General features: G+C 37.8%; 10 protein-coding genes across 27 annotated transcripts; 5 read left to right on the top strand and 5 right to left on the bottom strand.

Moving 5' to 3' along the window:
- The first annotated feature begins 2,594 nt into the window (after window positions 1–2,594).
- LOC127510965 (fish-egg lectin-like) lies at window positions 2,595–25,763 on the top strand. 2 transcript variants are annotated; one of them, XM_051891166.1, is made up of 6 exons: window positions 2,595–2,909; window positions 24,319–24,396; window positions 24,490–24,717; window positions 24,909–25,117; window positions 25,219–25,346; window positions 25,462–25,763. In XM_051891166.1, the coding sequence occupies exons 1-6, from the start codon at window positions 2,801–2,803 to the stop codon at window positions 25,601–25,603; spliced, it is 894 nt and encodes a 297-aa protein (XP_051747126.1). In that variant the 5' UTR covers window positions 2,595–2,800; the 3' UTR covers window positions 25,604–25,763. The 2 variants fall into 2 exon arrangements, with proteins under 2 accessions (XP_051747126.1, XP_051747127.1); XM_051891167.1 differs by lacking the exon at window positions 2,595–2,909 and adding an exon at window positions 24,053–24,204.
- Window positions 12,204–748,540, bottom strand: LOC127510966 (fish-egg lectin-like). Of its 2 annotated transcripts, none has more exons than XM_051891170.1 (7): window positions 748,536–748,540; window positions 13,854–13,874; window positions 13,655–13,732; window positions 13,328–13,555; window positions 13,016–13,224; window positions 12,801–12,928; window positions 12,204–12,677 (listed from the first exon to the last, which is right to left on the bottom strand). In XM_051891170.1, exons 3-7 carry the CDS (start codon window positions 13,710–13,712, stop codon window positions 12,536–12,538), a joined length of 765 nt encoding a protein of 254 aa, XP_051747130.1. In that variant the 5' UTR covers window positions 13,713–13,732; window positions 13,854–13,874; window positions 748,536–748,540; the 3' UTR covers window positions 12,204–12,535. The 2 variants fall into 2 exon arrangements, with proteins under 2 accessions (XP_051747130.1, XP_051747129.1); XM_051891169.1 differs by lacking the exon at window positions 748,536–748,540 and adding an exon at window positions 281,550–281,556.
- Window positions 204,632–374,054, top strand: nav3 (neuron navigator 3). Of its 5 annotated transcripts, none has more exons than XM_051891147.1 (41): window positions 204,633–205,292; window positions 253,251–253,368; window positions 253,982–254,034; window positions 267,507–267,579; window positions 274,010–274,193; window positions 283,766–283,834; window positions 288,490–288,641; window positions 294,844–295,870; window positions 300,244–300,356; window positions 310,232–310,340; window positions 319,537–319,905; window positions 321,368–321,499; window positions 335,831–335,951; window positions 336,178–336,454; window positions 337,648–338,377; window positions 340,023–340,457; window positions 340,635–340,676; window positions 342,077–342,228; window positions 342,353–342,541; window positions 342,681–342,733; window positions 343,738–343,758; window positions 344,116–344,139; window positions 344,740–344,763; window positions 344,989–345,066; window positions 349,784–349,867; window positions 350,698–350,809; window positions 352,010–352,131; window positions 356,058–356,081; window positions 356,562–356,737; window positions 358,333–358,486; window positions 360,202–360,388; window positions 361,552–361,649; window positions 361,760–361,855; window positions 361,940–362,108; window positions 362,193–362,428; window positions 364,309–364,463; window positions 365,824–365,895; window positions 366,110–366,306; window positions 366,388–366,506; window positions 366,600–366,803; window positions 370,003–374,054. In XM_051891147.1, the coding sequence occupies exons 1-41, from the start codon at window positions 205,017–205,019 to the stop codon at window positions 370,120–370,122; spliced, it is 7,146 nt and encodes a 2,381-aa protein (XP_051747107.1). In that variant the 5' UTR covers window positions 204,633–205,016; the 3' UTR covers window positions 370,123–374,054. The 5 variants fall into 5 exon arrangements, with proteins under 5 accessions (XP_051747111.1, XP_051747107.1, XP_051747106.1 ...); XM_051891146.1 differs by having other exon boundaries at window positions 352,007–352,131; XM_051891151.1 differs by lacking the exon at window positions 356,058–356,081 and having other exon boundaries at window positions 204,632–205,292.
- Window positions 400,748–606,856, top strand: syt1a (synaptotagmin Ia). Of its 5 annotated transcripts, none has more exons than XM_051891164.1 (11): window positions 400,748–400,997; window positions 476,177–476,232; window positions 506,554–506,636; window positions 567,990–568,178; window positions 582,673–582,845; window positions 587,071–587,187; window positions 590,872–591,039; window positions 591,892–592,059; window positions 594,791–594,908; window positions 601,235–601,368; window positions 602,767–606,856. In XM_051891164.1, exons 4-11 carry the CDS (start codon window positions 568,016–568,018, stop codon window positions 602,974–602,976), a joined length of 1,251 nt encoding a protein of 416 aa, XP_051747124.1. In that variant the 5' UTR covers window positions 400,748–400,997; window positions 476,177–476,232; window positions 506,554–506,636; window positions 567,990–568,015; the 3' UTR covers window positions 602,977–606,856. The 5 variants fall into 5 exon arrangements, with proteins under 5 accessions (XP_051747124.1, XP_051747122.1, XP_051747120.1 ...); XM_051891162.1 differs by having other exon boundaries at window positions 400,755–400,997; window positions 476,177–476,228; window positions 587,062–587,187; XM_051891160.1 differs by having other exon boundaries at window positions 400,755–400,997; window positions 587,062–587,187.
- pawr (PRKC, apoptosis, WT1, regulator) lies at window positions 615,944–689,630 on the bottom strand. Its single transcript, XM_051891165.1, has 7 exons — window positions 689,491–689,630; window positions 688,783–689,296; window positions 640,262–640,390; window positions 633,130–633,158; window positions 627,241–627,331; window positions 626,002–626,106; window positions 615,944–617,085 (listed from the first exon to the last, which is right to left on the bottom strand). Exons 2-7 carry the CDS (start codon window positions 689,257–689,259, stop codon window positions 616,999–617,001), a joined length of 918 nt encoding a protein of 305 aa, XP_051747125.1. The 5' UTR covers window positions 689,260–689,296; window positions 689,491–689,630; the 3' UTR covers window positions 615,944–616,998.
- On the bottom strand, window positions 703,326–786,184 carry ppp1r12a (protein phosphatase 1, regulatory subunit 12A). 7 transcript variants are annotated; one of them, XM_051891155.1, is made up of 27 exons: window positions 785,839–786,183; window positions 753,162–753,292; window positions 749,585–749,703; window positions 736,842–737,001; window positions 736,045–736,189; window positions 735,863–735,937; window positions 735,686–735,777; window positions 733,794–733,954; window positions 733,570–733,700; window positions 729,921–730,142; window positions 729,691–729,779; window positions 729,269–729,385; window positions 726,741–726,887; window positions 725,865–725,984; window positions 725,631–725,777; window positions 725,163–725,253; window positions 723,346–723,525; window positions 723,070–723,235; window positions 721,383–721,510; window positions 720,143–720,205; window positions 716,674–716,690; window positions 716,408–716,534; window positions 716,213–716,317; window positions 713,438–713,485; window positions 713,101–713,137; window positions 712,294–712,344; window positions 703,326–705,080 (listed from the first exon to the last, which is right to left on the bottom strand). In XM_051891155.1, exons 1-26 carry the CDS (start codon window positions 786,073–786,075, stop codon window positions 712,313–712,315), a joined length of 3,087 nt encoding a protein of 1,028 aa, XP_051747115.1. In that variant the 5' UTR covers window positions 786,076–786,183; the 3' UTR covers window positions 703,326–705,080; window positions 712,294–712,312. The 7 variants fall into 7 exon arrangements, with proteins under 7 accessions (XP_051747115.1, XP_051747113.1, XP_051747112.1 ...); XM_051891153.1 differs by lacking the exon at window positions 713,101–713,137 and having other exon boundaries at window positions 733,600–733,700; XM_051891152.1 differs by lacking the exon at window positions 713,101–713,137 and having other exon boundaries at window positions 785,839–786,182.
- Window positions 786,185–825,273: 39,089 nt separating this feature from the next.
- Window positions 825,274–828,126, bottom strand: rps16 (ribosomal protein S16). Its single transcript, XM_051892119.1, has 6 exons — window positions 828,033–828,126; window positions 827,891–827,942; window positions 827,150–827,251; window positions 825,762–825,858; window positions 825,550–825,597; window positions 825,274–825,467 (listed from the first exon to the last, which is right to left on the bottom strand). The coding sequence occupies exons 2-6, from the start codon at window positions 827,936–827,938 to the stop codon at window positions 825,322–825,324; spliced, it is 441 nt and encodes a 146-aa protein (XP_051748079.1). The 5' UTR covers window positions 827,939–827,942; window positions 828,033–828,126; the 3' UTR covers window positions 825,274–825,321.
- Window positions 828,127–867,883: 39,757 nt separating this feature from the next.
- On the top strand, window positions 867,884–869,730 carry myf6 (myogenic factor 6). The gene is made up of 3 exons (XM_051891111.1): window positions 867,884–868,408; window positions 868,572–868,665; window positions 869,095–869,730. Exons 1-3 carry the CDS (start codon window positions 867,899–867,901, stop codon window positions 869,208–869,210), a joined length of 720 nt encoding a protein of 239 aa, XP_051747071.1. The 5' UTR covers window positions 867,884–867,898; the 3' UTR covers window positions 869,211–869,730.
- A 7,397-nt stretch (window positions 869,731–877,127) lies between these two features.
- On the top strand, window positions 877,128–880,054 carry myf5 (myogenic factor 5). Its single transcript, XM_051891124.1, has 3 exons — window positions 877,128–877,592; window positions 879,120–879,195; window positions 879,291–880,054. The coding sequence occupies exons 1-3, from the start codon at window positions 877,140–877,142 to the stop codon at window positions 879,482–879,484; spliced, it is 723 nt and encodes a 240-aa protein (XP_051747084.1). The 5' UTR covers window positions 877,128–877,139; the 3' UTR covers window positions 879,485–880,054.
- Window positions 880,055–885,389: 5,335 nt separating this feature from the next.
- On the bottom strand, window positions 885,390–944,087 carry lin7a (lin-7 homolog A (C. elegans)). Of its 2 annotated transcripts, none has more exons than XM_051892103.1 (6): window positions 943,940–944,087; window positions 918,501–918,619; window positions 904,688–904,759; window positions 895,411–895,620; window positions 892,661–892,876; window positions 885,390–887,336 (listed from the first exon to the last, which is right to left on the bottom strand). In XM_051892103.1, exons 1-5 carry the CDS (start codon window positions 943,977–943,979, stop codon window positions 892,661–892,663), a joined length of 657 nt encoding a protein of 218 aa, XP_051748063.1. In that variant the 5' UTR covers window positions 943,980–944,087; the 3' UTR covers window positions 885,390–887,336. The 2 variants fall into 2 exon arrangements, with proteins under 2 accessions (XP_051748063.1, XP_051748062.1); XM_051892102.1 differs by having other exon boundaries at window positions 892,665–892,876.
- Between the last annotated feature and the right edge of the window lie 258 nt (window positions 944,088–944,345).

The raw sequence follows: 944,345 nt of genomic DNA, 5'->3' as shown, positions 1-944,345 counted from the left end.
GTCTACTGAATAACAATCACAAGCAAAGCCTATTGACACACTGGGGGCTTTATTGAGTTGCTCAACTCAATCTACACAGGAACTATATACTTATAAGTTACTAAACAATGCTCTCAGTCTAGCTCCTGACCATTGAATCCTGCTATTGTAAGGTTTTAGGCTGAAGAAGATGATGAGGTAGGTGAAGCGGATCTAAATACAGCAATTATTTTATTAATTAAATAAAACAAAAGAGTGACATCCACAAATGAAGGTAAACAAAACAGTGTGCATAAGCTAAACTTATATGAACTACACCACGGTCGCATGACTTTACGTCACCACCATTAAACTTGTGACAGCTCTTTCAGTCTTTGTTTGATAAAAGCATTTTCCCTGAAAGCTTGAGTTATAATAGTTTGCAAGAGCATAATTATAAACACAACAAGGCTGTGAAAGTCGACAAGTGAATAGATGAGTTAACCTGTTCAGCTGATGATGTTTTATGTCCCCGACAACCTATGTAGTCCCATTTAGCCACTTGTTAGCAGCTGCCTTTTACTAGACAAGTAAAAGGTTGTTTTTTTTTTAAAGTCCCAATAGGGTATTACTGATGCAGTTTATATTGTAGAATACAACGTGAAAATATCTTGAGCTTGTGTTCATCACAGACCTTATTTCAAGCATTTAAGATGTGGAGTGTTGGAAATGGCACAGAGTTTATACAAAAAAGTTTAAATAGTGTGGGATCTGTATGAACAAATTTGTATGGCATATTCATGTATTCCTGGTTGGCCTATGTGTGTTTCACACACCAGACAAAGAGAGAAAAATGATAACTGCACACCAATAGCCATATAGAGGGATGCTGCCGTCGGCTAACTGATGGGACTGAAAAAAACAAACAATTATTTAAGAATGGAAATGGTGAACATCCTCTTGTTAAGCTTTACAGTGTAGATATATAAACATCATTCTCTGACTATAAGTACACAGCACCTTAAGAAAATGTTCATGGCAACGTGGCCATGGCATGGATGAATTAAACAGGAGAACAGCACAGCCTTGTGGTTCCACACAATTTAACACCTGGACTGATTGTGTATCCACTCACAGCAGTTTGTTTTGCATTGTTATTTTTGAAGTGTTCTTAATAATTAACTGATCACGAGTTAAGATTTTATTTTTTTATTTTTTTATAATTGACATGTATAATAAGGAAACATGTAAAATGCATCCTTCAGTTTGTAAGAAAGAATCGAAAACATTTGGATGCATTAAACAGGAGAACAGCGCAGCCTTGTGGTGCTACATAAGACCTTCTGATCTGTCGCAGATCAAATTATTCAAATTTCTGATAAAATATTATTGCTGTCTAACTATTTATAGTTTAATTTAATATGCATAATTTAGCTTATCTGAATCATTATTTTAGTTTATTTTTATTTAATTTTACTCTACTTTTCAGCAAGGTAGAAATATTAGGCTACTTTAATTTACTTAATTTGTTAAATTTTCTTAAAGGGTTAGTTTACCCAAAAATGAAAATTCTGTCATCATTTACTCACCCTCATGTCGCTTCAAACCCACAGAACTTTCATTCATCTTCAGAACACAAATTAAGTCATTTTTAATGAAATCTGAGTGATTTCTGTACCTCCAATGACAGTCACTCAACTACCACTTTGACGCTGCAAAAAGTTCATCAAGAGATCGTAAAACTAATCCATAAGAATTGAATGGTTTAGTCCAAATTTTCTGAAGATACCCGGTCGCTTTATACACTGAATAGATTTTAATTTAGTCTTTTTTATTCACGTAAACATTCATCAGTGCACACATAAACGGAAGCTCAAGCATGTTCACTTGACGTGCGAGAACCAATGAGGTTCATTCTCGTGTTACACAGCACCTTTGACTTTCCACAAAAACTAATGAAGTTCATTCTTGTGTGTTACACAGCAGGTTTGAGCTTCAGCATGAGGTCTGTGCTCACTCATCAAGCAGGTTCGGTTGAGCTTCTGCTTGGGTTCGCTGATCAATGCTTATGTGAATAAAAGCTTCAATTAAATCTGTTCATCAGATAAAGGGATCGTGTCTCTTCAGAAAATGTAGACTAAACCGCTCAATTCATATGGATTAGTTTCACGATCTCTTTATGAACTTTTTGAAGCTCAAAGTGGTAGTTGCATCAATGGAGGTATTTCATCTCAGATTTCATTAAAATATCTTCAATTGTGTTCCAAAGATGAACGAAAGTATTTAATGATGACAGAATTTTCAATTTTGGGGGAACTATCCCTTTAATTTCAAGAATTTAATCAAGAAAATGCATTTATTGCACACATAGGTACAACAGAGTTGTAAAAAAAAATAGGCCTAATTAAACTCAATCAATAAATTATTTGAACGTTATTATTAATAGGAGTCAGGACAAAGCCACAACGGCTATTGTCAGTGCATGTGATAGCCTATCGTGGTGCTATAAAAATAATTTTCAGTAGTTTTGCTTTGTCTCAAAATTACAAAATCATATTTTTTTTCGTAGAATTAACAAACGAACAGATGACTGATAGCTAGCTACCTAGCACAGCGGAAGTGCTGCGATATAGCGTTAGTTTTTGCACGTGACGCCAATTTCCCGCCTTTGGATGGCGATTTTCAGTCCCTCCGTGGAAATCAAGTGAAAGGTGTCTCGAGATGGGTCAACTCCGAAGGACCTGTCATCGAGTTTAAAGTAAGACAACATGCAGACAACACTGCCGTGCGATGGTTACGGGGTTTGGCTCGCGCTGATAGTCCGCGAGAGGGACGGGCAGGAATGACAACTTTCCTATCTCTGCACGAGAGTGGCCATTCGCAGCCTTCAACAGCATCTCGCTTCGTGACGATGCGGCAGACTTGCGGAGAGATTGTAAATCCCTGGAAAGGTACGCAATGCTTTTTATTCAATATTCTGTTCATCCTATTAATGAAATTTCCTGAAGTGAATCAGTTGGGGAGTCGCTTGTACACCCGTTTTAAACCCTTTGTCCTTTTTTCAAAATGAATTTTATATCAGAAATTAAAAACATTCTTATTATAGAAAATGTGTATTCAAGTCACACTTGAATGTATAGTTGTTGCATTAGATAAACAGAGGCCATTTGCAGCAATAGATGCTATACTAAGTGTAAATTAGTGGGTAGGTACACCAAGTGAAAAAGCAACCAAAAGTATTTCCTTTGCACTAAGTGAAAATAACAGTATTTTCTTAGATACTATTTTGAAGTGTAAATAGTTGTTAGATTACACTTAGTGCAAATAGTGGCAGGTAATATTTTCAATTCAATGTAATTATAGTGGTAAGTGTACCTATTAAGCCAACCAAAATCTAAGTTCAGGGTTTTTTTCATGGATATTGACATGGTTTATAAGAAAAATAATTTGTTAAAATGCAAGATTTGTCTCTCGTTTGAAAATGTATTGATTAGTTGATGTACATTTTAGAATATAAAATAAAGATATTTTATGAATAATGTCAGAAGTCTGGCATGGGCTTAATTGATACTTTGGTAGCATTTAAACCTGCATATGTTCCAAATAAGCCCATGTCATGATTAATTCACAAAATTAAAAAATTTACTGATATTAAATAAGTAAAACATCAATATATTTATTCAATGACAGATAAGTAAGCCCACTGGGTGACCCCTCCATTCCCAGAATATGGAGAATTGGGTCCCAAGTTTTGCCTGGTCTCTTTGGGACCTCTCCATGCCCGGAGTCTAGAGCCTTAACTCGGATTGGCTCCCGAGTTATGCCTGGTTATACATAGGGCACTTTAGGACAAAACTCAATTGAATTAATGTGTGTAATTTGTAGGCCTATCTACATATAGTTGTAAATTAAGGTAGTAAGTTAAGGTAAAAGGTTAGTAAGGTAAAAGCACACAAAGAAATGTTTTCATTAAACACTTTCACTCAGAAAATTTATCAAAGTGTGTAAATAGAGATTCCTCATTGAAACACATAAGGTGGGCTTTGTAATGATAGTTAGGTTATATACGGTAAAGTATAGAGCAACTTGTACCTGTTGTGTTATGCGTAGCTAATAAGGTATATATGGTACCAGGAGTAAGTGCTGTGTGCGTTAATGCTGCAACATGTGCCGCAGTTGCAAATAAAATAACAGAAACGGAACAACGCTTGTATCGCCTCATTTATACATGCCGTCCTAACATTACATGGTGTCAGAAGTCAACATGACGACATGGCAAAGTTTTCTCCACCCGAAAGTTTTGACTGCAGTCATCCCGAGCTCTGGCCTGAATGGAAGCAGCGTTTCCACAGATTCCGCATAGCCACGAAGCTGGACAAAGAGTCGGGAGAAGTTCAAGTTTGTACCCTTTTGTATTCTCTCGGGAAGGAGGCAGAACACATTGTCAGCACATTTGTGTACGCAGAGGATGGCGACGAGAATACATACGACATAGTTTTAGCAAAATTGGACAACTACTTCGTGCCTAAAGTCAACGTGATACATGAACGGGTGAGATTTTATCAGCGTGTTCAAAAGCAAGGTGAAAGCATGGAGGAATTCATTCGTAGCTTACATGAACTGGCTGAAACATGCGCATTTGGAGAAGCTAAAAGTGAAAATATAAGAGACAGACTGGTGATTGGTGTTCTTGATAAAGATTTGTCACTTATCGCTTGAGATGGCGTGTAGACACGCACGGCAATCGGAACAGATAAAAAGTCACGTTTCTGAACAGAGTAGCTCTTCAGCATTGAATGAAGTTGTACGAAGGAAGCACAGTGCATCATTTCGACCAAAAGGGGCGTTCAAGCCAGAAAGCATAGAAAGAAAATGGACACAGAGATCAAATGGCCAAAATAACACACGAGCAAATGACTCAATCGTGGGGAAATGCATGCGATGTGGCAAACAACATCCAAAGAGTGTCAACTGCCCAGCGAGAAGAGCAGAGTGTCGAAAGTGTGGTAAGAGAGGCCATTATGCTATTGTGTGTCTGTGTCGTACTCTACATGTTAGTGATGTAAATGTAATGCAGGAAGAGCATGAAGATTCGTTTTTCCTTGGATCAATCACAGTAAAAGACTCAAGTGACTCATGGTCCATAACTTTGAGGATTCAAGATACGGACGTGGACTTTAACATTAGTGTCATATCGGAACAAACGTATCAAGCTCTCAACACAAAGCCTAACTTAATGTTCGTGAATGCAGCGCTGGATTGTCCCAGAGGGAAATTGAGAAGTACGGGAAGATTTGAGACAAGCACGCACCATAAGGGAAACAAGTACTGCTTTACTGTTTTCGTCATAGCAGGTCAGTCTGTTAATAACTTGCTGAGTCGAGAAGTTTCTGCTGCTCTTGGGTTAGTTCAGAGGATTGACAATGTAAGTTCACCCAGCGAGTCGGTTGGGCTTTTGAAAACCACTCCTGTGAAAATCAAGCTGAAAGCAGACGCGGTCCCATATGCCATTACGACAGCCAGAAGAGTGTCAGTTCTCTTACTTTCCAAGGTGAAAGCTGAACTAGACAGAATGGTGAAGTGTGGCATGATCGAAGAAATTACAGAGCCGACTAAATGGTGCGAGCCAATGGTGCCTGTGCCCAGGAAGAATGGCCAGGTGAGAATATGTGTTGGCCTGAATCGTTTAAACCAAGCAGTTGAACGTGAACGGTACATTGTACCAACTCTTGATGATATACTCCCTCAGTTGTCAGGGGCAACCATGTTTTCGTTACTGGATGCAGCGAGTGGATTTTGGCAAATTCCACTGGAGAGAGAGAGAGTGCTAAATTCAAGACATTTATAACACCGTTTGGGAGGTATTTCTTTCATAGGCTTCCTTTCGGAATCTCCAGTGCACTCGAGATATTCCAAAGAGAGATGAATAACCTCTTAAGAGACCATGAAGGTACAGCAGCGTACATGGATGACATAATCATCTATGGAGAAACGCCAGAAGTTCACGATTGTCGTCTACAGAGGGTCTTGAAGACACTTTCTGATGTGGGATTGAAACTCAATGATGACAAATGTCTGTTGAGACAAACACAGATACAATTTCTGGGCCATATCATTGACACTCGTGGAGTCAGACCAGATGACAAAAAGGTTGAGGCCATAATGAATATTCAACCACCACAGAATGTGAGAGAAGTAAAGAGGATCTGGGGAATGGTTCATTATCTAGGTCGATACATACCTGGTTTGGCTGAGATAACCCGTCCACTTAATGATCTCCTGAAAGCCGACACAGTCTGGACTTGGAGTCATGCACAGGAACAAGTGCTCAAAAGAGTTAAACAGCTCATGACTGAAGCACCGGTTCTTTCCTTTTTTGATGTGAACAAACCAACCATCGTAAGTGCGGACGCTAGCAGTTATGGACTAGGAGGAGTTCTCTTTCAGCAGCATGATGGATGCTTGAGACCTGTAGCTTACTGTTCACGTACCTTAACCAACACCGTAACAAAATACGCACAGATTGAAAAGGAATGTCTCGGTGTGGTATGGGCTTGTGAAAGATTTTCCAAGTACTTGTACGGTCTGGACAGTTTTGTAATTCACACGGATCATAAGCCATTGATTCCACTCATCAACAGCAAGGAAATTGACATGGTTCCCCTGAGATGCCAGCGACTCTTCATTCGACTGATGGGGTTCAATGCCAAGGCTGAAAATGTACCAGGGAAATCGCTGGTTGTTGCCGATACTCTTTCTAGACATCCATCTTCAACACCACATCTGGATTCAGTAGAGCTTACGGATGACAATACAGCCCTGGAGGAGTCCACTAGAGCTGCCTGGCCAATGTCATGCTCACGACTGAATGAGGTCATAGAAAGCACAAAGACTGATTCTGAGTTGCAGGTGGTGATGAAGTACGTTAGTCAAGGATGGCCAAAGTATCCTTCACAAGTTCCAGAGCACGTCAAGCCTTACTTTGCTGTGAAGGATATGTTGTCGGTGTGCAATGATCTTCTGATTTACAGTGACAGGATCGTTATTCCAAGTGTCATGAGAGCTGAGATCAAGAAGAAACTTGACGTCAAGTGTAGAGAGCGTGCAAAACAAAGTGTTTGGTGGCCTGGGATTAGCAAGGAGATCGAGGTATTTATGGAGAACTGTGCTTTCTGTCAAATAAGCTAGCACAACATCGAGAACCTCTGATGACAACCCCATTACCAGACGCACCTTGTGTGAGAATTGCAGCTGACATTTGTGAAGTCAACAAAAGAAACTACCTTGTAGTGGTTGACTATTTTTCTAGATTCATCGACATTGCCTATCTTCCAGATATGTCAGGAAAGACGGTGGCTTTGAGGTTTAGCAACATGTTCGCTAGATGGGGCTGTCCTGATACACTTGTTACGGACAATGGTCCGCAATTCGTTGGTCAACAGTTTCAGGATTTTGCAAAAGCTTACGGGTTTCACCACATCACCACGAGCCCGTATTTTCCACAGTCAAATGGTGAGGCTGAAAGAGTAGTAAGAACCGCAAAACACATTCTCAGGCAAGAGGATCCTTTTGTAGCTCTTCTAGCTTACAGAGCTACATCCATCCAGGCCACAGGCTACAGCCCTGCACAGTTGATGTTTGGACATCAGCTGAGAACACCAGTTCCTGTCCTGGAAAAGAAACTGATGCCTGAGTGGCCAGATTTCTTAAAGGTGAGAGTAACAGACAAAATGGTGAAATCTAACTACAAGCTTTATTATGACAGACGTCATGGTTGTCGGCCATTGCCTGAACTCAAACCTGGAGACCCTGTTACAGTCAAAACAGACAACGAGAAAGGCTGGAACAGGACCGCTACAGTTGTTAGTAAACACACAACTCCGAGATCTTACGTAATTCGCACAGAGAATGGAGACTTGAGAAGGAACAGAAAGCATCTTCGTTTCTTCAACCCATCTTCATGCCAACGTGAGTTCAACAAAAAGAGAGGTGTGGATGAAGAACAGACACAAGCTGAACAAAATCAAGAACAAAACGTAGAGCAAGACGTTCCAGAACAACAAAACAAAGTTGTTACGTCCAGAGGAAGACTTGAAAGACTTTGTAGTTAGTACATAGATTGCTAAATGAGGCAGAATAATCCTCAGCATCTATGTGGGTGACCGGTAGTCTACCCGGAATCCCTAGATAGTCATTCATGATTCTAAAGAAGATTTAATTTCTAAACAATTGTTTTGATAAGATGTTTGAAAGAAGAAACGCTAAAAGCTGTTTGTTTGTTTGTTTATTTATTATGTTTATTGGTATTGTTGTGGAATGCTCACATGTTAATACAGAATAATATTTGAAATAAGGGAAGATGTAATGATAGTTTGAGAATCTGTTAGGTTATATACGGTAAAGTATAGAGCAACTTGTACCTGTTGTGTTATGCGTAGTTAATAAGGTATATACGGTACCAGGAGTCAGTGCTGTGTGCGTTAATGCTGCAACATGTGCCGCAGTTGCAAATAAAATAACAGAAACGGAGCAACGCTTGTATCGCCTCATTTATACATGCCGTCCTAACATTACAGGCTTAAATGTTTCCACAGTGAGTAATGGTGAAAAAAGACAATGTTTTCCTTTAAAAATGTAAGATATGTTTACAAAGACATACATGGAGCTTAAATATAATGTGGACTAAGCATCATAGTAGTTTTCATTGTGCCCGCATTGAGAAATGTTAAGTTTTTTTTTTTTCATTCAGGGTTAGCTTTTGTTTGCTATAGTTTGCATGTGGCGCTGTATCATTTAAGCCCATCTTTTAAAAAAATATATTTATGAAAATAATCTGCTCTATGAAACAATTTATGATGTATTTATTTGTAAATTAAAGCAAAATGAATCACAAAACATTTATTGTTTGTAGTTCACATGCTTAATTATTTGGCAGTATATCTTTCAGTAAGGTTAATGGTTTGACATTGAGATTAGCTTTGTGTGCAAGCTAATAAAACTCATCTTTCCATTTAAAGGAAAATTATATAAAATGATGAAGTACTATTTGTTCATACACACACACACACACACACATACACACACACACACACACACACACACACACACACACAAAAACAATACACTTATCTCTCATTTGACATATCAATGTACTTACCAAAGAAATGGCTGAAAATTGCAGAAATGTGTTGATTTCTGAAGGGTCCCGAAAGACCAGGGTGTTTTTGTGTGAGGTCCCCTGTGACAGCATGCACATGAGTGGGGCTAACTCAACAAATGTGATTGGTATGCAATAAAAATGTCAGGGAAGTAACAAATCACTGGATTAGTTAAAACAATTAGCAGCATAATATATGATTTTCTCTCTTTTTTTTAATTTGACTTCGGAGTTGAAAGTGGGCTTAAAGGGTACATGAGCTTAATGGGTACACTTACCCTATATTATAAAACAGTATGCAGTAATAACATATTCAGTGTATATGATTAGGCTATATTACTTGTATTTGACATTACCTCCCCTACACCTACTCTTAATCCTATCTTTTATGCACTTTATTCCCACTATTACATTCCCGTTAGGCACTTTATTTTCCCTTTTTTAAGTTTTTCTTAATTTTTAATAAAAAAAAGCTCTATTCTGAGCTGATATGTGATGGGAAAAAGGATAATAATTAATTAGGTTAATTCAAACTCAGGTTGGTAATGTCAAAAGTTAATGCCCCCCACCTTACCCTATGCAACTACTCCTGTTATCAGTTGGGTTTCTTTTGTAATTTTGTCTGGATCAATCAGACAATGGTGAGTGGAGTTAGGGTAAATAGGCTCTGCCAAAAAGGTGGGCTATTGATGCATTCAAGTCAGAAAAGATTGTATCGGAAAGACGGAAAGATTGTATCATGAGTTGAATGCACATGAATGGCACTACAAAGTCGTAAATACGAGTGGGAAGCTTATGTTTTTCTAGTTAAAGTTAGGGTTTACAAGTTGGGGGTGTGTCAATGAGAAATGTGGCAGAAGACAACAATATTGTTGCCTTCATGTGCTATCAGAAATGTTGTGAGTACGAGATTGTCGCATTCAAGTGCCTTAATGAAAAATCAGGAATCATGGAGTATATCAGGTTAATTCTTGCCTATATAATGAGAAAATCTTATTAAAGGCAAATGATATTTAGCGTCCCATTAACTGACAACCATAAACATTCATAAACATTTCAAATTATTCATATAAGACGAGGCGATGTCTTATATGAATAATTATCCCCAAGCCTCCCAGTGGTAAATACAACTTGAGAAGGCATTCATGTCTAATTTTAACTAGGAAACTCATATTTACGATAATTCATATAGCATGTGTAGGCAGCATATTTGTAGGTATTTAGCAGTGACTTTGGGCCTCATTTTGAAACGAACATACGACAGAAAACTGTATGTATGGTTGTTTCCACGCAAAACTTGACATATCAACATGGACGTGAGCGGTAGCTCCGATCAAATCTTGCGTCAGGTCTCAGCTTGTGTACGCACGTTTTTGAAAGTGTTATGCTGAAAACAGTTAGGCTGTTTAGAAAAATTAATAAATAAAAAATGGATTGACCTCAACCTTTTAATGATTTGACTCTAAAATTTCCACATCTAATTGGTGAGAAGTTTACACTGTTTTATTTTTTAAATTACATACCGTCCATAAATTTTGACAGATAAGATGTAAATAACGACCGTGTTATGGAGAATGATCAGATATTTCTTTTAATTTTTTATTAAGTTTTGTTTATGTCGCTCAAATAGAGCTCTTAGCCAGTTACAGAGAAACTAGTAGCAGGCAACAGAAAAGTGACCAATCCTGAGTGGCGACGTCACTTCACCGTTTCTACCAGCACGATTCAGCACGGTTAGACAACTGTAGCAGAACAGCGGGTAGTCCTGTTTATTTAACAAACGTCATAATGGAGGCGTGTTAATAATGAGCGCAGCATATAAAAGGGGGAAAATAGCGCACCTAGGAGGCGTTGTTCCTGATATCCTGCACGAAAGGCAAACGTGATGATGTGTGAGACAACGAGTGACGTATGTCATGTGACGTGTGGTTCCGGCCTGCTGTTTTGGACATGCTCTAGTGAGTTTGGAAGAAGAAATGATTGATTTGTACTTGCACGTACAAGTTTCATGCGATCCCACTCCAGTTTATGCGTGTTTGCACAGCTGATACGGAGATATCCAATGGATTCCCGTCGATTAGACGCCTCGTCATTCTCTAAGCACTCATCATTAAACCCGAAATCTGCTCAAACCTGGTCAGTGACTCCCCGCTTGCTCCACACACACACACACACACACACACACACTCTTTCCAACAACCGCATGCAATCAAATGCGCGCACCTTAATTCATGCATCCATTTTTAACATTGAGAGCGTTTTTTTTTTTGCTTTTTGTTAAATGCTCCTTACGTTTTGTGTAATGATTTAATTTTCTTTTCTTTACATGTGGGAAAACAAATGCAGATTTGGGCACGCGGATGTGGAAAGAAACGCACTTATCTGGTGACATATTTTGGAACTTTTATTGTACTGCCATGTCGTATGGTTTGTGAGTGACTAAAAAAAAAAAAAAAAAAAAACTCTTTGCTTGAACCGATTATCAGGACAGTCACCAATTATCTGAAACTGAGTTGACATTGCATTCAAGCTGTTTTCTCTCTACTGGACTGGACTTATATGATCATTGTTGCCTATGCAAATTTGTTACTCTGTTGATGTGATATACATATATATATATATATATATATATATATATAATATTTTTTTTTTTTTTTTTTTCCCTTTCCTTACCTTTTGATAATTAAATTAAATGAACTTGAGAATTTGAGTGTTGGTTATTGTAACTGGTGATTTTAGAGCTATCTGGGGAAATATTTAAAATTTGACAGTTTTCACTGTCTGGCGCCCGAACAAAAAAAATACTTTTGAGGTTAAAAGTGTACAGCTGGGTGTCGTACCGTTACACAACCATGCCAAGAATCCCGGGCCGAGAACGGTTTGTAATTGTGCCGTGCCGAACCAGGCTCAAGTGGAAACACAACTGGAACCGTTCCTTACCATTCTAAGAACCGTTTGGCCCAATGGTTTAAAAGCGGCTTTTGATACCCAGTGGGCACAAAAATTGCCTGGTTTCAGTTAAAACTTAAAACTTAAATACTAAACAAAGCATGTCAGTAATATGTATCAAGAAATTGGTCCCTACTCAAAATGACAACTTTTTTCAATTCTTTCTGACAAACTGAAGTATGCATTTCTCCATGGCATGTCAATTATTTTCAAAATTAGGTTAATTTATTCCAGTGATCAGTTGATTTATAAAGAAAAAATGATTATGTAACACTCCATTTGTGCAATTTCATTTAACCTTTATTGACACAAAATAATGCAAAACTAAACTTTATATAACTTTAATAAGAATAAAAAAAATAAAAAAAAACCTCAACTTTCAACAACAAAGAAAAGAAACAGAAAGAAAAGAAAGGAAAAGATTTCTGAGTTTAATGATCATTGGGTTCCTCTGAGATTCATGATGGACATTCAAATACATCTTCTGATGGATCCATCACTACAGATGACCCACAGCCTCCCCAGATCAAAGGCTACATGTTTGTGTCCGTAGGGACAAACAGAAATCACTAGCCATCCTGTGCCAGCAGGATTTGATGGAGAGACTCCGAGTCTAGAAATGATAAGTGATAAGATGATGGATTCTAATAAATGAAAATCATTTGGTATTTTACTTTTGCTCATATTTAACAGTTTTGTGAAATAAAACAAATTTTCAGTGCTATTTTCAGCTCACCTTTGCAATAAAGACCCCTGATAGTCGACACCATAGACACTCCCATCAGTTGCTACTTCGACCATAGACAGAGTTCCATTAATAATATCAAAAAAACTTGACCCTCCACAGGCAGAACCCGTCACATTCTGAGAAACACAACAAGATACAAACAACTCACTTGACTAAAACTGACTACTCCTCAGGCTTTTTCTTTTTGTTCAAACTCCTCTTACCCTTTTGAGGAGGACATTCTCTTGAGAGTTCACTCCCCAACAGCTGTATGGGCCACAGCTGTAGTACTTCAGCCTTCCTGAGATTTGTGTCCAAGGAATAATTCCAGATGGCCCATTGCTGTTAGTATCCTTATTCATGCAGAAAATGTCATCTATTGGAGTAACACCTGCAACAATCTCACTTCCAGCATCCACCTGCTTTATACCTCCTGACAGTAAAATAAAGAATTTGAAGGGAAAAGGTCAAACAAAATATGGACAAATAAGGAAATCTGCATTCAACATCTTAAGTTTCATTTTCATTTTGCTAACCTTGAATCTGCCTGAAGCTTCCGATCTGAAACTTGAAGAGGATGTTTGTTGGACTCACTCCGAACACTCCAGCAGGTCCAACAGTAAAATGCTTCAGTGATCCATTTATTTTTAAAAAACTGTTTCCCAGAAATAGGAAGACTTCATTGTCATTGTTGACTCCACCCACTAAACCTAATCCAACATCGATCTGCTTCAGGGTACCAGCAATCACTTCACAGTCTAAGGCTATGGAAAAATTTGGGTAGGGTTCATTTGAATTATTCTGCAGATGTTAGTAGTATCATGATATGATTATGAATTCCCAAACACACATTCATAGTTTACCTAGAGTATAAAGAAACTGGCAGCTGAAGAGTAGCAGGATGCACTGACAGGCTTTCATTGTGCTGTTTTTGTCTCGTCCTGTACATAAACAGAAATCAAATGTCCATGATGTAAAGTCTTCTTAATTTCTTTATAACGTACATGAACAAAACAAACAAACAAAAAACATAATAATTACATGGTTTGAAATTAAACCAACCTTTTATTGATCTTAGAAGAGTCAGCTGGTTTCAGCAGTCCTCTTCTCACAGCCACAATGTTTGGAGATGCTGGTGAATGTCTTTTAGGTTGGTTTTTATAGCTGTAGTTTGTTTCCTGATCGGTTGAGGGAAACTCCTGCTGTAGAGTTATGCAAGGGATTTTTTTTCCACGTGTGCACCTATGCCATTGTCACATTCCTATGATGCAAATGGAATTTTTTTGTGGTTTGTATAGTATGTAATGATGCTTAACATTACCTGGTACAAGGTTCTTTAATATAAAAGGAACGTGAAGCTTAATTAAAACCCAACAATGACATTGCCTCATCAAAACATCGCCTTTTGCAGTAAAGTCACTCTGAAGCAGTGTAATAATATTTCAAAAAATTGCAAGGAAATTACATTGGTAAATTCATAAAGCATCACTACGATGAGGCACGTAACAATGGAAATTTTGGGGGGTATTTAAAAATATGAATTATGAAATATGAAGCTTATAATTGTATAAAAGCAATTAAATTAATCTTTTAAAATATATGAGTTTTGCAGTGTATGATGTTGCATTGTAATGGCAACAAAGTTTTAAATTTGGATATAACCTTTCACAGAAAAGGTTAGTAAGTAATTATTTTCACACTAAAATCATGTTAACATTTTTTTTTTTTTTTTTTTTTTACATCTTGTGGCGGTACTACTAAAATTGTTACGGATTGGCCCCTTTCAATTCTATTGTAAATGCCGCATGATAGCCCAGGATCCCACGGTAATTTACTGTAAATTGATTCGGTACATTTTACTGTATTCCTGTTACTGTTGGCCTGTGTGTTAGGTTATACCAGAGATAAAATGACAATCTAGCACACCACTGCCCTGGACATGCATTTATGTATAGGGAGGGACACTGCAGTATTTGATAGAAGAACAGAAGAGAAATGGTAAACATTCTCTTCTGCTGTTGTTAAACTTTACAGTATAGATATATATAGACACATTTGCTAGGCAGCCTACTTGTGCATGAGGAAATAGCTTCAAAAAATAATCTGATGCATCCGAAATTGTAATCTGTATAGTAGTTACTACATTTGATTTGAAACTTACTTTTAAAAAAAGTATGTTCTATATTATATCAATTTGTGTAGTATGAATGAAATTCAGACACACGCTGTCATCCTTTCCTGTGGCCTCTTTGGGATAGTAAAGTGTGCAGTGGATGCACATAATATATTACATCAGTTTAAATATTCAAATTAGTTATATAATATTATATAAAAATTTAACTATTCTGCATGAGATTTTTTTTAAATGATTTTTTTTTTTTTTAATAGAATTTCTTGGTAAATTTAGTGACTTCTGAAATAACTGCTTGTTTTCAAAAATATGATTTAATATAAGTAAGGTACATCAAGGGTCAAATCAAATAGAAATAGCACATTAAAGTTTAAAGTTACAACTGTATTATGTAACAACTTTTTGTGTGTATGTGTACCAGTTGTTTAAAGAGTCATTGCAAAAAAAAGAGAAGTTAGATCTCAAGCATAAATTGTTCACATATGCCACTTATGTTCACATGTCAATGACATTCATAAATTTTTATGTGAATAAGGTGTACAAATGTTTTATGGGGCAACTGTATATTTCATGATTTCTTGTTTATAAATGTCAGTTCTGACTGATTTATTGATTGATCTGTAAGGCTCACGAATAACTGAAATTATTTTATTATTTTTAATTTTTAAAATTATTATTTATTATTTTCGGAAAAGAAAAGCATGCTTCTGAAACTTCCGCAGACTAGATAAGAAGCATTTTGATAACACACACACATACACATACACACACACACACACACATATATATATATATATATATATATATATATATATATATATAATAAAATGTAAAACTTTAACAACTCAAACAAATACACAGACATTTAATTGGTTAGTTAGGTTATCTTAATGTTTATTAAAGGGGCACTTCACCACTGGCAAAATGGGCTTTTTGGCTGTCTCTGCAGTGAAAATGTTTTTAAAATAGATGCAACCTGACAAGAGAAACAAACAAAACAAAAACAACCAACAAAAAAAGCCCTTTTGCCAGATAGGTTGGAAAATTCATAAGTCACAAACTGCCTTGCTTGAAATGTATCTTAGTAAACTTTGAGTTATAATGGTGGCGTTTTGCATCATCTGGCTGACACTTGCTGACAAATAAACTCTTCTTGGTCTAGCACTTAGAACTTGTAAACATTGTTCATTTACATACAACTGACATTGTAACAATACAAAGCGGGTTTAAAATCTGTAAAGTTACACTTTTAAATTAAAACTGTGCCAACCAATTCTGTTCTCATATACAAACCCTTTACAGTTAAAGGTTTAGTCAGATGATCAATCTTGATTCTTCTTAAAACAAAAAACAAAACAAACAAACAACAAAAAACTGTTGACAGGTATGTTTTGTTTTCAAGTAGGCTACATCAAGTACACATGATTTTACAAGAACCAGTCTAGACACAAATGCCACTGAGCTTGTTTGGTGTCATATTTAAAAGTCTTGAAGAAACATTTTGTTTGAGCAATGGACATAGCTTGATGATTATGTATTTAGTTGTGTAATTTCATTTGAAGCTCTTTTACTTTCTTTATTTCACGTGTTTACTTCACATGGTTACTTCACGTTTTTACATTTTTTTTGTATAGAGTGTGCCAGGCAATGGCTGTTGAGGTGGCAGACACATTTGAACAGTTTGCTGGAAGCCTGGAAGCTATTGATGACAGTATGTTGAAGCCTTGTTACAAAGTTTAGCTGAAAAAGTCACAGCACTGAAAACTTTTTTTGGTAACACTTTAGATTACAGCCTGGAAAATTACTGGTTAATCAAACTGAATTTACAGCATACCTTTCAGTAATTATAGCGTACCAATAAAGTATGTACGTGTAGGTCCAAGGGAGCAATATGTAAAGTTTGCGGAATGAGGGGGTAACAACCAGGAAAATTAACAAATTATTTATACTGTAAGTATTTTAGAACTAAGGGGTACTTATTCTACTATTATGATAGGCAACAATCTTATGCTTGGGAGCAGTTTAGTGAGAACATACACTGCATAGCTTATTGTAATAGTGTACCAATTCATAAAGACTTTTTTTTTTTTAAGTTACGTGGTACATATCAGTGCATTTATACAGTACATTTTTTTTTTTTTTTTTGATAGCAAAAGTGAATTAAGTTTGGGCTTCCATGTTTTAACTCAAGTTAAACTAAAACTATTGCAACTTTTTTTTTAAATATTGTGGAAACGTCTAGGTTACGTATGTAACTGAAGGAGGGAACGGAGACGTTATGTCAGAACATATCGACGAATGGGGTCTTGCCCGAGAGCCCAATCACCTTTGAGTGGTAACAAAATGAGCCAATGCTATGCTGAGTACCTTGGTCTGCAGAATTTGCTTGCGATCTCCGCCCCGGGAGCAGGAGCAGTGCGAGCAAACTCGCATTCAAGTCTTCGCTGAGGAGCCAAGCCAGTGTGACCCGCCTGTTCAGCGGAACAGCGATTGTAGCAAAGGGACGTAACGTCTCTGTTCCCTCCTTCAGGGAAAGAGGGTTACATACGTAATCTAGACGTTCCCTTTCAGTCGGTCACATTCGACGTTACATCAGAACATATTGATGAATGGGGTCCCTTCCTAAACACCACAATGGCTGTCTTCCAGTGATCTGCGTAAGCAATAACACCCTGTCGTGAGGCCTAGCACGAGCGAAGGGCTACACTTAACACAGAATGCACTGGGTAGCATATTCCAGCTGGAAGTATGCTAACAGGCTGCCTGCTTGTAGGAGGTCTTTCAAAGCACATACGAACCGGCGTAGCAGTGATACATATGGAAGATCTCTGAGGTACCTAGCCAACAGGGTGGATATGTCAACGTCAGAGATGGCAAGAATGGTCTTGCCAAGGGAAAGACACGTGCTGCTGAAGGAGACTTACTGTGGAAATACATGTGGTATTGCCCAGAGAGGGGAATCATCTGACTTAATCTGACACAGGGGCTGCTATCGTAGCACGTATCTGTGGGGTCAGCGGCGGAGCAGAAAGACAAGAAGTGGTCCTGCTACCATATCCTTCAGAGATGACGTCTCTAACTTAGGGTCACCCGTCTCAGGATCACTGCTTGGCCTGACACTTGGCAGGTTTAGGAGGGGTGGAGACAGGCTGTGCTGCCTTCTTGCGGCCATCTCCTCGCTGCTGCTTAGGCCGAGCGGGAGTGGAGGAGACTGCAGGGTGGTGCCCTCGGCGACGAGCAGGCTGTGTGAAGGCACCAACAGGCCGCCGGGGCAGAATATGTTTAATCGACTCAGACTGCTTCTGGGCGGCTGAGAATTGCTGGGCGAAACTCTCAACCGCGTCGCAGAAGAGGCCAGCCTGGGAGACCAGGGAGTTGAGGAGCTGAGTCCGATCATATTCCGTTATGTCTGCCAGGTTTAGCTACAGGTGGCGCTCCTGGACCACCAAAGTGGACATCACCTGACCAAGGGACCGCACAGTGAATTTCGTTGCCCGTAGAGCAAGGTCGTTAGCAGTGCGTGCCTCCTGCATGAGTCCTTGGTCAGCACTGCCTTTGTGCAACTGTTTAAGCACTTTGGTCTGGTGTACCTGCAGGATGGCCATGGTGTGCAAGGCGGATGTAGCCTGACCCGCAGCTCTGTAAGCCTTGCCCACAAGCGTGGATGAGAACTTACCCTTGGCCACTCCCCCATCGAGGACAGTGAAGGCGGAGGTAGCCCTAGAACGGTTTCTGGCAGTTAAAGGTGCCTTCCACGAACTGGTGACTTCCTGATGCAGCCGAATGGAACCGGTGGTGGGCGTTGGCGATCAGCGCGTGCAGCCCCCAGGAATTGTCCAGTTGTCCAGCCTCGAGTGCTCGGGACACTGTGAAGGATTCCACTCCAGCCCTATGCTCTCAGCTGAAAGTAGCCCTCTCATGAGAAGAGGAACTAAATTGGGGATTGGCAGAGGGGGCTCTACCTTGTTTGAGATAATTGAGTCTCAATCTCAACACTGAGATGGTCATGATCCCGCAGTGGGAACACAACCCATCCACAAATGCAGACTCAGGATGCTCTTCTAAATGATCTCCGCTAAACCACACCATCACACCAACACCACTGAAGACTCGTAGATTACACACTCTGGTGAAAGCGCAGCAACAAAGAAGTGCTCGGCTCCAAAGCGAAAGCTTGAATGCGAGTATGCTCGCGCTGTTCCTTATGTACCCACAGAACGGGCCGGAGATCGTGGTGCAAATTCAACAGACCAAGGTACTAAGCATACCATTGGCTTGTTTTGTTACCACTCAAAGGTGATTGGGCTCTCGGGCGAGACCCCATTCGTCAGTATGTTCTGAGGTAACGTCAAACGTGACCAATTTGAAAGGGAACTCTTGTTCCATGTAGTTACAGGGTAAGAGGTGCTTGTTACCCTCTTGTTCTATGAAGTTTCATGGTAAGTGTGACATTGCGGGCTGTAAATTAAAGTGGTGCTTGTTACCCTCTTGTTCTATGAAGTTACAGGGTAAGTACAATAAAAACACATACACAATCTGATATCACTGCCTTGGAAACCTTTATTTGAAAAACAACTTAATTCGAGACAGATTTACAACACCGAAAGGTAAATGTTTTACTTACACAGTACTTTACGGGCTGCAATCTAAAGTGTCACCCTTTTTTTAATATAAAGGACAAAATTATTATGTCATAAAGTTTGAATAAGAAATTATCATTTTTAAACATGTTGGGTGAACATGTTCGATTACACATTTTCTATTTTATATGTTAAAATGTAATTTATTCTTGTGATGGAAAGGCTGATTTTTCAGTAGCCATTACTCCAGTCTTCACATGATCCTTAAATTATTCTGATAAAAAATTGCAAACTGATATTATTCTGATTAAAAAATTGAAATTGAAAACAGTTGTTGTGCTTAATAAAAATAAAATAAAAGTGTTTAAACAGGATTTTAAAACTTTTAAACTTTTAAACAGTTTAATGCTTCCTGAATATTTGATTACCTTTAAAAACGAGAGAGAGAAAGAAAGAAAGAAAGAAAGAGAGTTGACAGCCTAAAATTTCAGCAAAGTGGGCAATTGTAGAATGAACAGGTGAGTACTGGAAAAATCTGAACAGACCAGATCAGTAGCACGTGTAGTGTTATTTAACACAAGGAAACATTTTCTCTGCAATCATTATTTTTTTTTAAAGAATTTTCCTAACCTCTTATTTGCATAATACTTATGAAATGACTTGTCTGCTTTTACTTTCTTTACTTTTTCTTGATGTATTCCTTTCACTTTCACCCAATTCAGTCGCACTGGCAAAGGCTGTAAAAATTTGATATTTAAGGAGAAATCTGGATTAAGTACAAGTTAAACTCAAACACATTTCTGCCATAATTGTCATGTGGAAGCACAGGAGAACAGGAGAACACAGGAGAATAGCAATCCAACTTAACACTGAAGAGAATGGACAAAGAATGACTCAAACTGAGATCTATAATAGAATAACTAAAGTGCTAAACAAGGGTCAGGTGTAACAAATCAAACAATTAGTGAGTAGCCATGAAAACAAAAGAGAACATTCTAGAAACCAAGGTGAAAAAAGGAAACACAGAGTCAGGGCCTGTTTACACCTGCTTTCTAATTTATCAAAACGATTCCATGTACACTTGCCCACATAAATGTGTCTCTGCAAAACGGCTTTAAATCCAATCTTCAGTTCCCACGCTATATGCAGATTTAAAGGGAGTTCACCTCACTGAAGGCAATAAATATGAGCTGCGTTTTATTGATCATCAACTAATTTAAAGGTCAAAGTCTTTTTTGAAGCTGCCAGTGTCTGTTTTACATTATAATCCCATGGAGTAAACTGTGTTTTCAAAAAAGTCCTGAGCACTTTTTTAAACGCCACCGCATCTTTTTCAACTTTTCTGAAAAAAAAGAAAAAAAAAGTCCTACGTCAAGCGCCTTTTTGACAGCTGACCAATGACAAGCGAGTAGCGAGACTGGACGTTTCAATAACAAGAAAAAATGGAGAAGTGCTGGTAGATTGACTTATTGTAACTTATAAAGAGGCTGTATGGGCACAGATTGGACGGATCCTTGGTTGTTCAGGTAAGTGTATCATCTACTACTTGTCGTTAACAAAATCATCACCTGCTCAGCAAAAGTTATCAATACCGTAACCAGCTGATTAGGCGACGCTTGCCTAGCTGTTGTTATAGCAACAAAAGACACCCTTGGCTGCCAGCTTTTTGTTTATTTATTTTTTTTATTATTATTAAAAAATTTCTTCTAAAAAAAAAAAGATGCCAAGTGTGAATACGCACTAACACGCTCTCACACGCTTTTTTTTTTTTTTTTTTTTTTTTTTTTTAGCATTTTTGGGAGGTGTAAAATGTACATATGAGGTTTCAAAAACAAGATGCATTTAGACTTGTTCGGTTTTGACTGTAATGCGTCCCAGACCACCTCCTGAAGTGGTTTGAGTGATCAGATTTATATCCGTCTCAAATGCATTTCAGAGGGCATTTACACCTGGTCTTTTCACAGTCAGTTAGCTATTTGATCAGAGAAAACACATAAACTTCCCAGTAGGTGCCTCTTGGCATAGTAAACAAAAACATCACCGAAGTGGTGGGAGGGTTGCCAAAACTGTGGGGGTGGGATGGAGGGCTAAACAAAAATACAGGTCCATGCTGGAGGAAGAGTCCATGTGGAGCAGAGAGTGGACAGGAGCACATAGCAACCCTGAAGACAGCCAGGAGGATGGTGACCCAAGGCCGAACTGATGGAGGAAGGACCCAAGGCAGAACTGATGGAGGGAGGAGCCAGGGTGGAGTCATGGGCCTGACTGAATGAGGTGATGCTGGGAGAAGTGGAGACCCAGGCGGAGCCCAATGGCTGGAGTGCCTGGGTGACACACAGATGGAGCCATGGGTCCTGGAGGATTGAGGCAGAGCCGGTGTGAGTGAGGACTAAGGAGGAACCAGGGGAAAGGAAGAGCCTGAGCAAGCAGTAGAGGGTGGTTCAGAGCAGCTGGTCAGAGCCATTAAAGGGAGAGCTGAAGGGAGCCAGTGGAGATGGGGCAGAGGATCTTGCTGGAGTTGATGGAGGAGGAGGGAGTGGGAGGCTAGGCGGCACCATCAGCAATGAAGAGGACTTGGAGCTGGCCGACAAAACAGACTTAGTGCTGGGTGACAGAACAGACTTGGCGCAGGGTGACAAAACAGACTTGGCGCTGGGTGGGACCATAGCAATGGAGGAGACTTGGAGCTGAGCATGGCCAGTGGTGACAAATGAGACAGGACGCTGAATGGGATCAGTGGAGACTGGTGATCTTACAACATTACATTATCCTGATTATCCAATAAACATTCATTTGGGACCCAGCTCATAGCAGGCACCTCAATGATGGGAGTGAGTCATGAGTTGAGTCAGGTGCAGATGCTGAGCGGTTGAGATCTTCCTCCCTTACAGATAGTGAAGGGGGGTCCACAATGACAAAGCACCCAATCCACATACTCTTTAAAAATCCCTCAAATACCATCTCGGGGCAGACGGAAAACAAACAAAGGCTGTTGCTGTTGTTGCTGTTGTCATTGTAATGGATGTAATGGACCAGATCTAAAAAGTCCTGTGTGTGATACTCAAGGGAACGATCCCCCTGTGAGAGGAAGAGGATCCTTACTGCTGTTAGATCCATTTTTTTTATGGTCCGTTCTTCTGTCACAGCTGGATGCAGTAAAGGAGAATTGGGTCATGATCTAAGCACAGCAGTTAATTAACAATTAATCAAATTAACAATTTAATCAAAATAACAAATACATGGAAGCAGTCAGAACACAGAAGAATAGCAATCCAGCTTAACACTGACAAGAAGTGACAAAGAATTATTCAAACTGAGGGTTATAAATACACAGAGTAACTAAATGTCTAAACAAGGGGCAGGTGTTACAAATCAATCAATCCATGAGTTGCCATGACAACAAAAGGGAACATTCTAGAAACCAAGGAAACAAAAAGGAATCACTAACAGATTATCAGTATGCGTTCTTGTCTGTACTTGTGTCACGAATGTGGCTCCTTCGGCCCTTCCTCCGGACCACCGGAGGGAGCCATCACCGGAATACTGATCAGTTCTCATTCGGACTACGTTTCCCATGGGCCTTCATTCCTGGGACTGATTGCACACACACCTGCACCGCATCACACTCACACTATATAAGACACACACACATCGCGAAGTCTTGATTTGCCTTGGTGATCATTTCTGAGCGTTTTTCTGTGGACTGTTTACCTGTTATCGATTGGACTGTTTATTCCCTGCGACCCTTTGCTGCCTACCCTGATCTTTGCCTGTTTCCTGGACTGTGATAGTTTGCTGCCTGCCCTGATCCCTGCCTGTACCCTGATTCTGTTTGTCTGCCGCCTGCCTCGACCATTGCCTGTTACTGTTTATGCCTCTGCCTTTGCCCTGTCTGCTCTGTAAGTCCTTTTAATAAATTAGCTGCAAATGGATCCACATTCTGTCGACCCATCATTACAACTTGTGTTCTTGTGTAATAGTACGGCCAACAATGTAAACAATGTGTGTGAACATGATTTTAGTGTAAAACAACATTTTCCATGACTGCAACACTATATGCTGCAAAACGAAAAAAAAAAGTTTTAAAAAAACAATTCAATTGCTTTTATACAATATAAGCTTGATATTCCTTCTTACCCACATACCCACATAATTGTCCATTGTAAGTGGCTCACCATAACCTTTTCTGATGCTTTATGTATTCAGTTATGTAATTTCATTGCAATCCTTGTTTAACTGCATTACACTACTTCAAAAAGACTTTACCGCAGAAGGCAAGGTTCTTATTTTCTAGTTGAGGTTTACATTCCAATTATATTAAACAACCTTGTACCAGGTTTTAAGCATCATATGTGCTATACCAAACATAAAAAAATCCAGTTGCATCATATGAATGTGACATGAAGAATGGCATGAGGACATATGGGTGTACACGTGGAGACAAAAGCTATTCAGTCAATGAACATTGCAAGTTCATAAGAATCAGTGACATAAGAGTTCTGCCTAAATTCTGCTCCACCCAGCAGTAGATCACGATCCCTTGCATAATTCCCCACAGCAGGGTTTCCCCTCGCCCAATCAGGAAACAAACTACAGCTATAAAAACAAACCTAAAAGTCATTTACCATCTCACATCTCCAAACATTGTGGCTGTGAGAAGTGGACTGCTGAAACCAGCTGAAACATCTAAGATCAATAAAAGGTTGGTTTAATTTCAAACCATGTAATTATGTTTTTTGTTTGTTTTGTTCATGTATGTTATAAAGGAATTGATAAGACTTTACATCATGGACATTTGATTTCTGTTTATGTACAGGACAAGACAAAAACAGCACAATGAAAGCCTTTCAGTGCATCCTGCTACTCTTCAGCTGCCAGTTTCTTTATACTCTAGGTAAACTATGAATGTGTGTTTGTGGATTCATAAACATATACTACTAATATCTGCAGAATAATTCAAATGAACCCAACCCAAATTTTTCCATAGCTTTAGAGTGTGAAGTGATTCCTGGTAACCTGAAGCAGATCGACGCTGGATTAGGCTTAGTGGGTGGAGTCAATAATGACAGTGAAGTCTTCCTATTTCTGGGAAACAGTTTTGTAAAAATAAGTGGATCACTGAAGCATTTTACTGTTGGACCTGCTGGAGAGTTTGGAGTGAGTCCAGCAAACATCCTCTTCAAGTTTCAGAGCGGAAGCTTCAGGCAGATTCAAGGTTAAAAAAAATTACACACACACATATATATATATATATATATATATATATATATATATATAAAAATATAAATATAAATATAAATATACATATAAATAAATATATATAACTCAAGATGCTGAATGCAGATTTTATTATCGGTCCATATTTTGTCTGACTTTTCCCCTTCAATCTCTTTATTTTACTGTTAGGAAGTTTCAAACAGGTGGATGCTGGAAGTGAGATTGTTGCAGGTGTTAATCCAATAGATGATGTCTCCTGCATTAATAGGGATACTAATAACAATGGACCCCCTGCAAATTTAGTTTGGACACAACTCACAGGAAGGCTGAAGTACTACAGCTGTGGCCCGTACAGCTGTTGGGGAGTGAACTTTACAGATAATGTCTTCCTCAAAAAGGTAAGAGTAAAATCCAGAGTTGAAGGTATTAAACAAAAAGAAAAATTCTGAGTACACAGTTTTAGTCAAGTGAGTTGTTTGTATCTTGTTGTGTTTCTCAGAATGTGACGGGTTCTGCCTGTGGAGGGTCAAGTTTTTCGGATATTATTAATGGAACTCTGTCTATGGTCGAAGTAGCAACTGATGGGAGTGTCTATGGTGTCAACTTTCAGGGGTCTTTGTTGCAAAGGTGAGCTGAAAATAGCTTTGAAAGCTTGTTTTAAGAAACCTTTTTAAAAATTAACAAAAGTCAAATTCAAAAATAATTTTCACTTATTAGAAACTGTCATACTTATCTGTTTTAGACTCGGAGTCTCTCCATCAAATCCTGCTGGCACAGGATGGCAAGGGATTGTTGTCTGTCCCAACAGCCACAAACATGTGACCTACGATCTGGGGAGGCTGTGGGTCATCTGTGGTGATGGATCCATCAGAAGATGTACTTGATGAAGATGTCCATCATGCATCTCAGAGGAACCCAATGATCATTAAACTCAGAAAACTGAAAATAAAGCTTGTTTTTACTATTTTTCTTTTCTTTGCTGTTTAGTCAATGAAAGTTGAGTTTTGTTTTTTTGCTTATTGAAGTTAGATGTATAAAGTTTTGTGTTACATTGTTATTTTGTGTCAATAAAGTTTAAATGAATTTACACAAATGAGTTGGACTGCTTCAAAATCAACTTTTCTTCATAATCTACTGAACACTGGAATAAATTAATTTTTAAAATGATTGACGTGTCATGGAGAATTACATGAAATGCATCAGTTTGCCAGAAATAAATAAAAACTGTTTGCAATAATACACTTAACATGTTAACCTAAAAAAGTTAAGTTGACCAAGTTGTCCTTTTGAGTAGGGACTACATTTCTCTGTGGATTAATTTCTGGATATGCATTACTGACATAATTTATTTATATTAATGTTCAATATTTAAGTTTTAAAAAATGGCAAACAAGCAATCTTGAAGGGAAAGTTCACCCACAAATGAAAATTCTGTCATCATTTACTCACCCTCAAGTTGTTCCAAACCTGTATGAATTTCTTTCTTCTGCTGAAGAATGGGTAACCAAACAGTTGATCGGCCCCATTGACTTCCATAGTATGAAAAAAAATAAAAATACTATGGAAGTCAATGGGGTCCCATCAACTGTTTGGTTACCGGCATTCTTCGGTATAACTTCTTTTGTGTTCAGCAGAAGAAAGAAATTGATACGGGTTTGGAACAACTTGAGGGTGAGTAAATGATGACAGAATTTTCATTTTTGGGTGAACTTTCCCTTTAAACTCTTTGTGCCCATTGGGTATCGATGAAACCCGTTGCTTTGTGATTGGATGATGAGTGATGCAGCTGGAGATGACAGAGATGGTTGCCAGGCAATCAATCACATCTCCATGCTAGAGATGCGCTGCACTCACACACACATGCTGAAGGTGGGAAGTTGCTAATTACTTGAAGAAACTCTGTGTTCACAGAGGCTCTAATTAGAGCTCTGTACTGAGGCAGCTCATTATAAAGGCCTATGTCACAAACTGTGCATGTATTTGCTTACGATGTGCAGTGTTGGAAATGACTGGGTTTATATGGGTCAGTTTAAATTAGTGAGGGATCTGTATAAGTAAAGTTGCATGGCATATTTCTGAATTCCTGTGTGGGTTTCGTGGGAATGAAAAAAATGGCAGTTGAGTGTTTAAATGGCAATTGAGCACACCACTGATCCAGGCGTGTTTGTGTGTATACTAGAGGGATGCTGCAGTACCTGACAGCATTGAACAGAACAAACCAGCTAAAAGTGGAAATTTTGAACATCTTAAGCTTCTGATGCATATACAGACAAATACTACACAAGTCACATGGTATCAATCAATCAATCAATCATTCTCAGACTATAGTATACAGTCAGCAACCGAATCACCATGACAATGCAGCAACACTGGCTGGATGAATTAAACAGGAGAATGGCAGACTTGTGGTGCCAAACAATATAACATCTTGGATTCATATCAGACTATATGTGGCCGCTCACAGATGCAGATCAAAAAATACAATTTGTGGCAAAGTAGAAAGGTATAATTATTATTTATTTTGAATATTTGTTATGTTTTTGTTATGTCATGATGCAGACAACAACGATAGAACACAATTACTCATATTAGCAGTGTTACATTTATAAGGCAAAACGTTTAGATTTGAGTAAAGATGTCAAGATGACATTTAAAATAATTTTATATGAGTAGGGACTACATTTCTATGTGGATTAATTTCTGGATTTGCATTACTGAGATTATATTAATGTTCAACATTTAAGTTTTATAAAACAGCAAACAAGCAATCTTGAAGGTATAGTTCACCCAAAAATTCTGTCATCATTTACTTACCCTCAAGTTGTTCCAAACCTGTATTAATTTCTTCTGCTGAACACAAAAAAAGATATTTTGAAGAATATGGGTAACCAAACATTTATTAGGCAAAACGTTTAGATTTGAGTAAAGATGTCAAGATGACATTTAAAATAATTTTATAAACTCAAATTACATAAACACAATAAAAATGCATTTAACAAAAGTAAAATAATCAAACTTGCGACAAATGTTAAGGGTATAGGCTAAAGGACAAATATTTATACTTAAATTTGTTAAAATTATCTGAGGACTCGCAGCAGGTAATTTCACAAGGTAGGTCATAAGCAAGCCACGGAGGCACAATGTTTTTGTTTTTAACATAAATAAAAAAAACAGTAGGCACCGCATTAAAAATAAAACAAGCAATAAGTAAATAAAAAATACAAACAAACAAATAAGCTATTATAAACTTGCAGCGGAAGTGTTGCGATGAAGTTTTTGCGCGGTGTGTGGACGCGTCATTTATAAACAAGTCTCGATTTTGAGACAAAGATTTTGGAAAGTCACATGGAGATTCTTTGGCCCCAAAAAAGTAGCTTAACTCTTTTTGTCCCCCCACGTAAATATATTATTCCGTACTTTTTAGTGAACAACATATGGATGATATGGAGGATATATGTTAGGATGTATATTAGCCTACATAGGCTATCTTTAAACAACAAATCAAGTGAAAGATGTCTCGAGATGTGACAACTCTGAAAGAGTGGATACTATTGAGTGAAACCCTCGTTGTTATGATGACAACAGCGCCGCGCGGTGGTTACGGGAACAGTTACAGCGGCGAGGCGCGTTTGTTTGTCCGGGGTTTGGCTCGTGAGAGCGGGTGGCTCGAGCTGACAGGTCCGCGAGAGGGACGGGCAGGAGTGACAGCCACGCTCGTATCTCTGGACGGACTAACACCTGCCGGAGAGAGTTACTGGCCATTCGCAGCATCTGACCTTTACAGCATCTCCGTTTTGAATTCATCCTTCGTTGCCTAGAGCTGCTTGTGAAGCAGGTGAGGCGGCTTTTGTGGAATTCGCTGCCTGTCTAAAAGGTGACGATGCGAAATAAAGGGACTCGCAGACTTGCGGAGAGATTGTAAATCCCTGGAAAGGTACGTAATGCTTCTTTTTATCCTATAAACTTATCTTAAAAAATTAAGTGCACTGAAGTAAATGGATACTTTAACGTGAATGTCGCATTTCAACTGTTGCCAGTGCACGAGCCGTCATCAATAAAATAGAAGGCGGAACAGACTTGCTTTTAAAAGTGTTGAATATTTACGGAACTCACAATGTTCTTTTTATTTATTCATAAATTTATGTTAAATTCCTCTCTGACTGTTTATAAAGTGTTGGTGGTTGTTGCTCACGCGCATGAAGGATGCTGAGAGATGCAACAAAACATGCTCTGATGCTCCACATGCAGAAAAAATGTAGTCTCATCAGTTAGAGCTGATCTAATGTGCTAATAATAAATACATTTTTCACAGTGTAAATACATGTATGAATATACAGAATTATGTAGAAGCATGTGTTTTTTTTAACACCAAACATTTTGTACCAAGAATTTTGTATGCTTTTGGTTAGTACTGCTGCAATATGATACATACATTTCTCACAGTAAAATATTCAATTTATGTAAAGTCACAAAAACCTTCATGTAACAATACAAGAATTATAGATATGTAGTTTTGAAATAGTTTTAAGTGAGTATATAACAACACATTGCTTGACATGTCATGTCACCTAACCAGTTACAATGTAATACGAAATGAACAATGTAAAGTGTGACCAAATCCTTCATGCGTGTGGCATATTTGATAGTTTTGGCTGCCTGAGCATTATAATGAGGAATTCGTGTCATCCTATCTGTAGTTTACGAATGGATTACGATTAAGGGGCTTATTTTTGACAGATATCATCCATTCAGTGAATGCTGGTTGAATTACACGCATTTCAGCTAATTGCCTTTTGCTCATTTCTTAATCGTCTCCTGATTTCACGGTCATGAAAGACAAGACATTTGATGTTGCGCTGCATGATTATGTTATTCACACACATGTTTGGTCCCAATCCAGTTCATCTTCCTAAAGCGTCCTGTATCCTGGGCTGTAGTAAATGAACTCGAGTGCTGAATGGCACATGGGAGAATGGCTGTAATCCAGGCTTGCCGAAAGGAACCATGTAAAGACAGATGAATCAGTTCTCTGGGCGGATGGAGAGTTAATGAGATTTTCTCACACTTGTCACCACATGGTTTCTAATTTGAACCGGTGGCCACTTTCACTAGCGGTGCAGTGGACCCTGAAGGACTCCGCTTTTCTCCTCTTCTCTGCTCACAGATCATCCCTCAATCTCCTCAAGCCTTTCTCCTCCCATCTCCATCTGCAGAGACCTTAGATATTTTCTCCTTCTGCGTTTCTTACGGCCATTCTTTATGTTTCATTTGACATGTTTTACCTTAGCTTATAGCATTCATTTTAAAGGTAAACTGCATAATTTCTGAAACAGTGATGATTTTGTGTTGGGGCTACTGTTTTGTCCCTTTTTAATACCCAATTAGCTTAAGTTACGTCACATGGTTGCATTCGAATTTGTGTAAATGTGAATATTTACTGCATTTGATGAAAATTTGAGAACTTATTCATCTTCATATGGTTCCTTTTGACATTTGATGGACAACTTGCTTTTTGAGAGTTAAAAAGTATGTGTTATAAGTATGAATGTGTATATGAATATCTGGATATACTACTGTATTCCCGCCTTGTTGGAGTCATGTGACTTACAACATCTACTGTGTTACTTTTTGCAGCCAATGATATGTCCACACTTTATAGTAGTGAAGTTGGTATATTCACACATGGGGCTTGATTTTTATTTCCTATTCAGTCCAAAGCATTTGACTGGACAAAAATCTGTGTAGTGCAACATGAGTTATCGATATTTTTTTGTCCATTTTTGCAGAAGAGAAAGAATGTATGTTTTAGAGTGTGTATCCTTTCACTTTCTGTTTCATTGTTATTTAGAAGCAAATTTTCCAGGGCAATTTGGAAAAACAGTAGGAGAGAAACAATGCCACAGAGGTGCTTAAGAGCGGCTTCCTGGGCATTGTGACAGAAGTTGAGGAGGGAGATATAGAATGAGAGAGAAGGAGAAAGGGATGCGGAGAGAGAACAAGAAAGGCCGAGTTGATTTGTCACTTGGATCCGTTGAAGGCAGAGCGCATTGTGACACTGATGGCTTGTGAAGCGACTCTCAAATGCCTGTGAATTAGGTTGTCATGACAAATAGGCATTCTTTCCTGCACTTTTCTGTGACTGCAGCCAACACTGTCTCTGAGTGGGAGAAATAGAGGAAATAATGAAAAAAAAAAAAAAGGTGTCGGTAACTGCTTCCTTTCTTTTTATCTCTGCTCTGCATTCTCAATCTATCTGTGCAATTGCGGTATTTTGGGTTGTTAGTGTGGTTTTTAGACATCCAGGGATTTCTGGAGAATCTCCAGTAGTATATAATCATGCTTTTATGTTATTATTTGCTCATGAGCTTGGAATATTACATCTATTGACTTCATTTAAACTTTTTTAAAGAGTTTTAAACCTCCTGAGTGTTGAAAATTGTCTCAATTTTTCTGTAAATTCTCTCTCTCTCTCTCTATATATATAGAATATATAAAAATATACCTTATCCATTACCAAAATGCTTAGTTTTTATTTTTATATATATATTTTTACAACATTTTATTCTGGTTCTCGAATCTGATTGGCTGAGAGGTCTTTCCAGCCATGATTCACCGTTTGAATCAATTAGTATTTTTGTATTTTTTTTTATAAATTTGTAACAGAATGTAGTTTTAAGAGTTTTTTAGGCAAGAATATAGTTGTTTAGACCTCAGATATGCAATTTATACGTAAACACAGCTCCTATTTGAAAACTTGTTTAGACACTTTCGGAGAAGTGAGCTCCAGGCCGTCAGCGACCGTTCAGCGCTCATGTACCCACAGAGAACAGCTTCATCTCGGCCAGTCCTTCAAGAATTTGCCGCTGGCTCTCATTTAGATAGTGTTTAAACATGAGGTATAATTCGTTTTGGGTATATCAAATGGGCAATCTTTGATCTTATTAATCTCTTACTTGTTCCAGAGCTAATAGATTTGGCTTAAGTTTAAGTTTCATAACTTTATTTACATTGAAATTAAATCCTGCATTAACTAGAGCGCTGCTTTTGTACATTTGACTGAACTGTTTGCTTGTGCTTATGTCCTATTTTACTTCTTATACTGTTTATAATGGCTATTGTTGTTCATTTAAATATTATTGTTTCAATAAATAATATTTTATATAAAAAACATGCCATATTTTTTGGTATTGAGAGAGTCCGTTAGTGATTTTGACTTCAGTGAAAGTTACATTAATACGCCATTAGATGGCGGCAAAGACTGTCTTTATGAGTGAGTCAGTCAGTCGCAAAGACTTCTACATTGAAATGGACTGAAACAAGGAAACAAGGACATTGTTTTTACTTTAAACAACATCTTACGAGACACAACTGACAAATACATTGACTAGCACTGTCATGGGAATGTCTTAAATGTTAAAAGGAAAAAGACAAAGATATTGCTTTCCTCAGCGGACATTCAAACTGATTTTGTGATTATGATTGACCTGAAGAACATCAGCTAGATGCAGGTAATGCACTCGCTTAGTCGATCTCTCTCTCATAATACTCTACTCTACATATTACATTGAGTTTCTTCGTTACTAGTTGTAAAGTGACGTTTTAGAATTAGTAACAGAGGCTTGGGCTCAACTGTTAAACTGTCAGCTTGAGATTTGAATCAGTGGGGGAAGGAAGTAGTTTCTCTCAAAAGAGGGTTTTCGTGTGATGTTGCTACTATACTATATATATATATATATATATATATATTTATATATATATATATATTGTGCAGTCTAAAAATGATTAATTAATTTGAATTATTTAAAAAAAATCGGTTTGAATGAATGATTTAGTGACTCACTCATAAATAATTCACTTGTTTCATTACTGGATGAATCAGCATTTTTGAACAAATCTCTTGAGTGAATAATTCAATGACAAATACAGTCGCTTGTCGCCATCTACTGGCGTAACAATGTAATTTATACAATTGTAATTTGAAGCACCAAGTTACTTTCAAAAGGTGATATGCTCTATTTTGATCGCTGCCGTACACATCACTGTTTATATCTGAACTATAAGCTTTTATCCCAGTACTTCTGTGATAATTTGGATATTTGTAACATAGAAATAACAATGCTGTGTGGTTGAAAAGACTGTTCATGAAGCTGTTTCCTATACATGATAACTGCTCTCTCTGGGTCAGCGGCAACATAGATTTGCTGTTCCGTTGTGATTTTGATAAAGGTTTAATAATAGACACATGCAAATCTTTGCCATTTAGTAATGAAATCACTTTAGTGTTTGAATAATCTTGCAGCTCTAATAAAATATATTCCCTTTAGCTGTTTAAGTTGACTTGGCAACTGTGAATGACCACAGTATAGTCCATATTTGCTCTCCTTACTGTAGGTGTAGCGCTCATAAATTCCAGCAGGTCATGAGTGTGGAAGGCAAAGGACACCACAGAGCTTCAGACTAATAACAGAGTGCTACAGTTATGACAGCACATAGAGCAGAATGTTAAACTACAATGCATTCTCTACTCCCATTTGAATGTAAAGTCGCAGCGAAAAGACTGGGAAGCACATTAGGAAGAAGATGCTCCAGTCTGATCCCCTAACACTGCTTCATTTCTGTCAGCAGGAAAATAGAGACTAAACATGGCTTGATGTCATAAGATTTCTCTCTGTTTTAATGAACTCATCAGGCTACGGCTGAAGCAGACACAATGGAAATGGAGAGACATGACAGTTAGGCATCATTTTCAAATCTTACAAATGTTATTTATTTATTTTTAACAGCCTCACCACAGATGTTGTCTTTAAACAGCTGTAAAAGAGGTATTGCCTGTAAATCTAAAGCGCTGATGTACCTTGAGCATTTGTCAATAGAAACTCTGCACATAGCCTATACACCGTACCTATACCTATAGCCGTACACTTTTCATTAAATATATCAGTCATAAGTTCCTGAGGTTTTTTTGTTTATCATCAAGGAGCTTCTACAGCCAGTTTCATTTCAGTTAGAGCTTGGTGTCCTGTTAGCTTTGACGCTGAAAGGATTTAATTAACCAATGCCAAATAACCTAGACAATCAGCCTGTCTTTCTTTATCGTAGAGGTGCAGCCAGAATCCAATCTACTCCATTTAGGCATCAGTTTGACGGTGTGTGTGTGTTTGTGGTACCAAGATTGTTCCTCATATGTGTTTTTCTTTGTGTGCTATTAAGAGAGAATTAGACTTGGGCTTTTTCCACCTCACAGTGCTGAGTCTAGGGACCCGCACTGATTGTTATTTCTGCTTGTGTGTGTGTGAGTGAATAGGAATTGGTGCGGACAGAGTCCAAGAAATGCTGAAGAAGAAGAATTTCTTTCCTTCCCAAACAATTATTGTGGCATCCATTGTATCATAAAATTCTGCATGTAAAAGAGGCATATTTTGTGTAATGGCTGTTTTGTGGGTTTCTCTGTCACTGGGTTCATTTACTTGGTGGGTTAAATACTCTATTTACAATGAGACTCATACTTTTTCTGCCTTAAAACCATGAAAGCAATGAATTTTTAACTAGCTTTTGTGTTGTTGTCATAGCAGCAGTGAAGTTGGATTCCTCAAAGAGGGTTTTGGATCATTTGTTCAAAGGGATAAACGTAATTCATTTCAAATTATCCTGCATTCAGTGGCGATGGCAGTTGAATTTGTGGGTTTTTATCAAACATAAATCAGTGAATGGATTTTAGCAGAGGATTATCCCAGCAGGCCAAAAAGAGCATCTGCTCCCCTCTGACTCCCTCCTGATCTCTCTGTCTACATTTGCTCATTTGATTTGTTTCTGTCTACCATCATAATGTCTTTAATATCACAACTATATTCTTTTTTGCTCATGTTGAACACAGGGTAACTCGCAGTTTATTGGTTTATTAAACAAGATAATTGAGAAAACAGGCCTATATTCAAAAAAGAGTTTGGAAAATGAGTCATTATCCGTCATATTCAGTAATGCTGCATCAATGGAGCGTAGTGTGAGGTTTTCATATTAAATTAAATCATCACGAGCCAAGAGATACGCCATGCCATTGTGTGGTTTTAAATGGATGGAATGATTTGAATGACAAAGTGCCCATTTGTTTGTCATTAATGTTAATGGTTTAAATACGTTGACAACAGTAACACTGAGCCCTTCTTAATCAAACTCATGGTAGGGCAAATCATCTCTTCCTAGAAAACTCACCTTAATTAGTAAAGCTCTGTGGAGCAATTTGCAAGTCATCAAGACTTGAAGATATCAAGTTTTTAACAATGCCCCTATTATACATCTTAGATATTATTACCATAGAAGCAAATACAAAATAATTACAAAGGCTCCATCCGAAATTGCATACATCATTTGCTGAACAGACTTCACAGCCATTATAAAAGTATGAATCTATATTGTAAGAATGTGTGAATGTAATTGGGACATATTACATTTGTCATGTTGTCATTGTCCTATGACCTACAACATCAGTTGTGTTGCTTCACTGTTGCTTAACTTCTCTTCTGAGGCTTCATGGGATCGTAAAGTGTCCATTGGGTGTGCTAATACATAGTTCAGGCATGAAACTAATCGAACGCTGATTGGTTCTTCCAACGACATGGCACCAGCCAATCAGAAGTACTTCCAAATTCAAGTAATATTTATTGTACACTAGCCTGCGATCAGCATGTTGTGCGATTATGAAAGCTTCTGTTATCCCTCTTCCTCCCCAGCACCACCTGTAGAGATCTGCTACGGGGGTTCTACCAAATCGTACTTTTTAACCACAAATGCTCGTCTTGCATTAGCTCTGCGATTCGCCACGCATTACGTAATCACGTTGGAATGGTCACGTGTGACAGAGGTGGAAGTACCGCGGTAGGGCGAAAAACCCCATTTCATTTTCTCCACCAACTTCAAAATCATCCGATATTGTTGTTTTACCTTTATTTTTTGTAAAGGCTGTTTGACTTATTCTTTGCACGTTTGCTTTGTGTAAATGTCCGCATACGTCATGTGTGACCTTTCCAACGTGATTACGTAATGTGTGGTGCATCACAGAGCTAGTGTAAGACGAGTATATATCTATAAAAGTATATAATTTTTTATTTTTTTTAGAAAATGACCAATCGTTTCGCTAGATAAGACCCTTATTCCTCGGCTGGGATCGTATAGAGCCCTTTTGAAACTGCAGTTTGGACTTTATATCCGTTGGTAGCCATTGAAGTCCACTATATGGAGAAAAATCCTGGAATGTTTTCCTCAAAAACCTTAATTTCTTTTCGACTGAATAAAGAAAGAGATAAACATCTTGGATGATATGGGGGTGAGTAAATTATCAGAAAACTTTAATTCTGAAGTGAACTAATCCTTTAAACTCCTCTGATTGGCCATTGTGTTCACGCACTCAACATATATGTCTGTGAATGGCAACAATGTTCAAAGCTTCAAAAACATGTAAATAGACATCTCTGATGCTCTTCACTGAGCGCTTACACAGATACACACGGGAGCATTTGAAAGCAGGCATCTATCAGCGGATCCCTAATATATCCGCTGATAGATGCCTGCTTTCAAGCGCTCCCATGTGTATCCATGTAAGCACTCATTGAAAAGTAAGTAGCCTACTTTTGACAACCCTACCTTGGTTAGCATAAGACACTTTTCAAAAACATTGAAAAATTCTTACCGACCACAAACTTTTGAATTGTGGTGAATAAGTTGTAGATTCAGAGCAAAGACTTCTTTCACCTGCACTAGTTTCTTTCTCATGCTTGTCTAAACCTTGTAAAGCTTGTTTAAAAATTTGTTCTCAGGTCTATTTGTCCACCAAAGTAGCATGCAAACTCTGGTGTCTCTGCTGTAAACACACAGAATCGATTTGTCTGCCATAATGACCTTTAACAAGATCTTATTAAGTCATTACGAACTATTTGCTTTCAAAACACAAGGGAAACTTTGCACAAACCGCAACAGGCGAAAACGCTGTAACCACGTACAGCAACATCTCTCTCTTTTTCCAGCTTAGTGGGTCTCTGCCAATACTCTTGCATGCCAGCCCTTCAGAAGCCTCAAAGCTACAACTTGCTGAAGCATTTATTGGCCAATTACACTAATAAACAATAATGGAGGACCTCCCCTGTTAGTGATGTTCCGCTCTCATCTTTTGCTTTATTTCATGTCTCTTCATCATTCCCTCCCATTCGGCTCACGCAATACTCGTTCTCGCAGTCAGTCTGATGATCTGCTGCCCCGTGGTTCCTCTTGCCATGGTTGGGGACTGACATGCCTATGTGTTTTTTACTTAAAGTGGGCGGTTGAAAGCAATGCTTTCCATTACAGTCTCTTCACCACAATTTTGATGCTCTGCAGATTTTTTCCCCCTTTTTTTGTGTGAAACGCAGGAGATTCACCCACTGGATGGAAGGAGCAGGCTGGAACATCCACGAACGGTCAGCTCATTGGCTTCATGGTTCACTTAGCTGTGCAAAACATCGCCTGCCTCCTTTTAGTATTTAACACTCAATTCGATGTGAATCTGAAAACATTTTACATCATCCTCCTACACACTTGCACACAAGAAGCCTGTCAAACCAAGTGTGGTGTAATGAATGTCATTATCTTTCTGCGAGCTGCAGGCATGCAGAATTCATGAGAGGGCATTTATTTATGCCAGCATGGCAGGTGTGCGGATTATTGCAGGAGGTGAGGAAAAAAGGTGAGAGTGTGAATTTACCAAAAGGGAAGGAGGAGGGCAAACATCCTGTCGCTCTTGGAACACATGACAGTTGGATATAGTTCAACCTTTGAGCAAGCCCAGACTTTAACAGGGTTAATGCTTTCACTTTTATGGTGACCTCTGGGTTATTCCCTAATGGTACGATAAGGTTTGAGTGGGTTTATGTCTATCAGGGTGGTCTACAGTGTGTTTGGGTCGATATGTGCTTTCAGGGACGTTGAGTTCTGTGTGAGCTGAGCTTCATACATCTACACTATTGACAATAATCAATGAACCTTTGTTTGCCTGTGAAATTTTGCAGAAATTTCACCAATGGGATCACACCTTAGTCTCAGGTCTTAGTCTTAGTCTTAGTGTGTATGCACAATTGGAACATATTTTGTATTCCCAACTGCACGTTTTCTCGCTTTGCTGTTTGCTGCTGGAATATCTTAGGCATGTAATATTCAAATTAATGTTATAACATTTGCATACAGCCCATCTTAAATATTTTGAAGTCTTTTTTTTTTTTTTTTTTAGCATATCCACCATTTTCCTGTACGTGGAAGTCTCGTCCGACTCATAGTGGAATTATCCTTTCCATTTCTGGTCTCCGGTGTTTCTAGTCAAATTAGCCTATTTTCCCGAGCTGACAATGTAACATTAAACTTATGAAAATGATTTAAAAAAGCACATGGCTCCATAGTGCCGTCACTTTACAGTGTCACAATGACGTCTTTTCTCAGTGCCTCATGCGTCAATGTTTAATGAGTGCATAGATGACATGAAGCTACATTGAAAACAGATGGGCACTCGCTCATATCCTACAGTACATACTGCTTCAGATCGGGTGGAGTTCGGGGGATTTTGTCCTCAAAATGATAAGAATGCACATATACCTTTTTTTTTAATTTTTTTTTTTTTTTTATGTGGAGTATTTTAACTTAAGTGCTACAGGAGATGCTAGTTTTCTCTTGTCAGTCTTTGGCATAAAATGCAAGGCATATGGTGCCATATATGGACATTCTTTTCAGATTTGCTGGTACTCAAAACATGTATTTTCCAGGAATTTCTTCAGTTTATTGCTGTTGTTGTGGCAGCCAACAGCAGCACAGCTTAACCTTGTGCTCATTTTAATTTTTTAGTAATGTTCAAAAAGTTTCTTTAATTAATTACGTTTAATTAATTCGCTAAATTAAGCTTAATTAAGTCGCTCTATTTACCTCATTTTATCAAAGGGTTTCTATGGAAGTTAGAATCCATCAAGGCGGCTCTCATTGGTTTGCTCAGGAAAAAGGTGGATCCAGCGAGAAATATTCAGTGGGGTTCAAAAGCCTGAGACTGCTAGTAAAAATCTTTTGGCATTTTATTTATTTATTTATTTATTTATTTTTTTTTATAATTTTTTCATTTTTTTTTCATTGCATGTCATATCAATTAGCATAACAATTTTAAATGTAAAAAGTTTAAATGTAAAATTTACGTACTGTACAAACACAATTTGACAATTTGTTAGTATTGGTTTGTGCCACTTTTGCTGTTATGGCAATAGCACTCATGCTGAAAAAAAAGTGTAAAATCGAATGATCATTTTGTGCATCAGTGGAAACAAGATCATCTGACATCTGAAAGAGTTAAAATGATCAATGTCACAAATTTGCATATTTGATTAGTGACCAGGGACCGTATTCACAAAACATTTTATCTTACCACTAAGAGTTCTCCTAAATAGCAGTAAAAGTTCTTAGCTAAGAGTTTCCTCTTAAAACCTATTCACAAAGCTGCTGAGACAAACTTTTACTAAGGAATAGAGAGAAGTCTTAAGAGTAAGGGCGGGGTTGACCTCATTGCTATGGATGATGTCAACATGCTTACTAACAATGCCCACAGCAATCGACTGATAGGGGAGGAATCTCTGTCAGCGGTTTAATCATAGAAATATTGTAGAATGAGGTATCATGTTGCCATACTCAAATAAAGCTTTTAAAATAAAAATGTTGTCATATTCAAATAAAGATTTTTAAATAAAAATGTTGCCATATTTAAATATAGATTTTAAAATGTAGGCTAAGTGTCACTAATTAAACAAGTATATGTTCTGCTAATTGTCAGCCTCTTACATGTTTGCATCTCGAGAGATTGCAGAATTCAAGCGACAAATTATGTTTTATTGTTAAGTTCGGGAGAAGCAGGTTCAAATGGTCTACCAAATCAGCTCGAGATAAGGCATATATATGAGTCAGCTGTGTGTGTGTGTGTGTATATATATATATATATATATACACACACACACACACACACACACAGCTGACTCACCTAGTTACCTTGACAGTTTTCTGCATCCCTCCGCCACCCGACTCCTCACTCTCGGCTGGTACCTATTTCCAGGATACGGGGGTGCACACTGGGTTTGGGCTAAATTCCTCGGACAGCATGCCAATACGCTTATTTCACTCATTTACTCTATTCGATCTTTTGTAAGTGTGAACTCGTGAAATCAACTGCCACAGGTAATAGGACATTATTTTCTTTTTTTATTTATTTATTTTCAAAGATTTTTTTTATTTTGGCCTTTTTGCCTTTTTATTATGATTAGTGTTTGAAGTAGAAAAATAAAAGGTGCTGGGACTCCCGATGCTCGCTTCAAAACGCGTTCCTAAAGAAGGGAGGGCTTCAGTACGTGCAACATGTCGGAAGTGGTGGTACGCTAAAGGTAAAAATAGAGAAGTGCCAGTATTGTGTACCGGCCCACTTTGAGCACTGATTATGATAGGACAGTGAGTAGACAGGAGGCGAAGTGGGAGAGAGAAAGGGGGGAACAGAATTGGGAAAGGTCCATGGGCCGGAATTCGAACTCTGGTCACGTGAGCTGCCTACAAGGCTATCAGTGCAGACGATAGGACGTTATTTTCAACTTTACAGCAATGTTTGATTCTCCATAATTCAATGCATTTTGCCTGTACATAAATGAACCTTTATGTTATGTCATCGCAGATTAAAATCTATAAATTAAAATATGTATTGCATTTATGAAGAAAAGGCTAGGCACCCAAGACTATATCGCCTATTGTCTCATTGGTGTACAGTGTCTTTGGGCAGACTGCTGTGGCGGATTGCCGGCAACAACCATTTTAGGATTGTTTGTGATTTGGTCTTAGTGACTACTCCTAACTTTTCACAGATTTAGGAGCTAGTTTCAGTGCTAAAATGCTTTGTGAAAAATGTAGGAGTCTTAAATTTAGGACTGACATAGGGCCCATTGTTTTACAAAGAGTTTCTCCTAAATCATCAAGTTAGGAGATACTTTTAGCTTTAAGATGTTTTGTGAATACGGCCCCTGAAATCTTAAATATCTAAAATATTCATTGCACATCATAGCGTTGCTTTGTTTTAAATGTTTTAAAATTTAAAGATTTGTTTATATCTTTAAATTAGAATTTGAATCCCAGCTTTTCAGTTCTCTTACTTTTTAACGCTACTATATGTGTTGCATGTCACGGTGGGAATGATTTGGATCATGGTTTACAATTAGACGATTGGTATCAGCTTTGTAAACCTGGAAATGCTGCCCGAAACAGGAAGACGCTTAAGTCATGCATCTTCTAACACATCTCTAATTAGCTTGTTCCGGGAATGGCAGAGTTTTCCTCTGTGCCCAATTTGCCCGCTGCAGGAAGGCAGCGATGACTCGGAAAATCCTTTTCTGCTGCCTGTCACTCTTTCCCTCGCCCTGTTTTCACTCCCCGAGAGTGTGTGTGAGTGATCCATAGCCTTCATCTGGCAGCGAAAAACAGCCAAGCAATTTGTCCCAACCTCTGTCATGTTTGCCCAGCCGCAGTTGCTGTTGGCGGAGTAGTGGCAGGCCCAATCTGGGATAGGATGCGTTTAATGGTGGCTGCAAGGCGCCCGTTGTCATTTGGATGTGTGTTTATGCATGGGTTTCAGGCCATTGTGGTACATTGATAGGGAACAAGAGTAATTCGCCTCATTTCCATGGGCTCATCCCCTCACAGTACTGGAAAATGGGCGGTTGTTCTTGCCCTAGGGTTTGAGAGCATTAGAGTAGCTTGTGTTTCTGTAACTGTGCAAAATATCAGTAAATGTTCTGTATGTGTTCATTGAGCTTATTGGTAATGGCTGCTAATACGCTAATGTAGGCCCGTAGGAAAAAATATGAAGTGCTAAATCAAAGGATGAGCTGAGCTCTCTCTAGAAGACACCTGCTGCAGTAAACGATGCACAAATATGGATGATCAACAATGATGACACAAAGCTGCAACATGAAGCTATCAGATGTTTGAACAGTTTTATAATGCATGGGCTTTATTAACATTTCAGAACCTCTTCTTTGCGTGCATAGGGTTCTATCTATCTATCTATCTATCTATATATCTAATTATTTATCTGGCTGTTAATTTAACTTCGTCCGTCCGTCCGTCCATCCATCCATCCGATAGACCATGGTGAAACAAACACTTTATTTGTTCAGTTGCTTTTCAAAATGAAGCCGGTTTGCAAAGTAAATCTGTTCTGTTGTATTTGTTTAATTAAAGTCTCCGTCTCACTGTGCTGAAGTTTTTGGAATTGAGTAATTCATTACATTTCTCTGCATGCCATTCAAATTTAAATTCCAATTCAAATTTATGAGTCGATTCTAAAATTTCCAACCCTGTGCATCCAACAATGTAAAGACATTCATCAAGACATTCCTGATTTTGACACTATCTGTGCTAGATACACACATTTGGCAGTTCTCGATGATATTGCATCAGCTCGTATGGCAGGATGGATTTGACTACAAACTGTGTTATTGGGAGTAAATGATGCTATTTAGGTTAAAATATTAATAGCAACTACAGTGATTGAATAACTCTTGTGTATTCAGCTTGCTGTGATCCGAACATTTTTGTGCATGATTTCAGTAAATGTCTTTGAACTAAAATTGAATAATTTATTACATGTTGTGTCAGCCCTAGAAAAGTTATTACACATTTCTCAAATACTAGATGATTATACTGTTAAGAAATTGTCAGGTAACCTCAATGTGCTAAATGTGGTTACATCAAGTTTAAATGAAAAAAAAAAAAAAAGTATGCCAGATATTTAAAATTGAGCACTTAAATGTTAATAATGCACGTCTCCTTTAGACCTCAAGCCATATGTTTTCTTACTCTGTTTAAAGAGAGTAATCTTCTGTGAAGTTATCAAAATGGGAAGTGGTCATGCCTTTCTGTGAGTTTCCAATGAATAACATTTTCTTTGACCATCAATCCTGTTACCGCTGCTTCAGAGTGGCATAAAAACAGTCCCATGTCAGGACTCGGAAAAAGGGACGTCAGTAAAGCCAAAGCCACATGGTGTGTTATTATCTTCTGGTGTGCTTCCATTTATCTCCTGCCCATGTCATCTCTCTCCTCTGGTTTTCTTTTATACAACATCTGCAGCCCATTGCATTACAATGACTCCCCAAGGATGACCTGACTACAGGGCATAAGCCTGCAGATTCGCTTTGGTCTTGTCATCATTCCGTAACCGTAATATATGATTTGCCGGTCTCTGATGTAAGACCTTGAGAAGCTCTGTGAATCTGTTGCTCTGATGTCATATTCGTTCCAGTCAATTACATCACCTACAGACTGGCTCATCCTCCTCATTCAGTGGTGTCTCCTTGAATCCTCCGGTTGCGTTGCACAGGTAGATACATCACCGCTCCTTGAAGAGTGTCTACATAGATCCTCATAGTCTGTGATGCTTTCATCCACCTCAAGCCCCTAAAAAAGAAGGCCCTCGTTGATTCACCCCAGCACGAATAAACTCGCACACAGCCCTCGCTTCAAAGTTTAGGTCTGAACGCTTTTGATTCTGTCATGGGGAATGTAGGCCAATGGTATCAAGGTGCCCCCCCAGAGAGATGCTCACAGAGCACCACAGATAACATGAAACAAAAAGGTCTAAAGCATCCCAGTCGTAGTGGGGTGAGAGGTGTGTTGAATTTCACTGCAGAGAGAGCCTGTATTTTCTCCCTAATGTTCAGAGCTAGTCAGGGAGTCTTTTGGCAAGATTATATAAAGGGATTTCAAAGGCAAAGCATTGATAGGATTATTTTCACTGTTATTCTTCTATTTAACAGCATGGAGAGTAAATTTAATATGAAGTGTTATTAAAAAAGTAAAACAGGCAAAGTAGACTATTATTACATTTATTTCAGAGTTACATTTAAATTCCTAAATTTGATGCTGAATTGTTATTCTAAGTTTCATTAAAATGGAATGAAACATAATTGCAAAGAAATTCACAGTTCTGTAAGTGTACCCGTAAATCATATGGGATGCTTCTTATAAGTATTAGATAATATTAATAATCAATATTTGAAATGACACCAGTAGTAATTTGTATCTAATTTGTGTGTATTTCATTTTGTTTCATTAACTATTTTTTTGTTTTGTGGACCATAGTAGCAAAACACTTTATGTACCCAAATATATATGGGTCATTGACGAATAAGGTTTTTAAAAGTGTAAAAAAAAAAACCACATAATGGAGATATAATTAATTTTGAAGTTTTATCAAGTCTTAACAATGAGATTATGTGGTTTTTATAATCAATTAACACTGCTTTTGTCATTTTTTTACAAGATAATATTTGTCACCAAAAAAGTAATTAGGTTTAACCAAAATTTCGGTTTTACCGAATGACACTTTTGGTTATAACGGATGACTATATTTTCAAACAATGCTAACAGGCTGATATCTAGCTAGCTAGCTAGCAATAGGACAATCAAAAATGTTATATTTAGTTTTAAAGGTCACCTATTATGCTAAATCCACTTTTACATGGTGTTTGGATATAAATGTGTGTTGGCAGTGTGTGAACACAACCACCCTACAATGATAAAAATCCATCCACTCCTTTTTTTTTTAAATCCCCATTAAACCAGAGCAGTCTCATTAGACAAGCCGATTAGACGATTCTCTGAGCAATGTGACGTCACATTACTCATGACCCGCTCACGCCCACTGACTGACAGTCCTGCATTACCATAGTTTCCGCCCTCAGCGAGCTGTAGGCTGTCAGCCATTTTCTCCATGCTAGAGCAGCTGTAGCGACAACAATGTCTGGTAAGTAATTGAGATGTTTTGTTGTTGGATGTAAGAGTGAACATAACAGTCTTCATTTACTGACATCTGAGCCGCTGAAATCAGTGGATTAGTTTTATTTTTGAATGGAATGCGCCACAGATCTAATATATACATACGATTTCTGTAACGTTGCCTGCTATTTACGTTCACAGACATAACTGACTGTGTTTATGTGAACTGTGTGTGTATTTGACAGAACCTTGTCTGTATTTGACAGTTTAAACATAACAAAAAATGTGAAGAAGTTACTCACAAGACTTGACATCTGTGTGCGTGTGCTTCAGATAAGTGTGCTCAGAAAATGATCCATTAGAAGTTTAAACTAATATAGCTTTAAAAATGCATGGAAATAATAAACTTTAATGACGAAAGAAAAACTATGCTATCCGAGAGTGTTCGCGATATAGATGATAATCAAAACCAAGCAGATGTCTTGTTTGTATTTGGCAGAGAATCCGATTGAGGCAGGAACTGTGATCGTAGAGAGGGGGCGGAGCACAGCACCTTATTTGCATTTAAAGGCACATGCGAGAAAACAGCCTGTTCTTGACTGTAGTCAGAAATGGGTATTTACAACATGGATTTATAAATAATCTGAGGTATTTTAAGCTGAAACTTCACAGACACATTCTGGGGACACCTGAGACTTAAATTACATCTTGTAAAATGGGCATAATAGGTGACCTTTAAAAATAGTACACCATTTTCCATGTTTTATAGCGGTTGTACCGAATAACGTGATGTTTCGGGACATGTGTATGAACAAGTGAAAACATGAATTTTTCAAATAGTTAAAAGAGAGTTAGTTACTTTGCTTCATGACCATGTGGTCCTGTGCAGGTGTCTGCATGATGTCACATCCTGTCACATGATATTGATCGCATGACTTGATCCAAAATGGTCCCTTTGTATTGGTTACTCCGAATTACATCAATGAAATTCATTCTTCCTGCCATTTTTTCTCATAACAAAGCAACGACTTCTACGCATAATTTTAATACCATATTGCACTATGTTGATTTATGATGTTATAAAATCATGCCAGAATAAAAAATATACACATTTATTACATTTTAAGAAATGGCTGTATTGGCCTTTGGATGGTTAAACCGAATGACCTTTTGACACATATAAAATACCTTTATATGTAGCAAAATAAAATTAAAACCTTTTGGATTCAATAAAAGAGATCTAGTTGTACTACCTTACATACTTTGGATGTCATATCTTTGTTTTTATTATTATTAAGGCCTTTGGACAAAACTGACCCATATATAATATATTGATGTACAAATATATTTCAGATTCCAGTATTGTAAAAAAAACAATTAAATATATTGCCAAATATATTAATACCTGGCAATAAATACTATTTAATTATTTATTGAAAATCTCTGAATTGCATTTCAGTAAATTCATCTTCCTGTTTTTCCAATTCAGATTATAATTATAACTTCATGTGGGTCATGGTCAGTCTATTCAAAAATATAACTCTTGAAATGGGAGCAAATTATTGAATTCCAAATGTTAGCTAATCCTATTTTATGTCACCTAGCCCGTTGTCAGACACATTGCAATCAGGCTCAGGATGTTAGTAGTCTTTGTACGCAAGCAGAGAGGAGGTAAGAACACCTTAAGCTGCACTGTGTATCGCGTCTTCCATTAGCAGTGTCCAGCTGCTCTAAATACCTCTTTAAGGGATTTTCACCACCAGACGTCAGTTAATCACTGCTGGTGTTCTTGCGGCTCTCCGAAATCCATGTGGTTCAGGGTTTCCTCTCCCTTATGCCCGCCATTTCCCATCAGGCCTTGTGTTCTGTCAGTTCAGACTCTTTGATGCCTGAACAACAATATATGGCTAATGTCTCCCCCCGTGACACCCCAACCGACAGAAGATGATGTTTTTGGAGAAAAAAAGAATGCACAGATATTACAACAGAAACAGAGAATCTGAAGGAAGTTTTTATTCCCCCTTGTCTTAGCTGTATAGACACCGTGTAATGTGTCTCGGTTATTTCTTTGTGAAGCCTCATATAGCTTCACATGATCTGCGGTTGCAAAGAACAGACACAAGATCCTCTGATAAAAGGCCAGCAATTTGTCCTACACAAACCATGCCGGATTTGCATCTCATGTCTCTTTTTCTCTGGGTTTACTATACGATGATTCTTACCTCCACTATCTCATCCCACACTTCTAATTCAGAGCCATATCTGGATGTATAGGGTTGTATTTACCCACGAGAGCTCGGCATGATGCACTTACTGCCTAACATGTCAATGGAGAGCAAAGTCCCTTGAGTGTAAAAACAAGCTGTAAATGAGCATCGGAGGGGGTTTACTTCTTGATGTACCCCCATCCTCCACAACACCAGACATGTCTCACCAATAGATGCCTCTGGCGACTTCTGATTCCTATTTGTGGATCTGACATACATTCAATGTCTTATGTTTCGGCCTCTCCTGGGCTTATGTCCTTAATGACACAATTTTCTTTTTGCTCAGTATGATACCTTTTGGATGTTGAATTGGGACAATTGTAGCAATGCCATATGTTTTCTCCTATAATTTCTTTCCCAAGCCATTATTAGTCTTTAACTTTACTATGCTCCATGAAATTGCAGTGCTAGTTTATCTTGCAGTTTAGATTTTTTTTTTGGCCATCGCTGCATTGAAAAGGCCCTGTTGCTCACGATTCATTAAAAAAACCCAGTCAACCATATAGCCAAGATTTGAACTCGGACTGCTAGGGAGTGACAAGGCATATTGCGGATCCCAATTTTCCTGTGGCACAAATCACAATGTTTTTTCTTCCTTGCCTGTTGAAATAGATGAAAGACTGTTACCCAAACACACAAAAACATATGGAGTTTTTGCCTTTGCCCTTTTGGTTCCCCTACCAAATCTCTGTTTTTGTCCCTGACTACAACAGAGCTCATAATGAAGCTTTTTGAAAAAGCTTTGGCCTTTATTACCCTAACCATTAAGCCAATCTAGAAAGCTGTACCTTGCTGCAATAAATGTCAGGTTGAAATTGGTGAGACCGTTTTGAGTTACTCCAAGAGTCAATGGCTTCAGACTGAATGCAGTCTGTCAGCCTAGACAAAGGTCATGGTTGAAAGGACAGCAGTACACAATCAAATTCATTCTTGCACACTTTAATCACTTTAGTATTGGGTGAAGCGATTCCAAACGCCCTTCTATTGGACCTCGGGGTCAAACACCTCTGCCTGACCTAACAGTGTGAATAAGGAAGTGGGATACAGCATGCATCTTGCAATAAATCACAATGAGGAGTCTCCAGTTGGGGGATGGGGTCTAGGTTGATTGCCATGGCGACAACATAGATGACTCGCTGATGTCTGCTGCCAGTCTACTGTAGCCACTGATTTATGCAGCGACACCATGGCATAGATGGATGGGCAAATTACTGCCAAGTGCAACACGCAGAGGTGATGACTGGGGGTGAGCTCTCAGGGGTGTCATATGTCACGTCAGGTGTCTCCTGATTGTATGGGGGGATGGAGAAAGAATTTCAGATCTGCCAATAAAGAAATCGCTATCCCCAGGTTGGTGCTTTGCTGGGATTTCAGGTTTGATTGGACAGGGAAAAACACTGAGAGTGCAAGGCTCAGAGATTAGGTTCTGGAACATTATTTTCCCAGGGAATCAATAGCTCTCACTGGTTGCACCCATATCATGTTGAAGTGTTGGTGCCTCCAAGGCCAGTGGTTGAGATGATTGTGGGTAAATGCAGCTGCTCAGGTTTAGTGATAGATGTTTCTTTGACTCATGAACCCCCTCTTTTAATGCTACTTATTTTCATACTACTGATGACAATCAACATTTTGACTGTCTTATCAAATTCACACCAGGCATTTCATTTCCTATTCACCCAAAACGGTGTGTAGTAAGCACACTGCTAGGCCTGCATGTGGTCACTATTTCACAACACACATTTTTATGCTTAGAAACTTTAAACAACATTAGGTTTGTGATTAGCCAACATAAAACAATATTAGTTTTGTTATTAGGTTTAAGATTCTCAAGATTAATTCCAAAGACAAACAAACTAGAGTTGGGAGAGAGAGAGGGAGGTAAGGAATTAGAGAGAGCAAGATGGCAAGAAAAAAATTAGGAGAAAGAGAAAAAGAAATAGACAGGGCAAGGTAATGTCATGTCCTATTTTAGGTTTCCACTCCATGAATCAATTGTTCATTTGGGGATTTGAAGGAGATCAGCTCTAGGTCCTTAGAGTAAGGTCAATGTATCTGCCTTGCAAACACAATAGGAATTGGATTCCTGTAAATAAACAACCCCCCCCCCCCCCCCCCCCCTCACTCAAAAGAAAGAGAACAATTCTGTGTCTGTACTGCTTGAGTGTTGCAGGAAAGTACTAACCATTTAAACAGCGCAATTTAGAATTATGTTGTTTTTGTTGTACCTTTTCAATGCTACAGATTATTGGCTCCTTCTGTGAAGTGGAGTTTATGTTTATGTTGGTATGTCAGCATCAGTTTTTCATCAGTACGAATCAGACCATGTAGGTCAATACAGCATCTACACCGCAATCATAAATGTCTTTCAGTGAGTAGTCCAAATCAATTACTCATTCTGTCTTGTTGGTGATCCAATAATATTTTCCCTTTACAGTATAATTACACAAATATTAAGACCATTATTTTAGGACAAATCATAGTATCATAATTGTTGGTAGGTCAAACTTCAACACCCTGAAATTATTAATTCCAGTGTTGCTAATCATTCATTTTGCCCAATCTTGAGCCAAGCTGACTCAACAGCAATCTATATCGGCATGTGCAGGCAGCTTTATCTGTCCAGCAATTCCAGCCTTTACACCCATTGGCCATCTAACAGTAGGATATTGACTGAGGACCCAAAAGAAATTCCACAATTGGTGGCCTCAGTGAGAATCAATTGTTTGCGGCCAAGACAGAAATATTCGCCTGTCTACTGGTTTGGATATATAACCTCAACACAAACATCCATACTTGGTGACATACAAATGGTCACACTGACCTGGAACTGAAAGGAACTGACCTCACACCCAGTTTTTAGAGTACACACAACTTTTGCTCCAAGTCAAGTGGAAAACAGTGTGGACATGCCTGCCGTTGCTAAAATAGAGTGCTAATTAGATTTTTGCATGTTCACATCTGGGAATATTTGAAGCAGGTGAGAGAAAGCTTTTACATGTCACACGTCAGCCCTGTTTGGCATCCCCCCTAACTCGGCATCCTTTTATAACACCCCTCCAGGCAAACTGGCCAAAGTGTTTTCCATCAGGCCGGGTCAGGCTTATATCTAATCTTGTCCATAGAGGGTAAAATGAAAGGTTAACCCTCCGTAGACTCTTCACCGTTCTGGATCAATACAATGCTCACTGGATAGTCTCTCACATCAACCCTACCAAGTTTGATTGGCCATGGTGTTTCATCATTTTTAATAGGTGCTTTGAGACCTACTCGACACCGTAACGTCCAGAAGAGAGTCAAGTCAAGAAAGATACTGATGTCAAAGACACTGTCCATTAATTTATTCGATTTAACTTGGATGCTTCAAGTACCGAAAATACATTTGTTTTGCCAGATAAGTTGGGCGGGATGAAGCTCAGGTCCAATATGAGTTTCTCTTTATTCATGGCATGAACCTGCTCAGATCCTTTGATCCATGTCTCAGAAGTCTTTGATGGCACTATAATCCCATTCATCAAACCTCTAAGACTTTAGGTAGTACACCAGCTTTCTGATGAGAGAGAAGGAGACTGTCGCTAGCACAGGGAGTCACTGAGGAAGCACAGACAGTCCCTGCAGAGGCTTATTATGGAGTGTCATCGTCAGGCCAGGCTTTGATAAGTTGCAGACGTTTTAATAAAATCTGCTGACTGGGACGTCTGGTCACTGTGGTGCCCTATACTAGGCACCTGGGAGAAATGTGTTATTTTTTCAATGTTAAAGTTTCTCTTGTTTCAGAAACATGGAGGAAAAAAAAACAAGCTTAAAAATATTATTCTAGAAATATTATTAGGGGGCCCCCGCAGACCCTCATGACTGTGTGTCAAGGTCAGTAAAGGTGCGATCACATTTACAGTTGTTTGGCAAATATTTGTGAGCGAAATCCAATCAGTTGAACAGGAATCCATACATTCAAAACATTTGTGTAATTTGAGATTTCCCCAATGCAGATTTCACAAAGGGTTTCACAAATGGTTCAAGTTGGTCAGGCGGATTCACTGCGTTAACCAACAGAAAGCTGCTTGCTTTGAAAGTGAGTCAGCTGTGCTTCAGACAATAGACTTTTTTTCACTGGCGAGAGTTCACAGAAATTTTGCTAATGAGACAGCATCTTAAAGGGTTAGTTCACCCAAAAAGGAAAATTCTGTTATTAATTACTCACCCTCATGTCGTTCCACACCCGTAAGACCTTTGTTCATCTTCGGAACACAAATTATTTTTGATCAAATCCAATGGCTCAGTGAGGCCTCCATTCACAGCAAGATAATTAACTTTCAGATGCCCAGAAAGCTACTAAAGACATATTTAAAACAGTTCATGTGACTACAGTGGTTCAGCCTTAATGTTATGAAGTGACGAGAATACTTTTTGTGCGCCAAAATAATGACTTTATTCAACAATATCTAGTGATGCGCAATTTCAAAACACTGCTTCATGAAGCTTCGAAGCTTTACGAATCTTTTGTTTGGAATCAGTGGTTCGGAGCGTGTATCAAACTGCCAAAGTCACGCCCCCCAGTGGGGAATCATTGAATTTTCAAAACACTTATGACAAAACGAAGCCTCGTTTACTGAAATCACGTGACTTTGGCAGCTTGATACACGCTCCGAACCACTGATTTGAAACAAAAGATTCGTAAAGCTTCGAAGCTTCATGAAGCAGTATTTTGAAATCGCCCATCACTAGATATTGTTGAATAAAGTCGTTATTTTGTTTTTTGGCGCACAAAAACTTTTCTCGTTGCTTCATAACATTAAGGTTGTAGTCACATGAACTGTTTTAAATACGTCTTTAGTACCTTTCTGAGCATTGAAAGTGTTAATTGTCTTGCTGGCTATGCAGGCCTCACTGAGCCATCAGATTTTATCAAAAATATCTTAATTTGTGTTCCGAAGATGAACGAAGGTCTTACGGGTGTGGAACAACATGAGGGTGAGTAATTGATGACAGAAATTTCATTTTTGGGCAAACTAACCCTTTAAGTCTTTAAAAATGAAAATTTGCCATTTGTCATTAATTTACTCACCCTCATGCCATCCAAAATGTAGATGTCTTTTTACAGTAAATAAGATTTTTAGCTGAAATTGTGGTCCTTGGTGATTCATATAATGTAAGTCAATGGATACCGCCACTTTGAGAGATCAAAAAACATAAATAGGCATACCTGTGGCTCCTGACGATACATTAAGGTCTTATGAAGCGAAACATTCAGTCTGTGCAAGAAGTGGAACATTATCTACAACATTATTACTTGTAATCCACAGCCTCAGCAAATGGTCCTGAGCATGTCCATTGCAGTCTGGAGCGTAAGCTTCCTGTCACAGTATGACGTATTCAGGGGAGCAAACTCACACGTGAGCTGTGTTTGTTTACAACAGAGAGGGATCAATGTGTGCATTGTATTGTTCATCAAAATGGTACTTGCGCTTATCCTGGATGCCACAAATTAAGATTACGTTCTCTTGCACAGTCTCAATTGGGAAGATTCTTTTCACAGATTCCCAACATTGGAGCTCCTGCACATACGTCATTATGAGACAGGAAGCTCGCGCTCCAGACTGTAGTGAACGTGCTCAGGACCGTTTGCCGAGGCTGTGGATTACAGGTAATAATGTTGTAACCATGAGTAATTTGAACCTTTACACTCTGACTCCTGAGTGATTAAATGTATCCTTGTCCAATTATAGTTAACAAGAAATGTGATGTATGCCATGAAAATGAATCAGTAGTTTTAGAGCTTTGCTTTTTCCTCCAATTATAGTATATATACACTGGGCCCTTGAACTTTGTTACTGCACAGCAGCTCCAAAAGCGCATACCTATTTAGTTTCTATAGGGAAGGACAATGTCTCATAGTAAAAGAAATACATATAGTGAAAACCTCTTCCATTCAGTTCATCTTGGTGATAACATCAAATCAATGTCTGTGTGTAGTCTTCATCACATTAATCTGAAATTCATTTAACCTTATTATGTGTAAGATTAAATGATCTGTCTATCTATTCATTCCTCTATCTATGAAATGAATATCAGTTCTGTTTCTTTGGACTATTTATAGATGTATTAAGTTTTGCACATCTTTCTCCACCAGTGCTGGCAGTGCTGGTTACTACACAGACAGACATGTGAAAATATCAGAATTGACCTATTATTGAATCTCATAACCTCAAGGTAGTTTAGAATAATGTACTAATCTTATGGTACTGGTAGTAAAATTGATTAAATTATATTTGTATTTATTGAATGCTTATTGTATTTATGTGGAATTATTAGCAACTGGCAAATAAATAGTTATTTCAGCTATCTAGAAGCAGTGTTATAAAGGACCTCTAATAGACACAATGGTTTTCATACCAAGATATTGATGTTAAACTATAACTATACCCCTAATCCACAGAAGGTGTTATAGCAAAACATGATTTGGCTGATTTTTGAGCATTGCAAATAGTAAATGCCACTTTAAAAGTCTTCATAAGAAGGTTATACACATGTTTTTCTATATGTGTAAAGATACATTTGTATAGCTTGCATAGTTTGTATACACAAATAAGAGCAAGAAAAAAACAGCAATTTATCATTCAATTGCTATTTATAATCTATCTACTGAGAAACTTCTGAGAAACCCCACCTGTCACCATTACAGATGATATATAGTAAAATGTAGAAGACTTATTGAACATCTTAAAGTTAATGCCTCAGTGTTTGCTCAGAAAGTGCCATTTCTTTGCACAGTAAATGTCCTTATTCCAGTGGGGAAGAACTTCATTGGCTGTTGGCCCAGTGGCACTGATCGAAACCGACTTTGGTGATGGTAAAGGTCTAGGGCCTCACTGGTCAGAAGAAATGCTTATTGACTGTTGGCATCAGGATAGTTAGGTGTTAACAGGGCTCAGCTGGTGTGTAAAACAGGTCAAATGAAGCGAACTCACAAGAAACAAATCAATGCCTTTCCTTGCTTTCAACGAAACTCAATGTTTAAGCGAGAGAAATCGTTGAGTGTTTTTCGCATGCATGCTAACCAGAAATTGCAGTCTGTAGGCATGCAAAGGAGTTCCTTGCAAATCTGTGTAAAGTTGTTGAGGGCAGCTGGCTGGAGACAATTTGCTCTCTTTCCTGCTCCGTCCATTCTTCATGCGTGTCGTTTTGTCAGATGGTGTTTATTTCTGTGGGTTTTTCTCTTCCTGTTGTGGATGCTGTTAGCGTGTGCCCTGTCTCCACACGCTAAAGTCATTCATCACTTACCTGCTTTGTATTTGGGTCTCCTGTTTTCCTTTTTTTCTAGTTTGTATATGGGTCGCATTGTTTCTGTGCTCTCTGTCTTTGCTGTTTTGTACTAAATGTCCCCTTAGGGACTAAAGACTTGAGTGAATTTTTAGATTTGAATTTACTTCTGACATTTCCTTGTCCTGATGGTTAATCTAGTTCTCAAAAGCAGTCTGACTGATTTGATAATAGTATTATTAATTATTATAAACAATTTTCAGTTTTGAGTGACCTATACCTTTAAAACCGTTAAAACATTCTCTGAACTAGTATAAAATGTGAAAGTTCTCATTGCTGCATTTTTAGTTCTTAATGACAGTGCTAATCTTTTGGAGGAATAGCGTAGCAAATGTCCTTAAATGGTGCTCATTAAAAAGGGCCCAGACCAAAGTAAATGGATCATTCTGCGGCTGGCTTTCAGCAATGGCTTTTTTTGAATTGATGTTGATGGACTTTTGAAATTGATTGTCTCCCATGCCAACAAGATGGAACGTCTGACTTCATTATTAGTGAAGTTTATCTGCCCTCTTCACAGAGTTTGTCTTCACTAAAGATCTGCTAGAGCAATTAGCATCTACATTTTTTTCCTTGGGTGGCACAATTTGCAAAATCTTAGACCTGGAGCAACATGCAAGCTCAGTAAAACTGCAGCATGAGGAACGACAAGGCGAGTCTGTCAGCATGTACTGATGTGGAGCCATCTCTTCGATATATATCAGTCCTGCTCCAGGGTGGAGAATAACTTCACACTCTCTTCTCTTCTACTTCCTCCTCTTCCTCTCGCTTCTTTGTGTTTGCGCTTTTATAGTACATCCCCATTCACACGCCTGAAGCCTGTACGCACCCTTCCTCGCTTTGTTAGGAAGTTTCTTGGGCTGCCAAAGTTCCTTGTGTTTTTTAGTGAGCAGAGAGAGAGAGAGGCAGAGACAGGAAACTTGCTTTTAATTGTTCATATTTTTAAAGCAGATACTTACTTGAGCTTATATATGCTTGTTTGTTGCTTGGTTGCTATTTATCATAGAATAATGAAATCATTGCAATTTTTTATTGATCAGAAGTTGTTTTTTCATAGTTTCAGTAGATTTTCAGATTACTTTTTCTCAGATATTTCTCTTAAAAATCTATAACAAGACACAAATAAGACTGCTATTGGTGAAAAGAGTCATAGAATCAATGCAATTGAATTTGATAAGAATGTGATAGCTTGGAAGAATTTCATAAGAAATGTTTGAGTTTAAGTCAAAATCCCTGATTTTTTGATGGCAAACTTGGGTATCTTTGCAAATATGAGCATTGCTGAGCCCTTTTCACTCTCTTCGGAAATGACAAAACTTTTGAGGAAAAAAAGTGTTTTTGCAAAAGTTTCTTATAAGGAGAAACAATTAAGTTTAAAGGAACACTCCACTTTTTTTGAAAATAGGCTCATTTTCCAACTCCCCTAGAGTTAAACAGTTGAGTTTTACCATTTTCGAATCCATTCAGCTGATCTCCGGCTCTGGCGGTACCACTTTTAGCATAGCTTAGCATAGTTCATTGAATCTGATTAGACCGTTAGCATCTCGCTCAAAAATGACCAAAGAGTTTCGATATTTTTCCTATTTAAAACTTGACTCTTCTGTAGTTACATCGTGTACTAAGACCGCAATGATATTACGCAGCGCCTGTGAACCCCTGCTTGCACAGGGAGCGTGCCTTGCAACCATGGAGACATTTGTGAGAGACGCTGCGCAATATCATTGCGCCTGCTGCACCCATGGTACGGCAGCAAAGTTCCTTGATTATTACACCGGAATGAGAGTATAGTTCCTAGCCACATCAGCCTAGAAAATCGCAACTTTTCATTTTCCGTCGGTCTTAGTACACAATGTAACTACAGAAGAGTCGAGATTTAAATAGGAAAAATATCGAAACTCTTTGGTCATTTTTGAGCGAGATGCTAACAGTCTAATCAGATTCAATGAACTATGCTAAGCTATGCTAAAAGTGGTACCGCCAGACCCGGAGATCGGCTGAATGGATTCGAAAACGGTAAAACCCAACTGTTTAACTCTAGGGGAGTTGGAAAATGAGCCTATTTTCAAAAAAAAAGTGGAGTGTTCCTTTAAAAAATATATATGGATTTTTCATTCCTATGGGATGTTTGCAACATTCAGTGTATATTAAAGAAATGTGTTATTCTATTGCTTACCAACACTACCCCTCAATAAAAACATGCTCAACACCAGCCTGATATATGTTGTTTCACAGGGCATTGAGATCATGGATATATTCTATCCTGCTCCAACAAAAGGAGAATTACAATGAAGTCCCTTTTGATTGGCAGCACGCAGTTATTTATTTGCTGTGGGTTGATGTGTCTGGATGTTGTGCTGTGGGCAGTATGGGTTTCACAGGCAGGACAGAAAGGTTTCTTCTTTTTTGTGTTTGTATACCATTTTTATGGAAACATAAAACATACATGAGTGTTTGACAAAGAGGAAGAGGGCCAGAGGAAATGGATGTCTTTGAATACAGATGAATGCCGGACACTGATCATATGCATTCATAGTAGTAAGCCTCCAGCTACAGTTCTCATAAAGCAACTCAGAAATTCACAGTGAAAGATTTCCAAGCATCTCTGTCCTTCTCAGATGCCAGGATGTTGGGCCATTACCCTAGCTCATCATTAAAGGTACATGAGAAGCGAGAGGTCACGTTTGATCCTCTTCCTGCTCAGCTCCGTGTAGCCCAGTGATGGCTTGTTTCATCCACTGCATTAACATTTCACTTATTTTCCCAGGATTTACACTCATTTTCCCATGATTTACACAGCGAAAAGAATTTCTGGTCTTTTTTTTTTTGGTAACACTTTATTTTACAGTGTTCCTGTTACACATCTTACATGTACTTAGTAATAACAGTGAATTATGTATCAATGCAAACAACTAACCCTAAACCAAACCCTAACCCTAATTATATAGTAAGTACATGTTGTTAATTATCATTTAGTACTTATTTGTGTAATTACAGTGTAACAATGACATATTAAAATAAAGTGTAACTTTTTTTGGCCTATGTTCAGCTTGCATGGAAATTAATGATAGCCTTAGCTGGTCTTTTTTTATTTCACATTTAGCTTTTCGCCACTTTTTAATACATATAATGGAGAGAACATATGAAAATATGGGGAAAAAGAATAAGGAGAAATGGAATCGGGAAGCATCTCAAGGCAGATTTGAACTCACATAACCCACATGAGCACCACAGCACAATGTATGTGTGTGCAAACCTAGTTTCATTAGTCTTAATTGGAAAACTGCTGTCCATGTCTGAGTTTAACACCATTGATAATGTCCAATTTGGCAATGAGATCACAGTTTCATCTACGCAAACACTGTGTCAGTCACAGCTAGAGGTGATTTTTATCTGATACCAGTCACTATTGTTTTCTATGCAACAAGCACCATGCCACAATGCCACGGTGTGCAAACAAAGCATTATCACAGCGTCCCATCACTGACGCTGCCCTGTGATTACAGCCTGTAGTGCTAATATCAGACTGGAGCTCTGATCTATGCGACTTTGGGACTACAGCAGTGATGTAATTGGATGCAGAGGGTCAGAGGACAGCAAAAAGCTCAAATGCCAAGAGACAGTGAGTCTTGGCCTGGAATTCATTGCTGGAGTCATGGATTATCTCATCCCTAAGGGATTTGAGAGCATCATGCATCAGAAGTTGCACCTGAAAAAATCTGGTGCCGTGACCCGCATCCACAGACGAGGGCCTGTTTTTCTTTCATGTTTTCTCATTCTCCCCATCTTTATTATTGTCTTCTTTATAACCTTGCTCTCCCAACTACCCAAACAATAAATCATTCCACCAGATGGAAATCATACTGGGCCTCAGCAATGTCTTCATGTTAGTATAAATTGTGATAAATTAAGTGTTGTGTAAAAGCACAGAGCATATTTATTCATGAAGCTTTCACACTGCATTCAATCGCAGTAAATGAGACTTCAAACAAATATAGTTAAAGAAGTCACACAACTGCCAAACGCAGAACAGAATAACGGAAGCACTCAAATGCCACAACAAGCCCAATTCTTTAGAGTTCTATTTTTTTTCCATGACCTTTACATAAAACAGTCCATCTCTTGAGTGTTTTTATATTGATAAATTGCTTTGCCTTTCAAAGCAGTTAGTTTTTGCATTTGTATGTTTTCATCTTCCCGCCGCAACTGTTTTGCCTGGTGGAATAAAGAGGCCGAAAGTTTGCATTTGACTTTTTTTTTTTTTTTTTTTTTCTTTTATCATAACGATTGTCATCTACCAGCTCAGTGGTTGTGTTAACTGCCTGTAGGACCACTGTGAGTGCTCAGATCCAGACCAAGATTGGGGTTTTGGCTTTGTGCAGCGCCGCCAGTTGAAATGTCAAATCATATCCCATGAGGAATCATTTCATTTTAGGCTGAGGCAGTAGCGTATTTAGGACATGCTGTTTCCCAGGTACTATTTTCCAGGGGTTGTGATGAAAACTTGAGTGAGTTTGAGTGAGAAACTTTAGCATAACAATTGGAAGGCTGTTTTTTTTTTTCCCTTTATGATGCATTTCCTTCAGATAATACCAGGATCTTAGGGAGTTTGCAGTGGTACTGCAAAGGGTCTACCAACTATTGTTTAAAACTGGAGTCCTTAACTTTTTTTGGTTAAAAATGATCCAAAATCAATTTTTGAGAAAGTACATAACCAGCCAGTGTTCAAAACTATCTCCTTACCTTAGCCCTATTCACAATGGTAAGCTTGTAATCACGTTTTATAATTCGGGTGGTACCGGTGGGTTTCCATGGGAAATTGGAGCATGCAGCCGTTCGTCTATGCGTAATTACGTCACGTCTGTTTACATAAAGAAGAAGTTCCAGCTAGTAGGCTATCACATGTGAGGATACTGCAGGTAATTAAACTTATCATTTTGATGGTGGATTGTAATCCAGAAAGGTCTAAATGTCAATCATCAGTGACAACTGGAGATTCACCCGTAGTCAAAAGCAAAAGACTTCAGACTGCGGAGTGGCTACAGAAATTGAAGTCTACAGGTAATGCTAAAACACACTAAATACACAGTCACGCAATGCTTATGTTGTTTACATTAACAATTTGAGAACAAAGTATAACAACAACAATAATTTGCATGGTTTGACGTGATCCAAGCAAAGCTTTCGTTAGATTTAATCACCATTGGCAGCACAATTTATTGTAGGCTAATACTTTTTTCTCATTTGGTCAGAACAAAAGTGGCAGACATGTTACTTGTTCAGATGACATTTTCCAGTGAAAATTCTTATTTTGGTCATACTTCCAAGATGCAAAATCTGTGATTCCGAAGTACTGTACGCACACCGGTGCGGTGACTGACAGCAAACGTTAGATTCATCCGCGCTGAGGAGCCGTGCCGTTGCACAACCCACGTAAAGATGATAATTCCGCAAATAAGCAATTCCAGCAATTGCAGGTTTCAAACAGAGATGGCGACAAAGAGGCAAAACTCACGGACTGCAGCTTTAATCATTAACTAGGTTTTTATGAAAAAAGAGTAAGCGTTAAACAACATACAACATTAAATAACTTCATCCAAAGCTACATTTAAGAAGGTAGATTTAAGCAAACCTGATTTAAGCAAAACATGAAAGTCCCTGCCATTTTCATTTTTTGAAACTTTTTAAAAAATTAAAATGTATTAAAGTATTGAATAATAGTAATTTAATTGTACACTACCATTAAAAGCTTGGGGTTAATGAGTTTTTAATGTTTTTAAAAGATATCTCTCATGCTTATAAAGGCTGTATTTATCAAATATAAATACAGTAATAAACAATAGGTCACACATTAGATTAGGGTCCAATTCTCACTATTTTTACCTCAACTATAAACTTTTACCTCAATAAACTCCTAATTACTGCTTATTAATTGTTAGTAAGGTAGTTGTTAAGTTTAGGTATTGGGTAGGATTAAGGGACATCGAATATGGTAATGCAGAATAAGGCATTAATATATGCTTTATAAGTACTAATAAACAGCAAATATCCTAGTAATATGCATGCTAATAAACAAGTAGTTAATGTGAGAATTGGACCCTAAACTAAAGTGTTACCAAATAATAATATTGTGACATATTATTACATTTTATGACAATTTAGAATGTAATTTATTCCTGCAATGACAAAGCTGAATTTTCAGCAGCCATTACTCCAGTCTTCAGTGTCACATGATCATTCAGAGATCATTGTAATACTGATTTGATTGAGCTACAATTCTTATTATTAACAATGTTAAAAACAGTTTTTATTTTATTTTTTTGCTGTTTTGAAAACACATCTTTCAAAAGTAAAAAAAAACAAAGCAAAAAAAACTTTCATGTAAATATTCACACTAAATATTGAATATTGAAATCTTTCGGTTTAACTGTCACTTTTGTCAATTTAATGCATCTTTGCTTAATAAAAGCATTAATTTCTTTCAAAATAAATGAATGAATAAGCAAAATAAAATAAATCTTTCTACCCCTAAACTTGAATGGTCGTGAATATGACTTAACTCAGTGCGTGTTACAATTCAACACAGATGCAAATGATTATTTAAATAAAGAGAATTATTGTCTACTTAGAAAATGACTACATGGTTACGTAATATATAAAACATTTTGAGGTTGAACATTTTGAGGTTCTTCGCCAAACGAATGTCCGTCCTCTCTCATCCATGCACTGACGTCACCGCACGTGGTGCTTTTGTGCCAGTGTCCTTCACCATACTCACCAACCTGTGCCTTAATGTACCACTCTCTCTCTGTTACCCTGGGCAACAAGCGCTGCCCATCCCTGCTTGACTCGAGCCCACCAGACTGTGTCTGGCAGCACGTCAAAGCCAGCCGTCTCTCATCCAGTGTGCGTATGTGAGTGTGTGTGTGTGTCTACATCCCCTTCCCCCTGCTTCATTGAGCATGAGTGCTCGATCAGGGCTGTGCGTGCACACACACAAGACAATGGGCTATAATCATACAGGCAAAGGCAATGAAATCATCCTGCAGTTCCCTACAGTCGTAGCCACTTTTATGCTTTCCCTCTCTTTCAAACTCTCAGCAGTGCTTTAGCAAAGCAAGCCCTGCAGCCATTTTTCAAGATGGAGGTGATTGTGGCTGATTAATGGAGCACCCTTGTAATCAAATCTCACCGCAGTGGCATTCCAATTATAGAGGGTCATCTTCTCGTGCTGCGAAAAACCTGGTCCATCCCACAGCTGTTCAGGTTTGGATTTTGTAGACATGACCTATGTTCCAGCCTCCAGTGCGCCCTCCTTTCCTTTGAGCGCGGACAGACAGGGAAGAAACTGTCTCATTAACGCTGAGTTCCTCTTGGCTGTACTCCAAGCAGGCTTGAGTTTGCTCTTTACCTCTGTCCATACAGTGCAGATCTGTCCTTTTTGTTTGTCATTTTACCATTTTTTGCTTTCAGACATTCAGTCCATTTATTTATTTCTCTTTTCTTATTTTTACCTGATAGCAACCAATTGAGGTCAGCTGAGTCCAATTATAAAATAACAGGTGCCCTACATTTTATTAAAAAAAAAAAAAGAACATTCCTTCAAGATTTAACCTGAAGACCTAAATTACTATATATTGAAATCTTACTTTTTAGTTGAGCTTCATTTTTGTTTTCTTTTGCTTTTCTTTTGTTTATTTTCACAGCATATATTGCTACACAACACATTCAGTATCTCACAAAAGTGAGTACACCCCTCACATTTCAGCAACCATTTTATTATATGTTCTCAAGGGACAATTCTATAGAAATGAAAATTGGATATACTTTAGAATAGACAACGTGCAGCTTGTATAGCAGTACAGATTTACTGTCCTCTAAAAATAACTAAACATACAGTCATTATTGTCTACATAACTGGCAACAAATGTGAGTACACCCTAAGTGAACATGTCAAAACTGTATTCAAAGTGTCAATATTTTGTGTGAGCACCATTGATATTTAGCACTGCCTTAATCCTCCTGGGCATGGAATTCACCAGAGCTGCACAGGTTGTTGCTGGGATCCTCTTCCACTCCTCCATAATGTTGAAATAGGATGGATGTTAGACACATGGCGCTTCTCCACCTTCCGCTTGAGGATGCCCCACAGGTGCTCAATAGGGTTCAGGTCTGGAGACATACTTGGCCAGCTTCTGCATCTGATGCACAGCACAAGGTCTCAACTTCTTTGATTCAACTTCTTTGGCCTATTCCGAGTGGAACCCGTCTTGGAAAACCTCTCTCTATGACCCTGGCCACTGTGCTGTAACTCAGTTTCATGGTGTTACCGATCTTCTTATAGCCTAGGCCATCGTTGTGGAGAGCAACAATTCTAATTCTCAAATATTTGCCATGAGGTGCCATGTTGAACATCCAGTGATCAGTATAAGAGAATTGTACTCAAAGCGCCAAATTTTAACTGCTCTAATACAAGATACACACATTTGTATGGTCCTGTCAAGCAGACAAAAACATGAACGTGATGAATAGGACATGTGGCTTTGCATGGTTAAACGACATACAGCTGTTATCACTTAGAGGTGTACTCACTTTTGTTGCCAGCTATTTTGACAATAATGGCTGTATGTTAAGTTATTTTCAGAGGACAGTAAATCTGTACTGCTATACAAACAGCACATTGACTACTCTAAAATATATCAAAGTTTAAATTCTATAGTATTGTCCCTTGAGAAGATATACTAAAATGGTTGCTGAAATATGAGTGGTGTACTCACTTTTGTGAGATACTGTATGTAATTGTTGTGTTTTTATTTTTTGTTCTGAGGTGTGGGGTTGCCTTATGACTGTTTTGTTTTGTTTTGCTTCTTTTTTGTTTCTTTTCACAGCATGCATAGGTATCCACCTTATTTTACAATGCGGAAGTAAGTTATTTTCTGTGAATGTGATTGATTTCAATTTAGTAGCTGCTATAGGTAAATAACTAGAAGAATAACAAAGTGCAGTAAACGGTAGAACTATTTGCGCTACAAACCAGTGTATTTATAATTACAATACATTAAAATAATATGGTAAGATATATGAATGTGCAATATCAAGCAGCATAATGAGCTGTTTTGTACAGCTAAAAATAAGCGGATATGGAGGGAAGTGGATGACACGGGAAGCTAGACAAATGGCTAAATTTTTTATTTTATTTTATTTTATTTTGCTTTGTTTATTTTCACAGCATACGTAGTTTCACAGCACATAAGTCATTGTGTAGTTTTTATTTTTTGTTCCGAGGTGTGGGGTCATCTCATGCCTGATTTATTTTTATTTCATTTCATTTTGTTTTGTTTACTTTCACAGCATGCATAAGTGCACAGTACATAAGGAATTATGTTGTGTTCATTTTATTTACAGCGTACAATAATATCACGAGTTCACCAGGCTCCACTGCCTCACACATCTCGTTGTCTGGTCTCATCTATGGACAATGGACTACTTCCCCCCTCTACTTAACCCTAAGATTCTCCTAGCGATACTTCAACGTACTCCTTGTGATTCTTCCAGCGATCTCCTTGTAAATCCTCTCCTACAATCTCATTGTGATCTCCTCTTATGTTCCTGTAAGTCGAGTTTGCCAGTCATCCACTTACCTGAATGCTCACGCTCTGCCAGGTGAGTGCTTCGTTCATCCTCTGATCCATCTTCAAGATCTCCTCTTCACCCTGGTAGCAGAACAAAGACTTTAACATACTGTCTACCATCCAGAACCTGCAACATTGCCATTCTCACCTGATTGTCTTTTGTACACTGCTGTGGTTTGTCTCTGAGCCTGATGTTCCCTGACAATAAGTATACAGCACATAACTTTTTGTTCCAAGGTATGGGGTTGCCTCATGCCAGGTTTATTTTTATTTTATTTTATTTATTTATTTTTATTATTTTTTTGCTTATTTCTTTCTTTTTTTTTTTTTTTTTTTACAGCATACATAGGTATACAGCACAAAAGTAGTTGTGTTGTGTTTATTTTTGTTCCAAGGTCTGGGGTCGCCTCATGCCTGATCTTGCCTACGGCACTATGCGAGTTTGGACTACTGCAGCCCCACAAACATTACATTCTCTCCTGTCAGCCTAGTGCTGCTTGTCATTTTAAAGCTGAATTGGTCTTAATCTACACTAACTTTGCATTTGTCGACTGCCCTTGTCAAACAATGATGACATTTGTGCTTATAGAAGCATTCTGAGAAAAACAAACAAGCAATTTGCATCATGCATTTTCACATTACACGCCCTGACCCAGGCCGAAACACTCTACCAATTACACTGAGCTCTCTACTCATCTCCGCAATCTCCAGAGCCCTTTGTTTTTTTGCATCTTAAAATAGCCAGGCTAAAAAACACAGCTCGTTGCTACTGCACCAAATTAAACTGAGTTAAACCTCAGCTGAACCGCCCTCATATGGATCCGGCTCTAATTCATTGATTGGACGAACAGCTTGTAGTCGTGCCGGATATATTAGGGTCGTGTTGGAGAGTGATTTGCAAAATGGACAAGTGGACATCACTCTAATCTGCCTAGGCCACTCACCAGCGAAGAAGCGATTTGAATCATTGGATGAGAATTTTTCTGCCAAATGTGGTATTATTAAGAAACGAATCCAAGTGAAGAAAAAGTCTTGCCTTCTGCTTTTTTTTTCCAAACTGATGATTAAGTCTTAGAGAGGTGCTCAAGTATTTTAATAAGCCATTACACATTCCACAACTATTTCAACTTTGGTTTTGAATGCTGGGATTATTAATGGTGTCCTTTGGCTGTGTGTGGAATGCGGATCAATGGGGCTCTAAAATCTCTCAAGGTTTGCAGAACTTTTTTGAGTTATTGGAACGAGTCAGTCTCACCCGTGCACGCATAAAAACGTATATGATAATATATGAGGTGTGTTTTAGTGGCAGAGACCAAGGTCACTGGAGGAAAATATGTCTTGGGATTAGGACTGGGCGGTATGATCATATATATTGTTACCACGGTATAAAATGTCTATTGTTAGAGATTTTGCTATATCGTGCTATATCGATATGTAAATATAGCACTATTGACAGTTCAGAGTTATGAAATGCATGAATGAGAATATAAAAAGTGGGATGTGCTTGATGTTAAAAAGAGTTATAAGCGCAATATATCCTGAAAAGGAACTCGATACAGTGCTCGTGCTTTTTTAATATATATATTGTATTTGTCCTATTGTTTGCATTTTGCTTCTTTTTTTCTTTTTTTAATAACAGAAATTAGATAAAATAACACAAAATAACTATATTGTGTTTTATATCATTAGCGTGAAATAAAATTTCTCATATCGTGAAATAAGATCCCCTACTTGGGGTAAATATAATGTTGTCAGCATATCCCAGCAGTAAAACACCCAAATCACTTGTTGGGCTGATTTGTTTGGTAATAACAGAGATTGTCTTGTATGTAACAGAGATTGTCTTGTATGTCACAGATACAAGATGTTTGACTATGTTTCAGAAGGCTAAACACGTTTGACGGGTCCTGATATCAACACCAGAGCAGTGGTCTGGTTGTTTTCGATCCACTGACCTGATAGGATCTATCAACAACTAGGCTAGCATCGATTTCTCTCGGGATGACCTGCTATATGGAGTTCAAAGGTTGAGCATACACGGCACAATTTGTTATAAACTGACAGATATCATGCATTTACAATCTCATTTAGATAATTCAGAACACACACCATTTCTGCCAATCTCATGTTAATCTTGAGTACCTATAGAGTAGTAGTGCATCCTTCATATCTTTAAAAAGTCTTAAGTTTTATCATAATTATAAAAGATACATACGCTGTACCGGGTCTTTCCGAAAACAGCCGAGCGGCTGGAGGCGTGCTGTGTGAGCGGAGCTAAAGAGTGACGAGCACGCTCAGCTTTTGCGTAGCAAGCTATCAATGGTCAGCTAAACAAATGTATTTAAACACACACAATATACCATTGCATTATCCCTGGATAACTTTTGAATCACTATAAAGAATATAGCATATAGTGAATGATGAATAATGAATTTATGAATTCACTGCATTCGTGTTGTTTGCATTATATGCACTTAGGCGCCTATTGCCAACAAAACAGACATTTGAAGCAGTTTTACTCACCACCTGCGGTTCCGACTCATGACCGGGATCATTACCGCTGTGACCGCTCCACCTTTCAGTTTCAAACGATCTGTAAATCCAGCGTAGAACTGGACCTTGTTTATAAAACCATAAGCACCGATCCTGAGAGCTTGAGCAGCCACGGAAAAACACGAGATATTCTGTATTCATTTTAACCAATAAAAAAGTGATTGCAACTATCAGTTTCTATGGTTATTTTAACCCTCTGGGGTCTGAGGATTTTTGGGGCCCTGGAGAAGTTTTGACATGCCCTGACATTTGTGCTTTTTTCAGTTGTTCATAAACATATTAATGGAAAAAGTGTCATTACACTGTATTCAGCACGAACTTGGCTACCATAATATGTGAGGAACATGTATGTACATGTTTGTATTTTTGAAGGAATAACGTTTATGCGTGGTTATTGAAAAAACAAAAAACTTAAGTCACTGAAATAAGGCCATAAAACTAATATTATATATGTGTTCACAAGACTTCTGGGTATTGGAGGTTGTAGACTAGAGTTTTTGCTTCAAAATGATGTAAAAATTATCCTGCCTACTCATTCATATAAAACAATGTATTAATTTAAATTTTGTAAGACACTTTTTGTCAAGAAACACAGTATGCGTGGAGGCGTGAATCTTCATGAATAATGCTGTGATTCACACCTGAGAAGACAAAGACCCGCATAATGACCTCCATAATCACCCGCATAATGAGCCCTTTCAGTCAGGTAGGCTATGTGAAAATACCCTCTGTGAACATGCTGATAAAAGTATTAACGTAAATATAATGTCCACTCTTGACAAAAAAAACATGATTTTTGTGATGTCATGCATGCACGTATTAGGGTTAGGGTTAGGGTTAAGGAGTCTCGAGTCTCTAGCCAAATAATGGTTTTCTATTTTAATATACTTTGTTAATGTGCAGTTGACAAACTATACATCATTAAAAATATCTAATACTCAAGCTTCACATTTTGACCTCTGTTTTACTCTTATAGTGACCGTAATTTGTTAATAGCCTATGCGTCAGGAGTTATGAATATGAACCTTTACCTTTGACAAAGCAACATCCATCAGGGCTTTTAACTTAAAAGCATGCACATTTGGAGAAATATTGATGGATTCCCATATGTTTATGTCAATTTTCTATACAGAGGAGTAATATAAAATATTTATTCAATATTTATTGTCATCACTATGAGCGCTGGATACTGTGTTTTCAGTTCATACTTGCAGCCGGAGGGCGCTCTGTGCACATTTAGTCCACAAATGTTTCAGTGAAGAACAGACATACCATGTGACATTCCAGGAACTAACAGCAGAGGCTTCCAGAGATCGCTAACCATGGCTATAACATGCAGATAAACACTTTTGAAGATAATAAATACACGATTGCTACGATGTATACATGTATTGCCTCAGAATTTGCGTCTGAATAGCACTCGTTCTGTGGGCGTGGCTGCATTAGCGGATAATGAGCTGAATCATGGACGTCTGACATGGCTCTCTTTTCATTCAGATTACATAAACAGAAAATTTTTGTTTTCGATTTGACTTACACGATTTAAAACCTGACATTTCAACGTCTCTTTAGATATAAGTCTCATTTTTTTGTGATTAGTATTCACTAAGTTACAGTTCATTTTCTGAGAACTATCAGATTGGACTTCGTTCAGAGGGAGACGACAGATCATGCATCATGTTAGTTTTCTTTATTTTGCAAAAAGCACAACATTTTGTTTTTACTCTGTGTACACAAATAAAAGAAGATATTTCACAGATTAAAATGACAGGAGACGAAATTTACTGAAGTGCAAGCCAAAGAAATTCAATCAATGTAGAAAAATGAACTGATTATAGAGTATTCTGGGAATTTGGGCGTTCTTCCACGATGGTCCATAAAATGAAAGTTATAAATTATAAAACATTGCATAATTATGTGTACGATTTAAAAGTTTGGGGTCAGTAAGATCTTTATTTTTATTATTTTTTAAAAGAAATGTAATACTTTTACTGAGCAAGGATGCATTTGAGCGTCATTGCATTTACCCTAAGCACGTTTACCCTCAATCACAGTACATTACCTTGGAGAGAGTCGAGCAGACTGCTGAAGGAATCTCTCTCTCTCACTGTCTCTCTTGGTTTCTCTATAAATCTGTCTCTTCATCTCTCCCGTCTTGCCTTTCACTTCTCGTATCCCTCTTACTCTGAGACAGATGCACATTATCAACATGCAAAAACTGATTAAGAAATCACTGCTATGTTGTTTTCCTTTCTTTCACCTGCCTTTCTGCCTCTTTTTATTTGTAATTTCTTATTCCCTCTCTCTCGATCACCTCCTCCGGTCTGTGCATACCCAGCACGACATTAAACTGAATAGTGCAGTTAATCGGCTGTAAATTACTTCTACCTCGCAAAGATTTGAGGAAGTTTTGTCAGGAATTACTTTTACTTCCCAGCTGAAATGTCTTGCTCTCCATCCAGCTAGTTCACGTACCATTCTTCTTTATTGAACTTCATTTTACATGAGTAGACTTCATTCACTGTGCATTCAATCTGTTTCTTTCCGAAGCCGTGTGGGAATTTCAAAATTCTCTTTACAAGTGACATCATCTAAACTGAGTTTGTGAGGAAATACTTTAAACATAGTTAAATTTGGCTATCTAGAGTGATTTTACTCCACTGAAGATTTTTAGAGCAACAGCCAAAGGTATAGGCATCATTTTAACATGTCTATTTTGGTCTTTTTTATTGATATTCAGCATTTTTGATTTGTCACACTAGAGTCTGAAGCCCAGCTATAACAAAAACAACTAAGACAGAACTAGAGAAGATGGTTATATTATATTACCCCTGTGGTAGAATGTGTTGATTTGATCTAATAAAATGGACAGTATAAAAACTATACACACATTTTATGTGCAATAACGTTCTTATAAATGTGATGGCGGCTGCTGGCGGAATGAGATTTCTCTGGAGAAAGATGCAAACGAGAGTCTATGACTGATTTTGGACATTTTCTTGCCCCAAGCATGTATAAAAAAACTCTAATATGGACTGTAATTTGAATTTATGTTCTGGGATCATTTGGACTGGGAGAGTCGGTTCATGTATTTGTATCATAAAGTGATAAGTGTAAGCGATTTTTAGATGGTCTCCTTGAGAGAATATGACCCTATATATCTATATATATCTCTTATATTCTCACTTACATTTAAACTTAGACTCAAATACACTCCATCTCACTGCTAATGATATTCGTTGTGTGGGCGAAGGACTGATCACATGATGTTAAAACATTATTAAATCACATATGTCCATGTAGCATAACTGATTGAATAACTGATAGCAATAGCAATGCTATGGTCTCGGTTTTGATCGGTTTTATATACTGAAAAAAAAAAGTGCATCAAAACACTCACACAAACACACGTATATGTGTGTGTATGTGTATATATATATATTAAAAAAAAACATTATCCATAGAAAAATAGAAAATGATAAATTTTTACCATAACGGTTCATTACCCACCATGTTTGTGCTCACTGTTCTTGTAAATGACATTCAAACACTGTATTTAGGAACCATTATAGGGATGTTAAAATAAGAGGTTCTGTCAGTACTCACCTTGTGTCTAATACACATTGCATCAACCAGCTGTCAGTCTAGTCATTTCAAGTGGTAAATGGTCTCTAGCTTGGGATCAGCGATGTGCAATGTAAATGAAACGAGACAGGACCATTACACAGCTTTGAGGTGGTGAAATAGTTCTGTTAGAATCTTATGTAGGACACCCTAGTAGTGCAAATGTCCAGAAATATGCCAATTTTGTCATATATACACTGTGTGTGTATGTGTATGTGTATATATATATATATATATATATATATATATACATGTATATGTATATTCTTTATTTATTGACTAATTTTATAAGACCCTAATGCCTTCGCATATACATGTGGTCACATGGAGGGTCATGAACTGAGCATTGTTTTTTTTTTTGTTGTTGTTGTTTTTACTGTAAAGGGATTTTACATATTGCTAGCTGTGGAAATGGAGTCATCAGTATGCATGGGAGGTGGAATTACCTCACCGCTGCACTCATTTGCCACGACAGATGCATTATTTTTAGCGGAGCCAAATGATCATAAATGGTTTTGTTTGCCTTTCTCTTTCTCTCCAGGGCCGCCATCCACCTGAGGAATTGATTGTGCTATCTGGATTGTGATTATTGCTCGTGTTTATCTAACTGTCATTTATGGATGTATGGATTAAAACTCCCAATTTTCTTTACACACCCTAGATATCGATTTAATGAATGAATACATTTAGAATGTTGAGCTTTTGCGTTGTTTATAACACAAATTTAAGCAAGTCTTTGTGTTAGATCAAAGATTATTACATTTCTTGAAAATCCTTTTGTTTTGCTGTTCATTGGAAGCCAGTTAACATCAGCGCAATGTGACAAAGCAAGCAATGAGCTCTCGTGTCCTTTGCCCGCCTGTCCATGTAATTAAAGCAAAGCCAGGCTGCAGGGAGAAATTGATTGTGTGTATGAAAGACAGTTCAAATAGAAAATGGACTGACATCAATAATGTCCACACTGACATTTCAGATTTGTTTTCATATTTGTCTTCAGACATTACTCACTGGTTGAACTGTAGATTATAAACCTCTAGAGTAGAAATACCTGTTAAAACTGCTGCAAGACAGCTGCAGTTTGTTTAAAAATGGATATAAATCAAACAATAAATATTGAAATGGTTTATTTCACTTTTTGTTAAGAATATCATAGTTATATAATACTTTATATTTTGCATGATGATGTTCATAGGTTAAGATTAAAAATCTGGGTCTGGGACAAGGCTCAGACTATAAAATATAGACTTAAAACAAAAAGTAGCAAAAATAAACGAAAACATAATTTGATGTAACATTAATATAATATTAAAATTACTTTAAATGACAAAAAATGTACTGGTAGATGATAAAATAATAATTTAAAAAATCAATCCGTGAGCATAAATCTTTACATCCTTACATGAATAAACTGTTCCTCACAAATCACACAAATACAAGGTTTTATGTTTTACAGTAAAACCCCTGTGTGCTCAAAACTCAGGCACAATCACATGGGAACCAATCAGCAGTTCTGAGATGCGCTGATGTCATGCAAATTAAATGGCAGGTATATGGTGGCTGTGATTGGCTGCTTTCAAACACAATTGGGCAGACTGGCTTGGGGGTGTGGTTTTGGAGACTGAGAGAGCGAGACATGCTTTTGATGGCTGGACATTACAAAGGGTACAACGTACAAGGCTACAGGCACTAGACTGTCAGACTGCATTCCGAGCGTAATATGTGAACCGTGCCCGTGCTTTGCTGCTGCTCCTCTGATGGAAGAGAGTGGCTGAATAGTATGAAGAAAAGACGAGGAAGGAACACCAAGTCAGCAAAATGTTAATATACTGCCTCATTATTGGCTAGAAATGGCACATGAAATAAAGCCTCTTCGCACATTGTTGTAGTATTATGCCTACCGATCTGTCAAGAGTAAGAGTGTGATAAACATAAATGGTCTCACTTGTTTTCCGTCACTGATTTTCTCACTTTATTGGTATTGTTCACAAAGTTTCTCCAACCACTTTCATGTTCATTTATTAAATACTTTGGCAAATGTAAGACTGCTTTAGGCTATCACTAGAAATATAGTACTCTTTATTACGGTTAACACATTCTAGCATATTTAAATCCGTTCAGCATACTAGGTTACTGCTGCACAGTATACACTAAATCATGCATACCTTTAAATAAATAGTATGAGAATCAGCATGCAATATGCATCAATTAGCATTTAAAACTGTAGTATGATAGAGTATCCATTTGCCAATCTAGAACTAAAAACAATTTCATGGAAAAAAATATGAATATACATATTAATATACATATTTATTCATTTATTTGGTATATTGCATTTTAATCAAATTTTAGTTTCATGTATTATTCACGCAGTATTATTTACTGCATATGCTGTCATAGTATTTATAAATATTTTGAATTAGCTTTTATTTTTTTATTTTCAGTTTTCATTTTAATTTAGTTGTGTTTTATGTGCTTTTGTCATTTTTATTAGTTTTTGTTTTAATATGTTTTAGTTTTAATTTATTTTATTTCAGTTTTAGTTTTAGTAGTTGTAATACTTCAGCGTCAACAAATTTTATTTAAGTTACATTTTAATTAACAATAACAATGTTTATTAGTTTTAGTTTCAAAAACACTTCAATATACAAATACTGCAGTTAAGGTGTACAAAAAATAAATGCTGAATTGTGACTTTTATTACATTTCATTTGTCTCACTACTAATGGATGATCGAGTCAAGAATATTGCATTGTGGGATACAGTTTCTTGTGGATTGTATCCTATAAGTAAGCAATAAGGTAAGAGATGCTGTGCTGCATCGTAAATAAGTCATGGCTGAAGGGCGTTGTTAGGCACGACACGAAGCGGAGTGCCTGCAACCCCTTCAGCCGTGACTTATTCATGATATAGCACTAGCCTTGAGTAACTTATTGCTTTTATAAAACGGTTACCACACAATACAAATATTAAAGCCAAAAATATGTATCAATGCAACTTTCAAGAAGTAAACTTTCAATAAAAGCCTTCCTTCCGCCGGAAAAAGTAGTCCCTGACCGTGAACAGCAACAGAAGTTACAATATTACGCCATTAAATGGCGGCAAAGACTGTCTTTATGAGTTTGTCAGTCAGTAGCGAAGACTTTTACATTGAAAAGACTAAATTGTTGTGAACACGGAACAAGACGAACTGAAAAAATGCATTAACTAATGCTGTCAGTCACAGGAAAACCCCTTGAATGTTAAAAGGACAAGATTATACATCGGACATTTAAACAGATTTTTTATTATGAACATAAGACCTGAAGGAAAATGCTAAATCTGAATGCAGGTAATAAACTCTCTCACTCAATCTTTTTCTCACAATACCCTTCTACATAATACAGTAAGCTTCAATGAACAATATAAATTGAGAACATACAGTTTACATTGCTAAGTGGTTGCTAAGGGTGTGGTGTAATGATACACAGAACCGTTGGGTGAAGCAGTCATAGCCATGTTTTATTGTGAATAAAACACAGCTATTGACCAATCAGAATTAAGGACAGGAACTAACCGTTTTATAATATATATACTGAACAATTTGGGAAATGTAGTAAGCATAGTGTTCTATGCTTGCATAAAATTTTCATACATATATACAGTATACATACTATGTACTGCAGAAATTGTATGAGAAGGTAGTATGCTGTTCTAAATAAGGGGAGGGAGAGAGAGAAATGTAGAGAGTAGGATGAGTATGCAATCACTATAGGGTGCAGTAGGGCTTGATTTCGCTGTTTTTGAATTACAGAGCGGGGTCTTTAATGGTAGAGTTTAATTTCTGAATCAAAGGTCAGCACTGTAATTTAGCCCCGTTAATAGGTGCCGGGGCAATGTAATTGGATCATTACAGCAGGAGATAATGATTGCTCGGCGGCCCATGTGACATTGAGCCCCACCTTACATCGCCGCAACCAACATCAAAAATGCTAACTTAATCAAAACAGGCACGAGCAAGCAATACAAGTACCAGCCTTTAGAAGATCAAGACTCTAGTACATAATTACAATAATTACAGATCGTTACTCTTAGTGCTGCTGTTTGTGGGGTGGTTCTCACATCAGTTTGCTTTACCAGCACAATGCTTTGTTCAGACTTGAGCCCATTTGTGGAAATAACTCAAATGTGCAAACTATATTGATCCCAGAGTCTTCTAAATGCCATGATGCAGTGATAAGTCATCTAGAATGTCATCCTTGCCAAACACATTCAGTAAAACACACATACCTTAAGCTAGTACTTGTGTTTTGGAATGGAATATCTGGCTTCTTGCTGGTCTAATATTGTAATTTGCTTATTAAAGTTGGTCCAAGATGATCCAAGCTGATCACTAGTTAGTCCAAGCTGGCCAAATTTGTTTATTTAGCCAGTCATTAGCTTGTCTAAGATAGTTGGTCAAAGCTGTTCATTAGCTTGTCTAAACTTCATTAGCTGGTCTGAGATGATCATTAGTTACCCAAGCTGGTCCAAACTGTTTATTTAGCTGGTCATTAGCTGGTGATTAGCTTGTCAAATCTAGTCATTAACTGGTCAAAGCTAAGCTGGTCAATAGCTGGTCCGATCTGATCATTAGTTAGTCCAAGCTGGTCCAAACTGTTAATTTAGCTGTTCATTAGCTGGTAATTAGCTGGTCAAATCTAGTCATTATCTGCTCAAACCTGATAATTAGCTTTTTTAACTAGCCATTAGCTGGTCATTAGCTTGTATATGCTAGTCATTAGCTGGTTAAAGCTGCTTATTAGTTAGTCTAAGCTGGCTCAAACTGTTTATTTAACTGGTCATTAGCCGGTAATTACCTGGTCAAATGTAGTCATTAACTGGTCAAAGCTAAGCTGGTCATTAGCTGGTCCAATCTGATCATTAGTTAGTCCAAGCTGGTCCAAATTTGTTTCTTTAGCCAGTCATTAGCTTGTCTAAGATAGATGGTCAAAGCTGTTCATTAGCTTGTCTAAACTAGTCATTAGCTGGTCCAAGATGATCATTAGTTAGTCCAATCTGGTCCAAACTGTTTATTTAGCTGGTCATTATTAGCTGGTTAAATCCAGTCTTTACCTGCTCATAGCTGATAATTAACTTTTTTAAACTAACCATTAGCTTGTCTATGCTAGTCATTAGCTGGTTAAAGCTGATCATTAGTTAGTCTAAGCTGGCTCAAACTGTATTTATAATGGGTCATTAGCTGGTAATTACCTGGTCAAATGTAGTCATTAACTGGTCAAAGCTGATAATTAGCTTGTCTAAGCTAGTAATTAGCTTGTCTAACTTAGTCCTTAGCCCAGGGGTCTCCAAACTCAGTCCTGGAGGGCCACTGTCCTGCAGAGTTTAGCTCCAACTTGCCTCAACACACCTGCCTGGAAGTTTCTAGTATGCCTAATTAGACCTTGATTAGCTAGTTCAGGTGAGTTTAATTGGGGCTGGAGCTAAACTCTGCAGGACAGGACCGAGTCCAGGACCGAGTTTGGAGACCCCTGCCTTAGCCAGTCAAAGCTGATCTTTGGTTAGTCCAGGGGTGTCCAACCCTGCTCCTGGAGAGCTACCATCCTGCAGATTTCAGCTTCAACCCCAATCAAACACACCTGAACCAGATAATCAAGGTGTTCAGGGTTGCTTGATAATTACAGACAGGTGTGTTGGAGCAGGGTTGGAACTAAAGTCTGCAGGACGGTAGCTCTCCAGGAGCAGGGGTGGACACCCCTGGGTTTGTCCAAGCTGGTCCAAACTGTTAATTTTGTCAGTCATTACCTGGTCAAAACTAGTCATTAGCTGGTCAAATCTGGTGAACCAGTCACCATGCCCCATGTTGGATTTTCTAGCAAGATATATGCCATAGGTTTTGGCTGACTGTGCACTAAAAGGAAAGTGCATTATTGAGACAGTTCTCTGTATCTTTCAATTAAGGGTGCCGAGTTCCACCCGCTTTCATGGATTTGCGCTCTTGTCTGTGTTTACGTGCATGAGCTCCTACCTCTCGTGCCTGGAGGAGAGAGATCGGTTTTATTGGGGTCATCAGAGAGCATCTGCTCTACTCCACATCTCCTGAGAGACTCTGGCGATGATGTTATTCTTCTATTCTTAGAGATGAGCTCATGCGGTGTGTCAGCTCTGCACAAACGACTACTTCCATCACCCTCCAAGCCATCGGCAGATCTATGAGTTGGAAAAGTATGTATTCCATAAATTTTAAGTAGGTGTTTAACATGGGCCACTTTCACTCAAAGTGGCCGTTCGCTGTGTGGGCATAATCATATTTTCTGTGAAGAGCTCCTCTGCTTTAAAAAAAACATACAAAACTCCGTTCTTATTGGGAGGCAATTGAGGTGGCCTCTTCACTTGGAAAATCCTCATATACGTTAGGGTTTGATTCATAAATAGTGCTACAAAAAAAAAAAAAAAAATGAAAAAGAAACATGAGGTAATGCATGTCTTTCCCACCTGTAGAAACTAAACCAACTATAGTAGTATGGATTGTGGGTATAGGATGAACTGATGAACATTGCGTTTTTCCTTGGCAAAAGCATACCAAATCTGACCAATCACCTCTAGTTCACTTTAATTAGGTCATTATGCTAAAGCTTGGATTTCCTGCTCATGTCTAGACATGACCAAATATCATAACATTCATGTCCATGGAAAAGCATGGCTCACCTTGGATGTAGTCAGACTGTAGTCAGACAGACTTTAAAGGCCTCCCTCTGCCTATTGAAGTTTACTGAAGGGAGAGAACGATGCAGAAGCATTATGCTTTTGTTTTATTGTTTTTAGCTTTTTTTTAAAAAATATAATGGCCGTTTTAGCTGAGATGCGTGTTCAGTCTTGCGGTAAATTGCTTATCAAACTGAAAAGCACCCAAGGTTCTGACATGCTCTTTTCTGATATGAGTCACATAATATTGTAAAGGAACAGATGAAGATTTAGCGAGTAGGACATCTCCCTGAATCAGTATGCTTTGTTGGTTGTGGAACAAGATTCCTGTCAAGCAATCATATCCCTAACCCTAAGTCAAACTCTACCATAATCCATGAATGTACTATTTATTAATTTGCATATGATATCTAATATGAACATTGAGAATCAATTACTTCCCATGTGCAGAACTGCACTGGAGAGTGCTTTTTATTATTTTATTTATTTATGTTTTTTATAATGAATTTGCAAAATAATATTATTAATATTATTTATATTAAGAAATTAATTATTATTACTGTTTCCAAGTCATATTTATTAAAAAACTACTGAAAAGTGCTGTAAAATAATAGAAAAGTGTAACATTGTGATAAAAATTCTAATTCAATAATTATAAATAATAAATATTATTATTATTGATAAAAATTCAAGAATGAATGAATGAATGTTTGCTCTCCAACTCAAATGTGCCTTTGTAATTAAAAGAAGTTTAAAATAGCAATATTGGGCAGCAGGGAAGCTTTTATGTTACATGTAAAATAATTTCACGATTTTTAAAAATGTATTTATTAAACAATGTGGCCTCTAATTACTCAAAATGATTTTTAAAAAGCCTATATAGTGGAAAAATCTGCCATAGTAGTTTTCCCATGCAGTTAAACGTTAACTTATCTCCTTTCTTGCTTTAGCCCTTCTATCAGCAAATCTATATTTCGATTTTCTTTTCACTCAATAAAAAAAAAAAAAAAAAAAGCAAAAAGTTTATTTTCTGCACATGAAGGTCAAACTAATCTCTGTGAGTTTTTCACATGCCGCATGCAGGGAGGGTGATATCATCAGCGGCCAATGTGTTTCCATGCAGAAAGCATCATCAATATTAATGCATGTCAGCGTATATATAAAAGAGGGTGCATTAATACCTTGACAGCACCGATGACTATGTGCACCTTCCTAAGAAGACCAAAATATATCTCCAGTTATCCTTTCACAACCTGTCAAATGCCTCAGCACTGAAATCCAGAAGTTGCTGCATAAATAGCTCAAAGAAGCGTGATCTGATCTCAGATCAGCTTCCGTTCTTATGACCGTATCCTGAGATAATATGTAGTGAAATCTAATTCCAGATCAGCTCTGCTAGGAAAGTTAACCACCCACATAAAGTCACTTTTCTCAGAGTTAAGTGTGTACAAATGTGTGAATGTAATTTGTAATGAACGGGATGTCGAATACTCCTTGCGAATGTTACTTTTTGTGGCATTAACAGCTTTTGCACAGGCTGTTCCTCATTAGCAAACGCTCACTGGCACCTGCACATTTGCAGCCCGACCCAAGTCTGGAACAGCAGGAGAACTCTGCATAAAAACTTTTGAAAGTACTTTTTTTGTACACCTTTAGACAGTATTTATTTGTTTATTTATTTTTAGTTTATTATTATTTTAAAAAAAAAAGAAAAAAAAAAGATGTAAATGACTGTCAGAATGCATGTGGACTGATAAATTAAAATGCCCAGTCAGTGCTGTCTATTATGATCAAAGTCTTGGCTGAGAATTATACTACACCGTCTGACATAAAAGACTGTTGATGTGGCACAGTCTGCCTTGGCTTTTACTCAATACCTCACTCATATTATACAGTGACGCACAGCGTGCATCTAGCTTTGTAAAAATTACCTACATTTGGCAGGTGAACCCTTGCACTTGTTTGCTTTCATAGAGCAAAGTGCTCTAGCAGCCATACAGAGCCCCCACACTTACTGTATGAATACCATTGCACATGCACACTTTTCAAGAAAAACATTTGCAAAGTAACCACTTTATGGTAGTCAAATGGTCATGATCATAGTTAATGTGATGAACTACACCTGTGGTCACTCTGTTACACAGACTAAAAATCAACTTGACAACAAAAATAACTAGAAAAAATGTGTTGTTATTTCTGGGAAGAGCTGTACCATATATGAAAATATACACTTACTGTATGTCACCAGCACATTGCTATTCATTCAGTTCACATTCATGCTCATCACAGCCTTCTGTGTCCATTAACCTCTGTCTTTTTCCTCCTCCAGAGACCTTACTCTTGTGTGAGTCTGGCTTAAAAGGGTTCTCTGGTTCATAATTGCTGATCCCCATTGCTGATCTCCCAATATCCTTATGCCCAACGGTCACAATATTTATGGTTAAAATGCTATTTGAGTGCCCCAACATACATGACAGACAGCATCCTCAAAGACGTTGAAAAAAAATCTATAGGTAACGGCAGCAACAAAAAAATGAGCATGTAGATTACATACTGTTAGACTCTAGTGAACAGTTACTTTGAGCTTGGAAAGATAACAAAAACATGAATATTTTTAAAAACAAATTCACATTCAAAATGTATTTTTGTAAAACAGCGTGAGACATCTATGTAGTTTGTTCTGGTATTTTTAATTTTTTTTTCCATTTGGATGGTCCTGTCATGCATTTTAAGAAATGCGACCATGCACAACAATTTAATTAACCTGCTTTTGCGACTGAATTCATCCATTATTGGAAGACGATTTGCATTTTTCTGCTTAAGGCGGGTGTTCATTTTGGCTTTCAAGTATGCATATATTAACAGTACTGAGATGCGAAGCTTATGATACTCGTTTATTTTCAAAACTGTGTCCTTTACTTCATTTCAGAACCTAACGAGCAGTAACACTGGACATTGTTTTTAAGAACCAGACATCACTAACAAAAAAGTACCATCATTTTACCATGTTTTTTTGGGCATGGTACCATGGCTATGTCATAGTGTATATCAGAGTGCTATGATATTGTATTATTTTCTAAAGGCTGGTGGCTTAACAGATGGGTATTCGTCCTATATTCACCTTTGTTACAAATTAAGCCTTAGTTATGTTAATATGTAGCTAGTCTTGTTTGTTATCAATCTGGTATCAATTTGGTGTTTCGATCACCCTCAATTAATTAAACAGCTTTAGTTACATTTATGCACAACTACATTTAGTACCATAGTCCTTTGGGGACTGGCCAATCTGATTCCCAGTTTGCCGAGAATTGATCTTGCCAGATTGCCAAGGTGATGCCATATGGAATACATCAAAATGTGTCATTTCATGTGACAACGGCATGTATCCTCTCACGTTTTCGCCCTGTAATTATACTCTTGTTGCTTGTCGTCAGTGGATTAAGTACACCCAGGGGACCCCTTTGTCTCCCCGCTCCACCCCTCCTTCTCAAATCCAATCTCTCCCCTCCCTTACCACCCATTGAGGCTGGTGCATGAATTCCCTATTTGGGGGCTATTTATCATTGACATGTGAAAAGGCTGTTTGACCTTGTGGAACAGGGGTTTGTTCAAACCTAAGGACTCATTCAGCTTTATCCACATCATGCTAAAAAAAATTCCTTTGTTATGTTAAAAAATGTTTTCTGTTATTGTCTGGCTTTGTGATTGTACACAATGAGGTCCAACTGAATGGCAACAACCTTCATGTCATGTACTAGCCTGTGGCTTCTGAGCGTATGAATTTAAAGATAGGCAGCGGCTATTTGCACTAAGTGTAAATACTGTAGCAATTAGATGCAATTTACATTAAGTGAAAATAGCATATTTTTTTTAGCGATATATGCTATTTACACTAAGTGAATAGCAGCATTTTCTTAGTGATATGCTATTTACACTAGGTGAAAATAGCGATAGATTCTATTTACACCATGTAAAATTATTAGTCTTTGCAATAAGAGTAAATAGTAATTAGATGCTATCTATAATTTATATTGGCAGATACTATTTGCACCTCAGTATTTTTGTACATTAACAGGATGCAATAATATCATAAGTGTAAATGATTATATTTATTAAAATTATTAAATGGATGCTGCCTTAATGGGAGAATAAAAACCCTCCCTACACCTTCCCCTAACCCTACCCAGTAAACACTTTTAATATTATTAAACACTCGTTCGCAGTTTATTTCTACTTTTAGAACATTATTTTCATTTTTATTAAAAATAAATGCGAGCTCAGCAAAAGGCGAATTCAAACCCACTTCGATCACTTTAAATGCCAGGACTGCAAGCCTTACTCACTACTTCTGTGCCACTGAAGACTTTGAATTCCGCACATCTTTTTTAAAACTTGAGTGGCCCAAAACTTGAGAGTTTTCTCTGCTCAATTCTTGACTACTGGCGCTTTCCTTCAGCACAAGTTTGGTATCGTTGTAAAGCACAGCATTCCAACTTCGTGAATATTCATAGCGAATTCTCGATGGCATGAGTCTGAACAAATGAAATGTGATTTTCAAACTCATGCTGATGTAAACAAAACAATCTTCCTCGCGCTGACTGACAGATCTGAAGCGCGAGCACAAAGACGCCTCAGACAGCGCGCAATCCCGATATATACACACAGAATTACAGTATTTCAAAACATCTGTCTTGGCGAGTGTTCACACAGACATTATCTGTTATGTCTTAAGTGAACGTTTGGTTAACTGTTGGGGAAAAACATCTGATGTGTTACATAGTACATCCATGTGGTACAGTACTGTAGGTCTTAATATCGGCTTTCTGTTTCATTAATGTTAATCTAACAATTGTGGAATCATGGAAAAAAAAAAAACGTTGAATATATATATTTTTTCCAGTAGATATGGGTTTTGACTTGGTTTGTGCCAAATTTGACGGTATTACATGGGATTTTTAAGGTATGGTTGCTAGGCGATTTTGTTTTGGAACCCTCAGAAAACTCTTTAACTCGGGAGAACTTGGGAGACTTTTTATCACTTTAACGTTCTTTTACACTGATGGTAATTGGAATCAGCATGTCATGCCAAAGGTCTAATGGTGTTGTTTATTAAGCGAACGAGCAAAACGAGCTCTGTTTGTGGGGGAAAATGAGCGAGGCAAGTGCTTTTCCTCCGGAAGGTATTTCAGCGGCATCCTCAATTATTCATAACACGTAAATTCTTTTGATGTGACATCTATTAGCTCATTATATGTAGCATTATTTAATGTGTCTTACAAGGGAGAGATTTGCACAATATCAATTGTTTCTTTTCAGTGCCTCTTTTACTCCTTTAAGGAACAAGACATCAAATCAAATGACAGCTTAAGTTTATGTAATGCAAATTTCTTGTTACTCTATTATATAGCTAATTAACTGAGGGGAAAAAAACCCATTCCTCACATTCCAACTGATCTTTACAAATTCAGCCGCAGCTCTTAATTGGCTCCTGCAGGATATTGCCTGTTTCTGGCAGAGCGTTGCTGCGATGCATCTATTGGAAACTGGTAAATGGATCCAGCCCACTGTCGTTACCATCTAGGCGTGAAAGTCTCCACACTACAGTGCCACATTTCTATTTTCCCTTCCATTAACTAAAAGAGACACATCATTTGGATCCCGATTTACATTTTTTTCAATGACGGATTCGATAAAGATGTGTGTCACATTGGCGGCCGCCACTTTGCGTGGCTCGGTGTCATCCAGTGTCACTCACAGTAGGCGAGCCATTCCCCTCCAACATCCCATGCATTTATTCATCAAGAGACTTCCCAAATTCCCAGGCGGGAATAATGATCATGTAAAAAGGGGCCTGGTGTCTCTAGTGGCTTGCGTCTCATCCAGAAAGGCACGAGTGTGGAAAGTCCTTGTCCTTTGCATGTCTCTCATGCATATTTGATACTCGTATAACATTACGCCTTTAATTACTGCTTCTCCGGCTTCGTCCAGCCAATGATGAAGAAATAAACTCCCCATTGGCCTCCCTTTTCCCCGTCCACCCAATTTCAGAAAGAGCCTCACATACGTCTGAACATTCACTTAAGAGAGGCGCGAGAGTGTAAATGCGCATTACGGAAATCTGTTAACCCTGCTGGCGCCCAAGCGAAGAAGATGCCGGCGTGTCATTCCACCAGACTTAAATCCCTCTCATACGACACGTTAATTTAATAACTCCATGAGCCAAGCCGGAGTCGAAAGCCTGTCAGCATGAAGGAAGCGCTGATATATACACTAGCAGTCATGCAGTTGAACTTGGGCCTGATCTCATTCCCTCTCCATTTTCATCTCTTGATTCTTTCATTTCTCCCTCGGCCCTTGCGTTTCAAAAGATGATGTCTACTATGAGTAGTGGTGGGTTTCTGACGCCAGTCACGTCTCCGGTGACATCTGACAGTATGGAAGCCAAGGCAGGGATTCTGAGAGATAGCAGGTTCTCTATTGGAGGGCAAACGTCTGTTTGATTATGGCCCTCAGGGGAGATGGCTAATGATGGCTAATTAATATCAGTAGGCGTTACAAAAGACCCTGGCATCCAGAACCCTTGCTGTTTACAACAGACGCTTCCTATAATGCCTGTTTATTTATGTAGTAACCTTTATTTTAAAGGAATAGTTCACCAAAAAAATGTATCCACCTTCATGTCAATCTAAACCTTTGCTGTTTTTTAAAGCATTTTGAAGAATATCCATGATGCTTTTCAAAACGACAGTTTATAGTGACCAAGTCTGTTCACTTAAATTACATTTGGAAAATGGAACTTTTCTTAATCTGTTTATTGACTACATGAATCATATTTGCTTACATTTAACTGAAACTGGATAGGAAATTTGTAGTTCCATGGGACTTTGAGGAGAGTAAATGTTTAAATTAAGTATTTTTGAGCAAGATTGGAAAAGGTGACTTTTTATAGTGTTTTTACAGTTATGTTGGGATTTAGGACAGTTTCTTGTATGTTGGGTGGTGAAAAGTAGAGGATGGGTATACGAGAATATTGCTGAATGTTGCTTTACTCAATAAGCAATGATTATTTAGCATGGTAACATGGGCTGTTTCTATTGCTTAGCTGGATAGTTAGTAGTAATATAATATTAGGCACAGAAAGATCATGAAGATCACCAAGAAATGAATTGTGTTACATAAAATTTAAAATTACTTAATTGGGTCACTTAAAATAAACGTATTCCAATATTTACATGGTTTATATTATATTGGATATGATAGTATATTCATTTACAAAAATATATAGTTTTTTTAACTAAACCTTTGGGAAAAATTGTATTGATTTAACTTAATTGATTAATGTGGAAACAATGTACATGATCAATTAAACCATGCACATTCAAAGCACTTTTTCCCCCAGTACACACCAGATTTTAAAAATTGGCTCATCTGAGTGCTGGCAAACACCATGTCTTCTTGCATGTATCATAACCAAATGCTGGTGCCCATGTTTGGAAATATACCCAATGGAGAATGACATTTATAGTAAGAGCTGCAGTAGACTGGAAGATTTTCAATTAATAATGTTTTTTAAGCTTCTAAAAACCTCAGTGAATAACATTTATTCACAAATTATCCACAAAAGTCCTAACCATTTGAAAAGGCTAATAACACTGCCAGGGAATCCTCCTATCAGATTTCCAAGGTAACTGCTCTGTTGCTCCTATTGTGGCCTGCTTTAGATCACTGGTGTGTGAACGCACACTGTGGCATGGCTATTTGTTCTGCCACATGCTAGCTCTCTAATAAAGCACTTGCTAATTTCACACCTTCATTCTCTCTCTCGTCTCTGAAACCTCATTTCAGTATTAAGAAGCTAATAGGAAATTGCTGAAATCAATCCCTCTGCTGTTGCTGTTTTGGGTCCTATGGAAATTGGAATTGAAATAAAACCAAGAGCTGCAGTTCTCCTAGCAACAGGCTGTGTATGTCTGAGACCCTGTTGTAAATTGTCTGGAATTATAACGCTGCCTTTGTGCAATTCACATGTGAAGTATGTGAGGTTTAGCCTGTCTCCATTAGAGAAACTTGTTCTCTTCTGTTACTGGTGTAGTTAGTGTAACTGCGTGAAAAAAAAAAATAAAAAAATCAATCAATCAGTTAATCAATCAAAATGAAATTCATGAATATTAACTGGGGTAACAAATAGGATGCAGAATTGAATAGATAGATAGATAGATAGATAGATGGATGGATGGATGGATGGATTCAGTAAGAAGTTCAATTTATTAGTGATTTACCCATATAAAAGTCATTTTACGTTTGTTTTGTGACATTTAGAACTTGTTTGTTTATTTGTGGCCTTTAAAATGCAGTTTCACAGACAGCCTGTTAACCTCAGAGTTTCTCTGCTCACATAATTTATTGAGCTCTTATCTTCTAATGCACCCCAGCAGTTTTGGAAAACATAATTTGCTAAAGCACTGCTAAAGCACTGAATGCCGCAATAGAGGGGCGGAATACAAAAGAGAGCTCTCACAGAAGTTCAATAGTGATTCTATGATGCTCTCTATTTGGATAAGAGCAAGAAAACATCTGACAACCCTTTGAAACTCCTCATCAATACTTGTATAATGCTTTAAACACACCTCTAGGCTGTTCCTTACATGCTCAATGGTCTTCCACTGTATTTTTAGTCCTGATGTTCTGGTGACGTGAGTAGGAATCACATGAACTCAACAAGTTCCAATGCTGCTAGTCAATCTAAACGCCTCCGTGCCTCTTCGGTGCTGTAAGTGCAGCTGTTTTTCCATGTTGCGTCGATGCCTTGAGGGCCGAGGGGAATTCTTCTGTTGGAGTGGAGTCATGCTGTTGTGGATTTAGTCAGCGATAGTCATCCATATGCCCACCTGTCAGACAGGACGTGATGGGGATAAGGGAGGTAGAGGCTGTTTGTCTCCTCTCATATATTTGAATTAAGATCCTTGTCTGTTCTCGGCAAGGGAGGAAAAAGAACTTGCAGAGCTGCAGGTAATTGATTTTTGGGGTTGAAATTGCCTATATGCTCCACAGCGCTCCTGAATCCATCCTAGTGAAAGTATTAGTGATGGGAAGAAATACATGAGGGCCATCATAAGAAAAAAAAAATTCATTTTGCTTAAAGGAAATACTTTTTTGTCAAACCATCTTTGATTTCAACTAAAATGTCTTAGTATGCATTGTGAAACCTTTTGAAATATAAAAACTCGTTTATCAAGCTACCCTCTCAAATCTGAAACAAATGTTTTTTTTGTTGTTGTTTTTTTTGCTCATAAATCATTCTCAATTTTAGCTAGGCCAGGCTTTTGTTGATTTCTGGCAATAGTCTCAACTGTCTGTGTTTGTGTTAGGTGCTCTCAGAAAATTTTATTGGGTCATTTTTCAAATCATATTACAGTCATGTTTGAGTAATTGCTGTGTTTCTGCTATTTTGCACCTTTTTGAAGATGACTGAAACAACTCATACACTTGCTGTCAGAAAAAAAGCAAGGATGACACTTCTGAAAGGCATGTTATTCAGAGACAGCAGACCTAAAGCTGCTGTAAAGGTTTTTTTTTTTTTTTTTTTTTTTTTTTACCTGACAGATATCACTGAAGTTTGGTGACTTTTCTCTGTGACAGCCCTAGGCTTTGTAAACAGCGAAAATAATCTCAGCTCAGCCTACACAAAAAAAAAAAAAAAAAAAAAAAAAAACATTTAATTTTTCACCCATTCCATATACATAAAAATAAATTGTGTAGAAAAACAGAAAAACTGGGTGTGCCTCTGTCAGTTGTTTTGTGTAATTGGATTTGCATACATATCTTTAGAAAGAGTAGCCATGTGGTTAAACTGATAGGTTGGTAGTCTAATTCAGTGGCTAAATCTGGTGGAAGTTGGCTTTAGAAGGCTAACAAAACCGGTTAGCTATATGGCTAACAAAACCACTATTGCATTGGACCTTCTGTTCCAAGTATCTGATCAGTCATAGATCAATATTCTCAAGCATTAGCTTACCAGCTTCTAAGGTCAGATATTTTATTAAAGGCAGTCAAATATTCCCATAAAATCCTTGTATTTGTCAGAACAGACAAAAAACAACAACAACAACAACAAAAAGAAACATGGAAACCATCTTAAATGAGCTGAAAATATAGATGAAAGTTCATGTTCACTGCAAGAGGATGTATTTGTGCCAGAGCCTGTGGAAATCATTTTCTCCTAATGTATGTACATAGTAAATAACCCAGCACCGGTTTATTTTGATTCATGAGTCAATCAATGTAGCTGCGATCGGCTGTGGCTGCAGATGGTTGACGAGGTTCCGCGTTGTCTCCCTCGGTTCAACGTTTCTTTATTTATTTATGCCAGAAAGAGGGGGAGAAAGTGATAAATAGAGAGAAAGAGAAGGGATCTGGAGAAAAATAGACTGTATATTTCTTATCAAAGCAGCGATCCACTTTGACATGGATGAGACTATCAATGTTGAACTCCTTCTCTTTGTTCCCTGCTGCATATGTGCGTACAAGCATGTCTGGAGAGCATTTGATCGAGGGTGGATCCGTGTTTGGCGCCACACTCCCATTGCTGCCGTGTAAGGGAGGGGGAAGCTGTCGTGAGGTGTGTTTGATGTTCGGAGTTGCGAGCTTGTGTGTACGTATGTTAGAATGTGTTTTAGGCGTTGCTGTATTGTACACCTTTGTGTTGGACGTTCACCTGTGCGTTCAGCTGTGTGCATTTGCCGTAAGCTAATGTATGTGCACTCACATGTAGGTTTGTGTAGTACAGAGATCTTGACCCCTGGGGACCAGCCTGTTCATTATTCTTCCTAAAAGAAGCATTAAAATTTCATCACTGCAACGCAATCTCCGCTTCGGCACAGAGACCAAAGCATAGCTGGGATGAGGAAGGGGGTTGGGAAAGGAGAGACTGAGCATCTCTCTTTCTCTTTCTCTCTCTCTCTCTCTCTCTCTCTCTCTCTCTCTCTCATTCCTGGATTGGTCGGAAACGTGGAGGGCGGCACACACCCTCAGATTGTGATGGAAGTGATCGAGTGGCCCTTTTCCTGTGCGGAGTGAGTTGTCTGTACACAGCACACAGGCGGGGGCTCTAAAAGAGGGGTCAATGAGGACCAAGTGGATTTTACACCACATTTAGGCATTATGGCACTTGTTGTAGTACTACCTGGCTCTCCATGTGGGCCTTGCCCACCTCCTGCAGGGAGGGATGCTGAAGACGTGCTGGGGGATGGGAAGGTAAGATAGGCGTCTGGTGTTTCTACATGAAACTCTACCTGTTGGTCTCTCTGCATGTGAGGTGATAGCTAGAGCTTGTGATAATTCACTGTAAAAATAATGTAAAAATATTTTATAATTATTGAATTAAATTTAAGCAATATTGCAGTTATTTTAATGGACTTTTAGGGCCAGATTTACTAACAGCTTGCACCAGCGCAAACTCTCTTTTTGGCATTAAAAAAACTACTGTCAGGATTTACTAAAGACACGCAGTGAAACATTAGCACTGAAAAGACATGGACAGGGTTATTTTTGTGCCTGACCTTTTTATATATGCATTTGTAGGAGTATCCCTTCCAGATGCAAAATTTATGAGAGGAGAGTGTTTAATTGGATCATTAAAGGTGATTTGCTAAGGTTTGCATTAGTTAATTTACTGGTGTTTGCGGCATTATTTAACGCCCCCCCCCCGCCCAAAAAAGTCTTAAACAAGAAGCTAATTTGCGCTGCTCTTGGTAGATTGCGTTGGTCATTATGGAAATGAGCTGGGTCTGTGTTCTTTAATTTGCGCGTCGTCAGTAGATCACGTGCAGAACTTTCCACTCCCATCAGCATTTTTTTTTGAATTGTGCTTTCACACTAATTTATTAAATCTGGCCACTAATATCTTTTGCTATGACATTTTCTAAAAACAATGTCTTTAGACTAGTTTTGTGAGCCTTTGTCAATGCTTGAGTTTGAGAGTGTTAAAGTTGCAATGAAACAAAAGTAGTGACAGATCTTTTTTTCCATATTGTGATCTACATCTGAGTGTATGTAAAAATGTATGGCAGGGACTTGGTTTTGTCCATTGGATGGAGGCAGATCTCAATGCGAGCTGTAAGAATGGGGCGGGGTTTAAGCAGGCGAAAAGATTAGAAAAGTCTGGCATACGTCACCAGAGAGAAATCTGTTGTTTCACCAGAATATTTAATTGAAATGTTGGTTTTTCTATGCCAGTGGTTCCCAAACCTGTCCTGGAGGACCCCCAGCCCTGCACATTTTGTATGTCTCCCTATTTCTGACACACCCATTTCAGGTCTTGCTGTCTCTACTAATAAGCACATGAGTTGAATCAGGTGTGATAGATGAGGGAGATATACAAAATGTGCAGGGCTGGGGGTTCTCCAGGACAGGTTTGGGAACCACTGTTCTATGCCATTTCAAAGCAAATACATAAAAAATAAAAAAAAGAAAGAAAAAAATATAGTTTCAGCTAAATCGCCCTTCCCCAGTCACAGCAGATTTATGATTCATTGTTTTGTTTGCTATGTGCCTAATATTGATAAATGAGGATATTACACTGAAGTGTAGTCTGAATGACTTTATCTCCTGCTCTTCATGAGCACGTTCCACACAACATAAGGTTTGCATTGTGCATTGTACTGTACATGTCGTGCCACTTTGTCTCCTTAGAGGACCTTCTGAGAAAGTCTGAATGCACAGCTGCCTGGCATCTGCCACTCCCTGCGCATATGCTGCCTTGTTTCTAATGTCTTTCCTAGACGTTCTTTCATCTCTGTCTTTCTGCTTCCCTCATTTTATTGTGGCGGCAGTAAGCAGCTGATGAATATCTCTCAGGTCAGTAATGCTTTGCGGTACGTTGGAGCGTGTGGTCGAGCGGGCGATGATTGCTAGGTAATTCACCTGCATGGGACACTGGATCAGCGCCGTTGCATGATGGATCACCTCTGAGGATGGGGGGATAGATAGAGCAAGAGAGAGAGAGGAAAGGAAGGGTCCTGCTGGTAGCAGTATATCACGGTCAGGATAATAGAATTCTGCCGAGTTGACAGATCCGCGCTCACCTAATATCCTACCTGCAGCCTACACAGATCAGGACTTCAGCCTAGATCACATGAGAATGCTACCAATATGCATGGCGACAACCCTTTGCCTCCTATAGTCAATGGCTCTGCCGTGGATTGAATCTGAGGTTGAGGATGATTAATAGTCAGTAACAGGCCTAATGAATACAAACCCCACCCCCATGACTGCTGTTGCTCCAGCGGCTGCCTTCATATTCATTGAATGTACTTATGACTTCCATCTTGATAATGACTAATCTGTCTTATCTACTCAGCTTCACAGATTACCCAGTTGCCCATTTGATTAAACGAAACTGAAGTCTTAAATGTGTGCGACGAAGCTTTCGAGCAGACCGCATGACTTGAGACACTTCAAGCGTTTTCCTTTTGCCACTGAGTGTGTAAAGTGTGGGATCGAATTTGTTTACTCTGCTGTAGATGGATTTTTCGAACGCATTGAAGATTCTCAGTGCAGTCCACTGGCAGTACTTTTTTAGGTAATCATCACCACAGGGCTGTGACAACGCACGGCACTCTCATCCAGCTTTGATTGTGTTACATGTGCAATTTTCCCTTCCATTACCTTCTCAGGTATTTGCGGTTTAGCAAGCGGCATCGCCTCGCTTACCCATCTAATGAGTAAAATAAGAAGATGACTTCCGCAATCTTCACCCGTAACATGCCTGTCTTTCAGTTTGCCGTTTATCTGTCATTTTGACATGTTTGTGTGATTTGGTAAGGCTCACACTGTTCAATAAATACCAATGACCAGGAGCGAACGATGGGGGGTTGATGGGTAGAATGTGGATGTGTGTGTGCGATCTGGTCACAGGCTGTTGCACAGTGTATATATACCCCTAGGGCGAAGGATGTGTGTAGAAATGAGATTTGGACCCCATTATTGGACAGAAGAAGTTGTTTTATTAAGGAGACCATGGAAACGAAGAGCATCTAAAATGCACCAAAAATTGAGCCGAGTGCACAGGGAGGCAGTATATCACGCTGGCAATTACACCTCAGTGCTACAGCGTGTAATAAAAGTGATTTTATGCAGACAGAGCGCATGAATAAGAGATGCTTATTGTGAAGAGGATATAAGGATGAAAATCACCACTGAGCCGTCTCACCTCTGACCACACTGTCTGGACGGCTCCACGCTCTATTCAAGTGATGCTGGTTTTCGTAGCTGATGTTTGGTTGGAAGTTCTGTAGAACCGGTCCACATTTGTACTGGCCCATTGGCAAGATATTTATAGGCTATATAACATAAATGGGAAAATGCGGCACCAACACCCTTTGATTGGAAAACAGGCAAGAGAACATGAGAAAGCCCTCCATGGGATATATAATTATTGTCTGCTCTCTACATGTTAACACTTCATGCTTAAAACTGGTATTTTATAATTTGTTCCCCATTTCTGTGGTTCTACCATCTTGCCGTAATGGGATTTTACCGTAATCCTTCCGTAATCTCACTAGATTACTTTGGTCTCCAGATTATCTGCTCAGGAACTGAATGGAAAAGGCAGTTGTGAGGTTTGGTATTAGTGTAATCTTAGTATAATTGGCTTCTAATTCAAAATCCATTGAAACGAATGAGTGAATAAAGGTGTTTTATGTCTAGCTGAGCTTGCTCTGCCTTGAATAATGAGGCGGGGACTGTTGCTCAGATAGAATATTTCTTGCTTCTGTTCTCTGAATGAGAAAGGGAGTGCCACAGAATGGTGAAGAGAACAAAGAAACGAGTGCTGGCTTCATGTTTTCACACAAGAGAATGCAGAAAAAGAGGGTAGAACAGTGTGCATAGTATTTCTAAAATGTGATATAGTATGGGCAACCTTCATAAATGACATGTTAGCCTTTTTCTTTTAGAAAACTCTGAAGACCTAAAGCACCTGATTCTAATAAAAATTATTTATATAGGGCTTTTTACAACACATATTGCTACAAAACAGCTTGAATGTGCAATGATTGTAACAAAAGTGTTAACCAAGGTTTGTAACCAAAAGTTTTACAAACCTTTTTGTGGCCAATTTATAAAACTTATAGGAAAAGTACACACCCTTTCATCAATATAATCATAAAATAATACATTTAGACATTTGAGAATTTCCTCTTCAACTCTTAAAAAGGCATTACCATGCTTTTTTTAAGATGTGGTACTGTGATAATACCATGTTTTTGGCACTGCCATGATAGTAATACCATGATATACTGTACCAAATATATTTTCTTTGAAGTAATCCCAAAATTACATGATGTATGGATATGGTAATCGTACAGTAGTACCATGGTATTACCTTCGGATACCAAGGTAGATATATTTAGATTTAATAAGAGCAGTACAAGATCTTTAAGACTGAGAGGGATGCTTGGGTACCTGCATCGCTTCCACCTGCCTGCCTCAACCTCTGTTACCGTGACAACAGGAAAGCCAGGGTCATTCCGACGGCAGCACACCAATCAACCCCGTCAGAGAATGACAAAATGTGTAGATTGTGTTTAGGATTCCACTGAACTGTAACAACGGAGGAATGTTTTCACACTAAGAATGATATGAACAGAAGTGTTACTATGAAACTGCGTAAGCTGCCACTGACCAGATCATTTCCTGGAGTGGCCACATAGTGATGAATGGACGACTGTTTGTTTTATGATCCCTTTCTGTATTGACCCTGCATGTTCCATCTCTTTCAAATTGTGCATTTCCGTTTGCTCTAGTATTTTTTTGAGCATGGAGTAGGATGGCCATGCAGGTATATGGGCTAAAGTTTAAGACACTGTACTGTTTGCTGGAGGGCTCATGGCTTGGTAAACAGAATATTAAATTCAGCTGAGGCTTGAGGCTGCTCGGAAACATTTGTAGTAAATGGGCACAGTTGGGACTCAAATAGAGACTGTTATGACAGTGTTGTCCAATTAAACTGCCCCACAAAATCTATTCAGTGGTACAGGCATCTAAATTTAGCTTTTACCTGTGTAGGTAATGTAATGTTGTATACATATGCATATAAATTTGTCATATCGCCTTGAGCCGACTTATTATGTGCGATTTAAAGCAATCATTTCGCTGAAAATGTGAATTTTGTTATGGTTTCTCTTAACCGTCATGATGTTTCAAACCTGTAGGACTGACTTTCTCTCGTGGAACACTGAAGTAGATGTTTGAGATTAATGGGACAGTGATATTTTAGTATTTTATATATACAGTGTACAGCATAAATGAGTACACCTGAACAAATACAAAAGATCTATTTTCTTTATGATCACTAATACAATTCATGGAAAGATGGCAAAACTAAAATGTATTAAACATATACATAATAAAAACTGAGAAATATGTCATTAATAGCCATAAAATAAGTAAATTAGCCAATTATGTTTAAATTAAGGATTGCAGAAATGAGTACACTCTAGATTTAATTCAACAAATGTATAATATTCTGGCATTTAGTATGCCCTCCATAATTTTGAATATACTGCTCTGACCCTTCTTGGCACGGAGTGTCAAGTTCATGACAAATTGTCACATCTGTCCTGTTTAACTCCTGGATGATGAGCTCCTTAAATGCCCTGATCTTTAATGGGGAGTGTTGCTCAACTCGTCTCTACCCACAGGTGCTCAAGAGTTTTAAGATTGGGTGAAATACACGTCCACAGAAGGTTTTTCACCTTGGGAGAATGCATATCCTCATTGTCATGTTGAAAAAATGCCCAACAATGCAGGGAATGAGGAAAGGGTAACATCTTCTGTTTCAAGTTTGTGTATTAAATTACACAGTGGTGTGGGAATTCATGACAGCATTGATAAAGCACAACTCCCTCACACCTTCAGCACTCATACATCCCTATATAAGAGCTTTACTACCACTGAACTTTACTGTGGGAACCAGGCACTTCTCACTGTACTCCTCCTCTAGCAACACAATAACATTTTGGATGCAGTTAGATCCAAAATGATTGATTTGGTCTCATGAGACCAGAGTATTGATTCCCAGAATCTATATTTTGTAAATACGAGCTTTGGAAATGGCTAACTGACTTTATTGTGCTTTGGCTACAGCAGGTAGTTCCAGTGAGAACAACAACCATGCATGTCATTTCTGCATGCTGCATCTTACTCTGTGAGATAAAAAGTCACTCTTTTCATTGCTTTTGCTGGCTCTGAGACACTCGCTTGGTATTTCTCCTGCTCTTTGTCTAGCAAAAAAAATCCCTCATCACTAAATGAAAGCTTAAAATGAAGGCCTGATTATTTCAGGTACCTTGTCACAAGTCCATTGTTTTTGAATTTCTGTGTTACTTTTGCTATATTTTCACACTTAAAACAATGATTTGGTAATCTTCTTGTACCACTGTCCTCTTTTGTGCTATGAAATAAGTCTCCTGACAGTTCTCTCTCAAGAGGTTCCATTGTTGTCAGCATTAAGTCTAAGAATGATTCACTGGGCTATATAACATTTTTAATTGTCAAGAAATTACTTCTCTTTAAATGTTTTGGTTCAACATACTTACCTGTTGATCAAACATTGCCTTAAACTTATACCAGAAATTTTTTATTTTGTTTTATTTAGTAACTTTTAGGAGGGTGTACTCATTTTTGCTACACAACATTTTATCACCTTGATAAGAAAATCTTATTTTCCTGAATAATTTTGACATGCTTCTTTGGTAATTGATTAAGCAGACTTGCTGGAACATTATATCTCTAAAGAGCCCTAACATGTCTTCTTAGTAATTGAGTAATTGCTGACTTTTTTAGAAGTTTCAGAGGGGGTGCACTTATGATGTGCACTGTGTATATGTATATATATATATATATATATATATATATATACAATATGCACAATTACAACAATTACAAACCATTCTTGGCCCGGAATTCTCAGTACGGTTGGAAACTTATTGCAAAGAGTTACTAATATTATTTAAATTTTATTTTATTTCAGCTTTATTCCAATAATTTTTTTTGGTTTTAGTTAATGATAATAACATGGGATGTGGGCTGTCAAGCCAAACAACTGACAAAAAGCAGCACCAATATACATTGGAAGTTGTCCATTTGACCATCAAGCTCTAAAGTCATACGATAGCTTTGTTTGACAAACAGACAGAGAGCTGTAAAATGAGTTCATACCACATCAATATTTTTATAATATTAATTTTTTAAAAGCATCAGCCAGAGCATTTCAATCAATACTCAAGTCATGTGAAAGGACTAAACAAATGAATGAATCTATCTGAGCATGCTGCATTTGTACTCAGTAATGCTGAGGCAAGCAGTTGGCACAGACACAAGCCTATCTGACACGTTTATGTTGTATGGGGGTTTCAATAGCCCGTCCAGTTTTATTTAAAGCATGTTGCTTGGCATGTATTTAGAGTGATGTTTCAGCTCCTCCTGTTTATCTCTGAAATGTGCCTCGTTCACGGCCGCTCTCTCTGCAGATTTCCCTCTATAAAACGGGAACGGGGAATAAATCACTCTCGGGAAAGCAGTGAAATCAATTTATTGCTTGCGGAATAAAGCTCATCTTTTGTCTTTGCGAGTGCAGGGAGGACAGGTATGAAAGCTCGGCTGGTAATTACACGTTTATTATGTTTTAATCATGCGTCTGTCTGGGGTTTCATTGCTATCAGTTGATCCCTGATGGACACGTGCCAGGTTGGGCGGATTATATGTGTAATGTGTATATGTGATTGAGTGCGTAATCACGGTCTTTACCACTCCGGCACATCCACAGTTGCCAAGCGTGTAATTGCTAGTCAGTTTTTTAACTAATTCAAGAGAACTTGGCATTTTTATAATACTTGATTTTCATTATTTTTGTTGTTATTTTTGATTAACCACTTTTAAAAAGTACCAAATAATACAAAGCTTTTTAATATTTGATGCCTGATGTATTATAGGATGCCCTCAGTTGGCTGTTTTTAATTCTACTGACCTCTGTTCTGTTATGAGACAGTACAGGGACATTTCTGTGCTGTGATCATTTCTCCCAAAGGAAATCAGTAGAAGTCCACCATAGACATTTACATCTTTACATCAAATTAAAGTGGCGGCACAGAGGCCAAGCCAATGAATCATATTTTATTGGACATACTCTAGCTCACTGACTGTCAATGAATGCTCACTGAATAACAAATGTCAGGAAAAGGGCAGATAAAGAGAGTTTAGCTCTTAAATACTCTAGATATCACACTGACTTCACAATAAAAATGTACTGTATACAGTAGTACTACTAATATCCTGTGCAGGTACATGTGAAATTCATTCATTCATTCATTCATTCAACTTTGACGAATGCCTCGGACACGGGTCGGGTTCGGTATTAGTGGCCTTAAAATAACTTAAAATAAATGTGCATAGAAAAGGAACAAACGTTTGTAACCTCGCACACAGAAATCCATCTTATAGCTATGAGATGAGATCCATCATGAAAAGCTACTTACTTCATTACACTGCGTGTTCATGCAGGGCTTTTCTTTTTTGTGTGTGTGCAGAAGCTCTTCACCGGAGATGAGGTAAATAGCGTTGCAGACAACACTAGCGAATCCATGATTTATTAAGCTATCGATCTATTTTTTTTTTTTTTTTTTTTGATTTAATCACATTTATTTTTCCAATCCACTGGTCACTATTGAAAGCTAAACTCAGAAATAACTTGTATCCATCGGACAGGCAATAATATAAAGTAATAATAAAGTAAATAAATAAATGAAAGTAATGGAGAATCGGCAAAATCAAGACACTGGGGCTGTAGGCTCTGCACCGTCAATGTCGTTTACGTTCAGGTCCAGTTGGGTTTGAAAATAAATGCCGTCGAGTCAGACTCGGATCTAATCTGTTTCCGTTGGGGTTTTTAAAAAAAAAAAAATTAATAATTACGCACGTTGTGTTCGGGTAAGAAGTGATTCAGGTCGGGCACAGATTTTAGAAACTCTAAAATTGCTATGGTTTCTAGCTAGAGGTCTTCTCTTCTAGCTAGAGAGACCTCTAGCTAGAAACCATAGCAATTTCGCACAATCAAATGTGTGGTCAAAGGTGCACATTTATCACTAATCAAAATTTGGAGTTATACCAATGTTTTATTACAAATGTTTATAATTAATTGTTTTATTTGATATTCACAAGGCCTAGCTTAGCAAGAATCTATCCTCTGTTGGCTTTACTCTTTACTATGGTTATTTCCATTTGTATGTTTTTATCGTAAGTAGCTTTGGTGTGTTCAAATAACTATTTAAGGCTTGAATGAAACCTGTACCTGTCTGACCTATTTGAATTAGCTCATTGTTATTCAGATAGCAAATGTGATTTCTTTCCACCCTATTGGTCTAATAATCTTCTCAAGTGTAGCGGATGTATATTAGCGACAGGGAGATGGTATATTCCTGCTTCATTTGCTTTACATTTTCACCGCTTTTTCTAATCACCGGGACACACAATCCTATGGTCGACAAAATACTATAATTATTGTGCTTGGCTTCTCATTTAATTCCAGAAACAGACAGGAAGCCAACTTATCCATTACAAGAGCACATAGTATATTTTAGATATATCACATACATGTAGAACCCAACATGGAGATGCTTTTTCTGAATGTGTCAGTCAGTTGTGGAATATGTATGTAATACATTTTGCTCTTGAAATAATAATTGCAATTGTTCTTCACTTCAAAACGACAACAATTTGCCTGACAAGCAGAGTGGAGTATTTCCATTATCATGAGTGCTTTGATCTATTAATTTTGACAGCCTGGTTGTGTGTGTTTTCATCTCTGATATCACATATGTATTTGAAAAAAATGACTTACTGCCCTCACTGACGTAGGTACTCCAAATTATTCAAGTAAATGCTGAAAATGCACAGCCAAATATTATAATTGACAGAAACCATGAATATATGCAGAGTAAAGTGTGCCAGTCCTTTTCAGGAATGTTTCTTTTTGGATATTCAGTGGAAAATAAGGGAAATTAATACTAATGAATAATGCAGGAGATGGTAGCACTCAGTTGTGTTCTTCAGAGGAGCCTTTGAATGATGTTGTATGTTTAATGTCTTGTAAGGCGGATGCACCATGTAGATTTATGTGCATTTGTTGATTCAATCAAGCTATTGTTTTGCAAATCCTGTGAGACCCTGGGCCTATTTTTTCTAAGAATTGTTCTCTGATAAATAACAAAAAGAATAATAATACTATCCCACTATGGATTCCTCATGATTGTTCTTTCCATCTGTGTTCAGGACAGTCAGAGCTGACTTCTTAATTACCTTTTTGTATTCAAGTTTTGACAAAAACAACCGCTGCATGTTACGCTTTTGAATAAAAGAGAACAAGATGACTGCAACTGAAAAGCATTGGGGAAATAAATCAGTTCAATTCTGATCAGCGTGTTCAAAAATTTGATTCAGTCATGGCTCAAAAGTATACATAGAATAGAGGATACTTACCTTGGATTGACCAGTTTAGTTTTCTTGGTGTGACTTTTGATGTAGTGGCAGGAAGTCAATTTGAAAAAAAAAAAAAAAAAAAGTACATAAAAATATAACTTGGCAAGAATCAGATGCAATAATTGTCTAGACAGAAAAAAACACACTGTTGGCCTAGGGATGGTGGTTTTACACAAATAGCCACAAGTCAATGCATTCTGAGGTTAAAGAATTATTATTAATGAAATCCAAAACCTACTATATCTCAATCCTAAAGATGAAAATTGGGAATCACGGGCCAAAGTGTCTCTCCGTGTCTTTTTACTTTATAGTGGTGTCCATGAACTTCTAACATCTTGCAAGTCAAACACCCTTTGACAGGCCAATGTTTTGAAGTCTGCCAAAAGGGCAGACAAGGCCAGCCATCGATCCTGTGGTAATTGCTCAGAGCTTGGTCTCTTCCCAGAATGCCTCTTACAACCTCAGCATGACTCAATCCTTCCTTTCTTTAGCGGTTTTCTGGGGAAGAAGGGTGAAAACAATCACGTGCCAAAGAACAAACGTGTGTTTATTCATATATGGAGAAGAACACTAGTAGCAAAACTCACTTTGATATGCAGATATCTGCCTCCCTTCACTCGTTGCATGAAACAGCTCAAGGGATATTAACTTTCTAGTGAGTGTTAGCTATTTTGGTGAAGCAACTTCACCTTTGGGATGCTGGGACTGCAAAATATGGTCTATGGAAGGGGGTGACATTATCTTCATCCGTTTTTGACATTTAAGAGCTACTATTCAATCACATGACCCTTTTTTGTTTGCAAATGCAGTTCTTGCACACAATGACTTAAGTCTCTTTTATGATACACAGTTTTGAATAAAAATCCAGCAACCAAAACACGGAAATGCAAAATAAAATAAAACAAAACAGACTTAAGCAAAACTAAACAAAAAAGTAAAACAAAACAAAAAATCAAATTCAATACAAAACAACAACTCCCAAAAAATGTTTATGAATTTTTCATTTATGGTATTCGTTAGCCTTAAAAAAAGAATTACTTTTCAAAAACTAATGATTGAAGTAATGATTGTGTGTTCAAGTAGCAAGGAAAACATTATTATTTTTTGCTTGGTGGTTACATCACATGGTATTTTTAAACATTTGTTGAAAATGGTATGAAATATTTTCAAAACCACATGATACCAACATAAAAAGATGACATTTCTAAAATTTATTTTTAAACATTAAAAATCTTTAATGTTTTACTTTTTTCTTTTCTTTTCTTTTCTTTTCTTTTCTTTTCTTTTCTTTTCTTTTCTTTTCTTTACGGTTTACTACATTACTTGAACCGTTTATTTGACTGTATTTTCATGTATTTATTTTGCATTGATCAACTGAGTGCATGTTTTCCCTTAGTTGTATGTAGTTTGTATTTTTGTATCATTGTGTATGTGTGTGGAATTGCTGGGTTGAAAACATTAAATATTGATAATAGTTACTATATATATATAGTTTAACTCTGTTTAACTCTGAGTTCTTGTCATATTTTATTATCATTTTTTTAAACTATAGTGAATAAACTGTATTAATGAATGAAATGTTCAAGGTGTCTGAATAAATTTTGGTTTGACTGTGTGTATGTGTGTGTATATATATATATATATATATATTATATCAAGTATTGTTCTGAAAACAGCAACCAACAGAACAAACCGTAGGCTATGTGTGACCCACTGAAAATTGATCTACACCGTGCATCAGCAGGTCGTGATGCACTTAGTGCTGGTAGTGGGTCACATGAATGCTTTGTCCGGTTGTTTGTGTTGACTAGAGCAGTGTTGTGTTTGGCCTTCCATTCAGCTCATAACTAAATAAAACATGCTGAGAAAGGATAATTTCAAGAGGTAAATCGGCATGCATGGGATTTCAACTTTCGCAAAATATACAAATGAATAAAATATATTCATACTGCTCATGTGCCAATTGATTTTTTTAATTTTTTTTATTATGCTTTCATATCTGATCTGAGTCTGATAAGATGTGTTTGTTTTGCAGATTTGAGGACCAAGGATGCAGCCCTGAGGTGGACTACCAGAACACGCACACTGGGATCTACTGGCTGGAAATGACAAATTTCTGAATGGATGTTTTCACGTGTGGAGAGGATGCTGGTCTTTTCATCCTGTTGACGTGGTCTCGGTAAATTCGGGTGTGTCTCCGTTCCTCTTCATTTTCCGTCTCCTGTTCTTCCAGAAAGGCCCACCTCAGCCTGAGAGAAGATGTGACCCAGGCAAAGGAATAATCTGGCTGCCTGTAGCCCCCTCCCTTTCTCCCACACGTTTGGCTCGTTGCTCTTTTCTCTCTGTCTTTCTCTCTCTCGCTCGGTCTCTCTTGGAGATATTACCGCTCTCACCGGGGATGGATGTACCGCCTGAAACCAGCAAGCATGTTAAGAAGTCCACAAGTCAAAAGCTGGAGGATCAGAAAAAGGTAAGACGTGTGGTTCATTCCTACCACTTCCGCTGTCTTCCGCAGGGCTGAAAGTTCAAGACCATCAGCAGTGCAGAATGGATTCTCCAGGCCAGTTTTCTTGCTGTACTCAAAGCGGTTTTGGTTTGTCCTGTTGTTTATTTATAAGCAGAGTTTCAGGTAGATCTACGGCGGTGTAGGAATGATCTGAAAAGTGGAAGGAACACAATTATAACACAATTATTATCAGCTTTGCTCATGAATATTAATTATGTTCAGTAGGCCAAGAAGTCCTATCTAATTTGGACTAAAATTACAGATTTACGTTTAAAAAAGAAAGTAAGTATGTTTTGAGTAAAAGTGTTGTTTTTCAGACAAGGAACTGTATAAAATTAGATATATAATAAATAGTTATATTATGTAACAAATTAATATATTTGTATTAGTTTTAATTTATATAATACTACTACTACTAATAAAAATAACAACAATATATATATATATATATATATATATATATAATACTAATAAATTATTAAATATGTTGTCTATTATTTTTGTCTATTATTATTATTTTGTAATTTCATATATGTATATATATATATATATATATATATATATATAAAATTATATATATATTAATAAATTATTAAATATGTTGTCTATTATTTTGGTCTATTATTATTTTGTAATTTCATATATGTATATAATATATATATATATATATAATTTATAATAAAATTACTAAATTTTTCTCTATTATTATTTAGTGATGTATTTTTTTTTACTTTTATTAGTTCATTTTTGTGTGGCTTTGGCAGTTATTTAGAAAAAAAGTTGTCAGTCAACATGGTGGAGAGGATGAAAGTTAGGTGGAAGATACTATATGAATTTTATATGGAATTTACTGGTGTTTTCACTGGTTAGCAGAACTGAAACACTTCATTAAGATTTGGAGAAGCACTGGGAAGTTGTTTAGTGCCTCAGGTCTGCTCTACATTCTACATCTAGGACACTGTCCTTCTGTCGCTCACACTGCAGGTGAGAGTGGAGCTCCTGCTCTAAAGTGTGATTAGTTTTTAACACTTTGCCTTTGGACATGAGAGAAGTGTGTGCTCTGTTTGATCTGGATGGAGTCCTGCTGACCTGATTCTGGCTAATGAGGTCCCTATGATAAGCCATCTTCTTCCCGGGAGTCCCTAACCTGCAGAAGACACCCAGTAATCTATCAGGCCTGACACCTGCAGCTTCATTAGGAGCTGATGAAGTTAGGAACCAGACTTTATTGGAGTTTTAGTTTTAGACCCAACATCTACTGGGAGGTCCCATATTAGCTCTTTAATGATACAGGTAGCAGAGTAGAGGCAAAGAAAGATGGATGCATATGTGTGTTGCAGGTGCAAGCTTCTGCTTACCTTTTGGAAAGCTGTTTTTTTTTTTTTTTCTTTAGTTTATTTCTTGAGTTTTATTCAAATTTTTTTTTCAAATGCAGTTTCAAAGACGTTAAAGCAATTGTGGAAGTTCTTGGAATTATTTATTGTGGCAGATTTTGGAATTGGAATTGTTCTCAGACAGCCAATAAAGAAAACATCAATTAAGCCGGGGACACATTAACGGCTAGCTAAAACATTCTAAGACACAAAGACTGTTTCCTTCAACTGAAGCAGATTAAAATACTTACACAAGGAATTTAAACAAACACTGACTGAACGCAACTGGCTCTGACTCAGCGCATTTGGGCATGATCAGTCGTAAGTAGCAAATTACATTCATAATCGGCCTTACAGTCATTAAGTATGTCCCCGGCTTTACTCAAAACGTTGCTCTGGTGATTTCGAAGGATTCCATAAAGCCTCCGGTATCTTAAGATGTTATCCCATGTTTGGATGCCACTATCATGCCATTTGAGATTTGACGTTGAGATGTACTGTACGAATTACATAAATTTGTGTGATATGTTATATACAGCACATGAGCAAAAATACTGTGTAAGTAGACAAAATGTAACATGTAACAAGTGTGGAAAGAAACATTCATAATGTCACACATTGCATGTAATATACAAAAACATGTCCAAAAACGAGCATGATGTAATAAAGTGATAAGGGATGAGAGCTGTTTTGTGTAAATCTAACCAGCGGCGATCACCAACAAGCGATAGATTTTGTCGATCACTTCTGCAGTGTCACTCTGAATATAGCCCCACCCACCTAAATTGGCCTAGATTGGCTGTGATTGTGTCACATGTTCAGTGTGGACCGACAAATTGCTAGTTACTAGAATCAGGGCTCAACTACAGCTGCACGATTAATCGAAAAAGAATGCGATCTCGATTCAGACACCCACGCGATCTTATTTTATTAATGACAACAATTCGCCCACGTCTTTTAAACCTTTGACAAAATCATACCGGAACATTCAAATCTGTGTTCGTGCTGCCGCCCTGAGCCAGAGAGAGCAGTTTTGAACCACACACTAGTTATTTCTGTGTTACAAATATTCAAATTATCACAGAAGTACTGAGGTTAAAGTTTAAAGTTAGGAAATAAATACTGAAGTCTACGATAGCGATCAAAATAGAGCAAACCACCTTTTGAAACAAACTTGGCGCTTCAAATAACGGTTGTATCAATTACATCTTACGCCACTAGGTGGCAATAAGTGACTGTTAAAAAATGTATTTGTCATTGAATCATTCATTCATTCATTTGCACAAAAATCGTGTAGCTCTAAGCTCAACGCTAAGGATTTTTTCTACTGGCCCAGTAGCCAATGCTACCCGATATGGCTATATATATATATATATATATATATATATATATATATATATATATTTCAATTATATATATATATATTTCAATTATATATAATTGAAAAAGCTCACTTAAAAAAAAAAAAAAAGTTGGGTCTTGATAAATATGGGTTTAATGTCAAAGAATTGCACAAGAATTAATATAATTTTTCATGAACAATGAAAATCCTTGAAAATGAAGTACCACTGAGACAATTATCGCACAACAATAATATAGTGACCGATATAGTGACCATTCCTTCTTCGTTTGCTTTAGCTGTGATTTAGATCCAGATACCTTCTGGCTCTCACGAAACACTGACGTAAGTGGAAGAACAGAAGATTCTGAAGAAGTTGCTTCTTTCCTTCCATTTTCTCATTGTAGTGAATAAAAGCTTTGTACGGACAGATGGCTTTGATCATCAGTTGCGGAGTACCCAGTGTCCTCCTCATTCATCATAATCATACACTCTTACACTAATGGAGAGAAGCAGGTAAAAATACAATGTAAACATTGAGAGCTTGCTTGAATTATATGGGTGAAGTATTGATAAAGAAGTGTCCTCCACAGCTTTCGACTGTTCATTTGAATTTGAGATTAAGATGGCCAGAGGTGTTCACTCTCGAAACGGGGAAACACTGCATGCTAATGGGTAGGAAGTGCTTTTGAATATTCATGAGAGAAACTGACCATCAAGTGTGATGCTAGAGGTTTAGCGACAGTTTCAAGAGATGTCCATGAGGAGAAATATAGGAGAATACAGGCATTCAGTTTTTTAAAGACTTACGGGGTCATACCAGAGACATTTGGCTGCACAAGCTTGAGTTCTTGAAGCAGTATTGAGATGGGCGGCTCTGATGTAGGTGGTTTCTCATCCAGACATAATTGTTGTCAGCTGACAGTACTTATTAGGGGTGTAACGATACATGTATTTGTCCTGAACCGTCACGGTTTGGTGTATGCAGTCAGATGATGAATACAGTCAGTCACAGGCGATCCACACTCCAATTCAGAAGGGGCGGGTGGTAATGACCAAAGAGTTTCGATATTTTTCCTATTTAAAACTTGACTCTTCTGTAGTTACATCGTGGGAAAATGAAAACCGATGGAAAATGAAAAGTTCCTTGATTATTACGCCAGAATGAGAGTATAGTTCCTAGCCATATCGGCCTAGAAAATCGCAACTTTTCATTTTCCGTTGGTCTTAGTACACGATGTAACTACAGAAGAGTCAAGTTTTAAATAGGAAAAATATCGAAACTCTTTGGTCATTTTTGAGCGAGATGCTAACGGTCTAATCAGATTCAATGAACTATGCTAAGCTATGCTAAAAGTGGTACCGCCAGACCCGGAGATCGGCTGAATGGATTCGAAAACGGTAAAACTCAACTGTTTAACTCTAGGGGAGTTGGAAAATGAGCCTATTTTCAAAAAAAGTGGAGTGTATTATAGTAATGTGCAAGAAAGGGCTCCCTCTATATAGTTTCCAGCATTAGCTGATATAGGTTTTTTTTTTTTTATCCTTAAGAAAATGTTAATTATAATTTAATTTAATTTAAAGAGAGAGATGCAATTTGTGCAATAAACCACTGTTTAATAAAAAAGAAGCAATTTTATGTTTAGTTTTCTCCCCCCTGCTGTACCGATCTTGTACTGAACCGTGACTTCAATACCGAGGTACGTACCAAACCATCATGTTTGTGTACCGTTAACACCAATAGTACTTGGTTTTAGTATTAGATTGATATGGATTTGTAAGTACTTTTATAATTTACAGTGTTGTTCCAAACCCTTTCTTCCAAAGACTTTCTTTTTCTTTCATTGAATACAAGAGAAGACACTTTGGAGAATGTTGATGCTGCTCTTTTTCCATACATTGCGTGTGAACAGATACTTTTATGGAAAGAAATAAGTAAAACATGACAGAACTTGCATTTGTGGAAAGTACAAGACTTACAGATTCCTCATTTGCTCTGTTAGTGCAAAATATTTTCATTGTAGAAGCACAAGTGAATTGACCCAGTCAGTTATCTCTAGTATCAGTGGGAAAAGCATGTTCAGCTATACTAACGCATGACATACGGGTCATGAATAATTTAGGGAGTACATTTTAACGCTAATGTCAGCATCAAAGAGATCATTCTCACTGGCTTTCCTTACATCTTCACATGCGAAACCATCTCCAGTGAGCTGAAATAACTGCTTCTGACTGTGTCATCATTACTGGTTTCCATGATGCTCCATCTTGTCACTGTGCATGAGTTATGTACTGTGTGATATATATCAGTTACATCTGGGCAATATATTAAATAGTCACAATTTTTCTGAAGATTTAAAATTAAACAATGATTTAAGCAATGATTTTTAAAGAAAAGAAAAAACAATACATATATAAAGATGCTCAGTTTTATCTGCTTTTGCACCATTTTGAACCATACAATGTCATGACTGATTCTGAATGCGCCCATGCATTAATTAACTAAAACACCCCATTGCTTTGCATATCTGCACAATCTGCTCATGTGCAGCACACTAGCCACATTTGACCAGATGCATATTCCCCTTTTAAATTGGACCGAAGGGAAACCAAGTTTCTCATTTTCCTTCTGCCTCCAGCAACCTCTAGCAATACAGCCGGGCTGAATGGAGGAAACTGCTGCGTTTGGCGGCTCTGCAGGGCTGTGTTCCCAGCAGAGTGCCCAACTGTACAGAATGCAGCGAGCTTTATAATAAACGGCTGGATAAATGCACAATCACTTAAACACAGCATCGTGGCTCGTACAGAGGTTATTGTGTCTCCTGCTCTGATTATTAAAACCGTATGCGGTCCTGCCGCCCACTTTACTCTTATCAGCCCTTACGGAGCACTAATTCTTGTGGCCCCTTTTGGGATTACAATGAGCGATTTATATTACATTATGTATAGAGTCTGAGGGAGTGTGAGTATATGATATGGTTAATTGCTCCCATTTATCTTGTCTGGAGAAAGGTAGATTCTCTAGCATAGCCCACCTTCCAGCTGCCCATCCTTGTGCATGCTGGGAGGATCTGATAGGTGGATATTTCTGCATTTTGGAGTTTAGAGGCAGTGGTCCACGTTCTAACTCCGCTCACACCTGCTCTCCATTAGTTCAACTTGGCAGGGAGTTGCACGCAATTATTAAGGCCTCCCTAAGCTCTGTGGCCAATCAGAAAGAGCTGTGGATTTGCTGACACTTGTCTGACAAATGCCTGCTGTGCATCACCATTACCTACCACTGTCATCGGCTGTGTTCAGAAGAGCATGCTACCATACTGCTCATACAGTTTTTGTAATATGCAGTATGTAACACTCACTCAAATATAAACTTTAAATCTTTAGCTGATTTCCAAATGAATATCGCTTTCTCATACTGTTTATCATAGAATTTTTGATTTTATATAATATGATAATCTCCATCCATTTTCCATACCGTTTATCCTCTGTAGGGTATTAATGACAATAATAGGGCCATTCTACAGAATTGGTGCAAACTGCTGTCCCACAACCAAAAAACACATTTAAAAAGCATTTAAGTATTCAAATTTTAGATATTTACTAAGATCCTTCTATTATCTACTGAATCCCACAATAATATTTAAAATATCAGTAAGCTTAATATAAAATCATCATTTATTGGGTACTTTCATTTGGGAGGTGGCTGTCCTGAACCATAACCCCTAAATTTCAACTAATAATTTTAATAATTTTTGCAATTTTTAGTTGTTTTTATTTTTGATTAAGAAATATTCCTGTGTCCCTCACTCTCAAGCCTCTCTTTCATAGTAAATAGGTACTATCATTTTGAGTTAAATGTGTTCAAAAGTCTTCAATAAATCTGTGTGTGACTTTAAGGAATGTCACTACCAAACACCTTTTTTCTGCAATTAAGCAAACTTTTTGGGGTGTTATTCCATAAAATGTAGTTATGTGTGTGCAACTGTTCAGAACTGTGCTAGGTAACCATGTGCTGATTATCATCTTTGAGCTAGGCTTAAAAGTATCGAAAATTGTCACTACCGAAACAGTCAAGACCGAAACATGTGGTGAGGTTTCGGTTGTGACATCATTGTTTTTTGGGGGGGTTATTCGATAAAATTTTTTTTTTTTCTGTGTACAACTGTTCAGAACTGTGCTAGCTAACCATGTGCTGATTAGCATCTTTAAGCTAGGCTTAAAAATTGTCACTACCGAAACAGTCACAACCGAAACATATCATCATTGTTTTGGTAGTGACAAAAGGGAACGCATTATCATTTATTTGAGGGAAATAATTTTTTTTTTTTTTTTTATTACAGTTATGCAAATCATTAGTATTTTAATATGTTTTAATAGTGTTTTAGTATATGAGTTAAAATTCTGTAATGCAATGTAGTGGCTACCAACACATTACTGTCAACCACCAAAAATGTGCAGTCACGACCGAAACATGGGATGTTTTCTCAAAGATAAAGTATATTGAATTATCAGCTAAGATGTTATTATAGTGCATGGTTCGATGTATATTCAAACTAATGAATCCTTAACTTTGAAATCAGTATGATAAACTTTATGACTTTTACAAAAAAGATTGAATTCAAAATACAACAAATCTCATGAAATATTGTCAAAATTTTAATTGTTATTGATTTAACTGTGAAAACTTTTTTTTTTAAAAATAGCAAAACATATATTTACAAGTCAGATGTAAACAAAACCTTAATAGGTCAATGTAACCCTTCTTATTCAATTATTTATTATTGTGTTTCGGTAGTGACAAATTTGGGGAGAGGAAAAATATTCCAAAACTTTCTGAAAATACAATATGAGAATTAACTGCACAATTAATCGAAATGTGTACCTTGGATATTATACAATTTTCATACATACAAAATTTGTGGAAAAAGACATTTTTTTCAAGATGTTTCCAACTCTGACTTTGAACTGTAGAATGGCCCAATATATTAATTTGAGCAATTTTAAGTCATCCTGCGACCCCCTAGTCTGTCTTGTACCCCTGTTTAAGAACCAATGTCCTATATATTTTTTCAAATTATACTTATTTAAAACTGTAGGGAGTATATACCATGTAGTGTTCACTGCAGTAAGCAGTATGCTAGCATGAGTGACATCCAATCACTGCAGAGGTCTTGTCACAGGAAGTCAGTATAATCAGTGTCTATGAGACCATTGCTGTGATGCTGCTATACCCTGTATGAATGTATGCTCTTAGCATTAATAAACTGGGTCTTTAGTAGATGTCGAATGAATAATTGAAGAATCTAGTTTTAGTGTTTCACAGTCATAAAAAATACAGTGCTTCTCGTAACATTGCTGTAACCACTTTGGAAACAGGATATTGTTTTCCTTTGTAACAACTCTAAAAACTATTTCACCAGCCCTATTACACAGCTTGTCGCTTTTAATTCACTTCTACTCTTTTTAACAAGCCTCTTTTTTCTTTAAAGGTTAGTGTGTTATTCTGAATCTTCCATTTTTGTTCAGTTTTATTCAGCTATAAACCTGTTTCCTGCTTCACTGCATGACAAACGTGTTTTATCTTGGGTTAAATAGTGATTTGGCGCTGTGTAACGTGAAGAACCTGCAGTCGGAGGCAGGTGTGTGATGCAGTTTGGGTCTCTAATCTTCTTATCGTGAGCTGGCACACGGTCTAAAGGGCGGCGTAGAAGCAATGAACCCACTTGACCTCGGGCAACTGCTGCTGGCAAGAGCAACGCGCCCCTATGTCGCAGCGCTAGCATGCTAATTCAAAAGAAGCCCTTTTTGCCCTACTCCCCCCTGTGATGCAAGTCTGTTGCTGGTCTGGGACTGAGCCGCTGGGGGATTAGCTGGTCACACAAGTGCCATTGGCACCATGCCGAAGAGTCGGACTGTCTGGGTGTCACAATATGACTGAGTCACCATAAAAATGTAACCCACAGCTTACAGGAAACTGTGAAAATGTGAGAGGAGAAAGAAAACATTGGCCATTTTTCAACAAGAAAGAATCTGTCACTCAGTGTTGACTTTCAAAAGAAACATCACTGTTGCACACACACACACGTCAGTTTGCTGTTGACAACATTTGTCACTCTGTCTCACTCTCTGTCTGTCTCTCTCTCCTTCACATTTCTTAACCTTTGCAGTTGTTTGAGTGTTGAGAATAAATAAGGTGTCAGTTTTTTTTTAGGACATCCGTTGGCACATTTGTTATATGTCTTAAATGGTTAGTTCACCCAAAAATGAAAATTCTGTCATTAATTACTCACCCTCATGTCGTTCCACACCCATAAGACCTTCGTTCATCTTCGGAACACAAATTAAGATATTTTTGATGAAATCCGATGGCTCAGTGAGGCCTCCATTGCCAGCAATTTCACTGAACCTCTCAAGATCCAGAAAGGTACCAAATACATATTTAAAATAGTTCATGTGATTACAGTGGTTCTACCTTATTATTATAAAGCGACGAGAATACTTTTTGTGCGCCAAAAAAACAAAATAACGACTTTTCAACAATATCTAGTGATTTCAAAACACTGCTTCGAAGCTTCACGAATGTTTTGTTTCGAATCAGTGGTTCGGATTGCGTAAACAAAGCCTCGTTTCCTGAAATCACGTGACTTTGGCGCTCCAAAACACTGATTCGAAACAAAAGATTCGTAAAGCTTCGAAGCAGTGTTTTGAAATCGCCCATCACTAGATATTGTTGAAAAGTCATTATTTTTTTTTATTTTTTATTTTTTGCTCAGAAAAAGTATTCTCGTCGCTTAATAATATTAAGGTAGAACCACTAGACCCAAGAAATGCCCTGACATGAACCTAGTCTTATTTGCTTTTACACAAAGCAAATTATAACACCATATTTTCACACATAGATCAGCTCTAGACTGAAATTCTGCCTGAATGGCTCATTGAGTTTCAGATTTCAGTGTTTTTTCCTCCCAGGGAGATTTATCTTATGGAATACATCCACTGCGAACTAAACAATTCAAATAGCTTCTCTAAAGCTCCAGGAATCTTTGTCCTTCCTGCTTTACCCATGATGCCATTCTCTTTGGTTATTGGTTGCACTGTGGTGAGGAGATGAGATTGCTTTCTCCTCCAGTTCGAATATCCCTTATTGATTGTGCCTATGCTGAGATACAGCAACACTGCGCCTGTTAGAGACCGGTCTTAAATCACAGGGAAGCATATGCGCTTACAGCGGGATTGGGAATTCAAATGGATCATCAGAGCTGTCTAAAAAGTATACTGTATGTCCACCATAAGCTTTCATAGCAGCCTTTCTCCAGCCGTATCGATGCTAACATGCTGATTTCCTGAAGTATAGGCATGTCAGAAAGGAAAACTGCAACCTAGGCCAGCAAATGTGTTGTTGAAATTGAATCCCATTATTTGACTAGTGAGGCGAAAGTGTAAGTGAGTTTCATTGTGGGCCAAGGAATAAAAAAAAAAAAAAAGAACAATTTGTATCTAATATTGCAACCAATATAAATGGTAATCATTTTGGGGGTTGAGACACGCACTCTCACGGTAATCAAAGTGCCTGGAAGCACACGGCTCTAAATCTAGTTTTAGGATGCCCTATCAGAAATCAGAGCTGACAGTAAAGCGGTAATCATAAGTCAGGCACTAATTCAACAAATCTTGTCATATTTCTTTTTCCACCTAATGGGAAAATTCAAGGTTCAGTGACCCGTACAATGAGTTAAACTCTGAACACTGTGACTCACTGTATCCCACTTTATTAGAGCACATTATGCTGATGTTGAGAACTCAAGAGGTGGTTGGTTTGATTTCAGACCTCAATACCCTTTTCATTTAGTTATGAACATCAAGTGCATGGAATTTGCTTTAATATATAATTGAATAAGTCATTCAATGTATTACAAATGAAAGACTAAATTATGTATATTTATATCATATATAAAATATGACCAATATAACTATTTTATATTATATAACCCATATAATGTTCATTCATATAAACTTTAATAAGTTTGTCAATGTTTCACAATTGACCTCAGAGGGTGAATTTACTGAAAGACTGAATTGTGTATATCTTATATATAAATATTATATGCAATATATTATATGTAAGGAATGGTTGCTCACCTGAGATGGTAATAAGACCATGACGCAAAGCGGGTGTGCATTATTTTTTAATAAATCAACAGCCCGGAGTCAATTATACCGCTTGCACTACGGTTACCACATCTCAAGACATTGTTGAGATGTTTTATTTCAATACATTTGTCAGGTTTTTATCCTTAAAACGCTTGGGGGACTAATTTCTTGCGCATCTCGTTCCAAGCCTCTGTTGCTAATTCCAAAATGTCATTATAAAGCTAGCGATGGAGGCTTCAGTCATTGATATGCAGACTAATGCAGTGAATAGAGGGAGAGAGAAAGAGAGAGAAGGAGAGAGAAAGAGAGATGTATTGATTGATTAATTAAGCATATGTGAATTACCTGAGTCTGTGCGTCTCTCAATAGCAAAGCTGTACGTTTAATTGCTTTAAGAACTCACTACTGAGAAATGTCATATAGCTTTTTATTTGCAGAACTATTTTATATTATGTCGTGGGCCAGCTCTGACAAAAGGTTTTTACATGTGTACATTTATTTATGCAAGCACAGGATTAAAGTTCTCCGTTGACTGATTTCCGTCAATTGGATTATAGAGAGGCAATGTACTGTATGAGATCATTGCAGATCAGTGTCAGAATGAGGGCTTGGGGCAAAAAAATTCACCAAAATGAACAAAGATGCAGCCCAAATTCAAGATACTAGGGCAAAAAATGCTCCTGCGCAATTAAACTAAATTGATTACAACCGTTTAATACCTGTTTGTAAAGTATTGGCAGTCTCAACCACCCAATGTCTTTTTTAGGAAACATTCAAATAATCACAAAAGTACTATGATGAAAGTTTATTGTTTCTATTTACACACTGATATAGTAGTGGCTAAAAATAGCATAATTCAACTTTTGAAATAATTTTAGGGTGGCTGTTTTGATGCTGCAATGGTTTACTCACATCAAACAAAGATTGTATTGGGTAACTAGATATTCCACTCAAGCTCTTTCCCACTTCACCAGTCACTCATTTTCATACCTTTCGGGACGAGTGGATGGTCTAGTTAGTTATAAATATCTTTGCACTGACAGCTCTGACTTCCACACTGCATTGCAATGTAAACAAACATGCCTGTGCACATAGCGCTAATCACTAAGAGATAGTAGGCATAATTAAAATGTCATAAAACATGAATATATGTAGGACTATATATATATATATATATATATATGAATATCAGATATTTCGTAATCCAGTAAAAAAAGTTAATAAATATTTAAAAATATCTTTTAAAATGGTTGATACATTAGTATTCCTGCAGATGCATTATAAATTGATTTTTGGGAAGTTTCAAACACAATTTTAAATTACTAACCTATTTCCTCTTCTATTTCAGCACATTTAGTGTCTGGTTTACTGGGTTGGGGGTTGATACCTTTCTATGCTGAAATACAACTCTCAAAAGTGGTGCAACTGTTTGGTGAATTTTTTAAATGATAGATATCTGCACTTTCATATGCATGTTTTTTAGTATATGCCTTGAATTCATTGAGTATAGGCATTGAAATTGAGAATTGTTGTTCAGAAGACATGTAAAAGCAACCGCTGAGTATTAGATGGTAGCTTGTCATCTTTTTACACCGATATATCCAGTTTACCTGCATCAGAAGCGTAGCTGCTCTTGTCAACAACAGTAGGTTTATCCTATCTAAAGAAGCACACAAATACCCAGAAAGCTGGTGAAGGAAACCACTGCTACCCATCAAAGCCATGAATCATTAGCACTCTTCCCACTCTTCTAACCATAGTGTTTGTTTTTGTTACACCTGGTTGTCGGGAAACATGGCGGGATAACTGACGTGTTATCACATCTGCATTCCTCAACAGCAGTGCATCATTTTCCAGAACCTCAGGCCGTCAATTTTCATGCATTTTTCTACCTTTTTTCTACCTGTGAGTTTGTTATTCCCTAAGAGCAAGTGCTCTTTTTTTTTCTTTTTAAAGAAAGTAATACTTCTATTCTGCAAGGATGGACTACATTGATTAAAAGCAACAGTAAAGACAAAAGAAAGTTTTCAAATAAATTATGTTCTTTTGTAATTTCTACTCATCAAAGTATCCAGTTTTCAACATTGATAATAAGAAATGTATCTTGAGCACCAAATCAGCATATTAGAATGATTTCGGAAGGACCATGTGACACTGAGGAACAATAATAAAATATCTTTAAAGGGATAGTTCAACCAAAAATGCAGATATCTTCCTTTTCTCAACAAACATATCTAAAGATTATATCGTCTCAACTTTTAGAGTAATTGCAAGTCTAGAATGTAGAAACACGGTTGCATGATTTGATATCTGTTGCAGTCAGAATCCCTGGTCACGGGGGATTGTGCCGTGAGGATTGGTGTGTTTGTGCATAGCCACAATTACATCTGTCACAGGTGAATCATGTGTTGTGGGGGCACTTTGCACCATTGGATGCAGCGCAAGTTGAGCTGGAGGGAAATTTGTGTGTGTCCTAATGACACTAACTGGCAGGAGTGACTTGGACAGTCTAGACTTGACATTCAGATCTATCGCATCTGCCAAAATTGGTAACTCTCGCACAATTTAAACCTGTAAAATACACCAAGACTGATGAATTGTACCATTTAAAGCACTTTACCATCATCAGATGACACTTGTATTATAGCAAGACTTTTAGTATAAGCAATACATTAAAATACACACCATTTCGAAAGTCTAGACACAAGTCACAAAACGATTTTTCAACTTGCCATACAATGACGTTAAACTCTGTACCTTCTCCTCCCATAAAGACAGTCATGTGTTTAAACTTTCATTCACCTCTGTTTAAAGGATGTCAGTTAGAAATGTAATCTTGGCATCACTCTGAGTATCATTCCATTTCCATCAGGGTCTTTAGATGCATTTAGCAGGCGTCACATCAATAGTTATTAATCACACAGCTGCATTGCCGCAGACGAGAATCCATTACTCTCATCGGCCCTTTTGACAGGCACGGAATCACGGTTTTTCACTTCTGTCCATAACCGTCCTACTCGACAATAGAATAAGCGCCAAGGCTGCAGGATCACAACAGAACCGTAACGGCTGATTTAGGGGCAAATCGTCTTTACTTGCCGTGAATGTCACTGTAGCCGTCCGTCTCATACGCAGAGCACAAAGCTGTCAAGGTTTTATTCTTGACATACACTCTATCTCTCTCTTCACCACTGGCGTCAGAGGAAAGATGCGTGTACACGCACCACTTGTGTGGTGGTCATGCGTGTTGAACCTGACAGAGTGTCAGGTGAAGAGTCCTGTGTGTCTGGTTTGCCCTTCCAGTTGTGAAATAACACCATCTCAACTGTCTCTTTACATATATGAGAAACAGTTTAATCAAAAATGAAATTTCAGTCACAATCTGCTCATCCTAATGTCACTCAAGCCATATATTAAGACAAGATTCGCAGTCAATAATGTAATATGGACTACTTTTATTATACTTTGTAGGGATACACAATATAATGCAATCAATATCAGCCAATATTAGTGATTTTAATTTATCTGAATTGGATATTTCATTGTGGACACTTTTTTGTCCTTGATTTTAGATTCAATTTAACGTCGTCTAGCACTAACTATAAGGTACAGCGGTAGAATAAGGTAAAGTTTTAAGGGCACTTTTGGCTTTTTTTGAATTTCAAAAACACTGTTTTGTTTAGTTTTAAGCCATTTGGTTTACAAGGACATAGGACGTGTCCTCATAAACCATGTTTACATTGTAATACCCATGTCATTATACACATTTGTATCCTCATAAACCATATATACAAGAACACACACATTTGTTTAAGTGACATGTTGGTGAATGATAATAGAATTTTCATTTTTGGGTGAACTATTGCTTTAATAATAAACTAAGTGTCCAAACTCATGACTTGAGAGTACAATCTCTTCTTGTTAAGACATAAATTTAACTGGTGAAATGTTTTGTTTTGTTTTCCATAGTTCAAGATGTTTTGCACTCTAAGGCTGGTATGAGTAAGTAAATGCTGTAATGTTGACCTCTTGTGGGATGTTTTGGCTGTGTGTGGGCAGCTTACTAGAAAACTGATCAGGGATTCTGAAGAGATCAGACCAGTCCCTATAAACTTACATCTCATCTTATATGGAGGTGTTTGCTAAATGTGTCTGAACTTAGTAATAAGCCAAGCTGTTTCATAACTGTTACATTATACTAGTTTTTCTTGGTTGGCTTTCATATGGGAAAAATAAAAGGTCGTCATGACATGTCAGTGACATTTGAAACCATTAGTGAGAGAAACACAGTGGAATGGAGATATAGAGATCATCTTAATAAGGCAGTCTGGGTTTTGGAAGAGCAGCTGAGTTGTGGAAAACAAATGGCCCTACGAATAAGACAGTGTTTCTCTTAGCCTGCGGTCACTGCACAGTTTGGGTTTGTGGGAAGATCCTTCAAGGTCAACACTAACAACTTCTGGGTAAAGCCACATAATATCCATTTCCCCCATAATATCTCCAAATGGTTTTCAAGCTCTGAAGCAGACCAGTCTTGTTTTAGTGTCTATGACATTGACTTGTCATCCATGAGCTCATGAGTTACATAAGGCTGGCTGATCCCAGCTGACCAATATCATTTTTCAATTAAAACTGGATTTAAGTTGTCAAACTTCAAATTATAGAAGGTTTGAATGATGAGAAAGTAGCTCATGTGCACTCAAGAACTAGATCCATGGCACATCAGGAAGCATAATAACTGAAATGGATTGATTTGTGACTGATTTGGAACACCTTAGATAGGCAACAAACTTCTTAAAAGGGTTAGTTCACCCAAAAATTCATTTACTCACCTTCACGTCGTTCCATACCATTAGACTTTTACTTGTTTTCGGAACACAAATGAAGATATTTTTTATTTTCGTATTCTTTTATGAACACTTATTTTATATTCACCCAAAACATTGACGCTTTAAAACTTTCATAAAGAGATCGTAAAATAAATCCATGTGAATTCAACGGTTTAATCCAAGTTTTCTGAAGAGACATGATGACTTTATATGATGAACAGATTTAATTTAGGCTTTTATATACGTATAATCATTGATCAGTGAATGTACATAGAGCACTCAAATTAGATAAATGGAAGCTCAAGCATGCTTGCTTGATGCGCAAGAACAACTGAGGTTTGCAAGTATGTTTGAGCTTCTGTTTATGTTCGCTGTTTAATGTTAGTATATGTCTAAATTAATTTTAGGACAAAAATGTCTTAGATTTCAGTTTGGAGTGACTTGATGGTGAGTAAATGGTGGCAGGATTTTAATTTTTGGGTGAACTAACTGATTCCAGTAGAGTTTTTTGTTTTGTTTTGTTTTTCTTTTGTTAGCATGTTGTGAATGTAAGCTACTGACATGAAGCTCTAATTAGCACAAAAAATAAATATATAGTACACACAAATAATGGGTGAAATATGATATTTGAATGCCCTAGAAGAGGTAACAGCTCTCCTCGCATTTCCAGTTGATTCCAATACAGTTTATTAGCTTGTTGTTAAGCTAACAACATAATACTTAACAGAAATATACATTTTACACACAAATACTTTAAAATAGTCCAAGTTTGATGTAGTAGGAGTATTTTTATAAATACATTTAAGTATTTAATTAAATGTAATCATAAACTTTTGACTCTGGCCGCCATCTTGGATTTGATTTTTATTTCGCAGATCTAATGCTAAGTGCTAGTGTAGTCGGAAATATTGTATTTACTGAGTTCTAAACACATGAATGACAGAGCAAAGTTGTACTTATAAGCGTGAAACTTATAATTCTAGTCAGATGATACATTCGTCGCCAAGTTGTGACGGTGGAAAAGGCATGTCTTGGAGGTGTGTTCAACCTCTGCAGCTATGCTGGCAACACTCATACGTCTATTTCCCAAACACAACCTCTGGATATGACGCTGAGCACATGCACTCAACTTCTTTGGTCGACCATGGCGAGGCCTGTTCTGAGTGGAACCTGTCCTGTTAAACCGCTGTATGGTCTTGGCCACCGTGCTGCAGCTCAGTTTCAGGGTCTTGGCAATCTTCTTATAGCCTACGCCATCTTTATGTAGAGCAACAATACTTTTTTTCAGATCCTCAGAGAGTTCTTTGCCATGAGGTGCCATGTTGAACTTCCAGTGACCAGTATGAGAGAGTGAGAGCGATAACACCAAATTTAACACACCTGCTCCCCATTCACACCTGAGACCTTGCAACACTAACAAGTCACATGACACTGGGGAGAGAAAATGGCTAATTTGGACATTTTCACTTAGGGGTGTACTCACTTTTGTGGCCAGCGGTTTAGACATTAATGGCTGTGTGTTGAGTTATTTTGAGGGGACAGCAAATTTACACTCACTACTTTACATTGTAGCAAAGTGTCATTTCTTCAGTGTTGTCACATGAAAAGATATAATAAAATATTTACAAAAATGTGAAGTGTGTACTCACTTCTGTGAGATACTGTATATATATGAGCGGAACAATTAATCACTCAACCTTCACAGATTGCTTTACAAAAAAAAAAAAAAAAAAAACTTTTAGTTGTAATACCATGTATAAATAAGTGACAAAAAAAAAAAAAAAAAAAAATATATATATATATATATATATATATATTTTTTTTATTTATTTATTTATTTTTCATTTTGAATTGTAGTTATTTGGATTTTTAGTGTACTTCAATGTAATGTTTCCGACTTGAATCTGTGAGGGAAAAAAAAAAAAAAAGAAATCCAAGATGACAGCCAGAGTCAAAAGACTTGAATACTTAAATGTATCTATAAAAATAGTCTCACTAAATCAAACTTGGGCTATTTTACATGTATTAATGAATGCTTGACTTGTTGGTAAGAGTTTGTGCACTTGAAGGCAGCATTACTGCAATGCCTTCTGTGATTGCTCAAAAGCATATACAGTATACAATGCAGCTGTAGACTTGAGCTACATTTTTGTCTTTGACTCCTTACAATGCTGTCTAGGTAGGCAACCCGCTGGGATTGGAACAGAGCTATTGTATCACTGAAATTGCGACACCACGTACAACATGCCTGAACGACAACCTCATTCAACAGTATAGATTTCAGGGCACAGATACGGCCCTTGCCACCTTTGTTGTGCTGTTCACAGATCATGAGATGAGATGGCTGCTTTTGTGGTTTATTTACTGATGGCTGCTCACTCTTGCTACCACAATGGCTGATAGATTTGATGAAGACTGTTTACAAAGCAGAGAAGGACAGAGTTGGTTGCCACATATCATGTCTACATGCTCTTAGTGTTTGATTTAGTGGTGTACTCCAAACAACCTCCAACTGACATACCGAATTTTAATGTACTTTTGTCACAACAACAACTGAATAGCACAGCCTCAAAGTAATGGTTAGCTGTATGAGAACATATTCTAGACATCCAAATAGTGCCAAGTTACTGTGTTCTCCTGCTGATTAGTCTTTTTTTTTTTTATATAATTTTTACAGTGTAGTAGCTGATGCTAATTAATTTTGTCGTCCACAGTGCAGACTTCATTACCACAGCACCTCATGCCCGGCTTAATCTCTTTTTGACATTCACATGCGCCACATGCAAAAGGTCAAATGGTTTGTTTAGATTTATTTATAGTGTGAGCTGCTTCTGTTGAGCCATTACATCACCTAAAACAACTTGTGAATTATTACATTGACAGAGGGTAAGTATTGCAGGTCCCTGCTGAAAAGAACAGCATTGCTGACCAGCTACTGTAGGCCACAATTCATTGTTAATAATAGTGGGTGCAGTCTTGTAAAATGGCTGCATTTGAGGTTGTATGTCAGATGATTGTCACCTATACAAGGATATTGCTGGAACGATATCATTTCCAGTTGATGACTGATAAAAACATTGACTGCCAATCAGAATCCATGCTGCTTTAAAGAGCTCAAGCATTTAAAGCAACAGATGACATATATTCAGTGTACTTGTCATAAACAGAACGTTATCGTGCATTGGTGTGGACACTAATATAGGTATTGTTATTGTTATATTTATAGTTATCATTCTTGGTGTGAACAGGCCTTAACAAAGACTATGCCAGAATCAAACCAGCATAAACCAGTCAGATGTTTTCAGTGGGGTTTGATTGGAAAAGTTGCCCTCATCCCCCATCTGCCCTCCTCCTCTTGCCATTCAGAAGCATTTTGCTTCTATTAAGTTGGAAGTAAACCTCAGGCTCTTCAGCATCTGACTGTTCTGTTGTAATTGCCCTCTAGCAAGAGGTTTGCACTCTGACAGAGCCTGCGGATGTCGTCAGAGACAAGAAGAACATAATGATAGAATGAGTCCCATAGCACTGGAGAAGTGAACCTCAGTATTGTCTTAATTAGCCAATCTAAACAGTTGTTCATGTGATGGCAAAGCTGAACTTTAAGCAGTAGGTCAGTCTCACATGACCCTTCAGAAATCATTCTAATATGCTGATTTGGTGCTCAAAAATGATTCTTATTATGCTATATGATTTTTGTGGAAACCGTGATGCATTTTTTTCGGGATTCTTTGATAAATAGAAGGTTCAAAGGAACAGCATTTATTTGAAACATTCTTTGTAACATTATAAAAGTCTTTACTGTCACCATTGATCAATTTGATGCATCCTTGCTGAATACAAATATGCATTTCTTTAAAAAAATCTCTATAATATATAAAATATGGCACAGTTTTGTAAACTAAAAATCTTTTACAATTTTATATGTTTTTGTATAATTTTAATGTGTAAATCAATATTTTTTTATTGGTAGGACTGCTTATATAGAGTCATAACTGTATGGAAAACATCTGTGTTCCAATGTTATTCCAGTCTGAATTTGGCCCACAGCAGTACAGATACCAGAAAGTATATTCAGGTCTTTCTCCGTCAGTCAGGTGCCATGGCACACTTTGGATTTTTCCATGGATTGAAAGCATGCAACCTGGGGAGAAAAATATATCATCTTTTTCAATAGCTTTCCATATAGAGAGAGGGGGAACATTTGGATGACGGGCACGGATCCTAGAAAATCGTCCTAAGAATTTGCTTCAGGCAAGACATCATATAAACGCTGCAGGATTCTGGATAGAAGTTGGGTTAATGATAATGCATCATGTCAAAATACGGTTTGTTTGTTTCAAACAAGAATAAAGTGCAGCCCCCCGCTGTCATTTGCTCTTTTTCCCCTCAGAAAGAAAATCGATCGGGTAGGACATCTTTGAATAGGAGGAAATTGGCCTGATTGCTAGTTCCCAGTGTCTGTAGCCATGCATCAGCCGCTACATTGACTCAAATTGAGAGGAAATATCAAACTACCATTTAGCCTGTTATTCAAACAAATGGCTTCTGTTTATTGATCTCTCTACTTTTATTGTGCCAATTCATAAAAAACGTTCGATTCATGCGTCAACACGTGAAAACAGCGACGAAGGAAAGATTAATCTGTTGATAAAAGCTTGTACTTAAATTGATTGTAGCCTTGCCATTACAGTGTTCACGATGTCCTCACATAGTTTTACCATTATGTGTCCAATAGATAAGTTACTGTTTATACAACAGATGACATCCATTTCTCAGCTAGATTAATTGGTTCTGTTCTCACCAATTATGTGGTTGGAATTGCAGTTGTTTTTTTGAACTAGTTGTCCTTACAAAGTGGTACCATATTACAGTAATTGTCAGATTGTCATACCATTGTATTTTCTTACATAGTATGTGTATTTTGGGTATTTTTAACACTTTGAATGTGGCTCACACATATCCCTAATTACCACACTCATCCTCATATGCATGGTACTCCTTGCAAGAACAGCAACTGTATTTGTACACGATGGTGATACCTTGGTATTTTTTTTGTTAGTGTGACAAAAATATCTTTGACAGCATCATACAATAATCACATAACTTGTTTTCCTGAAACTTAGAAATCTTCCAGCTAGTGCTGATAAATATTATATAACTTTACCTCAGTTCGCTTACTCAGTATACGTTCTCACATTCTCTTAGTCATACTCATAGCGTCTCCAGCTGTCATCTCCCTCATTAGTTTGCTCTCTCCAGATGTATGCCACGTTAGCATCTTGAAGACAGACAAGCCTACTGGACTGAACGAGTGGGAAACAGTGAGCGTGTGTGAGAGTGAGTGGGAGAATGAATACAGACCCCAGTATCGCCTGAGCACACCTGCAACGTTCCTCATCAGAAACCAGCTGCGGCGAACTAATCCCCCCCTTTAATCCCTCACAATTAGCAGACACTTCAATACACCGCCATGCAGTGGCTGCCCTCACCAACCTCTCAAATGTTATTTACACGTATTAACAGGCGCATATATGACTGTTATGTTTTAATTAGTCTGTTGATTAAAAGCTGTAAGCAAATTTATTGTTTGATAGCCATTATTTACATGATTTTAATTACATACATTTATTATCACTGTTAATCTAATATATCATTGATTGTTCATTTTTAAACTAATTGTGAATGGACTAATTAAACATAATTCATGCAAATAACAATATATAACAGACAATATACAACAATGGGTCAATTACGTGACGGGTCTTTTTTTTTTTTTTTTTTTTTGTCCAAAGGCCTTAATAATAATAAAAAACAAAGATATGACATCCAAAGTATGTAAGGTAGTACAACTAGATCTCTTTTATTGAATCCAAAAGCTTTTAATTATATTTTGCTACATATAAAAGTATTTTAAAGATTTTGAAGTGTCAAAAGGTCATTCGGTTTAACCGCTCAAAGGCCAATACAGCCATTTCATTAGTGATTAAAATATCTTAAAATGTAATAAATGTATATATATTTTTTATTCTGGCATGATTATATAACATCATATATCAACATGGTGCAAAATGGTATTAAAATTATGTGTAGAAGTCGTTGCTTTGTTTTGAAAAAGAATGTCCAGAAAAATGAACTTCATTGATGTCATTCGGAGTAACCAATACAAAGGGACTGTTTTGGATCAAGTCATGCGGTCAGTATCATGTGACAGGATGTGACATCATTTAGACACCTGCAAAGGATCACATGGTCATGAAACAAAGTAACTAACTCTCTTTTAACTATTTGAAAAATTCATGATTTCACTTGTTCATACGCATGACCTGAAACATCAGGTCATTCGGTACAACCGCTATAAAACATGGAAAATGTTGTAATATTTTAAAAACTTGTACTAAATATAAAAGGTTTGATTTGTCCTTTTGCCAACTAGCTAGCAAGTCTGTTAGCATTGTTTGAAAATATCGTTGTTTGGTATAACCAAAAGTGTCTTTCAGTAAAACCAAAATTTTAGTTAAACCGAATGACTTTTTTGGTGACAAATTTTGTCCATCTTGTAAAAAATGACAAAAGTAGTAGTAATTGATTATAAAAAACCACATCATTTAATTGTTAACACTTAATAAATCTTCAAAATTAATTTTATCTCCATTATGTTGTTTTACACTTAAAAACCTTATTCGTCAGTGACCCATATGTGTGTGTATATATATATATATATATATATATATATTATTTGCATGATTTTTTTATTTAGTCATTTCACAATTATTCACAAGTAAAAAAAAAATCAGTTCATTTTAATATGATATTAAGATTGATTGTGATGATCACAGTCATGTAAATGATGCTAACAACAAATCTGTGTATAGAATCTTAGTATTAATTGAGATTTTTTAACTAGTAAATAATTTTTAATTGACTAATTAAATGTCATATAAAAACATGTAATTTGTCAATTCACAAATGTATATATATATATCTAATCTGTAAACCTGAATACATACATTGCATATACAATACATGCATAAACCTGAATACATTTTTATTTATATAACATCTACATAAAACATGTAGGTTTGTCTTCAGATTATTTGCAGTTTCTCATGAGCCTTTAGGTCTGTTATTGAGCTGTTTTGGACACAAAGAAGTGGTTCTGCATCGAAAGGTCATGGAGTCTACATGAAAATTAATTTAGTTCCAGAGATAAACACATACTGTTGAGGACTCCTCCCATTATTCAGAGCTATGAAAGAAAAGAAAGAGGCTCTGTGCTCAGATGACCAGATGTTTCTCCATTGCTGACCTTTGAGTTCAAATTACTCAAACCAACAATTGTGTTGAAGTTCTTCAGTCAAATCTGCTCCAAAATGTTATTGTTTTTTTTCTTTGCATTTGGAAACTCCTCTCCTCTGAAGGAAGGCTTCATCTCAAATTAAAAAATGTGCTTTACTCACTTTCATTTTGACTTCCACAACCAAAGTTAGTGAAGAAGTGAGACAGGCCTGCAGGATGTTTGAGGTCTTTTAAAAAAAGTTCCACCAACACCTCTTCCCTGCTCATCACTGGAGCTCAAGCATGAAAGAAGTCTATTTTGGTGAAAGTTCAATTTTAGATCTGTCGATAGGAGCCGTGCGTCCATCCCTTACTTCACTGTTGCTGTGGCAACCTCTGCCCTGTTTTGTGAGCAGCAGCATTAAAGCAGTCACAATTTGTGGAGCGTGGAGGCTGAAGAAGACCTGTTGGGTGGAAAATAAACTACAGGCATTCAGTTGATGATGAGGACCATTCATGCATGAAGTCGTAAGCCGTTAGGGAAGTGTAGAAATGACGTTTTTCTTCAGAGAAATTTGAAGGACACAACTTTTTTTGGTATACTGTGCAGTCTTTCATCTAATAATTTGTAAATGTAGTACATAGTAAAAAGTGCACAAGACACAAGAGATGTGTCCTAACCCTCTAACAAGACCAGTGAGGGAGCAAAACAGAAGAGAAAAAGAGAAAACAGCAGGAAGTGAACCTCTGAGGGATAGAGTGTCGCTCAACCGTAGAGCTTTGCTTGTTTCTTGACACGCTCGTCCCAGGGAGCTGATTTCCTCTTGTTTTACTTGAAGTTCTTCAAGTGTTCGTAACATCATAGTAAACTTTTCCAACAACATCTAACCCGCTGTGGCCCTCTGCACAAATACACTACCTCAAGATTCGTTACGTAACATACAGAAGCTGGGATAAATATGTAGGGCGACTGAATTGTCCCTGGAGCCAAAACTGGGTCTGATACTTCTTTTTTTTTTAAGCTTCAAATTAAGACAAGAAGCATCAAAAGTTGTTGGAAAATGCAGGCAGAAACCTCAGAGGTTTGATTCCATCAGCGATGTGACAGCACAATTCTGCTACTTTGTAATAGCTCTTTAATGTTCCAATGTCATTGTCTTTCTTCATTTTAGTACAGAGCTTGTAATTATATAATGATCAAACCTCTTTGTGATTTCTCTACTGTATCTTCAAATCTCTGGTTCATCTTGTCCTCATCTCAGTCCCTCAAAGGGGAAATATCAGTTCTCCAACAAAGGCACAAAAGGAATTTATTATGATTCTCTTTTCTTTCTTGGAGGAATGTGATAATGATGTCAATTTTCTAAGCTCATCCCAGGATTTTTTTTTTCTCAGTTTCCCTCAGCAATCAATTTGCAGCGTGACTAATTGTGGATTAAACATCCGAACGTCTTACTTTCTCACTTCTGCCAGAGGGATGAAGAAAAAGCAAACGAGAATAATCGTCTTGCTCATCTCTTGTCACCTTGTACAGTCTTGCCATGGTGTATTTGTGGCTAGGGGGGGGGGGGTTGTCTTCATGGTGGTGAGAACAGTCAAACGCACTGTCAAGCTCGAAAGCTTAGCTTATGTAAACATGAGATGCCACACATATCCAGAGATGCAGTCAGCTCCGTCACACCACCTGTGCATTAAGGGTGCTGAGTGCGCCGAAGAGACGCCATATGTGTCACGACTGCAGTGCTCTGGGAAGACAGATTTGAAAACTCACAATTTTTTTCAGTCAAGCTTCAAGCTTGATGTGGCTACATGTGACGTTTTATTTTGGAAACACGTCTCTGTTGTATCCATCATTTATATGATGGAGATATTCTCTGTTGGCTTGGCAAATAAATTAAGGGGTATTTTTAAGAGATCTTATATTTTGTCTGAAGGACATACACTTCACCTAAAGTTTCTCCTTATTGTCTTTTTTTTAAAAGGGGACCTATTATTTTTACAAGATGTAATATAAAGGTGATGATACACCGAGCGATGTTGCTTGGGCACTTTCCCATTGAGAATGGGCAACAAATTTCTCGAACCACTGCCCAGTCGCTGCTGGCATGCGAGGCGAACGCACTACCAATGACGCTAAGCACCTAATTCTCTAGGGGCTGTCAGTGTGCAGTGGTTTACCTGCACAACTCTCACTATCTGGCCACTGTTGCACACGCAATGGGAGCGGATGTCTGTTTATCACAGCTGACGCGCAACAAAATGCTTCACGAAAAATAAAGCGCAGTTCATGAACGAATGACAAGGAAGCACAAAAAATGAACATACAGTACACACGAGTAAATACAAAGTGTTCGTTGTATTTACTCGTCAGCACAGCAGCTCCAGACAATCAAAACCCAGTACACTCACATGAGAAGCAGAATCAAAGCAGTTTAGAGCTTAGCTCTCTAATATAAACCGGGTCCTAAAGCGCTTGCCCAGCCATAAACCTTCATTCCAGTGATATTCTTTTGAGCTCTTTTGTATTGTGTCCCATTTCTTGTTCTGCAGTTGTTTTTTTTTCCTTCTTATTTTCAAATCTCCCTCTTGCCTGTTCTCTCTCCTCGACCGCCATACGCCCCCTGATGACGATTGGTTAGATGTTTGTTGTTGGGACTCGGCCTGACTAACTTCCAAACAGTGAATTTGAAATATCCTTGAGTCCCCCTTTAAATGCAAATGAGCTGCTGCTCCCCACCCCACTTTCCAGAAGAGGGCGGAGCCTGTACGACTCATGCCTCGGATACTCTACTAACTAACAAAACATCTGTTTGGTTTTGAATATAATCTCTATCTTTGCCACGCTCATGTGACATTGCAGTTCTTCATCATTATGAAAGTTAATTATTTGCATGCATTTTAAAGCCATAACAGTTTAAACTTCTGATATATGGTTTTCTAAGCATACACATCCGAAGCAGACAATGCGTCCCGTGAGTATTAAACTGATTTCTCTTACACGTCTTATTGCACTTAAACTGTCAAATACACACAAGATTATGTCAAAAACACACAAAGTTCACATAAACACAGTCAGTTATGTGCATTTTGCATAATAGATCCCCTTTAAGGTTCTCTCAGTAAGTTTTTATTTGCTGAGTCTTCTTCACCGCAGTGGTCTTGGACTTTATGCATGAAGGCTTTTTACTTACTGCTTCTTCATATCTATGACACTTCGTTCTTGGATTAAATCCCATTTTCATGCATTATTAGTGATTCATGCTTGTTATATTGTTTGGCTTTCTTGTTTTGTAGAGTAACTTTATTATTATTATTAGTCAATTGCATGACATGGCTGGTCAACATTTTGGTGCCCATGATGGGACAACCTTGTAGAATAAAGTTGCTTTTTCTAGAAGAAGGATATGACTGGAGTCTTCATCTGTAATTATGTTCATCATTCATCTTTTAATTATGTTTCTCAAAAGTACTATTTTTTTTTGTCTCTTTATGTAAAACTTTTCTTAATTAGCAGAAGCAACAAAAAATCTACAAAAATCATTACCTAGCTTGTTTTTAATATTAAATTACAATCAAAGCTCTTGGTTGTAATTTCCTGAGGCATTGTGGATTCCCCTGTCCATCTGCTGAAAATTTAATTAATTCATACACGAGAGCTCAAGACATGGCAAACACCCTTATGTCCTCGGGTGCTTTTCTGAACTCCACTCTGTACTCAGTTTAATTCAAAAATCCTCCTAAAGCTCAGCCTGCTGTTTAGATGTGCAGACAATTTTTTAAATGGCATTGAGCTGAAGACCTAGAAACCTGGGTAAATAAGATAATTCTTGCTAATATGATTCAGTAAACACTAATATCAGATAAGTCAATATGCAAATTGGCACATCCTAAAACACATAATAAACATTTCATTACTTCTTTTTGGATTCAGATTCGCAGCATTTACATGCTATTAAAATTTACAAAGCTTCAAAACCTACTCAAAAATGCACTTTGAATTGGATTTTTTAAATTTTATGTTTAAAAGAGAAGACGATCATTGTAAGATTATTGCTATTAATATAACAGCTTCTCATTTGCCTGCAGAAAAGGAAGTCAAGGCCCTCTGAGATTACTTCTAATGACTTCAATATGAGCTAATAAACATCATATAAACATTGAGAGTAATGAGCAAGTGTTGTCTTGCCCTGTGGTCCAATCACAGTGCACTGATTACTTCCTACTCAACATCCTAACCATTTTCTAACTATGCCACATACTCAAGCCAGCTAATCCGCTTTCCTTTATTTGGCCATCCTTTACTTTGCTGTCAGGTTCATTCATGAACAAGCAGCCATGCAACTTTTTGCTGTAATTTACTGCCTATTGCTTGCAAAGAAGACCCGTTCGCTGCATATCCCTCCTGCTATGCGTAGAAATGAGGTTTAGCTCATATTCAGCTTCAATCACTCAATACCAGCTCCACTTCCTGTAGAGATGATAAATCTGACGCATTTCCCCTGTTCCCAAAGACACACATGCTCATTCTTCCATCCAATTAACATCAACTGGCCTAGACTTCCTCTCAGCGGAGGCGCTGGGACCTCTTATCTCTCCTGCAGCCGTTTCGCAGCGGTTAGTCGTACAGCCAGCCTCCGCGGCCTCTTTTAATACGTCCATATGCCACTTGCAGCGCATCATGAGAATGCGCCCACATAGTGTTGCATTGTTTCACCTTGGCAACAGAGGAAATTTCAAGCCCACCTGCCAGAGTCACACGGCCCAATGCCAGACTCAGGCAGATTTAATTAAAGAGACTCTAGAGCTTGCGAGCACTGAAATAAGGGTCGTCACTATGGGTGCAGAGAGAGAGAGAGAGCAGGGAGGGATTCTGTTCTATTATGGCTATTGTAGAGCTCTGGATGCAGGTTATAATTTCAGGATGCATGAACAATATGCTTGACACATAACAATCATTGTGGGATGCAGGTTTGAATCTGGCCTGCTATATGTACCAATTGCATTCCTCCTCCACTTTTCTGTACTGAATCTATATATAGAGCAAGAAAAGTGCCAATCATCTGGGTCGAAATAACCACATTTGCTAAAATACAAAGAACAGGTCATGTAGATGCTGTAGATTGTTGTTTTTGTGGAAAGTTTCGACTTCCTTGATCGCACAGTTTCATGGATTTAAAGGGATAGTTCAATGAAATATGAAAATTATGCCATCATTTACTTCATTTCATGTTGGTCCAAACCTGTATGACTATATATTTTTGATTCTGTTTTTGTCAGTACAATGAAAGTCAATTTAGACATATGCCGGACTTCTCCAATCATTTAGTCTGCTTAAAGTGCCCCTATTATGGATTTTTGAAAATTACCTTTCATGTAGTGTGTAAAAACATCCTGCAAAGTTTTAAATCTTAAAGTGCTCCGTATATAAAGTTATTGTCTATTGAAAGTAAGAGTTGACTCTGAGTCAATTAAACGAGTCATTTGTAAAACGAATCCCAAGCCGTTTCGTTGTGACGTCACACATATCACACACATTAGCATATTGCCCACCCACTTATTGCATGTGCAGACATCAGGGAAAATTAATTTTTTCAACAATACCACAGCAGAACAATCTTTTGTTGTGTTCCTGTCATTTTACTGACGACTGCTTCTCAAACCTCAGGGAGTTGAACGCAGGATTCACAAAACGCCTGGTCTTAAAACATGGATCAATGCCCAGTTTATTTTGACCAGCTTGCTCCTCTGAGTCTCAACCTGTAAGTATGATTAATAATTGATGTTTATATTTTCTAGCGATCGTTCAAAAATTGTAGTTTTGTATGTTATGTTGTGTAATGTACATCCTAGTCTGTATGTCTCCTGCTAACCGGCTAACTTACGTCTCTGTAGTTCTGCTATTCAGATGTGGGTCCAATATTGTCTAAAATCTGTCAATTAATCAAGCTTGTCTGTCTTATTACTTAGAGTAATGATCAAGGATGGAGCACGACATTTGTTTACAAAGTGTAATGCATTATCAGATATTCGCGATTGTGCTCGGCTAACGTGTAAGTTTACAACATAGTTGTGGGCTTGGTTCGCTTACATAACTGTAAAACAAACTGTTTTTTTCCTCTGCGTTTTTATTATTACAATAGAGTGGAGCTCTATCTGTATTGTAATAGGATGTTAAGATGTTAGTCCGCGCTAACTAGTTGAAGTATTCTCTCTGTAAACATTGTAATGTCAAACAATGATATAACCATTTTTTACTTTGTTAATAGTTTATGACGAAAAAATCTGTGTACACATCTGGCCTAAATGTTTATCTTATGTTAGAGGTTTTCAGCTTCGCTTGGCATTCTGATACAGTTCCCACAGGTGCACCTAAATAAAGTATAACAGTGACGCTGATATATTACGCCTTATAAATAATGCAAAATAAGGTGACACTTACCATAGAGAAACATCCTACTCAAGTCGCGATTGCGAATCAGTTTCCGGTTGATCGACTACTTCAGACGTTTCATTGTCGGACTTGGGCTCAAATTGATACGGTAAAATCGATGCTATCTTTTCTGTCCATACATTGTATACAATGTCTTGCAAATTGATAGCTGTCATTTAGTCATGGCAATAGGCGCGCGGTGCGCGCAGTAGACTGATAACAAAGGATTGGGCCATCTGACCAATCAGAGCAGTGTAAGCTCACGGAAAGGAGGGGTTTAGAGAGACTGATTCTTTGAACTGCTTTTAATGAATCATTTACAGAACATTGAGAACTGAGGTGAAATTAAATGTATATTATGAGAAAATGAAAGTGTTTTTTGACCTTTACCTATGCATGTAAACCTGTTGTAGGAGACTCCCAAAACAATATTAGGAACCTTAAAAAAGGCATAATAGGGGCACTTTAAACCCTGCCAATTTCGCACAATTGGTTTCAAGCTCACATTCAGATCTGCCTCTGATGAATAGAACCAATTCGCCACCTAGTTTTTTTTCTGTTTTGATAATCTGTTACTCTAGGATGTAAGTCATAATATGAAGAAAAAAACTGTTGCTACTTCCATTACATCGCAACTTTAAAATAGATTGTTAGATATAGCGCCCCCTAAAATAAATAAATAGTCACATTATGAGAAATAATACAATTGTGAGATATTTAAGTCAGTAGTGTGCTTACAAGATGTTTGTTACAGTCATGTTTTTCTATATGGTACTGGAGTTATTCGGGGAAAAAAAAAAAAAAAAAAAAAGAAGTAAAATAGTTTATAAGTGTCTGTGTGCACTAGCCTGAGTAGTGATTGGGATTTGGGACAATCTGAGTTTAGTTCATTATTCTTTATAGTCTGTGATGTCCAAACTATAGAAAATCGAACTTTAAAAAGAGGTAGGGTGGAAAAGCTGAGTCATGTAGGAAATCACCTGGAACATCATGGACCCAAGTTAATCCATCACCAATAGGACACTTGAATCTTTGATTCAGTTTTAAAAGTAAGGAGATTTTAGACAGTTTAAAGGTTTACAATAGGTCTGCCGCAGTGGCATTACAGTTTTGCTGCTCTGTCAAACAGAACATTTAGCAGAACTTTCTGGTTTATTACTTTATAGCAGTTGCTAAGCAGGCTTTTCAAACTTTTTGATTAACTTACAGGTTAACCCCTGATTTCACAGTCAAGGCTTAATTCTTTTGGTCCCAGACTAAAATGCATGTTTGAGCTGTATTAACTGAAAGCAACTTGCACTGACATATCTTACAATATGTCAGTGCCATTGTTTTGTCTCAAGATGCACACAAGTAATGTTTTTTCTTTCTAATGCACAGTTTATAAACGGTACGTATATGCCCTAATTGAACTAAGGCCTAATCCTGGCTTAATCTAAACCCTGTTTGTGAAACCGGGCCTAAGTTTCACAATAAACTGTCATCTTTGTACAGTATGATCTGTACCCCATGGCTTAACCTCCTATACTTCCTATAAGGTAGCCATTTTCTTATTAGATGCACTGAGCATTGAACTGCCTGTACCAGACAAATGTAAGATGAGATTGAACAGGACAGGTAAGAGTAAAGTGTTTTGAAAAAACAAATATCCATGGAAGCAATCAACATTCTCCGCTCTGAGCTACATAAGAAAAGTCACAGGCAAGATCAGACCCTTGATTTATTTGCTGGCATAAAGAGAAAGATCAAAAGTTTACTGCAGAAAATGGAAAAACACATTCTCTGTAGTTTCCCTCTGTTCTGATTAATCATATCGCTTTAGATATTTGAACATGCTCTGTTTATATTCATGAACTTGCTCTTGTATAGCTGCTGCAGTGCTCAAGTCAATTCAATTGGGATTTACAAATATGCATGACAACACAATTAATGCGCTTCATAATTAGGAGTATGTGAATATTGCAGTTGCCTTTCATATTTATCCTAAGCACAGCTGTAAGTATGGTTACTGCATACTGCAGAATATTGTATACTGGCTAACACTTGAATATAGTAATAATAATAATATAATACATATAATAAATAATAATTAAAAGTAGTAAAAAAAAAGTATATTATTTTTTGCATTTCTAATCTAGTTTTATGACAAAATATTTTAGTATACAGTTAAGTCATGAGAAGAGGTTAGACATTGCAGTTGATATTTCTTCTGTTTGTCATACTGCAAATGGTCTAGTTGAGCACATTGCATCATGGGAAACAGCATTCTGTTTGATGTGCTATGGTTGTATAATGCACATTTTAGGTCTTGGTAAACTTGCATACTGTGCCTAGTTAACATTCTGCATACTTTGTACTTTCGAGAAAAAAAAGAAAAAAAAATTGCATTCTACATGTTTCCAGGGTATTACAGTGACTGTACTGTTTGTCCATTCATTGGTTCTGCTGAGTCACTTGTCAATCACATCAGTTCACTAAGGTTACAGTGGGCTGTTAGCTACATTTCTGGCAATTGTGAAAATGATAAATGGAGCGATTGCAGTGTTGCTGAGTGCAACTGTGTTTTTCTCTCGAGATGACACGCACTGCTTCCTCCGACCTTTCCAGTCATCTTCATCCTCTCCTTCACATGGACAATGTGGTGGCTTTCTGGCTAGACAACTATGTGGGGACCCACAGGGAGACAGAGGGAATGGAAAATGAGCGTGTTTGTCTCTCCATCTCTCACGATATTGTTCCATCTCAGGGAGAGCCGGAAAGAAGAGACTCTGACAGAAAATAAGGCAAAGCACAGTGATTTTGCACTGCTAGATTTGCAGCTTCAGTTTACTAATGCCTCAGCTTACTAGACCAGACGTCCCCATGGGGACCAACACTGGCTAAATGACATTGGTACTCCACTCATTTGGAAACTGGTCTGGCTGGCAAATGTCTACAGGCGCCAGGCCTATGAAGAGAAGAGGCTCAATGCAGATGACTTAAACATTCAGATTTTATTTCAAACCTGTCATAAGGCACACCCTAAGCAAACTCTTACACACCGTCCTGTGTTATAGGATCAGCTCAGTGAGGGATGTTCACACTAATGCCAATTTGCAGCAACAAAGCGATCAGAAATATTTTCCCAATTTTCATTGGAAATTCGCATTTAAAGGGTTAGTTCATCCAAAAATGAAATTTCTGTCATGAATTACTCACCCTCATGGTGTTCCACAACTGTAAGACTTTTGTTCATTTTTGGAACACAAATTAAGATATTTTTGATGAAATTCAAATTTTTATCCCCCAATAGAAAGCAGCATAATTACCGTCATTCAAGGTCCAGAAAGGTATTAAAGACATTGTTAAAATAGTCAACGTGACTGCAGTGGTTCAACCTTAATGTTATGAAGTGACGAGAATACTTAAAAATAACGACTTTATTCAACAATTTCTTCTCTACCCTGTCAGACTCGTACGCGGTTGATGCAGTGAATGCAGTTCAGCGCTTCCATGTATGCGTCTGAATGCCGGCTCCTGCATCAGCATCACACGCATACGTCATGCTGACCACGTGAACAGGCATCGGCCAATATCGAGTCGTTGTTTTGACCTAGAACCTGGAAGCGCTGCCACGACAATAGCGTAGGAGAATGGCAGGGGAGGGACGAATTTGTTGAATAAAGTTTTGTTATTTTTGTTTTGTTTTTGCACACAAATGTATTTCCATCACTTTCTAACATTAAGGTTGAACCACTGTAGTCACATGGACTATTTTAACAATGTTTTTACTACTTTTCTGGACCTTGAATGTGGTAATTTTGTTACTTTCTATTGAGGATAAAAAAAAAATAAATTAAAAAAAAACTTCTTGGATTTTATCAAAAATATCTTAATTTGTGTTCCGCAGATAAACGAAAGTCTTACGGGTTTGGAACGACATGAGGGTGAACAATTTTTGGGTAAACTAACACTTTAAGGTGGCATGATTTTGCAAAGTTGAATGGGGTTCACCAAATCAGAGCTCAACAGTATTTTATTCTGTTTGCCCGGTAGGGTTAGTAGTCTACTTGCGAACATCACTGGTCCCGCCATAAAAATTCTATTTTTTAATGAGCTGTCGATTTCTGCCAACACAAGTGACAGAAACAATTGACAGAATCCTTTATACAAACAAGCAATAACAACAGTGATCAATTGGAGTGCAGATAGGGATCTGTCATGTTATAAAGTTGGATATTGTAGTCACGTAGGAAGGCTTTCTAGCTACCAACTTCAGCAATTTCGTCGCTGTGAATGCCCCTTAAGGCCTCAGTTCTGACTCTGTATCTTTGATCCGCATTATCCCAGAAATCATTATAAATGCACTGTAATTAAGATGCTCAAGGGAGCCAGTGGAAAGACTTGATGAATCAGATCTTTTAAATAACTTATGCTAGGGATTTCTTACATTAGCGCTCTTGATAGAATAAAGTTTAAGTTTGTAAACTTCAGTTCAGATTTCTGACCTTGCACTATTATAGAGGTTAGTGAACCACGAGATTAAGTTCCTCTAGTTGTCATGATACAGTGCCATAGCAGGGATAAATGGGGCGCCTCTTTTGCCGTATCAGCTCTCCATGCAGGCTGCTTCTTCGACTTGTTTGATCAAACAGTGGGAAAATTTATGAAGCCGGAGCTGGAAGGTCACATTGCCACCCTTTTTGCCCTGTGCTGGTGTGTCAAATGTCCAAGCAAAAGCAGTGCTTTTACAAAACTAGAGGATTCAGTTGGTGTAATTTCTCTGTTTTGGGCTAGTCCACACTTTATTGGAGATTTGAACACTAGCCTTTCGGAAGCTTATGATTGACTACAAATATAATTGGACTCGTCCTTTGACAAATCGTCCCCTTGGACTTATGAGGTTCTATCTGACATTTTTATAAAAATTTAGTTATTCACATATTCATATTCTGTGACAACTTATTTACATTATGTGATGTTTCTTGTTTCTAAGTTGTGTACATTTTGGTACTTTTTTTTAGAAAACAAAAAGGTTCTATCTACGTGAGCCAATCAGCACTTCGAATGCACACACGAAGACCAATCAGGATCAGCGTTCTTTGTCATATTGTCGTGATAGTGGAAGAGAGCCCAGTAAACGCCAAATCGGTGAAGAGAAGACCAAATAATTTCACACAACGCGATGTTTATTAGAAACATCATGATCAACTATTTTATTTATGATCTTGTCAACGACAGCAGCCCAAATTCCAGGGAATTACAGTCTTTTTGTGTGTTTTGTTGTATCTGATGTTGAGGAGTTATTTTCAGTTAGACACCATGCAAATGTTAGACAGCAGTGCTATTAAGAGGATAGGTTCTGGTTTTGTAGTCCATTTGCTTATTTCCAGTCACGTCATTGTCATACGAGGGAAAATTATGTATATATTAGGTTATGTTTTAACCTTGATCCATCCTGTGTACTTGAATTGAGCTGTATAGCTATAAAGCTATTTTATTTGATTAAAGTGTATACTAGATTAAGTGAGATGAAATGTTAAATTTTACATTGTCTGTAAAAACTGAGTTGTAATTTAAATATTTTAAATGTAAAATATTTTTAATTATATATAGTCAGTGAAACATTTTTCAGTGTTTATTACATTTTGTTAAACACCTTTGCTGAAGCATTGTCTGTTTCTTGCAATTTTTTAGTCTTAAAATGTCTTAAATTTTACAATATTAAGCCTTAAAGGTCAAATATTCAATAATTTAATTGATGGGGTCTTAATTACAACAATATTATTTCAGCCATACTGATGTCTATAGAGAAAGCCATTTTACCTGTCCCACTTTCTGTGGAATAAAGTCCTGCTCAGATGTATTACAGTAGCTGCTTTCTGTCTAAACAAAAGGAAACTTAAACTCAAATGGTTCCTGCAATAAAGTGTTAAATTACCCATCATATTCCTATACCTAAATGTAACATCTGCACTGGACAAAAGATTTAGCACTGCCTTTTATGCTTAACTTGAACAAGAAAAAAATATTAATTTAAAATATTAAATGTCAACACATTGTTGCAACAATAATTTTGTGTTTTAAAACATATTATAAGTAAACTGTTTGTGTTTCTTGAAAATTATTGCTTCAATTAATTTTTTGGCAGATAGAACCTCATAATTCCAAGAGAAAAGTGTTTTTTTTTTTTTTTTTAGAATTAGAAGGTTCTATCTGCATTTGACCCGTTCCAAAAATCTCCATTTACAAATTTGAGAGGATTTTGATATTGTATATTTAGAATACATTTAGGGTCCCTGTCATTTTCATGATTGAAAGAAACTTGTTTCCCATATAGTTTTTGCTGTATGAAATGCAAAAACTTCTCAATATCTCAAAACTGCTCAGCAGATAGAACCTTATAATTCCAAGGGGACGAAATTACTTTTCTTGCTTTGTTCTTTCCAAGATCTGAAATTAAACTAAATTAGCTTCTGTAAACTCACTGAACTGTATGCTGACTTACTCTCAAGTGTGAGTGAAACTTTTTTTGGAATAAGACTGAATAAAATAAACTCCTGCGCAAATATTATTATGGTCTCGAAGCTGTTATTTGTGTTCATGCTAATATTGACCAGATTACCTAGATAAATCAAACAGAGGTAATAATTTATTTTCATTTTTCAGTTGTGCTTTTGTCACAATGCTTCAATTGTTTCTGACTCAGCAGAGAGATGACACGCCACAGGGAATGTTCTACATGTTGGCAAGGGTGGGGAGGTCAAGTCATTTCAAATTTGCCACGACTAACCTTCCACAGTGCAGCCTCTGGCCTGTACTTTGTTAACCAGACAGTAAGACAATCTCTGCTGACCAATCTCGTGGAGCTGCATGAATCACTTCTCCTGTTGTGGGAGACACCTCCACCCCTGTAAAGGTTAAACTATGCATTTTGCGTTCATTAAAATTCATCAACATACATGTCTTCCCAGCAGCTTTCTTTTCTGGTGGCATTCACAAAGTAAGAAAAATGATCAATGTCTGATCATGGCAGTGGATGCTGGTTCACCCTAAGGAGGTTTGTAATACCTGGAGATAGCTGTCTGTTAGCATCCCCATTCATCTTAATGACAGTTGCTCGGATGCCGCAAGACCCCCTAGAAATATGTGACTTATATGTCACGTATGTGTCAAATATGTGTCTTTTTCCACCCATTTTTTTTGCATTTTGCTGAACAGGGGTGCAGGTATAGTTAGCCAACTATGGTCGCAAGTTCCCTTGTTACAATCAGAGTTCAGTGATTCAATTTATTTTTTTTATTTTTTGGATGAGAAAAACAGTGAATCGTTGAAATTAATTGTGTTGGATAATGAGAGTGTTGTCTTCTGTAGTGCTGCCTTTGAAGTTGTTTCATAATTGATAAAATTTACATTGACAGTTATTGAACTGATTTGAATCAACATTGAACTAAACTGGGCTGAACAATGACACTGTTCTGAAGAGCAGCTTTATAGCTGAATTGAATTTATTTCATAATTGATGTATTTTGCAATATAAACACTGTTATTTTCCTTTTTATTACTGTGAAGCAGCTTTGAAACAATCTGCATTGTATGTAGTGCTGTATAAATAAATATGACTAGACTTGACATTCCTAAAACCATTGTTCCAAGGAACATTTGCAAACAGCATAGCAAAGTGTGGTTGAAACTATAGCTCTCAACCTCTGGTTAGAAGCATAGTTTCTTTTTAATATGACATGTGAACTTAAATAGATCATTGCTCTTGAGGAAAAAGAAGCAAGCTCTTTTAGTTTTTCAAGAGAATAAAAGTTTTTGAAGAGTTTGCATGTGCGTAAGTTCTCTAGATCCTCAGGGGAACCCTGGAGTATGACTTAAAGATGAAACATCTGTAAATAAAGAAAAACAGCGCAAAAACAAAAATGTCGACGTAGTTCTACCATGTTTGTTATTTACAGCAATAATCTGACAATAATTCATTCTCAAACTGATTAAGTAGCAGAAGTTACTACTTCACCACCTGCGTGACTTCATTAACAAGACTTCTACATTGTTGAACCAATGTAGTTCAAATGATAGAAATTACTCCACACTCTGCATTGTACTTTGGTAATTAGCAGTGAGTTACTGTACATTGCTGAAACTCACCCCAGAATGGTTATGGCTGTCCACCAGCTACATAAGCACCAAAATAGCATCAACCAGCATAAAGTGGCCTCAACCAGTATGGGAAATAATGCTGGTCTTTTCATCGGACTAGCGAACCATAATGTAAATGAATCCACACTCTTGAGATCTTCAGAATATGCATTCAGATTGGCACAAGTTCAAAGTTCGTGCCCTCATTAGTAGTGCATGGCAGCTCTTTCCGTGCTGCGTGTAGCAGTTTTAGTCTTATCTGATCCTCCTCTCATAAGTGTCGGGGTGACCTGTAGCTGAACCGACCAAAATCAATACCCATAAATCCGACCTGGCCCATCTTCCTCAGAGTTCATTCACTCTAGTGCGTTAGTAGACTACTTTTTTTCTCAGATTCAGGTCTTTTTTATTTCTGTAGTTCCAAGTCATCACACCCCCATACTTTTAGAGACCATATTTTAGAGGGGGAATGAAGTTTTCTGAATTAGTCGTAATGTGGTATAGAGAGGTCCACCCGCGTTGTTCATTAACAATAGCGATGCTATCAAGGCTAAATGGGCCTCTGCTAATAGCATCATAATTAGCTTGTCACTTATAAAGAGCATCTGTAATAAACACTTGTTTGTCTTCCTGCCATGGATTTCTGAGATAAAGTTCATCAGCTCTCTCTCTCAGTGGTGTGTGTGTGTTTTAGGTTGTGTTTTTCTGTGCCAATATAGGACAATATAGAGAGACAGGAAATTATTGGATATAGAGGGCACAATGGAATCAGGATATGACAAGGCCAGACAGGTTTGACTGACTCCTTTACATAATTATCAGTCAATGCATTGTGTATTTATAAGACAAGGGCCAAATTGTGATGGCTAGACGACTGGTCAGAGCATCTCAAAAACTGCAGCTTTTGTGGGGTGTTCCCGGTCTGCAGTGCTCAGTATCTATCAAGAGTGGTCCAAGGAAGGAACAGTGATGAACCGGTTACAGGGTCATGGACGGCCAAGGCTCACTGATGCACGTGAGGAGCGAAGGCTGGCCCGTGTGGTCCGATCCAACAGACAAGCAACTGTAGCTCAAATTTCTCAAGAAGTTAATGCTGGTTCTGATAGAAAGGTGTCAGAATACACAGTGCATCGCAATTTGTTGTGTATGGGCTGCATAGCCACAGACCAGTCAGGCTGCCCATGCTGACCCCTGTCCATGCCGAAAGTGCCAACAGTGGGCATGTGAGCATCAGAACTGGACCACGGAGCAATGGAAGAAGGTGGCCTGGTCTGATGAATCACATTTTCTTTTACACCACGTGAATGGCCGTGTGTGTTTGTGTCGCTTACCTGGGGAGCACCTGGCACCAGGATGCACTACGGGAAGAAGGCAAGCCGGCGAAGGCAGTGTGATGCTTTGGGCAATGTTCTGCCGGGAAACCTTGGGTCCTGCCATCCATGTGGATGTTACTTTGACAAGTACCACCTACCTAAGCATTGTTGCAGACCATGTACACCCTTTCGTGGAAACGGTATTCCATGGTGGCTTTGGCCTCTTTCAGCAGGATAATGCGCCCTGCCACAAAGCAAAAATGGTTCAGGAATGGTTTGAGGAGCACAACAACGAGTTTGAGGTGTTGACTTGGCCTCCAAATTCCCCAGATCTCAATCCAATCGAGCATCTGTGGAACAAGTCCGATCCATGGAGGCCCCACCTCACAACTTACAGGACTTAAAGGATCTGCTGCTAACTTCTTGGTGCCAGATACCACAACACACCTTCAGAGTTCTAGTGGAGTCCGATAGGCCAGGGCTGTTTTGGCAGCATAAGGGGGACCAACACGATATTAGGAAGGTGGTCATAATATTATGCCTGATTGGTGTGCAACCTACATTCAAAACCCTCTTTATTCCTTCCCAGTACTTCAATAAACAGAAAAACATCATGTACACACTGGCACACATGCATAGACACTGGCACACATGCACAGTACATATATTTGTTGACTGCCACCTTGTGATTGTTACAGATGTAGTATTGACAATGACAGGCAGCAGACGCCGTTGACTGACAGAGCTCATCTGCAGAACAGTGGCAGCTGTTTTGCTGTGGTCCCAGACATGGAGGAGCATGTCTCTGCACCTTCTGATCTGTCAGTACAACAGGAAATATGACAGGCTTGCCAGTGTAGAGCATGTGGTCGGCTAGACCTTCGTCTCCTTTTCATCTTTTTCACACACCTGTCTGTCCAGCCCCGCAGAATAATGCCTAGGCTATTAAAGGATGCCCATGAAAGACCCTGGAAATTTAAAGAGATTTGCTCAGTTGTTGACAGGGTTAGATGGCCTTTGTGTCTTGGAGCTTTGTGAGGGATAAATTTGGTTGCCTCGTCGTTGTATCCCTCTTTTTATCTGTATAAGAACGAGGTGGTGAGTTGTTTTGACAGGAGTGTTGCTCTGACATTCAGCGGGGCGGCTCGATCGTTTGATGCGGAGAACAGGGCCAAAGGAGGAGGCTCTTCATTTTGTCTCACTATGATGAGCCTCCTCCCTCCATCCACCCCCCTTTCTCTCTTTTTCTCGCTGTGGATTTTCTTTCTCACCTACTTTCTGTTCTCAGTAAGCCTCTGGCTGTGTTTTGTGCCACATTATTAAAACCTGCAGTAGACAATATGTTATCGGCAGTGCTTAATTTGTAAATAATGAGGTCCCAGGACAAGGACTGGAGACAGATCTGGCAGCTGAGGGTTGGAATCAGAGAAAAGTGTGCATTTCGCTACCAGTTAACACCACAAGTGAGCTTTGTTGATTATCGGTTGTTAATGTTTGTGTATGGGCTTATTTCAGATGTGACTACACATATGATTTAAAAAAAAAAAATCTGCTTTTTATTATATTGACACTAACTTATATTATTATTATTATTTTATTTTTCTTATAAAATGGTTGGTTCCTGTCCTTGATTCTGATTGGTCAATAGCTGTGTTTTATTCACGATAAAACACGACTATGACTGCTTCACCCAACGGTTCTGTGAACACCCTTAGCAACCACTCTTAGCAACGTAAACTGTTTGTCCTCAGTTGATATTGTTCATTGAAGCTTACTGTATTATGGAGAACTAGAAAAATATTGTGAGAAAGAGATCGAGTGAGCGAGTTTATTACCTGCATTCAGATTTAGCATTTTCCTTCAGGTCAGTCCTATGTTCATAATAAAAAATCTGTTTAAATGTCTGATATATTATCTTGTCCTTTTAACAGTTAAGGGGTTTTCCCGTGACTGACAGCGCTAGTCAAAGCATTTGTCAGTTGCGTCTTTTTCCGTGTTCACAACAATTCAGTTTTTTCAATGTAAAAGTCTTCGCTACTGACTGACACACATTTTTAAAGACCGTCTTTGCCTCCTTCTAATGGCGTAATAATGTAACTTCTGTTGCTGTTCACGGTCAAGGTCTATTTTTTCCGGCGGAAGGAAGGCTTTTAGTGAAAGTTCACTTCATGAAAGTTGCATTGATACATTTGCGTTTAATATTTGTATTGTAACCGTTTTATAAAAGCAGTAAGGTACTTGAGGCTAGTGCTGTATCGTGAATAAGTCACGGCTGAAGGGGTTGAAGGCCCTTGCAGGCCCTTCAGCTGTGACTTATTCACGATGCAGCACAGCCTCTCGTACCTTATTGCTTACATGAAAAAGCGTTCATAAGTCAGTATTTTTTTTTAAAGAAATTATTACTTTTATTCTGCAAGGACACAGTTAAACTGATCAAAAAGTGACACTAATAATGTTACAAAAACATTTATATTTCAATAAATGCTTTTCTATTGAAATTTCTATTTATAAACAAACATTATGGTTTGCACAAAAATATTAAGCAGCAGTTTTCAATATTGATAATAATAAGAAATGTTTATTGGGCACCAAATCATGATAGTGTATGATACCAAATTCATATGCTATGATGTTTACATGGTACTTCAAAGTACTTCAGAGTTCAGTGGTACTACCTTTATATTTTCATGCTGTTTCTATGTCTAAAAACAGTACCATGGTAGTTTTTTATACGGTCATTTTTTATTGTACTCAGAACTGTAGGCTCACACATAAATTACCATTCAGAGTGAATGAGCTGACTGGAATGACAGTGAAATTGTCCTAGGGCACAGAACATGAATGATTCAGGAAGTGCTAATTGCCGGCATGCTAATTTCTTATGAATCATTAAAATAAGTTGGCATAGATCTTTGTGTGGGTGAGTGTATAATAGAGAGGTGAGAGGGATTTATTAGAGTTTATGCTTTCATTATGCTCTTCTTGATGTGCCTAAGTATATGAACTAATTGGCACTAATAGTTGCTGATTTTGGATTATTAGCTGTCACAGCTACTGTATTTATATGTCTGGGATCAGTTGATTTTCAATGCCTCGAACAATCCTTCAAGTCTGTTATATTATGTAATCGGTCTTAGAGGAATTGCCTTTAGTACAGGGGTCTTACCGCAGGCCACTCTTGCAGTGCAAGATTTATATTTCCCCATATTTGGGTTTAAAAGTTGTTGTTGACATATGTTTTGCTGTTTGATTTAATGTGCCATTTCTGGCTCTCCCTCAAAGAAAATGGCTCTGACTCATACCATGTTATCCTAAATTAAAAAAAGCTTATATGAAGCCTACTATGTCAGTTATAATGGACAAAGTGGGAATCTTTCGCTGACATGTCAAAAATAAAACTCACATGACCCATATAGCATCATCATACAAGCCAGCCTAATGTAGTATATCCATTTAGACCTTGCTTTTCCCTCCTAATGGGGCTTCAATGGGCCTTTTCAGTAGGGCACAGCCCTGTAAATGACTGCAGCCTCGGCTATGGCCATCTGGGGACTAGGGTAATAAATAAGCCCTCATGGTGTTTAATAAAACAATATGAAAATATTGTCTTACCCTTAATAGCCTTGTAGAAAGGAGGGAGGTATAAATCAAGCCATGGGCCGTACTGCATACTAGCCTTACCTTTTCCAGTCCGTTCTCCTGGAACCCTGGGAGGCTGGTTTCTCCTCTGAAGTGTAAAACGAGCAGTTGTACCTCATCGTCCTCCTCCACTGCAAGCACAATGTCGCTCTCATTCTGACTTGTTGAACCCGGTGTCTCCTGAAGATTTACCACGGGCCCTTACCTGGTCTCGGCCTTAGAAACGTGATAACTTGTCTCCTGGTGACACTGCATCAGTTTTCTATTTAAACATTTAGCGCAGAGTCTTTTGAAGCACAGAGGTGGTTAAAGTTGTGTTTGGCTTCCGTCCATGTGGGATATGTTTCATGACTTGATGTGCTGGTGAAGAAAATGGGCTGTTTCAGAATTTCGCATTTCGAATGATTAAGCAACCTGCAAGAATGTTTGAATCTAATAGAGTGAGAGATAATTTAATAGAGATACTTTTCAAACTGGGTACCCCTCAGGGTGTTGCAAGAGGAAGCTACAGGGTCCACAGAACATTTGAGGGAAATAATTACAAGAATTATAAAACAACTAGTCAGAAATCATCAGCTCAATTGCAGTTTATTTCTACATTATTCCATCAGTAAGAAATAGTAAGTGCTCTTTTAAAACTGCAGAACTATGTTTACAGTTAAAAAAAAAAAAATGCAAAAACATTTGAATTTAATTTAAAACGATTCTCTTCAGGTTTATATATGTAACTATGAAGTTAATTGTGACTCATAATTGCACTTTTATTTCTTTTTTTACTTCATACCTCACAATTGCAACTTTATATCTCATAATTATGACTGTATGCATTACCGTTTAAAGGTATGGGATTAGTTTTAGTTTTTTTTTTTTTTTGAAAGAAAATAGTACTTTTATACAGCATAGTGTTGTCAAAAGTACCAACCACGATACCAAATTTGTACTGAAATTTATAAAAATGTGACGCTTTGAGCGCTGTTGAGCAGATTCGTAAACACCTCTGATTGGCAATTGTGTTCACGCGTTCATCAGATATATCTGTGATTGGCTACAATTATTAATGCTTCAAAAACATGTTGTAAATAGACATCAATGACGCTCTTCACCGAGCACTTACACGGATACACATGGGAGCTTTTGAAAGCAGGTATCTATCAGCAGATATATTAGGGATTGGCTGATAGACGCCTGCTTTCAAACGCAAACGGATCTGAGACAGGCATATCTGTTGAGCATGTGAACACAAAAGCCAATCAGAGGTGTTTACGAATCCCCCCAACAGAGCTCAAAGTGTCACGTTTTTAATATTTCAGTACCAACTTGGTATCGTGGTCGGTACTTTTGACAACATTAATAGAGGATGCATTTAAATGTTTAAAAGTGACAGTAAAAGCATTTATAATGTTAAAAAATATATATATATATATTTCTATTTCAAATAAATGCTTTTGTGTGAAATTTCTGTTTAGCAAAAAAAAAAAAAAAAAAAAAAATCATGGTTTCCACAAAAATATTAACCAGCACAACCGTCTTCAAAATAATAAGAAATGTAACTTGAGCAGCAAATCAGCATATTAAATTATTATTATTATTTAATTTTTGCAGCCTTGGTCAGTGTAAGATTAAAAACATTTTAAAAATCTTACCGACCCCAGACATTTGAACTGTAGTGCATCTCTCTCTGTCTCAAATCAGGAAATATGTACTGTGGCTGCCATTAAAATTTTGGAAGGAGATAACCATAATTGGAAGCCCTTGACATTTGCAGATTGTTGTTGTAGAGAATTTGTGATTCTATAAGCAATACCAGTCCATATCAGTGGATGGCACTTTTAATACATGCAGGAGTGTCAAATCTCAGGAACTCTTTCTATCCTAATTCTACCTGCATCTTGACACTTTTCCTAATCGTATTACAGTTGTGCTGTCTGGGCAACTGAAAGAAAGTATAAGCCAAGGCAAACACCTGGTACAGTGCAAAATGCAGTTCCTCAGCCCTGATTTTGTCTTTTTGGCCATAGGCCAGATCATTTTATTGTGATGGACTCTACAGCGTGTCTCTGACGATCTGCTCTGGAGTTGTTAGCTCTCACCTTTGACTGAACATCTGTTCTCTTGGCGCTTCAAACACATTGCTCCAATGACCTTCTAGAACCACACTGGAACAGAAAGTGACACAAAGTCATCTGTTATACCAGTCAGAATATTCCTCTCTTTTTTTCATATTATATTATAATAGATAACCAGTCTTTAGTCTCGCACAACTAGAATTTTGACTGCTGGCATAAAGTCTGGTTTACTTTGCAGTTTATTCTGGCCCAAAGCCACCTACTTAGACTGTGTCAGCCTGATACCTTTATAAAAATGCATTTGTTTCTAGGTTGACTGGTAAAAATTTGCATATCCATGTTTTCTAAGAGCCAGCCATTCAAATTTGAACTGTCAAACGGACTGCAGGTGTTGTCTGAGGCCAAGACTACTTGTGAGATTGCCTCACTGTTTGCATGTTAGCATGTTTCTAACCTACAGTGACATTTTAATGAATGGCTGAGCAAACTGTGCAACTTTGTGTTAAGAAGGGCATCCTCGCCAGATGAACTCATGCCCAATTTCAGCTCTATCGGGTCTTTTTCCTGGTAGAATTATGCCATATATCCCAGATTGCAGCAGCTGAAGTGTGAGGCACCACGCCGGGCGGCGGTCTGTCGCTCCCACACCATGTACCGGCTCCACTGCAGTGGGAGTACCGACATTGTGGCGTCGGATTGAGCTTGAGAGGGATATACGCGTAGGGATCCACCCCATAATGCAAACAAACGGGTGAATATTTAGAATCGCCGGAAATACAGCGTTTAAATTCTACAAATCTGTTCTCATAGTGGCTAGCAGATGACAGGAAACCTCACATGATGGTTGGTAAAGTAAAGTGGAGTGGAATGAAGTGGTGTGGGCTCTGCCGTTTGGTTGGCGATGTCTGCGGGGTGCCCGCCAACCTCAGCCAAACCAGTACAGGCCTTTCCGCACCTCCGCTCCCAAATAATGACCCGGCTTGACAAACCAGAGCAAATCTCCCAGCACTGCTTGAGGTTTCCAAGCGAAGCAAATGGATTTTGGAGAAAGAAGGGCGTTTTATTTTCCTTCACCAACACTCATCAAATTACAGTTTCATTGCAGATTCTAGCATCTAATTCAACGTTGTAGTATCATATAATACTGACAGCTTAAGTGCAGGGTGCCAGTCAAACTGACATGGAGGAAGCTCCACCAAAAGTGAGACCTAAGCACCAGACACAAGCTAAACGAATATAAAAGCTTTGAGACAGATTGAGCCTGAATCTAAAAATGCAATTCAGCCACCAGTAGTTTCTGCTCCCTAGTTTCCTGTCATATACAGTATCATTTTATTGTGAACATGATTTGGCCAGTTACCTGCATCATTATTATGAGGTTGTGCATTAAAATGTAAATATTAAAATATAATATGAATAGAATATAGAATAAAAAAAAAAAAATCAAAAATATTTTAATTATTAATATGATATTATTGTTGTTGTTTTTTTTTTCCGCTGCTTTTGCTATGTGTGTGGGAAAGTTGTATGAGTAACAGCCATAAAGTGCTTCTAAAAGTATAAAATACCTCAAGTTAGCAGCATTGTTTCCCTTGCATTCACATTAAGGATGAATGAATATATATATATATATATATATATATATATATACAGTGGGTACGGAAAGTATTTAGACCCCCTTAAATTTTTCACTCTTTGTTATATTGCAGCCATTTGCTAAAATCATTTAAGTTCATTTTTTTTCCTCATTAATGTACACACAGCACCCCATATTGACAGAAAAACACAGAATTGTTGACATTTTTGCAGATTTATTAAAAAGAAAAACTGAAATATCACATGGTCCTAAGTATTCAGACCCTTTGCTGTGACACTCATATATTTAACTCAGGTGCTGTCCATTTCTTCTGATCATCCTTGAGATGGTTCTACACCTTCATTTGAGTCCAGCTGTGTTTGATTATACTGATTAGACTTGATTAGGAAAGCCACACACCTGTCTATATAAGACCTTACAGCTCACAGTGCATATATAAATAATAATAAAATAAAAAAGAATCTTGTTTGTCTTCATGATTAAGAAGCTCTAGTGGCAGAATAAGATTATATCCAAAGTCTTGATCAACACTTCCTAAATAGAGTCTGGAAACATCAGTAATACTTAGCCTCAGAAATATGTGCTATTATACTAGATGCTGTGCGTCCTTTGGCTTTGAGTTTGTACTGCATCTCCGATCAGCCACTTTTGGTCTAATGTATCTGTGTAATAGCCCAAGACTAGAGATCTACTTGATGAACAGGACTCGGGTTCTGTGCGCCGTTCAAAGGCACTTCATTACCTCTACTCTCCCTCTCTCAACCTCTTCATTACACCTGCACTGAAGAAGCACTCAGATGGCTGCCTCTGCAGAGCTGTGTTTGGGATTCAGAAAGCTTCCTGACAGGACTAACTGTTCAGACAGAAGGAAACACAGAGGCCATGAAGCGTTTGTTTTGATCTGTTTTCTTTTATGCTGTGTTGTTTTACTTTCTGCTGTTTTTTGTGTTTTGTTTTGTTTTGTTTGTTTTGCCTTGGTTCATTTTGTTTTGTTTCACTTTCTGTCATTTTGTTTTGTTTTGCTTTGTTTCATTTTGCTCCATTTAGTTGTTCCATTTTGTTTTGTTTCACTTTGTCATTTTATTTTTGTGTTTTGCTTTGTTCCATTTTGTTGTACTTTTGGGTTTTTTTTCTGTTTTTTTGCAACAGTGCTAACTTGTGAATAAGGCATATTGTATAAGACTCATTTGCATAAAAAGAAAAAATAAATATATATGCATCAGTGCTATTTCCATGCACTTGGTATTTTGCTAAGCTGGATTACATGGTGTTAATGAATAAGAAGCGTGTTTACTGTATGTTCTAAAGCAGTGTTTCTCCACTCGTGGGTCGCAGAGTGTGCAATCAAAGAAACAACAACAAACATAATTCAGTGTTTTTCTGATGCTATACTTATTTTAAAAAACGTGCATGAAAGCTGTTGACACTTCTTTCAGACGCAGTTTAAGTAAAAACTGCCTAAGAAAAACGCTTTGTTCTGATTCAGTATCTTTGGTCAGATGAGATGTTGTCAGTGTAATTATTCTAACACTATTTACATGACTTGTTCCAAAAGTCTTTCATCTCAGAAAAACTAGCTGTCCTGTCCTGTCAGCCGTTATACTGTGCTCGTAGCGAGCACTCTTCAATTGTACGAGCAAATGCGGTAGCGTGCTGTATATCACTTCAATATAAATAATGCTCAAAAAGTAATTATAATCATGCAACGTCGTAGTTATATAATTAATGTAAAAGCTAATGTACTATTATTTTCATAGGCATTATATTCAGAAAGCTTCCTGACAAATATGTGGACGACTTGTTTAGCTCAAGCTCAATTTCAATATCTATGATACCTCATACAAATGACTTAATGATGAGAAATGGTTTTCAGCATTTCCCCATATTCTTCTATGGCACCACATCTCAGTGTTTTGGAGCACATGTGCTAACTGCTAAGCCATAACACTGACAAAGCCTGTTTATTTTGAATAGTAGGAGAGTATCAGTTTTTTTTAATGCTGAAAGATGCTGAACAGTTAAGAAAACAGTTAAGTATTCTACTACAGGTGGGCTTACTTACACAAATCATGACATTTAGAACATTGCTATCGGAGTGGAAGGGTTTCAAAATGATGTAAAGATTGCATCCTGACAGATGGTCTGTGAAAGACTGACCTTTGTTCCTCTACTGTGACAGTAAAATAAAATTAGAAAGGAGGGTGGAAACCAATATCTAGACCCCTAATATATAATTTAGAGTATGTGCGTGTGGCTCTATACCAAAGGTCAACCTGTTTATGACCTTCACTCAGCCCCTCAGCCCATTAAAACTCCTGTTAGGGACATAAGTCAGACCCAGGCTGTTCAATTAAGTATACATTTATGTGCTTAGTGAAAGATTTCTTACTAAATTGACACATGGATAGATCCCAGTCCCATGTCCCAGTTACATTACACACATAAAAATCAAAAGAAAGAAATAAGAAATTTGTAGAAGATTTTTTCTAGTTTTTAACACTAATGGTTCTTAAAATTATATTTTAATTGCTATGAAAATACTGTCACAATGCAAAACCTATTATTATTATTATTGGTGAAATGCAGCCTGAGCACGTTCATGAGATTTATCCATGAAAGAAATTACATTATATCCTGATTTAACCACTAAAGGTATACTGATTGTCAAAAAAACCTTTGTCAGCAACAGTGGGCTTTATTCAGCATGACTGCCTTTTATTTGTATTGTATACATGTGATCAGATCCCTGGGGAACATCAAACGTCTTGTAGCCACCTCACGTTAGTCCTAAGGGAATGAGATGTGTCAAGATTCATAGAGCTGCTCTGGCATGGATAGACATATAGATGGACTTTATTGATCCCTCTGGGGAAATTCAGTAAAATAAGAGGCATCACTTTGTTTCTGCCTGCTTTAGTATTATCTTGTGAGTCATGCGAAAAAGAAAATAAGCCCAGTCACTCCTGACTGAAGATTTTCCACTGTGGAAAATGCAGATTTGCTTACGCTTTGAGAGCACGAGGGATGTTTTAAGCTGTGTGCATCAAGCACATTTTTAAATAATAACAACTAAAAGGGAATTTTATTTATCTTTTATCCATCCATCCATATTAATTTGTGGGGGAGCAGTAGATGCATATATGAAACATGTAATTGTTATTCCCAAGGGTTAAAGTGACATTTTGGAGGCAGGGGAGCAATATATATATATATATATATATATACACACACACACACACGTATATAATTTTTATGCAGATTGTGTTAAACGTTCCTGTTGCTCTATGTAAGCAAACGTGCAAGCTGATGATTTGCACCTTACATTAAACATCCAAGTTGTCCATGTTACTTGTGCCAGCTTGGCAGGAGAAAGATTGATTTGGCTCTCTAAAATAAGCGAGTCAGTCGATGGCGAGAGTAAATAACTGCTGACTCTGAGGCCATTAGAGCCTGTCAGACTATCTGTCTGCTTACTGACTGCTGTCTGTCTGCGTACACAGCAGTGCACTGCTGCCGATATTTGAAAAGCTTGATCATTTTTAGAGACAGGAAAGATGTCTTTTAGATGATTCCTTTAATAAAACTTGCCTTTCCTTTGAGGCTGTGTCTCTGCACACCATAATCTGAAGTGTCCAGAGAGAATCACCACCTCATGTTACCCTGTAACAGACTGAACAGACTTAACACTGCCATCTATTGGACATACCTGGTATGACAGGTTTGTCTGAGTTCAAGCGGTGCATATTGGCCTCTCTCCACCTTTCTGTCAATGTATAGTGTTTCTTCCTTTCCGTAGATTTCCATCACAACCGGAATGAACCCACAAACGGTGTCGGTCAAACGGAAGTTGAGTATTACACACTTTTTACCAGCCGAAAGACAGTAAAAGCAAAAGCCCTTTGGTTTGTGTAATGAGTGCAGTGAAGCTGTGCTGCTGGAAGCTCGGATGACTCCCCTGATTATGTGAAGGTCAATTGAGCGTGCTATTAGGAAGTGGAGGCCGGAGTTCTGAGGAGTGGCGGCACCACAACCAAATAGTTTCATCAAGAACAAAAGGTCACACATTATGTCAGCCAGGTGCTTATCATGAGACCTGTCTCCAACTGGGGATATTTCAAAGTTCACAGGAAATGATGGCATGATTATTTTGATTTTTAGTAATGTGCTCATCATTTACTCATCCCTCATGTTGTTCCAAACCCATATGACTTTCCCTCTCCTGAGGAACACAAAAGGAGATATTTCGCAAAATGTTCTGCCTGCTCTTTTACATGCATTTGCAATGAATGGCATGTAACAGCGCTTTCAAGCTTCAAAATGAAGCAAAAGCACCGTAAAAGTATTATTAAGTATTAAAAAAGTTTCTTACAACTCTTACTCTCATAACTTTCGACTTGATTGCTATATTCCATTTCCATGTCTTATTATTTATAAAATCATTCAGACCATTATTGCAAACTGGACCAAATGACTCATTGAAAAGATCTGACTCAAAAGAATGATTTGTTTAGTGAATGACATGAGATTCTGAAGTTTCAGAAGACTTGGGATACAGTGCACAAGTCATATGAACTACATTTATAAAACTTTTATTGTGTGTTTTGGAGCTTGACAATCTCAGTCCACATTCATTTTCATTACATTGAAAAGAGTAGCCAGCATATTCTTCACACATTCACCTTTTGTGTGTTAGACTTATCACTTAAGCCACGGTCACGCTAGACGCTAACGTTCGAAATTTCATCGGATACTGCAACGGTCATGATATGACGTCACGGTCTACAGCGTCTTTTTAAAAAAAAACATGAAATATATAACCTACTCGACTTTATTGCAAAAATGTAATTCTTCTAATTCAGCCAAGAGGTCATAACGTGACGAATTGATCTTCTACTGGTCGCACGTCTTCACGTGATGCGAATTCGCAGGTCAGAGTTCACCAGACTTGAACTTTAGAACGCAGCGAAATAGGAAACTTTTCACACAAGCTTGCGTTTCTGGTTTGACGCATTCGCATGCGTATGAATGGAAGTCAATGGGACGAAAAGTGCAGTGTGACCGCACCTTTAGACTTGTGGAAATCTATTTACACAGAACTCGTTTTTTGCATTTAAAACTGCAGGGCAGTGGAAGAAAAAAGAGGTCTAGAGTTTTGCAAAAGACACAAGCTCAATGGTCAAACACGTCCATCTAGCATGTTTATATAGAAAAACAATGGAAAGCAGCGCTTTTAAATGCAAAAAACGCATTCTCTGAGAACGTCAGCTTGCGTGTTTGGAACAATTGATTGAGTAAATAATGACAGAATTGTAATTTTGAGTGAACTTTCCCTTAAAGCCTTATGTTTGTGCCCAGGTATCTATTGGAAAATGCTTCACAGCAACTACAGCAGATGAACTAAAATTACATCTCTTATCACCACAGCACTCTACACTTTTGTTCTCATATCATCCACTATCTGTCTTTCTCTGTCATTTGAATAATGATGGATATGATATATATAGAGCTGCTCTATATGTGTAATGCATTTCCATCTCTGTCCTCATTTTTCTTTGTTCACATTAGATGTGTTTGCTAACACAACCATCACTATTACTATTGCTCATTCTTAGCGTTAGGAGAATGTTCAAACCCCTAAGTAATGCATAATTCATCCCTCATCATCCTACAGACATTTAATGATGCCTCAACTACGTTTATAAGACGTCAGACTCATGGAGACAAGGGGTGGGTTCTTTTGATTTGGGGGACCATTGTGAGTCCTCCACCATAAATTAGGTAATATTTCAGTCTCTCTGTTCTCCAACTACAGATTTTCCATTATATATGTGGCTTATTTACATACTTCTCAAGTTAATACAGCTTGAAGTTTGATTCAAACAGTTGAGTTGAAGTTTTTTTTACACATAAAGTCACTGTGATTATTCTACCATGGGTTGTAGCTCACAGCATTATCAGCGAGATTAACAAACCATTGTTCATTCCGTGAATACAGTACAGTTATTGATGACTGAACACAGACCACCCATGTTTTCCTTCTGTTGCAACACTTATTGCATAATACTATCCATCGTTTGTTTGAAAATACACAGTTAGGTCATATAAACCAGCAACAGAAAGTTTTTACTAGGGGTCAGATCTGGATAAGAGAAGATTGCCGCTGATGATTCAGGATCCAGCCGGCTGAGTCAAACCTCAACGAATCGCTTCCAACGGCTTCTGAAGATCAGAGCAAAGCCCCAGCAGACAGCAACCTGTCGGAAAAATCACGCCGTCACTCTCTTCAATGTGAGTTGCAGGCCCGTCTGTGTTTTATTAATCTTATCTTTGACAGGCCTGACTTATTCAACAGGAATTGAGGGAAGAGCTGAAAGAGAGGCCATTCATAGTCTTGACTGTTGTCTTTGTTGCAGTGTTTTCCTTCGCGACCGTCTCGTCCTTAAAGGACAGGCGTGTGTGACAGTGATCTTTCCATTGTCTTGTATTCTTTCATGGCATTTTCTTTTCTTTGTTTTCCTAGGCTTAGCGACTGTAAGAAAACACATGTCAAGCCGTGGGGCATTTCCTGCATGCACTCGCCTTTCGCTGGAAAGCAAACACCGTTCCCTCGTCGCCTTTCAATGGGGAGGCCCGCTTTTCCTCCCTTCGCTCTCATCCCTCTTTTATTTATGAGCTCACCTCATCAGAAAGAAACAGAGCTTCTGTATGAATGAGCCATTTTGTTCCAATGTGTAAAAGCATTGTACTCTTGGATTTTTTTCATATGCATATGCCGAGTCACAGTAAAGGCACTTTTCAGAGCAATAGAAGTTCACCTCACAAATCACTCACCACTTTTGGCTCTGAGGAGACCCGGTGGCAGAAACCCTCTCGGTCGCGGTCGGAGGAAGTACTTGAGTCCAACCTTCAATTACACACAGTAAATCTGATCAGAGACTGGAGAGCACAAGCAGGGCTGCTATCAATCAGTCGTATCCCGAACCAGAGGCCAGGCTGACCTGCTCCTCGTACCAAAGACGAGATTAATTATGAGTTTTCAATCCAGGCCGAAGGGCTGATCTGTCACTATTGCTACAGTACAGTAGGAATTAAACCAGAGCTTCTAGGATTTCAGTCTTAAGGGGGAATCAGCCCCTTACCTGAATATGAGCTGATGTGGCTCCAAGGAATATTTCTTGCCTTATGTGCATTGATTCTTGCTGTACTGACGTTTTTATTGGAATTAAAATCTAGTTTTTAAAAGACTTGAAGTTGCCACTAAAATAACTCTAACCTAAATGTCTCACTTTCCGTAAAATTGTCTGGTTTTTAAAAAGTATACAAGCAAAAAAGTTATATCTGACACAAAAATTAACATTTATCTATTTATTTTTAACCGTGACAATTTGAACGTTTTTATTATTGTCAAAAGTATGATTAAAAAATAGCACTGCAAAATATTAATATAGTATTTACAATTAATAAAATTGTGGTATCCTTCCAATGATATGTGAGGGTGAGTTGAACTCGAAGAACATCTGATATTCCAATAACTTTGTAGCAACAGTAGCTAATAAAGAATGCTTATTAACAAAATTAACTGGAAACAAAAATGTTGCACAGTCCAAAAATGTATTGCTCAAATCTTTCATTTTAAATGGTCATTGAAATATTTAAATATTGTATTACACTTTATTTACAGTTATTAAATCTACATATACTGTATATAAATAACTTATGGATCTTATGACTAATTAATGTTTTGAAGAATGTTTAATTTCTTTTGGACGAAAAACATCGAACAATTTATTATTTTAATGACTGGTAAATAGGAGATTGATCTGCTTGAGCTGAAAGTATGAATTCTATGTGTGTGTGTGTGTGTATTTCCACAATTTTCCCACAAATTTTACATAAACAAAGTGATCTAAATTAATTTAAATATTAATTGAATATTAAATGTTATATTTAATGTTAATGTTTGTTTTATTAATATGTTCTTTTTTAAAGTTTAAAGGGATAGTTCACCCGAAAATGAAAATTCTGTCATTAATTACTCACCCTCATGTCGTTCCACACCCGTAAGATCTTACACCCGTTCATCTTCAAAACACAAATTAAGATATTTTGAATAAAATCCGATGGCTCAGTGAGGCCTCCATTGCCAGCAAGATAATTAACACTTTCAGACGCCCAGAAAGCTACTAAAGACGTGTTTAAAACAGTTCATGTGACTACAGTGGTTCAAACTTAATGTTATGAAGCGACGAGAATACTTTTTGTGTGCCAAAAAAAAAAAAAAAAACGACTTTATTCAACAATATCTAGTGATGGGCGATGCTCTGAAACACTGATTCGAAACAAAAGATTCGTAAAGCTTCGAAGCTTCATGAAGCAGTGTTTTGAAATCGCCCATCACTAGATATCGTTGAATAAAGTCATTATTTTGTTTTTTTGGCGCACAAAAAGTATTCTCGTCGCTTCATAACATTAAGGTTGAACCACTGTAGTCACATGAACTGTTTTAAATATGTCTTCAGTAACTTTCTGGGCATCTAAAAGTGTTAATTAACTTGCTGGCAATGGAGGCCAACATGAGGGTGAGTAATTAATGACAGAACTTTCATTTTTCGGTGAACTAACCCTTTAAGTTCATAAAATTCTGTTATCAAAATTATATGCCAGAGTAAAATTGACTAAAATTTATCAATGAAATAATGACTAAGGGGCTGTTTACGCGACACCATTTTCAACTAAAAATGGAAAAACTTTTTATGCATTTTGGCCATTCATTTACACGACAATGGCATTTTGGTGGCACTTTGTCATTTGTACAAAGAAAAAAACTTTTCCTTTTTAGTACATTGTTGTCGTAAAAACATACCCTGAATTTAAAAGACATTTTCGACACTGTGGTTGTCAAATGCCAGCATTACGTGATGAAGTACACCTGTGGTTACTCTGCTAGGACACCTGTGGGAACTGACATCTTACATCCACTATTCAGCCTCCCTAAATAAGAAACGCCTATGAATTAAATGTATTGTAACCTGGAAATAGGCTTGAAGCCTGAGGCATGTTTGAAATTGACAGGAGCATGTAAACAACTTTACGATGATAACTGCAGGTATCTAATAAAACAGATTGGCGGTTTTGCGAGGCTTTACGCTGTCAGTGACTCATACTACAGAAAGCTGTGCTGTCAAATGCCATGACTTGTTTGCCCTGGAGGAGCTTGAGAGATTTTCTGTGTGGCCGCCCGTGTATGTGCGCATGTTTGGCGATGTTCCCGTGTATTCGTCCTTATCGGCTCAAGTTTACATTGGATGTCACACTGATTTGATTTAACAAGATAACGGGGCATCAATAAACCTCAGCCTCCGCAGATTTTCAGGGCTAGACGCCGATTTGAAAAAAAAAAAAAAAAGAATGTCACGGAAGCGATGATAAGGGCGCCATCCAATGCTTATTTGTTTTGTCTAAATTGAATTAGTCATTCGTTAAGCTAGTGGGAGAGTTAATTGGATTTGAATTAATTGAAGAGGGGTAGGCTGAGAGAGGAGATGGTGTATTATTACCATATCAAGCATAGAGAGGGAGAGATGAAACATAGTGCTGTGAATGTCAATATCTGGACTGATAGTTTCTGGGTCTGCATGAGCGAATCTGTGTTTTTTAGAGCCCAGCAGGCCTGCTGCTTTTGCATGCTTAATGAATTCTTCCTGGAGAAGAAGCCGTGATACTTGATGACACATTTATTCACTTATTTATTTTATGTTTTGTTAGACTTCAAGTATGAGGATTTCTGAGTAGACGTTGAAGAGGTGCAATTGTTCATTCATTTTTAGGGGGATTCAAGTGTGATTAAAGGTGTTGCAATTGATTTTTTGAATAGCACACATAAAATGGCCCTTCAGCCTGACAGATATCACTGAAATAGGTGCCCTGAGAAATCCCAAGACTTTTTAAGCTGTAAAAAAAAAAGTTAGGGGAGTGGCCCAAGTTTGCTAGTTTTGGAGCGACGGCAGGTGGTTAATGTTAGCAAACTGGCAGAAGTTAGCAAAGCGACTTATAACATCTTGAAAGTTCATTTATGGTTTTAAAAACTGAAGGTATGATGTTTAGGGGTAGGGGATAGTGTGTGTGTGTGTGTGTGTGTGTGTGTGTGTGTGTGTGTGTGTGTGTGTGTGTGTGTGTGTGTGTATGCTTTGTTGGCTTGACTCTCACCTCACTGCACCATGACCAGCAGAGGGAGCTATAGTAAATGGACGCTGCACTGGACCTTGCATGTGGCCACAAACACATTCCTGTGGGAATACAGAATGGATTCTCTCTCCAATAGGGCATTAATCAATCCGCTTGATTTAATGACTGTTCTCACCTCATTCAAAACACTTGCACATAATTTTACAACCGTCATTGGTCACTACTACTAACGTAGACAGCGCAACCTTTTTAGATGTCTGACAGTAATGAACTAATAAATTCAACTTTCTTAAACCTTTTATTTTTTAGATTGTGATGCTTTGATAAAAAGAGTCAGTAGAGAGAAAGCAGGGTATTATAAGGAGAAAGATGAGTTATTGAATGGAAATACTGCAAAATATAATATAATATAATATAATATAATATAATATAATATATAAATTCAGAAATTCTCTTTTCCCTACATTCATTTTATATGTTATTTCAGGCTATAATAACAATAACACTTTTATTTTATATAATATTGTTTTATTTTATGACAAAGGCCATTATTGTTCAGCTTGTTCTTTCAGAAACAGAAGTTACGTAACGGCCTCTGTCTCAGTGGCAGTGAGTGTGTGCTTTGGGAAGTGCAGTGATGAAGACTACGGAAATGAGGGTTCAGGATTTAAGTATGAGACATGTAGCCCAGAGGCTGATTTCTCTGCTGGACCCAGTCAGCTCTGAGAATAGTAATTTAACTGTCTGTCTGCGAGAGACAAGAGGAAGCTATCACTATCTTGTAGAACAGAAAGTAATATCTTGCATAGTTAACACTAGAAACCTTTTGTTTTCATTGAGATGGTGATCTTTAGCTTTGCCCTTTATGGGGATGTAATTGACACTTTTTTTTCCTGTGTTCTCTCATCCCATGTTCTCTCACTTTATTTTGTGTTATTTAAGCCCAACAGGCTTGTGTGATTTCTGCTCGAGTTGGTTTTCAAGGCACCGGTGTGCTCATTTGAGGATTGTGCTCCTGATGGACAGTTTTATGAAGGAAGGCGAGGGTGATTCTAAGTTAAACTGATATTTCAATGTGTTTTCTCTGAAAATACGAGCATACACCTACACGCTCACTTAAATTGAGAAACTGCTGGAGGCGCACACTAAAACACTCTCACGCTCTTTATATTTTAAGATGGTGCCAGCTTGTCAGGTGTAGTAAGTTTGGCTGTTGACTGTTAATTTAAAGGGTTAGTTCACCCAAAAGTGAAATTTCTGTCATTAATTACTCACCCTCATGTCGTTCCACACCCGTAAGACCTTTGTTCATCTTCGGAACACAAATTAAGATATTTTTGATGAAATCTAAGAGATTTTTTTTTTTTTTATCCCCCATAGAAAGCAACATAATGACCATATTCAAGGTCTAAAAAAAATAGTAAAGACATTGTTAAAATTGTCAACGTGACTACAGTGGTTCAACCTTAATGTTATGAAGTGACGAGAATACTTTTTGTACTTCTCATCGCTTCATAGCATTAAGGTTGAACCACTGTAGTCACGTTAACAATTTTAACGATGTCTTTACTACTTCTCTGGACCTTGAATGTGGTCATTATGTTGCTTTCTATGAGGGATAATTTTTTTTTCATCAAAGATATCTTAATTTGTGTTCCAAAGATGAACAAAGGTCTTACAGATGTGGAACGACATGAGGATGAGTAATTAATGACAGAAATTTCATTTTTGGGTGAACTAACCCTTTAAGTCTGTCTATCTGTCTGTCTGTTCATCCATCCATCCATCCATCCATCCATCCATCCATCTATTCATTGGTTCATCCTTATTGTGTGATGCTCAGTTTTTGCCTCAGGGTATTGACTTTTCTCTCTATGTATATAAGTGAACATATGTGTCTTCGCATGCAAGGTGGGAGTGCAAGTCTTTCTGTGAGTTATTCCTCCATATTTTGACAGGCATTCTTTTAAAACTGGCTAGCCCATTCTTCACAGCCTATCCTTCACAAAGATCAAGCTACAGGTTCCAACAAGATTACTTCTGTGGCACAAATAGCTTTCATTCAGTTCCATCCTCCTGTATTTTCATCCTCATCCCAAGAGAAGATCACAGTTGCAAGGTCTTACTGATTCAGTAATGATGAATAAATGAATGGAGCATGGCCATACTATATCATTCAACCTTGACAAATTTTGCTTTCTGTCAAAAGATTTCTTGTTCAAACAAGCAGTGTCTCAGTTGGCTACATCTGTGACCTTCATAGAAATGTAAAAAAGTATTTCACCTTAAAATGAAAAATCTGTCATCATTTAATCAGCCTCATGTTGTTTTTTCGTACAGTGAATGTAAACTGGGACGGACACTGTCAAGCTCCATAAACAACATGGAAAACGCCATAAAAATATCATAATAATAGTCTATATGACCAGTTTGCTATATTCCTTAAATTTTGATTGAAGAACACATACTGAATTTTAAGTTATAATTAGGGGAAAATCTCATTTGTGCTGCTACAAATTCACTGTATGCTTTCATACAGTTTTGAAAAGAAATGAAGGTTGGTATCATTAAAATTAAAATTTTTGTCTAAAGTATTCTATTCTGTTATTATTGTATGAATATAGTTTACATTTTTTATAGCTTATTGACCCAAATTAGCTTTCATTGTAACACATAAGTATGGCAAAATATAGCCTAATTCTTCACCATAATAACCATAATTTTGAAAAGCCTCTATAGATTGTTAAATCTAGTTAATTTAACATATTACACAGTATTTGGTAAGTACATGTGTTTTAACACAGCATTAGGGTTGTTTTCTTTACTAACCCTCTTTTTTTTCATGTTATTTGGCTGTTTTAAATGACTATAATGCCCTAAATATGTAATTACACAGAAGAGACACGGTTCCAGAAAGCCTAAGTAATTGATGTAATGATGCGGCAGGCCAAGGCATTTAGCCTTGTATGTGCAGCCACACAATTGCCGTAATTACCCAGTGGATCGGTATTGTGTAACCTGGCTAAACCAAGACACCTCTGGGCTGGCAAATTTGGAATTAGTGGCAGATGTTCTAGAGAAATTGAAGAACTGCTGCTTTCTTATTCTTATTTCCGTATTCAACCATCTACACCTATCTGAGCTCACGAAATGTTGATTACATCTGACACAAATGAACTATTTATGGCAGGGTGTTTATGCCGAGCAGCATGTTTCCTCTCATCTAACCTCCAAAACAACAAAAACAAGTACACAGCGAAAGACTAACAGCCATTAGTTTTGTTGAGCAAAAAGGAAGCTGACCCCATAATCAGATAAATCACGCTGTTTGCTGTTTTTCCGGGTGGTGTTTGGCAGCTCTTGATTTCCCCCAGGTGTCCAGAGTGAGGACCGTGACGGAGTCCACAAACATTAGCGCTTCCGATATTTTTCTCGGTGCCTTTGGATGATCAGTAGTACCAGATGGTTCATTTGAAGGGCCCTTTGGATCTGCTGCCCATGCTTAACCGCTGCTACCACCCATTTCTATTAAACAGGACCGTAAAAATGACTAGCGGCCCTGTGTGTTGAGTCATGTTGGTTTTGGTGGTGGTGCATGTTTTTATAACACAGGCAGAGCATTGAATTCAGAGAGAGATAAAGGCTGCTTTCACACTAGAGCTGGTCGTTTCGTTCAGTCGGTGTGAAAGCGCTTTTCCCAAACTCGGGTGCACACCAGCGAACCGCAAACCAAGTTTTGCAAACTGCCAAAGACAGCTTGTTCTTTAGTATCCACACCAGATTTCACATCTTACATTTGATGGAAACAGAACAATGAAATGGAATGTTCTGTGAAACGCAATTTTGACACGGTGAGTGTGAACTGAAGTTGAAACAGCTTGAAACAGTAAGAGCTGATGAATACTTGTGCTTGGCTGCAGCCGTTATGCGCTCTGTTTCTCAGATGCTGGGCATTCTTGTGGTCAGAGAAAGGAAATGTCACCCGCAATGGACTGAACTGGTGGTCCTCGCTGTTAACATACACTCATCGCTCTGGGGTCTACTCGCGCTTAGGTGGTCTGCAGAAGTAATGGATGTGGAATTACAGTACTGTACAGTACCCTTTATAAACACCATTGGGTGATTCTCAAAGACTTGAATTATTTAAAGTATAGCAGAGTTAAAAGACAAAAGATGTATTGTGCGGAGTATGATTTTAACTTTCCCACTTCTAACGCCAGCTGTGGTTTGAGATCTTACCATGTTGAAAGTGCAGAACGTACCTATTTCAGCTTTTGTTGCAGGGCAGTTGAAAGAAACTTTTTGTTCTAGAGTCTGAAGCAGCAGCCCTATCTGACAATTATTAATTCACATATATTATTAGTGTTATTAATACAATTAAACAGTATACTATTGTACCTGGCTTAAAAAATACTGTAAATGAAAAGAGGACTACAAAGAGATCTGAGTCCACTTTATAGTTTAAGTAAAATGTGAATGCAAAGCAAACTGTTTTTTGGTGCTTTTGTTTTGTTTTGCTGTTGTTTTGATGTTTTGCTTTGTGTCTAGTTATATTCATGCATTTGATTCCTATATAAAAAAACAAAACAAACAGTGATCATTAAAAATCTAATAGCATTAGATTGATGGTAGCCTCGCAGTTTGACCCTTCACAATCCTGACAGCGTTTCCATCTTCAGGCAGCTGTGGGGGGGGGGGGGGGGGGGGGGGGGGGGGGGGGGGGGCAGATGAATAAAACATCAAGCAGTGGTTGATTGAATCATCACCTGCATGAAGAAAGAGAATTATGCTTCTATTTCCAGATGATGATAACTCACTCCTTGCCACCATGCCACGCAACCTCTGTGCGAAACAAAACACCAGGGCGGATATTTATCTGTGTCAGGTCAAGGGAAGATGACTGAATCCTCAATGAAAGCTTATTGTTTAAACAGTCCCAGCGTGACAAAGGGATTTAGTTTGATTAAAGTGATTGGTGTTCTGAATTCTGCAGGGTCTATCTGTTGTGACCGATAACCTTAAGATACATGGAGACCACTGATCTGACAGTAGGAAAGAAGACCAAAATTGCCCCCAACATGTTTTGGATGCTGTATACCAGTGGTTCTCAAAGTGTGGGGCGAAGAAAGAAAAAAAGAAAAGAAAAAGAAAACAGCTGTTGCAACAGCGTTCAAGTGTGTGAATAGCGGTTGGCACTCTGCATTTATAAAGCAGCAGCGAATACCACTTCCACTAAATCGTTTTTCTTCAGACAGTTGACTTGCCATGTTGCAGCGAGAAGGCTGTCAAAAGAGTTCAGTGCAGCCACTTATTATATTTTGTCCATCCAAAGCATCACTGAAATATTTAAATTTTTTGTTTATTTAAAGATGCAGTTAAATTTTAGTGGCATCTAGCAGTAAGGTTGCGAATTGCTCAGTCCACCGCTCACCCGTCCCTTTCGAAGCACATAGAGAAGCTACGGTGACCGACACAGGACAAAGATGTCATTGTCTGAGACAGAAGAGAGTAGCCAGTCAAGCATTGAGGTTTCTTCTTACTTCTAACAAAGAATGGCCTCTGCTTATAATAAACCAGACGACTACTACTACTACTACTACTAATTCTTCTTCGTGCATATTCAATGTAGTGATGATACAAGCTGCCTCTAAAAACACCAACAAAGAAGAAGAACAACAACACAGTGACGAAACGCACTCTGTAGAGCAGTTGTCCGTTTAGAGCTACTGTAGAAACATGCCAGCGCAAAATGGCTACTTAACATGTAAAGGGACCCGCAATGTATGTAGATAGAAATGGCTCATTCTAAGGTGATAAAAACATAACGATTCATTATGTAAGGTCTTTATATACCACTAAAACATAGTTATGTATATTATATTGCATTTATATATAATTTAAGTAATCTTTTATTATTTGGTAGCCAGATTTTTAAAAAGGGTTTTTAAAGGTGGACGTGACCATAAAAGTTTGAGATCCACTGCTGTATACTGTATAATGAATGTGAAATGACAAAAAAAAAAAGCACTATAAAAGTACAATAAAATTGATCCAAGTGACTTGTGTGCTATAAGTATTCTGAATCACTTTGTGAGGAACAGTTATCAAATCTTGATAACTGTCCCTAACTTATTCATGAGAAGTAGCAAATTCGTGAACAAACTGTTATCTTGAGTCTGATAATTTGAATGAATCAGTTGACAAAAACGGTATGAATGTTTCATTCACAATTTTGACTGATCTTTTCAACTCGCATATCAATTTCTGGTCTGTTCCTCACACATAGTTATTATATGACATCTCCTGACTTGAATGTAATGCACAAGTTGGGCCATTTTTATTCTGCTTTTATCTCCTATTTGAAGCCTGAAAGTCCCAGTTTTTATTCACATTATTCATTCACTTTCATTGTATTAAAATGTGGCTTGGACATTTTGTGTTCCATTGAAGTAAGAAAATCATTTATACGACATGAGGGTGAGCAGAGCTGGTTTAGCAGTTTACTTCCATATGGGACAGATGTCTTTTTTTTTTTTTTTTTTGATGCAAATTTATTGTGGTATTTAGAAATAATCTACGCAAAAGGGGCATTTGGGGCTGGTAACAATGTTGGACATCCTTCAATCATGTCTGTGTCCTGGTTCTTCGTTTATAGCCTCTTTCCCTCGTCCACTGATGTGAATCTGCTTTACTGAGTTGTAAAATACAAAGGCACGCTCACATAAAGACTTCATGACAAAATGCAGATCCTCGCCCACACCGTATGTTGAGGATGTGTTAAATCTAAGCCAGCATCTGTGTGGTATCTGCCCATGCTGAATGTATCCCATTGTTTGCAGTGGTATTCACTCTTAGTATAGGGGAATTCTACATGCGCTCGCCCATGCGTCCTGCTGAACTGGAGTGTCTTTGCCAGTCGGGAAAGAAAGTTTTACAGCACCATTAGCGGTTTTGCCAGGATTGTGGTGTGTTATCTCTTTATAGCAGAACGCAGGGACGGGCGAGAGAAGGAATAGGATTGCTACAGGACCGTTGTTCGCTAACACAGCATGCAGGGACCGCAGCCAGCCTCACAGGGCTCAAAGCAAGGCACACTCTTTTGGATCTGCTGTACTCCATCACTGAAAGAGCGAGTGTACTCATATTTTCTCATATTTCTGTTGGCAGATGCCGTTAGCTCATTTACTCTGGTTTGTTTTGATGTCAAACAGAAATAGTTTTACACAATTTTGGAATCGCCTGTGCTAATGCACTCCACCGCAAAGCAATAAGAGAGAGAGAGGGAAGAAAACAATAAAGAAAGAAGTAGAAAACATTGTTTAAAAAAGAGATAAGGTCAAAGCCGTGTCATTGTGGGGAGTGCATGTGCTTATGACACATTAGAGAGACGCTGGTTCGAATCATCCTATATGACATATATATATATATATATATATATACACGTATGCTTTCAAATTTCATTCAGGCTTGTGTTCAATTCAAAATGTTCAAATGCGATTCGTAGTCTTTTGTGAGGCACTCAAGAATCAAGAATGTCATTGACTTTTAAACATAATTTGGTTCTAGACTACAGTATGCACAAGTATGAGATTTGAGACATATGGAGAATGGGGAATAAAGGAAATAATAGCTTAAATTTGTTCTTTGTCCTCGCGCAGATCTATCATACTGTATGACTTCATGGAAGAGAGAGAATAATATGGCTTAAGAGAATGAAGCTATAGCAATGTGCGCTCTGATTATTTCTGGCCCTGTGCTTGAGTTGATAGTGTGTAATAGATAGCATTAGTGTGCTGTAGGCATGACGTATGAATTGCAATCAATGGAGTAGTCATGTTCTTGCTGTTTTTAACCACATATACATAATTCATATATGACTCACAGGGCCCCGATGACAAGATATTACACCATATTCAATATCTTAGCTGACTCATCTCCATCCTAGAAATCTGTGCTGCACTGTAACCATTCTCGACTAATAATAGGGATGAGTCTATCAGACTTAGCTTGGATGCAGAACATCAGTTCTGTGGCGCCTTTTCAACACTTCTCAGAAAATGGACTTTTCCATTCAATAACAATATGTTTAGCCAGCAGTTTTTTTGTTTTCCTTCATTTTTTTCTTGTTTCCCTCCAGCACAGAGTGCGGCCTCTTTATGGTTTTTAAAAAGGATGGGAGTTTTCTTTGTGGCAGTTTCTGCCGTGCGTGCCAAAACCACAACAGATGCGCCACTCGCAGGCCACTTTGGCTGCTCATTAGAGATTGGCAGCTGTCAGTTAGCCCAGCTGAGAAGTTACATTAGCAGCAGCATGCGCCCAATGAGTCTTCCCTGCTGGAAAATCCAGCCTAATCTGATATCAGTTTAGACCAGCTAATGATCTGCTTAGATAAGTTTAGTTCAGCCGTTGACCATCTTAACCAGCTTAGACTAGCTAATGACTATCTTAGGCCAGTTAATGACCAGTTTAGATCAGCTAAGGGCTGTTTTAGGCCAGGTATTAACCAGCGAATTACCATTGTTGACCATATTAGTTGATACTCAGCATAGATTAGCTAAGACCAGCTATTGAGCAACCTAGGCCAACTAATGACTATTTCAGACCAGCTAAAAAGAGCAGCTTAGACCAGTTTATGACCAGTTTAGACCAGCTAATGAGCAGCCTAGGCCAGCTAATAACCTTCTTAGATCAGTTAATGACCAGTTTAGAACAGCTAATAAGCAGCCTACACCAGCTAATGACCGTCTTAGACCAGTTTAGATCAGACATTGACCATCTTAACCAACTGATGATCTCCTTAGACCAGTTTAGACTAGCTAATGACTATCTTAGACCAGTTAATGACCAGTTTAGATCAGTTAATGACCATCTTAGACTGCTTAATATGCACTCTAGACCAGCTAATGACTAACTTAGACTAGCTAATGACTATCTTAGACCAGCTAAGGGCTGTCTTAGGCCAGGTAATAACCAGCAAATTACCATTTTTGACCATATTAGAAGAATTAACACTCAGCATAGATTAGCTAAAACCAGTTTATGAGCAACCTAGGCCAGCTAATGACTATTTCAGACTAGCTAAAGAGCAGCTTAGACCAGTTTATGACCAGTTTAGACCAGCTAATGAGCAGACTAGGCCATCTAATGACCATTTTAGACCAGCTAATAAGCAGCTTACACCAGCTAATGACCGTCTTAGACCAGTTTGATCAGACATTGACCATCTTAACCCACTGATGAGCTTCTTGGACCAGCTTAGACTAGCTAATGACTATCTTAGACCAGTTAATGACCGGTTTAGATCAGTCATTGACCATCTTGGACCACATAATATGCAGCCTAGACCAGCTAATGACTAGCTAATACCAATCATAGACCAGCTAAGGGCTGTCTTAAGCCAGGTATTAACCAGCGAATGACCATTTTTGACCATATTAGATGAGTTAATGCTCAGCATAGATTAGCTAAGACCAGTTAATGAGCAACATAGGCCAGCTAATGACTATTTCAGACCAGCTAAAGAACAGCTTAGACCAGTTTATGACCAGTTTAGACCAGCTAATGAGCAGCCTAGGCCAGCTAATGACCATTTTAGACCAGCTAATGACCTTCTTAGATTAGTTAATGACCAGTTTAGACCAAATAATAAGCAGCCTACACCAGCTAATGACCATCTTAGACCAGTTTAGATCAGACGTTGACCATCTTAACCAACTGATGAGCTTCTTGGACCAGCTTAGACTAGCTAATGACTATCTTAGACCAGTTAATGACAGGTTTAGATCAGTCAATGACCATCTTAGACCGCTTAATATGCAGTCTAGACCAGCTAATGGCTAACTTAGACTAGCTAATACCTACCATAGACCAGCTAAGGGCTGTCTTAGGCCAGGTAATAACCAGCGAATGACCATTTTTGACCATATTAGATGAGTTAATGCTCAGCATAGATTAGCTAAGACCAGTTAATGAGCAACATAGGCCAGCTAATGACTATTTCAGACCTGCTAAAGAACAGCTTAGACCAGTTTATGACCAGTTTAGACCAGCTAATGAGCAGCCTAGGCCAGCTAATGACCATTTTAGACCAGCTAATGAACAGCTTAGACCAGCTAATGACCTTCTTAGATTAGTTAATGACCAGTTTAGACCAACTAATAAGCAGCCTACACCAGCTAATGACCGTCTTAGACCAGTTTAGATCAGCCATTGACCATCTTAACCAACTGATGACCACTTTGGACCAGCTTAGACTAGCTAATGACTATCTTAGACCAGTTAATATCCAGTTTAGATCAGAAACTGACCATCTTAGACCAGTTAATGTGCAGCTTAGGTAAGCTAAGAGCCAATGAACATCTCAGACCAGCTAAGGACTGTCTTAATCCAGCTAATGACCAAGTCATTAGAAGTTAAAATCAGGTATGTTCCAAAACTCGGCTACCATCTCCAACTGGATTTTCCAGCAGGGCTATCAAAGCGATATAACAGGAAGTGTCTTAATCGCAAAGATTAAACACACAAAGATAACACAGTTGAGTATAATATTGAGCGGTGGGATAGACATTTGTTTACACACCTGCAGTGTTGTGAGGCCCTGTATTTTGTGCTTTTTCAAGCCTTGAAAACACTTAGAGGTCCCACCAGGTCAGGGCAAGGACACAGGGAGGTTGTTTATACTCCCTTACTGCCCATTACTGAAAAGCAAGTGAAAGTGTTTCTAAAAAGGTTGTGTTTCTTTTCTGCTTTGTGAAATCCTGGAGCAGCGCTGGTGCATTGATCTAAGTAAAAGTTATGTGGTTTGGGGTGTATCGTCTGACCCTTTGCTCTGCTTCTGAATACTATTATTACAGCGCTCTGATCCTAGATGCTGTTTGTGCCATACATGCTCATTTAAATCACATTAGCGACTTTCCCAGGGAAACTTTACCAGCAGCTCAGGGCGTAAGTAAATACCTGACGTGCACACACTCACGCACGCTTAAGTGGACACACACACACACATACACACACGTTTGGCTTTGATGTACTGCATAAACACTGCGGTGTGTGACTTTTCTCAAGCTGCACCTGCCAGGCATGCAGGAAAAAACTATGAGATGGGGAACATGTCTTACTAACCTGATTACATTGTCAGGAAATGCGATGATTAATGTGTGTGTAATGTCTGTTGCCGAGTCCTGTGGGATTGCGTGGTTACACTGTCTGGCCACGGAAAGGTCTTGCTCATGAGCAAGACTGGCATGTCCTCACAGATCCAATGCATATCATAAACATATATTTTTCATATGTTTTTTTGTTTTACAAGAACATACTATTTCAGTCTTTCTACTTCAAAATGTTATGTTTAATTCAATGTGTTGACACTGTTTAGTTTGTAATTATTTGTGAAATTTTTCAGTGATTTTTTTTTTTTTTTTAAAGAAGTAAAAAAACAATGATATGAATTAATCTTGAATGCATTATATAGAGAGAAATCTATTGGAATCTTTAATTTGCAGAGAATATTCTTTGGGGAAACCCCAGTTTGTCAAGTTTTTCCTGTGTACGACAGGGCAACTGTGTTGTTTTTGATGTAGTTTGTTTTGGCAGGACCTCCGTTTCCACCAGCTGTGGTGTGGCAGACCAAATCCACCCGTGTTTCTGCTTTCATTCACCCATCCCTCTAGGCTGTCCCAGCTTCTACACCCAGATGGATTATTGTCTATGATGGATGCTGTCGATAACGCCTTTACTGCAGACACACAAACACATGACACTGCACCCAGATCTGCTCTGCACCCTGCTGCCGTGCCCATGTTTTGTAACTGAGGTTTGGTTTTGTTTTTGAAAATATGAAAAAGGCTTTGCCCATTTATTTTTATATCTGGCAGTGTTGTAAATCTTACGCGAGTATTAAATTCAGATTACAGAGAGGCATTTATAGCTTATTTTTGGATTCTTTTGTAGAGTTTTTTTTTTTTTTTTTTTATAAGTACAGAAGAACGGGGCTGTTTTAAATGTTTGTGAAAGTATACTCCGAAAAGTTCAGTATATTCTTTATCTAAAAGACAAAACTGTTAAAAAACTGCATCATCTTTCAAGTCATGCAATAAACTTGATAAGGAAAGAAATTTTGTCACTTTTAGATATGAAGAGATATAATATGCATCTAATAGTGGGGAATTTTTAACAAATAAGGGGTTAAATAACAAATGAGGTCTGTGGTGGTGAAGGGGGGAGGGGCGGCAAAATTTAGTTTAAATTTTATTTAAAAATTTACTTTAAAACAATTATGACAGGAATTTTGATTTCATAATTCTAAAAATGTCAAGGGGTGTGTAACCATTAAAATAAATAAAAAATAATACATTTAAAAAATCCCTAATACCTTAAATTATTTATATATATATATATATATATATACCGATCAGGCATAACATTATGACCACTGACAGGTGAAGTGAATAACACTGATTATCTCTTCATCACGGCACCTGTTAGTGGGTGGGATATATTAGGCAGAAAGTGAACATTTTGTCCTCAAAGTTGATGTATTAAAAGCAGGAACAATGGGTAAGCGTAAGGATTTGAGCGAGTTTGACAAGGGCCAAATTGTGATGGCTAGACGTCTGGGTGAGAGCATCTTCAAAACTGCAGCTCTTGTGGGGTGTTCCCGGTTTGCAGTGGTCAGTATCTATCAAAAGTGGTCCAAGGAAGGAACAGTGATGAACCAGCGACAGGATCATGGGCAGCCAAGGCTCATTGATTCACGTGGGGAGCGAAGGCTGGCCCGTGTGGTCCGATCCAACAGACGAGCTACTGTAGCTCAAATTTCTCAAGAAGTTAATGCTGGTTCTGATAGAAAGGTGTCAGAATACACAGTGCATCGCAGTTTGTTGTGTATGGGGCTGCGTAGCCGCAGACCAGTCAGGCTGCCCATGCTGACCCCTGTCCACCGCCAAAAGCACCAATGGAAGAAGGTGGCCTGGTCTAATGAATCACATTTTCTTTTACATCACGTGGATGGCCGGGTGCATCGCTTACCTGGGGAACACATGGCACCAGGATGCACTATGGGAAGATAGCAAGCCGGCAGAGGCAGTGTGATGCTTTGGGCAATGTTCTACTGGGAAACCTTGGGTCCTGCCATCCATGTGGATGTTACTTTGACACGTACCACCTACGTACCGCATTGTTGCAGACCATGTACACCCTTTCATGGAAACGGTATTCCCTGGTGGCTGTGGCCTCTTTCAGCAGGATAATGCGCCCTGTCACAAAGCAAAAATGGTTCAGGAATGGTTTGAGGAGCACAACAACGAGTTTGAGGTGCTGAATTGTCCTCCAAATTCCCCAGATCTCAATCCAATCGAGCATCTGTGGGATGTGCTGAACAAACAAGTCAGATCCATGGAGGCTCCACCTAGCAACTTAAAGGACTTAAAGGATCTGCTGCTATCATCTTGGTGCCAGATACCACAACACACCTTCAGGGAGTCCATGCTTCGACGGGTCAGGGCTGTTTTGGAAATCATATTTTGTTGATCCTGGAACAACATTCCTTTCCGAAAATTTAGTCTTAACCCTATTCCTACCCCTAAACCTAATCCTACCCATAACTTATCCCTAAAATCAGAGGGGAAAGATAGGTGAATAACATTGATGTAGAAGCACCTAACCCTGGTTGTGTATATATATATATATTTTTTTTTTTTTTTTTTTCTTTTTTTTTTTTCATAATTATTTAAATTATTGTTTTAAATTTTTGCTGTTATACCATGAAAAGATGACCTTGACACAGTCATGAAGGTCTGCAGGGGCCTTACTGTGACATCATTTCCTGTTTCACAGATTTACTATGGCATTACAAAAATGCTTATGATGAAATATAATATATAATATGAAAAGATTATCCCAAACTTCCCTAGAATTTCAGCATTTTAATTATTTTTTTGACATTATTTTTTAAATAATAATAATAAGTCAAAGTCTATGTAAAACATCAGCTATATTTATAGTTCTTTGCCTTTGTCATGACTCTTTCTCTCCCCGAGAGATCATTAGCACTAATATAGCCGGTGACATTTTACACCGGAAAATTCTGCTTCAAAAGTTCTGTTGAGTGACGCAATCCGTGTAGCGATCTCTGTTGTTTATCTGGCCTCTGTTTTCTTTGGAGCGGCCGCACAGCGGCAGGTATTGGACGGGCTCTTCCAGAAACTCTGGGCTGGAAACACGTTTGAGGTCACCGACCAGTTATTAACAGCAGGGCTCAATTAATGAAAACACTGGGGCTTTAGTTTCACTAATCCAAGCCCATTTCCAATTGTCATGTGTGTGTCGGCTTTTCTTTGGTTGTGTAATTGTTTACATCTGTGTGTGTGTCCATGAGCCGTCGTCACAAAGTGGATTGTTGTTGAAAGTCTCTGGGAGGCGCTGGCAAAGGATAAGAGAGACAAAAAGGCTGTGTAGGCATTTCACTTTATGATTTTGTTTATCACATCTGTAACCTTGCAATTTGTGGTATCGATGTTTGTGCTGCATATGGTATCGAAAGACCTTCCTCGTGCATTGTTGGACATTCAATTAAGCAGATCTGCATTGCTTTTGCTTGCAAACAACCTGCCACTCGGGGCTCAAAAAGCCATATATCAAATCCAGGTTCTGAGGTGGAATTAAATACAGGCTGTTTTTATGGTCTGAAGCACGGACTAGACGCATCCCATGACATTTCCTTCTTGACAGCGCTGCGCATTTGATGTATAGGGATGTCTGAGAGTGTGTGGTGTTTAATAGGATTTACAGGATGGGGGATTGTAGAAGGAAGACAGTGTTTTGCGATGAGGAACTCTGAGGGAGTTTTGTGTGATAAAGGTTTCAAATAGTAGGACAGCACAGAAATGTTAGTTTGTTCTTCTGTTTTGAAGTATGCGTGGGGCCTCATCAAGGATGGTTACAATATAAACTCTTGAATATTAAGTATAACTCAACACTTTCAACCCTTCAGTGATTGCTCAAGCTGTGCTCGGCCTGTAGTCCAATAAAAGGACCTGTTTACTGACTCTGATCACACGCCAAATATTTGAGGCTTACTTCTCTTTAAAACTGTGCCAAATTGTATCAGACAGGTTTTGTGTGTGCTTATGTACTATTTGCTCTCTGTCATGTTTTATTTATTTAGAAATACAATACTATCACTCAGCTGAATTTATTTGATTGGAAATACAGTAAGCAGTAATATTGTGAAATAGTATTACAATTAAGAAAATTGTTTTAATCTATTTTAAAATGTCATACGCATAAATCTCTTTTTAACAAAAGTCTGTCATTTTCAAACTTGCAGTTAAAAAGAAATGACCCTTCTTCTTTCTGCATGTGCATGAATTGGGCTGCATGGCTTGGTTTATGCTAATAGCTTTCTTATGGGGAGATGGTTATGGCCCTATTGATTTTCCTTCTAGCCGCCTGGCCTGGGATGAAAGAGCAGGTCCCCGGCAGGCGCTCGCTATAGAGTGAGTGCTGAAAAGCAGCGGTGGGATAGCTGAAGTGCAGGGAGAGGATCCAAACCAACGTCCCCAGACCAGGCCCTCTTTACCTTGGGGTCTGCGGAGGCTGAGGGAAGCCTGGCTGGATCCCTCGTGAAATGGAGCCAAAACCTAACCACCATTTGCTGTTGTTGGAGCAGCCATAGTCCTGGTTGGTTAGGTGAAGATAGTGTTTATTTTTCTGTGAAAGAGTGAACTGGCAGTATATTCTACATCCTGGCCTTTGCTTCAATGGGTCATATCATGAGGAATCAAATTTTCCTATGAGATAAAATAACTGTACTATGAAAACATTCAGGAACTCAGAATCTTTTGAAAATAAAGGTAAAAAATGTCTCTTTTTAAACTTAAGCAACTTCACAGAGATTCAGTTACCACCCACTTTTACATGTTAGTGATAAATGTTGGGTGATTAGAAACCTGGTCATGGTGAGGTAAAACAATAGTGTTTGAGAATGTTTGTCAAACCTTGTGCTGTTCCTGGCTATAGTGTGGCAACTTCTGCTCTGCAAATCCTTCTGATGGATCACTATAGGGCTTTTCACACTTGAAATAGTTAACACTGGGTCATTCTAAACCCCGGGTAAACGGAATCCAGGGTTATCTTGCTTCATGTTTCACACTGCTCATAATTTACCCGGGGTTAACAATTAATCCTGGGTATTCATAAGCTGATGTTTCACATTGTACATTCCTAAACCCTGGGTTATCATTCTCATTTGCATATCCGCATTGTCAGTATCACTGATGGGATAAATGCGACCTGTTTACATAGCTTTAGCATTGCACATCCTGTATTGCAGACTGTACTATTGAGTTTAAACTGAATGGACATTTCGGACTATAAAGGTAAGAATGAAATGATCTCTTCTTCACTCAAATTGACACGTTTCTGTTAGCATTTGACATTTTTCCTCTCAAACACCAAATATACTGTGTGCAGTGTTTCTGTGACTGTCTAAAGCACATGAATATGAGGCACACTATTGGTTAGCCATTGCTAAGCACCTAGTCATAACAATCAAAACCAAGTTTGGCACCGCAATGCTGGGTTAACACTGCAAAAGCAGTGCCCTGCTCCGGAGCAGGGTTTCATAACCCCAGGTAAAGGTAACCCCGCTTCTAAATTACAAGTGTGAAACGTTCTTTTACCCAGGGTTAAAAGCGGTGTTTGAACGACGATGACCCGGGGTTAAGCGTAGTGTGAAAAGCCCTAATGTTAAAAATGAGCACTTGAGGATTTTTTTTTTTTTTTTTTCTTTCAAAGCCTCTGATAATTTCTGGCTGATCTTAATAGATTGTGTAACATATTTTTTCCTATAAATTGAATTGTTGCAAAGAGGTTGTTATCAAATAATGGGGGAGTTAAAATTATATTATGTTAAATAAAATAAAATAAAATGAAATATACTTAAAAAAAATTATTAAAAAAAAAATATATTTCCCTGTGGTCCACTTATGATGCTAGTGTTTGATACTTTTGTTTTGATATGACCTTTAAGTTTGTAATAGAAGTGACTGTAAGGCTGTGTGTCCACCAAAACTTTTTTTTTCCCGAGACTAGCGTATTTTTCCAATTTTTTCCAATGGGAGTACTGCATTTTTAAAACACCAGGAGCGTAACAAGGTGCTGAGCGTCTATTTCACACTACAGCGCTGAACGCTCTGCGTTTTTTACCATTCGCCGAGAGTTGAAGAATGGGTAAAACGCAGCCCTCATCACTGTCATTTTTTACCCAGTCGTCCAATCACAGTGGAGGAGGGGCGGGACGAATACAACACTGACCAACCGCCACATTCTGCTTGTACAATGTCAACAGATGACAACAGCACGCATAATAATAGAACAAAATCATTTTAAACAAGAGCCAGAGCAAATACTTTACATTGTATCGACATTTTTATATCGAAACAATACAGAAACAAACTATATGTGAAATGAGATACTAATAACATTCCTGCGGATATTCCGTATCATAGCAAGCAAGCGTTTCAACTGGAAAAAAATGTTTTTTTGCCTAAGGGGAAAACGGCATTTTCATTTTGCCATATGATGTCAATAGTATTGAACTTCTGAAAATCACTGTTTGGTCAACAGATGCTTGTGGTGTAATTTGGAAGTAGCATAACTGGAAATATAACTCAAGATTGTGGGGAGATTTATTGAGCACAACTGCTTGTCTTTTGCTTTGTAAACACTGTGATGTTTCTAAATTCATCTAACCACACATCTAAATAAGTTGATTTTTCTGATTCAGCCCATAATTGCATTGCTGAAAGTTCAGTTTGGAAACAGTGCACTATTCCAGTCGATTTTTAGACCATCTGTTTGAAAGCACTCAACGTGTGAAGTCTTAACACATACCCTCTCACTCTAAAATGCTCACTTGCCCGCACTGCAAATCGATTGATTTATTTTTACACTCGTGCCAGGCTTATTTCGCTTGTTTTAGCTCAGCAGATGCTGCAAATGAAGCAGATATGGGGTCTTCCTGTTCAGAGTGATACGGATCTGCCAAGAACAAATCCATTCATTTTAGGGGCTTTGGGTGAGTTATATTCATAATAACATCTAAAACAGATTCCAGTGAAGCAGCCGAGGAATACTTTCTCCATCCATTGTTCTTTGCCCTCCCTCTGGGCCCATTTAAACTGGGATATTGTTCTGTTTGGCTTCGTTTAAAGCTTAATTGGATTGTTACGAGGCCGGAGCTGAATGATTTTACATACAGAGCAAGTCTATTACGTGCTGGCATGTAAACACAAAACACATTACGTATGACAAATGCGTATCCCCCGCGACCGGTCTGCAACGGTTAGATGCTTAACACACAGCATAATGGGAAATGAGAAGGTAAACCCACAGAGACAAAGATGAGGAGATGATTTGCATCTCTCCTGCAAGATTTGTTCTATTCTTTGGTGAATAACCACATTTTGACACATCTTATTTGCCTCATAAAATATATCACTCCCTGTTCTCACGTTCATCCTTCCAAAAGTGCAAGTAAAATGCGGTTTGGCACAGTCATTCTCAGTGTGAAGTCGTGGTGGTATATGAATGAGATTACCCAGACAAGTTAAGCCAAAGCTTTCCATATGATTTCTGCTTTGTAGTATCCAGCTCTCCTCAGACAGTAGAGCCGGAGCCATGGGCCACAGATGGTGCAGCCTGCATGTCTGGCCCTGTCAAACATGACGCTCTTAATGCAGAATTATTAATGTACGACACGCATACTGAAAACAGGTCATTTTAGATGTGCACTTTAAGCAGTAACTGACATTTAGATCATGACCATGCTGAATTTATGCCACCTTTTTGTTATTTTTTTAGATGTATTTGACAGATATTTGACAGCCCTTAACATTTTCCAGTTTTTACTTAAGTTGAATGTCTGTCCAAAAGAGGTCACAGTAGTTCTGTTCCAAAACCTAGTGTGCTGCCCACATAGACAATATTTTAAGGCATCAAAGCATCCTCATGATATAAAGGCTCTTCCAAAAACAGATATTGCATAATTATGCTGGCTTGTAAGGTACCTGTTTTGCCCAAAATCTAAGGATACTAAGGATGCATTCCTCACAGAAAATTCAATTCCATTGCAATGCATTGCAACAAGTTTAGTTTGGAAAAAAAAGAAGGAAAGTAAAAGAAAGGAAAGAAAAACATTCAGGATGGTGGACGAGTCAAGATAAATAATATTTTTTTAAATATATTTGCATTCCGTACCTAAACATATCCATTAAAAACATAGTAATAGGGGTGTGCCCGAAGCCGAATACCTTATTTGGAAAGGCACGGATAATAGCTTCAACACCAATAACGGATAACGAATAATTCAGCTGAGACTGAAACAGTCATTCCTCGTGTTTGCTGGATAACAGGTGAGCCAGGAGATCATAGTGCGATACATAAACCTCTAAAATCACTACACATTAATATGAGTGTGAAGCGAATGCGTGTGAACTTTATGAATGAAATGAGCGCAAATCAAATAACCGCGTTGCCGTTGCGTCTCTTCAAAATCAGAGCTTGACAGAAGTAATATCGACTAAAATACTACATCATACACATGTTCTACTGTCCAATATGTATTTTAATTAATGTAAACCTTGCACAATATGAATGAATGGCACAATCGCAAATCAAATAGTCGCGCTCCATCTCTGCGTGTCTCTGAGTTACAAACCTGCTCTCTGTCAAGATAATCAACTACATTTTGTACTAGATCTACTACACGTTTGCTCTTTTATCTGTTGCTAGAGGCACACGCATGTTTGTTTAGTGAAGTCTCTTATGGTAAAGAGAAAGTTTTTAATTCATTCAGCGCCTTGAATTCATTCAGTCGTGAACGACAATCACTAAATCACTAAACGTTTGCCATGAAATCACTCTGCTTGTACGATCATTTATTATTATTATTATTATTATTATTATAATAATAATTATTAGCTAATTTTATATTTAGAAAACTGAATAGGGGAAATAGTCTTGAATTTTTCCATTTCTTTTCCAGACCAAATCAAATTTCGTACATTTCCAAACTTCATAGGAACCGGTGACCATGCAGGGAATATTATACACAAACCTCTAAAATCCTCTAAAATGTGTGAAGTGAATGAGCGTAAATTCTATGAATGAACTGAACGCAAATCAAGCAGCCGCGTTCCTGTTGCCTTTTCCATACTTTCCAGGCCTGAAAATTACTTAAATCAATTTCCATACATTTCCGAAGCGCGTAGGAACCCTTACTGTTTGATTTTGAATATATTTAAATAGCCTATTTATTTATCGGATCACGAAAGTTCCCCGAGCTGGGAATCGAACTTGTGTCATTCGAAGCACAACTGCACGAGAAGCACTTCTATCAAGACTACCGGCTCAGACGGTTAGAAGATATTTAAATAAATGTTATAATCATAATTTTTTTTCAGTTATACAAGGCATATTTTAGTGATATCTATGAAGAAAACAGATATATAGCCTGTAATACCATAGACAAAACGGTCTTCTCAAGTAATTGTACGAACTTCCTGGTAAAGCCCCACCCACTTCCGATTTTATCCGAATACAGGTACAGATACGAATAATTTTGAGATTGTTACAAATACAGATATAGATACAAATTGTGGCTCCGCTGGACATCCCTACATAGTAATAAATAAAATATAAGAATATTGCATCATTAGCTTGTAATACGTGTTCCAAATCTGAAATATAGATATTTTAATATAGAGTCCTATTAATCTACATTCATCTTCTTTATAGTATCGTCTTTGTTTGGGCTTATGTCCTATCATGTCCTTGTCAGAAGTTTTCCAATGTGTCTCTCTTCATGTCTGTACAAAGACACTGTGAAGGCATGTAGAGCATAAGAGAGTTTGACAAGATGCTCCAGGACAGCGTTTAATTGAAGATCAGACACATACCGCTGGGACTGAGTGTATCCATGCATAAAATGCTATTCTTTATAGCCAAAATAATATCGGACCCCACTGACTTTCATTCTTTGAAGAAAAATAAGTTGTCATTTTTGGGTGAACTGTCCCTTTAACTATATCATATCTCCCTTTGTAGTTCCTGTCAATAATTATTTGAAGTCATTTAAAAACACGAAAGAACATGCCTGGAACAACAGAGAGCATGTTGAGATATTTGTTAGCCAATGGAAAGATTGTACTGGTTTGGGCTAAGCTAATGTTCTGGCTGTAACAGAAACGGTTGGGGGTCTGGCTCACTATTGAGTGCCCATATCTGCGGCTTAGCAATCTTCATTCTGTCCAGAACACTCTAAGCCCCTACTTCCAGTCTGTTCTGGTTTAAAGAGGCTGTCTACAGTACTTCCCTCCAGTGCTATGTTATGCTAACTCTAAGCTATCTAGCACTTCCCAATGTAATTGTATTGTATTGTATTGAGACTTAATCTGTGTTCAAGAATCTGAGCGCCAGGCCAAATGCCACTGAATCAAGTCAGTGATCTCATTTACAACATTGGACACCTCAAGGGACTGTGCTCGGTCAGAGACTGAGAGGAGTGATGGGCTCTTTGGAAGGGTTAGAAAAGGGGGGAAAGGGGTGGCAGAGAAGGGAGAGAGACAGAGACGGGGATCGGGAGGGGGCGAAAGGGAAAGCGACAGATGGTGGCAGGAGAAATGCAGGAAAAGGATTGAGTGTCACTCTGCTGGTGGCTGGTGAAGCGAAGGCAGGAGGGGGGATCAGAGAACGACAGGACCTATAAAGCAGATCATAACCAGTCCGCTCTGTAATCTGCACCAGTATCTGGCTTCTTCTACATCTGTACCTTTGGACACATCTAGCAGGACTTCTTCAGAGGATCTCACAGTTCCAAGCTCTTTGGGCCTACTAAAGCTGTCTAGACTTTTTTGGAAGTCAGAGTTCCTGTCCAGGATGAGGTGGTTGGAGACAGTGCGATCGTTGTTTAAAGGGGGCAGTCGCAGTGCCCCGGTGACCCCCAACTCCAGCCCAAGCATGCCCTCAAAGAAAGACCTCTCGGCCAAGCAGGTAAGAGACCAGAAGGGAAAGAAATCAGGTATAGATCGGAAGATTTTAGCACTGGATGCATGTGGTACTTAATTTGGGAAATAATAAAGTAAATTATCCTGATTTTTATCTTTAAATAAATATATATATATGTAGACATTTTTAGCTCAGAATGCAGTGAATTTATTAAATCACGATCAGTTAATGCATTCTGATGAAGACTGTTAGTGACCTTAATCCATGAACCATCACAGTCATTTTGTACTGAACATAAAGCCCCTCTATATGTATGCAGTGAATGTATATGTGTGTTTTATTTGTATGTGCCCTGTTTGGATTTGCTTTGTCTGGATTTCACGGCGTGCTTCAAATGCATTAAGTCCTGCAGGCTGGTTGATGACACAGTTATTGTATGATAATATCTTTATGGCTTCCAGGCTTATCTCTGAGAAGCACCCATAAATTCTCAATCAGAAATTTAATACCCCTGTCCCTCAATGGCATACTTAACATTAGGAGCTTCATGCAAAATTGCAGCTAGACAGTATGGCAGCACATTATTTTTTAATACTTTTTTATTTTTATTTTCATTTTGCATTTAAAATTCATTTGGTAATGCCCTGATCGGTCAAGGGCCAACAATTTTTAGTTTCTGTGCTTTCTTTTTTCATTTATTTTTAATATATTTACTTGCTATGTGTATTAATTTTGTACATTTTTATGAAACTTTTCATTTTTACCATTTTATTATTAATTTATATCAATAATTTAATATTTTCAAATACTAATTTGTTTTAATTTAGTTCTTAGAAATGATTCGACACAGTGTTTGCAGCCTTAAAATATAGTTTCAAATACATCTGAAAGACATCTGATGTGTAAAAAAGCAGATTTTTGTCTCGTGTTACAGGATTGTCAATTAGGCTTCACATATAGACATTGAAATGTGAGTTTGAGTGTTGAGATATGTGGGTGGTGAGGTTTGTGCCATGTTTGGACAGTCTCGCGGCTAATAAAGATCAGCCAGCGCATGTTAAATGACTGTGTTCTCCCACGGACGGCAGACGAGGACTGCAGGAACTGACTCGAGGTCTGACAAGGGCTTAGCGCCTGCCTGCATTAGTCTAATGACGGATAATGACAGCTCAACAACCCACTCAGAACAGGACCAGCACACCCACAATCAACGATTTATGACCTCTTACCGTCAAATCACCTTGTTGTCTGAAAACCACTTCTGGGGAAATACTAATTCAGTTATTGCTCATTATGTTTGGACGATATCCCAAAAGAAAAAGCTTGAGAAACTAAAGGAGGAGGAAGGTGTGGAAGAAAGGTTTTTGCTCCTGGTCCTTTAACGTCCTAGTCAAGACCAGCTCATTCAAGTCCAAGTCGAGATATTTTCTTGGACTCGGGAGGATGTGGACTGAGTCTTGAGTCTTGACACAGACTCGACACTCTTCTGGTCTCAGTCTTGATTCGGACATGACCCTCTACTGGTCTCCATCTTCACTCTAACTCGACTGATCTGGTCTCGACTACAACACTGAAAAATGCTTTGTCTGTTATAGATCAACAGATAGAGCATTGCACCTACAACACAAAGGTCATGGGTTCAATTCTCAGGTAACGCACATTCTGAGAAAGTCCATCACAGTCCATTTTTACTCAATCTCTCCCTCTACCCACTAACCTCGAAGGAATGAGTACGCTAGCCAGATTTCAACAACCGTTCTTTTCTTTTTTCCTCCTTAACTACCACACTTGTCCATCACTGTCAACCACAACACTAGATTCAGTTTAAATTCTGCCAGAAAATACTTTGCTCCATTTACTTATTCATGGGAGAAAATGCTGAGTCAGTGCTACTTGAAATCCTCTCATTATATTCCCATGCTGAAGAGTGTACATTATAAAACTTTCCTGTTTACTGTAGCGTGGAGTCGTCGCAGTCGACGCATGCAGTCAATGATGCCTCTTGATCATTTGATTGCATTGTAGAACGGGTGTGAAGAGAGTTATGCTACCTTCTCAGTGCTCACTCAGCGCCTTTGAGATTGGGCGGCACCGCTGTTATTTGTCCAAGCACGTTCTGCTGCTGTTGGAATAATTACCCAAATCACCCAGAACTAATGTTAGCGGGCCTCTCACAGACAGGACGAAGCAAAATAAACTAACTCTTTGCATCTTGTACAGCCACTTTCTTTCTCTTGTTAACTCTCTCTGGTTCTAACATACGACACATGGGAGGTCTGCTACCAGACCTGAGACTGATGGGAGATCAATGTCAGTGAGATTAATGGGAATTCTAATGGCTAGCTTTTGCTAACTGGTTTTGAGTCAGGTTTGTGTCAGGTTCAGTCAATTACCACCTAAAAACATTCATAAAAAAAATTTAAAAAAATGACAGATTTCAATTTGGTTTCGTCTGTCTTTAACTAATACCATAACACGACGCTAAAAGAAATGTCCCAGTGGTAATTATGACATTGTGGCAGATGTGCACTTATCATGTAAATGTGGTCATTTTGATATGACTTAAAAGAAGCAATAGATATTTTATGTGTTAATGTGTTGTATATTTGCTATATTTGGCCACATTTGGCTATACACTCTGTCAGTATTAATGCCTATAAGAATCCATGCTTCTAGGTCCATTTTCTTGGAGAGGAAATAGAAGAAATTTTGGTTTGGGTCTTTAAATTTGACAGTACCAGTCAGGTCAGGTCAGGTCAGGTCAGGTCGGGTCGGGTTAAGTCGCAGGGCCTCTTTTATAAGCTGAATTCAGCCTTCAATTTAATGCCTTTGCAGACCTCTAACACACACAATGAGCCTCCACTTCCTCAGACTGCATTATGAGGAGTAAATGAGGGCTATTAGCAACATTAACCTTTGACTTCAACTCTCCGCTCTTTTCCCTTTCCAGACAAAAAGGGCCTGATGCTTATGCAGGCAAAAGCACCAGCCCCAAAATACCTGATTTTAGCTATTGTCCAATGACTGGAACGCTTCATATTGTCGTGTTCTATGAAATCTCGCATTTGTCATCCCTGTCTCTGCCTGGAGTTTCATGCGTCCTGCAGTTTTTCATCCAGCCTCTGCAGAGCACAGCTTGACGTCTTGATGGTGCTGCCACGTCCATCTCTCTCTCCTCGCTTTCGTGTGGAGAAGCCCTCCAGGACGCTGGATGCTGACTAACAGCATGTGCGACTGCTTCGTCACACGTGTCAGTGGGTTGTTAGGATGCAGCTGTGTTTCTGATCCGCTTCCTGGCTCATCTTTGTGTTTTCTCATTGTAGCCCTTCTCCGCAGCTGCTGTGAGCTTGTGCGGATCTTTTCCAAGAAACAAATGAAGGGAAGAACTTCATCCCTCTCTTTCCGTCCTCAGTTCAGCGCTTCCCCTGTTTTCATGTAATCCTCCATGCGGCACATCCCAGATTATCCAACCCACAGTGCCTTGCAACAAGGTCTCTAAATCTCATGCCTCCTCCAAGGCTGGGAAACAAGCATCGGCTACTGAAAGAGTGAAAGAGAAAGAAAAAGTGAATGTTACGCAATGCTTTGTTCTTGGGAAAGTTTTGTGTAATCACTCCAGTGTGCCGCTAAATAAAATTGTGTGGGTTTGAAGATGATTATGTGCAAGCTTTCCCAGCATGGCTGGTTTGTTTGAGTGGTCTGTGCCTGTTTCCCAAAATTGGGCCAGCCAGAGTGCAATAACGACCCCGGATGAACTGGTCTAGTGTGGTGTGGACTCTGCTGCACAGATGCCCAGCAGAGCTGGGAAAACCAGGTCCTTTTTCAAACAAGGATGCACCAGCATTCTTCAAAACTGGCTATAATTCTCGTGAGCAGACTTAAACATGGTTTGGAAATGCAGGCCGTCTTCCAAGGCCATAATCAGAGTGAAATCCGCACTCACAAGGGTCTCATTAAAAAGCACTTCATGAATGAATAGCTGCCGTGTGGCAGCGTGACTAGTTCTGACTCACGACTCCGTCAGAGCAAGTGGGATATTCCACATATTCCAAGGTTTCGATGGCATTCCTCTCTCTCTCTCTCTTCACTCCCTTCCTTTTCCTTTGATTTTAGTCCTTATTTTAACGTCCTGTGGCATTTTACAACTATATACTGCCAAAATATCATAATTTGCCTGAGGCCTGGATATATATGTACTCGCATCAATCAAGTCGCCATAGTTCAGCTTAAAGATGTCTGCATTGGTTACTTGCGGCCAGGCATTTCCTGAATGTCGTATAGATAAATGAGCTTCATGATACAGTAGTCTAGGAATATAGAATGAAACATTTTGTTGATGGTAGTTCAGTAATATGATAGGAAACACATTGATGAATGACAGACATTTATATTACCATGTTGTAAGTTGATAGAGGAAAAGCAGCTGTAATGAAAGGAGTTACATGAATTTAATTGGAAATTATGAAATAGCATGGTTTCTTGAAATTTATTGGACGTCACAGTTGGCTGGTCTCCTAGTATGTATTTTAAAGAGATGCAAACCCACCATCCTACTCCACCACCATCTATTATTTGGGTAATTATATCGTTGTGGTGGCAATTGCAGCAAAAAATCTTGCCAGCAATTGGGAAAATTCTATAAAAAATTATATGTATAAAATTCTTCCTAACTGTAACAATATTTTATTTATTCTGTAACATAAATGTTATGAAAATATAAATAATAAAAGTTTTTTATTACACTCAGGAAATCTTTCCAGAACAAAGTAATTATTTTAAATTAATTGATTGATTAATTGATTGATTTAGTCAATATTATATATTTTCTTATTTATTTATTTATAGATTAATTAATGTGGAACGTTAGATTGAATATTTGCTTGATCATTGCACAATAACAAAAGTAGTACAATTTTTTGAAAAAATAAATAATAAATACAAATATAAACATAAATAAAAGTTGTCAGAAGTAAGCAGATTTACACCATTCTCTCTTCCTGTTCATGGTGTGACTCCTGTGGGACTGACACCTGTTATAGATATCAGGCAGTGCTGTCTCTGTCAACCTCTGTGTGTGAATATGTGTGTTTATTCGGTTGTCTTTTGTCTGTACGAATGGGAATACGGAAACTAGGCTTTGTTTCACACCAGAAAGGCTCCGGTTATGTTATACGAGAAAGTGTTTGTAATTATTTTGGCAGCGTGAGACTCAAGTGTCATTGTTGAAGAATACTGTGGTTTTAATCCGTGCTATGACAGCTCTTTTTACCATAGAGTATTAGCAATAGAGCATAAGTTTTAAAGAACAGAGAAACTAAGCCAGTCGTTTTACCAGCTCATTCTGATACTAGGGAAAACCTCTGTGGATATTATATGGTATCCATTATGAACAAGCTTACTTATACATAGGTGCTTTTTAGAACATGATCCCATTCATTAGCACTTATGGATTAGGATTTTTCTGCGTTTATACAGTTCTTTCTTTCTAGTCACTCTCAGGCCTTTTTTCCCCATCATCTTTTTTACCTGTTTACCATTACACCTGCTTCCCATCATGTTTGTGAGCTCTCATCTGTGTTTATCTTAGTTTAAAGATGCACAAACACATGTAGCTTCCCTAATTCTTTACCCACACATTAGGCAGGCTATCGACAGATAAAAAACTCATTACTTTTGCTTTGTGTCACAGCATGTGGCATTTTCCTCATTGGCATATCTGCTTAGTTTTTATACTCTCAAATATACTGTCCTTAAATACTTGACGCAAAATGAAAATTGTCATCATTTACTCACTCATATTGTTCCAAATTCATACAACTTTTGTTCTGCCATTAAGCACATTTGAAAAATGTGAATACTCTCTTCCTCTTGACTATCATATCTCATATTTTTAGGCTAAAAAAGCACCACAAAACCACTATAAAAGTGCTTTATATAATGCATATCTCAAGTCTTCTGAAGCCATGCAATAGTTTTGTATGAAAGTGACTAAAATTCAAGTTGTTTTTCAATGAAAATCTCAAATACAACCACTATATGACCATAAAACCACTATTTGAAGTCAGTGACACCAAACTCCACTGGTTCTCAAATGTCACATGGCCAATTGACCCTTCGCAGGGAGTTTGATTGACAAGCGATCTAACCAATCATAACGCAGAATCCGCCATTTTGTCCGACAAAGCAGTCAGGAGTAAGAAGATTAACCTCGGTGGACTTGAACTTGAAAAATGGTGTGTACTGACATATTTCCGCATTTGAAACAACATTCCTTATGTTCATTCATGTTTATTTGATGCTATAAATTAACTAATAGGAAGAGATGATCGGTTCACGAGGCGCTACACCTCACGACATATTAAAGAGCCACAAAATGGTTTTTATTGTTCGAATTTCTTAAAAAAAATCACAATTTGAAAGCTGGGACTTTGTTTAATATCATAAGTAACCTGATCTGTCTTGTCTGACGACGTGTTGTTAGTGTCCTCTTTGCTCCGCGATGTATTTTTCACGCTGTGTGGCGGGACAGCGCCAAGGGGGGGCGGGTCTTTGCGAAGGGTCAATTCCATGGTTTGGAATAACATGGAGGTAAGTAAATGACAGAATGTTCACTTTTGGATGAGCGCACTGATGAACGCTTTGGATGATTATGCTTGCTCACAGAAGTCTCTCTATCCTTTCTTACTATGCATTCAAAGGGATCTCAACCAGAGGGAGCGAAGGGACAGGCTTACACAATGCTGCTGTGAGAGAAGTAGTCCACTGGGTTTTCTGCTATAGAAGTCTTCCCTTCAGATCTGTAGCCCACACAGTCTCTGTTCATTTATATTGGATCAGCAGAGGTCTACAGGGGAAAGGTCTTCTTCTTCTGCGAGCATGTCAGTGCCAGTTTTAGATGTACTCTGTAGTCCAACGCAGACAGTCTTGTGTTTTACAAGCAGACATAATGCCTTGAAGTTCAGTGCCTGGAATAGTCACAGGCTTTCGTGTTTAGAACAGTTGTTATCTGTACTTCTGCAGATACCCAGCTGTGTTTGGAGCCCTAAAATGATTAGATTAGAGTATGTCTGGATACTGCAGTCTGATACATGCCATGGAAGGGATAGCAGTATCATTCAGGCAAATTAGCAGTGTATCCGTCACGCTTTGACTCGATAGCATAACCTGAGATTGGATTTTGGTTGCAATGGAACACAATCCTTATGTGTTGACATTACAGGGTCTGCTAATTTTGCTCCATGAATTTCACAAAACCATGTCCCAGTTCACCCTAAAATTAAAAGGAAAGAAATAAAAGAACTTGTATTTTGCATTATTAAAATTAAGCCTGTTTATTTCATTATTTTATCTTATTTGTATTTGTTTTGTTTTGTTTTATTTTATATATATATATATATATATTTGTTATATATTCACCAAATTTCTGTTTGTGATATCCACTGCATTTTAACAGAAACAAAAGATATTCTCTTACTTAAATGTAGTGTTTTATTTTATTTTATTTTATTTTGTTTTATTTTATTATATTGTATTTTTATTTTGTTATATATTCACCAAATGATTTTTTTTTGTGATATCCTCTGTTGCATTGTGAAACAGAAACAAAAGATATTCTCTTAATTTAATGTAGTTTTGTTTTATTTTATTTTATTTTATTTTATTTTATTTATTTTTTTAAACCAGCATCATTTAACAGCAGTAATACATTTATTTAGTATAATGATATCATATTTGATATTTTTACAATAATAAAATAAATGAGATAATGATTTTTTTATTGCATAACAGTATAGTGAAAATTACAATGCGTAATGTTAATGGTCTTAAAATATGCTTAATTTCTTTCATTTTGATTTTTGATGTGACCTGGATATGTTCTTGATAGGTTTCGTGAGATTACCTCATACACTGATCATCACATCAGCCATGAGGCCTACAAAATTTTTGCCACAAGAAGAGTTGCACCAGGATAACAGTGTCTTGGCTCAGCTTTGAAACCTCACGACCTCGGTCTGTTGTCCATGCCAGCTCACCACAACAGTTTGTCCATACGTCAGCCTTTAAGTGCACTCCGTTACCATAATTAGTAGGTGCAATCCCGTTTGTGCAAACATTCAACGGAGCATCTCGCTAGCATTTGCCAAAAGTGTTTCCCCCCTCTGCTATTAGCTGCCTGCCGAGTGTATTTCTCCATGCTCCCGTTCAGCGTCTCCAGTGGTATTAAGCTGAGAGAAGCTCTTTCCCACTGATGAGGCCCGGCCAAGCCCGAGCTCCCCACTGACCTCATGTTTAAGTGGGTGTGCAGAGAATGTTGCTCTGGGTTAAAAGAAATAAAAAGAAGGAAAACTACAAACGACTGAGGAAAATCATTACGTGGATCTAATTATGGCTTCTCTCTCACCCTGCATTTACTGTTTTTGAGGTTTTCTGCAAGCCATATTTAGCTGATTTATACATTTATTCATGGCCTTTTTGTTGTTTGTGCATCTGTGTAAGTGTGTTTGTGTTTTTCTGTCATTTGCACTTGGCTGTGTTGCAGCTTTTCTGTGGTGTATAAAAATCATTTTAACTGAGTATCAATGCATGTCTTTCTGTTTTTATATACAGTACATGCATTTATTTATTTATTTTTGCATCACATTCTTTTTCTGAATGAAACTTATGGTATGGTTTTCTGTTTATGTATGCGTGCTCTGTACTCAGAGCTCAAAATGGTAACGCTGCAATCTAAGTGTAGCACTCGGGAGGATTTCTTTGAAATTAACATTCTGAGTGTAAGAAAAAAAAAGAGAGAGTTCTTGTGTATTTGTGGTAATTTCACAGCTCAGTGATCAGAGTATTTCCCAGAGAGCCTCCTGCCTTTGAATCCGAGATCTCACTGGCTGTTGAAGATCAAACTCAAGCACAGTCCCTCATGTGTCCTAATGGAAGAACGTTTACCCTACTAGGTAGGGGTTGCACTACTGATTTCTCTTTATCAAAACAATGTCCAAGTTACTTATCAAAACGTTACTTATCAAAACAATGTCCAAGTTACTTGAATACTCATGGTACCGTTTAAAAAAAAAATAATAATAATAATTTGTCAAGTGTTTATTAATTGACAGCCCAATGTTTGCAACAATTACGTCTCTTACATGTATTGTAAAAAGACTAAAATAATGGGTTTCATTTTGTATTAAAGATAGGCATAACATATTGTAAATTGACACACAACATTATAACCTTTAAATCTGCGTATTTGGCGTAGAACAATATGTGCATACACACACACACACATATTTATTTATTTATTTATTTATTTATTTATTTATTTATTTATTTATGTAAAAGTTAGCCTAGGGGTATTATACAACATTAGCCTCCTCACATAACATCACAGGTCTTCAAAAGTTAAAACACTACTGGATCTGTACTCACATCACTCAGATCTTCACTCAACCAGTTCAAAATTGTTTATAATAGAATAAGACAAAATTCATAAAGTTTATTCGCTGCCATCATCCTCCTGCCCCTAGTCTCGGCCTTTGACATTTCTGATGCATAAGGCACACAAAATTGGAAATGCTTTGGGAGTTCCAAAGTCGTCATTTGATTGGTTAAACTGTACATGGTTTCTGGGAGACGCTTGTGTCACGTTCTTTAATGGTCTGCCTGGAAACAAAGCCATCTTGATGCCAAGCCCCCTCATGGAAGAGGAAAGCCGTGGTGTTTACAACTTTGACGATGAGCGCTTATCAGGATCAACTAAACGCTGGTTTTTCAAAAGTATGTGAAGTTGCAGTAAACTTGCACAAAGGTCTTAAATGAAAAATGTACTAGATGCACGCAGGTCTGTTGTCATAGAGACATCGGCTTTTCATTTTCAGGCCCCTAAACATGACGTGGAACAAGATGAACTGTGATTGGTTGCTTTACATGTCAGTCAGATGGCCTCTTGGGCTGTCCTTGGCCAATGAAAGCTGCGATTGAGTCCAGACCTTCTGCCGTCAGTCTGAAGGTCTAGCTACGCGAGACTATCCTGCCACATACTCTCTTTGGAAGCGGTCATGGCTCGCTGGTTTACGTTAAGTTAAACAATCGCATCGATTATGGTTATTGTGCACTCGAGTGCTCGATGGCTTCCAACAGCACCGACTAGTGGTTAAAGTAGTCGACTACTCGACTAGTCTATGCAGGCCCTACTTCTAGGGAGGCTTTTCCTCAGACACAAGCTTCAGTGAGGCCAGGCACTTTGGTTGGCTGATGCGGTCTTGCTTATAGTCAGCATACCAATTAACCCCAATGGTGTTTAGTGGGGTTCAAGTCTAGGGGCACTGTCATTGTGGAACAGAAAATATACTTTATTTTACTAAATTGTTTGGCTGTATACTTGATTTTATGCACCTGTTAGTCATCAGTGTTGCTGAAATAGCCAAACCCAGTAATTAGATGTGGGTTTTCTCATATTTTTGGCCATGTAATGTATAAAGTTGATGCATTTTGTTGTATATGTTTCTTGTATAGTATATTAAGGTAAAAAATCTGGGATACTTCCATCTTTATATAACTATTGCACCCTTGAGCAAGTCACAATCCCAGGTTGCTGCAGGGAGACTGTACCTGTGGCAATTTCCTATTATCAAAAGATCCTACAGGAATGCTAATGGAATAGCTGTCATAATATTTATTCAATCCTGAAACATCCCAAAGGGACCTATTAAGAATGTTATAACTATCAAGTAAAATCCTCCAGATAAATATCCTAAATCGAGTAGGATCTGTTGGTGTAAAATGAAGAGAGAAGTCAGTGAGTTTGGTGTCAGACCTTGGGGAGGCATTTATTACAAACGAACATCAAAACGAAGGAAAATGCACCGATTTTAAAATTCCGGCCAATATTAATTTGGCACTTTTTATTTTGATGTTATAGCCAATTACCCATAAAGTGCAGATATCAAAAATCTATATATGTGGAAATAATAAGTAAATTAACACCTTAAAAAAATATGAAAGACACATTGATTTTGAGATCTTCAGAATATTACATTTGGCAGTGTTATTAAGTTCTCTTCATGTGGATATGCTACAATAACTAAAAAGGGGCATGGTACATTTGATACCAAAAACGAATATAATTGGTCAGATGTCAAATGATACATTTTTTATTACGGTATACTTGACAGTCCTCTTGTTAATTCAGTCTAGAGCACAGAACTGTGGCATCACAATGTGATTTTAACAACTGTGTGAATTCATTGTTGCAGCATCATTCGGTCAGAAGGTCCTGCTTTGGCTCAATTTTAGCTTGAACTGTAAGCTAGATGTCTGGCTCTTTGTCTCTTGCATTTTGTGTCTGCTGGCTTGATATGTGCCATGACAGCATTTGTTTGGGTTGAAAATCATATCACAGCAGAGCAGAGTCATTATGCTCACAGAGCGAGTCCAATAAAGGATTCGCAACATTATGACAGAGTCTGTGAATACTTAACAGAAGGCAATTTTGTAGGCTTTTGTGAAGAATAATTAAGCATCTTGCTTACCTTTTTTATCAAGAACAAAGCATGACGTCTCTGTCTTTGAATAAACAGGTACAATAGCAAGGGGCACAACTGATTTGGCCCGGGTCGCTGAGTGGAGAATATTGCTGGAGCCACCGTATCAGTAAAGCCAAACATGTGAAGCGAGTTCTACCACATTCTTTCCAGATAAGTAAGAAAAGCCCAAAAGTGGGACTAATTACTTACCGGGCTTTTGTTGAGGCCAAGAAAATGAAACCGGGAACATTCTGGTTTGTCTTAAAACGACAGGAGGTTGATGAGCCTATGTAGGAAGAGAAAACCCTGAATCTGCGGGAACGCCGTGGCGTGTTTGCGAAATTATCTGACTCGATCAATCACCCTGCGTCTAGACCTGCAGACAGACTAATTTTCCTCATTGGATGAAAGCACTTTACAAATTGCATGCTGGACCGAGTATTCTGTGATGTTGAGATAATGCATTCATCGGCTCTTTTGAAGACACAGACAAAACTGATTGTTTTCCTCCAGCCAAGCTTTTCTAGTATCAATCACCTCGCATAGCGTTACGTACCGCATTGATGTAAACAAACAGCAGGAAAGCTCTGCATAATAAGAAAATGTAAGCTGTTGTGTGGAAAAACTGAAACAGACTTACGAAAGTGATATCAACCCATTTGCATGACTCAATCTACTTTAGAAAGCTACTTTGAATTTAGAGGAATCACAAATGAGTGGACTTTATTATTCCAAACAGTCTCACAGTTAAGAAATATTTCGACTTATTTTGACATTGTAAGTCTCTAACTGCAACCCAGAGACATGGGATGAGTCAAAATTATTTTTCCAATGTAATTCCAGCCCTTATGTTTCACTAAACAGCTACGGTTCCCCTCCAGTTTCTCGCTAGGGGCCGCGCTGCACACATACACTCAGGATTAGACGGTCTTCATCCTCTCTCAGGCCTTTTATAGGTCTCTCCCCACGCGCCAATGCCCACCCATGAATGATGAAGTGCCGGGTCATTCATAAGGCAGACATGGCACAGATTAGCACTGCTGTTTATGCTCTGGCAATGCCATGCCCTGTTCCCCGCTCAGGCCCTTAATTGGGCACCACGCGCTCTGGCTTCCTGCCGGTTCCAGCTTCCCATTTGGTTTTCGTCAGCAGCCCATAATGAAGAGAAATGAAGTGAGTGCTTTTACCTCTCAGCACCAGACTACTTAGCCACACGGTCCCTGAACTTTAACTCAGAGTCTCTGAGGCCACAGTTTGGCCATGGCAAATCCATCTTAGAAAATGTTACGGGGCCCCTGTAACAACAACAACACGGTGGCCACGTTCTCATAACTGGGTGCTATCGATATTATTGCTTCTAATGGCTTTATCTGTTTGACACGTTTAAGCAGATTGTGATTTATTACCTGTGGACCCCTTAATCCAAAACGCTGTGTTGTTCTTGCCTTTTGGAGGCAAGTCAAGGTCTGATAAGCTTGTCACAACAGTTTACATCCTGTTAATCTCGCCCGTGAGTTTGGGGCTAGCCCAGGCAAAAGAGTTTGTTCAAGTGTACATGTACACTTGTATAAGAGTACATGTGTAAGGGGAGAATGGGAGTGGGAACTCAAGACAATCTGAATATGTTGATGGAGGTGGGATTGTCGTGCCAAACCTAACACATCGCTGGACGCTCTTCCAGAGGCCGGACCTGCTTCCTGGCCAAACACAATACATCCAGTGTTAGAAAACACAGCATCTCATGTAATCATGTCCTGGCGGCCACACGGTTCCAAGAGTTAAGCAAACAGGCTCTGAAACTTTCTGCTTAAACTATTAGATTTATGGCATTTGGCAAGAAGAAGCCAGATGTTATTGGCTGTGAGATTAATAGATTGTAAACCTGGATATTGATTATTATATTTGCATACTCCTGTGATGGCAAAAGACTACTTTTTTTCCCAACAGTGATTTTATTTAGTTTTACTATTTTATAGCAGGGTTGTGCGTCATTCAGAACTGATTTGAGAATGGCTTTGCAAACGTGTTATTGTTAGATTGAAATAAGGCTGAAATAAAATGGAATATAAATATTCTTAAAGTTGCAGTCTGTAACTTTTTTTCTTGGTTAAAAATAATCCAAAATCAATTTTTGAGCAAGTACATAACCAGCCAGTGTTCAAAACTATCTCCTTACCTTAGCCCGATTCACAACGCTAAGCTTGTAATAATGTGTTGTGTAGCGGTACTGGTAGGTTTCCGCGGGAAATTTGAGCATGCCGCTGTTCGTCTTTGCGTCATTATGTCACGTTTTTTTACATAAAGAAGGAGTCCAAGCTAGTAGGCTATATGTGAGGATGCTGCAGGTGGCGGATCATTTATAGCCTTTTCTCACATCGGCTGGAATAAATTTATCATTTTGATGGCGGATTGTATGGTATGACAAATGGACAATTAGGGATTAGACTGTACAGAAATTGAAATCTACAGGTAACGCTAATACACACTAAGTATAACAAGAATAATAATTTGCATGGTTTGATGTGATATGAGCTAAGCGATCATTAGATTTAATCACCATTGGTAGCGTTTATTGTAATGCCTTTTTTTTTCTCAGCTGGTCAGAACAAAAGGGGCAGATTTGTTACTTACTTGTTTAGATGACATTTACCAGTGAAAATGTTTATTTTGGTCATACTTCCAAGACTACAATCTGTGATTCCAAAGTACTTGTACAGTATCCACCGGTGATTGACAGACACACATTCTCCTCAAAGTATTAGATTCATCCGCGCTGAGGAGCCGTGCCGATGCACAACCCACGTAAAGATTATAATTCTGCAAATAACTGCAATTGCAGGTTTTGAACAGACATGGCGACAAAGAGGCAAAACTTATGGACTGCAGCTTTAGCAGTTTGAAATGTTTATTTGACAACTTACTGAAATAAATAAGTTTAAGTTGAAGCGCTAAAGTAACTAAACTAAAATTGAAAAAAAAAAAAAAAAATATATATATATATATATATGTCAGGGTTTTTCCTGGCTCAAAATGAGGCGGAGGTGGTAAAATCCTGATCACGGCAGAAAAAAAAAACACTTTTACAAGCATGTATTTTAGGTATTTTAATATTAAGAGAATAAGATTTGTATTTTGAGAACACTATCATATATACAGTGTTTCCACAGGATTGTGTTTTCTGTGGTGGTTGTACTTCTGTCCCTGTAGCGGGGGTCCGGGGGCATGCTCCCCCCTAAGAAAATTTTGTACATTTTAAAGATAAATTCATTAATCTGGTGCACTTTGAGAGTTCAAAATTAAGAGCTTCAACCCATGTTCAGTGTGCAAACTGAACAAAGAAAAAGTCTTGTACCTGAACTTTAAAGGGGACGCTATAAGGCTTGTGCGCTAGAGATGTGCGGATCAGCTCGAACATCACCCAAATCCACTGTTAAAAATAAATCATCCATCCGCCAACTTCCCAAACCTACGATATTCTCTGATTTAGATATCTGCACCTGATCATCACAAAATAATTATTCAAATTCTCCAGTGTTAAAGCTGCAATATGTAAAATTTTTGCATTAAAATATCCAAAAACCACTAGGCCAGTGTTATATATTTTGTTCACTTGAGTACTTACAATATCCCAAATGTTTCCAATTATTTGTAAATCGTGAGAAAATTGCAATTTTAACCAAGGCTCCGGGACGTGTGAGGAGTCGCCTGGCAATTGCGTCCAATTGGTTTCCGTTTTATTTTGTAGAAACCATGGAAACAACAAAGACGCTTTAATATATTACATGTTTTAATAGACAAGGGAACAACTGTTTGGTTACATTTATAGACAGAAAACTATTGATATATAGCTCAACACGTTTAGTCTTATTGTTTAAATCTAATTTTCTTGATTATTTGTGAAATAAATAATTTGTGATTATTTATTTTTAGTAACAGTAATACAGAATTTTCTCCATCATACAATACATTTTAAAATGAATTCCATGCCATTTATCAACACAAGCCATCCAGCATTTAATATGATATTCTAAAATCGATCAAGCTTACTGCAGTGTGTCTCAAACAAGTGTCTCACAGCAGCCGCCGAGCGAACGCACAGAGAAACGTTATAACATAATTTTCAACACTCTCAAATGTATCTAATATGATAAACAGAGCTGCGTTACCTCATATTCATGACTGGAAAAGCGGAAGCGGCGCCGGCGACTGTGGCATAATAAAAGTTCTGCTGCTCGTGAGTCGTGTGTTGCGCAATCGCTCCAGCGGCCTCGTTCAGCTCCCACAACACTCGGTCCTGCTCTGCTTCATACTACAATAACGTTAACAATCGCATCCATGAACATGATTTCTGCCTATCCCGATTTATTTCCACCGGCTGTGAGGTGAAGACCACATGTCCCAAGATTCCGGGCTCAAACTTGGCGTCATCAAACTACGCCTTTGTTTTGAATAGGCGCCCCCTAGCGGATGGAAAAACTACATAGTGCACCTTTAAGCATGATGATATAATAACATATGACAATTAAGTAGGCTGCTTTTAAATAAATATCTAAAATAAAAGTTCTTCTTTGGCAAAATTACGTTTCCTTAATAGCCTGTAAACACAGGTTTAACTTTCAAACTAAAATTGTCACTGTTTCATTACATCATTGTTGAAAAAACACTCTTATCAGAATAATAAGTTTGTGTATATTTTTAGTTAAAGCTGTTAAGTTTTTTAGCAATATCTCATGGTGGGGGGGTTCCTTTGTGTTTTATATAATGACCACTCGAAGGTGCTCTAGGCATATGGTTTTCTTGATTGGTTTTCCCTGAATAGAAATGCGTTGTTGTTAAAAACGAAAGTAAAAGAGTGACGCACATTCCTTGCGTTTTACTAAATGAGAGTTCCGTGTCTTTATTAAAATCAACATGTTAATGATTTATCTCTCATCCACCCGCGACCCACCCGCAATTACTTGGAATGTTATTTGTATTACTTGGCCGGCCCGACCCATGGATTATCGGATGCGGATAACCGCGATCCGCGGATCACTTTCGTGCGCTCTCGCAGAATGTCCTGAGCGGCTCCGTTCGAGGCCAGCAAGTTGTAGGGCCATAGTGAAAGCGACCTTTTCAGCACGGAACCCCATTTTTTGCAGTGGGGATGGGCGGAACGGTTCAAGAATGGATACAGGCTGGTTTTTTAAAAAAAAAAAAAAAAAAAAAAAAAGTTTGCTTTATAGGTAGACTTCCCAGAATGCACGTGCAACCGTCTTTTTCTTTTAACTTCTTGTTCAGTGGGGTCAATACAATTCATGTACTATATTGTGTGTTTTTGGCCTAACTTGCTCTGTAACATCAAACATAAGCTAAGTCACACTAAAATGTCTTTCCAAAGAAGTTCAAAAGAAAAAAAAATGTCCCCTAATCTTAGTGAATCTGACGTTTGAATAGCTTTAGTGGAGAAGATTTCTTCAAAGCAGTGATATGTGTGCGTGGGTGATTAGTAATAGAGCATAATGCATCTGATGTAAATACAGTATTTCGTAGCTAATGAGTCAGAATCCATTAGAGGGGCCTTTCTTCTTGCATTGCGGCCACTTGGGCATTTTAAGTTTTTAGAGGAAGGCGTGGATTGAGACTCTCATAGCTGATGATTACACAGAGCAGAGGCCCATCATAAACACGCTGCTGCAGATGAAAGAGCTGTGCTCTTCACTCAAGCACACACGAGGCTCTGATCTGTGCAAGTTGTGTGGGCAAAGCCCCATTAAGCTTTTAGCATGCTCACATACATAGGCCAAAGTGATGACTCCAAAACCTCTAACCCCATTTAACAACACCTATCAGTTAATGAGGGGCAGAGTGAAGAGGAATAATTTACTCTGCTGATGAATATCAGTGCTTCCATCCCATGGTGCTAAAGCTCACCAGTATTTACACAGTCATTTACATGCTCATGTTGAATGTAGGCTAAATGGTCTGATGCTGCCAACCTGAGACTGTTTGTATCACAGCTGTTGGGGTGATGATTGTATGATGTTCCTGTTGAGCTGCAGGTAAACAGCTGCCTGAACTCATTGAAGACAAACAGGAAACTGTGTCATATGTTTGTATCACACTCACAAGGGAAACATTCTGTATTCAACAGCTTTCGCACTTTTTCCCATTTCACTCTTTTGGAGGAGTGCTAATTCTGGTAACAAACTGCCTTTTTAGACAGAAAATGGCTGACTGGTTGATTGACATGTAAATTAAGGATGCACAAGCACTGAAATTGTGATACTGATAAGCCGATAATTATTTTAATGTTGTAGACAATTATAACTAATAAATGATCCTATACTTTTTTTTTTTTTTTTTAAGGGGAAAAGGATTAAAAAGGCTCTAGTACACACTAAAAACAAAAGCAAATCGTTGCCAGAAGGGAGCACAAAATGGGCATTCGATCATATTGTGATTATCACAACATAAACTAATTTGAATTAGAAATTTACATTAAAAAAAAAAAAAAAAATCATACAAATAGGGGATTTGAATGATTAGCCAAAGTAGATATATTTATAAAATATTATAAAAAATAATTATAAAATTTTTGAACTATTTAAAAAATGAATCAAATGAAAAAAAAAAAAAAAAAAAAAATTTAATATAATATTAATTTTATGTTACACTCTAAAAAATACTGGGTTAAAAAACCCAGCACTAGGTCAAAATTGGACAAAACCAGTGTTGGGTTGTTTTTACCCAGTTGGTTGGGTTAAATGTTGGGTTGTTTAATTAAACTTAGCTATTGATTAAAAATTACTATATTGCTGACTTGAAATGAACCCAAAATACATTGAAAATTAAAATCACACACTGATTCCTGGCGTAAGCGCAGCGGTGTGTTGCCGAAATGATGAGCTGCAAATATCAGACCGTTACTCCGTGTTTCTCATAGACGAAAAATATTGTGACAGGCTTCTTATAACCTGTACATAAACAAACAGTACAGATTCTGAGAACATATTTCAACATCCAGATTAATAATATTCAGTATTATAATGAATGAAAAGTTTATTCAAGGAAAAAGAAGTTTCCATCATGCGAGGTGACCGATGCTGACTGACACATTCAGCTGACTGACATCTCATCCCTGTGTATTACATTCCATAAAATAAAATGATTTACATTACTGTAAAGACTTTATAGACAAAATAAAATATACAAACCTTTGTTTTACCAAAGTAAAGCACCAATTCGGCAGCGCTGACATCTGCTCTCTCCTGATGAGGATGCAAAAAGCCTGTGCTCTGCATAACCCAACAGCCGGGTTGTAGTTAGTAAAGTCACCACTAGGTTGTTGTGTCGGAGGTCGGGTGGGGGAGGGGTGTATTGTTTCAACTGTTAGTGAGATTGACCAGCGTCTAACCCAACGGCTGGGTTACACAAAAATTAACCCAACAAAATGACCCAACAGGTTCATCCCAGCGTTTGGGTAGAAAAAACAGCCCAGAGTTTTTTAGAGTGTAGGGATGCACAGTATATTGGTTACCACAGGTTTTTTTTTTTTTTTTTCTGGGGCTGGTATTACGAAATTGGATATAAACCTGAGCATACAAGTATGATGAGATATATTTCAAGATAAGAAGTGTCTCAAAGAAACCTTTGGATATTTCAAAGATTTGATGCCACACATGGTTTATAATAGTTAGCTGGTAGTCTAGTTCTTGAACAATAAGCCAAGATTTAGCTGCTACAGATGGTCGACCAGCATGTTCTTTATGGTTATACTTGTTGGTTAAGTTAGTTAAGAAGCACAGAAACACCAGCACACCATCATTAAACGTATGCTTTATTTTTCAACAGTGTGCACATCACACGGTTCATAAATGTCTGTGGGTGTGCCGTCTGAGGCTTAGATCAGCCTGTCGTAGACCTGAAGCGGTCAGTGTGCAGACTGGGCTCAAAAAACGCAAACTCATCAAGACGAAGCCTCCAGACGAGCCAAACACCCCGCCGTAGAGCAGTGAGTGTTTGGAGTAATGAGCTGGAAGAGAGTTAGCACACACCACATGGGAGGCCTCCAGTAATGACCTAGTGTCTCCACATCTGGAGCTGCTGAGCTGAGGCCTGCACAAGGAACTGATAGTGGAGTACCACAGGAGCGCAGGCTTGTATCCTGAGTCTTTAATCAGAATCTCTCTCTCTAGGAGCACAGCTCCAGTGTTATGTGCGATCTGTAATGAGCAGGAGATGCAGCCACAGGTGACAGCACTGTATGTTTATCGCATAGAGAAACTGTGGGACTGAGTGCTATTTACAAGGCGCACATGCTGATATCCACAGCAAACACTATAATGAAGCTGGGGGAGAGGAGGGCCGCTCTAGTATAAAAGAATGTTTAAAATAAGAACAGATGCAACAGACATGTTTACATAGGGAGAGAATGTGCTGTAAACACAACTTGGAGGCATCAAGATTTTATAGAGATGTCATATATTAGGGGCCACTTTCTTTTTGAAGCTTTTCCCCCCTTACAGCTCATTAAATAAAGATTCTATAATAAGTTACTATAGTTTTACATGTTTGTTTTTGATTAAAAAAACTGTTTTTGCTACTTTAACTATGACGTCTATATGTAAATGACATCTTGTTCTGAATCCTAGATTGGCGTTATGGTCTGCACTGTAAAAAGTAATACGCTATATCTACTCCATAAAATTTTGGCAACAGATTACAAGCAATATTATTAATTAAATTCAACAAATAGAATTGAGTTAGAATTAATCAAATGAATTTCTTTAGATGTGAACCATTTAAAATGAGTAAAATTTAAGTAAAATGTAAACAAAAACATCTGAATAACAGACAGATGTCAAAGATGAATTAAGAACCAACATTGAAGACACCTGATGATAACAAGCAGAATCTCTGAAGCAAAGAGAAACACAAGAATTAACAGAGGTTTAGATGTTGATTTTATTAAAAAAGTTTGGTCACTATTATGGTGATCAGTGTTTCATTTAGTTCATTTTGCTTTTTATGTCAGTTTGTGGGTTTTTGTAATGGTGTTTGCTAATTTTTAACAATTTAAATGGTTGACTTTTAAGGAATTAATTTGATTAATTCTAACTCAATTTAATTAAACTCAAAGTGTTGAATTTTATCAATAATATTGCTACAATTTTATTGAGTAGATAGAGCGTGCTACTTTTTACACTGTGAAGGGAACTTTGTTGAACTTTGAAATACTTTGAGAGTATACAGTATCTTTCCCTTTTAATAATACAAGTCTGACTGACAGTTTCTTTGTTTATTTATTTTTATTTAATTTATTCAATGATATTTTATATTATTTCATTTATTTATATTTTATTTTGTTAATTTATTTTAATTGTTTATTTTAAAAATTTTATATATTTACTATTATTTATGTTTTTTTTTTGTTTTGTTTTTTTTGTGATATCCGCTATTGCGTTTTAAAATAGAAATATAAAATATACCCAATGTCTCAGTGCTGAATTATCTCACCTTTTTATTACTATATGAGGTTAGGTTTAGCTGCTGTTTGTTAGCCACTCATCCTTGTCTTTGGTGAATGCTTTTACCCTGTAAGGCAGTGGATGGCCGTGACTCCATGCTGTTTGTTAAAGGCAACTAGTGCCAGGATAAGCCACCTTGGAATGCAGGCTGGTGTGTTAGTGTTGATGTGAAAAGAGTACTTGCTGATGAGCCAGCTGCGCGTGTGGATGTAATCTGTTAGGGTTTGATATTAAGCCTCAAAGAAACAATGCAGGAACCTGGTCTGGTATATTGTATAGTTCAGTTACGTATATATATATATATATATATATATATATATATGTATATTTATATATATGTATATTTATATATATATATATATATATATATATATATATATACATACAGGTATAGCTTTGATTAGACCTTAGAAGAAGTTTATGAGCATTTTCCATTGACTTCTAGATTCTAAGTTGAATCTGCTGTGCTGTGCTGTGCATATTTGTTATGATTATGAAGATTAACGTTGTAATTCATAATGCACTTTTTTCCTCTATGTGTGTAAATCTAATTTCCACAATGTCTGGTGTGCATATTTTTGGACCCAATAATCCCTCAGTAAGTTTTGAAGTGGACTGGACCTTTAACAGTTTGTCTGTGTTTGTTATTCTAACCTTGGCTACATAACTGCTGACTCCTGGGCAGCTGACTGTTCACTGATCTACTATTGTGTTTGTCCATGTTAGTATTATTCTTCTGGGATCTTTTATTTGGGACTGAGCCCAGTGTTGTGGTGGCCTCTTCCTCTGGTTCAGAATGATGGCTGACCTCCCTTTCATGTTATTTTTAGGCCACAATAGGCACATTTGTACTTACTGTACATCCCTGCCTCTTGCTTATTGTTCTGGTTGGTAAGTGAGCATTGATTCCCTGCTTGAGTTTCATCAAAACCAGCTGTAAAATGTTTCAAAAGATATCAAATCTTGCACTAGAAATAAAGAAAGAGATGGAGAGAGCAAGACATGGGGGAAGACCATAGTTAGTATCTAAAAATATTGCACAGAGAATAGCTTTTTTTTTTATGGCAGTTTGTGTCAGGAATGAGGGTTGCGCAAGTGCAGTATACTCAGAGCATGTCTGTATGATTGGTACTGTTTTATATGGCACCAGGGCTGGGATTCTCTTTATATATGTGTCTCAATGACGTTACTTTTTTTCCCTTATATCACTTTACATAGTCTTATGTTAATTCATTAAAATTGTTAAATTATGTTAATTTTGAGGTTTGATTGTTGTAGATGAAGTTGACCATGTAGGAATGTGGCAGCACTGTTTTTGGGTGAAAGTAGAAGATTTCCTTCTGGGATTAGGATGCGGCTTTGATTCACTGTAGTGTTATTTCCACCCAGTCCTTTTTGGGATGTGGCCAAGCCACCCGCTCCAAACATGTTCTCCGGGCAGCTGGAATTTCTTTGACGTTTTTGCTAAATGTGTGTTTATAAATTTGGCTGTTTGAAAAAGGATAGTTCACATTCCATTTGTTCCGACCCCTTTGAATCCGAAATGGAGCACAATTGCTCCCACTAAAATGAATTGTTTCAATCTGTTTCACTACTCGTCTCCATCATGGTGGCCTCAAGGGCTCAAGACTTCAATATGAAGAAGAAACGGTGACTAATAAATTGAATAGATGTTCTTCCATCACTTCTAACCAGTGTCATGTCCTGATACTCTGTGATTCACTCCAGACTAGAAGTCTTTGCAAGGATTAGCATGGTAGGAGAACCTGGGAAAGCACTCTTCTGATGCTAATGATGAAAAATGAATACCATCATAGTGAATAAAGCTTATCTCTCGAGCCTGTAACCCATCAGGCAGAGAGTGAGAGCCAATGGAGGGCGTCAAAGGTTGACTGGTGAGTAGGAATCCATGACTCCAGCACCCTGTATGTGTGTTTTCTTTTCCATGCCATCCTATATGCAGAGCCGAGATAAGCATATGCTTGTGGTAGGGACCAGGTGCGTGACTATCAGTCTCTCAAGGGATTTGTATTGACAGGGGAGGGTCCAGAGGGGATGCAAGAGGGTCAACCCATCTCTCATTCTCTTTTTCAGTCTCTCTTTCTACCCGTCTCTCCCTCCCTGCTTGACGTCAGGTTCCACGCAGAGATGTTCCGTATAATCAGGAACCAGTGCTTTGGTTCTGCCTGGTATTCCTTTTTTAGTAACCGGTGGGATTTGTTGTTGGAGAAACACCTCAGGCCTCTCACTAAATTCTGTTTCATGGATGAACGTGGTGACCAGGAACTAGTCAGCTGGAGATTTCCCAGTGCATGCTTTGGTTCATCGTATAATGCTGAACCCTTGCTTTTATCAGTCAGAGAGAAAAGAGAGTATCTCAGCAAACACAGCAGCAGATTTCCTTCCAGGCTCTTTCGTGGAAAGCAGCAAGTTGACTTAATCACACGCTATGATGTTTGGCCAGGAGGTTTGAGTCTTGAGATGCTGAGTTCCTATTTCCTCTCTTGGGCTGTGGCTTTTGGGTCTTCCATAATTCTCCCCCCAACCCAAATGTCTTGAGGTTTCTCCCTCAGCCCACCATTTTCCCCAGTTCTGTTGGAATGCCCTTTTTCCCTGCCACAAGATACTCTACTGTGGCTTTGGAGGCCACCTAGAATGGAGCAACTCTGCTGAGCCCACATTCAGAAATAGAGTTTGAGCATGTAAATTTAGCTCTTATCAGGGCTCTTTGCCTCTTCCAAGGAGTATTGCCCGATCTTATAAGACACATTGTTTGTTGTTAGAATTATGGTCCTTCTGAGGTACAGGCCACAGTTGTCAACTGTGCCTCACTAGAGAAGCCTGAGGGAGTGAACTCTATCATTACCATCATCACCCTGCGGCATCAACAACAATATTACTGTCATTCCCATCAACATCCTCATCATGTTTTATGATCTTTTTCCCCGCATAACCAGCTCTCTAAGAGTATAGGCCCTGATGTGGAGAAAAGTGGTCAAAAATATAAACAGCACACTAGCCATGACCTACCGAGCACCAGTGGAACTGAACCTGGAGGTTGCTCTGCTCCTGTTGACTTTGGCTTTTCTAAGGCAGTTAGCAGCAAACTTTCAGCTCCGATTTACCGCAGTGCATTCTGAAAACAGGTAACTGGAAGCCCGTCATTAAGCAGTGCTTCTCCAGAGCAGCTTGATAAACTCTGTGAGGGAGACATGAAAATTAAACTGGGGCTTCTCTGCTCAAGTAGGAACACATTTCGAAAATGTTTTTTTAATCTGACCTTCTGCCTGGAGCGTTCAGTTACATGTGATCCACTGAGCACCTGGAATCCTGAAGAGGAAATCAAAGTTTCTTTCAATATATAATTGTATATAATTTTCTCACATTGAAGGTATAGTTGTCATTCATTGCTTTGCAGTATTGGTGGGTTGTATAGAAAAGTATGCTGTTGATGAAGGAGGAACATGGAAAAAAAGATGTTCACCATCCCATTAAATGCACTTGATGCTAAATATACCAAACAGACAAGAATATAGGCTTAGTTGTGTGAGCATTGAGTCAATCCCATGAGGTATTAAATAAACTGTAGGTGCTCAGGGTAGGCTTAGGAACTGGACGTTGCTGTGTTAAAGTGTTCCGATGTGGTGGAAATCCTTGCTGTTCCTCCACACATCCCTGCTTTTAAACTGAACCAGATGGGCTCTTTCCATATAAAACTTTCACTCTCTTTTAAGTCTCACACCAGGCTAACGGCTGTTAAAAACCATGGTACATGTCATATTTTGCCCACTTAATAAAGTCTTTAATACATCAAGGGCTGCTCAGTTTCACACCACAGTCGAAAATTCATGTATACAGGCACTTTGCCAGTTACAAAACGGCAGACTGTTTAGTGATCATGGGCAATGATTCGTTGTCCTGTTAGTGGGAAATGAATCGTATCTCCTGGGCTAAACACAAGAAAATGCCCTGATTATTTATTTGACATGAATTAGTAGGAAGGTCGGTGCCAGTGCTGTCAGCGTTGATGTCATGTTCTTCTCTCCACCCATTACTAAATGCTACGCAAAATGTCTGTTGTCAGTCCTCTGTCTCCAAGCCTTCTTGTCTTTCTGAATCTTTACCAACTATTTCTATAAACTGGGTGGGGATAATAGATGAGATGAGAGTGAAAGTAAAGTTGACAGCAGAAAAAAAAGAAAGAGTGAAACAGCGAATTGGAGTTTGGCAGCTAAATCCAGGGAACTAGACAAACAACTTTAGTGTGGATTGTTTCCGGGATTAAAGAGAGTAGACCTTCTATAACATCTGTTTGTGTTGGCTGTCACATATATACAGACTTACTTTTACTCCAAACAACCCCAAATGTTTCCACTGTCTTTCGAGTGTTCTTTTTGCACTCGTTCTTTCATCGCAGCATTCAGTTGTTCCAGCTGCAGCCAGTGTGAGGTGTCTATGTCCACCGTTCTGAGCTGGGTTACGGAGAGACTGTTTTGACAGTTGCAGTCAGAGTGTGACGCGCTGCTGTGGAATGTTCTTCAAATGACAGAGGAAGAACCAGAGAGTTAGATCAGTCGGTGTGTGCATGTGTGTGTGTATGTAAGAGAGATACACACACAGTCAGATCTGGATAATCAGGCAGTGAGGAGAGCAGAGTAGTGGTTACCTTCCAGGGAAGTTCACGCCCCCGAGAGCTGTTTGGTTTTGTAGTGGCGCTCTGTCAGTGAGGAAAGAGGAGGAGTGGAAGAGAGAAAGAAGGAGGGGAGAATGTGTAGTGGAGGAGCCTTCTCAGTTACTGAGAGCAGCACACGCTGTCGGCAACAGAATGAGCGTATCCACGCTCTCACCCTCTAGCAGCACTCTTTAAGAGACCATTCGCCCCCCTCCCACCTCTTATAGCCCCTGCCAGACATCAAGAGCAGACACAGGGCTCTTGTCTCTCTCTCTCTCTCTCCCTTGTGTGAGAAAGCCACGAGAGACAACTCCTCCACTTTTTTCCCCTCCTTATTTCTCTGTTCGTCTTGCACTCTGAGGGACTATGCCGGTAGTTGGCGTTGCATCGAAACTCAGGCAGCCGGCTGTGGGGTCCAAACCCATCCACACTGCACTGCCCATCCCGAACCCTGGGAGGAGCAGCATGGCACATGGACTGGCACCCAGGAGCTCGGAGCTCAGGGTCACAGAATCTTCTATGCTGTCTTGTCAGCTCTCATTCAAGACGGAGATCCACGATAGGAGGTCAACCTTGGTCCCAGCTCCATCTGCAACTTTGGCACGTAGCAGCAGACAGGCAGAGGAGAGCAAGATATGCAAGGTCAGTGAGACATTCATCCATGTGTGCCATGTTTGGGTTGGTCTTTAGACCAGGTACTGGTTCACCCTACAGGTGGCTTTCATGTTGCTTTAGAAGAATGCTGGTTACGGTTCTTGTTTGATTGATTTGGAATTATAATTCAATGCATGTGTGGAAATAGATCAGCCAGATGCGTGGAGGACCATTGCATAATTTTAGCAGGTGCCATAGATCTGTCATGTCTGGACATTTGTATTCTATATGCTGGCAATTATGCAGAAGTTCACTGTATGAATTTGGATGCTTTACATAAAAAAGATATTGAATTAATTATATGGTTTGATTATTTTATTTATTAAAAGGAATAGGTGAAGAAGTAATAACAGTATATTTCATTTTTGCTGAACTATCCCTTTAATATCTTGCTCTTTGCTGAATCATGTGCACTGTTTGAGCATGGCTGGTTTATCATTACAAACCATATCTCTCATGTGGCTGATACTTCCAGTTTACGAACGAGCTGTTGTAGTTTTGCCGAGGCTATTAAGATCTCTATCTGTGAAATGAAGCATGGGGGCAGTTTAGGGGGTGTTTTGCGGGGGTTACTCGGCCACCTGAGAAACCCTTGTGTGAAACAGAGCGGGGCAGTACACTAACTCCCAATCCCCCACGTGTGGTGCTCCGTTACAGATATATGGCTGGTGTTTTCCCTCTTCTGCTCTTTTCTCAGGCTTCACTGTATTAAAAAGGCACAGTTCAAATTGCTAGCGAATGATAGACATGTATGGATTGCCATGAACTCTTACCCATTCAAAACAAAAGCATGCCAAGATTTCTGAAAGCAATTTTCATACATTTGGCTGGAAACCGAAGCAGAGACAGAAGGAAGGCGGGGCACTATGAAGAATCTTTCAAAAATCCCCGCCAAGCAGATTCATTTGAGCTTTTGCTAGACCCGCCTGTCACAACTAAAAAAAAAGTAAACTGTAGGTAAAAGAAGGTAAAAGAAGAACTTTCCTGTTTAGTAAGCTCATCTTGACCGTTGTCTCATTTGTGACGACCTTAGTTTTCCCTCCTCCCTTTTCAGATCCTAAAAGGCTGCATTTTCTTGTAACCTGCAGGAAGTGCGTGCTAACTTCAAAGCAGGGTCGTGGTTGACTGCGCAGGGTTTCTGGTGCAGCGGTCGCGAGCATGTTCGGGGTTGCTGCAGGGCAGTGGGGCCAAGAAAGAGGGGAAGTGTGTTTTATTATTAACTCCGTGCTCCATGACACACTCAAGTGTCATGCCCTTTAGTGAGAAAAAATCACCAGCCTTGTCTCTTCACTTTAGTTTGCTGTTAAAAATGAATGTTAATACTGGTCATAAAACTCAACTGAGCAAGCACTATGTTACAATATTAATAAAAAATGTCATGTTATATAATGCGACTGACTTTTTAATACCTTTCTATCTCCTCAACTAAAGAAATGTCCCACCTGTCCCTTCCTGACGCGTCACAAGGGAACAATTAGTCTTAATGTGGGCTTGTCCACTCAGGTCTTTCAGCTCTCTTTGAAAGGGCTGAAGAGCCTGAGGCAGTACTTACTTTCTCCTGACAGTCTAGTTTTGGTGGAGCTAGCGAAGTTGTCTAAGATCATAATGCAGTGGCATGTCAGAGTGCATTCAGTAGAGGTGGATTTGTTTATACCCACATGCCTGTTTGGACATGTTTGTAGTCGTTCCCACAGAGGGCAGCACATTCACCTTGTTTGGTGTTGATACAGTCTCTATGCGGCTGCAGTTTGATTTGAATCGTGTGTCGAGACAGCAAACTCATGACAAACTTTGCATTCGAGGACATCAGTCTACCGCGTAGCTGGCGGTGTTGTGATCTGCTGGTGCTATTTATCAAGTTTCCAAACAAACAGGAGCTCCACAGAGCAAGATTTAATGTAAACCCTTGGAACAACTTAACAGTTAATGTGCAGACAGATGGCCAGCATGCTGTAGAAGCTCTTTTGGACGCCTTAAGAGCAGTCATCCAAGGGAGTCTGTGTAGTTTACAGTATGCAAGGGCCTCATCTCATGACAGTGTTAGAGACTGTAAAAAAATGACGGTTGTGCAAGGATCATTCCAGTCACTTTCTGCACAGAGTTCTCAGCACAGTTTCCGTGGTAAACAGAGGAAATATGTGGTTGGTCTGGTTGGAGGACTGATTACAGCTTATGCTGTACACTTTATACACCTGAGAATAAGGGCAGTGAGGAGGTGTGTTTGAGAATGTGTGTCTGTGGCAGGCTTGATGAGAGAGAATACGTGAGAAAATATGAACAAAAAGAAGGAAACAAGAGGGTATTTGAATAAACTCTGTCTGGGAAATATGAAGAATTTTATGAACTCTTACACAACTCTACACTGAAAAAAATGGTGTAGGATTTACTTCGAAACAATTTTCACTCAGAAATCTGCTTTTAAATTTCACAAATAATTACAAAGAAATGGCAAACACACTGAATTAAACATAAAAGTTTAAAGTAGAAAGTTTAAAATTCCTTTGAGGAATCTTTTTTTTTTTTTTTTTTTACAGTGCAGTACAGAACAGCTTGCTAATTCACCTTCCTTTGTTCTGAGTTTAAGCGCACTTGACTTAACTGACTTGAAAATGGAATGACTCCACAGGGTGTTGTTTGGGACATAAAGACTGAATTCTGTTCTTTTTCAGAGTGAACATATTTTTATTGTGTTTAGAACATCAGATAAAACAGTTGTTGATATAAATCCAAAATAATGATCCAGAAATGTTTTTTTGAAATTAATCCATCTGTTAGATTGTATTACTCATATTTATTGCATTATTTATTGTCTCAAAAGTCCTCCTTTGAGTGCTTGGCTTTGAGTGCAGATGGGGTGGGGGAGATAGTCTTCCATTCCATACTGCATGAGGTTTGTCTGATATGTTGTTCTAGCATCCAGTGTAGAAATATGACAGCAAAACCCCATTCTCAGAAGGACACAGGTTTTCCACCTTGCGCAAATCTTCCATTTCATTTGCCATCGTACATATTTATTTAATGTGTTTCCTTGCGCTCTGTGAGTCCTTTGTATTAAAGTTATGTGAAATCCCCAAGATGCTCCTTACTGTCAAAACTTGATTGTCAACAACAGGATGTGATGTGACCTCTCAGTTTGGTTGTCCAATGAAAAGCAGCCTCTCTTAGACTCAGACCTCTCCATTGCTGTGTAACATTTTAGTAGCCTATAACATATAATTAAAAATACATAATTTTTAGTATTTTTTTTCTTAAGGGGATAGTTGAAAACCTATATGACTTTCTGTCATAGCCGCCGATCCTGAACCTCTGGGTCCCGGAGGGTGGTAATACACAAACAATTCTACAATATTTAGCGTTACAACATAACCTGACAGAAAAGCTTTTTCTTACTGTTTATTTTTTTCGGGGCATCTGATTTTAATGCGCAAACGTTACCTAACGAGTCAGCAATTTTATATCTGAACTCCTTGTACAGTCTTACAATGCAAATATCCTAATTATGTAAATGGTTATTTATTTAAAGTTGGGAATTGTCCCTGATTGCTAAGTGTGAGCGAGCTGTGCTCATTTTCATTTTAAGGTATGTGCATACAACTTAATTCACCTTGTAGCCTAAGGGTTATATGTTATGTGTTTATGTGTTAGATGATAATGTTTTTTTTTTTTTTTTTTTTTTTTACTACAGTAACTTAATTTAAATGATTCGCACTGACCAGCAGAAACTGCCTATGCTTTCTGTCTTCTCTGGAAAACAAAGGAAGACATTTTGAAGAATGTTCCACCTGTTTTTTTTTTCTCCTTACAATAAAATTTACAAGAGTCCAGAACAACTTTATATAGACAAACTCTTTAATTTCAATATTTTTTACAGTGATGTGAAATGTGGATTATATATCCACGTTATCACTCTTGTCATTTCGGGACATTCCGTTACATATGGGCACAGATACACATTCGTGTATATAGTCCTCTTTATTCTTACTGAGTTCAGCAGTGTGGTCCAGTAGCGAGGTTCCCCAGAGCTCTGTACTTGTCCCATTCAAGATTTGTATGTGTGATATTAAAAAGTCAGGGAATGTAAACAGGCCACTGGTCGCTCACAGTGTGTTAGATGAGGAAGGCAGGGGAATGTTGAGAGTGCAAGGGGACAGTGCCAGTGTTTCCCAGCAACAGGGATGCTGTCGGTGGTAAAACGTTGAGGCTTGAGGTCGGCGGGGGGGTTGGGATTTCTTCTGTCTGTGCATGTCATAGCCATGGGTGGTCTGGCGTGCTGCACTCCTTATCTGGAAGAGTGCAGGACATTGAAGACAAGTGATGATGCTCCCCCTTAGACAAACAGAGGTGGAGGCTCAGAGCCGTTAGATAGCTCAGCTCGAATGGAAACGTAAGTCCAACAGCTCTCTGAAGAGAATGTAAAAATCTAAATAAACTAATAATTCACACATATTTTTTTCACAGTGTGCCTACTCAAGGGCTGAGTGGTGATATTTATTTAGATAAAATCAGGCATAATCTCAGCACACTGTTCAGTTTATTTCTTGAGGCCTTCACTGTTTAATAAAAAAAAGTCTGACTTGCATAAACCAGAACTGGTCTACTGTTATGTTCTGTTTATTGCACTAGCCCTTTAAGAATTGTACAAGTGCGCAAAGAGAGTGCATTGCACGAGTTACTGAGTAGTTGAATAAAGTGGATTCTGTTTGACGAAAATGCTTCTTTATTGACTTGCACAACATCTACCCAAAAATGAAAAATTCATTTACACACCCCTATGTTGTTTTCAAGCTTTAAAACTTCAAAACAGATGCAACTGCGCCATAAAAGTATCATGAAAGTGATCTATTTGACTCTGTCTTCCAAGTCTTCTGAAGCTGATTGAAACTGATTGAAGACTGAACAAAAATATGTTGTTATTGAGCATCACTTTTGGGTTATTTATTTATTTAGCTAATTAGTTAGTTACTTACTTGTACTTTAAAGTATGAAAGCTTTCCTCCCATCCTCTGTAATTCCATAGAAAAGTGATGAAAGAATTACATTTTTTTTGTAAACTTTTCCTGTAAGTGTTTTGAGGTTCCATTATGGAGTTTGTTTTCAAAACAACCATGCAAGTTTATATTTAACGTCTCTGGAAGCCGAATCAGTCTTTAGTTAAAACAGGAAGAAAAACTGGTGAGAAAAACAGCGCACAACCTAAAGGACAGATCTTGCCAGGCATCCTGTTTGTTTGTTTTTTTCTTGTTTTGTTTTTTACAGGGGTGAGCCGTCCAGAGACCAAGAACACTCTGTGCACACAGCTCAATTAGAAAAAAGAAATTACATCTAATAACATTTAACGATCTGGCAGATGTCATTTTGTTTCACTCGGTTCAGCTGAGGACTTTATCACCAGTATCATTAAGTGGCTGAGCCCCCTGCCACATCTGATACTCTTGAATGGTGTTTATTGATGCGGCACTGCAGAGCTGCAGACGAGTTTCTTACCGCTTTACACAATGCAGCCCATGGACGGAAGTTACCCACATGCTTTCATACAACTACTCACACACCAGGCCATATCTACAAACACAGTACCTCCAGGCATTGTGCTAAGTTCAAAGGTGTGATCATTAAATGATCACAGAGAGGGAGACAAACTGTACACTTGTGTGTTGTTTAATGCCATAAACGAACAAAAAGAACAGAGCAAATTTGCACACGTTTACCTAGTTATCTAATAACATAGACCATAGACCAGTGGTTCTCAACAAGGGGGCTGGGGTCCACTCTGGGGCCTCAAGATGATGTAAAATTATTTCAAATAAGACAAAACAAGCATTACAATAAGCTAAACAACAAAAATAAATGAGATATTTCTTATTTTAATTCAACAACATTAGCTTTTTTTTTTTTCTTTGAAAAACGGGATATAGGAGGTGGCCAAAGTTATAAAATTCCATGGGAATTATGAGTAAATTGTGAGTATTTTTTAAAGTTCTTTTTAATGTAAATAATAAACAAATGGAAAAGTCATAGGGTCTTTGAATATTGTTGTGGACAGTGGGTAGCCTTGGTGTCAAAAAGGTTTAATTTCTGTTTTTATTTTTTTGTTTTGTTTTTTTTCTGTGGTTTTCTGTTTTTTTATGCATCATACTAACTTTAAAAACATGGTTTTGTCAGATTAGCTAACTTCTGGGGACACACTAATTGTGGCTAATAAAACCCATGAACACACATTTCAGTGGTCCATATGTGATATTAGTCTACTACCTTTGACTTCCTTTTCCCCAATTCCAGTCTTCTAGTTTAATATTTCTGTTCTTTCACTCCCTTTCCTTCATTGCTCTAATCAGCTGCATTTGTCATTTGTTACATAAACTTTGACAGTCTTCCCACCTCTCTCACTTTCTTTCATGTGCTCACTCATTCTTTTACTTTCTTTTATTTTCCTGGAGTATTCACTTCATTCCAGACCTCTGCTCTCCTTTACTCATTCTCACAGTTTGTGCTTTCTGTCTCTGTCTCTCTCTCTTACTGACGATGTGCTGATAGAGGAATGGAGGCAGTGCACACACCTGGCACTGTCTGTATAACTGGCTCCGATTACACGCCACGAGCCCAGTGCCTCACACAGAGGTCACACACACACACACATACACACACAAACACACTTTCTCTTGGCTCAACACAAAGGAAGAACATCTGTGAAACCAAAGCATGGGGCTCATTAGCAATCAGCAGGGACCGGGACAGAGCGGACATCCCAGCATGCCATTAATACACACCAGAAAAGGAGAGGAGGGATGCGCAAGCTACATATTTTCATAATCGACTAGTCGTCAGGTTGTCTGAATAACAACTTGACAAGTTGTCCTTAATTATGCTAGTGTAGGGTCATGGATCGGTCTTGTTTTCTTTTTCTAATGATAATTGGAGGGGGGGAGGGGGGGATTTACAAAATAATCGAATATTCATTTAGTAGACAACTATTCGACCAGCCTAGAGGAGAGGAGAGGTCAACAGAGAGAGTTCAGTTAGTCAGCCCTTCTGTGAGTCAGACTTTGTGATTACATTGTGACCCGCTACTGAATCATTGGATTTCCTGCCCCATGGGCAAAAGTCCAAAGCGTTTCAGTGGAGTGTTTGTTCACTGACATGCGTGAATGTTTAAAGGTTATTGGACACCTCAGGAAACTTTTGCTGGCTACTGTTTAACGACTTTTCTTATCGACGATGACACATGCATCTTCAGGCATTACAAGATCCTAGAAACCCCCTTGCAGTTTGTCTCAATCTTTAATACACTAGCATTCAAAAGTTTGGGTCAGAATACTTTTTTAATGCTTTTATTTATCAATAATGTGACAAGTGACACTATAAAGACTTTTGCATTGTTAAAAAGGATTTCTGTATGTAATATTAGTGAAATATTAAGCACAAATAAAGCAGCACAACCGTTTTTAACATTGATAATAGTAAGAAATATTTCTTGAACAACAAATCTGAAGGGTCATGTGACACTGAAGACTGGAGTAATTCAGCTTTTTCACCACAGGAATAATCTACATTTTGAAATATATTAATTCTGAGAGGTGTTTGGATGGTAGTTCATTCTGATAGGTGTTTAGATGATAGTCCATTCTGATAGGTGTTTATATGGTAGTTCATTCTGATAGGTGTTTAGATGGTAGCGCATTCTGAGAGGTGTTTAGATGGTAGTTCATTCTGATAGGTGTTTATATGGTAGTTCATTCTGATAGGTGTTTATATGGTAGCGCATTTTGAGAGGTGTTTAGATGGTCGCGCATTCTGAGGGGTGTTTAGATGATAGTTCATTCTGATAGGTGTTTATATGGTAGTTCATTCTGATAGGTGTTTATATGGTAGTTCATTCTGATAGGTGTTTAGATAGTAGTTCATTTTGAGAGCTGTTTAGATGGTCGCACATTCTGATAGGTGTTTAGATGGTAGTTCATTCTGATAGGTGTTTAGATGGTAGTTCATTTTGAGAGGTGTTTATATGGTAGCACATTCTGAGAGGTGTTTAGATGGTAGTTCATTCTGATAGGTGTTTATATGGTAGTTCATTTTGAGAGGTGTTTAGATGGTAGCGCATTCTGAGAGATGTTTAGATGGTATCTCATTTTGAGAGGTGTTTAGATGGTAGTTCATTTTGAGAGGTGTTTAGATGGTAGTTCATTTTGAGAGGTGTTTAGATGGTAGTTCATTCTGATAGGTGTTTATATGGTAGTTCATTTTGAGAGGTGTTTAGATGGTAGTTCATTTTGAGAGGTGTTTAGATGGTAGTTCATTCTGATAGGTGTTTATATGGTAGTTCATTTTGAGAGGTGTTTAGATGGTAGCACATTCTGAGAGGTGTCTAGATGGTAGCTCATTCTGATAGGTGTTTAGATGGTAGTTCATTCTGATAGGTGTTTATATGGTAGTTCATTTTGAGAGGTGTTTAGATGGTAGCTCAGTCTGAGAGGTGTCTAGATGGTCGCGCATTCTGATAGGTGTTTAGATGGCAGCGCATGCTGATAGGTGTTTAGATGGTAGCGCATTCTGAGAGATGTTTAGATGTTAGCACATTCTGAGAGGTGTCTAGATGGTAGCTCATTTTGAGAGGTGTTTAGATGGTAGTGCATTCGGAGAGATGTTTAGATGGTAGTTCATTTTGAGAGGTGTCTAGATGGTAGCTCATTTTGAGAGGTGTTTAGATGGTAGCGCATTCGGAGAGATGTTTAGATGGTAGCACATTCTGAGAGGTGTCTAGATGGTAGCTCATTTTGAGAGGTGTTTAGATGGTAGTTCATTTTGAGAGGTGTTTAGATGGTCATGCATTCTGATAGGTGTTTAGATGATAGTTCATTCTGATAGGTGTTTATATGGTAGTTCATTTTGAGAGGTGTTTAGATGGTCGCGCATTCTGATAGGTGTTTATATGGTAGTTCATTTTGAGAGGTGTTTATATGGTAGTTCATTTTGAGAGGTGTTTAGATGGTCGCGCATTCTGATAGGTGTTTAGATGGTAGTTCATTCTGATAGGTGTTTATATGGTAGTTCATTTTGAGAGGTGTTTATATGGTAGTTCATTTTGAGAGGTGTTTAGATGGTAGTTCATTCTGAGAGATGTTTAGATGGTAGCGCATTTTGAGAGGTGTTTATATGGTAGCGCATTCTGAGAGGTGTTTAGATGGTCGCACATTCTAATAGGTGTTTAGATGGTAGTTCATTTTGAGAGGTGTTTAGGTGGTAGTTCATTTTGAGAGGTGTTTAGATGGTCGCACATTCTGAGAGGTGTTTAGATGGTAGTTCATTCTGAGAGATGTTTAGATGGTCGCGCATTCTGAGAGGTGTCTAGATGGTAGTTCATTCTGATAGGTGTTTAGATGGTAGTTAAAATTGTAATAGTATTTCACAATATTACTGTTTCTATTGTATTTTTGATCAAGTAAATGCAGCTTTTGTGAGCATAAGAGACTTCTTTCAAAAACATAAAAAAAACGTACCCACCCCCAATGAAGTACAAAAGTACAAATATTGAAGTGGCACAAATTAATGTTGTACTGATACAGAACTGCCAAGCGAGTTACTTACATTTTAGAAAGTACTTGGGAACATTGAAGCAATTTGAGGTGATAATTTTGTTGTGATAAAGTTTTAAAGTTTCAGTGCCTTCTACAGTGGTTTACTCCAGTACTGCATTAGGTTAAATGATTAAATCTGTGTTCTCTCCAGATGATCACAACAAATGAACTGTGAAGTACACAGACTCTGAACTCACTGTGTATGTGTGTGTGTGTGTGTGTGTGTGTATGTGTCCAGTTACACCAGCCAACAGCCAGTAAAAAATAAATAAATAAAAAAATAATAAAAACTTGTGCCAGCAGTAACAAATTAGATCAGATAAGTGATTTTCAGAGATGGCTCAGATTCAGTTGCTCATTTACTATAGCTCAGAACAAATGTTTTTAGTGTTTATTTTTGCATTTCTGTTTTGTAATACGAGTGGCACTGAAATTACTTCACCTTTAATAAACCACTGCTTTATATTTACTTTTGTAGTCATTTCAATCCTTAATGATTTTTTTTGAAAATTGATGCTTGTATCCCACCTCACCAACTTGCCCCTGCAGACCAGAGGTTAAGGATTTCCCATCATTCAACGGGTGTTAATATTATTTTGGAAAGGTGTTAAGCTCCTCATTAACAGTGTTTAAAAGAGAAGTGTAGCCTTATTGACAACACAACTGTTCAGGTCAAGACCAGGGTGACCAGACATGGAGGGGTCTGGCTTTTACCACAGACTTTGACTCTTTCCCTGTCTCTCACCACACAAAACTCCTCTCTGTGCCTCCTTGACGAATAGCAGAGCCTCGTAATCTCATAATTATGGTGTAATCTCCTTAATAGCATAATGCTCCTAAACTTTACTGAGTCTATATATATAGAGAGAGAGAGAGAGAGAGAGAGAGAGAGGGAACTGTTCTCCTCCAAATGGTTCATGCATGCTTTAGGTCAGCCATTAACGCAGTGGTTGATGTTTGATGGGCCTTGAATATCCAAAAAAAAATGTGCAAACAAATATTCTCTCATAATGATCCAGCAAGGAAGGGAGGTTATCCTTCACTGAACAGTCCATTACTGCGGTTATGACAGTGGCACAGGGGTCCGTTGTGTCTCATGAGGTCATGTGATAGCACACTCACCATTGCAGATGGTGACTCAAGTCAATCGCAAGCTCGTTATCTCTTTCCCTCCACTGCTGTCATCCCGGTATTGATTAGTTTGTGTACCTCAACACACACTTCCACTTGAAACTGTCTGAGAGGTATGTTCGTTTGTGTCTGTGGTATTATTTTCATCAGAACTGCATAATATTCTTTTTTAAGTGCTTCAAAATTATATTCTGTTAAGCTCTTAGACCATTGTGGTGTGTATATTTTCTGGAAAGTTCTGTAGAAGTTGTATAGAAGTTGTACAAGTTCTGTGCATTGTATAATATGGGTACCTCTGAGCTTTTAAAGGGCTAGTTCACACCCAAAAATGAAAATTCTGACATAATTTTCTCACTCTCATGTCATTCCAAACCTGACTTACCATACATTGAAGTCAATGGGGTCCAAAACAACACTAGACCCCACTGACTTTCATTGTATGGACAAAAACCAAACAAACATTTTATTTATTTATTTACAAAATATTTGTATCTGTTCCATCGAAGAAAGAAAATCATACACGTTTGGAAGAGTGCTGTTTTAGCATTCACTATATTTATTAATGCTTAATTTATTAATGTTCTAAACTAGCATTTTTATATTTTCAATTTTCAGTTTAGTATATCTTTTTATAAAAACTAGCATTTTTATATTTTCAATTTATATTTTAGTTTAAGTTTTAGTGATTTTGTTGTAATTTTTATTCGTTTATATATATATATTTGTATGGGGTTTATGTGCAACATACTCAAGATGCCTTCAAAATGTGAGCAAAGATGAGCATAACCGATGTCCATCGCATATGCAGATTGATATCTAAACGTTTTTTTTTGTTTGTTTTTTTTCTTCTCCCTTACATTTAGATATTTAAATCGAATAAAACAGCAAAAAATTAAAATAAATTGCTAGGTTAGCTGATTACCTTAAAAGTCCATAGATATCGCTGTCAGTTTATACTGCTGTTAACACTTTCTCCAAGCGGATGCAAAGAGAATTTTATTTTATTTTATTTTATTTCAGTTTTAGTCATTTTAGTACACCAGCATCTAAAACACAGCACACTATGCTGGTCTTTTCAGAAGGGTTAGTTCAGCTGAATTTCGCACTTTGCTGCACACTGAAGTGATCATGTGTGTTTGGCTTACACCCCTGCTCACCTTGAAAGAAGATGTGCATGAGAAAGACTTACTGCATTGGAAGCAGATGGAAGCACCTACTGCAGATTTTTAAAGCATAAATCAGCCCACATCTGCCTGCTTCCTCTCTTTCTTGCTCATGCTTTATTGTGACTTCATAAAGGAACAACTGAGAGAGGCAGAAAAGGATGGATAGGGCTGGGTAAGGGAGTAGATGAAAAGGGATGAGTAGTTAGGCGGATGAAGAGGGCTAGTTGGTTTTCATGGATCACAGCCCCTCTTTATGTGTAGTCTAAGTGAGCCAATATTGCAGTAATCTGGAGTAAATCCGGTTTAATTAAGCTACAGAGGTATAAGGGGCAGCGTTAGATTAGAAGCACATTGTATATGGTGGGAGTCTGCCATGCTTTCTGTCCTTTGATCTCATACATACACACACATATGCCACACATACACCCAGAGAACTGGCACAGAGTCTCCAAGTGGGCCGTTCCGCTGGTGCGTATAGCCCAAGCGCGCTCTGATATTCATTTTCCCAGGTTGACAGGATCTATTAGTCATGCGAAGGATGGCTAAGTTACATCGCTACAGGCTAAAGAGCACCACATTGAGAAAATGCTGTGCTATGTATCTGTGTATGTACTTCAAAACCGCAATAACCCTGGAACTACTTGCCAACAATTTTTGCTTTTCTGTTAAATTGTTCGTAGGTGTGGCAGCATGTGACACCTCTTATATTCTGGGCAAAAGATGATCCTTGCACTTGCTGCCTTAGGGGCCAAAGCCTGTTTTGCTGAGAGTTGCATAAAAACAGGATGCTGGAGTACGGCGCTACAGATGTGCTCAAAGAAAGATTGGGTGAGGAGAAGAGAAGTGAGGGAGGGAGACGGGGAAAGGAAGGGGAAGATATTTTTGCACCAACTCGACAAAAAGTGACTTTTGGGTAAATGAGTGTCGTATCCCATGGTTGGAGGTTCAAGGTTTGTTTTCTGCATGCCCATTATGCAATATAGTAACTGTGAGAAAGAGTGTGAGAGTTTTGGCAAGTTATAAAGTAAAATATCTAGCTTCCGCCAGACCGCCTTCCGTATTCAACTTACGAATGTGTAAAACTCTCGCAGTTCAAGGTGGCTTTCACACTGGGATCGTTTGCAGCGGTCCGAGCCTGGGCGCGATTGTTCCCGGTGCCCCCAACTAAAACGCATTGCTTTACTTCCTGAACAAGTGTGCACCCGAGTCTGTGTTGCTTTCATGTTCATGCGAACCGCAGCACAGTTCGAGTGCAACCGAACTCAGACCACCTCCATCAGGTAGTCTCGGGTTCGGCACCCCGGTGCGCACCTGGGTTCGCATGACAGCTTTCACATTAGCGATTTTTCATGCGAACCATGCCCCGTTTCAAACTAAACTGCCAGGGTGAAAGCCCCCCAAAACGCTTACACTACGTCCTACGCCTTCCATATTCAATTACAAAAAAAGCGTACATCAGTTACGCTTTTTTCGTAAGTTGAATACGGAAGGTGGTCTGGCAGAAGCTAGATATTTTACTTGTTAAATATGAATAGTTTTCTTACACAAACGCATCCTTCACTTTAGAAGGCCTTGGGGCTATATGGAGTACATTTATAATGGATGGATGCACTTTCTTGAGCTTCAAACTCGTTGGCCCCGTACACTGTGATTATAAAGCTTGGATGCGTCAGGATGTTTATTAATATTAATTAATTCCAATTGTGTTCATCAGAAGAAAGTCATATACACCTAGGTTGGCTTGAGAGTGAGTAAAGCTTGGGGTAATTTTTTTAATAAGTGAACTAATCCTTTAAGCCCTGCATTAGTTTTACAAGAAAGTGAAGTCAGTGAAAATCAAATGTTTGCATTGCTTTTGAACTGAAAATCTGTGTAATTCTGGAATGGATGTGGTAAAAAGTGTTGAGGGGTTTATATTGCTAGCTAAATGCATGATCAGATTACCAAAAATAAACAACATGTAAGGATCAAATGAGGAGTCAAATTTTGTTTCAGTGCCATAGAACTTTGCACAGAATTCCATTTGATTCCATGCAGGCCTAGTGATTAGTCAACCAGTTGGATGCGTATCCCCGGTGGTCCAATCAAATTGCTCCCACATAAATAGTAAAGGAGTATGATGGCAAACATTAAAACTTGGACCTAAGGAGCATAATTTTTGCACAATATTTTACTGTGGGTAGTCATAGTTTAAAAAAAATAAAAAATAAATAATAATAATTGCCTGGCAGACAGAGGAGCTACAGGCGTGCCAGGCTTGCCCTGATCCTTCATTGTTTATGTGCATGTTGTGAGTGTGTTTGTGGGTCTGAGCTTGTTTTCTCAGGTTTATATTCTGAAGTAGCACTTGGCTGCGGGCTGAAAGCAGTTACACTTTAATAGGCCAGTTGTTTACTCTTTTCTGCAGACCCACTCTGGATGCACTCTAGTTCAGATCCCGCCTCTTTGCTGGCAGGTACGCTTTGAGCCGTAAAGTTAACGTTGTATCGTGCCCACCACCGTCTTACAAACTGTTTTTAACAATCTGCTCAGAAAGTGCCTGTCTTTTATAATAGCTGTAGGTAATGCAAGCAAGCTTGAGAAATAGACCCACCTCTGTTTTAGGCCTACCCCATTCTAACTTGCTCAACACCACAGGGTGACAAACACCGTGAACTCACTGACTCAGAAAAGACGCTGTATTCACATGGCTTGCATGAATAGATTTTGGGCCCATAAGCTTTCCGTTGCACCCTGAAAGGAATGGATTAAAAAGAGACGGGGGGTCCAGTGGGGGAGTGTGGGTGGCGGGAAGAAGGGATGAAAGAAGAGGTGTGCTTGCCAAAAGCTGGACGTTTTTACGTCTGGCCAAGAGGCAGCATGAATGCCACATGCACCTGATCTTTCATCTCCTCTTGCTCATAGGAAATGGAGAGCAGATTGGGCTTTGGTTTACGTGATGCTCTTGATTGAGGGCAAAAAGGAAAGGTTGTTATTGCGGTTAGCCATTGCGTGATCTACAATATAGAGGTCTGGCTTTGATGGGACTCAACCGTACCCTGTTATAGTTATCTGTTATAGAGAACCCATTGAACCCAGGACAGGGGTAACAATATCTAAGCCTTCTGTCGAGACCTTAGGAAGGGCAATGATGGTAGGGAGAGAGTCTTAACCTTGGCAGACAGCTCCTTAAGGAATGTTTGGATTGGACCACATCTGCACTGAGGGGTACATCGCTTACACTATGTGGAACAGAGACTTACGCAGAATGGTGAAGCTGTCGGGCCGCTTTAAACCAGGATTGCAGTTGTGGTCTCTCCAACATGATCCCCTGCTGATAGCTCCAACAGGACTTCCATTCCCACTACTGTAAAGACTATAATTTAGGAAATTTGTTCAACTATTTGTTGTACTTGTTGATGGTCAGTGACATGTAGAATTATGTCCTTCTCTCTCACACGGCTGGCATCCGTTTCATAAGGGCTTGGCTCTTGGAAGGAAGAGTTTGGCCACTGCTCTATTTGTCCATACTGAAAATTGCACAAGTACTCTCCCAGAGGTTGTGAGTAATTGATGAGTACATATGTTTTTAGGTTTTGCTCTTTAGATTCAATGCCTGGTTCTCTCTACACTACCCCCTCGCTTGGTCAGTGGAGACTGTCTTTTTTCACAGCTTTTTGGCTTGGAATGTAAACCCCCTCCTCCTCCTCAGGCTTTGAGCCTATAGATTATATGACATGACCATTTAAGGGCTATTCCTAAGCTGTCCAGTTCTTCGGCAGTAAAGCACCATCTTTATAAAGGTCACCTGCTGATTGACGTTGGTTTATCTGTGACTGAGCAGGTCTCTGAAGTCTATTGCTCCACAGCGGTCCATAATGAATCATTTAACAACAGTGTTGGGCTTCCTCAGAAAAAAAAAGTAACATTTGTGTCGGATGTTTTTGATTTGATCTCTCATACAGGCTGTCTGGCCCAAGCCTAATGTCTGGATTTTCTAAGCACTTGGTGTAGTTAAACTCAGAGGTGGTCTGCTTCCCTCAGAAGAAGCTTTAAGGGTTCACATCGAGCCAAGGCTGATTGTACACAAAAAGGTCAGATGTTGGAGGAAGCCCTGTGTTTCCCCTACATGTCAGACTCATAACTGTGAGAATATAGTGTAATAGCATAGCTGCATCTGGCCTAAACACAAAAACTAATCAGTGCTAAGTAGTTCATCCAGTTTGTAAAACCATCATCACAGACTTGCATCTGCATGTAATGTGTTTACAAAGAGCTTGCAGATACATGCGTGACTGTCTTAAACAATGGTCAACAAATATCTGCCCTCAAGTCTTCCTGGGAAGTTCCTACTAATGAGATTGGATGTTGTAATTAACAAAAAACAACAAAAAAAGATTTTTGTTGGAACACAATGAATGCTTTGAGCAATTACATATTTTTTTGATTTTTTTTTTTTTTTTTTTTTTTTACCTACCAACAAGCACAAACTGCAACAAATGTGATGCTAAATATGTGCATTGGGTATAATTGATGCTTAATGCATTTTATCATATATGACTTAAAGGCATCTGGGCCACCAATAAACAGGACCTTTGTGAGAGCACTCACCACTCTGTTTTCTATAGCGTCAGTGAATCAAAGCTCTGTTGATTAACACACTCTTGCAGAATATAAATATATGTATATATATATATATATATATATATATGAACCGAGGCCAACAATGGTTAAACGTCTTGCATGCAGACACTATTATAAAATCCACCTGTTTTTTTTTATTTATTTATTTATTTTATGTGGGCTTCCAGCAGAGCAGCACTCGGTACCATGTGCATTCAAGCGAATATGTCGTAGTCTGTATTTACACAGCTGCAAAAGGACAGGAGCAAGTCAGGTGAAGGCCCTGGCCTTATGCTGGCCCAGCAGGATCCTCTGTGAGCAAACGTTGACGATTCGGGCTGTGATTCAGAGACACTGTCTGCCTCTGCAACCGCTGCTTTCACTCCAAACATCGTCTTTCCTGTCTGGAGAAGAGCGATAGGGCAAAGTCCACACACACTGACTTAGATATACGTCTTCAGAATCATACTTATACAAACACTAAGAAGAGAATCTTCATAGTGACCTACTGAGGTGTGTTGGTTAAACAGTAAAGCAGGGTCACGCTGGTTGCTGCTGGTGGTGTGGTTCGAGACTTTGTGAAAAAGTGGGCTGCTTCTCAAGGGTGACTGCTGAAACTTTATACTGTTGTGCTTGGCAGCATTTCCACAGACTCACCGATACATGTCTGCCCTATTTGGACAGTCTCTGAGCACAGGGCCCCTCAGGTAGGAACTCTTAATGTGTGTGTGAGGGAAATAAGAAGCAGAAAGCAAGACAGAGACATTCTCTAACTTCTTTTTTTTTTTTTTTTTTGGGACTTCTGCTCTCTAGAGAGAAAAATGGATGCCAATCCAAAGATTTACAAATTGATTTTGTCCCCAAGAGCTCTCTGAGAGTTTGGGTGTGAGGTCAACATATGTCATTTAAGCTTGGTTATTCACCTTTCCAGCCCAGGTCTCCACTTTCTCCTGTTCCTCCTGAGACAGTCTGAGAGCTATTTTGCCCTTTCAATCTATAATTAAATCTCTAGAAATGGTACAGTGGACAGCCCTTACTGCATGGGTGTACAGAGTCCTGGCCAAGACTGTGACTGATGAATCTATACCCTCCTTGACAAGTTTTACCTGCAATTGCAGTCATCATTTCCTGAACTTTACAGTGTCCTGACAATGAAAACTGCTCTGCTAGATCATAGGAGTTAATAGGTTTTGTGGAACAGTGTTCCACCAGATTCTCAGAATTTGAGAGCAGCACGGAAAGTAGTTTCTTACAAGCATTCCGCACACAAAACTGACCTTTTGGCCAGAGTAGATATTTTCAAAGTATGTGCTTAATTACTCTTGTAGCCCCATCTATGATCTCCAGCCATTATTTACTGATTCCCCGAGGCTACTAATATTCATTGAGCTTCACATATGAGTTTATTAATTGGGGAGGTGATAGAGAGAGAGTGTGATAATGATGTTCACATTGTCTGATCTCTTTCCACAGTCAAGATGCAAATGCCAGGTCTGCTTGTTTAAGACCAGCACCTCTGCCAAAATGTCCATGTTAAGTTTTTTTTTTTTTTTTTTTTTCCTCCTGTGTTAAAAAAGTAAAAGCAAAATCTAATCTGTAGTCAGGAAGAACTTTCTTTGTGAGCTTGGAGTGTCTTAGCATAGTTCAGCTTATTAGAGCTACTGAATTCAGTGCTGTTGTGTTTATTATTAGTTGTTAGTGTCCTGGATAATAACTATGCCGTGTACCAGTTTACTTTTTTTTTTTTTTTCGACCCCTTCTGCCTCACAGATTTATTTGCTGACATCCCTTCTAATCTCCAGCTGTTGGTCTCTTGGCAGGTCTGCAATTTTCGAAACCCCTGGGGGGAATTGTGAAAGTTGATCTGGCATTTGTAGACAAAATATTTTGAAAGTGTCTTATGCCACCTTGATGCCTAATGAGTTGAAAAAAGAACATTGACATCACAGTCCTGTAGAGAAGGGTACGTCCAGATGGGCAGCACGGGTCCTGCTTAGTCATGGATATGTGCAGGATAAGAATATCCTTTCAGGTAGCTGATGATAAGATACAAGGCTTTGATCTTATTGCTCAAGGCTGGACAAATACAGATAGTTCTATATTCACAATCATAGACAAGCAGACAAATCAACTAACTCAAACAGCTTGCTTGACACAAGCACTTCCTTGGTACGGTCGTTGACATTCCCACGTTGAGAGCCGGTTTGATGATAGTTATGCAATATCATCTGGCAGAGAGAGTGTGAGAGAGGGTAGGGGAGTTATTAGCAAACTCTTCTTTAAAACTGCTGTGATTGCATTCGTGCTTTCTCTGTCCTCATTCCCACAACCCACTGTCTCACAGGAAACCATGAATCTCCACAAAGTCTCAGAGGAAACACAGATCCAAATGCGCGAAAGGTTTGTTTTCTTGAATTAGCGTTGTAATAAAGTGTTTAGTATCGTGTTTTACTGCTAAACTGAAGACAGTTCCTGTTGCTACTGGCTTAACTCGATTGGCCCGTACAACTTGTAAAAAAACAAAAGAACACACATTCCCAGAGAGTAGGTCGCACATAAACTGCACTGTATGTGTTATGCTTTTATGAAATTTGACTTCAAAGACTGTGTGTCAGCTTTGATGAAACACAAACTGCTGTTTCAGTCAAGTGTCAGGGTGATCTTGTGTTCTCGTTTTTCTCAGTTGTATCTGCCGGTGTACACTTACAGATAGATGGGAGGGTCATCCGGAGCCCTGTGTGATCTGACACTGTGGGAGAGATACTTTGATGCCACCTTCATCTTCCCACAGCTTCCAGACAACAGTCTTCCAGTCTTCTCTTGTCTTTTTAAGAAAGCATAATATATCGCCTGAAAGATAAAACAGTGGTAGTTTCTCCAGACCTGCATACGCATGTGCTTGCCAGTTTTTTGTATGTGGGCCCTCTTAATAACTTCTGTTACCATGTGTAACCATGTCATATTTTGTTTGTTGTACTGCTGGAACACACCACTTGCTGGAAAACCAGGTCATAAGTTGGTCTAGATGGTTTTTGGGACGTGGTAGGTAGTTGCTGATCCAAATTGGTCTACTAGATCAAATCAGATTTATTAAGTTGGTCTACTAGGTTGAAACCAGGTGTACCATCTTACTGATCAACCATCTTAACCAACTTGACTTGAGCCGTGTTTCCACCGCAGGAACTTTCCCCAGGAACTAGGGACTTTGGGGTGGTACTCGGTGTGTTTCAACCACAGGAACCAGGGTCTAAATGAAGTTCCGGGTAAAAATTTCCCCCTCAGAAAGTCCCTGCTCACGAGGTAGTACTTTTTCTAAGTTCAGGAACTGGTGTTAGGACTTGCTGAACATGCTCATTGGTTGAGTTCACGCAGCATATTGATAGGTTGACTCAACCACCATTTTAAAAGTGTTGCGGTGCGTGCAGTAAGAGTTGTTTGCTATTTAAATCAACAATGGAGTATGTGACCAATGGACACTACAGTGAGATTCAGGCTTTATTAAGGTTATATGCGGAGGACGAAATCCAGCGGGAACTGGAAATCACGCACAGTCCTATGTCACTGGAATAATTTGCTTAATCTTCACGGACCGAGATGGAAACGGAAACAGCAATAGGTCTTGGGGGCAAAAGAGTTCCGGGGGAAAAAGAGTTCCAGGGGGAAAAAAAAGTTCCTTGGACAAATTGTTCCGGGTAATTTCATTGAAAACAAGGCTTTGGAAAATGATGAGTTTGAACCAGCTAGAAACCATGCAGAACTAGCTACCACCTTAAGTTGGGTTTCATTCGATTTTCCACAGGGTGTATATACATTTCATGCCAACTGAGAGTATACTGTACATACATTTCCCCCTCAAGATGTGTTCTAGAGAAGTTTTTTTTTTCCTTTTTTTTTTTCTTTCAAAGCCACCTGCACTCTTTTAAGGCACTACAAAAAAAAAAAAAAAAAAAAAGTCATCAATACCTGTCAAAAAATGTGTGTGTTTGAAGTCTTATTCTTCACTTCAGCTGGAACTGATACAAATGAGCATCTCTATTTATCTCCATTGCTCCAGATAGGCAGCGATAAGCTGGAAGCCGATTAAAGACATAATAAAACCATAACCATAAGGCCGTAAAAGTGCTTTCCTTCAGATCAGTTGCTGCTGATGGGAGGAAACGATCAGCACCTGTTTGGACCAGATCCAGATTATTGTTTTCCCTGAGCTGTTGTTTATAATGGGGGCAGCACTGACTCCTGTGACCGCTCATGTTTTTGCTTTCATGTCTCTCATGTTGTGTAAGAGGTTTACATTTGCTGGAAATCAGCCAGAAACATGAAGAGTGAGAGTATGATGGAAACTTTGAACTGCTAAGTGTTGTCCTTTATCTTTCAATTGTTTGCTAGTGGTAATTTCTCCTCTGATCCACCACCTGTATGCAATGTTTCTCAAAGCCTGGGGTTGGATTTGTCAAAATGATGTGAAAATATTCTTGGATTTGGAAGTAGTCAGGCTCATATAATGTATTATACAGTAGACCAGAGATTTCTATTTAGTTTATCTTCGAGTTTCTCAATACTGTTGTGTTCCTTAGAGGCAGAGACGGAGGAAGAAGAGTGGGAGGAAGGATAGTTTGAGGTCAGCTGAGGGAGCTGGCCGAGGTCATGTGAACGGCAAAGAGAGAAGAATCCGAGAGGATTCTTTTTGGAAGATAATCCGAGAGGATTCTTTTTGCAAAAACATCCCTCAGACTGTCACTGTGGTTTTGGATGTGGTTTTGGATGGTTCGAAGCATTTTAGTGAGCAATGAGCTTGCTATCTACCTGAGTGGAACATGCCAAACTGGCCTGTAATCATGTGGTTTCGACTTCGGCTCCACTGATTCATTCACTTGCTCCACTTGGATTAGCAGGTTGTGTGACTAGAGAACAGTCTATGAGTGTGACTATATGTGTGTATGTGCTTTGCTTGTGTTTCTTGTATGTTTGGAATAGCATACTACTAATTTTATTTCTGCAGTATGTAGTATGTGCATTGTGTGTTTTATTACTAAAATGTAATATACTGTATCCCATTTGCCATGTTGCCCCCCCCCCCCCCCCCCCATTTCCTAGTATTCCATTCTTAACAACCTGTATGTGTTTACATCCTTTTACAATGAGCTAAAAAGGGAATTAGGAAAAGACCAATAAGGACAACAACACAGCTCAACAACAAGGCTCAATCAAACATCCATCCACAAGCATCTTATTAACAGATCTCTGTTCTCTCCAAGGAGCACCTGGTGCACGGCTCATCAGGAACAAATCCCCATCAACTCCAACTCACTCACTCATTTCCTCCTGATAAACAGATTCAAGACTCTTTCTCTCTTTTATCTCCTGATGCACAGCACTAAGGCTGTACGCTCATCAGGAAGGAAGTTCACTCCTCTGTTACCGTAGCGACCACATGCATAAAGCCCCAGTAATCTAGTGACACACTGAGCTGATTGTATCTGCGGCTCTGAATTCGATTAGCCATGGCTGCTACAATAAGATAACCTGCTCTATCATTGCTTAAGAAAACAGAGAGCTACTGTCTTAGACTGCATCGGTTATATTGTTTAAGAGTCAAGGTGACTGATAAGACACTCAGATCAACGGAGATTGTGTCTTATTACAGCAGTAAAAACCCTATTTGTCCATGTTGTTGTGTTTCGATAAAAATCTTGACCCGTTATACTAATTAAACTCTATGTTAAGCCCTTTAGTTGCGGAAATGAACCTGATAGATCAGAGCAGTCGTGGTCTAATGTCATTTCTTCAGCAGGAGACTGATATCCTGTCCATGTTAACGTCTTCTGACTTCATTCTGGTTTCTCCATTCATTGCAGACCCTCTCTGATTGTCTTCACATGCTCATTCAATGACATTTGTTCTCTATTGCATTCTTCCCCCAGTGAGCTGCATTCCCTCATGAAAAACAAAATATAAACACCAGCTGCCACAAATCAGTTCTCACTTTCTCATCAGGCCTCTCCAGCATATATTATAGAAACAGATAATGAACCGGAAAGTGCTCATTTGTTCATTTGACCATCCAGTCATTTGTTCATTCATGTTATTTTGAGCAGAGTTTGCAAACTTGGGATAGGGGACCCACAGGATATTGCTAGGGGGTCCACAGAAAATTTGGCATTATTACTGTTTCATTTTTCTTTCTTCTTTTAAAAGATTGATTGGGACTTATGAGATTAATTGTGATTATTTTATTCTATTATCAACCCTCATTTTCAACAGTAAGAAATACAGCATACAGTATATAAATCATAATAGAAATACTGCATAAATTTTCATTTAATCTGCTTTTTTCATAGTTTTATGAGGGAAAAACTGGGAAAATATATAAATAATTAAATACACTAAAAAATGCTGGGTTAAAAACAACCCAAGTTGGGTTGAAAATGGACAAACCCAGCAATTGGGTTGTTTTAACTCAGCGAATGGGTTGTTTTAACCCAACAGCTGGGTTAAATGTTTGCCCAACCTGCTAGGTAGTTTTATTTAACTCAACTATTGTTTAAAAATTACTGTATTGCTTGCTTAAAATTAACCCAAAATATGTTGGAAATTAACATTTATTAATATGCTTAATAAATGAGCATTTATTAATAAGTATAATTAATAATAATTAAACAAAAATGTTTATTAATAAATGTTCACCTTTTATTATTGTTGTCTCTTGTAATTATGTGTCTGATTTTTAATTTCCAACCTATTTTGGGTTTATTTTAAGCCAGCCATATAGTAATTTTTAAACAATAGTTTGGTTAAATAAAACTGCCCAGCATGTTGGGCAAACATTTAACCCAACTGCTGGGTTTGTCCATTTTCAACCCAACTTGGGATGTTTTTAACCCGGCATTTTTTAGAGTGTAATGAATTATTTGCTTAAATAATAATGAATAATTTTTAAATATGAATTAAATATTTAATAATATGCTTTGGTTTTAGTACAGTGACAGTATAAAAGCTAATTATTTGTGTTTTAGAATGAGGATCCCTCACAAAGGAACCATCAATTTTAGGGGTCCTTACCATCAAAAAAAACAAAAAAAAAACAAACAAACTTGAAAGTCCTTTGTGCTGAGGATGACAGTGGAGAAATGGAGATAGATGATAGGATAGAATAGAGATAGAAGATTTGATAGGTCACATTCCAGATATAGATGAAAAAAAGATAAAGTTAGAGCATATAGCTTAGCTGGTGGTCCTATCTTAAATCATATGCATGTGTTGATTGTGGGGGCACAGACATGGTGGTTCACCCCTCACTGTCCACAACTGCTGATAAATCATGTGAAGGTTCATGATACGAACTCTTAGATCTTCCAACTTAACCTATCCAACAAAAGACAGCGAGTGAAAGTTTAACAGGTATCAGACCATTTTTAACCTATGAGGTACTTGTGCAGCTCACCAAAGTGGCAGGTCTTTAGCCAGTGACGGTGAGGGAGATGAATGGATGCAGAAGTCAAACAGAGAAGAGATAAGGCCAATATTTACAATGAGAGCCCAGCCCAAGGCCACATACCTGCCATGCTCATCTGACCTCAGGGGGTGTGTAGGGGGGTGTGGGAATTTGTGGCCATGTGGAAAAGAGACAGGAGATCATTAATGCCTCAGAGGCACTGCGGATATTTAGCAGAGCTCCATAAAGACACACAAAGCTGTATGTGTCAGTTTTATTACTGATATGAACATTGTGAGGAGCAGTGCAGTCTTTATCTGAAGTACTTAATCACTGAATAAACTGCAGTCTTTTCTCATATAATTCAATCGTTGTATATTTTCACTTTGGCCTTTTTTAAGTCTTATTTTGGAGAAAAGGAACGGCAGAGTGGAAAATGAGAACCAAATTAGCACCTTAGGTTTAACAAAGATCCTCTTCCTAACCATTTTTTTTTACTGTATGTAGTTCTTAAAGTTATTTAATTTGATGTCATCACAAATATGATGATGCCCTTGCAAGTGCACTTCCTTCCTATAAAAAGATAGCTATATATTTTCATATATAAATACCATTTATGTAGTGAAATATATAAAATGCTGGGTTAAAAACAACCCAAGTTGGATTGAAAATGGACAAACCCAGCAGTTGGGTTAAATGTTTGCCCAACATGCTTTTATTTGTCTCTTTTTTTGCCCTAGTTTTATTTAACTTAACTATTGTTTAAAAATTAATATATGGCTGGCTTAAAATAAACCCAAAATAGGTTGGAAATTAAAAATCAGACACATAATCAAAAGGTGAACATTCATTAATAAGCAATTTAATAAATGTTTATTGTTTATTTATTATTCATTAAACTTATTAATACATGCTCATTTATTAAGCATATTAATAAATGTTAATTTCCAATATATTTTGGGTTCATTTTAAGCAAGCAATACAGTAATTTTTAAACAATAGTTGAGTTAAATAAAACTACCCAACAGGTTGGGCAGACATTTAAAACAACCCAATTGCTGGGTTTGTCCATTTTCAACCCAGTTTGGGTTGTTTTTAACCCAGCATTTTTTAGATAGATTTTTGAAAACCTCTACTTTAAAAGACCAGTACACAGATAGTTTTCTAAAGAGCTAGATATTTAAATAGTTTGTGGAAGTTAAAGAAGTTTGGTTAAAACTTTTTTTTTGGTCCTCTTTAGAACCTGGAAATAATGCCCATAAAAGATTCATTTTAATTTATGGGTTCCCCTAAAGCCACAGGCCATGTCCTAAGTAGAATCTGATAGCGATATTGTGCTCAGGGCTTTTTGTTCATGTTTTCTTGCACACAAGATCACAGAGGACATCAGGCATGGCGCTTGTGGAGATTTTCACGGAGAGTTTCCCAGCTCTCCTCAAACATGCGTGTGTGACTCGGCTCTACTTCTACGTTCAGGGCACTTTTGAAACAATGCAGCAGGTGCTGAGGCTTCTATGAGCCGTGAGGTGAGAAAGATCAAGTTCCTGTGGGAGAAATGTGGGTCTTTACTTTTATCAGGTGCACTAATATGTAGAATAGGAATGAGAACGCTTTGCCCATGTGTGATCTGACATATTATGAAAGAGACAGAGTTTTGTCAGCACTGGGCGGTGTGTGTGAGTGTATATGTGTGTGTGTTTCAGGACTGAGATGGGTTTGTGGTGACAAGGGCATTCCCCCTACGGCAGCAAAATATCACTTTTCTGCCCATTGGGAAGAATTACCGACATGAACCGCAGAAACCAGCAGTCGGGTTTGAGTTACAGGCAGCAGATTTAAAGGCCTTTTCTGAGCAGGCTGTATCATTTACAAAGCATTCCCCAGGACTGCATTTTTATCGGTCAGTATGACTCATGAGTTGGGCCAGAGAGCAGATTTTCACAGAGCCACTGTTAATGCGTGTTGTTTGGAGATTTTTTTTTTTTAAAGTCTGTGCCAGTTTACATCGCCAGAGATGAACGTTTTTGGTTTTGTGGTAATTAGTGGTTTCTCTCTCTCAGAAAATCATCACGCTCTTAAAAAGTTTCTTTTATTTGCCGTTTCGCGTTCAAAGAGGCCAGGGTTAGAGTCTGATGAATGACTTTAAAGCGACCAAAATACATATGTTAGAAAAACCTCCAACAGAGCTGCCTAAAAGCTGCCTACATGACCCGGTGAAAAAAAAGGGGGAAAATGATAAAAGCGTGAGAAAAGAAAGAAACTAAAAAAAGAATGAAAGAAAAGAACAAACAAACAAAAGTCCTTGCCATTTCGTTTGTTTAATGTTGCTGATGGTTTTTGTGGATGTTATGTGATTCTAAATGAATTTTAGAAGGATGTTCTGGATGGTTGCGAGGTGGTTACCCAAATAGCCCAAATAGTATCTATGATAGTCTAGATATGGTTCAGTTCACTCCTTCAATGGGACTTTTTACCCATTTTATCGTCCGCCAAGCGAAAAACGAAAGTCTGATTACATAGGAAAGTAATTTAAGTTTAATAGTAGTGATGCACTTTTTTCTTCCACAAAACTGAAATTACAGTTGTCATTTAGTCGAAAACCGAGAATGAACCCGAAAATAACGTTTCGGTAATTGGGTAATTGAACTCTTTAAATGTTTATTCTGTAGTGTTCTGATGAAATAACCCCAAGAAAAGGCAAAACGAATGTCTTCTCCTGTATGAGCATGTCAGATTTAATGGCCATTGGCCATCCAGACAGGCACTTCTAAACTACACAGGCACCGCTTGCCTCTCCTATTTCTCTTTCTCTGTCTTTCTCACACACTTTTTGTCCTTAGGCTTCTATCAGAGCTGATGGATGCATTTCTCAAGAGCCTTTGTTTGATGACTCCAGTGATGCCCCACTTTTCAAATTGCGAATGACCGTCTCTTTCCACGGCTATTTAGATTGGATAGACGTGCAGTCAGACTTGCCACAACAGATATGCTGCAGCATTGCTCCATCAATCCAGCTTCATTCAGATATTTACAGGCTATTAGCCTGCTCCACCATATCACTAGGATATTTACTGGTGCATCCGGAGCAAATCGGTAATAAAGTAATCATACAAAATCACATGGGCCGCTCGCCTGCTGCGTCAGTGCCTGCTGCTATGTGAGAACTTAATAGGAAGGGAAAGGCGATCTCTCCCTCTATAGCCCGTGCCCCGTTGCCGACATATTGAGATGCTAAATCAAAAACACGCTTTGCTGCTTCTTCTTTGCAAAGAAAGAAAGAAGAAAGAAATGCAGAAAGGGCTAGCTGGAAAATCGATTGCCGCAGTGGCTCACGTTTCCAGTCATATCGGAGTGAGAGAGAGCAAGAGAAAGAGAGAAAGCAGTCTGGGATGAGACGGCTTTTATATCATATTATGTCACCAGACGACTCAGCACCTGATTCTCTCATCAGCTTACCAGACAAACCCCCTCCCTCCTATTGCTCTTTCCCATTTTTTTTTTTTTTTTTTTTTCCTGTTAGATGGGAGAGTACACACTCTGGCCTAGTGCCCTGAATAGCACACTATATAGTGGATAAAGAAATTTATGGTTTATTTTTATTATATACAAACCATATCAGGTTTTGAGTTCAGCGTATAACATAATTAAAGAAATGTTCTATGATCAGAACAAATTAAGTTCAGTCAATGGCATTTGTGGCATAATTACCACAAACAAATCATTTTCACTCGATTTGGGTTACAGTGAGACAATGGAAGTGAATGGGGAATTCATAAATACTGTCTTTAAATAGTATAGCCAAAATATGTAAAGAATATGTGTGTTAACATGATTTTAGTTTGGAATTTTTTTTTTCTGTATAAAGTTACATCCAATTTTGATCGGCATGATAACGTAACTGTAACTAAACTGTAAAACTGTTGATTTAAATGATTTAAACAGCTTTGCGGCTCAAATAATACTCAAGGTTTTAACAGAATTAATGTAAGCGCTTTTATAAAAATTATAAGCTTCACATTTCTGCTTTTAAAATGTGCAAAAATTGGCCCCATCGTTTTTTGTTGTTTGCCTATTACGCTTCAGAAGATCTTCTCTGCCTTGACCTGGCCGCAGTCTCACCTGTGTTCTCAGTAATGGTTTGAGATGAGACTGTCTTTATGAATTTGATATTTAAATTGGAGGAGGCAGTAAAGTAATAATACTGAGCTGTAGACCTTCATCTCTTTCTGTCATTTTTTTCACATTAATTTTATAGGCTCTTTTGTTTCCATGGTGATGCGGTGTGTCGGTGCAGTGAGGTTAAGGACAGTTGTGTAGCACTGCCTCATTTTCTGTCACTCACTGTCATTCTTTCATTCAGCTCCTTTTTTTTGTCCCACGTCATCATTCAAATACGGGTCAGGTTCACATTTACTAAAGCATCAAGACACGCTGTGCTCTTCATGAAGGACAGGTGTGTGTGTGTGTGTGTGTGTAGTGGGCTTGTGCACAAAAACGTTTCGCATGGTGAAAATCCAGATGCGCATGCTGAGCAGCTCAATACAATGACAGCGGAAAATTGTCTAAAAATTGTAATTAATTCTATTGTTCATTTTTTAATTTGTTCATTCAGTCTTTTGTTAATTCATCAGTTTGTTCATCTGTACACTCATTCATTCATCATTTTCTTTGCTCATTCAGTTTGTTCATTCATTCATTTATTCATTCATCTGTTCATTCATTCCTTCATTCATGGAATTTGTTTGTTTGCACATTCAATCATTTATAAGTTGGTTTGTCTATTCATTCATTTACATCAGCTCATTTACTTGTCTGATCATTCATTCATGCATCTGTTTCTTTGCCCATTCATTTATTGATACAATCATTTGTTCATCTGATCGTTCATTCTTTCGTTAATTTATTGATTTGTTTATCAGTTTGTTCATTTGTAAGCTCATTAATTTGCTCAGTCATTGATTCATTTGTTTGTTCATTCATGAGTTGGTTTATTAGTTCATTCATTCATTCATTCATGAGTTGGTTTGTTAGTTAATTTATTCATTCATGAGTTGGTTTGTTAGTCCATTCATTCATTCATCCATCCATCCATTCATTCATTCATGAGTTGGTTTATTAGTCCATTCATTCATTCATTCATTCAGTTTATTCATTGTGTTTGTTTGTTCATTCATTCATGAGTTGGTTTGTTAGTTTATTCGTTCATTCATGAGTTGGTTCATTAGTTCATTCATTCATTCACTTGTCTGTTGATTCATAATTTCCTCATTCATCTCTTTCATTCATCATTTCCTCATTCATCTCATTCATTCAGTTCGTTCATTCATTCATTCATTCATTCATTCACGAGTTGATTTGTTAGTCCATTCATTCATTCATTCATGAGTTGGTTTCTTAGTCTATTCATTCATTCATTCATTCATTCATTTATTCATTCATTTGTCTGATTAATCATTTCCTCAGTTATCACATTTATTCATTCATTCATTAAGTTTGTTAATTGTGCTTGTTAATTCATTCATTCATTCATTCATTTGTCTGATTAATCATTTCCTCAGTTATCTCATTCATTCATTCATTCATTCATTCAGTTTGTTAATTGTGCTTGTTCATTCATTCATTCATTCAATCAATCATTCATTTATTCATTCATGAGTTGCTTTGCTAGTCCATTCATTCATTCATTTATTCATGATTTGTTTTTTAGTCAATTCATTCATTCATTCATTCATTCTCATGTTGTCTGTGCATTCCTTTAGATCTAGCAGAGACAAATTCTGACAGTCCTGAAAGATATTTGGACCCAAATGACATGATGAAGTTTTCAAATCCAGTCTTTTTTCCCTCTCGCTTTAATGTATTCTGCATTCACGCATATATCAAGTTAAAGATCATTAATCAAGCCCATAACTGAAAAATGACTAATAGTTAATCAGCATGCTTGTGTATTCCATGTACTCAACAGGACTTATTAGAAAAATGTGTTTATTTAGTTTCAGCCACGTGCTCAGGAAAGCTGGAATATTATTTAAGCTTTTCATTCAGCTGTGGCGGCCCACGGTTCTCAGAGTTTAAGCGCTGAACTCCAGAGGAGAGTTTCGGGTCAGTGCAAAGGCTACAAAGGGCCACTGAGAAGTTCTCAACACCCGACCAGCTGGATTGACAAGCCATTACTGTTGTAATTTTGGATCTTAGTTTTTCTTTCACTGGGACTGCAGAGTTGACTGTGGGTCTAGACCGACAGCAAATAGAGAAGGCCAGAGATTAAAAGTGGATATAGTGTCCTCAGATCCAAACACTGGAGGGTTCAGGATCAGTGTGTGTGCGTGTGTGTGTGCATGTGTGTGTGTGTGTGTGTGTGTGTGTGTGTGTACAGGTTTATATTACATTGTGGGGACCAAATGGTACCCACAAGGATAGTAAAATCTGAGATCACCTACATAGTGGGGACCAGCCAGCAGTCTCCATAGGGGAATTGGATTAATAAACATATTGAATGATGTTTTTTTTAATTTGTAAAAATTTCAAAAGTTTTCTGTGATGGGTAGGTTTAGGGGTAGGGTTAGAGGATAGAATATAAGGGTTGTACAGTATAAAAACCATTACACGTGTGTGTGTGTGTGTGTGTGTGTGTGTGTGTGTTCAAGACAGAATTGTGTCTTTAATCTGCCAATATATCACACAACTCTAGCCACACAACTCTTCTTCACCTTTCAGAATGAGAGAAAGAAGTGCGTAGGTGTGTCTGTGAGGCCTTTTAGTGACAGGCCTTTAACTAATACCAATGGCGTGGCCATTGTAACCCATCTAAGTGTGTGTGTCGCCCAGGGCATGACTGCGGCAGTTCACTCTGGAAGAAATATAATAATTTCGAAAGTTAATAGACCTTTAGGATGGAGGGAGCAAGAAAAAGATAGAAAGAGTTATTGACACTCTCCTAAAGGTTTCTTTTAAAAGTATTGATATGATTTGTGATGCTTGATGAATTTCCAGGCAGATAAGGGGGGGGTTCCCCCTCAGGTTTCATCTTCTGACAGCTCTCTTTAGATAGCACACATCTCCAAAGTCATTGCTCTGTGAGCCACATCATATTAGAGGTCTGAAGTAGTGGCTGTGTGTCTTGAGGCAAAGTGTAACAATCGAGACAGAGGGAGAAAAAGTGATGGGAAAAGTCATAGACAAGCTAAGCAAGCAAGACTCAGTGAGCAAAACTTTAACTCACCAAATCTGTGACATGCTTTTGATTACCACAACAACAACAACAAAAAAACTTTATTGACTTGTCTCTCAGTTTGTAAAAACAAGCAAAAGTCATGTGTACACATTAAAGCACAATTGTAATGGAACTCTATGAGGCAAGCCTTTGCACTGGAGTATACATTGACTACACCACTAGGACATTGAATGAGAATGTATATTGTACTTTTAAGAAAAAAAAAGTTTTTTATAAAATTATTATTATTATTATTATTAAATTAATAATATGTGTATAATTTTAACGTGATTTTAATAAAAAATATGTATTATAATTTATTATTATTATTACATGAATATTAATCATTTAAATAAAAATGTGTATATTGTTAATGATTTTATAATCAATAATAATAATAATAATAATAATAATAATGCAATATTTAATTATGTTTTTTTTTGTTGTTGTTGTTGTTTTTTCTCAGTTGTAATCAAAAGCATGATTCAGAAGCTGTCAATAGACCTTGTTTTGAAAATTCATTTCAAGTGACTCAGAATCCTCTTTTTCCCTCTAGCAGCTAGTTTGGCCTTTATAAACATCCTTAAAGTGATCATAAGACTGGGTTTCCCTCTTCCCGTTCCCCTGACAGGTGTGCACTCATGTGCCTGTGTGTTTCCCCTCTCCTTTCCTGAGCTGATATTGTTATTATAGCTGTGCTGAGTGAAGGAGTGGAAGGCTGAGGCATGTGCCAACTAGAGCAAAAGCTTTCAGTTGAGTGGAGGAGGAAATTTCATGCAGGAAAGCTGGTAAAGCAGTTCTCAAGGCATTTTCAAAAAGCATCCCAGGGAAATCCTGAACGACTGCAGGGCCTGAGACCTCTGACCTCTGATAGTCACATGACTCAGATAGCGGGAAGTGTGGTCGAACCTGAATGAGTCGGCACTGATTAAAGGCAGAGGAAAAACCTAAAATAAAGCAAACACGAAAAAAAATAATAAAAAATCAGTAGCTGTCACTTACCAGTGATGACTCATGGTATGTCAGACATGAGTAACACACACACTCATTCACTGGCAGATGTTTCAAACATCCCGAGAACAAGCTTTTACTGTAAATGTCATTATTATGGATTACATAAAGTAAATTAATGTGACACAGTCGACTAAAACTTAATGTCTACCAGCCACCAATTTAGCGTCTTAGTGCAGACTCATACTATCCATCAAGTCACACACAAAATCGGTCTGGCTTTTGTCCTTTTTATGGGGAGTAATGTTGTCCTGGATGACAACATTAGCAGTTCAGTCATGACGTCAGTTTTTAGGCTGACCCGGAAGGCTAATCCGCCTTGGGTTCCCTCAGGAATATCTAATGGGTTTTTAGAATGGAGGGTTGCTTTGTAGAAACTGACATTTTTAAAGCCATTTAAAAGCCACATTTTGAAACCATTGTGTGCTTTAAAAATGTAAGTTTCTGCATAAGGACTACAATAGTTGTCTGATTTATCATGCACATAAACTGACATCTATGTGGTAGGTGTAGTTCTTTTATAGCAACTTGTTAGCAACTTATGTTTTAAAGCATACAGTGGTTTCAAAACAAGGCTTTAAAACATCAGTTTCTACATAATAGAAGTGAGTACACCCCTCACATTTTTGTAAATATTTTATTATATCTTTTCATGTGACAACACTGAAGAAATGACACTTTGCTACAGTGTAAAGTAGTGAGTGTACAGCTTGCATAACAGTGTAAATTTGCTGTCCCCTCAAAATAACTCAACACACAGCCATTAATGTCTAAACCGCTGGCCACAAAAAGTGAGTACACCCCTAAGTAAAAATGTCCAAATTGGGCCCAATTAGCCATTTTCTCTCCCCGGTGTCATGTGACTCGTTAGTGTTACAAGGTCTCAGGTGTGAATGGGGAGCAGGTGTGTTAAATTTGGTGTTATTGCTCTCACTCTCTCATACTGGCCACTGGAAGTTCAACATGGCACCTCATGGCAAAGAACTCTCTGAGGATCTGAAAAAAAGTATTGTTGCTCTACATAAAGATGGCGTAGGCTATAAGAAGATTGCCAAGACCCTGAAACTGAGCTGCAGCACGGTGGCCAAGACCATACAGCGGTTTAACAGGACAGGTTCCACTCAGAACAGGCCTCGCCATGGTCGACCAAAGAAGTTGAGTGCACATGCTCAGCATCATATCCAGAGGTTGTGTTTGAGAAATAGACGGATGAGTGCTGCCAGCATTGCTGCAGAGGTTGAAGGGGTGGGGGGTCAGCCTGTCAGTGCTCAGACCATATGCCGCACACTGCATCAAATTGGTCTGCGTGGCTGTCGTCCCAGAAGGAAGCCTCTTCTAAAGATGATGCACAAGAAAGCCCGCAAACAGTTTGCTGAAGACAAGCAGACTAAGGACATGGATTACTGGAACCATGTCCTGTGGTCTCATGAGACCAAGATAAACTTATTTGGTTCAGATGGTGTCAAGCGTGTGTGGCGGCAACCAGGTGAGGAGTACAAAGACAAGTGCGTCTTGCCTACAGTCAAGCATGGAGGTGGGAGTGTCATGGTCTGGGGCTGCATGAGTGCTGCCAGCACTGGGGAGCTTCAGTTCATTGAGGGAATCATTGAATGTACTGTGACATACTGAAGCAGAGCATGATCCCCTCCCTTCAGAGACTGGGCCGCAGGGCAGTATTCCAACATGATAACAACCCCAAACACACCTCCAAGATGACCACTGCCTTGCTAAAGAAGCTGAGGGTAAAGGTGATGGACTGGCCAAGCATGTCTCCAGACCTAAACCCTATTGAGCATCTGTGGGGCATCCTCAAAAGGAGAGCGCAAGGTCTCTAACATCCACCAGCTCCATGATGTCGTCCAGTGGCAACCTGTGAAGCTCTGGTGAACTCCATGCCCAAGAGGGTTAAGGCAGCGCTGGAAACTAATGGTGGCCACACAAAATATTGACACTTTGGGCCCAATTTGGACATTTTCACTTAGGGGTGTACTCACTTTTGTGGCCAGCGGTTTAGACATTAATGGCTGTGTGTTGAGTTATTTTGAGGGGACAGCAAATTTGCACTGTTAGACAAGCTGTACACTCACTACTTTACATTGTAGCGAAGTGTCATTTCTTCAGTGTTGTCACATGAAAAGATATAATAAAATATTTACAAAAATGTGAGGGGTGTACTCACTTCTGTGAGATACTGTACATGCTTTAAAAACATACACTTCTACATAAGGACTACAAAAGTTGTCTGATTTATCAAGCACATAAACTGACATCTTTGTGGTAGTTGTAGTCCTTTTGTACAGTAGCAACTTGTTAGCAGCTTATGCTTTAAAGCATGCAGTGGTTTCAAAACAAGGCTTTTAAATGTTTTTAATAATGTAAGTTATGGGACTTGTCAAGCATATAAACTGACAACTTCATGGTAGATGTAGTCCTTATGTAGAAACTTGTTAGCAACTTACGTTTTAGAGAGTTTTAGAGTTTCAAAATCCATGTTTAAGGTATGACAGTGTGTTATTTATCTTGTAAAACAAATCTACCTTCAAGTAATATTAAAGACAACATGAAATTACTCGACTAGCACAGTTTTTCCTGTGTGGAAGTCTTTTCTATTGAAACAGGAAGTTTGGGACAGGACATATTGGTATTCTCATTCTGGACAGCATTTCATTGTAGAAAAATCTGTGTAGTTTAAGAAACTTCACCCCTTTTTTTCAGAAAGAGAAATACAGTACATTTTAATTGTGCTAAAAGCTAATTTTATCAAGCATGTGGATGGTCTCAAAACTGATGCACATGGACTTAAAGCCACAAAACTCTAATTCTGATTTAATTGGGTCCTTAACCACAGACCTTAACCACAAACTGAACAGCTCTATTACGAAGTATGTGTGTGTGTGTGTGTGTGTGTGTGTGTGTGTGTGTGCGTGGATTGTGAAGGTCAGGGCAAACCCAAACTCAGCAACCCCACTCTCGCTGTCAGTAAGAATGATGACATTCCCCATGGCTCTGACAGGCGGTCATTCTGACATGATGAAAGCGTTTTTTATTGGTTATAGGGTTTGAAGCACAGAGATATACAGCATACTTCTATACGGCAAGGTTTCTGTCTCAAATTGTAGCCATTATTCTTTGCGTTTGGTTTCACTCTCCAATGACTCATAAGTGGATGAAAATGACTCAGCATATTTTGGTTTCCTGCTTGTTGAATTTTGGTGAGGCTAAAATTCCAAGCTTTTTCTCCCTCCGTTAGATACACCACAGTATTGAGTGAAAATGGTGCCCTCTAGTGGGAGCTGCCGGTAGTGGGGTGCTCAGCAGACAGCCAGGCTCCAAGCAGTCCGGGTGAAGATGCAAATCAAAAAGCCATTAGAGAAAGCCAGGGAGTTAAATCACATTTGTGAAGGTTGCACAGATTGATTTACATAGAGAGAGAACGTGTCTCCTGAATTCAAAGTAACCATAATCCCACTCTCTGCGTCCATGGAACATGAGGACGTTTTTGCGTCAAGTGTTCAACTGACCAGCCCACATAATTATTGATTATAAAACCAATTAAAGTTACGTCAATGTGACGGGAATGTCAGACTTCAGCAAATTCCTTACAGATGAAAAAAAGTCCCATCTGTATTAAATATTAGTTTAGTGCCACGTCAAAACCAAAGATGAGCTCTGGGTTTGACACTTATCATGTGGCATCCCTCTTGCATCATGGGTATATGAAAATCAGGGGGTTTTGGGTACAGAAATACACATGGTAACTACATTATCTATAATTCCTCACATCCAAATGTTATTGGTTAACAGCAGATGGGATGCAGTTCAGTTAACTGGCAACGTAGTTTGACTTTTTGAAGGCTTCATTTATGAAAGTACTTGTGCATTAAATCTAATCAGTAACCTTTCCATGTTTCTATAAGTGGGTTAACTGCAAGAGAAATGTGTGTGGAAGAGAAAAAAAATCAAATAAATGAAAAACAGAGAGTGTGCTTTTATATATTTTACCATACCCAAGGTCACAGGTTCATGCTAACTGTTATTTTGGTGTGTGTCACTGCTTCTCCCCAGGCTTTGACTCACCTTTCACTCATGGGTGAGCATGAGGCCAGACTTAATTGAACACTAGCAGGAAGCGTGACTAATTACCCAAAGGAAGCAGCTTGACTCGCTGCAATGCTGCAATCGCTGCTCTTCCAAATGCAATACACTCTCTCTGATATCCACTTATGGGATGTAAAGTCAGACTACTGATACTGGAACACGAGCTGACTCACCCTGACCCCCTTCTCCCCTTTTTCACTCCGGCCAGTCATCCTGCATTAACAAAGGATGGCTTGTACAGTTATTTTTATTTCTCTCTCTCTCTCTCTCTCTCTATATATATATATATTAAATACAGAGAAAAGCCTATTACTGGCATCTTTTTGATGCCAGATAATGTTAATGAGATGTAAATCTAGGTCTCTGTTTTAAATTCTAGAGAGGTGTACCTACATATGCAGCTGCCTTATAAGTTCGCAACTGCAATTGGACCTTATTTAGAATGCTATAGACCTCATAAAATCATGTGAAGTACAAAGAGGAATGACTCAAAATTGATTGAAAAGCCCCATCTGTATTAAATATTAGTTTAGCGCCACGTCAGAACTAAAGATGAGCATCCCTCTTGCATTATGGTTATATGAAAATCAAGGGGTTTTGGGTACAGAAATACACATGGTAACTACATTACCCATAATCCCTCACATCCAGACATTATTGGTTTATGATATCAGGGCAGATGGGATGCAGTTCAGTTAGGCAGCTGCCTTCTAAGGTCGCAACAGGAGATGCGACTCAAAACTGATTCCAGTAGAGTTTGACAAAATCATGTTGCTAAACTAATAACATACTCTAAGAAGCATAAAACTAATTTTTAATTAGTTTGGACACTTTTTTTTTTTAAACAATACTTAATATTGAATGAAATACACAGTACTGTTCAATAGTTTTGGGTCGGTAAGATTGTTTAAATTCTATGAATGTCTCATATTCTCAGTATTAGGCTGTATTTATTTGATTTAAAATACAGAAAAACTGTCATATTGTGAAATAATATTGTGAGTAATATTTGAAATCGGTTTTGAAAAAAAAGTTATTTATTCCTGTGATGCAAAGCTGAATTTTCAGCATCATTACTCCAGTCTTCAGTACCACATGATCCTTCAGAAATCATTCTAATATGCTGATTTACTGCTTAAGAAACAATTATTATGATCAATTTTGAAAACAGAAGGCCCCCCTGGAGCCGTGTGGAGTACACGTTTGTGATGGATGGATGTGGATGAAAGCACTTTCTTCAGCTCATACTAGTGACCCCCATTCACTGCTATTATAAAGCTCGGATGCGTCAGGATATTTATTAATATTTCTCCGATTGTTTTCATTAGAAAGAAGAGAGTCATATACACCTAGGATGGCTTGAGGGTGAGTAAAGCTTTGGCTAATTTTAATTTGAAAGTGAACTTATCCTTTAACCCCAAACTTTTGTAAGTATGTTATTATGATGATTTTTTTTTCTTTTTTTTTTTTTTTTTTTTTTTTTTCTCATTGAGCTCATCACAAAACTTTTTAGAATAGACTTTTTCATGAAAATTTGGCCTACATGAAATTCTGCAAGAATTTGGCCAAACCGGCAGCATAATGCATCCTACTTTTTGGTCTTTGAAAACAGCCTTCATGTCAGGAGCGTGTCTATGATGCTGTCTAAGTAGGCAGCTCACTCGTTTTTTGGAACACAGCTAATGTCTCTACCCCCATCCTCCTACACATCAGTCGCTTGTTGCAGTCTAGCTGGTGCTCAGTAACGAGTTGATGGAGGCTAATTACACGTTTGCTATTTACTTTTCTAAACTGGGTGATTTATTTAGTGAAGGTGGCTCTTACAGGTCTACTGCTAATTATAGAGACATGCTGAGAGACAGGAATAGCTTTGTGTCGCTAAGAGACGAAGGGGTTGCTAGTAGAGCTAAGATGCTATTTCTTAGGCCACAGCCGGCAAAGCTACACATATACACGCATATGCAGATGAATAGTGTCTGATAAGTCAGATAAAATAGTGAGTATAGATGTCTCACACCCCTAAATCCTCTTTCATTTAAAGGAGTTTGGAGTAACACTTTCCTTGAAGTGTGTACAAATGCAGTGCTAATGTGCCGTTTGCATTATGATACACCTTATGATAGCTTCTATGTTCTCCAAAATGCTTGCAACCACAGTTACTTATTGATTAATTATTTGACTTTTAAAGAGTATAAGGCATTATAGCACATAATCAACACCACATTTTCAGTGTTAAATGCATTGTACACTTTGAATGTAAAAAGACAAGTATTATAATGTATTACCTTGCAGCTACAATTATTCATGACAAGATAAACCTGATTACAGTGTGTACTGTAATGCATTATGAATACATTTAATGCATTATATATAGGCTACAGGCTTCATAGAAAGTGTTACTCAGCGCTGCATTTCACCTTGAGACAACAGAATTATTTAAAGGTTTAGATGGTTAAGCTCTATTTCACACTAGATCCCAATGGATAAACTTTCATTTTCTAACGTAGTTCTCATTATTTATTTCCGCTGAACGAAATGTGCTTACTAATTAGATGACAAATATTTCTCTGGAAGCACTGCTTGTTTTAGTAATGACATGTTTTGAAATGGGCCAGGCCGAGGGAGATTCCTCATTTCTGCAACAGTGGGAGTAAGCGTGACCACATTGTAGGTCATAATAAAAAATATCTCGCTGTGTTTATTATGATTTCTGTGGTAATTGGGTGAATGGCGGAGAGCTGTCACTCAAACTCTACCAAGGTCAAGGTCAGTGTTGTTGTGGAGACTGGTCCTTATTGCAGATTGTTATGGTCAAGATCTGTCACTTATGAAGAGACTGTTTGATTAACATAGAAAGCAACCAACCACTGTTTAAGTTTTTGTACATCACTCTTGAAGTTGCGTAGAACCAGCTAATCAAGTTTTGTAATTTTTGTAAGCAGTATGCATCAAAGAGTCAGTGAATAGACTGTGGATGGCCTAGGAACATTGTGTCCTTCCCTGTTTGTGCTCTAGAATTGCAGGAAGCCTTTATAGAACTCCCCTCAGCTTCCTGTAACTCCTGAATGTCACTTTAAGAAAACGACTTTCTTCCCATATGTTTCTGTCCCTAGTTTTCTTCATCTCTGTATCTTTCTGTCCCTTCTTCTTGCTTTCTCTCTCTTAACTTCAGCTGACTGACACCTGCAAGAGAATTTAAGAGACTGGCTCCCCTGCCGTGAGGTCCTTCATATCTCTGTTTCAGCTCTCATCAAACAAGAGTGCTTTGTTGGCATATGTTTGTGTAACAGAACGGAGAGCTTTCCCACTTTTCTGGGCTTCAGAAAAGTATTTTAAAAGTTTTAAAACTGAGTGTTTTGTAATTCCCATTATTCTCAAAGTTGATTCTTATTTTTTTTTTTTTTTTTTTTTTTAATTACTAGTATTAATTTACACTGTAAAAAATTTATGTTCATGATTTATCAGAACATTTTTTTCTTTTGTCAAATCAACTTAGATAATTAATGTGGTTCAGATTACATAATATTTTGAGTTTCTGTTGATTAAACCAATCGCCTTCATTGTATTAACTCAAATTTTTAAGGCAACTAGGTAACTTACTTTTTTTAAGTTAAACCAACAATTCTTTTTTTACAGTTTCTTTTTATACATTTTTTTTCTGCATTGTAGTGATGAGAATGTAATGAGGTGGGGTGCTGCATTGTCATAAATAATAACTAATACAAAAAAAAAATGGTTCTAAAAATAGATTAATAAAAAAAAAATATATATATATATATATTTAGTAAGTTAGTTAGGCTAGTTATTGGTATGTGTGGGAAAAGGACACACCTGATGTTTTATAGACAAACTACATGCATATGCATATGATGAAAGGTATTTTATTTGTTGCTTGGCAGAAGTTCCAGCCATTAACAAGTGGCAGTGTTACAAATGTGTTTGCTTTTACAATGTGTTGCATTAATTCCACTTAAAGAGGCATTTTTCTTGTGCGGTGCTCAAAGGAGAAGAGTTTGGCTGTAGCTGTGAGTGTTTGTGGACCTTTAATGAAGCGACCATGGGGCTGACAGGTGCTATTATTGGGAACATTAAGTGAGATGAAGGGCTACTGGCTCCCTTGGACAAGATAATGATGTTTGTACTGGAAAGTAGAAAACCAGGAACTGTTTAAAGTTGCTTTGAGAAGAAAGTGAACAAGGTTTGGCATAGTGATATCTTCCAGATGTGTGCAATGGTGCAGTTTGGTCCATGCCGTCGATATCTCAAAGTGTCAACGTAGACAACCATTTTCCATATACTGTTTGAAATGTTTACCGTTGTTAAGTAGGCAGTATGTTTGTAATATATTCCAACATAGACTCAAAACTGCTTTCCTCATATAAGCACCCAGGCTCAATGAATTACCGCTAAGCCTCGGCTCCAACAGGGAACCTTTCATTGTTGATCATGAACAACTAGTATGTTCAAACTTATAATATGGAGGGAAAGACAAAGGGACGTGTTACCATTATCTAACTTTTGTTTTGCATGCATCATCATCGTCCATTGATTTTTATGGTATTCATCACTCTGGAGAATATTCTGCAAAGATGCTTTAAGTACTGAACGCTGGAGCAGGGAATTCTCTATGTCTGTGCACTTAAATATGGATGTTAGCTGCTCCCTGTGGATTCTCGAGGGAAACTTGACTAAATGAATCTCTGTTTGTAAGATTCTGATGTACGATCAACCTTTAAGCAAACACAATTAACTCAATTGGCAGCTACTGACACTGATTCATTCAGGTGACTTAATGAATCTGGCTGTCGGTTGTGTGGGTCTTCTGTCAAGAGCCCTCAAATGGCAAACCTGTTATCTTCCTCCATGCTGGTATTTATCTGATATACAATTAAGATGAATATTTTGCCAGTCTATTTTCTTAAATTATGAAATTTCATCAATGGGCCAATGAGAATGTGGTCTGAAAGAGTGGGCAGGGCTCGCAACCTATTAATTTCAGCTTCCCCTGCCTGCAACATGAAGAGCATTTCCAAATGTCATCTTTGTGCCAAGTCAACAATGATAATGTCGTGCCAGGTGAAAGGAAGGGACAGTCTCGCTGGATTCAAGTGTGTGTGGGTGTCCTGTCTGAGAGGAGCATTTAGGAGGCACATCTTTCAATGGGACGAGGGGCAGCCAAGGGCCAGCGCACACACAGGAAACTAGTACTGACAGCCCAACTGCCTGCACTTCCTGTCAAAGCGCACAGTGGCGTCTCGTCCTTGCAGAAACGACAAACACTCTCGCACTTCTCCGCCGAGGGTCTCGTCTGGGAGTGATGTTTGAAATACACATACACAACCGTACACACAATAAAACCCTAGTCCCCATCCTCTTCCAATCTCCCTTGAGCCAAATGAGAGAATCACAGCCATATGTCAGTCGTCTGCGCTCCCATTCATGTGGCGGAACGCCGTGCCTCGGTATGAATGGAAAACTACCGTGAAATCAATGTAGAAACTGCATTAAACTCAGTGTCGCACAGGCTGATGGCTGGTGTGTTATGGGTAAACAGCGGTAGGCTGTGTTTGCTGCCACCTCAGCCCTGATTCAGCAAAGTCTTGTTCATCGCTCAGTTACAATGTCATAAGATTAGTCCTTTTCCTCAAGGTGTCTCTCTATCCCTGAGTGCTGCAAACACACTTTATGCTCTCCCTCCAAATCCTGCCCGACCTGTTTTAGATTATTTGTACAAATTATGTGATTTAAAATGTTTTATTCTCACCACTCATGTCCTGTTTGACTTTTTTCTGTATGACTTTTAAAAAAAAAAAAAAAAAAAATGTCTCAGTATTTTTTTTTTTTTTCTTTTTCCATAATTAAAGTGATTGGGGTGCAGTGTAATTTTGGGCTCTATTGACTTTGATCCTTTATAAGAGACTTTTAAAAGGTTTTGAGTGGTAGTCTAACTTGTCTTGCACCTTTGTGCTATCGACAGACTTTTAAAGCCGTCAGACTTTTGATTTCTACCTGTGAAATGATAAGACATCAAAAAAATCTCACATTAAATGAGATAAGCTCTTTTTTTTTTTTAACCCCCTCTGTTCGAACCACCCGCTCTAAGTGGGACTCGAACCCGGGTCCACCGACATGGGAGTCTCTAGTGTCAGTCGCTATAGCACCTCTTGAGATCAGGGGAGTGAGGTTTACATGCACAGCTCTTTCTAGCCTATGTCCGTTACACTGACCCCCCTAAACCTCACTCCCATCCGGGTCACGGCACCAATGTAACCACTCATGTTCAAACCGCCCGCTCTAAGCGGGACTCGAACCTGGGTTCACCGACATGGGAGTTTGGCGCTCTGACAAGGAGGCTAAAGTCCGCAGTCTCTAGACCACCTCTTGAGATCAGGGGAGTGAGGTTTACATGCACAGCTCTTACTAGCCTATGTCCGTTACACTCACCCCCCTAAACCTCACTCCCATCTGGGTCACGGCACCAATCTAACCCCTCTTGTTCGAACTGCCCGCTCTAAGCGGGGCTCGAACCCAGGTCTGCCGACATGGGAGTTGGGCTCTCTAACAAGGAGACTAAAGACAGTCAGTCGCTAGAGCACCTCTTGAGATCAGGGGAGTGAGGTTTTCATGCACAGCTCTTACTAGCCTATGTCCATTACATTTGGTAACACTTTATTTTAAGGTGTCCTTTTTGCAGTGTAACTATACATTTAAGTACTGAGTATTATTAATTAACAACATGTACTTACTATATAATTAGGGTTGGGGTTTGCTTTAGTGTTAATTGCATGTAATTATGCATAATTTACTGTTATTTCTACACTAAGTACATGTAACATATGTAACAAGGACACTAAAATAAAGTGTTACTGCTTCTTTTGACTTGGGCACTATACCAACCAACCCAGAACACTATAGAAATGACATTAAATGTTCTTAAAACACTCTTAGCAACTGCATAGAAATGCCTTATCGACCACCCAGAAAACCCTAAATGATTTTTTTTAACCTAAAGTTTTGCACAAGCAGGCGCATTCACATTTTCTTGAGAAAATATAAAAATGTAGTCTGATTTTACACTGTATTTATGTTGTAAACCTGCTGTTTAACAACTTCCTGATTTTTGAGCTCTATCCTTTTTCCTTGATATTGTTTTGAATTATTTGAATGAATTCCTCTAATGAGATATAGAAAGGTTTACAGTCCCGTACAGTCCTATATAACTCAATTTACAGCATTACACAACAGCCCTCAAGTGTTTCAGGGCTGTTAAATATTCCATATGCTTACAGAGCCCCTCATTTTTTTTTATTAAATAGTACATTTCCATCCCTTTTTCACTCAGTCCTGTGCTTAATAATCTAAACTTCATCTGAAAGCATTACAATAAACACCAAATACGGTCTCTGGATCATCCGCAAGGCAGTGAACTCACAGACCCCTCTGGCTTATGACAGCTTTTCTCAGCAGCTGACTCCTCCTATTGGCCGAGTACAGTAACTGCAGGCTTCCAGTACCTGCGCAGTTATAGGCACTGCAGACTGTAGAGAGAGCCGAACGCTGCCGTTTATCAGCGGGGACGCTGAGGACGGGGACAACCTGGGCTCAGATACTCTTATGAGGTACACACACTTCACTTGAGCTTAACTCTGGCAGGCTGAAACAACAGGGACTGGTGACTGCTTCTTAGAGTCAGGGACAAAGCCTGGGGATTTGTGTTTTTGTTTGATGAATGTGTGTGTCTGGACGCATGTATGTGTGCACTGGCAACCTACTTGCGAGGGGAGGAGGCTGCACTCATGAATGACGGCTGTATGAGTGTGCGTGTGTGTGTGTGTCCGTTTAATGCTGTGTGAACACTGAGGGTGGCATAGTTGGGTTTTACAGCGAAGTGATGCATCAGCCAAACAAGCGCTTGCTCATTAATAGAGACAAAACCACAGTGTCAGAGCTGTTGGGATGAATCGAAAATAATGGGTCGCAGAAAAGAAACAGTGACGCATGATAAATAGCTTTGAGTGAAGTCAAGGGGTGCTAGGACACTAGATTAATGCTGTTTAGATGGGATCCAGCAAACATCTGGGGACTAAATTGCATCAGGACTGACTTTTGGATGTGTTTGCATTTATGTGAGCTTCTGCCGGTCTCACAGTGGGAAACATCAGCAAGTTCGCCCCCTAAAATAACGGGACGGGAAACTGTTTAACCTTGGCTCGATGTACTTCCCTCCATGAAACTATCAGATTGAAAGACTGCTTTACAACCAGTTTCCTTCTGCCATAACAGTCGCTTATTTACAGCTGCAGACCGGCCCATTTCTCCCTCCCTTGTGCCTGAGTGTTAATGGCAGCATTGATTAAAGCATTTACAGTGTTCTGCTGGTTATCATGTGCATAGGAGATGCCGGCTTGCTTGTAACAGAGCTTCTCTTCGATATATTGTAAGTTGCCTATGCTGATAAAAATCTTAATGGTGGTTTTCGGATGAACCAATCTGTTTCTAAGAAAGTAAATGACTGTGGTAATGGTTCCACTGCTATTCTCATTAATAGGATGCAGGGAGACTCCTTTAGCCTTATTTTAATGAGAATCTCCTCTTACTCTACCTGTCAGCTTTGTGTTTTTAATTTTCTGTTCTTTTTGCTCATCTTTTAAACCTCAATCTTAAGCTGAAGCGTAAAATTTCTTTGCAGAAACAACTGTAAGTAAACCAATTTCCCTGTAGAGTGAAAACACAGTGGCTCTGTGGTGTTTTCAAAACATTGCTTTGTTTGTTTTGCATCCTGACCAGCTCTGCACAGCAACATTAGCTCAACCAATAGCGTTTGGGGAATGGCTGTTTGTCTGGCCGATGGTAGGAGTGTCCGGGAAACCTGTTTGAGAACAGGTGCCTTTACAATTTAAGCAGCTTTTCTGCAACATTGCACGTGTATAATTTTGACAGATGTTAGCATAATTTTAACCCTAGGTTATGAAGCCCAGCTTTAGTACTCCAAAAAACACACCACATAGAGTGAAGGGTTCTGAGAGTAAAACTATTGAACAATAAACAGCCAAGAGTCTAGGCTTTTGGTTATTATTATTTCCAGTTGGGCAATGCTGCCCAATCCTGTTCCTGGATAAATATAGTTCAGTCATGAAACTCTTCCGAGCAGCTGATTGGTTCACTTAAAGACAATGGGTCATCCAATCGTTCCGTTTTGTTCTATCTACGTAACCTATTCTGGTTTTCGAATCTGATCAGTTCATTGCAGCACACCATGGGATTTCACTTGCCCTCCACCTTCCCCAGCACCACCTGCCTAGATCTGCTCAGGGGAGTTCTCCCTATGTTTCCTTGCAGCAGCCTAAATTCACTTCAATGTTTTCATGTGCATTTTAGATGTATTCTCACTCATCCAGCAGCAGCAGCAGCGTAGCAGATCCAGTCCGCCAAAGACCAAACCTATGTACATTCCATCTATATTAATAAATGCTGTTTAAATTCATTCCGAGAGTTGTCATGATTGAAATACATTAACCCAGGATTGGCAAATATACAGTGTGCAAAATACCCAAAACTGTATTCTACTAACTTTTCAGTTAAGTTTGAACAAGATAACCCAGGGTTACATTAATCCAGGGTTTAGACTGCTACTGGGCTAACAGTTTTATATGTGAAATGCCCACTAGTCTCTTGCTTTTTCTGTTGTTCTTTGCACTCGCTCTCTCCCGCTTTCTCTCTCTGTCATTTTGTTCTCTCATCTTGCTTTCTCTTACCATGTCTCTCTCTGCTTTCTTTGTTGATCTCTGGGCGCTGGAGGCAATAAGAGGAAGAAAGAGTGATTTTTCTTTCCTTCATTTCAGAGGTCCAGATGGACAGTTTCTGCCCATCGAGCACATGAACAACTGTGGCACTGCGGCACCCCTAATTCTCCCTGCCCTCCATTAGGCAGGGAAAAGGGGAATGAGGTTGTGCTGCAGAGAATCTCTGTCTTATACTCCGCTTCTTTTTCTGACCTTTCAACCACTGCGTCAGTTTACCTCACCAACGCCACAGAAATCTTCCTCCTACATCCTGAACTGCTAGGATGAACTAAAACATCAATATCATAGCTAAACCAAAGCAGAATTCACCTGGCTTTTTAGGTCCTGTGTGAATGTGTAAATTCTTTGCTGTTTTCTCTGCCGTGACTGGAGGTGTTGGCATGTGCGGTAGTGTAGCTCTTTGTTTACTCAACTCTCGGAGGTGACTGTGGTTTGGAGTGGTGAGCGGAGGCCTTTTTGGCTCTCTTTTGGATTGTGTTGTTTAAGTGGGAGGATGACTAAAGGGTTCTTCATCACCCTGTTCTCGTTAACGACTCCTCTTCATATGCTGCAACCACAACAGACGAAACCTTTGAACTGTGGCATCTTTGAGTGGAATGCTCCCTTTTGCCTGGCAAAGGCAGAAATGTTTAATTGGTCACTGTGTTTGAGGTGGCGAGAGAGTGTGGCTAATGTTTTTTTTTATTTTACGAGGCATTATAATATGGTCTAAAATGAAATGTGAATCTATGTGAATGAAAATTCCTTTGAAATTTTACTGGGTTCGTGGGAGTAAATGAATTTTACCACTTTAAATACCTTTCAGTACGTCATTCATAACTTAAACGTGAAGATTATGGGGGTGTGGGGAGGTCTGACCACCCTAATTAAGGCTCGAACTGCCTAAAGTTTCCGTTAGGACCAAAATGAAATGGCATGTTGAAAAGCATAGAAAGTAAGTTTGGTTGAGCTGAAAAAGTTGAGCCCATCTCATAGTCTCTGTATAATTCACACACTGATATGAAATGTTACAGACAAAAGCCCCATACAGGCAACTCTATTAGTGAGAGGATGTGAGCTCTGAGAGTGTACCTTGCCACTGGGGTGCTCTCACTTAGGTGGGGAATGGAAAACCGCTTGCCTCTTGTGCAATGAGATCTAATCCTAAGATCACAATGAAAGAGCAGAGCTCTAAGATTTGCGACATGAGTATTTTAAGGGGCCCTAGAACAGACCCCTGAGGAACACCATATCCAAAGAATCTTTTAGACATATTACTAAGTCACTAGGGGGTTGCATTTGTTCGAACAGACCTGGTATATTAAGCAATAAATAAGGACTTCCTATTTAGTGCTCCCTGTATGCTGTTTTAACGGGGGGTTTTTTTCTGTTTCACTTCTGGTATTGCTCTGAATTTGTTATGTAAAAACGTACATGCACCAGGACTTAATTTAAATGACTTTAATGATTGTTTAAGAGCTCAAGATGCGATGACACCAGCCTTTAGAGAAGAATTAGCCTTTGGAAAAGTTAATTTGTTGTAAGTAGTTTTACCCGTTATCTGTGTAATCCACATCTGATTAAATGGATCAGCGGTGTCACAATGTCATGCTAGGCCTGGATTCTATCCAGTAGAAAATCCAGATAATCTATTACAAGTGCTGAGGCCTCATTGATAGCTTTGATTAAACTGAACTCAACTTGTCCAAACTGAAGCTGGCTGCTTTTATGGCTGTGTTTTTTTCTCTTTCTCTAACTCTCATAGTATGTGGTTCAGGTCAGTATTGAGTGAATCTTCCATCAAGTTTTTTTTTAACCTGCTTAGGTACTATTGGACACAAGTCTTCATTAATCTGTATTGTCTGTCTAGAAGCTGTTTTTGTTTTTTATTCATCCATCTTCTGTTCCTTATCAAGTATTTTTTTCCTCTTATTCCCTATAGATCTACACTGATTGGGCAAACCATTATTTGGCCAAGTCCAGTTGTCCAAGGCTTATAAAGGACCTGACTCAGGACATACCCGATGGAGTTCTGCTGGCAGAAATCATCCAGATAATAGGTGAGAGCATGCACACACACAGACACACAGTGCAGGCTAATAAATCTTCACAGCTCATTTGAGTGATAAAATTATTTGTGTAAAACATAACTACTAACCGCGTTTCATCTTAAATTATTCCGCTCACGTTAAACTGGATTAGAAGCCGTAGAAAATCAGCAACATGAGAATTGAATACTATTTCTGCACTATTAAAGCATGTGTCTCCCATGTGTTCACTTTAGTGAGCCCAGAATGGTTTGTGTTGTGTGCATGTGTGTCAGTCTGTCTTTTTTATTTTCCCTTCTTTCTTTCTTTCCCCCCATCCCATTTTCCCCTCCTCTGGGCTGTCCTGAAACTTTATTATGAACCTCCAGCATACAATGGCAGATCTTATGTCACAATCTCGCAACCAACAGCTGATGAATTAACAGCCGTTCATTTTCTCAGCATTTTCTCCCACACTGCAAACATACTTATGCCCGTTCAATCACAAAATCTCACAAACTGCAAAGGCAAACGTTCTTGCCTCATGTCGGCAACCCGTGGATGGAAAGGCCAGAGGTTATGGTACGCTTTTTTGTTGTGTACCAGTGTGCTGCAGAGGTTTAACCCAGCAATATCTCTTTTGCAGCTAATGAAAAGGTAGATGATATAAACAGCTGCCCCAAGAGTCACTCTCAAATGGTAAGTGTCTTTTTTTTATCCATAATGCTTTAATAATCATTGCTTCATTAGTTAATTTAGTCTATTTGTGATTATGTAATGTAAATACAGTAATAGCATAATGGCTTTTCTCTCCGTCATTGTTTCTTGATTTGCTTATACAAAGTCCGACAATATTAAGTTTTTTTTGTTGTTGTTGTTGTTTTGTTTTTTACAATACCACCTATAAATAGTTCTTACAAATCTTTTGATTAGAAGGTGAAAATAATTAGTTTTGTAGACAAACATAAATAGTCTACATATAAATTAAAACAATTAAATCAACTGAAACTGATATTAATGGAAACAAGTGTCCAGTATTACATGCACACTTTATCAGTAGTATTTACAAAGCGTCTTAGGATGCTCTTCCTGAAGTTGGTTGAAAGAATGCTTGTTTCATATACATAATTCATATGCTTTGTTATTACATAACTGTTTTTATAAAATGTGTCCAAACCTTTGACTGATAGAGTATATTTTGTCACTTTTTTTGTAACAATATTATTATATAGCTATTTTGTCATTGCATTTTTATGATAAACAGCACATGCCACTATGTCACTAAAATGAAATTGCTCCTGTCTCAAAATCATGAAGACCCATTATTATTTTGTTCCTTTCTGTCTTCCATATGATGTTTTTGCAAAATAATGATTCTTTGCTGTTATCCATGTAGGTAAGATCCTCTATGCTTATGTTGTGTTTCTGCTGTAGACCATTGCAGTGATTAAACTCTTGCTAAGCTATAATACAGTAAATGCTTTAGTGGCCTCACAGGTCTTCTCTGCAGTAGAATGGACCAACCGGGCTCTGGGCTATAACTCTCTGCATGTCAATGAGTATAGCAGAGAATGCTAGGGTAGTTGCTATGGACTTCTCCTAACAACTCCCATGTAGGTATGTTTGTCAGATTGGACGAGCACAAAGACTGCAGTTAAAGCTTTAGTTTTAAGTTCAAGGCTAAGTGTTTTGGGGGAGGAGTTTCATTGTTTCATTCAACGCCCATTGATCTTGCACCTGTGGCCAGCATGTGTGTGCACACGTATGTAGAGGTTTTACACTGAGGAAGCGTGCCTGTTTATAAAACTGTTTACGGGAAGTTGAGGTTTTGGTGGAATCTGACATACACACGCTGTATCACAGCCAAGCTTTACAGGAGTAACCCATCAACACATTGTTGCAGATTGCTGGGAGACTTCTCTGTGATTTTGTCAGTGTTTGATTGATAGAAATATTGTGCAAATCAGCATGCCTTGTTGATAAATGGGATGTTAGTGTACAGGGTTCTTAACTAGCTTAAAGGAATAGTTCACTAAAAAATTAATATATTTTTTTTTTGATTATGCAGTAAAAGCCAATATGGTCACATACAAAGTAATCAGGAGGCTGATTAAGCAACTGGAGTTGTATTAGTTTTATGATAAATATATGTCCTTTTTGAAGCTTGAAACTTTTGGACACAGTTGACTTATATTGTATGGACAAAAACAGCTTAAAGGGATAGTTCACCCAAAAATGAAAATTCTGTCATCATTTACTCCTCCTTAAGTTGTTCCAAACCTGTATAAATGTCTTTGTTCTGCTGTACACAAAGGAAGATATTTGGATGAATTTTAGTAAACAAACCCCCCCCCCATTGACTACCATAGTAGGGGGGGGGATACTATGGCAGTCAATGAAGGGCAAGATCTGCTTGGTTACAGACATTCTTCCAAATATCTTCCTTTGTGTTCAACAGAACAAAGAAAAATTATAGAGGTTTTGGAACAACTTGAGGGGGAGTAAATGATGACAGAATTTTCATTTTTGGGTGATCTATCCTTTTAAACATTCTTCAAATTTGTTGTTGTGTCTTCAACAGAATAATAATAAAAATAAGTCATAGAGATTTTTAACTAGTCTTTTAACCAGCAAGCTTCCATTTTAGTCACAACTTTGGTCACAAATTCCGTCGTTATCAGCATAGTTCAACGAGTCAGTGTTTCCCGAAACCACAGTCCCAACGAACTTTCTCAAACAGCGTCGCAAAGTTGTGTGGTTGGAACAACAACTCTCGACATGTAGTTTCTTTTTTGTATGACATGTGGACTTAATAAATAAAGCTAGTTGATTTTTTTCAATGATGCATCGTACTATGGTAGTTAGGCTGCGAGTTACGTCGTTGTATGGGAAACACACCCCTGGTTGACTAGCATTGTTTGCTGGTTCACCGTGAAAAATCCATGCTTATTTAAGCTGGTCTTTTCTTCGGGAGTTATGTAGGATGGGGTCATTTATGTGTTAAATAATATCCTGACCTCAGTCTGGTTAACGTGTTCAGGAATAAGTCAGGAAGCTAATCTATTGTGCCCGTTTTCCTGTATTTGTTACCGTGTGGCAGTTAATATTAAACAGTAAATCACGCCAAGCCTCATTGCTCAGGGAGTCGGCAATCTGCCATTGAGGAATAATCAATTATAACTATCATTCAGAAAGGAAATTCCTTATCGATTAGGATTAGATAGCCATGAATTTTCCTCTGAGAACCAATAAAACTTTACAACTTTGGCATTAGCAAAAAACGCTTGCTCGCGTCCATTAAAAGCACCTGTTAAAAGTGACTCTGCTTCTGTTAAATGAGTGTACTGTTGGGTGCTTTCCCAGGCAATGAAGATGGTTGCTAAATTACATGCGTAATAAACTCTCTCTCATTGATCTGATTGGTCTCTTGGGGCTCAATTAAACTGGCATGAAGAGAGGCAGATAAATCGCCGTCTACAGGCTGTCTGTTCATTCACTGACCCTTATGGAAACATTTGTCTTTTGAACCGCAACTGCACCAGAAGCTAAAAAGGTAGGACACACTTTTCCCATTAGGAACTGCTACGATCCCAAGGCTGGTATTCGGATTAGTCTGGAATTCTGAACATGTTGGTCCACCGAATGAGCCCTCTCTGCCATTTGCAGTGTAGTCAGTGAGAGGCAGCTATTTCTGGAGATTATGCATCAGAATGGGAGTTTCCCTGTACACAAGCGTATCCCATAAGCCTGGCTTTATTAGCAGATTCAGGGATTACAACATTTGAAGACGTCCCCAAGACATGTACACAAATAATTTTGCACATACAGATTTCGAAGATCATCAGAGGCGACATATTGGAAAATTGGCCGATTTAATATGCACTTTGTGATCTCATTTAGCATTAACTTTAAGATGTTACTGATGAGACTCTTGACTTCTTAGCGGATATTTTGTGGATGACGGCTGCTTCATCAAATCCCTGTTTGCACCTCTTTCCTCTCTTATCAGGCATTGTTGGGACAAATTCAGTCTGACAATGTTGTCTCGTCCCTAAAACTGGAAACCACAGGAACTGAGCATGCAGAGAGCATGCCTTTGAACACAACCAGACACCCTCCAGCTCGGAAGGAGACTGATAGAAATCCAAACAGTGCCATAAAAGCCATTCAGCTGAAAGGATAGTGTCGCAGTACTAATCTATATGATTAAAACTTTCATTAATGAACCACATTGCACTTCAAAAGGCTACAGATGAGTAGGCACACAATTGGACTGCAATTCCCAGAATGCACCACATAAACTGCAAGTCTGTCTATACACAAATGAGGTTTGAGTTTGTGGCCATCAGGAGAGGCTGTCTGATTGGCTACCTCTCCAGGTCGTGTGGGAGGACCGGTGCAGTTAAGTGTGTTAGGGCTTGTAAAGTGGCTGCATCATCTGGGCTCCATCTGTTAGTGGCAAACAGCCTGACATGTGAGAGATATGCCACAGACATCAGCATATCCCTCTGATGGCACAACCGCATTCACCTTTATATGATTAATACAGCATCTGCCCAACTGTTCGTTAGAGAGCACAGGATGCTCAGCTGGTTTACCCTGCTGGATATCAGCTGGTCCACATGTCAGGATCAATGAATCATTTAATAAGGATGGACTTTGGGTGTTTATTGAGTTAGTTAGTTAATTAGTGAGTTAGATCCTCAAGAGAATAAACTTTGGACATTTATTGTATTAGTTTGGTTAGTTAGTAAGTTAGTTCATCAAAAAGATGCGCTTTTGGTGTTGATTTAATTTGATTAGTATGTTAGTTCATCGAGAAGAATGACAATGGGTCTTTACTGAGTTGGTTTTGTTGTTTAATGAGTTACAGTAGATCATTGAGAGGATGGACTTTGCATCTTGATTGAGTTTGATTAGTAAGTTTGGTTAGTTTGGTTAGTAAGTTAATTTAAAGGGTGACCTTTGGATCTTAATGGAGTTAGTTTGGTTAGTTAGTGAGTTAGTTCATGAAGAGAATAAACTTTGGAAGTTTATTGAGGTAGTTTGGTTAATGAGTTAGTTCATCGAGAAGTTTATTAAGAGGGTCTTGATTAATTTAGTTTGGCTAGTGAGTTGGTTCATCAAAAGAATGGGCTGTTTGTGTTGATTTGGTTATTCTGGTTAGTGAGTTAGTTTAAGAAGCATGACGTTGGTTCTTGATTGACTTGGTATGGTTATTTAGAGTTAGTTATTTAGAGAGTTAGCGAGTTAGTTTATTAAGAGGGTCTTGATTTGGGTCTTGATTAATTTAGTTTGGTTAGTAAGTTGGTTTATTAAGAGGCTGGACATTGGGTCTTGATTGAACTGGTTTGGTTAGTGAATAACCGTTCAGCAGACACTTTATTTTATTTTACTTTATTTAAAGTAACTTACAAATGAGTATTATTTTGTATTTGAAATGGGTATATATGTTTTGTTTTGTTTTGTTTTGTTTTTCTTGTTTAATAGCATAGTGTATTGCAGTTTATTTTTTGGACCATCTAAGAAAAAATTGCTTAGGTTAATTAAAGATGGATTTTTATGCAGACTTGTTTTCCCTCTTTTGCTGTACCACTTTTTTGACTAACAGTTGGTGGTCAACTGAAATATCAATCATTAGCCTGCTCAGAGGGGTTGAGAAGTATGTTAAAGACTGAGTGCATCTTGAACAGAATCATAGGACATTTCTCACCTTGTCTTTTTGTGTGTTTAACGCCACATAGTGACACTTGACGTTCACATTTGAATTGTGACATGCAGTGTTTGACATTAGTGGTGACCTTTCCACTTGGGCTTGTAGACATAACAGAAATGGTTCTGATTGTTTCCTGTCAGAAATGTTTACCGTCACTGGACTGTGATTGTGCTTTGACCTCTGCTGTGGGAGGATCTGTTTTTGGATTGACGGATCTTCTGCTTTTTACTATTGACAGGGAATCATTTTAGTAATTATAAAGATTTCAATCCGCTTGGAAATTACCTTGAGGTTGGCGGGTCCTGATGTCTTTTTCCTTCCTCAGACATGTTTGACATGCTTTCGAAATCTAATTTACTTGTCCTCTTGTAATCATCTCTTTGAAGACATTTTCACAGTTATGAATGAAGGAAATGTTCATTCATTATGTCATCAGCAAACATATTTGACAGACATTTTAATAGACCTCCAAATATCCGGTCTCCCAGAGCGAGAGTCTAAGCCTCTGATTACATCTCATTGAATGTTTTTCTGTGGTTCATTCAAATTCTGCTCGGCAACAATAAAGAAGCTTAATAATACCACACAGAGAAAACTACAGAAGTAAGCCTGTGAAATCCCAGAGAAACTCTGTTTCCTTCAAGAAATCTACAGAGATCAAACCATAATACAGACTGTTAAGAGGATAACTACAGCAAAGACTCTTGGTTTCCAATGGTAACATGGAAGAACCGGATGTGTGACCTGACTAAAAGAGTAAATCTGTCACCCAAAACATTATTCAAAATTCCACAAGCCTCATTTATGAGATGATGGCCTTAAAGGGATTCAGTAGTTCACCCAAAAATGAAAATTCTGTCACCATCATGTCATTCCAAACCCTTATGCCCATGTCAAATGGACCAATTTTATGATATTTTATGGTGCTTTTGGGTAATTTTTTTTTTGAAGTTTTAAGAAATTAAATCACAGGCATTTTCCCTTGTCCTCAATGATGGATCTGCAGTATGGAATCTTGGCATTTTCAGGTATTTTGAGAGAGCAGACACTTCAAAGCACATGTTGCAGGCAATCCATCCTGCTAGTGCCGTTCCTCCACCAGTTATGCAGGGCAGTGGCTGCAGCCTGATCCATTTAGTTGCTAATTAGACAGAGGAGGCCACAGAAATTTAACGGCTGTCGTCATTGGCTGGCATCATAATGGCTCAGCTACGGTTGTTTGTCTCAGTGCCCATGGGCACAGAGAATGGCATACTGAAGTTGGCACTGAGATGGCTTTAACAAAGAGACCTGCCAAGCATTACTATAACACTATTAGTGCCGACATGACTTATTTGTTGCATCTGTGAATTAAAACAATTTAAAAAAGTTATTAATAAGTCCTGAAGTGCAAAGTGAAAAAGGAGTACTAAATTGTTTTCACTTGGTTTGTAATTTCAATTATATATTGGCCTAATGGCAATTCTGTCGCATAATTTGTTGGTAAAATAACTAATCGTATTATGTAGGGGGGAGTGGGATTACTTGTCACACTTTTTACACTTTTACTTCTCTCTACTCTTGTAACAACTTTCCCCAAATGGAATGCTGTTCAAAAGGGTTAAACTTAGGAATAATTTTGTACTGTAATGTAAACCTGGACAATGTAACATATACTGCAGTGAATTATAAGCAGTAGAGAGTGTCATTCTTGTTTTGAAATGAAATTTTACAAAAGAAAACATTGTATAATGCTATGTTTTTTTGGTCTGTGTTTTATGATTGACAAAGTGTGTTTGTTGGGTAAAAACCTTTGCTAGTGTTATGGAAGAATGACTTAATTTGAGACATATATGAAGTGTTTTAGTAGTTTTAGTGCATTTTGAATGAGAAATTAACTGATGTGCCAAGTTGAAAGTTGGTTAGGTGAAGAGTTTTGAAAAACTGACTGAATACTAACTTAAAATATAAACTTAAACTGTTTTGAAGGCTGTTTTGAACTATTAAACCAGTATACAAAACCACTGTTAGACAATTTTGTATGTGTGTGTGTGTGTGTGTGTGTGTGTGTGCAATTAAAAAGTTGACTCAAATTTTGGTAATACTTTATTTGAGTGTCATAGTTACATGTTACTACATGTACTTACTATAGTAATAACAGTAAATTATGCATAATTACAAGTAACTAACCCTAAACCAAACCCTAACCCTAACTGTAACTCTATAATAAGTACATGTATTTAATAAATAATACTCAGTACTTATTTGAGTAATTACAATGTAACTACGGCACTGTAAAATAAAGTGTAACCCAAATTTTTTGTTATAATATTCAGATATAACCCTTGTAAAACTTCCCTGTTAGACAACAAGCCCCATTGTGTTCTATTGCACAAGCTTTTTTTTTTTTTTTTGCGTTGTACTTATGGACAGCTTATCAAATTCATGTGCATGTGGTCACTATGATCAGAGGGAATTAAATGGTACAAAATGACTGCAGCTGTCTCTCTGAAAAACCAAAAGTGCCGGAGAAAACAGCATTTATCTGTACTCTTTGCTCTGAGTGGTTTTTAAGTGAAAGCCATATAATTGAGGCTAGAGACCATTTGTATTTCATGGTAGTGTTGGAGCAGCAACACTTTCCAAAGCCAGCGCTCACCCTACGGTTATCTGATACGCTTGGAGTCGGTCCCTGCGCAGCTAGCTGGGCCTCTCAGCATCTGGATCCACACAGCCGGCCCTAAGTGCAAACATTTACTCTGCATTAAAGCCTCGTTCTGATAAGTGTGTTGTATAGATTAAACACGATCAGATTTATGACGGTTGCAGCTCGCAGAGACAGTAAACTTAAACAGCTCGCCGTTGTCTTTTCGAGCAAGGGATGTAAGCTGACTCGTGGTAATTTTCCATCCCGTTTGCGTCCATGTCAGCCCTGAAAAGTGCTTGCTTATAAATTTCTCAATATTATTTTGTAAAAATATACCTCATCAAAACATTCTCCTCCCTAATTGTGTTTAATGACATATCTGGTGCTGGAAAATGTCAGTTTATGTCGGAAAAACAGATGATCTGACTTTCCCGGAGAGTTGTTAAAATCCCACATGGTTTGAAAAACCGCTCGGCAAGCGGCGGTTCGGCATCTAAAGCTGCCGAGAGCTCTGCTCGCCATTAGCGTATAGAATCACGGTTTGTGTTTGTGTACATCGCTGTAGGCCGAGAGACAGACTAAAAATAAACAGAGCAATCGGTTGATGGGACCGCTATTAAAAGGAGGATGGAATTTCCAACCGTACTTATGGGATTATATCCGTAACGGACACCGATCTTCTCACTTTTAGAGCACAAACCCCATCCTTATGTCTGTTCGCACACATCTGTCAATCAACAGCATCCGCTCTCGCTTTTGGTGATGGCAACAAATGTTCAGTCCATTGCTGAGACATTATGAACTATCATATATCGTAAACACTCCAGAAAAGCGTTAAATTATGCGGTTGAAATGCCAGGCCAGCGTTTAGTGTTAAGTACATTTCATCTTCGTTGAGAATGTCTGAATCAGTTTTGCTGTCGGGTGCCCATGTGCGCGGGTGCCGTCGTCTTAATGAGACTGCAGTGAAAAAAAGCCCATCTCTGGTGCACCACACATGTTCTGCACTGTGTTGCCATTAAAAGAGGTTTATGAGAGAAGATAATCAAACGTTAAAAGCGCATTAGGCTCTTTGTGTGCGGCTGTGTGTGGGATGTGTGTCATATGAAAAACAGGCTACTTGCCATTGGGACAGATGTAAGAAGAAACAAGATGCTGTCTATACGGATTGCATTAACAATTGCTCATTCATTCGTCATTCTGTGTGTTTGCGAGTGTGTGTGGGAGTTAATACTGTATCTGATCTGTGTGGATCTTTCTGGCTCCATGCTGGATGCTGTGGGGCACTGAGGTTAGAGGATGGATGGATGGAGTTGTGTAGAAGACTGTAAATCTCTGTTACACTAGGACAGCTGTGAGAATGACATTGAATTATATTCTATTCGGCCTTCACAACAGAAATGCAGCATTTTAGTAAATAATGCCAGATAAGCCTTGTTTGGACTGTCAGTCCAAATCCGATTATTTGTGTATCCGATTGGAATCTGATCTAAAAATTTTAATGTCCACACTGTGTGTCGCAAGTGTTCAGATCCGATTTGTGTGTCCATGTCGCTTTTTCGTTTTCCGGAATATCTGCATTGGTTTCTATGGCAATGACGTTGCATTCGTAGGTATACGCCAAAAACAACTACAACAACTGCAATGTGGAGGGGTTTGCAATACAGATGTTGTCTTATTTACATCATGACAATATGTAGCTGCCGGCACTGGACTACTGCGTTATGATGAGGCAACGGCAGAAATTAATCTCCCCGGCCTCAAAACATGTCTCAATTATAGCCTATTGCTAATTTCTGCTCGTCCGGCACTTTGCAACAGCATAGCCTTGTTTCTGCAGCAACTTTCAGCATTTTCCTATAACAACGTCTGACGTTTACGTTTTACGTTGCGTGAGAAAGTCACATAAACCACGTGAAATCCGATCAGAGCGGTCAGACCGAAACGGATTTCCAGAAATGCAATTTGAATAGGATTCCAAACCACATATGAATGTAGCTCGAAACGGATTTGTAAAAATCGCATTTCATGTGGTTTTTGGCCATTCAGACTTGCTAAATCTGATCGGATTTCAATCGGATATGCACAAAAATCGGATTTGGATTGACAGTCTGAACGAGGCTTTAGTGGTGCCTGTATGAACTGTACACTTCTTAGAAATGTTAACCTTGTTTCAAAAGAATCACAATCATTTTTTGAGATGAAGACCAGCTGACTGTACATTATCCATAACTAATTATATGTCTACTTAAAGGATTAGTTCACTCAAAAATGAAAATAATGTCATTTATTACCCTCATGTCGTTCCACACCCGTAAGACCTTCGTTAATCTTCAGAACGCAAATTAAGATATTTTTGTTGAAATCCGATGGCTCAGTGTGGCCTGCATAGACAGCAAAGACATTTCCTCTCTCAAGATCCATTAATGTACTAAAAACATATTTAAATCAGTTCATGTGAGTACAATGGTTCAATATTAATATTATAAAGCGACGAGAATATTTTTGGTGCGCCAAAAAAACAAAATAACGACTTATATAGTGATGGCCGATTTCAAAACACTGCTTCATGAAACTTCGGAGCGTTATGAATCAGCGTGTCGAATCAGCGGTTCGGAGCACCAAAGTCACGTGATTTCAGCAGTTTGGCGGTTTGACATACGATCCGAATCATGATTCGACACACTGATTCATAACGCTCCGAAGCTTCATGAAGCAGTGTTTTGAAATCGGCCATCACTATATAAGTCGTTATTTTGTTTTTTTTTGGCGCACCAAAAATATTCTCGTCGCTTTATAATATTATTATTGAACCACTGTACTCACATGAACTGATTTAAATATGTTTTTAGTACATTAATGGATCTTGAGAGAGGAAATGTCATTGCTGGCTATGCAGGCCACACTGAGCCATCGGATTTAAACAAAAATATCTTAATTTGCATTCCAAAGATTAACGAAGGTCTTACGGGTGTAGAACGGCATGAGGGTGAGTAATTAATGACATTATTTTCATTTTTGGGTGAACTAACCCTTTAACAAAGTTTTAAAAAATAAATGCGAGAAAGAAAATATGAGTGACATGAAACTAGCACAGGTAATTAAGTGACTGAGACAACGTTGCAGTGGTCGTAATACTGTACACACACGCACACACACACACACGCACAAATGTTTTAACCATTGAATGCTGTGATTGACCAATTACAATAAAGTGTTTCAGAGCCATGTGAAACGGTCAGATATTTTAACGAAAGCACTGTATGAATTAATTAGTTTGATTTCTGTTCACTCTGCTTGAATGCAATTTGAACATGCTTAATGAAACGCACACATTAGGAAGCTAACATGCATATTACAATGTGACAGGAGTCAGAAAAACCTACGGTAATGTTCATCTAATACTTGTCTAATGCCTAATAATTGATTTTTAATTAACAACTTTTAATTGTTTGCACTTTTGTATTCTACTAAAAATCGCATTATTGTATTAGTTTTATCTGTATTATCAGTATTTATTTTCAACCAAATCATTTGAAAAGAAAAACGTTTTAATTAATTAATTATTATACAATTTTTAAATTGTATATAACTGTTAAATATTGTTATTTTTTATATAAAATTTTACATGAAGTTCTGCTTAGATTGTTATAGTTCTTTCTGTATTACAGTATTTTTTTATATCAGCATACATTATACAAAGTATAACATGCTACCATGACATACAAACGCTGTGTATATATATATATAGATATAGATATATATATATATATATATAATTTTGAATTAATTAATTACATGATGTCGTGATTAATTAATTAATCGCAATTTAATCACACATCAATTTTGGCTGAGAAATTAACCCCAAAAGATAATTTGAAGTCATTTTTGTGTAAACCATCAAATAGACATTACAAAAAGTAGCTTCAGAAAGAAATATTTTATTTGATTCAACATAGAATTTATTACGCATGAACTTTTGGAACATGAGGCTAAGTAAATGATGACTGAATTTTCATTTTTGGGTGAACTATACGTTTCATTTTTTAATTAATATGGAAATATGAAATTTTTTTTTTTTAATAAAATTAGACTAAATAAGAAACTAAAACTGCCAGTAGGTGGCGGTAAATGTCTTAATGATTTAGTCGTTCGTTTGTTCATTCATTCGATTCATTCAAATGGCTGATTCATTCAGGAGTGAAGTAAATGGTTCTCTTTAGGACTGTTGGACTTGAAGCGGAGCTGCACAGACTGATAGGTGTATTACATCAAAGTACCGCGAGAGCGATTAGAGCAGGAGGATCTGTTTGCTTTTGAATTGCTTTCGCTGTACTTTGATGTCATACACCGATCGGTCTGTGCAGCGCCACCTCAAGTCCAACAAGTCTTTTATGAATGGTCCGCTGAATCATTGGTTTCACTCGGTTTGTTCAAAACGCGGATTCAGAAATGAAACACTGCTATTTATTGTGCGAGCCGGAGACGCAGTTCTGCTTTGTCTTTATATTTTCATTGGTAAATTTGAACAAAACAGAAAAATACTGTGTCTAAAATAACACAATATTAACTTCTTATTTACTGAACTGTTGTATAAATCAGTTATCTATTGCATTTGTACTCTTTATAGCTTATTTGGGACAAAAACAGCATATTGCACTCATTTCTTGTGTGATATCGTGTAACTCATATGATCTAAATATGAGACAAAAACTCAAATGGGCATTTTTGCCCTCATATCTTGAATCTTAGGGACTTTCTGACTGCATTCTATAGGCTTCATTGCTCAGTGAGTTGTTGCCCTGCGTCATATTCATCATCAATCAACTGTATGAAATGTCAGATGACCTACATAGGTCTGGGGCGGGGCAAGTGCGTTAAATGCATAAAAAAATTTAATGCGTTATTTTTTACCATAATTAATTTATCTAATTAACGCGTTAAATCAACAGCCCTAATATATATATATATATATATATATATATATATATATATATATATATGCGCTGACTGAGGCTTTACAGTACCCTTCAAAACAGCAGTAGACATAGTGGAAATCACCCTTGTGAGACTGTGTATTATAGACCATATTAACCACTGTGCACAGGGGCAATCCCTCAGGGTCTCATATACTGTATGAGCTGAGTCAACTGTCCAGCACACAGCACAATGCATTCCACATAGTATTACGTTTGTCGCATAATAATATAGTGCGGTCTGGCCCATTGACCAGATCTGACCCTACTGTACGACTTCTCTAGCATTCTGCCCTATACTAGTGCAAAATATGTGAGCCATGCGTATCACATGGCCAAAGTCCCTTTGTGTGCCCATGAGTGGAGGCGCCATGATAATACCACACTTTCAGTCAAGTGCTGTATTATTACAGCCCGCAACGTCGTGCCTGGTCCGTCTGTCAGCGTGTGTGTAGGTGTGACACACTGCCGTCCCAGTGTCACGCTCCGGGTCCGACCCACAAAGGTTAGCCAGGGGTCATGACACTGTCTGACTCCCGACAATAGGGCCTTTGTAGGAATAAGTCCGTGGATGTGTCCCCGCACAACATCGACATGCGCGTGTCAGCCACACAGACACCAGTTGAGTTGTCATACATGCTGAAATACGCTATTACTGAAGACGACCTTCAGAAGAAACCATTGCAGTCAAAGGCTTTGTTGAACTCTGAATACTGATAGGAATGTGTGTGAGGTTCAATAGCCGCCTCTCTGACATCACTGGTCACTCACATAAACCGTCCACATCCTCAATGCCATGACCATGTGCTGGTGAGTTTGCTCTATGGCTGATCTCTTTGTTTTTGTCTTTCAGATTGAGAATGTGGAGGCTTGTCTGAATTTCTTAGGGGCCAGAGGAGTCAGTGTTCAAGGGCTCTCTGCTGAAGGTAAGACCCCTCTGTCTGCTTGAAACTTGATAACAACTGTTAAATGCCTTCATATACACAAACAGGCCTGCTATTCTTATGATTGGTGGTGTTTGGATCAGTATTGTTGCTACATTACTGCTTATATAGAATGAATGGCTTTTCAAAACCTCCAACATTAAGTATTACATTTTACACATAACATACTGCATATTCAGGCTATGAAAATGAATGATACCTCAAATTGTGTGGCTAGTTTACATTTCTAAGCAATTGTATGAACAGATTTTATTTGTTTTGCATTACAAATATAAAATGGGTGAAAAAGGGGCCCGAGACATATCTAGGGACCAGAATATAATAAAGAAGTGGTTCTCAACCATGGATCCACAGGATGATTTTAAATAATTTAAACTATATTAAAAATACATTTAAAAATGCTATAAAAATGTACTGTACCCCTTAAATAACTCTCATTTTTGTTGTAATACATACAGAATCAGAATCTTCTAGAAACACAATTGAAATTGTCAGGGACAAATCTTTCTCTACTGTCATAGACGGATGTATTTGACCATTGTGCTCGCGTCTTTCGTCTTTTGCAGTGTCTCGCACATGACACGGCGTTCTAAAAACGCGGCACTCAAGTTAAAGTCAGTTCAACTTTTAAAAAACGTGTTTTTTTTTCCCATTCCACTGCCTGCATCTCACGTTTTTCAAAGCAAAAACACGTTCTGTGTGAACGAGCCCATACTGACTTAAGGAATGGATTTTTTTAATTGAGCTTATAAATAACCAATAACGAACACCATAGGAACCACCCAAAAAAAAACAAAAAATTTCATTTAGCTCTGTGTACATACACAGTTAAAGGATTAGGTCACTTTAAAATGAAAATTACAGCAAGCTTTACTCACCCTCAAGCCATCCAAGGTGTATATGAATTTCTTCGTACTGATGAACACAATCTGAGAAATATTAATAAATATCCTGACGCATTCAAGCTTTATAATGGCAGTAAACGAGACCACTGAGTATAAAGCTCAAGAAAGTGCTTCCATCCAAAACAAAACGTACCCCACACGGCTCCGGGGGCTAAAGAAAGGCCTTCTGAACAAAGCAATGCATTTGTGTAAGAACAATATCCATATTTAACAAGTTATAAAGTAAAATATCTAGCTTCCGCCAGACCGCCTTCCATATAACTTACGAAGAAACTGTAACGCCTCTAGCAGTTCAAAATGCTTATACTACGTCCTACGCCTTCCCTATTCAACTTACAAAAAAAGTCTTCCTAAGTTGAATACGGAAGGCGGTCTGACGGAAGCTAGATATTTTACTTTATAACTTGTTAAATATGCATATTTTTCTTACACAAATGCACTGCTTCGCTTCAGAAGGCCTTTATTAACCCCCCAGAGCCGTGTGGAGTATGTTTTGCATACTTGTTGGTCCTGTTCACTGCCAGTATAAAGCTTGGATGCTTCAGGATATTTATTAATATAACTCTGATTGTGTTCATCAGAAAGAAGAAAGTCATATACACCTAGGATGGCTTGACGGTAAGAAAAGCTTGGGGTAATTTTCATTTTAAAGTGAACTAATCCTTTAAGTATCACATCATTGTTATAGCTACATTGGTAATAGAATATTTGAGCCCATAGTTGATATTTTAATCTTATAATTTTTAGATCGTTTTAGGTTTCTTAGAACTGCTGCGCTGACATACCACAAAGATCCTTGATTTTCTTTTTTGGCATAAGCAGGAGCTCAAGTGTACTAAATCTTGAGTAGAATGATATCATTAACTTAAAGCAGCTTGGATACTGTATTCACTGTCCCGCTAAATTCAGCACCATGATTGCACAGGGTCCATAAATATACAGTGTATTGGGTTTCTCAAAGCTTTCATCACACACTGTTCCCCTACTTTTGCTGTGTATGTGTGTATGTTGAGCATCTTTCCTAAAGCTGTGAGTAGTTGTCTTAATTAAATTAGCTGAGGTTTCAGAGTTTGGGTTTTGAAGGCTTGCATACGCTTGTGTTTAGTATTTTATGAGGCATGCCGACTCGAGACCTTTATAAAATAAGTTGTTTTTTTGTTTTTGATGTGCCTGAGTGCGTAGGAGTTTTCCAAGGAAAATGAATGTAATAATGTCTAAACCACAGACAATGTCACATATATAGTATTTCTCTTTTCTGTCAATGTTAAATTTATTTATTTTTGAATTTATTTTGAATTAAAATATATTTCCTAGACAACGACATTCAATTCAGAGCAGATTAAATTTCACTCCTCCAGAAGTATCCTCTATTTATTAAATAAAATGCCTTCAGTTATGCTATTTAGTTTAATAGCACTAAACTGCAAGTCATTCCATAAAAAAGAGTACCATTTTGTTTTGCAAGCTTAAATATATAAATGAAAAAAGTATTTAAAACTTAAAATTAAAAATGTCATTATTAGTAGTAGTAGTAGTATTGCCACTGTACACTCTAAAAAATACTGGGTTGTTTCAAAATTAAATTTGGGTCAAATATGGACAAACCCAACCTTTGGGTTAAAAATGTAATTAAAAAATTTAACCCAGTGCTTGGGTTTGTCCATTTTTGACCCAAATTTGGGTTGAAACAACCCAGCATTTTTTGTGTAGTCTGCATTCACAGGCTAATTAATAACTAATTCGTCACTTATTTCCCTTAAAATTATGACAAACTGTCATTTTAAGATGGAACCTCTTCTTTGAAGAGAAAGTAACATCATTCAGGTTTTCAGACACTAGGAGACTCAATGCATTCTATTAGCACTTAATGTCATTCTTTGTCTGACAGATTGTCTAATATACTTTAAAACAAATCACCTTTCCAAATTTAAAAAAGGCATTAGTTTCATACAGTGACTCTTACCACTCTAACTGTATGTGTACAGTTGTCACATTTGTCTATTTCTATTGCTTCAAGGAATTTTAAGAGAAACATCTGAGACAAAGTTGATACTTAAACGAAACCTGACCTCCTTCGCTTTGAAAGCGCATCCTCTGTGCAATAAAATTATCCTCTGGGAAAGTTTCCTCTCTACCCCTGCTGAGTGTTATCCTAGCCCTCTTCCCCCAGAACAGTCCAATAATAATAGGTGCAAGCTCTCAATATTCCTTTTCCTGCTGCAGTGGCCATGACTTTCTGTTCGCGGTGTGTAGGGTATCAGAACGCACAGCGGGATTGCGGTTTTAAGTGCTTTTTTAAGTGCAGTGCACACCATGACCTCTGTGCAGAGTGAGCTTTGATCTCATTGGCTGTGAGGATCTGGTGAAAAGGTGCAGTTCGTTAAAGAGCAGGTTAGTCCTAAAGACTCCTCATAGGGTCAAAGGGGGCACCTTCAGCGGTGACCTGACCGTGAAACCCACCACGATAAGAAACACTCAAGTGTATAAAGACACTCACGCAGCTGACGTCCGCGCTAACTCAGCGTAACTGAAGAGGCACTTCCTCTGAGCTGTTTAATCCTTTTGTTAAAAAAAAAATATCCTCACAAGTCATACAAAAGAGATCAAGCATGACCTTCTCAGGTATTCAAATTGAAAGACACTCATTAAAATGTAAAATACAGGAAGCCTGTTTTCATAGAAATCACTTTTAATAATCTCAGCTGGGTTAAAGGAATAGTTCACTCAAAAATGAAAACTCTCATCATTTATTCACCCTCATGTCGTTGCAAACCTGTAATGACTTTCTTTCTTCTGTAAAACACAGAAATAAAGGCCCGGGGGCTGTTAAGCTCCAAAAAATGATGACATAATATGAATAATAAAGCTGAATACAGAGTGTCTATTTACATATTTACATATACATATAACATTTACATATAAGTGCAAATAACATCCCTTGTTCGCAAATGCTATTTACACTAGCTCCGCCCACCAATGTCTGGTTGGGCCACTCAAGTTTTAAAAAAGAGGCATGGAATTCAACGTCTTAAGTGGCGTAGCAGTAGTGAGTAAGGCTTGCAGACCTGGCTTTTAACATGATCGACACGGGTTCAAATCCGCCTTTTGCCTTTTCGCCTTTTGGAAATAAACTGCAAACGAGTGTTTAATAATATTAAAAGTGTTTCTTGAGTAGGGTTAAGGGAAGGTGTAGGGAGGGTTTTTATTCTCCCAATAAAGGCAGCATCCATTTAATAATTTTAATAAATATAATCATTTACACTCTGATTATTGCATCTTGTTAATGTACAAAAATACTGAGGTGCAAATAGTATCTGCCAATATAAATTATAGATAGCATCTAATTACTATTTACTCTTATTGCAAAGAACTGATAATTTTACATGGTGTAAATAGAATCTATCACTATTTTCACCTAGTGTAAATAGCATATTGCTAAGAAAATGCTGCTATTGTCACTTAGTGTAAATAGAATATATTGCTATTTTCACTTAGTGTAAATAGCATCTACAGCTATTTGCATAGTGTAAATAGTATCTATCGCTAAGAAAATATGCTATTTTCACTTAGTGTAAATAGCATCTAATTGCTATTTACACTAAGTGTAAATAGCACTTAGTGTAAATAGCCGCTGCCTAAAAATTAATGTTTCTTGAACACCGAATCAGCATATTAAAATGATTTCTGAAAGTTGTCAGTGCAGACTGGCGTAATGGCTGATGAAAAAACAGATTTTCTGTCACAAAATATGAATATAAACTTATTTTAAATTGTAATATTTTACAATATTACTGTTTTACTGTATTTTTGAGAACATAATGAGGATACGTGACGTTCAAAAACATTTAAATATCTTACAAACTCCAAACTTTTGAACGGTAGTGTATATACATCCTATCCACTTTGTAATTCTGTACAAAGTATTGCATGTTTACTGGCAATTTTGGCTAGGGAATGATAGGACACTACTGTATACAGAGGAAGTGGTCAAGGTCACATCTCTGTAAATAGATAATGTATTCACACTTCCCTGTCCTCACTTCCCTTAATGAACCCATCTGAACAGATACGCCTTTCACCTTGTGTGGCTACAGTGACGAGAAGGCCTGATGACTCCACATTTAAACTTCTGCTTAAAGTGTGCTAATTTGCATGCGACTTTTACTTTCCAAGTTTCCAATGTAAATCCTAGCTCACTGGTGTTTGTTTACATGGTTTTGACCAGTACTGTCATGAAAAAATAACATTTGATTAGTTAATGTAAAGATTCTGAAAGAGTTCTTCTTTGAAGTAGATGTCACAATCATTTATTATGATTTTACAGTAGTACAAATGTTTGTGGAAATGGCATAATGGCATAATGTGAATCAATATAGCCCCCTAGCTAAAGCCTTTGCCAAAATCTAAATGCGCTCCATATGCTGTTGCACAAAGCAATTGTGAGGAAAAATAATAATTCCCCACATTAATGCAAACATACAAAATGTATTTACAAATTAGGCTGCCGGGATAAACAGTTATTGCTTCTCTCATTTTCTGCATTGACCTAAAGTGCAACGACACCAAATGGTGCCAAATTTCTGTCGCCTGACTCAGAAAGTATGTTCAGTGGAACATACCATCTGAGCACTTTATTATGTAGAATACAAATTACAGCTCCGCACAGTCTCAAATTGAACCAGGGGCAGATTAATAACCCTAAACATCGCTGACGGGCAGAACAAACAGGCGGGCTGTCAGAAATAAACCGGATTCTTCTCTTTAGCGCTGCCTCAGCACTGCCATCCTTCAGTTGCTTTCAGCACCAGCCATTAGCAGTGTTTGACTATGAATGAAGGCCATTTCATGAACGGCCACATGAGAGCAAAGCATTGCTGGCAGGCAGAGCGCAGACAATCGATGCCTTTGCCTTCATCTTCAGTCCTTTATCTCTATGATCAGAGCAACGCCATGCTGCCACTTATTCAAACTCACAACCTCAATTTTGAAGAAGTTTGAAAAGCATTCCTTGTAGGACACCTCACACTCACAGCGCTCATGTGCATAAGATAATCACGTCTGAGCTTCTAAACTCCATCCGGCACTTCAAAGTTTTGCTTATTGAATCAGCATCTCCTTGTAAAAGGTCTCAATTAAAAGTCAGATCCAATCATGCCAGCAACTGTTTACAAATGTTAACATCTAATTTATGACGCACAAGACTCCAGACAGTCAAATGACCATGCTAATCTTGGATCCTCCAGACAGTTGCATATTGTCATACTGTGTATAACTTCCTCATTCAGAGAACAGAACATATCTGCCCCATATTCTCAACTGATTGTAAACGCAACTTGAACTTCCTTATAATGAGGCTAGCTACCATGTGACCCAACGGCAGTTTCTTCTGCCTTGATCCTGTACTCAAAACTTGATGTATTTAAGGTTTGGTGCATCAATGTAGTCGTTCACAGGATTAAAGAGCTCTTCCTGTGGTACTTTCTAAATCTGGTGTGTTTGATCTTCAGAGGTGTGTAATGGGAATCTGAAGAGCATCCTGGGTTTGTTCTTCATCCTGTCCCGCTACAAGCAGCAACAGCAGCACCAGCAGCAGTACCTGCAATCGTTAGTGGAGCTTCAACAACACGTCACACATCAGACCACAGGGGCGGCGCCAGCGAGCCAGCACAAAACACAAGACATGCAGTCCAGGTAGGACACGTCTAATTATACTTGTTGCTGTTGCTCCTCTATTTGTGTTCTGCATCTTTAGTCATGAAATATATGGCTAAATAAATAAATAAAAAAGCTGAAATTGTTGAATTCTGTGTTCATAAACCTTGAAAGACTTATATTTTACTGTCTTTAAGTCCTACAGACAATTTTACAACCCATGTTTTCCAGAGCTTATTCTGGAGATGTTTTGGAAAGTATTTTTTGTGTTTCGTCAATTGAACAGTCAACACAAAGGTACAAAATAATTACAAAAACAGCTCACTGTTGTTCACATAAAATTACATATGGCATCAACTGTATCTAAGACAGTATCTACACGGGAAGCACTAGATCAAAATCAGTTGAGTCATTCTGAAAAAAAAGTATTAGTAATTTATAAATATCACATTTATTATTTTTATTATTATTTTAAGTAAATTGATAATATAATATAAATAATTAAAATGTAATATAATAATTTAAAATGTTGACTTTTACACTAAAGACACTGCAGGGCTCAGCAATAAGGACTGCCCGATGGCCCGGGGCCAGTGTGAACGACGCTCGGGACAGTAGACGGAACGGTCACTTGCCCGATCGGGCCAGTGCTGTAGGGTGTGCAATATATATCGTCTATGATATCGTAATTGTTGATTTAACGATCTGAAATTATCGAGTATGTCCCTCACTTTACAAAAACACACCCTTTGAGCGCACACATGCACTACGTGACGTAGTCTAGTAGGTTAGACTAGTGCGCGTGCATATTTAGAGTGTACGCTTTCACTGCATGATTTTGTCTATTAAAATGCCTTTAGAATGCCCCCAGAATTCAAGAAAAGGGGCAAAAATGCCCCAGTATATCTTTAATATTTATATCATTTAATATAGTTAACCAATATTACACATCGCCATTTTTCTCCAAATATCAAATGTGATACTGATTTTATACAATGTACAGTTTAATAAACAAGAACTTAATATCAAGTGACTTACATTTTAGACACCAAATCGCCTGTTTCACTCTATTTCGGCAACAAAAATAGTTCCGAACAAAGTCCACAGAATTGTTTTGCGTCTCTGAGCAACACTTCCTGAATGAATCAGCCATTTGAATGAATCGGTTGAATCCGGTTGAATCTCAATGACTCGCTCATTAACAGGGACTTGTAGCCACCTACTGGCGGGTTTAACTTCAGGTTTAAAGTGTCTTTTCATTTTTAAAATAATTTCAAATAACAGTATTTAACATTTTATATTTTCAACATTCAAAACATTATTTATGCATCTGTAACTGCTATTGACTGATTAATAAAGTTCTCTATAATCTATAGTTATATTATATATCTATAGTTAAATAGTTATAGATATTACAATTTCTGTACCTGAAAATCTCCTGTTTAAACCTACATGAAAAACTTGAAAGGCATTGTTTATTTCATTTATATTTATTTCATTTGTTCTGTTGTACTCGTAATTTGATTATTTATTACTATTTTATTACTTGCTGTTTATTTATCTAACAATATTTAAAATTTAAGTGAGTTAATCTAGTAGCTTTTGGTGTCATAACCCAATTTATTAAGGTTACATGTATCAAAAACAATGAAAACAATAACTTGGCTTATTTTATAGGCCCATTTTCTTTTCTGTTACTTTATAAATTTTTTGTTGTGGGGCAAGTGAAAATTTTGGCGGGGCAAGTAAAAATTTGAACTACTGGCCCACCCGGGCCAGTAGAAAAAATCCTTAGCGTTGAGCCCTGCACTGCTCAACAGCATTTGAAAGCAGGTGGATATGACATAGACATATCTATTGAGCACGTGAACACAATGGCCAATCAGAGGTGTTTAAGAATCCGCTTAACAGTGCTCAAAAAGCTTGGGGGAAATGCTGGTATCGTCACATTTTTTAAATTTCAGTACTGACTTGGTACCGAAGTCGGTACTTTTGACAACAATAAGTGTATATAATATATATAATTACACTTAACATATAAATACATGTCATATGTATACACTATTTGAACTGAAATGGTTAGTAACTAGTTAAACAGAATAATAGAGCTGTGTGTGTGTGTGTGTGTGTGTGTGTGTGTGTGTGTGTGTGTGTGTGTGTGTGTGTGTAAAAGGAAGGCCATGACTGTGATGTAAATAGATGAGTAATCTTAGCAGCAGCTACAGAGAGAAGATGCCACACATGAGTGGCATTACACAGCCTGGCTCACGTTACCTGGCCCAGAATGCATATGTGTGTGTGTGTGTGTGTGTGTGTGTGTGTGTGTGTGTGTGTGTGTGTTTGGGACAGGCAGAAAAGCACGAGTGTGCGTTTTGTAGTGCTGAGTTCTCTGTGCTGTCAGCATTCACAAGTGCAAAGAGAAGAGGGAGAGAGAGAGGAAGAGAGTGAGAGAAAGACAACAGCTGCCCCTCATTCTTGTCCAGGGCCTGTGGGATTTCTCTCTCTCTCTCAACTCAGATCCAGCAGTGACAGGTGTTCAGAGGGCCTTGGACTGCCAGCCTGAAACACACACACACACACACACACACACACAGCTTTAGCATTCCACACACACCAAATGACATCAGTGAGCAGAATTAGGCCAGGAGGGCTGTAGATTGGCCGCACTCCTCGAGGATGTTGTAAACCCAGTCTCCTCAAATAACTATCACAGTTCTGTCCAGACAGTCTGATAAAAAGGAAGCTATTGTATTGCGTTAGGAAATGTTTCTTCAAACGTTTACTGGCTTGGGGTTACAGGTGTTAAAATGGGTTGCTGGCTGATTATCTTTGTGTAAGTGTGTGTGTGTGTGTGTGTGTGTGTGTGTGTGTGTGTGTGTGTGTGTGTGTGTTGTATCAGTCACAGGGGTCTAGGCGATTCGTCAACTCTGGTCTTTGGCTAACAGCACAGAAATGCATTAAACAGACTCCTGGGGTTTCTTAAAGCATTTTAGCTTACTGGCAAAAGCGTATCACATACTCAGTGAATAAACTCATTATGTTTAATCCCCTTGTGATGCTTTTTTTCTTCTTCTTTTTTTTTTCAAAAAGGAATTAATGGTTAAAATGGTCTTCTATACACTGTCCTAAGCAACTGTCATATGTCAAGTTGCCGGTGGTTTTTCTGTCCATACTTAAAAAGACATTCCTTTCAGAAGCCAGGCAGAAGATAGTTCATGTTATATAGAGTACAGCAGAATTTTGGAGCCATTAAATTTCACTGTGGGCAGAGCTACTCAGCACTGTCTGTATAATATAATATAATATAATATAATATAATATAATATAATATAATATACATTTGCCGTTTTCTTAAACACCTCTGATTGGCCATTGTGTTCACGTGCTCAGACACAGATATGTCTGTGATTGGCTACAATGATCAACGCTTCAAAAACATGTAAATAGACGTCTTTGACTCTCTTCACCAAGCGTTTACACAAATACACAAGGGAGCGTTTGAAAACAAGGGTCTCTCAGCAGATCCCTAATATATCAGCTGATAGAAGGATCTGACACAGACATATCTGTTGAGCATGTGAACACAATGGCCAATCAGAGGTGTTTAAGAATCCGCTCAAAAGTGCTTAAAATGCTAGGGGAAAATGCTGGTATCGTCACATTTTTAAAATTTCAGTACCGACTTGGTACCGAAGTCGGTACTTTTGACAACACTAATATATAGATATGGTTATATATGTTTATTTAACATAAAAATACATGTCATATGTATACGCTATTTGAACTGAAATGGTAAGTAACTAGTTTTATAATATAATATAATATAATATACATTTGCCAACTCTCGTTGAAAATTAATGACATCTCTAGACACTAGGCATCACTACTCTTTTCTTTGAAAATCACTGTCAGTGTAAACACTCATAAGATCCAAATTTAAGTTTTGTGGCTTTTATTCAATGTCTTTTAGCTTTGAGGACATCTATACTCTATATTTGTACTGATAAAACTTAACAACATGATCTTTTAGCTGATATAGGCATTTGAAAAATACTGATGACTCATCTTGCACCCAGGGGCATACCTAAATTTTTGTCCAATCAAATGTTCTCTCGAATAAACATGCCTCTCCTCATAACCTTACTTGCTATATTCTAGCCAAACCGTATCATGGTTCCTAGCTGTGACGTAAACTAGAGACTATTAACTATTTACCAAAAAGGACAAGCCCTTCGATATGTCCCGCCCCAATTTCCTGTTCCAATAGGAAATACATAAGCACAGAAAAGAGACTGCTACATTTAGTGCTAATACATAGATTTACATACATTTTATCACTTGTTACTGGTGACAACATGGTATAAGATGCTGTTGCTTTTGCTTAAAAAATGGAAATTCACTTTTAACACTGTGACACCAAGTCAGCTGGATATCTGTTTTGTTTTGAAGATCTAAATACCATAATACAACACTGTCTGAGATCCCTGGGAATGAGGGGGGAGCTTTTTATAATGCACTCTGGCTGGTTTTACCCACAGGCACTGCTCCCATTTACAGTTTTAGAGATCCAGGCTTTCTATAGCCAACACCTGCTGGACTAACGGTCAGAGAGAGAGAGAGAGAGAGAGAGAGAGGGATAGCTGGACATTGCGGTGCCTTTAGGTCTGGGGAAGATATGGGGGGTGAAGTGTCATCCCTCCCTCTCAGCGCACCATGTCTCGAGGTGAACGGCTCGACTTGGTTGTCTCATGCTCGCGATTGCCTGCCCCCAGCTCACGGGACAGGAAGAGCAGACTGTCCTATGGGAGAAAGTCTGACAGCAATAGGTACAGTAGTATTGATCGTGTTACATATCTGGGTTACTTTGACTGGAAACCACATGTCTGTTGTTAATTTTTTAAGGTAGTTTATTAATCCTTTTTGGTCTGTGCTGTTCAGAGTTTTCAGGCTATTGTGTCCCTCCAGATTTGATAATTATTCTGGGTCCACAGTGTGACATTTTATATTTAGGTGTTTAGTTCCTTTTTTGGAAGTTGTCTGTTCTGCTTTGAAAATGAGATGCTTCTCTCTCGGGAGGTAAGTTTAAACTCATTTTACGGATTGTTGGACTTTTTAAAAACTTTTCAGCAGGGTGGTCACTCTTTGCTTCCTGTCTTTTGCTGTTGGAAGTCATATAGTATTATTGCATTAGAACTTGTAAAGTACTGCTAATTAAGAGATTTTTATTTTAAAGATAGGATTGTCAAAAATATTTACTAAAACATTACATAACACATCTGAAACTTAATCTAAAATAATAATCAAATGTACTATATATTAAAATGCAATGGAGGTATTTATCAAAATAGACATTGAGTAGTTTGTTACAATGCAAATGTTATATCTGCGGTGTTGTTTGATACTTTTTTACAGCCAGTTGGAAAGTTTTGATTTATAATTTATGCATTTGTAATGCGTTTTTTGATTCTTTGGTCGATACGACAGTGGTCTTGAAACCTATTGGCGTGGATGTTATGTAGCAACAGATTTGAGTTGGGAGGGCTAATCTTGAGACTTATTGATTCCCATTAGAGAAACTGTAGTGAGTGGTTTTGTAATCCTCACTAAACCTAATTGTTTAGATTCAATTTAAGATTTTCTGATTAGTGACCTTGGCGGAGTTGGTCTGTGTTTGATTTCTCACTGTGAAGTGTGTCTAAATGGCCCACAGCACAGATTTATCCTTGAGATTGTCAGTCTCACCACTGTCGTACTTTCATACTGCTTGGCTGAATGCTTTTAGAAGTAAATGAAAAAGAAAGAAAAAGTTGTAGAGCAAGGAATGTTTTTTTCAACCATCCTGTCCCAGCTGAGTTCCTCTTTGAGTTGGAGGAGAAACGATGGGCCTCATTAATCATGTGGACATGATCACATTCTCAAGAGAGAGAATGAGAAAGTGAAAGACAGTGTTAGTGTCTCACTGGAGCTGTCTTTGGTTACAATGCTTGTTAACCTGCTGTCTTGCCTCCTTCTTTCACTGTCTTCCTCTCGTTCTCTCAGTCTGGTGAAGTCTTTGTTGCTCCTCAGGGTTTTTCCTGAGGGAGTCTGTAATTTTAAGCCAGTTCCTTGTCACGCACTCTCCGTAGAAACTTGTTAAAGTGAAACATTCATGGTGGTCATAATGATCTCCTTCTGAGCAGACACACCCACCTTCTCAGTCACTATGGGCAACTTTTGGAAGACTCTTTTGGAAGAATGGAATGGAAATACATTTTTTTGTCACTATCAATAACCAACAAGATAAAACTGGTCTTTTGGAATTCAGATGAAAGCTGGTTTTACCCAAGCAGCAACCTTCCGTTCTCTCTCTTGAAACCAACACGCAAGTGACTTAAACTGCAATTCATTGCCTGGCCACTAGAGACAGGCTCCAAAAGGGAGCCAATCCCATAGACCCCCAATGTTAAAACTTTACAGCAGAAAAAAATACGTTTACAGCCTGGTACAAAAAAATTAGTTTTGGTCTATATAACTAATTTTACCCTTCATGACAACTGTGAGGGGGGCAATTGTTTTTACAACTCATCCGTTTAAATTATATTAAGCCTTAAAGTTCTGCATAATTAAGGGCGTGGCCACTTGAGTGACAGGTAGATTGCTGCTGCTGTCACTACTAGCCATTCGTCTACTGTCTGTTAGCCGTCACGTCACCTCAGCTAATTCCAGCCGCTGAACTTGGCATCATTGTTGGATCGTCTTGGCATTGGCTAAAAGTTTTGATTTACTACAATGACAATGGCTGAAGAATATGTCTTTCAAGACACCACAAAATCTGACAGCACTGCTTGGATATTATAATTAAAACTGCTGCACTGTTTTGAAAAATATACTTTGGACGTGGGCATATTTGTTTGTGAGAGGCTAACATATACGATCGTATACAGTTTTACAACATAAACGGTGCTCAGATTGCATAATTTCTTGAAGAACGATGATGGAGAGCAGATCGTTCAGAAGAAATATGACGCAAACAATGGACAGTTTATCAATATTTCATGAATTTAACGCTTTTGTGGACAAAAAGTGCTGTTGGATGTTTTTGAATGGATGCTTATCATGGACATTTTATCAAAGTGCAGCGGATTTGATTAATCTCACGACCGTTATTTCATTACAAAGGTATGAAGTCCTCTTTTGATTTTTTTGCGTGTTGTCATTTGCACATCCGACAGAAATTACAATGTTACTGGTGCTGGAGCATCTATATTGTAAAACAGACACCGTAGATTGACAGTAAACCCTTAGAACTTTCAAATGATGTATAACTTATCTTCTTTATTAATATTTTAGATAGTATCTAAGAAGATAGATAGCTCCTTAGCCTGAGATAACTTGATCACGTCAAGCTAGGTGGGTGTGGTTTCAGCAGCCAGGCACCTCAGCTCCACCCACATCCTGCCTCTTTGCCCATTTTCGGTTCCATCCAAGAGTGACGTGCGGTAACGTGCGGTAACTTGCTGCCAAGATGGCGACACTTTGGGCTTCAAAAATGAGCTTCAGAAACCTACGGGTGACGTCACGAATGCTACGTCCATGTTTTATACAGTCTATGCTTTTACCTTATGTCCTAATGGCCGTGACATGACACAATCACAGCCAATCAGAACATTGACATTTAATTATCTGCAACAGGTTTTTGAACCAATGTAATTTCACTGTGGGCATGGTTGCCTATCATAAATCAAATGACTGAACACTTTTTGCGTGAAGTGTTATGTTGTTTCTTTCTGGTCTAAATTTGTCATTCATGATCAAAGATGGTGAATATGGTTGATCAGCTTGATTGCCACCTGGTTTTGACCTTATAAACCATTCTGATTAGCAGTTGTATACCACTTTGGTCCAGCAACAAACCATATTGATGAAATTAAGCTGATATGAGCTGTTGTTTTCCATGGTGATAGCAACTAGGTGCTGTTTAGATAGATGTCTTCTTGAGGTAACTGTTGAACCACTGCGAGCTGGACATTCACTCATTTTCATTCTCTCTCATCCTTCCACTTTCATCAATTTTCATCCATCTATTGACATTCTCGTTCCATCACGCAGCGCTCACGAACCTGCTAAACGCCAAAGCTTGTCAAGGCACATTCACTGCTTAGACACAGCATATCTAAACATATATAAACACAAATGCACACCCAAAACGAACAAAGGCAGTGTCAGTCAGCTGTCAGGGGCTGGAGAGAGAGAGATTTGAGACCTATACAGCCAACTGTTCTGTGTTTTGTGTTTGGCCTGAGGTGTTTGTGCTTTGTTTTATGTGTTTGTGTGTGTGTTGTAAGTACAAGTTCTACTGGCTGGACCTCCATCCATCATATTCGACAAAATGCATTCATTCATCCCAGCCTCAGGCAAGGGTCTTCTCTGTCCTTATAGAGATCAGTTCAGTTATATATATATATATTATTATATTAATTATTAACTTATTACAGTTTTCATTATACAGTATGTATACTACTGTTATAAAGTTCAGTCAGAGTTGGTAAGATTTTTTTTTTATGTTTTTGACAAAGTGTTATGCTCTCAAAGGCTGCATTTATTTGTTCGAAAATAGTCAAAACTGTAAAATTGTAAAATTTTACAATTTAAAATAACTGTTTTCTATCTTAATATATTTTAAAATGTAATTAATTTCTGTAATGGCAAATCTGAATTTTTAGATTTGTCTTCAGTGTCACATAGTCCTTAAGAATTCATGCTTGATTTGGTGCTAAAGAAACATTTATTATTATTATCACAGTTGAAAAAAGTTGTGCTACTTAATATTTTTGGTGGAAACGTGGTACTTTTTGCAGGATTCTTTGGTGAATAAAGAGTTCAATAGTACATGTAAAATGTAAAAGTTTTTACTGTCGCTTTTGATCAGTCTACTGCATCCTTGCTAAATAAAACTATTAATTTCCTCTATTAAAATCTTACTTACCCCAAACTTTTGAAGGGTGTATATTTATGTATTATTTATACACACAGTTCCCACAGTATATACAGTACAGGCTTCAAGTAAAGTGTTCCTGGAAGAGGTGTGTGTTTGTGTGAGAGAGTGAGTGTGTGATTAAACCTTTTTTTCTTTTGGTGACTGGACCTACAGGAATATCATCTCTGTCTTGTGGGATTTCTTTCTTTGAGTTATATGTTGTTATGGAGGTCAGTCTAAACTGATCAGTGATTCAGCACTATAGAGAATAAAGCTCTTACTGTATTCACACACACGCATACTTTAAAGTACAGGTTTATAAATAGTGTGTTTTGGCTTTTAACTTGTTTAGATCTACAGCAACTAGAACAGCGACTAGAACAGTAGGACGGTTGGAGGAAGTACACATACTTGTGACGAGTGACATGTCATGTGAATCTGAGTAGGCGCACACAGAGGCCATGCTGTTTGCGTTTGCACGTGTGCGCCCAGCCCTGATTGTGGCTCGCTAAGTGCCGCCCTTATTGCATTAGAGAGAAAGATGCCACAGTTTGAAAAAAATTCAATCCAATCATTAACCTCATTCCTGTCTCTCTTTCCCTCCCTCTTTTTCTCTCCCGTTTCTCTCTCGTTCTCTCCCACTACCTTTTTACAGTCTCACCGCACGATATACAAGTCCACCAGGTCACAGTGGAATAGCAGCCCCTCAGAAGAAAAACACAAGGTAGAGTCTTTACAGTATCTGCCTGCTCTCGCTCTGTTCTGACACCTGAAATTCTCCAAAGAACTTCAGGCTAGAGACTGGGAAAGCCGATCTACTGATGTTCAAAGCTGTAGCAACAGATCTGGGTGATGGAAGTGGTGTATGATATGAACGCATGCTGGTGGTGTCCGTTATTCAACTGTGGTCGGGATTTTTTTTTTTTTTACATTTCAGAAATCTTTCTTTTGCTTAACGGTTTTGAACTGAATATCTTGGTTCAACTGAGGTGAGCGGGTGCAGAAAGTTCTGGATGAACCCTAGATATTGAATGTAGTTTATCTCAGACCACTTTAGCTGGAGGTTTTTGCAGTTTGAAGCTCTGGCCCTGAAAGCATTTGCTTCATCTCAGAGCTGGTGGGAAGCTGAGTGCTGGCGAAGCATTTCAAGCAGCCCCTAGCCAAACTATGTGAGATATGTGATGGACACTTTGTGTGATATAGTGCTTACTCCACTGACAGCCTGATGGGTAGGGTTCAACTGATGGCATTATTTGCTCAAAGACAACATGTGCCTGCAGGGAAAGGGACAGGAATGGAGACGCTGCAGTTCTCTGGGATCTTCTCTCAAAGCAGTGATATAAAAATGTTAGTAAACACTCATTCATCGAGTGTCCTGAATCAACTTTTTTTCATACTGGACTCTGCTCTCTTATTATGTACTGTATATTGTTTTATACAGACTTTTAATATTAGTCTGCAAGGATGTAGAGGGCCATTCATACCTAATGTTATCTGTGGGCTACACAACTGGCAATAGCTTTTGAAAATCTCATTATAAACGAGACTTGTTGGTGGTTTCAATTGAGAACGCTTGGTTAAATGTACTGGAAAATAGATCAATCTTACATCAAATATCTCCAAAGAGAAAAAAAAAAAAAAAAAACTATCAAAATGATGAATCGTCGTTCTTTCTTTCTCCCAGAATATATAATTACCACTCAAGTTGTGTATGTGCACTGTCTCCTGTTTATTTCTTTAGAGAGATGCATATGAACTATGTCTGAGGCTTAACTAATTAAATAAACACAGGATTATTGTGTAGTAATTTGGGTTAGAGAGTCAAATTTAATAACCCATGATCCTGCTTTTTTTTTAAAGGGAAAGCAGAATAGATAATGATGCATACATTAGCTATCCTCTAGAATCCAAAACTTTCAGCTCAATCCAAAGTGCTTCAATTGGAAAGATAGTATTAAGATTCACCAGAGATGACAGAAGCAGTCTTATTTGATCCTTAAACATCCTGCTCTAAATTTTAATAGGCATAATTTGAAAGATTTTATCTTCTATAAGGCCTTTTTATGTATGCAGGACACATATTGGAAAAGATGTGACATGTTATTAGAATTCAGCGATTGTTTAGCAGTGCAGATGTGCACAGTTAAACCCCGTCAAACGCTCACAGTTTTCATCTGAGCCCCATTGACACTTTAATTATCACCCTAAAATAAACAATAGCAGATCCAGAGACCTGATCTTCCAGCTGACCACCTCAGCTTCAGGTATAGACTTTTCAATAACAGCCCCTAAAGCAGAATATGTCATTTCTGTTCCATTAGCGTCATCAAACAACTCACAAAAATAATGAACATTTCAAACAGGTTTCCCTGCTTCCCTCCTATTGGCCAAACAATCAGATTGAGCCAGTCTGCTGGCTTGATCGGGATGCTTAAACAGAGTAATGCTTTGAAAATACCACAGATTTGTGAATGTCATATTTGTCTCTGAATATTATGTCAGGATAGGAAAAAGTATTGTAGCACAGAAAAAATTATACACCGCAGCTTAAATTCAGGTCTATTTTAGCAACGTTCTCTGTCTTCAGATGCCTGGTAAGCACTAAATTTATCCTCTACAGGCATATTTTTGTTTGTGTATGTATACATGATACATATTTATGATAATCATCGTCTTAGAAACATTTCAAGACCAAATTAGGAAACCAAATGTCTTATAAATGCTGATGTCAGATGTTGCCTGCATCCCTGAACCAGGCCAAACTGAATCTGCTCACTTTTAATGTGTTTTCTTTGCAAAATCAGGGAGAAAATCTGTAGATTTCAACATGATAAAGTGTGTTATGCTCACCTGAGTATACTACAGTACTGATAGCTGAAAGCATGATGAAATTAGTCAAAATATTTAATAAACACATGAGGGCTGACATGAGGTCTCTATGGACATCAATTACACGTGGGCCTGTTAAAGAAAACTTCTAAAACTCTTCAGTTTAGATGCTGTCCTCAATTCTGTCACTGCTGTCTGCCCCAATTTTCACCGAAATAACCTCTCTGAGAAATAGCACCAGATATGCTTTTTTCAGAACCGCTTTTCACACTTCTGTATTATCATATCTGGCAATGGTGGCCTGCATAACAGGTTAATAGGGAAAATCAGAAGTGCCTGATGGGAAATGAGCAAGTGATGAAGCAGTGTCATTAGAGGCTTGATGAGACATGCACCTGAACTGCCTGAATCATCGTTCTCCAATCTATCATTTCTGGGAAAGCTGTTTGCTCTGATTCTTTATAAGACTTTTCAAAACATATTTGATCAGTGATGAATTTCAAATGATGATGAAAGTTTAAAATGGTTTTTAAAATGCTTCAACTAAAACGAATAGGTCTTTATTAGTTTATCAATTTGGTTTTTGTTAAAATCAATTGCCTTTTGCCGTAATCAGATTTGAGTAACGTGAAACATCTCTGTTTGTTTAGAAATTTAATCGGCTGTAAGTGTCAGTGTCAAAGAACCTTAAAATTCCTGCTGTTCTGTTCCCCCATGACATGTTTATGAGACTTTGTTAGGCTGATGTGTCACGGGTTCATGTTTCCCTATTAAAAACTGCCTCTCTTGAGTCATTAACAAGCTTTGTGCGGGAGTAAATCATCAATAACGTGGATACAGCACAAGGCAATGAAAAGAAAAAAACACACACATACATACTCCAGGCTAGTTTTATTGCAGATTTTAGAGCAATTAAGAGCCATTTATTGTTCTGACGTGTTGAGGAATGAGCCGTTTTAAAAGACACTGTATATAAGTCAAATCATTATTCATAAATGCCATTCATTTATAATAGCTTATAGCTTATATATTTTAACATATATCTACCCCACATTTGAAGTAAATATTCACAATATTTGAATGGAATGAATGCTGATGTATGTGTATGGGTTTACTCAGTAGTGTACCGTGACTTTGAACCTTGGCCCTCTCACCCCCTTCCCTCATCGGGAAAAAAGTAATCTCAGCCTAAAATCAGCCTCACTTACCGTGTCCTCTTCTATAGTACTGCATACGTTACCTTTGACAAGAAATGCAACAAGCAATCAGCACAGTGAGTTTGAGAATTATCACCAAAATAAAACAAAATGTAATAAATCATCATTATCCTCAAGTCCTCATTACAAATAATTGCATCATCAAACAATTGGTGTGTGCATTTTTAGTGGAATATGGTGACAACTGGCCAGGTTGCAAAACGTATGACACACAAAACCAGCAAAATTTAATGCAAGCCGACTAGTGCTGTCAAAATTAACGTGTTAATGAATACAATAATTTTTTTTTTTTTTTCAGTTTAATGAGTTAAAAATATTTAACACAATTAACGCAGCATCTTTTTTTTTGTCATCCTTTATATGATCACGCTATCATTCATTCAAGTGCTATTAAACCATTCAAGCATGATAAGATGCAAAAAAGAACTTAAATCTGTACGGGCACGCTGTCCGTGAATCTCCTGTCTGTGTGACAAACACATGATTCATGCACACAGAAAGCCGCTTCAGACAGCGCGCCGGCCGCATTCAGTTCTCTTTCACGCTCAAACAGACACAAACACACAAAATTATGCCAAAATGCCCGCTTTATCGAGTATCCTTGTAAGCACAGTCTTAAATGGGTTTAATAAAGTCTTAAATTACCATAAAGAGTTGTGAGGACATCGGATGTATATCAGATCCACCGAGTCGTGTGCATCAGATCTTAAAGTGACAGCAGCCTAATAAACCTGCTGCTGTGATGTCTGTCATTAATAATCATTGTTTATTTATTAATAATTTTATAAATCACTCACTGGTCTTGATTGAATATTTTTGTAGCTTTAATAAGGATTAATCTATATTTAATGTGAAATGAATGTAACAGACTGTAATAAACTTATGATTTGGGGAAAATATTAATGAAAATATAAACTGCTGGGGTTGAAATGCTTTTAAAAGCTTTGGCTTTCTGCACCAAATTACCAAATCTATCTATCTATCTATCTATCTATCTATCTATCTATCTATCTATCTATCTATCTATCTATCTATCTATCTATCTATCTATCTGTCTGTCTGTCTGTCTGTCTGTCTGTCTGTCTATCTATCTATCTGCCTACCTATCTATCTGCCTACCTACCTACCTACTAAAACTGTCTCATTTGGGGATTAGGTTTAGTGTTAGACAGAAAATATCATTGGCTCACTATAAAAACAATAGAGTTTAGTCTCTACTGGAAAGTGTGTTTTGAGTGTGTGTGTGTCTGTCTGTCATAGTAATATTTAATCACATACAGCTCATATCCAGTGAGTGAAGACCAAACTAATGTGTTAGTGTTGTGTGTTACAGGTTACCAGGTCCCTCCAGAGTGCCCGCTGCAGGCAGCGGCAGTAGCAGCAGCAGTAAAGCCCACGGCTCCTCAAACCTGAACAGAAGGAGCCAAAGCTTCAACAGTATTGACAAGAGCAAACCACTGCAGTATGCTAGCGGCAACGACAGAGGTGAGCATTAAACAGACTTTACATTAATATCTTAATATTACAGTTTTTCTCAGTTGCTTTGGCACATTTCTCGAATCATCCTTAAAATTTGCCATGTTGTCAATATAATAGTGATGAATATTTCAGAGGTAAACTATGGCTACAGTTTTTATGACAGTGATTGAAACTGCACAAGACTGCACTTTGTCTGTATGGCATATATCAATTTTAACAGTACAAATGGACACATTACTGTATATGGGAGATTGATTGCAAAAGACTGGACAGGATTCACAGTTTTGTGTTTACTGTTGGTCTCAACAAATTACTGTAAAATGTCCTTGTGATAAATGAAAAAGACAAGACTATATACATGCACTGTATATATGTATTCATGTGTATGTGTGTGATATAGTATGTATCTGTATAAAGTTCATTTAGCCTACTACTGTAAGTGTAAAGCAAGTGTAATATGCTACTGTAATATTAAGATTATAGCATGCATACCATATTAGAGTGCAGTGCACATTGCTGAAATACATACCTGTTATGTCTATGAAATACTTGAATGATTGAAGAAAAGGTTTTTCTCCAAACATTCAGTTGCATCTTTAGACCCGCATAAGTCATTGTAAGGTCATGATTGAGAACATTGTTTACAATAGTGGTCCTTATTTCACCAGAAAGTGCCCCCTTTGCTTTATCTACCTCTTCCTTTGTTTTGCCTCCCTACCCTTCTCCCTCACATCCTTACTCCTCTTCTTCTTTCCAGCTGTTGACCCTTTTTGTTTCCATGATGTTCTTCGATTATCAGAAATTGTAACTCTTGTGTTGTACTCTGTCTATATATGCTTTCCAGTTGAAGATTCATGACATGCATCTTTGAGCTGTTTTAGAGAACTGGTTGGGTCATTGGTTGATCTAATGCTTTACATTCTCCTGAATACATTAGTGAAATTCTTGATTCACCTTCAAAATTCATCAATTCAGGACACATTTACAAAAGTCTAATAGAAATGTATAGACAATATACTTGTATATACACATTGTGATAACTAGGTCAACCATTTTGCATTTAATGACTTGTGCGATGAACTAATAACTAGATGTTTTGAGGGGTAAGACTATTCAACAGAGAACCATATAATACATTTTGAGCAACATGATATTAGCAATTGATAATGTAGGAAATAGCAGATGGTTGTACATAATCAATTGCCTGAATGTACTAAAGCATTTGCAGTTTGTTCAAAAGAATGAGAAACTGCTTTTATGATGTGCACAAGTGACTAGATGATGGTGGTTGAACAAGTAGTTTTGAGAATTTCAGTTCTGATCTGAGAAATGTGCCAAAGCTACTGAGAAGAACTGTAAAATCAAGGTTTCAGCTTGTTATCAACATGAAACAGCATCAGCTATATTCTGCTATCCACTAGATGGTGCCACTATCAAAGAAACAATAGAGCTGTGGTACAGGGCAAGATGCTCTAAGCTGGTTCCCCCAGTGAAAACTGCATTTATTTTTTACATTTTTATAATGACGTAAATAAATCTGTAGAAAAACACATTTCCTGAGGAAAACTTTGGGACTTGAAGTATAATATTGCACTGTGGTTCCTTTCTGGTGTGTTATTCACATCTGAAAAGGTGATCTGCCCTAGGCATTCACTGTCCTCCTCCTACATATTTCGAGATGACGTTAATGTTATATTTTTGCTTCTTCCACATAACCAGCCTATTCAGAGTTCACTTCAGATTTCATCTTCCTGTCAGAGCTGAACTATCATTCAAAGCTGACTTCATAAAACCACACGGCTATTTAGTCACCAGTGTGTAAATCTCCACAGGCTAGTTGGTTACTTAATAAATCTACGCTAGACCTGATGGAGTGTGTCGATTGAAGTCAGGTTGGGAGTTCAAAGACGTGTGACCTGTATTTCGCCCCTAGTTCACCCCTCACAGCAAGGATCCATGGCGATCGGTGAACAAAACGCAACTGATTTCCCTCGCAGACTGTTTGTTTTGGCTGTGCTGCCCGGTTAGATTTATACCGGACTTTACTGGTCCTTGTTCACTGTTAGCACAGATGCTGGTGTTCCCAGACACTGGGTACAGAGAGGGTGAGACGGCACACACAAAGCCAGACAGAGGGTCTCACATGGCAGACGGAGCTTTGATGAATCAGAGAGTCCTAATAGGCGACGTCTCTCTGGAAACCCATGGCTGCCCTTTTCCATCGGGCCTAACATTACTCAAAACCTTGATTTACAGGGCTACTGCGCTAATACCTCCACAGATGAGAAAAGCAAACTCCCATCTGCCTTTTTTCCCTCATCTTCCTTTTTCTTCTGTCCAAAGAGTTTGCCGCACTGGGGGAACCATGGGAGGGGCTGGTAGCGAGAAAATTAGCTCTGGTCCAAAAACTAGTGAGCTGCCTACCTAGCATTTTAAGACATCATAGGTGCACTGTTGACACAAAAACTGTTCCAAACAATAGGCAGAAAAATGATGCTGCCTTTTGAGACTCAATGTTTCGGCCAATGTTTTTGTAAAGGTGTGGTCACGTTAGTGAAATTTCACAGGCAAACATGGTTCATTGTACATTGTCAATAGTGTAGCAATATATGAAGCAGTTCGCACAGAAGTCACTCTTAAACCAAGCAGCTTTGTTTTCTTCAATGTGGTGAATCCGTGTGTCCTGCTGTGAAATCTTTGAGGAGAAATCTTTCTCTCCAAACAATGGTAAATATGACTGCTCCTTCATTGGAGAGGATATCCTAGAATGCATTTTGCCAAACGAGAAACTCAAAAGGCAGCAGAAATGGTCTGGTACTTAAATGAATGGGGAAAACTGTAACTGTAGTCGCACTTTACAGTTAAAATAGACAATTAAACTTTTTTAAAAAGGCATTTAATATGGCGGCTGTAGGTATAGAAGTCCCGCCGTACAGTTAAAAGAGCCATTCACCTGTTTGTTTATGGCAAAAAATTGTGCATTAGCTGGACCAGCCTGAATTTTTTTTTTTTTTTTTTTATGACACCATTGTTGTGTAATTCTGTTCCTGATTTGAAATGTGTTGTTAAAGCATAATATCTAACAACAGTTACTTAGATTTCGGTGCCCATTTAAATAGATCAGGAATTTCCAAACTATTTTGTCTGCCCCCTTTAGTACCCCATTAGATTTAAAGTTAATATTTCAAATCGTCATAGTTATGTGATAACTCCCCTGCAGTTCCCTCACATACCCCTAGGGGTTCAAAAACATTAGCTGGGAAACCCTGAAATTAAATATAAAATATATTATATAATACATATAATATTTATAATATGTACAATATGAAAATATCATTGGTATAAATATAAAAAGAGCTAGTAATTTCTAGAAATAGTGTTGTGAATATGGCTGCTGAATTGCCTGAAAGGGACTTTGGCCAAATGTAATAAAGAATAAATAAATAAAACGCATATTTCCTTAAATACTGAAAAGTATAGGTAAAATTAGTTCAGGGCTAATTTGCATAATACTTGTGTCTATTGTTATGTATTTATTATGCTTATTGTATCATCTTTGTTAGTTTAGCAACATGCAATCAATTGAGATGTGAGTTTTATTTGTGCTTCATGCTGCCCACATAGTGTTCCAAATCAGGCACTTATGACGGTTAGAATGCTGTCTTTGTAGCCCTCTAGGCAGCTCGCTAGGTTCTGGAACAGAGCTAGCATGTAGTCTTTCATTTTATGGCAGGCTTGAATACAAATTTCATAATCTGGAGTTTGACCTTTAACTGATTTAATCCTTAACCTCAAAATCTGTCAGCACCCAGTGCTACCGTCACCTACGTATTTCAGCACAAAGCCTCTCTGCGGATGCAAATCTCACACTGTTTATAAGCCCTATGCCAAGTTAGTAGGCACAAACACTTGCATGTTAAGTAGTCTTGTATAACAAAGCTAATTTCACCATTCACACTGGCTGCGGGAATGAATCAGCATGTTTGCAAACGTTAGCTCAGTTCAGGATACTTTCAAAAGCAATGCGTCCAGTTCCTGGATTAGTTTTGAAAGAAATTATTGTTATTTACAGTCGTGCTTAAAAGTTTGCATGGCCCTTGTAGAATCTGCAAAATGTTAATTATTTTAACAAAATAATAGTAAAAAAAACAGCCGCGGATCATCCAGGTAACCACACACATATTAAGAATCAAGGGTATGTACACTTTTAAATGGGGTCATTTTTATTAATTCAGCTATTTTTTTTTAACATCTTTTATGTAAAATATTCGGGACAGTACTACATAAAAAATAGCATGTTCCCTCTTATTTTGTTAAAATAATAACATTTTGCTGATTCTGCAAGGGGTATGTACATTCAGTGAACTTCTGCCATTGCTTCATACAGTAGCACCTGTGACGGTGGAGATGTATCAGAACTGGACAGAAGAGATAACAAAGAAAGCCAGAGGCAAAGGAAGTAGCTAACGCGATCCATTCTAGATTAGATAGTTTCTATCAGTACACCTGTTAATATGTTTGTTTTGGAATGTGTGTGTCATCCTGCCAGACTTTCCAGACCAAAGTGGCATTTCACTTTCAACATAAAGTGGTGTGGAGAAAAGACGGGTAGCTATGGTAACCACGTTTCGATGGTCTGGTGTGTGTATGTGTGTGTGAGAGGCTGTTATTTAAGCTGCTGTTATCTCCAAAGACGGGGTTAATTTAGCTGACACATGCACTGAAGCCCGATCCACACAACGCTCATTCATAGTCCAATCACTGTTCCCTCTACAAGATTTTCAATGGAACCAAATGAAGTCCCATCTCCTCCTCTTTTCCTTTGTGTTTAGAATTTTTCAGCTCGAGTCTTTGATATATCTGGATGCAAATCAAAGTTAGGGACAGCCTGAGTTACTGTGAGATTAAGTAGATTTACATGCTGTTTGTTGTGTTGTAAGGCAGCTGAAGCATTAGTGTATTACTGATCTTTTTAAATGCACAGAAACTCATTAAAATTGTATTTTATTTTCCTCATGTATAATCTGTTGAAGTTCAGTGAAAGCAATCTGATTTAAAAGCACTTGAGAGTGAATCTCACAAAAACACCTCAAAATCGAAATAAAACACTAAGAAGTTTTATTTTGAATAAAATAAAAAGAATGAAGCTTATTTTTCTTTTCTTGTTTCTTTTCTTTTTTCATTCTAAAATGATTTTAATGACAGTTAAACTTTTTATTTTTTTATTTTACTTTTTTTTTTAGCAAGAAATTACTTTTAATCAAAATGTATTTTATTTTATTCATTTTCATTTTATTTTCTTTTTAGTAAAAATGTGAAAAAAAAAAAAAAAATGCTTTTGACTGGTTGCATGAGATTCAATCTTAAAATGTAAAACATACCCTTACAACATCCCGTTACAAAGAAGTACTTGAGTACATTGGTGGAATCCATGATAATACCATGGTAATTTGGTATGTACCACGGTGCTGTATGATTACCATGTTCCTATGCTGTATTCATATAGATGCTAGAAAGAATGTCGTTCATCATAGAAGGAGAAAAAACCCAGCATGGTAATATATTGGTAATTTTTTGTCAATAATGTACAATCCACAGAATTCTAGTCAAACTAATCTGATTTATATACACTTGCATTGTAAAGCATTTTGAGTCTGCGCCCTGTGCTTTGCAATAGGAAGTTGTCATTATTGGACTGGTAGTCAAGGCTCAGACAAGTTGCATTTTAAAGGATGTTACATTTGTGCAATGTCATGGTCTAAAAACTTGATATATGTAGATCTGTGATTCCTCAATATGAACATGATGTATTTATATTGGATTAGGTATGTTTATATATATTATTCTGTGAGCCATGTTGATTCTCTGCAAAACATCACTGCATTTACAAAGAACAAGAGGGTGACTGGCAACAACAAAGTATTTGAAATCCCACAAAATCAATTTAGGAGCCAATTTTCTGCCTGAGTGCATTGCAGCATTGCTTAGGATTTCAGTATGCGGTGGTTGCAGAGTAAAGATTTGGATGGGGCACTATCTATTTCTCACGTGTTTATAGGACAAATCCCTTTCCTCTTATTCTAATATTTGATTATTGCTGCAGTCTCCAATTTCCTCCTTGCCAAACACAAAGTTTGTATTGCTTCTAGGGTGTGGTTTTATCAGTCTAACAGATGTGTCCACTGTGTGCTCTGTTTCTCTGGCACAGAGTCGGTGAAGGGCATCCCTCTGCCAGGCAGCATGAACGGCAGTGGCTCGGTGCCCTCCAGCACCAGCGGGCAGCAGCTGGCCTCTGCCATCCCCTCTCCCACCGCTGGAAAGTCCTGGCGCAGTAAGTCCATGAACATGAAGCACAGTGCCACCTCGTCCATGCTGGCCACCAAGCCGCCCAGCCCAACCGCTTCCCCAACCCCTCCCTTATCATCTGATCGCCTCCGGCCCCCAATCACAGATGCCTCCAAATCAGCCCCTGGCAACCAGCGCTCCATGTTGGAGAAGTTCCGGCTCATCAACCCTCGCTCCGCATCCAGAACCTCACCCTCGGTGGCCGAAATGGCTCTTCAGGAGGAGGATGACTTGTCGGAGTTTGGAGATGAGGGGACCTGCAGTCCCACACCACCCTGCGGGATCTCGAAACAGCAGGGGAAGACCTCCGCATCCTCCTTTGCACCCCCAAACAAGACCAACAACTGCAAGAACCAGAACAATAAGTCCTTGCCGCAGCCTAAAGACAAAGAGGACAAGAACAAGACCAAGAGCAAAGCCAGCACACCACCCAAAGAGGAGCCAGTAATGGTGGAGCCCTCTAAAAAGGGCTCCAAGATCGCCAGCCTCATCCCCAAAGGAAGCAAAACATCCGCAGCCTCTGTGAAGAAAGAAAGTGCAATCCCCGCCTCCAGCGGCATCCCCAAGCCTGGTCTGAAGGCTCCAACGGCGACCGCCAAGCCTGCAGCGACTCAACCTAGTGTACCTGCACCTAGTGTACCTGCTACAAGTGGTGAGAAGACCAAACTTAGTAAAGGCAGTCAGTCTATATATATGCAGAGATCTTTGGGAGGTTTGGAGAATCGTAAGACCAGCATGGTGTCATCAACCAGTACCTCAGCACTTTCTGGATCCGCCACTTCAGGGCTGGGTGGTGGAGCAGCTCTAGGAGGCAATGGGGCAGTACAGCTTCCCCAGCAGCAGCAACACAACCATCCCAACACAGCAACCGTCGCCCCCTTCATGTATCGGTGAGTGATTCTAAAATACAGTTGGACATGATTGTTGCATTTTCAAATGTCTTGCTTTGCATATTGTGAAGGATGTTTACAGAAGTTGTGGGTACCTGCTTAATGATCAAGGATCTTGATCCATCCTGTTCAGTCACAGAAGAGTTTGATGTTTATCTGCTTACCCCCAGGGCATCCAAGATGTAGGTGACTTTGTTTCTTCAGTAGAACACAAATGATGATTTTTAACTCCAACCGTTGCGGTCTGTCAGTCGTATAATGCTTGTCAACGGTAACTCCGTCTATAAGAGTCAAAAAAACATGCACAGACAAATCCAAATTAAACCCTGCGGCTTGTGACGACACATTGATGTCCTAAGACACAAAACGATCGGTTTGTGCGAGAAACCGAACAGTATTTATATCATTTTTCACCTCTAAAACACCACTATGTCCAACTGCCTTGCGCATCCGGTTGGTGAGGTCTGAAAACGTGTTCTGATGACAGAAGTAATGTCGCGCACTTATACTTCAATGAGTGCGAGACATCACTTCCGTTGTCAGAGCGCGTTCAGACCTCACCAACCGGATGCGCAAGGCAGTTGGACATAGTGGTGTTTTAGAGGTGATATAAATACTGTTCGGTTTCTCGCACAAACCGATCATTTCATGTCTTAGGACATCAATGTGTCGTCACGAGCCGTAGGGTTTAATTTGGATTTGTCTGTGCATGTTTTTTTTGACTCTTATAGATGGAGTTACCGTTGACAAGCATGTTTTACTGAAGAAACAAAGTCACCTACATCTTGGATGCCCTGGGGGTAAGCAGATAAACATCAAATTTTCATTTTTGGGTGAACTATCCCTTTAAGGGCAGGTGGGCTTTCCTTGTGATCAGTAAATTTGGTCTCTTTGGATAGAATTATTTCTGTTTTTTGGACAAAAATCCCTCAGTACAGAAAGCAGATGCCAACTGGTCATTTTTCAAACTTACTATGTCCTCATCATAGACCCTGATGACTTCTAGTCCGGGCAGGGCTACTGGGTCTATATATCTAATGATGCTTAGAGACATTAAAGGGTAAGACTCTGACAAACGGACAGATCTGGGTTTCTTGGTTCTATTCTGGGTTGTAAAATCATTATCATTATCTATGAGACAGCAGGACCATGTCTCTGTAATTACCCTCTATAGACAGGCAAAGATGAAACCCTCATCCCCAGGAGGTCCAGAATAATAACCTCATCTTTTACTCTTCTTTTTAATCTGCTCACTGCTAACCAGACAGGTACTTTAAAGAATCTCTCTTGCCAGATACTATTCGTAATCACTCATTCATTCATGAGATACACCATAAACACAGCAAAATACAATTTTTGTTTAGATGTGGAAATTAATAAGATCTGAATGTTAAAGAGTTGGCCTGGTGGGAAATGCACATGTTCCGACATGTTGCACAGTGGTGTTTCTGTGCAGGCAACCCGGATTTCAGTCATTTTCGAATCAATCATTTCTTCTCTGTCCTGTCAGAGTAAAGGCAGAAAGGGAAATCTGGAGGATGTCTTGTTAAATCTGACTGTGAGTGGTGATGTTAACAGGATGGATCTCTTTTCATTATAGATTGTCTAGACAAGAGTCCTGTTTTGACCAGACAGGGTGAGACCCCCTTACACACATACGCTGACAGAGCAACATAAAGCATTATTAATTACAGACAAATATATGTTGAACTAACCATCTATATATACAGTTTATCAAACCAGCTTTTAGACCCACAAACACACACCCACTGATCATCTGTCCATCGCATCACATATCCAATCTTGCAATGCTTTGTAAGAAAAAGCAGCGGGTAAACGTCTCATCTCGACAGTATTAATAGCCCGAGTGGGAACCGCTGAGACGTTTGCCAGACCGCCTCGTTTGAGGGGCGTGGCTTCCCTCAGTCCTCACCAAGAGACTAGTGACATCACAAATGATGACTAATGAGGGTGAAATGGTTAGAGTGGAGGAAGAGGAAGTGGGAGCAGAAAAGAGAATATTTGATTGATGGGCAGAGGGCATTCATAACAGTTTGAGTCAGCTTATTAAAAAGACAATGAGAGTGTTAATGGTAGACAAAAACTGACATCAAAGACAAAGATGAGTGTTAGAAGCGAGAGTGTGAGGGTATTGTCCTTGAGCAATTGTGTATGTTCAGTAACATGTTTAATCCTTCACTTGATAAAGAGCTCTGACCCCCGCCTGACATGCCTGAACAAACTGAACCTTTAGAGCTCAACAGCTCCCATAAAACACACTCACCACCTTACCGGCCTGCCACAGGTTCATTATTCACAGGAAGACGATGACGTTTTCTTAAAGCTGTGTTTGGCATTCTCGGTGTCGTCTCATAAGGATTATAACCTAAAGTCTTAATGGAATTTTAAACTGGAGCCCTTATCACACTCCACCACTGCAGATCTTCCTCTCAAGAGCTTTGCTTCACTCAACGGTGCTGCGAGGTGGTACACTGCATTTTGAATGGGTCCTGATGGTGAGCATGCTCTTTTAAACTACACTTATGTAGGGTCAAACGTTTTGACATGATTGACAAAGGTGGGTGAGTTGAGGAAGTTGCATTACCAGCCTCAAAACTGCATTTTTGTATACATTTAAATATGTATACACTAGTGTTCAAAAGTTCAGTTTGGTAAGATTTTTTTATGTTTTTGAAAGAAGACTCTCAACATGGCTGTATTTATTTGAATAAAAATACAGTGGATTTTTATTCCCAGTGGCATGGAGAACAATGGGTTCACCACCCATGTATTGCCTCTCCTCCCATCAACACTCTCAGCTTCAGTGATGTTGCATGAAAACTATATTAAAAAGATGAAATGATGCATCTGATGCCCATAAAATCTCTGTGTGTGTCCTTACCCGAACTTCTGTTGAAACTGTCTGTTCATTCAGCTCGCCTACCTGACAGTTTAAGCCCTCTTCCTTTCTGCATCATTTGCTTATTTGCATTCGCAGGCAGAGTTTGTGTGTATATGTGTGAGTGTTTGTTGTCACAGGAAGTGCAGTATCTGAATGGCATGAGTGTGGAACACGTGGTGAAACTAATAGTGTGACATGCTTCTGAAATATTTGGCTGGTGAATTGGATGTGTATGACTGTGTGTGTGTGAGAGAGAGAAGGGAATGTTTATCAGGGTGAGTGCAGATGTCCTGGGACGACTTTATTGTAGATGATATCTGTTTCAACTGTTTGAACAGCATTGTATGTGCATTTGTTTGTCAGGTTTTGCTATATTATTGGATACCAGGTGTCCCCACAATGACAGTAAAACCTAAAAAAAAAAATAAAGTCGCTAATTTATTGGTCACGTGACCTTTTGCAATGCCTAGTTAAAAGGTTAGTTCACCCAAAAAATGAAAATTCTGTCATTAATTACTCACCCTCATGTTGTTCCACACCCGTAAGACCTTCATCTTTGGAACACAAATTCACAAATTAAGATATTTTTTGATGAAATCCGAGAGGACTCGTCCATACACAGCAATATAACCACCACCTTCAAGGTCCAGAAAGGTACTAAAGACATTGTTAAAAAAGTTGACATGACTGCAGTGGTCCAACCTTAATTTTATGAAGCAATGAGAATACTTTTTGTGCGCAAAAAAAAAAAAAAAAAACTTTCTCTTCTCTTCTGTGTCATTCTCATACGCTGTTTGCATTCAGGGTTCCAGGTTCTACTTCAGAACGTCGACTCATTATTGGCCGGCTCCTGCGTCAGCATCACACGCGTGCGTCGTGCTGCTCACGTGTGCAGCTTTGGCCAATACTGAGCCGGCATTAGGACGTAAACATGGAAGCCTTCACTGTGCTTACTGCATCAACTGCATAAAGATAATGACAGGGAAGAGAAGAGATTGTTTAATAAAGTCGTTATTTTTGTTTTGTTTTTGCGCACAAAAAGTATTCTTGTCGCTTCATAAAATTAAGGTTGAACCACTGCAGTCACGTCAACTGTTTTAACGATGTCTTTAGTACCTTTCTGGACCTTGAAAGTGGTGATTATATTGCTGTCTATGGATGAGTCCTCTCTGATTTCATCAAAAATATCTTAATTTGTGTTCAGAAGATGAACGAAGGTCTTACAGGTATGGAACGACATGAGGGTGAGTAATTAATGACAGAATTTTCATTTTTGGGTGAATTAACCCTTTAACTAGGCTTTTTTTTTTAGAAAGTGACTGAAACATTTGCCACTTTTTCATTAAAGCAGTGGTTTTATCTTGAAATTGGTGGTTTCCCTTCATTTTTGGGATGATATGCAAAAAAAAATGTACTTCTCTGTGTAAAATACTAATAATTCATATATAATATTCCCTTTTTCTTCACTCAGGACGTATTCAGAGAATGACTGCACTACCGTGGCCCCCCCTGAACCGTGTCTCAGTCCCACAAAAGACCTGGTCTACGGCAAGACCGCCAAACAGTGCCTGGAGGAGATCTCAGGTAGGATGAGTACCGCCACATGTGCACATACACACACAGTCAAACATAAGAGAGCGACACACACTCAACACACCAAACACATACACTCACACAGAAGCCGAAACACAGGCACAGATTCTCTCTGCAGGCCTCTAGTTCCATGTTGCTATCACAGCAAGAAAAGGTCAGATATGACAGGTGGACAAAGGCCGGCCTTGTTTGGGAGGCCAGGCAGCAGAATGTGTTGTTTATCTGCGCTTCTGTGTATTTCTCTATGTGTGGGACTATGATGTGACAGCTGATAGCTGAAGATAGGTGCCTGGGGCTCAGGCTCTGCTCACACACATCTTTTAACAACCAGTCTGTGAGCAACTGTGAGAAATAAATGCAAATTGTGCCCAAATGCTGCATTTACCTGCGCTGCAATTTCTGGAAATGGAGGGTGCACTATGACATACATTCCTAGATGTTCATTTCCTGTGTGAATATTTATCAGCACAGCCACCGTTGTTTTAGCTCTATGCTTTGGTTTATTTCATTAATTCCGTACAAGATGAGATTTAATCGGTTTGCGATCTGGCTGCTTGTGTGCATCCCTGAGGTTCCCTGTTGTTATTTTAATACATTTTGTTCGTAATTAACAGTGTAAAAAAGCTCAAAACAAACTCGACTGGAAAATCTTTCCACAAAAACCAGCCCACTCTTCTTTAATGAGATATAAATTAGTGTTCCAGCTTGCACAAAAATGCCTGGAATGTCAAATTACAGTGAATAAACTGCAGACGTGAACACATAAGCACAAAGTGGTCAGTGTTTGCACGTCAATGAGAATGCAGCCCTGCTGTGGTCATTTTGAAGGTGAGGGACATTGTTTGCAAATTGATCTTGAAGCAGCAATAACATTATGACTCATGGTCAGACGTTTACTGCATGTTTTGCACTGCATTGGAAGAGTTTTGGGACAATTTTTGGCAGAAAATGGTTATTATACCCTGAGCTGTTGAAAACAAATGAAGGAAATAGATACCAATTTTAAATGGTACAGCTAGATTGTAACTTTAAGGTTTATTCAGTAATTAAAGATTATTAGACTTAATCTCAGATTTTTTCAGATCCATGTCTCAAACTGTGCCATGATTTGCTCTGAAGTCAGAGTTTTTATTATGAAATCCAATGTTTTGCCTTAATTTTTTTGCTCGATATTCCTGCTGTATGCAAACAATTAATTCCTGCTGTTAACAAGACAATTAAAGTCTTAATTTGTGTGTTTTTATTTGAGGATGATACTTATTTTAAACAGAAATTAGAACTCCATAAAATTCCCCTGAGCTATGAAAGAGGAACATATAAGAAAAATCATTTTCCCTCTTGGATAGCATGTCTACAGGCTTTTTCCCCTCTACATCTCGTCATGTTTGAAATGCTTTGGTTTGACCAGTGATGTGGTCAGGGAAACCCTCACATGGACTACTTATAGATGTTAACCTCAGAACTCACTTCCTGTTGAAGTTCAGTTTGGGTTCCACCCTGTTGTAAAATTAGTTTCACTCAATGCAAGTAAGAACAAAATTTATGCATGCACCTGTTCTGTTTATGCATATTTAGATGCTTGGTTGCTTTGGTGGTGAGGCAGGTAGTTGGTAAAGATTATACGATTGTTTGATTAAAAAAAAAAAAAAAAAAAAAAAAACGACCTTTGTTACATTTGTTGAATTGTCCAGGATCTGGTTATGGTCCGGATCTCTGGTTAATTCTGAAATATCAGGCAAGCATAGCTTGTCGGAGTCCATGAACGGATTTAAAAACAAAAAACAGACAAACATATATAATAAAAAATGAATTAATAATATAATATAATGTAATATAATATAGTACTTTTTATGAATTCAATATTTCATATAGACAATTGTCTGATTATATTATATTATATTATATTATATTATATTATATTATATTATATTATATTATATTATAATTTGTCTTTCATCATTGTAAAATCATGATAGCAATATTTTTGTGATGAAATATATTATAGTCTTAATGTTAAAATCTAGCTTTATTGTATTGTATTTTTATGTATTAATTAAGTCTGATCTATAAAGGTTGAAAATCTCTGTTTTGGGATATATTATAGTCATAGTTCGGCTTTTTGGTATGATTTCCTTTCCTTTTCCAGTTGAGCTGTGTGCTGCAGCTTTTCCAAATGCATTATCTTAACACCTCTCACCAGTATGAAGACAGTCTGAGGAGAGATCACAGTGTTACGAGCCAGTTTTGTCTTACGCTATTCCCACAACACACACACACACACACACACACACACACACACACACGCACACACAGACCAATACCTGTTTGGCTGAGAAGGTGTGTGCTGACTCGGTAGCTAACAGCAACAGGAAACCAGCCGTCATTGCTGCAAAGAGAAACACAGAGAGAGGAAAGGAGGAGATGGATAAAGAGAATAAAGCAGCTCACAGCATGTTAAAAGGAGCAGGCGGACCCTGAGCTTGCATCTCGGAGCTCGCGCACACACTCAATCTCTGCTCCTGTCCCTTGGAGCGAGCCACATGCGCTCACTCCAGCCGGTAATTAATAGACAGAGTGTGTGAAGAGACCTCAGTTGCTGGGAGAGAAACAAGAAGAGAGGGAAATGCCGTGAAGGATGTGTATCACAATTTAACCATATTCTGGTGCAGATCTGCTTCTCGTGAGCCGCCGTGCTGCATTGAAGGAAAGAAGTGATAGAAGAGGAAGAGAGGAGGAAGACAGGAGGAGTGTGCTCTCAGCACGTGTACCTGGATGCTGGTTATTGGCTGCGGCGAGCGAGCGTGTGTGTGTGGGCAGGATGATATTTGACGCTCCCTGGTGCAAGGGGCAGTTTTGCGACTGAGCTTGTATGCCAGCTGCCACCTGAGGCTCTCAGATCATGTGAGGAGGAACAAACTTCAAGATAAGGTAGAAAAAGTGCAAGGGATCCTAAAGAACGTGTGAAAATATGAAGCGCGGAGCCGACTTTTCTGTGTTCCAGGGCGGAAGCCCGCCTCGCAAGTCACCGCAGCCTCTCCCAGACAATCTAAACCTCCGCAAGCAACGTTCTCTCGGCAACCTCGTGCTGCTTAGCGATGGGGAGCAGAGGGTTTACACCTTTGAACTGGATGAACCGCCATGCCCGCCTTCGTCAGCCTCCGGGATTTCATCTACATCACCCTCGCCCCAGCATGGCCGAGGCAGCGCTCGTAGACACCCCGAAGGCAGCACCCGAGCTCGGTCGCTCTCGCTGTCCCTCACCAAGATGCTCTCCCAGTCCGAACACTCCCTTATACCTGTGCCCTGGGGTCGTAAGTCCAGCCGGATGGCACCGCATCAGCACCAGCGGCCGGAGTTGGTGGATAAAGCGGGCAGCAGTAGAAGATCAGATGAGGACACCCAGGCAGGTCCAGCGGGTACTGGAGGAGACTGGGAGCTTGAGAGTGCCAGAGACGAGCAGGCACAGCTGGATAAAGAGGTTATACTCACTATGCTGGGAGACCTGGAGCAGGTTTTAAACCCGCAGACACGCCGTAAGTGCCGTGCCGCATAGCTACACAGAGTCACTCAAACTCATCAGTAACATATTGTAACAGTCTTTGTGTCGTCCTTGTGCATTGTTGTGGTAATGGTTATATTTATCCCTGAACTCTGGGTCGACAGTGTGTGTAACTGCATTAGAAATGGTTCTTGGGGATGTCAGGGTGAATTATGGTTCTCTGATCATGCTATAGAAGAACATTTAGCAGCCAGATTCACCTGCCGGCTATGGAAGCATTGCCATGCTGTCTGCAGCTGTGATCAATAGCTCTATTTACCCTCCCGTCGGTGTGATCCATGCTTTTATTCTTCACCCTTCTAGTATTAACCGTCAACCACGGGGCTGTTTGTTCACAAGCCCACCACCTCATCTTATTGAAGTAATTCAGTTCCCTGTAGTTCAGTCTGATAGCAGCATTCCTTTACATAGCATTTGTTAACAAAAGGGGCTATTTCTTACTCTTTTAGTGGTTACTATTATTACTGCTAATACTTAAAGGGATTGTTCACATAAAATTACAAATTCTGTCTGAAAATCATTTACTTGCCCTCATTCTAAACCTGTGTGCATTTCTTTTTTCTGTGAAACACACACAAAAAAAGATATTTCGAGAAAATTTCAGTGCTTTTTTTCTTTGACCATACACTGAAAGTCAGTAGGGTCCAGTTTTGTTTGGAGACCAACATTCTTCAAAATATCAGAGGAGCGAAATGCATACGAGTTTGAGTAAATCATAATCTTTCAGTTTTTTGCTGAACTGTACCTTCTAAGTTAGGGTTTTGTTCAAATCTCTAAGCCTAAGTATTAAACTCTCGTTCTCATTTTCTATAGACAATATTACCTGAAATTATACAGGGTTTTTGTTGTTGTTGTTGTTTGAGGAAAGGTGTGCTATTACATTTCTAAGCAATCTGGCCAATGCTTTTAGCTGTGTGGAAGATGATATGCACAAAAATCCAATAAATTTACAAAAATATTGAGGTAGGGACCCAAGCAAATAACCAATAAACAACCACCCAGAGCACTTTAGTTACCACATAGCAACACCTTAAAACCCACTCATAACACATTAGCAACCACATAGCAACACCCTGACAATCAACCAGTAGGGCCTACATTACAGTAAATTTTAAACAGCACATAAAATGTAAAACTTTTTTTCCCCCCACTAGTCAACCTTTAATCGATATGTCTTGAACCAAAATTAGTCGTTATTTAAATTACCTGTAGGGGCGGCTCATTTAAGGCTTGTCAGCAGCTACTGTTATGATTGGCTATTGTCATTACATAGGAAACAGTATCTATGCCCACTAGAGTAAGTGTTTTTCATGTGAGTAAGTGTTTTGAAAACATCATCCATAAAAAAAAACAAAAAAACAACATAATTTACAGACAAAGCATTATGAAATCATTTACTTGTAGTTTGTGATGCAGCTGCTGTCAGATCCAGTACAATTGGCTGTTTCATCTTTCAAGAAGTTTCTTTGCAAACTCTCCATTACACTGTGCATTGCTGACAAAACAAAATGCTCTGAACAAACATATAATCCTTCAACGCGATCCGGGAAGCCATTAAAATACACCATTTTACCTCGATTACGATTGATGAAGGTTTTTTTTTTTTGCCCTCAATTCACTGAAAAGGTTTGTACTGTAAATATGCTTGACTATTAAAGGTGGGAGCTCCGACATAGCTCACTTTCAGCAGTTATTTTATCTGTGGTTTGTAACATTTCTAACAGATTTCTGCTTGTTGTAAATCAGATACAGATAAATTAGCACAGTACCAGTGTATTTATTTGAATGCATTAATGAGAGAGTGATTGCGTGTGCGAATTAGTCATACCATCTCTCTATTAATTGTGAAGCTGTGGGTTGTAAGTAGTTACTTTAAAAGTAGAATATATGCTATAACTTGAGTTTCTAATCTACTTTAGTGATAAATCACAGGACGGGGTTGAAAACGAGTTTCTGCGCTCCTCTCGGTTCACGAGATCTTCACATGATGTGCAACTGCTGTCTGAGTGTTCGTGTGCCACAATTCATCAGCGCAGTAGCTCAATATAATGATACACATCTGATGGTCTAAAATCTCTTCAATATCCAAACTGGCAAGCCTTTAAACACATACAACTGACAAACTTTTGTGAGGACGCAAACGAAAGTGATCTCACTTCGGGGATCGTTTGTGTGTGTCTGTGTGTGTTGACTCGGCGTTTGAGTTCATCTCTGTGTTGCTTCAATGCCTCTGACTGGACGGGGTGGAGTCATGTGACTACACAGGCGGTAGTATGTTTTTAAGGGGAAAGTATAAACAGGATTCAAAAAAAAAAAACCGAAATAACCAACATGGGAAAATGACTTCGGTTAGAGGTTCTGAATTTTGGTTTCAATTACTTTTCGATTAATCGTCCAGCCTTATGTCACAGGTCACCCAATATCAATATTTGGAGCTTGATTAAATAAATGCTTTGTTTATAATGAGAAGGACATTTAAGCTATGAAACCTGCAAGATGTTTTAATGGTACAAAGACCTCTTACATGTCAAAAGATCAAGGCAAATTTAATGTCATGACACCTTTAAACAGGTTTTTGCTACTGTACCTTTAACACTACAGTATATTTGGCTAAACTCTTTGCTGTTAGCGCACGCAAATCTGCTGTGTCACATATTTGCATCCCTCTGAATTATGCAAAACACAAGCAGCACAATGCAACTGACACAGATTCCAGTTTGAAGCTGTAGACTCTGAGGTTAGCTTTCACACTGGCACAATGAGGTTAAATCAAAGCAAACTCTCAGCTACCATCTGATCAGACAGAGCCAGCGGTGTGTCCTCACACCCTCCTTTGCTGCTGACAGGCTCAAGTGGTGCTTACAGAAATGTGTCTGCTCACCCGGAGGGCAACAAGTGCAGTTATACCACCTAGAGCCCTCGTAATCATCAAATATCCAAGTCAGAAGCTCTTGTATTGTTTGTTCATATCCAAGATTCACATGCATTGAGAATAGCCATGCACCTGCAGTATGTGTGTGGGTTTTAAACTCCCCTTTGCTCTGTATGTGAGGTAGTGCAGGGGAGAGAAATTACTTTATTTCCCTCACACAGTTTGGCTGAATGGTCCATTACAAGCCTATAAAACAAGCCTTCTGGGTAACAGAGGACCTGATACTCTTTGTATGTGTTTGTGCTCCAGGGCCATACCTCTCAGGGCTGTAGGGATCAGGATGGTCAACTAGTTTAATTAGTGAGGTTTAGTGTTGTTGTTTTTTTCTGTTTAGTTGTTTTAGTGTTAATATTTTTTGTGGTGTGCTTTAAAGGGATGAACTTTGAGATGTACCCTTTCAAAGAGGATTTTAGGATGGTACTGTAGCTAAAAGTGTCAACACAGTAATCTGTCTCAGAAATGTTGCCTCTCTTGAGTCATTCCCTTTACATCATTACCGCTACATCTAGTCATCTTTTGTAAGAAATCAAACTGTCAGCTGCAAGGAAAATAGCTTTGTACAAAGTTACACATATTTTTGGAATGTTGGTTTATGTACACATTAAAACACATTAATTACTCCCCCTCATGTCATTCCAAACCCGTAAGACCTTCGTTCATCTTCAGAACACAAATTAAGATATTTTTCATAAAATCTGATGGCTCAGTGAGTCCTGCATCGCCAGCAAAACAGTTAACACTTTCAGATGCCCAGAAAGATACTGAAGATGTATTTAAAACAGTTCATGTGACTACAGTGGATCAACCTTAATGTTATAAAGCGACAATATTACTTTTTGTGTGCCAAAAAAACAAATAACGACTTTATTCAACAATATCTAGTTATGGGCGATTTCAAAACACTGCTTCATGAAGCTTCGAAGCTTTACGAATCTTTTGTTTTGAATCAGTGGTTCGGAACATGTATGAAACTGCCAAAGTCACGTGATATCAGTAAATGAGGCTTTGTTACATCATAAGTGTTTCGAAATTTCAATGGTTCACCACTGGGGGTTGTGACTTTGGCACACACTCCGAACCACTAATTCGAAACAAAAGATTTGTAAAGCTTCGAAGCTTCATGAGACAGTGTTTTTAAATCACTCATCACTAGATATTGTTGAATAAAGTCGTTATTTTGTTTTTTTGGCACACAAAAAGTATTCTCGTCGCTTCATAACATTAAGGTTGAACCACTGTAGTCACATGAACTGTTTTAAATATGTTTTTAGTACCTTTCTGAGCATTGAAAGTGTTAATTGTCTTGCTGGCAATGAAGGCCTCACTGAGCCATCGGATTTTATCAAAAATATCTTAATTTGTGTTCTGAAGATGAACGAAGGTCTTACGGGTGTGGAACGACATGAGGGTGAGTAATTAATGACAGAATTTTCATTTTTGGGTGAACTAACCCTTTAAGTTTATAAGATGCCTTATCAAAAACAGTTTAACTTTTTAAAATGCATCTCAAAACTCTTCCATTCTGTTAAACTGTTTTTGAATATAATAATGTAACCAATGCAAACATGTGCTCCAATGCTCAAGACCAGCTTGTCAGCTTTTTCACTTATAAAAATATGTTGGTTTGCACGCATTGTCTGATCTTTACAACCCAGAATGTCGCATCCACAGGAATCTCATCATTTCTTTTCTGTGGCAGTATATGCATCTTTTCATATTGCACTGAATTTGCAGTCTGGCTCTGTATTTGGTGATCATTCATGACACCCTCATACATGATTGTGCTCTTCATCATGTCTTCAGTCCTCTCAGACAGATCTTCCACTCAGACAATTTGAGTCTCGCTCACTTACATGATTGTTTCTGTCTGTCAGATGGTTTGCCTTCCAAAAAACATTGATTTGGCAATATCTGTGTATAAGTGTCCTAAGCAGCAGCACAGACATGCTAAAACAAAATATCAGGTGGGGTCGACTTACACAGGAGAGAAATAAGGTTTGACCTGGAGGTGTTTGACAAGTGAGAAGTGCTATTGAAAATAGTTCTGGGTGTAAACCTTAATGCGATTTGTTTTATCATGGTTCACATGGGAAATCACCTATATTCCATACAGTGTGAAAGTAAATACAGTACAGTACAAAGTTTTGATTTTAAATGTCCACATAATGACCGTTTCACTGCAACTCCATCACAAGAGCAACACACTTAAGATCAGTGCACAATATACTGTATGATAGCAGATTTTTATTAATTAGTGATAGAAGTTTATTATTATTATTATTATTAATTAGTGTTTCACATCATAGCTCACGCCATTGACACAGTATTTTACAGTCAGGAGGTGTGCATAAAGCCAGACGTGATTGGATCAAATAAGCAGGTCTCTGATGGGATGTGGCAGCCATGCAGACCTGCTGTTAGACCTCCTACTGCCATCATCAGCTTGTATGAGTGTCTCTTTGAGTGTCTTTGTTCAATGAGTTTAATGTAGTGGAAAAGAAGCACTTAACTGATCCAAAGTCTGTGTTCTAGTGGTGTTATGTTGAAAATTTTTTCAAGCTTCTTTGATGTAAAGTGCATGATTGCCTTTGAAGCCTTTTCCTGGCTTCATAAGAGTGTTTTTGCAATTTAATACTGATTTATTTACTATTATTATTTACAATTTTTTCTGTAACATGATAAACATCATATCCAGCAGAAAAAAGATAGATATGCTTTGTTGTCATTTTTGGGGAAACACTATTTAAATATTAACCAATCTTTCCGGAGTCTCTTAGTAGATTTGTAAATGAAACGGTTGAGTGAATAACTCAATGACACATTCATAACACACAAAAAGACACTCATTGGTTAATAACAATAATGCTGTAGCTTGCAGAAAAGGTTCACTGAATGAATCAGTGAATGAATCTGAATGAATCATTTTGGGGGAACAGATTCAAAAAAGTTAAATCAGTGCGTTCATACCGAGTGTTCTTCACTTCTGTTCAGAAAACGAGGATGAAAATATGTGAGTCCAAAAAATGACTCCGTTCTTTCGATTTTGACAGATTTCTGCTTTATAGGCAAATCATGCTCCAGCCAAACTTTGAGCCTGGCTTAGGGGTTAAGAAGTGGTGTCATAGCACACGGATTACTCCATGCTCCGTGGAAAAGTGATGACCGTGAAATCTGTCCCTTTATCCCGTCAGCTGCACAGCAAGCTGTAACTTCAGCATCTGAGTTGACATGCAAGAGCAGACAGCCTCCTCTCACTAACCGCTGGCCGCAGCATGTTTGACTGGTTCATATGCCGAGTCTGTTTTGCCTTCCAGACTATTTACTAGCAAGCATCTGTAACAGCGTATCCAATGTTTTCTTTTCTCTGTCCACCAGGGGAGGATCCAGAGACTAGAAGGATGCGTACAGTGAAGAACATCGCAGATCTGAGACAGAATCTTGAAGAAACCATGTCCAGTTTACGTGGGACGCAGATTAGCCACAGGTGGGTGTTAGTTCATCGGAATGCCCAGAGAAAACATATCAGCAAAGGGTAATTTCTAGGCTAGCTAATGTTGGTTTGGTGCTAGCTTAGCTGGTGGACCAGCAAAATATAAGTGGTGAAGCTGGTGGACCAGCATGGTCTTATTTGGAAAGCTTTTTGCAGTGAGCCTTATCCATGAAGATATATATCAGTTGAGTAAAACATCATAAAAAAGTAAGTTATTAGTTCCAAAAAGTGACAGCTGCACTTTTAAAAAATTGGGTCTCTTTTGCCAATTTAATTTCCTTAAAGACAGAGCTCAGTTTGGCATTCACAAACAATGCAAACCCTCACTGTGCCAACATCTTTGCTAACAAAGACGCTCACCAATCTCATTGTGAAATGAAAAATGCGTTCTATTTTTGCCGAGTTAATCATTTATTAAAACCATATTGCCTGTAAGACCCAAATTCCCAAACACCCAATTACTGAAGAAAATACTTAAGCGTAACCACATTCGTCCGGCTCTGGTATGGCCTATTTCTGCACCTCTCTCTTTATCTCACTCACAATGTGAACGTAATTTCACAGGAAAGTGGTTCAGAGGCAGCGCTCTGACATGACAGATGGTGTTGGCCCTCTCTCTCTCTTTCCCTCATGGGGAGCATCTTCTTTGGAAATCAATGCTTGGCCTTTTTGTTTTTTTCACAGCACATTGCTTCTCAAAGGAGCCAAAAAGGTGTTAGACATTTCCTCATACTGCCTCACCGTAAAGCTAAAAGAGCCCATGAATCAAAAAACTACAACCTTTCTTTGTATGGAGTTCATAATGGTCAGATATATATGTTGTTGACACAAGGCCATCAGGCTGTGCTCGCAATGAATGAAGAGGAGGAAAAGCTATTAATCACTGTGACAAACTAAACATAGTATATCAGTACAATACTTTTTTTTTTTTTTTTTTTAACAAGCTTGCATAGATGGAAAGAAGATAGCAATCCAGCCAGGACTCTTTTAATTGTAGGAAAGAGCTGCATTTTCTCTATTGTTACATCGTTCGGTTTTCAGGAATTTGACCTGTGGTTTTCTGAGATGTTGACTCACTGTGGATTCCATCATACATCTCATTGGAGCTTTTGAAATTGACTTCCATTCATCTTCAAACATACAGCACCATATGATTGGTATACAGTCTGGAAGAGTATAGAGTACACATGTTCTTTCAAAATCACCTGTACACACATATTCACTGCAGTGCTGGGAACGCAACAAAGCTCTATTGATCTGATCCTGTGTTCGTGTTTGGAAGGTTCTCAGAACTTAAATATTGTATTGATTGATGTTGAAAAAAAAAATCCTCAGTATATGAGTTTGAGATCTTCAAGGTCTATACAGCATCTCAAAGAAAATGAAAATCCTTGAAGACTTGAAGTCAAGAATCTTATAGGAATACTTGTTATAAATACTATACAAGATACTATATAGGCAGATTTAGTCATGTAAATATATGTAAATTATGTGTAAGTAGAGTTAAATTTAAATTTGGTATCACTGTATGATCATAGTCAATAGTCATTTTATAATGAGGTTCAAAGCCTCGTTATACAATGGATCCAAAACTTAGTCTCAGACTTTTGAACACCGACTGTGTACGTAATGCACTGCAATAATATGTATATAAAACAGCTGAAATCAATTTATCACATATTTTACAGTGTTTGCCTAAAATTCACTAAAATATGTGCATTAAGATTTCAGAACAGCTCCTGTTAATTGGCAAGCATGCATGACTATACTTCCTGATCTTAGAGAATGTTGAAATAAGCTCTAGCTCTTTTTTACTCACTGGTAGTTTTTATAATTGTGTTCCCATTTCATCAGGCCATTTGATTTCTGGTCGCCTGTTCAAGGCATAGCAGGGGAGGACAGCAGACTCAGAATAATGCTGCAGTCTTACCCTTTCCCAGTAGTGGTAGCATGTTGCTAAGAGACGGGGGATTGTCGAGAAGACGAGACATCGGGAATATATATAGAGGAACTGTCAGCTGTCATGAGGAGTGACATCAGAGAGGGAGATAAATGCTGGTGACTTGGCCAGAGGGTGATTCAGGGAGATCAATAGATTAGACAGAGCAACCTGCCGAAATGTGCTGCATCCAGTGATGTTTACTAACTCGAGATTCATGATTTATGTTCTTAGCAAGCCATAAAACTCAGCTCATACAATTCCTTTGTAGACAAAAAGGGAAGTCATTGTTTCTTAGTTGGTCTGGGTTCTTTGTTCAACACTATTGGGAGTAGTCTGTGTACCGTACTGCAGGGATGCTCACATTACACAGTTCAGCAGACACTTTTAGAAAATTCTGGGTGTCCAGAGGGCAGTGAATAAAATGACTTTAAAAATGACCAAAAACCCTGTCAATACACACCAGTCAGTGATGATGGTATTTCCATATTTGTATGTTTTGCTTCTTGATTATGGGAACGCTTTACAATAAAATTTATTTAATTAAAGGTGGGGTAAGCGACATTTCAAAAACGCTGTTGGACATTGTTGATAATTGAAATTAACCTAAACAAACACACCCCTCTCTTCATTGCTCCGCCTCCAATACTCATCCTCCAATCCTAACCACCCTGCACCGAGTCGGTCTCGAACCCCGCTCACCGAGTGCACTAACAATGACGCTAAACGCCGCATTCTCTAGCGGTCGTCAGTGCGCCCTTCGAGATCACATCTCTTACTAGCTGGCCTTTGTTACACGCACAATGCGAGAGTGGGTGGCTGTGTACCACAGCTGACGCACAACAAAATAATGCTTTACGAAAAATAAAGCACAGATGATGAACGAACGACAAGGAAGCACAAAAAATGAATGTACAGTACACAATAGTAAATACAAACAAGAGTTTGTTGTTAATCGCCAACAGCACAGCAGCTCCAGACAATCAATAGCCGCATTTCCATTACCCTTTAAATTGCGCAAATTGAAATTGCAAATTGAAAATATGCCCAATGGAAACACGTCAATTTCGCAAAAACTCCTATATATCGCAAAAAAGTTTTTACGCTCGCATGAGGTGGTTTTTCAGGCAATTCAAAAAAGGAATATTTCGCAAAACTGCAACTGTTTTTTCGCATTTACAGGTCACCTACCGTATGTAAAAGTCGATCATTCTTTAAAGAGGGCGCGGTATGTTTGGACAGAAGACGAGAGTTCTTCATTAAACTCATAAAAGACAAAAGTATTACAGGACTACTGGATTCCAAACAACAAAGAAATGCCACAATATGAATTTATCAAGACCTTGAAGCAGATAGGAGGGAGAAACACCCAGAAACACCTCATACATGGCTGCTCCCAAGTATAAAGGGCTTTCCTTGCCATAAATGCTTGGATAACATGCCTACCTTGTTATCTCCTTTGATTAAAAATAATGGCTAGTGCAGTGGCTGGGATATATGTAAACCTACCAACATCTGTTGCCATGATTTTTGGAACGACTTATCGCGAGAGGAAAAAATATGTTTTAGTCGCATAACATCGGTTAATGGAAACGCCGTCATTTCGCAATAGGTTTTTATCGATATTTAGAAAATATTGCAAAAGTTTTGCACAAATCTGTAATGGAAATGTGGCTAATGACTTCAAACCCAGTGTTACTCACGAGTGGAGTGGAATCAAAGCAACCTCCGCGGCTCTTTTCAGGCCTTCCCGCTTAGCTCTCTCCACATGAATTTACTGTACAACAGTGGTTCCCAAACTGGGGTACGTGACATGACAGAGGGGGTACGCAAACAAATGCTGAGTTTTGTCGTTCATTTAATTTTTCCCCATCTTAAAATAACTAGATACCACATCTTTTGCGGTCAAACTGACTAAATCCATTTCCACACAAGCCACACATATGGGTGCTTATAGGTTACGTCATAGTGTGCTGCCTTTAGCAGATCGCGCTACATTACTGCCGTTCTCGACAATGTGATTTAGCACTTACTCGCATGAAAAACAAATAACCTTGCACAGAAGGTGCATAGAGATCAATTTAAGATTAAACTCTTGATACAAAACATACCTTTTGTGAGTTCTTCTTTTTAATGTTGATAATATTATACGAGCAAGAATGCAAATCCAAATATTCACATGTTTGCAAATGTGACATTGATTTTATAGAACAGTTCAACAGACAAACAGGTAATATTAAGTGATGTTCATCACAGTACTACTAGTATTTACTCTATTTTGCAACGAAATAATTGTTCCAACGAAAGCTACAGCAGAACTACAACAGACACAGCGGTGTTTCGTGAACGAATCTGTGGCTTTGAACGAATCATTCGTAAAAGTTATTGATTCAATGATTCATTCATGAATACAGCCACTTGCTTCGTTACTGAATGAACGAATGACTCGGTGACTCACACATTAAGACTTACCCCCACCTACTGGCGGTTTTAGTATGTAAAAGAATCACTTTTCACGTTTTTATCATCATTGCATATTTATTTATTGAATTTTTTTTTTTTTTTTTATATTATTAATGTTGTAAAGGTATTTATAAAGATAATAAATGCACTGGATTTAGGGGGTAAATATTGTCCCTTAATGGAAAAGGTGCAGTCTAAGTGGAAGAAAGGGGGTATGCAGAAGGATGGTAAATGCCTCAGGGGGTACTCCACTATAAAAAGTTTGGGAACCACTGCTGTACAACAAACAATAGTATATTTATGATTAAATATTGCCCTACCGTAGATAAATAAATGCTGTAAAAATGTTAATTGTTAGTTCATGATATTTAATGTCATGTTGGCAATTCAAACCTTATTGTAAAGTACCACAGTAATTAAAAAAGAAATATGAACTGCAAGTATCCCTGCCCTCCTGCATAAATCCCTCTAATCCATTTCTGTCAGTACTACCCAGCCAAGGCCTTCTTCTGTTTTTAGCTTGTGTATTTGTATGCTTCTCATTTTTATTTGTCTTGTCCACACATTTTTACAAACAACTCCAACCTCATGTGTTCAGACTGCGAAATTCAATATTACTGTTCAAATATGTATGTGTTTGTGTCCTATCTATACAAAACAACCGGTCAGCCATGCGTGTGACCATAAATGGCTTGGTATCCGTCCTTCATTGCTGCTGAGTCACAACTCTCTGGTGTATTTCATAACAAGAGCATCCACACACAAAACAGAACATGCTTTAATAGACACTCTTATGATGCTGGTGTCCACCCTTTCAAATATACCACAGCACAACAGAATAACAATAGGCGCGAAGCTGTTTCTGTAAATGAGACCCTCGGATTGTTCAATACAAATCAATACATGTATTTTTGGTCTACTACTACTGTAGCTCATTTTTTCACAGTACATTAAAGTGTAGGATGTTGTTAACCAGCTTACATGCTGGCTAACCACTAATGAGATTCGTTCTGAATGGACTTTGATGGTGTGGATATTAATATGCCGGTGCTGTAGTCATGACAACATCGCCTTGGCGCTGATGACTTATTTGTTAAGTGACACTCATTTTTGACCCCCTGCTGTTGTCCCCTCATGCAAATAACTGACTGTAATATTATTGGGGATATGCTTGTAGAGATTGTTTAAACAAGCTATTACATATTCATACATTTGTATATTTAATGATGAATATTTATGTGTATTCTAAAAAAATGTACCCTAGAAATTGAAAGTATGTCTGTAATGTGATTGTCTCACCACTAGAGAGAGCCGTTGCAGGACAGTCTTCTTGTATGATGGGTGTGTCATTATGGACATCTGCATTTGAGCATCTGTCCATATGCTGTTTTCTCACACGTTCCCGCATCAGCAAGCTTGTGAACGTGCGGAGACACCTATACACACGTCAGTTCACACATTTATATTCACACAATCAAAGACATTGATGGAGCACTTAACAAAGGTCAGGGGCTCAGACTGAAGTTGTGCTCGCGCTAACACGCTTGCTGATGGGCTGCTGCTAGTTGAAGTGGATTATACATGACACGATGAGAATAGCTTCCATTTTATGGAGAGCAGCAATCAAACACAGCCACATTGGCAATCTTTCTGCTTCAGCTGGGCCCTTTACACCACGCTGAACACTCACAACCTACAGATAGAAGACCTGCTGTAGAGAGAGACTCTGTCTAATAGAAAAAGTACCATGGTGATTATAGTTTTATATTTAGTTTTTTTTTTTTTTTTAGCCTTTCCTGACAGTTTGGTTTAGATATACTGTAGATTTTTAGTGTCTTTTTAGTATCTATCTATCTATCTACAACCCGAATTATGGAAAAGTTTGGACGTTTTTTAAATTTGAATAAAAAGAAAACTAAAAGACTTTCAAATCACATGAGCCAATATTGTATTCACAACAGAACATAGATAACATAACAAATGTTTAAACTGAGAAATTTTACAATTTTATGCACAAAAGACCACGGGCATCCGATAAAGGTCTTCGGCCTTGTCCCTTACGCACAGAGATTTCTCCAGGTTCTCTGAATCTTTTGATGATGTTATGCACTGTAGATGATGAGATTTGCAAAGCCTTTGCAATTTGACGTTGAGGAACATTGTCTTTAAAGTATTCCACAATCTTTTTACGCACTCTTTCACAGCTCTGCCCATCTTTACTTCTGAGAGACTCTGCCTCTCTAAGACATTCCTTTTATAGCTAATCATGTTACAGACCTGATATCAATTAACTTAATTAGTTGCTAGATATTCTCCCAGCTGAATCTTTTCAAAATGTCTTGTTTTTTCAGCCATTTGCTGCCAACTTTTTTGAGACCTGTAGCAGGCATTAAATTTGAAATGAGCTCTTTTTGTGCATAAAATTGTTAAATTTCTCAGTTTAAACATTTGATATGTTATGTATGTTCTGTTGTGAATAAAATATTGTCTCGTGTGATTTGAAAGTCTTTTAGTTTTCATTTTATTCAAATTAAAAAAAAAAAAAAATCTATCAGGGGTGTGACGAGACAGTTAGCTCACAAGACGAGACAAGTTCTAGTTTCTGAGAATGAATTTTCATATGCAGTAAAAAACAACAATACTGCAGCACTGTAAAAGTTTTTGCCACAAACTCAACTGACTGGCTTCACTCCTGTATGATTTCATATGAGTCTCTTCAGACCTTACAGCTGTACATGATTTATGAGCTTCTGCATCTTTTGAACTACTAACTGAACTCCTTTCCACAAATTCAGAATCAGAATCAGAATCAAAAAGAGCTTTTTTCTTGATACTGACGCTTCCAGTGCACATAAACAATACAAGAAACATAGTAATACAATTTAAGAATAAATTATAAAAAATATAAAACTATAAAAACACTAGATTTAGTCATAATAAACATATACAGATTATGGAAATATTTACAATATTTAAATTGATCATAGAAATAAAAACAATATAATTAAAAATGAATAACACAGTTTTCTTGCAAACAATAAGTGCAACAATAATCAAAGTACTCTCTCAATATTTAAAGTGCAAATGTAGACCAAATTTTTCTTCAAGCATGATACAGAGCTAAGAGATGGTTACAACTACACAACCCAGCCTAGCCCAAGCTTTCATATTGGAAGATATTTGCATGCATCAGGGAGCCGCTTTCAAAATACGGGGTATTGAAATCACATTTGAACGCGCATTTTACTTTCGCATTCGCGATCGTGCATACTCTGTGAATAGGGCGCGACGGTGCTGAGCACGCATTCTACAAGATCAGACATTTGTCAGACGCTTTTAGACTCTGTTGTGCAACGAATCCCCCGCCATGGTCTTGTCAGTCACTTATGACTGATTCCTTACTGATTCCTGCTGCACTACGTATGACTCTGCTGCTCGTGTTGGATGGAACTAAAGCAACCGTTATCCAACTGAATTAAATGGTTTTTATTTCTATAAAAAGCAATACGACAGTGGAGGCATAATGTAAATGTAGCGGTGGCATATTCTATCCTAATTTCACCCTCACACTCTTGTGGCAATATCGTGAGACAGCTTCTCACCTCAACGAGAAATCTCGTCACTTTTTTATCTCGCAAGATCTTGTGGCACGAGATGTCATCACACACCTACTATCTATCTATCTATCTATATGTCTGTCTGTCTGTCTGTCTGCCGGTATTACTGAATGGTATTAATATCTGATAACATCACAATGGTGCTACCATAGTAGTTATGGGTAGACTCAAAATATGAAAGTATTGGGAAAATTAAAGGTGAAGTGTAATTTCTGTACCATTGTGGAACCACACTGAATTGAAATCTGTGCATTGGAGTCTGTAATACGTGAAGAAAGCTATACATTAGCATTTCTATTCACCTCAATGGCTCTGCTCTCCTAGTATTTACTACAGTTTAAAGTTTTGGGGTCACTTTAAAAAATAAATTAATACTTTTAGTCAGAAAGGACGCATTGAGTTGATCAAAAGTCATTTATAATGTTGCAAAAGATTTCTATTTCAAATAAATTCTGTTCTTTTTTTTTAACTTTCTATTTATCAAAGAATACTGAAAAAGCACGGTTTCTACAAAAACAATGGTTTTCAACATTGATAATATTAAGAAATGCTTCATGAGGACCAAAACAGTGTATTAAACTGATTTCTGAAGGATCATGTGACACTGAAGACTGGAGTAATGCCATTACAGGAATAAATTACATTTTACAATATAATAAATAGAAAACAGTTCTTTTAAATCATAATATTATTTCACAATTTTTGTTTTTACTGTATTTTTGATCAAATAAATTAGCCTGGGTGAGCATAAGAGACTTCTTTTAAAAACATTAAACTATCTTACCAACCCTAAACTTTTGAACTCGAGTGTAATTTGAAATCTGCCATCTTCCCTCATGGCTATAATTGTTTTGGAGCAAATCACCTCAGTTGTCAAACACATTTGTGTATTCATCATATAATTCTTTGCCAGTTTGAAAGTTTTTTGCACCATGCGAAAGATAGTAGGTGGATATTTTAACTCTAAACTTTACTATAGAAACAGTGCTGCATTGCAGGATCCTCAAACTGTCAAGCAAACTCCTCACCTTGGCACAGGTGTTGGATATTTAAATGGCAAGTCAGCTGTTTCAGAAGCAGGATATTGAGCTAATTACCCAAATCCGTCTGCAGTCCCCAAAATCTCTCTTCTAATCTCCTTCTCTTCCTCTTTTTTTTCTTTTCTTTGTAGTACCCTTGAGACAACATTCGACACCACTGTAACTACAGAAGTGAACGGTCGTGGCCTCCCCGCCCTCTCGAGCCGCTCTTCCCCCATGTCTTGGCGTCTCGGCCAAGGGTCGACTCCTCGTCTTCAGGCCGGTGACGCTCCTAGCTACGCCCCGCCCAGATCCAGCGCTGGCACCACTGGTCGCTATGGTGACCCATCGAGGTTGTTATACACTGCCCCCCTGAGGAGAGCGGCGGCCTCAGGGGCTCGAGGAACAGAGCCGGGGGAGAAAGGTGGGGTTTCTGAGGCGGGGCCAGAGGTGGACGTGACCGGATACGGGAGCGATGGTGACATACTTGCCAAGAATGTACATGCAGATGATATCAGTGGGTAAGAAACTACAAAATTAGAAATCATATTGGATAACAAACCATGAAGAAACAGCACTTTTTTTTGTTGTTGTTGTTGGTTTTGTTGTTGGTTCTTAAATTATACTCAGCAAGGATGAATTAAATTGATCAAAAGTGACAGTAAAGACATTTATAATGTTACATAAGATTTCTATTTTAAATAAATGCTGTTCTTTCTATTCATCAAAAGCATTACGGTTTGCACAAAAATATTAAGCAGCACAACTGTTTTTAAGACTGATTTTTTTCTACAAACATAAACAATGGTATTCTCATAGTTTAAGCAGGTTAGTCAAACTATCGATCACTTTTTCTGTTGCTGTATGCAGTGTTTATAAAGAAAAGGCTGTTTGAAAAAAATTATGATCGATTTATCGTGCATTCCATCAAAGCAGAGAGGCAGTATAGCTGTTTCACAATATCCTTATGTGGGTGAAAAACACTCATACACCATCATATGTCTCTGTTTGGAGGAATAGCTCAGGGTCACGTATACATCACTGTGTGATGCACTATTGCTTCTGCCCTTGCTGTCTCTATGCTGATGAATAGACGGAGAGAGAAAAATAACACTAGAAATGAAGTCTATAAAAGACTGACTCACACGGGAACCATACCTGAAGAAACTCACATGAAAGTGATGGATTTGAGGATACTAAACACAATAAAGCTCCTGCAGTCAATTAGCTGAAGTATTACACTATTTATCGGAACGTTAATGTTTTTTGTACTCTGTCTAATCTGTGGCATGTTTGTAGTTCCCTGATTCTCACCAAAGAGCATTACATACTGTAAGTTAAAAATGATGGTCGCATATATGCACAATGCATTGTTATTGTTTTATACTGTTATAATATTTATTAATATTTAAAATAAATTTAATTTTTTATTATTTATTTTTAATTTTTTTTTTTAATTTTGTCATGTGATTTTTTTTTTTTAATTTTTATCTTACATTTTTTATTTATATTTTAGTTTGACACAAAGAAAATTATTCTGCTGTTTTTGTTTTTAATATTTTTTTAATATATATTTAAAAGTATTGCTGTAATAAAAAAGAATAGTTTATCCTAAAATCAAATTTCTTTAAATAAATTACATTTATTATTATATTCTGTGGAACAAAAAAGGAGAAATTTTCCAAATAATGAAAACCAAATGTCAAGCAGCCTTCAAGCTTCAGAAAGGACAAAAAAAGCACAGCTCATGCACTTTATTCGGAGTCTTCTGAGATCAAATTACAACTTTGTGTGAGAAACATACTGAAATTTAAATCCTCAATAACTGAAAAATCCCTTTGTTGTAGCTTTCAAATATCATTTGTGCTTCTGCAAGAACCAACAGCATTTGCCAACACTGACAAACATTGTCAAAAAAGTGATGAAAAATGAACCTCACCCCCTGACAAAAGCTCACAGTGCATTTGTTGTTTAAAAATTAAGGTATCACACAGACGGAGGTCTTTACTCTCGGAATGTCGACCTTTACTCTCGAAATGTTGGTCGCCCACCTGAGATGACGCCAACTCGAGAGGTCGTTCAAAAAGGAGTCAAAGAGATGCAAGGGGAAGACAGGTAAGACTTCCTGTTATGAAACAAACAAATAACAATCATTCCAATGAGTTCACCAATAAATGTATTTCATGATTGATTACAGGAAGTGTTTGTGGACATTTCCTGTAATATTTTAAATGTGTACATTCACAATACTAGCTGTACTGTGTGATTCAGCAGTGAAGGTAGTGGATTTCCTCACATTTAAGGTCCCTGACAGGCTTTGAAACAGCCAAATGCTGACGGGTTGAGAGGAAAGCTCATTTAAGAAAGTAAGAAGTTCTGACAAGATTTAAATGAATGTGTGACACTTTCCGTAACTCTGGAATTTTGGCAAAATGTTAGAAAATGGAGTTCATTACATTGCTGGTCTCCTCCACCGTGTCATTTGATAATAGGACCCATAAATTTTTTTAGCAGAAGCTCTAATCCGAGTGATTTATATGAATGTTACGCCATTTTGTGATGTCTAACTCTTTGAGGACTTTAGCAGAGTTCGGATCAGGTGATGAATGAGATTCAGCAATTGACGGACCTGATATCACCTTTCTTTGATCAATGAGCTGCTTCCTGCCTTTATCTGTGCTGGATGAGAGCAGATATTAATGACTGGGTGTGATTCTAACTGATGAGGTCTAGACGGTATCATAGCGGCCTGCCAATCACTTCAAAACCGGCATCTTGTCTTCTGTCAAGCAGATCACCTGTTAACACTGTCGACATACTGCCTGTTCCCTTTTGGAGCTTATTTGGCCCAAAATCACTGACTTATTTACAAGTCGTATTATTATTAACAGTATTTACAAGTCGTTTAGGGTTGTACATGTAAAGTCGGAATTAATTTAGAAAAAAACGGTGTGCTGAACAATATCTTGTCTTTACTTGTTCCTAGTATGCGTATTTTAAATGAGAAGCTCCAATGTAAAAATGTATTTATTTACAATAACCAGTATGGTCTGAGACTACAGTACCTGCTGCTTGGTTTGAAATTTTCTTGGCATTTGAGCTGTTTCCTTTCCTCGTCAGTGTCAAATGTTTTTCACAGCCAAAAATTCAGTAAAACGGCACAGGCTCAAGCCTCAGGGATGCATTGTATTTTAGTCTTGCCCCCGGTAACAGTCAGTTTGTCTGTGGATAAGGATCAGCTGTGCTGAAGATCCCCAGACTGAACCTCGGTCCCCAGACTAATGAACCCTACCTGTCCAGAGGGGATGTGATTGAGAAAAACTGTCAGCTCAGAGCCCCTGCGACTCTGGATTGGCATTGGGAAATTACTCTCTCTCTTTCTCTCCAGTTCATATAGCTTTCACTCTATAAGCAGTTTATTTTTTATAGCAGCTCACAAATTGCATTGCTCTGAATGTTTAGTATTCAGTACCTGTGTGTTTTATGGTTAGAATTTCACCGACCCCTGACTCCCTGACCAATTACTAGCTCTAATTGGGAAGATAAACATGATCCCTGTGCGCTTGTTCTCTGTGCGATGTGATGTTATAGGGTGGAGAGAGCAGGAGGTTCCAGAGGGACTCATTACAGTTGCTGCTTAATGTCATTCCAATCCGTCTCTGACTCTTCCTTGCAATGCACTTATAATCTACAGCTAAACCCATCACTCTGATTTTGGCTGCAGAAATCTGAATAATACTGTTAATTAATAAAAAAACTATGTGATAATATAAGCTGTTTTTAATATATAGTGTTGCAAAGGATTATGGGTTAGGAATTGGAGCAGACTCTTAATCATCTGTTCTACTCTATTCTATTCAATTCAATTGTATTCTATTCTATTCAATTAGATTAGATTAGATTAGATTACATTAGATTCGATTCGATTTAGATTAGATTATTTTTGCATGCACAGGTACAATTTGCAATTTCTACAGAACATTTTATGTTTATGACATCAAAAGAGGGATTTTCACCAAACATGAGCAGAGGATCAACAAGTATGAGCTGAAGAAAGTGTCTCTATCCACATCCATCCATCTTAAACATATTCCACACGGCTCCGGGGGGTTAATAAAGGCCTTCTGAAGTGAAGCAATGCGTTTGTGTAAAAAAAAAAAAAAAAATCCATATTTATTAAGTTATGAAGTAAAATATCAAGCTTCCGCCAGACCGCCTTCCGTATTCAACTTACGAAAAAAAACGGAACTGGCATCGCGTCAGTTAAAGGGGGGGTATCACACTGCCAATCTCATGTTAATCTTGAGTACCTATAGAGAGTAGTAGTGCATCCATCATATCTCCAAAAAGTTTTTAGTTTTATCATATTTATAAAAGATACATACTCTGTAACAAGTATTTCCGAAAACAGCGAGCGCCTGGAGGCGTGTCGTGTGAGCGGAGCTAGAGTCACTAGTATGCGCAGCTTTTGTGTAGAGATCGTCTACAAGCTATCAATGGTCAGCTAAACAAATGTATTTAAACACACAATAAACCATCGCATTATCCTTGGATAACTTTTGAATCACTATAATGAATATAGCAATGATGAATAATGAATTTATGAATTCACTACGTTCGTGTTGTTTACATTATATGCACTTAGCCGTCTATTGCCAACAAAACAGACATTTGGAGCAGTTTTACTCACCACCTGCGGTTCCGACTCATGACTGGGATCATTACCGTTGTGACCGCTCCATCTTTCAGTTTCAAACGATTTGTAAATCCAGCGTAGAACTGGGCCTTGTTTATAAAACCATAACCGCCGATCCCGAGGGCTCGAGCAGCCACGGAATAACACAAGATATTCTTTATTCATTTGAACCAATAAAAAGTGATTGCAACTATCAGTTTCTATGGTTATTTTAATAACAAATGTTGAGAGCGCATCAATGTATTGTGTGAGCACAAAACTCTCAGCTCTACTTAACGCTGGGTTCTTTGGGAAGCAAGGTTATCTTTCCCTCACAACCAAAAACACACTTCTTTGGTGACATTGTTGATTTCGTGACCTGTGCAGCGCTACCGACGACTTCCGTAAACCTGAACGCGCGTTGATGGGCGTGCTCTTGCACTCTCGCTCTGGTTGACATGTGCACGCACGCCCTTCCGGGAGAAGTGCCCGTATGAGGAATTCTGACCTGGTTGACATCACTCAGGCTGATACTCGAAAAAAAGATCCCGAATCCTGTAAGGATTTGGAAGATCATTTTTGGCACAGAAATACTCTGTCATTCGTCCAACTCATGTTTTGAAACTTTGGCCATGTTTAGCATGAAAATCCAACTCTTTAACAGTGTAAATAAGTCAGAATACATGAAATAGCCTTATACCCACCCTTTAAGCTTTTTCCGTAACTTCAGTAGGGAAGGCATAGGACGTAGTGTATGTGTTTTTTGAACTGCGAGAGTTTTACACTTTCTTCCTAAGTAGAATACGGAAGGCGGTCTGGCGGAAGCCTGATTCTACATATAGCCCCTTTAAGAAAATTATTGTAGGCCATTTTTGATTGACCCTAAAGAGAGGACAGGCAACAGTGAGAGAGAATCAAGAATTGATGTGGGCCAGACTTGAACTAGTATTACCTACATGAGCATCAAGGCAACCGTTGAATTGTCGATATACGCCACTGATGTTAGCATGTAATATCATTGCTTCACATGCTGGAAGCTCACTAACTTTCATCTGTTTGAATAAAAAAGCCAGTCAGTAGCGTGTTTGCATATTGGCAGTGTGTAGTAGCATAATTGTGGCTGTCATATGCTTTGAGCGGCCATCTGTGTGTAGTACCTCAAAGAGTGTGACTGCTGAGATTTGGGCATTTAAACAAAGCTCACTCCCTCTCTCTCCTGCTGTGGCATGTAGCTCAGTTTGAATCCCTCAGGCTGGGGAAAATGAGATTATTTCAATCTGCTGTTGCCCTTTTAAAACCCTGACTGCTGAATAAGCAGCGAAGCAGCCCGGCCAACAGCAACACGTCTCCCGTACAATGGCAATAATTTTGCTTCGTAGAAATCCGGTCTGAAGTATAAAAGTGAGCTGCTGCTAATAAATCTCACAGTGTTGTTTTTAGTAATCTTGTAATAATATTCATTAAAAAGAGAAAAGACAGTGTTGACTTGCATGAAACAGGTCACTTAACTGTCATTGCAGGCTGAATGTTATGGGAATTTAGTGCTTGTCTGACAAAAAGTATATATGTATCATTGTGGTGATGTCTGAAAATCAGTTGCCATGAGATTAATCCAATGGTTGCTAAAAGTCTTTGGCTATAAATACTCTCATCATGCAACATAGATGAGGCATGGCTAGCGGCAGCTCTGTGGTTGAGAAAGCAGGACCCGTACGACAGCGCGCAGACATGAATAAGTAAAACCCTTCACTTTCAGACTCAGAGAAAGAGGCTGGCTCCTTATGACAGCTTGCTCGGCATTTTTGTACTTGAAAGGAAAGCTTTGGGGATTGGTTTGTGTTTATTCGTGAAAAGGGAGTGAGAGCAAAGGGTTTCTGTCTGTTTGAAGGACTGATGCTAAAATGATCTGTGGTTTTGTTATTCTGTGGTAAACAGCGGGAGGATTTTGTAGCGATGTGATTTTACAGTCATTGACAAAGATTCCTATTAGACAGAAGAGATTTTGTGGGTGTTTCAGTATTTTAATACATATGTCTGTTATTCCAAACTGAAAATGATTCAGACTCCTGCACCTTCATTCATCACAGTAAAATGGAGCCATGGAGATGTTTCAGGTTATAGATGGTCATCTCATTTGGTGCAGGAAATCACTTACTAATTGAGATTCATTTGCCCACTTCACAAATGAATGAATATTCTTGCCCTGTTTCCCAAAGCTGCTTCTTTAACTGATTATTGATTCTTTACCACTAGAATAAAAAGACTAAAAAGATTAAAAAATATCACAAACCACATCTTTGAACAAAGGTTGAAAAATTGTCATAAATAATAATAAAAAATATCCATAATTGATGGATTGGTAATATTTTCACCTTCAGAATCCAGCTGAAGACCAGTTTAGCTCAAAGAAGTGCTTGACAGATACCTCTTTTTTTAAAACATGGGTCAAAAACATTATTTGTATTAGAAGAAAAAACATCAACTAGATAATGTGTGTTTAAATTTATAAAAGTGATAAATTGCTGATTAAAAAGTTGATAGGTGCTTTTGATACCCTTTTTCCAGGAGTATGTTTGTCTATATATTTGAAGTCTCCAGTAACACTTTGCAATATCCGACCATATCCTTCATGGCTCCCCATATAAGACCCCCTGCCAGCCTTCTGGGTTGTGTTTCTTTCCTGCTGCATTCAAGCTATCAATCAAAGTCCACCAAATCCACCATAATCTGACTCTAGACAGTTTAAGGTCATCCAACATGGTTTCTTTCCACAATGGTAACGGGTTAATAACATTTTGTTTACTCTTGAGCATTTTCTGACTAATCCATCATTATTTGCAATATACAAAGTTTGTTGGTGCGTCTATGTAAATCGCCTCTCTTCTAACTCGAACTCCAGGGATGTTAAATAGTAACTAAACAGAGAAAGCTGCTCAGATACTGATTTTGTTGTTCAGCACTTTTAAGTTTTGAACTTCAGCCACAAGCATTTACAGAAGAGCAGAGTAATTATTGCATTCTCACCTGGGATAAACCCTGAAGAGTGCTGCCTCAGTATTTCACTATTCCCTTTTGTCCTTTGTCTCTTTAATTCTAAGTTTATGTAGGACTGTAAGACTTAGGCCCTGTTTGCACTAGTGCATTTTCGTTTTTAAAACGCAGAACTTTTACACCTGTCGTTTACACTACTCCAACGTTTTTGACCCTAGAAAATAGACACTTTTGAAAGCGGAGGCTTTTGAAAACGATGGCGTGGCTGCCCACGTTCACTCTGTGTATCCTTGATGACTGTGTAAACAATAACATGGAGACTGAACTACAATCTTTGCTGGCTTTGTTGTCATTTTTAGCAGCACATTGTGCAGTTAAATTCTGCATTTTTTTAATACTGCAGCTGCCTACATGCGCAAGAGGCAGCTGTTTACACTTGTACGCATATGCCCAGTGTGCATGAACGGTCATGTGACATGCGTTTTCGGCCGTGTAGATGGAGATCGTTTCTGAAATGCTGTGGAAGCTGTGGTAGACAAGGATTGTTTTCATTTTAAAACACTGTTTTAAAACGAAAACGCACTAGTGTAAATGGGGCCTTAAGGCCCATTCACATCAAGGATAATAACTATAAAGATATAGTTCTAAAAATCGTTCTAAATGTAAAAGAATAGCAGACTCCATGGCACAACTATAACCGTAACGGCACAGAGAAACAATGTCATTGGAATCACATTCAGTGTTTTTGTTTTGTTTTATTTTTTTCAGCTGATGAAATTATAAAAACATTGACAGCCAATCAGAATCCATCCTGCTTTAAAGAGCTCAAGCATTTAAAGTGGCAGACAACAACTGCAGTGCGCTTATCATAAACAGAATGTTATCGTGCATTGGTGTGGACGCTAATATATTTTTTGTTATAGTTATCTTTATAGTTATCATTCTTGATGTGAACAAGCCTTTAAACTTGATGTGGACACATTAGCTCTGTTTCAAAACTTAGTGAGCTGCCAACCTAGACAGCACTTTTAGGCAAAATGATGCCGCCTTTTAAGATTTGCAATCCACTGTAGATTATAAACTTATATTTCATTTTCCATACTGAAAAGTGTGAATACAAATTGTTCAATATGTTGCAAATGGACTATTCCACCCAAAATTCAGGTGTACTATGTGTTTTTTGTACTTCCTCATTTGTAATTCGCTTTGAATTAAACTAGCTTAGCAACATGCTAACAGCAAACTGTACTAGAATCAGTTGGGAGTCAAGTCTATGTACAAGTCTACTGCCATTGTACAGTGTTGCAAATTGGATATGAATCAGAAATACCAGCTCCGACATGGCCATTTTTACCACCATTAGACGTTTCTGATGTGCTGGTCCTGATCAATACAGGTGCATGGTTGAACCATTACCCCTCCATCTATGCCAAAACAATCTGCATGTTTTTCTAGAACAAATGATAAAAGAATTAAGCAATTCTTCCTCAGATTGTAGACTGTCTGCGATTTTAGGATTCATACTGACTTCTTCATGCAGATAATGTGCATCTGTTTAGATAATGAATTTAATAGGAATACTCTGCTAGTGACAAACACTGCTCAAAGTCAGTAAGTAATGGAGTATTAGGATTGATCATTTCCCTGGGGATGTAAACAGAAACACTGTCCGCATAAACAAACAAGAGGTTTCATTAGTGCCCAAACAGATAACCGGCCTACATTACTACATTATATAATGCCTAACTCAAGGGTTTTCAAACTTTTTGATGACAAAGTTCCTAATTATGAAGATCCTCTTGCAAAGGATTTATATCCTTCAGTATAAAGTCAGCTATATACTCATTTATGCTATCTATCCATCTATCTATCTATCTATCTATCTATCTATCTGCCTATTTAACTTGTACATCCATCCATCCATCCTTTTTGGTGGACGGATACAGCTTATAAATCATACTAACTGAAAAAATGCAGAAAGTTTTTTCTTTGATGGGTAGGGTCAGTGTAAGAGGATAGAATATACAGTTTGTACAATATAAAAATCATTTTGTCTATGGAAAATCCCCATAAAACATGGAAACCCAACGTGCGCGTGTGGTGATCCTCATTTATGTTCATCAACTGTCCTTTCTGCATATTTTATGTCATATAATCAAGAATGCAGTTGACTGCCTCTGTGATTGTGGATTTGTCTGTTTGAGAAACAGAGCCTCTACATCCCTCAGTGGTGCCAGTGTATTGATTTCCAGAAGTAAAGGGGTGTATCTGCAGCTCAGGTCTGCAGATTTTGGTGGCGGCTGGTTGTCGGTTTCCTCTGCAATGCAGAAGTCGAACACTTTTTCAAGCTAGTGGAGTGACGTTTGTCTGTCCCTGATTTCATAAGAGATGGCATTGTCATACTCTGCCTCCACAAGGTCATTTCATTGAAACTGATTTGATTAAGCTGTAAAAATATAACAGCTGAAGTACATTTCACTTTTTTTTTTTACTTTGAATGACGCATCTTGTTAAGGCCACTATGCATTTATTTAATTTATAAATATGAGTCAGATATTTCTAGTTTCCAAAGTATCAGCACATAAAGGTCATTGTGCATAATTTTCCTTGTGTTCCCCGGCATGCAACTTCAAGTTTGACCCTGACTCTGACTTTGATTGGAGTCTGTGTCTTCTGGCAACGCCCCAGTTGGTTGAGGATGTCTGAAGCATTTCTCAGAGTGCATGATGGGCCCTGGGGAGGGGTGAGGTGTGGGGGGTGGGGTGGAGCTGTAAGAAGTGGTGAGATGTCTCTGTTTTCCCTCCAGCCTGTGTTTCGGAACCAAGCAGGTGGGTTGCATTCTTCCTCCATCTTCTTCCCCTTCTTTTTTTCCTCTCTCCTTTGCTTTTTCTTCCTCCCCTGGAGCTACAGCATGACACGGGCAGCTTGCAGAAAGCCAGACAGCATCAATCGTAGGGCGGTGAGTTAGTGTTCACCCTTTCACCTGATTTGGTAGTCATCAGTCACTGGTTTTGGGACATACTTTGGTATATTGGTGACTCTAACAGGCTTGTCACTGTTTGGTTTAATGTAAAGCTAAAGCTCTAGATATTAACTTTACATTAATACAAAATACTTTGTTTTCATTATTAAGATTTACTGTGTTAAACTGGGTTATTCTTTATGTTGTGCATTGTGTCTTTATATCAGTGTCAACATTCAAAGACTGCTAAATGTTGTACATTTTCCCTTTGGGAACCATTGGATTGCAAATATTGTTTCTGTAGATAATTCTCTTTGCAATGAATGTCATAAAAAGAATTAACATGGTGTTGTGGCCTTAAGACTTTATATGCTAATCGTTGAATTATTGAACTTTAGTGTTTGGGTTTAACTTGATTTATAGAAGAAAATGAATGGCTAATGGCTACATGCTCTTAAAAGACTGCATTTGAATGGATTCAGTTGTAGGACTGTTATGCAACCATACAGATGATGGTTAATTTCCCCTGAAAACATGTTGCTTTGCCATAATTAAGCCACAGCACGAAATATATTTAACAGACCAATGGGCACAGCTAGTGATCAAGAAATTGATTTGTTTTGATACACGTTGGAACCAAAATATGGCTTTATTGAGTGTTATTGTTTCATGGTTCTTTCAACACTGAATATTGCATGAGAATATTACTATATGCTTGAATGGACATCTGCACTGAACATCGAGTTAAAGTAAAGCGAATGCCGCCACTCATACTGCGAGGCATTTTAATAAAAAAAAAAAAAACAATAATCCGTGGTTGATATTCAACCAACCAAACACAGGTGCTAGAATCAATGGTCAGAAACACGTTTTATGTATATGTTTCAAGTGAAAGGCAAAAATTGCAGCCGTTTTGACTGGGATTGCTGTCATAAATGGACCGGTGTCTAAAGACATGGTCCAGAGGCAGCATGTCACCCTGGTCCAACTGTCAGTCACATCACAGATATGACAGCACAGAAAAGAATAAAATATTCAACCCATATGGGCAAGCTTCTAGGGCAGCTCTCTGGAGTCTTTATCCCGTTAGCAGCATTAAGTCTGACTGTTTTTATAAAAACTATACTGAATCACAATGGAATCATGTTGTACAGCTCCAGTAAAGTATGCCATATTTTGGTAGTCTGCTGCTTTCTCCACAATTTAGTGCTTGAATTCATTTAACTTGGACTGGCTTTTAGCAGGTAAAGAGACTTTTTTCATAGATATTATTATGCATACAGATAGCAGCCTACAGTATGTGAAATGGGACAGTGAAGTAAAGCACAGGACAAGGCTCAGAAAATCTGCTAGGTATCTACAATTCAGTTTAAATAAGAATGATTGGAATGGACAACATACATGGCCCTGTAAAAAAAGCAGTGGTTAAAGGGTTAGTTCACCCAAAAATGAAAATTCTGTCATTTATTACTCACCCTCATGCCGTTCCACACCCATAAGACCTTTGTTAATCTTCGGAACACAAATTAAGATATTTTTGTTGAAATCCGATGGCTCAGTGAGGCCTCCATAGCCAGCAATGACATTTCCTCTCTCAAGATCCATTAATGTACTAAAAACATATTTAAATCAGTTCATGTGAGTACAGTGGTTCAATATTAATATTATAAAGCGACGAGAATATTTTTGGTGCGGCAAAAAAAAAAAAAAACGACTTATTATAGTGATGGCCGATTTCAAAATACTGCATCAGGAAGCTTCGGAGCGTAATGAATCAGCGTATCGAATCATGATTCGGATCGCGTGTCAAACCGCCAAACTTCTGAAATCACGTGACTTTGGCGCTCCGAACCGCTGATTCGACACGCTGATTCATAACACTCCAAAGCTTCCTGAAGCAGTGTTTTGAAATCGGCCATCACTATATAAGTCGTTATTTTGTTTTTTTGGTGCACCAAAAATATTCTCGTCGCTTTATAATATTAATATAATCACTGTTCTCACATGAACTGATTTAAATATGTTTTTAGTACATTAATGGATCTTGAGAGAGGAAATGTCATTGCTGGCTATGGAGGCCTCACTGAGCCATCGGATTTCAACAAAAATATCTTAATTTGTGTTCCGAAGATTAACAAAGGTCTTACAGGTGTGGAACGGGATGAGGGTGAGTAATAAATAACATTATTTTCATTTTTGGGTGAACTAACCCTTCAAGTAAGAAGTGTTTGTCTCACTGAATGCAGAGAATGTAGACGTCCTAACTAACTAACCTGCCTAGTGTATATTGCCTATTCCAGAATCCGCTACTGTCTGTTTAGGGCGTCACATTTCTCAAGAGCAATGTACCACCCTAGATATTCACTGACAGTCGCCCTAAGACTGTTCTGCTGAATTAACTGTGACAAATTTCAATCTAAAAAGCCAAATGTTGAGGTAATTATTCATTAATTCAATTATTCACTAATAAGCATTAATTGACATTTTAAGTAATTCACCTTGTGTTTTGGTGAACAATCATTATATTTAGCTGAATTTGCATAAGAAGATAATATTTGCTTCTAAGTGAAGAAAAAGGGTAATACTTTTAAACAGTCATTTTTTTTTAAATCTGACTTTAAAGCCATGTAATCTCAAACTGCACTAGAGGGAACTCATTCCCAGCTCATTTTACCATTGACAATGTGCTTCAATATACAGTATAAAATTTGTCACATTTCATTTCTCATGGTCAATTACCACAAATATATATTTGAAACGGTGTCCATATTAATGGTATTAATTCTCAAAACTCAAGATTTTGAGAATATGAAACATTCAAACCCCAAAAGTTTTTAACACCAACACCCAAAATTAGATCATGTATTTCCTACTTGCAGTATCCTGTGAAGTCACAAGAAGTGGAGGTTTAGTCACCATTCTGGCTGTATAACAGTGACTGTGCTCTTTTCCTGCTGATGTCACTCTCAAAACAGTGGGCACACTCAGCGGGGACATAGGTGTGTGGAAACAAGACTGTCAAGGTGACCTGAATCAGTGAGCCCTTGCCAAAAAGTGTCCAACTGGCAAAGGATGCCCAACTAAGATTGAGTACCACAGTTTCAGATGTTTACTATTGCATTGTGGGAGGGTAAATGCAAAGAAGAAGCCCTAGAAAGCTCTCAGGCAGGTAAGGTTTCAGTAGAGTGCGTATTAGGGGAAATTGTCAACTGGCCTAGAATGGTGTTTGGTGGTTATTGATTTGTGTTGGTGGTCCACTTGCAGTGTTACGCTTCATTTAACATTAGTCTGAACTCAGGACTACCAGCACATCATAGCACCAACAAGTCAATAACTCTAGCCAGGTGTTAAAGAATTAGCAGCTAATGTGTGTAAAGTCATTGGATACTGCAGCCATTTCACTCTTGAATAGTGTCATTTAATGTGTAGTTCAGACAAGCACAACCATTGTTGATGTTATTAATAGATTTTGATGCTTGATATTGCAGTTCCAGTTCATTGTATTTGCTCTCTTAAATGATGGAATCACAATCATGATCATTAGACGTATCCTTTTTCTATAATAGTTTAATGACTAGAAGATGAATAGCATTTGGTGAATGAGAAATATCTTTCATTGGTATGATTCTTGAGAAGTTGTTGAGAAATAGTTAATGGTATTTGTTTCAGTTGGATGCTAATGGAGAAAGATACCAGAATGCTATCAAAGCATTGATCACAGAACTAAATTTAGATTAAATACACATTTTCCAATAAAAGTGCAAATTCTTTTTGTAATTTAATATTTTAAAAATGTTCAATAAAGTGTAAATGGTTGCCAAACAGAAAGCCGAACATCATCAAACTGGATACTTTTAAAAAATGTTGTTTTAAAGTTTTAAATTAAGCAGAAGTGGTGGTGGCAACAGCAATATAATGAAAGTTTTTAATAATAAAACAATAATCAAATTAAATAATTTTCTGCCAAGTATGGTTAATTTGTCTAACTGTTGACTGTTTGTTACGTGGCAGCTTGCTTTTTGTGCAGTAAAATATTTGCATACAGTATATCAGCTTTTTACAGTGGCTTCAGATGCTCAACTCGTCCAATCAGACTTTAGAAAAATCTGTTGTATAATAGACTTTAAGTTTCCTCATCTCTAATCTTTAATTTACATTATTGTATAACAGTATCAGATCTCAAGTTAAATGTGTCAAGTGCTCCTGAAGTTAAATAAGGGAGAAACAAGGATGTTGAAAAATCAATAATGATATTTTTAGAGTGATTGCGCACATACTCGCACCCACCGAGCCTCTTTCTAATGCAAGAATCTTCAGAAACACCCACATGCTGGTGTTAAGAGCCCTGCGGGGTCTCTCACAATTATTATCCAGTCGCTTTCAGCCTCTCAAAGTTTTCTTTCTTTCTCGCTCTGCCCTGCATACATTATAAAAGTGAAGAGGGAATCTATACTAGCTCGTCAAACATTTCAAGAAGAAGACTAAATGTCCTGGACATGCACGTCTCCTGGGTAGACATGAATATATTGAATTTTAGATGCCAACGTAGTTCTGCAAGCATTACTCAGAATCTTAGAATCGATATGAATAATTGAACTGTAGATATTGACATCAGGAAAAAGGTTTGAATATTTCAGTGATCTCTTATGTCAGACGATGTCGGTAAATGCCAGGATGTTTCTCTTTGTCTTGTCTAAAAGGATTTCATGTCAGTATAGCTGTCAATTTAGTCTGTAGAGCCGAACAACAAATAGCCACCAGTCATCAGAGAGTTGAATACAAAATATAATCAGATCTGAAGAGTTCATTAAATATGAGGACATATGCGTCCACACACATGATCAAACAGGACTCGCTTAGCAACACAGGAGAAAGACAGTAGGTGATACATTTCAGTATATGATTTATCTGGTGTAATAGACAGAAAATTACTTTGCAGTTGACTGGGACATGTTACACAAGTCTGTATAATTCTGCTTTGGCAGTAATAATAACTTCATATGCATTCTCACTCAGCTTTCCTCTTGGATTTTCAACTGGGTCAACAAAGTCGAGGGTGTCAAAGCTCCTTCATTAATTAGACACAGTCTGGTAAATGGAGTAGAATGAAAACGTAAGGACTGGGGAAAAGAGAAATATTGTCAATAGTTAATGAGAATTGAAGCAGAGAAGACTAATTAAGTGAAATAATATGAATAAGATAGTGACAGTGAGTCAACAATATTGGGCCTTGAAATATGAATGAAGGTGTATTGCAATCATATTTTCAGTCCTGGTTCTTGTGATGAATGTTTGGAAAGGTCTAATCAAAGACAAATCTTGTGGGCACAAACTTTCTCTAAATATTTCCAAAAGATAAAACCTCGAAAAACCAAACAAAGCACAAATGGGTCTTGTCACAAGGGGGAAAAAATGTTCTTAAATCAGAATTGTCCTAATTCAATTTAAAAATGATACACTATATCCTAACCAGGCATGACAAGTAATTAATTATCTTTGCACAGTGAAAGCAATAATGCTGCATGATGAACATATTTTATGTTTAGCATACATGTGGAGTGGGATTTTTGACCAATAAGATTTCAGTGATTTGTAGCACATTGCTGAACGATTGCTAAGGTGTTTCTGGGTGGTTGCTAGTTGTTTGCTTACTGGCCCAAGTCAAAAGAACCCACCCTCAAGTCTCAATGATATTCTAGTTCCTAGATACTTACATTAAGTATGAGCTTAGTGATGCTTTTGGGAATAGGAAGCCCCCCAAATTTAAGGTGTTTTTGTTTATGCTTATATTTTAACACTTTTCTTTCTGTCTCTACAGCTGGGATGACAGTAGTTCGGTCAGCAGTGGTTTGAGTGATACTTTAGATAACATCGGCACTGACGATCTGAATCCACCCACATATTCCGGCATCTCATCCCGCAAGAGCAAAGCAGCACAGGTGTGCATAGGCTCTAGTCTTATGTATTTTTTCTCCTCACACACACACTTTTTTATAAATAGCTTTGTATCAGCAGTCTGTCAGTAGGCCACAGCAGATTGAACAGATTGAGAGTTTTGGACATTTTGCTTTGGCTAGTAAGAAAAGTTTGGCCATCTGTCAGATGGATTGCCAATGTGAAATTACTGTGTGTGCACTATATTCTGTGTTTCTGTGTGATTCACAGTCAAATAAAGATACGCACAGACATACCGAGCAGGATGGTAGCAGCTGGGCTGGTGCTGAGGATCTGAAGAAGGTTGATGAAGAGATGGAGCCAGGTATGGATCCTTCCTGCAAGTGGAAGACTTCATCCCCTTCTTCTTCATGTCAGGGTGAGGACGTTGGCCAGAAGACAGGTTTGCCCATGTCTCAAACAGGCTCCTGGAGGAGGGGCATGAGTGCCCAGGTTGGCATCACACCACCACGGACCAAAGGCTCATCCAGTTCTCTCAAAACACCAGGTATCAAAATCTCATACAGTTGTACATTGTAAATATGAAAAGATACTTGTAGTACCATTTGTGGTTTCTCAGATACCCCTTTTTTCACCAACATGAACCGGGCTAGTTCAGAGTTAGAGCTATTGCCGGTTTGGAGTTGGTTCGACTGGTGAGCCTTCTAAGAACCGGAAGCCTTTCCACGGGCTAGAGAGCCACCACAAAGCCAGGTCTTACGTCACTGTATCCGTCTCATCTTTCCCGGCAGCGGCAAACACAAACACACCAACAATGTTGTGGCTTTGCGAACCTATATTGCCATCCAAACACGGCGACAATGTTCGTGCAGCTCTCCTTAATTTGTATAGACAGAGATTACAATCGAGCCGCTATTAGCTCGATTAGCTGCTATTTAAAAAATGGTGGTCACAAGTTTCTATTGGTCACGGTAGCCCCACCCCCAGCCCCTGACGCAAGTGGTTCTTACTTCTAGACCAGCAATGTTTTGGTGCTACTTACGAACTACTTTTCCTGGTTCAGAGCTGGTGCTTTGGGTGTCGAAAGACAAAGAACTGATTTGAAACTTGGCTCTGGCTCTGGCTCTGAACCAGAACTCAAACTGCATTGGTGGAAAAGGGGTAAGAGAGACACTGGCAGAAAACCTTTAGGTACCCTTTCAAAAATGGCAGTTCTCTCAGGGAACTTTCAAAATGGAGCCCACAAGTTCCTGCAGGGAAGCATGAAAGAAAATAATTCCTTTTTGCTTGTTACAAAACCAAGGGCATATCAGTGATATCTGTCAGTTGGGACATTTTATGCATAGTATTCCAAAGAATTGCTTAGTGTAGCTTCAAAGAGAAGGTAAAATCAAAAAGAGATGAGTTTTTTGACAGCTTTAAGGGACTGTTTAAGGGAGTCTTTTTCGTTATCTCAGCCAACTTTTGTAGCTGAAGCTCTGTCAAGCTACTTTTTTGGGACACTCAGCAGGAACAAGTAATTTTGGCTTAGAGTACCCTATCTGTGCTGATTGCTGATTTGTGCAAAAAAGTGCTATTGGCTAGAACACAACAGTGTTTGGCAGAGTGGCTTTGCATTGTACTGGTGATGAATGATTGGGTTGTGAAATTATTTGCAAAAAACTGGCCACCCCTGGCCAGGAGTATTGAATGATTGAGCAGGAGGTACCAGTGCAATAACAAACATCTTTCTGCTGACAGGTAAAACGGATGATGCCAAGGCATCTGAGAAGGGCAAGGCCCCATCTAAGAGCCCAAGCATCCAGCGTTCACCATCAGATGCAGGCAAAAGCAGTGGAGATGAAGGGAAGAAGCCACCCTCAGGCATTGGTCGTCCGCCTACCACAAGCTCCTTCGGCTTTAAGAAGATTCCAGGTCCCGCCGGAGCCCTCATCACAGCCAGTGGGGCCACTCTGACCAGTGGCTCTGCAACTCTAGGCAAGGTACCCAAGTCTGCAGGCATTGGGAAGGGTGCAGGTATCGGCAATGAGCGGAAGACTAGTCTCGATGGTGCTCAACACCAGGATGATGCCGTTTTGTTAGGCTGTGGAGGCTCCAAGGTTCCACTCCAGTATCGCTCCCTTCCTAGACCGGCAAAGTCATCTAGTGGGGGAAGCAGCGTGGTGGGCCGCAGCGGGCATCGTTCCAGCTCTAGCAGCATTGATTCTAATGTCAGCGGAAAGTCTGCGGGAGGTAGTGGAGGGGTGGTAGGAACCCCAACCAGCACAAAGAGAAGAGACCCTGGGAAAGTAGGGTCAGGACGTTCTAGTCCCATCACCATCAACCAAACGGATAAAGAGAAAGTGGCAGGGTCGGATCAGGAGGGAACGGGGTTGTCCACTTCCCCCAAATCCAGTCCCACTTCCACCCAATCGGGACTCAGACAGCCAGGCTCCAAATACCCAGACATTGCATCCCCCACATTCCGCAGGTAACCGACTTTCTTTCTGAATAAAATGACTGGGGTAATGGGAGGACAAGAAAAGTTAGACAAAGATGACACAAGGCAGACATAAGCAGAGATAAGACTAAAATATGAAAGCAAAGTAGGCAGTTAGCTTGAGACAAATGGACAAAGGCAGACAGTAAGAAAGAACAATTGCTTTTTGTGGTTTGGCTCACTCCTGTGATGTCGTGACCTCTTGGCCAGCATGGAGGAGCGTTCCAGCATGTTTCCTCACTAAGTATGTGAGATAGAAGTGAGCTGCCTCAGGCTGCTCTGTATTGCTGATTTGATCCACCAGTGAGTTTAGGCTTACCTCAGAGATCCAGGAAATTTTGTGATGGATTATGGAGTTCATTGCTTTAGTCATAGTCATAGCCTTCTGTCTTACTCTTGTATTTCCCCCAGCCACCATTAGACGATCTGAAATCTTGTCAGCAGCCCACAAATAATCTGATGAATAGAGAAGGATGTAATCTACTTTAAATCAGTGGTTCTCAACTGGTTTTGCTTCACAGCTAGATTTCACAATGAACATTAAGGGATGACCCATGTAGTAGCAAAAGAAAAAAAAATGACATAGGCCAAAAAATGTGCAAATTTATTAAGCGTAACATAAGCTGTATAGGAAAATTGTCAGTTTGAGTTTCTAAATGTCTCTTGAATTCTGATGATTTCATTACAAGCAGCGTAATACTGCACAAAATAAAACTGTGGTCAGAACAATATATGTCTGTCCTCTGCAGTATGCTAAAATTGTGTTTAATGTAGTCTGGCTCATATTTTCTTTTACTCTTTGTTAGTTTTTTTCATTGTTTTCAAGGATGGGGTCTTGTTATGAAACCTGCCCTCATTGGCTAATCTGGACTAATTAGACTAATTTGGTTAGCTTATAAGAAACAACAAAAGATGAGGGAAGCCTTTAAAAAGTTAAGTCTGTTTAATTTGCACAATTATACAGTTAGTTTCATTTTTTTAATGCATTTAGCATTTTATGTCCCTGTTGCCTGTGACTTTGCTGTCTGTGAGTCTCATAACAGCCTGCAACCCATTTTTGAGAATCTAAATCACATGGCAGCTTTAGCAGTCTGTCTTAGCACCTCTCTCCTACATCAGAGGACAGTTGCACACAAGACGAATTAGGGTCATAGTGCCACCTGGTGGTTATGGAATGTAAGTGCCTATATGGAAACACTCCTCAGGGAGCATGATTTGCCATTCTGATCAGACTCAATTCAGCGCTGATTAAAGCAGATGGAGTGTGCATATTTCCAGAACGCTGATCTCTATATTATTAGGTGTGTCCATTTAAAAACATGTCTACATGCTCTGCTCCATGAAGCCGAAGTGTATGCTTGCCTGTTATTGCTGGAGCCATACAGTGATAACCATGGGCAAATTCACCACTGAAAGCATATTTGATTATGTGCAAGGAGTAGAAGCTGACCAGTGAAATTATGCTGGCAACTGAGAGATGACACTTTGTTTTTAAGTGAGATTACATTCATAGGGCCTCTTTCATGAAGGAACAAATTTTGCGTAAACCGTTTCTGAAATCAACTCAATTCATTGCGACAATTTACATAAGCAAGGTTTTACGAACAATTTGTTGTCTTGTTTTTAATTTGCCCAGGTTGTTTGGCAGTAAGACCAGCAGTAAACCCAGTTCCCCTGGCACCCCTGACTCTGGTAAATGCCCATCGGCACTGGGCAGTCCTCATGGCACACTGGCGCGGCAGGCCAGCCTGGATTCACCCTCCTCAGGAACAGGTAGTCTGGGCAGCATGGGTGGGCAAAGCGGGGGCAGTAGCCCGCTGTACGGCAAAACGCCCGACCTCGGCACTGACTCCCCGGCCTCTAGTCCAGCATCAGGCCTCTCTCTGCCCTCTAATGCCCGGCCTTGGCCTCCAAACCTCAGCAGTTCCTCTGCAGGCAGTAAAGACACACTGAGCTGCCATAGTATGACTAGTTTACACACAAGCTCAGAGTCCATAGACCTGCCGCTCCCACATCACCATGGGCCAAAAGTCACCCGGACAGGCAGTGTCAAGTCTACCCTGTCTGAGGGGTAAGTGAAGATATCCATATGGTATAAATTAAATGAAAAGATGACATTGTATTGATTTATAAAAGGCATATTACATGATATGTTTAATGAAATAATGGATTACTAGTTATGTCAAGATATGATCAAACTGCCTGTTTGTCGTAGATAACTCTCTTATTTTTTCTTCTGTTTTAATAGCATGCCTCTTGACAGAAACACTCTCCCCAAAAAGGGATTAAGGTACTAATATAACCACCATCCATGTAATTGTCCTCATAAATATGTTTTTGTTTCTGTTCTCACCTCCATCTAGTAACTAGCATTAATATTCTCATCAACTGCAGCTTTTGAATTTGTGTCACTCACCCAGTACATGTGTACATCTGTGTATTAGTGGTGTTTGCTAAAGCAAGCATCATTATTATTACTCAAACTTAGAGTTAGAGATTGAAAATCCCAAACCCTAAATACTAAACTTTGGCACATCATCCTGTACAATTTGTGCTACAGACATGAATGATACCTCAAATCATGTGGCTTTTTGATGCGAATTACATTTCGAAAATGAGTGAAGAAAATCTGTAGACTTGCTCTACCATTCAGCAAGGACACATTAAACTGATCAAAACTCATTTCTGAAGGATCACATGACACTGAAGACTAGAGTAATGCTTTACCATTGCAGGAATCAATTACATTTTAAAATATTTAAAGATAGAAAACAATTATTTTAAATTTTAATGATATTTTCAATACTACTGTTTTACTGTATTTTTGATTAAATAAATACAGAAAGTGACTTCTTTAAAAAATATTAACAAATCTTACCAAACTTTTGAACGGTAGGCTTATTTAGAGACTAGAATATCAAGAGACTTGGGGATAGGCTCTTTTGACCTGAACCCTTAAGTAACACCTTAGAACACTTTGGCAATACACTGACAACAACCCACAACACTGATAGTGTTGGCAAAATCTTTTACATATCCACAGTGGCTGTCAAGCTGTGTGACTCACTAGTTTTCCATTTATTAACGCTTTTACCAAGAGACAACCACAGAAACAGCAACATAATGCTCTTAAAAAGCAATTAAATATTCACAGAGATAAGCGCAGCATTTAAATGAAATCAGACTGTTGTGTCCAAACCATAAAAGAGCCGTCACTCTGCAGTCATGATAAAAGATAAACTGCGGAAATGCTACATGCGTGTGACCTTTTATTTACAGTTAAATCGCAATGTGAGCAAATCATTCAGGTCACAGTATGGTATTTTAATACTAAAGGCTCGGGTCAGCAGTGATGTGTGCACTGAAGATAGTCCAGTCAGGCAGATCCACGTGATCTCCATTAGTTTTATGGAAACTGTCTTTGAAGCATGCTAAGTCTGCCCACTGCCTAAAGCTATTACCGCAGAACAATGGATGCGAGACTGTGTGGGCAGTTATTATCATCAAGTTTTATTGTATTAATCATTTTTACGCCCTGTCACAGCTGGAGATTTAGTGCTTTTAGTTTAATAGACTCAACAGTTGCATTTATTTTCCCATAAACATTTTGGGGAAAAAAAAAAACCCACTGCATTTTGGGAATATATTACCTTATAGAATGGCTAAAACAGTCTATTTGCCTCCATTCAGGTACCCTCCATCCTCCAGACAGACATCACATGAGGAAGGAAAGGAATGGTTGCGTTCTCACTCCACTGGAGGTCTGCAGGACACAGGAAGTCCACTTTCACCACCGGGCACAACCAGCACCAACGCTGGCAAATACCACTACTCAAACTTGTGTATGTAAACATATATCATATCTGATTTATACTTTACAGTAGAACACCTACAATTTCTGGATTTCTCATTACACCATAAACAGATATTGAGATAAATGATAATTTCGTGACATTTGTGTTGCAGTGAGTCCCACCAGTATGTCACAGTATAATCTTCCCAGCACCAGTATGAGCCGCTCCAACAGTATTCCAGCACAGGACTCGTTCGAGCTGTACGGGGAGGGACACACTTTGGGCGGCAGTGCCACCTCACTGGAGGAACGGCCACGCGGGATGAGCCGGTCCGGCTCCTTCCGAGATAGCACTGATGAAGGTTAGCATTGCAGTTACTTCCTTTAACAAAATGTATTTATTTATTTACATTGATATACCTTTTCTATTTGTGCATGTACCTGTATTTATGCATTAAAAACAAATATTTTTACCATTTTGTTGTTCTGCTCTGTGTACAGTTCATGGTTCTTCTCTGTCTTTGGTCTCGAGCACATCATCTTTATATTCTGCGGTGAGTGACGCTATAGTCTTCCTACAGAAAGTTGTGATTGACTAATCAGTCATATTTCAATTTTGCAAAAAAATAGCAAGTCTTGCTCTCAGTATTGTTTTTCTTCATTTAATTTTTTTTTTTACACAAATACATCAATAGTACTATTTACAGTATATAGCGTACAGCAGAGCTAAAGGCACAGATTTTATTTTGATTTCATTTCTCTCGAAACCACTAGATGGTACAAAAACTCACCGTAGCAGTTAAGCATCTGCGTTTCACTATGCAAGTGAAATTTTGCTGATCCTTGATGCAATCGCATCAACGCAAAGTCGATTCTACAACTATCTATATGTTTTTTTCTTAAGTTATAGATTTATGTAGCAAATGCAAATCATTCAAATTACCAAATATATTTTGAGACAAACATCTTATTAATGATTTATATTTCCGTTCAAGTTTTCCTACATTTTTGAGTTTTTACAGAAACTACAGTTAGTAAAAAGCAGATTTTCCTTATGGTGTGCCTTTAGCCCCGTTGTACTCTATGAGTATATTTTATTTTTATTTTACAGTTATTTATTTTAACTAATTTGTGCTTACATTTTGCCTTTTTATTTTTATGTTTGATATTTTCATATTTATTCTTTTTTTTTTTTTTTTTTTTTTTCATTTTAGAGCTGGGTTTTCTTTCAAAATATAATAGATACACATTATATTCCTTGCTTGAGTCTTGCTTTCTGTATTAAAAGTCATTGTAGATCAGTTAACTGCTAGTCTCTGAATAACCGTAACGTCATACATGTTGTTTCCATTTGCCTGAGCTTGACAAACTAATAACTGTAAAGAGTAATTTCTTTGAAAAGTCATCAAAGTTGAATACTTAACCTCCACTATTCACCAAAGCTATGAATAAAGACTAATGACGAGATTTATAGCGGTAGTTGACCCATCTCAGAGGCTTAAGGTGGCTCAGTATTGTGACTTTGCCACTATTTGAACACACATTTTCTCACTTTCAGGTGCTGGCCTTTTTAGACAAGGTAATAATTTGTTATACAGAAAGCCTGCTTGTATTCACCTTCATATTTTTTAATAATGCAAACCCTAACAGTCTAACGTTTTGCTTCAAATCAGCTGCTACTAACGGGTAACCATAAATCTGATCCAAATGGCAAAATTCTGATCATTAGTTATTTTGTATGGCTTTGTGATTTACCTTTAAGTGTTTGCAAAGAGCTGGTGTGGATTTTGGCTTCTAAATTCTTTCTTCTTATTGGATCTAATAGGAAACACTGATTGTAGATTGTTATGTGAAAACAATGCTATTGGGATGTTGGTAATACAGTATTGTATTTGGGTCATTTTCATTTTCCTTTAACTGTTGTTTTCTCCCACAGACGGAGGAGAAGGCCCACTCTGAGGTAAGAATATCTTGTTTCCTAGTTATATTTGTGATATTGGTAACATGTAAAAGCAATAAAAGGTCAAACAGTGATACACTTTCACAAAGTCCAACATCAGTTGGTTCATTGAATCAGACAACCAAACCAATACATTTACCAGCAACACACATATTCTTATAAGTCAAGTCTGAAGTGTTTTTAAAAAATGAAAATTTAACCCTATGTTGCATTATTTTATGAGACACTCTTATATCAATATACATAATTCACTTTTATTCACTAGCTCACACACAGTCATGGACAAACATCTTTAACATACACATCCATAATTTCTCAGGTTCACTTTGATTTGGACTCTTGTTCGTTTGATCACTGATTTTCCTTTGATTTCACTTTCTTTTGTGTTTGTGTGCCATTAATATTCTCTCTCCTGTTGTCATATTTGTCCAAGACTGCAGACTTTTATATATGCTGTGTCATGTAATGCTTAACATGTAACGAACAGCTAAACTTTTCCTGTAACTACTAAAAACGAATGTATTCCTGTTTCATGGTTATACCTGCATTTTGTACGAACATGCAACATAGAGTTAATTGTATTTTCTTTTCTCAATCAAGGGCCAAACAGTCCAAAATACAACGGTAATTTCCCATTTTACACACACTCTCTTCTAGTATAATACAAAAGAGAAAGCACTGAAAAGTACTTCAAAGTCTTACATGCCAGGGTGCTTACCTGAGGCCACTGATTGATAACTAGGTTCTTTTGTTACAGTTAAGCAAAGAAAATGAAAGCAGTTTATTCTCCATTGCTTGAGTGCACAGCTCATTGAAGTTTGTAATGAGAAACCACTTCTTTTCCTACAGCAAATCAGAAAACTGCGAAGAGAGCTGGACGCTTCTCAGGAGAAAGTGGCAACCCTGACCTCTCAGCTGGCGGCCAACGTGAGTTAGATGCTGAAACATAGAAAAGCAATCCCATCTAGTGTTTTAAATTTAGAATACATAATAATGCCTGTGCTGCAGTAAAATTATGGGTAATTCCAAGGTCCAAGAAGATTTAATAATCTTTATTTTGAAATAATAGATTTGAATATATATATATATATACAACCTGAATTCCGGAAAAGTTGGGACATTTTTTAAATTTGTCTAAAATGAAAACTAAAGACTTTCTAATCAAATGTTTTATTCACAATGGAACATAGATAACATAATGTTTCAACAGAGAAATTAATAAGGTCTCAAAAAAGTTGGCATGGGGACAGCAAATGGCTGAAAAAGCAAGACATTTTGAAAAGATTCAGCTGGGAGAACATCTAGCAATTAATTAAGTTAATTGATATCAGGTCTGTAACATGATTAGCTATAAAAGGGATGTTTTAGAGTAAACACAATCGGTAAACACAATCTGCCGTGCCATCTGCAGATGCCAACTAAAGCTCTATCATGCAAAAAGGAAGCCATATGTGAACATGGTCCAGAAGCGCCGTTGTGTCCTGTGGGCCAAGGCTCATTTAAAATGGACTGTTTCAAAGTGGAAAAGTGTTCTATGGTCAGGTGAGTCCAAATGTGACATTCTTGTTGGAAATCACGGACGCCGTGTCCTCCGGGCTAAAGAGGAGGGAGACCTTCCTGCGTGTTATCAGCATTCAGTTCAAAAGCCAGCATCTCTGACGGTATGGGAGTGCATAAGTGCATACGATATGGGCAGCTTGTATGTTTTGGAAGGCACTATGAATGCTGAAAGGTATATAAAGGTTTCCAGATGACGTCTATTTCAGGGAAGGCCTTGTGTATTTCAGCAGGACAATGCAAAACCACATACTGCAGCTATTACAACAGCATGGCTTTGTCGTAGAAGAGTCCGCGTGCTGAATTGGCCTGCCTGCAGTCCAGATCTTTCACCTATAGAGAAGATTTGGCGCATCATTAAACGACAAAGACGGCCACGGACTCTTCAGCAGCTGGAAACCTATATCAGGCAAGAATGGGACCAAATTCCAACACCAAAACTCCAGAAACTCATTACCTCGATGCCCAGACATCTTCAAACTGTTTTGAAAAGAGGAGGAGATGCTATACCATGGTAAACATGCCCCTGTCCCAACTATTTTGAGACCTGTAGCAGGCATCAAATTTGAAATGAGCTCATTTTGTGCATAAAATTGTAAAATTTCTCCGTTTAAACATTTGTTATGTTATCTATGTTCTATTGTGGATAAAATATTGGCTCATGTGATTTGAAAGTCTTTTAGTTTTCATTTTATTCAAATTTTAAAATATATATATACATGTATATACATTTATTTATAAGTTACTTTCACATGCTGGCATTGTCTTAAAAAAATCGCCAGACAGTAACAAATATAATATAATATATTAAAGTTATGTCAGGAAAATCTTTTAAAATGCACCACAGTGGCTTCTAAAGATAAACTATTAACAGTCAGCATGTTTGGGAATTTGCATTGTCATAAAGTGAGTTGCGTATTGAAAGCAGCTTAAAATCGCAGACGTTTACTTTTTGACTGTGGTATTCTGAGGAGACATTTTAGTTTGTGTCCCTACATTGTCAAACTAGGCCACACTGTTTCAGAGTGTCACATTAGATTTCTGTGTGAAGGCACTGCAAGAAGAGAGCAGAGTTTGGACCAGGCTGAGATCTATTCACTTTTCTGTCTCTGGAGTGATGAGGGCAGGTGTGATGAAGGGCTTTGCTCTCTGACAGTTTAGTGAGAAGTGTGACAGAGCATGAGACAGTTCCTGTCTCTTCACTCGACCTCCTCTGTGATTTGTGTTTGACAGGATTCGTGTATGGGAGAATGGCTGCGAACTAAATCTATTCAAGTTGTACAATAGTTGAGTGGATTGAAATGTCTGCTCCCAGCTGGATGTTTTTGAACTTCTCAGTGTCAGAACAACTTGGTGAAAGTTGGTGTTCAGTATTCAGGGATGCAAGAGAACATCTTTGTTTCTGTTGAATTCTGATGCCATACATAATAAAATTATGAATTAACAACACAGAAACTATATCATATGAAGATTAAATTGCACTTCCTGAAAAAATGTCCTGATATCTGGACCCAAAATTTATTTGGACACTTATGGCAAATGTCTGAATGCTATTGCAAACCAGTATTATTAAACTAGTGTTACAATGTCAAACCAAGTGACATTTATTTTAAAATTAGCACAAGTATTTTGAAGCAAAACATTTGACACCAGTCTGAACTTACAAATACAATCAAAAAGTCCATCATTTGCATTTAAGTGTATCCAAATTTGGGTATGAACCCTCAAAGATTCTCTTGTTCTTCCATCCAAAACTTCCCGCCCAACCATTGGTTAATCCCTCGGTTTCATGTACATTTGTATTAGAGTCTGTGTAGTTTGTATTAAGGTGTGAGAGAGCTTAAGGATGGCTGTGGTTAACAGGGGTACTGCATTAGCTAGTTCACTGTTTTGGCCACAGCTGAACCATTATCCAGGTAAAGAAGGTTGAAGAACCAAGACCATTTTGCTCAGATATTGCCATTACAGCAGCAAAACATTTGGATTCCATCACAACCACACTAGGTAGGGTGATAACACAAGATGTAGCTTTATATAGGTGGTTTTATGTTGATTAAACAGCTAATATGTGGCTTTCATTTGTATCCATATCATAGTTTAAAATAACTTTAATGTTAAAATGCCAACCTAGAGATTTTAATAGGTGAGAGTTTGTTTGGTGGGATTCATGTGTCAGGCACCTTTGTATATGGTTTGTGGAAATGCTGCCTGTTTCAGGTGTGCTTGACTGGGCTGAGGGACTCAGTGTGGACAGATTGTTGAAGGAATATAAATGGATGGACAAACAGGTCAGGGCAGTGCATGTCGTAAATTGTGTTTATAGAGGCGCTCTCCCATTAGAGTCACTCAAGCATTTGGCATTGTGCCTCTCAGTATTCGCTTGACTTCACTTCCTGGCAGGCATTTTAAATAGTATATACCAAGAACCTTTTGAATACACCTCAGTGATATTTCAAATATTAGAATTTTAATTCAAAGCTTTGTTTATAACTTCTATTTAAATATGTTTTAAATAATAATTTAAAATGTTTTTATTTTATCTTATTTCTAACTATAGGCCTATAGCTAATCTATCTTTTCTGGTTAAGGTTCTCGAACAGGTTGTTGGTCAGTTATAAAAATATGTTTTCACAAATAATCTATTAAAACCGTTTCAGTCTGGATTTATATCAGGACACAGCACTGAGACCGCTCTTGTCTGGGTCACAAATGACTTTCTCACATCTGCTGACACAGATGCTTGTAGCATTTTAGTTTTTTTAGACATTAGTGCTGCTTTTGACACATTATGCCATACCATCCTTTTTGAAAAGATATGTGGGTAGTTAGGCATCTCTGGTGTTGTGTTTGAGTGGTTTAAATATTATTTCACTGATCATTTCCAGTATGTATGTTTGGGGAAATATAAATCCGAAACCAACATTAATTCATCAGGGTGCCCCTCAGGGCTCTGTGTTAGGGCCAGTTCTGTTTAACATATATATATGCTAAGGGACAAACCATGCATATCTTTGTAACCTTGTAACTCCTTAAACACCAACAAAACTTTGCTTTGTTTTATTTTGTTTTTGTCCCTTAGCTTTTAAGAACCCCATGAGTCAAATGCCAAACTGGGTAATTTCTATTGCCATTCTATAGTTACTTCTGTTGTGTGAATATACATGTTCTCCTTAGCATTCACTGACATCAGACATCTTTTCAGTGTAGCTGAGGTCAGGAGAGATGGCTGTTCCACCAAAGCCCTGCGCCTTATGTTCAGACAAGCCTTAGACATTGTGTTTCCTTTGAACTCCTTCTCAGTAACATGCTTCTGAAACATGCTTCAAAGCCATTGACAACTGTTGAGGAGTCCACAGCACTGTTCAGATTGCCTGTGCCGTATAGATCAGAGTTACCCAGGAGGAATCCTCCAGAGGCTCAGACTGGGTGGATACAAAGATATATGATGGTTTTTCCCGCTCAGATGCCCAGAGTGTGCTGTACGTTTTTATATACAAAAGAATAAACTTAACAGATCTGAAAATCTATACTGTGGGTCTCACCGTGTACTTATATTTGTTTTACACCCACTGCATTCATAATATTGGCTTCATTAGTTTGTGTTGCCGAATACAAAACAGGCTTTGTGAGTTTGGTATGCTTAGAATGAAAAACAAGTGTCAGCAAGGATACATTAAATTGATCGAAAGTGACAGAATAGACATTTGTAATGTCAAAAAAGATTTCTATATCAAATAAATTCTGTTCTTTTGAATCTTATATTTATCAAAGGATACTAAAAAAAATTATGATGGTTTACCCAAAAATATTAAGCAGCACAACCGTTTTCAACATTGATAATAATAAGAAATGTTTCCTGAGCAGTGAATCAGCATATTACAATGATTTCTGAATGATCATGTGACACTGAAGACTGAAAATTCAGCTTAGCCACACAAGAAACTACCTCTAGATGTTCAGTGACTGAACTTGGATAACCTTGAACCCAGAAAAGTTTCATTTTGCAATTCTTTCTCAGTTACCCTGTGGATTTGGTAAAGTATCTTATTAGAACCCTATGTTGAAATCTATGTGTGTGTTTTGACAGGCACACCTGGTGGCGGCATTTGAGAAGAGTCTGGCGAACATGACCTGTCGCCTGCAGAGTCTAACAATGACAGCAGAGCAAAAGGTAGGAAAGGACATACACATACAAATGTGAACAATAATTTAAATATTTGAATGTTTTCTGTGTTTGTTGATATTTAATAGCACGTATTCTACTATATTTGGACTGAGTAGTTCTTCCAACCACCCATCAACAAAACCATCCGGTCGTCATGTAAATGTAACCTTCAGGTTAAAATGTGAAACTGCTCCCTTAATTTGCACAAAGCACCCTCCTCGACTTAATGAGTTCCTGCCCATGTTAATCCCTCTTGAATAAACCATCAGAGATTACAGAGGGACATCTTTGTTAAGACAGCCCGACTTTCAATTAAAGGCGAATCCCTATCGCAAGCGTGAGAATCCTGAGCTCTGGATCTACAGAGAGACCGTGTTGTGATGGGATTGGGGGCTGCAACACATGCTCAGTTCCTCAGCTCAGTGGGGCGCTTATCTCCACATGTGCTTTTTTTGGCAGGAAACATCTGATAGAGGAATAAAGACAGCTGGTGGTACGAGAGGGAGTTTGCGTTTTGCCTACAAAAGAGTTTGTGTAGGGTCAAAAACCAAAAGTGCCATGTGGCTCACTTCCTGTCTAGTGATTCTGAAGTAATGCTGATTTGATATTTTAATGAGCAATGTTTGCTAGCATCACAATTATTATTGTGCATATTTAGGGTTTGGGATTTAAACAAACCTCTAACCATAAGTATTCAACTTTGGTGCATGCACCATTTGAGCAACAGACATTAATTAAAATCATGTGGCTTGTTAAGGGGAGGTGTGCTTTTACTTTTCTAAGCGATCAGGGGAAGTCGGTTGTGTTTATACTCAATGTAACTGTGTTTGTTGTAGGAGTCCGAGCTGGCAGAGTTGAGAGAGACCATTGAAGCATTGAAGGCTCAGAACACAGATGCTCAGACGGCCATTCAAGTGGCCCTCAACGGCCCTGATCACGTTCATAAAGGTGCTGCTTGTATAGACACTTCAAAATCTGTCATAACTTTCTGTTTCACAATTATTCAAGGAATATTTCAGGTTCAAGTTAAGGTGCAGTTATATTTACCATTGTTTGGCGAATTTGTGAATTGAACACCGATGTGAAATCCAGTCATTTCAGTAGGAATCCTTGCAATTTGCATGCAAAAGATTTCCCCATACTGATTTCACTATGGTATCAAGTTGTTCACGCAGCAAATTCGCTGTGTCGACTAACAGAACTGTACTTGGTTTGAAAGTGACTTCTGAGTGAGCTGTGCTTCATACGTCACTACACTATTGATGATAAACTATGAGTGTTTTTGTTCACTAAAATTCACCAAAATTTTCACTTAATGTGACTGCACCTTTAAACTCATTCAGCAGCACTTGTGGTATAATCGATTGCCGGAAAATTTAATTTCAACTTCTTTTCTTTTTCTTTTTTTTATATGATTTAAGTTTGAAAAAATCACTTACTAACATTTTCTGTGTAAAGGTATATGCCATTTTACTAAGCTTTAAAGGGTTAGTTCACCCAAAAATGAACTCATTTATTACTCACCCTCATGTCGTTCCAAACCCATAAGACCTTAGTTCATCTTCGGAACACATATTTTTGATTAAATCCAAGAGGTTTTTTTGTCCCCTATAGAAAGCAATGAAATTACTACATTCAAGGTCCAGAAAGGTAGTAAAGACATCGTTAAAATAGTCAACATGACTGCAGTGGTTCAACCTTAATGTTATGAAGTGATGAGAATACTTTTTGTGTGCAAAAACAAAAATAATGACTTTATTCAACAATTTCACAAATGTACACATTTTTACACAATTTTAACATCAAGGTTGAACCACTGCAGCCACGTTGACTATTTTAACGATGTCTTTACTACTTTTCTGGACCTTGAATATGGTAATTACGTTGCTTTCTATGGGTGATAAAAAAACCTCTTGGATTTCATCAAAAATATCTTAATTTGTGTTCCGAAGATGAACGAAGGTCTTATGGGTTTGGAACGACATAAGGGTGAGTAATTAATGACTGAAATTTCATTTCTGGGTGAACTAAGCCTTTAAGCTTTACTTTTCTGCTTTTAAATTGGCCCTATTCACTTCCATTGTAAGTTCCACTATAACTCTCAAATGTTTGTTACGCATTGACCGTTTGTGTGTCTGTGTGTAGCAGACCTGAGGATCCGTCGACAGCACTCGTCAGAAAGTATGTCCAGTATTAACAGTGCAGCCAGCCATTCCAGTATGGGTAGCGCTAAAGATGCAGAAGACAAGAAGAAAAAGAAGAAAAGCTGGGTGAGTGATTGCACAAGGCTTCATTATCACACCGTAAGGCTTGTCCACGTTTAGAATGATGACTACAACTGTGATGAAAGAGCACAGCATTTGAAAAAAAGTTAGAGCAAGGAGAAATTGTGATCAAATATAAAAATATATGAATCACTGCATTAGATAACAAAATATCAAACTAAGTGACAACTGCAGTCAATGTTTAAAGAGCTTATAGAGCCGAGAACAGTTTGTAATTGTACCGTACCTAACCAAGCTCAAGTGGAAATATAACTGGAACCTTGACGGTGGGAAAGCACTTTAGATGTGATTTCAGTATCCAAATACTTTTTGGGGCAAAAACTGCATAAATGGCTTTTATTTTGCATTTGCATTTGGCTGAGGCTTTTATTCAAAGCGACTTACAATGTAATGAACACATTTATAATGTACATATTTACATTTTATCAGTTTTTGCTTTCCCTGGGAATCGAACCCATGACCTTCACTATGTTAGCATCTAGATATAATAATAATGCTTTTTTTTTTTAAACCTTTACTAACTTTATAGGAGGAAACAAAAAGTATAGAAAATCATCATATTCTACAAGGCTTTTTTCAAATGTTTCTACAATGAAGTGATATTTATTTAGTCATCATTCTAGTAGTGGCATCCTCTCTCGCTCAGTTTCCACTTTGGGAACATCAAGAACACGTAGCACAAACATTTCTGTCATTTCACCCCCTTCCGGCTGTCTCACCCTCTTTCACACCCTCTCTCACACTTTCTTTGTCTTTCACTTTCTCACCACACCTCCAGGGAAAGGATAGAGGACACAAGGTGACTATAACACCCTCAAACTCTCCTGCATGCCCGTATGGAGGATCCGACATGCTCGTCCCATTTTTTCCCCTCAGTGGCCCTTCAAACCCCTAAACTTCCTCACCCTTCAGTTCTTACCCTTTAAAAAAACATATCTTTATATCTTCTTTGAGGAATGCACTGATTAAGAACGTCTTCTCGCTCAGGTCACAGTCATTACTGGTGATATATTTATGTTATTAAGATGCAATTGTGCATGTTTTACTCCTTGTCAGCTGTTCTAGTTCACTGGCAGCTGTTTCACAGATTTATTATCTCCTAACGCTAGCAGGCTGTTGTTTATTCTCATTTAGGGTGTGCATTAAGTCAAGAGCACTTGAGGTAAACAGCTGTTTGAAAAATAACATTGGCATCATGTGCAGCAGTTATGGCTACTTTTCCTCGAGCTGCCCTGGACTCTTGTAATGAGAGCAAAGCTCAAACCGAGCTCATAAATACCAATCACCTCTTTATTTATGCGCCTATTAATTATTCATCAGCATAACTTGAGGTAGTGTGGTCTCTGGATTCAGACAGTCTGCAAATGCTGCTCAAAGGTGAAAGACAGTGAGAAAGCAAACTAAAAAGAAAGCGAGTGAGACGAGGATTGCAAAATAGTACATTCATAGCAGGGCTCAACAATAAGGATGCATTGTGAGAGAGAGTTGTGGGACAGTTTTGTTTTGCCTTCTATTAAATATAAGTATTAAATATGTTCAATACACATACAGTTGTGGTCAGAATTATTGCCACCCTTGGTAAATATGATCAAAGATGACTGTGAAAATAAATCTGCATTGTTTACCCTTTTGATCTTTAATTCATAAAATTAGCAAAAATATAACTTTTCATTGAAGGAAAATAATTAAAAAAAGTGTGGGGGGTTGGGGGATCACATTATGAAATAAATGTTTTTCTCCAAAACACGTTGGCCACAATTATTGGCACGCCTAGAATTTTTTATGAGTAAAATATCTCTGATGTATATCAGAATTCCCATTCATATTTACATTTTTTTTTAGCACACCAGGGTGATCATGAACATGAAATTGTCCAGCCATGACTTCCTGTTCCACATGAGTATAAACATAAGGAAACACAAAGGCCAAATTCCCTTAATCATTCATCACAATGAGTAAAACCAAAGAATATAGTTCCGATGTGCAGCAAATAATTGTTGAGCTTCACAAAATAGAAAGTGGCTGTAAGAAAATAGCTAATGAATTGAAAATCCTCATTTCCACTATAAGGGCAATAATTAAGAGGTTCCAATCAACTAAAGATGTTACAAATCTGCCTGGAAGAGGACGTGTGTCTAAATCGTCCTAATGCGCGGTGAGGAGGAAAGTTTGAGTGGCCAAAGACTCTCCAAGAATCACAGCTGGAGAATTGCAGAGATTAGTTGAGTCTTGAGTCTCAGAAAGCCTAAAAAAAAATTATCAAACAGCACCTACATCCCACAAGTTGTTCAGGAGGGTTTCAAGAAAAATCCTCTGCTCTCATCCAGAAACAATCTCCAGCATATTCAGTTGTCAGACAAGACTGGAACTTCAAATGGAACAGGCTTCTATGGTCAGATGAAACTAAAAAAAGAGCTTTTTGGCAGCAAACCCACCAGATGGGTTTGGTGCACTCATGGATAAAAAGTACCCCATGCCCACGGTTAAATATACTGCTGGATCTTTAATGTTGTGGGCCTATTTTTCTGCTGGAGGCCCTGGACATCTTGTTCAGATACATGGTGTCATGGATTCTATCAAATACCAACAGATAAAAAATCTAAACCTGACCGCTTCTGCTAGAAATCCAGTAATGGGCCGTGGTTGGATCGTCCATCAGGACAATGATCCAAAACAAATATCAAAACCAACACAAAAATGTGTCACTGAGCACAAAATAAAGCTTCTGCCATGGTCATTGCAGTCCCCTGAACTGAACCCTAAAGAAAATGAGTGGAGTGAACTGAAGAGAAGACGCACCAACATGGAGCTGGGAATCTGAAGGATCTGGAGAGATTCTGTATGAAGGAATGGTCTCTGATCTCTTGTCAGGTGTTCTCCAAACTCATCAGGCATTATAGAAGACGACTCAGAGCTGTTATCTTGGCGAAAGGAGGTTGCAAAAAGTATTGAATAAAAGGGTGCCAATAATTGTGGCCAACGTGTTTTGGAGAAAAACTTTTATTTCATAATGTGATTTTTTTTCCCCCACACTTTCAATTCTTTTCCTTCAATGAAAAGTTAGATTTTTGCTAATTTTATGAATTAAAGATCAAAAGGATAAACAATGCAGATTTATTTTTTACAGTCATCTTTGATCATATTTACCAAGGGTGCCAATAATTCTGACCACAACTGTATATAAAATTGAAATTTAAAATGCTCTGTTAGCTGTGGTGTCAAGACATCTATAAATATGATTAAAAGATTAATATGAGGCAGAAGTACAGAATGTCACATTTTATTATTGACTGTTTCAACACAAAATGTTTTACCAACTAAGAAGTACAACACTTTTAGAGTTTCATCCCTCTTCCTAATGTGAGCATAAGTATTGTAACGGTTTAACTTAAAGTAAATGTAAAAGTGTAAAAGCTAATATTTAATTGTAAATCCCTTGCAAGCAATCACAGGAGCGAGTCTGTTACCCATAGACATCACCAGACTCTTGGTTTCACACTTTGAAATGCTTTTCCAGTACTTTAATGCAGCCATTTTTAAACGGTTGCTTGTTTGGGGAGTTTCTGCCTTTAGTCTTCTCTTCATTTGGTGAAATGCTTGATTGGGACACTTTTTTAAATTCATCTCAAATGCAAAAAGTGTCCCAATCACCATGAATTCACCCTACATTATACTTATTTTTGATGTAAGTACATCTAATATGAAGTGGGACCCAAAAAAGAAAATATTTTGAAGTTGAGGAAGTAGAGTTCCAGTCAAATGCTGTTATGTGGAATTACAGACACAGCCTCCATGAGTCATTCAGAGCTAATCAAATGAACAATGAATAAATGATGCTGCTGTGTCTGAATATTCTGGTCCAGCAGGGAACGTTTCAGTCAGTAGTAACAATGAGTGTGTTTTGTCCATAGGTGGCTGATTCCATTCCCGCCCAGGTCAGTGTTTTCACGTCCCACACTACTGCGGCTTTTTGCCTCTGATAACCTCAACCCCACCCCCCACACACCACCAGCACCAACTGCCCCCCTACAGCCTCCCCCCCCCCCCCCCTTCCAAAGTCTTAATTGTTTCAATAGAAATATGTGCATGCCACCAGCTTCCCCAGTCCCACTGACTGCCAGTATGTTTCTGCTGCTTAATTAGTTCTGCACAGTGAATTTTACGAGCAGGTCGTTATTTAGAAATGTTACATCAACCAAAATGTTACATCAACCATATCACCTTATTTATAACCTATACTTTAAACTGGCTGAAATCACCATGTGATGTTTACAAGACTTTTGAATGATCTGTTAAGCATTATATAATGCAAAAATATTTGTTGAATGAATGTTTTAGGCTACATTCAGACATTGTGGCATGCGTTGGTTACCACAGAAGATAATTTATATTGTTATTTTGTGTTTTTCTTACAGTTGCGGAGCTCCTTTAAGCAGGCCTTCAGCAAGAAAAAGACCAACAAGCCCCAATCGTCTCATGATGAGATTGAAGAGATGACTGACTCATCCCTCCCTTCTTCGCCCAAACTACAACACACCGACAGACAGACCAGCACCACCCAACCACTGCGCTCATCACCGTCCACCACAGAGTGAGTGCAGACACAGTACATGCATATACACCTCTATAAAATGTAGTAGGTGCTTAAACATGCACATATTTGTTATGTTTTAATATCATTTGTTTGTATTTCAAGTTACTCTCTTGCACACAAAGGGCCATAACACATTCAACACATTTATCACCAGTACCTTCCACTTGAGTTTCAGTGATTTTATTGCTTGTTTTTGTTTTTTGCTCTCTTTCTTTTTTGGTAATCTTATTTATATTTCATCCTATCCTTTAATCATATCTGTATTCTGTCCTTGTTCCTCAATTTCATGTGTCTTCAGAAAGTGTTTTTGTGATAGCAAGTCCTCCCCCATTTGGATGCCAAAGAAAAAGTCAAACGGTCATGTGGTCTACAAGCACAGATCTCGGTAACAGGCACAGTGTGGCATGCTGGGAAGGATTGAGAGTGTGCAGTGACTAAAATCATTAAAGCTACATCTAATTAACAAAAGATATCCCTCCCCTATATTTCAGTTACAAATGAGACTTGTATGACAAAATACATTAAAATTTTAATTGTAATGGGGGATGTACTAAAAAATGGGAAATTTTATAAAGGAGATTTTTGTAAAAACAAACAAACAAAAAAAACTTCAATATATGCTAATAAAAAGTCAAACTCATCTATAATCATTTAGAAAAAAAAAGTTTACATTATTGCATTAAATTATTATTTACTATATGTTGCTTTAACTTCAATAATTTGCCTGTGCTTAAAGGCCCTTTCACACCAAGGATGATAACTATAATGATAATGATGATGATAATGATAACTTAAGATTTAATAGTCGTTCTAATCCTATGAGAATAGAGAAGTCTACACCACAACTATAATGATAACGACATAGAGAATTGATATTGTTGGAATCACTTTCATAATGATTTTTTACAGATTATGAACGATAAAAACATTGACACCCATCCTGCTTTAAAGAGAGTTCATTTGAAGCAGCAGATGACTGCAGTGCGATTATCATAAACAGAATGATATTGTGCATTGGTTTGGGTGCTAATAAAGTTATCATTATAGTTATCGTTCTTGGTTTGAGCAAGCCTTAATAATGGACAACATGAAGGATTCCCACTTCCTGTTTGTGTTGATCATGAGTGTGATCTCTAATGTCGCATTCCATTCAGCTCGAAATGTTGGAATGTCCTACCTAGATTTTTTTCTACCCAATAGAATTCCACTAAAATTCTGACTTCTTAACATGCATAAATTCACAACTGCGATTTCGTCAAGGTGTGGAGAAGTATGATGTCAGGCTAACATGGTGGCACCCAGGGAGCTTTACACAGTTCACGTTGAACATTTATGAACAATTGTATGCTTCAAGTACAAATATTTTGCGTCCAACTTTGAATGGAATGCAGCAAACGCCCCTCACAAATATAAAACACAAAGCCCAGTGTGTGAATTTGTGTGCATCAAAGTGTTTGTGCATATAAATATTCTCACCACATCTAATTCTCCAGGAGTTTGTTGTGTATTAAACCCACCTGTGTTTTGTAGCTCTCTTGGATCTGTAACAGTGTTGTGACCCGCTCCTCCCTGTATGGTGTGTGTTTGTGCAGACTGTGTGAATGTACAGAGGCTGAGGCCGAGATTATCCTACAGCTGAAGAACGAGCTGAGAGAGAAGGAGCTGAAGCTGACTGATATCAGACTGGAGGCGTTAAGCTCCGCCCACCACCTTGACCAGATACGAGAAGCCATGAACCGCATGCAGGTACACACACACGCACACACATACACATGCTGACTCACTCCTGAGCCCTGCAACATTATATGAATTTCTAATACAGTGTCTTAGTGCAATTTAGTGATCTATCGAAAATCTGTTTTACATTGTAAACTGTGAAATTAACCAAATAAAATGAGTATATTTCATGCAAGTACTACTTAAAGTTCATTGTAACTTAATAGAGAAAAAGTTAAGTGAACTCAATAACTGATTATAGTTGTCTGAACTTAAACTAAATGAGTTCACCAGAGTTTTAATTCGCAGCATGCTTTGCGTCAGACTGCATAAATGTTGAAATTAATTGTTATTTTGTGTGTTTTTGCATAAGATTAATATATATTTTAAATTTGTTCATGTTTAATCTTCTGTTATGTTGGGATTTATAGGGTTTGTGTTATGTTATATTAAAGCCTGTGGTTAGGTGGATGGACTGCATTATTTGTAGACTATGTATGCAGACAAATGCATAGTGATAGTCTTTTTGCTAGTTATATGCAAGTGTGCTATTGGGCTCATTTATAAAAGCTTCTTAAATGTCCTAATTGAACTATGTCCTAATCCTGACTTAATCTAAGCCCTGTCTGTGAAACCAGGCCATTAAGTTCTTCTTAATCTTGGAGTTTGTTAACTTTAAAAATTGAGTTGCCTCAATATTGTTGAGTTCTGCCAACTTAAGAGGGTTTATAGTGAATGTTTTTAAAATAAATCTCTTAATGCTCACCAAGGATGCATTTATTTGATCAAAAATAAAATAAAAACATTATTTCAATTATTACCAAACTTATTACAATTTAAAATAACTGGTTTCTATTTTAGTATTATAGTATTATGTTAAAATGTATATTAAAATATTATAGTATTATATTAAAATGTCATTTATTCTCGTGATGGCAAAACTGAATGTTCATCATGAATGCATCATTACTTCAGTCTTCAGTGTCACATGATCCTTCAGAAATTACCCTAATATGCTGATTTGGTGCTCAAGAAACACTTTTTATAATTATCAATGTTGAAAACAGTCGTGCTGTGTACCCTAAACTTTTGAACAATAGTGCATAAAAATGAAAAAGTAAATAATAATAACAATAATAATAATAATATATAAAAGTACTCTATTAGGACCCACACAGAACACTCATGGGAAAGAGTCCCACAAACTCCAGAGAGAGTTGATATGTTTAAAGAACTGTTTGCCAGCAAACACTTATACTGCTTATGCTGCAAAAAAAGTCAGACTGAATCATTTAAAGTCTGAAACAGAGTGATTGAATGAGTAAGATCAAAGAAACTGTTGATAAAAGGGCCAAATTGCTCTAATTCCAAGATAAAACAACCAGACTGTGTTGTTCATAGTATCTGTCTGAGCTTTTCTTTAGCACCGTTTTGCTGAGCCTGGCACACAAGAATAATCTAAAGATTAAAGAAATCTTTAAACTAACTTCTCACAGTCATTAAAAGCCTTAGAAACAGTTTAGAAACTTAGACAACAGAAAGCAATCTAATCCTAATCTTCTTAGTATGTCACAAAAGCTTATTTCAGTTTTGAAGTGTGTGGGAAAGTTACTTTTTTTCTAGTCACATAATAGTATGTGTTGACTGCATATATATGTCTGTTCATATAGGGAAATGTAGTTTTATTGTAGCTATCATTGTAGTTTTGACATTACCTGTTTGTTTGTTTGTTTTATTATGTACAGAATGAGATTGAGCTGCTGAAGGCGGAGAATGACAGACTCAAGTCCAGTGGCAACACCACACCTGCTGCCACACCTGCTAAAACAGCCCGCCCCCCATCAGAAACCTCCAGCACGTCCTCCTCATCCTCACGGCAATCTCTGGGGCTGTCGCTAAACAACCTCAACATCACTGACACCATTATGTCAGGTCAGGCTTTGCTTCATAATTTGCATGTAGCGTATTTGGGGCTAACAATGTTTCCATCCAACAATATTGTTCCTCTGTTTTGTTATTGTTATAGTTGTGATGTGGACTCTGCTATTGTCTTGAGAGATTGAGAGATTTTTTAAAGCTTAATGTTATTGTTATAGTTTTCGTTCTTGTTGTGAAATAAACAGGCATTAAAGGGTTAGTTCACCCAAAAATGAAATTTCTGTTATTAATTACTCACCCTCATTTCGTTCCAAACCCGTAAGACCTTCGTTCATCTTTAGAACACAAACTTGCATTCATCTTGCTTTTACTACGTCAACTGTGTCAAATTTGTGTTCCGAAGATGAATGAAGGTCTTACGGGTGTGGAACGACATGAGGGTGAGTAATTAATGACAGAAATTAAATTTTTTGGTGAACTAACCCTTGAAGAACTGCAATTTCTTATGACAAATACAACCAAATCACAACACAGCCAGTGTAGATTTGCATATGTCTGTATTATTGATGATTCTGGTGTGGCGCTGATGAAAATTCTGGCATGGGAAAGACCATTACACAGCTGTGCAGGAAGAAAAAGAACGCAGCGAAGAGTGAAATGGCCTCTTTTCTGTAAGGGAGGATTTGAACGGTGTGTCTGTGACCACGTTTTGGGGCGGGATGGCGAGGACTCGCTTGCTCTCCGGCTAATTAAAAGTAGTGACTTATGCGCTCTCTCAGGACTTTGGGCTGCTTAATTGATGGAGAGATGTGTGGAGGAGCACCAGAGCGTGGGCAGATGTGTGGTGGAGGGACGTTATCACTCCTCTGCAGAACCTCTTGCAGGATGAATACAAAGCACCTCCTTTCTGTCCATTCACCAAGCTCCTTGTACAAGGCCCATCAAAGCCGCACTCCTCCATTAACAGCCTTCTTCCTTTATTCAAAGCCCTGTTAAAACCAAACAGCTCAGCCCTGCAGACAACAAAGCTTAAAGCGGTCGGCGTTTAACTACAGTCAAAGCTGAACATTAGTGTCTCCGCTTGCTGAATTTGTCAGCGCTGAAAAGGTTCTTCTCCCCCACATTCAATGACTCACTTGCCGATAAGTCTTTTGAGTTGTTCGGGCTTTGATAATTTTGTCACGCAGTGAGTTTGAAGTTTGTGTTTGTGTGCATAGATATTCTGCTGGATGACGGCTATGAGGGCAACCTACGCAAAGAGGGAAGGAGCGTCCGTATAGTGGTCACCATCAACAGTGACTCCAACAAGACCAAGGTATAGAGTGATTTTAACTAACCTGTTTTAATTTCATTAGCTGTTTTGAAATGAAACTACTTGTATACAATACCTTACGAGCATAATTTCATATCCTCTCAACATCTAAGGCTATGCAGAAGAAGGTGTATCTGATTGGCTCCATTGGCGTCAGTGGCAAAACTAAGTGGGACGTGTTGGACGGAGTAATACGACGCTTGTTTAAGGTGGCACTTTAGCCTTTTTTAAAATTAAATGTATATTTCAGTTTCAATATTTCAGGTCTAACAGATTCATTTCCTTGCATTTAGGAGTATGTGTTCCGTGTGGACCCGTTGACCAGTCTGGGCCTGAATTCGGATAGTATAGTGTGCTACAGGATGGGGGATGTGGTCCGATCTCATGCTTCTGAGGTGCCTGAACTGTTGCCTTGTGGATATCTGGTGGGCGACAACAACGTCATCACAGTCAGCCTCAAAGGTGAGGAAACTCAAAAGGTTCTTAAAAGATGTAAAATGTGCAACAAAGATTTGAAGTAAGTCAAATGTCTTTCTGTTTATGTAGGTGTGAAGGAGGGTAGTATTGATGACTTGGTGTTTGATACACTAATCCCTAAACCCATCATTCAACGCTACTTGAACCTGCTGATGGAGCACCGTAGAATTATCTTGTCCGGTCCAAGTGGAACTGGCAAATCCTACCTAGCCACTAAACTAGCTTACTACATCATCTCCAAGACTGGTCGAGAGGTAACCGACACTAACCTGGCGAGCTTCAACGTGGACCAGAAATCCAGCAAGGTATGTATTTCCATTCTGGGAAGCATTCATTTTAAGATGCGCCACTAGTGGCACCAAATGGAATTGCTAAAATAATTGTTTTATTAAAAGCTTTCTAAAGATTCCCCTCATTTGCTATTGGCTGAACCAACATATACAGGTGCTGGTCATATAATTAGAATATCATCAAAAAGTTGATTTATTTCACTAATTCCATTCAAAAAGTGAAACTTGTATATTATATTCATTCATTACACACAGACCGATTGATGATTATAACTGACAACTAAGGAAAATCCCAAATTCAGTATCTCAGAAAATTTGAATATTACTTAAGACCAATACAAAGAAAGGATTTTTAGAAATCTTGGCCAACTGAAAAGTATGAACATGAAAAGTATGAGCATGTACAGCACTCAATACTTAGTTGGGGCTCCTTTTGCCTGAATTACTGCAGCAATGCGGCGTGGCATGGAGTCAATCAGTCTGTGGCACTGCTCAGGTGTTATAAGAGCCCAGGTTGCTCTGATAGTGGCCTTCAGCTCTTCTGCATTGTTGGGTCTGGCATATCGCATCTTCCTCTTCACAATACCCCATAGATTTTCTATGGGGTTAAGGTCAGGCGAGTTTGCTGGCTAATTAAGAACAGGGATACCATGGTCCTTAAACCAGGTACTGGTAGCTTTAGCACTGTGTGCAGGTGCCAAGTCCTGTTGGAAAATGAAATCTGCATCTCCATAAAGTTGGTCAGCAGCAGGAAGCATGAAGTGCTCTAAAACTTCCTGGTATACGGCTGCGTTGACCTTGGACCTCAGAAAACACAGTGGACCAACACCAGCAGATGACATGGCACCCCAAACCATCACTGACTGTGGAAACTTCACAAGCAACGTGGATTGTGTGCCTCTCCTCTCTTCCTCCAGACTCTGGGACCCTGATTTCCAAAGGAAATGCAAAATTTACTTTCATCAGAGAACATAACTTTGGACCACTCAGCAGCAGTCCAGTCCTTTTTGTCTTTAGCCCAGGCGAGACGCTTCTGACGCTGTCTGTTGTTCAAGAGTGGCTTGACACAAGGAATGAGACAGCTGAAACCCATGTCTTGCATACGTCTGTGCGTAGTGGTTCTTGAAGCACTGACCTCAGCTGCAGTCCACTCTTTGTGAATCTGCCCCACATTTTTGAATGGGTTTTGTTTCACAATCCTCTCCAGGGTGCGGTTATCCCTATTGCTTGTACACTTTTTTTCTACCACATCTTTTCCTTCCCTTCGCCTCTCTATTAATGTGCTTGGACACAGAGCTCTGTGAATAGCCAGCCTCTTTTGCAATGACCTTTTGTGTCTTGCCCTCCTTATGCAAGGTGTCAATGGTCGTCTTTTGGACAACTGTCAAGTCAGCAGTCTTCCCCGTGATTGTGTAGCCTACAGAACTAGACTGAGAGACCATTTAAAGGCCTTTGCAGGTGTTTTGAGTTAATTAGCTGATTAGAGTGTGGCACCAGGTGTCTTCAATACTGAACCTTTTCACAATATTCTAATTTTCTGAGATACTGAATTTGGGATTTTCCTTAGTTGTCGGTTATAATCATCAAAATTAAAAGAAATAAACATTTGAAATATATCAGTCTGTGTGTAATGAATGAATATAATATACAAGTTTCACTTTTTGAATGGAATTAGTAAAATCAACTTTTTGATGATATTCTAATTATATGACCAGCACCTGTAATCCCGCTCTAAACTTACGCCATTCATCAATAGTTGTCAGTATGCTCAAACAAAGAGCAATGTTTCAAAAGCGCCACAGACTTACAAATTTCTGGGAAATTAACCTGTGAAAAAGTAATGACAAAGTTTTCAGATGTGTAATACAGATGTGCTTTGTGTTTGCTCAAAGCAGGATCTTCGACAGTACCTCTCTAGCCTGGCCGAGCAGTGCAACACAGAGGAGTGTGAGATTGAGCTGCCCACTGTAGTTATTCTGGATAACCTTCATCATATTGGCTCCCTTAGTGACATCTTCAATGGATTCCTCAACTGCAAATATCACAAATGGTAATGATTCCTATTATTATCCCAAATTCGAGAACTTTTTTAAAATATATTTATTTGGCTTTTATATAAGCAATAAAGTACAAAGGTTTTGTAAATATTGTATGTAAGCAATAAGGTACGAGAGGCTGTGCTGTATCGTGAATAAGTCACGGCTGAAGGGTGTTGGTAGGCACGACGCGAATGCTGTCAGTCATGGGAAAACCCCTTAACTGTTAAAAGGACAAGATAATACATTGGACATTTAAACAGATTTTTTATTATGAACATAAGACCTGAAGGAAAAGACTAAATCTGAATGCAGGTAATAAACTCGCTCACTCGATCTCTTTCTCACAATACTCTTCTACATAATACAGTAAGCTTCAATGAACAATATCAGTTGAGAACAAACAGTTTACATTGCTAAGAGTGGTTGCTAAGGGTGTTGTGTAGTGATACACAGAACCGTTGGGTGAAGCGGTCCTAGCCGTATTTTATCGTGAATAAAACACAGCTATTGACCAATCAGAATCAATAAATATAAATATTGTATACAATATTGCAATATTGTATATATACACAACCCAAAGGGTTTTTTTTTTTTTTTTTTTTTAGTTTTTAATACTTTTATTCATCAAGGACACACTAAATTGATCAGAAGTGAAAGTAAAAACATTTATAATGTGACAAAATATTTGTATTTTAAATAAATGCTGTTCCTTTTAACTTTTTGTTCATCAAAGAATCTGTTTTCAACTGTTTTCATTGATACTAATACAAAATGTTTCTTAAGCACCAAATCAGCCTTTTAAAATGATTTCTGCTGGATCAGAAATAATATTTCACAATATTACTGCATTTTGATAAAATAAATGCAGCTTTGGGGAGCATAAGAGACTTTCAGATCCATTAAAAAAAATCTTACCGATCCCAAACTTTTGAACCGTAGTGTAGATACGACGAAAGGCCATTGTTAAGGTGAAGTGCCTGCAACCCCTCCAGCTGTGATTGTATACACAATAATGTTATTTATTATTATTTAATATTGGTTTTATTGATTACTGGTTTTAGACCAGCTACTACCTAATAATAATAAAAAGGACACACATTTTTCTATTTAAAAATGATGTGACATAAAAAATAAAAAATGATTATAGCACCTGACATGTAAATTAAGGTTAATAGTTTTCCTCTATGGATGCTGCTTTGCTTTATAGCTGTTTCTTTATCATGTATTTTAGCTGTATTGACCAATCAGCATCTAACACTGGACCGGTCTGTTTTATACCACAGTATGACACCCATTATAGTGGATTTTCCTTGTGTATCTGAAACTGAGCAAATGAATTGCATCTAATTATGTGCATCTGTCCTTCCACAGCCCGTATGTGATAGGAACTATGAACCAGGGTGTGTCCTCATCTCCAAACTTGGAGTTGCATCACAACTTCAGGTACTGTGTTCAAACTCAATGTAGCAGATGGTTGTGAACAAGACAGACACAATCTGATGATTGTTATTCTAGCCTCTCACCACATGGGGGCCATCAGTGATCGTATTTTACATTTGTCACTTGCCTACATACATACACATAATACAAAAACACAAACACACACTGATCTTTCCAGTCATGTTCTCAGTGTAATATCAGTCCATCTACCCCTCAGGTGGGTGCTGTGTGCCAACCACACTGAGCCGGTGAAGGGCTTCCTGGGCCGATTCCTGAGGAGAAAACTGATTGAAACTGAGATTGATAAGAACATGCGCAGTAACGACCTCATCAAAATCATCGACTGGATCCCCAAAACCTGGCAACATCTCAATTCCTTCTTAGAGGCTCACAGCTCCTCAGACGTCACTATCGGTAATAAAAGCAACACACAAGCCAATTAAAATATTTGATTTGGTTATGTTGCCCAGAGATGTTAAATCATGTTGCTTCTAGGTCCTCGGCTGTTCCTGTCCTGTCCAATGGATGCGGACGGCTCACGTGTGTGGTTTACTGACCTGTGGAACTATTCTCTAGTGCCATATCTACTGGAAGCAGTAAGAGAAGGACTGCAGGTACACATTTAACCACACACACTCATGTATTGTAGGTATTTCTCACAATTTATAGCCTAGATAAAACCTTTTTTTATCTGCTTATTGATCCAGCTGTATGGTAAGAGGGCGGCATGGGAGGACCCTTCCAAATGGGTGATTGACACCTACCCTTGGAGCTCCGCCTCCCTGCAGCATGAAGGCCAGTCACTGCTGCAGCTGCGGCCGGAGGATGTGGGCTACGATGGCTACACCTCCTCTAAAGACGGAGCCACCTCCAAACAAGTGTCTCAGAGCGACACAGAGGGAGACCCACTGGTAAAGATCGCTTCATAAAACATAGTTTGTTTAGATATACACTACTGTTCAAAAGTTTGGGGTCGGAGCAAACATACAGTAATATTGTGAAATAGTATTCCAATTTAAAATAGCTGTTTTCTATTCTAATATAATTTAATAATTCATTACTGTGATAGCAAAGCTAAATTTTCAGCCATTACTCAGTCTTCAGTGTCACATGATCCTTCAGAACTCGTTTTAATATTTTTTGTGGAAAATTTGATACATTTTTTTCCAGAATTCTTTGATAATAGAAAGTTCAAAAGAACAGCGTTTATTTTAAATGAAAATCTTTCGACACGTTATAAATGTCTTTACTGACACTTTTGATCAATTTAATGCATCCTTGCTAAATAAAAGTATTTAAAAAAAAAAAAAAAAACATATCCCAAACTTTTGAATGGTATTGTATACTGTACATTATAAGATACTAAGGACTACAGTATTAAATCACTAGTCATGCAAAATAACTTGCAAAATATATTTTTTTCTATATAGGCTAGAAACTGCCCAAGAGCAGCAAGGTGAAACATGGGCAATATTTGAGTAGGGGAAATGAATGTCAATTTTTCAGGTTACCGTTTATATGTGTATTTGTAAGGATAGCTGACGTGTGTTTATACATATACACATTCAAAATGGGAAATCTGAAAAATTCTGCATAGAAACTATAAAGTCTACAGTGCTATCTAGATCAAACGCTCACATACTCTTCAAAAAATGTTCATGAATAATAAAGACTTAGTAAACATGAACAAGCAGTTGCGTGGGGGTGTATGTGGGGGGTGGGGATAGGGTTAGGGGATAGAATATACAGTTTGTACAATATAGAATGTCTATGGAAAAGTCCCCATAAAACATGAAAACCCAATGTATGTGTGTGTGCGTGTGTGACAAAAAGAGAGAATCAAAACAAAACAGCTCTCTCCTACCCTCCTGTGGCCATAACTGTAATGTAAGAGTCTGAATGAGCACTACGAAATAAAGTCCTCTAGGTGGCAGCACTTACTACAAGCAATGGGACTTACTGTATTCATGAATCAGGACATGGGCAGAACAAATGTCTTTGTAAATAATACACAAAACCATTTTTATGTAACTTGTTACATTCAGTTCAGTTGAGAATGGATTTAGTAACACTTATACACAGAAATTGGTTCTGTTCGTATTTCATAAATAAGACCCAATCTCAAAAAGCCATTGCCCTTTTTTTTATGAACATCTATTAGTGTTAATTTCATTGTAATAATATTATAATAATGACTGTGGCTCCCTGAGGTCACTGGCTTGCTTTGCCAAAAGGCTTTTAAACAAATATTATTGCACTGTCTCATCTTGCTGTCTCCTCTCATTTCTTTTTTTTTTTTTTCTGAGAACAGACGTTCAGAGATTATAAGGTGACAACTGCTGTTGTTTGTTTAAGTATCAGTGATTAGTTTGAACTAGTTCAGTCTGATAACACTTGTGTTTATAGATTTAAGGATTTTAAATGTTGTAGTGTTTCTCTCTATTGTGTCTTTGTGTGAATGATGAGGTACAAACAATTCCTTCTATCTGTGTTTGTTCCAGTGTTTGTCTTTTTATAGTTACACTCCAGATGTGTTAAACTACAGTGTTACAATGGTCATTGATGTTCCTTGTTTGTAAACGAGTGCTGTGTAAACACCATTACTTTCGAGCTCCGTGGCTGTGTTTGAACATCACTAGTGTGGATGTGTGAGTTCATTACTGTACAACTGTAGTTGTGTGTTGTTTGTTTGTTTGTTTGTTTGTTTGAGCACAGACCCGTGTTGGGGAATGTTACATTTCAAAGTAACATAGTACACTATTGCATGTGGCCTGATCAAAAGGACTTAAAGGATTAGTTCACTTTCAAATGAAAATTAGCCAAAGCTTTACTCACCCTCAAGCCATCCTAGGTGTATATGACTTTCATCTTTCTGAAGAACACAATCAGAGAAATATTAATAAATATCCTGACACATCCGAGCTTTATAATGGCAGTGAGCGAGGATCAACTAGTATGAGCTGAAAAAAGTGTATCCATCCACATCCATCCATCATAAACGTTCTCCACACGGCTCCGGGGGGTTAATAAAGTCCTTCTGAAGTGAAGCGATGCGTTTGTGTAAAAAAATATCCATATTTAACAAAGTAAAATATCTAGCTTCCGCCAGTCCGCCTTTCCGTATTCAAATTACGGGAAAAAAAAACGGAACTGGCATTGCGTCAGTTACACTTTTTCCATAAGTTGAATAGGGGAGGTGTAGGACGTAGCGTAAGCTTTTTGAACTGCGAGAGTTTTACACTTTCTTCGTACGTTGAATACAGAAAGCGGTCTGGCGGAAGATAGATATTTTACTTCATAACTTGTTAAATATGGATATTTGTTTTACACAAACACATTGCTACGCTTTAGGCCTTTATTAACCCCCGGAGCCGTGTGGAATATGTTTATGATGGATGGATGTGGATGCGACACTTTCTTCAGCTCATACTCGTTGATCCTGCTCACTGCCATTATTAAGCTCGGATGTGTCAGGATATTCATAATATTTCTCCAGTTGTGTTCATCAGAAAGAAGAAAGTCATATACACCTAGGATGGCTTGAGGGTGAGTAAAGCTTGGGGTAATTTTCATTTGAAAGTGAACTAATCCTTTAATTCAAAAACATTCAGATTTTTTATTTATTTATTTTTATGGAAATTAAAGGGATAGTTCACCCAAAAATGAAAATTCTGTCATCATTTATTCCCCCTCAAGTTGTTCTAAACCTGTATAAATTTCTTTGTTCTGCTGTACACAAAGGAAGATATTTGAAAGAATGTTTGTAACCAAGCAGATCTCGCCCCCCCCATTGACTACCATAGAAGGAAAAAAAAATACTGTGGTAGTCAATGGGGGACGAGATCTGCTTGGTTACAAACATTCTTTCAAATATCTTCCTTTGTGTACAGCAGAACAAAATGTATACAAATTAAATATATATAAACTTATCTAAAAAGTAACTTATATAATGGTGAAAATAAAAAACGCATTACGTACTTGTTACTCTTGAAAAGTAACTTAATTACATAAATTTTGTTACTTGTAACATGTAACCCTGGCACTGACTGTTACACAGCGTAACATCTTTCGCTTTGCAAACATATATATTTTTCCTTCTCTGTCCATTAGATGAATATGCTGATGAGGCTACAGGAAGCTGCTAACTACTCCAGTGCCCAGAGCTGTGACAGCGACAGCGCCAGTCACCACGACGACCTGCTGGACTCCTCATTGGAGTCTGCCCTCTAAGCCCCGCCCCATTAGAAGAGGAAGTCTTCTGATTGGTTTAAAACAGAGCAAAGGGCCCACAGGACTTGTGCTTACGCCTCTCCGATGGTGAAAGGATGCAGAGTCCAGGATACGGCGAATGAAAAGGTGCTGGTGGCACACACGACACTGGCGTAAAAGTGTGTGTGCTTACATAATTATTAAAACAACAACTGGAATTTGAATTTGTTGGAGGTGATTCATTAGATAAACATGTTTACAGAGGCAAGTGTTTATTTTAAATTCACTGAGGTGTAAAAACCTAAAGGGCAACATTCTGAATTCTGACCTCAGTCAACAAACTGGTGCTGCCGTGGTGCCAAAACCAACATGTGGTTTACATTCATCTCGCCAGCACCATTCATGAAACGCCTCTAGCCAACAAGCACAAACGTGCAACGTGTCATTACCGCTACTGTGAAATCATACGCAAATTCGCAATCCTCCACCACTCGTTTCACTGCCAAGCGTTTAGTGACCTGCAGCACTGCAGCTTACACACTGTTCCATGCAGTAGTCTTTCGTTCGAGCCCACGGCCGTGTGCGTAGTTGTTTTCTCCTCACCGCAGGTACGAGGCAACTGCTTGTAGGAGAGTGTACCAGCTTTGTGAAAAAGACCAGAAAATGGTGCTTTCTTGCTGCCTTAAATGTGCTGAGCTCTGAAGACATTTAAATGTGGTGCCGCTGTCCTTTTTCACAGAAATGATGGCTTAGGACAGAACCGTGATCAACCATTTTCCTAAAAACGCCACGTCCACATATTTTATTTTTGTTACAATTAGTGTTTTAGTGTAAAACACGCCATTATAAAACGGTCCAATTGTATAAAAGTAAAAAAAGATCTTTATGTAATCCCAGTTGAGCTGGGATCACTTGAATCGAGAGCACAAATCCGACGCGTCGCTTTGCTAGCATGCCGTTTTTACTTTGCTATATGTGTGTACGTGCACGCGGAAACGTTTTTCGCTCCCGTGCACCAGTGTTCGTGTAGTCGAAGTTCATTCATCCTTTATTTTGTTTGCTACGTGGGTTTTGCACAGTTGAAAAGGTGATTGTAAATATCCAAGTCTTGCACAGCCTCTTAAAGATGCACTCTGCCCGCTCGGTATTGCGTTTCTGCTCTTCTAGTCTAGCATTACGCTCTTGTGATTTACTGAGAAAAAAAAAAGCAAACCAGCAACCTGTCCAAACCTTATATGTCTTGTAATGACTGGTTATTATACAGAGCTCTAAACTGTACAGTGAGAGGTGAAGTGTTTTTCAATTTCAGAAAACTTTAGTGTCAGTTTACTGTTCAAGGGCGCAGAATCATCCAAAGCGATTCACTGTTTTATCTTTGAAATGCATCAACCATATCGAACTTGCATTACACTGATACAATTCCTGTCTTGCAGCTTTCAAAAAAAAAAAAAAAAAAAACACTGGCCCCTTTGGACATAAGCCACATTTAAAGACCCCATGAATGTTTTCCGACAACCAAAAGTTATTGCAGAACCCGACTGCCAAAAATGGCTGATATTTTCATTCTAAAGAGCATTTGTTTGGACAGAAATGTATATGCACCCTTAAATAAGGATAAGCCATCAATATTTATAGTCCATTATGATTGCAATATGTTTGAAAGAGAAATACTGTAAATTTTAAATGTGAATATCTGCATAAAGTTTTGTTTTTTTGTCAACTTTAAGGAGTACAAGAGCATATAAATGACCTCAAAACTAACAGACAAAAGCCGCAAAACTCTTCATTTTGAATTCATGGGATTTTTAAAAATGTATGAATGTCATTGCACTAGATAACAAAATCAAACAATGTGGCATATATTTTCGAAATAAACATTTCACGAAGTTTGTTAGTTTTTTTTTTTTTTTTTTTTAAATAATGAAATGTTACAATGTTCAAAAATGAAGACAAAAAGTGGTTACACTTTATTTTAATGTGTACTTGTTACAATTATACAATTAAGTTCTGAGTTTAGCGTTAATCGCTTGTAATTATGCATAATTTACTGTTTTTACTATAGTAAGTTCATATAATGTGTAACAAGGCCACTGTCAAATAAAGGGCCCTATTTTAACGATCTAAGCGAATGGTCTAAAGCGCACGGCGCAAGTGCACTTAGACCATGTCCGAATCCACTTTTGCTAGTTTAACGACGGGAAAAATGGCCGGCGCCCCCGGCGCATGGTCTAAAAGGGTTGTCCCTATTCTCTTAATGAGTAACGAGTGTGTTTTGGGCGTAACGAGCAATAAACCAATCAGAGTCTCATCTCCTATTCACTTTAAAAGCCAGTTGCGCTCGCACCATGGTGGATTTGCTATTTACATGGTGGAATTTGCAAGCGGAAAAATGAATGCTTCTCTAGCAAGGAAATGGATCTGCTCATGCGCGAGGTTAAAGCACACGAGCAGACCATCTACGGGAAAAGCCGGATTCCACCAAAGCATTTTTATCTTTATGCACACAATAATAATCTTTTACATTGTAATCCTTCTATTTTTAATATTTGGCATGTTTGTGTGCTGCTGCGCGTCCCTGTGTGTGTAATAAGCAGAGTGTATGCACGTTATGCACCCGCATATAGGCGCATATTACTAACGCGATCTTAAAAAAATATATATATATTGCGCCATTGACTTTAGACCAGGTTTCATTTGGTCAATGGCTCAGCCTATTTCAGTTGCCTCAAAATAGCAACACGCCAACAATGCGCCTGAACACACCTCGTTTTCAGACCAGCACACCCATGGCTGCACAAATGGGTGCAAATGCATTTGCTATTTAAACAACGTGGCGCAGGACATGAAAATGATAACTATGTCAGGCTGAAACTAGCAAAAAACACTTGCGTCGCGCCTGGTGCCACATTGCGCCAGGTGTATGATAGGGCCAAAAGTGTAACCCAAAAAGAATTACGATATGTTCTAGTTTTCAAACATAGATGAAATGCACCTGTGGTTACTCTGCTATAGGACTTCTGTGTGACACCACTAAAAAACATTAGTGTGAAACGTATGAAAAAAAATCACTGCAAAAATTGCTCCGAAAAGTGGTTCATCACAAGCATCATTTATTATAAAGATGCAAGTCTAATGCAATGGCATTCATACATAACAAGTGTGACTAAAGTGTCTGAATACTTTTTAGGTCCACTGTAAAATTGCTTACGATTTCCCAGAAATGTTACTGTGAAAGACTTTTCACTTGAGAATATTTTCAGAGTTTGCACATGTTTACAGTAACTGAATCTCTGTTAGCTTGATGTACATGGTCAAGGAGGTACAAGGTGTTTCATACAAGGTGCTATAGGTGAATCATTGAAAAGCTTTGCGTCTCTGTCTTATTTGGTCAGGCCTTTACCACATCCAGCTTAACCTTCTGACTCAAACTAAGTAACTCATTCTCACTGCCACAGTTTTACAGGCTTTAACCTTTGATTCTTTCCAGTCTACCTTTTTGTTGATTCAGGAAACTGCTTCTTTGATTCCTCAGCACTACATTGGTGCTATGTATGTAACCTCCAAACTCTGTGACTCTGTGCCTGATGCTTTGCTTGTCAGCCATTGTTCAGTGTAAAAGTACTCAACAGAAACATTTATAAGAAGTGCAGTAAAGGTTTCAAACTGCCTAATGGTCCCTAACCTCAAACACAAATAGTGATTGTCCATGGTACATCAGAAATCGTCTTTTAATTTTCTTCATGTTATGGCAAACACATCTCTTGGTGAGAGCATAACATTGAACTACTTTGAAAATGTTTCTTTTCAGGTGGAACATTTGTTGGTAGATGTTTTATATTTTGTACATTTGTAAGTAACATATCATGTAAATAGAAAGAGACCACAATTTAATTCATCTGGGGGATTTTGTAGTCTTTGTAAAGCCCTAATAAATGGTATTTGGTGTCACCTGAGCATTGAGTGTTGATTCATTATTTATATATTTATCTAATAAATGATTTTATAATTGTTTTGTCTTTTTTTAATCTGTCTTATATGTATATGTCATATTTTGTCTGTTGCAAAAGTACAATTTTAAATTCAGTTCAGTTTGATCAATAAATGATTCACTCATGAACCTCGTTGTGCCCTCTTGTGGTTCTGGAAGCAATAGCATCATGCCTGTGTTGTGGCCACAGCTCATTCTCATTTCATTACAGTGAGTTAGACCACAGTACCTTTCAATACAGCTTTATACTTATGATCAAGTCTCAGGGTGTCTGATTTGTAATAACCCTACTGCACGCATTAGGAAAGCAATATTTAAAATAAACAATATAAGCAATAAAGTAGTTTCCGGTCTTGATTGGCATTATTCTGTATCACTTCACCAAATTATTTTAAAGTGCTTCTTTTTTTCTCAAAGTTATGATCTTTCAGTAACATTAATTGAACATTCCTTCAAAGTTATATGTCTTTAATAATGTGCTTTAAACGTTAGCACATTATTTACACATTGTTCATGGGACGTTTTTTCTGAAATGTTTTAGTTGGGCATTCATCTATCATTTTTAAATGTTAGCCTACTAGGCCTACTTTTTTCAGAATGTTCAGAGAACATTCAAAAATTGTGACTTTTTTTCGCGCAATTGTGAGTTTATAGCTGGCAATTCTGACTTAACTCGCAATTGCAAGTTTATATCAGGTAATTCTGAGGGGGGAAAAAATCAGAATTTTGAGATGTAAATTTACAATTGCAAGAAAAAAAAGTCAGAATTACCTTTTTTATTTTTCATTCAGCAAGCTTCCATAGTTTCCTTTAGTTTTCACATAACCAAGAAAAAACATTTTTAAAACATTTTTTTAAAAACTGTCATTTTGAATGTTCAGATAAAATTCAGAAATGTTTTCATTTCTTAATGGGAATGTTAACAAAATGATCTTAGAACATATATTGCTCTTTCACATACAACCAAAAGCATGAGCATCAAAATCAAATACTTTCTTACTATATAGTATGCGAAAAACATATGCCACAGAGTAGTATACAAATACATATTTGGAAAACAGTAGGAGAAAAGTCCCCGGATGACCTACTACCGCCGTGATTCTGAAGTGCACATTCGATGGACACTTTATTTGTTATCACAGCATTTTTTCTTCTGTCAAATCAACTTAATTAATGTAGTTCAGAGAACATAATATTTTGAGTTTCTGTTGATTAAATCAACTGCCTTCATTATATTAACTCAAATTTTTAATTTCAATGAACTCAATTTTAAGGCAACCAGGTAACTTACTTTTTTAAGTTAAACAAACAATTCTTTTATGCCATGAGGCCCTGGGAGAGGATTTATGAATGGCAGTGAAGCAACGCAACTGATGCTGGTAGGTCACGTGACAGTAACAAAATGGCGGATGTAGTACATCCGAATTTCATTTATACTACCCATATTTATTCACTATATAAAACATACTTTTTTAACAGTTGCAAAGTAAGTTTAAATTCAGATCAGATAGTATGTGATTTCAGACACACCATTTGAGTTTAGCTCCAGCTAAATAATTAAACACACCTGTGCAAGCTAATCAAGGTCTTCAGGACTACTAGAAAGCTATGTGAGTTTGATCAAGGTCGGAGCTAACACTGCAGGAAAACCCCTGCTTTATAGGGTTAATACTTGCATAAGCATGAGTTTAACTTTGTTTTGCTCAAGTAAATGTCCTGAATGTTCTCTTCTCCTGACATTAATACAAACAGTATGTCTTCTTCAAGATTCAAGAGCCCACTTGATTCTATTTCAGGACAGTACACTGATGGAAAAAGTCATGGAAAACGTAAGAGTGTAGCTGTGTAGTGCTGATTGATGCTCTCCGTTCTTTTCCCAGCATCACTCTGAGCTTCAATCTCTCTGGGCTTTCACTTGTCAGATAAATAAATGGCTTATCAGTGTCTAATTTCATAATAGCTGATTATTGATCTGCATGAGTTGGCAGTGTAATTGAAATGAGGCTGGAACATTGTGTTTCGGAGTGCTGGGAAAAGAGACGACCTCACAGTGAATCATTCTCTCTGGTTCACAAAAGACGTCAGTAGATTCATGCCCTCCGGCGGGTGAGGAATTTTCAGTAGATTAAAACTCTCTCCATATTGATGGCACAAGCTGATTTGATTAGTGAGAACATTTTACCTGCTTGCCTCAAATAGACTACACAGTGTGGCTGAAAAACAATATTTAGTTATGAATTAAAAAAAAAAAAAAAAATCCATCAGCAAAACACCTGTTTTCAGTAAAGTAATTTTCTGGTGTATCAAATTGGTACTGAAAATAAGCTACAGAAAAAAAGGTTTATGTATCAAGGAATGAATAATGAACCATCAGATATAAAAAGTGTCAGATGTTTATTGTAAATATTGCCCAATATAGCTAATAAACTGAGACTACAAACCACCCTGTAAAGTCATCATGAAATCAAAATTGAAAAATCTCTTTATTTTTATGGAATATTGCAGTATTTATTATTGTTTATCCATGCAAATCATTATTTTTATTAATTTTTTTAATTCATGTTCCCTCTTAATCTTTAATCAACTTCCCCACCCTCTTGCAGTGACACCCCTTCTCTGATGCCGTGTTTACTGGCGCGAGGGCGGGACAACCTGTCACTCACATGATATCGACCAATAGCAAACCACAACCATCCAATCAATTCCCCAAAATCAAGCCCTGCCCCACATTCTTTCTTGTTCCAGAAGCTGTTTCACCGTTTCAAGAAAAGACTATCGCAAGTTCGCAACTTCTGTTTAATGCAGACTTTCGGTGAATGTTAGATTTGGCAATTCCTTGAATTGTCAGTCAGACAAAAAGTCCTGCAGTGATAAAATAACCATATTATTCATATCATACATGTATTAAATGTGCTAGCCATTTTGATTTTGATGTTGCTAGCTATGAATAGGTAGAAGTTTACATATCAAAATTGTGAAAACATAAGCACAGTTACTTAAAATGATGGGGAGAAACTATAAAATAGTGAAATATAGGAAGAGAACTTTCAAGATGAAGACAAAGCCAAGAAACTTCATTAAAAAAGTGTATTTTTAATCCATTACATAATTTAAATAAAAATGTCCTGTTGTTTCTGGACATTATAGGACATAGTAGGTTTGCTTAAAAATACAAAGGCCTATTTATATTTCTGTTTTACTAAATTTGAATAGTGCTTCTAGTGATCATCTGTTTGAAGCAGACATGCTCTTTTAAAAACTAATTGCAGATAAAGTTTTGAGTCTTTAGAATCAGTGATCTGTGAACTCCGTGCAAAATAGTAATAATAATAAAAAGTTCATGATCACGACTTTGCTGTGTGTTGAGCTAATCAAATGCAAAATAAATCAAGAACATTTTAAATCCCTCATTTGCAGTGGGCTGTGGGCCGTGGAGGTCAGTTGTTCATAATTATAATGTACAAAGACCCATGAGATCATCTAAAATGAACAACAACATGCAGTGGTTTCATAAAAACGGCAAATCCTTCCCCATTAAAAATAAAAAATAAATAAATAAAATAAAAACTTTTCAGAAATAATAAAAAGTGCCTTTGTGTGGCATAATGAGGTAAATTATAGCTTGAGCGGTCAGTGAAAATTACAGGGTGTCAGTCATTTCAGTGAGTTTCTCTAAAACACCCACATTAATTATATCAGCTTCACATCAGTCAAGCTTTTATCAGGTGGGTGTCTGAGAATCCTGCTTATTGAATACAATGTTTCAACGGAAATAGATTTTAGTGGCTTGCTTTTGTGAAAAGGCTATTTAAAAATGAATAGTCTCTACTTATATAAGTTTGAGGGCAGTGAGATTTTTTTTATTGTTTTACAGTAAAAAAAGTAATATTGTGAAAGTGAATTGTTATACTATAAAATTATATATATATATATATATATTGAAACTGTGATACAATTTTTTCAGGATTCTTTGATGAATAGAAACCAGGCATCATATGTTTATACTGACATACTGAGGTAAAGAAAGACAGAAAGTTCCAGCAGAAGGAAATAAGATTGATAAAATCATATATTTTTTTTCAAACATCTTTCTACTATTAGAACATCTCCAAATTAAAGTCTCACCCTGCGGTAAGAGATGATTTACTTCACTGAAGATCATCTATTTCAGGCCCATCAGTCCTGCTTCTTAGGTCCCCCCAAAAAACATTCTAGAATCTGTAAGGTAAAGGTGTCATTTTCTTTTCCAACTAAACGACCAGCCCCCCATCATGCTTGGTTGGGAGCATGAAGTGTGTATCACTGTCAGGCAGGTCTGTTTAGTGTTTGCACAGGTTCAGGTCAAAGATTTTATATACAGAATGTTAAAATCTGACTTTATCACAAGTCTCTGGTTCAACTTCTGATGATCTCAGAGGGGCTCCAAGCTCAAGAAGAGAGATAAGATGGGTGAGAATCTGGATGGCAGATAAGGTAAGGCATAAGGCAGTGGAGGGAGGCAAAAAAAGAGGTCTTACATCCCCTAAATGTTCAAGTTCACATTCATGACCATTGTAATCATACCTTGAAAAACAAGATCTGTTGGTTTCCACTGTTGGTTAAGGGACATATTTATGTTTCATGTTTCTTTTATTCAACTTTATCTTTTTGCGTCTGTAGATTTCAATTACAATAGGCTACATATTCTTAAAGGCTTTTTTCTCAAATTATTATTTTTTTTCTCAAGCACTGAGCCAGAAATCATCTTTTCATCAGCACATACACCAAATCCACTAATCTTTTTATTTATTTATTTATTTATTTATTTATTTTTATTATTATTATAGATTACTGTTACAATCATACAGTAACATAAATGAATCATACAACTAATTATAAAATAAAAAGACTAAATACGCTAAATATTAGAATCAAAAAACTACTTCACCGATGTCCGATTCGCTATTGAATCACTCTTTTGAGTCGGTTCTTTTTAATAAATCGGTCAAAGGATATAGCTAAACGGTCTGAATCGATTCGCGATTCAGTTTGATTCATTCTGAAGTGACAGCTGACTCATGCGTTTATTCGTTTGTAGCGGCTTCTCTCATTAATTAAAACACTAACCAGAGACTTTAGAAGAAACAAAACACGAAGCGCCCTGGACAAAGTGGAAATTCACCTACAATCCATTGAAACCAAACCTGGAAAGCCGTCCTCTCCTTTGTTGGCTATGAAAAAGGCATTTTTGAAGTTCAATACCTGCACGTGCAGCTTGTGAACCACTCACCTCAGGTAAACAAGTAACGTTAGGGCCTACATCAAAACACTGTAAATGCAAGAAAGTATTTTGAAGTTGTTAGTACCGTGGTATTCTTTGAAGTACCTTAGTCACATAAATACTATAGTACAGGAATATATTGTTGTAGTATAAATGACAGTTAAAGGGAATTTTCGCTAGTAATAATGTGTCATATGAATAAGCAAACATTTAAGGAAATTTGTTTCGCAGTATTTTGTTGCACAAATTTAACTTGATACCACTTATAGGATGATTATATTCGCCTCGGATTATCTAGTCATTTTCTGTCACGAGTATGTGCAGTAAAAAATAATACATTATTTAATAATGTACTGTAAGTGTAAAAGTCATCACGACATTACAGTTTAACAGTTTTAGGCACAGTGACATTAAACATACCGAAATGAGCGAATGTGTATGTTCACCGCTTTACATAGACGAACAATTAAAAAGAATTGACGTAATTGCATAATTGACATATTTATTTAGGCTATTTATTTATTTTTCAGTCATAGTTGATGTGAAACTGCAAAAAACATGGCATGATAAAACATACAATCAACAAATCTGTATGCACTGACTGGTTATGGGTAACTTTTAAAGGTAATTGACCATCACATTCCATTATGTATCTTAATATTAATACTTTATACATATACCAGTTAGAAGAAATCAAATATATAACCAGTGAGTCCCACGTGCTCGTGAATCCTCCAAACCATCAGCACCCATTACCAAACCAACCCATGGTAATTTTCACGCAATACCTTGTAGCCTTATTGACTAAAGGCTTAACGGATTCTCCATATCCATCATGCTCTCTTGCCTGTAAGCCAGTGTCTTAGCGATCATCTCGCCTCCATGTTTGGCCAATGAGATGTGCTGGAGAGATGAGCCGAATGGCCTCCCACCCCATACTTATCTGCTTGTGCCTGAGCTCCATTTCTAGCACACAAAAGAAGCTATTAGAGCCTGGAACCTGTGCTGAAAAGGAAGAAGAATTAGCAAGTCTAAGTGTGTGCAGAGAGAGTGAGAGAGGATCGACTGGAGGTCTGGCTCGGGTCACCTTCATAGATTAAAGAGGATGAGAGTCACCTGGGCCCATATGCAACAGAAATCTCAGAGTGAGAGCGCTGACGTGGCGTCAGCTCCCCGCTGTCCAAAAGATCAGCATTTCAGATTTCTGCATTTACACAAATTTACATGTAATGTCACTTTTATTTCTCCCAACTCTAGTGCCAAACAGTACAATGATATATTGGACATCTACCCTGGTAATACAGTGCTTTTGGAGATTTATTGTAACATCACGTATCCTAAAGGTCACCTTAAACAGTGCCTTTTTTAACAGGGTAACAAACACAGGCAACGCTTGGAGGATTCAGCATAGTTTGCTCTCCAATCACACATTCTCTTCATTGGAAGAATTAGCAATCAAGAGAAAATCACAGAGGAATTCATGTCATATAATCATCATTTAAGATAATTGCACCTAGGCCAGTGTAAATGCAGTGACATGCCTATGTACATGCAAAAGCTTCATGACCTGCAGAGTGCTTAAACGGGCAGTTATGTTAGGTCAGGTTTCTTGCAGCAAAAACATTTATAATTTAGTTTTACTTCACCATGTTTCAGCTTATGTGGCTACATTTTGCTACCATCTAATACTTCTGTATTGCAAATGCGGTACCCGGAAGTGTCAGACTGAATGACACTCAATTATAGTCAAAAACAGAGGTGTCTAACTTCTGCACAACCACCTGAGGCTTATCTGAACAGCTGCACACAAATACATCTTAAAGGGGACCTATTATGCCCCCATTTACAAGATGTAAAATAAGTCTCTGATGTCCCCAGAGTGTGTATGTGAAGTTTTAGCTCAAAACACCCCACAGATAATTTTTTATAGCATGTTAAAATTGCCACTTTTGGGGGGGGTGAGCAAAAATGCACCGTTTCAGTGTGTGCCCTTTAAATGCAAATAAGATGCTGCGCTCGGCCTAAGAGGGTGGAGCTTCAAGAGCTGATTCTCCGGTGTCAGGATCAGTCAGGACTAGGGCTGGGTATTGACACAAATTTCAAAATTCGATTCGATTTCACAAGCTTGCAATTCGATTCGATTAAATTCGATTCGATTCAATATTGATTATTTTGGATATACATAAGGAACAGTACATGGCAAATTTTCTCAAGAAAAAAAAATCTCTCAACTAATGCTGTAAACAATACGTGGGAATCAGTTCTACATTAATATTGAAGGTTAAAATTAACTGTTTTGTATACAAACACTTAAATTAGTGGAAGTCAATGAAGTTTTTATAATAATAAAGTTAAAATACTAACTTTACAATTATGTAATTATATTTCTACTCCAATTAGTTTTTTTGAAATACATTATTTAAATGGTGGCTGTTATAAAAACTTATTCAAACATGCAATCAATATTGAAGAACATTATAAATTATAACGAATGTGTAATATGGTGCATATTTAGCAAAATGCTATTCTCTGGAGTTCAGTTTTATAGCTGACTAACGAGTTATGGTCACTGAATATGGTTTCTGAGGTAAATGTGACGTTACGTGACATTGCTTACAAGCTGTTTTATTGACGTCTTTCGCGTTTGAAACACTGATTGAGCTATACCATGAGACAGGATACGGATTTCGGTAAGTTGTACTGTATCTTTGAACATACCTTTGTGTATTCATTCATGTTTATTTCGCAATGTAACTGGTATTAAAGCAGAGGAGATGATCAGTTCACGCGCGCTTCGCATTGCCGCCTCTCTTGATCTGAGTCTACAGCCATCTGTCACGACACATCAAACAGCGCCAAAACGGTTATTTTTTTGAATTTCGTAATAAAATGGACAGAATTTGAAATCTGAGACTTTGTTTCATATCAAAAGTAACTAAGCACAAAGCTTATTGCCATTTATTAGATGGGAAGAGCGCTACAATGTTCTATTCATTCATCAACTGAAAACAGACTAGACTATCGATTCTTGGGATTTAAGAATCGATATCGGTTCGAAAAAATGAAAATCGATTAATATCGAGAAATCATTTTTTACCCAGCCCTAGTCAGGACGCACTATAATGTCAGAAACTGCGAATATATGCTGCATGGTTCAATTACGGTTATAACTTATATTGTCGTCTTGTTTTTATCCACTATATTACTACAAGCCAGTTTACCGATAAGATTTATAACATTTATTGCACTTCACACAAAATACGAAGCACCTCTTTTCACTCTATCACTGTAAGAGCTTAATAAAACACAGTGCAAGTGTGCATTAAAATATTATTATTATAAACTCTCTCTCCCTGGGATTATCATCAACATACACAGCGAAGTACACAGAAACACTCCTTACAACTAACAGTAAACAAATATATAAAGACCTTATGCCTTTTCGGTTGGTGCTTAATAAACTGGTAAACTTTATATCCGTAAATCAACTCCGATGAACTGTAATAAAGTGCCCTCACCTTTATTACTGCCGTATCAAGTATCACTCTGGAGACTGTATGTTTTGTATTGTCCCTTTGTATTGACATTCTTTACAAAGCAGTCTGGTGTGAAATGGTTCACACAGACATAAACGAATTTCGGTAGAGTTGAGGGAGCATTTTCTTCAAAAACAAAATGAATCTACCTCGTCTTCAGCGGCTCAGATTTAGGGAGTAAATGGAGAGATATGTGGATTAATCCATCCACCTACATAACACCTAAAACGCTTGGGAGACATTAAGTCATTCAGTGCAGCAATGGCGGACTGTGAACTCGCTCAGGGCGGTTCTATGTTAAAACAGCAGTGTCTGTCAACATTTGTGGGCGGGGCCTGTGGCTTTTGTGACTTCACACTGCCAGGGATCTGGAAATGGCTTGTTCTGAGACACTGCTTATGATTTATGGGGATTAAAAAAAAAGGAGTGGTTGGATTTTATCATTATAGGGTGGTTGTGTACACACACTGCCAACACACATTTATGTCCAAACACCATGCAAAAGTGAATTTTAAATAATAGGTCCCCTTTAAAGGGTTAGTTCACCCAAAAATTAAAATTCTGTCATTAATTTCTCACCCTTATGTCGTTCCAAACCCGTAAGACACGGAACACAAATTAAGATATTTTTGATGAAATCCGTGGGCCTCTGATAGACTGCAACACAATTACCACTTTCAAGGCCCAGAAAGGTGGTAAAGACATCGTTAAAATAGTCCATGTGACTACAGTGGTTCAACCTTAAGTTTATGAAGTGACGAGAATACTTTTTCAACAAACAAAAATAACAACTTTATTCAACAATTTCTTCTCTTCCATCTCAGTCTCCTATGCTGTTTAATCACTGTAGTCACATGGGCTATTTTAACTATGTTTAACGATGTTAATTTGTGTTCCGAAGATGAACGAAGGTCTTATGGGTTTGGAACGACATGAGGGTGAGTACTTTAACAGAAATTTCATTTTCGGGTGAACTAACCCTTTAAGGTTTGATAGCTCATTATTCATTATTATTATTAATAACTTTAAGAAGGGAGAAGAGAAATATGGTAATTTACTGTAGTGAGTTTTCTCAAAAAAGCTAAGTAATTGGGGAAACAGTTATTGACCTCTGAGCTTTCCTGATCTTTCTGCTCAATCTTTCTCATAAATAGTGCATTAGTGTTACATCAAAATGGTTGTATTGTTTTCTTCTTCTTTGAGGCCCACTTATAACGCTACTGAAGGATTTTGTGGCAAGAACAGTCATAATTTAGTTTTTTATGACCATTTTCCACCTTGTTTCTGACCCTTAGGATTAAATGGCCATTTTTTGCCGCTTTGCCTTTGAAAAACGACACTTCGCATGTCAAGTGATCAACAGCGCCTTCGTCAGCTCACAGATGATCAGGGATCTTGTTCAGCCACTCATTTCTAACGTTGGGATCCTTCAGATGGATATGCAAAGCTGCAGGTGCTGCACACATCCAGGAACAGCTCAAGGTTTGGTGGCCTTTCCTATGCTTTTCTCTTATATTGTTTCGTTTTTCTGGGGTTTATTAGTATAGTAGTATCTATCCTTATCTATATTTCTGCCTCACCATGAATAAATTGAAAATCTTTTCATTTGGATGTATGTCACAATACGTAAGTAAAGATCTGTTGCAATTTCCATTTCATCACAACTATAAATCTGTCAAAAAATAAAATCTTCTTGAGGGATTGTTTTTTAAGAACATATGTAATGTGGACTAAAAGACACATTGACTACAGGCAATTTTTTAAAAGAAAATTTGTCTTTTTGTGAATTGACAGCTTGAATAATAATAGGCTACATATACAGAAACTGCAAAGTAAGCATTTTCCTTCCTGATCATTCATTTGGCGCTAATTGAATATTTTCAGTTTTCTCTTACACCAACATGCAAACTCATCAACATCACTTTGTTCGTTCTTGAAGAATTGTGAAAACCTTCATAAGTTACTTTTGTACAATGAACTGATTCACTGTTTAGACTTCCACCTAGTGGGGGTACCAAATAAAGCACTGGGTATACTTCGTTGTTTTACGCGTACGCTAGCATATGCACACTGTTGAACGCAAAGCCTTGCAAATTATACTTCATTTGACTCATATGCATACACAGGCGTTCGACGCATGTGCAGTTTTGAGCAATCTCTCGCCACGAGTTATTTGTATTCTTTCATGCTAGAGTTGTACAAATGAGGGTACTTTCTAACCTCTTCGCACAATCTGTCGTCTATATAGGTCTCCATTGTCGCTGTAGCCTGCACGCGTTCCGGTCTGTTCTGTTTATGCAGGTTTTCTTCGATTACCTTGTGAATCGACACCCCCAGGGCACGGTTGCCACCTTGTGGATAAACTAATTACTGCAAAAAAATTAAATGCGCATGTGTGACCTGTGTGTACAAAGTACTGTACGCTGACCCTCGCATATGCATAAAAAGTGAAGTATACTTTGGGCTTAATAGTACAACAGGTTTGTGAGGTACCTTTGCTTTGTCCTACCTGTATTGCAACGTGGCATGCTTCCAGTGTGATGTGTAATGTCCTGTTTATTTTTATTAAATGTTTTTTTTTTTTTTTTGTACTGTAAGATATAGTTTTGAGTTGTGATAGTATAAGGATCATCAGGATTAATGTCACTGAATAATGTCATGAAGTAAAATAAAGGCATTGAGCAGGAATCAGGAATAGAGTGCAATGAGAAAATATAATTTGTATAAAATGTAATTTGTTATCTGTCCATTCAAGCATGCCTGATGCCCCATCCTTTTCAAATATATGGACAGTTGCTTTTGAAATGATTTGCGGATGCAAAAGAGCCCAGTGTCTAGTTTCACACATTACATTTTTCTTTAACAGGCAAAAGATAAAATGAGAATGAATGAATAAATAAATAAAATAAAGAAACAAACAAACAAGTGTAATTATGCTCATAGCCACAACTGTCCAGTGTATCAACAACACTGTTAAGAATGTGTGAAGAAATGTGTCAAAGCATAAAATGGAGAATTGTATCTCCATAAATATGCAGTAACCTGCATAGCCAAGATCAATGGAGGATACTTCAGTTAGAGAAAATTAGGAGCAAAAAAGGCATGAAACTGGACACAACAATATGTTAGCAGTCCAAAAATATCAAGAGCACAATAACCCAGATACAGCTTTATAAAAGATGTATGAAAGAGCTTGTGAAAGCTAGAAAAAATAGTCATTTGCAATAGTATGCAATCAATGCTCTATCCATAGTGTTTGATTTGTATAAATTTCGGCATTTATTGGAATCTTTTACTAGTGGATGTGACCTGGTTGTTTTGAAGTTAATAAAACATTTAATGCAACCGGTGAAGCAGATTATATTCCTACACTATATACAGTGCACTAAATCTATTTTATCCAGATACCATATACATCTAAGACATAGGGCTTGAACTATGAACTATGTGCCGGAGAGACAATTTTGTTTATGGACACTGCTCTGCATGTGGCACTATAGGATTGGAGTTGAGCCCGCCAACCTGTAACACACAGATTGGTCTATAACTGGCTAACAAGAACATTTATTTCCAGGCTGCAGGCTACCTGAAGGTCACTGTTAAGGCGGAATTGAATCAAAAGCACATTATAAATGATTTCCTGCTCAAGACCAATCAGGATGATGCTCATGTTTCCTGGGTGCATTGTTCTCTGCTGATTATGGGAGTGCACTTGTTTTTTTTTCTCACTATTTCTGACTGTAGTTGTGCCAGTGGCCTAGGATGGTGGAGATACACATATTGAGATATATGCACATGTTGAAAACAAACATATGCATGTCTATATAAGGAATATTTCTTAAGCACCAAATCAGCATATTATAATGATTTCTGAAGGATCATGTGACACTGAAGACTGGAGTAATGATGCTGAAAATTCAGCTTTGCCATCACAGTAATAAATTACATTTTAAAATATATTCAAATAGAAAACAGTTATTAAAACATAAGAAACCTTTTTTCATTAAAACATTAACAAATCCCATTCTACATTATTTATTCAACACTAAAAAATCTTGACCATGAACTTTTGAACAGTTGTGTGTCTGTGTGTGTGTATATATACATATATAGTGTTGTTGATTTTGTAAATATCATGTACCTTCAATAAATATTGTAAATACCAGCACAGGGAGATATTTATTTATTTATTTATTTTTTGTAAATTGTTTTTCTTGGTTTTGTGTAGTTGGGGAGTTTAAAATTGGCTTTATTTTCTTGGGTGTATAGTGCAGTTCAAAATGATAGATTGCAGTTTTGATGCTAAAACAAACATGCACATATTCCGACCAAAATCTGGGTAACAAACAAAAATATTGGTTTGTTGTTCAGTTTAGCTGAAATTGTTTTATGCAATAAAAGAAAGAAAATTGACAAAGCATTTATGTGACCTTAGACTGCATATTAAATTGTGTAAGCATAAGATTGTACATGTAAATGCACTCACAAAGGTGCAAAACATCTGAAAGAATTTAATTTTCACTGTGAGCCTTAGACACGCTTTTTGTGGACATTGTGACATTGATAACTTTTCAGAAGTCGCACATCTATCTTATATAAACTGAGTGTCATTATTGGAGAACAGTATTTTAAGCGTGAAAGTTAGAATTAGAATCACACAATCAATTTATATCAAGAAGTCTGTGAAGTGTGCAATAATTACATTTTTGATTATCAGTAAAACCCAGTGCAGTAACATTTAAGATAAACCACTGCATCATCTTGGACCTTTAATTTGAACAATCACACCAGCCTCACAATCACATTCAAACACAATGAACGTGTCAATTTGAGTCAACAGATCGATGAGGTAATAGATGGCTGTCTGTGACCTAAGACGGGGCTTTGCATCCTTTAAAGAGTTCAGCAGAGGCTTTTGTTTATCTTTGTGAATGATTTAGAGACATACAGAATATCAGTTCATAACGCTTAAGTGTTTGAGGAAACTAGACCTTATCAGAACGGCTCGTGAGGTGATCGCTTTCTCCCATTGATCCCTGCAAATGGTGGCTGTCATGTTGAGAACTCTTCCAATAACCCATGTAATCAAATGCTCAGAATTGGCCTCGTTCTGTGAGTGTCACGTGTTTAGGTGAGTCAGCTGTGTGCAAGGAAAAAAAAACTACTGGCTGCTTAGTTATGCTTGGCATTTTGCATGACAAAATATGTTGGCCTTGGTCTGTCTCATATGTCTTTTGAAAATGGCACGTGGTTGCTGGTGAACAAAAACCGTTGAGTCAAACTAATTTTACTCTTGTGGGTGAAATATATTAGTGGTTTTCAAATGGTGAGTGATGTCTCCAAGATGCTCTTACAGGGTTACAAAGAGGAAAAACCAATAAAATGCAAGGACAGGTTACAATAGCAAATTAAATTGACTTATGTTCCCTCTCAGTCAGTCACATTCGATGTCACGTCAGAACTGACGAATGGGGTCTCGCTAAAGAGCCCAATCACCTTTGAATGGTTACAAAACGAGCTAATGGTACGCTGAGTATCTTGGTCTGCGGAATTTGCATCGCGATCTCCGCCCTGCTCTGTGGGTATATAAGGAGCAGTGCGAGAATTCTCGCATTCAAGCTTTTGCTTCGGAGCCGAGCACTTCATTGTTGCTTCGTCTATCACTGAGTGAATTCATGAGTCATCTCTTCAGTTCGTGTTGGAGTGACGCCGCATTTCAGCGGAGATTTAAAAGAGCTTCCTGCCTGCTGTTGCAGATCTCTCTCTGAGCCTGCATGCTGAAACTGTGTCTCCTCTGAACGCTTCAGCACTGCTGAAAGAGCATACTCCTCTCTCTAAAAGAGCAGCACGGGTGTGATATTGCGTCTTTTTAAAGATGTCATTCCGCTCATGTGTTTCTGGGTGCAATTGCTTTCTACATCTATCTGACAGTCATGATCGCTGTCTCACGTGTCTGGGCTTGCAACATGCTGAGGCTGCGTTCGTGGATTAGTCATGTATCCATTGCGGGAAGATGACCATTGCGATAAAGACTCACTTACCTCAAGGAAAGAGGTAGGGTCTTCTCTGCCACACCCCAATCTAGTTCCTCTCTACGTGAGAGGGCTACTTTGGCTGGTGGCCAGGGTAATCTGAGGGTGACAGTGTGAGCTTCCCTGACGAGACAACCTCCTCAGGCCACACCGCAGACCCATAGCGTACATCAACCGACAGGGTGGTCTACACTCCCACCGCATGTCGCCCACCATCTCCTCCTATGGAGTCAGAAGCATCTGAGGTTGCTTCGTGCCATTCACATTCCGGGCAAGCTCAACTGTGCAGCAGATGCGCTGTTACGACATCTGTCATATCCCGGAGAATGGAGACCATCCCCAGTCGGTTCAGCTGATTTGGGAACCTGTTAGCCTCTCCAGACAATTCCAGTTGTTTTATTCCCTGACCGAGGGGACTCTCGGCACGGATGTGCTGGCACGCAGCTGGCCGCAGGGCCTGTGCAAGTATGTGTTTCCCCTAGTGAGCCTTCTCGCATAGACTCAGGCCCGGCCGGACCTGGTTTCCCAAACTTGTACTACTCGCGACAGCCCCTCCTTGGCCAATCCCTCTGAGGAAGGACCTTCTTTCTCAGAGAGGGGGCACTCTTTGGCTCCTGCATCCCAATCTGTGGAACCTGCATGTGTGGGTTCTGGACGATAACTCTCACGTCATCCTGAGACCCCGGCCTGGATATGTGCCCAAAGTTCCCACCACTCCCTTCAGGGATCAGGTGGTGAACTTGCAAGCGCTGTCCTTGGAGGAGGCAGACCCAACCCTAGCACTGCTCTGTCCAGTACACGCCCTTCGCGCTTACGTAGATAGAACTCAGTGCTTCAGGACCTCAGACCAGTTCTTTGTCTGTTGTGGAGGCCAGCAAAAGGGAAAGGCTGTCTCCAAGCAGAGGTTGTCCCACTGGATAGTGGATGCAATAGTCTTGGCTTACCAGGCTCAAGACCTGCCATGTCCCCTAGGGGTGAATGCACGCTCGACCAGGAGTGTTGCTTCCTCCTGGGCACCTACACATGGCGCCTCGCTAACAGACATCTGTAGAGCTGCGGGCTGGGCGACAGCTAACACATTTGCAAGATTCTATAATCTCCATGTATAGCCAGTGTCCTCCTATCTACTTACCACTTCAGGCCTGTCAATCTGCTTGCAGCGCCATTCCACTCCATGGACTGCATGCGTGCGCTATTTTCCTCAGGTGAGTTCCATAGTTCAGAACCCTGGGTTCCTCCAACACTGTTGTTTAACACTTGTGTGCATGCCCTGTTGGTCACCCCTTGTGTCAGACTAGGTTCCTCCATGTGTTGTGATTTCCCCCTCTGGGCAATCCCACGTGTGGATTTCCATGGTAAGTCTCCTGACAGCACGTGTCTTTCCCATTGCAAGACCCCTCTTGCCATTTCTGATGTTGAAACATATCCACCTTGTTGGTTGGGTACCTCAGAGGTCTTCCATATGTATCACCGCTATGCGGTTCATATGTGTATTATGTAAAACCTTCCTATGAGCAGGCAGCCTGTGAGCATACTTTCAGCTGGAATATGCTACCCAGTGTTTGTGTGTTAAATCTGGCCCTTCGCTCGTGCTGGCCTCACGACAGGGTGCTATGGCTTACGCAGGGCACTGGAAGACAGCCATTGTGGCATTTTGCATGGGGACCCACTTCGTCAGTTCTGACGTAATGTCGAACATGACTGATTGAAAGTGAACGTCTCGGTTACGTATGTCCCCTTGACACAATCGCTGTACCGCTGAAATGGCCGGGACACTCCGTCTCGGCTCCTCAGCAAAAACTTGAATGCAAGAATGCTCGCGCTGCTCCTCATATACCATATATCCTTTTTTTCTCATATTATTGGTTGATGATGTAAGAGACTGTTATTTTTGTTCAAAATAATTTGTGACTTGGTTAAGCTGCTTAAATTAGACAGATGTCAACGTGGACAGGTTATTTGACACCCCACGATCAAACCAAAACTATGCAAGGTACAAAAATACGACCCAGATTACATTAAAATAGTTTCACTTGCAGTAAAAATAAAAAAAAAATTTTTCCCAACCAGGATGTTTTGTGTGCTTTGGCTGTTGAATGCAAGAAATGTTTGGAAAGCAAAATTGTCAGTTGTTCTATTCAGTCTGTCATATTAATAATGTAATATATTGTTGGACCTATGCAGTTCATGATGATATTTAATCATTTGATTTTTAAAGACACTTTTGTTTACTTTATTATTTTATTTCAGCATTGGGTAGCCACATGATCTCTGTATAGGAAACATTTAGTCCTGAAGCAAATCTCTTCAAAAATCACTAGAAGTTTTCATACGAATAGGTTAAATTAACAGCATTTATACAGCATTTATAGGTCATGTATGAACAGGTGTTTGAGACGTTGTTAAGACACAAAACTAGCTACATTTGTGCAACCGAGAAATCAAAATCAAAACTGGGCAAGAGCCTGTCTTTTATTTGCACACAAGCCTTCATCACTTCTAAAAGAGTACAGCTGATTTAACTCCCTCGGGTCGGCGGTCACGCCGGCGATACCACCTCGGTTTTTTTCTTACCAGTGTGAAAGAGACTCAAAATACTCCGTCAATGAGGGCTGCAGGAATAAGTCATAAAATCTGGAAATGAGTTAGCATTTTTGAACTGTCAGTGCCGTCGTCCTAAAGTCAAATGTTTTTTGGTTAAATGCCTGAAATATGGTCTGACTGGTTAACACATGCTCAAGATATTTTCACATTTTATTCACTGACAAAAATACATCAGTAGTACCCAGATTTTTTCTGTGACTTGAAAAAGGCGTTTGCCAACAAGTGGCTAAATGGGACTACATGGGACTGTTGAGGACATTAAACATTGTCACAATAAAAAGGAAAACTTATCAACTCACTAGTCCATTTTTACAGCCTGTTGTTTATACTCACACTTTTGAAAACTTATTTTCTATCTCAAACTCTCTATCTCGTAGATTTTAAATTAAGAGGTTTGTTAGAACCTTAATGGTTGTGATGTTGAAGTCATGTGACCATGGTGTAGTTCGTTTATAACCTAACTTTAGCTTTTTACCTCTGCTAATTGTATTTAGGCTTAAGAATTTATAAATAGTCTTCATTGGGAAGATCTTGATGAACAAAACATTATACCATCTGATTTATTTCAACTTCCTTGGTTGGCAGTTGAAAAACTTTTATCTAGGACACTTTTTTGATTCTTTGATTTCTCAATTAAAGCAGATCTCGTCCCCCATTGATTACCATTGTAGGAAAAAAAAAAATACTATAGTAGTTAATGGGGGGCGAGATCTGCTTGGTTACAAGCATTTGTCCAAATATCTTCCTTTGTGTATAGCAGAACAAAGAAATTCATACAGGTTTGGAACAACTTGAGGGGGAGTAAATGATGACAGAATTTCCATCTCTTTAACTTTAAGAACACAGAAAGCAGGTAGGCTATGCAATATATTACATCCAATATGACACACACATCTGATTTCTTTCTCAATTGTTTGCATTCAGTTAAGTAAGAACCAACTGTGTTTACTATGATACTCGGCAAGACTTACTATACTTTTTAATACTTTTATGTGTATTTGTCAGTTCAAGAGCAAGAGGAGTATTCGTGCACTCTGCGCGCGCGCTATGGATGAAGCACCATATGCCTCACACCAGACGCGTCACATTCTCAAGTTCAAGGCGGCAGTGCAAAACAGTGAATCTAATCACCATACAGGTAGAAAGTTCACTTCAAAAATTGAAAAAAAGTGTCTTCGATGTGTTTTGCTATAAAAACTGCACACAGAAACAAAAAGGACAGTCTATTATATCTCTTCATACGCAAAGACTTCATTAAATACACAGAAAGAAAAATATTGAAAAATGTCTATACACAGTCTTCCAGCCTAGGGTGAAGTCATTATGTAGAAACATTAACAGTTTGAGACAAATTATGTAATTTAAAGGATTAGTTCACTTCTGAACAAAAATTTCCTGATAATTTACTCACCCCCATGTCATCCAAGATGTTCATGTCTTTCTTTCTTCAGTCAAAAAGAAATTAAGGTTTTTGAGGAAAACATTCCAGGATTCTTTTCCATATAGTGGACTTCAGTGGGGTTCACTGGGTGGAAGGTCCAAATTGCAGTTTCAGTGCAGCTTCAAAGTTTTCTACGTGACCCCAGATGAGGAATAAGGGTTTTGTCTAGTGAAATGATCGGTCACAACATCTTGGATGACATGGGGGTGAGTAAAATATCAGGAAATTTCCATTCAGAAGTGAACTAATCCTTTAATGGAAAACTATGAGTGGCACTCTGTAACACGGCAGTGCCACCCTGGACACCCCTCTGGCTCTACCACTGGGTTTGAGACTTCTTCACTGGCAGAACTCACATGCAAATTTTGCACATTGCTCGTGTGATAGCCACTGGCTCGCATTCATGTTTTAAAACTGAAATATTTCCGATAGTGCAATGTGACAATTTTTCCATCTTTGATCACAAAATGATGGACAATGATTCACATTCCGTGCGTTATTTCCCATTATAATAAAATGTAATAATAAAATAAATATATGAGTAAATAAACAAGTAAATTAATGAACAAATAAATTAGCAAATATGCCTTCTAAAAAAAAAACCACCCCCCACCCATCAACAATAATATTGTGTTTTGGCGATCTCATGCGCTGACGATAGGAAGATTTGACTATAAGGGGTATTGCCCAACACTTTGCACTTTGTTGGTTTGTAAAGAAAAACTCTACAAAATTGTGAAGAATAACTCCATTGTAGCAATTTGCCAGTTTAAGAAGTTGCCAGAAAATTTCCATTTTAATGACAAGAGTGAACAAAGTTGTGAGATTAACCATTGGAGCATTTACAAGGCTAGTACGTCTGCTGTCAAAGAGTTCGAGTCAATCACTTTACAAGTTCTGAAGGAGCTGACACGATTAGTCACAGGCTTAAGCGTGCTTAAGAGTAAGTTTGTAAAGTTCATGATTATCATGATTATCTACAGTATGCTGCGGAAAGAAAATTGGAGTCATCAAATTGGACAGATGCTGAAACGAGAGAGATTCTCTCCCCAATCCTTAGAAATTAGTGAACAGATTACTGGAACTCTTACCATCTTACTATTTTTCCAGCTAGATTCTGGATAAATTGGGAATCACAATTTGTTCTCTTTTTCTCTGTTCTGGACGCACCCCAAAATTTGTTTTATTTAACAAATCTCTTAGTTACATTGCGTTTGCACTGTTAGTTATGATGAAAGCATTCGTTAGTGTGCAGAAATTGAGCAATGAGGAGATCACTGCTTTCATGCTCTCAACATGTCTGTGATCGACTACAGTGTTCATCTCTGCAACCTTTCATGCCACGATCTAAATATAATGCCATAGATCTAAATGTAATGCAACACTTTTCACGATTAGTTAGCCTCGAGAGCTGTAATAGTAAAAACGTGCTAAAAGTTTTTGAGAGAGTAATACTTAGCTATTTCAAATGGAAAGATGTCAGCCAATCACAGCAGTGGGCGTTTACACTGAAGTCTCACAACAGACACGCCCCTTAAAACAGAGCGTTCAAATCAGAGGGCTAAAATCAGGGTAGGAAAAATGCCTTCTATTTCTAAATTATGACAATTTTTGATGTAAAAATAATACCAACATTATAAGAGCACCCTAGGAAACATTATAAAACAATAAAACAACGCAGTTCATGACCCCTTTAACAGTCACCACCTACTGGTGTAACAGTGTAATTGAGTAAAGAACAGTAAAGAAAAAGAAAGAACAGCTGTTTGTGAAGCTGTTTCATACCTATACATGATAACTGCTCTCTCTGGGTCAGTGAGATGTTCCGCTGTGATTGAACTTGCCAAAGGTTTAATAGACATAGCCGAATCATTGTCACTTAGGAAAAAGATTGTGTGGGTGTTCGTATCAGGATTGCAGTTTTCAACAATAATCATGCAGCTTTATTTTCATTGCAGTTGTACAAAGATATTTTCTAACAAGTGACATCAGAGTTTTAACACCATTTGGTGTTGATGTTTGGCTGGTAGCAATATGGATAAAAGATAGAAATCCATTGCATGTGTGATAGCAGATGTGGTATAATTATATCTGAACTTACTGGGTTTCATGTGAGAAGTGGCTGCTGGTTCATACATGATGCATAAAGATGCTGCTAGAGGCCCTGATTGAGTTCTGTAGGGTTTTTTTTTTTTTTTTTTTTTGCCACTGCTGTCTTGGTTTTGATTGGCTGGACCTTGTGATCAGCTGCCTGATAACAATGATGGTTACACTATGGCAGGGAGGTGTGATGGGAGACATGGCACAGACCCCCACCCCCAATGGCTAATTTCCATGTAGATTCATAAAAGCTTGTTTCTCCTCTGCTCGTCTTTCCTTTCCTCATGTTGTTCAGCCAGCCCTGGCCTTGTCAACAGGCTCTGACAGGCAGGCAAGCTGATGGACGCCCACGCACTTTCTGCAATCTAACTTAGCCCACAGAACGAATCACCACATTGAAGTCGCAGTACATGGGTTCTTCCTTCTCACTCTCATCTCTCCTTTCCTCACTTGCACTTTCTCATTATTTTTTCTCTTTATCTCTTTCCCTTGAAGGAATAGTTCGCCATTAAATGAAATGACTCATTCACATATTAAAAAGAGCAACCAATATGTGTTATCCCGGTTTTTTTCTTTTGTGTTCCAAGTAAGAAAATAATTTGAGTTTAAAATGACAACAAGGTGAGTAAATGATGACATTCTTTAGATGAGCTATTCCTTTAACATTCAGATTCTTCTATCTTGTCTCGTGCTCTGTCTCTTTCCCCCATTCAGAGGCAAAGATGACAGGGTAGCGGCTGGGTGTCACACCATCCATCAGGCACTGACAAGAGTGTGGCCAAGCCTCTGGTGAAGAACACCACTGATCTGTAAACCGCCGATTGAGAGACGCACGTGGGTCCCGGGGGCGAGGAGGGGCCTCCCCGCATGACTCACTCTTATGCAGACAGCGAGAAGCGTATCATTGCATTCACTGTGGCGAATGACTGGTCTGACATATTACAGAGGTGTTAGACTGGTTATATGAATAAACCTAAAGTCTCACTTATGGAATCCCTTGGATAAAATTTCTGAATCCTAGAAGTTAGTTTGACAGTCTGTGTTGTGTTCTCCCTATCAGTTCCTGTTTTCTTTCTCACTGGGTCTCATTCATATTAATTAGGGGGGTACAAAAAGTGATGTATTGCTATGTATCTCGGTTTTGAACTCACGGTTCAGTATGTTTTCGGGACAGCAGGGATAAAAACAAGCCATGTGTTTTTTTTTTTTTTTTTTTTTTTCTTCTTTTTTGTTTAATTAGTGGTTTACTGAACAAACTATGTCTTTAAATTAAAAAAGTCTGTCAATATTGCTGGCAGCAACATACACTGCAGTACATACACATGTGCATTCCTTTATGTATGACTTTATGAATGATCTACGCTGTTTGGCTGTACTAAAGAAATAATAAGTGTTAACCATGGTGATTTCAGTTAGGATCAATTGGCTAATATTTTTTTGAACTTAAGACGAATTAAGTTAGATGAAGTTACTGTACAAACAAACTCTTGACGACATCTCTGGGTTCTTCAAGGAGAACAGAGCTGTGTAACATCTGCTCACAGATAAGTCTGGGGAATGAATTCTTAATTCGTGACCACGACATATAGACCTATATCAAGTGAAGTGAAGTCAAATTTATTTGTAAAGCACTTTTCACAATCCACATCATTTCAAATCGGCTTTACAGAAAGTCATATGCCTTGTCTATAATGCTGTAATGCTATTGAGCAGTTTTAGGGCTGGGTGGTATGACGATAGCATGTTGCTGATATAACTAATCCACTGTTTGAGATTTAGCTTTATTGTATTTATTAATTTATTTAGCAGATAAATCAGTGCCACTTTTAGTGAGGAGGACATGGAATTACAAACAACCGAGAATATTTTCTATAGGCCGATAGTAGACTATATTTTCCGCATGTCATAGCCTCCGTAATTTTACATTAGCGCTTTATTCATTTGGGCTTCTTCATATTGCCATCAGGATCGGTGGATAAGCACAAACTCTGGATTTTACACAATTGATGATAATTCACAAAATAAGCTTTTGCATTTATTTTGAATGCTGATTTTTTTTTTTTTTTTTTTTTTTTTTTCTGAAATGGACAAACCCTTGCGGTGCAGATTTTATTAGTGCTTAAGGTTTTGGAAACCTCTGATGTCTACATGGAAAAACTTTTCATGGATGCACTTTTCATTCCCCAGTAGGCCAAGGCGCAATCTAGTGCTGCAGATGGTTGAAGTCTCTCCATTAATCTTTTATTGGTATGTAATTATTTTTTGCCACTGCATAATTAATAACGTCACTTTGATTTCTATAGTCACGGTGTGCGATTACGGAGAATGTGTGAACGCAACATTCTTTGCAGTGATGTCAGTGAGTCGTTGTATGACAGCCATCCGTGTCATTGAAACTGACATTTGACCAATGTTGGGCTAGTGATTGATGGGAAATCTGGGGGTGAGGCCAAGCTACTGAAGCCAGCAATGGGTCAGTGCTTGATTCATATCTTCTAAGCCCACAGGGAGAACGCCCAGGTACTTGTGACTGGTCACACTGGGCCAGCGTTAGGCCTTGGTTTGCTTGGACGGCTGGGCAGAGGCCAGGCTTCTGCTGAGTGAGGGCTATTTCTGAAGGACACTGGGGAGGATACAGCTGGTGTCCCTGCTGTTCAGAGTGTAAAGCAGCCAGCCTGCTGAAACAAAGCCAATCGCTGCTGCTGAGAAACCGTCTGTCCTCAATAGAATCAAACCCATCTCTTGTTCTTCGTTCACCTCTGTTGTGTGCTGTCATCTGCAGTTACTGTCTATATATGTTACAGTACAGAAGATGAAAAAGATCAGGCTTTCTTGGTCCTGGAATGACATTCTTATTAGGCAATCAAATTTATGTTTAGATTTGGCGACATGCTCCTGGATCAGCATGTTTTTGCTGGTCCTGGAGCAACATTTCTGAGCTATCCCAATCCCTAACTCCAACCCTAGCCATTAAACAGTTTAAATCAGAAGGAAATGATAGCTTTATAAGAATGTTATTACTCTAAATTCTGGTTGTTTGATGTTTTTCCAGGACCAGCAAGGATCCTAATCCAGGAACACATTTTACTTCATGGTCAATCTGGTCTATAATTGATGAATGTTGTTGTCCTATTTGACTGAATTGTTTTGTACTACACACAATAATGAGCTCTAAGCTTCAAACACAATTAGGTAAAAATACAGATTATGGGTAAAAAAAAAAAAGAAGAAGAAAAAAAAAAGATTTTCCGATCTTAAGATTGATGTTATGCTCTGTGAATGTGAGTTTAAAGTCTGTTCAATGTGATGCAGTTAAAAAGACCACAAAATAATAGCAAGAATATATTTCTATTGGTTTCAGTTGGTAAACCAATTCATATAACAAACAACCTTTATGAAACTGATCTTATTATAACGGATCTCATAAACATACAGCACCAGTCGGATGTAGTCGATTCCCAAAATTAATGAACAAATTACTCTTATGAAACTGTTATCTATTGCCAGCTTTAGATGGAATAAATATAAAGATTAAATTACTTGTCATCACAGACATACTCGGACACTTACTGCACCAAATCCTGGTCACTTTATATGTAAAGGAGCTCACGTCTTTTCTCACAAATCCTCTAATTTGCTGAAATGCATCTAAGGGATCAGAACCTAAAAAGTACTGCTGACATTATTGGAGTGTGTACTGGCGCAGTCACAGCCACCTGCATCACACTGCATACCAATTCAAAATAAACCATGATGACTATAATTAATATTCCAGTCAGCTTAAGTGCACATTAAATTACCTACGAACTGCATCAATAATGCATGATCTTCTGTTTCTATTGCTTTTAAAGATGCATAGTGTCTAGGCATGAAATCCACGTGTTTTCTCTTTTAAAAATAATGCAGATTTCTGCTTGCTTTGCGGGACTAAGGGTTGTGTGAGTTTGAGAGTCAGGTTATCTCAAGGTAAGAGTCGGTATGCAGACACGAGCAATGACTTTGTACTTTGCTGGTCACTCTTTGATGAGACTATTTGCAGAACAGCAAACAGAGGCCTCCCACAAGAGACTGCGACAGGTGCAGTCACAGCAGAATGCCGATGGACAAAAACAATCAACATTTAGTTGTTCACCTGGTGTTGTAAGGTTACCATTAAGGCCCTGAAGTAAGGTCTTCAATCCTGACCACTCCCTGTCATTGAAGAGGGTTAAATTCAAGAGGGTTTCCATGGTGATTTACCAGGATACATAGAGAATCAACATGTGTCACGTCACTTTGCAGCCTTTCGTTTCTAGCTTTGATTTCTAGGAGCAAAGAAATGAGACACAGAATTCCATTGGTACAAAATGTCAGAATTTTTTTTTTTTTATTCTTTAGACAGTGTCAATTTGGACATCATGTAAAGAGAAAGATCATTAGGTAAAACATTGAGTTAGATTGATAAAATAACATCAGATTTGGGAATTGCATTATTCATGACCAGTTGTTTGACTGAAGACGAGATTGTTCAGAAGGGCTGTCTATGAGACCGCTATGAGTCAACATTGAATTGATGGCACTTAACAACAACAGATTTGTGCATATAGTAAGAGAGTTTCCTATAAAATGGCATGTTTCTTGAAACTGAGGTTTGGATTACACATCAGTACATTACCTTTTTTATTATTCAGGTAATTATTACATTTTCATATTTCAAGTCAAACAGTTATTGATACGGGAGCTTTATAACTTTTGGACTGTTCAATTAACACAGATACCACACCTTTTTAGCCCTAAAGTTTCTTTATTTCTTGTTTGTTTGTTTTTTATTTCAAACCTCATTCTTTGTACAGTTATATTTTAATTGCAACATTTTAGGATTTTGCATTCCACAACCACCTCTTGTAAGCATGAACAGTCTGACATTTATTTTTCAACAAAAGAGATGAGTCATTTACCCTTCTTACTTTTTATATCTTTGTTCTTATGCATCAAGCTGGCCTTTAGAAGTGGAGGCATTGCACTGTGAAATTATCAAACTCTGAACACAGCAAAAGTGAGGTCCACAAAAGAGACGTCAGGCAATCCATTGGGAACCATTATTAGCTATGTCTGCCATCCAGATCCAGGCCATTTCGAAATTAATGAACATCGGACAGAATAATAGCCACTCTACAAGCATCTTTCTTCAAGACGGGAGGTCACGTTACCCAGAATTCATCCCATTAATTAGCACCTGCCTTCCCTGACAGTGAGCCACCCCTGCTGCTGATGGAGCCCTCTCTGGGGAAATCACAACCTCTACACCTAGACGTTCTTCTGAGACTTGTTTGTCTTCATGTGCGCATGAACGTCTACAAGTTGCCATGCCGGGACTTGCCGTGTAAACCATTCAGCTTCCAACCTCCTAAAGTACATGAACACGCTCCCAGTAGGGTTTTGTAAACGTCCTTGTTCGTCCTTGCCCTGCCTCCAGGCTTTGCTTAGGATGTGCGAAGATGCTAATACTAGCTGAGAGGGTCATCTTAGTTGACTGCTGCCAGAACCATCGCCTGCTGACTGCATCATCATCCACGAAAGCCAATCGCAGCCAAGGACTCAGTGATGCTGTGCTACTCTCACTGGAGGGATTCCGAAGGAAGTGCCTCGTGACGGTGCATGGTTAAACAGCCAAGAGTCTCTTTCTCTCTCCCTCCCTCTCTCTAATTCAGGACTGGATGCATACACGTTGTGGCTTTTAACAGGGAAAGCACATTGCCATGCACACCACTCCCTGCAGGCTCAGCAGAGAATAGCGACAACAGCAGCTCTCTCGCTCTCTCTCTCTCCTGCTCTCTCCACCTCTACCAGACAAGACTCCTCCTCTCCATCTCTCTGTGACTCCCTCTCTCCTGCATATGATCTGTACTTCACTTCCTCCCAGCTGAAGCAGGAGATAACAGCACGCTACATACAGGTAGGCATTCATATTTCCCTCTCTGAAGTTGCAGGTGTTCGGATGTTGCTGGTTTGTTTCGTATTGGATGCGATTCTGAAAGAGACCTATACTGGGTCAGAGTAGAGCGTGCCATCCTAATGCCCGCCCCTACAGCATGGCATTTGTTTTCACGCCAACGCTGGTTTTGGCGCCGTTTCCTTCCTCTTTCTGGCTGGCCGGGGAAGGTGGTAGTTTACTGGTTGGATGGTTCATGTGAGAAACCCATCATCTTCTACCACGCTTAGTTGAGATCTGCTTATCCAAGTAGGAGAAAATGATTTGTTTGTAGCTGGAGATCGGAGATGTGTTTTCTTACGTGTAGGTTTGTGTGTGGGAGTGTGTGTGCGGGTGGACGGCTGAGGTTGGAAGGGAGGGGAGATGGAAGCTGAGAAGCTGTGTTCATCCCAGGGAAACTAATCCCACCACAGTCCTTCGTATCTGATAAACACTCTCTTCGTCTTTTCTCCCTCTACACTCCATGTGTGATGGGTTTATCTGTGGCAGTGGATAGTGGAGGAAATGATTCTAGAATGGCAGATAATTCCCGCAGTAAAAGAACCATTATTTGTTCTGTTCTGGGAGTCACGACTGCAAACATATATTCAGAGACAGATGCTGTCTACTTCAGCCTAGAGTGGCAGCCGAAGAGAAAGTAGGTTTGCCTTGCATCGTCCCTCATTCTGAATCTCGAATGTTATCAAACCATACTTGAGCTTCCTTCTCAACTCAAGCTCTCCTTTTGTTTGCAATTGTTGGATTGCATAACACACTGAAATCTCTTATATAGTTATGTTGTGAAGGACTTGGGCCATTGTGGCTATCTGCTGCCCACACCAACAAATGCGCCTGTCATTACCTCATATCTCTGTTGGGCAGATCAGCGGTTGCTATGCACGCCTAGTGAGAGCGAGGTGCAGGGATTGCTCGGCTGTAGCCTCGGGCTTATCCAATTCAGCTGTGTAGATCCTCCTCTGGAATACATCAGTGCTTGAGGAGCTGTGGTAAAACAGTTGCTAAGTGATAACATAGGAATATCTTGAAAAATCATCAAAATAGACCACCACTTCACATGAAGATGCACATGCTGTGATTATCTCTGTGATTCTTATAAACTTACCATCACAGCAATATTTACATTTTACCAACTAAACCATTTTGGTAGTGTTTGGCAACTCTCAGTAATAATATGTAATAAAGAAAAATATTCTGCACTAAATTTAGATTCTTTGGGTGCATTGATTCAAAACAATTGATTCTTCAAGGAGTCTGCACAAAAAATTTGAAGAAAAAAAAAAGTGGTCAGGAAGCTTTATAAATTTGCACATGTACAAAAATATATATTTTTAATATATATTATTGTATTTATTTATTATAAAAAATAATGACCATGGATATCAATTATTATTTTGGTCACACTTTAGATTAGGGTCCAATTCTCACTATTAGCTAACTATTAACTACAACTTTTGGCTCAATAAACTCCTAATTACAGCATATTATTAGTTAGTAAGGTAGTTGTTGAAGAGTTAGTTCACCCAGAAATGAAATTTCTGTCATTAAGTACTTACCCTCATGCCGTCCCAAACCCGTAAGACCTTCGTTTGTCTTCGGAACACAAATTAAGATATTTTTGATGAAATCCGAGGGTATCTGAAGCACACATAGGCAGCAACGACATTGCACCTTTTGAGGTCCAGAAAGGTACTAAAGACATTGTTAAAACGGGTGATGTAACTACAATATTATGAAGTGACAAGAATACTTTTTTAATATCAAACAAAGGTCTTGCGGCCTTGGGACGACATGAGCGTGAGTACTTAATGACAGAAATTTCATTTTTGGGTGAACTAACCCATTAAGTTTAGGTATTGGGTAGGATTAAGGGACATAGAATATGGTCATACAGAATTAGGCATTATGCTAATAAGCAACTAGTTAATAGTGAGAATTGGACTCTAAACTGTTACCATTATTTTTATAATTTTTTTTTTGAGGCTTCCTTGTGACTGATGACTCATAATGTGTAATAATGCTTAATTGTGAACTTGAATTGGTCCACAAAGGAAGTTAGCTGTGGCTTTCTTCCCATCCCATCAATAATATTCTTCACCTGAAAGAAACTGTTGGTTTAAGAAGTTCCATTTTCCTGAGAGTCTTAGATGTAAAGTCTCAGAGGTTTACTGACAACCACAGCAACACGACACGAAGATTGTATCTGTTGGGGGAATATGGGATGGCAGATGTTGGCCCAAATATGTCACGCCCCCTGCAGTTGCCAAGGGCAACGTTGTGCATTATCAGCCTTGTTAAATATCCATTAATGAGGTGAGATACAAGCCCGGTACTGCTGAAAGGTGGAGTTAACCATCCCTTGTACTGTCTCTTATGCTCAGCAGGGTACCTGTGAAAGTCTTTAATGTCAGCCTGTGAGATTAGGATCACTCACCTGGATGATTTTTTTTTTTTTTTTTTTTTTTGTCAATCGCCTACACAGTTCCCTTGTGTGTTGAAATTGGAGGTAGAGAAATAAATGCGAGCGCATGTGTACATATGTGTGCGTGTCTGCAGAGGCCAAAACGCTGTTGTTAGGAGTAATAGCAGCCAGAAGATAAAAATAGCGGCTCTATTATGATTTGACCTTGGACAGCTGGCTGCTTGGCTGCAGATACCTGGGCGAGGGAAGTGTACGGATCACTGACATGCTCTGTGAAGAGTCTGGGGCAGCCATGATAAATGTGTGCAATAACGGAGCGATATGTTCTCGTTGCGTTACACCACAGCAGGCACGGACACCATCTAAACGAGACTCACTGTGGGTTTGAGTAACTGGGACAGATTCAAAACCAATAATATATTACAAACATGGCAAATTGAAGGTGATCTCATTTTTTTTTCAATGCAATCGAACTTCCAGTGATGAGATTAAACAGTCTAGGCTCTAGGGATGTTGTAATTTATATCCATTAGACTATTGGATTGAACATTACAACATAGCAGTGTCTTTTTGTGACCCACACCAACAGTAAGGCAGTAATTCTTCACCCAGTGACTGAGATGGATAACAAAAAACAAGCCTGTGTTTGTACAGGCAAGCAGCAGGGGTCATGCATATCACAAGCAACAAGGACTTGTGGGAAATACTGGTGAATAAATATTGTTTGATGTATCAGAGAACAGGAACACTCTCAAGGTCAGTAGGAGAGCGATGAGATTGTATGAATGACAAAGTGCTTTGCCCTAATATAATATAAACTTGTTTTAAAAGTCTTGTTTGAAATCTATGTATACACATTTTACATTTCTATATACACATTTTATACTTTTTATATTTGTATTTACATATTTGTTTACTTTCTTTTAGGAACAAGCTTTCACATGCATCATATAAATTTGTTTTAACATGAGTTACAGGCCAACATACTTCTATAAACTATCAACAGACATTATCAGAAACAAGCAAACATTTTATAAAATTTTGAATGGTTCTTGACCTTGCATAATAAAAAATATTAAGTTTGTAATTGTTTTTATTAGAAAGATTATACGTCACAGTATGCAAAGTAACATAATAGATTACAGTATATGAATATAAGGTGCTTATATCTGTAGTCCACCACTAATATAAATGATCTTGTAATTGATAATATCAGTCAAAAATTAGATTATTATATGGCAACTATAGAAAATGTATCATAAATATCATGTGGATGCTAAATAGCAAAATTCTGTTTTTATCTCTGTGTATTTCTGCTAGGGAAATACAGTAGATGCAATTGCCTTATTGGGGCTGCTCACTGTTCCACATATTGCTAAGCAACCGAGGAGAGGTCCTTAGAGAATGTAGCCAGCCTTCTGACTCCATAACACAGCCTTGGCACATGCACACATACACACACAGATGGCAGTGAGCAGATCTCTTTCCATAGCGTTTGCTACGCCTGTGTTGCCATGGTGGTTACATATGCACGTAGTTAGCGGAAGTGATGTAATGTCCTTCTCTTTAATCAGTGCACAAGGGGGCAATCAATTGGCGAAGCCTCACCTTGAGCCTTGAATGACTACAATACACAGATGTGAGTTTTCTGTGGTGGATTTAACAATGGCACCCTTCCCGTCCCCGTAGCAGTTCAATGCATCTATATATATATATATATATATATATATATATATATATATATAATATTTAAGTCTACTCAAATAATTTGAGGAAACTCATTCCCCTAATTTAATGGAGTAACGATGCCTAACAAAACTTGTTTTATCGAGTTCACCAAATGTGGTTTTGCTACTTTAGGTGATTTTCTGCCAAATAAGTTAATTAAACACCTGTTTGAGTTATGATGCCAAAACATGGTATTTTAAGTTCCGATAACTTTATTTGGTGTAGTAAGACAACATTGGGATTTACAGTGCGAAACCATTGAAAATACATTATATAGACAAAATACATGTCCCATATGATTCAATATTACTGGCCTACAATCCTCAGCAAAACATTTAGCAATAGAGTGTGTTTGATGTAGACTTTACACTTTTTTTTGTAATAAAAACATTTATAGTCTTTAAATGTTTTTAAGACAGCATGTCAAGTTTAAACTTTGAAAATGTGTCTCGAGACTCTGTGGCCTGTTCCATTCTGATGTCTTATGAACACATGAACGCATTCTTTGACATAAACTCTTTGCTTGTTTTGTGCTGTCGAATTGCTCTAAATCAACGCATTCAATTTAGAATCCCATTTTGTTTACAAATATACTTATGGTCAAGCAGCACCTTGCCTTTATCCAGTTTTAGAGGGATATGGCCTTGAACGCAGTGGACCTGCACTGATAATACTAGGATTACATGATCAATACAGACTTGATCAAAACAGAGAGGAAAAGCATTTTGGCTTTACAGAAATCCTCCCCAAGGTATTGTCTGTAGCTCGGTCACAAACGTTACATGGAAGTAATTCAAGTAAGTTTTTATTCATTGTATCAAATTGTCTGTACACACAATGTCATGTGATTGATGCTGTCAATTGACCCAGCTATTTGTAGATTTTTAGGATATCTGTAATATAGATTTAGGTTGCACTTTATTACACAGTTATTGTAATTACTACAATAAGTATATAGTATGTTCATGTGAAACAGGACTGTAAGGTCTGTGCTACCCAGATTTACTCAATAATGCTGATGATTTTGAATATTAACAATATTACTCATCCTTGCAAAAAGTTGATACAAGCAAAAAGCAGAGCCGTCACACTGTATGTACAATTAGGTCATTTCCATTAGCAAAATTTAACAAAATAAATTTAGAAAGAATATTACTGAAGAATGTTAAAACAAGTGACAGGCAGCAATTTAAGAAGGGCTTTATTAATTCTCTCTTCTGCATGGCTTGTCACACTTCAATTTAAGCCACAACAATTCAGCATGAATGTGCCCTAGTGAGAACTAAGAATAATTGAATGCTTTCACAAAAGCATCAGCATTTCATTTTGGGTAAAAACAGGACCTGGTGTCACCACCCAGAAAATCCACAAATCATAATGCACTATTTCTCTTCAATTTCACGTCACCATCTTAATCCATGTAATGCACAAATATAGCTCAGAATATTTTTGCCCCAAGATATCGGATATTATGTGTTTGGGAAAATTTTGGAGTTTGGTAATATTTGAAGGATAATATTTTTCTTTCTCCCCTGAGAATATCCATATTTCCATATTCCGGTATTTCTGCTACAAGATGACATCCTTCAAGCAATAACTGATTTGAGCACTCTATATGTCACATGTCAGATGTTATTACAGATAAAGCCATAGCTAAATAGACGCCCAAGTCATGCACTGTAGCACCCCACTGACGCCCCCTACTCCCACACCACTGCTTGAAGGTGAGTGTGTCAGAGTCAGGGGGGATTAATTATTACTAAAGGGCAGACTCTGCCACAAAGGTGGACTGGAGGACATTTTGAATGTTTTATGAATCTAATAAGGGAGGAAAGACGAGAGCAAGAAAAAATGCCACTGTGCTACAGTTTACTTGCCGCTCATGTGCCATCAGGGGAAAATGACAGTATCCCAGGATGCGTCAATGCATGTTCCCTGACCACAGTTGATTCTAGAAGCAGATGTGAATATTCTGTGGTATTCTGTCTTCCCAAAGCAAGCTGCATGAAGCATTGTCTTTTGAGGAAAGCATGGTTTTTGAGGAAAACATTCCAGGATTTTTCTCCATATAGTGGATTACCAATGGGTTGAAGGTCCAAATTGCAGTTTAAATGCAGCTTCAAAGGCTCTACACGAACTCAGCCGAGGAATAAGGGTCTTATCTAGCGAAACAATCTGTCATTTTCTAAAAAAAAAAAAGAAAAATGTATATACTTTTTAACCACAAATGCTCATCTTGCACTAACTCTGCGATGCGCCACGCATTACGCAATCATGTTGGAAAGGTGACGTAGGCGGAAGTACCGTGGTGGGGAGAAAAACATCTAATTTTCTCCTCCAACTTCAAAATCGTCCGACATCATTGTTTTACCTTTTTTTGTAAAAGCCATTTAACTTAGTCTTTGCACGTTCACTTTGTAAACACTTGCACGGTACGCGTGACCTTTCAACGTGATTATGTAATGCGTGGCGCATCGCAAAGCCAGTGCAAGATGAGCACTTTGTGGTTAAAAGTATATCATTTTTATTTATTTTTTTAAGAAAATGACCGATCATTTTGCTAGATAAGACCCTTATTCCTCGGCTGTGATCATGTAGAGCACTTTGAAGATGCATTTAAACTGCAATTTGGACCTTCAGCCTGTTGGTAGCCATTGAAGTCCACTATATGGAGAAAAAACCTGAAATGTTTTCCTCAAAAACTTTAATTTATTTTCAACTGAAGAAAGAAAGACATAAACATCTTGAATGACACGGGGGTGAGTAAATTGTCAGAACATTTGAATTCTGAAGTGAACTAATCCTTTAAGGTTAATTAATTAATAATAAGTAAAATGTGTATTTTTTAACTACACGTTATCATAAAAAACAATATACATACCAAGCAATGATACTGATTTAAGTAAGACATTCTTAATTTTGAGTTTGCCAAGACTGAGAGTAAATCAATATTGAATTTTAAATTGTTAGTTCAGTGAAAACTTCAATGAACTGAAATATTTTGCGACTCTTTTTGACTGAATCATTAAAAGAAACGGCTCATTTGTTTGTGAAATGGGCTTTATTGGTAGCACTGCATGATTGTTTTTGAGCTCAGCCAGTGAAGACAATGCAATAGAAAGATGTGTTGTCTTGACATTATTTCCCAGTATGCAGTCTTTTTATCTTATCACATTCGATTCAGAAGCTCACAACTCTAGTAAAATGTAATTTATTTTGCCGTGGCTCAAGCGATTTAGAAAAGTAGTGCAGGAAACACTACAGTTAAACTCTCTCGTTAACTGTAATCAGAAACATGAGTCAAATAAAAACGTGTGCGTGGGTGCGTGTTATTGAAGGAGCCATAGTTTTCCTCTAGTGCTAACTAGTTATTGCGTTTACCCTTATATTGAACAGATCCCACTGTCTTTTATTACAATGGTGGATCCCCCCTACCAGGCTCCGCTGAGTCCACATGGGCACTCTGATTGAGTTTGAACACCTTGTGATGGGGAGAGAGAAAAATACATCTGATCTCTATTTTTACTTTCCAGTCTTGGAATATTTGAAAAAAGAACAATTCTGCATATAATATAATATAATAACAACTCTGTATATCCATGTGATGACTTTTCAGTGTTTTTTGACAGTTGTGGTCTTTATATAGAAATAAGTGACAATGATTTTTAGAAAATTATACTTTTGTGGTCCACTGAAAGTATGACGTTTTAAGCAACATGATGATAATTATATAATTTTCATTATTGGCTGAACTGTTGCTTGAAGTCTTAAATAGTTCTTATCATAACAGGAGCAAGGTTGGCCGCACACTGGCCGCTTTTTCCTAAATCCCTACCATGATCCTCCTCTCATGCAAACATCCTTGCTGTCGCTATGGCGACCAAGTCTCCTGCCCGCCGTAGCTCGTCTCCATGAAGATTTACCATGCTCATTCCCTTCGTGTGCTGTTGGGCTTCTAGTGTAAAATACTGCAAATGACTGTCCACATTTATCTCACACAAACTTTAAAAAGGGTTTGTATTCTAGATATCTTGCCTTGCTGCATGTCGCTGTCTCCTTTTTAATCTTCCATCTAAACAGTCTGGTTTTGCTTCCTGTGGTCAGTTGTGAAGACAAGTCACTGCTTTTTTGACAGAAAACTAAATTGTTTTGCGAGCTTGCCTCAACGCAATTGCTGGAATAATAATATGCTACAAACAGGCCCACGGCACAGCTCTCGCCGTGAAAAAGTCACATCAACCAGCCTCACGCTCTGCTTCTCTCGGTTTCGTCTCCTCTTTGTTTGTCTCTTGCTCGTTTAAGCGCCTGACAAATTTGGGGCTCCCCTGAAGGACGTACCGTTTGAAGCGCTCGCGGTGCTGTCTGCACACGCTGTGTCACGCCGAGACTAAAATGAGGCTTTCCCTAAAACATGTCCACCCAGCCCCATGTAAAAACACTCATTATCCACTCGCCTAACGGGCTGCGCTCTCCAGCGGGGAGCCAGGCCAGTCCTATTATTGGCTAATGTAATGATTTATAAAAGAGAGGCAGGCACAAAGATTATCTAATGAAGAAAATACACGACTGCAAGAGATTAATGCCACGCTGAACTCCACGCTACCCTTCCATGATTGAATCACACTCGACAATCTCAGATGAGTCTATTTTCTGTATTGCAATGACAATTTTGTAATTTAACTGTCATGATGGGGAGAGCTAAGCTTGTTTCGTTACTGTGAAACAAGGTTTTTTGTGTTGTTGATGTCTTATTTTCTATCAAGTAAGCAACTTGAGGGATTTAAGGAGTATTTGTTAGGTTAAATGCAAGTTTAGATCTATCGATAACATCTTCGTCTTGCCGCTGATTGCTTTAAAAGAATTTTGACTCGTCCCTTAGTTTGGATAAATGAATGAAAAACATGTTAAGAGCACTTTTGATGGAAGCTTAGCAGTGGCTTTCAGACCTATATATAAGCTTCAGTAATGACTTTTCTAGGTGGAAGCACTGTGCATTACTGACAAAATTCTGGTGGAGTATGTCACATGTAATAGGTGCTTTATAGATAGTTAATTTTGCATCCCTTCCACGTTCCTTTTTAGTATCCCAAGTGAAACGTTTGGAGTTTACTTTTTTACATGGTCATGACATGAGTTTGAAAGATTGACATGAAAGATTGTGGTGATAAGATCTCTTATAACCCCTTTCTGTGCAAAGTGAAAATCAGTTATTTTATGTGACAGTGCCACACATAAAAATGTCACGGATGAACTGTTGAAACCAGTGTTACAGATGCCTTTTTAAAATGTTTATTTGCGGGTGTGCATATTTGCCTGCTGGGGATTCATTTGTAAGTACATTACTGTGAAGCTTTTTCATTTTTATGAGACGAGGAATGGTTCAAAATCATTGGTTTTTGACAGCACACTGCATTGTTGAAAGTTGTATTTAACCTGCGCATTTCTTTAAAAGCTGATGTTGATGCAAGAAATGTAAATTGAGCTCAATTATGTCTATTTTCTAAATGCATCTTAATGATCTTAACAATTCGTCCATGCATAAGTTAACTTTTTTCAGCATAATTTAACAAAATGTCATAACTTGATTTTCCGGTGAAATGACAGACTTCTCTCTGATGATGTATGCCAGACTTCTTAAGTCATTTAGTCAGCAAAAACCCTGCCCGACTTCAAGCTTTTATTCAGGGGTGCGTTTCTCAGAACCGACTTTGGTCGCAAGTTTTATCGTTACCAATGGAGTTCAATAGAACTTACGACCATAGTTTGCTAACGGTGCTTTTGGGAAAAGCACCTGCTTCTAATCAACAACCGATGGATAGAACCAAGTCTCTGGCCTAGATTTTTTATTTTATTTTATGATTATCTGTTTCATGCGAATGTACATCACAAAACGGAAGAAATGATCTGTGACTATCTCTGTTACATTGCGACTTTAAATAGAAGGACAACGGTGGTATTGGCGTTTTCCTCATTATCATACATGAAAAACAAAAGGATCATTTGCCACAACAAAATCAATGAAATTTGGTAGGTTAACGTGAATGACTCGACAACTCTCAGACTTTCTTTAGAAGCAACAACTTGGTGACCTTCAATACAGATAGCAATAGTAGGACACACTGTGACCTGACAGCCAAAGCTTTTCTGGAAGCATATGTGAAGTTTCTTTATCAGTGAGTAAATCACTTCTGTGTTGACCAGACAAAGAAGTCAAAGTAGACACAGTAGGTAGATATGGGTTTGTTCCAAAGTGTTCCATCATTAGATGCCAAAATATGAGTAGATGGTCCTGCAATTTCTCTTCCTTTACTCGAGTTTACTGAGGCATATGGCAAGAAAATTGAGAGCGGAAGAGAAAGGTTGATAGAGACAGCGAAAATGAGAGGTCAGGTTGTGATCTCAGCAGGACCGACTGCTTTCTGTCCCTTGCTGTCTTGGGTCTCAGCATGGGGTACATAGTCACACATACACACAAAGACACATACAGCATCTTGTTTCACAATGAACTGGGGACCACAGTCCCTCTTACACTTTGCTTTAATGGCATCCACATTATAAAGACAATCACTTTTGGTAACTTTAATTAGTTATGCAGATTAGACAGTGATATACAGTACTGGCTAACTGGGTTACTGAACTTAATGAAAAAGCATGTTAATTACACATGCATGAATCCTAAACCTGAAATCATTAATAGCACTTATGCTCAAATGATTACAAGCTTTGCAGCCAGAGATGATAAACATGGATCTAACAGATGTTTCATGTTCATGTAATCCACGTGAGGGGTGTTTAATGGCAAGATGGATTTGCTTTTTTCAGTAATGGAAAGAATTTGTGTACAAGACGTGACGATGTGAAGATAAATTGTGAGGATGCTGGGAGATTTGTCAGAAAGAATGGGGTAAGTGGTTGCTTATTTAACCTTAGTGTTGTAAATGATGGTATGCCACAAACAGACTCCTCTTGAACTTTCTCGAAGAACTCCATTAACACAAGTTGTGCATTCATCAGCACAGTCACGGAACTGATGCTCATGGGAAATATCATCTGTCATGGCAGCGCTTGTTCATTTAATTTCATATTGTGGAGGTTTCATTCGTCCTTTGTGCCGGCAGTTCTTGCCGAATGCTTATCTACTTCAGCCGTCAACCTCTGAGAACATAAGAGACTAAGATCGATCTTCTACAGCATAAAGGATGACGGATAGACAATCCAACGGATGTGATTATACTATATCAGTTCTATTTGCCAAAACTACATCAATAACTCCAACTCGCTTCGACGTGAGAACAGGTTATCAGAATAAGGAGGAGTAATAGGTATGCGAACGTGAGAAGTGGTTGAGAAAGAGACCGCATCCATGATAAATGTAGGGCGAGACGTAAACGGCAGGACGCGGTGTCCCTTGGTCTCAGGCGATAAGCACCGTGTTAAAGGGCCACTCGTGTGCGGAGAAGGAATTTCAATTTGTTTCCATTTAGCTGCCCCGTCAAGGACAGCTTCAATGTCATGAGAAACCCACCACACTGAGTCCCACTCACAGATTACCAGGCTCTTCAATCAATAACCTTGCATCTCCTGTCTGCACATGCCCATCCGCCACATGTAAAGACATATAGCGCCTATAAAGACTTTCAAAAGCAAAGCTGACCTCAGTGTAATGCACAATATAAGACATTGGTCTACATACACAATTCAGGATCTGTTCCTGCTACCAAACCTGAGAAGAAATATGTAAGACTAAACATTTAGATGCAATCTAAAAATCAGTTGTCGATCGCCATTACCAGTCCATGCTGATGTTATCTTACACTGTCAGGGAAAAACACTGTGCAAAAATTTCTACCTTTAGCTTATCACTGGGGCAGTACCCTTAAAGAGACAACTTTGTACCTTATCTACCTGTAAAAGTTGCATATTAGTATCTTAGAGTAGTAATATGTACACCTAAGGTACTACTATGAATATTTTAGTGGTAAAAAAAACATTTAGTATACCGAATGCTCCTCCTATAGTTAAGCAGTTATTGGAAAGACTCAATGTAGGCAGGATGCTGCAGTGAAGGACTGCTGCCACTAGATACTGCTCCTACCTGACAACTGGAACTCTCGTCTCTCATGACACACAGGTTGGCACCCGACAGTTAGGAGACTCGGCATACAAGCACTGCGTTCTGAGGGGCTGAAGGAAATCATTGTTTAGTAGGAGGTTCATGTAGCTTTGAATGAACATTAAATGGATTATCTGGGCAATTTAAAGTTAAAATTCAGAGGAAATATGTCTTATAAAGGCAATTGATCATAAAAATAAAACCTATACCCTTTTTAGAGAGAGTGAATATTGTGTCTTAATGGAGACTTGGCATACTGTGATTATATTTCACCATCCCCATCTCAAAACCAAGATTTTAGTCCAGCCCATCTCTCTCTCTCTGATCTAGTGAATTTCAACTTTGCCCACTGACTCCAAATCGCCTCAGGTTGGGCAGCTGCTCTGATGTGTTTCTCTTTGGGTGATGTCAAAGATTTTCTGAAGTCTGGTGGTGTAACACAAGGTGCTGTACAACCTTCTGCATGTTAATCATAGATGCTTGAAGCAAAACATCCCCACCAGTTTCAGTAAGGCAGCCTTAATATTGTTTTGTGCAGCCAGACTTTTGACTGTAGTATAAAGTCTGGTCCATATTATTCTGGCCAATACCACCCACTTAAACAGGAAGAGATTGTTTAATAAACATGTAAAATTCACAATTTGTTTTGTTTTTATGTGATGTTTAGGTGTAGTTTATTTGAAATAGTTTATACGGTAACACTTTAGTATAGGGAACACATATTCCCTATTAACTACGACTTTTCCCTCAATAAACTACTAAATTACTGCTTATTGTTTAATAGTTTATTAATAGTTTATTAGCTTATTAATAATTAGTAAGGTAGTTGTTAAGTTTAGGAATTGGGCAGGATTAAGAATGTAGAATAAGGTCATGCAGAATAAGGCATTAATACGTGCTTAATAAGTACTTATAAACGGCCAATATTATAGTAATATACATGCTAATAAGCAACTAGTTAAAATACCCTGAAATGTGTTACCGTTTATACCGCAATAAGAGACTGGTGTTAAGGCAATGAATGTAAATAATGCTGCTGCAGTCTCTAGAAATGGTTGTACAGGAAATATCGAAAAATACTGTCTGTTGCACAGACATACACCAGGGGCATTCAGTCCATATAAAACACTATGGGCCAGATTTACTAACAGCTTGCGTCAGCGCAAACCCTCTTTTGGTGTTAAAAAACTACTGTCGGGATTTACTAAAGACACGCAGTGCAAAATTAGCACTGAATTATTTTTGTGAGTTATTTTTGCGGCTGACCTTATTGCATATGCATTTGTAGGAGTTTCCCTTTCAGATGCAAAATTTATGGAAGGAGAGTATTTAAATGAATCACGCAACGTGATTTACTAATCTTTGCACTCGTCAATTTACTGGTATTTGCGGCATTATTTAACGCCCAAAAAAAGCATGTCTTAGCCCATTTTGCGACATGGGTGCATGGCACAGAGAGCGTGTGGTAGAAGGGAGAAAATATTTTCCACTCATATTAATTTCTTTGGAATGCCAGAGGAAGACATTATCCGAACATATCTTTTGCCAAGCAATGTTAGCCTATATATAAATATATAGGCCAACATGGCTTGGCAAACGATATCAGACCTATATATACAGCTACACAGTGTTTGCCAGATTACATGTAACAAGTTGCGCCTGTGTCGACCCGCACATGATGAGCATCAGCTCTGCTTATTTGCATCCCAACGCTAATTTGCGCTGCTCTTGTTAGATTGCGTTGGTCATTATGTAAATGATTGTGACTGTGTCTGTGTTGTTTAATTTGCACGTCAGCAGTAGATCGCGCGCAAAACTTTACACTCCCATTGGCGCATTTGTAGAATAGCGCTCTCACGCTAATTTGCCCTGTTTAGTAAATCTGGCCCTATAAATTATAAATTCCCTGGTTTGAGGTATACCATAAAAACGTAAACTTAGAAACTGTTAAAGACAGACTTACTGTAAGTAGACCTTCTGTAACCATCCAAGGATGCTAATCGATAATCTACACGTTTGTGAAAGTCATCAGTTTGCATTATTTGAACTTATTTTCAAAGAATACTTATATTGGTATTTATTATACTTATATTTATTATAATTATATTATACTTATATTTTATTGGTAACACAGTATGGGGAACAATTCTCATTTTTAACTAGTTGCTTATTAGCTTGCATATTGGCTGTTTATTAGTACTTATAAAGCACATATAAATGCCTTATTCTGCATGACCATATTCTACATCCCTATATCCTACCCAATACCTAAACTTAAATGCTACAACAACTACCTTACTAAAGGCTGATTTATACTTCTGCGTCGGACCTACGCCGGAGCCTCTGTGCCGTAGGCTATGCGTCTGTTTTCATTTATACTTCTGCAGTCTTGTCCGTGTCGACGTGCATGCAGACCACTAGGATGCAGTGTTCGCGGTCATGTTGAGTATCAAGGCAAAAGCCGAAGAAGCAGCAACTTGTCATGTACGTTGTCAGAGAAGCTTACAAATAGAAGCGACAGAGAAGCAGCAAATAGGTAACGACTTTTGTTGCAGTATGACTGCATGTGTCCCCTGAAACAGATCGTTGTTCATTCCTATGGAAGCTGAAAATGCTTGCTCTTCTCCGATTGCTCTGCGCCAGTTTTTTGACCTGAGGGAGGGGTTCTAGCAGACCAATCACAGCGCTTGCGGTCCGCGTAGAATTGACGCGTTGTTACATTTTTGAAGAGGTGCACGTCAGGCTACGTCGTAGGCTACGCGTGGTACACACAGCCTACGCCGTACATTCGATGCAGAAGTATAAATCACCCTTAACTATTAATAAGCAGTAAATTGAGAGTTTGAGGCAAACGTCATAGTTAATAGTGAATATGTGTTCCCCATACCAAAGTGTTACCATTTTATTTATAATAGGTGTAAGGCTGGAAGCTTACGCTGCTATTTTGAACCAATAATCGGAAACAAAAAGCAGTTACAGTATGACTTGCATAATTCAGTTATTTATCTGACTCCAATATAATTAATCTTACTCCATTAAAGTTGTTGTTAATCTTTAACCTCCTATTCTTTACAGGTAAAAGTCTTTCTTAGAACTGATAGGAAAACGTAGGATTTAACATGAACGTTTAGATAACGAAAGTTACAATCTCTTTAGCTTTCAACATTATCAGTGATAAAAGGAAAGATTCTCAAAACCTTTAAAGCAGGCAAAGTTGTTTATTAAGTTACATGTTTAAATATACAGACAGTAGAATGGACCAACATACTGTATAGAAAACTTAGTTGTAACAAATAATGCACTGCTGTGCAGAAGAGGCCGTAAAAGCCTTTCTTGTAGTAAGAAGCTATGCATCTGTGTGCGGGAGTGGCAGAGTTAAAGCCTTTCTCCTAGATCAGTTACCTTCCCTTCTTATACCCTGAGCAAAGCATTGTTATACATGAGTGGAATACCACCACCAAAACCAACTGACAGGAAACCAAAAGATATGGCAAATGGACGGTGATCAAGAGGGGGAAAAGTACATTAACATATTCTCCTCAATGCATGTTTAAGCAATACCTAGATTGTACATTAAGATACTTTAATGTCTCCATTAAGTACACTACCATTCAGTTCGGTTTATAAGCTGTCAGATGAGACCAAACATGACAGAGTTACATGTTAGAAAACACTAGTAGATAAATAGTATGTAGTTGAAAGCATATATGTCATGTGAAGCAAATGGTACAGATGTGTCATTGAGGTGTAAACGACTCTGTCTCTCCAGACAGAGCCATCCTGTGCCTGGAGTGTCCCAACAGTCCTCAATCAGCATATTGATGAATCCCTCGCACTAGATAGGCATTAGCATACTGTGATGATGAAGGCCATTGTGCCACTTTTACTTCACATGTGTACATTTTAAAGGGATTTCTGAAGAACTAGGGCAGTAAAGAGTCCTACCCATATTTACTCAGCCCTACATAGGCTACTAATATTTATTATATTATACTTATTTTTTAATTCTTAATTAAAAATACTTCCGACATACATTTAAATTAACACCTGCTGTGGTGTTCCTTATTTGTTGTATCTGAGTGTTTTAGTGTGTCCTAAGCCAATGCGCCATACCGTTTAAAGATGATGTAATTTCTGCAACATTAGTGGCACCAATGGAATTACAAAAATACAGCATATTTTGCAAATGCTCCTTTCACGCATACTGCCTCCCTCAACGCAAACATCACAATCACAACTCTTACAGGTACTTGTGAAGACATGTCAGGTGAAAGTAGGCAATATTAGGAATACTTTTAGCTGTGTTGCTATGTGTGTTATGAGAGTAATCAAGTGAGTAGCTCTGTGTAGAGCGAATGCGAACATCTCGCTTATTAAACCCATCCAACATATATTTGTCTCTTCTCTTCCTCAATATGACAGTTGGGCTAAGGTTTGACCTTAATGTGTTAATATATCGTCTCAATATATTGCATCTGTCTCAGTCTCCGTCCTGTCTCCACTTCTCTGTATCCCACTGTCTTTAATTGTTATATAATTAGTTTTCCTCCCCATTTCTTCCTTTTTCCACCTACACCATAATGCACCTCTCTGATCCCTATGTAGGCCCTCCTTGCACATAGCCATCGGCATTCCATGGAGCCTTTGTCTTTCATCTAATTTACAGGGACGCCCACAAAACAAATGGATGAGCTAAGGGAGGGGATGTTGTCAGACCAGAGACATTGTTCCACTCATTTATCGTCTCTTCTTTTTGCCGTTGGTTGCAATAGTAGCGTGGGTAATGCCAGAATGCTTCAGCAAACATCCTTTGACGTTTATTTGATAAAGTGTGTTTGTTCCAGCTGCTGTTAGATCTGAGCCCGGGGACAGAGTGGAGACAAACGTTTGGTAACTGCCATCCATGCAGCGAATGTCTCGAGGCCTGGAGCTGTGGCTTGAGACAGACAGAGTCTCAAAAACCAAATCCCACATTTTCGAAAACGGTGTTCAGAATTGTAATCTGATGATGCTGTAGTTTAAAAGAAATATATAATACTGATTATTCTGGTTCTAATTTCTGTTTTTATGAGCCACCAAGTTGCTAGATTGCTTAGCAACCATAAACAGGCAACTGTCATGAACTATAGCCGCATTTCCACCACAGGAACTTTCCCCAGGAACTAGGGACTTTGGGGTGGTACTCGATGTGTTTCGACCACAGGAACCAGGGTCTAAATGAAGTTCCGGGTTAAATTGTCCCCCTCAGAAAGTCTCTGCTCGTGAGGTAGTGCTTGTTCAAAGTTCAGAAACTTTCGGGTGGGACTTGGGCACTGAACAGCATTTTGAGTTCACACAGCATTTTGATTGGTCGAAGAACGTGCTGGTGCGTTCACTTGGATTTTTTCTTCATAACAGCAGAAAGAACTAAAATATTCTGCCATTTTTGGTCATACACATAAGAGTAAGACATCATTCGAAACTAATTCAAATTCGAAAGGGTCTACTTTTATATGTGTTCATTCACAATACCAACAAAATGTTGTGCTTGTGTAAAATAAAGAAAACAAACAGGGTGCACTTTCAGTCGAAAAAAGAACTGAAATTTTCTTTGGAGCACGTCAGAAAAATTAACCGAAATTCAGCGTATACTTGCCACACAGGCATGAGAAACATGTCTATAGAAAGTTTGAAATGTCTACTTTTAAATGAACCAATTCAAATAAAAAACAAATATTCTCTGATTATGTAATCCATATGAAACCAAGGAGAGGTACAGAGGATTAATGGTCAAGAGTATGTTCATTAACCACAATACCACAGCTCCAAGTTAATAAAGAATCCAATAAAATTATAATACAGCATATTTGGATTGGTTAATTAGAATATCCAGATTATTTCCCTAATCTTTGTTTAGATTTGTATTATTTGTTTAATTTAATTCATTCATATTTATGTTGAATATTTATATTTACATTTAAACTGAATGCAACAGACTTTTTGTACCTGTAAAATGGTGATAAAGAGGTTGACTTGAACAACATTCAAAACAAAACACAAAACATCTAAATTAGAAGATCAAAGATCAAGCTCATCAGGCTAGTCTAGAAAAGGGTATTGCTCCAGAATCCATCCCAGACACACACTAAAACCCCCTCAACTTAGACATGAGTGAAAGTTAAAACTTATAACAAATTGCTTTTCTCCAATTGGTCTTTGCATTACATGTGGTAGTGCTGTGTGTCATGCTGACAGTGTCAGAAGATGCCGTATGAATGGTGTCAGGGGTGAAGGTGGCACTAAGAGGTGTCTGTTCTTAATCATGGAGTCTAAGGGGTAATGAACACTCAGCGGTGACAAGATGGTGCTAGTTACACCATCATCCTATTCATACCCTTAAAACACCCTGAGTCATAGCAGATCTGTGTGGGTCAGGCTGTGAATAAAGGGGTGGCAGTTTGTGACCCCAAGGCCTACATCCAACATCTGAACATTTATTTTTTTAATTCTTACTATTTTTTTTTTTTTTTTTTTTTTTGCCAATAAATACGCAAGTGAGAGTGAGTACATTGTTTAAAATTAATTCAACTGATTAATTAGACAGGTTCTAATTAGTCTGTGGGCATATTCAGTCAGCATTTTAACATTTAATTTAACATGTATTCATATTTGTTTACTATAAATTACAAGGAGGTTTTGCTAAGATCTGCTTAAAGGGGACCTATTATGCCCCATTTTATAAGATGTAAAATAAGTCTCTGATGTCCCCAGAGTGTGTATCTTAAGTTTTAGCTCAAAATACCCCACAGATAATTTTTTATAGCATGTTAAAATTGCTATAAAAAAATTGCTTTTTGTGGTTGAGCAAAACGCGCCGTTTCAGTGTGTGCCCTTTAAATGCAAATGAGCTGCTGCGCTCGGCCTAAGAGGGCGGAGCTTCACGAGCTGATTCTCCGGTGTCAGGAGTCAGTCAGTTTAGTTTAATTACAGTTATAACTTATATTGTCTTCTTGTTTTTATCCACTATATTACTACAAGCCTGTTGTACCGTCCGAATGATGGCCAAAACTTTACAGATGAGTTTAATGTTTATTATACTTCACACTAAAGATGAAGCGTCTGTTTTCACTCTAGAAAATCACTGTAAGTGCTTAATAAAACACAGTGCAAGTGTGCATTAAAATATTATCCATAAACTCTCTCTCTTTCCCTTGTATTATCCTCAACATACGTAGCGAAGTACACAGAAACACTCGTTACAACTAACTGTAAACAAATATATAAAGACCTTATGCCTTTTCGGGTGGTGCTTAATAAACTGGTACACTTTATATCCATAAATCATCTCCGATGAACTGTAATAAAGTGCTCTCACCTTCATTACTGCCGTATCCAGTATCACTCTGGAGACTGTAAGCTGGATCACGAACAGTTTGTACTTATATATCCTTGAGTAGCACATTTTTAGCTCAACCTCTGTTTTGTATTGTCCCTTTGTATTGACATTCATTCACAAAGCAGTCCGGTGTGAAATGATTCGCGCAGACATAAAAAATTTCGGTAGAATTGAGGCAGCATTTTCTTTGAAAACAAAATTAATCCACCTCATCTTCAGCGGCTCAGATTTTAGGAGTAAATGGAGAGAGCTATGTGGTAGAGGTCTGCGCGGGACTGTTTTTTTCGTCCTGCTCCCGCAATGGTTCTATTCCACACTCAACCGCTCCAGCCTAAAATTCACTCTGTGTTCACCTGCTATCCGCATATAGTGATTTTCTTCCCGACCCGACGGGTCCCACTAAAGATCGTTTCCAGAATCTCGCGTTTAAACTTCCCCTAAAGAAAGAGAGTGATTGGGGATAACAAATATAAAATGTTGCATATACAAGATTTGTATTTGTTATTTGTCTATGATGCTGTCAACACCCTAAAAAATGTCAGAGAAAAAATGTCACAAAGAATAATAGGCTAAATATCACAGAGAAAAATAGGCTAAATTAAATAGCCTACAACATGTCCCTCAAAACTATAGGCTATGCCAAAATTACATAAATGAAAACTTTGGCTGTTGGCTTACTAGCTATACTGCAAAATGAAATCTTTTTTAACATCCACGCAAGAACAGAATGACGCTGACTGACGACCGTTTCAGAACGTCTCTCCTTCAAAATCACAAAGGTTGAATGTTCTCTGAAGGTGCACTCGCACAGACCTCTAATGCAAAGAACATATCTTGCCAGGTTTCTCAGGACAGGGAACTGGGGACTGTGTGAACGCCAACACTGCAGAAAGTTTTGTTCACTTCAAGTTCAAGCACAGATGCGCTGATGTCAAAGCATCTCGGGAGCGACCGGGTTATTGTCAGACCCCCCGCTCCCGCCTAAAGTACACTAAAGTTACCAACCGCAATCTGCCTTTCATTCAAAATTTAATCCCGCGCAGCAAGAAATCTTATCGGGTCCCGCGGTTCCCGCTGGAGAGCCGCGGGAATGCAGACCTCTACTATGTGGATTATTCCATCCAGCTACAGAACACCTAAAACGCTTGGGAGACATTCTCGTCAGTGCAGCAATGGCGGACTGTGAACTCGCTGTGAACTCGCTCAGGGCGGTTTTATGTTAAAATGGCAGTGTCTGTCAACATTCATGGGCGGGGCCTGTGGCTAATGTGACGTCACATTGCCAGGGATCTGGAAACGGCTTGTTCAGAGACACTGCTTATGATTTATGGGGATTAAAAAAAAAGGAGTGGTTGGATTTTTATCATTATAGGGTGGTTGTGTACACTGCCAATACACATTTATGTCCAAACACCATGCAAAAGTGAATTTTGCATAATAGGTCCCCTTTAATATTTATATTGGCTTCCAGTGGGTTACAGAATGACTAGACCTTTAAAAGAATTAGGGTCTTTTCGGGCCCATTCGGTAAAAGCACATTTATTTTAAATTACCCAAGACCTGAGGCCACTCGTACCATGTCCGATGCATTCGTCATGGGCCCGAACTCATTTTAGACCAGCACAAGTGGACCTGTCAAGATCTCTAGTAGGAAGCTCTTACAGCTGTTTGTAGATCTACGTTGTCCTCGTCATAGAGGTCACACTTAGGAAGTGAGATTCAGCACCTGCCTTGTGGACAGCTCCCTTTGAAATAGACAGTCAGATCATGTTACAAACCAATGAGAGGAAAATATTCAAGTCATAGACCATTCATGATGATTCATGACACAAAAATATAATAGAAAATCAAACTTAATCAACATAATGCATGTTTTGGAACTAATATAGATCAAATAGCAACCTATATTTCTATTTGCTTTCATTTAAGTGTTATTGTTAACTAAATCCTATAAAAATTGTTGTCTGTAATTGAAATAAAACTAAAATGTATATATAATATACATGCATGCATACATACATACATACATACATACATATACATATATATATATATATATATATAAACGAGAATACTATAAAATACACTTTACTATATATATATATATATATATATATATATATATATATATATATATATAAAATAACTGAAATAAGCCAATGTACTAATTACTAAAACCAAAATAAAAATAAATTAAAGCTAAATAGAAATATTAAACAAATAAAAATAACAATGACAAAACAAACATTTAAAACTTATACTAAAATAAAAATAGAGAAATAAAAGCTAATTTATTATGAATAAATACTATAATAAAACAGTATATAAATAATACATTAGTATACACTTGCATCTGAAGCAATTTAGGCAACATTATTAACAATATTGCAAAATCAAGCTATGGACCAGACATGTAAACGTAGAAAATTAGAGAAAAGCAAAACGGCTCCATACTTTTTCTTCTGTTCAAGACCAATAGCAACAGTATAATTGTCATTTTCTAATAAGATAATCTGACAGCATAAGCATATGTTTATTTTTTGTGTGTGTTTGCATCTGTGCTTTTTTCCTGCCGTGAATCATCACAACCATCATTGTGGTCACGGCAAAACAGTCCTGCAAACGGCCCACACGCCAGCTTATGCATAGATCAAACACAGACACACCTGTTCCAACAATCTGTCAGTTTACACGTGTTCTTTGTGCTTTGAGACACAAACCGCTCGGGGGAGGTGGTTTGGGGAGGCGTCAGTGGTGTTGAATATCATGAGGCAATTATTGATAGATTTCAGGTCATATGGTCACTGCATGTTTACAGGTCATTCAAAAATCTAAAACCCCTTTGTGCAGTGCAATACTGGATCAGTAACACTCAATTAGCTTTACTACAGAGTTTCTGTTCTGCTCAAACTTCCGCAGTCCTCCTTGACTGTGCTAAAGTGAGTACCCGAGGGTAGACAGTTCCATTAGAGCAGATGTCAAACCACTCGCCTGCACTTGTATTGCCGGCTATCTGTCTCTTATGTCACTGACACAAAGAGAGAGGCAGTAAACTGTGTAGCAACTTGATGGTTGTTCAGTCAATAATGGCTCTTTCAGCTTTTCATCCGCTAAGCAAGGAAAAGCTCTCTGTTTCACACATCATCCTTTTTTAATGACGGCAGCCGTTCAAAGCAACTCTAGCTATTCGGACTTCACTTGACTTAATGGGATTTGACCGTGGATGGCGGCGTTGTGTGGTGTTGCTCGTTCTGTTCTTCCATTTAAATGAAGTGCCTGATGGATGTAAAATCTGTTTTTATTCTAATAACTTCTGAGATTTTTGCATCTCTTTGATCCTTGCCACGTTGTGATTGCCGTATTCTAAAAAGCATGCAGTCACACAGAAGCTAAAATCGAGAGAGGCACATTTAAATGATAAGGTTCAAAAGAAAAGAAACCACTCATACCCAGTATTTCACCATATCATTGTGATTTCACTTCTGACTGAATGATATTTTTTCCACTATTTTTGACCTCAGTAAAAGGCAGTGCCATCACTCACAGAATACAGAGCTGCCATAAATGTCAGAATTTACATCAAAGAGACATGGAGTCAACAAATGTGGCTCTGTGTGTGTATATAAAGTGATACCTCAGAGACCTTTTTTTCCCTGCCTTCACTTCCTCATGTCTAAAGGCAGGAGGATGTGCATATTTATGCAGCCACTGTCATGGCTGATGGATTTATAAAGCCTCTTGCTTTCTAAAACAATGGCTCACCAGTAAATCCAGCAATCAGCTTTACGATGTTCTTTGTAATTGATATTAAACACTGGCTGTGTTCCAAAACCTTGTGAGCTTCCTCACTGTTTACATAGGAAGCTACCAACCTATGATGTCTTCAAACTGAAATAGAATCATAAGGATTGAAACGCTTAGGGTAGGCAATAAAACAGCATAGAAATTGGTGAGCTTGTCGCAGTGCATTCTGGGATTGCATTATCCACAATGGAAACAGGTTATGCTGCTATAGAATTTGCAGTATCTTAAGACTGCCTACTGCAACAGACATTGCTTTATAATATGCTTAAATTGCTGTCTAGGTACACTGTAAAAATGTATTGATTTTGTATATTTTATTGGCCAATATTTTCATTTATTTTAGACATTTTTACTTTTAGTTTTTTTTTTTTCTTTCTTTTTTTATATGCTATACATTATTTTATGATGCCTAAATTCACTTGTAGCATTTTTTAAAGAATAATTTTAGTTTTTAGCATTTATTTTTAGTATTTCAAATAACAATTATTGGCTTATCTGCGTCAGACAGAATGTTATATTTTTATATATATATATATATATATATATATAAATTATTATTAGAGATTAGTTTAAAAACAGCCGATAATCAGGGCCAATATATGTTGTCAATCAAAAGAGGGCAGGAAAATGCACTGCATTTGGGCTTTGTGTTAAGAAAATGCTAAGAAACCAGTTTGATGTTCCATATTAATAGTATTTATATAAATTAATAACATTCAGAAAGTTAAGAAATATTAATTTAATCTTCAGAATTTAATGTGTTTATATTAATTTGACTAATGTTTGTTTATAACTGAAACCAGTTACTCTGAAACAAGTTGATGAAATGAAGAGAATAAAGTTTTTATTTGCATTTCTTTAAAAATATAATAATTTAAAATATAATTAATTATTAATTATAATGAAATTATCATTAATTTAAAAGAAGGTATAAAAGACAGAACCCCCAAGCTATCGGTATCGTTATCGGTATAGGCAGATATCACTGAATAATCGTCTATCGGTATCGTTGGAGAAATTTAGTATCGGTGCATCTCTAATATATATATATATATATATATATATATATATATATATATATATATATATATATATATATATATATAATCAGTCAGGTAGGGTGGAAGTGGCTCCTTACTATACCAGCTTGCACGTTCATTGTAGGCAGCTCATAAAGGTTTGGAACAGAACTGTGTGCTAGCATTACCAAACACCCAAATGTGCTTTTGCAGTGTCAAAACAGATATTTTTTTTGTAGTATATCATTCAGCATAGCTTCACAGAAGCCATGAGGCAAATCGTTGAATTCTTGACTAATAGGTTGTGGCATGTGCATCAGTAGGTGTCCATATTTTTGTATTGTCTGAGTGTGTTTGTGCATATCTCCGGTGTCAGGCTTATCAATTTGGAGTGAGCTTTGTCCGTTGAGCTGGAGGGAATGACCTTTCACAACGCGCTACATGCAGATTAGCATGCTTTGCTCTGCCACTGAGAATCATTTGCACATTGTAATAAACCGCAGGCTTGCCTTTGAAAATTAATTAAACCTCCAAATCTGAAAGCCCTAAAGTGAACAGAGACCAAAGCTGAAACTGTCCACCCAAAATCTCTTTGTTTCCCCAAATAAAACACAGAATTTAATTTGCATAACAGTTGTTGTTGGGGAGCTGCCAGAGAGCAGTCACATTGGTCTCAACGTGCTCGTTCAAAATGCTGAACAATGGCGTGAGCAGTGAAAAACGACAATATGCTGTGAAATGTGGACAACGTATTAGTTTTGGATGCCATTTGAGGCGGGGCGGTTGTGTACCTTTAACATGCCGTAAAATGATGTCGTCTGGAGTCTGCAGCTAGCCTTCAGGTGAGAGAACATGTCTGCAACTTATTCATTAAACCTTAAAATATGAAGTCACAGCCATTTAATGGCACTTTGCACCTTTAGCCTTCATGATTTGAATGCGTGCTGCATAAATAATTCATAATTCCTCAGTAATGGCAATGTGCCAGAGTTGTAGTAACCCCTGATAGTGTAATGGACTGAGGTTTCCTTTAATACTGTGGCTTTACCGCCAACCACCTTAATGACTTAGCCAAGTCTTCACAGAACACACTAGACCTCCCATTTTCAGGGCAGGGTGGCATTTAAGTCCCAATAATGAGTCTCCTCTGAACATAAAAGAAAATAAGCCTTTGCATTCACTAACTTAAAGGGATAGTTCAGCCAAAAATGAATTACCCCATGATTTACTTGCCCTCAAGCCATCCTAGGTGTATATGACTATCTTCTTCAGACAAATACAATCGGAGTTATAATAAATAATGTTCTGGCTCTGCCATTATAAAGCTTGGAAGTGAATAGAGGATGAGATTTTAAAGCCCCAAAAAGTGCAACTATCCATCATAAAAGATATCCACATGGCTCCGGGGGGTTAATAAAGGCCTTCTGAAGTGAAGCGATGCGTTTGTGCAAGAAAAATATTCATATTTAAAACTAAAGACTAAAGACATATTTAAGACTAAAATAACTTCCGGAAGATGGCTGTATGCACGTCGACTTCTGCCAAAAGAGTAACCCCTGACGCCTCTCGCTGTTCAAACAAATAGAGCTGGGCAACAAACTCAAGCTCCTCTTTTCTTATATCGAAATCCTCCAACATTTTCTCTCCTCTGTGCTTCCGTGTTCATCAATACGTAATGCGTCAGGTCGAAGTTCACTCTTTCACCATAAACCAATGCGTACGGCCATCTGTCGGAAGCTAGTTATTTTAGTTTTTAAAGTTTTAAATATGGATATTTTCCTTACACAAACGCATCTCAAACGCATTTCACTTCAGAAGGCCTTTATTAACCCCCCGGAGCCGTGTGGCTATCTTTTATGATGGATGGTAGCACTTTTTTGGGCTTCAAAATCTCATCCTCTATTTACTGCCATTATAAAGCTTATAAAGAGCCAGGACATTATTTAATATAACTCTGATTGTATTTGTCTGAAAGAAAAAAGTCACCTAGGATGGCTTGAGGGTGAGTAAGTCATGGGGTAATTTTAATTTTTGGGTGAACTAACCATTTAAGTGTGGAGTCCATCCTAAGGACATCTCGAATACATGGAGAAAGGTATCCGTTAGCATTGCCTTTCATCTTAATGGCAGTTGCTCAGCTGGTGCAGGACCCTTCTGAATTATACAGTTTGAAATTTGCTATCTTTGCTCATGGGTGCTCAATTGTGCAGCTAGGTTTTTCTGAGCCAATTGAGCTGTGAATGCCATTTGATTATTAAAATTATATGTTATTATGACAACACTGATTGGCTGATAGCACTGCATTATTGTACACAAGCCTTCAAGATCTTTGTTAGCAACTATCCTAAGTCAAAACATCTACTGGAGTACAGTATAATGAAATATTGCCGCAATATATGTTGCTTTCTTTTGAATAGCTGTCGATGGAGAAAGATGCTTTTTGCATCCAGATGGTGGACCGTGCTAACAAGCGAAACTTTGACCCCTTTGTCCACCCAGATGCTGGTGTTAAATTGTCCCTTTCGGCCTCTTAGTCTGCGCAGCAAAGAGAAACTGAGATAGTCTGTGAAAATGGAATGCATCCTGAAAATGACTTTACAGTGATTGTAGAATAATTGTCTAAATTCACAAAGACAAGTGCTGCCAAATTGGAAAAGATGACAGAAAGTGCATTAGCAGTGGACAATCCTCAATTTTGTGGTGAGTCATAGTTAAAGGTATGTTTTTGTTTCCATTTTCTATTGATGAGACAATGTCCAGAGAAGCCACTGAGTGTCCCATGCTGGCCTTTCATCTTCTTTCAGACAAGCCTGAGTGCACTACCAATACTCAGAGATCACAGGACCCCAAAACAGTGTGTAAAATATCCCGCTAATATCAAATTCTTTGGTTCTTTGTGTTAAACTTCAAAAGGTTCCACTTTGCAGTACAAAAATTACAAGCTGCATACACAGTCAAAGCAACAAAAATTAGCAAACATACTTTTAATAATCTTTTTCATTACGATGCTCATTTTCCAATCGGGATTGCATTTAAATGCCTGTTTTAATTTGAGACTCCGGATAACTCAAATATTATTTCAGCACATAATTAAATGTGGCACACCACAAACCAATTCAGATCAGCAATTGTGATCCAATTGTACAATTATCTTTCATTCATGCTGTAAAAAAAAATGCATTACATTGTTGGAAGGCTCTGTTCATATTGTCATGGGAGGCTCAACAGATTCTATGTTTATGTTGCTCAAATTGTCAATAAAATATTGATAATCGGCTACTTTCAGCTATCCAAGACTCTCTCACATTACTCTGGAGCCATCAGACCATCGTCATTGTTGATCCCTGGGCAGTTAGGGTAGATTTAGAAAGAAGGGACTTAAAAATGGAGCTGTGTGATGATAAATTGTCCAGCAGATGGTTTGATGAGCAGTTTTATGTTCTCTGAATGGCTCCAGGAAGGCTTCTAATTGATGATTTGTTTAAGGACTGGTGTGTTGTTTATGGGGACGATGTGCTCCAGTATGGGATGAGCTCATGGACAGGAGAGATTTAAGCTCTTCATGATTTGCAGGGCTGTCTCCTTGATATAAAATGAACCAATTTTTTATATCTTGGTGATACACTGCACCGTGTCAGGTGACAAGAGGAAAGATCTGATGTAAATGTACCTGTTTGGTACATTCTGCTCTCTGTCTCCTTTTCTTTCTCACATTTTTATCTCTGTGTTAGATAAGGTATTATAAAAGTGCTTCAAAGTATATTGAGTACAGATGCCTCCTTAGGAAGGTTAAGACATTATTGATCTTGGTGAAAAAGTGCCACCTTCGGATCTTGTGAATTATATGCCCTCTGAGATATACAGCTACATTTTATACTATGAAGTGCCATAAGACTTTTTATCTGTTTCTAGATGGTCTTGACAATAACACCCATCACAGATGGATTTCATAGCAAATGATCAGTACCACACCAACATCTATTTTAACACTCTACAATGTGAGTAAATCGCTCGCATATGCGACCACATTTCACACTACGCAACTAAAAATGTCTTTAATTAGCCAATGGCTAGTAAATTGTACAATTTCACTCACTTGTGATTCAGTTAGAGGCAAAAAAATAAGTTTAGCGCAAACAGAGCGCCTTCTGTCACTTTCTCACACACGTGCACTCAATGTGAGAGAAAAAGAGAGGCTTACATGGAACTGAAGCAAAATTGACGTGCTGGATCTAAATGCAAGGCTCAACAATAAGGACTGCCCGATGGCCAAGAGTTGACGAAAATGTCACTCTCCTGATCGGGCCAGTGCTGCATTGTCATGAATGTTTATCATTTGCACGTGTTTTTAAGCCTTGCCAGTGTAAACATTCAACACACAAGAGAGCTCATTTCGGTACTTGCTGTCTGAGAAGTTTTTCTTTTAAGCCTTCTTGCACTTGAATGGATAATTTCACACAAAATTATGTCAACATGCCTGTCTTAGTGAGTAACCTAGTAAACATAGTCGGTTATGCCTTAAGTGAACGTAAACAGTCAAGAAAGACAATGCATGTGTAACAGTATCAGTATACTGGATCCATGCATTATGTCTTAAAGTGACAGCAGCCTAATATATTTCTGCCATCTGTGTTTTTAATGTTAATCAAATAACAAAAGACTTACTGCTCTTGGCTGAATAACTTTTGTAACTTTAATAAGGATTAATCTATTTTTGATGTATACGGTGAAGACTATGCAGTGTTATTTACATTTGAGGTAACACTTTACAATAAGGTTTCATTAATCATCATAAGTTAAATACTTTAGTCAACATGAACTAAGAATGAACAATACTTCCACAGCATTTATTAATATTAGTTAATGTTATTTTCAACATTTACTAATACATTATTAAAATCAAATGTCGTATTTGTTAACATTAGTTAATGCTCTGTGAACTAACATGATCAGTGAACAGCTGCATTTTTATTAACTAACATTAACAAAGATTAATAAATACTGTAACAAATGTATTGATCATTGTTAATTCATGTTAGTTAATACATTAACTAATGTTAACAAATGAGACCTTACTGTAAAACATTAACACATTTGGTTACTTTATTCAATTTCTGTACTCTACCTAATCTGTATCTAACTACTGTTAGATCTACATTCATTATGTTTTTCTCAATTTTATCTTTGTTCTATTGTTTGTTTGTGCTATTGCTTGTAGTTTGATTATTTGTTCTTATTTTATTACAGTTTACTTGTCTTTAATGATGTTTGAAATGTATATTTTATATTTATATTTTATTTATTTCGATTTTTTATTTATTCGGTTTTTCATTTGCATTGTTCTTGCATTCCATGTAAAATGTCTGGCAAGTAAAATAAAAAAAAAAAATACTATCTAATGTCGACTCAAGCTTTAGTGTGTCCATAGAGGGTTGTATTTCCTCCACATTTATTAAAACATTAGATGTGTTTAGGATTAATGTCAAATGCCTCCACAAAATAATCCACTGGCATACTGATGATGAAAGGAAATTAAAGGATTAATTAAGCTGTTTAAACGGCTCATGATTTTGGCATGCAACCTTTGAGCTTAAAATGAGATGACATATTTCTAAATGGAGAAAAAAGAAAAATAGATTGCATTCAGTAAAACTTAGTTTTCCAGGCCTGGATATTATTAATAATAAAAATACAAAAATGTAATACAATAATATATATATATATATATATATATATATATATATATATATATATATATAGTAAATAGAAGTAAGAAGTAAATAGCTACAAAGATGAAATGAAAACCAGGCTTTAACTTCATTGTATATCTGTGTGCATTTATGGGTTTGTGTTTGTGTGAGTTGTGTTAAAACCCATTATCATCACTTTGTTCTAAAACACAGTCTCAGTCAAAAAGCAGACACGCACTAAATGCAGAACAGAGCAACATTAGGGTTGCTAATATGTCCCAGTCTTTCCAATGAAGCAACTCATTCTTCTGTGGAGTCTGCCGACCTTTGGTTAATAGTTCCTGATGAAAGTCAATGTACCAGTCGTCTCTCCCTGCACCACTCCGAGGACGAAATAAGCCAAGGTTTTTATGCAAGTAAGGCAGATATTGACTAATGAAACCAGGCCCGGTGTGGGGATATCTGGTGGGAATATCTGATGGGGAAGTATTAATGTCTGACTCCTTCCATAGGAGGCTATTTGTAGCGTAGGAATCTATTTGTAGTTTGCTGAAAGAAATCAATCCAAGTTGTTTAAAATCAGAGCTGGTGCTTCATGTTAGTGTCTGTGATTCATTGGACCTGCTTGTACTTTGGAGATACATCTTCAACCGCTTGAAAGTCATAAATAATGATATATATATATATATATATATAATTTATTTATAATGATAATTTAGATTGTTTTTTTTCCAATGACATTTTCAAGGTTAACTTACAAGGTTAACTTTTATTGTGAAAGGTAAAAGGAAAGACTCATATCAGGATTTGGTTGTAGTGGCTGCAGCCCAGTGAAATCAGAATCTGTGAGTTGGCACATTTATTTTCAGCCAGTTTTGCAAGGAAGCCGATTTAATGTGGATTTAGCAAGATTTACAGCTGCTAAGCTCCAAAAGTAGACTTGTAAAAAAAAAAAAAAAAAAGTTTGTTGGACAAATGCATGAAAATAGAGTTTCAATGGGTTTGAAATGGGTTTGCAAATGTTAGAGATCATGTATGTCCTCCAGTCTCATCCAAAATACAGACAGGATGATTAGTATTTAGGGCCCGAGCACCGATGGTGTGAGGACCCTATTGTAATTGCTTGGTCAATTATTCTTCTCCGAAATGAATCGCATTTTTGAGGGCCTTAACATGCTCAAACTCATGAAACTTTGCACACGCATCAGAAGTGGTGAAAATTTACGTCTGGTTTCAGAATTAGGTGTGGCAAAATGGCTCGATAGCGCTACCTACAAAATCTACATTTCACGCTACATTTCACGTACAAGTATGAAATTCAGTAGACATATCTAACAGCTGAATACCTACAAAAAAGTCCCTGGGGAAGTGAGGTTTCTCACAGGAAGTGAGATATTTAGAATTTTTGTCTGCACAATTTTTGCAGTTTTTGCCATTTCCAGACATTGTTCTTTAACAAACTCCTCCTAGAGATTTTATCAGATAAACATCATATTTGGTCAGCCTAATCTAAAGGCCTTTGTGACATTAAATTGTGAAGATCTTGAGTTTTCGCTGAAGGGTGTGTCCATGGCGACCTGATTTCAGTGTTTCACCATGAAACAGGAAGTTGTTTTAGCTCGGGCATACAATGTCCGATCTGCCCCAAACTTCAAGATATCTACATGGCAATATTTATTTACAGTCAAAGCACCACCTGCTGGCAGCAGGAAGTGTGGTGCATCAAAATGAATTTGCCATATTTCTCCTCTATTTATCCGCTTAAAGGGGACCTATTTTGCCCCTTTTTAAGAGATGTGAAATAAGTCTCTGATGTCTCCAGAGTGTGTATGTGAAGTTTTAGCTCAAAATACCACACAGATAATTTTTTGTAACATGTTAACATGTCACTTTTTGGGATTGCCACCTGTGGGCAATATATGTTAGAAACACGTTAAATCATGCAACACTTGGTTAAGTGCTAATGTATGCGATTAACGCCACAAAACAGGAAGTTGTTGTAACTCAGGCATACAATGTCCAATCTGCCACAAACTTCACATGTTGGAGTAGAGTCCTGCCCTGAACACATCTACATGACAATATTCAGTTATATTAATAGCGTCACCCACTGGCAACAGGAATTGAGGTGTTTAACATTGTGATGCACTATTAGCAACATACTAAAATATGCATTTGAGTGCTAAACATGCTACACACATTCAAAAACATGCTAGCAATTATCGACATGAAACAGGAAGTTGTTGTAACTCAAGCATACAATGTCCAATCTGCCTCAGTCTTCACATGTTTGATAAGTGTCCTGGCCTGAAGACATCTACATGCCAAAATTTTATTATAGTCATATCGCCACCAGCTGGTAACAGGAAATGTGGCAAATACAAATGACTGATGTAGTCCTCCTATATTTATATACTTAAATGCATATTTCCCACCGTGCTCTGTTTTCTTAAAGCCACCGGGTGGTAGTGGCATGGGTGTGAGAGCCCTTTCATCGCTGCTTGCAGCTTTAATTTTATTTATTTATTTATTTTTTATAATAGATTATTATCAGCATTGAGTTAATTTTGCAATAATTTGCAAATTATAGTGGCATTGCAAAATGTACATTTATCTCACTTATTACATGGCTATCAAATAACAATTCGCACATGTAATCTTTTAGATTAGTTTAGAAAACAACTGTTCTAGCAACAGCATTGACGCTTCAAACACAGTATTTATTTATATTTGTTGGTATATCTTCAAACCAAGTTACTTTTCTATGGTCTATCTTGTTAACATTTTTAGGCACAATGTTAACATTTCTTCATCTGTTTTAAAGTCATAATGAAACAGAACTAGCAAAAGATGCTTTCTATTGTACTCTCACGTACATGAGAGTGTAATGGATTATTGAGAAGAAAAAAAAAAAAAAAGAAAAGTAGAACGGGGACTTGGTTCTGTGCATTGTTGTTGTTTTGATTTTGAGATTTGGTTGTTGCACCCAAAAATGAATGTGAGCTTGCTGGTATAAGCGGATTAAATGGTACTTCACCAGAGAGAAGTCTGTCGTTTTCACCAGAAGATCAAGTTATGACATCTTGATTTAAAAATTATGAGGCCCAAAAAATAAAAATAAAACACATGGATGAATCGTGCATTTACAAAATAGATGTAAGGGAATGTCATGCTGTCTTTAATTTCTTTCATCCAGCTCTTTGTAGCTCTTAACAGTTTGTTGTTGTTCTAAGCAATGCTTTCTTTTGGTGATTTAATTGGGGACTGAGGATTATTGTTTTATTACAGTCAGCAGTCATAGTAACCATTTTGTGTCACAAGATGGGGCCAATTAGTTATTCCAACCGGCACTCTTAGGAAGAGAGAGAGGATACGGAGTGATATGAGAGAGATTTAAGTAGCCATGGGTATGTTGCCATGGTCAACGGTAAAATATCCAGTTTAGCGGTTATTATACAGAAATATCTGACCACTGAATGCCACAAACGACCAATCAGAATCAAGCATTCAGAGAGATTTTATCCAGCAAAAAAGGATTTTGTTTATATTAATGTGCACTGTGAGTATCTAAAGTACTCATCCAGGCTCCTGACTGGACACATTTGCTAACTGCTTCATCATGCCTTCTGTTCCCTCTCAGAGGACACAATCGCTGGAAACACCATCTGACCAACTGCAGGTGTTCAGGACTGTCCATTTGCATCTTAGTAGGGTTAGATGCCGTCCCCACCTTCCCTGAACAATTGCACTGTGATACCCAAATAATCATGCTGAGTAAATGAACAATGTTGCCTGGGACCTAACAACATCTCCACTGATGGTAACCGATTCAGTGCACTGCAGTTGTGCACCGCTGTAATGGCCCATTACATCAAGGTGGCCGGTTTGTGTCTGATCAGACACAAAGCAGGGCACCTTGCATGTTTGTACACTGTAATGGGACTGTGGTTTTGAATTTTAAGACGCTTTAAAAAGTGCAGGCCTCGTACTTGACGTTTTACAGGTAAATCATGTGGCTCAGAATAGTGCTTGTAAAAGTAAGTGTGCTTCGGGTCATGTTCGGATCTGCCCTTTTCTGTTCTCTATGGTGACATAAACAGAAAATGACACACACTGCTCTGGGAAGGTGAGGGAGAAAGTGGCCAATACAAACAACAACACAAACACAAGCCCATATGCTCATCCTCTGTGAAACGATACACACTGCTGGCTGTTTGATTTCCCCTGGTAGATAGAACAATTTGGAGTTTTGAACCAAACTCCAATTTGCTTAATTAAAAGAATGATGTGAAGTCAGTAATACACTTTTACAAAATACACCTAAGACACTAATTTCTGAACAAATATAGCACAGGTGCAAGACATAAAGTGCTTTTATGCTAATAGTTTTTTCACAAACTACTTCCTTTAGCAAGAAATGCATGCCACCTTGTGTATGTAAAGCGATACCTTAAGTACACATTATGTATTCAGCTCACTGATTCTTTAGAATATCTACTTGCATATTCTTCCAAAGGACATGTGACTAGCAGGCTAATTTACTGAGCTCAAATACAAACGTTTTTCTATCTGTCTGTGTGTAGGGCCCTATGAAATCAGTTTTATTTTTTTCCAAATTCCATTGTTTACCATTTTAATTTTCCTGGATTCAGTTTTTCTGGATTCACTCAAATTTAATGTTAAATTTATAATTTACATTTTTGTAACCAAAAGCATGTCTAATTAATTGAAATCATGAAACTTACACAATTTAACAACAGTTTATTAAAAGTTTATAAAATACTTTTTCCCCCCTCAAATTCCATTTTATTTTTTACCAAATCCTGTTTTCTATTTTCCAAATGAATTTTCTGGATTCCATTTAATGGTTTAATTACATTTTAATAATCAAAAATGCATGTCTAATTAATTGAATTAGATTAGAATTATTATTATTATTATTATTTTAATTTCATTTCTATTAAATTTTATTCCTTAAAAAAATACAGTTTTAATAATGATTTATTATTATTATTATTATTATTATTATTATTATTAGTGTTAGTGTTAGTATTATTATTCCATTGAAACGTAGCTAAATTCTGCTGTACAGCAGTAATATATTTCTGTCACTATTTCTTTAAGTTAAGCCAAACTTTTATTTTGATGGGTTGCTTGAAGACCTTTTAATTTCTGTGTTTTTATATGACAGTATTTTTTTCTCAAATGAAATGGTAAAATGCTCTTGAAGCAGCTCTGGAGATGAAGTTCATGCATTCATGTCCTCGTGTAGTGAGGTGGCAGTGGCTGAAACCACCACGAGCGTGTGTGTGCGGTAAATGAAACTACACGTCTGCACCATTCATACACACAAAACATACAGTATTCATATTTAGATAGTTTTTTTTTTTTTTGTGGTTTAATGTTCACAGACACTAGTCTATATCGTGATTTAATTTAAGTGTACTGACCTACTTTTTATTTATTAATCAAAATTTTGACAAATTCTGTGACATTCTGCGTTATACAGTAATTTCCGTTTTTATGACTGGATTTCCGTCCGCGTTTTCTGCATTGCGGAAATCATAGGGCCCTATTCCTGACTGTCCGTCCATCCATCCGTCCACACAGTCTGATCTCTGATTGTATACTACACACTTTAGCACTTAAATATAATCTACCATGGGCTGACCACCCATGAGACATGCACTTCTGATTTTAAACTATCAAGTCTTCCTCTCTGTGAATCTGGTACTGGCTGTGTTGTGAGCCAGGAAAGGTCATAGCATCCTCCTTTCAGACCTCCCCCAAGTGTGCTGCTGTAATCTCTGTCCTTGTGCCAAACCTCCCACTGTCCTCCAGTCTGTCCCCACAACACACACACATCTTACCCTCTGTTAGGCCCCTCATCTGCCCCTTTCCTTCCGTTTCATCTCAATTTTTTATACCTTTCTATCACATTCAGTTTGCCCTTTATTAATTTCACACTTTAAACTAATCCTAACGGCCCCTCAAATTACAATGGAGCGTGACTGGCCGCATTGGACCAAATCAAGTTGATTATTTATTCCCTAGGCAGTGCATAAGAAATGACCCACTAGTTCTTTTCCTCATCCTCGTCAATTATTTTTCTCTGTCTCTACTTGGCTGATGTTAGGAGCTTTATCATAATTTAAACAAGCAAATCTTGATTGTAGTTGGTTTACAGATTTTCTAACAGGTTCAAATTAATTACCTCAAATTGTGACATAGGAAAAATACATTTTTGCCCAACTGGTAGCTTACATGCTAAACTATATATCGTCACTGTCCAAAAACGCTGGTTTTCAGGAAATAAATAAAAAACGACTGTATTTTTTATAAATAATGAAACACTGTGTTGATATTGTGGCTTTATATGGCCAGATGCTTGTATGTGTCATTATATTAACTGTCTACCAAAACCAAGCTCAAATGGAGTTTTTGACCAGTAAATGTCAAACATGCGTGTTTTGTCCGCCATTAAAACAGACGCACCTAAGGCATTATGTGCATCACAATACGTTTTCATCAAATTACAGGTTATAAAGTTTATTGTAGCTATGTGGGCGATCAGTTTTTCTGTAATTTGTCCAAAATCTCATGTTATAAAAGATGAAGTGCTATGCATAAGCTGTTTAAGACCGTATTGACTGTGACTCGATGGCAAATGCTAGACTAAAACAGTCTTCTCCGCTCCTCAAATACTTAAAACATTACATTTTATATAGAGAGAGTTTCTTGAATAAAGTAAATGCATTACTTATTCAAACAACCAATTCTTTATTTACCCTTGTAAACAAGCAGAGACAGTCCAAACTGCGTGCAGCACTTCATTCACGATAGAGGCCGGTGGAGTTATGAGGTTTGAACGACCGTTTGAGGATCCACTGGAGATACGAGGTATAATCACAAGCTCTTTTTAATACGTTCCGTAGGTTAAATATTTGCAAAACCCACAGACAGATGTAAAGGGTGACCAATAGTAATGATTTAAGGGAAAAAATGATGAAATATGGAGATACGAGGTTTCTGCCCGATTTTAAATTAATTTAGAAAATAATTGTTTTAGGTTGTTTTGTCTTAGCTGTTGATGTTTAAAAGTCTGACTACTCGAGAATAAGAGTGGACCACCTTGGTCCAAAACCTGCTTGACCACCATAGGCTGTATAATCTGTTTTTTCCAGAATATATCAGTTGTTTTGTAGCATTAAAAAACGCCTTTGTCAGTCTAACTCCTCAAAAGTCAATATAACAGCAGAAAATTCACTGCAGTCATTCCAAAACAATTCTAAACTTTAATGTTTTCAGGCTTCGACCCGTCATTAGAAATGTAAGTGGCACAAAGTTATTTATATTTAGGTGTGTCTGCACTCCTGCATTTCGTCGTCGTGCCGGGGCTGTTTTTCTGGGTCAGAGAGAGACTGTGAAAGTGAGAGACGCAGGCAGGCAGATCTTACAGGATGCATCTCCTGCACAGAGGGGAAGCGGGCTTATTCAGTTGGCACCTCTTCCTCCTCCTCTTCCTATCTGGCTAAATATAAATGTGACTGGCTGTCAGCAGGGGCTGTGGCTGTCGCTGTTGGTGGAGATGTTGGTCGACCTTGGGGAGTTACCAGTTCAAATAGCTCACTAAAACTGTATAGGGCATGGGTAGTGCTGGTAATGAGAGAGAGAGCATGTGTGAGAGAGACAGGGAAAGAAAAAAACAAGACAATGTGCAGCATAATACAATGTGATTTTTCTTGCTTTCTCCTGTCACTCACAGGTGCATAATTGCTGTGGGCTTTGAATAATGCAGACAGAAGCTTGTAGGTAACATTGCGACTTTAGAAAGAGATTGTTCTGGATTGTTATAGACTGTCTGCATTGTCTCTCCCACATTTACAGCTTACTTTTAATATGTTAAGCATTTTATTTTATTTTTTATTATTTATTATTTTTTATTTATTATATTTTATATTTTCCTTGTTTTTTATAGTATTTTATATAACTTTATAAGCATTTTTATAATGTGTGGTTTTTGTTTGGTTTGGTTTCCACATGTACAGCATTCTATGTTTTTAAAAAAAATGTTTTTAAAATTTGTAGTAAATGGTTTCATAAAAATAGTAATTGTTACTATTTATTTATTTACACTATTTTACACTAATTATTTATATTATATATATATATATATATATATATATATATATATATATAATGTAAATAAATAGTGTAAAATAGTAATATATATAAACTTTAATAAGTTAAACATTTTATTTCATTTTTTTAAATTGTTTTCCTTTGATCTTGTTTAGTTTCATTTTGTTTCTTTTCATGTCGTTCCAAATGCGTAAGACTTTCATTCATCTTCAGAACACAAACAATCTTTTTAATGAATATTGAGAGCTTTCTGTCTCTCCATTGACAGCCTATGCAACTACCACATTCGAACCCCAGAAAGGTAGTAAAGAGTAATCAAGAGTAATTAAAAAGTAATCCATGTTACTCCAGTGGTTTAACCTCAATTGTATGTAGTGATGTGAGTGATTTGCAAAATAAAAAGTACTTTTATAATGCCTTTACTACCTTTCTGGGGCTTGAATGTGGTAGTTGCGTATAGGCTGTCAATGGAGGGACAGAAAGCTCTCAGATCTTCATTTGTGTTCCGAAGATAAACGAATGTCTTACAGGTTTGGAATGACATGAGGGTGAGTAAATAATGAAAGAATTTTCATTTTTGGGTGATCTAACCCTTTAAGCCCATGAGCAACACTGAGCCTTAAAGGGATAGTTCACTTAAAAATGAAAATTCTGTCATCATTTACTCACCCTCAAGTTGTTCCAATTCTGTATAAATGTCTTTGTTCTTCTAAACACAAAGGAAGATATTTTGAAAAGTTTGTAACCAGGCCGTTTTGGGGCACCATTGATTTGCATAGTAGGAAAAAAAATACTATGGAAGTCAATGGTGTTCCAGAACTGTTCTATTTCCCACATTCTTCAAAATATCTTCTTTTGTGTTCAACGGAACAAAGACATTTATACAGGTTTGGAACAACCTGAATCTGAGTAAATTATGACAGAATTTTCATTTTTGGGTGAACTATCCCTTTAAGCTGACTTGCCGGGGGGAAAAAAATACAATTCAACAGCTGTATTTAATAAAAAGTAGAACTGACAACATTAGAGACCACTCCTCACCCCTCATTTTCACCAGCCTTGCAGTATCGTATAAGGTCCAGGACAGAGTCCCTGTCTTTCCTGGATGATCAAATGGAATAGACGCAGAATACTGAAGCCTCATCTGGGCGCGGAGGCTGGCGGCTGTGCTGCAGCCTGGGGTCTTCGCTTTGTCACCCATATCAATCATTCTAGCTCCTCTGCCGATGCCTCATTGGTCATTGTTTCAACCTTGAGCATTTTTTTCACATTGTCTTCATCGCTGCTATCAATCACGCACTGCACTTTCTCACTTTTTTGACCTATTCAGGCAAACAAAAGAGAAAATTCCTTTTTGATTTTTCTTTTTCTGCCCTTTACCCTCTAGTTGTCATTTCATTACATACTCACTTTAAATAATTTCTGTGTTTGAGCATTTGGCTACCGCTGCTCAAATTGTGCTCCAGTTGAGAGGAAGGTGGTGTACTAAACACACTGTGTTTAAAGCACTTTGTACTTATTGTTCCAAATTTGAGGAAATGACTTTCAAGAGCTCTGTAAGGAGAGCTGCGGGAGACAGAGGTGGGCGGCTGCAAACATCATGGTGCAACATTTCTTCATTTTGTTCCTGCCCTCTGCTGTGCCTGGGTTACATCCTGTCCCAGTGAAAAAGACAGATTCCCAAAGGGGACGTAAAGGTCAGGGGAAGATGAACCCAGCAGCGGTGACCCTCTGTCACTCCCTATTTTCCTGAGAAGTGCAGCAGAAGCAGCAGTGGGCAGCATTAGCGCTTAAAGACAGAAACCCTCAGGACAGCACTTAAATGAGGTATTGATCTCAAGTCTTGATGAAAACAAAACTTTCCATTATACTGAAAAATTACAGAGGAAATTTTTTAAGATTAAAATTAAATTAAATTTTTTAAGATTAAAAACAGTAAATCAACTCAAACTATGACAACCTGCTGACCTTGATATTTCAAGGTCTTTTTCTTCTGATCTACTGGTGCAATCAGTATGAGTATCTTCGGTAATCGACTGTTTGTTTGTCTACAGCTGCAAAGCCTTGACCTGGATTAAATGAGAACATCAAGCAGTGGCCAATCAGATGGTAATGATGCAAGATGACAGACTTTCAAAGCTTTCATCCACGAATGCTGCGAACCCTTCGCCATTTAGACTTGATGAGGCAATCATGACTTCTTATTGGCCTTGTTATTGAGTGTCCGTCTCAAGGGGCAAACTGTCAGACAGTTGTCTCCAGGCCTTTTTAAGGAGCCTTTGCCATTTGGACTGCTATTAGCTGAATACGCCTCAAAAGAACACTTCCATTGACCATTCAGGGTAAGACTTAACTAATCAAACTGATGCTCAGTGAAACTCATTTCAAAATGAATGGGGGTGTGAGACTGGGTAAATGCTCATGAAATACTGATGTTTTTCATGAATAATTAATAAAGAGGTTTATCTGGGATTCAGACGTGAAGGTTTACTTAACGCCTTGCTGAGCAGTTGAGCTTGAGGTACAGGAACTCAATACGCTTTCCAGTTGCTTTGTTTTCAAAGCACTGCAGACTTCAAATCCAATTGGTGTGCTCCGTCAATCAAACTATGGAGATGAACATGAAAAACCAACATGTGCTAACAAAATACTTTGTAACCTAGACAAATTCATGTTTTTGTATAAATATATACATCTGAATTCAGATTTATATATGAATTGTAATTTTTAGCATTCCAGCATTATATATGATGCATCATCTTCCAATTACATGTGCCAGTAAAAATGTATCTGTGTTTGCACTCATTTCTTGTATACTTAAGTTTGGAGAAAGAAAATTACAGGCTGCAGAGATAAAATGTGTATGTAAACAATAGGCTCTTTTTTGAGTTTTTGTGTGTTTTATTATTAAACGGTATTTAGAGTTGTCAAAAGTACCGATTTCGTACTGAAACTAAAATTTAAAAATTGTGACGCTTTGGCCCGGTTTCACGGACAGGGCTTAGCCTAAACCAGGATTAGATATTTAAGTAGCTTTTGTAAACGTACACTAGAAAATAGCCTTAATGGTGTGCATCTTGAGACAAAACAATGACACTGACATATTTTAAGATACGTCAGTACAAGTTGCTTTCAGTTAAAACACCTCAAACATGCATTTTAGTCTAGGGCTAGCTTAAGCCTTGTCTGTGAAACCGGGGGTTTGAGCGCTGTTGAGCGGATTCATAAACACCTCTGATTGGCCACTGTGTTGATGTACTCATCGGATATGTCTGTGATTGGCTACAGTGATTGGCTACAGTGGTCAACGCACGGGAGCGGGGAGTGTTTGAAAGCACACGGAATTGTTTGAATTTTGGTCCTCGATAGATGCCTGCTTTCAAACGCTCCCGTGTGTGTCTGTGTAAGCGTTCGGTGAAGAGCGTCATTGATGTCTATTTACAACATGTTTTTGAAGTGTTGATCATTGTAGCCAATCACAGACATATCTGATGAGCTTGTCACAGACATATCTGACTTGCCAATCACAGACATATCTGACTTGTTACCGAAGTCGGTACTTTTGACAACTCTAATGGTATTGTATTAATAAACGAACTTTTGTTTTGACGGGTTGTAGTGAAGACCTTTGACTTCCTGTGTGTGTATGATAGAACAAATGTCAATAGTTTTATCAAATTAAATGGTGAAATGTTCATGAAGTGACTCTAAGAGCAGCTCTGCAGATGAAGTTCATGTGTCCATGTATAGAGAGACAGCAGACGCTGAAATCATCGCAATCGTCAGTAACCTATGTGTAGTAGTGGACGAAACTGCGGCGCTCATTCACACAGACATGGCAGAATATACAGACTTCAGATTTCAATAGCAGTCTTTTTGAGCTTTAATATTCACGGACACTATCTGTATCGATATCCGATTCATCGTACAGCCCTACTTTTGATTTATTCATCCAAAAATTGCCAAATAATGTGACGTTCCGCTATATACAGTAAGTTCCATTTGTGACTAGATTCCATGATTTCATCCGTGTTTTCTGCACCGTGGAAATCATATGGCTCTACATGGTATTTGCAGTATTAAAGAGAGTTAGTTTTGTGAGTTATTTATTTTTGGGTTATGAAGTTGTTTCCATTAGTGTAAGAAGGGTATGCAGTTAATAGAGGTCCGCTCTCAATACATTCTACATATTGCTCTTCATGGCCATTGAATAGATAAGCAGCTCTTTCAGCTACGCACCGGTATGGCGGTATTTGAAAAATACTTATCGGCCGTGAAATTGATACCGGTTTACCGAATAAACCAGTTTACCGCCCAGCACTAGGCTCTTTTGAATAATTAATTTTCTTAAATGACATTACATTAATATATGTATGGCCCTTATTAATATTTGGGACCATTAAGCATTAGCAATACACGTATGTATAGATTGAGTAATTTGATTGAAGATTAGTCTTTGTTTTGTCTGGATCCGCTTAACTTTCATATTGAAGGGAACGCCTGCTGTGGCATCTTGTTTCATAACCTGTCTGCGTCAGTGGATACACAAACACACACTTTAACACACACACATAGAGTATTCCCATCACAGGAGTGAGCCATACTGACATGGAAGGCACAGACTAGTTTACACGACACAAAGAGAAGGTTTACATAACCCAACATCCCTGTTGTGACTAGAGCACCTATCCATGCGAAAGAGAAATTGAGAGAGCCTTAATGCAGTGAACAGAGATACTGACTGCGCAATATTCACACAATCTAAATGTCATAATGAAATCAGTCTTCTAGACATCCAGAGATGGTGCTTCCTATGGAGTGTGAAATTCTCTAGCAGCTGGGAAACCGATCTAATCACACAAACATATTTTATACCTTTCGCTCAAAAGATTAGACATTACTTTACAGTATAAAACCTGCATCGGCTCACGGACAGTGATAAAAATATCGAAATGCTTTTCATTTATGGCTGATTACATTTTCATTAGGCTGTAATGAGCAATCAGTATGTGATTTTCCTGAAGAGGGCTCCATCGCACAACACTAATTACAGCATCCAAACTCCAGACGTGCAAATAGGATACAATTGGTTCAGACTCACTTGGATTTGCCTGAGCTCAGTAGAAACCCAGGATCCTTTGTTTACCAAGCATTTATAATGAATGTAATGTGGCATTCAGAAATTACAGTGTTCGTTTTGCCTTTGCCAATAGACATTAAATCCAAATTACTGCTGGAAATTGAGCGTCGTCAAATGAAAGGATTGTCTGACATTGCTTTCATGCACAGGATACAACCAATCAAACTCAGCGGAATCACATGATTGTGTATTAAATAGAATTTTAAATGATGTATAAACGGTAGAAATAACTATGGTTGTACTTTTACAGAAATGAAGAATCAACATCTAATAATCTGTCAGTGCTTTGTCACTTTTGATCAATAACCTGTCACTTTTGATAAACTTAATGCATCCTTGCTCAATAATAGCAACTGATCCCTTAAAAGTACTTTTAACTTAGAAGTACTGACCTCAAATGTCTGAAAGGGATATAAATTTCCTAAGTGCCTTAAAATAATTATATATATATATATATATATATATATATATATATATATATATAAATGTTTTATTGCAGTAATTTGTACTAATATTTTACTAGAACACGTTGACATTCTAACAAAACACACGGGTGCATTTGCAGTAATGAGAACTTGGTGAGGAAATAGTTGTCATGAAAATGACACAATCCAAAAATAATGGTCATATCTTTTTTTGTTATGATTTTAGTGTGAAATATCATGTTTTAATGAGACTCTTAAAGAGCAGTGGTCTTCAATAGTGATCTATTTTCATTTGATCTGAAACTTTTTTTTTTTTTTTACATCAACAATGCTTGGTTTAATGACAAAGGTGCAGTGTGTAAATTTTAGCAGCATCTAGCAGTGAGGTTGCAAATTGCAAAATAGAGAAGCTATGGTGGCCAACACAGGACAAAAATGTCGTCGTCTGAGACAGCAGAGAGTCGCCAGTCAAGCAAACGCGCTCTGTAGAGCAGTTGTCCGTTTAGGACTACTGTAGAAACATGCTGGCGCAAAATGGCGACATATCATGTAAAGGGACCCACGGTGTATGTAGATAGAAATGGCTCATTCTATGGTAGTAAAAACATAACGGTTCATTATGTAAGGTCTTTATACACCACTGAAAACATAGTTCTGTATATTATATTGCAGTTCTGTCAATAGATCCTCCTAAAATTTACACATTGCACCTTTGAATACATATATATAATAACAATGAGTCAATAATATTTGGTTCAAATAAAGTATCAAAAGCAAGTAGTCATATGGTTTTATAGAAAAACATGTATATTATATACATAATATAAACAATCATCAAATGCCTGCAGAGGGCGCCAGCAGCCTGGTGTTGTTACACTTTACAGCAGATCAAATCCTTGTTTAATATTGGCCAAAGGACATTTAATTCAAATGTTTACTTAATCATTAATATTTGGCCACTTCTTTACGATAGAAATGCTACAGCCACTGTAATTTCTTGAACAGGAATATGTTGACATGCAAACTCTGAAATTGCGATGAACAGTTCATAGGTTTATAAATAATTTACCTTACAAATCTGATGAAATTGCACACACTGCGTTCCCAGATGAATGTATAAGCAACCCAAACCTACAGCATTTGCAGAGATGGAGTTTGAGACACTGTTTTAATACATCGTGCGGCCTTAGAAAACAGTCTAATAATGCGGTTCATGGATTCTCGTCGATGGAATTTGCCACTTCTGGTATTTTGCCGGTTACTCCACATGGGCAAATTGCAGTCGAGTTTTTTTTTAAATCAAGTTCTCAAATTTAATATAAGCATCTTAAAGTATATACATTAATATATTATTATTTGCATGTTGTTTCAGACCAGACATTAATCAGTATTATACAATATGTAACAATATGTGTTCCTGCTTTGACTCCTTCCACCAAGGGGTCCTTGGTTTTAGAATGACTAGACGAATGTCCCAGTAAGCAGAGGACTAAAATAAGCTTGCTTGTGTTCCTGAGATTCATGGAAACATGATCCCTTTTGAATCGGTTAAACACAAGCTTTTTTACAACAGATGTGAGGAAGACAATTAAATGCCGCCCCTTCACTTTATTACGTAGAAACGAGGTCTGACCGGGAGCACTCCATTACCAGAGGTATCTTTGTAAACATACTGCCAACCCCCAGCTGGGAGGCAGCAAGTACTTCCATTAAAACTACTATCTCATGAAAGCAGTGATGGTTGGGACCTGGGGATGAAAAATGGAGATCTACTTTATTTCTCCTCAAACAGCACTTGTTTTTGGGGTCTCAAAAGGCAGGAAATGCATATCCTCGCCTCATTTTGCTTGTTTGCACCGCTCTCTGGAGAAATTCTGTCTGAACGGCCAAGGATGACGATAACAAATGCTCTTGCTGAGGCAAAACAATATAATGTGTTCTGGGTATTTATCTCATTAGTCAACTCACACAAGAGCGGCTACAAGCCCAAATGAAATGGCCAAACGGCAGGCAACACTGTGATATTGAGTTAGCATGCTAATGCTAATTCCTTCACAATGTTTGCGCTGGTGAGGACTGTATTGTGAGCTGCATAAGTGCTGGAGGGTAATGAGGAGATAATTATCTGCGGGCCCCATGGGACCCCTGCAGTACAGACCCTGCTGAGGACCGTCTGCGTTATGAAAAGCATCCGTGTGCTAAGGTCAACCTGGTGTAATGAGTGTATACATGCCCTTTAAGGTATTCATGTTTCACTGAACACCTCAGCTAATATTCACTAAAGTGAAAAAAATTAGCACTTAAAAGAGTATTACCTGACATTTACACATTACACAGACTTACAATATTGCAAATACATTTCTTTGACCTCAAAGGTGGGCTACATAAACCTGTCATTATCTAGTCATAAGCAACAATAATGTTTAGTTTCAGTGATGTAAACCTTTGAAGATAGTTCAGTTGAAGATTGAAGAGTGAAAAAGGCCATTGAAGAGTGTAATTTGAAATTCAGCTGTTATGGAAGACTGAGCTAGCTGTCAATTACATTATTTAAGGTCAGTTACATTATTTAAGTCCAATTACAAAAAGCCTTGTTTTCTCCAGCAGTGGTTTTGTATGTGTACAATTTATTATTTTAACAATTAATAAAATGTACAATTAATTCATGTTAAACAGTAAATAATTATGAAACACACACACACACGTCGTATTCTTGACAAACCCGCCCTGAATGAACAGAACTGCACTGGACAGCTAGTTGTCTGCCACGTCATATAATGTGAGAGCCACAATGAACTGTACAATCGTGACAGGTTTAGTTTACTCACGGAGACGGAGAAATGATTCGCGTTCATTCGCAGAACCACCAAAAGTGCAAGCTGCGAGGTGCGCTGCTCAAACTTACTTTCTACACCCTGTTACTTAGCATTTAGGCTGTGTGTCCACCAAAGCATTTTTTCCAGCGGCTAGCATACTTTTCCAATTGTTTTCAATGGTAGCGCCGCGTTTTTTAAACGCAACAAGGCGCTGAGCGTTGTTTTCACGTTTTTTACCGGTCGCCTCGAGTTGAACAATGTTCAACTTTGAGTAAAACGCTGCGCTCATCACTGTCTCTTTTTAGCCAGCCGTCTAATCACAGTGGATGAAGGGCGGGACAAATACAACACAGACCAACTGTCACAACATTCTTGCTGTACAACGACATCAACAAGCAGAGAACGGAACAAAATGGATGATAAATTAATATTGCTGGTCTCCAAACATACATAGCAAGTACTCTACATTGTGTCAACATTTTTAGTCTGAAACAAATTACCTGCGAAATCAATTACAAGTAACAGTGCCGCGGATATTCTGTATCATAGCAACAAAGCGTCTCAAATTAAAAAAATGGTGCGCTGCCGAAGCGTTCTCACGTGCACACAGAGAGGCGTTTTCAGCCGACTAAAAACGCTTTGGTGGACACACGGCCTTAAAATCCTTGTTGGTTGTTTAAAATATCTGATGAATAAACTCATGCCTTGATTGGACTTTTTTATTTAATAACATGCTGTCAATTGTGATAAAACTTCCCAAAGTTATGGACATCGCAATTTTTGATACTGTGAAAATGTGCAGGCTCGTATCAAAGACTATAGATATAGAAAGACGGTTCACTCCTATTACTTATGAATGTGATAAACTGCAACGTGCAATATGGCGGAATACGTCTCGCCTTCTAAGTAAACGAGCCAATCACTGCAGCTGCTGTTAGAAGCTCCGGTTCCCATAGAAACCTGAGACTCGGGCTTAGGACTGCACATGCGCATTGGCTCGTCTAGCCTAAAAGAGATGCTTTTTTTTAACTCTATTTGAGCATAGGAAACAACATTCATGGGACAGTTCATGTCAGATTTTGTTGCTGATTTGAAATATGTTATTTAATTGTGAGTTCGGCAAGCAGTTTTTGAGATTTCAGGATTCCCCCTGCTGAAAAAACCAGCATATGCTGGTTAAGGTAGGTTTTGGAGCTGGTGTGCTGGTTTGAGCTGGTTTATGCTGGTCCTATGCTGGTGTTATGCTGGTCCATGCTGGTCCTATGCTGGTCCTATGCTGGTCCTATGCTGGTCCATACTGGTCCTGATCTGGTCCAGGACCAGCATGGACCAGCATAGGACCAGCTCAGGACCAGCATGAACCAACTCAAACCAGCATACCAGCTCCAAAACCTACCTTAACCAGCATATGCTGGTTTTTTCAGCAGATAGGATTTGGTCTAATGCTACCTTCACATGCTATCAAAAATTTGATAATTTCCACTTCTGAAGTCGTGATTACGAGCTCATTGCATTTTCATTGCAATTTTTACCAAGGAAACTCGTATTTATGATAATTCCGAGAGAACATGAAGGCAGCATTAGATGCCTGTAATAGCTGCCCGAAGGCAATGCAAATATGGCCGCTGAGTGAACAGACTTTCATTGAAAGGGACCATACTATCCATTAGCATCTTGGTGTAGAGTTTTGTTTTGTGTGAAACAGGACAGCCGATTAGGGATGAACATAAACAGTGTGTAATTGACATAATCGATCGCATCGCTGACACATCGTTCCAGCCCTAGTTAATTTGATATTTTTGTGCGTTTTAAATATTTTTTTTCTTGTGTTTGTGTGTGTGTTTCTAATAATTATTTACTTTAACATTTAACATTTCCTGAAGAGTGTTTAACAGGCTTTTAATGGCAGGTTTCAATTGTGACAACTTACCCCATCAGGCTCAACAGTAAAGATGTCCTGCTGGCCTGGGGTCAGTGTGTGTGTTTTGGGCCAGAACTCTCACTTGCTCTGAATATTTTTATGCCATATATAGCGCTCTGTATTTCGTTTTATGATCATATAGGCCTACATGCACGTTTTAGGCCTTGCAAACTTATAGTTTGATTTTCTGACATTTACCTCACAATTCGCAAACATGTACTGTTTGCTGTTCATATAGTGTATCTCAGTTGGTCTATGGATTTTGTACCGAAGATATGCCCATACAAAAATTGATTTTCAGAAGTAAGCCTACCCTAAGAAACATTCACTTGAGTAAAAAGTAATCCCGGTCTCCTCTACAAAAGGACTAATTTCATATTGTTTGACAACACAATGTTTCATAGGGGATGAGACGTCTGCAAATAATAAGAAATTAGTCTAACTCTAATGACTAAATTTCACATTCTGAACATAGGTATCTTATTATTGGAGAATAAAAGAAAAGCTTAGTTTTTGAAGCTATTAACTTCACCCAAGGTTACCAAGGCTTCAAATTGTTCCACCCCACTTTTGCACCACATGATATTGTAGATTTGATTACAGGCAAATGGGGGTTGGAGGGAAAATCATTATTTCTTTTCTCGCCATCCAAAAGGCAGCTTTTTTTGACAGCTGCCCGAGTGGTCTCCAAAACCATAGCCATGTTGTACTTCTGAATAGGCGCTTGATTAAAATGTCAAAAGTAATAACCAGGAATGAGAGACAACACTTGTATAAGTGGGTGATCATTAGACCACCTTTAAGGGCTTGATTGCCTTTATTATTGTAAGGAAATAGGAAATTAAGCTGTGCGCCCAGATACATGCAGTTCAGTGTTACCGTAGATACCCTAATCAGCCAGAAACTCAATTTGAGATGTATTTTACTGAAAATGATCACAAATTTTTCCTTGTAATGAAATTGGCTTTGCATTTCTAAACCTTTGATTAGAAACCAGGCTCTGCGAAAGGAAATTGAGAGAAGCTTTGTAATATTTCATGGTGGACTGCAGTAGCTTTCACACAATAGACAATGAGAGGAAGGTGAAAGGTCCTTTCTCTGAGTGGCAGTAACTTATCTTCTGAAGAAGAGTGTGGACCAAGTCAGTACTATATTTGATAGGATCCGATGATAAAACTGTAATACTTTTAATGATTTATAATATTTATATCTCATGGTATTTACATGATTTTCTATTCTACATTTTTTTTTTTTGGTTGTCCAAAAGAACAGCATGTTACCATAGTACCATGTCCCAATAAATAAATAAAAACATGGTGGTACCATGTTCATGTTCGTCAGATTATTTGTCTTTATATGTCAGACCTGAACTGACTTGTTAGTCAGTCATAGATGATTTATTCACCTTTTTGTAGTCTTGTGTGCATTTTGTGCTTCGACATGTGAAAATGTTTTCTAAATGTATTCTTTTCAATACTAAGTCAATTACCGTCCACTTGTATGAACAATTTGTTGGAATGACAAATTTTGTTTGCACTTTTTATCTTCGCACTATGCAGTATTCAACTTCGTAATTACATTTCATCATTTTTGTTAAAAAAAAAAATTGAAAAGGATAATAGCCCCTCTCCAGATGTTGCTCTGTAAAGACGTTGTTATCCTACCCAGTATTTTGAAGGAAATTGAATATAATCTAATTTCACCTGCAAGCAAATAACCTCCCTGAAATGAAATTGTAATAGCTATGATTACTTTATTTGCAGTAGACCTTTGGTGAGAATGTCTTCTGTGGTACTTTCACCTTCAGATGTTGACTCTGTGTGGACTGTGTTGAGATGAATAAATGTAGATGTTCGTCTTGGCCCTTTGTGGAATCTTGTTTGACTGATGTTTTTCTGTACTTGACCTCATTCTTCATCTTATGTCTTGGATGATCGGTCACTCTCTCACCAAAAATGGTGTGCCCTTCAAAATATCTCATCGTCAACAGAGGTGCTCTTGTACTTGTATCAGTGATTCCTGAAATGCGTAAATTTAATCACAACTTCAAAATGTTCAGTTACACTGTACAGAATGGATTTTTTCTGAACAAATGACGTTAGCAAATGATAATAAAAACTTCAAGAAAGTTCCAGTCAAAGGTTTGGACACACTTTATCGAATTTGTGCCTCATTATCTTAAACTTTAAAGGCTTATAATTAAATACCTTACCTTACATAACTTACACTCAAAAACAAAACTTTTGTATGCAGTTTTATATTTGTCTACACAAATGTTAAATATTTAACTATAAACCTGTGGATCAAAATTTTAATCCAGCATGCATGTGAACTCCTTTAATACTGTTTAAAAAGCATCTCAAAATGCACCTCAGGAAGTTGAGAGAGCAGAAGAAGCTCAAATATAGATTTAAATCACTCCTTAACTCCCAAATGTCATGCCATTTCATAGTTTTGATGGACAATAAAGAAGTAAGGGATGAATAAGGAAGTTCAGATGGAATAAGAGCGCTGATAAAGACATCTCCACCCAGTCCCCCGCCTGCTGGCTCTAATTTAATCCCCCAGACCTCTGGTGCCAGCTGCAGTCCTGAGTCTAGCCAGACCACTGTCACCCAAACCAGATTAACAGCTCTAATCTACAGGGCTTTCAGATGCTGTTGTCGCCATGCTCCTCACTAAACCCACGTACGCATTAAACATCCAGCTAATCATTCGGCCCAGGCCAAAGATAGACTTATAAATTAATAAGATTGAGCGCCTAATCCAGTGATGGATGTTTTGATCTGGCTGGTGTAAAACAAATCGCATTTGATGGAAAATCTTGCTTAAGCGTGTGGAGCAGGAAAGTATTTTGGATTCTGAAGCTAGTTGCGGGCTGACGAATTCTTGGAATCAATATGAAATTGTTGAAATGATTGTGAATGATTTATCATTCATGCTGTCAAAATGTAGTAACTTGCTTTGCCTGTGAAATGGCTTTCATTTTCAGCTGACATCAACTGTGTGCAAAAAAAAAAACACAAAAAAAAACAAAACAAAAAAAGTGTTCTATATAATTACGAAATCAGAGACCCTCCCTTTGAAATCCTATTTTAAATGGTCCTACTTATGGCTGGGTATATCATTCAAAAATCTTCGATATCAATACCAAAACCTTAACTTTGATACCGGTTCCTGAATGATACTTTTTTGATACCAAATTTATGATATCAGTTTTAACAAGATTACATTATTTTATTTATTTATTTATTTTTATACAGGCTCAAAGACTCATCTCCTGAGCCACTGTCACCTAATGTTATTTGCTCACTCGTTGTATTTGTGTTTTTACAATGGGGTTACAATTGTTACATATGAGTTTACACACAACACTAGAAAGCTTAATTTAAACTTAATGGCCCGGTTTCTCAGACAGGGCTTAGCCTAAGCTAGGATTAGGCCTTAGTTCAGTTAAGATATTTAAGTAGCTTTTATAAACGTACACTAGAAAATACCTTATGTCAGTACAAGTTGCTTTCAGTTGAAACAGCTCAAACATGCATTTTAGTCTAGGACTAGCTTTAGCCTTGTCTGTGAAACTGGGGTAATATCAAGTAAACAAGAACAAATAAACAAATTACAAGCAGAAGCACACATAAATACAATAGAATAAAAAAATGAATAAATAAAGAGTGCTTTAAATGGTTAGTTCACCTAAAAATGAAAATTCTGTCATTAATTACTCACCCTCATGTCCTTCCACTGCCAAAGTCATGTGATTTCAGTAAACGAGGCTTTGTTACGCCATAAGTGTTTAGAAATTTCAATGGTTCACCACTGGGGGGCGTGACTTTAGCAGTTTGATTCACGCTCCGAACCACTGATTCGAAACAAAAGATTCGTAAAGCTTCGAGCTTCATGAAGCAGTGTTTTGAAATTGCCCATCACTAGATATTGTTGAATAAAAAGTCGTTATTTTGTTTTTTTGGTGCACAAAAAGTATTCTCATCTCTTCATAACATTAAGTTTGAAACACTGTATTCACATGAACTGTTTTAAATATGTCTTTAGTAGCTTTCTGGGCATCTGAAAGTGTTAATTATCTTGCTGGCAATGGAGGCCTCACTGAGCCATCGGATTTTGTCAAAAATATCATAATTTGTGTTCTGAAGATGAACAAAGGTCTTACGGGTTTGGAACGATATGAGGGTGAGTAATTAATGACAGAATTTTCATTTTTGGGTGAACTAACCCTTTAAGGTTTTCAGGTAGGTCTAACAGTAGCCTTTTCAGGTACTGGAATACTACAGACATTAAATCCATCAAATTTTCATTGTATTAAATACAGATTATTTCTTACAATTAAAGCTACTGAAGTTATCCTGCCAAGAGCAGTGAGCGATTTCCCCAACCCAATCAATAATAGACAGCAAGTTTATTAGGTTGCTGTTACTTTAAGAGTGAAGTGCAGATCCAGTATAGTGTTACACGTGATCTGACTTCTTTCTCAGCTGTTCACGTAGACATAACAGACTGTGTTTACGAGGACACTCACTGAGGCGGGCATTTTGATAAAATTTTGCACGTTTATAAGCCTGCGAAAATAAGCCATGAGCAGTTTGACAGGCGGCTTTATATGAGTGTGCGCTCTCCTTTATATGAGTTACCGTCTCTCAGAGAGCGTGCAAGTTCTGAATGGATTGAAATAGCAGGTCGTGCAGATGATAAACTTTAGTAACGATGCAACTCTTGCCCGACTGGGCAAGTGACAGTTCTGTCCCGAAACACAAGAGAAGGTCCTGTACCGCAGCGTGCTGCTCGCTTGTACAGACGCGATGTGACGATGTGAAGCCATTTGCGCATTTTGAGAGAGAGAATCACTTGTCACTATTTGTGAAATTACATCTCACAGAAAGAATTACTGATCACAATCACATTACTGCTCTGATCATCTGTGTGGATTAATTTCCTCATTCAGCCCACAAGCTATAGTGAATAAATGTTTGAGGGAATTTCCCGCATTATAAGCGCGAAACTTGGAATGAGTAAAAATATGCACAATACTCGCATTCCGCACCGAAATTCGAGCCCTGTACATGCTTATTGTCTCACTGACGTTGATGAGATTAACCTATTAGGTAGCGAAATTTGGTACCGATTGACAAGATATTTTTTGATACTCAGTGGTATCGAGGCAATTCAGTCGATGTCTAAAACGCATCAAACTTGATACCCAGCCTTAGTCCTACTACTAGGTAATCAGGTTACCTAGCTACCTGGTTTTTCAACCCACCCCCTCCAAACTTGACCAAAACCAATCAAATGGGTTGCAGTTTCATGTTGACTTTCAACATTACCCTCCATGTGTCGATCTGAGAGCTTTCTTTTGGCATGTTGTTGGACTCATTAGAGTCATTTTGTGAAGAGAGCTAGTGTGTATGTGACTGGGTTTAAGTCAGCAGGAGACATATACACACACAGAAAGATTCAGAGAAACAGATGGACAAACATTTTGAAGGGCACAAACAAAGAATCCAACGAGTATTCTCAAATGCTGCAAAAGTGAAATTTCAAGGGATCTCATTAAAGGGATAGTTCACCCAGAAGTGAAAAATCTGTCAACATTTACTTACCCTCATGTAGTTTCAAACCCATATAACTTCCTTTTTTATGTGAAACACAAAAGGTGAGTCTAAGAATATCTTGTCCATTCTTCTAAATATAATGAGAGTGAATGACAACTGCATTGTCATGCTCTAAAATTTGGGAGGAAAACATGACTTGTGGTCTATATGACTTGTGCACTATATAGTCCTCTGAAGCCTTACGGTAGCTTTCGTGAGGAACAAAGAAAAATTTGAGTTAACTAAAAATTGTACAAGTTCTTCTCAAGTGAGATCTTTTCAATAAATCGGTTGATCAGTTCACAAAACCAGTTTGAATGATTAGTTTACAAATTGGACTGATCCAGTTCTGACCAGGTTGCAATGGTTAACAGTGGAGGGGAAATTATAAATGAATAATAACTTACATTTTGTCCTTTTGTGTTATGATAGGGTCACATTTACTGTTCGACAAATTTTTGCCAGTGAAATCAAGTCATTTCAGCAGGAATCCATGCAATCTGCAATTTCATGTGACGGTGAAAGATTTTCCCATCACATCGGGCTCAAGCTGGTCATGCAGATTCACCACATTGACCAACAGAATGCTGCTTGGTTTAAAAGCATACATCGCTACACTGTTGGTCCTTTTTTGCCAGCTAAATTTGCTAAATATGTCAGCATTTTCATTTTTTTTGTGTGAATTTAAATAGTAGGATTCGAGTAACTTAAACCTACAGTACCAGCTTCTTGCAAATATCAGATCCCCCCCCCCAACAATACCAGCAGGCAATTTCTCACCGATATTGAAGAACAGGTCTGTTCTGAACTCTTTATGCCTATTCACAATATTCTTAAGATCTAATTTTGGTAAAGTATGACTACAAAGCATATGGCACTCCTCTAGACTAGTTGTTCTGCACCTCTCTGATATCTCTCTGTATTCATGAGCGCACACAGGGTAAACCACATGCTAAATAGCAGGGTTGGGTGCGTATTACAGAAATTTCATGCGCTTCAGCGGGGTGCAGCCTTTCGCATTGAAAGCGACGTGCTTCTCCATTTCAAGCGCATTGTAGTTCTTTCACAATGACTTCTGCGAAGCGTACCTCTCATTCCCTTTGCATCTATCAGGCCATCTCTAATATGTCTCACCCTCTTACTTTAGAGAGAGGCAATCTGGGCTAGATCAACTGTAAAAATGCAATTCTTTCCCTACTGAAATGACAGGAACTGTGCGGGCTACCAAACAGTAGCAGATCAAATCACAATACAGAAGTGTTTCATATATTGCAATAGAAAATCTAGCAATCACTTCTAGTTGCTGTTAATGTAATCCATTTTTTGTTTTATCAAGAGGTTCCTTGTGGTGTTCATCTGGGCACTCGAAGCAAGACAGCCACGCACTGAGAGTATAAATATGCTTATCCTCTCTTATCCATTTCAATTTCTATGGAGGAGTTGTAGAAAGTAACAGTGTGCAGACTGTATAACAACAATGGGTGAGTACTTTATGTAGGATAAAACCCACAAAATCCTCATTAAATTGCATATAGATGTCGCATTAGATGCATCTAGGAAGATATATTCGGTTCAATAGCATGTGAAGTAGCTCAGATTGGATTTTCAGTTGAAATGATGATGCAAACAATTGTGGCTGCATCCTATTCCTCACATACCACACTGAATTAGACATCAGCTTTAATAAGGGTTTCCTAGCAACCGCTGAAGCATCTCTTTAACACAAAGTTAGCTTCTCAAGGCTTTTCAAAAATGAGTCGTGCCCAGTATATATTTTTTTCTCTTCCCTCTTACCTTTTCATCTGCCATCTGTCACCATTCAGAAATAATCATCTCTCGCCATCCAGAAGGCAGCTATCACTCTGTAAACACAAGCGCAGTGCATTTTTAATCATCATTTGCATGTTAACTGTAATCACACTTTGCACTCAACTCTAGGAATCTATCCAGTTTGCTTCTCATTCATTTTACATATCAAGTCACATGATCATAAATCTAGCTTCAGCTTAAGTGTTTTTTATTTAATGTAAAATTTTTGTCTTGAGTACAGGGACAGTCTCTTATGTTGATGTTTTCAATACAGACAGTGTTTCTAAATTTGCATGATCTAAGGCAGGGTTCTCGCTTAAATCCACAAGGCCGGGACAACTTTTCTGGTTTCCCAGTCTTGACTGCATTTTAACCATTGTCCTCCTGCACACCACAATGATTGACTGATTGATTGATTGATTGATTGATTGTACTCAATGACCCCAATGCTGAATGCATAAAAATAATGGTAATTTAGATTAGGGCTGGGCGATATGGCCAAAAAAAAATCACAATAATTTTTTTTCATATCAGTCGATATTGATAATTATCACAAGAAATGTCAAATCTTTATTTCTTTTAAGTTTAAAGGCAAATTTTTGCTCCTGAGTAAAAGTAGAATCCAGACAGTTAATTGTGGTTTTATCATCAGAACATGACAAAATCAAACAGGTGATCATTTCACAAATGAATATTACATGTTTTGTCTCTTAGAACTGCACATTTGACAGTAGCTTGATTTGAGTGACAGTCGCAGTAGCTTGAGTTGGGATGCATCTGTAAAAATTGTAACAACCTCATTTTTATAGGGTAAAAATAGGTCTTTCCTAGTATTTTGATCATGTTAACCACAGGTAAAACCACACATTGCACCTCACTACCATGGTAAAAAGTAACTATATTGTTTCTATGGTATTTGTTATGAAAAACAGTCTAAAGACATTTAGTATATAAATGCACAAAAACTGCTTTATAACAAAAAATACTGCAATTCCATTACTTCTTTTATACATTTAATGTCTACATTAATAATATAATAAACATTCTATATGAATATCTCACATTTCTGCCAGATCCTATTGTTTCACTTAGCGTTACTACAGTAAATATTGGTAAATGTTGGTGACTTGTGAATTGAAAAGCCTTCTAATTGTATTGTTGTGGCTCAGTGCGCTGTTTACCGCATCTCACAGCGCTGTTTAGTGGTCGCGTGATTAAGATAGTCAGCGAGTAAATGCAGTCGCTCTAAGCTTGCGCTGCGTTGTATTTTGAGCAGAGCTGATAAACGTTCCATGTGGCGCACGGTTCAAACGAGAAGCTCTGTTTCGTTCCGCTTTTGGCTCATTTGCTATTTAATGTTTCTCCACAACAGAAATTGCAGGGCTTATCGGTGCGATGGTCTGCAACATGCATGCACAGCATTATTTGCAAGGTGCATGAACATTATATCGAACACTTAACGAACATTTCATTTTATCGAGAAAAATTATATTGCAATAATTATTGTTATTGTTTTATAGCCCAGCCCTAATTTGGATATTAACCCATTTAATTCAAATTATTTTATTACATGGACAGATGTAGAGACTTTTTGTATCACAAACTAGGCTGGCTTTTTTCAGAAAAGTGATATCATTTTTAATGATATTTCGAATTTGAAATTTAGTTCATAATCAGCGCTTATATGTTTAGGAAACATCATAAAATAACTTGATATTTCAAAATAACATATTTTTAGCCATTAATAGGGCATTGGGATCTGAAAAATATGTGCAGTTTTAACCTACTGTATGATAGTTACACTCAGACTAAACTAATTGTACTGTTTAGAATGAGTAACCGAAGCTTTAGTATCTAAATTTAGTGGGTAAAAAAAAAAGCATTTTCTCAACTGTAATTATACACTTTCCAGTTTTATCCCTTCATTCTGCTCCTCTTATGATAATGTCCATCTGAATGATGATTTCCACAGAGAGACACAAGGACAGAATGAGCCCAATTGGTCTCAATTGAGTACAGTGCGAGAGGGGCCGTACTCATTGCCGTGCACCTGAAGAAGCCAAATAATGCATTTTGATTGCGTGATTATAGCGGCGGCTGATTCTGAGTGCTGTCATTCTGTCTTAATGGGCTTGCCGAGAGGACTGTGTTCAAATTCATATCTATAAAGGGCATAGAGCTCCTCAGGGGGACGGTATCTGTAGTGTTAATGGTACTCCAGGAGAGAGAAGCAGGGGGGTGGATATCAGGGGCCCTTGGACAAACAGCAGAAGAACTGGAGCTAGCGTTGGCAACCACTTTGTTGATGAGGCTCAAGCAAAGCTCTTACAAGAGCTCGAAAGCAGATTACGCATAGTAGATTAGCGGGTGCCACTAGTTTGGGATTAGGAGCACTGGTTTAACCAGATTAGGAGAAGTAAGGATGGATGCTGAAGAGTTAAACTAGAACTATGTGGTGCATTTTTAGTAAGTAGGTGAAAGTAGGTTACGAGGTAATAAATAATGTGCAAATGCAAATTAGTTTGCATAGCAAACCAGGACACTAGAAGGAAAAGCTATATTACTCTCTGTGCATTTAATCAAAGGATCAGCAATGTGTGGGCTTTTCTAGTCACTCTAATACTGCGTTTCTGAACGTTCAACAGTTTTATGAGTTACTCCCCAAGGCTTTTACAATACCGATCTACCACTCCTAGGTAGCTAACATATTTCCACACAGATGTTTTCCCTCCTTAATTATAGTGATCTATATTTATTTTCAGCCATTGGATGACAGCAGTCTGGACTATAAAGTAATGCATGGTTTGCAATTGCAGGTGGGTACCGTGATTTTTCTGTGCTGTGGACTGTGCGCTATCTTCTATGATTGCTACCTGCAGGAAGAACAGCTGTGCTTCTGCTGCTTCACTGCTAGTTTGTCACCCAGGCTTAGAATGAGCTGATCAATCAGACCAAACCCCACACGCCCTATTCCTCAGGTCTTGCAGTCTAAAAAGAAGTGAGATCTGTTTAGACACTCAAGAGGTGGGAAAGTTACAGTTAATAGTTTTCATGGTGGACGCTTGTGGACCTATTTGAAGATTTCTTTTTTTGTTTTCTTCTTGTGTTGATGTATTTCCTATTGGTGATCGGACAAGCCCACGTTTTTTAAAAGAAAAAAAAAATGAGTTAATGTATTTACTTACCCTCTTACCAACCAATAACCTTTATACACCACAGCCATGAACCATGATTTGCTACGTACATTTGATGGTTGGAGACTTACATGCAGGGTTGCCAGGTTTTCACAACAAAACCCGCTCATTTGCTACTCAAAACTAGCCCGAAACTAGTCCAATCACATTTCGGGGGTGGGTAAAAATCGCATTCTGGGGGGTAAAATCTGTGTTTTTGCTGGGGTTCCCCTGGCAAAATTTGCTTTCCAGGGGCTAAATATTATGTTATTTGCGGTCGCTTCAACCCACAGACATAAAAACAACCCGTGGCAACAGTGTTAAAGTAGCCCAATTTGGCGGAAAAAACGCGGACTTGGCAACACTGCTTACATGGACAAGCTGATGTCATCAATATGGTGGTCCATTTTCCTGTGGACAGCAGTACACTAACATATAGATTAACCTTGAAGCTAGTAGATAGAGTAGACTTTAGACTGAAAGCTTTATTATTGGGCCTATTTAATTTTTAAAGGTAAAAGTGTAATTTCTGTCATTATTTTTGTAAGTCTGTGTGGTGCAGAAATTACACCCTTCACCTTTAATTAATGTTGGTAGTCTTACTGAGGACAATTCACCAGTATTCACCCATTATGCTGAATAAAAAAGGCTTCCATTATCTTTAATCTACCTTGAGTAATTTTGTCCACCTCTTTTTTTCTGCTGACAAAAGCAACACTGCATGGGTTGGGAAAATAAAAAACAATAATTTAATAGCCTTAATGTATCTCCCCCCTCAGTCAGATCCCCATAGATAAAAGCATCCCGCATTATTTCCAGCTGAATATTCTTTTTCGTTGCGGACTTTTACATTACAACATCATACCAAACAGATCTACCAAAATTCAAGCTGTTTTAAATCAGCCTAGACTGTTCCTGCTGGTAAATGACAGACGCTTTTTCAGTGTGATTTGCATGTATTCACTGGTGCTAGAATTTGCAGGTAGGCGTCTGAGCCAGGCGTTTTTTGCTGTGAAATGTCACGCAATTGATATGTATGACAAAGCGAGCGTTCCAGACGGCATGCCTTGCCATCAGAGCAGACCGCTGGCTTGTTTTTCTCCTTCATCTGTAGCTGCATGATTATCACTGCATTTTGATAATGTGCGAGAGCGATACTGAGTGACAGCTATGGCTCCTCATCCACAACCGGATCAAAACTGACAGCTAGCTTCTGTGGGACGGTCCCTTCCTCCTTCATCTATCTGAGGACACACAGCCTGGGAAAAAAGGAGGAAGGGCGACACGGAAAAAGTGTCTGCATTTAATTATGCCATCGGCTTCAGTAGACTGTAAACCGGAATTGATGTGTTGAATTTAATCTCCGCCAAAGCGTCCGTGCCTCACTGTGGTGTTTAATAAACGTGACTTTTCATGTTAGTGCCTTTCAGATTTTTCCTCGCCTGGCAAACAAACAAAAGGACATTTAAAAGGGCTGAATTAATTGTGGTGTTTATGTACTGACCAATAATTATAGAAGGAACCAATTTTAATTGCAGAAGTGCCATGCCCATTTTAGCTGGGGGAAAAAGTGTTTACATACATATATAATATATATATATATATAGCTATCAATTATGTGTGTATGTATGTATGTATGTATATATATAACAATAATTGAATTATTATTGATAAGAATTTAATGAATAAGATTTATATATAATCTGTTTCCATTTCTTGTTGACTTTAATTGTACAAGCAGGGACAATTTATTCAGTATGTCTTGAGTTTAGTTGCACTTGGATTTTTCTTGGTACAGGTAGTATCTGTTGCAGTACCAATCTGCATTGGTGAGTAGGCTGTTCATTTACATGTTTATTCAGAGGCCACCTTACGTGTTTCCTCAAACACAAAGTACAGATTGTTACCTGACAAACACAATTTCACATCTTTCAATGTGAAGTATCTCTCACTTGATTCATACTGCCAGATTTTTACTGTTGTTAATTTCGTTTGGTCGATCAACACTGCAGAGAATTTAAAGGATTAGTTCACTTTAAATTGAAAATGACCCCAAGATTTACACACCCTCAAGCCATCCTAGGTGTATATGACTTTCTTCTTTCTGAATATCCTGCTTTATAATGGCAGTGAACGGGGCCAACAAATTTGAAGCTCAAGAAAATGCATTCATCCATCATAAATGTACTCCACACAGCTCCTAGGGGTTAATAAAGGCCTTCTGAAGCAAAGCGATGCGTTTGTGTAAGAAAAATATCCATATTTAACAAGTCATAAAGTACAATATCTAGCTTCCACCAGACCACCTTCCGTATTCAAATTACAAAGAAAGTGTAACGCCTCTTGCAGTTCAAAACGCTTATGCTATGTCCTACGCCTTCCCTATTCAACTTACTAAAAAAATGACCCTTTATTTACCCCCCGGAGCCGTGTGGAGTACGTTTATAATGGATGGATGCACTTTCTTGAGCTTCAAACTCGTTGGCCCCATTCACTGCCATTACAAAGCTTGGACGCATCAGGATATTTCTTAATATAACTCAGATTGTGTTCATCAGAAAGAAGAAAGTCATATACACCTAGGATGGCTTGAGGGTGAGTAAATCTTGGGGTCATTTTCATTTTAAAGTGAACTAATCCTTTAAGTTCTTGGCAGTGTTATATATCGTACCATATACCATGTTATTGGTGTCAGACATTGTAATCTAATCAACTTTGCTTTGTCAGGGACACCAATATCCACTTCCCAACAAATTCCCCCTTTAAACTCCTGTTGCACTGTCCATAGCTCAAGCGTCATAATTAGATGTTAACTTTCAGGCTGGTGGTGTGAACAAACTGCAAAATGAAATTCAGAAGATGAGGCCTGAGATTTCCATATTAATAAAAGTCACACAGGCTGTTTTCTAGGTTTTCATCTGAGCACCGGATATTATGCCAGTGTTCCTGCTGCCAACCGCTCCAGCAATCCATTGTCCAGCCCATTACTTCTATTTCCACTTTTATTGAATAGATTGTGATCACATCTTATTTAGAAATGCATTTAGGGTTTGCCCATTTACCTTCTGTTTGTGTTGCATAACAAGCATTGCAAAGTAGCTTTTAATGGAAATGAGGCTGGCTATCTCCACAAAACGGGCTGCTTGAGAGATGGGAGATTATGTTGGCCTCCATTTTGTTTTTAGGTAGACTTTTCTGAGCAATATAATATACAAGATGTGGGCACTAAGTACCTGCATAATTAACTCATTCAACTAATATATTTCAATGGATGATTCATTTTCCGTCCCTGTTCCAATTTAGAGTACAGCTTTCTTTGTAAGATGCATATTAATATAAGCAATTTTATCCAAGAAGCTGTGAGCTTTGAGCATCTCAATGCCCTCTCAACTGCACAGCCCCTTGTTGTGCTTTCTTTAACCAAATGAAGTCAGACCAGTCAGGTCTCCCACTGTGGCTCCGTCTCCTCCCAGCCTGTGCCACTTTGAAGTCTGGAGTAATTAGCCGCTGCCTGTGAAGTAGCATCGCTAACTGTGATGTGCAGACTCCATTTTCACTGATAATGATCTAGGAAATGTTCCAGCACATTTGTTATCAAATGCATTGAAACTCATGACCAGAATCTTTGCGAAAAGGCATCCCAACTGGCATCAGAAGGTCACTCTAGTGAATTCCACTTTGATGGTTTACACTTGCAAAGTGTTTTTTTTTATTTAAGGAAATTAAGTTTTATTCAGCAAGGACACATTAAATTGATCAAAGGTGACAGTACTTGTTCAGAAAAAAATCTGTTTTGAATGAATGATCCATCCATCCATCCACGGCAAAACTGTTTACAACATTGATAATAATAAGAACTGTTTTTCAATCACCAAATCATCATATTACAAAGATTTCTGTAAGATCATGCAACACTCTAATGATGATGCTGAAAATTCAGCTTTACCATCACAGGAATAAATTACATTTTAAAAACAAAACATGAAACAGTTGTTGATAAATTGCAATGATATTTTACAATATTATTGACCCAAACTTGGTTGTGTGTGTGTATATATATATATTTTACACTCTGCATATAAATATAAGGTGTAATGTAAGCACTTTCTGGATATAATTACGCTTATTCTGAAATGGTTACAAAATCTTAATAAAAAAATAATTCCAAGTGTTTCTTATGAATTAACATTTAAATAAACAAATAATCAGTTTGTTTTTTAGCTCAAATATTTGAATACAATATTATTGTTTCATTGTAATATTAATGTAATATATACATTTAAGTACTATATAAATATTCAAAACTTCACTTACTTCTAGGGTTTCCCATGTCAAGCAGCTGCCATTGAAATAAATGGTAATGCTAACAAATACCTTTCTCCAGGTATTCTATTATGGGTGTGGCCTTCATTTTCTTAGCCAATCAAAAACACATACAGTATGATCAAATAATGGGTTTTGTTGACATTAGGTTGGCTGACATGCCTTTGCAGGTTGGTGGTTTAGGGCAGAGGAAATGTAGTTGTAGTCTAGCAGAAATCGCTTACAATTCCTTGACATCTAAATTGCTTGGCACTAAACACTCACCTCTACATTTCTCCTTTGCTCACTGCCAGTATGTCATTCACGAAGGTCATAGTCCCATTGATTTCTGAAAGGTGGGTGGCAGCATGCCAGAAAAACAGTACATTTCCATTTCCACTTTTTTGCTGTTATTTAGAGTTTTTTTTCTTTTTTCTTTTTTTTCTGGACTTCCAAATTCCAAATTACTTTATCTCGAAGGGTCAATTGATGACTGTCCTTTAAATCTCTAACTGTACAGTCCTACAGCATTGTTCTCTAAGACAGTTCAAGACTATCATAATCTCGACTCCAGGACTATTGAAACAATGAACTTGTTGATATTTACTGATCATTGATCATTACGCTAAATATGACTTTTAAAGTCTAAAGAAAGGCCATGTTTACTCTCTCAAGAAACCTGATCATTAATCAGGGTCCCCAATTGAGCCTTTTTCAACTATCTTGAAATGAGGCCTTGATTATTTGTGCACAACAGAGCAGGACATCTCAGTTGAACAGTCCTTGGCTTTCTGGCTCATCTCAGTGCTTAATGAGAGCCATGAATAGACATAGACCACTGGTATTCTAGTGACTGTCTGAATGATATAATGTCCTCTAGTGATACCCCAGTTCAATGAAACATAAAGCATGTTCAAAAAATACAGCATTAGGTAGATTTGTGGTTGTCAAAGAAGTAGAATCATAGGTATGGTCATTTATAAAGAGCTTCAGAGAAGTAAAGGATCGTTCGCTGACATTTAATTAGGATCACGAAAGGTGGAACAGCATTTTGAGAGGGGTATGTGAAGGTTATGTACTGTACTTTTATATATCTCAAATGAATCGAAATGGAAGAGACTACAATAACCCACAGCACTGACAGTACTAGATAATTTCAGAGCTGATTATTCACATAACTGCATGTCCAAAAAGAAAAAGAGTAACTAGCAAAGAAGACGATGGATAACTGTGATGGGAGTTTTGAGACAGTTCACTCAGAATGAACCTCACAAACCTGTTAAGAACATGTTTCATCTCCAAAAACATTTTTTTTAGGCAATGAAGCTTATTCTAAGATCCTTGTAATTAAGACTTCATTCTTGTTATTGTAATGCAAAATAAATAGACATAAAATACATAAAATGTGGGTATACTGTAAGAAAGAGTTCAAAATCTCATAGTTGTGAGCTGATATCTCACAATTGCGATATCTTTATATCTTTATTTCAGAGTTGTGACTATATCTTGCAACGTGGATATTGTTTTTAAATGTATCTCACAGTCTCACAGTAATTCTAAAATGGAAATGCACAGATATAGAGTTACCATTTAGAATTATGGAAATTACTAAATAAATAATTTGAAAACATCTGTACACATTACAGTAATGACAAATGTGTGCTTAAATGTCATGGAAACTGCCAAAATAATATGACCTGGACATTAGAGCTGCACGATTAATTGTAAAAAGATCACGATCTTGATTCAAACACCCATGCAATCTTATTTTATTAATGACAACGATTTGCCTGTTTATTAAACCTTTTACAAAATCATACCGGAACATTCAAATCTGTGTCCGTGCTGCTGCGCTCAGCCAGAGAGAGCAGTTTTGAACCACACAGTAGTATTTCTGTTACAAATATTTAAATTATCACAGTAGTACTAAGATAAAAGTTTAAAGTTAGGATATAAACACTGATGTCTACTATAGCGATCAAAATAGAGCAAACCACCTTTTGAAACTAACATAACGGTTGTATCAATTACATCTTACGCCACTAGGTGGCGACAAGTGAATGTTAAAAAATGTATTTGTCATTGAATCATTCATTCAAAAGATTCATTCAAAAACACTGATTCATCCAGTAATGAAACAAGTATTTATTAATGAGTCATTGAATTCATTCAAAACCATTTTTTAAAATAATTCATTCAAATTAATTAAACATTTTTCCAGCTATTCCTAAACATTTTTCCAGCGAGTCCAGCAATTAATATTTTGTCAGAATCTCTAGAAAATTACATGTTATTTTGTTATATATTCAGAACCGTGGGAGAATCGTGATCTCTATTTGAAACCAAAAAATAGTTTAAAATATTTGTATCCAGAATTGTGCAGCTTTACAGGACATATTTGTTTCTTCAACAATACCATGTGCCAAATGCTCTCTTAGTATGATTTTTGAAGAGTAAACAACTCCTGTCATCTTTATAAGGTACGTGTTGTTGTCTCAGAGCCTCAAATGAGCCTAAAGCCTGTGAATCCACCTCTCTCTCAGACAGCACCTGATTGTGTTGGCCCATCTAACCGTCCGACCAGCCCCCCTGATACTTATTTCAAAATCATGTTGAAGCCAGACTCATTTTAGCCATTTTCCAGGGAGACTCGAGCGTGTGAGCTCAAATTGCAGCTTGTTACATTTAGGCAATGTTGACTCTTCTAATTGCCGTCTGTCTGGCTCTCCTCTCTCTGTTGGCCTGTACCAAAAAGTTCTCTCCAGCCGACAATGCCCGTCTGAGTCATGTGCATTATCAGAGATGCAGTTGCACCCGTGTTTAACATTAACTCGCTTTGGAGGCCATCGCAATCAGTGCTTCTGCTGCATCGCTACAATGATGTACATCACACCTCTACCCAGATTATGTTGTAGTTTTTGGCCTCGGCAGTCAGCTGGGAGGTACCGGCCAGTGGGACTACAATTATATTGCTATATCTGGTGTTCACACTCTCACTGTTTCTCTCCACAGCTCTTTGCGTGACAACTGAGCACTTTGGGGAATTTAATTAGGCTTTGTGCAAAAGCTGTGCAGTTGCTGGGCATGCCATGAAGAGTTGTTTCTTAATGAACAGTTTGCTTTGAATGTCGAAAATGGATTATTTTCATTGCATTTGGGGTAATATGTGGTTTTGGAGAAGTGCATGTTGCTGTTCCATTTTGAAGCCATGCAGTTTCTTTGTTCCCACAGGATTATGTTACTGAACCATAGTAGATTTTTACAGAATCAGTGACAGAGCATTAGTGATATCAGTGAACTCCCGACTACTATCATGAAGCTTGCTATTTTTACTGATTTAGATTCATTTATATATACTGTGTGTGTGTGTGTGTGTGTGTATATATATATATATATATATATATATATATATATATATATAATCAGTGCTTCCCACACATAGACTTTACTTGGGCGGGCCGCCCAGGTATATTAACGGCCGCCCAAGTATATTTGGAGACACATTGATGTTTTTATATTTTTATCCTTTTTTTTATACTTTTGTATCCGCCCAAGATAATGAAACCATCCGCGATCGATTAACTAGTGGAAAATCTCCCCTCGCCCTACGCGTTTCGTACCTGCTCGTTACGTGTGTGTCAGAACTGTTTACTCCCGCTAACATTCCCACGTGCGCTGCAGAGATGCGGTGGATATTTCACAAAGAGCGCTGCATGTTGCAAAGTCACAAGGCGGCGCTGTTGCGCATTCTACAGGCTCGCACAACAGCGCTTCAGACTGCTTCAAATTGATTCTCAATCAACGAAAAGCGCAGATTTATGCCAAGCAATTGCTAATGAACTCAAGTTGATGTATTATGACAATGTCTACTTTATGGCCTTTATATAATATATTTTAGACGATTGTAAGAATATGAAGGATCAGCCTGCAATTGTGTAGACATTTCAAAATAAGAGTCCCGGTGAATTTCGGGCTTGTTTATAATTAAAAGTCACAAGCTACTTTTTTTTTTTTTTTTTTTTTTTCTTCTTCTGGGCATTATTGGTATTTTGGTTACACAATAAATTGTATTTAATTTGATTTCCATTTAATTCATAGTAAAATATTGTAGTCTCCCCCACAGGAAGAAAAGACTAAGAACATTATTTGACACGTACTGTATATTATTTATTATATAAATTTTACCAGTAAAATCTGTGTCCCATTCACTGAGAGAGACACTATATGACATGGCAAGGAGAACATAGGAAAATGAGAACCATTTAAATGCTGTAATTTTGCATAATTTACAATGCATAATAATACATAATATTAGTATGTAATTAAATGTAATAGTATGCTATGTAATTAAAACTAATTTCAATAAATAAAAATACTGTTAAAAATCACACATTATTTGTTTGTCACATGTAGTAGACCATTTTTTGTGCCGTGGGTAATAGGAGGATTTTTCACCCGGCTACCACCGCATATATATATATATATATATATATATGAAGAGTTTGGTTCCAAAACACTATAACTCCATTTTGATTAATTTGAGTAAAAAGGTGTTTTCTTTACCAAGAAAGTGGCAAGATGAAAACCACTATTTTCTGTTTCAACCTTTCACATAGCATCTTTTGGTTATAAAAACATTAAAAATTCAAATCTACATTTTTATTTTAAAAGGTTTATTATAAAAACTGATTATTTTTTCCCCCAAAAAGCAATAAATCCATGACACGTTCTTTTCCAAAATGCAATTAATCCATCAATATAAAAGTTATTTTTCATATTGAAAATACACAACAAAGTAAGTTGATTCACATATATGACAGCCTCTGAACTTTGTCAATACTAATCTTATATACAGGCATTTGACTAAAAATACAATCAGTCGTTGCTCCCAAAATGAATTCAACGAGTCATCTTGTTAATGTTATAAATTATGTCTCCATTTGTCATTACCGATTAAAGAATATCTGACGCCACCACACGGTTAAAATAAACACATTTGCAGAGTACATTGGTATTAAAAACGGCTTTTAACTGTTCATGATTCAGTTTTGGGGACCGTGACAGAAGTTTGATGCTGTTGTGGAACAAGCAACAGCCGGCATTTTTCCTCCTCCCGACTCGAGTGCCTCATCTTCTTATTCACCTCACGTATTACATTTCAATGGCTTACGTTTCTTACCCACCACAGAAACCACCACAGGTTTATCAATGTCATCAAAATTATTAATTTTTCTGTTTTTGTTGATCACAAAGTACAAAGCAGATAAGGAAAACTAGGATGCCGAGTGTATTCAGGGCGCCGCCATTACTGTTTACAGTGCATGGAATGGTGCGCTGTGATTGGTTGAGCGGATATATCGCATTCTGCAGAGAAAGGAGACTGGCGTTTGTCGCGTTTTGGAAAGAAAGGAAGAAAACATGACAGAATAACATGACGGATATCGCATTTTGCGCAAAATTAATAAATGACTTTTCAATACTGACCAGATACAATATTGATTTTGGCAGAAACTCAATTTAAAAAAAAAAAGGCATTTATTGCATTTTGGAACCAAACTCTTCATACACATATATATATATATATATATATATATATATATATATACTCAGAACACACACCCAGAGCATCCACCTACCTACATTTCCTGCTGGTACTGAGACTCAAACCTACAACCTTTGGGTTACAAGTCCAACTCTCTAACCATTAGGCCACAACTGCCCCCATTTTGTGATTAAAGTTTACGCTGATCATTTGCCGTTTCCCACCTCCTTCCTCCCTTATCAACAAACCTTGTTACAATACCAAGTTTTGTCATGAAACTCTAGATGGAGCAGGCTGATGGGTTGGTCTTTAACGCAACCTGCTGACAATTATATTGCTAACTGCATGGCACAAGCTGATTGGTTAACGCGTGAAGTTTTTTTTTTTTCCCACAGGAAAAAACTTTTAAATATGTAATTTTGGTGATCAAAGATGAGTTTTAAGGGATACAATTATTGACTACAGGGGGACTTTAACAATGTAGTCTTTACTGTCACATTTGCTCAATTTAACACATCCTTGTTGGAAAAAAAAGTATTAATTTCTTACTGCAGACTTTTGCCTGGTAGTATATATACACAAATAATTAGGTTTTGTCACTGGTAGCATTTTGTCGTTTGTCATTTTTATCCTTGTTAAAAGTTGTATGCGACAACTCATGAACCGTCGTAGTTTTGCAATGTATGTCATATCCCTTCTGTGCTTGGCTGTGTAATTATTGCTTGCTATATGTATGTTTATTGTTAAGAAACTTCTTCCACACACACTTTTTCCAAGTAAACTTTTACAAACTGGCACAATTAAGAACATTTAAAATGGGTTTTTTTTTTTCTGCATAAGGGTGATTTTTTTTTTTTTTTTTTTGTCTTATGATATCTTTTGATCTGCCTTTCATGTTCCTCCTAGACTATTTCTTCCTTTTTTAAAAAGGTCCAATTACACGGCCTCAGTAGCTGCCCTGTGCTGTCAGTGTTGCAAGAAGAAGAGGTATATGGCCTATCAAAACGTGCAATTAGCTCTGTGGCCTTTTACCAAAGACCACACTTATTGGAGGAAAAGACATGATAGGAAAAAAATCCCAGAGCCAATAACTGCATTAACCTTCATCGTCAACCTTTGTATAAGTCAAAATGATGCCCTTTTAAGTTAGCTTATGTCATTTTAGAACATGTAACCTCACTGAAGTTTCTGATATTTTTTATGTCAGTGAAAGGGAACTTTTTGTGATTTTAAGTTTAAAAGTTTTTGAAAACTTTTGGGCCTATATATATCGGGTCACTCTGTGTTCTTTTCAAAGAATGTGGGGTACTTTTCTTTCAGCCTTTCAGAAATAACATCTACCACAATAGTTCTTTATCTAATGCATTCCTTTTTTTGTGCAGGAAAAAAGGAAGAAGAAAAAAACCCCATCTAAAATACACAACCCTTCTAATTATTCATGATCATTATTCTCTCATAAATTTCCCACAACCACTCAGTCCCAAACCAGCTTGTCTGTGTAGCTATGAGCAGACATGGCTGCTGGGTTATTACGTGGCTTTAAGGCAAAGATGAGACGAGTTCATATGGATTATGCATGGAGTACAGACTGTGTTTAAGCGAAAGCAATCGGCAGTAAGAGTCACACAGAGCTTTGATCAGTGCTTAAAATCTTTTTAATTGCACTGCTGTCTTTTTTTTTTTTTTTTTGTCTGATCAGTTTTGTTTATTTTATTATTGTCTGTGGGTCAGTGATGTGATGCTCATATTTTTTTTGTTTTGTTAACATAATTTCTGAATAAAATTGTATTTTGATATTTTGTTTTGGGTGCACAGTCAAAAATGTCAGGATGGTACAACTGTGCAAACATAAATAAATACATTGAAGTCAAGTCACCTTTATTTATATAGCCCTTAATACAATACAGATTGTTTCGAAGCATCTTCACAGTAATAAACAGGAAAATCATCAAATATGAGACAAATTCAAATTCTGCTGTAAAGCAGCTCTAAAAAGACAGTGTCATTATTCAGCTTGAGTCAGTTCAGTGTTGATTCAATTCAGTTCAATAACAGTGGTGTTGTTTCAAAATTCATCAATTATGAAACAAATTCAATTCAGCTAAAAAGCAGCTCTTCTGTTCACCCATAGAATGCAAGTCATACATCATCATTGTTGTTGTTGTTTTTATACATCACACATTGTATTAATTCACCAAATGGAAACACAATAAACCAAAATGGATAGCCTGAATATTTGATCTCTACGTGGGTGGGAATAAAACGTCTCTTTCCACTGTTTGGTCAACCAAACATCAAACAGTGCCATCATCAGTTTCGCGCAGTAGAATAATAGTCATCCGCTGCTACAATCAGTGGAAAAGGGCGTTCATTCCCACCCATGTAGAGATCAAAGATTCAAGCTCTTTATCCATTTTGGTTTTTATTGTTTCCATTTGGCAAATTAGAACAAAGTGTGATGAAAACAAAAATAAAAATATGAAAAAACAAATTACCCGAATGTACATGGACCCAAAAACTAAATTTTTGAGAACCTGGCACGTGTTTTAATCTAGATTTTTAAAGAGATTTTTCTTTGTGATCTTTGTTTCTAAATGAAACCACAGTGTTAGTTTGAGTAACTTTTTGTTGCATCCAAAACTAAGTCATGTTTCTGCCATGATAAAAGGCGTTTCAAATTGTGTAATTGCCATTAGTTTGAAAAGTGGGCCTCTTATGTTGGAGGACCATTTTGAAAAGCCTGAACTTTTATAGAGCGATCTTGTATTTAAATGATGTGGTGGGCTGAAAGTAATGCAGAATAAAATTGTGGTCATGAAACTGCTTTTTAACAGGTGGCCTCCCATCTGTCCAATGTGCTTTTTACTGCTCCCTCTAATGAGCACTAGGTCACCTTGGCGCACTGATCCTCCATAAATTAAAAACTTTCTCTCTGACAATAAGTGGAATGTGTGGCTTTCCAGTCTAAGCTTACACAATATGGCCATTGTTTGGTTTTGTTGTTCTTCAGTTTTGTTGGGTAAAACCAACAGGGGCTCCAATGCTAAATGTTGTGGCTTAGTCATTACCCTTTACTTACTGTAGCTGCCTTCACCAAGCAAGATGAGCTTTAAAAGCAATGGCTTTTGGCCTTTGTGAGGCAAATTTGAAGCTGAGTCATGAGAGCGGATCACGCAGTGTATCAGCGAGGGGTGGTGAATATGAAATGTCAAAGAAAGAAAGTTCTTGACACAGAAAGTGTGGTATTGTTGCCACTCTGTAGCAAATTAGACACTTCATCACAATGATGAGGTTGTTTCTTTCAGTAGGAAATCATGACTTAAGCCTAAATATTAACTCTATATCCAATAAAGTTAGAAGGTTTTATTAAAACATTTATTTCAGAAAGAACAAAAAACTAATGCATAAAACATTTTTGTTTCTTGCAAATCTGAGTCACACGTTTTAGACATTTTGCCAAAAAGTGGCATTCTCCTTTTTTTTTTTCTCTCTCTCTCTGTCTCTCTCTCTCTGTCTCTCTCTCTCTCTCTCTCTCTCTCTCTCTCTCTCTCTCTCTCTCTCTCTCTCTCTCTCCTGAAAGACCTATGTAGATCCGTTTTGATGCTTTTATTAAGTTCAGTGGTAGCCTCTGGTAATGTATTTAATTTGTACTTTAGAGACATTCAGTTTTACTGGATTACATTGATTAAAAGTATTTAAATGTTAAATTAAACATTTTTGAAGTGAAATACATCCCAGACAGTATATTCATCACTGTTAAGCAAGGCTGCAATATTTTATTTATTCATTTAATTTGATTAGATAGTATATTTCTACACATGTAACAACATATTCGGGCCACATGACATCTTTTTCACCTCTTCACCTCATCAAAACAAAAGATGCATGTGAGATAAGCATGTTTATATGCATGATCTTACACCAATTATGCTTAACCTAACAACGTGCAGCTCATGTAAATGCCTTGAACAGTGTTCTTATTAAGGAGTAGAGATCATACTGTTTAAGCGAAACCTGATCGACACACAGCAAGAGTGTATTCAGAGTGATTTAATTTGGTTTTTGTTATGTGATTGTCCATTTATCTCATTAAGTAAATGGAAAATTATAAGTGTTTTCTTAACTATAAAGAGCTACTGTATTTTCCCGGTGGTAGACATTTGTGGTTAACAGTTTGAATTTAACCCTTAAATGGAAAGTATTTTACAGAATTTGCACAAGAAATATTGAGGTGAAAATTGTCTGTTCGAGAAGGGCATTGATAGACTTGGCAAGCGTGCAGCTCTGCTTTATTAATTGAATACTCCAGTAGGTGGTCAGCGGTGTATAATAAATCATACTAAATGGAGGTAAATTGTCTAGAATTAGTGTCTGCATGTTTATCACTTGAGTCTCAAAATGCTTTCTGGAAGTTAAATAATGAAGAGTGGCATCAACCGCAACTGGGGGAAAATGAAATGTAATTGTATTAGAGAAAGAGAGAGAAGGGAACAGAGAATGAATGTTGAGAGAGAGTAGAGGAATCCAGGGGTTTAATACACTGTGAGCACTGCAGCCATGTAAATTATGAAATTACTGTAAAACATTGTGTAAGAAATTCCACATTCTTGCACATTTAGATCAGGCAATTTTGTTCATATCTGTGCTGTTAAAGAAACTGTACAAACAAAAAGCATCTTTTATATGTTTGGAGATATTATTTAAAGACCCCCTTTGGTGAAAATCAAGTTTTTAATGTTGTTTATATGTCCATGTGATGATTTTAATATGCTTTAAGACAAACCATGTGCAAATTCATCAGTCAACACTGAGTATTTTCTCCTTAAAACTGCAGTGTACCAAAAACAAATCTCTTCAACTGACTTTCTGTGATGTTCAAAGCATTTCTAAGGATGCTGATTTTTAGAGGGTTAACAGGAACATGGTTTGTGTAACACATTTTTAGCTGTTTGATAACCGAGTCAAGCCAAAGGCTAATCATATTAATGTTGTAGAGAACGATACATAAAACGCATTACCATTCTGATGCATCGACTTCTTCTTCCTCTTCTTCTTCTGAATCAGTTTCTGGTTCAAACATATATGGCTGAATTAAACCAATATTTCCATACTTGCCATTGTGTTTGCTACAGCTGACCGAATGGATCAGGAAGTCCAAGCTGGTGTGATTTATTGGAGGTGGAGACTAATTTGCATATTCATGGTTCCTCGTATACTAAATGAAGCAAGGGTGTAGAGTTACACTCAAGCTATTTTAAGGCAAGAAGAAATTATTTTCTAATGAGAAAAAAACTCTGGAACTCTTGGAACTGTTTATTTATACACACATTTGCACATTTATAAATATGGATACTGTATAAGTATACATATTATAAAATGAAAAATACATTCACGTTTGATATCTGTGTATGTGGTCTGTGTTATAGGTTGGTTTTAACAAAGCTTTTCTTTTACCTTTCCTTGAATATTTTCAATTTTTGAACACAAGACTGTGCACTTTATAATTAACAGAATATTAAATTGCCATTAACTCTCCAGAGCTCAAACCTACTTCTCCTTCATATTTAATTTAAGGTGACTTCCTCGGCACAGGTCTTCACATGGACATTCAGACATTGTAATTCAATTCTACAATGAACAGTCTGTTTTATTTAGAGCTGTGCTAATTAATGAACATAAGACTGGCACACTGTACAGCTCTGCCTTCAGGCTACTTTAAAGCTGTTATTCAAAACATCTTTAATTGAATAGTCAGAGTAAAGTATGTGATAGTCATTTCTGTTGGGAATTATTTTCTGCCTTATGTCACTGTATATGGATTAATGAATATACTAATACAAATGTACTTGCTGATAGTTTGAGTCAATCAATTGAGATGGTTCCCCCTGTATAGTTTGATAAACCTCTAGGTCTGTAGTTGTGCCTTGGCCTGCTTTGCAACTTGATCATTTCCTGTTTTTCTATACACTTTAAAGCAAATGGCAGCGTCCTTTGGGTCCATTGCTGGACACCCTCAAGACTTTATGCGCTGCCCTGAGGCTGAGATGATAATGTGTGGTGGAGATGGCCATCTCTGAGCCAGTGTTGTGCTAATGTGATCTTTTCTCCTCTCCTTCCAGTGAACACAAAGGAAAAACCAGAGAAGAAAAGAAAGAGACGGCTGTGGTTTCTGTAGGTACTGTGCTTTTTGTTCTCGAGAATCTTATCAGCATTCGTATAGTGTTGTTCATGTTGCACTACAACTTTGAAGATACACAGTGCAATTGTATTGTAGATCTTTCAGAAACTGCAAAGAACAACAATTTGTCTGGGAATTTAAGATAAAGCTATACTTTGAACTTAGTCTATAAGATTTCAACTGATATCATCAATCACAGAGCAAAATTCAAGTGCTCATAGCATGGTATCTTTCTGTCTTTTTTCTCAACACTATAAACAGTTTTTGTGTGTGAATTTACAGCATATTACTGGCTACAAGTTGCCATACTAAGCTGTTTGTTTTATAGTAGTAGGCTGTATAAAATAATTAGCAATTAACTATATAGTGTGACTTTACAGGGAAGAGTTGCATGATCTGTATGTACATGCAAAATTACAGATTAAAAGCAGTAATATGATGTCCAGAGTAATGTGCTGGCACAATGGTTTCCTGCATGTACTGCAATGTGAATAAATTGATTGATTGATTGATTGATTGATTGATATATCAGCAAGGGAAGCAGTGTCTCCTCAAAAAAAACTGGATGAGAAAATAATAAATATTACTAAAATATAACAATGCAAATATTACAAAAAGGGACATAAAAAGTGTTACACGGTGCCTACACCAGATGCGAGCGGCGCGACACATCAAAAGATAATAAACCCTTTATGATCAGTGATATTGTCTACACTCGATGGGGTGCGGCGCGATGCGACACAAAATATTCCTGACAGTAAACGGATTCCCCGTTCTATTTCTGACGTAGTCCAAGTGCTTTGCAACAGTCGGTTTGTCACGTTCAGTGTAGACAGCTTTCAGCTGACAAAAGTCGCGTCTGGCTGTAGACAAAGTGTTAAGGTCACTCGTTTTTATAAAGTAACATTGTCCAACCGCGACACCCGCAGGTAAAATTACAGTGGGAGGCATGCCTCCTCTCCCCTCATTGACTTATAACAGAGCACCCAAAGCGTGCGGTGGGTTTAGTGGGGGGTATTGAGAATGAATGGGGGAAAGTCACGTGAAAGGAGGCAGTGCCTCCATCGCGCTATGATTGGATATCGGTTGTGAATGGATATGACAAAATGGATATTTCAAACTTGAAATGGCCTGACAACATGATGACTGTGGGGTTTTTTAGTGAGCAATCAGCTTGGTGAAATTAAAGGTAAATCTTCGTGTCTGTCTGTGACCAGTGTGTACAAGCTTGATGACTGCTGTAAATAAGTTGACTATTAAAATGATAATATATATTGTTTAAATTGTTACTGTCTTTAGTTATTATTTTGGAATAAATGTAGAAATGCATAAAAACACTAACTTGATGACATGTATAGGCTACTTGGTTTTAATAAATAGAACATTAAATAGCGAAAAAATACAAAATAGAATTGTATTTGGTCTCTCTTGAAACAATTTTTCTTATGAGTTGTTCCAGCTTAATGACAGTCAGAAAATTACCTATGCATTAATTTATTGTAAAAGTCTAAATACAGCATTTTATCTAATGCCATCATCTTGATTTCCAACTGATTCAAGTTAAATGCCCAACTCCAGTTTACAATCAGAGGTGTCAGGGATGACTGAAGCATCTAGTAATTAATGCTTCCACTGCTGCTTTGCTGAGTTGTGTGTGTCCCTCGCTCTCTCATGATGAATGGAGCTCCTGGACCCTGTCCCAGCTGTCATCTGTGATTGATGCACTGTGCTTGTCTTCGTCCAGGTTTCTTGCGCTCGGTACTTCCCTTCCCCCATCCGATCTTCAGCCTCATCCTATTAGCCACAGTATTAATCACCGCCAGTGCTGCTAATTGCTTTATAATCCCACCCCTGAGCCATACAATGTGTTGAGAGAAGTCACCTCTGAATCCCATCACTTTCCTCATCGTCTCTGTATCTCTGTCTCTGCCATGCTTGTTTTTGATAGCAGTGTATTACCCACAATTCCCGCCCTGCCCTAATCCTCTCCCGATTTCCTCGACAGATAATCCAACCGTGTCACTTGCCATAAAAACTCTGCACCCATGCTGGTGTAAGAGACAAAGGGCCTGGCCGGATTTGTCAGGAAGGCCATGAGGTTGACTTCAAGTACCTTAGCCCTTTTGCTCTTTCCTAAGAGTGAAATCTCAATCGGATTTCAGTTTAATCCATACTGCTGATTAGCCTGGGTCAGGATTTTTCAATATTTCCCTAAGGGCCCACCTGCATTGCACGTTTTAGGGGTCTGACTCCTCAAGCACACCCAATTTAGTTCATAGAATCAAGAGGACCTCCATAGAGTGACTAATGAGCTGAATCAGGTGTGCTGAATATTGGCAATGTCCAAATGTGTTGGTTAGAGTTTGAGAAACCCTGGTCTAGGTCATCCAAGCATTTTTATAGAACCTGAGGGGGTATTTGACGTTCACGCTCCATTCCAGATGTGGCTTTGGGTAACTGTACCGTCATGAGAGAAGACACAGTGCATTGAGCATGGAAATGGAGGATTATGGCGAATAAACTCAAGCTTGAGCGATTGGCTCAACCAGGCAACCCCGCGGTCACGCTTTGATATTTTTATTTATTGCCTCCCTCAGCGATAGATGACATCTTTTCACTTTCTGAGAGACAGCAAGCATAAATTCTCTACAAAGCGAAGGCACCTTGTTGGCCGCTCCTTGACGACGGGATAGATTGACAAGCCACTCAAGCGGCCCTCACTAATCAGAACACCCATGCGGAGAGCAAAGCCCCAGGAAACTCATTTAAAGTTGTCGGAAATATTGTTATGCAAAGCACATCTAAATCAATAGAGAACAATCAAGAGAAATATGAGAAAAATCAATCCATCTGTGAAAATAATCAACACACTGGCCTCCTCAGCCTGTCTTTCATCTGTCTATAGCCAGGCATCTGATTACAGATCGAAATAATTGGGTGATGTGAGGTCCAATAATGGAGGGGAAGACCATTCTGGGGATATTTGGATATTTGGAGCTTTTACAGTGCTGTTAGCACGCTACGTCTCGCACTCAGTGCTATAACAAGGCGTACATCATCCCTCTCTGGAGTGCATTAGGGGCACTTTGTGCAGGCTTTTAGTACCCCCATTCCGCAAGCAACTCTCTTCCCTCTCTTTACTCGCGCTCCCTCTCTTTTGCCACACTTTAAACAGCATATTACCATCACTAGCCCGTCTCCCTCATTTTCTCGACAGATAAGGCTGCTTTTTTTCAGGCCTGTTCCTAACAGCACAGGCTATGCCCAATGTTCCTCTTTTAATCCATCACATTATACTATTTCATTTCTTCTCTAATTCGTTAATCAGCGAAGCGCCCAAGCTGATATGACCACAGTCATACCAGAAGCAATTTCACATCTCCGGTTCGTCTCTCGATTTCTGCCCGGCGAATTCTCAGATTGTTCCTTTAATAACCTTGTCATGGATGTATCACAGCTTTTGGCACATGACTCACATTAATGCGTCGGTCCATTAAGAGGAAATTAAGGGACTGAGTTTTGCATAGGACTGTCTTATCAACAGCTGACAGATGGGCATGTAAGACAGACATGCCAAGGGGTATATGGATGCAGCAATGCATGCTGGATAGGTAATCCTGTTGTGTGACCTCTAATAAGAAATTAAACGTGAAATGCTGCAACTATAAGTGGGATTATTAACAGGGAAAACAGTTAGATGTTTATGATGTCTTAACTAGTAAAAAGGCGACAAACCTGAACTTTGAGGCTGAATTAGCATATCTTGATATATCGTATCTTATCTCTGATCAATGTTTTATGTAGGACTAATAATAGTATACTATAAAGCATGATTTTGGTAGGTCTTCCACAAATGGCAGATTGCCTAAAGGTTTTAGACACCATCTAGGGTTTCTAGCGTGTCACACTCTACATCTACAGTAACAAAGTGGTGAGACTACTGACAGAAGTGTCGAATAAGGACTTATTTAGGGAATCCTATTACATATTGCTGTTGCATAAGACTATTACAGACATATCACAGTGCCACACTAACCAACATATACACTGCATGCATAATTATTATGCAAGTTTATTTTCTGATCATATTTTTTTCCAAGCACATTTTACCAATTGTAAACAACATCAATCTTAATAACTACTATAAATTTTTTAGTTAATCATTTATAAGTGATATATAATTGTTCATGAAGGCTGGAAATGAAAAATTCCTTATATTCAGGTGTGCAGAATTATTAGGCAGGTTTTCTTTTACAGGCAAAATGAGCCAAAAAAAGAGATTTAACTCAGGCTGAAAAGTCAAAAATTATTAAATGCTCATGAGAAGGATGCAATAATAATGCAATGCTAGAAAGAGCAAAGTGAAGGCATGACCACAAAATTAATAGTAGTTATTAAGATTGATGTGGTTTGGAATTGGTCAAATGTGCCTGAAAAAATAAAAATAAATAATATAATATAATATAATAAATTTGGGCTACCCCTGACTCAAGATTTTTCTAGTTGACTAGTCGTTCATTTAAGCCTTAGTCGATGTCGGCTGCAAAGATGTCTATAGAGATGCATATGCATTACATAAGCAAAGAGTATTTCTTTTCGATTTGAATTGGTTCATTTAAAAGTAGACATTTCAAGCTTTCTATAGATATATTTCTCATATGTCTGTGAGGCAAGTAGCCTATACATTGAGTTTCGGTTCATTTTTGTGATGCGCTTAGTTCACGGAGACCAAGACGGCAGAAAGCGCATCCTGTTTGTTTTCTTTATTTTACAAAGGCACGATGTTTTCTTGTTATTGTGAGTTTACACAAATGAAAGTAGACAGTTTCGAATGATGTATTACTCTTATCTGCATGACCAACAATGACGGCATGTTTTAAGTTGTTTTCAATGTTATCATTAAAAAATGTAAGTGATCACACCGGCTCCTCCATGTTTTGCAGTCAGCGCGCTATACTTCAGCTTCCACACTCCGCACAAACACTTGGATATGCACTTAATATTAGCACACATTTACCTAGGTTAATGTTAGAGAAAGCAGCCATGTAAAGTTCCTACTACTTACATGTTTCAAATGATAAGCCATATTTGAGGTCGATGGATATAATATAATATAATATAATATAAGCATGACAAGTAAATGTTCTCAGTTGTTCTCAGTTCTCCCACTGTTGGCCAGTGTGGCACAAAGTTTATTGTAGACCCTGCTTGCACAGAGATTGAGAGGTCTACTTCTGTGGTTTAATTATTCTCATCCCATTTTCTTTTTATGCCTGATCTCATGTTATTGTACAATGGAGCAATGATGATGTTAGTGTCAGGGACACATTTTACATCCATTTATAATTAGAACAGAAACCTAACATGGCTTTTCAGACAGATGCTAACAGTATCACTTTCATGCCAATTTCTCCATGGTAACAGAGCCATGTGACACAGTTATTCCACCGCCTGTCAGTGAAGTGGAGCCAGCAGGGGGGCTTAGAGAGTGTCCAAAGGTCTCACGTTCACTCAGTCATGCCAGTGACTTCAGGTCAGGTGATCTCCTGCTTTTACATGCTCTTTTTGCTCCATTTCTATTGAGTTAAAGGGGAAGGCCAATGGCAGACTGGACATTTTTAGATCCAGCCTATATGAGCTGCTAGGCACGTTCATCTGTATGTCTCCTCTACGTTATGATGTTTATCCAGAGAGAGACCAACTGAGGCTTTGGGAAGCTTAGCATTAGATGGCACACACACATACGCACACCCATCACTCTCAGACATTACCCAAATCAGAGACTAGGATTTCCCATGATTCTCTGTCAGTGCTGTTTAAAGGAAGCAGGGGAAAGCAGTGGTCACACATTTCAGCTAGACCTCTGAAAGAGAAAAACAAACACTGCAAATTACCCATGGGAAAGCAAGAGTCCACTACAATCTGCTAGACATCAAGACGATGTACTCCACTGCATGCCCACAAATACGTATTCTCAGGCCAAATAAGGTGAGTGGCACCTTGACTATCAGTATATGAAAGCTCCTCCATTCGAAAACAAGACAGGATGGAATTTATCCTGAGCTACACACGTAATGGCATTTTGCCACTTAAACGAAATGAAGACTAATAGAGCAGGCTATTCACATCCCTTCAGCAATTATAGAATGCCCACCGGTGCTGATTATTTAGACAGGGTGGATAAATCAAAAAAGCACATATACTTTGATTCCAATTAGGATTGGTGAGCTGGAGTCGGCAGTATTGGTAATTTGAGGAGCTTTAAGACCTCACCGACCTAACTCTGCTTCTAGCAGCATGTGACTCACAAGTTGTTTTCATCCTCTCCAATGCTCTGTGGCTGCTCCACTGTGAGTTGGTCATGATGAATGCCAACCAGCCCCCAGGGGCTTTGAAGTCAGATGCTTGCATTGATCTCCAGAGCTGCCCATCATCTCAGTGGCAATGCAGAGTGCTGTCCGTCACGAAAATACCTGAATCTCAGCAGATACTATCTTTTTCTTCAATGAAATTGAAGCCATACAGAAAGGGCACTGCAGACTAACACACAACATATTTATGCAAGCTGTCTCTTTCAATGATTGTCTCTGCTGTGAGTCAACACAGCTTGCATTTTGATGCATACAGAAATATGTTGCTCTGGATATGTTTTGCATGCAACGCATCTACTGATAAGTTTGGGCAGAAGCTGGTATCATTGAACTGGCTGTGTCAATTTTATGCCAATTTTTTGGTTGGCTTATTAATTTATACAATGTTACAATATTTTATGAAATGGACAGCTGTTGCCTTCCATAATGGAATTTTAAGTAATGGCCTTTTCCCTTTAATCTAACCCTGGACCAATGCTGCAAAAATTTTGTATTCATAACCATCCTTGTCTTGTTTTCCTATGAAAATGTCAAAACATCTATAAGTATTATTTATATATATATATATATATATATATTTCTCAGTGAACAAAGACAGTTTGCTAGAAGTCACAACTGAGAAAATGAAGTCACAGTTGTGCAATATAAATAGCCAAAAAAATCATGATATGGCAACCCGATCTCATGAGAAAGCGTAACTACTTTACAAAGTGGCAATTTCATATAAGTTCGTACAATGTGATTCTTGCAAAAATGTGATTTTTTTTTTTTTTTTTTTTTTTTTTTGAAAGAAAGAAAAAAAAAAACTTAAATACGAAAGCTCAAGCCTAACCCCACACCTAAACCTAACTGTCAATGGGGCGTAAGCAGATTATACAAAAATTTACAAAATTTGAGTTGTACAATATAGAGTCACAATTATAATAAATAAAGTATTTTATTTATCTAGGTGGAAATGGGTTTAAATAAACTGCATTTAAACTGCACTCATATTCATGGCTTATATTAAAAATACTTAATATTTAATAGTCTTTAATTTTTCTTTCAGTTCAAGGATGTCTTGTTTTAAGGATGTTTAGATATTTGACTAAATATCAGGACAAAGATTCTAATAGAATATAATATAATAAGAATGTAATTTTTTGAATCTAAAATGGCCAGACATAACCTAGCTTGGGATGTCTATGTATTGGTCTGCTCTCTTATGTAATGCACATGATCTCTCACCTTTTCAGTTTCAAAGAGGCTTACCACTATTTTTACTTCTGTCAGACCTGCAAAGTCATAGCTCTCATCTTCTCCAAGTTAGGTGCAGAAAGCGTTCAAGAGCAGAAAAAAAGGAGAAAAAGAAGGGAGGAGTAGAGGAGAGAACCAACCCACGCAGTGAGCTGACCTATGCCCATTGCAACCTAATCATTTTATCCGTGGTAGCACAGCAGAAATGTTTCGGGATGTTGCATTAGAGGGATCAAAGCGAGAGTATCTTAATCTGTTCTTGAACTGTATGAAATATCTAGGGCAGGTTTTTTTTTTTTTTTTTTTTTCAAATTGCACTAAGATCAGCTGCCGGTGAGTCATACACATCATCGCAGGCTCCAGGCGCTTTCAAAGAAGCACCACGTTAATGCAAAGTAACATTTGGTTAGTGTAAAATATTCTAAATCACATAAGAGAGACGCAAAAATAACTGGATTTGTGCAGATGGAAGGGCTGCCGTATGCGTCGCTGACAGTATTTGTGCAAGTATGTGTGAAAAAGCAGCATATACTCATTTTGGGTTGTAACTGTCATCTAAATCCTTTTCCCACCGTTGAACATGCAGTGTAGGTGGTGTGCTTGAGGATTAGGTCTAGCCTTTAATATGTATTCGGGAAGCACACAAGCTGTAGACTTCCTTTTTCGTACTGTATGAGGATCAAACCAAGAAAACCAGGACAGCTATAAAAACTTTCTAAAAGAATCAAACGTATTTTCTTGTCATTAGTGCATAGGTGGAACTGAGAAATGAACAGTCCTATAGTAATACAATATAACGCAAACAAGCACAGACAAACCCTTCTGTCACAACATCCAGTACACAGTAAATGTCACCATATGGAGGGTAAAATTTCTTTAGTTGAAGCAATCCATCTTACTTACTCATAGCAGGTACTTTTCCATTCTTCAGTTTAGTTGGACCAATGATGCCCTCCATTCAGCTCAGAACATTGGGATTGCTAACTTCCTGCTTGTAAAAATGCAACAGAATAGCAACAGAGATCAACAGTCAGATTCTGGAAGTAAAAATTCTATTCGTTTTCTCCATAGGATAAATAGCCGGGTTTCCATTACAGATTTTGTGATATTTTCTAAATTTCAGTGAAAAACTATTGCGAAATGACCATGTTTCTGTTAACTGATGTTATGTGACTTAAGTGTATTTTTTTCCTCTCGCAATAAGTCATTCCAAAACTCATTCCAAAACTTATGTTGTCACATGAAAAGATATAATAAAATATTTACAAAAATGTGAGGGGTGTACTCACTTCTGTGTAATGTAATACTGTATAATGTAATACTTTATCATTTACCATCAGCATTCAGCAAATAAGCATTCATATCATTTAAATAAGTCTTTGAATATCTGATAAACATTTAATTTTTTTACAAACCTTGCAAACTTTGTCGAATACATCTGTGAGATCTTCTAAAGTGTGCATTTGTAGATTGTATAAAATGCGTAGCGGTCGGTCAGTGTGAATGTTTGTCACTGGACACGCACAACAAACTTGAAATCCTTCTAATTATACTGTGCTGTATCCTAATGTATTCATGTCATACTCATTGTGTGGTATGTAAAATAGGTGTTTTGTTTTCTTTATTTGAAAAAAAATATTATTCCCAGTGCACACATAAGCTACTTATCAGATTACTGAGTGCACTGTTGGTTACAATGTTTACTTCCTTTTTAGTCATATTTCATATAGTATATCTGCTTTATATCAGCCATCAGCCACCCTGCTCTCTAAGATATCGCCCATCCAAAAATTCAATATTTGTCGACCAGTAAATGTAATACTTGTAAGGAGAAATCAGGTAGAATTCCACATCCGAATTTTTAATGGAATGCAGCATGAGATAACATCTACTTAGTTCAGGTGGCAGCCATCTTGTATTCTCAAAAGGCAGTTGATATTGCATAAAATTGACGCAGCACAGGCTTTTGTTCCTTTTTCATCGTAAGCAAGGCAACTCAAACAGAGACGTGTCAGACTGAAGTTACTGTGCACTGACGGCTCTGCTAATTACATACAAATTGTGTGTTCAGCAAACTTAATCGGCCAGAGAAATATTTAAACAGTGCATGGGGTGAACTCAATCATACAGTAATGCCTCTTAAACCCACTCTTTGCAATCAGAGCTGGGCAATTCCAGGAAAAAAATGATGTTGAAGGAATGCTGCTCTTAATCCCTGACAGCTTCTCAACATGGTCCTTTAAATGTTGCACAATACAAGAATGAACTTCTTGTACTACATGTACACATTAATCTAATACTAATGTACAGTTTAACATAATAATGACTCTCTCTAACAGTAATTTAGAGTAAACATGAAATCACAATTGACCCTATTTAGTTTCTTATTACATGTACTTGGTCTTTATTGTTCATGATTCATCAGTGTATGTTTTTCCAGAATCTTGTGGAATGCTAAAACGACTTTAGGCTGACATCATCTAGGCCTTGTGGAGTATTGGTTAATGTTGAGAAGCTATTATTTTAGACTACTGTTATAGGCAATGCAGCCTTTTCTAAAATCTTGCCAATAGTAAACGCAGTAGTTTAATTCTGTTTCAATTCTGTTTAGTTTTCGATCTGGTTATTGTTTTGCATGTAAAATGGATGTGTGAATATGAACATTTTTAAACATGAAACGTGTTTTCCCAAAGGCTGTCTCTGCTATATGTGGTACAATAGCAGCAAATAGGATCTTCGTGGAAAGGGAAGAGGGATTCTTCTCAGGTTGGCCTACAGGAGCCTGAGCCAAAATGCCCAGATGCTTATTAAATGCCGCTTTGGCTCACAGTCGGCTGTAAATTGAACATGTGAGCGTAATTCTGAAAGTCTGTTTGTTGTGTTCAAACACAGACAGTCCTTCTGCTACCCTTCCTTATCTGTACACATTCCTGAGATCAGGCTTTCATAGCTGCCCATCCGCCCCGCCCTGTCCTGTCCTGAGGCACATACGTACAATGGTAAATGGGGCTAATGTGTTTGAGCATGTGAAGAAATGCAAAGCTTATATGGTTTTTTAAAAACAATTCTTTTGTTAAAATTTTAGGGTTTTAGGTGTTTAGGTCGTCATAAAGAAAAAAAAAAGTTGTTAAATTGTATATAACTTAACACGGAAAGGGTTAGCAAGTGATTTTTTTTTTTTCCACTTAAATCATGTTATCACATTGTGATAACTATACTCCTATAAACACTGTAACCCAGTTTTTTTTTTTTTTTGAAAAAAGAGAGACAAGTAGAAAGTTATTGCTGTCAATTGAGTTTAACAAGAATATTCTTTTAGGGGGGTTGGGGTCATTCCGAGGGCAGCCATACAGAAAGCTAACTTACAAAGAAAGATAGTACCTACAAAAAAGGCAGCAGTCAGGTCACATTCAGTAAAATTTTTACAGTGCTGGATGTGTCTCAACTGATTTCTCGTTCCAAACAGCTGTCAAGGTTATCAAAAAATTGCAGGCCCCATGTGTGTTGTCTTGTCTTTTGTTCTTGTGTATCTGCTCGCTGTACCCGATTTATGCCTTGTTTCCTAAATGACCTTAAAATAACCTCACCATGTCTCTTGGGATCGTACAGCTTAAGAGCTATGCTCCCTTGATGAGGCCATTCACAAGTCTGTGGGACTGAAGCTACAGCAATTATGTCTCCAGTGGCGGTTTGCAGCATTTTTGTCACAGTTTTTTCTTTAAATCAATACCAAGTTTTAGCCAGCATCCAAAAAAATCATGGCTTTTTGAAGAGCACCTGTTGAGATGAGCGTGACAGGGTGAAGCAAGATGCAAGAAGCAGAGGAAGAGAGAACTAATGTAGAAGTCTCTCCAGGATCTGCAGACAGTTATGTAAGTACCCACAACCTGTCAAAGCCAGAAAATCCCTTAAGAAGAACCAGGGTCTGAGATGAGAAGAGAGGACTCAAACACCTCCAAGTCAGACAGGGAACCTCACAAGAAAGCTGTCGATGAGTACAGATGTTCTACAAGTGCTCCAGGCCTCTCAAACCTAAGCTCTAGCGGCCTAGAAGGAAGAAAACATACATTGGTAAGTGATTATGATAGTGACCATTGACATAATATGGAAACCATGATCCCTTGATATCATACTTCCAATGACTTCATAAACCTATAAGGAACCAATTTGGCCTTTCCATACATTGATTTGCTCTGTGTATTGGAGCGTAGCTGTACAGGTAATGGCCATATTGAATACTCCCTTCATATTTAGAGCTAAACGTCATCATTAACTCTTAGTTATTAGAGCAGACCTAAAGGAGGTTGCTAAGGAACAAAAAAGAAACTTCAGAATGTGCAGTTATTTCTGATTTCCGCGTCACAGCTTTTCACACCTCCGAAGAACAATGGCCGAGAATTTGGAGAGGAGACAAGGAGGAGATAATGTGTGATGTTGCCATGGAGTCTTGAATGGAATCACAGTATACTACCATTACCAATGTGAGATGGACAGCACATAAACAAACACTCAATACTGTGTTTCAAACATGAGAACAGAAAGCTTTTAAAGCTGACACTGTATGATGCCCTACACCGTTTCATTATCTGCTAAATTTTGCGCCTTCTGTTGCTTTCACTCTTTCACATCCCCTCTCTCTATCTTCCATTCTCTATGTCTTATCTCCTTTGCTCTGTTCCTCTTCCTCTCCCAAAGCGAGTAGCATATTGGAAATGTCAACCCCTTTCTGCACTGGCCTTTTGCCTTGGGGCACATTACAATGTCCAGGTCACACCATCTCCCCAGAGAGGCTGAAGAAATCATTCTAGCATGATTTTATTCTCAGTGAGAGCCAGCTGAAATAGAGAGAGAGAGAGAGAGAGAGAGAGAGAGAGAGAGAGAGAGAGAATATTCTAGAGACTGACATTATGTCGACAACAGCCAGAAAGACAGCTACCTTGGGTGGGGTAGTTACTACATTTATACTTTTACATTTGTGCATTTGGTGCTTTTATCCAAAGTGACTTACAGTGCATTCTTGCATTTGAACCCATGATATTGCTGTTGCTAGTACAATTATCTAGTAGATAATCATGGGTTCAAATGAGCTAAAGGGATATTATAATAGATACTAGTCTCAGACGACACTCCCAGACAGACACACTGTCTGGCATATAAACCATACAAACATGACAACCTACCTTTTGAAGGCTTTTTAAACTTTTATTTTCAGAGATTTCAAACAAGGCTTTGTCAAGCCAAAATTCAAAGTTTTTGAATGTCTTGACAATTTCAAAATGGCACTTATACAAATGATTTGGAATTCATTTTAATTTTACTTCCTTACATTCCAATTTGAACTGAGTTCTGCATTCTGTTTGCTACCTCAATTCAAATTCATTACGCATTGAAAAAATAATTTGGAATTTAAAATGCTTTTGGATGGGCAGAAATTGTAGACACATTTTTCATTATTCTTTTTAGTTCTGCACAGCTAGTAGAAGAACCAAACTGCATTTTATGTTTTGTTTTGTTTCCTTTTGTTTTGTTTATTATTGTTGTTCAAATAATTCACATAAGGCTACCCAGTGGTTGAAGTGGAAAATTAAAAGTGCCGGTACTCCCGTTGCTCAGTTCAAAACATGTTCCTGAAGAAGGGAGGGCGCAGTGGGCTTCCGTGCATGCAACATGTTGGAAGTGCCGGTACGCAAGGAAAACTGGCGGTACGCTAAAAGTAAAAATAAAGAAGTGCTGGTACTGTGTACCGGCACATAGCGGCCCATTTCAAGCACTGAGCCTACCGCTAAACAAAAATAAATACACAAACAAACAAACAAAACAGTATTTGACCACTTTATTTTGGTCAGATGGTCACTTCCATGGAATTGGATGGTTTTTACCCAAAATAAGATAAAAAAGTGTACAAAAGTGAATGCTTATAGTCCGGGGTTTGGCTGCGAGACTAGGTACAAAATCAGGTGTACATCTTCACCTTGAATACAGTAACATTATAGCTAAGTGCTAATAATCAGTTACTGTAAACATACAGTCGCTGGTTCTGTATTCAGCAAAAACAAATACTGTAGGCATCTCAATCTACAGGCGATGTGTGGTAGGGCCTGCTGAGCTGAATGTTCCTCACCAAAGGGCAGGCTATCAGCAGGAAATAAACAAGCCAAGTAAATCTTTTCACAAGCTCTCTCTGGATATATGGTCATACCATTCAGTGGGGGACAAGAGACTTGACCACTTCCCCCCAGTAACTGGGTTTTACTACACTGTGCCCTGTGAACAGTGTTTTATGTTCACCTTAGCTACCTCACAGTGTGTGGTGAGCTCCTGTGTCTTTTCTACTCAAAGCCCATGGTGCAATCAACACAAACTGCCTTCCTCAGGCCCCAATTGGTAAGACAGCATGCAGGCTCACCTGTAAAGGCCCGCATTTAGAGATGAAAAGAGGACAGGCATCTGCAGGGCATCCACTCTGTGTAATGACCGCCAGCATAAGGATGCACATGAAAGTCTCAGTCACTCGCCCAGGCCCCTGAGTGAAGCTTTTACTGGGCCTAGGCTTGCTTTGATCCCCTCCCTTGGAGAGGCCAGGAGGAAAATCGCATTAAAAAGGTGAGGGCGGAAATCTGATTGGCTTTGTGTAAAAATCTGTAATGCCAAGCCTCCATTTTGTTGCTGTCGCACATTGTGTAGGCTTAATGAAGCCCAATGATGCCGGTGCTGAGAGAGTGCCAGCACAATGCCCGTATGGTGAAGCGCATAACATTCAATAGGAGTCAACTTGACCTTGTTACAACTGGATGGATGCTTATTTGTGACGAAGTCATTTCTGACAGTTGATTTGTGTCACTTCTGTTTTATGTGACAGGAAATGAAGGAAAGATTTGTTTTCTCAGAAATGAGTTGCAGGATCATTATGTAGTGTTTATACTGCAACTCAAATAAAAGGATTGCACCTAGCATGTTGTTTGTTTGATATGACTGCAGTATTATGGGGATAGTTTAATAAAAAAATTACAAAGTGGTAATTTGCTCACCAGATATACTGGTCAAACTTTATATTTATATAAAATTAAATCAGCGGTTACTGTTAACTAAAACTAATATTCCCTGATTGAAATAAAAAATAAATATTACACAAGCAACTATTAGAAATTGGAAATGTTATGTTGATAGTGAATAAATATTTTTTTGGACAAACTATTCCTTTAATAATGTAGAGCGGCACCATATATCCTCTGATGTTTCCATTTGGTGATAATTGCTATGAGTTTAACCATATCAGTAAGATTTACTAGTGTAATCAAGGCTATTGTTCTGATCTTGCTGGTCAAGGACACTAATGAACAGGTGATAAAGATCAAAGTGGTGTGTTCAGCTCTTGTCTTCCTGTCATAGCGTTTGATGGTGCCGGTGCTGACGCTCCTTGTACTTTGTCACAAGGTTACAAGAGGAGGAGCAGATGCATGTATGGATAGCACACCAAATCAATGTATTAGTTCCTTCAGCCTGTGAGCCATATTCAAGACCCCCTCCCCACTGCTGTTCTCCTCCAATCAGGCAGTGAGATGGAAAAATGGCACTGTTAGCTCCCAGCTAAGAGATGCCACTCATGCCATGCATGGGCAGTATGGGCCCATCCTAATCGTCGCTATGGATACCTCCTTACTTCCCCAGTTGGAAAGGCGTGCCCACACAAATGCACGAATGAAATTGAGTAGAAACAGTAGACTTTGCATGCACAACTCGTCATTATGCGCTCTCCCACACATCTGTTTGACATCTGTGATCATATTTTTTTTTTTCAAACCACATTTTACCAATTCCAAACCACATCAATCTTAATAACTACTATTAATTTTGTATTTAATCATTTATAAGTGATATATAATTGTTCATGAAGGCTGGGAATGAAAAACGCTGGTAACACTTTATTTTAGGGTCTTTTAACTAGTTGCTTGTTAGCATACATATTACTAGAATATTGGCTATTTATTAGTACTTATTAAGCACATATTAATGCCTTATTCTGCATGACCTTATTCTACATTCTTAATCCTACCCAATACCTAAACTTAACAGCTACCTTACTAACTATTAATAAGCAGTAAATTAGGCGTTTATCGCAGGGAAAGTCGTAATTAATAGTGAATATGTGTTCCCTATACTAAAGTGTTACCAGATTTAACTCAGAATGAAAAGTCAAAAATTATTAAATGCCCATGAGAAGGATGCAATACTAGAGATTACAAAGTTAAAGCATGACCAAATGGACAGCAAATGCTCATTGAGTCAGCAGGGTCAGACAAAAACAGGTGGAGAGGAAAAGACACATGTCAACTGCAAAAGAATAAGGTGAGAAATTAAGCGTGAAACCATCAGGAACCCTTTAGTCTCTTTTTTATATGCTTTATAGACAGACAGATTGAGAGGGACTCTTGAAGGACCGGCACCACATCCTCTTGTACCACTGTTTGAAGAATTTATCTTCCAGAATCTGGCAGTAAGTTTTGGGAGTTCATTTTTAGTCCATCTCTGCAAAATGGACTTCAGGGTAGGAGATGGACTAAAAATTAACTCCCACACCTTACTGTCAGATTCTGGAAGATAAATTCTTCAAACAGTGATACAAGAGGATGTGGTGCTCACTTAGTGAGGATCCATCTTGCAGCATGGGAATGAGAATGCTACTTTGTCCTTTACAGACACAATAGCTGAGTGCAAACTCCAAAAAGCTGGAGAAATGAATTGGAAAAAATACAGGATGAGACTTCATTGCTAACACCAGCGCATCCTCTGAATCACCCCATAGTGACCAGTATCTGACTGATTTTTCAAAGCAGAATTCAAAAGTTTGTTGTATTATTCTAAAGGTGCTTCATTTTGTGCCAAATTGATCTCAGTCAGCCATTTATGCACAGTGGTTTGGTGATGCCTTCAAATTTCATAAAGTGTTAATATAGCGTACCGCTCCTCATTTTTGTAAACGAGCAGTGCTTGTGAATTGGCTGTGAAATTGGCCATGCAGCTGAGCCTATTTCTCCCCAAACCCATGGATAATGATCGCTTAAGATGAAACTAGTGAGAAAAACATTGTTAGAAGCTGACTCCTAATGCACTTCATTTACATATCTTTTATCAAAGGACACAACTGAAGATGAGTTGGTAATCTTGAACTTAAAGCTCTACCCTTCAGAAGCTGCATTTTACTGCTGCTTTCCGATGGCCGTTCTTTCATTTTCTGTCTCACTTTTTCTCTTTCTCTGAAAATGGAGTTCGGGGACCACAGTTCTGTCACAATTGATCAGCATTCAAGCTTTATTTTCCCATCCATTGACATCCATATTCATACTCATCAGCCGTTGGACAAGCGCTCTAGGAAAGTTTATGTATGTGGTAGAATAACAATCACTTTACTTCACATCACCCCTACAGCAGGGTCCAAAGCTCAGCAGAAACGGAGAGGTAGGTTATGAAAATCTGCCATTCTTGGACATGACAGCGCCCACTGTCAGGTGGCCCAGACCTAGTGGAGCGGAAATCTTGTCTCCCCAAACAACAACACGCCTCGTATTCTTTGCCGTGTCTGATGATGCCCTTTGCCAGGAGACCAATCCACCAGGGATGATTTGACACATCCTGTTTAATCTCCTTTGTACTGCCTGGCAAGTCCCTGGAAAAAATGTGATTTGGATACAATGTAGCTGTTTCAGTGACAAAATGGTGACTCGGTGGAGCCAGGTTTGGCATGGGAGGTAGATGTGGTGATTCCAGGCTTTCGGGCGAAGGATGTAGGCACCCAACTCGAATGGATTTATTCCTGCAAAGCTTTTGGCAATAACAGTGGGAGTCATGCAGAGGGTTGGAGCAAGTATTTCCCTGATGCACCTCCTGCCAGGTGGTTTGGAGATGGCTGTTATCCAGTCATCCTCTAGCACGCCTTCCCTCCCGCCCAGGCTAGAGATCTCCCTACACTGTGTCCTTGTATTTAAAGTGAAGCATCTCATTTCTGAACCGCTAGTGCACTAAACAAAATTGCCAAAATAATAACAATTTCGACAAAGCATGAAATGTTACTGAGCTTTAAGATTTTCTTCCATTCCATTTTAGGAAGGTATTCATGGTCATTTATTTTATTTACAACCTTAAAATACTATATTTTATGGTGTAACTTCATGATTGATCTGGGTTTTGTCGTCTCAGTCGGTGTTTATGTAAATGCTGTGTAGGCTTTTACTGTATATTTCAATATAAGTTAAAGAATCAAAGTTTTATTGGGTTTTCAACAGTTGCTCCAAGAATTATATCATATTTGATTGTCATTCTGGTACATCATTGATTCTGGAATTTGCTGTCTGGATCGACTTTCCTGAAATCTCTTTCCCCTTAACAATTTTCAATCACATTGACTGTGTTTTTGATTTGTACTTCTGCCCCTTTAATGCATGTCTAATCTCTTTTTGATTTAATATTGGTTATCTTTTCTAAATTTTTGCATAAAGGATTGTCTCAAGGCTTACATTAGTTTTGTTTCCTACAAAAATCCTTTTCTTAACAAAATCCTTTTCCATAAATATTTTTTTTTTTTTTTTTTTCTGTTAAAATCCTTGAAGCAAAATACATTTCTGTGAGAAGCAACACTGCATAAGATATTGAGATTTGTTTTCAGAGAATGTATCTTTAATACGGATGCATTTTGTCTTTCTGCACTGGCCCCCCCTTCTTTCAAGTGTGAAGTTAAAAACAAGTTTAAAAAAAATAATACACATTTCCAAAAATTCATTAAATTTTTTTTTTATCAATGCTTCACTGTATTCACGTCATGGCTTTGAAGCTCAGATGGAATTACTGTATTTCAAATTTGTCTTCAGCTTGTGTATGCTTTCTTCAGTTTCCCACACGTTTCCACTCTTGTTCTTTAACATACTATATTATCAAATGCAACACCTTGTATTAAGCAACATGGAAGTTGTCAAGGGTTAACGACAAAGATTATTACCAAATCATGATAAAAGCCAGGTCTCTCTCATGTTATGCCCTCCTAGACTTTTTTATTTGTGATTATTTGTGAGAGTTTTCCAATCATTCTCTTGGATATGTAGTCCATTTAGAAGCCTCCACCAGTCTTTCAGGATAGCATTCATTTGTCCCTAATGGATGTGGCTGATTACTAAATCAGTGACATGTTTCAGCTGGCCATGTAACCATTGAAGAAATGTACCCAGTGCTCCATTTTCTGTGCTCTTTTTTCTCTCCAGAGTTTGTCTCTCCTCCCACACATATACGAGTAGCCTGTCCTCTCAATCCCCGCATTTTGTGAGAGGGTACTCTTTACCAGTAATCTCCATGATCAGACCGATGGTTGAATTGCTGTAGATATATACCGAACTCATTGTGATCGGCCATCTCTGAAGTTCTTTGCATCCCATTTGGTTGAGAATGAGTCATCACTAAAGTACCTTAAGCAAGGAGTAAGCATCGCTTGTCTTTATCAAGGTAAATCCTGTTTACTTAGTTGGCAGTAGCAGTAGAGAACAGAGCCCTTCTCGAGAATAAAAGACTGCCTTGGAGATACTGCAATGCCAGAGGTATTGCTTTGAAAAAGAGGGTTTGAATGGATGGCCTCAAGTCCACTATCTTGAAGCTGATGAAGTGCAGGGCATGTGTCCTCTTGAAAAGACACAATTTGAGGCAGAATATTTATATATTTCAGATTCTGGGAAAGGTTGTGATGCACAAGGACAATTGAAGGGACAGATGGATGAGAATAATATCTACAAGATGAATGAGTCATTTTTACATCAAGGTTTTTCATGATATTCTAACAATGCTGGTTATATGAACTTAAAGCACTGGATTTTTTTTTTCATTTGTGCCTGCCTTAAAAGCTCAAACATAAATACACAAATCTGCACTGCAAAATAATATTTTTTTTCTTAATCAGTACTTTAATGACTTGTTCATTTTCATTCCAAATTGGCTTTTTATTCTTCTTTTTTAAAAACAAACAAAAAAAGTATATAATTTAATGTAGTTTTAAAATGTATATACTAAATGTAAATGTTATATATATATATATATATATATATATATATATATATATATATATATATATATATAGAAATACAGTCAAACCAAAAATTATTCAGACACTAGATATAATTTTTTATATTTTTTTTTACTAGTGGGTGCAGGACACTATAGTTCATTTATGTAAGTGAGGATAGCAAAATATAGTAAACTGTGACATATTATACCCAAAAATTCTTCATACAGACTACTAGTAAAATTGATAAAAAAAAAAATTGGGGTCCAAAAATTATTCACCTGACCATGTTTTGCCTAATTATTATCTGACATTATCAAGATTATTTTTTTCTGACACAGTTTAAGTTTAACACAGTTCTTGTCATATTTTATTACCATTTTTTTTAAACTATAGTGAATGAATAAATTTTGGTTTGACTGTATGTACACAAAATGTAAAAATAATAATAATAATAATTGAAATTGTAAACAAAATTGTTTCTTTAAGCAAAAATCAATATTTAGTGTGACCTCCTGGACTTCCATTTTCTCAAAAATGAAACTCTGCTCTACTTTCTGGTTGTATTCTAATAAAGAGATTGAGAAATAATTATATATGGTCATTATATCATTGCTAAAACAACATCTAATGGAGGCCTAAGACTTTTGCACAGTACTTTATATGTATGTGTGTGTATATATATGTATGTAAATCCAAAATTGGTTTTGTTTCAAAATACCACTCATTTGTTTCAGGGAGCTACAGTATATTCTTCCTCTACAGGAACACTTACCAAATATGTGTAGCATACTTATAAATGAGAAAGAGAATATTTGTCTTCTTCCAAAGCAGGGCATCTTTTACTTGATTACCAAAGACAATCCCGTCTTATTAGTCGTAAACATGTAATAGATTCCGGAGCTGTGCCACGAGGTCACGATTTAACACAAACGTTTGAGTTTATAATTACTCACTCCAGGAGCTGCTATTACAGCAGAGAGGCAGAGGATGGCAAATGTGTCACATCGGGATAAGTAATCCAGGCACGCTGCAGAAATCGCTTCTTAACTGGGTGCGGCGTGTCTTTCCTCCAGACTTATGATTCTAGCACAGTGGTACGTCAAAGAAGGAAGGGTGGGGGGTGGCCTTGAGGAGAAAACAGATTTAAAAAGTCATAGAAAAAGAAGAGAAATGGATAGACTCAACTGGCAACAATAAAAGGCATCTCACTGTTCTTATTTGTCATCCATTCCTCCATCAAACCACTCACTAGGCTCCCCTCAGTCGATTTATATTGCACAGTGGCCCTGACGTTCACACACATGCACACATACACACTCTGTTTGAAATGAAAGGCCACAGTGAGCACAGTGTATGACTTGTGAATAACATTCTTCTGAAGCCAGAAAAACTTGTCTCTGGGGAGTGGCAGTGGGGAGAGATGGGAAGGGTTGTTGTTGGCTGACAGTGCCTGAAGAGCAACTTAAATCAGCAAATGAGAGCGACTCGATGGAAATCAGCAGGGTGGAGTGACACATTCGCTCAAATGAGCTGCTTTTGTCTTCCAATATCAGACTATCAAATAGCTGGAGATGAATTTTGGAGACAACGCAAGAAAAAAGAAGAAAAGAAGATAAGACGATTCATTTATTGCCGTCTGTCATGCTGTGCTCTGACCAAGTTATCCAGAGCGGTGCATCCCTAACGGCACATGTTTACATATTGCGGCGTCATCATTGAGGTCACCTCAGTGTAATGAGTCGGCCGCAGCTGAGACAGATGGTCGGCTGTAGTCTCCCTCCAGCTGAGGAGGTCTCACACTTTGGACGCAGGCTTTGGAGGTCTGGAGGGAGGGATGGTTCCCAATCATTTTGGAGGCTGTTAGCCAGCTACTCTGCAGTGATTGCGGCATGACGTGCCAAAACTAGTGCACACTGCTCGTCTGACAATCACACTCTCATCATCGCACTGACAACCTGCTCTGCTTCACTCCAGGGTGAAAGCTGCCCAAGCCATTTCTAAACATAATGATCTGTTTCTTTTAGCAAATATCAGCCAGCTGTATTTCTGCATTCTGCATATGAGATTTCACCTAATGAGTGCAAACTCTGTGGCAGATTATAATTGTAAGTTTTGAATATCATTATTAATAGAGAAATGTGTCTCAGTTATTTGCATAGACATGTTGGTTGCAATGTAAAAATTATATTTTGAATAATAGTCCACTCCAAGAGATAAGGTTTGTAGTTGTGCAGAAACTTGTGAATGATGCTTAAAGTTGTGTCCTCATTGTTTAGTGACATCATTAGCTGGGTTTCTATTACAGATTTCCATAAAACTTTTGCGATATTTTCTAAATGTCAATAAAAAACTAGTGTGAAATGACAGCGTTTCCATTAACTGATGTTATGCGACTAAAACGCAATTTTTTCCTCTCGCGATAAGTCATTCCAAAACTTATGCCAACGGATGTTAATAGGTTTAAGTATATCGCAGCCACTGCACTAGCCATTTCTTTTAGTTGAAGGAGAAGCAGGCGTGTTATCCAAGCATTAATGGCAAGGAATGCAAATAGGAGGTGTTTCTGGGTGTTTCTCCCTCCTATCTGCTTCGAGGTCTTGATATATTGTGGCATTTCTTTGTTGTTTAGAATCCAGTATTTCTTTTGTCTTTTAAGAGTTTGATAAAGAACTCTGTCTCGTCTTCTGTCCAAACATACCGTGCCATCTTTAAAGAATGATTGACTTTTACACACGCGAAGTGACCTGTAAATGCGAAAAAAACTGTTTCCATTCAGTTTTACGAAATATACCTTTTGTGAATTGCCTGAAAAACCACCTCATGAGCGTAAAAAAACTTTTTTACGATATATGGGAGTTTTTTGGGACGTGTTTCCATTGGGCATATTTTCAATTTGCAATTTCAATTTGCGCAATTTGAAGGATAATGTAAACGCAGCTATTGTATTTTCAGGGAAAACTGAAGTTATATCGTCAGTATTGGTCATAGTGCCTTTTAATTGCTGTTTTTGATCTTTTTTTTTTTCCAAATATTACGTTTCATGCAGTGTGTAATATAGCTGTTTGTGATTGTAAAAGGTCTGCAAAGTATTAACCCTTTGAGCGGTACGGTCCCACATATGGGATTTTTATTTTTGTCCCCCAGGGCGTACGGTCCCACATATGGGATTTAGAAGGTTAAGCGACGTCACATAACTGCCAGATTGAAACTGTGCTTTCGCGCTTTGGCTGCAAGACGGACGCGCTCAGCTCTTGTCATATATCACAGCTATGCAGTGTTTTCATCTACATAATGTTTCTTTTAAGGTTTAAGACATTTAAATATGCATAAGCACCAGTAAAACAATACATTTAGAGTTTATAAAATACACACTGATGCCAGACATCAGTGGAAGCAGTAATAACAATCCATTCAAATATAATTTTCCGACATTTATTTATATCAGACACACATAATGGGCCTAAGTAACTATAAAGTTTACTCTATTATTCTTCCAGTTCACCAGCCACTTACCTGCTGTAAATCCGACTGACTGGACTGCGGAGCAAACTAAGATGGTGGCGCCCATCTTGCGTTATAGATCAAGATGAAGATCATTTATAAAGGTTTTTAAACGACAAATCACACTCACACATATTTGAGAATCGGAATATCATATAGTTGATGACATGGTAAGCAAGTTTGTGAATATTTTAAATAAAAAAGGAAAAACAAAATAATAGCGATCCATCTGTCATACAGTGTTATTGTGGCTGCGTTCAGCGTACGTGACACGTCGCCATGGAACAATAAGGGCAAACGTTCTAAAATAACGGTCGCTTTAAAAAAACTCACTCAGTTAGAATATTTTAAACTCACGCTTGAAAGAGTTAAAGGTTAAAGTGTACAACAAATAAAGTTATTGTCTCCTTAAAAAAAGCAATTCTGAACTGCAGAAACGAGTCTTCAGCAATTCCAGTCTCAATTCCTGTTACATACCTATGTAACAATGTAACAAATTTGCATAATGCCAGTCTGTGCTCTTCATTGGCTGCCTACGAACGACATCTACTTTGACCCTCATGTTGTAACTGAGGCATTGTAGAGTTTGCTTGATGTTGAGAAGATGCTGTTTTCAGCGCTGCATATACACTTTGCATGCACTTCAAAATGACGAGAACTCGATAAGAAGAAAAAAACAATGGGTTTTGTTTGTACCACTGCATATCAAGCGTTGAGAAAGCCTCTGGAGCTGAAATTCACATATGATAATTGTCGTTTTGTTTCCAACATGCGCTGGAAAATGGTCGACTAATCAACAGACTGGGCCGTCTGACCAATCAGAGCAGAGGCTCTCAGAAAGGAGGGGTTTAGAGAGATTGAATCTTCAAAGGAACCGTTTTTAGACTTTTTGAAAAATCTATATTATAAGAAAATTAAAGTGTTTTTTGACCTTGGATGCATGTAAACCTATTGTAGTAGACCTCAAAGCAAAATTAGGAACCTTTAAAAGAGCATAATAGCACTGGTGGTGGTGATGAATTCCTTTAGAGTTTGAGGGTTTTTATGATTCTAATCTGGTCTAAAATAACTTTTTATTTTAATATACCAAATTGCAGCTGTATGTCAGTAGATCTATTTTAGCAGCAGAAACATATTTGTTTGCAGTTTGTCTAGTGGTTTCACTAGAATGGATAGCGAGCTGTGAAAAAATCGATAGAATGGAGTGTGGAGAGAGAACATTGCTGCTGTCCATTTTTTCACCACTGATGACAACATAAAACATTAAAAATAAATTCTAGCACCAGATCTACACTCGTTATAACACAGATGCACTGAAACTCCTGCTGGACAATTGTTCTTTTTTTAGACAGTGAGCCATTTCATAAAGTGCTGGGGACAAAATTGGCCATGGCTAAAAGTGGCAGGACCATTATAACATTATAACACCTTCAAAAATGAAAACTGAATTATGTGTCTCGTTTTGGGGTCTCTATACTGGGAAATAGTTTAGGATGTCTCTGTGTACTACATGGGCATACATGCATACCAACAGACATAACTGGGTCTTGGGTGTCTTCCTGGATAATCATCAAATGGATGCCTGTCACAATTGGCAGTGGCAAGTCATATGGGTCAGCGGGCTCTACCCCTCAAAGCTCAAACTGCATTACAATTGCAATATCTCTGCTGTCATGCACACTACTGCTCCTACACAGCTTTTAATCAAAGGCCAAAGAGTTGTTGTCTCCATCTCCTTTGCTTGTTGTTACATTTCAGGACGTGAAAGCAATTAAAAGACATGGATTGAGATTAATCCCCTTTCTTCTGTTCTGAATCACATGGATATGAAATATGTCACAGTGCCATCTGCAGCGGTTGCTCTGGGTGTCCTCATGATAGCGTGTAAACGCATTCTGGCTGCTTGTAGGCTAACATGCAGTAACTCAACACAAGCTTCAGTTATAATACAATCATTGACCTTTCAAGGGATGCTGTGCACAGGCATGTAATGAGAAATGCTAAGCTGGGGTAAGTACAGATGATTGAACAAAAACAGAGCATGTAAATCACACTGTTGCTTTCGACAGAAAAAAAAAAAAAAAAAAAAAAAAAACTTGATTTTTCGATTTTCAAAGAAAATGTGAGTGCATTAGCCTGTGCAAAACTCATGCCGTGATGCTAGGTTGTGTTGAGTGGTTTTTAGGGTGTTGCTCTGCAGTTGCTATACAGTTTCTGGTTGGTTACTTACTAGCGAAGTCCAAAGAACTCACCCCTACGTCTCTATGATATCATGGCTCTGATTTTTATTTTTTTTCAATGCTAGTCTCAGGGTATTTTTCGAGATCACAAAAGCGGAATCCAGTCATTTCAATAGGAATCCACGCAATTGGGAATTTTTTGTGAGAGCGAAAGATTTCCACAAACAACAATGGTTTCAAGTTTGTCACTGTAATTCACTGCACTGACCAACAGAAAGCTGCTTGACTTGAAAGTGTGAGCTGGATTTCATACATTGCTACACTATTGAGAAAGGACAATGAATCGTTCTTAATCATGAAATTTAGGCAAAATTGAGCTATTGTGAGCATACTGTTAATCCTAAGTATGAGCAATAGTAGCTTTAGCAATAACTTCAACTGACAGTAAACAAGCTAAAAAATCAAAGTCAAAATGTGTCTAAGGTTGCTGTTAAGAAATAAAAGTGAACAGGTAAAGTAATAATAATGTGATTAACACTTTGAATTTGCAAAATATGCAACACTGCATATTGTTGGGCATGAAATAATCTGGTAATGAAACAGCTGAAAAAATTAAACTGCAAAAAATAAATAAATAAATAGGACCGTTTTTGCAAACAAAACCACTTCACATAGACTAAATAAAATAGTTGAGCTAGACTACATCTGACAGTAGATAGAAGGCTGACTAAAAACATATGGCAATATGTTGCCAAATTTAACATTGGAATTTCATTCTCATTTTAATGCGACCCCATTTTCAGCAAGAACTGCAAATAACGTGAACGAGGACACGACAGCTTCCCAAACAAAAACAATGAAGCAGAGCTGTACTGAAGGAATGAAAGAGAAAGAGGGATGAAGAGAGAAGCCAGTCATGAAAGGAAACTGTAAGAGACAGGGATGTTGAATGACAAGTCATTCTTTCATGGCCACAAAAAAAAAAAAAAAAAAAAAAAAAAAACTGTTGAAACTAATTAACTGGTGAGGTAGACGGCAGACAAACGGGCATCAGGGACCGTCATTGTGCCACTCGTGTCGTTTGTTTCAAGAGCTTGTCGGTAGGAGCTGTCAGATTGCTGGCGCTTCATTGATTGGTGGGCAGGGAGACTGGGCATTCTCATGCTTACAGCCTCTGCATTATACAGGATGATTTACACACCGTAGCAGCTGTTCGTTCTGGCAGCGGTTCAGACCTCACATAAGTAGTTTCAAAGCAACTCTAATGGACTCAAAGCTGGAACACGACCACAGCCAGCCAACCGGGACAAGTGATACCCAAAGCACACCGCAAAGTGTGGGTCAACATCAGCGACACTAAGAAACATTCATTCTTGTTCTAATTATGTGTTGTGTATACTCACATCATTTTATCTTCATCAGTTTACATCACAAAGGTAGTGTTACCAGTTCATGTCATATAAGGGAACCATTTTCCACCATTGTTGGCAAATAAAACACCCTGTGAGGCGTCTACATGACCTTTCCGGGTTAAGCAGGGATTGTGCTTGTAAATACACTCATTGTCAGACACGCTCAGAATTTCTTTGTATGTAAATTGTTTTATTCGAACAATGATGTAATTTGTCTGAAGTAATTAACATTGTTTGGTTAATGACCTTGTTATTTATTTAAAACATTTTTTTTTTTTTAAATATTTTATTTACACTACCAACATTGTTTATTTTAAGAATTTATGAAATATATCAATATTATATTCAGCAAGGATGCATTAAATTTAATGAAACTTTTCAGTAAAGACATTTATAATGTTACAGGAATAAATAACATAAAAAAATGCATTGATATGTGTTAAAAATAGAAAACAGTTATTTAAAATTGTAATAATATTTCACAATGTTACTGCTCTCTAAAAAAAAAAATACTGGGTTAAAAACAACCCATGTTGGGTTGAAACTGGACAAACCCAGCAATTGGGTTGTTTTAACCCAGCGGTTGGGTTAAATGTTTGCCCAACCTGCTGGGTAGTTTTTTTTTCACTCAACTATTGTTTACTGTATTGCTTGCTTAAAATGAACCCAAAATATGTTGGAAATTAGCAAGTATTAATATGTTTAATAAATAAGCATTTAATAATAAGTTTAATGAATAATAATTAAACAATAAGCATTTATTAAATTGCTTATTAATAAATGTTCACCTTTTGATTATTATTGTTGCCTCTAGTGTAGCCTCTAGTTTTAATTTTATTTTGGGTTCATTTAAAGGCAGCCATATAGTAATTTTTAAGCAATAGTTGGGTTAAATAAAACTGCCAAACATTGGTCAAACATTTAACCCAACCGCTGGGTTTGTCCATTTTCAACCCAACTTGGGTTGTTTTTAACCCAGAATTTTTGACAGAAATTAGACAGAATCTAACCGGACCGAGAATGAAAAATTAGGGTAGACCTCTTTTTACTGGCTTTTGCAGGAACGGGATAAAACGTGAAAGTTTCAGGCGGGAGCGTGATAAAATCTAAGATACAGTATATTTGGCAGAAGTAGGTGGGAGCAATACATAATCTTGCAGGAGCGGCATTGAAAAATCCATCCCGCGCAGACCTCTAGTCTGAATCATGCAGGAATGATGCTGTACAGTTTCAGTAAAACATGCCAAATCATGGTAATCTGCTGCATCCGTCACAACCTAGCACTCAGAACCAATTCACAGGATGGATTTTGCTGGCATGTTTGTTACTTGATTAACATAATTTCTTTAGTGAACTGGCACTTAAACCATGCAGACAGTGTGCAAGTATACGGTAACAGTGGGTGCGCTTCCTTCTTCATGAATTCCCCAATTTATGTTGATACAAGGAAAAAATTCATTAGACCTTGGAATTTTTGTCCCGGTGCCAGCAAGCTGTTAGTTATTTGACTGATAAAACGGAAGGCTTTTGTTTCCTTTTTCCATATGTTATTGTCTATCCGTGCATTGCCTTTCCGCACCTGCCAGTCTAAAGTAATAGCTTTTAATCTGTGCATCAAATCCTGGATAAAGAGCCTCTAAGGAGAGAGAGGATATGGATGAGAAACTCGGTTTGTTCCCCCTCCCTCCATGGCTTTCTCTTTTTCATAGCGGTCGCTGCTGTGCGCACACCATGTTATCAATAACTGGGCTTCACCAATGACAAAGACAAATCATTTTTTTATTTTAACATTAAAGAAAGATGAAAACGATCTAGTCCATGTGCGCTTGCCCATTTGATCACTTTAAATAGTCACCTCAACAATCTGCTCTGCTTGGCAGCCACATGCAGCCCGTTGAATAGCACAGTTCGTCCTAGTATTCAAATAGCTTTAACCAAATATGTGTGCTGTGCTCTGAAAATAATTAGCTTTTTTCCTTGGTCCTTTTTTTCCCTTACAGCACAAAATGACTTTTTTTTTTTTTTTTAAGAATCACTACACTAATTTCAATACAACAGCAGTTCATAGTGGCCGTAGCTAAAAACACCAAAACAGCACCATAATTGTGGTCTATACTATATTCCAAGTCTTCTGAGGTCATATGATAGCTTTGTGTGAGAAACAAATCCCAATTCATTATTTATTCACTACTAAAGTCATTATTCACTGACAATCTTCCCCTCCAGTGAGCTGTTAACTAAAGATCTGCTGCTACTGAATCATTGAGTCAGTGAGTTGATTAGTGAATCGTATCAGTCTGATTCATGAACAGATTTAGTCAGATATGTGAACCATATCAGCAGGTTCAATGAAAAGGCCGTCCATGAATCATCAAATGACAATGGTTTCTCATATATCATTAGAGAATGTGAACTGCTAGTTGTAATATGCAGCTGCAGCAATGATATTTGAGAGCTACAGTGAAGAGGACAATTTTCAATCACTGCATATGAATATGGCGATATGGCGAAAAACAGTATGCCAAAAGAGTAGTATGTCCAAAATCATAGTAGGCCTATTCAAAAGACAGTAGGCGAAAAATGTCTGAATGATCTAATACTTTTGCCCAGATCCTACTTTACTAGCCTTGAGTTACATAATAAAGCCAACATGGCAGATGTTGTACATCCGGTTCTCATTCATACTATTCACATTCATACTATATAGAACATACTTCACCAAGAGTAGTACCTGCTCAGGCAGTATGAGATTTCAGATGCAGTGAATGACTTAAATTTCAGTCTGTTTCTCGCCCACAGCTATCATATGACTTCTGGAGACTTGCAGTATAATGCACAATTCATATAGACTACTTTCGTGTTGGGTTTATAGTGGTTTTTTGTAAGGTTTAGAAAGACAATAGAGTGAGTAAATAACTATCCCAGAGCCCTTGAGGGTGAAGTGTTGTTACTCCATCCTTGTTCACCTGCTTTATGGGCAGGATTTTTAGCCCATGCCCTAGTGACAGGAAGCACCTGTGGTGCGGAGATCTCAGACTGCTCTTTATACCGGTTCCACAGCACATTACACAATTCAAGCAGCCCGCAAATGAACACGCAGGACGTCAGCTGTGAAACCGACCTGTCGATACTGAACTCGTCTTCCCCACTGAGAGACTGAGATTACCAAGCTGATTGGAAAATCAACAAGAGGAAATGACACTGGCTTTATGGGTTATTTCTTAATGCTTGCATTTGAGTCTATTGATTGTGCCATAAGAACATTTTCCCATTTCCTCCTTTCACATTATGTTAAACAGGTTAGGCGAGACTCATTTAAAGTTTAAAATATTTATTTATTTATTTATGCTGATTTGAGCTGAAGAAATTATTTTATTGGCAATTTGACCAAGAAACAATAAATATTAATGAAAAGTAGGCTTGATAAGTATAGTTTTTGAGATTGTAGTCTTTCCTAGGAATTATAATTGACCTAATTTAAGTTTTTTTTAATAAACTCCAGAATTTTCTTTATATATAGATGAAACATTATTATACAATATATTAGTTTTTGTTGAACTCTGCTCTTTCTTTTTCAGATAAGAAGAACGCTGCTCCCTGTGACTTCAGTGAGAGAGAAAGTCTGAGGCCAGCTTCAGCAGCAAGCTACCTTGAGTTAAAGGTTAGTCTTTGTCCTGTGGCTTCAAAGACCAGACGTACACAAACACACAGATACGCATGCATCCGTTTGGTTTCATTAGAAATGCCAGGGGGCTGGAGAGGTTCCCTGTCCATTCACAGCCAAACACCTGCACGGCTTTCATCCCCTATCTGTCCACTCAGCCTTTATCACCTGCCACCCAGCCAACCACAGCACACACACACACACACACACACACGCCATCTAAACAAACCATACACACCAGACATGCCTCACGCACTGCTAATTCACACAGCCACATGGCACACCAGTCAAAATACCACACAAAACTTCTGTGCGAAACCCCACACAGCAAACGTTCACCCAACACATCCTGCTGAAAAGACCATCTTAGACCAGAATGAATTTTCACAGCGTCCTAACCAAGCGTGATGCAGCAATGCGGCAAACAATAAAATTTCCAAAACCAAAAATTCTGAACGTGTTGGGCTGAAACTGAACAATGCAAAAGCTAATTTATTTCTTATTTTTAAAATAACATGTTAACTGAGCTTAAAATTTTATTATACAAAATACTTTAAGGTTTGCAAGGAACATAATAAAAAAAGGTTCCACCATGACTACCTTGATAAATTGAGTTCTGCTGGTGTGTCCTAGCCAGTCAGGTTAGGTTTCAGTGACTTCCATGATATGTTTAAAATGTCCATCCTGGTTCAAATACCTCATTTCGAGTCACTGAGGAAATCAATATATGCTCCAAATAATATAAAAACAGTGTGCTCTACCTCTGTCAATCTGTCATTCTCATTCAATATGTCAAATGCAAAGGCTGCAACCCAATTTCTAAGCAGCCTATTTGCTCTCGTGTGAGAGGTGCCGGAGTGAAAAGGTTTGTGTGACTTAGCTATCTGTTTCCCCTTCATGGGTTAAAGAGTTTTACTAATGCAATATTGATTTCGCTCTCTGGATGGAGAAGACAAAAACACATCTTATTGAAATATGGATAGTCAAGCCGTCGAGAAAATATTAAAAGTCCTCAGGGGGAGGGGGACGTCAGCATTAAGCTGGATTTTACCCTTCAGCAGCAGAAAAAGGTTAAAATTTTAAACTCTTTGTATTGATAAAGGATAAAGGAAGGGATTTCAGCAGTTTTTAAAGCCATTTAAGGTCAACATTTATGTGGGTCTCTGTTCTTTTCAATGCATTTTAGTGTTGTTGTCCTTCAAAGTTTCGAACTGAGTAGGTAGAAAAGCCCACACATTCTGCAAGGACACTGTGAGACTCTATACAGTATGTGAGGTCAGACTATGCAGATGTTCAAAGAAGAAGATTGATAGAACTGCCAACACACACATACATTGATTTTTATGGATTTTAATTGTACAAAGAATTAGGGCTGTAGCTAACGATTATTTTGGTAATCGAGTAATCGTTCGATTATTCTAACGATTCCTCAAGTAATCGCGCCAAATGCCTGAAGAGGGCGCAAGTGGCCTGACGATTGTTTTTACACTCTAAACGCGATTTAATCTGTGTTTAATATTGGCTTACAACATTTATTTCAACTGTCCAATTAATCTTTAATATTTGGCAATTTCTTCACGACAGAAATGCTACAACCACTGTAATTTCTTGAACAAGAACATGTGGACTTAAACGAGAGCTTAAACTTATATTTTGAAATCATGACGAGCAGTTAGCACAGTAGAAACATACTGTATAATGTATTCTCCTGCGTTTGCTAAGGTTTATAGATGACTTACCTTACAAATCTGATTAAATGTCGCACATTGCGTTTCCAGATGAACATTAAAAGCAATCCAAACTCACAGCATATGCAGAGATGGAGTTTGAAACGCGCCACTCATGTAAATAACAGTTCACATGAAGCAGCATTTACTGTGAATGGAGCCGCATGTGTATGTAAATAATTACAGCGCATATTAAACCTGCAGCACATACATTTATTTAATTAATTCACAGCCTTTGTAAAGTCACAGTAGCATTATGCTTTATTATGATTTTTAAATGGGTTTAATATTGTGCAGCCTTAGAAAACGGTCTAATAATGCGTTTCATGGATTCTTGTCCGTGGAAAGCGCCACTTCCAGTATTTTACCGGTTACTTGACACAGGAAAATTGAAATCGAGGATTTTTTGAAATCGAGTATTCGAATTTAATCGAGGAATCGTTACAGCCCTACAAAGAATTAGTTAACACTGTTATACCTGTGTAAACCAGCTGGGTAAAGGCTCTGGTTGTGATTAGTAGCACTATACTCCTGCAAGCTTAGCATCTTTTGTTAGCATCTGGCCTGGTAAAGGACGCTGAGTAGCCATTTGGGGAGGCATTGTGTTTGATTCAGACCTTGTTAAAATGCCATTTTGTTTTGAGCGCAAGGGGCTTTGCACCTTCAGGCAAGTGTGGAAGGACTCGGAGCGTGGTCTCAGAGCAGGATTGGCGCGAACAGTCCAATTTTTCATCCTTATTGGTCATGACATATCCAAAGTGGCAGAGCGTGGGCTTGAAGGAAAACGGTGGATGCTTCAGTTGGGCAAGGAACTCTCACGCCACCACATTTGTCCCTGTAGGGTCTTCTGCACAGCTGTGACGACAACACAATTCACTGTTAGCAATTACAGCCAATGAGATTAAAACAAGAGCTCACAGTTGTTCTTACACACACACTATATTGCCAAAAGTTTTGGGACGCCTGCCTTTACGTGCACATGAACTTTAATGGCATTAATCCGTAGGGTTCTTAATCCGTAGGGTTTAATATGGAGTTGGCCCACCCTTTGCAGCTATAACAGCTTCAACTCTTCTGGGAAGGCTTTCCACAAGGTTTAGGAGTGTGTTTATGGGAATTTTTGACCATTCTTCTAGAAGCGCATTTGTGAGGTCAGGGACTGATGTTGGACGAGAAGGCCTGGCTCGCAGTCTCCGCTCTAATTCATCCCAAAGGTGTTCTATCGGGTTGAGGTCAGGACTCTGTGCAGGCCAGTCAAGTTCCTCCACACCAAACTCGCTCATCCATGTCTTTATGGACCTTGCTTTGTGCACCGGTGCGCAGTCATGTTGGAACAGGAAGGGACCGTCCCGAAACTGTTCCCACAAAGTTGGGAGCATGAAATTGTCCAAAATATCCTTTCTAGCATTAAGCTAGAAGCCAAGGTTGTGCATCATTCAATTGAATCCCTTGTGAAAAGGGTTCTATACCCTATTCACAAAAAAACCCCGCATATGCTGGTTAGGTATGTTTTGAGGCTTGGCAGTTGGTTTGAGCTGGTTTAAGCTGGTCCTTAGTTGGTTCTTAGCTGGTCATGAGCTGGTTTAAGCTGGTCAAGTGCTAGTCCTAAGCAACTAGCTCCAGCTCAGGACCAGCATAAACCAGCTCAAACCAGCTGCCATGCTTCAAAACATACCTAACCAGCATATGTTGTTTTTTTCAACAGGGTAGTGTGCTTTAGTATGTTAGTCAACACATTAAAATAAAGAAGCATACTTCTTGGAAACACAACAAATCATAATAACATTCATTTGAAATGGACTTTAATTATTACAAAGTGCAGTTCTAAAAAAATGCACTTAACTGTAATAAGAAACAGTCATGAAAATATACTCTAAGCATACCAAAGTGGCCATTTATTTCATTAATATTATATTTTCTTGAAGTACAGTTTTAAAAAAAAACAACAACAAAAAAAACCAAAACATTTACTTAGATTTGTGTACACATTCAATACAAGTAAGTGCACTTCTTTTTCACAAGGGAGATTAAAGTCCTTAATTTGAACTGTTGTGACAAACAGGAATATAAGGAAGTAGAATTAAAAAGAAATTCATATAAATTACATTTTTGACAATCACTTTGCCTGTGCAATTTTTAAATGTTGATAAAGAGACAATTCAGTAAATTTGTCTTGCTGTCATTCCAATTCAGATTCCAATTCAACTTTTTGTTGAGTGTGGCCAAATCAATTCATACTTTTTTGTTGTCATTGCCTGTAAATAAATGAGCATAGCTAAGTTATACACTTCTAATGGTGGATTACTATTGTCAAGGACACCCAAGGTGATGGGCTACAGTGGTGCTATGGTTGTGTTAGAGCAGGGGTTCCCAATTCTATTCCTTGTGCCTCCCCGCTCTGGGTGGGTTCCATTTGACCATATGTGCGCTGTGAAGTGTACATAAAAGAGTATTTCGCCATCTGAAGGGAGATTCCAATCCAAAGCAGGTGTGTTTGTATGCTGCTGTTGGTGGATGTAAAGTCCGTGAGACTCAACAGAAAGTCTACAATCATGATTATGGGTTAGATAAGATAAAAAGACATGTTTTTATATTAAACATCGCAACATACCTTTATTATTCAGTTTAGGGCTTTTGAATTTGACAAATTAGATTAAGTGACGTGTCTAATTAATATGTATATGTATATTATGTTAATAAATATTTATATGGATTTATATGGATTTTATACACATATATTAAATGAAAGTGTATTATGGCATCAAACCTTAAACTCTTGCGTGACTTGAGTTTCGTCTGTGTTTGATAACATTGCAGGGTGTTGCGAATTTTAAGAGCAAAACGTATATTGCATGCCATCAATGCGATGGGATTTTTTTTTTTTTTTTATGGAGAAGGGTTCAAATCTCCTTTTTATTGCATTACAAGAAAAAACTGACCAACCAGTAGGATTTGACCTTTTGGTCACATGCCCAGAGCCGCTGCAGTTGGCATGAAAAGACTATTTTTCTAAGTGACAATGAATAGTAGGTGAAGAATCTCGAACCGGCCCTTGTCTCTATACTCTTGTGTTTGGTATTTGGTGTTATTTGAAAAGCACCATAGCCAATACAAGTATCTAAACAGCCTTTCTTCTCTGTGACAAGCGTGTGTCAGAAAAGTTGTGCAGTACTTTATATTTGCTGTTTTAAAAGAACCTCTTCTGTTACAGTGTGAATTAGGATTTCCATTTAGCCCATCTGCCATTTTTTATACATTGATTTGAACAGACAAATTGCATGTGAAATTCAGACCGACTTTTCATACCTAACCATTGTATTGATCTGCTATGTATATTAAGAAAGTAAATGGGGTCCATTTTGATTTCATCTGGACTTCAGCAAAAAGCAAGTGTTATTGATCCTTTCAACAATGACTCACTTACATGTTTAAGCACGTTTTCCTATTATGAAGGTTTCCGCACGCGACTGCTGTGTTTTACAAGGAATCTATTGATGTCCCATTGCTGTGGGACAGGGCAATTCATTTAGGCATCATGATGTATTACCAATGCCCGGCTGTGTTGTTGGGTCATTAGTTTACTTAATACTGGATCCCGGGGAGTACTAAAATACTGTGTTCTCTCACACATGCATCACCTGCTGCGCTCGCATGTGTGCTACCGGCCACTATTTTGCCATTTCTTTTGCAAAGGCCTCTGAGAAAGAGGAAAACCAATATATGCTATGATGACTTAAGCCTATTTGAGTGGACTTTAACCTGGCAGCTCTCATCATTTCAGACTGACAGGCAATTAAGGACGTGACATGAATTTTAATAATGCTGTCTGGCAAAGAGAACAGATTCAAACACCTAGTTCACTGCTTTGGAAACACCACTTAATAGTGGAAGTTATTATGAAAGTGGATGAATATTGCTAATGTTAAAACTACAAACTTTGAAGGCGTATGAGAATCATCTGTGGCCAGCTAAATGTTGACTTAAAGCAACCAGTTCATTTTAAAAATCACTCAAAAATGAAAGTTCAGTTTTCATTTACTAAACCTATTCCAAAACTCTCAAATGTATTTGCATATGTTCATATTTCAGAATTTGTCCCTTTTTATACAAAGAAAAAAAGTTAAATCATATATGGCAGGCAATCGTATAAATTACATTCTTCATTTTTGGGTAAACTCTCCACTTGCCTCTGTCACTCTCAGCCTCTCTCTTTCTTCCCTCAACACTCTCTCTTCCTGTTTCATCGTAGTCTAAGTCTTTCAATATGAGGTTTGTATGCTTTGACGCAACTAAATGCGTGTTTCAGAGCCATTGTTCCTAGAGGCCTTCAGTCCACAAACACTTGAATGGACGTCACTCTTGAGGAATGTTTTCAAGTCAATCGACTTCAAGGCTAGCGTTGAAGAAACCAGAAGTCACGATTACAGCATAAGGGGGCTGATTCTAATGTGCTGCTTCATTACGTGGCCGGGATTTAACCGGATGGTGCAGCAGTTGTATGCATGATAATTTAATTATCAGTCTCTCGACAAACACATTTAATGAGTGCTGTCCAAAGCTGACCTGATCCTCAGCCCAATCCACAGCACCGAGCCTACCATAGAGACCCACACAAAAACATAGCGCCACTTGTCCAGACTGAGTATTTTTTATGCCGGTTTTGTTTAATAATTGGATCAATGACGTGACTCTGTTTTTAATTTCCATATCTTTTAATACATACAAATGCAATTCATAGCTATGATAAGGGTTAAGGTCTTTGCACACTGAGTCCGAAATTCGCATCCGAAATGTTTGCACGTTAAAAAATAAATACGACCTCACGTTGTGTCAATCATGTTTACACACTGCCTCCGAAACTTTTGTCCGTCATAAAAAAATTCGGATCAGGTTCGATTTTCTGCGTTTTTCGCATCCATGGCACGCATTTTGAGAGACGTTTTGACAATTCAGAGCCACCATACAAGCGAACGCCAAAATCCAGAATGCCATCTGACAAGTTGATCCACGTTGTCTACATCACAATGCAGCAGCACTGTATAACAAACAAAGTGCGGAATACAAAGAGACAGAATATAAAGACAGAGTGTGCCAGTATCACTAGCAAAGCATCAAACTGAGCCACTGACATCCTGAAGTAAACTTTGAAACGCTCGGGATAATCACTCAGCTCTTTGATGAGGTTGAACTCTCCTTCCTCTGTCTCTCTCTCTACGCAATCTCGGGATTGGATGAACCCAATATTTCCTCTTTTTAAGAAGAGAGGACAACTAAATCATGCTCACTGCTTGAAGACTCCATTTTGTATTGTTTTGCGTATTTTTTCGCAACGGATTCATTAATAGCATTGGACTTAGTGTGCAAGGTCTCTGTGCGCGACGAATTTTTAGGATCACAAATACGAAAAAAACGCATACGAAATTTTTGGACAAAGGCCTTTATATTCAAAATTTATGAATTTACATGCATTTTGATATTTTTAGGGGGCACATGCCATTCGGTTCAACAAACAAAAACAAAACAGAAAAAAAAAAACTTTAGACCCTCATAACTGTTTGTTACGAAGTCTCTTAATTGGATTTATGACAAGGCTAGGTTAGTTCAGGTTGTCAGATGCCTTGTGACATCTCCATCTTCATTAAATTTAATCTTTTTTTTTTTTTTTGAAAATGCTGTAAAAGTTTTTCAAAACCATATGAAAACAACATGAAAAGAAAAAAAAAATCTTTTTAAGAAAGTATTTTTTTAAACTAGTTTTTTTTTTATGCTTATTTGTCATTGACCTATATAGAGTTTTAAATGTGTAGTACGTATAAGAGTGAGGCACTATGTATGAGTGTACTGTATATAAACAAGTGTCTTTGTTTGCAGTACAATTGTGGAGTTTCTCTCAGTCTGAGGTCATCGGGTCAAACTGGGGCTATGAAAAAGTCTTAATTACTCACCCTGAGTGGAATGGCCAATGAGGCGGCTCTTGTAGACGTTAAATCACAGCAGCTCACTCCAACTCTCTGAAGCCTCCATTAAATTGATCCCAGTGGGACCGACTTCCTTAGTCTTCCTCACTAACATGGAGAGCACAGGTGTTTACCAGATGCTGGAGGACAAAGGAATCCTACTACATCTAGATCTTTGAAGAACTATGCTTTTATCTACAAGTGTTAGCTTTGTGTTGGAATAAATCCTGAACAGCAACACTTAATTTTCATAAACTAAAATTTACTAAAATTCAAACTGGTATACACTGGCCTTGTCGACAGGCATGAAACCAGGATGGGCAGTGGCAAAATAGTAGCATCTGGATTTACATATCTCCACCCTACCCAGTCTGACTAGATCTGCATTAATTAAGTGAAGGAGCCAAGGATTGGAAGTGCAGAGTATGATTACAATGGACGTCCTGGACGTCCCCTCTCTCACACTTCATTACCATCCAAACATCTGCAGCGTGTCCTCCTCTCCTGTCAGAAACAATGGCCTCCACAGGTGTCAGGAGGAGAAGAGAGGGGGTGCGCGCACGTTTGTGTGCTTGCATCTAGTTTGGTAGCATTTGCCAGCGACAACTCTGAAATGAACACCTGCGTTCACCGAAGAAAACATTGTGGGTGCTCAGGCATCCAGAGAAAGACAGAAAGAGACAGTGATGAAATGGTGAAAATAAAGCTGTTTCGCTTGAGTCTGGCAGGTTGATGCTCCTGGCAAACGGGAAGCATAATTAAACTATCAAATGTAATTAAGAGAGGTTTCTCTGTCTAAAATGCATTTAAAATCTCCTGCATGTATCTGCTCCAGATATGCACGCAAACACACTCTATCAATTCAGTTCATTTTAAACTGATTATAATTGTGTTAGATTTGCCAGCTTTGAAATGATGTCTACAAAATCATGCAAAGCCGCCTTGGAACATGCTTATAAGGGTGTGTTCACACTTGGCTGGTTTGGAGGATGTGTGAGAGAGGGGACGTCCACTTCTAAACAGTCTCTGGAGCTGTTTGACTGAAATGTGAGTGCAACATGGACTAAAGACATCTAAACGAACCAAAAACAAGACATGATGTCACAAGATGTGACCCTAAAAAGGACAGAATACTCAAGCATACCTGTTTTTTCTAGGATTTACGTTGCCCATTACAGTTCAGTACAGTTGTCAGAACTGCTTCTCCTTGCAGCAGATCATCGTTTTTGTTTGCAGCGGAGGAATTCCTGGCGTTGTTTTGACTCATTTACACATTTTATAAGCCCTTTCTGAGTTCTCAGCTGGTAAAAATAGAAACGTATGTACATACATTCAATGAGCGCATTTAGCCCAGCACACATTTTCTTTTTTTGGCCCAGACCAAAAGAACCAAGTGAACCGAACTACAGGTGCAAACACATCCTAAGTGAACCAGGGCTAAATGTATCATTTTCTTTTTTGGTCCAGACCAAAAAAACCAAGAGAACCAAACTACAAATTTTAACACACCCTAAATCCTCACTAGGCAACACCCCACCCCCAACCTTTAGTTCTTTTTTTTTTTTTTTTTTTTTTTTTTCAAACAGTACCTACTTTGCAGAAATGTCACTGCAGACATTCTTTACAACTTAAAATACTTACTCTGCACAAGTCAACCTGCCATACCAAACAAGGCCTCAGGGAGATGCCCAAGGACTGCATATAGCTACTATATGGATCCATTCAGAATTATTAAACACACCAAAATACAAATGTAAAATAAAAACATTGTACCTTCATTACCATTGTCATCCATCAACAGATTAGTGACACTGGTTTTCTTTATCCAGCTGAGAGATGCGTAGCCTATCCTATGTTCATGTTGGGTGTTTTGAGCCGCCGTTCAGTCTGCATTTCACACAACGCAATGAGAAACGGTTTGGGCTGCTACGAGAGAGGTTGTGCTTTAATTTTTTATTTAACGTATTAATAATAAAATTAATGAAATATATTAATATATTTAAATATAATAAATTTTAAGTTATCCCGCACCAGCTCTGGAGGATTACTGAGGCCCCCTAGTGGGCTGCGGCCCGCCAGTTGAGAACCACTTCCCTAATGTATTTCATGTGGCACGCAAATGTTTTAGAAAACTAATGAAGGGGTGATTGTGTGAATATCAATTTTATTCACGTAATTAAACTTGCACTTGCGACAAAATGCAAAAGTGCATCTCTCAAAAGCTTCTATTCAGTAGCAGTGGCCTAATGGGTGTATTGTGCAACTCAGAGAGTGTATATTGTATGCAAGTTGATAACAGGCAAGCATTCACGTTAATGATGCTCATTGGGTGCATCCAGTTCTCACAGCTTAAAGTACCCTTGACCTTTTGTTGGGCTGAGAGTCCTCTCACTCAGGAGACATGCTTTGATCAAGGCCTTTTCTGCATTTGCACTCCGTTTCTCTATGCATTCTTCATTCATCTTGGTCTTTTTCTAGTTGGAGACATACTTTAAGGGTTACTCTATTTTTCAAGCAGATCCATTTTGTGGTTGTACATTCAAGGAGGAGTAAGGTTCTGTCTGAGGCTGGAGGATATTGTAGTGTTCAGGGGCTTGAGTTGAGGAGATGGGTGGCATTTCGGTGTTAATGGAACTCTGGAAGGGAGCACTGATCGTTATAAATTATATGTTTTAACTTATATGTTATATCCTCTAGCCAAATGCTTACAATGACAATGTTAAGACCAAACAGAAGCTTATTTCTTGTGCCACTGTCTGTGAACTTAAAGTGCCCCTATTATGGCATTTGAAAGGTTCCTATTTTTGTTTTGGGAGTCCCCAACAACAGGTTTACAAGCATGCAAGTGTTAAAAAAACACTTTCATTGTCTTATAATATGCATTTATTTTTTACCTTATTTGCTCAACGACTCCCAAACAATTCACTCAACGATTGCGTGACGCTAATCTGCGGTAACTGGTCAGATGACTTCTGCAGGTTAACAAGAAGTACAGTATACAGTGCTTGCATCACTTACATTGTATTATAATTATGATAGTGTCACAGTTTGAGTTCTGTTCATGTCTGTTTCTAGGTTGGTTTTCTTATTCTGTTAATTCTGGTCCCTGCCTGTTTGTCACTATGGTTACTAATTGATTTGAGTTTCAGTTCAGGTGTGTTTAGTTAATTATCTCATTAGATCATTGGTTTGCCCAGTGTATTTAAGCCCTGTGTTTCTTTCAGTTCTCTGTCTGTCGTTGTCGCGTATACGTCGTTGTTTTGATCCTGTTTCCATGTACCTTGTGTTTATTTCATGAAACCCTGTGGACAGCTGCATTTAGAGCATACTTCCTCCTTATTTGCAACCACGTGTGACAGAACGACAGACCTTTTAAAAATGGATCTATCAGCAGTAAGTCTGGATTTGGCTGGTCGTGACCTGACTGACTACCTCATGAAGTTTCTGTTCGAGAGAGGCTACAATTTCACCATCACGGTAGCGTGTGAATTTCCTGAGCCTGCTTTCGTGAGTGAATTACCTGATCCTGTTCCCGTGAGAGAATTTCCTAAGCCTGTTTCCGTGAGTGAATTTCCTGAGCCTGTTTCCGTGAGTGAATTTCCTGAGCCTGTTTTGAGTCTCATGAGTCTCGTCCCATCATGGCCGCCATTGCCTGTGCCTCTAGGAGTGCTGGTGGAGTATGAGGGGATGTCTTGGAGCCCAGAGATGGCTCCAGCCCCTGACCACAGTCCAGTGAAGGCTCCAGCCCCTGACTATCATCCAGTGATGGCTCCTGTCCCCTTCCAGAGTCCAGAGTGGGCTATTGTCCCCTTCCAGAGTCCAGAGTAGGCTCTAGCCCAGGCCCGTTCCAGAGTCTTCGTCAGCCCAAGAGCCTGTCCAGTCTGCAACCCAATAGCTCCACCCAAGAAAATTTTGGGGGGGCGTGCTAAATGTCCCCGGCCATAGTAGACGGGCCAAGGGTCAAGGCCACGGAGGCCGATTCGCAGTGGCCCCCTGAACTGCCTGTACCGCAGTGGCCCCCTGAACTGCCTGTGCCGCCATGGCCCCCTGAACTGCCTGTGCCGCCATGGCCCCAGGAACTGCCGGCGCCACCCTGGCCCCCTGAACTGCATGCACCACCATGGCGCCCTGAACTGCCGGCGCCACCCTGGCCCCCTGAACTGCTGGCGCCGCCCTGGAGGCTTTCTGTCCCATGAAGCTATGTGCTCCAGAGCGCCCACCCTCCCGCCCCATCTATGTATTATGGCGCAAGGGCGCACCTTCCGGAAGTGCAGTGTACTGTCACAGTTTGAGTTCTGTTCATGTCTGTTTCTAGGTTGGTTTTCTTGTTCTGTTAATTACTTCTGTCCCCTGCCTGTTTCACTATGGTTACTAATTGATTTGAGTTTCAGTTCAGGTGTGTTTAGTTAATTATCTCATTAGATCTTTGGTTTGCCCAAGTGTATTTAAGCCCTGTGTTTCTTTCAGTTCTCTGTCTGTCGTTGTCGCGTGTACGTCGTTGTTTTGATCCTGTTTCCTTGTACCTTGTGTTTATGTCATTAAATCCTGCGGACAGCTACATTTAGATCCTGCTTCCTCCTTATTTGCAACCACGTGTGACAGATGGTGCTCCGCTCTGTTCTAAAAATAAAGAGGAAATAAGTTGTTTTATGTTTATGTTAGCGAACCTAGCCCACAGCTCGGTGGTAAACACAACGCAGAAACCTATTGGCCCAACTCAGAAACCTATTGATAAAGCACTGCAGTTGTACACCAACGTATTGCTCTATTCTTTATCATAACTCTAAGTAATAACAACGACAAACATTTGACACATTTCTAGACAATTGCGAGCGAACACATATTGCTGTTAGCTGGTTAGCCGGAGACCTACAAGCTGCGTGGAGCGTACACAACACACACAACTAAATACGCATTGTGCATGCTACAGAGAACATAACAGCAACAATTATTAATCATACTTACAGGTTGTAATTCAGAGGAGGAAGAAGCTGGTCCGAATACACTGGGTACTGACCCATCCTTCAATAACAACTGGCTTGTGAATCCCTCGTTGAACGCATTTAGGTTGAAGAAGCAGTCGTCAGTAAAATGACAGTAAGAACACAGCACAAGGTTCGGGCTATACTGCTGTTGTATTGTTGTAAAGATGAACTTTAACCACTAATTCTTCACGTATTGGCAGCGTTTGAGAGGTTTTAAGTTTTCCCTGGTGTCTGCGTGCGCAATAAGTGGGTGGGCAATATGCTAATATTTCGTTTTGACGTCACAACGAAACGGCTTGGGATTCGTTTTACAAACGACTCGTTTAATTGCCTCAGAGTCGACTCTTACTTTTGAGAGATAATAACTTTATATACGTTGCACTTTCAGATTTAAAACTTTGCAGGGTGTTTTCATTCACTTAGAGGTATGTTACACGCTACATGAAAGGTTTTCAAAAATCCAAAATAGGGGCACTTTAAAGGGATAGTTCACCCAAAAATTTAAATTCTGTCAGTTTACAATTTACAGTTGTTCACCTCAAGTTGTTCTAAACCTGTATGAATTTTTCTTCTGCTAAACACAAAATAAGATATTTTGGAGAACAGGAATAACCAAACAGTTAATGAGCCCCATTGACTTCTATAATATGAAAAAAGAAAAAGTATTGTGGAAGTCAATGGGGTCCATTAACTGTTTGGTTACTGACATTTTGGTTACCGAAAAGAAAGAAGAAATAAATTCATACAGGTTTGGAACAACTTGAGGGTGAGTAAATGATGACAGAATTTTCATTTTTGGGTGAACTATCCCTTTAATGTGTGAAAGCAGTACATTTAGCAAATCACTTAGAACTACTGCAGGACTATTTAAACCAGGGATTGTCAGGAGAGGCGAGGAGTAGGGCTAGGCAATATGACATTGTCTATCGATAGAAATTTATCTGTATGTAAATAAATCCTTGCAGCGCAGGACTCCTTAAACACAATAGAGCAGCAAAAGAACATGGATGGATGAGAAGAAAGAGTGGGATGTGCTTGATTATGAGTTATTAAAAGCACAATAAACCGCAACAGAGAACTGAATTTTGGTACTGACAGGCAGCTTGCTGTGGCTCACATCCGAAGCGCAAGAGTGCAGAATTCAGCTCACTTTCATGGCTTATTGCGCTTGAACTGTTAAATACACAAATTTATGTGTCCAAATGCTTGTCTTGGTGAGTATTTACGAAAACACAGTCATTTATGTCTAAAGTGAAAGTAAACAGTTGGGCGAAATTATCATTATATTGGATCCATGCATAAGGTCTTAAAGTGGCAGCAGCCTCATAGACCTGTCATTAATGTTGCTCAAACAACAAAAGAAAAAGAAAATGATTCACTGCTCTTGACTGAGTATCTTTCATAGATTTATTAAGAATCTGTGTATATGTAATTCATACAGTGCTGTTAATACTATGCATTTAATTGTATTTTGTTTATTAATCTTTTGTCACCTAATTAATTATTCATGATCTAAGCTGTCAGGATTTTTTTCTAGTCTGTTTAGTTTTCTTTGTGTTTTGTTTTCATTCTATTTCCTGTTCTGCTTTGCCTGAGTTCTGTTTGCTATTTAGTTCCCTTAGTTACTGATTACGTTCACCTGTTGTTCATTTAGTTACCTCATTACTCCCTTGTTGTGTTCAAAATCACCCCCTATACCCTCATTCACTATTCCCTACATTACCCCACTAATATAGTCCACTTGAAGGAGTTAATGAAAACGAGTGAGTGAATTCAGACACTGAGTTTGTGCTTGCTGTTTAGTATTCAATTGAAACTTAGAAAACTGGCAGTTCCAGTAGTAAGATGAAAATATTTATCTTGAACTCTGTCTTGGAAACTATGTATAAACTTTTAGGGAAGATTAATTTATACCTACACTGTAGCCACTTTGGACCAGCACGGTTTGGAAAATGGATGGATGAATGATTCAGCTGCGAGCGCCATCTTCTAGCGAGACGCAGAAATTCATTTGGCATGCGACTCTCACAGTGCATTAGGGTATTCTCTACACTCGTTATTGCAGTGGATTGTGGGATTGAATGAGTGCACTCAATATCGTCTACTATGGTTTCAGACACCAATACAAATATCTGTCCTCTCATTGTGCCCTATTTAAGGGTATGGGGCAATTTCGGACACAGACCCTGTGTATTTAAGCCCTTCATTTCCTCAGTTCATGGTTCCGTGTCATTTCAGTTTGAGTGGTTTCTATATGTTTTCTGTGTCTCTTAAGATTTGTGAATAAAGACTGTTGTTTTGGATATCCCTATTTGATGAGGTTTATAAGGTTTCTGATAAGATTTAAAATGTACCCTGCCCACATTTCAGATTGGTGTTGCACCCTTGGATGTATAAAAGTCTTATAAAAAACAGGCAGTCTTGGAAGAACTTTTACCAATAGAAACTTTTGCCAAAAATTAGATTTTTCGGAATGGAACATTGACTAAAGCCTTTTGTTCATGTTTGCAATGAGCGTGCAGACTCAATAATGTTTTGTTTGAAATAGGCAGTATTTGTTTTCCCTTGCACATTCTCAGTTTCTTTTCTTTCTAACTTTCTTTTTCTCACTTTCTAATATGAGGAGAGTCAGTGAGTTGGCACTCAATTGTGGTTAGCAGGTGTAAGTGAGCTCTTTGTTCCTGGTTTACCTCATTAATGTGGCAGCTGAGAGCTCCATTCTTAATTTATTTTTCTGTGCTAAAGCAGACCATCCTCTGCCACCAGCACATCTGAGATTATTGTATTAAGTACTCTTCTCTAGACCATTTTTTTCTAATCTGTCCGCCTTGCTAAGTCCTGGCAACTGACTTTGGAAATGAGCTGATGCCCTAGTAGGTCTCTATGTTCCTGTGCACAATTGCATTTACATCAAATTTTTAAACAAGCAACTTTTAACAAAAGTATAGTGATGGTGTCAGATAGTAATGCCATGTTACTGAATATTTATACTGAATATATATTACTATATACTGTATTTATCACCGATATTGATTACAATATACAGATGTAATGTGGATATATACATAATAAAATTCCATGACACTAAATGAGATCATTTTTAATTGTAATTCTGGTGACACTTTACAATAAGGTTTCATTAGTTAACATTAGTTAACTACATTAGATAACATAGACTAAGAATGAACAATACTTCTACAGCATTCATTAATCTTAGTTAATGTTAATTTCGACATTTACTAATACATTATGAAAATCAGTAGTTGTATTTGTTAACATTAGTTAATGCACTGAACTAGCATTTTTATTTTTATTAACATAATGTTGATGAATTAACTAATGTTAGTTAATACATTAACTAATGTTAACAAATGAGTCTTATTGTGAAGTGTTACTGTCATTTTGAAATTTAATTTAAAAACTTTTACACAATATTTACCCCAAAACCACAAAAAATTAACTGAAAACTGAAATGGAATCTATTGGTCTATCACTAGTCCAAGTTACTTCACAGAATCAACAATAATAATAATAAGCATCATATTATTGTGGAACCATGTCTATGATTGTTTGATTGATTGATTGATTGATTCCATCCATCCATCCATCCATCCATCCACTCCATTGTGCTTGAAGAACAATATACCCATGTCTGGTATTTATTGTATATACAAACATTGCTATGGTAACAGATGCACAGATGGGAATCTTAATGATGCTTAATCTATTATGCCTTAAACGAGAAGAGACGCTGAGTCAGTTAGCCACCCAAGAACCATCTGACCTGAGATCACAGATTGGGAAGCTTTTTGTGAGGTGGGCGTCTTCTTATTGTTTAAATCTTGTTCAAAGGTTATTCATTCTGTTAATGTTGAGCCATCGTCCCCAAGAGGGCAGTATTATGCACTATGTAAACTGCATACTGATCAGCCATCACTGATTATGCAACAGGATCCATCCTGATTCTTACCAGCAACTGATCTGTGCGATTTCATAGTGTTCCTCTGTTGTTTTACTCCTTGAACAATCCATCATTTTCAGTGCCAGATCTCTGTGATTGTTGTAAGAGGGGTGTGTGTGTGCTTGCCATGCACATTTAAGCGACAAAGGTAGTGCACGTGCATGTAGTATTCTGTGAGCTGAAGAGATATGGCAGATAAACCCAATGTGGCATAAGATAATAATGGCTTTGGCGAAACAGAGGTGAAAATGTGGAAAAATCCTACACTCCCCCCACCTTGGATCAATAAGCTTACATTTATGTGGCAAGCATACGCACAGGTCGCTGTCATTCTCACCTCTCTTCTAGCACCAGTTGGCTGACTCTCAATTTTCTCTGTCAAGGAGCTGAATATAAACCATCTACCTGAAGTGCACTGTGAGATCCAATACACATCTGTTTAAATAAAAAAAGACAGCGAGAGACACGTCCCCCTCTAAAGGTTTGCTGTTTGGAGCAGACGGCTTAACAAGGGTAATCATTAAGCTTTGAGTCTGTTTGCGCTGGGTTTGATTTCCTGCATGGCTAGCTGTGTAAGCACACACACTTCCCGTTCCATCAATATCATCCCACACACTACATCTTACACATTTAGAGAGATGTTTGGAGATGGCTATCTCAAAAGAATGCTGCATTAGCATCTTATTATATGATGTTGAAAGATGGTTTCACATCCACTGATTCCAGATGCCTTATCCATTCAAACAAAAACATTTAATCTAATCAGTCTTGGATTATCATTGTTTCCTTAAAGATCAGAGGGCCAGATTTAATATGTTGTGTGTATATATATATATATATATGTATGTATATGTGTATATATATATATATATATATGTAAACTAATTTCTGTTTCTGAACAGCTTTACCCAAACACTGCCATTGGTGGGAAAAATAGTTTTTTCTTTATGTTGATATGCCTCAAACATATATATATATATGACAATTTGGTAACACTTTATTTTAGGGTTCAATTCTTACATTTAACTAGTTGCTTATTAGCTTGCATATTACTAGTATATTGGATATTTATTAGTACTTATAAAGCACATATTAATGCCTTATTCTGAATGACCTTATTCTACATCCCTTATTCCTACCCAATACCTAAACTTGAACACTACAGAAAAAACCTTACTAACTATTAATAAGCAGTAAATTAGGAGTTTATTGAGGCAAAAGTTGTAGTTAATAGAGAATATGTGTTCTTCATACTAAAGTGTTACCGACAATTCTCATTTAGTTCAACATAGAAAAAAAGGGTTGTGGAACAGGTTATAGGATAATATTTAGGGTGGTGAGAGTGTACATGAAAAGCAAAACCTGACCAGTATCTGTGTGTGTTCAGAGTGGATGTCATTAATGGCCAACAGCTTATTCTATTGCTGAGAGGCTTTTGCTAATGTAAACTGTCAGATAGAACATACTGCTGCCTGAAGCACACACGTACAAAGGAAAAATGAACCGTCACAGCATGAGAGCAGTATTAGTCGGAGTGTGAAAAAGAGAAGGGAGGAGAATGAGGTCAAGAGGGAGAGAGAAACAAAGAGAGAGAGAGGCAGAGATTGATATGGCACAAAGGGAGAGATCCCGGTATTTCATGCATCGGACCTGAGTGCTCTGAAGTGTGTAAGCAGAAGTGCATTCAACCTGCAGCAAGTCCACTCTTCCTTTTCCCAGTTTGCGTACTGAGCCAGTGATGAGTGTTCCACACTGAAGGGCATGACCTTGACAACACTTCAAGCCAGTCTCCTCCGACCTCTCCATTTGGTAATTGCAAAAAGCAAAATGCCCAAAACGGCACCTAAAATCAACACAACAAATGCACAAATCAACTGATTGAGAAAATGCCTATGTTTAAAAACTCATTATTATCATGAATGTTGTTTTAAATTGGTTTATCAGCAAGCTGAGCTCAAGCTGTGTTTATTACAGTGGCTTTTTGAGCCCCTTTAGGCCACCGCTCCGCCCCCACTCCCCTCCCAGGCCGAGCATCTGGACCAGGGGAGGGGCCAGGCAGCTGCTCCAGGCTCACTGTTCATTTGCATACAGTTTCTTTGGGAATGCCCTTGAATGACTCCTCAAGGGGACGTGGGCTGCATCTACACTACACAGAGAGAGAGAGAGAGAGAGAGAGAGAGAGAGAGAGAGAGAGGGAAAAAGAGTAAGAAGGAATTGCAGCCCTAGGAGGTGTTTCACACAGGATATGCTCTTCTGTTCAGAACAGCTAGACAGAGTGCATGGATTGCATTTATGGGCATATTATATACGTAGATATGATTATCCTGCTGCCAGATGCAGATTCAGTTGTTTTTTAAATGTTCATTTTTTTATCATTGATTTTAATGTACATTGATTTTATCTGCTGCACTGCATGTTGAACAGCAAGTTTTATATCTACCTGTTCTTTAAAAAGTGATGCTCAAAAAAGCAGTGAGATGGAAAGGATTAGTTCACTTTAAAATGATAATGACCCCAAGCTTTACTCACCCTCAAGCCATCCTAGGTGTATATGACTTTCTTCTTTCTGATGAACACAATTGGAGTTATATTAATAAATATTATGACGCTTCCCAGCTTTATAATGGCAGTGAACGGGGGCTACCAGTTTAAAGCTCAAGGAAGTGCATCAATCCAGCATAAACGTTCTCCACACAGCTCCGGGGGGTTAATAAAGGCCTTGTGAAGTGATGCATTTGTGTAAGAAAAATATCCATATTTAACAAGTTATAAAGTAAAATATCTAGCTTCCGCCAGACCGCCTTTCATATTCAACTTACGAGGAAAGTGTAACGCCTCTCGCAGTTCAAAACGCTTACGCTACACTTACGCTATATATATATATATATACACATATATACACATATATATATATATATATATATATATATATATATATATACAATATATATATAATTATTGTAAGCTATCTTTGGTCGCAAGACTGGGAAAACGGCCACCTTTGAACCTCTCTCACTGTATGACATAGGACCACCGATAAAGAGCCACGATCACAGAAATTGCCACGATTGTTTCACAATGGCAATCTTTGGTCTGGGACAGCCAAAAATCGTGCAGTGTATCCCGGGCTTTACATAAATGGACTTATGGAAGATGGAAGATTTGACATTTTTACACACAATTTAAAATTATTTAATATTAATTAATAAAATACTTTAAGTAAAATAGCTTTAATTTCCATTATGTCAACTATAACTCACTCGCACATGATATGAGGTCAACAATGTAGCATACCATATATAGAGTATATACAGTATATACAGTACATTAGTATATACAGTATATACATTATATACAGACCTTTTTTGGGTCACGTCCCACTGGTTGAGATATGCAGTGTATACCTCACAGTATTCAGTTAATAACAAGCTGGTATTCCTTTCCAAATATAACCTTAGTCACGTCAAAGCTATGCTCATCCCCATTTGTGGAAGACAAAAGCAGAGGAAGAGCATGTTTGTTGAGTAAAGAAACATAATGTATGTACAAGAGAGTGCTTGTGTCACAGCGAATGAGTGAGTGCCTAGAGAGAGAGAGAGAAAGAGAGAGAGTGCGCATGTGTGATGAGAGAGAATGACAGTGTGTGTGAAAGAAAGAGATAGGAAAAGGGAGGGTGTTGTGGGTAGGTGGGCGGGAAGACGAGTAGGAAGGCTGCGAGAGAGAGAGAGAGAGAGAGAGAGAAATTCAGTGCTGCATGTCAGAGCCGTGTGTAAGAGAGGGAGAGAGAGAGAGAGAACGCGTGTGCACAGGGCATCCGTATTTCTGCAGGACAAACTGAGGTGTTTTCACTCAATTCTATTTCAGCCTCTGCCTCCTGCTCTTCCTGCTATCCAGCTCTGAACAAAAACCCAGGAGTGACTACAGACCGCCAGGTAGGGACACTTGACTGTACTGAGAGCAGTGTTTCCCTCTGTGTGTGTGTTAGTTACCTACAGTATAACCTCTGTAGCCATATGTACTGAACTGTTTCAGGAGATTCTAATTCAAAAGAGATGCTGCTTTGGATTTTAAAGTCTTGGAATGGATTAGATAACAAGTTGTGACTTCGCTTATATGGTGAGAATACTACACTACGTGCCTATGTGCATGCATATGTGTTGTGGTTATATGCTCAGCCATGTGAAAGCCTTTGTATTTCATTACTGAGTGAAAACAGTCCATAATAACACTCACTAGAGCGTAAGACACACTGCTTCCTACCTCCAGTGCCTCGTGACGGCTGATTCCAGGAGGAATAACTTCAGTAGCTTCCTGACGTCTACTCCCACTCTTAGAAATTCTGACACCGGCGATGAGGAGGTCATCTCCAAACATCTCCCCCCCTGCCTGGCCGTTTTCTTTGAAAACTGTCAGTTTAATGGCAGCAAGAGGGTCTTTCTAGACACAACTGTTATTTAAAAAGCGCATTTAAGAGGACTTATTGCTTTCTTTAAAAGAGTAGAAATGGGCAGGCAGAGAAACAGGGATTGTCTGTCATTACAGTGGTGAAATTGTGTTTATGGGCTTTGTGATTTTATCCTACACACCCCTTCCCCCACATGCCCACACGTAGCTCTCATCTCATATCCCATTTTTCCCAGTAGAGTTTGCAGCAACCGATGTATGAAGTGATCAAACCTCAAGGTGCTATCACCTTCCATACAATAATTTTTCCCCGCCTTTATACTCTGTGATGTCAAACCACACCTAATTGACAGATCTCTTCCGGTTTCACCATTTTCAGCCCCTCTGTTCAATTTAAAGCCCGTTCCTCCATTAGCTCTTGATCTAAGAAAGGAACAAAGAGGCTGCTGGATTGCGGTTAACACGCACAGTTGTTCCCTCATTTCGAAACATGAAAGAGAGGAAGAATGGCTTATTGCGGAGCTTCAAACAACTTCTCTCCATTTGGTTCCATTCTCCTGCCTGGCATAATCCTCAAAAGCCATTGTATGCCATCCACCTCTTTTTTTTAAAATGGATCTTTTCTTAATCAAAGCAAACTGCACTCTGGTTCCTTTTCTTTTCCCCCAGAAGGCTGTTTTACATCAGTGTATTTCACATTCCTTGCTTTTGAATGTTAATTTGTACTTTTACGGTGGTACAGAAGATGCTACTGTATGCCTGACCACCTCGACCTGAGTTTAAACTGACACCCCTCTTGTTTGGTTCAGTACCATGGAGACTGGTTTGAATTGAGTCTATTGTCAATGAGTACAGATATAAACAGTGTGTGTGTGTGTGTGTGTGTGTGTGTGTGTGTGTGTGTGTGTGTGTGTGTGTGTGTGTATCCAGCTGTGGCGCCAGATCTCACACAGCATCAATAGTTAATGAGTGAAGCTGGCAAGAGCTCTATTGATATGTCTGTTTTTGTTTTTCTAACGGCTGTGTAATTTTTATGAGCTTTATATTTGACAGAAGGTGGAATAAAACATGCTGTAAAACCACTATAGACATGGAGGGGGACAGTATTCAGATTGGGGTCAACCTGTATGTGCTGGTCCCTCCAAATCTTAAAATATGCTGTAACAAAGTCATGCAGAGAGAAAACCCACATGCTTTTGTGTGGGAGAAAGACCAAACTGAAACTAATGGCATGTGAGAGGTTGCTTGTTAGTGTACATATGCATTGTGTTGACAAGTGTGAGTCTGTATGAGTGTTTCCCCCATTTTTTGGACGGTATTTGAGCCTCTAGGGCCGTCAACGCTTCACTTGCCGTTAGCGGGATGTTTTTTTTTTTTTTTTTTCTCCCACTCTTCACGACCTCACAAACTGCGCCTTGTGATTGGTCGTCTCTCTCACACTCCACGGGAAGAAATGACAGAGTGGAATTGAGGTCACATGATCAGCGATGTGGGATTCTGCACTCACAATCTTCTCTTTTTAATCTCCCTTATAGACTCTCTCTCTCTTTCTCTATCTCTCTCTTGCCGCAGATTTGGATTATCTAACGGATTTATCCTGCTATCAAAAATTAGCTGTATGATTGTCTGCTTAGTGTACAGCAGCTGGTTCAAGCCATAAATCCTAATAAAAATAAATAAATAGAGAGAAAAAAATACATATCTGCAGATGGCCATATTGGAGCACAGCACTGTGTGTAGTCTTAACCATGTGTACACTGTACAGCTATGGAAGCTAAGAAATGTATGATAGTTACACAAATTAATCTATTTTTTTCTGCTGTCCTAATGCTCCATACAACCAAAAATCAAAAAAGTGTTCACACCGGGTTCATTCAAAAGCAGCAAGAGTAAACAGCCAGTGAATAGAAACCTAGTCATAAAAAAATTACAAAGGAATGAGTGTAGTATTCCTATTGGAATTAATATTAAATAATCTGAAACCAACACAAGATGTTGCTAATAAGAGTTGTCTAAGAATCAAATAAGATTGTGTAACTAAAAACTGATATCTCAAGATTTTTAAAGGTTGCATTTTTTTGTACTTGTCTTAACACAGTGCTTACGGTGTAAGACAGTGGCCACATGCGTCAGTCTAATGCTTGTGTAAATAAACAATTTTTAAAAATGCACCAGACAAAATGCAAGAAACGCCCTCCTAGGTGCTGAGGAGACTGTTGACAGCTCTGAGCAAATGAGCTTCATAGCCACCCACAGAGAGTGCGCTTTTCCATACTCCTCAACAAGAAACAGAGCTTTCAGCACCTCTTGCTTTTGGACAGCGCCACCTGCCTCAATGCTTTCAGCACCGGACAGCAACAAACTTCCAGTCTTTAAGTGAGGGGGCTGCTTTCAGAATCACTATTTTAAGGACAGCGACAATGTCAAGTGGCTGTTCTGTCACTATACAAGTTCCTCTGCATTTGCCTTTTGCTCTTTCTTACTAGGCTTGGAAATTAATACTGACTTGGGAGAAAAATACCCTCCAAATTGGGTGCAAATGTGACTCTCTGTGAAATTTCCTTTTGTAGTTAGTGATACTTTCTTAAGCATCATTGTTTATTTTCTTTGTTGATCGAAAACTATATAAAATATAAAATGCTTTTTTTTTTTTTTTTTTTTTTTTTTTTATAAATATTGATGTTTGTTCCATTTTCAAGAAAATAGATAACAAATCCTCAGTCTAATCATTCAGATTGAGAATTTGTTAAAGATTAAGTTTTTCAACATCAATGAATGATACAAGTTATGCCTTAAATGCCCTAAAATAGTGAAAATACCCTGAAAATCTAATTTTACTTTGGTTAGCATGTTACATGATCATCTTATTTTCAGATGCATGAACTATAATGTACTTTTCATTCGCATTAGTATGTTATTGTAAAATATGGGTCCTTCAAGCATTACATAACGCAGTGACGACTGATGTTGACTCATGCAGCCATTCTATAGACTCTTTCTTGCACTGGAGCAGGCTGAAAATCACTGTGGCGGCCATGTAGTGTGTATGTGTTCAGCATGTTGGTCACACATATTTGTAGGACATGCTAAAAAATGAAAGGCTCTTGTGTAAGTTAAAATTGTTGCACACAGAACTAAAGCGGTTTCTTTTAAGCCAACACGCCGTATTTCATGGTCAGAATCGATGTAATTAATCCAGCCTTGGCCATACTGAATATGATGTATTACTCACCAATCTTCTAACAATTCACCCTATTGATTTTAATGCCTAATTTTTTTGGTACATTGTGAATACGTGCTAGACATGAATACTGAGCAATAATGTAGATCAATGATTCAGATTTATTGTGCAGATAGAAGTTTCCACCGATTCAGAAATGACTCGTGCAGTATTTTAATGCATGTTGAGCTTAAATCATTTGAAAATATAATGTTGTGGAGCTTGAGTCACATTTCACATAACTGTCGATTTGATCTATACAAAGAGCTTCAATATGACAAAAAGAGGCAGATGACATAGGCTGACCTTGAATATGTCTGAACCCTCAAAAGCTGGTTTGTTCTTGAGGGAAGCGCTGCTAAAAGCAGCAGTGCTGAACTGAACCAGTAAATATAACATGTGAAGACGCACGTCCACAGTCTCCCACACGTGCAGCCAACACGCAAACAGAACGTCGCTTCTCAGTCTGCGAGTCAACCCACCCTGCTGATGTCTCGTGACGATAATCACAGGTCAAAAGCTGTTTGCTTGTAGAGGGATAGCAGGGCAATAATCTGGTCGCTCTCTAAAACCAACCCTTGTAAGCCTGTCACCTAATTGAGACAGCATGGTGTTGTGGACCGTGGTCATTTGCATGTGTACATTAGCATAATTGAATAGGCATGAGTTAAGTGCGTTTCAGCAGGCTGTTAATAACATGGCCCCCGCACCACTAGATAAATTTGTTTCTGTTTTTTCTCCTCCTTGCCACCGCAAAGAGAACGTAACCATGCTCTCAGTCCCGCTCATCTGTCTTTTCCTTCCTTTTCTCCTTCCCTCTGTCCACTGTCAGTGAGTTGAGGTTGGTTTTCTCTCCCCTGAGGGTGTCTAATGCTATATATGTTGTCTACAATCCACTGGATCATTTTGACCTCACTTACTCAAGGAGCTCTGCAGGACTTGACCAGTGCAGTCAACTGTGAAGATTCAAAGGCTAAGAAGGCACTGGATTATATCTGAAACAATCGGCTTACTTATTTTTCAGCGACTGCACTGGAGAACGTCTCTCCAAAGGTCCAGGTGCGTGTTCACTGGGTTTGTTGCACAGGTGGAGCAACCAATGTGTCTAACAGATGAGACTGAACGCAAAGAACAGCAAAATGTTGGAAGGATTTTTTTTTTCTTTTGCTCCAGCTGTTGTTTTTTGCAATGGAGCGTGTAAACAGGGCAGTGACGGATTCTGTGAGCACAATGAGAAATGCTTGCTCTTTTTTTAATTCCTTTTCACTGCCAATGAACTGACTTCTGTTCACTCCTATTCCCATTTAAACGGCTGGTAATATTCATATATCTTCCTGTCTTCAACCAATCAGATGAGCTTTCTTAATGTTCTTCCTCCTACACTTACCTAGAAAAAAAGTAATTTGAAACATTAGGTATTACTTCACAATAAACATTTCAAAGGCTACACTCTAAAAAATGCTGGGTTGAAAACAACCCAAGTTGGGTTGAAAATGGACAAACCCAGCAGTTGGGTTGTTTTAACACAGTGGTTGGGTTCAGTGTTTGCCCAACGTGCTATAGGCAGTTTTGTTTAACCTAACTATTGTTTAAAAATTACTATATGGCTGGCTTAAAATGAACCTAAATAGGTTGGAAATTAAAATCAGACATAATTACTGGAGGCAACAATAATAATTAAAAGGTGAACATTTATTAATAAGCAATTTAATAAATGTTTAATTATTATTCATTAAACTTATTAATAGATTTTCATTTATTAAACATATTAATAAATGTTCATTTTCAACACACTTTGGGTTCATTTTAAGCAAGCAATAATGTAATTTTTAAACAATAGTTGAGTTAAATAAAACTACCCAGCAGGTTAGGCAAACATTTAACCCAACAGCTGGGTTAAAACAACCCACTTGCCGGGTTTGTCCATTTTCAACCCAACTTGGGTTGTTTTTAAAGGGATAGTTCACCCAAAAATGAAAATTATCCAATGATTTTCTCCCTCTTAATGACTATATTCTTTCAGATGGACACAATCGGAGATGTTTTTAAAAATATCCTTAGTCCTCCAAGGTTTATAATGATTGTGAAAGGGGGACCGCATTTAAAAAAAAAAAAAAAAAAAATGCATCCATCCATAATCAAAATAATCCATACATCTCCAGTGGGTTAATAAAGGCCTTTTGAAGCAAAGCGATGCATTTTTGTAAGAAAAATATCCATATATAAAACTTTATAAATTCAAATAACTAGCTTCCGGCGGACGACCATACGCATATCATATACATCATATTCTGCATTGTCTCAGATCACAATACAGGGCCATTTTCTAAAAAAATTTTACTAATACATTAACTTTTGGTAATCTGATCAAATAATTCTAGTCAAAAAATATTGTGGTATACAATATTTCAAATAGCATGCTCAAATAGCATGTAGGTCATCCAGGTATTCATACATGCAATTCACATTTTCGTAATTATACTTACTGCATACTGTGGTAGTAGTAGAACTCACCTGTTAGCATGGTCATTCAAACATAGTGTATGTTATAGGCAGATATGTAAGTCATATTGCCTTATGTCTCCAGAGAAATTTTGTGCTACTGTATATGTTCTTTATTAACACCTACACACATTAGATTTTAAAAACTGTGGCTTGTGCATTCAATGAAATGTTGTCATTTCTATATTAATAATTATACATTGTTAGGAATGTTATGCATTGTTATTCAATACATATATAGTAGAGAAATTATGTAAGCCACAACCATAAAAGATGTTGGCTATGAAAAAGGGAATTTGTTTAACAGAGGTCACACACTGTGCATTATCCTCTCACCTGAGTTACATGTTGACTTCCTTATGGGTCAGTGAACTAAATCACTTCATTCTGCACAGTTGACACGTACTTCCCGACCTCCAAATAACACTAATGACCTTCCGATTGTAAGATCCCTAATCTCTGACACCCTCCAGTCTCCAGTAGCTTTTATAGCTGTGCATTTACAATGGCTCAGTAGCTGCATGTCAAATAAGTCAAGATCCTCCAGTGACTGTGCCTTAATTAAAGGCAAGGGAGTGCTTTCTTAAGAGCCCAGTGATGGATTGAAATCTTAAGAGTCATGACTGTATCGATGAGAGGAAAGTAGCCCTTCTTATCTCTAAATGTTCTCCTTTTTCTTCCTCCGTTTGCCAGCACGCTCCTGCTTGCCGGCATTGACATGTTCGCTGGGGAGAAAGATTATGCGGGAGTGGATAGTAATTACGGCTCTAAGCCAGCCATTTGTGAGGCCTTATCAGTCAAATGATCGCGGTGTGGATCACATTAAAACACAAAGGCCGAGGCATGTCCTAAATGCATTTTTCCATGACCTGTTACTCCATCTTATCTTTTGTTGGCAGAACGTTTTCTTCCGTATCCCCTTGAACCAATTTCCGTAAGGGTATGACGTATGAGTACATTTATATCACAATATGGATATTTTTGCTTGTAATTTAGCCCAGAAATATTGCCAACATTGTCTATTTTTGGCTCATCAACTGAATTAAATGGAGAAGAAGCCATTATTTACCATTTTGTCTTGATTGATGCAAACATATACATTATATACATATACATTGACATATAATATGCATTTCTTAGCACATTATAGAAATCCATCATATGAACACGTTCAAAGCCATTGTAGAATAAATCAGTAAAAAAAACAACAACTTTATGCTTCCACATGAAGTTCATTATTCTTACATATTATATATCTGAATGTCTTTGAATGTAGCTTGTTCACTGTGCACAAAGTTGTAATGTAGAATATAGTTTTCTGCTTGGTGTTTTATCACTGATGAATAGAGAGCTGTTTAGGTCCTTTGCTTACATGGTCTGAAATCATCTGAAGTGACTTGTGTTTTGATGTATGTATAGGTTATAACCTTGTTATAACCTTGTATAGGAGCTGGAAGTAAAGAAATAGTTCAAGTATAATTGATTCGGCCACCCTCATGTTGCTCCAAATGACGAGGGTGAGTAAATGACATAAATTTCAGCTTTTTACCTCTCTAAAGACCTTGACTGTGGATTAAGTGTCTTGAGCTGAACAGAGAAATGAGTAAATGAGGGAAAAAAAAAAAAAACACATCCTGAGGCCACATTACATCTCTCTCTCTCTCTCTCTCTCTCTCTCTCTCTCTCTCTCTCTCTCTCTCTCTCTTTCTCCCTCTCTCTCGCCATCTCATCATGATTAACGGCAGCAGATAAATTTCATGCATTATTCATCCACTTTGCCACCTTCACCTGCAGAGTGGAGGCTGATTTTCAGGTGCCGCTTTGTTCCTAAAAAACTTTAGCCACAATGACAGTTTGATAAAATCACTTCCCTCAGGGCCAGTGTTCTCACTCATTTAGCTCTTACTGGCTGGCCGAGTCACTCCTAAAGTTTGTGGATCTGCCCTCAAGCTATTTTCCATCTGGAGAGATAACCAAAAAATATCAAAATCAAAGGCATGCCTTAATCAATTTCAACACAGAATGCTGTATTTACTATTTGAATTTTACCTACATTAAAGGGATAGTTCATTCAAAAATGAAAATTCTGTCATCATTTACTCACCCTCAGGTTGTTCCAAACCTGTATAATTTTCTTTGTTCTGCTGTACACAAAGGAAGATATTTGGAAGAATCTCAGTAACCAAACAGATCTTGCACAAGTAATTTTATATCATCTTAATGTTATATATCACAATATAGTCATTTTTTGCTGGAAAATCTACAAAAAAATGGTTGATATATTAAATAATGTTTTAAATAAAAAGTATTAAATAAAAAGTATTTCATTTTATTAATTGATTTACAATAATATTTTTATTTTGAAAACGATGAGCATAAAATTCTTCATAACAATTAGGTCTGGCATCAGTAGACTAGCAAAAATAGCTTCATGTTATGTAACCCTGGAGTTAAAGGTGAAGTGTGTCATTTCTTTGTCATCAAATTAAAATTACAGCATTTTTTAAGCTTTGTTCTTTCTGCTATTGGTCAGACACAACATATAGTCCCACACTATCCCAGCTTTATTTATTTCTAGTGTTTTGACTCAATTCATTATGTACTGTACACCCACTTAAATCAGTTACTTTAGATTAAATTTGATTAACTTTGTTAATCTAACAATTCATACTTCACAAATTCATTCTCTACTCAGAACCGTTTTGTTTAAACTAGAGCCTGTGTTCACCACAGCTCATAGCACTAGGTCTTGGCATGGCTTGGCTGTCAGTGTAAATCATTCACTAGCCCACTGAGATGATAAAGCCCTGGGAGAAATGAATTACCCAGGATGCACCGGGTGTGCCAGGAACAGACAGGATGAGATAGTGGCTAATGTTACCCACCTACCCATTCCACAATCTCTGTATTCGGCCAGTGCAAAAAGAGCCAATCACTGGCAGTAGTGCGGTCAATAATAATGGAAATGCGAGGGGTGTGTATGGCATGACTATAATAAATGCCATGAAAAACCTTGAGCTGAAGCAGCACAGATGAGGGCCCAGCCTTACCTTTTAATGGAGCCCTTGACAAAAATTTGCATTAGTGCTGCAGGCGACCCATTCTGTGTACTATGCATAATGCAGTCTATTGGGGACATGCGCGCACACACACACACGCATGGCTGCACTCATAACAGTCACAGAATTCAGCCATTTAGCCAAGCACATTGCAGATGCATTATTGATAGGGTCAATCTTGGCATTTTCGATTTCCAAACAGCAAAATGCATTATAATATGGGGATAAAATATTATCTATATCTTTGAACATACAGCACAAATAAATAAAACAAATTCCATTTCTAAATTACAGTGACTACACCATCTTGCCTGGCTATTTTAAAATGTATATTTTCTGTTTTGAGGGCCAATCCGTTCATCAAACACAACGTCACACAAAGTCTAAGGATGTGAAAGACATTCCTATTGGGCTTAGTGAGAGAATAACCAGACTGAGGGGACAAGCAGGGTGAGACGTAGCCTGCGCCACATGGCCATTTCTGCTGTCATTCCACCATCGCCAATGGCTGCAGTGACATGCCAGAATACTGCACGAAACGGGAAATCAGAGCTAATCTGGAGGTTGAGGACAATGGCCACCCGGGCTTACATTGTGTGAGGGAGCTTTTAGCAAATTCCTGGCAGGAATATCTTTTTGGGTTAGAAAGCAGCAGTCTGCATGGATAAACAAAAGTGTCTTGCATGTTTAATTCCTATTTTGAAAGAGAAAGGGAATAATAACACAAGTTATAATAAATCATAATAGTTAAAATAAACCATTTTCACCAAGTTATATAGTTTAGCCTAGCTGTTTTATGGTAAGCTGCGTAGCATCTTGGTTAATATATAATGTTCAGAAACAGGTTTGTATATATTGGCTACTCACAGAATGTATATCTAACGAGAATTTAGGAGTCAGAACTATCCCATTTTATAATGGTAACAGTTTGAAATATGGTTTAGTTTGTTAACATCAGTAAACGCATTACATATCATTAAATTAATTGTCATTAATGCTATGTAATTTAATTTAATGATATGCAATTCATGAAAATACTATCATTTATTGACTGACTATTAATGTATGTTCATTTATAATACATTATATCTAATGTTAATTTATGCAATTATATATGTAGAAATGCACATTAACCAAAATTAACAAATGCTGCTCATTATACCTTAAAGTTCATTATATACTTTAGTTCTTCATACCTGTTACCTATTTAGTTCATGAAAACTACAGTAACTAATGTTAACAACCTTATTGTAAAGCGTTACATTTATAATTTCTCCAATAGCACTTCTGTACTGCAGAACCACTAAACAAAAACACTAAAAATAAAATCCATATGAGCTCATATTTACATCTGTAGCACAGTCATCACTGTTTGGTCACATGTGTGTGTTTATGGCCACTGAAGCATGCTAGGAGACATGAGGCTGCAGGCAGCACAGTTGAGCTGGCAGCCAGGGATGGAAGGGGGAAGTGACCCCATGTCACGTTTCACTGCACACGACGCAGGGTGGACTGGGAGTATTGGAATGCCCAATCAGCAGAGAGGAACTAATAAATATGAGTCATCGCCAGGGCTTTGTGTGCACTCCAGCAGTCCAAACCGAAATGTGGAACAACAGATTAAGGTCATTTTATTTATTTGGTTATGGCTGTCTTTGGATATAGATATCTTCAACAAATATTATTTCTATTTACTAGCGTATATGATACTTTCTGACTTGACAACCCCAGTTGCAGAGTTTCCTCTTTTTTTGTGTGTGTATAAGTGAGAAAGCTCCGGCTAGCTACAAGCTCCAGAAATTGGTAATAGCCTCAATCAAATAGGAAATTGACAGAAAATGGCCTGAAATTGTAGGTAAAGCAATTTATCTCAAATAATATCACCATGTAATATCACATGGACGTCCCCAGCACCTTTTGAAGCTCCACTAGAGCACTCATCCTAAATTCTCATTTACATTAATTAGGTAGGTAGGTATGATAGATAGATAGATAGATAGATAGATAGATAGATAGATGTAAATCTATAGACAAGAGAAACAAAATACAATAAATGTTCAGTGTATCAAGCTTGCTTCCATAGCCGTTCTTCTCCTCTCTGTTTGGGGTGGGGAGGACTGTCAGGCAGCTCCGCCGCTGGCTTATCTCCTCTTGCAATGTTTACAGATCTTGTTTTTGTGTGTGAACGATTCACCACTTTAGAAGCACAACTTTGAGCTTCTCTTTAGCAAAGTGTCACTCTTTTATCTGCTTCTGTCTGCGCTATGCCTGGGGAGTCCATAAGAAATGTGTTTGCTGAACACGTCACAAACAGAATTATGCCTGTGCATACGTTATTCCTATGGTCTTTACACCAAGATCTTTTGTTGCCATGGCAACAACAATCCCTTGTACGTGGTTGTGGTAACCAGTTACTAGTTGATTCTTGAAATTATATATCGATTCACCTTCGAATTTCACTCTTGACACACGAGAGGAAAAGATGCACTTTGTAGTTCAGCTGACCTATAAAGGCAGAGCTGCTTCAAGTTTATTTATAGACTTGTGGTGGGTGGGGGGATGTCATTCAGATAGACATGACTGCACTGATGTAAAAAATCTATAAAAAGAGTCTGATTCTTCTCCCAATTCTCCACCAAGTTTGTTAAAAAGATTATTTCAAAGACAAGCTCAATTTCCAGCATCCATGTCTTGAAGGAAGAAGGATGTACTCTCAGAATGAATTAGATCATGTCTTGTTTGAGGAAACGCATGAGCTACATAATCTAATCTACTGTTGCTGTAGTTTCCTCCACAGAATGATTTGATGGCAGCAAACATGCCCTCTAAAATACAACTTCATTGGAAGTGTTTGGCTTGCCATGTGCCATTACACAGCAGGATATCTGTGTCCTTGCCATATTACAAGCACTGAAACATTATTTTTTTCCACAACATCCTGTCTGTTCTTCATAGAAATAAGCCAACCAGGGTGGAGCTGCACCCTTATGGCTATAATCATAGCATTTTCTCCTGTTTCATTCATTTCATTATGACGTTACTGGTTTTTAAGAAACTCTTTTCGCTACAAATGCATGCTGATTTTGTGCAGATAGGGGAAAAGTCCCTCTGTGCCTAGCAGGACGTTTCCAGCAAAGAGTAGCCTGTATCTGCCACATCCATCTTCAGGACTATATGACAACTAATGATCCTCACCTCCAGCACAAGACAAATGGTCTTATTATTAGAAAGAGCCATTCAAAATAGGATCATGTCAAGCATAGCCAATGTCTGCTCAGAAGTATACAGACCTGTGACTTGAAGTACCAAGAGGTCACGATATATTCCGCTCAACTCTGAGAAATTGTCACATGCTGCTGGGTGCACTGGTGAATTCAGGATTAAAACCGCTCCACCTCATTGTGGAGTTTCCCACACTTTTAAAATTAAAATTTAAAATGTACAGTGGAATTTTAAATGATTGGCATTTTCTGCTCTGTTCCAAAACCCATCCAAAATATATTGGCAATGTACCCAAAATGCCTTAAAATGCTCCCTATATAGGCAGCTCACTATGTTTTGGAACACAGGCGTAGAGTTGTATCTGCTGTATCGTAGTTAAAAGAAGTCCCGTGACACTACCTCAAACATTTCTTAACCAGTACAGCTAGTACTCATGTAAAACAAGCTTGAGGCTGTATTATATATTTTGTTTACTTAACATTCAGTGTGATTGTTCTAGCCTTGTAAATAAACAGTAAGAGAATAAAAAAGGGAAAGAGAGAAATGAGCCAGGCACACAGTGTTCTCCCTGCTGGGAAATTAGTGTCCATGTGCATAATTATGGGATTAACTAGATGAGGAGTGATTACTTTCTATTTTGTGTATGAGAGTCAAACAGCATTGTGTGCACTAGAAAACATCCCCTCCCGCATTGACCATCTGCAAACAGCCTCCATTTCAAATTCGATTAAACCAGTAAACACACTGGTTTGTCTCCTAAGAGCAAACATAGGATGTAACTGAAGAGAATTTGCAGAGGTCATACCACAGTTTGGCCTAAAGGTTAGAAGGTCAGGGATATCGATATGCTTTCTGTTTGAATAGTGTATTGGTTTAAAGAGGATTATTTAAAGAGATTCACATGATTCACACAATCTAATGTTTTAAAGGGATTGTTCACTCAAAAAATGAGCATTGTGTCATGGTTTACTCACCAGCATGTTGTTATGAATCATTTTACTTTTTGTCTGTGGGGCTATTTTTCAATTTTTCACTCTTTTCAGTATAATTAAAAGGGTTTTTCACACTTGAAATAGTTAACCCTGGGTCATTCTAAACCCCAGGTAAACAGAATCCTGGGTTATCTTGCTTCATGTTTCACACTGCTCATAATTTACCCGGGGTTAACAATTAATCCTGGGTATTCTGACATTTCAAATTGTACATTCCTAAACCCTGGGTTAACCTTCTTATTTGCATATTTGCGGTGTCAGTGTTATTGATTGGATGAACTCAGCACACGACCTGTTTACATAGCTCTAGCATTGCGCATCCTCATTGCGGATTGTACTATCGAGTTTATACTAAATGGACATTTCGGACTATAAATTATAAATTAAATTATGAATGAAAGGTCTCTTCTTCACTCAAATTGTCGCGTTTTCTGTCAGCATTTGACATTTTTCCTCTCAAATGCTGAATTTACTGTTTATATACAATGCTCAGTGTTTCCGTGACTGTCCAAAGCAGGCAAGTATGAGTACGCGACAGGTTGTCTGTTGCTAAGCATCTAGCTATAACATTCTAACACTGCGTCGTTTCACACTGTGTAAGTTTGGCACTGCAGTGCGGGGTCAACACTGCAAAAGTGGTGCTAACCCTGATCCGGAGCAGGGTTTCATAACCCTGGGTTAAAAGCGGTGTTTAGAACGATGTTAACCTGGGGTTAATTGCAATGTGAAAAGCCCTAAAGTGACTACATTCCAAGTGTTCTGAAAGCATATGATAGCTTTGTTTATTAAAATATCCTGTTTGTGTGCATTCAAATGTTGTCTATCACGTTAGGTCATGAAACATGCAAGAACACAAAGCTATCATATGGCTTTAGAAGATTTTGCTTTTAGTTTGTGGTCATGGGATGCTTTTATTGTATAGAAATGAGCAGCTTGAACATTCAGCAAAAATTCCACAATTTGTTTTGTTTTTTGATAAACTATCCCTTTACCTATGTGCAATATGAGTGGCAAGACTTGGGGCATTTTGTAATATTGTTTTTGTTTTCTCTTTGATGGTTATTTACTGTGCCTTTTGCCATTTAAGTCACTTTAAGAAACTCACATGAGGAGTTCCACTTTGACCTCTCAAAGTGTTTCTCTCACTCAGGTGCTGCAGCATGCTGGCACGTAGGTCGCCCACCCTTGGTAACAGCTGTGAAATATACAGCTCATTTCAGCTGCGCCGTTGTTTCCTTTTTCTTTTTCGCTGAGCTTGTCCGTGGCCTTTAGGGCAGGCAGCTTTTCACAGTGTGTTTATGCAGCCTGTCAGCACCTGAGATCCGCTGAGCTGGCTGCTCCGGGCGCTCACTCCACACAACCCAGTAATGGTCAGTCTCAGCCAGCCGGACCAGAAGGTTGCAACAAGGTCATGACAAAGTTCTCAGCGTGGGCTTCGGAAGTAAGATTGCTATTTACATAGACTACAGATTAGGGATGGTGACATATATAGCAAGACTGATAAAATTTACGCGTGGATTCTGAACAACACGGCCCAGCCACGGGTTGGCTGATCCAGATCGGCATGGCTGGTGGACTTTACAGTGGCATGAGCGAAAGATGCAACGTGTCACAGTGTGACACAGATGCACACTGATGGAAGTGAGTCTGACAAGCTTGCAGGCGCACAGGGACTTGAAATGGCAGATTGCTCCTTGTTGCGAAAGGTCTATTTTTGGGGCTACGCCGACACCCACTCTGAGGGTGACGAATGCAGCTGAATACATTCACACCTTATGGAATTCATTGAATTATACAAGGCTTTGAACTCAGGCTCTTTCATCAACTCCTATGGAATATACACAGATTTGGAGATTTATTAAAGTGTCAAAAATATTGAATCCGTCCACCCATTTTGTTTTTCTACCACATTTACATGCCATTCAACAAGACTGCTAAAACTGTTGTCCGCACAGTCAGGAGTCAAAGTACATTCAAAGCAGACAGCTCCCTTCTAGCCTTCCATCCCCCGTTGCTCGGAAACGATTCCATAAATACTTCTTCCGATCGGCGCTCTTCAAAGGACCCTGGACAGCACAGGGCTTAAAAATCCTGCACCAAGTGTGTTGGGAAAGATGCTCACCTCTGGTCCCATGTTTTCTGCTTTCGTGGTGAGCGGCTGGGGGCGATACCCTCCCGGCAATACTTGTTCATTAGCATGCAGATTTAGGCCAGCCTCTCCTGATAACACTTCTGGAGCTATTGAGTTGATTTTTCAATTTTGCACTGCTTATACCCTGCTTCCCTGCACATAAAAAACATTTCCATCATGACTATCACCAAGAGTGCGTGCAAAAGAGCCGCGTCGCTAATAACTACCTTTCTTTGTGCTACACCCTCTCTGACAAAGGTATGCAATCACATCTTGCTCTTGTCTAGCATTGATTGCGAGACATCGCTTGAGCTAGCACTTGTTCTGTCATACAGTATATTTACTGTCATAAAGTAAATTGCAGCAGAAGCAAAGCAAATGCAGTTTGCTTGAGCAGCAAAAATCCTCTCTAAACATATTTAAAGCCTGTGAAGACTGGTTTGAGTGACAAAATGTCAGGTTTGACATTTTTATTCAGAAAGGCAATTATGCTCTAAAAGGCTTCACAGTCCTTTTTATTTTCATTAACATTAAAAGTTCTTTAGGTGTTCTTCACAATAACATGTCTTGGATGATTGTCCCCATTTCTAGATGCTGGCATCTTCAGCAATACTTTCTTAGTCAACAAGTATCACCAGAAAGAACATGCTAGTCAACTAGTCTAACCAGCAGAAACCAGCCTAAACCAGCAATGTTTATTTATCAATTTCATTGGTCATGAAGAATAGCAAATACATTTGAAGTTTTACCATGAGGCTGTGCATTTTTTTATTTGAAAGCAGTCATTTGCAATTAGTGTGATCTGTGGAGGAAGCATATACTGACTGAAGGAGCCATTTTATAGCATGGCTGATTTCTCTCTCAACTCCCTCTCGGGCTGACTAACAGCTTGTTCAGTCAAGGGTTATCAGCTGCAGATGGTTTCAGACAATAAACATGATCAAATACGGGGGTGGTTTCGCCGAGGCGCCCTGGCTGAAACATGGTTTTGATGCTCTTTGGTCTCTATACATCCCTTTTCATTTGGTTTATTCATTCGTCTTTCCACCTTTCTCCTTTATCAAACCATTTCTGTCTGCTTTTTTATCTTCTGGATTATCATTATATAATTTGTTCTATTCACTACAGGACATCAAGAGCTTGAACAGATCAAACACATCAAAACTAAAAGAATGAACTCAGAACGTTTCAGTCTATTACCTACTTTTCCACTCAAGGTATCTTCTAAAGCGAAGACCTTTCAGTACAAACCACAATTTTCAATGTGACAATGCCATAAAGCAGCAATGGAGAAATCTTCAGTGCAAGGGCATGAATTCTGTATTTATAACTCATAATCTTTGAAAATAGTTCATTCACTTTGTAGAGTCTGAGCTGACTATAAACAGTTAAAGGACTAGTTCAGTCAAATCTAATATGTCATCTGTATCCGCTTATATTTAAAAATGTTAAGCTATGTCATGCCACATCTGATGTCAGTGGTTCCAAATGACATTGGTTCTAAATGTCACAATTTAAAAAAAAAAAATAATAACTTTTTTTAACTTTCAGAAGATTTTAAATATATAGTGTAAAAATCGTATGGACCATCTTTATCATACTTTTGTGGTGCCTTTTTGTGATTTTCAATTTTTCTTTATGGAGAAGTGTACCAAAAAGATTTTCTAAACTTCTTTGCTGAAGTAAGTCATAATTGGTTTGGAATGACATGAGGGTGAGTGAATAATGATAGAAATGAAGAAAAGAAACTATTAAAAGACTATTTATAAATGTACTATACATCAGCCCTTTTAAAATGGAAATAGTCAGGAGTTTGAGGAGCAAAGCATAGGGAGTCATATAAGTGGTTATCCACTTATTTTTTCAGCCTTTACCCGTTGTACACATTTACAGTGATTAATTGTGTTTACCCCAACCAATTAGCATAGAGAATAGCTTGTCTAATTGTGGTGGACTTTGGCTTGATTCTCTCAAAGGCTGCAGTTCTCCAAACCTCAATGGCTTCTCAACTGATTAGGCTGTTTTTGCTCTACTGAGAGAGTTGTCTGAGTATTGTCTACTAAATTGTGTTCAGATTGGATTTATTTATTTTATTTTATTTTTTGTGAAATCGGTTCCTGATTATCCAGCTTTGGATAACAATGTGTTTATTTATGTTATGTTGCCCATGCATCAGGTAGAATGCCTATACATTGGTTGCAGATGCATTGTAAAAGAAAAAAGCATCTCGTTTTGTCCAATTTGGCTAATGATCATACAGAAGCAAGGGTCTACTTCAACCACAATGCATTCTGATTGAAAGCCACTTCGGGAATGAGGAGGCATCTGATGAGGTCAATTGCAAACCTTTTCGTGCAGCAATTTCCACTACACAAAGTTGGAAGCGTGCACCCCTTCAACCTCCTCGACTGACTTCCACTCCACCTCCTCCATCTTCATTTTTCTCTTTGTTTCATTTCGACCTACCCGCAGGATTTCTTTCAGATAGTATCAAAAACTCATTCACCCTGCCTAAGCAAGACTGATGTGCAGCCTTTACAGTTTTTGGCCAAATTTCCCAGTTCTTTCTCCAGCAGTCCATTTGTTTATTTGGCTTGTATTGCTCCATATAGATTCTGTCAGGATTGTCTACCATGAAATTACGGTCATCCTCAGTCAGAGGCTGCAACCATGCATGATAAGGATTTTAAAATTCATGTCGCTGTAGTCTTGATCTAACTCCCAGTTTCATCATTTGAGCATGAAAATAAAATGCAGTGCCCCTGAAGAACCAATATTTCAAATAAGAAAATTCAGAGAATTGCTGTTCACCTACATTATATGATACCTTGTCCGAATGAGGTGTATCTCTTTCATTTGAAGATGACAGGATTATTACTTTATGCAAAAAAAAAAAAAAAAAAAAAAAAAGATTCTGATGGAATTACAGTTGATATCTTAATGCATTCTTTTGGAGTTTTTTTGCCTTATTGTTGGCTTTATAATGACTTTGATTGAAATATGTCTGTTCATACAGGAATTTTAAAGGTGCCCTAGAATTGAAAATTGAATTTACCTTGGCATAGTTAAACAATAAGAGTTCTGTACATGGAAATGACATATCATGAGCCTCAAACACCTTTGTTTCCTCCTTCATATGTAAATCTTGTGCATGAAAAACACCATGGAAAAACAGGCGAATCTCAACATAACACCGACTGTGACACAACAGTTGGGGTCATTAATATGTACGCCCCCAACTTTTGCATATACCAGCCCATGTTCAAGGCAGTATTAACGGTGTGGAGCTGCACAGCCGAATCATCAGACGTTCTGCAGGTATTGTAAAGCATGCAAGCAATGACAATAGCGAAAATGGCAGATGGATCGATAATAACTGTTCATGATCCATGATATCATGATATATTTAGTGATATTTGTAAATTGTCTTTCTAAATGTTTTGTTAGCATGTTGCTAATGTACTGTTAAATGTGGTTAAAGTTACCATTGTTTCTTACTGTATTCACGGAGACCAGAGCCATGTCGTTATTTTCATTTTTAACCCGAAAACGCTTGTGGTCTGTATAATTCATAAACGCATCTGCATTCTTATCGAGTCTCTCCAACTGTGTGTAGCTTTAGCCCCGTTAGCCGTGCAGCACTATCAAACTCATTCAGAATCAAATGTTAGCAAACATCCACAAAATACATTCCATACTTACGTGATCTGATATGCTGCATCACCAACAGTTTGTAATGATCTATTTTGAGAGATATATTGTGAACTTCAGTATTGTTTATGCAATGTTTAATGGAGTCACGAGCTTGGGGGTGGTGAGTACGAGTACTTAAAGGTGTATACACTCCAAATCATAGCATTTTTAATTCCACCCCAAAATAGGCAGATAAAACATGGTATAATAAAAAATCTATATGGTATTTTGAGCTGAAACTTCACAGACACATTCTGGGGACACCTTAGACTTATATTACATCTTGTAAAATGTCAATTCTAGGGCACCTTTAAATGAAAGATGTCTTGTATAATTCAGCCCTTTCTGAATGCAAATATAAAGAAGCTTTGATGAGGTCACCATCCAAATTGCTCCATCTTATGTTATAAAAGTGCTACCGACTAGGTCATTGAATTTGTCACGCATCCTGGTGTATCCACAGTGGAAGATGTCACGATACAGGTGCAGTGTCAGTTATGATGTCCTAAAAAGCCATCAGAGAAATCTTTTGGGATAAAGAGACAGAGGCTGTGGCATAAGCCCATATATCTATCATCCCCCTGTCTCATTCACCCAGCTCAAACAGAGTTTCCTAATGGAGCAATTTCAGATGTGCCTCTGGCAAACCCTCTCTTTCGTTCTCATCACCATCTCCTCCCTCCCTTTCATACTCGCTCCATGCAATCCCTGGACAGGGCAGGATGCAGGCCCCATGGTGAGCACAGTCGGGTGGCTTGATGGGAAGCGCCGGCCTCATGGTGCTACTGATGCTAATGGCCTGTTTAGAATAGCTGTCATTCGGCAGCAACTTCAAAGATACATTCCAGCTGTAGAGTCAAACCTTCCTGATTGCATAAGAGGCCTGCATGGGTTAACTATAACCTGTGACATTACTGTACTTATTCTGATGCAATTAAGTAGACTCAGACTTTGCGTTGACTCGCAGATGTGTTTGTGAAAACAGAACATTTATAAAATAATATTTATTATATTTGTACAATTTATAGTATATACAAATTGTAATGTTTTTTTAATAAGTCTCTTATTTGTTAAAAATACAGTAAAAAGCGTAACATTGTGAAATATTATTACATTTAAAAAAAATAAAAAATTATGAATTCAGTAGCCGTTACTCTCGTGTCTCCTTCAGAAAACATTCTTATATGCTGATTTGCTGCTCAAGAAATGTTTCTTATTATTATCAATGTTGAAAACAGTTGTGCTGCTTAATTATTGACCCCAAACTTTTAAACGGTAATGTATGTATAATTAGTTTTGGAGTACATGAAATCTGTAATACATGAGACTTATTTTAATCTGTTCACTGAAAAGATTCATTCTGATTTGTTTCCTCACTCAGACTCACAACATTGACTCATTCATTGATTGGGCATATTCGTTTGATAGGTCTACTGATATTCTCCTGCACAGCAAATGCACTCAAATGCTATTTTCTTTACTATAGTCAGTCTTTGAAGTCAGTAAAGCAGTTACAGTGTGTGTATGGTTCACAAACAAAACAACACTTGTCTGATCCTAACTTGGCAGTTTATTGAGTCTCATCAGGCTTGAGTCAGGTAGCAGACCTCATATCTGCATAAATAACCAGAAAGAGAAATAGTTCAGTGTTCTGGGAAAGGCACTAATAGCCACTTCTGGAAATGGCTTACTTTGAACCAAGCGAAAGTACATTAACATTGTCAATGGCTAGCTTGATACCAGACTTGAACACAATGTTTACTCAAATGGATGTGTCCAAAGGTAAAATTAGGTCAGATTGAGTGTGTAGGACATAATGACATGATGGTTGGGTAAATATTTTCTTCGTGCCGCAGCACAAAGACTCCAGGATTCAGTAACAGTGATATCTGTCCCCCACAGCAAACACACCCTAAGAGGTCAGAAAGAGGCTCAGTCTGTCTGTCTTTCGCTGTCTCTCTGTCTTATTCAGTTACTCCCATTTCCAAAATACCACTCAGCCATGCTTAATTAATTAACAGGCTCATTTAAATTTCCCACTGTCTGACTGCTGCATATGCAGACATTTAGAGAAATCAGTGCAGAAGAGAGGCCGTGCCGACGGTGCTTATAAAGGAACAGCTAAGCCTGCCGCCTTACGATTCATTTGTTGGGAATTAGCAGATGGCTTTATTTGACGGCCCAGCCATCCGAAACGTTTAACACTTGTTTTGCTTGGTGAAGACGCTACTGTGGGGAACTGTTTGGAGTTTTCACACCTGAGTATGGTGCTGGATTTAACTAATTTTGCACTTTTAAAGGTAACACTGTGTCTGTCCACATGATCCTATGGCGGCAAGTGTCAGACTCATTTCTCGGATCTGACTCCAGGTGGCGCTCTCACTTCCTCATTCTCTCATTACTTGTGCCTTCCCATTCTCTCCACTGATGTCCCAGTCATTGAGCTGTTAAGAGAGGTGGGGATCGATAGGAATTACATTTCTCCTGCCATTTTTGGCATTGTAATTGGAGACGAGCCAGACGAGGTTATTTTTGTGGAGTCGATCGACAGGACCTTTTAGACACTGAAGCATCAAGACACCCTCCGCTTTTGACAATCCAGTTGCTACTATTACCAGTAGTATCTCAACAAACCTATTCAGAAAGAGAGCGAGATAAAAAGAGAGAGGAATAGTGAGAGATTTTCCAATGTTTTTTTACACAAACAAAAATCCTTTACAAAAACGCTTCAACAAGATCAATATCCCCACCCCCAGCATTAGTCAAATGGCATCTAGATATCAGCACACTCAAACTCTTTCAATGCAAATCAGCTTTTAGTATGCTGTTGGTACATCTTTGAATATTTATATGTGACTCATTAGTTTTGATGTGTTTGTATAGATTTTTTTAAAGGCCATGTAAGGGTGAGGTGTGCATGTGCACTTCATTTTGCTTAGTATTGTTCACTATCAAAAAAGCATCACAAATGTAACAAATTACCATGATATTACATGTTTTTTTTCTGTTGTACCAACATAATAACACTTTATGGTGTGCATTTTGGTGTGCATTTTATTGTATTTTATTTTCACCAGAAATAACAATACTGCCAAAAACCTTGTTATTCCTGATAATTTTATGTTCAATTATAATATTATAAACATATCCAAATAAATAGTTAAAATCAGTAATGTAACTGATGCCACTATCAAAATTATTGAACATTTATTTCAATTCCTTGAAAAAAAAAAAAAAAAAAACGGTGTTTGCAATGAGCAATCTAAATCTCTGAAATAACAAACAGGATATTTATATTTAGACCCTCTCTGACGGGTTTGTTAGTGTCAATCGTGGCTTTGCCTGCGCAGTTGTAAATGATTGTAATGATTCTTGACTTGAGCAATGAAAACAGTCTTCACTTGATGAGCTTGACAGCTCTTGCTCTCTCTTTCTCTCTTTCCTCAATCTACTTATGATCGTAATACTAATTAGCTTTGAAAAGTAAAACGTCAATGCAGGTAAGATTCTTCTTCGTCGAGACCTGTACAACCCTCAAGTCCTCTGGATCTGACTTCCTCTTCTGCATCTTACATCAAGTTTACATGCATCAGAGAGCTAGTGCAAGACAAGCATTTGTGGTTAAAAAGTATATAATTTTTTTTTTTTTTTTTTTTTTTTAGAAAATGACAGATCGTTTCACTAGATAAGACCCTTATTCCTCGTCTGGGATCATGTAGAGCACTTTGAAGCTGCATTTAAACTGCAATTTGGACCTTCAACCTGTTGGTAGCCGTTGAAGTCTACTATATGGAGAAAAATCCTGGAATGTTTTCCTCAAAAACCTTAATTTCTTTTAGACTGAAGAAAGAAAGACATAAACATCTTGGATGACATAAGGAGAGTAAATTATCAGGAAATTTGAATTCTGAAGTGAAATAATCCTTTAAGCACAACTGTACACTGGCTTCAGTATTGCTTATTTCATTGTATTCTATCTCCACTAGCACAGCTAGTCCTTCACAGAATGAGAGAGAGAGAGTGTGTGAGGAAAAGAGAGATGTTACAGCTTGTTGAGACATGCGGGGAGTGAGAAGTGGAAACATCAGTCAGACTGTCCTGTGACTGTCAATTCACATCAAAGAGGAGAATGCTGAACACTAGAACCACTGCACTGTAGATTACCTGTCACAATTCAACCATCTCACACATATACACACCATCACCAGAACCCCTTTCCCATCACACTTCCTCTTCTTTCATCCTCACCTCTCTCTATCTTCGTCTATCACTTCCTCGTTCTGCTATCGTGTGAAAAACATACCAGAATTGACTTTATTCCCAAATAGAATGCCACACTAATGTGCTTGTGTGTACAGTAGACCATCTTAGGCTGGTTAGTGCTGGTTTGGTGTTGATCTAGCTGAATAGTCATGCTTTTTGACTAACACATTATTTTCTTGGTCCAAGTCTTGTTGGTTAAGCTAGTTAAGAAGCTTCGGTCCTACTTTATATTAGGTGGCTTAACCACTATGTACTTACATCAAAAATAAGTACAATGTACTTACTGTGTTCATATTGTATTGCAAAACACTTTTGAGGTGGGATATAGGTAAGGCTAGGGACAGGTTTGGTGGTTTGGGTAGGTTTAAGGATGGCTTTGCTGGTGACAAGAAAGTACAGTGTAGTATTGAGACTAGGGTTGGGAATCGTAAGAAATTTTCCGATTCCGCCTAACGGTTCCGGTTCCAGTTCCATTAAAATAATTAAACAACTAATAAAAAATAGTAGTAAGCGAAAAATGCACAATACACAATTCAGACAGTCCTTTTTGTGTTTATTATTCTTGTACAATGAATTTAACAGACTGCTAATCTCGTATTCGCTAACACAGTTAATTAGTTAACATCAGTTAACTAGGCCTACATTAACATGAACTAATAATGAACTGCATTTCTACAGCATTTATTAATCTTTGTTAATGTTAATTTTAACATTTAGTAATACATTATTAAAATCAAGAGTTGTATTAGTTAACATTAATTAATGCACTGTGAAGTAACATAAACTATGAACAGTATTTGTATTAACTAACATTAACAAAGATTAACAAATACATTAACAAATGTATTGCTCATGGTTAGTTCATAAATGAACCTTATTGTAAAGTGTTACCATGAATTAGATAAGATGCTTAAAAACACAGACAGACAGGTGAAACAATATTTTTGTAAGTTGGATTCATAAAGACTTGTTTCTGAAAGAATGATTCAGTGATAGACACATTTTTAACAGTAATTTGTTGCCACCTAGTGGCATAACAATGCAGTCGATACAGTCGTTATTTGAAGTCCAGTTACTTTCAGAAGGTAATTTATTATATTTTGATCGGTAACAGCAGCTCTTCTATCTGAATAATAAACTTTTGTATACTTCTGTTATAATTGGAATATTTATCACACAAATATAATGATACTGTGCATTTGAAAAGATTGTCTGTGAAGCTGTTTATATCTACACATGACAACTCTTCAGATCAGCGGCAGCGCGAACGCAGATTTGAATGTCGTGATTTTATTTTTCTCAAAGGTTAAATATACATGGGTGAATCGTTGTCATTTAGAAATTAGATCATGTGGGTGATGAAATCGAGAACGCGATCTATTAAAGATTAATCGTGCAGCTTTGTGCAACTCTCTCTCTCTCTCTCTCTCTCCCTCTCTTTCTCTGCATTGATATCTGACGTATATGAGTAGTGCGAGGGCTTTTTAGTGCATTCATTGCTATAATATTCATGAGGTGAGACGTCTCTATTAAAGGATACGTTCCTCACACTTCGCCCACCCATCACATCAGAACTGTTTTTGGAACCAAAACTTATAAATCTTGCACGGTTCCGGTTCTTTTCAAAAAACACTACCGGTTCCGGATGAGAACCTGCTCTCGGTTCCCAACCCTAATTGAGACATACTTCCACATCATAAATTTCTATCTTGATGCCACATACACTGTAAAAAAATATTTTCATGATTTATCACATTTTTTCTTTTGTCAAATCAACTTCAATAATTAATGTGGTTCAGATAACATAATATTTTGAGTTTCTGTTGATTAAACTAATCGCCTTCATTATATTAACTCCAATTTTTAATTTCAATGAACTCAATTTTAAGGCAACCAGGTAACTTACTTTTTTAAATTAAACCAACAATTCTTTTTTACAGTGTACCCCCTTTTCAGAGTTTGTTTGCATTTATGTATAAGAGAGTATGTAGCTAAATAATTGCCTTAATGTAAATGAAATCACATTCTCAACTCATTTTACTTGCATTCAGGGCTGGCCCAGGCTCTGTTGGTGCCCTAGGCAAGATTTTAGATTTTGCCCACCATTAAAAATCGCCATTAAAAATTTCAGAAAATGCAGATTTTTTAAAACTTTACTGTAATATAAAATAACATACTGATAAGTATTAACATATATAAGTAGTAAATAAATTGTGTATTAAGAAAGTTAAATTTTAATATGCAAATTGGCATGCACGGTCAGTAGATGTCGTTCAGATTTCATTGATGATTTGAAATACACTATATTGCCAAAAGTTTTGGGACGCCTGCCTTTATGTGCACATGAACTTTAATGACATCCCATTCTTAATCCGTAGGGTTTAATATGGAGTTGGCCCACCCTTTGCAGCTATAACAGCTTCAACTTTTCTGGGAAGGCTTTCCACAAGGTTTAAGAGTGTGTTTATGAGAATTTTTGACCATTCTTGTAGAAGCGCATTTGTGAGGTCAGGCAGTGATGTTGACGAGAAGGCCTGGCTCGCAGTCTCCGCTCTAATTCATCCCAAAGGTGTTCTATCGGGTTGAGGTCAGGACTCTGTGCAGGCCAGTCAAGTTACTCCACACCAAACTCGCTCATCCATGTCTTTATGGACCTTGCTTTGTGCACTGGTGCGCAGTCATGTTGGAACAGGAAGGGGACATCCCCAAACTGTTCCCACTAAGTTGGGAGCATGAAATTGTCCAAAATGTCTTGGTATGCTGAAGCATTAAGAGTTCCTTTCACTGGAACTAAGGGGCCAAGCCCAACCCCTGAAAAACAACCCCACACCATAATCCCCCCCCTCCACCAAACTTTACACTTGGCACAATGCAGTCAGGCAAGTACCGTTCTCCTGGCAACCACCAAACCCAGACTCGTCCATCGGATTTCCAGACAGAGAAGTGTGATTCGTCACTCCAGAGAACACGTCTCCACTGTTCTAGAGTCCAGTGGCGGCGTGCTTTACATCACTGCATCCGACGCTTTGCATTGCACTTGATGTAAGGCTTGGATGCAGCTGCTCGGCCATGGAAACCTATTCCATGAAGCTCTCTACTCACTGTTCTTGAGCTAATCTGAAGTCCACATGAAGTTTGGAGGTCTGTAGCTATTGACGCTGCAGAAAGTTGCCGACTTCTGTGCGCCTCAGCATGCGCTGACCCCGCTCTGTGATTTTTACGTGGCCTACCACTTCGTGGCTGAGTTGCTGTTGTTCCCAATTGCTTCCATTTTATGATACCACTAATAGTTGACCATGGAATATTTAGTAGTGAGGAAATTTTACGAATGGACTTGTGGCACAGGTGACAACCTATCACGGTATCACGCTTGAATTCACTGAGCTCCTGAGAGCGACCCATTCTTTCACAAATGTTTGTAGAAGCAGTCTGCATGCCTAGGTGTTTGATTTCATACACCTGTGGCCATGGAAGTGATTGGAACACCTGAATTAATTAAATGATTTAGAGTTACTAAAATCAAATCTTGGCACACAATTTTGGAGACTTTTTCTCCCAAAAATCGATTCTTTCTCGATTCAAGTAGATGCTGTGCATGACTAAAAAATGACTGCCCATTGGCACCAGTCAATTGACGGGGAAAAAAAAAAAAAAAATTCAAATACAAAATCAAAGTCTTAATCCTAAATCCTCACCTCTGGGCTGTAAAATTAATATTGAATGAAAAGGTACAGAGAAGCCGTCTGGATTGAACCATTCTGATATTCTTCTAAATTAATCAAGGGGAAAACCTGAGGAGGTTTGGATTAGGCCAAAGCCTTCTGAGATTAGAAGAGACTCTCAGACTGCCTGTTGAAGTATGTAAATCACAAAACCAGTGCCTTCGGAGTGTTGCCAGCAGCGGTGGATTCATCTTTTTCATAGAGCCACTCCACTGCATAAAATCCTAAAATGTTGAGTGTTACACAACACTGAAAAAAATTCAAATTCACACTCTCAGGACAAACAGCCCTTGCAAGTACATACTGACTGCTTGTGTGAGTGTGTGTGTGAAGTGCCAGCTGCAAAATACCCTCTTTATCTACAAAAAATGTAAGACTCGCCAACGTGGGAGTCATGGAGAGAGCAGAATGAGTTGTTAAGAGCTGCATCTGTGGAAGAAGCACAGTGCAAATTAATGGATACATGGCGTACCACAAATCTCGGGAGAACCATAAGGCGGGACCCTGCCCATAAGTAGTGATGTCATTTATGAGTGTTTTTATCAGCCCACAGAGTTTTGAGACAGTTATATTATGGTCAAATTTGCCAATATAACGTGGTTTCTTTCTAGAGCCGGTGTCTCGTACGACAGTGTAGACGGACTGGTGGCTTTGGAGGGTCAGGTGTCCTGTGCACTGAGAGTTTAGCCGATCCCATTCTTTTCTTTTCAATTAGAGAGGTGTACAGGGCTCTTACAGGCACTGTAAATCACAGGTGAGAAGGGCAGAAAGAGGGAGAGAAAGAGAGAAGCCGAGCCCTTGATCCAAAAGCAATCTGCTAGCACGCACTGCATCACATCTGACACCCACCTATAAAGAATAAAAAGAGGAGTAATAGGGTATACCAATCAGTTCTTTTTTCTTTCTTTCACACAAGCACATACACATACACACACATTGGGTTTTCATGTTTTATGGGGACATTCCATAGACACATTGATTTTTACACTGTAAAAATTGTGTATTCTATCCCCTAACCCCACCCATATGCACAACCCTCAAAGAAAACTTTCTGCATTTTTACATTTTCAAAAAACATCACTTAGTATAATTTATCAGCTGTTTTCCTCATGGGGACCAAAAAATGTCCCCAGAAGGTCAAAGACTTCCGGTATTACCATCCTTGTGGGGACATTTTTACCAGGACCACACACACAAACACAACAGTAACCTGGCTACAAGTGTAATCATATTGTTGCTGTTGTTTAACAGCATCTATCTATCATCTATCTATCATCTATCTATCTATCATCTATATAGCGATTCATGCTGAATTAATTGCAGGAAATTGTGGAGAAGTAGAATAAAAATAGACTGAATATCAGTACAGCACAGCCTTGCAATCTCTGTAATAAATGATGTGAAGTCATATCCTTCTTTTCTCTGATGTACCAATCGTATTCTGGAAGTTACCAGTACAACAGAGAAATTTCAAACTCCACCCCTGGTTATTTTAACATTTTGCCTTTGTACTGTTAAAGTTGTTGCATCTATTTTGTCTTTGTATTGTAGATTCATGTGTATCTTTTGCTATATTCGTAACACTTATATAAGCCTCTTCTCAAAAATACCACACAGACAGAGTGGGATCCCATCATGCTCTGCTTCACCTTGTCACTTCTGATCTTTCTGAGTGAGCTTTTTTCCTCTAGCCCCAAGGGTCCTGCCCTCTCCTGTCCCTTTCCCCCCTTCACTGTCTGCTGTCGTTTTTCCCTCACTCTGTCTGTTTCACTGTCCTCCTTCCTGTTATTTGAAAGATATCCTTTTTTAACCCCCATTGTCTGTGCTGTAAAATGGCAGCAGACATAGTACAAAATGGAGAGCTGTGAGTTTCACATGGTGAACAGTCAAGACACAGATGTAGATGTTTATAGAATTGTCTCTTACTTTGTGGTCTCATTTTTTGTGGTCATTTAGGGTTTTTTTTCTGTCATTACTGACCTGTTAATTGCAGCACATTCTGACTTTTTTGAAGGGTAACTTAAAGCTGAGTTCATATGATATTAATATCACAAATGAGATCTCTTTAATATCTTGATTGTTTCTTCTAGATAGCCTGTCTATAAATACCCAATCAATGGCAATGACACCAAGCTCCCCATGGATCTCCGTAAGAGAAGTCACTCTCTTTCCCTTTACTCCACTGTGTGTACGTAGGAGAGGCTTGGGGCTCCAATTACTCCAAAACAAGAAAAATACATGATGAAATAAACAACAGACATCCTGGCCTGAGGCCATTGCCTACACTGGATGACTAATAGCATTTAATGACGGATTATTTGACTGGTGTCATGTTAATGAATAAATCATTTGTGCTTTTTGGTCACAAATAAGTCGGGGTGTTAAAAAAAACACAGTTGGCCTGAACTTGAGGCTCCATAGGGACGAAAGTTTTGTGATGAGACAACAGCTGGCTTCCTGCTCTTAAGAATAAACTCATATGCCAAAAAACCTGTCTGTATTACTCCTATCGCTTCTTGCTTCCAAAATGCACCATTTTTCCCCAGCTGATCTGCCCCGCCTGAGCCAAACGTCCATTATTTACACTTGTTCTGGGTTTAAACGAGAGCAGCTGTGAGCCGATCAGCGAGTAATGCCCTGAGGGTTCCTAGCACACTTAGTTTTTTTGGGGGGGGGGGTTTCTGCCCAAGCTGATGCGATTCTGCATTCGCAGTCTCAAGTCCTTTTTCCAGGGTAGTTTATAAGCAACAAAGAGGAATTTAGAAGTTTTTCATCATCCTCCGCGGAAGCGATAGGTAATTGAAAAAGAGGGGATTTTGTGCATGGGCTAAATAGAGAGGCAGTGGCCCTGCAGCAAAGCGAGGTTAATAACTTTTCCACTTTCATTACCCTAGAGATGGACTGCAGGGGACTTAAACATAGCCCATGGACACCGGAGAACTCTACTTCTCTTATCTTACTTTCAGTTCTCACTCTTTCACTCACCTGTTCACATATAAATGGCAACACACACAGCGCCTACTCAACAGTCAACCTGGTTTCTTTCTTGGTTTGGCCTGTTGGAGTGATGATGGATGGATGGATGGATGGATGGATGGATGGATGGATGGTTGGTTTTGTCAAAAGAAACATAAATGGGTTATTTTTGTTCTTTTCTTTTTCTTCTCTTTTCCAGCATGCCACATCTGTGTATCAGCTTTAGCTGTGGTTGACTCTTTTGCCATAATGTCACCATGTCCCTTAGCAGAATTAATGTCTCCTGGAGGTTAATTACTACAATTCCCCCATCGGCCAGTTTTACTATAAAATAAGTGAATTATACATTCATATTGTACATTTTGACCTTGACATTCCAGTTTGTTCTTTATGGCCTAATTATTCCACCGACCGCTAGCACATGAAAACTTTAGAATAGAAACAATTCCTTTATAGAATTATTTTGTAATAAAAAAAAAAAATGAAAATCGCTTAAACCAAACACTTAAACTGTAGTAGAAAGGTATATAAATGTTCTCATCCTGATTATCTGCATTCCACCTTGCAGCATGTACTAAAAATCCATTAGTATGCACTTTGCATATTCATATATTTCCTGTACTGTTCCTTTATAGATAGCACTTGTTTTGATCATAAAATGAAATGGCATTTACTTTAGAGGCTTTAATTAGTATTTTGTCTGATAAGCGTCATGCAATTCAATAAAGTACTCTTAATTGTTTGACACAACATCAGTGAATTATTTATTTGCTTTCATACAGCCTTTAATTGTGTTCAGTTCTCTTTTTTTATTTAATTTTAATATAGTTTCATTGTTAGTTCTCCCTTCAGATCGAAAGATCTTGCTATGATTATTGCTTTGTACCCACGGGAAATCAATTTGAAAGTCTTGGTGAACATTATCTTTGAGACACAATGAGACACAAAATTAAGAATTTTGTCAAAAGATTAAAACTTACCTGTGTAAAGAAAAGAGGTTGTCCATACCTGCAGTGCTTGATTTTTCTGTCACAAACTAACTTGTTTGTAACCTTTGTTTGTTGCCACCTTCACGTTTTTTTTATTTTATTTATTTTTTTATCCCAGCTTATGAAGATACAACTATAAATGAAAAACCTATGTGAAAATCACATTAATTTTTCAATTATGCGAGGTAATGCTAGTAGCGCCAAAATTACACAATTTAGCTTTAAAGATACAGGCAGTTATTCTTTGTATTTCAGAAGTTTTCTTCTTGAGGAAGTGTTTTTTTTTTTACAGCTAAGAAAAAAAATTGTGCTCTAAGGGAAAAGTATGACTTTAAATTTTGTTTGATTAAACACAAAAGAAAATCTAATGGAGAATCAACTAAGCTTAAAGGGTTAGTTCACCCAAAAATGAAAATTCTGTCATTAATTACTCACCCTCATGTTGTTCTACACTCGTAAGACCTTCGTTAATCTTCGGAACACAAATTAAGATATTTTTGATGAAATCCAATGGCTCAGTGAGGCCACTATTGAGAGCAAAGCCACCGAACCTCTCAAGATCCATAAAGGTACTAAACACATATTTAAATCAGTTCATGTGAGTACAGTGGTTCTACCTTATTATTATAAAGTGACGAGAATACTTAATAAAAAAATAATGACTTTTCAACAATATCTCGTGATGGCCGATTTCAAAACACTGTTTCATCAAGCTTCTGAGCTTTATGAATCTTTTGTTTCGAATTAATGATTCGGGTCTCCTATCAAATGGCTAAACTGCTGAAATCACGTGACTTTGGCGCTCCGAACCACTTATTCGATTCGCTCTGAAGCAGTGTTTTGAAATCGGCCATCACTAGATATTGTTAAAGTCTTTTTTTTTTTTTTTTTTTTTTTGCCACACAAAAAGTATTCTCGTCACTTTATAATATTAAGGTTGAACCACTTTACACACATGAACTGTTTTAAATATGTTTTTAGTACCTTTATGGATCTTGAGAGGTTTGGTGGCTTTGCTCTCAATAGTGGCCTCACTGAGCCATCGGATTTCATCAAAAATATCTTAATTTGTTTTCCGAAAATGAACGAAGGTCTTAGGGGTGTAGAACGACATGAGGGTGAGTAATTAATGACAGATTTTTCATTTTTGGGTGAACTAACCCTTTAATGTCAATATGTGTTTACTGTGTATCATTATATATAGTCAAATATCAGCTACTAATAACTACAGAAAACATGATTGTTGTTGTTGCCACTGAGAGGTCGAAACTGCTCAATCGTGTTCATGCCTGTTCATTGCCTGTAGCATCCAATCTCTGCCAGTTTATGTTACCGGTGTTTTTCATCCCTCCTCCTCTTTCTTTCTTTCTCTTTCTCATCTCATTGATTTGTACTATTGATCAGAACCATAGCATTCACATAGACATTTTTTTCCTTTTAGTGTTTTTTAAGACTGAACCAAATGTGTCCTTTTTCTTTGTTCTTTTCTACTTCCTCTGCTTCTGACCCATTGTTTGACAAAACGATTACACACCATTAGCCTCTTCCCACTCCAGCTTTTTCCAGAGTCATTACAACTGAGATATGCACCTCACTGTTAGCTCAAATAACGATTTGGTTTGAACTTTTCCTTTGTAGTCAACTCACTTTGTGCAGTCAACTATCTACCACAGCATGCATTATTCATGCAAACACAACATTAGAAAGAGACATGGTTGTGCATGTTAAGTTGCAGATTTGAGCATATTCATAAATGTGAGAGACCAATTTGTCTGTTTATCTGTTGATAAAATACTTGTAGACATCATGGTAATACTATGGTATTCTTTGAGGAACCATGCTTTATGATTATAGTAATCATTCTCTTTTATAGTATATATCAAAGTACCATGCTATTATCTCAGTTCATTGCAGTTCAATTCAGTTTACAATACATATTTTTCAATACAGCGTCCAGTACTATGGTACTCTATATAGCATCACACAGTCACATCACACAGAAAAATCATCACAGCAAAACCATCAAATAGAGAAATAGAGATCAGACTGTTGCCACCTCACTTGCTCCCTCATATATACACATACTCATTCACACATACGTACAGAACAGAAAACATTCAGCTTCCCCTTTCATTTTTTCTTGCATTTTACACCTTCAAATTTAACACTTCTTTCTCCCTTCAATAACACAATAAATTGAGCACATCTATATATAAAACAATATGTGTTCAGGAACATTCATTCCCCCACAATTACCAATTTATTTTTCTCAACACCCTTATTTAGATGAAATTTTCACCTGTTCTCCAATGCTAATTTGCCCTGCCAAAATAGACTGACACTCTACAAAGTTTTAGGTATTTTTTCCACCTTGCTTCTTGCTAACAACTTTGTTTCAAACTCCAGTGTGTTAGTTCTTAATCTTGAACGTTTGACATTTAAACATTAGCTATAAAATATCACTTAGCAATGTACTACAGTGATTTTAATACTGGTAGGGGGTGTTCCTAGGATTTAGGGAAGCAGTGTTGCTAATATACAATAGTATATTAAACATTTTGTTATTAATAATTTTATATTTGTTTCAGCAAGTAATACAGTTCATCTGTACGCTCATTAGAGTTGCCAAGCAACACGTATAATTCAAATGATGTGCTTTCACAGGTGTGCACATATCAACAGTTTACAACTTTGAATGTGGCTCATCGAATCAGAGAAATAACTATCCATTTAAAAGGCTATTAAAATTTAATTGGACTTTGCATGAGAGCAGAACAATATGTAATCAACTAGATGAATATTTTTTTCTAAACACATTCATACATACACATAAGTAAGCAACTAAACAAATGTGTAGACATTCGAATAACAACTTCTTGAAACAAAATCACTGCCATCCACACCATTTCACACCCAGTGCTGAGAGACTGGTGCATCTGCAAGTATTTCACAGAAATGACTCAAACACAATCAAACTTGTGAAGACACATTACGCACATGTTGATTCGTCATTGAGATTCAGTGCATCAGTGAATATGAAATGTCTTCTCTCGGTTGCAACTCCACACTAACATTCTTTGATTGCATTATGCATGCATTTGTTTTTTAATATGCAATAAACATGACGCGGGGCTATATCGCTGGTGACAAATGGAAGTCAACTCCAGTTAAGTGGAAGTAATTGATGATTACATGCTTGATTACGCCTCAATTTTAAACCAGGACATATAGACGACCAAGATCAAAGTCCAAAGCAAAAGATGGTCATTGTGATTCAAGACACGCATTTGCACCACTATTTTTAATTTCTGCATGATGAAAGAATGTGTAATGTCATGTGCCCAAACATCCTCACCTGCCCTCACTCGCTCAGTAACATGACTAGTGTTTATTGCATGGGTGGTTATGGGCTGAAGCGTCACTTTGACATTGTTTGAAGTGCCTCCATGCTACAGTTCAGAAAATACAACACTCCGGGGCCCTCAAAAATGAGAAACGAAGAGTCCAACCAAAGTAGAAGCAACTTAAGCACCAATATGACAACCCAGCATACATAAAGGCAATGCTCTGTGTGTCTGCTGCATGGAATAGATAGGATGTGGAGTTGTAGTTTTGCTCTGGCAGCAGTGGAGGTTTTGGTAGAGGAGCGCAACCCAGTTGGGAAAACTGGAAGGATGAGGCAGGAAGCAAGGAAAGGAGGGAGAGGAGCATGGTTTGATGTGCAGAGCACCGGAGCGAGTGCAATGAAAGCCATGCTGTGCCATCTGGCAGAGTGGTAATTGGGTAAGGATTTTTCACCTGCTCAGTGCCACGGCCCACACTGGGCTGGGTAAAGAAAGTATGATGCATCCTGGAGGCACATTATGCAGTCAGTGTAGTTTATATACTTTACTTGCTATTAAGTGCCTCAACGTTAAACACTTGAGTTGATGGATTTGATGGATCCAACCTGCTAAATTTTGGGTTTTTAAAGTCTGACAGGTTAGTGGTTTCAAATCTTTTTATGTGATTTTTCACACACGTACACAGTATTTATACCATATGATAGAACTCCTCACTCTGAACAACTTTGCCTCTAGGACTACTGCTGTCAATCAAATTGTTTGTTAAATGTTGGAGATTATTTGAAAAACCTACTTTTGTGAACTAGTCCTAGGTTTTTAGCTTAACCTCGATAAAATCACTGCAGGACAATTCTCTGGACTATAGATCAATAATTATCCAAAAAAAAAAAAAAAAAATTTCAACTTTAGTATTCATTTAGAATAGGTCATTTAGAAAATGTGTGTGGCTAAATGTACCCAAAAGCCTATCATTCCTAAACGAAAACTCAGAACTTGCTGAACACATGCAACATCATTCTGTCAGAAGCAAACTTTTATGGAGATCAGGCCATAGGTGGCACTATAACTGTTAAAAAGGTGTAAAATGCTATATTTGTGAGGAATCACATGATATGGCTGGAAACTGTCTTTTTCATCTCTGATGTAGGTGTTTACTGGCTTGCTATATAATATGTTATATCTTACTTTGTGCTTAAAGCCTTAAAGATCTTGAAGCGCTTGAACCCTGATAATTGCTGCTCGCAGCTATATTTTATTCTGTGTTCACTGTACAGGTGTGGATTTATTTTAGTTTATTTCCACTATGGCACCAAATATTTCTGATAAACACATCCCCATGGCACATAAGAACAAACACATTCAAAAAATATAGCTGCAGAGTTATATTTGAGCAAGGGGATCATATTTGGCCATCCTTAGTATCAAACATATGTGCTTGTCTAGAATAAGATCCAAAGTAGATCATGTTTTATGCAGAGGTCTGGCAATGTGAGACTATGGTTAGTCCAGCACTCCCAGTGTTTGATTTAATCACTGAATGGCAGCATTTGACAGCTAACATGTTTTGGTTGAATGAAAGGTTATATGTTCTTCAGCCACCGTGTTAAGTCATTTCCAAGTTGCTCTGTACGTGCCTATCAGCAAAAAGTACATGATTTCAATGAACTCTCTCAAAGGCACACTACACATCTCCAAACTCAAGAACTGCTCCTGCTATTAAAGCTCTGATTTAATAGAGACCTGTCGAGACATCATTACTGTTTTATGGAGATTTTTTTAAGTCTGGATGATTGCTGTTCTTTGCTTTTGCTAAGTTTTGACAAAGTGTGAGCCTTGCTTTAAAATGGCTGTTTTGCTATTTGGATCGAGGGGGCTGTAATCCTTGCGAGGTCTACTGGGCACTTTCACTTGATTTACACAAAGTTGCCTCCTACGGGCATGTCTCTTGCATCCTGCTGTTTTAGCTCTTAAAACGTGCAACTTTCTTTTGTCTGTGTGATACAAATAGTAATGGCCTAATGGACATTCTTGCACAGCCTCTATCCGTTTGTGAGTAATTATGGCTTTTTGTGTAGGTCTATAATGGACTCCTCTGACTCACTGTGTGAAGCAGTCTAGCTTCGCAGGTGTGCGGCAATGCTATTCATATGTGCGCCATACACACACACACAAAAGCACACAAAATCCATCTTTTTTTCCCCATCCTCCTCCACCTTCCCAAAGTTCAGCTCTGCTGCCAGCTCAACTGCCACCCACATCATATCACGAGAGTGACACGGCGCTCAAAAAAACACACAACGCCTTTCGACTGTCAGCAGAAGCTCCTGTCAAGCTTCGTGATCCAGAAACCTTCCTCTGCAAAGAACCAATCCACCCAACCAACCTTCTACAAACTTTTTTTTTGTCACTTATACGCTACATGAACAAATTTGCAGTGTGGAAGTTTGAGAATACTAGTTGCTTGTCCACGTAGCATACCTTGTGTTAACCAGACCTTTTTTCAGACCTGCTTAGACTCATAGCAACTAGATGTACAACTACAAAAATCTAAAACTAATTTTGAACAAAAGAGATGTGTAACTAAGGAAAGCCATAGCTAGTGAGTGGCACAGCTGTCGAACCCTGTCCTCTTCACACCCCATTGTGTCAGCAGACCACACAGCTGCTGCTGTGTACATATGTAAACACTTCCCCATAGAGTCTACAGCTCAGTTAGAGTGTGTTGAAGTCATTAGCAGCAAACAGGCTTGACCAGCTGTTGGTCAACATCTATATCCCTTACCACAAAAAAGTTCTGTGGCTGTAACATGTTACATTTATGGTGTCTACTGTTAATGCCATGGTAGTTTGTATATAAATCTAATTTATTATTATTATTATTATTATATATATATTTTTTTTTTTCTCCCCATAATGCTAGTATTTCATTATAGTAGAGTATTGACCAGTCACAGGCGAAGCATATATTACACTTAACATATTATATAATATTGTCTGGGTACTTTAGATGGTAAGCAAACAATTAGTTCTCATGTTGGATGCTGGATAAATGGGCAGGAATAAAGATCTGAGGAACTTTGACAAGGGCCAAATTGTTATGGCAAGGTGACTGGGTCAAAGTATCTCTGAAACGGCAAGGCTTGTGGGTTGCAGTGGTGAGAATTTACCAACAGCAGTCCGAGGAGGGACAAAACGGCGACAGGGTGTTGGGCACCCAAGGCTCATCAATGCAAGAGGGCAATGAAGGCTATCGAAACTGGACCTTGGAGCACTGGAAGAAGGTCGCCTGGTCTGATGAGTCACATTTTCTTTTACGTCACGGATAGGGCAATGTACGTGTCCGCCATTTACCTGGGGAAGTGATAGCGCCAGGATGCACTGTGGGATGATGACAAACTGGTGGAGGGAGTATGATACCCTGAGCAATGTTCTGCTGGGAAACCCTGAATCTGGCCATTTATGTGGATGTAAATTTGACACGTGCCACCTACCTAAGCATTGTTGCAGACCAGGTACACCCCTTTATGACAATGGTGTTCCCTGGTGGAAGTGGCCTCTTTCATGATAATGCACCTAGGATTTCAGGAACATGATGAAGAGTTCAAGGTGTTGCCCTGGCCTCCAAATCTATTTAAGCATCTGTGGGATGTGTTGGACCAACAAGTTCGATCCACGGTGGCCTCGCAACCTACAGGACATGAAGGATCTGCTGCTAACATCTTGGTGCCTGATACCACTAGATACCTTCAGGGGTCTTGTAGAGTCCATGCCTTGGTGGGTCAGTGCTGTTTTGGCAGCACGTGGACCAACAGCATATTTGGCATGTTTTGGATTATCGGTGTGTGTGTGTGTGTGTGTGTGTTATCAGACAATATTAGAACTGTTTTTGTGTCTACAATAAGGGATATTTAATTGTGCATGCTAACTCTCCCTATTTGTACATTTATTATCATCATCTAACACTAACTTAAATAAAAAATAAAATAAAAAAACCACTGGTACCTGTAATCTGTAGTGAATCTGAAAATAAATGTCCATTTTTAATTCTGTACATTATAACTTTGTGATGTCTGTATTCATTTAGCATTGGGTTTCTTAATGTATTTAGACAAAATAATATAGAATTTTAGTATGGACAATTTAGCGTTCATTTATCACGGTATTTACATGGTAGTCCAAGGTACTTTAAAGAATGTGTACCATGGTATCATGTTCTGATACTTTTTGATACCTTTTTTGTTAGTGATAGCTCAGCATCACTGTTATTGAAAATTGCGCACAGCCCATACAAAATGTTTTTCCAGCAGGAGAATAAGCACGTCTTAGAGTACCTTTGAACCAGCAGAACAGTGTGATTTTTTCCAACTCTGTAAGAGATCAAATTTACAATTAATTTGTCAAACCAAACACACAAAAAAAATGCCTTTTCTGAAATATTTTGTTTCTATTTTGCACTTGAATGGTCTTTCGAGCTAAAAGAAAACCCACCACACGTATTCCGTATAACCTGTAGGTCATCAATCCTGCTGTCACCATAGCGACATGAGCACAGCAATGACAACCTGTCCAATGCAACAGCTCCAACTGTTTCCTAGTCTTTCCAGGCAGTCACCTGTAGAGAAAGGAGGAGGGCCATCCCACCTGATAGAAAGTCTAATTAAACTTGCTGCAAGTTCACTCTGACTCCTCTAAACTTTGAGGTTTTGTACCTGCCGCATTCATTCGATCTATTATTATTCCATCTGAGTGATTGACAATGGCAGTAATTACAGAGCAGGTACAATGGCAGCGACACCGGCTGTGCGGGAGTAGGCGGATCTTGCGTGCCCTGTGGCTAGAAGAGAACAAGGCTCATAGTCTGCTCGCTGTTCATCAGCACGTACCATGACCTACTGCTGGCCTTCAGGGCCTCCTGGGGTCATAGCGGTACCAGCAAAAGAGATGCGATACTGGCTGCATATGAACTGGTGAGGCAGAGAGAGTCTGTAGGCGAGTGAGTAAATGAACAGAGGACTGAGTAAACGCAAGCGAGAGATTAGGAGGGATGGATGGGAGGATGTTTAAACAGCTAAACACACCTCACAAGCGCATTTGTTCAGAGCATACTGCAGTCGAAGGCTTCCCGTAGTCACACCTCATTCTCCACCTTCCTCTCACACTAAATTAGACACTCGCACGCTGGAGTTTTCATCTTTCTCATTCTCGCTCCATCTCTCACATCCTGACCTGTTATCTGCCTTCTATCTATATCCCCCATTAGTGGAGTTGTGAACAACCCAGTGTTTCTGAACAACCCAGTGTTTTAAGTGAACGACTTTGATGCACTGATTTTCCATTGTAAAGTGTGTGACTGCTTTGGTGGCTTCAAAAGACTTCAAAACGAATATGCCACTACACTCAACAAGTCAGTGTTTTGAGTCTGAATGAAATGAGAATTTTATTCATGAACGAACAGAATGAACTGGACCAATTAATGACTAAACAAAAAGGGACATGTTGTTCAATCAGTTCGGCATGTGAGTCTTTCCTTTTTAACAATGTTTGGCTTGTTAGCTTTGACAGTAAGCCCCTACTGGTAGATGTCGTGACTCGTAACTACACCATTATGCTAGCAAAAAGCATGCTTCTCTTGACATTCTTAGGGGCTATTCACACAGAATGCAAAATCGCAGGGCAAAAGCTAGAGACACGATATTTTAACTTAACTTTTAACATGACTGCCATTTTATCAGAATGCTGTCAAAGACGAGACACTGCAAAAAATGTACAACTCGACCACAACGGTCTAACACACCCATCTAGCGTATGTTTACATAGAAAAACAATGAAAAGGCAAGCACGGTGAAATGCGAAAATGTGCTCTGTGTGAGCATCCGTTAACAGTTGAGTGAATGATTCAATGACTCACATAATACACTCATTGGTGCCACTTATTTGTCCAATGATGTAATCTACATATTCACTGGAATGAATCTGAATGAGCCTTTGTTTAACAGAATCAAAAGATTCAAATCATTGGAATGAATCAAAATTCCCACTACTGTGCTGCAGCTGTTTTACATAAATTTATCATGCCATATTTGTAGGCACCTACAAATCCACATGGTATACATTATCCAACGGATAAAGATATTGCTACTGATATTTCCTTACTAAATATTCCAGATAGTATGAGTAACCCTCTCTCATCTTTTCATGTTTAGCTTCTGTCTGGCTGCCACATTCAGCGATGAGTCGAAGGGAGGCTCTGGTGGGGAACCCTGCGCCCAGCGCGGCGCCTGAGGTATTGGTCAACAGCACAGAGGCAGCAGGGCCCGGTCCCCGCGAGACCAAAGATGAGATGTTCTCCAAAGTCAAAGACAAGTTCATGAATGAACTGCACAAAATCCCACGTAAGTAAACCACTTTTTTTCCACAACACTCAAAGGTCTTTACTTGGTTATATTTCAGCTTCAGTGTACTGTATTCGTTTTACATCATTTTGACATAAAAAATGAAACCCTGAATGGCATTGATTGAGCCCCAGCATTTTTTATTATTTTGTTTCAGTTTTTTTTTTCACTTCCATTGTTCAGCCAGTGCTGAGAAATAATGAGCTTGAGAAACAGGCGGCCACCAAACATGTTGCTTCTCATTCTAATTGTAAATAAGCAAGTAAATGAGTTTTGTTATTTGCATGCCTTTGTTTGTCTAAGTGCCCTGTGCCTCGGTCCGCAACACACTACAGCTCTCACTGTGAATCATGGAGCTGAATTCAGGCATCGTGTAACCATCAACCATTTCACTGTATGCTCATTCATATTTTCAAGTAAACATGCTGAAACGTCTGCAGCTGTTTGTGTGTGGGTGTTTCTTTAGCTAGATGTTTTTATGTCCCAGAGATTCTTTTTTTATCCTATTAGATACTGGATATCAACTTCACATTATAACAGTCTTGGACTGGAATTTGTTGCCATACGAGATCACCACATTGCTCACATTTGCTCACATTCAGATCTTGGTTAAATGTTAGATAGCAAATAACACATGCTAACATAACTATCAAAGAGACTGTCATTATATACTTGCATGTATATAATAAAAACAACATACAGTATATGTGGTCTTAAAAAATTTGCCCATCCTCAACCTAACCCGAGGCTCTACTCTTCACCACAAGGGTAGATGAACATAACAGAACCCCTGTAAATCCCAACATAACACAAACTTACATTAAACACTAACTTATGTCTCCCTATGTTAATCTTGTGCAAAAACACACAATAACACTTAATTTCAACATTAATTTTTGCTTATACAGTCTGATGCAAAGCATGCTGGGAAATTAGAAATCTGCTGCAACTCAATCATATTAAGTTCAGCTTACTACAATTCAACTTTTTCTATTAATTACAATGAACTTTCATAATTTTTTGAGTGAAACAAACTCATTTAATTTAATTATTTCACTGTTTGGTTTTACAGTGTAACGTGACACCATTGCCCAGACCTGAGATATATTCGAGTCATCTCCTACACCAACAGTACCTTACTATAGGTGTCTGGTCATTTTGCCCATCTCTCATACTCGATTTCACACATGCAACTTCTCGCTCTCACTTTCACTCACACTCTCACACACGTACACTTTCACTTCCACCCTTGCTTTCGCACTTGGAGACACATTCACCACATTAATTATCACTTTGCCTTCCTGCAGACAACTGTAAAATAAAGGGTTGCCGCATTTGACTCAGACAGATATGCCCCTTCTGAGATCCAGCCAGAAAAAGACACTCCATTACAGTGTCTTAAATTACTGTTTTAGCTGCCTTCCTCCATCACATACACGTCTCCGTGCCAACCGGTGCCTGTGCTGATGAATGCCTGGGAAGAAGAGTTCTGTATTGACCGGGGCGTCCAGGAACCCTGACGGACCTGCATTAGTGATGAATGGGCAAGTCCTGATGCAGAATACTTGAGCTGTTCTTTGCCAATATAATCCACTGTGTTGAATATGTGCAGGTGCTGCCTGTAAAAGTAAGATGCATGGACCTGTCACAATCTGCCATCTAGTGTGGCAAAAACAGAGGAACACAGACAGATGCTGTGTTGTGATGAAAAAGATATACTTCACTCTTACCCTTCTGCCTTTCTGTCATAGCGCTATGTAGACAAAACATGAAGACAAACACTGTTTAAGATCTATTTCCATGCCACAACTGAGTTCTCTTCTTAAGCACTTTTGGTTCTTTTAAAAGTAAGCTTCCTTAAAACACACTTTTCACTCACTAGTTCAGTGGTTCCAAAACTAGGACTCCGTCGCAGATTTCATTGGCCAAGGACCGCCCAAGAAGGCTGTCTGACTGACATGTAAAGCAACCAATCACAGTTCGTTTTGTTACGTGCCATGTTTAGGGGCTTGAAAATGTAAATGTCGATGTCCCTACAATAACAGACTGACTTGCATCTAATAAATAGTTCATTCAAAAACGTTGTGCAGGTTTACTGCAACAATGGCACTGCATCACGATGACACGGAAATCCTGTAGAATTCAACCAATCCAATGACAACTTTGAAACTATGTCATACCGCTAGGTAGACAAAACATGAAGACAAACACTGTTTAAGATCTATTGCCATGCCACAACAGTTCTTCTTAAGCACTTTTGGCTCTTTTAAAAGTAAGCTTCCTTAAAACTTCCTTAAAACTTCCTTAAAGCTTCCTTTTCACTCACTAGTTCAGTGGTTCCAAAACTAGGGGACATGACCACATAAGTAAATAATTGAACACAAAATATTAATTTGACATATTTTATTACCTCAAGATGTCTCGCAATACACGCTTGAGCTGTTTCTTACCAGTTGTAGTGACTGTGCACTAACAGACCGCTAGATGGCACGATTGAAGAATCAGTATTGAGTATTACAGGGAGCCGTGTAAAAAACATAACTGAATGATGCATGGTTCTGCACTAAGCTTGGAATATTCACTAAGTTTGTGAAAGGACTGCCAGTGCCAGGTAAAGTAAAGCAGACAATGGATCTACTTCAAACCTCACAACCACCAAAACAATGTTTCTACACCAGTGGCGCAAGGTGGTACGACAAAAGCAAACAGAGCCCATTATAATCAGTGATGCTGTCTACACTGGATGCGGTGCCACTCCTCGACAAATTCCCGTCAGTAAACTGATGCCCCTTTCTATTTCTGATTTCCCTGTTGTATTAATTACAATGTTTTACATAAATCCTATAGGATTTGGCAAGCAAGGTCATGTCTGAGACTGTCTTTATGTGGGTGCATATAGGTGGGGGCTTGATAGTCTCACATAGCTAGACCTTCAAATTGATGGACGAAGGGCTGGACTCAATCGCAGATTTCATTGGCCAAAGACTACCCAAGAGGCCGTCTGACTGACATGTAAAGCCCGGAACACACGGTCGGCCATCGGGCAGTTTTTGTTCGTCGGCCAACTAAGTTTGCTCACTGTGTTCAGCACCGTCAGCTGAAGTTCGTCCTCGTCGGCTTTTTTTTGGCCGATTCAACCAATCCAATGACAACTTTGAAACTCCTGAAGTGTTTCCCATTTTCTGTGCCTTATGCACCAGACCCTGATGCGTCAAGTGGTCCATGGGCGTGACATCTGAGGCTAAGATTAGGGGCTTGAAAATATTTTTTTTCTATAAAAAGGGGGCCCAGCAGAAAAAGTTTAAGAACGACTGCATTAGTTTATTTAATTTGCCTATATACAATGTCCAAAGGTTGGACATACTTGCATCATAGAGTATTCCAGGTGTTTTTTTTTGTTTTTGTTGTTGTTTTTCCTGAAAGTAATGGTGTTGTGTTGATTAGCATTTTGTAATAAAAATGAATTTTGATGTTTTTAGGAATAAAATATCTGACTCCTTATGCTAAATTAAAAATATATTTTTGCTTAATATGACCAAATTACACCATTCTGGACAGTGACAATAAAAATATTATAATGGATTTTAACATTTTAAGATTGAAAGTCTGGGTCTGCGACATAACCCTAACCCACAAAAATATAATCTATACATAAAAGGCATTTGAAAAGTTGCAAAAATGTTTAATGAAGGTATGTAACAAAAAGAAAAAGACTGAAATCAGTTTTAATAAAAATCCACCCTAAACATTAACCCTTTCATGCATGAATTATTAAATCACAAAGTAATTTTTTTTTTTAATGTTTGTTTTTACTTTTAAACAAGTGAAAAATCATGCCAATAAATTTTTTTCCCCAATATATTATATTTTGATGTTACATATCTGTCCACTGTAGTGGACACTATGCATTACGGTATATACCGTATGCAACGGTATAAAAAGTGATTCAATAGAACTCATGCTTGGGCAGAAATTTTAAAACATTTACTAAGAGCAAATGTATGAATACAAATAAAAAGACTTCAGATGCAAAAGCCTGTCAAAAGTCGTCTGACATTTTTCTTTGAAATGAATTTTTTTTTTTTATCAGACTCCTATGTATAGGTTTTTATATAAGTACCAGTACTTCTGAATGGGATGAGGCTGGGATTTAGCGGGTTTGAAGTGAAAGTATTTGATTAACGTATAGTATGTATGGAGAGCATTCACTCAATATCGTCATCTCATTTTAGACAGATGTGGCTTTTAGAGGCTTTTGCATCAGAAGTCTTGGAACGTTAAATAACAATAGAGAGGATATTTGAAAAACATAACATGCTATGTCTCAGAACTTATTTTATTACTTTAAAAATGGCCAACTTACTATTAAAACCAGTATTATACATGAGCACAAATACACACACACAAACACACACCCCCTCAAATGCAATCATGCACACATATCCCTGTCCTCGTATATGCCTACACTTTTATATGACCTAATAAATAAATATAGACTGTATAGGCCTAAGCATTGAAATAAATTATAAAATCTGAAGACTATTTAATATTGACTATTTAAAAATATATTCAAGTGTAAATTACATCATTTTTACTAAAACATACAAATAAGGAGAAACCCATATATAGACCCAATAGGCATAATATACCCTTTGGTGCATGACGTCCACTGTAGTGGCCACAGAAAAAAATGTACAAGAAAAATATTGTTAAAACCTGGATAAAGGTATTTCTTACGTCCTATTTAGCTGAAAAATATTTTTTGTACCTGTCTGGTTTTCTGAGAATAAAAGGATTTAACACTTATTCCTGAGGTACTTGGTGCATCTCCTCTTCTCTCCGCCTTTTTGATTATATGATGTAATATCTCAAAACAACAAAGAGACACGAAGACACTAATTAAATGGAATCGTAGACAAGGCTTTGGGTATTCACCACTTGGTGACAAATGGTACTACTAAACGGTTCAAAATGGCTTCCAAATATCTGTCCGCTGTAGTGGACACCATGCATAAAAGGGTTAAAGTGCCTGAAGTTGAAGAAACGCACAATTACTTCCTGATACTTCAGACTGAGGGTAAATGTAAATTAACGGGCAATTTGTTTTTGTACCAATTTGTTTGAAGTCTCAGATGGTGACACATATTCAAAAAGGTTTATCCATAACCTGTGATTACTAACGTCCCCTCAACCCTCACGGTCACACAACATCACATCCGTTCTACGGCACTCGTCACAAACGGTCCTGCGTGTAGAATCACTCCGACAGGTAGCTCTCAGTACGCCACACTCGTTTTGTCATGGCTCTCTTCGAGAACGTTCAAGCCTTGAGGCCGGTTGACAGGTTCAACAGTTTGAACCCGACCATCTTGGCTCGGAAAGGTCTCCGCACTGCTGCGGTTACACAGCTTTGTTGACTCTGAGCAACAAAAGAAAATGTCTGTAACACAACAGCTCTGGTTATTCTTCCAACGCTCCGCTGCTCAAGCTCAAGGCGTCTGTTTTCGATGATAATTAACCTCACTGCACAGAGACAGTTTGAGACATTATTCAGCTCTGCCAAAATTACTGTGAATAATGAACACACTCCGTCCAGCCCTTTGAAACACTTTTGCACACTGGGTACCCTGATGCCCAACACAATGCCCCTTGATCTCATCAATTTTTTGAGATGCTCTATCAAACACCACAATCAATGTTCTTTTCTTACTTATTAATATGCAAACTTAACTGGGAACATGTGCTTTGAACATTAACTACAAATTAATGGGGTCAAATTTTATAAATTGCCATTATTATTAGACATTTACATGTATTTGCATTTTAATTTGATCACAACCATGAAAAGCTTTATCTGTCTTGTGGTTTGTCACGTTGTACACTGATTGGCTCTGTTTCAAACCCTAATGTGCTGCCTGGGTGTCTACATAGACAGCTATTGTAAATGAAAAAGTGTCTGAATTAAGTCTTTTTTTTATCCTCCTCATAGTAATAATCTTAGAATGTTGTTAGTCTTTTTATTCATGGTCTATTTCACTTTTTTCTTAGGGCAGTGCATGTACTAATATATATATATATATATATATATATATATATATATATATATATATATATATATATATATATATATATATATATATATATATATATATACTAACTCTCTAACTGGCACAAAGTATATAGACAAAATATTTAAGTTTTTAATTAAATGAAACCATTTTCTAGTTACTTTTTAAAGATGTTTGTCTGTACTTATTAAAATAAGTCATTTTAAAATGAACATTTCCCTCAATTCATACCAATGCATTATGAGATTGAGTGTTATGTCAAGAATATCAATACATTTACATCACATTTATTAATTTTGCAAACGCTTTTATCCAAACCTACTTACAGCAAATGTTTAACATATGCATTTTATCAGTATGTATGTATTTCCTGGGAACTCATGACCTTGGCAAGCTCTACCGTCATGTTCCACTAGTCAAGCTACAGAAATGCTAAGACATGACAAGTTGTGAGACTTCAATATATGTTTGTGAAGTACGATGTGTATCAGTTGTTCAGCGGGATTGTTTGATTGTCAGTGTGTAGAAAGCCTCAGTCATAGTCAGCAACAGGAGGCGAACTAGAGCAGGGTGCCAAACACATCATCAGCCAACAGCCTGACAGATGGAACAGTTAGCCCTCCCATTCTGCTGACCTTTGACCTAATCCTATCTCCCTCTCTTCCCCTCTCCCTGCTGCCCCCAAGACCGCCCCAGAGGACATCTGAAGGTTACCAGGCCTGTCAACCCTGCTCCTTTGAAATTGAATTATGTAAACAAACAAAAATATAACCCCAGACTCTCCGTCTGCCTGCTTCACATTATAAAGCCTTTTGGAGGAAGAGATAATCACATTTAAAACAAGTTAAAACTGCATTACAGTAGTAAACAAACATATGAGAAAAGACACATTTTGTCCCTGCAGTGTAGGAGAAGCTACGAGACATTAAAGTCATTTATAATATTACAAGAGATTTCTATTTCAAATAAATGCTATTCCGCAAACATTTTTAAGCAGCACAGCAGTTCAACACTGATTTTAATAAGAAATGTTTCTTGAGCAGCAAATCAGCATATTAAAATGATCTCTGAAGGATCATGTGACACTGAAGACTGGAGTAATGATGCTAAAAATTCGCAGGAATGAATTACATTTTAAAATATATTACAATAGAAAACAGTTATTTTCAATTGTAATATTTCACATTGTTATTGTTTTTACTATAGTTTTGATAAAATAAATAAAGTGTAATTAGACATCTGTCACAAACTTTTAAACAATATTACTGACCCCAAAAAAATCTGCAACGTAGCATTACACCAATACAAAAAGTAGCTTATTACTATTTTGAAAAGAAGTGAGTTTTATACTGAAACCTGTAGTAAAGTTTGTTTCTTTCAGTTAGTTATTCCCGTGTCTCACTAAACACATTTTCTTGACAAATGGGATGACAGACATCTGATTAGCAGTCAGCAGATGAGACAGGACAAATGAGATGGAGAATGAGGGTTTTGGTTTGTTTGTTGTCTCTCATAGCTGTCGTCCCTGATATTTTGAGCACCATAATCAAGGTTATTATCAGTTTTCAGTCAGAGTCTGATCATTGGTGTCACTCACCATCCCAACGTATCGTACATCACAGACCAAATAACGGCAACGTCTGTAATAACAAAAGATATGATCTGATCTGAATGCTGTTGACAGAGGATATGAGAGGGTGGATATTAATCTGCTCGCAATATCACATGAACTGTTATCACAGTTGTCTTTCTTTTTCTCTTCAAATATTCTCTTATGTGAGTCTCGTGGCTTGTTTGGGAGAGACATTAAATCAGTATGGCTTGACTGTTCAGCAATGGTACAAACACCTGAAGAAGTTTTTCTTTCATGCAATATTCTGTTCAAATGAGAAAATTCTACATTTGTCTCCACCTGTTTTTGGCTTCTGCCAACCCCAACAAACATAAAAATGTGTAGTCAGTAATCCTAATGTGGATAGCGGCCACTCACCTGCTTTTTAGAAAATCAGTCACGACTACTAGGTGAATATTACATTATCTAATTAATATTCATGAGCCATGCTCTCTTTTCAGATTGTTCCTTCGCCTATGAAACTTTACTAAATGGATATTGAAATTACCGCCCATCTGCTGGACTGTAACATAACCACATGGCATGATAAATCGCTTCCAAGTCATTTTCCTTAACGCAGAGAGTATCTTTCGAAGTGCAGGGTTGTCTTTCTCTCATTCTGTAAAACATGCTCTAGTACCAGGGTTAATTGACCAACGGCGTGCTGTCAAAACACATTAGTTTGGGTTGCCAGTGTGTGCTGTTTTACACCGATGGATCATTTTCCCCCTGCTTGGCCCGTGCGCTCACTAGCGCTCACAATCATGACGCACTCTCAATCAAATCATGGCTGTTAAGGCATCAAGTTTCTTATTCCGATTTGGCATGTTAACAAGTGTGAGAGTGGGTAACTCGACCCCGCAGCATGCCGCCTGGGGATAGATCATGTTACTGTTAGCTTCGCGTTAGCAGGCAACACAACCTCACTGGTCAGAGACACTCGCATTACATTCTGATCAGACAAACAGCGGGATAATGAGTCCTGGGCTACCCAAAGAGAATCGCAGCATCTAGAATCATGCCTCTACTATGATGACCAGTGCACTTTTATTGAGAGTTGGACTATTTAATAATGTAATATTTTTTATTGCTAATAGGATGAATGTCATGAAAACATTTCCCCCTATATATATATATTTAGATCTGATTACCTACATTAATGAGAGCTGGATTCTTTATTAATGTAATATTTTTATTGCTAATAGGATGAATGTCATGTTTTCATGACATTCATCCTATTAGCAATAAAAATATTACATTAATAAAGAGTCCAGCTCTCATTAATGTAGGTAATCAGATATATATATTTTTTTTAAGATATGATTACCTACATGTTATATAAACACTTCACAGTTTGCATACTATAATATAGACAATGAGAATTTCTAATAAAGAATTTCTAATTTCTATAAAGAACATTTTAGCATTGTAATGAGAAATGTGAATGGGGTTTAGGGGAAATTTACTTAATTGTCATAAAAATTAAATAGGCTTTATTTTCTTTATTCATTTTCATTTTTTTTTTTTCTTTCTTTCAGGTCAAATATGAAAAGGAAATGTTCTGTGAGATTTACCCTGTTGCTTTGCATAAGCAATGTTTTTGTTGTTGTTGTTGTTGTTGTTTTATGTGGGTGTTGTGAAAATTATTTTGCATATTTTAAAAAGTAAGATTAAAAATCTTAATATCACTTGCTACAGACTAGATACTTTAGCCAGTACACAGATACTTGAATACAATCATAAAAAAATTGTAATAATTCTTTAAAATGAAAGGTTTTGCCATGCAATTAAAACTACAGTACAATCATGTACATGCAATAAAGTACATGCATAATTATGATGTTTTCATGTACCATAGTTATAAATGTGGTAGCCCATCTATTGCAGTCCTGTACTGCAAGCAAGTCATAAGATTCTTCTGTAAATCTAAGATGCCAATCTCAGAGTCATTATTGTCTCGACTCCCTGGCATGGCTTCCTAAAGCAGCTTGGTGAGATTTTTGTGTGAGCCCAGTCTGATAAGTCTGATGCTGTATTCTTTTGTCACGAAAAAGGTGAGCGACGAGTGCACTCAAGATCTTATTCACATACCCGATTGGATGGGGTCGGGGCCAGAAGGACTCTCACATCCTTGAAAGCAGTAGCAAGATGACAGACTTTCTTTGGCATCCACCTCCAGTGGTGTCATTGTTCTAAGCTGTGTTTGGCTTTTAATTGCGCACCACAGCGGTGCTGAATTGGAATAATGTCTGATTGGCTGTGCGGCCACAGAGTCCCGCTACAAAACCTCATTTTGTGCTCCCTGTTGAGAGTTTGCGTGTGCACGGCGGAACGAGAGATAGCTGCTTGAAGTTGAAGAGCACATGCTTGCTCTGCAATCCCAAAGGACAATAGACACTTGCACAATTGAGTTAATTAGAAAATGTTTCTATTGCTTTCTGGGTCTCGGGTTCTTTTAATTAAGAAACACAAAAGTGTCTTTCAGAATAGGACATTTGCTCGATGAAGAAGATAAGCACTCTGGTTTATTGCATTGGACGGCGAAACATTAGACTTATTTGCATCTATTAGTGCTCAGCCAATGCAATTTCACTTCTAAACAACTAAGCTTGATATGAGAAGTATTTTATTTTGTTTTTTTCTCTACCATGATAAAAGTAATCTAATTGCTACAGCAGACTGCATGATTAAAAATACAGCTAATGTACTCAAAGCAGTCAATTTACTCTGACTCAAGCTGTGCGTGTTGTATTAAACATAATTTTTTCATAAGCTTTCATTATAAAAGTGTCAGAATTGCTCAGTGTCTGCTGTAGCACTAAATGGTTCTCATCATCGACCTTTATAGACCTTTAATATGAGCTTGCCGCTGTCATGCGAGATTTAGTCCCTTCGCAGTACCCCGTGCCACTTGGATCGAAGAGGTTTTTAATCTCTCGTTTTCACAGTATCTTCTCCTAAATAATCAAAATTTCCAGTTTCATGTGAAACATGTTTAATTGTATGAATTAGTATACAATATGTTTACTGTATCCACCATTTTTTTTTAACATAAGAACAGACACAGCCATTTGTAAATTGAATGTGTGAGGCTTATTTTAGATGTATAAACAGCTACAACAGCTCATTTGATACTGCATTTAGATACTGCAAACTGGTATTTCTTATAATATTATTTTAATTTATTATCGTATTCAAAAGCACACTGGTTTGTAGCACAAATACGTTTACTGCTTACTGCATTTTTATTATTCTTCAAGTTATTTACCTATAGTGGATAATGAATCAAAATCGTATACATTTACACAAATAAGCTTACTTCTGTGTTGCAAAATAAGTTGGATATAATACAGCAATATTGTCATATTTACATAGTTAAAAAAGTACACAATAGGATTTCTAATCAAACACCAATTACACTAGATTCCATTCAGCTCCAAGTCCGAATTTCAAACTTTCAATATTCAACTTTAAACGGAAAGCTGTGTACATTCTTTCAGTCAATAGAATCTCTTTGAGGAAGGGGGTTGAATTCTGCAGGGGGGTGGGATTTTGCTGCATTCCATTCAAAGTCGTATTCCAACTTCATATTTCTTTCAGCTTAAAAGTGAAAGTTTGTAAGTTGTCTACATCTGGGTGTCAACATTGTCGTGTTACATAATGTACACTTATCTCTGCAAAATCTGCGACTTGTGGACTGACTGATTTTCCAAGTTGAAAGTCCGATTTCACATGGCATTCAACAGGCCATTGAATGAAACGCAGCAATACAATCTTCCATGACATAGCTGTCGAGACACGTCTAATAATGATAGTATTCCAAGAGACCTGATGGAGCCCTGGATGGTCTAAACCTAGGACGGCTCAATGCTTTGTGCAGTTTGAGTCCCATGTGGCAGGGGTTGTGCTAGAGGAGGCATAGAGATGAAAGGGGCTCTTTATTCCCCTAGCGGGCTGATATTCAGGCTAGTGGTGGAGAAAAGAGTGAGGGCCGAAGAGCAGGTTTTAACAGGTATGAATCAGGGGTCTGATGCTAGACAAGCTACAGGAGCAATTATGGTCTAAGCCGCAAGCTTTCAAAGAAGATGGGGCAACTGAGCAATAAGAGTGGCCTTTAAGATGGCTGACAGATTCTCCTCTGTTTGAATAGGGTTGAAATGACAGGGCTTTGGAAAAAGCTTTTTGAAAGCCTGGTGAGAGTTTTTGTTGTTGTTGTTTTTTCATATGTTCTTTTTTTTTTTCCTTTTCAAGTTTCACACCATGCCAAAATATTATGTTTAATGAGCAAAACTCAGCTATTGAACCAATCAGTGGGTTTTAAAATAGTAATATTTTGGTGCATTTGAAATAAGTGTACTAAAGCATTTGAGAGAAACCAGGATCCCAGTTAATTGCTCTTAATTTTGAATGAACCATCTGGGAAGGTATGTCTGTCCATAAGCTAAACCAATTTGTTTTTTGTTTTGTTTTTTGTTTTGTTTTGTTTTGTTTTGTTTTGTTTTGTTTTGTTTTCATTCATTCATTCATTCATTCACTCATTCATAAATGAATGCACTGAAGCAGACCAGTGAAGGGTGTCATGCTAGGAAGGAAAAAACAAAGGAAAAAAGTGGAGGATCGTCACCTCCATTACCCCACAGTGAAGTTGAGGCCGTGGGCTGATGATCCCAAAGTTACTTTAGACTATCACTCACTGTTTTTCCTCAGAGAAGAGTGCTTATCGATTTTGTCAACAGCCAATTGATTTTTCTTTCTCTCTCACACACACACTCTTTATCTTCCCCGTTCTCTCTCCTTTTGGACCTGGCTTTGGGAAATGTGTCCTGTGGTAGCAAGTCTAAACCCTCCTGGGAGACAGAGATGCAGCATTCATTTTAATGTTTCTCTACTGCCAAATCAAATATAAAGTCTTCCCACCATGATGAGACAAACAAAAGATGTTTCAAATTGAGGACATTTAGAGAGAAAAAAAACTGTCAGGATATTGGACATGTTCTAAATGCCAACTGATCTGGCTGAAATTTCATTTCAAATTTAAAATGGATGAATCTCAAGAAAAACAGATCACATTTTACCCAATATTCGAAGAAAAAAGTAAAATAAATTATATGAATTTTATATATATTATAAAATAAATTAAATTGTGTCTCTTATTAGAAAAATAACAATATTATATGAAGTCTATTTTACATATCTTCTATGATTTCATTGTGACATTATTTTGAGGATAGTTAAGCACATTCAACCCACAAATTTCCATGAGAATAGATTTAGAGAGAGTTTTAATTAGAATTCTCATTAACACATAGCAAAATATATATATATATATATTTCTTTCTTTCTTTCTTTCTTTCTTTCAATTTTGAGGTGAAATATGACCTTGACGGGTTTCTTGAGATGTGCCATAACATGTTGGAGTGCTTGCATGTTTCCCAAATGATGAATACAAGATGTTTCGTTCACTGGAGCCTGGCATTATTTATACAGTCCTTGACTCTGCCTTGTCCCAGAGCAAATCAAGCGCATTCAAATCTGGAGTGGAAAAATCGGCTTTTTTTCTGAAGAAATCTGCTTCCCTGAAAGTTGCCATTCGGTTGCCAGGTGTTTGTTGTGTTGTGCGCAAAAGCCGTAATTACTGTACGAGTCTCTGAAGGCAAGATTCTTCCACCACATCTGTCTACCAATTATTCCTAGCAAATGTCGGTTCGGGGAGGAAGCTTCTATTGAGTCTCGGAAACTGACATTCTTGTATCTGGTGCTCGTGCTCTGTTGACGCATGCAGTTTTAGCCCTGCTGTATAGAGGCGTCGCTCTTTCTCTTGGCAGGAGGCTGTTAATCTTGTCGAAAAGCTGAGAAGCTCGATTGTCCTCCCCTGACAGCGCTCGCTGGAGTTTGGAGCTGTATTTATAAAGTCATGACCACAAGAGGAAATGCTTTTTTGGGTTACAAGTCCATCACTATGCTGTATGGATGTAAATTGCTCACAAATATATATATTTTTTTAAAACAAGTTTTTAGAGGCTAAGCAATTTGGTCAGTGTGCATAAAAATCTTTGTTTATTAAGTCCAAATGTTATTAAACAACATACTTTTCAGAGTATTTTCATTCTGTTTATTTAGTTCCACGCTGTCCTTGACAATCAAATAAATCCTGTGCTGAGGGTGATTGCTTTAACAATGTCAAGCTCAAAATGTCTTCCAAGAGTGCTCAAATGGCAAGTTGTGAATGCCAACAGCTCCTGTTTTCAGCTAAATTGGCTGATTACTCTCACTAGAGCGTTGCAACATCTCTGTCTGAGTGAAGATCGTTAATCCCGTGCGACCGGCAGACATGAAGGTCTCTAGCAATTGATCAAAGAGTGTCAACCAACAGACAGAAACTTTTCACTTCTAGCGCGTTCCGTTTCTTTGTTGCTCTGGGAAGATATTGAACCGTAAAGCAACATGGCTTTTTGGAACCACTTCAGCTCAGTCAAGTCAGTGGACAGCTATTTTCAGTCATGCGAGTGCAGCTTGTATTTACTTAAATAAAGGAATAGTTTACCTCAAATTTAAAATTCTGTTTTTCTTGTTTTTAGAAACCTGTATGGCTTTTCTTTCTTCTATGTAAGAGAAAATGAGAAACTTAACAGAATGTTCTGGCTTCTCTTTTCCATACAGTGAATGGAATATCTTAAAGTCAGTTTTTTTATTGAATGACAACTTCAATTTTAGTCTGTTCCTCACAAAAAGCTATGATATGGCTTCAAAAGATAGTGTAGTGTAGTGAGTGAGTACAAAAACATAAGTTTTCTCTGTGTTTTTGTCTGCACAGTGCCATCATGGGCCATTGTCGCCATCGCATTTGTTGCTGTTGTACTAGTTGTTTCCTGCTGCTTCTGCATCTGCAAAAAGTGGATATTCAAGAAGAAGAACAAGAAAAAGGGCAAAGACAAGGGCAAGAATGCCATCAACATGATGGACGTCAAAGACGGTATCAAAACCGAGGTAAAAACTTTTTGTTACTACTTTTGGATTAGCCTTGTTTAGTCGTCAGCAGTTGCATGAAATAATTATTTCCTCAAGTATTATTGTATTAATGCATGGTGCCAATTAAGAATATTCATAAGACAACTCAATCTAGATCGAATCATCTGTTGATGATGTTGTTTCACAGCTGACTTTAATTGCAGGACTGCAAACCTGGGCATGTTAACGGTTCATTAAAGTATTGCGTTTTTTTTTCTGTTTTTCTTGCATTTAAGCCTAATTCACAGTCTTTGTAGTGCTGCATATGGTTAACTGTGCTATGAAGTGGTATCAACCCAGAGAAATGACAGTAGATAATGAAAACAATAGGAGAAAGAACATTAATGCAGCTCGCTTTATCCCACACACACACAAATTATATGGAACACTGGCACTTTAACCCTAGTTAGCATGCTAATTGCATTAACAAGCTCGCAATAGTACACTTCTAACAGAATAATTGACAAAGTCAGCTTAATTCACGGTGTAAGGACACTGGCTTTGAGACCATGCCAAGACCACTCAGATCCCAAATTAGAGACATTGATTTTCGAGCACAAAGCACAGTGAAGAGGAACAGACACAGATAATTAAGAACACTCTTTAAAAACCCAGTGTGCCATTCCAGAATGTCACAGTTTATCAGCGTCAAACTAAATGCGAATACTTTTTGGTGAAAAGCAGATATACAATAGCTGCTATATGATGTTTACACACCAACATTGTGTATTAGTACACTCAAAATGGGATGCAAACTGATAAAAGAAATAGCTAAAGCAATTGAAATGCATATCAATATTTTGAAACACAACCCTGCTGATTAAAACAACTTAAACCAGCCTAAGGTGGTTAGCTGGTCTCCCAGCCTGGCAAAGCTGGTTAGGCTGGTCTCTTTGATAGTTTTAAAGGGGTTTGGGTCACTAGAAGACCAGCTGAAGACCATCTTAGCCAGGTTAGACAACCAGCTAAACTTAAACCAGCTGATTTAACCTGCTGTTTTTAGCAAGGAAACACCCATATATAGATTCCAATACCTGTGCTAATTGGCTAAATAATAAAGGTCAATGAAACTTCACTCTTATTTAGTCAATTAGCACAGATATTAGAACGATACACACCAATCCAGAGCAATATGCCTGAGTACAATGTCCTACACAACATACATCTTTGTTGTATTGGAGGAGGAGCTTTGAGCTTCTCAGCAGTCATTTCTCCTGGTGTGCCCAGAATCATGTGGTCACCTTTGTGTGTGGTTGTTTTAATTTGTGTCTCTTCCTTCCATGTCCTCCTTATCTATGTTTTGTCTGATGACTTTACGGGATTGCCACTGGCGGTAGGTTCCCAATTGCTGTTGGATCTTCTATAGCCTGCTGCAATGACTTTTAATAGCCTCTTGATAACAGGTTTACTCTAGTAGAGTAACATATATGTAACTATGCATACAGTACATGTATATCTACAATATATATGTGTGTAAGTCTACATATACACATATATATGAAGAGAAAAAATGCACTTGGGTACGCTTCAGCAAGGCTGAACCACGTTGATTTCTCATTGTAAACATGCTTCTCATTTGAGGTCCAAAAAAGAAAATGGAAATTGCTTGAGTGAAATTACCAATTAAAAAAAAAAAAGTCAAATGGCTGAGAAAACTGTCAAAGTACAGATTGCTTAAGTGCTAGTGATGCGTTTGGCATGTTTGACTGCCCTTGGCCAAATTATCAGTACTCATCTGGTCCACTTGAACCTAAAATTGAAAAATGTCCTGAAGGAGAACAGCACCCACCTCATTAGCAGGACAAATTTGTTCAAGAAGCAATTTTCAGACACGATGGCCAGACTGATCTTTAATTGGCTGAAATGTTTTTAAAACATCATCTTTGTCATTCAGATGTAAAGAGTATCGATAAAGGACACTCACAGCTGAAAAAATACCAACTCGTGTTATTAATGTTCTAATCATTTTACAGTTCTAAAAAGAATCATTTAAGGGGATATTTCAGCCAAAACTTAAAAATCTTTCTTCATTTACTCACCTTCATGTTGTTCAAAAGCTGTCTGGAACAGAAAAGGAGATGTTTAGCAGAATGTCCTAACTGCTGTTTTCCATACGATGAAAGTGAATGGTGACAACATAATATGTGACCATGGACCACAAAACCAGTCATAAGGGTCAATTTTTTAAAAAATTGAGATTTATAGATCATCTGAATAAATAAGCTTTCCATTGATGTATGGTTTGTTAGGATAGGACAATATTTGGCCGAGATGCAACTATTTGAAAATCTGGAATCTGAGGGAGCAAAAAATTCAAAATATTGGGAAAATTGCCTTTAAAGTTGTCCAAATGAAGTCCTTAGCAATGCATATCCACTCATTTTTGTATTTTTTATTTATATATATATATATAGTAGTAAATTTGCAAAATATCTTCATGGAACATGATCTTTACTTAATATCCTAATGGTATAAGAAAAATCCATAATTTTGACCCATACAAAGTATTGTTGGCTATTGCTACAAATATACCCGTGCGACTTATGACTGGTTTTGTAATCCAGGGTCACATATGTCAAGCAAGATTTTCAAAACATGATTTTCAGCATTGGTGTTTTTTTTTTTTTTTGGCTTAATAGCCTTTAATCCCATCTGCTTTTATTATAAGGAAAAGAACAGCTCGCACGTTCTGCTAAACATCTCCTTTTGGGTTCTGCTGTAGAAAGAAAGTCATACAGGTTTGGAGCAACAACGTGAGGGTGAATAAATGATTTCTGGGTGAACTATCCCTTTAAATTTACCACTTAACAAGCTCCTCAAAAAGCTTGTTGAATTGAAGTACACAAGTGCTTGTGAGACTAGTCTGGTCCTCAGAAGGAGATAAGACAGTCAAGAAATCAATTTTGTTCAGCCTTTTGCTTTCACACTTGTAACCCAACAACTAATAAGACAGGCCCTGTACACATTATGATCCCTCCCACCAACACCTTCTGCTGGCATGATGCTTACAGCTTCCATGAGTGTGGTGGTTATCACCAATAACTAAGGGTCATGACAATGCCACTGTGTGTTGAAGATCACGTCACAGAGAATGAGGGTCACTATACGAGCACTCTTCTTGAGAACGTGAATGCCCTGCATGCTTTACCGATGAGCAAGACTGCCCTTTCAAAAGGCAACTATTTCACAGTGAATGAACTGAGAGTTGAGTTTGCCTCGACAATCGCATGCTTTTCAGCGACAACAAACCTCCCTCGACATCCCCTTAACACATCGTCTTAGACTCAGGCTAGCTAGGGAGCTACTGCCACACCATCCACAACATTTCCCCACTGATTTGTTGATGCCAGAGATTGTTCTGCCTGAAATAACATAAAGGACAATGTATTGTACAATGTATTTCTTAAGAACATCTGTCTGCTCATCTTGCCTAGGGTTGGGAGGTATCCGTATCCATAACACAATATATATATATATTTTTTGGTGCCTTTTTTCATTTCTTATAATGTTTTACATATTACATGACCATCAATTTATGTTTTTCATACAATAATTGTATTTATTTATTTATTTATTTTTGATGGATGCGTAATGCATTAATTGTTAAGAAGATTGCGATTAATTAGAAGATTTTTAATAACAAGTCTGGCATGTATGCAGAAACAGCGTTTTATAATCTATCAAGTGAACAACTGTGCCATAATATAATATAATATAATATAATATAATATAATATAATATAATATAATATAATATAATATAACACAAACTCAGTGTTATTATGTACAATGTAAAATTGTAAAATACAAAATGCATGATTGGATCATTTAAAGTCATTTGTAAAATAGATTATACAGTAACATATGCATAGCCGATATATTATCATACCCCCCAGCCCTAGTCTTGCCCCTTCCACCAATCTAAATTGCTTGCACTCATTCAGTTCATCTTCTTGCAACTCTTTTCACGACTTTCCACGATAGCAGACCGAAAGGAGTTCACAGCCTTAGTCTAGTGCATCACTAAGCATGTCATGGTCTTAATTGCTGTGGTGTTTTAGTGCTTGCTCCCCCCCTAATAGAGGTGCGGTTGAAGAGCAGGCTGGTCCAGGGCTGGCCCGGCGCTCTGGCGAGGGCAATCGGGCAGCGCCAGCGTTGGGCCGACAGGACTGACTGTTAGTGGGTGTCTCCTTCAGGCCTTGAAGGATGAGGATGATGCGGAAACAGGGCTGACGGATACAGAGAAAGAGGTGGAGCCTAAGGAAGAAGAGAAACTTGGCAAATTACAGTACTCCATGGATTACAATTTCACAGAGAATACGGTAAGGGGCCGTCTCTGAATCACCGTCACTGTGTGTGGTGTTTAGTGAGGTCTTCTTCGTAAGTAGAGCATGTTTGTCCGTCAAAATGTAAACAGCTCCATTCAAATAATGGCCATTCCTCTAAGGTTATTCAGTGCGTCACTCTTACATAATTGAATGCTCACTATAAGCTGTGTGTGTTTAAAAAAAACATACTGAAAACACAAAGATAGAGTGAACTTTGACAATATGAATCACTTTTTAGAGTCATTTTTATTGCTGTGCTCTATTATTAAGCGCTATCTCTGAAAGCCAGAGGAATTCAGACTTAGCACTTAAGAAATAATGCCCATCATCCTGTAAACTCACCAAATGCTCTGAATGTCAAGGGCACATCACAGCAGTTTGATTTGTGTTTGAATCGGCTTTCTTCCACACTGACTGAATGAGGGTGCTGGCTTGTCTTCAACTCCGAGGCTAAGCCGAAATTCACTGGCCGCCTCTTAGAAGCTGTTGAGCTTGAAAGCTAAGTGACTTCCAGAATGAATGTGCTTCCTTTTGTCAGATCCTGGGTGACAGATAATTGAAGCTGTGCATATAGTCTCACACCGAGGCTGAGCAGAAAAAAGCAACAAACCTGAAAGAGCCAGATTATCCACCATCACATACGCACAAATTACAGCTTTTATAAGCACTGCCACCACAGGAGCCTTTTCTTTGTATGGTGTCAATGTATGCGTAGTGATGAAATGACAAAATGACTGCAAATGACTGGTAATGCATTCAATTTATGCATAACATAGTTTTAAGAACATAAATGAAATGTTAAAGATAATGCATTTGTTCTATTTTTTTTTGGCATATAACAAAAATATTACAAATAGCTGGTAAAGTTACTTCTTATACCTCCTATGAATACTGAAGTCTTCATAGGAGGTATAAGAATATGTGGATATAATGTAGCATGAAAACATAGGAGCCAATTCACTAAACAAATGCCCCAATTTTGTGTGCGGTATTTCAAAACACGTCTGCGGAAGGTAAAACATTGCAGACGGCAATGAAGCCATCATCTGGCACAATTCATTCTTAGTGAACTCCCCCAGTGTTTTTCCCCCCTTAATATTCAGCTTTAAAGCAGACCAAAAAGCAAGAGTTGCAGAGAAATCCACATCAGCCTGACCCAGATTCAACCCATAGACCCACACACTCCAACAGACAGACGCACTAGCATGTATCTCCACCCTCCGTGCCGGCAGGAAATCTGCGTGCTTCTTTCCTGCCTGGCTTTAAATCAAGCCTAGTATCGCTTCAGGGAGACTCGGAGGTCTGGGAGATTTTTCTGCAACTCTTGCCCTTTCCAAAGGGGAAAGGTTCCAGGGAGCTCAACTAAACTCTGGGTTTGTTTAAAGGTAATCTGGACCTTTCCAATGCTGCTGAGCAAAGCCAGAGGGTAAAAATAGAAAAGTACAAAACATGGCAGTCACAAAGCCACACAACACAATATCTCAGAATTCAGGGCGGCTCCTTGGGGAGACGGAGAGACAGGGTGCAGATAAGGGCGATGTTATTAATGAGGATAGAAAAAGGGTTGTGGATTGAACTGCGAATCCATACACGTTCACTGAGGTGAATCATTGCAATCACGGCCTGTTTTCTAATGCATCCCAGGTATTTTAAGGACAGAAACCCCTCACTGTTTATGCCAAATAACAAACACCTTTAAAAAACTGTTTTCTCTGAAAACCATTGCAGCAGTAATTTAAGATGACAGTTCAAAGACTTCAGATGAGAGATTGTGAGCACTGCACCAACTGAGGTGAAGTTATACAGCTGAATCTACTTCCAGCATGCCCTGCATCAGTTTGATTCTTCAAACTGTGCGAAGTTTTCATAGCCTGCAGAGCGATTTAAGGTTATTATGGCCAAAGTCTCATCAGGACTAAGTATTTCTTCACCCCCCATCTATGTCCAAAACACCCAGAGACAGATCCACCCTGACTCATACTGCTACTGTTGTCCACAGCTATTCAATCTAACTCACAGCTAGGAGCTACTTACAAAAGACTTCTTTTTAGACTTAGAGATGGTGTATGTTTGCGTATCGCAAACTTCCAGTGAGACTGACAGCGATGTCACTGAAAGATACATTGCGAAATGGGGCTAAAGTTGCGGCCACATTAGCAAAATTTTGTGGGCGCAAATTATACATTGTCTATTGTCATCCACCTCTCGGCTAGCGACGGCTCTGGTATTGATTTTTTTCATCTATACATCATATCGTTAGCCATATGATCGATGTATTAATCCATATCAATCTATTGTTACACCTCTATGCTCTACCAGTTAAGCTACAGGATCTCCTCATTGCAATATTATCAAGTATCTTGAGAAAAGTGTTAAAATTGGCTTATGTTGAGGTGCTCTCGAGGGTGAACTTGACCTTTACAGATAATTGGATATTACAGGTTATTTCTTATCTCGATGTTGAGTTTGCCATTGCTAACCTGTCAAAGTCTGACTGGGGGGTCAAAATCTAGCTGATATCTAAGCAATATTCTCCCCTCAAGAAGCAGGAAATGTTAAATCATGTTGCATCAACATTTATTGAAATTCTAATTCTCCAGTCCTCACAATGTTAATCGTTATATTTCAGCATGACCAAAAATTGAGAACTGTCGGTTAATAAAGGAGATAAAAAGGGCTTTTATTTTTCGCCAATGCTCTATGGAGTCAGTGATTATGGGAGCAATGGGCATTATTTGTGGAGCATTTCTACCTTGCAACCATTTCTTTCAAAATACAGACATTTCTTTTGCTGTTTGATTGTGTTGGTGTTTGAACTGTTTATGGGGGCATTTCTTTCTTGAAGTCAGAACGTGTCCCTTTTTTTGCATCCAAGATGACAATGTGAAGCAATAAAACTGTCCGGACCTGAAACCCACCACCATTTAATAACAAAAATCAAACAATACTACAGCCTGACAGGATATTAAAATCTATATAGCTCCTTTGTCAAAAGAACAATCACAGGGTTCTCTGATGGCCACCATCTAAACCAGAAACACTGGCAATGCTCATCTCTGGCTACAGTCCTTTCTGTGGCAGCACAACCTGAGTTTGACAGCTGGTCAGAGTGAGAGAGAAGGTGAGAGGAGGGAGAGAGAGAGATCTCTATGCCCGAGTGCCTGTGTAGACACAGAGACGGGGCATTTTATGGGAAGCTGATGGGAACTTGATTGACTGACTCTAGGACCCATGAGGCTATGCAGGGGATATGGTGACTGGCAGGTCAATCAGGACCTCAGCCCAGCCAGCCGGCCAATCAATTATCAAAGCTGATGGGGAGATGGGATCAGGAGCGCAACGCTTGACATGGCCTGACCCCATCGCCTCCTTAATGCTGGGACTGTTTAAATAGTAATGTAGCCCTAGCCTGAAGGACGCACCTCAGCATCATAACTATAACTGACCTCTCAGTGGCGTTTCATATAAATAAGTAGATATTCTGAAGGCTCACATGTGAGAAGGGCAACAATTGCCTTCATATGAATCTGGTCATTACAGCATTACAATAAACACTAGTACTTTTACATGACATAACAGAGGCGTCTACAGAATGGTGGTGGGATGATGGTTCGGACCACTCTCCTCTTCAAGGTCTTACTCGTGTTCTCATTAACTTTGACTTTTGACCCTTCATAGCTCATAGTGGGGATCATCCAAGCAGCAGAATTGCCTGCCATGGATATGGGTGGTACTTCTGACCCCTACGTGAAGGTCTACCTTCTTCCAGACAAGAAGAAGAAATTTGAGACCAAGGTCCACCGGAAGACGCTGAATCCCGTTTTCAACGAGCAATTCACCTTTAAGGTAGGTCACAAACACCTAACCTAATCAAACAGTGTTGAATGCTCATATAACAAGCAATTTGTCATTGGATCGATGTGTTCACATTCTACTCATACAGTGGATCAAGTTATTTCTGACTACTTTATCTGGTCTATTAACAAGACACGAGGCATTGGAGTAATTACATGCAAACATGCAGATGGACTCCTGCAGGTGTCTGTCATCCAGAAAGTAGCATAATTTCTATTTTGAATGTTCAGTAGAGCTTTCCGATTCGTTTTTATGAGACATCATGCGGCTAGAAAATCATTTTTGTGTAATTACCGCAGTCAGACCTCTAAACTTCTAATAAATTGCCAAGTGAAGTGTTGAATTCTTAAAAGAATTGCAATATAACTGAGCCAACCAAGGGGGGTAGAGGACTGTTTGCCTGTTTGTTTCTCGCTTAGCCTAGCGCAATTTCAACTATGACACGGTACCTTGAGAATGAGAAATGAACCACACACCAACATCGAGAGACATGTAATCACAAGTGCCTTCATTATTGAAATGAAGACACTGGAGAGCTGGTGTGTGTGATAGCGTCAAGGACAAAATAGCAACCCTTGGGTCTTATCTCTTTCCCGGCCAATCAAGCAGTTTGTCGCCATGTTGGAACAAGTCCTTCGGGATAATGAGTTTTGTCTGAAAAACAGCTCAATTGGAGGCAATCAAGAATCAAATCTCTCTCTCTCTCTCTTTGTCTTGCACACCTGCAATTGTCCTATAGTTTCATCCCAACGTCTTGGTGGTAGATAAATCCCGTAACTGGAATTGAGAGAGATTAGATTGGTAGGTATGCAAGCAATTATTTTCACCTCTTATATCCCACAGGTTCCCTACATTGAGCTTGGAGGGAAAACTCTAGTGATGACCGTATATGACTTTGACCGCTTCTCCAAACACGACGCCATTGGAGACGTGAAGGTGCCCATGAATAAGGTCGACTTTAGCCATGTGACTGAGGAGTGGAGGGACCTCCAGAGCGCCGAGAAAGAAGAGGTAACACACATGGGCGGTAATAACCTGTTCCCTGGTAATGTGATTAAATATTAGGTTTTGAGTGAATATTCCATTTTATTGCCTGACCTTCTTAAGCGTGGAAAGTTTGCCAATTCAGTTGTTCAAGAGTAGTGATTCTTCTTCTCAGTGACTTTTGAATCTTTTTAATCCATTCACACACAAAAAATAGCATCATATCCATTGATTTGTTCACTGATTGGTTAAATTTACATTGTTATACCACTCGGTAGCAACTACTAAGTGACGGCATCATAATCTTTTTAGGGCCCGAGCACCGATGGTGTGAGGACCCTATTGTAATTACTCGGTCAATTCTTCTTCTTCTCCAAAATGAATTGCATTTTTGAGGACCTAAACATGCTTGAAAACTCATGAAACTTTGCACACGCGTCAGAAGTGGTGAAAATTTACGTCTGATATGGGTTTCAGAAATAGGTGTGGCAAAATGGCTCGATAGCGCCACCTACAAAATTTCAATTAAGCGCCCTTCGCGCTACGTTTTACATACAGGTATGAAATTTGGTAGACACAAGTAACAGCCCAGTACCTACAAAAAAGTTCCTGGGTGAAAAAAAATCTGAAAACCCAACAGGAAGTAAGATATTTTGAATTTTCTCTGCAAAATTTTTGCAGTTTTTGCCATTTCCAGTTGTTGTTCTTTAACAAACTCCTCCCAGAGCTTTAATCAGATCAACATCATATTTGGTCAGTCTAATCTAAAGGCCTTTGAGACGTTAAATTGCGAAGACCTTGAGGCAGGCATACAATGTCCGATCTGCCCCAGACTTCACATGTTTGATGAGAGTCCTGGCCTAAAGACATCTATATGCTAATATTTAGTTAGTCATAGCGCCACCTGCTGACAACAGGAAATGGCATGCTTTGCACTATAATTCACTCCCAGAAACACATTTAAATATGCCATGAAGTACCAAACATGCTAGAAACACGTTGAATCTTGCAACACTTGGCTAAGTGCTAATGTTTGCGAATGACACCACGAAACAGGAAGTAGTTGTAACTCAGACAAACAATGTCCGATCTGCTCCAAGCTTCACATGTTTGATAATAGTCCTGGCCTAAAGACATCTACATGGCAATATTCAGTAATAGTCAAAGCACCACCTGTTGGCAGCAGGAAGTGTGGCACATTGAAATGACTTTGCCATATTTCTCTTGTATTTACTCAAGTACATGCATGTCACCCACTATTCACTGTTTTCCTAAGGCCACCGGGTGGTGGTGGCTCCGGGTGCGAGGGCCCTTTCATCACTGCTTGCAGCTTTAATTTGTTTTGTTTTTCTAGAAATGCGACGCCCCCATGTGGATACCCACTTTGTGTTTTATAAGCCTTCACAGATTTTAAATGTAGTCATATAAATTGAATATATTATTTATTGAAAATTTAATGAGACAAAATGCACCTTTACAAGATTTGGTAAAAACACTTAAACGCTGTACACAAGCCTGTTATACTCCCAGTGTTTTTCTTTAACAAATGCACCAAATAAGTTTGAAATGTTCCCAAATGTTAACTCGTATATTTTAAAGGTTGTACACAACAAGAGTAAATATCATTTAGCAGGAGCTGCATGGAAATTCAATCACTGTAAAGGTGCAAGACTTGAGGGCTATCCATCTTCAATGGAAATGTCAGTTAATCAGCTGGGCCGTGCCATTGTTTTATTAATAAAAAAGTGTGACTTTGCAAGCACTGGTTGGGGAGATTCAATTTTCATGGTAAATGTCATGGAATATAGCATTTAAGCCATGGTTTCTATGGAAACCTTGTTTTTGTGTCACGGTTCCTTGGTGTAAAGGTTAATTATGACGCTGTCAAAAGCCTGCTGAGGGCAGAGAGTTGAAGGCTATCTACATACGTTGAAGGTTGCTCTTTGAGTTTGTGCTGTTGTAACACTCCATGTCCAATGAGCTAGCAAAGCACTTCAAGCAACGCTTGAGAAAGCTGGAGCGTATTGACTTTTACCAAAGGATCTCTAGAGTGGTGTCCTGAGGGTGGCACTTTAAGTGTCAGTAAAAAAAATAAATGAAATTCGACTGCAAAATGCCATAGCTTCTTGCAGTTCCATTCAGTTCAGTCCTCTTTGCTCCGACACAATTCCTATTATTGGGTAACGTCATGTTTCAGTCAAACACAGCAGTCGATTCAACATATTTTACTTGTAGGATTCATTTAATTAAGCTGCGAAATGCTATTTTTCTGACCTTTTAATTGACAGAAAATTGATTGTGTGGAAAATGGCATCAGCCAGTTGAAAGTAAAGTGATGTAACCTTTCCCCCCCTTCCTGTTGTTTTCTATATGTCACATATGTTTGCGCCTATGTTTATGAGAATGGCTCCTGAAAAATTAATGGAATGTGTGTACATGGAAATGTATTTTCAGTGTGTTTACCCATGCAACTACATTTGTGGAAAATGAAACAGACTGAAAGACTTCAAACGCTGTGCTCCTCATTTCAATTTCTCTTATCAATCATGTTGAGTGTTTGTGTATAGAGAAATATTTTACGTTGTGTGCTAGCTAAATTATTTTAGTTGGAAATGTTTCGTTCTTGGCTTTTCTTCTCAAGTACTATTTTTGTTAGAGAATTCAATCAGTGAATACATTTGACCAGGTTTTCAGGTTCAGTTTTTCTATTTACCTTGACAATAATGTCCCTGATTGAAGTTTTTTCTACCACTCGCAGCAAGAGAAGCTGGGTGACATCTGTTTCTCTCTGCGGTATGTGCCTACTGCTGGCAAACTGACCGTGGTCGTTCTGGAGGCCAAGAACCTGAAGAAGATGGATGTCGGTGGCCTGTCAGGTGAGTCCAGTTACTGAGTCACAATGCCTCAAAGGTTGTGCCAATATGTGACAGTTTAGGATTGTCTCTCTTGTTGCCGGTTGTCATGATAATTCATACACTGTGGAATCAAAATGGCTCCTGTTTGTAAAACCTGACGTATGAATTAATAGTCAGAAAAATCTAATTTTATTTAACCTTTAGACATGATATAAAAAATAAAAAAAAGGTTGAGTATCATATACATCAGGCTTTTATGGCTCATATAGTATTATATAGGAGAATATGGAGCTCATACTTTTCAAACTGAGGGAGAAAAAATGCTATTTGGTGCACTTGCTGGTATTTGCCATGATTCTGATAGCTTGTAATGTAAATCAGTGAGATTTTTAGCAGACTACTTACACAAAATGCATTAGTAAATATTAGTTGTCACTCTATATCTCTAAGACGATACTTAAAGGCTTAATGATCAAAGCTCTGTAGTTTAAATTGTGGGGGGCAAAACATATAGTTCAATGCACTACAATGATGATGAACAAATAAATGTTCCTCAAAAGCCTGTTGTATCATATTTGATACTCGTATTTTAACGTTTATCAAAAAAAAAAAAAAAAAAAAATGATGTATGGATAATCAAGTAAACCTAAGTTGCTTCAGTCCAGTAAGTGTTCATCTTGAAATATTACTAACAACAATATTAATGTTATTCTTACGTTTACTTCATGAAAATCAGTGAAGATTCAAAGCAAAAAGATGCACGTACTACATCCTGAAGTAGGACGCTTTAAGAATGATACTAAAACCCCTTTTACCTGCTAAACAAGGATATACTATCAATCAGACGACAGGAAGGCATGTAGTAGATTGTGTTCTACAGGCTTTTCAGCAAAGTTTGAATCATGTTGATAATCTAGAGGTCTTAGAAATTTGTGTATCAAAAATGATACAGTGGGCTTTACATGGTTAAGGCTGATTTTATAGTGCACATAACACCATCATGCAGGTGGAGAAAAATATTAAAATATTATTAAAATTATAGCCTAACATGTTTGCATCTAATCAGATTCCCGCTTTACATAATTCCCAGCTGAATACACTAAGAAAGTCGTGTTATGGAAGTTAAATGAATCATGAATGCTCCTTTCATGTTGTCCTTAACACAGTTTCATTTTCTCATAGCTGTCTGTATGTAAATGCAAAGTCACATTTAGTATATCTTTCACTTTTAAAATCATGTAATGCGTATGCAGTCATTCACAGCTACAAATCCCAAGGGCGTCGAAATGTGGCTTGAAATGATCCGACACTTCTCAAACCTGCGGCTGTACGGAGAGCTGCGCTTTATCAGCTGAAGTAATATTCGGCTCTGGTGAATACATGAATACATTTTCGCTGAGTAAATTTACAGCTCGGCATTCAGAAATCAGTCCTCATCTGTGCTGTAACCACTTATGAAAAACGGCCCCGGCCCCGGCCTCGTCCATCCATCCTTCCCAACCCTCTCACCGGTTCTGTCGCACCTGGTCCATCCTGTCCTGCTGTCAGAGAGGCCGACAGGCCATCAGAAGCAGACCCACCTGCTGGGAGCCAAGAGGCCTGACGTTTACTTCTCATCACTCTTAGAGAAGAGAACAGCTATTAGCAGCAGAGCTGAGAACAAACTTTCTCGCTCTCCCCGGTCCATTAGCAATCCAGATTAAAGCCGGCTATAAACAGTCAGTCACGTTTCATAAGGTACTCCACCGCTCTGATGAAATTAACACCGTTAACAGTTCTATTTAGGGGTTTGTGTTTGGAGGACTATAGTTTTCACAATGTGATAACTACACCACCCAAACCTCCTATCGGGTTACATCGTTGGGCTTGTTGAATTGGCCTTTTGCCAGATCGATCAAATCCTGTGTGAAAATTGTGCAGTTAAGGGTGCTTTCACTGTCAATTACTGGGATTTTGCCAGACTCTGGCAGTTTGTATTTGAAATAAACCTTTGTGACAAAGCGCTCAGTGTTCCCACTGATTTTACTAGAAAAACATTTCTGTCCCTGCATTCTCTCTCTGTTTTTCTTCTCGTTCCAAGTTCGTGAAAATGGCTCAGATTTAATTGTTGTTATGGGGGGAGTCGTTCTCCCGAAGGAATCACTTGAGAGCATGTCCAAAGAGCCGTCACATGATTAGAAACAATAGGCCCGCATGGATCATGCCAATAATTAGTGACTGTTTCCATTGTGATTCAGCTACAGGGAGGACGACTCATCAGAACACTATAATTTATCCTTTTCTCCTTTCAAACCCTGTTTACTCTCCCTAATCACACAAGATGTGGTTGTTGCAGCTAAAATAAATGTAATTTGAATTAATTCACAAGAGCACTGCTTACCAATCTCTGTATTTTTCCTGGATGTGCTTTTATTAGGTCTATATTTGTGGTTTAGATTATTAATTGCATTTGCATTTGTACAAATGTACATTTATTTTTAATGCATTTGGCAAACAGTTGCATTGCATTTAGGTTATGCAGTTCGGTTGTAGGAATGTCATTAAATTAGAATAAGATAGCAAAATATCAAGTGACATTTATTTAGAAGAAACCCATTTGCACTTGTTTTGATATTTTGTATCTAATATGCACTGTATTATTACTAGTATGCAGACTATTATTTACTAGTATTTATATACTATTATAGTATTTATTCATTATTCATTTTGATTTTAGTTTATATATATATATATATATATATATATATATAGCTTTCATTTATTTTTGTTACGATTTTAGTAATTTTAGTATTTCAACTGAAACGTTTTATTTATTTTATTTCAGCCAAGGTACATTAAGTATAGACTATTCATAGTCATGTTTATGTATTTGAGCATATTTCTATAGTTGTGGGTGAATGCAGTACATGCAGTCCACCACTAGAAGACACCTATGAGTCTGTAGACCATACGTGAATGCATGGCTATGTGCCAGAGCCAATGAAAACATACCACATCAGAAACAAGGGCCAGTTTTATTTTCACTAGGAATTTCAGTATCCCTTTTAGATGAGCTTCTCAAGTGACTATATGAACCATAAACAAAAGTCATTACAAGCACTGTGCCAACTCCTTGAACCACAAACTTATGGCTTGGCTTCTGTGTGAGTGTAGACTACCACAGATTTCCCAAACAACCTCAAACCTCAGGCACTCTGTTGCCAAGCAACCGGGCAAAAGCGCCACCGTTAATAGTGTTATAGGTCCGGAGAAGTGCTGTTTAAGTTCAACATCATAAATAGACATGCTACGTATTTTCACCTTTTTAAAAGTGGATGGAGCGAGCAGCCAGAGCTCTTCAGATTGTGCAGTGTTAGTGTAAGTTCAACAGGAGGTGCTGTGCTGCTCTGTTATGAGAAATCTATCGTTGCATCTCACATAATCTGAATTAAATGCATCAACGTTCTTTCCATATGTGATCGGACGGTCAGACTGTGAAGTTCCATGAATGAAGCAGGGAAATATGAAAGCATATACTTTTTCATTGTATCTGAAAGTCCTTTTTTATGGGTAATACCATAGAAAAGTGATATTTTCTCTTGAAACCCTTACATATTATATAATAATATAGTGCAAATACAGTTTTTGTGACTGCAACTTGTGTTACTAATTAATTGATATGAAGCATTTGTGTAAACCTACACAATGGGGCATGGTGGACATGGTGGTGGAAAGAAAATATGAGATGGGAGGAAAAATAATAAGGCATGGTTTGTTCAAAATGTAAATTCATTCAGAAACACCTCTGTTTTGCTTGGAGATGCACAATCGTACTGCTATGGTTTTAAAGGTTAAAGGTCTAAAATATAACACAATATTAACTTCTTATTTATTGAACAACTGTAGGCCTATCACATTTGCCTTCGTGTGATATTGCGCTCAGTGCTCGTGTGATATTGCTTAACTATATCACATGATATAAATATGAGACAAAAACTCATACAGGGGCATTTTTGCCCCAATATCTTGAATTTTAGGGGCATATAACCACATTCTATAGGCTACATCACGCAGCGAGCTTTTGCCCTGCATCACGTTCATCACCAGTCAACTGTATGAAATGTCAGATGACTTGCATAGGTCTGGGGCGGGGTGGGTGCAATAATTTTAACATGTTACTTTTTTCCGTAACTATTAATTAAATGAATGCATTAAATCAACAGCCCTATTGTTAACACAAGCTGCAGTCACAAAAACAGTTTTTGCATTATGTAAGGGTTTCAAGAGAAAATCTAAAACTTACAACAAATAAGGTCTTATTTGGTAACATTAGTTAATTTATTAACTAACATGAACTGTTTTAGCAGAAAAATTAAGTCATGACAGTGTTATTAAGAGTGAAGGAGATGGAAAGTATTTCACTGTTCTTCTAACTTCTATATTTATACTGAAATATGTGTTATTCATAAGTAGCTTAAAATGTATTTAGATTATCTTTTACAGATCTTTTTCATTCCTTACACACACACATTCACCTTATGAGATATAAGATCTACACTTTCAAAAACTGCATGCCACAGATTTTGTGCTGCCCTGCTCCTAATATGGTATGGGTAAGGGAGTTCAGCACGCCTTCTCTTCCTTTCTCTCTCTCTCTCTCTCTGGAATGTGCTACTCGATTTTTTTATTTTTTATTTTTTTTCACAGAGATAAAGAGTATTTATATTAGTTTAAAAATGGGATTGGAAATGCCAGAGATTTTTGGAAATTCCTCTTGGAGCAGATCATAGTGACAGAATGAGACATATAAGAGTGTCAGGGAGAGAAGGAGTGAAATGAAATTACATGTTGGACAAAAGGTAATTCTGAAACATAGTTAAATCTGTCAAGTTCAACTGTTTCTTACCTTAATAACTGCTGCTATATCCTTTTTTATTGTAAGGCTCAGGAAGGCATATATGATAATCCCCCCTCTTAACAGTCGCAGTATCACATAAAAAACACACATTTTCTCCCCTTTTCAAAAAGCAAGGTGTATACGCGTAAGATCAGATATTTTGTTGATATTTCATCCTTGTTTTGTGAGGTTTCAATCAAAAAGCGATTCTAAGAAAGGTGAGTACGAATCAGTAGTGGCTGAGGTAAACAGATGAAGAGAGATGCATGATGGGAACAGAATATAGATGCTGGAAATGATAGCTGGATAGTATTTTGAGGCACAGGCAGAGATTGATGTGCCTGAATGGTAGTAATGTAACAGGAACGATACTGGAGGGCACACACCTGCCATGTGTAAATAAAAGCTTGGACTATCCTAACACGTACCACTAGAGATCTGCTCTGTAGTGGAGCTTCAGTAGAGGCTGCAGATGTCGTGTGCCTGTGTGCAACTAAACACAGCAAAGTTTGGTATATGTAGTGAATTTAGTTTATTTATTTGGAAAGGGACCATGTACGATATTTAACATAAATGTTTCTATTTAATACATTGTACGAGATTTAGCCTATGGCTATTTTTCATCCAAAGTCCCTTGGCAGGTCACCATTAACAAACCTCCTCACAATAATACAATAACACATAATAATACACAGTAATACAAAAATCATGCATGATTAAACAATACATCATACACAAACACACACTCGTATCCTGTATCAAATAAATACCTAGAGATGTGTTTTTTTTTTTCTAAGAGTCGAAAAATAAGCAGATCTAGCAGTTTTTAATGCCTTTCTGTATGCAGTAATGCTGTCTTTCCACGAAATTTGAAAAACCTCTAGTTTTGTTGCACGATTGGGGAGGGTACTACCATCTCTCAAAGTTTCAAGTCTCTACGACTTACGGTCTGATCTGTCCGATCACATTTTGGGGAGAATGCTGATCCTTGGAAATTTGATCAATTACAACAGGGTTTCAGCGCTATGTGCTTGAACCCCTAATAAAAGATGAATGAATAAATTAAGAAAGAATCTTTTATTCCAAAAACTGAATATTCTATAGGATATTCACTTTTATGACCAATGAGTTTACATGACTTCCTAAATAAAACTTTTTTTTTTTCTTCAATTTCTTGCTGCTAAAATATAATAAAGCTTGATATAACTACAAAAATTCTTGAAATGTTCAAGTCTTAAGATATTAATTTTCCTGACTTTTTCAGGTCTAGAAATCACACTTTTAAAATTCCCTCATATATCCAGGTATTCCTTCTTAAAAAGTTGTTGAGGGAGCAAATTTTTAAGCCCTCTTGTAGTGTGCTTGAAGCATCCTAGTGGGTCCTGGGCCCCTGGTTGGGAACCACTGCTCTAGTATGTCATAAAAAGTGAAGTGGTTTCTCATGCTATGTCCTGTTCCTGTGTGTTATCAGATCCCTACGTCAAGATCCACCTGATGCAGAACGGCAAGCGGCTGAAGAAAAAGAAGACGACAATCAAAAAGAACACCCTCAACCCTTATTACAATGAGTCTTTCAGTTTCGAAGTGCCATTCGAACAAATCCAGGTAATGAAATTTGTCTTTGTAACTTTTACTGAAACCGAGCTCTCACATGGCAACAGCAAATACGATGCAAATTCCCATTTTTATTGTCGTCAATGACTAGTTGTACAAAACGTGTCAAAAATTCATAGAGAGTAATTGGCAAGCCTCAGCCAAAAAGAAACTTGTGAAATGCAGTAAGGCTCGGCGTGAGGCTTTTAAAAAAGTTTTGTTGCTAATTAGTTGGAGAATAAAATGGGTGCGATGCTTGCTAGTGCAATAAGAGTAAAATTGCTTCAAATTGATTTAGCATTTCATGGTTCAAAGGATACATTTTATGCTTTGAGTGAGCTGCTTTGAATTCAAAGTGTGTCTGGGGTCTGTTAACCAGAGAGGCCTTCCTCCCTCCCCATTGACACCAAGCAGCAAACGTTTCTAAAAGCTGCTATCCCGAACGAACAGTTCCTCGCTCATTGTACATCCCTCAATATTTCATTATATGGCAAATTAGCTCTGGCTCCGAGAACAATGGCCCCAGGCCTGTTCTCACCGGTCAGTGAAATCCAAGCGGAGAGGTGGATCGAAGGATAATCAGGGCTCTGAAGACGCTAATATATATTGTCTGCTCGCATTTTGCGCGTGGACGAATCAGGCTTCAAGCAAGCTACGAGCGAGCCATTGACCTCGAACTCACACCGTTCAGTTGTGTGCTCACAGTCAATTTACCGAGTTGTCCGGACCTCTTTGGTAGCACCCGCTGGCCTTTCGTTGGTATCTGCCACCATGCTCTTCAAAGACTCACTCTGCTGCAGAGTAACAGGCCCTTGAATAGACCATCACACTGAGATAATTGAGGTGGAATTCGATGGCGTGAACTATTGCGCCACTAAGTGTATTTTCAGTCATTGTTAAAAAATGTTACTGAAGACCAGCACCACTAAAACTTTTCTGAAAGAAATTAATACTTTTCTTCTGCAGGGATGCATTAAATTGATCCATTAAAGTGAGAGTAAAAACTTTTAGAATGTTACAAAAGATTTCTATTGCAAATACATTTTGTTCTTTTGAATTGTCTATTCATCAAAGAATCCTGAAATGAAAAACATTTTACGGTATTCAGAAAAATATTAAGCAGCACAACCATTTCCAACATCACAGGAATATATATAATATGTATATGTTCTTGTTTAGTGCTCCGCCAGGCATATTTAAATTAAGTCATTGGCACCCTTTCTTTTGAAATGAGCCTTATTTTACAATGCCATTTTGACAAAAGTCAGAATTTTATCTATAAAGATTTTTGTGTACATTTTCTTTTGATCAGAAGAAGTAATAATTCATCAAGTGATGGAGGAACTACTGTATAACCAGTTACAGACTTGCGTTACGTCTATAATTGTGTGTCTCTAATTTCTATTACAGAAAGTTCAAGTTGTTATAACTGTTCTGGACTATGACAAGATTGGCAAGAACGATGCCATCGGCAAAGTGTTTGTGGGCTTGAACAGCACAGGCACCGAGCTCCGTCACTGGTCAGATATGCTGGCCAACCCGAGGAGACCCATCGCGCAGTGGCACGTGCTGAAGCCGGAAGAGGAAGTTGATGCCCAGCTGGCAGCTCAGAAAAAATAGAGCAGCCCAAGCCCAAACCCCGTCCCCTTCCCCACAAACCCACCCGTGTAGTGCTCTTTACCCAGTGCGTGTAGATACCTCAGTGATATAAGGATCCATGCACCCTCACTCCTAATTTCGCGTCTAAGAAAACCGCCTTCTCGGACCACCCCCTTGAGATGTTGTGTTGTTACGTCAGTTTCGACCCCCTTTCTTCCTTCCTTCCTTCCTTCCTTCCGTCGATAAACTTTTCTCTATCCTTTATTGTTTCACCTCCATCCACGACCTTAAAGTCCCCGACCAAATGCCCCCTTCTTTTAAGCAATATGATCTGTATAGATAGCGCATGACTGGAGGAATTTATTATACCACAGGTGTATATATCAGTATGCAGACGAAATGATTTCTAGTTTATGTGTTTGTATGTTGTTACCCGTTTCCTAATCTGTGTATATCTTGATGTTTTTAATAAGATGTTCTATTTTAAATTATGTAAATGCAGACATAGAAGAGCCAATATTATATATAATGGGATTTAAGAATTTTACCTTATTGCATTCCACTAAAATATACGATATATCTCTATATAAATATTTACGAGCTAAAGAATTCCAACCTGCAAGATGCTAGTGGAGGTACACTCACTTCGTAAAGGACGGTTTGCGCTTCATGTTTACTTAAAAAAAAAAGAAAAAAAAAAAGCATACAGATGTACACGTTAAACACACAGAACACAAAGGCCATTAACTAATATGGTTTCATGGTATAAATATATTATGCTGCTGGCAATTATACAAGCACATGATTTCGTAAGAACTTTTTGTACTAATTTATCAAACTGAGGACCTGTACGCTTTGCTTAAACCACTATAACGGAAGTTCTTCTTACTTGACGAAAACCAATCAGCCTTTTCTTTTGATTTCTAATACGGTGATGCTGTTAACTTTTAGTAGAACGGGTCCCCTGTTTGCTTCTTTCTTGTTTTCGGTCCTTAGATTCCCGAATCTGATTTGGCGCCTTCACGAAAACTGGAAATTGACAATTTATGGGACAGTCTCAAGCTGTAGCCATTGTTTCCTTGAAGCTTGATTTTGTGAATCGCTTCCTTTCCTGTCGTTGGACTCGTTTCGTTGACGAATTTGTGGTTCAGCCTCCAAAAAAATGAAACCCGGAGTTTCGACTCTAGCTTTAAGACAACTGTTTTTTAGATTAAGTCAACGTCTGAATATTTTTGGTAACTGCATGATTTTTTTTACGATCTTTGCTAAAGGCCGGGTAACGGGGGGATTTATTTACACCGGGGCGTCTGTTTCAAGAGACTCCCTTGCCTTCAATCAAAAGGTAATCAAACGTTGAGGGACGGCGGCTTTCAAAGCGGTCGGTCCCGTCGAGACGGCGAGGAGGAGAGGCGAGCTTTTAAACACTGCCATTGTTTTCAGGGAGGTACGAGGCGCACGCGACTCCTCCCTCCACGCACACTCCACTCGGATAGCGGTCGTAGCTTCGGTTCATCGGGGAACAATGTATTTTGGCCACAACGGTGCCCTAAACAGCAGTTTTTGCTTTCTGTTGCCTTCTCACAGTGACAATAGAGTTAGCCATGCTTAACTGCCAATCCCTTCCCCTGTGGCTACTATTTTGCACTGTACCGTCTCAGAGCAGACGATTGCTTGCCGGGAAACCGCGACGACGTTGACATACACGCGGTTCAGCTCGCACGGTCCGTTCAATTAAAAGCGCACGAAAGCGAACCGGCCACAGGCCGGTTTGGACGCCATGAGCATTAGCGAATCTTTAACAATAACCGTAAAAGTTAATGGTCTGTACAGGTGATAACATTACATTCTAATGTCCTTTACTACGGGTCTAACAAGGGGGCGAGTAGACGTTTAGTCCATTAAAACCATGAGTTATCTTGGAGGAACCTCTTGCGTACACTAGATGCTAGCTTCAGGAGGAGTTTCTAAGTGTTTTCAATGTTATTGTGTAGGTGATAGCACTGTTACTTAAAAATCAAAAAGGAGGAAAAAAAAGCTGTTCGTCATTCCATAGGAGTCTCTAGGGACTGAGTTGTGTATCACTGTGACTGCGGTATGTGCTTAGCGTTGTAGTTTTCAGTAGGTAGCGGCCATCTTGTACTATAGTGATGTTGTGCTACCATCCCCCTATCACACGACGAGAGTACGAAAGAGAGCGCGCGAGCGAGACGGCGAGAAATCGTCAGTTTATAATAACTGTTGCGGAGCGTAAGCGGGTCAGTTCACACAGCATTTTGTTGAGCACTGTGCAATACTTGTATGTTCATTCCCTTAGTCTTTAAAGGGGCGGCATCGCTTGATAGGGGTTAAAAAAGACAAAAAAAACGCAACCCTATACAGTGAGGCGATGCATCCATCGACCGTAGTCTGGTTAGGTCACAGCACACGTGTGTAGTTTGGAGCTCAACATCTGTAAACTTGTTAAGGATTCCTCCGTTTTTCCCGTTGAGTTTTCCTGCACACAGATTTAACCATCCAAACATTTGGGTAAACGTATATAATAAGATGTACCCCAAATATGAGATTATCTGTCTATCTATCTATCAATCTATCTATCTATCTATATATAAATATATATATATATATATATATATATATATATATATATATATATATATATAGGCTATATATAAAACCCTTCCCTTTCAGAATAGGTGTATATATTTTTATATTTGTCCTGATATCATTTCCTCATTATTGAGATCACCTGGATATAAGAGAATTGTATCAATCTTGTTATGGAAACTATCTGTTGTACTATTAATATGATTGGCTGTACCATTTTGTTATCGCTGTTATGATTACACTCATGACTATTACCTGGTTATCGTTCCTTTAGTGCCCTATTGAAGACCATTTTATATTTATTATGGAACTCAGAATGTACAGTATGGACTGTGTGTTTTGTTTCTACTTTTTATCGTGGGACCAAGTATAGTTGGCACTTTCATTTCAATGTTGCAATAAATATTGATTCATGTGTTTTATCCATAGCTGAATATGATTTCTTACCCTGTCGGAGAGGTGGAAACTAGAGAAGAACTCCAAATATGTGTAATTGCAACTATAAGTAGGCCTACAATTATTCCTCAACTACTCCTATGTTAACTGATGTAATCTCATTATCTACGATATCTTAATACAAGAGGCTTGTTTATAAAACAAGGATAAAATGCAGTTTTTAGAGTCAAAAATTGAATACAATACTACACTCGCTTTGTATGGCAAAAGGGTGTTATCGCACTATCGGGTGTCTGCACGTTAGGTGTAGAACCGGACGTACGGTAGAAGACAGCATTGCTCGTTGCACCTCAGAGGTTTGTAAAGTAGTCTGAAAAGCCATTTCTAGTCCTGCAAAGCAACGCTATCTTTTACTGAAGCTTACCAAAGCACGCAAACAGCTCCGCCAACCGCACCCAACAACTTGAAAAGGAAAAAAAACAAAGCCCTATCGCTCAGCGTACGACGTACAGTACAGTACATGCATACAACCCTCCGATAATCTACTACAACGAAAAGCCACCTTTCAAGAAAAAGCTGTGTAAAGAATTAGAATCTGATGCTGTAGGGAGATCCTAGTTGCCTTTGTGTATATCAACTGCCTGCTTGAGTATTTTTGTGTGTGGAAATTTTCTCTGTAATCTTGTAGAACTGTTCGGGGTGTTTTTTCCTGCCATACTGCTCGCCCCGAGCGGCGAGCCGACAGTTATATTGCTGTGTATGCCTTCATTTTTGATGAGGTGTTTTACAATTTTGTTTCACTTTGTGTAGTGATTCACTCTGTGGAGTTTCTGACTGTTGTTATATAACTTCATATACACAAATGTTCAATAAAAATGTTTTATTTCCTGTTGATACAGAACCTTCTCGGGAGCTCTTTTTTTTGTAAATGACCTTCATTGTACTTTTGAATCTTCAAACTGCGACTGATGAAACGAATGGCAAAAGTGTATCCAATGTGGTAACTAACTAGAACAAACAAATACATTTATCGAAGCAAAATAACAATGATTCATGCATGCAACCTTTTTCAATTATGTCGAATTTTTAGATCTAAAATATCGACTTCATCTAGTTGAAATTGCTTTAACCCTCTGGTCCTCTTCGTTTCACACTTGGCTTCTTCACGGTCAAAAGTGACCGAAGCTTTGAAATGTAACTTTTTTGTTTTTCAGGAAAACCAATGTAATATATTTGTTCAATAATATTTTTTGATTATTACTTAAAATGTTGAGGATATTTTATGATATTATGCAATATTTATACCATTTTTATTAGCTATTTTTCCCAATTGAAACAATACATTTTTTTTCCCTAATATATATATATATATATATATTTTTTTTTTTTTTTTTTCAATTAAAGCAGTATTCCATGTTGAAATGGAGACATGGCATTTAAAATCCAATTTTTTGAAGGTAGATTAGTGCCACCTGGTGGGAGTAAGAAAAAGAAAAACTTGTATAATGCCATGATGAAACCACTAGATTCCTATATAGTTCTATATAAAGTAGCTTATAAATTCTCTAGTGGTTTTTTTTTAGACATGCCTACTTTTTATTAAGTTATGGATTTGGATTTATACTTAGACATTCTCAAAGACTACTTTTTGTCAAGGTTTAGAATTGTTTTTTGGTTTGTTTTTTTAATGTTGATTTGAAGTGTCAGTTTTTGCATTAATTTTACTAGTCAAACCTGAACACATTTTGTTACACATAACATCAAAATTCAATACAAATGTAACAAAAATGAACAGGTAAGTTTTATCACCGCTTAATAAATCTGGGTCTGATCTGATTTCAACCTCTTATTTGAGTTTTGGCTCAATTTTACCATATTGTTACAGCCATACCAGCTCATTTGTGTGTGTATAATGGTGTGGATGTTGAGTTACACTTTATTTTACAGTGCCGTAGTTACATTGTAATTACTCAAATAAGTACCGAGTACTATTAATTAACTACATGTACTTACTATAGAGTTACAGTTAGGGTTGGGTTTAGGGTTAGTTTCTTGTAATTATGCATAATTTACTTTTATTACTATAGTAAGTACATGTAGTACACGTAGTAACGTGTAACTACTTGTTAGACCCGTGCTTTGTGGCTGAATTATTGATTTTATTTCACACATTTGCATGTGATGTGGATGTGTCTATTTTCCACTCTTGACATTTTAGAGTTTTTATGTGCAGTTTGTACCACCAAAAGATTCTCTTGGTTTTTGTTATTTTTTTGTATTTCCCATTCATTTCCTGTGTCGGTCATTTTTGACCGCGAAGGAGCCAAGTGTGACTATTTTTTCCCTTTTGACCCTTTAACATAACCGAATCACGTCCATGATTTTTTAGTGTGTTCACGTAGTTAATGCGACAAAAATCACCAAATGTAATGAACAAAAATTTAATTTCAAAATGTCAACTTTTGTAATTTTAAATGTTCCAGCTGAGAAATAATAAATGATGTTAGATATAATATATTTGACAGCAGAGGTTAAAGGTTATCACATAGATAAATGCCCCTGATCTTCTCGGGAAGGTCAACTTTTGGAGCCCTGGTGGTCAGATGTGTTTTTAATGCTTCACCTCAGGGTGGAAAAGGAGATTTGGTTTCTGCGCACATTTTACATTATATATACTGTATAAATAGTAAGACTAGTATAAGATTTGACTTTTGATCAAACGCCAGTAGGCGATATATGGATTCTAACGCAGATTCTAACAACTATTGATATGTCTGAATCTTCAGGGTCAAGTGTGAAATATCAAAAATGAAACAACATTTGTGTGTGTTTTTAGTTCAATATCTTCCATTTCAGGCTTACTGAGTGTGAAGCCCAAAGAGATATCCTCTGAGCGGATTGGGGCTCGGGAGAGAGCGCACGGAAGCGCCGATAATGAAATATGGGCTCCTTCAAGAACAAGATAAGAGCGGGGCTGCGCGGGGGTCGCGGGGCTATCAGCGCCACAGGATCAAATGCATTTCGGTATACATGACTTTGACCATCTCGCACCATTACGTACATATTACTCAGCGGCCGGCCGCTTCATCTGTGAGTAGATCTTCAAGGTCTGCTTAAGAGCAATGAATACGAGATGAGACCGGTGTCTGTGCGCCTTCTCACAATCAAACTCAAGCATGAGAGCAGAATTTGGTCATGACCTGAGGTTACAAATCCTTCCGGTGAAAAACCTCATGTTACTTTCCTGAATCTGTTGCTAAGCTGAGATACAATACAACAACTATTATGAATTATTGAGTAAACATAATGTGGTTTATGCAATTGCTACAATAACAGATAATAATGTGTCAAGTTTATCATAATATATATATATATATATATATATATAATATAGAAATTGTTTATAAAATAAATGACTTACCTTCAGACTCATCTGTTAAATCACGAACAACTGGAAAATCCATGGGGCCTTTGAATGTTTTGTTGTGGTCAATGGCGGGAACACTGTACTACGGAAAAACAGTGCGAGCATCCGAGCCTGTCGTGCTGTCTGTTTTGACCAACAGAGGGCGCTGCTCGCTATTGCAGCTTCAACTCGTGTTATTATTATGCGTCTTCCTCTACTCATTACGTGCTCGACCTAGTTTTGTCATTGAGAACGACAGCAAGAGTGTTGTCATCGTGTCATCTGCTTCAAAGTAAGGCACAAAATAACACGTAAAGTCCTAATGTATCTAAACTCGGCATACAGGTAAACTGAGAAAGCGCGCGCAGGTTTATACGTCACACGGCGTCTTCAGACGTCCTTCGTACATTTTGCAAGTTCAAAATTGTACTGTAAATACGCTAGGATTGTGCGCGTTTATACTCAAAACCCTTCTCAAAATCCATGTTTTCTGTTCCATCCCGTTTTTGAACAAAAAAGGCGTCCTTTATGCGCTCCTGTGTGTGAAGTGAGGCGTGAACCGTCAAGCAAGACGTGGTTTGGTAAACTTTAGTGGCGTTAGCTTAATAAATGGTTGATAAATTATTATTTATGAATTAATGAACAGCCCCTGTGATCACAGTAAAATGTCTTTATTGACCAAGAAACTGCAACATAGGCTTTTCTTTTCAATCTATAAGTCAGACCTTTACTCAAACTTTGAGAAATTACAGCATACAGTATCCAGATATAAGTGTGTTTGGGGTTATTTAGACTAATAATGACTTAATAATTATTAGTAACAGTTCATAAAAACGATGTTAACATGTGCATAATGTGGGGGCTTCCATTGTTAAATGTCTTTATTAATATTATTATTAGTAGTAGTAGAAGTAGTAGTTTTAATCCGTAATAACATTGGACATTGAAATGATACAGTGACTAATAGTTGTGATTGTTATTATATATTTATTTAGGAAATCTGGTTAAATTGTCAAGAAGTGCAGTGCAATTTATGTTCAATTGGGTTGCCAAGTTCTGGCCACTTTTAAACCGTTGCTGTGAATTGATTGATGCTTGTTATTTTTGTAATTTTTTTAGAGGACATATAGGGTTTGACATATAGAACACTGATTGTTAACCAGCTAGGTCAGTCAGAGAGTATGAGTGTTGTGCGTGGGCCAAATGTCCTCACCGATGTAGTAAAATATGATAACAGTTTTATGTGTCCCCACTAGTTAAAATTCTGTTTATATCGTAATGTAATGATGTGCATGTTTCTTGTCGGATTAAGACAAAGAAAACACTATTAACCTGATTATAAAAAGAATGTAAGTATACTGTATAAAATGTCCTCACTAATGCACTGTAGTCAGTCAAATGTGTGTGTGAGGCTGGGGAAATGATGGCCATGATGTTTGCAAATATGACTACAGACGATAGCAATCCGGTTGTTTGATGTTTGATGTCATGCGTCACAGTTCCCAGTCCTTCGGTTCCTGAAAGCAAACAACAAACAGTGCTAATATATACTTACGGTGTGATACAGTACTCCTGATCCTAATCCTAATCTTCATAGTGAAATCTCAGTTGACTTTATCGTTTGAGTCATATTTTTTGAATCGTTAAAATATTTGAGACTGTAGTGTACGCTACACCTAGAGTTGTTAAAAGCTTAGTGTGCTAGATCTGAATAGTGTTCATAAACTGCTTTTGAAGTAGTATTCTCACTAGAGGCTTGGACCTGGAAACAGTATTTATCACAACAAAGCGGATAGGGAATTGTGATTGCTGCTCTAGGATACTAGCCATGGTCCATGACTGTTGGTCACCCCTCTTCAAATCAGTGGCAGACTGGCTGTAGTAACTTTATCTTATAACAATGTGTGCATGCATGGAGAAAATGTCTTCAAAGTAAAAGTAGTGTAATTAGAAAACGTAAAACTTAGTGGAGATAGTAGCTGTGGGTAAGCTGTGCCACCACATATATGTAAGGGCCCATCATATGCAGCTGCCTGCTATTGCGAGATGCTTATCAGGAAAGTGAGATTTTTTTTTTTTTTTTATTCACAAGTGACATTTATACAGCAATATTACCCATGTAAAAAAATAAATAAATAAATAAATAGTGCATGCACTGTATAAAACCATGTAAAATGCAGCTGTGGAGTAAAATGTGCCAGCGATAGTGATGCAAAATCGATAGAAAATATTACTGTAAATATGATTAGAAAAAAGTTAGATTAAACCATTTTGAATATTAACCTTTTCCCAGGCTGGTTTATGAAAATAATGTGCAACAAATTAAGACAGGAAAAAACTTAAAGGATTTGTTCAGTTTCAAATGAAAATTACCCCAAGCTTTACTCACCCTCGAGACTTTCTTCTTTCTGATGAACACAATCGGAGAAATATTAATAAATATCCTGACGCATCCGAGCTTTATAATGACAACAGTGAACTGGACCAAAGAATATGAAGCTGAATAAAGTGACTCCATCTACATCCGTCGATCATAAACGTACTCCACACGGCTCCGAGGGGTTAATAAAGGCCTTTTGAAGCGAAGCAATGCGTTTGTTCAAAAAAATATCCATATTTAACAAGTAAAATATCTAGCTTCCGCCGGACCGCCTTCCGTATTCAACTTAGGAAGAAAGCGCAACGCCTCTCGCAGTTCAAAAAGCTTACTTTAACATAACTTGATAAATATGGATATTTTCTTTACACAAACGCATAGTTTCGCTTCAGAAGGCCTTTATTAACCCCCCGGAGCCGTGTGGAGTACGTTTATGATTGATTGATGGATGGATGGATGGATGTAGATGGAAGCACTTTCTTTAGCTCATACTCATGACCCCTGTTCACTGCCATTGTAAAGCTCGGATGCGTCAGGATATTTATTAATATATCTCCGATTGCGTTCATCGGAAAGAAGAAAGTCATATACACCTAGGATGGCTTGAGGGTGAGTAAAGCTTGGGGTCATTTTCATTTGAAAATGAACTAATCCTTGAACAAGGAATGGGATGTGTGTTGTGTGTATAGACTTGGATAGTTTATGCAGTGTGTAAAACCATGTAAATGAATTAAATGCAGCTGGGGTAAAATGTGTCAGTAATAGCGATGTGAAATTGATAGCAAATATTACTGGTATTATGATTAGAAAAAAGTTCGACTAAACCATTTTGAATATTAACCTTTTCCCTGGTTTATGAAAATACAAATAACGTGCAACAAATAAGACAGGTCAAAACTAAATCAGGAATGGGATCGTGTGTTGTGTGGTTTCCTTAGTCCAACAGCACGGAATGTTGGACTACTGACGGACTGTCAGTCTGCATTAGAGGTGGGGATTTTTCAGTGGCTCTTTCTTCAGGTTACATCATAACCAAATGTATAGCGTATGCTGTTAGTTACATTAGGCCTATACTAAATATTGAGAGCAAATCTGTGGCATAGGGCTGGTTTTGATTGGCCACACAGGACCAGAATCCCACCTGTCTCGAGGGCGTTCTCATCCAGCTTCCAGTGTCCCCCATGAGATTTGGTTCTGTAGGTCTTAAATGTGAAGACGGTTGAGAAAAGGTATTTTTGGTACATAATGGCATAGTTAGCATTTGTGAATCCAGAACTATTTCATCAAACACGAAGCATCTGAAGAGTCCTCAGAAACGGCGAGGTGCATCAGGTTCGTTCATTAGCGGCTGTCAGCGGACGCCATTAGCCGGCTTCGCTCCGATGAGTCAGTTTGTGGCTTTTGCAATTTACTGCCGTTTGTCTCTGCAGCGTCTCGTGTTGCTCTGCGACTCTAGATGATTATCTCTAATGGTTAGGTGGGCCATACTTATATTAATCATCCTGTGTTGAAATCCCACACAAATACATATGAATTTTTCATTTTGTAAATGGCACTTCTCAGTCAGCGGATGTGTAGCAGGAGCGAGATCCGATTCGGTTCTATTTAGGCCAATTCACGCCGCACCGACAGACGCCAACCAACGACGACAGACACTTTGCGAGGTTTCGTCGGATCAGTGTTTTCCCCCGTCGGCGGGGGCGCTCGTTTGTCGGGACGCGGAACGTCTGTCGGTGCCTTGCGAATTGGCCTTTTGAATAAATCGTAACTAGCTCAAAGCAGCCGTGAGCACTGCCTTTTCTGCAGCAGCTTCAATTAAACCTAAACTACTTAACGTTACCTATAATATGAACCGCTAGTACGGTATAAACGCAGCTGTTCAGCACAGAAGTAAACACTGAAATATTTACAAGTAACCCAAGTGTGTGAACAATCATTATAAGCAAATTATTTAATTAACTTGTATCAATCATGTGACCATGAGGGTCCGCTGATTAGAGCGTTAAAACAGAAAATCAGTTTGGTGTTAACTGAATAAATAACGCATAATTTAAAATCAACCAATCGATTTATTTCCATAAAACTTAAACGGCTCTTAACGAGGGCCCAGGAAGGCTCCCTAGCCAGTTTGAACGCTGGTTTTTTGAAAAACCCAGTATCACGACACAGCGAATGTAGCGTAAGCTACAATCTGACCGGGGTCTGTTCACCCAAAAATGAAAATTCTGTCATTAATTACTCACCATCATGTCGTTCCAAACCCGTAAGACCTTCATTCATCTTCGGAACGCAAATGAAGATATTTTTGATGAAATCAGAGAGGTATACGACTCGCCGACAGACAGCAACATGATCACCACTTTCAAGGTCCAGAAAGACACTAAAGACATCGTTAAAACAGTCGGCATGACTGCAGCAGTTCAAAAACCAAACCAAAATAATGACTTTATTCAACAATATCTTCTCTTCTGTGTCATTCTCAAACGTTGTTTTCGTCCAGCGCTTACAAGTTATTATTGGCCGGCTCCTGCGTCAGCATCACACGCACGCGTCGTGCTGCTCACGTGTACGGCTTCGGCCAATACCGAGCCGGCATTCGGACGTAAACACGAAAGCCTTCACTGTGCTTACTGCGTCACCCGTGTAAGGATAACGACAGGGAAGAGAAGAGATTGCTGAATAAAGTTATTTTTGTTTTGCGCACAAAAAGTATTCTTGTCGCTTCATCACATTAAGGTTGAACCGCTACAGTCACGTCGTCTTTCTTGACCTTGAAAGTGGTGATTATATTGCTGTCTATGGATGAGTCAAGTACCTCTCGGATTTCATCAAAAATATAATAATTTAAAAATAATTTGGGTTCCGAAGGTCTTACGGGTGTGGAAAGACACGAGGGATAGTAATGAATGACAGAATTTTCATTTGTGGGTAAACTAACCCTTAAAGAAACAAATAGTTTGAAATGTGGAGGAGTCCAAAAGTTCAGTAATGGATGCGTTTGCGTCTCCACTCTTCCCAGAAGAATCCACATGGCTCTTTCTGCATAAAAATGCTAATCCAGACGCACGTCTGTCCTGGAGCGGCAGAGAGGGGGAGAAGCAATTACTAAAGCATTAGCGCGATAGCAGGCGTTCCTCTCTCGGGGTGAGGGCTCTAACGACCACAGAAGCGTCGCTTTATTAATATGCAGGCGCGCCATAGCGGAGTCCCTGCATCCTCTAGATAGCAAAGCCTTCTGTTAGGTAGCCTCCGATCGGTTTTATGAACGCCTCACGATTTCCCGCGGCGTCAATCTCACAGACCACTCGAATCACACAGCGGGTAACACTGGGTGAATATTGTAAAAAGTGTCAAGACGGTGTCAGGATCAAAGTTGAAAATATTACCAAAATGAAAATAAAGCCATTCTATTTTGCGTACAGTAAACATAAAAAAAAAAATAATAAAAAAAACTTACATAGGTTATTGTCCTATTTCATTATTTTCTCTCTTAAATAATGATGATGATTTGCTTAGAGTTCACACTGTGTTCTTTTTTTAAGACTGAACCTAAAGATTAAAAAACACTTTAATGATGTGCATTTGGCAATGGAAGTTACCGAACATCCAAAACCGTGCTGTGCGCTCGTATGCGCGTACATATTTTTACCAGCGTGGGAAGAGCTTCTAAAAAGTGTAAATCAGTTAAAAAGCACCAGGATTCCTCTGTCTCACACACACAAAGGAAGATCAGCTGCAAGGAGACGGTGTTTCTGATGCCTGTACCAAACTGGTGAAAGCTAGATATTTTACTCATAACTTGTTAAATATTGTTTTTGTTTGTTTGTTTGTTTGCTTTTTACACAAACGCATCGATTCACTTCAGAAGGCCTTTATTAATCGTATGAGCCAGGTGGAGTACGTTTATGATGGATACACTTTCTTCAGCTTATACTCGTCGGTGTCACTCTGCCATTATAAAGCTCGGATGCGTCAGGATATTTATTAATATATCTTTGATTGTGTTCATCAGAAAGAAGAAAGTCATATACACCTAGGATGGCTTGAGGGCGAGTAAAGCTTGGGGTCATTTTCATTTGAAAGTGAACTAATCCTTGAACTCTGTTTACAAACGGGTATAGATTTTCTAAGGGTGTCTATTTGGTTATAAATAAATATGGTAATAAGAACAATCTTTACAGCAATGAAAAAAGTAATGAAAGTCATGATTTTTATTCAAACTTTTATTCAATCTTCTGTACATGCATTAGCCTACGTAAAGCAACGGGAAACAGATATCTTCCACCCCAACAGGAAAAAAAAAAAAGATCCCCCCCTCAAATGACTTTGCACAATATGTCATTAGCACTGTAGATTAGCTCAATGTAGATACAAACCCCATAGCGCTGAGCAAACAGTTGCAATTTATAAATGTCATACGGCGGTCTTTATCGGCTAAGAGAGGCCGCACTAACGCGCTATAAAATAACGTCTCCGATCAGTTTGGTTAAATTAAAAGGAAAAGCAGCCTAGGCTACGAGTCACGCTAACCTGACGAACAGCTATACCTATTGATACCATGAGTTTAAACAACTTGTAAACATTTGAACGGCATGTAAAATGTAAAAATCAGACAATAACATATCATATTCATTACAGCATTTGCAAGCTTCAAGCTGGAGACATATTCATAGGGTCACGCTCACGGAGGCCGAAATGGTGAAAAGAAAAACGGGAAGGAGGGCAGGAAGGAAGGAAGCGCACCAAGTACCGCTAACCGCCAGGGAGGATCGGTTACCTAGTTTAAAACGAGGCCGCAAGTTGAGATGCGGGCTACCGTCCAACAGGCGCTTTTTGGACCGACTTCCACGGGGTAACAGAAACGACGCACGTTAAAGAGAAACTTTTAACGTAAAGGCAATCGTAAAAGGAAAAGAAACAATTATTTTGCACCACACCACGTACATTCAAACGCATTTCCTCTTTTCTTAAACGGACAGTCAGAGTAGCCTATGTACACGCACATTTACATTAAATAGAAGGCGAGTTCCTCCGGTAAAAGCGGGGGGTCTCGAGTAATTCTGCGTCAGCGGCTCCGTTCCACATTCGGAGGTCCAGGTTTTTAAAGCCTCCTCACGTGCGCACAGTCTTCCAGAGAGCGACAACAAGACGGACAGACACTTAAGAGCAGAACACGCAAAGGACAGAGGCGGCGGCAAATCCCTCCGGCCGCCACAGCGAGACGCAGACTCCACTTCAGTCGTCCTCGGGTCGCCGGGTTCTACCTGGTGAGTTGGCCGACCACTTTGAGCAAGGTCTTATTTTCCTGTTTTAGCTGCTCGTTCTCGTCTTCGATATCATCCAGATCCTAGAGAGAAATGTAGAGAGAGGATTACATGCTTTTATGTTGTGGTGAAATGGAGCACATTCTTTGTAGGCAGTGGCATTTTCCCCTTGTACCAGTGGCCATGAATTGAAATGAAAACGAACAATCAGTTGACGGAAGAAACATTAAGCTAATACTGCAAGATGTGTGTAGCCTACTGCAGTGGCAGATGCCACTCCAAAAAGCAGATTCCTCACCCAAATAAAAAGTTTTTAATAGGCTAGCAGGATTAGAAAACGAATCAGTGTGGTTTATGATCATTTGCTCAAATGATCCTAACAAATATGTAAGTAGGAATTGAGAACGCACACCAGAGGTCATGACGCAAAGCAGATTCAACGCCCCCGAGTTTATTTATTCAGCTTATGTTATGGTTACTACACCTCAAGACATTGTTCATATGTTTTGTTTCAAGACGTGTGTGAGGTTTTTAAAACGCTCGTGCGAAGTAGTAATTTGCTGTGCATCTCGTAAGCCTCTGTTGTTAATTCCAAAAGGTCATTTTTGAGCTAGTAATGGAGACTTGTGTCATTGGTGCAGACTATTGCAGTTATTATAGAGAGAGAGAGAGAGAGAGAGAGAGATTGATTGATTGATTATGTGTAAATTACCTCAGTCTGTGTGGCTGTCAACAGTGTTAGGCAGCAGCCTACTAATAGTGAAGCTGTAAGTTTAAGTGCTGTTTTGCTCATAAGCCAGCATGCACCTCAAACTGTGGACTGTAATGATGAGCTTGTGTAAGAAGGCATTGATAAGTTTTATGGAGTAAATCAAGGACAATTAGTTAATCAATCAATGATTGATTGATTGATTGATTCATGTTTAGCATCTGTAATTACAAGTGTTTTTTTTTTTGTGTGTGTGTGTGTGTGTGTGTGTGTATTTTGTGATACTACATAAAAAAGAAAGAAAAAAAAACCTGGATGGAAATGCTGAGATGCTCTCAGCTTCCACTTTAGCTTCCAGCTTTGCTTTTAAGCGCAGACCAGGCCTCTTCCCTTTTGGTGCTCTCTTACGGGTTGCCATATTATTTCTGCCACCAAATGTGATGCAGTAGACTTGAGGAGAACCATTCTGAGGCTACCAAAAGACTACTGCATCACAGATAGTTCAAAAACTTTTGAGATAGATGTGCCCAATTGAGTTGGATAAATTGTTTATCCAATAAGATGACATGTATAAACTACAGGGAAAACACATTTACGGAATAAATCCCTCAATGTGGCAAAAAAAAAAACAAAAAAAAAAAAAAAGGTCTGCCTGGACAGTGGATGCAATGGGATAACTGGAGTAACCAGTGGAGTAATTTCAGTGCTTAGCATCTCAAATGTTAGTTTGATCACTCTGAAATGCCTGAGCCGAAGTCTGTCATCAGAACGATTTGGTACAACGATCTCCCAGGGGCGTATCGCACGATTGCGTTCCTGGACACCAGGCATCCGAACGCAAGATAATGTGACAGCGTTTATTGTGGTTTGTTTGCAAGCTTTGAGATGGAATTCATGCGTGAGGTGTGGAAGAGAGGCAAGAGTTTGTTCCCTGATTGCAGCAACTTCCATGTTTATATTTGTCGATGTTTTTGGTGATTTTCTAAATGTAGGCTTAAGTTACATTTGCTGACATTTTGTGCTGCGTTGCCATTTCAGAGCGAAAGTAAAACAGATAGCATCTCTGTCGGGTGTCCTGCTGTTTGCTGAAAACAAAGGAGAAAAAGTTGTTGGAACGGAGGCTACGTGCACGACTATGAAAAGTAGCAGTTGGTTTTTCGGGAAAAATTAAAATAATGTAGCAATTATTATAATAGCTGTCAGGTGTATTTTTTTCAAGGAAGTAACAGCTCGTCCGCTCAGGGACAAAGTCAATAAGAACGTTGCGTACAGGGTGCGGTTGAAGTAATGTTCACAGTGACAGTCATGCAAACAAGTTATGTGTGTAAGCTTTAGTGTTTTTTGTGTGTGTGTGTTTTGTGTAGTGATGCTATAGTGTTGATTGTTCTACTGGAACGTGTGCTGTGGCCAGTTGTAGCTGAGCTCCAACGGCATTATCTAGGGCTGTTGGTGAGGCAGCTGCTGTTTGGCGGTGTTAGGAGAGAACAGTTGTCTTCCTTTGTTGTCATTTTGAGCGGAGTCAGTTTAAGTGTGATCTTTTCGCATCTGTCCCCGAAAGCTATGTTTACAGTGTATTTACAGTACGTAGGTGTGTACGCATATTTCTTTGGCGACGTTTGTTTGCTGTTAGCATACGTGTTTAGTACCTTACAGCAAAGGGACAAGACCGACACATCAGGCAAACCTTTGAGCGGTCTAGCAACGGCACAGCAGACCGTATTTGTTGGCGCTGGACTCTGAAGCTGTTTGTGTTGGAAGGAAACGAGAGAACAGACTGCAATCTCAGACATAAAAGGGTCAGAAGCACCCACTGGGTTTATTCCCCGCAGCAAGAGTAAAAGTAGAACGCCGGCGTGACGCCGAGCAGGCCAGCGACGGAGAGGTGTGGATATTGAGGCGGACTACTGGCTGAGTGGAATTTGGTAAGCTGGAATATGGTGAATAGTCCTAAGAGTGGATGAATAGCCTGGGTGAAGTAAGGGAGGTACTGATGTGGATGTGTGTGAGTGAGTGAGATGTGAGGCCAAAACAAGGCAATGCTTCTTTTTTGAGTGACACTTTATTTGACATATCGTAAACAAGAAGTTGAGAATTGGAGGTAGGAATGCAGCGGCATAGCTCCAGTTCCTGGGGCCTTGAGCGACACACCCAAGGCAGCGGATAGGGCTGCGTAGAAACGAGCTGGCGATCGGCGTCAGGTGTAGGGGAAGGCATGCTTGCAGTCCATTGGATGACGAGGAGGCCGTCAGCTGCGGGGTAACGAGCAAGCCAGTATTTGAGGAGCCACTTTTCCTGGAGCGGCAGCGGAAGCGGCAGCCCTCGTGCGGCAGGCGTCGTGCTCCTCCCTGGTCGTGTGAAGACCGGCTCGTGTAAAGACATGCGACTCGACCTGCGCGACTCCACCGAGCGGGGACGCCGGAAGGGACCACGCACGCTGGTACTTCCCTCTTTCTCTTTCTTCTCTTGCTGCTCACTACACGCACTCTTCTTCCTCTTCCTTCCTTGCTTTGGGAAACACACCTGACTCGACTCGTCAGCTCCTTTCCACACGCTCCTCCAACTGCTCTGCCCGTTACCTAAGCTTCACAAACTCTCAATAAACTACTGCCATCAACGCTTGTGGACAATCTTGCTAACGCACTAACTCACTCTACCCGTCACAGAACTCTTTAGGAACATCCACTTCAAAAGGCCAGGTGACCAGCCAGCACAGCTGTCCAAACCTGCTCCCACTTGCCTCAACACAAGCCCCACTCTTTCTAGTATGCCTAGTCAATAACACTTCAATAAGCAGCTTCAGGTGTGTTTCGTTGCAGCACGTTTGGACACCCCGTCATATACAGAAAGCTACACAACATGTCTCATGCCTACGCATCGCATGACTCACACTCAACACACAATCCAAAAGGAACCTGACCAAATCTTGCTTTCTTACGTGACAATCTATACTACAATACCTCTACATTCATCAACTCACACATACTAAAACACCATGCACACAGCCATCAGCTATACTTGCTGCCAGAAATGGTGACACACGATAAAACGCTAAACGTCACCTCCTTCCAGCAAAATAAGGCAAATTTCACTAACTGGCTTCTTTCCAACTACTTAACAAACGTCAACGCAAATATGCCATTCCGCATTCCATTCCCCCCAATACGTACAGCACAGCTAAACCACATTAATAATATGTCTTGCCACTTTTAACGCACTGACCACAGTGTTTGTGCAAAACTAAGTAACCGCACAAACTACACACAAATATTTGCCACACGGCGTCAAACGCACCTTAATTACATTTCCAAAGATAGATGCGTGACGTAAACATGACACAGTCCACAAATCTTTTCCCACCTACACACGCTGTCCGGTTCTTACAGACCGTCGCTGACGCCGCGCTGTGAAAGCGCGATGGGAAAAAATGACTCTGCGCTTATTACGAGCTTTGCACTCCACGTGAGTACAGACGCTGGAAAAGGCACACCTTTGCTTACAAGCTTCCGCAACTGAGTAGCATCACCTTTTCACATTTCCATACATAACGATGACCTTTCGTGCGTTTGTGACGGCAAAACTGCTCGTGATCTGTCAAATTATATTATTCAACCTTGACCTCATTTGGCACGAGAAGGACCTTCCTAATGCTCCCTCTTGCTACTTGATTAGTCTGCGCCTGACGCTTCACGCTGGCCTCCCGTTTGCTTTCTAGCTCTGGGGCCATACCTATAAAGCCGCTCAGAGTACAATTTTAGTCCCAAGTGCGTCAAAAATCAAAGAATGACATCATTTTACTTTTATTCCTACACTTAACAAGTAGAGCTCATAAAAGTTCCTAAGTGTCAACACTAGGTCTCTAGCTGGAGAGATCTCCTAACCTACTTAGGATTAACAAGATGGCAGCAAAGAAGAGGAGACGCACGCTTTCCGATCGAGATGTGATTTATTGGACTTGATAAAACCATAGAAACTTCATTGCCGATTCTTTTTGTAACTGACCTAGTAAGAAATGTCATAACTTTTAATAAATTTACTTAATTCATACAGTTCATGCATTGTAATACATTTAATGACTTTGAATAAACTTTTCAGAACTTGAAATGTAACAACTTCTCCCGCTCTACAAATCAATGCTCTGACTGTACAAATTAAATGCAGCAGCGCACGGGTGATGACTTGGACCCATCGGTCCACAGTAAGCGGGCTCTTAAATAGATAGTGGCCAAAATGAATGTGCAAAGGTTGTTGTTTTAAAATGACCCTACAATTTTGCTTAAACCATCCAAATATGAGGAAAATATTTTTTTCATTTTATGTTTTCAAATATGAGGGAAGATTAACACTAAACTAAGCAATGCTATTTATCTACTACAGCTACAGGCTTCACAAAAACAAAAAAGCTCTGGAAAAAAGCCCACATTGACTACAACATCATCAGTTCTTCAGATTTCATCGGTCCTCTTGATTTTGCACAATTTCATCATTTAAAACCATTTCAAATTTCATTTCATTTTCACACGTGAAACAATTGACTCCAAGCTTACATCTTTACATCAAAAGCGAGCCACTTTTATGTCGATAGTGGGCTTCTTTGGAGTTGTCGGAGCCGTTCATGGAACTCGTGACACGCCGTTGCTCCGATTGGAAATGAGGAGACGTTGTAGTCCTTGTTCGCAACACTCGAGTCAGCGCTTGACAATCGGTCTTACGCTTTACTAAAAGTTGCTTTTAGCTTCTTTATAAAAGTCTCATGCCCTTAGAAAACTCCTATTTTTACTAAGAATTTTTGGACACTTAAGTCAACTATTCTTAAGAGCATTTCTGACAACTTTTATACATACGGGCCAGGTTAGGAAAAACACAAACATATGACAAAAAGACAGCCCAGTGGTGTAGTCTACGTGATACGCAGGTATACGCCGCATATCCACTAGGAATGCTCAAGGATTTCCGTATACCCACTTAAAAAAAGCGCGAGGATACGTAGCCATCCAAAAAAAATAAAAAAATATGATGTGTGTTTTGTTGCTTTTGACATGAAACAAAATCTCAAGTTTCATATTTTGCCCATTTTACTTCGGAATAAAAATAAAACATAAATACCGTTTTGGCGCTCTTTAGTGTGTAGTGACAGATCGCTGTAGCCTCAGCCTGACGCGCACGTGAACTGATCCTCTCCTCCGCTTTAAGTTACCAGTTACAGCGCGAAATAAACATGAATGAACATCAAGGTATGATAAAAGATACACTACAACTTAATGAAATCCATATCATGTCTCGTATAATCGCTTAATCGGTGTTTCAACCGCGGAAAGACGTTAATAACAGCTTGTAAACAATGTCACGTAACGTCACATTTACCTCAGAACAAACATATTCAGTGACCATAAACTCGTTAGTCAGCTAGAAAAATGAACTCTAGAGAGGAGCATTCTGATAAATATATACACCATATTACATATTAACTATAATTTTTAATGTTCTTCAATAGCCTATATTATGCATGTTTGAATAAATCCGTCAAGTTGACAGCCACCATTTAAATGTTTATATTTCAAAAAACGAATTGGAGTACAAATAAATTTAAAGTTAGTAGGCCTATTATAACTTTATTATTACAAAAATTTCACTAAGTGTAATTTAAGTTTGTATACAAATCAGTTCATTTTAACCTTCAATAACCAACTGATTCCCATGTATATTTTACAGCATTAGCTGAGTTTTTTTTTCTTGAGAACATTTGCCATGTACCTACTGTACCTGATATACAGTATCCAAAATAACCGATATTGACTCGAATTGCAAGTTAGTGAATTGAAATGCATAACTATGATGACAGACTGTTTTCTGTTTTGCACCATTTCCTGCCAAAGTCCAAACAGAGTGATATTGTGACATACTGATAAGCTTCATCTTTCCATTATTGTCACACTCTAAAAATGCTGGGTTAAAGTTGGGTTGAAAATGGACAAACCCAGCGATTGGGTTGTTTTAACCCAGCAGTTGGGTTCAATGTTTGCACAACCTGCTGTGTAGTTTTATTTAACCCAACTATTGTTTAAAAATGACTGTATGGCTGGCTTAAAATGAACCCATAGGTTGGAATTTCAAAATCAGACACAATTATAGAGGCAACAATAATAATCAAAAGGTGAACATTTATTAAGAAACGATTTCAGAAATGTTTATTTGTTTAACTATTATATTTAATATAATAAATGTTCATTTCCAACATATTTTGGGTTCATTTTAAGCAAGCAATACAGCAATTTTTACACAATAGTTGGGTTAAATAAAACTACCCGGCAGGTTGGGCAAACATTTAACCCAACCGCTGGGTTTGTCCATTTTCAACCCAACTTGGGTTGTTTTTAACCAAACATTTTTTACAGAGTAATAATAGTTGCAACTTGCACTCTTAAATGTGCATTGAAACTTGCCAGCTGATAAAATATGCTCCAGGGACCATATTCATATAACATCTCAGGCTATCTTAAGTGGCTGTGTTAGATGGTGATTGACACTAAACAGTAGAAAATCAGTCCAGAGTCTCTTCGGCTATAAATGTCATTGGCTGGCAAAGTCTTTTGTTGATTATAATAAATTGACATGTTGATAAAACACACATAAGCAGTTTTTCAGAATGCTCTCAATTACATATAGCCTACATCAGATACATACTATATGCATTAGTGAGTGTGACGGTGCTTATGGGGTGTCGCTCTGAGACAGGTGAGTATGAGGCTGGGAGGGAAAAGAAAAAAAAAAAAAGAAAAAAAAAAAAATCACAGTATACTCACTACAAAAAAACTAGACTGCACCACTGGGTCAGCCGGTACATAAACACTGTGGCAAGTGCAAAAAACAAAGAATTAAATAAATCCAAAGAAAAAAACATATCAATATCCATCCCCCGTGAATTCATAATGTTCACCAAATTTCCAATCTGGCCCCGTTCAGTGGCAGCTACCACACATTAAACGCTTGCGGCAGGAAACGCTATGACACCGCTTCTTACCCTAAGGCGAAGGATAATTGTAATCTTCCGCTAAGCCGCAGAGTGCCTTTACAATATGGAGCTGATTGCTGCTAGATAGCAACGTGCTCGTTTGCTGATCGTTTCTCTTAAGTTGCCGGCGTGCGTGATACGAGGCTGTTTGTTGACTCTGCAGGTGTTTTGCTTTCCGTAAAGCTTGTTCTCTGTCCCCAGAGGACATATCCCAAGTCTGCCAGGTGCCCTAGTAAATACCGCGACAACTCAGTGGATGAGTAATGTCCATTAGTGTAACGCGGTGTGCTCGTGTCGGGTGCGTGTGCTCTTAATTACCGCTCCTTAATGGGATGCTCTGTGTGACAAACGTGCTGATACTACTGAAATAGGAGTACTAAAGCCGCTCCGGTGTGAGATCCGTAATCATCAGTTTATGCCACGTGCAGTCGTTGCCAAATTTCAAAACCTCAGATTGGCACAATAGTGCAGTCTACTATTTCAAGATGTAAAAAACAAAAACAACAACAACAACAAAAACACTTTGCTTTACTGTACAAGTTTCCTTTACTGTTTCCAACAATTATGTGTAAAAGTACCATCAATCACACTGAGATTGTGCCGCCCCAAATGGAGCTCTGAAGGCAAGCTTTACGTGAGTGCCTCTTTGGGTACGGCACTGTTTGGCACTGTTCGTACCTATTTGCTGCTTTAAAGACCTAGGTTAACTTAAATGGTGAACTCTCACTTTATTGCAATGTGGATTCCTGCCAATAAATAGTCAAAGACTAACGAGGTCGCCCTGTGCTTCTTCTATTTGACGTTCCGTTTGTAGCCGTTCGTTTCAAAATTATACACACTGGAGGACCGCGTTGCCACCGCAGGACCCGACGCAGCTGACTGCGGTGCGGGAAGCGAGACAAAGAAATGCCAATGGAACTCCCGCAAAATACAAATCAAAACCAATCAATAAATTATTTTTCGAGGAAGGAAACATCGATCCTGTGCGTACTTCTACTACGCACCGTTTAAATAACTAGTCTTTAACTAATACCCATGTAAAGGTCATATAGCTCGAAATACTTCAATTCATCAAATACCACGTGTACTGACTGAGACGGCCTATGAACTGGCGTTTCAAATTATTCAGCGCTTTAATAGAGGTTAGATCGTCGTCGCTGCAAATGAAATGCCTATATATTTATCAAATGGGAAATGAAAATTACTAAGACAGATAACCGTTATTTGTAGTGCCGCCTCTGGCCACGTGCGCTTCTTATGAGGCCGCTGTCTGCTTCTCACCCTGTTTAGCAGGTCGATCTCCTCCTTCAGCTTAACGATCAGCTCGTCCTTGTCTTGATGGGCTTTCAGCAGGCGACCGTTCTCGTGTCTCTCAAAGGCCAGCTCCTGTGAACGCACAATTCTGTTAGACCCAAAGCCTTGTGTGCATCTCGACATGTGTTGACACGGCATGGCGGCAGACTGCCCTGGACTTTCGATCTTTTTTGAATAGGTTCCACTTTAATCGAGGTGTCTTGCATCAAAAACTTGTCACTTTCTTTAAAACATCACAATTTTCATCCCTTTATCTCACTGTTACGATTAACATTGTGTGTGACGGGCTGTCGAATACTTGATGAGCTCAATACTTCGGCGACGCTTTAGGGTCCGATTCTCACAATTAGCCTAACTAGTTGCTTTTTAGTATGCATATTACTAGGTTATTGGCTGTTTATTAATACTTATGAAGCACATATTAATGCCTTATTCTGCATGACCGTATTCTACATTCTTAATCCTACCCGATACCTAAACTTAACAACTACCCCACTAAATATTAAAAGCAGTAATTAGGACTTTGAGGCAAAAGTCCTAGCTAATAAATTCTCATCTCTTCATAACATTAAGGTTGAACCACCGTAGTCACCTGAACTGTTTTAAATATGTCTTTAGTACATTCTTGGCCATCTAAAAGTGTTAATTGTCTTGCTGGCAATGCAGGCCTCGGTAAGCCATCGGATTTTATCAAAAAATATCTTCATTTGTGTTCTGAAGATGAACAAAGGTCTTACGGGTGTAGAGCGACACGAGGGTGAGTGATTAATGACAGAATTTTCATTTTTGGGTGAACTAACCCTTTAATGCACTGATCTCAAGGTTTAAGAAAAATTCATTTCAGTTCTAAAATGTGCATAAGTTTGTTGCGTGAAAAATCTGAAGCCAATTAAGCTGAAGGTTATTACAGTGCTGTCATACTGAGGGAGATATGAAATCACTGCAGATAAGGTGCAAAAAAAAAAAAAAAAAAAAATTGAGTCTCACTGGGTTTGGATATTAACCCCCATGCTGAAATGAAAGTTTAATATCGATATGTGACAATGACTTTGTGTGGGTTCCAGGTTTGAAAGTGTAGTGGCACGTTTGATTGTACGTGTGCGGTTTAAGGCAAAAATTTGCCTCCGTGGGTACAAAGAAAATCTTTGAGAACAAGACTGTGAAGACGTGCTCTTCCGTCTTAATGGTGGACGTACAGAAACGTACCCTCTCTAGCTCCTCCATCCTTCTCTCCAGGGCTGTGGGCGAGGCGCTGCTGCCTTCCCGTCCGTGTCGAAGGCGATGTCTGTCTTCGTCGCTGGACACACAAAAACATCATTTTCAATGCAAAACCGTCACTAATGCCAGTGGTACATCTACATCTTTCTTTTGAACGTGCCAAGTATGGTACAAAACACACTAAAAGGGGTCATGCTTATTAACGCTGAAATAGCATTTTGGAACAGTGCGCCCGGTTTGTGACTCGCTGCCGACGGCGCCGTACGCCTCTAATGGAGGCGCTTCTTAAAAGCGTAAATAAAAAACCTGGTGCTCACCTTTTCGTTCAACGGTCTGGTTACAAAAGATGCCTTGCTAAAACATCTTTTCACACACATTTTTTTTTCTCCTTTCAAATGACACTTCAACCTTTTTCTAGCATAATGGCTTGGAAAGTGCGTCATTTATTTCGTGGGAGCGGAAATAAGAAAACTGAAGCAGTAAATTATCAGAGTATGAAAAGCCTTTTTATGGCACAGTAGAAGGCATTAGAGCAATGCGCTTTCATTAGTGAGAACAGACCTGCTTCTTACAGGACTGTGCCTTGGGACACCGCTGTGCAGCTAGTCAAAGAAAAGGAAGAAACAAAAAAAAAAAAAAATTATATCTGGCTTTTTTCATTTGCTTCTCTCTCTCTCCACCTAGACCAGACACTCCAGGAATATTTATGTGGAACTTATTTTAACCAGGTTCATTTTAATAATTACATATGTGGGAAAACTTTGAGAGAATTCCTTCATAATATTTTACTCTTTTGGCCGATAACATCATCCTTAAACTGCTTTTTGTTCCTATTACTGGTTCGAAATAGCAGCGTAAGCTTCCAGCCTTACACTAGATAAAGTTAAAGATTTCGTGCATCAAAATGACATGCACCTCCAGCTCCACACGGTGACGCTGGCTCGACCGATGGTGTGAGTTTGGGGCGTGACTATATGTTCCACCAATGAAAGACAGAATAAGCTGGAAACTTTTGCACTTCCGATTGGTGATGTTAATGGAGCAGAACTATACACCTTGAACAGAACCTCTGTAGCTAGAAAATCACCTGCGGAGAATCGACTGGAAACTCCTACTTGCGAGTTAAGGCTGATTTATACTTCTGCGTCGAGCGTACGCCGTAGCTGCGTGTACCACGCGTAGCCTAGGACGTAGCCTGACGTGCACCTCTTCAAAAATGTAACAACGCGTCAATTCAACGCGGACCGCAAGCGCTGTGATTGGTCTGCTAGAACCCCTCCAGTTTAAAAAAACTTTCACGGAGCAATTGGAGAAGAGCGAGCGTTTTCAACTTCCATAGGAATGAAAAACGCTCTGTTTCAGGGGACACGTGCAGTCATACTGCAACAAAAGTCGTTACCTATTTGCCTCTTCTATTTGTAAGCGTGCCTGACGGCGTATAAATGAAATCAGACGCGTAGCCTACGGCGTAGGTCCGATGCAGAAGTATAAATCAGCCTTTACTGAATTTCAAGTCAGGTTTATTTGAATAGCGCGTTTCAAAATATGCATTGTTTTCAAAGCAGATTTGCAGATTGGATTACTACCTTGTAGGGCTTGCATAGACTAGTCAAGTAGTCGAGAGATCGACTACTTCAACCACTAGTCGGCACTGTCGGAAACAATCGACTACTCGAGCGTGCATTAACCATAAATTAATTTTTTTAAAAAGAGATACGTCACAATATTGTAAATCTTTCCGTTTTTAACCAAGAAACGGAGCCAATGGATATCACACAAGAAGCAACGTGTAAACTCTGCGCAAGAGTTATGCCGGTGAAAGCTTAACCTCGGTCAGTAGGCTATTCAAAGTGAAAGTAAAAAGTGACAGAGCTACCTGACGCTGCATTAACGGACCATATTCTCTCAGAGACGAATTTCAACATAATATGCTGATAACGGTATATAACTGTCTTATTTATTCCATTATTTTTCTGGTAAAAAAGTATTTCGTGTTAAACAGGTTGTATTTTTTAAGTCGGTGATTGATGTAGCTCTTAATTTCCATTGATGACTGCAGTCAGTGTTAGGAAATATTATAGACTATTAATAATTTTTATTATAGTCCTATAATTCATTGTATAATAGACCTAAAAAAATGTAAATAAAACATTTTCAAAGATGAGCTAATAGCCTAATCTTTTATTATCCTCACAGCACGTCAGTTATGTGGTTATGTGCTATGAAATTATTGCGGGGCAAATGTATTAATATTAATTTATTAATAAAAGTAGCCTAATCTAATAGTAGGCTAATAATAATAAACTAGAAGAATGTGACAGGCCTACATTAATTGGAAATGCCAAATCCTCTTAATATTGCCAATATTTGATGCTTTTGACAATATCTCTGGCTATCGTCGATACATGATCATCGTCTGTTGACGCAACCCGGGTTATCGCGGGTTTATTTGGCTTTACTCTGTTACATGAAAATTAAAATATGTAATGTCATAATTATAATGTTTTGAGAGTTTACTTATAATTCTTGCATTAGGCTATGAATTAATCAACATTTATTGATAAGAACTATTTCATATCTTTTTATTTACAGTAGCATGAACCACGAGTAGTGGAGAACCTCGAGTATTGTTTTGATAAGAAATCGACTAGCAGAAATCAGTAGTCGTGCGACCCCTACTACCTTGTGATATTTATCAATTATTGTGGTAAAAAATAACTCATTTTGTGGTACAAGTCCATAATTAGTTTCTCTAGTCCTTTAGTCGTAATTACGTGTGGCGTGAAATAGTCAAGGAAGCGCATTAATCCCGCCCTGATAAAACGGTGTCCGTCGACATGCATATTTCGTTTAGTTCGGAAAGACAAAACGGAAGCTAAATGCAGTTTCGTGTTGTTTTGAAGCAAGTGTTCAGATATGCGGCGCACACTTGCGGCCAATCCCGAGGTAATAAAGGACAGAGCCCTGCTCAAAACAACCTGTCATTTTACATTTCAAACACTTACATTTCACAGCTACAAAAAACAGAATTCAAAAATGTTCTCGAAATTGCTGTGAAATCAGCTGTGAAAGTGACAAACGCAACACTGGCCCTACAGAAATGCTGCTCTGACTGGAACTAGCTTCAATCGCCTCACCTCTGTCTTCTAAAGCCTCACCTCAACTTCAACTCGCAGACGGGCTAAAGGGGGCTCTGGCCCCCGTAACGTTAACATCCGCCGAGGTCTGGTCGGGCCATCGTCGTACAGGCACTGAAAAACCGTTTGCCGGCTTGAATATTCACCGCGATTATTCTCTTTTGACAGACGGCCGTTCTAATCCTTTTGCTAATGAGGAGGTACGGTGAAGTGCTTTATATAATGAGGATATTCAGGTCAAATGTACAGAATGAAGCTGATGTGAAACCACCCAGCCTAATGCTTATGAACCCGACTATTTAATTAAGACAAGCATAGTCACTATTAATATTATTATTATTTCTCATTCTTACGGTTAGAGATTTCAATAAACCCCTAAGAGGAATTGGGAACACTTTAGTTTAGGGTCCAATTCTCACTATTAACTAGTTGCTTATTGATATTGGCTGTTTATTAGTACTTATAAAGCACATATTAATGCCTTATTCTCCGTGACCGTATTCTACGTCCCTTAATCCTACCCAATACCCAACTACCTTACTAACTATTAATAAGCAGTAATTACATGTTTATTGAGGCAAAAGTCATAGTTAATAGTTAATTAATAGTGAGAACTGGAGAAGTGTGACCGAGTAACTCCTCCCGCAAATTTCATGTGAATTTTGTGTTACTTTTAAGTGATCAAACTCTGCTAACGCATGATAATATTAGACCTGTGCCGTGTCTAGTGACCAGAATATCAGGTTTTCAGGTGGGCTCTTTTCATTTTATTTCTTCTTGATGGCAAAGAAACCACCTTGTAACCACCCAGTCCCAGAACACCCCAGCGACCACATAGCGATGTCCTGACCGCAATCTAGCATAGTTGCGACAAGTTATTTTCTTCGGAAAACGTAAAACTGGAGTTTCAAAATCTGCAATTGGTCCTGACATCTTTCAAAGATGACAACTGTTATTCAACACTGAAGACAACAGAAAAAGAAGAAGAATAATGGAAACCCTAAAGGAAAAGGTCCAGTAATGTGTCCGGATAAGGTGTGTGATGTATTTTGCCGTGTCTCTATCAGTGTAGTGTAGTCTGAATGTGATAGACTCCGAACAGAGCAGATGTCCAATCTGAATGTTCATGTCCTGGGAATGTAACAGCCACTCTATTGCATTAGTCCCCTGTGGAGAGGAAACAGGAGGAGGCAGAGGTAATGATCTGCTCCTGGAAAACCAGCAGGGGTGTGTGTGTATGTGAGAGAGAGAAGACAGGGTGGGTTTGGGGCGGTCAACTAAATGAACATATTTAGAGTCAACTCTAAATATGTTGGCCATATTAGCTGACTGCACATTTCATTCATTCTCTATATAACTGTGTCCATTCCTCAAGAATAAACTTGGTTAGTACTGAACTAATCATAGCAGACATATTTTGCTTGTCTCTGAAACATTAAATATGGCAGTGGGACTGTAATTTAATGTGATGGTTAGCCCCTCCTTTTATTCTGATTCACTGTGAGCGTGTATGTAGCGGTCTCAGCTGCTGGTTCTGCCGCCCACCTGTCGTGCCGGCTGTGGCGGAGCCCTGGGTGTTCGAGTGCGAGTGTCGGGCAGAAAGATGGGCGACTAATCAAACGGCCAGACTGAGCCTCAGATGGGCTTTTGTCTGCATCGCTCTGGACCCAGTGTGCAAAATGTAGTCCAAGCAACTGTAATCTGGGAGGGCTGATTCATTTTAGTGAATCAGTTTGTTCATTTAAATCAACTAGCTCAACTGATTGGATGGCTTTTCACTTAAAAGTCTCCAGAAGTCAACATTTAAACAAGATTTGAACATTTTCCGTGACATCCAGGTGCCAGGATGTTTGCGATGGTTGCTGAGGTGTTCTGACTGGTCGTTAGCGTGCTGCCACGCCGTTGCTGGTATGTTCTGGGTGGTTCTTCTGCCGTCGCTACCGGTCCGAGTTATAAGTTTCTAAGATATTCTGCTCTTTAGATGATACAGTGAGGATACAATTATGGGGAATTAAATTCCATTTCATGGATTTACTTCTAAACTTCTCCCATTCAGCTGAGTGAAATACTAACCCTTTTATGAAATGCTTCAAAAGACTCTTTAAAAGGAATCGGTTCAAAAGAACAATTTGTTTGTCAATCTCGACTCAACTGAACTGCTGCAAACTGTATCAATAATCGAATGTGACATTTGGAATGACATTTGTGACATTGTTGGGGCGGGAAGTGTTTACGTGAGAGGTGAGACAGAGTCACGGTGGATATTTCTTTGTCAAACTCGATCAGTGTTTGGTTTGGTGTGAGGAGGAAAAGGGAAAAACTTTAAGATTTAACTTCCTAGAACTTTTCTCTCCAATTTGTCTGCTCGACTTGATACAAACAGTCCACTTGTATCATTCAAGTGGAAACAAATTCAGTCCTGACGTTGGGGCCAACTGAGAGAACGAAAGCTCCTGGCAGTCTTACAATGGCTCTGAAAATGAGTCCGGTTAAGCCGTGCTGTCGTTTCACAGGCTTTAAATCCCTTTCTTCTGACGAGACGCTTCTTTTTCAGCACTTTCGCTAAGGCAAATTTTCAAGCCAGGAGAATTTTTGTACATCTGACAGAAGCCACCAGATGAGTGAACGGTACAGAGCTGCGGTCAACGGCTAAAACGGTTTAATCCCTTCGATCTGCGCAAAGCAATGCCGAGACAACGTATCTCATCCGCTGACAGATATTAGATGCGGTCAGACTCACCTCTTATGACTTCTGGATCTCGGAGTGTCCTGAAAAAAGAAGAAAAAAGATGCACAAGAATGAGAACAATTCAGTGGCTTTAACGGACAAAGAGACAGGCAGACCTCAATACAGATACATACACAAACACAAGCCCGCACACAACAGCCTCCCAATATTTTCTGTCGGCCTTTGAACGGTATGACTCACTCTATTCATATGCCCCTTTCTGAGGTACAAAAGCTAAACCAGACAAAAATAATCAAAAAACAACAAATCAAGGTGCTATAAATCACTCTGCGCTGAACCTTACGGTCGTGTTTGCTCCAAAGAAGCTCATCAAAACAACTTCTGTCAGTATGACGGCCTACAGGTTATGCTTATCATTCTCCAACTCTCACTAAAGGCTTATGTCATACCTAACCCTTTCGGACCCATATGTTCCAGGAACACAAAATTCACTTTAATTACAATTTATGTTGTTTTAAATTAGAAATATAATAGTTCTCAGTAGTGTTCACAGTATCAACTCAATATCACTCTTTCTCAAATATCTCATTATCATTTATATTTTTATTATCTGTGTTTGAGTGCATGTTACATTTTTTGCCACAATATTTTGCCACAATTACATTTCACTCATTATTCCTCTTATCGCCTCACAGCCTCTTTTGCTGAAGCAATATGTTGGCAATCTAAATCCACACCACCACCACCACAATAATACTATCTCTGTAAACCCACAAAGCAAAAATATACATTTTTAAACATCATTAAAAAACATACTTCAAAGGAAAAATCCTTTTTGAATGTTCTTGCTGTTAATCTAGACGGTGGTTGTCCTGATCTTGTTGAGAAAGTAAATGTTTAATCAAAACCTGTGCTTTTGTACTTATTTTTAGCCTATCCTTCCAATCGGTTATATATTACAGAAGTAAAATGGCTTGTGAACGCTGTCGACATGTATGCATCCTTATGACCTTGCAGAGCATAACGGTGAATTGGTGATAAAGAGATAGAGACCAAGTGCTCAATTATTCAATATAAATATTGTTTGTATAGCTGGAACCCTTAACCTTAAAAAATTTAGACATTTTGGGCATCAGAGCCCAAAGAAACAGAACAGAACGTCTGTAAGCGTGAAGAGAGTGAGTGTGAGACCGAGATGGAGAAAGCAAATATATTCATTGTATTCAGCCCAGTTTCTCTTCTGCTAAATTGCACGTTGCTTAAAAATGAATTCTGTTTGCGATCTGACGGTCTTTGTGATTTTGACAGCCAATTTAAAAGGTAAGATCTCAGGATCTCAGAAGTCCAGTCTAATAAAGTCCAGCACAGGCATGCTCTGGCATTCTGGAGCTGTGCTCGTGTGCCCTAAATCTTTCCTGCTTTATGCGATAAACATTTAAATCCTGCCAGAGCCGAATGGCGATGCCTGTCGCCCATACGCAATTCATATTTACCCGTATGGGCTTCGTAAGATTAAATGCAAACGCAGAAAGCCTTGAGCTTACCACGCAAAAAACCAAAGGGTGAGAAATTCAGCTGTGGGGCAGCATTTTAAAGAATGATCTACATTTTATCACACTATGTAAATTCTGTTTTTCTCCATAACATTTTCAGCAGGCGCTTTTGTCAGGTGAAAATTACACTGCCGCTATCTCGTCGCTCTTATTGTTGGGGTCAGCTGAGTGACGCGTGGGAAATCCTTCCCAGCACATCTAACGTCTTCACGCTAGAAGTGCTAATTAAAAATGCAAATGAGCATGAACACTTTAAGACTCACAATTAACCCCATATTGCCACGCAAGGGCTGTATTGAACCCTAATGAGCTGTACATTTAGATGTCTGTTCTAATCAATGTCCAAAAAGGTTCATAAATGTACTCTACATCGGCAAGCAAGGACTTTGTCTCAAACTCTAGCGAGTTTCCCACCATTTCACCATTTGATTTGATTGTTCAAATGCGCCTATGACCACAGGCAGGTCAAATGTTTTAATCGATCCACCATCCAAATGTGCCCGTGTTGCCCAAATTATACTGAACATTTGATATGAATGTGGCTATGAAACTTAGACAGCATTTTTAGTCATCATGGGCATTTAGAGATGATGCACATACAGGATTGTCTGGTAAAATTATCATGCTTGAATATTTGAGTGTAGCAATGATAACATTTGGGGGCATTGGTAAAAGTGTTGGTAAAAAATTGGTAAATATGATAACCTAGATAGTTTTTTGAACATCATACTCATGTACTGCATTCTATGATGCCTAAAAATGCTGTCTAGGTAGCTCACTAGGTCTTCAGATAAATATGAAATAATTCTGAAATTTTTTGGCCATTGATAGGGAACACACTAGATTTCGAGGCACATTTTCTACGCAGAGCACAGTTGAATTTTCCAGAAATTCACTGCCTGGCGCCACACTGGAGCGAGATGATCCTGTGGAATGTACCGTACAGTTCTGCGAGTTCTAGTGGTTCTCCGGTATCGGAGTATGTTTTCCTTCTATGGCAGAAGAAAAGAAAGGTAAAGCGCGCCTTAAGCAGAAGCAGATGGAGGCCTTGAGCTGATCAGGACTTCATTAGAGAAAGAAGCAGCAAAACAACACACATACACACACACACACACAGCACCAGAAGGGAAATGCTTGTCCCAGCATAAAAAATATCTAGGAATTATACTAATAAAGCTTCAATCTTTTAATTTACTGCATCCCTAAATTACCAGCGGCCTTGAACAGACTGTACAGAGAATATTCGAAAGCACATCGTGTGCATCCAACCCTGTAATGGGTGAACCTGAGAGCTGCCAGGCATCGTACTAATATTGTAGAAAGCTCGTAGATTACGACCATGTCTAGTGGGAGGTCAGAGAGCAGTGAAATATGATGTGGAATTCCACAAAAGCCATTCCAAGCAACTGATAAATGCAGCAGGCACATTTTTGAGACGCTCTACGCTCGCATGTCTGAAGGGATGCGTAAATCTGCCATCTGCTCTATCTGCGACGCCTAGAAAAAAAATGGGGACATGTTACCTTTGTCATCTCTCGTAATATGAGGGAACACTGGGAAAACTTTCTGCTCTAATTATGCAATACCATACAAGCAATTGTGCTTCGTCTGTAGGCACAGGGTCTCAGAGAGTACCGACATTCACTACAACACAACTGACCTTGATTACTTAACCATGCCCATTTAAAAAGCTTAAATGCAATAAGTTCAAATGAAGCATATCATCATGCAAAAAATAAAAAAATAAAATAAAAAATGAAAGCACAAGTTTTTGTATCAGGTTATGTTGAAATAATATATAACAGTAGAAGACAAGAAAAATAATGAAAATATAAGGGGAAATTTATTCAAATGTCAAGAAGTTATACAGTCAACATCATAAAAATTGACATTACACAGAAAAAATGTGTAACAGACACTTTCTGCAGATGACAATGGGGTAAATAATAATAATAATAATAATAATAATAATAATAATAATAATAATAATATAATAATGTTTTATTAACAATATTTAAATAAATGATTCCCCTTTCTAAAAACATTCACTATACTGTATTCTACTATTCCTTCCATTTGTGCAAATGTAGAGATGTTTTGCTTTTGGACAATCATTCATAATTTGCAAGTTGACATATTCATGCAGTCTGCTGCAGAGTCTGATCCATCCAGCGCTTGCATTTTTGGAGATCACTGGCTGGTATGAAGAAAAGAACAAACAAAACTCCATTTGCTCGCCTCTCTGGACGCCTAGTATCCGACTTACGTGTTCCATAACGACACATTTTACCCTAATTATAATGGTAATATTAATTGTGGTAAAAATACGTATTTGGGATGACGTCAGAGCTATTTGTAAGTACCATGTATATACTGAGTAACATATGTTTCATACAAAATCTCTTCTGTTTAGTATGTCACTCTTGGCCAATCAAATTAGAGGGCGAGAACTGACTATTGTATAATATCCTACATGCACTGTAAACCATAACGCTCAAAATACTTTGGTTTTGAGTAAGACTAACTTAAATTGAACAAATTAGTTCAGTTAAATTAACTGTTTTGAGTATTTAGAACTTTCTTTTTGTTTTGAGTTCACAGCACTGACATATTTCAAGTAAACTGAACCGTCTCATTGTTTTGAGTTGTATGAGCTCATTACTTTTAATTTAGACTAACTAAGAAAGGTCTTCAGGCACTCAGTTAGTTTAACTGAAACTGGGCTGGGATTTCTATTTCCCAGCATGCTTTGCCCCTGGCACTCGAAAGGGAGAGTAAATGCTAAAATTAAGTGTTAATGTTTTTTTGTGCAAGATTAATGGTAAGGGAATTAGGTGGTGATTAATGTTTTGTTATGCTAATTTAGAAGAGTTTCTGTTAATGTGGGTTTTTGGAGAGTTACCATCATGGTGACAAGTAGCGCATGCGGCTTGGTTTGAGAACAGGTAAGTTACATGTTTTAAGTTGCTGTACTCATTCAGTAAGTGCTATACCATGCTATTTTTAACATGTTAGAAAATTAGTAAGTTGCCATTTTCTTAATTTTCTTAGGGTTTACAGTGAAATAAATAACTGATTTGATTTGCAAGACTCAAAATTAAAAAAAAAAAGTTAATTAATCTTTTATGTTATTTGCTATCAAAATGTATGAGTTAGCTAACTCAGCACTTCAAGTTAGCTACAATTAGCATGCAAGAGTACTACAAACTCAAAACTTGATAGTTCTGCTTACTTAAAATTGGGAACATCATAACTCAACTCATTTTTTGAGTTAGCCAAACTTATTCAGGTTTACAGTGTACAATGTGAGCCGTGTGCGATACAACAGATGCTAACATCTGGAGAACTGTGGGTTGGCATACACTGCTGAACATGGCCAGGATCACCAGAAACACATGTAACTACTCGCATTCTCACAGCTCTGGCAGCAGTTTCTTTATTTAAACATAATTATGAATCTAACTGAAGCACATTTCAATGGCTTCTCAGAGAAGCACTTTTCACAATGCTTTCAGTCGTAAACAATTGCTCACTAAATATCCTTTCATATTTTGCAATAATAGGTTTGAAATTCTCACTGAATATACAGTAGCGATCCTTTCCAGGGAAAAGTAATACAAGATGACATGCACTCAGACACACAATTTCAATGTGATTACAGTGTCAGAAATCTCAAGCTGATAGTTTACTTTATGCTTTCAGCAACCTGAAGCTACATGGATTCAACGGCCCAACAGGAGGAAATTAGATAAAACACAACAATGCATCGTTCAGAAAACTATGTAATCAATTTCCCAGAGCTCTGCTGATGGCGGACTGACAGTTAGCCATCCTCATCCTTCAGTGAGCCCCTAGAATGACAAATGCAGGCATTTTCAGTGAATAATGACTCAAAGTTTGTTCTGTTCCTCACTCCAAGCCATCATTCCACTTCTTAAGATTTAGAATAAAATGCACAAGATCTATGGGCTACATTTATGATGCTTTTTTCACCCCTGGTCACTATATAGGTCCATCTAATGGGGAAAAAAAAGCAGCATTAACATTCTCCAAAACATCTCATTTTGTATTTGGCCATACAGGTTTATAACAATATGAGGGTGATTAAATGACTGAAAAATACATTATGCACAAAAAAAGCTGATGTACATTAAAAATTACTGTGTTTTATAAAAGTATTTTTAATATAATGTTATAAGCATTACATATTGTAAATATAATAATGTTAATATATATTAACATGTTTATTTAATTATTTTATATCTTTTAAAAGTGTTTTTCAAAATTCAAAAGATAAAAATCTTAAATATTACTAAAGATTGTAATTTCTTATATGTACACACGCTAATGTTCAAAAGTTTTAAATATGTACAATTTTTTTCTTGTTTTTTGACAGAAGTCTCTTATGCAAAATATTGTGAAATATTATTACAATTTCAAATAATGATTTTCTGTGTTAATATATGTTTAAAATAATGGTAACACTTTAGAATAGGGAACATGTATTCACTATTAACTACGACTTTTTACTCAAACTCCTAATTTACTGCTTATTAATAGTTAGTAAGGTAGTTGTTAAGTTTAGGTATTGGGTAGGATTAAGAATGTAGAATAAGGTCATGCAGAATAAGGCATTAATATGTGCTTAATAATTACTAATAAACAGCCAATATTCTAGTAATATGTGTGCTAATAAGCAACTAGTTAAAAGACCCTAAAATAAAGTGTTACCAAAATAATTTATTCCTGTGATGGTAGCTGAATTTTCAGCATCATTACTCCATTCTTCAGTGTCGCATGATCCTTCAGAAATCATTCTAATAGGCTGATTTGGAGCTCAAGAAAGATTTCTGATTATCATTGTTGTGCTGCTTAAAATTTCTGTGGAAACTAATACAATTTTTTCAAGATTCTTTGATGAGTATAAACATTTAGACAGCATTTACTTATATATATATATATATATATATATATATATATATATGCCAACATTAGAAATGCCAACTGTCACTTTTGATAAATTTAATTCATCCTTGTTGAACAAAAGTATTAATTAACAATTTATATAAAAAAAAAAAATATCTTACTGAAAATAGTGTATATATTTCAAAAAAGGTTTGTCTACAAACAAAATGTAAGAAAAAAACATATTGAGCTTGATATGTATTCATTGTTAATATTGTAATTAGCTAATCTACACTGCCTTTTTTCTGAGAGGCATTTTATTATTGTGTTGTGTTTTATATCTCTTTTCTTTTTCTCTCTTTTTTTTTTTTGTTAGGCACTTTATGCTTGGTTTGTTTTCCCTGGAGTTCTGTTTTAAAACTTCAAATTACAAAAGATGATGCTGTCGTGATCCTGTTCATCACATTTCCTCTCTAGACGGGTGGTAACAAAGTAAACAGAAGACAATCCAACGTCATGTCTAGTGTCAAGAGATTTTATCTTGTCTCATAATGTGGCTTGAGGCTCCATGAGCATTGGCCGTTCTGCTTTCTGTTTTGTCACTTGATTGTGTTTGTTTCTTTGGTCAACACTGCCTCTGTAAGGCAGAACGATGACGGCACTCCAAACACCCTCTAGAGGCAGGATTATCCTCTGACATCACTAAAACAAACACACACTCTCACCTGTATCGAGTGGGCCGCTTCGGGGTCAGAGATCAGCGCCTCGTTCTGGACCGTGTTGTGCTGTGTAAGACTTTCTTCCATCTTCCCCTCCTTCTCTTCTCCGTCATCGTCATCAAGCTCATCCAAGCTCTGCAGAGAAAATTTCAGGCTCGGTCAGTTTGTTCAGATTGTTTGGGATTTGTGGATTATTTTCACATGACGAGAGAGTCTAATTGTGTTCAACACAAACACAAACAGACACAGGAAGTGTGCAACCGAGCAGCCTTTGTGGTATGACTCTAGGGGAATTTTGGCAAATGGAATGTCCCACTGCACACTGGGAACAGAACGTTTTGCATGTTTTAAAACAGAACAGGTCTCAATAAGCATGGTAATTTAGAGAATACTAACAATCTGAGCTAACTATGAATGATAACGCCCACCACCATATGTGACAAAAGTGAGTGACAGAGAGATAGAGAAACCGGTTTTCTGGCTGCATGTAAACCAGTCTTTCCTGTTCACGAAGAAGGAGAGAGAATGAAGGTGGAGCCCAGCAAAGGACTGGGAGGGTAAAAATAGCCTTACAAGGCTAAACTGGAATGTAATAATTTACACAAGCTTTCCGGCCAGTCAGTTTTATCAACACTTCCTGGGGATGGGCCAAACTCTGAACCCTCTCATAGGCATTGGCATACACAAATGAACGCACAAACTATGACTTAGACACACACACACACACACTCTTTTCCACTCCCCAGGGATCAGTAAACACACTTCATCAGCCCCCGTTGCACCCTTAAAGAGGTCACTTCTGCACTCCGCTGCCCGTTAGCCAAAATCAGACATTCCCCTGCCTAATGACAATCATTTATGTCAATTAAGACAGCTTATAAACCTGAGGGCAAACTACTGTCACAACAGTAAAAATGACTATAAATACATTTTTAAAGGAAGCCATTATTGTACAAATACTGTCTGTAACTATATATACAAACACTCATACTAAATGACCTTTTGAAAACAGTAAAAAAGAAAATAGACCTATAAACACTGAACATGTGTAGAGATAATCTATTTAGAGTCTGGCTTGAAACTGCCTGTTTATATAGTTTTATTATCACTTAGGAAGTGTAGAAAGGCACTCATTTAAAAGGGGTCATATATCAGGAGAAATAAATTTGAAAAAAGATTATTTTTAACAATGTGCCCAACCACTGCAAAAGGGACATTTACATATTCTTAAAGGCATAGCAAAAGAGGCCCGGGTTCAGGAAGAGGTTAAAAGGTTCATAAAAAATGTTGCAAATATTTGACTAAAAATCTAATATTTTAATTGTACCTGACACGTTGTTTGGGTGTGCTAGGGGGAGGGGTTTACAAAACATTTAATTATCTGGTTGTACCAAATGACCTGATGTTTCGGGACATGCGTATGAGCAAGTGAAAACATGAATTTTTCAAATAGTTAAATGAGAGTTAGTTACTTTGCTTCACGACCATGTGGTCCTTTGCAGGTGTCTGAATGATGTCACATCCTGTCACATAATATTGACTGTATGACTTGATCCAAAAATATTGGTTACTCCGAATGACATCAATGAAAATTTTTCCGGACATTCTTTCTCATAGCAAAGCAATGACCTCTACACATAATTTTAATACCATTTTGCACTATGTTGATATATGAGGTTATAAAATCATGCCAGAATAAAAAATATATACATTTATTACATTGTAAGATATTTTAATCACAAATGAAATGGCTGTATTGGCCTTTAGACAGTTAAACCGAATGACCTTTTGACACTGCAAAATCTTAAAAATGCCTTTATATGTAGCAAAATATAATTAAAACCTTTTGGATTCAATAAAAGTGATCTAGTTGTACTACCTTACACACTTTGGATGTCATATCTTTGTTTTTTATTATCATTAAGGCCTCTGGACAAAAAAAAATGACCCGTCACATCATTGACCCATATATATATATATATATATATATATATATAAAATATATAAAAAGATACATGAAATATAAAAAATATACAATTATTTTAAATTACATAAATACAAAAGTTTGTAATACTATGAAGAACATTGCATAAGGTCGAACAGGGACACTGAGGGTCTGTGACGCCATAGAAGAGGGTCTGGAGATTAAGTGGTGGAAAAACAGAGAAAAGAAATGCTGCAAATTCCTTGCCCTTCCTGTTTATAAAGCAAATGAGAAACTCATTTAGCTTGACATAAACGTATGTATTTACTCGAGTAAACAGGTTAGATCTTCAAACCTTTAACCTCTTTTGCCGTTTGCCGTGAGCAAGAGGGGCTTCATTTAAAACACTCCATCTGTGCTCATCCTCTGCTTTATTAGGAATGCATGTGCGGGTGGAAATTTTGCCTTCTGGAAAAAAAAAAAGATCCACAATCTATCATGTTAATACCCCTTTCCTGGCAGAGAGAATGCACAACATGTCTGTCTTAGAACTGAAAGCCTATCCCACAGTCTTAACTTTCAGACTACACTTGCATAACCCTTTTTTTTTTATTTTTATTATTGATGGAAAAGAGTGGAGCCCTATAATCAATCTGATAGTCAAAGCTTCAAAAGATCTTTTACATTCCTATGTCTCAACAATAAGAGGTACAATTACAAGAGAGTGTGCTTTACTTTATAAAATGGTACATAATATAAAACAAATAACAACAACAACAACAACAACAAAAACAATAATAATATGATTTTCTAGTTTTGAGATCATCTATATGCTAGTGAACTAAAAAAAATTAAATTTACATTTAAAATGTACAATCTCTCTCTTTTCGAAAAAAAAAAAAATCTAGCTCCGCTGAAACACTATTATTAGATCAACACCTATGGAAGCACAAGTGTAGCAATATTCAATTTTAAATGTAATATGCAAAATGGCAATGCATTTCTGTATTTAAATTTACATTTTCCATACTATGTGTGCAATGTTTGGAGCAAAATGATCATTCAAATTCAATAATATAATTTACATTTGCTGTTTCCTACACTTGTTTTAAAATATAATTAAACACATTTTTTAATGCTTTACAAGTTGCAAAATTAAAATGAAAATATATTACATAAATGATTATATATGTTTAAAATGTTCAAGCAAAAATTGTAGCAAAATGACCATTTAAATGTTATTTTTTTAATCGCAATTTGCACTCACAGTTAAGACACTTGCGATTGCATTTTCATTAAATATCCCGCAATGAATGTAGCAAAAAGCTTCTCAACTGTTAATGTTTTTCATTATTGTACAAAAGCTATCATATCACAGAACTCCAGTTCCAGCACATCCCAAAGGTTCTCTACTGGACTGAGATCTGGTGACTGGAGCTCATGAGTTTAGTGAACTCACTGTCATGTTCAAGAAACCAGTTTGAGATGATTTGAGCTTTGTGACATGATGCGTTATCCAGCTGGAAGTAGCCATCAGAAGATGATAATGTGGTCATAAAGGGATGGACATGGTCAGCAACAATACTCAGGTAGGCTGTAGTGTTTAAATTATGCTCAATTGACCATATGCATAGTTACTTCCTGGTTGCAGTTTGGGCATTTCTGGTGAACTGTTAGCAGTTATTCTGTACTCGCTGTACATCGACAAAACCATCATCAATGGTTGCCTTTTTTAATGTTGCATTTATATTTTAGCGCAGTTATCACACTTCCCTAATTTGCCAATAAACCAGTTTTATTGATTGCAATGAAGATGAAGCTAATGGGAACGTTTGAATAAGAAACATGGTGTCTGTATTTGGACACGCACACGCAACATTTTTCCAGCACTTCAAATGTTATTTTTAAATGCGATGACCAAAAATATTTGTTCACTCATCTGAGACTGTCCCCATTTGTAAAACCGAACATTTCAAGATGTACAAAATCCAACATTTGATAGACTATCATTTAAAAATAAAGAGCACATTAATTACCACTATAATCAGCAGATGGCGGCAGAGGAGCATTTATTGGCTCTTATTAGAAATTTCCTATAATATTTTTTTCCACATGTTTCACTTTTGAATAAATATTAAACATTATAAAATTAATAGGTTTAAAAATAAATGTTGTCAAGGTGAAGTATAAAGTACTCAAAGTCTCATGAAAAACAACAACTTTTCTTGTGCTCGAATTACACAAAAAAACCGCACTCTCCCTCCCTTACTGAAGCTGTCAGTCAGTGCAGCACAAGCTCTCATTTTGTTTAATGAATTCAAGTGCACAATAAATCCTTAATTTATAGTGTGTTGACACACTGTTTTTTTTTTTTTTTTTTTTACAAGTGTGAATACAGATGGTCGACTTGAATTTTGCTGAGGAGGAACACTGAGGGACACGTCTTTTTAATGTCTTATGTTTGAATAACTAGCCTAAACTAAACTAGCCTGACTATTTAAGTGACTATATTCTGATTATAAACCAAGTATTACACTATTGATGTTGTTAAAGCTACCTGAGGACATTGAAGATACCGACACACCAACAAGTGACATTTCACCGGAAGTTTTCCAGCAGAAGTTCTAAAGAACGCTCCGTGAATATGGTCCATTGGTACTAAAGGGCCCAAAGTATGCCAAGAAAATATCCTCCACACCATCACACCACCAGCACCTGTTCACATCAGACCAAAGGGCTTTCTAAAATGTGAAAGATGGGGTTAGACATCACCAGAGTTATTTTTTTAGAACAAAATTATTATTATTATTATCATTATTATTATTCGGCTATAAATAACACTCATTAGCATCCATATTGACATTTTATTAATAGGCCTATAAATGATGCATAAACAATCAGAACGATAAAAAGAGATAAAACATACAAGATAAAAACATACAACCATACTGACAGAGCAAGCAATAATCTCAGACAGCTTGTCTAAGATTATTTCTATGAGTAAGTAACCTGTTGTAAAGCACCGCTCATTTGACGCGTCTGTTTCAGCACTTTTCAGACACGCGAGCGCGCTCACCTCACCTCACGATAAGGTGCACGAGTGCCAGGCGCGTTCTCTACGAGTCGTCCTAACCATTAATATCTATGCTTCTAATAACGTACTGGTTCTATGACTGACGGACGCGCATGATCTTCAGGAACACTGACATTTCTCTGTTCTTGCTCAGCTTCATCTGGCAGTTTATGCCTCGCTCTTCTTAGCTCTGCTGCCGCCATGTTTACAACACCTGGCCCCGCCTTGACGCAATGATTGACAGGGCGGGGCGGAGACGTGATCGGCTCAGAATGCATTTTCAAATCCACACTGAATTTTGCTACATTCATTGCGGGACATTTAATGAAAATGCAATCGCAAGTGTCTTAACTGTGAGTGCAAACTGCAATTAAAAAAATATATATATAATTTAATAACATTTAAATGGTCATTTTGCTACAATTTTTGCTTGATCATTTTAAACATATATATAATCATTTCTGTAATACATTTTCATTTTGCAACTTATAAAGCATTAAAATATATTTTTAAATAATGTGTTAAAACTAGTGTAGGAAACAGCAAATGTAAATTATATTTTTGAATTTGAATTATTTTGCTCCAAACATTGCACGTATAGTATGGAAAATGTAAATTTAAATAAAGAAATGCATTGCCATTTTACATATTGCATTGCCATTTTGCATATTACATTTTAAATTGAATATTGCTACACATGTGCTTCCATAAACACCTAGATCCATAATAATGCATTTTTATAACTTGCGTGTTACATTCTACTTTTCTGCATATTATTTCATCTGCTTTTAATAACTAATTCATTTTTATTTTGTGCATGATGATTTCATTTTGGAATTCTCTCTAAAATATTTAACAAGAAAAGTGAGAAAAAGCTCTTTGTATCTGTGTTTTGACTGGTGGTGTATATTCAGGCCAGTTATGCAGTAGATTAATGGAGAGTCGAGTTGAGGGGCTCTGGATGCTCTTCCCTCATGATGTCCTCGGCAGACTGGATTTAATGACTGTGGATTAATCAAGTATTGCATGCCCTGGCTACACAGGTTCATTAGGATGATGTATTACACCCACGGAAGGTGAAAAGTGTGTGTTCGAGTGTGTGCGCGATGCAGTCAACTGTCCTTTAATCATCACAAGCCCATAGTCTTGTGGAGTGACTTAATGACTTAACCCAGAATCCCAGGATTATTCCGGGCACAGCTAAAAGCCATTTTATTTCATAAGCGCACACATTAGAATCAAATTTGGAGGGCTGTGGAGACATTTTTGGTTTAAGTGTCAAATACAGTTCTGAGTATTAATATTTCCTTCCACAAAAGCCGATATGTGAAGTGATATTGGTGCTTCCTTGATAGCCACTCTGTTCCAACCTGAGGCGCCTCATAAGTGAATGATTTGGAATCTTCTATTTCTTTCACAAAAAAAAAAAAAAAAAAAAACATTGGATGGTAGCATATATAGCGTTCACATGAGGAGCATGCCTACAATGCCAAATGCTGCCTACTGAGGCAGAAAGATCCACCTGCAAATGTTTTTGAATGAGATTTATGATGGCAACCTTGCCTATCTCTATCCTGCACCGGACAAGAGATTAACCTCACCTGGTGAACACATATTTATGGCTTAGCCACCTCGAGTGCTCAAAATTGTGCACACACACACACACACAACCGGCTGGCAGAATCGGAGGACGTGTTCTCTGGTTATTAAATTTAATCATAAACCATTTTCTGACAGCCTAGCGGCCATGGTCCGCTCAGCTCACCATATTTTTACATTTATATACACAAAAGCATGCGAGAACTGACGTGTCTAGGTTTTCTGTTCCCCAAAGAAATAGTTATTTTTTCATTTCATTTTAACATAGAGATTAAAGGGAAAGGGGTGTGAAACATTTAGATTGGGGACTTTCGCTACTCTGAATTGAAGGCACTAGGCGAAACTTTAACAGATATCAATTCAGGCTGCTTACGAAAGCTGAAAAACTCTGCCTCCACAGGGAGCGTACGGGGGTAGGAAAGCAACAATGCACATCCGAATCCAACGATCGTGTCACATCCTGTCTACTGAGATACCTTCATCTAATCATTTTTTGAAGGCAGCACAGGTGTATGCATTGCTGCCTATGATATATTCTACTATTCATGTGCTTGTGTTTCAGTGTCAGTTGAGCTGAAGGACAAAAATGGCATCTAAAAGTTGTGTCTGGTCAGTTCCTGATTCCAATTTTTTATTATTTATTATTATTATTTTTATAATTAGTATTACATATATTCACTTGGTTATCACCAAGGCTCTTTTTATTTTGTTGTAGCTCATTAGGCCTGTCCAAAATCAGTTTTGGGAGGTAACTTTTTTATTTTTTGTCTTTCTGGGAGATTGACAGTGTCCTACCCCTTTTTTCTTTAAAGGGGTCATGAATTGAGAAATCAAATTTTCCTTGAGATATAACAGGTCATCATACTACAAGAATATATACAAGGCCTACTACAAGGCCTTGTACGTTTCAGAACTAAAAGCTTCCTTGTTAGTCCAAAAACAGCTTTTATTTAAACCAAGCCCAGATTACGACTGGTTGTGGAATGTGCCTCTTTATTACGTCATAGATAGGTGAAAGACTGCAGGTGATAATACACGGGGCAACTTTTTGAGCAATGTTGCCAGGCAATGTCGCTGAGCAATGATACTTGGGAACTTTCCCATTTGGGAAAGTGCCCAAGCATCATCGCTCGGCGACATTGCACGGCAACATTGCTCAAATTTGCCCTGTGTATCATCACCTTGCCTCTGCAGAAGAAGATTAACGCCTACTTCTACAACGTTACTACTGTAGCCCCGCCCACTGATTCACGCATGACTAGTAGTAGGTAATTAACAGGCGTGATGCTAACACTGGATCGAGCAACTAAGCGATAAACTTGGCTTTGAAGAGTGCAAAATGTTGTGCAGTGACAGGTTGTGGAAAAACACAGAAGCTGCATTGGATTTGCAAATAGCCTGAAGTTAAAAAAACGATGCTGTGCCTTCTATGTTGGATCCGACAGGAACGGCGCAACACTTACGTGAGTAAAAAAGTTTTTACTGTGTCACTATTGCTTTGTTACAGATTGTATTTTGATATGTACGGATTATGTGCACATGTCTAACCAAAATCACCAGTGATTTCTGATATGTCATGAATGATTCATGTACAGTCAGATGTTCTTTGTCAGTAAATCAAACCAGTGACCAGGAAATGGTCAACTTCACATTGTTTCTCTTAGTAGGATTAAAATAATCTGTTTAATTAAATTATATATAGAAAGCGATCAAAGAACGCTCCCTTAACAATCGCTGTAGCTGTCAATCAAACAGCTTTTATCAGTGACTCTCGCCAAAACTCCCATCAGAATCAACAAATCTCTTATTTACTTTATTGCGTTTGCTCTGTTAGTTATGATGAAAGCATTCGTTAGTGTGCAGAAATCAAGTTACAATGATGAGATCACTGCTTTCATGCGCTCAACATGTCTGTGATCGGCTACATGCTCATCACTGCAACCTTTCATGCAACAATCTCAATATAAAAAAAAAAGTAAAAACGTGCTAAAAGTTTGAGAGTTCCGCATGTAATACTTAGCTATTTTCATATGCAAAGATGTTAGCCAATCACAGCGGTGGGCATTTACACTGAAGTCTCACAGCAGACACGCCCCTTAAAACAGACCGTTCAAATCAAAGGACTAAAATTGGGGTAGGAAAAATGCCTTTTATTTCTAAATTATGACAATTTTGATGTAAAAATCATACTTACATTATAAGTGCACCCCAGAAAACATAAAATAATAAAATAATGCCGTTCATGACCCCTTTAAGCTCCTGTGAGTGAACATCTTCATTAGAGCTACTTAGTTTAGGATATATTAAAAGCTGCTGAAGGCCTTGGCCTCGATCAGGTTTCTGCTAAGACATTTTGTTTTAACAAGTCACCACAAAAACAAATCTTCACCTCATGACTTATGTGTGGCCAAACCGCACAGTGTGTTCTCAGACAGTAAGATCTGTCCATCTACACGTCCCCAACAGCGATTCAAGCATTCATATCCCAGACCCACATTTGATAACACACATGGCAGGATTGACTCCATCAGTCAGACATAAAAATAATAAAAACAGTAGGAGGAGGACAAAGTTAGGACATCAGACTTAATCCACTGCTTGGTCCGTGCCAGTTCAGAGAGAGCCGACAAGCTGTTTTTGAACATTCCAGGAGAGTTGCTTTTAGTGTAACCACGACGGTCCGCAGGGTGTATTATGAGGTTTTGAAGGAATGTTTGTGAGAGCTTATAAAGCATTCACAGCTTTGCACCGTCTCTCCTAAAATGGTAGCCTTCTTTCTGAAACAACATACTTCCAGCAAACCACTAAGGCTTTTCCTGGTTAGTCCATAAATCTTGTTTGAGAGAATTGTGTGCAGATTTGCAGATTGTAAAGTTATTTCCGACTTTCAGCTCAGTCCAGCCACCTCTATGTTTGTTATGTGTCATTAAATCATACATTCATTTCACATACCGTCCTAGTACATTGGGTCTGAAGACATGAATTAAAGGGATAGTTCACCAAAACACACACACACACACACACACACACAAACAAAATAATTTACTTACCCTCAAGTAATTTCTTTTTCTGTGGAACAAGAAGTGTTTTTTTATGTCCATGCAATGAAGGTCAGTGAGGTCCAATGTTGTTTGGGACCCCATTAACTTCAAAACATAATTCAAAATAGCTTAATGTTTCAAAGAATAAAGAAAGTCATAAGGGTTTGGATCAACATGAGGGTGAGTAAATGATTTTAATTTAATTTTAATTAAATTTAATTTTAATTTTGCCATTAACTAATTTTTAAGGAAATGAAAGACTGTGATTGAGAGTTAATGGAAGGGGGATTGGAGAAAAAATGCTTTAAAAAGATGAGTATATACAGATAGTATTCCAAAATAATCTTTCAGGACTGAATCTTAAAATAGTTATTAGTGCCACCAAAATATACTATTTGCAGTATTTTCAATAGTGAATCACATAAAAACAGGGTTCACACTGTCAGGGAACTTGTAAATGGGGTTTTCATCGTGGTTATATTGGCTGCATAAAAACAAACATCTCCTCAAAGCAATTTCAGAGTTACAGTTCTCTCTGCGGTCCGTTCAGGTTATTCAAAGAGTGGTCATTTTATTCAACAGCCTATCCACAGACTGATGCAATTATTTGAAAGCCTGAATTGAATTTCAAGACTCTCTGGTTGCAAAACTTCACATGGTCGTGGTAGGCTAAAATCAACTCAAGTCACTCAAAAGGAGACAATAAGTAATCGGATTTTATCACTGTGACTACTTTTTAATAAAAAACATCTAGCGTGTCAAACTCCAGAAATGTCCCATCATTTGTACAATCTGATCCAGATTATGGTGTGACTCACACAAAATGTTATTTTAAAGCAATTTATTTTGCTTTATAACCTCAATACTTTTTAACGTAGTAGTTCATCCAAAAATTATTATGCAAGGAACATAAAAAGAGTTTTTTCCAAGCAGTTCTCTTGCACACAATGAAAGCCAATGGTTCTCAGTTCTCGATTTCCCAGTTCCCGGTCCCCACTTTCATTACATGGAAAAGAGCAGCTTGGACATTATTCTAAATATCTCCTTTTATGTTCCTCAGAAGAAAGAATTTCATGCAGATTTGGAACAACAAGAGGTTGAGTGATTGCTTTAATTCTTGTCTTTAAGGCTTTAACATATTTTCAGCACTCTGATACTGACCTTATATATTCTTCATGGCGCTACAGAGACGATTGACAGTCAGAAAACCGCTTTGCAACAACCAATAAAAATAGTGCAAAATATTATGAACGCAGGAAATTCACTGATCACAAGCTCCACTCTGTAATTTTCCAGTCATATGGAGAATTGGCTAATTACATGCCTCCAATTCCTCACGCATAATGGCTGCTAGATGTTTTGCTATATTTGTCACATAGAAGATGCACATTACATGGATGATGAAGCATCCAGGGTTCTGAAGTAAACCTGAGACTAGTGCATTCAACATAATATTCAGTGAACTAAAAACTGTTTCACCAGCCACGGTGAGCTCACAATCGCTGTGACGAAGCGTTTACAACTACATAACACATTTGTTTACGATCAAGAATAAACAACTGCTTGAACAAACACAGCCCAAATGCTCGTTTTGACAAAGTAGGAGTCTCCGTGACTGCAGGAAGCCATACATATCACTGCAAATTCCTTACAGCACCCTTCCACGGCTTTAAGCACATAGTTATGGTCAACCAGAGTTCATTCTGAATCAGCTGGTTTCTCATTCCTCCTCTGGGACTAGAAGAGGGCATTTGGTGTTAAATAACCCTTGAAGAGACTGCTGACCAGGCTGGTTATCTCGCTACATTTATCCAAACACAAGTTCTCCTGATGTGGGGGTAAACACAGAGAGACTGCATTTCCATTACCGACTTCACTGTTTATTCTCGCCCATGTTTGACCAGGGAGGTGAGTGTTCAGTCACTACAAACAGAATAGTGGCGTCAGCACCATTCAGTCTCCAAAATATGTGACTTCAAGCAGTATGAAAGATCACATTTTGTGTAGTTTATGGGCATCTAATTAGCCAAACAGGAAAATGCAACACACATTCTTGAAAGATTAAAGCAAAATATGTTTAACATCTGCTTTTACATACTGCCGCAAGAAAAGATCAATATCTTCAACCAGTGAACTAAAAATGAACTTTCATTGTTGTTAGTTTCACTCAAACCATCCTTGTTAACATTACTTAAAACTCATGTAACTACATGAACTTAAGTTAACTGAGATGTTTCTACTAAAAATGAGTATTGTCAACTTTACTTAATAAGTGTTTGTTCAGTCAACTTAACATTGCTTAGTGAAATGCACAAATTAACTGGGCAGTGGATCCGTAGTTCCCAGCATACTTTGCAAGGGACTGCATTAGTAAATTTAGAGATTAAAGTGTTATTTTATGTTTTTTAGTAAAGGGAAACATGTTTTTAGTTTATGTTAGTGCTTAATGTTTAATTATGTTGGACATTTATAGGAGAATGTGTAATGTTTTTGAATTTTTACCATTATGCAGAAGAGTGGTGCCTGTGTTTAGGCTGTGAGCGCACATATACGCATGTTTATAGGATGGAATTCCTGCACTTCATTAAATTGAGTTTGTTCAATGTGTTATTTTTTTGAGTGGAATTTGTAAAGCAAATAGTTAATTTCATAAGGTAAATTAAGTCAATAAATGTGTTCACCTTAAGTAATAAACTTTTATAAATTTAACATAACATTAATTAAACTATACATATAAATATTATGTAACAGTGACAAATTCAAATGATTTGTATTTACTCAGAAATTTTGTCAGCTTTACTTGAATTTCTTCATACAACTAAATTGTTATTTGTAAATCGTGGAACCAATTGACACTGCTTTTTAAAGTATATCCAACAATTCAGTGGTTCAACAGATCACAAAACTCAAGGTTCAGATCATATTGCAGTTTTTGAGTCACAGTGGTAGGGCCAAGCCGATCTCATGACAGAACGTAACTATTTTACGAAGTGGCAATTTTTAATGGATTTGTACGATTTGATTTGTACAAAAATGCACACTTTTTAGAAAAAAGTAAACAAGAAGGTCCACCCCTGAATGAATGAACATGAATGCTGGGCAAGCTGTGCAGCGTCTATGCTAGCAGCAGGAAGCAGAACTGCAGTTTAGTCAATCACCATGACATTTTATCTTCTTTTAACCATTTAGATGGCAAATACTGCTTTGTCAATCTGTTATGGTTTCAGGCTTTTCAATTGCGGTTCTTCAGTTCTGAACAGGCCTGCTCTTCTGGTTTCAGTAGCTGCCAGTAGTTGTGCTTCACACTGAGCACAGCAGCATGTTCTTCCTCCATAAGCACACACTTCAGTCACGCTCAGAGACCAGACTGTGCTGCAGAGAGAGGGCAGAGTGCATGCTAGCAGTGAGTCATCTAGCCCCCTCTTGTCCTCCACATTCTTTCACTTACTTTCCTTCACCTCCCTTTTTTGGACATTTTTTCGTATTCCTTAACTTAGTCTATTTTCTTCTTGAGTCTAATGAGCCTTACACTCAGTAGGTTTAGAGAACTGCTGACTCATGGTCCAACAGTGACCTGATAAGTGGGAGCACAAAGCGATGGGATGGGTGAATGTGTAATCCTATCATTTAATGGCCTATTGAGAGCCGGAGGAGTTAACCACTTTTTGTATTCATGCTGGTTTTATATGGTTTTGAAAAAGTTTTGTACCTTTTTCAATAAAAGTTCAAGAGAAAACTTTAAAAATGTAATGTAGTGTAACCATCAAACACATTTTCCATACATCTAGAATACATGTGAACAGTGTTGGACCTCCCCATATGCAAAGTACGCAAGTTGCGTAGGGCCCCCGAACCACCAGGGGTCCCCTTGTTCTCAAACATTATTTAAGTAGCGTATCACTATATAATGTAAACATGACGGTAATATGCAGATTCAACTTTAGAGGAGTCATGTGGAAATTTCTTCTTTTTTTTTTTTTTTTTAAACACATAATGATTAAATGTAAAGAATAACTGACTCTGGGCCATTGAATTATTAGAAATAATGGCTGCTTTACCACCTCGGGTGTGCATTATTTTCTAATAATTCAACGTCCCGGAGTTACCATATTATTTTGCTTACACTATGGTTACCACACCTCAAGACACTGCTCAGATGTTGCATTTAAAGACATGTGTCATGTTTTTGTCCTTAAAACACTCTTGCGTCTGGGACTGGTTTCTTACGCATCTCATCCAAAGCCTCCGTTACTAATTCCAAAACGTCATTTTAGAGTTAGTAACGGAGGCTTGAGTCATTGATAGCAGACTAATACAGCTATTAATGCAGTTATGAGGGAGAGAGAGAATTAGTCTGCCCGACTCTGTGAGTCTCTCAACAACAGTGTTCGGCAGCTGCGTCTCTACTAATAGCGAAACTGTAAGTTTATTTACCTCAAGAACCACACCGTTATTACCTCGCTGTTGACAAATGTCATGTAGCTTTTAAGCTGCTAAACTACTGTATTTTGCTAATTCATCAGAGCAGCGCTGACAACACATTTCTGTGCGAGTGTGTGTCCGTACTGTGTGCGCGTCTGAGTGAGAGAGAGAGAGAGAGAGAGAAAGCGGGAGAAAGAGAGTATGACCTTTTAAGATGTAATAAATCATATTTTGTGGCAAAAACCATGACAATAATTTGTCGTTTTTATCCTACTGTTTACTATATTTATTAGCTTGGTCAGTGTCGTCGTGGGTTTTGGTTCTTTTGCTGTTTTAGGCTGCAAGTACCATTTGAAATAATTGAAATAATTTAGCGAAGTGATTTAGCGCTTTAATAACAATGCCCATTAGTCTAAAGTTGGCATTTTTAGAGAATTTTTTTATGAATTTTTGTATGTTTACTTAAAGGGTTAGTTCATCCAAAAATTCTGTCATTACTCACTCACCCTCATGTCGTTCCAAACCCGTAAGACCTTTGTTCATTTTCGAAACACAAATTAAGATGTTTTTGATGAAATCCTAGAGCTTTCTGACCTCTGAAAGACTGCAACATTATTACCACATTCAAGGCTCAGAAAGGTAGTAAAGACATAGTTAAAATAGTCCATGTGACTACAGTGGTTCAACCTTAATCTTATGAAGCAACAAAAATACTTTTTGTGAGCAAAAAGCAACAGAATTTGTTCAACAATTTATTCTCTTCCATTTCAGTCTCCTACGCTGTTCACATAGTAACTATAGTGCAGCAGGTTCTACGTCAGAACGCCATCTCATATTTAGGTTGCAAACCTGATATTTCAGCATCATTACTACAGTCTTCAGTGTCACATAATCCTTCAAAAATCATTGTAATATACTGATTTGGTGCTCAAGAAACATTTATTATTGTTTTGTTGTGCTGCTTAATATTTTGTGGAAAGTTTGATACATTTTTTTCAGAATTTTGGGATGAATGGAAAGTTCATAAAAACAGCATTTATTTGACAGAAATCTTGTGTAACATTATAAATGTTTATTTTAGTGTCACTTTCGTGTGTCAATGCAGTGTCACAATGCATTTATGCTGAAAAAAGGTATTTATTTCTTTAAGAAAAACCCTGACCCATAGCTTTTCAACAGTAATGTAAGTATTTGCTTAGTTATCTTTACATTTGTTTTAGATCATAGTCCCTTAGAAGCCTGTCTAAAACTTCCTTAGCAAGTACCTTTATACACAAAACACTGCCAATTTAGTCACTGATCGACTGGGAAGCAAGGCAGCAAGTTTTCAGACACTTGCTAAATGGGATCTAATGTCAACCTGACCCACCCTGCTAAATGCACATCAAGTTACACAATAACACTGATGGCAAACACAAGTGTGTCTCATTTAGCCTGCCGAGTTGCTCGTTGTGTTCTTGGTCTTGGCTTTACCGCTCTCTCAGAAATCCAGAGAAAATCCCAACCCATCAAGCTGAACAGTAGGTCATTGTGTCAGTAGTGGCTCCCAATGACAAAGGCCCAACAATGAGGTAGAGATGTCTTGGCAGGGACACCCAAGCCAGTAAGACCTTACGATGCTTAAGGAAGAGAAAACCATCTGTTCACGCTTTCTTTGATTGGGTTTATCTCACCAAAAGGGACATCCATTCCCGGAGCCAATTGCATTCAGGCCTGGCTCCTTTGTGAAGCGCTCACAGGTTTTTTGGCTGCTGGTGCTGGGTTTCTTGGCTGTGGAACGCGGGTGTATTCAGAGAAGCTCAGCGCTGGGACTATTCGGGTTTCATAGAGCTATCAAAAGAGTCACAGAAACCCTGCGATGCTGCAGCCGGTTACTGTGGAAGAATGAATGGTTACCTCGCACTGCAAGAAGCCGTGATTTTTAGTTTGAGTGTCTGGCTTTCAGCCTTACAATGCCCATTTTGCCAGCTACATAACTCACATCTGACACCAAAAAATGCTGCACATATACAACACGTTCTCATGCTTACAAAGGATTAATGGGATGTTTGACAAAGATGATGTCAAAAATGTTGTAGTGACAGGTCTGGATGGCAAACTGATGGAAAAGATATTCTAAATAGATGAATTTTGAGGTGCCGAGATTTAGGGTTTGGCCTCTTCGGTCACACGCCATCAAGTCTATCACCCTTCCTTCTACAGAGCATAAACCACTTTCTAACTGGGCAGACAAGGTGTTAAATCAGCAGACACATTCCTCTGGCAACAAACTGAGACATCCTGCTCTGAAGTATGACGTTAATCTATTCCAGTACAGAGCATTTCATTACCCCTGAACAACAGAAGACTGCAATCAAATTGTGTTATGTAACTTTAAACCCCGGGATAAACTATTTCCAATGTACTCGATTTTTTTTTTTCTTAAGACCAAAAACATTCAACCAAACTTTTTTTTTTTTTTCCTTTTCTCATCTGCAGGCCACCCACTGGCTTGCAAATGGTTCTGACTTGCACAAATTCTTTGTACCTTCAGTTTGTTTGATTTAGTATCACTATGCAAGCTGACAAACAAGGTTGAAATTTTGAAACCAAGAATGAAATCTCAGTAGCTTTCAATTCAGAATATTACCCAAATGCAAAGAGAAAAAAAAACAAAAGCAAAGAGAATATTTTAGTTGTGGATGTGTCCTACTTTCTTAGTGCAATGAAACATTTATGAAGCTAGCTCTCAGTAGGGTGACAACTAAAGTAACGATCTAGAAAATTAAAGATGTCAAATTTCCAAATTTTATTTCAGCATTTTACCAAAAAGCATGTTATTCTGAATTTTCCACAATGTTTTCAGTAGAATCAATCATAATTTTATAGTCTTTTAAACAAACCTTTTTATCTGCAGGCCACCCTCGGGCTTGCAAATTGTTCTGACTGGCACAAATTCCTTGTGCCTTAAGTTTGTTTGATTTAGTATCACTTTACTATGCAAGCTGATAAACAAGGTTGGAAATTGGAAACCAAGAATGAAATCTCTTTCAATTCAGAATGAACCAACAAATAAGCCTTCCTCGCTTTTTTCAAGGTGATTGGAACATTTTCCATGTGCCAGATATCCCCCTACTGTGCAAAAGTCTTACACCACCATTAATTAGATGTTGTTTTAGCAATGGTATAATGACCATTTATAATTATTTCTCAGTATCTTTATTAGAATATTACGGAAGCCCTGAACTGCATGTTGGGAAAAAAAAAAAAAAAAAACTTATGGTGGGGAGGAAAAAAAAAAAAAAAGAAAACTTATCTCGTTATTTCGTAATAATAAGTTGTTATTTCGAGATATTAAGTCATTATTTCCACATAAGTCGTTATTTGTTATTTCAAGATATTAAGTCATTTCGACATAAGCCGTTATTCTGACATAAGTCGTTATTTCAACATAATATCTCGTGATTTCGACATCATAACTCATTATTTCAACAGAAGTCGTTATTTTGAGATATTAAGTCGTTATTTCGACATAATTCGTTATTGTATTTACTACTTTTAGAACAATATTTTCATTTTTATTGAAAATAAATGCCTTTCTGATGTGATATGTGATGGGAAAAGAGAGAAGAGCGAGCTCGGCAAAAGGTGGATTCAAAACCGCGGCGATCGCAGTAAAAGCTGGGACTGTGAGCCAACACGCTACTGTTGTGCCACTGAAGACGTTGAATTGTGTGTATCTTTTATCAAACTTGATATACAATAACGAGTTGATATACAATAACAATATGTCGAAATAATCTCTTGAAATAACGAATTGTTGATATAACGAGTATGAGATATGTTGTAATAATGACTTATGTTGAAATAACAAGATAAGTTTTCTTTTTTTCCCCTCCTCACCATAAGTTTTTTTTTTTTCTTTTCTTTTTTTTCCCACCATGCGGTTCAGGGCTTCCATAGAATATAACCAGAATATACAGGAAATTTGTATGCAGTATTAAAAAACAGAAAAAAAAAAAAAAAAAAAAAAACTTCTATAGGCTAAAGAGGCAAGTATTTAGTGACCTCCCCTTACACTTGAGCGATAGCAGGAACTGTCTCTCTTAAACCTAAATGGATTGGAAAAGGACTGGAAGGCCAAGAAAACATTCAAAATATGATGAGAAGTTTCTCAGATGTTCTTCTTTGAGAAACTGGAAGAAGTCCAGGAGGTCACACTAAATACGGATTTTTGCTTAAAGAAGCCATTTTGTTTTGATTTTTTTGGTGTATAACATCAAAGTGCAGCAAGAGCGATTAGAGCGCAGACGGCTCTGCGTGCTTTTGAATCGCTCTCTCGCTGTACTAAGTCATACACCGATCGGTGTAGCACCGCGTGAAGTTGAACACACCTAGGACACTTTTCCACCACATAATACGGCTTGGCACGGCTCACTTTTTTTGTTTTTTTTTACCACCTCGGGTGAGGTTATGAGCCGTACCGATACTAAAATGTGACATGTAAACACTGCAGATCACTGATTGGTCAGAGAGAATCGTCACTTCAAGCGTCATTGGATTTGCGACACAAGACTCCAAACCTGCTAGATTTAAATAGTCAGCAACAGTCACCGCAGTATGATATGTTCACATGACTTTTTAAACGACTTGCTTTAAATGACCGTCGCATGCAACTTGATAAAAAAAAGAAATGGCTGTATCGTGGTCAGTAGACGAGGTGGCAGCACAACTATAACAATCAGTCTATAATCCCACCCACTTTGAAGAGGTAATAAACTGCAGTGGAAAAGCAAACGAGCCAAAGAAAAGTGAGCCGAGCCATGCCGAGTCATACCACGCAGTGGAAAAGCGCTTCTTGTGACTTTCTGAATGAATCCGTTTGAATGAACCATCATTTGAATAATGATCCATTCAAGACAGTGAGTTACTGCCACTTACTGGAAGTTTTATTTTTATATTTACAATATAATTTTAAATCATTTCATATTTTGTTATTTTTAAAATATCTCATTAATTAATTTCTGTCACTGCTGCAAACTTACCACTGCACAGAGTATGAAGAATATGAAAAGCTTTAGGAGTCAGCTGTCCACAACAGTACTATTTATTTCTTTGAGTAAAACTTTTTTAATTGTTGTATAGAGTGCACCTTTAATTGTAGTGCTTTCACTTATGTCTATTGGACAAACTCAAAAGCCTGTGTATGCATAGTAGAGCTATTGTCTTGAGACCCTATCACTGTGATTGACTGACAGTCCATACAACAACAAAGACCTCTTGCACATCCAGCTCACCATTTCTCTTTCCATTTCCTCTGTACTTCCGGAATCTGAAGAATGACAGAAGCTAAGAATCCAGGAACATACAGCAGAGAGAAAACAAAGAGCTTGCAAAGCAAAAGGCCAGATTAGCTTTGATGTTTATATATTTAAGAAGCAACCCAAAGCTTCTAATTCCTTCAAGCTAGCTAATGAAAGAATAACAGAGCAGAACTCAATCCCACTTTGGGATTTGATGGATTACAGGCCCAAGGGCAGCATGGTGACATAAAGCTCCTCCGGGAACCAGAGGGGCGCATGTAACATCACCAACACTGAAAGCATCCCATTCTGAAGGTTTGCTTTGGTTCTTCATGTGCTTGTCGTGGACTGATTGGGAAAGAGGAACAGTAGACGCTACAAAAATATATCACGTTTCCTCCCCCAGCCACCAGAAATGATAGTTTGCTGCAGAGATTACATCTGTGTGGTGAGGAGTCAATCGCTTGCTGGGACGACCGTGGGCTGAGAAGCGCAGCCAAACTTCGTAGTCTACGAAAGCTATGCCGATGACAGTACACAGTAGCATTGCAGACATCAGACCGTTGCGGTGGGGCTCGAGGAACGCCAATGTGAGCGTTTGTGTTTTGGGGTTTTGAGGCCTGTTATTGTAGAACCGCTGGAAAGTCGCTCTGAAACAGACTGTACGGCAATGAAACGTCATTGACCTCTCAAACCTGAAATGCATAAATGAGAAAACCAGCAAAAACCAGCCGCAGACCTCACAGGAACACAATATCCAGACAAGTTATCTCTGGGAAAGAAATTAGCTTTGCTGATTCCTAAAAGAAATGTATGTAATGTGACTAAGAGATGATAATCAGAGGGTTTGGATTTCCATACTGAACCACCAAGCAAAAAGCTTTCTGCAACATTACCTGACCAAAAAAAAAAAAAAAAAAAAAAAAAAGAGCAAAGAGGATATTTTAGTTGTACTCTACAATGTGTCCTACTTTCTCAGGGCAATGAAAGATTTATGAAGCTAGCTCTCAGTAGGGTGACAACTAAAGTAACGATTTAGAAAACTGAAGATTTTCAAGAATTGAAAGAGTCAAATTGTCCATTTTTCAACTTTCAACATTGTCAACATTTTATCAAAAAGCATATTTTCAAATTTTTTTTTATTTTTCCCAATGTTTTCAGTATAATCAATCAATTTTATAGCAACATAAAACTATACACTTATGTTTCATATAAAGTGCTTTGGATATCTTGAGACTTACACTAATTCTGTCACCTCTGTCATTTTTCAAATAGGCCTTCTCTGTAAAATAACATCACTAATGAAGATTGTGTGAACTAATTCTGGATTAAAAACAACTCAAGTTGGGTTGAAAATGGACAAACCTAGCGATTGGTGTGTTTTAACCCAGTGGTTGGGTTAAATAGTTGCCCAACGTGCTGAGCAGTTTTATTTAACCCAACTATTGTTTAAAAATTACTATATGGCTGCCTTTAAATGAACCCAAAATAGGTTGGAAAATAAAAATCAGACACATAATTACTAGAGGCAGCAATAATAATCAAAAGGTGAACATTTATTAAGCAATTTATTCAGCAATATATTATTAAGTCCATTTTCAACCCAACTTGGGTTGTTTTTAACCCAGAATTTTTAGAGTGCAACCTTCACGTGGGCAACTGAAAGAACTCCAATCAATCACAAAAAGATGTACAACCTGTGGTCTAAACAACGCACAGCAGCAAACATTTAAACAGCCGAGGATACGGACTCTAACACTTAAACTGGCTGTGAACTGGTTTTGTTCGTCTACTAGTACTTCAGGGTTTGTTACTCTGCTATATGATAGTTTACATGTATAAAAGTTTACTTGTAAATCAAAACAAACACAAAAGAGCAACTCAGAAAGCTGTTCCAAGGCAGCTGGATCCTTGGCGGACCCTATACGGTGGCCCCACTGAGAGATGTAATGAGCCGAAAGAAACCGTTCCTTCAATCCACAGGCGCACGATATAACAACCTCAAAGAGATGACATGATAAGTGGCAAATCAAGAGACAGAGAGTGCTTTGATTTATGCCATGCAGCCTCTCTTCATTACCTAAATAAATGTGTAAGACAGCATTCGATACTAGAGGCAGACGAGCATGTAGCTAAGAAACCGATTAGTGTTTTAAAAGAGAAACCGGTGTAAAAGTCTGTTCAAAACAGGTTAATCTCTTCAGCTTGTTAGAGAATAACAGCGCCTAATTAAATTCATATTACTCTGCAGATATTAAAAGCTATTTGATGGCTTTAAACCTATTTGCTTACAGCGAGAGAATTCAGAACGGCAGAATCCCCTTGCAGTGACGCTTTAAATCGTATGAAACACATTGCTCCCGGATCAAAGCTTTAAACGGTCCCTCCGCTCAACCTGTGAGCCTCGCATACACGCGCAGGCACATAAATATTCCGAACGTGGCACATAAATATGCATAATTAATAACAGAATCCCAAATAATTTCAGCGACAAAGTAAATTGGATGCCCGCCTTTACTGAAATCATCAGTCACTGGTGGGCTGATGAGTGCCAGTGTTCTTCTCTTTCTCCAAAACAGCCTGTAAATCACCAGACATCCAAATCCTGTTTACACTTGTACGGTCTCTTCAAAGTTCTACATTAGACACTGCAAATCCGGAGTAGCTATCCAATAAATTTCATATCTGGTTATGGGAAAATAAGAATTAAACAGTTAAGTTTTCAAACTAGGGGTGGGTTGTCTTGTGAAACATAAGCATGCTGTCAGACGTGATATGGCTCTGAAAAAACACAGTCTGTGAGTCACCACCCATCGAGTGGGGCGGCAACAGATGAGGAGGATGATGGGTAAACAAGAGTGCAGGGTGAAGTGAGGAGACCGTGACCTCGCAGCGAGGCTGTCGCCGCCACAAACGTTTATGAATATTGCGTAACTTTCTTTCACTGGCTTGGCAGCTCGACTTCTGCTGGGAGAGTGGTGTGACTCTCTGAGCATATGTTTGGACGCGAATCAAAGAGGCAATATTCCGACATGAGGTGCATCAGTGAGGCATGAAAAACCCTTGATGTGCACAATGGAGAATTTCTTTTAATTATGCCAGTGGAGATTTCTAAAATGCTTCAATCTGGCGAGGTCTAAACACAAGAGACAACAACAAACTAGTTTCTCAGTACCACCAAGAATCGTTATTCCATTTGTCTTTTGAAAAAGCTTCTCTCTTTTTGTTTATGAGAATCAACATTCGATAAAACGATTTTTCAAAAAAAAGAACCAAAAACAAATTTATTTTCCTCCAAACCAGAAAAAGGGGCAAAGCAAATCAATGAACAGAGTATAAGCCTTCAAATTCATTCTGCATGACTGCAATTCTGTTGTGCTGTTGTGTGATCCTTTTTCATACACCAAAAGAACACCTCCAAAAACTGTTTTGCAATTAAATGGCCACTTGTAGCCTCAGGTCAAACATGTCCTCAAAAAAAGCAGTAAACAAACCTGAAACAATTACTAAATTACACCATCCTCTTTCTCACTGCAGTAAACAACACACAAAAAAATGCAAGATGAATAAAGAAGCATTTGTTCATTGAATCTCAGGTAATCACTTTGACCTTATGTTCATTGTGAATATTTAGAACAATGTAATTTCAAAATACATTGCCTAGATCATGTTTAACAGCAATTTAGTGCCGTTTGCTAAGATGATTACTCATGGTCACACTTGGTTTAGTGCTTAACCATTGGTAAGTGTTTTGCTCAACCCAGGGTTTCCCAACCGGGGTGCTGTCTGGCGAGAGCAGGGGTGCCGTGTAAAAAATCCTTCGAACATTTTTAAATTGCTAAAATGTGTAACAATTATTCTTTATTATATATCATCAATCTCTGATGTCTCCAATAACAACAAATAACACACAAAAATTCATAATAAAAATGCAAATCATAAGAAAGGTTAGTCAGCGTGGGATTGCGCGCACACATGAAGCTCACGAGTGCCAAATTGATCAAGTGGTACTCACTGCAGAGTCAAATGATGTCCAGCACCTCCTCTCTGGACGTCTAATGGGGTGGAGGGATAGAGTTGTGGGTAGGGATAGGGTGTGGTTGGATATTCTAGCTCCACCCATTAGGCCCAAATTACATTCATCCAGCGAGGAGGAGCTACATGTAAGCTCCACCTATTTGCTCTTGATTTGATTTATTTTCTTTTTCACAGCTTGTTGTTGTGCTTAAATACACACAAAAATATTGTCACAACGTCCGTCTTGCTGAGTATTCACATAAACACAATCGGTTATGTCCTAAGTAAACGTAAACAATTCAGAAAGAAAACGCACATGCAACAGTATATTGGATCCATGCATCATGTCTTAAAGTGACAGCAGCCTAATAAAAATGCTGCTGTCTGTGTTTTTAATGTTAAATCAAACAACAAAAGACAAAGAGAAATTCACTCACTGCTCTTGTTTGAATAACTTTTGTAACTTTATTTGATTAATCTGTATTTATTTTTACAATGAAGACAATCCAATGTTATTTGACATTTAATGACTTTATTTCATTTCTGTAGTATTTCTTACCTGAATAGCCCCACTACTGTTAAACCTACAGTACCTGAAAAACTTAAAGCAATTTATTTCATTTGTATCTTTATTATTATCTTCATTTGCATTTATTTGTGTAAATTACCCTATTGCAAAAACACAAATATACATTGAGTGAGCAAACATTTAGGTGAGATAGCTGTGATGGTAATTGAGCAATGTTTATATATGAATAAAAGCCTAAATTAAAATCTGTCATCATATAAAGTGATCTCTTCAGAAGAAATTATTGATTGTCTAGACGTTCAATGTTTGGACAAAAATGAGATAACATTAAAAATATCGATATGACAGTATATACAGCAGTTCTTCCCTGTGGTATCGAAAATGGTATCGAATATCGATACTTTTCAAGGTATCATATTGAAGTTAGAAATTCCAGTATTGTGATAACACTAATGTAATGTTACAGGATATAACAGAAACTCTAAAATCATAACTTAATTGACTTTTCATGCACATGTACTGTATGTAATATATGTTTAGGGGGGAAATCCATTATTGCAGTTCACTCTTTAGAACAAGTATATGTAAAACCAGTCACAAAACAAGACAAATATGGGTCTTCTTATATAAAGGACATAAATAATTGAAACTGCTTTACTAGAAAACACATATCACCAGCAACAACCACTAAAGGAATTCACTGACAACATTCAGAGCTTGCAATTCCAAGTGCCAATCATATGTATATTAACTATTATCAATATTCATTAAATTCTTTCAAGCAGAAGACAAAGACTATCGAGAACAGACTGTAAAAGACAAACAAAAAAAATGAGAAATTGAAGTGTCTTCATTTTGTTCATAAACGGACAGCACAGAAAACAATTACTTTAATAAGCACTTGAGCATAAGAGTTGTGTCGAACTAAAGACGAAAAATGTGTGTTTGAAAGATAAGTGACAAACAAATAAAAAAGGAGAGCATTTTCTTCTTTGTAGTCTGTATTATAATTAAGATGTCTATAAAAGCATTTATAGTGGAAATCTCTCCTCTCTTAGATATACACGGTGCATAATCTGTGAAACAGACTTATCTTACAAGTAATGACTTCTTTTGAAACAAGGGTGCTTGATATTAAAATCAATAATCAATAAATTGATTAATCAGCAAATGCAGCAAAATGCTTATGCAAGACTCCAATCATCAGGAGGTAGCCTATTTTTACCAATTATTTTTAAATATAGATCTGAAAAGCAAGTATTTATGTTTACCTTTTAATAAATTAAGTATACTGTATTTAAATGTATTTAAATATTGTAAATATACTAAACATATCCTAAATGCAGAAACATATAAAACAACATAAAAATATAAAACAAAACTGTTCAATAAAATGTATTTTCACTTTGAATTTATATCAAATACCAACAACAACAGCATGTAGTGTGTGTATATATATATATATTATATATATATATATAATATATATATATATATATATATCTCTCTCAATGACGTATATATATATATATATATATATATATATATATATATATATATGGGTCAATGACGTAGTGACAGGTCTTTTTTTTTTTTTTTTTTGTCCAAAGGCCTTAATAATAATAATAATAATAATAATAATAATAAAACAACAAAGGTATTACATTTTGATCTCTTTAATTATATTTTGCTACATATAAATGTATTTTAAAGAGTGTCAAAAGGTCATTCGGTTTAACCGTTCAAAGGCCAATACAGCCATTTCATTTGTGATTAAAATATCTTAAAATGTAATAAATGTTTTTTTTATTCTGGCATGACGTTAAAACATCATATATCAATATGGTGCAAAATGGTACTGAAATTATGTGTAGAAGTTGTTGCTTTGCTGTGAGAAAGAATGTCCGGAAAAATGAATTTCACTGATGTCATTCGGAGTAACCAATACAATCACACGGTCAGTATCATGTGACAGGATGTGACATCATTCAGACATCTGCAAAGGACCACATGGTCATGAAGCAAAGTAACAAACTCTCTCTTAACTATTTTCACTTGCTCATACGCATGTCCCGAATCAGGTCATTCGGTACAACCGCTATAAAACATGGAAAATGTTGTAATAATTTAAAAACTTGTACTAAATATGAAATGTTTGATTGTCCTTTTGTTAGCTAAATAACTAGCTAGCTAGATAGATATCAGCCTGTTAGCATTGTTTGAAAATATCGTCATTCGGTATAACCAAAAGCGTCATTCGGTAAAACCGAAATTTTTGATTAAAAAAAAACAAAAAAAAAAAAAACACATAATCTCATTGTTAACACTTAATAAAATTTCTAAATTAATTATATCTCCATAATATTTTTTTGACACTTTCAAAAACCTTATTCGTCAATGACCCATAGAAGGTGCACACTACTGTTCAAAAGTTTGGGGTCGGTAGTTTTTTTTTTTTTTTTTTTTTTTTTATGTTTTTGAAAGAAGACTGTTATGCTCGCAAAGGCTGCATTTATTTGATCAAAAATACAGTAATATTGTGAAATTTATTATGATTTAAAATAATTGTTTTCTATTTTAATATGTAATTTAAAATGTAATTTATTCCTGTGATGTCAAAGCTAAATTTTCAGCATTATAACTACACTCTTCTCGTCAGTGTCACATAATCCTTTAGAAATCATTCTAATGCGCCAATTTGATGCCCAATAAACATTTATTATTATTATTATTATTATTATTATTATTATTATTATTATTATTATCGATGCTGAAACAGTGTTATTCTGCCTAATATTTTTGTGGAAACCATTATTTTTTTCTTCAGAATTCATTGATGAATGTTCAAAAGAACAACATTTATTGAAATAAATGTTTGTAACATTATAAATGTCTCTACTAGCCCTTTTGATCAATTTAATGTGCACTTACTGTATATACAGTCACAGAGAGAGGTCAGTGTACCTCCACGCTGTCCCGGCAAGCACAGACATGACTGTCAATTGTGATTATACAAGGAGACTGATGGAATATCACAGTGCTTGCCATTTACTTTACCACACTAGCACTGTGCCTGCAGTGAATGCAGCTGTTAATTAGAGAAAAAAATGCATTAACACATGAATACACAAAGCCCAAAAACTAAATTACGGGTGCGCCCGTGATGCCATGACTTGTTTGATTGTATAATATGAATGGTTGGTTGCTCTTATTTTTCTTAAATTGACTAGACAATTGAAAAGCTTAAGCATTTAAATTATTAACAACAATTAAACATTTTGAATAATCATTATCATCCCTATTTAAAATTTGCAAAAAAGTAAGGTGGATAGTATAGGATCTGAATACCGCCTATTGTTTGGCTTGGATCACAGAGTTAAAGATGTACCGAGATTAAATATTCCCCTCTTCGTCTGAGACTGAGTATGTATTTTACCAGCCAGACCAGGCCACACTTTCCACAAAAACACTCTGAAGGCTTTGAAAAAGCAAACAGCCTAAACAGTTTGGGTCAGGTTGGAGCCCATTGTTTTAGACAGAGAAAGAAAGAGAGAGGGAGAGAGAGAATTAGACGTCAGTGATTAATGCATTCCAGAGCACTGCTCTCCTGCAGCATAAAAGAATGTTACAGACCGCAGGAAGGCCTTAGACCTTACAATAAAAACTCAAACATGCCCAAACAACCTATAGATACAAACACTGCTGCATTTAATCATAACTTCACCTTCTAATACACATACAACTACTCGTACACATTTACAATCATTAAAATCACACAAGAACATTCACAATGGCATTCGGCTGATGATGTCACTCTTCATTTGCATATAAATGAGGGAGTGGAATGCTGATCTCTATCTACAGACTGGCAGTGGCCTATTAGAGTGGACTGGAGAGATTTCCTCATAAACCCATCAGACCTGCTGACACACACACACTGTGAGGGCTTGCTCAGTAAATTAGTAGAATCGCTGCGCTAGCTGATCGGCATTACTGAGACCCTTAACCTCTCTGCGGCACCAAAACAAGTTTTAAAGCAGCAGGGTTGAGCTTCGATGGACTGTTTGTCGTGTTATGACATTGTCTTCGCTTATGAATATTAAGTAGGAAAATGTAACCTATTCCTGGAACAATATAAGAAATGTTTTAGTGATACTATTGAGGAAATTTAATCTACTTTCCTCTACTTTATAAAGTTTTCCATTTTATTTATTTCATTATTTAATAATGTATTTTTTAATTAATGCATTTTTTATTTTATTTTATTTATTTTACTTACTTATAGGGCTGCACGATAAATCGTAATTAACATGAAATCGCGGTTAAACCGATTTGGCTTAGTGCGATTATGAAATCACAAAGGCTGCGATTACTTTTTTTTTTATGCGCATATGCTTAAAACGTGCATTTGAAAAAGCAATATGCGTCAAAAGACAAAAAAAAGACAAAAGACAACATTTAATAACATGTTTTTACTCATAACTCACTTCATAACATCAGTTAAGTGTTTGAAAACATCATTCTGTGAGATGATGTGGCTTTTTACACAGAATAACACACATAACATATTTTCATAGTATTCTATACAGTGATAATGGCAGTGTCGATTAGCATTGAAATATAATTATACTTTATTATCATGAAAATACCCGAGAAGGCTTGAAGAACTCAGATTTATTAGTCATGTTTAATCAATCAAAGCGTTTCAATCCTCTTTTTATTTAGCGACAGCGATAGTATGATGCCCAGAGGGATTTCCTGGAATGTCATGCGTTATATCGTACTACTTCAGGGCATATTTGGAGTTTCTGCGCGAGAGCGCCCTCTGGCTTTCAGATGGAGCAGCATTTACTACTGATTACAAAGCCGTGCTTCACTGAGAAGCTGCGCGTGAAGAAGAAAAAAAAAGAATCGCAGCCTTTGCCAAATCACGTGCGGTTTAATTTCGATTAATTTCGATTAATTTATTTTGTTTATGCAAGAGTCAGATGTGCTGCGTAACACACAAGAATGAACCTCATTGGTTCTCACACTTCAAGCAAGCATGCTTGAGCTTCCGTTTACCATAACTGATGTGTGCGTTGATTATTGTTTATATGTGAATAAAAGTCTAAATTCAATCTGTTCATCATATAAAGTGATCATGTCTCTTCAGAACATTTGGACTAAACGACGCAATTCATATGGATTAGTTTTACAATCTCTTTAAGAACGTTTTGAAGCGTCAGAGTGGTAGTTGCGTGCTGCGTAGACCGTCAATGGAGAAACAGAAATCTCTCAAGATTTCATTTAAAATATCTTCATTTGTGTTCCAAATATGAACGAAAGTCTTACAGGTTTGGAACGACACGAGGGTGAGTAAATGATGACAGAACTTTCATTTTTGGGTGAACTAACCCTTTAATGTGCAATAAAAATGCCAGAGGAAAAAAATGAAAAACAAAAATAGAGACCAAAACAAAAATAGAGAAAAAGAGACAGCATGTCTTTGGGCCAAGTAATATGTTTGTTTTTCATGAGAAAACCACCACTGTGGCTGGCCAGTTCCCCCTTAGGCCACGGGAACCCAGCTTTCTGAAACAATAACCCTGGTGGAGCTACTGCAAGATGGCTGTTGGCATTCCCATGTCCGCAGCCTGCCACCCGGATACAGCTCATCCAGCATAATGGATTGAGAAGTTGCACCTTGGGGAGTAAGACCTCCATTTAGAGGTTAAGGGAAATATTCTGACAGTTCTGAAGGAGATGTTCTGCTCCAGAGGAGATGGATGAAAGCTATAAAGCGTGGATTCTTGTGGGTTTGGCAGAGCTGTTTCTCGGTCAGCTCTATCTTAGCTATTAATAATAGGAGTTTAGCACTGAATGAAGAAAACCAGATGAGGACCAGGGTCGTGGGGTAACCAAAAACTAGGCCACTGTACTTCCATGACCCATTATAATCATTCAGCTTTTATTAAAGAATGCCTGTTTTTAAAGGGATAGTTCACCCAAAAATGAAAATTCTGTTATCATTTACTTACCCTCATGTTATCCCAAAACTGTATGACTTTCTTTAGTTTGCGGAACACAGAAGATAATTTGAAGAATGTTGGGAATCTTGGTAACCATTGACTTCCATTATATGGACAAAAAAAAAATACTGAGACATTTATCAAAATAACTTTTATGTTCCACAGAAGAAAGAAAGTCATACAAGTTTGGAGTGACATGAGGACTGATGACTGAAGATTCATTTTTGGGTGAGCACTCTCTTTAATAGCATACAACTATTTATTGTAAAAGGTTCACTTCCGAAACAAGCACTAGTTGAGCACGTGAGCATATGAACTAAGGCAAAAAGAAAACACTGTTCAACAAAAGCACATCTTATCAGGTTACCCCACCACAAGTTACAGTTGAACGATAACAACATTAACATTTAATGGGAAAGCAATCTGGGTATTTTTGTCAAAGCTGCACTTGAGGGAATGTGAGCAGGGAGAAAGTAGGCAAGCAGATCGAGTTAAAGTTTTAGTGTGAGGGGCCGCTCATCAAGATATCAGCCGCCTGGAAACATGTTCGTCAGATTAGTATGACTAAGGCAATGTATGCAGACAGCCGATTTAATTAACAGATAAAGTCAAGAGTGCTAAGAGTTAACAAACATAATGTTAGCAAATGGAAAACATGATATCTGCAAGCTCCTGAAATAAAAAAGCATCAATATACAGACATGACCTATTTATGTGGCCACCCACATATCAAACATCACTCTTAAGTCTGGATTACATACATCAAATCTAGATTAAAATGAAAAAGAGCAATAAAGCCTCAACAAGCCACATGATTTCCGGTCTCAGGTCCACTGCACCACAGGTGCAGAACAAACACCACATGAGAGTTTAATACTTAGAGATTTGAGTAAACCTCTAACCCTAACATTAAGAATGAGCAAAAATAATAGTCATACTTGCCTTAGCAAACACCAATAATTAAGAAAACACAAAGCTTACAACCCATTTGGAAAGCATTTCTTTAAGATCTCCACAGGGAGTGGTGTCGTCTTTACCAGGACTACAAAATTAAATGTGACTCCAGAGTAATGTTAGCTCGCTTTGAGACATTCTTGTTTCCACTTCGCCAACTCATGCAGAGCACATGCACAGACATGCTACGAAAAAAGAAAATTAAGGGCAACTTCCAACATGCAGGTCAATGCTTAAACGGTAATTACAGGAGAGAGGGAGGGAAAGTAGAAGGGAGAGAGAGGGGCGTTAACATAGATGCAGGGACATCAGAGGGGAGAGAGACAGAGAGAGCGTAAGCAATGAAGAGAGACACTGGGGTGTGATGGGAACTGAACTTTGCTCCAGGCATTAAACAGATTCATCATTATCCAAAGAATTTTTACAAACTTTCCTTACTCAGCGCTAACAATAAAGACTGGGCTCAGATTCTTCATAGTGACAAAGGCTGAGTTTCTTTAGATGACACATAATTCTTAATTTGACAAAAACAAGTCAGTGAAGGACAGAAGTTGAATATGTTATGCAGTCTTAAGACATTTTTGAGTCAACTGGTTTTAGTCTACTAGAAATATTTTAGTCTAACAGACATATTTAAACTTTTTCTACAATCTACAACCATTATTGAAATTTTCAAAATTTCATTAAGCAAAAGAAAAACCCACACAATAGCCTGTCAAATGTGTTTTTCAAAAATAATGTGTACCATCAATGTTTTTTTTCAAACGAATGATTGACACCCAGGTACACAGTACAAATGTATTTTCAACAGAGTGCAACAGAGCAATGCACTATAAACACTATAGGAACACAACAGTGAGACAACTTTTTGTCTTTTTTTTGTTTTGTTTTGTCAAATGAACAATTAACACTCTGAAACACAACTGTACAACGTCACAATTTGGTACAATACACAATACTGAACTCACAATACGATACTATTCACAATAGTTTTAGCCAAATGCTTTATAAATGCTTTTTAAATTTATTAATTATTACTTCTAAGAAATATGGTAAACAAAATGTACTGTTGATTAAAAACTTGGTCCTGGTCCCCAATGCACAGGGCAATGGTGACACCAGAATATAAATAGCTGAAAATACAGAATTATGTTAGACACATATGCTTGCACTCTGTCACTGACTACATATATTTAAAGGGGTCCTATAATGCCCTTTTTACAAGATGTAATATAAGTCTCAGGTGTCCCCAGAATGTGTCTGAAGTTTCAGCTCAAAATACCCCACAGATCATTTATTATAGCTTGTCAAATTTGCCCCTATTTGGGTGTGAGGAAAACACTGTTTTCGTGTGTGTCCCTTTAAATGCAAATAAGCTGCTGTCCCGGCCACTTTCCAAAAGAGGGCAGAGCTTTAACAGCTCACGCTTCGGTGGCTTCACAACAAAGCTGGAGAATCTCACGCAGCCAAAATGACAATTGTCAGCAACGGTGTTCAGTCTTACATTGTTCAAACCGTAGTCGGACACTGATGGAGAGACTCAGGAAGAAGTTAAAACTTTTAGAATGCATCTGGGCTTTTTTAAACGGTTAGTGGATAAATTTATGTAGTTGCTGTGGAGTTGATTCAACTCACCGACCAGCATGTGTCGTCATGTTAATCTTTTGTGCAAATCCAGCGTTGAATTGGCCTTCGTTTGTGAAGCAGTCCGGCGTGAAATGACGGCATGGTAACAACAACAATACTACACCAACTCTTCCTCTTCTCTAAAGGAGCCCAACATGGCCTCACCCCCTTTGTTGCGTGTTCTTGGGGGCAGGCTTTATGTAAATTTTAGGGTTAGTGATGTCACTAACCCAGGAAGAAGCTCGATGTAGTCCCTACCAGCCATTTGTTGTAGTCCTTAAAAAGAAATTTCTGTAAAAGAAAGTCTCTCACTTTGCATTGAACTTTGAGCGTCGGAACTTTGCAGACATTGTTTATGATCTAACAGCAACATTACACACTAAATAAAGTTAAAAAAGTGAAATCATAAGCAACCACACCTTTAAAATAATGATTGAATATATTATTGAATCATCATATATTTGAATAATGATGATGAACGAAAATCTCATGGGTTTGAAATGACATGAGGGTGAGTGCATATGTCTAAGATTATGCAAGACAATCTTATGGGAGAGGGACTGAATCTGCATAAAACTCTACATGCGTGCTTTAACAGAAGGAAGCGAGACAAAATGTCAAGTTTCAGATAGGAGCAGGACAAAAAAATATAAAAAATCTTGGAGGAGCAGATGGGAGCAGGAGTGATATTGTGTATTGCAGGGTGAAACTGAGCTACAGTCGTTTTATCTACATGTGTTAGTCCAAGAAAATGGACGATTTCATTTGGACTATATGACATTGTTTTGGTACAGTTGAAATAAGTCTTTTAAAGTGCGTGTAAACATAGCATATTCTGCCTATTCTGTCCAGTGCACAATACACCAGCTAACTTACATCAGAAGCAATTTAGAAAAGCACACTTCAACTTGTACTCCCAGTATTACAGCAGACAGTGGTTAAAGTCCTCTGGTCTACTAGTAAAACCTGGACTAGGATGATGCGCCATGCGTGAAGAAAGGACTCTGTAAATGTGTGTTTTTCCTTAAAAAAAAAAAAAAAAAAAAAATCAAGCATGTGGCAAACAAGTTGTGCTTCACTCAATGCTCTCATTTTAGAGATTCATCTTGCCGAAAAGTACAGAAACACATTATTTCAAACAGAGGACAATGTAGTACAAATCCTCTTCACGTCTGTCAGTAAAGCTACCATCAACGAACAGAGAAAAAAGTCAGACAATACACCTGCATACCAGGCAAGCCGAAGAGCATTCCACGTGCTTTCTCAGATTCAGGCCAGTGTTAATCAGCGGTTTGGGCTGGGATCGTTGGAGCATGCTTGGCCCTCCCCACCGAGGGCCTCTGTGTATGGAGCCCATTGTGTTCCAACATTAACAGACACAGAAGCATGAGTCACCTTCAAATCGTGTCTGGGTATTAGCAACCCCATCCAATCAGAACGCTGGGAGAGGTGAAGACCAAGCACCTCCACGGCAATGTGAGCAATGCAACTCTTCGTTGGCATGGTAACGCTCAGAGGGGCATACCTGAGGTGAAGCCTAACTGCGATCTCATGGTTGGGACTGTGTGTCTCTCTTAATGCATGTCTAGCTAAAACGCAGCTGGTCTTCCTTTGGTTGCAGTGGGTAATTAACGCCCACTGGTTACATTAGTGCGCTCACATTTGTATAGTTGAGCACACAATCCCTAGCTATCATAGGCCAACAACTTCTTTGTGCTTACCAAACCTTAAAAAAGATGACAGAAAACAGTCAAAACATAATTATGAGTGAATCACACGCAAGGCGCGTAATTATTTTCCAGTCAGATTGTAAGCTATAGCTAGAAGAATGCTAAAACAAAGGTATTAGCAAATCTCTGCTCTGACATTAGCCACTGCTATTATAATAAACAGAGACTGCTAATGTAAATAGGCCCATGTCATTTCTCCAGTAATAAAACATCTCATTTTTCCATTAGCAGATGTAAACTAAGGACAGTAACTTCATTAGAGGAAGTATATAAGGTCATCTGGCTAGCATCTGACACAGAAGTAAATGGTGTGAGTGAATGTAATATTATTGCTGTTGTCTGTCACATACCCTTGGTCTGGTGATTTAGTTGTCACTGGCTCTGTCCCAGTTGAGGGGATAAATGTTTGGGTCTCTCATTCTCTGTCCTCCCCTCTCATTTAGACATAAACCACATAGTCAGTCTGTGTTTACTAGACAGTGCAGTTTATTTCACTGTTCCAAATCATAGTGAATTGCCTACTGCCTACATAGGCAGATGCCTTCAAAGGTACTAACCTAACCATCATGAAAACTTATAATTTACCAATTTGAAACAGTGACACAGACGAAGTGGATCAAAACTGATTTCAATAGAGTCTGGCTTTAGCATGTTGCTAAGCTAAATAGGTGATATTATAAATATAAAAAAATAAATAGAACATACTCAAATATTAAAAAGAAGAAAACAGTTAAATCTAAGTTCAATTACTAGTTTTGTTAATTGACACTTTCAGTATTGAACTTACTTTTTTATTTATTTTTTTATTTTTTTATTTACATTTACCTTGATTAGCTGGTTCAGGTGTGTTTAATTGGGGTTGGAGCTAAACTTTGCAGGACAGTGGCCCTCCAGGACTGAGCTTGGAGACCCCTGCCTTACAGCATTGGTCCTGCCTTTTGTTCACACAGGGCGTGTGCCGGGACTGATCCAGGCAATGTTACTAGGTCCCCATCCCGGGATCAATCCCGGGACGTGCTTGCATTCACACAGAAGGCACTCTAGCAATTCTTAGGGGTGTAACAATACATCGATTATATGTGTAACAATATGATGTATCGATGCAATGTGTATTAAAAAAAAAAAAAAAAGAGAGAGAGATACCATTTGCATTTATAAATTTATTAGGCAACTTTGTTTTCACACTCCCCACATTTCCCGCAATTTCAGTTTATGCATTATCACCCAGGTGTGCATTCCCATCGAGATATTGATCGATTTATCCCTGAATCGTATCATATCGTAAACGCATCGCAGATTTTTTGGAGGTATCGACAAATATCGTATCGCTCGCTGTGAGAATCGATATCATATCGTATCGTGAAGAATGTCCAATTTACCCCCCTAGCAATTCTACGGCAATTTTCTGGGATCAACGCTCTGTGTGAAAAGGGCTAATAAAACATGGGATTGCATTCTTCTTCAAAGGAAGATCACTAGGTTTTGAAGTAGAAGTTACATTTTTAAAAGTCATAATGCAACGGAAGTAGTAACAGACCTTTTTTTCTGTATTTGACATACTGTACATCCAAGTAAAATGGATTATCAAAAAAGAAAAAAATAATGAAGAGCAGGGACTTGTTTCCATCCATTGGTTGTTGACTGGATGGAGGCAGATTTCCATTTCATGCCAACTTTAAGCCACAATGACATACTAACTGGTCTGTAGATAACCAAATGCAGGCAGATTTGTTTCTAATTGGGGGTGAAACGAGAACAGTGAAAGAGAATTTGAAAAACTTTACAATTAGGATAAGTAGACAAGAATAAACATGTTTGTCTGAAGGTTAATCAAGTCCACACTCCAACAGCAGAGTCAACAAAGAGAGGTTGAGGAGAGGAGGATGGGGAGAAAAATGAAAAGCTGAAAGAAGAATGCAAAAGAAAGCCTTTAGGATCAATACGATCATGATGAAAATCCAAGATGAATATCCAGGGTTGTGTGATGGTTATGGATCATTTAGAGCCTGACTCTCAATGCAGAAAGGACAGCTAGGGCCAGTTCACAGAATACTTGACAAAAAAAAAAATAAGCTAGAAAAAAAACAAAAATCAACTGTGAATAAAAGCTGGAAACTCAAAACAACTGAAGGCCTATTATCCAAGATGAAACTTTTAGAGAAAGATCAAAAGATTTAAAGTGAAGTTTAAAGGGAGGTTTGAGTTACAGTAGGAAAGGAAATGAAATAGGAGGAAAAGGGAAATTCCCAAACTTTAATCTTAATGTCAATTATTTGAAGTCAATTACTAAGCAGGACACAGAACTCCCTCTCTCTCTCTCTAGGCAACAACAATGATCTGGAATATCAACCCTGTCAATCATCAGAGCAACATGCCAATCAAAGGTAGATCACTCACTGCATATCTGACCCTGTGATCCCAATCGATGCTAGTTCATTTGAATAAAAAGACACAACAGGTCATAAAAGGACACAAAAAAAATAATAAGATGATAACCCACAAAATAGTGGGTTCAAAAATCAGTTTGAAACAGACCAAACCTACAGCCTACAATGTTCTGTTGGAATTTTGTTGGCACGATTTTTTCAGGTACCATGATTGGAGAATTGGAGAATTCATATTGATGGTGAATACTACTACGGAACGAACCAAGAAGGATCAACTGAGAAGTCATTCAGGCCCCCAAATCAGTTGAGTACGCATCTTTTAATAGGGTCTAGAAAAAAAACAACAATTTTGAGTCAAATTGATAAGGCATTCACAACCCATTGTACTGCCTTAATATGACATTTCAGAAAGATAAAGATGTAGGGAATTGGGAATTAATTGGATCATAAAAAAAGAGACGTTATATAGCAGGACTAGAGTTGTCAAAAGTACCGACAAAAGTTTCAGTACTGAAATTTTAAAAATGTGACACTTTTTCAATGACGCTTTTCACCAAGCTCTTACAGAGATACACACGGGAGTGTTTGAAAGCAGGCGTCTATCGCAGACCAGTCCCCTGATAAAAGTCTACTTTCAAACACTCCCACTTTCAAAACGCTTTCAAATTCAAACACTTCCGTGTGCTTTCAAGCGCTGCCATGCGTTGATCATTGTAGCCAATCACAGACATATCCGATGAGCGCGTCAACACAATGGCCAATCAGCTGTGTTTACGAATCCGCTCAACAGCGCTCAAAGCGTCACATTTTTAAAATTTCAGTACCGATTGGTACTCAAGTCAGTACTTTTGACAACTCTAAGCAGGACTGCACCAAGTGGTTTAAATTTAAAAGGCATTGGTGATGTACACCAAAGGAGTACTACAATGGAGATTTTTTTTTTAATCTTTCCTCAAAATGTATAAAGACAAACTTGTTCTTTGAAATAACAAGAACCATTGAATTGCACACAATACCAGGAACTCGTATTTAAAAAAAAAAAAAAAAAAAAAAAAAAAAAAAACTAAATGGGGGCCTTTTTGATTTCATGAGGACTTCATGAGAAGGCCTACCCTTCAGATGTCAAAGAAATTTATTTTTGATAATGCATTGCCTAGGTAAGGACTTCATCACATTGTCAACACAATCCTGTAGGCAAGAAGTTACCTGTCACTTATGACCATAAATGGTGCTCAGCCCTGGGCGTGTGAACATTATCAACATTCCTGCACCTGATGCCACGGTTGTTTGGTTGACAAGTTGACAACATGCCATTTCTAAAACACCATATTTAATCTGCAGCATAAATGTAATCACTGATATCCAGACAATGACGTACAGATGCCACATCACCCTAAACGCATCCCCTGCTGCAAAGGAAAACCAATGGTTGGGAACAAAGGCTCTGCTCCTGATTGTTATCTTTGGAACTCTTCTGACTCATGCTTCTGGAAGGCCAGAAGATTAGCAGGTGTTGACAAGGGAGTTGACCCCCTAACCTCTCACATCAACTGTGGTCTAAAGGTTAAAAGGCAAGGCCCGTACAAGGGCACAAAACAAGACCTTGAAGCCGTCAAGGTGAAAGGCATATTCAAGCATTTGCCCAATCACACAGTGAGGTCTGATAAAGGTGAATGCCACAAGCATAGAAACTTGCACAACAACTGAAGGACAATTCAAATGAATGGGTCGAAAAATAGCCAAGCAAGCAGAACAAGAGCAGGACATTAAGAGAACACTGATGCTGCCTTTATGTCTTATTTTGTACGATAATTTCCTAGTTGGAAATTGGACATTAGTATTTACAACTAAGAAACTTGATCATTTTAATACCCGATTTTCCAAGTTGTACCATAAACATTAAACATTCTGGAGGAAAGAACTATTGCTGTAGTGACTGTCAAGTTTTATTCGTTTTTGCTACAGCATCTTAATTGCTCTCTTGCCTTTACAAGTCATATACATTTATGAATATAAATAACAATTTGATGCATATTGTATGTGTTTTCCACAGTGAAAATATCATTTATTTGATTGAAATTCCGGAATCATCAGCAAGCTAACGGACTCTATAGATAGTAAGGTGAATGTATACAATAGCATGAGTAATGTTTGTGTGGTTACCAAAAAATAGGATACTACATTTTATTCAAAATCCATTGGACATTGACAAAATATTTTCAAGACATTTTGCCAAGAATGAAGGCAGCATGAAAATGGGGCATTCCAGGACTACTTCAATGGTCATGCAAAATTAATTCCAAGAAAACTACAGGTTCATCCTGCAAAGGATAACCCTGCAGAAACTAAACCGTTGTTCTTTTAGACAATTCTTGGTTTGGTGATAATTTCATGGGCTTTAGGTGGCACATTTCCTCTAGGCATTCAGTTCTGAGTTTGTCGGATACATTTTAAAGAGGGCACTGCTATTTGCTTGTCTTTTGATGTGTTCACAGATACTCTTCCTCAGAGAAGATGGGGACTGTATTTGACTTCCTCAAACACTGAGGTACGGGAGAAGATGTGGACCTTAGAAATGATTCACGTTCTTTAAGGTCTTTGCTCAAACAAATCAAACAGTTAACAAGCAGAGTCAAGACACAAATGCGACTTTAATGAAGGAAAATCATCTTAAATCCTTAATCAAGCTTAGGAATGCATACACTGATGAAAGGTCAGGTTTTTTTGATTGCTCTGCACATTTCTACACTCTTTAAGGCTGTTACTCAGTAATGTGACTCAAAACAAGGAGACCAAGGAGAAATGCTAAGTTTTTTTAATGCCTCACTAGCATTCAGTGTCATAGCTTGGCAACAATGCAAACGCTTATTTGAGATCAAAGTCTGAGGTGTAACCATAGAGATGTGGCATGAAGCGGCATACTGGAGAACTCATAACTATGATGACAAAGCCTTGAGTGTACTGACAAGAATATGAAAGCAACTTGGAATGGCGCTTGTCTTTGAAAACTCGCCACCACTGAGCTAGGGTGTTGTGGGAAGCCAAGGAATTGCTATGAAATTGCTTTGGTGTTCTGAGTGGATTCTGGTGTGTTGCTATGCAGTTGCTACAGTGTTTTGGGTGGTTTCTAGGGTGCTGCTAAGTAGTTGCCAGGGTTTTTATGAGTGGTCAGAAGAGTCCACATCGAAGTCTCTATGATATTCAGTTCTCTAGATATGGCTCAGGGCTGTCCTTCAATGTAAGTCTATAGTATTTTTCACCCATTTTATCATATGGCAACCAAAAATCATAAGAATAAATTAGAAAAGTAATAGCAATGATAATCAGTTTAGCCTATAGACACTTTTGTTCTTAATTGGCTATCAGTTCTTTAATATTAGATGAGTCTCTAAAAAATAGCAATGAACAACACATCACCACTGTGCATTCGATAGAAAACAATGGTGTCACCCCATCTTTCCACAACAATCCTCATTTGAGATATCATATTTGTTAGGGCCCTATGATTTCCGCGATGCAGAAAACACGGACGGAATCGCGGAATCCAGTCATAAAAACAGAATTTAGAATATAATGCGGAATGTCACGGAATTTGTCCATTTTTTGATGAATGAATAAAAAGCAAGTCAGTACACTTAAATCAAATCGCGATATAGACTAATGTCCGTGAATATTAAACCGCAAGTAGACTATTTAAATATGAATCCTGCATATCTGCGTGCCTCTGAAATGAATGACGCGGAAGTGCGGTTCAATTTACCTCACACGCACGCACACACACACACACACACACTGAAGCATGTGCGACGCTCGCGGTGTTTTCATCCTCTGTCGCCTCACTATATGAGGAAATAAATGCACAAAATTCATCTCCAGAGCCGCTCTGAAAGTCACTCAATCAGCATTTAACCGCTTCGTTTGAGAAAACTATCGTCATAAACACAGAGAAACTCAAAGTTCTTGGCAACCCGTCAAAATAAAAGTTCAATTTAACTTGGCAGAAACATATTAGTGTTGTACAGTAGAATTTAGATAAATTAATTTAATAATAAATTATTAAAACTATCTTTTTAAGGAATAATCTCAGTTTGTCTTCCATGTTTTAATTTTAACAATAAAGCTCTGTTGTGCAGCACATTGTTTGACAAAAAAAAGTTTAATTTCATGATTAAAAGATAAATGAAATGGTATGCGTTCATTTGATTGCCAGAAAAAATAAAATACAGAACAGAATTTCTGAAAAAAAAAAAAATTAAAAAAAAAACATTTCTTAAAAAATAATTTTTAAGATTTCAATAAATTAGACATGCTTTTTGATTATTAAAATGTAATTGAACCATTAAAATGGAATCCAGAAAAGTTAAAACAGAAAACAGAATTTGGTAAAAATAAAACGTAGATCATAGGGCCCTAAAAAAAATGTATTTTTTTGTTAAACTTTTAATAAATTGTTGGTAAATTGGATAAGTTTCATTATTTCAATTAATTAGACATGCTTTTTGATTACTAAAATTTAATTTAACCATTGAAATGGAGTCCAAAACGGAAAAAGCGGAATTTGGGAAAAAAAAAAAAAATGGATTTCATAGGGTCCTATATTTGTCCATAACAGTGTGGGACAAGTTACATACCTAAGTTTTACAATAATGGTTCATTTTAAACTGCCTTAACCAGAATACTGCATGAATACTAAAAGCACTTCTCTGAAGATAAGAACTATACTGTAATAATGACTCAACCTTATATTGTTTCTGTGTTTGTGCCTTTTGCTTCTACAATAAACAAGTATCTTGCATCAGGTGAAACTGATTTGAAATCTTGAAATACCAACCTATCAGCATGCTTTACACCACATGACAGAAAGAGAAAACAGACACAGTGAGAGCTGAGAGATGAGAGATGAGAGATGGAGGGAAAGGGATCAAAGGATGAAAGTAGAAAAGAAAAATAGAAATCAAAAAGCGAGTAGGTTTGTCTTGTTGTGCAATGGTGAATACAAGCAGACAGGCTAATGCCTAATCACGCAGAGTGGCCTGGTTTTACCACTGACTCATACCGAGCGCCCTGCTGAAAGGAATGTTCACAAACAACTAATGGCCAAATCCACTCCGTTTTATAATCATTGTTTCTTCTCACACACAATCAAAGCTAACAGCCAGTCGTGTAAATAATCATTGTGTGACAAAATGTGAGCCGATATCATTAAAAACATGCTGGCATCTCTCTTCAAGTGTTCTGCACTTTTTGGTAAAATACACATCAAATAAAAATGTCCACATTGCCTACTGGCCAGTGTGTTTGTGCTCCCTGTTGAATATGAAAAAGTGAAAGTGTTACAGTTACTACCCAGCACTGTAAGTAGCTAAGCTACTAACCTAACTAGTTTTTCAGGAGCCCATCAGTACAGCTCAGCTGTCTTCAGAAATAGTCCAGCTATTTCCAGAAACAAACATCTTTTTCCAAAGCGTTGTGGTGTAGTGTGACAAAATTCTATGTCAAATGCACATTATAATAATCAAACACACTCTCCATGTTGTACAATTGCTCTGAAACTGTGATTCATCTGTTTTGGCACTGCCCATTTGTAAGACCATTTTGGCAAAATATTTGTGATTTTATGTCAAAAAATATTGCTAACCAATCTGTGCTATTATGGAAAGATGTAGTATTTGGTCTTATGGAAGAGAGTAGAGATAAGCGCAACCAGATTTATATAAAAAAACGTTATACTCTTAATGGCAAAATTTCATTTTCATAATGCAAGTTTTCTTCCAAAAAAACCCTGTTTTATATCTTCCAAGAGAGAAATTGAGATTTTTATTTTTTTTTTTTTTTTGAAGCAAAATAGGTAAAACTTTGAAAATGTGTAAACTTATTTAAATATTTTTATGTAGATTTAAATTAAGCCCCCTCTAGTGCACCTTTGTTTGTTATGTTTTATGTTATATATTGTATTTTGCCACTTCTGTAACACCTTTTCTAATTAATAAAAAAAAGGAAGGAAAAAAAACACTCTCCATGTCATATGTAACATTGCTAACGTCAATTTATTGAAGTGAATTGCTTCACTTGATAAAAAATGATTAAACAATTCTGGTTCTATTTAGTTGTATTTAGAGTAAATTGATCTATAAAAAGATTAATTCTGTCAATCTGAAATCCATATACATTTATATTTTACATTTTTGTCATTATATATTCACAGTATATATCTTACAATAAATATAAAGTACACTACTGTCTAAAATTTGGGCTTGGTAAGATTTTTTTATGTTTTTGAAAGAAGTTGCTTATGCTCAACAATAGTGCTGTATTTATGTGACAAAAATACAGTAAAACAATAATGCTGAGATAAAATATTACAATTTAAAACATTTGAATAGAATAGATCCTTCAGAAAAAAGTAACTTATTATCAATGTTGAAAACAACTGCTTGATATTTTTGAGGAAACCATTATATTATATATATATATATAAAATTTATTTATTTTTCAGGATTCATTTTTGTAGTTTTGTATTTATCTACTTTTTGTTAGAAGCTTGAAGTATAGCTAACTGCTATATAGACCCCATTATGCACAACATGACAAATGACAAGAGTGAACATGAAAAACCTGCAAGACACAACACAAATTAAAATACTTAATTAGTATACACGAGGTGCAGTACTTCTGTGACATTTCAGTGTGAGCAGGACTACCCAGTGCAACACTGCAGAAAAAGAAACCAACCAACCAACCAACAAAAAGTAGTGTCGCTCATTTGTTGTTGAGCTTGGTTAGGACATGGTTAAGACACATGTTAAAAGGCCAGTTTGATTGGTTTAATTATAATTTAATCATAAGTAGCTTGGGAAGCAACAGCTTCACAGTAACTTCCCCAACACTGATTGCCTATCTCAGTAGAGGTTATACAACTTACTCTTTCCTCTTTTGAACTCTGCCCATTGATACCAATGGCTTCGAATATTGAACTAAGCAGCAACCGCTCAAACACAGACAGATATATTAGATAAGAGTGGGGCGGCACAGGGAGCAGGTCATCTAGTCCATTCTCTATGCGGTGGCTGGTGCACGTTAATAAGTGACGACTCAGTCTGGAGCAATGCGTCACTGTGATGCTGACAAAGCACTGAGATATTTCTCAAGCAAACAAAAAGAGTAAGTCTAAACAAACTGGAATGGGCTATTTATAGAGTTCATAAATACACACTGTCTACACCAACCAGGAAGAGTGATGAACACACGACTGTCACAATCTAACGGCTACCTAATTCATGTGCACACACCGTGACCATTCTGTTCCAATGAGATGAATCCAAACGCAAAAGGTGGCACTGTCATCTTATTGGCATCATTACGACATGCGACTGAATCGATTGTGGCTCGTAGAGAAATAACTGTGGAAAATGGCAATGCCAGTCATGCATCATAAACAAGAAAGAGCATAAATTCTGAACTGAAAGTGAGTCCGTCTGACTCTGCGTCATGCTTGAAAAGTCCGGACAGCTAAATAAGACAGAGCGAAATGTAATCTGAGGAGATGGGTGACCACTCAGAGGACCAGTACAGGGAGTCTTGGTCTCAGTGCATTCCAGCTTTTCGATTATGTGTGCTGATTTGGTCCGACAGTTAAATGGATGCAGTACATCATGCTTTGACTGTTGAGCAGTACATTAACAAGGGCTGACTTCTAAGGGAACTTCCCAGAGCCCATGGCTTGAAGCAAGACCCTGAGTGTAAAGCGAGACCATACCTTGTTTTATCAAGACTTTCAAGTTTTTCCTTCCAGTTCTCATAATTCCCACTTAATGACATAACACCTCTGGAGGAGGACGCGGGAATGCAGTGTAGCCTCTAACACAAATATCAGTGGTAACAAATAAATGCAGGAATTTCCTTTGTTGAAAGGATTAGCAGAAATACTCCATTATGCTTGGTATATAGCCTGGAATGTTCTAAAAACAAAAGCAGAAAGAGTGAAGGACAAGCTAATAACTGGTTGATTACCTTGCTTACCCATGACTGAATCTCAAAGGTATTTGTAGTGTTGATGTGACCTTGTTTGTAAAAAGTAGCGACTGTAAAACATGCCACCCCATGCTCATTTAGGCGGCAATGTCTCATTCCAGGCAGTGGACCATTGCCAACAAAGGCAAATGTAAACTGCCATAAAATTGCAAAATTAAATTTTTATGTTTGACATTATAAAATGGCAGTTAACCAATGTGCCAATATTTTGACATTTAACAACAGGTCACTGACTGCTAACAATAAGTAGATCAACAACCGCAGGTTTAAAACACAGCAGTCCACGAGTTGTAAAAGAAAACAGTGCTCTAACAGAAGTATTTTGATTTCCTCTAGTCTTGATTTGCTTGTACGAGAATCTTGCTTGGTTAACCAGACCCTATGGGTCACTAGAAGCAGAAGATAAGGAACGTTAAGGACTGTTTTTCATCCACATGACTGCTGCCAAAGCCAAAGATTTGCCAGTTTTCCTGTTCAAATGTCAGATATACAGCAAACTCCCAAAGGCTTCACAATGTAAACATTAAGGTATGATCTCTTTCAACGTTGCCGTATGTAGGCCTAGTCCAGCTTTATGTGCTCAGAGAGTGAAAAACGACCTGGCTCATTGCAACTAGCAATTCCTTCAGCAAGAAATAATCCAAATAAATATTTATTTCTCAAGGTTGTGAATTCCATCCAACTGGGACACAATTTTAAATGATCCCCCCACTGATGGTCAATCTAATCCAGGTTTATTTCCAGTTCTCCAGCATAAAGAGATTTCATGGCCTATAAAGTAGAGAATGTCGCTGTTTATGCTGGATTTGGAATTTGAAATGGAAAACTGCCAAGAAGACCGGACATGGAGGCTTTTATCTACAAACGGGTCGTGAGGAGTTTGAGACTCGGCCAGATGTCAAACAATAGCATTTGCGTTTATTAGAGCTGCGCTGGCCCAAACACTCTGAAATTAAAACAAACTTCTCAGTCACCCTAGCTAAACACACGTAGCAAAAGAACATTTATCAAATGTTCTGGCTGATGATATGAACTTTCAGATCTGTAATACTAAACAAACACGTTATGGATTAAAGTTACAGTGGGATATACACATATACAGACGACTTAGGCGTCTGCAACGGATTGCTCAGTTTGCTCATGAATTACTCACACTGTAAATCCGAACAGTGAAATTAATTAAATGAAATGAGTTTCACTCAAATATTAATGAACGTTCAGTGTGCTTAATAGAAAAAAGTAGCATGAACTCAAAATTTGATTGTAGTAAGCTGAACTTAATACGACTGAGTTGCAGCAGATTTCTAATTCCACTTTGCGTCAGATTGTATAAGGAAAATAGATGTTGAAATTAAGTGTTATTTTGTGTGTTTTTGCACAAGATTAACATAGGGAGACACAAGTTAGTGTTTTAATGTTGAGATGGCCGCTTCCACAGCTCTCGGCCTGCCCCACTTGTCACAAAAATTTTAAGTTCTGCAAACTTAAAAAAATGAATTAGTTTACTTAAATGTTTTGAGGTAATGTTTTCTTTTGAATATTCTGAATTTATAGAGTTTTACAGTGCATGAATTACTTGGAGCTGGACTTCCAGGCAGCCTTTATAGAGGTTAACGGCCCCCCATAACAATGACAGTGGGAAACAAACTTTAGATTTCGGGGAGAGAGGTGGGAGGCTCCACAAGAGACCGATAACTCACAGCAAGCTGCTAAACGCACACGGTCGAACAATGAGCCCTATAAATCTGAAGCCACGGCAGGAAGTACAGGGAAACAACCTCCAGAAAATCCCAATGTCTGCTTATCTTTTCTCAAAGCTTTTCAGGGAAGGATAGTAAGTGCATATTCACAAAACTGAGCAGACACTGGACATGCTTGAAATGTCCAAGAGGTGTGAGACATATGGTCGGACACCATACCAGGCATAAATAATAGTTTCAGGTGATGGGACCCTGGCTGAATGTGTTTAGACAGCTTGTCATAGCTATTAACTGTCTTCACACTTACACACTAGATAGAGCGCTCAAACTGCATGCATGTTCCCTCGCTTATGCTCACTTCAACCCCAGACAGAGCAAAAAGAAAGTGTCAAAACGATAAATAATTTACCCAGCCCCACAAGCATTCTTGCAGTAACAACCCTGGCGAGACCATGGTGCATGAGTGTGTATACTTGCAAAGACACCCTAACATTAAGTCTTGGCCTGCACCCACTTCCCAAACTACTTTAACTTGGCACAGTGCAAGAGGCTAATGACAGGATGTCTTCAGCCAAAGCAGACATACTGGTCAGCCTCCAACAGTAACTATCCACAGGGCAGTGGAGCTGGGTGGTATGCAGACATTCACAGCTCTAGTATGTATCGCCAATGGCATACTGCGCTAACAAGCCTCCCTTTGCTTATGTGGGGGAATGTGATGGGTTGAAAGGGGAGAGATAGCAGTGGTAACTTATGAGACAGTTGGCATGTTATGGAGGCCAACTGTTATGGTGAACTGATCAGCTGATGAAGTGTCTTAAACTAGAGGAACAGCCGTACCATGTTATTCTGCAACCCAGTCATTATAAATCATGAAATGGAGAAAATATGTATAATCTGTTAGTCATCAGACTCTAGTCTTGATTTATGTGAGTGTTGCTTTATCGGAGAACATGTATTGAACTGATATTTCACATACATTACATAAGGAAGGCATTCGAGCTAAGCGATGGAGTGACATTTAACAAATGATTTTTAGATTACAGCTTTTTGTACTTAAGATAATTTGGCTGAGTTGTGTCTATATAAGGAAATGTGGTTGCAAAAATGCCAGTTTTGTACAGATGGACCAACAGATCACTTACAAAAGAGGTGTCATGTGTTTTTGGGGAATGATAGAACAGTTAACTCCAAGTTTTCTAGTCATGGCATGGCTCTACATAGCAAATGTAGTTGCAATAACGCCAACACATAGTACCAAGGGAATTTTGTACAGTGGTACCATGGAAAACATGTGCTTGTCTATTTTAACATATTTAGGATACTGTCACTTTTTTTTTTTTTTTTTTTTTTTTTTTTTTTAAATGTTAAAATTAACCAACAGATCACTTACAAAAAAGTACCATGCTATTGCCACTTTTTTGTACAATGGTAAAAAGTGCTTTTCCAATTTAGCTACAAAACAAATTTAGGATACTATATATATATATATATAAATATGGTTGCAACTCAGTATATGGGCCAACAGATAATTTACACAAAAGTACCATGGTATGGTGGTACTTTTACCACTTTTGTTTTTTGACATGGTGCCATTGATAATACCATGGGGTTTATTTGGAAACTAGCATGGTAGTAATACCATGGCATTCTTTAAAGTACATAAATAACATATAATATGGCAATCTTTCAATATCATGTTATACGTCAAAGTATCATGACCAAGTAGCCATTACCCTGGTTTTATGGAACTGATACCATGGTAATACCATGTTTTTTTTTATTTTTTATAATTAATTAGCTAAAAAGCTGGCTACACGAATAAATGTGGTTACAACTTCGTAAAAAAATGAACCAAAAGATCACTTTCACAAAGGTACCATGGTATTGCTACCTTTTTTGTACTAAGGTACCATGGTAAAAACATGCTTGTCTACTTTAGTTACAAAACATATTTAGGATACGGTCTAGTTGGCTGCAACTCCAACATGGTTTTATAACATGGTGCCAATGGTAATATTAGGTTTTTATACTTAATTTACATGCTGTCTACATAAATAAATGTGGTTGAAATAAAGCCAACTCAGTATAAGTGTCATTATCGTGTGTTTTTTGGAAGCATACTCTCTGATAACATATTACTGCTGCTAACGTTACCTGGATGAAATGATTAACTTTAAAATTTAAACAAGTGAACTCACCTCATTGGACGGTATGCTGACAACACCTGTTGATCTCCTCTTCTCTCTTAACTTCCTTTTCTCGATCTGCCCTTTGCCCTTTCTGGCGCTGGGTCCTGAGCCCTTCTTCTCTTTGCTCTTGCTGTGTGTGGGACTCTCCTTATCGCTATCATCCACACCAGCGGGGCTCGAGCTCTCCGCCTGCGGGACTCCACTCACTTTCTCCGGCGTCTTCTTTAAGTTTCCCCCGGGCGGCTCAGGTGTCTTCGGCTCGTCCTCCGGCCGCTTCAAAGCGGATAAAGAGGAGGACCGGGCCACCGGATAGGAGGGCGAAGAGGAGACGCAGTTGACCGAGCTGCCGTTGTTGTTTAATTCAGTGCTTCTCCCGGTGGCGGCGGCGATATCTCCAAGCATCTTTGCTCTCATCTTCTCGCGCTTTGCTTTCCATTCCTCCAGAAAGTCCGTTGCGCTATTAGATTTAAATCCTCCCGTTGCCATGATTTCCTTTTAAGAATGTCTCGTGCGACCCAAATCACTTTGTAAACACAGACAGTATACAAATATTGCTGTTCAGATCCGCCACATTCCTCAGAAGTTTTTGGAGATTGTTTTAAAATAATCACAAAGTCTGCTTTTAAAGTTGACCGAAACTGTGATTAACTCACTTTAAAACATTCAAAAACTGTCAAGTAAGTGCTGTCTCGAAAGGAAGTATACGGTAAAGCTCACCTGCGCGCGCATGAACATTCGTCAGGAGTTCAGGTGAACTGATCGGTGGAATGAACTGGATTAGTTACAGGCGCACTCCAGCGCAGAGTCCTGCCCCTCTTCCGAAGAGTTTCCGAGCAGTTACGAAAATGAACGGAAATAGCCGAATGGCAGTGAAAGAGACTTGTCGTTACTATTGGCACATTTAGCATTAATTTTCATATTTTAAATGTACTTAATAATTAAATAAACATATTAAACTAGTAGAATAAGATGGCCCCACCTTATTTTTTCTCTCTCTTGACAATAGTAGACACAAAATCTAATGTCAACACTTTTGGATGAATGCCTATGCTTTTTTAATTTTCTCATTTAATCTGAATATCAACATTTGTTTAATTTAGTCAGTTTTGAGGTTAACATATAATTTTGTGTCTCTGGAAAATAGTGATCTTTGACACTGTATTATGTTGAATATTTGTTAATGAGGGATTTGTGGAGACATTATTGTGTTTAAATTCGTGGAGTAAAAGTTCTAGTATTTATTTTTGAAGTGAAAAGATAAAATTAGACTTTTGGGGTAAGATTATCCCCTCAGAATTTTTTTATTTAATACTTATTGTAATTAATGCGGTTATTATTAAATAATTCCAAATTACATGTACATTTCAGGCATCTTCACTTTTCATTAAACCTATGCTAAAATAATTCAGTTTGAATTCATAATGTTATTATTATGACATATCTTCAGTTAAAATATGGGCAATTAAATATGCAAATATCCATATACCTGTATATAATTAATAGAATAAAATTCCCTTTCATATGAATCAGTTTTACTGGGATTCTGCGTTGTCTGTCATCAGTTATTCAATTATCCAAAATTGACAAAACAATTTTGAATAAAATAGTTGATTTAGTCTTTTACATTATATATATATATATATATATATATATATACACACACACACATACATACATACAGTGCTCAGCATAAATGAGTACACCCCCTTTGAAAAATAACATTTTAAACAATATCTCAATGAACACAAAAACTGTTTCTAAAATGTTGACAAGACTAAGTTTAATATAACATCTGTTTAACTTATAATATGAAAGTAAGGTTAATAATATAACTTAGATTACACATTTTTCAGTTTTACTCAAATTAGGGTGATGCAAAAATGAGTACACCCCACAACAAAAACTACTACATCTAGTACTTTGTATGGCCTCCATGATTTTTAATGACAGCACCAAGTCTTCTAGGCATGGAATGAACAAGTTGGCGACATTTTGCAACATCTATCTTTTTCCATTCTTCAAGAATGACCTCTTTTAGAGACTGGATGCTGGATAGAGAGTGATGCTCAACTTGTCTCTTCCCCATAGGTGTTCGATTGGGTTCAGATCAGGAGCCACTGAATCACTTTCACCCTGTTCTTCTTCAGAAATCCAACAGTGGCCTTAGATGTGTGTTTAGGACCATTGTCATGTTGGAAAAGTGCACGATGACCAAAGGCATGGAGTGATGGTAGCATCTTCTCTTTCAGTATAGAGCAGTACATCTGTGAATTCATGATGCCATCAATGAAATGCAGCTCCCTGACACCAGCAGCACTCATGCAGCCCCACATAAGGACACTGCCACCACCATGTTTCACTGTAGGCACCATGCATTTTTCTTTGTATTCCTCACCTTTGTGACACCATACAGTTTTGAAGCCATCAGTTCCAAAAACATTTATCTTGGTCTCATCACTCCAGAGTCCCAGTAGTCTTTATCTTTGTCAGCATGGGCCCTGGCAAACTCTAGGCGGGCTTTTTTGTGCCTGGGCTTTAGAAGAGGCTTCTTTCGTGGACGGCACCCATGCATGCCATTCCTCTGCAGTGTACGCCATATTGTGTCACGGGAAATAGTCACCCCAGTTTGGCTTTCTACTTCTTTGGATAACTGCAGTGAACTTGCATGCTGACTTTCTTCAACCCTTCTCATCAGAAGACGCTCCTGTCGAGGTGTTAACTTCCGTGGACGACCTGGACGTCTCTGTGAGATGGTTGCAGTTCCATCTTTTTAAAATTTTTGTACCACTTTTGCTACAGTATTCTGACTGATAAGTAAAGCTTTGCTGATCTTCTTGTAGCCTTCACCTTTCTGGTGTAAAGAAATTATTTTCTTTCTCAGGTCTTGTGACATTTCTCTTCCACGTGGTGCCATTGCTGACAGCATGAAATGGGAAGGGGTTTTAACACCCTTTTATAGTCAACTGTCTGCTGGACACCTGTGTAATGAATAATTAGACTCACCTGTGGTTGAATTCTTGTTAAAGTAGACATATGTAGTCTAAAATTTTGCTTTGCTCCAGAGACTTCCAGTGGGGTGTACTCATTTTTGCATCACCCTAATTTGAGTGATGCAAAAATAATCTTGAAGAATGGAAAAAGATAGATGTTGCAAAATGTCGCCAACTTGTTCATTCCATGCCTAGAAGACTTGGTGCTGTCATTAAAAATCATGGAGGACATACAAAGTACTAGATGTAGTAGTTTTTGTTGTGGGGTGTACTCATTTTTGCATCACCCTAATTTGAGTAAAACTGAAAAATGTGTAATCTAAGTTATAATATTAACCTTACTTTCATATTATAAGTTAAACAGATGTTATATTAAACTTAGTCTTGTCAGCATTTTAGAAACTGTTTTTGTGTTCATTGAGATTGTTTTTGTGTTCACTCATTTACGCTGAGCACTGTATATATATATATATATATATATATATATATATTTATATATTTATATATATATATATTTATATATTTATATACAGTGGGTACAGAAAGTATTCAGACCCCCTTAAATTTTTTACTCTGTTATATTGCAGCCATTTGCTAAAATCATTTAAGTTCATTTTTTTTCCTCATTAATGTACACACAGCACCCCATATTGACAGAAAAACACAGAATTGTTGACATTTTTGCAGATTTATTAAAAAAGAAAAACTGAAATATCACATGGTCCTAAGTATTCAGACCCTTTGCTCAGTATTTAGTAGAAGCACCCTTTTGATCTAATACAGCCATCAGTCTTTTTGGGAAAGATGCAACAAGTTTTTCACACCTGGATTTGGGGATCCTCTCCAGTTCTGTCAGGTTGGATGGTAAACGTTGGTGGACAGCCATTTTTAGGTCTCTCCAGAGATGCTCAATTGGGTTTAAGTCAGGGCTCTGGCTGGGCCATTCAAGAACAGTCACGGAGTTGTGAAGCCACTCCTTCGTTATTTTAGCTGTGTGCTTAGGGTCATTGTCTTGTTGGGTTCAAATATGCAAAAAATCCTTGAAATCTGAAGAATCTGCAGGACCTGGAGGATTTTTCTGAAGAACAGAGCTCAGTTTAACTGCTCAGAACAAACAAGGGACTCATGAACAACCATCACAAAACAAAAGAACAGTCATAGATCATCCAGGTAACCACACACAGTATTAGGAATCAATGGTTCACAAACTTTTGAATGGGGTCATTTTAATAAATTCAGCTATTTTTTTTGTCTTGTGAATTATATGTAAACATCTTTTATGTAAAATATCTTACTCAGGACAGTACTAAATAAAAAATAACATGCATTTTGTATTATCTCTTTTATTTTGTTAAAATTTTTCACATTTTCACAGATTCTGCGTGGGGTTCACAAACTGTGAGCACACAGTTTGGCACTGTATATATATAATTTTACCTGCGGGGCTTCTTGCCATCTTCTAACCCCAGTAGTGCTATGACATGTAATTATGTAATTTAGCAAAAAAATGTCTTTATCTCCCTTAATATCACATTGGATAATGCAGCAGCATCATCCTGCACATGCTAAACTTATATCTAAATATGTTACAATTTTAAAGTAAATGCACATTGTTATTAAAGGGGGCATCTTCCCCCATCTTCCCCTGCTTTGCACTATTATTATTATTCTTCTACTTTGCATAATTTAGGGTTAGTTTTGCTGGAAATGCTTCAGCAGTACATTGCACTTTTAAAGACAGAAGACAGACATTGTTCTGTATCTAATGATGGTTTGTATTTTGTGAGGAATATGGCCTGTTCTCCCACACAGGTCCCGAGAGAGCATGAGTCACTGTTCTACAGAGCTGGAGTGTTTGTGACCTGAAGACTCTCAGAGATGAAGGAACTCAATGTCTTGGATAACAGAGGGGCACATAGATTCATCTCTGCATGTAGCCTGTCTATCATGCCATCAAATGGTCCAGAAACTGGCATGTCTTCATTTTCGACACGTACTTATTCATCAGATTGTCTAAAATTGCCACTGAGTGGATACTGATGTTTGAAATGAATGCATTATGTGATACTAAAGACATAAAAACAAAATATTCCACATTCTTCTGAAATGTTTTGAGGCTGGCATGTTGTGTAAGCTACATGTAGGCTATTGTCTTGTTTATTTTTTTAGGGATTACAATACCATTCAAAAGTTTGAGGTCAGTATGCTTTTTTTTTTTTTTTTTTTTTTTTTAAGAAAATTGCTTTTGTTCAGCAAGGATGCATTAAATAATCAAAATAGTAAAGACAGTAAAGACATTTATAAGAATTCTATTCTTATAGAGTTTTACTGTATTTATCATCAAATAAAGGCAGCTTTGGTGAGCATAAGAGACTTTAAACATTAAAAAAAGTCTTACCTATACTTCATGAAAAGGCCCTATTTTGTGACCTAACTGTGGAAAGTCCCATAGACATTCTTTTATATATTCCATCAGGATTTAGGTACTCTCCACAGGACACATTCAAGAGAACTCAAGACTAAAGTAAGTAAGGAATTTGTTGTTTAAAGCCAGGAGCACGTATGTTTATTTCAACCCCTAATGACTGGAATTTTCAAGTAGCTTTGCAGAAAATGACTTGATAAGTAAGTATTGCTGAGTCACTATTTACTCCAAACCTTATATACAATCCAAACCTATACATCACACCACTGAGGAAAGTGAGGGGTTTTGTCCTTGAATTCTTTGAAAACAGCTGGTGAATGTTTTAGTTCTCTGAAGGTTTACTTAGAGATTTTATGGCTGAATTACTCATTAAGCCCACAGAGCCATAGAAAATAGCTTTTCATTTAAGATCTTTCTTAGTTTGTTCTTTTCTGTACACACTGACAGAGATAATTGGGAGAAATCTGTAGGGGAAACAATAAGGCGCCTGGTCTATAAATAACCTGATGTACAGGCTGAGATCCTGCTAATGCATTTTTAGAATATTTCAGTGTGCTTTGGGGAAACTCACAGCACAAACACTCATCTGTCACTCAATGCTTTGGCTTTGGCTCTGGCTCCAGCACAAACTTCACTTCCCTTTTAAGTAAGTTCCACTTAGCATACCTAAAATGCATTTTGTATAGGAGCAGATAAGTGGAGAGTTACTCCCACTTTGAGAATTAAATTTAGTTTGCTGTCTTATCAGTCAAGGTCTTTTCTAAAAAGCTGTCTGATATGTTTGCTTCAGTGGAATGATTCCCTAATGTGTCTAAAAGGGCCCTTTTAGGAGATATTGAAGTCACACCTTTAGTGACGATAGTGTCTTTGAACTGATTAATTCCTTAATGGATCCAGCAGTGAAAAGAAAATGTAAAATTATTACAAATTTGGAACTAGTTCATTGTCAATTTGACCATATTTGTGATACCTTTAACCCACGTATTCCATTATTTAAACTAGAAATAATGATTTTGCGGTCCATGATACATCAGAATGACAGACATTTTCCTGTGCCCTGAGATGAGTTCTGCATTTCAATTCAGATCATTTCAATTTCAACTTCAACTGAACATCACACAGGATTAATTTTGATTACAATCAAAAGTTATATGCTTACAGAAATCTGCTGTTACTTCTGGTGAGTTTTTCATATTCCTTATATTTCTGCCTTGTTGTAAATGGAACCATAACTGATATTAATGGAATTGCTGACGTCAATTCTGGAAACAAGACTTCATATAGCTGAGCTCTGCTGCATTAAAATTACTAATACTTACAAGGACAAAAAAAAAAAAAAAAAAGTACACTTAAATGGAATGAACATCATTGCAATAGAAATAAATACCTAATAAACAATAATTATAATAAAAAAACAAACATCAAACCATTGTTTGCTTGAAAAGTGTTGTATGCTATACTTCTTTAAAATAAGGTGATAGATGCTATTTACACAAAGTGAAAATAGCGATAAATTCTATTTACACCATGTAAAAGTATCAGTTCTTTGCAATAAGAGTAAATAGTAATTAGATGCTATCTATACTTTATATTGGCAGATACTATTTGCACCTCAGTATTTTTGTACAATAACAGGATGCAATAATATCATAGAGTGTAAATGATTATATTTATTAAAATTATTAAATGGATGCTGCCTCAATGGGAGAATAAAAACCCTCCCTACACCTTCCCTTAACCCTACTCAAAAAACTCTTTTGATATTATTAAATGCTTGTTTGCAGTTTATTTTAACTTTTAGAGCATTATTTTCATTTTTGTTAAAAATAAATGTGAGTTCGGCAAAAGGCAGATTCGAACCCACGTCGATCGCGTTAAAAGGAAGGTCTGCAAGCCTCACTCGCTACTGCAGCGCCACCAAAGACATTGAATTCCACACATCTGTTTCAAAACTTGAGTGGTCCAACCAGGCATTGGTGGGCGGAGCTAGTGTAAACAGCGTTTGCCAACTAGGGATGCTATTTGCACTTAGTGTAAATAGGCACTCCGTTAAAATAAATGCCTCTTGGCTTGATATTTTGTTATATAATCCTAAATACATGTTAAGGCGACTGTATGCCATTTTTAATATGAAAAATAAAATAATAACAAAGCATGAGATTATTTGTATCGCTGCATAGTGTTGGACACTGACCAATCACAAGATAAATGTTGCTTGTCCTGCAGTGTCACATGATATAATTCATTTGAAACAGTATTTTTGTGATTCTATTATAATTATATATGCAGTTTTTTATAATAATAAAATATATTTTGAGGGAATATCTGTACCTTTAATAATTTGTCTCATTGCAGGAGTATTAATTGATTAAAAATGGTGAAAACCCTCTGTTTAACTACTCAGTTTCAACATCAAATTTATTCCCATCAGAATGTAACCGTTAGCTTTTTATAGTTCATTGTCCTTATTGATCATTGCAACTTCTGGTCATTGTGACTTCCAACACCCTTGTAATCATTACAAAGCACGGGCCTGGCCGTAACTTCCCCTGTCTGTCCTATAGAAGTGGACCATAACCATGCCATCTGTGTGGTGCCATCTGCTGAGATGGGTGAGTGGCGACAAAATGGGTCATTCCAATTGTTCTGTGTGCTACCCATATTTTAACCGGTCAGGGGTACATTTTCCAAAGCCAACTGTGTTCGCAAGTTCCGTCGTTACCAACACAATTTAATAGAACTTGCGACCTAATTATGTTTTTGAGAAACGCATCCTAGGTCAGCTCATTTAATTTGAGTTAGTGGCACTAGGAATAACTTTGTGTCCCCAAATATCTCAAATGTTCCTCAATTGGTATGTTAAACTATTGTCAGCATGGTTGAACAGGAATGATTTCAATCACACGCTAAAAAGTACCAGATGTACTCACATAATGTCAAGTATTAAGACACAAAAACAACATTGTAAGTTAACTGAAATTTTAACAAAGCAAGTCTGTTGTCGATACATTGAGAAGTTTCTTGATGTGTCAAGACGCTATTATGATCTTCTGGGGGTGACCATGTGGTATTAGTCATAAACAATAACAGTCATCTTGCACAATACAAAACTCACACCAACTGTACAGTGAATGTATTCTTAGTCATCTTCACATGCTTCACAAGGAAGACATTTGATGTCACAATCAGGACTTGCCAGTGCAGATGAAGTAGATTAAATACATATTCCAGGTTCAGTACAAGTTAAGCTCCGTTAACAACATTTGTGGCATAATTACAACAAGACAACAACAACAACAACAACAAAAATCTGTGAAAATGTAAAGTTTAATTTGTTAAAAACACTTTCATTAATTCTTCTGTAAAAACGTATGTATTAGTTTAGTTATGAACTTATAGGATTTTTGGTTGTACATTGTCATTTCAACAAAGTTGTAAAACGGATTTGACTTTACACAGAAAATGTAAGTAACTGAAAGTACACTTGATAGTAAAATCATATTAACATGCATTCGTTTATGTCTATAGTATTGAAGCAGTGAGTATTTTAACATTTACAGATCGGCCCCCATTTACTTCCATTATAAGTGTCTCACTTTTTTTAACAAAAACAAGGGACAAGTCTAATTATTATTGTGGTGATCAACATTACGCCACAAGTGTTATCAATGCATTGAGCCTCAATGTTCCTTTACAGGAATGTTCATGCTGTCATTTACCACAGAAAATAATTTTGACAGCAATGCTTTTACAATGTAAGTCTATGAGGCAACACATTTCACAAGATTAAAAGATTAAAATACTCAGTTTCGACAGTATCGCTACAAAACACGATAGAAAATAGACTATTACTTCTAAATTAGGATTTTTTGATGTAAAAATCTTGCTAACATTATGGCCCCATTCACACTAGTGCGTTTTTGTTTTAAAATGGTGTTTTAAAATGAAAACGATCCTCGTCTACACTGGCGTTTCCACAGCGTTTCAGAAACGATCCCCGTCTACACTACACGGCCAAAAACGCATGTCACATGACTGTTCAAGCACACTGGGCATGTGCGTACAAGTGTAAACAGCTGCCTCTTGCGCATGTAGGCAGCTGCAGTATTAAAAATATGCTGAGTTTAACTGCACAATGGCTGCTAAAAATGACAACAAAGCTAGCAAAGATTGGCGTTCAGCCTCCATGTCGTCAAAGATACGCAGAGCGAATGTAGGCAGCCACGCCATCGTTTTCAAAAGTCTCCGTTTTGGTACATTTGGTACGTTCTCAAACTAAACCGGTGTCTGCAGCATTTTTGAAAGTCTCCGTTTTCAAGGGTCGGAAGCGCCAGCGTAGCGTAAACGACAGGAGTAACCGTAGCAAAACTTGTGCGTTTTAAAACAAAACGCACAAGTGGACCTCAGAGAACATTCTAAAATTTTAAACAACAAAAAAATTCAGTTCATGACCCCTTTAATGTTTATCCTGTGCAGTGTCTTGCCTCATAGACCTCTATTGAAAGAGCATTAGTGTAAACACAATTCTGTTTGTTTTTACAAACTGAGGGACGAGGCGAAATTATTTTCTATGGTAACTGACAGCGTGTCACGGATCCAGGAGAACAAGAGATGAGCCTTGACTGATTCTCTAGACCTTTCTCTGGGTCTGTGCCAGATATTCAGCTGCAGCCCACCAGCCTGGAATTGGAGGTTCCTCACGTCTTTCAGACCACTGCAGATAATTGAGTTTTAGCGAGGTAGATGAGTAGAAAATAAAGTAAGCGACGTGAGTGAGGTCAACTGGGGAATAAATCCTCAAATATCCTATAAAGATCTTCAATTTTAGTCTCATTACAGGGAAATATACCTGTACAACTCAACTGGGGAATACTGATTCAAGTGACTGAACATACCGCCTGACTATCCACATTCCATGACATAAAAGTCACATGAAAACCCTGAATAAGTTTTAGTTTCATAATCTCATAGAAATGTATAATGATCATTAAGGAAATTCCAAGAGTCTCAAATATATTACACATAAGATACGAACTACAAACACAGCCATTACTATAAGAGGAAACACACACAGCACTAATTAAACATACTGTTCAACATGTTGTTGTGTTCAAAAACACAACTCCAAAATGATATAAATTAAATAAAAATAAATAAATAAAGACCAGTGGAAATATGGTGGCCCATCTTTTATGTGATCTGCACAAAATTCAGTTCAATTACACTCATTATTTCATTTTTTTCCCTCTTTTGTTTATGATAAAGTTCTATCAATTCCATAAAGCCTATCAATCCCATCATATTTAGAACCAGGGTTATTAACTAAAACTAAACTTTAAAACCATTAAAAAAAAAAAAAGTGTTACTTGAAATAAATTGTGACATTTTATTTCAGTTTCTAAATATAAATAAAACTAAAACTGAAATAAAATTAATAAAAACTATATAGACATTAAAAAATAAAATAAAGACAAATACACAACAAATAATAAATGAATCATTTCACAAAATTCAACAAAATGAAAATGGAAAATATAAAAATAAAAAAACAAATTCAAAATATTAATAAAAACTATAGGGTTTTTTTAATAATTGAACACTGTACAATAAACAATGTATTCTCAATAACATCATTATTAAAAAAAAAATTGAAGAAACTTTCTGGTTTTAATTCATATATGAAGTTCAGTTCTGTTTAGCAGTATGTTCCTCATTTGTAAGTCATTTTGGATAAAAACACCTGATAAGGAATACAATATATATAGCTATATAGATGTGTGTTAGAAAGAAACAAAAGTATAAAGAAACCCCGGGTAAAGGAACGTTTCACACTTAGAGTTAAGAGAGTTTGAGTTTAACAGAGTTTGAGGAGAACAATGTCAAATGCTGACGGAAAACGCATCACCTGGAGTTAATAAGAGTTTTATTCTTACCTTTATAGCCAGAAAAGTCCACTCAGGAAAAACTTAAAGGATTATTTCACTTTTAAATAAAAATTTCCTGATAATTTACTCACCCCCATGTCATCCAAGATGTCCTTTCTTCAGTCAAAAAGAAATGAAGGTTTTTGATGAAAACATTCCAGGATTTTTCACCTTATAGTGGACTTCAATTGGCCCCAAACGGTTGGTCAAAATTACAGTTTCAGTGCAGTTTCAAAGGGCTTTAAATGATACCAGTCGAGGAATGCGGGTCTTATCTAGCGAAACAATCTGTCATTTTCCAAAAAAAAAAAAAAAAAAAAAAAAAAAAGTATATGCTTTATATAAACAATATATATGTTATTATATAAACAAATGATCACCTCGCAAGTGCTTCCGCCAGACCGCCTTTCATATTCTTCAAAAAGCTTACTGTATGTCCTACTCCTTCCCTATTCAACTTACGGAATGAACGCGGCGCCAGTTCCGTTTTTTACGTAAGTTGAAAAGGGAAGGAGTAGGACATACAGTAAGCTTTTTGAAGAATACAGAAGACATGGGGGTGAGTAAATTATCAGGAATTTTTTATTTGAAAGTGAACTAATCCTTTAACACATTCAGCAATAATATGAGGATGCGGAAAGCTGGAATCTTTATATAAATAGGTCACGTGCTGCTTTCGTGCAATCAATGACACTGACACCGCAAATATTCAAATAAGAATGTTAATCCAGTATAGAGTTTTTCACGCTGTGCTTAACCCCGGGTTATCGTCGGTCTAAACACCGCTTTTAACCCCGGGTAAAGGAATGTTTCACACTTGTAATGCAGGGTTAGCACTGCTTTTTACCCGGGGTTATGAAAACTTGCTCTGGAGCAGGGTTAGCATCGCTTTTGCGGTGCCAATCATTGTACAGTGTGAAACGGAGCGGTGTTAGAATGTTAAAGGGTTAGTTCACCCAAAAATGAAAATAATGTCATTTATTACTCACCCTCATCCGAATCATGATTCGATACGCGGATTCATAATGCTCCAAAGCAGTGTTTTGAAATCGGCCATAACTATATAAGTCGTTATTTTGTTTTGTTTTTTGGCGCACCAAAAATATTCTCGTCGCTTTATAATATTAATATTGAACCACTGTACTCACATGAACTGATTTAAATATGTTTTTAGTACATTAATGGATCTTGAGAGAGGAAATGTCATTGCTGGCTATGCAGGCCTCACTGAGCCGTCGGATTTCAACAAAAATATCTTAATTTGCGTCTTACGGGTGTGGAACGGCATGAGGGTGAGTAATAAATGACATTATTTTCATTTTTGGGTGAATTAACACTTGACTAGATGCTCAGCAACCGACAACCAATTCGCGTGCCTCTTAACAGTGGCGTGCACAGACCTCCGCGAGGGACGCCACTGCCTCGTAATAACGTGCTTCGGACAGTAAAGGAAACACCGCGTGTTGTATAAACAGCAGTTTCAGCATTTAAGGGGGGGAAAAATGCCAAACGGCGGCAGTAAACGCGACAACTGCAGTGAAGAAGAGAGTTTCATTCTTACCTTTATAGTCTGAAAAGTCCAATTTCAGCGTTCGTCCAATCAGTGACACTGACACAGCAAATAAGGATGTCAACCCAGGGTTTAGGAATAGTGTGAAACGTCCGTTTATAAATATCCAGGATTAATTGTTAACCTGGGTAAAGTATAAGCAGTGTGAAACGTGAAGCAAGAAACCCCAGGATTCTGTTTACCCAGGGTTTACAATGACCCAGGGTTAACTATTTCAAGTGTGAAAAGCCCTTATAATGAATATATTTATTTCTCTTGCCACAGGAACTACACGGATCAATTTTTCCCTTCTGAAATCAATCGGGCAATAAAATGCTCACATTTACTTTTTCCACAGCCTTGTGTACTTGCATATGAATCATTAATCACATGACTCCGGTGTAAGTGTGAAATATGACGTGACATACAAGGTTGCCCTTCTGGTGCAAAACCGAAAGTACTGAATCTATTTGTTTCTATAATTCTTGTCTTTTTCCTGCTTTTAAAACGGGAAACACTCCAACTGATATTTTCCACATTAGTTTTGGTCAAGATGAATCCCATTAGACCAGTGAGCTTTGAGGTAGAACCAGAAGAATGAAGGGGACTCAAATGGAAAAATACAGAAAAAAGAAAAGTCCCATTGCATGACTACGTGCAATTACTGCCCGTTCAGCCTCTTATCCTCAAAGAATTATTGCATTATTTGAGCTCTTCATGCCACAATGAGAACATGCAGCATTTAGTGCCAAGCACATTTATCAATGCAGTCTTACAAGAAGTCTGGAACTGACTTTGCTATTGTGGTTCTGAGAGAAATGCTAAAAGTAATTGAAGGGACAATTCAAAACTGAAAATGTCGTTTACACACCCTCATATGGTTTCATTGAGGAATGTCACACTTTTTTTTATATTTTAATGATGAGAGAACTGCCATTTTTGGATTAACTATCCCTTTAATTTTAGATGTTTCAGATTTTTTCCAGCTTTATCTTTGGACAAGTGCCTTTGCATGAGAACATTCGGTAACTTCAAGCCCCAGAGGAAGAAGAAAACAAAACGTACTACTAGCAGAGTTCACATTAGAGAAATGCAAGCCTTATGTAAGATCAGGGAAAATAAACAAGAAAAAAAAAAAAAAAATTCACCACACTCATCAAGCAACACTTTTCCTGCATTTCCTGTTAAGGAGTGATAATTCTGAGCTCAGTCAGGCGCCATCTTGTGGTTCTGAAGCTGCTGTTCTTTTCAGTTGTTTGTATTGATATTTGATTTGCAATAAGTTGAATTTCTCCTGCAAATGGACTTTGATTATTTACATATGAACTAGTATTCAATAGGTGAAGGATCAAGTGAAAAATAAAATAAGTTCAAAGAAACGTAATAAACAAACAATAATGTGTACGATCCCTGATCAATTCAATTTTACTTCATCATTCGAGTAGTTTGGGTATTAATAGGGGAAATATCAATATTCAACAAAAATTGTGCTACACTCAAAAATCAAAATATTGTTCATTAGAATGGACAATGGTTCTGAACAGGTTTATTACATTTAACAGCAGGGTAATCTGACAACAGTCGACTGGTTCTCACATCTAAACGCTCATTGCTTCACAGAAATAAGGAAAAAAAAAAAAAAAACAGGACAACAACGGCAAAGAGATTTTTACAATGTACAAGTTTATTTTAATTAACTCTCAGTGGTTGGTAGTCACAGCACAGCTTGCACGGATGAAGCCACACATCTATTTTACAAGATGATGGGAAATTTAAAAAGGAAAAAAAAAAAAATATATTTAAAACCTAAACCAAAGAGGAGACAGCTGACAGTCCAACTACAGCGACATTTTTTTTCCGACTACAGTATTTTAAGTAAAAGGCCACTGAAATGCATAAAATGTGTTTCCGATGCATGGACTTCATCTGATGCGGTGGCAAAAGTTCGCTAAACCGGACAGCAAGACTCCTGACATGGCATTGACAGTGCATGTAGACATTGTAAAAAGGACTGGGTTAGCGATATCTAGGATCTTTTTAGTGACAACACCTTTGCTAATACTACAGCTTAAAAAAAACAAAAAAAAACAAAAAAAAACAAAGGGAGGGGAGGGGGAAGTAAAAAAAAAAAAAAAAAAAAAAAAAAAAATGAACAGCACTCTTCCAAAGATACTGAATAAAATGTGTGAAATGTAGTGAAGCAATTATATTATTATCTCACAATTTTACGTGAACACTTAAAACTGAGAAGAAAAAAAACCTTCCCCTTGAAGAGGGCGGCTGTATTGTTATTTAATGACTTTTTCGACTATAAAAGAAGAAGGAAATAGTTAAAACACACTTTGTCCTCTGGAGTTGGTATATTTCAATAGTAACAGACAGGGAACCATAAACGCATGCCATGTGCTGGTCTCAAACAATACATACAGGTATATACAACTTCACTCAGTACCTGCTAAAACAACGTGAGGAGTACAAGATATAAACCAACGACTACACTACAAACTCAAAGAAACGAGAGAAAGAAGTCGGGGGAGAAGGAAGGAAACCGGGGTGAGCCACGAAAGTGGTGAGGAAGTGAACATTTACTAGTGACAGACTCATTCTTAAAGCATTTGAATACGAAAGAAATGCATATATTGCACATAAGTGAAAGCTTCGATTTCACGAGGTCCACCTAATCGGTCAAGCCAGGGGTCCGTCGTCTCTCTCGGGCCGCGAGAGAGAGGAGGAAGTGTGCGGAGCGTGCGCGTGCGCCAGCATTGTGGAATGCTGGGAAGTCTTCTGCTGAGAGACAGTGCCTCCGAGGCCGAGGCGGGACTTCTAGCGCAATGTGGAGGGGGATGAGGACAGGAAGAGGAAATGGAAGGAGAGAGCTGCACACATTGCATGACACATCTATACAGGAAGAAAGATAAAAGAGCGGAGCAAAAAAAAAAAAAAAAAAAAAAAAAGATAGATAGATCACAAAAAAAAAAAAAAAAAGTGTGGCACAAATAAAATCAGGTGTTCTGTGACAGCCAAGAGAAATTTGATGCAAGTGACATATGTACAACTAAGGCTTATTGGTTAAATAGTTTTTCGAGGCTTTCCCCGCCCGCAAAGTGTTCAATGCCATTCTCTCGTCTAACGCTTTTCCTTAGTTCTGTAAACGCAGTGGTTCTGTGTGAGTGGTGAGGTGGGCGGACCGAATGGGCGTTCGGTGGAGCGGAGAAGCGAGGGAAAGCTGGGGACTGAGAAACGGAAGGGGAGACGGAGCCTTCTTGTCGCCGTTGTCTCGTTTTAATATCTAGATGTGCAATACCGTTACTGCCGGAGGATGTGGGGAGGGTCTATTTGGAAAGCTTGCTTATGACTCGGATCAACGCTCCATTCTCGTCCTTTAGTCTCTGGTTGTCTGCTTTCAAGTCTGGTAGCGTCTGGAAGAGAAAACAGAAGAGAGGGACGGGTTAGATTCACAGACAAGAACCAGTGTCTCTAGACGCTGATGTTGTTAGTTTATGCGTCCTTCCTTTTTTCCTTCCTTCAAACAGCAATTACTGTCCAACACAACCCCCCTTTCCACCAATATGGTGATGGTGCCTGATCTGGAATCAGGGGAAAAAATGCTGGTCTAGAACCAATAATAACACTATAATGTCTATCGCCGGACATGTGATAATTCTCATATGATAATTCTTCTGACGATATGCAAAACATATCTTAATGTTATTAATCTTATAATATCTTAATATGTAAAAAAATAAAATAAAATAATAATAATAATAATAAAGTAACCAAACTGTAGCCAAGTGCACTCAGAATGATAGATGTATGAACTAAAATACAGTAAAAAATATAGTTCAATAATCACAACAGGTTTTTAAAAGTTTTTCAAACAACCAAAATTATGGTAATGAATAAGGATATTTAATATTTGAAATAATTTTACTTAATTATTTTTATGTATGAATTTCATTTATATACACTAATAAAACATACACAGTACTAAACAGTAATACTTTTCAAAACAAATAAAAATAATAAAATTGCATTTTTTTTTCATGTATTAAAAGCTTTATATATAAAGCTTCAATATATGAACATCTCATGCAGTGATGTAAACAAATAGCTGAATCAGAGCTTTGAAGTTGATTCACTGAACCATTTGAATTGAATCACAAAGATCAAACTCACAAACTGTACAGAGTAATGCACCCATACTCACATTTCACACAGCAAGGATTGTGAAATAATTTTAAAAGTGAAGCAATTTAGGAACTGCAACTGCCAAATAATAAAAAAAGCACTTTCTATTTGAGAAATTATAGCAATATCAAAATTATTACAAATATATATTATCCAGCCAGAATAGTAACAGTTATGTCATCATTTGGCTCAAGCTCTAGAGAAGTTTGCAGATTCGTCGGCACCAGAACCAGCACCATTTTGGTAGAAAAGGGGCCGAAGATCTATACACACGCACACCAACCCACAGGCACACTGCAGTTCAATGGGAAACTGTAGCCATGCACTCTCAGATAGACGGTAAAGATGAGGACAGCGCTCAGGCCAGGCGGTCCTCTTTCTCTCTCTCTAAACACAGACTTCCTTTGTGTGTCCTGAACTGGACGGGATAAATAAAGGGGCTGGAACACAAGAGCGACTCAAAGTGTCTGTATAAACCACAACGCTGAGTGCTACTCGATACCCAATCCGCTTCAGTCTTCAGGTTGCAGTGTTGAAATAGAGATTTTTTGCTGAGATTTCACCCTCACTGTCCTTATTGACCGTAAACCGCATAGATTGACAGGTGGACTTTCTTGACCCCAGATGGAAAAGACAGATTAACTACGCTACTAACTGGACAGATTTTTGTAAACACATTCTCATGTTTACGAAAAAAAAAGAAAAAGAAAAAGCATCTGAGTAAAAGGATCAGAGGCGAGAAACTAGCTGAAGTAATAGTGCAAATGTCATCCTCATTTATACATCCTCATGTGGATCCAAACCTGTGACTTTCTTTCTATTTGAAGTTAAAGGAAGTTAAACAAAAGCATTGACTTCAATCAAACTTCTTCACAAAAAGCCATTGTTACTTTAGAAGTCCTATGGACCACTTTTATGGTGCTTTTTTCCCCATTTTGAAGATTTACAATTCCAATTAGCTTAAAGTTGGCATGAAACGGAAGTTGTGATTGTCTTTTCTTCTCTATTGTGACATATGAGTGAAATGGCTTCTCCAAAAAGAAAAAATGTAGGCTTGATTTTGTCCATCAGATATTGATTGGATGGTTGTGGTTTGCTATTGGTGAATCTCATATGAGTGACAGGTTGCCCCGCCCTTGCGCCAATAAACACATCATCAGAGAAGTAACTGCAAGAGATATTTTAAAAGTTATTTTGATTAAAGATTACAAGGGCATATGAATTTTTAAAAAATAATGATGTGCACGAATAAATTTATAATAAACAATGCAATATTCAATTAAAAATAAAAATTGTCCGTTTTGATTTCATGGCGACTTTACCAAGATTTTTACTAGATAACTTCTTATCCACACAAGAAAGTCACACAGGTTTGTAACGATATGAGGGTGAGTAAATGTTTACAGAACATTCGTTTTTAGAAAAAAATTACAAGAAAGAAATGCAAAAAAAAATTGTGTACCAGAGAAAGAAATTGAGCTGTTTTCCAGGAACACAAAGAAACAACTTCCTTGTGATAAACTTGCCATTTACAATTACATTTTAACAGTGTAATGATACCTCCCGAGAGAGAGATTTACAGTCTGTGAGTGCTGCAGTTATAGACTGGAAAAATGCATTAAAACAGTCCATAAAAGTCTGAGTGCTAAAAGTAAGTCACAAAACAGAACTGAATCAAAAAAAAAAAAAAAAAAAAAACAGAACTTAAAAACCTAGACAAAAAAGTAAGTATACTCTGAGGCAAACAGGCAAAAAAAGTTCCTCACTCTGTATAGCACTGCCTAGATTATGCAAGAGAAGCTCCAAATGTAATTTAAAGGCACAATATGTAATTTTCGCCACTAGAGTTCGCTTATTCAAAACAAAGGCGTAGCTTGATGACGCCTTGATTTCGCGGAATCATGGGAGGTGATGTCTTCACGTCTACAGCCAGTGGAAAGGATCCGAAGGGACACAGGCAGAAATCATATTTAAGGATGAGCTAATGTATTAATTTATTAACATTACTGTAAAACGAAGCAGGGTGTGGCTGAAAACCGCTGGAGCGGAACGAGGCCGCTGGAGCGATTGCGGTAAATCAAGAAAACGAGATTTAAACAATAAGACTTAATGTGTTAAGCTATATAACATGATTAGTTTTCTGTCAGTGAATGTATCCAAACAGTTGCTCACCTGTCTAATGAAACACATAATATATTAAAGCGTCTTCAGTGTTTCCATGTTTTCTACAAAATAAAACCGAGGGAAATCGAGGGTAACGTGGGTATGATGTCATTGATATGCGACGCAAGGGCATGGTTCGTGTCCTGGTTAAAATTGCTTATTTCTCTGGATTTAAACATTCTTGGAAACATTTGGGATAATGGAAGTACACAAGTCAACAAAATACATAACATTGTTTTAGTGGTTTTTGGATATTTTAATCCAAATATCTTAAATAATCCAAATATCTTACATATTGTGCCTTTAAGCGTTTACCAGTGACGAACTGTAGATTAAAATACATGAGTTTCTAGAAGCCATGCAATCCAGATTAGCCGCAGGCACAGCATATATGGCAGTTCAGCTCCAGGATCAAAATATCTGGGATTGGGGGGGGTAGGGGAAGGAATGGTCTCCCAAAAAATAAATAAATAAAAAATTAAAATCAGAGAAAGTGTTTGATAAAATTGTCACAAAAATCAGTCAAGTACCTCATGCAAGATGCCAGAGTCATCCAAAAGGAACTGCACTTCACAGCAACACATTCAAGGGTAGTGGCAAAAAAAAAAAAAAAAAAAAAAAAGCCAGTACAATTTATTACTAAAAAACGGATGTGCGACGGACATAAGCTGTGCTTAATGAAAAATTACTTTTGATGTCAACATACAATTTGTAATGTCATTCGTAAAAATGAAGATAAATGTTATTTTACAAAATATCATTAAAGCAAAATATAATTTCTAAAATGTCATTCATAAAAATCTGTATATATATATATTAGTTATTCATTTTTATTTAACGAAAATAGAAAATATGTATATTTTTAACAAATTAAAGCAACATGCCATTCTTAAACAAAAAAATTGGTATAATTTATGTAGTTTTGTAATGAAAGACCAATTTTAATATTTAAAAAAAATAATGCAAAATATTAAATTTTTTTCTCATTTCTAAAGCACATACCAAAACATACAGTACTTTATAGCCATTTCTTAGCAATAACTGTACTGTGTAAAAAACAAAAATAATAATAAAAAAAAGCCCCAAATCCTCCCCTTCAAGAAAAGCAGAAAGCACTGAGGGAGGCGGAGCATCAGCTCAGACACAGGCTAGCACCTGCCTTTGTATGGGCGTGGGCGGAGCTGAATGGAGCATGAGGAGGGGTGTAAGGGAAGGTGGGGGCGGGTCTACAGGTCTGCGGCGGGCAGGTGGCTGCAGCCCTGCGAGAGTTTGGAGAGCACGCGGGCCAGCGCCCTGTTCTCTGCCTGCAAACGCTCGTTATACTGGCGCAGAGACTGCACCTGCTTTACCTGAGGAAGGTTCTACGAGAGAAAGAAATACAGACAGAGAAAGAGACAGAATGATAGGAGAGGATGATAGACATCAGACAAAAATAAATGCGAAAAAAAAAAACGGAATATATTAACGCAAAGTAAAGTAAACAGTACATCATTGAGTGAAAAAAAATTGACAAAATATGGGATCACAGAACTTATTTTTAAAAAAAATGGAATAAACAATGAGAAGGAACTGAAAAGGAAAAAACAAAGACGTGTGTGCACACAACCATTTACTTAGCTATCTAAATAGGGACATTTGATAGACATCTATTTATAAAAAAAAAAAAAAAAAAAAAAAAAAAAAAAAGATTAATATAAACACTATAAGTTATTGGTTCTCAACCAGAAGGTCAGGAATGACTAGAGGGACCTTGAAGGATTAGTTCACTTTCAAATTAAAATGACCCCAAGCTTTACTCACCCTCAAGCCATCCTAGGTGTATATGACTTTTTTCTTTCTGATGAACACAATCGGAGATTTATTAATAAATATCCTGATGCATCCGAGCTTTATAATGGCAGTGAACGAAGAAGAAAGTGTAAAATTCTTGCAGTTCAAAACGCTTACGCTACGTCCTACACCTTCCGTATTCAACAAAAAAGCTTAACTGACAAGACGCCAGTTCCATTTTTTTCTAAAAATGGTGGTAGCTAGATATTTTACTTCGTAACTTGTTAAATATGGAATTTTTTTGCACAAACGCATCGCTTCGCTTCAGAAGGCCTTTATTAACCCCTTGGCGCCGTGTGGAGTACGTTTATGATGGATGGATACACTTCAGCTTCATACTCGTTGGTCCCGTTCACTGCCATTATAAAGCTTGGATGCATCAGGATATTTATTAATATAACTCAGATTGTGTTCATCAGAAAGAAGAAAGTCATATACACCTAGGATGTCTTGAGGGTGAGTAAATCTTGGGGTAATTTTCATTTGAAAGTGACCTAATCCTTTAAGATTACATAAAATAAGAGCTAAAAATCAAGATGTTACCTGAAATAATTCTTATTTTAATTTGTTTTCTTAAAAAAAAAAAAAAGAAAAAAAAGAAAGACATTTTTATTTACGCAATGGGGTTTTCATAGTCTTCTGCATTAAAAAAACAACAACAACAAAAAACAAACAAAAAATATTGATTTATAAATATAGATCAATTTTACTAATGAGGTCATCCCCAGATGTGCCGAAATTAGGTTTGGTCAGATTTAGCACAATTTTAGGGAAATTTTGCCCTCATAGTACAGTTAGATACACACAAACTTAAGAAGTGGGGTTTCAGTGGTGAACGCTATAATACTGAAAAATACAGAAATTCATCATGTTGCAGAAAGATTAAAACCAAGGCCTGGAATTTGTCTTTCTCACGTAACCTCAGATATTAAATTCTGCTACCCTTCCACACACACACACACACACACACACACACACACACACACACACACACACACACACACACACACACACTTTTAACATTACCTTCTTCATAGTTACCACAATTGTACATTTATTCAAGTAATATCACACTCCACATTAGAAAAAGGAGGCAACTCATCTTAGGATATTCATGTTAGAATAGAGATGTGAACATGTGCAATATTTACAGTATGGCTGAAACAGCTAAAATGAGCTGCAACTTGCTATGAAGCAGATAAAATAAACAGAGTGAGACAGCAATCTCAATTCTCACATAATCACATAAACAAGCTGTAAAAACCCCATAAAAAAAAAGAAGAAATCAAAGTTTTGTAGCTTTTAGTCCATGTCTGTTAGTTTTGAGGTCATCTATCCACCTTTTTCCTGAGCAAACAATGAGCTAACTTCCGATAGTATGCAGTCCTGTTCCATTCTCCATAGGAACCCATTGTTAAAACGTAAAAAGAGCAGATGAATTAATTAAACTTTTTGAACATTACTAAAAATTATAATGAGCGCAGGGTTAAGCTGTGCTGTTGTTGGCTGCCACAACAGCAGCAATAAACTGAAGAAATTCCTGGAAAGTACGTGTTTTGAGCACCAGCAAATCTGAAAAGAATGTCAGTATACGGCACTTGCATTTTATACCAAAGACTGACAAGAGAAAACGAGCATGTCTTGCAGCACTTAAGTTAAAATACTCCACATAAAAAATGTATATGTGCACTCTTATCATTTTGAAGACAAGCCCCATGAACTTCACCCGATCGGAAGCTGTATGTAGGATCTGAGCACCCATCTGTTTTTAATCTAGCTAACTTCGGGCAGCTTCATGTCATCTACGCACTCCTTAAACTTTGACGTGTGAGGCACTGAGAAAAGACGTCATTGTGACACTATAAAGAGATGGAGCCATGTGCTTTTTAAAACCATTAAGTTTAACGTTATATAAGCTCGGAAAATATGATAATTTAACCAGAAACACCGGAGACCGGAAATGTACAGGATAATTCCACTATGAGTCGGGCGAGGAACAAGGTGGATACACTAGTGCACTCATAAAAGCTTTTTTAGCAACAAACACATTTGCCAAAAAATGGGCCAAAAATGGAGAATTTGAAGTGCCCTTATCAAGAAATGCTGCGTTCACGGCACGCCCTGTCATAATTACCGTAATTTCAAGATGACAACACATGACGTTCTACTCTGTCCGCGTCCTACGACTGGGAATTATGTGTTTCTATGGCAACACTATCAACGGCTAAATAAATCTTTAGTGGTCAGGTGGTACAAGTAGGAGCTCTCTAAAAAAATTCCAAGCTTACAAGTTGTAATTATGAGCTCTGAGGACATGAACGCTTTTTACAAGTTGGAATCTCGTAATTACAGTAATTGCAACCTTGCAGGAACACACCTTAAATTCACATTTCTGTATATTCTTACAAAGGTGATGCACATAAACACTTCGAAAACAGACAAAAAGACTACCTTTAGTTCCTCCTCCATCTCAGAGATCTTCCTTTCTAGAGCTCTTCTTTCCTGCAGACACACACACACACATTGGCAAGTTAACGCACATGGCCATAAAACACATTAACGACTCCATGATCCACTATCACTGCAAACAAAGAGATACACACGCAGAATCATGTGGATGCATCAGGTGACTGAATGTCAAAACAGAGAGAAGTGAACAAAGTGAAGAGAATCACACTGCTTAGTGAAGCTGATCAAGAGCTGGAAATATAGTCTGATTATTCATGCTCACACCAATTATGCGCACATTAAGTTACTTATATGTATAGTGTGATAAAAATAAAAATTATACAAATAAATATATTTACTACTGTATATAATAATTATTATATATTTATATTAATTAAAAAAAAACAGTCAGTATGTGTGTATAGGCATGTGTACTACTGACTGTATAGAAACTGACTGTATAGTTTGAGGAATAACTAACTGTAAATGGATGTAACAATGAATTAAACAGCACTTAAGATGCAAATACAAAATTTAATATGATTTTTCACAAAGACGATGTTTCACACACATGCAGAGATACAATGTTTGAAAGAGAAACCACACTATACTCTACGTCTCACATGATAGACAGATGTTCACTTGTACAAGTCTAGAAAGGTGTGTTGCATTAGTGACTAAAAGGCAAAAAGTGAAAAAGGGATTGTGATTGGCTGATAGTGTTTGGTTCCAACCCCCTGGGGCTGTGAGAGGCATGTGATTCAGCCACTAGCAGAGCTGTAAACACTTTAAATTCAGGTTAAACGTTACCCAAAGCACCCAGCTGAGCCTGAGACCTGCCTGCAACCTTCAGACATAAACCAGTGCGGAACAGTTACCAACCGTTTGGCCGATGGAGGCCAGAATTCAGCATTTATCTGGAGCAGTTCTTAAACATCTCCAAAATCTCTGCATTTGAGCTGAGATGTGCTGATATGTGACTTTATCCAAAAAGGATCCTTTATGGATTTAATGCCCCATCATTGCATTAGTGTGAAGTACACCTGCTCATCCACTGCCATTAACTTGGGTGGAGAATGATGATTCGATACATTATAACTCAACATTAATGTTTTATAAGACAACAAAGTTAAAGAGTTGTGTTTACCCTTTTCTCCATCTCCAGCTGTGACCGATCAGCAAAGCGCTCCTGCCTCTGTAATTCAAAAAAACAGCAGATGAGTTAAGCAGGCCTGTTCACAACATGCCCAATCAAGGTTTGCATGATATTTTTTGATTTCCTGACATTTGTAATTATTATTATTAAAGGGTTAGTTCACCCAAAAATGAAAACTGTCATTAATTACTCACCCTCATGTCGTTCCACACCCGTAAGACCTTCGTTCACCTTCGGAACACAAATGAAGAAATTTCTGATAAAATCTGATGGCTCAGTGAGGCCTGCATTGCCAGCAATATAATTAACACTTTCAATGTCCAGAAAGCTACTAAAGACATATTTAAAACAGTTCATGTGACTACAGTGGTTCAACCTTAATGTTATGAAGCGACGAGAATACTTTTTGTGCGCCAAAAAAAAAAATAAAAATAACGATTTGACAATATCTAGTGATAAGCAATTTCAAAAAACTGCTTCATAAAGCTTCAAAGCTTTACGAATCTTTTGTTTCGAATCAGTGGTTCAGGTAAATGAGGCTTTGTTACATGATAAAGAGTTTTAAAATCTCAATGGTTCACCACTGGGGGGCGTGACTTTGGCAGTTTGATACGCGCTCCGAACCACTGATTCGAAGCAAACGATTCGTAAAGCTTCGAAGCTTCATATAGCAGTGTTTTGAAATAACCCATCACTAGATATTGTTAAGTCGTTATTTTATTTTTTTGGCACGCAAAAAGTATTCTCGTTGCTTCATAACATTAAGGTTGAACCACTGTAGTCACATGAACTGTTTTAAATGTCTTTAGTAGCTTTCTGGGCATCTGAAAGTGTTAATTATCTTGCTGTGAATAGAGACCTCACTGAGCCATCGGATTTCATCAAAAATATCTTAATTTGTGTTCCGAAGATGAACGAAGGTCTTACGGGTGTGGAACGACATGAGGGTGAGTAATTAATGACAGCATTTTCATTTTTGGGTGAACTAACCCTTTAATATTATATATAAAAAAAATATTGTATATGAAAATAGAAATATATTTTCATATTTTATAATTTATTTAGAGTTAGATTCAATTAATTTCTATTCTTTCCCAGCCTGGAAATCATAATTGAAAATTTCCTGGCATTTCTAGGTTTTTCACGAACCTGTCTGATGCAATGAAATGGTGTGAAAGTATTAAAATGACAATATAAATTTTTACATAAATTTTTACCATTAAACAATTCGCAGTGTTGGGGAAAGTTGCTTTTAAAAATAATGCATTACAGTATTGCGTTACTCCCTCAGAAAGTAACTAATTGAGTTACTTTTTATGGAAAGTAATGCATCAAGTTACTTCTACGTTACTTTTTCTCATCTGGGCTAGGCTTGCTTGTTTGTTCTTTAATAAAATTTTATTAAAAAGTATTTTTTTTGGCAAATGTAAATGCCTTTTCAAAACAAAAGTGAAATGAACAAGCCTAAAGCTGAAGGAAATGCAAATTCAACCTGTACAGCAGAGGGCTGAATTGTTTTTTGTGCAAGTGAGATGAGTAAATGCATGCTCACATTTAGTCTAGAACTTCAACAACCATCATGTTCACACAGCACACTCAACACCTCTGCCTCTTAGTCTCGATTTCTCGACATGAGGACAGAAGAGGTGTCAGTCTATAAATGAGCAAGTAACTTGCATTACTTATTTGAAAAAGTAACTCAGATATTTTGATGTAAATTTAAAAGTAATGTATTACTTTACAAGTTACTTGAAAAAAGTAATCTGATTATGTAACTCACGTGACTTATAATGCATTACCCCCAACACTAACAATGATACTAACAATTTAAAAAGAACTAAGAGGTTTTCATAGGTGATCCAAAAGTGATGTCCGGCCATATTGACGACATCACCCATTATTTAAATATTATTGAGAATTTTCTAAGCATATTGCATAGTTGTGCTTGTGGTCAATTGTTTTATTTGTGATAATGCAATGAAACTTGCCAAATTGTCCAGACATCATTTTTGGCAAGAAATTATGAACACATGCAAAAACAAGATAACCAGATGTTGGAGTCAATGTATGCTTTTTCCTGTGAGCCTTTTGTTTTTCTTTGTTTTTTGCACATTGTGAAATAAAACCTTTAGCTGTAGTTTGCCTTTTTTCCCCCAAATAATTCTGTCAGTTAAATACATTAACCAAGTTTAGTGTTTTGTTCTTCCCTCATATTTAAAATATTTATATATTTAACAACAACAACAACAACAAAAAAATCTTGATGGTATAATTGAACTTGTAGGGGGTCAAGTATTCCCTCTGGAAATCACTTTTGGCCACTACTGTATATATTTAATTGTTTGTTTAATTTTAGGATTACAATAATTTCTATTCTTTCTATTCTCTTCCCGGCCTGGAAATCATTTTAAATTTCCTGATGTTTCCAGAATTTCCATGACTGTGGCTACTAAATAGTACTGAAATGACAGTATTAATTTTCACGCTCAATTTTAATGTTAAAGAATGACCCTAACAATTCAATGCATTTTTGGTGAGTTTTAGGAGCTCAAACAAAAAACAAAATAAAATGACCAAGACAGTAACAGTAATCGAAAACAAAAGACCACTTTTTTGTGTGACTTGTGATTTTATTCCAAACTAAAGACAGTGTGAACAGACCTTTAGAGCCTGTAAAAAGGCCTTCTGAATCTTCTAGTGCAGATGATATAATGGGCAAACATTCCAGCACTGCGTCCCAAGAACTCTCTCAGAAAAAGAACTCACCTGTGTGGCTTTCTCCAGCTGCAGCTTCAGGTCTGCCAGCTCCAGTTCTGTATCACGTAACTGAGCTTTCAGCTTCTCATTTTCAGCTAAAATCTGCTCATAAAGCTGCAAGCGGAAAGGGTATGTTGGGTAAACAATCAACCGTAAGGAAACCATTATTTAACGGGGCGTAATCATACAGCGCAATGTTTGTACCTTCTTATAATCAGTGGTGTCGTCTCTTTCGATGCGCGAGTATGGCCGCCGGCTCTCCCCAGTGCTGTGGCTACTAAAAGATTTGTAATGTTCAAGGGAGGAAGTGCTAGTAGAAAGAGGGTCATTCCTGAGGGGGAAAAGGGATGCTTACTTAAAATATTCACTGCTGTTTTCATAATAAGCATGATTGCATGCATATTTAGCTTATCTTTAAGGACAAAGTTAAGCACTTAATGACAAAAAGTTTTTTTTTTTGGGATACGTACCTGGATAGTCTGTCGCTCTGTGGATGTGAACAGAGATCGAGAGAGAGGGAGAAAGAGAGAGAGGAAGTTATTACCAAGTCTGTACCTGCTGTTAATCAATCACATGCTCATAATGCATTTAGTGTGTCTGTTTGTCTAGCGTCTAGACTATCAGAGCGTCTAGAATGCAGATTATCAATTAGTCTGGGATGGATTGTGACGCTCTCATTCCCAGCTCTGATGGCCTGCTTAATGCTGCTATTTAATGAGAGTCTGTGCGGGTCAGCAATCTATCATTTACCGCTCTACAGTAAAAGACGCGTTTGAAGACATCTGGGCGTAATCCATTTGTTTTGTCCTAATAATAGTCATGCTTCAAAAGGCTCCACTTCAACACGAGTGTAACATTTATCAAGGAGGAAGTAAAAGGACTTTGGTCATCGTCCCTCCTCCGCTCATTTTTTTTTCTTCATCTCTCTGAGCTCTGAGACCTCTCAGCCCTGCTGGGGCTTTTCTCCATGAATTCCTGATCCGCAGCCAAGACCTCTGGCTCTGATCTTATTCCTCAGAGGCTCAGAGCACAAACAGGGTATTGGAATGAGTTTGGATTGGCATACTAACAATTATTTTGGAAAGTAAGAACTGTGCAATATGCATAACTGTGCAATATGCATAACTGTGCACAATGCAGATTTTCCCGTATGCATAGAACTATTACCATTCAGTAATAACACCGCTCAAGATGAAAGATACAGTATGCCATAATGAAATGATACTTAGAGGATTAGTTCACTTCAGAATTAAAATTTACCGATAATTTACTTACCCCCATGCCATCCAATATGTTTATGTCTTTCTTCACTCGAAAAGAAATTAAGGTTTTTGAGGAAAACATTCCAGGATTTTTCTCCGTATAGTGGACTTCAACGGCTACCAACAGGTTGAAGGTCCAAACTGCAGTTTAAATGCAGCTTCAAGGTGCTCTACATGATCCCAGACGAGGAATAAGGGTCTTATCTAGCGAAACAATCGACCGTTTTCAAAAGAAAAAAATAAATGTTTATATACTTTTTAACCACAAACACTCGTGTTGCACTAGCTCTGTGACGCGCCACACATTACGCAATCACGTTGGAAAGGTCACGCATGACGTAAGTGGAAGTACCGCAGTGGATCGAAAACCTCCATCTCATTTTCTCCTCCAACTTCAAAATCGTCCGACATCGTCGTTTGACTTTTTTTTTTTAAAGGCCGTTTGACTTTGGGGCCGTTCACATATCGCGTCTAAAAACGCGTGGAAAGCGCAGGCGCGCCGCTTTCTCCTCCTCTCCACAAGCGCTTCCGCTCCCATGGCATCTGTCGTTGCTATGCAACCATGAACTGTGCTCTCCACGATGACGAGGAAGTATCAGCAAAGGATTAATTGAGTTCTAGCCCTTGCATTAGCGTTACTACTAGATAAAATTAATGGAGATAAGAAATAAAAACCCGCCCTGCAGCTATGATCAATGTTCGGCTGAGCTTTCGATGTTGTTACGGAAAGGCCAGAGCTGATCAGTTGGTTCTTGTCACATGACCCACGGTGCGCTTGCGGCATTCTGAAAAGTTGAGATGTTTTCATCTTGCCGCGGCACAGGCACGCCTGGAAAAACTAGCGCACCACATGCATGTCGCTACCGCGTCGCTTCTATTATGAGCGCGTTTTTTGCGCGCCTACATTTGAAATAACGAATTTGCGCGTGCAAAAAACGTGCTATGTGAACGGCCCCTTAGTCTCTGCACGGTCACTTTGTAAACACTTGCTCGGTACTTCCGCTTATGTCACATGTGACCTTTCCAACATGATTATTTAATGTGTGGCGCATTGCAGAGCTAGTGCAAGACAAGCATTTGTGGTTAAAAAGTACATAATTTTTTTTTTTTTTTTTTTTTTTAGAAAATGACAGATTGTTTTGCTAGATAAGACCCCTATTCTGCGGCTGGGATCATGTAGAGCCCTTTGAAGCTGCATTGAAACAATTTGAACCTTCAACTCGTTGGTAGCCCTTGAAGTCCACTATATGGAGAAAAATCCTGGAATGTTTTCCTCAAAAACCTTAATTTCTTTTCAACTGAAGAAAGAAAGACAAAAATCTTGGATGACACGGGGGTGAGTAAATTATCAGAACATTTGAATTCTGAAGTGAACTAATCCTTTTATGTGCAAAAGAACCAGTAGTAATGTCAACTGTGATCTTTAACCACAATTTTTTTCCAGAGTTCTCAAACCTTCTGAAAAGAAACGTTTCCAGTCGTATGTAATGAAAGGATAAAAACTTGACAGTATTCCATTCCAAACATAATCACAATTTTCTCTCATCTGTGCTTATTGTTGGCTGAAGGCTGGAAAATTTGGACTTAGATAATAGCTGTAGCTTAGTAGTCTGGGCTGTGAGAAGCTCTCAGGCAATGACCCGTGCAACTGTGCAGCCCACTTCCTGTAGCTGATTGCCCTGGAAGCATACTGCAGCACTTAGCTTTGTATAAGGGCTTCCTTTTCAACGCAGAAGAGCTCACTAAGAGGAAATGTGTGTTATTAAGCTAACAAAAAAACAGCTGTCTCATAAAGAACCCATAGACCCCATTAGATTTTCATTCATACTGCGGCCCTCTGAACACTTATCATTTGGAACAATCCAAGCAAGAACTGATCTTTAGCTGTATTAGGCAATATTTGTGCTATATTTAAACATGGATGAGATGCTGTGACAAGCACACTTGGGAAAGTGTTTTAATCGGAGGATGATTTAAGGTGTCGGCTAGTTTTTCTTCCTCTCCATACACACTAGTAGTTTCCTGTTCTTTTTCCACTAACCCAAAAGCCAACAACAAAGCTTTGACCTACTCTTTGTTTCTCTTCCTGACTCTAATAAATTGTCACTTTTAAATGACTCATTCCCAGTTTTCCACCCAACTGCGTGTGATCTGGTTTCAGGATGATGTTGGCACAGGATATGCAGGATATTTATCTTATCCTCGCTGGACTCACAATATCACCCCGGTCACACAACTAACAGCTCAAGTACACACTAAGCACGACTCATGTGACTAGCTACGTAGTTTCTCTTATCACTGGAAGTGTGATTTTCTGCAGCCTGGAATTGATTGCTGACTATTCCTGTAACAGGTGACAGCCTGCAGGCTGTGAATTGACTTTCATTTTTAAGAGGACTAATGCGGCTGGGACAATTCCAGGAAGTTGGAGAGGGAGGAGGGGGTCAGCAGTTAGCAGACACACAGTAATGTCAGTAAATTGTTTGTTTTGCCAAACATGAAGGAAAGTCAAACTGTTCTTTGACTATACAAGGTGAAAGACAGAGCTGGGGAGAGAAAGAACCTCAAAGTCCTTCAAAAACAGTCCAACACAATAAGCAGCTGAATAAGGAATTGAGCATTTGTCTAACTGATACATTTGTGTTGGCAGATGCATTGTGGGTGAGTTAATGTTCACCTGAGGCTCTCCTTTAGTGCTGCCGTCTGAGTCTGATGGCTGTTCTGGCTCGTTCTCGTCGCTCTGTAACACAAACACATTTCAAATTCCATTAACACTTTACAATAATGTTCCATTCATTAACTAACAATGAAAAATACTTTTATAAAAAAAGCATTTATAAATCAACATTTATAATACATAGTCAATAATTTGAACATTTACTAATACTTTATTAAAATACAACATTGTATCTGTTAATATTTTTTAAAGGACTTGAGCTAACATGAACTAACAATGAACAGATATATTTTTATTAAAGGGATAGTTCACCCAAAAATGAAAATTATCCCATGACTTACTCACCCTCAAGCCATTCTAGGTGTATATGACTATCTTCTTTCAGACGAATACAATCAGAGTAATATTAAAAAATATCCCATCTCTTCCAAGTTTTATAATGCTAGTGAATGGCACTCCTGATTTTAAAGTCCAAAAAAAGTGCATCCATCCATCATAAAAGTCACTCTTTTGGCCCAAGTCGATTTGCGTCTCCGTCTGTCGGAAGCTAGTTATTTTAGTTTATAAAGCTTTAAATATGGGTATTTTTCTAATAAAAACCCATCGCTTCGCTTCAGAAGACATTTATTAACCCCCTTGAGACGTGTGGATATCTTTTATGATGGATGGATGCACTTTATTGGACTTTAAAATCAGGAGCTCCATTCACTACCATTATAAAGTTTGGAAGAGCCAGGATATTTTTTTTATTTAACTCTGAATGTGTTTGTCTAAAAGATGATAGTCATATATACCTAAGATGGCTTGAGGGTGAGTAAATCATGAGAAAATTTAATTTTTGGGTGAACTATCCCTCTAACTAAAAGATTAATAAATACTGTAACAAATGTATTGCTCATTGTTAGTTAATGGATTAACTAATGCAAACTAATGGAACCTTATTGTAAAGTGTAATCCAGATTCCACTATATTCCAACTATAAAAGTAAACAGGGTCCAAAATTAACAGTTGCCAATCACATAAACGCTTTGGCGTGAACATAAAATTGAGTTAATGACCATCTGGCAGGTAAGTTCTTCTTCTGGCCAGCTGCAACTGACTAATCAGAATTAAGTATTCCAAAGAGTTGTGTAATAAAGTGATATATTTATATATTTACAACCATAACAGGCTTGTGGCTGGTGGCAAATAGTAAAGCTCTCATCATGCCCATATACAGTGAGATGTGTAAGAGTCTTACATCCTGGGTCCAGAAGGACACTCCAGTTGAGCGTCTTTTCTCTCGAGGTCTTCTGCGGTCGCGTATAGAGCGTGGCTGTGACTTGTCTTCACCGTCCTTATCATCCTCTCTTTCTTTTCTATCAGATTCTGGTCAGCAAACAGACATATGGTTGTTTATAAGTACAACTGAGCAATAATATGCATAAACCACTGGTGGAAACCCCCATTTCATTTATGGGAATGATAGTGCTCCAGGACTAAGCTAGAAATCCTGGCTGAGCTTAAAAATAAATCTCAAAAAATGAAACAAACAATAACTGTAATTCCAAAACACTACAATAAAATCTGTTTTATTATGAAGGTTAGTGTGTTTAAATGTAACTTATATAAGCTGGCGGAATATCAAATCAAATACACTACCGTTTAAAAGTTTAGGGTCAGTATGTTTTTTTTCTTTTTCTTTAAGAAATTAATGTGACTAAGACACTTATAATGTGACAAAAGATTAATATTCAAGTTAAAAAAAAAAAATACTAACACAACTGTTTTTAACTGTGATTATAAGAAATGTTCCTTAACCAAATCAGCATATTAGAATGACTCAGGGTATCTGCAGAGTTTTTAAAATAAAATCAATGTCCCTACAGAACAAAACAAAAAAATCTCAAAATAAATCCTGTATCTCAGATTCTTTTACTTAATTTAAACAGGCTAGGGCACACATTCAACAAGAACATAATACTGCTTATCAGCAAAAAGATGAGGGACCTAAAATATTCACCCTTATACAACACATTACAATATAAAAACTGTAAAATAAAGATTGTTATTTCATCAACAGTAGATCAAAAGCAATCGTTTGCCATGAATGTGCTGTAATTATTTATGGCAAACTGTTCTGAAACACGAGTCTTTGTCTTTGAACGCGCAGCGCTCACATTCATTTCATTAAATCATAGCCTTTTGAAGTTTAATAACCACATTAGGCGCAATTCCTGTTTTACCGTCCCCAAATTTAAGACCTCTTAAAATGATAATAAAGACTTTTGATACATCATTTAGGATATTTGAGATGTTTCTTGACCTTAAATTTGATAAAGCTGAATTTAAGACTTAGACTTTTTTTTAAGGACCTGCAGGGACCCTGATGATTTCTGAAGGATCATGTGACTCTGAAGACTGGAGGAATGGCTGCTGAACATTCAGCTTTGACATCACAAATTAAAATAGAAAACGGTTATTTTACACAGAAATAATATTTCACAGTGCTACTGTTTTTGTGTATTTTTGATCAAATAAATGCAGCTTGGGGAGAGACTTCTTTCAAAAACATAAAAAAAAAAAAAATCCTACCGAACGCAAGATTTTCAACAGCCTGATGCTTGGCTTAGTCAGTCTGCAGCCATACTAAAGGAAGTCCCTGTCTGTATGCCAGTTCCTGTAGCGTCACAAAACCATATCACTCATTTTCCTTCCTGTGCCATGTCACTCTACTCAGTGACCACACAGCTGTTGTTTTTTGACTGTGACAGTTTCATGACAATTAAGGGCATCTGTAGTGCTTGGAACAGTACATATAATTAACTTTCTAAGTAATGTCATGTCGCAATAAGTATTTAATTTTCCAACAACAGGTTTTTCATTATTGTTATGAATAAAATGTATACTTTTTTGGATGAAACAAGACCCGGATATTTGTGCTGTACCTCTCTCAGTGTCACGTGTGGAGCGGCTGTAGGTTGATGTGAGGCCGGTCAGGCTGTTTGGCCGGTTCAGAGAGGAGGTGCTGTAGAGAGAAGACGAACTGCTAGGAGTGGAGGAGGGCAGGGTGGAGGAGGCCGTGGTGGTCGAGGCCAAGGTGCTCCGGTACTTCTGCAGGACAAAAAAGGACACTCGTGTGACACGGAAGACACAAAAAAGCTAGTTAAAATTCCACAAACTGTCCTGTTCTCTGACCGGGAACAGGGAGGAGTTTTCCTCACCTCCTCAAAGCTGCGGTAGCGTGACCTATAGTCATCCTCCTTGGTCTCTGTCTCTTTCTTCTCTTCCTGTTTCTCCTTGTCCTGTTTTTCCTTCTCTTCTTTCTCATCTTCTCGAGACCGTGTGGGGCGACTGCGACCGATAGTCTTCTCCGCCTCCTGGAGATCAGTCAAGGTCACACCCTGAAAAAGAAAGTCAAAGGATTAAAATTATGTCATTCATTTCTGAGTCTGCTAAATGACCCCAATACTGTTGTCATTTTGTTGTAAGTGCAGATATATACAAACTTATTAGAACCAGGGAAAGGCACTACGATACGTGCTACTTTAAGAATATACATTATTAAATTATTTATATCAATAATAAATAGTATTTTATTAATATTAATAAAAACATATGAGCAGACAGAAGTGCATTTCCAGTTTAAAACAGCTTAATTTTGCTTATCCAATCACATTTAAAGGGGACATATCATGAAAATCTGACTTAGTGCTATGAACGGGTCCCCAGTGCCTCTACCAACCCAGAAAACATGAAAAAGGACAACCCAGGAACTTTGTTTTGGCAAGCCTTTCTCTGCAAGAATGTGAAAAAAAAAAAAACGAGCCACTCAGATTAGTGACGTAGGAAGGGGATCCTATTGTAATATTACCACCCCTTAATCTGCACGTTTCCACCAACAGCGCTGCCATTTTGTTTTCGCAAGCGACAATGGTGTACCAGTTCTAATCAGCCTTGCCGTCAATTTACGCTGGACTGCTTGACAAACGAGGGTCAATTCGACGCTGGATTCGCACAAAGGATTAACATGACGGCACATGCTAGTCAATGAGTTGAATCAACTCCACAGCAACTACATAAATTTATCCACTAACCATTCAGAAACGTCAAGTTGCATTCTAAAAGTTGTAACTCCTTCCTGAGTCTATCATCAGTGTCTGATTACAGTTTGAACAATGTAAGGCTGAACACCTGCTACTGACAATCATCATTTTGGCTGCGTGAGATTCTCCATCTTTGTTGTTGTTGAGCAACCGAAGTGTGAGCTGTTAAAGCTCCGCCCTCTTTTGGAAAGGGGGTCAGGGAGCAGCAGCTCATTTGCATTTAAAGGGACACACAAAAACGGCGTGTTTTTGCTCACACCCAAATAGGGGCAAATTTAACAAGCTATAATAAATGATCTGTGGGGTATTTTGAGCTGAAACTTCACGGACACATTCTGGGGACACCTGAGACTTATATTACACCTTGTGAAAAGGGGCATTATAGGTCCCCTTTAAGACATATTTCTCCTTTAGTTTTAGCTCAAGTGTTAAATATGAAGAATAATAATAATAATAATAATATGAAGCTGACTTATCATTTGTTATTAATAATAAAATTATATGTAGGTAAATTCCACATAAAAAAAAAAAGGACCTTTCACTTGTAAAGTATTTAATTCCCTGGACTATCCAAAAATAGGCATTACCACATGATTATGTAATATATCATTTAGTTTTTTTTTTTTTTTTTTAAAGCAGGTAATTATTATGTTTAACCACCAAATTTTTAGATCCCGTACTTTTAAAAAGGAAAAAAAAAAATCTATTTCCTCTCTAATGTAAACAGTTATTTCTCCCATAAATCCCTGCCACATCACAGAGCTCAAAACTTAATTCCAATAAGCATATCCTGGGCTTCAAAAGGTACCAACGCTGAAAATCTGAAGCAAGAACCATTCAAATCTTGCAACAAATCATTTGTAAAAAGCACTGTAGTTCTGTCTATTATTAGAGAGAGTTCCTGCAGAGGTGTTTAGATGAGAGTCTAGACTTGCCTGTGTGGACCTCCTGGACTGCCGTGCCTGTCTGGACCTGGCTTTCCTCTGAGACTCGGACTCTTCATCACGCACAGGGGTGAGGTATGATCTACAGATGCAACACAAAGAAACAAAATCCGACAGCTGAAGCAACATGCGCTTTTGTTGAGGCTCTTTAAGGCAGCTTTAATGAGAGTAAAAACAGGCTTCGGAGAATAAATAAGACCGTTCTTACATTATTAGGAACATGAACAGGAACATGCTACATTGTTTAAACTGAATTTAAATGTTGACATGTAGAATTTAAATAAAAGAACAAAAATATCTATTGAAGAAAATATGTATTGCTTCTTGGCATCTAAAATGGTAAAATACATATTACCTATCCCTTTAAGTTGAATAGGTACGAGTTTTGACTTTGAATCAACTTTTATGCTGCTAAAAAGGTGTGCAAAAACTCTCCATGATGTTGCAGTACATGTGTACCTGCGTCTCTCTCGTCCGTCAGAGCCCAGTACAGTTCCAGTAGTGGAGGTGGTAGTGGTGGTGGCTGCAGTGTTGATTGTGGGGATGACCGCAGCCGACTCCTTCTCTTTCTCTTTTTCCTTCTCCGCGCCCTCCTCTGACCAATACCTGTTATGCATCGACACATTTCACTATCAGAACCTACTCTGAGGGTTCAGTTCGTAAGTTAAGTTGAAGAGGTGTGTGTGCACGTACCTGGACACCAGGCTGCGGTGTCCTGTGGGTGAGGTAACAGAGGAGGTGGAGGTCGTCGTTGTGGAAGTGGCAGAAGAAGTGGAACTTAAAGCATCATCATGCCTCCTTCCAAAGGAGCCGCTACAGCAACAGGGGACAAAACATAAGGATAAGAGGAGAGAGAGATGGCTCAAAAGAAACACCACAAGAGAAAATAGAGTTCCCTCATTCTGAAAACCTGAGCAAGGTCCATAGTGTGCAAAACAAAATGCCAAACCAAACCAAACCAAACCAAACAAAAACACAAAAAGCAAAGCACAAAGTGAAAAAAAACAAAAAAAACAAAAAAAACAAAACATGGTTCATAATGCACAAATAAAAACTTATAAAATAAATAATTAGGACTGGGCAATATAAAAAAAACAAACAAACAAACAAAAAAAAAAACAATATTTTTTTAACTTGACAGTGTTCTATATTTACATTCAAACACTTTACTTTTTATTTGCATCTTTTTGCCTTTGCATTTTTATTCATCAGTTATATTAGGTAATATTTGTTTGAATATTTCTTAAAGAGTATCTACATTTTTTTTTTAACTCAAGGTATATTTTTGCTGTGCTATCAAAATTGATAATGAAATTTCACAGCTACTGGTACTGACCACTGAATAATAGTTCTCTCATCAACCTTGGCGAATACATTGTGAATTTTTATTATATTGTCCAGCACTATATTCAGTCCATTCTAATGTATAGTGTAAAACTATACACCCCATTGACAAATAAATGACCAGACAGTAAGAATGGCAAGAACCTACATGTGGGGAACACAAAGACAGATGGAGGACATGGAGTGTGTGTGTGCGCGTTTGCTGGGCGGTGCTCGGGCAGGTACCTGCGGTGAATGCTGTAAGACTGGTAGTAGGAGGAAGGCTGCTGCCAGGCTTTAGAGTTGTTAGGTTCCAGGCTGGAGGCAGAGGAGGATTTGGCAGGCAGGTCGCGAGAGCTAGACGTGCGGCCTAACGCTAGCGTGTGAGACGTACTGCCGTGTGGAAGTGGCGGGGTGAAAGAGGTGAGTTAGCAGGGAGCGGACAAACACACACACACACACACATACATAAACAGACAAAATGTTACACATATGTCTAAAGCACTGACTCGCTTGTGAGGGGAGGGCTTGGTTTCTTATAAAGTCATATTTTGGTATATAAATTATCAAATACCATCAATAACTTCAATGGACATAAAAATGGAAACCTACTTGTTATCTAGAAACCATTAGCATGCTTTAAAAAAATAAAATAAAGATCAAACACTCCAGCATGCTTTTTTTTTTGTCATCAGAGTCTGAAACCAAACCAGGCAGCACAAGTGCAGTCATGCAAATTCAACGTTACACAATGACGCATAAGCATCATTTGGATGGTTTAGGGTGCTTTCATCTTTTAGACCAGGGTTTTCAAACAAAAATGTACTAAAATGTATTTTTGTGTCAAAGTTTCAAAGGCTGTTAACTGAAATTATTAATAATATCTATCTATCTATCTATCTATCTATAAATAGTATTCCAATAATTTAAGACACATTTAACTATATTTAAGTTTTGGTTTCTAAAGACTGATCGAAAATCATGAGCTTATTCATTAATCTTTTTTTGTTCTATCTACAGCTCTCGTTTGTAATGGTAATAAATAAAAATCACCTTAAATAAAATAAATAAAACAACTTTAAAGAGCTGTTTTGTATTTTGAATATATTTTAAAATGTAATTTATTCCTGAGATGGCAAAGCTGAATTTTCAGCATCATTACTCAAGTCTTCGGTGTCACATGATCCTTCAGAAATCATTGTGCTGCATGCTGCTCAAGATAAACTTCTGATTATTTTCAATGTAGAAAAAAGTGGTGCTGCTTAATATTTAAGTGGGAATCTTTTTTTTTTTTTTTAGGAATCTGTGATGAATAGAAAGTAAAGAAACAATATTTATTTAAACTATTTTTTGTAACAACGTAAGAGTTTTCACTATCATTTTTGATCAATTTAATGCATCCTTACTGGACAAAAATATGAATTTCTTTATAAAAAAAAAAAAAAAAAAAAAAAAACATCTTGCTGATTTTTTTTTTTTTATTACTGATATAGTAGTGTAAATAGACACGTTTTATTATTAATTATTTTTTTTATCAATATTATCAAATATTCTATATAATGTGTCAAAATGTGCCTATACATGAAAATATATAGCTAAATATACTGCTGCCTTTATATTTTAAGAATTTATATTTCTATACATTCCTTGAAATGGGATTGTCATGTTTGTGAGACCTTGCCATTAAAGGGTTAGTTCACCCAAAAATGAAATTTATCATTAATTACTCACCCTCATGTCATTCCACAACCTTAAGACCTTCGTTCATCTTCTGAACACAAAGATATTTTTGATGAAATCCAAGAGGTATTTGAACACCAAGAGAAAGTAACGTAATTACCAATTTCAAGGCCCAGAAAGGTATTAAAGACACCATTAAAACAGTCAACGTGACTGCAGTGGTTCAACCTTAATTTTATGAAGCGACGAGAATACTTTTTGTGCGCAAAAATAAAACACAGTGCTTCTGTTTTCACTACTGAGCCGGCGTTCGGACGTAAACAGGGAAGCGCCTCACTGTGCCTACTATGTCAACTGCGTAGGAGAATGACAGGGGAGAGACGAAATTGTTGAATAAAGTTATTTTTGTTTTGTTTTTGCGCACAAAAAGTATTCTAGTCGCTTCATAACATTAAAGGAAGAACCACTGTAGTCACATTGACTATTCTGACGATGTCTTTACTACTTTTCTGGACCTTGAATGTGGTAATTACTTTGCTTTCTATGGGAGATAAAAAAAAACCTCTTGGATTTCATCAAAGATGTCTTAATTTGTGTTCCGAAGATGAACAAAGGTCTCGCGGGGTTTGGAACGACACGAGGCTGAGTAATTAATGACAGAATTTTCATTTTTGGGTGAACTAACCCTTAAAAAAGTTTGAAAACCTCTGTTTTAGACAGGCACATGCATGCTAGGAAGATGATTTTCATGCTCAAAAGACTATCTAAAAGAATGTACGATGACAGCGAGCCGAGATTAACCCACTTCTGCAGTTCTACTGAAGTTAGCTGTTGTTAGTTATGTTTCTAAACTGCCGTACACCGGTTTATGAGATGGTTATATTAAGATGGTTAGAATCTCAGTCAAAGTTTCATACACAAACGCAAGCCGATAGCAGCTGCTATAAATGTTAAATGCTTGACAGCAAAATAAAGGTGCAAGAAGCATCTCAGATAGCAGCAGCAGGAAGAAGCGATCAGCTTTTCGCCCATCTCTTTGAAAGTCTCAGTCACTAGCCAATAAAATGAATATAGTTACTAGAATAAAAGCTAACCTGCGCTGATAGCTGGAGGTTCTGTTTTGTGAGGCTGTTCCGTCGCTGTTTTTCAGGTCTTCTTCCCAGCGTCTCCTGACGTATGAGCCACTACGTACCAGACTAGCAGCCGAATCCCTGAGAACCACAAGCTATAAATTGTACCTCCGATTCCAGAGAACCACTCTTGAAAAATCTATTATACTACTAGACTAACTCACTTCTATCAAAACATTGTGCAAAATAGAAAAGATACTTCAGAGTATACTGGACACCATCTAACCGACATCATTTATATTCTTCTCTATTACAACATGAACATGCTGCATAAGCCACAAAACACATGCTACAATTGAGCTTGTGCTTCACACTGCAACACAACATGGAGCAGCGGGAGGTGCTCTCAAAAATGCACTAAACAGCAAGTGTCCTTTCTTTATTACCTGTTTTCCTTTTCGTCAATGTCCGATGTGCTAACATGTCTCCTTGGGATGGTTGGAGCAACATACGCCAGGCGTGTCTTCTCCTTTTCCTGTGCACATAAATGAAGAGGTTCAAGGCTCAAGAATCTCTATAAAATGAACTCAAGAATCATATGCAAACAGCTCCAACCTTCCAACTAAAAACAGGATTATTTTACAAAAAATTTAAACTGGACTAAATTCTGGTAGACCTTTTCCTTGTCCTTATTGTCCAGTGAGGATGACAGGCGAGGAGAAGAGGCCGAGCGCATCACCCCGGCCGTGTCCTTCTCTTTTTGTGCCTCTTTAGTTGTGCTGATTTCTGCCAGTGCTCCGTAACTGCCGGTTTTCCGCAGGCCCAGACGCCATGATGCAGGAGACTCATCCTTCCTCTCCTCCTCTTTAGGAGACACCTTTCCTGCAGGTGTGCTCACCTGAAGAGGAGAAAGAACAAATAAAGAAGGGACAGGGGTTGAAAACCAAAGTTAGTTCGTTTTGGGAGTGCCTCGAGTCGTTTTATGCAATTTCCAATTATGGAATATCAACATTTGAGAAGCCCAAATTCCAACTTTATAATATTTTAAATCACAGGAATATCTAGAGCACACACTTGTGCAGATGTGGCATTTACTAGCACACACTGTAAATCAACATTATGGGTTGTCCATGTGTGCGGGTGAGAGAACAGAGAACTCGGATCAGCTTGACAGGTCAAAGCAGGGCATACATATGGGAGAAGTGGACAGCAGGGCTGGGCAACTTTGATATTTTCACATTTTTAACACTTTTAAATAGAGTGCAACAGTGCCCACCCACTTTTTCAGTAGCGTTGGTTCCGGAAGTATTGTTTCCATTCACTTCTCCCATAGGGATTTCAAAAAAGTCTTTGTTAAAGCGTTTTAAGTCATGAACCAAGCCAACATGCTATGAGGTGAATTATAACACTACAAACTTTGATTTGAAGCAAAAAAGTATTTGAAAATCGGACAAAACTATAAAGGTACAAGACTTAATGCGTTTTGCTTGTTTCGACTCTCTGATTGGTGGAATTTTCTGTACAGCATCATGGGTAATGTAGTTTTTCCACCATGAATTCCGTTGTTAAACACATTATTATTTTAAAACTAAGTTGAAATAATGCAAGCTTCAACAGAAGTAAATACCATTGATTAACAACTTCATAGTTCGCAGTAAGGCTGTCTTTAAAGGTTTATAAGTTATCATTAAAAAAATATTTTCCTATGAAGAAAATTAATGGACTTTTTACTTCCGGAACCTGACTGTTGCACTTTATATAGTTTAATATGTATGTATGTGCTCTGAAATGGACATCTCAGCTTTAAGAAAATGTAAAAGAAGGCCAAAAAAAAGAAGAAGAAGAAGAAGAAAAAAAAAGAGCTTTGCTAACAATGCCGCTTAATGTTAAATTGCAAACAAAATAATATATAGTATATTGTAAATATTCTACAAATAATAAAATACAAATATTTTAATAAAAATAAAGAAAATTTGCAATAATAAATATAAATATTAAAAGGGTAAATACAATTTATGTTGTGTTAAAAAAAAAATGTTATTTTAATATTTTATAAATAAAACTAATAAATACATTTTTTTTTTAATAACTTTTTAGAAATTAATAACTGTTTTATAGACAAACAAAAACAAATAAAAACAAACACCCAGCCCTAGTGCTCTGATGCCTATAAAATTCAAGGGAAACACGTGGGGGCCATTTTTGAACGGGTTTGTGGATTTCACTGCCTTCAGAAATGCAAACTTGAATTACAATTGTTTACTAGGCCTTAAGATGATGGGAATGCTAAATAATATTATAAAAACAACAAAGATGACAAAACCAAACATGCCCAATTTCAATCAATATGTTAGTTTTTGCTAACTCATCAGCATCCTGGTGACCTGTTAGGGTTTAGAGTCAATAATAAATGAATTCGCCCTTATCAAAGTAGTTTATTGTACACACAACACTGATGTCACCCCGTCATATTTAGTCCACCACATTCAAGTATAAAACTACCACACAGATGATTTTCGACAGCACGTCATCATCACAGCCGCGAATGACAGCGACAACACCATGCAGTGAGCCAGTGACAGGAAGAGGATATGGTCTTGGATTAGGCAGTTATCTGATTGGTTAGGGACGTGGTCATTTGGGGAACATAAAGGGCAGGAGGGAAGAGGGGGCGGGAATCACAACGCTGAACACACCGAGGCCTCACCATCGCTTTTTTGGGCACAAGTGAAATGCCAGTTTTGCGCAAGCCTTGACGCCACAACGCAGGACAGCCTGGCTCCCCCCCAGGCACAAGGGCAGTAATGTTATCAGACTAAAGCCATCCAAGACAACAGCAATGAGTAGAGAGAAAAAAAACAGATGATTGTGAAGAAAAAGCAAGAAAAAGGAAGAAAGATAGAACCCTTGAATGAAATAAATCAAGCAGCAGCAGCAGCAAATGAAAACAGATACTTCATGATGCACGAGTGACAGAGAGAAAGGGACAGCAAAGAAAGAGGAAATATATGAAAGCCCAGTCACAGCATGTAATGTGTTTAGCTGGCAAACTTGAGTTTAAGATGCAATTAAAAAGCAGAATTTTACTGCAATGTTCGTCTTAGAGAATAATAAACAAAAATGAACATGATACATAAAAATAAACAAACATTAACAATAAACAAAGAATAATAACTTGCATTATACTGGCCCATTATGTTTGACGAATAGCAATCAATGTGTTTTGTGCATTTGATTTCTGGGCCAGAAATGTATCTTGTGTTGCACAGCAGCTGCAGCCACTTTATTTAATTTTATTTTAGGCTAAAATGAAGCTATTTAATTTTATATTTAACATTTAATAAAGATGGATTGCTATTCATTTTTATTTATTATAACTTCTGCTTCACATCAAAAGCAGCTTCTGATGGCATAAAAACAAGAAATTTCTTCCTTACCGTTAAAATACCTTCTCAAAACTCCTAAGTCTTATAAACAAAGATTATGATGCGGCATGTTTGTTTGTGGGTAGGTTATGTAGTAACAGTCGGTTACAATACAGTTTAGCTCTCACATTGGTAGTATCATGCTGTACCAGTTGAGCTACAGGAAGACAAAACCACAGGAACACGGGCGTCTCCTTGGAAATTCAATTCTTTGAATTCACTGTATATACCGTTTGTGATGAAACTGAACATTCAAAAGTCAATCTACTTTCAAAATCCAACTAGCATTAAAAAAAGCCAAGTTCAAATTATTTAAAAAGTTATACAAATTTATTCAAATAAATACTTATTCAAACTATATTAATTTTAAAAATATTCAAAGCCTAAACAATAACCAAATTTAATGACATTAAATTCTGTTTACATTGAAATCAAATCGGTTCTGAATAATAGCATTTTTTAAACAACAAACTTGATGAAAGCCTGACATTGATGAAATTCCCATACAGTCCAGCAGAGGGCAGCAAGTACATGTTAAAGAAGTGTGGAGGACATTTTCTCTCCTCTCAAGTGCACAGTACTAGCATTCACTGCACACTAATATGCTTAAAAACCACGTACAGCAGCTGATTTTTTAGAATTTAGTGACAATGCTACGTTGAAGCCACATAACGTATGTGTAACTCCTCTATCGGTTCATCTTGAAACAGCCAATAACATTCATTCTGAAAAGTTGCAAATGCAACTTTCTTGCTTACAGACATATGCTCAAATACATGCTATGCATGAAGAATGAATGATATTTCCAAGGAGAAGTCTTGCTGAAAGATGTAGAAACATGAAAGACAGAGACTTGGTGGAGGGAATGGTGGACGGCACATTCAAGGGGAGATAATGTACCTTTTTGGTAGGTGAGGTTGGGGTGGTCACCTGGTTGCTTGGGGTAGTTGGCGACGTGACGGTGATACTAGTAGGTACAGGTGCAGGTGTGCTGTTGGAAATGCTTGACGGAATAGAAGGCTTGGTCTTATCTGGAAAAAAAAGAGTACGTAAATAATTGTCACAAATTTACCACAAAGCTAGCTGGGGAAGCGTATATGGTGGTCACTGTATCGAACAGTTACCTGCTTCGTTCTCAGACTCTGAGTCTTCCTCCTCCTCTTCCTCACTAGAGCAGCTAGACTCGTCCTTCTTCCCCTCTCCCTCTTCTTCATCCACCTTCTCTGGCTCCAGAGTCTCAATTCTCGGGGCAGTCTTCTCTGGCTCCAGTAGAACTGTTTCTTTACTAAAGCACAGATGAATTCAACGGTTAAGCACCCTTTACATCAAACTCCTCACGCACAAAGCTTTCACTTTTAAGGCCTATTCACACTAAAGCCTTGAATTTAAATGCGTACGCTTAGGAATGTGTACAATGCGTGTGACAAATTTCATCATTAGCATAGTACACACGCAGACGGATTTGTCACACATGCACCTTGAATTTTTTTGCACTAATCAGTTGGCAACACTGGCCTGGACCACTGTTTGACAGTCGGAAGAGGCGGAACAACAAACTACTGAAAATCGCAACAAGTAACGTAGTGACGAGTGCTTGTGTGAGGGCATTAAGTTTGTTTGTTTATTAAGTTTTTAATGCCATGTTAGCATCAGGACTAACTATTTACATAGCAAACACAAGCTCAATATCACAATCCATAAAATTTAAATGATTTTCTGAGGGCAATAAGAGAGTTTTAAACAGTTTAAAAGAGTACACAGTACACATGTATTTTTATCAGTTGTAACTTCTGGAGAGAAATAACACAGACACTGGACAAAGATGAAACTTTCAAATATTATTTGTCATCTGCTTGTTTTTCTATCAAATGAAGTATATACTTTGAAAGGCTATGCATTCAGCTGCGTGCCGTAAATATTCCTGATTCTGGATCAGCTAGGCTGATTTTTTTTGTTTAAAGAGTTGATTCAGTCGACTAAACTTTTTCATTAGGTTTTGGGGTAAAAATATTCTGGGATACAAACGGTTAGCGAATATTTTCTATATATGTCATTTAGGCTACATCCACACGAAGCCAGAGCTCTCCCTATCCGATCTTTTTTTTTTTTCCTTGTCTCAAGAAATATCTGCGTACACACAAAACCACTGAAACTGACTCAAAACGATGTAGTATACATGCCAGATCAGTATGGGGCGCTGTAATTCTGCCACAGAGATACACTAAAAATGGAGAATAAGACTTGGAGCATGTGCATAAAGCTTGCGCGCTGTATACAAACTTTAGTAAAGCTTAGAAATGAAGCTTTATTTTAGTAAAGCTAATAGGCTCAGTAGCTTCTGCAGCACGAACACAAGCATGTAGTCCGCTATTGTTGTTGTTGTTGCTGTTTTGTGCTGTTAGCGGTGTCTGACTAGGGTCGAGACGTGGGGTGATGACATCTTTTCACAAAATATATGGATTGGCTGTACACACAAAAATGCAAGGGCGTCGTTTTCAGATTTATCCACTCTGAAACCTGGTTTCAAAAAAATAGCGGTTTCACCTTCTGAAAACGCCAGATCCGTCTGGACGAAACGCCTATACGATACAAAATTTTTGCGTATACAACTAAACTCGTCTCCGTGTGGACGGGTCCTTAGGCTGTTTTCACATCTTATTCACTCACTAGGTCCAAACTGAAATGTGTAGCTATGAAAATTGTGTTAATTAGTGTAATGAGCATGAGCATGTGCGTGCAAAGATGCAAATTATATGTCCTCAATAGTGGTTTTGCCATTTAAAATTGATTGAGTTTATACTACCAGACCTGAACCCCAGACCACTTGCGCATCTGAGTTTGGAAAAACCGCTATCATATCAACCAACCAATGATGAAAAACCAATGATGTGTCCACACCAAAAGCTCTAGTGTGAAAGCGCCCCAAGTCGACATTTATAATAAGGTCAAGACATTGGGCAAACAGTATATCAATCACATCATGGTGGTTTCTCTCCAGTGAGCAGGAGCCATTTACCTCTTCAGTTGTTTCACAGATTGATTATTGTCCCCAGTAGTTGTAGTTTCTATTAAAGGAGACTTCTTAACATCCTTCTTTTCACTCAGAAGCTAAAAACAAACAGAACACGTCAGCTTAAGGCTACAGAACAAAGCCGAATTATGTTTACGAATTATGCCAAAAGTGTGAAATTACCAGATTCTGTTTCTTTTGCAGCTCTTCTAAATATCCCAAGATATCTTCATCAGCTACGTCAAATGCCGTCTGACCCTGAGAACCAAAATGCAATTCGAATTAGAGACATTTTAATTGTAGTTCAGATTCTGAAGAAGACTACACAGAAGCTAATAGCACAGACAGAACCATAAAACCCATACCACTTTATTGATGATGTCCATATCACACAAATGTTCTACTAGTATCCGGCAGGCCTCTTCTTTGCCCCAGTGTGCAGCAGCGTGGAGCGGAGTCCAGCCATCGTAGTCTTTAATATTTACATCATACCCTGCTTGGATTAAAAGCCTGCAAACAGAGCGACAGAAATAACATGATGAGATTAGACAAATCTGGGTTTCTTGGATTTTGGTGCCGCAATCTAAGCTTGGCCTCATTTTCCAAAGGCCTGGGATATTGTGTAGACCAATGGGCTCATTTTTCCATTGCCTAGAAGGCATGTTATGCATGCCAACATTTAGTTGTCAACACATAAAAATACACATTAGATGTGAAGTTTTCTGAGATTCCACACACCAAAACAAAACAGTCTATCCAGTTACAATCCCGTTGTTTTGGTGCAGCGGCAGATGGAGCAGTTGTCACAGTCATTCAACTCTGACATCGAAAGGCTGAAAGCACCATAAACAGAGACACTGCCTAACTCCTGCCACACATCTTGAACAGTGTTTGTTCAACAGCTCATGATAATCTACTGTAATGGAGACAGATAAACAGGTTACATACTGTCGCGTCTTGTGTACAAGAACCAAGAAAAGTTGAAAGGTGAAATATGGGATAGACCAAGTAAAGCCTCTACACCTGCAGTACCAAAGTTTCATTTGTTTCTACCTTCACTAGCTACTAAATCTCACTTATTGGCAAAAGAATAAAGACAAATATTATCACAGATTTCCTGAATCCTTTGTGGATGGCAAAATGGCAAAATCTTTCTACTTACTTTAAAACCTCAGTGTATCCCTTGGCTGCAGCGACATGTAGTGCGGTCCCCCCAGACTTGGCGTGCCGGACGTCGTTGATCTGGCCGCTGTTAAGCCACTGTCGCGCATCCCTTAGCATGATCCGCTCCTCCTCTTTCCTGGCCGCCTCGATATCCACGCCTGAAGCAAGATGGAGGGAGGGGCAGATCCTTAGGATTAGTACATATACTTGACCTGGCTAAACTGCAGGATATCCAAAGCCAATCATTCAAAAAGCAAAATATAGGATACTTCAACATGGTTAATTATTTTGTGATGTGTTAATCATGCTGAATAGCTCATGTTTAACTGCAGTTAACAACCAAAGGGGTCACTATGTTGACTACAGTGCAGCAAGATAAACAGTACAGGAATGACTGGTGTGTCTATAATAGTGACAAAGGTTATGTTTGTGAAGAAAAAAAGTGTCTATTAATACAATATCAAGTAAAAAATACCTATAAAATAAAATAGCTTCTTTGACTACTATCTGATTGACAGTACAAAATAATTTTATTTAATGATTTTAACAAACTAAACCCTAGAATGTGAACTATTTAAATTGCTTTAATTGTTTCTAAAACACAACATGTAAACTACTTCATATTGGAGGACTGCCAAATAGGGCACTGTACCTTTAGTCTATATACCCTCACATTCACTCAGGCATGTAGAGACCTGAACAGCATTATCCTAAAACCGGAAACAACAATAGAAACTTCAAAGTATATAACTTTGAAGTAAGCGACCATTAATCATGCCTCAAAATGCTTAGCAACATCTCCACTGAGTACCAAAACAAGGTCAAAGCTTTATATATAGAAAGATAACTGACTGCTACTTGACCTTCCATTTTTGTCAGAATAATGAACGTAAAAGGAGGCATCTCAGATTACAAATGAGGAGCATGCCATGTCCCTTATATGGCTACAGGACCAAGTGAATGTCCGGCAGGTGCGGCTGCTGGGGGAAGTGAACTGTGAGGTGATTGAAGAGACAGATTTTGATCAGTTTAGCTGAAGAGATGGGGCCAAAATTTGACAAGAAAGCTGGAAGTAAGCCAGCGGCATGAAAAAGACAGATCTACAGGACAGAAATCTGTAGGAATTCCTGTGCAAATTTCCGATCGTGGGAAGAAATTACGAGTATTAAGAACATGCCTTCATCAAGTGAAGCCTGAATATCATAGGCTTTTCTGGTGTAAATAGGTGATGTCTAGACAGTAATTTTCAAACTCTTGAGAGATTTGTATTTGCTGCCAAGTTAAGAGGTTGGTAATAGGGGTACAGCGGGTCTCCAAATACAAGTACAGTTTCTTCAAAATCAAACGCTTAAAATTCATTTACAAGTAGTATTAACATTTTTTTTGTGTCCATATAGTTTAATTAAATTTAAAAGGGTAAAAATTGCTAAATAAATTAGCAAATTACTTGCATAGATTCTCTTTTTTGAGGACCAAGTCTAAAATTTCTGGTTTTAATAAATTGAACGAATATTTGGGGATTGATTGCAAAATGTCAATGTGGTGTAACCGTAAAAACTTAGTACCAAATAATTGATCTTGTTTAAAAAAGGTGAAATTCTCAATAAAACACCATATCAGCTAGTTTGGCATAATCTTACATTAGAACAATTTAATAGTAAATAAAAATAAATTTAACACCATTGTTCTGAATATTATAAATAATTTGGGGAATCATAGGAGTGAAGTCAAATTCCTGAAGTGTCAAGGTGGTGTAACCACCATTCAAGGAGCCATTTTGTTAATATTGTGCAAGAAAACCATGTGACAGGAAATTATATCACAGAGAAAGACCCCTGGTGACACTAACTGCTGCATGCAAAGGTTAGTAACTGTCTTTAAAATATGAGATAATTTGACATTTTTAGGGTATGGTCAGGTATTCTTAGATATTCATGTCAAATGGTATGACCCCATGAATACATTGATAATTCATCATTATTATAAAAATGTGTATTAACTTTAAAAATTACATTTGAAATATTTCCACCAAGGCCATGTGCTTACATAAGTGTCCATGATAATACCTGTCAAATTTGATTTTAAATTGAAATGTCAAATGGTGTAACCAGTTACACCGTTTGACTTCTATTACAAGCCTTTCTGTTAGGGGCAAATTTAGTCAAAATCACTAGTTTATGGTGCTGATTAATGATGTAATATAAACGAACCTACTATTTGGAACTATTTTCAAATTTTTTAATGTTTTATTTTTTTGAGAAAGTGGTGCTTTTTCCACAACTTTATTATTAAAGCTCTGTAAGTCAGTAAAATAAAATATAATTATGTTGCACAACATTAATGTTTAGAACATTAATGTTTAACATTGAAATGTTTAGCTTCAATGCATATTTCTATTCCATTCACTTAAAAATGTAAGCAACATAAAATCATGGAGTGATTGCTAATGAGAGACAAGCGCGACAAACGTATCGAGAGCAGCGGAGCTTTTATTATGCCGCAGTCGCTGCTTCTGCTTCTTCAAGTCAAGCGTATGTGGGGTAAAGCAGCTCTGTTTTATCATATTTATGTTTTATCATATTTATCATATGTTGAAATTTGTTATGATGCTACACTGTGCGTTCGCTCGGCAGCTGCTATGAGACACTTGTTGCACACTAAGCTAGATCCATATTAGGCATGGTAAAACGTACTTGCAGTAAATCAAGAAAACAAGATTTAAACAATAAGACTAAACGTGTTTAAACATGATTAGTTTTCTGTCGATGAATGTATCCAAACAGTTGCTCAACTGTCTAATAAAATACATAATATATTAAAGCGTCTTTGGTGTTTCCATGGTTTCAACAAAATAAAACCAGAAACCGAGGTTAACGCTGGTATGATGTCATTGATAGGAGACGCACGGACACGGCTCGTGTCCTGGTAATAATTTCATATTTCTCTAGGTTTAAACATTCTTGGAAACACCTGGCATAATATAAGTACACAAGTCAACAAAATATATAACATTGTTCAAGTGGTTTTTGGATATTTGAATCCAAAAGTCTTACATATTGTGCATTTAACCAAAGACTACAATTTACATCTATAAAATACAATTCATTAAATTTCTATTATTTTATAATTAAAACGACATAACAGAGCCCCTTTTCCCCCAATAGATAAACTGATATAATTTCAAGCAAGGAAACAGTGGCTCATCACAGAGCACAAGTGAATTCTGATCCTGCTATCAGATATTTTTTCTTAATTGCAATAACAATGTGAGACATGAGTTCACTGTTCATCACTTTGATGATTTCTTGTTATCAGATATTGTTCCTTAAAGGGTTAGTTCACCCAAAAATGAAATTTCTGTCATTTATTACTCACCCTCATGTCGTTCCAAACATGTGAGACCTTCGTTCATCTTCAGAACACAAATTAAGATATTTTTGATGAAATCTGAGGGTTTTTTTTAATCTCCCATAGAAAGCAACGAAATGACCACATTAAAGGTCCAGAAAGGTTGTAGAGCCATTGTTAAAACAGTCAACGTGACTGCAGTGGTTTAACCTTAATGTTATGAAGAGACGAGAATACTTTGTGTGCGCAAAAACAAAAAAATAATGACTTCATTCAACAATCTCTTCTCTTCCCTGTCATTATCTTCATGCAGGTGACGCAGTAAGCACAGTGAAGGCTTCCTTGTTTATGTCCGAATGCCGGCTCAGTATTGGCCAAAGCTGATCACGTGACCAGCACAGCGCATGCGTGTGATACTGACGCAGGAGCCGGCCAATAATGAGCTGGTGTTCTGACGTAAAACCTGGAGTTGCTGCACTGTGTTTACCACATCAACAGCATAATAGAATGACAGGGAAGAGACAAAATAGTTTAATAAAGTTGCTATTTTTGTTTTGTTTTTGCACACAAAAAGTATTCTCGTCTCTTCATAACATTAAGGTTGAACCATCGCAGTCACATCGACTGTTTTAACGATGTCTTTAGTACCTTTCTGGACCTTGAAAGGGGTAATTTCGTTGCTTTCTATGGGAGATAAAATAATCTTAATTTGTGTTCTGAAGATGAACGAAGGTCTTATGGGTGTGGAACGACATGAGGGTGAGTAATTAATTACAGAAATTTCATTTTTGGGTGAACTAACCCTTTAACTGTAAAATATACGAAACATGATTTCACTGTTCATTACTATGATTATTTGTTGCCAGATGTTTTTCATCACTGAAACCACTTAACTTGCTGACTGTCATGCTAGATTTTCAGTGTCAATTTGTTCAACAAACAATGGCCTTTGGCTGTAGAAGCAACATGGTCAGGTGGTGTAACTGGTTTGTGTCAATTGGCGTAACCAGCATTTTTCATAAAAATACAATTATATACAGAAAAATTAATGTGGAATAAAATGTAATCATCTAGTTTAGTGTAATAACATGGTTTTTTAACAATTTTTACATAATTTGTCAAAGATTATTTAGAAAACAGATGTGTTTTCAGCATATGTCCCACCAAATATTGCAAAAACACATTAAAATTTACATTTAGCGATAACTAATAAAATTATTTTTAATTTGATATTTTAAATTGAAGTATATATTTCTATAAGTACGCTTACATGCCATCTAGGTGGATAAAATATTTAATATTTCTCATTCTTTGGCGGTTATACCATTTGACATTTTCAGGTACATTCATTCTTAACTTTAGTAAAAAATTGTGCAAATGTCATTTTTATTAACATAAAATCAACATAGATGCATTATATACACATTTTAACATACCTGATGCATGCTTTTAAAAGATTTTTGAATTTCTCATCTTGCCGCACCATATTTGTCACTGACCCAAATATAAGCTGATAATTCAGTGCTTGACATTTACTCATTAACATGAGTGGATAAGGGGCAAGTGAAAGAATTTTACTTGCCTGACCGGGCAAGTAGCCCAATTAAAATGTCAATAACAAAAAATATAGTACCTTATTATTGAATTTGATAAGATTTAAGAATTTGACATGAAAGATGACATGCATTTAAGGCTAGGAAAAAAATTGCACTTTATAAAGGTAAAAAAACGCCCTGGAAATAAATTTAAGGGAGCAAATACCACAAATATGCTGATTTAAGTCCTTTTATCTTTCCAGACAATAACTTTTTTACTCAGACAAGTGAATGACCAATTTAATTGACAGAAGGACAAGCACAATAACAAGGCTTAATATTGAGCCCTGTAATTAGATTCAATGCTTTAGCTGATAACCAAAATAAAAATAAAGCACACTACAAGTAAAATTTATCCATTTAAAACTGTTGTAATACAGTTTTAAATGAACAACTCTTATAATGTTGTAACACCTAGGCATTAGGGCTGCACGATATATCACAATTAATTCGCAAATTTTAACCGCATGCGATTTGGCAAAGGCTGTGATTATTTTATGCGCAGCTTGTCAGAGCTGTACGGCTCTGTGATCAGTAGTAAATGCTGCTCCATCTGAAAGCCAGAGGGCGCTCTTGCACAAAAACTCTAACTCATCATACTATCACTGTAGCTGAATAAACAGAAGATTGAAGCGCTTTGATTGATTAAACATGACTAATAAACACACGACTGCCTTATTCTGTGTAAGAAGCTACATCATCTCACAGAAGGATGCTCAACTGTCATTAAAATGTGAGTTTGGAGTAAAAACGTTATTAAATGTTGTCTTTTGTTGGACAAGATGTTAATAAATGCTTCTCATGTCTGGAAAGATGTTTGACGCGTGTTGCTTTTTCAAATGTACATAAGAGACTCAAATGTGCAGTGCTTTCAGATGGATGAGCATTTGGAGCCATACTTCATTGACAAGCTGCGCATAAAAAAAATAAAAATAATCGAAGCCTTTGTGATTTCATAATCGCACTATAAGCCTTTGCACACTGAGTCCGAAATTTGCATGCGAAATTTCGCGAAAAATAAATACGACCTCACGTTGTATCAATCACGTTTGCACACTGCCTCCAAAACTTTCGTCAAAACTTTCCGTTTTTCGCATTGACAATTCAGAGCCACCATACGCGAATGCCAAAATCCCGAATGCCATCTGACAAGTTGATCCACGTCGTCTACAGCACAATGCAGCAGCACTGTATGACAAACAAAGTGCAGAATACAAAGAGACAGAATATAAAGACAGATTGTGCCAGTAGCAAAGCATCAAACTGAGCCACTGACATCCTGAAGTAAACTTTGAAACGCTTGGGATAATCACGCAGCTCCTTGAGGTGGAACTCTCCTTTCTCTCTATGTAATCTCGGGATTGGATGGACCCAATATTTCCTCTTTCTTTTTCTCTTTTTAAGAAGAGAGAGTAGTGCTGGGCAGTATGACTAAAAATCTGTATCACGTTTTTTTTTAAGATTGTTTTTTTTTTTTTTGGGCATATTTTACTGTCAGGAGTACAGGGAATATATTATATAAACATTGACAAATAAAATGAAATAAAAAAATATGAAAGGTGAAGTATGGGATAGACCAAGTAAAGCCTCCACACCTGCAGTACCAAAGTTTCATTTGTTTCTACCTTCACTAGCTACTAAATCTCACTTATTGGCAAAAGAATAAAGACAAATATTATCACAGGTGGACAAATAACAATGTTTTTAAAAGTGTAATCAAATCAGTTCATAAAGATAATTTAGTTTAAAACGTAATCAAATTACTTTAATTAAATTAATATTAATAAGTAGGCTACATTTTTACTGTGCAATATCTGTAATTTCAATGAATACCTTTGAGTTTGTGTGTTAATAAATGGTGTTATTATTATTAGGCTATTATCTCTATTAATTGGGGTACACTCGATTGTACAATAGTATATTTCTGTTATTTCAAGTTATACCGAACTTTTTATTTTGATATGGTTGTGAAGACGTTTGACTTCCTGTGTATATGATAAGACAAATGTCGATAGTTTTATCAAATTAAACGGTGAAATGTTCATAAAGTGACCCTAAGAGCAGCTCTGCAGATGAAGTTCATGTGTATAGTGAATGAGACAGCAGACGCTGAAATCATCATGAGCGTCACGCATGCTTCAGTATGTCTAGTAGCAGACGAAAATGCGGCGCTCATTCATACAGACTTCAAATTTCAACAGCAGTCTTTTTTAGCTTTAATATTCACAGACACTAGTCCGTATCGATATCTGATTCATTGTACAGCCCTACTTTTGATTTATTCATCCAAAAATTGCTAAATTCTGTGACTTTCCGCTTTATACAGTAAGTTCTATTTGTGACTGGATTACGTGATTTCATTCATGTTTTCTGCATCGCGGAAATCATTTGGCTCTGCATGGTATTTGCAGTATTAAAGACAGTTAGTTTTGTGAGTTATTTATTGTTGTGTAATAAAGTTGTTTCCATTAGTGTAAGAAGGGTATGTAGTTAATATAAGTCCGCTCACTATACACTCTACATTGCGCTTCATGGCCATTGAATAGATACAGCAGCTGTTTCAGCTACGCACCGGTATGGCGGTTTTTGAAAAATTCATATCGGTCTCGAAATTGAAACCGGTATACCAGATGAACTGGTATACTGCCCCGCACTAAGAGAGAGGACAACTAAATTGTGCTCACTGCTTGAAGACTCCATTTTGTATTGTTTTGTGAATTTTTTCGCAACGGATTCATTAATATGCAAGGTCTCTGTGCTTGACGAATTTTTAGGATCACGAATACGAAAAAATGCATACGAAAATTTCGGACTTAAGAATCACATTTAAGTGCGATTTCAATGTTATTTTTCGTATCGTGCAATAAATCGTGCAGCCCTACTAGGCATTAAAACATTATAATGTATTATAAAAGATGGATATTCATATTAAGATCTGTTAAGAATTACTTTTACCACTGTTATTAAATTTGTGATTTTAAAATTAACTCTGCAAGTTTTATAACAATTATATATATATATATATATATATATATATATATATATATAAATAAATAACTAATATGGACTAAAAAACAAAAAAACCAAAATAGGTCACTACCAGATGTATACAGCAATGTGTCTCAGCTGACCAGCTGTTTTTAAGCAGTGACCGCAGCCTTCAAGGATGTTAACAAAAGCCATTTACATTCAATAAGGGTTGGTGATTTCTGCCAGATGTAATTGTGAACACAACATTAGAGTCTCAGCAGACATTTGGTTGCAATGCCACAACCAAACTATATGCATGCTGCCATTCGTGTGACTTATCTCTGCTTATGAGTATCAATTAGTTCTTTATTTGCCTGTGCAAACCGGAGCATCGACACTCCTCAGCAACCCGTGACAAAAGGCTGAAGATATACTTTTGACAGGCTCTCGAGATGCGGATTGCTCAAAATGGTGAACAAGTAGCGATGTCACCAATGGCTCTGCTGATTCAACACAGCCAACAGATGGGGAAAAAAAGCTTTGCTTTGTTTTTCCTTCTTAATAGGTTCAAGTGCATTGTGTAACGGACAGCTGATGAGCATAATGGCTCTTTTTTCTCGTCTGAAAGACCAAGGCTGCACGTAACAATACAAACAGGTAGAACAAATGTGCTCTGAGTGCCAGGAGAATATTCAGCCACTATAAAAAGCAAGAGACAAACGGATCTCCACATGAGCAACAGCCAAGCCCATTGGCTGGCAGATAAAACATTCATTTTAAGCCCTGATATAGTTCAAGTGAAATCGAAGGATGAACTGTTGTGACATCATTTCGAACAAAATCAAGCCAAAACGAAGTTTGTTTCAGGAGTTGAAAACAGCTTGCCTAAGTGAACTACCATTAGCCTGTGGCAGTTACATAATAGGTAGATATATTCTACGGCTCCAGCCCATTTCTTCTGTTAAGTCCTTTGAGGTGAGACGTCCATGAGTAAAACAAACACACTAGAGAGCTGCTTTATAGCAGAAATTGAAGTTGTAATTCTAAATGAAAGTGACACTGAGACAGCTGTTTTCTTATCGTTGTAATTTTTGTTGTGTTTATTTTGTTATTGAGAGGAAAGAACATTTATATATTCATCTAAATTCTGCTCCCAGTAGTGTGGGCAACATCGGGATGTTCGCTAACAGTATACTTCTGCTTAGGTATTTCAAACTTATTTTTACCCCTAGGCGAAGCACGAAAGAAAGAACTTTGCTGTGAGTATACCAGACTTTGAGGCTGTTTTATGTAAGGTACAATAATCCTCTTCATCCTAAAAGTCAGTTTTTGTCAGACAGATTATGTCACCATCCATGATGGACTTAGAGTCTCCGACATCTGATTTGCCAGGCAACAGGAGCTGAAAAAAGTCTGTTGCTTTGGCTGGGAGAGGCACCTCAGTCACCTGATTCCTGTGGAAATGAACAAGGGCTAATAAGTACGAGGGATGACCCTACTGAGGGGGTGGTGGTGGTCTCTGCTTAAGTTTAACCTCATGACTAGGGTCTTGTTCAAAAGGAGACAGGGAGTGGGAAAAAAGATAATCACATTAAAAGAGGTTGAAGGCATTATACAATACTTAGCGTTACATAATGCCATCTCTGAGCTGAGAATAGAGCCGTGTCTTATATTACAATACATGGAGTAAAGCGTGGGCTCCTGTTCCAGTCTGACCACAGAACGACAAGCATCCTTGATCAGAAGGAAAAGGATGATCCATTTCAGCTGTTCAAACATTAGGGTTCACCGGTCGTGATTTCTGTAGTCCTAAGACTTGCACATGCAGAACTGTGCGCTGGAGGTCTGCAGGGGTCTATCATGCATGCTGACACCTCTTCTCCAAAGCTGAAGTGTCTCCAACCCTCAAATACAAGCTGACAGCTGCCATTGGCAGGGCCACACTGAATGCCCATGAGCGTGGGCTGAATTGTGAATGTTATATAACATGCTCTTAAAGAGTGTGAATGCTAACAAATTGCAGGGCAGAGCAATTATCAACAAATTCACACCGCATGTTGAGCTGTTAGGAGCGATAAAGGACAAGCACAAGCTCGGTTTTTGCTCTGAGAATTGTCTTCTTGCTGCATACCAAGATGGTGCTCATGTTTCAGCAGCTACTGGGCTTACTGCTGGCCAAAACCATGAAAGCTGAACCTGAGGAAGGCATATGATTCTTCACAAAACATTTGTATGCCTTGGTCAGCCAATATGAATTTTTCGATGGTGAATGACATATCTAGTTAAAACTGAATGAAGGCTATTGGTAGGTTCTGAAACAGATTAAAGTGAGAAAAACCAATTCTGTTAATCGGCCAAGTGGCACAAGTATTGGCTGATGTTGTAGTCCCAAAATGGTCAAATATCAACTGACTAATCATTCTTTCCCCATTCGTGTGTGACAGTAAAGTGGGCCAATGACAAAATTCTTTAACATTAAGAAAAACAGAAATATAGGCAAAAATGGCAAAAAAAATTCTTAAAGTCTGTGTAAAGAAAATTCAGAGATTAGTTTCTAAACATTTTATAAAACGGTTAGTTCCTGTCCTTGATTCTGATCCACGATAAAACACGGCTATGACCGCTTCACCCAACGGTTCTGTGTATAACTGCACAACACCCTTAGCAACCACTCTTAGCAACTTAAACTGTTTGTTCTCAATTGACATTGTTCATTGAAGCTTACTGTATTATGTAGAAGAGTATTGTGAGAAAGAGATCGATTGAACGAGTTTATTTCCTGCATTCAGATTTAGCATTTTCCTTCAGGTCAGTGCTATGTTCATAATAAAACATCTGTTTAAATGTCCGATGTATTATCTTGTCCTTTTAACAGTTAAGGGGTTTTCCCGTGACTGACAGCACTAGTTAAAGCATTTGTGTCAGTTGAGTCTTGTTCCGTGTTCACAACAATTCAGTCTTTTCAATGTAAAAGTCTTCGCCACTGACTGACACACTCAAAAAGACCGTCTTTGCCGCCATCTAATGGCGTAATAATGTAACTTCTGTTGCTGTTCACGGTCAGGGACTATTTTTTCTGGCGGAAGGAAAGGCTTTAGTGAAAGTTTACTTCATAAAAGTTGCATTGATACATATTTTTGGCTTTAATATTTGTATTGTGTGGTAACCGTTTTATAAAAGCAATAAGGTACTCGAGGCCTAACAACGCACTTTAGGCGTGACTTATTCACGATACAGCACAGCCTCTCGTACCTTATTGCTTACATAAATGTTAGAAATGTATTGCTGAAAACACGTTACAAAGACTGTGAACTATGTAGTACTGAATTGTGGAGTTGGACTGTTATTCAGTTTTTCACCATCTTTGTGTTCAGGATTTTATGGGCAGGTCTGAAATCATGGCTCGATGATGTACTGGAGTCACTGAGCATGGCCCCTCCACTAACACTATAATAACTAGAGCGCATTAGCATCAGTGGTTCGCCCGCTCAATTGCAAATTACTCTCATTACAGTTAATTAATACAGTCTGCTAGCTACCTATGCCTTCGTCACGTAAATGCATATTACCTGGTTGCGATATTTTAATAAACTGCTCTGTCATATTTAAATTTCCTAAAAACGATGATATCAAGAAGAGCCTTGACCAGACTGTTGCTGGTGAATGAGGCTGAACAGACTATCTCCCATTCCAGCCTTCTTCCTCCCTTCCCGCGGACATCTGGTGCCATCGTCGCAGTACATGCCCACAAATGAGTGCAAGCTTTCCCACATGTGGCCGTGGTTTCAGCGCTGACAGCGGACACGCCCCCAGCATTTGAGAGCAGAGAATACTGCTTATTTTTCAAGATTTTGATAACTTTAACATTTTTTTTATCATTCAAATTTGGCTGGGTTGTTAATTACACAAACTCTGTTTTGACAAACTCAGAACACATTTAATATTGCTTTACACGGACTTTAAAATAAAATAAATAAATTTTATCTTGTTATTGAGGCTTTTTTCTCCTTCATGCTAACAGGACAGTTGCACCACCCTGACACTGTTTATCAACCAACAAGAATATTCGTCTTAGAGCTGAATCCTGTTCAGATTTTTATAGAAGAGAGTGGAAATGCTACGCCTCCATCACCAGCCGCTCTTGCCTCCTCTCCTGAACCAGTCTTTATTATTTGCCGCTGATACATCCTGGTGAGCAAGGAGCTGTACACCACCTCAGGCTGTTAACGCATGTCTGAACAGGGCCTCTCAGTAGCAGCGGGGCTCCGTTTCATCATCAAGAATGGCAAAGGCCAAAAATAGAAAAACCATTCCATCTAGTTTGGGATCATTACAATGGGCTCTGGGTTAAATGGATCATGTTTCTCCATTATGTAAGGGACCTCACTACAGCCGGCTGCACCGACCTCCCTAAATCCTTTATGACTTTGCACATGCATGATATACCTTGGACATCAAGTACTCAGGCAAGTCGACAGGCAGGTTAAGAGTGGACACAGGAGAAAGGGCGCTGTGTGTTGCGTTACTGGTTGAGCACAGCTCTAATATTAATTCTGAGTCAATGCACCCACTGGAGTCCTGCCAAGACTTGCAGCCTCAACTTGAGCACACGGCAGCTGGAAAAGTTTAGCATGATGCACAATATCACCCCTGGCCATTTGTGCAAGGCAATTAATTTGAAGAACTCTGACTCAAAATCGTCAGAAAGCAGTGATCTCAACCACAGCATGACGCGGACATCACACTTGTACACCCTTGCCAAATTATTGTCAGGAAAGATGAAGTTTGGAGTGCCTGTGAAATGTGTGTCAAGGGGAGGTAGCAGTACCTTGCCGGTTGATCTCGTTTTGCAAAAGCTCCTCCATGGCCTCCTCCTCTGCGATATCCAATGGCGTTTCTCCCTCGCTGTTCACTACACCGACGTATGCACCTTGACTGATAAGATACCTGCGAAGACATGACAAAGGCAACAGGTGCGATTAGTAGAATCATTTAGAGATCCAAATTGAACTGACAGCTGCTTACTTGGAATTTCTGAAAGAAAGAAAAGCAGAAATAAAAGAAGAAATGGAATGGGGCCTCATCTTATGGGGCTCCCTTCACAGAAACCTCAAGAGTTCAAGTGGTGATTTGCATCTTAATCAAAATTCAGTGAAATGACCCTTTACTTCTGTTACTGGTTAACAGCGTATATTCATGTCACTGAGTACATAGGCTTTTAGAGTTATGAAGGAGTGGCAGCCTCTAGTCTGAAAGACCATTTCAGCATTGACCTTGGCATGATCAACTCATTGCCCTCACGAACCTCACTGCTCACATGTCAGATTCAAGAACCACAGCACCAGAGAACAAGACCACACAGACCTGCCCTTACTACAGTCTGGATCTTCTTACATATTCAAAGCAGCTTAACTAGTAGTTTCTTAATATGAATCAAACACTCTTGCAAAACTCTACTTGGTTGAAAGTAGAAAATCTGGATGACTTTTCAAAAAGTACTAAGCCCTTGACTTTTGAATTATTGTTCTTTAAAAACTTGTTTGAAACTGGTCACTCGACAACAATGTGATGTGCCTTCATTGTTCTTGCTTACCTGAGATTAATTTGCTGTCAACGTCAAAACAGATATCAGAATCAAACATCTTGCAGGGCGTTCAGAATTATAGAGAAAAAACATGCTTATTCATACTAGGCAGGTGTGAAACTACAAATTTCTCAACTGCCTAGTCAGTTGTTGGATGACTAAACTAATCAACCACCCTGGCCCATTTGTAATTTATACATATTAAGTTTCTGACACATTTGTCGCTGTTCAGTCAATTTCCATGGGTAAAATCCAGTCATTTCAATAGGAATCCAAGCGATCAGGAAATTACCAACACAGATTGGGTTCAAGTTGGTCATGTTGACCAACCAAAGCTGCTTGGTTTGAAAGTGACTTTTGTGTGAGCGGTACTGCATGCATTGCTACATTAATGATAATAGAAAATGGATCTTTTTTGCCGTGATATTTCGCTAATATGACCAAACCTTATGTCTTAGGGACATTAGGGGTAATAATTAGCCATTTTAAGAATTTAGGATGGTTTGAGAAAATAAATTGAGAAATGTCCATTTAAAATTTTTATATTTGTAAATAAATTGTATATTTGAATAAGGCTTTAATAACTATATTACCAATTTGTATACAAGCCACTGGCAAATGCTGTTTCGGGTTCTGGAAATATTAGTCCTGTCAACATACACAAAACAGGTCAGAGTACTCTCAATATTCAGGACAAAAGCAAGCTTGTTCCGTTTTACTGTTTGCCCTATTTAAAAGTCAGCTGATATTTTCTCTAGAGTGCTGTGTTCCCTATACAGATCTCAGGCCTCCAATATAGCTCAAGCATGAAATTCAATATTAAAAACGCCCACTTCATATAGAACAGTAACACTGACAACACAGCAACTAAGACAAAGTCTGAACTCCAATCAAGAAATGATCATGACAACAGTTATCACGACTGACATGGCATTATAAATCACTTTAGAACCCCAGAACGCATGGAGAAAAGCTGGGAAAAAAAAAATTCAATATGGCAGATGAGAAAAAGCTATTAACTATAAAATCAACATTCATTCAATTCTGAAGAAAAATATAAGACAAATGAAACAAAATTGTACGAGTTACATTTAATGCTTAGAGTATTGTGCCATAGCTTAACAACATGCTAACATCAACATCAATTCAGAATCAATTGTCTCATATGCAGCATTATTTGTGTGGCCTTCAGAGGTGCTGCCTATGTAGAGCATTTCCAATCTGTCACCTATAAGGTTCTATGAGTGTCAGGACACTGCCTTGAAAGGCTGCTGTGTATGTAGGTAGCGGGCAGCAATACAGATCACTAGGTTATGAAACAGAGCTCTAAACAGCAGAATACATCATCAGTTCATAGAAGAGAATATGTTCATCAATTCTTAGAACAGGAAGAATGACTCATTAATGAATGGAACTTGGTTCCCTTTAAGTCGAGTGTCAAAGTCAAATCATATGCACCACAGTTATGATTTCAGCACAGGCTAGGTGCTAATCCATCACTATGGTGTGGCATGAGAACAGAGGTCACTTGGGGCTTTGAACCTGGGCTGACCTTTCAACCAGGATACAATTATCTGGCAAAAAACCCTATCAACGTATGAACTGAGGGTAAAAAGAAACTAGACGTACAACTAAGCATTGAAATATTTCATCACATGCTTTGGCTGGACACCTCTCAAGTTGTGGGTGTTTTTTCAACTATGGGCGACTCTTAAAATGCACGATGTTGCTTTTTTATTTGATTTATCTACTAACAATCTCCAATAGTCTACATACGTACTACATACATATTCAAAATTTTGAGGTTAGAAAAAAAATGTTTAATGTTTTTGAAATGTCTCTTATGTGCACCAAGGCTGCATTTATTTGATCAAATATACAGTAAAACAGTAATATTGTGAAACATTATTACAATTTTAAATAAATGTTTTCTATTGAATATATTTTAAAATAAATAATTTATTCCTGTGTTGGCAAAGCTGAATTTTCAGCATCATTACTCCAGTCTTCAGAGTCACATGATCCTTCAGAAATCATTCTAATATGCTGATTTGCTGCTCAAGAAACAATTCTTATTATCAATGCTGAAAGCAGTTGTGGTTAGCAGAAATTACTCATTTCTTTTCAGGATTCTTTGACAAATAGAAAGTTAAAAAGAAAAGCATTAATTTGAAAATGAAACCTTTTGTAACATAAATCTCTTGTCAGTTTTGATCAATTCACTGCATCCTTGTTGATTTTTAATTTTTTTTACATTTATTTAGAAAAAATAATTAGAACTGATCCTAAACAGTAGTGTATATATGCATCACAGGATATTTTTGCATTATTTAAGCTGACTCCTTTGTTTCACTGAGGCTAATTTCATAGCTAGCACCTTATGTATAATAATATATAGTAGTCAACATTTGAAGTGGATCAAAACCTTTCAAAGTTGTCCTAAATACTTCTTCTTAGGACAACTTTGATTAACTTTTTTAATCCATTTCAAATGTTGACTACTGTAGATCAAATTTGATATTTTCACACTTTGTTCAATTTACAGCTATATCAGACAATATACAGATAATTACAGCTATAATTCGGATTTTATTTTATTATTTAAAGTATGGGACAAAGGTAAAACAAAAACTAGACATCAAGAGCATTGGAAAAGTAGCAAAAAAAAAAAAAAAAATGATAAAGGTTTATATATATTTATAAAAATAAAAAAAAGTTGAAATTAGTTCATTTTAATAATAAGAATCAACCCCTAGGACACAAAACTGCCTGAAGATGAAGAAACAACTTTTCATTTCTGTGGAGCGGAAGCAGTACTTACTCAGCGATGTCGAGGTATCCGCAGGAGGCGGCGGCGTGAAGGGGGATCCAGCCCTCATTGTCGGGCTGGTTGATACAGGCCCCATGCTCTACCAGGAAGGTCACCATGTCTACATTATCATCTATGCAGGCCTGAAAAAAAGAAGAAAAAAAAAAAAAGACAGGAGTTAACATCTAAGCAAGAGTACCTTCTAGACGTTTAACAGAATAGGAACCTATTCAAATCACTGACTTTCAAAAAACAGTATTCAAGCAGCATATAGCATTTCAGTTACCCAAGGTTCGGATTAAGAGCCTTAGCAAAACACAGTTTCATAAACCCAAAAGTGAGCTTCAGGCTCAAACATTAATCTTCAGTGGGAACCTATTCCTCCAAACAAAGACACATTATGTCATCAGGTAACCAAAATCCCTTGAGGGAAATATGGAGGTTTGTAATTAAAGCATGTCACCACTCGATGAGACAAAAGAGCTCGATAGAGACTAGCGTTGTCACTGCCAATGACAATATATAGACACTACTTTTCAAAAGTTTGAGGTCAGTAAAAATTTTACTTAGTTTTATTAAGAAAACGCACATTAATCAAAAGTGACAGTAAAGACATGTATCATTGTTTACAAATATCAAGTAGAACAACCATTGTCAACAATTATTTCTTGAGCAACAAATCAGCATATTAGAATGATTTCTGAAGGATCATGTGACACTGAAGACTGGAGTAATGATGCTGAAATTTCAGCTTTGAAATCGAAGTAAAAAAACTGTATTATTGTAATATTATATTAGATGTGTTACCAATGCAACCATTTCTTTGTGAAGAGCGCTTGAAAGCATGAAACAGACTTGAACAGAGTGAAAAACCAAAAATAAACTAATACTGACAGAAAAATACTAACTTCACCAATTCAATACATTACTTTCTTCCTCCCTACAGTCGGCAAACAGTTTTAGGTCACGGCAATCATGTTAACTACCTAATTTTCTTATATTTTAAGGGGGTTTTTCAGTGCCCATTGTCAGACTAAACTCACAATCTTGAGTAGCGTCCAACCACAGTTCTCCACGTGTTCCCCTCTTGAACGGTTGCCCATAAAATCTCCTGGTCTTACGGCTGGTTGCCTTGTCAATACCATAGACAAAGCGGGAAACACACAAACCAGCCTCACGTTCAGGGCACCCGACTATCTGGTTGAAATCCTTGCCCAAATTTGGGCTGTTTACAGTACTGCAGTAGAAACGTGTGGGCCTCTTCGCTCTTATCAGGGCCTTTAGTGGTAGAGGAAACCTAAAGGACTGTCCAAACAGCTAGCTTACAGGCTTTTTGAACACCTTTTACAGGTTTGATGTGGCTTTTTATTGGTCTTTTTATTTTAAGTTTATTATAAAAATTTACTTATGCACACCATTATTTTTTTTTTTAATTCATGTGCCCACATAATCTTAAATTATAAACATTAAAGGTGCAGTAAGTGGTATTTGAACTACGCTGTTGGACATTGTTGATATATGAAATCAATCCAAAACACACCTCTTTCTTCATTGCTCCGCCTCCAAAATTCACACTCCAATTCTAACCACCCTGCTCTGAGTCGGTCTCGAATCGCTGCCCGATCGCTGCTGGCACGCGAGGTGAATGCACTACCAATGACGCTAAGCATTCTTTAGCAGCCGTCAGTGTGCAGTGGTTTACCTGCACAACTCTCACTATCTGGCCGCTGTTACACACGCAAAGCGAGTGGATGTGTGTTTATCACAGCTGACGCGCAACAAAAGGCTTCACGAAAAATAAAGCGCAGTTGATTAACGAACGACAAGGAAGCACAAAAAATGAACATACAGTACGCACTAGTAAACACAAAGTGTTCGTTGTTAGTCGCAAACAGCACAGCAGCTCCAGACAATCAAAACCCAGTGTACTCACATGATAAGCGAGATCAAAGCAGTTTTCAGGCCTTCCCTCTTAGCTCTCTAGCGCTGGAAAGCTTTTCCAATATAACCGGGTCCTAAAGCACTTGCCCAGGCATAAACCTTCATTCCAGTGATATTCCTTTGAGCTGTTTTGTATTGTGTCCCATTTCTCATTCTGCAGTTGTTTTTTTGTTTTTTTTCTTAGTTTCAAACCTCCCTCTTGCTCGTTCTCTCTCCTCGACCTTCATACACCCCCTGATGCTGATTGGTTAGACGTTTGTTATTGGACTCGGCCCGACTAACTTCCTCCCTTTAACTTGCCCTTGCAACAGCATCTCTCCCCTGATGACACATGCACCGGCACGAAGGCAGAACAATATTCCCTAAAACCTGTCACTCACATATGAGATTGCCAAAATTATAAATCCAATGATCAAATGGACAAAATCAAGTGCGGTCCTACATTTTTGTCTTCTTTGAGAAGAGTTTCATCAAAGACAATAGATATAGAAAGACAGTTCACTCCTATTATGAATCCTGTTATGAATGGGAGAAACTGCAACGCACAATATGGCGGAATATGTCCCATCTTCTAAGTAATAGAGCCAATCGCTGATTGATAAAGTCACTGCAGCTGCCGTTTGCCATTCAAAAAGACAGGACTTGGTCTTGAATGCCCGAAATAGCTGCCCGGAGGTGTTCCAAATATGCCCACCGAGTGAACAGACCTTCCTTGTAAGGGACCTTGATTTTACTCAGATATGTCACAATAGTGGAGAAAAGCCAAATACAATTACTGTTTCATGCTGACTTTAAATTAGCCAACTGGGATGGAACATGTGAGAAATTTATTAAAAAAAAAAAAAAAAAGAAAAATACTTTTAGTTGAGGAATTCATGTTGTCATGAACAACAATGAAGTCCACGAAGGACCTCAAAGTCATTTCATTGGCTTAATTAACTATTAATTGGTTCTCTATTCTGTGCCTGATTTGAAATCCTACAAAATAAAATATAAAATGTTATAAAAAAACTAAAAAAAAAAAAAACTGATGATGTCGTCTGAATTGTTATTATGGCCATTAATTAGTATACATATTAGTATATAAGCAAAGCTATAAGTTACAAACATTTTAGCTAGCTAAATGTACGCAAACATAGCGGTTTTAGCATAAGTTTAGCTAGCTAGCATACCGCTACCTGATTAATCTTCTAACTTAGCCTATACCCTACGCAAATGTTCAATTAAATGTTTTACACATTTTATTTGATCAGGCTTTGAAAAATGGCTACATCCTGGGGTCCTAGGTAGAATCAACTCAATAGGAAGATTGAAACGAACTGACAATGACCCTTCAAATCAACAAGTAATCACAATTAGGTCGCACAAGCCTTCGGCACAGTATATAGTTATAGTTATCAACAGAAAGTTTTTCTGATGATTTAGACAAAAGTAATAACATGGTTCATTGAACAAGTCTGACCAATTAAGAACGACTCAAACCATTCAAGACTAATTAAGTGAGTCATTAAAAACAACCAGCTCATAAGAGACGCTGTGAAAATGACACAAAAGGTAAATGCGTCATTGTAACTTTGTCATTCTAGGTAATTAACTTGATACAAAATGTGTTTACTCTGGGGACCTGTTATGGGCACCCAAATATGGCCCAACGTCATATGTCATTCCCTGCCACAAGATAATGTGTGTCCTACCCAGTCCCCTTAAGGCAAGTGAGCATTCCCTCTGGCCTCAAAACACACCATGTTTATTATAAGCCTAACCCAGCAATTCCCACAGCCCAACAATGGCAATCCCTTAATGGCTGTAATTGTTCAAGCCTGACAGGTGTGAGAGTCCGTGACCACATCAGGGAATGCAAAGCTGGACTTAGAGCTAAAAGACAAGGGAAATTACTCTCCAAAGAAAAGAAGGACTCTAAACTAATTCCGTAAAGTGCTTCTGGGCGCCATGTTGGAGTCTTGGAGAACTTGTGTGTAGTGCCGAAAAAAACGGCACTGTAAATTCCTTTCCGAAAATGCACAGGGTAGCTGTAAGAACGTCATCATTGTATAATGAAGACAGATTTGGTATGTGGGCGTCAAACTGATCCAGACAGACATGAGGTCTGTTTTTTATTTGATGGTTCTGCTATACGTTCAGGAGACATTTAGGAGCTAATCTGGCTATTAATGTTAGTAACAATAGCAAGGATTGCATCCAAATCCCACATCACTGATGGTCGCAGATAGGCATGTACAGAGACCACAGACATGTAATAACTCAATAGCGAACAAGTCATCACATCTCCATTCAAAACAGTTCGAAAGAGCTAGAGAGAAGCATTAATTAGAAACAGACATGGAGATACAGCAGATGCAGGTATAAAAAAAAAATATATATATATATAAAAATAAATAAATCTGAATAAATAAATGTCTAGAATATGACACATGCATTTTTATTCTTTATACACAAGTAATGTTGTCCAATGACTTGTTTGCATTATTTAGCCATTATTTTATATATTTGTTTTTATTTTTGATAAAGTTGTTGGCCATAGGAGTGCAAAATTAAATTTTAAAATTTAAGTAATCTTACACTGGTTCAATTTAGGCTACTGTATCGTATATGTTGGATATATGTTGAAGTGCTGTTGAAGTTGGGACATAGCTTTTAATGGTGAGACTCAGCCTCTCAAAAAAAAAAAAATGGTATCAATTTAGATTTATCGGCCAATATATCAGTTATCAGCTTTCAAATATGAAGAATTATCGGAATCAGCTAAAATTTTCGTATCAGTGCATGCCTAAATTACTACTATAATTAAATACTATAATTATTTATAATTACAGACAACCACTTTACTGACAATCATTGATTTGACAAGCAGCCAATCAACCAAATCTCATAGAAAAAAAAATCTAAGTTGGCAGTGAAAATAAATTTATGTACATGATCAAAAAAAAAAAAAAAGTAACATACAGCAGCAACAAGTGACTGATCCTAAATTCCTCCATACTGCTCCCAAATCAGAAGGTCATCCTTCATTGTTGAGTGCTAAAGTGGGTTTCCCCCCTATTTTACTGTCATCCAGTTGAGAAAAAAAAAAAAAATCTGATTATAAAGTAAAAGCAAGCAGCATGATTTATATGATTAAGTTTAAAACGCGAGTTACGGGCTTGTTCAAATGTCTAAAGGCGAACTGGAGCGGTCACATTTACAGTTGTTTAACGAATTTTCACAGGCAAAATCCAGCAATTTCAATAGGAATTCATGACATTTTGTATTTCGTGTGAGAGCAAAAGATTTCTTCGAGCAGATTTAGTTGACCAACAGAAAGCTGCTTGGTTTGAAAGGGACTTCTGTGTGGGCTGTGCCTGAAAATTGCTAATGTGTCCGAACTTAACTATATGCAATAGTAATAATGATGCTTGTCTAAACACCTTTGGGTCACAAGAAGAACTCTGCGGCTGATGAGTGACGTTCAATTGAACCCAAAAGGATTCCTGTCTAAAATGTCAACAAAAGACCACTTAAGCTGCTCTTAAGGAACAAGTGCTGAACTTCAATACACAAAAGCACCACAAATACATCCAAACAGCTGCTGATCTGCCTTGTAACCAAAAATGTCAGCACCATGCTGTGTAGGATCTGGTCTGTGACGCACTGCTAAAAATAGAGGGTTTCAGACGTGCGCAAGCCTAGTCTCGGTTTTACTCTTACAGCCGATGCCATGATGACAGATAATTCTGTTTTGATTGTACCGCATCTCACTTCTTGCAGACATACCTATGCATGCAGAATTCAATACGCAGTTAAGTGAAAACTGTCCCAGCAGCCAAAAGAGAATTTATATACTGCTGAGCAGGAGTTTAATTAGGAGGTAGGATCAGTGTACAAAATGCCTACCTTTTTGTATATTTTCAAAGCTTGATCAGATATATCTGAGACCACAATGAAACTGAAGGCCATTTTGTTCACATTTTCATTTGTGAATGATTACAGATGCTTGATTCTGGACTCAAATCAACAAGGTTGCAGGCTTACAAAAATAATCAAAGCAAACATATTCAACCTATTATTTTGATTCAGCAAAGGTTATTATGGACAATTATTGTAAAAATAATAATAAAAAAAAAACATCTGAACTGGAGCATATAGCTTAAAACAAAAGTCAACATCAAATAAACATTGTTGAGTGAACATGAATTTGAGTGGTGACAAACAAATCACTGAATCAGACTTTGAAGCAGACAAACGTCTCAACTCCACCTGGATTTGTTTCTGGGGATAACAATGGTTCAACCAAAAACGAAAAAGTAGTCATTATTTAATTTAGACTTTAATTCATATATAAACTATGATCAACACAAATACATAGAGCTCATCAAATATTGTAAACAAAAGGTCAACCGTACTCGCTTGATGTGCAAGAACAAACCTCATTGGTTCTTGCTAAAGCTCAAAGGGCTTGCCATTGACCATATTTGATGTGCTCTATGTGTGTGTGTTTATCAGTGTTTATATGTGAATAAATAAAAGCCTAAATTAAATCTGTTGATTTATGCTCAGCTCAGATCATGTCCCTTCAGAAGACTTGGATTAAACTGCTCCATTTATGTGGATTTATTTTTTTACGATGTCTTCATGAACTCTTTGAAGCATCAATTTTTTGGTGGAATGGACTTTCAATGGAGGGACAGAAATCTAAAGAAATCTCTTAATTCTTGTTTCGAAAACAAACAAAAGTCTTTCAGGTTTGGAACAACATAAGGGCGAGTAACTGATGACAATGAATTTTCATATTTGGATGAACTAGCCCTTTAGAATTAAAGATTTTTAAAAAATAATCCATCTTAATATGAACATTAACCACCATATTTTTTTGGATCAAAACCTTTCATCGAACTTGTCCTAAAACCTTCTTAGTACAACTTAGTTCTTAGGACAACTTTGATGAACTTTTTTTGATCCACTTCAAATGTTGACTACTGTATTATATGGTCAAAAAAAAAAAAAAAAAAAAAAAAAAAAAAACACACATCACCCAACCCTAGACCCGAGCACCACCTCTTCATCACCATTATGTACTATAATAATGAAAGAGGATGTGGACAATAATGTGGATACATAGACAATATAATCTAGTCTGATAGTTCTACAAAAGCCATACTGTTTTTCAGAAAATTCAGTTAGCAAATCTGACCCAGGACATCAGGGTACTTCCCATCACTAAGAGAAGAGACATTATGCACTCATTTCCCATCAGGCACTCTTCAACAAGGATTCCTAAACATTGCAAACACAGGTTTTCAACCAATCAAGAAAGTTCACTTAAATCAGGCCTACACAATTTAACCCCTATATAATCATTTATATCACTAAAAGTCCATTCCACCAAACGTTAGCCTGCGAGTGCAAGGAAATGATTGGCTGTTGGAGTGCCACATTACCGTGGGGGCCAAAAGGAGGAAGTGATGAGTAGCACCGTACCATAATGAAACCTGATCTTAGACAGACCTCAAACTTCTACAAGACCGACCACATGCAATGTCAGTAAGTTAAAAGTGAAGTGTGTAATATGCAGAGACAGCTGAAAGTAAACCATTAGTAGGATGATTTCCCAGAAGTTTAAACATTGTGGCACTATCAAAACATCAGTCTGTTTGAGCATCATGACAATCGGCTCGTCCAATGGTGTAAGTTCAAGTTGGACCAATGGAGGATGATGAAAGTGCTTTGGAACATGTCTGAAAAATAATAATAAATTATTTTTGTAATTGCAATTTTGGTGATACTACAAACAAGATTAATAAATATTTAAAATGAATTAATAACAAAAAATACTGGATAAATTATTTTTGCAATTCTCTTTAGCGACAAATAAATAAATACTGGATAATAAATTGTAATTCTGTTTGGTTACACTAAAAGCAAGATTAATAAATAAATAAAAATGAATACATTTATAATACATTAATTAATAAAATAAACACTATTTTTAAATTATTATTTATATTTATTATCATTTATATTTAAATTATTATTTATATAAATTTTTTGAAATTATTTTTGGTGACACTAGGAAAAAAAAAATAAAACTAAACAAACAAAATTAAAATTTAAAGGAAAAAAATACTGGACAAAATTGAAGTATCCAAAAGGAAGTTAAATGTTAATCCTCAACATGTCTGCATGCACACCATTCCTGATGGTGCCAACTAAAGCAGATTACAGAGAAGCATCACGACACTTTTAAACCATGGACAATGGACATGAGATGATGATAGGGACATGACAAACCCCAAACAAAAGTGCCACACAAGAAAACCCTCTGAGACACTGAGAAATAGAATGTGGGTCGTGACCCTCACATCTCCTCAAGCACGCCAGTCAATTTGGACAAGACCAACAGCGCTGATTACAGAGTGTTATCTATAGATTAACTTAATAAAGGCACAATAAAGGTTAAATATGGCTCAGATTACAGCTGAAACAATACAGATGCGCCAGCCTAATCCTAAAACAACACATTGAGAGCTCTGGCTACGCTGGGAGAGACAGGCAAATCCGCAGATCTGAAACATTCAACTGACATTCATGTGAAGATGAAGCCCTGCTTGTCTCCATGGAAATGGGGCTCGAAGTGGAGAAAAAAAAAAAAAGACATGTTGGTCACGTTGGTCCTTTGTAACTAACATAAATAAATAAAAGACGGGAATTCATTTAAAACACACCAGGGTTGTTCCAGCAGCCCCTGGAGACAGACTTTGCTGAGGGGAAGATGAAAAGAAAGTCTTACAGCTGAGGGCCAGAGGGGGTCCGACTTCTTTTGGAACAGCGGCGGTTGTGTTTGAGCTCTTCAGTTCGGCTTAACCAGCGCAATTCTCATGGCCCTTTATGGTCAAACTGTGAACACATGATTACGGACCCCTGAACATGGGGTAAAAGTCTATCTGGACCAGCTGATGATGTCTCTCCATAATAGGGTAAAATCAAGAGGAAAACCCTCTACTGTTGCAAAGCAACTGCTGCCAAATAGTAAAACACTGTATGAATGGTCACTAAAGATATCTTGGGTAAATCTCACAAATTTACCTAGCAATTCGTAATAGCAAAATTATCAAGCCCACTCCAAATATTTGTTGATCAAATAAAATAAGCCTGTATCAGAAATTTATGGAAAGGTTTAATGTTTACTCGCTGACTACTTATGATAAATTAACCAAATAAAGTCATGAGAAGGTAACAATATGCTATAAACAGACAGAGACAGAAGGCTACACCATTTATAACCACATCACAACTACAATTAACTCTATATCAACCATTACAAGACAAACCAGGTGCATGGTCAAATAATCACCCATTGCTTGCAGTTCAGAAAAAGGACACTGGGCTTTTTCCATACTTTAAAAGGAACTGTGAATTCAATCCACCACAGTAGAGAGGAGTACAGCCTCCCCCATGTGTGCGTGTTTGTGTGAGGCTGTACACACGGGCCGCTGACTGTGTGTGAAGCAGCAGCAAACCCACGAGTGATTATCTTCCAAGTCATCACACAAAGCGTTTAAAGCTAACTATAGCAGCACTTCACTTCAAGGGGAGAAGACACTTGAAGCCCCCTCCCATCTCACTTCCTCTAGTAGCCCCTGTAGACTCTCAGCTGAAAAATTGAGACGCTTTCCCAATCCTGCAGTTCTTCCACCATTCCTCCATTGGCAAACAACAATCAAATTAAAAACATACTAAAGGTCATGAATGATGGAAAACAAAGACCTGATGTAGACATATTTATGCATTAACAACAAAACTCTCTCCCTAATCCACAACAAGTTCAGGGCTCGACAATAAAGACCGCCTGATGGCCCGGGGCCGGCGTGAATGACACTCGGGACAGAAGACTGAACAGTCACTTGTCCGATCGGACCAGTACTGCATCCATCACAAAGTTTTAACACTTGCACGTGTTTTTTAAGTGTTGCCAATTAAAATATTAAAGTGCAAGAACATTTTATGTCCGACAAGTCACGCCGCTCTCACACCACACGTTCTCACGCAGTGAAAAATACATGGCGGAGCAAAGAGGACACTAACAACGTATCGACAGACAAGACAGAGCAGGTTACTTTTGATATGAAAGTCTCAAATTTACCGTTTTGTGGCTCTTTAATGTATTGTGACAGATTGCTTTAACATCTCAGATCAAGCGGCTCATAAACCGATCATCTCTTCTTACTAGTTAATTTATATCATCAAATAAACCACATTTCAACCACAGAAAGAAGCCAGTACACATCATTTTTCAAATTTAAGTCCTCCAACGTTAATCTGCTAACTCCCCTGACTGCTTTGTCGGACAAAATCGCGGATTTGCCGTTATGATTGGTTAGATCGCCTGTCAATCAAACTCCCGCGAAGGGTCAATTCGGTACTCACTGTTTGAGAACTTTTGTGTGCGCAACACACATCCGAAGCGTGCGGCCAGAAAGCCACGTCTCAGACAGCGCGCACCAACCGGGCCAGTAGAAAAAGTCCTTAGCACTGAGCCCTGCAGTTGTTAAAATGGAAATTGACATTCAAGTCACAACCATGAGCACATTAAAGGATTAGTTCACTTCAGAATTCTAAATTCCTGACAATTTACTTGCCCTCATGTGATCCAAGATGTTCATGTCTTTCTTTCTTCAGTCAAAAAGAAATTAAGGTTTTTGAGGAAAACATTCCAGGATTTTTCTCCATATGGTGGACTTCAACGGTTAATAACGGGTTGAAGGTTCAAATTGCAATTTCAATGCAGCATGTTTGACGATTTTGAAGTTGGAGGAGAAATCGAGTTTTTCGCCCTACCGCGGTACTTCCGCCTACGTCACATGTGACCTTTCCAACGTGATTATGTAACGCATGGCGCATCGCAGAGCTAGTGCAAGATGAGCATTTGTGGTTAAAAATGTATGTAATACTACTACTTTTCACAACAGCAAGGGATTCTGCATTAAACTTCTACATTTAGATCAAGCCTGCATGTGTCAACCAAACAAAGCACAAAAGAGAAAAGGTGCCACATTTCCTAGTTTATGAATATAAATGTGAGTTCTAGCTCTGAGTAATGAGTTATGACATTATAGCTGTATAACATTCCAGTTAATATTGCAAGTTTTTTTCCCCCCAAAGTAAACGTTTGTCTTATATTAGAAAAAACAAATGAAAATGTATGTATAAATATATAAAGATGTATATGATATAAAAGTTATAATATTAAAATGTATTATAAATCATTGACAGGGCACATGAATATCTGAAAAGGTGCATGCTGTTTCATTGGCTGAGAAATGTCTGCAGCTGGCAAAGCGATCAAGCCCAGAAGCGAGAGGTGGTATGCGAGAGCCAACTGTCCTTGGCATTCCCCTGTTTAAGCGGCCAAATATGTACCCTTCAAATTCAGTGTGCGCAAACTTACTCCAGTCCTTTGGTTCATGATAAAGTACTGTTGCTATAGAATGGGGAACTCCTCAAATGGGTCATGGAATAAACTAGAGTTCTGCAACAGGTTAAGTCACCAATAGAGGACTTTGGGGATTGTTCACCCACTCAGGAAAATTCTGTGGTCATGTCATGAACCACTTTTATGATATTTTTGTTGGTTGGCAGCCCTTGGTCATTATATGATGTGATTATATGGAAAAGAGCAGCTTGGAGACTCTTCAAAATATCTTATTAGTCTCAACAGAAAAAGTAAAACCACAACAGCATAAGCCAAAATAAATGGTTTTATGTGGTGACAGCCAGCCAAACAATATTCTCCAACTGAAAAAAAACTGCTTTGGACATTTAGTCAGGCAAGGCAGCAATATGATTATATAATGAACAATCAAGAGATATAATAATTCACAGAGGCTAAGGCTCATTTGAAGCTCTGGTCCTTAAGCAGAGCATGACATAATTTGCTTTGCAAGTTTTTTTTTTTTTTTTTTTTTTTTTTTTTACAAACAGCAAAAAAGCTTCAGCTGGTTGCTAAGTTAGCTTTAGACTTTAAAGCAAATATTTTTGCAAACCATATGCAAACTTTCTTTTCATGGGTCCTCATATCTTTAAAGAATGACGTTCTGGCTGTAGCCATCATGAAACTTATTATCTCGCTCTAAATGTTTATTACTGAGTGGAACACATGATAACCTCCGAGTATCTTTATCGAAAACCCAAACAGTCCATCAATGGGCTGGTTCAAAACGAAAAATATCACATGTGTGACCAAACAAAAACCGTAATGCCGCTGTCTTTTATGAGCCAGCACTAGCTCATGCAATAACAAAAGATAGGGAATACAGTCTAAGGTCAGATAACGCACATGTTTTCTTTAAAAGGGAAATCCAATTCGCTCCCTTATAAAGCAACAGCAATGATACTACGCTGCCTCTCCCGGATGTTACCGAAGACCCGCTCCCACCCCAGCCGGCTCGCTTTCTCCTGCTGCAGAGGCCACCTAGCTAGGCTGCAGTTGGGACCAGCTCTATCATACCACTGGAGAAATTCCCAGATAAGTAACACAGAGCCCTGAGCCAACCAGAGCCCCGCCTCCTCTTTCTACATCACCAACGCACCAGCACACAACCACTTCCACAAAAGGAATTCCTTCTTTGCTGTGTGCGAGTGTGTGTGTGTAGAAAGAGAAAAAAGCACACAGAAAGAGAGAGCACGCATGTGCAACAAAAACAGAGAAAGAATTAGCAGGTAAAAGTGAGATGGTCATATTTCACTCTAAACTTTAATGTATTTGTATACTGGATATTTAATGTGGTGTATCATTTTCTTCTATTTTAATATAAATTTGCATTCTTCTAACACTAACTTAAAGAGATTCAGCAGCTGTAAGCTATGTCTTTAAAAGTGCAGGTTTTGAAGTGCTTTCATATGCATATGCTACATTATAACATCACGTCTAAATTCAGTATTTAAAAACTGTTTACCTTTTTGTAGTATTTATTTTTAAAATCCACCATTTATTGGTTATCGACCACTACACAAATATTAACAGTTTATCGTATCTATGGAGTCTTAGTATCGGTACAGCAAAAAAAAAAAAAAAAAAAAAAAAAAAACTTGGTCAAAAATGGTCTTTGGTGGTGGCTAACAGACATGGTCATCCACACAAACAGTAAAAAGTACCCTACCTATGTGATTTGCGAGCCCAATACTGACAATAAATTACCTCCCACTCTCACTGTAATCCTTTCTTGCCCTCTTTGCAACAAAAAATCTGTAATTTCATAGCTTTGTAAGAGAAGATGCTTCTTTGCTAGACCTGAAAATTATTTTGGTACATATAATTATAATAATAATAATAATAATAATAATAATAATAATAATAATAAAATAATTTATAGGCATAATCAGTATTAAAAAGTAGCATTAAAAAGTTAAATGTAACTAATAGTCAAATTTTCTACCATATACAATTGAATGCACCTAGCTAACAACAACTTGCTTTGTTCTGGTTTCACCTCACTTCAGTCTAAACTAACTGATTTTTATAGGTAGGCCTAATTTACTACACATTGTCATAAATAACCTGAAAATACTGTGGATTATTAAGGCTAAATCTTACTAACCATTCTTGCTAAATGGGGTAAGCACACTTACGTTCTCATTTCAGAGTGTTCTGAGTAAATGATTTGTTATACACCGATTTAGACAGTGACGTCTCGTGAGTTCAGTGTTGGTGTTGGACAGATCAGTTGTTTTAACCATCATTAAAATGAATCGGTTCAAATGAGTCATTAGGTTGCGAATCGGACATTAGCGGACGTGGACGTGTTGTTTGCAAATCGCGGCTGTTATTAGGACATCGCAAAAGTTTTGTCAACACTGAAAACACCATCACTGGATAGGATTTTTTTTCGTCTATTGAAAGTATGGTTTATGTCAGCTGCATGTGTGCCTGTCAGAGAAGCTGAGGTGACGTTCTTTTGGGCACTATTCACAGAATGCGCCACGTGAAACATGGATTTGGAATTTTTCAATGTAGGAAATATATATATATATATATTCATTCATTCAAAAAAAATATACTAAAGAGTTAAGTAATTGTTTTCTAATTACAGTAATGAGAATTGGGGTATTTAGGGTGAAATATGACTTGTGCATATTGTTGACAGGTTTTGTGCAATTTGAGAGTTGTGAGAGACAGGGAAAGAGGACAAAAAAAAAAAAAAAAAAAAAAAAGCTATTTCTCTACTGCAAGAGGCCATAGAAAGGGGTACAGCTGGACTTGAAAGGAGGGGGGGGGGGGGTAGAGAGAGAGAGAGAGAGAGAGAGAGAGAGAGAGAGAGAGAGAGAGAGAGAGAGAGAGAGAGAGAGAGAGAGAGAGAGAGAGAGAGAGAGAGAGCGCAAAAGCCTTACTTTGCCTCGCCAGCCAGTGACGACCATATATGGCCCTGGGATTCCCATGGAAAAAGAGACGGCAGGGTAGAGGTAGAGGGAAACTAAGGAAGAGATTGTATACGTTGCACTTCTACTTACAGCCGGCAGCCAAAACAATACCGGCCGGCAAGAGCCAAGTGTGCTTCTTTGAGCTGTGGCCACAGAAGGGGTTGGTGGCTGGTATTACGTCTAAACTGCTAGGGTGAATAATACATTTGTATAATGCTGCCCCTGTCCTGGCATTTAGACTATGGCAAAAAAAAACATGCAGACAATCTGCAACAGTGGCATTTCTCTGGAAGTGTCAAGGGCCGTTTACACAGACAGCGGTTAAGGGTGATTGCACGCTGTAGGGAAAGCTCAAATAAAGCCTTTGACACAGAGAAAAGGGTACAATCCATTTGAGTATGGATGGGAATTCTATAAAATTGACAGCTTCTGTCGGAGCCATATTCTTGTGGGCAGCGTTTAGACATACAACACAAATTCACTTTCAGATGATGTGTTTGAGTTCCCATTTCGATCCCATGCCCAAGTGCCAGTAATTTTATATAAACTTTAGAAAACTAATGATTATCAATTCCAAACAATTTGAAGGTGCGACTAACACCAGATGCCCTAAATCGCTGAAGGTCATGCGGTTGTGCGGCTTTTTGTGAGCAAGTAGTAGATGTGGTCGTTCTCATATAGCCAACTCTCTGCATTCGAGTGTGCAAAAACTGTACTTTAGCAAGAGCTTGTCAATGCGTCAGCACCCTCAAAAGGTACACCTTTGTAACTTGTCTACTTCTAAACGGTGTATAAGTACTAGGGGTGGGTGAGAAAGAAGAACTAAATAAATAAATAAATATATAATTGATCCATCAATGCATCACAATTCTCTCTCCAGCGAATCTGGATTGATTCTGAGCTTAGTTTTTATTCAGATGCGCGATGACGCCGAGTGTACTTTGAAGCGAATCACAACGACATTCGCGACTTCACAGCTGTGAGAGACGCGCGCTTTGTTTGATGTTACACGTGCAGTGCGCAGTCTCGCCCGTCTGTATTTCCCTTACAAATGCTCTACGAAGGCATGTCGTTTGGAATGCAGTGGATGAAACTCACTAACAGAAGGCTGCTTTCAATTTCAAATGCTGAGGCTTTGTTTGTGAAGAGTGCTCGCGCATGCGGCTGTGCGCGACTACATGTAAGTGGTTTAATGTACTTGCGTCTCAAAATGGTTTTATGACGCAAAATTAATGTAAACACAGCCAGTTATGTCTTTACGGGATTAAATGGACAGGACAAACCACATTACTTATTACATTTCAAAAGAGATCCGTGCGTGAATGCAACTTATTAGATCTCCCACTGTCTATGATGTAACAATCAAACGACAGTAAACTTGAGAAAGAAAACATTCAGATAATCTTAAATACATTTCAATTTTAAGGTTTTAAAGTCGGTAAACTAATTAATAAATAAGAAAAAAAAAAAAAAAAAAAAAGTAGATCAAGAATCGTTTTGGAATCGGATCGTGACTCCCAGAATCGGAATCGGATCGTGAGGTGACTAAAGATTCCCACCCCTAATAAGTACCTAAACATAGTAAGAAACTTTGAGGGTCCTGACCCAATGACAAGCTAAAGGTATTTCTTCTGGTGGAATGAATGGATTCACTTTTGCCCATGGGTGCCAGCAGGATCACTCTATCAATCCATATCTATGATCTGCCCTAGTGGATCCAGGGTGGCCGCAAACAATGCAGTTTGTTTGGATGTGCATGGTTAAGGGTCCGGACAGGTTTGAGGGCTTGCAGCCTATGATCTGTCATGCTCCAGGGAGCTCCTTAATTACATGTCCCTGAAAGATGAGGGTTAGGAGATGCTGAGAGCCAGCTGACTGTGTGGCTTCCTCCACAGACGGAGCTACTGCAGAAGATGACGGGTCATAGATCACTGGAAGGAAGGAGGCTATGAAAGAGAAAGAGCAAGAGAAAGGTCATTTCATGGTTATTCAGAAGTCTTCAAGTAGTAAGATTGTAAACTTTGGGAAGCACGTAGAAGTTCTGGGAGAGTATTTGGCATGCGTTGTTGAGCATTTTGACATATGAGGACATGAATACATAGAGTATATTTTGAAGGAGGTGTGGAAAGTTTGAAACCAAGTAAAATCTACAGCAAGTTAGATTTCTGAAAGAATCAGACCCAGCTCTCTGGGAATCTCATTAGTCAATGGATGCCTAGATCAAGAGTACTTTGCAACCCAAGCGAAAATGCCTTCAACTTTTGGTTGCCCACCTTTGGCAACACTTCCATTTTCCTCTATGTCAGAGGTGTCCAATCATGCTCCCGGAGCACCACCTTCCAGTAGGGTTTAGCTCTAACTCTTGTTACACACACCTGAACAAGCTAAAATCAAAGTCTTCATGACTACTAGAAACACCTAGGGGCAAGTGTGTGTAGCAGGTTGGATCTAAACTCTGCAGAAAAGTGGCCCTACAGGAGCAGGACAGGACACCCCTATTCTATGCCCTAGCGAAACATCCTTCCCAACTGAATCAAGTGTGTAGGCTCAGAGATGATGCAAGTCTGGTCCAAGTGTATACAGGCATGCAAAGAAGGGTGATTAACAGTCTGCTCTATGGGTGGATAAAGATGACTTTTAACGCCTTGGTGAGGAAATGAAAAAATAAACACTTACTTCCTGTTCCACTCTGACAAAGGGTTTTTTCAACACCCTTTTCCACCCTTTTTCAACTGAATGCCCCCCTCCACCCATTACACTCAAACAAATGTCAAATAGAACACACCTAATAAATACACACAAATAAGAAAGAAAAGCCCGGGAGAAGGTCAGAAGCAACTGACCTTCACCCTAAGTCACTGCTGCACCATAGCAATGTTGGATTCAACTGTATAAACGTGTGTACATGTTTTTCCTCATCCACTTGTATTCCTCATGTCCAATCTGTAAAAAAACAAAAACAAAAAAAAAACAAACCCAAACAAGCATTCCGACATCTGGTGACTGCAAGCTACAAGCTCTAAACATTTGATTGGCTCCATCTGGACAAGAGCGCAATTCACAATCACGTCAGGCCGCATGACGTTCCACGCCCACACGCGCTGACAGTCATTAGTAAATTGCTAAGACGCTGACCGCTGCTGACGTTCCTCCGTTGTGACTCAACTATCGGTGGTTGTAATTAAACACTCTGACCATGTTTGCATGCCCACCTACATGAGGTAGGTTTGTAAGTGTTAAGTAAGGGTCACACACACATTTTGACTGCACAGCTCTAAACATAAACACTGTGGCTTCTCATTTCCTGTTTTTGACCCCCATCATGCAACTTACACCTTTAACACAAATTGTGCAGGGAAATAGTGAATTTTAATATGTAAAACCTCTATATCATACTACAAATATATTACTGCATTAAAGCAAATAATATATGTATTGTCAGATGGGTTAAATCTTGCACTAAAGTATGCAAATAGCCAGAGTGAGAATTATGTGAGAATTCTGTGTTTGGGCAGCTTCAGTGTGATCTATATAAGGATGTGTCTCCATGATGCAATAAGAGCAAATTTTGTTTGTGAGTGGGCCATAAGCAGCACACCTAAAGCTGTCGGTCTCTCGCTGTTTGAAGAGCTGTTTGGCACATCGTTACAGTCTCTGCAAATAGTTAATCTCATTTTTGCAAATAAGCCACTCTGATTCGGCTCTTTGAAAGTGGTCCCTCACTTCCCAAAATAGTTTAGCTGTTCTATAAACACATTAGAGGAGTAAATTTCATGTAGAACGTTCTTTTTCTCAGAAGCGCTCATTTTAATGTGCTTCTTTGAGGTTTGGGAGAGATTTTAATGTGCTTCATTAAAGTTTAGGAGAGATTTTTTGGAAGACCTTGATTACAATATCAAAAACACTGAATAAATTAAGTTAATCCCAACAGATAGATTTACTACATGCATTCCTGAAACAGAGTGTGAGGATGGGCTAACGCATCGTAGCAAATGCATTGAAGGTACTAGGGCTGTACAATATATCGAAATAAAATCAATTTTGCGATATGGCTTAGTGTGATTGTGAAATCACACAGACTGCCATTTAATTAAATAAATAGTGGCAGAGCGGCACTGGTCATCTACAAAAGCTCACTGGTTTAACGTACCAATCGTTCTAGAATGATGAATTCTTTCCAAATATACCTATTTAAGTCATCAGGTGAACATTCCTGTATTTCTTCAGATCACAATACAAAAAAATATCTAGACTAGTCAACCATCATGACCTATCCCTATTAGTTAGACTCAAAAATATTTGGCAGCAGCTCCTTACTGTGCTTAAGTGTTATTGCCAGAAGCAGGCCATGTTGGCTCTTTTACAAACGTGTAGCAGGACCACAGATTTGAATTGCGCTGCAAGCAGTTAAGAATTCATGCATGCTATTTATCACTATCCTGCAGACTCTTGGCCAGCCGGAGCAAGAGAGCCCTGCCCTTACAGCCTGGTGAGGAAGAAAAAAAAAAAAAAAAAAGACAGGAATGCAAAGGAAAACGTAAGCTGATGTCATTTTACTTGGACCAAGGGCAGAGAACATGCCTCATGACTGAAGGGTGACCCAAGTGGTTCCTCAGCTTTTTCTGAGAACTTCCTTGGAATTCTGTACAGTGAAACACCAGGACTGTGTCCAAAATTGGCCACAATACCTTTATATAGTGATTGGACAGCTATTTGTAGTGGTGCCCGAAACCATAATGAACATTGAGTGCACTCATTCAATCCCATGACGCACTTGTGTGTCATTTGTTGCCTCTGAACATGTTGACTTGTCTACCACTCAATTTGGGTTTAACAGTGGGGTCACTTTTTTACACTGTGAACCCAGCCTTGGTTTTATTTAGTTTAGGTTACATCTAGCCGCTACAGAATACCCATGCACTGCGAGAGTCGCACGAGTACCCACAACTCAATAGTGAGAAGATAACTCAGAAGATAGTGTCCGCAGCCCTTCCACTGCACTCAGTGTCCGAATTCGAACACTCGTTTTCACTACCTCAAGCTGACTAAATTAGTGGACTGATGTAGGTAATAGTGGGCGATTTCAGATACAGCCTACAACTTTTCCCTAGCAAATACAGAAAGTGCCGGCATTGACTAAAAACATGACAGCCACAAAGGTTCAGTATGAACGTGACAATGACAAGAAAAGTGAAATAATCAAATTATGAGCAAGAGTACAAATATTGTAAGAACATGTCCTGTCACGAAACGGAACTCAATTCAGTATTTGTGAGCTGAGACGTGGCTTTCTGGCAATTACCAAGAGTTCTCTTTTGCGTCTTGGACTTGAATATTATAAGTGACAAGGCTTAAAAACACTTGCAAATGATAAACTTGTGTGACGATGCAGACTGGCCCGATTGGGCAAGTGACAGCTCCGTCAACTATACCTAGCGTTGTTTAAGCAGGCCCCAGGCCATCGGGCAGTCCTTATTGTTGAGCTCTGACATGGAAAGCTACTGGGTTTACAAGAAAGATGCTCAATACATTCTTTTGGACAGTTTCCTAGAAAAAAAGATGCTGAGCTAAATTAGATTAAGCAGCAATCACTCAATAGTGATTCTCTCAAATAAATGGCTCATTACTGTTCAGGACTAGGCATAATCATAAAAACATAAAACAAAAAAAACAAAAAAAACAACAACAGGCTCTTATCATAATTTCATTAGCCAATTAGAAAGCCAGTCACAGAACTAGGGCTGTGACGGTGGCAATTTTTTACTACCACTATATATATATATATATATACACACACACACACATATATATACACAGACATATATATACACACACACACACACACACACATACATACATACATACATACATACATATATATATATATATATATATCTGTCAGAGGTTGCGTTAGACTTGCGTTTCACCGTCATTTTGATGGACAGGATCGTAAAAAAAATCCGTCATAATCAATTATTACCCGTCACTTTAATTTTTATATTTTAATGATAAGACATTTAATAGCTTCTGATGTAGTCCACATTTTCATTTTTATTCACGAACTTACAGGATAAGCAAACAGGCATAGGCTATGCATTCATTTATATTATGAAAAGGAAGTTGATCAAAGACTGCGTCACTTTTCATTTTGAACACTTGTCGAGGATCCTGAGTGAACGCGATCATCCTTTCCTCTTTACTACTGTACAGAACGAAATAAACAAATGAAAAATCAAAAAATATGTTGAAAGATACAGTAGCTTACCGAAATCTGTATCACGTCAGTTCAATCAGTGTTGCAAACAATGTCACGTAACATATCTCAGAAAAGCCCAGTCGTTGACCATAAACTTATAGCCAGCAAGAAAAATAACAAAAGGAACCATTTAAAACAAAACGAACTGGATTAGAAACTTAATTATGTAAGTAAGTATAAGTATTATAACTTTATTATTATAAAATGGACTTAAAGTGGGTGCTCGCCTGTGTGTATCGTTTTCATTTTATTCTGGAGACTGAACTCGCGCTCTGCTGCCACACTGGAGCGCACTCACCACCAATTGGACAGGGGTGGGAATTACAGTTACAAGCAACATCAGCCTCAGTAATCTGTCAAAATGACGGACGGGCTGCAGATTTTTTCCCGTCACTGCTAAAAAAAAATATGTAAATGACGGAAAATTTTCGGTTAACACGACCTTTGATATTATATATTTACGTCACACTACCGCCGGTGACACTACACGACCGCGGTGGCAACTACATCACCACGGTGGCGCGGTTGTCATGCCTACCGTCACAGCCCTACACAGAACAGCACATACTTGTTGATTGGGTAATGCTGGCAATCATGTGTATGAAAGGTTAAGACAGCAATCAGTGTGTGTTCATGGACTAGAAGGTGGGCTTCAAGCTCGAAAACATTCCTCAAGAATTTTTGTGCATCAGCAATACTCAGGTAAACCAGTTTGAACCTGCAGTGACGCTTGTCTGAAATTGTTCACCTGCTCCGCCATATAGTCATCCAAACCAACGGAGGACATTCCAGAGTTTGGTGGCAGCTCAGAGAAATTAATTACAATTAAAGTGCCAATAAATTAATCCAATTAAAATAACATACTTTTTTTTTTTATTGCGCACCAAATTCTTAAGACGCTCGAATTGGCAAGGCTGGGCTTCACGGTTTTTCACCCCACTGCGAAACCCAAATGCAGTGGAAGACTAGTCAACGTGTTCAGAGACAACAGATGACACAACGCTGTAGCTTTACTTTTTCAACAGACTTCCTGCCCTTGATTATGGGTTCCTTTCAAACATCCAACTGAAAATATCTCAACACCGCCTGCCTGACATGGCCAAACCTGCTTATTACAAACTGTAAAACATGAACTGTTGGTGTGCTGGTTCCTAATATTAGCATGTCAATCAAGCAGTAGACAGACTTTGATGACTACACAACCCCGTAGTGACGGCTAAGTATCATTTTATTTCCTGCTTAGCATAATATTTCATAGGAAAAAGGCCAACAATAAAAATCTCAATTGAATAGATTGCTAACCTTTGATTAAAACCTGTACCAAGCTGATTCATCTTGACAACTCCCACCCACTTCTCGTAAACAATCAATAATTGAGTGACATGCAAATTACATGTCCATTACATATGCATGAGAAACCTGGTGATGGGATGGACCCCATCAGAAACCAATTTAAAACCAATTAACATTAATTATTTAAGACAAAAATGGCATCATAACATTTGCACTTACTGGACCAGAAAAAACAAATGGTCAAAACGAATGGCCTAACAATTTAATAAACCACCCACAATGTTAAATTAAAACCATAAATTATTTCATACCCTTAACACAAAACCACTGACCTGTCTTCAGCTTTTAACAGTGTCTCGTAATAACCAAAATTCCTTTATTATGGTATCGTCAAAGGCAAAACACATGCACTGACATCAGTTTTTAGCTTGCGGCAAAGCGTGCTTTTTGCACCAACCAAGAGGAAATAATGGCCCACACACCTAATTTATGTCAGAACTAATTTCCTTTAGGCCTGAGCTCGTACACTGACAGAGAGAAAACATGACTCCATCACTCTTTTACATAACATTACTATGACCGTCATCAGCCAAACTGACATCACGATTTAGCACAATAAAACGGCAATAAAATTGTTCAATGGAAATACAGAGATATTTAGAAAATAATATCACTATTTTGTTTAAATGGTCAAAAACAAATGTCTACCACATTTTACAAGACAAAACATTGTGCGTCATCCTTTACCAAAGTTTAGCATGGTAACCAAGTAGTGCATTTTGACTACAGATATTGTAACCAAAATAAAACAGTAGTAACTTTAAAAGGAATTTAAAATGACAAAGGTTCTGAAAGCTTCTTATGCTGTTTGAAAGAGATATTAAATATTATTTTTTTCAATTATTATGGTTTTACTGTGGTAAATATTGGTATTCTACAGAACTGACAATGCGTTTTGTTTTTCTGCCACATACATTCCGATATAAAAAAAAAAAAAAATCTATACGGAATGATTGGGGCGATTTTGCTGGAGAGTGCAGTGCACCTGTATAAAAAATAAAAAAAATTTAAAAAGCCATCTTTAGAGCTCAAATGATTTAGGGGAAAAAAAAAATAATAATTGTAAAATCTGGGTGTTCACAGTTGGTTTATTGACTCTTTACAAGAACCAACTCAAACCTCTTATGTTAACCCTAAAGTGAACAGTTGTTTTTTTTTAACTCTTTCCACTTGGGTTTTTATAATAGGCCACATAATTATTCAAAATAATTATTTTATTGTGGTTATTATTAAATAAAAAAATAAGAAATTTAATGCAATTATACTACTGTATTGTAAAAGAAATGTAAATAAACAATGACAGTGGTTTTACTGTAAAACCGGAAGCACATATATTCATTTAATGGCCTTCTCAATTTGATAAAATCGCACCAAGCCATGCAAAACCAAAATTTATTTTGCTATATAGTGCAGCCCAAGTATACTAGCAAAAAGTATGGTTGACATTGCAAGTTTTCGTAAAGGCTGAGCCCTTAACTCCTTTTAGTGAATGAGCAATGAACACAGAATCACATCTCCTTGCTTCCCAGGAACGCAGGCTAATTTAAGGTTCACTTAAGTCCAAATTACCTTGACCTGGTTTTAGATTTCAGGCCCTGATACAAACCATCTTCTGCTTAAATCAGGTGATACGTAGTATCCGTAGTATCCCCTGTTAAATCTTTCTTTTATATCATGGTTTAAAGGGTTTTAAATGCATTTTTATTGGAGTATATCCTTTGGAGCTGACAGCCCAGATCCAAAATTAACCACTTGTAGTTGTTTCATGTGAAGAATATTCCAAATGTGTGTGGAGCTCTGAAGAAAAAAAAAAAATGGTTTACCTAGGCACAATAAAACTTGACAAAGCTAGCAAATTTGATTATGCCAAATCTCCAAAAAGACAGAAGATGCACAACACGGTTCTATTTAGTTGATGGTTTGATTGTTGTTTTGAATCACTTGCGTCGATTACAGCTACCCAAGAATAACTGGGCTGTCCATGCTGACTCACAACGTAAAGAAAAATAGCAAGACCTCTCAAGAACAAAGGGTCACAAACAACACAAAGAATCCTGAGGAGTGTTTCTTTGAGTATCTACACCAGATATCAGCTCTGACATTCCAACTGGGCGGCTCAAGACACAGCTGGGAATCTCAGGATATACAATGCATGCTGAGATAATCACATTGCAGTACTATGAATGATGACAAAGACGTTAAAAGAATAGTTCACCCGAACATGAAAATTGTGTCATTACTTACTACCTTATGTTGTTACAAACCTGAATGCCTTTCTTCCACAATTTCTTCACAAAAATTCTGAATAACTCTTTCTGAACCTTCAAAAAGGATGACAGAGACAAAATGTAACTAAAACACACAGTCCAAGATGTTAAATTTCATTTGAAGTAGCACCATTTCCTTCCTGGATGTTACATCAGCTCACAAGTTATCATACCATCTTTATGCATCATCTCTTCGCAAGTATTGTTGAACGCTGAAAAATGCTCATGCAACAAGATACAGTGTGGCACAGAATGACAGATTAAAAAAAACAAATGAACAGTTTGTTAATTTCCCAATGAGCACCTTAATTATGCCTCATCATGTGCTTCTGTTTGTGACACTGAAGAGAGGAGTAAAACGGTGTGACTTTGGAGGTGGAGAACATTTTGGTTAGGGTGTAAGTGACAGCTGAGGAATTCTGGGTCCTTCCAATGAGAGACACGGTAGGAATGCAGGCACAGGACGGCACAGCCACAACCCTTCCCACCCGACACACAACTGCATATCTTTACCTACCTTCTTACTGAAACCTACCTAAACCCTGACCTCACTGATGACAGCACTGCACGCAATTCCACCAATGCCGTAAATGACACGTCTCGGACTAAAAGGCTGCCGCCAGACTACGCTTCTGTATCAGGTCGAACCGACTTTAAGATTATGTGTACGTAAACTGTAAACTTGAAAGATATTGCAGTTATGAAACACACATCCTTGGAAAACATTAAGGAACAGTCTTGCAGACACCAACGCTTTATGCCTCAGGCGTAATCTGCTGTTTCTCGCCTCTATTGCATACCGCCTCCACAAAGTTGTTGAGCTACTAGATAAATTCAACCATTTTCTTGAACTGGTTAACTGGAATGATTATATACATGAAAGATGCACCATATGTCCAGATGGATAAATGGACCCTTTTAGCATTTTTTATTAAATCAGAATAAATTAAAGTAAACACTGCAATGATGTATAAATCCTTTTTTACTTTGTAAATAACTTCATAAACTATATTTTTAAATTATACTATGGTTATAATGTTGTAAAAGGTTGTAAAAATTGCCTTCATTTTATGCTAAATTAATTTGTTTTAATACAGTTTGTCATACAAATATATTATGAAAATCTAAATGCAATGGTTGTATAAAAAAAAAAAAAAAATTATTTCATTTTCTTCATGCAAAATTAGTTTAAATATAGCTTATGAAAATATATTTTTTAAATTATTTATAATATAAATTTTCAAAAATTGTCAATGCAAAGGCTGTTAAAATAGCCATAAATTTTCTTAGTGAAATAAAAAAAGAAAAGAAAAAAAAAAAAAGAAAAGGAAATTAAAATAGATGGAAATATAGACATGGACATGTTCTCGGTTCGCGATACCAAGTGGGTACTGAAATTTTAAAGATGTAAAGCTTTGAGCACTGTTCAGCGGATTCGTAAACACCTCTGATTGGCCTTTGTGTTCACGTGCTCATCAGATATGTCTGTGAATGCCTACAATGATCAACGCGCGGGAGCGTTTGAAAACACACCGAAGTGTTTGAATTTTAAAGCGTTTTGAAAGCGGGAGTGTTTGAAAGCAGGTGTCTATCAGTGGACCGGTCTGTGTGTATCTGTGTAAGCGCTTGGTGAAGAGTGTCATTGATGTCTATTTACAATAGGGTGACCATATGTGCTATTTTCCCAGGACGCGTCCTGTCCAGGATTTCTAAGTTGCATAAGATGTCCCAGTTTTGGTCTTGTTTCCATATTTGCGGAAGGTAATTACTGAAAAATAATTTGACCAATAGCGTGCATTATACATAATCGACCAATCGTGGCTTGCGAGAAGGCTGGATCTACAGAGAACAGTCAAAGCATTGCAAATACGACAACATTTTAATGCATTGCATGAAGACTGTCAATAAGAACAGTGGTTTGCACAGACCTCCGTGTAGAAATCGCGTTCAGAGGGCACATCGATATGACCACTTTCACGATTAAAGAGGCAAGGGCTCAAGCCATTTTAGGCAATTTAGAAATCCTGGACAGGACGTGTCCTGGGAAAATGGCACATAAGGTCACCCTAATTTACAACATGTTTTTGAAGCGTTGATTATTGTAGCCAATTACAGACATATCTGATGAGTGCGTGAACACAATGGCCAATCAGAGGTGTTTACGAATCCCCTCAACAGCGCAGTCAAATTTTAAAAATTTCAGAACCGACTTGGTATCGTGGTCTGTACTTTTGACAACACTACGGCAGGCTTTGCAAGATTCACTCATTTTTGTATCATTTCTATTAATTTTTATACATTTTCTGCATTTATAACACACAAACGTTAAGGTTTGTGGGCAAAAAAAAGAGAGATTACAACATGATGCAAGCCAGATTCAAACATGATTCCTGTGGGCACAAGTGCTCTTGAGTGCCATGAGCACATGCACTACCCACTATGACATTGCTCTGACACAAAGCGGATGACATTTATAATTAAAAACATCAATCCGCGTAACATGCAAGCTAAGAACAGCCTGTGCCAGGTTTCTTAACTATGAGCTTGAACAGTGCAGAATGTGGGTTGACTGGGTGCTAAAGTTAGTGCTCTTGCATTCACCTGCAGGCCAGACTGCACGTGATATTTATAACCTCAGCCATACTGCTACAAAAGTCACTAGAACCAGCACACCATGTCCCTCCATGGATAAACAGCAGTGCACTGAAAGTGAGGTCACTACCTATCACAGGCAGCAAAGAGTAGGTCAGGGATTGATCCCAATCGGGTCCCTTCACTACTCTACCTTGAGTATATGTGAGCTGACTGGAATGAGTCAGACCCTCTTAAACACCATCAAGTTCTGCAATTCATGTGAAAACTAGCAGTCAGTACATCATTTTGCATGAGCAAAAACAATAAAACCTAATTGTAGCTCAGTCAAAACATTGCCATGAGCAAACTACTCTACGATGCTTCGCAGCTGTCCGTTTCCTGCTTGTGACATTAGAGTTATGCTGGGAGAGCCCAGGGCGACCAAAACACTGACTGAACTAACTTTTGATGTCATATTGATGTCTAAATGAAGGTATATAACTTAAACACCACATGACTCCAATCTTTTATACGAGTCAAAATCTGCTAAGGGGTAATAATGGAACAACAGTTTTAAAAAGTGATTTTTCACTATTATTTACAACGGCATCTGCATTCTCATAGGTTTAAATAAAAGATTTTTGCTATAAGACAATAAAAACAACTTTGAGCATCAAAACCACTCCTTTACTGGAAAAAAAGAACTTGGTTTTCAAAAGTCAATGAACTTGCAACAGCTGAATGTAACATTTTTGACAAGCCAAACATGTCAAGTCTCATGAGTAAAATGTAATTTATTTAAGCCATGAAATAAACTTTCATTCCATAAAGTAAGTATAATAAACTGCGCAATAAGCATTTAGAACATCTCCAGCATGTTTTACAATTACACAATAATCAAACATAGTTCACCCCTCGCACATGTTATCACATCCGTCAAAAATTTAGGCTGGCTGTCCGTTGGAATATTAGAATTAAAAACATAGTCACAACACACTCATGAGCAACAATCGCTTCACTGAATACTTGCCGGCTAAGAAACAAATAATTATTACCTTACGATCCATCGGTTTTCAAATCCACATCATTTGAATATAGGGCTGGGCGATATGGCAAAAAAATAAAATCTCGATTTTTTTCAGAACGAATGACCGATTCACGATTTCGATTTTTTTTTTTTACTGTTTAACTAGTCAACTTAAACTTAACTACAATATGATTTAAGTAACACTCTTTATTAACAATCTAGTTAAAAAAAAAAAAAAGTTCCATTCCAAGTGCACCACACATGAAGTGATCAACACGGTGTAAATGTAAAACAATTTGTTAAATATCTTTGCAGAAAATATGCCTGAAATATGAAGGCAAATGTTGTACAATCTTATCTTAAACACATCATATATACTCAAAAATAATATAAAATAAGAAAATGCTAAATATTTCTTAGCCAAAAAGTAATAGCAATAAATAACATAAGTAATAGGCTACTATTAACAGCAAATGCTTTGTAAAAACAGAAAACATCAGCAGCTTTCAGCCTGTCACCATCACGCAAACATGAAATATCAAACAGGTTTACAGGTTTTTGCATTCCATTGCGCTATTTGTCCTATTGTTTTTATGTTTGGCGGACATGTTTAGGTGTTGCACTTGTGTCTTTTGCAGCGTCTCACCCATGAAACGGCATTCTAAAAACACGGCGGTCAAGTGGTCAAGTCTTTTTTTCTCATTCCACTGCCTGCGTCTCATTTTTATAACATAACACATTTCTGAATGAACAGCCACTTAAGAATAGTGATGTGTTCTACGTTCATGGAGCGCCACATGAGAGCGGTTAATCAGGCGCGCCGGCGCCATCATGAGGTCAGATCATTTTCTTCTAATACGGTTATCATTGCTGTATTGTCAACATGTCCAATTGTAACGCTTGCTAACATTTTTATTCAAAAAACTCAATTTCTCGATTTAAAAAAAATAATAAAATCGAGGCAAAACATTAAATTCGAATTAATCGAAAAAAAAATAAAAAAATAAAAATCGGGAAAAATCGCCCAGCCCTATTTGAATATCACAACATCGATGCCTGTCAAAAAAATAACGTGCACAATACACAGTAGTATTTACAATTGATTCAAAATGATCAGGGAACTGAGTGAAATACTCCATACTGCATGCTAAAGAGAATTAATCACCAATACAATTAAAAAACTTCACTGTTTTAGTGAACATCGTTCAACACGTGCTAGATTTGACCGACATTTTTATGCACAAACTACGCATTCTGATTCTGACTTTCTTGATTTGAATACTTTCAATAATTGTCTATTCTTGACTTTTTTTTTTCTTCAAAATTTTGGCAATAGATGAACTGTTAAATGAGTGATCTTGAGATGAGTCCCTGTAGTCGTGCAATTTGACTCTCATATGCTGATGTAATATAGCTCCATTATAAACTTGACAGGTAATTTGTATTAAATGTAATTTGAATACTATCTTCTCATTTGTTTAAAAGATTAAACTACTGATTCGAAACAAAAGATTCGTAAAGCTTCGAAGCTTCATGAAGCAGTGTTTTTTTTTTTTTTTTTTAAATCGCCCTTCACTAGATATTGCTGAATAAAGTCGTTATTTTGGTTTTTTTGGTGCACAAAAAGTATTCTCGTCGCTTCATAATATTAAGGTTGAACCACTGTACTCACATGAACCATTTTAAATATGTCTTTAGTACCTTTCTGGTCGTTTGAAAGTCTAAATTAACTTTCTCTCAATGCAGGCCTCACTGAGCCATTGGATTTTATCAAAAATATCCTAATTTGTGTTCTGAAGATGAATGAAGGTCTTACTGATGTGGAACGACAGGAGGGTGACTAATTAATGAATTTTCATTTTTGGGTGAACTAACCCTTTAAGGCAATTATCAAAGTTTGATAAGTTTTCCAATAAAAGATGATACATTTTTACATGATTTGTTACATTTAATTACCCCTTAGCATTTTGACTCATATCTAAAGTTGAGGATTGTAAACTGCCTTTCAGTTCAAGTTTAAAGTTACATAAATAAAAGGAAATCATTCAATAAAGAGGCCTGCGGTGCACAAAGATTGTTGTGCATTTAAAGAAGGGAACTTAATAAAAGTGTAATTAATCATTCTGTACTAGCCAAATTGAGTAACACTCAGTCAAGCAGCTTGTTTAATCCTCAGGTTTCTATAGAAACGTGTCAGGGTGTAAATCACAATATGACCTAACATTGATTCTCTTAGTCAACGATACAATATTTGCCGTTAATTCAACAAATGACTTCATGTGATTTGATTAAATTCATTTGTGATTGAAATTACAACACCATGTGGCTATTTTACACAACCAGTCATTCTCATAAAAGCTTTCTAAAATGTGAAAATCCAGTATTCCCCATCAAAATTGGGTACTCCAGCTGTACTCCACAAAAAAAAGAAGAAATTTTACAAATAAAGTTGTTAAAACTTATCAAATGTGATTACAGCTTAATGACAATCTTAAGTCCTCTAGTACATCTAAATTTCTACAGTTCGTGAATCTATTTTCTTCCTCAATCTGAAACTGAACGGTGCAAAAATATGTAATATAACATTATTAACATGACATAGGATGAATAGAAGAATTGACAATTGTGTAATTACTAAAAGTGCAATTTACCACTCAAAAAAATAAATAAATAAATAAATAATAATTGCATACGAGTTGCATCACCAAGTTACAGGTGAATTTGCTGCAATAGGGTTGAATAGACAAAAATTGACACCCAACACAAAATATGGAAAGCACTCTCTCTTCTATTTTAAAAGTTATGCATATTTAAAAGGCATCCTCCAAAGTACATTCGATTATACTGCTAGGTGCAATTAATTTTTCGCAATTTCCATCAGAACAGACCCATGACCCATTTGCGTCAACACGCAAATTCTCCATTCTTGATGCCATTGTCAAACCAAGTAAATTTTAACAAGCTAGCAGATGATGTACATCATTTATACAAGAAACGCCTCCAGCACAACTAAACCTGTGCGTCTTTAATAGCGAGATTAGAGTGTTTAAAAACAAATACCATTCACTATGAACTCACTGCCTGCTGGTCACATGCTAGAATTCTCCGCTACCTCACACGTCTACATACATAAACACACACAGCAGACCCAACAGAGGAAGGAGCCTCTCCACTCAGTCATGGTTAGGTCTCAAGAGCTGCATCCAAATTCTTTCCTCACCCTGTCTGAACACCGGCCCAAAAAAAGGCAAGTGCTTTTAAACGCATGAGCCTGTACAGACAACCTCCTGTAGTCACTTACTGCCACATCAAACCCAGAAGACTCATTGCAGGGCTATAGATATTGTGGTTTACAGTGTCAAATGCCACCTTTTCCGGCTCAAAATGCAAGACACAGACTATTTAGAGACCTAAAAACTTATTTACGTGACACCTAGAACCTTAAGCTTCAATATAAAAACTCAGCTACTTTGACTTCATCAGGATTTCATTGCAATGTTTCACCCTAACAGATGACTGTGAATATGTTGAATACGTTTATGTGTCCAACAATGTTGGTTAAGTAGAAATCTCATTAAATTGAGACCATATATGAACCGTAACAGGAAAATAGATTTAATCTGGCACAAGCCTTTTTGTATTTTCCTTATTTTCTTAGATTCCTATACAAATTCTATTGGTAAACTGACAGAAAGTACAGTTTACATTCCTCTTTGCCACAAATTTTTTTAGCAAAAATCATTAGCGCGTTAAACAGTTCTAAATGGAAAAACTAAACTAAAGTGACACATCTTTCACGGATGTTTACAGTCAAGTCAAGTAAACTACGTCTTAAAGGGGCAGTTCACTAAAAAAAAAAAATAATGAAAAATTATGTCATTATTTATTCAATTTTATCGTGTTTCGAAACTTTCTGCCTGTCCTTGGAATGTGGAAAGCAAATCTAAAGGTTAATAAGATTTTTAAGAACTGACAGCAGCGCAAGTCGCCCCTCATGTTCATTGTACGATAAAAGGTGCAATGAATGTGAACGGTGATTGGAGCTGTCATTCTCCCAAACATCATCTTTTGTAAGTTTCATAGAAGTAAGAAAGTCATATGGGTCTGGAAGAACATGAGAATGAGTCAATTACGACAGCATTTCATTTTCCGAGCGAAATATGCGTTTTAAACTGCGCTATTTTGATGGTTTTTGCGCTCCCTCGTTGTCGTATTTTATATCATTCAACCCCCGCACAGAAATCATACTGTAGACAGTCTTTCTCCATAAATGCCACAATTTCGGTCAATAATCTGTAACGCAACATACGTGTCAACAGGGAAGCCTCTTTCCAAATATACAGCCGTGCTAACTGGTTGCTATGCACTTTCGCAGCGTTATTTCAATGGTGACTAGCGTATCTAAACACATTTAAGAGTCGGATCAGTAAGTCTATATAAAATGAACCCCATGCACATTCATCCGACGTCTTTTTAAATAGATCCAAGTGTTATTGTGCTGTAGATCTCTACTGGCACTGATCTATGAGCTGAGCGGCTAACAGGCTAACCAGCAGCTAACACATACACACACCCGACAATCACTCAGACAGTCCTCTTCCTGCCTTCACACACTCATTTACACACAAATACGATTATTCCGGGATCATCTATCCAGCACAGTGCACATAAAAAGCAAATATCTGTTTCGATCACAGAACAATTAGCTTCAGCGGCTACGTGGTTCCGCAAAACGGCCCGACGAAGATCGTGATGATGATGATGGTGGTGGTGTTGGGCTGAGTAAACACAGACAGACAGAAAGCAAGCCATCTTCATACACGGATCTGTGCACAACAGCCGCCTTTGAGCCGCTCTTACCTGGTGCAGAGCGGTGAGTCCGTCTACATTGGCGTAGTTGATGTCCGCGCCGCGGTCGAGCATTCGCAGCACCTCCTCCGTATCGCCGCTCGAGCAGGCGGCCAGAAACACGGCGCCATCGTCGAACTTTACCTTCGTCTTCTTCTTCTTCAGGATGGGAGGCTCAAGATCCGTTTCCGAGCCTATCCAGCGCTTCAACTGTTCGTTCCTTTTCTGCTTGGCGTCCGCCATCTTCATCCCCTCTAGCCTGGCGCTTCTTATCTGTCTCGGATGGAAGATATACTTTATACTGCCACTATCCCAACACAGCGCGCTGGGGCGTGGGAGGGGACGGCTCTGGAGGGGAGGGGGGGTTAGACTCAAAAACCTGGTTACGCCGAGATATCGCGAGAGCAAGAGACGTCAGCCCCGGATCTGCAGCATAACGTCATCTTTATGGGGCAGTAAAAAAAAAAAAAAAAAGCACAGCAGTTGTCTACAGTACATGCAAAGATGTTTACAGTTGACACAGAACACGGGAAAAGAAGATATTATTGCATAATAAAAATAACATAATTATAATAAAATAAAAATACAATTAACATAAAAGCCCAAAGGCAAGTATTTAATAAAATATGTATTATATATCATATATAATAAATATGTAGGCCTAATAATAAAATAAAAGACTATTAGAGTAGGCCTATGTAGCCTAATAATATTATTCTGTGATATTGATGGATAAGTGAAGTTGTCTGTATTATTCAGTTTTTATACTCCAGTGGTTTGTATAATAATTCACTATTTTGCAGAATGTATATGTAGTTCAGTGTTGTTTATGTTAATATGCATACATTAAGAAAAATAAAGTATTACACAGCAATGGAAAATAATAATAATACACACACAGTCTTTACTCTTTGCCAATAATGTCTAGACTACAAAAAATATTTTCATTATTTGTTATCAACATTTTTTCTTTTGTCAAATCAACTTAGATAATTAATGTGGTTCAGATAACGTAATATTCTGAGTTTCTGTTGATTAAATCAATCGCCTTCATTGTATTAACTCAAATTTTTAATTTCAATGAACTTAACATTTTAAGGCAACCGGCTAACTTACTTTTTTAAGTTACACCAACAATTCTTTTTTTAGTGTACATATACAGACAATACAATTTACTTTACTTAAGCGCTTAGTTATCTCAGTTGGTACAAATACAAAATAACTAAATCCATTTTATAATATGTATCTCACGATATGCAAGTGAAATGTACCAAAATATGTCTGTTCATCAACTCCTAGCTTTAAAAACCCCTTTTTAGAAATGGAAACACCTCCATATAAGTGTGTAGCTCTTCCATTCATTTTAGCTGTAATTTTATGTAATATTTTTATAGACTCATAGGAAATTAGAGCAGAAATATTACAAGGCAATGGCAAATGAAGTGTTACAATTACCAATGTGAACATATGACTTGTGATATGTTGTGGTGAACTCTGAAAGTGCGAATTGCATAAGCAATATCAAAACTGCTTACTATTGAAATTGACTTCTTGTTTATTTAATCAGCCTCAAATGATCATCCTTTTTGCTTCCTTTTTTTGGATGATCTTTTTAAATATCATGGGGATATCAAATATCAAATATTATATGAAATATTAAACATCAACTGAATACTTTAAAAGCGCATTTTACCCCTGGAAGGCTTATAGAAGTTTCCTCATGTGGGTAATTGAGTTGACAGGAACCTTTTGACTGGGGTGGTCCCGCTCTACCGGGCCGGTAAAGAGTGTTATTTTTCTTTTGGCACTGTGGTGCGTTATTGTTGGCACAGGCCCATGTATGTGTGGTTTGAGCAGGTAGCTGGCAGAGCTAGTTCAGATGTTTGCCATCTCTCTTACTAACTATAATCATCATGATGAGGTTTATGATTTTAAGTGCAATAAGTGTCTATGTAATTGCCCAACTAATTTTAGTTGGACACGATCCAGATGTGTACGTCATCACGGATTCGTGCAATGATCTAGACTAGCGTAAAACTTGTGTCTTGGTTAATGATAGTACACACTGATTAGACATCATGTCTAATTGAAATTTAGACTTCTATACTTTTCACTAACCACAGCACTTAGGATATGAGGGAAAACATCTTATAAAATAGTAATGTAAAGCATACCCATATGGCATTTTTTTCTGGCCAAACTGTATTTAATATATGCTAAATATACGTTGTAAACAGCAGGGTCAGTAAAACTAAGCAAGAGATGTTCTTTGCTGCTTGACCAAACTCAGATCCAGCCCATATTTCATCCCTTGTGGACTTTTCAAGACGGGAGTCTTATTTTAATGGATTTCAGCACAAACAGTGCATGAATCAGCTGCTGGCAAGTCTCTTTCTCTCTCTCTCTCTCTCTGTGTGTGTGTGTGTGTGTGTGTGTGTGTGTGTGTGTGTGTGTGTGTGTGTTGATCTTTATAGTTGATTAGAAAATCATCTCTGGGCCAGAAACTCGTGCCAAGATATACTCACACTGGGCGCTGGATACATCAGGTTCATTAGATTTACTGGTGCACCAAAATCAACTGGATATTCAAGAAACCATGAGGAATCATGCCTGTAATGTCAATCATTTGAATTTAATTCAAATTATCCATAATGCAATATTCTTTCCCATTTGAAATTTGAACAAATTTCTTACTCATAAAAAGGCTCACGTTTTTTAGTCAGATAATTTCATACAACTTATCAGTGCAGCCGAAGCAAATTTCTTTATTATAAAACAAACTATCTCATTGTTTCCAGTAAACTGACAATCAAAAGACCAATCCGGCTGATTTTAACCACACAATGAGGGGAACTGGCCTCTGTAGTTGAGCAGGTGGAGAACTCAACCTGTGAGGTCCATCTGTAGTTACCACTCTGCCAATGTTCTCCATCCTTACCATTGTGATACATGAGTCAAGATTTAAAGGAATATTCCACTATCAAAAATATTAAAGTCAATCAGCAGCATTTGTATTATAATGTTCATTACCTCAAAAGGTAATTTAAACCCATCCTTCTTTTTCTTTTAAAGTCACCATGAAATCAAAATGAACAATTCTTATTTTTTCATGGAATATTGCAGTATTTTTTATAAATGATTTATCTTTGTACCAGTGTTGTCAAAACTACCAATGTCGATACCAAATCGATAGTGAAATTTTAAAAATGTGATGCTTTGAGCACTGTTAAGCGAATTCGTAAACACCTCTGATTGGCCATTGTGTTCACGTGCTCAACATATATGTCTGTGATTGGCTACAATGATCCACACTTCAAAAACATGTTGTAAATAGACATCAATGATGCTCTTCACCGAGCGCTTACACAGATACACACAGGAGCGTTTGAAAGCAGGTGTCTATCACCAGTCCAATGATAGGCACCTGCTTTTAAACACTCCCACTTTCAAATTCAAACACTTCTGTGTGCTTTCAAACGCTTTGAATCATTGTAGCCAATCACAGACATATATGTTGTGATATATATGACCACTGTACCACCTGACCGCAGCAGATTCATTTGGGTGTTGATAATGTTGCCATTGCCACAGAGTAGAACATCACGTGTTGTCATCTCGAAATTACATAATTACGACATGGCATGAATGCAGCGTACATTTTTGTATAGTAATCAACATTATGTCACAAATGCTGTTGATTGAGCTTAACTTGTCTAACCTTGGAATTTTGGAAAGAAATTCAAGAAAAGTCCATCCCTTACAGTACAAACACACACAGTGTTTGTATGATTCATCTCATTTTGGTCTCTAGGTTTCTCCTTAAGCACAAAAGCTCTACCATTTGTTTAACATTGGTCATATTGCCTCATAATGACTGTCATGTGACCGAACTGCATCTCCCCATCCCTCTCCCCACACACTGTTTGGGTGTATCACCTTACAAATTTGTTGACTGTATTTACGTAACTGGCCTATTAATCAGCAGTATCTGGGAGTTGGTCTGATGTGTAACTAGTAGAACAGTACAAACACTGTGCACTGGATTTGATTGTTTACAGGTGTGTTAACTCACAAAATGAGTCAAAAAGACAACATAGACCAGGAAAGTAAGCCATTTCAGTTAAACACTATAATGCAAACATCTCCCAGGATACTCACTAATTTTGATCAATGAATTTCCATGACTTTTTTCATGACTTAAAACCAATTTTCCATAACCAAACACTCAACCTTTCATTCTGAAAATTGCACTGGTTTGATTTTGCTAGCAGCTTGTTGTTGTCTCCAATTGGTAAGGCGTGATAAATAACATGCTACATTTTAACTCTTCACTATGTAACACTCTGATTAAATACAACCCGAATTCCGGAAATGTTGGGACGTTTTTTAAATTTGAATAAAATGAAAACTAAAAGACTTTCAAATCACATGAGCCAATATTTTATTCACAATAGATCATAGATAACATAACAAATGTTTAAACTGAGAAATGTTATACTTTTATCCACTAAATGAGCTCATTTCAAATTTGATGCCTGCTACAGGTCTCAAAAAAGTTGGCAACAAATGGCTGAAAAAGCAAGAAATTTTGAAAAGATTCAGCTGGGAGAATATCTAGCAACTAATTAAGTTAATTGATATCAGGTCTATAACATGATTAGCTATAAAAGGGACATCTCAGAGAGGTAGAGTCTCTCAGAAGTAAAGATGGGCAGAGCTGTGAAAGAGTGTGTAAAAAGATTATGTAATACTTTAAAAACAATGTTCCTCAACGCCAAATTGAAAAGGCTTTGCAAATCTCATCATCTACAGTGCATAACATCATCAAAAGATTCAGTGAAACTGGAGAAATAGTGCCTTACGCACAGAGATTTCCGAAGATCTTTATTGGATGCCCGTGGTTTTCGGGCCCTGCATCACTCATCGGCATGATTGTGTCAATGACATTACTAAATGGGCCAAGGAATACTTCCAGAAACCACTGTCAGTAAACACAATCCGCCGTGCCATCTGCTCTATCATGCAAAAAGGAAGCCATATGTGAACATGGTCCAGAAGCGCTGTCGTGTCCTGTGGGCCAAGGCTCATTAAAAATGGACTGTTTCAAAGTGGAAAAGTGTTCTATAGTCAGATGAGGCCAAATTTGACATTCTTGTTGGAAATCATGGAAGAGGAAGGCTGAAGAGGAGGGAGACCTTCCAGCGTGTTATCAGTGTTCAGTTCAAAAGCCAGCATCTCTGATGGTATGGGGGTGCATAAGTGCATACGGTATGGGCAGCTTGCATGTTTTAGAATGCTGAAGGTTTTAGAGCAACATATGCTCCCCTCCAGATGACGCCTATTTCATGGAAGGCCTTGTGTATTTCAGCAGGACAATGCAAAACCACATACTGCAGCTATTACAACAGCATGGCTTCGTCGTAGAAGAGTCCGGGTGCTGAATTGGCCTGCCTGCAGTCCAGATCTTTCTCCTATACAGAAAAATACATCAAAGACGACCACAAACTTTTCAGCAGCTGGAAACCTATATCAGGCAAGAATGGGAATAAATTTCAACACCAAAACTCCAGAAACTCATTACCTCGATGCCCAGACGTCTTCACACTGTTTTGAAAAGAAGAGGATGCATAAAAATGTAGAAACTAAAAATATGTCATGATTTTTCCATGACTTGGAAGATTTTATTAATTCCTAGGACTTTTTCAGACTTGAAAATTATAATATTAAAATTCCCTGAATTAAAATACAGTCATTCCATGTTTCCAAATTGGTGTGTTTATAAAATGATGTTATTTGTTGGCAAATACTCTTGCAGTTATATTTGTCGTATATATAATATACACTGCCATTCAAAAGTTGGGGTCAGTAAGATTTTTTATTGTTTCTTATGCTCACAAAGGCTGTATTTATATTACATATTTATTTGATCAAAAATGCAGTAACAGTAATACTGTGAAATGTTATTATAATTTTAAATAAGTGTTTTCTATTTTATTATATTTTAAAAGCAATTTATTCATGTGATTGCAAAGCTGAATTTTCAGCATCATTACTCCAGTCTTCATTGTCACATGATCCTTCAGAAATCATTCTAATATGCTGATTTGCTGCTCAAGAAACATTTCTAATTATTATTAATGTAATGTTGAAAACAGTTGTGCTATTTAATATTTTTGTGGAAACCACAGTACATTTTATTAGGATTTTTTGATGAATAGAAAATTTAAAAGAACAGCATTTATTTGAAATTTAAAATATATTTTATAAATGTCTTTACTGTCACTTTTGATCAATTTAATTCATGACCCCAAACTTTTGAACAGTAGTGGAAATATGCATATATTGCCTTACTTCTTAATACTAGATTGAAGACAGGCTTTGCTAAATACATAGAAATCTCTCTAATTCTTACTCTGTATTCCCATTGTTGTGTTGAGCTTTCTAGTAACACAGCTTTAAAAACCTGACCGCATGGGAAAGACAGTCTCATCGCTCTTTGTTTAGCACGCAGCTGTGTTCTCCACTCACGTCTCTGTCACTCTCTGTAACTGTTTCTGTCGAGGGTAAACATTGTTTGATGATGTATTTAGAGTGTAATGGAGTTTTCTTTAAAAACGATCCCCTACTGATTGACTGTAAAACCTAATAAAAATGTACTTTAGTGTGGCAGAGGTTTGCTGGTCTTGTGGGATCCACATGGCCATGTACCAAGGATTTTTACGAGTGGTGTTGGCTAAAGCAAATATCAGTATAATTATTGTTTATACTTACAACTCCTAGTAACCCTATTACCCTTCAACCTATAACTCACCACACACTGTTTGAGCAACAAGCTCAAATGATGCATCAAATCATTTAACTTGTGTGCTGTTAAGACTTATGATTTCTATCTGGCAGATGACAAAATGAATGAAAAAGTCAAACTTACACTGAAGAAGGAACACTAGGGACCAGCGCTGCATATGAAATCGAATACTTCCCAACTATATAGTATGCGAAAAACAGTATGCCTAAAGAGTAGTACAGTAAAAACAATAGGCGAAAAGTCCCCGACATGACCTAATACTTCCGCCGAGACTCTGAAGTGCGTGTTCAATGGACACTTGACTATCCCATGAGGCCACAGGAGAGGATTTATGAATGGTAGTGAAGCAACACAACTGATGCTGGTAGGTCACATGACAGTAACAACATGGCAGATGTAGTATGTCCTAATTTCATTCATACTACCCATATTCATACTATATAGAACATACTTTTTTAATGGTCGTGAAGTAAATTTAAATTCAAATGTATACCTACTCAGACAGTACGTGATTTCGGACGCAGCAATGCTCTAGCAACTATCCAAAACCCCCAGCAACCACACTTTAGCAACCACCTAACAAAGCCAAGCAAAACTCCTTAGCAATCACCCAGAATACTCTAGCACACAACAAATCCCTCTAGCAGCAACCTAGATATGCAGCAATGCCTTAGCAATCACATCACCCTAGGAAACATAAAGCAACAAGTTAACAACAACCCTGAGCGCTCTAACACCCATCCAGCAATGCCCTAGCGGCCACCCGAAAAACCCCTAGTAACCTCTGTTACTACAAAAACCACAGTTGAACCATGGTTACTGTAGTAAAAGCATGGTTCATTTTCATAAGGGCATCTATATGTGTGAACCCAGACACCCCTGCCATTATGCTGTGTTCCTAGCGTTTCTGTGACACAATCGCACTCCCAGCTAGTCTAGAGTGTTTCACTATCACTCTGATGGAAATAGCCTTCTTTGATCTTATCAGGGATGTAAGAGCACCACCAATATAGTACACAAAGATGCCAAAGTCTCATTTTATCCCTCCAGTCCAATATCAATGTGATGCCCATGATGCCATTTTTGAAGGCAACTACATGTATCATTTAATTAAAATCATTCCATTTACAATTAACCCAAACATTATTAGCTCTTCTAAAAGAGGAAGCTGTCACATAATGTACAAAGTTCACTTCTGATGTAACGCTGAATTGTGGTTGCATATATTTCATACAGTTCCTCCCATTCAAATGAATTCAACCGCTAAATTGCTTTCATGTACAGTACTTTTAGGTGTCTTAGGAAAGTGTGTTAGTCATCTACAGTTGCATGTGTGACATGGACATATACGCATAAATCAGCTGATTATTGTATTTTTATATACATGTAGGCTTTGTTCAGTTACTGAAAGTTCTGCTTCTCACTAATATTAGCATCCTGATCTGGAAATGTCACATGCTACGACATCACAGCTGTGAGTTCAGCTGTCCGTTTGTTTGTATGCATTTTTGGCTCAAGTTCCTGAATTGTGTAGTCGGAATTGTGTTATTTGAAACTAATATTTAATTAATCTAATATTTGTCTCACTTTTAGATATTTTTCTTAATGAAATATTCCCTAGTGTCCATATGTTCTGAGAAACTTGCCACTTAAGGTGTGGTCACATTACCAAAATTTTTGTGGGCACAGAAAGTCCATTGTCTATTGTCAATAATGTTGTGATCAGGGCTTGACATTAGCACCCGCCAACCTTCCAAATGCGGGTGGATTTCAGCAGTGGCGTGTAACACAGTCAAGCCTACAGATTTTATAGATAATATATACATTTTTCAGTTGTAGTCTTTTCAAAATGCATCTAAAATAATAAACTGCAATCTAGTGTTGTCAAAAAATATTGATTTTTCCGATACATATCGATACTAAAATATCTGAAACGCTTCCAATACTCATTTTCCGCAGAATAGATACACAATATCAGCTGCGCTTTCTCGCACTCTCATCTCCATTTAGGGTTACTGTAGAAACATGGCGGTGCAAAATGGCAACTTTCATGTAAGGGGACCCGTGTTGTATGTAAATAGAAATGGCTCATTCTAAGGTAATAAAAACATAATGGTTCATTATGTAAGGTCTTTATACAACACTGAAAACATAGTTATGTATATTATATTGCATTTCTGTCAATAGATCCTCCTAAATATTACACACTGGACCTTTAAGAGCTGACGCATAGATCCATTATACTGTTACACATGCGTTTTCTTTCTCAGTGGTTTACATTCACTCTAAACATAACTGACTGTGTTTATGTGAATACTTCTTCTTCTTTGTTGGTGTTTTTAGAGGCAGCTTGCATTGTCACTATGTTGAATACGCACAAAGAAGAAGAAGTAGTAGTAGTAGCTTCCAGCGTAGCTCCTCTGACTCTCCTCGCCCCAACTGCACCACCAACACCTTTGCCTCTTTGCCTCTTTGTCCTCTTCCTCTTCCTGTTACCTGTGGTACATAATCTGGTTGTCCCTGACTTTGCAAACGGGGAGATAAACGTCTGCTAACGCTATCTCGCTGTCAGATTAAACGCCTTGAACAGTGTAGCTATTTACTATTAGCTAGCCGCTTCACTACTCTTACCTTGTACTAACTAGCATGTAAAAAAGCTAGCTAAAGTCAACGAATAAAACACTGACACAATGATGAACAAGTAACAATAATATTCACAGTAACATTGGTTTACTGAATAATTAAGTAAATATAATTTCTTAATATATCTTTGTAAAGAAATCACATTGCTTGCCTGGCTACTCTCTGCTGTCTCAGACATCTTTGTCCTGTGTCGGCCACCGTAGCTTCTCTATGTGGAAAAGAATTGTGGCCTGTTCACACCAACACAAATGTTCAGCACAAAAATCCATTCAGATTTCTTGTCTATTCAGACCAATGCGTAAAAAATGACAGATGAGCTGAATGAAATTGCAAACTCACTCTCTGAATGTAGGTGGCGCTTATGGAACAACTGAAATACACTGGTTACCCCGGTTACCACGGTACACAAAGCAGTGCTATGTAACTTTGTAAAAGAAAGTAAGTCAAACAGTATATACTTGTTTTCAAACAACTTTTCGCTATGGTGTTTATAAAAAAACACCAAATTCAAGAGTACAAAGACAAGAGAGCCAGTTTAGAATTATTCCTCTGCTATTCACTCTCGCTAAGCAAAATAGTTTGTTCGTGAACGTCACCAAGTTTTATGTAACAGCAGTGGCTCTGGGCATGTGATCAAAAGCGAGAATCTTATTGGTTGGCCAGTTTTCTTCACAGCGTGATGAACAGACACATTAACAGTCATTCTTTAAAAATTAAAATGTTTATTGTATCAAATTTCGCACCAAATTTTTATCTTGGTGTGAACAAGCCATTACATAGCCTAAAACATATAATAGATGTTGCTAAATCCTAGATCATTATTACAAAACATGATAAATTCAGAACGATCCATGGCAATTCCACCCATCACCCACTCACAGCTGTTCCAAAGATCCCTAAGACCTCCTTAGATCTTCCTATTGCATGATCCAAGAGTGTTGAGGCCAACTAAAATCTCATTGGTAAATAGGAATTTTGTTTTGTGTTCAAGAATGTTGATCGAGTAACATTTCCCACTTGACCAAATGACGGTATAAGCATATATTGCACAAGGCGACATTGCAGTCTTTCGTCTTGCTTGGAGTTGAAGTGCTTCTAAAGATTGCAAGCCAGACGTGCCACTGTATGCTATTCAGCTAATCTATATGGAGCCATCAGTGCTAACTTTTATTTTACTGGCTAGGCCTTTGCCAAAATGACCTTAGAGGCCAAGGGACGGCTAGAACATGAGTAAATGAGTGATCAAGTGTTGATCCCCACTCAGACAACAGCTGAGTCTTAACCCAGGCCAGAAATAGGGTCGCTTTCTTCACTTAGCAGCATTTAAAGCTACAGTACAATTAATGACAGCCTTTATAAAGACTAAGTAAACACACAATGTCACTCAATAGTTATTAATTGGCTTGCAAACTTTCCATATGTGCTTTGAAAGAAATGCGATGCAGTCATCCATCTGAAGGTACAATACAAAAAACGTTAGCAAAGCCTGCTATGCTACAATATGTAAGGAAAGCTTTGACAGTTGAGTGCATGATGTTTTGTTTTTGTTTGTTTTTTTCTCGGTTGATTAAGGCCCCATTTAAACTAGTGCGTTTTCGTTGTAAAACTACGGTTACGCCTGTCGTTTACACTACTCTGGCATTTTCGACCCTCGAAAAAGAACACTTTCGAAAACGCTGCAGAGCCTGTTTTAGTTTAAAAATGGCGGGGTTGTGTTTCAGTGTAAATGGACAAACACGGAGACTTTTGAAAACGATGGCGTGGCTGCCCATGTTCGCTCTGCGTATCCTTGACAACCGTGTAAACAATAACATGGAGACTGAACTGCAATCTTTGCTGGCTTTGTTGTCATTTTTAGCAGCCATTGTGCAGTTAAACTCTGCATTTCTTTAATACTTTGTACTACATGCGCAAGAGTCTACTGTTTACACTTGTACGCAGTGTGCATGAATGGTCATGTGACATGCGTTTTCGGTCATGTAGTGTAGACAGAGATCGTTTCTGAAACACTGTGGAAACGCCAGTGTAGACGAGGATCGTTTTCATTTTAAAACACTGTTTCAAAACGAAAACGCACTAGTGTAAACGGGGCCTAAGTGTATTTGAAGTGCACTTTCTTGCTGGTATCTTTAGTGTAAACACACTACTCGCACTATTTACACTACAAAATGGCATAAAATAGTGCACAAGTATGCAAATTGGAAAGCACCAAATGGCTATTACCATTTTGTCACTTTAACTAAATTTAAAGGGATAGTTCACCAAAAAATTCAAATTCTGTCATCAGTTATTCACCCTTGTGTCATTCCAAAGCTATACGACTCTTTCTCCTCGAAACAGAAAAAATAATTTGAAGAATATTTTAATTGTTTTATCTTTTTAATGCTAACTTGCACTACATTAGGTGTGCCGAGAAATTTCAGAACGTAATGGCGTGTGAAATCAAGTCTGTGTAGCTAAAGGTATTTCATTCATGTACTGTATAAAGTATGATTCGAGCACTCAGAAGGCGTACATTTTTCTCAAAGTGGCAGAAATAGAAGTGACAGCCTAATGCAGACATGGATAGAATAACCTTGTTTCATTGAGATGTGAGCTAATTATAGTGCATATCTGGAGGAGAGCGGTAATAGGCTCATACTGCAAGGCTAAAAGACTCTCTTTCAAAGTATATATTTTTTAAGTTTTTGCAAAGCTTCCCTTCAGTGAGGTTTTTTTGTTCTGTGAATGCTAACAGCATTGACATGTAGTTCTGCACATTTCTGATGAGGAAGCACTTATGCCCACTCATTACCATGGTTACCGTGGCTTGCGCAAATACTTCGAGAGAGCAGTGGGCAAAATGTGAACCAGCCACATCTATCATCCTTTCCATTAGCAATCATTGCTGTATTCACTTGAACGGTGCGGGCAAAGACAGCAGTAATTTGTGAAATTTAATGAGCTTCTGCTTAAGGGTGCCTCAGATATCAACAATAGCCATTTTGCACATTAGTGTATTCCTGTGTTATCGGCTTGGGATGATAAGTGGCTCCAGTGCAGTGTGTTTAGAGTCTCTCTCGCTGAAGAGCTCTTGAGCTCCTCTGATTGCTGCTACTTATCTCAAGGGAAGAGAGGCGGCCATTTTGATGGATGTTTGGTAAAAAGCTCTTTCAAGCTTCAATCAGTGTTGTCTCAAGGGTCAGTGTGTATTTAAAGACAAACCTTTAGCAAAAAGCTCATATGTTGCTAATCAGAAAATATACAGTGCAACAATGAAATTGTCATTCTCTCCTCAAGGGTGGGTTGACAGTAAGGTGTCTCTGAGAGGTGAAGAGTCAGAGGTCATTGGGTCACTACACAGGAAACTGATCCTTCCTACAACCAGGTGTCATACTCTGTAACAAATCACTGGTGACAATTGTTAAACAGCTCACAATTACCTGCTTTATAACCTGGTAACCTTATGACTTTCTAAACTATGCCGCAAAAATGATCTTAATAAGTTTCCAATTTGACTTGACTTGTTTCCAGTAATTATTATTTATAATAAATCATTGTACAGAAAAAATGTGTATAATTACTGTCCATCCCAAAGACGTAAGTATACTGCTTATTTCACAGGCAGAACTCAAAACTTTGGGGATGGTTCAAAGATTTGATGACACTAACCTGTGTGGAATATGCATCAGAGGGTCATTGAACAGAATGTGGGCGACCGTAGGCGTGCAGTCTGAGTCTGAAATTCTCTGTGGTTAGTTTAGCAGGTTAGTTATTTTACTCACAACCACATGATTAGATTACAGTAACAGGTCTCCAGTTTTAAACAGGAAACATGTGCAAGACTCTGCTGCATGGTTCTGTAACAGCACTACCCTCCTTCTCTAACTGCAGATATAAATAGAAGAGACTCTCCTTCCCTATATCCCTTATTTTAGTTCCTGTCCTTCACACACTTAACACATTGGAACCATGCTTACCTATAGACTCAGTAGTGGTCATTTATTGGATAATGTGTTAAAGCAAGAGGAACAGCAAGGCTGTTGTTCGTAATGTGCCGTGTTATGGTTTATGTGCATGCCAAAGGTTCATTTTGTTCATGGGGAAGCATCATTCTTATTATTGCTTATACTTAAACCCAAAGTATACTTAGGTTTTTATGCAAACACTACAGTATGCGTACAGTGTGTCATTTGCGTATGTGAAGTAAATTTCATCACCAGCAAATTATGTTTTAACCATGCATACTCTGCACACTTTTTTTCCATTACAAAGGTTTTGTCTAGATTAGTTGGTTCACAAGATGGCAACACTGGCACGGCATGCTGTTGTTTTATAATTGAAAAAGAAACAGAAGATACGGCACATCAACAACAAACTACTGGAGGCGCAACAACAACAGGGGGTTAAGAGATGCCCACAACTCTAGTTTAAATGAGTACAAAGACATTTTTAGTGGTCGTAACTTCTGGAGAGAAATAACGCAGGCACTGGACAAAGATGAAACTTTCTATGTGTCAAGCGACTGTGTTCTTGCATGCTATCACACAGAGTATACTATGATGTGGCACGGAAGGATGCCACATCGTTTGATGAAAATGAAAATGATCAACCCACAGAGAAAAAATGATGCAGCAGGCTAGTTCATTTTGCTGAAATTTCATTGCAGAAACTCAAAATGGTACTCAGTAGTTTGTATGGCCCCCACGTGCTTGTATGCATGCCTGACAACGTTGGGGCATGCTCCTGATGAGATGCAACCTGGCGGCGTCGGATGAATGGAAACAAAATGTCCCAGAGGTCTTCTATTGGATTTAGGTCAGGCGAGCGTGGGGGCCATTCAATGGTATCAATTCCTTCATCCTCCAGGAACTGCCTGCATACTCTCTCCACATGTGGCCGGGCATTGTTGTGCACCAGGAGGAACCCAGGACCCACTGCACCAGCGTAGGGTCTGACAATGGGTCCAAGAATTTCATCCTGATACCTAATGGCAGTCAGGGTGCCATTGTCTAGCCTGTAGAGGTCTGTGCGTCCCTCCATGTATATGACTCCCCAGACCATTACTGACCCACCACCAAACCGGTCATGCTGAACAATGTTACAGGCAGCATAACGTTCTCCACGGCTTCTCCAGACCCTTTCACGTCTGTCACATGTGCTCAGGGTGAACCTGCTCTCATCTGAAAAGCACAGGGCACCAGTGGCAGACCTGCCAATTCTGGTGTTCAATGGCAAATGCCATTCGAGCTCCACGGTGCCGGGCAATGAGCACAGGGCCCACTAGAGGACGTCGGGCCCTCAGGCCATCCTTATGAAGTCTGTTTCTACATGTTTGGTCAGAGACATTCACACCAGTGGCCTGCTGGAGGTCATTTTGTAGGGCTCTGGCAGTGCTCATCCTGTTCCTCCTTACACAAAGGAGCAGATACCGGTCCTGCTGATGGGTTAAGGACCTTCTACGGCCCTGTCCAGCTCTCCTAGAGTAACTGCCTTTCTCCTGGAATCTCCTCCATGCTCTTGAGACTGTTCTGGGAGACACAGCAAACCTTCTGGCAATGGCACATATTGATGTGCCATCCTGGAGGAGTTGGACTGCCTGTGCAACCTCTGTAAGGTCCAGGTATTGCCTCATGCTCCCAGTAGTGACACTGACCCTAGTCAAATGCAAAACTTGTGAAAAACAGTCAGAAAAGATGAGTAGGGAAAAAAATGTCAGTGGCCTCCTCCTGTAAAACCATTCCTGTTTTGGGGGTCGTCTCATTGTTGCCCATCTAGTGCACCTGTTGTTAATTTCATTAACACCAAAGCAGCTGAAACTGATTAACAACCCCCTCTGCTACTTAACTGACCAGCTCAATATCCCAGGAGTTTAACTGACTTGATGCTATTCTCTGATTAAAAAGAAAAGTGTTCCTTTAATTTTTTTTTGAGCAGTGCAGAAAAAACACCAGCAAATTAAGAAAACATCTTCATCAGTTTGACAACACGTGCTGCAAATACTCACAATGCAGCCAAATACAGAAACGTGCAGCTAATACTCACAATGCAACCAAATACAGAAACACGCTGCAAATACTCACAACGCAACCAAACACAGAAACGTGCTGCTAATACTCACAGCGCAACCAAATACAGAAACGCGCTGCAAATACTCACAGTGCAACCAAATACAGAAACGTGCTGCAAATACTCACAACGCAGCCAAATACAGAAACGTGCTGCTAATACTCACAACGCAACCAAATACAGAAACACGCTGCAAATACTCACAATGCAACCAAATACAGAAACGCGCTGCAAATACTGACAATGCAACCAAATACAGAAACGCACTGCAAATACTCACACCGCAACCAAATACAGAAACACGCTGCAAATACTCACAACGCAGCCAAATTCGAGCTCCACGGTGCCGGGCAATGAGCACAGGGCCCACTAGAGGACGTCGGGCCCTCAGGCCATCCTTATGAAGTCTGTTTCTACATGTTTGGTCAGAGACATTCACACCAGTGGCCTGCTGGAGGTCATTTTGTAGGGCTCTGGCAGTGCTCATCCTGTTCCTCCTTACACAAAGGAGCAGAAACGTGCAGCTAATACTCACAATGCAACCAAATACAGAAACACGCTGCAAATACTCACAACGCAACCAAACACAGAAACGTGCTGCTAATACTCACAGCGCAACCAAATACAGAAACGTGCTGCAAATACTCACAACGCAACCAAATACAGAAACACGCTGCAAATACTCACAACGCAGCCAAATACAGAAACGTGCTGCTAATACTCACAACGCAACCAAATACAGAAACACGCTGCTAATACTCACAATGCAACCAAATACAGAAACGCGCTGCAAATACTGACAATGCAACCAAATACAGAAACGCGATGCGAATACTCACACCGCAACCAAATACAGAAACGTGCAGCTAATACTCACAATGCAACCAAATACAGAAACACGCTGCAAATACTCACAGCGCAACCAAATACAGAAACGCGCTGCAAATACTCACAACGCAACCAAATACAGAAACACGCTGCAAATACTCACAGCGCAACCAAATACAGAAACGAGCTGCTAATACTGACAATGCAACCAAATACAGAAACGCGATGCGAATACTCACACCGCAACCAAATACAGAAACACGCTGCAAATACTCACAATGCAACCAAATACAGAAACGCGCTGCAAATACTGACAATGCAACCAAATACAGAAACGCGATGCGAATACTCACACCGCAACCAAATACAGAAACGTGCAGCTAATACTCACAATGCAACCAAATACAGAAACACGCTGCAAATACTCACAGCGCAACAAAATACAGAAACGCGCTGCAAATACTCACAACGCAACCAAATACAGAAACACGCTGCAAATACTCACAGCGCAACCAAATACAGAAACGAGCTGCTAATACTCACAACGCAACCAAATACAGAAACGCGCTGCAAATAAACCTAGACTAAACCCACTCTGACCTAATGATTTTTCGCAGCCGAGATCAAACAGACAGGCATATGTCACAATAAGAGTGCATAAGGGAGTTTTAAGGACAGAGTTTAAATATAGAGTCACTTGGCTAAACTAGGTCAAGGTTGGCTGTGGTGGAAATTGCACAGACAGTCTCATTTGTCGAATGACAACTTGAAAAGGTGAAGCAAAATGTAACTTAATAAAATCAAAGCTAAAATACCCTTATATTCACTTAAGTAGCTATATTTATTACAAGTTATATCTGTAACACACTAAATTAAATCAAACATATTAAGCATTCAGTATTCTCTGCATGTCTGTGATTGCGTCCCTTTACTCAGCATTTTTGCTTTTAGCATGGACAAACATATTACTTCTTTCTAGAAACTTGTCACGTCGTGCCTGGTTAGGGCACAATGTCAGGTCATCCGGGCCGTCAGCAGTGGGCAGTGAGTTCACTGCTTGTGTACCTGTTGCAGAAAGACGCCTCTCAATCTGTAGTGGAATCTATCAGCAGTCTGTGACAAGTTCTGATCTGCTCCTGACTGCAGTATTGTGTGTATGTGTGTGTGACATGGCACTTGTAGAACCAGTCATTGTGCTACTCCTCGAACTCCCTCGGGCACTTCCACTGTCAGCACATTGTAAATCAGATGTGCTAACAAATGCACACCTACAGATGCACATGCCAAAATATACACACACACATACGCCTTATGCCACGCCATATAAATCGAGGTATATATAAGGCAACCATATAATTATACACATTATATACTACAACAACAAAAACGCAACTAACTCTTGGCACAATGCACAAGAAATATAAACACAAGCTTCACCTCAAAGAGGTTTTACTAATATATTACCAGCAAAATAAGGTTTTTCTAAAAGAAAATATGTTAATTTACTTTGTGTATGATTACGTAAGCTTCTGCACTTTTTTGAAGTTTGATTTCTCATCTGCTGAAGACCAAAATTTGTGAAATTTGTTCCATATGGAAAGTTTTTAAGTCAAATTATCTATTTTTTGTCACTGGATAGTGATCTATAAACTTATTTTATGGTATTTTATGGATATTAAAACTAAGTTTTATTATGTTTATTTGTTAAAGAGAGATTTGTAGACAAAGTAACACATTTATTAAATATTGTTTTTATTTGAAGTAAAAAGTTCAAGTTATAACCCTGGAGTAATACGACCCCCTCAGAATTGTTTTTTATCATTTATTAATTATAATTTTTGAGTTTTTGTTTTAGAATTTTAGATGTATAAAAGATGTGAATTAGATGTACATTTCAAACATCTTTATTATTCATCATAAACTATAAGCCAATTGTCACAATTATGTTCTGTTTCTCTGTCTTGTTTAGTTTTAGTCATAGGCTATGTTCAAACTGTCAGTACAAATTTTTGTGCATATCCGATTGAAATCTGATCAGATTTAGCAAGTGGTTTAACAAGCCATAGGTTTCATTTTCTGTTTCTAGTTTCTAGTTCTAGTCATTAATCTGTTGTCATGGTTTCTAATTAGTCCTCCTCACCTGTTCCTTGTTCTGTTGATCATCATCCTCTGTGTATTTAAGCCTTCAGTGTTAATGTTATGTTAGTTTGTGTATAGTTCTTTGTTAATTAAAGTCAAATTCTTGTTTTATTCCACATCACGCATTATCCTTTGGAAAATTTTAATTTTAAAATGTATTTTATTCCTGTGATAACAAAGCTGTATTTTCAGCAGCCATTACTTACAGTAAGTCTTCAGTGTCACATGATCCTTCAGAAATCATTCAAATATGCTGATTTGGTGGTCAAGAAACATTTCTTATTATTATCAATGTTGTGCAGTTGTGCTGCTTATTATGTTTGTGGACACATAATATATATTTTTTTTCCAGGATTATTTGATGAATAGAAAGTTCAAAATAACCGCATTTATTAGAAATCATTACAAATGTCTGTACTGTCACTTTAGTTCAATTTGATGCATCGTTTTTATAAAAAAGCACGCTGTCTGTCATGATTAAATTATTCAACCAAATTGTCAGTGCATAAATCGAATTAATTATTTTACATTAATGACAACTTGATGAATAGTATAGCAGTATTTTACATATTCTGCAAAAATCAAATGGCAATTGGGACAGTTTCCTTAGTTAATTTTTTCTTAGACAAGATTGGTTTTGATGTCTTGAGAGGACTAGATGGGCTTCTGTCTCTTTGAACTTATGTTCTGACTCTAAATACACAAATTATGAGGGTCAAATTGCAAAACCTTTCAATAACAAACAATTCTATCATAAAGCACCATGAACAAACCATTCTCACAAATATGGTACTGTATGTTTACCACAAACTAATACCAGTTTTTGGACAGTATGTCTCCATGTCCATGTTACAGCCAGAAAAACAGAGCAAACTGTACTTGTGAGGAACCCCGTAATGGTGGAAAAAATGAGAAAACCACTAATAAACACAAACAAACATGACATGAGAAGCTAGCCCAAAGAGCAGCCCAAGATAAACATTCGGATATATTTTGAGAGGTGCTATGACATCATCATGACAACCTCCAGCGGCGGGTAGGGGCTAAAAATAGCAGAGACGTCAACGCACTGGTACATATATGTCCATGAGCGAAGTACGGCATTCCAGAGATAACAGCAGATGGCTAGCAGATTCTGCCCACTTCACGGGAAACAATAACAGCCCGCACACACACTTCAGACAAGAGCATCTTTAGGCCAAAGGTGTAGTTGCTCACAAACACACAGAAACATGCATAATAATGTCCTTCAGACTGAAAGAGGGGGGACTTTTTATGCTTTCACTGTGTATATGAAGCTCGTCCTGGTGGAAAAAGTGCATCAGATTCCTTGAAAGCGCTATAGCGTAGCAACTGTACTCTGAAGACGAACGTTCTCTTATTATGGACAGACCCTGTTATGGTAAATGGTTTTGGTCACAGTTGAACTACACTTAAAGACTCCTCTGTTGACATATAAACTTGAAACAGGAAGTTGAGGGAGACTCATTCTTTTTTATATAGCCAACAGCCATTAATTTATGTCATAGCCATGAACTATGATTTGCTAATTACTAATGCTAGTTGGAGGCAGGAACTATCACAGGAAGGGACATTTTAGAGAGAACGTAATTGGACAAAATGTTGTACATTTGAAATAGAGTGTCACTCATCTACTCACTTGTGTTTATACTCGTGCCCTTGCAAACTATACAAACTCAAACTTTCCTATTTGTAGATTCTATTTAAAGATTAAAAGAGTTAAAAGCACAGTGGTTGTGACATTGATGTCAGTTCATTTATATCAGTGGTGTAGTTCATTTATAGCCTAACTTTAACTTTACTTCTGGTGAGAGCAGTTAGGCTTCAAAATTCTTAAAAACTGTGTTCAGTTGTGAAGATTATCCTGGTGAACAAAATGTGTAAGAATCATAAACTTTATCCAATTATCCAAAAGTCAGTGGAAAAATCTTATTGGGTTATTGTCAAGGGAGCAAGTGTAACTGCTAACTTCCGGGTTGGCCTACAAAAATACATGATCCCTGCAGCTATTCATGTCTGCTAACTTTTAGAAGAACACAAGCAAAAATAACAGACATCAGACTAAAAGCCACCCGTTTTTTTTTGGGGGGGGGGGGGGGGGGGGGACAACAGTTTTAAACAGGCCTATGTTTTAATTTCTGAATAACTTGGCATTCATTACACATATTTTACACGAAACTGAGGTTGTGTGCTGTGCTTGCATTGAAATACATCACATATACATCACATTCCAGAAGTAAAAATGGCTATGAATACCATTTTTCCTCTTTCTTTGTTGTTATGCTGTGCACAAAGGAAGATATTTGGAAAATTGTTTGTAACCAAGCAGATCTCGCCCCCCCATTGACTACCATAGATCTTGCCCCCCTTTGACTACCATAGTACTATGGTAGCCAATGGGGGGTGAGATCTGCTTGGTTACAAACATTCTTCCAAATATCTTCCTTTGTGTTCAGCAGAACAAAGAAATTTATACAGGTTTGGAACAACTTGAGGGGGAGTAAATGATAACAGAATTTTCACTTTTGGGTGAACTATACCTTTAAGTTTAACCGTGTTAGCTTAGCACGATGTATCAAACTTGCTCACTGGCAGGCTAACTATTCCATATCCCAGATTTATGTCAAATTATCATCAAGCAAGACACATTCAAAGAACAAGACCCTGAACAAGTCGAACACTTAGACATTTGCGTGTTCTTGTTTTCACGTCATTCACCCTTCAGAGTTGTAATAGAACTGTTCTACAGAAATGGCTGTGCTCTTCTGTTCTTTTGCAATGAGGGGGGAAGTCATTTTACTTCCCTATATAAAAGTGCACCTGCTGACCCTGGTCCAGTTATGCTGCGATATGCCTGAGCTGTAGCCGCTTATAGTTTTATAAATGACATGCTGTGCCTAAACTCAATCCAAAGCTGCAAATGAGCCAGAACCACTGTGTGAGTCACTCTGAGAAACATAGACTATTGACCATGAAACTGAAAGGGATAGTTCACCTCAAAATAAAAACCCTGTCATCATTTAGTCACCCTCAATTCAAAAGCATATGACTGACCTTCTTCTGAGGAACACAAAAGAAGAAATTTGCTATGCATACAATAGCTTAGTACAGTTAGTTGTTATTCACTCTGTCTAAATTAAGACAGTCTAAATGATTCATTCATGAATCAGGCCTCAAAACTCACTCAAAAATCCAGTCACAGCGATTAACAGCGCACTTGAGGATAAGATTGCTGATGAATTACGACTTAAAAGTCATTTTGTTCCTACAAAGCTATTGAATGGCTTCAGAGGACTTGTAATGCAGAGCAGGAGTCAAATGGACCAATTTTATGATACTTTGTTACAGTCTTGATCAGCATTATTACAAGAAAACATTGCTCAAGTAGATATATCTGTTTTGTCTTTCTGCCACTTCAGCTAATGGAGCGTTACGGTTCTTCTGCGGCCAGGGCCATCTGCGTATGTGTGTGTGGTAACGCACCTCCTCTCCCGTAAGTCATCATATCATGAGGTTCTCTGATGTGCATGATGAGATTCCCAAAGCTTCTGGGCCTCTCAGCAGAGAAATAAGTGGGAGAGCGCGTGAAAGTGGAAGGAAAAAAAAGACAGTCGACATCATCCATCCTGGCCTTTTAAGGAGAGCTCCTGCGGAGTCTATGAGGAGCTGGCCCAGTTTCACACAAGCTCGCTATAATTACTGAAAAAGGGATATGCTGCATAAAACAAACAGCTGAAAGTACATTTTAAATGGATAAAAATAATCGCATATATATTCATACAAAAAAAAAATCACATGGTAAATTCTTCAATTAGGGGAACATTTATGTCCACGTGGACGGTTTTAAAGGAACAGTCTCTTATTTATTTATTTATTTATTTTGTTCAATGGAATAAATAAAGCAATACAGGTCTATATGAACATAATTTCAGTAAACAATTACAGAATTTTAATTTAACCCTTTCAGTTTTTAAAGGTTTCACTTTAAAAAAGTTTCTCTTTCACATTTTCACACTTGAAATTGGAATTTTAAGTTTTTTTTATTTATTTTTTTTAATCATATTTTCAGGTATTTATGCATACAGCTTGTATAGAATCAAATTAATGCAATAATTTATAGCTGCAAAAACATTTTGAGTAATGCATGTCTGTCTGTGGGGAGTATTCTATTCGGTTTCTTTTCTATTTTATATTCAGTCCTGGCACACGTAAACCTGGCGTCACATGACGAGTTTGCTCATAAGCTGTAGCAGCGGGTTGGTTATTGTGAATTTGGAGGGGGTCATATGAATCATAATGCTTCCACAGTCCACTGCACTGCTGTCCATCAGATAAACAGCATAGAAATGACTCAACTGAGAAATCAGGTGGGGTAACACTGAAGCCATTTTTCCATCATGCTCTTGAAGGCTATGTACTGGGTTTGCTGTTATCCCTTACAAAATAATAAGTATACTTAAGCTCATTTTATTAAGTATACTTAAAGGAACACTCCACTTTTTTTGAAAATAGGCTCATTTTCCAACTCCCCTAGAGTTAAACAGTTGAGTTTTACCATTTTCGAATCCATTCAGCCGATCTCCGGATCTGATTAGACCGTTAGCATCTCGCTCAAAAATGACCAAAGAGTTTAGATATTTTTCCTATTTAAAACTTGACTCTTCTGTCGTTACATCATGTACTAAGACCGACAGAAAATGAAAAGAGTCAAGTTTTAAATAGGAAAAATATCTAAACTCTTTGGTCATTTTTGAGCGAGATGCTAACGGTCTAATCAGATTCAATGAACTATGCTAAGCTATGCTAAAAGTGGTACCGCCAGACCCAGAGATCGGCTGAATGGATTCGAAAACGGTAAAACTTAACTGTTCAACTCTAGGGGAGTTGGAAAATGAGGCTATTTTCAAAAAAAGTGGAGTGTTCCTTTAAGTTCAAGTATATTTTAAGTATACTTTAGTATACTAGTATCAATGTACTAGTGGTATATTTGTAAGTGTACTATTTCAGTACTACTTGGGACTAAACTGGCCCACTTTTTAGTGTATAAGGTGTAGTGGTGAGCACACCACTAGTTTGCAAATATGTTTTTTGTTTGTACTGCACTTATAGTACAAGTGAACTTATAGGTATGCTGATAGTTTACTAGGTAAATACTTGTAGCACATTTAAGTAGAAAGAGTTAAGTAGATTTGAAGTGAATTCCTATGTACTACCAGCAAAAAAATATAACATTTATTAATCTTTGTTAATGTTATTTTCAACATTTACTAATACATTTTTAAAATCTTGTTAGCATTAGTGAAGGCACTGTGAACTAACATTAACAAACAATCAATCAAAAGATTAATCACAACTACAAGCCAAGTATACTAAGAATACTTAATTATACTTATTAAGTATATCTTTATCAAAAGATTGAGCACAAGTATAGGCCAAATACACGTAGACTTTGCTGTCAGTATAAGTCATGTGCACTTAAGTGTAATTTTAGTTATATTTCTGAGAAGTACACAAAACTTAGGCTGAAAGTAAACATTCTTATTTTTTGTTTAAAAGAAGTAACTACTATCAGGTCTAAACAGCAATAAATGGGAACTGGTCAATAAATCATATTAATACACATCCCATTTGAACACTGGATTCTGATTTTGGCAAAAAAATATGTGATTTTACACATGGTTAGAACCCAGGTGAACCCGGGTGCGCACCAAAAGTGCTAGTGTGAAAGCACCCTAAATGGGATGTAAAGCACTTTAAGCTTTCTTGTATTTGTTTCAAATAAGTTTGCAAACTCTTAGCCATGACTTCTCAGCTTCCACATGATTCTTGGTTGAGCAAGACGAACTCGATAACCTGGTGTAGGGGACAACTGCCTCGGCAGGCAGCGACGTGTCAAGTACAAACATAAAATAACCAAATTAACAAAGAGGCTCAGTCTGGCTCATTCTGAGAACCCAGTCTGAGACTGAACACATGCATAAAGCAATATTTATTGCTGTGCCATGTTGGATGAGGATTATTTTGGGTTCGCTCTGATCCCTACTCAAAAAATCCTGAATCAAAAGAGCTTTTAAATCGTTTGTTTTATATTTAGTTCTTACAAAACCATAATGAATTACATTAGATTACAAGCAGTGCATGTCCCGTAGATATTATGAGATGAATTTTAAATTAATTACAAAGTGAACAAACAACAGCTGTTCATTCAATCACTCATGTATGAAGCATCACCATTAGTATTGCTCAGCTAGGTTAGGGATTTGAACAAACCACTAAACATAAGTATTCAGCATTAAATGTTATGCTTTTTTGCATTTGCAACCTTCTTTAGTGTGTAATGTTGCTGTTTAAGCATGAAAAATGTCTACAAAGTTACAAAGCACAAAGTCCAGTCCAAAAGGAGTTATTCTCTACATCAGCAAGCACTGATTCTGAACTCCCTCAAACGCCTCAATTGTTGTCTGGAGTTTTCTTCCGGGAACGTGCGCATCACAATATTCCTCAATTAAATAATTACCACCCACGGCATGCAAAAACACAGAACAAAAAAAAGTAGGCAAGGCGTGGTTGAGTTGAGTTAGTAGAGTTAAACTCATGGCTATGGTAAGGGGCGTGACATTTCTGAAAATTGGTTGACCAATCACAACACAGAAGGAGGGGCTTCATTGAGACAGGAACTAAACAGGGGTGCATTTCCCAAAGCTGACTATAGTCGCAAGTTCCATCATTAGTGTAACTTGTGACCAAAGTTGGTTAACAAAGCTTTTGGGAAACGCAACCCAGAGCGTTACTGACAGACTGAGAAGAAAGGTGCTGCAATAGTGTAAAATATTTGAAAAATAATATGTTTTTTGACCATTCAAGAATGAAAAGCTATTCTAGTAGACCACAAAAACAAACTCAAGACTTTGACAAAGGGCATAATAGGTCCACTTTGAATGAAATTCGCATTATCAATTTTGTAAATGCATGTTATTGATCTTATTGTGAAGGATTTATCAATGCATATGTTTCATTTTAAATTTTTAAATAAACTGTCATAATTTGATTTTAGGGGTTTAGTCCGGTTAAACCTCATCACTCCACAATCAGCTGCAAGCTCACATTCATTAAAGCCTGTAACGCCTACATCCCAAAATCCAATCAACAAGCAGATCTCGCCCCCCATTTACTTTCATAGTATGTTTCTTTCCTACTACGGTAGTCAATGGGGGGCGAGATCTGCTTGGTTACAAACATTCTTCCAAATATCTTCCTTTGTGTACACTGTAAAAAAATGACTATGATTTTAACGGTAAAAGACTGTAAAAATGCTACGGTAAAAAACAGTTAGTTGGTTTACAGAAAGTTTCCGTACTATATACGGTGATAATAGATCTAATGGTACATTTGATGTCATTTTACGGTAAAATACTGTTACATTTACAGTTTTTGGAAGTGAAAAATAACAAGTCATTGTATAATTTACAGTGAAAAACCGTATATTGACATTCCCACAATTCCCTGCATGACACATTTGATGTATTATCGTTGAAATAACTCTGTTTCTTAGTTTTTTCTAATCAGTTACGTACATTAGGGTTTTATGTTACATCTAATGTTGTTAAATTAATGTTTATTGCATTTTTAAAATTACCATGATGGTGTTTAGTGTTTGTGTGAATGACACTGTGCATATATTAGTATTGTCCTTCTTAGCTGGTGGAAAAGCTGCATGTGATTCATCATGTGACTCTCATCACCACTGTGATTGGTGGTTGTCAGTGTATTACAAAGGTACAAAACAGATATTAGCACCTCAATAGGTTGGTAAATTAACATTATATCAGTTAATGAAATACGTTTTTTTTTTTTTTTTTTACCGTAATTTTTTTTAACAGTGTACAGCAGAACAAAGAAATTTATACAGGTTTGGAACAACCTGAGGGTGAATAAATGATGACAGAATTTTCATTTTTGGGTGAACTAACCCTTTGAGGGTGCACGCTATTTTGACTTGAGCTATAAGCAAGCACCTAGCAACCAACTAGAAACCACCTAGAACACCCTAGCAACTGCATAACAACACACTAACACTTCAAATCGCAAAACACTTCAGCAACCAAATGCCCTGGCAACCACCAAAGCACTCACATTTTCAAAATGAAAAATCTATAGAGGTGGAACTAAAGATGTGATTATCAGTGATTTCAGAGCACTATATAGAGAATTTGACTTTTCTTTTTAATTAAACAAGAGCTCTGTCTATTAAAAGTTCATGCTTTTGAACTTTGTACAGAGTCAGTTGGGGTGGCAGTCACTGGGAAATATATAGGGAGGCAGAACCTGTTGCTATAACCATTATTTCTGTTGGCAGGCAAATAGCAATTCACAATTATTCACACCATCTCTCTATCTTCTCTCTGGGATGTCGCTTTTCTGCTAAATAAGCGATGCCCAAACAGTACTTCTCTGTTGCCATGCCAACGACGGTACTGTATCCCTCACTAAAGTGAGCCCCCACCTCCGCACTTGGCAGACCTTCGAACGCAGAGAGAAACTTCAATTACTTTTCCTCCCGCTGCAGTACCTATTACGGTCAAACGAGACGACATGGCAGGCCTAGAAAAGCGCCTGGGCCTGCGTAAATCTGCACCCATCGTCTAGTGCAGTGACAGCAAGGGGTCACAGGGTCGCTCCTTCAGGTGATGTGTTTCCATAGCGCTGTGCATACAGAGGAAAAGACCATATATGGCTAGTTCTTTATTTATGACTTTCTCTTGCCTTTTACTAGGTGACCGTTTAACTGCAGACTGCGCAAGCTCACTTCTGTAGGTGGAGAGCAAATGCCTTCACTGTTTATGCTTCTGCAAATGTCTCCTTTTGTCCATGTATGAACTGGGTCAGATATATGATGATTGTGCAGAACCCAGGGGCTTGACGTAGCCTCAGGAATACTTTAGCAGTAGTGTGAGAGAGTTTAATGAAACACGGTCCTGAGGTCTGGAGATCGTTTGGAAGGCTGACAGGCACAGCACACTTACAATAGCAGGCCATGTGGGTTTTGTGACAGGTTATGTTTGGATTGAAATACTAGAATAGTGTGTACCGTGCAGTATGCATTGTATGCTGCCTATTAATTCTCAAAATAGTATGTGAACATGTACCCAGGATGCAGCCGTAAATGTTTCAAGCATTTTTGTGGTGTGACCTCACTACATTGCATGTTTAAAAGTAAGCATCCATACATCATCACTTAGCATGTTATATACAGTTGGGCTCGAAAGTTTACATACCCCTTGCAGAATCTGCACAAATGTTAATTGTTTTAACAAAATAAGAAGGATCATAAAAATTGCATATTTATTTTTTATTTAGTACTGTCCTGAATAAACTATTTCACATAACAGATGTTTACATATAGTCCACAAGACAGAAAAATAGCTGAATTTATAAAAATGACCCTGTTCAAAAGTTTACATACCCTTGATTCTTAATACTATGATCCACGACTGGTTGGTTGTTCATGAGTCCCTTGTTTGTCCTGAGCAGTTAAACTGCCCAAAGTTCTTCAGAAAAATCCTCCAGGTCCTGCAGATTCTTTGATTTTCCAGCATCTTTTGCATATTTGAACCCTTTCCAGCAGAGAATGTATGATTTTAAGGTCCATCTTTTCACACTGAGGACACTCAAACACAACTATTAAAAAAGGTTCAAACATTCACTGATGCTCCAGAAGGAAACACGACGCATTAAGAGCCGGGGATGTAAACTTTTTGAATTGAATGAACAAGATAAATAGTACTTTTTTGTCTTCTGGGAAACATGTAAGCATCTTCTGTAGCTTCCGAAGGGCAGTACTAAATGAAAAAATATGATCTTTAAACAAAATAAGAACAACTTGCTCATCATCTTGTTCAAAAGTTTTCACCCCCCAACTCTTAATGCGTCGTGTTTTCTTCTGGAGCATCAGTGAATGTTTGAACTATTTTAATAGTTGTGTTTGAGTCCCTCAGTTGTCCTCAGTCACTGCTGGAAATGGTTCAAATATGCAGAAGATGCTGGAAAACCAAAGAATCTGCAGGACCTGGAGGATTTTTCTGAAGAACATTAGGCAGTTTAACTGCTCAGGACAAACAAGAGACTCAAGAACAACCATCACAAAAACAAACAAACAAACAAACAGTCTTGGATCATCCAGGTAACCACAAGGGTATGTAAACTTTTGAACGGGGTCATTTTTATAAATTCAGCGATTTTTCTGTTTTGTGGACATGTTTTGTGTACATGTTTGTGTAAACATCTGTTATGTGAAATAGCTTATTCAAGACAGTACTACATAAAAAATAACATGCAATATAACATGCCATATTCCACGATGACAATGTCAAGATTCACCAGGCTCAAACTGTTAAAGAATGGTTGGGAGGGAGCATTTTCATACATGAATTGGCACCTGTAGACCTTAAATTCATTGAAAGTCTTTGGGATGTGCTGGAGTAGACTTAAAGGGTTAGTTCACCCAAAAATGAAAATAATGTCATTTATTACTCACCCTCATGTCGTTCCACACCTGTAAGACCTTCGTTAATCTTTGGAACACAAATTAAGATATTTTTGTTGAAATCCGATGGCTCAGTGAGGCCTCCATAGCCAGCAATGACATTTCCTCTCTCAAGATCCATTAATGTACTAAAAACATATTTAAATCAGTTCATGTGAGTACAGTGGTTCAATATTAATATTATATTATAAAGTTTCGGAGCATTATGAATCAGCGTATCGAATCATGATTTGGATCGCGTGTCAAACCGCCAAACTGCTGAAATTTGCTTTGGTGCTCCGAACCGCTGATTCGACGCGCTGATTCATAATGCTCCGAAGCTTCCTGAAGCAGTGTTTTGAAATCGGCCATCACTATATAAGTTGTTATTTCGTTTTTTTTTTGGTGCACCAAAAATATTCTCTTCGCTTTATAATATTAATATTTAACCACTGTACTCACATGAACTGATTTAAATATGTTTTTAGTACATTAATGGATCTTGAGAGAGGAAATGTCATTGCTGGCTATGGAGGCCTCACTGAGCCATCGGATTTCAACAAAAATATCTTAATTTGTGTTCTGAAGATGAATGAAGGTCTTACGGGTGTGGAACAACATGAGGGTGAGTAATAAATGACAGAATTTTCATTTTTGGGTGAACTAACCCTTTAAAGTGTCAATACAAGATCTTGGCCAAAAATTGATGCACCTCTTGAATAAATGTTGTGATAGGTAACTAATTAAAAATGTCTACTAACACCAAGTGCAAATAGCTTGCCTACACTAACTCCTCCCACCATTGTCTGATTGAGGCAGAAAAAATTACAAAAGAATTCCCACTAATAAATGAAGCAGTGGCGTAAAAAGTACGACAGGTGGTGTAGTCTTTTGACATGACCGAGCTGAGTTCGAATCCACCTTTTTCCGAGCTCATTCTACTCCCTTTTTCCCATTGTTTATTTTAAATAAAAATTAAGAAAAAAATCGAAAAGTGGAAATAAAATGTGTATTTAGGTAATGTCCCAATAAGGCAGCATCCATTTATGATTTTAATAAATATAATCATATACACAGAATATGTTGTTAATATTGCATACTGTTTTATAATAGGCTACACAGCAAATAGTATCTAATATTATAGCCACTATTTGCACTATTTGCACTAAGTACAAGTAGCATCTAACAACTATTTACATTTAGTACACATAGCAACTGAGAAAATACTACTATTTTCACTTCTGTCATCTATCACTTAAGGTAAATAGCATTTAACACTATTTGCACTTACGTTCTGTTGCTATTTATACAGTGTAAATAGCATCTATCATGCAAATAGCCGCTGCCAATTAAAAACCACAGAATATATTACTTAATATATTACTTATGTCAACAAATGTCCTTTGTAGCTTGTCTGTAAACTTTTACCTTTCTATATGATGTAATCACCCTCCATAGCATTTTGGCAAATTGGTGGTTAATTCTTATTAATTTGTACAATTTCATTTGAACATCGTCCTGCTGATGTTTTGATTTAGAAGTGGGGTTACAGGTGTACCTTTGTGCTTATGTTTCTCTAAAAATTGTACTTTCCATTTGTGAAGGAAATTTATAATTTTTTAATTAAACATGACTAACATTTCTTTTTCTTTCAGGATTAACATTTCAAAGCTTTGCAAACTAAATGTCCCCAACATCTGGCCAAAGTGTGTCTGAATATGTGTGAGAATATAACAAAAGAGGAAACAAAACTAGATGCTGTCTGAATGTAGCATGGGAGCTAGACAGTTGTCTGAATATATTTAACCTAATGACCCTAGCAACAAACTGAATCCAAATTCGCTTTTACCTAGTAACAGAGAATTATCCATAAGAAGAACCAATCACATTAGAGAAAATTATGTAATGAATACATTTTACCTTGCCATAAAACTTTTGCTATAAAAGCTGTTGTACTCTTTTGGTCGTGGGAATTCTCTGAAATCCTCTCGGCCGTGATTAAAGTATATTCAAAGGCATTGTCTGGAGTCTGTCTGGTTATTCATAAGGGGTAAGACGTTGTCTGACTCAGCAAGGTTTTCGATTAGGAGACATTTGTAAGTATCGATTAGTAGAAGCGCACAGTTTAACTTAAGTAAGGTGCGTAGGAGACAATCTAACACAAAATACAAATCACATACAAAATCACCACCTCGTAAAAAGGTTACGGTTTTCTTACACCACAGATTCAGGATCTGCTGTTGGTAAATTATTGGAGTAACCAGGAGCACATTGGTTTTGCACAGCAGTTCAATAAACAAGATGTTATTCCTATTTCAGCCAGTCACTTTTGTTCCTGAATGAATCAACATTTTGAACAAATCAGTTGAATAAATGGTTTATAAAGGCAGTCGCTGAAATGGTATATATTATTATTTATTATAATATAAAGATCTTTGCTTTTGGCAAAGAAGGAGATGTTGGTGTTGATATCGCTTCTGTCACACTGGAAACCGAAGGTTGAGTGCATTCATTGTTGGATGTAGTATTCCACACAGTAAGCTCTGTTGTATACTGCATGTTTTGGCAGATGCATTAGGTTAGCCTGTCTGGCCATTATCAGCCACAAATCCATCTGACTTCTGTCTCTTTAAGTTATACTGTAGTAAGCAAGTGATGCAAATGAAGCCAAGGGCTGGCTAAACCAGACACACACCACGTAAATGCACAAATGAAAGTTTGATCTGAAATGCACACAGTTTGAAATCAATACTTAAGCCTAGTGCTTTGCTTAATCTCTCAATAGACACACAAGGGCTGCATTAGTAAACACAAGCATGTGTATTCGTCCAACAAGATGGCCGTTACAATGATTGCCTACAAAACTCTGCAACAGCAGCCAGATAAGAGCCAGAGAGATGTTAGATATAGATAAAACAGTGAGAAAGGCAGTGCGGGGGTGGGAGGAGGTGGAGGGCTGGAGGAAGGCGATTCTCAGAACAGAAAATGATGAAAAGCAAATGCAAAGCAACAGAGAAAGGATGGAAGGGTATAACTTAGGTTAACCTCAGTAGAGCAGTTTAAGTACTCATATAACTGTGTATGTGTCTTTGTGTGTTATGATGATCAAAGGGAGCCTATTATGCAAAATTCACTTTTGCATGGTGTTTGGACATAAATGTATGTTGGCAGTGTGTGTACACAACCACCCTATAATGATAATAATCCAACCTCCATTTACTCCCTAAATCTGAGCTGCTGAAGACGAGGTGGATTCATTTTGTTTTCGAAGAAAATGCTCCCTCAACTCTACCGAAATTCATTTATGTCTGCGCAAATCATTTCACACCAGACTGCTTTGTGAACAAATGTCAATACAAAGGGACAATACAAAACAGAGGTTGTGCTAAAAATTTGTTACTCAAGGATAGATCAGTACAAACTGTTTGTGATCCAGCTTACAGTCTCCAGAGTGATACTGGATACGGCAGAAATGAAGGTGAGAGCACTTTATTACAGTTCATCGGAGATGATTTATGGATATAAAGTGTACCAGTTTATTAAGCACCACCCGAAAAGGCATAAGGTCTTTATATATTTGTTTACAGTTAGTTGTAACAAGTGTTTCTGTGTACTTCGCTACGTATGTTGATGATAATACAAGGGAGAGAGAGAGAGAGAGAGTTTATGGATAATATTTTAATGCACAATTGCACTGTGTTTTATTAAGCTCTTACAGTGATTTTCTAGAGTGAAAACAGACGCTTCATATTTTGTGTAAGTGCAATAAACGTTATAAATCTCACCAGTAAACTGGCTTGTAGTAATATAGTGGATAAAAACAAGACGACAATATAAGTTATAACCGTAATTAAACTAAACTATACCTGTTCAATCTCCATGCAGCATATATTCGCAGTTTCTGACATTATTGTGCGTCCTGACTGACTCCTGACAACGGAGAATCAGCTCTTGAAGCTCCGCCCTCTTAGGCCGAGCACAACAACTCATTTGCATTTAAAGGGCACACATTGAAATGGCACGTTTTTGCTCAACCACAAAAAGTGGCAATTTTAACATGCTATAAAAAATGATCTGTGGGGTATTTTGAGCTAAAACTTAACATACACACTCTGGGGACATCAGAGACTTATTTTACATCTTGTAAAAGGGAGCATAATAGGTCCCCTTTAACACTAAAGAGTTAATACTGAGAGGAAAAAAGGTAAGAAAATGAGATAGACAAATGACCCTGCGAAACAGCAAGAAGCAAGACCAGGAAATTATTTTGTGTAAATAGTATTATAAAAACCATTTATTTATATGAATTACATATTTTATTTTAAATAATAATTATTTTGTTTATTTTGTTTTTTATTAATTGTTTTGTTGCATGTACATAAAGTGTAAATGTGTGTGTGGGTATATATATATATATATATATATATATATATATATATATATATATATATATATATGGATATATATGGATGTACATATACACACATACATATCTACATCTATATCTATCTATCTATCTATCTATCTATATATATACACACACACATATATACAGTATATATATATATATATATATATATATATATATATACACATATATATATATATATAAATGTTACAAATGCTTTGGCAATTTAAGAGAATAATGGTAAGAAAATGGTATGGTAATAGGAAAATGGATAATAATAGATAAAAATTTGTTTATATAAATATTTTAGTTTAAATATGCCAGTGTTTTTTGTTTGTTTGTTTCATTTTGTTTATTAATTTATTTATATTACATTGCATGTACACTACCATTCAAATGTTTGGGGTCAGAAAGATTTTCTTTTCTGAAAGAAATGAATACTTAAGTTTATTCAGCAAGCATGAATTAAATTGATCAAAATATTTAAGTGTTACAAAATATTTCTATTTTAAACAAATGTAGTTCTTCTGAACTTTCCATTCATCAAAAAAAAAAAAAAAAAAAAATCCTGAAAAAAGTATCACCATTTCCACAAAAATATTAAGCAGCACAACCGTTTTCCACATTGATAATAATAAGAAATGTTTATTGAGCAGCAAATCTGCATATTATCATGATTTCTGAAGGATCATGTGACACTGAAGACTGGAGTAATGAAACTGAAAATGTATATTTCCATCACAGGAATAAATTACATTTTAAAATATATTACAACAGAAAACAGTTATTTGAAATTGTAATAATATTTCACAATATTACTGTTTTTACTCAGTTTTTAATCAAACAAGTTGTAGCCTTGGTGAGCATAAGATGTCTTTTAAAAACATTAAATCTTGCCAACCCCAAACTTTTGAACAGAAATTGTAAATTTGTGCAATACAATATATATATCCAGGAATACCTTGATCGATGACATCCTCGTGTACTCCCAGAGCCTGGCCAAACACCACCACTACGTTTCGGAGGTCCTCCTCAAGCTCCGCGAACACCAGCTATACCTCAAGGCCGAGAAATGTACTTTCCACCAGCCATCCATCCAATTCCTTGGTTATAATATCAGCCAAGAAGGGATCCAGATGGACGAGAGGAAGGTGGAAGAAGTCTGGTACTGGCCAGTTCCTACAACCATCAAAGAACTTCAGCGATTTCTGGGATTTTCACATTTTTACTGATGCTTCAACAAGGATTATAGCTCCATAACTTCTCCACTCACCAGTCTCCTCAAAGGCAGGCCCAAGTTTCTGTCCTGGACTTCAGAAGCCAACATAGCCATGAATACCGTCCAGAAAGCCTTTACATCTGCGCCGCTCCTAGTCCACTCGCTACTACTCCAATTACCTGGTATTCAGAAAAGACTGCAGTTCATCTGCCATCATCTCAGCACAATTCTATGTCTCTGCTAATGTTACCTGCCTGTTTCACGTATATATATATATATATATATATATATATATATGTGTATATATATATATATATATATATATATATATATATATGTGCATATGTTACTAATGCTTTGGCATTGTACAACTTTCTTAACATGTCAATAAAGCTTCTTTGACCTTGTATCCATTGGAAGTATGTCTTAATTTATTGCAATGGTTTTTTAAAGAAAATAAAACTGCAATCTCCTCTGGAGCAATTGAGTATGACCAGTAAGTCACATGTGTGAAATGTCATTAGTAAATGTGTATGTATTCATTTTTATTCTTCTTATCATGTTGTGTAATATTAACTACAGTTTTACATTTCTGATGTTAAAGTCGGCATGAAACAGAAGCTGCAATAGTCTTTTCTTCCCTAATGTGATGTATATATCCAAATGAAATGGCTTCTGGAATGAGAAAAATGTAGGGCGGAATTTGCTTTTGTCCTTCGGGAATTGACCGGCTTGTAGGAAGTTGGCCATTGCTAACTAAATAGAGGCAGATCTGAATGCCAGTTTGCAGTCAGTTGATTGTGGAGGATATAGAGCCCAATCCTCCGCCAAGACACATGTCATGAACAGAACAGAAGTTGTTTCGAGGGGGAGGGGAGGTTAATGTTTTTTATTAAAGATTATGAGGGCATATGAATTTAAAAATAATAATAATAATGTGCATGGATAAATCCTTTGTAATAAACATTGAAACATTGTGTAAAAAAATAAGAATTATCCATTTTGTTTTTAATGTCAGATAGAAAGGTAAGCGTATGAGTCATATTATTGTGTACAGATTCCCAAAATACTATGTCTTCCTGCAACCTTTCATTTGACTGATCAATCACCTATCACCAAGTAAACAGAGAGGAGTGGATCTTCTCTGCTCCTCCTTGCAGCGGGTAAAAATTGCACAAACGCAGGGATTTGTACTATGACAGCTCCACATTGAGCAATGATACAACAACTCTAGAGTGCCTTCTGTTTTGCCAATGCCCTTGTATTAATGCTAATATGTCTGAAAGACACTTATCTTCTTCATTATAACTCTCTGCATCAATTTTCTTGATCAGAAACCTTCTCAACAACTTAAAAATATCTTCTCATGATGCTCACATCTTCTACTCTGCTTAATCTTCCCGGTAAAGCAGATTAACCAACATGTTCTTCCTAGTGGGAATACCATCATACATTTTTTGTCTATGTTGTACTTCCTCTATCCCATGCGAACAGCAGCAGAGTTCTCATGCCTTTGTCCAGGAAGCTCAGCAGTAGTGGTGAATCGTTTGAACTCTGTGGTTAAGTTTTACCTCAGGAGTCAGGAGTGTCTCCGTCTGAAACTCATCAGCATAAAGAGGGGTGCACATTACATGCAGCTAACAACACAAACTAGGTCTTCCATCCATATTAAGTTATGTGCCATGTGATATTTCAATGACGTTTGGTTCTTCTCAGCTAAAAAATGGCAATAGGCCTAATTCAATTTATACATGTACGCAAAATCGCCTCAAATTTCTGACAGCACATGTGCACATAAATAAGTCCTTAAGGTTTTAATGTTGTTGTTTATATGTTTGTGTGCTGTTTTTAGTATGCTTTAGGACAAACCATGTGTAAATTCATCAGTCAACACCATTGCTGAGTAGTGAGTACATAACTGAAGTGTACCAAAGACAGTCACACAAATTTGGTTTGAAACCGCCTGTTTCCTACAATCACCAACATGTAACCAATCTAGTCAATGTGTGGGGCGGGCTTTTCTCCACTGACTTTCTATGACATTCAAAGCGTTTCTAAGGATGCTGATTTTTAGATGATGAACATGGTTTGTGTTACATTAGCAACATTTGTAGCTGTTTGATAACCTAGTCAAGCCAAAGGCTAATCATATTAATCACTGTTATGTGTCCGACGTTGTAGAGAGAATGATACATAAAACGTACCATTCTGATGCATCGACTTGTAGACAACCCTGTATAATTCGCTCTTCCTCTTCTTCTTCTTAATCAGCTTCTGGTTCAAACACCTATGGCTGAATTAAACCAATATTTCCACTTGCCATTTTGTAGCATTTACTACAGTTGACTGAGTGGATCAGGAGGTCCGAGCTGGTGTGATTAAGTGGAGGTGGGGACTATTTTGCATATTCATGGATCTGCATATACTAAATGAAGCAAGGGTTTTATAGGATAAAATTGACTGCAGGGGGGCTTCAAGGTGCGGTCACAATAGCTAAAAGGTCCATTGTCTACTGTCAATAGAGAATTTTCGAATAGTGAAGCACAGCTCACACAGAAGTCACTTTTAAACCAAGCAGCTTCCGGTTGGTCAATGTGGTGGATCCGCGTGACCAACTTAATACTGTAGGCCTATCTCTTCAGTTAAAACCAAAAACGCATGACGTTAGGCCTATACTGTCCATTCAAGTGGAAATCTGAAAATCTCTTTGAAAAAAAAAAAAAAAATCCTGACTGAGGTTGTCATAAAAGGGTTAAACCTTTCCTCACGCGAAATTCCCAAATAGATTTCTATTGAAATAACTTTATTTCGCCAGTGAAAATTCGCCAAAAAGGTAAATGTGCCCGCACCCTCATCCTGATATTCTCATTCTAATGTTTCTAATCTTCATTATTATATAGGAACCCAACTAATAATTTACAACTTCACTTCTCTCTGTCTTGCTCGCTCACGCGCTCTCTCTCTCGCGCGCGCGCGCAGGCTCGAGCATGCGCCTAAAATATTTTCAAGTAAAGCCATTCTCAAAACCAATTTAAACGCAATAAACAGTATTTATATGGGCCTAGACTACACGCGAATGTGTTTCGGACTATTTTATTTTTTAACTATTGTAACTCAGAGAATCACTAAGTTTTTTAAAATGTGCCTTAACAAATTAGTCTTGATTCTAAGCTGTGAACTACTGATTTATCATGTTATTTCCCCCTTGACATCACGGTGAATTAAAACCCAGTATTTGTTGATTTTCATTCTGGACCCGAGCCCAACCCTAAGCATATATAGGGGATTAACGCACATATTTTAAGATAGTATCATATGCTCAAACTCATGCATTTTTTTCGTTCCATAGTATCCCATTAATATCTGCATGACACCACAGTTCGTTGCATCTACATGAATCAGACTGTAATGAAATGCAAGAAGCATCCTCAGGCAAAGTAGCAGGATGCAAATGTCAGAAGAGAGCTGGGAGACGGTGTTTTCGCCATCTGCGTCCACTTGGTGATCCAACTGTGAGTAATGGATCAATACCAGCCATTTACCATAAATGAATCACATCAGACTGAGCAGAAGTGTAGCCTATAGCAAGACAGCTCTTATTTCATTATCTCTTGCTGTCTTTCTTACCTCACCCAGAATCTGAGAGCTACAGAACAGATCAACTGCTGAATCACACTCAGAAGACTCAAGAGGATGCATTGCAGAGATTAAAACCAACAAAACAAGTATGCATGCTTCTTTAATCTGGATGTATTTAGTGTTTCCTCCCTTGTGCTCATATTAATGCTTTGCCTTTCTGGAAATTTCAGAGATCAGTCATCATCAGTACTAAGTGCCTTCGGCTGACCTGATCTATATTTTATCTTTGGGATTAACAGGGTAAAAAGCTTCAACATATAGGACTACATAGGTTTGGCTCCCTCTAGTGGAAGAAAATAAACATTGCTTTCACTTTTATCATTCAAGGAAATTTCCTGTAAATCTCACCGGATTACTTACTGAAGGTTAGAACCCCATATGCCCGCGGTACAACACCGAATTTACTCCAAACAGCGAAAGTCTGGTTTTAATACAATACTATTCACAGAACAATGCTACTCCACATAGTATTTAAAAAAAATATATATATAAAAAAAAAAACACTACAATAATTTGAAACATATTTCTAAATTAAGAATATTCACACTAGAGCCACTTCAACTCAATTCCAAATTACTTTTACAAAAAATATTAATTTGGTTAAAAGGCAAATTTCTGCCCTCGTATTCAAGTAAAATTTAGTGTACTTCACCAGTAGTTGGCGCTGCTTTCGAAACCTCCATAAGCATGCAAGTCTATTAGCTGCTCTACCAAACTGTTGTTGAATTCAGAACCACATTTAACATATTTCTATAGCGAAAAAATGAACGCTAGTACGTGTTTCAATAATCAGCATGTCTATTTACTCAAAGCATGTTCTTAGCTGTAATATAGCATTGTATTTTTCACACCACTATCCTTTCACAGCATATGAACGGGCCATTTCATCCATTGTTGAATTTTACTATCATAATCATTCTATGCAAACATCAGCCTGTATTTAACCTGCCTTAAACTACCTTAATTACCAAATCACTTTACCAAAAATTTTATTTTTATGGATATCAGTGGAAATTATACTAATAGACTCAATGAAGCAGGCATGTGGCCACAACAAACAATGAAATGGTTTATGCAATACACAAAAACTTTGAATTGGTTTGAAATCATGAGGAAATTAAAACCAATTAACACTCAAGACCACAAGCACAGTCTCAGAAATAACTCAAAACAACTGAATTTTTCCCCCTCAGGTTTATTATATGAAAATGTACAGAGAGATTTTAACGGTAGGACTTCTGGTAGCGTGCGCGAGCTCCAGGTCCACCGAACTTCTTGGACTCGCAGCGGCGGGGATCAGCGACCAGCAGGGTCCTGTCATACTGAATCAAGATATCCTTGATCTCTTTCTTGGAAGCCTCATCCACATCTGGGAGAAGAGAAATATGACAATGAATGCAGATACTTACACATTCATCTTCAACAAATGACGACAAAGACACCACACTTACATTTCTGATAGTAGGCAACCAGGGCTTTAGAGATGGCCTGACGAATGGCTAAAAGAAGAGAGAAACGTTAATGTCAATACAGAAGTATTGGTAACATTGAGGCCTTAGAAAAGAATCTATCCATTTACTGTTCACTGATTATCAAGTACAAATACTTTTACGGTTAGACAATCCAGAGAAAACGGGTTTCACCATCAGCCAGTGTTACTAACCGTAAATCTGAGCGACGTGTCCACCACCCTTCACACGAACTCTGATGTCAACACCAGCGAAGCGCTCCTTACCCAGCAGCAGAAGAGGCTCCAGCAGCTAAAGAAAACAGAATCGCACTCTGTTAGTAAACATATGAACAAAATCTCCTCACACAAAGCTAAGTCTGTGCGGTACACTTGAAGGATTAGTTCACCCAAAAATGAAAATTCCCTCATGTTTCAAACCTGCGAGACTTTCGTTTGTCTTCAAAACACACATGAAGATATTTTTAATAAAATCTGAGCAATTTCTGTCCCTCTATTAACAGCTACACAACTTCCATTTCAACACTTCAAAAAGTTCATAAAGAGATTGTGAAACTAATCCATATGAATTGAGCGGATTAGTCCAAATGTTTTGAAGAGACTTGAATGCTTTATATGATGAAAAGATTTTATTTAGGCTTTTATTCACATATAAATATTCTGTTCATCATATAAAGCGATCGAGTCTCTTCAGAACATTTGGACTAAACCGCTCAGTTCATATGGATTAGTTTTACAATCTCTTTATACATGGACTGTCAATGGAGGGACAGAAATCTCTCAGATTTAATTTAAAAGATCTTCATTTGTGTTCTGAAGATGAACATAAGTCTTAAGGGTTTGGAGCGATATGAGAGTGAGTAAATGACTATTTACATTTTGGGTGAACTAACCCTTTAAAGTTGGCATGGAGTGAAATCTGCGATCATCTTTACTGTTATTATGACATAGATCCGAGTGGAAATGGAAGAATTTTCCATTTTGATTTCATAGTGACTTTAATAAGAGTAGTTCACATAAAAGTGAAAATTCTGTCATTTGCGCATCCTACATGTCAGTCATTTGATGACGTTCTTCTGCAGAACTTAAAAATACTACTTACTTTCTTATTGCAGTGAATGCAATCAAGCCCCAATAAAGACACAAACCCACCACAGAAGTATCAAAAATATTAAAACGGTCCATGTGACATATGCGCTGATTGAATCAATGAGTTGAACTTGAGAACTGGACTGGTTTGATTCATGAATGTAAACAGTATTAATACACTGAAAAGCGGCATAATTTTCCCATGAACATGGCAACAATTTCCAAGGTTTTCAGTAAACAAAATCTTCCATTTTGGCGTGTTTCTTGCAGAAAGCTGACAGCACCAATTGAAATCTGGATATGCTTTAAAAATACACTTTATTTTCCACAGAAAAAAAAAAAAAAGTTATACCGGTTTGGAACAGCATGAATGAGTAATGAACAAATCTACATTATTTGTGTGAACTATTCCATTAACAAATCATTCAAGTGTTTACTGAAATAGAGATCTGAATATTTCTATTCTAAGCACTCAATGTCTGTGTTAAAAGTACCTTGTACTGCAGAGTAACAGGCTCGATCATCTCAAGAGGTCTTCCATTGACTTTAATAAGTCCGTTTCCCCTCTTGCAGTGGGCAACAGCAGTGGCTGTTTTCTGTTGATAGTGAACAAATAGATCAGCCAACTCATCTCCATTACATGAGACTCATGCTCTTACATATTTAAACTAAATATGACACTAAGATATATGTGGTCTTAAATCTTGCTACTGATGAACCAAAGCATTGCACATTCAAAAGATCCCCTAAATACTATATTCTAGGATATTCTTATGATCAGAATCGAGAACCATTGCTATAATAAGCCAAGCACAAGTACAGGCTAACAGTTGTTAGCAAGACGGACAAGACGACTGTCTGCTATATATCTATCAAACTATTTAACAACAGAAAATATGCAGATCGGATGCAAAAGCAACTGTTTTGTATCATTTACAGCTGTACATGTACACACTAGACTGTCCCACGTGTCAGCAAAATGTATTACCAACACAATATTCATCACTCACTGTCAATCTAAACGGGACATAGGCTTATTTTACATTTTAAGTGGTTTAAAAGCACATATACTTGTTAATGGCCTCTAACTGTTATGTTTATTACATCGACTATATAAAACATTGGCATCACAGTCTTTTACAACCTCACACATCTGTTAGCATAGCCAGCTAACCTCAAACCCTCATCAGCGCCGTGCGCGAGCACATGAGGACATACAGCCTTTAAATACTCACTTTACGTCCAAAAACCTGGACAGACTGTAGAGGACCTTTAGCTGGCATGATTCTGGAATAAAAACAAAGTAATTGTCCTTTAATTTAAGCATAAATTTATCTTTAAACACGTATATTAGTGAGAACCGCTTGAGGAACAAACCTTTCAGAGCTCGAGCGCCGTTCGGAGAGGCCGCACAGGGGTTTCCCGTGCGCAAAAGCAGGGGCGCTGTCGTAAAGACTCTTGTGTTTACGACAGTCGTCATTGCTAAAGATTTTTTTTTTTTTTAATTCTTAACACTTCACAACAGTTCAAACAACAAATATTCACGTAATTAAATAAATGAACTAATATTTATAGATTTTATCTGTAACACTGTTATGATCCACCTCATTTTCCTTCTCATGTGAAGGAAGCATATTCAAATTTCAAAGAGATCCGATCATTCCGATTACTATACTTATTATTACATCAAAACGATCATTAAAAAAAAAAAAAAAAAACAACAACAACAACAACAACAACAAAAATGCTCTGAAACCAGCGTTTAAAATAAAAATAAAAAATTGTTTTGACTTTTTTATTCCACATGCTTAATGTTACACCTCAACACTAGATGGCGCTCTGTTACAAGAATCAGTCGAATCAACACCATTGGAGTCGAATGAGCTTGGCAGACCAAGTGCATCATCTTTCATATTACGTCATACTTTTGATGATTTTTGATATATATGCTAGGTTAAGAAACAATTGAAAAGCATTATAGTAATAATTTTAACCCCAATTTTCTGTTTTATACCCCAAGGGTTAATAGCTTCTCTAATTTTAATAGGATGATCTGACTGTTGTACACACTAGATACACTTAAGTCAGCTGTGATTTTTAATTTATTGTATTTTTTTCTATACTATGTATTTGCTGGTGTCAAATTGTCCTTAAACAGAAACAAAATAATTATAACGGATCAATGGATAGCCTACTACACCCTTGTGAAAAAGAAGTGCACTTAACTGTAGTATACTTCATCCTCAAAGTAAAAACTGCACATGTGAAGTATGATCTTGATCTATCTATCTATCTATCTATCTATCTATCTATCTATCTATCTATCTATCTATCTGTCTATCTGTCTGTCTGTCTATCTATATATTGAAAACATTACATTCAGTTCACAATTAAGCGTATTAAGTATATAATTTCTGTGATAAGTATGCTAAAGTGTACTTTTTCACAAGGGCAGTAACATTTTTGTCAACTTTTTGTGTTATCCTGCTGGATACAGTTTAGACCAGAGGAATATATTATAAGAATTTGAAGAAAATAAGAGGTTAATCTCAATGAAATGTACAATGAACTTTTTTATTTATTTATTTTATTTTATTTTTTTCCTTTTACATACATCACTGGGGTCTTTGGAGTGCCAAATATATAGTCTCATCTCATAATCTCAACAGAACATGACTTTTAAGTATAATTTTAAATGTATACTATTTTAAAGTCTTTATTTGTGTTTAAATAAGGGTTTTATTTGAATGTATTTGTACATTTGATCTTTATCGGTGAAGGCAAATCACCGTTGTAAGTATTACTGTGTTATCATTATCTTATCATTCTAGTAAGTTATCAGAGTGCTAGCTTAGTACTAGAGAAACTTTCTTATTATCCTAGCAGTTAGCACATGCTTATAAAATGCTTTCTCTAGTCATTCCCACCAGTCTATTGTTCTTTTGAGATATGAAGTCTTTATGTGTGTATTAGTGTGCACTACTGTCTTGACAGAAAAAAGCAAAGTGGATCTAACTAACACAGAGAGAGAACTGAAGGCCCAGAAGACAAGAGGACATCAGAGTCTTCAGACTGAGAAACTGATGCCTTTCAGGTACTCAACTGACAGCTTCACTGAACAGTTACACACCAAACAAGTTTCTTCTTGACTGAAATTCAGACCAATTAGTCTGAGTTTCAAAGGGATTTGAAAGTTGAAAGTATTGATCAGTTGTATAAACAGTTCTATCTATCTATCTATCTATCTATCTATCTATCTATCTATCTATCTATCTATCTATCTATCTATCCTGTCTCTGTCCTTCAACATGGCATCTTCCTTCTTTCACACCTTTCTTCACCTCTCCAGCCATTAATTACACAAACACCGGAGGTGCAGAGTCAGGATGCATTTTGTCATCCCATCTTTCTCCCTCCACCTTAACGCCCTCTGTTAGCAACGGTGCTTTGAAGAGGATTGTGAGATTTGCATTTCACACTTACTCACGGTACCTTTTGCCCTGTTTATACTGAGGTGTGTTTGTGAGATGTGTAACAATAAGCAAAGGGTGTTAATTAGTGGAGAAGGCTGTGTGTGTGTGTGTGTGTGTGAGGGGTAGCTGAACAGTAGCAGAGTCAGGCAGATGTTGGGTCTATTGTGGGGGAAATAGAGCTCACTTGGTCGACACGCTGCTGTTTGTTTTTCGATGAGATAATGAGGACTCCTGCCAAAGCACTTTTATACCAGCCTGTCACTATCCAGCACACAAACACTCAACCAGTGTCTTCCTTTCACTCCCTTTTTGGCTATAACACACTCAACAGATGTGCCATCACAACTTTGGCACTTCAAGTGTGAATATGGTGAATATGGTTTCATTGCAAAGCTCGTGTAAAATCTTTCTTGGTCAGAATACAATATTAGTTTTGTTCTTTAGAATGGATCTCAACATGCAACTTTTATCCTATGTAGCTTGTTCATATAATACATACATTGCTATAAAATGTAGATCTGGTTTGCTCATTATGGTGCTTGTTAATAACACCTCTTTTGATCACTGAAGTCTACCATTGTAAAGTCTGGTTTGATCGTTCCTGTTGATGGTCATTGCTTTAGTAGGTTAGTTCCTCTCAGAGATCTATGAAGCTCATTCAAAACAGCCACCATTTGTATTCGAAATCCTTTTGTTGAGGTAATTGACTTTGCAGTATCTAAACTTAAACACTCTTTCACAAGTCCACATGTATAATAGGACATTGATACAGATGAAGAGTTTTGGCTAATGGACGAGCTCGAGCATGACATGACTTGGGCTCTAAGTTCCATCACTGGACTACTTAATTAATGAATTGAAGTTAATTAGAAATCTGAGAAATAAAGGTGGAGTTGGGGTGGTGAAGTAATGCTGAAAGAATTGTCACATGTAGATGTCCTTGTGTTGTTATAGATAGAATTAGATGAACTATCAAAAGAATGTTAATGGATGCTAATGGAACCCCTGCTGAAAAAGCTAATTGCTGGTCTTATCTGCACTCTTAAGAAAAATGGTTCTAAACAGTACCAAATTAGGGTTCTTCGGCTTGTAACAATAGCAGAACCCTTTTTGGTGCTAAATAGAATCCTTTTTATAAGGTTCCATAAAGAACCATGCTTTGAAAGTGCTATAGTGCTATATCTCTTTTATTTATGTAAAAACAATTATGTTTATAAAGGCCAAAATTAGCAAAAATGGACAGTATGTGAGCCCTTTACAATGTTATAAAGTCATGGGATAGCATTAATGTTTTTTTGTGACTGGGTATGTTTATGCATAAAGTAATACTTAAAAAAAAATCTAACAATGTGGATCATAAATTCAATATCTCTGTTCCTTAGTGGAGATGAGAAGATAAGTATCCTTAACTGAAAAGAATGTTTCACACATGTTTTGTTGAACTAAAATGAGAAAAAGACATTGACTGGTAGGAAACCAGTAACAACTTGAAAGTTAAAATTTTAGACATTTTAAGAAAGAAGTAATTTACCTGTTGAGAGTGTGTTTACAGTCTGTGTAATTGGATGGCTGCTGAGCTCCAAAAAAAATAAAAAATCAGTAATGAGGTAGCTTTGACAGTTAAAGATTTGAAAAACAAAAATGCGGGGAAAAAAGAACCCTAAACTCTAACACAAAGAACCATTTAATCATATAAAGGGTTCTTCAAGACGATACAGTTGTAAATAGAACTGTTACTACATGTAAAGAACCTTTAAAGAACCATCTTTTTTTTAGAGTGTGGTTTAAGATGGTCTTGCTGGTCTCCCAGCTTGGCCAAGATGGTGTTTAACTCTTCGGTTAGATGGTCTTTGGCTAGAGTACCCAAAACCTTTCTAAAACCAGCATAACAGACTAGCGCTTGGCAGTCTAAAAGACCATCTAGCCAGGCTTTCATAATTTGGAATCAGTCCTAAATTGATCAAATAAGAATCCTATAAGAATCAAATAAGACTGAAATTCTAAAATAAATAAATAAATAAAATAATCATTCAAAAAATCTGAATGAAACAGTTGAGCTCTGTCTCATTTAAAGGGTTAGTTCACCCAAAAATGAAAATTCTGTCATTAATTACTCACCCTCATGTCGTTCTACACCTGTAAGACCTTCATTCACCTTCGGAACACAAATTAAGATATTTTTGATGAAATCCGTGAGCTTTTTGGCCTCTGATAGACTGCGACGTAATTACCCACTTTCAAGGCCCAGAAAGGTAGTAAAGACATCGTTAAAATATTCCATGTGACTACAGTGGTTCAACCTTAATGTTATGAAGCGACGAGAATACTTTTTGAAACAAAAAAGTATTCTCATCGCAAAAAAACAACTTTATTTAAGAATTTCTTTTCTTCCATGTCAGTCTCCTATGCTGTTGATATAAACACAGTGTCTATGTCAGAACGGCAGCTCAGTATTGGCCGGCTCCTGCGTCAGCATCACAGGCATCCGTCGTGGTGCTCACGTGAACAAAGTCAGCCAATACTGAGCCGGCGTTCTGACGTAGAACCCGGATGTGTTCACTGCGTCAACAGCGTAGGAGACTGACATGGAAGAGAAGAAGCTGTTGAATAAAGTTATTATTTATGTTTGTTTTTTGCGCACAAAAAGTATTCTCGTTGCTTCATAAGATCAAGGTTGAACCACTGTAATCACGTTGACTATTTTAATGATGTCTTTACTACCTTTCTGGGCCTTGAAAGTGGTAATAACGTCACAGTCTATCTTAGGCCAAAAAGCTCACATATTTCATCAAAAATATCTTAATTTGTGTTCCGAAGATGAACGAAAGTCTTACGGATATTGGGAATTCCTTTAGAATTTTTGACACGGATCTTGTTGAGAGTTTTAAATTGTCACTGCCACCTCTCAGATACTTCCATCATGTTCTCCAGTGGAATAATGGTGACCACTGCAATGATGATTGATTCATTGCTACTGGTTTGTTCCACATAGAGCATTGTCTTGCCAAGGTTTCTTTGTTTTAGGTGGAAAAGCACAACGTTGGCAAAAGATAGCATTACTATGAAAGAAATAGTGCCAAAACTCACAGATTTAGCTTTACTTATATGTAGTCAGAGAGTGAGATCAAGTTATTGAACCAGTGTGAGTTAGTCACGCTCACTGTGGCCAGCATTGACTCATTCTCTATGCATTTAGCCCAGACTTGAACTAAAAGGGAATTAGTCCCACTGAAAACATCCTTCTTCGTCTTTAAAAACAGCACACTGTTTCTCACACTTTGTAAATTCTCTTTCCTCTCATTAAATTTGACTGAGGATGAAACGCCTGCACGACGCCACACTATCAAAGCCGATCAGGATATAATTGATGTTTAATATAGAGTTACGTGGAACAGGATTTTGGACCAATTAGATTTCAAATCTAATTGGTCCAAACACACCTCACATTTCAAAGTGATGGGGTTACCCTGAACAATGGCACAGAAATAGAAACCAAGAGACCCAAAACACCCCAGCATTTATGCCAGCAAGTTTTGCATTGGCAAATACTGTTTACATTTCCTTCTAATTTATTTTGTTTTATTCTCATTCTTTCCCTTTTCTTGCTCTCAGAGGGTCAGGGTTAATATTGGTATATGAGTGAACGTGGCCTTGGAAGGTGCTGGAAGAAGGTCAGGGCAGGTGAGATGTCACGGGTTGAAAGGTGAGGGTCAGCTCCTCTACAAAACCCACAACCGACACCTGATCTTCAGCCTGAGTTCACAGGGCGTATGATTCTGTTCCCTTGGGACGGGAGGCTGAGTGATCTAAACACACACGTCTCAGTGAGGTCAACTGGATTCTAAAGCAATGTCTAAACACATACAATGCCACACTCACCAAAAGAAAAAAAATGCAATCGAGACGCAAATCTTTAAGCAACCTTTGCCCAGTGCGGTCAGATATGGGATAGCTGTCAGCTCAAGTTTTGAAGTGGGGGCGGGGAGCTTATGAATATTAATTAGGCTATGCTCAAATATGCTAATACAATATTTTTATCCCATGATTTACTCACCCTCAAGCCATCCTAGGTCTATGTGACTATATTCTTTCAGATGAACACAATCAGAGATATATTTAAAAATATCCGGGCTCTTCCAAGCTTTCTAATGGTAGTGAATGTGTTGGGGCGAGATTTTGAAGCTCAAAAAATGCTTCCATCCATCAAAAAAAAAAATCCATATGGCTCCAGGGTTTAATAAAGGCCTTCTAAAGCTAAGCGATGGGTTTGTGTAAGAAAAATATCCATATTTAAAACTTTATTAACTATAATAACTAGCTTCTGGCAGACACTCCCATATGGATTATTTTTTATGATGGATGGATGCATTTTTTTGGGCTTCAAAATCTCGCTCTGCATTCACTACCATTAGAAAGCTTGGAAGAGCCAGGATATTTAAATATATCTCCGATTGTGTTCCTCTGAAAGAAGATAGTCACATGATGACCTGAGGGTGAGTAAATCATGGGGTAATATTTTAATTATTGCCCTTTAATATCATTAATTAATATATTATATTACATTACAAGAACAGTTTTAAAAATATATACTTTTAGGATTTGAAGTACACTACAAGTGTACATTCAGTTTACATCAAAGCAAAACCACAATTTGCTACAAGCTAATGCTAGTCAATTGCTGGTGGTGTTTGGGGGAGGGACATTCTCATTCTAGAGATTAGATCTTCTTCTTTTGGACAAAAAATGTGGATAAGCTGATGTCATCATTATTTATTATCCATTTTCTTATAAGAAAAAAAAATGCTTATCTGCTTCTTACCTGTTTACATTGGTATAGCGTCTCGGGTGATCCACTCATAAGTGGTCAGCTGAAACATTTCACTGTTTACACCTGGTAGTAACATACATGTCAAATACGTCTACTGTCACCACTTGTGATCGGATTTCATCAAGTGTAGGGTCTCTGATTTCATGGCTTCATACATCATGCACTACGTCACTCTATCATTACAGCATATTGAAGATGTTTTGTGAAGTCTGTACACGAGAAGCCAAGTCATTTCGGCAAGTTGACATTTCCTGTGCTGTGACTTGCTGTAGTGCACGCAAATCTATTTTAAAAGGCATTTTGGTCATTTTTAATGTGAATAATTAATATGCATGCTGTTTTTAATGCTGCTTTTATCTCATAATAATTAAGAAACTACATGGATTTTTTTTGTACTTTTAAAAATTAATTTCTTATGCTGCATGGCATTTTAAATGAACTAGTGAGAAAAATAAAATGATTATAAATGGGGAAATCTTTCTGAAATTGTGTCTAGTTACAGGACCTACATATACATAATGATATACTTTCCCTGTATTTTACACTATTAATATAAAACATTTTATACATACTATAAAATTACTTAATTCATAAAATGTATTGTACCAAAAAGTGTTTAACAATTTTTTAAAATGTTCTAAAATAATTTTTAAAAAGTCAATGGACAGTGGTTCCATGTAAATCCATATGTATGGAATTATGCTTTTCCAAAACACATCACATTTTTCAGTTACACTTTATTTCGATATTCCACTTTAGACTCTCTACTAACCAAGACTTTCTAGTAACTTTGCAACTACATGTCAGCTATACAGTGTTAGTAGACTGCTATGTTAGGGTTAGGTGTTAGGGTTTGGGTTAGTAGAATAAGTTGCAAAGTTACTTATAATCTGTAGATTGTCTGTTGGAGGAGCATCAAAATAAAGAGTTTAGTAAACAGTCTACTAATACTCTAATGACTGCTAGTTGACATGTAGTTGCAAAGTTACTTATAGTTAGTAGCAGTGTTGGGGTAACTCATTACAAGTAACTTGAGTTATGTAATCAGATTACTTTTTCAAGTAACTAGTAAAGTAACACATTACTTTTTCAATTTACAACAAAATATCTAAGTTACTTTTTCAAATAAGTAACGCAAGTTACTTTTTCACATTTATTGGCTGACAGCTCTTCTGTCCCCATGTTGAGAGAAATAAAGTGCAGAGGTGTTGTGTGTGCTGTGTGAACATGATGCTTATTGTATTATGTAGTGAACATTTACTCATCTCACTTGCACGAAAACATTCAGTGTTCCTCAAGATGAATAAAAACAGTGAAACGCAATCTCAGAATTTTACACAAATAATTAACTATATTAAATTACAAAAATATACAAATATATGCATTTAATCTCACTTTATTAACCAATGTCTTTGCTGCTGACCTTCAATGATCTAATTCAACCATACTAATAAACAAAAATTACTTTAGATTTGATTTAGAATTAAGAGTGTTGCACTTCCTCCTGTATCCTATTCTTCTTTAATCCAGAATGGAGCACATCTGAAAGGTTTGTTTGAGCTGCGCCCTCTACTGTACAGGTGTAAATATGCATCTCCTTCAGCCTGAGGCTTATTCATTTCACTTTTGATGTGAAAGGGCCTTTACATTTGCCAAAAAATATAACTTTTTTTGTTGTTATTAAAAAACAAACAAGCCAGTCCAGCCCAGGTGAGAAAAATTAATGCATTACTTTTCATAAAAAACTAAGTAATGCAATTAGTTACTTTTTTAGGGAGTAATGCAATATTATAATGCATTACTTTTAAAAGTAACTTTCCCCAACACGGATTAGTAGAATGTCTAAAGTGGACCATCAAAATAAAGTGCCACCCTTTTTTATCTATACCTAAATGGATTGGTGGTAGGAGGTTCTTCTCTGTTGTCTGGTACACACTGCAAACAAATTGTGTCTACAAATATAAAAGCCAATTCCCACTGCACCGACAGATGCTGACCAACACAAGATTACAATATGTCACTTCTCAGACACACGACCTAACAAACACAATTCAACATGTTTAATTGGCTAAAATAATGGCAACAGACGCCAACGGGTCTGACCTGACAAAACCCAAAGTATGTGTCTGTGGCCGTTGTTTGCTGTCTGTTGGTGCAGTGTGAATTGGGCCAAATGTGGCCACATGCATTTTCAACTACATTGGAATATGATTAAATAATCCAATCACGCAATGTTTTTGATCACTTGTGATTGGAACAAATGTTGCAGTTTAAAAACATTATCATAGGTGGTTTCAAAACTACAAATAGCGTACAAGCTAGAAAAATTAAAAATGAAATGCATTTCATTAGCAGTATAAGAGGAGATGGTCTTCTATGGTTGAGGTGGTTGCAGAAACAAAACCTATTCATGACTGAAGCCATAACACTCTTCTACCTGTCCCATGTTATAGACGATGTATAGATGGAAGGAAAGTATGCAGCTGGGGGGTTCAGAGGAGGTGTCTAAAATAATGACATATCCAGATCTGCTGGCAACACTCTGCCCTGTAATTTTAATGGCTCTGTGCTGGTCATGTCAAGAGGAGTACACGAACCAATCCCTCGCTCTCCGGGGAGTAATTACACCAGAAACCCCCTCACACACAGAACAATGCAAAGAGTCATCACACACTCACACAGCCAAGGTCAAAAACAAAACCTCACACACATACACACACTTACATTCCTTCAGCAAGGGATGGGAGCGTGACAATCGGGAAACAACGGCTGTTAGTTACAGAAAATGAATTAGGACTTGGGCTGGGGAGCGGAGAGCAGAAGAGAGGAGTAGAGGAAGTACTGGGATTACTAGCTGGACTGCAGAGTGAGTAGAGGGCCGCTTTCACCCAGTAAACTGCCCAAATTTATAAGACCTCTGGGGCCGTGCTGATACCCCATCCTTGCCCTGCACCTCCAGAACTGCTGATTTAAAAATAATCTTAAATCACTGACAGACAGGCATCAGAAATACCACAGCCAGGTCAGGGAACTCACTAACTCCAGCTCCAAATTTCACCTGTGTTTTTATAGTGCCCTTTTTTAATATAATTTTGTATAAAATTATATATCTATATCTATCTATCTATCTATCTATCTATATATATATATATATATATATATATATATATATATATATATATAGATAGATAGATAGATAGATAGATAGATAGATAGATATAGATATATAATTTTAAGGAACGTAAGGAACGTTCTTTTTTAAGGAAAGAAGGAACGTTGAGTCGCTTCATTGAAACTCACTGTAACATGTAGAGTATTATGAGAGAGAGATCACCTGAGCGAGTGTATTACCTGCAGCTGATACTCTTCAGGTCAATCATAATCACAAAATCAGTTTGAATGTCCACTGAGGAAAGTGATCTTTGTCCTTGTCCTTTTAACATCAGGCTGTCATCACTCCCAGCTTTAGTCAATGCATTTGTCAGTTCCGTCTTATAAAAACAACTTCCTTGTTTCAGTCCATTTCAATAGAAAAGTCTTTGTGACTGACTGACTCGCTCATAAAGTTGCCACCATCTAATGGCGTATTAATGTAACTTTCACTGAAGTCGAAATTACTAACGGACTCTTTCTCAATACCAAAAAATATGACATGTTATTTATATAAAATATTATTTATTGAACAATAATATTTAAATGAACAACAATAGCCATTATAACAGTATAAGAAGTAAAATAGGAAATAAACACAAGCAAACAGTTCAGTCAAACGTACAAAAGCAGCGCTCTAGTTAATGCATGATTTAATTTTAATGTAAATAAAGTTATGAAACTTAATATAGCCCTTAAGCCAAATCTATTAGCTCTGGAACAAGTAAGAGATTAATAAGATCAAAGATTGCCCATTTGATATACCCAAAACGAATTATACCTCATGTTTAAACACTATCTACATGAGAGCCAACAGCAAATTCCCGAAGGACTGGCCGAGATGAAGCTGTTCTCTGCGGGTACATGAGCACTGAACGGTCGCTGACGGCCTGGAGCTCACTTCTCCAAAAACGTCTAAACACATTTTCAAATAGGCACTGTGTGTACATATAAATTGCATATCTGAGGTCTAAACAACTATATTCTCACCTAAAAAACAACATTCTGTTACAAAATAACAGTAGTATCTATAAAAATATGGTTGGTTTGCTTGTTCGCCATGACACTCGCTGTGAGATGCTGACAGTGGAGTGATTCAAATGGTGAAACAGTTACCATACTGGAAGAATATCGCATGGCTGGAAAGACCTCTCAGCCAATCAGATTCAAGAACCAGAAAGAACTGTTGTATATATTTTTATTTATTTATTTATTTATTATTTTTATTTTATTCATTTTATTTTTTTGTTGCTGCGATACCAAATAAGAACCATTTTTAGTTCCCCAAAGAACCTGTCAGTGAAGAGAACCTGTGAGTGAAAGAATCATTATCTTAGTGTAAAGAACTTTTTTTTAACTGTCTAAAGATTCTTTTCTATTTTAAAGAACCTTTTGTGCAATGGAAAGGTTCCATGTTAAAGGAGATCTGACAGTGGAGTAAGAAACTTGTTTTTCTTTTGAATTTTCCATTGGCAAATATTTGTTCTGGTTTTAAGCGAAAACTCACTTCATTTTGACACATTTTTTTAGAAAACAAGACTTAAAGTCCCCCTGTAGTCAATAATTGTATCCCTTAAAACTCATCTTTGATCACCAATTTTTTTTTTTCATGCCTTAAAATAACTCTACACCCTTGCTTCATTTAGTATATGCGGATCCGTGAATATGCATATTATTCCCCGCCCCCACTCAGTCACACAAGCTCAGAATACCTGATCCACTCGGTCAGCTTTACTGTAGAAACGCTACATGATGGCAATTGAAAATACTGGTTTAATTCAGCCATATACTGTATGTTTGAATCAGAAACTGATTCAGAAGAACAAGTGGAAGAGTGATTTATGCAGGCTCATCTGCAAGTTGATGTATCAGAATGATAATGTGCTTTATTCATTGCTCTCTACATTGGACACGTTAATATGATAAGCCTTTTGCTTGATTACATTAGTGTAACCCCTCTACCCAGGTTCTACTCGCCCCGCTTTGCGCGGGCCTCGAACCTGGATCTCCAGCGTGGGAGTCGGACGCTCTAACGAGGAGGCTAAAGGCTGCAACCCCTAGCATCAGTCGCTAGAGCATCTCTTGAGATCAGAGGAGTGAGGTTTACTCGCACAGTGACTACTAGCTGGCCTCCGTTACACTTGCACAAGCTAATAATGTTACACAAACCATGTTCCCATTTGACTGCCTTCTAAAACTAGAAACGCTTTGAAAAACTAAGAACATGTACTCAGAATACTCAAAATACTCAGCAATGGTGTTGATTGATGAATTTGCACATGGTGTGTCTTAAAGCATATTAAAAACACCACATAGACATATAAACAACATTAAAAACTTGATTTTCACCACAGGGGGTGTTAAATGTATTTTGATTTAAGAATGTTTAGATATTGCTATTTGCACTTTACTGGGACTTGCTGCTATTGTTCTGATTTGTAAGTTGCTTTGGAGAGAGCGTCTGCTAAATGATTAAATGTAAAGGTAAATATTTGTTAAACAAGACAAAAATACTGAGGAAGAACATCATTTTTTTGCCGTTTGGTTATAGGTGGATGCTTAATTTCCCAAGTTATAAAAAATCCCATTCCCATTTGGTAATCTTATCAACAAAATGAATGACAAAAATAGTCATTAACAAACGTTTTTTTTTTTTGTTTTTTTTTTTATTCTTGGAGACAAGATGGTTGTGGTTACTGATTTTTATCCATTAAGGCGTAAAGACTTCATAACATTGTATTACAATGATGTACTCATTATAATGTCATTTCAGGAGCTCAGGTTTTTACAAAAAAGTTTTCACATTTTGTTAACACACTGAAAATAATATATAAAATGTTTATTTGGTTTAAGTCAATTTTTTCTTGTCAGTTAAAATGTTATTTTTTTTTACTAAAATTATATGTTGTTTGAATAAAATGAATAAATATTTTATTGGATGATATACATCTGAAATATGCACACTATTTAAATGTAGTCATACTAACTCATGACATACACTGATTCCAAGTATTCCACTGTACCAGAAAAACTTCCCATCCTCATCTTTCCACCCCAGGTTCTGTGAGCGGCTACTGTAGGGCTGATGTATTGGTTTGGACGGCTGCAGCCATCCAGTTCCGGATGTGCTGCTGGGCCCGCTCTGATCTCTACTGCTCCCGCTAGGCCTCTTTTACAGCAACAGGAAATGCTGCCTGCCACGGGGTCACGACCCACTCATTTTGACATATGCGTCAAGTGCAGCCCACCCTCTACCGGCATAGAAGGTTTCCGGTTCGTGCAAGGTGTGGAATGATAGTTAGGGAAGGAAACGGAGGGCAGACAGAGCTAAGACAGAAAAGAGAGAGAGAGAGGCAGAATATGAGGCGAGTGAACACATCTGTCAGACATCAGCTTCATCGCACACACTGCAACGGCTCACCTAGCAGAGCCCCAGCTGGCTTTAATACAGCTGGTCCATAGAGAGACTACTGTATGATGCTCCACGGACCAGACCCACATTCAGAAATTCAGCAGGGAATATATATATATATATTTGTCATTAATATATGTGTGTGTGTGTGTGTGTATAGACAGATAGATAGACACAACAATAATGGAAAAATATTAGATCAGAAATTCTAAAAACGATGAGTGTTTAATATTAAAATTATGAGAAAATGTGTAAGAAATAGTCATTATCGCAAAATAAACCCCAACAGGGCTACATTATGCCAATTGTAACCTAGTAAACAAGCAAACAAATAAATAAGTAAATAACTAATTAACTAAATAAATAAATAGATAGAAAATTTTGAAGTGATTTGGAGGAAATTAAGAGTAAAGAGTAAAACGAGAAAGTTGTAGAAAACCTTGTCATTATACTAAAATATTTGACCTCATGCTATGCTTGACCAATCAGAATCAAGTATTCCAGAGAGCCATGTAAGTGATTTGAATTTCTTCTGTGGTCCTTAAAGGGATAGTTCACCCCAAAAAAATCATTCATTTTTAGTGAAACCTGAGAGATATCTGTTCATTTTTACGACGCCTTTACAATCTTTTTGGATCTTCTTAGTTGTGGTTACACTCTATAAAATAACAGTAAAAAAACAAAATTTACACCGGAAAATCCATTGAAACAGTAATATACCGTAAAAACAATGCGTTCTGGGTAATATTAGTAGTAGTTTTAAAGAAAATAACCTATATGGCTACTTTCTCGAAAACGACAAATATTACCCAGAATGCATTGCTTTTACAGTATATTATTTCTGTATATTACAATGCATTCTGGGTAAATTTATTTGTTGTTTTTCGAGAAAGTAACCTATAGGCTTCTTTTCTTAAAATGACAAATATTACCCAGAATGCATTGTTTTTATGGTATATTACTGTTTCAATGAAAAACAGTATTTTACTGTGTAAATTTGTTTCGTTTTTTATAGTCATTTTTAGAGTGTAACTTTCAATGGATGGACAGAAAGCTCTCAGTTTTCATTAAAAATATCTTAATTTGTGTTTTGAAGATTAACCAAAGTCTAGGTTTGGAACGACATGTGGGTGAGTAAATAATGACAGAATTTTCATTTTTGGGTGAACTAGCCCTTTAACTATGTTTCAGACTTGCAGACTATTGTAACAGGGGAACTAATATTTGTTTTAAGCAAAGAAATAGAGATTAAAAAACATAAAGAAAGACTTTTTTTTAATCTTCCATGATGTATAATTGAGTGATGTGCGATGCCATTGGAGGCAATGGAAGTAAGTAAATAGCCAGAGTGTTGCAGAAAGCTTTACTCTTTAACAAACAAGCCAGGGTTTCTTCAACTGGATTTATGCCTTGCCAGCACTGGTATTTGTCCCTCTGCCAGCTGTTTTCTCTTTCTGAGGTAAATCCCAATAAATCAAAGAGAGCTAATCTGCTGAGAAAAATGTGCCCTTGCCCGTCGGAGGGCTAACTTTTCCTCCATTGGTTACAGGGCATGAATCACACAAAAGATCAACACTTTGTAATGGCAGGCAAGTGGTTCTGCTGTTTCTGAATGCTCGCACGACTTCTTCAGCTTTGTTTTAAACCCAACAAATGCTTAGTGTGTTCATTTTATTAAATGTTGTTAGTATATTTATTGGAGTAAGCATTTTTAGTTTAATTGAGTGTCATAATATTAAAAATGACCATCAACATTTAAAATCATCAAACAATTATTAATATTAAGATGTATATAGAAAGTAATATAATAAAATGTTATATACATATACTTTTAAATGTGAAAATAACACAAAGACAATTAATGCACAATTAATGGTCCTAAAATAGACTTGCCCATTGATCTGACATTAAAAGAATAGTGAATTTTAGTGGGATCGTAATATAGTATCGTCTACCAGACATTAGAGTGTTTTCCTTTGGTCAAATGTTTGACACGTCAACAATAACAATACATCAGGATTTTGTCTCAAATGTGGCTCAGTCATCTCTGGTCTCTCTCGGCTCACTTAGGGGTCATCCTGCTCATCTGTGAGTGGTAAAGTGATCTGATCATTGAGTCATTTGTCATGTAACCCAAGTCCTTCAACCATAATAATAAGGTTCATTTAGACATTAGACAGACTGACCTGCAAAATGCAGATTATAATTTATACCTAATAAACTGTCAGATTTAACAATACATCTCTAAAAATAAGACATTCCCAGAGCTTACATTTATGGGTGCATGACCTGTGTATTCACAGGATTAGTGCTTGGTATCATGTGACGTTTTTTCAGGGATTTTTTTCTTCAGCATGTTCTTCTGTATGTAAGTTTAATTGTGTATAAAACTGAATTATTCAGAAATTTAAATTAAACATTTTTATATATACACTATATTGCCAAAAGTTTTGGGCCGCCTGCCTTTACGTGCACATGAACTTTAATGACATCCCATTCTTAATCCGTAGGGTTTAATATGGAGTTGGCCCACCCTTTGCAGCTATTACAGCTTCAACTTTTCTGGGAAGGCTTTCCACAAGGTTTAAGAGTGTGTTTATGGGAATTTTTGACCATTCTTCTAGAAGCGCATTTGTGAGGTCAGGCAGTGATGTTGGACGAGAAGGCCTGGCTCGCAGTCTCCGCTCTAATTCATCCCAAAGGTCTTCTATTGGGTTGAGGTCAGGACTCTGTGCAGGCCAGTCAAGTTCCTCCACACCAAACTCACTCATCCATGTCTTTATGGACCTTGCTTTGTGCACTGGTGCGCAGTCATGTTGGAACAGGAAGGGGCCATCCCCAAACTGTTCCCACAAAGTTGGGAGCGTGAAATTGTCCAAAATGTCTTGGTATGCTGAAGCATTAAGAGTTCCTTTCACTGGAACTAAGGGGCCAAGCCCAACCCCTGAAAAACAACCCCACACCATAATCCCCCCTCCACCAAACTTTACACTTGGCACAATGCAGTCAGGCAAGCCTAGGTACTTTTGGCAATATAGTGTATATATTTCATTTTAAGAAATTCATACTGAAGCACAATTTACATTTGTCTGAATTTCAAACATTCATCATAAGCCTTTAAAAAAAAAATCTGTCAAGTGTGTCCAGACATTTTTGACTGGTAGTGTGCGTTTAAGAAGTCATTTTTTACACATATTTTTAGGTCATATCACATTATAGAAATGTAACTATGGATTTGACCTTGTGAGACTCTCTGAGACCATTTGATAGCCTATGAAGGGCCGGCACGGGGGTCTGTGTGAGGAGGAGTTGACCCTAGAAGAGGGTCGGGGTTCCCGAGACTGACCTCACCATGACCTCTGTTTGTTTTTACAAGTTTTTTGTGCTCCTCTTTGAAACCCAGCCTATGAAACCAGCCCCTTCCATTCGGTCCTCCAAAACATGGCATGGTCTAAACATGGGCTTGACAATGTGGCAAACACTCTGGGTGGAATGAAGTCACTAAGAATGAAATACGCCTTTAATTTTGCAAATACGCACACAAAATCCGAACTGGCACAATGCAATACCCAGTCTTGCAGGGCGGTTCGGCTGGCTCAATCTCTTTCCCACCTATCTAGTCTGCTCTTTGCTTAGTATATTAAGGTGTGTTCAATAAACTGTGACTGAATTACACCATCCTCTTGCCCTTTTGGGTCATCTCTGAAGCCCCACTGCTTCTGAAACCCTCAGGAGACACATACTGAAGTACAAAGGTTCATAGAAACCTACCTAACAACAACCACTTCATTCTTTCATCATCTTTATTTCATACATCTTTGATGTATGAAGTGTGAAATGACCTGCGTTACTGATTATATTTAGGATGGTGAGTCTCTGGGAAAAATCCTATAAGGTTTATTTTGTTCCCTCCAGTCAGTTCTCTGGCAGTTGATGCAACATGCCTGAAACTCTTCTTGCACAGCGGAAATGAAAACACAGAGAACTTTGGCTTCTTCCAGCTTTTATGGCTTTGTGTCAACTTTATTTCAGATCATGAAATCTTTCAGCAAGTTGTGTCTGGGCAGATGGAGCAATTTCAACTTATTTGTCTTTTGGTGACAATGTGTGATGTAACATTGCAACTGAAAATATCTGGGATGCAGCCAGAAAGCGGTGCTTTTTAAATTTGGTAACATTATATGAAAAATAAAGACTCAATATATAAAATATAAACAGTATATTTACTGATTGACCACCAAGTTATATTGAAATGTAGCCAAAATAGCTCCTTGTCACTAAATAAAATTTCCAGCAACCATGAGAAAGTTGCTAAATTTGGTGACAAATTCGCCAAATTGTCAAAACCAGTGTTATTTTAGTATTATATATACTATTATAATATTTATTAATATTTTAATTAGCTTTTGTTTTTATAATTTCAGCTTTCATTTTAATTTTAATAATAAGACATTCCCAGAGCTTACATTTATGTGTATTCACAGGATTAGTGCTTGGTATCATGTGACGTCTTTTCAGGGATTTTTTTCTTCAGCATGCTCTTCTGTATATAAATTTAATTGTGTATAAAACTGAATTATTCAGAAATTTAAATTAAACATCTTTATAAATACACGCCTGCCTTTACAAGCACATGAATTTTAATGACATCCCATTCTTAATCCGTAGGGTTTAATATGGAGTTGGCCCACCCTTTGCAGTTATAACAGCTTCAACTCTTCTGGGAAGGCTTTCCACAAGGTTTAGGAGTGTGTTTATGGGAATTTTTGACCATTCTTCTAGAAGCGCATTTGTGAGGTCAGGCACTGATGTTGGACGAGAAGTATTTTTATGTGCTTTTGTTATTTTTATTAGTTTTTTTAAAAATTATATTTAGCTTTATTTTTTATTTCAGTTTCAGTTTTAGTAATTTTAGTACCTAAACTTATTTCAGTTAGTTGCCAAGGCAGAATTTCTAATATTCTCATCTAATGTTTACAGTAATTTCGTTTTATTTCATAACCCTAACCTAACAGTCTACACTCTGAAAAATGCTTGGTTGTTTCAACCCAAAGTTGGGTCAAATATAGACAAACCCGGCCAGTGGGTTAAATTTTTAAATTAAAAAAAAAAAAAAAAATTTAAAATTAACCCAACGTTTGGGTTTGTCCATATTTGACCCAAATTTGCGATGAAACAACCCAGCATTTTTTTTTAGAGTATACTAAAAGTATACTGGTAGTTGACATGTAGTTGCAAAGTTATTTATAGTTAGTAAAATGTCTAAAGTGGACCATCGAAATAAAGTGTCACCATTTTGATTAATAAAAACTGATTTTAGTTTCAGTTTTACTTAAAAATACCAACACTGAACTGGATGCATAAGGAGTATACGAATAGGTACTGATGCTAAAATGCTAATGCGTAACTTTGCATTATTAAGTTAAGTTTTAAACTTAAGCACCTAACTCATGAATGGTACTGTCATGCAGCTTACTGAGGTGAACTAATACTTTTCTAAGGTACTTTACTTGCATATTTTGCCAATGGACTTACTCTGAAGGAGGACTGTGTGCCATATATCTAGGGACCAAAATATCATAGAAATTTGGGCCAGCTAATACCATTCAGAAATCCCATAGTGTCACTCTGGCAGGAACTCAGAACGCCCTCACAACCATGAAGAACATTTAATGTTTACTTTCGTAGTTGTACCAAGACACATCTCTTTAAGTTTTCATGACTTGCTTGTTGTGTATCACTCATTGCATATTTGATGTTGACCGCCTACTCTGCAGCATCTGGGCGTCTGAAGACCAATCAGGGCATCTTGCCAACTCTGTGAGGAGAATGACCAGATGAACAAATCCATAGGAATGCATGGTGCTCAGCACAATTTGTCACTTTACACTATCTACTAGGACATGTATATCTGTATCCTTACAGCTGGAATGTTCACACACCAGTTTTTGCTTTTTAAAGCATTCTTCATTGTGATGAATGTCACTGGGAATGTCATTGCTGAGTTGGATGTATCCATTATGACATAATCAGCAACTTCCTCTCGGCTTACGCTTACAGATAATGCAGTCGACCTCAGAAAAAACTGTTCAGCAGCAAGTTCACACTTTCAAATAATCAGATAAAAAAAGTATGCGTATTTGATGTGCTCTCCGAGGGGAGGGCTCGGAGATCGGAATTTGGCCTGAACCCAGAGTACTCCCCCTGTATCTTTAGTTAGGAAAGTATCCAGGTGAGTGTGAGGAGACGGGGTGGTGGAGGGATGCAGAAAATTGCAGAGGAACATAGGTGAGTTGGCTATGTATATATATATATAGGCCTCCTCTCGTACTGATTTTATTGGCAATTTGAACATGTTCCTCTTGAACTTTGTTAATAAAACATCCTACAACGGCAAAAGTTAGTTTTGTGGGCTCTCAGTGCTGGTGGGCATGATGATGATTGGGAAGTGGCATCCACAGCGGCTCTGACACTAAAGTTACAGCACCCCACTGTGTCACACGGTGGGTGGGATGGAGATAAAACAAAGTGGAATCCGCAGATTTGTTTTCTCTAGCTATTTGTGACCTGTTCTCAGACACACACTGGGGTGTGCTAAAGGTTAGTCACCTAAGTTTTTGGTTACCTAGAAAGCCAAATTCACAAACTGAAAATGAGTCAGCCCAAAAATATCTGAGTAATTATGACGGGAGAATTTAAAACATGTTTACAGGCTTACTAAGTTTGATTTGGGTGTTTTTAGAAACATTTATGAAACCTGCACATTTTGAGGTGTGAAATTATCCACTGGAGGTCTCACAGATCAAGCGCTGACTTCGTGTGTGGCGTTCTGTCCCCCATCTGTCCCCCGTGCCCTGAACGGAGAGGGTCAGTGGTGATCCAAGAGGAGGGCCGTCCTTTTCTTTACCCAGACTGTCCTCACCTCCATTACACAGTGTGAAACAACAAATTAACCAGCGGCTCTCCAAATGACACCCAAAACCAGCTCAAGTTTGAAAAAAAAAACCTCTTCACCCTCTTGTGTGGTCTGATTTTTGAGCACAGTAGCTTCCATAGGGTGTGGAAAACCAGTATGAGAAACATAAATGTGTTTTGTGTTGTCCTTTTTCATGGGAACCATGTAAGCGGTGCATGTCCAAATATGTATAGTTGCTGAGTATTTGAGTACTTTAGTCACACTTTAAAATGCATGAATGCATGCATTAGATAACAAAATATCAAACCAAAAGGCCCTACGAAAGCACACTTTTCAAGCAAAATATTTCAGTTTTTTTAGGTTTTAAATGATAAAACAGTAGATATATTGTTCGCAATGAAAACAAAAAGTATGTGGATATACTTAGTAGTGGTTGTCAAATGTTAGTGGAACATGTCAATAGTTAATGTGATGAAATAAAGGATTAGTTCACTTCAGAATTCAAATTTCCTGATAATTTACTCACCGCCATGTCATCCAAGATGTTTATGTCTTTCTTTCTTCAGTTGAAAAGAAATTTTTGAGGAAAACATTCCAGGATTTTTCTCCATATAGTGGACTTCAACAGCTACCAAAGGGTTGAAGGTCCAAACTGCAGTTTCAATGCAGCTTCAAAGTGCTCTACATGATCCCAGATGAGGAATAAGGGTCTTGTCAAGCTAAACAATCGGTCATTTTCTAAAAAAAAATAAACATTTATATACTTTTTAACCACAAATGCTCGTCTTGCACTAGCTCTGCGATGTGCAACGCATTACGTAATCACGTTCGAAAGGTCACACGTGACGTAGACAGAAGTACCACGGTAGGGCAAAAAACTCCATCTCATTTTCTCCTCCAACTTCAAAATCGTCCGACATCGTAGTTTTACCTTTTTTTTTTGTAAATGCCTTTTGACTTAGTCTTTGTATGTTCGCTTTGTAAACGATACTTCCGCCTACATCACGCATGACCTTTCCAACGTGATTACGTAATGCGTGGCGCATCGCAAAGCTAGTGCAAGTACAAATGCTAGTGCATTTGTGGTTAAAGAGTATATATTTTTTATTTTTTTCAGAAAATGGCTGATTGTTTCGCTAGATAAGAACCTTATTCCTTGGCTGGGATCGTGTAGAGCCCTTTGAAGCTGCATTTAAACTGCAATTTGGGCCTTCAACCCGTTGAAGTACACTACATGGAGAAAAATTCTGGAATGTTTTCTTCAAAAATCTTAATTTCTTTTCGACTGAAGAAAGAAAGACATAAACATCTTGGATGACATGGGGGTGAGTAAATTATCAGGAAATTTGAATTCTGAAGTGAACTAATCCTTTAAAAGAAGTGATTGCTCTGCTAGGACACCTGTGTGAACTTGAGGAAAACTGACTTCATACATCCACTAAAATGATCTTGACACCAGATAGTTAAAACTATTTGGCAGAAATGGCTCAGAAAAGTGAAGTAAGTTCTGAGAAAATGTCTAGTATTATTTGTTTGCAGATGCTGCTCGGTTTGATATGTTGTATCCATTGCATTCATATTCAAAATTCTTGACTTAAATGTATGTATGAGTATGGCGCTAGCAACGCTACATTCATGGGTTTGATTCTCAGGGAAATGCATTATTATAATAGTTATTTATGCCACCGTAAAAAATATGAATGGTATTCTTACTTCTCAATATGTTTAGTAAAAACCAACACTGTAATTAATAAACCGGTATGTTCTGCAATTTTGGAATTATTGTCCAATTAACAGATGCCTGGTGTAATTTATTTAATAATAATGCATCTTTTGAAATTATATATTATTGAGAAATATACACAACAGTTTCAAAAGGGTCCTTGAACCACTACTGGGATGAATTAGGAGACCCCATCATGCTATATATCGCTAGTACTGCAACAAAAATGCAGTACCACTCTGGAAAATAGGCATATATCTGTGCCCCCATATATTCTGTGAAAAGACATAAATAAAAAAGATGGTACTGTGGAGCAATGCTATAAAATGTGTGTGTAAAAAGCAAGGTGAGGTGAATGTAGGAATGAGTAGAGGGTTGGGGGGAGAGTATGTGCTCAGATTCCGGGGCCTCGCTACCGTTACACACATAAATCAGCAAAGCGTGACTAAATCCCCGGTAACAGGAGCCGGAGCTGTGGTCCCCCCGGACCCCGCAGCGCACATCAGTGTGTAAGCACACTGAACCCTCAGCCCCTGCCTCCAACCTCAACACACACCGCTAGCCCAAACACTGAGGTCAGCCGTGGACCCCGCTCACAGAGCACAAACACACACTGACACCAGGACCTAGACTCAGATAAAGCCATTAAAGCCATTAGAGACAGACATCACCTGAAATCTGCACTGGGGACCCACTGTGAGATCCAATGACGGATGGGAGGTTAAGAACCAAGGACACGCTAAGAGGAAAAGCAAACATAACTATTCATCATCTCCGTGTTTGGCTATATTTTAACGGCACATCATCAAATATCATGAATGGCATGAAGTATTATAACTCATCTCACACTGTGAAGTTATCACTCAATTTGTGTAGCTAGTTATGGAGAAGTGTTTAGTTTTACTATTTATTGAGCATACATCTTTTTACTCAGCAGATGATAAAATGAAAAAATCTTTTAAACCTACATTGAAGGTGGGACTGTAGTAGGGGTAAGAAAAATCAACATGGCAAATATTTTCATTCTCCGACAGTATTATAGTCTAGATTCTCAATTTTCCTCCCCATCATCCCACACCATGACTACAGTTACCTATGTCATATAATACCTTATAACACTCAACCTCATATCACTACAATCTTTACTGTGTCAGAGCAGCTGGGCTTGACCACCAAAAGACTAGGAGTTAAAGTGTGATGTGTTCGTGTGAGGGTAAACAGCTGATCCATCTTTTCTAAGTCCTCTACAAGTTTGTTGTTTGTTTTCAGTCTTGTTTACAAGAACCACCCCGGTAGTACATTGACTAGGACCAACCATGCTGTCGTCTAGTAGGAATTCATAGAATGTGGGCTGCAGTTGGCACTGACAGATAATCGTCCCTCTCACACCCCTTACCTTACACCCATCCCCAACAAATACACACCACCCAATTCACAATCTAGGTTTACACAGTAAATTTAGACTCAAGTAAACCTGTTGAGAATAATTCACGTATTGTCAAAATTAAGAACCCCGGGATACTCTTACCATTGTAAATTCCCTCACCTGAACGGTTGGACATAAAGAAGATCCTGTTTGTCACCATTATGGAGACTGGTTGGAACTCAGATTTCATTTATGACCAAGACTAGACACATACATTGCTGAACAGACAGACACTGCAGCTTTTAGTCAGACCCTGATGGCCAGCTCAGGCCTGACAGAGGCTGTTACAGCACTTTATCAATATGGTGTGTGCAGCAGGGTGCAACTGATATATCTGAACCATCCCAACAAGAATTCAGCCAGTCGTGCATGGTGGTGGTAATGCCAGAGTCTTGAGTTTGATTCGCAGGAAATGGGAGAACTAATAAAACATTTACCTAGTATGCAACCTGAAGTAACAAATTCTGTGTTATGGACATTAATGATACCTCAAGCTGTGCAGTCTGTCGGGAAGAGTGGTTGAGGTGGGCATACAAGCAAAACCCTTTAACAACTGTGCACATGTGCAGGAAATATAAGAGCTGTAAGCTCATAGGTACCTTGGTTTGAATCTTAGCTGGGACATCCTAATCCCATTCCCCTACTTTCCTGACTCCTCTCCGCTGTCTTATACAAGTCAAAAAACTAAAAACAATACCCTAGTTTAAAGTTGCAAGTAGCATTGTACAAAATCACATCTGATGGGTAAAGAATACCAGCAAGAATAGGAAATGTGATTTTAATTGTGGAAAAGACTAAATTGAGGCCAGTTTTGTAAGTGCAGAACTTTAGGAAGTCAATCTTTTAAGAGTTGGGTCATCAATGCAAGTTATAATAGTGTCTAGGAGTTCACTTATGGCATTTTCACACCTATGGATCATTTGCTTTGTTCCGAAACAGGGACTAAATTTGTTACAATGTTGCATTTTCTTCTTGGTTCCATTCGCTTTCAACAAGGCAACATTCCAAAGCATACCAAAATGTGTTTATGCAAGTCACATGCGAGTAAAACTGTCCTCTTATTGGTCAGAGTTTTCACAGCGTCATCCATCAAAATGATTGGCAAGTTATCTCCATGAGCTTATTGTGGCTTTATTTGTAACTGTCGAGACACTATACGAATGTAGCTGTCATTCCCGCTGTTGAATTATATACTACATTCGTATTAATACTACATCAAATTCAAACACGCTCTCTCTGGATCTCCCAGCCCTGTCTAGTAGGTTAACCGTGTCGAGACCATGTACGAATGTTATAACGCAGCAGAGCGGGAATCAAGGCTTCGTCGGGACAGCATTCTTGCATGGAGAAGCGCAATTACACAACAGAAGATGAAGAGGCGCTCTTTGGTTTACACCAACTAATGTGCTCACTCACAGAATCAGACACTACTGCTTTTTATATAACACATTTCCAGTTATGAATTATGATATTGTTTGGTTCGTTGGTCCGTTGGGTCGGATTGATTTTCACATCTCCGGAGTTTGTTTGAAAGAGTTTGTTCGCTTGTTTGGTCCGCTTTTTGTGCGCACCCGAGTGCAGTTGCTACATTCACACCTACCCAAACGAACCTCACCAAGGGCGACAATGATCTCTAGTGCGATTCAACCGAACTAAATGAGGCAGGTGTGAAAGCACCCTTATTGATGAGAAAACAAGGAATGAATTTCCTCAGCAAAAAGGGGTTGCTGAGGAAGTTCATCAACAACCCAGAGCACCTTAATAAATGCGCAGAACATCCTAGGATTATGGCTGTGGTGCAGTAGATTATGTTGACCCTGGTTTGAATCTGACCTGGGCCATGTCCTGATTACACTCTCACCCCTGCTTTCCTGTATCCTCTCCACTGTTTTATAAAATAAAGTAAAAAATTCAATTCCAATTGCGTAAAAAGTTTTACGTTTAGTAAGTGCATTATATTTTAGAGTTGAGTCATAAATGCAAATTACAAGTTGGTTGTTCTGATGGTGTCTTGCATGCTGATGCTGATGGTGTCTTGCACCTTTAGAGGAAATCAAGGAATTATTTACTTGGCTTGCTGAGTGGGTCCCCTTTTGTGCAATGGTGGAGCAAGTGGAGTTCCAGTGTTTTGTTTAATGTCCACACTGCATTATGTGACATGACTGTATATTTTACCCACTGGGATTTAGCAGGGATAACTTTCATCAAGCCATTAGGACAAAGCTGCTTTATGTTATTCCACCAGCATAAAGCAGACAGACCTAATAACACATGCCAGCAGTGGCTGGTCTCTTTATCTCCTCACTATAGAAGACCATCATTCATCAATATCCTTTTAGTTTCTTTTGGAAGAAACCAATGTGTCCCTTAAAAGTCTGTTGACATTTCTGTTCCATGGCTTAATTCTCGTAATCTTTGTTATAACAACAGATTTGGTGTACTGAGTTACCATATTTCCACACTGCTCATATTAGGAGACTGTTCCCTGCATTGCAGTTATGGGAATGGTCACACTCTGGTGGCTAATTGGTTTTATGGTGCCTTATCGTCAGTTGAATCATACACTCCCTGAGGCGAGCAAGATATTAATGATCTTTTACAGGGTTTTACATCAAAGAACAAGCACAGAAGAAAGGACAAATGACATGGTTGCATGAATTGTTTTGTTGGAAGTCACTGAGGGGGATCCCCTTAAAACATGGCAGATATCAGAAAGAACAAACCAATACTCAATTTGCCAAACATGTAAGGGAACATAGTAGACAGGATACAGACTGTATAGGGGTCATTGGTCAGGGAGTTGTTGACACAAGCGGAAGTAAGGTCAAAGAAACAACTGGCAATACTATTGACACCCTTAATGAAGGTGGAAAATTAGATAGAAACTATCCCTCATTAATATTCTGGGCATTTGCCACTAAAGACTAAAATTTGAACATTACTTTTTCTGACTTAATAATTGGGAATCATGCTTCTCTTACTCCAGCAAGCATTTTAGTTCTATCCAGTTGGTGCATTTTCTTTGGTCTCTAATCTGATGTGAGGTCATCGTAAGTTAGCCGGCCATGGAGACGCTAACCTCGCTCCAGTGCTAACTGATGCACTTCAGCCGTTGTTCCTTTGAACCAACCCCCTTCAAAGCCCTATCCCATCAGGAGAATGCAGATGCCATCATTATTTTCTTGGCTAGCTTTGAAACTCAAACCCCCTCATCTCTGACCTGCACATCGGAGCCCGGTGATGATGACTGTGAGAGATGGCGTCTGTTTGCTTTGCTTTAGCATAGAGGAGCTTCACTCTGGGCTCTTGAGCCAGACTAGGGGCTAGTTTCAGCCACTGGAGGCCAAAGTGTAAAGGAGGAGATGCTATCACACCAAGGAATGGAGCCAGAATGGTCATCAGGGACTTGAGTCCTGGATGGGTACGAGAAGGCCAGGAGGACCATGTTTGTGCAAGCTTAAGTCCAAAGGGTAGAGGAAAGGTTCAGGCTTTGCACTGTGACTAGCGATAGCCTCTAAAGAAATACTATATCAGGAACTGGTTGAGCTGCTAATACCTCTTGAAGGACAAAGGGTTTGACAATGCTGAAATGTAGCCAAGGCCTTTCTGGATGAATGAAAAACGGTAATGCTTAGAAACGTTCTGATTTCAATTGTTGCCATATTTGTATACAGGAGTGGAAACGATGTGGAGAAAATGGAATGTGAATGAAACTTAGAAAAAAAAGTTTCTTCTCAGAAGGTATATAATTACATCTCTGAGTGCGCTTAACCATTTAGTGTCTATTTTGTGAAGGCATCTACAAAATAACTGTGATGTAGATGTCCTACTGAGTGTTGAAGGGTTTGGATTAGCTATGGTAGCTGTTAATATCTTGTCTGTTTCCTGATTGTACATATGTTGAATGACCTTGTTTCCACTTCATCATGGCAAATTGGAGCAGAGCTATATTTTACTCATAGGGGGACTTGACCTTTGATCTTACGGGTGAACAAGGTCACAACCCAGGTGGGGCATTGTCATCAGTGCCATGACGTGGCAACTTAACCTCGAATTGGATGGTTGGATTTCCAGGTGTGAACGGAGCTAATATATGAGTTGTCCGTCATGCTGAATGAACTTTTCTCTGAAATTAGCCCATGTTGTTGGCGCTTGGAGCCTCCAGAAGATGATGAGTTTGACCTGAAAGCTCACTGTGATGAGGAGTTCAGAGTTCGGCTTCACTGACAGTCTGTTTATAGCTGTGTGTGTCATCAGTGATGTGGTGTGACCACATTCATGACTCATTATTAACCAAATACAGCAAAGTCCAAATAATGAATCACATCACTTGAGAGACAAATAATGAATAACAAACATGTAGAGTGAAAGTCCTACTGTAGTCCTATAAAATGGGCTTTGGCATCACTTTTTAAAGATGTAAAATAAGTCTCTGATGTCCCCAGAGTGTGTATGTGAAGTTTTAGCTCAAAATACCCCACAGATTTTTTATAGCATGTTAAATTTGTCACTTTTTCAGGGTGAGTAAAAATGTTCAGTTTTTGTGTGTGTCCCTTTAAATGCAAATGAGCTGCTGCTCTCAAGAAGAGGGCGGAGTTTCAAGAGCTCGTGTTAGCACATAGTGTTAGCAGCGCCGAAGACTCACTGAAAATGTCAGAAACTGTTCAGCCTTTTATGTTCAAACTGAAGTCGGACAATGATGGAGAGACTCAAGAAGAAGTGACAACATGTAGAATGCAACAGGACGTTTCTGAATGGTTAGTTGCTTGATTTATGTGGGATATCTTAAAGTCATTGATTAGCATATTCTGTCATGATAATCTATAAATCACTTGTGTGGGAACTGTTGTAAGATCCTACAGAGCCAGAGAATATATGCTGCATGAAGATAGAACAGGTATAGTTTAGTTTAATTACGGTTATAACTTATGTTGGCATCTTGCTTTTATGATATGCTATTGCATTTGTGATATGTACTGTATTGCAATAACATCGCCTCACCCCTTTGTTGCGTGTTCTCTGGGGCAGGGTTTATGTAAATTTTAGGGTTAGTGATGTCACCAACCAGGGAAGAAGCTTGTTGTAGTCCCTACCAGCCGTTTGTTGTAGTCCTTAAACAGAGAATTCTTTAAAAGAAAATGTCTCGCTTTGCTTTCAACTTTGAGCGTCGTAACTTTGCAGATGTTGTTTATGCTCAAACAGCAACATTACACACTAACTAAAGGTAAAAAAGTGAAATCATAATGAACCACCCCTTTAAGCATTTTTGGAATAAGATAACCAGCTTCTTTGTTTTGATAAGGTTAAAGGGATAGTTCGCCCAAAAATTAAAATTATCCCATAATTTACACACCTTCAAGCCATCCTAGGTGTATTTGACTTTCTTCTTTCAGTCAAAGACAATCGGAGTTATATTAAAAAATATTCTGGCTCTTCCAAGCTTTATAATGGGAGTGAAAAGTAACAAATATTTTGAAGCCCAAAAAAGCACATCCATCCATCATAAAAGTAATCCATACGGCTCCAGGGTAAAGGCCTTCTGAAGCGAAGTGATGCATTTTTGTAAGAAAAATATAAGAAAAAAGTCATATACACCTAGGATGGCTTGAGGGTGAGTAAATTATGGGATAATTTTCATTTTTGCGTGAACTAACACCTTTAATTTCCTAGCTTACATTACTATTTTAAATAATAGCTTCACAGTTTTCACATCACATGACAAAATTACAGTTTGATGGAACTTATATTTATAAAAAATTGTTCACAAGTGATATTAATACAAATGAAACTTTGTATTCATTTGCACAAGATAAATATTGAAGTTGTTTAGGAGCTCCTTTATTTCAATACTAACCAACTGCAGAACCACATAGCCATACATCACAGCAGTTTCAGGACAGTAGCGCCAGACCAGCAGTCTCAGGCCGGAGATTATAGCATCATTAAGGTTAGATCTAGTGGTGGGGTGGCGTTGGGCATTCGTTATGGTGGAGCTTATGGTAATAGTAAAATTAGGGTTAGCGGTTGGGGCGGGTTAGGCAATCGTCATCTCCACCCTAACTTCTGAGGCTGCTGGCCTAGTGCTGCTGTCCTGAAACTGCTGTCACGTATAGTGCTGCAGTTCTACAGTTAGACATATCTTGATTTTTTCACATTTGACAACTAGCAAAAATAAGCAATGAAGGCATTGTAAAACATTTCTAAAACAGTTTTAATGTGATTTTCATATAATTAAAAATATGTTCTCTGAAATCTAAAATCAGTCATTAGATCATAAAAGTGCCCCTAGTTGAAGTAAGACCCTTAAATTTGTGTATGACCTTTATTGGAGGTATTGTCATGTGTATTTATATCTTCACTGCAATGCAGAAAAAGGACACTAGCCCTAAGCATATTATAAGTGTTACATAATGGAAAGTTGCCATAAAACACAATGGTGCCAGTACATATTATAACAATGCTTATGCCAGATCTAATTTAAATAGAGATTTATGGGATTATATAAAGGTGCTATCTTTTTGTTAGTTATCTAACTGACATTAATTTGGACAGTGATTAAGACAGTCTTCAAATGAACTTCTAATATTTTTGCTCTTTGTAGGCTCCTCCGAGTGGTTTTAAGAGAACTGTTTTTAAGAGTTTAATTTAAGAGGTCATAATTGTTTTTTTCTAAATACAAACCCAATTCCAAAAAAGTTGGGACACTGTACAAATTGTGAATAAAAAAGGAATGCAATGATGTGGAAGTTTCAAATTTCAATATTTTATTCAGTATACAACATAGATGACATATCAAATGTTTAAACTGAGAAAATGTATCATTTTAAGGGAAAAATAAGTTGATTTTAAATTTCATGGCATCAACACATCTCAAAAAAGTTGGGACAAGGCCATGTTTACCACTGTGTGGCATCCCCTCTTCTTTTTATAACAGTCTGCAAACATCTAGGGACTGAGGAGACAAGTTGCTCAAGTTTAGGAACAGGAATGTTGTCCCATTCTTGTCTAATACAGGCTTCTAGTTGCTCAACTGTCTTAGGTCTTCTTTGTCGCATCTTCCTCTTTATGATGCGCCAAATGTTTTCTATGGGTGAAAGATCTGGACTGCAGGCTGGCCATTTCAGTACCCGGATCCTTCTTCTATGCAGCCATGATGTTGTAATTGATGCAGTATGTGGTCTGGCATTGTCATGTTGGAAAATGCAAGGTCTTCCCTGATAGAGACGATGTCTGGATGGGAACATATGTTGTTCTAGAACTTAGATATACCTTTCAGCATTGATGATGCCTTTCCAGATGTGTAAGCTGCCCATGCCACACGCACTCATGCAACTCGGTTGTCCTTGTCCTCTTTAGTCCGGATGACATGGCGTCCCAGTTTTCCAAAAAGAACTTCAAATTTTGATTCGTCTGACCACAGAACAGTTTTCCACTTTGCCACAGTCCATTTTAAATGAGCCTTGGCCCAGAGAAAACGCCTGCGCTTCTGGATCATGTTTAGATATGGCTTCTTTTTTGACCTATAGAGTTTTAGCCGGCAACGGCGAATGGCACGAAGGATTGTGTTCACCGACAATGTTTTCTGGAAGTATTCCTGAGCCCATGTTGTGATTTCCATTACAGTAGCATTCCTGTATGTGATGCAGTGCCGTCTAAGGGCCCGAAGATCATGGGCATCCAGTATGGTTTTCCGGCCTTGACCCTTACGCACAGAGATTGTTCCAGATTCTCTGAATCTTTGCATGATATTATGCACTGTAGATGATGATAACTTCAAACTCTTTGCAATTTTTCTCTGAGAAACTCCTTTCTGATATTGCTCCACTATTTTTCGCCACAGCATTGGGGGAATTGGTGATCCTCTGCCCATCTTGACTTCTGAGAGACACTGCCACTCTGAGAGGCTCTTTTTATACCCAATCATGTTGCCAATTGACCTAATAAGTTGCAAATTGGTCCTCCAGCTGTTCCTTATATGTACATTTAACTTTTCCGGCCTCTTATTGCTACCTGGCCCAACTTTTTTGGAATGTGTAGCTCTCATGAAATCCAAAATGAGCCAATATTTGGCATGGCATTTCAAAATGTCTCACTTTCAACATTTGATATGTTATCTATATTCTATTGTGAATAAAATATACGTTTATGAGATTTGTAAATTATTGCATTCCTTTTTTATTCACAATTTGTACAGTGTCCCAACTTTTTTGGAATCGGGTTTGTACATGCAGTAATTACTATCATTATTTTCATAAATGTATCATATGTTCATTATATGTTATGTGAACACATAAGCATTTCAAAACGTGAGGTACCCTCAACCCTGGATGCAGGTCAGATCGACTGTCATCTCCGCTATGAATGTAGATGAGCCTCTAACGACACATCCCTAGAGCTTTATACCCCTTGGCAGGATATCCCATGATTCTCTCTGACAGCTGAAGCACCAGCTCCTTGACACGTGGAGAGATTTATCAGCAGAGGCGTGACACTCTGGAGTCCTCTGGAGAGGCTTACATGAGAATGAAGGAACAATCAGCATTCTCTATTCAGTGCTAATCAAACATAACCTTTAAGTCCATGCTAATTACTTCTTTGATTGGCTACACTTCCTGCTGCACAAAATGATCCCAGTGCTGTTTAAAGGTGAAGTGTGGGATTTTTGTACAGATGTACAGAGGTGACTATTGATTGGGGCATTCGTATTTATGAGAAGAACGCACTTGAACGTCACCACAAAGTCGTATTTTGTCTCTGGATTTGGTTTGAGCCCTAAATTTCTAAGTTAGGGGACTTCAATTAAAAAGTAAAGCAGAAACTATGGATACAACTGGTACAGCAGTTATTTTGTGTTTTGTGAAAGTACAGATTAGCATACTATTTATGATATTTGCAATACTTTTTTGTAATGTCTGACTGAATAAGTCTGTAAGTGGCAAGAAAGTGGGCAGCTTTGTCGAATACCTTAAGTATAGTTCACACAAAAATCCTTTATGATGTTGAGTTTAACACTGACATAAAAGAATCCATTGAGGGAAAATAAAGATGTTTGTTTCCCATTTATGACTAATGCAGTGGGTGTTCAAATGAAGAAACCAAGGCCCTCTTCAAGGATCTTCATGTGCTTCAGCCAACAATACTGGTGTCTGGTCGTTACAAGAAGAAAAAGAATGTGATTCAGTATGATGACCTCCTTCACATTTTAACGGCATCTGAGGACGCAACCCAATTTTCATGAGAAAATGAAGAAACAGATGTTTGCATCCTTTGAGGTCCTAAAATGCATTACTGGAAAGGCAGTTGAGAGTTTCTTTCATATATTTGTTCTGTGGAGTTGTACTCAAAATAGGACCATTTTATGTTTAGCAGTTTTATCTTAATATGTGGTTTTATTTATATTCATGTTCAGATGTTTAAGACACAGTGTCCCAGATTATTTAAAACATGGTGGAAAGAATAACAAAGCCTTTATAGAGAGAATGTGTAATAACTGAATACATGCCTCAGAATAGGTAGTTCTAAAAAAAATATGTGGAAAGCCGCCAATGTGGGATTATATGTTCCCATCCTGGAGTCATGGCCATGATGGGGAAGTTGTTGGCATATATTTGAGTGCCCTTCATTTATGCTTATGCTGTGAAGTGTGCAGGCTGCCAAAATGATTCTCACAAAAATGCCCATTCTCTGGTTTTGGAGATCATACATTTTTCTGCACATCATTCTCCAGAGAGGCCTGTTCAACTTAGTTTTTTTTTATTATTGTTAGAAATTACAGTGAATTAAAGAGACAAAAAGATATAAGAGAGGGGAACGGGACCTCAAACTGATGTCACAAAAGGCACTGATGTACCATCTTTAATATCTTTCCACACCTAAGTAAACAAGGTCCTTACATGGTAAATGTATTATATGAATTAAGCCAGTAGAAGTCTAAAAGCAAGAACAGGTCTTAACTAGATCTATTCACAGGAAACTAATAAAGCCCAAATATATCCCCACATCCTAACCGGCAATAAACAAAAAGAATCAGCCTGTATCACACTACATGGAGGAATTCTCAGAATGCAAGATATGTTTACTGCAACACATTTTATGTGACTAGCCTTTTACAACAATAGGCTGTGGTTTACAAGAATGGATATAATTGAATTAAGATGACTTTACTTTGGATTGCCTATTAAAAACAATGCAAAAATGTTTTTTTTTTTTTCAGGTAACCTATGATGTGGTAACATTGGAATTAACTGGTTTATTTAATATAATATAATACAATACAATGTTATATTATATATACACTATAAACCCTAACGCTCAAAATAATTAATTGGTTTGAGTAGGGTAAACTTAAATTAAACAAATAAATTAACTTTTATGAGAATTTAGAACTTTCTTTTTCTTTTGAGTTCACAAAACTGATACATTTTATGTAATCTGAATTGTATCATTGTTTTAAGTTTTATGAACTTGTTTCTTTTAATTTAGACAGACTTAAATTTAACAGAAACTCTGCTAGGATTTCTTTTTCCCAGCATGTTTTGCCATGACACTCGAAAGGTAGAGTAAATGCTAAAATTAAGTGTTATATGATGTTTTTTTTGTGCAAGATTAATGTTAAGTGGGAGATTTAGTAGTGATTAATGTTTTGCTGTTTGTTTTGCTTCTATATTGCCGTACTCATTCAGCAATTGCTATGCTAATGCTATCAAAGCATTCTGTGCGTCCCAGTTCACGTACTTATGCACTATTCTATGACGTTTTTAAGTACAAATAGTGCGAGTAGTGCGTTCACACAAAAAAAAATACCAAAAAAAAAAAGTGCACTTTAAATAATGATGCACTAAATTAACGGAAAAAACAAACTGTGGAATGTTGGACACTTCATGCACTCAACTGTCGCAGCTTTAATTACGTATCGGAGGGAGAGGGGGGTATCTGACTCCGTTGTTAAATGACAAAATAACGTTATACAATTCACGCACTACATAGATGAGTACATAGTGCATAAGTACATAGTGTATTAGTGCATAGTGAATAGTGCGTCATTTGGGACGCAACTATTGTGTTACCAATGAGCAAGTTAGCATTTACTGAATTAGCTAGTTAAAGCTAGCCAAGTTTCTGCTACTAAAAATATTTAAGTAGAGATTACAAAATAATTTTAAGTTAAGTATAAGTTAAATTGTTAAGAGCAATTAAAATGTATGAAGTACAAAATAATAATCTGCCAGTTCTGCTTACTTAAAGGTCGGATCAGTAGATTTTGAAAAACGCTGTAGGACATTGTTGATATTTGAAATCAACCCAAACAAACCCACCCCTCTCTTCATTGCTCCGCCTCCAAAACACACACTCCAATCCTAACCACCCTGCTCCGAGTCAGTCTCGAACCCCGGCCCGCAGCTGATGAACGAATGACAAGGAAGCACAAAAAATGAACGTACAGTACACAAGAGTAAGTGTTCGTTGTTAGTCGCCAACAGCACAGCAACTCCAGACAATCAAAACCATGTTACTCACATGAGAAGCGGGATCAAAGCAGCCTCCGCGTCCGTTTTCAGGCCTTCCCTCTTAGCTCTCTCCAGCGCTGGAAAGCTTTTCTAATATAAACGCGGGTCCTAAAGCGCTTGCCCAGTCATAAACCTTCGTTCCAGTGATATTCTTTTGAGCTCTTTTGTATTGTGTCCCATCTCTTGTTCTGCGTTTTTTTTTTTTTTTTCTTCCTATTTTCAAATCTCCCTCTTGCTCATTCTGTCTCCTCGACCGTCATACACCCCTTAATGCTGATTCCTTAGACGTTTGCTGTTGGTGTCGGCCTGACTAACTTCCAAACAGTGTTTTTGAAATTCTACTGAGACCACCTTTAAACTTTGAATTTCTTAACTTAAACATTTCGATGTAACAGATTACCTCAATTCTTTTGAGTTTTGCCAAGTTATTCGGGTTTACAGTGTACACACACACACACACCACACACACACACACACACACACACACACACACACACACCACACACACATACACACACACACACACACACACACACACACACATATATATATATATATATATATATATATATAATTAACAATAGTTGGCACATTAGGTACTGACACTGTATTGAAGGGGACAGACCAAGCCAAGGACATGCCACCAAAAACTCTGACGTCTGATCACCCTAAATGAAACTAACCCTTTGCAACAGCTCAAAGAGCCTGGTCACATTTTTAACCTTCTTCAGAATCACTTTCTCACAGTTTCATTTGTACCTGTTTAGTCAACTGATTCAAGTAATACCTTTAAAAGTGGAAAAGCAATGAAATGCATTCATCACTCTTGGGCACATGGTCTCTATGGCTAATCCCTTGAGATCAAGTGAACATGCGTGGGCTGCTCTTCCTATGAAAAGCCTTGTAAAAGAAAACTATGTTCCTTCCCTGAGTGGTGAATGACCAGCTGATGGACTTTTGGTCACTGGCAATGAAGCCGTGCTGATTAGATATGCTTGTAAAGCTTGATAGAAGACAGCAGTCGGGTTGTGGGAAATGGTACTCTTATAATATAATTTTAATGCTGATTTATTTGCACATAAATACATGTTTGGGAATAAAAAATAATGGTGTAGCATTTACAAAAGCAGCGTTTGCATATCATTATGCGGTACGCAGTTTAGAGAATGGACATCAGTGACATTGCAGAAGATCATCACCTCTGTCACAAACTGTGAGATTTATGACACAGTATTGAGCCTATGGGCCATAACCTTTCACAACAAAGTAACGGGAGATGTGTACATTACGGGAGACGGCAACCCTTTGCAATGCACAAGAGCCAAACTGGTTGACGTATAGCCATTTTCAGCACTTACTTAGAGGTAAACAACTACGTTTACCCATTATAGGCTATTTATCTTATTCTTCTGATGTGAATAAATTATGATCAATTCAGTAATCTATGGATGCATTATTTGAAGTGATCAATATCAAGTTTAAAGCATATAGGGTGTTTTATTTTTGCCTTATCCTCCCAATTGCTCTGTTTGAACATTTAGGAACTGTATACACTAAAATGATCTGCCTGAGAGCAATATGAGCTGTCAACAACTCGTACCCTTCAATAAAATATCTCACACTGATCTTGTAGAAAAATGTCAGAGGACACATAACACTTTGGAAAGGCCTTTCATGTGTTTATAGATTTAAGATAAATGGTTCTTATAGCTATTTTTACTTCACATGCGTGAGCTTTTCAAAAGCCATTTTGACTGCGCACATTCCTGGCTATTTTTATGGGGCGTGAAAACAAGACTCTCTTTCCAGCGTCCAGCATTTCTGTGTGTGTGTTTCAGAAATTAAGATAATTTTCATGAAGTCAGTACACAATGCAATTTACAGTAAAAATCAATGCTGTGATTTATTTGTCTTGGTAAGTTACTTAGGCCTATATAAATGTGACTGAATCTTGTCACATTTTATTGTCATGTATACAAGAGTGTACCAGTCCAGCAACATTGCGGTCATATAGTGACAGTGGAACAGTAGAGCAATTACAATAGTGTTCCTGTAGTTTAAACTTTTGACATTACTCTATAGCAACGCCAAGCTTATGGGTTTGATTCCCAGGGAATGCATGACCTGATGGAATATATGTCTTATGTAATGTTAATATCTTAAGTTGCTGCCAAATAATATCTTATGTCTTCTAAATGCATTAGCATATATGGTCACACTTTAGTTTAGGGTCCAATTCTCACTATTAACTAAGACTTTTGCCTCAATCAACTCCTAATTACTCCTTATTAATATTTAGTAAGGTAGTTGTTAAAGGGTTAGTTCACCCATGTTCACCCATTCATGTTCAGAAAACAAATTAAGATATTTTTGATGAAATCCAAGAGGTATATGACAGCAATTTAACCACCACTATCAAAGTCCAGAACGTAAACAACTTAGGAGAAGGACACACAAGAGAAGATATTGTTGAATGAAGTCATTATATTTATTTTGTTTTTGCGCACAAAAAGTATTCTCGTCGCTTCATAAAATTAAGGTTGAACCACTGCAGTCCTCTCGAATTTCATCAAAATTATCTTAATTTGTGTTCAGAAGAGGAACGAAGGTCTTACAGGTGTGGAACGACATGAGGGTGAGAATTTTCATTTTTGGGTGACCTAATCTTTAATATGTGATTTATAAGTAATAAGCTAATATTACTAAGTAATAAGCTAAGTAATAAGCTAATAAACAGCCAATATCCTAGTAATAAGCATGCTAATAGTTAATAGTGAGAACTGGACTCTGTTACCAGTGCTGGGTAATAACTGATTACTTGTAATCTGGATTATGTAATCAGATTCCAAAATTTAAGTACTTGTAATTAGATATTACATTTTAAAATACTCTTAATCAGACTACAGTTACTTTTCTATTGATTACATGATTACATGTTATTCTCACAATGGAAGTAAATTATTTATAATTCATTGATTCTACTTCTTTGTTATATTTTCAATTTTCCTTTCTGAAAAGTCTACTGCTTACATACGTTCAGAAGCTCTTTCAGGTTTTGTGGAATTGCACACAAAGAACAGACACTAGTCAGGTGACTATCACTGAATACTGAGACCCACACAGCATTTGATCACCGGATTTACAGAAATCATTTCACTTTCATCAACAGCTCCTGACAAACACATTAATTATTATTTAAATTATCACTCAGTGAGTCATTTAACCATGTATTACTGTCTCTGGAAGGCTTTTGTCTTGCAAACACATTAAAATTCACATCATTTCATATTTACATGCAATGCAGGGATTCCCCCAAATTTTTGTCAGCCGAACCTCTTTGCTCAAATATGTTTACTTGAAGTAAGCCCTTCGATTTTTAATTAAGTTAGGTCTAGAATAATAATAAAACAAAAGTTCACGGTTCTCTGATATCGGTTAATGGTCGTGTGCCATGCAGGTAAACAATTTTTTTTTAAATCTTTTTTTAGTAAATGTTTTTATTTCAAAATTTTATTTTTAATTTTTAAGATATAATTACCTAATAGCTTCATTAAACTCTGGGAAAGCCTGACGTATTTAAAGGATTAGTTCACTTTGAAATGAAAATTACCCTAAGCTTTACTTGTATATGACTTTCTTCTTTCTGATGAACACAATCGGAGTTATATTAATAAACATCCTGACACGTCCAAGCTTTATAATGGCAGTGAATGGGACCAATGAGTATGAAGCTCAAGAAAGTGAATCCATCCATCATAAACGTACTCCACACGGCTCCGGGGGGTTAATAAAGTCCCTCTGAAGCAAAGCGATGCGTTTGTGTAAGAAAAATATCTGTATTTAACAAGCTATAAAGTAAAATATCTAGCTTCTGCCAGACTGCCTTCCATATTCAACTTACGAAGAAAACGTAACACCTCTCGCAGTTCAAAACGCTTACGCTACGTCCTACACCTTCTGTATTCAACTTATGAAAAAAGCGTAACTGACGCGATGTCAGTTACAATTTCTTTGTAATTTGAATACGGAAGGTGGTCTGCTGGAAGCTAGATATTTTACTTTATAATTTGTTAAATATGGATATTTTTCTTACACAAACGCTTCACTTCAGAAGGCCTTTATTAACTCCCCGGAGCCGCGTGGAGTACGTTTATGATGGATGGATGTGGATGGAGGCATTTTCTTCAGTTCATACTCATTGGTCCCGTTCACTGCCATTATAAAGCCTGGATGTGTGAGGATATTTATTAATATAACTCAGATTGTGTTCATCAGAAAGAAGAAGGTCAAATACACATGGCTTGAGTAAAGCTTGGGGTCGTTTTTAATTCAAAACTAATCCTTTAATGCAGTTTACGTTGTTTATAACAAAGAATGGAATATATTTTCTTTCTCTTTGTATTTTTATATGGAACAAGATTATCCTATTCAAATCAATAAATGAATTAGGTCAAAAGTAATATAAAAAGTAATCCAAAAGTAGTCAGAATACATTACCTAAAATAAGTCTAGATTACATTACTAACACTACCTACATTACCCAGCATATAGCATGTTACCGCATATATATATATATATATATATATATATATATTGCAGACATATGTAACATGGACAATGTAATGTAAAGTGTCTCCTTTATTTCTCACTCCGACTCAGTGTTCCTAAAGGCCTATTGAAATGAGTCTGAAGCCCTGCAACAGCTAAGCACTGGATAGAATTTCACATTCTATATTTAAGTCCCCTGACTTGTGTCACAGGGCTATTTAAATGCCAACAGTCTTACTGTCAAAACAGCCTACAACAACATGATGGACCTGTTTGAGACCAACACTTATTTTTTCAACGATTTACGTTATCTTGAGGGGGACCATGGGACCTTGGATATGCCTGGAGTGTCCCCACTCTATGAGGGTAATGACAGCCCTTTGTCCCCGGGACAGGATCCGGTCCCGTCAGAGACAGGGTGCGAGAGCAGCGGGGAGGAACACGTCCTCGCACCTCCGGGGCTTCAGCCTCACTGCGAGGGTCAGTGTCTCATGTGGGCTTGTAAGATCTGTAAAAGAAAATCTGCTCCAACCGACCGGCGGAAGGCCGCCACTCTGAGAGAGAGAAGGCGGCTCAAAAAGATCAACGAGGCGTTTGACGCGCTAAAGAAAAAGACGGTGCCCAATCCGAACCAGAGGCTGCCCAAAGTGGAGATTTTACGCAGCGCAATAAACTACATCGAGAAACTGCAGGACCTGTTGCATACGCTGGATGAGCAAGAACAGAACTCTGACAGTGACCCTTACACATACAACGTGAAAGAAAACCATGTAAGAACAAAACCGAGCCAATGCAACCGATCCATGTGCTCTGACAGCAGCTGGATCCACGTGGTGCCACATGTCTGCTTCCAACTAATGATTATTGATATTAATTGCTAAAATTAAAATTAAATTAAGAGTAATATTAATATTATCATGATTGCCTGTTCAGGTGGCTCCCAATGAGTATCATTGGAAAAAGACCTGCCAGAGCTGGCAGGGGAATCCAGATCATTCCAACTCCCAGATGGCCGGTCACAGAGAAGGTTGGTAGCGAGAATCAAAGCTTACATAAAGTTTAAGGTTTTAACATTAAGAAGCATTTAATTATTGTCTTAAGTTGCTGGTCATTAATGTTCCATGCCCTGATGATGTGCGTAATGGTCTGCGCGTATAGTTGTCAGTATTTGCGCATGATTGTGCTCTACACTATGATCTTAATCTCTCAACAAAATTGAATCATAAAAAGAAATTCTTCTAATTTCCAGTGTTGGTGTAGTGTTTTTAGTTTTATGGGAAGAATTCTGTGCGTAATTGTGTTTGCGTAATTGCTTTTCGTAACTGTCTGTGCGGAATTTTTCATACATAATTCCCTGTGTGTAATTGTCATTAATTGTCTCTCACTGCATAATTTCATGTACTTTTCTATGCTTGTTTCTCTGACCAAAATGATCCATGCCTAACGTGTGTTACAGGAGCCGCGGTGGAGTCTTCAGCATCCAGCAGCCTTCGTCGCCTCTCCTCGATTGTTGACAGCATTTCCACTGAAGAGACGAAAGCTCGATGTCCCGACCAGATCTCAGAAAAGTGAAGCTCAAGCATCCCACCTCACATTTCCGACTTGTATTTATTTCCATGAGCTAGTGTGAATGTTTTAAATGTAATAGGCGACACTTTCATAAATAACTTTCAAAAATAAGTCATTAACAAGCATCTTTATATAATGCATAACAGGTCATGTTCAATCTAAAAAAATAATATGAAAATATGTGAAGGATTCATATAATTTCTATGTAATGTAACTATGTGATCTGTTAAGCATTGTATAAAATAATGTTTTTATTACATTGCAAATATTATGAAGTGTTCCAATCAAATATGATTTCTTTTTCATAATTGACCATTCAGTGTAGTTGCTGCAGGTAATTCCAGGTTCATTGAAGGGTCATTAATATCAGCAAAATGATTCCTGTCAATTTATGTGGTCTTCCTAAAATGTACATATTTTGTAATATATTGCTGTTACTTAAATTATTTTATAAATGAACAAGAAAGAAAGAGCACTTGATCACTAATGTATATCTTTCCAACATTAAACATTAAAAAATCTAAGTTGTACTACGTTTTTTTTTTTATTAAAAAAAATCATTATTTATTTAATTTACTATTATTATCAGATTTTTAATAATTGCACCAGAGCTTTTGAGCTTATACTTGCATCAGAAATATTCCCTTGTGATTTCAAAATATACCTGCCTATTGTCTTCAATTAGGCATTAAAGGTATAATATGTAATATTTTTGGATTGAAATATATCGAAAAACCACTAGAACAATGTTATATATTTTGTTGACTTGTGTACTTCCATTTTCCCAAATGTTTCCAAGAATGTTTAAATCCAGAGAAATAAGCCATTTTAACCAGGAGACGGACTGTGTCCGTGTGTCGCCTATCAATGACATCATACCCGTGTTACCCTCGATTTCCGGTTTTATTTTGTAGAAATAATGGAAACACCAAAGATGCTTTAATATATTATATGTTTTATTAGACAAGGAAACAAGTGCTTGGATATGTTTATAGACAGAAAACTAATCATTGTTATATAGCTTAATACATTTTGTCTTAACAGTAATACAGAATTTTCTCCGTCATACAATATGTTTTAAAATTAATTGCATGCCATTTAACAAGCCATTTATTAATATGATATTCTAATATCGATCTAGCTTACTGCAGTGTGCAACAAGTGTCTCATAGCAGCCATCGAGTGAACGCACAGAGTAATGTTATAACATCATTTTTAACACATTTTAAACTGCACTGCGTTACCCCACATACGAATGACTGGAAGAAGCGGAAGCGGCAACTGTGGCATAATAAAAGTTCAGCTGCTCTCCGCTCGTTTCTCATTAGCAATCACTCCAACATCACTCACCCTGCTCTGCTTCATACCAAAGCCACTGGAAGGCAAGCCTGCAACCTTTAGCCAAAAAAGCGTAACGGCTAATGCTAAAGCTCCGCCTCTGGCGGTACGCAGGGAAGGAGACCAGCGGCTGTTTTTTGAATGGATGTCAATGGATGAGAGGCTTCACTATGCTGATTAAACAGCTTTTGTGGGGAAATAGCTGATCATTTAATTAATAGACAGCCTGTTTGCTAATCTTCAGCATGTTTTACACTAAACAATACTTTTGTTGGGAACTATATGTAGATTTTAGCTTGATAAAAATGTATTTTTTTAAGAGAAGGCAGACTAGGGAATGTTACGACTGATGTCACTGCCATTACACGAAAATCTACATATTGTGCCTTAAACAATGAAGACATTTGACCTTGTTAAGCTTTAAATTAATTTAGCACCTATGTAAAATCTTCATACTTGTTCAGTTGAATCTATTTTGAGTCGTAGCATTTACTTAAAGGTCCCAAGCTGAAGGTAACAGGCATGTATAGCTCGCAGTGATGGCTGACCACCAAATGTCCTCATTAAAACCCATTGAATTAAAAGCCCTCCGTATATTCCAGCACCAGCCTTGACCAGTCAAGCCAGCAGCTCTCCCAGATTTACGAGCATTAACGGAGTGTTAAAGTATGACTTGCCCTGAAATAGCCCTGGCCTTGTCTGTTAGTTCCAGCTGGCAGGGCAGGACTCAGGATTGGTTGCAATGAAACCCACCGACTATCTCGTGATCAGAAGTAGAAGGTTGGTCAGGGGAAAATATTGCAAAGCTGTAAGCAACATGACAGCTATCATAATGTTACAGGCTGTGAGGGTTTTCCCCTTGAATGAAGCATTGGGTTGCATTGCATTCACTGGTCAGGTTTAATTTGTAAGTGTGAATGTGTGTGTGCTTGGCAATTATCCATCGGTAGAGTTGATTTGTTGGTGTTCCCAAGTTCCACTGCGGCAATTCCATCTTGCACAGCGTGCTGTCTGTCAGGACCGGCTCTCTGATCTTTCCATTTAACACACTACCACCTTTGACCTCATCACAGACACAAGTTAACTTATGTACTCAAACTCCCAAATGACTCGGAATGACCAGTGACCTGCACAGAGCTCACATCTGGGAAACAAGGCCGTAAGGAGTAAATTCAGATTTCATTACATCCCCCGGAAAAAAAGGGGTGCAAACTTACTATGCTGGGATTTTTAATAAAATGTGGTTATAGATGTAAAATATCACTTCAGAAATCAGACTGAAAAAAAAAAAAATCCCTGTAAAATTTACAGTAAAAAAATGGCAGCTGTGGTTGCCAGAACTTTACCGTAAAAAATACGGTAGCAAAGTTTTAGGTTTTACGGGACAGCACTTAGTGTACTGTCTATTTTACAGTTCAAAAAAGTATAATTTAAAGGTTTATACTGTAATAATTATGGTTCATAGCTGTTTATTCACTGTTAAAAAAATTCTGTTAAATTTACAGTAAAAAAACGTATTTCATTAACTGATATAATGTTAATTTACCAACCTATTGAAGTACTAATATCTGTTTTGTACCTTTGTAATACACTGACAACCACCAATCACAGTGGTGATGAGAGTCACATGATGAATCACAAGCAGCTTTTCCACCAGCTAAGAAGGACAATACTAATATATGCACAGTGTCATTCACACAAACACTAAACACCATCATGGTAATTTTAAAAATGCAATAAACATTAATTTAACAACATTAGATGTAACATAAAACCCTAATGTACATAACTGATTACATCAAATGTGTCACGCAGGGAATTGTGGGAATGTCAATTTACGTTTTTTCACTGTAAATTATACAATGACTTGTTATTTTTCACTTCCAAAAACTGTAAATTTAACAGTATTTTACCGTAAAATTACATCAAATGTACCATTAGATCTATTATCACCATATATAGTACAGAAACTTTCTGTAAACCAACTAACTGTTTTTTACCGTAGCATTTTTACAGTCTTTTACCGTTAAAATCACGGTCATTTTTTACATTGTGCTTAATATGTACATTTGAAAGAAGTCTCATATGCTCACTCTTATGTATTTATTTGATCAAAAATGTTATTACAATTTAAAATAACTGATTTGTATAGTAATATATTTTAAAATGAAATTTATTCCTGTGATCAAAACTGAATTTACAGGATCATTATTCCAGTCTTCAGTGTCACATGATCCTTCAGAAATCATTCTAATATGCTGATTTCAAACAGTTGTGCTGTTTAATATTTTTGTGGAAACCATGATACACTTTTTTAAAGGATAATTTGATGAAAGCATTTATTTGAAATATGTTTTTTGTTGAATATTAAGCAAAATAATTTTATATGAAAATATCAGCATGTTATTTGACATGTGATGAGTATAAACAATGCAAAATCCGCTGCTTTGGCGACTGCAGACTTTGGCTGATTATCTGATAAGTTATATGGCATTAAGATTGGGAGACTTCAAAGAGATTCATTGCTCTCCTCTTAGTGAGCCAGACTGTAACCAGATAGCTCTGTCTACAGTGTTGTTTTAATAGGATCTCAGAGATGGTGTGATTTTATTTGGTTCTTTCTTAGTCATGATGCCTGACTCCATCAGGAGAGAGAAGGTCTTGACAGATTTGTTACTTGATTTGCATATGAACTCTGAAATACATAACAACTACAAATGTGTCATTAGTAACCATCAAAGGGAGGCACAATGAATGTGATTATAGCATCATGCCATCTGGGAATCATCCCAGAGGAACATTTTATTGCTCAGAAGGCTCGAGAGACTTAATGGAGGCTTAGTTTAGGCATCAACTATCTCTTAGATGCTTCATATCAAATTCCTGATCAGAAATAAAAATAGACACAAACTATGTTAATTTACTTAGGTTTTTCAATGTTTCAAGCCAGATTTGGGTAAAATATGGACAAACCCAACCACTGGGTTAAAATTTTAATTAAAAGATTTAACCCTAGAGTTGGGTTTGTCCATATTTTACCCAAATCTATCTATCTATCTACATATACACTCTAAAAATGCTGGGTTGTTTTAACCTATGTTTGGATCAAATATGGACAAACCAAAACACTGGTTTACATTTTTAAACCCAATGTTTGGGTTGGTCCTCCATTTTTGACCCAAACAACCCAACCTTTTTTTTTTTTTTTTTAATGTAAAGTCCTATAATGCGAAGTTGATTATTTTGAGATAATGATGAGGCCTGGATTAAAACATTGGGGACATGCAACTAAGCTAAACTATGGATTAAAGTTGTGTTTTGGAAGAGAAAAGATGAGATTTACTGACATTCCTTTGAATACTCAGTTATGGAGCCATTCTGATACCCCACATCACTTGAGCTTACAGAATACTTCCTCTAGCTGCCAGACAAATGCTGTTGCCAATCACACCATCTGATCATGTGATCAAATATGATACTGTTATTGCTGATGGAAAAAGTGCAGCCAATGGCTGGTCTTGGCAGGCAGAAGGAGGCTGGAGAAAAAAAACAAGAGGCTGTAGGAAACGCATGTCTTTGCGTTATTTTCCTCAAAGATTTTACTGCAGTGTATGCAATAACAACCCAATATATTTAATAAAATCATAACATCATTGTGTGTTGTCATGGTGACTCAGTGTAGATGAAGTGGGGTATTTCTCATCATTCATGTATTCCTAACAAACACTAAGAGAAAATAAAACAGGAGCCCACACAGGAAAGAAACATTAACTCTCACCCTCTGCCCTACACTTAACACAGTTCCTGACCCTTGACAAAAACCATCAGAAAAGCCCCGAAGTTCCCCAGAGACATCGCAATGTTCCCAAATCTCAGAGCAGGTTTGTGCGCTCACTCATCACAGCCGTCTTGCGCGCTCACCATATGCTTACGCAATCTGAGTTGGACTCAGTTATTGACTGCTGTCAGGTTTTCTCGTTGTCCATGTTGTTAACAGTCAATTGTCTTTGATCTGAACGACAGCTAAGCAGGATTATCCCTGGCCAATGTCTTCTTCAGCTGTGCGCAATACAATCTACACCGGCTCTCCGTGTTTTCTTAGGTGCGCGCGGTTCCCAGACACTAGAGAGGCCAAACGTTTTAGCACGTTGTGAGAAATATCCGCATTGTATCTTTATTAGCTGTCAACACTGATGGCTCGAGTAATGACCTCTATACAGCAATAGACGGTGATTTTAAGACACTTGATCAGTGTTACGGTTATAAACTATTTGTGTTTTTATTGCGCAACTGCCTTTACGCACCATTTGTAAGCGTTATTCACGTAATTTGAAGTGGATTAAATTAAAAATGTAATCCAACAAGTTGCTATGCAAATAAATTTACTCAAATTTCAAGTTTCTTCAAACATACCTATACAGTATATGCTACTCAAATGCTAATACAGTATTTACAGTCATGAGATCATGGCCTTGATCAACCTTTAAAATGATTTTGGTATAAATTGTAATTGTGTGGATTTCTGATTCTATGTGATGGTGATGACATATTTCAGTTTTTGGAGAAAAAGCTGGACAGTCAGCAGTCAATTATTTCAGGTCTTTGGGAAAAGTAAAAAATTGATTAATTGGTTTTAATGCTTTTTACAAATTCTTGTAATTTATTGTGATTTATAAAGTATTTTTAGTAATGATTTATTATAGGTTCACTCTAAAAAAAATGCTGGGTTAAAAACAACCCAAATTGGGTTAAGTATTAAATCACTATATGGCTGGCTTAAAATGAACCCAAAATAGTTTGGGGAAAAAAAAAAAAAAATCAGACGCATAATTATAGAGGCAACAATATAATAAAAAGGTAAACATTTATTAATAAGGAATTTAATAAATGTTTATTATTTAATTATTATTTATTAAACAGTGATAATGATAACAGTGATATCATAATAAATAAATAAATGTCAATTTCAACCTATTTTGGATTCATTTTAAGCAAGCAATATAGTGATTTTTAAACAATAGTTGAGTTAAATAAAACTATCCAGCAGATTGGGTTAAACATTTAACCCAACCCCTGGGTCAAAACAACCCAATCGCTGGGTTTGTCCATATTTAACCCAACTTGGATTGTTTTTAAGCCAGCATTTTTAAAGTGTTTGGGCAGGGGTAAGGCCACTAATAGTTAGGAAAGTAATTTTTAATTGAATTTACCCTTTAAAAATAGAATGATGTTATATGTGTATATGTAAAATATACATATAAATGTCACAAAATCATTAAATCATGCACTTTATTAAATCATGCAATTTATTAACTTCTTTCTTCAACATTATGATTGTAGGTCAGAAAATTCTTAATTTATAGTCATTTAATGTGACAATTTAATTTTAGAACATTTATATAAAATGCAGTAGTACAATGCTGTCATGTCAACACTTTTTTAAACTTAAACACAAGTTTAAGCTGGTTAAAATGTAGTCACCTGCTGCCTTAAAAATGTGAGTGCACTCAACTAAACATCTTCATTTAAACTCATAAAATAGTCAAGACAATGGATTTCTTTAAGTTTAATTTAAAAAAAAAACATAAATTTGAGTTCAAAACCCAAAACTTGACAATTGGAGTTAAAGAGAAGAAATAAGTTCAAATAACTTATTATATATATATATATATATAAACACATTGAGATTTAATTTCACCCGAATAGCACAGAGAAGCAGAAATCTTGCCACGCAGTCACTAATGAGCTACTTAGAAATTTAATGAGCGTTAACTAACATGGACATGCTGCCTCTGACACCTTCATCCACTGTCCGGATCTTGAGTTGTGTTTCTGTGTGACTGTGTGCCTCTGAAACGCAACACCAGCCCTTACAGCTGGGCCACATCTGCAACGCTGCTTATTCCTCAAGCGTAAAATTAGCCAGCAAACACTGGAGTCATTCTTGACCATTTCGTTTTGAGGTAATATAGAAATGACATATAGGCAAATATATATGTTTGTTTTGTTTCATTTTTAATACATCATTACTTAGGGCAAACTAAAATGAAACTCATCTCTCAATTTTTTCAGGGTCCCCATGCAGCGTGAATCAGGTAGAACTTTCATTGAAATCTTTTATTGAAATCTTTTTCATAATCTTTTTCAAGACATTTAATAGTCAATACAAGTGTTGGACACAATGCAGGACAACATGTGAGCAACTACAAATAAAAATCTGTACGTTCTACAATTAAAGTGCAAAAAAACCCTGAAGTAAGTAAATTATGATCTAAAGTAGACTTCTAAAGCAAGAGTTTCTGCACATGAATGTTTATTGATGATAATTCCCTCTTGTAATGACCGTCACGCTGTTGAACTGAGTGAGAAACCACCCCTCCACACAGATGTGGGAAACTCAGTAGGGGTGTTGGGTTTGGGTGGGGATCTGGGTGGTGAGGGAAGGGGGGTCGCTGAGCCCTGCCTTGGCCAATGGGGCATGGTCATTAGGGCTGACCAGTGTGGGCCCCGGCATATAAGAAGGGCCGTATGGCACCAGAGAAACCACATCACTCAGAGGTCGCCCCTTCACAGATCTCAAACACCACACCAATCATGGACGTATTCTCCACATCCCAGATCTTCTACGACAGTGCCTGTGCCTCATCTCCTGAAGCTTTGGACTTCGGCCCTGGAGGGGAACTGGCCGGGTCTGAGGAGGACGAGCACGTCAGGGCCCCCGGGGCTCCGCACCAGCCGGGTCACTGTCTGCAGTGGGCCTGCAAAGCTTGTAAGCGCAAAGCCAGCACGGTGGACCGCCGGAGAGCCGCCACTATGAGGGAGCGCCGCAGGCTGAAGAAGGTGAACCACGCATTTGAGGCACTACGGCGCTGTACCTCGGCAAACCCCAGCCAGCGTCTTCCTAAGGTGGAGATCCTGAGGAACGCCATCCAGTACATCGAGAGCCTTCAGGAGCTGCTTAGGGAACAGGTGGAAAACTACTACAGCCTGCCTATGGAAAGCAGCTCTGAGCCTGCCAGCCCCTCCTCAAGCTGTTCTGAAAGCATGGTAAATATTATTCTTATTCCTCTCATGTCATACTGTGGGCTTTACATTGATAGACATTATGAAGGTCTACCAAAACTCAAAGGGAATTTTCCAAAGGTCAGGGCCCAAATACCCAGAAAAAGCCTTTTGAATGTAGATTTTTGAGGTTTTCATCTTTTTTGTAGACAAGGTCTTTGTACTTGTCTCTCCATGTTTTCGTCTTCATATTTTATCTCAATAGCACACAGGGGATTTAATCCCTCAAATAGAGTCAGGGATGCCTCAGTCTCAGCATGACAACAACAAATTGCTGCCCACATCTGTCTCCTTTTATACGCTAAGATATAAGCTTACTGCTGTTTGTCAGGGAACTTAAAGAAATCTACAGTATATGTGGTATGTTGAAACATATTGTGTTGATTTTTGGTAAAAAAAAATAATAATAATAATCAGAGTTTATTAAATAATCTTATTAGTTGCATCTGTTTCAGTGCTAACTTGACCAGCAATATACTGTTTATCATACTGGTTTTCTTTTCAATACACGTTTGCTAATGACGCTCAGATGAATTTTGCTAACACTGGTATGATTTATATTTATATTATTATGATTTTTATATAAAATTGGACATATTCTTTGATTTGGTTCTCATAATATAGAAAGAGCCATGTAATTTTGCTAATTTAGCTTGATGCTAATATTTTTGCTAATCATTTGTTGACAAAGACTACACTACAAAAAGTAATTTAGATGTTACCACATGAAGCACATTTTTAGGTTACCTGACAAAACATTTGGGTAGTTAGTTAGCATTTATATATTTGAATAAAATACTCGAATAAATCTGCAAGAGTGGCATAGGAAAGATTGCTAGTCATTGGTTGACAAGGGCAAGACTTCTAGATGTAATTGTTCTGAGCAAGTTAGCATTAGCACGAGTAAGTAAACCTTTAATCAAGTAGAACTTTTATTGAGATTAAAATGTATTCAACAAGTGTGACCTGGCCAAGAAGGCAGCAGAAGTCAAACAGCAATGTTACAAACAATGTGAGATTGATTCACAAAACATTTATGACAAAATCTCAGTACAGGGTTTAAGAATGGTGGATATAGTAATGGCTTTCCCACTGGACTCTTTATAGCCTAATAAAGCCTCAGTAAATCCAGCCAACAGAGACTGGCAGGAAAGTGGCGGCCGTGCTGCATTCCTGACTGACTGCATGAGTTGCGCTGCTGCCAGGATTTTCTGCAGATTTACTCGGAGAAAGTGTCATCTTGCACAAACTGGTGTGGCTTCCACTGACTCAATCAATTCGCCACGCCTGAAGCCCAGCGTAGCGTGGGAGTCCCTCGCAAAATAACCAGCCTGTGAAAGAAAGAGATACAGTGAAGCACACAGACCAAGCAGTGCTGCTCATTCGCTGCTCGTAGCTCCAGTGATGCTCAAGTTGTTGTAGAGGAAGAGAATCAACCCATGCCTCATATACACCATGTTCACTGCTTTATATTTGTGTATGCTGATGAAACTTTTTGTGTTCTTCATTTAGGTTGACTGCAACAGTCCTGTATGGCCTCAGATGAATCCAAACTTTGGGAATAACTACAACTTTGATGCACAGTCTGGTAAGAACAAGTCTTTTTTTTTTTAATGTGGAGTTCTTTGTGTCATATATTGTTTGTCGCTAATAATGTAATTTCCTCTTTCTTGATCAATACAGCTAGTGCGGTGGACAGAACTCCAGGAGTGTCTAGTTTGCAGTGTCTGTCCAGCATCGTGGACAGGCTGTCCTCTGTGGACACGGGAGTTGCAATGGGAATGAGGAACATGGTCGCTCTTTCTCCGACTGGAAGTGATTCGCAATGCAGTTCTCCAGACAGTCCCAGCAACAGACCAGTCTACCACGTCCTGTGAGAGGGAGAGAACGCTCTGCAGAATCAGAACACCCGCCATTCAAATTGCATGTTCATTTTGGAGTATTTTGGATAATTTCTTAATTCGTTCAGATGCCAATAAGAATATAGTAGTTTCAAACCTCAATTCAGAACACACAAAGATTTGACCTCAAATGTATGGTCAAAAGTGCAAAACAAAATTGTGCATTTATTCTGGGACTGGTTATAATTTGATGTATGTGGTCAGGCTTTAACTTAACTGGCTTAAAAACCCAAACTATCCATAAAAATATGAAATATTAAAGCACAAACAGTGGATCTTTTACTGTGTTGGCTGACTATGTAGCTTAACTACACTGACCTTGGTTTTATTTATCAATAATAATAATCGCTGTGGTACTTAGTAAATGCTGTTTTTTTATGTTGTCCACAACCTACCATCTCTGTGTTGTAAATAAGATTGTACATAATTTTAAATGACTGTTATTGTATTCATGTAATGTTGTTTCTGTCATATTTAATGAACATTCTCACATAAAATGACTTTTTTTTTTTTCAATAATAAATCTCAAAAAGTTGTATTTAATAATACCATTTGTCACTATTTGATTTTTTTAAATGAGGAATAAAATTCCCTGGTGCATTTTGCATCTCTCAGTAAATATTGACTGCAGCTTGGGCCCAGTCATAGTCCATTTGTCAGCTGCTAGAAAATCATGGGTGTTGGAGGAGGACAGATGATAGTGTGATGAGTTGGATGTTGAAGAAAGAGAGAGAAAGAAAGGAAATGAGCACTGTGTGCCTGTTTGCTCAATGTAACAAATGTTACACATCATTCACACCCTCTTAATACCATTGTCATGAACAAATGGCCACATGCTGACAATTCAAGGTGCTGCGTGTGTGTGTGTGTGTGTGTGTGTGTGTGTGTGTGTGTGTGTGTGTGTGATAGAGAGAAGAAATAGAAATAGAGAGAAGGAGAGAGAGAAAGAGGGAGAAGAAGAAAGTGAGTCATTGCACGAAAGAACATTAGTTTAATTTCATTAATGCTAACAATATTAAGGGGGGTAAGATGTATCAGTGGGTCAAGTTTTCACCTGATTCATTTATGCAAATATTATTTTTTGTCATGTGACCATTCATGTGCCAATCATATACAGTATTACCAAGTAACAGGTGGTAAAACCTAATCCAATTTGATGCAATTAAATTAAAACTACTCAGAGAGAGAAATTCAAAACACTGGATAATCAATAACAGTAAATAAAAAAGCTGTATAATGTGAATTTATGTATTTTATGTCTAGATACTATTGCTATTTATTACAAAAACATCATCACTATACACATCCTTAGACTTCACTGACATAAGACTTGTAAAATTGTATTGTATTGAATTGTAAATGAACAGTAAAGTATGTAAAATACATCTTGTAATATAATAATTTTAACAACAATCTCAAAGAGATGATTTGTAAATCAGTGGAAAAATAATAATAATAAAATTAAATGAATAAAAACAGTGAAATACAACAGTAAATTAGATTCTACCTCTCATCCACATTTATATGAAGAGTTATGTACATTAATATTATCAATGTTACGTTTCAATCATCCCTGTTCACTCCTACTTTTTTAATGTCCTTGTTAGTGAATCAAATAGAGAAACACTCAACCTTTAAGTAAAAAAAATGCTTGCAACCCCCATTAAAGTAGTTACTTTCACATTTTAATAGGTGCCTATTCAGACTCTGAGCCAATTTTGCTCTCATAAAGAGTTTCAGTAATGCATTAGAGGATCTTTCACTGAGAGTTTTTCAAAGCACTGTAAGTACAGTAGATTCAATTTCAGTAAGCAATCCTGTCGCCCACCTGGCTATAACTCCAAATGCAATGTAGGAAATATCCATGGCTAAAGCTCTACTATAATCCGTTAAATGACTCATATATTGGATTTATTATTAACCTTTTAAAGGATTTGAACCTTCCATGGATTGAATAGCCTACCTAGTCTGCTCTGACTGCACATGGTAAAGGTTTTTGTAGGCCATAAAGGGTGGCTTTTTTCACTTATTTTTTTTTTCCAAATATTTCTTGGGGTGAGTTTTGTGTGTGTGTGTGTGTGTGTGTGTGTGTGTGTGTGTGTGTGTGTGTGAAAGTCATTTAGCCTACTGTATTGGTGCATATCTTAATGTCTTGACAAAAAAGAAAGAAATATTACACTTTTATTCTCTAGGAAAAATATATAATTCACTGAATCCACATTGACCTTTCTGCGTTGACAGTAATGCACTTAAACCTTTTGGCCAACAGAGGGCAGTATTTTCTCAAGTGCAAACACAATGTTGTATATATAGGCCTACAGCTGCCATGAATCCTGGCATCCAAAGGCCCTCTAGATGCTGTCAGCTTTCAATATTTCATGCTTCATTAAACAAAAAGCTGAATTAAATGTAGTTTGTATGGAAGAAACATTGTAAATTAAGATGTCATTTTATCAATAAATTAGTGATAGGCAGATGTGAACAGGTATCTAGCCTATCTGAAGCAACTTCTATGAGTATAAAAGGACTTTGGTATAGCCTATTACTTATTTAGCACACCATGGTAACAATCCAATTTTCTACAAGCTAATTGGGCTAATTGGGCAATTAATAAGCTACAGCACAGAAAAAAAAAAACATGACTCATAAACTCATATTTATAAAACTGCTCTTTAAACTGTTAGTGTGCAGATCACGACTTGACAGGTCCAAATTGTCTGTGCATTAGTGGTGGAGATTTACAGTAACACTTTCTTGCAGGTTACAACGTTACGCCAGTAGGTGGTGGCGACGATTGACTTGAGTTTTATGAGCGAGTCATTGAATCACTCAATCAAAATGACTCATGAATGAATCAAAACAACTGCGCTCGGTTGCTCGGAGACACAACGGTTGATTTAGCTTTGGCTTCGTTTGGATCTGCCTTCGTTGGCGCAGCAAAAATAGACAAAACAACGGACAACATTGTGTCTAAAATGTAAGTTGCTCTATATTAACTTTTTATTTATTGAACGGTTGTAGAAACATATGTTACAAAATGATATATATGTTGTACTCTATTTTTTTACAGTCTATGGTTGTACTACATCGAATATAGCCCTTTTGCGTCTTTAAGACGAATGTATTTAATCTGTTTCTATTTGACATTTGGTAAAAACAAGCATAAAAAGTCTGTCAATTTTGAGGGGATAATTTTCCAGATTGTTTGTCAAATAAATTGCCTGCGTGCTCCAAATGAATCGCGAACAATCCCGCCTGTGCCCCTCCGCTGACGTCTTCGTAGAAAGGCCCTTCTTAAAGAGATTCAGTTGCTTCCTCTCACTTTCGTTTGGACTAACCTTCCGAAAAAATGCTGTATGAAATTCACCTAGAGCAGCTACCAGCACTTTTTCACCAATGGATTTACATAACTGTCGCATGATATTTTCATTTGTTTGTTTGTTTGTTTATTTTTTCAATAATTGTTACACATTTCTCTACCAATTTGAATGTCAGACCAATCTTTGTAATTTATAGATTTAAATTATGTTACTTATTTTAAATAGACGAATACTACTACTACTACTAATAATAATAAATAATAAGGCTATAAATGTGAATGTGACAATGGACCATTTCATATTTTAAGCCCTTGCTTAGTATAGAAAAATCCCACTTTGTGTTTCATTGTAAACCTAGTTTTGACTCCAGACACAAGATTTTATTAATTATTTTGACTTAAATAGGCCAGTATGTCACATTTTTTAAACTCACATGTATTCTTGTTTTGTCTAACGTTAGTTTATCTGAGATAAAACACAAAAGTGTGTTGATCTGCTGAGATAAAGCTCTGATTTAAAATTCACCAGACCTAAAGTTCCGAGTGCAAATCCACTTTGATCTAAGTAAATCAATGTGCTGCCTTGGGCGTACTTTTCTTACTGATAAATAAAATATTTTAAAAGGTCCTAGCTAGAGGTTTTTCCAATGGATATAATCTGTTGTAAGGATTTTGCTCAGCCCTGTGGATTTTCTGACAGAGAATGTTGCATCGACAGTTACGTTTACGTTTTACTCTTTTAAAACAGATTTTGAGAAATTAAAAAACACATTAACAACTGAATCACATCAGTGATTCCTACCTATCCTATAAACTTGCCATTAACTTCTCCCGTGTAGTCATTAGTCAAATGTTATTTCAAGAAACAGCTCCATTGGAAATGTAAATGGGTGACGAATAAGATTTAAAAGTGTAAAAAGACATAATGAAGATATAATTAATTTTGTTAAGTTTTATTAAGTTTTAACAATGAGATTATGTGGTTTTTATAATCAATTGACACTGCTTTTGTCATTTTTACAAAATTTATCATTAAAAAAGTCAGTTTAACCGATGCTAACAGGATGATATCTAGCTAGCTAGCTAGCTGGCAAAAGGACAATCAAACATTTTATATTTAGTACAAGTTATTAAAATATTACAACATTTTCCATGTTTTATAGCGGTTGTACCGAATGACCTGATGTTTTGGGACATGCGTATGAGCAAGTGAAAACATACATTTTTCAAATAGTTAAGAGAGAGTTAGTTACTTTGCTTCATGACCATGTGGTCCTTTGCAGGTGTCTGAATGATGTCACATCTTGTCACATGATATTGACCTGCATGACTTGATCCAAAATGGTCCCTTTATATTGGTTACTCCAAATGACATCAATGAAATTCATTTTTCCGGTCATTCTTTTTTTTCATAGCAAAGCAACGTCTTCTACACATAATTTTAATACCATTTTGCACTATGTTGATATATGATGTTGTAAAATCATGCCAGAATAAAAATATATACATTTATTACATTTTAAGATGTTTTAATCACAAATTAAATGGCTGTATTGGCCTTTGGACGGTTAAACCAAATGACCTTTTGACACTTCAAAATCTTTAAAATACCTTTATATGTAGCAAAATATAATTAAAACCTTTTTGATTTAATCTAGTTGTATACCTTAAATACTTTGGATGTCATATCTTTGTTTTTTATTATTATTATTATTATTATTAAGGCCTTTGGACAAAAAAAATGACCCGTCACATCATTGACCCAAATATGTAACTGTTGTATACCATGTTGGACTGTTATAGGTGTACTTGGATATTAGGGTTCTTTTCTGACATTGTCATATCAAAATAACATTGTCATATCAGATTATAACACTATGACAGAGCATGATTATTAAAAAAAAAACTTCAGAAACCCCAATTTTGAAAAGATAATTGTGGAAATTTTAGGGCCTTTAAATTGTGTTAAATTCATAATACCTTCTAAAGAACCAGCAAATTTCTGCATTAGTCTCACTGTCAGGTTGATCTGTATCAATGTGACAAGGGCAGTTGGGCTATTTATCAGTCCATTGCATGCCTGATGAGTGTAAAAGAATTTCAACTTCTTCAACCTCTGTTAAACACACCACCTGGTTGTGTCTGTGGATAAAAGTATTTTCCCACCTTTTCTTACCTTTGCACCAGTATACGAATACTTTAAACTTTAACATTTTCTGAAGAAGACTTGACTCAAAGTACATTTTCTGAAGAAAATGTGAATAGTGGTGCTAAACGTGCCAGCATGATGCATGAAGGAAGTCATTGGGTCATTGAATCATTCACTCAAATGAAACGACACACACTATGCAATGTATTTTTGATGGCAGACTGAAAAGAGACTGACGGATTGTGTCTTAAAATGTAATTACATGATAATAAGTTCTTGTTTATTGAACAGTGTTGATTGATCATCAGGACGTTGCGGTATACGGTTGCTAAAGTGTTGTAAGTGGTTGTTACCACATTGCTTGCTAGGGTGTTCTGGATGGTGGTTAAGAAACAAAGATTTGAAGCTTTGCACACACGCACATATATTTATTTATACAAATATAATATGTATAACAATTGCATATCACTTGGTATTTTTTCACTGTATAATAAGATCAGCTTGTCCAGCCTCAAAAATGCAAGTCATTAATAAGAAAGTCTGTAAGTAAACATATAAAAGGGAAGAGAATCCATTGAAATGAATTGATTGACAATCAAGGAACAAATCAACTTGGTGTGATTTTGTCTATTAGGATGACACGTTTACATGTTACCCACAGTCTGAGATTACTCAAAAACCAACCAACAAAGGAACTAATTTAAGTATCTACCAAAGTCCTACATCAGGAAAACCATCAAACCAAATTACAAAAACACAGATACAATATTACCTTTGATTACTGTGGTCATCAACTACTTGCTGATTTACAGTTTTGCTTCTATAAGACTTCAACTAACAGTACGACTACAGCACTGCAATGGATAGACATTTTGCCAGCTTTTGACAGCTTGAGTTGAGGGAAAGAAGCTGTGAAATAAAAAAAATGCAATAAAAAATGTTAGGAAATAAAACAAAATGCAGTAGATTAACGCTTGCTTTTTAAATTGATTGTCAAAACAGGACAATGTTACAATGTTTCTAGTGAATGAGGTGGTCGGTTATGTGAAATATAACATAATTACAGAACACCACAAAATAATCTTTCAAACCTCTAAGATAATAAACTTGAAAATAGAACTTTAACATAACAAAATACTGTTATGATTTACCTCCATTTGTAGATATCATGTATCTGAGTTTGACATTCTGTTTGTCCTCATAGTAAATAATTTCATAATATCATCTGAACTTAAATAGAATATGTCTAAATTAGATTTTAATTTCAGTAGTGACATCACAACCATAAAACCGCATCAAAACTGTACAGCTGTCATGAATGCAGGACCTGTTAAAGGTGAAGTGTGTAATTTCTGGGCCACTTGTGCCACAAAACAAAATTGTGAAAATAAGGACTGCTTTCAAACAGGTTTCCAGAACACTCTTCCTTTCTGAAGTCCATGAAGTCCAGCCCCAAACTCTCGCTATTGGTTGGATGCGCAAACAAATAGTGTGTGCAATGTTCCAATATACCGATGAAATGTTTACAGTTTTTACTTATAGTTGAATTTGTATATTAAGGTGTTAATTACACACTTTACCTTTAAATATGCCCGCCATACAACAGCCTATGCCAAATTTCTCTAATAATCTCTGTCAATGGCACTGTGATACAGTGATCTTAAAAGAACATTCTGTGCAAACAGTGTTTATGGTTTAGTCTGACTTATGTCACATGGTGCATAAGATACAATTTTGTAGTAACTTTACCCTTGCAAGATGAATCTTCTACGCTTAAAGTTCACTTTTTACCCATACTTTGACAGTAGAATGTGACAAAACAAGTGTTATTGCTAAATCTACTTTCTTTACAAAATATTCCTTGCTACAATATGGTATAAAATACCTCAGTGTTATCCAATTAAGGACGACTGACATAAAAAGCGCTTTCTTTTTACAGAGACACCAGCACCAAAAGAACCCTTCGTTACTGTACAACGCTGTGGCAACAAAAACATATGGAAAATTGATGAATGCTTTATCACATTTATCACAAAACTACAAGAGGGACTTTTTAAGAGGGTCGGTCACAACTTGTGATTGGTTCCAGACAACTGAAATATGAACAAGTAAGTGTAAAACAATGTACTCAGTGCTAGTCTTCCTTTATCCCATCATGCCACATTTTTCCAAGCACCAATTTGGAACACAGATCATGGAGTTTTCAACCTTTTTGAGTTGTAGGTAGTTGACTGAAAGAGGATAGTCTTCACTGGAGAACAGTAAGGGTCCTCTTCCGAGATCTCTTGGACCTCCTTACATCACGGCTGTGAAATTAAGTCTCTCCCAGTGTCCTCTACTTTTTCTTCTTTTGGAAGAGCCTGTGAAAAACCAAAAGTACAAAAGCTGAGAGACAAGTTTAAAGGGACTGTCAAAACATTTGCTGGTATTTCTGGCTATTTTCTTATATAACAAATACACAGGGATATGTAACAGTCCGGACTTGAACCTTTGGTTCCCTGTGACCACTATGGCCCAACATGTCAAGAGCAAGTACCAGTGTTGTAGTTGAGAACAGCTAATTTGAGTCCAAGTCCAAACTGCGACAAGAAGAGGGTTGAGTCTGAGTCAAGGCCAAGACCAAATTCTCAAGAGTCTATGACAAGACCATGAAAACTTGGGCTTAGACTTGGACTACAGGGTAGGGTTGCACCAGCCGTTCGTAAGTTCTTTCTTAAATTGGAACGTAAAGTCCACACTAGTGGCTTAGGTACTACTAGCTAGTTTGTAACTAACTCTGTACTTCAGTCGGTTGCACCATTTGTTCTTAAGGCAGAACGTAGCTAGTAGCTCGTAAGGTCTCCGTAAAGTAATGCATAGTCGCATAATATGACGTTTACCCTCAGTGATCCTTCAAATACATGAGCAGAAGTTGTTGAAATTCCATGAATTTCAGATTATCCTTCATTTTGACTTATTTTGCCTCCTGTAGCTAACAGTAAAAATAAGTTACCATTAAATATAATAGCCTACTACTTAATCATGAATGTTTTTATATGTGAATAACATTCAGAAACTGTATTTGAAACGAAATTAATAAGGGTCAATAAATAAATACTGATACGAAAAAAACATAAGAAATGACATTTAGGCTTCCGTAAATATTTAGTGTATACGTAGAGTTACGCTTCAACTAAGTTTAATGGTGCAATACAAAAATATTTAGTAGTGCGTAGTTGTAACTTTGTGCCCATTTACATCAAAACTGGGCTACGTTGTAACTTACGCACAGCTGGTGCAACCGGCCCCAGATGAACTTGAGACTGAGTTTGGACTCAAGTACTAGACTGTCTAGACAGTGTGCTTCTGACTTTTTTGGCCATTCCAGAATTTGAGCTTTATAAGATTAGTTATTTTGGGCAAAAGATGGCATCTCATATATCCTTCGCAGACAAGTCATTTCCAGAATGCATTATGACAAGCCTTGAATAAATTTTACATTTTCAGCTGATAAATTTAGATATTTATTTGTTGGCAGGTTATATAAAGTACGCCTATTGTTTGGCACATCTCATATTGTTTTTTCCATATGCTTTGTTGTTTTTCAAAAATCTTTACACATATCATCATCCCTCTTATTTAAGCTAGGAAACATCCCATTTTGGATGGTTCCTATTGGATATGTGCTTATTTTAGAGTAGGTTCTCAACCTTTGTAACTCCCAAGGTCCCCCAAGTCAATACATGCAGACCCCTGAAACCCTAAGATATTTCCTCTTGTACTGCTGAAATAACAAAAACACAAGCTTCTTTTAGACATGAGACATTTTTATTAACAGAAACGAAAGCAAAAAAGTATATTTTGCTTTCTGAGTAAAAAACACAATTTGCCAATACAAGCCTTTTAGTAATTTGACAATTTTGTTGTTGTATGTCACGTCAAAAAAAAAAAAAAAGTTAGAGAGCTCAGCTGTGCATGTAGCTCACTTTTCTTTTATGGCAGGCTTCATTCCACTGTTCTTTCATGGAAGGGTATGACAGGCCACAACATTATTGTTCTGAATATTCATATTCTTACTTTCAAAAACTTAATTGCTTGTTTTTCCAGCGTTTGTAGCTCCTCTGGCAGGGCATCTTCACCGATTTTGTCTCTAGCCACAGTACTGGCATAAGTTTGGTGTGTTGTTTCCAGTCCACTTAATTAAGTCTCATTCTTGTATATTGTTCCAAATCATCAATCCTTTTCTCTAATCCCTCATTTTTTTATCCTTCTCTTTCACAAGGTTCTTCAATTGTTTAACTTCATCCATCAGATCAAGTAGCATAGCTTGTTGTTTAGCAACTTTGCTCAGCTCATCTTACATGAAGTTTAAAGATTTTCTAATCTCCTCCAACTCTTCCTCAACTGCGTTGCTGCTTTTCTTTGGTGGCATTTTGTCTATTTTTGTCTCATCTTCATATAATTTAATACAAAAATAATTATTGCTTTGTTCTTTCTGAAGTGTACGCCATAGAGTGCTGCCATCTTGCTGCCATCAACTACTGTAAAGACATGCTGAAATATATTCATATATATTTCAGATGATTTAGCATTTAATTGTTAAATGATTTATACCTGATAAATTCAAGACCCCCCCCCAATCTACAGTAGATCTTGAACTGATTGTATTTGTTTTTCAGATGGATTTGTGTGCGTGTGCGTGTGTGGTTTAGTGTTGGCAAAGCGCTCTCTGGTCACTGTGGCTTTACTGTTCAGTCCGCATGCCAGTCTTGATAGGGGATGATCTGGGCTCAGCCCTCTCACCATGATCCTCTTGCCCAGACATAATGTCCCAAAAATACTCAGCAGCTCACAAGCACATATGATTTTACAGCCAAGGATTTAGCCACAAGCAAGAGATGCACAAGGAATTCCATTAGGCCTCCGGTGATAAGTGTACAGAGGCCAGTGCTTCTGTGAGAAGTGTATCCGCACGGACATGCTTTTGAGTCGGCACTGCTTATAGCTTCATTTTAGGCTTGGATGGTTTCTATGGCGAGGTTACAATGCTGCCAACCATACTGCTGCTCAGAGCTAACTACGGTGTGAGGAGGCAATGAGGCGAGAGATGGGCCGAGTATCATTAATACAAGGAGATGTGCTTTGGTGTGTCTGGAAAAGACTCTTACTAATAGAATTCTCTCCTATTGTATTGCATTTGCAAAGATGAAAGACGTCTTGAGATAATGAGAGTGCTGTTATTTCAGAACCGTGATAATGGAAGTGATAAAGGATGACATTCTTTCTCTTTTTAATACAGAAGGGAGGCACTGTTTTAGAAGCTAATATGTGATGTAAAGTTAGCAAATGATTCTAACAATGACATATCAATTAACACCAAACAGAAAAAAATGGCAGTGTTTTATAAGTTTGTATATATACACCGATCAGGCATAACATTATGACCATCTTCCTAATATTGTGTTGGTCCCACTTTTGCTGCCAAAACAGCCCTGACCCGTCGAGGCATGGACTCCACTAGACCCCTGAAGGTGTGTTGTGGTATCTGCCACCAAGATGTTAGCACCAGATCCTTTAAGTCCTGTAAGTTGCGAGGTGGAGCCTCCATGGATCAGACTTGTTTGTTCAGCACATCCCACAGATTCTCGATTGGATTGAGATTGGAGGCCAAGTCAACATCTCAAACTCATTGTTGTGCTCCTCAAACCATTCCTGAACCATTTTTGCTTTGTGGCATGGCGCATTATCCTGCTGAAAGAGGCCACAGCCACCAGGAATACCGTTTCCATGAAAGGGTGTACATGGTCTGCAACAATGCATAGGTAGGTGGTCAAAGTAAAATACACATGGATGGCAGGACCCAAGCCTCCAATGCTTCCGCCGGCTTGCCTTCTTCCCATAGTGCATCCTGGTGCCATGTCTTCCCCCGGTAAGTGACACACACGCACCCGGCCAGCCACGTAATGTAAAAGAAAATATCAGACCAGGCCACCTTCTTCCATTGCTCCATGGCCCAGTTCTGATGCACACGTGCCCACTGTTGACGCTTTTGGTGGTGGACAGGGGTCAGCATGGGTACCCTGACTGGTCTGTGGCTATGCAGCCCCATACGCAACAAACTGCACTGTGTATTCCGACACATTTTCTATAAGAACCAGCATTAACTTCTTGAGCATTTTGAGCTACAGTAGCTCGTCTGTTGGATCAGACCACACTGGACAGTCTTTGCTTCCCCGCCCATGACCCTGTTGCTGGTTCACCACTCTTGGACCACTTTTGACAGATACTGACCACTGCAGACCGGGAACACGCCACAAGAGCTGCAGTTTTGGAGATGCCCTTACCCAGTCATGTAGCCATCACAATTTGGCCCCTGTCAAACTCGCTTAAACCCTTACACTTGCCAATTTTTCCTGCTTTTAACACATCAAATGTGAGGACAAAATATATCTCACCCATTAACAGGTGCTGTGATGAATAGATAATCAGTGTTATTCACTTCATTTGTCAGTGGTCATAATGTTGACCACTGACAAATAATGCCTGATCAGTGTATATAAATATAGAAAAAATAAATATATGGTTCCCGTTATATCTCTATTTGAGCTTGGTTTGGCACAGCACGATTACAAACCGCCCTTCTTGGCCCGGAATTCTCGGCACGGTTGGCTAAACCTGCTGAACTGTGCTTATAGAATGCGTGTGGTGATGTCGCCACTCAGGATTGGTCACGTGTCTGTTGCCTGGCTACCAGTTTCTCTGTTACTGTCCAAGCACGCTATTTGAGCCAAGTTAACGCAAGTTAATAATTAAATTAATCTGATTATCATCCATAACGCAGTTGCTATTTACATATCATACGTCTGTAAACAACTGACACAATTATATTACATTCTAAAGATCTCTGTTGTCAGCCACACAGTAGAAAATTTGCATGGAATGGAATGGTTAAGCAATGACAATGGTTTGGCCCAGTGGTGGCAAAGTGGCTATTGTCGGCTCAAGAATAGTTCAATAAAAAATTCTGTCATCATTCATTTCTCCTCATGTTGTTCCAAACCTGATGACTTTCTTCTACACAAAAGAAGATGTTTTGAGGAACACTGTGATCCAAACCACACTGGACCCCATTGACAGTATAATGTATGGGACCAAAAAGTACTGAGACAATTTTCAATGTATCTTCTTTTGTGTTCCACAGAAGAAAGAAAGTCATACAGAATTGGAATGATATGAGGGTGAGTAATTGATAACAGAATTTCATTTTTGGGTGAACTATGCCTTTAATTTAAAGCATTACTAAAACAAATGGTTCAATCAGTGAGATTTGCTTACTTAAAAGGTGCTGTAATAAAAAATGATTGATTTCACATCTAAACAGTTCTTAATTTTCCCTTTGAAAATGCCTTCAGTGTGATCCTTCAATGTCTGGACAACTGATAAGAGAACCCTTTTTATTGAGCTCAATCTGTGATGAAATCAGCATTCTTTTCCAGCTTGTTCAATTGATTCATTATCTCACATTATGACATAACAGCTGAGTTTCAGACACAATAGCTGTCTGTTTTCAGAATAACGTTCCACTGGTGACAGGCAGCATGCAGTACCAGATCTCCCACAGGCCTCCAGGGTTGGTGGGGCAGCTACCTCTCCTTGTGCCACCCTGTTGAGGTCCTGTTACCCTTAAAGCAATGAAAAGCCTCACCTACGACATGTGGTTCTGCTGGGCGGCCAGGTTTTGCTGCTGCTGTTGCTGCATGAGCAGCTGCTGCTGCTGGCGTCTGCGGGCGGTGCGGAGCTTCTCGAACCTCGCTTCCATCTCCTCCAGGACTTTAGGGGTGTAACGCACCACCAGTTTGACACTGTCCTTGGCTGCTTTCAGTAATTCCACAGCCTTCTCGTGGTGTTCACCCTCGACGCTCTGAGGAAAATAATTCAGTAGTCAGTTTTTCAGAGCAATCTGTTGTTCATTTCATCTAAATTAAAGGACCGAAATGCATCATCTCTCTTGGCACATTCAATGGTTTGTTGATGGCTGCTGGAACTTTATTGTATCCAAACTCATAGTTTTTGTCAGCTCAAAACTGCACTAGAAAATGCTCCACGGTGATGAACATTCAATTACATTTTGGCACAAAAGAGCCATTAATTTCCTATTAGCTCAGGAACTGTAACATGTTTGGTTTAATGAGAAATTGCTTCTCAAATGCTGTCACAAAATGCCTTCCTTTACAGTCTTTGACGCAAATGAAATCAAATGGATCCTCTGTCATTTTCGAGCTAGTAAACAGTGGACATTAGTTTCTATAATAAATCCAATTACTCCTTCATGTAATAAAATTGTAACTAACTGGAATGTTGACACAGAAGAGCAAAGAAACTGGCTTCAAAAGACTTCCCTGCAGCAGTGACTTTATAAGAGTAGACAGCTTTTTTACTGAAAGATTCATTTGGATTCAGTCAAAGATTCATTCTCGTCTGGCTGCAGTCAGACACGTTTTAAACATTTACGGTGAATTATGAAAAGATAAAGTCTTTTAAAATCTGTCCTTTTCAGTTTTAGATAGAGTCCTGCTGTAAGCTTCCTGTTTTATTTGCCCAATTTTAGCATTTTAAAATGTCAAGCTTAGCCTAAGTAAAATGAAAGATTCGAAAAATTGGTCTCTAATGGGTCTGAGATAATAACAGCTGCAAAAATTGATTTATTAGCATATTACGCCATGATGGGATCAGCCTTGTAGACTGTTGGAAATGTTTGTTCATTGAGATCAATGTAAAAATCTTTCTGCTGTAATAATCTCACTTCAGCCCAAACTGATCTGTATTGATTAAAAAGCCACTGGGCCCTCCAGCATGAAGGCATCTTATGTGACAGCTCAACACAGCTAAAAAAATTATCTCATTAAATGTTTTAAATTATTTTTGTTGCAGAAACACTTAAGTTGTTTCCCCTACTTCACCTCACAATGTCATGTGTTCAAAATTCATTCAGAATTTAAATTTAAGTAGTTTTAAACTCAAAAATTGGCAACTTATTAAGAAGTTAATAACTTTGTTTCCACTTTCCATCCTGCATGTTAATAATATCAATTCATATCAAAACAAAGTGATGACATCATCCTCAAAGAAGTGGAATTATTTTTGTTGGGAAAACAGCACAAGCAGTAAGTATTAGCAATGCATTGATAAATTCTGTGATGTTTTGTGGTATTAGCTGATCTGGCTTAAACATTCCATCCTGTTTTACACAAGAACAGAAATTTTAATATAGTGATATATATATTTTAAAAGGTGGTTAAAAATGTCTTTTGCTCATTATTTCCAGTTTGTTAGTTTCCATCCACTTATGCATCCTGTTAATTTTCTTGCCATTGTGTAAACAACCAAATTATAATTAATAAAGTTTAAAGGATTAGTTCACTTTCAAATGAAAATTACCCCAAACTTTACTCACACTCAAGCCATATGACTCTCTTCTTTCTGATGAACACAATCGGAGAAATATTAATAAATATCCTGACACATCCGAGCTTTATAATGGCAGTGAGCCGGATCAACTAGTATTAACTGAAAAAAGTGTCTCCATCCACATCCCATCCATCCATACATCATAAACATATTCCACACGGCTCTGGGGGGTTAATAAAGGCCTTCTGAAGTAAAGCGATGTGTTTGTGTAAAAAAAAAAAAAAAAAATCCATATTTAACAACTTATGAAGTAAAATATTTAGCTTTCGCCAGACTGCCTTCCATATTCTACTTTCGAAGAAAGTGTTAAAATCTCGCAGTTCAAAACGCTTATGCTACATCCTATGCCTTCCCTATTCAACTTGCGGAAAAAGCATAACTGACGTGATGCCAGTTCCGTTTTTTTCATAATTTGAATACGGAAGTCGGTCTGGCGGAAGCTACATATTTTACTTTATAACTTGTTAAATATGGATATATATTTTTTACACAAACGCATCACTTCACATCAGAAGGCCTTTATTAACCCCCTGAGCCGTGTGGAATATGTTTATGATGGATGTGGATGGAGACACTTTCTTCAGCTCATACTCGTTGATCCCGCTCATTGCCATTATAAAGCTCGGATGTGTCAGGATATTTATTAATATTTCTCTGATTGTGTTCATCAGAAAGAAGAAAGCCATATACACCTAGGATGGCTTGAGGGTGAGTAAAACTTGGGGTAATTTTCATTTGAAAGTGAACTAATCCTTTAATGCATCCATGCTGAATAAAAGTACTTATCTTACTGACCCCAAACAGTAGTGTACACACCAGAAATGGTTTAAATTTGATTTGAAAGTGAACTAATGCCTCAGCTTTAAAAGTCTTGTATACCTTTTTTTTTTATATAGAAATATGTCCTTAAATTACATACATGCATCATTTTACAGAGTTACAGAGTACAAAAGGTCATGCATAACTGGAACATCCCTGGCAACTCACCACTCCATTGACGGACAGGAGTTGGTCACCTCTCTTAAGACCACCATGCCTCTCAGCCACGCCCCCAGGGATGATGCGGGAGATGTAGATCGGTGAGTTCTGCTCTTTTCCACCCATCACATTGAAGCCAAGCCCCTCCTCCGTCTTGGGCAGCTCCACCACCCTCGGGTGAGAATGACCCTCGCTGGCTGCGAATGCCGCCACTGTTGCCTGGTGGGAACCAGAGTTCAAAGTGTCAGTGAATGTGAAACATGACTGAGAAATATAGATAGATCAATATATCATCAAGCCTGATTAACAAGATAATATGAAACATCTATAAACAGCTTAGTTAAAGGGATGAATTGTGTGGTTTAATCCTGTCTAAAGTCTTAAGAAAGAGGCACATTCACTTTATTTGATGAACAGACTTTGATGAACGCACACACATAGAATACATCAAATATGGTAAATATCTTTTTTTGTGTTCCAAAAATGAATCAAAGTTTTATGGGTTTAAAACGACATGATGGTGAGTGATGAAAGAATTTTCATTTTTAGGTGAACAAAACCATTAATACATAATGCATCTTTTTTGTGCTATATCAGCCCACCTGCTCTCTGGATATCTGCTATTCCATGGTATTTACCAATAAAAGCAAGATATGGGGGCATTTCACCAAACATTGTGGCACATTGTTATGTATCTCATTCAGTCCAACACAGCAACATTGGCTCAAACAATGGCGTGAGTTTGGAGTGGGACTGTATGTTTGTCTGACTGATGATATTGTATTTTCACTTTTTGTATTTGGTGCCTCAGAAATCACATACTTCATCTTGCAAGCAATTGTGCATTATACTTTATCTCATGTAGTCTAAACATTATATTGGCCAAAATATACCAACCTGCTCTTTAGACACCAGCATCAGCATCATCCCTTTTTTAGAAAACATAACACCGTGTCTACACCGGACGCGAGTGGCGCGACGTGACGTGTCAAAAGACAATAGAACCCATTATAATCAGTGATAATATCTACACTGGATACGGCGCAGCGTGACGTGACAAATTCCTAACAGTAAATGGATTCCCTGTTCTATTTCTGACATAGTCCTAGTGTTTTGCAACGGTTGGCTTGTTGCATTCAATGTAGACAGCTTTTAGCTCTTGTGGCGCAGCGCGATACGACGCGATAAAAGTTGTGTCTGGTGTAGACACAGTGTAACAGTTGATGTTGCTAAGAATAAGGAATATCCTTTGCATTTAAGACAGCAATTCTAGTGTGTTATATGGCTGTTATACAAGGTCTGTATTAGCATGAGACCCCTTTCTGTGGAAACACTTTAAGGTGGATTGACATTCAAGGGCCAATAACCTCTAAGGCAAGGCAAGGCAAGTTTATTTATATAGCACATTTCATACACAATGGTAATTCAAAGTGCTTTACATGAAAAGGAAACAAATACATAAGAATAAAAATGGAATGAAAAGGAAACAAATACATAAGAATAAAAATGGAATGCATAGGAAATAAAAGTAACAAAAAAGCAGAGAATACCCCTATCTGACAAGTCAGAGAGTTTCAGTCAGAATATTTGTTATATGTATTTTTTAATTCGTCTCTTCCCCATATTGGCTGTCTTTCTCTGAGGTTTTCATTCGGCGCCTAAATAATCTGTTGGGCGTCTCCAATAGATCCCATTTTTCACCTAAAATCGGCCAGGAAGAGCTCTAGGACTGACCCTCCAGTCCACACTAATTAATTTGGTCCTTGACCTCGGGTTCACTCAAACCCACTACTCTCACCACGCGGTTTCAATTTTGTTTTTATCAAATAAATCTTTTAACCACACTGGAGCTGTCTCAACCACTATGGTTTATCAATTTTTCCCAAATCATTAGTATAATTTTCGATGTAATTTTTAATTTGTTTCTTACTCTCGGACTTCCCCATGATGGTTGTTGTCTGTGGTTATTTCGGCGCCTAAATAATCTGTTGGCGTCTCCACAGAGACCACAGAGTTTCAACCATCATGGATCACTCCCCACTCTAACTTTAATTTTTTGTCTCTTACCAGAGAAATTTGAAGATTTAAAATGCATTAAAACAGTCAGGAATAAAAAGAGGCATAAAAGATTGATATAAAATGCATTAAAACAATTAAAAATAAAAAAATAAAATAAAAACAAGAAAAATAATTAAAAGAGTACATATAAAATAAAGTGCAATCAGTTCGGACGTAGCACAGTGCTCATTCAGTACATGCACAGCTAAACAGATGTGTTTTGAGTCTGAATTTGAATGTGGCTACTGTTGGAGCACATCTGATCTCTTCTGGAAGATGGTTCCAGCTGCGGTTGGCATAATAGCTAAAAGCAGACTCTCCTTGTTTAGAGCTAACCCTTGGGATTTCTAAATTATGTAATCCTATTGATCTTAGTGATCTGTTTATATTCTATGAGCATATCTGCATGTATTGAGGTCCTAGGCCATTGAGTGATTTATAAACAAGTAACAGTACTTTAAAATAAATTATAAATGCAACTGGAAGCCAGTGCAAGGACCTGAGGACTGGTGTGATATGTTCATATTTTCTGGTTCTGCTCAGAATCCTGGCAGCTGCTATTCGTATGAGCTGCAGCTGTCTTATGGTCTTTTTGGAAAGGCCAGTGAGGAGTCCATTACAATAATCCACCCTGCTGGTGATGAAAGCATGAAAAAGTTTCTCTAAGTCTTGACTAGAAACAAAGCATTTAATCCTTGCAATATTTTTCAGATGATAATATGCTGATTTAGTTATTTATTTTACGTGGAAACTGAAACTAAGGTCTGACTCCAAAATCACACCAAGATTCCTGACTTGATTTTTTGTTGTTTGACCCCTAGAGTGAAGGTATGCGTTCACCTTGAGAACTTCATCTTTGTTTCCAAATGCAATGACTTCAGTTTTGTCTTTGTTTAACTGAAGGAAGTTTTGGCACATCCGATTTTTAATTTCATCAATGCATTGGCACAGGGAGTCAATGGGGCTGTAATCATTAGGCTAAATCTGGGTGTCATCTGCATAGCTATGATATGCAATTTGGTTCTTTCTCATTATTTGGCTCTAAACCCAATATACACACCTAGCTTCCAATACTATATTTTTAAAAGCCAAATTAAACATCTCCACATTGGCTTTACAAAGACTTAAGATTGACTCTCTTAGACTGTGGTCTTTTCTTTAGATTGACTCTCTTAGACTGTGGTCTAGTCAAAGTCTAGCCTTTGTGGAAGCTGATATGTTAGCAAAGGGAAGATATCCGGATGTCTACACACCTCTGGTCATGTAGTGCATCTCTGAAAGTTTTTTCACAGCCCGAATATCTCAATATGTTTTATTTGTGCAGTAAGAGAAACGGCATCCGATAACCTGCACAGCTGCCTGCATTATCATCTGAATTTCTGAGACTTCAGAGCTTGTTAGCCAGGCGCAACCACCAGGAGACAGAGAATGTGAAGGAAGACAAAAGTACTTCCTGCTGAGCCACACTGTAGCTACAGGTGCAGCACTATGGGGCCCTGCTCATTATTAAGGCATTCATAGACAGGAAACAGTGAGAAAAAACACCAAGGATTTTCAGAGACTTTTCAAGGCGCCAGATTCCCAAATGGCAAACCAAGCAGTTTTCTGATCTCTGAAACTGAAAGAACAGCACCTTCCCTGTCTGAGTGTTTCGTCTCACACTGAAAAAAAAAATGCTGTGTGAAAGTGCTCTGCATGCAAGACACCCTTTTCCCAGTTCCTCGGCCTTCACAGCTACATCCTCTCTGAGGGAAAAAGACACAAGTAGATATATAACAAACATTTTGAAAGCCTAGACTCTTGTAAATCATCAGGTTGCCATTTTAAAAGATGGCGTGCTTCATGCTAATTAAATGTAAGTTAAACCAAAAATAAAAATTGCCATTATTTATACACTGGTTTTATTTATTTATTTAGGTTTTAAAGAGTTAGTTCACCCAAAAATTTCTGTTATTAATTTCTCACCCTCGTGTCGCTCCAAACCAGCAAGACCTTCGCTCATCTTCGGAACACAAATTAAGATAATTTTGATGAAAGGGTTTCTGAACCACACATAGGCAGCAACATCACTGTACCGTCTAAGATTTTATGTAGCGATTTGGACGGGACTAACACCTCCATGTTTATTACAGAGCTGGGGGTGTGTTCTTTCTACACGTGGGCATTACAGAAGGACATCTGCTTGCGTGCATCTCGTATGACGGATAGGTGTTTTAATGAATTACTTATTGATATAACTTTAATTTATTATTAAAATCCTGTTTAAATAAACTTCTCATGAGTTTATAGAAGTGGCTGTTTATAATAACCCCACATAAGTGAGCAGAAACATCCAGACAAGTATCTTACCTGACACTGATATTAAAGGGTTAGTTCACCCAAAAATGAAATTTCTGTCATCAATTACACTCATGTTGTTCCAAACCCGTAAGACCTTCATTCATCTTCGGAACACAAATTAAGATATTTTTGATGAGTCTTCCCCCCCCATAGAAAGCAATGTAATTACCACATTCAAGGTCCAGAAAAGTAGTAAAGACATCGATAAAATAGTCAACATGACTACAGTGGTTCAACCTTAATGATATGAAGTGATGAGAATACTTTTTGTGCGCAAAAAAACAACAACAAAAATAACGACTTTATTTAACTATTTAGTTTCTTCCCTGTCATTCTCCTTCATATAGACTGCAGGCTTCCGGGTTTTACGTCAGAACGCCGACTCAGTATTGGCTGGCTCCTGCGTCAGCATCACACGCATGTATTGTGCTGCTCACGTGGACAGAGTTGGCGTTCTGATTTAGAATGATTTGACAGCACATGGTTGTTTTTTTCACCTCTATTCATTTTCATTGTCTGGAATAGAGCAGCATGAACATTTTTCAGAATTTCTCTTTTTGTGTTCCACAGAAAAATAACAGCATACGGGTCTGGAATGATGCAAAGGTGAGTAAAAAAAAAAGACAGAATTGTAATGGGTGAGCTAACCATTTTATGCCAACTGAACGAATTATAGGACATCAGATAACCCAGTAGTATTGAGAATATTCTGAGCAGTGGCCCATTCAAGCCCATTGTAAGCCTTACAAATTACATCTTAAATAATTACACAGACTTAACAAATAATCTCCACTGGTAATGAATATTGGCTCTGAACATTTACATCAGCAATGTACTCGGAATGCACTTGGCGTATAAATGAAAAAAAAACATCCTGGAGTAGCCGACTGGAGCTCATTGACAATTGCTGCAGGGGATCCCAAAGGATAACTGGGGCTTTTAGAGCTGTTCTTCATCCTATTTATGTGCCATCGATTGAAAACTGTCCCAACGGCATGCATGCAAGCTGCTCACACATGCTAATTGCCCTTTTGCTAGTGATTTGAGTCCAATATGCGTTTCAAAACCTGTAGTAACTTTTCAAAGTGACCAAGTGAGGTGCTTTGAGGCACTCTAAGACTTTTGTAATTTACATCCTGTATTAGAACTTTAATTGATATGCTAATTCTGCTCATCTTGCGAGACCTGCTCACTGAGCATACTAATTACAGTAAGTGCTGCTGTTTTCTGTATGCCATTGCTATGGTATAACTTCATATTATAACAACACCATTCAAATGAGCCATACTATTAGTTAAAGTTATTGCTTTGTTTTCATTATGTTGAAATCAAAAGCCTAAATGTCACTGACAATAACTGCAGCAGAGTCTAAATGGTAGCAGTTGTCATTAAAAATGTATTATAACTCTAAATCAATGACAAGGACATTAATTCATAAAAATTCTGAAAGCGTTTGCTGTGCATGAATTGCCAACCAATCGACAGATTAAGCAGAGGAAAATCATTTTAGATCATAAAACCATAATACCTAAATATATGTCACCTCTGAAACGTGTCCTTCAGCAATGACAGGATGTGGGTCTAATTAAATATTAAGGTCATAAATTTGTTTTTCATTTTATATTTCCCCTAAGGCCCACTTATAATGTTAGTCAAGGTTGTTTTGCACTTACTGCCCCCTTGGTTACTGTTGCTCACTCCCACAAGCTTTAAAGAATGTTCTAGAGAAATGAATGGGTGATTTTCAAATATTGAGTAGATGATATCCTTAAGTGGGCTGGAACAAAGTATGACATTGTAAAGCATCTGCCATTTTCTTAATGGAATTGTTAAATTAAGCAGTAACATTGTTAAAAATATTCTTTAGTCACTCGCTCTACAAATGTTATTCAGAGACTCTTGTGCAGCCAGCAACAACACAACATTTTGCAAACTTCTCCCCACATCTTACTCTTATGTTGCCCTCAAATGCACTCCGGAAAACTCGTACCTCCCTGTCGGGGAAATTGATTGTTATTACGACATGTAATAAATTTGTTATTACGACATGTCATGCTTTTAAGACATAAACATAATGTGGAAGTAGCGTAAACAAAACAAAATAATTATATTGTGAACAATATACCCAAATACATACATTTCAATTCAAAATAATGAAAATTATTCAGTTCTATTATGTATTTATATATGATATCAAAAACAAATTTTTGTTCAATTCAAGTGTTTAACTTCACACTATAAGTTGCTCTGTACACCACACCTCAAAAATGATCGAAATACAGCATTTAAAATTAAAATAATTTGCAAAATCATTCATTATAGTGCACTACAGGCCTGCTTTCCTCTCACTGATCTCTTAATGATATATATTTGATATATAATATTATCTCTATTATAGACCAGTGTTTCCACAGTGTTTCAAATCAACACGCTTCTTCCAACATCACAACTCGGCAACTCATCTAGAATTCCGAGCTTCCCAATTTTAAATGCGAACATGTTCTGTCATTCATGTGCTTGGAACTCGTAATTACGATATTTACAACCCCACTTGAAGGGCACATTACTCTTAGTTATATACCTGGAATACAACTAGAATAAAAGCATCTTCTTCTGGCATTATGAATGGTATCCTACTTCCTTCTTATTACTTAACTGTGACTGGGTGGACAAATATAGGCTTCTTTAATGTGTAAAGGTGGGCGGTCATGTTCAGCAATGGTTTTTTTGGACTAGGGAAGTAGTTTTCAATTTTTCAACTATCAGTTTCATAGTACATCAAAGTCTTTCATTTGAATCAAGTAAAAGTAAAGATCAAGTAAAATTCACTTTCTCATAATATGACGCCTTTAAAATGCATTCGTTTTTTGTGTATCTCAGTAGACATTTTAAAGGATTAGTTCACTTCTGAATGAAAATTTCCTTACCCCCATGTCATCCAAGATGTTCATGTCTTTCTTTCTTCAGTCAAAAAGAAATTAAGGTTTTTGAGGAAAACATTCCAGGATTTTTCTCTATATAGTGGACTTCAGTGGGGTTCACCGGGTTGAAGGTCCATATTGCAGTTTCAGTGCAGCTTCAAAGTGCTCTACGCGATTCCAGACAAGGAATAAGGGTCTTATCTAGCGAAACGATCGGCTATTTAAAAAAAAAAAAAAAAAAAAAAATGTATATAATTTTTAACCACATATTGCTCGTCTTGCACTAGCTCTGTGATGTGCCACGCATTACGTAATCACGTTGGAAAGGTAGCGTTTGATGTAGGCGGAAGTACCGATCCAGTGTCTACAAAGCGAACGCGCAAAGATTAAGCTAAACGTCCTTTACAAAAAAAAAAAAGGGGGGGTAAAACAACGATATCGGACGGTTTTGAAGTTGGAGGAGAAAATTAGATGAAGTTTTTCGCCCTACTGCAGTACTTCTACCTATGTCACGCGTGACCTTTCAACGTAATGCATGGCGCATCACAGAGCAGTGCAAGACGAGCATTTGTGGTTAAAAAGTATACAAATTTTATTTTTTTTAGAAAATTACCGATCGTTTCGCTAGATAAGACCCTTATTCCTCGTCTGGGATCGTGTAGAGCCCTTTGAAGCTGCACTGAAGCTGCAATTTGGACCTTCAACCCGTTGAACCCCACAGAAGTCCATTATATGGAGAAGAATCCTGGAATCTTTTCCTCAAAAACCTTAATTTCTTTTCGACTGAAGAAAGAAAGATATGAACATCTTGGATGACATGGGGGTGAGTAAATTATCAGGAAATTTTCATTCAGAAGTGAACTAATCCTTTAACACTTCAGATATTGAAATGCAAATAACACCCTCAATAACTAGGAAAGTCTTCTGTTTTTACTCGGATTTGCATAATTAATAGACTATTACTCTTAACACAAGCCTAATTGGGATCAAGACACAATTACAACAACACCCACGAGAGCAGCCTATTGAGCAATTCAAAAAAAGGTATTGCAGGGTACTGCTCAGCATCCTTTGTAGCATCCAAGCGTGCTTTGTATTTTCTGTCTCGCTTGCCATTCATCGCTTGGCTCTTTGTGTCTAACGGTGTAACTGTGCACGAGTCTGCTGGTCTGTGCATCCATGCAGAGAGAGATGGTGGGCGGAACTTTCTGGACAGCAGTTTGGCCTTTAACTGGCAGGGTTCTCGCATTTGATCGATTGGTGTATATCCCTGTATGCGATGTAGGGATGCACATAAGTACATATTTTCCTAATCATCCAGTTGGTGAGTTGCCTGAATGGCTAGTCGACTAATCAGTCTTAAAGAGCCCTTTGTAATTAGGCTAGTTTCAGGTTCGGCCAGTCAGGGTCAGGATTCAAAATGAAACTTAATAAATCAGGAATGTAACAGGACAAGGAGTCTTAAGAGACATATTTAAAGGTGAGTTTCTTGTTAAAAGTCAATCTGAGACATCTGGCATGCCACAGTGACTGATAGATAGGGCAAAATTACCCACCGCTTAAAAAAATACCATGGGGATTGTGACCCATCCCTAAAGAAACCAGTATTCTGGTGTGGCTGAAATTCTCCCATTAAAGATTCAGCAAGGCACTCCCCCCTCCACCCTTTTTATGTCTCCTCTCTTTCTCACAAGAGTGCACTCTTCACACAGTATGAATTTGAATGAATGCTGTTTCTGAGCAACTGGCAAGCGTTTGCATGCAGGTCTGGCTAATTGCTGATTGTTTATCAAATCTAGACAGTTTGCGGAGAAACATTTGAAAATGTTCTTAGTTAATGGATTTCTTCTTATTGCTCATTAAACGTCAGAAAAGGGCTGTTATTAGTTTAGCAGATATAATTATGCTGTATGTGTAGTACAGAAACACAGGGTAGGTGATGTGGAAATAAATAAACTCAGACATACCTTAGCTGTGGCACGTGCTTGATACTCTGGACATCCATTCACTGTTATCGTTTCATGCATGTATTGATAGACCTATTAAAATAAAGGGGGGGGGAGACTTTTTAGTTTCAGTTCTTCTATAGTTTTAGTAAAATTACATAAAACATGGTTAAACAGTAATAGGGCATTCTCCAACAATAGGCTTTACAAATTCAAGTAAGCCAGGTTTAGATGCAGAAAATGTAATGGATTGCAGATAAACTGGTAATTTAATGTTATAAATGTGATCTAAGTGTGCTTTCACACCTGAGCGTTTGTTTCAGAACCTGGTGCGTTTTCTCTCTTGGTTTGGTTCGTTTAGGCATGTGTGAACACGGCAATCATGCTGGGATCTGCACCAAAAGAATCGCTCCGAAACCACCTAAACGAGGTGGTCGCGGACTGATTGCAAACGAACTCTGGGGTGGTTCGCTTGAGGTGTGAAAGCAATCCGACCCAACGGACCAACAAACCAAATGGTATTATAATTCATAACAGGAAATGTGCTATATAAAAAGGAGTAGTGTCTGATTTTGTGAGTGAGCACATTAGTTATCACAGTTGAAAACCAAAAGAGTACCTCTTCATCTTAAAATGATTCTCTGTGCGAGTATGCTGTCCTGACGAAGCCTTGATTCCCGCATTACAACATTCGTATAGTGTTTGCGTGTGGCTCGACACCTCTATAGACAGCGCTGGGAGATCCAGAGAGAGAGCGTGTTTTAATTTGCCACAGTATTAAAACGAATGTAGTATATAATTTAACAGCGGGAATGACAGCTATATTCGTATAGTGTTAGCGTGTGTCTCGACAGTTACAAATAAAGCCACAATAAGCTCATGGAGCTAACTTGCCAGTCATCTTGATGATGACGCAGAAGAAACTCAGACCAATAAGAGGACAGTTTTACTCGAGTATGATTTGCATAAACACATTTTGGTATGCTTTGAAAGGTTGCCTTGTGAAAGCGAACCAAGAAGAAAATGCAACATTGTAACAAATTAAGTCCCTGTTTTGGAACAAAACAAACAACCTATAGGTGTGAAAACGCCCTAAAGCAAAACAGTGTCCATTTGTTATGAAATGTTATAGTCTTGCTCCAAGGTAAAAGCCAGAATCATACTTTAAACAAGTATGTGAACCAAATCCTTCTTAAGCTTAATTTCACAAATTTAGAAATGAAATTATTCGCAAGGCAATATCGCAAAACAAGTATGTGTTAATTTTTTCAGTGTGGCCACAGGGGGTGCTATAGTGGTCATTTAGGGTAAAGTGACTTCTTCTGTGGTCAGCTTTTTCTTTCAGGTCAACTACTGTCATCTATTGACAGATCTGTCGATCTGTTTATAGCTAGCTACCTGAATGATAACATCTGGTTTGTGGTCACGTTAGCAAATCTTTTGCGAAATTCTGTGAGCAAAGTAGGTCCAGTGTCAAAAGTGTAGTGAGGCACCACTTACTCCCAAACCAAGCATCTTTAATTGGAAAATGTGGCAAATTTGCATGTGAAACAAACTTGAATCCGATGTGAAATCCGCATGGGTAAATTCTTCAACGTAGGATTCCTACTGAGATGACTGCAATTCGCCATATAAAGGTAAATGTGACCACACCGCAAGAGTGTACACAAGTATGTTTGACAGGACTGCATTCTTGCAATGTACTGGCTAAGCATTCTCATGTTTATGTACTTGCGCTAGTTTGTTTCTGAAATGAGAAATGTGAATAAAATTTGAAGAAGGAGCACCTGTGGCTGCACTGTGGTGTTCAACTGCTACGGCAGCAATGAGAACTCAGTCTACATGACCAAAAATAGTTAGTTTGGCATTTTGGCATGAATAATTCTTACATTTATGCTTCTTTCAGTTTCTACAAACCTTTATCATCCTTTGTTTAAAGAGTAAAGAGAGCTTAATCAAGTTCCATAGACTCAAAATCTCATTTCTAAAGTGCACACATGCAACGGCTTTCAACACTGATTCTATATTTTCACAAACAGGTGCATGTACAGAGCCCTTATCTGCTTTCACACCACACAGGGATGAAACTATTAGCTTGAGGTCCTTTGAGGATTTGAAGAACCTATGTTTATCTCATTAACCAGCGCTTCTGAAACGCAGCTGGTGCTACAGGAAGCTCCATCTCTCTCACTGTCTCTCCCTCTGTCTCCTAAATAACAAGTTTCTCTTTAATCTGTGCTCCAGCACCTTGGGCAGAATCTTTAGCTGTTTTACTAACCTCCTACTGAGAGATTAGTGTGATAAAATACATTTAAAGTGTCTCTTTCTATGCCTGTTGCTCTTTGACTTTAAACCACTCACTCTAAACCTTCTCAACAGGCAGGAAACATCGGATGGCCTTTAGAAACAGCTTGAAAAGAAATGACATAGGCTGCTAAGTGTCTACAATTACAAAATTGAGTAAGTTACTAAGGAGAGGTGACATCATTCATGTGAAATATGCTTCACTCCGAAAGCTGCACTGTAAAATATTTCAGAACAGCATGTTGTACACCTTATTTGTTTATTGCAGTTGTTATTTTATTATATTTTTAAAAATACAGCATGTTTGGGAAGCCTCTTGAGTTTTTGCTCCAAGTTCAATAGAATCTTGCTGTGTTAAAGTAATAGTTCACCCCCCCAAAAAATCTGTCATCATTAACTCACCCTCATGTCATTCTGAGTGACTTTCTTCATCATGGGACAACCAACTGTGGCATATTATGACAATCTAATAACATTTTTCAATCATAATCATCTATAGTTACGTCCTTTTTAGCTGCTTATTATGTTTAGTTAATGGCAATTAAGAGAAACTTCAATCAATTTACCTTTATTGACTGAACTTCAATAGATCTGTGGGGAATCAATGCAACCAGATGGAACAAATCAATAGATTAAAGACCTAAGTAAATCTTTCAGGAGCTATACGTGCGTACATGTGTGTCCCCACAGGTGGAAGATTGTGTGTCTTTTAATTGCGTCTTGGAAATGCATGAATATCAATAAAGGTCAAGCTATTTTAGTGTGTAATTCATATGCTGTGTACAAAAACAGCTAGTGGTTGAAGTGCAAATCAGATTTATTTTAGTTTTGAACTACCAAATAAGCAATTCAATTAAAGCTATAAAACAAAGCAAATTCATAAAAAAAAAAACTACTTTATTTTTATGATAATCTAGCCGATTGTTGCACATCAACATCTATTTGTGATCTGACACACCTTGGGAACTATTTATGTCGTACTTTATTGGAAGACAATTTATTTGTGGTTGGTAATGTGATTTATAAGGCAGTCGGCAAGGGTAGGGCTCTATTTAACCACTGTTCTCTAGTTCCACTTTGGTGATAATGCCCTGCTTTCAATAATATATATTTTGATGATTTTCATGGTAATGAGAATTTGTCAGAAAATGTACTCAATTGTCAATAAAATAATGTTACAATGAAAAAAAACTTGATGGTCCTAAAAACAGGTACACGAAATAGAATTTCTTATTTATTTCTTTTGATTTTAGGGTGAAATGCACATTCTTATGAGATTTACAGTGTCATTTTTCCAGTTTTCCTATGTCTACCTACAATCATGTCCTTGTTTCTCTGTCTTCCTGTCTCCCATGTCTTGAGGGATCACTCTGTTTCCTCTCAGCTCACTGGGTGTTCGGTTGGCTTTTATCTGTTTTACCTCCAGTGAGATCGACACACACACAGGTGTATCACTCTGCCTTCTCACTATTCTGCCTGATGGAAAAATACACCCACAGGTCGCAGTGAGGTACTTTGTGTAACCATGGTGCCCTGTCTATAAAGAGAAATACGATTTCAGTTGTTCTCATTTGAAACCTCGCTCTCGCTCCTCTCTCTTAAATCTTTCCATCTTCTCTCACTGCTCAGAATCAGTCGGGTAATTCAGTGAAGCCTGATTCACAGCAAAGCTTCTCATTTGCAAATCCATCCCACCAAGCACAAAGAGGCTATTCCACATAAACACACACAATTAATAATGAGAGAGGCTGACATCTCTGACCCTGTAGCAGTGGCGTAGGCATTGATGGACTAAAGCTCTCAGTTGATAATGGCCCTGTTGTCATATTCCTCTGAGAGTTGCATTTGAAATCATGCATGTTTGCTGTAGTGATGCTCTGACAGACTGGATTGTGGGAAATGATTTTCACTACATAAAAGCATCCCATCTGAATTCTCATTTTTAAAAGAGATCATTGTAGGTCAGTTGTTTTTCTGAAATTCAAAAAGTTTGCAGTAGATCATATACCACTAGAAAGCAGGACAAAATCTAAAATCAAATTCTTTTAGCAGTTGACTTGATCAATATATAATCTAGGACTGACTGTGGTCTTAAATTGGTAAAAACACAGTTGGTTGATATTTGTCTTAAAGGAACGTTTAAAGTTTAATTAAGCCCCATTGACAGCTTACTGCTACCACAGAAAATAATTTGGGCAGCAAGTGTGTACTAGAGATTATTTCAAAAATTTTGAGAGAAATTGTATTTTTTAGCGTTGTAGAAGTTCACTTTTATTATATTATATACTGTATTTAATTGCGTTTAACAATTTTCTATACTACACATTTATAATAATAATTAAGATTGTGCTAAACTTTTCATTAAAACAATATATATATATATATATATATATTTGTTTATTTATTGTATTAAAATAATTTATAAAATTTATTAAAGTAATTTATTTATTGTATTATTTTTTACGCATTTATCAAATTTTAAATGATTCATTTTTGCTTTCTAAAGAAATCATAAGATTTTAAATGATTTTATTCTACTGACAGCTGTAATATTTATACAAATAAAAACTAAATCTGCATATACAGTTAAAAAAATAAAACATTTGTGAAAAGAGCTATACTCGTAAATGCAAATTGAATTCAGGCTTATATATCTAACATTAATGGTGGATAGAAATACGCTGAGATCTTTTTAAATAAAAACATACAATCTTCACAATTCACTTTCACATAGACTTCTTTTGTAAATGCTTTGCTGTAAACAAAATTTTTGAGTGTAAAATTTTTTACTGGCAATCAGCAGCATGCCGTAGATGCTGTTCATGTAAAACTAAACTTGTACTCAATATGCAAAATTTCTTACATTTTTTGAAGAGACATGAGAGCTGAAGAATGAGTGATTTTGAGAAGGTATGTTCTGGCCACTGATGTCCTCGTTTTGGAAATCATTTCACATGGCTAAGTGAGCTTGATGACTCTGAATAGGCCGGAGCGAGACCTCTTGTCATGAAGCACCTTAGTTTCTGGTAGTCTTGATCTTGAAGTGCTCCGTGTTTGTGGCATCTAATTTTCCCCTTCTTTAGATATTTTTGGTTGAGGACATTTTCACGGCACATTTTGTCATGCTGATATTGTCCCTGCCACGCAGAGCTTTGCTGTAAATTGAGTCGACGCTGTGTCCTTTCACACCCTCGTTACGGGAATGTAAGAGACAGATTGCGCCATATGATACCTTGCGCAATTGCCGGGCCATGAAATTAGCTCATAGGGCATCCATGCACAGCTCGGTGAAACTCAGCCTGACGGATGCTGGGAGTGTGAATTGATGTCCTACCAAAAGTATTATTACATTAATGGACTGTTCTCTTTGATTGATGATAAACTTTGCTACAAAATGATAATGTACTTAACTATTCATCTGTTGTGTCATCTGGTGTGTAGCAACCTATAAGCTGAATCTCATATCCAATCTGAAGCATGTCTCTACAGATGTTCCAAGTCTGGTTTTGGCACATTTCCTCATGCATAGTTATAGCCACATTAATCTCAGCCAAAGACTGTATACCAGCAAACTGTTTATGAACCATCTGATGCATATTTCCCACAAAAAAATGGCAAGAGCTTTCTCAAAATCACAAGCTCCAATCTGGCTTGTTTCACACAGATTTTCGTCCACCAAGCCAGGACGAAGGCCAAAGGTGGAACCGAGAAGCAAAGATGGAATCAGGAGACAAAGATCCAGGGTGATAGTGAAGGCCTGTGGAGCCGTAGACGCACATGACAGAGATGGAGACGTGGGCTTGGCAGACCGGGGCAGAGTCGGTCAACTAAGGACAATGGTGGAACCAGAGGGAAGTAGGAGCCCAGCGGAGCCAGAGGGGTGGAAGGTCGAGGCAGAAGTCAGAGGTGGAGCCAGAGCGAGACGAGGAACCCTGGTTGAGCCTGAGGTATGACTGACCATGGTGGAGGCGAGGGAGCGTTGAGCCAAGGTGGATCAGATGGGTCGGAGGGCTGAGGTGGAGTCTGTGGATCGGAGACTTGAAGTGGAGCTGAGGGATCCACAGATTCTGGGTCAAGAGTTGGGCTGGTGATCTCTTCATTCATGAGACAGACAATGAAGGGGGACTCACACCTTACCAGCACCCACCTCACATATTTGGTGAAGTTCCCTTGAGGACCTTCCACAGGCAGGCGTGCCTTTGACCTCTCGTTGAGGCTGGTGTTGAAGAATACGCAAAGTGAGTGGTCGGGATAGTGGGTGAGGCACGCAAGATCTAAGAAGTCCCTCGTGTGATCCTCAAGGGAACGATCCCCCTGCTCAAGCAGGAGGTGGCAAACCACAGGTAAATTCATAATTATCCTTTAATTTCTGTGGTCTAAATCCTTTCTTGTGTTCAGTGTTGTGGCACAGGGCTGTGTAGTTTAAAATCCAAAACAGATGCATGACACAGAATGACAGATGAAGAGAATTTAATATACACTAGGAACAATAAACAACTCTACACATAAGCGTTGATGACACCGAACCATGAACTGAGCAGGGGCGTTTCCTCTGAGGAGGCAAGGGAGGCAGTGCCTCCTCAAAACATAGGATGAGAAAATAATCCATATTACAAAAATAAAACAATGCAAATATTACAAAATGTGATATTAAAAATTGTATAAGTCACTCGTTTTTCTAAAGGAACACTGTCCAACAACGACACCCGCAAGTGAAGTTACAACGGGAGTCTGCGTTCTGAGTGAGCAATCAGCTTGGTGAAATTAAAGATACATCTTCGTGTCTGTGACAAAAAAAAACACCAAACCCGCTAGATTTAAATAGTCAGTAACAGCCACCGCAGCATTTGTTCGCACAACTTTTTTAAACAACTTGCTTTAAACGACAGTTGCACACAACTTGAAAAAAGAAATGGCTGTATCATGGTCAGTAGATGAGGTGCAGACGTTCCTGTTGTTGGTAGCCAAGTACCGGATCCATGGCAGTAGAGGCGGCGCAACTATAACGATCAGTCTATAATCCCAGCCACTTTGAAGTGGTACTAAACTGCAGTGGAAAAGCAAACCGAGCCAAAGTAAAGCGAGCCAAGGCAAGCCATGCCGCGCCGAGCCAAGTCATACCACGCAGTGGACAAAGAAGATAGTAAACAGAACAGGGAACAGGTGTAAAACTAATTAGAATCCATGGTGACAAAAGAGAACTCAGGCAAAGACAATGACAATAGAACTAAACAGAACAAGATAATGGGTAACACTTCAATATAGGGATCACATATTCACTATTAACTTTTTTTTTCATCAATAAACTCCTAATTTACCGCTTATTAATAAGTAAGCTAGTTGTTAAGTTTAGGTATTGGGTAAGATTAAGAATATAGAATAAGGTCAAGCAGAATAAGGCATTAATATGTGCTTTATAAGTACTAATAAACAGCCAATATTCTAGTAATATGCATGCTAATAAGCAACTAGTTAAAAGACCCTAAAATAAAGTGTTACCAGATAAGGAAACTAAACAAGATGTGTACACCCTATTAGTGTAGGGAATACCACACCACAGCTATAATGATCACGCCACAGAGTAATGTTATCGTTGAAATCAGAATATATATTTTTTTCAAGCTGATGAACAATAATAAAGTTTAACAGCCAATCAGAATCTACCGGCTTTAAAGCACTTGAGCATTTAAAGCAGCAGACGACATAACTGCAGTGTACTTATAATAAACAGAACACTATCATCCCTTAGTGTGGACGCTAATATTTTCTCAATTCTCCTGACATTGACAGTAGTGGCAAAAAGTTAATAATTGATGTCTAAATATTTGTTTTGTGAGTATTTTTTCCCCGCTCTTTTTCATATAGCTGGTCACGATCCTCCCATACTGTTTCAAAATAAACAATCGCAAGATTATACATGCTCAGCCCACTACTGACAGAAAGTACAGCTGTGGTGTCATACTAAAAGGCAGCATATAATCATCCTTGAAATAATTAATTAAATAAACCAACGAATTAACATAATAGGTTTCTTTTCTCGCCCATGTGTTGTGCAGCACACGCACACACCCCTAAATGGGAAAAAGCATTTCCACCAGGGTAACTCTGTTCATATGCTCAGGCAAAAGTACAAAAATGTTTCTGTCTGTGAGATTGGTTTTTAGTTGTTTGCTAGTGCGGTTCCGGTGTTTGAGCATGGAAATGGACGATGGAGACATCTTAAAGCGGTGAGGATGTTGCCCTGGTGCTGCACTTAAAACCGCAGTGGCCCAGGTCAACCTCATTCTCTCAATAATTGCATTTCTGCAAGTTCACTGGAAGAGCAGAGTAAAACAGGCACATGTCGCCACTATCTCTGCCTGACAGACACACTCCTGTCATCGCACCCTCAACGCACATCTGTCACTAACAACAACCTCAGATGATGCTGAGATTCCATCCCATAATTGATGATCCTCGGTCTATATCTACCACAGCCTTTTATGCTCAGATGCTTCCTCTGAAATAAATTGCAAAAGTCTGCTTTTTAGCGTACTTAATTTCAGAAGGATTTTCCCTTTCATTTTCTTAGGCATTGAAAAAAAAAAAAAAAAAAAAAATATATATATATATATATATATATACAGGTGCTGGTCATATAATTACAATATCATCAAAAAGTTCATTTTTTTATTATAAATTATTTTTAAAAATGAAACTTTCATATATTCTAGATTCCCTACATGTAAAGTAAAACATTTCAAAAGTTTTTTTTTTAAATTTTGATGATTAGAGCGTACAGCTCATGAAAGTCCAAAATCCAGTATTTCAAAATATTAGAATATTTCCTAAGACCAATCAAAAAATGGATTTGCAAAACAGAAAAGTTCAAGTTCTTTAAAGTATGTTCTTTTGTGCACTCAATACTTGATCGGCAGGACATATTACAGCAAATGACTTGCTCCTAGCACAAATTACTGCATCAGTGAAGTGTGGCATGGAAGTGATCAGCCTGTGGCACTGCTGAGGCACTATTGAGCCTTCAGATCATCTGTATATTGTTGGATCGACTGTTTCTCATCTTTCTCTTGAAAATATCCCATAGATTCAGGTCAGGCATATTGGCTGGCCAATAAAGCACAGTAATATCATGGTCAGCAAACCACTTGGAAGTGGTTTTTGCACTGTGGGCAGGTGCTAAAGTCCTGCTGGAAAAGGAAATCAGCATCTCCATAAAGCTTGTCAGCAGATGGAAGCATAAAGTGCTCCAAAATCTCCTGGAAGATGGCTGCATTGACTTTGCACTTGATAAAACACAATGGACCAACACCAGCAGACGTCACGGCCCCCCCAAATCATTATTGACTTCAGAAACTTCACACTAGACTTCAAGCAGCTTGGATTCTGTGCCTCTCCAGTCTTCCTTCAGACTCTGGGACCATGATTTCAACATGAAATGCAAAATTTTCTTTTATCTGAAAAGAGGACTTTCGGCCACTGTTCACTGTCCAGTTCTTTTTCTCCTTAGCCCAGGTAAGATGCTTCTGACGTTGTCTCTGGTTCAGAAGTGGCTTGGTAGTCCTTTTCCTGAAGATGTCTGAGTGTGGTGACTCTTGATGCGCTGACTCCGGCTTCATTCTACTCATTGTGAAGCTCTCCCAAGTGTTTGAATCGGCTTTACTTGACAGTATTCTCAAGCTTGCGGTCATCCCTGTTGCTTGTGCACCTTTGCCTACCCAATTTCTTCCTTCCAGTCAACTTTGCATTTAATATGCTTTGATACATCACTCTGTAAACAGCCACCCCATTCAGTAATGACCTTCTGTGACTTACTCTCTTTGTGGAGGGTGTCAATGATTGTCTCCTGGACCATTGCCAAGTCAGCAGTCTTCCCCATTAGTGTGGTTTCAAAGAACAAAAGATACCCGGAATTTATACTGTAGGGATGGTCATTTAATGAAACTCAAATGTAAATATTCTAATATTTTGAGATACTGGATTTTGGACTTTCATTAGCTGTACGCTCTAATCAACAAATTAAAAAAAAAAACCTTTTGAAATGTTTTACTTTACATGTAGGGAATCTAGAATATATGAAAGTTTCATTTTTTAAAATAATTTACAATAAAAAAATGAACTTTTTTACAATATTCTAATTATATGACCAGCACCTGTATATATATATACAGGTGCTGGTCATATAATTAGAATATCATCAAAAAGTTGATTTATTTCACTAATTCCATTCAAAAAGTGAAACTTGTGTATTATATTCATTCATTACACACAGACTGATATATTTCAAATGTTTATTTCTTTTAATTTTGATGATTATAACTGACAACTAAGGAAAATCCCAAATTCAGTATCTCAGAAAATTAGAATATTACTTAAGACCAATACAAAGAAAGGATTTTTAGAAATCTTGGCCAACTGAAAAGTATGAACATGAAAAGTATGAGCATGTACAGCTCTCAATACTTAGTTGGGGCTCCTTTTGCCTGAATTACTGCAGCAATGCGGCGTGGCATGGAGTCGATCAGTCTGTGGCACTGCTCAAGTGTTATAAGAGCCCAGGTTGCTCTGATAGTGGCCTTCAGCTCTTCTGCATTGTTGGGTCTGGCATATCGCATCTTCCTCTTCACAATACCCCATAGATTTTCTATGGGGTTAAGGTCAGGCGAGTTTGCTGGCCAATTAAGAACAGGGATACCATGGTCCTTAAACCAGGTACTGGTAGCTTTGGCACTGTGTGCAGGTGCCAAGTCCTGTTGGAAAATGAAATCTGCATCTCCATAAAGTTGGTCAGCAGCAGGAAGCATGAAGTGCTCTAAAACTTCCTGGTATACGGCTGCGTTGACCTTGGACCTCAGAAAACATAGTGGACCAACACCAGCAGATGACATGGCACCCCAAACCATCACTGACTGTGGAAACTTTACACTGGACCTCAAGCAACGTGGATTGTGTGCCTCTCCTCTCTTCCTCCAGACTCTGGGACCCTGATTTCCAAAGGAAATGCAAAATTTACTTTCAGCAGTCCAGTCCTTTTTGTCTTTAGCCCAGGCGAGACGCTTCTGACGCTGTCTATTGTTCAAGAGTGGTTTGACACAAGGAATGCGACAGCTGAAACCCATGTCTTGCATACGTTTGTGCGTAGTGGTTCTTGAAGCACTGACTCCAGCTGCAGTCCACTCTTTGTGAATCTCCCCCACATTTTTGAATGGGTTTTGTTTCACAATCCTCTCCAGGGTGCGGTTATCCCTATTGCTTGTACACTTTTTTCTACCACATCTTTTCCCTCCCTTCGCCTCTCTATTAATGTGCTTGGACACAGAGCTCTGTGAACAGCCAGCCTCTTTTGCAATGACCTTTTGTGTCTTGCCCTCCTTGTGCAAGGTGTCAATGGTCGTCTTTTGGACAACTGTCAAGTCAGCAGTCTTCCCCATGATTGTGTAGCCTACAGAACTAGACTGAGAGACCATTTAAAGGCCTTTGCAGGTGTTTTGAGTTAATTAGCTGATTAGAGTGTGACACCAGGTGTCTTCAATATTGAACCTTTTCACAATATTCTAATTTTCTGAGATAGTGAATTTGGGATTTTCCTTAGTTGTCAGTTATAATCATCAAAATTAAAAGAAATAAACATTTGAAATATATCAGTCTGTGTGTAATGAATGAATATAATATACAAGTTTCAGTTTTTGAATGGAATTAGTGAAATAAATCAACTTTTTGATGATATTCTAATTATATGACCAGCACCTGTATATATGAAGACTTCAGATGCAAAAGCCTCTAAGTGCCATCTGAAATGTTCTTCTAAAATGAGCATTTTTATCAAGCTTGTATGTTTGGGGTCAGTAATTTCATTGTAATGGCAATTAATAGGTCCTTTTCATTGCCATTAGAGTGAAATTACTGACCCTAAACATACAAGCTTGATAAAAATGCTCATTTTAGATGAAAATTTCAGATGGCACTTAGAGGCTTTTGCATCTGAAGTCTTCATATATATATATATATATATATATATATATATATATATATATATATATATAAAACTAAAATAAGACACACACATACTTGTATATGTTGTTTACGGGGACTCTCCATAGACATAATGGTTTTTATACTGTACAAACTGTATTTTCTATCCCCGTACACTACACCTACCCCTAAACCTACCCATCACACAAAACTGTCTGCATTTTTGGAATTTCAAAAAAAAAAAAAAAAAAAAAAACACCGTTTAGTATGTTTTTTAAGCCATTTGGTTTACAAGGACACAGGAAGTGTCCTCATAAACCATGTTTACGTTGTAATACACGTCATTATACACATTTGTGTTCATAAACCATGTATACAAGAACACACACACATATACAATAAATTATAAATTAGCTTTTATATTTATATTTTCTGTTTTAATTTTAATTTTAGTTTAGGTTTTAGTCATTTTGTTATATGCCTTTGTCATTTTTATTAGTTAATATTAGTTTATTACTTTTAAATACTTCTGTTTAGCTTTAATTTTTTTCAGTTTTATTCATTTTAGTAATTTAACTTTTCAGTTTTTATTTTAGTTCAGCTTTATTTCAATTAATGAAATTTATTTTTAATAGTTTTAGTGGTAACACTTTATAATAAGGTCTCATTTGTTAACATTAGTTAATGTATTAACTAACATTAACAATGAGCAATATTTGTTACAGTATTTATTAATCTTTCTTAATGTTAGTTAATAAAAATACAACTGTTCAATGTCTGTTCATGTTAGTTCACAGGGCATTAACTAATGTTTAATAATATATTGTAAAGTAATATGTAATTAACATTAACTAAGATTAATAAATGCTTTAGAAGTATTGTTCATTCTTAACTAATATTAACAACTGAAACCTTATTGTAGTTTTCCCATTAACAATTACAACTTTGATATATCCACACACACACAAATATATGTAGTTTAAATGCAATTTAAATGCAATTTATTGATTTTGAAGTTAATCTAATAAATTATTACAAAGAGATTAAAGAAATTATTTCATATGTGAGAAGAAAGAGCCCGCAGGCTTCCTCAAGAGACATAAAACTTGAATAACTATGTTTCTTATATAACTATGTACTTGAATAACTATGGGATAGCGGTCATTATACATCATACCATGTCGTAATTGTTCAATCAGAATAAAGTATTCCAGATTTCAGTCTGTACCTCATACAGAATTATGGTATGGCTTCAGAAGACTTGGAATTGCACAAGTCATGGTCCACTTTAATGCTACTCTTTTTTTTCTTTTCTTTTGTAAACATAAGAAAATAGCAGCTTGGACATTTTGCTAAACATCTCCTTATATATTATATATTCCACACAAAATAATGATAAACATGTCTGTTTTCAAAAGACATGAGGGTGAGTCAGTTTTGACATAATTTTCAATTTTGGATGAACTGCCATTGTAATATAATTATGAAAATATCTTAACTATGTCACCTGTATATGGTGCTAAACTCTGGAGGTGACAGCTATACTTAATATAGGTCTCACCTCTCTAATGGCCGTGCAGAACTCGCTCTGTAGAACTTTCTTCAGGGACTGCAGCTTGTGACCTGGGACGTCACCTGACTCCTGTAATTTTTCCAGTAGCTCAATCGCCCTGGCAACATCTGAGATGGGAAGAGAGAAAGAAAACACAGATGTGTTTGAGTAACAGAGGGTCTGTGATTCAGAGAGAGAGAGAGAGAGAGAGAGAGAGAGAGGGTAAAGTTTGCAGTAAAGGGCAGAGAGATGGTGGAGCTGCAGCGAATCGATTGCTGGGATAATGGAAATAGACTCGCTGAAGGCCAGAGGTGCCACTGAAAGCAATCAGTGCTCTCTTTACATGAAGCAAAAGACACATCACTCGGCTGTACCCCCTCTATTCAGCAGACCTACAGGACACACATTCACTGGGGTCAGTCAAGGCTTGTTTCAACAAATACATATGTGTCTTTGCCACAGCTTTCACTATCTTGGTCTGATACCCCTTTTTCACTGACAAGGTTCCGGTGCGGGTTCCCGACCTTTGTCCATTCTTGAACCGTGCATTTCCTCTGCAGAAAAGAGGGCTCCGGGCCAGAAAGATGGGTTCAACTCCGGCCCTAAAAACTTGCTGATCTTAAACGGAGCTGGGGAGCGTGGGCGGAGTAATGCTGTCACTGTCTTTGGCAGTCTCGTTGAGCAATGTAATAACGTCGCACTACATTGCTCTTTATTTCTAAATATATAAAACTGTGTGCGAGAGAGAGACCCAGCATGTGAGAGAGCGAGAGAATCAATGGTTTCAGTAAAAGGGGCTTTCACAGGAAACTTAGGTATAGGAACTAGCCACCAGGGCGGTTCCCAGAGAACTAAATGTTCCCCTAGTGCCATTTTCCTGGTTGCATTGGCACCGCCAATAGGAACTCTGCAGTGATATAAACCCATCCCTAAACATAACTTGGCATAAGTAGATTGTATGGAACATAGAATGAGACTGTACAAATTCATATGAATTAGCCACCACCAAACTGAGATGAGATTGTGTTGGACTGGCTCAACTCTGAAAATACATGAGAGAGATTCTATGTGTTACAGTAATTTTATAGAGGTTGCTTTAGATGACTTTTATAATATGAACAAAAACACTCTTCAAATATCTTCTTTTGCATTCTGTAGAACAAAGGAAATCATTCCAGTATGGAATGATATTGAGTAAATGATGACAGAATTTTCATGTTTGGGTGAACTATCTGTTTGAACCATGTACCTTGAAATATAATCGAACTAACTAACGCAAGGTTGCAAACTGTTTATACTGTCTTGACGTTAGTTGTAATTTTCCATCTCACGACTAACTAAAAAAATGGACCTTTCTGCCACTGTCATTTATGAAAGACAGCAACGCAGGCTATGACCTTATCAGTGTCGTCCCAATCTCAAAGAGTTTTGTAGTTTGTTCAGGATTTCAAAGGTCTTCTAACAGTCCGCTCAGGACAGCATTCAAATAAATACATCTATTGGCTGGTAAGACATTTAATTACACACATACACATTAAAACATTCAGCACACAATGTATACAGTATGTGAACAGTATTTCAGCAAAATTAAATGTTTCTGTCATTCCTGTTATGCATTTTGTTATGGTTGTAATATTGCTCACAAGGTCGACATAGTTCTTCTTGAAATCGAAATAATTTAGCTTGCCAACAAATGTACGTGTACAGCTATCCACTGTAATTAAAACTTTGGTTTGTGATAGTGAATTCCACTCATTTAACTGTAACTGGCTCCAAAGTGGCAAAATTACACTAAACTACATGAAGTTGCTTTAAGCTTTGTAGCTAACCCTCTTGAAACCTGTTAGCTAGCACCCCTGCTTTTGAAAAATCCAGAGAAATGACATACCCAAACTAAAACAGATACAGTTCATGAACCCTTTGCACTAAAAGCATAAGTATGCTCTCATTTGAAAGCAGACACTTTGCAGTTTATTGTAAAGTCATAATAAATTATTGTCATAATTAAAAAAAAAAATAGTTAAAAATAGCTTCAAAATTTTGTAAAAGTGAAATTGAAGTTGGCCTTGTAGCAATCTAGAAATGCACTGCAGCTAAAGCCACATGTCTGACCATGTTATATTTCAAATCTGCATTTAATAAGTCTAAAACTCTGAGTTTTATTAAATGTTTTTCAAGATCATGTCATTTTATTTTAAGGAGACCCTAAAATGCTAACTGATCTTTACTGCCACCTTTTTAGTCATGTCTCTATTGTTTTGTGGTGCAAACTGCCTTTTTCAGTTTCATTCTCTCCTGCTCTCATCCATTCACACCTCTCCAACCTGCTTATGGCTCTAATTATTCTTTTCTTTTGTCTCTATTATAATTGCTAACAACCTTCCATTCACAGAGATTTAATCCCTCTTTTCTTTCATCAAACTTCTCACTTCACCTTGTTTGAAACTGTATCATATCACCTTATTGAAAAACGAAAAAAAATTCAGCGAGTTTTACAATTCAGAATTATTTATTTGCATTACATTTGCTCATAACAGGTGCATCTCTATGGGCTCGCTAGCATGTTAGCTTAGCACACCAACAAAACATGACAATTTATGAGATTAAAAACATGTTTTTGGTCCAAACTTACAAGTCCAGTGTTTTAAATAACTTTATGTGAAGTGATGTGGCTTCGGATCAAAAATCAGACCGAAAATATATATTTTTTTATGGTATTCTGCACAATGAGAAAAGCTATCTCGAATCCATCAATATTTCTCCAAATGTGCATGCTTTTGAGCTAAAAGCCCTGAGGGATGTTGTTTTGTCAAGTGTTTTCATGGCGAACATACAGGAGTTTTTTCTCAATGGATGTGGCTGACGCTCATCATTCAATGAAAAGGTAACGACTCAGTTTTTCATATTCATAACTCCCGACGCATATTAACAAATTACGGCCACTATAAGATTTTAAGAGTAAAACAGAGGTCAAAAGTTGAAGCTTGAGACTGAGATCTTTTTAATGATGTATAGTTTATCAAGGTAATTAAATTACATCTAACTAAATTTGACCTAATTTAAACAAAGAAGCTTCAGTGCGTCGGCGTCCTCGTGAAGGCTAACAGGTTTTTAATAGACTTTAATAAAATGGTGGCAACAGCAATATTGTAAAAGACATGCATTCAGTATGCTATTAAACTATTTACTTAGAGCCAAGCTAAGTTTACTAGCAGCTACAGAACTTGGAGTCTGTGGAGTAAGGGGCTGTTTATAAAGAACGCTGCAAGACGTGAACGCAACGGTCGAACAAATATTTCTAGCGCATGCTTACATAAGAAATACAATGGAAAAGCAGCACAGTGAAGTGCAAAAAAATGTGTTTTGTGAGAACAACCCCCAAGATGCTAGTTACCATTGTAATTACAGCACTACACAGTCTACCAGCATAGGCTAACTGTTGAAGCTAATCAGCTAAACCCTGGCAAGGGATTAGTTGGTTGATTGATTTATTGATTGATTGATTGATTAGTGAGGTTGACTACAGAAGTTTATCTATTTTTAGCTTTAATTGTCTTGAAGCAGTGGTTTAAAGTGGATGCATTTTTTTCACACTTTTAGCATACTATTTTAGCATGTTAGCTTGTCTGACAGTAGCTTTTAGACTATCTGCATAGTAAAACGTTCTCTTTGTATCTCTAAACTAATCCCTCTTTAAAACACCATTACTACAGGCATCAAAGCATCACCTTTGTAAAAAATCCACAGCCTTTGACAACAAATTAGATATTATTACCGGTAAATCAATTATAGTTTGATTGGTTTTTGGGAGGGCTATGATAAAAGCATATTTATGTGATGAATAACTGTCACTTACCCTGCTAAAGGACTATGGTTTAAAAAAAATGTGTAGTTTAACAAATTGCTAAGGATCACGTTATGGATGGTTGAGCCTCTGGTCACATTTAGTGCTTAGTACGACTCTGGGTGATTTGTTTTTGTGTCAAGGCAAGCATGTGGCTAATTGTGCTCGTTCATCTTTGGACCGTGAAAAATTACACCCATTTTATGTAATGTGCAACTGTTTGAGGTGAAAAATGAGAAAAATACTCCTAAATTTTGGCTCACAAATTGACAAAAACGGGGGTCTTTCTGTCCCATATTAGCCTACATTAGATAATAACTTTGTTCGAACACAGACAGCAAAGCAAAGTAGGCCAGACCCTGACGGGAAACTAATAAAACTGAAACCAGCGAGACTAGGAGAGCAGACACAAAAGCTATTATGGCCTGTGGGCTCATGGGACAACAACAGATGCAACAATCTGAGCAAAATCTCTTGCAGTTTGAAGGCCTTTCTGTCAGTCACATTGACAGGAGACTTACAACCTTTTGCTCTAATCTTCAAATCCCAAATGGGTGGTTTTGGTACATTTTTCATTAATATGTCACATTGCACTGAATTTGAGAGCTTTTCTGATAAAACGGAAGATCCAAATTAAAGCTCTTGTGTTATTAAGGCAGCTTAGATTCTATCAAAAACTGACAGCTAGATCCATAACTGAGCAGTGTCCTGGCATGTCCCACTTGGCTCTGCCTCAGAAGATTGTCAGCATGACATTATTCACTCTATTGTCACAACATGTCAGTAAAAATGGATGACTAATGCTTTTTGGTGAAAAATGAACACAAGGGCATAAACTGCGGCCTGTTGCATGCTTAAATAGTGCTGTCATTGTTAACTAAAACAAAAATGAATTTGTTAATTGAAATAAAGCTGAAATATAAATATTAAATGAAAACTTTAACTTAAAAAAACTTAAATGAAGATTAGAAATGTTGTCTTGGCAACTAACCGAAATTAAATAAGTTGACATACTAAAATTGCTAAAACTAAAAAATCAATTAAAGAACTATAAATATAAAAATGAAAGCTATTAATAACATTAATAAAAAATTATATATAATTCATACTAAAATAACATTATATTACTAACTATATTACAAGTTAGTCACCTAATTTTTTTAAGACTGGTCATAACTTTTTTTACATAAAAGCAGCAAAGCATATGGAAACAAAATGCTTAAAATCTTCAAAAATTATTGTTCCATGGACAAAATAACAATAATAGCATACGGTTTTGACGGAATGACAAGGATGGTTAAATATGATTCATTTAACGGTTTTGGTCCACCAAGGCATAACTGTGGGAACATTACGATTAGGAAATAATGAGAAGAAAAAAAACTTGAATTTTAACAATATATTTTGTTTCTAGTGTACTTTTCAAGGTACTTTAAGATGCTTTTAAAAAATGACAAATGCATTACAACAAAACCAGTAGCACACAACAGTAATCACATATTAAAAGCAATATGAAAATGTGAGTTTTGAGTATAATGGGGTTTTGAATTTGAGTTTTGAGGAAGGAGTTGTGAATTGTGAATGAAGAGGAGGGCTTTGAAAAAGATCCATTGTTAGCCAGGGAGCCAGTGAATCTTTTGAAGGACAGTGGTGATGTGGTCACGAGAGTAGCAACAGAGTTCTGGATGTACTGGAGGTTATTTAGACTTTGAATGATGTGCCATGAAGTATGCTGTTGCTATAGTCAATTCTGAATGTAGTAAAGGTATAAATCAAAGTTTCAGAAGCAGAGTGATGGACAGAGACTTTAATTTTAACCCAAAATATTCATAACCAAAATATTCATACCTCAATTGCATCAATTTTTGTTTAAAAGATATTTAATTTTAATGAATATACTGTACATTTCTAATATATACACTAACATTAAAAAAAGTTTGAGCCAGAAAGATTTTTTTTTAATACTTTTATTCAGCAAGGATGCATTAAATTAATCAGAAGTGACAGTAATGGCTTTTACGTTCTTCACATATTTCAAATAAATGCTGCTCTTTTAAACTTTCTATTCATCAAAGAATCTTGAAAAAATACATTAAGGTTTTCACATAAAAATATTAAGCATCCCTAGTAAAAAAGTAATATGTGACCCTGGACCACAAAACCAGTCATAAGTTGCACGGGTATATTTGTAGCAATAGCCAACAATACATTGTATGGGTCAAAATTATAGATTTTTCTTTTATGCCAAAAATCATTAGGATATTAAGTAAAGATCATGTTCCATAAAGATATTTTGCACATTTCCTACCATAAATATATAAAAAATTTATTTTTGTGAGTGGATATGCATTGCTAAGGACTTTTGGACAACTTTAAAGGCGATTTTCTCAATATTTTGAGTTTTTTGCACCCTCAGATTCCAGATTTTCAAATAGTTGTATCTCGGGCCAAATATTGTCCTATCCTAACAAACTACACATCAGTGGAAAGTTTATTTATTCAGCTTTCAGATGATGTATAAATCTCAATTTCAAAAAATTGACCCTTATGACTGGTTTTGTGGTCCAGGGTCACATATATTTAAAATACATTTATTTCATACTATAGTTCAAATATATTAACATACTGACATATTGTTTGAGACTTACTGATATAAAAATTATAATGAAACTTTATTTGGAGTACTACTCGTGCACAATGCACATTTCTTAATTTTAAGCCTAAAATGTGTTTTAATGTCAATATTGATAAGGATTGTTTGAACTTTGAATAATATCAGTCTTTAAATGCAAGATATTTAAAGTGTACCTAAAGTATACTTGCAGTAGTTCCATTTTAGCACTATCAGAAATACTTAAGTATATCTTTAGTTGGACCGCAGTACTACTTCCGCACACTTAAAGTGCATTAAGTACAAAATTAGTTGTTCCAATTTAGCAGACTTTAAGTATACCATTTTTGTATACCAAAAGTACAATTGCAGGGTATTTTTATTAAGTACATAAATATGTAAATGTAAATGTAGTATACTTAGCATTAAATAAATGTATTTCAGATACATTTTAGTATATTTATTTTTCACTAGGGATATCAACTGTTTTCAACACTGATAATAGTAAGAAATCCTACTTGAGCACCAAATCATTATATTACAATGATTTCATCATGTGACACTAAAGAGTAACAGAGTAATGATGCTGAAAATTCAGTTTTGCCATCACAGGAATAAATTTTAAAATATATTACAATAGAAAACATTTATTTTAAAATAATATTATTATTAATATTTCACAATATTACCTTTTTTTTGTATCTTCCAAAGCCCAAACTTTTGAGCGGTAGTATAGGGGCATTTTCGCCTCTTATCAGGATAGTATAGGGTAGAAGAGAGAGGATATGACAAAAGGGAAGAGCAGAAGATGGGACTGGGAAAAGACCTGGAGTTGGGAATCATCACAGTTCACCCATAATCGGAGTGCTGCCTATAACCACTTTAAAATGGTCACAGATTCGCAGCACATTTCCCACTGGGTGCAGGTTTCACTCACCAGTGAATGGATCAATTCTGTGCTATTCAGTGGCTCACACCCACCATTTCAATTTTGAACTGCACTATCCAGTGATTTGTATTGTTTGTAGTGCTCATTTGTAACAATTTTGAAGTCCTCGCTTCCTTCCTTTCACTTCATCTCCCTCACCATGTTCATCTTAAGTCCATACACGTTTGCATTATCGATGCTATCTTAGAAGGCTGCTTAATAACGCATGACTTTGTAACAGACTCCCTGTCGGGAATGTGCCTAAGAGGCCGCTCTATAGGTTTTGGGACAAAGCCATAGGCTCAATGGTACACTTCATAATATTGACAATGTAATTAGAGCGTATGCTCAGAATATGTCCATGTTACCACAATTTACTGCCTTGCTGCAGATCTGATGCTCAAAATACCAACAAAGGCTCACTGGAAAAATGTGCCTCTACCTAGATTTTTGCAAAACGCCAAAAACATACTTATACATACATTTCACTGCAGTTTCCAGCTTAAAATGAACACTAGAGGCAGTATAATGCCAACAACTTTTATTCCTTTTAACACAAATTATGATTTCAGGGGCAGATTATAGATTAATAAAGACTTAAAAAAACATTTTTACCATAGTAAATTATTTTTAAACTAATACATTTGTACATTTGCACCAAGTTCCATATGGCTTTTCTGATGTAGTAAACTTGCTCGGTAGCTCACCTGGTACAACACTGCACATTGCGGAGCACCTGGGTATGAATACCGTGAAACACGAGTCACAATTAAAGAGCTCAAAGACTTGTAGACGCAAGCTAACTTGGCGTGGTTGTTTCAGCAAATGCATTTTTACCTCACGTAACACTTTTGGTTAGGTTTACGGTAGTGTTTAGTGTAGGTCCTATGTTATTTTCAAATGCATAAACCTTCTAAGCGCCACTCACCACATGTGAACTGCCTCAATACATACAATAACCAATCTAAAAAAAATGTTGACAGATTCACGTTCATCTGGATAAAACTGAACATGCTTTTAGCCCCACTCAATGGACATTTCATTCTGTTTTTCCAACAACAGAGTGCATGACATCAGATTAGTGAAGGTGACCTTTGCAGTAATGTCCTGTGGCAGCTTTCTCAAATCCACATATGTACAGCAGCTTCACAGCATGTGACAACCGTTTCTTCATTAATCCTGTGCTGAAGCTCCATCATTACTGGCGGATTTCTGCAGAGAGGACGGTCTGGAGTCGTGTATGGGGTAATGAGCCATCTTGAACATACTGCTGTCCTTTCAGCCAGCACAGGAAACTGTGCGAACACTCCTTTTCACATTTATGTCTCATTACCGGGAGGTCAGAGAATGACCATGGATGATATTCTGTTCCTTCTCACTTCCGTTCTCTCTTTGTGACTCATACTTCTCTTGTGTGTCTTGATTCAGATGTTTCTTTCTCTGTTCCTGGTCTCTCACGCTCATTAACAGTTATTTTAGAAAGTTACTGTATTTAAGCTGCTTTTAAGCAGCTTTAAAGATAAACTTTTAGATGTCACAAATGTGTTGTGCCATACACATTGCCTAAGACCGTCCTTCCTGTTTATAATGAGCAGAGCATAGTCATCTTACCATGGGTGTCACTTTGTATTATGTTTGGGGGGGATAGGTTGTGTACAGATGGACTGATTATGTCATGGAAGACTTTGCTCATAAATATAAATTAGGTTATGGACAAACAATTTGAAGTTTCAATAAATATATATGTACTGATCTAGAAATCAGGTCTATAGGGGAGCATTTGCTAATTTAAGTCAAAACTGAAATATTAGCATTAATGATTACAATCATTTAAAGAGTTAGTTCACCCAAAAATGAAATTTCTGTCATTAATTCTTCACTCTTGTGTTGTTCCAAACCTGTAAGACCTTGGTTCATCTTCGGAACACAAATTAAGATATTTTTAATGAAATCTGAGAGCTTTCTGACTTCCCAAAACACAGCAATGTCATAACCAATTTCTCAATTACGAACAAAGGTCTTAAGGGTTTGTAACAACATGAGGGTGAGTAATTAATGACAGAAATTTCATTTTATATATAATATATAATTAATATTTTTAATTGTGTGTAAGCAATAAGGTACAAGAGGCTGTGCTGTATTGTGAATAGGTCATGGCTGAAGGGCGTTGTTAGGCACAACGCGAAGCGTGACTTATTCACGATACAGCACTAGCTTTGAGTACCTTATTGCTTTTATAAAATGGTTACCACACAATACAAATATTAAAGCCAAAAATATGTATCAATGCAACTTTCATGAAGTAAATTTTCACTAAAAGCGTTCCTTCCCCCGGAAAAAATAGTCCCTGATCGTGAACAGCAACAGAAGTTACATTATTACGCCATTAGATGGCGGCAAAGACTGTCTTTATGAGTGTGTCAGTCAGTAGCGAAGACTTTTACATTGAAAAGACTGAATTGTTGTGAACACGAAAAAAGTTGCAACTGACAAATGCTTTGACTAGCGCTGTCAGCCACGGGAAAACTCCTTAACTGTTAAAAGGACAAGATAATACATCGGACATTTAAACAGATTTTTTTATTATGAACATAGGACTGACCTGAAGGAAAATGCTAAATCTGAATGCAGGTAATAAACTCGCTCAATCGATCTCTTTTTCACTATACTCTTCTAGTTCTACATAATACAGTAAGCTTCAATGAACAATATCAACTGAGAACAAACAGTTTACGTTGCTATGAGTGGTTGCTAAGGGTGTTATATAGTGATACACAGAACTGTTGGGTGAAACGGTCATATATATATACTGTATATATACAGTAGTTCTTCTATATATATATATATATATATATTAGAAGAACTACTGTAGTGTTTTTTTCTATGTAATCATGCACAAGACTGACGTCACTGTTGCGCCGTGCCTCACGGTTTTATTAGCTATGTTCAAAAATGTGTTTTGAGACCTTGCATTCTTTTCCAGTCATTCCACTCTCATGTTTATAAACACAAGAATGCATTCTCTGTGAATAACCCCTTAGTTTTTAATTAACAACAACAACAAAAAAAACTCAATTCACTGTAACATGCTTTTCATAACCAGGTAGTATCTCTGGATATTCTTCAGCTGAATTGCATTTGTACCTTGTACAGGTGCATCTCAATAAATTAGAATGTCGTGGAAAAGTTCATTTATTTCAGTAATTCAACTCAAATTGTGGAACTTGTGTATTAAATAAATTCAATGCACACAGACTGAAGTACTTTAAGTCTTTGGTTCTTTCAATTGTGATGATTTTGGCTCACGTTTAACAAAAACCCACCAATTCACTATCTCAAAAAATTTGAATACTTCATAAGATCAATAAAAAAAAGGATATTTTAAACAGAAATGTCAGGCTTCTAAAAAGTATGTTCATTTCTATGCACTCAATACTTGGTTGGGCCTCCTTTTGCATGAATTACTGCATCAATGCGGTGTGGCATGGAGGCAATCAGCCTGTGGCACTGCTCAGGTGTAATGGAAGCCCATGTTGCTTTGATAGCGGCCTTCAGGTCATCTGCATTGTTGGGTCTGGTGTTTCTGATCTTCCTCTTGACAATACCCCATTAATCCTTTATGGGGTTCAGGTCAGGCGAGTTTGCTGGCCAATCAAGCACAGTAACACCATGGTCATTGAACCAGCTTTTGGTACCTTTGGCAGTGTGGGCAGGTGCCAAGTCCTGCTGGAAAATGAAATCAGCATCTCCATAAAGATTGTCAGCAGAAGGAAGCATGAAGTGCTCTAAAATTTCCCGGTAGATGGCTGCGTTGACTGTGGACTTCAGAAAACACAGTGGACCAACACCAGCAGATGACATGGCAGCCCAAATCATCACTGACTGTGGAAACTTCACACTGGACTTCAAGCAACATGGTTTCTGTGCCTCTCCACTCTTCCTCCAGACTCTGCGACCTTGATTTCCAAATGAAATGCAAAATTTACTTTAATCTGAAAAGAGGACTTTGGACCACTGAGCTACAGTCCAGTTCTTTTTCTCCTTAGCCCAGGTAAGACGCTTCTGACGTTGTCTTTGGTTCAGAAGTGGCTTGGTATGTGGAATGTGACAGTTGTAGCCCATTTCCTGAAGACGTCTGTGTGCGGTGGTTCTTGATGCACTGACTCCAGCTTCAGTCCACTCCTTTTGAAGCTCTCCTAAGTTCTTAAATCGGCTTCGCCTGACAATCTTCTCAAGCCTGCGGTCATTCCTTTCACTTGTACACCTTTTCATACCACACTTTTTCCTTCCAGTCAACTCTCCATGAATATGCTTTGGCACAGCACTCTGCGAACAGCCAGCTCTTTCAGCAGTGACCCTCTGTGGCTTACCCTCATTGTAGAGGGTCTTGATGATCGTCTTCTGGACAACTGTCAAGTCAGCAGACTTCCCCATGACTGCTGTTGGGATTACTGACCTAAACCCAGTATTTATACCCTGAGAATGGTAATTTAATAGAACATGAAATTAAATATTCTAATAATTTGAGATACTGATTTTTTGATTTTGATAAGCAGCAAGCTGTAATCATCAAAATGAAAACTAAAAAGTCTGGAAATATTTTACTTTATGTCTGATAAATCTAGAATATATTTAAGTTTTACTTTTTGAATTAAATTACAGAAAAAAAAGAAAAAAAACAATTTTTCATGATATTCTAATTTATTGAGATGCACCTGTATTTCAGTGGGGACCATTCATGCTGTCCAATTCAAATTCATACTTGGGAATTCATAGGACAGATGATGAATACATGGATAAGCAGGTGACTGTCAAGAATAGCACTTTGGTCTGGCAGTAATGTTTTCGCTTTGAATACGAGGGGTTTGGGGTTCCAGATTGCAGATGTACATCAGTAAATGTTTATCAGTATTTATTTGGGAACATATGTGTTTACATATTATTTAGTGATTTCACCGGAATGGATAGAGAGTTGTGGAAAAGTGATAAATTTGAGCATGTCTAAGAACTGTATGTGGGAGAGAATTTGTCACTGTCGCTTTGTGCAGCTGACAACTGTAAAAATCTCCCATTATAACACAGAAACTAAATGAATATGCTCAACAATTGGTGATGCTCTCTCTGTAAGATGTATTAGATACATTAGTAGGGATTTCAGAAAGTGATTGGGACACAATCGGCTTTGGCAGAAAGTAATAGGAACATGACCCATCATTTTTGACGCCAATGTATCTTACAATTGCGTATTTGAGACTTGCTTAAAATATTAACCTACTTTATGATATCATTAGCTCTGTAAATCTCAAAAAGGGTAGGAGAGTGGCCCCCGCTTTTTTTAGCCAATCGGAAACCACTGCCTTTTACAGGTATTGGTTTGCTGGGACGATGGGGTGTGTGGTTGAAGGGACTGGATTATCTAATTGTAGTGGAAGTTAGCAAAACGGCTGAAATCACTTACAGCACCTTTAACTATATTGAGCTAAAACTCTATAACCTCAGGGAAGGAAATGATGTCTAATACCTTAATATTAACTGTCTGAAGATCAGTCACCATAATGTAATTCAGTGGGCAAAGTTATTTATGAAAAAAATAAATGGACTGATTAATGCATTTGTGGAGATTGGTAATGACTATATCTTCGAGGGAACACGAAATAACATCTCGAAGATAAATTCATCCATTAACAAAGTTATAAGATGAAAAAAAAAGCCTCTAAAAGCATTTCAAGCTCCTGCATCATACGTAGCTATTACAGATAGGATTAATTCTCTGTGGCGCCTCGGGTTTTCTTCCGGCTTTCAGTGAACAGCCAACCTGGGCTTGGTTTATTAGTACAAGTCTCATCCCAGTAAAGTCTTTTCACACATCTGAGTGACACATGTCATCATTTAGCAGAAAAAGGGGAACATCGTAGCTCACATCGTTATTCCAAGAGCTAAATCCATCAGATTCAGATTTGCATGGTGGCAGCTAGCCTGGGATTTACGTCACGTCTACTAGTGCAGGCTTACAAACAGGACATTTAAAGGGCTTGCTGGCGTACACACTCCAGGTTTGTGATTGGTACATTAAACTACATTACTATGGAGACCAGTAAGTGCAGCGGAGGGGGCTGCAAATGCGTTGGCAATGGAGTGGAAGAGTACACTATTATGTATCTGTTCTCGTAATGTGTGGTCTTCCAACAAGAAATAAGCCACAGTGATTGCGTAAGTTTTGCACCTTTAAATGTAAAACCCACATGGGTTTGCCTGCCCACACGGATCTGTGAGTAAGCATGAGGGGCAAAGATAGCACAGAGATAGAGAGTATTCAGCCTTTCAGTGTACCGAACTACAGTACGTCTATTTGACATGACTCTCCATTCAAACCACTGTAGCCTTCAGCATTGCTGCTAATGGAGCAGGGGCCACCATGGTCCTATTTTAAAACACCGCTTAGACCAACCATAGTATTTAGATCATGTACCGAAGACAAACTCTCCTCTACAGTGCATGCAGAATTATTAGGCAAGTTGATTTTCTGATCATATTTTTTTCACTAGGAACATCTTACCAATTCCAAAACACAGTAATCTTAATAACTACTATTAATTTTGTATTTAATCATTTATAAGTGATATATAATTGTTCATGAAGGCTGGAAATAAAAAACGCCTTATATTCAGGTGTGCAGAATTATTAGGTACGTTTTCTTTTACAGATAAAATGAGCCAAAAAAGACATTTAACTCAGACTGGAAAGTCAAAAACTATTAAATGCCCATGAGAAGTATGCAATACTAATGCAATACTAGAAATTGCCATTAAAGGATTAGTTCACTTTGAAATGAAAATTAGCCCAAGATTTACTCACCCTCAAGCCATCCTAGGTGTATATGTCTTTCTTCTTTCTGATGAACAGAAATATTAATAAATATCCTGATGCATCTGAGCTTTGTAATGGCAGTGATAGGGATCAATGAGTATGAGCTGAAGAAAGTGCCTCCATCCACATCCATCTATCATAAATATGTGTTCCACACAGCTCCAGGGGGTTAATAAAGTCCTTCTGAAGCGAAGCGATGCATTTGTGTAAAAAAAAAAAAATCCATATTTAACAAGTTATGAAGTAAAATATGTAGCTTCCGCATGAGCCGCCTTCCGTATTCAACGTACGCAGAAAGTGTAAAACTCTTGCAGTTCACAAAGCTTACACTACGTCCTACGCCTTCCCTTTTCAACTCACGGAAAAAGTGTAACTGAAGTGACGCCAGTTTACACTTTCTTCGTTACTTCAATACGGAAGGCGGTCTGTTTTATTTATTTACCCAAACACTGGGATGAGGCTGTTGAGTCATTTTTGAGTTATTTTTTCAGTGTTGGTAGGTTTTTTGTGTTGTTATTGACCAATATATATATATTTGAATCAGAATTATGTGGTAATTAATTATTAATTAATATGGGTTCCTTAAATCTTTATTTTAGAATACTGTTTCAAGTTCTAAGTAATTACTGGAGAATTATCTAATAATTCTTTATGAATTGCTAATGGGTTCCCTATATTTTCACTTTGGAATACTATTTCAGGTTCTAAGTAGGCTAATTCCAACAGAATTATTTGATAATTCTTTATTAATTACTAATGGGTTCCCTGTATTTTCATTTTCCCTCAGTCATTGTCTTACATACTGGAATTTAGTCAATGGTAATGTGATATGCTGAGGAAAACAGACACACTTACAGTACTGTATATGAAATATAAAAACTAATCTGAGGTAAGTTGGCTATGGCAAAGCATTTAGAGTCGGGGTGGGGTTCCTTTTGGAAGTTTATTTCTTACAGAACACACTCACAAAACAATTTTTTACCACACAGGCAAAAACCTCTATAAAATTGATTGTATTTATTAATAATGCATTTTCATAATACTACTACTGATAACATTAGTAAATAAGAAAGGGCCACAACTCAATGTAATTGTGTTTGTTCATTAGTAGTTACTTCATAGTTATTTTTCTTGAACCTTAATTAGTAGATAATTAATAGTAGTTCTTCAGGAGGTATGACAGAATTCATTAGTTATTGATTAGCTAACTGTTACTTAACAAAATCATAAAATTCTATTACATACTGATTAGTTAACACATCTTTCTTAGTAGTTAACAGTAGTGACTTAAGTGCTAAAGAAGAATTACCTATTAGTTCTTCAGTAATTCCTTATTAGTTATGCAGTAAGTAAGAAACAGTATTCTAAAGTGTTACCATTTTTGACTTTTCAGTCTGAGTTAAATGTATTTTTTGGCTCATTTTATCTGTAAAACAACACGTATCTAATAATTCTGCACACCTGAATATAAGGTGTTTTTCATTTCCAGCCTTCATGAACAATTATATATCACTTACAAATGATTAAATACAAAATTAATAGTAGTTATTAAGATTAATGTGGTTTAGAATTAGTAAGATGTGCCTGGAAAAAAATATGATCAGAAAATCAACTTGCCTAATAACTCTTCGTGCACTGTAATGTCTACAGGCTTCAGCCCTTAAACATAATTAATAATGTGAACATTTTTGAGAGGGACTATTTTCATATTTATTCAGTTTTCACAGCAATTATGCTTAGAATCTCTGTACCAATGAACTATGGTATACTATCATGACAAGTCAGAGGTTTTAAGAACATAATTTGACATTTTGTTGAGCTTACCTTACACAAAATACAAACTCAGCAACAGTGTCAATGAAGTATTACATAATTTATGAGAGATCTTGAACTTCTCAAAAAGATGTTGCTCGCTGCGAACAGACAGGTTTTTTTTTTTTTTTTCTGTTTTAAGGTTTACTAATTTACAGTATGTTCAATTTGTTGAGTCACAGACTTCACTTGTTTCTCCTAGACAGCTATGAGATGGACAACAAATGGAGACTTTTTCAGATTATGATGAGTGAATAACAGAGTCTGCAAAGTTAGATACCAAAGTATGCAATCAAAAGTCAGAGATTTCATAATTCTTCCTACAAATTAAATATACTCTCTGGAAAAAAAAAAAAAAAAACTGTCTAAACTGGTTTGCTGGTCTTACTTGGTCTCCCAAGTGGGTAAAGCTGGTCCATTAGCTGGATTAAAAGGGATGCACCCAGCTAAACTAGTTACACACCAGCCTTAACTGGGTTGTGAGAATTTTTTTTAAACTAGTTAAAAAAAACTTAAACCAGCTAAAAACAGAAAACTATCTTAGGTTGGTTTAATCTGGGGCCCTTTCAGTGGGGCTGTATGTCAACAATCATTTGTTTATTGCCTTTAAAAATCTTCTTTGCAATTTTAGAAGAAATATTTTAGACAAAGTTGATACTTAAATGAAATTCAACAGAGAACTCTATTAAGTCTCATAAGTTTTGAAATTTTCCTCTGGGGACCTTCTTACACTTCCCACTATTCAAACATAGTTACACATTCATTATGAGGATTTGAATTTCAATGATGCTGACAGTAGACCAGGTTTTGCATTGGAAATTATATTCAGTATTCACAGTGCAGTCTTCTAGGATTCATTTGCATGATTATTAATTACTTTATAGCTAGATGAACCCATTAAGAGGAACAAGTGAATATAAATTAAGCTTGGTATATGCATATAGCAAAAATCAGACAAAAACATGTAGAGTAAAAGATAGAGCGTTGTTTTTAACCAAAAATCAACCTTTTTAACAGAGACTGGTGTCATAGTAATTTCAAAGGTAGAAGGAACTTTTTGTAAAAGTAAAAAATATACTATAAAACACAATCAAATACCTTCAGTGGACAAAGAAACCTCAACACTATAATCAAGTGCGGTGGGACGCTGGCAGTCTAGAGGAGAGACCAGATCTCTACAAAGACCCAGTGTTGTCTTTCAAGTGAAACTAAAACTCATATCTTTCAGCACTGTGAAGGTTTCCTTTTGTAGACAGGATTTAATAACAAAGACATCAATCTCTGTGGCAAGATTGTGGCGAGCGTGCACATTGCAAGCCCACAATTCAATATCGAGGACAGAGTCTGTAGCCAGTGATTTTTCTGTTGAAGACACTGTTGAAGGTGTGACTGGGCATTGTGTGTACTTTATTTGAATGACAATTTCCCTGCTGACATATAATCTGCTCTGTCTATATAGTGCAATATAATTTGCATATACAACCTAACTAAAAAGAGTCTGTTGTTCCTTCTAAATAAGAGGCAATCACCGATTGGTAAAGTCATCGCGTCACTGCAGCGGCCGTTAGAAGCTCCAGTTCCTAAACAGCTTTGGAGAATTTGATGTTTCCCCATTCAAAGTGATAGGAGCTGCACTAGAATGCCCGAGAGATGTTTCAAAGATGGCCGCCAAGTGAAATGACTTGTCTAAAGCCCGGGATACACTGCACGATTTTTGCAATCCTTTAAGATCATTACAAATCACACTGTGCGACATGGTTCCATTTGAACTCGGGCACGACATGCATGTAAACTGTAGGATGATGACACCTATTGACTCGTAGGCTACGATGCAAGTTTCTATAGAAGAATAAAATGTCATCACAGCATGTGGTAGTGGTTAACAAAAATACCATGTTGAATCACACTTTGGCAGTTGTAATTTTTATGTGTGCTGAAAATAAAAAGGAAGCGGCGAAAGAAGAAGGGAAAAGAGCTTGAGGTAAGCAGTTTGAAATTTTAGCGCCATGTCGCTTTGATTTCATGTTGCATTTTTATTGACTGGTCAGTAGACGTAGGTTGTAGCAGCAAACACACTGTGCGATGATCATGCCTGGGACAGCCAAAAATCGTGCAGTGTATCCCGGGCTTTAGAGGGACTTTGTTTATACTTAAAAACATCATAGAATAGTGCATAAGTATGAGAACTGGGTGCACACAGTACTATCCAACCTCTATTTGTGGACATGGTGCCTCTGCATTATCTGTGCAAAATAATGATTATTTATGTGTTTGTATTCCAAAAGAGCAAGCACAACAGATGTTTGCCTTCTTAGTTTATCTTAGTTTTCTGGCCTGTTTAATGAAACACAGTCAACTCAGGTGTGTGACGTCTATGACATCCATCCTCTGAGGTAAATGTAATGCACTATAACTACAGCAGTTTTCAACCTGCAATCTGATCCACCGAGTTATGGGTGTATGGCATCACGAGAGATTTACACAGTTACACAGTCAAAGTTCCCACTTTATAGTACATGAATATAAAAACCTGTTTAGCAAATTTGCAGAGGAACCTGTGTAAAACAGGGTAAATGTTGCAAATGTTAGCATTGCATAGCATTGTTTTTAGGTGCAGTGTGCCAAGAGACATCCTTGTTGACAATTGAACACCTGCAAAGCTAATAGGAGCCAATTTTTTCTTCTTTACATGTCATTATTTGACTTTAAATGTACATGGAAGAAAAGGCCAATCTGAAGTTTGGAATAACACAGATTTATTATGTATAAAAGGATATTGGTTTTGTTTAAAGTAAGTAAAAAATGCCATTTGTAACCCATTTTACTTGTGTAATGTGGTGCATTTCATAGTAAATAAAGATGTTCAAAAAATAACTTGTGACCAGAATTGATTTTAAAAATAAGAAATGGATTGGAACATCCACACCATGTTCCAGCATGATCTTATAGGTATACTCCACTCAAAAGTTAGCATTTTTTCATCATTTACTCACCATCCTGTGTCCCAGATGTATATGACATTTTCTTCAGATGAACACAAAAGAATAATCCATCTCTGAGTCTACATAATTCAAGTGGATTGTATCCCAAAACTTGACACTTTAAACACCACACAAAGTAATCATTGCAGTACACTTTAAACACCACACAAAGTAATCATTGCAGTAATCCATATGACCGAAGTTTTCTGAAATGAAACCATAAGTGTGTATATAAACTATTAATATTTAAAACTTATTAACCTATTAAAACTTATTAAACTTATTAAAAACTTATTATAAACCATCGCTTCCGGCCATCACTTACGTCAAGCTTTACATCGTACTGACATGGCGCTTCACGATGCTCTCATGAATGTGCATATGACAGTTGGCCGGAAGCCAATGACTTATAGTGTAAATTTTAAATATTAATATTTTCTATACACTCCTATAGTTTCATTTCAGAAGACATTGATTCATCAACTGGGGTTGTATGGATTACCATTTGGGCAGCCATTTACTTGCATTACATGGACTCACAGAAATGGATTGTTTTTGAGAGATGGTGAATAAATGATAAGATAATTTTCATTTTTGGGTGGAGTATACTTTTAAGTCTGTTAACACTAACACAAATATTCGGCACAAAATTTCGGTCCGATTTTCGCCTGCAGGGCACTTTCAGTTTTGTTTGTGTCAGTCTGAACACACATTAACAGGCGTTTATTCAAATTAAAAAGTTTATCGGATCAGTTTTCCGCATGGAACATTCGTCTTATTGTGAACTGACAACATGGTCAGCCAAGACACTTCTAGACTGTTTCACACATTTCTAACAACTATTTTCCTGAGGAGTGCATTGTCTTCATCATTTTATACGCCAGAATGAATTTCCTGAGAGAGTGCAAGCCATCTGCCGCTTTCCAGATTCAGACAGCCATCCTTTACGGGTTAGGCAAGCCTGAAGAATACGCTGGTCTCTGGACAGCAGGCCTGCCAAAACAGCAGGAGTTAGTGCAGACACAAAGCAGTACCCACCTCTGCTGTCCGCCTCATATCCCAGGACCTCACTTTATCAAACCCTGTGAATTATCAGTAATTGGCCCAACTGTGACATTCCCGACTGTAAAGGGCACATAAATCACCTCGCAGTATAATAGCTGAGACGGAGAACTATGGAAGTCCTACACAAATGACCTCACAGAGCGTCTATGCCTGATGTCTGACTGATACCACTGTCTGTCTTTCGAGACCCTTTCTTTTTCATGCACGCAATTACTAGTGACACAGACGGTCCTGTTCGGATAAAAATAGTCTTAGATATGATCCCTTGATCTCGATCTCAGTCTGGTCTGGGCTTTTATCTTCGAATGGATGGACTAAAGTGGACAGAAAATATTCAGAAGCAATTTTGCCTAAAGGAAAGATTATATCACTGCTATTTTATGCCATACAACTCAATGGTACATTGCACAAGTTGTATAACCATACTATGGTTGGAAATTGCATTCAAAGCTTTTGAACTAGTGAATACTTTAATGGCTGTCTTGATATTGTCAATATTCTTCCAAAATTCTAGCATGTCAAAGAGGAAAACCTCATGTTTCATTTAGCAAAGTACCTGGAAGAATTTTGTCTTTCTGAATAAAAAAAGAGTACTTCAGACCAAAATCAATATGACATGAGTACTGCAAGATCTTAAAAGAAAAAAAATAAAAGAAATCCATTTTGTGAAAGTGTAATGCATTAGTAGAATGAAGCAGGGATGGAACGTTACCTAAAGACAGCCTGGAACAACTGTCAGCCTAATACACACTATCACCTGCTGTAGTCTAGTTTAGAAATATTGCTTTTACATTGCAGAGGAAAGGCAATTAAATGGAAGAATAGTTTGAGAGGAATATGTCATGTAATGCTAATTATAGAGAACCATAATTGAATCCCACATAATTATATTGACATTTTCAATAAACTAAGAACTGGAGGCACATTTGATTGCATTCACGTTTGTGATTTTACTGATTTGATTAACTTGACTCGTACTCTACACCAGTATTAGGATAACATGAGGGATTTGCGCAGGAAGTCTCCCTAGAGAACGCAAATTCTGTATTTAAAGGGCTAGTTCACCCAACAATGAAAATTCTGTCTCGCCCTGATATCGTTCCCCATCTGTAAGACCTTCATTCACCTTCGGAACACAAATTAAGATCTTTTTGATGAAGTCTGAGAGGTTTCTGTCTCTCCATAGAGATCCAACGCTCCACTCCAAGGTCCAGAAAGGTATCAGAAAGGTGACATCATTAAAGTACTCCATGTGACTCCAGTGGCTTAAACTCAATTTTATGAAGTGTTTTGTTTGTGCAAAAAAAACATAATTTACCACTTTATTTACAAAATGATATTATTCAAAGCGTGTTCACGCAACAATGTCAGCTCTCGCTTGAACACAAAACGCATGCGTCGTGAAGCTCTCGTGAACACATGTTGCAGATCAATATTTTTGTAAGTAAAGTGGTAAACTATGTTTTTTTGCGCAAACAAAGCACTCACATCGCTTCATAAAATTGAGGTTAAACCACTGGAGTCACATGGAGTACTTTAAAGTCGTCATGAAATCAAAATTGACCCTATTTACTTTGTTAGCGCATATTACTAGTCTTGTGGTGAACAATTAATCCGTGCAAGTTAATACACAGAAGAAAAAAAAATGTCGTGGTAATCTTTAATCAAAATCTGAGAAGTTACTTCCGTTCTGGAATGGTGTTCCTTCTCTGATGACGGCTTGGGTTGAAAAGGCTTAAACTACTCCCCTCCAACCATTAGTCTGCTATGACCCAGAGATGGAGAGGAGGAGCGCTAAAGTAAAACCCTGCCTTCTATTCAATATTCCATTTCACTTGTAAATACGTCACAACACTGGAGAAAAGTCATTTGCAACTTCCGGTTCACGGGGGCTTTAATGATGTCATTTTTACCTTTCTGGACCTTGGAGTGATAATTACGTTGGATCTCTATGGAGGGACAGAAACCTCTCAAACTTCATCAAAATGATCTTAATTTGTGTTCCGAAGATGAACAAAGGTCTTACGGATGTGGAACGACATGAGGGTGAGTAATTAATGACAGAATTTTCATTTTTGAGTGAACTAACCTTTTAAAAGCAGGAGTGAATCCTTATATTTTCTGGTGTCAGCAGAACTAAGGTCATGGGTTCGATTCCCAGGGAATGCACAAACTGATAACTTGAATGCAATGTTTATCGTTTTGGACAAAAGCGTCTGCCAAATGTGTACATGTAAACTTGTAACCAAAGCAGTGTTTTGTTTTTGTTTTTTTTAAACCAGAAACCGGAGATGTAGCATCGCCCAGCACAATTCCAACGGACCATAATGTATGTGTTTCCACGGGGTTTAAGGGCTGGTTGAAAAAACTAGAGAGGAAAGAGGTAAACTGCATAAAAAAAATCACATAATGTCTGAGTAGGCACTACATTTGGTGAAGAACTTACTTTGCGACCATTAAAAAAGTACATTCTATATAATATGAATGTGTGTATACTAGCATGAATGCAAACCAGACGTACTACATCTGCCATGTTGGCCTTGTCATGTGACCTACAGCATCAGTTGCATTGCTTCACTGCAATTCCCAACTTCTTTCCACTGGCTTCATGAGATTTGTTTTCCAAATTTGGACATACTACTCTTTTGGAGTGCTGTTTTTCGCATACTATATAGTAGGGAAGTCAGCATGATCAGATGCAGCGGTAGTTTAAAAATGTGCCAATAATTTTGTCAAAACTTTTTCTCTCTCTTTTAATCTTTTATACAACTTCCTTGTATCTAAATTTGGTTTCGCCAGCTGGCCCGCTGACCCACCGGGAAAAGTTGCAGAGCTCTTTATGCCCCGTCCATCCCTGGAATTAAGTCAGAGGAGCACTCCGGTCAGTGGTCATTCTCAGGTTTCACTACTCCAAGGTCCTGATATTCCCTGATTTAAATCTCTCCTTCTGAATAACTCTAGCATTCCATCCTTATCTAAGATCTTGGTTAGAGTTGGACTATAAGTCTGTACTGTACAAATGTTGACTAAGTATTGATTTTAGTTTGCTAGATTCGTTTTTCCATACACACCTTCATATGTCCTGGATTACACAAACACTCACACAGGGAGCTGTTCTTATCTTCGAACATCTGTTATTTAAATACAATTGCAGGAAAGTATAACAACCTTTAGTTAACCGGACGCACTCAAAATGAAGGGACACACAAGGTTATTTTCTCTGTGATCAAATTATAGCTACAATTCACTATCCCTGTGCATAACCTCAAGCATAGCAGTCTCATTGCAAGAGATGCTGAATAATGTGAGGCCTGTGGTGTTTTGGAAAGCTGTCTATTTAAATGTGCTATCATTAAGCGTAACAACTACTTTGGGCTTCTGGCAATGCTCAAAATATGTCACCAAAATAAATCTGTTTCCACTTAATTTTAATTGTTTCTGGAGGTTCTGTTTATCAATGAATAAGAACTACTGGGCCCCATTTGCAGTTTCTCCTGTACACTTTTTAGAAGTCTAGAATGTAGGTGGTCATTTTTGACAGTCTGCTCCATGGGTTGTCGGGCAAAATTATAAGGTTGGCTCACCCCCCATAGACCTACAGTAGGTGTGTAAAGATGTGTTTAGTGGGCCCCCCTTTGTCACCATAGACTGTATGAAATCTACAAAGATAAAAACCCTATTGTAACCCTATATATGATTCTTGACAATCAAGAACACAATGGATTCCTGTTATTTCTAAGTATATGATCTAATAGTACAACATACAGAGCAAACTAATCAAACCAGATAGCGCTCCTATTAGCATTCTGATTGGCTGAATTGGTTGCAGACATCATGATTGCATGCTTGTAGTGGAAACGGTGTCTTTAATTATAAAAAGTCTAGTTTATAATGGGAAGACAGACTAATTTTCATGAACTGGTTCTTTGAAACAGTTTCAAGAATCAGTTTCAGTAAAACAAAACAAAACAAAGATCCATAATTCTGTTATGTCCCTGACATTCCCCAGTGTGGTGTATTAGGCTAAAATGCTTCAATAAAGCCATATTATGTAGGCAGATTCAGCTCATAATAAATAATTATTTAGAACCTAAATATAATTTGTATTAACAACAAAATAATTCGCACGTTCCTCTTGGATTAAAAAGCTCATTCAACAAAACGTTCGGTACGACGTGTTAATAAAACTGTATTATAATCAATTCATAAACAGTAGGCTACGTTTTATTTGTTACATTTTGGCTATTACTTAATTTCCGATCTATTAAACATATATTATCGGTTCACGCCGAATGAACTACTATCCTACTATCATTTCTCGGCTTATTACCATTTCCAAAAGAGACGGTTCTCGGTTTAACCAGTCAGTTGATTCGAGAATCGCTCGGACGATTCGCGGAGGAATCGTTCAGACAGGTTTTGTGAGTCGGTTCTACTGATTCGTTTTAAAGACCCGACTCAAAACAACAATTCGTTCAGCAATTGGACATCGCTACTAGTTGCAATATACAGTTTCCACATATCCACAGCGCGTCGCGCGCACATGCCAGAGGTATCTAATTTCTCTATAAATATCTCCATCGCTTTGCTTGAGTGACGCTTGAAATGGTTTCAGTGTCCATAGGCTACTATTTGACCTACTGTATGATTGTATAGTAAATGAAACGCAATTCATTTGATGGCGATTTAAGCGCACAACGGCCCATATTGTTGCACCCACTGTCCCCTCAGGCTGCTCATGACAGTTCAGATCGTGGACACTGACCGCTGATAATAAATTAAGGTTACTGCCATGATAATATCAAAAAGACAAGCTTCTGTTCACATGACTTGAGTCACGTTGTGACATATTTCTCTTTTTTTCAGCTGTAATGCAAGCATCGTTATTCGAGCGCTTCTTTGTAATCTAGTCCGGTTTTATTTAATTGAAGTATATAAAACAGCTCAGCTTCAAATTCAGTTTTGGACACAGAGAAGTTGTAGAATCTTCTGTAAAGTGAAATAAGGACGAAATAAAGAAAATACACAGCGTTGCTTAGAGAATCAGCAAAGTACATGCATAAAATTAGTGTCTAAAGTGCTTTATTAAAAATAAACCGAATACAGATCCCATTATTATAACGCACACTGATGGATCCTGAAGCACAGAGCATGTTCTGTTCATCATCATCATCATCATACCTGACGGACACAAACCGAACCGAGAAGGCAACATCACCAAAACATCACAAGCCCATGAGCCAAGTCCAATAATGCAAAAATTCGAGAAACGAAAGGCGCAAAAGCTTAAAGTTATCTCCAGCAGCAAGGACTGAATGGACGTGGTTTGTCAGTACTCACCTCGCTCCAGGGTGAGCGGTTGGACTGTCACTGTCGCCATGACTGTGCTGTGTTATTATCGCTCAGAGAGAGAGAGAGAGAGAGGCTGGAGCTGCGGCATCAGCGCGCGCACTGTAGCGGCAGAGAGAGCGAGTGAGCGCGGATTGGAGCCCGTGCGGATGATGGGAGTGGTTGGGAGGGGAATGGGATTATTTACCACCCGCTTGTGTAGCGGACGATTTTGAATGGGATAAATCAGATGGAGCTGGAGTGTCTCTAGTACGCTACGTTTATAATTTAATTGTAAATTCTAATACTTTGTGAACGGGGATAAATAAGACGTTAAAATTTAAAGATCTAATGCTTGTTGATTATTATTTAAAATTTAAATTGAACACTACATAATTCGGATGTGTAAAATGTAAAT

Source organism: Ctenopharyngodon idella, chromosome 4 (assembly GCF_019924925.1).
Source record: "Ctenopharyngodon idella isolate HZGC_01 chromosome 4, HZGC01, whole genome shotgun sequence".
Classification (NCBI taxonomy): domain Eukaryota; kingdom Metazoa; phylum Chordata; class Actinopteri; order Cypriniformes; family Xenocyprididae; genus Ctenopharyngodon; species Ctenopharyngodon idella.
The sequence above is the reverse complement of the archived record's forward strand: the minus strand, read 5'-3'. Positions and strand labels throughout refer to the sequence as shown.

What these genes read in the sequence shown, in the direction of transcription:
- LOC127510965 (XM_051891166.1), top strand. Translation starts at nt 2,801, where the DNA reads ATGACAACTTTCCTATCTCTGCACGAGAGTGGCCATTCGCAGCCTTCA. An exon ending in GATTGTAAATCCCTGGAAAG is followed by an intron (nt 2,910 to 24,318) that starts GTACGCAATGCT and finishes GTTTATGTACAG; the next exon opens with GACAAGACAAAAACAGCACA. An exon ending in CAGGGGTCTTTGTTGCAAAG is followed by an intron (nt 25,347 to 25,461) that starts GTGAGCTGAAAA and finishes TATCTGTTTTAG; the next exon opens with ACTCGGAGTCTCTCCATCAA.
- LOC127510966 (XM_051891170.1), bottom strand. Translation starts at nt 13,712, where the DNA reads ATGAAAGCCTGTCAGTGCATCCTGCTACTCTTCAGCTGCCAGTTTCTT. An exon ending in CCAGTTTCTTTATACTCTAG is followed by an intron (nt 13,556 to 13,654) that starts GTAAACTATGAA and finishes ATTTTTCCATAG; the next exon opens with CCTTAGACTGTGAAGTGATT. An exon ending in AGAATGTCCTCCTCAAAAGG is followed by an intron (nt 12,929 to 13,015) that starts GTAAGAGGAGTT and finishes TGTGTTTCTCAG; the next exon opens with AATGTGACGGGTTCTGCCTG.
- nav3 (XM_051891146.1), top strand. Translation starts at nt 205,017, where the DNA reads ATGCCGGTAGTTGGCGTTGCATCGAAACTCAGGCAGCCGGCTGTGGGG. An exon ending in ACACAAGACATGCAGTCCAG is followed by an intron (nt 274,194 to 283,765) that starts GTAGGACACGTC and finishes ACCTTTTTACAG; the next exon opens with TCTCACCGCACGATATACAA. An exon ending in AAGCCATGAACCGCATGCAG is followed by an intron (nt 358,487 to 360,201) that starts GTACACACACAC and finishes TATTATGTACAG; the next exon opens with AATGAGATTGAGCTGCTGAA.
- syt1a (XM_051891163.1), top strand. Translation starts at nt 568,016, where the DNA reads ATGAGTCGAAGGGAGGCTCTGGTGGGGAACCCTGCGCCCAGCGCGGCG. An exon ending in AGAGCGCCGAGAAAGAAGAG is followed by an intron (nt 592,060 to 594,790) that starts GTAACACACATG and finishes TACCACTCGCAG; the next exon opens with CAAGAGAAGCTGGGTGACAT. An exon ending in GGATGTCGGTGGCCTGTCAG is followed by an intron (nt 594,909 to 601,234) that starts GTGAGTCCAGTT and finishes GTGTGTTATCAG; the next exon opens with ATCCCTACGTCAAGATCCAC.
- pawr (XM_051891165.1), bottom strand. Translation starts at nt 689,259, where the DNA reads ATGGCAACGGGAGGATTTAAATCTAATAGCGCAACGGACTTTCTGGAG. An exon ending in TCAGCATACCGTCCAATGAG is followed by an intron (nt 640,391 to 688,782) that starts GTGAGTTCACTT and finishes TTTTCTCTGCAG; the next exon opens with AGCTTGGATGAGCTTGATGA. An exon ending in AAGCGGCCCACTCGATACAG is followed by an intron (nt 633,159 to 640,261) that starts GTGAGAGTGTGT and finishes TTCTTTTTTCAG; the next exon opens with GACACTCCGAGATCCAGAAG.
- ppp1r12a (XM_051891152.1), bottom strand. Translation starts at nt 786,075, where the DNA reads ATGAAGATGGCGGACGCCAAGCAGAAAAGGAACGAACAGTTGAAGCGC. An exon ending in GACTCACCGCTCTGCACCAG is followed by an intron (nt 753,293 to 785,838) that starts GTAAGAGCGGCT and finishes TCTTTTTTTCAG; the next exon opens with GCCTGCATAGATGATAATGT. An exon ending in TGCAAAAGAAACAGAATCTG is followed by an intron (nt 735,778 to 735,862) that starts GTAATTTCACAC and finishes GTTTGTTTTTAG; the next exon opens with CTTCTGAGTGAAAAGAAGGA.
- rps16 (XM_051892119.1), bottom strand. Translation starts at nt 827,938, where the DNA reads ATGCCAGCTAAAGGTCCTCTACAGTCTGTCCAGGTTTTTGGACGTAAA. An exon ending in CTGTTACTCTGCAGTACAAG is followed by an intron (nt 825,859 to 827,149) that starts GTACTTTTAACA and finishes TGTTTTCTTTAG; the next exon opens with CTGCTGGAGCCTCTTCTGCT. An exon ending in ACACGTCGCTCAGATTTACG is followed by an intron (nt 825,598 to 825,761) that starts GTTAGTAACACT and finishes CTCTTCTTTTAG; the next exon opens with CCATTCGTCAGGCCATCTCT.
- myf6 (XM_051891111.1), top strand. Translation starts at nt 867,899, where the DNA reads ATGATGGACCTGTTTGAGACCAACACTTATTTTTTCAACGATTTACGT. An exon ending in ACAACGTGAAAGAAAACCAT is followed by an intron (nt 868,409 to 868,571) that starts GTAAGAACAAAA and finishes TTGCCTGTTCAG; the next exon opens with GTGGCTCCCAATGAGTATCA. An exon ending in GATGGCCGGTCACAGAGAAG is followed by an intron (nt 868,666 to 869,094) that starts GTTGGTAGCGAG and finishes CGTGTGTTACAG; the next exon opens with GAGCCGCGGTGGAGTCTTCA.
- myf5 (XM_051891124.1), top strand. Translation starts at nt 877,140, where the DNA reads ATGGACGTATTCTCCACATCCCAGATCTTCTACGACAGTGCCTGTGCC. An exon ending in CAAGCTGTTCTGAAAGCATG is followed by an intron (nt 877,593 to 879,119) that starts GTAAATATTATT and finishes TTCTTCATTTAG; the next exon opens with GTTGACTGCAACAGTCCTGT. An exon ending in CAACTTTGATGCACAGTCTG is followed by an intron (nt 879,196 to 879,290) that starts GTAAGAACAAGT and finishes TGATCAATACAG; the next exon opens with CTAGTGCGGTGGACAGAACT.
- lin7a (XM_051892102.1), bottom strand. Translation starts at nt 943,979, where the DNA reads ATGGCGACAGTGACAGTCCAACCGCTCACCCTGGAGCGAG. An exon ending in ACCGCTCACCCTGGAGCGAG is followed by an intron (nt 918,620 to 943,939) that starts GTGAGTACTGAC and finishes TTCCCATCTCAG; the next exon opens with ATGTTGCCAGGGCGATTGAG. An exon ending in GCCCAGCAGAACCACATGTC is followed by an intron (nt 887,337 to 892,664) that starts GTAGGTGAGGCT and finishes GGTTTTTCACAG; the next exon opens with GCTCTTCCAAAAGAAGAAAA.